The sequence below is a fragment of the Drosophila ananassae genome, chromosome 3L, assembly GCF_017639315.1.
Source record: "Drosophila ananassae strain 14024-0371.13 chromosome 3L, ASM1763931v2, whole genome shotgun sequence".
Classification (NCBI taxonomy): Eukaryota; Metazoa; Arthropoda; class Insecta; order Diptera; family Drosophilidae; genus Drosophila; species Drosophila ananassae.
In genome coordinates this window covers 4510334-5501316 of record NC_057929.1, presented here as the reverse complement: position 1 = coordinate 5501316, position 990983 = coordinate 4510334, and the positions used below count along the sequence as shown (strand labels likewise).

The 990983-nt window shown below is 43.0% G+C and overlaps 130 protein-coding genes, 7 long non-coding RNA genes and 16 other non-coding genes across 317 annotated transcripts in view; 76 read left to right on the top strand and 77 right to left on the bottom strand.

Moving 5' to 3' along the window:
- Positions 1–11061: 11061 nt before the first annotated feature.
- On the bottom strand, positions 11062–11448 carry LOC6495676. The gene has a single exon (XM_001959330.4). The coding sequence runs from the start codon at positions 11408–11410 to the stop codon at positions 11102–11104; it is 309 nt and encodes a 102-aa protein (XP_001959366.1). The 5' UTR covers positions 11411–11448; the 3' UTR covers positions 11062–11101.
- Positions 11449–21279: 9831 nt separating this feature from the next.
- LOC6494935 (40S ribosomal protein S11) lies at positions 21280–22619 on the top strand. Of its 4 annotated transcripts, none has more exons than XM_001959329.4 (4): positions 21280–21324; positions 21813–21938; positions 22012–22217; positions 22418–22619. In XM_001959329.4, the coding sequence occupies exons 1-4, from the start codon at positions 21313–21315 to the stop codon at positions 22539–22541; spliced, it is 468 nt and encodes a 155-aa protein (XP_001959365.2). In that variant the 5' UTR covers positions 21280–21312; the 3' UTR covers positions 22542–22619. The 4 variants fall into 4 exon arrangements, with proteins under 4 accessions (XP_001959365.2, XP_032305945.1, XP_044571106.1 ...); XM_032450054.2 differs by lacking the exon at positions 21813–21938 and adding an exon at positions 21541–21663; XM_044715171.1 differs by lacking the exon at positions 21813–21938 and adding an exon at positions 21464–21663 and having other exon boundaries at positions 21323–21403.
- A 521-nt stretch (positions 22620–23140) lies between these two features.
- LOC6494937 (proteasome-associated protein ECM29 homolog) lies at positions 23141–29668 on the top strand. The gene is made up of 9 exons (XM_001959328.4): positions 23141–23245; positions 23374–23504; positions 23613–24493; positions 24557–25042; positions 25103–25569; positions 25625–25987; positions 26047–26682; positions 26747–27978; positions 28035–29668. Exons 1-9 carry the CDS (start codon positions 23218–23220, stop codon positions 29472–29474), a joined length of 5664 nt encoding a protein of 1887 aa, XP_001959364.1. The 5' UTR covers positions 23141–23217; the 3' UTR covers positions 29475–29668.
- Positions 29569–33328, bottom strand: LOC6495675 (probable cytochrome P450 6t3). Its single transcript, XM_001959327.4, is given in 3 exon segments — positions 29569–30037; positions 30091–31319; positions 33215–33328. Coding segments are annotated over 2 exon segments (1500 nt in total). The 5' UTR covers positions 31315–31319; positions 33215–33328; the 3' UTR covers positions 29569–29761.
- Positions 31549–33630, top strand: LOC6494938 (probable cytochrome P450 6g2). Its single transcript, XM_001959326.4, has 2 exons — positions 31549–32860; positions 32922–33630. Exons 1-2 carry the CDS (start codon positions 31592–31594, stop codon positions 33207–33209), a joined length of 1557 nt encoding a protein of 518 aa, XP_001959362.1. The 5' UTR covers positions 31549–31591; the 3' UTR covers positions 33210–33630.
- LOC6495674 (cytochrome P450 6g1) lies at positions 33561–36130 on the bottom strand. The gene is made up of 4 exons (XM_001959325.4): positions 36017–36130; positions 35033–35514; positions 34171–34971; positions 33561–34119 (listed from the first exon to the last, which is right to left on the bottom strand). The coding sequence occupies exons 2-4, from the start codon at positions 35495–35497 to the stop codon at positions 33802–33804; spliced, it is 1584 nt and encodes a 527-aa protein (XP_001959361.1). The 5' UTR covers positions 35498–35514; positions 36017–36130; the 3' UTR covers positions 33561–33801.
- A 167-nt stretch (positions 36131–36297) lies between these two features.
- Positions 36298–40964, bottom strand: LOC6495673 (methyltransferase-like protein 25). Of its 3 annotated transcripts, XM_032450051.2 has the most exons (5): positions 39757–39896; positions 39635–39690; positions 37777–39386; positions 37504–37720; positions 37134–37263 (listed from the first exon to the last, which is right to left on the bottom strand). In XM_032450051.2, the coding sequence occupies exons 2-4, from the start codon at positions 39651–39653 to the stop codon at positions 37514–37516; spliced, it is 1836 nt and encodes a 611-aa protein (XP_032305942.1). In that variant the 5' UTR covers positions 39654–39690; positions 39757–39896; the 3' UTR covers positions 37134–37263; positions 37504–37513. The 3 variants fall into 3 exon arrangements, with proteins under 3 accessions (XP_001959359.1, XP_032305942.1, XP_032305943.1); XM_032450052.2 differs by lacking the exon at positions 37134–37263 and having other exon boundaries at positions 37472–37720; positions 39762–39899; XM_001959323.4 differs by lacking the exons at positions 37504–37720; positions 37777–39386; positions 39635–39690; positions 39757–39896 and adding exons at positions 40341–40532; positions 40584–40964 and having other exon boundaries at positions 36298–37263.
- LOC6494939 (small nuclear ribonucleoprotein F) lies at positions 39997–40350 on the top strand. The gene has a single exon (XM_001959324.4). It carries the CDS (start codon positions 39997–39999, stop codon positions 40261–40263), a length of 267 nt encoding a protein of 88 aa, XP_001959360.1. The 3' UTR covers positions 40264–40350.
- Positions 40965–40968: 4 nt separating the features above from the next.
- LOC6495672 (protein LTO1 homolog) lies at positions 40969–41590 on the bottom strand. The gene has a single exon (XM_001959322.4). The coding sequence runs from the start codon at positions 41392–41394 to the stop codon at positions 40969–40971; it is 426 nt and encodes a 141-aa protein (XP_001959358.1). The 5' UTR covers positions 41395–41590.
- Positions 41591–41753: 163 nt separating this feature from the next.
- LOC6495671 (WASH complex subunit 1) lies at positions 41754–43678 on the bottom strand. The gene has a single exon (XM_001959321.4). The coding sequence runs from the start codon at positions 43596–43598 to the stop codon at positions 42087–42089; it is 1512 nt and encodes a 503-aa protein (XP_001959357.1). The 5' UTR covers positions 43599–43678; the 3' UTR covers positions 41754–42086.
- Positions 43679–43743: 65 nt separating this feature from the next.
- LOC6494940 lies at positions 43744–53886 on the top strand. Of its 5 annotated transcripts, none has more exons than XM_032450050.2 (12): positions 43744–43941; positions 44403–44684; positions 45847–45972; positions 46041–46259; positions 46318–46659; positions 46725–47427; positions 49156–49444; positions 49503–49608; positions 49668–49770; positions 49836–52160; positions 52220–52699; positions 52763–53886. In XM_032450050.2, the coding sequence occupies exons 2-12, from the start codon at positions 44502–44504 to the stop codon at positions 53545–53547; spliced, it is 5661 nt and encodes a 1886-aa protein (XP_032305941.1). In that variant the 5' UTR covers positions 43744–43941; positions 44403–44501; the 3' UTR covers positions 53548–53886. The 5 variants fall into 5 exon arrangements, with proteins under 5 accessions (XP_032305941.1, XP_032305939.1, XP_014763079.1 ...); XM_032450048.2 differs by having other exon boundaries at positions 46722–47427; positions 48868–49444; XM_014907593.3 differs by having other exon boundaries at positions 43745–43941; positions 46722–47427; positions 49204–49444.
- A 224-nt stretch (positions 53887–54110) lies between these two features.
- LOC6494941 (U3 small nucleolar RNA-interacting protein 2) lies at positions 54111–56013 on the top strand. Its single transcript, XM_001959319.4, has 5 exons — positions 54111–54286; positions 54341–55179; positions 55244–55441; positions 55496–55632; positions 55691–56013. The coding sequence occupies exons 1-5, from the start codon at positions 54233–54235 to the stop codon at positions 55927–55929; spliced, it is 1467 nt and encodes a 488-aa protein (XP_001959355.1). The 5' UTR covers positions 54111–54232; the 3' UTR covers positions 55930–56013.
- Positions 56014–56163: 150 nt separating this feature from the next.
- Positions 56164–57294, top strand: LOC6494942 (transmembrane protein 177). Its single transcript, XM_001959318.4, has 3 exons — positions 56164–56368; positions 56428–56884; positions 56942–57294. Exons 1-3 carry the CDS (start codon positions 56196–56198, stop codon positions 57266–57268), a joined length of 957 nt encoding a protein of 318 aa, XP_001959354.1. The 5' UTR covers positions 56164–56195; the 3' UTR covers positions 57269–57294.
- A 70-nt stretch (positions 57295–57364) lies between these two features.
- LOC6495670 (Hermansky-Pudlak syndrome 1 protein homolog) lies at positions 57365–59356 on the bottom strand. The gene has a single exon (XM_001959317.4). It carries the CDS (start codon positions 59276–59278, stop codon positions 57485–57487), a length of 1794 nt encoding a protein of 597 aa, XP_001959353.1. The 5' UTR covers positions 59279–59356; the 3' UTR covers positions 57365–57484.
- Positions 59357–59401: 45 nt separating this feature from the next.
- LOC6494943 (probable cytosolic iron-sulfur protein assembly protein Ciao1) lies at positions 59402–60609 on the top strand. Its single transcript, XM_001959316.4, has one exon. It carries the CDS (start codon positions 59501–59503, stop codon positions 60506–60508), a length of 1008 nt encoding a protein of 335 aa, XP_001959352.1. The 5' UTR covers positions 59402–59500; the 3' UTR covers positions 60509–60609.
- Positions 60510–61512, bottom strand: LOC6495669 (DNA excision repair protein ERCC-1). Its single transcript, XM_001959315.4, has 2 exons — positions 60880–61512; positions 60510–60827 (listed from the first exon to the last, which is right to left on the bottom strand). Exons 1-2 carry the CDS (start codon positions 61399–61401, stop codon positions 60639–60641), a joined length of 711 nt encoding a protein of 236 aa, XP_001959351.1. The 5' UTR covers positions 61402–61512; the 3' UTR covers positions 60510–60638.
- Positions 61513–63987: 2475 nt separating this feature from the next.
- Positions 63988–66098, top strand: LOC6494944. The gene is made up of 3 exons (XM_001959314.4): positions 63988–64196; positions 64248–65032; positions 65093–66098. Exons 1-3 carry the CDS (start codon positions 64124–64126, stop codon positions 65231–65233), a joined length of 999 nt encoding a protein of 332 aa, XP_001959350.1. The 5' UTR covers positions 63988–64123; the 3' UTR covers positions 65234–66098.
- A 1550-nt stretch (positions 66099–67648) lies between these two features.
- On the top strand, positions 67649–72027 carry LOC6494945. The gene is made up of 3 exons (XM_001959313.4): positions 67649–67957; positions 70451–70630; positions 71386–72027. Exons 1-3 carry the CDS (start codon positions 67906–67908, stop codon positions 71784–71786), a joined length of 633 nt encoding a protein of 210 aa, XP_001959349.2. The 5' UTR covers positions 67649–67905; the 3' UTR covers positions 71787–72027.
- Positions 72028–73945: 1918 nt separating this feature from the next.
- Positions 73946–75173, top strand: LOC6494946 (U-scoloptoxin(19)-Tl1a). Of its 3 annotated transcripts, XM_014907596.3 has the most exons (4): positions 73946–74218; positions 74286–74435; positions 74508–74523; positions 74628–74801. In XM_014907596.3, the coding sequence occupies exons 1-4, from the start codon at positions 74101–74103 to the stop codon at positions 74635–74637; spliced, it is 294 nt and encodes a 97-aa protein (XP_014763082.1). In that variant the 5' UTR covers positions 73946–74100; the 3' UTR covers positions 74638–74801. The 3 variants fall into 3 exon arrangements, with proteins under 3 accessions (XP_014763082.1, XP_014763081.1, XP_001959348.1); XM_014907595.3 differs by having other exon boundaries at positions 74508–74731; XM_001959312.4 differs by lacking the exon at positions 74508–74523 and having other exon boundaries at positions 73950–74218; positions 74628–75173.
- A 19329-nt stretch (positions 75174–94502) lies between these two features.
- On the bottom strand, positions 94503–98988 carry LOC6495668 (apical junction molecule). 2 transcript variants are annotated; one of them, XM_032450811.2, is made up of 21 exons: positions 98847–98988; positions 98725–98784; positions 98594–98623; positions 98110–98181; positions 97831–97917; positions 97677–97730; positions 97498–97581; positions 97301–97375; positions 97130–97201; positions 96972–97046; positions 96793–96867; positions 96645–96698; positions 96495–96590; positions 96373–96426; positions 96286–96309; positions 96146–96220; positions 96020–96091; positions 95552–95966; positions 95219–95496; positions 94845–95101; positions 94503–94775 (listed from the first exon to the last, which is right to left on the bottom strand). In XM_032450811.2, the coding sequence occupies exons 1-21, from the start codon at positions 98858–98860 to the stop codon at positions 94588–94590; spliced, it is 2211 nt and encodes a 736-aa protein (XP_032306702.1). In that variant the 5' UTR covers positions 98861–98988; the 3' UTR covers positions 94503–94587. The 2 variants fall into 2 exon arrangements, with proteins under 2 accessions (XP_032306702.1, XP_032306701.1); XM_032450810.2 differs by having other exon boundaries at positions 94845–95496.
- Positions 98989–104904: 5916 nt separating this feature from the next.
- LOC123257186 lies at positions 104905–106890 on the top strand. The gene is made up of 2 exons (XM_044715170.1): positions 104905–105279; positions 105383–106890. Exons 1-2 carry the CDS (start codon positions 105153–105155, stop codon positions 105655–105657), a joined length of 402 nt encoding a protein of 133 aa, XP_044571105.1. The 5' UTR covers positions 104905–105152; the 3' UTR covers positions 105658–106890.
- Positions 106891–113205: 6315 nt separating this feature from the next.
- LOC6494948 (BTB/POZ domain-containing protein kctd15-like) lies at positions 113206–130674 on the top strand. Of its 2 annotated transcripts, none has more exons than XM_001959309.4 (6): positions 113206–113381; positions 117469–117974; positions 118436–118498; positions 126714–126821; positions 127146–127648; positions 128963–130674. In XM_001959309.4, exons 2-6 carry the CDS (start codon positions 117964–117966, stop codon positions 129394–129396), a joined length of 1119 nt encoding a protein of 372 aa, XP_001959345.2. In that variant the 5' UTR covers positions 113206–113381; positions 117469–117963; the 3' UTR covers positions 129397–130674. The 2 variants fall into 2 exon arrangements, with proteins under 2 accessions (XP_001959345.2, XP_032306815.1); XM_032450924.2 differs by having other exon boundaries at positions 117469–118236.
- A 431-nt stretch (positions 130675–131105) lies between these two features.
- On the bottom strand, positions 131106–167327 carry LOC6495667 (epidermal growth factor receptor). Of its 2 annotated transcripts, none has more exons than XM_014907958.3 (5): positions 166359–167327; positions 136032–136254; positions 134793–135967; positions 134590–134722; positions 131106–134525 (listed from the first exon to the last, which is right to left on the bottom strand). In XM_014907958.3, the coding sequence occupies exons 1-5, from the start codon at positions 166480–166482 to the stop codon at positions 132074–132076; spliced, it is 4107 nt and encodes a 1368-aa protein (XP_014763444.1). In that variant the 5' UTR covers positions 166483–167327; the 3' UTR covers positions 131106–132073. The 2 variants fall into 2 exon arrangements, with proteins under 2 accessions (XP_014763444.1, XP_001959344.1); XM_001959308.4 differs by lacking the exon at positions 166359–167327 and adding an exon at positions 143908–145248.
- LOC123257185 lies at positions 149364–151325 on the top strand. The gene is made up of 2 exons (XM_044715169.1): positions 149364–150251; positions 151188–151325. Exon 1 carries the CDS (start codon positions 149640–149642, stop codon positions 150150–150152), a length of 513 nt encoding a protein of 170 aa, XP_044571104.1. The 5' UTR covers positions 149364–149639; the 3' UTR covers positions 150153–150251; positions 151188–151325.
- Positions 151153–152229, top strand: LOC6494949 (chymotrypsin-like protease CTRL-1). The gene is made up of 4 exons (XM_032450110.1): positions 151153–151372; positions 151437–151479; positions 151545–151699; positions 151760–152229. Exons 1-4 carry the CDS (start codon positions 151153–151155, stop codon positions 152182–152184), a joined length of 843 nt encoding a protein of 280 aa, XP_032306001.1. The 3' UTR covers positions 152185–152229.
- Positions 167328–167719: 392 nt separating the features above from the next.
- Positions 167720–169719, top strand: LOC6494950. 2 transcript variants are annotated; one of them, XM_001959305.4, is made up of 4 exons: positions 167720–167944; positions 168010–168417; positions 168468–168878; positions 168941–169719. In XM_001959305.4, exons 1-4 carry the CDS (start codon positions 167860–167862, stop codon positions 169606–169608), a joined length of 1572 nt encoding a protein of 523 aa, XP_001959341.1. In that variant the 5' UTR covers positions 167720–167859; the 3' UTR covers positions 169609–169719. The 2 variants fall into 2 exon arrangements, with proteins under 2 accessions (XP_001959341.1, XP_014763083.1); XM_014907597.3 differs by having other exon boundaries at positions 168938–169719.
- On the bottom strand, positions 169625–185391 carry LOC6495665 (protein NDRG3). Of its 16 annotated transcripts, none has more exons than XM_014907956.3 (8): positions 184880–185391; positions 180382–180821; positions 177194–177289; positions 176351–176544; positions 176172–176292; positions 175546–176110; positions 175389–175473; positions 169625–171059 (listed from the first exon to the last, which is right to left on the bottom strand). In XM_014907956.3, exons 2-8 carry the CDS (start codon positions 180591–180593, stop codon positions 170662–170664), a joined length of 1671 nt encoding a protein of 556 aa, XP_014763442.1. In that variant the 5' UTR covers positions 180594–180821; positions 184880–185391; the 3' UTR covers positions 169625–170661. The 16 variants fall into 16 exon arrangements, with proteins under 16 accessions (XP_014763442.1, XP_014763439.1, XP_014763434.1 ...); XM_014907953.3 differs by having other exon boundaries at positions 177194–177277; XM_014907948.3 differs by having other exon boundaries at positions 180382–180788.
- Positions 185392–185455: 64 nt separating this feature from the next.
- Positions 185456–188399, top strand: LOC6494951. 2 transcript variants are annotated; one of them, XM_032450553.2, is made up of 2 exons: positions 185456–185734; positions 185789–188399. In XM_032450553.2, exon 2 carries the CDS (start codon positions 185791–185793, stop codon positions 188305–188307), a length of 2517 nt encoding a protein of 838 aa, XP_032306444.1. In that variant the 5' UTR covers positions 185456–185734; positions 185789–185790; the 3' UTR covers positions 188308–188399. The 2 variants fall into 2 exon arrangements, with proteins under 2 accessions (XP_032306444.1, XP_001959339.1); XM_001959303.4 differs by having other exon boundaries at positions 185458–185730.
- A 20-nt stretch (positions 188400–188419) lies between these two features.
- LOC123257184 lies at positions 188420–188815 on the bottom strand. Its single transcript, XM_044715168.1, has one exon. It carries the CDS (start codon positions 188725–188727, stop codon positions 188539–188541), a length of 189 nt encoding a protein of 62 aa, XP_044571103.1. The 5' UTR covers positions 188728–188815; the 3' UTR covers positions 188420–188538.
- Positions 188505–200353, top strand: LOC6494952 (FK506-binding protein 2). 3 transcript variants are annotated; one of them, XM_014907598.3, is made up of 5 exons: positions 188505–188520; positions 193026–193215; positions 199246–199334; positions 199402–199601; positions 199760–200353. In XM_014907598.3, exons 2-5 carry the CDS (start codon positions 193028–193030, stop codon positions 199937–199939), a joined length of 657 nt encoding a protein of 218 aa, XP_014763084.1. In that variant the 5' UTR covers positions 188505–188520; positions 193026–193027; the 3' UTR covers positions 199940–200353. The 3 variants fall into 3 exon arrangements, with proteins under 3 accessions (XP_014763084.1, XP_001959337.1, XP_014763085.1); XM_001959301.4 differs by lacking the exon at positions 188505–188520 and adding an exon at positions 189946–190222 and having other exon boundaries at positions 199402–199589; XM_014907599.3 differs by lacking the exon at positions 188505–188520 and adding an exon at positions 190023–190222.
- A 47-nt stretch (positions 200354–200400) lies between these two features.
- LOC6495663 (zinc finger FYVE domain-containing protein 9) lies at positions 200401–205612 on the bottom strand. 3 transcript variants are annotated; one of them, XM_014907944.3, is made up of 8 exons: positions 205491–205612; positions 204409–205247; positions 202871–204350; positions 202538–202813; positions 201454–202477; positions 201277–201397; positions 201057–201221; positions 200401–200995 (listed from the first exon to the last, which is right to left on the bottom strand). In XM_014907944.3, exons 2-8 carry the CDS (start codon positions 205231–205233, stop codon positions 200843–200845), a joined length of 4044 nt encoding a protein of 1347 aa, XP_014763430.1. In that variant the 5' UTR covers positions 205234–205247; positions 205491–205612; the 3' UTR covers positions 200401–200842. The 3 variants fall into 3 exon arrangements, with proteins under 3 accessions (XP_014763430.1, XP_014763432.1, XP_014763431.1); XM_014907946.3 differs by having other exon boundaries at positions 205457–205565; XM_014907945.3 differs by having other exon boundaries at positions 202538–202810; positions 205457–205565.
- A 185-nt stretch (positions 205613–205797) lies between these two features.
- Positions 205798–315151, top strand: LOC6494953 (syndecan). Of its 4 annotated transcripts, none has more exons than XM_044715459.1 (7): positions 205800–205989; positions 206800–207071; positions 293336–293434; positions 306667–306811; positions 307358–307966; positions 311005–311175; positions 312603–315151. In XM_044715459.1, exons 2-7 carry the CDS (start codon positions 206955–206957, stop codon positions 312773–312775), a joined length of 1314 nt encoding a protein of 437 aa, XP_044571394.1. In that variant the 5' UTR covers positions 205800–205989; positions 206800–206954; the 3' UTR covers positions 312776–315151. The 4 variants fall into 4 exon arrangements, with proteins under 4 accessions (XP_014763088.2, XP_044571394.1, XP_001959335.1 ...); XM_001959299.4 differs by having other exon boundaries at positions 307355–307966; XM_014907602.3 differs by lacking the exon at positions 307358–307966 and having other exon boundaries at positions 205798–205989; positions 306667–307081.
- On the bottom strand, positions 315137–318343 carry LOC6495662 (probable peroxisomal acyl-coenzyme A oxidase 1). Its single transcript, XM_001959298.4, has 8 exons — positions 317881–318343; positions 317288–317450; positions 316939–317231; positions 316475–316880; positions 315904–316410; positions 315725–315830; positions 315503–315658; positions 315137–315439 (listed from the first exon to the last, which is right to left on the bottom strand). The coding sequence occupies exons 1-8, from the start codon at positions 318020–318022 to the stop codon at positions 315179–315181; spliced, it is 2034 nt and encodes a 677-aa protein (XP_001959334.1). The 5' UTR covers positions 318023–318343; the 3' UTR covers positions 315137–315178.
- LOC6495661 (probable peroxisomal acyl-coenzyme A oxidase 1) lies at positions 318321–321009 on the bottom strand. The gene is made up of 8 exons (XM_001959297.4): positions 320761–321009; positions 320539–320701; positions 320183–320475; positions 319722–320127; positions 319157–319663; positions 318991–319096; positions 318766–318921; positions 318321–318673 (listed from the first exon to the last, which is right to left on the bottom strand). The coding sequence occupies exons 1-8, from the start codon at positions 320894–320896 to the stop codon at positions 318413–318415; spliced, it is 2028 nt and encodes a 675-aa protein (XP_001959333.2). The 5' UTR covers positions 320897–321009; the 3' UTR covers positions 318321–318412.
- A 656-nt stretch (positions 321010–321665) lies between these two features.
- Positions 321666–324297, bottom strand: LOC26515091 (probable peroxisomal acyl-coenzyme A oxidase 1). Its single transcript, XM_014908603.3, has 8 exons — positions 324100–324297; positions 323852–324014; positions 323499–323791; positions 323033–323438; positions 322464–322970; positions 322303–322408; positions 322082–322237; positions 321666–322015 (listed from the first exon to the last, which is right to left on the bottom strand). The coding sequence occupies exons 1-8, from the start codon at positions 324233–324235 to the stop codon at positions 321755–321757; spliced, it is 2028 nt and encodes a 675-aa protein (XP_014764089.1). The 5' UTR covers positions 324236–324297; the 3' UTR covers positions 321666–321754.
- Positions 324298–324664: 367 nt separating this feature from the next.
- LOC6495660 (probable peroxisomal acyl-coenzyme A oxidase 1) lies at positions 324665–327589 on the bottom strand. Its single transcript, XM_001959296.4, has 8 exons — positions 327111–327589; positions 326866–327028; positions 326512–326804; positions 326039–326444; positions 325478–325984; positions 325318–325423; positions 325099–325254; positions 324665–325044 (listed from the first exon to the last, which is right to left on the bottom strand). The coding sequence occupies exons 1-8, from the start codon at positions 327244–327246 to the stop codon at positions 324784–324786; spliced, it is 2028 nt and encodes a 675-aa protein (XP_001959332.1). The 5' UTR covers positions 327247–327589; the 3' UTR covers positions 324665–324783.
- A 59-nt stretch (positions 327590–327648) lies between these two features.
- LOC6494954 (selenocysteine-specific elongation factor) lies at positions 327649–329341 on the top strand. 2 transcript variants are annotated; one of them, XM_014907603.3, is made up of 3 exons: positions 327649–327987; positions 328043–328830; positions 328910–329341. In XM_014907603.3, exons 1-3 carry the CDS (start codon positions 327741–327743, stop codon positions 328970–328972), a joined length of 1098 nt encoding a protein of 365 aa, XP_014763089.1. In that variant the 5' UTR covers positions 327649–327740; the 3' UTR covers positions 328973–329341. The 2 variants fall into 2 exon arrangements, with proteins under 2 accessions (XP_014763089.1, XP_001959331.2); XM_001959295.4 differs by having other exon boundaries at positions 328043–329341.
- A 97-nt stretch (positions 329342–329438) lies between these two features.
- LOC6494955 (TM2 domain-containing protein CG10795) lies at positions 329439–330540 on the top strand. The gene is made up of 2 exons (XM_001959294.4): positions 329439–329901; positions 329963–330540. The coding sequence occupies exons 1-2, from the start codon at positions 329627–329629 to the stop codon at positions 330237–330239; spliced, it is 552 nt and encodes a 183-aa protein (XP_001959330.1). The 5' UTR covers positions 329439–329626; the 3' UTR covers positions 330240–330540.
- Positions 330541–334414: 3874 nt separating this feature from the next.
- On the top strand, positions 334415–359137 carry LOC6494956 (BMP-binding endothelial regulator protein). 2 transcript variants are annotated; one of them, XM_044715861.1, is made up of 8 exons: positions 334415–334707; positions 335363–335607; positions 347091–347440; positions 350154–350242; positions 355029–355122; positions 355185–355367; positions 356155–356367; positions 356492–359137. In XM_044715861.1, the coding sequence occupies exons 3-8, from the start codon at positions 347233–347235 to the stop codon at positions 357973–357975; spliced, it is 2271 nt and encodes a 756-aa protein (XP_044571796.1). In that variant the 5' UTR covers positions 334415–334707; positions 335363–335607; positions 347091–347232; the 3' UTR covers positions 357976–359137. The 2 variants fall into 2 exon arrangements, with proteins under 2 accessions (XP_044571796.1, XP_032306334.1); XM_032450443.2 differs by lacking the exon at positions 335363–335607.
- A 4411-nt stretch (positions 359138–363548) lies between these two features.
- On the top strand, positions 363549–365235 carry LOC6494957 (antigen 5 like allergen Cul n 1). Its single transcript, XM_001959292.4, has 4 exons — positions 363549–363954; positions 364328–364477; positions 364533–364777; positions 364846–365235. The coding sequence occupies exons 1-4, from the start codon at positions 363811–363813 to the stop codon at positions 365096–365098; spliced, it is 792 nt and encodes a 263-aa protein (XP_001959328.1). The 5' UTR covers positions 363549–363810; the 3' UTR covers positions 365099–365235.
- A 1132-nt stretch (positions 365236–366367) lies between these two features.
- Positions 366368–367374, top strand: LOC6494958 (antigen 5 like allergen Cul n 1). The gene is made up of 3 exons (XM_001959291.3): positions 366368–366539; positions 366602–366996; positions 367058–367374. Exons 1-3 carry the CDS (start codon positions 366405–366407, stop codon positions 367317–367319), a joined length of 792 nt encoding a protein of 263 aa, XP_001959327.1. The 5' UTR covers positions 366368–366404; the 3' UTR covers positions 367320–367374.
- Positions 367375–368620: 1246 nt separating this feature from the next.
- On the top strand, positions 368621–369347 carry LOC6494959 (C-type lectin BfL-1). Its single transcript, XM_001959290.4, has one exon. It carries the CDS (start codon positions 368659–368661, stop codon positions 369238–369240), a length of 582 nt encoding a protein of 193 aa, XP_001959326.1. The 5' UTR covers positions 368621–368658; the 3' UTR covers positions 369241–369347.
- A 912-nt stretch (positions 369348–370259) lies between these two features.
- LOC6494960 (C-type lectin BfL-1) lies at positions 370260–370948 on the top strand. Its single transcript, XM_001959289.4, has one exon. The coding sequence runs from the start codon at positions 370282–370284 to the stop codon at positions 370861–370863; it is 582 nt and encodes a 193-aa protein (XP_001959325.1). The 5' UTR covers positions 370260–370281; the 3' UTR covers positions 370864–370948.
- A 1136-nt stretch (positions 370949–372084) lies between these two features.
- LOC6495659 (protein PTHB1) lies at positions 372085–375753 on the bottom strand. The gene is made up of 8 exons (XM_001959288.4): positions 375468–375753; positions 374939–375412; positions 374754–374887; positions 374027–374700; positions 373468–373968; positions 373241–373407; positions 372753–372882; positions 372085–372697 (listed from the first exon to the last, which is right to left on the bottom strand). Exons 1-8 carry the CDS (start codon positions 375719–375721, stop codon positions 372152–372154), a joined length of 2880 nt encoding a protein of 959 aa, XP_001959324.1. The 5' UTR covers positions 375722–375753; the 3' UTR covers positions 372085–372151.
- An 87-nt stretch (positions 375754–375840) lies between these two features.
- Positions 375841–394207, bottom strand: LOC6495658 (helicase domino). Of its 4 annotated transcripts, XM_044715859.1 has the most exons (15): positions 393535–394207; positions 393180–393471; positions 392711–392969; positions 392071–392175; positions 390337–391089; positions 388892–390119; positions 388455–388641; positions 386291–386427; positions 386042–386228; positions 383721–385826; positions 383257–383475; positions 380232–380267; positions 377078–380164; positions 376620–377015; positions 375841–376239 (listed from the first exon to the last, which is right to left on the bottom strand). In XM_044715859.1, the coding sequence occupies exons 1-15, from the start codon at positions 394194–394196 to the stop codon at positions 376234–376236; spliced, it is 9660 nt and encodes a 3219-aa protein (XP_044571794.1). In that variant the 5' UTR covers positions 394197–394207; the 3' UTR covers positions 375841–376233. The 4 variants fall into 4 exon arrangements, with proteins under 4 accessions (XP_044571794.1, XP_032306668.2, XP_001959323.1 ...); XM_032450777.2 differs by having other exon boundaries at positions 375841–377015; XM_001959287.4 differs by lacking the exon at positions 392071–392175 and having other exon boundaries at positions 375841–377015.
- LOC6508163 lies at positions 385896–386005 on the bottom strand. Its single transcript, XR_046095.2, has one exon. It is a non-coding gene; the product is annotated as a small nucleolar RNA Me28S-Am2589 (small nucleolar RNA).
- LOC6508162 lies at positions 386471–386603 on the bottom strand. Its single transcript, XR_046094.2, has one exon. It is a non-coding gene; the product is annotated as a small nucleolar RNA psi18S-841/snoR66 (small nucleolar RNA).
- Positions 386617–386755, bottom strand: LOC116654797. Its single transcript, XR_004310020.1, has one exon. It is a non-coding gene; the product is annotated as a small nucleolar RNA psi18S-841/snoR66 (small nucleolar RNA).
- On the bottom strand, positions 386792–386922 carry LOC116654798. The gene has a single exon (XR_004310021.1). It is a non-coding gene; the product is annotated as a small nucleolar RNA psi28S-3316 (small nucleolar RNA).
- LOC6508161 lies at positions 386994–387129 on the bottom strand. The gene has a single exon (XR_046093.2). It is a non-coding gene; the product is annotated as a small nucleolar RNA psi18S-841/snoR66 (small nucleolar RNA).
- Positions 387163–387293, bottom strand: LOC6508160. Its single transcript, XR_046092.2, has one exon. It is a non-coding gene; the product is annotated as a small nucleolar RNA psi28S-3316 (small nucleolar RNA).
- LOC6508159 lies at positions 387365–387500 on the bottom strand. Its single transcript, XR_046091.2, has one exon. It is a non-coding gene; the product is annotated as a small nucleolar RNA psi18S-841/snoR66 (small nucleolar RNA).
- LOC6508158 lies at positions 387534–387664 on the bottom strand. The gene has a single exon (XR_046090.2). It is a non-coding gene; the product is annotated as a small nucleolar RNA psi28S-3316 (small nucleolar RNA).
- LOC6508157 lies at positions 387736–387871 on the bottom strand. The gene has a single exon (XR_046089.2). It is a non-coding gene; the product is annotated as a small nucleolar RNA psi18S-841/snoR66 (small nucleolar RNA).
- LOC6508156 lies at positions 387905–388035 on the bottom strand. Its single transcript, XR_046088.2, has one exon. It is a non-coding gene; the product is annotated as a small nucleolar RNA psi28S-3316 (small nucleolar RNA).
- Positions 388107–388242, bottom strand: LOC6508155. The gene has a single exon (XR_046087.2). It is a non-coding gene; the product is annotated as a small nucleolar RNA psi18S-841/snoR66 (small nucleolar RNA).
- Positions 388276–388406, bottom strand: LOC6508154. The gene has a single exon (XR_046086.2). It is a non-coding gene; the product is annotated as a small nucleolar RNA psi28S-3316 (small nucleolar RNA).
- On the bottom strand, positions 390188–390296 carry LOC6508152. Its single transcript, XR_046084.2, has one exon. It is a non-coding gene; the product is annotated as a small nucleolar RNA Me28S-Am2589 (small nucleolar RNA).
- On the bottom strand, positions 391365–391500 carry LOC6508151. Its single transcript, XR_046083.2, has one exon. It is a non-coding gene; the product is annotated as a small nucleolar RNA psi18S-841/snoR66 (small nucleolar RNA).
- On the bottom strand, positions 391518–391650 carry LOC6508150. The gene has a single exon (XR_046082.2). It is a non-coding gene; the product is annotated as a small nucleolar RNA psi28S-3316 (small nucleolar RNA).
- Positions 393038–393146, bottom strand: LOC6508149. The gene has a single exon (XR_046081.2). It is a non-coding gene; the product is annotated as a small nucleolar RNA Me28S-Am2589 (small nucleolar RNA).
- A 1989-nt stretch (positions 394208–396196) lies between the features above and the next one.
- Positions 396197–399063, top strand: LOC6494961 (putative sodium-coupled neutral amino acid transporter 10). Its single transcript, XM_001959286.4, has 5 exons — positions 396197–396571; positions 396627–396865; positions 396925–397073; positions 397133–397269; positions 397326–399063. The coding sequence occupies exons 1-5, from the start codon at positions 396197–396199 to the stop codon at positions 398955–398957; spliced, it is 2532 nt and encodes an 843-aa protein (XP_001959322.1). The 3' UTR covers positions 398958–399063.
- LOC6494962 lies at positions 399025–399703 on the top strand. The gene is made up of 2 exons (XM_001959285.4): positions 399025–399253; positions 399314–399703. The coding sequence occupies exons 1-2, from the start codon at positions 399155–399157 to the stop codon at positions 399536–399538; spliced, it is 324 nt and encodes a 107-aa protein (XP_001959321.1). The 5' UTR covers positions 399025–399154; the 3' UTR covers positions 399539–399703.
- Positions 399566–406528, bottom strand: LOC6495657 (glycogen debranching enzyme). Of its 3 annotated transcripts, none has more exons than XM_014907942.3 (8): positions 406441–406528; positions 404350–404690; positions 403931–404288; positions 402475–403878; positions 401567–402422; positions 401334–401511; positions 401108–401277; positions 399566–401052 (listed from the first exon to the last, which is right to left on the bottom strand). In XM_014907942.3, exons 2-8 carry the CDS (start codon positions 404679–404681, stop codon positions 399731–399733), a joined length of 4620 nt encoding a protein of 1539 aa, XP_014763428.1. In that variant the 5' UTR covers positions 404682–404690; positions 406441–406528; the 3' UTR covers positions 399566–399730. The 3 variants fall into 3 exon arrangements, with proteins under 3 accessions (XP_014763428.1, XP_001959320.1, XP_014763427.1); XM_001959284.4 differs by lacking the exon at positions 406441–406528 and adding an exon at positions 405142–405598; XM_014907941.3 differs by lacking the exon at positions 406441–406528 and adding an exon at positions 404825–404969.
- Positions 406529–407054: 526 nt separating this feature from the next.
- On the top strand, positions 407055–409024 carry LOC6494963 (protein panoramix). The gene has a single exon (XM_001959283.4). The coding sequence runs from the start codon at positions 407178–407180 to the stop codon at positions 408729–408731; it is 1554 nt and encodes a 517-aa protein (XP_001959319.1). The 5' UTR covers positions 407055–407177; the 3' UTR covers positions 408732–409024.
- On the bottom strand, positions 408751–425137 carry LOC6495656 (kinase D-interacting substrate of 220 kDa B). Of its 16 annotated transcripts, none has more exons than XM_032450076.2 (13): positions 424999–425123; positions 420228–420746; positions 416345–416479; positions 416078–416275; positions 413256–416020; positions 413019–413197; positions 412724–412962; positions 412493–412663; positions 412205–412432; positions 412047–412076; positions 410638–410950; positions 409425–409700; positions 408751–409366 (listed from the first exon to the last, which is right to left on the bottom strand). In XM_032450076.2, exons 2-13 carry the CDS (start codon positions 420666–420668, stop codon positions 409179–409181), a joined length of 5163 nt encoding a protein of 1720 aa, XP_032305967.1. In that variant the 5' UTR covers positions 420669–420746; positions 424999–425123; the 3' UTR covers positions 408751–409178. The 16 variants fall into 16 exon arrangements, with proteins under 16 accessions (XP_032305967.1, XP_032305969.1, XP_032305973.1 ...); XM_032450078.2 differs by having other exon boundaries at positions 410854–410950; XM_032450082.2 differs by lacking the exon at positions 420228–420746 and having other exon boundaries at positions 424999–425137.
- Positions 425138–425635: 498 nt separating this feature from the next.
- On the top strand, positions 425636–426908 carry LOC6494964 (queuosine salvage protein). The gene is made up of 2 exons (XM_001959281.4): positions 425636–426047; positions 426107–426908. Exons 1-2 carry the CDS (start codon positions 425636–425638, stop codon positions 426880–426882), a joined length of 1188 nt encoding a protein of 395 aa, XP_001959317.2. The 3' UTR covers positions 426883–426908.
- LOC6495655 (60S ribosomal protein L29) lies at positions 426900–427574 on the bottom strand. Its single transcript, XM_001959280.4, has 3 exons — positions 427432–427574; positions 427152–427259; positions 426900–427082 (listed from the first exon to the last, which is right to left on the bottom strand). Exons 2-3 carry the CDS (start codon positions 427251–427253, stop codon positions 426954–426956), a joined length of 231 nt encoding a protein of 76 aa, XP_001959316.1. The 5' UTR covers positions 427254–427259; positions 427432–427574; the 3' UTR covers positions 426900–426953.
- Positions 427575–427683: 109 nt separating this feature from the next.
- On the top strand, positions 427684–428907 carry LOC6494965 (SAGA-associated factor 29). The gene is made up of 4 exons (XM_001959279.4): positions 427684–427819; positions 427876–428104; positions 428157–428314; positions 428371–428907. Exons 1-4 carry the CDS (start codon positions 427781–427783, stop codon positions 428812–428814), a joined length of 870 nt encoding a protein of 289 aa, XP_001959315.1. The 5' UTR covers positions 427684–427780; the 3' UTR covers positions 428815–428907.
- Positions 428908–428990: 83 nt separating this feature from the next.
- Positions 428991–430079, top strand: LOC6494966 (ceramide-1-phosphate transfer protein). Its single transcript, XM_001959278.4, has 3 exons — positions 428991–429216; positions 429275–429492; positions 429555–430079. Exons 1-3 carry the CDS (start codon positions 429059–429061, stop codon positions 429848–429850), a joined length of 672 nt encoding a protein of 223 aa, XP_001959314.1. The 5' UTR covers positions 428991–429058; the 3' UTR covers positions 429851–430079.
- Positions 430080–430609: 530 nt separating this feature from the next.
- Positions 430610–435392, top strand: LOC6494967 (probable multidrug resistance-associated protein lethal(2)03659). The gene is made up of 6 exons (XM_001959277.4): positions 430610–430749; positions 431248–431478; positions 431538–433767; positions 433830–433980; positions 434039–434987; positions 435048–435392. Exons 1-6 carry the CDS (start codon positions 430667–430669, stop codon positions 435349–435351), a joined length of 3948 nt encoding a protein of 1315 aa, XP_001959313.1. The 5' UTR covers positions 430610–430666; the 3' UTR covers positions 435352–435392.
- Positions 435384–438864, bottom strand: LOC6495654 (glucose-6-phosphate exchanger SLC37A2). 3 transcript variants are annotated; one of them, XM_001959276.4, is made up of 7 exons: positions 438770–438859; positions 437853–438102; positions 437619–437770; positions 436985–437553; positions 436506–436716; positions 436292–436440; positions 435384–436231 (listed from the first exon to the last, which is right to left on the bottom strand). In XM_001959276.4, the coding sequence occupies exons 2-7, from the start codon at positions 437990–437992 to the stop codon at positions 435860–435862; spliced, it is 1593 nt and encodes a 530-aa protein (XP_001959312.2). In that variant the 5' UTR covers positions 437993–438102; positions 438770–438859; the 3' UTR covers positions 435384–435859. The 3 variants fall into 3 exon arrangements, with proteins under 3 accessions (XP_001959312.2, XP_014763417.1, XP_044571792.1); XM_014907931.3 differs by lacking the exon at positions 438770–438859 and adding an exon at positions 438588–438728; XM_044715857.1 differs by lacking the exons at positions 435384–436231; positions 436292–436440; positions 436506–436716 and adding an exon at positions 436723–436876 and having other exon boundaries at positions 438770–438864.
- Positions 438865–438908: 44 nt separating this feature from the next.
- LOC6494968 lies at positions 438909–440031 on the top strand. 2 transcript variants are annotated; one of them, XM_044715858.1, is made up of 3 exons: positions 438909–439068; positions 439117–439532; positions 439602–440031. In XM_044715858.1, the coding sequence occupies exons 2-3, from the start codon at positions 439428–439430 to the stop codon at positions 439923–439925; spliced, it is 429 nt and encodes a 142-aa protein (XP_044571793.1). In that variant the 5' UTR covers positions 438909–439068; positions 439117–439427; the 3' UTR covers positions 439926–440031. The 2 variants fall into 2 exon arrangements, with proteins under 2 accessions (XP_044571793.1, XP_001959311.2); XM_001959275.4 differs by having other exon boundaries at positions 438925–439068; positions 439139–439532.
- On the bottom strand, positions 440018–469876 carry LOC6495653 (GTP-binding protein RAD). 3 transcript variants are annotated; one of them, XM_014907930.3, is made up of 10 exons: positions 469430–469876; positions 459173–459663; positions 452910–453063; positions 451723–451839; positions 445563–445886; positions 444891–444979; positions 442459–442639; positions 442080–442213; positions 441782–441886; positions 440018–441221 (listed from the first exon to the last, which is right to left on the bottom strand). In XM_014907930.3, exons 2-10 carry the CDS (start codon positions 459383–459385, stop codon positions 441075–441077), a joined length of 1464 nt encoding a protein of 487 aa, XP_014763416.1. In that variant the 5' UTR covers positions 459386–459663; positions 469430–469876; the 3' UTR covers positions 440018–441074. The 3 variants fall into 3 exon arrangements, with proteins under 3 accessions (XP_014763416.1, XP_001959310.2, XP_032305975.1); XM_001959274.4 differs by lacking the exon at positions 441782–441886; XM_032450084.2 differs by lacking the exon at positions 459173–459663 and having other exon boundaries at positions 469430–469875.
- On the top strand, positions 456360–457682 carry LOC6494969. 2 transcript variants are annotated; one of them, XM_001959272.4, is made up of 2 exons: positions 456360–456859; positions 456920–457682. In XM_001959272.4, exons 1-2 carry the CDS (start codon positions 456491–456493, stop codon positions 457598–457600), a joined length of 1050 nt encoding a protein of 349 aa, XP_001959308.1. In that variant the 5' UTR covers positions 456360–456490; the 3' UTR covers positions 457601–457682. The 2 variants fall into 2 exon arrangements, with proteins under 2 accessions (XP_001959308.1, XP_032305976.2); XM_032450085.2 differs by having other exon boundaries at positions 456727–456859; positions 456909–457682.
- Positions 469877–476311: 6435 nt separating the features above from the next.
- LOC6494971 (apoptosis-stimulating of p53 protein 2) lies at positions 476312–512248 on the top strand. Of its 2 annotated transcripts, XM_032451085.2 has the most exons (8): positions 476312–476742; positions 489701–489759; positions 506750–507017; positions 508081–508301; positions 508380–510514; positions 510573–510790; positions 510893–511095; positions 511163–512248. In XM_032451085.2, exons 2-8 carry the CDS (start codon positions 489727–489729, stop codon positions 511205–511207), a joined length of 3123 nt encoding a protein of 1040 aa, XP_032306976.1. In that variant the 5' UTR covers positions 476312–476742; positions 489701–489726; the 3' UTR covers positions 511208–512248. The 2 variants fall into 2 exon arrangements, with proteins under 2 accessions (XP_032306976.1, XP_001959305.3); XM_001959269.4 differs by lacking the exons at positions 476312–476742; positions 489701–489759 and adding an exon at positions 505665–506401.
- A 74-nt stretch (positions 512249–512322) lies between these two features.
- Positions 512323–514725, top strand: LOC6494972 (UDP-glycosyltransferase UGT4-like). Its single transcript, XM_032451090.1, has 5 exons — positions 512323–512635; positions 512695–512853; positions 512914–513375; positions 513440–513918; positions 513974–514725. Exons 1-5 carry the CDS (start codon positions 512533–512535, stop codon positions 514361–514363), a joined length of 1593 nt encoding a protein of 530 aa, XP_032306981.1. The 5' UTR covers positions 512323–512532; the 3' UTR covers positions 514364–514725.
- Positions 514726–514859: 134 nt separating this feature from the next.
- LOC6494973 (UDP-glycosyltransferase UGT5) lies at positions 514860–517035 on the top strand. Its single transcript, XM_001959267.4, has 5 exons — positions 514860–515171; positions 515227–515385; positions 515447–515908; positions 515973–516451; positions 516507–517035. Exons 1-5 carry the CDS (start codon positions 515069–515071, stop codon positions 516894–516896), a joined length of 1593 nt encoding a protein of 530 aa, XP_001959303.1. The 5' UTR covers positions 514860–515068; the 3' UTR covers positions 516897–517035.
- A 356-nt stretch (positions 517036–517391) lies between these two features.
- Positions 517392–520401, top strand: LOC6494974 (UDP-glycosyltransferase UGT5). Its single transcript, XM_001959266.4, has 4 exons — positions 517392–517490; positions 517770–518028; positions 518084–518749; positions 519633–520401. The coding sequence occupies exons 1-4, from the start codon at positions 517488–517490 to the stop codon at positions 520301–520303; spliced, it is 1599 nt and encodes a 532-aa protein (XP_001959302.2). The 5' UTR covers positions 517392–517487; the 3' UTR covers positions 520304–520401.
- A 96-nt stretch (positions 520402–520497) lies between these two features.
- Positions 520498–522457, top strand: LOC6494975 (UDP-glucosyltransferase 2). The gene is made up of 3 exons (XM_044715373.1): positions 520498–520929; positions 520996–521661; positions 521720–522457. Exons 1-3 carry the CDS (start codon positions 520788–520790, stop codon positions 522388–522390), a joined length of 1479 nt encoding a protein of 492 aa, XP_044571308.1. The 5' UTR covers positions 520498–520787; the 3' UTR covers positions 522391–522457.
- A 341-nt stretch (positions 522458–522798) lies between these two features.
- Positions 522799–526478, bottom strand: LOC116654751. Its single transcript, XR_004309960.2, has 3 exons — positions 526391–526478; positions 523358–523487; positions 522799–523278 (listed from the first exon to the last, which is right to left on the bottom strand). It is a non-coding gene; the product is annotated as an uncharacterized LOC116654751 (long non-coding RNA).
- Positions 523131–525964, top strand: LOC6494977 (UDP-glycosyltransferase UGT5). Of its 3 annotated transcripts, none has more exons than XM_001959264.4 (4): positions 523131–523265; positions 524171–524429; positions 524485–525150; positions 525209–525964. In XM_001959264.4, the coding sequence occupies exons 2-4, from the start codon at positions 524198–524200 to the stop codon at positions 525871–525873; spliced, it is 1563 nt and encodes a 520-aa protein (XP_001959300.2). In that variant the 5' UTR covers positions 523131–523265; positions 524171–524197; the 3' UTR covers positions 525874–525964. The 3 variants fall into 3 exon arrangements, with proteins under 3 accessions (XP_001959300.2, XP_044571307.1, XP_014763093.1); XM_044715372.1 differs by having other exon boundaries at positions 523135–523269; XM_014907607.3 differs by lacking the exon at positions 523131–523265 and adding an exon at positions 523810–523890.
- LOC6494976 (UDP-glucosyltransferase 2) lies at positions 526474–528640 on the top strand. Of its 2 annotated transcripts, none has more exons than XM_001959263.4 (4): positions 526474–526614; positions 526813–527071; positions 527143–527808; positions 527876–528640. In XM_001959263.4, exons 1-4 carry the CDS (start codon positions 526612–526614, stop codon positions 528547–528549), a joined length of 1602 nt encoding a protein of 533 aa, XP_001959299.2. In that variant the 5' UTR covers positions 526474–526611; the 3' UTR covers positions 528550–528640. The 2 variants fall into 2 exon arrangements, with proteins under 2 accessions (XP_001959299.2, XP_014763090.1); XM_014907604.3 differs by lacking the exon at positions 526474–526614 and adding an exon at positions 526621–526754.
- On the bottom strand, positions 528546–543156 carry LOC6495650 (ras guanine nucleotide exchange factor glfB). The gene is made up of 3 exons (XM_001959262.4): positions 543016–543156; positions 529041–530267; positions 528546–528965 (listed from the first exon to the last, which is right to left on the bottom strand). Exons 1-3 carry the CDS (start codon positions 543020–543022, stop codon positions 528898–528900), a joined length of 1302 nt encoding a protein of 433 aa, XP_001959298.2. The 5' UTR covers positions 543023–543156; the 3' UTR covers positions 528546–528897.
- On the bottom strand, positions 531771–543155 carry LOC6495649 (glycogenin-1). Of its 4 annotated transcripts, XM_032451086.2 has the most exons (7): positions 543016–543155; positions 536727–537037; positions 536375–536664; positions 536120–536300; positions 535830–535874; positions 534304–534903; positions 531771–533258 (listed from the first exon to the last, which is right to left on the bottom strand). In XM_032451086.2, exons 1-7 carry the CDS (start codon positions 543020–543022, stop codon positions 533052–533054), a joined length of 1641 nt encoding a protein of 546 aa, XP_032306977.1. In that variant the 5' UTR covers positions 543023–543155; the 3' UTR covers positions 531771–533051. The 4 variants fall into 4 exon arrangements, with proteins under 4 accessions (XP_032306977.1, XP_032306979.1, XP_032306978.1 ...); XM_032451088.2 differs by lacking the exon at positions 534304–534903; XM_032451087.2 differs by lacking the exon at positions 535830–535874.
- LOC123257221 lies at positions 538427–543009 on the bottom strand. Its single transcript, XR_006507228.1, has 2 exons — positions 540108–543009; positions 538427–540040 (listed from the first exon to the last, which is right to left on the bottom strand). It is a non-coding gene; the product is annotated as an uncharacterized LOC123257221 (long non-coding RNA).
- A 962-nt stretch (positions 543157–544118) lies between the features above and the next one.
- On the bottom strand, positions 544119–550236 carry LOC6495648 (leucine-rich repeat-containing protein 4C). Its single transcript, XM_001959260.4, has 7 exons — positions 549785–550236; positions 545776–545958; positions 545369–545512; positions 545099–545303; positions 544848–545033; positions 544596–544751; positions 544119–544540 (listed from the first exon to the last, which is right to left on the bottom strand). Exons 2-7 carry the CDS (start codon positions 545953–545955, stop codon positions 544395–544397), a joined length of 1017 nt encoding a protein of 338 aa, XP_001959296.1. The 5' UTR covers positions 545956–545958; positions 549785–550236; the 3' UTR covers positions 544119–544394.
- A 519-nt stretch (positions 550237–550755) lies between these two features.
- LOC6495647 (maternal protein tudor) lies at positions 550756–560309 on the bottom strand. The gene is made up of 8 exons (XM_001959259.4): positions 559806–560309; positions 559168–559539; positions 558599–559102; positions 557701–558540; positions 556565–557631; positions 555448–556506; positions 555181–555380; positions 550756–555119 (listed from the first exon to the last, which is right to left on the bottom strand). Exons 2-8 carry the CDS (start codon positions 559522–559524, stop codon positions 551581–551583), a joined length of 7566 nt encoding a protein of 2521 aa, XP_001959295.1. The 5' UTR covers positions 559525–559539; positions 559806–560309; the 3' UTR covers positions 550756–551580.
- A 1195-nt stretch (positions 560310–561504) lies between these two features.
- LOC6495646 (protein N-terminal asparagine amidohydrolase) lies at positions 561505–577671 on the bottom strand. Of its 3 annotated transcripts, none has more exons than XM_044715881.1 (7): positions 577515–577671; positions 563040–563389; positions 562783–562965; positions 562516–562724; positions 562298–562459; positions 562120–562233; positions 561505–561838 (listed from the first exon to the last, which is right to left on the bottom strand). In XM_044715881.1, exons 2-7 carry the CDS (start codon positions 563290–563292, stop codon positions 561827–561829), a joined length of 933 nt encoding a protein of 310 aa, XP_044571816.1. In that variant the 5' UTR covers positions 563293–563389; positions 577515–577671; the 3' UTR covers positions 561505–561826. The 3 variants fall into 3 exon arrangements, with proteins under 3 accessions (XP_044571816.1, XP_032306126.1, XP_014763411.1); XM_032450235.2 differs by lacking the exon at positions 577515–577671 and adding an exon at positions 572640–572955; XM_014907925.2 differs by having other exon boundaries at positions 561505–562233.
- Positions 577672–577735: 64 nt separating this feature from the next.
- LOC6495645 (UBX domain-containing protein 6) lies at positions 577736–579602 on the bottom strand. Its single transcript, XM_001959257.3, has 4 exons — positions 579460–579602; positions 578278–579285; positions 578066–578214; positions 577736–578004 (listed from the first exon to the last, which is right to left on the bottom strand). The coding sequence occupies exons 1-4, from the start codon at positions 579514–579516 to the stop codon at positions 577893–577895; spliced, it is 1326 nt and encodes a 441-aa protein (XP_001959293.1). The 5' UTR covers positions 579517–579602; the 3' UTR covers positions 577736–577892.
- On the bottom strand, positions 579473–580102 carry LOC6495644. The gene is made up of 2 exons (XM_001959256.4): positions 579663–580102; positions 579473–579603 (listed from the first exon to the last, which is right to left on the bottom strand). The coding sequence occupies exons 1-2, from the start codon at positions 579946–579948 to the stop codon at positions 579524–579526; spliced, it is 366 nt and encodes a 121-aa protein (XP_001959292.1). The 5' UTR covers positions 579949–580102; the 3' UTR covers positions 579473–579523.
- Positions 580103–587274: 7172 nt separating this feature from the next.
- Positions 587275–593337, bottom strand: LOC6495643. Its single transcript, XM_001959255.3, has 2 exons — positions 592708–593337; positions 587275–588137 (listed from the first exon to the last, which is right to left on the bottom strand). The coding sequence occupies exon 2, from the start codon at positions 588114–588116 to the stop codon at positions 587595–587597; it is 522 nt and encodes a 173-aa protein (XP_001959291.1). The 5' UTR covers positions 588117–588137; positions 592708–593337; the 3' UTR covers positions 587275–587594.
- Positions 593338–598837: 5500 nt separating this feature from the next.
- On the bottom strand, positions 598838–601343 carry LOC116654677. Of its 3 annotated transcripts, none has more exons than XM_032450120.2 (3): positions 600377–601343; positions 599916–600320; positions 599704–599853 (listed from the first exon to the last, which is right to left on the bottom strand). In XM_032450120.2, the coding sequence occupies exons 1-3, from the start codon at positions 601341–601343 to the stop codon at positions 599837–599839; spliced, it is 1389 nt and encodes a 462-aa protein (XP_032306011.1). In that variant the 3' UTR covers positions 599704–599836. The 3 variants fall into 3 exon arrangements, with proteins under 3 accessions (XP_032306010.1, XP_032306011.1, XP_032306012.1); XM_032450121.2 differs by having other exon boundaries at positions 599949–600320; XM_032450119.2 differs by having other exon boundaries at positions 598838–600320.
- LOC6495642 (serine/arginine repetitive matrix protein 1) lies at positions 601314–605244 on the bottom strand. Of its 2 annotated transcripts, none has more exons than XM_032450117.2 (3): positions 603627–605244; positions 603333–603567; positions 601314–603286 (listed from the first exon to the last, which is right to left on the bottom strand). In XM_032450117.2, exons 1-3 carry the CDS (start codon positions 605175–605177, stop codon positions 602040–602042), a joined length of 3033 nt encoding a protein of 1010 aa, XP_032306008.1. In that variant the 5' UTR covers positions 605178–605244; the 3' UTR covers positions 601314–602039. The 2 variants fall into 2 exon arrangements, with proteins under 2 accessions (XP_032306008.1, XP_032306009.1); XM_032450118.2 differs by having other exon boundaries at positions 601314–603277.
- A 66-nt stretch (positions 605245–605310) lies between these two features.
- Positions 605311–607890, bottom strand: LOC116654678 (probable basic-leucine zipper transcription factor Q). Its single transcript, XM_032450122.2, has 2 exons — positions 605946–607890; positions 605311–605889 (listed from the first exon to the last, which is right to left on the bottom strand). The coding sequence occupies exons 1-2, from the start codon at positions 607706–607708 to the stop codon at positions 605538–605540; spliced, it is 2115 nt and encodes a 704-aa protein (XP_032306013.1). The 5' UTR covers positions 607709–607890; the 3' UTR covers positions 605311–605537.
- Positions 607891–610350: 2460 nt separating this feature from the next.
- Positions 610351–614551, top strand: LOC26514680. Of its 2 annotated transcripts, XM_032451316.2 has the most exons (4): positions 610351–610746; positions 610816–610849; positions 610911–611742; positions 614122–614551. In XM_032451316.2, the coding sequence occupies exon 1, from the start codon at positions 610473–610475 to the stop codon at positions 610719–610721; it is 249 nt and encodes an 82-aa protein (XP_032307207.1). In that variant the 5' UTR covers positions 610351–610472; the 3' UTR covers positions 610722–610746; positions 610816–610849; positions 610911–611742; positions 614122–614551. The 2 variants fall into 2 exon arrangements, with proteins under 2 accessions (XP_032307207.1, XP_044571694.1); XM_044715759.1 differs by lacking the exon at positions 610911–611742.
- Positions 614552–614598: 47 nt separating this feature from the next.
- Positions 614599–628289, top strand: LOC6494978. Of its 3 annotated transcripts, none has more exons than XM_014907609.3 (11): positions 614599–614804; positions 621715–622050; positions 622110–622365; positions 622420–623009; positions 623075–623363; positions 623425–623668; positions 623732–623889; positions 624488–624769; positions 624970–625125; positions 625231–626327; positions 626386–628289. In XM_014907609.3, exons 1-11 carry the CDS (start codon positions 614607–614609, stop codon positions 627205–627207), a joined length of 4428 nt encoding a protein of 1475 aa, XP_014763095.1. In that variant the 5' UTR covers positions 614599–614606; the 3' UTR covers positions 627208–628289. The 3 variants fall into 3 exon arrangements, with proteins under 3 accessions (XP_014763095.1, XP_014763094.1, XP_001959289.2); XM_014907608.3 differs by having other exon boundaries at positions 624961–625125; XM_001959253.4 differs by lacking the exon at positions 624488–624769.
- Positions 618286–619724, top strand: LOC26515402. Its single transcript, XM_014908638.3, has one exon. The coding sequence runs from the start codon at positions 618864–618866 to the stop codon at positions 619476–619478; it is 615 nt and encodes a 204-aa protein (XP_014764124.1). The 5' UTR covers positions 618286–618863; the 3' UTR covers positions 619479–619724.
- A 1330-nt stretch (positions 628290–629619) lies between the features above and the next one.
- On the top strand, positions 629620–630649 carry LOC6494980 (peroxiredoxin-6). Its single transcript, XM_001959251.4, has 4 exons — positions 629620–629784; positions 629847–630221; positions 630287–630362; positions 630423–630649. The coding sequence occupies exons 1-4, from the start codon at positions 629702–629704 to the stop codon at positions 630549–630551; spliced, it is 663 nt and encodes a 220-aa protein (XP_001959287.1). The 5' UTR covers positions 629620–629701; the 3' UTR covers positions 630552–630649.
- Positions 630650–631591: 942 nt separating this feature from the next.
- On the bottom strand, positions 631592–632621 carry LOC6495641 (peroxiredoxin-6). Its single transcript, XM_001959250.4, has 4 exons — positions 632456–632621; positions 632019–632393; positions 631878–631953; positions 631592–631817 (listed from the first exon to the last, which is right to left on the bottom strand). Exons 1-4 carry the CDS (start codon positions 632536–632538, stop codon positions 631689–631691), a joined length of 663 nt encoding a protein of 220 aa, XP_001959286.1. The 5' UTR covers positions 632539–632621; the 3' UTR covers positions 631592–631688.
- A 709-nt stretch (positions 632622–633330) lies between these two features.
- LOC6494981 (peroxisomal membrane protein 11C) lies at positions 633331–634756 on the top strand. Its single transcript, XM_001959249.4, has one exon. It carries the CDS (start codon positions 633923–633925, stop codon positions 634574–634576), a length of 654 nt encoding a protein of 217 aa, XP_001959285.1. The 5' UTR covers positions 633331–633922; the 3' UTR covers positions 634577–634756.
- Positions 634757–636410: 1654 nt separating this feature from the next.
- On the top strand, positions 636411–637443 carry LOC6494982 (peroxiredoxin-6). Its single transcript, XM_001959248.4, has 4 exons — positions 636411–636585; positions 636649–637023; positions 637090–637165; positions 637225–637443. Exons 1-4 carry the CDS (start codon positions 636503–636505, stop codon positions 637351–637353), a joined length of 663 nt encoding a protein of 220 aa, XP_001959284.1. The 5' UTR covers positions 636411–636502; the 3' UTR covers positions 637354–637443.
- A 174-nt stretch (positions 637444–637617) lies between these two features.
- Positions 637618–731538, top strand: LOC6494985 (potassium channel subfamily T member 2). Of its 7 annotated transcripts, XM_032450871.2 has the most exons (31): positions 672855–673954; positions 687317–688262; positions 694583–694776; positions 712647–712726; positions 713111–713210; positions 713272–713470; positions 713531–713605; positions 713665–713748; positions 713814–713908; positions 713968–714151; positions 715061–715324; positions 715400–715578; positions 715743–715883; positions 716912–717061; positions 717138–717409; positions 718217–718540; positions 721179–721475; positions 721529–721679; positions 722081–722581; positions 723340–723445; positions 723513–723728; positions 723784–723947; positions 724004–724115; positions 724189–724374; positions 724433–724639; positions 726897–727073; positions 727509–727714; positions 727777–728010; positions 728086–728131; positions 729361–729549; positions 729608–731538. In XM_032450871.2, exons 2-31 carry the CDS (start codon positions 688083–688085, stop codon positions 729893–729895), a joined length of 5601 nt encoding a protein of 1866 aa, XP_032306762.1. In that variant the 5' UTR covers positions 672855–673954; positions 687317–688082; the 3' UTR covers positions 729896–731538. The 7 variants fall into 7 exon arrangements, with proteins under 7 accessions (XP_044571487.1, XP_044571489.1, XP_044571488.1 ...); XM_032450872.2 differs by lacking the exon at positions 722081–722581 and having other exon boundaries at positions 672857–673954; positions 727777–728131; XM_044715552.1 differs by lacking the exons at positions 672855–673954; positions 687317–688262; positions 694583–694776; positions 718217–718540 and adding exons at positions 637618–638511; positions 641791–642486 and having other exon boundaries at positions 727777–728131.
- LOC6502532 lies at positions 643678–644112 on the top strand. The gene has a single exon (XM_001959247.1). The coding sequence runs from the start codon at positions 643678–643680 to the stop codon at positions 644110–644112; it is 435 nt and encodes a 144-aa protein (XP_001959283.1).
- On the top strand, positions 644364–645017 carry LOC26515011. The gene is made up of 2 exons (XM_014908587.2): positions 644364–644447; positions 644500–645017. Exons 1-2 carry the CDS (start codon positions 644364–644366, stop codon positions 644974–644976), a joined length of 561 nt encoding a protein of 186 aa, XP_014764073.1. The 3' UTR covers positions 644977–645017.
- On the top strand, positions 645229–645827 carry LOC6502533. Its single transcript, XM_001959246.2, has 2 exons — positions 645229–645300; positions 645357–645827. Exons 1-2 carry the CDS (start codon positions 645229–645231, stop codon positions 645825–645827), a joined length of 543 nt encoding a protein of 180 aa, XP_001959282.2.
- Positions 653580–688778, bottom strand: LOC123257258. 2 transcript variants are annotated; one of them, XR_006507259.1, is made up of 4 exons: positions 688399–688762; positions 655517–655739; positions 654942–655199; positions 653580–653985 (listed from the first exon to the last, which is right to left on the bottom strand). It is a non-coding gene; the product is annotated as an uncharacterized LOC123257258 (long non-coding RNA). The 2 variants fall into 2 exon arrangements; XR_006507258.1 differs by having other exon boundaries at positions 654942–655739; positions 688399–688778.
- Positions 689318–690841, bottom strand: LOC6495640. The gene is made up of 2 exons (XM_001959243.3): positions 689902–690841; positions 689318–689805 (listed from the first exon to the last, which is right to left on the bottom strand). The coding sequence occupies exons 1-2, from the start codon at positions 690826–690828 to the stop codon at positions 689647–689649; spliced, it is 1086 nt and encodes a 361-aa protein (XP_001959279.1). The 5' UTR covers positions 690829–690841; the 3' UTR covers positions 689318–689646.
- On the bottom strand, positions 692149–692776 carry LOC123257257. The gene is made up of 2 exons (XR_006507257.1): positions 692629–692776; positions 692149–692573 (listed from the first exon to the last, which is right to left on the bottom strand). It is a non-coding gene; the product is annotated as an uncharacterized LOC123257257 (long non-coding RNA).
- On the top strand, positions 696448–697376 carry LOC6502535. The gene is made up of 2 exons (XM_001959241.4): positions 696448–696760; positions 696820–697376. Exon 1 carries the CDS (start codon positions 696609–696611, stop codon positions 696729–696731), a length of 123 nt encoding a protein of 40 aa, XP_001959277.2. The 5' UTR covers positions 696448–696608; the 3' UTR covers positions 696732–696760; positions 696820–697376.
- On the top strand, positions 697065–697376 carry LOC123256969. Its single transcript, XM_044715555.1, has one exon. It carries the CDS (start codon positions 697065–697067, stop codon positions 697266–697268), a length of 204 nt encoding a protein of 67 aa, XP_044571490.1. The 3' UTR covers positions 697269–697376.
- Positions 698400–699084, bottom strand: LOC116654729 (protein PXR1). Its single transcript, XM_032450878.2, has one exon. It carries the CDS (start codon positions 698923–698925, stop codon positions 698533–698535), a length of 393 nt encoding a protein of 130 aa, XP_032306769.1. The 5' UTR covers positions 698926–699084; the 3' UTR covers positions 698400–698532.
- On the top strand, positions 699217–701305 carry LOC26514510. 2 transcript variants are annotated; one of them, XR_001408697.3, is made up of 4 exons: positions 699242–699491; positions 699569–699946; positions 700022–701076; positions 701140–701305. It is a non-coding gene; the product is annotated as an uncharacterized LOC26514510 (long non-coding RNA). The 2 variants fall into 2 exon arrangements; XR_001408696.3 differs by having other exon boundaries at positions 699217–699491; positions 699569–701076.
- Positions 731539–731605: 67 nt separating the features above from the next.
- On the bottom strand, positions 731606–739576 carry LOC6495638 (nidogen). The gene is made up of 12 exons (XM_001959237.4): positions 738865–739576; positions 736263–736742; positions 735441–736202; positions 734761–735384; positions 734437–734707; positions 734222–734364; positions 733752–734161; positions 733535–733692; positions 732744–732998; positions 732507–732681; positions 732167–732451; positions 731606–732111 (listed from the first exon to the last, which is right to left on the bottom strand). Exons 1-12 carry the CDS (start codon positions 739096–739098, stop codon positions 731850–731852), a joined length of 4059 nt encoding a protein of 1352 aa, XP_001959273.1. The 5' UTR covers positions 739099–739576; the 3' UTR covers positions 731606–731849.
- LOC26513742 lies at positions 733050–734417 on the top strand. The gene has a single exon (XM_014908448.3). The coding sequence runs from the start codon at positions 733191–733193 to the stop codon at positions 733521–733523; it is 333 nt and encodes a 110-aa protein (XP_014763934.1). The 5' UTR covers positions 733050–733190; the 3' UTR covers positions 733524–734417.
- A 1241-nt stretch (positions 739577–740817) lies between the features above and the next one.
- Positions 740818–742441, top strand: LOC26514173 (general odorant-binding protein 66). The gene is made up of 4 exons (XM_014908499.3): positions 740818–741537; positions 741777–741890; positions 741945–742101; positions 742159–742441. Exons 1-4 carry the CDS (start codon positions 741424–741426, stop codon positions 742368–742370), a joined length of 597 nt encoding a protein of 198 aa, XP_014763985.1. The 5' UTR covers positions 740818–741423; the 3' UTR covers positions 742371–742441.
- LOC6495637 (cell growth-regulating nucleolar protein) lies at positions 742412–743441 on the bottom strand. The gene has a single exon (XM_001959235.3). The coding sequence runs from the start codon at positions 743298–743300 to the stop codon at positions 742473–742475; it is 828 nt and encodes a 275-aa protein (XP_001959271.1). The 5' UTR covers positions 743301–743441; the 3' UTR covers positions 742412–742472.
- Positions 743442–743617: 176 nt separating this feature from the next.
- Positions 743618–746478, top strand: LOC6494988 (ribonuclease Z, mitochondrial). Its single transcript, XM_001959234.4, has 2 exons — positions 743618–744915; positions 744988–746478. The coding sequence occupies exons 1-2, from the start codon at positions 743685–743687 to the stop codon at positions 746061–746063; spliced, it is 2307 nt and encodes a 768-aa protein (XP_001959270.1). The 5' UTR covers positions 743618–743684; the 3' UTR covers positions 746064–746478.
- On the bottom strand, positions 746394–784039 carry LOC6495636 (sorbin and SH3 domain-containing protein 1). 29 transcript variants are annotated; one of them, XM_032450400.2, is made up of 18 exons: positions 764958–765249; positions 764674–764757; positions 759865–760245; positions 759390–759488; positions 759059–759198; positions 758880–758952; positions 758660–758692; positions 758061–758217; positions 757880–758000; positions 757484–757516; positions 757012–757064; positions 756773–756951; positions 752498–756388; positions 748168–748501; positions 747993–748107; positions 747717–747923; positions 747425–747654; positions 746394–747363 (listed from the first exon to the last, which is right to left on the bottom strand). In XM_032450400.2, exons 1-18 carry the CDS (start codon positions 764965–764967, stop codon positions 747195–747197), a joined length of 6309 nt encoding a protein of 2102 aa, XP_032306291.2. In that variant the 5' UTR covers positions 764968–765249; the 3' UTR covers positions 746394–747194. The 29 variants fall into 29 exon arrangements, with proteins under 29 accessions (XP_032306291.2, XP_014763408.1, XP_044571416.1 ...); XM_014907922.3 differs by lacking the exon at positions 752498–756388 and adding an exon at positions 752156–752254 and having other exon boundaries at positions 748168–748474; positions 764958–765181; XM_044715481.1 differs by lacking the exons at positions 759390–759488; positions 759865–760245; positions 764674–764757; positions 764958–765249 and adding exons at positions 765912–766118; positions 768429–773915; positions 777592–777742.
- Positions 783736–787729, bottom strand: LOC6495634. 2 transcript variants are annotated; one of them, XM_014907900.3, is made up of 4 exons: positions 787495–787729; positions 785303–785465; positions 784936–785242; positions 783736–784862 (listed from the first exon to the last, which is right to left on the bottom strand). In XM_014907900.3, exons 1-4 carry the CDS (start codon positions 787594–787596, stop codon positions 784037–784039), a joined length of 1398 nt encoding a protein of 465 aa, XP_014763386.1. In that variant the 5' UTR covers positions 787597–787729; the 3' UTR covers positions 783736–784036. The 2 variants fall into 2 exon arrangements, with proteins under 2 accessions (XP_014763386.1, XP_001959267.1); XM_001959231.4 differs by lacking the exon at positions 787495–787729 and adding an exon at positions 785547–786759.
- Positions 787730–789483: 1754 nt separating this feature from the next.
- Positions 789484–790394, top strand: LOC116654719. The gene is made up of 2 exons (XR_004309894.2): positions 789484–789819; positions 789879–790394. It is a non-coding gene; the product is annotated as an uncharacterized LOC116654719 (long non-coding RNA).
- A 1824-nt stretch (positions 790395–792218) lies between these two features.
- On the bottom strand, positions 792219–797031 carry LOC6495633 (glycine-rich RNA-binding protein RZ1C). Of its 5 annotated transcripts, none has more exons than XM_032451202.2 (5): positions 796171–797015; positions 793845–794325; positions 793676–793784; positions 792878–793306; positions 792219–792680 (listed from the first exon to the last, which is right to left on the bottom strand). In XM_032451202.2, the coding sequence occupies exons 1-5, from the start codon at positions 796186–796188 to the stop codon at positions 792464–792466; spliced, it is 1254 nt and encodes a 417-aa protein (XP_032307093.1). In that variant the 5' UTR covers positions 796189–797015; the 3' UTR covers positions 792219–792463. The 5 variants fall into 5 exon arrangements, with proteins under 5 accessions (XP_032307093.1, XP_032307094.1, XP_032307095.1 ...); XM_032451203.2 differs by having other exon boundaries at positions 793718–793784; positions 796171–797010; XM_044715455.1 differs by having other exon boundaries at positions 792502–792706; positions 796171–797031.
- A 227-nt stretch (positions 797032–797258) lies between these two features.
- LOC6495632 (chondroitin sulfate N-acetylgalactosaminyltransferase 1) lies at positions 797259–802689 on the bottom strand. Its single transcript, XM_001959229.4, has 5 exons — positions 802551–802689; positions 798662–799708; positions 798455–798591; positions 798095–798397; positions 797259–798029 (listed from the first exon to the last, which is right to left on the bottom strand). The coding sequence occupies exons 2-5, from the start codon at positions 799689–799691 to the stop codon at positions 797886–797888; spliced, it is 1614 nt and encodes a 537-aa protein (XP_001959265.1). The 5' UTR covers positions 799692–799708; positions 802551–802689; the 3' UTR covers positions 797259–797885.
- LOC6494989 (synaptobrevin) lies at positions 799961–802557 on the top strand. 10 transcript variants are annotated; one of them, XM_044715457.1, is made up of 4 exons: positions 799961–800115; positions 800449–800517; positions 801055–801389; positions 801612–801797. In XM_044715457.1, exons 2-4 carry the CDS (start codon positions 800471–800473, stop codon positions 801626–801628), a joined length of 399 nt encoding a protein of 132 aa, XP_044571392.1. In that variant the 5' UTR covers positions 799961–800115; positions 800449–800470; the 3' UTR covers positions 801629–801797. The 10 variants fall into 10 exon arrangements, with proteins under 10 accessions (XP_044571392.1, XP_014763099.1, XP_044571393.1 ...); XM_014907613.3 differs by lacking the exon at positions 801612–801797 and adding an exon at positions 802130–802557 and having other exon boundaries at positions 799962–800115; XM_044715458.1 differs by having other exon boundaries at positions 799962–800115; positions 801124–801389.
- On the bottom strand, positions 802591–803905 carry LOC6495631. Its single transcript, XM_001959227.4, has 5 exons — positions 803705–803905; positions 803502–803652; positions 803299–803445; positions 803099–803236; positions 802591–803035 (listed from the first exon to the last, which is right to left on the bottom strand). The coding sequence occupies exons 1-5, from the start codon at positions 803815–803817 to the stop codon at positions 802844–802846; spliced, it is 741 nt and encodes a 246-aa protein (XP_001959263.1). The 5' UTR covers positions 803818–803905; the 3' UTR covers positions 802591–802843.
- A 169-nt stretch (positions 803906–804074) lies between these two features.
- On the top strand, positions 804075–805634 carry LOC6494990. The gene is made up of 5 exons (XM_001959226.4): positions 804075–804285; positions 804347–804491; positions 804548–804673; positions 804733–804882; positions 804948–805634. Exons 1-5 carry the CDS (start codon positions 804158–804160, stop codon positions 805221–805223), a joined length of 825 nt encoding a protein of 274 aa, XP_001959262.2. The 5' UTR covers positions 804075–804157; the 3' UTR covers positions 805224–805634.
- On the bottom strand, positions 805610–813180 carry LOC6495630 (histidine decarboxylase). 4 transcript variants are annotated; one of them, XM_044715453.1, is made up of 9 exons: positions 813077–813180; positions 810018–810342; positions 809061–809639; positions 808811–808920; positions 808608–808661; positions 807726–808419; positions 807041–807186; positions 806753–806990; positions 805610–806615 (listed from the first exon to the last, which is right to left on the bottom strand). In XM_044715453.1, exons 2-9 carry the CDS (start codon positions 810043–810045, stop codon positions 805834–805836), a joined length of 2631 nt encoding a protein of 876 aa, XP_044571388.1. In that variant the 5' UTR covers positions 810046–810342; positions 813077–813180; the 3' UTR covers positions 805610–805833. The 4 variants fall into 4 exon arrangements, with proteins under 4 accessions (XP_044571388.1, XP_001959261.1, XP_032307083.1 ...); XM_001959225.4 differs by lacking the exon at positions 813077–813180 and adding an exon at positions 811187–811230; XM_032451192.2 differs by lacking the exon at positions 813077–813180 and adding an exon at positions 810568–810585.
- A 621-nt stretch (positions 813181–813801) lies between these two features.
- On the top strand, positions 813802–842750 carry LOC6494992 (probable nuclear hormone receptor HR3). Of its 9 annotated transcripts, none has more exons than XM_032451200.2 (9): positions 813802–814211; positions 839678–839905; positions 840274–840442; positions 840669–840838; positions 841447–841550; positions 841620–841769; positions 841830–842073; positions 842141–842291; positions 842357–842750. In XM_032451200.2, exons 1-9 carry the CDS (start codon positions 814169–814171, stop codon positions 842475–842477), a joined length of 1380 nt encoding a protein of 459 aa, XP_032307091.1. In that variant the 5' UTR covers positions 813802–814168; the 3' UTR covers positions 842478–842750. The 9 variants fall into 9 exon arrangements, with proteins under 9 accessions (XP_032307091.1, XP_032307088.1, XP_032307087.1 ...); XM_032451197.2 differs by lacking the exon at positions 813802–814211 and adding an exon at positions 818080–819386 and having other exon boundaries at positions 840675–840838; positions 841623–841769; XM_032451196.2 differs by lacking the exon at positions 813802–814211 and adding an exon at positions 818182–819386.
- On the top strand, positions 816314–818039 carry LOC6502536 (putative mediator of RNA polymerase II transcription subunit 29). Its single transcript, XM_001959224.4, has one exon. It carries the CDS (start codon positions 817043–817045, stop codon positions 817418–817420), a length of 378 nt encoding a protein of 125 aa, XP_001959260.1. The 5' UTR covers positions 816314–817042; the 3' UTR covers positions 817421–818039.
- LOC116654764 (putative uncharacterized protein DDB_G0277057) lies at positions 822772–826975 on the top strand. The gene is made up of 2 exons (XM_032451209.2): positions 822772–823701; positions 826030–826975. Exon 2 carries the CDS (start codon positions 826256–826258, stop codon positions 826637–826639), a length of 384 nt encoding a protein of 127 aa, XP_032307100.1. The 5' UTR covers positions 822772–823701; positions 826030–826255; the 3' UTR covers positions 826640–826975.
- Positions 842751–844408: 1658 nt separating the features above from the next.
- On the bottom strand, positions 844409–884059 carry LOC123257238. Of its 2 annotated transcripts, XR_006507250.1 has the most exons (3): positions 877959–878468; positions 877733–877789; positions 844409–847076 (listed from the first exon to the last, which is right to left on the bottom strand). It is a non-coding gene; the product is annotated as an uncharacterized LOC123257238 (long non-coding RNA). The 2 variants fall into 2 exon arrangements; XR_006507251.1 differs by lacking the exons at positions 877733–877789; positions 877959–878468 and adding an exon at positions 883719–884059.
- Positions 851597–854644, top strand: LOC6494993. The gene is made up of 3 exons (XM_001959221.4): positions 851597–851766; positions 852835–852908; positions 853698–854644. Exons 1-3 carry the CDS (start codon positions 851749–851751, stop codon positions 853924–853926), a joined length of 321 nt encoding a protein of 106 aa, XP_001959257.2. The 5' UTR covers positions 851597–851748; the 3' UTR covers positions 853927–854644.
- Positions 859867–898467, top strand: LOC6494995 (potassium voltage-gated channel subfamily KQT member 1). 14 transcript variants are annotated; one of them, XM_032451342.2, is made up of 19 exons: positions 859867–860364; positions 889632–889817; positions 890164–890381; positions 890443–890618; positions 890906–891031; positions 891089–891199; positions 891264–891451; positions 891993–892037; positions 893492–893688; positions 895300–895806; positions 896384–896454; positions 896526–896610; positions 896671–896713; positions 896782–896878; positions 896942–897295; positions 897362–897465; positions 897525–897640; positions 897945–898159; positions 898214–898467. In XM_032451342.2, the coding sequence occupies exons 2-19, from the start codon at positions 889681–889683 to the stop codon at positions 898298–898300; spliced, it is 2877 nt and encodes a 958-aa protein (XP_032307233.1). In that variant the 5' UTR covers positions 859867–860364; positions 889632–889680; the 3' UTR covers positions 898301–898467. The 14 variants fall into 14 exon arrangements, with proteins under 14 accessions (XP_032307233.1, XP_001959255.1, XP_032307231.1 ...); XM_001959219.4 differs by lacking the exons at positions 859867–860364; positions 891993–892037 and adding exons at positions 889380–889539; positions 894884–894976; XM_032451340.2 differs by lacking the exon at positions 859867–860364 and adding an exon at positions 889380–889539 and having other exon boundaries at positions 893507–893688.
- LOC6494994 (tubulin-specific chaperone cofactor E-like protein) lies at positions 885033–887763 on the top strand. Its single transcript, XM_001959220.4, has one exon. It carries the CDS (start codon positions 886059–886061, stop codon positions 887466–887468), a length of 1410 nt encoding a protein of 469 aa, XP_001959256.1. The 5' UTR covers positions 885033–886058; the 3' UTR covers positions 887469–887763.
- LOC6495629 (zinc finger protein 616) lies at positions 898174–901985 on the bottom strand. Its single transcript, XM_001959218.4, has 10 exons — positions 901207–901985; positions 901000–901146; positions 900683–900944; positions 900470–900622; positions 900262–900405; positions 900073–900208; positions 899559–900014; positions 899319–899505; positions 899026–899258; positions 898174–898968 (listed from the first exon to the last, which is right to left on the bottom strand). The coding sequence occupies exons 1-10, from the start codon at positions 901925–901927 to the stop codon at positions 898480–898482; spliced, it is 2928 nt and encodes a 975-aa protein (XP_001959254.1). The 5' UTR covers positions 901928–901985; the 3' UTR covers positions 898174–898479.
- An 86-nt stretch (positions 901986–902071) lies between these two features.
- Positions 902072–904924, bottom strand: LOC26515295 (odorant receptor 46a). The gene is made up of 4 exons (XM_014908632.3): positions 903982–904924; positions 903836–903924; positions 902345–903470; positions 902072–902278 (listed from the first exon to the last, which is right to left on the bottom strand). The coding sequence occupies exons 1-4, from the start codon at positions 904804–904806 to the stop codon at positions 902225–902227; spliced, it is 2094 nt and encodes a 697-aa protein (XP_014764118.2). The 5' UTR covers positions 904807–904924; the 3' UTR covers positions 902072–902224.
- An 80-nt stretch (positions 904925–905004) lies between these two features.
- LOC6495627 lies at positions 905005–906511 on the bottom strand. Of its 2 annotated transcripts, XM_014907897.2 has the most exons (4): positions 906453–906511; positions 906347–906406; positions 905896–906288; positions 905005–905841 (listed from the first exon to the last, which is right to left on the bottom strand). In XM_014907897.2, exons 2-4 carry the CDS (start codon positions 906390–906392, stop codon positions 905234–905236), a joined length of 1047 nt encoding a protein of 348 aa, XP_014763383.1. In that variant the 5' UTR covers positions 906393–906406; positions 906453–906511; the 3' UTR covers positions 905005–905233. The 2 variants fall into 2 exon arrangements, with proteins under 2 accessions (XP_014763383.1, XP_044571480.1); XM_044715545.1 differs by having other exon boundaries at positions 906347–906482.
- A 135-nt stretch (positions 906512–906646) lies between these two features.
- On the bottom strand, positions 906647–920267 carry LOC6495626 (upstream-binding protein 1). Of its 5 annotated transcripts, none has more exons than XM_001959215.4 (12): positions 919236–920267; positions 917940–918051; positions 917586–917792; positions 911402–911474; positions 910943–911341; positions 910737–910881; positions 909939–910412; positions 909704–909879; positions 907948–908152; positions 907766–907881; positions 907635–907709; positions 906647–907571 (listed from the first exon to the last, which is right to left on the bottom strand). In XM_001959215.4, exons 1-12 carry the CDS (start codon positions 919530–919532, stop codon positions 907151–907153), a joined length of 2700 nt encoding a protein of 899 aa, XP_001959251.1. In that variant the 5' UTR covers positions 919533–920267; the 3' UTR covers positions 906647–907150. The 5 variants fall into 5 exon arrangements, with proteins under 5 accessions (XP_001959251.1, XP_014763381.1, XP_044571478.1 ...); XM_014907895.3 differs by having other exon boundaries at positions 917586–917843; positions 919236–919545; XM_044715543.1 differs by having other exon boundaries at positions 910943–911308; positions 917586–917843; positions 919236–919545.
- Positions 919597–920262, bottom strand: LOC116654778. The gene has a single exon (XM_044715546.1). The coding sequence runs from the start codon at positions 920260–920262 to the stop codon at positions 920083–920085; it is 180 nt and encodes a 59-aa protein (XP_044571481.1). The 3' UTR covers positions 919597–920082.
- Positions 920268–923695: 3428 nt separating the features above from the next.
- Positions 923696–924687, top strand: LOC6494996 (mediator of RNA polymerase II transcription subunit 9). The gene is made up of 3 exons (XM_001959214.4): positions 923696–924098; positions 924236–924299; positions 924355–924687. The coding sequence occupies exons 1-3, from the start codon at positions 923890–923892 to the stop codon at positions 924517–924519; spliced, it is 438 nt and encodes a 145-aa protein (XP_001959250.1). The 5' UTR covers positions 923696–923889; the 3' UTR covers positions 924520–924687.
- On the top strand, positions 924545–924950 carry LOC6494997 (protein NCBP2AS2 homolog). The gene is made up of 2 exons (XM_001959213.4): positions 924545–924717; positions 924773–924950. The coding sequence occupies exons 1-2, from the start codon at positions 924545–924547 to the stop codon at positions 924855–924857; spliced, it is 258 nt and encodes an 85-aa protein (XP_001959249.1). The 3' UTR covers positions 924858–924950.
- A 696-nt stretch (positions 924951–925646) lies between these two features.
- On the bottom strand, positions 925647–929593 carry LOC6495625 (GTP-binding protein 1). Of its 2 annotated transcripts, none has more exons than XM_014907894.3 (5): positions 929452–929593; positions 928046–928424; positions 927809–927989; positions 927409–927751; positions 925647–927344 (listed from the first exon to the last, which is right to left on the bottom strand). In XM_014907894.3, exons 2-5 carry the CDS (start codon positions 928296–928298, stop codon positions 926130–926132), a joined length of 1992 nt encoding a protein of 663 aa, XP_014763380.1. In that variant the 5' UTR covers positions 928299–928424; positions 929452–929593; the 3' UTR covers positions 925647–926129. The 2 variants fall into 2 exon arrangements, with proteins under 2 accessions (XP_014763380.1, XP_001959248.1); XM_001959212.4 differs by lacking the exon at positions 929452–929593 and adding an exon at positions 928522–928675.
- A 10-nt stretch (positions 929594–929603) lies between these two features.
- Positions 929604–930937, top strand: LOC6494998 (postreplication repair E3 ubiquitin-protein ligase rad18). The gene has a single exon (XM_001959211.4). The coding sequence runs from the start codon at positions 929767–929769 to the stop codon at positions 930556–930558; it is 792 nt and encodes a 263-aa protein (XP_001959247.1). The 5' UTR covers positions 929604–929766; the 3' UTR covers positions 930559–930937.
- Positions 930938–931054: 117 nt separating this feature from the next.
- On the bottom strand, positions 931055–931519 carry LOC6495624. The gene has a single exon (XM_001959210.1). The coding sequence runs from the start codon at positions 931517–931519 to the stop codon at positions 931055–931057; it is 465 nt and encodes a 154-aa protein (XP_001959246.1).
- Positions 931520–932902: 1383 nt separating this feature from the next.
- On the top strand, positions 932903–933895 carry LOC6494999. The gene has a single exon (XM_001959209.4). The coding sequence runs from the start codon at positions 933014–933016 to the stop codon at positions 933788–933790; it is 777 nt and encodes a 258-aa protein (XP_001959245.1). The 5' UTR covers positions 932903–933013; the 3' UTR covers positions 933791–933895.
- Positions 933896–934258: 363 nt separating this feature from the next.
- On the top strand, positions 934259–936371 carry LOC6495000. The gene is made up of 2 exons (XM_014907627.3): positions 934259–935834; positions 935897–936371. Exon 1 carries the CDS (start codon positions 934636–934638, stop codon positions 935806–935808), a length of 1173 nt encoding a protein of 390 aa, XP_014763113.2. The 5' UTR covers positions 934259–934635; the 3' UTR covers positions 935809–935834; positions 935897–936371.
- On the bottom strand, positions 936016–940223 carry LOC6495623. Of its 2 annotated transcripts, XR_001408694.3 has the most exons (3): positions 939467–940223; positions 936801–938791; positions 936016–936733 (listed from the first exon to the last, which is right to left on the bottom strand). XR_001408694.3 is itself a non-coding variant. In XM_001959207.4 (2 exons), exons 1-2 carry the CDS (start codon positions 939826–939828, stop codon positions 936880–936882), a joined length of 2274 nt encoding a protein of 757 aa, XP_001959243.1. In that variant the 5' UTR covers positions 939829–940223; the 3' UTR covers positions 936016–936879. The 2 variants fall into 2 exon arrangements, 1 of the variants encoding a protein (XP_001959243.1); XM_001959207.4 differs by having other exon boundaries at positions 936016–938791.
- A 171-nt stretch (positions 940224–940394) lies between these two features.
- Positions 940395–942279, top strand: LOC6495001 (E3 ubiquitin-protein ligase TRAIP). The gene is made up of 7 exons (XM_001959206.4): positions 940395–940642; positions 940710–940925; positions 940986–941339; positions 941399–941456; positions 941513–941614; positions 941673–941873; positions 941928–942279. Exons 1-7 carry the CDS (start codon positions 940527–940529, stop codon positions 942153–942155), a joined length of 1275 nt encoding a protein of 424 aa, XP_001959242.1. The 5' UTR covers positions 940395–940526; the 3' UTR covers positions 942156–942279.
- On the bottom strand, positions 942209–943877 carry LOC6495622 (armadillo repeat-containing protein 6 homolog). The gene is made up of 2 exons (XM_001959205.3): positions 943630–943877; positions 942209–943574 (listed from the first exon to the last, which is right to left on the bottom strand). Exons 1-2 carry the CDS (start codon positions 943744–943746, stop codon positions 942288–942290), a joined length of 1404 nt encoding a protein of 467 aa, XP_001959241.1. The 5' UTR covers positions 943747–943877; the 3' UTR covers positions 942209–942287.
- A 156-nt stretch (positions 943878–944033) lies between these two features.
- On the bottom strand, positions 944034–951163 carry LOC6495621. Of its 2 annotated transcripts, XM_044715466.1 has the most exons (13): positions 951065–951163; positions 949390–949816; positions 948608–948715; positions 946543–946640; positions 946193–946483; positions 945901–946137; positions 945712–945840; positions 945519–945648; positions 945339–945461; positions 945183–945272; positions 944988–945111; positions 944518–944828; positions 944034–944462 (listed from the first exon to the last, which is right to left on the bottom strand). In XM_044715466.1, the coding sequence occupies exons 2-13, from the start codon at positions 949759–949761 to the stop codon at positions 944307–944309; spliced, it is 2169 nt and encodes a 722-aa protein (XP_044571401.1). In that variant the 5' UTR covers positions 949762–949816; positions 951065–951163; the 3' UTR covers positions 944034–944306. The 2 variants fall into 2 exon arrangements, with proteins under 2 accessions (XP_044571401.1, XP_001959239.1); XM_001959203.3 differs by lacking the exon at positions 951065–951163 and having other exon boundaries at positions 944057–944462; positions 949390–950246.
- LOC116654770 (lithostathine-2-like) lies at positions 946990–947693 on the top strand. The gene has a single exon (XM_032451239.2). The coding sequence runs from the start codon at positions 947008–947010 to the stop codon at positions 947599–947601; it is 594 nt and encodes a 197-aa protein (XP_032307130.1). The 5' UTR covers positions 946990–947007; the 3' UTR covers positions 947602–947693.
- A 16537-nt stretch (positions 951164–967700) lies between the features above and the next one.
- Positions 967701–969653, top strand: LOC116654687. Its single transcript, XM_044715314.1, is given in 5 exon segments — positions 967701–967733; positions 967735–967878; positions 967880–967911; positions 967974–968082; positions 969489–969653. Coding segments are annotated over 5 exon segments (483 nt in total).
- A 19655-nt stretch (positions 969654–989308) lies between these two features.
- The window catches only part of LOC116654688, a 5351-nt gene continuing 3676 nt past the window's right edge, over positions 989309–990983 (top strand). Inside the window, exon 1 of the mRNA XM_044715368.1 lies at positions 989309–990301. The gene's annotated coding sequence lies outside the window, so the exon portion shown is untranslated. The remainder of the gene's footprint in view (positions 990302–990983) is intronic.

Genomic DNA, 990983 nt, shown 5'->3' with positions numbered 1-990983 from the left:
TGAATGCGATTTCAATTTCTCAATCCAATTTACCTTTGCAACAGTGTGTACACACCCATTCCAACAGCAATACCGTACACCCATACCAGGAAAAAACACAAATACAAACACAAATACAAATACGGAATACGAACCAAAGTACAAATACAAAGCACAAAGTAAATCATAAAAAGCAGCAAATCTGAATGCACAAAAAGCAATGAGAAAGAAAAGGTTCCAAGTCGATGAGAGCAAACGAAAAAAAAAATATAAATAAAAATAAAACGGCATAAAAAACGAGGAGGAGGATTTTTCCTATGCACATAAAAGCGCAAATATTTGCGCAACATTTTCGTCGTCGTCGGCGACGTGGCGATAAAAATCGAACAAGAAAAATATGCAAAAATGAACACAAAAAAAAAACAGCAAAGAAGAAGAAAGGGAAATAAAAACGTCACAAGAATAAGCTTAGGGGAAATAAAAAAAATATGATGTGTATATTTGTGTGAGAGAAGGGTCCCTGCGTTTTATTTTTTGTGCCACGGATTTGCTTTTTATTATTGTATAACGTCAAACATTTGCATGCAGCGACGCCTAAATGTATGCCACACTTTGTTCACCAGCTGCCACCTGGTCCTCGCAATCGAATTTCGCACTCCACTTGCTCCCGCCTACCTCTCTTCACTCGCCACTTTTCTATTTCCGCCCCGGGCCACTTTTTGCATTTGCATTTATGTGCGGCGCCAATTCAAGCTGCCACGCCTTCAGCCTGCCCCTGACTGCTCCCGGGCGCATGCAAATCGCACCGAAAATATTTCGCACTTCCATGGAAGCGGAGTGGAGTTGGTTGCCACCTGGCCGCCCACCCACCTGCGATCCGTATCTTGCTGTGAACGTTCGCCCAAAAGTTGGCCTGAAAAGGTGCTCCCAATTTGCCAGTCTAAACGAAGATGGAAGGCCCCTATTGGCAGGACGATGTTCCGGAAAGCAAATATACAATCTACTTAAAGAATTTATTATAAAATTTCTATAATTTCTTTAATAAGATAATTTTGTAGAAATAAAGATCTTTAAAATATTAAAAAAAATATAGGTAAAATTAGTAAAAAGACTTCTTAGTCACTTAAATTAATTTAAAAGACAAAGCCCAATTCCCCTCGTTTTCATAAATTCCCGGAGATTTCGTTTATCAGAACACAAAGCCATTCCCCCAAATGACAGAAACTTCCTTTTTTCCACATTTTTTATTCGTTTTTTTCCCGATTTCCGGTTTTTTGTTGGCTGGTTAAGCTTCAGAACCGAGAGAACAGAGAAATTGAAGCAGAAAAGTAGAGATGAAATGTAGAAATTTGCGATTCGATGCTCCCATTCTCCAGTGCTGGCTTAAAAAACGGCAAAATTGTCTGCGACAATTGTAAGTCGTTTGCACAAATTGCAAGTTAAATGGATCCTTGTGCCACGGGGTCTGCCGCTCCATTTGATGGTGCCAGAACAGAAAAGGCAACGAGATGCATATACACTCGTAATGCGGATGACAAATGCAAATAAGTTTGGGCGGATTGGGCAGCTGACAATCAGCGGAGTATTATCCTTTTGGCCAATGGCAGGGGCCAGCTGGCTCCGGACATCCTTACACACAATGGCTGGGAAAAGCAAAAAATGGATTAAAATGGTCAGGTGCTATCTGCACTCTTGGCCTGTCTACCGAACTAGATACCGAAAATCTCATTTAAAGTTTCCATTTTCGGCATGACAGTCCAAATATAATTGTCAGAAAAAAGCACACACATATGAATGTGAAAACTTTAACTTAAAACTAAACCTGGCTTATCAAGCTTTATGGCCCACATAATATTCCATCTCTCTGTCACATATATGATGGAAAAGTTTTGAAATAAGCATCACAGAGTTGTGTGCTGAAAAAAAAGATGCAGATAAATGCCCTTATAAATTACAGGCAGCTGTCAGAACTCACGGTTATTTTTGTGTTTGTGTTGCAGTAGCATGCAAAACAACTTGAGTTAAAAATAAAACCAGGAGCCTGAAAACTTAATTAAACTTTTTGCTTTCTTTGAAATCACGAAACAAAACACAAAAACCCCAACGAGAAAGAGGAAAAGGAAAAGGAAAAAGGACATGCCAAACACAAACTACAAAACGCAGTCACTTACTCACCCACCATTATTGTGTGTGTAGTTGTGTCTGTGTGTGTGTGTGTGTGTATAAGAGTGTCTCGTTAAGCCGGCAACTCAAAATGGCGCCTGAAGTCCTGCCAGCGGTGCCTGGCTTGTGTTCTCTATGCAATTTGCCAGCCATTTTGCACCTTGCAATGAAAATGTTTTTTAATTAAAAACAAGAAAGAAAACTTTGCCGAAGGTTGTTGAGGAAATGACCAGAGTTTATAAACCAAGAGAGTACCCAGTACATCTAACAATAATACGGTTTAAGGATATTAAAACACTTAATCCCTAATATAGTTAAGAAAACAGTCTCTAAAAGGACATGATGTACGATTAAAATGTTTAAGTGCTAGTTATATACTTATTTAATGAATATTATTAAACTTAAAAATAAAAATCCTCTCATACTGCTTATATTAAGTATACGCCGGGTATGCCAGCATAAAAGACACCTTGGGGCAGACCAAGGTATGCCAAGTGTCTGACATTTAGCGCCTTTGAAAAGTGTTGCAAACAGCTTATATAGTACATATAAACATTTGCATACATATCCCTATGTAACTATGTAACTATCTATGTATGTATGTGCATGAATTTACATACATATATTTTGATGTATAAGACGACGGGCCCCCGGGCTGCCATTTGCTAATGAATAAGTTAATTTCATTCTGGCCGCAGCAGGGACAGGAAAACAGTAGCAGGAGAATGTAGCTACTATCCTGACGTTCTTTCGTGTTATTTATGTGGCCGCTGCCTGACTGTCGCCCATTTTAAAACCCTCAAAGTGGTCATTAGAGACTTTGGCTCAGTTGCCAGTTTCCACCCAGAAAGAATGGGCCATCGAGAAATGAGACACAAGGCGCGAGGGGCCAACACTGCGTATACTTAATTTATATACGACTATGTTTGTATATATTTAGGTCTGACTCTGGTCGATCCTCCCCTCCCATTCTGGCCCTGTTCGACTAATTCTCTAGCTGCACGTATTACAATAGGTTCCGGTAAAAGTGAACCAAACCCCCTATCCTTACTATATATATACGTATATCTAAATATATAGTGTTGCGTACGTGCACAGTGTTGCTGTTAATGCAAATTAAGTCTTTTGCAGCACAATATAGCACCAAGCGCCAAGCACCCGGGGTGCGGAATAGTTTAGAACGAAAGGAGGAGGAGATGGAGTTGGGCTGGCCCAGTGCCGCATTATGGCCAAAGTGTTGGCGTTACGTAAGCCCGAATCCATTAGTTGGAGAAGCTAAATTAAAATAAAGGACTCGCTAGCTGTGAGCTCAGCTCGACAGGATATACAAAGTGTTGACAAGTGTTTCAATTTTCCATCGATATGGCTTTGGATCCTTTTTGAAAAGGATTGTAGAAAGTGCATTTTCATGTTTACCTTGCCATGTCCTTTCAATTAAAAATGCAAGGGCATAGATTACATATTAGTCCTTTTCCAATATCCATCCATTTCTGAAATTTAGAAATATTTTGCAAATTAATGTCCGGCTAACAATGAATGACAAAAACAGAAAACAGCAATATGAAAGAGATGAAAATTGGCAAACAACCGGAGGACAAGTGCATCAACAGCATTTTTGCATTTGCTGCCAAGGCTAATTGACATGAATAAATGTTACGCAATCAGCAGGATAATAAATTCAATGAAAAAAGCGGGAATATAGCCGGGCAACATTTTCATTTTTGCCGACGACTTTGTAAGGAAAGAGCTACCCGCCATGGAGGTCTTAGAGTGTAGGTTGTGTTTCGCCCCAAAGGATACCCTATCTGTTATCCTGATAACTGAATTTCTTGGAATATTTATGCAAGTTCCTGTTTGTTTTGTAGAAGTCGTTCCTGCTTTATGATTCCTCCTTTTTGAGCTGGCTGTGAACTCCTTTTGAATGAGAAATTTTATGGCTAACACACACAAACTCACACATCCTTACATTCTCGTGCATATAAGGCCCAAACGTGACGGGTCCTGGCAGCAAATAAATTTTACACTACCACCGACGTGGCTCCTGTTGCAGCCTTATCTTCTCCCTCTTCATCACCATCCCTCCCCCAAGGATACTGGTTGGTCCTTTGGCCGTCTCTGTCTTCTCTTTTCTCATTTCGCTTTTATTGCCGCTTGCTACTGGTTCAGTGTCAGTGTGTCAAGCAGGCTGCGATGTGGAATAATTCGCAAAATGTCATTATTAGTTTGGATTTTGCACAACGCCAGAGACAGGGGGCGCCAGTGTGGAGGCGTGTGGGGGGCAAACAGGAGCAGTCGCACTCTTACACACAAAGAAAATGTATGGAGTTGTTTATATTGGTTTTAAAAATATTTAAGGATACTTTACGATTATTATTAGTAAATGTTATTATTAGATTTAAGCTTAATATTAATAATTCTAAATTATTATGAGAAGGTATACTTTCTCTCAGTGTTCTGACAAGCAGATACAACACTGTCACATGCCTTGTGTGTTTGTGGATATGGGTTGAATGATAATGCCGGCCCAAGGCTGTATTCCCATCTTTGTTCGCCCTCAGCTCTTACTCCCCCTCGTTCTCATCATCACCACCACCACTACCCTCACCCCTTACTTGCCACTCCACCCCCTTTACCCCCTTTTCAGTCGTACATCATCATCAGAGAGGCATCAGAGTAAAGTTTATTCGACTCTGCCCCCTTGTTATTGTTCCTACTCCTGCTGCACCTGCAGGACACGTAGGATATTCGCTGGGTATGGGACTGTTACAGGCACTGGCTGGATCTTTTTCCTCATTGTGTGGCCCATGCATAAGTAAACAGAGAAATTGGTTTCCCAGTCGCTGCCTGGCAACTACTCAGCCATTCATATATCAAATCATCCTACACAGGACCTCCCATAAGCTATAGGCCGTATGATGGATGGCGATTTCAGTAGGCTGGCATTATAATAAGCAGATTGTGGAGGGATCAGCCTGATTGACTGATGCCCGACCAAAATTTGCATTGAGGCCGAAAAGGAAGAAGGATCCACCCGAAATTAGTTGGAATCTTTGTGGGATTTGCATGAAAAAGCATTCAATTGAAATGGCAATTTATTACGGCCTGCCATCAAAAGTTAATTGAATTAAAAATACATACGACATCCAATCAAATATGCGGCACGAGCACACACAAGAAATTAACTAGAATCGACAATAAAAACAGCAGAAAATTTAAATCACCAAGCACTTTTTCCTAGATTTAATAGTAAAATATATTTTAAAATCCTCTTAAAATTGCGGAAACCGCTTGGAAACCCCCATTCGACCCCCTCCCAAGGCTATATCTTGGCCAATTTCCACCCGATTCTTGAGCGGAATACCTTACACGATTTGTGAATGGATTCCCTATCAGTCTGCATCAAAATCTGAGAACGAAATATTTTTTCAACTTTTCTTCAAATTTTCTGATGGGTCCCCTTCAAAATGTGGGAACCGCATAGAAACCCCCATTCGACCCCCTGCGAAGGCTATATCTTGGTCAATTTGCACCCGATTCTTGAGCGGAATACCTCAAACGATTTGTGGATCGATTCTCCATCATTCTGCATCAAAATCTGAGAACGAAATATTTTTTAAATTTTTCTTCAAATTTTCTTATGTGGGAACCGCATGGAAACCCCCATTCGACCCCCTGCGAAGGCTATATCTTGGCCAATATCCACCCGATTCTTGAGCGGAATACCTTAAACGATTTGTGGATCGATTCCCTATCAGTCTGCATCAAAATCTGAGAACGAAATATTTTTTCAATTTTTCCTCAAATTTTCTGATGGGTCCCCTTCAAAATGTGGGAACCTTGGCTAATTTCCACCCGATTCTTGAGCGGAATACCTTAAACGATTTGTGGATCGATTCTCCAACATTCTGCATCAAAATCTGAGAACGAAATATTTTTTCAATTTTTCTTCAAATTTTCTGATGGACCCCCTTCAAAATGTGGGAACCGCATGGAAACCCCCATTCGACCCCCTGCGAAGGCTATATCTTGGCCGATTTCCACCCGATTCTTGAGCGGAATACCTTAAACGATTTGTGGATCGATTCTCCATCATCCTGCATCAAAATCTGAGAACGAAATTTTTTTTCAATTTTTCTTCAAATTTTCTGATGGGTCTCTTCAAAATGTGGGAACCGCATGGAAACCCCCATTCGACCCCCTGCGAAGGCTATATCTTGGCCAATATCCACCCGATTCTTGAGCGGAATACCTTAAACGATTTGTGGATCGATTCCCTATCAGTCTGCATCAAAATCTGAGAACGAAATATTTTTTCAACTTTTCTTCAAATTTTCTGATGGGTCCCCTTCAAAATGTGGGAACCGCATAGAAACCCCCATTCGACCCCCTGCGAAGGCTATATCTTGGCTATATAATTTCCACCCGATTCTTGAGCGGAGTACCTCAAACGATTTGTGGATCGATTCTCCATCATTCTGCATCAAAATCTGAGAACGAAATATTTTTTCAATTTTTCTTCAAATTTTCTGATGGACCCCCTTCAAAATGTGGAATCCGCGTGGAAACCCCCATTCGACCCCCTGCGAAGGCTATATCTTGGTCAATTTCCACCCGATTCTTGAGCGGAATACCTTCAACGATTTATGGATCGATTCTCCATTATTCTGCTTCAAAATCTAGAAACAAAATATTTTTTCAATTTTTCTTCAAATTTTCTAATGGGTCCCCTTCAAAATGTAATCCTTACTGAAAGAAGTTTCGCAAAGTTGCGTTAAACTAGAATTTCCAGGCCTTTTTTGATTAATTGTAGGATTTCAATGGATAAACGGGCCGAAGGAATCAGTCCCTCCTAATCCAACCGAGAATCGATCGACTTTTGTGGCTGAATGGGCTTCGGGTCCACCTGGCCACAAGTGGGTGACAAATTCGGCTCGCCCACTAAATGAAATTACAGTGGTTAACTGCTCAGTCAGTCATTCCCGTCAGTCAGTCATTCACTCAGTTTGTCAATATAATGTACCATACATGTGTATCCTTCAAAGGCATGGAAGGGCGCGTGTCAACTTTTGGCATCTAATAAAGCGTATGGAGCGCTAAATTGGATTTGCATACATTATTGGTTCACATGTTGTTTTTGAAAGGAGGAGTTGGGCCGCCCTTAGGTCTTCCGATCGGAAGGACCTTTCTGTTTATTGGCGACGAAGCGTGAAAATTCCACTCATTTTGTTAAACTTGTTGCCACTGATCAGCCGGCGGAAAGCTTAGACAAAAGTCATGCCCCGAATGTGGCAGGATTTATTCAGATGACGTGTTTACATTTGATTGCCGTAAATGCGATTAAGCTGAGTGACTTCAAAGTGACTAAATTTGATTTCATGTTGCCTCGAAAGCGAAAGGAAATTGCCGGCAAAAAACGAACGTAGACAGATCCTAATTTATGCTTAATAAGACTCCAGTCGTAAATCTCCAAGGTAGGGTTGCATGTGTGCTCCGTTGGGAGAGCCACGGTCATAAATAAAATCCTGTAAAATCCAAAAAATCCTTGCTACCCTGCCGGGTCCTGCTGCCCCGCGTTCTCTCCTTTTTCATCAACGACTGTAGTTGCATTTTAATGCCCTGCTCCGCGGACACTGAGCCTAGAGCCAGGCTGGAATGGAAAGGTCGACAGGACGCATTTTCTAGCGGTTACCCAGCGTACATCCTCTTGCCTCCCACGCTCCTGGGTCATCCGCGGGGGGCGGTCAGTGGCTGGGTTTGAAATTACGTACCAACCAGAGCAGCATCCCAAATAGGGAGATGGAGATAGATAGAACTGCGCTTGTTAGTGCCAGGATATTGCTGCCAGGCTCTGGCAGGATGGCTGAAATGAGATGAAAATATGGCTGCAGTTGGCTGGATGGCCATAAACATGTTACATGATCTGCTGTCAAAGGGCATAAAGGCCAGGGTTGCCAAGTACCCAGCTGCAATCCCAGGCCAAGATGCACAAAAATTAATTTGGGGCTTTAGGTTGGATTTTTGTGTTTCCAAACTACTTATGGTCTGTTTTTTTTAAGGTTTTTGAAGAGGAAAGAAAAATAACCAGTTATAAAAAACTATACTTTCCATATATTTATTAAAGCTATGAATAAAATGATGAAATAAATAATCAATAAAATAGACAAAAATGTTGTTTCCATAAATAGGCCTGATGTTTAATAAATTTAGTTATTAGCCTCAGTAAGTAATTAAGTTCTTATCAAAGTATCTTTTCAATTACCATTGCTTTTTATTCCTTCACTTTAGCTATGAAAGTATCGATTGATTAGCTAAGCTCGGCCTGCACTTGACAACCCATTAGGAACCCCTCCATATATTTTCCCAGTCCCGAGAGCCAAGGTCCGGGAAAAAAATCAAATTACTCCATTTGCATACGAAACAGAGAGTGGGGAATGGGTATGTATTATGAAGTATACACTGTACAGTGTACAATGTATATGCATAAATAGTTGACACCCCCTCCGGGCACCGAGCACCACAAGCACTCTTCCCATTGGAATCGCATTACGAGGAACTCGCTGTGCACCACGTGGCGTATGAGTAACGCAATGCCTTATTAAGCCACAAAGAACTTAATAGCAAGCTGGGACTGGGGTTACTGCGTAAAAAAACTCAACTGTGTTGGCTCCACCACCAAAGGCAAATTATTTTCGCTTGTTTAATCTTTATATTTAGTCGCATACAGTCTGTGCTGTGCCCTTATTGCTGTTCGACACAGAAATGTAAATGAAATTTACTAAACGAATTTTCTTGTTAAGCGGCCCAAATGGCCACGCCCCATGCCGAGCGTTTTTCGAGTGCAGCCGGTGGGCGGGGCAGGAGGAGAAGGCGTGGTAGGCGGGGCTGGTGGTTGTTCGTTGACAAGCCCTAATGCCTTTTCTGGCAAAAGCGACAAGCGACAGGCGACACAATGGCATTTCTGCATACAATGGAAGAAACTTAAAACACTTTAAATTTAAATATTTATTCTTTTTATTTGGCTATCATTTTTTCCCATACTCCAGTTTCATAATATTGAGTTGGAAAAGCTAAATTTGAATTTAAAACTACTAATATTTTAGATTTAAGTACTTTTATTTACTGGGGCTTGAAACTGTCAATAATATAAAATGCTATGTGAAAAAATCAACTTTAGAGCATAAATAAATAATTGAATAAAGTGACTATGCTTTTTATTTTTTTAAAGAATTTCCTAATTCACAAAAAATAAATATTTTAAATTATATTTTACGGATTTTTCATTAGAAATTTAAGACCTTATTATTAAGATAATAGGACCAAAAAGTAGGAAAGTAAGAACCAATGTTACCTATGTTTCATCGGCATTTCCGTATAATTTTTTTTTTAAGGGTAAAGCACTTTAAAAAGTGTTTTTTTTGGATTGGATTTGGATTTTTTTAGCAATAAACAGTAATTAAGAAGAATATTTATTTTTTTCGGTGTAACTATAGCGGATAGCGAATGGCTACCACTTGACAGCCGCAGGCTCAACATGCATACAAGTCCTTTGCCGCTGCCGCTACTGCTGATGTTGCCTTCATTGTTGTAATTGTTGTTTATGTTGTTGTTATTGGTGTTGCTATTGCTTTTCGTATGGTTGTTGTTATTGGAAGAACAACGCACACTTGGCTTGCCTTTTGTTTCACAAACAAAGCAAAGTGGGTGGCACCCAGAAAAGATGGGAGGCCATAACGGCAGCAAGCCATAAATCAATTGGTAGCGTAGAAAAATTGCAGAAAATTACTTGATATTTACGGTCACTGAACACACAATAGAGTCGACAGTGAATATAGCCACCCTCTAGACCCTCCTTGGGGCAGGGAAACAAGCAACAAGTTCTGTCCGGTGGCATCGGTGACACTCAGGGACAGCGACAGGACATTTGCTGGCTATAATTACACTTGTACCTTGCCGAGGGCCACATGTCGTATTAGTAATAAGTGCCAAGGCCAAGGGCGTCACACAAAAGGGTTTATTGTCGGCCACAATGGGCTATTTCAGGACGATATTTTTCATGACTTTAAGAATAGTTCTTTGGAAATTATTATTTTTGTAATCTGACGGATAGCCCCTGTTTAAGGACACCCCTGATCTCCATTAGATGCTCTAGTCTGTTTGTTTCTGTCCAGGAACAGACTCCCACTGAGGAGGAGCGCTTGGCATGGAAGCTCTGCCTGTAATTATTCTGTCATCCGAGGTGTGCCCCAAAGTAGGGAGGACTGGGAGCGGGAGGACACAAGCCAGGCGGCCAGCTGGCCTTGCCCTCTGACCTGGCGCCGTTGTTTATAGCCATTGTGAGCTGTACATGTAACGTAATTGCATTGTTGCCGTTGTAATTACAGGCAAACATGCAGTTAATTAAAATCATTAAAATGCCTTCTGCCGCCAAGCCACTGAGAGCTGAGAGCTAAGCCAAAGCCACCGACTTGAAGACAGCTGGCAGTGCTTTAATTTCCGTCGCCTCCCGTGACAGGCAGGATGTGCAGGCAGGAGCCCCCCAACTGGCGCCCAAACTGTCACAGAGTGCAAATTATTTTGGCTTTTTTACGTGCCTGGCACAGAGTCGAAAAAAATGGCCTGTAGCCTTTAGACTGTAGCTCCTCCTCAGACTGACGCATGTCGTCTGGCACGTTTTTTGTTTGGAATCCTTAAGCCTGGCGGAATCCATTGGCAACAAATACGCGTGGTTTGATTTTGATTAATGCCCCGAACAGTCGGCAAGTCAGGCGAATGATTTTAACGCCCTGCCAGCCAACATACCAAAGTGACAAGTTCGTGTAAATGTCAAAAAACATATAATATGTGTCAATCGGTGGAGGTTTGAGGGTCGCCGTGTCAACTGCAGACATGCCAGCCTTGTCAAAAAGTTAGCCAGGACACTTAAATTGTTAATCCCGTCGTGTTGACTTTATTCAAGGGTTCAAGGCAACTCGAACGGCACCTCATACGAATCATAAACAACGAGCAGGGCCTTCTGCAGCAGCGTGACTCCTTTCAGCTGTTGATTCAAATCACTTTCCAAACAAAAGAGGCCCAGCTCCATGCCGCACTTCGAACAGAATACGTTCTGGAACTTTTCGCCATTCGTTATCCGGATCTTGTCCTCCAGGTGCAAGTTGTAGGTGGTGGTTAAGAGGACATCGTAATGAGTCTCCCCCACTTTGCAGGACTTGTAACTTATGATATTTCCACATTTTAGACAGGCAAGGGCTACCTTGTAACCCGACATTTTTTGGATGAATGGAAAGTTATTACTCAGCCCACTAACTTGTTTTCTTTCTACTTGATACGATTAATTTAATTACTAAGTGCCTCTTAGATTTAATTCCCTCAATACCACAAATATCCTGGCAATTTTCATTTCAAAAATTCCATTTTGTAGCATGGAAATGGAAGGCAAAGAAAATTAACCAAGTTATTGGATAGTTTCAGGCCTCAGTCCCAGAATTGTTTCCCCTTCATTAATAACCGGAGCTATTGATGGCAAATCATTTGTGCTAAGTTGGCCCATCATTAAGGACGAACAATCGAAAGGCACATAAAGCATATTTTATGTTCATTGGCAAAGTTGATTACAAACCCAATGCCGTTCGTATTCATGGCCAGGGCACTATCCTGCATCCTGTTTCACTCTGCCTCTCTCCACAGGCTCCTAGATAATTAATGAGTTTAGTCTGGATGGGATGTACACTGTAGAGGATGGGCTACCTATTGGATACCGAAAGCAAAGTGTTGCCATCATCATCGTCATTTGTTTATGCGTGTCTGTTTGCAGCTGTTATTTTATTCAGGATCTCGCCTTGAAGATAATTTGCGCACGTGCTTCAGATTCCTTATACATATGTGAGTGTCCTTGTGTAGCCGGAAACAGAGTAGGATGCCATTTCCACCCCTGGCTTATATGCCCAAATAATTGCTAGCATTTGTCTTTCCCAGATAATAAAATGTATGTATCTACAATATAAACTAAGCTACCAATTCCAATTTCAAACTGGCGCCCTAGCAGTAACGAAGCTAATTAAAAATTTATTTCCTCCGAGTCGGAGTGCCACAAAGGTGTAATAACAAATCAACTAAAGTTGAGTGCGGTTTAGCCAAGAAAATTAATTGAAAGAAATAATTCAACTTTATGACTTTGCTTCGACATAGTTTAGACCTCAAATTGGAAGCTTTCAAGTCTGAGGATTAGGAACTTCTACGAAGGATAACGCTGGGATGTCACAAGTTCAAATTCCTCTAGTTTCCAAAAACTTTTCCTAAGTGGTCCAACTAACACAACAAATTAATGAAAAACCAAGCTAAGAATTCCCCAAGTTATCAGAGCCTTCGCTCTGGATTTTGTTTGGCTGCTCCATTTTCCATTTCCACATTTTCCATTTCCCATTTTCCTCCCTTCGAACCAAATTGATGAAAACGAAAATGATGTTGACTTCTGGCTAAAAAGGATGGGGGGGCGGCAGAAGGATAAGGCGAAGGCAGGACGATGCGGTTAGCGCTGCCTTTTTGGCCAAATAACACAGAAAACGGTGGCTGGCAAACAGAATGGGGAAAGCTTTTAGCAGATACTTTACGCAAATCCCATGGGAAAACATTGGCCCACTTTGGAGGAGGCAAAAGTAAAGGAAAGTAAAGGCGAGCAAGGAAGCGAAGCAGCCCCATCATTAAAAGTTAAAAAGGATTTTCAACGGATTTACGAATTTGAAGCTCAGCCCGAAAGACAAACAAAGCCATCAATTTACATATGCTAGCAGGTCAGAGGACCAGACTCCTCGACTCTCCCACGACACACACTCACTTCTACATACATTCACGAAACAAATAAAAAAAATAGAACAAAAATTTAAGATGCGCCACAGAGCGCCGCAAAATATGCAACTAACTGGAAGGAGGAGGAGGAGGAGTACTGGGGCCGTTGAAACAAAGCCAGGCCAAGACTGTCAAGTAGTCGTCGTTCTACATCCACCGCCTCCTTATGGCCCCATGATTTCCACTTGTAGTCCTCGTCGCAAGGACCTTGAGTTGTGCCTTCGTTGCCTTTTGCCTTTGTTGTGCTAAACTTGTGGATTAGCTAAATGCAGGCGAGGCATGCCACGGCATGCAGGCGACTTTATGCCACCAAAACCCACTCACTACCCTGCCACCACTGTCACTCCCACACCGCTGGTAGAGAAGAGACGCCCACTTAAACCTAAACATTTCGCCTTGTTGAGTTTTTATGAGCTGCTCATGTTGGCGTTTCACTTTTCTTCCATTCCAGCCTGCTCTTTCATTTACTTCCACCTGATGTTCAGCTTATTTTTACCTGTCCCTGGAGCTCAGAGCTCACAGAGCCAAGGTGATGGCTTGGTTTTCTTATATTTTATTTCCAGTTTTAATGACAGTAATGTGTTATTATTACTTGGATATATTCCATGTATTCCAAATATCTAACCTTTAAACTTATTTCGACCTTTAGTTAATTACATTACCTTGTCATTCGTGATATTCCGTATTGCGGAATGCGAGGTCATGGATTGCTTTTGAGACTGCTCCCGTGAGTCCTTGTCCTTATCCCTCCCTACCCAGAGTCCTTGCTGTCAATTGAATGCATTTAATTAAAATACATTTGGACACAGCTCACGAGATTCAATACCCATCTGTCGCCTAATGAGGGCCCTTTGATGACCTCCGCATTCCTCACGCTTCCATTCGATTGCCTGGGCAGGAGCAAGGATCCAAATCACTTGAATGCAATAGGCCGGAATAATTTGAGAGGAGAGTGGACCGAGAGGTCCCTTGGGGTAGCCCCTTTGGAGAAGGCGTACTCAATGGGGCGTTAATGAAATAATTAACGCATAAATACAATTTGCTGGTCAGAGTTCAAGGAAACAAGGACGTCGGACCAGCCGCTCAAAGGGCCCCCGCTCAACCAAAATTTACCACAACTGCTACAAAGCCATCAATTTGCTGGCCATCCTACTCTGAACTTTGAACGCCACAGTTCCCCCCTCCGCTTTCGAGGCAGTGAAGCATGCAATTTGCTGGCTTATTTATGGGGCCCAAGATGGTCACGCCGAAGGAAGACGGCCAACCGCCCACCCATCCGACCATCCGACGGAAGTGGGAGCCAAACTTTTGCAAAATAAAAGTTTTCCGCTATTTGATTTGTTGGTCATTCGGTTTTCCAGTTTAGCCCAAAATCTATTGACCCAAACCCGAGGAAAACCAGTTAAAAGTATTTCCCACAAAAGCTCCAGAGAGATATCCTAATATATACTATATATATATATATTATATACCCACTGACAATAAAATTCAGCAACTGTTTGCCTTGCACATCCTGCTGCGCTTTTGTTTGTCGAGCAGCGAAAATTTACAATTTGCAGCACAGGATGTTCGTCCGTTGGCCAGGATGCGCTAGAAATGGCTGCACTTCCTCTTTCCTTTGCTGCTTTATGCCACAAAACTCTGGGAATTTAAGGACCAACGCTTAACGCCTTTAAGGTAACACATGCTCTTTGTGGCAGACAACCTTTTTGTTCTTTTTTTGTTTTTTTTTTTTGTCTAAGGACACCCCTAGAATTCACGTTTGATGTGTTGGCCAGGATTGTTTGGCCAATCAAATGAGTGGCTCTAAAAATACCCAGGCCCGGGCCAGAATACCCATTTCACTTGTCAAGAGCAGAGATACTACACATGGACGTGGACGTTCCCATTCCCAGTTCACCAGTTCCCAGTTCCAGGGGTTTCAAGCCTTGTAGTGGTTTGCGGCATTCGTGTCCTTTGTAAGGATGCACAGACAAAAAATTTATACAACTAAGCAGGTGGAGTCTGTAACTTTTGAAGTGTGCACTTGGAATAATATTCTATAGTCTATTTAAGTGAAATATCTACAAATCATATGGTAATTTAGAGAAAAAATATGATAAAAAATATATAAAATGAAAAAATATAAAAAGAAACAATTTATAAAATAAATATATATTATTTTCAGTGTAAAAAGAAACCGTTTGCATGAGCTCGATGGCCGGCAAGCAAACAATAAACATTATTATGACTGGCACTGTCCGTATCCAAGTGCCGGGCACTTTATGCTGACTTCGAAAGGGAAAGGAGATGGGGTCGGATAAGAGCCGTAGAGTCCAGAGACCTGAGCCCAGTGTTCAGAGTCCGAGACCGAGTTAAGAGGCTGGCTGGACCATCTCCGACATAAAGTTTCATGACGTTAAGTGGATGATTATTTGCGATTACATGACGGCCGCCAAGGCAGGAACACGGATGCGAATGCGGGCACATCCTTGATATGCGAAGGACACTGGCCACACATCGCTGGCTTTTGCTGGCGATTTAATGAAGGTCCTTTCGGTGTTTACTGCCTCTCCTTTTGATTTTCCCTCCATCGCAGATGATTATGTGTTAATGTTCATTGCACGCGTATATTTTTTTATATCGATTGCCAAATTGGCTGCTAACAATTGATGTATGACGGCAATTACAAAACATGCATTACTCATCCAGTCAGGCGGGTCCGAGTCCGGGTTCGGGTCCGGGTCCGGGTCCGGGTCCGGGGTCCGAGTCCGGGCCAAAAGTTTCCTCATAAATGCGACTCGTAAATCTTTGTCGATGCTTACAATAGTTCTCTTTTTTTTTCAATGCAATGTGAGGGGGGGCTAGGATCCTACCAATCGAGGCATTTCAGCAACAGCCAAAGCCATAAACATGGGTCACTATTGTCCACCATGGATGCGCGACCACAACTGCGACTGCGACTGTGGTTTGGGGATATGGTTGCGGATGTGTAAGATGGGGTGGCTACTGATGGCGGATGCTGTTTTGGAATACATATGTATGTATGTATGGGGAAATGTAAGGCACAAATGTAGCTGCTGGCCCAGTTTCAGAAAATCAAATACCATCCAGGCTCTCTTCACATTAAAGTTGAAAGTCCTGCCTTTAAGAAAATCGATAAATTACTCATTTCCCTTCGAAGTTCTCACAAAAAGAGAAAACAGAATCCACTTAATTTTAATTTACACCCGAAGTTCGGATAAATCATGGCCACGTCATGCATAAATTTCACGATGAACAATGGCAAGAAAAAGTGTCTGTTCGTTGTTGCCTTTCTTCTGTCTGTTATCGATGGCAACAAGACCGATACTGACAAGGATTCTGGAGGATACCAGGACAAAAGAATCCGCCCCAATTAAACGGATACAGGCCGTACTATACTATGTACATGGATTAAATGGAATAGACATGTTTAATCAGTTTCAGGTTCAGTATTTCCACTTTTTTTCCACTCTGGCCTCCTATAGAAATGAAATGTAATCTTGGTCCTTCCTGGGCGTCGTTTGTCTGCCGCGACGACGCTTCAATTTAAGAAATTAATGCGAGTTTCTTCGTTTTTTTTTTTTTCTTCTTCTGTTCTTTATTTTTACGGCTTGCCAGCGGGCGCGGCCAATAAATCCACGCCTCACATGCCCCCGCGGCGCGGAGATAGACCAGGCAGCATGGCAGATGACCTGGCTCCGGAGCTTGCCCCACCCGAAAATTGTGCCAAGCCCCGGGTTGGGCCTCCAGGGCCTCCTGGGCCACGGTAACGGATGCGGCGCACAAAAATTCTGCCAAAAAAAAGAAAAAAATTACCTTAAAAGGAAAAAATTTGTACTTGGGACAGGCCAAGTCGCGTATTTGATGCGCTATAAATGAATAATTTAGTAAAAAAGTAAATTTAAAGCAAAAATAAAAGGGAAAGATGGGCCATCAACAAATTTACAAATGACTGAAGATGTTTCTCGGGGCCACAGGGCGTATGAGTAATGTGGCAGAAAGACTTAAAGGCTTAAGAGGTTTACTTTTTAAATATTTAAGTTATTTTGTGGAATATAGTGACTGTATAGACAACTTTTTTGATTTTTTACTTTGGTTATATTATTTGTTTATATTCTTTAAACCCCTCTATTCATGTAACACATGTCGTATACGTAATATTGATTTTATTATAAAAAAAAACTTAACATTTCATCGACTTAAGATCCTCCCTTTGCATTTAATCAAAGAATAATATCTGCTATAATTTCGTAATTTATAGGAATATTTTATTTACGAGAATATTGCGGCTTATGTGTATAAGTTTAAGAGCTCGTTTCAAATTCCACTTTTCATGCAGGTCCTTTTTATTGCCGTGCCTGGCATTGTTGTTGCTCTTTAATTGCGGACTCCAGGGCGCAGGCACTGGCACTGCCACTGCCACTGGCACAGGCATAGGCAGCGTTTTTACGGCCTTTTGTACGGATGCCGACGCCAGCCCGAGGTCAGGGGTGAAGGAGCGATAAGGAGGCAGGCGAACAGTGGCTATAAAACAGACAAAACCGACCCGTACCGACCCCGGGGTGTGGGGCCGTGCAACGCCACCACCCGCGGACGAATCAGTGGGTGGCACGTGTTCTGGGAGCACGAAAGTTTTTCAATTAGTTGGCCGGAGAGGGAAAGTTGCTGGTAGAGAGTCAGGGGAGCAGGACCATGGGCAGGCTTCATTAGAGTTATTTGCTGGACGATTTGGGAGCTTTTTCATATGGACGGTTTAGGCAGTCAAGTAGCGTTATTCCCTTGTTTTTCCTTAATTAACAAGAAATCTGACCAAATCCCGCCCCAAATAGACAGGGAAATGCTCTACTTTATTAGCATTGATTCCAATAATATTATGCCAGATCCCGTTGCCGTTCAATTAAGTTTTCATATAATTGACAAAAGCGGAAATTGACTTTGCTAATTTCCGTACAATCTGTCACTTTACCCTTGTCCTATATATATGTAGATGTAGTACATTATGTATTTGGATTAGTTAGTGTCCGAAATGTGTCCCGTTTTTCGGAGGATCTGACAACAAACCGATAGGAAAACATTTCCATCAATCTGAGGGTTGAACCCTTGCCTCTGGAATTTATTTGCAACTATTTGGGGAATGTTACGTATACGGAAAATTAACATAATTACAGCATGCAACCCTTTTTTGGTTTGGTTGGGGGGGGGGGGGGGGGGGGGGGGCAGGTTGGCAGGTAGTCATGACAACGCCCAGCCCCCTTAAAATGAACCCCCAAAAAACCCCAGCATCGTAATAATTTCTTGCATTTGGTTTTTACGAGGAGACAGAGATAGAGACAAATGGAGGATGGTGTGTAGTCTTACCAGCAAGCCGAACAAGCCGAGAAAATATAAAAAAAAGAGAGAGACCCTCAACCGCTCGATCTCCCCACGCGCAGCGCATAAATTTATTTGTTAAACAACCCACTGAACCAGGCGGTGGGTCTGGTTCGGGAGCAGTGGTTAACTGGGAACGGGATTCTGAGGATTGCTTAGGGGTGCTTAGGGGGTGGCAGCTCCAAGCCCCTGGGCTCAACCGCAACCCAGCTGCTGCTCATCAAAGTTGCATGGGTTGGAGAAAGGTGGTGGGTGGGGGAGAACCGCTGGCGAAAGTAAAACCAAACAAAGCATGCCAAAAATTATCTCGGTCACTTTTCAAATACACGTTCTCTGCCTTCCCTTACTTTCCATTAAAGAGGTTTTAGGGTTTGAGGGTTATGCACTGAAAAAGAAAGCTTAACTTTAATAGTTTTTATTTATTTCATACATTTTTATCATATTTCTAAACTATTTATTTAAGTACTAAAAAGAAAGCGATAGCTATCGGATAGCTATGTACTTTTTATGTAATTGGCTTATTTGTTTCTAGATCCAATTCCACTTCAATTAGTATAAATAAGGCAATGAAATGCCCAATTGAATTTGATATTTTTACAAAGATATCTTCCCTTTTTTTTAGCTAAATGGAAATTTAATTAGAGACCAATCGTTTATTTATAAAAAGTATCAATTTTCGGGAAATTGATATCGGAGACGATTTTTCCTGTGCAGGGAAATAACGGATCCGCCGCCACTCTCACCACAGATCCGCTTTGTTCCCTCCGCTCGAGAGCTGGAGACCTCCATTCCATTCATGGGGTCAATGGTTTTCGTCTCGTGAATCTGCTACCCTAATTTTCTGTTGGGGACTTTTTCCCACCCACTTTCAAGTTTTTAAGTATATGTATAAACTGTTGTTGAATACTACTAACCAACCACCCCAGCCTTCAGCCCTCTCTGCTGGCCACGTTGACAACACTGTTTACCTAATGTACCGTTAAGCTGCGCACTTGATGCCGTTGTCTTTGCTCTCTTTTTAGTCCCTCCGCAAGAAGGCAAGGAAATTATTTTCTTTATTTTAGGGCAAAAGCGAAAAGTTCGAGACTCCGACTTTAAAGTATTTAACAATATATGTATATATACAGGAGAGTTTGGAAAATGTATGCCAGCATCGAATTTAAATTGCTGACTGGCTTACTGGACGAACTTTGGCAGCCCGTAAAAGTTTTTTCATTTGCCCGGGAAAAACAACAATAATGGCAATGAGCATGAAATCATAATAATAACCGAGAGAAACAAAAGCGAAAAAGTTGTAAACTTTGTTGCTGCTGTTTATGATGTCCTGGGGCTTATTTAATCGATAATACCAAATGATGTCCCGAGACATAAGGCGCAGTATCGTAACTATGGGCCTGGTTTCAGTTACCTGCGGAATTTTCAAAGGAGGATAGATAGTGAAAGAGGGCTGGGGCTGAGGCTAGGGCTGGAGCTGGGAAAGAACCTTGACTGGATTAAGGCGAGGCGGCTGGGGGAATAAGCGACAGTAAAGGGATTTCATTGCCGTCACTCAGCTCGGCAAGGTGAAATTTCCGAGCATGGCGAAAGGCCGACAGGGAAAACCTTCGCCAGCTTCACACGCATGCCACGCCTAATGCACTACCTCCGTCCCCTTTGGCTGCTTTCCACTGGCAACCCCTTTTAGCAGGTTAAGGTCAGCAGCAGCAGCAACAACAGAAGCGGCAACAGCAACAGCAGAGGCAGCAACGTTTGCCGCAATTTTATGCTGCAGACATCTGCATTAACAATGGCAATGAAATGCAGTCAGCACCGAGAGCTGGGCAGTCCAAAGCAAGAGATGAACAGGAGAAAGAGCTGGAGCTGGAGCGGGAGCAACCTCCGTCCGTGTCGTTTAGCCGTAAACGGATTTATAGCAGCTGCTACATCTGCTGCAGCTTTTTCCTTGAAAGTGGGCGGCATTTCAAGGGCGCACTCCTGGCACTCGTTTATGTTGTCATTATTTTTAATCCGACATATTCCTTGGTGGGCTATGTGGGGAATTAGCGCACAGGCATTTGCTTTAAATGCCGGGAATTTGTGTTTCACTAAAAGAATAACTACAAGAGCAAGCCACAAAGGCGCATCTCTTCTCCTTCTTTTTTGTCCCTTGGCTAAGGATGCTGCTCAAGTGGTGCTATAGAAAATATTTCTTGGCTTCATAGGGAATCTTTGTCAATGTCAGCCATTATGAAGGTCAATAGCTGCGACAAACTATATGAATCAGCAATAACCAAATTGGTCGAGAGAATAGACAAATTAAATTGAAAAAGCTTTTCCACCAAAAAAGGTTACTAAGTTAGATTTATTTCTGAGTTAGTAGACTTACTCTTTCATCGCTGGCAACTGCTGAATACATTTTTTAAAGCTCGAAATATAAAATAACAGTATTTAGCCATTTTTATTTGAAAATAACCGTACATTAGTATTTCCCACTGTGCAGCAACACTATCGCCACCTAGCGGTAAGGTTTGCTTCTATTTTCGATAAATGCTTAATAACTAAAGTTAGTCACTAAACGAATAATTACTTATATGGGAATTAAGAAGTTGTGGTTACTATTTTAACCTTTTAAAATGCATAAATTCTTAGTTATTTTTAACGAGCTTTTGTTCTTTTCCATATTTTCTACATGGAATTTTTATCGATACTTAACAACATTGATAGATTATTGTCCACAAGCAACGGTTCATATTAAGCACAATTTGCTAAACATATTCTTTTATAATGTAGTTTTAAATATGGATTTCCTAGAATTTGTTATCTTTTATTCATCTTCGCGTTAAAAAACAATTCAATTTTAAAAAAGAGTTGCCAGTACTGTGTTGGCCTGCCAAACATCGATGTTATCGATGTTGTAAAACCAACGATGTTTCTCTACCTCACATCTCTAAGTCTTTCTTTCTTTTTTTCAACATGGCTGATCAGGTAAGGTTTTCAAAAACGCGTGAACAATAAATGAAAATAAGGCAATGAAGCAAGGAAATTGCGAAATGGAAATGTGCAAGTAAGTTATTGCTTGCAAATCAATGGACTGGACGGTGAAATATTCTGGAAACAATTCCAGGGAGTCAAAGCAGATGCGCCCTAACCCTACTTTTGCACATGCTGTCTCACAATGTGTACACGAAATGTATATTCCAGCAAACCGAACGAGCCTTTCGCAAGCAGCACGCGGTGGTTGTGGTGCGCCGCAAGAATCCCAACTTGAAGAAGCGGCCGCGCTTCTATCGCCAAATTGGCCTGGGCTTCCGAGCTCCGGCCGAGGTAAGAGATGCGGAGCAAACCGTTCTAATGTTGCGTCCCCCCGTTTGTTTCCATTTCATTGCCCCTGCACGCTGATTGTTGTTCCCGCCTGGCCAACGTATTCCACCTGAACCCGCCTGCCACCCTGTACCCGGTTCCAAACTAACCAGAACGAGCGCGCCTTCCAAAAACAATTCGGTGTGAACTTGAACCGTAAGGTCAAGCCCGGCATCACCAAGAAGAAGGTCCTGCGCCGTTACCGCGATGTTGGTCTGGGCTTCAAGACCCCCCGTGAGGTGATGCTAGAAACTCTCCCACCTGAGCGCCATTTAATTCCCTTACTAATCTTATGGTTTTTCTTCCAAATAGGCAATTGATGGCACCTACATTGACAAGAAGTGCCCCTGGACCGGCGATGTGAGGATTCGTGGCCGCATCCTGACCGGTGTTGTCCGCAAGGCTAAGATGCAGCGTACCATTGTCATCCGTCGTGACTACCTGCACTTTGTGCGCAAATACAGTCGTTTCGAGAAGCGTCACCGAAACATGAGCGTGCACTGCTCGCCCGTCTTCAGGTAATAATATGGATTTGATAGATTAATTATTAACTATTCTTTGATGATAAAATCATGACGGTCTTCATAAAACAAATTGCTGAGGAACCTTGACTCTTTTCACAAAATGTGAAAATACTGACATTTACATATACAATAATTCCTTTTATTTTGATTATAAATAATATGAATTTAATGTATTTTCTTTATTTCTATTGCAGGGATGTTGAGCAAGGCGACATTGTCACCATTGGTGAGTGCCGTCCTCTGTCCAAGACTGTTCGCTTCAACGTCCTGAAAGTGAGCAAGGGCCAGGGATCCAAGAAGAGCTTCAAGAAGTACTAAATGTTGCGGACGACTATTCGGAAAAGTTCATATTTGTAGCATTTATTCTTTTTGAATAAAAGTAAAATGTAAATTTAACCATTCTTGTTCCGATTTTAGTTTTTTTTTTCAGGCATTTTCAGGATTTAGCGCTCTTCATTTCCCCAAAAAGGTGTGTATTTAAAGAAAATGTTTATTAATATTTGAATTTGGCATTCTGATGATAAAATCATGACGGTCTTCATAATACAAATTGCTGAAGAACCTTGACTCTTTTCACAAAATGTGAAAATACTGAAAATTATCAAAAGAAATGTTAAATGTTTAAATAACTGATGAAAGTAAACTAATAATTTATTTATATTTGTTGCAGGTTTGAAATCTGAGACCCAGAAGACTTAAATGGAATTTATTTTTGAATTTATATTTCAATTTAAATAAAAAATTAGTTTTACTTCCCAATTATAAAGTTGCGTTTATTGGGGGGTTACTGTTTTCCAAATGGGTTAAAGCATCTTGCTTATCAGTCAACTTATTTATTTGCCTACCACAAGAATAAAATTATTTTTAGCTTTTCGGATATTCATTATTCGCGCCAAGTTTTCATACTTCCAGTATTGTAAAGCTTTTGAAAAGTTCACACTTGGCACTTGCCAATTACTACCTGGTAACACTGAAAAGGAAAAACAACAACAAAATGGAAACTGGACCAAACGCAGAAATTGGTAAAATTTGATTTATCATTAATTCCAACCAAAACACAGTATTGGATGGCATGGTTGTAGCTAGAAATGCAGTCGGGCTTAAAATCTTTAGAACATTTGAATAAAATGAATAACTATTTTGCCTGCAGAGCTTCTGGAGCGCGTTCTCCTGCGTCTTGGAAATGCAGACTCCGATGAAAAACTGGAGTCTACGGTGGGAAAATTCTTGGCCCCCGTAATCCTGAAGATGAACTCGCCCCACACCGCAGTTCGCACAAAGGCAAGTAATCTGGTCTGGCCGTGACTAGCTAGGAGATTTCTACCCCTTCTCCAACAGTGACGCTGCAAAATTTGGCTGAGTAATGTAATGAACCCTTTCCGTTGACAGGTCGTGGAGGTTCTGACCCACATAAAACGACGCCTCTCCTCCAGAGGACAGGTCCAGATCCCCGTCGAGGCACTGCTGGATCAATATGCCGCCGAGGACAGCAGCACCTTCCTTAAAAACTTCGCCATCATATTCATCGCCATGGGATTTCCGCGTCTTCCGCTGGAAGAGCAGACCGCTTTGGCAAGCAAAGTAGTGGGCAGCGAGAGTAAGCTGGAAAACTACCAGGACAAATTGTTTTCGCTGCTGCTGCCCATTCTGTCAGACATGAAGATCCCAGACGATCCGGCTAAGCGTTCAAAGCTTCTGGATCTTGAAACCAAGCCAATCATTGGTGCCAACTTTCTCTCCCTGCTGCAAGATGTACTCCTTCTCCCATACGGCATCACACAGGACCAAGAAGTTCCTCCGGGCCTCAGTCCTTTCAGCTTTAAGCGAATCATTGCCAATAACTGGCGTGCCGAAGATCTGGAGAAGGTTAAAAAGGGAATTGTTCGTTTCCTTTGCGGCAGCGTTTTTACGGATGTGCAAATCTTTGTGCCCCTGGTGGTGGCATCTGCAGATACTCGCTTCAGTGTAGCCACTCCAGCGATCGCGGAGTTGAGCAAACTTTGCACTATGCTGGACTTTAGCAACCCCGCAGTTACGGCTCCTCTGTATACCCTCTTTGCTGGGAACCAGAACAAGCTGACGGATTACCAGACGAGGCCATGTTGCGCCAGAGTCCGCCAGAAGCTGCTTCAATACCTCATCAAATGCCGCGGTAAGAGCATCAACGTGACCAAAGGCCTCCAGGTTATCTTCGACGGTTTATTTGGAACCAACACCAATCAGAAATGCAAAGTGCTGGCCCTGCAGTTTGTGGAACTTGTGCTCAAAGAGTAAGCTTAGTATTTTACCTTTTTTTTAGCAAAAATCAGACCATTATATATACATTTTTGCAGTGGTCCCCATGAATTAGTCTCCAAAGTATCGAAAGTAATCTTAACCGGCATCACCAAAGTCATTGGACGCGACTCCACCGAACCAATTGATGTACAGAATGCCGCGTATTCTGCATTGGCCCAGCATGCCCGCAGTTTTCCTCAGGATGTCAGTCAGGATCTAAAGCTGGTACTGGGGTACTTCAACAATCTTGCCAGTAGCGCACCCGAACTGCACTCATCCATTCGGGAGGCGCTCGTCTCCATGGCCCCAGCTTTTGCTTGGAAAACAAAAGAAAAAACTGATGCGATGGAGATAGATGAGGATACCGATCCGTCCGCTGTTAAGTTGGACGGACAGCAGCATCTGCTTTTGGCCATGCTCCTGGACAATGCCGAGTCCAAGATCCAAATAGTCCAAAATGTCACAAGCGTGTTTCTCACCAGCTGTTATCCCGAATACTATGCTCCTGCCAGATACTTGTTGCTTCTTATTGCAGGAGAACGGTAAGAGGGACTGAATTTTAAACAAAAATTAATTAATGAACTTTTATTATGTTATTTTAGAAACTCTCTTCGTGAAAATGTCACTTCATTTCTGTATGGAACCTCAAAGAAGGATCACGTCAACTACAATATGCTGTCCTCCATTGAGCAGGTCGGAAATCGCATCAACAGTGAATCTATCAGTGACTTCAATCACCTGTCTCTGGAACAAAGACGAGTAGTACTACCCAGCTTCACAGTTATGATGGCGCATGTCCACGATATGGCCAACAAGCGTTTGAAAAAGAGCAACACCTGCGTCACAGTGGGCCGCACCAAGCTACCCTACAGCTTGGAGGTGTACGAGGAGCTCCTTGATTACCTTCGTCTGTGTTTGTGGTACTCGGCGGGAGTGGTTTCTGCTCCAGGTGACGAGAAGTACACCCAAGACCTGCGCAACTACATTAAGTTGCACTATGATGAGGAGGAAGGCAATGCCTTGAACCAGTATGTGCAGTTTGTTCAGCGCGGAGTGGAGGCCAAGAGAAGTAAGTGAGTCACATTGTAGATAAATGAAACTTTATTTACATTTTCTTTCTTTAGGCGAGTCTAATCTTATTTGCTTGTATGATCTGCTGAATGCCGCTCCGGAACTGTTTGCTGCCAAGCAGCTACATCTCTTAGAGCCCCTTGGTAACTCCTTGAAGGATGTCTCCGAGACCATGCGCATTCATGTTGCTCAGGTTTATGGCATTCTGTGGGCCTTCGGGCTGTCGGACGAAAAGTTCGATGAGGAGCTCGACGATTGTTTAAAAAATCTGTCACAAAAGACATTGGAGCACAAGCATGGCTGGCTCCTGGTGGTGGGACACACATTCAACCGAAAGATAGCAATGCTCAAGCAGTCTCAAAAACCCAAAGACTATGCGACATGGCCGCAGTTTGTAAATGCTGTTAAAATAATCTGTGAGTTCTTATGATTTCTAAAAGAAATGTTTAAATAATGGTTGTCCTCTGAATTTTAGCAAAAACTCTGTGCGAATCCCAATGGCTGCTTGTTTCGGCAGCAGTTAAATGCATTTCCATGATCGGCAAAGCTGTGGAGATTCCCAATGTAAAGGTTGAGATTCAAGTGCCCAGCAACGATGCAGATGAAGACGAGGAAATGACGGACTATAAAAGCATCGACACATCAACCAAACTGCTCATCTTTGGCGTTGTATTTCAACTTCTGAGGAGCTCGTCAGCGCGCCAAAAAATCAGGGAAGACGCGGCCAGGTGCCTGGGTTATTTGGCCATCGGGGATGGTGAGCACTTCACAAAACGCAATCTGGAAAAGTTCCTCACGTTGGCTAAGGAGCAAAAGGATGCGGCACTGAACATAGCCATCTCGGAGGCCATCGTTAATACGCTTTGTGGCTATGATGTGAATAAGGGACAGCCCGATGAAAAATTCGTAAATGTCCACTTCAGTGATGCGGACTTTGAGGAGTTCCTAAACTCCTTGATCCGTAAAGTTACGGAACCCAATATTCACTCCCGCCAGGCTATATCCGTGTGGCTACTGGCTGTGGTGAAGCATTGTAGCCAACGGCCGGCTATCCTGGCTAAGAAGGAGCTGCTGCAATTCGCATTCACGGAGCTTCTATCAGATGATAGCGGTGGGTTTTTTAATTTATTGATGTATTTATTCATTGACTAACCTATTGACGTTGTCCTGCGTAGAATTTGTACAGGATGTGGCCTCACGAGGCCTGGGACTGGTCTATACCCTTTCCGATTCCACCAGCCAGACGGATCTGGCTAATTCCCTGCTGGACCAACTTATTGGAGGCAAACGGAAAGTCAACCAGGTCGCGCCGGAGACTGAACTGTTCGCTGAGGGCATGCTGGGGAAAACGCCAACAGGTGGAAACATTACAACATACAAGGAATTGTGCTCCCTGGCCTCAGATCTCAACCAGCCGGACATGATCTATCAGTTCATGCAGCTGGCCAACCACAATGCCACCTGGACCAGTAAGCTCGGTGCAGCCTTCGGATTAAAGACACTATCCGCTGAATCCCGACAGAAGATGCAGCCGTATCTGGGTAAAATAATTCCTCGTCTATACCGCTACAAGTATGATCCGACACCCAAGATTCAGAACTCCATGATCTCCATTTGGGACACCATTGTGAGTGACTCCAAGGAGGTCACAGAACGCTACTACTGGGAGATCCTGCGCGAACTTCTCGACAATCTAACCTGCAAGGAATGGCGAGTCCGTATCGCCTGCTGCTTGGCTGTGAGGGATCTGCTGAAGCGTTCCAATGGCCTCAAGTTGCGCTCGGAAGAGCTGGTGCGTGGTGGAAAATCCGCCGATGCTATGGAAGTGGACGAAGTTCCCGAGCCAGAGCTAAAGGAGCTATGGTTCCAACTGTTCCGGGTGATGGATGACATTCATGAAGGAACAAGAGTGGCGGCCCACGGCACTGCCGCTTTCCTGAGCAAGCTGTGTGTCATTGCTGCCTCCGCGGATCATGGAAAATCTGGCACAGCAGTAGCTGCCTCCATACTTCCATACCTATTGGATACTGGGGTTGGGCACAAGGTGGTCGAAATTCGAAAGGTAAGCATCAAAACCATTTCCGATATGATCGATTCCTCGGGCTCCCTGATTGCTCCACATCTGGCCACCTTGATTCCCTGCCTACTGCGCGCCACTGGTGAGCTGGAGAACGCCAAGCTCTCCTATGTTTCCACTCGTTTGGGGGCTGATAACGAGGCCCAGGAAGCGGTTGACACTCTGAGAGCAGAGGCCGCCAAGTCTCACCATACGATGGAAGCCATTGGAAAGTGCGTTCGCTACATCGACTATCCTGCGCTGGAGAAGATGACACCCGAAGTTCTGGAACTGATGAAGAACAGCGTGAACTTGGGCACAAAGATCGGTTGTGCCCACTTTGTCTGTCTGGTAAGGAATTATATTTATATTTTTGAAATCTAATTTCATTTCAATGACTTTTTCAGATCAGCATTCGTTTGGGCAAAGAGATGACCCCGGTGGTGGGCAAGTACATTAGAGCATGCTTGGTGGGCATCAAGGATCGCAATCCCACTGTCCGCAAGTACAACGCCAGCGCCATTGGCCACATCTTGGGCTTGGCCAAAGAGCAGTCCATCAAAAGTTTCTTTGCCAAGCTGGACGAGATGTATGCAGACCAGCCGAGCAACCGCTCCATTGCCCTGACCATCCAATCGATTAACAAACGCCATCACGAACTGCTCAAGGACTATATGGACAGTATGCTCCCGCTAATCTTCTTCGCAATGCATGAGGAATCCAACGAGGAATCAAAGGCCAACGTGGAGCTGTGGAAGGATTTGTGGACTGATGTAAGCCCGGGGGATGCTGGCATCCGTCTCAATCTGCATGTGATCATTCCGAAGCTGGAGGCCTCGCTCACGGATGCAAGTTGGTCGCGTAAGGCGCAGGCAGCGAATGCCATCCAAACCATAGCAACTCGCCTCAGTAGTTCCCTGGAGGAGACAGACCGAGTGCGGCTTATTAAGCTTCTACTAAGTGGCCTCCAGGGTCGAACTTTTGAGGGCAAAGAGCGCTTGCTGCAGGCTCTGGCCGGACTCTCGAAGGGACTGAACCGCAACCATGAAATCGGGCCAAGTGTTATCGATGCGGCAATGCGAGAGGCACGGAAGCGGGAACCGATCTACCGTACAAAGGCACTAGCTTCATTGGGCGACATTCTGGATCAACTTGAGGCGGATCGCTTCGAGGAGGTGTACAACATGACCTGGAACCTGCTGGAGAAGAAGGAGCTGAGCAGGGACTCTGATGACGACGATGAACCCAGTACTAGCCAGAGCCTGACGGCCGACGAGCGCAACAAGCGGGCTCAAACGCTCAACCGACTGAAGGAAGTGGTTTGGGAGACATTGGGAAAATCCTGGCCACGCCACTCCATCGAAACCCAGCACCGCTACGAACTATTTTTAGCCGAGAACTGTACGGGTATTTTGGCAGAGAGTACTCGTCCTGTGCAGGTCAGTCTACTGGCAGCCATCACCAAATATATTGAGCGGCTCCACGTCTTTGATGAGTCCGCTCAGGTGCCCGATCTCAGCCAGATCAATCAGGAGAAGAAGATAAAAACGGATACACCACTGCCCCAGACTCGTGAGGCCATTGTCGAGAAGATCTGCACTGATGTCCTTGCTGCGGTGACCCTTGCGGCCGGGGTTCCCCACACAGGCCTAAAGAAGGAAGCTCTCAACATCGTTCTAATGCTGATTAAGCGACTAAGTGGCCCCAAGAACGAGCCAGCCTTAGCATTGGTCCAGAAGAACTTTGAATCGAATCTGGAAAAGTATCAGCGCGATTCGGCACCCGAAATTCGCTGTCGTATCAAGGACATCGAAGATAAGTTGAGTAAACTGCAGACAGGAAACTAAAACAGGCGGCCAAACCCCCAGCTGTGGCTAGAGTACAGAAACGGAGGTGAAGTCTGGAAATAAAACATCTAACATTGGCTGAAAGTAACTTATATTTTAAAAACGGTTTACGATAATATAAGATGGGACTCAAAGACACCATTTGTAATTATAATATATTAACTACGAACTATAAAGGATTTGATTTAAAAGAATACTATGTTTCTGATGAGATCTCTTAATTAGGAACTTTTTGTTGAAGGATTATATATCGTTTTTGTTATCCACCAGTTAGCCAAACTACTACTCTATTCCCTGCAGAACCTAAGGTATATTTCATCCCGGGACTCCAGCATAAAGGTTTTGGGATTGAATCGGATTTCTTTCACTGTCCGGGAGCACATCTCCACCCTGTACAATTTCAATATGTGAGCGATCCCCAGTTTCAACTGCAGGAGGCCCAGGCGACTGCCAATGCAGCCATGTGGCCCAGCTCCAAATGGGATATAGGTCATGGGTTTTATGTCCATTACTCTTTCTGGAGAAAAGCGTTCGGGATTAAACCGACAGGGATCGGGTCAGTACTGAGAATGAGATGGTAAAGTAAAAAGAAACTGACAAGATGGTAGAGACTCACCAGTTCGTCACGGTGTAAGCCTAAGATTGAGATATACGCCGGCATTCCAGGTGGCACCACAACGTCCACATGCGGCTGCAGGGAGAAGCCTTCTTTATCCGGACTTGTGCACTCCCTGTTAATAAATGCAGCGGCTGGATAGAGACGCAGTGCCTCCAGACACACCATTTTTAGGTAGGGTAGAGTCATAAGTGTCTCGTAGCTGAGGTGGGAGCTAGTCAAGAAGGCATCGCTAAGTTCGCTCCTTAGCCGCTCTTGGAGCTCCGGAGCCTTGGCTAGTTCATAAAGAGTAAATCCCAGCAGCGCCGAGGATGTTTCGAATCCAGCCAAGAGAATGATCCCCGCCTGGGAGGCTATGAAATCTGGATGCTGAGAGTAGTGGTCAGAAGAGCGCGACAGCTGGAAGTTTTGCAGCTGGTTGATCAGATCCCCCATCCTCGTTTCCTGATGCTCATCCACTAGCTTCCTCATGAACTGTCCATAATCCTCGCTGAAAACTTTGGCTCCCAGAAGATTTGCCCACTTTGGTAGGAAGAAAATGGTCATAAAGTCCACGACCTTGCGTATATTAGGATTAAACAGTTCCTTGGTCTTTTTGAGTAGAGGAGATCGCCCCTGACGCAGTCCACCCACATCCTGGCTGTAGAAGAGATTGCCTGTGACATCTGTGGTATAAAGCTGGCACATCTTGCCGAGCGGCAGAACTTTCTCCGAACGATGTCCCATTTTGCGATCCAGGTAGTGCTCCAGATCGTCAGCCACTCGAACCATTTGGGGATACATTACCTCCCTCAGGCGACCACTCGTGAAGAGCTGGGACATGCACTGACGGCTCTCCTTCCAGTTGTGATACTTGGCCAGTGGCAGAGTCAACGCACCCATAAAATCTCCAGCGTCCGCCGCCTCGTAACGATTCAGGAAACTATTAAAGTTCTTTATCAGCACCAGACGAATCAGCTCCGGATCCCGAATCATCAGAGCCGGAGTCTGGAATACAAAGAAGCCAACTATTTTGGCTTTTCCACATCGTGGATCCGAGTGGATTTCGTGGAAGAGATCTCCAAAGGAAATGCGTAAGAAGAGCAGCTTCCCGAGGTGACCCAGAGGAGACCAACCGGAAATGGGTAGATGTGGAATCCCATGTCTTCTAAAGTAGTCGTACTTCTGACGCAGCCAAAGGTGTATGGCCAGAATTGTGAATAGCATCAGGCAGAGGAACATCATTGTAACTGTGGGATAAAATACACACATTTTTTAGTTTTAAACTAAAAACTAAAATAACCTTGTTCATGAATCTTCCCCAAATAGCGCATTTCCATAAAAAAAGAAAATATCCAAACCCACTTAGCATCACAATGATAGAACTCCCCATTCACATTCGAGATTCAAAGTCAGAACTGGCTACTATCTAGATGCTCCAAAGCTGTGTTTCCTGCCGCTTTTTAACCCTTCGTTTCTGGCTGGGATCGAACAGTTTTTCAAAACATTTGGAAGCGTCGACATGGCACTGGGACTGCTGATCCTCGTGGTGATCCTTTTAACCACAGCCTGTTGGCTCCTGCAGCAGCACTACTCATACTGGAGGCGAAGAGGAGTTCCTGAGATCAAGCCCAGGTGGATAGTGGGCAACCTGATGGGACTCCTGAATATGCGAACCAGTCCACCGGAGTTTATAGCCCAGCTATACAACCACCCTGAGGCGGAAAACGAACCGGTTGTGGGCATACATCTGTTCCATAAGCCAGGGTTGCTCCTAAGGGATCCTGGCTTGATCAGAAAAATTATGGTTAAGGACTTCGCCAAGTTCAGCAATCGGTACTCCAACTCCGACCACAAAGGCGACCCGTTGGGCTCCCAGAACATCTTCTTTTTGAAAAATCCTGCGTGGAAAGAGGTGCGTCTGAAGCTATCGCCGTTCTTCACCAGCAACCGACTGAAGAACATGTTCCCGCTGATCGAGGAGGTGGGTGCCAGTCTGGATGCCCATCTGCGCCAGAAACCACTGCACAATGAACGGCTCCGCTGCTTCGACATTGAGGCCAAGGAGCTATGTGCTCTCTTTACTACGGATGTGATTTCCACAGTGGCCTTTGGAGTACAGGCGAATAGCTTCACGGATCCGAATTGTGAATTCCGCCGACATGGTCGATCCGTCTTTGAGTTCACTTTGTTGAGGGCAGCGGAGTTCACGTTAGTGTTCTTCCTGCCCCATTGGGTGCCGTTTTTTGGTTTCAAGGTAGTTCCGGCCGAATCAACTCGTTTCCTGCGAAAAACCATCAACTATGTCCTGGACGAACGTGAAAGATCGGGACAAATACGTAACGATCTCATCGACATCCTCATCGAGTTCCGTCGGAACACCCAGCAGGCCAAGGCCAAGGGTGTCAAGGATCAGTTCGTCTTCGAGGGCGACATCCTGGTGGCCCAAGCAGTACTCTTTTTCACCGCCGGCTTCGAGTCCTCCTCCTCCACCATGGCCTTTGCCATGTATGAGCTCGCCAAGGATGCAGATGTCCAGCAAAGATTGAGGGAGGAGATCAAGGAGGCTCTGGTGGCGAGCGGCGGTCAGGTGACCATGAAGATGATCGAGTCCTTGGAGTACATGCAGATGATTTTAATGGAGGTCCTGCGCATGTATCCACCTTTGCCCTTTTTAGATCGCGAGTGCACTTCCGATGATCTCTACTCCCTGGAACCATTCCATAACTTTCAAGTTCCCCACGGGATGCCTGTCTACATACCTTGCTATGCCCTACACATGGATCCCCAGGTAGGATTCTTAGTTTCTTAATCTTTAAATATTAAAGTGTAAGTCCTTCTTTTTCGATTAGCATTTCCCGCAGCCCAGAAAATTCCAACCGGAGCGATTTTCCGCCACTAACAGGAAACTGCACACACCCTACACCTACATGCCCTTCGGCCTGGGACCCCATGGATGCATCGGGGAGCGTTTCGGGTTCCTTCAGGCCAAAGTGGGACTCGTAAGCCTTTTAAGGAATCACCTCGTTACCACTTCGGAAAGGACTCAACGACGTATGCAGCTGAATCCGAAGGCTATGATTACCCAGGCCAAGGGAGGCATTCACCTGAGACTTGTACGCGATCCTCTTGGAATCTAACTCACTTGACGGGTATGAAGTTTAATGGAAAGTTTCGGGATTTTCGAGAGCAGAGTATCCAACCAAATCTGAACGAGTACTAAGCCGGAGATGTTGCGTGTTTTGTCATTTAAAAAATTCAACTGGTGTCGCATCTTGAGGGTAATTTTATTGACATGTCGCGTGTTTATCCATCGGAGCAGAGGAGATGCCTCATTTCTGACATAGGTGATCAATCTTCTATATAAATAATATATAAACCCATGCAAATTAAGAGTCATTTATAAATTTATTTTATAATCTTAGACAGATCTACTTTGTTTGTTACGCTTTCAATTTGAAGCGTTTAAAAACAGATTTGCGAATATGTAATAACAGATTATATTTGTATTTATTGGTGGCGCAATTTTCCAGATTTTCCAGTTTAAAGATTAAATGCAATTTGATAACAATTCCGACTTTGATTCACTAGACGAAGCGCCGCATTCGGACACGGATTATATTAGAATTGTAAAAAAACATAAACATATGACAGTTGTCAGAGGGCTATTACCCTGACAGCTAATCACTGGCCCTATCGCTAGGTGGTACAGCATCTCTACTAGAATGAAGTTCACACTGATTGGTTCGAATCGCGCGCACCGACGTCATAGAGACTGTCGTTGACGACCTCCAGGTGGATGCCGCCATCGGCCTGGAGCACGAACCCCTTGGGATCGAACTTCATCTGCTTCATGGTGTCGGCACAGTTCCGGACCGCGTGATTCTTGAGAAAATGTACCAGGCCCAGCTTGCTCTGGAGCAGGCCAATCCTACTGCCGATGCAGTTGTGGGGTCCAGCGCCGAAGGGCAGATAGGCCATAGCCTGGATGTTCTTACGGTTCTCGGGAGAGAAGCGCTCCGGATCGAACTGGTTGGGATTGGGCCAATACTATGAAAGCAATTTAATTAGTAATTTTAATTTAACAAGTTACTTCATTACCTTTGGATCGCGTTGCAAGCCAAAAACTGGTATAAACACTGGAGTTCCATTCTCGTAGGAGAAGTCGTAGAAGGGCTTCAATGATAGATCTGGCTGACCCTGGACACTTTCGTATTCCCGATCCAGGAAAGGCAAGACCGGATACAAGCGGAGAACCTCATCCACAACCATGGACAGGTACTCCAGGCTCTGGATCTTTTCATAGGATAAGCTGCCACCACCTTCTAACAGGGCCTCGTGGATCTCTTGGCGCAAGCGGTGTTGCATCTCCGGATGCTGGGCTAACTCGTACAGGGCGAAGGACATGGTAGAGGAGGAAGTCTCAAAGCCAGCCGTGAAGAACACACCGGCTTGGGCCACCAGGAAGTCCTGGTTACGAGCATAGTGTGGCTTAGACGGTTCTGCAGCCGCCTCCTTCCGTAAAGCCACTAGAACATCAATAAGGTCGTTGCGGACGAAGCCCGTACGCTCCCGATCCTCCAGCACATGACCAATGGTGGATCTCATAAAGTAGGAGAACTCCGGGGTGAAGAAACGGATACGGAGAAGGGAGACCAGTTTGGGAAGGAAGAAGGCCACGAAGAAGTCCTTGGCACGCGAAACATTAAAAGTAAAAAGCTTCCGTCCATGATTACGGAATTCGGCATTGGCGTTTTCCAAACTGTTGGCCCGGATGCCATATGCGATAGTGGCAATGCTATCGGTGGAGAACTGGGCGCAGATCTCCTTAATCTCAGTGATGTACTTTCCAGAGCTCTCCTCGCCGTGTCTTTTCAGAGCTGCCTCCAGGTCTCTGCCAATCTTGGAAGGTAAAAGTAGGAACTAAATAAAGAAACAGCTAATAAGTTACTCTAAATAGTACCTCTTGCATCAGTGGATACATCTGTTTGACCTTTCCGCTTGTAAAAACAGGAGTCAGCTTGGTGCGGATGTCCTTCCAATGGTTGTTTCTCACAAAGAACAGATTGTTGTAGCCCAAGGGATCTCCATGTGGATCGCATTGGGCGTAGCGGTTGTGGAATCGATTAAAGTCCTTGATCAGGACGGACTTGATCAAATCCACATCGCGGATAATCAGACCGGGCTTATTCAGGGCGTAGATGCCCACGACAGCTTCGTCCTTAGCCCGAGGATCATTGTAGATATCGGACAGGTAGAGTCCAAATGAGGTCTCCAATTTAAAGGCTGGCTTTGTGTTGCCAATAATTGGCGTGGGTGGAATATAGGGGATGCCCTTTCGCTGCCAGTAGGTGTGGTTACGTTGGAACCACAGGTAAACCGCCACCAGGGCAGCCACCACAAGGAAGAGGGCCTCAGTTAAAACCATCTCAGGATTGGATTATTCTAAAGTTGAATTTTAAAAAATATATTTACTTTAGGGTGATATTTAGTCTTATTACTATTATTCTTTCGTTGTTTACTACAAACTCTTCACTTTTGGTTGTTGATAACATATCACAAAGTTAGTTAAATATCATTACCGAACCTTATCAAACAAAAATATGAATTTTAGCAGTTAGACAGGGGGTCCAAGTTTATTTGGACAGGTACTTTGATAATTTATAGATTAATGACACAGCAACAATCTTTAAAAGATATTTAAACAACAAAACATTAGAATCACATTTATGAAAATGGCATTGAGGTTTAAGGACATTTTTCAACTAAAATATTTATTTTACTCCTTAACTCCTTTATTTTACTCCTCTTTCTGACTATTCATTGCAGGACTCTCTGCAGGACAATGAATCCACATTCTAACAATACACATTTACATTCTTAAGTCCATTTTCGTGTTATTTAAATCCGATTATAATAATTTTCAATCAATTTTCTTGCTGCTGACCTTATTAGAAACTTGTTTCTCCGACAAGTTCAAGGATTTTTTTTTAATAAAAAAATGCTAGGCTATCTGGCAGCCAACCGACAATTAAAGCACTTTGACAACTAAATGAATTTAAACTGTGCTAGTCATTTTATACCCCAGTCGGCTTCCAGAGATAGCGATTAGCGGCAAGTTATATTATATATTACTGGTGTGGTGAATAGAAAGATTAAAAATATAGAACAAAGATGGGCAATTACTGATTTTTACGCAATAATAAAAGTAAAACTAACTTGCAAAAAATTTATATTTTATTATAAACCCTCTTTAATTTATTTAGAACAAATTATAACAATTTCTGCTTAAGTAAAAGTAGAGGGCTTAATAGAAACAATTGCAAAATGTCTGGGCGATATTACAGGATCAAATAAATCAATCAGATAGCTTCGTTCATAGCCCAATTCCTTCAGGTACAACAGGCGGTCCAAGAGTATCAAACTCTCTAGAACAGGAGCAAAGGACATGCGTACAAGGTAGAAAAGGTCCAAATAATGCTTTTCCATTGCGTATTCTTGCAATATTGATTCTAGTTCCGTATCCTCGATGGCTGCTAACCAAGGCGCGTCTAATTTTGATGCACATTTCTTTACGTATTCCTTAAAGTCCTCAAATTTACGCACTTTACCCACCTGAAGTTCGTTCTTCAGGTGCGGAGCATGCCGGCAAACCAGAACTTCTAGAAGAGCTCGGTAATACAGAGTCATATTAGGCAATTCCTTGGCAGCCAAGGTTCTTTCTATAGACTGAGCTGCCAACATCCTGGCATTGCGTCCAAGGCGAACCTTTTTCAGCTGCAGATACTGACTTAGTGGAAAACCGAAATCTGATTGCATGTCCATTAAAGCCTTATTACCGAAAAATTCATTCGTAGAGTAGCGCTCTCTTAGCAAATGATAGCAGCAACCTATGTTGCATAGTATTCGGCAATCGGATTGGGCGTGGAAAACTTGCAGGCAAGTGGAAGCCAAATTTCCACAGGTATGAAGACCAGTTAGACAAATTTCGCTAGTTTCTTTCTTTGAAAAGTGTTCTTCCAGCAATTCCCCAAAGTTGATTTCGGTGGTTATAAATCGAGCCGTTGTTTTATAGTTTTCCAGAGCTGGTACTGTTTTAGAAGAATCTCTGGTAGGCGATTTCTTACCACGCCTCTTCGGCGTGATGCCCTGGCTTTGGAGCTCAGCTCGTTCGGTAAGGCCATTCCAAGCGCGCTGAAACAAAGAACAAATTGAATTAAAACACAAATTTAAAATTCAGTTGGGCGGCGATAAACTTTAACTAGAACGTTTTCCAACACTAAAACATATCAAATATCTCCCATCTAGAGCTGGAAAAACATCGATGTTCGGTGACATCGATGTATTCGATGTTTTAAGGGGAAAAAATCGATTATAATCGATTATCGAAGTTTAAAAACAATTTTTTTTTGGTTAATTTCTAAATTTATTTACAGGAGATCAATCATTCAGAATTCATATAGGAGATCAAATCAGCATTTTTGTTCAAAAACAAAAGCTTATCCACAATTTTTGGCTTTAGACAGCTTCTGCGGTCACTTATCAGTTGGCCGGCTTTACTGAAGGTCCTTTCGGATGCAGTAGATGTTGCTGGCACGCAAAGGTACTGCTTTGCAGTAGCTTTGAAAGGTTCCATTTCATTTGGGCTCATCTATAAAATAAATCATTGAATTTTATATAAAATTTCGGGATTTCAATTAAAAATACCTTATAAAATGTTAATGGGTTGCAATCCTCTGGAGAGTTGGAAACCTCGAGGTATTGCCGCAGAGCTATTATAGAGTCTGCTCTGGAAGACTTGATTTTTTCTCCAACTTTTTGGCTCAAGAAGGTAAATTGTTTGTTCTCCGGCTGTGGAGTTGGTGGTGTTGGCGCATCGTGGTTGAATTTGGACATTTTATTGTATAGTTCAATTTCGAGGGCTTTAGCTGCTTCGTCCGCATTTGTTTGCGAAAGAAAGCCGAACTTTTTAAAGCGTGGATCCAAAATTGTCGCAAGTCTAGCTACTGTCCGTGTTTCGTAGTGGCTCAGGCGTTCTGACATACGTTTTTTGAGGTACTGAAACGTTGCTTTTCCTTCAGTTGTTATTATTATTTTCTCCATGTCCGCCATTTTTTTATTAAGCTCACAAATCAAAGGAATTACAATTGAAATGGTCACCTCCTTCTCATGCGAAGTCGACTTCGTTGCATGCTCAAAGGGTTCCAATATCTTAATGAAGTCTTCCAGCATTAGAACTTCATCTGCTCCCAATGGTTGTGGGGCCTTTGGAATGCCTAATAGCACTGCTGATATATGTGTGTTCGTAGTCAATATGCGCTGCATCATGTACAAAGCAGAGTTCCAACGCGTGGGCACCTCCTGAATTAGACTATAAGCGGTTTCACCTTGTGCCTTCTTGAATTTTTCATAGGCGATTGTGCTGCTTTTAAAATAGTTCACAATCCTCTTGCATTTTTGTAACACTGGAGTCAGCATTGGAAGTTTAAGCGTATCTTGGATCAAAAGATTTATGCTGTGTGCAAAACAAGGAAAGTTTTTTATTTGCAACAAGTCACATGCCTTTTTCATGCTAGCGTCATTGTCTGTTACTATTGATGTAACTTTTTTTAAGACATTCCACTCTGTCAATATAAGGTTTAATGAATCCGCAATAGTAAGAGCAGAGTGGCTTTCAGGAGTTACAAGTTTCTCTGTTGACAACACTGCTGAGTGAAGTTGAAAAGATGGTAAGACAAAGTGTACTGTAACCGTTAAATAACCCTCATTGGCTTTAGATGTCCAGCAGTCCGTTGTAATCCCAACGTGATCTACCTGCTCTAATGATTTTTTGAGTTTTTCCTTTGAGGCCTCATACTCATTGTTTAAGATAACGTTACGCAAATGTGTCTTACTTGGCAACTTGTACAAAGGATCCACGCACTTCATTAAATTAACAAATCCGCGATCGGTAACAATGCTAAAAGGTTGCATATCCAATGCTATCATCCTCATTACAGCTTTGTCTATAGCGATTTTTCGAGCAGAGGCATTTGAGTATTGCTTAGAACTTTCAAGAAATTTGTTCATGCATGGTGAAACTGCAATGTTTTCTGCTTGCTCTCTTATAGGATGTGCAGTTCTCAAATGCTGCATCAAATTGCTGGTATTTCCAGATGTTTTGAGGACCTTTCCACATTGCATACAAGACGCGGTTTGATTTGTTCCCTTCTTAAAATAATTCCAAACTATTGAAATTTTTTCCTTGCGCTTGTTATTCGAAATTGAGATTTCTTTGTTTTCTTCGTTTTCCACGTCGCCCAACACATTCGAAGTTCCTGTAATGCAAAATAATATTAATTTATGAACTTATAACAAATGTTCTAATAGTTGTATGTATGTATAAATATGTGTAAAGCATTAAACATATATGTATAAATATATACATATATATGGGTCTAACGCAAATAAAGATGTATAGATGAATGCATTGTAGAATTAGAGTAGAATTAAACACATTTCTACCCATACATGCATACATGCATACATACAAATATTCATTTTACAACAGTTTCATCAAACTTACTTTTTAAAAATTTGTCCATAATTCTCCCACGATGACTGCCAACACCACCAATTACTCTATTAAAATGAAAAATAACAATGGATTAGTTTTTGTTAATAATATTCATTTTAATTTTCACTTACCTTACCACGCGTTGATGCTTCCTCTTTTATTCGGCTGCAAGTGACGATAATCGATGTTGAAAACTAAAATATCGATGTTGCTAAATTTTCGGCAACATCGATATATCGATGTTACATCGAGGTTTTTTCCAGCTCTACTCCCATCTCCATACATCTCTTCTTCTTCCTCACAACGCCGGCGCAATTTTCACGCATTTTCTTGTTTTTCTTAAATAAAGTAGCAAAAATCAAATAAACACAATGTCGGCTGGTATGCCCATCAACCCCAAGCCTTTCCTGAATGGCCTCACAGGAAAACCGGTGCTTGTGAAGCTGAAGTGGGGTCAGGAGTACAAGGGCTTCCTGGTTTCCGTTGATGGATACATGAACATGCAGCTGGCTAACACCGAGGAAGTTATTGAAGGCTCCGTCACCGGCAATCTCGGCGAAGTGCTCATCCGCTGCAATAATGTGCTGTACATCAAGGGCATGGAAGACGATGACGAGGAGGGCGAGATGCGAGATTAGCATGAATGGAGGAGCCACCACTACTTAGCCTAAGACTTATGAAATAAAGCTATATTTATTTTGTAATAAAACAATACCTGTAATTTACGATTTCGGCTTAGAGCATTCTCCGTGTTTGCAGCATTGGCATCGATTCCGAGCACGTGGTGACCATACTGGAGTGCCAGGCGAGAGGACAAGTAGCCCTTTCCATCGCCAGCATCCACAATATAACAGCCCTGATTGGAGTTTTTAACAAGATGATCTACTAGAGCCGCCGTTAGCTCGACCTGGAATAAAAGGTATTATAATCTCGAAGGATAATAGCTTCTCAAACTTACCTCGTGACATTTTTTGGCGCTCATGAACTCACGAATACTCAGTTGAGTGGCGTTTTCCGGCCCATCTATAAGTTGATCCACGGTGGTCAACAATTCCGAATGGAAGGACAAGCGCTCTTGTTCTCCTTTGGATAGAAAACTTTCCCATTCTGGGAACTTGCTTGTACTTTTGCCAGTTTGCCAAAACAACTGTTCCATGGCCAGCTCAAGGTCTTCCTTGCAGCCGATTTCATTCCTTAAGGCAGCGGGGATAAAAGTACCCCAATGAAAATCCGTCAGAAAGTTAACCATGTGGCAGTTGACAAAATCCCAGTGGGGGTTCAGGAACTCGATCAGACCATCAAGGCGTTTCTGCAGTTGGGGCACTCCCACCCTGGACATGATGCTAGAAACTGTAATCCTTACGTTCGGAGCTAGATTGGTTTGGAGATGAAGATTCAGTACTTTTCTTAGTTCCCAAGAGAGCACGAAGACGACGATGGGTGTTTCGAATAGTTTCTACGGCTCCGATAATGTCTGCTTCCGGGTCGTTTGTACGGGGAAACTCCTCAATAAGCCCACGAAGTTGTTCCAGACTTCGCTTCACTTTCTCTGTGTGATTTAATTGCTGCTGGGCCACCACTTGACCCAGAATCCTTCCGAGCTCCTCGCCTAGTTTTACGCCTTGGGCGTATCCGAGACGGTAGCCCTCCTCGTTGCCCTGCTCCTGTCCGTCAGCTAATCCCTCGTCGTAACCCTGGCGAGCGTGCTTCTCCTCCGTCAAAACAATATCGTCAAACAAATCGTTAATATCCCGCGATGGAGTGGACATTATTTGAATCTCTCTCAGTTCCAGTGCCTAAGGACTCCTGTATGGCCTTTATTTTGTAGCTTTTTAAATATATAAAAGTCCTTTCTGAACAGTTTATTCAGTTATTTATTTAAATGCAGTTTAATGTATTTTAACATCTTTAACCAAAATGTGTTCCAGCTTTGATAGTTTTACAACACTATAGACAATTTAACAGAGCCGTTAACAGGTGTCCATAAATGTAAAGGGGTTAGACCAAATACCTACTTTTAAAAAACCATTTATTTCAGTTTTAAAATTATTTCAAAAAAGCCTAAGATGGTAGAAATATTTTCCAAGTTGCAGACCAGCAATAGAATCTGTGAATAACAATATAAAGATGGAATAACAAAACTTTTAATAATATTTCAAATAGTATAAATTAGGACATTATAATGAAAATCACGCCCCTCTTTTGATCGCAGTACTCGTAAGCCTGATCCTGTCGGGTACTTTCAGACCCATAAAATATAGAAACAACTTTTGGTTGATTAATTTATTCAACGGATTGAAAGACTTTTGCTAATTTGGCATGCGCTTGAGCACAGAATTTAGAATTCTATCTAGAGATTGTTATTGGAACTAGTGCTTAAAGCCACCAAAGGCACTTAACTGGTGATAAAGCTAGATAGTAATAGTGTAAGAGTTCAAAAACTAATTGCCCAGTTTTTCCATTAGTTCCACACGTCGTCGTCGTCCGAGCGTTGCTCTTCGCTTGATTGAGATCCCTTGCGTGGCTGTACCGGAGGCGGTATAACTCGCGAGAGTTGCTGCATCAGCGGATTTCCAGAGGTGGCCTCTCCAGGATTTTGGCTCCCAGAAATACCCTTTCGCCGGAGCATGAGTTTATTGTGCAAATCGGCCATGAGATCTCCCGAGGCAGTTGCTCCGGCTTTGGATCTCTTCGAGTCGACTGCATCAAGTGGAGCTGCTGCTGGTGACCGAAGCCGCCCACCTTGTGCGCCTCCCGCATTTCGGATGGCAGCCATCAGTTCCGAGCGCGGATCTACTGTCGTGGGAGGAGGCGCTGGCATCCTTAGTGGAGTGTTGGGGGATGGAGAAAGCGGTTTGACGGCTCCCTTCGTTGGAAATGGTGGGGGTGACGGTGGTTTTTTGGTCTGTGGCTGTGGTGGAGGCGGTGGTGGTGGCGGCGGTGGAGGAGGTGGCGGTAGCGCTGATGGGGGTGGTACTCCAACTCCACTCTTTCTCGGCCCCGGAATGTGCGTCTGTGCTGCGATGGCCTGCACCGTGACCTCCTGCTCCTCCACCTCTAGCTTAGACAAATCAGGCAGGTCCCCGTATTGGAAGGACGGTGCAATGGGAATTTTTTCCTCTACCGGCTGATACTGCAAATCATTGGCTATGCCAGGAAGATCGGGTAGGTCCAGAGGCACGTCAATGGCGGGCGCAGCTTGGGCAGCGGGATTGTAGCGCAGATCTCCGGCAGGAGTGGCTAACTTCGTAGTGCCGTGGGCCAATGAGTGCGGGGCCGGAGCCAGTAGATTTTCATCTGTGGTCTTCGCCAGTGGGTTGACTGCCCGTTTTCCATTCTGCGGCGGCAGTGATCGTTTCCAGGCATTCAGATCTTCGCCATAAGCAAACTCGTTGGTGTTAAAACGCATCAGAGATGTTACGGATCGCACTCCGGATTTTGGCATGTCTCCCAGGCCGGAAGTACGATTGGTCAGCTTCCGCTCGGCGACCAGCGGCGCCTCATGCTCCTGCTCGGCCCGCACATGAAAGAAGACGGGTTCCTCATCGGGCTTCTGCTCATCGGTGGCACCAGCACCGCTGTTGAAGCGCCGGCTGAACTCCGGCTGCTGCTGCTGCTGGCGGGGCTCCTGCATCTCCATCAGCGATCTGGCCACCTGTGTGAAGGTGGCGGGCAACGGGGTCAGGACGTCGCTGGCCGGAAAGCGGGCGGGTGCGAAGATCTGGATGGCCCGTTTCGAGCCAACGAGAGCATCGATTTTCGCCTGGGCGCGCTTCACACGACTGTTTATGTCCTCAACCTTTGCACCATTCCTCGCCAAGCGGGCATCGATCCGCTCGAAAATCGAATTTATCGTTTTGTGTAGACAGTCCAGGGACTGGGCTGCTCTGATTATGGTCTCCTCATGGTGCAGGTCCGAGGGGATCATCGACACCTGATAGGCGCTGCGCAGGAATGGGCGGCTGTCGTCCATTATATTTGCAAATTTTCGAATCGCTCACATATTGCACAGTGACCAATGCATTGTGCACAGTGTTGCCAAAGGTTTAAATGTTATATCTTAATATGACCGTATTCGGATCCAGATCAGAGAACCACTGCCAGCATTGTTTTGGAACCGTACTGTCCGTGCAGGTGCGAGATTCAATCAACAACAACGAACGGTCACACCCAGATACACATTCATGAAAAATACATCGCAGTTGTTACGTGAAAGTTTTCAAACGCTAATTTTTATTGTTTCTAAGTGCTTTTAACGAGGATTTACTTCACAAAAGTGTCTTAAAGTGATTGTACAAATGTATTAGCACAAAAAGGTATGTTTTCCAAGTGGTGCGACGAATAAAAACAGTTAAATCGATGGACAAAAGAGAATGCGTGTGTGCGAGAATTGTTTTAATAAACGTGGCTTCACCATGTAATAATTTAGTCTTCTACGGCGAAAAAGTACATTTTCTAACAATACTATTCTAGTATTGTACGTAAAACGTTCGAATAAATAAAAATTTGTGAGAATTAATGGTAATTTTATGCTATTTTATGGACCCAAGCCTCGTGAAAAAAAATGTCTCTGTCGCCATATTGGATTTTGTCGCGCGTGTGTATATGTACATATATAAACATGCACATACATATGTACATCTGGGTTTTTTTTTTTTTTTGCTCATTTGAACTCGCGTGATTGTTTTGTTTGGAATTTTTTTATCTCGGGTCTCTCGGCTCGGCTTTCGGTTTTTATGATAAAATTTATGTTCTAATAAATTTTGTTATCTTTTAGCGAAAACGCCAACAACTGCGAACTTCATCAAACCAAATATCTTGACCAGAACCTGGATCAAGGAGGTAACCCATACTGGGTGGATATACTGATAGTGAAATGGAGCAACTATTTCAGAGCTATCGTGATGATGAGCGCCGAATCGGCGAGGAGTATCTATCCAGCCTGCAGGACCTCAACTGCAACAGCAAGCCCCTCATCAATATGCTCACAATGCTCGCCGATGAGAACATCAACTATGCCCATGTCATAGTGAGAGTGGTGGAATATTATATCAGCCAGGTTAACAAAACAAAAAGCTAATTTACCTAAAAAAAAAGACTAGACACCCAGCACACATACACAGTGAACACAAAGTGAACAGAAAAGGCCGTCGGCCGGCGGTTGTAACGTCACACAAGTGATTCTCCAATCGAAATTGTGATACAAATGTGATGATCAATTACAATTGTTGACGGGGAAACTGTTTATTTTCGCAAAAGAAAACCAACGATACAATATTTCATATAAATTATCAAGAAATTCGTTAGTTTTCTTTCGAAAATAAAAAGATTCCCCATTCTCTTATAATGCTAGTTAGGTTTCCTTATCTTAATACGTATTCCATAATCTGGGTTTTAAGCAGAGACTGATTTTTAATCCTCCACAAAGGTAAGATGTTTAATCTGCGCTCCTTATATTCGTTTCTTTTTCTACTTTGGTTCCCAGAGTTTAAAGCTAACAACAACAAAAAAATAACCAAAAAAAAAACAATTAAAGAAAAATGAAAAATGCAAAATAAAAAGAGAAAATACTTAAACAATTGTCACCAAGTTGTCTTTTATTTTATACAAAAACATTGTCTGCTTACATTCCAATCCCAAGTGAGATGTGCAGCAAGTTTTGTATTGCCAAAAGAAGAGAATCCAGTATTGGTAAAAGTTATAGACCGACCCCTAGTAACACTTAATACTGTAACGTGTTTTTTTTTTCTGCCCATTTTTCACGGTTGAATTCCCATTCCGCCCACGCCCACGCCCATTTCGCCCACGTTGAACACCAGGAACAGGGGACAAACATACATATAATATTATCATACTCTCGACCGCATTTAACCCTCAAAAATAAAACAGAAACTCATTGAATGTTGTACGTATATGTAGTAGTTTCCCCTCGTGAGATAAATCGCTATAATTGCTAGCATTTGGCCGCCTTCTTTACCTTGGAGATATCAAAATAGACTTTGTGCCCAGCAGCCGCTGCCGTTGATGATGCCGCCGCTGGAAAGACCACTGAGATGATCCTGATGATGTGTCTGTGTCTGTCTGTCTGTCAGTCAGTTTCGTGTTTCTCTCGAAGATCTCTCTATCTACCTTCCACCTGTCCTCCGCAGCCCAAGATAGCGACCTAACTCGCCGTCACTTATTGTTCTCAATTCTTACCTATTTTACCAAACTTCTAACAGGTGGCGCCCGAATTTAAATTGCCCATACTATATTTAATTGATTCGATAGTAAAGAATGTGAAAAGCAGCTACGTCCAATTATTTGGGCAATGCATAGTCAAAATATTCCTGCACGCCTTCGAGTCGGTAAGTGTTTCGCAACTTCCACATCTATATACATTTCATGGTCGATTATTTGCATATTTGTTCCGCAGGTGCAACACTCTCAGTCCCAAGTACTCGAGAAGGTACGCGAAAGAATGTATGCTCTGCGCCAGACCTGGAACGAGGTCTTTCCCCCATCTAAAATGTATGCCCTGGACGTTCAGGTGAAGCGTCTGGATAATAATTGGCCCATTACCGCCAAACAGCCAACCACCAGCAAGATTCACGTCAATCCGGCGATTCACGTAAATCCCGACTTTCTTAAAACTGTAAGGAAATAATTGCAACAAAAAATATGATCTTACTTACATTACTTTACTTATCCAGGGAATGGTTCCTGTAATGCCCGTCAACTCCTCCACACTGCCCAGCGACATGGAGGAAATTCTCCAGGCCAAAACCCGGGAGCTACTTGAGCTCAAGAAGCGTAAACTTGAGCTCGAGTTGGAGCAAACAAAGAAACATTTGGAGGAGCAGGAGCGACAGCTCAACCAGGCCACGGACGCTATGGTGGGAGCGCCTATGGCGATGCCAGCTCCAAATTCTACAGCTGCCGTTCGTCCAACCATTATGGACCCATCCCTGATGGGAGCCATTCGCCATCCACGACCCCCGGCACCAGTGGGCAATGCAGGGCCCATGATTGCAAACTTGCCAGTTGGCCAGCAGGTGAGTGTTGATTTAAAAGGTGTACCAAGCACGATAGCTATAAGGTTGTTTCCGATTTGCAGCAGTTTGCAAACAAGCCGAAGGTTAATCCCGTCAATCCGGCTCTACTGAACTCTGTGCGGCAGCGAGATCCTCGTCTTGCCCGGCAGATGCAATCGCAGGCACTGCCGCCGACTTCAACTCGAAGTGATCCACGCCTCGAAAGCAAGTCGGCCAGCTCGCAAAAATCTAGTCGTTCGCGCAGCAAATCACCTGTGCGCAATAGTGGCAGCAGCAGCAGCCGCTCAGGCAAGAGTAGCAGCTCGCATCACAGCAGTTCCTCGAGCCGCAAGCGCAGCGAGTCGAAGAGCTCCACAGCCTCCTCGTCATCGTCGGGATCTGAAGTACGGCACAAGGGCGGCAGTGGTAGCAGCAGCAGCTCCCAGTCACCGGTTAAACGGTCTAGCAAGCAGTCGTCCAAGGACCACGGGGATCGTTACGCTCGCAACGGTTCACCATCGGGATCATCGAAGCGAAAGAGTTCCTCACCAAGCAGCTCGCCATCCAAGCCCAAACGCAGTTCATCTAGCAAATCGTCCTCTTCATCCAGAGGAAAGTCATCGTCCGTTCGATCACGGAGTCGTTCACCGGTATTCATGGAGATGGATTTGCACAGCAAGTCGCCGGAGAGAAAGGCAGCAGCACCCACATCTATCCCCCAAACGGTCAGCTCATCATCATCATCGTCAGCGACAGCTGCTGCTAAAGCACCAAATGATTTAGAGAAACGTAAGATACAATTTTTAATTCTAATCTTGCATTTGTTAGCCAACAACCAAGTGGACATCGACTTGGAACTTAGCCATATCCACAGCGTAGTAGAGAGTCCAGAAATTACGTACCAAACCGGCGGCACACGATGGCTTACTAGGCAGGTGGGCGGGATAGCAGTTGGGCTCGTTAATGGTTGACTTCTTCTGCTGAGTTCGTTTGTTCTTCTGTAATTATTCTGTAATCTGTGATACTTGGCATGGTTTTTCCATATAAGGGAGAATCATGAGTGATAGTGGGTAGAATTGGGTATATTTTCATAAATATCAGTCATAAGAGGATTTTACCTTGTGCTGGAATTTATTACAATTCTCCGCCAATTGTTGTGGATTTTTAGGGAATTTATTTCGTTTTTAAGGCAACTAATACAACTCGATCTCATAATAATTATGCCATAATTTTTTTAGAAATACTTAAGCTTTCGTTAAAGAGTTCTTAAACAAATTTACGATTTCTAAACTAAAGTGTAAATAAAAAATGTGTTGAAAACCTTTTGCATTCCAAGTTGTTTTAATTAATGCAAAAAAAATATATGTAGCCTGGTGCCGCCTGCCGCCTTTGGTGTGATTTAAATTTTATTCTACTCCTATTCGTACTCGTACTCGTACTATTTATAAATGTTAAATGAAACAGTAAAAACTAAATTGAACTAAAAACAAAACTAAATAATGATAAAACTGTGAAGTATTTCTTGTACCTAGAAAACTGACTATTTGATAAAAAAAAAAAAACATAAAAAAAACCGATTAGATGAAGAGATGAACAAAAATAAAATAAAGACTGCAGTTTTAATTTGTTGTTGACACCCCAAGTAACTCCTAAGAAATCATTCTTCACGCTGAAACAAATGGAAAGCTTGTTGTTATCCAGAATTAAGTTTATTTTTGTTTAAAGCGTACTTTGTGGTTGGCTTCGATGTATTTGAAAGCCAGATAGTGGTATCTCTTATGTATATCTGTATTATTTTGTATTTGTAGAACGGCACTTTTACCCTCTTTAGTATATTCTTTTCATTATTTATTACAATTTTTTTTTTATAGCCTAACCCTGATTACGCCACAGCTCTCAATCGGAGCTCGCGGATTCGAATCCCATTATATTTATTTATTTTCTTATCACTAATTTCTCTAGCCTGATTGTTGTGCCTGGTGTTTGTTGATCTTATTTGATGATCCCCCTTATGATTTCATTATTATTTTGCCCCATACACCCCCTCGATTTGATTTGCTTAGCACTTTATGCCTTAATTTACATTATCCTTCCGTTTTTTTCCCGTTGAATTCATCTGATTTTGATTACCACTCTCTCTCTGCCGTAAGAATAAAAAAAAAAAAACAAAAAAAAAGTGTGCCTGAAAGCAAAATCATTTTTTAGAAACATTTCAAATACTTGAACCAGGCCCTCCTCCAGCTCCTTCATGTCCGCCAATTATAGATGTATCGAGTAAGGACATTGACCTGAGGCAGAGGCGTCCACAGACGCCGCCTCCCCCGACATTCGACTCCTCACCGGAAACGCTCCTCACCGACCACCAGATGCCATGTAGCAGCAACAGCGGCACAACAATACTTGCTAGCGGCGTCCCCAACGCCTCCTTTTCATCGTCCGACGCATCCACTTCTAAATTACCCGCAAAAGTGTCGTTCAAAATACAAAAACAGTTTAATAAATTAGAAAAATCTACAGCGAATCTATCAACAGCATCACTGCTAAATGTCGCCACATCTACAACAGCCACAGCTGCCACCACCACCTCAAGTCTAGTCAGACCATCATCGCCCAGTCTATCGGCGTCGTCAGTTTCCTCGCAGGGTAATGTATCCGATGCTCTGCAGCAGTCCATCTCCAAGCTAATGAAGGTACAGGGCGTAACTGGTGTCGGCGAGAAGCGACCGGCCGATCCCATGCATCCGGAAGTCGATCTTGAGGAGAAGCCACCGCAACAGAAACGCAGCAAGTCAGCCAAACTGGACGCGTAAGTGGTTTCTTAAGTATTTTCTTTACAAATACTTTAATTTCATAATCCTTTATAGATTATTTGGAAGCGAGGATGTGGATTTGCGTCGCGAGATTCTTGTTGGAAAGCCAAGTCCCTCAGGAGTTATTGTGGTGGAAGACGACTCCATGGATAACTGCGATGTGAGTAATACCCAACCATTTCAATTAGATCTTTATTAACTAAGATACTTTCATCTCAGCCATTAACCAAAGCAAGCCTGCCTTCAAAGCAGCCAACACTGCAGGAAATTCGCGCCAAGTTGGCCAAATCAGCTCGTCTGGAGAACAAGGCAAGCAAGTCTGGTAAGTAGCTATTTCGAAGAACCAACAACTTGAACGGAAATATATTGATTATTTTTTAATTCCAGACAAGAGTAAGGATCAGGCAGGTATACCGCGCCACAAGCAGCTGGCCGAGCTAAGGACCAATGAAGACTCCCAGGAGGCACATGTCGAGAAGGTGCGCACAATTCTCAGTCAAGCGCACGAGATGCTCGAAAACCACAGCATGAACCAGGAGCAGTACAAGGATCTTGTGCAGAAGGTGGTGGCCATCAATGAGAACAGCAAGGTGAAAGACTCCCGCCGGCGTGACGATGATCCAGATCTGGAGCGAAATGCGGCCAGGGATGCCGTGCTTCGTAAACGTATTCCCAAACTGAAGGGCAACGAAAACCATTCCTCAGGATCTCCCCGAAGCGATGGCTCGCCCAGATACGATGATCCGTCAGCCACCACTGCTGAGAAATCTGTGAATAAGCGGGACAAGTCCAAGAGGGAGAACAAGCGTCGAAAGCCCAGCAAATGGGGCGAGCAGGTGGATCCAGCGGCGGCCCAACGAGCTGCCTGGCAGTTGGCCAATGCCAACAACAATAACAACAACAACAACAATAATAATAACAAACGCCCCGGCTTCCGAGGCATGCCATGGCAACAACCTCCGGCAATCGTGATGCCACAGACGGCAGTGCCACCACCTCCACAGCCGCCTTCGATGATGGGTCTGCCGCCCGTGCCTCCAGTTACCATGGCGAAGGCCATTAACTCACTGGACAATCCAATGGCTGATGTGGTTCGCAGCATTACCATTGACGGCGGTTCCAAGGAGATTCGATTCTACAACCAAGTGGCCATCATCTTCATGGACGGCGACGAGCCGCATGAAATTGGCTTCCAGCATGGCCAGCGAGTCATCCTCATCGACAACAATGAACCACTGCCTCTTTGTTTTAACGATGACTATAAGCCGTTCCAGCTTGACGGGCAGTTGCATCGCATCCGCTTTGGTTTTCCCTCACGCGAACTGTACATCGACGATCATTGGTATGAGATCTACTTTGGTGGACCGCCAGTCTCGGTGCCTATTGGGAATAAGATTCATGTACTGAAGGCGGAGGGTCCTCCACCAAATGTGGACATTGGTCGGGCACGGCGAGATCTGGTCGTTGGCAAGATCAACATGATTGTGGATGCACATACCATTGTGCCTCTCTTCTTGGACGCCAGGCAACAAACGTTCCAACTGGGAGCCGAACAGCATTCGCTTCAGTTTGTGGACGCCTTCCAGTACGCTCTTTTGGATGGTCAGCTGCAGAAAATCGAGTACGGTGGCCTTCCAAAGGGAATGAAGCTGAACGGTGGCCGCAGTTGCTTCATAAGATTCGGCACTTTGCCCAAAGGTGTTGTTGGTGGCAAGACGCACGTGGCGGATATGGTTTACATTAAGACAGAGGCTCCTGCCGAGCCACCGCAACCTCCGCCGGTGATTGTTAAGCAACCTCCGGTAGTGGAGCAGCCGGCAGTGGTGCCTGCTGTAGCACCGAATGTATCTCTGCCAGCTGCAGCAGCAGCCTTGGGCAGTCTCAATATCAATGAGCTGTTCCAAAAGCTAGTTTCCTCGGGAATAATTGGTGGAGCTGCACCTGTTGCTGGCGGAACAGCCACCCCGCCTACATCAGCCCCAAAGGAAGCCAATGTTCCTCCACCAGTGTCTTCAGAAGCTCCAGCTCCGGCTGCTACGCCTCTTCCCACGCCATCTGCTCCGCCCACAGAACCCATTAAACGGATTAACCTCCACAAGCCGGAGACTATTAAGACTCGTCAGTCGGCGGTGATAGCTACTCTCTATCTCGGCATGCAATGCAGTAGCTGCGGAGTGCGGTTTCCGCCTGAACAGACGATTAAATACAGCCAGCATCTGGATTGGCACTTCCGGCAGAACCGCAGGGAACGCGACTCTACCCGAAAGGCCACATCGAGGAAATGGTACTATGATCTCAACGATTGGAGGCAGTATGAGGAAATTGAGGATGTTGAGGAGCGTGAGAAGAACTTCCTGGAGGCGCAAGGTCAACCCGGGGGACCGGATGCAATCGATGAACTCTCCCAGCAGCGATCCCTGGACTCACCGATGCCAACGTGTGCAGCCGGATCGGATGATGTGGATCGCAGTTGCGACATGTGTCACGAGAAGTTCGAGCAGTTCTACAACGAAGAGCTGGAGGAGTGGCATCTCCGTAGCGCCATCCGGGTGGAGGATAAGATCTATCACCCATTGTGCTATGAAGATTATAAAGCCTCCTTGAATCCTCCGGCTGAGGAAAAGATAAATGGGGATGTGAACATGAACAACACTGACGACAATGCCATGGATACGCTTATCAAGGTGGAGGAAATCGATGACGACGATGATGGTAAGTTCAAGTAGCACTTTACAGTCTTCCATTTCTAATCCTATGATTTTTTTGTACAGAACCCACCAAGCCATCCCAATCCATGTTGGATGATGATGATGATGACGTCATTGTTTTACCAAACGAAGAGCCCAGCGTCACAGAAATCGTCGACGACGATGATGATGACGAGTACGTCCCTGGCAATGTGACAAGAGCGGAAATGGGAAATGAGTCCCAGGACAAGACAGAGTCCAATTCCGCGGATAAGGAATCGGAGAAGCAGGCAGAAGACTCCGAAAAGCAATCACAATGCGAGTCTGATGTAGCCAACGAATCAGATGTAGAGATCCAGGAGCCCAACATTCCCTTCACCGATTTGGACACGTATGTGGAGAAGGAGATCGACGAAGCCACCAGGGCAGCGATGCTCAACGTAAAGATTAAGGAGGAGCCCAAGGACGATTACGAGGATGACGAGGACGACGGCTTTGAGGATGTTGGCACGGTGGTTCCACTTTTGCCTCTTCCCGACGATGAGATCTCCATACACAGCAGCGGTAAGTATCTTAATTCCTTAGCAGTTCGTAATCAAGTTGCTCATTCATCTGGAACCATGGCAGAAACACAAACGCAGACCATCGCCTCGTCGGCCTCGCCGACCACAATCGAGAGACCGGCATCAGTGCTATCCCTGTCATTACCCGCCAACGAGGCGGACGACCTGGAGCCGGCAGAGACGACAGGTGCCTCGGTCGCCGAGACAGAACTGAACGGAGAGCAGGCGCAGGAGTCCACACACAACCTGAGCGCAGCGGGTCCGGCGTTACCTTTGGCTAGCATAGTTAATAAAATAAAGATAAATATCACTAAGAATACAAGTAGTAATAGTCATAATAGTGCCTCCAACGCCACCGCCATGCCATCTTCATCGTCGGCGACGACGGACTCGCAAGTATCAGCAATCAGCGTCATCGGGGGAGCTGGAGCTGGAGCTGCAACAGGTGTATCCGGATCCGGAGATGCCTCGCAGCAGGTTAACGCCATTCAAACTATTTCAACCATTCCAGTCCTTTGCGGCGGAAACACGTTCGTGCCGAAGATTGCTACCAGCACTCCGGCCAACGTCATCAGCTCGATTTCTGTGATTGGCAGTAGTTACGGCAGTGGCAGCAACACCAGCAACAACGGAAGCAACAGTCGGACTAACAGTTCCGTGACTTCAACGGTTGCTGGCACAATTCCTGCAGAAGCGGAGAAGTCAGCGCCCACACCACCACCGGCTTCTGTGGAGCCAGATCCTGAGCCGGTGGTGGAACTGAAACCGGCGCTTCGAAATGTGACGCTCAAGCGGACGAAAAAGGTTCAGAACGGCATTGAGACGTCCGGCCTGTGTTCGATTATGTAAATGAATCGATCGGCGCACTGATATTCCTATTTTATTATTAATTCGATTATTTTTACACGTTACTTAGTTTTAGATAGCCGGCGCGATTATCTCGTGCTTTGTAGGTACCCAAAGTAGCTCCCGCAATTTAGGGGAGCTTCGTGCAAATACGCCTCAACATAACTTATTATCGAAAAAAAAACTCGCAAAATTTAATAAAAAAGCCACTTACAAAATAAAAACAGAGTATACATAATTTGTGATAATTTTATAACACTATAAAACGAATCAGAATTCCCTTGTGTAATTATGTTTATTTTTTTATGCTGATTTGAAATAAAGCCAAAATGAATATCACAACCTATTTGTATTTGTATTTAGTCTATAAAATATATATATAATGCTTATAAACGCCCAATAAAAATGCCTATATTCAAGTAAAAATTTTATAATTTTATTATTAAAATTGATATTTAACGAGAAGTTAAATTGGTATTGAAACATTATTTTGAAATGCGCGCCTTCTTCAGGGTTGCCCGGAAAGAGTTGCCAGCTTGTCGTCAGAATGCTGGACCATCAGCTGTTGCCCCAGAAACGGACTAAAAATTACCCAGCGCTTTATAATATGCACGTGGGCTCGCAACGTTTATTTTAGTTTTTTGTTAAGAAATTTGAATTAAAGCCACTCTCAAGGTCTTTTCCCACGATGTCGTCTTCTTTTTTCCTTAAGCCTGGCTCCAAAGCCGGCAAGAAGCGCAAGGTAAGTCCAAATGACCTGAAAACGTAGATGAAACACCTGTAATGTTCTCCATAGAATCCCACAGCAGGAGCAGCAACAACAAAAGGAAAACCCCTCAAAAAAGGTGGGAAACCGGGCAAGTCTGCGAAATCCGGACAATCAGCCGCAGGTCCCGTGCCAAAGAAGCAGCGGCGACCCAAGGAGGAGGACGAGGAGATTGCCAGTGATGATGATGAGTACAACAGCGACGCGGGCGGCAATACGTTGGCATTTTCATCCGACGAAGGCGAAGAGGAGACACCCCAAGACAAACGCCTTCGCCTAGCCAAGCAATACCTTACCGAGATCGAGAAACAGGAAGCTGAGCGAGCGGAAGACAAGGAACTGAGCCAAAGCGTGGAGCAGCGCTTACAAACAGAGTACCTGGATAGCGTTGGTAAACTTCGTAGAAACATTGCCGGTAGTCTAAAGTCCTGTGATGCCAGCCGCGTTCTCAAGCACAAAATACACCACACGCCCATCTGTTCCTTGGCCCTTAGTCCGGATGGAAAGTTACTTTTCGCTGGAGCCAAATCTCAGTTCTTGCTGAAATGGTGCACGGAAACCGGCGAAGTACTCGCGAAATCAGATGTTCTGCCGCATCGGGAGGAGCCGGAAACAGGCAAGAAACGCCGTTCCCATATCATCGCCATCTGCTTGTCTACGGATATGAAGTATCTGGCTTTGGCCGAAGGCGGGCCCCACATCCAAATCTGGTGCCCGCAAACGATGAAACACTTGAAAACACTAAAGGGTCACAGAGACAGCGTAGCGGGACTGGTTTTCCGCAAGGGCACCCACGATTTGTATTCGGCTGCCAAGGATCGATCAGTGAAGATTTGGTCCCTTGATGAGATGGCCTATGTGGAGAGTTTGTAAGTGTATTGCAATTCTTATTTGTGTTTAAAATACTAATAAGCTCTCAATCATTTTCATTAGATTCGGTCACCAGACGGGAGTCACCAGTATAGATGCCCTAAGTCGAGAACGAGCAATAACCGCTGGTGGGTCAGATTGTTCGTTGCGTATTTGGAAGATCACGGAGGAGTCGCAACTTATTTACAACGGCCACAAAGACAGCATTGAATGCGTGAAGCTGATCAACGACGAGCACTTTGTTTCAGGAGGAATGGATGGGTAACTTGAAAATTCCATCATGATGAACATCTTTTAATGGATTTTGTTTTTTAGAGCCGTCAGTTTGTGGAGTGCTTTGAAGAAAAAGCCGATTTGCACCTCTCAGTTGGCGCACGGACTTGGGGAGAACAAGGTGGCCAACTGGCTGACAGCAGTTGCTGTGGTAGTCAACACGGATTTAGTTGCAACAGGTTTGTATAGGTATTGATATATTGTTGAGTCCTTCCTTCATCCTCTCCATACGTTTAGGATCCTGCGACGGCTTTGTCCGACTTTGGCAAACGAATCCAAATGCTCGAAAACTGGAGGAAATTCGAAGCATACCCATTGCCGGGTTCATCAATGGACTGGTATTTAACAGCGATGGAACCAAATTGTATGTGGCAGCCGGTCAGGAGCACCGCTTGGGTCGATGGTGGCGACACAAGGAGGCCAAGAATCATATAGTTGTAGTCGATTTAAAGCTACAGAGCGCGGCTAGCAAATAGGTTAAGTAATAATCATAAGTTGTATAGTTCATGTAACTCGTTACAGCCTGAAAATGTAAAATTAAAAAGATTTTATAGTACGAATTGTTGGCTACTTAATTTTTAAAGGACATCTAAGCTTTAACATAATCTATAATTGTTAATTTAATTATTATTTAAATCGCGCGGGCTAGTGTGACCAGGTGCAGGTTGTTCCTTAAAGAACATTTCCTTAAAAATTTGCTTTTTCTTCCACACTGCGATTACAAAACAACTGGCGTGCAAATATGAAGCCGAAACTAAAATCCGGTGGAGGATTTTTCTCCTTTTTTAAGACTGAACTAGGACGACGACTGGTGTTTTATACGGCAGGAAGCACAACAGTTGCACTGTTTGTGGGAAATTTCCTGCCCCACACATTCGGCCTGAAGTATTACCAGCAGTTTGTGCAATGCTATCAGTGGGTACAAAATAACATTCGATTGGGATCATAAATAATAGCCAAGTGTTCCATTTCAGAAATGGTGTGGAGCGTCCTGTTCCACCGGATGTACAGCAGCGCCTGGAGAAGGCGGAGGATCTGCTAGGACTGGGTCCCTTTGAGCGCAAGTTCGTGAAGCCCTTCACAGTCTTCGGATTCGATCTCTTCCAGGCGGGCACGACCAAGATGCGTTTCGGCGGTGCCGTGGGAATACCCGTTAACTATGGGTACACCAGTCCGGAAGAGATAAAGCGGGCGGATATTCGCTTTAGGGATCAGCAGATCAACTGGAGTTCCCCCAGCGGCAAGCTGTTGGAAGAGGCCATCGTCCTGAACGAAGATGAGCAGGTTTTCGGATTGACTAAAACTGTGCTGCAGCTACAGACCCATCGAGTGTTGCTGAATTCCATATTCCCCAGTGTTAGCTTCCTCATGGTGTACACCATGGGTCACTACCTGAACCTGCGACTTAATCTATTTGCCCGCCATGGAAGTGTAAGCTTGGAAACGTTTCTAGAACACAACAGGTTCTAATATTTCCTTCAATCCTAGATCCGTTTCGTTCTGTACAGCATCCTTGGACTTTTTGGAGTCGGTATGTGGTCCTTTATGAAAGACTTTAACCAGGTCTCCACGGATGCTGATATTGACAAGACACTGGCGTCCATGGGTCCCAAATTTGTAGCTGCTGGGGTCAGCTACTATGATAAGCATTTGAAAAAGAACATTGCCCTGAGGGACCTAATTGGAGACGACACCTACACTGCCTTGGGAAACGAAAACTACTTGTTGCGACAAAAGTCAATGCCATTGACTGCCCGAAAATCGTTCTTTTTGGAGAAGTTGGAGGAACTGAAGAAGGCACCTGAAACCCAATAAATAGGTTATACGTTGTTTTTATTGCATATCATGAAGAATATTTTTTGTATATCTATGAGTAGCCTATAACAATGAATAGTTGTCCATAAAACATAAAATTTTCGCATGGTTTGTCTCCTCAAGGAGCCTCGTGAATTGACTAGAATCGAGCGACATAGCGCTAAAAATGATACATGGAATGTTTACACAAAAATAGTTAACTAAAAAATGGTTAATTTAAAAAGTCTCCTCCCCAACCACATCGCTAATTGTGGCTACCAGTCGTCTGGCGTGCTCCACGGCACAGGTGGCGGTGACCAGGCCCAAATGTATGCAGTAGAGTTCGTAGACCCGCACTTTGGCCGGCGTCAGCTTGGGAAAGCACAGTTCAGCCAAATCATGGTAGTAGTCCATGGTGAGGGCACCGGGCTCTGTCGGTGACTTTTGTCCACTGGCTGCACCCGTTGACAGAAAGTGCTGTTGTAGATCGAGTGTGGAGTTTAAAATGCTACCCGACTGATCTTCAAACCACAGAAAGTATGAGTAGTGGAAGGCCTTGTCCTTCCAAATAACTGTGGTCTGACCCTTCTTTAGGTAACTTCGGGCGATTTCCACCATGCTCCAGAGCTTTGTTTTTGGTACTAGTTGGTTGGGCCGCAAATCCGGAGCCAGCATCTGTCCCTTGCTGCGGTTCACATACATGAAATGCACTAAACCCGGAAAGTCCTCAAGATAAGCATCAATAGATATGTTCCTTGTGGCCTTGACCGCCAAAAACTCGGCAAATTCTAAGAGCTTTGCTTCCACATTTGCTGCCGTATCAGATAGTTGGTCCAGTTCGTGGACACTTGAGCTGTCACAGCAGGCCAGGGTAAAAAGATGTTTCAATTCCTCTCCGAAAGACGGCAGATTGGACTCGATCCTAACGAGAAGCTCGCGTTCAAAGTTCTTAAAGTATTCACTATACATCTTTCGTAGATTCTCCCACTTTGCGGAAAACTTTTTTATGCAATTTTCCAAATCCTCCGGCCTCTGCTTAAGGTATCTCTTCAGAGCCGTCAGAGTTTGGCCCACAAAGGATTCCAGGTTCTCATAGGCGGGCTTTAAAGCATCAGAATCGCCTTGGTGCTGTACGGTGATAATCTTTTGGAAGACGAAAAACGTATCGTAGATACAGCTGGTCAGCGGCATGCTGGAATACTCGATGACCTGCAGCAGGACCTGGTTGCCGTGCAATCGAGAAATGTGCACAATACTCGGGACGCATCCGGAGTTCACATCGTGAGAGACGCCTTGAAGGAACACGGCCACAGCTCGATGGGCTGGCGACTTGGGTGATTGCAGAGCTCGCGACATCAGGCTGAGAAAGAGCAGATCCGAGGCGGCTAGCGGAAGAGCCTGTCGGGTGCTGTTGGCGGCAACCAGTTTGTTGGAAACGATCAGTAGCGCATGGGCCCTAGGGAGACCCGCCTGACGTAGCTGCTCCAGTGTGGCATCCAGCGTTAGGTGAACCGTTCTCTTCAGCTCTGCGTTGATCAGCAGCTTGGGCATGGACTCCAGGAGGTAGGCCTGATCCTCCTGCCACAACAGTGTTTCGTAGCAGTCGAGGCACTGCGTCAAAAGCTCTTGCTGCATGGCACCCGCCTGGGCGGCAAATAGATTGGCTCCATAGCAGTAGCGGGTGAGGGTGATGGCCACACCCATCTGTCGTCCCAGTTGCTCCACGGGTATGTGTCCAATCTTCAGAAAAGTGAATCCAAGCAGTTCCCCGAAAACCAGGTTGAATCCTTGCTCGCACTGGAGGCTGGCATAGGCGTTGTCAAATTGGCACTGCATTATCCGTTGCGAGCCCACAATGGGGCTAAAAATCTGCAGCAATATGTTGCTGTCCACCACGCAACCAGTTTCCTGGACTCCCGCAGGGAGCAAGCCTTGGGCGATTGCCACATCGCTGATCTTTTGTGCTAGCGGGAGATTTAACTTTTGGTACACGACGTCGTTGGCGCTGTTAAATACAATCAATCCGTTCATTTTCTTATCAGCAGCAAATCACAAAAACACAATAGATATTGGAAAGTGTTCAAGTGTTTTCCAACACTTTAAAGTCACTGTGAACAGTCACTGTGATCGAATCACGGAATTTCTACGTTGTCCATCACTGCCATCAGCTGTTACTATGTGCCTAGCGCTTCCTCTTCTTACATGCGCCTTTGTTATCACAAATCGGACAGTGATTTATCTATTTAAGCCGATATGGGACGTCTAAATCTAGAGCACACGCTACAGGGCCACAAAGGACGCATTTGGGGGGTGGCATGGCATCCAAAAGGCAACGTATTCGCCTCCTGCGGCGAGGACAAGGCCATCCGCATTTGGTCTTTGAACGGAAATACATGGACCACAAAAACCATTCTCTCCGATGGACACAAGCGTACCATCCGGGAAATTCGTTGGTCACCATGCGGACAGTACTTGGCCTCGGCAAGCTTTGATGGAACTACCGCCATCTGGTCAAAATCTTCTGGAGAATTTGAGTGCAATGCAACGTTGGAGGGACACGAAAACGAGGTGAAGAGCGTGAGCTGGTCACGTTCTGGCGGCTTGCTGGCCACCTGCTCGCGAGATAAGTCAGTGTGGATCTGGGAGGTGGCCGGCGATGATGAATTTGAGTGCGCTGCTGTTCTAAATCCGCACACACAGGACGTGAAGCGAGTGGTATGGCACCCGACCAAAGAGCTTCTAGCATCTGCCTCCTACGACAATACTATTAAGATGTTTGCGGAGGACGCTCTGGACAGCGACTGGGACTGCGTTGCCACATTATCTTCTCACACGAGCACCGTTTGGAGTATCGACTTTGATGCTACTGGAGAGCGTTTGGTCTCTTGCAGTGACGACACCTCTCTTAAGATCTGGCAAGCATACCATCCTGGCAATGATGCGGGAGTAGCCACTCCCGACAAGCAGACAGTGTGGAAGTGTGTCTGTACAATCTCCGGACAACATTCACGGGCCATCTACGACGTTTCCTGGTGCAAGTTAACGAACTTGATAGCGACTGCCTGCGGCGACGACGGCATTCGGATATTTAAGGAAACCAGCGATTCCAAACGGGATGAGCCAACGTTTGAACAACTTACCGCTGAGGAGGGTGCCCATGATCAGGATGTGAACTCGGTAGAATGGAATCCTGTGGTGGAAGGACAACTAATATCATGCAGCGATGATGGCACCATCAAGGTGTGGAAAATGACCGAGTAGCTAGACTAATGTGTGGTATATTTAAGTGACTTAACAATAACGGAACTTGGTTTTTTGTACAAAATGTCCTAACGAGAAATTAAAGTATTCCCCCGAGAGAATGGATGTGTTTATAACACCAGATGGAAAGCTACTTGCTAAGAAATGGTTCTTGGAGGGTTTTATGTAACTTTTTGGCCTTGCGGGGTCCCAAGCCTATCACCTGGGATAGTCGTTCCTCGCTGGCGGTGATGATATTGCCCAGATTGCCAAAGGTCTGCAGTAGAGTAACAGCGTCTGTTTTGTTCACCGGCTTAATGTTGGTTAGAGCAGTAACCAGCTGAAATATAGAGTTGTTTTTAACCGTACAGCATATATTAGATATTCTTCACCTTTTGATGCGGATTAGACTCTACCCGTTCCATTATCAAGTCGGGTGGGCGCTTCTCAAACTGCTTATAGGTCTCAATAATTTTGCCAGCTTCTTCATGATTCCAGGCCAGCATCATAGTGAGGTCGGCTAGCAGGGAAATTCTTGTTAAACTTTTGAGGGCATTGTGTGGTTCCGGCGTATCCACTTGGACAAGAAGCACTCGCAAGTCGTACATCTTGCCAAGAGTCTTCAGTCGCTGGCAAATGTAATCCGGGTTGAGATTGTGGTACTTCAGCGACAGATACAGAACGCAGGAGGTCCTGCCCACCACGTAGTCTGGCACAATATCGTCCCGGTATTCCAGGGGCACATTTTGGATGGACTTAAGAATGGGATTACCCCGTTGTTTGCTGTGCACCAGGACGCTGTGCGGGTTAGAAGATGGTTTGGCCGTTGCCACAGTCGAGTTGCTGGTACTTGGTGTAGCAGCCATCCCCGCCGAAGTATCTATTTTCGACTGCTTTGCTGAAGTGGGCAACATCGTCTTAATTTCATTAGCGAACCAAAGCAATTGGAAGAATAGTGACCAATCTCCTGTTTGAATATACCACTTTGAAGAACATGGTTGCAATCCAGGGTTGGCGAAATAGGGTTGCCAGGGACGCACAAAACGAAACAGTTTTACTGTGAGATAAATGGAGAATTTTTTTAGTTTATATCCTCTCCTCGAGCAGAATATCTTAAAAGATTTGTAGTTCGATTCCCCATCAATCTGCATCAAAACCTTGGAACGAAATTTTGGATCCATATTTTTCAAGTTTTTGTGGGGGTACCCCTTGTGAAATCCGAGATATCCCCAAATGGCCACTTCCGATGTCTATATCTTTCCCAATTTCCAGCGGAGTACCTTAAAAGATTTGTAGTAGGATTCCGCACCAATCTGCATCAAAACCTTGGAACGAAATTTTGGATCCGTATTTATCAAATTTTTGTGGGGGTACCCCTTGTGAAATCCGGGATATCCCCAAATGGCCACTTCCGATGTCTATATCTTCCCCAATTTCCACCCGATCATGGAGCGGAGTACCTTAAAAGATTTGTAGTTCGATTCCCCATCGATCTACATCAAAACCTTGGAACGAAATTTTGGATCCATATTTTTCAAGTTTTTGTGGGGGTACCCCTTGTGAAATCCGGGATATCCCCAAATGGCCACTTCCGATGTCTATATCTTTCCCAATTTCCACCCGATCATGGAGCAGAGTACCTTAAAAGATTTGTAGTTCGATTCCACACCAATCTGCATCAAAACCTTGGAACGAAATTTTGGATCCATATTTTTCAAGTTTTTGTGGGGGTACCCCTTGTGAAATCCGAGATATCCCCAAATGGCCACTTCCGATGTCTATATCTTCCCCAATATCCATCCGATCATGGAGCAGAGTACCTTAAAAGATTTGTAGTTCGATTCCGCACCAATCTGCATCAAAACCTTGGAACGAAATTTTGGATCCGTATTTATCAAATTTTTGTGGGGGTACCCCTTGTGAAATCCGGGATATCCCCAAATGGCCACTTCCGATGTCTATATCTTCCCCAATATCCATCCGATCATCGAGCGGAGTACCTTAAAAGATTTGTAGTCCCATTCCCCATCAATCTACATCAAACCCTTGGAACGAAATTTTGGATCCGTATTTATCAAATTTTTGTGGGGGTACCCCTTGTGAAATCCGGGATATCCCCAAATGGCCACTTCCGATGTCTATATCTTCCCCAATTTCCACCCGATCATGGAGCGGAGTACCTTAAAAGATTTGTAGTTCCATTCCCCATCAATCTACATCAAAACCTTGGAACGAAATTTTGGATCCATATTTTTCAAGTTTTTGTGGGGGTACCCCTTGTGAAATCCGGGATATCCCCAAATGGCCACTTCCGATGTCTATATCTTCCCCAATTTCCATCCGATCATCGAGCGGAGTACCTTAAAAGATTTGTAGTTCGATTCCCCATCGATCTACATCAAAACCTTGGAACGAAATTTTGGATCCATATTTTTCAAGTTTTTGTGGGGGTACCCCTTGTGAAATCCGGGATATCCCCAAATGGCCACTTCCGATGTCTATATCTTCCCCAATTTCCATCCGATCATCGAGCGGAGTACCTTAAAAGATTTGTAGTTCGATTCCCCATCGATCTACATCAAAACCTTGGAACGAAATTTTGGATCCATATTTTTCAAGTTTTTGTGGGGGTACCCCTTGTGAATTCCGGGATATCCCCAAATGGCCACTTCCGATGTCTATATCTTCCCCAATTTCCATCCGATCATCGAGCGGAGTACCTTAAAAGATTAGTAGTTCGATTCCCCATCAATCTACATCAAAACCTTGGAACGAAATTTTGGATCCATATTTTTCAAGTTTTTGTGGGGGTACCCCTTGTGAAATCCGGGATATCCCCAAATGGCCACTTCCGATGTCTATATCTTCCCCAATTTCCACCCGATCATGGAGCGGAGTACCTTAAAAGATTTGTAGTTCCATTCCCCATCAATCTACATCAAAACCTTGGAACGAAATTTTGGATCCATATTTTTCAAGTTTTTGTGGGGGTACCCCTTGTGAAATCCGAGATATCCCCAAATGGCCACTTCCGATGTCTATATCTTCCCCAATTTCCATCCGATCATCGAGCGGAGTACCTTAAAAGATTAGTAGTTCGATTCCCCATCAATCTACATCAAAACCTTGGAACGAAATTTTGGATCCATATTTTTCAAATTTTTGTGGGGGTACCCCTTGTGAAATCCGGGATATCCGCAAATGGCCACTTCCGATGTCTATATCTTCCCCAATTTCCACCCGATCATGGAGCGGAGTACCTCAAAAAATTTGTAATGGGATTCCCTACCAATCTGCATCAAAACCTTGGGACAGAAATTTGGATCCAAAATTTTCAAATTTTTGTGGGGGTATAAAAATATACATAAAAATTGGATAAAACTGATTTAAATTTTTTTTTTGCAAGAGAGCGTTGCCAGAATACTCCCTTTTCAAATTTGATACAGTTTTGGAGCAACTGAAGCATTTCAACGATCTGGCAGCCCATTTAACAGATGTGGCATCCCTAATTTTTTCAGTGACCCCTGAACTATAACAACTTGGGTCAATGTTGGTCAACGAAATCTGAGTCCCGATAGGGATATAATTAATTGTATATTCCTGGCCACTCTGGCACACTATTGTTCCAGTGCCAAAATGGTCAATTTGTGTATCAAAACAGTTTGGCCACTGGCGCTATTGGTGGGCCTTACTAGTGCCTACAAAAATGGTAAGTCCTCGTTTGTTCTACGACGCATTGAATGCTAATCCCTTTTTCCAGTGCGTCTCCAGGATAACATGTGCTCAGACAAGCTAATCTACACACTGGCCAAGCCTTTCCGTGGCGACCCCACACTGCGACTGGAGTTCGATGATGACTCCGGATCAATTGTAACACAGGCTTGGAATGTAACACTACCCCACGGCCATGGGGGTAATAGGATAAAGTATGACTGCCAGTTTAGAGTAGTGACTAATGAGCGCCCGCCGCGAGGAATTTACACCATCATAACACGGCTCAAGTTTCGGCGGGATCCAGTGACGAATAAGTGCATCGACTATATCCAGTTCAGCAGCGGAAATCGGTCGCCCAGCGAGCGCATCTGCACGGACATCTCCATCGATGGGCCCGCCGGACGGCTAATCTTTGACCAGCGGGACCGTGAAGTTAATGTGCACATATTTATCGACAAAGCGAGGCACATTCTCGGCGACCCACTCGAACTGCGAATGGTTCTCACTGCCCACTCCGAGTGCCAGTTCAACGGCGACTTCCTGTGCGATCCCAATGACCAGTATTCGTGCATTTCGAGGCACTTTGTGCGGGACAACATCACCAATTGCCTGTATCCATGTCGCGATGAGGGCACCTGCTTCCATGATGCTGTGGTGCCAGAAGAGTACGACACGGCCAATGTGGCCATTTCGGCGCTGACATCGCTTATCTTTACCATGCTGGGCGTGGGTTTCTGCGTGTGGATCTGTTGGAAATATTGGAACTGCATTACAGTGCAACAGCGGGCACACGAGGCCTCCGCCGCACGTTTCGATCAGCGACGGGCAAGGGTAAGTGGGTGCACTTTAGTTGATCCTTATCATAATTTAATTGTTCATATTTGTTTCCAGTCGGATGTACCCACAATAGAGTTGCCCTCAGCTGCGCAGTACGACGACGGTGTACTGTCCGAGCACGATTCCCAACACCAGCATCCAGCAACACCGAAGGATCTGCCACCTAGTTACGAGTCCCTTTTCCCGGACAGATAAAGACTTGCGACAGGATTAGTTCCGATTTGTGCCAGATCAGCAAGTACTTGGCATCGCACACTTGTTGTATTAGTCCTATTAGGTAATTTTATCTCTCTAAACAGATCAGCATTCCATGTAAATATGTTAGGACTGATTTTATGTTTTGTGATTAGCGTTAGCGATCGAACGTCTATTTTGTCAATGTGTTCACTACGAACCGATTCCGAAATACTCTTACTGAGAATCTCCATATTTTTACTATTGTATATATTTAAGTTTTATGTTCTTCAAAACGAGTATTATGAATGTTTATCGTGCAGCTGTTAAATCTGCCTTTTGGCAAGTCGAATTGTTTACACACTGATGAATTCTCACAGAAGGTATATGTACACACAGAATACTCTACAAAATGTATCAATTATTTATCTAAGCAAAAAAAAAAATTATTGATAAGTAAGCCACAATGTACTCGTCACTGTATTAGCTAGCGTAAATATTCCAAGGTCCAGGCGTTCCATCTGAAAGGCCAGAAAGCAATTGGCCAAGTATTCCATATAGTTGTACCTGTTTCTGTACTGCATAGACGTATGTTATGTATACCACGCGCTTGTAGATGTCTTTGTTGTGAGCTGGGCCGAAAGTGTCAATTGTTTAATCGAGATTGTCGAAATAGAAAAGAAATTATATTAGTAAGCACCTGTGCTCATGAGATATGTATGAACTACAGTATTTACTCCAAATATGTAACTGCAATGAAAATGGAGAGATCCAAGCGAAGCAGCACGTTTGTGGTCAGTAGGTATTAAGCCAATTAACTCATATGTATACACACGCAACTCACTCAAATACGTATTAACTGATAAATAAACCAACTAAATCTCAAGTCGACCATGTCGAAAGTACAGGGGGGAAAGTGCCTTCCTCTGGCGATCATCCTCCTGGTGGCCGGGTGCTGGGTTTCATCACATGGTGACACACATCATGAATCAGCACGTGCCTTATCCGAAAAAAACCAGTCGGCCAGGCCATCCCCCCCTTTCATTTGGCAGAAACCAATTATTGGTCACGATTAGGTGGGGTAAGTTGTTTCTGTTGCCACTGCGTCATCTTCGGTCTAATCAATTTCTCGGGTTTCTAACGTCACCGACTTTGATTTTCCTTTGTTACCAACAGATAGATCGCATCCAACGGATGCGGCACGTGCGGGGTCATATGGCCGTTGACTCGGAGCAATTGACCAAACTGGTTATGGCTGCGAACCAGCCATTCTGGCCAATCTGTGTCCCCGTTCAATGTCAGGCCACAATTGTCCAATTGCCTTGGGGGCCGCGGTGTGTGCGAATCAATTAGCGATTGCTTGGTCCTCTTGGCAACCGGTAGCTGGTCTAGACATCCCCCTATATAACGCCCAGGTGCCAATTTTAACACGCATACAATGGGCCGAAACGATCGATCGATATATCCATCAAGTTCAGGGTCACACGCATCAAATGGCCAATTGCGAGTCATAATCTCCTCACAATCTGATTTTGGCCTTTAATTTGGTCAAGTAGCCCGATAAGAAGTTCCATCATCGATCATCCGGAGTCAAGAAACTGTCCCATATCGTAGAAATATCACTCAATCTTCGTTCTGATGCTCGATAGGCCCCAAATCTTGAAATTCACATTGCATATTAGCGTCTTGGGAGTGGGGGGCGTGTAGGTGCGAGTTGGCCGAAACGATCACGCCCAAAAATAACCCTAATCGAAGCGGCACTTCGGAGATTTCTGGGTTTCTGCGGAGACCCAAATGTATATTTTTAAAACAAACTGTTAAGTGGGACCTTAATTTAAATTCAAACCAATATACAGACACGATTTAACGGAGTATATAAGATCAAAAATAAACAAAAATATTTGCAAATTTGAGGCATAAAAGGTATTGATTTTGGAAGATGTCTTATCAATTGATCGTTTTCAGGAGTGATAATTTTAACAAGTCAATATAATAAATCACATAAATATTTTCCAATTAATTAATAATAAGGGGGCTTAATGGCGCAGTTCCTTCAGCATCCTAAATCGAAACAGAATATCGAATTTGGACGAATAAATGTCAATAGCTATAAATAGCTTATAAACTTTAAAAGCTCTAGTATTTAATATTGTTGCGAAAAAAACCGCAGAATCCAGAGCCAAGCCCTGGGACACCTCCAGCCATTCATGGGGTTTGCGGTGGCGACAATCGCACCTCTGTTTGATGTTTTGGCCAGCAATTAGATACGCCGCTCTAACCAATAGTTGGAATTACTTTCACGCCAAGCGGAGAGCGGGAAGCAGCCGTCGAGACCGCGTGACTCATACGCACGGGGGGCCACACAAAGACGCAGAGGAAACACGGCAAAAAACGGCAGAAAAAACGAATCAGCAAGACCAGCTCTAACTAAAAGTTGTGGGCAAAGCAAGCGACTGGTTCAGTCTGCGATACACAGTCGAAGCTGCAAGATCGATCCGCCGGAACAGCCGCCTGGTCCCTGTACCCGTGTGCCCAAGTTCAAGCCCCGTGCCTCCAATCCCGAGTCAATTGCCGGTGTTCGCTGCAATTCCTGAGTGAAGTGAACGATTTATGGAAATTTATTGATTGCCATTCAGGCCGACAAGTGTGTGAATAAAAATAAAAATAAAAACAAACAACTGAATACCTTTAAAATGGAATACAAGCGACCAGCTCCGATCCAGACAATGCTGTTAATTATGATAGGTGAGTCTCTGAGTGCCAGCCAGGCCTTCTCAACCCATCATATGAACAGATATACAATAAATATGTATAAAAAAAACATAAAAGCCAGTCTCCGACGAGCATATGCTAATTATGTGAACGCGAACTTCTACAATCCCTCGCTGATTGCAAATAATTAAACCATGAATTAACATTTTCTGGTTATTTATTGGACAGAGATTCCTTGATTGATTTTCCCTACCCTATAATTGAACTTTACTATCTACTAAATGGCGTCTTTACAAGTAATCCCAGAGCAAGTATACGTTGTATTATCCAGTTAAGAGCTCCTTAAACCCGTAATCCCCCAATGTCTTATCAGTCAAGTCTTAATAATAATTACCGAAATGACTGTTTGAGCAAGTTGAGCCGTCATGACCATATCCAGACATCGTAAACCAGTTAACGAAGTCTTTACGAGGCCCGTCATCTGCTAATCTCCGGTTGATAAGATCTCCGGTTAGGTGACATGTGATCGTCTAATAAATATCATAAAGGCAATAGCCAGTGTCCTCATTTTGGGTGTCATTTTCCAAGAAGAAGGGGGATCGCCATTTCCCGGCCTATATGGGAACCGGTTAAACGGCAATCCCCTAGTTCTAATGCCTAATGACGTTATTAAGTGAGGTGTTCCATTACCTGGCTAAGTGGAAACAATGGCTACAAATCACGGAAATTCCCAAAAATCGTCTTTCTTAAGTAGAAAGCCAGTTCAAGGTAAACGGAGTTCGTTTTTATTTGTAATTGGAATTTACATTTAACTCGAGCATATAAAAGGGAGACATTGATACGGGTACCAACTCTGAAATTCCGTCAGCACCATCGGCTTCATTTGCACAGGTGCTGGCCCTGCCCCACCACTTGCACCACTGGAACTGCTGACGTTGAACAGAGCACGTTTTGCCATTAGTAGCTAATTAGAATTTAATTGCTAATATTTTGTTTTTGCCGCTAGTCTTGGTATTTGAGCGTGTCGCGGGGTGTTTGCACGCGCTTTCCTGCCACCTTATCAGCGCCCACTTGCCACTCCATAAATAAGTTACCCCCCACTACTCCAAATAATTTATATCCATTAAATTCTTATGACTAAAATTAACACACCTCTTTATATTTAGATTTTGTTGTATAAAGTTTCTACCTAGAACCGTATATCAAGTGCGTGTAGAAGTGGAGCAGGGTTGTTGGGTTGATTGTAGAGACTTACAAATAAATCTTGACTGTTTGGACCAACAAGATAATATTTGTATTTTTATCAACATGGAAAATATTATGATAAGAGGAAAGATTCCATTCATCTCCTCGGGAATTTGCCTCGGGATCTGAATTTTCACATGACTGTCTAGCTTTCTGCTGAGAAAAGATTCCCTTCCCAGTTTAATGACTATTTTGATAATGTTTTTAACCAAAAATAACTTTATTTTGCCATTTATCTATTTTTAAATGATTTGTCTTGACAACAGGGCGTATGCGTTATTTCACAATCAGTTCCGAAACGCTTCTCCAGATAGACCCCCAAAATAAGTTGTTGTGGGAATGACGGGCTGCCTCTGACGTCCCCAACCTAGGTCAACAATTTTTGTGAGATTGCGAGACTGAAGTTTCATCAGTTTTGTGGTGAAATTGATAGGCCGAAAGGGGGCCGCAATCAAGTAATTATTGACAGACATTGTAAAGATACACTTTCTGAATAATGATTGTGTGCCGTGTGCTGTTATGGTTCCGCACCCAACCAATAAACGTGTATGGTTGGTAAAAAAAATTAAAATTGAAGGCTCACACCACCTTCCTTGATTAAATATGGCCACCGAGAAAGAAGTGTGCAGAACGTTGTCTTGTCATCGAATGGTGTTATTCTTTTTGAAATGATAAAGAAAACGCAACATTTTATTGGCGGCAGCTTAACTGGCTTTATGATGTTTGTGTTTTGATGGCGAAAAATATTTTCCAAGTCGGTTCTGAAATGGTAAACAATCTCGGGATAACACCTACCTCACTACACTCTGCCGGCTAAAGAATATTTCTATCCATATCTGACTGGGAAATATCCCAAAAAGAAACCTCAGACACTGAGTCGTCGTTGGGCACTCTTATCGTCAAGTGGTGAGGTGGTCGTAAACTTAACCACTAGATTACCACTAGACCTGCTTAATTAACGATTCATTTATGGGGGGAACGCCTCTCTAGAAGTGTCTATTTTTAAACCGTCTTATCAGTCCAGATTGGAGTTGTTTTAATGATGGTACTGGGCCTAGCAATCTCCCACCTGAAATTCGGAAAGAAAATCTATGCCGTCGCATGGCGGAAAGATAAGCTATCTAGGATCGTATTCAGTGAGCTCACCGCTCCGTCTTGATTTCCAGATATCGCCACTAATACCTCCCATCCGCTCCGTTCCCTTCCATTCCATTCACCGATTCCCATTCGATTCGATGCGGTTTTGGTTTGGTTCGGCGTGGTTATTTCATTCCATTTCAGTGCTCATCGCCAGCTCGGGCAGCGTACACGGTCAGTCCTATCTCTTCAGCCTGGAGAACTTCCTGAACGAGTCTTCCCGCCAGCAGCCCTATAACCTCACCTCCTCAAACGGAACTTCGGATGCGGACCTCTTTCCAGATACCATTACGAACAACACCCGGATAATTGTCTACAAGAACAGTGAGTGTCCTTTCTTTCCCTGTGAATTCTGAATTTAAGTTTAACTCCTGTAGGAGGAACTATATATTAACTAAAATTGATACCGTATGGTAACCTTCATTATCCGTCAATAACAAATTTGAACAGATAAAGTCTGATAAACCTTTGTTATTATACACTAGTGACTTTTAACCTATCTTATCATATTCAAATTTGATCAGTTTAGATAATTCGTGTAAATATGTAACTCCACTAGTGTTTACCTCTAGAACCTGATAGAATTTAAATGGGAAACATCCCATATGAATTAATGACAGTGCACACAGCATCTCATGTAAACATTTCTACGAAAGTTCAAGAAGCCTTTCCTGATCTTGGTTTCATAACCAAGGTAATAGCTCTATTATACCAGCAACCCTTAGAGTCAGCAATCAAATCCACATTTCTGTTTAATTGCTGGGCTTTCAACTTTGGCTGAGAGACCCAACCGATCGAATTTCGCATTTGGCCATTAGCGTAGTTCGATGACGAGACAGTTATGCGATTCTAGCAGTTTCGTCATAAACTTTATTGGCCCCCAGACCCCTAATTCGTGACTGGAAGCACAAAACAGCCATCAACAATCCGAGTGGATGATAACCAGAGTGTAAGAGTACTGAAAAATTAGTGTTATTTTGTTAAATTATTTTATTGGTTGGTTTATTTTAATGTTAAATGTAAACATGAGCTGTCTGCGGTTTAAATTTTATTAATTTTAATGTATTCTTTCATTTCAGCCGTCGTCGAGTCATCCAACGATCTATCCCAGACAGCAATGGATGTGATCACAATTGTGTGGTATGTGGCCACCTTTCTGGCCCTGGCTGCCTTCTTTATGTTAATGGCCTGCTCGGACCGTCGCTGCCGTGACATGCGTCGTCGTCCAGCTGGAGGACAGTCCACCGAGGGATTGAGGGCGCCGCCAACCCCCTCACCATCGTACAGTGAATTCGCCCCACCCAGCTATGATACTGTCATCAAAATGCAGCATGCGGCCAAGACGAGCGTGTTTGTTATACCATTCAACAGCAAGGGCGGTGAACTTAGTGCCCCGCCTGCCACACCGCCGCCGCCACCGACACCTGCAGTTACCTGTAGTGTAATTACAGTTAATGAACTGCAAAAGTCGGCCAACTAACCGATAAGCAGCAGGTGACGACATTGAGTTTCGACCTGAGTTTTTGCCAACCACCCATCTCTGTGATATTTGCTGTTTTACGGCAGTTAGCCAAGTATTTGTTGCCGTAGGATTACCCTAAAAAAAGACTGACAATGAAAGATATCTGTTTGTGCATATGCATTCAAATGCCAGTTCAACTGAAATTAGATGAATAACTAAGTAATATAATAAATAATAAATATAAAAAAATGTAAAAGCACTCATTCAAAAGTGATTCATGGTGGGGATTTTTATGGTTTATAAGAAATAGGGAGTTTTGATCCAAAAGCTAGCGATAAGCTTTTTTCCAACCTCCAAACACAAGGAGCTTGGATGAGCTTTTATTGTAAAAATCTTTGATAAGAAGCTTTTTATTCCAATCTGGCAACGTTTTCTTCAAGTTTTCATAAACTTTGGCGAAAGCTTAAAAGCCGTTTAATTAAGAAAGTTTGAAAGTGTTTTGATCGAACAAAACACAACAAAAAATGTTGGAACCACCTGTTGCAATAATACTACAAATTAATATAATATTTATAAGTGAGGATGGTATTTCTGGTGCAGGGATAATTGTATCCACATAGAACATGATCCTTTTCGGGCATACTTTCCCTAAAGAAACGGTTATCAAGGTCTTGAGAAATCAAAGTCTGAAGATATATATCATTGTGATACAATAAATAGTCCTTCAAGATCTTCTCGATGAAGTTCTCTTATTTCTGTTAAATAAATTTTGTGGGGAAGGCCTGTTCATAACAGATAACCACCGAGTTCAGGGGAATTTTGTGCTGTGGGGCTCCCACTTGATTTCAAAAGGTAAATATTACATTATCATCAGAGGATCTGGAGTCAGATTCAGATGATTAATACCACTCCAGTCAACCTTAATAAAAAAAGGTCAACGAGTTTAAGGTATATTTATCTATCTGGGTGCATCTCAGAATAGTGATAAAAATATGGATAAAATAAACAATCGAAGGTCAGACATTTAGTTCATTCATTGGTTCGCTTCCACTTAATTTTCATTCTAGCTTCTGTTGTTTAGATCCAATGAAGGTAACACATCTGGCAGCGGGTTTCCAAAAAAAACAACAATGTTTCTGGGGCAATGCGGCGTATGCGTAATATATTTTGTTTATTTTTCACACACAAACTCGTATTTCATTCAAATTGTTTTGGAAAATTACACAAACAACGCCGATAAGAGAGGAAGGATGGAGTGAAGAGTGTTTGTCGGCCAAAAACCAGATCGGATTGCAGAAAAATCACGTTAGGCCTCGCTCAATGCGGTTTATAAAATGCAAACCATCTCGTTATTTGTTCCTCTGGTTATTTTTGTTGTTTTCTTCTTGGGGCTTTTGTCGTTCTTTTGGATCATGATCGCTGATTGGCGCCTGTAGTTCCAGTTGGGTCCCATTCATTAAGTGATTTTGCTACACGCAGAAAAATTTTGTGATGTTTTTTAATAGAATTGAGTTTGATGTGGAACTTTCTGCTTTTGATATAAAATAAAATTAAATATTTAAAATATACATAGAACTTTATTTTACGAAATAAGTGATAACAAATTTTTGAAAATAAAAAAATCTGTAGTCTTAAAAAATATCTCCCATTGTTCTGCGTGCGACAAATGACGCCAAACTCAGAAGTTCTGAGTCAGAATTGGCCAATTTTCTAACTCTCACGCTCTTCAATTGATCCGAGCTTCCTGGAGGACCCCACTCCCCACCACAGAACTACCCACAATCTCAAGCTCCCGCTATTCTGCACTAGTTGCCTCTCTCTGTTCCAATGTGTGCGTGTGTGGCCTGGCAGTTGTGCAAAACGCTTTCTCTTTGCCTCTCTCAAACCTCGCACTATGGGGCAGGTAATCTGATTTGATGGTTATTATAAACATACATATAATTAAAATAACCATATCGTATTGTAATCAAGAGATCCAACTCTAACAGAATTGTATTATTTTGTATAATATTCATAATAATACATATTATTAAAAATAAGAATTACCAAAGTTTAATATGAATGTGATAAGAAAACCATTTTTCACACATGATTTTTGTTTAGAAAATCCGGTAATTGATCCCATGGTGCAGTGTTTCCCTCTCTGCGGAATAGTATTTTTTCGTTGAAATACATCGGCTGGGGATCAGTTCATCGTAACCAGCGCCATCGAACGGAAGTAATCCACTAGTGACTAGTGATCGAAGAACGAACTGTAAAAGTGCTTGAAACAGATCAAAAGCGCATCGCTTACGAATATCAAGTATACGCCACGTATATACAGCCGCTGAATATGTCGCCGAGGAAGAGCCTGCTGCTGGGCTGCCTGCTGGTGGCCGCCGCAACAACAATGCTGGATATGGTCGCCGCGAACACTGACACAAACAATGTGGATGACCCCGAAGTGTACAGTAAGTGTGCCAATTCCTCGGTCTGTGGTAAAGTGGACATGTTGCTAATTACCCTCTGAAACCGCAGTGCTGCAGGGAGTGCGCGTGTATCCCAACGATCGACAGTGTGTGCTGGTGGGCGGACTGTGTGTGGCGACCACCGATTGTATGGAGCCGACCACCAACAAGGGCCTATGCCCCACAAGCGCCGGTCACGATGTGGAGTGCTGCTACGAACGTGAGTATTTGAATTGGAAGGTGTTCTGCTTAAAGTCCATATACAAATAACCCAATACCATACTGCCATCAGTTCGAACTCCCCACTTGTAATTGGTATCTTCTTTTGTAATTGAATTAACTTTAATAACCTGAATCCCACATCCATTTATGTCTGTCCCACCAAAATGTCATCCTCCCGTTGCCGTTGCAGTGCCGGTTAGACCAGCGCCCTGCGCGCAGCACTTTGGAGAGTGCATGGACCGATGCCACCAAAGGCTCCTCCGCCCGGGAACCGATTGCGAAAATGGCCAAGTCTGCTGCGTCCTGATCTAGTTATAAACACATTCTCAAATCCACAACCCAGCACATAAAACATCTAAACACCCAGATAGAGGATCCCTTAAATGTCAGTATCATTATATTTTTGGATTTTTTGTCAAGATGAAGTCTTTCTTTATTTAATTTAACATTGTTTATAAGATGATTAGTCATCAGAAATGTTGTTTGAAAGTTTATTGAAACTGATATTGATACTTTGTTTCGTTTCTCTATCTAAACATCCTCACTTATATACATACACCGTACATTAACATGTATTTATTTAACTATATACTATATATTAATTATATTGTACGAATACCTTTGTGCGACATGTTAAGAGTCCCCCGTTCCCCATCCATAATAATCCCCCTCCCCCACGAGTGAAATATTTGTCTGCTTCCAATAAAATGCATTGTAAATATTTTCCAAAAACTAATTCGAATTTTGAGTCAAATCTGAGGATTATGTAAGTATTGGTTCGGGTCAGCTGACAGCGGAGTCGCCTTATCAGGCCAGAGTTGTGCCGTCACGTGCCCCCAAGTACAGTTGTGTGGTAGCAAGAAGGGGAGGATGACTCTCCCAGTCTGGGGAGCGGACTGGCGGAGCAGACGGCGGGAAAAAAAACAAAGCGTGAGATCATGAGATGGAGGCTGAAAGCAAAGCTTATCGCCAAACAGATTCAATGTCAAGTTCAGATGCCACAAAAACAAAAAGCATTTAATTCGTTCTTTCGGCCACAACACAATACATATTTTTGGTTGAATTTTGATTAATTTTCGAATATTTTTGTGTTCCAAAAACAGTTCTAAGCGAAAATAAACGACCTTGCGCGGGCCGCAAAGATATAGATGTTGGTTCCGACACGATCCATGTGCCGGGCATGAGGTTTGTTTTTCTGTACTCTACGCTATGCTGTTGATACACATTTATTGTTTATATCTTTCAGTTATGCATGATTTCATTGCTAATGTTTGAGCGCCTATTCCATTCAGTTATTTATAGTTATAGGCTCTTGGCTCTTAGCTCTGGTCGGCGGGGTCACTTCAGTTTAGTTCGTTTTGGCCAGTGCTCTTGAGTTGAATGAATTCGTATGCACGGCGGCATTGAGGCGCCAACATGTGTCTATAAGTATTCAATGGACTGGTCGAGTGTGGATGAATCTTCCAGCAGATGGGGGCTGGAACTAATGGAGTAATGTTCTCCACTCTGGTTAGCATGGAGAATCTAAGAAGAACTCTGAAGAGCAGGTGGAGATGCTGGCACTACAAGTGGCATTTCAATCAATGGGAATGGGAAGTATGTATCTTAAAGATACTATTTGTGACCTTCTGGTGAGTGAATTGCATCACTCTCGCTGCACACTCTAGAGAATTCAGTGTCACTGCCATATGGCAATTGCCGAGCCCAATTCATTTAACCCGCCAATGCCAGTGACAGTGAAAACTACAAGGTCTCTCGCTCTGTCTGGACACGGCACGGTCTATATGAATTAAATCTAGGGAACTATGTAACGTCTTGACATCGGCTCTAGTATACTGTATTAATGGGCAATTGAATAAAAAGCACTGCTTTTACTCTACTGCGTCTTAGATTGCATAAGCTGTGTAGTAATCCCTGGAAATCACTCGCGTTTGAACCCGAACTCGAACCCGAACTTAAAAATCAAAGAAACAAGACAATAAAAATATAAAAAAAAATTAGTGGCAAGCCGAGCTTGGACGAAGTTCGAAATTGGCGTAATAATTTCTGGGTTTTGTTAAGTATTTTAATGTTTTTTTTAGGTACTTACCGCACATACAAGCAGTTCGTGCTTATCAGGGAAGCTCATCATCATTGGGTCTGTCACATTATAAATAATTTATATATATGGGACTTTTTTGTGTGTTTTTTTTTTGCGCCTTTTTGTTTACGTTTTCGATTTCGTTATTGCGAGTGACTGAAACACACATGTACTTACAATATATAGACACTGATACGCCCTCTAAAAGCTAATCCGAATTTTTGCGTTTATTTGCCTGGCATTCGCACCACAGAGAAACTAATAAAACTTTTTGTGGCGCGGAAGGCTCTGGCCGGGATATGCCCGTATTTCATATTCCATGTCATAGTTCGCACTCATTTTTCACTTGACATAAAGCTGCCTTTGCGTCTCATGGCCCGGGGATGGTGCAACACAATTTGCATCTCCACTCCGCCTCCATTTTTTTTATACTTTTGCACTTTTTTTTTTAATTCTTGGCTTTTTTCGCATGTGGCTTGGAGAGAGTGCGGAGCGTATAAAAGAAAATGATTTTGTGGCATAAATTAACGCCAAGAGGCACACGGAACACTATTAAAAAATACGGATCCGCCAGAGCACACATGCCATCATCGTCGTCGCCCTGACGACTGTAGTGGGTCCTGGCTTGGCGGTCCTGGCCAAAAGGATGTGGCAAGTCAATGGCTTATGGTAAAGCCAGGATATTCACTTCATGGCCGCGTGCATGTTGTGCCAGAAGTGGCAGGGGATGGTGCAGCTTCTCATGCAATTAATCCTTTTTTCCGCCCCCCCTTTCCTTTCTCTCATTTTTCCAGCAAAATGGCTTTTTAAGTCAATTTCTTTGCGTCGAGACTCTTTATTGGCCCGCCTCATAAATTGTAGGCCAACTTCAAGCCGAATTCAACATTTCATACGGGTCTGGAGCCATTCAACATCATTAAATATTATATGTCTGAAACAATAACAATTAACTTTGATGGCTTGGAGCACTAGCTGGAATTGTGAGTGTGATTTTAGCTGGATTTTTGTTCATAAATTTAAATTATTTTGCTTGGCTTTTTTCCACAGTTTTTTGTCAGGATCAACAGGTCTGGGAGTGCTTTGTTTGCTGCCAAATATTTGGGTTAGTTAAGCCCGATTTAATGGCCCGCACAATGTCAACATGCCATCACATTTTCCCCTCTGTTCCCCGAAACAAAAACAGTTCGTTTTAAAAATATAGACATGGCCTGTGTTTTGGATTAAACATATTTTGGGAATATTCTCGTGTGCCTCTCTCGACAATCTTATGAATTTGAATTTGGATGCAAATTGATGTGCAAATGGCAGGAAATAAAATTACACAGAGTCCTTTGACACAAACAGAGTCCGGGAAGGGTGAACCATTTGGCACACTTACCTGAACTCACCACCTCCCCATTTATTTCGGGTAATGCCATTAGGAGCGAGTAAGTGAAAGTGAAAATGAAAATGTTTTTCTTCAAGCCGATGAGGTAAAGGTTTCCCGGAAGATGTGGTTCCACCTTTTTGATGTCGGAGGTTGTCAGGTAAGAGAGTCTGGGCCTCCTCATATTCCATGTAAGCCGCCAAAGAGTTGCCACAAAATTAGACACAGAGCTTTTGGTTGGTTGGTATTGTAGCCACACCAATGTACTGACCCGCGAGGCGTATATAACCCCCTGTTTTTTATTTTGTTTCATACTCCTAACGGGATTAACCGCAATTTCTTTAATTAAAATTTCCATCACTCCGGGTGCGGCAGGATGGTTGGAAGTTTCTAAGCGGGGGGGGAAAAAGAAAAAGGATTGTAAATTACGCTGTCAGTCACTCAGTCTGTCAACAACAATTAAAACGGGAAGCAACAGCAACAAATTAAAAATTCATCTTCCGCATATCCCATGATTTCTGCCATTTCTTCTTATATCCTTTTCCCCAGCAACCGAGGACCTGGTTTCCTAACTACCATCCTACCAGGCAATCCCTTTCCGGGGATACTTGATGAGGTCCCTTTTTTTTAATTTGATTGGCGCTTCTTGGTGCAGTGTTTCCGGTTTTTCTTTACTTACCACCTTGCTCCTTGATCAGCCACGGGTCTGAGGTTCTGAGGGGGTTAATTATTTTTTATTTTCGGATATTTGTTTAAGGCCTGCAATCATCCCTGGCCAACCTATATATCTCTCTAATTGAAACCTAATTTTCCCATTTTTTTGTCGGCTGCCCTTTGCCCTCAGGTGATTGAAGTTTTCCCCTTTCCAGAAATTATCTACCATCCATATTATTAAGAAATACTTTCCCATATATCGCACATTCTTCGCCAAACCACACTCAAACACACTTCTTTTCAAATATTCCGAGTACTGGGTGGAGTCTTGCAACTTTTTGACTTTTGTTGTGTGCAAATAATTTGCAGCTCGTTCGCTGGCGTCATTAACAATGTAGAGGGGAAGTGGCAGAAAGTTTTATCTAATTAATGAAACTTCAACGCAATGTCAGAAGGCAGGACAGGAGTCAGGACGCAGGATCAAGAGGCATGAGGCATGAGGCAGAAGAACTCTTTGCTTTACGGGGAGCAGCGCCATCGTGGCAAATTCCCTCCTTGATGTCATATTGTTGACAGTGACGATACTGTTCGGGCGCGTACAACGTGGCGTATGATTGCTTTTGTGTAAACATCCAGTTCGGGGGCAATCCCCTTCCCTTCTATAGCCATACATAGAGATGTATATCTATGTCGCTTTTTCCTTTTCCATTTTTCGCTTTTCATTTTTTATTTTTTTGCTTTCTTCCGTCAAAAAGTTTTTTAATTAGCAACAAAAAGTAAAGGGTTAAATATCGCGTCGAAAAGTTTCGGCAAGCTAACAATTAAGTTTCGGCAATGCCGCTGACACGCCCCCCAAACGCCATACCCTCCCCCGCCCGCAAGCCTCAAAAACAGGCGGACGAGGAGGCGCGAGTGCAGATAATGAGTATTAAGCAACACTTACTCGCAATTAAGTTTCGCCTCTCCTGCGTCCTTCTTTGTTGACTTTTTTCCGGGCTGTAATTACGCGTAATCGCAAAATTAATTCCTGCACATGACTGCACCGCTCGTCAGGACTCGGTTCCAGAAGGACGAGAAGTCACTATCCATGATTTCAGGACCCAGCTGCCATTACCCGAAGCCAAGTCGCGCCTGGACAATGGCTGCCCTGGCTCGTTCGGGAGGGAAATAAAACAACTGACAGGCATTCGCAATCAAGTGGAAGATAAAACTCTATAATATTCATGAGATTTGGTTTATGAAGTGCTAACAATGCGTAAAGATATGGCCCAAATGGCCACAATAAGGAGCGCCATGTCAGGTGAACTACCCGGGTCTTCTCCCCTAACTGCGATGACCACAAAAGTTCGTGGCTTTGCTTCTAATCTGTGCCCTATAAGAAGGGGTCTGTTAGTTATTTCTTTGACTTTCAATTGGTTATAAATAGGTTATAAGTAAACTAAGAAGTATTTAAAATTATTTATAATTTATTCAACACTAAAAGAGCAAGTCTAATATAGAGATACACCATTTTACCAATACATAAAATCTTATAAGATCTATAAAGTTTCAGGAACTACTTTTCCAAAGACTATAGAACATAGAAGATTCGTTCTTGTCCAACAGAAATTTCCACTTTAAGGATTTTCTTCTTACCTAGTCCTGTCCCGGGGCCCCGCCCCCTCTCTCTATTTTCCTGAACTTTTTCTTTGGCTTGGCAATTTTTCACTTTCGCAAGATGGCAGCGCATTTTAATGAGCCACCACCGGACCAGCGGTCAGCCAAGGACCAAAAGGACCAAGTCTGCCATCCGGCTGGCTGGGTAATTTGTGTTGCATTTGCATTTTCATTGGTGCGATATGTTAATGACTTGCTTACTTTTGCCGCATCTTATTATTGTTTGAAAGTTGAAGCCGCTGCTCCGACGTCAGGAGTCGCCAGGATTTCCCAAGGATGTGTCGGGCGATAACGATTGGAATAGACAAATTGGCCAAAAGTTTTCCACAATTAGCGGTGTAATTTATCATTGTCTGGAATTTAAGGATTCCATCGAAAATTGCACTTTATTCAAAAGCAATGAAACAATCAAACAATTTCTTGGTAATTGGACATTTATCATTTTGACTTGAAATCTAATTTGTGTATTTTGTTTAACGCTTCAATAAATAATTGTAGAAAAATTTGCATTTACATAACTGGGGATAATTTTTGAAATAACAATAACAAAATTCGAAACAAAAACAGCCATCCTTCCGACAAATTCATTTCATCTATGTGATCATGTGTGTGTGTTTTGCCCTTTTTGGAATTTATTTACATTGCATTTTTGTGGGTTTGCATTTGTTTATGTGTGTGTGTGTGTGAGTGTTTTTGTGTTTGATTAAATAAAGTTTTCGATTTTACTCAAATGATGTGTTGTGGCACGGCATGGCACAAGCAAATGTTAAATGAAGAGAAAAATTTAATTTAAAAGCCAAAAATTGACAAAAGTCATTTGAACATTTTAACATTTTGCGAATGAAACAAACTCAATTTAACTTAATGTCTGTTTCTCGGCATCTGCAGTGTTGAGTGTGTGGGCAGGATATGCAGCACCGATGTGCAGGATGTGTGGGAAAAACATTAAAATAATTGTTTTAAAATCCTTTTGTCAGAAAGCAAAGTAAATTATAAACACACATGCGAAGTGGAGACAGACAGATGGATAGAGACTGCCGCCAGAGAGTGCCAGGATAACATTTGCACATCACAAGTCATTGGATCAGGACTCCATTGAGCCATTAAAAAAGATGACATTTGTATCTCTGTGTCTGTGACTGCGTGTGTCTGTGTTAGTGTGTGTCTCTTATCTGAAAGGACAACTGAAAAAACAAGGCAAAAAATTAATTTCATAGAAAACTTTATGCAAATTTTTAATATTTAGGGAAGAAAAATCTATCACAACTGAAAAATATAGAACCAGTTTTGAGAACAATGCTTGGTCCACTGACAGGCATTGGATGAGAGAGGCAGGAGTGGTTATATTGGGCTATTTTGATTGCACCAAATTGCAATATTGCTTTGCAAAATTTGCATACAGAACGGGCCACGTGCAACATGCATTTTCCATAAACGGAAACCAGCAAAACGTTTCAATTTCAATTTTATTCATTGAAAATATTCAAACATTTCTTTCGCTTTTATTTTTTTTTTGTCATGGGGGGGAGCAAATAGCTTGAATTCTTTTATTTTCTGGGAATATTTACACTTGCGGAATGAGGTGGAGTGGCAGATGGGAGTGCCAGCTGGGTGTGGGAAGAAAAGCCAAAGCCGGAGCATTCCGTAAGATGAAGTTGGCAAAGGGCCGAAATTGGAGCTCATTTCATCGGACTGGGACTCACCTTTGCCAGCTGCTCAATACAATTGTACAATATTTATTTAATGTAAATGAGAAACGGAGCACACCAGGCACATGAGGCCGGGTCGGGTCGGGACGGGCATATCCTTTGCTGCAGCAGGACCTCAGCTAGCAGTCCCCCGATGCGATGCGATATTGGCTCAGACCACCCCAGCTCCACGTCGTGCCATCCCCTGGTCTCTGTATGTGGCAATGCATTGAAGCAAATTAAAATTGGAAATTAAATGTTTACGAAGAACAAAAATTTCAACGGAAAAGTAATTGCTTTTCCACAACTTTCCCCACAGAAACTGTGAGACGATGATGTATGTAAGTGGGTTCTGGTAATAGGTTACAAGACCAAAACCAAGACAATGACAATGCCCTCCTTTGGACCAAAGGACTGGTAAGTAAATAAACTAAAATTTGGTGCTGGAGCCCCATCCAGAAGACAGGTGTAACTAAGATTCTCGATTACCGACTGGCAGTCTGTCAATATTCTGGACGTCATTTCCATCACAAATTGCAATAGAACACCCAAAAGACATCAAGTCAGTTGGTTTGGTTATTGGCTTAGAGCAGGACCTCATTATCCTGGCGGTGGGAGCAGGATGAGGAGGATGTGATTCAGAAGAGCCGGCCTTCTTTGTTCGGTGCACTGTTAGTTTTGTTTGCACTGCCGCCGCAGGATTCATTGTAATGTGCAGATCGGTTGTCTTGTGCGGTTTAGGTTTAGAGGTTCCTCTTCCTGTTCCATCCTTTTCCCCATTCCCACTCCCACTCCCATTCCCATTCGGCAGCCTGTTTTCTTTTTGCTCCTTTTAATTTCCGCTCCGTTATGCTGCCAATGTCCTGCTGTAGCTCCTGCTCCTGCTCCTGCTCCAGTTCTAACCTATTTGCCTGTTGATGTTACGTTGTTAGCCAGGTGAAGCTGCCCCCGATCCAGACCAGACACACAGCTCACGTTCACATTTCCTTTCCAGCAATAACAAGGACACGAAAGTGGCGAGTACACGAGGAAGTGCCTGTAAGAGAGAGGCGGGCAAGTCAAGGAAGAAGGATTTGAAGCAAAAACGCCAATGGCCAATTGAGGCCAACGTCGTCTCTGCCGGAATTCGGGGGAATTCGGGGGAATTCAGGGAATGCCGTGCCGTTGCCAAACCTGATGAAACCAAACATGGTCGACGCGGTCCGGCAGCCAAATTGAAAGACACGCTCCGGGCGTGACAGGATTCCTAGCGACTTCCGGTCCATGGCCATGATCAGAATGGCCAAAAAAAGGAAGGAAATTCATCGACGATTTAATACTCGCAAGTCACATCTCATACCGCTTATGTATTATCATTAAAATTTACAATAAAATGTTTATAGTTTGCTTGTTACTGCGGCTTGTTTTTTCCAGGCAGCCAAAACTAATTAATATTAAAATAGCAGGCTCATAAAGTGATTTTGTTTTTATTGAACGACAACCGCCAAACACACACACACACACACACACCGACTGCCGTAAACAGTCGCGACACATACACACTCGCACACACACACACACACACACACACATATGCTGGAGCCTAAAATTATGCAATGGATTTTTTTGCTTAATAACACAAACCAAGCCCGCGGCCAACTATTAATTAACATGTTAATTACAATTTTTCAATGGCATATATGCGAAAATGCAATTTGTAAAATGTCGCCAATTTTAATTTTATGCACTCCGTAACACCACAAATAGGGACATCACATACATATATAAATATGGTGGGTGGTAGGCGGTAGGGCGTGAAAGAGGCGATTGGTTGCCTGGCGACTCCTAATCGAAAAACTCGCTCAGGTGTATTATGCATGGGCGGTTGCGGTGGCGGTGGTGGTGGAGTGGGTGGATGGAAAATATTGTGCAATGGCTGGAAAAAACCATTAATATTCTTATTTGCTTAGCCGATGATGGCGAAATTGTTAGGTGCTGCGGCTTTCTATCCGACCATCACTCCATTGCCCTCCATCACTTCCATCCCGGCTATACCAGCTCCATCTCCTCGTCCCTCCTGATATATTTTGCTCCACATTTTGATTGGCAATCTAAAATGTTCCGGCATATATATTGGCCAAGAGGGGGCTCTTGGCCTGGCTCTAACCGACCTGGCTCTAACCTACACCTTTGTGTGTGCACAAGCTTGTTAAGTTTTATTTAAATTCGAACTGCATTTTACCGACCGCGAATTGGGCGGTTTTGGTCAATGGGCGGAGTGAAAAGGGGGGCGTGGCTGCGGTGGTGTCCTCCTCACTACCGCCTCGGGGCGATTTTTAGTCCGCTGTGATTGTCAAAGGATGCGGCTAGGAAAATAATTAAAAATTCCATTTAAATGCAGATTAGCTCCGCAAAATGTGAGACTACAAAATTATATAGAATATCCGCTCTGCCGCTTCGCCACACCGTCGCACCACCACTCTGCCAATATTTGTGCATGCTATATAGTCCTATATGTATATGCTTAAGCGTTTGCCGCTTTAACAGTCCTCTCTCTGTGTTTGCTGGCGGTATTGAAAATAAACGGATGCCTAAAAATATGCAAATCGCGTTCCGCCAAAGCGGACTGAACGGACGGAAAATGGTATTTAGAAATGCAGGCGTGGAACCGAAAAACACTTCTTTCCATATGCATGCTCAGACTCAGGACTCCAGGTGCGCCAATTATTCATGACTTTTGTAATAAAATCAAAATAAATTTCTATAACAATTGCATTAAATATTAACACCCCCCCAGTGCTAAGAGAGGTTGTTTTTTGTTGTGCGGAGTGCGATGAAAAAATAGTTTTGCACTTTCTAAGCTTTATTTGCATTCAGCATATTTTATTACATAAATCCGAAACAGTTGTGTGTACATTTGCAAATCAAAAAATCAAGAATTTCAGATTAAAGAGTCCCAGACGTTTGTATCACACAAAAAAAAAAAATAAAGCCGAATGAAATCCCAATCAAGTTTTTCTGATGCGACCTCTCATCTTTATTGGCAATTGCATTGTTTCGGTTACATTACTCATACGCCCTGTTGGCCCCGTGGCATTCCTCTTCTCTGCGTTGTAAGTTCTCGTTCTGTTTGTATTATTGAGCCCACGCCGATATGGCTTTTGTCAATCAGTGTAACGGCATTTAAATATACATATATATATTCTGATATGTATATATTCTGATATGTTTTACAATTGGCCGTGTTCGCTTTCCAGTTTTCCGCATTTCATGCATTTTTATATGTGACGAAAAAAAGGGAAATAAAATGTTAAAAATGAAAATTGTACCATTGGGACTTGGAAACAGGGTTGGTTGAGGGGATCAAGAGTTGCAGTTGCCATTGCCGTTGCAGTTACATTTACAGTTACAGTTACCGTTACCGTTGCGGATCAGACAGCGGCACAAGTCATCAGTTTTTATGTCCTTGCAGCTGCTGCAGTCACATTTGCCTCAGCCCAGCCCAGCCCAGTGGCAGGATTCGGGACATGCATCAATATACTGTCCAACTGATTGTGCCCGAAATTGTCAAATTTAAATACAACTCAGAGTTAATAATCATGCCAAAGGGCGGAGAAAATCTGCATAACGAGTGTACTAGTATATTGGTGTTTTAAGGGAGGGATTTTAAAGAGTTTATTAAAAATGATAGAGGTCCTTAGAGGGTATAATATATAATATATATATTCTTAGATTGCCATTTTCAAAATTCCTCTTTTTTTAAGAATTATATCCTTTAGCTGTGTTATGGCGTATCCTTTAACCAATAACTCGTTTGAGGCTTTTATGGACCATGAAATTTTTGGATTTGTTTTATACAATCGCTTGATTGTCTTCATGTCCAGTTATTATAGCCAAAAGCATGCTGATGAAATCAAAATATGAGTGAAGTATTTTCAGGAACCGAGTGCTCGGCCTCACACGAATACACCACCGACACACCTACACTCTGACATACACATACATACATACCCATACTCATGATGTCCTGGCCAGGAGGGCCAGGGGAGAACTTTACAGCTCGTTTTTGAGGTACGCAACGATGTCCTGCGGCGGCCTTTTGGGCCCTCCAATGAACATTTGAAACGAATTCGGTTCGCATTCCTCTTTTTTTTATGTGTTTTTTTTCGCCTTTTCCTGGTATAAATTTCATTTTTGGTATGTTTAGAACGGCCAGAGGCATATTTTATGTACAACTTCAACACTCCGAGGATATTTGTGAGTGAGTGAGTGTGAGTATGGGTGTATGTGTGTGTTATCGCACTGCATTTATGTATGTATGTCTATGGGTGTGTTTTCGAAGAGATAGATGGATGCTTTCCACGTGGGTTACTTAATATACAAAGGCCTTTAATTTCGTCTAAAGCTAAATAAACTTTATACCCTTTGGTATCTGCCGCATATCCATATACATGTATACACCTGCGGTCATGCCGCTACCAAAGGACCTTCTCTCTGTCCATGGGTGTGTGTGTGTGTGTTTGATGTTTTGGCTGCGTTCTTTGGCGCTCTCTCTCTCTCTCACTCACTCACTCACTAACGTCCTGTGTTTTGACTGTGTCTACTGTTGTTGTTGTTGTTGTTGCAATGTCCTTGGGCGAATATTTGCATGTTTTATTGTATCTGCTGTTCTCCCAGTTTAGGCCACGCTTTCTGCCACATTCCCCCCTGCTACAGCACAGCATCCTGCCACCCCCCCGTGGAGTGTCCTGCGGCCAATACACCGCCCTTAGTACGCATGTACCTATGTTTTTAATTCTTTACATCGATATTTGGCCGCTGGCACATCAAAAACGCGAGCCGCTTCCAAAGGTTGATTGCGGCACCATGGCGGTGGGTTACAAGGTGGGTTTTGGGTGTCGGCTGCCAGGGTGTTGCAAGAGGAGGCGGCGGACAAACGGACAAACGGACGAACGGCGGCGCGTTCGAGGCAATTTTACTCAAAATATGCATGATATGTGTGCTACACCTTTTGTTATGCATTTGTTTTGATGTCGAAATGTAATCCGCCAGAGGGTCCATCAACATTATTTGCACAAAACTACTTAAAGCATCGACATAACATAATGCCAATTTAAGGACCTCTCTCGATATTAATGACTAATTAAAAACGAAATGCATTGCCTACTCCTAGGCGTCCGCTCCGGTACATTATAGTTTCTTTTCCCCCATTTACTGAAGATGATGGATGATGGCGGATGCTCTGATGTCTTGCATGGCAGTGCGATTTTTAATTTGCGTTATACGAGGAGTTTCCTTTTGCCTGCCCTCCGGCTCACATGTGAAATGGGGGAATGGGAATGGGCAAAGGATTGAGACCGAGAAAAGGATAAAGAGCCGGGCAAAAGGAGCCGGAGCCGGAGCCGGAGCAGGAGCAGGAGGTGATGCGGCGAAGAGCAGCGTAGCGTGACATCGCAGGAGCAGCAAATGTCACGCTTCACTCATTTCCGTCCCATGATGTCGACGTCGTCGTCATCGTTGATGAAGCTCGATGGTTAGTGGCAGTCGACCAGGCAGTTCCTCATTCCCTACCGGCCTTCCGCCCATCCTGCCCCTTAGCCCACCGCCCTACCTTCTCTTCCTTTCCATCAGCAAAGAAAACCACATGACAATATTGGTAGGTAGATGGGAAGGTAAGTGGGAGTGGAAGATGTGCACTTATAAAAATTGGGAGGTAATTTTCTTATAAAAGTTATAAGAAAGTAAGAATCAAAAAATATTTATTTTATTTTGATAAGTTTCTATAAAAATAAACCATAAGTTTCCATTATTATTTAATTAATTTATATTGATGCTTCAGTAACACACTTTTTTTGCAGTGCATAAAGGTAGGTGTAAGGTAGTTTGTCGCTGGGGAACTTTCTACCCCCCGCTACTCGCCGCCTCTGTCCTCGTTCTCGCACTCGTTGTGGCTCCCCATTCTCGTTGTGGTTCCTGGGTAGGCAACCTCTCAGCCGGAAGCACTTGAGAACTTGCAATGGCCGGCGGGCATTTTGTGCGGTTTCGTGCGTCGTTGCCCCCGTTCCCACCAGTTCTCCCCTGCCTCTCCGCAAGCCTTTTCCCCTTCCTCTGTTATGTCCGCCTTGTCGCCGAGTTCGCGAACTGAAAATTCCCTTCGTTTTCATTATGTTGCGGCCATGTTGTCCTTGCCTCGGCCTCGGCCTGGTCTCTCGGCCTGCTCCCGGCTCTGGCTCTTGCTCCTGCTCCTGCTCCTGCTCTGGCTCTGGCTGTGGCTCCTTCCCCTTCTTGCCGCCCATCGTACTGCGGCTCCTCCTGGTGATTCCGCTGCGGCTTCTCCTCCGTCATGGTTCTTTTCAGAGACCACGCCATCATTATTATGAACACCGTTGTGCCTGACGGCGGTATATTCCAATTTGTTGTTGTTGCTACCGCTGACTGTGACTCGCTCTTATTCCTTCATCGCCAGCGGTATTCGCCTTTGTTGTTGCTCCTCTTGGTGTTCTTATATGACCGACCGTCAAGGCTCTCCTTTCCTCGGCATACCCTGGAATGGCGATAGGAAACGACGGGGAGTGCCGGTGGGCAAGAGTCCTTAGCAAATAATTTCCCAAAATCCAGATTGAACTTTAACCCCAAATAACATGATTTAGCCAAGATTTTCAGCCGCAAGATGGCCAGATTACTTTAAAGGGCAGGCCGAAAAGGTATCCTTCCGTTGCAACTTAGTCCTAGTTGAAGATTATTTCGCTTGTTCCATTATTTTCGTTTATTTTACAACATTCTGTTGCATTGCCAAGCGAGTTGACAAAAGTCCTGATGCCGTCTTGCCGTCTTCGTGTGCTATTTATGACTCGTTGTTAAGGCCTGGCCATAAGGAGGCGACTCACTGGCAGTTCCCTTACCTGTTATTGTGGCCGGAGCTGCGGCTTGCATTGCAATTGCTAATAAATTCTAGATTTCGGAGGCCAAATTCATATGCAAATAAATAGTTGGACCATCCGAAACTGGCCCTCGCCTGCAACCAAAACAACAATAATAACAATAATCGTGCCACATTTAGATAGCGCACACTCACACACACACACACTCGGAGAAAAGTGCTCTTAGCCAATTGAAGAGTTTAAACATTGGGCCAAGTATGAATTTTGTTTGCACTCGCCCGCTTACCCCGCTATCCGCTTATCCGCCCGCCCCCTTGGCCATCTCGCTCTGCCGCCGCAAAATGTTAAGTTGCCGCTGCCGCTGTTGCCTGCTTATCTCTGGCGCTGCTTGCAACATTCGCTGGGGGCCATTTTTACTTTTTGGTTTTTCGATACGATAGCCGCACCCCCGCCTCAGTCCCAGCCTCCGTCTCAGCCCCCTTGCCTCTTCTGCGCCTTTATCTCCCACCCCCACTTGCCCCAGCGTCCTCTTCTTTATTGGGAGGACCAAGTGCTGCTGATGCTGCCCAACTGCAGTTGGCCTCCTGGCGGAGTGGGAGTGTGTGTGAGTGGCAGCTAGTTGTGAGTACATGAGATTTATATTAAAATTAGATTAAAATTTATTCCAAATTGTTAATTTTTTTATTAGCCAGTTCTTTAAATATAAAACTAAGCTACATCTCCTTCAAAAAAAGCCTGAAATAAGCAATTTTTTTTATTAATAGGCCAAGAATGATTTTAAAATCTACAATATTTTATTTTTTTTTGTTTTCTTTTAAAAATCAAGTTTTTGTATTATTTTTCACAGACTCCTTCTGGATCGTGTCACGTTGCCACCTCTGGCGTGTGTTAACTTGGCCGTAAATACTTTTGGCCTCGCCTGGTGTTTGGCATTTGGTGTCTGCCGGCTGCTGCCTGGTGCCTGGTGCTTGGTGGCCAAGTATTTGGATGCTGGTTTATTCGGATACTGGGGATACTTGGGTGCCCTGGTGTCTTACCGTTCCTCGGTTTTTGGCATCTGCTCTTTAGCCCTAAGCTGGGTTTCGGTTGCTGCTTGTTCGGTTGTTCGTTCCTTTATGAAATATTTGTGCAGCAACTTTATTTACAATTTTTTCGGTTATTTATTGTTGGCAATTTATGCTTTCGTTATGCATTTTTCGTTTCTTGTATTTGGTCAGTTCTTGCATTCTGATTTATTGGTATTGGTGTGGGGGTGTGTGTGGTGCGTGTGCATTGTGTGTGTGTGGATGAATGCAAGTGGAGGCCCTCTTATATGCGATATGTATACGTTGTCCATATTGAAATGAGTACACACGCCCACAACCACACACAGAACAGAAGATCTGGCTGCACAACATTTTTGGCAAATGTTGCAAAAATTTTTGCAGTAAAATTGCATATTTCTTATAATTGTGGCAGTTGTAGGCAAGACTGCAATTAGTTGTTGCATATGAGAATAGATTCTCTGACACAAGCGTCCTTTTCAAGGGGGATCCTTCCGAGTCGGCTCTGTTTCAGGTGGACAGGACCCCTTTTTCGGGTGAGGCCACTGGCTTGGAGTGGCAAGGCAGGGCTCGTATTTATTTTTCATTTTCAATATTCATTCTGTCTGTTGAATTTTCTGGGCAATTGTTTGTTGCCAGGCTTCGTTTCTGGCATTGTTCTTTTAGCCTTTTCAGGCAGCACGGACAGGCTGCAATCAAAATCAAGGCATTTGAAGGATATTTCCCCGAATTGAACATGAAACATTTGTTCAGCTTCGACCAGGCTTAATGAAGATATTCCTGGTTAAATGGCAATTCCGGCGAGAAAGGACAGATACCACTTCATCAAGTCCTGGAGAGTGGACAGTGTAATTAAAGATCTGCTGACCAAAAAAAAATGAAGCTCTATCGGACATAAGCATAAGTATCTACCACAATCTGCCATGTGGAATTTGGAATTTGTCAGCCGACAGATACAGATACACGTATCTGCATTTGTAAATACATTTCAGTGCCATTTGTGGATTGATTTTATGACTTTTATTCTATCCGCTGGCCACATAAACTCCATAACATTTGCTTGTTGCTGCCTTTTATCATTTTTATGTAGTTTATGCTGCTTTTGTTTTTGCTTTTGTTTTTGTTTCGACAGTCATCATATATCAATGTCGTTGCAATTGATAATGGAGTGCAATGGCAACGCAATGACAATACGGTTGGATATAAAAATCAAATACTGGCCTCAGGGCAAACAATTGATCTGACATTTGTTGTTTTCTTGTCTTTTGTCTTATTTATGTTTATTTACTTAATGCCAAGTTATCGTATTTAAATCAAATATTTGACTAAAATATTATTTTTCATAATAAGAATAACGACCATTGAGCATTGCCAGCCTTGAGCTCTTTATTTTTATTATGTTTGTGGCTCTGTTGTGTGATATTTAAATGGAAAATAATCAAGTTATTGGTCGTCAAAGTTGATTGTGATTGACAATCTATACGGATTTTTGCATATGCCTACTGGAGCGCCAAACTCTTCAACCCCAGCATCCCCACCGAGGGCAACGGCAATCAAAATTGCAAATACAATAATATGAAAAGCACAATGAAATAAATTGAAATACCTCAAGCTATGTAAATGGGCCAGCTTCGGCGACTGGCCAGCGATATCCTGGACATGGACACGCCATGGTAAGACCCCAGAGCCATGAAAAAACACACACATTCATCATACACCAAATTACACTCCCACATCAAGCAGGTTAAAAGGAGAAGAGGTTTGCCAACCTTTGCATTTGGCTTTTAGCCTGCCCTTAGCCATTAAGTCTATCGGCACTAACCCAATCAAAGTTAGCTGGGTTCTTTGCAATATAATTAGATAAATTTAATTGTAACTTAAAATGTTTCTTAAACATTTCAGATTCAAATTGAGTTAGGGTTCAGGTAATAAATTCTTAAGGAAGATCACTAAAATTTATATCAAATACTTTGAGAGATGTTTGTGCTTTTGTGAAAAGAATTGTATCCCTTCAAGACGTTTAATAATTTTATTAAATTATTTCTGATAAGTTGTAATTCTATTTCCATCTATTTAAGGTACAAAATAGTTCTAGAAAAGGTATAATTGGTAAAATAATTCTCCCAGTTTAGGGTATTTGAGTTTCTCTCTTTAGCTTTATGATATTCTGGTTTCTTTATTATACTTCTTTTTTTTGATATTGCTGATGGGGGTCTGAATGCTGGTTATGTTGCTGGTGGGACGGCCTCGTAATCAGCACTTGTGGCGCTCGAGGTCATCCGCAAAGTCCACAGGCGTTGTCGGAGTCACCATCCACGTTGTTGCTTTTGTTGGTGTTGTTGGCATTGCCGCTGTCGTGTTGCATGTGCCACGGCAGCAAAAACAAGGAGATTTCCGTATGACGCCGCTTCATCTTCCTGTTGCTGCCCGTGGGCCACATTCTGGGTTGGCTGGAATATTATAATTACAAGCGAAGCAGGCCCCCGAGCTCTGCTCTTCTCTGTAGCGGTCCATGCACTGCGAGAAAACTGTATCTAAATAAAGAATTGAAGCATTCTTGGATAGAACATTATGTTTATAATATTTCTAAGTGTTTCTTTCTCTGCAGGCTTTGACTTGGGCACAGGCAGAGGCAGAGACTGTAGTCTCTGTATCCGTATCCGTATCTGTAATTGTAGCTATATCTGTGTACCTGTATCTGTTTCTGGAGCTTTAGCTGCCATGGCAACCAAGGGGCCAAGGTGGTGACGGAGTCAAAGGGGAGCCCAGGTGCCTGCCTGATGATATCCAAATGAAGTCGAAGCAGCGCCAAAGGTGTCCACGCTGCTGACGTTGTGACAGTTTCAGTTACCATTCGTCAACCTACGGCAAAGCCAAGTCATCTCAAGCCGAGCCAAAGATGCTCAGTGTGGCAGGATGGTAGGGAGGGGGAGTGTGTGTGTGGAGGAGCATGTGTAAGCTGGTTGCATGTGTCTATGTCGTACAGCTGTTGCTACTGCCACAGCTCGTTGGGGCGATGAATGATTGACTGACACGGCTAAGAGAGCGAGACCGCAGATGGTGGGGCATTAGGTCGAAGGCTGAGTCTGAGACTGAGACTGAGACTCTGGCCGAACAACTTCATTTCGACTGAAATTCGTGTGAAAATTATTGAGATACATTTCCCCCAGCAACGACGACTGGCAGTCTCCCCCTTCTATCCCTCTCCAATGACCCTTCTACGAGCTCCTCTAAGCGGCGGACATTGGCGATTATCTTGTCCACGACTGTGAAACAAATGAGCGTCGTAGTCGCACTGAGCCGGAGATATTGCCCCAGGGATGTTTGCCGCACTGTGGCTTCAAAGAAGATAGGTTTCAGTATTGTATCTGTATTTGTATATTGGTGTGTGGGTTCAAGCTCTGTTCAAGGCAAAATCAAAAAAAGAGTTCCCACATTCCTTATATGTGAGAATATATCGCCCTCAGTTCAATTGGCATCCATTTTGGTTAGGCCCTTCGAGCCAAGTTTTGGTTATTTGCGCTCTGGGAGGCTTCAGCGATACTAATAGGCCCACTAATGGAGCTTAAGCGGAAATCTTTCCAACTAATTAACATATCCAATAAAATACCAATTAATTTTCAACTCATTTTGGTAGGTTTCTTCATTTTTTAAGCTTGGTTTTCATTTGCAATTAAGAGAGTTTTCCGGTTGGAACTCAGATTTGGTTCTTGTCAGGCCAGCGGCCAGATTTTATGTTCGGATAGTGAAGGAGGAGAAACTGAGACTGAGAAACTGAGAATAAGAAATCACCCGCCGGCTATCCGAGAGATACACTTCTTCCCATTTTCATTTCGCATTGTCTGTGTTGTGTTTACGTTGTAAATGGCGGTTGCAACTCCCCAGGCCCCAAGCTCCACCGAACCCCTTCTTATGCTCTCGAACAAGTTCGATGTTGGCTGCCGCCAGTCGGAGAGTTCTTGGCTAAAAAGCCGAAAAGTATCCGTGATTTACGAGCATCTTTGGACGCTCACAAAAATATTTTTAAATTATCCAAATTGTGGCAGCGCGACCTGAAGGGTTAATTCCACGGATGAGTCTGCCCGGGGCAAGTGACATTTATTTGATGCCAATGTCCGCGTTTCTTTTGTTTTTTTGTGATGGGAATAGAGAGCGTGGAGGGTGGATTGGTTTCTAAAATGGGAGTTTCCCCCACCTGCGGACAGGTGAAAATACAATAATCATTTTCCCATCAGCCAGCCTGTATTTTTACACACACACTCTGCTCCTGTTGCCAATCCTTTGTCGACAATGGAATTTCAATTTTCGCGCCGCAAAATGTTTTCGCAACACACGCTCTGGCAATTTAAATTTATGCATGAACATTTTCTAATACCACTTAGAATAACAGAAATAATTTATTATTTTTAACACTTTACAATTTCCGTGAATTCGCGAATAGCTCTAGCTCCAATGGGTGTATGTGTGTGTATGTTTTTGGTTCTATTTTGGCATAACAACAGAGCTTAATATTTGTTTTTCATTTGTTAGAGCTGCATCAGGTGGCTAAAATGTGGACAAACGAGGGGGTGAAGCGGGAAGAGGGCGGTGGTGGAGTGGAAAAGAGAGGTGTTGGACCGCACGAGTCCCATTCAACACTTTAGTGGGGGTGGTGGACATCAGTAGCAGTGAAAATACCCATTTATAAATATTTTACAATAAATATTTCGGCACAAATATTGAACTGAACAAAATAGAATTGCTACCGTTTTATTATTCAAATGCAGAATGTTTGATTAATATTTGAGTTTCGCTCGACCCGCATCAGAAAATTGGAACATGCATCTTCCGCATCAGGTAGTAGAAGCATTTCATTAGAATCCCAGCTCTTTTCATTTTCGACATATAGCGCCATTCCTCGTTCAAATAATCGCTGACATCGAAATAGAGGATGAACCAAAAGTAGCAGGAAATCCCAAATAATAGTAGTACGCTATAGGCAGTATTGTTATCTGCAAAGGATAGTAGATATTATAGTTATATTATATAGAAATTGGGGAATAGTTAAGACTAAGTCTCACTTATTAGATCCGCAACATTCTGTACCATTTTAGCAGCCCAGGAAACTGATACAGTCTGAATTTGTATCTCTGGCTTGCATATGGTCATTGGATCCTCCTCTTCTGACTCCTCCATTGTCACCATAGCTTCCATTGATTCACTTGGAGTTATATAAACATCTCCCGATTTTGTATCAAAGAATTCATCATCGTCTTCTGGGACAGATTTCTTCAATGAAGTAGTGGATACTTTTTCTGGGACAGGATTCTTCACTGAAGTATTGGATACTTTTTCTGGAGCTGCATGCTTAACTGAAGTATTGGATTCTTTTGGTGTAATTGATTTCTTCACTGAAGTATTGGATACTTTCTGTGGCTCTGGGTGCTTTACTGAAGTATTGGATACTTTTTCTGGAGCTGGATGCTTAACTGAAGTATTGGATTCTTTTGGCGTAATTGATTTCTTCACTGAAGTATTGGATACTTTCTGTGGCTCTGGGTGCTTTACTGAAGTATTGGATACTTTTTCTGGAGCTGAATGCTTTATTGAAGTATTGGATACTACTTTAAAATGTATCTTTCTACCATGGGTAGAGAGGACATTATTTTTGTGCCTTGGGTATACCATTTTGATCGGCTTTTCTGCAGTTTTATAGGTTTTTTTTGGGGATGGCTGCAACAAGTCGTTAATTGACAGAAATAGTCATTAAAGTAAACTCAAAACTCACCTCATCAGCCGTAACAGAGAATTTTTGTTCCGGCATTGCCGAAGGATTCGATTCCTTGCGCTTCACTTCATTTTTATCCCCAAGGACCTCCTTACTAGCTTGTTTTTGAACCTTTTCTTGGGCCTCAATATCATCCTTTTTGCATTCAGTTTGCTTTCTGTTAGGAACCCTTTCACCATCATAGCCTCTAGGCGTTTTAGGACGCCTCTCTTTTTTGCGCGGTGGCTTCTCATTTTCCTGGAGCAGTAGGGACAGATCGTAGAGATCAGTATTTTTCGACTTGGAAGTGCGCTCCCGGAGACTGGGCAACGTGGGATCGGCGTTTATGTGGCGCGACTTGAATCCTTGCACAGGATCAGTTTTTATCTCGCCATTGGCTGTCACCTTTGTGCGAGTGGCAGTAATGTTACCCATTCTGTAATTCAATTAGTTAGGTACAATTTTTAATTTGGGATGAACTAATCTTACGAATCAGCAACGAAGTTTGCGTTCCGGTACAGCACTTCAACATCTGTTTCATCTTTTTTAATACGAGGTTTTCTATAAGAATAGTTATATGTTTTACATATTTAAAATATATTAAATAAGTCTTACGCTTCAGCAACTAAACACCTTTTCTTGTACACCTCCACGATATGCTTATCAGTTTCCATATGATAGGGCAGCTTACTAAAATTCGAATTATATTATATTATAATGTATTATATATATTTTTAAGTTTTAAACAAACTTACCTACTATTTTCCTGAGGCTTCTTTCTGTATAAAAAGAAGCAGCAATTAATGTGCAATTTTGAGTATGGAAAAGATGGTTGAACTTACCTTGTTATATGAACTACAATATCGCTACCGCTACTCTTCGTAGAACAGTATATTCTAGAAGACAATTTTCAAACAATTTTATAGGTTTTATGAAAAATTATAATTAGGAAGATTAAACTTACTCTTCAGACATTTGTATGTGTGGTCTATTTTCTTGGTTCATCTTCTCTCTCTCATAATTTTCATTTTCATAATGCTTGGGGGCATTTTTTCTAAAGCTATTTTAATTTTCTTTAAAAACAATGCTATTTTTTAGAGATATTTAAACTTACGAATAGTTTCTGTTATTTTCTTCAATATCTTCCCTCTGTCGTTGAGCATGTATTCTAGAAAAAAGTATATAATAGTATAGACCGACACAGATGAATTATTTTTATTAAATGTTAATAAAAATGAATATTTTAAGAGAACTTAACTTACCTTTCATCCCGCATTTGGTTTCTTCTGTTAATCTCCTCAAGTTCTTTTTCTCTTTTTAATTTCATTTGTTTTTCTCTACAAAATAAATAACATTTTACGTATTTAATGGATACATTTAAAATTTTTTTTCTAATATAATCAATTTAATACAAGTTATTGGTTTAGAAAATTAAACTTACCTTTCAGCCTTAATTTGGTTTCTTCTGTTTGTCTCCTCAATTTCTTTCTCTCTTTCTAATTTCATTTTTCTCTCTCTGAAATAATATTAAATTTTACGTAATTTTCAATTTATTATAATTAAATAAATAATAATGTTTTTCTATAGGATTGAACTTACTTTTCCCGCATTTGGTTTATTCTTTTTTCCTCCTCAAGTTCTTTCTCTCTTTCTAATTTCATTCGTCTTTCTCTAGAAAAAAATAACATTTTACGTATTTTATTTAATTTTTAATTTCTTCTAATTTAATAAATGAAATTAAAATTATAATTTACAGAGGAATGAACTTACATTTCAGCCCTAACTTGTTGTCTTGTGGTTATCTTCCCGAGTTCTCTCTCTCTTTCTAATTGCCTTTGCTTTTCTCTAAAAAAAAATGCAACATAAAGTTTAAAAAATTAATGTTGAATTTAAGGTATTTTATGGATTAATTTTCCATTTCTTCTAGAAAAATAAATTAAATAAAATAATAGTTAAAGTAAAAGTACCTTTCAGCCTTCCTTTCAGCCCTTTGGTTTCTTCTTCTTTCCGCCTCAAGTTCTTCCTGTTTTTTTAATTCCTTTGCTCTTACTCTAGAAAATAATTTAAAAAATTTAAAGTATTTTATGGATGAATTTCTTCTAATTTAATAAGTTACATAAGAATGTTTATATAGTATTAAACTTACGCTTTTCTTCTCAACATTTCCAGTCTCATACTCCAGGGCATTTTAGCGAGTTGTCTAAAAAAATAAACATACAATTTGATGATTTTTATAGATTAATTTCTAATTTCTTTAATATATTAAATAACAATGTTAATTTATGGTGAGTTTATCATACTTTGCTTCCATGCTTTCATTTCTTCTTTTTATCTCCTCAAGTTCTGCCTTTCTTTTTAATTTCATTTCTTTCGCTTTTTTTTTCTCTCTAGAAAAAAAATGAACATAAAATGTTTTAAATTAAATAAAAATATACAATAACAATATAAAATAACAATATACAATAAAAATATACAATAACATGAATCTAAAATGAATCTCATTCATTTTATTAATCAATTGTCTAGAAAATATTCATTTAAAACTTTATGTATTTGAAGGAAAAGGAAAAGTCACTTACTCATAAGTCTTGTGTTTACGTGTTCTGAAATATTCATCATTAAGCTTTTCCCAGTTACGTTGAGGGCTGTCCCTAGAAAAAAATAAACGAAGAAATGTTATAATTTCTTAAAATTGCATCCACTAAGCAACAATGTTAATTAACTAAATTAACCTCTTTTTGTACAACTTTCTTTCTTTATCTTGTCGATAAAATATTCTAGAAATTAATAATATATTTTGGTGTTTATTTTAAGGAAAAGGAAATGAAACCCACTGATCAGACAAATATTTGTTTTTAAACAACACCTCCTCAGACCTTCTCTAAAATATTAATATAAATTCGTATGTTTCTTAGGGAACAGTTTTCTAATTCGAAAATTTAGAATGTTAATCTTACTCATAACCTAAGCTTTTTTGCTGATACATTTCACTTTACAAAAATGTTATTTCGTAAGGAAGTTTAATTAAGTAAAAATAATAATATTAAGAGAACTAAAACTTACTCATCAGACGAGCTGCTATCCAACGATGATCTAGACGAACATTTATGTACAATTTTGGGATATTTTATTGAAAAAATTTCATAAATTAATTAAACATAAAAATTGTTTCTTTAAAATGATCTTAGACTTACGAATCACTCAGAAAATCCGGCTTTTGGTACAAAGTCTTAACTTTCTTTGGATCTGGGTATCTAGCAGAAAATTGAGTTTGAAATGTTTAATCCTTATAGTTTAGAGAAAAGAGTTGCCTTACTGCGATGAAGCCATATTTCGCTTTTATTATAATTACTCAGAAATAGAATCGTAAGAAGACTTGTATGAAAATATAAAAGTATATGAATGCGTGTTGTTACTAATATCGTATCGAATGAACTGTCAAGGCCTACTAACTAGTTTCAATATTGTATAATTCAAATATTCGTTGAGGCCTTGGGGGCATAGTTCACACATTTTCACATTAATATGCAATTAAAACAGAATAGTTGCAAGTTGCAACTGTTGCAATTGCATGTTGCTTGCTGTGCCGTGTTGCGCAGGCGCAAATCCTTGGGCGATTCTCCACGACCCATCCTGGAGATCGCCTCAAGGACTCCTTCAGCTTCTATCTCCGGCTGCTTCCGACCCGCAGACCCGCAGTCTCTCCATCTTCGTCTCCCCGCCGCCAGCCCACTCCTCACTTCCCATCAAAGCGTCTAAGTCCTGCGGCAACATTAGCACAGCGAAGCGCACAGGACGATGCTGCCGCAGTTGCTGCCTCTGCTCTGCCTGTGCCTCGACTTGCCGCAGGACAGTTTTTCATGCAGCGACGCTTTTTCTCTTAGCAGCAGGAGTAGCAGCAGCAGCAACACGAGCGGCGGGGAAAGCGGCAACATCGTCCTCAGCGGCAGCAGCAGCAGCAGCGGCGGTCCCATCCGCAACTCCTTCAACTTGGTTCCGCACTTGGTACATAAGCCGTTGTACATAAGCATCAGAGCACTGAAAGAAAATATGGGGGTTTAATATTTTTAGCTGAAGTAATAGGTGATTATGGAAGACAGCCAAGTGTAATTAATCAGGCAGTAATTAAAAAGGATAAGAATAACTTTCATTTTCTTAGCTATATAGAAAAATAAATCATTGTTTAAGATATTAAAATATATTTCTAGTTCAAAGACCGCCATTTCTTATTGATATCTCTTCGAATATTACTGAATATTTAGCCAAGTGTAACGATGACTGGCGGCCATTTGGTGTGGAGCAACTAAAATGCAGTTGTTGTTGCTTTTTTCGCTTTTGCCCGTATTTGTCTTCTGCCGTTGCTGCCGCTTTGGCATTGTTGGCGGTTCTTTGCCATGGCCCGGAGCTATTTGAGGCAAGAACTTGGCTCCCGGCCATCGGCGGACAGCAAAAGCAGCTGACAGGACGACGACTTGACTCCGGCTTTGACTTGAAGAGTTGACTGACATTTCCTTTTTGGCTTTAATTGCGTTTGAACTTCCCAAAAAAAAAAAATAAATAAATACATGTATATATTTCATAAAAATCGGAAATCAAAACCAGAAATTGAATAGATATTTGTTTAATTAAAGGGGGGTGAGTAGTGATAGAAGTGGGGGGGGGCAGGATTATTTTGGATGCCTTGAATCGCACTTTGATTTTGTTGCATGCAACTGTCAGTTGCATAAATTTCCAAGCGAATGCATCCACACAGAAATATTTAAAGACGAGGGGATGAGGGGATCGGCAGGATATACATAGGAGGTGGCAGGTGGGGGCTAAAAGCTTCGTTTGTTGCGCTTATTCATTCGAATGTTAATTAAATTGTGTTTAAACTGCATCGACTTTCGACATATGCACCGGCCGACTCGGTTGCCTGCTCATCGAAGCGGCTAATTTGATCAGAAAAACTATTATTTGTGGAATGCATTCCCATCTGTGCATCCTTTGATGGAGGAAAGACGGGATTATTGTGGCCTGATGGCTCAGGACACCTCAAATACTACAAAGCAACGCAAATGTTGGTTAGATTCAGTGTTTGAATCTTAAAACAGATGCGATTTGCAGGAAATTCAATTTCTTTTTTAATAAAATGTGTTATTTCTTGAATATATGATATGGTACTCCCTCTAAGCCCTCTCAAAACATAACTTATTTCTTTAGAAAACTTATATGTAAGTATACACTCTTTTCCTACGACTACCTAGCATCTTTTTTGAATATTCAAGAAAAATGCCTGTACTTTCTGCAATGCCACATCCTTAAGCCGCAAACAAACAAAATGTCAGACAGGAAACGTCATCAGCATTGCGGCATAAGTTCCGTTAAATACGAGTACTCGCGCCGTATGGGGCACGCCCGGGCGGCCGGCTTGAATGGAGTTCCTGCTGCACGGGAAATTAAAACGTTGCCTATGCGGCGTATGTGTAATATTATTGGCACACACTCGCACAGGACGTGGGAGACAATGCTTCCGGTTAGAGTGGTTGGCAGATAACACCCGAGCCTGGTACTCTGCAATAATCATAATAATAACAATGGCCGGCTCCATTTTGGAGTCATTAAGTGTCGTTTTATGACCGTTTTGTGGGTGCAATGGCTCCAGTGCCGTCCTGGCCTCGTCCTTTTCGGTTCTATCCTGGCCAATTGGTATGCATATTTGGCTATTAAGTGCAACTTGGAGAGTGCGGGCGAAAGAGTTATCTTCAAGCCACTAAATTGCGGCTGATAAACGCGGCCAGAATGGTGGAGCGAGGAGGAGGCCACCATTGGCCACGACAAATACCAACTACCAAAAACTAGGAAAACTTTTCGCCTCGGCCATCGTATCAGCTGAAAGAAATTTTAATTAAATGTCGCCGCAAACGATGCGGTAATATGAATCGAGTCAAATGGAGAGCATCGGAAGCAAATCGCATCCCCCGGTAATCCCAATTCCAGGTACTGGTCGGGGGCATTATTTTAGCGTTCAATATGATTGCGGCCTGGCGGGCCAATGCATTGGCACAATTTATCACAATTCCAGAGCCAAAGCCAAAGCCACAGCCACTGCCAAAGCCAAAGCCAAAGCCGAGGCAGGCCAAGTTGGCCAGGCGCTTGACCAGAAATCAGAAATCAGAAATGAGCCGCCGCATGAGCGCGAATCCGTTGCCCCTGTCAAGCGCCTCGAATGCACTTAATACCGTTTTCTGACAATCCCCACTAAACGCCAATGTCACACTGAAAAAAACTATCATAATATATATATATTATAATTATAATAAAAAGTATTTCAAACTTATAAACTATAAAGATCAACATATGACTCCTAACTTTTGTTTAAATTGTTAAATTGATTTAAAATTTATTTTCAGTGCAATCTGAATTGCATTTCATGTGTCAGCGTTTTTAAGCGTTTTGGCCCCGCAGCGTTCGCGGCTGGGATTTCGAATTGGGGTCCGTGCCATCCATTGAAGGCTAATTTATAGAGTGAGAGAGTGGAGTGGGCGCTGCGACCCCCCTATGCGAGTTGAGCTATTTAATAAGCAAACAATGCGGGAGTAATGCGAAAAGAAATGGAAAATCCTTTAGCCCTTCAACTGCCCAGGGTTATGAGAAGGAGATGAAAGAGGGAGCTAGATGGAGGTGGCTAGGGTGGGGAAATGAAGAGTTCCAGGAGATTTGAGGAATCACTGTGAGGCCTAAGAAGAATCATAGTTTCTATTGGATCTACTTGAGATGTAAAGAAAGTGTGGGTTGTAATCTGACGATTTTAAATTTATTAAAATATTTTGTATACAATTCGGATAAAATATCTCCTATCTGCCTTATGGAAGTCTTATCCTTCAATTGATATGCTTTACTGTACCTTTTACACGTTGAGTTCAAAAATTCATCATTGTTGGCGCTGCTGCATTGTTGCCAAAACCCCGCTGCTGCAGCAACTGCTGCTGCTGCCGCTGCTCTTGCTCTGTTCCATCCCCCCCCTTGCAGCCCGCTTCAGAGCTCTTCACCCCCTCCGGCAGCATCGTTTCCCTTAGTTTCTCCTGCAGCCAAGCAGCCAGCTCCCCCACTTACCGCAAACCGAAACTGACTGATGCCTGGGAGCTACTTTTGGGATGAAATATTATAATTACAAGCGAATGTCCCGCGGCCAAGGAGGAGCAGGAAGGGTGGGGTGGGACAGGAAAGTGGAGTGACAAGGGGGGGACGGTGGAGGTGGTGGTGGAGGAGTGGTTGGAAGCGACATCAGGCAGTCCAAATCTCAACTCTGGCTCGTTCGCTCGCTCGGTCGCTCTCGTCTGCCTGCCGTTTCGCTCTGTCTGTGCTTCCATCTCTGTCAGACATTCGGTGTTTTTGCCCTTGGGGCTCCTTTTGCTCCATCCCCCCAGCTTCTTCTCCATCAGCTACCTCGACCTCCTGCTTCTTCTTCAGTCGCAACATGTTCGTCGATGGGTTGTGTTTATGTGGGCGCCTGCCGGCACTGATAATTTAGATGCGTTGGCTGTGATAAGCCTTGAAACTGGTTTCAATGTTTGCAACATGTTCGAAGCGGCAACAGTTAGGTGTAAGCGAGATGCCAGCAATGCTCCCCTTCCCCAACTGTTCTCTGTTTTGTTGCGGGTGGCTGTTGGGCTGAAAGGGTTCGATGGGGTGGTTGGGGTTAACCCGTTATTAATTGCAACTCGATGGCTTGCAGGTATTTATTAAGTTTTTGTTTAATTTCTAAAACAGGCATTCATTTGCAATCGAATTTGTATTTGTCTCTCATCTCATCGTTGCTACTCTTCTCGTTCAATTTCGAATTAATTCAGGGCGCGTCAAACACACAAACACACACGTACAGCTGTCAGTTTTATTGAAAATTAGCCTGCAGTTAATTTTAGCCATTAAATTTCTACATCCCCTACCCCACTTTTTGAGCTCTGGCCCCCTCCCTCTCTTTGATATCCAAAAGTAATGCATGCAGATTATAACTTAAATATGAAATGTCACGCATTGACAGGCATTTTTGAAAAGTGTGCAACAGCAGCAAGTTTTGAGCCTCCGGGCCAATCCGTTTATGACCGGAGCCGGAGAGTTGCTCTGGAACTGGGGGCTGGGGTAGGGGGCAGGTTAAGGGGGAACTGGAAAGCTGGATTGCTGGAGAGATGGATGTGGATACGGGGGCCTCAGCATCGGATCGGATCAGCATCTCACGCCATGGGTAGCCACAAAAGGCAGACCAAACCACAAAGGCACCACCATCCGACCAACCAACAGCAAACTGCAAACAGAAACAGGAATTTATGTGGCCTTTTGTGGTGGCTTCGAGGCGAAAGTGTCCGAGGGTATTGTATTGGAGTGGGTATTGGGAAATGGCCAGGGCGATGCGAACGGAGATGCTGGTGTCTCTGTGAAAACGAGGCCCCCGAGATGATAAGGGTCACCACATGCCAGGTGGGGCAACAGAAATGAAAGCCCTCGCTACCTTTCAAGTTAAAATGGCCTCGGGGCTCCAAATAGTTTATCGGCCTTATCGGCCTGAGGATTTTAAATTTATTAAAATATTTTTTATTACATAAATTAGATGTAATTCGTTTAAAATATCTCTTATCTGCCTTATGGAAGTCTTATCCTTCAATTGCCATGCTTTACTGTACCTTTTACACGTTGAGTTCAAAAATTCATCATTGTTGGCGCTGGCAATAAAAAGCTTTTGAAAATTAAAGTGCTCGATTTATGAATGAAAATGTGTGGCACGTGGAAACTATTAGCCAGTGTGTAGCTACCCAGCAGTACTGAAATTCCTGGCCCCGACTTTTCCGGCCTGATTCCGCTCTGAAATTCAGGTCTGAATCAGGGGCGATTTCGAGACAATTTTCACGCCGGAATCCGGATTCGAAATCCGGGCGGATTCAGGGCTGATTCATGCCTGAAATCGAATTCCGGGCCGAGAGGACATTTTCAAAAATTTCAGTACAAAATTCCGGGCCGCTTGTTCTAGCTTTCCGGTTGGATTCCGGGGTGATCCGGGCGGATCCAGGGTGATTCCGGGGCGATTGGTACTGCTGGGATGTCACAGCATGTATGTGTATGTGTATTTAATACATTTAATACCAGATGACGCAGCGATCGACAAGATGCAACCACAAAAAAGCCAAACTAATTACATGCCAAGTAATTTTAATACCCACAGAAGAAGTTGATCAGAGGATTGAATTGAACATTAAACAATCAATTTTGAATTTTCCGTTTTGCAACACGATAACGCGCAATAAGAACGTTTTGCAACACAATGATGCGCAATAAGAACGTTTTCTAACACGATAATGCTCATTTCGAAATTTTAACGTTCATCAAAATTAGCCTAGATTCTCTAGATTCCTCTAGATTTGATTAGTAATCTGATTAATTCTCGCAAAATGTCCGGTTCAAAACGCACGCTAAGTAAAGGGGCTCCGACACCACCGGCAAAGCGGCCGACTGGAGACCACGTGGAAATGGCGCGGATCAAGTTTCAGGACCAAATTTTCAGTGCCATGAAGATCTAGTGACCCTAACGCGGTCAAATGCCTACAATGAGGTGCGAGGATATGTGTATCTCAAAGAACTTTACATTCACATGTCATATCTGATGACGTACGGAATTGAACAGTTCAAGAACCTGAAGGAGAAGTGCATCATGGACATGCGTGGAATGGGATTCATGAACGATGCCAATAATTTGAAAAACGGTCAGCTGGCAACTGGTGAGTCCCGATATATAAACATTCTCGATTATGTCTTTCTTAAGTGATAAGGTTGAACTATATAGCAATATTATATATAAATAATCATTACCCATTTTTTCAGGAAAACAAGCCAGCGATGACGAAGATAATGATATCGAAATTGTGGAGCCCAAAATCGATATCATTATAATTGATTCGGACGACGAAGATTCGGACTCCACTTCGCCGAAAAAGGCGCGGGCACAGTCGCCCAATAAAACCCAGGAAACCTCAATGACTTCAGCCGCTCCTAAAAAGGAGGAAGGGGAAACTGAGGCGGACATGGACATCGATTACTATGAAATCGTCGCCAAATTGCTAGAGGGGTGGCCGGACTTTGAGACAAATTCGTCTTAGAATAAAAAGCCGCCTGGCTAGAAAACGGCGAACAAACCCAATCATTAGAGAAGCATTAGAGAGGAAGGAGTATGCAGTTGCTGCCTTTTCAGTTGCCATTTGCCTACCCAAACTCCAATTACGGAAGTGAACGAAAATGACGTTTTAATTGCGACATATGCTGATGACACTGCTGTCCTAACTAAAAGTACCAGTATCTTGGCGGCTACTTTTGCTTTGCAAGAATATCTAGATGCGTTTCACCAATTGGCTATGAACTGAAACATCCGAATAAATGCGGACAAATGTGCTAATGTTACATTTACTAATCGAAGAAGTACCTGCCCTGGAGTTAATCTTAATGGAAGTCCAATAAGAGCTTTTTCGGCATATAAATACCTTGGTGTCACCCTGGATAAAAAACTTACTTTTGGCAGACATATAACATGTATTCAAAATTCTTTTAAAAACAAAGTTGCTCGGATGGCCTGGTTACTTGCACCACGCAATAAGCTTACGCTAGGATGCAAGGTTCAAATTTACAAATCAATTTTAGCGCCAAGCCTTTTCTACGGGCTACAGGTTTATGGTATCGCTGCCAAAACCCATCTAAATAAAATCCGGGTTTTGCAAGCAAAAACCCTTAGAAGGATCTCTGGAGCTCAATAGACTTGGCACCGCAGCTATTAACAATGCCGATCCACGAACTAGAGTCAGGAGAAGATTAAAAAGATTTCACCCTCAAGACCTACCAGACCGGATCTTGACATAAAATTTTTACCAAACACACATCATATCACATTTCACATTTTATTTCTTTCCTTGTAATCACATCTTGCCCTAAGCACCGCTTAGACATAGTTTTGTTATTAATTTGTTAAGACGATTAGATTAAGCTGCCATTTGGGTAGCAGTGCGCTAATCATGAGAATAAAATTTCTACATATGTATATAAAAGTAAAAAAAAAAAAAGTTCTCTCTTCACTGTTTTTCTTTCTACTGACAAGGCTGGTTGTGCGCGCATAAAAAACAAATAATATACGAAATTTGATGCCAAATATGAATTTCAATCGTGCTGTACCAATGCATAGACAATGTGAAGAAGATCACCAAAGCTAAAATTAACGGTAATCGCTTCATGTTGCATTCTATGGAATTCCAAACATCTGTATGCATACTTGTACGCAGACTTTTGCGTGTACATTTTTTGTTGAATAATGTTTAAAATTAAAAATAAAATATAAAACATTGTTTCTTAATTCTAAAAAAAAAACGTCGTTGAAGAATATGTGTAAATTGGGCCGAACTATTTGAGTATAAAGTTCGAATTTAAAATTTTTTTGGGGTGTACGCAGAGATATGCGGGTGAGTGTAAATCAAAGTGAATCAACTTAAACTGACTTTTACTTGGGAACTAAATACGGAAAATACAATAGGTTATGGGCCCAGCCCTCACTAAAACATATTATTAAAGAGAGAATAAAAAAACTTAATACACTAGTCGGCATATATATTTTGACATAGCCTTCATTTAACTACATTCGTTTGCTTTGCTAGTACCGTTGAGTTCAACAAAGCGAAAATGATGCACAAAGTGAAATGCATATTACTAACTATAATTTAGCTAAATATTTTGTCTATTTTCTTTTGTCATTTGTTTCTGCTGATAAGAATGCCAGCAGACAACGATTTTTGCAGCGGCATAAGTATTTTGACATCGTGTGATTTGGTTGTTATTTGGTAGGTTCCAAGTGTAATTAAATTAAATTTTGAAAATTCTTGCTTGTTCTTTGATAAAATTGAATTTTTTGCAATCAAAATGGTTAAAACATCGGAACTAAGTACAATTATTAGAACAGAAATTGTAACAAAATATAACTTGGGTATTTCTGTAATAAATATCGCTAAGGAATATAATTTGCCACGCCAAACTATTTATTATCAAATTAATAAATATAAAAAATCAAATGAAATAATAAATTCACGCCGAGCAGGTCGAAAACGAAAGACAACAACTGAAGCAGACCACCTGATTGTGCGCCAATTTAAAAAGGATCCTCTCAAAACCCCAAAAGCTGCGGCCTTGGAGTGGAATTTGACTGCTTTAAATTCTATAAGTGAAAGAACAATACGTAGGCGTTTAATTGAGTCTGGCATAAAAACATATATAGCAAAGCCCATACCTTTCATTACCCCCAAAAATAAACTCAAACGTTTGGACTTTGCAAAAAAGTACATCTCAAAGCCTATCTCATTTTGGCGCAATGTTTTGTGGACGGATGAGAGTAGTTTTGAGTTCCACTCATCACCAAAAAAAGTTTATGTACGATTAAACAAACATTATCGTAAAAAAAATGCGCCTGTATGCCAAAAAATTAGCCATGGAGGTGGGAGCGTAATGTTCTGGGGATGCGTTTCCTATAATGGTGTGGGAGACTTAGTTCCCATTAACGGTTCTATGAACCAGGGTCAATATTTAAGTACCTTAAACGATTTTGCATTTCCCAGCGGCGACCGATTGATCGGTGAAGCATTTATTCTCCAACAAGACAACGCTCCTTGCCACAAGGCGAAAATGATAACGACATTTTTGCGAGAAGTAGGGGTGGAAACACTAGATTGGCCACCCCAAAGTCCGGATCTAAATATTATTGAAAATGTTTGGTCGATAATAAAGCGAAATAGATCCGCCGATCTATCCAGGGCAAAGGATGAAACCATTTCTGAGGTCACAAAGGAGTGGAGCAAGATTCAATTGACCTACCTCCAAACCTTGGTGGATTCCGTTCCAAATCGTCTCCAAAAGGTCATAGACACAAAAGGAGGATATATTTTTTATTAATTTTGTATTTAAGTTGAATTTACATAACGATATATTATATTTAATTGTGAAACAAAGCTATGTCAAAATACATATGCCACCCATGGAATTTAGTTTATTTTAGTTTCAATTAAAAAAAAAATACAAAATAAATTTATAAAAAAAATTAAAATTGTTATTTTGGTAGTAATACATTACTAATATCTATTAAAAATTAAATCACTATTTGTTTTCCTTTAAATAAAGAAATTTTTGAAAAAGAAAATGAAGCATCGCTATGTCAAAATATATATGCCGACTAGTGTATATTAATTTGATTCTTGTGAAATTCACACATACACAGAGACGGTTCTATAGGTCTTGTGAAATATAGTATTCTTGGTGAAATATAAAAGTTTTGTGAAATATAATAATCTTATTAAGTATAAATAATCTGAAGAATATAATAGTTCTTGTGAAAGTCATATACATTTATACATACTTACTTAGTTACATACATACAGTCATACATAAAAATTTAAAAAGAAAATATGGATAAGACAAAGAATAATATAAAACCGTTTGATGGGCAAAAGTATGGGATATGGAAATTATGAGTAAGAGCACTCCTGGAAGAGCTAGAGGTCTTAAAAGTTATAGATGGGGAAGTACCGCATGAAATTGACGATGATTGGTTAAAGGGCGAAAGACGTGCAAAAAGCACAATAATTCAACATTTAAGTGACTCATTTTTGAATTTCGCGGCAAGCGACAAAACTGAGCGAGAAATATTTAAGAATTTGGATGATACCTATGAGAGAAAAAGTCTTGCATCGCAATTGTCGCTTCAAAAAAAAATTATTATCTCTTAAACTTAAAAGTGAGATGACACTTTCAAATCACTTTATAATATTCGGTGAAATTGTCAATGAATTAATGGCCGCAGGATCTCGAATTGATGAAATGGTAATGTATCGCATTTATTGCGATTGAAGTTTTTTTTAAAAACTTGTAATGTTAATTTTGAGGAGGGGGTGTTTTCGAATATGTTATCAAAACCAACATCACAAATGCGGTCGCACTGCCCGATCTCTACTTTATGAATTGTTATCGATATTAAGTTCTCTCTTCACCTTTTTTTCTTTCTACTGACAAGCCCAGTCGTGCCTGGCGCTCGCCAAACGCGCATCCCGCGGTAGGAAATGGGAGTGCGCGGCGCACTCCCATCTGCGGAAAACCATCATTCCGATTTACATTGGCGTGGCCGCTTTTCTCACCCAGCGGAGCGAGCATCAATATGCTTGGCGATCGGAAAAAGAAGGCGGTTCTCCCCTACCCGCAAGCTTACCGGCTAGGGGAGATCGGCGTGAAATCTCACCCAGGGAAATTCTGGTTGAAAAAAAATTTCCCTTGCTTTTTGCTTTGCTTTTGGTTTTTGTTTTTGTTTTTCCCAACCTGCCCATTGATTTTTACTAAATTCGAAATGCGTTGTTTGTCATATTTATTTATTATTAATTATATTTATTATTTATTAATCTTAATACATAAAACTGAAAAGATAAAAAAAAGAAATAAAAAAAAGCTAAAAATAAATAAATAATAAAAACAAATAAGATTCTTACAAATAAAGATATTGAGACGTCCAAATTTCTAGTACAGCCAGAACTGAAAATATTTGTTTAATGAAATAACGTTTATTCATTATTATCAACACAATAAAATATAAATAATTGAATGAACGGAGCAGTAAACTTACCATTTCACAATAATAAACCAATGCGACTCACTATGAACAACCCTATGTGACCGTTTCGATTTGGGTTGATTTAGCATAAAAACGCTGCACAAAACGCACACTAATTACGCGGGATTATTTTTTTGCTGCCCTCAGTTAAAGTAAAAAATAAATTCCTTATATGAATAATATTTTTCATTAAATATTGAGCTATGTTTCAATTTTGCACTTCAATAAAATTATTATAGAACATAAATTGGTAAACTTAAATAATATACGTTGAATTGTTCATGAAATAATTTTTTCTAGGTTAAAAGTCCCACGCATAAATTTTTCTAAGTCCCAAGCGAGACGAAAATTTTCTAAGTCCAGTTTTTTGAGAGCGAAATCTATGTTGAGAGAACAAATTCCCTCTCTCAACTCGGGGTGGGTGAGAACAAGGTACGAAAGATGCCTGCCGGAATGCACCGAAACGCTGCTAGCACCGAAAAGTCCGACTGGGCATACATACCGTCATGTGTGTGCGTGTGAGGATGGGCTGGGGCTGGGGGGTGGTGGTGTAACAGATGTCTGTAAATTGCTTTACTGACTGACTGACTCGACAACTGGCTGGTGGCTGTTGGCGGTCGTTAAACTGCTGCTTTTGCTGCTGCTCCTGTTTGGTTTGTTGTCTGTCAAAGTGTCAGTATGTACGAGTCGTGTTGCAGGTGTGATGGCGAGCGATGCTGTGATGGCGCGGGTGTCTGTGTCTGAATTTCTCTTATAACTGCATTAATCCGAGCTTATGCTCCACGTACTCGGGCCGTCAATTAGTTGTTGTTGCCGCAGTAGCAACAGTAGCAGCAACAGCAGCAGCCAAATGTTGTTGTTGGCTCAACACTGCACATACAACTGTAGTAGCAACAGCAACATCAGCATGAGGCATTGCTTACAGGTGCTATCCGGCATCCGTTGCTTGTCAGTGGCCGCGTTTAACGCTACACTTAAACAAACAGCCGCGTGCGTACACAAACACCAAACACACACACACACTCATACACATACACATGAACATGCTCACCTGGAAGCTGTGAAAGAAGCAGAACAGCACGGCCAGGATGCGGCCACCTATTAAGTGATTTTAACACTTTGCCGTGCCATGAAAATTGCAAAAAGGCAACGCCGTTGATAATTATCCCTTAATTGCTTAATGAGCGGCACTTGAGCAGCTACGTCGCCAGTAACGGCGTAAGTTTAATTAATGCCAATTTAATTACCACGTCACATCACACCACACACACACATGGGAAACTACTGTGGCTTGGCTCTTGAAATTGAAAGGATATTCAGATATTAAAGAAATTAAATCAGACAAGATGTAGGAATATTTCAGTTAAAGATTTATATCAAAATTTACTTATATCTCTTAACTATTGTATTTATAAATAATTAATTATTTCCTTCATGACTTGTTTATCTCAAGACAAGACCAGCTATCATATAGGCCTTCTAATCGTTTGGCTAAAAGCTCTCCATATTGGCCCGAATGTCTCTATTAGCCAGGCCGGGCCCATGAGTTATTTGGTTGTTTGGTGGCTTGATTAATGTTCACCTGGCCATGTTCCGAGGAAAACTCTAGCCACTCAGAGCGATATAGAGAGAGGGGATATGGTGGTCCAGCCATTCGGACCTCACTTTTGTGGATTGTCAGTGGCAGCTTCATTTACGCTTTACCCTTTTCCATTGCCGGATGGCCCACGGCGGTTTCTTCTCTCTCAGTGATCTAATCTTGCTATTGGCCCGGCCTCGGTCTCCGGTCTCCGGTTCCAGTTTGCCAGGTTACCCATTTATATGAATGTACAAATATACCACCAATATATATATTTATTTATGTGTATGAAAGTGATTTAGCTGATGTGCCAATTCAATTATTTCTACCTACATAGGATTTTTCCACATGGCACTATGAACCATACACACATATAAACCGATAAATGCCAGGCCATACTATATACACCATGTGGCATATAAAATAGTGAATGTAATTTTATTCACATGTCTGGCCGGAGGCCAATCCGCTTGCCCCGCCGGCAGCAAATTGCACAGCAACAACAACAGCAACAACAATAACAGCAACATCAGCAACCCCGGAACAACGGCGCACCTCATCTCGGCTATCGGTCGCTGGCTCTGTCTTCAGTCAGAGCTAACAATATACAGATGCACTGGAAGAAATATTTATAGAAATTTAGAATTAGTTTGTAAAATAGCTAGAAACCTAAAAAGCCTTTATAGACAGATTAAAATATGAATTCTGTAGAGGCCAAGCTAGCTGAGAACTCTCAGTGCCATAATTTTCATTTAGAGTTCCCAACTGGTTCTAGTCTAAAAGCCATGTAATACCTTCGATAAATAAGGATTAAGGCTATTTTCTATATTGTTGATATTAAAAAATTATAAAACTAACTTTTAGAAACCTTTAATCCCTTTAATATGTCAATGATTATAAAAATAAATTATTCAATAATAAACATCACTTTTCTCATTCAAAACCTTCTATGGAGATCTCAGCCAAAAATCATAATCACTTGACTATAACCATTTTTCTCACTGTATATATATGGCATATTATATGCAGAGGGGGCAGGGGTACTGGGCTGAAATCCATCATTGGCGCATGGCCGCGGGTCACATTTGGGTTGAAATATTATAATTACAAGCGAACGCCCGCGGGCAAGGCAAGGAGAGGTGAGTCGAGCTGAGTCGTCGTTGCCGTCGCCGTCGCCGTTGCCAGTTGCCGTCGAACATTGGCATCGCATCTCGCTTAGCCTCGCTAACAACCAGGGGCCAGAAGTGGGAAAGAGAGGGCCAGAGACCCCAAACAGCCAGAGACAGAGAGGGGACGAAACTGGACGGATATGGATACTTAGTTGCCGTAGTGGTTGTGTTTACGTTGCGGCTGATAACATGGGATGTTGCTGGCTGTGTTGGTGTTGCTGGGGAGCCTCGGGCAAATGCAGCATGTTGCATACAACATGTTCGACAAGATACGGCTTAGACCCCATCGAACACCATAGTCTGGCATTGTCTTTGCTGAGCGCTAGTTCAGAGTGTTTTTGATCCCAAATTTTTGAGACAGTGTTTGTGCTAATGCTAGTGCTTCTGTTTGTGTTTGTGTTTGGCAAGGACAACGGCAGCAACAACAACAACAAGAACAGTAAACGGTGGCAGGTGAATAACAGTTGGGCTATTGCCACTTTTTTTTTTTGTTTGTTTGCATTGCTAACTTGTTGCACGGCACGTGTTTGGACAACTGTCGGGAATCGCACTAATGGGTGCTGGCTGCTGGGTGGGAGGTGGTAGGTGGTAGGTGCATTATAGCCACAGCTGCCGCAAAAAATAACACTCACAAATACCATATAATTTAAGAACAACACGATTGCACCGAGACTGCTCTGTAATTATGAACCAACCGGTGGCCCTTTTTTTTTTTTGGGTTTGGAATCACAGTGTCGCCGAAATTGGTCCAGACTCGGACTCTACTCGGGCAGATGGTTGTTGGCCAGGTGACAACCACAAAAACAGAAAGAAGGCGGCTGGGCTGGTGAACCCTGCGGGTCTGGAAGCTGGGGCCCGGACCCTCATTATATGCAAAATGCATAGGGCCGCCAGCCACTCGAACTTAACTTATTTTTAACTTGCACATTTTTCCACAGTCTCGGCTGTGCCGGCGCATTGCCACGGGCCATCTTAGTTGCATGTTCGAGCAATCCTTTTCCGTTCTGCAGCATGGAGCTGCTGCTGCTGCTGCTTCCACCCCAAAAAGCAAAAAAAAAAAAATGTAAACTGGGAAATAAAGAACTGGTCTCTTCTCCCATTCATAACTCGCGGCTATGTCTTCTTTTGCGTTATATTTCCCTCATTCTGCTTGTCTTTGGATATCAACTGTCAGTTTTCGAGCTAAAAACGCCGACGGGCTAGTTTGTAAATCATTAAAATTATGCACTCACACACACACAGACACCACACTCCGTCCATATCCGTCCACACGGATTATGCATGTATGAGTGTTTACGGTCGGAGAAGTTGGCCAAACTGCATAGCAATCATTATGCAGTTAATGACAAATGGTCACGCATTGCTAATGACAAAAGGATGTCGGCCATTGTTTCTGTGCCCCGCCCGGATTCCTATCGAGGATAAGTGCCCACAATTAAAATTAATTTATCTAATGATGCTCACTACCCATACATACATATGATTGTCTTTATAAGTGAGAGGTTAGCTTTTTCTTAAGATAACTATTTAAACCCCAAGGGTTTTATAAAAAAAATGTTATAATATTACGTTTTATTTTTCGAATAACAGGAGGTTTTTGTACACTTTCTATATTTACTATTTAATTTTGTTTATAAACAATCTTTGGATTAAGATAAGTGTCATAGTAAAAATATTAAATGCATAATAATTAATCCCTAAGGGTTTCAAATTTTAACATTGTATATGATGTTAAGAAATGGGATTATTTCTTTCAACATAAATATAGTACATTTTAAGAGAGCTTATAAAATTAAAGGAAACCTTTTCATATATATTTTTAAGGGGGGTTATGAAGTTTCCATTATTTACAGATTTATGACCAACTGTCATAGATAATAACTTATATAATAAAATAATAACAAATATGAAAATTATACAATTCATTAAAAAATGGCTACTTTAAGCCTCATTATACAAATATTTCATTATAAAATGCATTGGCTGTAAAATGATTACCATTCAAATGTTAATGTAAACGTTGTACCACATATGGATGAATGGATGGATGGATTGATGAATGCTTGAATTGATGGTTGATATGTGATATGAGGCTGATTTTGTTGATGCCTCTGATGCTGCTTCTGCTGCCGCTGCAGTTCGGTCGTGCGTTAAAAATTTAACGCGAATTTCAGGCTGCGGCGGCAAAAATGGCATCATTAAGTAAAAGCCCTCCGGCCAGACATTGTGAATTTTATGAGCCTTTTCAAACATATATATATATATACCAACATATATGTGTATAAAATGTATATGTTTTTGTTGTTTGCTGTTTGGCGTTCACTGAGTATCGTTAATAATAAAAAATATATATGAACATATATTTTTTAAAAAACGCAAACACACACACAACACAGCCTCTTGATGAGCCGTTCGTTTGCTGTACACACACACACTCACACACAAACAAACACATAAACACAAACATATAATAGTAATAATAAAAAATCACAATAATAATGATGCTGAATGGTGTCGGCCAGCGTGGAGCAGTAAAAAATCTGCAGAAATTCTCAACATATGCGTTGGTATTTTTAATGTTTGTACAACACCCACACCCACTCATATAAAGTATGATATTGATTGACAAGCAAATGCACAAGCCTTGAATAAATATGCAAGGGGTGAGGACGAGGGGCATGCCGCATGGGCTACTTTAAAAAGCCATCAACAAATAATTACAAACGATGCTGCGGCAGTGGAAGTGTATAAATGTCGACGCTGATTTCTGATTTTTGCAGTACTCTTCAGGCTGATCCTGGCTATATATATCCATATATATATATCAGTGTGGCATATATACATATATATGAATCCTGCAGCCACTACCTCCTTGCCTGCCCCCACTCTTGCAGTGGCCCCGCAGCGTTCCAAACAATAAAGCATAAAGCGCGCCGCACACATTTTGTCGAATTATTTTGTTGGCAGTCCGCTGGCGGCTAACTGCAGCAAATTGGCTTGAAATATTGGTATTGCCATATGTATGAGGTCCGTATATGAGTGACTGAATACCCGCATATATGTATATGAGATGCGATTGTGTCCCCGGTGCGGCTGTATGCGTGAGCTTGTGATTAAAAAAATATTTTAAAATGGCAAAAACGCAGAGCGACGTCAAAATAAAGGAGTCCTCTAGCGCCTAGGACCTCCTTCTGGCAGCTCCTCCCGTCTCATTGCACTTGGAACAATAGAAGGCTACAGCCCCTTAAAATGAGCTATAAAATTGCACACACTTGCAGTTGTCATGGGGTTTGGCTTTAAAAATTATATATTTTCAAAATATATACTTTTGAAACTCATTTTCAAGAGATTATTTTTAAGCCAAAATTAAGTTGTAGACCGAATCGTGTCACGTTGGAGTCTCTAACCCAGATCGCGCGACTGCTGCATGGGGCAAATATAGAGGAATAATATTGCGGCGAGCGTACATACTTCAAAATGAATATGGCCGGGGGATAAATAACCGAGCATTCCGAAACAATTGCCAATGAAAAATGATGCGACACAGTATTTGGTGGGTGGTTAGTGGGTGGTATACTTTGTTTTTCCACCCACCCGAGGGCATTTTTCCCACAGGGGGTGGTAGAATGGGTTGGTGGCAGGTTGGGGTGGCTGGGCGAAAGTTCGCACTCATTTTAATTACAGCTGCCTAACTGCAGGCCTCACTGTACCACCGCCTCTCTCCACCCCTCTCCCTCTCCCTATGTCTATGTCACTCTCTGCCTCACGCTGTTATATTTCTGGTTGCCTCTCGTGTTTTGAAACATGCCCCGAGGCGTATTTATCACAAGTTTTTCTTTGCATCGCCCGGGGGCAACAAAATATTTCAGCTGCCTCCGTCGTCGTCGCAGTCGCAGACGCAGACGCTTGTATTTTGCCGCGAGGCTTTCTCCGCTCTCCGTTCTCCGTTCGCTGTTTGGCCCGTTCTTCCTGCCGCCGCCGGTTCTTCTTCAAAGTCTCTGGAGCTGATGCCGCACAAAGTTTCATTTCGTTTGGCCCGCGGCCCCAGCGTTCTATGCTTTGTCATTAACACAAACACGCACACTCGCACACCAATACACACCCAATATACACACGCACACTCGCAAAAATACATAGGACAATCGGTGGGTGTCAGCTGTACATGCACCAATACATACAAATGCCCAAGGGCGGCAAAAACAAACAGGCTTTGATATTTACAATAATAGAAATCGGCCACATGCACAACAGATACAGTGTCCACCCCCTCCCCACCTGATTAATGCAGTCATGCACGGTCAATATTTTTATTGAGTTTTTATTTCTCAATTAATTAATTATTATATAAGAAAGGATGCAACTTCTTCCATCTTCCCAGGCAAATAAAATTAATCTTTTTCATCATCTCTTTTATAATTATTTTGGAATTTCTTTCCGTGTACTATAAAATCTAATATATGCGTGTATCAGACCTAATTTAATGCATCGATTTATAAGCCAAGCGAAAGCTTTTGACCCAAACCAATTGTTCTATTTACAGTTACAATGTTAATTGCGCCAGCTTAGTTGCAACGAACAACAACAAACAGCAAACAAACAACAACAAACAAGAGAAGAGCAGCAGCGACGCGTTGCAACGGTAGCAACAAGCACCACAACGGGCCACTTAAACCGGAAATAGACTATTAAACGTTCACACGCAGCCCCCCTTTTCCAACACACACACACATACATATACACAAATACAGTTGCAGCATCATATGGTGCGAAAGCCAAGCAGCTGAACAACAAAAACGCAGCTACGTCGCTCTCGCTCTGCTGCTCTCTCTCAAGGTCGTCGAAGTGGGGTCTGCTGTCTCTTCGCAGCACAGAAGACGCCAGCAACGAACTCCACCCGCAACACGTTAGCAACAGCCAACAGCCAACTGCCAACAACCGACAGGCAACAGCCAACGTCGAACCGCAACCGGGTTGAAGCAACGAGGACGCAACCACAACACCAGGCGATACAGTTCTCGACAAACTTTAGACGCGAATGCAAGTGAGGTAATTGCCAGCTCCGAAAAATAGGCAACAATCTGCTCTCAGCGGAAACGGAAGTAAACAGTTTGAGCGGAATTCAAGTGTTTGACGTTTTGCGCGCGTTCCTCAATAACATTTCGCCATTTATCAAATAAACTGCTCTCATCCGAAGATCAACGCGATCCCAGGATATATCCAAAGGCCAAAAAATCTGATCCTTTTATTTACGCGCGCGTTGTTATAGAAAAAGAGTTAAAGTGCATTTCCTAAATATTCCAACCTTTTTGTGAGTTAACTAAAGAAATCTGAAATCTGTTTTTCATTATGTGATTCATTCATCATATCATATCTTATTTATATTCATTTATTTATTCCATTTTATAAAAAATATTTACATTAATTGTATAAAAAACTCTTAACTCTTAATCTCTTGAAAAAACTAATTAATTTATTTCCAATCTCTCCAAATCTCTTACCAAAAACAGAACTCCGTTTGTTGCATTGGATCAACGATCGCCGTTGACGGTGGATTCCTCCTGCCCCAAACGGTAAGTCGAAAACAAAATCCCTTTACAAATCCCAGCCAACCTTCGAGCTGGCCAATAAATGAGTTTAAAAAAGATTCTGTAATAAACGAATTTTTGACACACAACAGCATCAAGCGCTCCAAGTTGCATGCCACCCGACCTCTTTTCCTATTCCCCATATTCAACTACTACTGATGCTGTTGCTGTTATTGTTGTTGATGTTGCCCGTTTGGTTTTGGCCAAAAAGGCCGCAGGCCACTGATTTTCGTCTCTCCCACATGCCAAGTCAGAAATTGTGCGCCATAAACGAAGACTGTTTAAAAAAAAAAAAAATTATGCGCCTCAAGTGCTCTGTACCCGCACCAAAGGAGAAATAAACAAAAGTAAGAAGAGTAACCGACGGGGGCGCAGAAGGAAAGCGGCATCCAGGGAACGGAGCGGAGGGAAAAAAATCATACAAAATTCGCCGATGGCGTTTTTGGGCAACCTTAGCCCCCGGCTGAGTTATGTGTGCAGACGAGAACGAGTCGCATTATTTTTTCTACCTTAAAGGCTATAAAATACGATGGTGCTGCTATGGGATGGGATGTGGGCACAGGGAGGACAGGGAACCCAAAGGAGGGACGACTAAGCAGGCAGGGGCCAAGGGGCCAGCTGTGACCGGTTGTATTGTGGCTGGTCGAAAACTAAGCGGCCAAAAGATGACCCCCGGGCCAAATACACACAGCACACACACACACACAGTACAACACAAAATTTTTGTTTAGCCAGCGAATCGACAGTCCGTGAGAGTCCCCTGTCCGTTTGTCCGCCTGTCCGTTGAGCCGGAGCCAAGTCAAGAGGCAAAGTTCAAAGCAAGAGCTGCATTCTGCGAAATTGTATTCAAATAGGGAATCAAGTTTTTTTTTGGGGAAACGGAGGAGCAAGTCGCTCAGCGACCTTCGCTTCCCTGTCTCTTGCCGCCAATGTCGAGACTCGTGTGGAAGCAACTGGTTTTACGTTCTACAGATATTCTTTTTGTCCCTCCTTTTGTGGCATCAGCCCCCGATCAGCTCCCTTCGTCCTTTGCCTTCGCCTTCGCGTGCAGACTCAAAGGAGGCGGAGTCGCAGTCAAAGTCGCGCTTGTTTGTCTGTTTGTTTGGCTGGAGCCGCAGTTCGCGTTTGCTCCTCCTGCCCTGCCATTGTCGGGTTATCCCCCAGCTAATTTGTTTTCATTTTGCGGATTCAAGCTCCAGCTCCTTGGATTTGTATTTAATTCCCATTCCCAGCTCTCCCCCATTCACGGCCTACGTCAGCTACTGTTTGGGAGCTTTCGGAGGCCTCGCCTTCGCCTGGCAAAGTGATTTCCATTACGAGCCAATAGTCAAAGGACTGTGGCGCATTCTGCTGCATTTGAATGGAGGTTGCGTGGTTGCAGGTGGTGCCACAAAGGCTCTTAACACGCTGTGTGTTAATTAAGCCGCAATTCGGCATCATTATCAGCATCAACATTGCGTTGCGAATGTGCCACCAACAGAGGCACTTTCAGTTCAGTTTTCAAAGTGGTTCGACATTTGGCTCAGTCATCACTTGACTTTTAAGAAAATTGCTTTATTTGTTTTATTATTCGATAGATAATAATTTAGCCCTGAAAGGATAATAAAATATATGGCTTAACAAACTAAAATGCATTTATTTCTTTTCCTGAAACACAACTTATTTATGTATCCTGTTCCCTCGAGACTCATCCCTATTCCTGATCCCATTGGAAATACTTCTTATTTACTTTTCGTTTATACCCCGGATTACCCCTTCCAATGCCGGATCCTTTAGACCCTATGCACCTGCCATGCCGACTGCAACGTTGGGTGCATTCTGCTCCAGTGGCTTTTGTGTTGCATCTGCTATTGAGGTTGCCTCTGTTGCAAGCTATTATTGGCTGCGATATGCACACGCAAATTGCACCAATTAAGCGGGGTGCATTGTCTGGCGCTGCCAGTTACACTTGCAGCTACAGGACTCGGTGTGTCAGAACGCATGAATGGGTTTTGCGGCTGAGCCTGCTTTTCTGGCTGCCACTGTCGGATACTGATTCCAATTCCGATTCGTGTACCATTGTTTCCACTTTTGCCCGTTCGAGTGGAAACATGACTGTTAATTATTATGTACACTTGATTAAGTAGCGCTGGCAATCAGAGTCCCTTCTGCCCCATGCCTCAAGCAGCATGCCCCATGCCCCATGCCCCGCCAGTCCTCGTTGCACATTTTGCAGCTTTTGTAGCATTTTTGTTCACCTAGCAGCCAGCAACCAACGCTGCGTATGCGCAATGTTTTCCAACGATTCGCCTGCTTATCCTTTGCGCTTTTGACTTTCAATTCAATTTTCGAATTTAGCAATAGGATAACATCCTGTCTAGGTAGGATGCAGGAGCCGCACATCCAGGAACATACATTTATCCTGAATATATTTATATTTTGTTTGTGTTCGTCGTTGTTTCAGCTTTTTTTGTGTGTTTTTTCTTTCCCAGTGCCGGCATGCGGCATGCGAGTTGTGAGTTGGCTGAGTAATGTTTGCTCTGCATACGTAGTTACCCCCTATGCCACATGCCTTGTGCCACATGCCCTGTATCCCCTCCTCCACGTTCTAGGAACCCTCTGTCTCCTCCCCCCCTTCGTTTCATACTGAGTGAGCCATATGCAGCGCAATCGTCGTTTTTATTTAATATTTTCTAATAAATTTTTCAAAGTTTATTTTTGAAAGCCTTGCAGCGTTTTAATATCTGCTGCTTCAGTATATGCCGGGACTCCAGTTACTCACTCACTCAACTTCTGCCAGACTTCCCTACCGCCCACCGACCACCGCCTACCGTCCCACTCACATACATCTATATATGTATATATATCGCATATATATTTGTACAATTTGCCATGGAGCACACATTCTGCAACTTTGGCCAACAATTTTCGAAGGGCAGTCGAAAGGGGAAGCGGAGGAATCTGGGGAGACTGCCTGCCTGGTGGACTGATTTCCCATATGCCGCAGCTCCAGATCCAGCTCCAGCTCCAGCTCTAGCTCTCCGCCATTTGGACCCTTTGGCTAAAGACGACGTCGACGCAGAAGTTTGAGTGAGACTCTCTGTATGTGTGTCCTGGGCACTGCAACCCGAGATGAAGCCCGAAAACGGAGCTGTAGTAGTAGTAGTAGTTTGTGGGTGAGGGATCCTCCAACGTAGTTTTTGGCTTTTTGTGTTTTACTTGGATCCTGGACGAGGCCAACTGACTGACGGACTGGCTCTGGACGGCAAAACTTTTTCATTTGCCTGCTCATCAGCGTTTTGATTTTGGTTTTGGTTTTGGCCAACTGCGAAACGAAAACAAGCCACTCCACACCACACCATACCACATGGCCCAAAACCCAATCCACTTCTAGAGAAATCACCCAAGGCGTTGGATTCTTCTCAACTTTGCCGGAGGACATTTTGCAGATTTTTCCACAGCTCCTTGCTCCATGCGTGTGTGTGGATGTGTGTGTGTTTACTTTATGTTTGTCTTGGCTATATACACAAACGGTCCGCATTCCCTTATCTGGCTCCCTGGAGTCGTAAGTTTGCTTTCATTTTCCTTTCCCCGAATAAGTCCTGCCTAATTGGAATCCTCCCACTCCCACTGCTCCACTCCCACTCCCCTCCAAAACATAATCTTGACTCGTGATGCAAGTGTTGCAGTTTGATAAATCTTCTTCTGCCAAAAGTACACATGTATAGTCGGGGGTAGGGAGTCTGGAGATGGGTAGTCCTAGGGCGGGACTTTCAATGTTTTCATATTAACTTTCCGAGGTGAATTCAGTGCAGTCGCCGTCACAGCTAGCGCCAGCTTCAACGCCGACTGCGCTGCCAGCTTGGGCCGCAAGCGTTTTAAAATTGAGATAAGATTTTGCCTCAAAAACTTTCGTTTTGCTTCATTTTTTTTTATTTTTTTTTTTTGATATATTTTTTTGTTTTTGTTCTCGTCTCTTGTTTTTTTGTTGAGCTGCCTGGGGAGCCGTAAGGCCATGAGTCTGGGCGACCAACTTAGGTATGATATCTTTAAATGCAGGCAACACGCACACACATCAGGGCCATTGTGTGTGTTAGCCAGTGAGTGTGTGTTAGCCAGGGAGTGTGTGTTAGCCAGTGAGTGTGTGTGCTGGGAAGCTAAAGCCAGAACGGACACGACTAGACTTACCTACCAATCGCAAAAGTTTACGCCTGCAGCTCTATCCCCCTCATACCCTCATACCCTCCACACGACTACCTCCATCAAAACCCTTATCCTTGGGAATCGGAGTTGGAGCCGAGTTGAGTTTGGTAGGAGTATCCTTGCCGTTGTGGTTACTGGCTATGTTCCATGCTCTTTTGTTGTTGTTTCTGTTGCTGCCGTTGCCGTTGCCGTCCGCTGCTGTTGCTGTTGCTGTTGCTGTTGCTGTTGCTGCTCTTGTTGCCCTCAGCATTGCAAGGATAAATGAATGAGGAGGCACCCACTTGCACACACCCATGGACACACACTCACATATGAGCCAGAGATGCCCTAGAGGAATAAGCAGCACTGTGGAAAATATTGGCCAAGAGATCTTTGTTAACAGGAATCTAAAGGAGAAAAGGGATAGTATCCTAATTATACTTAAAATATATTATCTTTTAGTTAGTAAGACTTAGAAATAAACATCCTTTAATTCATTTCCTTCAGTGCTGGAAGGAAACGAAGGCGAGTGTGGGATAACCCCAAGTTTCAATCCACCAACGCTAGGCACCTTGCCCAACTACAGTGGGCACTCGCTCATGCAGAGCCCCTGGTGGATTACCTTCGCTATGCGGGCAGGGGGGCATGGGGCATGGGGCACTCCCCCATTCCCAGTATCCCCAGTATCCGATGAGCAGTGGTGATGAATAAGCTCCCCAACCTATGCGAAGCATCCTTTGGACCCGAGTTCCGTCCGTATATTCCGCCCGTATTCCTCCTTGGCTTGGCTTGGGTTTTGGTCTGGTTTGGCTTGGGTTGGCTTGGCTTGGCTCGCTTTCCTTGCTTGGTTTTGTTTCGTATCCATCCATGATTTCCGCACTAATTCCAAACGATCGCCGGGGGCCTAGTCAGCTTTTGCCCTTTTTCGCTCGCTCTCGCTCTGGCCGGGTGGCGCCGTCTCTTTCCGCCTCCTTCCAGCTGGCAACCAGGACACTCGGGCTGTCTGGTCTGGCCTTTGTGTGCGGAAGGTTGGCTGGCCGCAGGACATTTTCTAGGGTTACATAGTCAGCGTCGCAGTCGTCAACGTCTGATGCTCTGCCTAGGTGTGTGTCGCTATCTCAGTGTTGGTGCTTGCCATGTGAGTGTGTGTTTCGCTAGTAGGTGTATGTGTGTGTGTGGGTGTGGGTGGGTGGTGTGCACTTTAGCTCATTTCTTGGCTTTTGTTTTCGCTTTTGTCCTGTTTTTTTGGTGGGTGAAGGGGGAGCTGGATATGAGAGGCGGAGGCTGGAGGCTGGAGGAACCCCCAGAACCCCAAGTCGTGGTCGTTTTGGCAATTGCCTGGGCCGGACTGAATTGGACAGGTCTGAGTTGAGTTATCCACCCCCCATAGCATTCGAACATTGAGCATGTGCCAACGGCCAGTTTTGTTCATAATTCCTTTTTGGAAAATGGTTTACCCCGAGGCCAGGCTGCCTCATCCTGCCACGTCCTAGGCCTGAGCCTGAGCCTCAGCCTGGACTGGCATCGACTCCCAAACACACAATCTCAACAATGGCCAAACTAATAAGCTCACAGCCTGGTTATCTTTCTCTGATGCATGTTCTCTGGAACAGAAGACCTTATATTCCCCCGGAAATGTGCAATGCCAAGAGTCGAGAGTTAATGGCATTGCCATTAAAACCAGACTGCAGTCCAGGACCCAGAGCCTAAGCAAGAAACAGGCCGGAACGCACAGGATGGCCAGGATGTAGTGGAGTGATGGCGGGAAGTCGACTGACAAATATGACTTCTATTTCTATAAATATTTATTTCTAACTATTTATCCTTTTTAGAGATAATATATTTTCAAATAGTTATCTTAGAAATGAAACAATAAAGGATATGATATGGACATCTTCTCTTAAAATTTTAGAATTAGATCTAAACTATATATATCTTAAATCTTAATCCCATATCCTTTTATTTTTGGCAACCTCACGTGCTCATCTCTGGGCCTCATCTCAAGTGTAACCAAAGGCGCTGCGAACAACTCCACCAGCTGGCCTGCGCCGCCCCGCTCCGCTCCCGCTCCCAAACAGCCCCTGCAGCCTTGCCTCCTATGGCCACCCCTCGTCCCGCCCACTCCTGCGCCCATCCTTGCTACTAGACGGCATAGAAAAGATACCGCCCTAGGCGATAATGGACTAGAATAGGATGCAAACTGCAGTGCTTGTCTTATATACAATACCGTTAGCTCAGGGTGTCCACACCCACAACCATATGAGTGTGTGTGTGTGCTGGTGTGTGTGTGTGTGTGTGTGGTTTTTGTTGTTGTTGTTGCACCTGCTCAAGTGGGCCGCAAAGCAATTGAAATTGAATTGTTTGTGTGGCAAGCCAGAGAACTCGGGCATTGCATATTTTGTGGCTGCAACTGCTGCAGCTGCTGGCCAAGAAGACGCAAATGGGATAGAGAGGCGGATAAGGGAGTGTGGGTGGGAGGGATCCAGGGGTACTGGCTAGAAAACCATTAAGCCAGATCCCCCCCTATAAACGAATATCCAATGTTTGATTGAACGCATTACTCACGCTTTATAATTGCCGTAAATTAATAAAATTCCACTGGCACTCTTGCCTCTCTATCGCACTGATGCTGCCCTCTCACTTCCTCACCTCCATTTTTTTTTTTATATTGGCTGGCATGAGCATGAGAATGCCTTGCAGACATTTATTTTGTGCAATTTTTTGTGGTACTGGTCTCGGTTTTTATTTGCTTGTAAACCCACCACTCACCGCCCAACCTCCACTCTTTGCGACTCTATTCGGTTGCTGTTGTTGTTGTTGGATTTTTTTTTTGTTGGCCCTCATCGTCCATCCAGTCCTGCATTTGGCCATATAGTCTCCAGACCCCCCTTTGGTCCACTCCACTCTAGCCGGTTCATGCTCATTCGTATTTGAATGTTCATGTAGTTAAAGTTAATCAAATCGTAATTACCCAGCCCCAGTCATATGGCCACAGGGCTTCAAACATTTAAAAAAAGCAAACTTGTTTAGCTACATGGATAGTACACGGTTTTCCAGACATAACGAAGACTGAATACTCTATAAAGGTAGATGGATCTGGGCCAGAGAAGTTCTGACAAGGCTTACCAGATATCAAACCAAAAGGAGTTCATAGAACACTTAACACTTTTTTGAACCCTAACTGGAGTCATAAAATAATCAACTTACCCTCTTGCTGACTAATATTTACAAGACCATTGACGAGATCTGTCTGTAAGCCAGGTTAATGTGCAAAAAACATGAGCACATTTGTCATATGGAGGGGAAAACTAGTTTCAGTTTGCTGGCTAGCCGCTTGATGGATTTTTATTAATTCATGCTCCTGCACTCAGGATACTGATACTGATGCTGGCAATTCATATCAGTGGATTAAGTTGCCACTCGGGAGTCCCACCGACTGGAGCACCAGGTAATTGGTATTGACTTTGTTAAGATACAGCGACACGGGCCACGTTGCGTATACGTTATAAAACAAGAACTCATCATAATTGGCGTTGAACAGAGTCTGCCCCTTCGAAACAATGTGATTTTCGTGTGAAATTCGAGTCGCAGCACTTGAGGCTAAACGAGATGGCCAAAACGATGCACTCCATTGGCCACTAAGCCTCTTGCCAGTTGCCTGTTTGGCGATTTTGTCTTGTCCACGATCACTTTGGGGCCCGCAAGCCCCGTAACCGAGAAAAACCAAATATTCCCACACAATCAGCCCAAGACTATGGTCATATGGAATATGTGTGTCTCTTTTTGGCTCAGTATAGCCATCTCTTTTATTGGGTGAACTTTTATGGGGCCCTGTGGAGTGCTGTAAGCCATGTTGGCGGGCCATTTCGTTGTCACGTTGTTGGGTTTCCAAGTAATCAGAGTCAAGTCAGTTTCGGGTTTGCAGTTTCAGGCTAAGTGGGTTCTCATGATTAGCCACTTGCCAATCGATTTCCATTTATATAAGTTAATCATACTTAAATGAATACTAATTATGGTGCAATTAATTATTCGATTGCAGGAAAAAATGCGATATGGATCGAGAGCGCGAAAGAGATGTCAAGGCCCTGGAGCCACGCGATTTGTCCTCCACGGGCCGCATTTATGCCAGAAGCGATATTAAAATCAGGTGAGTTGTTGGGATTAAAGACTAAAGGGGTTCAGGATCTATCTCCATACATATACCATTTGTTTCTTATCATAATTTATAAATATAACTATTACTTTAACGAAAAAATAGAACAGTTGTTGAAGAACAATATGAAATTATGAAATATTAAGTAATTGAAACACTTGGGAATTATTATGTCACTTAGGACAGTTGATAAATAGAATCAAATTCATCCCTTATATGACCATGGAAACCTAGTCCTTCCACCGTAACAATTATCCTGCTACATCCTTTGTCCTGAAACTCACTCATTGTGAATTCGTGAAATGTTCTCGCCTGCAGCGCTTCGCCCACCGTCTCGCCAACGATCTCAAACTCCTCTTCACCCACACCGACGCCGCCCGCCAGTTCCTCAGTGACGCCCCTGGGCCTGCCGGGGGCGGCGGCGGCTGCTGCTGCCGTAGCAGCCGCTGCTGCCGCCGGCGGAGCGGCATCGGCGGGGGCCAGTTCCTATTTGCATGGCAACCACAAGCCCATCACCGGAATTCCGTGCGTGGCAGCCGCCTCCCGGTACACCGCCCCCGTCCACATCGATGTGGGCGGCACCATCTACACCAGCTCACTGGAGACACTTACCAAGTACCCGGAGTCGAAGCTGGCCAAGCTCTTTAACGGCCAGATACCGATTGTGCTCGACTCCCTCAAGCAGCACTACTTCATCGACCGGGATGGAGGCATGTTCCGTCACATTCTGAACTTTATGAGAAACTCAAGACTTCTGATTGCCGAGGATTTTCCGGATCTGGAGCTGCTGCTGGAGGAGGCACGCTACTACGAAGTGGAACGTAAGTATTTAACAAATAATGCCAAATATAAATTGTACTGCATTTTTTTTAAATATTTTTTTTTTAATTTATTATATCATAATTTCTGGGGGATGTGGTTTTCCCTTCAAAATCCCAATATGATCCACTGCGAAGACTATATCTTGGCCAATTTCCATCCGATTCTCGAGCGGAATACCTTAATCGATTTGTGGATCGATTTTCCATAATTCTGCATCAAAATCTGAGAACGAAATATTTTTTCAATTTTTTATCAAATTTCCTGATGGGTCCCCTTAAAAATGTGGAAAATGCATGGAGACCCCAATATGACCTCCTGCGAAGGCTATATCTTGGCCAATTTCCATCCGATTCTCGAGCGGAATACCTTAATCGATTTGTGGATCGATTTTCCATAATTCTGCATCAAAATCTGAGAACGAAATATTTTTTCAATTTTTTATCAAATTTCCTGATGGGTCCCCTTCAAAATGTGGAAAATGCATGGAGACCCCAATATGACCTCCTGCGAAGGCTATATCTTGGCCAATTTCCATCCGATTCTCGAGCGGAATACCTTAATCGATTTGTGGATCGATTTTCCATAATTCTGCATCAAAATCTGAGAACGAAATATTTTTTCAATTTTTTATCAAATTTCCTGATGGGTCCCCTTCAAAATGTGGAAAATGCATGGAGACCCCAATATGACCTCCTGCGAAGGCTATATCTTGGCCAATTTCCATCCGATTCTCGAGCGGAATACCTTAATCGATTTGTGGATCGATTTTCCATAATTCTGCATCAAAATCTGAGAACGAAATATTTTTTGAATTTTTTATCAAATTTCCTGATGGGTCCCCTTAAAAATGTGGAAAATGCATGGAGACCCCAATATGACCCCCTGCGAAGGCTATATCTTGGCCAATTTCCACCCGATTCTCGAGCGGAATACCTTAACCGATTTGTGGATCGATTTTCCATAATTCTGCATCAAAATCTGAGAACGAAATATTTTTCGGATTTTTTTTAATATTCTGGGGTCTCGAGCTATATATTGGTCAATGTGCATTCAATTTTTGAACGAAAAACCCTTTGAAATCAACTCCCTAATAAAAGAATCGTCTGCGTTACCTAAACGGAAACTTAAATGCTTAAAATAACATTTTAATTGCAAGGTTAGCTTTGTCGGCAGATTACAGTAATTATTTTTCGCTGTGCACTGGTCCAACCGGTCATGGCCACTAGCATTTATAGCCAACTAATTTGCGCTTCCCCATCTCTCTCTCATATAACGTCTACCATTCCATTCTCGTTCTCGGTCTCCGCCCGCAGCGATGATTAAGCAGCTGGAGAGCATGCGCAAGGATCGCGTACGCAATGGCAACTATTTGGTGGCGCCACCCACTCCACCGGCGCGCCACATCAAGACGAGCCCGCGGACGAGCGCGTCGCCGGAGTGCAATTACGAGGTGGTGGCGCTGCACATCTCGCCGGACCTGGGCGAGCGCATAATGCTATCGGCGGAACGGGCGCTCCTCGACGAGCTCTTCCCGGAGGCCAGCCAGGCGACACAGTCGAGTCGAAGTGGCGTATCCTGGAATCAGGGCGACTGGGGGCAAATCATCCGCTTTCCCCTCAACGGCTACTGCAAGCTGAACTCTGTCCAGGTGCTGACGCGACTCCTCAACGCCGGCTTCACCATCGAGGCCAGTGTCGGGGGGCAGCAGTTCTCCGAGTATCTTCTGGCGCGGCGTGTTCCAATGTGATAGGCTCAGGCTCTAGCTCCAGCTCCATCTGCATCTTTGGACCGCCTGGAAGCATCATCTCCATCACCATCAACAGCTTCTGCTCCAGAAACAGCAACTTCGCGTTCCATATCCTATTCTGGTGCTGGCCCGGGCCCTGGCCCTCTTCGTCGTGGGCGTCTCATCCAAGTGCGATCCAAGCGCTAACTGGCCTAATTTAATTGCCAAAAAAACCAATACAAATAAGGGGAATTTATCAATATTTAGGACTTCAATCAGTTATCTGATATTTCAATTTTTAGTCTAGACTTATGTTACACTCACATGGTTTTATTTAAAATAATTTAAGACTTTATAGGAATGAGTCTTATAATGAAATTATTTATGAATTACAAAAGTTGTAAAAACTATAAGCTTACAGAGTGTATGATATTAAATTTGATTAAAATCTTTTAACCTAAATTGAAATGTATCTTTCGTTGCCAAATTTCAAACCTATTTTTGATATTTTGATGGTTAAAATTGTTCTGAATATCTGTATAGTTTAAAAATAAGAAAAAATAAAAATGATGTATGATTATGCGGAAACCGCAGTCTTTAATAATTTATATAAAAAGCTATAGCATTCTCAACATTTTAAACTGAAAGATTAATAGATACTTTCCCCCATTATGATGTATCGCCGTGGAAAAATAATGAGCCCACTTAAAATTGTAGAGATCTTGACACTTTGCTGCTCTGAGTAGATTGTCTACTTGAGCGGATGCAAGTTCTGAATCTGAATCCAAATGTTATTTAATGTTTATCAATTAAGTTTGCTGGCACAGACACACATGAAGTACACTCGAATTGTGCGTATTCTCTTTAGAATTTAGTGAGCCAAGAGCCCAGCACTGATTTTGTTTATTAGCCTTGCGTTTAAGTCGTATATTGTTTTCTCTAAGTATACCACCTACTGCTAATTACCTTGAGGTGTTACATTAAATCAAATTGGCCACGAATTGTCGCTGGCATAAATTACCCAACCAACACAACCAACACACCAAACACACAATCACAAAACACTGAAAACCTATGCTAAAGTAATATAAACTCTATGAAAAAAAAAAACGATGAAACTCACAGCAAAAATAGTTTTGTAGTACATAATTGATGTAATTGAACTTTTATGAATGTAAACTATGGGATAACTTTTTCAATATATACGAACCGACATCTAAATAGTCTACACCAATTCAAATACGAATCCAATTACATGCAAATATAGATATATTCAACAAAATACAGTTTGCGACCACGCCCTCTATAGAACAACCATTCGAATTGTCTCAATTGAATATTTAAATAAAGCAAAAAGTACGTGTAAGTGGTCTGCATATTTCTTGGGAGTTTTAAGTTTTAAATTGGAATCAGTAACGGTCTTGAAGATTTGTAGTGTGACCTTTTCTGAATGGCGCCAACAAAATACCAGAATACCAGATTATTTTAGTTATGGCACTATCGAAGAGCTTACTATCGAAAAGCTTAACTTAAAAAGCTTTCAGCTTTTCTTTAAAACTTCACTCAGCAGATTCCTAACAGGTTTAGTTTTAAAATAGACGATTCTATTCTGACCTCCTACGAATAATGGGAGGATCATCCAACTATATTCCATTTCTTTTATATTCTTTGGTAACTCCCGATTAAAATAGTTTCCCTAAATCGATTTCCCATATTAACAAACAGTTTTATATTTATTGAAAATAATTTTATTTTATATATATTCGTGTATACGTAAATAGCCTAATTTAAATTAAATTAACATATTTTTGTTTATGCATAACCGCACTTGGCAAATAAGTAGACATGTATGTTGTATATTAGAGTTACATATATGTGTTTTTGTGGGGATTACTTATATATCTTTGATCAGTAACATATCGCCTAGACTTTCACTTACACGCTAGTGTGCCAACAAAATATTCGAAATCTTTAGGAGAATTGCATCGATCGATGCATGGCACGCTCGGGATTTGATTTCCGGTTAGTCAAAGTTTTGATATCGAATGGGATTTTTAAACTAGGCCTAAAATTGCATAAGATCGGTATCTGGCTATTTCTACTATTTTGTATTTATCTTTCGAGTGTCGAGTCGTTCGATTTGTTCATCGTTTGTTTGAAAAAGAAGTCCTTATGGTCGATTCCTATAAATATATCACAGTTGGAAACTAGGCACTACGATTCTACGGCTAAAGTACAAATAGAGAAGGTTATTTTGATGCAGTTGAATGAACTAGAAATATGTAGGTTGTTAGCTTAGTGTGCGCCCTCCGGTCGAGCCGATCCCGGCTGAGGAGATCAGGGGATCATGGCTGGCTCCTAAACCGGAAACGTCTAAGAAATGCACTATCGGTGTTTTGTTCTCGTAATTACATGGAATCTACAGGCGCAGGATGCGCGAGTGCGATCCTGCTGACTACTACTCATCATCTAGAGGCTAGGACAGAGAAGTATACACATAGTAGTGGAGTAGAAAGACTGGCTAAGTACACTAGAGAGTAATATCGGATAGTAATATACAATTCTACGGATCAGGTCTGGGTGCTTCTATCTCAAAGACTGAAGATATCCCATCCTCTTGATCCGTATGGCTTCCAAAGGCACTTGGCTGTTGTGTGGCAAGATCCCGCTGAAGTTCGAGCTGCAGGCCGGGTGGTGGCTACACCCTCGTCTCCGTGTTCCGGTTCCGGTGCAGAGGCTGCAGTTCCCTCTGGGTATCATTGTAGTACTCATGATCGGAGCTGGTCGGTTCGCTGCCTGGCATCGGTACCTTGACCTCCAGCGTCCCCGGCACACCCATCACCGGAATGCCAATAGTCTGTGTTGGTATGGGCGCCGCCATGTCTGTGCCCAGGGTCTGCGCATTCAGCAGATACTCCGGATTGTCCACGCTCACGGGCACTCCGATGAGATCCATGTAGCCGGCGGTGGCACCCGCAGCGGCCATGTTATTGTTGGGATTATTTGTGTTATTGTTGTTGTTGGGTCCGGCTCCCTGACCCGTTGGCATCAGGTAGTCATCCTCGTCGACCGGCAGATCCAGGCGCAGATTTCCCACACCCACCTCCCGGCCACTGGAGTCGGTCTGGTCGTCGCCGCCGCTCGAGTTCTTGTTGCTGGGATCCTTGCAGTAGCGATTCAGCTTCGGTATCTCATCGGTGCCGTCGGTGCGGTGACTGGGACCCGGCATAGCCTTGGGCTGCAGATAGTCATCGGCCTCGATCATCGCCTCGGAGCCATCTGTCATGGGCGCCAATCGCCGAATGAGATCCTTTTCGTCCTGACTCGTATATGCCGGCAGGCGGGTGAACTTGTCGCCGGGTATCGCCAGATAGCGACCTGGATCGCGGGCAAACTCCGCAAATACCGTGGTCAGTTGCTTGAAAGTGGGTCGCATGGCGGCATCCAAGTGCCAGCAGGAGAGCAGGGTGCAATAGATGTCCAGAGAGCACATCTCCGGCTGTTCCAGCTTTAGGCCAACTTCAATCAGGTCGGGGATGTCCTTGGCGGGTATGTTCTCGTGCGGCCTCTGGCCAAAGGTCAACAGTTCCCAGATAGTGACACCAAAGGCCCACACATCCGACTTGCTGGTGAAGACCCGATTGCGGATACATTCCAGGGCTAGCCATTTGATGGGCATCTTGCCACCGGCCGCCTTGTACTCGTTGGAATCGCTGCTGAGCAACTTGGCCAGGCCAAAGTCGGTGATCTTGACCAGGGAGGGTGTCTGGACAAGCACGTTGCGGGCAGCCAGATCGCGGTGAACCAGTCGCTTCTCCTCCAGGTAGGACATGCCCTTGGCAATTTGCGTGGACCAGTTCAGCAGGGCCTTGGATCCGATCTTGTCCCGATTGTTCCGAACATAGTCCAGCAGGCAGCCGAGCGGCATCAGTTGGGTGATCAGCATCATTTGCGAGGACATGCACACAGCCAGGAGCTTGAGAAGATTGCCATGCTCCACAGAGGCCATGATGTAGGCCTCTCGGAGGAACTCCTCGCTGGATTCGGCGCCCGTGGACTTGAGCAGCTCCTTGATGGCCACCGGAATCTTGACGTTTTCGCCTTCCGGCACCCAGACACCTTTGTACACACGGCCGAAGGCTCCCATTCCGAGGACGCCTCCTTTCCGCAACTCAGCATCCTTCACAATCCTCAGCTTGCAGAGATTCGCGCCAATATTCGAGGGTCGCAGCGGCTCCGAATCTTCGCAGCCGGACAGGGCCATGGTCATTTTCACAGTCTCCTTCTTGGCCTTCTGTTTCTGGCGGCAGATGTAGGTGACGACGCACAGAATGCAGATGGTGGGCGTGAGGACAGCCCCAGTGATGATGAAGATCATGTTGACATCCAGGCCGGCGGTCATCTTGCTGCTTCGCGGAGGACTGGAGACGCAGTAGGGTCCGATCGACAAGGATTGGTAGTTGACATGACGGAATTCCGGGGGACACTTTGAGGTGCAGTTGAACATGGTGGAGTTCTCATAGGGACCGGTCTCGTTGGTATCGAATAGCTTGAAGTTGCGGCAGGCCAGGCAGTCCTCCACACCCGGACCCGTGCAGCCCTTGCACTCCGGATGGCATTCGAAGCACTCCCGTCGCTCTTCGTCCGTGTAGTGATCCACCGGGCACTCGTCCTCGCACTGTTCTCGCCGCTTGTAACCCGTGCACTTGGAGCAGACCTTCTCGTGGAAGCCATAGTTGGTGCAGAGCTCGCAGCGGGGATGGCACTTTCGGCAAACGGCCTTTCCGGCTAGAGGTTTCAGCGTGCCCTGCTCCTGCGGATGCACGTACTCCCAGTAGTAGCCGTCCGGGCACTTGTCATCCTTCAGCAGGCAGCGCTCTACAGTGGCATCGTTGTTGATGATCGCCAGGTTGCAGCTCGTACATCCTCCCAGACCTATGGTATCCTTGGGCCCTGTGCAGCCTTCGCAGGTGGCGTGGCACTTGCGGCAGATGCCATTGTCGCTGTACTTGTTCTCGGGACACTCGGAAACACAGTGCTGCTCGTCTCTCACATGGACACATTCGTCACAGTCCTCCGCGCCGGGACCGGAGCAAGTCTTGCACTCCTCGTGGCATATACGGCAAGTCTTTGAATCGTGTCGGTAAGCACTGGATGAAAAAAAGAATACTGGTTAGAGATTTTCTTCCGTCAGAGTCTAAAAGTAGTTCTTACTTGGATATATTACGGCAATCGGCAATACAGGTGCCACTGTAGTTAAAGTTCTTGCAGTTGAGACACTGATCTGGACCGGCTCCCCAGCAGCCATCCTCATTGCACTGATCCGAGCAAACAGTTCCATTTTTCTCTGAAAGATGGAAAGGAATCAATTGATTAGACAATCCGGAAGAGATTATTTAACAATTCAAAGTACTTACCACACAGATCAGCTCGGAGGTTCTCGTTAATCCACTCCTTGGACTCTTGCGACTTCTGGATCGCCGACCAACGAATGTTGTTCACATAGCACAGATCTCGATTGTGCTGGATGACCACACTGCCGGCGCTAATCCTCTTCAGGTTGCGCAACTCCAGACTGTAGAGAGACGACTTCACGATAGAAAGGGAGGCGAACAGGCTCTCCATCAGCTGGCGTCCATGGATGATCTCCAGATTGCGGAAGTACGACAGATTCTTGAACCTCGGGTGGATGCCCTCAATGTTCAGATAGCCAGTGATCTCCTTAACGGTCGAGAACACCTCCAGGCGCTCAGGATCCAAGGGGATATAACGCGGACCCATTGTATAGTTTAAATAGATGTCCTGGTAGCCGGAGAAGGTCTGATCCAAAATGCGAATGTTTCCATCGATAACCGTACAATTGCGGAAGGAGTCAATGTTTCCGGAGTGAAGGGTTGACACGCCGGGGCAAGTTTTTGGGCATGGCCCGTTGCAGGGCACACACTCGCCTTCCTTGGCCATCTTGTCCTGGGGACAGCTGCGCACACAAGCACCATTATCCCTCAGCAAATGGCCGGGACACTCCTTGACACAAGTGGCTCCATAGGCGTACTTGCCCTCGGGATTCGCTTCCAGTTCGTAGGATGTGGGATTGTACTTGCGCATGGGCGGGCATTCCTCCTTGCAGACGCCCTCGTCGTAGAAGTTCTTGCAGGCGATGCAATCCTTTTGCGTGGGACCGACGCAGCCGCCGGCGCAAAACAGGTGGCAGCACTCCCGGGGTCGTGGACCAAAGCAACGACCCTGGGCGCACTGGGGCGAGCAGGTGAGCTTGCTGAACTTCTGGCAGTTGATGGGTCCTTCGCCCCAGCAGCCCTTCGAGCAGGACTCGTGGCACTTGGGACACTGACGCTCCGGTGCCGTGAAGTTATAGTTGTAGGTCACGTTGGCATTGTTCGTCAGGATCTCGTTCCACTGAATGGAGCGCATGTGGCAGAGATTGTAGTTGTTGTGGAAGCCCACCTCGCCGTTGAGGACATCCCGGAGATCGGGCATCTCCAGAGTGTACATCTTGGAGTAGGTGACGAACAGAGCATACTTCTCCTCCTCCACGGCCAAACTGAACAAGGTACGACCTCGAATGATTTGCAGTCTGGAAAAGAATAAGGCAAGGGTCAGGATGTGCCTCCAGATGGCTTGTTAGCGTTGAAACTTACTTTGGGAACTTCACGTGCTTGACGTCCACATGACTGATCAGAATGTAGCCGGTAACCTCCCGGATGTTCTCCAGGAAGCTCAGATTCAGATTCTCGTTGGGCAGCCAGGTCAGCTCCAGGTTGCCATCCACGTAGGTACAGTTCGTATACCGATCGACCAGATTCCTATAGTGATGCTCCTTATTCGAGGGCACCGACAGTCTCGACTTGGTTCCGATGCAAACTGCAAAGAGTGAAAAGAAAAGGGAAATCGTTGTAGTATCGTGGGTGGGTTTACAGGTTAATGTGTTTTTTGAAAGGGTCTCGATCAGCAACTGACCCTAAACTGTCTAATTATCCCACAGCCCACCAGGTCGGGTAGGTGTTGACTTATGCTCGGACATGTTGGGAAATTAATTTCAGTTCGACTCGGGGAGTCGTAAACGGAAATAGTTTGGCTGGGAGAGACTTGGCTGCTCGGAAGCAATAAAATGAGGTAGAAACAATAACGAAACCAGTGGGCGGCTCACTCAGATTCAGATTCAGATTCAGAGACTCAAAGTCAGTTGGCGTTTTTAATAATTAGCAGCCCACGCAGTCTCGCATCTCATCTCATACCCAGACGGTCTCTTATCATTAGTCAGCGACCTGTTTTAGCCGCTCGCGTAGTCGAACATCTTCGGCGACAACTTCATTGATTTGCATCCGATAGATACAATTTCATATACACACATACATACATATATACTCATCAGAGATTCTTCGAAAAGGGCTCACACATGTGTAGCCGTGTGGGCTAACCCGTGTGGGCCGCAAAAGTGTGCCATGTGTCAGTGGCTGGAGTTGAAAGAACCGGAGTCAGAGTTAGAGACACCCACATCCGAAAACCCCATTATTAAGATGCGGCCAGAGACCAAACCTACATATCGCGGTGCACCCAACTAATTATCCACAAAATGGCCGCTCGCTACGTTGCAGCATCTTCTCATTTATTTTATTGATTTCCTTTGAACAAATAACCGAAGAAGAAATACACATAATTATGAAAAAGAACGTCGAACGAACCAACCAAAGGTAAAAATATTTCTGTCGCCAGAATCAGAGAGAAATTCCATCCTGGCGATGGGAAGAAAAAGTTAAATGCCCCCAGATATGCGTCCCATGCATTCCGCTGGAATGGGTGGGGATTGGTATTGGGGTTGGGGTTTGAGGTTTCTGCGGAGATGCGCCGAAGGTGAGGCCACGACTGGGACCTCGACTTTGTCGCTGGACACTGATCAAAAGCGGCTGTAGCATTCGAAGCGCAAAAATTTTTCGTACAAATTCTTAAGCTTTGTTTCTGATGCTTTTTTTTTGTTTGTTTTGTTGTTGTTGGTTTTGTTGTATTCTTTTTTGTTTTTGGTATTCGTTGAGGTTTGCCGCTGGGCAGCAGCCAGAGTCGCCGCCTTCATTTCTCATACCGACATCACGAAACCCTTTTCAAGCCGAGCTCCGCGACTGGGCTTTATCGCGGACAATTTATCAGCCAGGTTTTTCATGTCCCAAGCCTGAAACTTAAGCCACGACGATGCTGTCGGGATGGTGGTGGATTCCCTGCCAGGCAAAAGCTTCAACTCGGGTTTCTTGCGAATCGAACGATGCCGAAGCCTGGTGGGGGCATTTGCGATTTTTCTTTTTCTGCCAGAGCAAGAGACACGCCCGCCTCAGCATCAGACGAAGCTCACAAAAAGGCTAATTTGTAATCCTTAGGCTAAGGCTAAGTGTGGCAACATTAATGAGTGGCAGAGTGGCAGAGTGGCGACCCAAAGACGATGCTTGAAGCGAGAAGGTAAGAACTCGAAGTCTCAGCACAAATCAAAGTCATAATTCATGATGTGCTCATTAAAACAAAAGACTTAGGCAACGAACTTCAGCATCGCATCGAGATTAATCAACCCAACACACTCGCATTGAAGAAAATCTTTGTATTTGTTTATCGATTTGTATGCCAAGCCATCAACACACACGACTCTATGGCCTGCCCTTCACCCCGGGACACGCTGTCCCCTCCCCTGTTTCCCTTTTTGGCCCCGGGAAACGGCTCCATCTGACGTACTGATTAATAGGCAACCGCATTCCTCAAACTTTACTTTGCCGTGCTTGCTGGCTGACTTTCTAAATATTGTTTTTTTGAGCTGGGCTCTGCGGCTGCCGTTTTGCCTTTTCACCAAGGCTTCAAGAAGCTGCAAGGGCACTGAGAGAAAATATGCATATACTCTATCCAGATATGTAAAGAGTTCTATATAGAAGTTATTATCTTTTCATATTTCATCTAAAGAAGTTGCATCTAAATAATCTTAAAGTTAGTACTAGCCTACTAGTTAGTTCTATTTCTCTCAGTGTATGTGATGCTGGGCATTGGTAGAAGAAAGCAAGAAGACTGAATAATCGATTCTTTGACTTTTCCATCGGCCACTTTGACTTTTGGACCTGAAGTTTTCCTCGATTCTGGCCTAGACGCAAAACGTTCTTGACGTTCGCCCCCTCTGTCTCTCTCTCTTCCTCTCCCCTTGTACCCTCTTTGCTGCAGCGGAGTCGACTCGCTCAGCCGGTTCTGCGCATTTAACAGTTTTTGTTGCTCACGTTTTGTATCTGTATCTCTTCTCTCTCTGTGTTCCCTTCCCAGTGTCTTGTATCTTTGTATCTGTGTATCTTGAAGTATGGTCTTTTTTTTTTTTCTTCATTTTTCGTTTGTATGTATTTTCATTTCGTGGAAAAGATTTTTAACTCATGGCCCGAAACCGAAACCAAGACCATCTGGATTGCTCATTGGATTCTACCACATTGGTTGTTGCTGTTGCTGGTAACATTTTTGTGTACCTTTACTGCCAGCGGCAACACGAAGAACAAGAATTGTCTAGATTTTGTTGTAATATAACAAAAGATTTAAAAGGGCATTAAGAATGCTTTGTTTTCTCAGAGTTTCAAGATCGAAGAAGAATGATGGTGGGGGCATGGGATGATGTGGCATGGGAGGCTGGGGAAACACACAAACCAATTTTGATTCGATCAAATTATCGGCCACCGGACTCCGTTATTGCCTCTGGCTATCTGTGGGTCTCCGGTCTTAGCCAGATATTTGACGTACAAGTAGATTGATCCACGGATCACTCTGGTTGATCGGACGGTGAAAGTTTCAGCGATCGGGCCCCATATGCAGATGATGCAGCTGCCACTCGATCGCAAGGTGTCATAGATTAACGTCCACATTGCAGTCCAATTCCGATACCAATTGCAATTCGATCGCCATATCGTCTTGATCGTTTATTTCTCTTTTATGTGATTTGATTTATTTTTTTTCTTGAAGAAACGCCACATAAATAATTCATAACTGTTTTGCGACAATTTCAGACCATTGCGGCACGGCACGCGCCTATTTTACAATGAAATTGTGTAAAAGTGCTTAATAAATTCATTTGTGCGGCCATTAAAAACACGCAGCTCATTATGGTCGAGGGGTGGTGTGGCCAGTGGGGAGGGAGGGATCTGAGGTGGGGATCAGTCTGATTGGGGCTTTAAAGCTAAAGTCTCCGCCGGGCCGCCGCTTACGTGCGCGGATTTTGCAATTTTTCCTCTCTCTGTGGCAATTTTTTTTTCTTTCTTTCTGCGATTGCTTTGCAGAATGCTGTTGCGGCAACTTTCTTTCGTGTTTGTTGTTGTTGTTTGGCCTGCTGTGGTTGTTATTGCTTTTGTGTTCTATGCTCGCGTCGTGGCGTCACGAAGGCGAAGGCAAATAAGCGCATCTGCAGCGGGTGGTGGTGGTGGTGGTGGTGCTTAGTGGCAAGGAGCTCGGATGGAGCAAAGGAGGGTGTTGCTGCAACGCTCGGGAGGCGGACAGAGGCCAAGCCATCTTCACCAGAAAACGCTGCAAGCGCAGGCGCATCTTCAGCTTGGCATAACAAATTTCCGAGCCAAGTCGACCCAACAACAAAGCACCGACAATCGACGGTCTGCCAAACAAAGACACTGACAGAAAATTTAGGGCATTACTTCACTCTTTATAGATAATTTAAATAAATACAATGTGGAAATTTCTTACAGTGCCTGCTCAGAGGCAAATCGGACAACGAAGATGCAACAACAGCAGCCACAACGACGATGATGATGATGCCTTGTGGCTGGTTTCCCTGCACCCAGCCCAGTCCAGTCCAGCCTCCATACCCCTGCCACTGCCACAGCCCCTTGTGGATATAATGGTCATCATGATCAGCATCTTCTTTTTCTTTCGGGTTTTCGTGTACGAAGGTCGTGAGGCACGACAGCAACAACAACAGCAACCCGCTTATTGTTGCAACCCTATTATTGATTAGATAAGCTTATTGTTTTTAGCCCGCTGCTCGTTGCCTGAAGTCTTTGTTCTTGACTGCCTCCTGGCCCCCCCGTCGAATGGAAGGCAAGCTCCCCAACTGGGCTCAAATGCAGCTACGGCTATGGCTTCAAATCTGGCTTAATGAGCACGCCCTGGCGCCATTTTTGGTCTGCTGCCTGGCTTTTTGAAAATTTTGCGCATTCGCAACTATTTTTAGGCATAGAACTGGCTGCAGAGAGTTCGTGGAGAGACGGTTTGGAGAAAAGAAAATCTGGGAGAAGTCTCGGAAGCAAAAGCCACAATAATATAAGATTCGTGGGCAGAAAAACCGACAGCCTAGGTTTTTGGCTTTTGGTTTTCGAAATCGAACGCCCACATGCGGAAAAAAAAGAGGTAACAGAAGTATGAAGAAAAGGTAAAGGGGTTAAGTGACTTAACTTAAGTCCCATGCAGTTTAAAAAATCCATTAAACAAAACGAATAATAGAAGTATTTCCATACTATATACTATTTTATTTCCTATTATTTATTTTAATAAATAAAAATCCATAGAACTCTGTACCGATTTTTGAAAAACAATCAACAAGTAAGACTGCGCAATCGCAGCAGTCAAAGAGACAGACAGAGAGAGAGAGAATTCCTCTCACCTGGAGTCTCACCTGGGCTCTCTGGCTCTCTGTGCATGTGTGTGTGGGTTTTAGAAAACCAGTATTTCGACTTGAACACAAAATTGCTGGAAGTAGTTGAACGGCTAAAAGTAAATGCAACGCTAATGCATCAACAACAACTGCAACTGCAACAGCAACTGCGAAATGGCAAAAAAAAAACAAAACAAATATGAAACGACGAGGCCTTAAAGTTCAAACTTGACTGAAAAGCTGGCCATTATTTCTTTGATATGATGGCTTAATCAGGAGTATTATAGAAAAATGCAAAGCGCACACAGATACAGCCAGATCACGCACACTGGCAAGGGTAGCGCGTGCCTGACGCGGTAATTAGCCAGAGCTTGGAGCAGGGAGCAGGAGGGGCTCTGGGGCTGGAGCTGGAGCTGGGGCTGGGGCGTTGAGGATGCTGGTTGGACTCCGACTTGGACTCAGAAAAGCCAATACTATGGTCTATGGAATGCGGTTTTTCGAGCGTTCACACACACGCACACTCCAAAGCCGTCAAGAGATGGGCCGAAAGCGTGTGTGTGTGGGTCTATGGGGGGAGGTACACACATAGATGTGTGGCGGAGGTGGAACAGAGATTTCAGCTCCCAAATTCTTACGAAAATATTTAAAAACATTTTCGCAAAGAAACCTATTAAGAAGCTAGCTGATTAAAATAAAAATTTATTTATTTCATAGGAAAATACATGTCATCTATTGATAAATGAAACTCAAAAACAATTCTTATGAATTGACAGGCATTATTTTCTTATGACAAATAAAAATTGATAACAATTTTGTGTTAGAAAGTCTATCATGCTTCTAAAATAAATATAGAAATGATCTAGGAAATGAAATTTATGGCGGGGAGTTCCCAGACTTTTGCAATATTTGTTTAATGTATTTTTTCTAGTACAATCAGATTGTTTGAGACCTGGGGTTAAGGCCATTAAGGCGTCAAAATCCAATTGAGAATACTATAACTGCCAGTTGCTAGATTTTCCCAGGTCCCCCAACCTTATATCCCCCACTATAGATCCATACTTTTCAGGGGATTTCGATTCGCTTGCACGTGCAGGCTTTTCTCTAGCCATTCATTATTTGCATATTCCTCGCAGCTGTGCTTATTTATGGTCATAAACAGTGGAAAAAAAAGCAGTAACAGTAACAGCCAGAGCAATGAGCAAACAACTCGAGCCATTTCAGCGGAAAAGGCATCGTGACAGCAGCGATCGTCTGTGCGAAAAAAAAAAAAAATGCACAAAATGGGGTTACCGTATCGAAACTAATAGTGTGATATCCCAAAGGCGGCGGAATCCTAAGCCTGGGGCTTGGGGAACCTGGCGGGCCTGATAGCCAGTTGGCTTATCTAGCCATATCCGGCTATGGCGCAAATGCCACCCCATTAGCATAGAGGCCCCGTCGAGGCCAAAGTTTTCCTATCAATATTTGCACAGTTGCGGGTTGCCGGTGAACCGGGGCGGGGAAGAACGCACATTCAGTTATTAATTTGCAGCTACAAGATCACTGAATACTGAGTATCGATGGTGGGGATGGTGGTCTTGAATATATGCATACATATATATTTTTTTTGTTTGTCCGCCAAATATTTGCCTCAAAGTATTGTGCAAACAGATACGAAGATACTAAGCACGCAATGCTGTTCATTAAATTGGCCGACGAGCATTTGTGCCCAAATGGTTGTTCAAATAACCAGACGACGTTCCTAATAATTATTCCCCCCCTCCAACAACACAGCGTTTTAACCCACAAAAGAAAATAAAGAAACCTCCAGAAGCCAAAACCGCCAAGTCAACAAAAATTATGAATTGCAATTTTAACTGGAAATTGTGTCGCTAGTCGCTGCTGATTCTGTTTCTGGTTCTGTTTTCTGATACAGTCGGTGCAAGTTGCAATTGTTGCTGATGCAGTGGAAAGTGCACGCAGACCCAGACAGACCCTAAAACGAGCTAAAAAGTGAAACAATTTGAACATTACTAACTCTACAGCGTTACCTTGTACATTTGACATTACGAAATGCATAACGAAATGCTCTCCTTGGCTAATCAGTCTGAGTTCTGGTATTTGTTGTTTGCGATGATATCTGATTTTGTGGCAGGGGGGGCACCCAAAAATAACAAAAATAAAAAAAAAACGGAGGGCGATAGTGCACACAAGAGTCTTTAACTAAGCCAGCGCCAAGTCAAGAGGTGAGACAGGGCAGGTGAGAGACCAGCAGCAAAGGGCAGGTATAAAATAAGCAGAGCTACGATACTGGACGAAGGGGATACCCTGGCGTATACTTAATGTGCAAGTTATGCTAGGGAACAGTTTCAAAAGCAGTGAGATATACTAGGAACTAAAAAGATATTAAAATATGAACTAGTTTTAAGAGAAACTTAATACGATTTATAAGCATTTAGCATACTTTCCATATACCCAGTGCTACCTGGTTTTGGGAAGGGGACCGATAAGACCTCATAATACAAAATGCAGCCGATGCATACACCATATACCATATAACATATATGTTTCTATATGCACTGCAGCATAAGAGGCAAACAAAACCAAAACAAGAACCCACCGTGCACACGACCAGCGATAAGATAATGAATAGCATATCGCTGGAATGGAAACCCAAACGCCACAATTCGAAACTCCAAAAACCGAAAACCCCAAAAACAGAACCAAGCTGATATGGATGGTTGGCTCAATGGCTGGCTGGCTGGCTTGTTGGATGTCTTGGCTTTTTCTTATTTTTGTTCTCACTTATTTTGATATATGGGCAGCCAAAATCTACATAAACACATTGTGATGGATGGGGTGCCTTTACGAAGATGGATGGTAGATATGGTCGGAGAGTATATACATATATATGGATGATCCTGTGGACTTACTTTTTCCATTTACAAATTTGTTGGACTTCTGCTCGTCGAGGGGCTTGGCAATAGTCACGCCACCGGGTCCCAGGCCTAGGGCAAAGTTAGTGCCATGACCGACATGAACGGCTCCTCCTCCTCCGCCGCTGCCGCCACCGCCTCCTCTGGACCGATCCTTCGAGGAGGAGGAGCTGGTGTAGCGGTAACGATCCCTCTCCGAGTCCTGGTGTCGCTGGCGATTGTTTTGGCGGGCATAGCGATCACGGGCCGCCGAAGCGGGCCAACGGCAGATGATTTGGGCCAAAAGCAGGAGTACCAGGGGCAGGCCTAGGCCGTTGCGCCGCCGTAACAGCATGCTGTTTCTGGGATTCGATTTGGTGGGTGCTTCTGTTGGTAAAGCCAAGCTTTCTGGGGGTCTCCAATCAAGCCCTGCTCCGAGCTATAACCCCTGACGTCATAGGGTTATCTTTGGCTCTTATATATTTCACTTTATATCTGCGAACTTTACTTTATATCTTTTTTTTTTGCTCGGTCAGCTTTGCGTGCCAAAAATAAAAACTTTTTCATAAATTTTATTTCAACTCTTTCGCTGCGTTTTTTGTTTGGTTTTGTATTTTTTTAAGCTGTTGTCGTTGCAATTCGCCACTGTGTTGGTGTTTACATTTCACGGTGTGTGTGTTTTCGAGTGGGTTTATGCCGGAGTGTGTGTGGCTATGGCCGAAGTGTGTGTGTGTGTTTGTTTGGAACCAGTTTCACATTACGAGCCACAAGAGTCGTCCGAAGGCTTTTTTGTACATTTTTTATTCAGCTTCTTGTCGTCCGGAGACTTTGAGGTTAAGGAGCGCGCGCAGGCGCAGCTCTAAGCAATTGTGGCTACTTTTCTTTAACTTTTCCCTTTATCTTTACTATTTTATTTGTTTAATTTGCACAAAAAATATAACACAATTGCCACCGCAAAACGATTTTGATGGATGGGTGGTTGGCCTGGCACTCTGGCACTCTTGGCTGGCCAATTAGCGGGGAATTCACAAAATAACGTATACTATAATGCCGGAGCACTTGTTTCTTTTTTTTTGCACTAATAGCCGATATCACGGATTTCACCGATTTCTTATGTGTATTATGGGGTATTTGTATTTTTCCTCGATTAGCACGATGGGCAAGGCAAATTAGCAATCGCCACGATCCGATCGAGAGCAAAGATTGTTGTTTTCTGCGATCGAGGATCTATACGTTCCGTTCCGTTCCGACCGATTTGCGTCTGCGCAGCAACAAGTACGATTCGAGACTGAAACCAAAAGCGAAGCCACCGCCGTAGCCCAAAAAAACTCTTTATTTCTCTCCCGCTCCAGCCAGATATACACATATATGTATATGTATCTCGTAGTATCTCGGAGAGCGGAGCACAGGTAAAAATCGTTGGTTGGAAAAAAGGTAAGCGGCCCATTGCTGAGACCAAATCTCAAGCGGAGATCAGGTCAAAAAAAAATAATAATAATAAAGCAAAGAAACTCTCACAATAGCTAACCGATCACAGCTGCACACCTCTCTCTCTCTCTCCCCGTCCCTGTCTCTAGAGCAGCTAGAGCTCCTCTCTTTTCCACACGCTCACCTGGACAGCGGGGGCATCTACAGGTAATCGTAAACGTAGCAGCGTTTTAAAAAGTCGTCGTAATACGAAACGATACGGCAAAATATTGAGCAATTTCCACAGACCATTAAATGCTCTGCAGGAAAACTCTGATTCTTTGGTGGAAATAGGAGTTTTAAAAAGTATAGCATACTTAGCAGGGATATTGGTCCTTAATTAATAATATTTATAGTAGAAGTTTAATAGCAATGAAAAGTAAAGATTAATCTATTCTTAAACAGTTTACTGAAAATTAGAGACCTAACTAAGGAATATAATGCCAATATTTATAATAATATTGAACTGAAACTGAAATAAAGTTGATAGAAGTTCTCTATGTTTTATTTGAAAACTTCTATAGAAAAAAAGGTTATTCTAGCTTCTAACTTGCCAACAAAAAAGGAAAACTCATTCCCAATATTTGGCCCTACCTCCAATAGCAAATCTTGGCGGATAATCCGGCTGGCTTGTAACTTTGACAGCTGGTCAAAAGGGCATTTAAGATTCGCATTGATTGCAGGTCGCATACACACAGGTAGGGGACGTTGTGTATATCCCAATTTCTTGGCACTATTGTTGTTGCCAGTTGTTGTTCTGTTGTTAAGTGTCATTTGTTGTTGCACCGAATTCGCGGCGAATTCATAAACCCGCTCAGGTAGCAATATCAGATACTCTCTGAGCGGTGACTCTCTCTCCCTCTCTGACACTCTCTTTTGTTTTCTCACCTGCGAGAGTGTGCAAGTGTGTGAGTGTGTGTGGGCAATGTTGCCATATAAGCTCACAATATTGCCGCCCTCCTCGATCTCAGCATTTGTATCTGTATCTGTATATGTGAGCCCGTATCTGTCGCTGTATCTGTATCTGTGTTGCGCCTGCGTGGGCTCTGGCGCTACGGATTTGTCTTTTTGGCAACGATTTCTGTTCGACCGTTGTCAACATTGTTAGGGCAGATCTCAGATTTTGGACCTCTGATCGTCGCTCGGTCTTCACCTGTTCCCAGCCCACAAGAAATCGGGGTTTTTACGCCTGCGCCATGTCCTCTGCGGGATCTCCGGGCGAAAAAGGACATCGCGGTGTCAGGTAAGATCGTTTTGACCTTTTTTTCCACCGTTTCGCCCAGGAGACAAAAGGTGCACTCGGAAAAGCGCAAATAACTCTGTAACTGTGAATCCCACGCTGCGATTCAAGAGGCATCGGCATTGTCTCTCTAAAAACAATGAGCATGAAAATACTTTTAAATTGAAAATCGTTTCAACTTTCTTGGTTAGAGCAACACACTCACACTCTAAGTGACAGTCAAGGGGGAAAGCGCCGCAGAGATTTATTTACTTTTGTACGCGTCTTCTACTACGCTCCGATCGGCAGCTATAATCAAACATATTAATAGCTGTCTGAGACGAGAAGACCTCAATCAAAAACCAAGAACCAAAACCAGTGCCCAACCCGTACAGAATCATCTGTCAAAATCGAAGAGCATGCAACTGACAGCCGAACATCGAGTTGAGAACGATCTGAGAACTCCGAAACCTCTTCAGGGCACTCCATCTCCACTTTTTTACTTTTTTTTTACTAGCCATTCGACAGGTAAACCCTGTACGAGGTACGAAAGGTGTAAGAAACCCTCAGACTCTCCATACACATTTGATGAAGCGTACAAAATGCCAGGCGGGGAAAAATGTCTTACCTCCCCCATTCCTAAAAAAAAAATCCCAGGCACTCCACCACACTCCATCTGTCTATGATCTTTTTTGTTTTTTTCTTTCCAAATTTCAAAAGAAAGCCTCGAGAACCAGAGAAGAAGACCCTTGAAGTGATTCCTGGGCCTGGGCTCTCTACAGGTTGTCGGAATCATCGGCATCATCGATGTCTGCGAGTCAGACTCCGAGTCGGATGAAGTCGAGGCGTTACTTTCAAGTGCCACGCAGATTAACAGTAACAAAAGATCGGCTCAGGAGGCGCTCAAGTGTCTTGCCACAGTCAGAGGGGGGGGGGGGGGGGGGGGGGGGGGGGGCGGAGGCATGTAAAGGGAGCGGGATAGAGCGGATCGGGCTGCGCCAGCCCTCTCGAGTGCCCATAAGGCGCAACGAATCTATAGCATTGTGAAGTGTTGCACATTTACCCATGTTGCAATCAGCAAAAAAAGAGATATAATAAATTATAATTTAAAGAAAATGTGTATACAATATTTTAGTGTAATATGTTTTCTACCTAAATTGGCAAAAAAAATGAAGGAAAAAAGAGAAAAGAATAAGAAATCTAAATAATATTGCATAAAAAAGTATCTTCTTTGGCTGATGATAGGCTCCTATACTGGGATAATGTTGAAAATTTTTATGTTTTTATTATATTTATTTTAATTCTCATAACAAATATATAGATATTTCCCAATTAAGACCCTATTGAGCTTACATTTTGGCCAACTTTAAGCGCGTGCCAGCCCTAAGACCCCAAGCCACATAATTGGATTATCGAGCCCTTTTTGCCCGGCCATTGTTACCAGATACAGATACATGCAAAGTAAAGATACAGATACAGAGATACATTCACCGATGATAGATCGATCAGAATTCGGATGCTGTTATGCTTCATCAGCATTCGAGTTGTCACATGGCCGTAAAAGCTGCTTAGAATTAAAGCTAATTGCTCAGTTTGGAGCAACATCATCCCAGCAACGTGATGCGGCACATTTGGCTTTGATGGCTCTTTAGGGCCAAGCTGATATGTACATTCCACTGGCCTCTGGTCTGGGCTAATTGGTCTGTAGAGCTATATGGCCAACGTATACACCATATAGCATCAGTTTTTTTTAGCATTTAACCTCCCCCCTTAAGCCAGACCAAGCCAGACCATAAGCATGCATGCAAATACGCAGAAAACATTGACTTCATCTCATCGTTTTAGCATAAAAGTTTTTTTTAGCTTTTTGGGTTTTGTGTTTTTACTGATTTTTTTTATTGATTGCCGCCGTCTTCTGCCATTGTTGTTGTTGCTGATGATGATGTTGTTCCTGTTGTTGCTGCACGACTCACGTTTCAAAAAAACACAAAACAACCAGGAACAAAAAAAAAAAAGAATTCAAAATACAAATAAAAAGAGTGTGCCTCAAAACGCCTCAACGTCTCTCGAGTCGGGTTTTCCAGTTTTTTAAGCTCAACCCTCGCTTGGGCCTGGGTTTCTCGTATTTTTTTATTTTATTCGTATTTTGTCCATTCGCTTTTCGTTCCTTTTAATGTCTTTGTAAACATAATTGCAACAACTCCAATAACAGATTGTTTGCGCGACTTTAATCGCTTTGTCGTGAAGTGTGAAATATGAGCGTCCGTCCAAGACGCTGGGGAGCTGGGGAGCTTTCTGGCATCGTATTTTTTGGTGCCGAGGGTCCAAGTACTCGCCTTCTCGATTTATAAATATCCATACAAAATATGTACTTTTTGGCTGATTCCTTTTTTTGTCTCCATTGCTATCCCTGATATTTGCAAAATGTGTGTGGCTTGTGCCGCTTAACGTAAATTATTGGAAGCTTAACGCACAACATTGTAGTTCTTTTGGGGCGGAGGGTTGGAGTTGGAGTGGAGGCAGCAGCAAGTTCAATTAGCGCATTGCTTCGATTTGCTAAAATTTAATCCGAGCATAAAGCACGAAGTGAATGCCACATCGGTCAGATAAGAAATATCACCTTTAGAGAAGTAGCCAGGGAGAAAGAGTGAGCGAGAAAGAATCTCTGAGCGATAAGCGGGCAGAGAAGCCGAGAAACGGACGTTTTAGCCACGCACACGTGTGTCCACAATTCTCCAGAGAAAGAAAAAGATAATCCCCAGATTCTATATATCTCATATACTTTATAATTCAGATACTATATATTCATGCCATAAAGCCCTAAAAGTCATCAACTAGAAACTATTTTCAATTGAATGACAAATAACATTATCAAAGACAATTATATTTTATATAAAAATTATTTCTTCAAGTGCATTCATCATGTTTGTGTTCGCCTTTGGACCTTGGAGTGCAGAGCGCCCGTCAACAACAGCTTGTTGCAACAACACTCGACAGCGGCAACCTGTGGAGCCTGCGTGCCATTAGCCATGGAGCATGAAACAAAAGCCGAGAGCCCAGTAAGATGATGGGGATGGGGGGCATCTCCAGTGGGAGATTGGGAGAGGGGGATGGCTGGGATGCCTGGGCCAAGAATCGAGCGGAGCTGGAGTGCATCGGGCAACTGCCACAATGCATTTGCGATAAATGGCTGGCCTGCCTGGATGGCTCGATGGCTGGAAGGCCCTTAAAAGCCAACGACAACAACGACGACGACGAAGTGAAAGATTTGCGCAGTGAGATAGCTCATTTTGGATCTGAGCCGGGCCCAGTCGGGACAAGCCGAGACCAGCCGGGGTCTTGGGCCCCAGTTCTTCGTTTGTTACCTTGGCTAATCGGCGGCTATGTAAAATGGCTGTTGTACGTGCGGCGACTGGAGTTGCAGCCTCAGCCTTATGGATCCAAAGTCAAGACCATAGACGTGATGCTGCTGTTGCTGTTGCAATTGCAATTGCTGTGGTGTCAACATCAGCAACATGAAGCAGCAACATCGCCCGTATTGGACCCATGCCGACCGCAGCCGCATTCCGAAATGTAAGGATTCATGCCGCCCCACTGGCAACAGCCCCGGCAAGGTCAATAAATCCAGAAAGCCCGATTCGCTGGAGAGGAAATAATGTGGATGATGATGGGAAAGGTAGAAATATTTTTAAAAATATTTTTAAGGATAGTTCCAGGTACCTAAAGCAATGAAAGGATTTCTGTTTTCCTCATACTATATAGGGATTATAATAGGATATTCTTAAAGCCATTTATTGCCCTTGGAATACTTATAAGAATTTTGTATAAGTCTTAAATAATTCTTCAAACAACTTCCATAAAAACCTCATTTATTAACGTGTCTGTTAATTTCGCCCGCTTGTCACCCTTTGGTTTTAAACAAAGGTTTCATAATTAGATGAGAATTAATATCGTTACCTTTGGCCAGAGCTCAAACATTCCAATCCGAATATTCAAATACCAAAGCTATTCATTTTTTTTCAATCGTTGTTGTTGCGGCTCATTTGCTTATTTCAAATGAAAATGATTATTTCTGCTAAGGCTATGCTTGTTGTTTGTCTCCTTTTGATTTGTGTTATTTTTTTTTGCTGCCCAGAGAGTGTGTGCACTCGGAGATTCGAACTTAAACCGGTTTTGGCAACAACCGAGCTTCGAATAAGCCACTGAGAAAAATGGAGAGTCACACACACAAACACAGGGCAGATCTTAATTCTCTTCCCCTTTCTCAGTTAAGATTTCTCAGGAAATTATGGCTCAGCATCCGAGGCAAAATACAGGGAATATGGTGGCCGTTTCCCCTTATTCTGATCTTTTCACCTCAAATTCCATGGAACCTTTGCAAACCCACCAAGAATAATATATGTTTTTAACTACAATTCTATGTGAATTCTCACAGATTAAATTTAAAGAATTATATAAATAAATTTTCAGGCATATTCAAGAAAATTATAAGAAATGATAAGAAGGTTCAAAATGACACAAGCTACTATAAAAGTATGATTCTGTGCCAATGAGGATTTAATTCAAGTTTCAATATAATGGCAATCACAGCTGTGATTATTTTTTTCATCAGTCTATTAGTGCTTCAGGCTTCTTCGGTTGAGTTCCTGGATCCTGAATGTTCGGCCTCTCCTGCTACCCCCAGGATATTAAATGGACGTCCGGCAGACACACTAAGCAATCAATGGTTGGTGTTTCTCCAAAATGAAGTGACAGAAAATTCTTTTACATTCTGTGGCGGTTCGCTGATCACAAATCGTAAGTAAAATGGATTTTTTTGGTAAATAAAATACACACATTATTATGAAAATGATAATTTTAGGTTTTGTGTTGAGTGCGGCACATTGCAAGGGCGAATTGAACATGTAAGTAGAAATAGAGATTCTCACATTCATGTATCATAGATATACTCCTTTTACCGCCCCTCCAGGTATGCGATTCTCGGTGAATACAATATAAGTAGGATTTTTGAAACTAAAAATAAAGTTCTTGTGGACTCCAAAATCCTCCACCCCGACTATAATAGTACTGAGATTAAGCATGATATTGCCCTTTTCAGATTGTCTCGTCGAGTGGAGTACACTTGTGAGTAAAATTAAATTTTACTGATGACTTAAACAGAAACTAAAATGATTTCTCTCCTAGACTTTATACGACCTGTCTGTTTGCCAATGAACTACGATGGTCTGAATATTGTCTTCAATTTAAATGTAACCGGATGGGGTCACACGGGACATGAATCAATAAGCCCTGTTTTGAAGACGGCCACTGTCCACGTACATCACAGATCGATTTGTTACCGCTTGGGACAAATAGACGAGTCCCAATTATGTGTTGGACCCGTTGATGGCAATACCTGCAAGGGAGACTCGGGCGGACCACTTACTAGTCTGTTTAATTTTCGAGGCACAATTGTGACAGTTCAGATAGGAATAGTAAGTTATGGATGGGTTGGATGCCAAGGTTTATCTGTCCACAATCATGTCTATTACTACATGAACTGGATATCGGGAATTGTTCGCCAACATGATGAAGAGGTTACACAAAAAGATAAAGACTATTGGGACTAATCGGGAATTTGTCCTTTTTCAACCAAAAATAGCTTAGAGAACCTAAACCACAATAAAAATACATTTTTTTAGACTAAGCTGGGACTTTTTCTTGACACTCTTGACGATGCAGAATGGATCCACAAATCGTTTATGGTATTCTGTTCGAAGATCGGATGAAAATTGGCAAAGATATAGCCATCGCAGTGGGTCATATTGGGGTCTCCATGCATTTTCCACATTTTGAAGGGGACCCATCAGGAAATTTGATAAAAATTTGAACAAATATTTTGTTTTCAGGTTTTGATGCAGATTTATGGAGAATCGATCCACAAATCGATAAAGGTATTCCGCTCGAGAATCTGATGGAAATTGGCCAAGATATAGCCTTCGGAGTGGGTCATATTGGGGTCTCCATGCATTTGCTACATTTTTAAGGGGACCTATCAGAAAAAAGATATTGACTTGTCTTGGGCCAGATATGGAAGTCCTGGACTTCACACGGGGTTCCAGCACAAACACTTGAAACAAGAAGAATGAAGTTATTCAAGTTTTTGCGCCAAGGGAAGAATATATCGGAATATCTATCGATAGTAGAGTGGTTAACAGAATGTTAGCAACATGAAAATGTTCACGAGTCGTTTATCAGCACTGAGTTTAGGGTATGTACAATTGTAAAAATAAGATAATTCGCACGAATTTGTCGTTATAAAATTTTATTTATGATTTTTTTGATAGTGAATACATTTCAAAAATTATTAAAATATCGTAACCCACCATATAACCAGAGTCACGTATCGGCTATTCTTATTACTGCAGGTTCTATGACATGCCGTCAGTGGCGCTATTTTTATGATACATACATTTTACATACGTTTACATTCTACATTTTACATACAGTGCTTATGCTACCGCCCGATGTGTGGCGCTATAAAACTTGAATGTTTGGGAAATATATTTTAAAACATTGTGAATAAAATCACATTTTAACAAAATTGGAATAGGTTTAGGCTTCAAGGATAATAAGCTTTTACTAGCACAATATTTTTGTTGTTTGACAAAAATAAGAAACTGCAGAAATTGTGACATTATTATTGATCTTTTTGGCGTACAATGGTGGGCTATTGTTCCCAAAAATTTGCGCAAACTTGTGAAATGTCATGATTGGTTCAGTATTTATTTTTTTAGCGGGCATTAGGCCAGATTTTATAACCACTGTGCTGGTTTCTGCGATGTTCCAGTTATGAAGCGGACATACCATTAACCCTCGTGTGCCATTGTTGCACGTCCACACAGGTCATGCCACCGGCGGCCCAACCATATCTGCGTTGGCGTTGGCGCATGCGCACTCACATGGATCGAAGGGGGAGATCCGTATAGCGCTATATAGCCATACTATATATCCAGCGAAAGAACACCCGATGTGGGCAACCGGGCGTGAAGTTTTCCAACTTCAATTTTGGCCTGTGCTTTGTTTTGCTTTCTGTTTTCAGTTGTTTTTTTTTTTGTTTTTGTATTCATTATATTTCAAAAACGGGGGTAGGGTGGCCCCCGATCGAGTCCCTTTTGTCGGAGAATGTGCATGCGTGTCGGTGTCGCCACCACCGAAATATGGGCTCAAAAGGGGTTTCAATGGGTTAGGAGGAAATGGGGGAGAGAAAAAGGGCCTTTTGTCCAATATCCCAGAGTGCAACAATTGGCTGCCAGCTGGGTATCTGTTGCACAGGGAAGTGCACTGGGAAAAAATACTAATAGGAATGTAATGTTGTCATAAATTAATTTGGAATTAAAACAAAGACTAATAATATATAACTAAGACAGACTATTAAAACCCCTACATATTTTCTCTCTCTGTATGGACACTCGCTGTTCTTGCCATAAAACACTTCATGCATAACTCTCTGATATCCCCCCACCATGGACCGCCAATCCGTAGCCAAGACAACGGAGAGTCGCATTATAGCCGGGCCAAAACAATTGTGCCACGCTGCGACTGCGCTGTTGCTGTTGCTGTTGCAGTTGCTGCATGCCGGCTATTGCCACATCGGGGCTTAATGAATTTCCAATTGTTTGGCATTTTGTTCTCATTTGGAATTCTTGCTTTTAATGTTTTTTGTTTTTGGAAACTCATACAATTGATTTTGAGGCAAAACTTCGTCACGAGCTCACCTGCCTAATTGCTTAACAAACCTTTAATTGTCGACTCACGAACATTGGAAAAAATATATATGGATAGCTTGGACATCTGCAGCAGAACTCACCTGAAAGTAAAGAATTAAATTTTACAGATTAGTCAGGGGTTTTAATTTTTTAAATTGGTTGGGAATTAAGTGCTAAGCACTATTATGGATTAATTAGATAGTCGTAGATTATGCTTAAATGATTAATTATTCTTAGCTTGTTTCCTTTTTTAATTTTAATTCTTAGCTCTGAAAGTTATGAAATATTAATGAGAATTTTATTGATACCCCTGGCAGTTGCAAAATGCTGACAAACTCTGTTGATTGTGTTGACTGTCTGTTGGCTGTTGTCTGTTGCCTCTTTGGCTGATTGCTGGCTTTCCCAGCACTTGCAACACTTTCGCTTCCCAGAGAGTTTCCGCAAGCTCCACCCTGCCCCAGCCCGGCCCGTTCAGTCCCTTTCCCCACTCGCGGCTTTCAATTCACACGCTGTGCGCCCAAACGCGAAAAAGTTCTCACGACACTGAAAACAAACCAACAAAACACAAAAAAAAATAAGACCTAGTGATGCCAGCCAGATGAGAGCTGGCACTCCTCACTCACTTTTTTCTGTTTTTTTTTTTCTGCAAAAGAATTTTTCACATTTACCCCAAAACACAGTTGCAGTTGCAGTTCGGATTGCAGATTGCAGATTTCAGATTGCTGGGGCAAGAATAAAAAAAAAAAACAAAGCGACACATACACATGGGAGATCCCTAGTTCCAGATGCTAATTGTGGGTTAGCAGATCTTTGCTTTTTTGCTCTTAGCTTTTTGCAATTTGTGTCAATTTCGTTCTCGACATGACGACAGACAGCCACAAAGATACACAAACGAGATACAGATACAAAGGTCAATGCCACAAATGAATTTCAAAGCGAATCAAGATCTCGGTACTTGATGAATAATATGTTTGGCCATCTGATGCCAGCTCTGAATCATCTTTGAATTGAAATTTCATAATTTCTAAGAATTCCAGACCAGATACAATAATTTTCTTCAGGATAGCTCCTGAGATATCATTCAATAGAGAGTCCCTAGTCTTTCATAACAATTTCAATTAGCTCGATTGTTTGCTAACTAATCCCACTTATTATTCAAAGCGTTTTCGGCCACCTTATCTCCATCTCCCCCAGTCTGATTGTAACCTAAACGTTTCCCCAATTCCCACAATTTCAGCATCCGCTTCTCCTCATATGCAAATGCCCACCTGATGGAAACAATAAGGTTGACCCACGTTGAACTCGAACTCGAAGTCGAAAACTTGAGAATGAAAAGCAATCTTCTCTCACATTATAAATCATTCGAGCCCGAATTCCAAATCCGGCCAAGTCAAAGGGGCCGAATATTAATTAAGTGCTAACTGCAGATTGTCCAAATCGTGGCTCGTACATTGCTGATTTGATGGCCAATAAAAAATGTTGTAAAAAATATATATATATTGTATCTATAGTAGGCGGATGTTGGGATGGCAGACAATAATTTTATTTGCAGTCTGCACCCTCAATGAATTGAATTGTTCTGCTCTAAATAGAAAGAGTTATGCCATCTGGGCATGAGAGTATCATCTGTCAGTCGGGAAATTGTGTAATTTCTCCCAAGGAGAGAGGAGCAAGGATCACCTTGTGATTCCGGATTTCTCGTAGCTGCCAGTGCCCGTACAAAGTACGCTGCTGATAGCCCGGACATCATTATCTTATGCTCAGATTCGAACCGTGTCAAATGTTATCGGCAGAGACGAACAAAATTCAATAATAATCATTGGCTGTGTGGAAGCGCTGAGCTGCAGTGTTTATTGTATGAAGTCCGACACCGAAGCCAAAGACTCCAAAGCTGAGCCAGCGGAATTTTATTTCCATTGGGGTATAAAGCAAAATAATAACTAAAAAAAAAAAATAGAAAAAAAACTCGGCTACAACCAACCAACAACGCTGGCGACAACAAGCGTGCTTGATTCGAATGAAAAAAAAATAGTAATAAAAAAATCCCAAATATAAAACACACACCAAGGGCCACAAAAATAATTGAAAAACAAATGGAAAAAGAGCGCGGAGCGGCAAAGAAAAATAATGCTGAAATAAAATATGAAATGTTGGCAATTAATGAACAGAAAAAAAAAAAAATAAAAAAAGATCTGTGGAAAAAATGAGCTTGGCTAGCTTGCGACATGACCGATCCAACGACCGATACGAGACGCCTGTGACTTCAGCTGGGTGGTGACCACTGGGCAGGGCAACGGTTGAGTGATCGAGCAGAGGCTTCTGCTTTATGAACATCTAATACAGAGAGAGAAAAGCACTACAGATATCAGCAGATGCAAAAGAAATTAAATTTAAGATACTCTAGCAAAAAATATCACTTTTTTAAACCGAAACATTAACCAAAACTATTTGAAGATAGAACTATGTCTTAAAAGTTCAAACCCCCATTCTCCGATTAAAAATTTTTAAAATTTTTAGAAATATTTTTCTCCCTGCACTATAGAACTTGGGGATATCAATCAAACTATGAGCGGATCGTTAACTTCGGTGGCTCAACTTGTGGCAGCTGGTCGGGAGATGGAGGAGTATGTTTTGGAGTGGCATGACGGAGGAGGATGGATGCGATGCAGATGCCCGATTGCGGCAACATCGAGTTGGCAAACAAGGCAAGAGTCTCATGTCCAGATCCACCGACTCCTGGTCTGGTCGCTTTAATTAAAGCGAAGACAAAGGGTAAACGTTGCTGAGCGACAGAAGCCATGAAGCCAGGGAGCCAGGAATGGAGTGCCCAAGTTACTCGGTTTGGTCAGTAGGATGCCACTTGGCAATTGATCACAATTATGTCGCTGCTGCAGAGCCATATCGGGCGGAATAGTGGCCCCCCGCCATATTGGGTGAGTTGGAAAATTCACATCATTTCCAGCTGACAATTCGGTCAGAGAGTGCAAAAAGTTGGCAGCCAGGCCAGGCCAGGCGGCATTGGTGAAAGTTTCCAACTGGCATCACCATCATCATCATCGACTCTTAAGCTTGGTACTCCACTCCTCCGGACGGGGCATAGATTCTGTTTTTTAGGGTTTTGTTTTTGTGTGGCAAACAAAAGCACACAGCACACCAGGGGGAGGTGAAAAAAATGAAATAAAGTAAAGCATTAATTACTTCCGGAGCACAAGCACCGAAGCTGTGATCCGCTGGAGAGTAGTGGAGCCGGTTTTATAAATTTTACTCCACCTGGTCCACCGGGGACCGGCTAAGACCCAAAGAAAAGACCCAAAAAAAAAAAAGCCTAAAACCGAAGACCAAGCCCTGAAAAAAAGGTCGGCCGCCACCCGCCCTGGCCCCCTTCCTTGTCAGCGGGTGTTCATCAAAATTCAATTCAGCACCGAGTTTGGCTCGATCTTCGGTGCTTAACACAGTTTGTTAATCAGTTTTTTATTTTTTGTATTTTTTTCGCCACATAATGTGAAAATGAATGCTTGGCCAAAGGGGCCAGCCAGACTTCAACTGAAAAATAGCAACCATTACAGGCATATATACAAATGAATATTAAAACCATAATGGCGCATTCGGGGTTCGGATTCAAAGATTGCTGACTTTCCGAAATCCACATATATTCTTCTTTCAAACGTGCTGATCCCCACAAAATATATACCAGTTTTGCTTTGGAAAATTGTGTTTTTTTCACTGTTGTGGACATAGTTCTAAAAAAACTGTGGGGCTTTTGTGGGGATGATGATGTGCCTACATGTGTAGACGACGTTGTCGAGGTGATTTTGTGATTTTAACGCTGCAATCAGCACAAGTCAACAGCTACACATGCACTGCCAAAGTACATAGTCTTGACAAAAGGTCGCCGGAGGTGAACAAGGGGAGATACCATAGACTCTTATTTTCCAACCGATTCTACAAAGTACAGAGCCCCAATGGTAACTCTACTCGCAGTACCTCCTTCTCCTCCACCGAGGGCTCTCTCTCAAATCTTCCAAGAACACGTTGTCGTTGTTTCTACGTGATCGTCATGACAATTTCCCAATTGTATTTTTATTGAGTAAAGTATTGGCTGGGGTGGCGCATAAGCTACACATATTCACGTCCTCCCTACATGTTCAATACAGATCCCAAAAAAAAATCCACACAGAAAACAAATCAATCAATAGTTTAAGAGGGTGATGATTATTTTTAGAACTCAAATGAGGCTTTAAAATTTTAGCCATTTTTTTTATTAGTTCAATAACCATTATTTTAAGATTTTACTATTTTTTTAAATACATTTCTTCCAGTGTTTTTTTTATATATAAATTTATATAATTATGCAGCCACTCCCTCAACGTATGGTCTTCGCTTTTGGACTTTGTGTGCAATTGCCAATGTTTGTAATGTTTGTTATTTGGTTCATGTTCATTGTGGATTGTGACATTCAAAGTCTGCTTTTCGATTTGAAAAGTATTCTAAGTGGGAGTGTTCATCATAATCATAATCCGACTCAAACTCGAAATCGCTTTTTCAAGACCCGTTCGAAGACCCAGACTCATTTGAATATCTTTTGAAATGTCGCCGAGATATGGAGTTCACTTTAAACACTACTGACATGAACGGAGAAGAAAAGTGATTCCATCATTTCTCACATACTTGGGAGACAAAGGCCAACAAGGCCAGACCGAAGACCGGAGACCCCATAACCCGGCTTATCTCTCATGGAGCGGTATTTTGGAAAATTGAAAATGCAGTCTTTAAATTTGAATGGTAGTGTGGCTTTCGAGTTTCGTTTTCCCCCTTGTCTTTTTTGTCATTAAATAATTCTTATTTGTCTGCTCATTGAGTATTCAGATGGGGTGTGGCTCTGAACATGTTAGTATCTCCAAAAAGAAAGAGTACTTTAAATGGGAGTTACTCTATTACTTGAGTTGAAACTACATCTTTTATTTAGAGTCTTTAGTTCGAAATGATTTCGGAGAACTCTACTGTGATGTTTCCCACTCCCCAGTGGCACCAAAGTGCAAGTGCACGGTATGGCCATTAACGATTAACCCCAGTGTGAGCCTATTAACCCCCAAGCGACACAAGACCGCCGCTTGCAGCATCATCATCAACCTCAAATTACTTCCGCTGCAACATTCTGGCGCGGCCAAAACAATTACTTGCCACATACGTGTATGGCTGGAAGCGTGGTCGGTCGGTAATCTACGCGGCCAATCTATGATGGCCCAAACAGGTACTGGTACAGGTATTGGTTACTAGTACTGGGTAGTGGAAATGGGCCTCAATGGAGGGCCCACAGCCTGTCGCTATTCCATCATCGTAATTAGCGCGACGTCAACAAGAGCGGAAATTCCAGGCAGGAAAATCGCCTCGGCTCGGATGCGGACCATAACGATTTTCTTTACTGATTTTTCCACACACTCAAACCCTGTGTTGCACTGTTGCACCACAATTATGGATGGCTAGGCAATCCTGTGCAGCGGCGACACAAACAAAAACTCTGAAAAAAAAAACTAAAAACAAAATTGTATAGAGAAACCAGTCGATCGACACCGGAGGGGGCCAGTGCCGGATGGGGCGGTCCATGGAACTGGACTTTGGGGGTCCAAGCGAGCGGCAAGTGGCAATAGCTAGGACGGGACATTCTGAAAGTTTTGTCATCACTTTGCCAGGAAATGGGAACCGGCTCCAATGCTAGAAAAAAAGCGTGGGGATCTAGAAGCCGGAGCCAGAGATGTTGAAACCCGTTCGGACATAAATCATTTTTGGGCCAGGTCTCTGCTTCCGTTCCTAAAGTCCCTTCTTAAACAGATTCTATTATATTTTATTTACCAAATTCCTTGGCAACTGAAAACTTTCATTCACAACTCTTTCTTTAAGTGTACTTTCCCCTTTGGGATTCCGGGGAACTGATCCCCCAAGCGGAGTGCACTGAGAGCCGCAAACATTTTGGCGCAGCTGTTAATCCCAATTAACCGCAATTAATATTATACAATTTTTATGGAAAGTCAAGCCGTTGCTGGGGCAGAAAAAAAATTAAAATGAAAGAGAGAAGTGCCGCTGTGGATAGGAGGCCCTAAGCCGAAGCTCGAACTTCTCCCCCAACCCGACCCACATTTGTTGCAACAAAAACCTTTATATTTTCGGCTTGATCTTTGGATTGCTGACTTGTGCGTGAGATATACATAGATGGGTGTGTATGTACTTGGTTCCAATTCGAACAATTCTGGCGACCCCGATGCTGGGCCAACCCCCTGCCAGAGGCACCCTCCTGCCTACCCAGAAGCCTTGCCACTTTAATTGTTTTTAATTAACGCAAACGCTTTCGACTTCGGGCCCGGCATAAACATTCCAATTTTCCCAATGCTTTTTGTTGGGAAGAGAAAAGAGCTCGAGATCTTGGCTCTTCGATATGAAAACTTTCGTCATCGTTTGACTTTAATATTTCTCGGCTGTGGCTTCTATTGAATTTGAAATGATTTTGAAAGCCAGCAGGCAGCCAAGTGGGGTGCGGTCCGATCACATCACATGCGATACACAGGGAAAAGTTTACAAATCATATAAGGGAGGCTACTATAGATGGCTTGGTTTAGGGTTTAATGGATAGACTGACAAATGGGCAGGACTATATCAACTTAGTAGAAGATACTACCTATAATCTAGCCGGGTTTATCTGACATTTTATCTTTAAATAGACAGAAAGAGTGCAAGTGCTTAGCTCAAATGGAACAATCTATCAGATTAGAGAGTATTTAGTCTAATAAGTATCTTAAATTGCCTTTAAAAATCATTCAAATAGACCATAGTATATCTACCATATCAGTTCTATCTAAAATTTCCCTCAGTGCGTGTCTAAATCGAATCTACACACCCATCCCATTGAGAGACATGGAAAAACAGCGGGCTCTTCTTGAGATGTCGCTGAGTGATTGCAGGCGGCGCTTCATAAAAACTGTCAATGATTCACATACGTTCGTCTGCTGGTGACCCCTCGGGGCCATCGAGGGGTTAACTCTTGCTTTCTTAAGCTAAAAAAAAATTCACAAAATGAGGAAGGAAGGAAGGAAAAAAGTAAAACCTTGGATGGGACTGTCTATTGTACCTTCTCCAGGGCCTGTAATTATGCAAGATCACTGTCAACGGCGATGACCTTACATCCATGGTGCGGACTGTGCGCCTTTGACTCTGAATTTGGATTCTGACTCGGCGGAATCCTAACTTATTATGCTCTTTGGCGTTTTCCGGCCCAGAACCTTCGGCAGCATAAAGTGCCCCAAACAAACAAACGACCCAAGAAGCAACAAACATCTCGTCCGGCTTGGATTTATATTTGCTGAGTGAGAACCCTAAAAAATAAAGATGGGGAAGTATCTGAAGCTTGGTGTGGTAATCCGATGCCCAGGCTCAGCTTACCAAAGTGACATATGGTGCAACAGGCGAATCCCCCCTCCCCACAAACACCCACACTATTCGATGTTGCAAGTGCCCCCTTCACTTCGCTAATTGCAGACTGCGGCCGTCTGTGTCTGAGGAGTATCTCTGTGTTTATCTCTTGATCCACACAATGTGGTACAAAGGGTAAAATGATCACCCCGCATCGAATCCCCATCTCAAGCCACATCTCTCATCCAATCCGGCAACAGCTGGAGCAATTTGCTTCTTTCTTATTTTTGGCCAAGTCATAAACAAAACAGGGCAACTGATCAGGACAGCCATGCGGCCATGCGGCATGCCCCCAAAGACAAACAACAACAAAAAAGAGAGAGTGTGTGGCTTGTTTTATAGATCGAAAGAAAGAACACCCTGAAGGAATAATAAAATATATAGATTTTTAAAGATTTTTAGTAATAATTTGGAGGTTTGTTAGGTTATTCTAATCAAGGGATGTTAAAGAAGGTTAAGGGATATTTAAGAGGGTTTTTAAGATGCTACTTGAGATGGAAAATATCCCTTAATATATTCCCTATAGAGGAGTATCGGGTATCATATCCTCATGACCCTCTAGTCTCCTTTAGAATAATGATACTTATCAGGAAATATATTAAAAATCTAAACTATTTTGTGATTGAATTTCAAACAAAATCTTGTACAATTTTTCAGGCTATAACTAATAAAAATGTAAAAAAAAGTTAAATATTTATTAACCCTTAAAATATTCATTTAATTTTCTCCATCGCCTGAGTCAGTTTGCCCCCGATTGCATCTGTGGGACATCGTTAACCCATCGAGGGCGCATGCGTCATGGGCAGCAAATGGGGCAGGCTGGCGTGGCCGTTGATTGGGCCAACACTTAACCTCCGAACGCCACGGCAACGCGATGCCAGCCGAAGTGCCCACCGAGCCGAACCAGAATCTCTCCAGCGTTCTGAGAAGAACGCTCCCCATTGGCAGCCAACTGGGTATGGTGGTGGGTCGGCGGATTGGGGGCCGATGGATGCAAATGAGGCAAACAAATGTGCACAAATGTTCAACAACCGAATGGTAGATCAACAATAAAACGAGAAAAAAAAAACGGCAAACAATAAATAAATTTGAAACAATCAGCCTGCCGCCCCTCACCTTTCGTGTTCTTTTGATTTTACTTTTTTTTTTTTGTGGAGGGGCTTGTGGGGTTTTTTTGTTTTGGTTCTACAGTCCCCCCTCTCATTGTGCTGTCAGATTTTATTTCAATTTTCTCACCAGATTCTGAAAAACTTGCAGTTGCATTGCATCCAGCTGGAAAAATGGAAATGTGGAAATGTTGTGGAGCGATGGGAAACATTTTGGACACACAGGAAATTGATTATTATTTATGATTACCACCAGGCCTCCTTGCCCCCGCCCCCGCCCACGGCATCTGATTTTGATTCTTCTGTTCTTGTGCTCTTGTGTTCTTGTACCGATACGTGAGAATTCCCCCGGAATTAGAGTGTCCCGTACAGAAGAAACAAAAGGCACAAAATGTGTCTCAAAGATATCACAATGCATCTCAGAGTGTAGGCTGAAATTTTTGAAAACGGGAGCAGGGAAAACTGCTGGTGGCTCTCAAGTGGGCGCTTCGCTTCTTCGTGTAATTAAAGACATGCGGCAAGCATACTGTGCTGCCCAACTCAAGTGGTTTTCCAATGCAACCAGACATGCTTTTCCACCTAAAAAAGGACATGGGAACTTTTCTGACTGTGCATCCTGTGCTGGCAGTGCCGGGACGGAACAGACACTTAAGCAAATATGGCCATGTCCTTTATGAAATCTGATATCCTCGAAGGAGAAAGCAAGCAGCAAACCTGAAACGTAGGAGGGCCTACTACCTCCTTACCTGCCACTCAGAGACTCAGACTCAGAGACTCAGAAATATTGAATATTTTTTTAAGAATCCCCGACACTCGACTCGACTTTCGGCTTCGACAACCCAAAAAATGTCGTGATCCTGATCGGCTGGCCACTTAGCCGGTTCCTGTTTCGTTGGAAAAGGACATCACTTAAGTAGTCCTCAATCTAATGTTCTTTTTTCGAGAATAATGTGAGTACTCTTGACGACGTCTACTCATCGGGCTTCTCCCTAATCTCAGTTGAAACGGTTAGTAATTATATACCCACCATAAGTACTCACGATAAGAATTATTCCGATAAGCGATTGTGATTCATTCGAATACAAAAACAAATATACTGTGTGCACCTCCAAAAATAAAACCGATCGTACCGGATTTCACTTTATTGTTTTTATCAAATTTAAGGTGAAGCACTCTCAGGGCCATGTCCATTGATCGTATCGTGGCCATAATATGTACAAGTTTACAGCCCCAATGGATCTTACAAGCCCATTACTTATGCTAATGTATGGGCCAACTGCGATTTTTGCACAATTCCCACAGGACTGAGACTGAACTGAACCAGTTGAGATTCGAGATCTTGAGTCGAAATACAAGATACACTCTGGTTTCAGTAACTAGGCTAAGAGCAAGGCTGATTTTTGGCCAAATCAGTCATTGGAAAGATTGTGTATTTTTCCTTGAAAAAGTTATATATTTTATAAGATATATAATCTTAAAAGAAGACCATTTGATTTATTTGTTTACCAAAAAAGGCAACCTTTTTGGGCCTTAACGAGGGAAACATAAACTGCATATTACCAAAGACAAGAAGGCCGCAACTGCAATGAGCCAAACTTATAATTTATAAGCTGGTTTCCTTGTTCCAAGTTTAAGCAAAACACCTGCACAGGTCGCTATTCTCCTTCTCACTCGTTCTTCCCTCTCTGTCTCTGGTGTTGCGCATGCGCAACCGAGTACTTCTACTTTTTTTTAAGCAATACCTCTGCTTGGTGGCTCTTTTTCTCTTTTTTTTGCATGAAATAAAATCTCACGGTTCAGATGCGTACAGAGTTGGCGAAAAAAAAAAAAGACAAAAGCCAGGCCGAGATCAGGGGCGGGTAGAGAGGGGGGAGCAGGTGGTAGGAAGTCTTGGCAAAAACAAAAAAAAATAATACAAAAACAAAACCAGAAAGACTGAGGAGAGCCCGGTAAGTCGGTCGCAAGAGATGAGGGATGGAGCCGAGGTATGGCGGGGATAGTAGACATGCATGTGGGTTTGTTTTTGCAAAAAAGACGTAAAAAAAAATAAATATACAAAGAGCTACTAGCCACTAAAGAGCCAAACTGGTTTCTGCAACGTCAACAGGAAAGGGCCACACGGGGGCCCAGAAGAGGAGGAGCTCCTCTCCACGAAAGACTGGCGACTGGCCATGCAAATGGCCAATAGAACTGAAAAATTTGAATAAACAGCACTGCAGCATGTCCCTACACGGCAAGAAAAAAGATCAAAGAACCAAGGCCGACAATAATAAATTCAAAACAAAGAAAAAAGGAGGGAAACTAATTTATATTTTAAGAGGAAATTTAAAGAATAAGATTAAAAATAAATCTATAAGATATTTAATCACTGACATGCAATTTTAATTTAAAAAAAATATATAATTTAAAATATATATTTCTCCCTGTGTACTGAAATGTTGTTGTCCTTTTTAACGAGGCAATCTGTACTTCATTCATATTTCGAGATGCTTAATGGGCCCAAAGGCCGCTACCTGGCCCAGGTAAGACACACACACACACCGATACAGCCCCCGCCGCCAACAGGTAGAAATAGTACGAATGTGTGTGTGTTTGCACCGCTCATGGGAAATCACGCTGGCCGGGAAACCTGTTGTTGTTTCCCTTAAAACCAGAACGAAGACGATGCTGCTTCTATATCTTCTGGACTGGGCAACAGATGCACGATAAGCAGTTGAGAGAGGGATCTGAAAGATACAGATAGCACTATTCACTTCCTCCCCCGGTACGAATCCCGTAGAATGAATGAATCGAGACGAGAATCCCTTTTATCAGAGGCACTTTTTGTTTCGTAGGGGATCTTTTGTCCAGAGCACCCAATGACTGATGGTCTTCGCAGACAGCACCTTGCCACGATACGCTGGGTTTTTGTATCTGTTGGATGGCCCATTGCTGATATAGATACGCGTATCTCACGCTGATACGCACCGAACTTGGCACAGTTTATTGTTCTAGTCTGAGAGTGGTACAGTGGAAATTCCAAGCAATAATATTATTGCAAATTTTATGGAAGATTTTTAGTGATAGAATCCCAAGAACCCTTTAGTTTCAGTTTAATCTAATTTGAATTCCCTGGAAACCATTTAAAATAACCCATTTTAGTTCGAAATTGATAATTAAAAGGGGGAAAAATCCTAAATATTTTTTACTACGAATCTAAAGTCAAAGGTTGAATGAAGAACTGTACTCTGATAAGGATTTTAATGTGTTTGTTTTGTGGATGTACTAGAAATATATATTCAAATTGTTAATCAAATAGAAATTGTTATATAATTTAAAAATATTATTAAAATTTATGTTTAAAATGGAAAAATAAACTTTTATACAGCAGCTTTAATTCCATAATATAATTATTATACATATATATATTTTTATAGCCAGTTGGCGTTTCGAGTTACAGAAGCTCGACTGTATGGAGAAACAGCTTACCTTTCATATCGCCATGATCCACATAGCCCGAATTGCTGACCGATGCGGTGGTGACAGCTGCCAACCAGCCGAGGATCAGCCAAATGGAGCCAATGCTCCGCAGTCCTCCTCCTGATATCCTCATGATGATGAGAGGGTTGGGTTATCCAAAATCCGAATGATATATATCTTTTTTTTTGCTTATATTCCACCAACTGGATAAACACGCGATAAACTATACACGGATCCGTATCCGAATCCGAGTCCGAACGGATTTGTTTGTTTATTTCAAAGACGGCTGTTGCGAAGGGGGTGGTGGATGGGTGGTGGCGCTGCGACAGTGGGTGGTGTATGGGAGGTGCCTAGTCAAGCGTGGCTGGCGCTCCTCCTTGCCCCATCTCTCAGAAAGCCAGACTTTGGCCGGCGCGATTCAATCTGTTTTCAGCCAAGTCGAGTATCATGCAATTATTTGTAATGTGGCAAAAATGAATACAACAAAAAACCGAAACAGATAACGCAAAAAAAGATCGGGCGGGGGCGAGAACACGGCGACGAGGCAGACGAGGCCGTTTACAGCAAAAAAATATCGAAATATCCAGCGCAAAAGCTAACTGGGCGATCACTTACACACTCACGCACACAACCAAAACAGCCAGTTGGCCAAAAAGCTCTGCTTTTGGAAAACAAATATTATTAACAATTGTGATTCCTTTCTGGATTGGAAATATTAATGGGCTGCCTGGTTTTTTTTGCACTTGATCGGAATATTTGAATTGAAGTACGCGATCGGTGGAGCCACCGTTATTTCGCTGATTGAGTAACCGCCTTAATATCTAAGATACTTTATGATATTGTTGACGATTCAGGAACAAGATTCCTTTAGGCCACGGAAAATCACGTAAAAATAGTTGTAGATTTTCACACCGTGGTTCTGTTGTTTCTTCTTAGAGCGCGCGTTTGAAAATAAGTTACAGATACGGTTCGCACATTTCACCTTTTTGCAGATACATTTTACAGACAGGTTCGCTTCGAACGTGTTTGATGTTGTGTAGGACATATCGAAATCTTATAAAGTGCGAGTGAGAGATCCCACAATCCATCTCTTTTCAATGCAACTACCACTTGCAACATGTTTGATTCGCTTAAAACAATTTGAATCTTTCAGATACAAGTTCGTTAGGGTTGTCATGGGCATGGAAAAAGTTAACATTTCAATTCCAAAGTCACCTTGTGCACATTCAATAGAGCTTAAGAGCTTTTTCGGGCTAGTTACATCCAAGTAAGTCTTTAAAACAATATATTTAAAGGATTTTACTTACAAATAATAAAGTAATTATAGTATTTTAGGCAGTATCATAAACTTATCGATATCGATTGCTGCAACCCTTAGATATTCCCATCTCTAACCCATCGCCGGTTGGATTGTTATGGCCAATTTCTGTTTTGTTTATCATCTGAAAACAGCATCTAACTTATTTATTTAACACTATACCATCTTGATGATCGGTGAACGACATAAATCATGAGCAAAGTGTGCGCCTTCAATGAGAACGAGGAAGACGAAAACGAGACTGAGCAGAAATACGCCCACCTGCTGAACTCTGATTGTCGGTGATGTTTTGGTTTATTTTTTTGGCAAAACATTAAGCTTCATTCTTTCACCAATCCATAGATTTTGGTGGTGCCAGTCAGTCCGGCTTGGAAAGCAGCGCCGATAAACGCAGTCGCTGCCAGTGGACCAATGAGGAGGTGGAACTCTTCCTGGGCAGCATTTATCAACTCAAGTTGCAAGCCCAGGTGCATGGGAAGCGTAATGCGAAGGTCTTTAAGGTGATTGCCAAGGAGATGGCCAAAAAAGGCTATTCCAAGAGCGCCCAGCAGCTGCAAACAAAGTACCATCAGCTGAGGAGACAGTATGTGAGGGCCAGGAATGGTGGTGAGCCCTTCGAGCACTTCGAAGCTCTGCACGAGCTGTTCCAGGCCAGTGGAGCCTCAGACTTGGAGCCGGAGCCGGACAGTGATAGTGAGGCGGAGATAGACGATGATATGACTGGCCTAGGCTCTGAAACTGAAGGGGAGGGTATGTAATTGGTTTCAAAAGGATTAAGGCTTACAAACTCTCTTCTCCAGATACCTTGGATGCCTCTTCCTCTACAATGCACAACAATGCCCGCTGCAAGTGGACCGAGGGCGAGGTGGATATGCTGCTCGATCTCATCAACACAATGGGCCTGCGAAGAGCTCTTTTGAGCAAACGAAATGCCAAAGTGTTTAGAGCGCTGGCCAGAGAAATGGCCAAGCGAAACTGCAACAAGGGCCCCGACAAGTTGCGCATCAAGTTCCAGCTACTGCGGCGAATGTACAACAAGGTGAAGAATGGCACAGGTGAGACCTTTGAGCATTTCGAGGCCATGCGTCAAGTGCTGGATCCCACACCCGAAGAAGCTGCCACAGGCGAAGCGGATGCCAGTCTAAGTACTGCCAGCGAAACCGAATTTAATGATAGCGAGGAGGACGATGGAGATCCCTCACAAAGAGGAGGTAAGCGATTGACTTTTAACCATAATGGAGCTATAGAAGACGCACTTTTTTCTATTCAGCAGCTCACTTTTGGTCGGACGAGGAGGTGGATGCTTTTCTATTGGTTATTAGGGACAATGGCTTCTTTCGGGCCTTGGATGGCTCGAGGAAACGAAACTTTCAGACTCTGGTGCACATCTCAAATATCCTGGCCAAGCAATCCTTTAAAAGAACTCCCCACCAGCTGAGGAACAAGCTGAGAATGCTGCTGAAGCGACATCGCGAGGCCAAAGAGCATGGCTTGGAGAATGTTCGCATCCTGCCCCGCCACTTCGAGCTCTTCGACGAACTCATCAAGACACCGCACGAAAGCTCAAAGAGTGCCATCCAAAGACCCACCCGTCCAATGAAATCCTACTGCTCGAAGCCTCCGCGACCAAAGGCACCTCCCGAGACGGAGAGTGACAACTCCAGCTCCACCTGTGATCTTCTGAGGGCTGCCGGCGAAAGCGAAGATTACGAAGATGCACTGGATGGAGGTGAAGCAGAGCAGCCCACGCCCATGGAGGCCCTAACCGCCATTATGGAGGGTCAAAAGAAACTCCTGAATCTGATCAAGACGACCAACGAGAGCTTCCTGAGGGAACAACGCGAACAGCAACAGCAATTCCTGGAACAAGTGTCCGAGCTGATGCGCCGCGACCGAGAGGAGACTCTTCGCAGAATTAAGGAAATAATGCCACCCAAGTAATAGAATAACTTAAGACTCAAGCTTCTAAAACTTTTATTGAATTGAATTCGAAGTTATTGCAAAAAGTTGTCATTATTTATAGATAGTATATATGTATGTATTCTATATTCATATCGTGTGTGTGTTATTTTGTCGTGTGACAGTGTCTAGGGCATTATACTTCCATTCATTGTGAACTGAATTTCAGTTTGGAATTATTTCGCAATTCGCAATAGTCTACGATTTATCTAGATTCTCATTTCTTATATATTTTTTTATATTTTTTTTTTCTTCTCTGTGTATAATTATATACGTAATTTTGAAAGATTTTTGTTCGTTATTATTTTGATATGCTACAATTTTTTTTTTAGTTTTCGTTATACTTTTCGGGATTAAGTTAACAGTTGGTTGGTTTTTTTTTTAGTTTATTTTTAACATTAAGCAGAAATGCTTGTAATCTTTGAATTTCGGTTTCGTGTTGTTTCTTTTTCTTGTATACACATTTGTATATATATATTTAAATATATATTCTTGTATATTGATCGATTTTACAACAACTAAGCAAGCTCGTCATAAAATATGTATTGCACTCGAAAAAAAAAAATGTAACCGACAATAGAGATAACTAAGGGTACTGCTGTACTGCTGCTGATCTGATACGATCTTTGCTTGATATTATAATTATTATGTGTATGTTCGTTACGTTACGCTCAGGCACAAAGTGTAAATTACAAATATATGTATCTCCTCCACCGCATCTCTCGAAAACCATAGGGAAACACAATCAATCAAAGGATTCTCATCTTTTTTGGTGGTTAATTATTGCATTCATTCTCTAGCAGTGGTGTAGTATATGGTGTACTGTGTGTCTAGTGTTTATTGTTTATTGTGTCTTTGGTGTGTCTCTTGGAGCACGGCTTGAAAGCTTGGCTTGACTTGGCTTGGCGGCTGCTGCTGATGGCTGCTTCTGTTGCTTCTGCTGCTTCGGCTTTATATATTTTTCTCAGTGTGTGGTAACAACAATATTTGTAACAAGGTGTCTCTAGGGAGTGTATTATGTGGCGCTGCAACAATCTAAGAGCTGACCGGCTCGGGCAGTGGGTTCTCGGTGATCCGAATCTTGTTGCTCTGGGTGCCATAGTACAGAGTACCGGATGTATCCGTGGTCACATAGGCACGATTGCCATTACCAGCTCCATTACCATTCTCCAGATCCAGCTCCTCGTCACCATCCTGATCCTCGGCGTTGTTATTGTCCCCCTGGACGCCAGTGCAGTTGATGGCCGTCTCCCGGAGGCGATTACCCACCCGAAGGCTCAACTGCCGCTGACGATCCCGTTCCCGCTCCCTTTCCCGTTCACGCTCCTCCATCGCCTGCTGCTGCTGCTCCCGGAAGTTGGCGAAGAAGATCGACGAGTAGGTGTGGTATTTGGTGCCACAGGGTGAACTCGCTGGCGTCGACAGCGGTGTTGCTGTGGCAGTTTTTTTTTTTTTTTTTCATATATAGTAGTAGTAGTGGTGCGTTGTTGTAGTTGTTGTTGTTGTTGGTAAGGGGGGAAGGTAGTAGTAGGTTGGCTTTTGTTATTCACGTTATGTTACTTTTGAACATGTAATGTTTCTTTTATACACTTTCTAAAGGCTTGGCTGCTGTTTTCGTTTGAAAATGTTTATGTTTTCTGGTGTGTGTGGTGTGTTTATGGTTTTGTCCAATAACTATGGTTTAAATAAAGGTTTAAATAATATTTTTAATATCCTAATTGTCCCTAAGATATAGCTTATTAAGTCATAAGTTTCTTCATTCCATTTGTTCTACTTTAAAAAAGTTTATGATCTAAGATCCTTGGAAATCCAATTCTGAACGACCGTAATCCTTATGAGTTTTATTTTAAAAATCACAAAATAATCATTATTGTATGAGCGATAAATTAAAAATAACAAAAATAATCATAATTCTAAGACGAAGTCAAAAATGCGGGTATAGATTTGAAGTCCAAGAGGAATAACTCCCTCTATCTAAACCCCTTTCTTTTAAGATTAGGCATCATATCAGTTTATGTTCATTATCCATTATGTTTCTTGATGCTATAGCTGGCATATGGAAGCAAAAAAAGATTGGAGTAGTCAGGGTTTTTTTGAATCCTTTCGCATCGAGATCAGCTAGAGGGAGTTTTCCCTCAGTGACTAAATCTAAACCCGCATTTGTGACTTTTTTTTAGAATAATGATTATAAATAACTATTTATTTGATTACCTTTTTAAATGATTATTTAAAATCCAAAAACATTTACAAAAAGAAACACCCTTTCTAATCTAATAACCTACAAAAAGTTTGGTATTTTTTCAAAAACAGTTTTCTAAAAACAAACATTCAAATCAAGCTTTTAAAAACAAAAATCCCATGTCGTCCTCATCTTAAACTGCTTAATTCAAACTTTAATCTTTTATTTAAATAACAAACACCCAATTTTGAGAAACAATATTTATTTCTTTAAAAATTATGATAATTTAAACCACAGTCACTGCCAGTATTTTCTAAATGTAAGTTTTGTGGTGCATTTGGCATGACTGGAGGATGAAAGCGGCGACAGTCTGCGGCTGCTTTTGTTCATTTTATTGTTTATTTAGTTTTAATTGTTGTTCTGGCTGATAGTTGATGGACGAGATGGAGGGTAAGGAGAAGGAAGCTGATTTCGATGATCGATGGTGGCTGCATGGAGGGGCATGCGGTTGATGTTGGATGTGGCGCCACCTTTTGCTGATGTTTGTTGGAATGCTGGAAATAAGAGACGTCGCGAGAACTAGTTCCGTTCCGTTCCCTCCGAACCGTACCGTTAAATTTTCGAAATTTACGTTTTCCGTTTATTTAGAATTCTCAAATATACAACAAAAGCTTACACTTTCAATTTTCATTTTTAAATATTTTCTTTTTTTTTTTGTTTTTTTAATTGCGTATGATTAGTGTATGTAATTTTTCTTGTATATAATAGCGTTGTCATGTATTGTATGTATATTTGTATAAAGTGTGAATAAACTTATTGCTTCCATACATTTAAGCTGCGTTGTATGTGAATGTTTTTATTTTATTTCTTTGTGTGGGTGAAAAGCAGCGAAATTTTCGCAATTACAGCCCAACTGTTTGCGGCAGGTGGAACAAGGTGGCAGGTGGGGACAAGGATAACACATAAGATAATTATGTAAAAATACATATATATATATTTCATTATTTATAATATGCATGTAGACAACAAACGAAATGAAAAATCTAAAATCAAAACTTGTTGCTGTTTTTTATACCTTGGCTTACAAACTAAAATGCGTATTAATTACAAAAAAAACTAATGATTAAAAATAAACAAAAGGAGCAACGTAAGAAAATTTCAAAGGAAATCACAGAAGCGAAGAACCGAAGCAATAAAGTTTTGCCGTTAGAGGCGCCACATAGCGCCATCTATTGTTGCCAAATAGAATCCTTTTGAGCAATGGTTGTTGTAATTGTTTTTATTGGTGATTTTCTGTCGTGGGATGGTATATATTGGTGATATTATCCAATTGCGCTCTCTCTCTAGGACTGTGCTGGTTGTGTTGCTCTCTCTCTGCTCTCCTTCACTGGACGCTCAGCTCAATTTGCGTGGAACTGCTCCGACTGGCCATTGAGATTTTGCGCGCCAACTTTTGAAGTGTGCCGACAGCTTTTTTTTCGAGTTTATTTGTTTTTTTTTTAAACAATTTAAACAATTTTTGTTTGTGGTTGATGTTGTTTTTGTTGTATTTGGTTTGTCAATTTGCGTGTAAATAAATAAATCAAATAAAACATAAATTAAACATATTTTTTGTTGTTGTTGTTGTTGTTGAGAAATAAATGGTGTATTTGGTGTGGGAGGTGGTGTTGGGGTGTTGGGGAGATTAGAAAATTAAATAGCATTGGAAAAGTGAAAGCTTATCAAGTGCCCAGCTACTGTGGTAACACTGTACTTAAAAGCAAAACGGTCTTCAGGCAAGCATTAAAAATAAAATGAACTTTTGAACTCTTAAGATTCTTTCTGGGAGAATTAAATTCATGTTTTTTCTTGTTAGAAATTCAAAAACTAACCTTAAAAATTCAAAAGTTACTTTACTAGCTTTTTTTTAAGTGTATGTGTGAGAGTTCTCAAGTGTTTTTTTATCTAAGCTCTACTTTGTCTATATAACGGTATATACGAATGTTAGTTTTCAATTATTGTATTAATTAATTAGCTAAATGCATTCCAACTAGATTTCAGTTTTTTTTTGTATTTTTTTTTAAACTTTTTTGTGGGTATTTTTTGTTTTTTTTTACTATTTTGTGTGCTTCTTCAGGTGGCAGATCATCCTACTGGGGTTTCTCGGACACTACAATCACAGGTGGGTGTGTGTGTATTTTGTACAAATATACATACCATTTACACGATTATATAGTATTTTTTTAATATATATATTATTTTATGTTTTTTTTGTTCGATTGTCGATTGGAATATTATATAAGAGATCGCGCAGTTAACGGTTTATTTGTTGAGATTATTTTATTCGAGGGATTTGGGATTGGAAACCAATTTCAAAAAGAAAACAAGAATTAGAAATAGAATTGAAAAGAAGAAAGGGCAGAGGGCAGACCAGGTCGAAGGTGAATCGATAAGTTGACCATGAAGGTTATGGGTGGGTGGTGGATTTATGGAATGCGGCGATTATCATCGATTTGAAGTTGCAATTTCGTGTGGCAGATAGATATTCGTGTTTGTATTTCATTTTGATTTGTGTTGCATGTTGTTCGGTTTGGTTATCGTATATTTTTTTTTTTTTGAATATATATATATAATTTATATATATAATTTTGTTTTTTTGTATGTTGGTTTAGCAAAAACAAGCAGTTTTGGAGAAAGGAAAAAGAAATGAAAAAACAAAGTAATGAACATTTTGAAATATCTTTTCTTGTTTTGTTGTTTTGGTCGTGGATGCGAAAAATGCATATATTATTTTTTTTTTTTTTTTGTGGTGTATCATTCCTTATCGAAGGGGGGGTCCTAACTATAAGGGATAGTATGGGATTTGGATATGGAATAATATAGTATATATATGTGTGTTTTGTGTATTTTTATATAGAAAGTAAACGCTTGATTTTCAACAACTTTTCGATTTTTTATTTTTGAAATACTTTTGCGTACAAATACTTTTGGTTTTTCAACATAAAGGGTTTTTAAATTCAATTGTTTTTGTTTTTATAATTAATCGAATTAAAAAATATAAAAAAATTTGCACAATCATTATTCAGTTTTTGGTTTCGTTTCATGTTGAGTCTCAAAAAGCTTTTGATTCTCAAAGATTTTATTTTTTAATAAAAGCTAAGATCTGGGTGGGTCGATTGTGGGTGTTAAGAGTGTGTGTTTCTCGGGGGGGTCTAGGCTAGGAGAATCTTCTGGGAACTGAACTGAACTGAAACTGGAGGGATTATCTTTGGAATCTAGATGAAAATGCTATACTTCTCACTGTCCCAATCGCTGGGTCTGAAGTACTTGGCTAAGATAGGCAGGTTGAAATAGTAGTTTTTCATAGGAAATAGTAGTAGGAATAGTAGTAGTAGTAGTAGTAGGAATAGTAGTAGTTAATAGTTGAGGGTTAAATAGAGGGTTTAGTTAGATTGTTGAGATTGTAGCAGAGATTGCTGAGGTTGTTCAGTTGTAGCAGTTGTTGTTTGTTGTTCTTGGAGGTGGTTGGTGGTTCGTGGTAGTGGTGGTGGTGGTGGTGGTGGAATTTTTTTGGTGGTGTTGTGTGCGGTGTTCTAACACTTACCGTAGCCCTCGCCCTGCAAGAAGAGCCGGAAGGCTTCGGCCAGCTTGGCCGGCTGCTCCTCCAGCACCAAAGCGCAATCGGAAATCTATTTAAAAAATAAAATATTTTGAAAATTTGTTGAATAATAATTTGGAAAAAAAAAATTATTATTATGAACCTTCATCCAGGATGAGTTTGTGGGATCCAGACGACCATTGAAGGTGACCGTGTCATCGACGTGCGGCGACAACGATCCCGTGATGTTGATCACCGGCATCTTGAGGGTGGTGGCCGCCGCTTCGGTGCCGGGAGTGCCTGGCGGAGTGCGCGCCAGGTGCAGGTCGTTGCGATGGATATACGCGTTGATCAGCATCGCCAGATTGGTCGGATTGACGCCCCGCTCAAAGTGCTGCTTGTACATCTGCACCAGATCGTGATTACGCTCCTCCGGATTGCGTCCGAAATGATGCCACATCAGGTAATCGATGACGCCCTGTGTCATGCCCTTGGTGCGCAAGAAGCGGGCATTGAAGCTCTGATAGCCCCACTCGATCCAGCCCGATTGCGTCGAGACGCAGTTGATCAGACAGAGGGCGCCCACCTTATCGGGATGGGCGTGGGCGAAACGGGCCAGAATATTCGCCCCGGCACCCACACCGAAACCAATCACCGACTTCAGGCCAAAGTGGGACAGTACGAACAGCAATTGGGCGGCCAGTTCGTCCATGGTCGGATACATGTAACTATGGAGGAGAAATTACTAATTAGATACTATCTTAAAGATACTTTTTAAACGGCACTTACTCTTCCGGCAAGGTAGGGGCACCCTCTTCCTGTCCCGGAGCCGTCACATGATAAACACAAAAGTTCTCCAGCAAGCCCCGCATCACTGGGAAGTTGAAGAAGCCAGCAAAGCTGGTGGCATCTAAAAAAAACACTTTTAAGATGACACTCTCTGGGTAGTAACTTCAAAAAACACTTACAATTGAGGCCCAGATCGTGGTAGGTGACAATGGCCGGCTTGGCCGTATCCCCCTGTATGGCCACATGGACATCGCCCTTGTCTGTGGGGACGCGGCGCTGTTCGCAGGCCTCCAGAATGGAACCACGGGCATTGGGGAATTGCAGCTGCACGGAGCGCAGTTCGATATCGTCCATGGGATCTACGGGCATGGTGCTGTGAAAATTATTTCCAAAAAAAAAGTGTTTATTAGAAAACCATAAAGAGATCATCTTAAGTGAGATTAATATTTTTTTAGGCGGCAGCAGCTGTTCGTAGACTCTGTCAGCATCCTGTGAGTGTTTCTGTGTGTCTTGAGGATCTGCAGGATCTGTGTCCTGGTTATGGGTATTCTCTCATCTAGTGGCTAAGAACTACTGATCGGACTGGGGAGGGAGCATATAAGGATATCAGGCATGATCTCGCTGCACGACTAAGTCTAGTGTTATATGGATTCTCAAATGCAGAAATCAAAAATCGAAAATCAAGAAAAAACATTCGAAGGATATAATAGGGATGCTGTTAAGGGGGAGGGGGGAAGGTAGTACTCAAGTCTAGTACTTATGTTACAAGCTAACGATATTACTCGAAAATCAAACACTATGTGAGATATGTTAATGATCAGAAATCGGAAATAAAAAAAAAACTCTAAACTTGTGTTGTGAGAAGTGTCTTATAATATTTGATTTTTGTAGTGAGTGTAGTGTGTGTTTTGTGTATCTTACAGATACGAGTGGGGTGGTGGTCCTAATCCCTGGTCGCGTTTTGATTTCAAAAATTTTCTAACGAAAGTTTTTTTTTTTGATTTTTTTGTTTTGTGGCTTACCCCAGCAGGTGTGCCTCCTCGGCAGTGTGTGTTGGAGCTGACGGCATCTTGGTGGTCAGTGTCTTACCGGATTTGTCGCGGTCTCTGAAATAGATTCTATGAGCATGCAAGCAAAGAATAACCAAAAGGAACACAAAATTCGAGGCAAGTTTCTGGCAGACTCTTTTCCAAATCGGCTAAAAACTTCTCATTTCTTAAATATTTACAAAATTATGTATATTTTTCAGGATATTTATTTTAATATTTCTTTTGTGGATTTTTAGGAGAAAGAGAAAGTTTCAGAAGGCAAAAGGAGGAGAAAGGTAGAAGAGAAAGAGCGTATAATAGAGCTATACATTTTTGCCGGTTTTTTGATGAAATGGCGGGGGAATCCTGTGACAGAGAAGCCAAGGTCCTTACTCCTTACGTAAAACGTAAGCGAATGAGTCACGCAATGTCATTCGGGGTAAATGTCGATGGATGTAAGCGATGTATGAAAATGGCAACCGACAAACACAAACAAGTGGCGCCACCAAAATGAGACCAGCTGGCATACTAATTTGACTTTCTATCCAGTTCGGCCTGGGACAAAATATCCTTCATAAAACAGGAAACAGGTAGGGGTAGTAGGTGGATAAACTTTTTGTTTACTCACTGGCTCCACAGAGTCCTTCCACCCAACCACCTGACTCCTGGCTCCTCCTTGAGCTAACAAAAAAAGAAACTTTTACGGCTGGGACCCGGACCCGAACTCAATTAGTTAATGCCGGAGGTGTGTGTGCTGGGAGGATTCGAGAACTTAAGCTCAGAAGGGAGAGAAGGATGAGAGTTCATTATCCTGAAGCATATAGTATAGTATAGTATAGAGTCAGGGCTGTTTTCATTATCACCTTTAATTGGTTACGTGATTGAGCCGTAAAGCATCCCAAGGAGAGTAATTACATAAGAGCTATCAGAAAGAATACTTTTTTAAAGCAATTTTAGAGACTATTTCTTAAACCCCAAAGGAGGTATATATTTTAAGAAAATAATTACTAGATAGTCCTTGTTAAAAACCATTATTAAACCAAGAACCATCAGTTCCTGGAACAACACGCACATGAGACTCCCTCTGGGAGGAAGGTGGGCGATGAAAATTGAATTCAAAAACTATAATATACTGCGACTAAGTATTCCCTGTAATCAGATGTTTTTTTAAGCTTTTTATTTGCTTACTTTGGAACGATACCCGGTAATTTTACTTTCTGTGCCAGGTCCCAGGTTTCTCTGGCCAGCTTAAACTGGTATTAATCCCCCCGACTCTGGTTAGAACCGCTCTGGATCGCAGTGCATTGCACTTGGAAGTCCAAGTCCGGGGAGTAAACAATTACACATCTGATCTGTAGAAGTATATACTATACACTACAGTATCTACAATCCACGACTGTAAATATTAATTGAACTAAATCCCGGCACTTACAAAAACGATGTCAGTGTCTGCGGAAATATTAATTGAAGCCACTTGAGATAGATAGCCGGCTGAAAGTATGAATAATTTAAAAAAGAGTGTATGTCCGTAAATAGAACGAATGTGGGTCGGCAGACGGCGACCAACTAAAATTTCAGTTTTATTTCTCAAGTTCTGACTTTCTGAGTTCTGTTTGCAATGCTCTCTGGGGGGCTTTCAGGGGGTCTTGTTGTATTGACAAAACTGCACAGAAAACTGCACAAAACTGCACAAAAGTGCAAACTTTAGCACGACCTTGGGTCATGGCTAACCAAAAAAAGCCATAAAGTTGAATATCCGTCCTCTTTTTGTCAGTTTCTGATGTGAGGAAGCTGTGTAACTCTTTCTTTTTATTATTCTTGATTGAAATGATGACGAGATGTGATGCGAGTGAGATGCACTGGTGCCTTGGACAGAAGCAAAAAAAAAAAATAAAATACAAAAAAAATATATATATTATATATGGAAAATGTTACTTAAACAACAACCACAAACAATCAAAAGCAAGAAAAAAGCAAAAAAACAAACATTGGGGGCAGACATGCAATCGCAATTAAGCCGGTTGGGGATGGGTATGTGGGCAGGTGTGTGTGGGTGGTGTACAGTAGGGTGGCCCAAAACCCAAAGCAAGGGAAGGCTTTGATGTCGACCGTGTCGGAGAACTACACAGAGAATTAGAGGGAAGCTTAATCCTTAGTTCTTAAGACGTCTTTAAGAAGGGGGGTGTTTACTTGAGTTTTCTTTGAAAAAAAAAAATAAAAGAAAAAATAAGTTTCTAGATGGTTTTATTTAAATTTTAAGATAAATAGCTTATGACCTTAATATCTTTAACCTTTTGGATTATATATCTCTCTATAAAGAGCTTTATAGAGTTGTTGAAAACAAATCTTTAAAATTAAATTCTTGAAAAGGGGAGTGCCACCGTAACTATCCTCATTTAGTTGCAGAAATTAAAGGGAATTTAATGGAATTTAAAATGGAAATAAGTTGGAGCTAAGGTAGAGATTCTAAGGTATAGATTCTATTTTAAATTCTATATATCAAATTCTATTTTAGTCTTTATTATAGACAATCAATTTTTTATTTTATATGAAATAATATTAAAACACCATGAGTTTAAAGGCTGAAGATATATTTCTGAAACCTCTAATAATCTTTCTAATGATATATCTATAATAATTTCTCTAAGTATATCTCCAATAATATATTTCTAATTTTTTTACTAATCTCTGAAATAATATCTCCAATACTTCCATTAATAATATGTCTCTAATTTATCTAATAATCTCTGTAATAATATCTCAAATATTAGATCTCTATTTTTTCTAGTAATCTTTATAATAACCTCTCTAATAATATCTTTACTAATATCTCTAGTAATCTCTGTAATAATACCTCTAATAATCTCTCTAATAATCTCCCTAAAACTAAAATAACTCTATAGACCAAATAGACCAAATTAACCTCCAATATTATAAACCCCTAAAACCCCCAAAAAAAAATTCTCTGTGTAGAAAAAAAAAGTCACTTCCTTGAGGGTTAATGTATCCCGGGGCTATAAATCAGGGGGCAGGAGGGCCAGAAACCCCGGCAAAAGTGACTGAAGTAGTGATTAAGAGTGATTGCCGGAGTTCACCGCCGGACTTAAATGGTCAAAGATGTGTGGGGGTGGAGGTGTGGGTGTGAGTCGTGGTGGTTTGGTGGCTCTCACTGATGGACTTACCTGGCGCCGCCAACGATGACCGGCTGGCGCTCCGAGCGGAGGAGCTCCTCGTTGCCGTCGCCGGGCGACGACTTGATGGCCTGGCCGATGGCCCTTTTAACGCTCTCGAAGACCGAGGGCGGGGCCGTGGGCTCTGTGGTGGACTGATAGATGGCGGTGCCGTTGCCATTTACGGCCGGCAGCGATACATAACCGCCTTCGGACTGTGGCATGCTTCTTATATTATTTATTTATCAAATATATATATTATATTCTGATATCAGCTATACAGAGGCTGGGCCGAAAAGGCTGTTCTTTTACTTGAATTTAAAATACTTAGCTTGCTTTGGTTCTGATCGGAAGTTAACCAAAAACTGAAACATCCACTGTGCATGCAAAAGTGGTTTGGTTTGGTGGTTTTCGTGTTGCTGTGTGGTGGTGGTGGTGCGTGTTTTTTTTTTCTTTGTTGAATTATTGTTGTTGTGTTTGGTTTTTTATTTTATTTTTTATTTTTAACATTGCATTTTGATTCATCAGCGGCAGACAGACAGACATTTTACAGCAGCAGCAGCAGCGTCACATTGTCACAAAAACATAAATCATATAAAAATAAAGAAGAAAATAGTACAAAACAAATTAAAATAACAAAAGCTAAATAATGATGATGAGTTTTTGGGGCACAGGAAGTCCACAGAATTTTTTCCACAGCAGCTCCAAGGTTCTTAGTTAGTGAGGGGGTTTACAGAGTTTTCAAATAACTACAATAATAGTTATGGGCTAAAATAGTTATGATAAAGCCATCACCCAAGCTTGGTTAGGAACTAGTAGTTACAGGGAAGTAAAAATAAATATATATTTTATTCTTTAAAGGCATAATGAGGCATAATATGAGTCATATCATAAGCTCCTCTCTAGCAACTCTCTTAAAGACCATAACCCCATCATTTATCCAACATTTTCTCAAACTCAAGACCACAATAAACGTTAGGCAAGTGCCATTGCACTGGAAAACTGAGCTGAAGCGTCAATGGTTCGTACTTGAAAACGGAAGAACAAAATGCAGGCCAGGCCAAGCCGCATTGGAGGAGGGCGGGAATCTGTGGCATTTTGAGAGGAGACTACTGCCATCCTCCTAGCACACTCTATATGCATTACATTAACCCAGTTTGGGGCCAAGGGTTGAGGCTCTCCACGTGCCCTGGCTTGCAGCCAAAAAGTGGAACAGAAGCATGAAAATTTCACACATGCCCCCCAGAGGCCAAGATAGTGTGTGTCTTTTTTTCTTGCTCATTTTTTTTTTGGAGCTGATTAAGTGCGTCACCCCAGGCCAGAAATTATCAAAAAGCAACAAAGCCAATTGCACAAGCCATCCAAAGCTATGACGCAGCTCCCCCCACAGATACAGATAAAATAATAATATATATTATTGCAAATAAAAACAACAAACAGAACGGAACACAAAAACTCGTTATGACTGACTGAGACTGAGACTGAGACTACTACTCATATAATTTAATAATTTTTTTTGCGTCTTAGATTCTCGAAACCAGTCAGGCTGAGCAAAAAATAATAATTTCTAAGCCGGGCAGGGGGACCACGGTGCGTATGATGAATGTGCCGCATGGGAGAGCGGAGAACGAGAAGAGCGAGAGGAACGAGAAGCGAGAGGAGCTGGTAGAGCGAGAAGCGAGTAACGAGTGCTTGGAGAAATGTAAATTTTAGAGTTCTATTATTTTATTATACAAACTTGAGTACTTTATTGCTCATTACTGCAATATCTGCTATAGTATTTGCATAATTTTCACATTCTGAGCGAAAAAAGACTGAAAACTTTTGCCATAAAAACAGTAGCTGTCAAAAAATAAAGCCATTTTTTATCTTATCTGTCTATCTCTGAGAGCAAAGAAACACTCTTGTGATAGCTCTGAACCTTATCTTGTGAGTGACTGCCCTTAAAAAAATAAATCTGAAATTAAAATTCAAGCAATAAATTTAATGACTGATTTGTTTATTGTTTTTTTTAATGATGGGAACATCAATTCATGCATGTTTTCAGATTAAATCGGGAATTATTTCCTTGTAAGATCCTCTCTTTTAAAGCTCCTTCCTAGGTCCCGCCCCTATAACTTCAACCTTTGACCTTTGGCTTGGCGATTTATGGGCGCTGATAGAGCTGCGCTTGCACTTTTCAGCTTGCCACCATGCCACCACGCCATATGATATAATAACTAGAGTTTAATAGTCAGTGGGGCAAGCCGATTTATCAACGACATCTGGGGCACTTCAATTCCAATAATTGCAGGCCCGCTTGGCCGAACAACGTGTGCCATTTATTGCAAATTATTCATAATTGCGATAGGAGGCACCACCTAGGGGGAGGCATATGGCAAGAGAGAGACAAGGAACAAGGCAAGTAGCCTACGGAATATCGACAATTTGGCAGGTAGCCCTTGGCAACCGTTGGCAGGACAACCCGTGGGTCCTTGCAACAACAAACCCGGCACATGGTGGCACATTCCTCTATTCTGACATTCCACACGGGGCATGTCTTGCAAGTACAATTGCAAGTACATTTTTTTTGAAAATTTTACAATTATGGAGAAGGTCCTAGATCTCCTTAGCCTTCAACTGCATTTTTTATAAAATAATTAAAAACTTAAATAGTTTAGTTCTTTTTGAAGGTTGGAATGGATAGTTTTATTCCCAATCGATATCGGTACTATATAGTAGAGATATATTAGATACAATAGAAGAAATAATAGTAAGAGAGCCTCTTTCTGGCTTCTATTGACTGCAATTTGTCCGAGTCCTTCAAGGATATCGCCTACTATGAAGACAAATTTGCAAAAAAACAAAAAAAAAGGAAATTATTCAAATGCTCTTGTTCTCCTTGAGGGGGGGAAGGGGACAGTGGGGTGTGGGTGGCAGGTAAAAAGGGGGGGTCTCGTGGCAAGGAAATCACATAAAGGAAATGTCACGCTATGCCAGGCCGCAGGCCAAAAATCACACTCTCACAGGACGTCAGAATGTTGTTGCAGGATGTAAGGATATGAGAGGGGAGGGGGGGCAGGGAGGTGTGGTGTTGTTGCAGGTTGGCTCTACTGTTACGTGTTTGCAATCGATTTGAAAGTTACATAAAAACAGAAGCCGCCAGGAGAGAGAGAGACAGGAGGCAGCCACAACAACAATAACAATAGCAACAAGGCGCCAAAAGCAATTTGTTTGTCTTGCGGTTTCCCAGGACCTGTTTTTTTTTATAGAGTGTGTAGGTGTGTGTGTGTGTTTTTTTTTTTGGGTAAACTGACCTACGCATTAAATATGCAGGAAAGTTAAACAGGAGCTGCTAGGATGGCAGAACGAAGATGGATAGATAGATAGAATAAAAATTGGCTCAAAGGACTAACTAAAGGACTAAATGGCAATGGCGATGGCGCCGACAGGTTACCACCCACACACCTACATCGCCACCAGGAGCAATAAAATTTCACAAAACAGCAAATAACAAATGTCGGGGCTATAACAGTAAACTCTTCTACTGAAGGATCAAAGATATTTATTTTTTTCATAAAAAGGACATTAAAATAAAAATAACCAAGAAGTTTCAGAGAAATTAAAAGAGATGGGAGGAGAGAGAGAGGCTTTGGGATAATAGAACCGTTATAGAAGCTTCACTGTGGCAGCTGCTGAAATGATTGCGGCGAAGTTTGTTGGAGGTCGTTTAGAGTAGAAGAGCGCCAGCTCCGAGAGAGAGAGCGAGAAGAGAAAAGGAGGAACAGTTAGAGAGAGAGTAGGGGTTTTGGGTGGTCGGTGGGGTGGCATTACGTCAGAAGAGCCAGAAGCCATTTGGGGCTTGTCAAAATTAGCAGCCAGAACGGGCCAGGACAGGAGCACCAAACATGTAACCCAAAACCCAAAAAACCAAAACTTAATAATTTGATGCATTAGTAGATATATGACAGACAACAACAACAACAACAAGTACAACAAAAGCATGCAGGTGGGGCAACTTCTAGCATCTAACTGTTAACTAAGGTAGAAGAAGTGTTGTGCAAAATATAATAGTGCTAAATGGATAGAAACACAAAAAGAAGAAAAAAAAAGGACATACAAGTATGGGATGCAAGTGATAAGTTGGAATGAGGCAGCGGATTTTTGTAATGGGGGCGAGAGCAGAGATTTTAAGAGAAATTACAGAGAGAGAGAGAGAGTGACAGAGAGAGGGGGAGAAGTAACAGTGGGGACAGGCAATAGCAACAAAAACAAATGCACCAGGAGAGAGATGATCAGAGAGGGGGATTGAGCCAAAGGATGAAGTTGCTCCCCTTTCACACCTCTCTCTCTCAGTCTCTCTCCGTCTGATTAGCATTTGTGTTTTGTTGTCTTGTCTGCTTCGCACCTGTATGTGTGTTAATTGTGCCTGCTGTGTGATAGGTAAGGTGGGTGAGTGAGTGTGGTGTGTGTGTGTGTGTGTGCGTGGGCTATATAGACCGTGTGTGCTGGGATGAATGTAAAAACTCACCTGACGCTTTCCGTTCTATCTTATTTTTTTCTTCACGTTCTTCGTTCTCTTCTAGCCTGCAGAAGTGGGTCGAGTTGTCGGGATTATCGTGGAAAACTACTGCTGAGGGCCCCCCTTGTCTTGCCGCTTACCACCTTTCCGTTATCAAATAAAGTCTTTTTTAATTGCCAGAGCGATGGTAAAGAACGAAGGAGGTGTCTATGAAAAAATCAATACTGGCTCTTGGCAAATTTCTTCGGTTCGGTTTTTTTTTTTTGTCCCCCAGCTTTACAACTTGTGTAATTTGTGTTTCTTTTGGCTTTTCGCTCACTTTTCTCTCGCTCGCGCGCACTCGCACACACACACACTACACACGCCCGCACAGTTCGCTAATTCGCGTTGTAACGTTGTAATCGGGACCCGGGACCTATTTCCTTCAATTTTTCCAGCTGCTTTGAAGAGTCTTAAAATGCAGGGCTACATCGAAGTTTTCCCATTTTAAGTGTAACCGTAATTTTGTAGCTTTTGGGGTTTTGGAGCTCTATTACCTATACAACACTGGAATTTAGTGATGTATAACGGTTTCTTCGATAATTTTTATCGAAAGCAATTATTTTATATCTTATTTACTAATGACAGAGTTACTTTAATGTTTCTCCATAATTAAAGAACCACGATTTGTTCCTGTCTAAAATCAGACAATTGAATTAGTTCATTTCATTTTTTAATTTGAAATTAGTAACGAATTTTTGGTTAAAATATCGATAGATATCGATAAGACACCCTCCCATGCTGTTTTGTTTTTCTTTTTAAAGAATTCGCACATCTATTGGCCAGGTTGCTTCAACGAAAATTATTAAATCGGGCACCCAGCAAGTATCATAAAGCTAACTTAAACCTTTATCCAAACTAAACAATCTTCCTTTTTAGACATGCCTCGGTGCTTTCAGAAATCCCACATTGTGGCAAAATTGAAGGCCCAGCGGAAAGCCAAGTCCAGTGAAAATGAATCGGATTCTGGGAGCGACTTCGAGGAGGATGGAGATCCGGCAGAGAATAGCTTAAAATTCAACCTCCAGGCCCTGGAGCTGACGTGCCATTCCACCCACCCATCCGAAAATGTGGGAATGCTGGGGCAGCAGCTGCAGGATAAGGGCCTGAACTCGGAACAGGTCTTTCCCAACTGCCTGGTGTCGGTGCCAGTGCCCCTGTTTGTTGCCAAAGATGGGCACACCCCGCACCTGGAGCACTGCCAGAAGAGATCGCACAGTTTCGACGAATGGCTGCGGACACTACAGATTTCCAGAACCCGATTCGAGAAGCGGACCAAGACAATGAGGCAGCGCGAGAAGAAACAGAGTCTAAACATTTATGACAAGAGCCTCTTTGATATGGCGGAGCTAATAGCCCGCCAGGACAACCCCCACTTTCGGGACAGCTTCGACTACTACTACACGGGTGGGAATCTCAACACCATGCCATTTAAACTGGGCAGCATGGCAATGCACGTCAGTGGCCCGGATCTCAGGGACCTCCACTTTTCCGAGGTGAAAACGGAGGCAGAAGTATGGAATCCCATACACTCCATGCACATAGAAGAGGCCTCCAGTGAAATCTTTCAGATTCTGCCTGTGAAGAGTTTTCGGGAAGACCACGACCGCCTGCTCCTGACCCGGTTCCTCAAGGAAGTCGTTCTCTACGAGTTGAAGGAGAAGGTAGAGGCGGAGGATGAGTTTAGCTACGAACTGGTGTGCCAGAGCAAGTACAGCAGCAATGAGGCTCCGTTTATAAGTACCGCTCAGTCGCTGGGAGATGCCAATACCCTGGCTTTGGCTTCTCAAGATCGTTCTCTGAGATTTGTGAATATTGAGACCCAACAGGATATAGCCAAGCACGATGTTTGTTTGCTCAAAGGACTCCAGCAGTCGTCCAGTACTTGGGCCCAAATTATACCAGCTAGTGGAAGTACTTTTCATTATCTTACACAGCCAGTTCTCTTAACTGTCGACGTGAGATGCGATAAACCCATAAATCCCTGCTTCGCCAGCAGCGTGCACTCCAGGAACTGCGAGAACTTCTCCTGCCTGACCAAGAGCGCCAATCCGAACCTCCTCTATGTGGCCAGCAATCATAAACTGCACTGTTTGGATCTGAGGTGCCTGGGCAAGAAGCTCACCGATCGCTCGGTTGTAACCTGGACCCATCAGATGAACTATCCGCCCTGCTTCCTGGACACCTTTGCCCATGAGAGCGGCGAGTACGTGGCGCTTGGTGGGATTCTCCCCAATGACCAGAGAATTTGCGAAATGAAGGGATACCTGGCGGAGAGTGTGGATGAAATGTTCTCTCCGGCACTGCCGTACCAACCACCCACACTAAATGAGGCTCTTCTCGAGGCCAGACTGAGTGGCTATGTGGACATCTACGCCGATCTTACGGAGCGCGTCAAGGCCTGTACAACAGGGATGCGCTTCAGCCGTCTGGAGAGGACAAGTGATCAGGCCTTTGCCCAACTTTTGACGGCCAACAGTCTGGGGGATGTGTACTGCCAGAGGATGTCACTTCGGGATGACGACGAGCACATTCAGGAGATGAGAACAGGTCTTCATACCACCGAAGTCATTCGGTACTGTGGCGAACTGGTGCAGGAGCGTGTGGAGCATCGGAAACTGCGTTGCACGAATGTCCAGAGGATTCCGGAGATCAGAGAAATCCTGCGAGAGGGAGCCAAGCGACCAGAAGTCGAGGAGAAACCCACCATTATAGAGTATGTAGAAATAGACTATGGCATTGAGGACTCGGAGGATTCGGACAGTAAAAAGGAGATCTCGAAGGAGAGTTTTAAGCCAAAAAAGAAGAAAATAAAGAAGGAGAAGAACATCAGGAAAGGAGGGTCAGCATCGCCCAAAAAGAATAAAACTGGAAAGAGGAATTTAAAGAAGGACAGGGGCATCAGTCGCGGGCCTTGGCAGAAGTCCGCCTATCAGCTGTCCCACTACACGGACATGTTGTCCGTCCAGCTGCTGGATATCTGGGACATGGAGGAATTCGATCACACCCGGGATGTGACCAGGGAAGAGCTCCAAGAGCGTCTGGAGGATAGCAATGAGGAGCCAGAGACGCGCATGGCCGACTGGCTGAATAAGCTGCCAGTGAAGCCGGAAGACCCAAAAGACGAGGATAAGAGTCCCAATGTTCCTGGTACCAACCTGCCCAAGCTCTACAGTGCCATCACAGCGGAGTACACGAAAGTAACTGACGAGGAAATAGAGGAGGCCGGGCTGAACACCAGTCTTCCATCGTATATTAGTCCCAAAAAGGAAATTGAAGTTGCCAGGAAGCGCTTGCATTCCACTTTGCTGCCAGGACAGAATACCATCATCGAAAGTGGCTATAATTTTAATCCGACGCCAGCTAAGAAGCCCAAGAAGTATGTCAAGGGATTCTAAATCTAGATATTACCAGATATTAGTGTTAATTATAATCTTGTTTCATTTTTAAAATAAATATGAATTAAAGTTGCTTTATATTTGATGGATAATCTGTTAGTATTATTAATTATTTTGCATAATAGTTTAGATTCTAAACCAGAGCCTACAAACAGCCAGCCTTGATAAAACTTTCCTGATTTATAAAATACGGAGAACCACATCCCACATTTCGTAAGTAATTCTATTATTTTAGTACACTTGCCAGCTTGTATTTCTCTCCCGGAGTGCGGATACATCCCCACCCAGATCCGGTTCGTAGGCTGGATTTATGATTCCTCCGATGGGCTCCACCACAAATCGATCGTTCCTGCGCTTCAAGGCATATCCTAGGGATCGGGGAACCCCCAGGGGGCTCTTGTTTTGGACTTCGTTGACCATTTTCGGTAGTTTTCGAGATCACCACACGACCGATTTGAGAGTGCCACTGATTTCGACTGATTTTCAATGAATTTCGGAAAGTTTACGTTTACTTGATTCGTTCTATCTATGTATCTTTCTATCTATCTATCTATTTATCTATCTATCTATTGCTCGCCAGTGGGGCGTAAAATGACCCAAGGGTGACAAATTCCATGGGAGTGCCCCTACATGGACCACACATAGTATAGCTTAGACTGATTTTTATCCAATTTGTTGATAGAACAGTTTTCTTTTTAGAATTTTTTTAGATTTTTATTAAAAGAAATTAAGCTATTTTCTATATGAATCAAAAGCTTTAATTTAAATAGATTTTATTTTGTATATTAATTTACTAATTTTATTATTTAACTCAGTAATTAATTTAACTTTTAAATAAATCATAAAAACAATATTCGATTTTGAGATTTTTAACTAAAAAGAACTCAAAGAAATTTAATACAACTTTAATTATAAGTATTATATATTCTAAAGTTTATTTGATCTATTAGTTATCTATTTACTAAAAAACTATATATTTTAATATTAAATATTTATCATAATCATTTAATTATTAAATCTTTAAGCTCCGCCCTCTAAGAAAAACCAACGCCTGCGCCTTAGAGAAGATGGGCGGGGCTTATGTTTCAGCAACATGCAACTCCAATTGTTGCCGCAACATATTTGAAGAATTTCCAAAGGACTCGTATCCTTTTCCACAGACTCCCATTTAGTTGTCTTCAAAAAACCACCCGAACTGGTTGCGCGCCATCTGAGTTCCGTATTTGTTTTAAATCCTTCGGTTTTTGGTTGGGATTTTTCTAAAAACTGTTTCAGGAAGTTCAAAAATTGATTTTTTGAAATTGAAATTGTTATTTCATTTTGCCTGTAAGTGTTTAAAAATAACTTTAACCCTATTAACTAGTTAATTTAAAAAATAGTTTTCAATTAACTAAGCTGATCGTGAAAAATAACAGTAATTTTATATCCCTCTATCGAATTAGTTTATTTTCAATTTTCTATAGAAATCAATGATATTAAATTCCAAGATTTTAAGTTCCAAGTGATCTTATTTAAAATATTAGATCCCCAATTCAAAAAAAGTAGTGCCAAGCCGGCCCCGATTAAAAATGCTGCCCATCATTGGAGCTCCATTGAAATAGTGCTGTAAAGTGCTCGATTTTGTTGTACATAAGTGATAGTGGCGCCCGCAGCACTGCTCTCCAGCTAGCAGTCTCTTTCTCTTTCTCTTGCTCCCCTCCCTCCCAATGCCCATATATCTTGCTAGAAAAACTGCCGCGATAGCGACGTTGGGGCCGCATTTCTCTTTCACACTTCGATCGAAGTAGACGTGTCTCTGCCCTATCGTGATCGCGTGTTGTTGTTGTTCGTCTTCCTCATCGCCGATCCATCGTATCCGCATTATCCACCCACACCCTGCGCCCCCCCCAAAGAGTGATATCTGTGGAATCAAAAGGTATAACAAACAGCCTGTGTGCTTGGCTTAGCGTAAATATTTAACAAAAAAAAAAACAGAAAAAAAATGTGCTCATTAAGAAACGAATTCGGTTTTCGAGAAATCGAAAGAAAGCGTGTACTTTGGCTCTGCTGTCGTGTCTCTTCCATTCATATTCAGTCCTCGCACACACACACACACATACACACATAGGCATATCCCCCCAAAGCCCCAAGGAGCGAGAGAGATATACAATACATATGTATATATGTATATAGAAGAAAGAGATGACCCAGAGCTTATCGCTAGAAAACTACAACAAAAAAAAAAGAAACAAAAAGGTCATAAATAATGTTGCCGGGCGGTTTCCAAGTAGTTGTTGTTTTTGTTTCTGTCTAATCACAATCTGTACAATAATTAGCATTTTTTTTGTTTTTTTTGGAAAACCATCTAAAGAAAAAGAAAAACTCATGACGTGTTGTTTGGATGGCTTTTCCGGAAGGGCACTTAGCGGGAATCTGTCAATTGGAACTCTCCAAAGACACAAAACGGTAAACTCCTCAATGCCGGTTCACTGAACTCTCCAAAAAAAAATAAAACAAAAAAAAAGATCACAAGAAGAAGAAAAAGACAGGTGATAAAGAAGAAGCAGCCTCGCCCCCAACAGGTTTTTGGAGATCTGAAGACCAAAAAGAAGAAGAAGTCTAAACAAAAGAGAGCATAAAGGGGAAGAAATTGGGGAGAAATGTATCTTAAAATTAAAGATACATATGTACATTCTTCTGTAAGGATCTTGAGTAGCTCTTGTTATTATTTCTCTCAGTGCACACAAGGTGGACAAGAAACAAGATCAGTCTCCTTCGAAGATCGAGAGATGTTAATGTCGTTTCCACGTAATTGGGGCTTGACCATTGGGGCCTTTCCATTAGTGAAAGTTTCTCCCCTATATAGTGGCTTTTATATATTTTTTATTTTTTTTTTGTATTTTTCGAGTATGCCTTTTAAAGATATTTTGTTGCAAATCATATAATATTTTTTTTTTTTGCATTGTATCTATTTTATTTGTGGGCCGACCTACGCATACCGCTTTCTTGTTAAAACTTTCATTTAAAAAGGCCACCACCGGCACCCACCGGCCACTAGCCACCAGCCACCCGGTACCCGCCACCATCCTCTGGCCACCAAATCTCCAGTAACCGACCATCCAATTGGACATTACGCATACGCCACCGAGGCCATAAAACGCGCAATTCGGCTCTGGCTTGCATAATCCCCCTCCTCCTCCTTCTCCAGGTGGTCATTCGGATGGTCAAAGCTGGTTGGTTGGATGGTTGACCAAAATCTCCCCCTCTCTTGCCCCCCATGGCCCCAAACACTCCGCCATGAATTGCACATTTGCATAATGACTAATTTTTCTCAGCCTCTTCGCCGCATCCCATACCCATTCCCATTCGAAATCGCAATCGCAGTCGCCCCTCTTCACTCTTTTAATTTTCAATTTCAACTCTACACTGTTGAGCAAAAATCGGACAAAAAAAACAAGAGATGTTATACCTTTCCGGGTAATTGGTTTATTTGAATTTAACACTTAAGACTTGTGCAATCGATGATTGAAGAGAAAGAGGTGATGATGAGCAGAGCTGGTGGATGATACACATTAGGGGGATCTCTATTAAACACGATCACAGCCATCGAGAGACCACATTGGTGACTTGGTTTAGTTTCGAGTTGGTAAAAGGCAGTAATCGGGATAGTTTCGAGGATATAGGTCTGTTTTGGAACTATTTTTTTGAAAATAGATACAGTTTTTAAGGAATAGATACCAGTTTTAAACCAAAGTAACTTAAAGATAGTCTTCTAAAAATAAGACTTTAAGAAAAAGTAGTTATAGGGATAATTTGAAACTGACTTATAGGTTTCGAAACTATTTTTTTGAAGATAGATACATTTTTTAAGGAATAGATACCAGTTTTAAACCAAAAATAGTAACTTAAACCAAAGTAACTCAAAAATAGTCATAAAAAATGGGACTTTAAGAAAAAGAAGTAATCGGGTTAGTTTCTAGGATTAATGTAGGTCTGTTTTGAAACTGAATTTGTTTTTTTTTTTTGTTAAGATAGATACAGTTTTTAAGGAATACATACAGTTTCGAAACAAAGTAACTCAAGGACAGTCTTTAAATAGGTACTTCAATAGTTTTAAAACTATTTTTTTTTAAGATAGATACAGTTTCAAACGAAAGTAACCTAAAGATAGTCTTCAAAAAAGAAGAATTTAAGAAATAGTAGTAATCAGAATAGTTTTGAAAGTGACCAGTATGTTTTAAACCTATTTTTTTTGAAGATTTTAGGAATAGTATCTAGTACTAGTAGGAATAGTAGAAGTTTCAAACTAAAGTAACTTAAACGCTGTCTTCAAAAACAAAGACTTTCGGATAAAGTAGTAATCGGAATAGTTTCGAGGATACAGGTCGGTTTTAAAACTGTGTATATTTTGGAAGATAGATACAGTTCTTATGGAATAGATATAGTTTCAAACTAAAGAACAGTCTTTAATAAAAATATAATTGTTTTGAAACTAACTCATGAGATTGAAACTAATTTTTTGTAAGCTCTAAGGGAGAGGTACAGTTTGAAACTGAAGTAACTCAAAGACAGTAACTCAAAGACCTCAAAAAATAATTATTTCTCCTTAAAGCCTGGTTAAAAAAGAGAAAAAACACCTTGCTGCCTAGTGTTGAAACACGTTTTGTCTCTTTGCGAAAGTCTCATTTATATTTTGGCTATCAAGTAATCCTCATCCCCATCCTCTTCATATTTTGCAGCCATGTTGAAGTCCATTCTCGTTTTGTCGTGCCTCCTGGTGGCCAGCAGCAGCCTCGTCCGCGGCGAGGATCTGAAGGTGGAGGTGATCAGCACCCCGGAGGTCTGTGATCAGAAGTCCAAGAATGGCGACTCCCTCACGATGCACTACACCGGCACCCTGCAGGCCGATGGCAAGAAGTTCGACTCGAGGTGAGTTTATTGTTTTATTTTTTATTTGAAAAAACTGTGTTAAATGTCAGAGTTGAAACCCCAAAAAAAAATATAAATATTTAAAGCTGATGATTGGAGTGGTGTTGGAATGTAATCTCGACGCGGAGATTATTTTCCGGACGGGATTAAAACCGCAGTGGTGGTGCGGCCCACTCTAGTGGCAGTCTGTCGTCAGGGCGGCTCATTGTCGTAAATTAGACGCCAACCGATAAGCGATCTCATTGTTGTATGTTGCATTGTTGCTGTTGCACTTTCCATGCCTGAATGCGTCCCCTTTTCGTCTTCTATTTGGATGGAGGTACCCCCTACTCCCAGTCCCAGAACCCCTACCGATTTTTCTCGCTTTTTGTTTCGCTTCCCCAGTGACGTGGCTCTCGGTTTATGACTTAATTTCAGCTCTCAAAGGTTAAAATTTATATTAAGGGTTAAGCTATTTAAGATTTCAAGCTTCTAGTTCATTATAGAGTCTATAATGGGAGGGAGATTGTCATTAATCTCATATTATTCTAAAATAACTAATCTTTCTGGCAAACTCTATAATGGTTCCATTATCAGAACTTCTATTGGTGTCAGTAGGGAGCTGTAACCTTATCTCATCTGAAGCTTATCTAATAGAATAAATAACCCAAAAACTAGTCCCCCAATCATGTTATCTGCTTTGCCAAATTTTGATTTAATTTTATGACCAGAAAATTGTGTTTCACATGCAGGAAATGATTTTATAATCATAAGAGTTCCAGGACCTCCTCCTAGACCTCATCACCCCTCGTATGCTAAACTTCACTCACCTGTCTGTGAAGCAAAATATGTCCTTTTTAGCCTGTCTAGTAGACAAATTTTTGGTTGCACACTGAGTGGCAAATTATGTGGAAGTTGCTGGGGCAAAAGTTTCCCAATTGCTGTTAAATTTAGCGAAGCAAAGTCTTCTGGTTGGGCTGGGCTGGGCTGGCCAACTAACTAACTCAATCAGAGTGCGTCCTTTGGTTGTATCTTCTGCCGGCTTACCACCTGTTGCTGCGGCTTAAATGCCCTCCAACTTGGCTAACAAACAAGGCACTTTGCTTGCCAGTCAAGTGCAGTCAAGGATGCTCGACAGCTTCTACCTCTCCTCTCCTGTCTTTATGTTTTAAAATCTTTTTTGAGCCCCGAAGCTCTTAGGTCTTTGGAGGCAATATGGATGCAGCGGAAATTAGCTCTTCTACACTTTCTTTTTATCCTCCAGGATAATTAAGCTTTTTTGCCAGAAAGAAAACAAGAAATATAAAGAGAGTGAAGCCACCTTTGAAGAGGTAGATAAATGGCAAAAAGGATATTTTTGTGCGGCAGACAGGTCCTGCGATTGAGTTGCCTATTGAAATGCCAATCAAAAATGGAAACTGTCCTAAGCACACAGTCGTAAGGGAGAGCCTCCTCGAATGGCATACGTGCTTAATTGTTATTAAAAAGGATTATCAGGCCAGTCCCGAAAAAGGACAATTAAAATTGAGTCTCCTACTCCTCATGACTAATTCAATAATGAGCTGGATGAGAGCTAGAGTCCTGTCACGTGCCTCTTGCCTTTTATTTTCATTGTCTTTGAGAGGAAAATGGAAGAAAAAGCGTGGAGTCCATCAAGTCTACCTGTCATAGCCATGGCCAAGTCACGTGCTGCCACAGTTTGTCATAGACTATCCACCTATCCACCCCCTCAACCAGCACCACCTTAGTTTTTGTTTTGTGGCAACAAGTTGGAGGCAGCTCCAGTTCTGACCCGCAGACCTCCATTCGGCGGGGCATAAATTATTTAGTCCCAAGCCGCTATATTCTAATCAGGTTGACGCGTAACATGAAGACAGTAGATGTTGCTGGTGGGGCTTCCCAAGTTTTCCAGCTAACCTTTAACCTCTTACCTCTTACCCCTTATGATATATGGACCTCTTCTCATGTGCAACATGGCGGTGTCATGCTCCGAAAGAAATTAATTTGTAACTTTCCAGTTTAAGAAAAAAAAGGTGACTTGTTGTGGCTTTAAAATTTATTAAATTTCCCATACAGACCTCTTAAAAACTATCTTTATTTAGTCTTTTAGGCCACTTCACACCTTAAAGTGTTAACAAAAAAAAATTAAAATTAAAACTAATATGTAAATTAAGGAGAGAAAGTCTCTCTTCCAAACAAAAGCCAAAAAAAGAAGGTGTCAGGGAAGTGTTTCAATTGATTTATTAATACTTTCTTTGGATAGTTTTCTTTCAGTGACACTATTTCTTTATAATTTTTTAACAAAAAAAAGATATGTCAGCGGAAGGGAATCAGAAAATCAGAAACTGAAATGCGGAACAAAAAATATGGAAAAAAATAGAGAAGTTACCTGAGGCATCGGGCCATAACTTGCGATGTTGTCGCTTTTCGGGTGTCCCTCCCTCCTTTGGGGCACCTTCTTGTCATGCCCCAACAAGCTCCACTTAATGTCCAAAGTGCGTTGAAAAAACAGAAGCAGCAACATGAAGTTGCATCAAAGTGAAAGTTGCAACGACGACAACCTTGAATAGGAGGAGGGAACCTTAAGCTCTGCTTGAATAGCTCGAACCTTGACACCATTGGTGGCAAAAAAAATGGGGAAAAAAAAACTAAATGAAGTTGCAACAAAGACTTGGCCACTAAATCTAAAGCTCATTACCATGTGGAAGCAATCAACTGGCGCTGCCGCTACTGGCTTGCAACAGCCGCGTCGCGTCGTCTGACTTTTATGGCAACTCTTGCCTCGAAATATACATATTTTTTGCACTGGCACCGGGAACTTGCAACTTCAGACACATTTGTAGATAGTTTAAATAATTAATGAGCTTCAACGGTTGCAATTTTTATTTTTCTCAATTTACAACTTCTTCTTTTTTTTTTTGGCAGCAAAAGGGGGCAGGAACGTGATGCCGTCAGCTGGGGCATAAATTTCAGGGTCCCGCAGGATACTAGTCTCTGCACTTGGGGAAATTCTAAAAGGGGTATTTGATTTAAATAATGATTTAAAGGGATTACCCAGCTACTCTTTAAAGTGTTTAATATTTAAAAAAATTATTAAATAATTAATATATATTAATTTATATATTTTAAACTTAAATATCCTTTACTTCCCTCAGTGTAGTCCTTAAAAGTTGTTCAAAGTTTTTGACTTTTTGTGTGAATTGTTCGCACGTTGACCGGACTAGTCCTGCCGGAGTCTATGGACACAGGTCCTGCCGGAGTGGTTGTCCTTGTTAATCGCAACTTGTCGCCCCCAAAAGGGGTGTGGCATGGGAGGCGTGGTGGTTTTGGATCAAGAAGGTAGGCTAGGAATTGTGGTTGCATATTTGATTTTATAACTTTTCTTGGCCGGACACATAAAACGAGGTCATCAAGGGAGCCCAAAAGGATTCAATTTGATTGGATTGAATGTGTCTGAAGGTGGCCAGTGATGTGGTATGATTTTTGGGTGCCACCACCCACCACCTAACCACCTTAAAAAAAACACCAAACACCACCCGTGGTGCGGAATCACGTAGGATGGCAAAAAACGGATGTTTGGGCGCCCATTCAGTTGCATTTTAAATTATGCGATGCGTTGGGACTTGGCTCGCAATTCGCAGATACAGATACAGATACAGATACAGATTCGAATTGGGATTCAGATACGAAAAAAAAAGGAGTACCAGGCAGCTGTGGAAGAATGAAATCGAAACTTATTAAATATTTAGCGAGTGGATGAATGAGTTTACATTTTTCTGCTCGACTTTATGATAATGTGCTGCCCATAAAAAGTTTCCCCAGCACACACACATATGTATGCCCCATGCCCCAAGTGGCATGCCCCGACTAGGCTGGAAAAACCGCCAGCAAATCGCCCATAAGACGCACCCGAAACGCATTGCAAAATATCTTTTGACTTTTTGGCGGATTGTTGCATAACAGAAGCTGGGGGAGACTGCATCGGCAGCTTGTTTGTCCACCTGCGAGTGGATGCCAGGTCTCATCTCGGCCAGCAGCTGACCTTTTGTTTGTGTTTCTCGGTAATTCGTAAATATTTCATCACCTCGGGGGGGTTGGACCAACAGGACACGAAGGACACGGAAGTCCGGAATTGGGACCTCCAAACGCCAACTGCTGAAACTGAAACAATCAACACGTTTAAACGATTTTATTAATTTATTTATGATGAGTTTTTAAACTGTTTTCGATTAAAGGATCAGGGACTTTTTGGAGTTAAAATTGCCAAGAAATAAAGCTTCAAAAAATTCCCATAAATTAGTGGATTTTTGGGAGCAAAGTACTTGAGGTACTTGAAGGATAAAAGCTGCTTTTGGTATCCTAGATCTATAAAATGTTTCACATATGAGGGCGATTACTAGAAATTCATGGAAAATAATGCAATAAAAATTCAGAGCCACAGATCCAGAGACTCAGACACAACGGCAAAAGGTGTCTTGGATTTGGCGAGTAATCCCTGGAAGAGCACACATGGTCATGGGGGATGGTACAGGATGGTACAAGGGAGATACAAGGGTGATACAGGAAGGAGATACAAATTTTGTACGCTTTTTTATTTCATCAGGAGATTTGCACTTGAGCGAAAGCCAGCCAGAAAACAGCCATGTCGTCGTGGTTGTCGGTGGAGGTGGTGCAGTAGGTGGTCTTGTGGCGGTGGCAGTGGAGGTGGTCTTGTGGCAGTGGAGGTGGTCTTGTGGCAGTGGAGACGACGACGACGACACTTTGGTTACGCTCCAGAGCCACACTTAACCGCCATCTATTTCGCTTTTTTTTTTTTTTTTAACCGAGGTGGATTATTCAGCGACAATCCGCATGCCACTTGCCGCATTTCCACTTGCCCCATCATCATCATCGCCCTGAGAGCGCTGTTGTGACTTGAAACAACAGAGCAGGGCAGGGGCAGGGCATGTAAAAATGTTTGCAAAATGCCCAGGAGATGCACATAAAATATTTAACAGACAGGGGCCAAAAACTGGCACTCGACTAGCTCCAGAACTTGCCCCACCACCACCGGGCCACCTCGGTGGGTGACGCCTTCTTAATCATTTGTTTCCTTTTCTTCCTCTGGTACAAGTACAAGTGCAATAATCTGTCTCGCCACTCCACGGCTCTCCACGCCAAAGATCCTTGGGAGAACTGCCTAACAAAGTTTAAAGAAACAAAAAATAAAACAACTTTCTTAACAAACAACAATAATAATATAATGATGAACAAGGAGAACTTTGCCGGCGGGAGCAGGAGCAGGAGCAGGCCCAGGCGACACATTTCAATTGCCAAGTTAGGATCTCTGGAGGACAGGTCCTTTTCGAAGGAATCAAGGCTACAGTTAAGGCTTTAAAGTGTTTATAAAAAGAGGGGGCTAGAGATCAAGGTGTTCTAAGTTCAACTCTGTCTTGGTTTAATATTTTATTTTTATATTTTTTATTAAATTATTTTATTAAAAACCTCTCTTAATCTCTAAATCTTATAAAGCCAACCCTGTTTATTATATTTTTTTGGCTATTTTTTATGGGTTATCCGCCCCTTGATTTAAAATTCTATGAGAAGTACTTCCAGAGCCCAACAATAATGTCCCATAAAAGGCATTTTACAATGTGTTTATGTTATTTTTTTTATTTGGAAAAAGGGAGATGGCTACCACCCCTCAGCTAATACCATATATCATAATCATCATCAAATGCCTAATTCAACTTGCAACTGTGCCACATCATACATCAAGCTCAAGGCGCGACATTCTCATGCATACCTGAGCAGGACTCAGGATCTAGGGGCCAGGATCCTTTCTTTTTTTATGTTTAACAAATTAAAGTAAATTCGCTTAGCAAGGCCATCAAATAAATAATTTTTATAGACTTGCGGCGGAAAAAAAAGACAAAGCGAGTCATAAAGAAATGATGAATTGTTTTTTGGTTTCAAGAGGGTTGGTGGCTGGATGCGATTCCCCAGCGACACCTGTAAGCACTCCAAACTTTCTGGCTAACAAGAGTCCCTTTTTTTTTTTGTATTTTTCAGCTTCGACCGCGACCAGCCCTTCACATTCCAATTGGGAGCCGGCCAGGTGATTAAAGGATGGGACCAGGGACTCCTCAACATGTGCGTGGGTAAGTACACAAAAGTTGTCCACTCCGAACGAGCTCCCTTTTTTAATTGGATTTCTGTTTCTACCAGGTGAGAAGCGCAAACTGACCATTCCTCCCCAGCTGGGCTATGGGGATCAGGGTGCCGGGAATGTGATCCCGCCCAAGGCCACCCTTCTGTTCGACGTGGAGCTGATCAACATCGGCAATGCCCCCCCAACCACCAATGTCTTCAAGGAGATCGACGAGAACGCCGACAAGCAGCTGAGTCGCGAAGAGGTAATCGTCTATGTATGGATCGCACTTTTCTTTCAAATATCTGCTCTTCAAACTGAAATATCCGTTGGTCCAGGGTCACCTACAACTAACTAACTAATAATTATACCTTCTTCACACTCCTATATCCTATAAGGACTAAACTAATTCTATAATTTATTAACCCTTCCCAGGTCAGTGAATATTTGAAGAAACAGATGACTGCTGTGGAGGGCCAGGACTCGGATGAGCTGAAGAACATGCTGGCCGAGAACGACAAGCTGGTGGAGGAGATCTTCCAGCACGAGGACAAGGACAAGAACGGCTTCATCTCCCATGATGAGTTCTCCGGACCCAAGCACGACGAGCTGTAGGGCGCTGGATAGGAGTTCTGGAAGAAGGGACACGAGTGCTTAAGTTATAAAAAAATAAAATCAACACAAAAAATAAAAATATATATATACACAAACTAAGAAATATATATAGAAGAGAAGGAGCGCGACTGATGCTTTTCGATGTCATTTTGTATATAACATATATAGCCAGCATCTATCCCTAGGTTCTAGGCGTAGTTTAAAATAATATACAATCTGGAAGAGAACGAACATCATTTTTATATACATTTATAGGTTGTTATATTCAAGTTGTGACTAATTTTGTGCTTGGCGTCGTAAAGATAATGTTCATATCATATTTTATAAAAAAATACGTGAAAACACTCCACACACCTCGACAAGAAATTCAATAAAGAATGGCTACACACCTGTCATGTAATTTAACAACAAAAACTTGATATTATTTTCTTAATTATTCTATAGAGAGAGAGACAATTCGATTAACAGTTTTTATATAGTTTGTTATTCAATATATAGCATATACAGATTAATATATATATACTCGAATGGTAAATGTGTAAAGCATATTAAAGAACATCACATACAAATATTTATTATATTTAGGGGATAGATAGTACTTTAGAATATTATTTTTTCTTTTTACTTTCAATGAAAACTCAAATCGAATGAAAATATAACAAAGGCAGAGGAGAGTGGAAAAAAAATAGAAAAAATATAAAATCCAATCGATGAGGTACTTAAATATATACACAGTTAACGGAGCCATTCCAACAATATAGCTATCTAATCCACCTCAGATCTGCCCCCCGAAGGGTCGACTCTTCGGTCCACCAGTTTTGTTCGTTTCCGAGCACAGAGTTTCTAAAAAAAGATTCCGCTTTACAGCCGGAAAATTGCACTACGAGGATCAGGTTTCGGGGATCAGGCATTCAGTATGTAGAAGACCAGCTCGAGTATGATCGGATCCTGAATGCCCGAGGACTCGCCGTGGAGGGTGGCTATCAAGTGATTGTCCAGGGCGTTCATGTACAGCGGCGCCAGCTTCGAGCCCCGAGCTCCAGCTTCATAGCCGACCTATAAGCGGAGAAATATTAGTTTTAGAATTATTTTTTGTAGGAAGAACTCAAGAACTCACATTCTCCTGATCGAGGGTGGCCCTGAGACCTATTTTGTTGATGCCAGCCGCTGCCAGGAGATCGAGGAACGGCAGTAGAGCCATTGAAGCACTGCGGGCCAGTTGCTCGGCAATCCGGGTGATGTCCGCATAGTTGCCACCATTCGTGGCATACCAGTCCTCGCACTGAAAGGAGAGTTTGGATAAAAAAGGAAGACACCTTCCAAGATGGGCAACTCACCTTGACTATGTAGATATCACTCAAGCGGATGGCATAGTTGGTATTGGAATAATTGAAGCTGGCATGGACGCGCATATTCGAGATGCCATCCATGGGTTGGTCATCAATGGGGGACTTCACTCTGCAAGTTAAAGGATTTAGAAAAGTTTTCCAAACAAATGAGAAAGCAGTTCCTACCCCACATTGATGTCCCGGTTGTTGTCTACCCACTTGATGCTCACAATCTCACTCTGATCGTCGGTGGCATCGATGGGCCCACAGACGATATCGATGTCTGTTTGGTTGCGCAGCGCCTGACGCACTTCCTCCATTTTGGCCGGCATTATTTGCACCATCAGGCCATCTTCCACGATGCTGCACTTTCCGGACAGCCCACTGCTGCTCTTGAGGGCCTCGTTGAGGACAAAGAAGCTCGCACCCGTGATCTTCCTCGGCTGGCCCTGGATGTTGATGGCCTGGGTGGAATAGGCGTACATCTCGGAGCGATCGTCGTTGATGTTCTGCATGCAGACCAAGTGGCCATCGGCCACCTTGGAGAAGTTGCCGGCAAAGGCCAGGATGTGATCGCTGGCGTTGTTGATCGCCTTGATCACCTCCTGGTGCCGGTACTTGGGTATGTTCACCGTCGTCTGCCGATCCTCCATGTGGATGTAGAGTCCCCGGATCGAGGGCAGGGAGTACGTATAGTTTCGGAAATCCACCAAAAAATTAATAATAGTCTGGGCTATCTCCCCATACACAGACTCCCGGCCTCGCACCGAGATCAGGGGACAGGGATAGTAACGATACTGGGCGCCCAGGCGCAGGATTAGTCGCAGGGGCAGCACCTTGGCCCAGGGTACCTCGTGCCGGTGTATCAGCACTCCCACCAGGTAGGGATTGTCCGGAACAATCACACCCTGCAAGCACTGGTACGTCGGCCGGATGAAGATGAAGCCGCCGTGCTCCCGGGAGCCCAGAAAGTTGGCATTCCGGGGACTGGTGAAGGCCAGTTCGTGGGTGTTGGAGCGGGCGGCCTCCGCCTCCGCGTACAGCTCGTACAGGTGCTGGAATATATCGCGCGGGACACCAGCCTCCTTATCAGCCGAGTCACCAGCACCCGGAGCCTTTATCTCCAGCAGAATGATGAGCTCATCGCTGCCCATGTGATGCAGACCCGAGGTTGTGAAGTTCAACACCCAGCGATTCATGCAGCAGCTCACTAAGTGATGGAGGATAATGGTTAGAAGGGATACTATTGATGGAATCTAGGACATCTTACTATTCACAATCTTGACCAGCACATAGAAGTTGTTCTTCACAATAAACTTGAGCGTTTCGTTCTGTAATCTCTCCAGGAGCGAGCCATCATTCCGCACAACCTTGTAGTCCACCTCGCCGTCCTTTAGAGTTATACAGATGGGGGGCAGGCCGTTCTCCTCCGGGGGAAGATAGCAGCCCTGGGAATCGCCATTTGGCGGCAACTTACGACTTCGCACCGGTTCTGCCTTCCGACGAGGGGAGGTCTGAGCCTGGGGTTGGGCTGTCGCCTTAGCTGCTGGAAATGGAAAGATTATTCTTGGATCTTAGGGGGCAGAGACTTAGTAATCCCTACCACTTGGCGCTTCGGTGGCGGAGAGCGTAGCTGCTGCGGCACTTGGGGGTATGGAGCCGCGGAATAGCTGCGCCACCAGGCCCATCGTAGAGCCCATATCAATACTGCGCGGTGGCTCCTCGGTCGCCGGTGTCGGCGGCTTCTGGTTCGAACCGGATCCGCTTCTCGACAGACCCCGCCTCGCCTGCTTGGCCTCGCCCCACTGCTGCTCCATGGTGCTGGCCAGTTCGCTGCCGGGTGCTATGCCATCACTGAACATAACACTCTTCCGCTTCCGGGCGCCCTTCTTCCCATCCGAACTGGATGAGTTAGAGGAGCTGCCATCGGTTTTCTTTAGCACACCCACCGGCACAATGACGCTGGGGGGTGGGGCACCGGGCGTGGCGGCCACCTGTCGATGAGGCGGTATGGTCGAACAGTATTCCATGGGATTGTTGGGATTCGGTGATCGCATGGGCGTGGGCGGCAGAACCGAACCAGCAGCTGCCCCTGAAGCGGATCCCGTCGCCTGCCGCTCGGACAGAATCATGTAGCATTGGACGCATACCCGGGACTCTGGCTCGTTGGCGAACTCCAGCCGGAACTTCTGGGAGCAGCAAACGGAGCACAGTACCTTGCCGCAGGCCCGACAATGGTGGCGCCTCTTGATCATCGTGAACTTCTGCTGGCACTGCATACACTGCCCGGCCATGTTGTCCGGCACCCAGATGGGCGGCACCTTTCCAAGGTTGGCATGGGGATCACTGTATCCCACTGCCTCGTAGATGGGACTCTCCTCGTCATCTTCCCCGGGCACCACGCCCGGTTCAGCCACCACACCGGGCTGGGATTCATCCGGAGGATTATCTTGGGCATCCTCGTGGCAGAGAGTCAGTTGGCTCGCCTGGCAACCGTTCAAGTCCAGGGTTTGTGGTCGTTGCGGACGTGCTTCTTGCGTTTCGAGTGCATCAGTGGCCACTGATGCTTCTTCTGGTTCTCCCGCCACAGGCCGCTGCCGGGGATCATCGTCATCATCCAGTTTCCTGCCCGACAACGAGTCGGATTCTGTGCTGCTGAAGCTGGAGGCAATGTCGTCGCCCATTGCGGTCACTGGCGCAGTCTCCTCCGGCTGCTTAAGATCCGCAAACTCAACGGTGGAGGCCTGCGAGAAGTTGTCCACGTTCATCGGATCATTGGAGGTGGTCTCCTGCTCATCAGACAGGATGCGCACCGACTCCTCCTCGGTCACTGGGGAAACAGAAGGCGATTTCTCCTCTTCGGGCATCTCCTGGTCCTCCATTGGCTGCGGATCATCTGCATCTATCTCCTGCAACATGCTGTCCAGTTCCGTGTCCGAGATATCGTCCATGGTGGAGCAGAAGGTGATGGGTTGACTGGGCTTGGGCTGCTGCTCCTGTTGCTCTTCATCCTCGCCCTCGGGCTCAACCTCTAGCTGAGGTTCTTTCTTCTCAGGACCAGGTGCTTCGGAGGCTACAGTTTTCTAAAAAAAAAATTGATTTTTTTAATAATTGTATCGCACTTTCAGGACCTATTCTTACAGCCACCGGTGCTGGTATCTCGAAGCCATTAGTCATCTCTGTTTCGGGCTCATTACTGGGCGTAGAGTCCTCCGATAGCTGCTGCATCTCCTGCCCCTGGACAGAGGAGGGAGTGGTCTCATCTCCCACATAGGACTGCGAATCTGGACAGGACTTGGTAATCGAAATGGACGAAAGTCCAGCTGCCAATTCTTCCACATTCTCCTTTTCGGGCTCCTGTTCTGTAGGATCCTTCTTCTGCTCCTTAGGGACTTCAGCCCGATCCTCAACCTCCTCGATCCTCGGTTCTGCGTCCTCTTTGGGGACTTCATTCTCCGGCGGCGTTGATAGCTCCTCCGAGTGGCTGCCATTGCTGACGGGCGATGGTCCCGAGGAGAAAGTCGAGCAGGACGATGTGGTCAGCGATTCCGAGGAGGAAACAATGGCTTCGTTATTAGATTTCGAGCGCTCCTCGCTGAACTTGTTGAGATCATCCTCGTGCTCCGCCTGCCAGTCATAGCTGGGCAGATGGGTGTCCACCTCGAGGGATTTCACGTTATTTCGGTAGTCGTCCAGGCTATTGAAGACCTGGGAGACCCCCACGAAGCTCTTTCCACCCCCGGAGCTCGAAGATCCCACCGTTCCGGACGCTGTTGTTGCACCTCCTGCACCAGCACCGTTGGAGGCCACATTGGAGGCACTTGCTCCGTCGCCTGAATGACGGGCTGGAGCTGCTGCCGTCGCCGTCGCCGTCGCCGCTGCAGCTGCATTTCGGCTCAACTGTTCATCGGCAGCGATGCGTAATTCCAGGTTGTCCAGAACCTGGTCAATGTCCACCAAATCCATGGCCGCTCACTCAGCTAAAAATACACGAAAAAATCCATCCATTTAGAAAGTCATTTTTAAAAATCGAAATTTTCCACAACAATGGGAAATCAAAAGAAACGCAAAAAAAGAAAACGACGAAAAACGAACAAAAAAAAAAAACAAATTGGAGTCTTGTGATTTGCTAATTTCGCAGACTCTCAATACACTTACAAATTACTTTAATTACTAGCCCCTCTATTACCTGTAAGTTAGCACCTCAGAAGCCCCCCAATTACCTTATTTACTTTAGTTTTTTGGCCAATTTGTTAATCCCGAGACAAAAAAACATTGTAAAACAGAAAGTGACTAAAAATTGCCATGAAAACAGGGCTACAGAGTCAGTTAGCAGGTGCAGTGTTGACCAACACTGACTTTGTTGGTATTTTAATACTACTACTTTAGTATTTTGGGAAGTTAAATCCCATTAAATAAGATTAATTAGTCTTAATCTTATTACGAGAAAACATTCAAAAAATATAATTTAATTTAAATTAATTAAAATAATTAAAAATATCGATGTTTTTATCGATAGTGGCAATCAGCCAGCAGTACGGTTTACCGAGTTTATTCGAAAACCAACAATCGGACGGAACGGTCATATTTTTGGGGGATTTTGCTCGTTTCGTGTCTGTTTTGCCACTCGAGTGTAAAGAAATTTTTCCGTTTCCACACGCAGCGGTGCGTCGGGAAATTCGCGGCGCCGATGTGAATAAATATTATACAAATATATCAAAGGTGTGAAAAAATACAAAATTAAACGAAAAAAAAATAAATAAAAATCGCAGAAAAACAACGCGAAGAAGAAGAGGCAGAAGCAGCAGCAGGCGAAGAAGCAGAAGAGAAAAAGGCACATAAAGAAGCCGCCATAGCCGCATGTGTGCGACGGAGACGGAGACGGTGTGGGAAGGGGGAGACAGAAAGAGCGAATAGTGTGGTGGTAGTGGTGGGCGGTTGTATTATTTTTCTTTTTTTTTTTTTGCCTTGTTTTCAACGCATTGAAAAATTGCTCTTTTTAAATGCAAATGCGGGAAGAAATAACAAAAAAGAAAAGACGTTAAATATTGCAACTTCGAAATCCGTGTCGCTGGAGAATTGATTTATTTATTTATAAAATTCATTCAGCCAATTGCAACCCACACACATGTAAAACACAGACACACTCATACACATACTTAATTGCGCTCTTCTCTTTTTTGTTCTCTCTCTTCTGCGTAAACGTTTTGTTTACTTGCACCCCCTCGCCGTGAAACCCTTCCTTTGATTTAGCCGCTCGCGCATTGGATTAATTTAGTGTTAGTAATGTTTAATTTAGTGTTAGTAATGTTTAATTATTTCTGCATACTCCGTTGCGCTCTTTCTGTCTCCCACTCTTGGCTGGCTCTCTTCTGGCTTCTGGCCAAGTATGTTTGGAATTTTGATGATAACACGCACCTTTGGCGGCAAATCGGAAATGTTCTCTCTTCAGGCGATCGAGTGTTTTTGAAAAGTGTTTGCAAATATTAATCAATGATATTATGTGTTAACCCCCCCATCCACCCCCTCTAGTTTCTAGTGCAGAAACCAGTTCGTTTCGAGTGTGCCTAGAGAGCTAAATGTGCTGCCGCCCATTTCCAAATTAGAATCAATAAACAAAAAAAAAAAACTGGAAATAAGATCAGTTCTCGATCCGAACAAAAAAAATTAATAAAGTCACGAGGAAAATGAAACCAAAGCAGAAGATATCAACTCTACCGATGGCGACAAGCGGCAACCTTATGTTGGCTGGAATGCTTATGATTCTGGGACTTCTGGTGGCCTCCATCCAAGCCATCGATCAGGTGAGATCCAAACAGCATGGTTCTTAAGTTTAAAACACTTTTTAATTTTAGTTACATTACACACGCACATCTCCCATCGACACATCAACATCAGAAGCTGCAACAACTGCAACACTGCAACTGCAACTGCAACTGCAACAAAATAAAACAAAAACAACTACATCTAGAGATCCAGGCAGTGATTTAATCAGGAATCACCCAAGCAACCATCCAGTTCACCCAGTTACCATCTCGTCCGAGTGCCCACCACCTTAGTTGTTTTTGCGGTTTGCGGTGCGGTGCGGTGTGTGTGTTGCACTTATTGTTGCAAGCAAGAAATTTCGGCAAGCCGAGACTCTCCAGAGTGATTCAAACTTAATCAATGCAGCCGAGGCATTGCACTCGATGCAATTTGTGGCAGGCGGCGTTCTGGATGTCTCCAGACATTGGACTTCGGTATTCCATTCCTCCTCCTTCAGTTGTTGTTGTAGAAAAGACATTAAAACCGTCTGCATTGCGAACGCATAAATATGGCAACAAAAATACACATACAAATGCCACATGCCCCAAGCCCCATGCCACATACCCCATGCCACATCGTATTTATACGAATATAGACACACTCTATAGCTTCAACTCTGACTTCAAATATGGCTGCAAATCTGAAATTGGTCATCAAGTCCATCTCCATCTCCAGCTCGCATCGAGGCTGCTGTCAGTTGAACCCCATTAGCTGTGATGAGTGATGAGTTGCCGTCGTCGCTGCCGCCGGAGAACGGAATTCGGAGCTATAGAGATGAATCAGACCAGACCAGAGTCTGGGTCTCTATCTGAAATTGATCGTCTATTTAATTGTTTCGAGTGCCACAATAGTTGGTTGTTAAAAAAAAAAAAGAAAAGAAACTGGATTGCACAATTACTTTGTTTAGAATTTCGGTAATAAAAATGGGATATTAATTAGAGCATCTTGGGCTAAGAGATTGGGCCAAGTAGAGACTCATCTCTGGTCTGGGTCATGGACCATCTATGATCTTTGGCCATCGGTGGTCGATGCAGCATCCGGCTCTTGCCAATTTCGATGACTCTGTTTGTCTCTTTGTTTGTTTGTTTGTTTGCTGTTGTTGGTGTGTGACTTATTGGCCCGAAAAATTTCTACACACACACACACTCACACCCACAGAGACACATAAATAGTACGATGGCCTTTCCCCCCTTAGCCTGACTGACCTCCAACCACCCTTCCTCCCCAATGATAATCTTGTTTTTCTCCATCGTCTGTCCTGTTTTTGGTGTTTGTCACTTGTTTTTGCCGAAATTGGCATTCGCTCTTGGTGCTGCTTCTGTTTTGCGGTTATCCGTCCACAGCTCCACTCCACTCTCCACTCTGCTCCATCTTTTATAGTTCCTTCCCCAGTTCCCCAGTCGCCGAAAACATTTTGAGAACGTGCTTCGAACACTGATGAGTAGTGCACTTGAAAGAAAAGTGTTGGAAAGTTCTAAAAGAAACATGAAAGAAAAGTGTGACTGTATCTTGAATTAAAACAACAATTTTATAGAGTATTTAACTTAATATTAAAATAAATGTTTATTTTCTTCAAATTTATAAATTTAATTACATAGTAATTTTTTTAAATGCATCTTATACTTCAATAGCTACATATAGAGAGTAATGTTTTGTGATTGTTGCAAGTGCCACACTCTCCCGCCCTTATCCTTCCCCTTCCCCTGCCGACTCATTTACAAATTTTGCCTTCATTAGCATTATAGCCATGTTCGGATGGAATGGGATATCGGTTCGTTGCATCCTCACCTGGTAGGTGTCAATCCCTATATGCCGAGCCTTTGACTTTGACTTGGTTTTGCCCTCCTCCTCCTCCTCCTCCTTGGAATCTCTTCCCTTACTCCGCTACCCGGTAACTGCCTGCTGTTTGTGTTTATTTTCTTTTGGTTTTCTTGGAATATCGATTCATTGGCAGCCGGCGACAGACATCCAGACACTGAGATAAGGTTCTCCCGATACGGTCTCTGTTGTATCGGGTTTTCCATTCTGATCAGTTCTATGGATCTACCTAAATACGCAACCACTTCCTTGAACTTGGTCGAACGGTTTAATGATATGGTTATATTTTATGACAGTTGCTGATTCCAGAAACTGTTGATAAAATTCCATTGCATTTTATAAAATTGTATTTTTTTAATTACAATTCCCATTTAGTTTTCTATTCACATTTCAGGTTTCAATTTTTATCATTCATTTCCATTCAATCGTTGTTCATCACTGCCATCCCCCCACCCCCGCATTTAGATGCGGTTTTCAATTATTATTCACGTGTGGCTTGTCTTGCCCATTTGTCTCTTTTCATTTACTTTGTTGTTGTAATGCACTTGTGATTGCTCAGTCTCATGCTATCTCCTTTACTCCCGTCGCACCTTCTTTTTACATGCATACACAGAGAGAAAAATATTATATAAGAGAAACATATAATTAGAATCAGTAATGAGTAATTCCTGGAATGCATTGTTGATCATTTTTAGATTAATTCTCAGTTATGGTGTCAATAAAGGTTATCTTAATTTTATTTTCTTGAAAATGTCAAAGTGCTCACACGCAGTCTAGAAAAACACAAGCTATATAACGGTAATCTAAGTTCATTTAAAAATCCCCATCACTAATCTGCGCCATTTGCTAATTAAGTCCAGGGCGAGCAAGATCAGATAGAAAGAGAGATGCAAAGAGATAACGGAAGAGAGTGTACACAGTTCTGAGAGGAAGATCTGGATTGGCACCTGCAATTTAACCTGTAACATACGAATTCCAATCAATTACACAATTATCAGTGAAAAAAATAAATTCAATTAAAATAATAACCAAAGGTATACCGCAAATAAATCAAAAGCAAAAACATTTGCTACATAATTGAGCAAGAGAGGGGGCAAAGAGAGAAACGATGTAATAAAGAGAGGAAGAGAGTGCGTTGTAAATTGTAAATGAAGCAAACACAGCAATGAGAGTAGGAAGAGGAAGAAGCTGAAACCAGCAGGCCCAGCATAAAAAAATTGTTTATGTGGGTTTGTGTGTGTTTGCGTGTAGGCAGCAGACAACATTGAAGAAGAAGAATCAGAAACCTCTGGGTTCGAACTCCGGGCCAAGAAGTTGCTTTACACTGAGCCACAAAATTATTCCTTATCTTTATTGTATACTTTGGTATTAATCATAATTGATAAGAAATTTTAGCAAGTAGTGTTAATCATAAGAAATTATATTTTAAGAAATAATTAGGTTTTTAAACAAGATTCTATTAAAATTTAATAATTTTAGGAAATGAATATTAAGTTGGTTTTAAAAAAAATGTATTAAAATATAATTTTGTTAAGTTTTGATAAGAAAAACTTGATAAATAAAATTTCGGAATTTCTTAAATCAAAAAAAATGACATCATCCCCTAAGAGACTAAAAAATCTTCCTCTTTAGACTTTAAAACTAACTCTATGGTGGCCAGTGTCTTGGGTGGGCACTCTCGCGACCTCGTCTTAAGTCTTCTGGGGCTGGGATCTCTTGGCCCGCATGGCTTGGTTGGCTCTGCAGGGGCAGCCTGCAGACTACTCCGCTCTCAGTTTTTCTTGAAGATTTCAGTTTCTGCTGAGGCGGCATTTACGGCCGGGTACGGAACGTGTAAGCCGTCTGATGATGGCCCGAGTGAGGTAAACAGCGCCAACAGACGAACACTGTCTCATTAATAAATACACACAGATATAAGATACATACATACATACACACATAGGCCGGCAGCGTCGCGACCCAAAGACAGACAACAAACAACCGAAGCAACAACAACAACAACAAACAGTAACAACCGCCTTCGCCTTCCGCCCCCGTGAAAGTGGGGGAAAGAGAGCCAACGGAAGATACCAAAGGGGGGGAGCACAAGGTGGCAGAGGGAGATGGGCAATGTCAATAAACATGCGTTGTTGCCGCATTTCATTGTTGGTATTTGTTGCTGTTGTTGTTGTTGCTGTTGCTGTGTTTCATATGTTCGACTTGGTCTTGTTTCATTTTGCGGTTTACTGACGGACAAACCTGTGTGTGTGTGTGTTCCCCATCTTGTTCCTTTTTCCTCCCACCACTCCCACTCATGTTAACCCTCTCTCCCCTGTATCTGTATCTCTGCATTCCCCCACACGCATCTTCATCTTCCGCTGAACGCTGTAATATGCGTGCCGTGCCGTGTTGTTTTATTGGATTTTACAATTTTGTTTTCATTTTTATTGGCCTTTTTGTGTGTCCCACTGTTGCTGATTTGGTTGCACTCTTTGTATATTTTGTATACCCTTGCTGTAACGGCATTATCCATTCAAAGGATAAATGACACATTTTAAGAAAGTCGTTATCCATTTAAAGGATAAATGACACATTTTAAGAAAGCGTACAGGGTTTTTTAAGTAATTAACATTTGTTTGTTAATTAGCTATTATTATTCTTTTTACTTTCATTCAGTTTCTTAAATATTGGAAGAATCAAATTTAAATTACCCTTCATAGGATAAACGCCACATTTTAAGAAAGCATAGGGGCATCTCCACTGATAGCTCTTCTTCCTCCTAAGAAAATTAGCTTTTATTATCTTTTTATGTATTATTTTATTTATTAAAAAAAAAGAGTATTTGAAAAGAGACTTCCATAGTTTGCCCTTTGTGGGGTCATGTGGCGTACTTTTCGTTTTGATAATTCGCAGTTGATTTGTTTACCTCGTTCTTGTTTTTTTTTTTTTTTTTTATTTGAGGCCAACCGCCCCGCCCCGGCTTTTTCAGTTTTTAATTGCGAAAAATAACATGGAAGACGTGCCAATCCCGATTTCAGGCTACTCCCCCATTTTGCCCCTGTTCGCCACCCCCCGCCCCCCTTTTTTTTGCCTTTACATTTCATTGACGCAAATCGCGCGAAAAATATTCTGTTGATTTCTTTAGCTTCCTCTCTGGGATACATGTATTTTATTTTGTTTTATTTTTTCTCTCCACTTTGTTTTTGTATATGGCGCGTATTTCCTGTCTAGGTTTTTTTTCCATTTTTTTTTTTTTTTATTAATGCCGGTTCTGTTTTTTCTCTGGCTTTGACTTTTCACTGGGAGCTTTGGTTTTTTGTGTTTGTTTGCATATCATTAACACGGAAAATTCAAGCCAGCCAGGAAAGTGTTTGAAAAAGAGTTAACGGCTACCGCCCACGCAAAAAATTCAAACGACAACCGGAGGGCCAAGTTAGCTACCAGCTACCCGTCATCCAGCCCTTTCTCTCCTTTGTGTCTCTTTCTCGCCCTTTGTCGCCCGGTCGGCCGGTCGGCCGGTCGCCCAGTTCACCCACGCGCCTCGCATACTTTCATAATTTCTCTTCCCCATCCGCCGCCCGTTTGATGTTGTCGATGAGTTTTCAATAAACTTTAACGCATTCCTGTCGGCTGCTCATTTCCAGTTCTCCCCCTCAAAAGACCATTTCATCTCACCCCCTGCCACATGCTTGCCCCTCACCTTTGTGTGTTTGGCCTATGCTCTTTGGAAAAAGGGGTGATCACAGCGAAACTAACTAGAAATAGAGTCATTTGGGCATATCACGGGCGTTCCGGAAGGTAACTTTCCTTTTTAAGGGGTTACATGGGTTTTAAAGAGCACCCTCCAGGAAATTTCATAAAAAATATAAAAAAATATTTCGATTGGATTTTGATTTAGATCGATGGAGAATCGATCTAATTTTCGTTTAAGGTATTCCGCTCAAGAATCGGATGATTATTTACCAAGATATGGCCTTCGCTGTAGACGATATAGTCCATCCGAGGCATTTTCAAGATTTTGAAGGGGACCCTCCAGGAAATTTCATAAAAAATCTAAAAAATATTTCAATCTTAGATTTTGATGCAGATCGATGGAGAATCGATATACTTTTCTTTTCAGGCAATCCGCTCAAGAATTTGATGATTTTTGACCAAGATATGGCCTTCGCTAGGAGCCATATACGCCCTTCCATGCATTTTCAAAATTTTTCCCACTTAAATATCGGGTGACTGAGCCGACTCAGAAAATGATTAAAAATTGGAATATTTAGCCCATGAAACCAGTGTAACCCCTTATTTACATTTTTAAAGTATCAGAAGGACGGATATCGCTCTCCTCTCCGCTCCGGCTGTTTGTGGAACAGTTTTACAGAGCTATTGTGTGTTGTGGAACGCCCACGCGATGGCCACAAAACCAACGCAAATTCTTGCACACACATACCGCAGCACCGTAAACGAGTGAAAGGGCGGTGTGGCAAGGGGGCGGGGCAGAAAGAGGTCGAAACAAACACAAACGCAGATTTGTTTATACACTTTGGCTTTGGCTCTGGCCAGAGAAATGGAAACATTTCACAAAATTTATTCATATTTTTCCATTCGGACATTCGGACTTTATACGCAATTTGGCAATTAAGCATTAGTTTCAACAGTAAAATTCTTTATTATGGGTGTATTTATGGAAAAATATTCGGTAATTGTAATTAGGGATTTTCAAATATTTCAGGTATTTTTGGAACAAATTTCTATTAACTCGGGATATTAACTAACAATTTGATGGTCTTAGTCCTCGCCACTCGCCACAGTGGGCGTTGCATTATTTTTGTTGGTATACAGAGCTTTAATTCTTGGCTCATTTAAACGTGTTGATAAGAAATTATTCCCTTGATTATTGTTATATATTGAGTATCATCATTTGACGCCACAAATAAGCTGGCGAGAACAAAGACCGAATCGCAATTCGATGAGGGTGTCTCCTCCGATAATCGCTGAACTCGGGTCACTTGGGTCAGTCCACTCGCCTAGTGATTAGCGAAAAAGTGAATTCCACTTTATGGCAAAACAAAATTTAAAAAAAGTATAATGCTAAATGGGGATTTAAATGAGATCATTGCTATTCGTTCCAACACTTAATTATATTGTGAACTTGGTCCCTGGTCCCGTCGATTTCAAATCGGAGCCAGAAGCAACAAAGAAAGCTGACGATTCTGCAATAATCCAGTACATTTTTCCGCTGAATTGGGGTTTTCCATGAGAGTTTTGCTCATTTTGCAATAAAGTTACAGTTCTGTTATCAGTTAAAGCAGATAGTTCGCTGAAAAGATCCCCTTCAGAATCAATTTTGGGGATTTCCAGGAAAATTTCAAGCCCTTCAATGTGCTGGCATTGTTTGGCCTGATGATGTCCCTGTCCCTGCTCTCGACAGGACCTTACTGGACACACATGGAAGCGTTAGAGGGCTGCCAAATACGCATTACACCCCACAAAAAGCAATTGCCGCTTGTAAGTGAGGAAGTTGCAGCTAAAGTTGTGGCAACAGATTGCAGGCCAGGCGTATACCGAAAAGTTTCCTACTCCATCCGGCCATCTCTCCGGCCATGACCTCCTCTTTCAACCTGACAGCTGCTGTTGCTCAGTTGGCCTGGTCTTTGATTTTTGGCTTTTGCAGTTTATTGACACAACTCGAGTTTCAAGTGTCCAGAAAGTGGACGGGGGCGGATCGGAGCAGCTGCTGATAGCTCGCAAATGTTTCGCATATCAGGTCATTGAAACAGAAACCAAACAAAAAAAATCTAAAAAGATTGTCTCAGTCAAGTGGCAGGCACTTGCTTTCAGATGCACTGCCATCTGAAAGTAATTAGATTACTAATATTAATTCAGTTATTGAATTGCAATAATTATGTGAGAAAATGATTTAATTTTTATTGTATTCTGGCTTCTGAATATTCATCTAGTTGAATTTATATTTTGATTTAAATTATAGCTCAACTAGCTAATCATATTCTATTTTTCAATTGTAAATAATTTGCATTGTATGATTTAATAATAAATTATTGCATAAATTATACATTCCACTGTTTGTTTGCTCAGCTCCATCACCATAAATGAAGTAAAATTTTCAAAATATTTCCCATTATGTCACGGATTGTCTCTGGGCATTAAAATTTCTAGCAAATCCGTTGAAAAACTATATGCATTATTCATGACTTTGACTTTTGGCAGCTAGCTAGTTGGATAGTTGGTTAGTTGGCGTGATTTTTGTTATTATTTTGTTTAAATATTGATGGTATTGGTCTTTCCAGTGCCCTCGACATTGACGCTTTAATTGTTATCAGCAGACGGGTGTTGCTGCATTAAATTATGCTTATTTGTCATATTTAATTTAAAGTTTAATCGCATTTCTACTACTATACCCCCAGTATCTTGTCTCTCTCCCCCTTTTTTGTGGATTGTGTCACGTAGTTCATGGATGTTTGGTTGGGTTTGGGTCTCGTATTTCCGATTGCTGACTCAGACGACGAGTTGGCGGATAACCGATCTCCGGCCTCATTGCATATATGCGGTTTCTCAGCGATAGATCAGCAATATATCCATATATTTTATATGAATCAGCTTTTTAAATCTCAGCCAATCGATAGCTGTTTAGTGATACTTGTTTCTTGGAATTTTCTTGGTGGGAATTTGATAATTGTTTTAGGAAACTTTTCATAAATTCTATATGCTTTTATAAGAAATATTAAAGTGAATTTACATTTTCATTTACGCCCGAAATGAGAGCAAGATTCTGTCGTTTTTGGTGGCTGTTGGTGGGTAGCTTTGCTTGGAATTTCTCGCTGGCTGCCTGGACAAGAGGGAGTTACTGGGTGGTTGGGTGGCTGGAGTCCCTGGCGTTTGGTACTTTGCTTTGGCTTTGGCTTTTGCCACAGGATGAGCTGCGTGGATCGCGCTGCTGGGCGCCCTTTTTCTTCCTTTTATATTTTTTTGTTGCTTAGCCAGAGGGGCTAGGGCTCCTCTCCTGCTACCAGCTCCTTTTCCTGCCTGCTGTTTCATATGCAAATACTCGTAATATTTTTCAAATGTTGTTTGCTTTTGCCCTGGCTCACACAATTTTTTTTTTTTTTTTCCCAGCTTTTTTCTGCGTTACTGGGGCCTGCCTTTTCACATTTTTCAATTTTCCACGTTCGCTTTGTTGTCGCTGCTGATAGTCGGTGTGTGTTGTGTGTATATATATATCCCTATATAGCCTGTATTTGCAGTGTTGCTTACATTTTCATTACATTTCTCCATCGTGTTCCCCACCGAACTATACCAACAATTCTCACTTGACTCACAGCTGCTGTGTGGCAGGCCAAAAGGAAGTTGTCCAATGTTGGCCGAAGAGAGGAGCAAAATGTTTGCATTTCAAATTACCCATGGGCCAATGACTGTTGACTGATTTTTTTTGTGTTTTGTGTTTTCTGCCTTTGTTGCTACTTGGCTTCCGTTGGGGCAGCAGCAGCAGCAGCAGTAAAAAAAAGGAGAAAAAATATATATAAAACAGCAACTGAAGCGACACACTTGGAGTTAAATTGATTTGAGATTTCTCAAAATTAATCAACTAACCCCCCAGTCTCAGCTCCAGAACTCGCACACATGTTGCATGCCACGAACCTCGATTTATTCTAATGATTTTGGTGGGAAAGAAGGGGTATAGGCTACCTCGATACCCTTTTTAGGGAATACAACACTCTTTTTTAATACAACTTCCTAAAGAGTTATACTTAAAGACTTTAATTTTTGTAAAAATCCTCTAAGCCTAGTCTTATTATTGTCCAAAAGGGTATTATCTTTAGACTTTCTTAATACCATTTTATGTGTAATATGATCTTTAATGTAAATTCGATTTAAAAACTTGTGGCTCAAGGCTCTAATTGTTCTCTAATAAATCCCTTAAATCCCTTTGTCTTATAATGGTAATGGACTATTTGAGACTATTTTTAATACAATTTTAATGCAAATTCCTTTTAAAATCATACCTTAAGGTTGTAAATCCCTTAACCCAGTCCTAAGAAAAGGTGGAAAATTCGTTTAGACTCTCTCTCTGAATTACCTTTCTTAGGTCATTAATAATTCTTATACAATTTAATAACTATTTTTAATAGATCCTTAATGTAACTATCCTTTAAAATTCCACCTCAAGCCTATAAATCCCTTAACCTAGTCTCATAATTATAACAATTCCAAGGGTATTATAATTTCTTATCCATTTCTCATATGCTCTGGTCAAGTCTGCTGTAATTTATGCAAATTTTTCATCAGCCTGCCCAATGGCACTGGCTACTGCCCACTCCCTCCCCTGTAGTTTTTCTTTATCTGGCTATCTGGGTTTACGGAAGTCCCCAGAACCGCAAAGTATGCAAACATAAACCAAAAGTATATATAGTATAGTATACAGGATGTAATAGAGAGGGGGGGAGACAGATGGACTCGCATTTGTTATGCACTTTGGATGGAAGGAAGAGCTCTTCTCTCCATGCTGTTTTTGTTTTTTTCCGCCTGCATAAATTTAAATTCGTAATTAGTTGTGGGAGTAAATGGGATTTAGGGTTCTTTTCGTCTTGTTTTTTTTTCTCTTTTTTTTACTTTTCACTGAGAAGCCTAAGCATGTAATAAATCTGCATTTTGTATACTGTATGTATAGTCGTCCCTCAACCGATCCAAATCGTCTGGAATGAGCTACACAAACAAATAACATTCAAGAAGATTTGGATATCGGAGGGGTACCTGCCTCGCAGACCGCCTCCTGCCTTCGGTAATCAATCAATCTGCCCAAGTGGCCCAAATGCTCGAATTTAGTGGCTGAAATAACAATTGAAAGGCTGATTGGAAATTGGGATTTGCTTTTATATTCACTTTGTCGACAGCCTACAGAGGTTTGGGGAATTGGATATATTAAATTAAAAGAAAAGTTTTGCTTTGAATTTTAGGCTCATCAGTTTCTTTAGGGGCTTTGGTTTTTGGGTTTTGTGGATAAAAGTAATATGATTTAATTGGAAACATATATATTCCATTTCCTTATTGATTTCTTATCAAAAAAATCACATTAAAATAATATTTTTTTATTACTTTAGCTCCTTGGAGGACCATACCCCTCGTGGCCAATCCGATTTTCGATTATTGGCATTAGACCCATTAAGAGAATTACATTTTTCTAGACTAAGTAAATGGCGAATTTCGATAAGCTCCCCCCCCTATTTGGGTGTGTGTGGCATTCCGCTGGCTTCTCTGAGGTTCGATTTCGTATGGCACTTGGAACTCGAGGAGTCGAGGGCTTTGGAGAAGGGTTTAATGACCAGAGAGACCGCGTTTCATGTTCTCAAAGTCCCCCTGTCCATTTTTTCGCCATGTCCCTGTGTGTTTGTGCATTTTTAATCATGTGCTTGCCTACTTAGGTTTATTTGCCAACGACGACGACGACAACATTGTTGTATAGCCCAGTCTTCAGTCTTCAGTCTCTGTTCCATTCTCAATTGGGGAATGGAGCCATGTGCCACGTACTTTTGCCCGCTATTTCCTTATGTGCACGAACATTCGTCTGCTTATCCCTGGGCCCTAAGTCGGTTTATTTCATGCCGGCGTCAATTGGCATGCAGAGTATGTGCTCTATAGCTCACAGGAAGTACAGTGGAAGCACCTTAGAATGGTGCACAAATGGTCTATTTTGGCATTTCAATGTCAATTGCTTTGATAGTCCATAAATCGATTTGTATTGGAGGGGGGGGGGCTTCTCCTTCAATTAAATGCAATTCATAGGGGAGGGCCGATGAATGAATGTGAGAGGGGATAGTTGAATAACAGACAGTGGGGCTGGATATATTCTTTATAAAGGGGGTTCTCTTAAAAAGGTATTTACGTAGAAAAGATTTTTGATTCTTACTTCTAATGAAAATAAAAGAAACAAGTATTTTTTTTATCTAGTGTATCCCCTTTACCAGATATCCCTCCCATATCCCATATCCCATATCCATATAGAATGTTTGCATGTCCTGATGGTCGCCCTCATTCACCCTCTACTGCTGCCGCTACTGCTGCTGCTTCTGTGTGTTTTTTGTTTGTCCATTTCAATGAATGTATTTCACTTTTAGCACGTTTTGTGCCATTTTTCTCGTTTGGCCGAGTTACATATTTACTTTGAGTTTGTCCATAGCGGGAATTCCAATTTTCTAAAATGTCACTGCATAGTTTCAGGCGTGGGTTGTTGGTTCATGTCTCCTATGTCTATGTATGTATGTGTGTGTGTGTGTTTAATGGGGGTGTGAGTGTGTGTGGGTACATGTGTCACATATCCTTGTGCTGAAATGGCAAACATTCATCTATTCGAATACAGCCCCCGTGTCTGTTTAATAAACTGATCGAAAAGTTTAATAATCCGTCCTTTGGAAAGTTTCCTCCTTCTTTTGTGCCACGCACCCATTGTGCCTCTTTTGTCTTTTCCCCTTTTTTCTCCACTTTGACCTCAAAGTAAGTTGCAAGTCCGCCGCTAGTCGCCGGTTCTTTGAGCGAATAGGACTTCAAAGGGCCATCGCGTGGCTTTGAGGTGCAGTTTCGTGTAAGGTGGAAGAGCATTAAGCTGGTGAGCCCCCTCAGATGGATCGAGTTATGGAAAGGGAATGGGAATGGGATGGATGTGCCCACATTGGACATGCCAGAAGTCAGAGCTGGAATGGAAATCTAAAGGGGCGACCCGGAGAAATGCCAGACAGGATAGTTAATTCCGTTTCTTATCAGCCGAGTGCCTTGTTGGGCAAACTTTGCATTGGGGCGAGTGTCGCTGCCAGAAGTTGGGAGAAGAGATGAAATCACCAGAGGATCAAGGATGTGGGTAGTGCCACCTTGAATACCCTACAAAGGATATTAAGGGCTTTAACTTAATCCATAACTTGTATTAATATTATAATGAATCTGCCTTCATGCTTCACACTTTTTATTCAAATATTATTTGGTGGGAAAATACTCCTACCGAGTTGATTGCTGGAATAACCCCAACTCCTTGGCCAGGGCAGCAGGATGATTGCCATGCCATGTCCCACAAAAGGCTTTCCTCGCCCATTTGCCTTCCGTTCGTCGCTTTCGCCTTCAACGCCTCCTGTTTGAATGCTGGGGATGAGGGCGTTTGTGACGGCCATGTCTGTTCCCTGCCTGATCTGGCCTGGTCTGGTGTTTTCTGGTTCTGCTGAGGCACTGCCGCTGCCGCTGACATCATTGTCTCGGTATGCGAGTGGCGCTGCTCGGCTCATTTGGAGCGTTGCTTTAGTCTTCTCGCCTACTGCTGCTACTGCTGTTGAATGCAACCCAGAGCTGCAGCTTACAATCCGGATCTCCAACCCCCAGGTACCACAACCTCCCAGAGTCCAGATCAGAGAAAAAAATAAAGGATATTGTGGGTTTAATGATTTTTGGAAAACGCAATTCAAAGGGAGTTGTTTTAATTGGCGGCTTAGAGGGACCAGGTTTTTCAAAATCCGGGAGTTAGAAGAACTTATAAAAAAGGACATAAAAAGTAGATGGAAAATAACCTTGATTCTGGGTTCCATAGAACTCTATAGAAAATCCTAAAATAGTTCCTAAAAATTCTGTTTTAATGGGGTGTTTAAAACAGTGTGACTCTGTTCTGTAAAAAAGAACCTTCAGAATAAAAACTCTTAAATTAAACTGAACCATATTTCCTAGATTTTCCCTCAGCGTAGTGGCCTGGCATGTGCTTTCCCTCGAATCGTTCCCATTTCTGCACTTTTTCTCCTGCATCTTTTTCCAGCATTTTTCCTTTTTTTTTCTTCGCTGGGCATATATTTTTTTTGTTGCGACAGCTTTTGTGCTTGCGTTTAATTGAAGATTTTTTGACAGCAAACGTCGTTGGCATAGAAAGTCATGGGTACGAGTACGAGAAAGAGTTGAAAGGGACGACGGGCCACGGCAGCCACAGAGGAAGATGTAGAACGAAGAGTTCGTAGAACTTTTGCACACAAATGGCAGCGATAACAGGACTGAGCCTGAGAGTCCTGGCAGTCCTGACTGTCGTCCTGGCAGCCCTGGAAACCCTGCTGCATCAGAAATCAGGAATCTGCCTTATGACGACCCATTTCACTATCGACAGCCGAGGCTTTGTTTCAACTTTATTACGTTGGTCTTTTTTGTTGATGTTGCTGCCAGGTTCGAACTCCTGTTCAGTGTGTCTCCTGAAAACTTTAAAAGGTTAGCGAATTTCATACAATGTTTGCTAGTGATTCGTTTAAAAGTTTCAGCAAAAATTGAAAAACTTTTGACTATAAAATATTCATAATGGGTGAAATTTTTGATTAAAACTCGTATGTGTTCCAGAGGTAGTTACCTCAGAGGAACATCCATGGAAAGTCAAATTACTTGTTAATAGTGTCCTCCCCTCCAGGTCTCTGGTACACACGTTTAGCGATTCCATTTGTCTTTTTTTTCTGTTGCTGCTTTTGTGGATTCCGATTGCACATTTCGATTTCCAGGGGGATGCCCCCATTACCCCTCGTAAAGGACCCAAAAGGACGGAGGTAGAATGACAAGGATCCATTTACAATTCGGCACGTGCATGTGGGAGCTCTAGCGAGTGAGATATCAGGTGCAAATGGGGTACAGTTTTTTAAATAAATTTTCATATTTTGCAAATCACAAAATTCGATAGGACCGGGCCACCAATTCATGAATATTTCAGAAGCAAATTGCTTTTGTTTGCGTTTGCATTTTGCATTTTTTAACGAACTTAACAAACAGTTCAAGTTTAAATGCAAATGCGAAGAATAAAACGTAGTTTGGCTAAAATTTTTGTTGAAATATTAAACGGCTTATGCATTCGTTTTTAATTACTGCAAGGGGGTTGATGACTATCAGTATACAGTGGATAATGGATAAGGTGTGACCTCGTGGAGGGAAATGTGAGCTTTGCATGTCGAATCGAGGCTTTTCCGAATGGGTTTTTCCACCGAACTGTATCGATTGTTGTCAACCAGCAGCTGCCTCGTATTTAACTTGTGTTATTTTTCCAATGATTCAATTACGGTTTCTTGTGCCACGTTGGAAAAACAGTGCGGAAAATCCCACAAAAAATAAAACAACCAGTACTAGGTGAAAAAAAGGGAAAATCAATGTTTCGCGGTAGTTTATGGGAGTTGAATTGGTATCCAGCAGTACACCCCATCAATGCCATATTAAATTGCGGAATAATAAAACAAAATACTCATGCCAGAATTGACCTAGTTGGCGGCTCCTGTTTGAATTCGTTTTTGATTAGTTTGGAATTTGGTTCTCCCTCAGCCAGGCAGCTCCTCCATCCATCCATTTGTGTAAATTATAATCACGACGGGTTTTAACTTTTAAAAAAATATATATTTAAACTTTATTAGGTTTCATTCCGATCTTAAGTCTAACAAGGCATTATATCTTAACCTAAGCTAGATTCCGACTGACCAGGCTTGAGCTGATTCTTTTCCTTCTTGGTTCGGGATCTTCCCGAAGTATATTACGAATTGAATTCCGAAGAGAATTTCCCGAATGGGATTGCTGTGATCAGCATGGAAAATTTGGGTATCAATACGGATGCTTAAAAAGGGGAGCCGCAGTGGCGTGATTCTAGCGGATGTTTAGTCTAATGTTGTTTTTGCCGTGGCCGGCTCAATAGGGGGAATTTGTTTATTTCATTTCTCAAGCTTGGTCTTCCGTTAGGGTGCTAGATGCGAGTGTGGGAATGTTTATATTATAAAGACTCAAAAGAGCTTGGTGGCAAGTGCCCAAATAATTGTTTATAATATTCATATAAAATATGGCTTAAACTTCTAGTTAATTCTCCCCCTCCTAAGATGAATCGTCCCGATTCATTACAATTGTGCGGTGAGGGAGGTGATTTTATTATTAAGTTCGGCAAATGTTATTTCAATATTTCTTTCAGATTCAACTTCTGCAATGGATTCTGCAGTGGTTTCGTTTTTTGGAATTTCTATTTCTTGTTCAATATTGGTTCGTTTTAATTGAATTTGTTTTAGCATTTTGAATATTATTTTACGTGATTTATATATGGCACAAAGGATAAGTATTACAATTAATAATATGAGTTCAAGGGATATTTTTGTATTTCCTATTTTTACAAACGGGTTTATAATGCTTATGTTGTCTAAACTTAGTTCGGAATCGTTGGAAAATATGTAATCTGTTATTATATAATTATTGTATTTATACTGTGATATATAATCCAACATTTTCTGTTTTTCGTTGATGTATTTTATATTATTGATAATTATGCTTTCATTAAATAAAATCAAAAATGCGCCATTTAGTTTTGTTTCGTTTACAATATTTTCTCCAGTGAGGAGAATAGCGCCTTCATCTAAATTTTCAAATTGTTTATTTTTTTCTCGTATTTTTGAACAGTTTGCCTTTTTTCCATTTAAGAGATTTATAAAACACGAGCTCTCGTTTGAGAGTTTACAATAGTTATTGAATATTTCTTTTTTAAAGTTTGTTATTTTATAGAATTTTCCATTACAGTATGCTGTCTTATCGTCTATTATTAATTTTCCATTATTTTGGGCAATTGCCCTTGATGTGTACAAGCTACAGATATTGTTTATAATTGGGTATTTTATGTATATTATAAGTAGGTCTTGGTTTTTTATTATTTTAAAAGTGGAGATGTCTAACAGATCTGATAGTACAACTGGTTTATTTTCGTGTCTAAATATTTCTTTAATATCTTGTTCGTTTAGTATTTTCGTATTAAAAATGTCTATTTTTGCTAAGGTGATTGTATCGATTAAATTTTGGATATCAAGTGTAATTAATTGTAGTCGGTGTTGTCTTACTTTTGTTTCTTTGTTAACAACGATTGTGTTAAGAATTTTGGTCATAAGTTGGACTTCTTGAAATATACGTGAATTTATTGTGAATTGTTTGTTATTGTTTTCTGTCAGTTCGTTAATTTTGTTTTCTATTCTTATTAAGTCGTCATGGTCTGGTGTACCTGCTAGCCATTTCCATGCTGTGCCCAATTCGTTAATGCCCCTTTTATTTCTTGATGGTATTAATTGGGACATAAGAATTTTAATAATGTTTAGATTTTGGGAAATGTCCCAGTCTGAATCTGAGTTGCTGTTGTTAGTATTTTTATCTTCTATTCTAATTATTTCTTTGTAAAAACTTAGGTTTGTGATATGAAAGAGGTCCTCGAATGAGTCATACGTCAATACATCGTTTTCATTCTTCAGTAGTAGGTATTCGTTGTTAGTGTAGTCGATTATTTCGGAGTGGCAAGTGATTATCAAAATGGTGATGATAAATGGTATTTCCATTTTCTGTAAAATATGGCTTATTTAATGTTGTCTTTATGAATAACTCGTTTCCTATTATTAATGATTACTTTATTGGGTAAATTTTCCTGAACGACTTGTTTTTTAAATCTGGGACCTAATTTGTTTCTTTCTCCGTGTATTTTCTCGTATACTACTTCTCCTACATGATAATTTTTATCTAATTTATTTTTATTATGATAATCTAACATTTTAGTTTGTGCTGTTTGTAGTTTTAATGGTAAGTCACTGTGATCTATTTTGTTGAATAAAATGTCGTATGGTTTTTGATTTGTTACTGAATGAATTGTCATATTGTAGCTTTTTGCTGCTCTTATAATAACTTCGGAATATTCTAGGAGACGGTACTCATCTTTAATACAACGAGCTATCTCAGTTAGGGTTGAATGGGCTCTTTCAACTTGTCCATTCGAAAGGCTATGTCTGGGGTCTGCGTAATGGATTGAAATACCAGAACGCTGTAGGAAGGATTTAAATTGTGCTGATGTAAAGCTAGGTTCGTTATCTGTCATAATCGTTTTAACTTGGGGAAATGTTTGAAGTATTTCATAGACTTTTATATCGATATTTTTTTTGTTAGTAATTTCTTTTACAACGAGGTATTTGGAATAGGCATCAATGCAAGTTAAGAAGGTTAGATTTTGCGCGTAAAAAATGTCAATATGTAAGTGTTGGCCTTCTATTTTTGGAATGGGGGCTTCTCCAATAGGTATTTGAGTCGGGTTTCTATTATATTTGTTCGTATTACAAATTTCACAATTTGTTATATATTCTTTTAATTTTTTGTACAGATTCGGCCAATAGTATAATCTGGTTATTTGTTTATAATTTTCATCTAATCCTCGGTGCGCTCTACAGTGTGTTTCCTCTATAATTATTGCTTTATCGTCATTATTTGTTATGTCTACAACAAAACTTTTTGTATATACGAATTTATTAATGAAGTTATTTTTTAATTGAACTTGAATTTCATACAACACTTCAGGAGTACAATGAATCCCTGTATTAATATTGGGTTGTAGATATTCTTTAAGGACTGTAACTAAGTTTTCTGGTTGATCATATTCAATAATATGACGTTTATTTTCAAATACATTTATCTGTTCATGAATTGTGAATTTTCCCTTTGCTATTAAAAGTTGTTGTTTAAATTGATTAAGTGGTTTTTTTGTTTCGCCTATAATGTTACTAAAGCTACTTTCGGCTGAGTGTTGGGTTCCGTAATCCGTGGATTCTACGTCTTCATCTTCTGTAATATTATTTATTTCAATTCGGGACAGTGCGTCTGCTACTACATTGGTAGTACCCGGTTTATACAAAATTTTTGGCCTGAAGCTTTCTATGTAATTGAACCATCGTTTTAATTCCACATTTGGGTTTTTATCCGAAATTGCGTATGAGAGTGATTGATGGTCTGTATGTATTTCAATTCCTGATACTCCGTACAAATAGTTTCTTAGGTTTTTTAATGCCCATACTATTGCTAAAAGTTCTTTTTTGTTAGTCGCGTAATTTCTTTCAGTTTTGTTAAGGGTTTTTGATATAAAAGTGATTGGGTATCCGTCCTGAGAAAGTACTGCTCCTATGGCTACGTCGGATGCGTCAGTTGTTAATGTAAATTGTTTTGAATAGTCTGGTTGGACCAGTTCTATTTGGCAAATTAGGTGTTCTTTGAGTTCATTAAATGCCTGTATTGCAGTCTCGTCAAGAGTAATTAAAACATTTTTTGACATCCTCTTGGATATTTTTCCATTGGAACCTTCTAATAATCTAGTCAGGGGTTTGGCAATGGTTGCATAGTTTTTTACAAATTTTCTATAATACCCAGTGAGACCCAGGAAGCTACGCAGCTCTCTGATATTTTTGGGAATTGGGTAATTCGATATGGTGTCTATTTTTTGAGGATCGGTTTTAATAACGTTTTGCGCTACTACATATCCTAAAAATGAAGTTTCTAATTTAAAAAATTGAGATTTTTCTAATGATATTTTCATATTGGCTTTATGTAAAATATTAATGATTGAATTTAGGTCTTTGAAATGTTGTTCGAGGGAGTGAGAGAAAACAATTATGTCATCCATGTAGACATGGCAGAATTTACCAACATGTTCTCGAAGTATATCATCCATTGCCCTCTGGAAGATTCGAGGTGCGTTTGTTAACCCGAATGGCATTCTAATGAATTCGTACTTTCCGTTGTTAATTGAAAATGAAGTTTTTTCTACGTCTGATTCTTTCATCAAAATTTGGTGGAAACCTGATTCTAAGTCTATAGTACTAAAGTATTTAGCTTTTCCTAGATTTGATAAAATGACTGTCGGATCTTGCATGGGGTATCTATCTGGAATCGTGCTAAGGTTTAGTTTCCTGAAATCGATGCATAATCTATGTTTAGGGGTGCCATCTTCATTAGTACCTTTTTTTGATACTACAATTACGGGTGAGTTATAAGGACTTTTGCTGGGTCTAATGATTTCATCATTAATCATTCGTTGTATTTCTTGATTAACAAATTCGTTTACTGCTTGTGAGTATGGGTATTGCCTTGAGTAAATCGGTTTATCGTTTATTGTGTCTATTTCACAGCGAACGTCCGTCCGGAATGGTAAATTTGTATTTATTTCTGAATGTACTTTTTTTATTGTGCTTATTATTAGTTCAATGTAGTTTTCTGTATCGGTTTCGTCTATATTGTTTTTTACATTGTTTATGCCAAAAATATTTTCGGCCGTGTTATCTATATTCTTTATATCGTTTGAATCGGATTTTACATCGGCATCGTGTTCAGTGTCTGAGTACCCTGAACCACTTGAGGGGTAGTTGTCGGAAATCTGACTTTTGGTGCATTTGGAACCTGAGTATTCCAAATTTCTTGTGTCGGAATGAACATCGACGGCGTGTTTGGGTTTTATATAACCCAAACTATTAGATTTGAAATTGTCAGAAGTATCGCTGATGGTGCTCTTAGAACTTAAGTGTTTCGAATTGTGTGTGTCGGATTGAACATCGACGGCGTGTTCGGGTTGTATGTACCCCAAACTGTTGCATTTATAATTTTCGGAAATATCGCTGACAGAGTTTTTGGACCCTGAGTACTCTAAAGTGTATATGTCGGAATGAGCGTCGACGGCGTGTTTGGGGCTTATATATCCCAAACTTTTTATGCTAAGTGAATTCTTGCTTGACAAATTTTCGTAGTTAAAATATTTGTCTAATATATATTTTTTTAGTGGAAGTATGGTTGTTTCTTTGTTTAGTTCTAATAAATTTATTTTTTCATCATAGTGCAATTTTTCGATTTTTCCCTTACATTTTAGTGTGTCATTGTTCGTGTCAATGACTGCTCCTATCTTTTTTAGTAAATTGTATCCTATTAATAAGTCTGCCTTTAGGCCCTCTATTTCGTAAAAAATTTGTTTTGTTTGAAAAATTGTTATGTAGTGGCATTTTTTTATTGTTGAGTATCCATTAACCGTGGATACTCTTTTGTAAATGGGCAATTCTATCCCGTTTTGGTAGGTACCTTTTTTTATGTAACAGGCTGTGGCTCCTGTATCTATCATAACATTAAGTTTTTTATTAATTTTTTTGTCAAATCGTAATATGTGTGGCAGACCTATTCTTCTCCTAAAAAATGTTCCTCTTTGATATTATTTATGCGCATTTGTTTGTTTCTAGGTTGAGCAGATGACTCAATTTGTGCGCGTTTAACTGCCTGTTCTGGTTGTTGGAATGAATTATATTGGAGGCTATTTGTAGTTTGGTATTGTTCACCATTTGGGAATACTTGGTTACTATTTTTATTTTGGATTTGGATGCTGGAGTCCACTTCCATAGGTTCGCTTCTGTTTTGGTATGTATTATTCCTTTGAGTCCAAGTATTATAACTTGGATAGGGATTATACCGAGTGTTATTGTGTTGATAGCTATTATGGTTTTGGTAGCTATTACTATTTTGGGGGTTATTTTTATTTTGGGAATTATTATTATTCTGAGGAGAACTTCTATTGTTATGCTGATAATTGGGATTTTGTCCGTTATAATTTTTGTAATTGTCGTTGGTTCTGTTCAGGCGCAATTGATTGCCCTGATTCTGACCATCAGATCTATAATATGGTTCGTTTTGGTTTCGTTGGTTATCGTTATAACGGCGCTGAGGTGCGCTAAAACGATAAGCGAACTGTGCCCTCATATGATTGCTCTCCATTTCTTGAACTCTAGCTAGAGCGTTTGGTAAGTCTGGAGGATTTAGGGAAAATAACATGCCAGAAATTGGGCCGTTTAGGCCAGTTATGAATACCCTCAAGGCATTTTGTCTATGTCTGAGGTTTGCTTCTGTAGTTATTGGATTTTCTTTTCCGTACGTCATTATGGTTTTATTTATTAAGAGGGTTAACTTTTTGTTAACCAAATTATAAAAGTCCATAACAGAAAATCTGTTTTGTGTCAGCACGCTTAATTCTTGTTCGATTATGTGGATTGGCCTCTTGTCGCTAAAGACAAAATCGAGTCTGGCCAAAATAGCGTCAAAGTTCAATACGGTTCCATGGTTTGTTAAAGCGTCATTGGCTTTGCCTACAATCTTGTTTCTTAAAATGGTTAGGGCTACAAAGTACCGACGACTTTTGCGGACATAGAGTCCCATTGCTGTTTCAGCGGCTTCTCGCCAAGCTACGTAATTGTCTAAATTTCCAGAAAATTGGGGAACGGATTTGACTATTTCTAGTGTTTCGTCGCATGGAATGGTATCGTCAATCTGTTCGATTTGGAATTCGGTCACTAAATTGGATTTGGAATCCAAGAGAGAACGTAACGTTTTTATTTCCTCATGTAGTGGTGTTAGGTTGTTAGCTATCAATCGGACAATTAGGTCTGATGTTAGTGTTTGTTCAGGTGTTTGTCGGCTTAAATTAGCGCTATGGCTAGTAGATGGACCGTTTGAGTCTGTCATTTTAAAGTTTCTTAAAGCGTTTATTAATTCTTCCAGTATTAATCACTATTTAGCAAAACAGCAGGCAATTTTTTTCTTGAATTTAATTTAGTATATAATTGGTATATTATATGAAATATATATAGACATATTTTGAGACGGGGATTTATAAAAACACAATAGAGGAGGAAAAAAAAAAAGGTTACATATAAATTCAATATAGTGTCGGTGTGTAAAATAGGATTTACATTGATGTGTTTTTTATTTTTAATTATTTATTTTTTTTATAAAACTAAACAATAATCTATCTCACGTTTGTGATTTTTTTTTGGTGTTCCTCTGATGAAATTGCTTTTTTTTTTTTTTTCTTCCTTCCCAGTCCTTTTTCCGTTGAGTGGGGGGTCTTCTGCCGTTTTTTTTTTTTTTTTTTTTTTTTTTTTTTTTTTTAAATATAGGTTTTTGGTTTTTAATTTATTTTATTTAATTTTTTTTTCACTTTTTTCGAGTTTGTTTAAGTTTTTACTTTTTATTTTTAATCTTTTTCTTTTTTATCTTCTTGTTTGTCGGGGTTGTTTGTTGTGTTTGTGTGTTTTTTTTTTTTTTTTTTTTTTTTTGTAATTTTATTTTAGTTAATTTTTTCACTTTGTTCGTTTGATTCTTTACTTTTTTGGTGGTTCAAAATTTATTCATTTGTATATTTTGTTTTTGTTCTCTTTTGTGTCACTTTTTTCTTGAAAAAATTCCACTTAGGGCGTTGAGGGTTAATTTTTTTCACTTTTTTGAGTTCGTTTGATTTTTCACTTTTTGGTGGTTCAAAATTTATTTAGTTTGTATATTTTGTTTTTGTTCTCCTTTTGTGTCACTTTTTTCTTGAAAAATTCCACTTTGGGTGTTGAGGTTATTCTAGTTATTACCGGTACGTGATATAAGTTTTTTTACATAGAAACCTTTATTTTTCAGGTCTATGATTTTTATTTGAGGCACTCGCGAATATCTTTTTTTAATCGATATTTTTAATTAACGCGTGCCCCACGTTGGGCGCCAATTATAATCACGACGGGTTTTAACTTTTAAAAAAATATATATTTAAACTTTATTAGGTTTCATTCCGATCTTAAGTCTAACAAGGCATTATATCTTAACCTAAGCTAGATTCCGACTGACCAGGCTTGAGCTGATTCTTTTCCTTCTTGGTTCGGGATCTTCCCGAAGTATATTACGAATTGAATTCCGAAGAGAATTTCCCGAATGGGATTGCTGTGATCAGCATGGAAAATTTGGGTATCAATACGGATGCTTAAAAAGGGGAGCCGCAGTGGCGTGATTCTAGCGGATGTTTAGTCTAATGTTGTTTTTGCCGTGGCCGGCTCAATAGGGGGAATTTGTTTATTTCATTTCTCAAGCTTGGTCTTCCGTTAGGGTGCTAGATGCGAGTGTGGGAATGTTTATATTATAAAGACTCAAAAGAGCTTGGTGGCAAGTGCCCAAATAATTGTTTATAATATTCATATAAAATATGGCTTAAACTTCTAGTTAATTTGTAAACCAAAAGTGGGAAACATTTTGATTTTGATTTTTCCCTCGGCTCTTTGAAGATGTTTGTTCTCGTTTTCAGTTTTGTTTGCATTGCGGAATTGGGTAATTTTTTTCTAAAGACTTTTTATTAGGCTTTTAAAAAACAAACTTTTTAGGTTATTTTGCTATTATACTTCATACTTCTGTTTAATATTTAGAATTATAATGCCACCAAAAGGATGGCTTATTTTTCACATTTTTCAATATTTACTCTGGTTTTTGTTCATTTCAGCAATAGCCGATGGACAAAATCAATGCAAATATGTTTTCCAATCGGGGGCTTTTGCTTTTATTACCGTGTTAATTCCACTAGGGGATTTCGATATACAGTATATGCCACATTCGGTTGCAGCTGCATATGTTGCATACTTTTCAGGCCCCAACTTTTCAGGGCAAATAATGAAGAGCGCGGCAAAAAAGTGATAAAATGGGACATAAATATTTGCCGGGCTGCACATATTTGATTTTGATTTCTGCTCCATTCAAACCTTGTTTATTTGATTAAACGATGTGTGTATTGTCGTTTTTATAACGCATTTAATTCGCTTCCTCCCTCTCTAGTCCATGTCAGTAACGCGCCCTATTAATTGCCGATAATTTACGGCAGCTGCTCAGTGCTCAGTTTATTTGCTTTCTGTCTGATTCTGATTCTGATTCTGATTCAGGAAGGCTTTATGTTCATTTATCTGTGGAATATTATGAGTATTTTGTATTTTTTGTAAACAAATTTGGACATTTTAATTGGTCTGGGCCACCTACACGCCAAATTATGTGCGTTAGACGGTTGGAAAGTGGCAACAATGTCTTATTCTGTGCTCTTCTGCCACATTCCATCTGTGTGGCAATAAAAAAACAATCCCAGACTGACTTGCGGCATATGCTAATGAGTGCCTTGTGCCACTCCCCGCCCACTGATGCAATTGTGTGAGAGGCTGTGGCATGAGCAGCTCAGAGAATAACAAAGAATTACACTGTAAAGAAATTGTTATAGAAAGATATAATGGAATATTATAGGGTATAATCGGAAATAATAGAAGGAAAAAGGATATAGAAGGAGGATACGGTAAAATATCGAGAAATAGTGGAGTTATGTATGGTAATAGAGTAGGATTTAATAAGATATAGTAGGATATAAAGGGATATGATAGGATATAGTTGAGGGATATGGTAGGATATAGAGAGATGTAGTGGTGTATAGTGGATTTTAGTAGGATATTATGGAATATAGTAGATATAATGGACTATATGTAGTAGGATATATTCTAATCAATAGGGATGTGCTAGGATATAGTTGGATATAGTAGGATATAGTAGGATATAGTATGATTTCATGGGATATAAAGGTGGGATATATATAGTAGTGATATAAAAGGCTATGATAGGATATGATGGGATTTAACAAGATATAGTTAGATATGGTAGCTTATAGTAGTAGGATATAGTGGAAGTAGTGTAGTAGTGAGAAATAGTATGATATAATATTAGTATCAGTATCATATGTTCTATAAGAAGAATATAGTATATGTATAATAATTTCTCTCAGTTCTAAGAACCCATAGATGAAAGAGAGCAACTAAGCTGGAGTTTAATCCGCTTGTAAGCGGCGCCTTAACTTTAAATTCAACTTGACTATTCCATGTGTCACAATTCATGGCCCAACCCCAGTATCCCCTGAGTCTCTCTCTCCGCCACACACTATCCTTTCATGTCCCCTGCTTTATGACGGTTAGTGGCCATGAAAAAGCACAGCTCTGTCCAGGGGCCGAGCTCTGAGGATTGCAACTCAGTCAAGCCGGGCCAAGTCGGAAAGTAAGAGGACGAGCAAGAAACCGAGAGTAATATTGCAGAGGCGGGCCATCCCCTGGGCAGGAGCCAAGGAAGAAGGGGAGTTCCAGACGCCCACACACACACACTTATGTATAAGTGTGCATATAGCCGAGACCCCAAGAGTTAATGAGGAAATAAGCTTAGATAATGTGCCTCACATAATGCCCCAGCGCTGGGACTCGAATGGCAGCAGCAGCAGGAGCGGGCCAAGACTCTCGTCTTCGTCTCATATTCTCATGTTTGCGGTTGTGTCACTTAAGCATTTTGTAAATGGTTTGTTTTGTCTTGCAATTAGTTTGAAAGGGTTGGGCCATGGACAGGGGACACGAGGCATTGGGGCATGAGAGGCACGGGCCATATGATATTACCACACCGCACCGTATACGAGGCACGAAACCAAACTCAAGCAAAACAATGACCAGGCATTGTCTTCGCTTAATGCTGAATGGGAGCGGAAGATAGGCTGTAGGTTTGGAGATTAAGTTTTGGGTGAGGCCTCTGGCATCTGCGATGCATCAATTTATGGCTAATTGATAAGCTCTTCAAGGAGTTCTCCCTACACATATGTATGACGGAGATTCCTCCAAAGATTCCATTTTTCTAGTCTGTCTGCACAGCAAGTTCTGCTCGTTGCAAGAGACGCATCCAAACTGACCTGCGTAACCCAGAGTTCTGTCTCATTTCTGCAAAGTCTATTGCCATCTCGGTTACTTGCATTCAGTCCGCGCTCTCCGACCAGACCATGCTCAGCAGCAGAGTGTGTCCCTTTTCCTCAGCTACTGTGCATTCTAACACTACTAGACAATGTGTCGCCACACCAAAGCTGTACGCACATGACGCACAACTACTAGACAATGTGTCGCCACACCAAAGCTGTACGCACATGTACAATGGGCAAACTAACCATTCTACGACACGGCCTTCCTGACAACTCACACGTCCTCGTGTGTTTTGTTTTCAATACCACGAGACTCAATTTCTCTTTAAACTTTTCTTTATTCTTAAACAGATATTTCTTTTCTTTCTTTTTACTTCATGTATTGGACAAAAGCTTTCAAAAATAAAAATCACTTACATAAATATCAAATCTTCTGTATTCATTACATTTCTTCAATTAAACATAATCTTATTAATTCATTTTGTTATTCTTTAATAACATTATTCTCTTTTGTAAAATAAAACCTTTGTGCATTTCCTTTGGCACATTTTAACAATTGTGTAATTCCTTTTACACGTCTTACGATATAACATTAGTGTAGTTCCTTTAACACTTTTTAACATTTGTGTAGTTCCTTTAACACTTTTTAACATTTGTGTAGTTCCTTTAACACATTAAAATAAAATTAGTGTAGTTCCTTTAACACTTTACAATAACATTAAATTCTTTTTCAGAATATCTCTATACGTTAATTTATGCCCCCCCCCCCCTTTTTTTTATGAATCTCTTTCTTCATTGTCAGACGCATTTTCCATCATGCCGTCTCTGTCTTCGTGTATTAACTGATTATTTGGCAAAGCTCTTAAGAATTCATGGGAATATTTGTAAGTTCGCTTGCTTGTTAAAGACTTTAACAGATATCTATCTCCATCTAGTATTTTGACAATCTCAAACGGCCCTTTAAATTTAGGGTCAAGCTTAGTTTGATGACGCTCTTCGTTCTTAAGCAAAACATGATCGCCTAAACTATGTTTAACAATTTTCGCCTTATTACTATCAAACCTGCGCTTATCATATCGTGCGCCGTCTTCCATATTCTGTTTTGCTTCTTTTCTTAGATTTTCTCTGTCTATTTTGTCATCAACTTCCTCATCTATTGGTAGTAAGCCAAAAGGTCTAGCTTCTTTACCAATTAACAATTCTAATGGGCTAAACTTAGTAACTCTATTCGCCGTACAATTCATTGCCAATTGCACCTCGGCCAACGCATCCTGCCACGACCTCTGACCGGTTTCCACAGCCGTCAACATACTTTTGAGTGTGCTCATTACTCGCTCGACCTGACCGTTGGCCCTACTCGCACCGGTGGCAATTAAATGCAAATTAATTTTTTGAGAAGAACAAAACTCACGAAAATCTGAACTTGCAAAACAACGACCTTGATCCGCTATAATACGGGTAGGCAAGCCAAATAAAGAGACAACTGATCTTACGGCCTTAATACAACTTTCCGTATCTATTTTCAAAGTGTGGTAAAAATAAACAAATTTTGTAAATGCGTCTATTAAGACGATAACATATTCTTTTAAGTCGTTTTTACCACTCAATTTTCCTGTTATGTCAATATGTACAGTGTGCCACGGAATATCTATTTTAGGAATAGAATGTAACTCTGCCTGTACTTTTCCTACAGGTGGCTTCGACAATTTACAAGTGATACAGTTTTCTACGAACCGACGCACATATTTTGACATGTTTTCAAACCAATAATAGCTATAAACCTTATCCAATGTCTTTTCCCAACCCAAATGCATTATTGATTCGTGGACATGATTGATAATTGCCCACCGAAATGACCTTGGAATTACCGGTAGACATTTAGTTTTACCATTTCGCTGTATTTTTCTATGCAAAATACCTTTACGTAATTCGTAGGTTTTATCTAAATTATCTGGTAATTCATTATTTCTTAATTTAGTTGATATTTCTAAAATCTCGCTATCACGCTGCTGTTCCGAAATTAACCAATTGTCGGTTACCTCAGTCAGATTTATTCGCTTCTCAGGTATCCTATTCTGACCACTATTTTCCACAGGTGTTTTATTTTGATCATTATTTTTCTCAGGCACTGGATTCCGAGATAGACAATCTACGTGCGCCATTCGTTCACCCTTTCTGTATTCTAAGTCGAACTTAAACGATTGCAAAAATCCCCACCACCTATGTACCCTCGGCGTTAAATAAAGTTTTGTGCGACTGGCCTTCAATGAATTGCAATCTGTATATACGACAAATTTACGTCCCTGCAAGTAATGGCGGAAATATTGGATACTGTTAACAACCGCTAGCGTCTCTAATTCATAAGAATGGTATTTAGACTCGGCAGGAGACGTACATTTACTATAATACTCGATGACATGGGGTTTTTTGTCAATTTTGTGCAATAATATAGCTCCATAGCCGATTGAACTGGCGTCAGTGTGCAACTCTATTGCGTATTGCGGGTCGAATATGATCAAAACGGGGGCCTGTGTCAACACTGATATGATTTTAGTTCGTATTTGCTCGTGTTCTGGTAGCCAGGTGAAAGTTGCAATCTTCTTTGACGTTAGGTGATACAAAGGCTTAAGCGTTTCCGAAAATTTTGGAACGAACTGTCTGAAATATGAAGCCAATCCAATAAATTGTCGTAACTGCGACACAGATTGTGGAGGCGGTAAATCAATTAATGCTTTTATTTTACGTGGGTTTGGCCTAATTTCCCCGTTGCTTATTTCGAACCCCAGATACTCTATACGAGTTTTAAGAAAGGAGCACTTAGTTACATTAAACGAAAATCCGGCCTTACTTAGTGTTTCTAGCACAGTACGCAACCGTTCCAACGCCTCTTCTTTGGTTTCGGCTATAACCAACACATCATCAATATAAACGATAGCATATGTGTGTGCTAGGGTTCCTAATGCCTTTATTATGGCCCTCTGGAACACAGAAGGTGCATTTTTCAAGCCAAAAGGCATGGTCAAAAACTCGTACTGTCCTTCTGGTGTTACAAACGCTGTTCGCTCAATCGAATTTTCATGTACTGGAATTTGGTAGAAGCCACTAGCCATATCTAAGCTCGAAAAATATTTGGCACCGCGAAGCCTGGCAATCTGGTCTGCGATAAGGGGCAACGGATACCTATCAGCAATGGTATTCTCATTTAATATCCTATAGTCCACACAAAGACGATCAGTGCCGTTTTTCTTCTTTACCAACATCATAGGGCTAGCGAAAGGTGAGGAACTTGGACGAATAACATTAGCTTTCAATAATTCATTAATTTTACAACGCACATGGTTTTTCTCTTCTTCACTTAGCCTGTAAGGACGTCGTTGCACCGTCTTTAGTGGATCTATTAAATTAATTTCCAACTGCCCTGTCGAGACTCGAGTTTTTGGAATACCGCTGATAAACCAATCAGAGTAACACTTTAGGATATTTGTTAAGGCCATTTTATCGGATTCGACTAAATCAATATCCGCATTTAAAATATCTTTGTAATCAGTTACAGTCAAAACATCTACCCTTTTTGTTTTATAAATTTGGAATTTTTCGGCGTCTATTGTTACTCCAAAGCCCAAGCTAAGGATTTCACGACCAACCAACACATCGTATTTCAGATACTTATCCATAATTACGTGTAACAAAATTTCAAAGCAATATTGTTCAATATTTATATTACATAATACTTGCTGAGTACTACAAATGGAATCATTACTTAAACCGTTAAGTTTTACAATGTTATTTATTCTTTTTCCCTTAAATTTATCCACGACGCTTTCCTTCACTAAGGAGCATTCAGCACCCGAATCAAAACAAAATGGAACAGACTCACCGGATGCCCTTATTATTCCAGTCGGTGGAGCTACTGTGCAGATATCTACCCGCTTCTCATACGTTCGGCCTTTTGGACAAGCAGATGCAAAATGTCCCAATTCGTCGCACTTGAAGCATTTAATGCTTGACCGATCCTTCAGTCCAGTCACGTTGCTGCCGCTGTGGATTTTCCCTTTGCTCTGGCCCTTTTCCAAGCGAGCACGGCATTCGGCGTATTTATGGCCACCCTTTCCACAGTAATTACATTTCATCGGGGTCGGAAACTTGTACTTCTTGCGCTCCGAGCCAGTTGAATCGTCGTCCATGCTGCGCTTTTTGAAAGAGTGTGCGTGTAGCTGTTGTTGTAGCTCATTGCGAGTTTTCACGTTGTTTGTAAAAATCCAGTGTGTCAACTTGTTATCTATTTGTGCCATGTGAGCCAGAGTCACAGATACCGCTATTTCTTCCAAATCCTTGGTTTTCCATTTTGACATAAGTAGCGTCACAATACGGCTACCGTATTCAGCGAAGCCCTCCTCCGGCTTTGGTCGACCATTCAAAACACTTAATAGCGTGGCGGCAGAAGTCTCAATTCCAACAAAGCGTTGTATAAACAGCTCCTTGAACTGCGCCCAAGTGATGCCGGCAAAGCAAATTTGGGAAAGCCACTGTGATGCGCCGCCTTCTAGTGCCTTGCTTAGGGCGATCACCAGATTGCTACCCTCGAGCACGTTATCCGCAAAAATTAGGTCCACTGTTGAACACCACGAGGAAGCATCTGCTCCAGCACTGTCAGGATTGAATTTTGGAAGAGTTACATGTGACACTTTTCCATCGGTTGGCGGTGCCCTTGGTGTCTGCATGTTTTTGATGATTTCCAGTAGGTTGCGGTTTTGCAGCTCCAATGCCAACAAATACGGATCGGTGGCACGATCAGTAGGCAAAGCAGATCCCACTTCTGATGACGGAGATTCCTCCAAAGATTCCATTTTTCTAGTCTGTCTGCACAGCAAGTTCTGCTCGTTGCAAGAGACGCATCCAAACTGACCTGCGTAACCCAGAGTTCTGTCTCATTTCTGCAAAGTCTATTGCCATCTCGGTTACTTGCATTCAGTCCGCGCTCTCCGACCAGACCATGCTCAGCAGCAGAGTGTGTCCCTTTTCCTCAGCTACTGTGCATTCTAACACTACTAGACAATGTGTCGCCACACCAAAGCTGTACGCACATGACGCACAACTACTAGACAATGTGTCGCCACACCAAAGCTGTACGCACATGTACAATGGGCAAACTAACCATTCTACGACATGTATATATGGGCTATTAGGTTAAGCAGGCCTTTGTTTAATAAAGATTCAATTTTCTTCGCACTTAATCGCATAGGTAATCAAGAATGAATCAGATTATTATACCTCATAGATTTAAAAGTGTAGTGATTGAGTCACTCTAATTGAGTCATATCCTTCATTCAGTTGTGGAATTTCTTTATAGAATCGTAATCGTTAATGAAGTGCTTTCTCTCACCCAAAAAAAAAATAAGAAAATGAAATCCAACACCCAATCACTGCCCTTCAGGCATTCGAATGCCAGATGCCAAAACAAACTCATTAATTTTAAATTCTTTGTGTACACAAAAATGTGTATTTTCCAAACAATATCAAGATGGGGGCGAAAACAAAGCAATGCGAAAAAATTGACATTAATTATGCAATAAATAACGTTTTTTTTATACAGAACCCGAGCCAAGAGAAGGGAGAGATATGGTGTGTGTGGGTTGAAAATACAATAAATGGCTCCCAATGTGCCGCATCGACGGAGAATTTAATTAAAATGCCAAATGCATCATAAATACTGCAAACAAAATTTTATTCCCTTCAGGGCATGGATATGGTTTGTTTTTTTTTTGCCATCGTTCAACTCCTGCTCCTGCTCTTATCCTTTTCACTTTGTTTGCCAAAAAGTGCAATTGAAAACTGTATAAATCAAGTATTTAAAGTTCTTATCGCCCTCTCTATGAGTCTCTATATTTGATTTTCGAACAGAGCCCAGGCTTCTATTCAAGATTCCCCCAAAAATGAACAAATTGTTGGGCTTTTGTTTCTCCAACAGTTCAACAGTTCAAAGAGATCAGCATTGGAGTTCTTGCAACAATGTCGTCGCACTGTGAGAGTCCTAGGGGGTGCCTCCATCTGTATTTGTTCATGTCCTTTGTTAGCTGAAATGTAAATTTAGTCTAACAACAATGTTTGTCTGCCAGTAGAGTTTAGTTATCCTCCCTACCATCCCTGCCATCCTCCTCGTCCATTCTGGAAACAAACATATTGAAAAACTTGTTCGAATTGTGTGTTGATTAGTTGCCCAGACAAAAAGTTGTTTACATTTGCAATGCATAACTGATTATTTACACTCTGTTCTCACTCTCTGAATATCTATCTTTTATTCCAGGTATGTGTATACATCCCCAAACCCCATTCCAAATGATTGATTGAATTGAAAACCTTCACCACTACTCCACACTGCCGTTGGGTAAGTTATTCCCCGAGTTATCAAATGGAAATCATCTTTCTGGCTGGTTATAAATTCACGAAAATCCCACGATGCCAATGTCAATATTTATGGACGCTCTTGGGGAATTTTCGACAGTCAAGGGTAATATTTTGTCAAACAACCAGCCACCTAGCCACCAAGCCACCAGAACCTCATGCGGTTTCGGGGGGCGTTCTCAAAAATTGCAAAACATTTGCCAGATGAGAAATGTTTTGCCTTTTTTTTGTCTGTTTGTTCCATTTTTTATGCATTCTCCACGTCAAAAGTTTTCAACGAGTCGTAATTTTAGCTGGCATCCATATGAACGCCGGCTAAATAAATATGCAATGGGAATAAAAATAAAAATAAGACAGTTTACAGTGGAACTACTATTCCTCTAACTACCCTACTCAAATCTACATGGAAAAAATTATAAAATAATATTATTTTTGTCACTAGAAAATATATTTGGAGACACTGTGCCACTATATGCAATGCTAATCTGATGAATGAACGACCGAGAGGTGAAATGAGCAGCCGAGTGGCAGAAACATAACCTTCTGGGCCGGATATACTTGTGTTTTCCCAACCTCTATATTTTCCATTCCATACGCCCACCCCCTCCATACACTTTAAGGAGTGAGAATATATATATGTTTTTATATCTTGAACAAACATATGGAAAAAATTAAATTTCGTTTTTACTGAGCAAACATTAGATAATCATCATCATCATCAGGAACAGCATCCGAGTGGGCATGTTGGGTTTGGGGGTCTGGGGCTCTGGCATATACATATAATTTTGTAATACTTAACTTTCCATTTCCACACTTTTATTATTTTTTTTTATATTTATTTGTTGTGTGTGTGGGTGACTGTTATTATGGAAAGTTGTGTTTTATTTGAGTTTGCCTGGTTTGAGGTGTTAAGGAATGAAAATAAACACTTCATTGGCCTTTAAATTAGCCATGTCTTTAAGAAGACTACTGGTTACTAGATTACTTCAATTGGTATCTTCCTTTTTTGTTGGTTGCCTTTGTAAGGACCTCCAGACTCTGGTATAACACATGAATCCAAACAGATTCTCGCACTTGAGAGCCTCCTTGCCGCCTTGTATCGCCTTTCTTTGGCTGGTTTCCTTGATGGGGTGCGGGTGCTCACTTTTTCCATCTTTTACTTTGTTAATGAATCCCTTTTGTTGGCCTACCAATTGCTTGCCATGCAATGTTCTTTATTTCGAGCTGTCGAGTATTTTCGCCATCCCCCCATAAACACCTCGTCTTCATGATTTCCCTTCGCATTGCGTTTCGATTGCATTTTCCAAAGGGTAGGAGGATGGAAGAAAAAGCATGCTTTTTGGGGGAGAAAAGCATGCTTGAAATTCGAGGAACGTTGAGCGCGGAATTCTATTTTCCCATCAAATATTTAGTTTGCCATCCGCGCTGGCTGGCTGGTTGGCTGGCTGGCTGGCTGCTTGCGAATCTAATCCCAGACGACTGCAGTTCCTAATCGCAGAAAGTTGGTGGTCGCCAAACGAGATTCGGTTCGAAATGCAAATTTGACTTGCTCTCTTTTGGAGGCTGGCTGGTTGGCTGGTTGGCTGGCTGGCCGCAGAATCGCTAAATCGGCAATCCGTAGTCCCAAATCCGAGTTCCGCACTCTGTAATCCGCAATCCTTTAAGTAGAACAGCACAACACCCAATTACTCTGCTACCAAAAGTATAATAAATCTCAATGATTGTCTGTCATTTATAGCTTGGTTCTTGGCTCCTTTAGGTCCTAAGAACTCCCTCCCACGTAATTTCATCGAAATATCCCCCGAAATATTTCGCTTCTGGCTTTTTTGGCCCTTGGGCCAATACACACATTTAGCCATCCATTTATATATCTATTTTATGTTGGCCACAAACATTTTGCTATGATTTCGTATCGCTACAAATTCCTCTACGGCTTGAGTTACTTAACTCCACTTGGAAAAATGATATATATATTAAATTTCTATTTTTCCAATCTATTTATTTTGTAGGTTGAGCATCAGATTGTTTTCTGAATAAATATTTTCCAAAAGGGCAAACTAAAATTGAAGAAATATGAAATATGATATTCTTATTTTTTTGTTTTTCGAACTGGAATTCAGCTTCTCCTTAGTCCTCTGCTGCTGGAGGGCAACACATGTTGCTAATGTGCCCGCTGAGAGTTGTACCGAAATTACAGAGGTCGTCTTGCCATGGCCATCTCTCTTTTACCACCCAACCACCCTGACCACTGACTCCTTCGGTTTTAGGTCGAAAAAAAGTTTTTATTGATTTTGTGACAGTTGGGGCGGATTCTTGGCTTTGTTGCCATTTGCTATAAACTGGTCTGGCTGTTGTTTTAGTTTAGGCCTTGTTTCGAATTCAATTCAATCAAGCGAAAACAGTTTGCCAAAATGTCTCCAGTGGCATGTACTTGATTATCGCTGTGACGTTGTGTCCTTGCTTCAGCTGTCTCTTTCGTTTACTGTCTCTGTCTTTGTCTCTGTATGTCATTGTGTCTCTATCTGTTAATCCTGGCCATGTACATGTCCCAATCATATAGCTTTCTAGTCCTCTTACTTGACAGAAAAGTAATGCATGGTTTTTGGACTCTATATTTTTTCTTTTTTAATCAATCGATTAAATACTTTATTATTTATATTTTAGTATATATACATATCCTTATACTGAGTAAAAAAAGGACATAACTTTCTGGCCACCCTCTGGTCCAGAAGCATCAGCTGGGCAAAGTAATGTGCAAAGTTTAAGTTGACAAGCGCCACTGGAATGCTGATGAGGCGGGACTGTTGGGTGGCTGGATAGGTGGGTGGGTGGCAGGTGATCACTCCACTCCTTCACCTGACCCCCCTCCAGGACCTCCTCCCCCTCACCCCCCTAGTTAGCAGCTGTCTCTGGGCATTTATCCCACTGTCTCTCCTGCCGCTCATCAGCATCATCGTCATCATCATTTTCCTACTTTTGCCGGAACGTGAACCAAAACGTGAGCGTGTCATTTCGGGTTATATATATATATATATATTTTTTTTTTTTTTGTAGTATCCTGGTGGAATGAATAGAAAGAGAGAGTGAGTGAAATGGTTGGAGAAACTGACGCACGTGCATCTGACATGAAAATAAATAAGAGAAGCAATTCTAAATGACAGTTTTTGCATTAGATTTGCTCTTTTCTACACCTCTTCTCTCCTATTATCCTTTTTTTTTTTTTGCTCAACTTGGCCCCAGAAATTTAATCCTGACAGTTTTGCATTCAGAGCTGCCTTGGCACTGATTTACTCTTTTTTTCGACTTTTAAAGTTTGTTTTGTTGTTTTTTGTTTGCCTAGAATTGCATTCCAGTTTTTTACAGATTTGTTTGTATTTTTTAGGAAACTCTTATCTTATTCCTTTTTTTTCTCCATTTTTTAGTGCTTATTGATATCAAAAGTTTAAGTGCAGCTTTGGCAGGAGCTTACATTATGCTTTGGCCAGGCTCAGTGCGCTTATCCTGCTTACCAAACTTACAAAAGAGAGTTAGGGAAGGGAGCAGGAGGGAAGAAAGGACCAGGCCAGAGTGGAAATCTTTTGCCAACAGCTTGAGATGAGCGAAAAATGCGAGTGACGCTGGAAACCCTAAAAAGTATGCTACAATAAAGACTGCAAGTAAAATGCGAATGGTGGGTCGTGGGTGGTTGGGAAATACTACGCATTTATGATATGTGTGGCTCGTTTTTCTTTATCCGCCTCTTTCCTTATTCACTTGAAACCAAATTGAGCCAAAAGAGGAAAAAGGAAACAAATCAATTTCATTTGATTCTGTTTTTGGCGGCCCTGATTGTATTGAGTGCAAGTCTTTTCCGCTCTACCGCCTCTACATTTCCATACACATCAATTTCATCACGTCTTCTGGAGATATTTCGTGTAGAATAAGGTCCTGGTGAGTGGGTGGATGGGCTGGTTGCCTCAAGATCCTAACCAGCATGCCCTTTCAAGTTGCCTAAATTGATTTCCCAGCCTACTAAAATTTTCTCTCATGTTTTTTTTTTTTTGTGTCTCTCGTATAGACGTGTCGATGATTCTTGTATTTTGATTGTTTTACCGTGAAAACGCGTTAGGCATAGGAAAAAATTTTTTCCTTTTTTTCCTCTTTTTTTTTTTAGTTCCAGTCAGATTGTTCGTACAAGCGATGGGTGGTCGTAAAAAAAAGTTTTTGGGCCACCCTCGGCATTATTATGAGGCTGTTAAGTTGAAATGTCCGAGCAAGAACTTTTCCAAGTTGCAGCAAGAAGAACAAAAATCTTTTCAGAAGAACTAGAGCAAACTGAAGGCAAACAGGAACGAGTCGCACGCGGGACACAAAAGGCAAAATCTCATTCCAAGTTCCAAGCTCTTATTTTTGGCCACCACGTATTTGGCAGTTTATGCTTGGTTTTAGCCAGTTTTTTGGCTCTTTTTTCGTCTCAAGCCCGCATATAAATATTTGATTCGATTGTCCCTTTTGTTTTGTTGCTCCAAGGCTTATTTAAAATTGAAAGTGCACACAACTGGCCAGCAGATTTGGCTTAAAGGCAGAAAATTTAAACAGTTTTGAGGCAAAAATTGTATTTGATGAAGCTTGTATTGTAAATATTTGTAGTTATTTAATAGCCAGCTTAGGCTTTTATATTTTAAATTCATAAAAAGTCTGGTTTAGTTCAAAGTTATTCCCTGGTATTGTCAGCACATATTGTGTTGGTTTGTCCTACTCTGGGTCCATTAGAAAATCGTTAGATGACGTTGCTGCTGTTATTGTTGGTCTAGTGACCGTTTGGCATTTGCATTGTTGCAACTGCTGACAACAGTCAGCAGTTATGGCCATCCCCTGAACCCTCCGACAACCTTCTGACCCCCCGACCTCGGACAACAAGCGACGAAATGGAGCAGTGGGGAGGTATGGTGGCATGACCCTCCCCATAGAAGCACAGTTCAAGTATTTGGTATTGTTATTGCATGGCTGTTGTCAACGAAAAACGTACCACAAAATGTGTGGCAAGAGCGAAAAGTATGTTGTTGTTGCAAGTGTTACACAGTAACATTTTAGTTTATAAAATACAATATATTTCTTTCTCTCATCTATGGCTTTATAGATTTTTTTTCTTTTGTGTATCCTGCTTATGTTACTGTGCCGGCACAGGTCAAAGGACATGAAGAGCGGCCGAACAATGGCTGGCTGTTGGCAACAAATGGACTACCCTGCGTATACGTAATTATAATTTATTTAATCTATAAGCTAATCTGGGGTGATCCGCAGTGCAGACAGCAGCAGACAGAAGAGTCGGGTAGGCTGCCTCACAAGCAGCTGTTAATGAAATTTATGGTACCGAGAGTTCATGACCCCCGTTGGCCTACTGCTGCTGCTGCTGCTTCTGCCTCCCCAGAGAGGTCGTCGTCGAGCAGTTGCAGTTGACAATGCCAGAATCCGGGCAACCTGGATGGCAAATTTGCCACCTGAGCGCGTCAGCACAGCCACAGGCCTCCAGGATGCGCACTCCACACTCCATGCCATGCCATACCCGGCCAGCGCCTGGCACACTCCTCCATGTTCGCCATGTGGTCGTTCCTTGCTCCTCCATGGCGACAATGACAATGTCTGGCAGAATAAATTCTCATTTATGACACTTGAAACCCGGACTGCCGTGGGTGTAGGAAAGTGGGTGCCTCCTGCTGTTCGTTAGTTGGTAAGTCGGATCTGCTGTTGCCACCTATCCTACCTACCTACCTACCTACCTACCGACCTACAGTTTTCGTGGCATTTGCTTTTCTAGCCAGACTTGCGGTCGAATCCCATGCCTGCGGCTGGAGCTGCATCCTCCATGTCGCCACCCGGCGGGGGCAACGAAAGCGAAATTCTGCAAAAGAGAGCCAAGCAGGGGGGCCTAGCTGGGGGCAGGAGTCTCTTGCATTGGAATAATTGATAAGAAAATGCGTTACAAATGATCAAATGTCTGCCAGTGGCAACGAAAGCCGAAACACTTGGAGAAAATCAAGTATACAGGATTTCAAAGCAATATAAATAGTCTAAGGAGGAGTTCCTTTTTCAGAATGGAATGAAATCCTCTTCTCTCAGTGCCTTCCTGAGCACATGTCCTGGCTTACAGGTGATTAAATGGCAGCTCGAATTCCTTGGAGCTCAAAGGTAGAGCTGACTTTTCGCAACAATCTGAATTACGATTCCTGTTTTCATGTGCGCCTTCTTATCCATATTGTATATGTCCTTGTACGTATATAATTATGTGTATCCTGTTGCTCATATTCATATATTTTTTGCGTTTAATTTAATTTCGTTGTCGGACAAGTAGACGAGCTGGAATCCTTTTACAAACACACTTACGCGGATGTATAATAAATTTAATTGGTTTTCATGGGGCGTCCCATTTGCTTTCTTCATGCAATTGGAGAGCGGAATTAATTGAAGATTCCCAGCCAATCTTCACAGTTCGTTGGGCAGATAATCGACCCATTTTCCGGACTTGAAATCATATGGGGCTTTACGTAACATTGATCCTCCTCGTTGTTGCTTTTGAGGAACTTGATGCCTCGTCGTTCAAACTTCTTCTCGGTGGACAGCTTTAGTAATTGAAAAACAGGATACTGACCAATACAGGACGACCAACCTGAGGGCTTAATAGTTGCCATTGAAGGGAAATCCAAACAGAATTCATTTGCATGCTACAAGCTTTATTTTTTTGTTCAACCCATCCTTTCTTCTTGTTGCTTGCGATTTGGCTCTTCTGTTTGATTTTTCATCTAATCCGTGCGTTTTACACATTTTCCCATCCGTCCCGAGTCCCGAGTCCTCAGTCCTGAGTCCTGAACCTCCATCCTTTCCAGCCAATGGGTGTGAGTATATAACGATGTATTCTCTCCTTTTCCGGTTTTTCTATCAAAATGGCAGCGCGTACAGTTAAGCTATGTCTCTGTGTGTGTGTGAGTTGCATGTATGTATGTGTGTGTGTGTGTGTGTGTGGTTGAACGACGCCATCAACAGCTTAGAATTTCAAAATGGGCGAAAGCCAATTTTCACACTCAAATAAATTGGGTTAGTTGTACATGTCGGTGTGTTTCCGCATGTCCTGTGTGCTAGTGCGTCTGCGTTTCTGTCCATATATGTGTGTGTGTGTTGGAGTGTGTGTGAGTTTGTTGGCAGGTGCTGCACATAACACCTGGAAACGAAATAACGCTGAAATATAGTTACCACCTCAGTTTGCCTTTTCTTCGCTCGCTCTCCAATTTTTTCCTTTATTCCATCTATTGTTGCCAGACTTTCACTCCATTTTTCTGTATTTTTTTTTTTATGTATTTCAATATGATTTATGACGAAGCAAATTGCACGCAAAGCGATTTGAATTCACTTAGGTTTCTGTTTTTTCCCCTTCCTGATTTCCATGTCACAAAAGCCGTTCGGTCGCCTTCATTTTCAAGAAAATGGCAAATAAATTGGGTATTACAGAGGACGCCTTTGTGCTTCAAATGGAAATATTTTCCACAAACACACTCATCGAGCCAATTATATTTTGTTTATTGCAGGATTAGCTAGGCCACAAGGTGCTAGGACATCTATTTTGCAAATCAATACTTTACCTTCAAGGCATTTTCGGTCAAAAGTATCTTGCGGTTCAATTAACTCTTTTCCGAGAACTATGGCAACCGTTTATGACATTCCTTCAGGGTTTATTTTACGGCAGCTTACGATCCTAGAATGTGGCAGCAAGACAGCGAGAGAGAGAGAGATGGGCCAGAGCCCATTAGGACACAGGACATGGGACAGACCAGCAGCGGTTTGAAAAGGGTCCTTTTTCGTTGGCAGGACAGCACAGACAGGAAGAACAAACGAGCGGCTAGTCGTCGTTGCCAATTTTGTTACCCAAAACGAGTACAAAAGCAAGTTTAAGCGACGAACAAAATTGGCAATGGTCAAGTCAACTAACCGAATCGTTAGGACGACGCGTAATGAAAATTAATGCTGACGAGATCCCCGTAAATTGCTAGGAAGGAAGGCGGCTCTCCCAGGGCCAGGATAACAACAACGAACGTAGCATCGCTCAAAGGCGAAAGCCCGAGAGTGAAAGTCGCGGGGCGTAGATGAAATTAGTTGGTTAGGGATGTGTCCTGTCCTATAGTCCTGGTCCTGAGCCTTCGTCTTCCACCGTCTTCCATGGGCGCTGAAGTAAAAGTTTTGGGCGAAATATGTAACGAACCGTAAAGTGATTCAACCTTGAGGCTTCAACAAGGATAAAGAGATGTGGTTGTGTGTGTGTGTGTATGTCTGTACTTTCCTTTCTATTTCTCTCGTTTTTTTTTTTTGGGCTGGCTTCCATCTATCTTGATGAATAAATTACATGGAAATGAATTAAAAATTAAACAAGTTTTTTCCCATACTAGGCATTAGCTTGGCTACCTTTTTTTTTTGGGGTGTGTGTGGGAGTTTCCCTGGAACTTATTATTATAAGCTCTGGGGTTTCTCCGACGCTTATCTTTGCGGGTAAGGAAGTGGGAGGACTGCAGGTCCTAAAAAATCCAGTCGAAATACAGTGCTTTCCATTGCTATCAACCACATCGCTAGATATTCCTTTTTTTATGGTTTTAGGAACAGAAAAAAAAATAAAGATTTTCTTTCCAGATTGTCTATTTGAGTGTCTAAAGTTTATCCTTAATTCTCTCTCTGTAGACCGCTAAACTTTTTAGAACCTAAGCCGCATTCCGCTCTCTGGCTGATTTAACTTGAAACTCGGCTCATTTGTATTAAGTTCTCACCCAACTGGGGATGGGTGGCTGCGGTTTTTGGGGCGATGGCAGCGGCCTAAAACCAAATGAGTGCCTGGGAAAAAGTTTCTTTTTTTTTACTGCGACGGGGGCGGGATAAGAACACGAAGCTACTTGATCAAATAATCTTGTTTGATGATGAGTTTACCCCCTCCGCTTATCATCATCCACCCACTAAACACTCGCACACAATCCAAAACACACTCCGGCATGGAAAAATCTCAAAAGTTTTCATTCTATTTCCCAGTTTTGAGGATTTGTGTTACATTTTGTTGGGAGGAAAAGTTTGAACTCTGGGGCTCACACTCTCTTTCTCTCTAGTCTCTTTCCAGGCACTGTTTTGATTTAGATTTTCTATTTTTTTTTTTTGTTATTGTGTACTTGAAATTGGTTTGCCATTCCATTTGATTTCATTTTTTCGCCCTCGGAGGCTTCTGATATCAAAACTTTGGCCGCAACTTTCCTAAGGAAGTTATAAAACAAATTAAAATTACATTTGAAATGTTTAGTGTGCACACAATTGTGGCTGACACTGTATACTAGCTAGACAGACCTTGTGTCCTGCCCCCAGGATCAACTTTATTATGAAAATTTCATTTTAATTGTAGTGAAGCCGGAGGTAGCCTGCCTGTCCGCCGTGTACTGTCCGCGACCTGTTATTCTTTGTTTTGTTTGTTCAGCAGCAGCTCCTCTGTTTACCTTCGTGTTTTCCTTTTTTTGTTTTGTTTTTGGCGTAGTGCATCCGCTTACATTATACATTATGTTTAACTGCTGCATCGTGCCACATGCAACTCGCCGCTGACACGAAAATGGCAGACAATTAATTACTAACTTTTGGCCCGCTTCTCGTCCTGGCTCCAGTGTCCTGGCAGTGGCACTGCTTTTGCTTTTTTTGTTTGGTTGTCATGGCAGCTAAAGATTGGAAAAAAATTAATTAATACTTCTGCTTTCGTTGATATTCATCAGCAATTAGAACCCTTGACTCGAATGTTGCATGCCCCATTCATACAAGTTTGTATATTTTTCTGGATGACCCAGAACTGAGTTGTATTGGTCTTCAATTGTGCGTAATAATCCGATGGATGGATGCACTTGTGCGTGATGTAAGTGGGGAATGCAGCTTGTTCATGCCACTCCGAGCTTTGTGTTGCATAGATAAACAAATCGACAAACAAGCGGATTGAGAGCATTTTCAAATGCCACTTGACACCATATGGTGGCGATTGCTTCTTGGCACTTTCCTCCAACGGCCTGGTCCTCTTTCCAGAGTTCTGATGCTGTCAGCTTCACACATTAAAATGCAATGATAACAAGAGGCAGTTGTCTACTAAACAACAAATAAAAGCTTCTACTCCGAAACCGAACGACAACAGAAATATTAGGCCAAAGTGGCTTTGAATGTTAAAGCCACAAAACTCTCTGTGGAGGAGGTGGAGGTGGCATGAGGCACAAGTGGCAAGCCAACGAGATGCAGCGAGACAGTACAGTGGCCACTTGTGATGTCAACGCCATCTGCAGAAAGTTTTGAGGAGTGCCCCGAAGCAGTCAACCCCAGCCACATTGCATATACATATTTCATTAATTTTGCATAAAATCGTACTCTGGAAATTTCTTTTCAGATTTTCTGCGTGCACAAGTGCCAGAATTTGCCACTGAAAAGGAGGGATGACCAAAAAATTCCCTCTACCCTCTTTTTTGGTTTTATGGCTTCAAGTGCATGCCACAATATGCTGCATAAAGATTCCTCTAAAAAAATTGCATTGCAAACTGGCAACATTTTGGCTCGAGTGTCGAATAGAAATATTTCCATGTTTCGAGTATTTCTGAACTGGCTTTTGAATTCCAACTGACTATGAGTCTGTGTGTGTGAGTGCCTTGAATTCGAATCGCCACTGCCAGCAAACTAATCAATTGAATTAGTTGGACTGAGTGTGTCGCCGCTTCTCTAATCAACGCCAGTAAATTGAAATGAATGCCGACGGCACTCGGACACGAATTCGCGTTCTATTATGATGGGTTTTTTGTGAGGTTTATGCGGTCAGAAAATTTAGAATAATAAATCAAGTATCAAGTGTCTTGTATCTAATATTTTCTTTATTATTTCAACTTCCTAGTTTATGATCATAACTACCGCATAAACCCTCTACTTTTTTTTATGAAAGTCGGCATGCCATCATGCTGTCATATTTTTTGAACAAATATACAGTCTTATGGCCTTTGTTTTTTGGGAATGTGACAAAAGTCCAGCAAAAGTGTTTAATTAAAATAAATTAAACTTTGATTTTCCAGCTCCAAATTGTTTATTTTTTTCTCTCTTTGGAGAATATCATTTAAAATCGCCTCGGGACAATCTGTTTGTTGGAATTTCGTTTTGACTTTATAAAGCTGATTGTACATCTGGGTAAATCCGGGCAGAAAACTGCGAAATAAAAAGAGCCGGGCCAACTTCCTGCCTCACTGGTTCCCTGACTCCCTGGCAGTCAAGTGCCAAAGTTGAGGCATGAAAAGGAGGTGGCAGTAACCGGCAATTGCCTCGAAGCGACGGCGGCACCGACCACTCCACACACACCTTGCCCGAGAGTCCCTCTCTTGTCAAATCGATAACAAGCGGAAACGGGGTCACTGCACCCTGAAACGGGTACGGGTGCACCTCTCCGGCCAAAAGCAATCAAAACTCATTGCCAAAAAAAAAACAACAAGAAATGGGCGAAAATAAAGTAGAAATGCGAGAAAGCAAGTGGTAGTGGTGGTGGACTTGGTTGCCTCCGCTTACATGTTCAATGTTGTTTTTCATGCAACAGCAGAAGCATCAGCAGAAGCAGCAGAAATGCACAAAGGCTCAGGGTCCTGATCCGGGTCCAGTTTCAGTTTCAGTTCGCCAAGTGCTTCAATTTTCCGGCCTGCCAACTCACAACGGAGTGTTTTCCAAAAGCCAGGAGCCAGGAGCCAGGCACCAAACACAATGCCATCTTTTGGTGCATTATCAACGTTTAACTGCAATATCATGGCCAAGTGCTCTAATGCCCAGAATTCTGGCCGTTACACCAGGGACTACTGGCTCTAACTGCACTTAATCAATATTCGATTACAGCGTTTTGTGCGCACCTCAAAGAAGCTTTCGGGCTCAATTTTGGACTCTGGACACTGGGACTCTGTTCCGGATTCAGATTGCGAGCCTGAAAGGACTGTAGCTGGCAGCAAGTGCATTCAATACGATAGTAACAAACATATGTATCTGCAGATTGGCAATTGAATCATGTTTGCAACCATACTCCCTCTCCATGGAACCATTAGCCTTGCACTTTTCGCCTTGACGATTTAACTCTCCGGCCTGATCTGATCTGGTCAGTTCGCAATTACAGTTTGTATTCTCGCCGCTGGTCTGTCTCTGTCTGCCCCGGAGACTTTCATAAAAGTCATATAGCGAACACTTTATTGAACCACTCCCGTCAGTCATCGTTGTGTACCACAGGGCGTATGAGTGCTGGCTTCTTAGTGTTGCGGTCCCACACTGCGTATGAGTGATGCCGTCCCACACTGCATATGATTGCTGTGCTTGTTTATTGGCGTTTTTATTTTTCTTCTTGACTGTTCCAATAAAAAAGCAATAATTAGAAGCAGAAATTAATTTTCTTTAGAAGGCAAAGCAATTGAAGTCCTTCTTGTTTAAATTCCATTTTCAATTAGCACTTATCATTAGGCTTATTATAAAGGACCTAACCTGACCAATCAAGGAATCAACAATCAGTTCGTTTATTCGACCAAACCAATATCAACAGTTACATTAATTTATATCAACTAAATTATCAGGCATATTTGCTGTTCATTAAATTGCATTTGTCAGCCAATCGAATCGAATGCAAGTGGCTCTAATCTCTGGCCAATGTTTTGTGGTTCAATGAGAGTGTGTGTTTGCTGTGGGTGATAATAAATCACGTAAAGTTTCAAAATGCTGTCATGTTTAGTTGGGGACAGAGCCACCACCATCCCCCCCTGGACGGACATTAAAGACATATGGCTTTGGCCCTATGGTCCTGCCTGGCCTGCTGTCCTGCTGGCCTGCTGGCATGTTGTTGCGATGTCTCCGCATGTCTTGCATGAAATTTAAATGAAATTGTCAGCTTGCAAATGTGTAACATGCGGCCAGGCCACAAATTACGTTCCACACAATAGCTGACACATCCACACACACTTCTGTATACCCATTTATTTGTAAATTCATGTAGGTGTACATTACATCTAACACACACACGCACACATATTAAACATAATTCCTGGCCCAAAACCATGACATGAACATTTTCAGTCTGATCCTAATTCGGGATTACTTAACAATTTCATTTCATCATTTGCTTATGGTTATGGCTTGAAAATTTCAATTTCTTACGCTTGGTGGGTCAAAGGTTGCAATTGCAATTTAATATTTTGTATCTCTAGTGGCATTCTACCTTTGAGATCATTAACAAGAATGTTAAGTATTTGCTCTAAAGTTTAATTTGTTATTTATTGTAGGTTGTTTTTCTCAAAATAGCTACTTCGCAAGTCAATTATTATGTGAGAAATATAAAAAATGGGCTTCTTTGGCCGCGTTTACTGCTAATTAAGCGGTTGAACGCCTCGAAATATTCCGAGTCCACCCACGATTGCTCAAAGCTGGAAAGATACAACACGCAAAAAAACGCTCCCTTCCTGTCGCTTCTCTCTATCGCCGTCTCTATCTCGGCGTAGTCCTTCTGTCTCTTTCTAGCCCCTCAAGTCCGCCTCAATGGCCGTGTAATTAAACTTTGATTACGGTACTTAGCCAGCGCACTAAGCGTTATCCTTGCAACTTTTAGGAGCGACAGAGAACGCGAATCGCAATGAGCAAGAGAGGGTAAAGTTCAATTAGAAGTGGTACGAGGCTAATGACACTTTCTGGGTAGACAAAGAAAGGGCGAGAAAGATAAAAAAAAGAGAAAGAAAGAATGCTACTAATGATGAATGAAAATGGCTGCCACCTGTTTGTTCTGAACTCTTTGACGCTGAAATGTATGCTATAGAAAAGCGTTTTATTTTTAAATAAATTCTTTAACCGTTCAAGTTCGTTATGCTTTCATTTTATTGTCGAAGGACAAAGTACAATTATGTTTATGACATTTTTATTCGATTTTGTTAAAGATTTCTTGCGTTTACCATTTATCACAATTGGAGCGGACTATGGACTATGGCGCCCATAAAACATGCATGGCGGGCACATATTTAGGCATACAATGCATACATTATATAAACATAGAACCAATGTGTGGTTATGGAGCCTCGTGGATATCCTTCGCGGCAAACCGCCATATCCATATCCGATGCTAAACCCAAAGCCAAAGCCTGAAACTGTAGCTGATGCTGCTGGTGAAGCTAAAGTAAGCCCACAAGCCATATAATGTGCCATAAATATTAAAACGTTTTTGACTTTACGCGCTTGCGTCTTTTTTGCCGCGGGGCATCATGTGGGTGGCACTGCCACCAATGCCGTATAAGATGGCAAGAAAGGGACACAGGACGATGGCAAGGACTTCGACTTGGACTCAGATCCTTGCTTCGTTTGCTTGTCGCGCTGTAAAGCGCTAGCAAATTATTTGCATTTTTTATATGGCTCAGCCAAGAGCCGTCAACAAAAAAGGAGAAAGAAAAAAAGGAGACAAGCAGGAGACTGAGCATGAAATGTAAAGTGCAAAGGGGCGGCATCATATCGGAAATCTTATAAAAAAAATATATATATATAGAGAGGGAGAGATGTATATATATAAGTCCTTGGGGAGGCCTGGATAGCAGCTATCAGCGAAGGGCTTTGCGCTGTCACACACCGTGCCGGCAAATTGCGGCCGGATAAGCAGCCGGATACGGAGCGGTGGGGGTTGCCGCAAAATGAGCAGCCATGCTTAAGAGGCCTCCGTGCAATTGAATAAATAAGACACAATAAATCGCATTTATTTTGTAATAATTTCAATTGATTTTCCACCAGAATCTCCTATATCTCTATATCAGTGGAGAGTGCAGTATGGAAGCTGTTCTGGAGACTGCCTAGAGGCAGGATTTTGGATGCACATGAGCAGATAATTTCCCAGACCATCTGGACTTGATCTCAAGGAATATTATACCCTCAAAATCCTCACAAAGATTCATTCATTTGTACAATACTTAGCTTCTGGGCTTCAAATTCAACTTTTCTTTCGGGGCTGCATAACTTTTTAATTAACATTCTAGCCACAAAATGTATCAAATTTCTGAAATTTGTGAGAATATGTATGGTAGCTGTGGCATCTTTTTTTTTGGAGAAATTTATAAACACATATATGATTTGAACTTTTTAATTAAATATAAAGTTAAAGCCAACTTGGAAACTGCCTCCCACGCGCCACTCGCTTCTGGCTGTGGCCAAAAGTTTGTTTTGCGGAATAACAATAAAAATATTTCACAATTAGATGCCTAATGGCAGTGGCATGGATATCCCGGAATATGTATCTACGTCATAATGAGGCCAGACCACAAAGGCAACCCGAATAGGCCATCGAGCATGAGAATTGTATTAAGGCCCGCTGGGCAATTTGCGGTCAGGCTATCACTGCTGGGCGATTTGCTTTTGTGGCTTAGAGTTGGACTTGGCCATCTCAGCTTTTCTTGCCTTGTCCATGATGATGTTCCTGCTGCTCCTGCTGACATTATTTGACAGTTGAGCTCGCCAACGGTCTGCCATTTGCCACCGGAAGTGGCAGCAAGGCATCTGGTGCCGGAATTGCATCTCCTCTCACACATGCGGCGTTAAAATGCAAATCCAGAATGGCCTAATGCCTCGTGTCTGCCCGTCTGCCAGCCTCCGATAATGAATGTGCCAACTGATTCGGCCAGTGAGCTATTGTGGCTTTAATTATGCGCTATTAATTCCCACAACTGTCTCTCTTTAAAATGCTATTTATTGTTGGGTACTTGGCTTAAATGCCACTGCAATTGATACTTGAAACCGTTGTTGCCTTTTTTAATGCCGCTTCTGTTGCTGTCAGTATCGCATAATTTGCCAACTTTGGTTTCTTTTCAAAAGCGTATGGAATGTGGTCCCTGGCCAGTAACTGGCATACAGTTGGTAGCTTGTTGTCCTTTATTTACGGCATACATTTATGCGGGGAATGCCTGGGAAAAATAATACCCAAGAAATGGTTTCAATAACACACAGTGCTTGTTTGAAAATTGCTTTATTTTTTTTACCTGAAAGGGAACAATTTTTATATTTATTTTTTAACACAGAAAAAATAAATAAGAATGACTGATTTAATCTTGGTCAGAAGTGGCAGAAATGGCAGCCATTTTCTGAATGTGGCAACAGGAGGGTTAAACCAAAATATTTGACATTTGAGCCCCGTAGCTGCCAGCACGCAAAACTTTTTGATATTGGCACTGGCAGTGGCACTCATATGCGTGGAATATCCTCCCAGGATGCGAATGTGTGGGTGCCAGCAGCGCATCCCTAATAGATGCCTCATCTTGTGTTCGTCGTACGTGACATTTCGGGCGAATGTCTTGCAAAATGGCGCCATTTTGATATGGAGGTGGGGGAGGTATGGTGGCCTAGGGGCGGGGAATAAAACTATTTCGGCAGCTGCGTTTTGTCAGAAAGTCAGAAGGGGGCGGGTGTAGAGTGAATTTTGATGGCGACAAGGCACTCCAACCCGATTGTCATTCCACATGCAACAGTGACGGCATTTTTAATTTTCTCTTGTTGAATTGATTTGCTGCTGTTGTTTTTGAGTTGCATGGTGTGTGTGTGTGTTATGCCTGTGTGCGTGGTTGGCTTGTTTCCGTTTCCGCTGTCAACCAGCCAGCCCCCTCCTCCCCCCAAACCAGCCAGTAATACTTCACATTCCAGCCAGACCAAGTGCCACCCACTTGTTTTTGTTGTTGAGTTCTTTTTCTTTATTCCGCTCCAAATAAATAACAAAAATTCTACACACACACATGCACACACATAGAGAGACTCATTGAAAATGGCGGGAGCGATAACAAAAATGGCCGTTCGCCAGTTTCCGTTTTGTTTGCATTGGTTTTAGCTTCGTTTGAACCAATTTCAGCTCTTTTGTGTCGATGGGCCAGTAACAGTAACTGCCTAACTTTGTTAACATGTGTAGCAGTTTATCGGCGGCCATTGTTCATCATAGCATCCTACCTCCCATCCTCCCTCCGAAAATCCGAAATTTTCCTGCACCCCCTAACCCGCATGGAAAATGTTTTTGATGTGCTCAGTGAAATATGCAAATATTTGTGCATATCCATTCTGGGATTCCATTCCAATCTAGATTCCTCTCCGCACTCCGCACTCTACACTCCTCTACTCTGCTATTCTTATTTAACCCTTGTGGTCCTGGAATCCAGCTCATTCCATTTCATTTCGATGGCCATTTTACGTTTGAGCGGCTAATTAAATGCCGACTTGCCACAATGCCACAGTGCTCCTTTGTGATGCAAATTGAATTCATTCTCGGCAACTTCAGACACAATTATCAATGGCTCTGAAAAGTAGGCAACGTTTTCATTTTTGTTTCCATAGCAGCCACTAGGATCAGGAGTGGATAAGGACATAAAATATTGTGTGTCATAGAATCATAGAAGAACTGCAGGAAAAGAAAACCAGCCTCATCATTGGACTATCAGTCGTGATTTTGGCTCTATTGTAGTAGTAGTCCTAGTCCTTGGCCCTCTTAATTGCCCATTAGCCAGTGCTAATTGCATTTGCCGAGATGACAATTATAAATGGCTTTCTGCGATTCAAATGTACTTGAAAATGCAATTTCGCAATTGGCCGAGTCTCAGTGCCGAATTAGCTAGGCAACTACCAGGCACCTGTCCCAGGACCTCCTTTCGAGAAAAGTGCAAATGGCCAGCACGAAATGATAATGGAAATGGAAGTGGCAGTGGCAGGGGCAGTGGGATTGGGCTTCTGAAAGTTGACCTGAAAGCCTGGTGGCCAGGACCAAAATTGACAGCCATTTAAAAACGATTTGTTGCGTTAATTGGCGTCAGTGCTTAATGCGATCACTTGATTACGTTAAATCGATTTACATTTTTGGCGTTGTGGCGTCATTTGTTGGGACTGCATGTCAAAGTAGCCAGTTCTAGCTTTGGCTAGAAACCCAAACTGATTATGCAAATGCCAATATGAATATGCATTTGGGCCGCGGTTCGGATTTCGAGGCCAACTTTAATTGCCACAGTCACTGAACTGAACCATCTCTCTCTCTTGCCGTTTAAATTAGTTCAAGTGCTGAATAAATATATATAATATATATATATAAATAAAATGTTGAAACAAATTCGTTGGGGTTTTTGTGGTTTTGAGGTGAGCTGCGCATGTAAATATTCATCCAAATGGCGCTCTTTCATTTCCAGTGAATGCAATTAACAAACGAACTTTAACTTTCGGGGATTGCGGGAGAAAACAGTCCTGGCAGCCACACTGGCAGTGGCACTCCAAAATGGTTTTTAGGCTAAAACCCCATTTGGCTTTTCCTTCCTTTAGACCAGGGATGCCCAGTCCCATTGCTCTCGTTCCTCCTTTGTTGTTGGATTGCTCTGTCATATGGGTAGAGCAAAATCATATACGTGTGCTGCTCCCAGTATAGGCAAGGCAAATTACAATAACAATTTTTCGTAGTTTAATAACACTTAAACAGTTTCAACACTTTTCTGGCATTTTGTTGTTGGATTGCCGAAAACTTTTCACTGCAAAAAATCACTTCTTGTTGTGGTTTTGGACAGAATGGTTGACTGTGGAACGATGCATTTTTTCTTTGTCGAAAATTTTCTTTGCGAGCAGCAATGTATTATATGTAATATAATAATAAGCGGAAACAAAAAAATTAATTTGGAAAGGCATTTTATTAAATGCTATGCTAAAGTATCTGCGTCACAAGCCGATATGGAAGCGCAGTAGAAAAAATTCGAAAAATAATTGAGCATATTGAAAATAATTATAATCCTAAAATTAATTCTCAATTATCCGAAAAAATTTTTTTTTTTTTTTTCTGTTGAAAATGTTACAAAAATTTTTTTCAGTGATACGATAGAAAAAAAAAAAAAAAACTATCGCTCATATGTATTTGTGCTTTTGTGCATAGGTATTGGAATTTGCTCTGTCATAAGCAGTGCTTGGGCACCCCTGCTTTAGACTTCTAGTTCCGGCACACTCGGAAATCTAATGTATAGCAATATTTGTTTCGCAATTCAGTTTTCATTTAATTTCAAACTTGGCCTTAGATGATGGCGTGTGGCGCGAGGGAGCCGCTTAGTAAAGTCCTTAGCAAGTCTATAAAGTTGCTATACTTTATCGCACAAACACACAGACATTCCAGCCTCAAGTCTAGCACCTGAACTTTCTGCCTTTCGGCAAACTGAACTAAATTGGCGGAAACTATGAAAATTCCTGGCATTCCTTACGGGCTCTCCACAACCCACCGATAGTAGTTGCCTTGATTTATAAACTTCTTAATGAACAAAAGAATTATCGATTGTGGCGATGGCATGAAAAATAGCCTGTGATTGGGTGGGCAGCCGACAGCCGCCCTTCATTCCATTTTTCTTTTCTCGTTCCTCTTTCACTTGCTTATTGGCTTTTTATCCCCCCACTGCTATACCTTTTGTGGTACAATGAGGCGTATGAGCAATGCTGTGGTCGGATACTTACTTTGATATATGCTATAGCATTAAAATCCTTCAGTACATGAGTGCTTGTGTGTGTGAGTGTGTGTCTGTAACTGTCATAAAAGTTGACATTTTATTTATACATTTTGGTTTTAAAATTGCTGACCCCAAAAACCTTTTTAATGGCTACTGTGGCTGTCTCTTTCGTCGTCCTGCCTTTTTCCTTTTTATGCGCTTTTCATGAGCTTTTCCTTCTCAGCGAGGGCGTGTATATGTGTGTGTTTATTTGTGGCTCATTTCATAAACCTCTTACCGCAATGACATGCTCATAATTAAATGTTAAAATTTACTCAACTTGGTTTACGTTTTGAAGAGATACAAATGGCTGCTGGGGTAGGGCAGGAGCAGGAGCAGAAGCAGGAGCAGTGTGGGTTGTGGACTCTTTTTCAACTGCCAGGTCATAAGAAGCGTTTAACAAATGACCAAAAGCTGAAACTATTTTTCAAGCTTGGCAAATGACAAACAAGTGCTTGGCTTCAGATTACAAAAAAAAGTTAAAGTTACTGAATAGATAGACATTTGCAGAATAAGTTATTCTTGAAAGAAATCCCTAGAATTTATGAATGTATTCTGTGGCATAACTTAAAATATACAAAGTTATTTTAATAGAAACCCCTTTCCAGTTGAGTCTTTTTAGACCAGAAAATTTATATTCTTGTTGCTAGCCGTGATTGCCACAAACAGGACTGCCAAATGGAAGGACTGGATGAGCCGGGGAAGCTGGCAATTGACCCGTTTCTGGTCTTCCGGCAAGAGCCAGCCAGTGGTCAGATTTTCTTCCCAAAAGCTTTACACTTTCATTATGTTTTATTGTTTGCTTTTTTAAAGCACTGCACACATACACAGTCTCATGTACATGGAAAATGGCTGCGTGAAAGCCACTTACACAGACACATAAGTCGGGGGATGAATGCTATAGGGCAGCTGAGTCTCCTGCTCCTGCTGCTGCTGCTACTGCTGTTGTTGTTGGTCATTTGAAAAGGCTTAAACATAATACTCAGGGCAAAGCAAACCAAATCAAGGAAAAGCAAAGCACGCCAAAGCAAAGCAGAGTAAAGCATTCAATGTCCTTAACAGCCAGCAGGACGAAATCGAGCAGAGCGACATATGGCCGGGTAAACAAGTGTGTAACTTGCCCCGAACCGAACCTGAACTGAACCGCTTTTAGAAAATCAAAGCCTTAAAAGCATTTTCTGCACAAAAAATAAGTGAAAAAATATGTTTTTTGAATGCTTTTAGGATTGAGAACGCAACGGTAGAGGTCCTCCCCAAAAGGGCTTTAAATTCTATCTTGGTTTCCACCTTTTCTTTTATTTTTTATGGATTTTTTTTTTTATAATAGTTTTTCTCTGAAAATGTAGGAGCAGTTATTTTTCAGTCATTTGCGCACAATTCGTTCCTCCCACGTAACTTTTTGCCAAAAATTGAAGTCGAATCGTTGCCATAAATCACAAATATTCATACAGTTAGAATGTCTCTAGCCCTCTCTCTGTCACACTTAATATCTGCCTCTCTTTCACACTCACTATTCACCTCTCACTCGGTTCGAGCCTTACTTTCATGTGTTTTGGCTTTTTACGTGCAATTCTCCAACTGCGAGCATTAAAATTGATTTATGTCGCTGGGAAGCGTCGAAAAACTAAAATTATGAAAGCGAGGCGACCGGAGGAGAGCAGAGCAGCAAGGCTTTTCATGCTGAGTTATGTCTGAGTGCGGGTGACTACTAAAATGTTACAAAATGCTCCGGCCATGGATGCTCATGTTGCAATCACTGTGGACGGAAGTCCACGAGGTGACGACCTGCATGCCTAGGCGTGCGCGAGGAAACTCTATATATAGCCGAAGAATTAAAAATTTTCTGTAGGCAACCGATCTAAATGAATGATATACCAATCGAAAGGTATTGTTTCAATTAGATAATATTTGTTGAAACATATTCCAAAAGTTATTTGGTTTGGGAGAAATTAGGGTGAAAGTAAAAAAATTTTTTATCACTAAAGTGGGGCTGGTGGACACATTTTAGTCCCCAGATAGAATATTTTTATATATTCGCATTCTAGAGCTAAATACGCGTCGATTGGTACCTCAATCGACCCGATCCGACATTTCATTCAGAAGTTATTCGAAAAATTAGATTTTTTCTTCTTCTTCAAAATGAAGCCAGTTTGCGTCGGTTTGTCGGTTTGTCTGTTTGCACTATTTTTATCTTAAAAATCCTGAAAAAAATTGGAAAATGTTTGTTACTATCATATGAGCAACTATTGTTCTACAACTTTTTGAAATACCTTAAGCTTACGTCAAAAAATTAAAAAAACTTTGTTAATGAAAAAATTCATAACTTTATAATTAAGAAAGATATCAAAAAGAGCTTTACACCGTTGAAATGGTTTTTTAAATATCAATTTCACTTTCTTTGAGACCAAACGTCTATATAGTACACAAAAAAAAATACACTGAAAAAAAACTTTTTTTTTAAGAAAAAAAATTATTTTTCAAAATTTGGTCGGCTGATCCTTTTTATATTGCACGTGGAGATAGCTTTTGAGATGACGCAACTTTTGATATATCGCTCATATCTGGCAAAATCCGTTAACTCAAGATATAGTCCTGTAAGTGCAGCTACCCATTTTGTACAGCCTCCTGTGAAGCTTGCATTTACTTATACATGTGTGTGTATTTGAATGGCAACTTTGCTTTTTGGAGTCTGCATATATTTGGTCAATACCCTAAAAAAAAATGGAGTATATCTTTTAAGATTTTAGTTTATATATTTAAAAATAAAATCCAAATAAAAAAGGGCTTAAAAAGTAAAACGTGAACATTGACTCAAGTTGGACTCGAACCCAGGCCCTCCGTGTTAGGAACCACGACGCTCTCCACTCGGCTAACCTCGAACTTTGTTGCTTGATGGCCACTTTTGATTTAATTCTGCTTTGTGTTTCAGTGTCTTATGTCTTAATGAGAAGACTCAGAAGATTGGTACTTCAACCGACCCGGTCCGACATTTCTTTCAGAAGTTATTCAAGAAATTCGATTTTTACAGTTTTTTCAAAATGAAGCCAGTGGGTCTGTTTGTCTATATTTTTTTCTTTGCAATACTGAATAAAATTGGAGATTTTTGTTAATGTCATATGACTCATATGATATGAGCAATTATTGTTCTACAACTTTTTGAAAAAGCTGTAAAAATCTAATTTCTTGAATAACTTCTGAAAGAAATGTCGGACGGGTCGGTTGAGGTACCAATCTTGAGGTCTCAAAGAAAAACAAGAAAAGAAAGCTAACTTCGGGCGAAGCCGAAGTTGATATACCCTTGCAGTTGTGCCATTTCCGATCGTTCAGTTATATGGCGGCTATTGGATATAGTTGGCCGATCCCTATGAAATTTGGCCAATAAGATTATTTTGCCCAAAATGGAATCTGTACCAAGTCCCATCTTTCTAACTTAAAAATCACCAAAGTTATGCCAATTCCGATCTTCTATGACAGCTATAGGATATAGTCGGCCTATCCTTATGAATTTTTGTACATAAGATATTTTCGAATATTTCAAAAATAAAATCCTAATAAAAAAGGGCTTAAAAAGTAAAACATAAACATTGGCTCAACTAGGATTAGAACTCAGGCCCTCCCGTGTTAGAAACCACAACGCTCTCCATTCGGCTAATCTCAAACTTTGTTACTTGATGGCAAATTTTGATATAATTCTGCTTTGTGTTTCAGTGTCTCATGTCTTAATGAGAAGAATGAAAAATTTTATGAGTCGAAAGCTTTATATGCATATGCCCCCACTGAGCATATAATGCATATAAATAAATGCAGCCACCACCGTTTTGGGCCAAATCATGGATTAAAAGCTAAAAAAAACCAGGCAAACCAACTCCGCCAATACTTTTCTAATATTTATTATTCTATATCGCACACCCAAAATAAATTGTTACATTCAACAATTGTTTTAACTAGAAAAACTGAAAAAACGTAATTTCCACTTTTTTTTAATTTTTTATCTTTGCGCATTTATTTTAGATATAATACATGTTTATTATATGATTGATCGGATATGCCATAACTTTGTTTTTTTATAAGTTAGAAGGATGGGACTTAGTACAGATTGCATTTTGGGAATACTTATCCGATTTGCAAAATTTTATTAGGATAATTGGCTTAACTTTGTTGTTTTTGAAGCTAGAATGATGGGACTGTCTACGGTTTCGTTTTGGACAATCTAATCCTATGTTCATAAGAATCGGCCAACTATATCCTATACCTGCCATATAACTGAACGATCGGAAATGGCAAAACCTTTCTATTTTTAAAGATGCTTGGGGCTGTTTCCAATATTTTTATTAGAAATTTTATTGATGGTGAAATTCTTATAAGGATCGGACAAATATATAGGATCCGATATATATGAAAATAACATAAGCTTCTGCTTAACTGCAAGGGTATATCAACTTCGGCTCCGCTTGAAGTTAGCTTTCCTTTCTTGTTTTTTATACCCTTGCAGAGCGTATTATAATTTTGGTCAAAAGTGTGCAACGCAGTGAAGGAGACATCTCCGACCCTATAAAGTATATATATTCTTGATCAGGATCACCTCCTGAGTCGATATGAGCATGTCCGTCTGTCCGTCTGTCCGTCTGTCTGTCTGTCGGTTTCTACGCAAACTAGTCTCTCAGTTTTGGAGCTATCGAGTTGAAACTTTGGACACATCCTTTTTTTCCTTGCAGGTATATAAGTCGGAACGGCCGGGATCGGTCGACTATATCCTATAGCTGCCATATAACTGATTCATCGGAAATGCCATAACTTTGGTGTTTTTTAAGTTAGAGGGTTGGGACTTGGTACAGATTACTTTTTGGGCAAAATAATTCGATATGCCAAATTTCATAAGGATCGGCCGACTATATACGATCCGCTATATATCTAATAATATAAGATGCGTTGCGCCACCTAGCGGACTGCGACTGAACTGCAAGGGTATATCAACTTCGGCTCCGCCCGAAGTTAGCTTTCCTTTCTTGTTTTTTAATAATTTATTATATAGTGGAACTCTCATAAGGATAGGCCTCTCATCTGTTAATTTGTTGAAATAATTTGGTTTCTCACAACTACGAAACAATTTTGGATTTTAAATACATTTTTGGGCAAATTTTTAATTAAAATTTTTAAACTAACCAAATTCCAAAACCTATGTAAATTAAAAATACGTATAACTTCAGAGCCACTGAAGCTATTGAAAAATTCTTTACGTCTTAGGAAAGGTTTTTAATTATTCCACCTTCTTGAATGTCAAAATCTATAGAGCTAAAAAAAATAGTTTTGATGTTTATCCTTACAATTAAAGTATTGCTAACTGTGTAAATCGCCTGTCCAGAGGTTACTTCCATATATGTATATATATTCTATATGTTATGCGTTCTATTTTAAATAATTGAAGATCAATATATACAAAAAAAAAACAACTGATATCATATAAAAAAACCTCTTGACGAGGTAAAGTACCGGTGACGAACCTGCATGCGAAACCCAAAATATCTGATATCAATTTTAGTGACGAAAATATGCTATATAGGTGTACAAAATTGCATATAAAAAATATTCTTGTTCGGCACGTGCAAGAAAAACAAAAAAAAATCAGTCACGTGCCGAACAAGAATATTTTTTATATGCAATTTTGTACACCTATATAGCATATTTTCGTCACTAAAATTGATATCAGATATTTTGGGTTTCGCATGCAGGTTCGTCACCGGTACTTTACCTCGTCAAGAGGTTTTTTTATATGATCAAATATATCACAACTCGAGGATGTAGAGTTTGGAGTGTGGAATGTGGAGTGGAACAAAAAACCAACAAAATGCTATGCAATTTGCTTGGAAATGGAAATTAAATTTCATTAAACAATTTTCAGGGAGAGATTCCAGTAAGATATACCTGGAAATCATTAATAAAATGAAGTCTATATCCTATTTTAACATTTTACTCTGAAAATTGATTGAACTTTAATAGGAAAGTATTGAATTTCAACTTGCAGATCTAGAAACCTGTCTGCCTTCTCTGCCTCCATTTTGTTTTTTGTGCGCCTTAAAGTATGCACCATTTTCTGATATGCAATTTGCTCTAAAATGGAGTTTCATTAAACAACTCTCAGGGAGAGATTCCCGAAGTATGTACCTTCAAAAACATAATTTAAGAAAACTCAAGATCCTATTTTATCATTATCCTCTAAAAATTGATTGGAATTAAATATAAAAGTGTTTGAATTTAAACTCACAGATCTAGAGATACTTGAACTGCCTCATTCGCTTTTTATCGCGCCTTCTCCGACTCCATTTTGTTTTTTTTGTGCGCCTAAAAGTATGCAGCATTTTCTAGCCGCCTCCTTTCGCTTCTGGAATCTGGAATCTGAACTTTTTGCTTCTCCCGCCTGCCATTCCGCTGCATCAACATTTGTCATGTTATTGTTGAAATTATTGTTGTCTGCTTTTATTGTTTGACTTCTGTCTGCCACCCAGACACGCCCCCTTGACGCCGCCCACTTGCCACATGCCTACGACCCTCCGGCAGACTCTTGTGTAAGTTTTTTCCCCCCTCCAATCCCCTTTCTACCCCCTTTCTTTGTTTTTTGCATTTTTAATTATAAATGCCTGGCAGGGTTTGTCTTGCCTTCCCGTCGCGTTGTCTCCTTTTATTTGCGTGTTTTCTTACAACGTTTTTAATGTTTTTTTTTTTTTCGCTCAGAGCCTTCTTGAAGGTGGGCTGCTTGTCCTTTTTGGGTTGCCGGTTTATTAGCCACGTCGTGCGGACAATTTTAAACCCTTTTCCAGTGTCGGTTTTGGTGGCCCTCTTCTCGCCGCCCTAAGCGGCTTTGCCAGGCAGCTGTTTATGTTTCACCTTTTGATGTTACTCGCTTGAAACTTTGTTTTTTTTTGCATTCCAAAGTATTCTCCTCCATCTACAAAAAAAAAATATATATATAAAATGGGGGAAAAAACTTTCCATATAATTGGGTGAGGGCGGGAAGTCTGACAAGTGCTGGACGCTTGGCTGCCAATTGTTTGATTCAATATTTAAGCAAACATTGTTTGTTTGAGATGGGTTTTCAGGGTTCATGGTCCGAGCTTAACCCTTGCTTTATTTTCAAAGGGGATTATAGTGGAAGAGAGTGGGGGAAAATATTAAAATATCTCCTCTCTAGTCTTGGAACGAAATTTCAATTATGAAAATGCGATTACAACGAAAAGAACTTGTAAGCCAGACACGACCGACAACCGACCGTCAGTATGTGGCAGCAGGTAACCCGATTATTGGCTGGAAAAGTTTCTACTCTTACTAGTTCCAAGGAAGCAAACTCCACTCTAAAATGCTTCCAATTATAAAAAGCTTTTAGGTAAATCAGACCTGAAATGTGTTTCAATTGTCTTGCATTTTGTTAGCGAACAATTCAATTTGTGCGCCAGAAAGGGAGAAGCTAAAATACAATACACAGGACTCGTCGACTCGCATCGAAGTTCTAAGCAGGAAGAAATGCGAAGGAAAGGAAATGAATTAAATCGAATTGAAAGAAAGTAGCAGTGATTCCATTCTTGGCAATTGTTTTTATACCCTTGCAGAGGGTATTATAATTTTGGTCAAAAGTGTGCAACGCAGTGAAGGAGACATCTCCGACCCTATAAAGTATATATATTCTTGATCAGGATCACCTCCTGAGTCGATATGAGCATGTCCGTCTGTCCGTCTGTCCGTTTCTACGCAAACTAGTCTCTCAGTTTTAAAGCTATCGAGTTGAAACTTTGCACACACCCTTCTTTCCTTTGCAGGCAGTATATAAGTCGGAACGGCCGGGATCGGTCGACTATATCCTATAGCTGCCATATAACTGATTGATCGGAAATGCCATAACTTTGGTGTTTTTTAAGTTAGAGGGTTGGGACTTTCCACACATGTTATATTTGACCAAAATATCTTGTGTGCAAAATTTCATAAGGATCGGCCGACTATATCCTATAGCTGTCATAGAACGATCGAAATTGGCATAACTTTGGTGTTTTTTAAGTTAGAAAGATGGGATTTGGTACAGATTACTCTTTTGGCAACATAATTCGATATGCCAAATTTCATAAGGATCGGCCGACTATATACGATCCGCTATATATCTAATAATATAAGATGCGTGGCGCCACCTAGCGGACTGCGACTGAACTGCAAGGGTATATCAACTTCGGCTCCGCCCGAAGTTAGCTTTCCTTTCTTGTTTCCCTCTCTATCTTACAAGTCCAACAACTTCAAACGGAAATGGAAAAGATGTGTATGGAAAGCGATAGAGAAAAAAAAGGATATTGAAAGCTTATGTCCTGGCATCAAATCCGGCTCCAGTGTCCTTGTTGCTAATCGAGTGTGTAGGAGACATCTCAGTTACTTGCTTACCTATGCACCCCTACCTCTGTGTGTGTGTGACTCACTTAATTTGCAACTCAAACCATGCCGAGAGTCGAGTCCTTTGCTAATGACTGTCCAAAAAGTATTTTGCACTTTATTTCCTTTTCTCGTTATTGGTGTCTCCATTTTGTCGTTGTCTGGAGGTTTATTTCTGCCTCGTAAGTGTTTTGTTGGCCCAAGTCCTGGCCTCCTTTTTCAGAGGAACAAAGCCAGAGGAAATGGCCAAAAAGAGCTTAGACAATAAGTTCCTTTATTGAGGGTCTTTAAAATGTAAATACCAAATACCAAATGGAAATGGCTTGTATTGAAACAAAGATCTATTCACAGAGCCACCGCCAGTCTATTAAATAAATAAATCAAATGACCAGAATCCCTGAGAATATCTACAAATTATTCAATAGAAAACATCAATTGTATTTAAGCAAAATATTTGATAAAATCCAAAGATACCTCAAGGATTCTCCGACCACCACTGCCAGGCGGTAGGCGGCAGGCGGCAATATTTATCTCCGTTGGCTGGGAAACTTATTCCTTTGCTTTCTTAATTTGATTGTCGAGGAGCTGAAAGTTTTGTTCGTGAAATGGCTCGCTCACCTGCCGCTTAAATATTCAATTGTCTCTGGAAGCCAGGTCTGGTCTGGCCCAGTCTGGCCTGCTCCTGCTCCTGGTCCTGGTCTGAGTGTTTAAATGTTTGAAAAAGCTATTTATTTTATGCCTTGTTATGCAATCAAAATGTTTGCACTTCCCAGCGACGTGACGTGCGCTTACCTGCACGTGAAAAGCGCAAACGTAGCAGAAATTAATGAGAAATTATACGCGGTACTCTCTCTCGTTCACGAAATTGTGAGGATGCAGTCCTCACGCCAGGATAACACTTGAAATTGTGTAAAAGTGAAAAAGGAAACTTTTCTGCCAGGATGGCAAAGGCAAGGATGGATGGCAGAGGGGGCAAAAAAACAAATTGTAAATACTGCACTTTCGAGCCAAGAACTTCAGATACAGTAACTTGATACGGCCAATTCTGATAGCATTTTGTGGCGGCGGTGAAGGTTTTCAAGCAAACTTAAGCTAGTTACCAAGCAACTACCACCTTCATACCACCTTTTAAGTTTTGTATTAAAAAACTTTCTCCTTCTATCTTTGCAGGTAAATGACGTAAATTTTTAATTACTGGCAAAAAGTTGTCATCATCATCATCCCCGCCAACCAATCCGAACGACGACTTGAAAAGTTTTTCATCATTCAGTTGGCTGTCAAGTGTCAAGTGTGTCCTGGCCGGGTGCCTGGTGTCTGCCGGGTTTTAGGCCAAAAGTGGGCTAACAAACTGTAGCCAACAAATGGCAAGTACAATGCAATTTGCCAACGGAGCCCTCACAACTGCAGGTTATGGCAACAGCCACAAATCTTTGGGGCCCCCGGACCAGAATGAGTGAATGGCTGAGGCTGAGTGAGTGACTGTTGCCAGTTTTCAGTGGCAGTTGCTCTTGGCAGCAATAATCAAAACTTGGGCAATCATAAAAGCGAAATTTGTAAAAGGGCCAAGAGCCTGAAACCGAAATGTTTTGGGTGTTTCGGGTCAGAATGGAGCGTCAAGCGGCGGATAGATACGCTTTTTTGACCAGACATCCAGTGAGAAGGACGAGAATTTCTGCATCAAATTAGCATGTTCCCCTTTTCGCCTTTCTCTTTTTCTTTTCAGCTAGTTCTCCCCCTTAGTCCTGTTAGCTTTCTCTCTATTTATCTCTATCTCCGGCCGTGGGGAAAGCCACGGAACGGAAACGGAAATGGAAATTTTTACTTGGCAGGCGAAATTATCATGGGAACCAACGCTGCCAGCCAACTGAAAAGGAAGTTTGTTCTTCTCCATAGAGAGCAGAGAAACTGCAGGACCAGGGCATGGCAAGGACATGGCAAACGGAAGATGTAATTAGGGGAAAGCAAAATGGGAAAATAATTAACACTCGGGCATAATTAATTGCACGCCACACAAATGACAAGTATCTCGGGGGAGGGGCATAAGCTCCCATCTTCGGAAAGTCAACCAACCAAAAATTTGGACTGCAAAACAAGAGCTTTTCCTTCAAAGTGCATCCTCAGACCGAAATTATTTCGATTTAGATGGGGATTATACACATACTCGGTTAACTATACTTTTCTAATCAAATTACGTCCAAGGAATTGAACTCTCGAGCCAATGGCAGTAACTGGTAGGCCATGAATGCGAGCTGGTTCATGGCTGGATGGCGAATTGATTGGCCAACCTTGATTGTTTCGATCAGAACGGCCAATATTGAATTTCTGCCATAAATAAACTGTTGCAGTCTGCACTTGTGCTGGCTGTTCGCACTTCGGGGCACTCCCATCCTGAAACTCGAATCCCTAAAACACTGGGCAGCATTCCAATCATTGTTATGTTTGAAGAGCGGTTGGGGAGATGGGATTGCCCTGGCATTTGGCCCACATTCTGCTGAAGCCGGGCCAGGGAAAAATATTTCTCGCCTTAAACAGATTTGCCATAAATCTCCACTTCACCGAGATCCTGCCAATGTCTGAGTCTAAAGTTTTAATTGCCCAAAAAACCCTCCGAATATGCTCTATTCTGCAATCTGGCTATCTAACTATCTGTGAAATTTATCCTCCAACCGTTTTCATCTTTAAATATCCGCTTAAACGGTAAGAAAAACATTTATTTTCCCTGGCGTTTGACTATGAAGTTGTTTTTCAATTAAAAACTCACAGATACAGATACAGCTACAGAGATAAAGTTTTTGTGATTATTTTCATATTGTTAGTCCTTGTTTACTTTGGCAATTTCGAAATAAAAAACTTTTTACAATTTGTTCAAACTGGCCTTTTCCGAAAAAGTATAAATATTAATTCTTCATCGAGATATTTTTTTTCGGAAGTTCAGTTCATAATTGTTCTTCATTTAATTAACGGGCGAAATAAAATTTGTTGGTTTTTGTAATATTTATAAGGTAATTGAGACTTCGACCTAGATTTCGGTGTTCATCCCTTTTAAACTTCATTTATATCCTTCGTTGGCCACAACAATAACAATGGCCGGTCTCCTGTAAGTGATTTCCATGAAGTATTCCCCCATTCCGATATATACATATATATGTGGTGTATATCTGTTGGCAAGTGTATCGCCTGCTTATTGCTCAATGAATGGTATTTCCCGGTCCTTTTTAATGGACGTGGCGGCATATTCGAGGTAGTAGCCGTTACAATTATGTAAGTGGAATTAATGCAGAGATCCTGGCGGGAGGATGGGAGCCGAATGGCAGTCTCTGAAGCGAATGAGAACGCGTGAAATTAATGCCAATAAATTGGCCAATAAATATCGAATGGGAAATGTTTTTTAAGATGTGCATAATTTATTAATCTATTAAATGGGACTTGTTCGCTTCGAAGGCTTACCTTTAATGGCGACCCGAGTGCCAAAATGCCCAATATAAATGGGCTTTTGTTAATTAAAGCGAGCAGGGCAATATACAGACTTAACCCAATAACCTTCAACCGAAATAGACTCCATCCTTATGTCCTTTGTTTTTGCCCAATATCCTTGCACACACAAAGGGCCAAAACAATTATTTCTGAATATGCAAAATCTCTCTAAAATGAAAGTCTTTACCAAACAACAAGGTAAAACAAATTGCAAAATGTTTTCCAGGGAAACCCATCAGCATATACCTACCTACATATGTATATCTATGTAACTCCCTCAAAAAAATATATATATAAAGTCTGTGTAGATGAATGTATGACATCCTGGGAGAACAGGGGCTGGGCTGGGGAGAAATAAAATAACAAAAACTTGCATAATTTGTGCTCTTAGACCGAGCAGACAAAAAAGGGCAAAACTGAAAGAGAAAATTTGTGTGCTGCAGACAGCTGAAAAACTAAACTTTTTGATTCGGAAGGACTAGGACCAAGGGGTGTATACGAGGTATGTATATGCCATATAGAGGCATGAAGTGAAGGCCAGGCAAGGTCCAATAGTTTTACGAGTTTGCGTGTGTGTATGTTCCGGGCATTTTATTACAAAAGTTTACACACGACTCTGTTGCTAATGTTGGCCTGGCCTGGCCCTGTGCATTTTGTGGTTAGCTGCTTTTGTCATTTTATAACCATCTTTTTTATGGACCTGAAGGTAACAGTTCCTGCTGAGCTTTCTACACAAGGTGGAAAAGTTTTCCCTTTTGAATGTCAAACATCAATTATAGGCCAGAGGTTATTCCTGGATGTTCAATTAATTGCAAGTTTCATTGTATGACAGCACTTGGCCGAAAGCCACATAACTGTGGACACTTTTCGCAATAAGTTTCGAAAGCCAAGACCTAAACAAGCTGCGACTGCAATCACGTAGGGGACAAGCAAAATGCATTAGAGCTCAACAACAGAACTGATGGTGCTGGAACTGGAGCTGAAGCTGGAAAGATGGTAAACTATACCAACTAAAATTGAGTTAAAGCGAAAAAGTTGGCCAACTCTTGCTCGGCTTTCTCTTTCTCTGTCCACTTTCTCTCTGGTTCTTTCGCGGCTTAATCCTGACCACGAGTAATGCATTACAACAATGCTTGCGGACAAGTCCTGCAGAGTGTGGAGTGTTTACTGGATAGTCTGGCTCCTGCTTTGGTCCTGCCAAATGTAATTAAGCAAGTTACAAGCAGTAAACACACACTCCCACGTACACCAACACCATCTCCTATACATGCATGGCCAAACATTATTAGCCCGGCCAGCACATACAATATTTAATATGCGATTTCTGACACCATTCGCACGCGGCAGAAAACCCCATAAAATGCTGAACAAGATAAAAGAACGACGGCCATTTATTTGACTTACGCAAATGTGTATCCGTGTGTGTGTTTTCGGGTCGGGTCAAATAAATGACAGCCCATAAGGCGTCAGGACCTTGCTCTCCTCCCTGAGCCAAGCATAGGATATGAAGGATACACTCTGACACTTGTTTGTAAGAAATATCTTTCCAATATTATTATTTTTGGTAGGGAATATTTATTTATTTCGACTGCAACCTTTGACCTTAAGTCATAGAAGAACTAGGTATCATATAGTCCTTATTATAGACTCTTATTTTTCACAGTGCACTTTCTGACGGCAGCTCATAACTTTAATGAAATTTGGCTACAGACAATTATTAAGTGATGGAATAAAGACTTTTTAAAGCAAGGACTTGTGCACTGAAATAATTATTTTTTATTTCATAAAAAATTATTTTAACAATTACCCAGCCAAGTAAGGGTAATCTCCTACTCGGCTTTCCACTGACTGCTCGCTCATTAACGTTTTCGAATCGACATTTCGTGTTACAATTTTTTGGCGTTGCGGTCTGCTGGCCAACAACGAAAGCCTGAAAATGGCCAGACCACGGCTGGTTGGCCAGCTGGGCTGTCATTAATGAGCGGGACTTTTTCCATGTTAATTTGACGTCCTGTCCGTCCAGTCTGTCCTTGCCGGCAGTGGAAAAAACTAACAGATTCGAATCAATAATTACATCAATTTCGGTAAATGCAAGCATCGCCGTGCATTCTATAATTAGCTCTTCAGAGCGAACGGAGGCCCAAATTGTGTGGATAATGGTCGGAAGAGCGAAACCCAAAAGCAATGATCAATAATCTGACTAATGGGGTCGGTCTGGTTTCGGGCACTATGGGTTATGTGTTGTGGCCTGATTGAGAGTGGAGTTGCTGGTTACACAAATGTGTGATTGATGCCAGTCACGGAGAAAGTGTATCGCTAAAAGTCAAACTACTAGTACCTACTACCACTGGGATATACTGTCAGTCGCTCGATAGTTTCCTGTGCAACGAGAAAAGGAAATACTTTGGCATTTTCGACGACATTGCCAACGACTACGACTACGACTACGAGTGAGATACTTTGTGTGGCTCACGTTCTGCGGCAGGCAGCACCATTTTGTGGTGATTTTTGGCTCGTTTATTTGGTTCTGGTTGCATCAGGACTAAAGGATGGATACCGGGAACGACAACAACTATACAATAATGCCGCAATGGCAACAGCTACAGCTACAGCTACGGCATCGGCAATGACTGCCGGCGAATTTTACGTGATGCTTGTGCTAAACGTCAAATATTTTGTCATTCCCCCGAGCCAGAGTAGCAGCCAAAGCCAAAGTTCCCTCGGAAGCTGACAGTTTGATGAATGGCGGAAGATTGAAAAATGCAAATAACTAAAGAAATAACTGCGGCAGATATTGAAGGATCCTTTCTTGGCTCTTCCTTGTGTGTGTTTGGCAGGAAGGAAATGAGTGGAAAATGTGCCATAGAAGCTCCTAAATCTCATTAGATTTTTATTTGGCTCAAGGGAAGTGCGATAAATAATTTAATAAGTAAGATTAATGCAAAAGGACACTCTCTCACACACTAGTAGTGCCAAAATAAAATATGTCTACTAATGAGGGTGAACTAAAAAGTAAAATATTAAATGGAATAAGAGATTTTTTTCATCTCCCTGCCAGGAGCGTGTATCCTTTTTTTGACCGTTCCGCCTGACCTGTCCATTCAAATCGTTTGTTATAAATTTTCCGCATCCGTTTCCGTATGTTTTTTTCGGGTTGCTTTCCTCGGTGACAGGATAAAAGTATCTCTCTTGCCCCCCAGGACACGTGGAGTCAATTTAAGGTTCTGTTGTGAGGACATAAATTACGTTTTCAGTGGCGCCAATCGAAAGGACACTACCTATAAACAGCTGTCGAATTGTCGAGTCAAACAGAGCACTCTTCAACTCTCCTCTCTTCTGAATGAAAAATTCAGAAATAATAAACTAAAAACTGAGCTATCGGAGAGGGCTTTTAAAATCGGATCTTTCTTTGGATTTTCCACTCGAAAGTTGAAACTTTGCCGGCTGATTGCTTTTGGCGTTCGCAATTAGAAACTTTATGATTAGTTGGCTGAGCCGCGTTAAAAGTTTCGGACAGCGTTTTGCAACTTGTTTTTGCTTCCAGCTAGTAACCTTCTACCATGGCCCCTCCCATCATGCCCCATGACTGGGCTGCCTGCCATTCTATAGCAATTTTTAGCTTGCCACTCGACAGTAGTAGTTTTGCCTGTATTTTCGTTACAGGTATGTGGCAGAGTTGGCCAGCTATTTGTGGGGCTTAAAACTTTGTTATCAACAAATGTGTAAATCTGCCCAACCAACACACCAGCACACCAACACACACACAAAATAAAAAGGATGAAAATATTGTAAACTTTTCCATAGTACATGTGCACTGGGGTTGTCTAACTTTTAGGCAAAATATTTATGATCGTTTTAGCGCAAAACCCCTTCCTCCAACTTCGGAGCGATAACAATGTTAAGTCGGTCGTCTATTGACTTGGGATTCGGCTTGAATTAAGAGCGGAAATTCAACTAAACTGGGTAAGATTAAAGTTTTCACACCCACCACCCTGCCCTTTTCGATCATCGCTAGGGAACTTAATGAGAACTCCTGGATGGTAAAGCCCTATCCCCCAGGCTCCCGCCTCCTGCCACCGCCTCTGCGGAGAGCCAGACATTACTGAGGTAAACTGCAGCAGCCGCAGGGGGTCGGAGTGGCGTCGACATTTTCCAGTTACGCCCACTTAACATTGGCCTCTCACTCCCGCCCCCTCTGGGGCTGGGAAATCAGCCAGCTATCGATGGGACGCTGGGTGGATGGAAAATTATCCTTTATTATTTTTCAGTGAAAAGTTTTTTTTTTTCACTCTCGCCGTTGGGGTTGCTTTTGGTGGCAACTTTATAATATTACTGGTGTGTCGCAGTTATTATCGATTACCCATCACCAGGTGAGAGCCAGGATGAGAAGCTTTCAATATGCTAGTGGCTGCCTCCGCGCCCTCCAACCTGGCTAAAAAGTTTGTCAATCGAAGTGAGCCACTTTCTACCCCTGTGTGGTAGCGCGCTCCTGTTTGCCATTCTTTTCGGGTGTGCCATAAAACTTTATCTAAATGCTGGCATCGGGGAAAAGACGCTCATTACTTTCATTATCCAGCCCAAGGAGGCGAGCGAGAATATAAAGAGGAGCTCCCAGCTCAGTTGAGCGATTTGGCTGAAATTGAAAAGCATTTAATGGGATTTTCACTCGGTTACGTGTGCATCAGCGCTGTAATCGCCTTATATATCGTATCGTATAGTATGTGTTTGGCTACCCAATTGAAATGCATTTGGCTAAACAGAATTCGATTAGGGCTTAAATTAAAAATTAATGTCTACCAAAGTGTGTATCAAATAAAATGTCCATATTGAGATGAAAAAGGAAAGCCTATTACCAGAAAAGCACTAATTAAAAGGAAGAGCCCCAAAATGTAGGCAATACATTTTTAACTAATTGAAGACAAGGGAAATTAAATGACCAAAAAAACGGAAAACTGAAAAGTGGAAATGGAAATGAAAATGAAAGTAAAGTTAAGAACTCATCGAGGGATGTGAGATGATAAATTGTCGCTAAAAATATGGGTAGGACTGGCGGGGAGTGTCTCAAGTCTGAAGACGTCTATTTTGACGCGTTTTCTTGGCACTTTCTGTTTGTCTTTTTAATTGTTTCGCCACTGCCACTGCTGCTCCTCTGTTTTAATTATAAATTGCTGGCCTAATGTTTTCTTTTCTGCTTTCCGCTTGCCTTCTAATGAGTTTTGTGCCTTTGTTGCCCCTTTTGTTGGAATGATAGAAACAGGCCAAGAAGTTTGTGCCAAAATTTCCATTAGCCCTGGCCAGAAGAAACTTCGTTTTGTTACTTCGTCTTCGACGCTGACTGTTTTTAGTAAGTTTAACAATAAACAAATATGCCAACAGGCAACTGGGCAAAACTGGCCAACTGGCCAACTTTTGTCATAAATTTGTGCTTTTTCTTCAGATTATTAGATTGTTTTCGGTTGCAGTTGCCTGCGCTGTTCACCCCTCTCGGTAAATAATTTTAAAGTTTTTATTTATTTTTTTTTTCTGTTGAGAAAGAAAATGGGAAACAACATGCTGCGAAATCGTAATTAGTGGACAGTTTGCAGGTTTATTGCTGCCGGCAGGCATCGATTTGTTAAAGGATTCTTTTTTTTTTTTTTTTTTTTGCAATCCAGATCCTTGAATCCAATGGGAAAAAGGAAAACACACGGGTGCAGAGCAGGACAAATAAAACGTTAAGTAAACGACAACTGCAAATGGAATTTTAATTCAATTTGAATGCGCGGGAGTGAGACTCTGTGGGTGGGTTTTGGAGAGGTAGTTTGGAGAGAAAGGAGAAAGTATTAGTCCTGACGGTGGACAGGCAACTCTATTAACGTTTTCCCCCTGGATATCTGTTCTCCGTTCTCTGTTTGTGGCAGCTTTCTTTGTTTCTCTTTTGCTAATGTAATTTCATTAAGCAAACAACGCGAAGAAGAAAAAACCCCCAAAAGTAGACACAAGAAACTTTCATTCTATGCTCTCTACTTAATTAGAGGGCTTTCGTTGGAGCGAAGGACAAAGCGGGAGATGAGAGGTGAAAACGATTCAGATTTGAGATTTCCACCTGTTGCAGACCCCATAGCGAGCATATCGTGTGCAATTGCATAATTCATGTCTCAGTCCCGACCAGGTCTCGAGCAAATCCCGCAGGTGCAATTCCGTTAGACTCAACTGCTTTCAGGTGTAAAATGCAAGACACTTGTCATGCCAGTTTCCTGCTCTATCCCCCACTTTACTAACCGGAGGGAGAAAACTGTCAATTGTGTGAACACGAGTGGGTGGGTGGATGTGTGGCTGGGCTGTTTGTGTCAGCTGAGAACTTAAACTCATTAGCCGCCGCCACCAGGTTAGTTATGCACATCAGGTCAGACCCAGGCCAGACCAGACCAGACCAGGCCAGAGCCAGAGCCAGAGCCACAGCTAGAGTCAGAGCCAGGCCAGGAGGTACTTTATGAATTTTTCATCATGACTGAGTTCTCCGGGCAATGCAAAAGCGTGAAAGTGAGTGTTCAGGGGCTCTACTGCTGCTGGTTCATCTGGAGTCAAGTAGGCAGCCACGAAATTTGGGTCACCCGCCACCGGCAGGTGGAATTACACATATTTTTTGTCGCTCTGTTCAGTGCAGCGAAAAATTGCCTTGTTTCTCTCTTCAAAAAAAATAAAATACAGGTAAAACACGCACATACACACACTCTAAAAATAAATCCACAACTACAACTAAACCAAGTCAAAAGGTGAGCAGCAAAGCGTTAAAAGAAAATCGTTTTAGTTTCAAGTGAAAACACAATCTTGGTTGCAGTTTTAAAATTGCATACTTGCCAGAGCCAGAGAGTGGCCAGGAAAATAGTTAAAGCTTGAAGCAAATGTCCTCTAATAACACATTTTGTTGTTTAATAAAAAATATGAAAAATACATAGCTGGCATGCTAGAGAAGGAGCCTGCCTTGCATGCTACCAAGTTTTTCTTTCATTTAAATATGTGCACACGAAAAGTGCAAAAGTCGGCGCAAATTAATGGGAAATTATAATGGGCATGCCGGTGTAAGTTGGGGGGGATTTGGGAAGCTAAAGAAACAGAATCCACTTCGGGCTTAGATGGAAATTTGCAGTCACAGACGGAGCAGGTAAATACAAGAACACTAAATTAACTAAACTAATACAGGGATAAAAGGCTACACTAGTACAAGTTTAATTTCAGTTTCTGCAGGCTGTTGTTTTAGTTTATAAACGTGATTTGGATGTTTAAGTACAGGGTATGGATAGTTGATAGTTAGACAATGGTTATCCTGGCCCCATTTGTTGGCCCTCCAGGAAAGTAACTTTTAAATTATCTCTTGGGAAAACACAAAGAGAGGCTTCTGGCTTGGTCTGGTTTGCCTTATTCCAATTGGCAAACATTGGCAAAATCGCAAGCAAATAAGCAGCTCACATGTGCTCTCGCATACTATACTTGCATATATATGGAAACTAAAGTACATATCACAGGCACACACCCACATACCCATACAATTCCTCCATCTGATGTATAAATCGAGCAAATCAAAAGTAAACAGATACAAGGAGCAACGACAAACAACGGCAACAAAGGCATCTAATGGCAAGCAGGAAGGCAGACTGGTAGACATTTTGCCTCGATCCTGTTGCTCCTTCTGTTGCTAAAAGAGGGAATGACAGTTTGTATTTTATTTGCATATTTTGTAGCAGTTTTTTCCCCCGGTTCTTTAGCACCGATATCCTGGCATAACCAGAACTAGAACCAGAACTACTACCGAGAAGGACAACGATTCTGGAGCACAGATGAGCGCTTACATTAGTGCGATGAATGCTGCTGGAAATGCAAAGTAAATATATGTATATATATGTTGTTAAAAATATATGCATACACTATAAAGAAGCTGCTTGAAAAGCATTGACAGCCATGCACTTTTAGCATATCCTCGTATCATCATTTCTGGAACGCCTCCATCCTCCATCCTCCATCCTGCAAGTTGTTGAAACGACAGCGAGCGGGACATTATCATCTTCATGCGATGTTGATGCGCTTCTCGCCTGCATTTCCATGTCAATTAGTTACAATTTTCCAACTGCCACGATAGGAACTTTATTGACAAGTTGCGAAACAACTTGAGGCAGGTGTCAGCTGACACGGCTCTTCTATCCAGTTGTGCCTGGATCCAGAATCCTGGGTCCTGGCTACTGGATCTTTGCATTTCATCTGTTGACGCCGCGATGTCGCTGTGTTTTATCCAAACAAATAGCTTGGCATACTTTTCAGGCAACTTCAGCGAGTTTCAAGCACACACATCCCTCGGGCAACTGGCTCCAATAGCCTTCTATGCACTTGAAGAAATTAAATGCATTTTATTGTAGTGAAAAGTTGGGAAATTATATTCACTTTGCAATAAAGTTTATAGTTTTCTACTAAGCATAAGAAGCATTAATTGAAATTGCTTTCTTTAAAGATTTATTTTCCGTGTAGTGTGTGGAAAATATTTCTGGTAGTCGGGATGGCAGGCAGCCAGCAGCTTGTCATGGCCAGCTTTGGCACTCAGGTTGCCGACCAGCCCGGCCCGCTTGCAATCAATTTCATTCATTGCATCGCTCATACGCACCGTACGCCCCGTACTTGAAAGCCTGCAGCCAACAGCTGAAAACACACCAGCACATCCTTTAAAGGCTACACGGTGCTTCAAGGGACAGGCTTCCTCTTTCCCAGGTTTCGACGTCTTTTGTTATGCAGGTGAATGAAAAAATATTTGCCAGCCCAGAAAATGGCTAAAAATGTTCATAAATGCAAATTTTTTCCCATTTTCATAGAAAAGTGACTGCTTTGTGATGTTCCTTTCGTCACAAGGATTACACGCATCAGACTGCGTCTAATTTGGATCAATATTCAATGTTAGGATTGCTCCTCGCATCAAAAAATGTAAACAAAAACGCATCGAGGCCGGCTTCTGTTAAGAGAATTGCAATTGCAAGGACAACGGGGCGTATGGGTGATGTTTGGTCTAGCCCGGAGGGCAGGCTGTGCTGGCCACATTCTATCAGTTGGCAGGAACCAAAGCAAAGCTGTTTATTTATGCCGACCCTGATCTGGCTGTGACTTTGGGCCATTCCCGTTTGATTACACGTGTAATTCAGTGCTCCCATCCCCTTGGCCTGCTATACGCTCCTCTGGAGATTCTCGTTTTCGTGCTTTGTCAGGACTTTTAATTGAATTTCAGCTGACTGACACATGGTTAGCAGTGGTTAGTTGGTAATTTATGTCTCTGTCATGTTTGTGGCCAAATCGTTGGCCAATTTCAAGCCCCGCCCACCGCTGGCCTGGTCGCGGCGGTAGTCCTGTTCACTTTGCGTTTTTGTTCTTGCTCCTCCTGGCGAAAGCCGTTTTTAATGAAATTTTCAGCTTTGTTGGCCTGCTCAGACAGGCGAGAAGGCTTATGAGAACCGACAGCGAAAACTTTTGCATAAGTAGCTAGCAGGACAGGCAGCGAGAGTAAAGGGGGGCAGCTTGAAAGTGGAAGTGCACATTCAAGAGGGAATATTTTAAAGTTATGCCGCCAGGAGAGTGAAGTCTAAAGTGTTGACCTCTGGCAGGAGGGGAATTGAATTGAGAGATTACTGGGGCAGTGGTCAGATTGGGATTTATGTTAAAAATCTTAATCTAAACTCTTGTAGTTTATAAAAAATAACAAAGCCAAAACCAATGATTGCCAGGATCATACTCGCAGGCTCAATGAATGCACTCTAGCCTCGATAGTCTCCGATATATAACACTAGTAACTTGATTATGACCAGAGAACCAAGTCCTGCCCCAAGCTCCATCCTCTTATCCTTGGGCAGCCAACACACAGAGAGAGAGAGAAAGTAGGTATGTGAAGCAGAACTGGAACTCTTGTGCGCGTTTTCCGCATCCGCGTTGCTCAATGATCCGTGTAAGCACGGAAAACTCAAACGGGAAACCGACAGGGAGAACCAGCCAGTGATATATGTGCAGTTATAGAAAGAGGCAGGCCAGGGCAGCGGCGGGGGCAGGGGCAGCGAAGAGCAATCCACCGTAGAATCCTCCGTATTGATTGTGATAAATGGACATTTTGTCGGGGCAAGGACCGACCGGACGACTTGGCTCTGAAGAGGGCCACTCATTAAGTATTAAGTTTGTTGTTTATCGTTGGGGCGTAAATTTACACTTGATATTTAATTAATTATTATGTATGTCTGTTGGCACTTGACCATTGTCACATGTGTGTGTGTCTGTGTGTGTGTATCCTTTTATTTACACAATTGTAGCTACGCACCTACACACACATCCACTTCCACTCTAATGAACGCATCGACGCGTCGATAAACAAAAACATATTTTAATTAATGAAATCCAATAAGGCTCAAATACACACGCCGTTGTTTTCGCTGTGAGGATTATAAGCGCTAAGCTAGCAGCAAAGGACATACCCTCTCACCTACATATCCTGCCAGCCTCCTGCCACCCACTCATAAATGCGAGGCGAGGAGAAAAGCACAAATAAAGCATAAAACTGGGTAGCATAAACTTTTCGCATAATTAATGCAGAAATATTTTGTAATGCAAGCAAGCGTTAAGCTCCAATCCACACACATACACATATACCTGCCACCTTTCTCTGGAAAAAAAACCCACATCCGTTTCCTGTTTCTGTACCTGTTACTCCTCCTGCTCCTGCTCCAGCTCCTGCTCTTGCTCAGAGCTTAATGCTCGACATATTAATTAGTTTTCATATGATGAACCCTGCCAGCCTGCTGCCTCCTGACTGCCACAAACTTTTGGCGCTTAATGAGGAAAGTTTGGGCTAAAAAATAAATATAAAAGATGGCCAACAACGGATCGCAATCAGAATCGGAATATTGTCCGATTCTCCCAATTGGCCAAGGCAAAACGAAGCTGTCAACATGTCAAATAAAAATCAAATTTCAAATAGATATATATCTGGTCTGGAGACAGAGACAGAGACAGAGATCCCTGGAGGAAAGTCAAGCGAACGCAATGAAAATAAATTATCAGAAGCAAAAAAATGAAACTAAAAAGAAAAAGGAGACGGGACTTTTGTAATATAAACTAGAGTATTGAACCGAATGATGATTTCTTTATTTCTTTTCTTTTGGGTGGCTTGATGGTGAGTCAAATCTCTGGCCCAATTCCCAAAACTTCAACCGAAATGACAGACACAGACAGAAGTGGACCAACAACAATCGTTGTCCCGGCATTGTTCCCACTTATTCAGCATCTGGGGCTCTACTTTTCTGTTTATTCGGGTCTGTTTATGTTCAGCGTTACCTCATTTTCCGCCCGACACCCACTTTTCAGACGCTAGTCCGTCCCTCCCTCCCCCCGAAGGACACTTGGCTTGGAAGTCCTCTGAAGCTCCTCTGGCTCTTCAGTGTTTTGGCTGTTATTGTTGGCAGACAGCGGAGAGAGCTGTGCTGAGAAATATATTTTCCATAAATCAACATCAAAATGTTTGATGATGCGATAAATAGCGAGAAGAAAGAATAACCGAGGAGCCGTGAAGAATCGCAAGTGGGAATGTTTTTCCAGAAAGAAAGGGAAAAATAAGCAAAGCCATCAAATCCATCGAAAAGGAATCCCTGAGACAGAGCCACGTGTCTTAGCGTTTATTTAGAGAGCTTCATAATTTACACTGCCTGCCTTGACACTGTCGGGGCTTGGGTTTACTTTAAAGTTTTAATTAAATTCCAAGTTGTTTAATTTGGAAGGCGTAGAAGATAGAGGCCTCGAGGCTTTTGGCGGTGTTTATGCGGTATAAGAAAGTATACAGATATCACCGCTAATATAGTCTTAGCCCATAAGTCCTGGCCTTTGAAGTTGAGCAACTTGATCATCTCCTTCTTGGCCAAAATGATTACAAAGTTCGTGTAATTGTCAGGCATGAACACGGTAGTCCTTTCATTTCAGGTGTTCATTGTCGTCTTGCCGCGCTCTAATTAAAATGTTATCCATTCCCCCACCGCACACCCAGCCATCCAGCGATCCAACCATCCATCCAGCCAGCCGGTGATATGTGGCACACTCACATGGCTGAATCTACTTGCGGCTTCACACACACACACACACACATCCTCCACACCAGACAGAGAGCCACACTAGAAACCGCCTCGCACCCACCTGACTTTGACATTGCCGGGCTATTAATTAGTTAAACTCAAATTGACACTCGAGATAATCAAAATAGAAACATTGGGATTGGTATTGGGATTGGAATTGGCCTGGAAGCATCGAAGCGACACCAGCTAACCAAATAAACGTGTCTACCCAGGACAAGTCCGAGCATATTAATCAGAAGGCCTTCTTTCTGTTTAATTTGGAAGTCCTTGTTGTCCTGCGGACGAAAAAGGCAAACACATCGACTGACCTTTCGTTTATTTTTGGCTTTTGGAGCCTAGAGCCTTGTGGCTTTAATTTATGATTCTGAGACCTAAAGTGACGAGCTGGAATAAGCGAAAAGTTGACTAATAAATATAGGAAAGGCTACCGAGTCGAAGGACCAAGACTAGTTGTAATTTCCAGTTGTTTACTGTATTTTCAGCAAAGTTTTTAAGGATGTCGAGTGCACCAGGCTCGCACTTCCTTTCTTGGTACTGCTTGGTGTAAACAATAACAACAAAATTTTTGCATAAAACGTTTACACCAACGTGCTCTGGTGTGGGCTTTCTGTGGGCTCTGAGTTTTTGAGTTAAGTTTCGGTTGCCAGGTTTGGGGTTAGACGAGGAGGAGAGAGATGGGTGCTTACAAGTGCAAAAGTTTTGAGGTTAAGACGCTTCAAAATAAAACTGCACACACGCATACTTTCCGAGAACTCAGACCCCACGCCCCCTCACTACTAGCGCCTACTTGAGAAGAGGAAAAGTTGTAGCTTTGGTTTCTCAGAGACACACGGAAAAAATAGGATATTAATCTTAAAAGTAAAGGATATTAAAAGAGATAAGCCCTGTGACAAGTTAAGTCTTTAAAAGGACATTTGTTGTTTCTGTCAGAACCTAAAAACTTTAAATATGCAAGTCGGCAAGGGTAGTTACAGGCTACAAACAATTAAGCCAAAATATTTGTGTTCGAAACACAGTCAGTGTGTGTAAGAGTGTGTGTTTATTTTAGTGTGTTGGTGCAAGTGGCTCTGTATGCGTGATATGCTAATTGCCAACTCATTAAAACAGCTTCGTCTTTCAGCTAGAATCCAACAAATGCAGCCATGTCCTTGCTCTGCATTGTGAAATTTCCATTTCCATTTCCATGAAAATATTTCTAGTGGCTCCACCACTCCTCTCCTCGCCACCGCTTTCCATTCTAATTTAATCAGTTTGTTAAATAATGAGACAAGCATCTCTCTCTCACTATTTTTGGGATACGATTCTGCTCCGACAAGTGCATCTCATTCTTAATTAAATGCACTCTTGTTGTGGGACAAATATTATTTTTGCTAAAGACTCGACAAACTGGCTAACTAACCCTGAATAACCTCATGCCCCCTCCAGGCACTCTGCCATGCCCTATTCCTTCGTTCCTTCGGCCCGCAGGTAATCCTTGAAAGTTTTGCCGACAACAAAAGCGTAAATACCCAAAGGACTTAGCAGTTACATTATGTATTCCTAAGCCTCATCCAAAATACGTATACGCACTGTATGCCAGGGTCCCTCCCTCTCCCATCTAGATTTCCTAGTCTTCCATAATCGTTTTCGGAAATTTATGCGTCAAGGGCCACAACAAAATGGGTTGAGCACATGTTTTCGTGTGTGTGTTTTTTTTCTTACTTATTTCTTTTTTTTGTGGCTTGAAGTCCTGAAATCTTTGGAATGCTTTAAGGGAGTGGGTGCTTGTGTGTGAGAGGATATTAGGACCCAAATAAAAAGTAAATTATGATTATCTAAGACGCTCCTTTGAACTTGTTCCATCTAATCGATGGAGTTTCAAGCTAAGAAAGCTAACAGTTTCTCACATTACGTTTAAAGACTCTGATCCGTACAATATGCAGCAGCTCCCCTTTCATTTTCTTTAATTTTAAAGTTTTAAACTTTCAGTTCTCTTTCTCCGCATTCATATAATTTTGAGCTTGTTTGGGTTTCGGCCACCGCCAAGCTGGCCAAAAGCAGGGCGTGCATAATCGCTGATTAGTGTCTACGTGTGAAACCGGTGGATGTCCTGTCCCCCCCCTTCTAAACTCCTCTCTGTCCACAGTGCTATGTCCATCCTGCGGGCACCAGGACCGCCTCTTGGCCACAAAATCCGCAGGGCCTTGTGGGTCATAAATTCGCATTAGAAGCGGCTCGCGGACGTGAATGGAGCGCTATTGCATCCACTAATAAGCAGGACGCATGTTATCCGCTGTGGGCGTGGCTCCAGTCTACACTAACACACTCTCAACCCGGAGAATAAACACCCCCACACCCACATACACACGCACATCCACACGCATAATGAACTGAAGCCGAATTGAACGCCAGCGCTTAACTTAATTAAAAACTGCATTCTTTGGGCTGCCTGGGTGGTAGTGTGTCGGTGAGTTTTATTTTAGAATCCGTTAAATGGCCAAAACAGGCACGAAATGTTACCAAGAATACAAGCCAGCCAGGCAGGCAGCCCGGCTAGTATAGTATGTGGTTGTGTAGAAATTTTGCGCATATTTTCCGCTGAAATTATATGTTTTCCAACGCAATGCGGTCAAAATTCTCCTACAAATTTTCGCCTCTAGTCCGCCCGAAAATTTCGGATCTAATTTATGGTAACTGTTGGAGTGTTGAGTGAAAAAGGGTGTGCGAGATAATAATATCAATTAAAACTCATTTCGATGCATAATCATATATATATTGCATTCTCTGGGCACTTTCTGTAATTTAGCTTTGATATGCAGCATAAATTTAATTAAATAAGTTATTATATTTTAATTGGATTTTTGTTGCCACTATGTGTTACTATAACTCACTCTCTCCCTGTTTGTTATCACAACACAGGACCAATTAAAAGTCGAACAAATAATGAAATGTGTAATAACCGTCATGTGACCTTTGACCCGTGGACTGAAGCAGTAATTTGCTGTAATGCGACACTTCAATTGATTTTTATTCCCGTCAAATTAACGTTCATTTATTGAGAAATAAAAACAATGCCTCGCCAGACATATTCAAGAGAAATGAACCATAATTAAAATGATTTAAATAAAGAAACGCTTTCTGATTATTAATTAAACGAAACCCCTATTATTCTGATAAGTTATATGGCTACGCATATCATATTTTGAAGCATATTTGCCCATCTTTGGTTTATCCCATCATCCTTTATGGCTATCGCCTAGACTAGTTCATATATCAGGTTGTTCAAAAATTTATGGATTTCTGTCTAAACCGCATACCCACTGCCATTTACAAATTAGTTTTGCCGATGGCTGGCTGGCATATATATATATAGTAGTATCCTAGTACCGGCTCTCTTACCGGAATCATTGTCAATTGCATAATTTATGAAAACTCGCGTTGATTGAATTTAAGCTGACATGGCACTGAATGGGGCTTTGACAGAGAAGCACAGTCGGGGGGCCTCAATCGAAATGCGGCAATTGAATTTTCGGGGACTTATTAATTTTGGCCTGTTTGTCATTGACTCATCATCGGCAGTGAACGAGTTAACCGGTTGAGTGAGTGGCTCCTGTGTTTGTGGCCTTCACTCCGCCCCGTCTGCGGTCGCCCAACCACCCAACACAATTTTTTTTAATTCTTTCTCCTATTTTGTTTGTTAAATATTTCCCACTTTGCACATTTTCAGAGCAATTAAAATTGATTTATGATGTCCAGACAGTTGGCAGCTCCAGTCAAATGCACTGCTGGGCCATATATTCTGCGAGTTTCAAGAGTTGGAGTTGGAACTGAAGGACACTCTCTCTCTCTCTAGTAGTCTTTTTTTTCCGGGACAAGTTTTTGGCACACGCGTGCCACTTTTGCATTTGTCTGTCTTGGTTTCTTTCTTTGCGTAATTAGGCAGAGTAATTTATTTTTATTACTCTTCATTTTCAGCCAGTTTTCTACAGTCCGCTGTCCGCGTAGGCCCCGACTAAGAGCTAACAAATTTGTCAAGCAACAAATTATGTTGGTCCTTTTTCTCGGTTTCAACGCCTTTTGAAATTGGTGGGGAAAAAAGAAAGCCAGAGCTGCTGCGTGGCAGGATTTTAATTAGAATGGCCTTCAAGTTTTCTAGACAGAGCCACCTGTCCTAAGCTCCAAAGGTGCTCTTTGTGGTCAGCTTGATTTGCTTTGTCTTCTCGGGTTGGCCCATTTAATTGGCTTTAATTTTAGGTTAGCTTAGAGTGCTCTTTTTCCATTATTTTTCTTACTTTTTCATCGCTAATGCACTTGGAGGGAAAATTCATGGTCTGTCGCTTCCGCCAGGACACTCATAAATGATATATTGCCAATGCCAAGGCGGAGCTACAAAGTTTTTTTTGAAATTCAAAACGCACAATGTCGCTAGATATAAAATTCGTTCACAGAATCATTAAAAAGTATTAAGGAGGTGACCAGGATGAAGGGTCCAGGACCAGTCAAACAGGCAACCAAAAAAAGTGTAATTTATGGCCAAATTAAACGAAACTAATAAGAAAAGCCAAGTGGTCTAGAGACCAGGCACCAGGGGGCTAGATCGTCCTGGGCTTGTCCTTTTTGACAGCACCTTCCGCTGCTGGCTGGTTTTATGAAGATGGTCACTTGTAATTCATTATGCGCTTGGTGCCACAGCGCCTGAATCAACGGAAATGAGTCTAGGATAACTTTGCTGCGTCGCCTCCTGCTGTTGCTCCTACTCCTCATTCCTACTACTTTATCCATGTTAATTTTTCTTCATTTTTAAAGTCTCTCACTCCCGGTTGACTCCACTCCAGGCTTAGTCGCTTATTTCTTGTCAAGTTGCAGACTCGTTAGTTAGTTTTGGTAGAATGCCTCGGTAATTGCTGGCCATCATTTTTGTTCACCAATTCTAACTGGCTTCTGAAAGAGCGACATCTATGCCAGCTTTTGCGGGAAAATAGGTTCAGTTATCCTTTCCAAGCTTGTTGGTGAGTTGTTGAAAAAGCTTTCATTAGAAAGTTTTTGGTCCTAGATGCTCACCTTTCTCCTTGAGCTTTTGTAGAAGTTCTGACATGTCATGTTTTGACAATTTTAAAGCTAAAGTGTTCTGAAACTTAAACTTGAAAGCTTTCCACTTCCCATAAACTAGTCTAGTCTAGTTCTGGGATAAAAGTTCTTAAAGCTTAATAATGTTCTATAAAATAAACTTCAAGCTTCAAGTTTCTATTTTCCAGCTTTATCCTGCTCTCTGTAAAGCTCAACATGCGCAGTAATCATTGACAGCCTCCCAGAAACCCAACATCTAATGCTCTGGACCACAAGTCCTTTTTGCCTTCTTTTTTGGCATTTGTGTGTGTGAGAGACCTTTATCACAACATTTGCCAGCCAGGAGATAGCAGGTCCTTGTTTTGGTGTCAGTTTAAAACATTCTGGTGAAGTGGTCGGTTGATTTTTTGGCTCGAGCGGGCGTCCTGGCTCGCTCCTCCTCCTGAATATCTACGTTTCTACTCTGCTGCCCAAAACACCCTATCACGGTGTGACAATCGTATACAGTTCTAAACTCCTCGTGTTCTTGTTGCTTTGCCCCACGTTTAAGGACACCCCAGGGGCGGGAAGAACGGTGCGTATACTTGTTATTGTTAAAAAAACACACAGAAAATAAAATGAAATCGTGAATTGTGGAATTCCGGTGGCGTGTGAAGTATTCATATTTCTTTGAAGGGGGGGACTTACCTCAACACTTGTTCTCTGTAGGTCAGTGTTATAACGATTTGCGTTCTATTTCGGGGTATGTGTGTGATTTTTTCCGTCTGATGGCACAGTTTTGAGCGCCACAGTTTTGCATGAGTGTCTGACAGCATTCAGGATCCCTTAGTAGTGTGTCCTTGTGAGTGTGATTCAGAAAAGCAAGGATTTCTGGGTCTTGTGTGAGTGGGGTTTGCAATTTCCGCCATTGGCTTTTGTGTCAAGTCACTTGGCAAACTCACAAACACACCAAAAAAAAAGGGAAACACACTTGAAAGATATTGCTGCCATGGTGTACCTTTTAAGCCTTTTATTTACATTTGAATGCGTCCCGAACTGAGATATTTCTTGGAAATTCTGGCTGGCTGGCCCTCTGGCCACAAAAAGTCCACAAAACTCCCCAGCTGTCGGTCTGTCAGGCCGTCGGACTAATTGCACTGTTGAGCATTTTGTTATTTGCATGTTTAACAAATTCGTGCGGTGCATAATTTAAATATTTTCGGCCAGGTCAAATGAAAATTTAATGCCATATTCTCTCGGTTGGCCCAAAAAGTTTGCTGGTAGGCTCGTGCTATTTCTGTTTTTGTTTTTTGTTTTTATTTGTAGCTATTTTAGGCCAAGTTGAAATGTTTGTTATTTCCCCCCAAGGAACGGCAATAATTTTTCTGTTCAATTAGGTTTAGGCAGCAACAAATGCGAAAAGTCAAGTTTCCTTTTTTTTTACGACTACTATAAACATAAAAGTTCTCCCAAAAGATACGCACACTCGCTTACACACACACCCACGCGTCTCACAAATAAAATACAATCTCACAGCCACACCACATGGGCTTAGATATGTACATATGTGGGTGTGTGTTTGGCATAATACGTTTTGATTTGCTTTTATTCGTTCTGTTTGGGATAGGGCACTCATATTTACCTTCTTGACACCTTAATGGACAAGGAGGCCAACCAGCCACCCAGCTTCCATCCGGAAAATAAACGAAAACCTCCGGAAAACCAAATGAAAATGTTCAATTCACCTAAGCGTCAACGCATATTGTTTATTTATCATTCAGCTTGGGTCCGACAAAAGGCCAAGAAATTCTAATAGGCTTAGTTAAAAGTTAAATACTCTTTCAGAAGATGATATGAATAAGAAAATAATAATCTTTTAGGCATTATCTTAGAGCTCCGGAATCTCTGGAAAATTTCTTTAGTTTTATTTGAAAAATTGGAGTCTTGAAAGTATTTATTATTTATATTTTATGGTAGAAACCTTTCTCCCATTTCTCGTTATACCCTTTCACCTCCAAAGGGCAATCAAAGCAAATGGTTACATTCCACGCCTGTCATTGACTTGGCATTGGTTGGGTCGCTTTTCGTTTGGTTTGTCTTGATTTAGTCCCGGTCTCTAACCAAAAGTTCCCATGCTGGCACAACACAGATGGCTAAAAGAAAGATGGGGTCCATTGGAGTCGGCAAAGGAACCTCAGAAAGGAACAAAGGAAAGAAAAAGCTGCCATGTCATCAACATAATGACGGCGCAGACAAGTTGAATATGCTGCGTATGGGTGTGTGGGTGTGTGCTTTGTATCCTTGGATCCTTTGGCACTCCTGTTTTTGCTGCTGACCTGCCTTTTGACGATTTGTTGTGCGGGTGCTCCGCAGATACAGATTTGTTGGGCCATCCCACGGGGCGGATACTTGATACTGGCATTGATCGAATTGTATTGCCTACTTTTTGGGGCGGTGAGCAGCGAAGCCAAGCCGGCTGCTGTCTGTCTTCGTTGGAGTGAAGCCCTCAGGACTGTCAGTTCTACTTGGCCCGACGCATCGTTGCGCACTTTAGCTTCTGTCATTGGCTGTCAGGTCCTTTGGCCTGGATCCCATTTCTTCCACTGACGACTGCCAACCAACTGACTGCTTTTTGTGCCTGCAACTGTCGGAGCAAAGGGTTTTAGCGAATAATGCAATTGACACATTAAACGACCCTGCCACAATTGAATCAGAGTAGCAAAGTATCTCTTTATCACATTTCATTTCGCTACGCTTCCCCGCATTAAATATTCCTTTCCATTCCATTCCATTTATATTCAGATCATCGGACAGCGAATAGTTATTTTATTATGACATTGCTGGAGGACTTATTAAATCAGTGGATGGATGGTTTTTATTTTGTTTCAGGGGGCGAACATTATAGTATTAAGTGGTGGGCAAATTTACAATTGGCAAATTCAATAATACTGAAATATTTATGTGCGCATTTTATAGATTCTCCAGTTGAACAAATATTTGCCAGCCATAAATATTGACAAATGAAAGCCCAAAAGAATATATATGCGGTATATATATTTTCTTTGTCATAAAAACAAAATGGTTTCAGCTTTTTTCCCCTGATAACAGCGCGGCTATTCAGGCGATCAAAAACGCAGAAGCACATCGCAAAACTGTCAATATATATATACATATATATATATATTGATTTATAGCTAGGGTTTGGCCCGCTGGGGCCGAGGGTCTGAGTGTTCCCAAAAAAGGCACAAAACTATTTTGAATGCCACAATTTGTCACTGGGGCGGCTGAAAGAGGTGCGAGGATTGGCCAATGCAATTCAATTTGACGTGTTTTTTTGCTGGAAAATTGTTGCCATTTTAAAATATGAAATAAACCAAGCATGGCTGGCAAAAATACAAAAGCGCTTGCCCAAAAAATATGTGCCAGAGAGATAGAAGCCGAACACCAGAGATAAAATAATATAAAAGCTGTAGCTATCTAGCTGTAGCTGTAGGAAGAACATTTCCCTATAGAATATTTTGCACGTTTTCCAGCCGGAAAATCGTTTCAGGCGTAAAGCAATAACATGTCCGTAAATGTTTTCCCGCAAAGATGGAAACTTTGTTCCCCTGTGGAATAAAAGGAAAATTTTTCAATTAAAAAAAAAGCAAGCTAACCAAAACCTGAAATATTTATATCTCACATCCAAATGAAAAGAATAGAACATCCAGGCAAGATATTCTGCCCTTTTGGCATGAAAACTTTCAAGTTTATCTCTCCAGCGGTTATTCACACCTGCATATGAAGGTAAAAAAGTTATACACCACCAAGTCTGCAGTCTGAACTCTAAAGTCTAAAGGCAGTTAAATTGTTTAGAGTTTCAGCCGCAACTCAGCTCAGTAAGGCACCATCATTCTGGCTTGACATCCCGCCAAAAACTTAATGCCATCAGCCTGAAAGCAAAAACCAGCCAACCCTCTTCCTGACAAGTTTGAGTCGCCAAGTTGGCGCATTCGGGTTTTGTTGCTAATCTGCAACAAAGATAACTTAACTCGGTTTATAGTTTTTGGCCACGGAAAAAAGTGTGCTGGAAAAATGAAAATGTTATGGCGAAGTTTTTAACTAAGCGGAAGAGGATATAGTCATGAATAAACTTTACACGAAATATACTAACCTGGCTCTTCATTTTGATTAAAAATACATTCTCCACCATCGGTTAACAACAAATTTATGATATGTGAGTGTTAAAAAAAAGGTTAAAGTCCTGAAAATTGTTACATGTTTACCTCTACCCTAATGAACTGAAATTTGTGTTGCGGGAAACCCGCTTTTTTTTTGGCGGAAGCCTTTCGGTTGAGCTCGTAAAGTCTTCATCAATTCGCATTTAAGCAAAGTATCAAAAAAATAAAGCAAAGTCGTCCCCCTGACTTAATGAGGCAACACGGGACTTGGTCAAGTCCCTGCCCGCTATCCTGGTTTTTATGTTTGGCCATAAAATGCGGACAGCAGCAAGAGCTCCTAGGACTGCTAGGATGGCCATCAGAGTGGATGTGAATGGAGCTCCATTAATTATGCAATATCCGACTGAGTCAAAAAAAAACCCTCAACTGTTCGGCGACTTTTTCCGGGGTTTTCCGGGGGTTTTCCAGGGCTTTTCGCTGAAATACTTTGTAGCTCGTAAAAGGAGACAGGGCTTTGGGGGGGAAACAAGGCTCTTGCCACACACAATTTGCATTTCTCATTGATTTTTCCCTGCATCATTAAAAATGCATTTAACGTTGAATGTGGTGATGGGGTTGGGGTTGGTTGGTTGGGTGGTTTCGAAATATACTTTAAGCATCGTTCTTAATTAATTGTTTAACGTAGCATGTTCGCGAATCGTTGCGGTCTCTAGGCTCACAAATGGCAATATAAATTTATACCCTACCCACCATTTTTTTCTCACTCGCGGAACTCATGGCACTGTGACTTCAACTTTTCCAACTTTCCGCTGTCCTCTCTAATTAATGAAATGAAAATATTTGCATTTCAACAAAAGGCGAAAAAGTTGATGATGTCCTGGCGAAAATTAAAAAAGTTTCCACGACCTCCAACTCCTGACACTCCCACACTCTCACGCACATGCCTCTAATATATTTGGATTGAAAAAAAATTAAATTCTTTTATTATTTTTTTCTCTCTTGCAGAAATCCGTAAAACCATCGGCGGCAGCGCCATCATCGTCACATGATCCTCCAATCTATATCGACGATGACAGCCTTGAAGGATCTGGTGGACGCGGCGGGGTAAGTTATAGAGTACACACATACATATTAGTTAATTAAATTTTTGTGCTTCCTTCCGCACAAGACCCTACAAAAAATAGTTATCCTGATAACAAAAACTGCTTCCTATTTTGCATATCAGCAGAAAACTTGGAAAAAGTTTTATGTAAACTGAGATAAGAATAAAAGGGGTTTCTGGCAGAATTTTATTATTAATGTTATTGCCAGATTTCCATATGAATAGTGCCTGTAATCTGCAATATTAATCAATCAAAATCGCATTTAAATGCATTCAGCATATTTTTTCGGCATATCCATTCAGGCATTTCTTTTATTTAAGCCAGAAACCAGAACTGTGAAAAAATGCTGGCATGTTGGAAATAAAAATGGAAAAATGGAACAAAAATTGGCAACCATGTATGCAAAAGTTTGGGCCAAAAGCTGGTTACGTAATCAAAACTTGACGTTGGCAAAAACTCATTTGTTTATGCGCATGAAATGTTAATGTTCAACACCTTTTTTGTGCTACGAGTGTGAATAAAAAGAGGGTGTGTGAGTGTGCTGGGTTGTGGGATGTGTGTGTGTGTGTAGCGCCTGTCTGCGTATGCATTTGGCATGTGAGCGACATTTGTTTGAAAGTTTTCTGACAGCGCTGCGCTTGTTCCGCCAAGAACGCGTCAATTGTTAAAGGCGCACACTTTTGATTCCCTTTCAGGATACACACACACACACCCATACACTCACTAACACACCCATACTTGAACCCTAGAACACTCTACACATTTCCGTTTTCCGCTCACTCATACTCAGCCATAGAAAAAAAAAAAAAACTAATTAAAATGCGTGGCCTGACATTGCTGCGGCTCAAAAAAAAATAAAATAGAAGGGAAAAAAAATTCAGGACGAGTATAAGTAAAAATAGAAAAAGTTTAATTAAATTCTTTGGCTTTTTCGCTGACATTCCTTGACTCGTTTTTTTTGGTTTTCAATTTCTTTCCTAATTCAGCTTCAATTTAATTAAACATTTTGTGCTCTTTTCCCCAAAAAAAAAAATGGTAGGTTCCTAACATAAATAGAAAATTTGAGAGAAACTTTAGTGAAATTCAATCAGCGAAGTCTGACATGCGGGGCACGTTGCATACTTTATTGAGTAACTGTGACTAGATCAACACAAGAGCACAAAAGCTATTGACTTAGGAATTAATTTTCCATGGAAAAGACTAGCCCCGGAGGGGGGCTACTGTTGTTGGACATTTAACCGGGATTTCAGTCAGCTCGGTGGAAAAATAAGTAAATAAAATCCCTTCAAGCGGATTTTATTTTTCATACCCTGTAGTAGAAGGGTTTAATGGGGGATGATGTGTAAGAAGGCTGGAAATCAAAGTATTTATTCATAAAATTTGGATTTTTAAGTGAAATTTCCATTTTTTCTATCATTTAATATCTTTTATTTTACTTGGTAATGGGTATTTAAGTAGGATACCCCTAATGTCCTTAGTGGTTTTATGTTTTTAAAGGCTGTCTGTCATCTACTTCGCCATCTCCTCTTCACTGTGGCATTTTCTAATTTCCCTCCCAGTCCTCATCCTTCGGACTCCGCTCCTCCGCTCCGGTTTTTAGCCCCGTTCCGCTTTTTTGCACCATTTCCGCTGCGGTGGTCCTGCTGCCAGCCTGCCTGCCTTTCTGCCGGCCTGATCCTGCCTGCTCCTGGCATGTGCTGCCATCATGGTCCATGTCCGTCCGAATGTGTTGGCATTTTTATGTTTTATGCAACTGACAAACGTAAAAACGTCTCCCATGTGCTGGATGATGTTCTTTTATGCCATCCTCCTCCTTTTTGGCAAAGGATGATGGGGGAAAAAAAATGCAAAAAGGAAAGGACACTAAATGAAATTTATTATGCGCTCTGTTGATCTTTTGGGCCAACTACAGCTGGCTCTTTAAAGTGATTAGGCCAGTGCCTTGATGGATTCATCTTTCCGCCGCTGTTGTTGAGTCATCCATCGCTCCATGGGGATTCATTATTTCGTTATTAATGGTTACTGTTCCGTTAAGTTGCTTTTGTTTCAACTACCCAGCATCCCAGCGTCTTATGAATTATGATAAATTCGCAGATTATTCAGTCACAGTTCTAATATGTCATTCTGCTTTGACTCCCGGAGTTAATCATCGCTGCGTGTTTGTGATTAATGGATGGCCATCTATCCAGAATGGATTGGGGGATGTTTGGAGCTATCTGGAGCTGTAGCTGTTGGTCTAAGCACATTTTTCTATTTGCCATTTCGGGGACGTGTCAACAAGATAATGAACTTTTGTTGTGCACAACACGAACACGTATGCATATGATGTTGTTGGTTTGTTGCATGGTCGGGTTGTTTGCCTGTGTGTAATAAGCCGTTTGCAGAACACGCAACCCACAGCTCAGTGCCCACTGAGCACACACCAGGAATACACAATGGTGCAGTCAGAAAAATAATAAGGAACTTGTTAAATATTTATATTTTTAAGAGCAGTTGTGGGGAGCAAAACCTTATTGTTCAAGTAGAGAAATATATTAATATACCTTCTTGGTAAGCTAGCTCTTTCTTTCAGTGTATATACACACACTCTTACACAAGAGACTCGTTGCATTTTCCCGAAATGGACAAAGCCGGCAAGTGAGGAAGCAAAGCGAGCTTGTCGTAGGTCCTTGTTGATTAATAACGTGCACATGGCGCACGTGTTTTTGTGGATGGCCAAAAGGAAAAGCCTTTTTGCATAACACACACATACACACACACAGGATTGGGTAATCCCTCTATATTGGTATTCGTGTCGCATAGAGGGAGAGGTTGGGAAGAGGCGGAAATGCGTATTGACAATAAATTAACATCGATTGACATGCCGAGGAGAGGTTCTCTTTTTTTTTCCCGTCGCCCGAAAAAGTATGCTACAGAATGTGTTGTGTAAACAGGTTCGAAACTAGCACCTCCCTTACGTGCTCCGCCCCCTCTTAGCCAAAGGCATTGATGATGTGGTTAGGTAGTGCGAAATATGCTGCCTGTCCTTAATGGGATCCTTATCCCGTATCCTGGTGCCAGCCTCTGCACTCAGTCAGTGTCCCGTTTCCTCCATATACCATATGCCGTGTCCCGGTATATATGGACGTTTGTGCCTGCGCTTAAGTACGTGTATATAATTTCCAACGCTGTGTCGTACTCAAGCTGTCAATATCAGTTGCTTACATGGGAATTTATTGGTGACAGCTCACATAATACATAATGCATGCTGCCACCCACTAACAAACACACTCACACTCACACACATGTCCTGTCAACTGTTAGAAAATGGGGGTTCTTAACCGATAGACATTGAAATTTATTGAGATTGTGTGTGCTAACCAACACCCGCAAATGAGTTTATGGCAATGGGCATCCGGTTTCCCCATACAAGTCGTCTTGCTGGCAAATGCAGAAAAATCTGACTTTTTAATGTCAAAGGATATGCTTGAAAAAGTGATGGGAAGATGGAGGGAGGATGGAGTATGGGAAGAAAGCCACATCCTCTTGTGCCTTGCATTCATTGCTCAATGTCGTTCTGCTTTTGGCCAACAGCATACAAGTGTACAAATGATGCTGCATTATTTCACATAACATAATTCCCTCCAGTAAAGCCAAATGAGTCCCAGAGATGGGAATAAAACGCCAGTCCAAACATACACCAACATCTCGGTAATCCGAGGCCACTGGGGCCAAAATGTTTTGCCCAAAAAACCAGGCAAAAGATATGGGGTAGGATATCTAGCACACATTTCTCCTCCTTGCTGTGGAACATCTGCCGCTGGTGTTTGCTTTTGTGGGTTATTGCGCATACGCCACGTTGTCGCAGACAAGCCTGAATTTCTATTGAATTAAACACCCAAAAGCGAGCCTCTGAGTTGCTAATGGCATACACTCTTAAAAAGGAAGTTTTTATAAATATTTTGTATAGAAATTGAAATGCATTATTCTCTTCTTGGGTCATTTTAAGCTCTAGCAAATAGTTTATCCCGGGCTTTACTTAGTTGTGCAATCAAGGGATTTCATTTGTTTCCATTTACTTAGCAATGCAAACTTGCAAGGGCCAGAGCTGGCATATCACCTCGTCCAACAAAGGATTCTAGCTTCTAAGGAACACGTTCTACGCCACTCGCATACGAATACAAATGCGTAAACACAGACAGTGCCATAACATTTGGAAGCCCGACGAAAAGTCATTGTCAAAGTTGACGCGAAAACACGGCCCAGGGGTGGCAGAGTGGCGGAGCTGAAAGGACCACCCTTGGTGATGGCGTCGATGATGATGATGATGATGGGGGCGTTGTCGCCATTTTGTTTTCTCTGTTTGTCTCCGGCGTAACGGTATGCGCATTGTATTACCAAGTGAGAACTCTAAACGGAGAACTGGGCCAGAAAATGGGGGACCCTGGAGAAAGGAGGAAGGACTCAGGCCGCCTCCTTGTGGCCTGACTGGCACATGCATTATGTATGCCAATAAATTCGCTTAACTTTACGACAATTTGTAGCTGCAAGTCCTGCCATAAAATTCCACTCGCTTTAAACTCAGATTAGGAGCGACAGAGAGATAGGCGATAGAGAGAGATGGCTGAATAGAAAGAGATGGAACGAACAGGGAGAACTGTGAGCCATAATTTGATTTAGGTCCTTGAACGAGGCCTCTGAACCCAAAATTGGTTTAGCTCTTAGTATCTTTGATGTGGCTACATTTTGGCGATTATCCTGAAATTATATTAGTCCTTCAGCCCACTCTGATATTCTATTTCCAGCTCTTACCTGTTCGATTGTTATTGTTGCGGGATGTGCTTCAATTAGTGCATCGTTTCGGGAACCACCACAGCTGCACTCGAAGTACCTACCTCAGAGTTCGGATAGCAAACCATCAGGGGGATAGCAGGCGGCAGGATGGGCTGGGGGAGGTCCTCTTCAAAGGCCGCCAACATTTTGAATTGCAAATCCCGGCCAGGTAACCATTACTCGAGCAGCTCTCGGGGTCCTTCTGAGTACACAGTCTGAATAAAAGATGGGGTGGCTCCAATTATATGTAGCCTTCGCTGGACCCCAACCGACTGACAGACTGACAAACGGTCAGACAGGACTCGGTGGACTGACAACCAAGGAGATGGATAGATGCTTCCTGGATGGGCTGTCCAAGAAAACGTTGAAATGTCTGCGTTTCTGTGGTGGTTTTAATTTAGAACATGAAAATGGCCAACAAACTATTGACTTCTATCCGAGTCTTGGAGAAACTCAAAGGAATAGGAACCTTTTATATCTTTTCTCATAAAGTAAGGCTTAATATGATACCCGATACTTGTAGACTTCTTCACGATTTCTGTCAGTGTAGGCGAAGGAAGGATGTTTCCTTTCCTTGAAGTCTCCTTTAACTGCCATTTGTCGTTTTGTCAGGCGACTCCTTGGTCGCCTTAGTGGAGGGAAAAATGGGAGTTGCGGCTCTTTCTGCCAGCAATTTGACTTGTAACCGCACTCTTGAGTGTTGCATGCTTTTAGGCGCAACGTGAGGCAAGTTTGTTGAACCTGACAGGAGTTCCTCTTGTCCTGACGTTTGCGTTTGCCATTCCTCTTTTGCTTTTCCTTGGGCTCTGGTCCTGGGTCAAGCAACTGCCACTGCCATGAATAATTCAGCACAGGGATTTTTCTCATGTTTCTTACCGCCTCTGTCGTCCTTGCCGTCCTTACTGGCGAACTTATTTTTTTCCTTTTTCAGCTCCTTTCTATTTTTGGGCGTGGCACAGTTGCCAAGTTAATTACATTTGTTGCTACGTGCTGTTGGCGATGATTGCATTTGAGAGCATCTGTGGTTGCAGCTTGCATTCTGGCATTCTGGCATACTGGCATCCTTGCATCCTTGCATCCATGCATCGTGGCTGCCTTGCGTCCTGGCATCCGCTTTGTTGCCTCAATCGGAATGCGGTGGCAGTGCAAATGAAAGGATCGGGCCAACATCTCATGCATATTTATTTTGATTGCCATGTTTACAATGCATGTGGCAAGGTTAAGAGGTCGGTGCCAGCATACGGTTACTGCGGTTACTCCAAATGCCCTGGCCCTCTCTCTATATGCCCCCAACGCCCTCTGAGTAACCCCATTCACCTCAATCGATCACAGTCACAATATTTGCTTGATTAAATGGAAACCATTTTGTCGATTGTGGTGGTTGCTGGTACGTTTTAAATGTCACCCTCTGTGTTTTGATTTTAATTGTATGGCCCTCGGCGGGGAAAATAATATATGAGGTAGAATGTCAACAACGATATGCAAATGTGCCACAACATATGGGCTTTTCTTGCATTGGTTTTGCATTTTATGCCACTAATGAGCAGGTTTTTGTTAGCTTAGCTTGGAAAGGACAACTTAAAGCTTACCCTAAAAGCTAGTTATGGCTTAAAGGTTATTATTTATAGATTCTTTAAATAAATAATCATTAAACAAATGTTATAGTCATCAGCTTATGCCATTAATGTGTCTACACCTCATCGCACAGTCGATCAAGCTCGGCTAGGACTCTCCTTCCGTAGAGCCTTGCCTTTGCTTTTCTTGCCGGTTTCTAAGCTTTCACAATTGACTGAACAGGAACTGTTTGGGCCACGCCCATCAGCGGTGTATTGTCGCTCGGCTAAAGGAGCTGCTAAAACCTGCATGAGTTGCATTAAAATTTTAATGATGTGCAACGGTAACAGGCTGAGCAGAAGAAAAGCCCACCCAGGACTTTAGGACCCACAACTTTTCCCAAAACACCTTCTCATCCTCCCCCCAAAACTTTCATCCTCTCCAACTTCCATACTTATTATAAGTATGTGTGGGAGAGTGCGTGTGCCAGGTCTTTGCTTCCTTTACTTCCTTCAGCCACTTGGGGTCCTTTCGCCCCGGCACCAGGCACACACATTAAGCCAGATATAGATGCAGCTTGGAGATCCTTCTACTGGAAATCCTTCTCCTTTTACCTTCTGATGCTGCAATTAAAATGCAGAAAACTTTAACACAGGCATTAAGATGTTGTACGTGTTGCACGAAGAAAAAAAAGGATATTATACTAATATTTATATTTTAATAATTTTTATAGTAAAACATATTAGTTATTGTACTTTTTGACTACCTGAAGTTTTATATTTTTTCTTAATAATTCAATGCTAAGCTCTTTGTTTTAAGTGTACTCTGTGTGCACCTTTTAGTTGCAGTTTATGGCTTGGCTTCAGTTCACTTTCTTCGGGTTTCTGCTCCTGCCCTGCTCTGCTGCCAAGTGGCTGTAATGAAAATGTTGCCTTATTAGCTGCAAACTGTCTCACAGCCTCATATGCAAATTTCTCCAGAGACTAAATTAAACACAACCCTCTATCACCATGCCCATCCCCAAGCACCTTTTAGCCGCCAGTCTGTGCTATTTAACCCACATTTCTCCTCTTGCCCTGCTGCTTTGCTGATCAATTTTGATTAGACCTCGAAAAGGTCCCGAAAAAGGATTAATTATGCCATAAGTTGCAGGCTCTGCCAGTGGCCTGATGGCGGTGGGATGAACAGATTTTGCAATTAGCATAAGTAACAAGCAATCCGGAAACTGAAGTTACTGGAGAGAGAGTCCCATGATTTGCAGGTTTTTGTGGCCCTAAGCTCATTTATTAATTGCCAGCCGCAGAAGTGTAGGCTTAATGCAAAATGAACAGAAAAAAGATGTAAGAACTTTGTGCCGTAAAAATGAAAATTATTATTTATGACAGGCAAGCGGAATGGAGGGCACTGGTACTGGTACTACTGCAGCTTTACTTTTTTTTTTTTTTTGTAAATTACCACTGGCTAATGCTGATGATGCGGCTTCCACCGCGTGGCATTTAATTTATTTGTGCGAGGAGCAGGACTGAGCAGAGAAATCATAAAAAATGCGGAGATAGGAGCGAAAAAAGAGCGACCCAAAAAAAAAAGTATATAAATGGGAAATGGAAAAGGAAAAGCCTGGGTGCGGTTATTGATTTTTTTCCTTCTACTGATGAACTGGAACTTTTTTTGGATTTGGTGGAGAACCAACCAGAAACATCCCAGGCAGAATTGTTGCCGATTACAATGATAATGACGGTTGGCCATGATGATGATGTTGCGGTGGCCAAGGATAACGCTTCACTGCGTTTTGTCGCGTTGGCAGAAATTCACGCTCCTTTACTCGTTCGCCCCAAAAAAAAATTTGTGTCACTTGTGAACACGAAAAAATCATTAAAGTCTGTGTGTACCAAAGACGCAAAAAATGGTCGTAAATAAATCTCCGAACAGGCTCTCCAAACAGTTGATAAAGTGGCAAGAAAATAAAAAATTATCCGCAAACGAAGGCAAATTGGCTTGTGTCCGGATCCATTTCCGTTAAAGGTAAAGCCCGTGGGAGCCGAAAACACGGCAACAGGAATTAAGCAAAAGTCGCGTACGCGTTCTCACACAAATGACAGAGACTGAGCTTGATAAATGTTCACAGTTTTTCCCGCCTTTTCCCGCATTTTCCCGCTGCATTGTCCCTGCTGCACTGCAGCTGCCAATTAAGTGCCAAATTATGCCAGGGACGATGGGCGTGGCAGTAGCAGTGTAGCAGTGGCAGTGGCAGTGTCAGTGTCGGTGTCGGTGGCAACAGCGATGCGATGGACAAAAGGATGCAACAGTAGAGTGTTGACAACAAAAGGTTGTTGTTCGCTGGCTCTGAAGATGAGTTCTCAGAAGATGTACCTACTATATAATAGAAATGAACAAAATACGAAACCCAAGAGCAACAACCATCTCGAAAGCACAACACAAGGCCACGACACAATTTTCTTTGTTGTGAGTGAAAGTTTTGCAACTCTTGAGATCCTCGGTCCTTGTTGTTTTCATTTTTTGGCCAAAAAACTTTTTCAATTTGCTTCCAAGAATGAAAAAAAAAGCAAAGATTTTTTCGTGTTGTTGCTCATTTGTTGCGTTTAAAAAGCAATTATTTGCTATGAAAAGCTGAGCAGCAAAATCTAAATAGGATATAAACAGGGATACTTGTTTTTTGGGGCAGTTTGCAGATAGGAGAACCCTTTTTCGCCATCTCATTGGATTATATACGCTGGCCTGCAATCTAAATGTAAATGGGCAATTGAAAAATAATAACGATGCTGTATAGTAGAGAGAGAGATTCCGTAGAAAATGGAAAATGATATCCGAGCCAGCTTAGAGCTTGTCCATCTATGTATCTATATATGCATGTATCTGTATCTGTGTATCTGTTTTGGGGGGAAAATGCTAGAGAAGAGAGTACACTGAAAGGTGGAATAGTAGTTGAGAAAAGTAGTTGAGGGGCGGCGATGGGGCGTACATAACAAAAGCGTAACGAAACGAATTTTGAATTTCGTTGTCTAAATAAAGCCGTAAGTTATACTCCAGCTGGAAAATTGAGTTTGCTAGAGTTGAGAGCTGAGTCGGCTTTCTACTATAGTATACCGGAGGATATACCGAAGGAGCGTCCACAACCTCTCCATTCTCTGGAGGCCAAAGTTGCAAGTGCATGTAAATAAATTAGGTTTCCCTACTCCTGCCGAGCACAGATTCCTTCAAGCAATTATTGAGAAATGCCAATGCTGGAAAAACAAAGCCGAAAACACTGGGATTGGCCGGGCTATCCATTTTCCTGGCAACTGTGGCTTCCTTCTGTCTCCCTGTTCCACTTTTGTTCCTTTTGTTGGGGAAACTTTGGCCATTTCCTGCAGAAATAGCCATGCAAATGTTTAGCAGGCCAAGCTGAAAATGTAACATTCACAATCCAAAATTTGTGTTAAAGTAGGTAGGTGGTGGTGGTGTTGGGGGCAGGGTGAATGATGCCCCAAATAGGGTCAGATAGGGTGGGGGAAATGTCGGGCAAAGTGAAAACCCCAAACAGTAAAAACTTGCTCTGGCCAAGGATTTTTGGCCAAATGTTTCTCTCTCTCTGTTAGCCGCTCGGCAACTCGGTCAACTCAAGTCACGCACTTTGCGAACATTGTCAAATCGACAATTTACTCGTTAGGCGAACTTTTTCCACAAACTTTTGCCAGAAACGGCTCCTGTGATGTTCTGCAAATTGAAAGCTCCTTGTATTTAGTTTCTAAATTTATTTACAAAATAATGCCACGACAGGATTTAACCGAGATTTGTTCTTTTGGGAGCGGCATCCCAAGGATCTCATGTGGGTGGATTTAAGACTGTTTTATGAAGGCCATACTACATCCCATTCGAAATGGAATTCAAGGCATTAATTATGCTTACAAGGAGATGGGATTTTGGCAAAAGTTTTTCCTCCGCCATGGCAAGAGGGAACTGTGATGTTTGGTGAAAAGTCGAGAAAATGCACTTGGCTGTGTTGTTTATGCATGGAACGTGCCATGCAACCAAGCATATTCTCTCAACTCCCTTATTGTTTTATTTTTCACTTTATCCTTGCTTTTCCGTAGCGTTTTCCTCCATTTTCTACTTATAGTTGACTGACACAATTTTCCCTCATTATGGAAGCCCGAAAGGTTGCTGCCTCCTTGGCTGCTGGCTCTGCCGCTTCTCCGCACAACTTCTTTTGTCTTTCCAGTCTTATTTTTGTTTGCCAAGTTTTTAGACCCCCCCTGGGTAGGATAGTTACGGTACGTCTCAGTCTTCTTCTCTTTCAGGCTCTGAACTTGGCAGGATAAGTTTTTTAAACGCTTTATTGAAACAATTTCCGTTTTATGGAAATTCTCGCCATCTTTTGCAGAAATATTTCATTTTCGCTGTCATATATCAAAATGGTGTCAAGCATACGCCATGTTGGCCAGCCAAAGAAGCAGCTCCAGCAGTTCCAGCAGCTACACAGTAAATGCAAATTTAATGCGGCATGCAGTCAGCAAAAGCATCAGCATGAGCATCAGAGCAACCCAGGATCCATTTTCGGTGCTACTCCTGGTGGCAGCAGGTGGCCACGATGAAATGACATCATTTAAATTCATGCATGACCCACATTGCACCTCTGAGTGGCGGTGTTGGAGGTGGCATGGGCTCTGGTACGGGCACTGGCAGTGAAGCATCTGCTTCCTGGCTTCAACCAGAGCCATACCCAGTGCCACCCAATCGGTGCCAGGTGGGGCCTCCTTCTTAGCATTCGCCTCGTGTTTTATTAACAAAGCAATTTATTGCATAAATTCACATTGCACTTTGGATGGTTGGCCGCAGTTGCCGCAGGATCTATCGATCGGCAGTGTGGTGTCCCCTGGGTGGAACTAGGGGGCGTTATAACTTTTCCAGTAAACCGTTTAATCGGGGTCAGTCCTCTCTCTCGCATGAAACTGCAATTTTTGGTGCAAGCTTGGCTGGGTTCATTAAAGACCCAAAAAAGTATGCAACAAATGCTGGAAGGCACGCTCCGCTCGTGCCAAGTCATGTGAGAGGCAGCCACTCGCCACTTTCTACTTACTGCCATGCCCCATTTTGCTGACTGCTAATTGCTGCATAAATCAAGCGGCAAAACAGCGACCCACCAGAGGCACCACCACCAACTACGACGACGACGACGACGCTTTAAATAAACTCGGCCAGAACGAAAGTGTTGCACAAGCTGCAGAAACAGTTTTTTTTTTTTCTCTTGCCCCATGCTTTATGGTCCTTTGGCCATTTCCCTCTCCAGTGACCACCACCCCCCTTCGCTGGTGGGATATTTATGAACGCTTTTGGTCAAGCGTTTGCTTGCCAACTGTCCTGGCCAGGATGATATATGCTGCGGTGTGGGTTGCTGTCGGTGCGCAACGCTGCGTATACGCAATACACAAATATTTTAATTAAATTTCAAACGGAACGAAATATGAAATGAAGGAGAGCAGAGCCTGAGAGCAGGAATACGCCGAAAAATGAAAACGTATTTGCAAGGATAATGGAGTATCCACTTTTTTTTTTTTTGGGATTTTACCTTGGTTCTTATCCTTAAAGAGGATTTTGAAAGTAATTTATTTTCTTTACGAATTATGTTTTTATACTTGAAGGGTTAGTAAGAGTATTTATTTATTTCAAAAATATTATCTTCTAACATTTTTAACATCGTGAAAGCCTTTCTCTAAGTATCCACTGACTTTTTTACCCACTGTAGTCTTCTTTATTTTTAAACTCCCATGTTTGTGGGCCTGGGGGCTTGTGTGCTTTCAATTTTTAGGTTATGGCATGTTTGTTAATCCACCGACCGAATGAAATGGTAACAAGTGCTTGGAGCTCTGTTTGCTAAATTAAATTTAGACTCCAACAACAGTAGATTATAATTTATTTTGCCACAGCCATCACTCAATTTATACTCGACGTCCTCATTACTCACGGTCGTTTACAGGCTTGTCTATATTTTAATTTCTACTTACAGACATCATTGCGATATTGGGGGTGTGTGTGCCAATGCTGCTGGGGGGTCAACAAGTGTCGCCCTGGCTGGCCAAATGCCAAGACTTGGCTCTAAACACGACTTTTATAGGACATTTCATAACGCGTGAAGAAATTCAATTAAGTTGGCTGGGCTGGAATGGGAAATGGGAAGATCTCCGTTCGTGTTTCTATTTCGGACACTGTTTTTATGACCGAAACAAAGGGCCAACGAAATTAAAGTCAATAAACAAGGCCTGGCGTCTGCGGCTGGGAATTGTCTCTGTCATTCTGTTGTTGGCCCACGGCTGTCTCTGGCCAATTGGTTTTGGTCTGGTTCAGTTCGTTTTGGTCTGGTCACAGTTGTTGTTCTGGCACTCTCGGTCCTCGGTTCTCGGTCCACCGTCCTGTGTCCTCTGTCGATGCGATGTGTGCGGTTTCTGTTCTCGTTTTGGAACAAACCGCAAAAACCCGTCATAGTTGTCCCCTCAGTCAGACAATGGGGCACAGGAATGTGGGTGGGACATGGCCCCAGAGACCCACCCCCTGAGATGTGAATGTAGAACAACCCAAGGACATACGAGCCGTGCATAATTTTCATTGGCAAATACACAGATGGCATAGTTGGTGGGCGAAAAAAGCAAAAAAAAGCAGGCTTTATTAGGTTGAAAGGCCTTTTGATGAAGAAAAATAAGAAAAAAATTTGAATTTGAAAAGGAATTGTTCTTGGAAATAATATTTTTGATAGAAGAAGGGAATGGAAATACTTTTGTGAAGCTTAAGAAAGGTCTGTGAGTAAAAATGTTTGGCTATAAAGATTGGAATTTAATTGAAATGCTAAGATTTCTTTACCTTATTCTATTGCAGATTCACGACGATCTAGAGAAAGATCCGGACTATTCTGGCTCTGGTTTTGGACCCGATGACGAGGACGCCGAGCCCGATCACCATTCGCACGGTTCGCACAACTCGCAGCATTCGCAGAACGTCGGCGGCGGTGCCAGCATAAATAGTAAGCATAACTCGAACGACTTCAGCAAGAACAGCAACAGCGACCACATCTCGAGTAGATACAACAATAATAATAATCACAATCAGATCGACAACAGCCAGAATATCAATTTAAATAATAATAATAATAATAATCATCAAACGAATAGTGGCACAATCATTGGTAGTAGCACCACAGCGAATAATAACCACAATATCAACATCAACAGCCAGAACGGCATCATCAGTGGTAGTGAGATCGGTGGTCATAGCACTGGCATTAATTCAATCGGTAAAGATCAAGCTAGTACTGTTACATCTTCAACTCCAGCCACTTTATTCACTTTCAAGAAACCAAAACCAACACAAAAGCCAACCCCAAAAACAGTAACAGATACAGCTTTAAATACAGATACAGATACAAATACAGATACTACAGTCACAGTTATAGATTCAGATACAGTTAGGTTAGATGCTAATTTAGTTAATAGACAATCATACACAACAACAACAACAAATACAACAACCAACACACCAACATCAATCGCATCTTTATATCCTTCAGCAGCTCATACACCAACACAAACCTCATCCACAATCTCGACACCAACGACTTCGAATTGGACAACAACCACCTCAACAACAACCACAACAGCAACGCCAACAACCACCAGCACATCATCCACTACAACAACAACAACCACAACGGCAGCAACAACAAACAACAATGGTCCAACGAACTCTATTTCTGGCCAGAATACTACCGATGTCTTCTACCAACCTCAGATGCCCACTTTCGATCCCAATGTGGACACTGAGGGCAGTGGTAATGGCCATGACGACGATGACTACGACAACGGCGATGACTTCGGTGGTGAGGATGACGAAGACGACGAGGACAAGGACGATTATGATGATGCGGACCGCACCATCGATGGTCCTGCCACTAGAACTGACGATGATGTGAAGCCAGAAGACGAGATACCCACCCACCAGCCGGACTTGAACGAAGATTACAAGGATACCATCGATCTGGACGAGGATCCCAAAAAAGAGGATGAAGTTACGAATGTTGGTGGTGCTGCTGGTGGTGCTGTTGATGTCGTTTCTACCAGAACTGAATTTGATCCCATATTTGGCCGTGGCAACGATGGAAGTTCGAACCCAGAGCGCGAACGTCAGTGGTTTTTATTTTTACACTTTTACTTTTTACCTTTCAACGTCTTTTTTATTTATTATTTGTGGTTCTTCATTTGTTTGTTCTTATCACATTTATTACCATATCCTTGTGTTGTCCTTTTTGCACCATCCATTGTGTTTATTGGAGTCCAGCAACTGCACTTGAAAACCAAATTGCTTACCAGCAGTGCAGCTCTTGGCTATTTTATTTGTATATTGCCTGGAGCACTGTGCCTTGGCCTTTGTTTAAACAATATGAATTAGTATTATTGCTATTTATTTCTGGTATAAATATTTGCTTTTGTACTTTAGCTATTTGCTATTTAATTTGTTGTCTATTTTGCTTTGCTTCTGTTATGTATTATGTAGCACTCTTACCCACACATGCACCTTAAATTAAAAGTACTTCTTAGTTAAATTAAGTTGTAAGTTCTGGTTTTCTGTTTCTATTATTTTATTTGGCGCGCTCCGAAGAGTCTACGGTCAACGCAGCGGGTGTCCCGAAACAAAAAACTTTACCCACGGACTGTCCCCAATATATGTATATATACCACATTATTACCAAAAACATTCATTCTGACCCTTGTCCAATTCATTGAATCATTTCCCTGTCGGTTTCTGTCGTTTATTCGATTGGAAAATCTCCCGCAGAGCAGCAAGAAGCACTATTCTTGTTCTACTATTTTAGTTAAACTTTAAGCTAGCCCTAGACTAGAGTAAGTCGAATAATTTAAGGATTGTTTAAAAGCTTTTAACGTGACAAATGGCAAGCAAACAGGGCAAACAATGCCGGACAGGGCCAGACAGAGACAATGGCAGTGACACAGCCAAAGCCAAAGCCAAACAATCGATTAAGCTGCAAACAGGAGGAGCACTCCATCAGGGATTCGAGGGTGCAAGAGGATTTACTAAAAGTGAAGCTAGGGCGGGGCTAAGCGGAACAAGCTAGACATTTTGCAATTCCTTGCCCTAGGCATAAAGTTCCATTAACAGTGTTGGCTCGTCCTGAATCATGAACCCCGCCTCCTGCATGGAATGGAATGAAAATCGCCTGGAAAATCGCACTAAGCCGCGCAGTGATTTTCTGTGCTTTGTGTTTCACTCGGCGAAGTAGAACACTTGCCTTACTTCGCCAGGCACTTCAAATGAAAAATCACCCAGAGTCCTGGCAGTGGCACAAGGCACCTCTCCTCTCCAGTTACACACTCCGCATCCTGCCCAGCCTTTTGGTGTTCGAATCCTTCGCGTAACTGTAGCCGTTTACTTGAGGCATTGTTGCTCCTGCAATGACTTTGTGGGTAGGACACTGTACAAAAAATAATAGGTTTTCTATTTTAAAAATCAATTTATAGAGATATAGTGTTTAAAGATAGCTTTCAGGGGGGATATATTAACTAAAGCTATATTTTTTGGCAAAATTTTTGCAACCAAAATCCATAGTTTATGGCCTAAATTGAGTGCTCAGTGCAGCGTCAGGCTGTGAAACATTCAGCCTAATGGCAATCGTGGGTGGTTCTCGTGGTTCTTGTGGGCTTATGGCTTTGATGTTTGCTTTGCAATTGCCATCACCAGAACTGCCACGTCTCAGCCAAAAACAGAAACATAATCAATATGGCTGGTTGGCTGGTTAGCTGACTCTCTGACTGCCTGGCTGGGTGACGTTTGACACACACTGTAAAGGCAATAATTTTGCCCATAATTGCGCGCAGTTGACCTCTCCGAGTTCTGGTGGAAATCACCAGAGTAACCCAGTCCCTGTCCCTTTTCCATTTGTGAAATCCATCGTATGGGTACAAAGTGCATTCTGCCTTCAGATCCAGATACACACACTACATTACGGCAAAGGTGGAGGAGGTGGAACTGGTAGCCTTATTGGCTCAGGACAAACAGAAGGCAGACAATCAGTTCGATGGCAAGACATTGGAGCAATCTCGAAGAGAAATCCATTTGCTTTTGGAAATCGCATTGAAGAGCAAATATTTATAGCTTCCCTGGGCCAGTCAAAGCAAAGCACTCCAGCTGCTATAGAGAAAATGTCCGTATGGGAGTGATTTGCTCAAGACTTTCGTCCTGCACACATATAAAATCAATTTAAGGCGGTTTATCCGCGAGGGCCCCTTCATGAAGGGCTCTCGTGGGCATTACCTAATTAATATGCCGCCCCGCCAAGGAGGACGTGTGTGTGTGTTTGTGCTTCGACGCAAAGAAGTACGAGTACAAGGAGCTAAACAAGCAATTTGTTTGTCTTAAGCCCCCTTCCTGTGATGGGGAGAATGTGTATAACAAGGATCCAAGCAGGCAAACAATGGCTCAGGCTCAGCCAGCACACATACATATACTTGAGGGGGAAGCCCATTGCAGAGAGAGAGAAAGCCAAAGAACAAATGTCAATTAAATATAATTTAAATTCGCGCTGTTTGACAGCCAATTGGCATTAAATTTTTGCTCTTTTCCGCTGTCACTCGACTGTCAGATCCAGGGAACAAAAATAATTGCATACTCAGAGCAGCGAATTCTAGACTTGGCAGTATGGAAACTTTTTTCATTTGCACTGACAACTTTTCTCCTGGGGCTGCTCATTAGCGTGAAATTAGCACATTCCGCGCATATGTTTGAGGGCGTGGCAGTTCGACATACATAGTATATATCCTTAAAAGTAATGTAGTTAGTTATAAGCCCTAAAGTTTAGTATAAGTTCCCCTTTGTAGTCATTGCAGCTCGACTAACATTAGGCCTTGTAAATATTGCATAACAGCTCATTAACACACCCAACACACACACACACCCTACACTCACACAACGTATACTCTCCCCCACACACTATCTTACTTAAATCCATATTGACACTCGAATCAATTTAATTGAATGCCTCCTACAAACACAAAAACATACAAAACATAAAACAAAACAACAATCTCTGTCTCTCACTCTCTGCGTTTTGTTTGATTTTGCTTGCACGTCATGGGCATAAATGGATTTCCCACCCATCGCTATCTCATTCTCACCGAACTGTTGCCTTCTCTTTCTCCTGAACAGCGGGCACAGGTGGCAACAGCAACGTCCACGCCTTGGACCCCAACACGAACGTGAACAGCCAGCCCTCCGACACAAAGAGCATCGATCACAGGGGCAACGGCAACGAGGTTGTCATCATGAGCGAGGACGATCGCACGTCGAGCTTCTTCTCGCAGCCCGGCATCCTGGCTGGTAAGTACTTACTATTATGCTATAGAACAGGGATATATTATATATAGAACAGGGACTCACAACAAATCCTGAACCGCAAGGAAATATTAAGAATTTTATGTTTCATCTTTCCAAATAGTTTTTAAATACATCACTCATACGCAGTGTTGTCACTGGCATCCAGCGACAGATATATCTCAGCCAATTTTCATCCGATTCTTAAACGGAATACCTTAAACGATTTATGGATAGATTCTCCATCATTCTGCATCAAAATCTGAAATCAAAATATTTTTTCAATTTTTTACCAAATTTCCTGATAGGACCCCTTCAAAATGTGGAAAATGCATGGAGACCCCAATATGACCCACTCCGAAGGCCATATCTTGGCCAATTTTCATCCGATTCTCCAGCGAAATACCTTCAACGATTTGTGGATCGATTCTCAATCATTCTGCATCAAAATCTGAGAACAAAATATTTTTTCAATTTTTTATCAAATTTCCTGATGGGTCCCCTTCAAAATGTGGAAAATGCATGGAGACCCCAATATGACCCACTCCGAAGGCCATATCTTGGCCAATTTTCATCCGATTCTCAAGCGGAATACCTTAATCGATTTGTGGATAGATTCTCCACCATTCTGCATCAAAATCTGAGAACAAAATATTTTTTCAATTTTTTATCAAATTTCCTGATGGGTCCCCTTCAAAATGTGGAAAATGCATGGAGACCCCAATATGACCCCCTGCGAAGGCCATATCTTGGCCAATTTTCATCCGATTCTCAAGCGGAATACCTTAATCGATTTGTGGATAGATTCTCCACCATTCTGCATCAAAATCTGAGAACAAAATATTTTTTCAATTTTTTATCAAATTTCCTGATGGGTCCCCTTCAAAATGTGGAAAATGCATGGAGACCCCAATATGACCCACTCCGAAGGCCATATCTTGGCCAATTTTCATCCGATTCTCCAGCGAAATACCTTAAACGATTTGTGGATCGATTCTCAATCATTCTGCATTAAAATCTGAAAACAAAATATTTTTTCAATTTTTTATCAAATTTCGTGATGGGTCCCCTTCAAAATGTGGAAAATGTATGAGGACCCCAATATGACCCCCTGCGAAGGCCATATCTTGGCCAATTTTCATCCGATTCCTGAGCGGAATACCTTAAACGATTTGTGGATAGATTCTCCATAAATCTGCATCAAAATCTGAGAACAAAATATTTTTTCAATTTTTTATCGAATTTCCTGATGGGTCCCTTTAAAAATTGAACCAGTCCATCATTGCGTATGAGTGATATTTTCTGATGTGTAATAACTTAATCAATCTAGAACCTGTTTCACTTTCCATAGTGGGTTTTATACTAATTTATACTTATGATTGATTCTCAAAATATTAAGAATATATTGAAACATATTTGTTTTCCACCAACAGCTGTCATTGGCGGAGCCGTGGTCGGCCTGCTCTGCGCCATACTGGTGGTGATGTTCATTGTCTACCGCATGCGGAAAAAGGACGAGGGATCCTACGCCCTGGATGAACCCAAACGCTCTCCGGCCAACAATTCGTATGCGAAAAATGCGAATAATCGCGAGTTCTACGCCTGAGATAATGGCACGTCGCGCAGGTATTAAGTTGGCCACGGCTGCAGGAGCAAATCGGAGGGGATAGACTCTGGGTGTGGTGGTGAGGCGAAAGGAGCGGAAGCGATAGAGTCGGTAGCTCAACTGGATACACTGTGCGGAGTGCGGAGTGGTAGTGCAATGTCATCAGCAACCCACTGAACCATGGAACTAACACAAAAAATATTGAAAATCTTTCAAACATTTTCAAATCATACAATTTTTCGTGAGGGGTAAAATACTGAATAATAACAACCAACCAATTGGCGAAATAATAACGAAAACTAAAAGGAAAGGAAAACTTACCTATAAGTTTATGCAAAAAGGCATACACATGACAGACAAGACGATTCTCTGCGTGTGTGGATGTGTGTATGCAAATTTTCTAATTAAGTAAGTTTTAAGCGACAAAAACAAAGGCAAAAAAAAACAAAAACAAAATGCAAAAAAAATCAAACAAAAATATCAAGTATAATTGCAATGAAATCATGCGAAATTGAATATATAAATAATATATTATATATATATAAAATTATAAATAGTGAAACCAATATAAGGGCGGGCAAAATTAAGCGAATTAATTATGAATTACGAGTATGTAGAGAAAAAGCAGGTGGAGATGATGGAAGAACTTGAATAATACCTATTATAATAATAATAATAATAATAATACACACACACACGCGCATTCAACTACATAGATGTAAAAGGAAACTTTCGTGCATATTGAATATATAAATGTATTGATTATATATGTTAGCTGAATAACGAAAGCGAATTGGATACATCACGGTTATCTCTCAAATCTCGATAGACCCCTCTTCGAAGCCACATAACTGATTAATTTCCATAACCAATTCTCACCATAGATGCAGATAGCAGCAGAAAGCAAGTCCATTGAAAATAAATATAATTATGAATTGTGCGGCACATAACAAACGGAAATCGATGCATAAATGTTTTTAAGTTAATACATAAGAAAAACTATGTAATTATTAGTGTAATTCCTAAAACAAAACGATGAAAAAAAAACGAAAAACGAAAAAAAGCGAAAAGAACAGAATATGAACAACACACTCTGAACCTTTCTGGCAAAACCAAAAACCAAAAAACTGAAGAAAAAACTTAAATGAGGATTAACAATTTCTACTTTTTTCTAGAAAACATACAAACAATGAAAAACACAAAACCTTTGAATATTTATTGAATGAAATTAAAGGAAAATGGAATATAGGAAATGGAAAAATGGAAAAAAAATGAAATGAAAATCGTTATAAAAGCAATTGTACATTAATTTGGGTTTCCCATTGGGTTTTAGAGTTATACGAGATATCCTTCGCTTGACTCAACTGCTTCTTCCATGGCTAAGAATCAAAATCGGATTAACGCATTGAATTATTGTGCATTTATTTAGTTTTTACGTTCGCTGTCATTGACAATTGTTTAGTTTTGCAAGCAAAATACAAAAAAATGCGAAGTACGAACAACATCGATAACAACTAACAACCGACAACTGCAACAACCAGCCACAGATCATACGAAAAACAAGCAATAGTAAAAATTTATTGTTAAGTTTACAAGGCAGACAAAACATCAAGAACAACAAATACAAAAACAATTAAAATGACAGCAGTCGAGCAATATAATGTTAAACCCCCTCCAGTACCCCTTAATAAACAAAAAAAAAACACACACAACGTACACTCCAACCTCTTAATCAACAAATTAGCTGCAATACTTGTTTAATTGTTAGTCAACCAATATTCTCTCCAACTCTCATGCCATATTTTCATTGCGAAAAAAAAAGTTATGAAAAGAAAAGAAAAAAAAACAAAAATCAAAAACTAATATATATCATATAAGTATATAATTAGCAACATAAATCAATTGTGTGTGTAACTGTGTATAATGCATAAATAATAAATTAAACATACTCCTACATTAAAAACAAAGGGATATTTCAAACAACACCCCCCTATCTCTCCTCTTGAAACTGAAACTTACACAACACACACCACACACACCCACAACACACAAAACAGAAACAAAAACAAATACGAAACAAGCAAAAAAATTGAAATTAAACAAGAACCACAAAGCCAGAGCAGCTACAAGAACTTTAACAATTTTCTGACTACAACTTTTTCTACACTGTAAAAAACGCAACCGCATCTTTTTTGATATGTACACGTACTATGTTTCACTCTCGACCCATAGTACGTTGTTGTCATATTTTACATCAAATTTTTTGCTATTTTGTAAGCGTTTAGTTTGTTAGTTTTTTTAAAATGCGCTGAATGTACTGAGAAATTGGTTTTGATTTGCTAAATAAAACTGGTATGAAACTAATTTAAAACAAAATATATTGTCTTTCGCCTCTTAATTTTGTTACAAATTGGCCTTCATGAGGGGTTTCAGATATGTCTCAAAGGATTTCTGTACAGGTTTCTGGTTCATGGTGCTCCTCTTGGCCGAATCGAAGAGTCTGGGATAGACATTTCCATCGTAGCTGCCCAGCACAGAGTTCAGAACACGATCATGGAACCCAAAACCATCGCAAATGGCCACTGCATTGGGGCGGAACTTTTCCAGGGACACCTCCAAGCGCTTCTGCAAGGACCTCAGATCGGCATCAGTGAGGTTAATAAACTGGTAACAAAGTATAAAAGTTAGAATATTAAGGTGAAATATTTTTTGATGCTAAATACTAACTCTCAAAATATCATTTAGGTTGTTGAGGACAGTCTGGACCAGGAAGAGCTCTAGGACATTTTCCAAAACCTTGTTAAGAGCCGGAGAACGCTTTTGGGCCTTGGGACCTGTGATTTGATTGAGGAATGTCTGGCACACAAACTGGCGACCATGGAGCTGAAATAGTGATTTAAAAAATATTATAAATAAAATCATTTAAAGAAGAACTTTTGGAATACCAACCTCTGCGGCACGAGCCAGCTCAATGCCTGTATTATTAGCTGCCACACCCTGGGATTGTCCACTAGCCATACGAGATGCCAGATTCTCGAAAGCAATACGAGTTTTTCTAAAAATAAATATGGATAGTTAATAATTTTAAATATAAGCCATAACATTATAATAATATAAACCACACTTACTGTGCCGCCGTGTACTGCAAAGCCTTAATGATGCACTGCCAGGAGTTGTCCCACTTGGGGAACTCCCTCAACTCCATGGAGCTAGCAAAGTAGCTGTATGAGGAAGATATTGGCTTCTTCTCCAAGAAAACTGCCCAGGCCTTCACCAGAGCACGACCAATCTGCAGGAGGAGAACTGTGTTCTCGCCCTCATAGGTATAGGCAGCCACAGCATTTCCATAGATGTTGCTCATGTTGGCGGCAGTAAGGTAGCCATGACCTCCAGTCGAGAGACGCAGCTTTTCAATGCCAGCACATCCATCGGTGGTGCAAAGGACCTTCAGGGCGCAGGAGAGGATGTGCATGTCGGGCAGACGATCAAATTTGCCATTATTGGCCTCCTGGACAGTCTGGGCATACATTTCCCACATGTACTCGGCAGCCAGGTGATAGGCAATACCATTAGCGATCTCTGGGAAGAGCTTAAGGCGCTGGGTAACATGGTCGATGATCTGAGGTTCCGGTTGGCTAGAAAGACAAAGAAATTGCTCATATAACATGTTCAGAAGCTATCCCAGACTCGAATACTAACTTTTCTTCAATAGGACTTTGACGTCTTACGGCCGAATACCGGGTGGCAATGGTGGCTGCCTCCAGGAGCAACGTAGAGGTCAGGTTAACAATCAAACAACGGGTGTAGACCATGGTCAGGTAGTTGACCCTCGAAACCGGGCTCGCCTTGAAGGTACCATCCCTCTCAACCTTGGCAAACTTCATCAGCATGTAAGAGCGCGGAATGCGGACATTTTTGAGGCCGAGGAAGCCTTGATTCACAGCCACCATGCCCAGCTTCTTGCCAACCTCGCCGATGTCCACTCCAGGCAGAGGCATGTGCGTCTCGGAATGTCTCAGGGGAACAATAAACATCTGAATGCCATAGTGGACATTGGAAATGTACAATTGGGCCACAACCATGGCATGGTTGGCAGTATGACCCACTAGAAATTCAAGAAATAAAGTTCACTAAAACTTTTAATTAAAATTTATAAGACTTACAGCCTCCTGGCCACCACTTGTAGGCTTCCAGATTTGGAGTGTTCAGCACAAACTCATCGGTTTTGGGGTCAAAGTCCGCACGAGTGGCAATACCTCTGACATTGGTGCCATGGGCCAACTCTGTTTGGGCGTAGGTGCCAATAATGTTGCAGTTCTCCGCCGCCTTGCCCCATTTCTCCACCTGTTCGGGTGTGCCCTGACCCTTGATCACGTCCACGAACATTGTAATGTGGGTGGCCAGCGGGTGGTTGGCTGGGAAGAGGCCATGACTTTGGACATTAAACAGCAGACCCCTGAAGAATGCCACGATAAGATATTGGGGAAATCACTAACCACTTTGTTGACTTACGGCCAAATATCGTTGCCTCCAGGATTAATCTTGTTCTGGAGATCCTTCAGTTTGGCAGCAGCCTCGGCCACTTTCTTCACACTGGAGTTGTAGACATCCTCGTGGGACATGTATTCGTGATTGAGACCATAGCCATCCTCCAGGTTGCTGAATATTGCTTTTTCTATGAGACAAAGAATTTAAAAGTCATCGCATGAACTTTGAACTTTCGTTACTAAAAGTTTTCCATCAAACTCATTAGTGGTTCGAGGCAATAAAGTCTTGTCACCCCGTTACCACCTGTCGATGGTGGTACGAGATAGGGAATTTGGACTGTAGCCGGCTGCTATCGCCTGGGCGTGGATGAGCCCCTTTACCCTGATAAGAAACTTGTGTCTCACTGCAATTGCCTTATCAACCAAACATTAACGATCATTATTGATATAGCAACAAAGTTAATTCGGCCAATACAACTTTGTATAAATATTTTTGGACTTTGCGGCCATTAGATGAACTGTTTGGACCTAGATTTTCTTGTTTATTAAAGACCTCATAGATACTTCTGTCTTTAGTTATGATTTTAATTCATCTAAGAGATACTAGAAGAGACTCACCAATCTCCCTTTTGGTCTTCAGCTTGTCTTGACCTCCCTGCCACCAGGCCGCGAACTCCTCAACATCGAACTCGGCTCCCGTGCGCTCTTTCTGCAGATCGGGATTCACAGTATTTGGAATCAGGTTCTTAATGTGCGACATTTTAACTTTTGTGCCAAAATATTTACAAAGTTATTTACAAAATATTAAATTTTTGGAGCAGCCCCAACCATCAGCTGTCGGCTCAAAGCGAATACAGAGCGAAATATCATTTTTGCGGGAGAAGGAAAGCTTTGGGGGACCAAAGGCCATGCGAAAGCTTTTTTCATGATCGCAAGCTAGCGACTGAAGAGAAAATAAACAAGCCAGTCAAGAGAAACTGATAAGAGAGTGTTTTACGATGATAACAATTCATTTAAGAGTATTATTCAAAAATAAACAAAAGAGCTAAGAGGTTTCATTAAAATATTAACTAAAGAGTATAACTTAGAACAACAAAAGAGGTATTAATTTATAAACAGACATTACTTATGGATAAAGATAATGATATCTCTAGATATTGGATTTCATGAAGGGCTTAAGGATCTCGTGGAAGGATTTTGGCACTGGCTTTTGGTTCATGGGGTTCTTGAGGGCAGCATCGAATATTCTTTCATAGGCATTGCCATCATATGACCCCAGGGTGGAGTTCAGCTGGAGGTCGCTGAAGTCGAAGCCATCCACAATAGCCACTGCATCGGGGCGTAACTTGGTCAGGACTGTCTCCAAGCGCTCCTGCAAACTGGTTAGATCCTTGTCCGTCAAGTTGATGAACTGAAGATACATAAGGAATATGGAATATGGAATTATTACATTTTATATGTGCTAAAGATATCTAATATCTAATCGTTATAAATGAAACCTACTCTCAGCAAGTTACTCAGTTGATTGAGTGTCTCCTTGACCAAGTAGAGTTCCAAGAGATTCTCCAGCACTCTGTTTAACGCCGGGGATCGGTCTTTGGCGTTGGGGCCAGTCACTTCAGTCGTAAACGACGAGAAAACAAACGCACGCCCATGGAGCTATAAGGGAAAATAGATAAAAATGGGTGAAGATTTGATAGTTTCAAAGTTCAATATTCGATAACCTACCTCTGCTGCATGGGTGAACTCAATACCGGTCTGATTAGCCGCGTTGCCTTCGGATTCCCCTTTGGAAATTCGATTAGAGAGGCTATTGAAGGCCAATCGCGTTTTACTAAAAGAATTTAACAAAAATATTAGTATTATTAACAAATAAAAAGAAAGAAATACTTACTTGGCAGCTGCATACTTCATAGCCCTGACCATGTTGTCCCAGGTTCCTGTCCAGGCACCAAACTCAGGATTCTGTTGGACTTCAGCCAGGTAGCTAACGGTGGGTGCCAAGGGAGCGCCACTTAGTGCAGAGTTCCAGGACTTCATCAGGAAGCGACCAATCTGAAGAAGCAGTACGGTGTTCTCGCCCTCGTAAGTGCAGGCTGCCGTGGCCAGGACATACAAGTTGCTCAGATTGGAGGAGATAAGGTAGCCATGACCGCCGCAGGCCAGACGAAGGCGCTCTATGCCGGCTGTTGTATCTGAGGAGCAGGTCACCTTCAGGGCGCAGGACAGGGAATGAAGTTCTGGAAGCCGTTCGTACTTTCCATATTCTATGTCTTCGATGGTCATCTCGTACAGTTTCCACAAATAGTCACTGGCAACACGATGAGCCAAGCTGGTGGCTATCTCGGGGAAGAGCTTCATCTGCTGGGTAACATGGTCCAGAATTTGGGGTTCGGGAGCTCTAAAAGACAGAAGAAATCATAGAATGTGAAGTACAATATGAGCAATCCTGAAATTACTTTGGTTCAATGGGGCTCTGGCGGCGAACGGCGGAGTATCGCGTGGCAATGGTGGCGGCCACTGCCAGCATTGAGGAATTGTTATAGGTGATCACACAGCGAGACCGAACCATCGCAAAGTAGGTGAGGACATTGGCCGGACTGCTGACATAAGAGCCATCAGGTTTAACCTGGGCGTGACGCATCAGCATACGGGTGCGTGGAATCCTTACGTCCTTCAAGCCCAAGAAGCCATTGTTAATCCCGATGAAGCCCATCTTCTTGCCAATGTCGCCAATGTGAACTCCGGGAAGTGGTTCGTGGGTCTCCTCATCGCGAACTTGCACGAAGAACATGTGAGGTCCTTTGCACTGATTGTTGATATACAACTGCGCCATTACCAGGCAGTAGTTTGAAGAGTGACCCACTATAGAACAAGATTTGTTACATAAGATTAAGGGAGGACAATGCTTTAAACTCACAGCCGCCCGGCCAGAACTTGTAGGAGGATATCTTTGGAGTATTCAGAACAAACTCATCGGTTTTCGGATCAAAATCAGCTCTTGTTTCCAGACCACGTAGGAAGGTGCCATGTCCCAGCTCAGTTTGGGCGTAAGTTCCACAAATCTCAAAGTTTTTCATTCGCTTTCCGAATTCCTCGTACTGTTCCGGAGTGCACTGGGCCTCCAGAGCCTGAATGAGCATCACGTACATCACTCCGAATGGATTTCCGGCAGGTGTGACCCCCCACGTAATCTTGTGATCGTATAGATTTCTAAAAATATTCAAAAAAGGATAATGAGAATAATGTTTAGTGAGTTGAAGAAGTAGAACGTACGGCCAGTAGTCCTCTCCGCCAGGATTGCGTTCCTCCTGCAGGCGACGCAGCTTCTTGGCCGCCTCGAGAGAAGTCCTTACAGCAAAGTCGCTTATCTCCTCATGAGACAGGTTCTGGATCTGCAGATACTCATCCGCATCGACATCCTTTTGCATATAGTCACCTAACCAAAAGAAGTATAACCTTAAAATGTTACCAAACTGAGGACAGTGTGAACCTTACGCAGTTCCCGGTGAAACTTAAGGGCATCCTGGCCTCCTGACCACCAGGCGGCGAACTCCTCGCTACTGAAACTCGCTCCATCGCGCTCCTTTTGTATGTCAGGATTCACCGTCTTGGGAATTACACTTGAGGCCATTATCCTGGAGTAGAGGTGTCCGAACTGCTCGCCAAGAAGTCCACTCGCCAACTGATGGCCAAGTGCCGGAAACCCCGAAATAAATATGAAATTACCTGCCAATCTAATGTTGCCCCGTCCACCGTTTCGAGTGCAATCGAGCCTGTGTGCGTGAGATTAAAGTTTATTAACTTATGTCACCGATATCGAACTGCTATATGTTATTTAAATAAGATCCATTCATAACCACGTTTCGCTTTTATTACAGATTAGATTTTCTTTACCCTTAGGTTCAAGGGTAGCCCGGTATATTGTTTTCAGGCTAAATAAGATAACCCAGTTTATATAGCTTCTTACGTAGGTTCTTCAATACAAAGATCTTTGAGATTGTAGGCCATAAAGCACGTGAGATAAAAAACAAGAAAACAAGAACAATTTTTTTCAATTTCCGTTTGAATTTATGGGCTTAGAAATACAAGAGTTTTTCTCAAGAGTTTTAACACTGATAGGACTGTTGCCCTGGGACATTTCGGAGACACATATATATAAGCATATATATATATAAATTATTATCAGAACAAAAAGAAACAAGTTTGATAGTTTCCCTTCTATGATGCTTAATACAATGTGTATATAAAGGAACCCCCTTTATGATAGAACACAACTAAAAATAGCTAATTCATAAACTTTGAAGTAATCTAATCAACAATAACACTTATGGTCACGTTTCCCTTTCATTGATAGTAACTATGTTTTGGGAAATCAATGGAATTAATAAAGTCGACTTTTAGGTGAAGCTCAATATAATTATTCAAATACAATAGTACAATATTAAACAGTTAAAACATCAGACAAAGTAGAAGCACATTATACAATCCATTAAATGTTGGACTTCATGAATGGCTTAAGGTGTTCGTGGAATGATTTTGGAACCGATTTCTGGTTCATAGGATTCCTCAGAGCAGCATCGAATATACGCTCGTAGGCATTTCCATCGAATGCTCCCAGGGTGGAGTTCAGTTGCTGATCATTAAAGTCGAAGCCGTCCACAATAGCCACAGCATCAGGACGCAACTTGGTCAACACAGTTTCCAGACGGTCCTGCAGGCTGGTGAGATCTGAGTCAGTCAGGTTGATGAACTGTGGAATGGGAATATGTATTAAAATATCATTAAATCAAAAAATTTATATATTATATTGACTAACTCTCAGCAAATTGCTTAGTTGGTTAAGGGTCTCCTTCACCAAGTAAAGTTCCAAGAGATTCTCCAGAACCCTATTAAAGGCCGCTGATCGGTTCTTTGATTTTGGACCAGTAACCTCTGCGGTAAATGAAGAGAAAATAAAAGCGCGACCATGAAGCTAAGGGGGAGAAAGTAAAAAGCTACGTTTAGTGGTTCAAAGTCCCAATGTTGTCAAGATATAACCTCTGCCGCCTGGGTGAGCTCTATGCCCGTGTGATTAGCCGCAGTTCCCTCGCTCTCTCCTCGAAGCAAACGATTAGATAGGCTCTTAAAAGCCAAGCGTGTCTTACTACAATAGATTACATAAGCTTTCTTGGCTTAAACTGCTACTGATGAACACTTACTTGGCAGCCGCATACTCCATAGCCTTTACCATGTTTTCCCAGGTTCCTGTCCAAGTGCCGAACTCGGGATTCTTTTGAACCTCAGCCAGGTAACTGACAGTCGGTGCCAAAGGAGCTCCACTCAAGGCAGAGTTCCAGGACTTCATCAGGAAGCGTCCAATCTGAAGAAGCAGTACGGTGTTCTCGCCCTCATAAGTACAGGCTGCAGTGGCAAAGACATAGAGGTTGCTCAGGTTGGAGGAAGTCAGGTAGCCATGACCGCCACAAGCCAGACGTAGTCGCTCTATGCCAGCCGTTGAGTCCATTGAAGATGTCACCTTCAAGGCACAGGACAAGGAATGAAGTTCCGGCAATCGTTCGTACTTTCCATTCCCAATGTCCACAAGAGTTTCTTCGTACATGTCCCACAGATATTCACTGGCCAGGCGATGGGCCAAGCTGGTGGCTATCTCAGGGAACAGCTTCAGCTGCTGGGTTACGTGATCTATGATTTGGGGCTCCGGCTCCCTAAAAATCAACATCATTCAATAAATATTTTTAATAATCTTATTCCGTATCTCTAATCTTACTTTGGGTTAATCGGACTTTGTCGGCGAACGGCGGAGTATCGCACTGCTATGGTGGAAGCCGCTGACAAGATCAGGGCACTGTTCCGGCCAATCAAACATCGCGTTCGCACCATGGCAAAGTAGGTGAGGACATTGGTGGGACTGCTCACATAAGATCCATCGGCATTTACCTTGGCGTGTCGCATCAGCATGCGAGTTCGAGGAATCCTCACATCCTTCATTCCCAGAAAGCCATTGTTTACTCCAATGAAGCCCATCTTCTTTCCTATGTCCCCGATGTGGACTCCAGGCATTGGTTCGTGGGTCTCCTCATCGCGAACTTGCACGAAGAACATGTGGGGTCCTTTGGACTGATTGTTGATGTAAAGCTGCGCCATCACCAGACAGTAATTCGATGCATGGCCCACTGGAGATGAGGATTCGTTACTGAGGAATCATAACTAGATAATATTGGCTTCAGACTTACACCCTCCAGGCCAAAACTTGTAGGAGGAGATCTTGGGGGTGTTCAGTATAAACTCATCAGTCTTGGGATCGAAATCAGCTCTGGTTTCCAATCCACGCAAGTAGGTTCCATGGCCTAACTCAGTTTGGGCATACGTGCCGCAGATCTCAAATCTTTCCAAGCGTTTTCCGAAGTCCTCGTACTGCTCCGGGGTGCACTGGGCCTGCAATGCCTTGACTACCATCACGTACATCACCCCAAACGGATTGCCGGCAGGTGTTAGTCCCCACATCTCCCTGCTGTCGTAAAGATTTCTGAAAATAAAGATGATGACATGAAGATAATTATTAAAAGAAATTGAAGCCAAAACCCACGGCCAGTAATCCTCTCCGCCGGGATTGCGTTCCTCCTGCAATCGTCTCAACTTCTTAGCCGCATCAATAGACGTCCTTACGGAGAACTCATTGATGTCCTCGTGTGACATGTTTTGGATCTGCAGCATTTCATTCAGATCTACATCTTTATACAAATATTCCCCTAGAAACAAAGAAAAGCGTTAACATAACCTTGAATTTCTTAACTATGAAAGATAAGCTTAATATTAGAAGAAATTTTGACTTACGGACATTCCTGATGAACTTCAGTGGCTCCTCTCCGCCTGCCCACCAGGCGGCGAACTCCTCGCTGTTGAAACTGGCCCCATCGCGCTCCTTTTGAAGATCGGGATTAACAGATTTTGGAATAACCGATGTGGACATGTTGCTGTGTTTCCCGTTTCCGAACTGAACGACAGGAGAACCGCTCAGCGACTGAGGGCCAAGTGCTTGAACCTTTTCAATAAAAGTGAATTTGTTTGGTAATCTTTCTAAACTTTGCTCACCTGCCGATTGGAGAGCTCTTGCCAGTGGTTGTGTGAGTGAGATTATTATTTATTTATTGCACTCTTATCTTGGAACAGGGTAAATCTGATTAAATTAGTTTCAACCATAACATTAATTGAATATTTTTATGGTAAATACTACAGATAACCACGCAGAACTATTGGACTGGCTCTCCCAGCTGTCAGAAGTAGAATTAGGGCTTTGATAAGAATGTTTGTTTAATTTTTTATGCTAATAGCTTTCAGTTTGTTTTGATTCCAAGCCTTTGCTTTTTAATTAGAAAGGAAGTAATTAAAAGAAAAGTTGTTTCAATAATTCATATAAGAGTATAATTGTAAAGACAAAACATTTGTATAAAAATATTGCAGCTTAAAATAATATAACACATCACCAAAGTATAAATATTTTGTACTGAGCACCGAGAATTAGATGTTAGACTTCATGAAGGGTTTAAGGTATTGATGGAAGGACTTGGGCACTAGTTTCTGGTTCATCGGATTCTTTAGAACAGCATCGAAAATGCGCTCATAAGCATTTCCATCGAAGGATCCCAGGGTGGAGTTCAGCTGAAGATCACTGAAGTCAAAGCCATCCACAATGGCCACAGCATCGGGGCGCAATTTAGTAAGAACTGTTTCCAAGCGATCCTGCAGCCTGGTTAGATCCGTATCGGTCAGGTTGATGAACTGGAAAAGGATTGGATATTAACATTTTTTTTGTTAAACTTCTAATGATCTTACTCTTAACAGGTTGCTCAATTGGTTGAGCGTCTCCTTGACCAAGTATAGTTCCAATAGGTTCTCCAGCACTCGATTAAAGGCCGCCGATCGGTTCTTAGAGTTGGGGCCAGTCACTTCAGTGGTAAACGACGAGAAAATAAATGCCCGACCATGTAGCTGAAACGGAATGAAATAATAGGTTCTTGGCAGGTCAAAAAACTATTTTATTTTCATACTAACCTCTGCTGCCTGAGTGAACTCAATTCCTGTTTGATTGGCCGCATTTCCTTCACTTTCGCCTCTAGATAGACGATTGGAGAGGCTCTTGAAAGCCAAACGCGTCTTACTGCAAAAATATTTCTATAAACAAAGCCGATATTTAAATCGGTGATCAACTTACTAGGCAGCTGTATACTCCATAGCCTTCACCATGTTTTCCCAAGTGCCTGTCCAAGTTCCAAACTCTGGATTCTTTTGTACCTCGGACAGGTAACGAACTGTGGGCGCTAATGGAGCTCCACTGAGTGCCGAGCGCCAAGACTTCATCAGGAAGCGGCCAATCTGGAGAAGCAGTACCGTATTCTCGCCCTCGTACGTGCAGGCGGCGGTGGCCGCGACATACAGGTTGCTCATGTTGGACGAGGTCAGGTAGCCATGACCACCGCAAGCCAGTCGCAGTCGTTCCACACCAGCAGCAGAGTCCGACGAACAAGTTACTTTTAAGGCACAGGAAAGGGAGTGGAGTTCGGGCAGCCGGTCGTATTTTCCATTAGCAATGTCATCAATGGTAGCGTCGTACAGTTTCCAGAGGTAATCGCTAGCCAGCCGATGAGCCAAGCTGGTGGCTATCTCCGGGAAGAGTTTAAACTGCTGAGTGACATGGTCCAGAATTTGTGGCTCACGTTCCCTGGAACAAAGTATTATACACTTTGAAAACATAAGTAATAAGTAATCATCTTACTTTGGATTAATTGGACTTTGACGGCGCACAGCGGAGTACCGCGTAGCAATGGTAGCAGCTCCTGCTAGAACCAGAGCATTGTTTTGAGCAATCACACAGCGCGTGCGCACCATGGCGAAGTAGGTAAGGACATTTGCGGGGCTGCTCACATAGGAGCCATCGGCATTGACCTTGGCGTGTCGCATCAACATGCGGGTGCGGGGAATCCTCACGTTCTTCAAGCCCAGGAAACCATTGTTTACTCCAATGAAGCCCATCTTCTTTCCAATATCGCCAATGTGGACGCCAGGAAGAGGTTCGTGGGTCTCTTCATCGCGAACTTGGATAAAGAACATATGAGGTCCTTTGGATTCATTGTTGATGTACAACTGGGCCATTATCAGACAGTGATTGGAGCTGTGTCCCACTGTGGCAATAAAATTCATAAGTAAGTTACTCCAAAAGAGAGATATAGATCCTAATTTTTTACTTACAGCCTCCTGGCCAAAACTTGTAGGAAGATATCTTCGGTGTGTTCAGTACAAATTCATCAGTTTTGGGATCGAAATCAGCTCTAGTTTCCAGACCACGCAGATAAGTTCCATGACCTAGCTCAGTTTGGGCATATGTGCCGCAAATCTCGAACTTCTCCATACGCTTTCCAAACTCCTCATACTGCTCCGGAGTGCACTGGGCCTGCAGAGCCTTCACCAGCATCACGTACATCACTCCAAAAGGATTGCCAGCTGGTGTGAGACCCCACATCACCTTGTTGTCGTAGAGATTCCTAAAAGAAAAAAGGTTTACTTTGAGAAGCATAGTTTAAGATGTTTTAAAAATATACTCACGGCCAGTATTCATCTCCCCCTGGATTGCGTTCCTCCTGCAGGCGACGTAGCTTCTTAGCCGCATCTATAGACGTCCTTATGGAGAATTCGTTGATATCCTCGTGTGACATGTTCTGGATCTGCAGCATCTCATCAAGATTAACATCCTTATGAAGGTAATCGCCTAAAAAACAGCAGTGTCAGCATGACCCTGTACATATTACCTTCAACTGATAAGCTGAAGATTGCGAGTGGAACGGACTTACGAACACCCCGGGTGAACTTTAGCTCCTTTTCGCTCCCTGCCCACCAGGCGGCGAACTCCTCGCTGTTGAAACTGGCTCCATCCCGCTCCTTTTGCAGATCTGGATTAACGGATTTGGGGATTACCGATGAGGCCATTTTTTAGAACTGCTGAAATGCGCGCGCTGAGAGAACTGATCGCGAATTGAGGTCCCAGTGCCGAACCCCCTTCATTAAAAGCGAAACTTTTTCCAATCTTATTGTAAACTTTGATCATCCGCTCTTTGGAGTGCTCTTTTGAGTGGAATCGAGAGTATTTCTGTATGTGTTAGATTGTTGTTTATTAACTAATAACAGTCTTATCTTGGGAACAGTGGAAATTGCTTAGAGCAAGGTATATTCTGGACTATAATTTGTTTGGTTTTTATTAGTTAATCATTTTGATAAGAAATTAAAAACACAGAGAGTACATTTTTAAGATACAAGATTAAGGGACTCTCAGCTGTTATTAACTGAAATTGGGTCACGATAGACGTTAAGATCAAAGCCAATCGATTTCCGCGCCAATGTTATCGAATATTTAACAGCTGTTCGATTTGGTTGTTGTTTATATTTTGTTTTGGTTGTTCTGTGAGGGAAATCTGGATGGAAAGATGCCTACGAACTTTAATGTAGGCCTCCTGGGCCATGTGGACAGTGGCAAAACAACTCTGGCTAAAGCCCTAAGTTCCATTTCCAGCACGGCAGCCTTCGACAAAAATCCCCAGTCCGTGGAGCGAGGAATTACTTTGGATTTGGGATTCAGTGGAGTTCTGGCACAGACTCCCCAAGGATATCCTCTTCAATTCACCTTTGTGGATTGCCCTGGCCATGCCAGTCTCATAAGGACTATCATAGGAGGTAACTAAATAGTAGTTTATGAAAATTGCACAGTAACTATTTCCATGTTTTGTAGGAGCCCAGATTATTGATCTGATGCTGCTAGTTGTCGATGCCCAGAAAGGAATCCAGACCCAGACTGCCGAGTGCCTGATCATTGGGGAGCTGCTGCAGAAAAAACTGATAGTGGTGATAAACAAAATTGATGTGCTGCCAGCAGACCAACGGGAGAGTAAGCTGGAGAAGCTCCGTTCACGGCTGTCGAAGACTCTAGGTTCTACTAGTTTTGGGAGTCAGGTACCCATGTATGGCGTCTCCGCTTTGGAGGGAACTAACATTGAGGAACTGCGAGCCGGGCTTAGTGATGCTTTCTTCCAGCCAGAGAGGAACACAAATGCTCCACTGTTGATGTACGTCGACCATTGTTTCGGAATCAAAGGACAAGGAACTGTGTGCACGGGCACCCTGCTACAGGGAAGAGTCCAAGTCAACGACACGGTGGAGCTTCCAGCTCTGAGGGAGCAGCGGAAAGTAAAATCAATGCAGATGTTTCGCCAGAACGTTACCAGTGCCTCCATGGGCGATCGCATTGGCTTGTGTGTCACCCAATTCAATGCCACGTTAATGGAACGTGGTGTGATTGCTGAACCAGGATACTTGAAACCCATCTACGCCGTATGCCTGCGTCTTCGTCCAATCCGCTATTATAAACAATCAATTAAATCCAACAGCAAACTTCACATCTCCGTAGGCCATGACACTGTGATGGCCAACGTGACATTATTTCGGGATAATGACAATCGGTCTACAGACTTGCAACCAGAAAAGGACTACGAATTTGTAGAGGAGCTTCTTCCAGTAGAGGTGCCTGAATCTGATGTCGTTTTCGCCTTGTTGCAGTTCGAAACTCCAGTGCTAATCCCTCCCAATTCAATTCTTATAGCTTCTAAACTGGATATGGACGTTCATAGCACCAGTTGCCGGCTGGCTTTTTGGGGCCGTATAGCTTGGCAGACGCACTGTTCTAACTACATTCAGGATGTGCTACCCAAACTGCGAATCTTCAAGCGAAAACAGAAAGTGGGCAGCATTCAACGTGTGGTTAATGCGAATGAGGTGATTGTTCATAATCTTTTTAAAAAGGAAGCCAATAGAGACTTGTACGTTGGTAAATGGGTGGACCTATCCACAGGAGAACGTGGCCTGATCGAAAGAACCTTTGGACAAACCTCGAAAGTGGCTATTACTTTTCGAGAGGCGCTCTCTACAGAAACAATTCTGAATATTAAGGACATAAAGGTGCTACTTAACTGTAAAAAATATATATTTAATAAACAGGCAGGACTTTTTCAATAAAAATTCATCTTTGTAGTTATCCAAACTTTTAAAAATACCGCCAATTGTCTGAAACGGCTAAAAATGTTATCGGTTGCGGTGGTAAATGTTGGAAAACTCACATTTCAGTGTTGCGAAACGCATATACCAAAAAAACAACAAATCTGGTGCCTGCCGCTGTCCCCACGAAAACTGCAACTAACAAACATCGAAATTGAAACGAAGACCAACATCTAGCCCCAACTGCAACTGCAGCCACCGCCAAAACCACACCACCTAGAACCCAACACCATAGAGAGGCCAAAATAGCTTTTAAATAAAACCAATGTGCTGCTGCGCCCTTTTCCCGCTGCTACTCCTCCTGATTTTTGGCACAAGGACAACGCACCAGGTAAATGTCGACTGCAACGAGCTGCAGATGATGGGCCAGTTCATGTGCCCGGATCCGTCGAGGACAGACCACATCGACCCCAAGACACAGCAACTAGCAGGCTGCACAAAGGAGGGCCGCGCCCGCGTCTGGTGCATCGCCGCCAGCGAAATCAATTGCACAGAAACGGGTAACTCGACGTTTACCAGGGAAGTACCCTGCAAGTGGACGTAAGTATATGTACATAATTTCCTTTAAAGCCTAATTCCCTAATGGCCTTATTCTTCGTAGAAATGGCTACCACTTGGATACTACACTCCTGCTCTCCGTATTTCTGGGAATGTTCGGCGTGGACCGCTTCTACCTGGGCTATCCTGGCATTGGATTGCTCAAGTTCTGTACGTTAGGCGGTATGTTCCTAGGCCAGCTGGTGGACATAATACTCATAGCACTGCAGGTGGTGGGACCGGCAGATGGTTCCGCCTACGTTATACCATACTATGGCGCTGGAATCCACATCGTTCGGAGTGACAACGTCACGTACCGGCTACCCAGGGACGACTGGTGATGGTTAAGGCGGCACAGCGCCTGGTGTACACTAGATAATGTTAAGTCCTTGTTATATCTTAAGTACGGCTTATGACACTAAGCAACGACTGCCCGACTCAGATTCAGATCCAGATTCAGATTAGTGCATTACGTACCCTAGTTGATAAGTGTAAAGATTGTTGCCACCATCATTTGCGTAGCCTAAGTTGCATTGTTTAGTCTTAGTTACCACTGTACATGGTCCCTTATACAACTCTACATCGGTGTAATTGTATAGACCACATAGACAAATTGTTTGCCAATATAACTAACGATTTTAATCATTCCTTGATACCTATAAAGCCATACTCTTAATATCCACAGCATGATTGACTCGACTTGCTCAGAACAATCGCCCATCTTAGTCGACGCGAAAAATAATTGGCCCACATGTACTTTGATCTCCCGAACATTTTCGGCGTGACAGAGTTTGGTCACAGGCACGATGTTGACTCACCATCGATGCCGCCGCCGCCAGTGCTAATCGAAAACGCACAGGGGGCATCATATGGGGAATGGGCATTTGGACGTTCGGGGAATCAGCAAACGAGCGGCGAAGGAGCCTGCCCGTGCTGGCTGGGTCTATCATCAGATTGGCATTTCCGAAATAATCGGCGGCGACGCATCTGCCGGCGAGTTGTTCAATTTTAATTGCATGGCCGGGGTCGCGTGTAATTCGATGCGTTTTAATTAGGCTCTTAATTAAGATCAAGTTTAGTTTTATCTGGAAATGGGTGAGTACTTCGGGGAGTATGCAAATTTCTTGAATTTTTATTATTGTTTTTAATTAGTTCTTGATCAAGTTTAGATTGAGGGTTTTGAGATTGAATAATAGCCTTTAATATCTTAATAGGAACTGATTGTAAAGAGGTTTAAAAGGAACTTGAAGGAGTACCGTATCATAACATAATAGCAGCAATTTTTTAAATTTAATCATACTCCTAAATATGATATTATTGTTGGCCCAGACAATGGTAAACAATATCCATGGACGGCATGCACTGACCCCCGGCCACGCCCCGTTTATTGTTATGTGGACATGTGGAGAAGGGCTTTTCAATTAGCCAGGCCAGAAGACGACAATATGTTGTTGATGTCGCAGTGGTCTGCACGGGCTAATTACAGTGTGAGAGTCGTGCCGCCTGTGTAAACAAAATGGTGGAATGGGAGCCAGGGTAACCAGGCAGGCAGCTCCTCCAGCAGATCTTTGTGACAGCAGACAAACCTTCTTGGTTGTCTTGGCCATTCATCCGAGGTCTTTGGACCGCCAGATATCGCTTACTGTTTTGTCCAATTCAGGGGGCAAATGAACTCTGCGCCATTAGTGAAATTTGAGGAGCTCCGCAAAGCCGGTTGTTTGTTCTAGCTACGCGCGTGGTAACCTTCTGGAAAATGCCCAGAATCCCAGAATCCATGGGGAGTATTGACTCTGGCTGACTGGTCGCCGTATTACAAACTATTTCACAACTCTCTGGCTGGACTGGGGGTGTTTGGATTGGGCTTATCCTCACCTGAGCCGGTCGCCTCCAGAAATAGAACGACAATAGAGGCCGTGAGTCAAATAATTGTCAATTGCAAATATTTGTGAGTATCAAAATAGCATCGATGCGATGCGCAAACTGCTCTGTATTCTATTGTAAATATAGCACGAAATCGGTACACTTAAAAATAATAATTAATCTGACAATCTTTAAGCTTTTATTAACGAGTGGAAGTTGAAATTTCAAGAGACTAACTCACCAACTATACCTCATGAGAGACTTGATTAGAAACTATACTTTTAATGACTAACTAGTCTTCATGATTTGAAGACAAAAAACAGACAATTTCTCCTTGTGTGGATAATGGGTGAGAAAGGGGGATGGGTCTGGGGCTTGGAGACGGTCGACAAGTTTCTTATTTGCCCAGTGCTTAGGAGCTCAACGCTTAATTACGCTCAAGTGGCGTGGAAAATTGTGGGGCGGGATTCTCAGATTTCCAACCGCCCACTCGAGCCGAGCCGACCCGATGACGTTTATGCCAAATTGCTTTGCACTTTGTTTACAAGAGGGAGAACTGGAGAACCTATGCAAATAGCATTTAATGAAACGCAATTATTTAATTTTACAGGCAGCGTCACGGTTCCCACCTGGCCTGGGCAACATGGCCTGCATGTTGCATACTACATTATACTATGCTTATAGCCATATTGCAATATGCAACGCTCCTCGATGATCGTTGATGTCGCGTCGCCTCATAAATAATGACTGGGCAACCTCCTCGTCGCAGTGACAAAAAATCTACGGCCTGGGAAACTCAAATCCGTTAAAGCCAGAGCTAAAGAGCTACAGAGTTAGAGCCATAATCCAAGCTTGGAGTATCGTTCGTGATAACTGCAATTTTCCTCGGCGAGTATTAACAACTACATATACAATGAGTGCATAAATCATCTCCATCTGCTCAGCTGCAATGCACTGTGGCATTTTCTTAGCATGCAACAGCAACATAGCAACATAGCAACATCAGCTGCAACACCATCAGCAACAGCAGCAGCAACTTTTCCATAAAGTATATCCAAAAACCAGCGCATAAATGTCAAATGCCTGGCAGTTTGATTTGGCCGCGGGTTAAGTGTGAATTATCCCAGGGCCTCCACATCTCTCAGCACCATTTGTATGTTGTCTCATCTAAAGAATATGCATTTAAGTGCAGGCCTTAAGTGCTATTATCGCAATCGCGGCAAATGCCATGGATTGTGGCTGTCATTGCAGCGTAAAGCCTTTTTAATGAATGGGTTCATTCATGGTGGGCAGAGGGTCTTAGATACAAATTCATAAATATTTCAACTTCAAATCCATACTGAAAGAAATTTGTTCTATACACGTCCAAGATTATTCATTTCACCTGACTTTTATTGACCTTATCAATTCTCACATGACACTCATTGATCTAACAATCACCTGATATAGAAATTTTTGATGGATTACCACGGGAAGGTACCTGGAAATCTTGGGAAAGTATTATAGAACACCTGGATTAAAGGCTATCGCAATTAGTTTCTGTCGAGTAATTACCAAATCTTAATATTTATTACATCCGGATGAAATTCTTTGAGGGAATTTCACCAGATTTCCATTCACCTGACACTAACAACCCGCTCTCCAGTACCTGATAGTGCTCCAAAGGTCTGGTAACCAAAACAAAGGCGATCTTATCAAAGTTGTTCCCGCACACTTGAACTTCCAATTCATTCATGCTTCGGCTGACAAGTAATCTAATCGATACTACGCCCAGGGAATGTGGTTATCAGCCCCGGGGGGAGACCCGGCATATATATGAAAAGAATCCCTGGGCACGCGGAGCTGTCAAAACAACAGAAGTCATCGTAGACAGCGCGGAATGCCACTTGCCAGTTACCAGTTGCCAGTTAACAAATTCTAATTGGCAAGAGTTCCCGGAATTGATCAATATTGAATTGAGTTGCTTACCGCCTACCGCTTACCTGCTTACCTCTGAGGTGTGGTAATGTGATCGAAGGTTGGTGGGGGCTGGTGGGGCGCCTATCAGGTTCACCTTGTTAACAACACCACCCTGCCTCCTAGCCACCCCGCCACCAACGGTGTCTTTCATTTTGCTGAGGAATGTGTGATTGTAGATTGAAATTCGATTTTCAATTGCAACTATTGGGGGCTGCGCCTTTGATGTTGTTTTTGTGTGTGACTTTGGGGGACACTGGGAAAAAAGGGGTAATACTTATAGAGTTTTTTAACTAAAATTCCGTAAAGTATTTATCTCATCATATTATATCACACAAAGAGATATAATGGAAGTCTGAGATAATCTGAGATAAATATTGATATTAAAACATAAATATTAACATTCAAGTCGAAAAATACATAAAAATAAAACATAAAAAATATATTATAATCAAAAGTAAATGATAGTTTTTCTCTGTGCAACTAATTAGCGCCAAATGAGAAGCTTTTTGTCGCCAGGCCCCCTCCAACTCCCTCACCACTTCACCCATCCAGCCATCCAATCCACCAAAAGGCAGAGCAAAGTGCGAGCCCCCAAAAAATATTTGAAGCCAAGAAGCCCCATCCTCTGCTGCGTCGCTGCTTCAGTGTTCGAACCTCCACTTAATACATGTTTGATGTTGCATCCAACATTTTGTTGAACATGTTGGTGGGCCTTTGAAAACGAATCCGCATAGTAGAATGGAGTGTGCCGGCGAGCGGGTGCGATTTTGGTGCGACTAAAAACGCTCGGAAGTGATTCGAATAGCTGGCCAGGAATTCAAAAAATAACATTTTTCGATTCGTATGGGAAAATTCGCGCGTAATTTTCACAATTACTGATTAGCCTGTCTGACAAAAATACAAATAAACCGAATTATAATCAAAAAGCGGTCGTAAAAAATCAAATAAAATAAGAAAACATAACACAAGACCGAAATTGTTATCAACACGGTGAGCTTTTAATACGGGCTTAGCTCGATTTTCTGATTTTCTGCGTGTGCGGTGGCTGTTGCGTCTTTTAATTCATCGTCCCCCATTCCCCCCCATTTAACAACAAAAAATTAAAAACAAAAACCCGCTGGGAGTGCTGAAGCGAATGGGAATTGGCGCGCAATTTCATTGAATTGAATGCAAATTGCACTCGCGGCGCAGCTAAAAAATTGAACCTTTGACAGCTAAAAGCTGAAGCCGAGGCAAAAAAAAAATAGAAATAAAATAAAAATCAGCATCAAAATCAAAATCAAATTCAAAATCAGAAAGCAAAGACAGTGGACGCGCGAACACAACGTGGCGTATGCGTAGTCTGTGGCAAACGAACGAAATACTCGCAATCGAATTGAAATTGAAATGGAAATTGAAATGAAAGGCGCGCGCCGGCTCAAATAAATTATGCGCCAGTGAGAAATCTTAGTGCCCCCCCTCGTCTCTCTCTCTCTATCTATCTCTCTGTCTGCTCCACCATCTCCTGTCACTGTCTTTGCGTTTTTTTCTCCCTTTCCCTCGCTGCGAGACACGCGAAATAGACACAAGCATGGCAATTGAAAATGCGATTCATATCGGCCAGAATAACAACTACTATAACAGCAACAATAAAAACAACTTCTAGACCAAAACAACAACAGTAGCAACAGCGACAGCAGCAACAGCAACATCAGCAACATCAGCAACAACAGCAGCAACAGCAACAACAGCAGCAACAGCGATGATCGCAGCAACATGTCAAGCATAATTAATTTTCGATTCTGTTTTTGCTGCCGCCGATTTCTTGCCACAACCACCAGTACTAACAGCACCACCAGTACTAGCACCACCGACGCCTCATCCTCCTGGAACCTGGAAGTGTAATTACGGGTAAACTTTGCGTCTTTACTTAACGTATTCCTTTGTAATTAATCTCTGCCTCTATACGGCCGGTCGGTCTATCCCAGGTCTTTGTTGCTATTCCGTGATTTTGTTTTATTATAATGCGAATGTGAATGCGAATACGAAACATATAAACATTCATTCCCACTTATCTGTGTGTGACTGACTCTCTCTGGGGTGGGTGTGGGTTGTGGTGTGTTGGTGCAATCTCGCCTTTGTTGTTTCAACATTTTGCGAAAATTGTTTAATTGTTTGGATTCTATTATCACATTCTGGGGGGCTCTCAGGCACTCCGACACTCAGACACTCAGCTCGCTAGCTCGTAGCTCTCTGAACTCTCTGAATATTTTGGAAATTTATTGGACATGACCATATACTAGTATTGCCATTAGAATTTATGATCGGCCGAGTCGGCAACAAATCAAATACAAACTTAAATTACGGCTGGAAATGGAGGAACCAAACATATGTTTCGCCTAGCAAGTAGTCGATCGAGAACATTTGCATACAATTTTGTAAGAGGCGGTCCGGTAGTAGTAGCCTGGCAACAAGCAATCTAATATTTTTCAAATATCTTGTATATATTTCGAAGTGACTTTAAGCCGCTTAACGAGCCACCAAAAGCTAATTGAGCGATTAAACACGCGTTTAGACTGCATTTCAAAGAACACTCGATGGCATGGAAATCGGAAATCGGCCAACTTGAACTGTTGCCGGGCATGAATCACTGCTGAGACATATTGTTTAACCAATTAGTAACGATGTGTCAAATATCTCGCTGTGATATACAGATAACTACGGGCCAAGTGCCTGACTTGGCTGATAAATCACTGCTGCAACAGCTGCAACTGCAGCAGCAACTCTGCAACTTGCAATTGCAATTGCTAGTTGAATTGTCGCTAAGCTAATCGCTGGCAATTTCCTGTATTACATTGACATAACCATAAAGAGTATTATCCTAGACAGACTCAGACGGAGCACAATGAAGTGGCTCATTAGGAGGAGCGACCGGGAAAAAGGACACAAATACAAATTACGACTCCCGGGGCTAAGACACAAGCCGAAACGCAAACAGAAGAAGCAATAAAGCTTAAGAAATGCTGGTAATAACTGCGATATCGGGGAAGGAGGGAAGGACTGGGGACTGGGACTTTGACTGGGAGGAGCTAAAGCCACATGGGTTAATACGAATGTGCGCCGGCATGTCCATGAAATGTCCATAGAACAAACGTCTGGCTAGCAGTCGGTGTACCAGGCCATGGATGACAGACCCCATTCCAAGTAACCCTGGTCCCGGCCCGATCCCTGGTTCTAGTCTCCCTCTGATTCCTGATCCCCACCACCAGGCTTTGACAAGACAAACCGACGGACTTTCCGTCGTACAAGCCTAGGTGTCGCTTTTTTGCTGTTGTTTCTGTTCGCTTTATAATAAAAATGCAACCATACCAGTTTTGCCAACTGACAACGGCCAACACACACACATCTAGATGCAGGCCAACTCGTTTGCCCCTTCTGCCCACAAAGCAACAACAAAACGAACAACTGCAACTACAACTATAAACTGCATGTGAATTTGGTTTCAAAAAAACACTATGTGTTTATACACTTTGGTCGAAGAGGTAACCCACTTGGGTGATGTCTTTGGGAGCGGGTTTCCAGCTCCTTCAAGCTCCCTTTCTCTCCAGAAGTAGATCTCTGCCATCAAGAGCATACAGTCTTCGTTGAAGATATCCTTCTGATATAGTAGTCCATGTTGCAACTCTCTCTGCCCATCCAGCTACCCGCTGGAGGCCCCTCCGACCACGTCTGACACGCACCTGTCCGAGCGTAGAGCCAGGCGGTCTGCGATCTGCGATCGGGGATCTTGGAACTGGGATCTGCAATCTTTAGCGGGTCTTCGAGTACCAGAGAGTCTGTGGTCGACTCTTTGCAGGTGTTTTGTTTGTTTGCCGGACAGTTGTTGCCCCAAAGAGAGGGGGGAAATGGAGGGGAGGGAAGCAAACTGTGGCACTGCCTGCATAATAATAATCCAGCAATTAAAATATGATCGCATAATAACTCGACACTCGTGCGTCTGCTTATGATTTATGGTTCAGCTTGTTCGGCAGCGACTCTCGCGGCTTATTTATAGAGATGGTCCAGCTATAGTCGCCCGATTCCCCAATCTCCCCGATCTTCTCTCCTCCAGACCTTCAGATATATCTTCTAGTGGGGTAATTGTGTGGCTGGGACTACTTTTTCCGCCGCTTGTTCTTCTGCTCCACGCATACTTTTGCATTTTTCGAGCTTAAAGGTAAATTGCTGTCGCCAAGCGCCAGACGACAGTTCCCTCCCCTCTTAGTTCCTCGCCCTCTTTTAGTTTTTTTTATTTTTTATATTTTTAAACAAGCCTGGGCCGGCTTGGCTCGTTTCGTTTTGGCAAAACCCAAAACAGAAAAAACAAAAAAAAAAAAATAATAATAAATAAGAAATAACTGAGACTGAGACTGAGACTGAGGAGCAACAAAAAGCAAAACATTTGATACGCTCTCTGTCTTGGCCCCCCCAGTCCCAGTCCCATGCCCCAAGCCCCAGCCCCAGCACCAGCCCCTGCCCCTCACGGTTAACCACCCCATGTGACACCGACTGTCCGACTGTTGCTTCTAATAAATAATTTTAAATGCTGACTACAAAACGAAACGGGCCGAACGGGCCAAGTGAAGTTTAAGTGTAACCCAATAGCCAAGTCGCGTTTTTAATTGCCTGCGTGGGATGTGGGGCTGTGGGACATGAAGCTGCTGCTGTGTTGCTGCACTGAAAATAAAATAGATAGTTTCTTAAAATATAAAGTCTTTAAGAGCAAACCATATTATATTGGCCAAGCAACTATCTACCAAGTTTAGAGTATAAAGTAACAACTAAATCATACTATTAGCCTCAGTGCTGTTGTCTGTTTTTGTTGCCACTTCGATTCCTATGGCCATTGTGGTGTGGTGCAGCTGTGCAAAGTAGTGCGGAGGCAACTGGGCCAAGTGCCCACTTCGGTGGGTCCAAAGTCTTGACACGCATTCGGGGGTAGTTTCTCCGTCTATAAGGCTATGTCTGTCTGTCTGTCTCTGCCAGCCTCTATTTCCCATTTCCATTTCCCCACTCTGGATGGATGGCTTATGACGTCAGCCTCTTTGTCGCCATATGTCTAGGCCCACACACACACACTCTGACACACACACGCACTCAAACACATAGACACTGAGAAAAAGCATGCGTCATCGCAGCGTTGTCTCTCGATTGCAATTACACCAGCCACCCTCGGATCTGGAATTAAAAAAAAAAAGAAAAGGGAATCCAGAAGGGGTGCTCTGTTCTGCGTCACAGGCTTTTGTCAATGATAATTTCGCCATGACACGCAACCACTACACCAACCGATTTACCTTTTATTTTTTCTTGTACGAGTGCTACGTACTACGTGCGATACTATACAATCAGAGAAACTAATTAATATTTGCCAAACAATGCAAAGCTAATAAAAATTCCTCTGATAAGATATTAAAAATAGACAACTCGTCCCTTCCCCTGGTATCTGCTCTCTATAGCTGGTTGTGCCAGACTTAATGGCGTGTACTTCGGCGATTACTTCTAGGAGGGATATACAATACTGGTGTTTGCTTTTAGAGGGGTTTCGGATAAAATAGGGGAAATTACAACAGAGTGATTGTACAACTTTGAGCTTTATCTCAAAACTGGCCATGATTCTTGGACTTTAAAGAAGGTTTTCTTAAAGATTTTACAATGAATTAGTATTAAGAAAGGAAAGAAATAGAACGGAAGGAAAATCAAAGTTTTTTGACTGCATTGAAGCGAGTATGTGGCGTGGAAACCACCCCATCGACTCTGCCACATATAGAAATAAACTATATTACTAATACGCCGTGTTGTGCCACATTGTGCTCGGGTTATTTACAGTCAGCAATTGCAACAATTTACTCAGTGCAGCCAGACAAAATGGCGGCAATGCCAGAGCAGTGCATATGTGTGCGGGCCACTGACTATGTGTGTGTGTGTTTGTTTGCGAGTTGCAACCTCGCTGACAGCATTTGGTGCGTGCCATTTAACTTGACAAGCTCATTTGTTGCAGCAGCAAATATAGGAGAATATAGGAGGAAAAAAAAACACAGAAACAACGATAGCTGCGCATATGCCAAGCTAGCAAAAAATGAACATTTGTTTACAATATTTATTTATTTACTAACATTCATTCTTATTGCCCTGGCAGGCAGTCCGACAATGTCAGCCGCATTTTGGCAGCGAATTCAGCCCGCCCCGAGGCTCTGCTCCGAAACAATTTCAATTGTCGGTGAAATATATGCGAGCTCACACAAGCATAAAGTACTATGCTGTGCTCTGCTGTGCTATGTTCCCCGGGGGCCACTCGATCTGGTAATGGGAGTAGTAAAGCACCTTGATAACACAGCGGCAGTGGCAGCGGCAGCGGCTCGTGTGGCGCTTGGCTATGCCACCCATAAATCCCATAAATCGCTTGCCGCCAGCCAAAGTCCAAAATGTTATATATTTTTCGTTCGTTCGAATGGGTGCGAGAGTGAGGAGGGGGTTAAGATGAGCAATTTGTAGTCACAATTTCACACAAATTATGCGGACAATAGCTTTTAGTTTTCCGCAACCACTCTCATTTGTATGCAAATTTATTAATGTGCATTTATGCTTTTCCTATGCAAAGTCTAAGAAAACTTATAAAAACAATAACATTAGCAGCCATAAAAAATGGAAGCAAATTTTGTGATAATCATATGTTAATTTCAAATCAACGCTGGCTCTCAGTGTGGAACTCTAATCATAAACAGACTAATTTATATGACTTTGTGGGCCTCCATAACGTCAATATGCCAATAACAATGGAATCCCAATAGACAGTTCCAAGAAAAGTGATCACGAAAATGAATTATTTATGAAAGAAAATGTGTCAGCTAGAGAGTCTTAACTTTTGAAGCTTTCATCTTCCTATTCCCATTACATAAGTCTCTAGCCAAGCAGAACAGAACCATTTCCGATTGTGTAACTTGTAGCTTCAAGATCCGCTTCGTTAGCTACAGCTTGTCACTTGAATTCGGAGCATCAGAGTTTTTTTTGGGGCCTGACATTGTTGCCGTAATTGAATTAACACCTACGGGGCAACGTCTGCCCGTACTGTGGCAGGTTCAACGTCACGTCACGAAACAAAAGACAACAAACAACCAGACAAGCAGACCATCCGACTATCCGACTAACAGACAGACAAATAAACAAGCAACGATCAAAGCGAACGAAGCTGATCAAGTGCAACTGGACTGCAACTAAAGTCAAAGGCAATGCCAGAGGCAGTGGCAGAGAGAGAGGAGCACGTTTCCCCTTACAGTCGAGTTGTCACACACCAGGCAGCCCAACCACCTCCACCTCCACTACTGCCACCTCTGCCACCTCGGTTGGAAAAGCGAGGAACGATTGCATGTCAAAGTCGAACGTTGAAATCGCAGAGCTAAGATATATGAGCACATCAACGTGAATTAACAGACACATTAAGCGATAACCGATCTCCAAACACGAGACCAGCGTCGAAACAGGGCCCCTAGAACGAAAGACTCAAGAAACGAACGTGAACTAAAACAAGCTGAAGAAGAAGAAACGGAAGTCTAGACTATATAGCATCCAACTGAATCACATCAGAGGAATGTGGAATTCAGAGTGTAGAGTAGAGAATGTAGAATGCAGAATTGTAGATTGTTGTTTTTGTTGTTGTTGTTGGTGTGGCATATGCACAACCGATCGCATCGCCACTTGCATATAGAGTTAATAATTTTTTATGGCCATATCGAATTTCAGGCAGCACCACCACCAGAACGAACAGAAAAAAAAAATATCACAATATCAGCAGCAGCCAATCAGCTCCACTGGGGCCCCCAAAAAACGGAACGGATATATACGGCGCCCAAGTGTTACTCCGTAGCACCTGTTTGTGCCCCTCGCTAGCCCCCTTACCTGTGTGTCTTTTGGCCACAAAACAGAAACTGAAAATATTCAAACAATTCGCATTTGCGTGCTAATCAATAAATTTGCCTGAGAAAACCATTTTGATTGCTGGAGTCAAACAAAACTCGTAGGGAATTAATGGAAATTGAACAACGAAGTGGGGATACCCTATAAAAGAGTAGTATTTTTATAAATTTTATGGGAATTGATAAAAGAAAGTATTCTTAATTAGTAGTTATTACTTTTTTTTATCATCTCTGTCAGCATTTTTCTCCATTACTCTTCAGATACTATACCTATAGATACCTCTTCTGGCACTTTCAGATACTATATTGTCATTAAACAAATGTGCCAGAAGCGGCTACCAAAGACCAACAACAACATCAATGGCATTAAATTCGGGTTCCGCACGTCACTCGCTGGAATTCCCGTAAATCGTCTACTCAAAAAAATGTTGTTTCTGTTTTTTTTGTTTGTTGGTTGGTTGGCCCGTTTGGTTATTTCTAAAAAATTGTTTACAGCTATACAGCCATTTTCATCTTCGGTCGATAAATCCGGTTTTTTTTTTTTGGGCAAAACAAAAAGAAGCCCACAAATATTTCGTTTACGTATTATTTTGATTAACTTTCGCCTAAATAATTGCACAATAAAAATTGTATGGAATTTCTGTGAGGGCCTAGACCAAAAGTTAGACTTTGGAGTGGCCACAAAAACAAACAATATCTGTGATCAGCTTGATCTGTGTCTGTGCCTCAATTAATCGTTATGTTTATGGCTATTTATAGATTTTGCGGTAAATTCGCTAATAATACTCAAATTTCAACAACCCAGCACCCGCACTTTAACGCCGACAGTCCCTCGTCCAGTTACTCCCCCACCGAAATGGGCATCGAGTTTATTAATAATTTGAAGCGAAAGCGTTTCAAAGCGAACCCAATGAGCAGTTAAGAATAATAAAAATCATTTTATATTACCCATGATTCATGGCCGTGACAAACTCTGCACAGACTTTACTGTCAGCTTATAAGGCCAAGATTTCTTCGAGGAATATGACTAAGTCGCCATGGCAGAAAAAAGAAATATCAATCGAATCGAATCGGAGTAATCTGGTGGCAGGTCTAAAAACGGCTCGGATTTAAGTGGCTTATGCTGATTGGTTCGCCAATAAACAGATGATCAAAATATGTCCCCATAAAAGGAGTTTTCACAGACTTCAAAATATGAATTCCAAGATATGTAGACTTGGCCATGTTTACACTCAAGAAATCCAACCTAAGCATATTATGGTTTAAATGTTGGTGTTAGCCATAATTGGTTCCCATAAACAGGTAGACTCGTAGGCCTAATTGCCACTAAAGCTCTGTCTTTCTTTTCTTTAATTGATTTTTTATTATTCATAATATTTTTTAATAAAAAATATTCAAGTTTCAACATTTAGAGTGTAACATAACAACTATAAATGCCAAAAGTCTTAAAATTGCATCTTAAAAGTCTTGTTTATGTTAAGAGCTTCATAAAACATGATTAAGAAATAAATATTTTCCACCATTTTAATTAAATTTTAATAGACATTTTCTCTTTGGGAAAAATCAGAAAATTGATTCGAAAAGTGTGTGGAGAAATCGCATTTAATTAAACTATAATATATGATGTGCGACTTTTATGATGCACTTATTCCGGCACATTTGGGTTCGGCTGGCTCGGCTCCTCCTCCTCCTCCTCCTTCAGCTGAGTTCTTTTCGGTTTGGCAATGGTCTTCGAACGCTATTAAAATCGCATTACCCCCATCGGGAGGGAGTATGAGGACCGAAGCAGGACCAGTTCTGCTCCAACGTGGTCCTGGAACTCCAATGTTGGGCTGGGCCAACTTCGATGATGATGATGATGATGATGGCTAATAGCTTTGTTAGTTTTTATACGTTTGTCTGGCTTGTGACTTTATTATGTCGTTCGATGCATTCGTGTCGAGTCCCTCCCCTCCACGATGGCATATGAAATTGGTTAACTCTTATTGTTGGCCCATTGTCTTGGGCAATCGTCAACGTCATCGACTGGCGTTTATAGAGTTGAAGTTTTTGGGCTTGGGTCTTGTCTTCATCGGTGCTGCAGCTGTAATCGGTGGTTTCGGTTTCGGATTCAGTTTTCTGTCCATGTCCCAGACCCCAGTTCCCATTCCCCAGTCTCTCCAGTCTTCAGTCCTCAGTCCCCCTGTCCCTGTCAGATGAAATTGTACCAAATAAAGCTAAAATCTCGAACACGTCTTGCCCCGAAGGGCCCTGCCATTTGACAAATGTGCGTTTTTAGCCATCTCATTGTTGTGGCAAACAGCCTTCAATATGCAAATACATTGAAATTAGTTTCCAGTGCCAGTGCCAGTGAGGCAGTCAGCAGTCGGCAGTTCCAGTGATCGGAATCAGACTTATGACTCTGCGGGGAGTTTTTTCTTCATTTTTTTTTTTATTTTATCCAAAAGCTGGAAGTTTCAAGTCGTTTTCGTGCCTTGTAACTTTTGCTGGCTGGCTGGCTTGCTGACTGGCTGGTGGAATTTGCATGATTTGCCAAAGTCTTTTGGGTTTTTGGCGCCGCCCGCGGGGGATTACGACTGATCTCGGGGGCTTAATGGTTATGTTGGCCTGGCTGTGTAACTCGAAGAGATGTAAGTTGTAAGAGTAGCCCCGACATTCCGCTGTTAATTGAATTAAGCCAGCGACATGGTCCACTCCGAAAGTAATTGGCAGGAGGCAGAAAGGCAAAAGGCAGGCTTTTAAGGGGAATTTCTGATGGCGAGAGTGTGATAAGGACAGAACTGGCAAACTGCCTACCTGACTGGCTAACTACACAGCGAAAATATAGTACCTAATTTTCAATTTAAATAGTATTTTTTAGAGGGATTCAAAGCTTTGATTTCATGCATAATATAATCGTTTGGGCAAGCTCCTCTTCTAACATTAATAAGTGATTGCTTATCAGTGATATTTGGAGCCAGTTGTTTGCCGTGTACTCAGTACCTACCGCCGATCATTAGAGGGCCCCGTCTAGACACCGTCTGCGTGCCATGCGTAACCCTTTCGGGGGGCTAGTGTACCCAGAGCCAAACCAATTTGCTGCAGTTTGTGCAGGGCTGGCCAACCCCGGGGTTGACTTAATTGCCCTGGCCTTGCCGGTTGGGTTGACGCCAGAGCGCCACAGAGCCACAGCGCCACCGTGCCACTGGGCAACCATTAGAAGCCTCCAGTCTGGACGCCAGGCCAGCCCAGGCCAGGTAATCACCGGCCCTCGGCAATTTTAATTCATCGTCGACATCGTCAAAGTCTGAGTTTGAGTCTGAGTCAGTCGGATTGCAGGGCCGTCGGGTTCTAGGGCTCTCCAATTACACACATTACCCCGAGGGCCGAGAGATATCTTAGGAAATAGTCTAGTCTAGTCCTCAAATTAAATACCCCTGATAATTTCCACTACTACTGCCCGTCTATATTTGGATCAACCTCTCGGCAACTCATTCACTCAATCGCACATTAACCCCGGCTCAAAAGTCGACTGATTTGATGATTTCGGAATTGCGTACTTCTGCAGCACACATGGGGCACGACCGACATCGACATGGAGACTATATAGCTGGAGCTTAAGCCCATGGGCATTTCCAGAACTGAACAATGAACCGAACCCACACGATAAGCCGGAGAACCCAATTCAAATTCAATGTTTTTTCGGTTGGCAGGGGGGGGGGGGAGGCCCTTGACTAGAATCAGTATTTTGGCATTGGCACTCGAGGAGTGCTCTTGAATGGTGAGGGGAACCACATAACCATAGCACCATAGTCAACAGCCCCATTGAATCTCCGCGCTACATAGCACTCGATTATGTGTAGTTCTTCCTGAAAAAGAGCCATTAATTAAAGTCTTGGCACTCTATCAACGTCTGGCGGTTCTTGTAACCTTCTTCTAAGAACAAAGAACAGTTTCCTTGAGTCGGATTATAATATTGTTCCTAGGTAGTTCCCGCTTTTGATTTACATTGTCCTTGTCAACGGCCAGTCGCTTGACAAATTGCAGCTAATCATCGGCAGCGGGGGAATAAAAAAAATACATAACACTACTTAAACCGATTGTCACGTAGTCGATCAGTGCATATGTTATTGTTGATATGTGCGGCGTTATCAAGTGCAGAAATTAACATATTATTGAGTGTACTATATAGTCTAAGCTCGTACCTTATCAAAATCGGTGAGTGAGTGCGACAAATACCTATCGTATTGGGGCTTTAAAAGGAGGTTCTGGCTGGCTGCTCAGCTCAAGTGTTTCTTGGACATCGACACTTGATTGGGTCAAGCACCGATTTGGGGCCTCCATCGCCCCACCACCACCCAGCTAGCTCCCAAATCACGACTCTCTCAATCGCTCCAGGGTGTGTCACACGATCCCAAATCGAATAGGAATGGGAATAGGAATGGGAACTGAGGCTTGGGATTACGTCGGGGATTGGGATTAACACGCTTAGTGATTCACGGAGATTCGTATCCGCGTTTGGTGCGTTCGGCATTTGGTTGGCGCCACTTTGAAGCCGCTAGAAATCAATAAAAAAAGAGAAAAACAAACGTTAAAACTAACAGAGAAGCTGGAAAGACAACAAATCTTTGGCAAATTCGAAAATGTTCAAGACAAATAATAAAATATTATGCGCGATGGCGCTGGTGCCTGGCAGCAACAAGAACAACAAAGGCAATCCAAATTAATTATAACTCAAACAAGCATTACAATATTCCTTGGCTGGCGCCAGCCCGTCAAAGATCATTAACATTTTTATGATCCGCCAGTCGAACAAAGAGCCACCACACATAAGGCTCATATCTGTTGTTACCTGAGCCGCACACAGGCCAGCACCCAGCACCCAGCACCTAGATACCTAGATACATAGATACACGTAGATATAGATACAAATAGTATGAGTATGAGTGAGAGAGTACGCACCCATAAATCGCAAAAACTAATAATGTCCAGGTTGTGTCTTAACACCTCTTCGATGTCGATATAACAATTGAGAGGGCGGGCCAAGGGGCATACACTGATGATTCGCAGAATTTACCGGCCCGGTCGGACGGTCGGTGAAAGAACTAATACGTATCCGTATCTATGGCCTAACATCTCGAGTTCCGGGGCAGTCGTAAAACCCAAAAACGAAATGATTTAGTGGGCAAGTGCAAAGTGTCTGGGTCAGATCGCCGGTTGCGGCAGATCAGAGCCAAAACAACAGTTGTTGCAAACACACACTCACACACGCACACACCCATTAAATGATATATCGGTTCTAAATTTAATTTGAAACAACAAAGTTGTAGGTACAAATTGGTACAAGACACCTGCAGAACATCCAAACAAATCTATTTTCGTTAGCTGCGCTGTTATTTTTAAACTAACCGGCTTGATCGTCATCTTTCTCCACCGAAAAATACAAAAAAATCATTTCTTTTCCAGTCATAATTCAGGCGAGAAAAGCAACAAGCATCTAAGAAAAAATCACAAATCACAAGCGAGGAGGGAAAAAGCATTTTAACAAGAATCGAAACAAGGAAAAACTAATAGAAGATTTTCGCGAACATCGACAGAAGAATTGAAAATGTGTTGCCAATCAAGCGGCGAGTGGAAATCTTCTGCGCAGTCTTCGAGTGGAGAGCCGCCCCAGAAATCGTCGAAGACAACAAGACCTAAGAGGCATGGCCAGAATGGAAATAGGATACAGGTCCTTGTTCCGATCCTTACATTAATCCTGGTGGCCCTTCTCCAAATACAAACAGTCGCCGCCGGAGCTGGCAACAGTCTGCATGGTGAGTAGAATTCGAAATCTATCCATAATCCCATCTAAGATCTGGGAGTAGGAAGTGATCACTTGGGGGAATCACAAGACAACTTGATTAAGTTCTTAACTTAATTTGTAATCTTCATTTTCTTTCATTATTCTATCAATTTTTGAAGTCCCAAATCCGTTCCCATAAAAAGTTTTTTTAACCCTTTTTTTTACGGCCATTGAAAAATCACTTCTAGTTTTTAATTTCATAATTGTTTTACGGCCGATTTTTCTCTTCGGCTATAATTTTAATGTTCCAATCCGATCATAAAACTTTCATCCCGCCGTGATGAAGATCGGCATTCATCCAGAATTCTAAAACTGTGGAAAAAAAATGAGATATTCAGAAGCTAGTCCCACTGCCCATTTAATCCGCTTGTTGGATTTAATGCCGACTTATGACTATGAATCATGGATTTTAGCTGATTTTTACGAGCTTATAACAGCTTTAACTGCCAACTGTGGTGATCGGTTTGGATCGCTTTTCCACGGAACTTTTTATTAGAGATTGTCAACTGACTCAGCATCGGCTTTTGTATAACTCGGATTGAAGGCGCACTCCATAACCTTGCCCTGGAGGCTATTAATAGTAACTATATGGTGCATTATTGTCCATTTATGTACTGTGAACTGATTTTCAAAAAATAGTTTTCGAATTTTAACAAGTTTTTTTTGCAAGATTTAGGGAGTTACAGATATTAGTTTGAAATACATTCGATCTAGGATTTATTTTGTTGTAGAATCTTAAGAAAGAAATAATTTTTTCCTCTTTAGTTTTCAATACTTTTTAAATACTTAAAATTTTGAAATAATACCAATTTTAAATATTTCAAAAACTCCTCCCTGTACTGTTGTTAGGGGCACGCCTTGTCGCCAATTCTGAGGCCGGACACGTGCCGTCGCTTGCCCCCGCCCCGGCCCAAGTACCGCTTACCTCCTGACCTCCCCCCTGCTTCCCCTTTCCGCTCCACTGGCTGGCGCTTAATCGGCGGCTGTGATTAATCAGCGAACGTCGGCGACGCCAGCGGTTGAGGGAGGGGCGGCTTCAGCCGAGGGGGCCGGGCAAGGTAGAATTCGTCGGGAACAGCTACTGACTGAACATATTCAAGCGTTGTCTTTTATTTTTTTAATTATTTTTTTTTTGTTTTTTGGATTTGCTGTTTTGCGTCTGTGCTTCTCTAAAAAAAAACATATTGAGTGGGCTTTTTTATGGGTTTTCGAGTGTGTTAAATGAAAATAAAAATCGCATAAATTAGATATATTGCAATGCCAATATCGGGTTACTCCGCCAAGTTCATTAACTGCTCTAGTCGAAAAGAGAAAGGAATATAGAAAGTCTCCCTCGAAGGCAAAACAAGAAACTCTAATGGGGGGAGGGGGTGGCGGGATAGGGAATTTTCCACTTGATTTGTTGCTAGAAAGGGGGGAAAGGGAAAAAGAGAACCAGCAGGACATTGGGAAGAACAGGAAGGCCAAGAACAACAATCGTGAAAAGTCCAGCATCAAAGGGAACAAAGCGAATTAAAAACAAACAAGCGACCAAATTACACAGATTGCTCTTCTTGGGGGCTAAAGGGCGGGTGTGGGGGCCCGAGATCAGGTAGGAGGAACCTCGATAAGAGTTCAGAACACAACAAAAAAAAAAAAAAAGAGAATCCCCAAGCCGCCCACTGAGAAGAACAAGCAGAAGATGCAGAGGAATAAGAAAAGGTAGCTCCAATGGATCACCTCTCAACCTCGCCCGCTCCTTGTCCCTCTTGCTTAGCGCCGGCGTCTTCATTTATCACTGACTTGCTGGCCAGAACGAGAGGGAGAGGTCTCTGTGTATGTGTGTGTTTATCAGCACATTGCAGGTGGTCCTCTCTTTTGTGGAGGCAGAAGAAGAAAAAGACCGGGCTCAGCCTGATGGGGTCGTGGATCCCCCACTCTCTCTTGCTCCACCTCTCTCTCTCTGCATGCGTTTCCGCTTGTCTTTTGGGTCTGCTCCTCTTTTACGTCATTGTTGTTATTACCTCTCTTGGGCTTCTTGTTTTTGTTGTTTCTGTTGGGGAGGGGGGGAACATGTTTAACATGCAGTGCTTGGCTACTTTTGAGCTAAGCGCCGGCAGAGCGCCAACAGAACGCCAGCAGAGCGCCAGGAAAATGAAAAAGGTAAAAATCAAACAACAACAAAAGAGGGCAGAAGAGTGCTTACACTGAGAGAAGGGTTTTTATTTATAAGATATTAATTAATTAATTTTTAGGATATATATATATGGGAGTATCTTAGTAGATAACCACCTATGGGAAGTCTTCATAATTTATTAAAATATCTATTTAGAATCTAATTAGTATTTCTCACCATGTATCCTTACTCAATCACACAAATTTATGCTCTTAAAGAGGCCTAATCTCATTGACCCGAAGCCAAAGATCACAACTGCATGGGCAGAAGACGAGTCTTCTGACAGAGAAGCAAGTAAACAAGAGAGAGGGAGTCGGATAGAAGTCCATTTTGGGTCACGTGCTCGGATAACATCTCAGTCGGTGGGCAATTTCCGGCGTTCCACAATGAATCGTCTTGTTTGTTTGTGTTTGTTTGGTATTATTTCATCAAGAGTCAACGTCAGGGGCAGGAAATGCCCTCGGGATGGGGGGATTAACCGCCAAGCGATAAGCACAATACTAATCCACAATCTAAATTATACTTTCAGGTTACCTGGAATCCTGCTCGAATGAGGGAGAAGAGGTCCAATTGGCGAAACGTAACCAGGACTTCAAGTGCTTTAATTGCATCTGTCAGGTTAGTTTATAAACCGGTCTTTTATTATTTAATATTTTAACTTAGGAGAGCTGTTAGAGGAAACTCCACTCTGGCTTCAGGAATCCTTGCCAAAGGATTTTTTGGCTAAAAGGAGCTGCCCTTTTTGGCCTCGATAAAAATCACTTAAAGTGGAAATAACATACTGGATGAAGTATACTGGCTAAAATAAATCTCATGTTCCGTAATTTGTCCTCCCTTTTTCGTCCTTACCGACTCGTCCTGTCTCAAGCCGAAAGTGTCTCGACGGGGGACGACGCCAGTGTCCAGCCAGCAGGACATTCAGACTCGTGTCATTGCAGTTACATCCTAAGAACTCTGCCAAAATGAAAAATACCAAAAATTCCCAGGATATTCCCAGGACAAGCATCCTTACAAGCTAAAGCACTCAAAAAAATATGCTAGCCATAAACCTTAATTTATTTCTTAAATAAACAAATTCTTGCCAAATTATTTCGCTCTGTGTACTGTGTACTGAAGAAAGATATAATATTCATTGTGGACTTGACCAAAATGTTTGAGATGGTTTGCATTTGTTTGGCTTCACTTCCTCCTCTCGCCAACTGGCTCTCACTCCGTGCCAGCCCCCTCTCCGGCGGTTTTTTATGATCCAAGGTCGTCAAACGGGTTTCGCACTCCACGACAATCATCATCCGCCGTGTGGGACGGTCTTGGTATCGCATTCGATTGGCAAGAGTATTCGCTGATCGGCGGTTAGGTCTGTGGATGCGGTTCGATCGGATCCGATCGTTTGACAAACACTTGGCGCCGCCGCCACCACCACCACCGCCGCCGTAGTGATTTTTCGTCGCCAGCTACTAGGTATCTCCATCTCCCTCACACCGGCTCCAAGCCATCCCCTCCATGTCCCCCCCCCCGTTTTCTGACGCGGCTCAAACGACGTCTTCGTGTCGTCATTAAGTTAGCGCGTGCTCATCTGGCTGATCGATAGATGGAGGCTGGGAGCGAAAGAAACAGGTGGAGGGGGGATGAGGGGATTGAGTTACCAATACACTGCAAGAAATTTGTTAGTTATATTTACTTAAAAAATAAAAATTAAGGCAGTTTTTAACAAAAATGGGTTTACAAACTTATAGGATTCAAAGCAATAAACAGTTTCTTAGCAGTTCTTAATTTTTATAAAATCTAGAAAATTAGACTTGGATTTAGACTTGAATTCCTCAATATTCATATAGATTTTTTTCAAAAACGATTTTTTGAAATATCTATCTATCTATCAATATTAAATAGGAACCTATCTGGCTTCAAATACTAGACTCTTAATTAAAATCTTAAAATAAATTAATTGTTAGACTTATGGGCTTAAAGGATATAACAATATATAGCTTCTAAATCTAAAAAAATTTATATTTGAATCATTTTTAAGTTTAAGCTTTATTTTTCTCGGTGAGAATGTCGTGAGCCTGCCGCTAATTTAGCGCTAAGCGCTGCTAAACGCCGCTGCTCCAATTTGAGCGGCAAGCGTCCGAGCGCTGGCGCCGTTCAAGCGGCTGTCCCCAGCGATCCCCAACGATCCAAGCTGGCGATCGATCGATCGATCGATCTTTGAATCTGTTTTTCGCCTGCGGCTGAGCTTTGCTTCGTTGTTATTATTATTTCCATTGTTGGGTTGGCTCTGTTGCGGTTGCTGCTGCTGCTGTTGGGGCTGTTGGAGCTGCTGCTGCTGCTGTTGTCGCCGCCGCTGCTGCTGCTGCTGTCGTCGTCGTCAAGTGGGCGTAACCGAAATTAAAAAAAAAGCAAGAGCGGGCAAATACGATACTGGCGCCACCTTACTGGGAAGGCGCCATCAATAGCACCGTCTCTTTCCGGTCCGGACCCGGGTGCATCTCGCTCGCACGCTGCCGGGGGATTCGTCGCCACAACTCATTAAAAGTTCATGAAATCGGAATTTAACCTGAGACCGGTGTGATTTCTCTTAGTATCTCGCCCCCTCTCTTAAGATACCGCTGTGAAGCGTGGAGCGTGGAGCGTGCAAAGCGTTAAGCTTTAATCGGAGCTTGAACGCGTAAATCCGATAAATAATGTTTTCTTCAATGGACAGGCACTCGTTACTTTCGGCCATTCAAGTCGAAACTTTACGACCACCAACGTTTATTGTCTAAAATATATATATTATAATGAGCGAGTCAGCATATAGACAAGCTTATATACATATATTTGGCAGGATAGTGCCCGAAATGTCAAGGACAATCAAAGAAAATGCCACCCACTCCCCCAGGGAGGCTACAAATATTCGGTTTTATGCGAATATTATGCTGAATCCGCTGAATTCTCTCCTAATGCTTTATGATTTAAACGGTTTTTGGGTTATTTCACCCTTAACTCATATACATACATAGATACCCCCCCTAAAGGACACAAGTGATTGAGTTGGACTTTTATGGATATTTGCAAATTAAATTTGTTCGTCCTGAAAATGGGTAAACATGCGATTAAAGGATTCCGCGAGTGATTGCTTGTCTGAATTAATTTTTGGATAATTTTTTGGGAATCTTGGAATTTGAACTTCCATATTAATATTAATGAAGGATTTACGACCAAGAACAGGGGCAAAACACATCTATAAATTGGAATCATTAGGCAACTTTTATTCCTTTTTTTTGTGTGAATAGTATTAGCCAAAATAAATTCACTTTTTCAAATATGGAATTCTAGAGCAAAGACAAAACCAGATTTGGCGAAAACATTCTCATACAGGTCTGCCAACTCCATTTCTGCAAAATTCTCGGGCATTCCTACATTCTAAAATGCCGATTTTGATACCTGAGATTGTGTTACCAATTCCGACTTTTAATTTCAATTCCATCCGATGCCAATATCCAGCCGTAACCCACAAGTGACAAAATACACATGACCATAAAACCACAAGACTGTCATTACCATATTCACTCTACAGTGTCTACAGCGGCAGACTCCAAGCTGGCCAGGCATGGTCTGGCCTGGTGTTGGCCTGGCCTGTGTTGGCCAAGTTAACTCCAAAAGCCAACTCGGAGATGGCCGAAAGAGCGAGAGGGAAGCGAAACGAGATGCTCAGACGGAGACGGTGTTAAAACTGATCATGTTTTGTCAAACGCAAGGTCGTTAGAGGCCGTTTGCAAATGTGGTTCTGCCACTGTGGCACACATAGATACACACACACACACACTCACTCATACACTGGCTCAGGCCACAGATACAGATACATTGGAATTGCCGCTGGGCACAGCAGCATCGGTGCTACTTAGCAGCTCAGGTTGCCATCGTGGCGCCTTCAGCAATCTCTAGCAAAAAATGCTTCAACTTTCATGTTGGCTGAACATTTTTCTATACCGGTTCCCGATTAGAAAGAAAGAATTTTTAAGCATAAACACGGCTGCACGGCGAAGAAGTCTGTAACTAGTTTCTATAAATTCCACATTTGCATCAATATATTTTGAAGAATAAATGCTACAATATTATACAATAAAATGCGGTCAAATTTCAAGTACAGACTCACTACGATCTGGCAGATATATCTAAAATTCAGATAGAGCGAGCGATTAGGGTGATCTGTCAGTTTATTGCATTTGGTTGTGGGTCGCTGGTCGTCGGTTGGGGGGAGTTACGACAATGCCGTACTAAAGTGCCATTAAAATTCCAACTAACAACTGCCATTAAAACTAATTCGATGATAAAAATCTCCCCAGTCAGGCCAAAGACTGCAACTCAAACTGAAACTGAGACTCTCGAGATATTTCATTTTCATAACAATTGCAAATTTTGCACGTTGCAGCCCCATCCAAATTGAGATCCAATCTGGTTTGCTTGCACTAAATTATACTCACACAGATACTAACAGACACAATGCCAGGCAATTATATATGTATAGATATATATAGAGAGGGAGACCGCAGCAGACATTGTTCCGAAGCAACTGCATACAAATTAGTGAAATATTTTGCCTGTTTTTGGTCGACATCTATCTAGATTTATAGATACATTTACAATTAGCGGCGGGCTCCAGCGGCTCAGCGGGCTCTATTATTAACAGGCCAGGCCAGGCCAGACCAGGCCAGGCTCTCTAACTCTGAATCTGAATCTAAATCTGGCTTTAACCTGTCACCAGTGCCAGTGCCAGTGGTATAACAGCTGCTGCACACTCAAGGGTTAAAGGCAATTGCACAAGCTGGCCGGCCAAGTTGCAACAGTTTGACTTATGATCGACATCAATTCTAATGCTCCCCGCTCCAGCTGTCAGCATGTCGTTAACAGCCAAATGGCTACAAAATCCAGATGTATAGAGATACCTATGTTACTACCTGCCGGTCTGCCGACCTGACTGCCTCACTGCCCGCCTGCCATATAATTTATATATATATATATATTTCTAAGCTGATTTGGCTTTGGTTACTTGTGGGCAGGCAATCAGTCGAGGGATCAACTAACGAGATGCAATGAGAAAATGAAAATCTGCAGTTTTAGGATAAATTAGTGTAGAATAAATTAAACTATTTTGCATAATCCTGATTTGTAGTGTAACTCTTAGACAGATTTGAATTTGCAATGGTTGTTAGATTTAAAACCAAGCCCTTGCCCTGACATGGTTTTAGAGCTATTATAGAAACCCTAATCCCCTAATTAAATACTTTTATAAGAAGAGTAATCACCTGTGATCCGTGACAAGTAACTCTTACCTGGCCCCTTCCATTAAAAGCAAATTGCGCATACGCCCCAGGGGTTCTATTACTACAAGACTAATTGATGACCTGTATATTCATTTACTTTACAGAATGGATTTGTAAGATGTTCCAACAATTGCCCACCCATTGATGATTGTTATATGGTGGACAGGTCAAATGGCTCCTGTTGTCCCAGATGTAAAGGTAAGATCTATTTAAAAATATCCTTTAATATTCGGTTAATTAACAAAAATTCTATTCTTTAGGTTGCATGTTCCGGGGTATTCCGTATGAAAGTGGAGCGGAATGGACTGACCCGGAGGATCCCTGCAGGACCTACAAGTGCGTGGCCACCGTCGTCACCGAGACCATCCAGAAGTGCTACTCCCAGTGCGATGACGACCAGTTGCAGCCACCACGTCCCGGAGAATGCTGTCCCACCTGTCAAGGTTAGTTCAAGCCTCCAGATTCCAGTCCCCAATCCCCAGTAGCATCACTCACTAAAATTAGCCATAGCCCTCACTAATGCCTCATAATTGTTAGACAAAGGCGAGCCAAAAACATAATGATTTCTTTCAAAAAAAAAATATATAAAAATAAAAATAAAAGAATATATCCGTATAATTTGGTTGGCAAACTTGGTTTACTTTTTATTGAAATTATCGAATGCCTAAACTATAGATAATCAGTATTTTTATGTCTCTATTATCAAAATGATTTATTCATGGGACATTCCAATATGCTGGTCCGTCCCATCACCTCCGATCCAAGCCATCACCCATCAGCCAACAGCGATCTGCTGCGATCTGTTTGTGATCCGGTGCTCTTTAGGGAGGGGAGCTGATGTTGATGCTGATGTTGATGCTGATGTTGGCCCTGCTTATTTATGGGCTTTAAATTGTCTATTAAGGCGACAATGTTGTCCCGCATTCGCATTGCGATCTCACCGCTAAGAAAACAAAAACAAACCAAGTCGATGCTAAAGCCAAAGATATATTAGAGGCGATATTCGAAATCGGGGGGACCGTCCTACCGATGACGCTGCCTATGCAAATAGGCGCTGCCGCCCCGCTTGGAAACCCGTTTCGCCTTGTGGAAAATTTCTTGGCCATCTGCCAAGCAAATCAAACCAAACTAAATCATAAGTGCCTGATGTCTGATTTGTGATCTCTCGTGTCTTATATTTGATGGGATTGCCTAGCTTATTTCTATATCGTTTTGGTCTTTTTTCGTTAGGCTGCACGATCAACGGCCAGACTGTGGCCAAGGGCCAGGAGGTCGTCCCCTTCATTGACGATCGCTGCCTGGTCTGCCAGTGCGGCGACAACCAGCTGACCTGCTCCAAGAAGACCTGCCCCATCCTGTTGTGCCCCAAGAGCAAGCAGAAACAGCATCCAGACGAGTGCTGTCCCAGGTGCACGGAAAAGCGAGAGATATTCACGGTGCCAGGTGAGTGGGTTTCCAAAGTGATTTTATGTCTATCTTATCTTTCAATTATCTTTAAAAAGTATCCTATTATATCCCTTCTATCTCCTCTAATATGATTCCCCTATTCCTTTAACTTATCTTCCAGGAAAATGTTTTTTTAACAAACAAATGTACTACGAGAAGACCCAGTTTATGCCGGATAGATGCACCAACTGCACCTGTCTGAACGGCACCTCGGTCTGCCAGCGTGCCACCTGCCCCATTCTAGAGTGCGCCCCCGAGTTCCAGGAGGAGGACGGCTGCTGTCCCCGCTGCGCCGTCGCCGAGGTGAGGAGCGAGTGCAGTCTGGAGGGTGTGACTTACCGCAACAACGAGACCTGGAATATGGGACCTTGCCGCAGTTGCCGCTGCAACGGAGGCACGATCCGGTGCTCCGAGCGACGCTGTCCGGCGGTCAAGTGCCGGGCCAACGAGGTTCTCAAGCTGCCCCCAGGAGAATGCTGTCATCGGTGCGTGGAGGCTGCTGGAACGTGTACGGTCTTCGGGGATCCGCACTTTCGTACCTTCGATGGCAAGTTCTTCAGTTTCCAGGGGAGCTGCAAGTATCTGCTGGCCGCCGATTGCAGAGACAATACATTCCACATCCGGCTGACGAACGAGGGCAGGGGCACCCGGCATGCCAGCTGGGCCAAAACGATCACTCTGAAACTCCACAACCTGCGCGTGAATCTTGGCCAGCGGCTGAGGGTGAAAGTGAACGGCACCAGGGTGATCCTGCCGTACGTGGGCCTGGCCGGAGGACAGAACGTAACCATAGAGCGATTAACAGAAGGCGGGGGAGTGGTGATGCTGCGATCTGAAATGGGACTCCAGCTGGAGTGGGATGGAGCCGGCTTCCTGCAGGTCACGGTGCCCGCTCACTACAAGAAACGACTGTGCGGCCTGTGCGGCAACTTCAATGGCAGTGCCCGGGATGATCTCACCAGCAAGGACGGACGCTCCCACAGCGACGACGAGGTCTGGCACTTTGCCAACTCCTGGAAGGTGGGCGGCCCCAAGTCCTGTTCCCGCCAGCGTGAAAACATCGCCGCCCTGCCCACCTGCGACAAGAGGATGTCCAACTTCTATTGCCATCCGCTGAGCGTCTCCCACTTGTTCGGGGAATGCAACGAGCGTCTGAATCCCCAGAACTACATCGCCGCCTGCCGCATGGACGTGTGCGAGTGTCCTTCGGGGAGCTGCCACTGCGACAGCTTCGCCGCCTACGCCCACGAGTGCAAGCGATTGGGTGTCATCCTGCCGGACTGGAGGACAGCCACCAAGTGCCCGATTGGATTCCGGCGGAATGCCACAACCCTGTCCAGCTATCTGAACAATGAGTACTACGGGGACTCGAGTTTCACGCGCTTGAAAGGACGCGGGCGGAAGCAGCAGCGACAGCAGCACCGGTTACATCGTCAACAGCTGCAGCAGCTGCAGGAACAGGAGCTGAGGAGGAAACAGGAACGAAGGCGGCGGCCCAAGGGGGGCCAGCACAACCAGGTGGTGGACAAGGAGTTTACCCAGAAGCATCCCAGCCTAGTGTTGCATCCTCGTGCGCCGGATCGCACGCCGCCGCCCCTGCATTAAGTTATAAATTAGTAAACCACTTAGTTACCACCATTTAGTTACTACACCGACACACACACACAAGCACCCACACCCACATGCCCACGCACACACATACACATTCGAAGGGGGCACATTTCATAGCATACTTTTGGCCGACCAAGCCACACGAGCGCAGTTAAATGGAAAGGGTGCTGCTATAATGCCCTTCCCAGGACAGCCAGGCAACAGTATTAGGCCAGAAGGGTCCTCTGGAGTAGGCAAACACACATATATAGACATTCGCACCATATATATGGATATAGACAAGTGTAAGACCCGCATTCGCATTGCATTCAGAACTCATCTCCTTCGTGTAGCCATTTCGTGTAGCCTAAGTTTTATTTATTTTAGCTTTAGTAATGGAGTTTTTATTCGGAGAGCCTGTTGTTTGTGTGCCTGTTTTGTATTTATATTCCTGTATGTGTGTTTTACAGCTGCACTGCGCTAAACTAAACTAAACTAAACCATAAACTAAAACCCAAACACTAAACTAAACACTTAAACTAAATCTAAAACTAAACCTAAGCTAAGCTTTAGCTAAGTGTACTTAGAACTTAACGCAAATCCTAGCCGAAATACTTGATGTTTGCTTAAAATTTAAGCTCTTAAAAGATAATAAAAGGAGGAATTAAAGGAGAACCAACCCAACTACTATGAGAATTGCACAAACAGTATTTTTTGCTTAGTTGAGAGAGACCCCAAAACGAAAACGAACCCAGCTCCATTTGACTTCCTACTTGATAGTTGACCTCTAACCCTTAACCCTCTTATACTCCTCTTATCTCAAATTGCCCAGAGCAGCAGAGTTAATCAATTTTTACCCAAACTGTGTTAATATTTATATAATATACCTACCTACCTACCAACCTACTATCGCCAACTATTTATGCACTTAACCCGAAGGAAGGAACGACAACTCTTTGCCATTTTTCACTTTTACCAGATTAATCAAGTTTAAAGTTAAATGTAATGTACTATAATTACTTCATTATATATTGTACTACTACCATGTATGGCTGGATGATCTGTAAAATAATGGTATATATTTAAATATCCCAAAAAACGATGAAATGGAAAAGAACAAAAACAAAACAAAATCAAATGCCACTCCAATAAAAAGTGGATAAAATGAAAATTGAAATATATGGAGACAAAAAAACTTAATAAATTATCTTTTAACTGGGGGTATACATATATTAAAGTATAATCTATCCAGATCTTAAACAAATATCGTCCCAATAGGCGCTTCAGTTGAGGAAACAATTGCTTTTAACTTTCAATTTGAATGGCAGCTGGCATCGAATTGCCACAAATATGAGAATGTACCCCCATCCACGGGCCAAATCGAATCGGAGGATCCCCGGCAAAGTTGTGTTTATTGTTGTTCGCTCGAGTGTGGCATCAGTTTCAGAGGCACGAACGACGACACAGCGTCTGGGGTGGCGGCAAACACTCGAATGGCTCCAATGACTCCAATGGACTCCAGTGCACTCAGCGACGGATTCACGGAAGGAAGTGCAGGGCGGTAGCATACACAGGGTAGGGGAGGAATGGATGGCAAAACAGTTGCCAAGGGCCACTCCAGAGGCCGAGAGTCCAACAGTCCAAGAGTCCGACGGATTCTGTACAAGAAACTCAGTCTGGCTGGCGTCGAATTACGGAGCATGGCCATTAGCTATTGGAGGCAATGCCAATTTATGCATGTTTGCTTAGCAATAATTGTCAACGCTGTCTAGGGTCGCTCTCGGATGGTCAAATTTAATTCCAGTATCACTACCAGTACCAATACCAATTCCAATGCCCAGCTTACCAGCAAGTTTGTCTGTAATTCGAGCGGGGCCAGGCTTTGTAGAATTCTTGGAAAGAATCAGGCGCTCGTAAATTCAAGCGATCCGATCGCCGGCGATTTAGACGGAAAACACAATCTGGCCATGGCTCATGGCTCATTGAGGAAAGCATCGCCATACAGCGTAGCACCACGCAGCAGGCACGTGCACTGAATCCCCAATAATGTCGACCGATCATCAGGTTGATGCCACTTCCAATTGCCACTGCCGCCTCCTGATGTCCGACTGCCTGATTGATGTGCGTCTCTTCTGAAGAAAAGCTACATACACAGAAAATACATAGGAAAATTACTGCAAATTGTAAAAGGACCTACCGGGCATCTCTACTAGTATTTTTGCCAGTGCATAAATCGATCCTAGACTGTGATTCTGGCCATGATGACATCTGCTTCTACCGAAGTGCCTTTGAGTACTTCCGCGTGTTGCTACTCTGGAGACGCCTGACGACGCGTGCTCTGTCCTAATCGGGCCTTAACCTGTCCATATCGGAGCAGCTGCCACAAATCTGGATGGCTAGTAACATAGCCACGTATTCCACTGGGGCATCCGACGACTGACCGCCGATGGTGTGGCGCCACGGCGTGCGCCAAATTTGGCATTTGGTAGAATGCTGTCGGACAAGTGGCGTTTACTGCATTCCCCCAGGGGCGGCATTAGAGGACCGTTGTCCGTTGGCAGTTCTTCATAATTCATAATTCAACCATCCCTTTCCATTTTTCCCATGCTGCCATCTTTCCATCTTTGGTAACCACTTAAAATCCACAATTTATCAATTCTCTGGCAGGACTCAGTCCGATGAGATGAGATTTCTGGCGATAAGTTGTGTCTGGCAAGGACAATCAATGGCATTGGACGCAGATCGTCTGCTACAGGGAGAAAATATTCAAATAAGTAAACTATAAGTCATAAGTCCTTGCAGGATGTACTCTATATCCGTTCAAGTTCATCTTAAAATATGCCTTATTCTTCTAAATGATATTCTAAAAATCACCCTTAATTTTTCTCAGTCTACCAAATCAGCATCCAAGGATGCGATTCGACTCCTAAGTGTGCATAAGCGAGTGGAAACGCATGAATCATCTGACGGATGCGTGGGAGCAGCCATTGTCATCGGCTGGCCATTAGCGCATATATTCCATATGTCAGCGGCTTTCGGGGGACACAGCCCACGGTTTTCTGGCTCAAGGGCTGCACTTCGTCATTATGGGGGGTTGTTTTTCGGGGGTATCCATAGTATAGTATAGTATAGTGGTGTAATATACTATAAATGCTTTATTTTCCGGATGGGAATAACCAAAGCTGTTGACAGAATTGGAGACAAATGGAGCATTATTTATGTTATTGATACGGTGGGTGACAGATGGATGTGGAGGTTCTCTGGAGGGCAGTAATTTGTAGCATACTCTTCGGCGTTGACCTAAAAGCTATGACAACGGGGTGGCAATTCCAACCCACTGCGGAATCTCAGAGAATAAATATATAGATTTTCTAAAGCTCTACGAAAGGAAAAAATATAAGAAATTATAGATTATTTTGTAGTTAGATGTTATAATTTTATTTAAATATATATTTACATTTCCTAAGATTTTTTGTTCAGTTTATAAACGTGTTCTGTTCTTTAGTCTTTAAACACTTTCCTAGAAACCACCTTAATTAGCAAGTTTTCAATATTTTGACACACGCCAAAATAATGACTTTAAAAAATTCATTTAATTTAAGAAAGTTCTCAATTTGTAAACCAATTTTCCTTTGGCTGACTCTGAAGCAAATTAAGATGTCTTGGTCACAGCTAATTAGCCAAGCAAATTAGTTATTAAGTGCTGACACCTCCCCCACCTTAGTCCTCACCCACTCGGCTGTCAATCAGCCAGCCAGTCGAGTCAGTCATTAAAAATACAAATGCCTGGGAAGATTTGTTGGGCTTACACGAGATGAATGACTGAATGAATTAATGAATATCCATTTCTCTACTTGGATCCCCAGCCTTTTGACTAATTTAATTGGCAATCAAGTATTCAGTGTTGGCTCGAATGGCGATGGCGTGTGTCAAAAAATTAGAGAAGGCAAAACCGATCAAATCAGACTATAATTAATTACCTAGTTATTGGCTCATTTGAATAATTATCCAGTTAGTGTAAGGATCAAGGATTCCAAATGAGACCCCTCTCTCTCTCTCTGACACTCTCCAGTCTCAAAGACCACTTGTTTTTGGCATTTTGGCCAACAGACAGAAAGGCGTCAACAGCCACAAATTGTTGCTTGGCCAGAATAAACTGGTTAGCATCCATCAGATTCAGATACTTTCTGGCACATGCCGGGCCGGGACAATGCCTATTATTAATTATAATTAAATGATATTCGCTTGTTCTCACCGAGTTACTTGTAGCGATTTATTTCGTTTCATTTCGCGCCAAATGAAGTCGAAGCCTCATCGCAATCAGATGCAATTATGCAAAGTTTTTTGCACATGACGGAAGTTAATGCAGTGCCATCAGTATTGAGTATTAATTGCAATTATCTAATCTTGTAATCAGACTTTGTTGTGGGTGGGGTTTGGTGTACAATATTAAAGTAATGGCGCATTGATCGCCGGATTCCTGATTTCAACAGTGTGGGAAACGCCTCAGTTCATTAAGATTGATTGCCTTTTAATGAATGTAGTTTTTATCAAAGAAGTAGAGAGATCATTTTCCAAAATAACCAAACTTTTAAGCAAAATCTAGTCACTTTCAAATAGCTATTACGAGTCACAGTTACACAGTTTTAAGTTATTATGCAATTTTAAACACAAACTACCGTTATTAAACGGTAGTTTAACAAAAACAAAAACTGTGATACAATGTTATTTGAATATTGAAGTTTAATCTTTGTTTTCCTAAAAATACCATATAACCCAATCTCCCTTAATTTTCTAGGGTACCCCAACACATGCTACAACCCATCAATTAGCAACACTCCGAGTCCCAGACCTCAGACTCAGACTCACCTTTCCTCTCGAATTTCTCTTCCATAAATCTGTGGAAAGCAATTTAAATCACGCGTCGGTCTTAAGTGCCGCCTTATCGGGCATAATCGCTGCTGAAATTTGCATACTGAGGCCACTAAATTTAGCCTAATAGGTTCTAAGACGGACTAGAATGGGATGATAGTACCGGTCGGATATATGTGTCAATAAAAGTCGGGTAATTAATTGCACGCCCCCCGAAATGAATGGCCGCCGTTTCCCAAGCTCTCTAAGTGTTTTAAAAATATATGTTCCAAGTTTATATATATTTTTTTATATGCTTAGTTATGTAGGTTTGTAGCAGGGAGTTCTTAACGAGCGCATTAACATCAAACGCGCACATTTTATGGCCTGTCAACCGATCTGTTGTCCACATAGATCGATCGATAGCTTCTCCAGCTCGTGGCGACAATGAACCTCCGCCACTCTCTCCACTAGCACAACAAACTCTTCTAATTTTTTTGCCCAATCTGGGAATCACGAAGAATTAGAAATAGAATTAGAATTAGAAACTTAAGCAAGAGCGGGATGAAAAGACAGCTCATCCTCCGCTGTTCGCCGGCTGGCCCTCAAATTAATATTTATATTTATTATCATTATTTTGTGCAAACTTGTTCTTGGCCATTTCGATTCGTTTCGTTTCGTTTCTAAACGTGTTAGAAAGGCTTGTCTTAACCCGGCTGGTCTTGGCAATAGAACTTGGCCGGAGAGACATATACATTGGTATATAAAAAGTCGGTTGCCGCACAAGCTCTCTTATTTTAGTCCCAGTCCCGGTCCCAGTTCCAGTCCCCCGGGTCTTAGTCGCAGCTCCCGATCTCGGTTTAGTGATCATTCAAGCGGAAACATTCAATAAAAACGGCCACGACTATTGGCTAATAATCGATTGAAAGTGCCGACTAAAAAGTGATAGACAAAGGGATCTCCTTAAAGTTATTAATTTTTGAAAGTGAAAAAGATATCATGTCTTCGATGGTCATTTCCTGGACTGCCTGCGTGGCCATTTTCCAGCTGATGGTGCAGTTGGTCCTGGCCAAGGACTTCAGCTGGTGTGATCCCAGTCTGTGTGAGCCCACCCAGAGGCACATTGCCTGCCGGAATACTGGTGTAAGTTATCATCCAAATTATTATACTTGTTAAATCAATTTTAAATAAATCATTCCTGATTTCAAACAATGAAATACATAATTTTGTAAATATATAGCTGAATTAAACATTTGACAAAATCAAGTTTGCTGTATTGGCATTTAATTTTAAATATAATCGTGACATTTTCTTAATTCAAAATCACATCATCTTTATGAAGGGTATCTTAATTGAAGATCACAATTCGTGAATCAACACTTTCTAACTGATAACTTATCAGATAAAATTCTTAGGAATTTGGAATTTTAAAATGATCTTTCGAAGATTAGAACAAAGTCTAAGTTATGTAAAGTTATTCCAATAAAATTATATCTCTTTTATCTTAAAATTTTAGGCCTTTCATCGTCGCTGCCAGCCGGATTCCTTTCAAGTGGACTTAAACAGCTACAAAGCCCAAATCATGCACGCCCACAACAAAAGGAGAAATTTTCTGGCCTTGGGAAAAGTGCCAGGCTATTATCCAGCCACTCGAATGGCCACCATGGTAGGTGTCCTTTTTGGTCAAACTCTTCCCCAGACTTGATCGATTTTTGTTATAGGTTTGGGATGATGAACTGCAATACCTGTCCATGTTGAACTCCCGGACCTGCAAACTAGATCACGATGACTGCCACAACACCTATCGATATGCCAATTCAGGACAAAACCTCTGTGCCGTCTGGCGACCAAGAAGTCCTCACGTAAATGTCACCAGTCTGGTGGAAGAGTGTGTGGGCCTGTGGTTCAATGAGTACCCACTGATCGACAGTAGTTTCATCGATGCCTTCAAGGTTACAGCGATATTGTGAGTAACTTACAAGTAACTAATCAACTAATTAGATTATTTAACTAATTAAAACTCATCCTTCATAGTGAGGACTATGGCCACTTTGCCGAGATGAATGTGGACAAGAACTTTGCCTTAGGCTGTTCCATCCTGAGATTCACTCGCCCCGACTACCCTTCGGTCTACATCTACAACTTCATCTGCAACTATGCTTCCCTGTACGCTCTGGGAGCTCCCGTCTACGAGACTGGCTATCCGGCCTCTCGTTGCGTAACCGGAAAGAGTCACTTCTATCCGGGATTGTGTTCCACCCGGGAGGAGTACGATCCGAATTGGTAGAAGTGATACCATCGGGGGAAGTACATGTCTCCCACTCACTCAGGTCGAACTGCCAAGAGTATTTTGTAACGTCTAGCTTTAAAAAAGAATAGAAACCAATAAATGATCGCATCGATTCCAGACACTTTGCATAATTTATTTAAATACAGAGCCGAAGCTGACTTCTGACCCGGCTATATCATTGCATAACCACGACGATTTGAGTTATATATATTATATATTGAGGTGTGCTGTAAGACCTAAGACGTAAGGCGGAGAAGCTCCACCAAAATAAACAATTCTATTCCGATTTCTATTCCGCAAAGAAAGCCCGTCTGCCGGTTGGCCAGTTGGATCCCCCATCGTGAGACTGGTTTGGCATACAGAACTTTCGTTTGTTATTGACCATAAAGACGTTAACCCCCCCAGCCAGCTACCATCCTTCTTGGTTTATGCAAATTCCGATTTTTATGTGATTTGTGCGCAGAAGTTATTGATTTGTTCTTTGTGATTGAGAACCTGTCTTTGAATGCGAAGATTAGCGTGTGCAACAAGCCAAAAACACGGGGCTTAAACTCGTCTTTAAAGTTAGGACTCACCAATTGGGTCAATGTCAATGTTAATGGCAACACCTCAGAGGTCTAGCACTGTGGAGTCACTGAACCGCTAAAAGCACCCACGCCTCGACTTTGGGACAAGTTTTAAAGTCACTTTTTTTTTTTTGCATATTTGCCCGCAAAACACTTGCTTAACCCATCCAAACAGAGCTTAAATTAGAACTGATTTTTTCTAGTGTCTCTAGGGTCTAGACAGACTTCGGCTTGAACTTCACTCAACCCTAGACTTAATGGATCCAGCTATTAGAAGTCTAATTTTAAACCGGGAGTCGGCGTTTGAAGACTCTTCCCGGGCTCCGGACCCCAGGTTTATGGCTCCCGTTTTCCTAGAACCCTTGCCCCTGGGGAGCGTGCGGCGATGTTAATGCTCTTTTGGGTGAAAATAACACAGAAACTGAGAAATTGAATTGAAGATTGCGAGACAAAGACAAAGGCCTCCCCGAAAATGGAAATGATTCATAAAACGTCGCTTGACCTGTCTCAAGCAACTGCGGTTTCGGTTCGGTTTTTTTTTTACCGTCCGAGGGGGAAATCGGAATCGAAATCGGGATCGGGAGCGGGATTGAGATCGGATTGGGATTCGGGATCGATGTTGGTAAACAAAACACCGAAAATAAACACCTGCAAATCAAAAATTTCATTATAAATATCGCCTTGAAGCTGGTCAGGATTCGCATTTGGATTTGAGCCTTCATCAAGGGAAAGTAAATATGAATTCTGGAAGATATCTCATCATCGGCTTTCTGGTTATGATTTTGGAGATGGCAGCCAGCCAACCCGCCTCCTGGTGCGACCCGGCATTGTGTCCAGATGGTACAGTTCATGTGGCCTGCAATAATAATGGTGTAAGTATGAAGGAACCAATTCTTAAAGTCTAAACATAAAAATTTAAACATTTTCCACACAGGACTTTCATGAAAGATGTTCTCCGGATGCCACGATGGTGGACCTGAAACCGTATCGCTCCCTGATCGTCGACGAGCACAACAAGAGGAGAAACTTTGTGGCCTCGGGTTCCCTGCCCGGCTACTATCCAGCCACTCGCATGGCCACTATGGTGTGGGACGATGAACTGGAATACCTGGCCACCTTGAACCTGAAAACCTGCTACCTGGAGCACGACGACTGCCGGAACAGCTACCGCTTCCGGAATCTGGGTCAGAATCTGTGCGGAGTGGATCGACCTCGTAACTGGCCCTTGAACGTGACCAATTTGGTGGAGCAGTCGATGGGATTGTGGTTCGGAGAGCATAGCGTGATTGACAGCAGTTATATCACCGACTTTCGGGTCACCAGGAATCTGTAAGTTCCAGACATCTTAATCCCATCTACTTAACCCACTAACTTTATTTTTGTTTTTCAGTGAGAAGTACGGGCACTTTGTGGAGACAGTGGTGGACAGAAATACCCATGTGGGTTGTGCTATGATGCGATTCACCAATCCCCAATATCCCTTCCTCTACATCTACAACACGGCCTGCAATTACGCCAGTGTCTATGCCATTGGAGTTCCTGTTTATAATGCTGGAGAACCGGCCTCCGATTGCCGGACGGGAAGCAATCCGGACTACCCCGCCCTCTGTTCCATCAAGGAGCAGTACAATCCTAATTATAACTTATACTAGCTAAAAAACCAAATAAAACCCCATCAAAGATCCAAATGAACTAATGACATAAGATATCCCCCTTGACTTTTATTACTTTCTCCTGATAATCGACAATTTCTTCAACTGATTGATACGTCGTTTTGTTTATTGCCGTTCCGGATGCTAAATTTGGAAGATTACTAATTGCCATCTCGGGGGGCACTCATATATTACTGTTAACGGAAACAATCGAAAGCGAGTCACGAACACTGGGCTCAAACACGGAAAACTTCAGGTAATTTTGGAATATGCATCGAAGGACAATCTGACCTGATAACGAAATATTTTTTCGATTTTTTGTCAATTTTCCTGATGGGTCCCCTTTAAAATGGGGAAGGGGACCCCCTTCAAAATGTGGAAAATGCATGGGGACCCCCATATGACCCTCTGCGAAGGCCATATCTTGGCCAATTTCCATCCGATTCTCGAGCGGAGTACCTTAAACGATTTGTGGATCGATTCTCCATAAATCTGCATCAAAACCTGAGAACAAAATATTTTTTCGATTTTTTGTCAATTTTCCTGATGGATCCCCTTTAAAATGTTGAAAATGCATGGGGACCCCCATATTACCCACTGCGAAGGCCATATCTTGGCCAATTTCCATCCGATTCTCGAGCGGAGTACCTTAAACGATTTGTGGATCGATTCTCCATAAATCTGCATCAAAACCTGAGAACAAAATATTTTTTCGATTTTTTGTCAATTTTCCTGATGTGTCCCCCTTAAAAATGCTGAAAATGCATGGGGACCCCCATATGACCCACTGCGAAGGCCATATCTTGGCCAAATTCCATCCGATTCTCGAGCGGAGTACCTTAAACGAAAAGTAGTTTGATTCCCCTGTCTGTGGAAATTGTTACCTGTTATGATGGATAAAAAAATTAAACATTTAATACTTAAACGAAAATAAAACTTATCAAAAAAGAAGACAAAAATTTTTTTTTATGTAAAGCCCCAAACAAAAGTATTAAAAGCCTTTAATACTGATATTGGTCTTTAGTGATTAAATAATTGGCATTCCTTATCGCTTACTTAAATAATTATAAATACACGGAATGCCTTTAAGTAGTAAAAACATCGTAATTAAAATTATGGTTTCATCTGGGATTCTCTAACCTGGCAGGGGGACTTTGATGAGTAATCTCTTGAATCCAACCGATCTTTGGTAGGGATTCAGCTGCTTTTTTGATAGCGCGAAGATAACTGAAACTAGGCGTATACTTGATGTTCCCCGGACCCTTATCAGGCAGCTAGCCTTATCAAAGACCTGTGTATAAAAGGCTCCACTGAGCCACCTGTCGGGTAATTAACCAAAATGTTGTGGCCCAAGTTAGTCTGTTTTTCCTTGGTCAGCTTGGCTCTTTGCCAAGTTTACCAGGTTGCCAGTCAGGAGACTTCCACCGCCTGCCCCGTCAACTTTACCCGTGTGGCGGACAAATGCCTTCTCGCCGATAGTTCCTGGAAGAACTGGTACGAATCGGACCGCCATTGTCGGTCCATCAACGCCGGACTGCTGAGCATCAAGGACCAAACCGAATTAAAGGCCATCAACGACTGGCTGCCCGTGGCGGCTCCATACCAACTGGAATTCTGGACTGCTGGCAACAAGTTGGGCCAAGTCTCGACCATAGTTGATTACTTCTGGCAGAGCACCGGAGATATGGCTCGCTATCTGCCCTGGGCGCAGGGTCAGCCCACTCCTGCCAACGGTGACTGCTTGACCTTGCTTGCCAATTACTCCACGGCTACGGGAGAACTGGTCGTGGAAGATCACCGACTGGCCGTAAAGAACTGCACCCAGTGGGCTCCCCACATCTGCCAGATCGAGCCGGTCCAGTACAAGACCCAGTTGTGCCTCAACCCCGATGCCTTCCACGAGGTTCAAGTTCCTGTGTAAGGCTAACTCTTTCAGAATAGTTAATGAATGTAATTTGTTCCTGGAATTAAAAAAAACAATAAAAAATATTGCTACAAAAAAAAAGAAATTACCGAATATTATCAGAATCAATTGCCTTATCAATTACCTTCCCATTACTTTTATTTTCTGTTTAATAAAGCTTTTATTATAGTTCCATAATAACTCTTATCAGTTCCCTTCACTTTAGTATAATTAATTGTGCTTCAGAGTTGATTGGCTTTATTCCGATTCCTAGGCGATTCCGACCTTAAACTAATTGATCTTCAATCGCTAATATCTACAAACAAGTTAATAAATAATTAAAAATGATATTTTCGTCATAAAATAAATAAAATTCTCCCAATGTGCTTTCTCTAAACCTTTCCGCACGACAGCATGTGACTGACCTATCCCGCACTCCTTACAATCAGTGCAGTCCCAATCAAATCTGGGAAAGAAATATTTTTTTGATTTTTTCTTAAATTTCCTGATGGGTTCCCTTCGAAAATTTGAAAATGCTGGGGAGTGACAATCTGGCCCCCAGCGAAGGCCATATCTTTGCCAATATCCATCCGATTCTTAAGCGGAGTACCTTAAACGAAAAGTAGTTTGATTCTCCGTCAATCTGCATTAAAATCTGAGAAAGAAATATTTTTGCCCAAGTCTGTGGCAATTGTTACCTGTTATGATAGATACCTTACTGATAAGATATTTGGCATTCATTATCGCTTACTTAAATAATTATAACTTACACGAAATGCCTTTAAGTAGTAAAAACATCGTATTTAAAATTATGGTTTCATTTGGGGATCCCTTACATGGCAGGGGGGTTTTGATGAGTAATTTCTTGAATCCAACCGATCTTTGGTAGGGACTCAGCTGCTTTTTTGATAGCGCGAAGATAACTGAAACTAGGCGTATACTTGATATTCCCCGAACCCTTATCAGGCAGCTAGTCTTATCAAAGACCTGGCAGGCTAGGTGTGAAAAGGTATAGATATAAAAGGCTCCACTGAGCCACCTGTCGGGCAGTTAACCAAAATGTTGTGGCCTAAGTTAGTCTGTTTTTCCTTGGTCAGCTTGGCTCTTTGCCAAGTTTATCAGGTTGCCGGTCAGGAGGCTTCCACCGATTGTCCCGTCAACTTTACCCGTGTGGCGGACAAATGCCTTCTCGCCGATAGTTCCTGGAAGAACTGGTACGAATCGGACCGCCATTGTCGGTCCATCAACGCCGGACTGCTGAGCATCAAGGACCAAACCGAATTAAAGGCCATCAACGAGTGGCTGCCCGTGGCGGCACCTAACCAACCGGAACTCTGGACTGCTGGCAACAAGTTGGGCCAAGTCTCGACCATAGTCGATTACTTCTGGCAGAGCACCGGAGAAATGGCTCGCTATCTGCCCTGGGGGCAGGATCAGCCTACTCCCGCCAGAGGGGATTGCCTGACCTTGCTTGCCCATTTCTCCATGTCTACGGGACAACTGGTTGTGGATGAACACCGCCTGGCCGTAAAGAACTGCACCCAGTGGGCTCCCCACATCTGCCAGATCGAGCCTGTCCAGTACAAGACCCAGTTGTGCCTCAACCCCGATGCCTTACACGAGGTTCAAGTACCAGTGTAAAGCTAACTTTTTCAGAATAGTTAGTTAATGTAATTTGTTCCTAGAATTCAATAAACAATAAAAAATATTGCTCCAAAAAACGAAATTACTGAATATTATCAGAATATTAGAAGCATTACGCCAATATACCTTATCAATTACCTTCCCATTACTTTTATTTTCTGTTTAATTAAGCTTTTTTTTATAGTTCCATAATAACTCTTATCAGTTCCCTTTACTTAAAGTATAATTTAAACGTCGTAGATAGTTTTTGTGCTTCAGAGTTGATTGGCTTTTATAGTGTTTGATTTCCCACAAATTTTAGTTTAAAGTTTATATTATTTTTCGTCATAAAATGAATAAAATTCTCCCAATGTGCTTTCTCTAAACCTTTTCGCACGACTGCATGTGACTGACCTATCCCGCACTCATTACAATCAGCTCGATGAGATGTACATTTGCCATCAGCAAACCCGCAAATTAATTTTTAATTGCTCGAGATCACATTAAAAAGCTGTTAATTGATCAATAAGCCAGCTGCGCCTACCTCAAAACCTCGACAACGAAAACATAATCCCAGCCACATGAACAATGCACCCAACAGTGACGTAGACAGATTCAGTTGCCATCTGAGATCCAGGTCCCCAAGAGACATTCCTCCAGTCAATTGTGGAGAATTTACGGTGCCTCCAAAGCCTAGATCGGACTGGGTGCCCTATAACTCAGCCCAGGCCATGTGTGTGGGATTGCATGTGGAGCAGACAGGGGATCGGAGTGACTGTTCCATAGTTGGTAGTGCACGGGAAATAAATATTTAGTTTTAATTTGGTATTAAAATAGGTGCTTTCGAAATTCTTCCTAAGGTACTGATGCTTATTTTTAATTGAATAAAATTAAATACAATTTGTTTTCTGTGTACTACACTACCTACTCTCAAAAACAGGCCACAGTGAAGCCTCTGCCCAGTCGGCCTAGCATTGACTTATCTTGCTTTATCTCCTGCTATGCATCATAAACGAGTCAGTGTTCCTGTTCCTGTCCCGTCCCCCCCGCCTGTTTTTCTGGTCCTGTTCTGTCCACACAAATCTCCGTACTCCCACTCCAGCTGTCGTTGCTGGTTATGCAAATTCCGATTACGAAGCTTTATCGCCGCCAGAATCGCAAGATCTCAGATCGCGTGTCGGTCCCCAGCTGCTGTCATACCGATTCCCCTGGCGAAGTGAGAGCAGGCCAATAAAGATCTCTGTTTTGACAGTTAGCACGTTTATTCGAGACGTGGAGTAGCCACACTTGGACGTGGAACTTGGAACTACCACCAGATACCCAGGTCGCTGAACAGCTCCTCGGTGGTGGGTAGCTCAAAGTCCTCGTTGACCCATTCGGATCGGTTTTTTCTGTTGGAGGAGGTGTGCGTGCCATCAGTGGTGCCGTACTCCTTCCGATAACCCACATCCTCGCGCAGATCCTCCTCATCGTACTCCTCATCATCCTCGACCGCTTCCAAGGAACTGCTCATGTTGCTTCTACGTTTGGGTGGACCAAGCGGGAGACCCTTCTCCCCCAGCATGCGTTGCATATTCCCGATCTCATCCACCTGCTGTTCCGCCGCAGGTTTCTCCTCCTCGCCAGTTGGCTTCTTGCTGTCATCTGGTTTAATAGCCATCGGAGAGGATGCTAGTCGTATAATCCTATCAAAGAGGGTGGCAAAGTGACGTCTAAATCGACTATAATCGAAGCTCTCCTTGGGATTGGCATTCGAATCCAGGAGTCCATGGGTTGATGTGGACTTTGAGCGGGTCAGTGGCCCAAAATGGTGCAGCATATCAATCCCCGGAGCCATGGATTCTTCCCAACTCTGAGGAAATATTATTGTTTAGAATTAACAGTTTTTTTTGCTTGTGGATATTTACAAGTTCTGTCCAATCCTCGATGGGCACACTCAGTACGGAGTTCACCACGTTGACCACGCGTTCCTCCAGGTTCAAGGCATGAATAATCCATCTGGCTAATGCCACTGCGCAATTCAAGTCGCAACGTTGTCTAAAATCGATAAAGGCAATGAGGTTAAAATAGATTTGGACTTGAGGGTGCAAGGATATGCAGATACCCTTTAAGGTTTAAGGTATAAAAAAAAACTAAAAACAAATTTAAAATAAGGACAGCTTATATGATAGCCTATACTTCTATAACTTTTATAAATAAAGGTTATATGTATAATAAATAATAGATAAGATAATATTTAACTGATATTCCTTAAACCAAAACTAGTTACGAGGTAAGACCACTTCATTCAATTATATCCGCCAGTTTGAAAGGATATTAAATAAATTGAGTTGACCCAATGGGTGGCTAATTACGGAACCCTAAACATGGACACATATATGATGCTAAGACATACCTTCGTTCGTCACGCCGTATCTCCACCAACTTGTCCCCCTCCAGGATCAACTGGTCGTAGTTGGACTCTATTTCCATTGTCAGGGCCTCTTTGGGGTCGCCCTCGGACTGCTCCTGCAAATTGCGCTGAAGGGTCTTGAACTGTTGCCACAATTCCTCTAGTTGGTCCTGTTTATCGAAAGGATTATAAATAACAATTATACCCTAATTATACCCTATAAAACCCACCGTTTGCTTCCTAATGCTCTGCTGGGTGTCATGATGCACATCAATCCTATGTAGAATCGGCTGGACTGGCAAAAAGGGTGCAGCTATCAGACGTTCCACACACCGATTAAGAACTCCCTTTTTGGGCTTCTTCTTGTCCATTTTTATTAATCCCGCCGAGCTGTCCAGCTGCAGCGTTCGCTCCACTATTCTCTCCAGGATCATGGCGAAGGTCTCCACATAATCGGATTGAATGCGAATGCGATTGGAGTTCTTGGCGGCCACCAGCGTGATTCCTTCGCTTTGCTTCTCCAAGCCGGGGCAGAGAAGCTGTAGGCCCAGGGCATGGGACTCACTATGCTCCTCCAGAAATTCTCCAAAAAAGGTGGCCAGTTTCGGCGTGACATGGCGACTGATGATACTGTAGGTTAACTTTATGCCAGCTGCCTTTTGGGGCTGGCAAGCCCGATAGAACATGGACAGAGGGAGGTTGGCGCTCTGCTGAATGACCCTTGGAATGCCCTGGAATAAAGCGAGGATTGTGAAAGGATATCCTCCCCCGGCAGAAGACAGGACTCACCCTAGGACTCACAAAAGAAGCGATCACCTCCACCTTGGCGCTATGAATGTGCAACAACTCGGCAATATAAAAGTCAAGCTTGAACTCATGACTTGTGCCAGCTGCAACATCCACAAAGCTCAAGGTGTCCTGGCTACATCTTACTCCACTTGGTGTTTGGAACACCAGCTGCAGCTCGGCCAGTTCTGCCTTAATCCTGCAACGCAGTAGGCCCTTGGCTGACGGCAATTCCTTCACCGCCACATCGGCGGGAACATCGAGGAGCAGGGTATCCAAGTCGTCGTTGACCTCCGACTGGATGGTAAAAGTAAGACGCACTTGATCCGCCGCCTGTTGGTTGAGGGCATCCATGACCCTTACATCCACTGCCTCCTTGATTTCATCCTCCAGCTGCTGTAGCTCCTTGTGAGCCTGGGCAAAGCTCAGCTCCTCTAGTTTCAGGGGCTGGACCTGGAACTGAAAGGGATCGGCTCCAAGATAGCCCACCTCCAGCTGCCCTTTAGCGCCCAAGGTTACAATTCCGCCGGCCAGATTATGGACATTGGATCGCTGAATGGCCACCGGGGCTGGTGATTGGTTTGGCCACTGGGCCGCCCAAATAAGATTGGCCTCCTCATACAAATGCAACTTGGAGGAGTCGGAAATGATGGCGGTGATGAGGCGAGCACCCGGTTCTGGATATTTAAGGATTAGAGCTAATAGGAGATAACCAATGGAGATTACTTACCCCAGTAGTAACCCACCACGAAACTAATGAAACACTTTGGGGCATAGTCCAACTTCAGCATGAAATTGAACTTTCCATTGTCGTCCAGGGATATAAAGTTCCGTTCTCCCAGGATCATAATGTAGGAACAGTTCCTGGAGGATGTCATTATGCATTATTCAAGAGATTAGACACCCCATACTTACGCCTTAACTTGCACCACTCGCATATCGACAATGCCCTCCCCAACGCACTGCGTCCAAGTGGGTTGGTAGCTACTCTTCGTGACCAGGGAATGGGACAAGTCCTGATAGCTATAGCACTGAAGATCCCAGGTTGCACTGAACCGAAAGAAGCTATCGGTGCGTTCGCAATAAACCACCGGAGCGGGTAGAGCACGAAAGCCGGGAAACCGGCACTCGTACGATATGCCATCCTGCTCGTAGAATGTGAGGGTTCCATCCAAATGCACCACGCAGAAGAACTCCCTGCCCTTCACTTGGCCGAAATGACCCTGGCACAGGCCGAAGGCTACGCGCTGGAACTTGTGCTCCGCCTGCATCTGCAAGCGCAGCTGAGCACCGTGCTCCGCCAGGCCGCCAATGGCCAGGACATTGTAGATGACAATGGCATTGGGCAGAAGGACACCCAACTGATTGGCATTCTCGTTGCGCACAGTGCTGGAGACGGATAATGGTCAGCACCATCTTGGTTGGAATTCCAGCCTCAACTCACCCACTAAACTTGCCAGCATACAAACCCACAATTGGAGCAGCCATCTGGGTCTCCAGCAACAAATCGGTGGCATCATAGCCCCGATGATGCGGGTAGTATATGCTCAGCTGTCCCGTCTGGGAGCCCACAATGATGTAGTCCTTCTCCTGAGCCTCCAGGCCAAAGCGGGCGCACAGCAAGCTGGCCACATCGTACTCCTCGCCAGGATCCGAGCACTGGGCAGACCACCAGCTGCAGACATTGAACAAGGACATGGCGAAACTGCTTGACGGAACCGGGAACTATCGGAAAAACTCCAGTTCCAGCAAACCCAAAAGTGTTGTGGTTGAAAAAAAGAGTAACCATGGAAACCCCCACAATATGGCAACATTCGGATTTTTACATTATTTATTTGCATTTTTTTCATTATACTAGAGCATAATTTATTTTATTCAGTAAGTAAAACTATCTGCATATATAGGATATATAAGGGTACTAGCGTAGTATCTTTTACGGATAGATCTGAATTAGGTATACGGATGTACGTACTACGCCACTTACGGAATACCTTACATGACTACGATTTACAAACTTTAGGGGTTACAGCTAAGTAGTACACTTCTTCTCGCTTCTCGATAAAAAATTATAAATAGTTCGTAATATATATTTATTTATACAAATAATTTCCAGTTAAGAACTAGTACGGATCAGTAAGATTATTAATACGGCGGCTGATTGAAGCAATCATCATCAATGGTCATCAATCATCACGGTCATCCTCGAGAGCTCATGGCTGCAAAACCAATCGACAGAAATTGAGATCAATTTAGCAATGACTGGACTGGCGGACTGATTCTGATTTTGGATGCATGAGGATCGTACGGATTATGAGATGAGAGAGAGCTAATATAATTTTGATCGATTTTTTTGGGATTTCGAAAGTATCAGGCTGTTGGTGGTGTTCAGGTGTGTTGTGGAAATAGTGGTTGTGGGATTCGAAATTGAGTTTGTGGCAGTGGCAGTGGCTGTGGCTGTGACAGTGGCGGTGGCAGTGGCAGTGGCGGTGGTGTTTATGCTCGGGATGTTTCGCCGGTGACGTGATCTGGCGGCTCTGCTGGACCGTTATTCTTTCTCACTGCGTATCATGATCTTTTTCTGCACCAACTTGCGTACCTGTTGCGTTGTCGGTTGCTGCTGCTGCTGTTGCTGTTGCTGCTGTTGCTGCTGCTGCTGCTGTATGCTTCCGACTGTGGGCAGAGTGGTGGTGGTCTGAGTTATTGTCATCACCTCCGCCGGCCCGGCCGTGGGTCCCGAAATGGTCGTGTGTTGTTGTTGTTGCTGCTGTTGCTGGACCACCGCGAGAAGATTTCCTCCGGCCGTGGTCTGCAGTCGCACTGGACTGGCGTTCTGACGCAGATTGTGCTGCAGTGCATCAATCAACGTTCTTTGCGTGGTCTGTCCACCAGCCCCAGATGCGGCCACCTTCAGAGCACTGGCTATATTCGGACCGGCCACATGGGTGCGCAGATTGCCGGCCGCCAAGGCCTGGGCGGAAGCAGCAGATACCACCTGTTAGAAAAAAAAACCCTTTAGTAATTGTCTTCTGGCATCAATATAGCTATAGAACCCACCTGAATAGTCTGTCGTTGGTTGGCCTGTGATGCCACGGAGACGGGAATCACCCGACCCACGCTGGTCTTGCCCAGCACCAGGTTCGTGGTGGCCAGAGTGCCCTGTTGGCCACTGCGCATCACCTGCTGGATTTGCTGAACAGTCACCGAATTGGGCAAGGCCTTCGTGTTCTGGATGTGCAACAACTGCGCCTGGACACTGCCTCCTCCGCCGGCCTTTTGTTGTTGCTGCTGTTGCTGTTGCTGCTGCTGCTGCTGTTGGCCGGCCACTGTCGGCAGAGTTGCTCCTCCTGACACAGTAACCCCGCCCTGTTGCTGCTGCTGTTGTTGCTGCTGGCCGCTGGTGGTGGCCACTATATTCGTGGCTGTGGGTTGTCCAGTGGCGCTCACCAACTGCGTCATCCGACTGATCTTTCGCGGCATTAGCTGTGGTTGCATCTGCAGGTGTCGCATCTGGTTGGGCATGGTCACCTTGATCTGGCTGCCTGGTTTCAGCTGAGGCAGCGTCATGTTTACGTTTCCTGCCTGTACAGTAGGTCCGGTGGCCGAAACAGTCACTCCGCCGGCGCTCACACTGCTTCCGCTGGCTGCCGCCGCCGTGGAGGCTTTGACCAGGGACGCAATCTGCTGCTGGGTCACCTGTTGCGGTTGTCCCGCGACAGGGAGTTGACCCTGCTGCTGTTGTTGCTGCTGCTGCTGGGCAGCTGCCGTGGTGGTCGTGAACAATGCCCCAGTGGCCTGTTGGGCTTTCTGCGCCGCCAATATGTTGTGTCGCTTCACCAGCAGCATGTCACCCGCTCCCGTTGTGGTGGTAGTGCCATCTGCTGCTACCACCTGGCGTTGTAGTCCCTGCTTACCAGCGGCCATCTGCTTGATGAACTGCGTCCTGGCCTGGCCGTGCATCTGGACACTGCTAACCACATTGCCCGCCTGCACGGTAGTGGAGGAGCCCGGTATCCCCGAAACTGCCACCTTCTGGCTGGTAACATGGGTGGGCATATTGCTAGCTTGTATGATAGTGCCTCCGGCCTGCACCAGGCTCGTTGTGGCTCCTCCTGCAGTTCCCGCAGCTGCACCTCCGGCTGCTGCCTGCGTGGTGGTCTGCAGCACCTTCAAGCTACGCTGCCTGTAGAGCTGAATGTGAGCTCCGCCGGGCTGCTGGGTTCCGGGAATCACAGTCGTTTTGCCGCCCTGCTGCAGGGCACTCACCGGGATGCCCTTGGTGGTCACCAGTTGAGTGGTCTGAGTGGCTGGCGAGGATGGAACGGCCGCCAATCGCAGTTGCGCCTGGAACTGCTGATTCACACCCTGGCCCAGATTAGGCATGGAAACAATGGACTGACCACCGGCAGTAGTTCGCTGCTGCAGAGTATTCCCAGCAGCGGCGGACACAATTCGCTGGCCCCGCAACATGGCCGTGTTCAGGGTGGTCACCCCAGTGGTCTGCTGCTGCTGACTGGCCGTGGTGGTCAGAACCGAGCCCACGGTGGGCAAGGTACTTACGGAAACCACCTGCGGCAGCGTCTGGGTCTGTACAATGCTGCCCAACTGGGGGGAACTGTTCACCGGCAGAGTGGTCTGCGACGATATCGATACAATCTGGGCACCGGATCCCGTTTGCGGTTGCACCACCGCCGGCAGAGACTGCACTGGCGTTGTGAGCACCACACTGACGCTCGACTGGCCGCCGGAGTTGGCTGCAGATTGCTGCGCCAGCTGCTGCAACTGCCCCGCCGTCAAGCTCGACGATGTGCCCACAATGGTCTTGACCAGCTGCTGCGTTGTGGTCTGTCCCGCCTGTCCGGGATGAGTCCGCAGCTGTTGCTGTGGCTGGTGGAGCAGGATGGCTGTCTGCTGGCCGGGCGAAACAGTGGCGCCGGTCAGGTGCTGAATCTGTAGTTGCTGCAGTTGCCCGGCGCCGGGCACAGCTACCGTTGTGGTGCCTGTGCCAGTAGCTTGTTGCTGCACCAGTTCCACCGACTGCTGGACCGGCAGGGTCTGCTGTACACTGGAAACAGTGGGCAGTTGCTGCTGCACTTGCTGCACCACCTGTTGTTGCTGCTGGGGCTGTTGCTGTTGCACTTGCTGCTGTTGCTGTTGCTGCACTTGCTGTTGCTGCTGCTGCTGCTGCGCAACCTGTTGCTGTCCCACCGACGGCGGTGGCAACTGCTGTCCCCTCTGTTTCTCCCGGATCTTGCTCGCCTTCATGGCCGCTATATTCTGCGGGGGCACCGGCTGATCGTAGTTCTGGATGCCAAACTCCTGCAACACCTCCATGTGCTTGGGATTCATCAAGCTGGGCGCACTGAACTGGCGCTTGGGCGGTGGCGCCTTCTTCAGGTAGGCAGTCTTGATGCTGTCAAACCGAGATCGCATGGTCTTGTAGAAGGAGGCGTTGTTGTCCTGCACATACAGCTGTGTGGTGCGAAGGTAGCGCAAGGGACTCTTCACGTACTCGGTGCGCAGAGTGGGCTTCAGCTTCTTCTGCTTCTTGGGGCTCTCCACCACCTTGCCCTCCTCGCGCGGCTGGATGTGGGTTTCGTAGCGCCAACGACACTGCCGAGAGGAGCGGTAGGTCTTAGAGCAGAAGTTAACCATTTCAGAGACAAGGTCCCAGTTGGGTGTCTGGCCAGGCGAGAGGAGCATCAGGCTGCAGGGCAGACCTTGAAGATTCACCAGCACATGCAGAATGGCTATGTCCTCGAAGATGCCCCACTCGGCCATGGCCTCTGGTTCGGTCAGTGGCTTGGCTGGAATCGGAGGTTTCAGGCCCGGAATCGGTGAGTTGGGCTTGAAGCTTCCCCGGAAGCGCTGGGCCTTCAGCTCACGACGCAGACGCGCCAATTGCGGACTGGGTCGATCGAAGAGCGATCTGGGGGGCACATAGTTGTCCTCCCGCCGCATTTTGTTCGGCCGCCGACTGCCGTCATAGCCGGCATCCGTGCGCGAGCGCTTGTGCTCTTTGCGGACATAGACAGGCGGCAGCTCCGTCTCCGGAATAGGCTCCAGATCGTACATGAACGACAGCGAGTAGTCGATGTAGATATCGTTATCGTTATCCTGGGGCGGGGTGGGCGGACACCACATCTAACCGAGGGGGAATCACAAGAGATTAGCACTGGAAGATCATAATCATACCCAGTATGATACTCACCGGCATTTGCTCCATGGTGTTGCGCGATATCCAGACCTGAGGCGCCAGATCGGAGGCAAGAAAGTCAAAGAAAAGAATAAACGTTCCACATTATTTTCAGGATAAATAGAAGCTCTGTTTTGGTGTTGGCTTATAGTAACTACTTTTTTGGGATCAACAAACTAGGTCGTGGAATTCAAAACTTGACTTTAAATCGACAAAATTAATTAAACTGATGGCGTTGTAGCTTTCATTCCGAACAATTTCTATCTTTCGTACGGCGCTTGGAGGATGAAAATGTATAATAATTAGAGGATGGACTGGATAGGATTGAGGTACTTCAATCGGACAATGCATTAATGATGTTTTTAATTGGAATGTACATAATTGCGACACCAAAACAGAATTCTAAATTCGGAGAAAATAATATTTAACAATCTTTGGATGATTTCCGTTCATTCTTTTCCATCTTTCATGTTCTACAAGGGATTGGAGGTATGTATATAGATAGAGCCTTTACTTTTTTTGGGCAACGCACGAAATTAGTCCGTAAATAAAAACCACAACGTCTTTTGTTTTTTGTTTTAAGGTTTTGCTTTCTTTCTTTCTTTCTTGGTTTCTTAGTTTCTTAATTTCTCAATATAGATTTCGTTTTTAGTTTTTTGTTACACAATCAATGGGTTGTTTTTTGTTTATACTCTTTTTAAAGCATACGAATTGAGTTCTATTTTATTGGTTAGTCGGTCTATGCTCATGGTCTTTAAATAGTTAATGATTCGATTAAGTTAGAGTACAAAATAAATTATATAGAATGAAAAAATATTTAACAAGTATCATAATAATACGCCTAGGCTTACGAACTAAAGCAGCTTGTGTTCTTTAAGGGGAGTATCGCACGCGCAATCGCTTCACTTTCTCGTTTGCATCTTGGACACAACTCAACTTAATAACAATAATAAGAACTGGATAATGGATAGTGGATTATGGATTATGGATTATGGATAATGGAGATGATAATTTGGAATCTTAAAGTTGAACATGGAGATGGTACACAATAACTGGATATAATGCCAATGACGTTTGCGATAAATCTATGTACAATCTGAGATGTCTTACACGTCTAATGAACGCCATGCCACAAGTTGAGAACTTGGTGGCCACTGGCCAGCTATAACCTATCCTCTACGCTATATCCTCTTTTTGATCTGTTCAATCGGATCGGCTTAAGCTAAGTTTCGTTTCGTATCCTATACTCTCGCATTGGTTCCGCCGCCTAACTAACTTAACACATATGATAGAAGGAAACTCGTTACAGTCTATAAATACTCGTTCTGTATCAGTGTTATCGGATAGGTCGGATTAGGAGGACTGGGTCAGCAGTAACAGCAATCATCCGGGCCAGGATTCGTCACCCACTAAAACGAACACAGCACGCACAGCTGATAATATTGAAGGATAAGCCAGGAGCCAGGAGCGAGGAGCGAGGAGAGCGAGTAGAATGTCATCATCACCTGGTGGATCCACTTGAGGAGAGAGTGGCGCCCGTGTTGGGTGTTGATGGCGTGGTATTGGAGTTATTGCAGGGCGTGGATCGGAGCAGCACCCGTGGCGACTTGGTGATCCACCCATGGAGGGTGTTCACCTTGCCGGTGGATTTGTTGAGCACATCCTTCTTCGCCACAGTTCGCCTGACCGCCTTGGGCCTGGGCTCGCTCTGCGACTCCTTGGGCGCGGCCTTCTTGGCACTCCTGCCGGCGGCACTTCGGCCCAAGTTATTCAGAACCGGACTCATGTCCAGGGTCCACAGATTGATCTTCACCGAGCCCCGAGATCGGGTTCGGGGTGTGTGCCCAACGGGTTCGGCTTCTTCGCTCTTGTCCGACTGCTGGGCCTGCTCCTTGCCCTCGTCCTTGTGCTCATCCGTGTCGGACTCTTCGCTAACATTGTAGTAGGTTGAGCTGGTCATGGTAGTGTCCTGCACCTGGTCGTGGGCACTCCACCCATCTAAACTTGCGGACTCGGCTCCCTCGCCGCCGTTATCTTCTCGGTCGCCAGCCGTGGCGTAGCTGGAAGCGCTCTTTGCATCCGCATTGTCATCAGTGTCTTCGGCAGCCACCTCTACTCCTTCCGCCTCCTCTTCTTCGACTTCTTCGTCATCCTCGTCCTCGTTCGCTTGTGATTCCGTCGGAGTGGTAGTCTCCTCTTCGAGAGTGGAGCCAGCAGTTTCCTCCTCCTCTTGCTCCTCCTCGCCATCATCTTCATCAACCGTGATTTCGGCTGCCTCTTCTTCAGACTCCTCTGCTGCATCTACCTGCTCATGCTCATGCTCATCCTCATCCTCCTCCTCCTCCTCCTCCGCTTCCGCTTCTTCTTCGTCTGGCTCGCTTTCTTCCTCCTTGGCCTTGATGGCCAAAGGAGCTGCTATGGTGGCGCGCCTGGCCAGCAACTTGCTGCGAGTTGCCGAAACGGCAACACTGTCCCGTCGCCCACGCTTCGGAGGGGTTGTCTTTGCAGTCGCACTGCTAGTAGTGGTGGTGGTGGTGGCGATGGACTTGATCGGCGTCCTCAGCATCTTGCTCATGGCAATATTGGCCGACTGCCGCTTGGGGCGCTCCTCACTGGCCGCACCGGCGGCCTCATCCACCGTGGCACTCTGAGCGGCAGCCAGGGCTGTGCGTGTTGTCTTTCTAGTGGGCGGAGTAGAAACAATTACCACTCCCAGCGAGTGGAGCCTCGTTTGCCGCCTGACCAGCTGGGTAGTATCCGGCAACGGCTTCTTGCTGATACTGCTGCGCCTCCTAGTGCTACCAACCCCCGTCCCTGTTCCAGTTCCCGCCCCCTTGCTTGATCCTGCCTCAGTACCTGCCGGTGCACTCGAATTAAGGCTGTTCTGACGCGTTCCGCGCACCAATCTCTTCCTGCCGTTACTATTGCTACCACTATGACTACTACTAATACTCCTGTTAATCTTCTGATTTGAATTGCTGCGCATTACCCGCACGAGCGGCCGCTTATAGGGAGTGGAGGAATCTTTTTTGCTATTAACCTGCTTGCTGGAGTCCTTGCGACTGTAGGTGAGAAGCTCCTCGGCCTCCGTTTCCTGCTTCAGCAACTCCTCCTCCTTGTGCATGGCCGCCAGTCTGTTGGCCTCCCATTCACGTTTCTGCGCCTCCAGTTCGGCCTCAGCGGCACGAAGTTGTTCCGCCGTCCATGCAGCTCCAGTGGCCTCCACAAAGCGCATCGCATAACGCTCAATGGGTGAGAGCTATAGGAAGGATAAACGTTAGTGACTATGCCAAGAAATCCTTTAAAAAAGATTCAGTTTTTGAGGAACAATGTTAGACAATGAGTGATACAATCGTGGCGTGGGTTAATTCGCCTCAACTATGTCTGAAGGTCTGTTCAATCTCGGCAACGCTCGCTCTTTGAAACAGCATGGAACGAAGTTTCAATAAAATAGCAAATGCTGCCAGACTCTCCTCGAAATCTCCTCAAGAAATGGACTCTTACCTGCTTGACCAAGTTCTGCATTTCCAGGTCGGCCTTGCTGAGCTCCACCTGACCTCCGCCGTCCGCATTGTCATCTGCGGCTATGGGAATGTTCTCATCGAACTCGGCCAGATCGGCTGCCGCCTCCGCCTTGGCCGTCTTGGTGGCCTGCACGTCCTGCTCGTCCTCGGCAGCGGCCAATGCGTGCTCGTAAGCCCGCAGCGACTGCTTCTCAGATTCCACAACCATTGGTGTTTCAGATGCTGCTGTTGTCGTGGTGGTGGTGATCTTGTCCTTGTCCTCCGGCTTCTCCTGGCTCGACTCGTCCGGCTCCGTCTGGTCCATCGTGAACAGGTCCTTGATGGTGGAGCTCTTGAAGAACGAGGTCGTGAAGTTGCCGCCCTCGATGGCCATGTCGCTAAGCATGCGCTTCTGATTGGCCTTCTTCAAGATGTTCACTTCGATCGTCTTCTCAGAGACCAGCCGGTAGATGTGGACGTCCCGAGTCTGTCCGATACGATGGCAACGATCCTGTGCCTGAGCATCCATCGTGGGGTTCCAGTCCGAATCGTAAAAGATCACAGTGTCGGCTCCCATGAGATTGATGCCCACGCCACCGGATCGGGTGGAGAGGATGAAGCAGAAGATTCGCTTGTCGCCGTTGAAGCGCTCCATGTGCATCTGGCGCTGTTCCACCCGGGTGGACCCATCCAATCGCAGATAGATGTGGCCGTGGTAGTTGAGGAAAGCCTCCAGCACGTCCAACATCTTGGTCATCTGGGTGAAGATCAGCACACGATGTCCATCGGCCTTCAGCTGCCTGAGCAACCGATCCAGGGTCTGCAGCTTGCCGCAATCGTATTGGATGAGGCGTGGATCTGGGAACTGTGTCCTCATCGCCGAGATAATGGGATGCAGGAGGGCCAGCTTGGGCAGCACCTCCCGGCCCACTCGCTCCTCGATGGCCATTTCGCACTGCCGCCGCGTCGAAGAGAGATTCTGGACGTAGCAACGGATTCGCGGAGCACAGACTGACGGCACGTAGATCACGAAGTTGGCAAACAACGGCTTGAGATCGGTGCATCGCTGCTCGAAGCTCTTCAGCAGGTGGTTCAGCGACCAGCCATCGCGGTGCAGCATGGCCATGTGGCAGTTGGCATATCCCCGGGTCTGCCAGGTAGATCTGCGGAGCGATCGCGTGGCCTGCATGCAGCGTTCTATGGCGCCGCGACAGTCCTCCCCGTAGATGGGCGTGGCATCGGTGCGCCGCCGGTTGATCATGGCCATCCGCTTCAGATTGGCCAGTCGCTGCTCCTTGCGCATCTGTACCAGCTCTTGCACCTTGTAGAGATCTTCTGCCTCCGTTTCATCCTCCTCGGGCTCTGTCTTCCCGTTGGCGATGCTCTTTTTCTGCGCCGTGCTCTTCACGTGCAGGGCCAGATCCTTGACGATGGGATCGCGGATCACTTGCTGCGCATTTGCCGGCCCAGTGACTGCCGCAGACCCGGCGGTTGTCGAAGAAGTCGTCGTCGGGACAGAAGTTGTGGTTTTGCTGGTCAACGTCAACCGAGCACCAGACGCCCCGGAGTTTGTGGCAGGAGTGAGGTAGAAAAACGGTTTCCCATCTTGCATCGTCTTGGCCACCTTGGCCGGCGTCGGAGCATTCATTTGCGGGCGAGCCCCCAATAGCTTGGAGCTGCCCAAAACATTCAACGCCCCAGCAGGAGACGTAGCATTGGGGGATGGCGTCGACACAACACTGTTGATTACCACTGGCTTCAGGGCCATGTTGACGGGATTGATGGACGCACTAACTCGCTTCAGAACTCTACCGCTGGGCAGCAGATTCCGCACAGGCACCACCTTAGAGCCCTCCATCCGCATCGCCGGGCTGGCACCGACTCGCACCGCGTTCAACTTTATTCTCTGCGCAAGTTCTGCACTTCGCACCCGAATGTGGAATCTGTACTGTCCATTTGGACATCGGGGAGCAGCCTGTGGTGCTGTGTCGATCTCCTCGATCAGCTTACGAGGAGCAGCTAATTGGCGGGACTTGTGAGACACGTAGGCGGTCATAGTCTGTTCCAGATGCAACAGCAGCAGGTTCACGGTCTCCAGGTTGACTTGCTGCAACAGAATAATAAAAATAATTAGTAAACCCCTTCGTTTTTTATTAAAAAGTATGCATTTTTATGAAAACGAATCAGACAAATGCCTCGCAAAAGCGAACATCCTGGGAAAAGTTTACGACTCGCTCCAAAATAGATTGAGCCCAACTATCAGTGACAGGTTATCATCAGTTTCGGATAACCAAAGGCTGAAAGAGACCTTATTAGACTCACCGTGAACGGATCATACTCCATTAAGTCGCAGACGAGGCGTGGCGTGTGGAATGTAATGCCCTCCATTTGAAACGGCGAGATGGTGGGGCGCACTTCGAACATGTTCGGGTGATTGCACACCTTCCTCAACTGCATCAGCACGTTGATTACACTCAGCAAGTTGCCAGTTTGCAGGGTTTCCCGGGTTCTGCAAGAGGAATAGGGTTTCAGTTATATAGTCACTTCTTTATAGAGCATCTTTGCACTTACTTGGAACGGCTCATGAAGTCCTCGTAGAGATAACGCTGGCGGTTAGACAGGCGACACATGACCACATGCTCGTACTTCTTTGGCATCTGTTTCTCCACCTCCTTCTTGAGGCGACGCAGCAGGAAGGGACGAATCACCTGTAAGGAGAAAGAAGAGGTTGTGAAAACTTGAATGTAAACCACATGTTTGATGCTAATTCTATGCAATCTATTGGCTAGGGATAAGACCACACGGACACGACGCACCTCTTCGATCTGGCAAACTAAAACAGTGTCATCACACGAGGCAATATGTGACACAGGCTGCGTTTGCCTTTAGGATTTCTGGGCGTGTAAGATACGTTTTCAATGCAATCAAACTTAAAGGGACTCGACTACATGGATAAACCGCATCCCCTTGATCTGGCAAACTAACAAATTGAATCACAAGAGGTTAAGGATCTATGTGACACAGAGTGCATTTGCCTTCTACTTTTTCTTACGATTGTTGTTCTTAGAGTTCTATTGTTCACAACGTAAACGGACAAGAGTCATTAGAACTCTTGTCACTTGCTGTTGGGAAGCTTGCTCTGGCACACATCTACGATTTTCAAGAGCATTTAACAGGCTGGCAAGAAAACGCTTTTAGGTGCTAGTGGTTATACCTCATATTCATTTATATCCAGGTAGATTAAATGGAGAACCGAAATGCCTAATAACTTAAAATAGTGTAAGATACGTTTTCAATGCAATCCCCCAGGCAGGGCTTAGACTACATGGATAAACCGCATCCCCTTGCTCTGGCAAACTAACAAATTGTAATCACAAGTGGATTTCTGTGTGTCACAGAGTGCATCTGCCATAACTATCTCCTCCTTAAGTTTCTCAAAAGTCAATTATTCACAACGTAAACGGATAAGAGTTATAAGAACTCTTGTCACTTGCTGTTGGGAAGCTTGTTCTGGCACACATCTACGATTTTCAAGAGCAGTTAACGGGCTGGCAAGAAAACGCTTTTAGGTGCTAGTGGTTATACCTCATATTCATTTATATCCAGGTAGATTAAATGGAGAACCGAAATGCCTAATAACTTAAAATAGTGTAAGATACGTTTTCAATGCAATCCCCCAGGCAGGGCTTAGACTACATGGATAAACCGCATCCCCTTGCTCTGGCAAACTAACAAATTGTAATCACAAGTGGATTTCTGTGTGTCACAGAGTGCATCTGCCATAACTATCTCCTCCTTAAGTTTCTCAAAAGTCAATTATTCACAACGTAAACGGACAAGAGTCATTAGAACTCTTGTCACTTGCTGTTGGGAAGCTTGCTCTGGCACACATCTACGATTTTCAAGAACATTTAACAGGCTGGCAAGAAAACGCTTTTAGGTGCTTGTGGTTATACCTCATATTCATTTATATCCAGGTAGATTAAATGGAGAACCGAAATGCCTAATAACTTAAAATAGTGTAAGATACGTTTTCAATGCAATCCCCCAGGCAGGGCTTAGACTACATGGATAAACCGCATCCCCTTGCTCTGGCAAACTAACAAATTGTAATCACAAGTGGATTTCTGTGTGTCACAGAGTGCATCTGCCATTACTATCCCTTCCTTTAGTTCCTTGGGAGTCACTTATTCACAACGTAAACGGACAAGAGTCATTAGAACTCTTGTCACTTGCTGTTGGGAAGCTTGCTCTGGCACACATCTACGATTTTCAAGAGCAGTTAACGGGCTGGCAAGAAAACGCTTTTAGGTGCTAGTGGTTATACCTCATATTCATTTATATCCGGATAGATTAAATGGAGAACCGAAATGCCAAATAACTTAAAATAGTGTAAGATACGTTTTCAATGCAATCCCCCAGGCAGGGCTTAGACTACATGGATAAACCGCATCCCCTTGCTCTGGCAAACTAACAAATTGTAATCACAAGTGGATTTCTGTGTGTCACAGAGTGCATCTGCCATAACTATCTCCTCCTTAAGTTTCTCAAAAGTCAATTATTCACAACGTAAACGGATAAGAGTTATAAGAACTCTTGTCACTTGCTGTTGGGAAGCTTGTTCTGGCACACATCTACGATTTTCAAGAGCAGGTAACAGGCCGGCAAGAAAACGCTTTTAGGTGCAAAAAACAAAAAAAGAATAAATTCAAACCGCCAGTAAGTCAGTGCCTACCTTGTGGAGACGCGCTATCAGAGTCTCGTTGTACTCCATGTTGCCCTCGATCATTCCCGTCATAGGGTTAGAGAACCACTCCTTGAACTCGCGATGGGAGGAGAAAACATACGGCATGAGGAAGTGCATGAGGGACCAGAGCTCCATCAGGTCGTTCTGCAGGGGTGTACCCGTCAGCAGCAGGCGTCTGTGGAGGAAGAGAGGAATCTTTGATTAAGGAGCTCAAGAGAACATGGGAATTTGTCTCGAAACAAGGCCACAAGCATTCTAGGGCTGAGTTGTCATGCTCTGGTTTAGTATGCGGCATTATAGCGAAGTTACTGTCAGCACCCAAGCGTAGTCGCCATGCTAGTTTAGCAGTCGCATGGTTACTGATTTTGGTGCTGGTTTCCGGCGGGCAGTAGCTTATAGCATGGATGATGAAGACCACGACTTACCTCTCGGTGGAAAAGTTGAGGAGCAGCTGCCATCGCTGCGACTTAAAGTTCTTGATGTTCTGGGCCTCGTCCAGGATCAGGTACTTCCACTTCTTGCGGCGGAAGCTCTGCTGGTCCTGCACCACCAGCTTGTAGGAGGTGATGCAGACGTGGAAGGCGTTCGGCTTCGTCCAGCCGACGCGCTTCAGCTTTCGCTCCTTCTGCGAGCCGTAGTAGGTGAGGATTTTGAAGCCAGGACACCACTTCTTGAACTCCATCTCCCAGTTGAGCATCACGGACGATGGCACCACGATGAGATGCGGCCCCCAGTTGCCCTTGGCGCAGGCGAGATGGGCCAGCAGGGCAATCGTTTGAATGGTCTTGCCCAGACCCATCTCGTCGGCCAGGATGCCGTTCAGCTTCCGCTCGTTCATCGTCACCAGCCAGTCGAGTCCGATGTGCTGGTACTCTCGGAGCGAGTGCTTCAGCAGGAATGGCACGGGGGTAACCACATTCGTGGAGGAAAGAGTGTTGCCCTTGGGCTGGAGGCTCTCGGCCAGGGCGGCGGCATCGTTAAGCATGTCGTCCTTGTTGGCACTGCTTCCCGTTTTCCCATCACTCCCAGGAGCTGATCCATCGACGTCAGTCAACATGAGACTCTTGAGGCCGCCTTCTTTCTCTTCCGTCTCCTCCATGTCCGTGTCCGTTCTGATGGTTGAGAGATCCTCGTCCTCCTCCTCATCGGTGGCCTCCACTTCGCTCTCGTCCGTGGAGTCATCGACTGCCGTGGAATCATCATCCGAATCGATCTCAGCCAACTTCCTGCGCTTGGCGCTGGGCGGCTGATCCCCGATCCGTCCCGACTTGTACTTCTCCAGCAGCTGCTCCACCGACAGATCATTGTCCGCCTCCAGCTCGTCGATCTCCTTCTTGTGATCGATCTCCTGCTCGGCCTCCTCCTGCTTGCTGATCGTGTTCTCGTCGTCGTCACTGGCCTCCTTGGCCTCGAACTCACTGTCGTCGCTCTCGTCGGGAGTCTCCGTCTTAATCGAGGCAGTCTGCTCTTCCTTCATCAGCTTATCACGGTTCTCCAGGTAGCCGGGGGGCAGGTCGTTGAGGAAGTCATCAAAGTCCATCTCTGATTCCTTCGCCAGGGCTGTGACTTCTTCCTTCACGTCGGCCGCCTCTTCCTCGGCCTTGGCAATGGTCTCCTCGTCATCCTCCGACCCAGACTCTGGTCGGAATTCATCTGCAGGGGAAGAGAGAAGGGTAATTTAATAAAGCTTTTAAACTTTAAGATCTTAAAGATCCGGACATGAGAGCATCAGGCAAATGCCTCGCAAATGCGACCATCCCAAGGTAACATCGAAGTGTTCAAAAATAGACCACAACAACGTATCAGCGTGGAGTTTATCATCAAATGCAAAGGATTTGACTTATATTTAAAAGAATAAAGTGACAATTACCGTCCGAGTCCCTTTTGGGTGATGTTAGGCGGCTGGAATTGAGACTGGGAGTGTCTGCCACACTCTTGTTCATGCCCTCGGCCAACTGTTGGGAGAACTTCTCCGTCTGGTCGACAATGAAACTGAGATGCTGGTCCAGCGCCTGCTTGCGCTTCTCCTCGATCTTCGTCTGGTGCTTGTACTCCACCAACTTCTCCACGTTCGACCAGAAGCTCTTCACCTCCTTGGCAATGAAGGAGGCGACTCGCTTCAGATGAACTTCCTGCGCCTTCTCCGCCCGCTGAGCGGCCGTGGCCTTGTCCTGGAAATACTTTTGCACCATCTTGGCGCACTTCTTGGCCGCGTTCTTCTTCCACTTGCGCTCCTGGGCAAAGTCGGCCGCCAGCCAGACCATCTCCTCCAGCAGATAGTCCCAGTGCGCCTTGGGGCGGCTGGGCTCCTGCAGCTTGGGTAAGCGCCGCTCAGTCCATAATCCCTCTCTCTGGAGCTCCGATATGCGCTGCATCACATACACCTCCTGCTTGGCCTTGAACGAGAACTCCTGGGTGGCGGTCTGGGAGCTCGGAGTGCCGGCACCAGCAGCCGGGCTGAGTAGGCTGCCGGGTGTGGTCGGTGTTCCCGGTGTAAGTGTCGCCAGGCCATTGCCCGTGTAGAGCGGAGTGGGTGTGCCAGCTCCTCCGCCGGCAGATCCAGATGCTCCTCCAGTGGCATGACCTGGGATGCGTCGCACTGAGGGCACCAGAGGAGTGCCACCTTCGAAAAGAAGCCATTAAAAACAGATTAGTATCTAAGATTCAAAGCTTATCGGTTTAATCGAAAAAAGATTCAACTCTTGGCATGCTGGAGAATGCATCAAGTAAGAAGTAACTAGCAGAAAAGCATTAGGAATGAATGGAATACAATAAACGTGAGAATCGGTTGCGAATCGGTTGATAAACGAAGGACTAAGGGAGAGGCATGCAATATCAGTCGTATGGTTAGTGTGAAGCCCGACAGCGAAGGACTACTCCCATGGACAGTAGGTTCTGGTGATGTAAGATGTGTTTTCAATGCAGTCACCCTTTGGGGGAATGGACCACATGGATAAGACGCATCCCCTTGATCTGGCAAACTTACAAATTGTAATCACAAGTGGCTGTCTGTGTGACACAGAGTGCGCTTGCCCATTTATTCTTAATCTTAAATGTTTACAACGTCAACGGATAAAAGTTACAGGAGAACCCAGATCACTTGCTGTTGCAAAGGTTGCTCTGGCACACATCTACGATTTTCAAGAGCAGTTAACGGGCTGGCAAGAAAACGCTTTTAGGTGCGGAAGATTGAAGTATGTCTAAATGAGAGGAATGAAGTGATGATGAAGAGATCCCCCAGTGGACGCGGTAACTAGTTGCTAAGCTGCTTACAAATCAACGCAATTAATCAAAGTACACATTCGTCAATTATCAATTCAATTCAATCTCAATTCAAACTGAAATCAAAAGCAAAAGTCTTAAGCAGATGTACGAATACCAATCATAACTAAAGGCAATAAACACCAATTCTAGAAAATAGATTTAAAATTAATTTAAATTTTGAGACATCAATGCACTACGTTTCGTGGCAAATAATAATATGCTTTAAGTCAACACACAAACTGGTTTATAAATACAATTTCAATTCAAAATTATAAAGAAAAGCTGTGAAAGATTTTGGATATTTGGTTTTTTTGTTTGTTGTTTTGCGAACGATAAGCACCTGGCACCAAAGGTACAGAAGGATTTCCTACGGCAGCAGGAGGAGCGGGTATTTGACCGAAGACCATACCGTGACGACCTCCTAAAGGTCTACCGGGTATGTGACCTATATTATAACGATAACGATACAATTATGGTGAGTTGAGAGTGTGTGCGATAAAGGACTCAATGTAGGCAGCAATAAATGCGGGAACAAAATCAATAAAATAATATATTAAAATGTTAAAATAAACAGAGCAATACGGTTTAATTGGTTATGTGGTTTATGCAGTGTGTTTTAGTGTCTGTGACTTTGTGAGTTTAGGTATTATTTTTCTCTCTTTTTTTTTTTTGTTTAATAAAGATTAATGCACAGTAGTCGGTTTCAGTTAGTGCAGAACGTGCATTGGCAGTTGGCGCAATTATATCGCAGTTACGGGAGTTGTTGAGTTTCTTGGCTAAAGTTTGGCATTGATCTTTTTTTTAATTGAAATTTTGGCATGAATTTTCATTTTGGACAAAACACAAAAAGTTTCAAACAATAAATAATTCATTTTGGTTGGAAACGAAAACGAACACAACAGAAACACAAAAAATATATTTTGAACAATGAGAGAGATATATAGGGAGGCATCTAAATGCGATATTAACGTCGAATTCACCTTGCTGCGTTAGCTGGACAACGGCGGCGGGTAGTTTCGTCGAAATGGCCACTGGTGTGGCTCCAACGGCTGGAATTTTGATCTCCGCTTCTGGTGGCAGCACATTGCTGCTCCCCTCCACCGAACTGGCACTTGTAGTTGCTGCTGCTCCAGTGGAGCTGTTGCTTCGGGGCGAGTTGTTTGCGGTTGCTGTTGCTGCTGCTGCTGTGGATGTTGCAGCCGCAGTGCCAATCTTGTTTGGCACTTGAGATTGCGTATTCTACAAGAAATCAAAGAAAGAAATGATCAGAATCTTACAATTATGAGTATCTAGTAAGACTACTGCTTGCTTCCATCAGACAAATGCCTCGCAGCTGCGAACATCCCTTTTATACGCCAGAATCAATCAAAAATAGATCGATAGCGGCACTCAGTATGATTGTAACATCATTTGGCTGATCTAACTAAGCATTATTGCAACTATTCTAACCGTTTTTGTTGTGCTGCCATCCAATGGTGAAGTAGTTGTAGTAGTTTCTGACTGAGTGGCCTCTACCGAAGCCACTTGCTGCGTAGTATTTCTTTGGACCTGATTTTGGGCCGCCGCTGCTGCTGCTGCTGCCGATGTGCTCGGCTTATCCTCGTGTACCAGCTGATCTATACGGTTCGCATTGCTGTAGCTAATGAACTGCGGGGTTGGTGTCTTCTTCCGCCACGCAGGGTACTCCATCATACTGCCGCCGTTTTGTAAATAAAAGTATTCGGACACATTTTCAAGATGCCTGTTTTCAAGAAACACAATTTAGTTAAAATTTCATAGAAGAATGGTGTATTCTATTCCTCACCTCTCCTTAAGATTACGCAAGATCTGCAACTTCTGCTGAAGTATGCGCTTCTTGAGCGCATTCAGGTCCTGGAGGGCCGTTGACGAGACTCCGCCAACCTCGCTACTGGCAGCCACCGACGCCGGCAGCAAGGAACCAACAATATTGCTACTGGCGGTGCCAACAATGCTACTACTCCCCAAGCTCGACGGCTGGTCGTTGTCCAAACGCTGACGCTTGGCCTGCGGCGGCGAAACTGAGGATTCTATGATGCTGGTGCTACTGGTGGAGGTGGAAGTTGATGCTTGGGCGGGTGTCTCTGCCGCTGGCGTGGCTGCCGTTGCCTCTGTCGTTTGCTGTTGTTGCGGCAAAGGCGACAGCGGCACAGGCAGCTGCGCACTGGGCAGCTGGGGCTTCTGCTGCTGTTGGTTGGCCTGCTGTTTGCCGGCGATTCCTTTTCCCTGCGTCGGCTGGTGCTGGTGGTGGTGATGCTGGTGGCGGGCAGCCGGCGAGGCTGCGGCTATAACGGCTCTACTGCCACTTGATGTCGGCCCACTAGTTGTTATATGTTTGGGAGTTCCAACCGATTTTTCCGTTGAGTATGAAGTTACGCGGTCTGGCACAGCAGGAGGGGCCGGGCTGAGCCCTTCATGCCCCCCTCCTGCTGAATTACCTTCATTCATGTTTGAGACATCTGTGGAAGGGAAATAATAATAAGTTTGGTGAGTAAACTCAACTGGTAATAATACTTCAGTTGCTGATAAGCCCTAGGAGTCTCTTTATCACCGATATGTGTGCCTTCAAACCGACTCTTGGCGGGAGAATGAAACTAGCCGGGGAAAGCACATGGGAACTAGTCCATCCCTGGTCAGACTTTCGAACCGCAACCGCAACCGCTCTAGCTCTACCCCACACACAGCTTTAATCCTAAATAATGCTGCGTAATATCAATTATCAGAACGGCGAATAGAAGCGGAACAAGAAAACAAGTCATCTTAACAGGGGAAAAAGCTTATCATACTATATTTCCACTCCGCACCCCGAAAAACTCGATTAAAAATGCAACCCTGCGCGACTTCATTTTGAACAATTGCCGCATACACACACACACGATGAACAGACAAAGATATTTTACAAATATCTAATGTAATAAGTGGACAAATTTTGAAATTCCCTAAATTAAATATATTTTTTCGTATTCCAACGCTCAAAATAAGCACTTTCACATATTAACCCTCCCATAGGGAAATCACGTTGGCGAGAAAGAGACAACTATATATGGTGGCGTCGCTTGGATGTGTTGGTGTGCGCGTCGATTTTATACCGCGGGCAGACATTTTTTTCCACAAATTTTCTTGCGTACCTCAGACGGGGGGAATTTTAATCACAAAATATCCACATCTCTGCCAGGCATCCGGGCGTGAAAATTGTGCGGATGCGTTGCGCAAATGATGCCGCACTCGTTAATCTGCAAATTTCACCGTATTTTCTGCACATTAACCAAAATATTTTTTCCGCAGAATGTGCGCGAGGGCACGTCTGCTCGTGTTAAAAACTAGAGATGGAATATGGGGTTGTTGATAATGCGTGAGACATTAACATATCGATATCCTTATAATAAAAATTATATCGGATATCGAAATTACGATAATTTCTTTTTGAATCTTATGATATGTTTTCCGGATACCACTTTTATGATATTTTTAATTCATTTTATGCAAGAAAAGTCCCCAAATTGAAATTGAATTCAAAATACCTTTAAGATACTATCAACAATTACAATCGATTTAATATGCTTCAGCTTTCAATACAGTTTATGTGTATATGGATAGTAATTATAATTAAGATCGCTAAAACTAGAAATTCTCTACAGATATATAGGCACAACATTTATTTTCTGTTTAAAACCTCGTTCAAACTTCGGATACCTACGTGGACGCCCCTCACCAATGTTTTAAAAAACCCGCCACATGTTTCACATTCCACCATTCCATTCCGGTTACAATGCAGTGGCTCACCATCAGGGTTTTGGGTATTTATTGATGTTAATAAGGTTTTTTTATTTTAATTTTGAAATCAAAAAACGATTTTTCATTAGGATGTATAGTTTTCTCGGAAAAAAGGGTTTTTAATGTTTTCCTTCAAGACGTAAAAAAGAAAAATGAAAATATCTGTCCGGAAAAAGGCTGATGTGGCAACACTGGTCACTGCTATCGGTCAACACTAATGATGACGAGAAATTCGCTTTGAAACTTTCTTGCGGCCGTAAAAATGCGCTTTATCGCATCAGCCCACGTATTTGGAACAAATGTTTGCTGAAGAAAGTCCGCCCACTCAATGTAAGCGCCAACGTCTCTTCCACCGCCGCCGCCGTCGTCGCCGCCGGATTATTTTGTTACTGTTTACTGTTTTGCTTGCACAAGTGGAGAGCTTTTCTGCTTAAGTTTTGAAGTAGCAACTCCGTGGTTTGGGCCGCAGTGTCGCTATCTGATTGTCACAGGTGGGTGGTTATCATCGGCATTGAAAACCTAGTTCATTGTCTGACTGACTCGCTTCTTTTTAAGTTATTTTTATATTGCATACGCGGCGTCCCGGCAGAAACAGAAGCAGAAGAAGAAGCCATCGAAACCAGTTTTTTGGACTTCCGGAGAGAAGAGAGAAAGTGACGCACTGCTGGACAACGATGCTGGCCCACTCCGCCCATGTTATGACGCTGGCCAACAGCATTATTGGCGTTGGTATTCTGGCTATGCCCTTCTGTTTCCAGAAGTGCGGCATAATACTGTCCATTGTTCTGTTGATCCTCAGCAACTGGATCACTAGGGTGTGCTGTCACTATCTGATAAAAACTTCGCTTCTGACACGTAGAAAGAGCTTCGAGCTGCTGGGACTACATGCTTTCGGGCTCTCTGGCAAGCTGCTGGTGGAGCTATGCATCATCGGCTATCTGATCGGAACGTGCATCACGTACTTTGTGGTCGTCGGTGACCTGGGGCCCCAAATCATCTCCCAGATGTTCACCCTGAACGTGGGCGAACACCAGCACCTGCGCACTCTGGTGAGCTCCCTACTCCGCTAAACGAATGGCTTAAGATACAATGTATGAGTTGCAGGTTATGATTGTGGTGACGGTGGTCTGCATCTTACCGCTGGGAATGCTTCGCAACGTGGACAGCTTATCCGCCGTGTGCACTGCCTCCATTGGGTTCTATGTGTGCCTGATGCTGAAGATAGTGCTGGAGGCCCAGGCGCACATATCGGCGAACGACTGGACGGAAAAGGTTCGCTACTGGGAGCCGGCGGGCGTTCTCCAGTGCCTGCCCATATTCAGCATGGCGCTCTCCTGCCAAATGTGGGTGTCCCAGTTCCCTTTGTTAGCGAAATTTGACTAAATATTTAACCAATTTCCAGGCAGCTGTTCGAAGTCTTCGAGAGTATCAACAACCAGAGCCTCGACAAGCTAAACGGAATTGTGCGCAATGCCACTTGGATATGTACCTTTGTTTACATAGCCGTGGGTTTCTTCGGATATGTGGCCTTCTGTACACACACCTTTTCGGGTATTTATATCTCAACCTACGTACTTAATAAACTTTATTCTAGGTCTTGGGTATTGCAGGCAATATTCTGGTGAACCTGTCCAACTCATTCGGCAGCGACATTATAAAAATTGGATTTGTGCTGTCGATTGCTTTCAGCTTTCCTCTGGTTATCTTTCCCTGCCGGGCCAGTATCTACTCCCTGCTGTACAGAAAAGTAAGTGCCTCTAATGGACTTCTGTTGATTAGAAATTATCGTTTTATTTTTTGCAGGGGCATACAGAGAGTAGTAGTTACATTCCGGAGCAGCGCTTCCGCCTGATAACTATCTTCATAGTTACTTTTTCCCTATGCGTGGCTCTAGTAATTCCCTCGGTGGAGCTTATCATCGGACTGGTGGGCTCTACCATTGGCGTGGCCATTTGTATTATGTTTCCGGCCTCCAGTTTCCGGAAGATCATCAAGAAGGAGTCAATGGAACGCACACTGGCGCAGTTTGTGTTTGTGAGCGGATTTCTGTTGATGATCTTGGGCACTTTTGCCAATCTAACTGCCATCGATGAGAAGAGCTCGGGCCCGGAGTTCGAGGTGGTTCAGTTAGTAACGCCTCTGTACCCCGAGGGAAAAGTACCTGGCATTGTGGTGGACCTTCCCAAGCATTTGGTCAAGGAACCTCCAGAAAATGAGAATAACCCGTTGCTGCAGAAACTGGAAGTGCAGAACCCAGAGCTTATAAAGGACGTAGCCGTAGAGAAGATGGTTGAGGTGCCAAAGGCAAGTCAATCAATTGCATCCGAGAACCCACCGTTGCCCCCTCTACCCATTGACGAAGTCCATCCGGCTCCTATAGAAAGTGATAATGCTCCTAGTGAGCCCAAAAAGCCAGTAGAAGAGCCACAGGAACCTGCACCAGACGCAAAACCCAATGATGTCAATCTGCCGGCTGGGAAACCCAAGGCGATTCCACCACCTGTTTTGCCAGCTCCTACCGAGGCGGCCAAAAAGGAATCTAATCTACTAGTGGCGAGTAATACGATTGATGGGGCTGCCATCAAGAAGGAGGAGGAGGTGGCAGCCGAGGAGCAGAAGGAGAGCAAGGCCAGCGCAGATGAGCTCCTGAAGACGCAAAAAGAACTCAAGGAGACCAAGAAACTGCTGGCCAAGACCGTGGGAGAGCTAAACGAAGAGCTGGCCAAGAACAACGTACCCCTTGGTCAAGTTTTGGAGAAAAAGGAGGACCCAAAGAAGAATCCCACCAACGAGCTTCTGGAAAATGAAGCCAAAGCTGCGGACGTGGCGAAGGAACCTGTCGTAAAACTCAAAGAGTCACAACCTGTTGCTGGGGAGAAGGAAGAGCGCAGGCCCAGGGCTTCACTCATCGACATACTCACGGAAAATACTCACCTGCGTGAAGAGAAGGAAGCCCATGCCGGCGTCTTTGAGCCACTCTCCTACAAAACCGGAGAACTGCTCAAGAACTCAAGTGTGGACCTAAGTCTTATTAAACGGCTTCCAATCCCGCTGGCCTTAATGGTGAACGCAACTCTGCCAAAGGCCAGCAACGATTCGGAGGCGAAGAAACCCAATCTTGAAGACAATGTGGAGGCTATTCGCAGGGAGCTTCTGAACCTACGAAGTGGACAGTCTGAAGACATAACCGAGCAGCCGCTGGCGAGGATTAAGCGAGAGGCCTCCAGCGATAAGGAGAACTGCCTACGGGAGCCAAAGTTAAACGAAGTTAACAGCAATGCGGCAGTGGCTGGCTTGGGTTTAAATATGGAGAGTATAGGACGCGATCTCAAGTCCATCAAAGATGACGATGTCGAGACCACCACTGAACATGTATCCTCCGACTTCTCCTCCCAGGCGAGTCGAAACGAAACCCACATCCCGCTGCCCACGTAACGTTATGGAAAGCTTTATGTACATAAACCGTAGAAGTAATTAGACTAGCTTAGGAGATTAGGAGATCGTTTACAAAAATATACAAAATATATATTGATTTAGTTGAGAGATTTGCGTCAAAATTTTATATCATTAACATACCAGATTTTGTGTAAAAAAGCAATAGTCCAAATTTGTTGTGATTAAGCCCATTCAGAATGTCCATAGTTCTTGATGTTGTTCAGCAGATTGTGTTGCAGAAGGCCTATGATTTAACCTGTGAAGTAGCCATTCGGGCTCTAAGGAGATACACTGACGTAAGTGGTCCCTATTCCACTCTACTTGGCATTAATGATATGTTTATTTTATTTTTAAAGCTGAAACATGTGAAGGGGGGCAACCACAAACTGTTGAAATCGGTGGCACCTCTCAAATCGGTTTGCCCGCCGGAGGTGGCTACTCCAATGGTTAAACCCAAGGCCCCAAGAATTCGGAAAGTTATTAAATTCGAAGGGCGCGACATGCCTCGAACGAATAGCGGCATGATCGATCCACCGCAGTGCTCCTGCATGCGTATCTGCCGTGATAGCTACTTCTCGTAGTGGGAGCTCCGAATGCCGACCAATAGATTAGAATCAATAATGCAACTTTAATAGAATAGAATCGAAAAAGGACAGGTTCAAGGAGCACATCTCATTCCATTCTGTAGCCTAACAATCATCAAATGTAACACTAATAACAGGTTTTCCAATTTTGGTAGCATCTAACACGTCTGAGTATGTTGTCAGGCCTTATTATGCCACATCCGCCCCCAGGGAGTGCAGGTCGTAGAGCACCTCCAGGATGGCCGCCACGCTCCAGGCCTGCGTGCGGCACGAGTCTCCGCAGTAGGCACCGTTGTCATTGGTCAGCTCCGGCAATCCCCGCCAGTGGGACGTCTGCATCTCCCGCAGGTGGTTGCGCAGAATGGACCAGGTCTCGGCAATAGTCTCGTCCAGGTGGCCGCACTTCTTGGCGAAGATCAGACGCGCCCGCAGGTAAAATCCGATGGGCCACACCCACTCCGGTCCCTGGTGGTAGTTGGCACCGTGGGCCACCGTGCAATCGGTGGAATCGTTCGAATTGTCGTAGTTGGCCCTGTAGTTCCAGTCCTCGGGATCCAGCGTCTTCATTCCCAGGGGTCCCTGGATATACTTTCTGGCCTGCTCGAGGGCTCGCCACGCATTCTGGGGATTACACAGCTCGGGGGCCACGGTCAAGGTGATGGGGAAGTTGCAACGCAGCTGGTAGTCCGTCCAGCTCTGGGTGGCGCCGTAGCTGTCCTTGTAGATGAGCTTCTTGTTGGCCAGGGAACCGGTCTCCGACTCCGACACAAAGAAGAACTTATCGAAGTTGTCTTTGATGCGGTCCGCCCACTCCTTGTAGGTCCACTTGGTCTTCTCCCCAGATGGACCCTTGCGTTCCACTCCGGAGTAGGGTATTATGTCCTTCTCGGCCAGACTCTGCATGAAACGCAATGAGGCGTACTGCAGGCCAATCAGCTCCACGGCGGATCCGTCGCGGGGAGTACTGGGTCGTCCCTTGTTGCCCGCCTTCTGGGAAGATCCCATCTTGTCCATCCAGGTGCCGCAGTTGAAGTTGTTGCCGCCGTAAACGAAGCCAGTTTCCGGATGAACACCGATGTGGTTGTTGAATCCCTGGTCCACCATGTGCTCATCAATTTCCCGGCCGGCATTACGCTCCCTGTACTGCAGTCCCTGGAAGTGGACCTGGAGTGCCTCCTGCATCACGTCGTACAGCAGCTGGTCGAAGGCTCCCGGGGCATGGGCCTCCGCATCGTCGTAGGGGAAGATGCGCGACACCTTGTCCTTCAAGATCTCGATTCCTTTGGGGGCATCTTCCACGTACTGCTTGATGCAGTACATCCACCACCAGACGGCGTCGCGGCAGTTGAATCTAGGCCTGCTGCCACCATCCAAGAGATTGGGGATCAGACCATGACGCAAGGTCTGCCCGAATCCAATGATTATGTAGCGGGCTTCGTTGTAGCGACCAGTTAGGAACATGGAGCCACGCAGGGCGATGAAGGTGTCACGGCCCCAGCAGCGCATGTAGCCTGAAAGGGAAGGGAATTAGACAGCCATCAGGAAGGCCACTCCTCCAATCCTCACCAGTTGAGAAATGCGGCAGTCCGGCGGAAAGAGTGACACACTGCTTGGGGGGTTTCGGTGGGCTTATGGCATGGCTGAACCCTGGCAGGTTGGCTGACTTGCAGACCGAGAGGAACTGCAGCGTGGAGAGAGCCAGTGATTGGGTGAAGCTATGCCCGTTCTTTATGAAACTGAAATCGAAATAAAGATGAACATCAAAGAGTCTATGCTTCCATGGAGCACCTACTCTGGCATGAGTTCGTTGACTTGATTGATGAGCACGTTGTAGACCCCACTGACGATGGCATCAAAGTAGCAGGGTATGAGGTAGCGAGGGATGTTCTTCAGGGGTTCAAAGGTGGCCTTCAACCACGCGGAGAGCGGCTTCAGGTCCTCGAAACTGGTTAGCCGGTCGGCGATGTAATCTGCGGAAATCACCAGATGGTTAAGCTTGATCTTGCTCCTCTTCAGACTACCTACCCATCATCCAGTTTCCGTCGCGTAGATTATTGCACAGTGGGTGACCCAAATCGTTCTTAGGCGAAATCTCCGTCAGCAGGGACACGAATCCCTGCAGGCCACAGTACACAATCCGGCCAAAGTTGGGAATATCATAGGCCGATCCCCCGTTGCCCATGTCCCGTTCCTCCTGGTCGCAGTTGAAGAGAGCACCGCTCAGCGCCACAAAGTCCAGCTTGGATACGATGTCCTGCAGTTGGGAGTACTCCTCACCGGTTCCCCGGCGCAGTGCGTTCGTGAGCTTCTGCAGTTTATCGAAGCTGGCCCGGGGTCCTGGGTGCACTGACACCCTGATGGCCACCACAGTGCCGGGTCGCAGGTTGGCGAAGTTCAGCACGGTGTTGCTTCCGTCCACATAGGCCTGGGTCTCGAAAACAGTGGACTTGGCCAGCGGTATGTGCTCCTGGAGACTGAGCTGGAACTGCGTGAAGCCGTTGATTACGTTCGGGTCTTTCTTGAAAGGAGCTGGGCGATCGAATGGCTTGTCACCCTGCATGGTCAGGCTGGCCTCGAGGATGATCTCGTCCAGAACGCCTTCGAATCGCAGCGGCCGGATACCAGTGGCTCCAGCATTGGGATTCGGATAACCGAAGGCGGTGTGGGCCACCAAAATAACCGACTGGTGGGTGGTTGGGGAGTGGCGGGTGACGGCTACGACATTGGGATCCATCTGATCGACGTACACCTGGCTGAAACCCTCCTCCGCCAGTTGGCCGTGCAAGATATTCAGAGCCCGCTTGGCGCCCATGATGCCAGACTTGGAGTCCACGCCCTTTCCCCATTCTTGGTAAAGGCGCTCCTCATCCACCACGTGTATCTGGAAGAGGGAGTTGGTTAAATTACATTTGGAACATCAGGAAGCTACTTACATGATGAGGCACCAGTTCATCGTAGCCACGGTTGCTGCCAGTGGCACAGCATGCCATGGAAACTAATCCTGCTGAGGGCAGCAGATCGTAAACGGAACGCTTCTCCACCGGCGACGGGTTGTCGTGGGTCAGGTCCAAGAACAGGGCGTGTGCCACGCTGGAGGCTTCATGGCGGGCGGAGTTGGCATAGAAGCCACCCACTGGCACGCCGCCGTACCGATAAACCAGACGTCCCTGCTCATGGGAGTCCCAGGCGGAGAGAGCCTCGCGGATCAGGGAGGTGATTCCCAAACGGTTCACAAACACATTGTCGGTGGCATCGGAGTTGGTGAACAGCTCAGCTACCACATACAGCTCCGGATTGATCTTCCGGGCGGCGTCCAGCAGAAACTCGGCCACGTGCAGCGGCGTAGAGTGGCAATTGTCCAGGCGGACACCATCGAAGATGCGGGCAGTGGTCTCCACATACTCGGTCATGTGTTTCCACAGGTACGGGCTGTCCTCCGGCTTCCGACCAAAGCGCAGTTTGACGCTGTCGCCCCACGAGATGAGCTCGCGCTTAAGGTAGACATTAGCACGACCCTCCTGCTCCTCGGCAAAGTCCCGGAGTGGATCACTGGAGCCCATCACCCAGCCGTTGTGGGCCATGAAGAACTGTCCCGCCTGGGTGTACATGTCCGCCTCGATCTCGGTCAGGCTCTTGCCTTCGGTGCCCGTGTGTGTGAAGTAGACCATGAAGACCGAATGCTTCTCCGAGATCTCTCGCACCTTGGGACCATCGCCCTGGACGCGTTCGTAGCGCACTCCGGCCAAAACATTGTCTACGGCATAGTTCAGGTATCCCTGGACTTCGGCGCGGATGCGATCGTTCAAAGAATCCAGATGCCGGCGAAGGGTTTCGGCGCACTTGCGGAACCGCGACTCCTCATCGAAACAGTCGCCATGGAAAGCATTAAAGATCTCCAGTGCCAGCTCAAAATTAATGGTGCTGGCCAGGCGTCGATATTCCGGGTCCTGTATCAGTTGTATCTCCTGGAAGCGCGACTCGTTGGCCACGTTCTTGGGTGGCTCCCGAGTGCGCACCTGGGTCATGAAGTCGTTGACGTACTTCATCACATCGCACTGGTACAGCTCGTGAATATTGACCCTGGACAGGTAGGAGGTGTGCAGCTGGTACTTTAAGGCTTCCAAATGGCACTCCTGATCGATGACCTGCGGTACTCCCACGTGCTCCAGACCACCCTCGGCTATGTCGGCTCCGCAGGCGGCAAAGGCGGCGTCCAGCAGGAAGGCAGGCCGGAGATACGGGCACGTGGCACAAGAGTACGTGGCGTCGGGATGCTGGATCAGCCACTCGGACTCGTTGGCCGTGTGATTCAGCACAATGTCGCAGATGGAGGCAACCTAAAGGGCAGGGTGTTAGCGATTCTCACGAAGTCTTTTCCAATCCACTTACTCCCCACTCCTGACGGCACTTCTTGATGACCTTCTCCAACTCCTCGAAGGTGACCTTTCCTCCCTTCTGGTTGGCAAAGTGGGAGTTGACCTTGAGCTGGTCACGCAGGGAGTAGCAGGACCGTGAGCCTCCCAGCTCCTGAATGGGGGTGAAGTGAATCACATTGTATCCGGCCTCTTTGGCCACGCGCAGTTTGGGTTCCCAGGTGTTGAGTGGCCCCAGGAGCTTGGTCAATACTGTTTGACAGCGCACCGAGTCCAGGGGGATGGTCTTCTGGGCTCCTGGCGGTCCTACATGCAGTGTGGGTTCCACTTGAACGTATAGAGCACCATCAGCTCCAGAAGCTCCAGTGTCTGGTCTATGGAGAGCAAGATTTCACGAAAAGATTATAGAAACTATTAAAATCTGAGATTACTCACCTCTCCAAATACCGGAAGTAGAAGTGGAAAGTGCCCGAGAGGTTCAACTCCAACTGGCTGTATATATCCGTGTCCACGACATGCGCCTCTGGATGCATCACGGATGAGATTTGCTTGCCACTGCTGAGGTGCCAGTTGAGGAGCCGGTACTCCGTTCGAACGAACTTCTGACCCTCGGCGGGATAGTTGGTGTAGAGTAGTATCTTCCGGCCCAGGAGGGCGGCATCTGGATGGACACTGAGCTTGGCGCCCCTCTTCAGACGGTAGAGGACATGCTCCGCATTCTGACCCTCGTTGATGGGGATGCTGTGCGAATCCGTCTCCTTGCCCATGGTGCTGATCTGTTGGAGATGTTGTTGGAAATAGTTATACAATCAATTGTCACACCATTACTTAATTGAGACATGAACATGGCTATGTATGGGATTGGGGATTAGGGAGTAGGGATTAGGGGGTAATCGCAATCGCAACGCACACACAAAGGCATCTTGTTAAAACACCACCACACTGCGAGAAGTATTGTTGAGGAATAGTTGCCCGGATAGTTGGAGGAGGGAGACTAGTGTTTCGGAATAGTTTAGTAGATTCAACAAGGAGAACACGGCACAGACTGCAGCATCGCCGGACGGATTGCTTGCCTTATATTCCATGGCCTCCAACTAACACACGTACATAAAGAAGAGACAGACATATGTAGGCATACATATGTATAGGAGGAGTATATTATATAGATTTATGGAACATCAATCGATCACAGGCACTATGGCACTATTGGCACGATGGCGATACTACCTCCGGGCGACGGATGATTTGATTTGATACGATCTCGGCACTCCCTGCATTTCCCATTGCACTTGCACCGGTTCTAATCACGACTGATTCTGAGATCTCAGCCGGCGGGCGATGCTGCTGCTGCTTCTGCTGCTCCTGCTTCTTCTTCATTCCCGGTAGTTGCTCTTCCTCTGATTCGATTTGTAACGGTGCATTCTTATCAGGCTCTATGAATCCCAGCAGCCAGCGAAAGAACTGATAACGCATCAAGATCTGGAGGACACTCCTCCAGAACCAATGGAATCCCTCAGACAGCATTTATTCCCAGTTTCTATTTTATCCGCAGCTGGAATTTGTTTTTTTTTGGCAATTTTTAATTGGTTTGCTGCGCCAGTTTGCCGCGCAACTGTGACTGCCAGGAATTTCGAGTCAGCCGGCGTCGTAATCGCAAATGGAGCATTAAACGAATATGTACCTTTAATCGCGATTGAATCACACACAGACACACGGGCATGGGTAGCTTAAACAAACTTTGGTTATCAGAGGCGTCCGCTTCTAAGGGGGATGGGAGTTAATCAATTTTAATTGATTATTTATTCAACCAAGTGGTTTCAAGGTCACTAGTTGGGGGGGTGCTCTAATAAGAGAATAATGGAATAAAATTTAAAAACAATTTGTTCTAGCTTTCTTTTATTATTTTGTCTTTGTGGGAATGATTGTTCTAAATTTCTTATCAGTTTAGGAGCTCCTCCTTATCCTATCCCTGCCCCTGGAGTTCCAGTTGCATTTTTATTGACTGGCATGTGGCGCCTACGTGTTGGGGACCTCGAATATTTTTTATTTCAGCGATTGGCGGGATGTTATCAACATTGAAATTTCACTAGCAGGTCAGGAACAAAAATACATTTTGCACACAACAGCCCAAATAGACGCACACCACCGCACACGCCCACATCCATGCAGATTCAGGGGGGGGAACGCTTGCACCTTCATACACACATAGAGATGTAGGTCAATGAATTGCACTTGTTTGCCGGCAGACTGGTGGCCTTAGAATATATAAATAGCAGTCTATAGACGTCCAGTCCTATATTTAAAAACAGCCAACAAAAAACTTCTCCATGAGAGTAGTCTGTATATTATTTTTTATCTGCTCCCGCACTTATCTAAACACTTTCATTCACATTCATGCTCGGGAAAATTGTTTATGTACAGGGGAATACGTTCTCCACGAATTGTTTTGATTTAACACACGTTTTTCAATGATTTTGGTACTGTTTTGGGCAACTAATGTGGCGACAAATTGAACTTTTACGTTACCAGCTGAAATTCTTAAGCAATTGTTCCGATTCTATCAAGCTCAAGGTGACCTCTGAAGTTTTTGTGGTCATCAGGCGCAACCCCCAACAACAGATGCTTGTAAACAAAAATCAGCTGTTGGGTATACGATGATAAACAAACGATTTTAGGGTTTTTTTACAAGACGGATATTGTATATTATTTTAAATAAGGATAGTTTTCTATTTTAACTTCTATTTAACTACAAAAAACATAAAAAGGAATCAACAGGTGGTTTATTATTATCCAAATCTAAGAACTAAAACTGAGAAATATATTTTAGAACTCACGTTCTTGAAAAAGCATCCTTTCTATCGCATAAACGTGGTACACCTTATATTTCAAAAACAGGCGCCAAAATATTATATATTTTTGGCTCATAGTACCTTCTTCTAATACTTATCAAAATAAACCAGGAAAAACTGATTTCTTTCGTTTTTCGCTTTGAAATCTAATTAAAGGATTTAATTTAACGACAAGAAAAAGATTTGAATTTAATTATCGATAAATACTCGATAACAGCAGGTTCTCCTTGAAGCACCTTGCGTTTTATATCATGCAAGAGGTGGCACATTTATTATCGATTATTTTGGGACCAACGGTCTAAAATAAAACATCAACACTATCGATTCATTTCCTTCTTTAAACGCATTTCGTAAATACGAAGACTCCCAAAAAGTGTCAAATGACTTGCTAGTAATTCGAAACTATTAAAAGCCATGGAAGAACAGCCGATAAAGCAAGAAGTAAAAACCGAGATCGAAGCCCAAACACACCTCGACGAAGACGATAACACCCCGCTCCGAGAAAGTGCAATAGATTCGCCGCCCCATGCCTTTGCGCCGGGCGTTCCTTTGGTCCAATCCGGATGGGAAAGTGACCACGACGATGGCAGTCACCTTGCTGCACCCCGCACTCCGGGTGCCAGTTTTATGGAAATCGCAGCGAAAGTAGAGCCCAAGCCGGAAGTCCAGAATACGGATGAGGATGATGAAATGCTGGATCAGCTCCTGAATGAGGACTTCGACTGCGAGAGACCCGCGCCTGGTCCCGATATAAAACCAGTTGTTAAGTCGGAGCCCCGGGAAGCTACTCCCCGCACCCTGGACGGCATTCCAAGCCAATACACTCTTCGGGAAAACCTCAACGATATGGATCTGTGCAGCCTAGATGCTTTGCCATCAGAGATTCCTGCGGATGCCGAGAGTACCGACGCGCTTCTGGCCACTAAGAAGGAGATCCTGCAGCAGTTGGCCGAGGTGGAAACTGAGTATGCGTCAAAACCCAAGGAAAAGAAGAAGAAAAAGAAGCACAAAAAGGACCGGTCTCAAAAATCAAGCCAAAGCAAGGAGGAATCGGAGCCAAGGAAACGTCGACATAGTCAGAGTTCGCCCAACGACAGCCAGAAGGAGAACAAGCGCCACCGCAGCGGCCACAGTAGTCAAGGACATCATCATGGCCTGAAAACACCGAAACCCGATCCAGACTTCGACTGTATTCCAGTCAGAAGCGATGAACGGCATGTACGACTGGTGCAGTCCTCCCGCCTTTTTGCCCCAAAACAGGAGTTAGAGCAACCCAAAGTAAATCTGTCCCTGGCCGACAAGCGAAATAGAGCCACAGCTCGGGCCGAACTGGCATTGCTGATGTTCCAAAAGAAGAAGGACGACCAGGAGCAAGTGGAGGTTCAAGTGGTGGAAACAGTGAGCAAGCTGCCTGTCAGCGAATCGTTTCGCAATCAGGACTCCTTCGAGAATCCCTCGCCGATCTGCAACAACATGAACGTGACGTATGCGTTCAACTCCGTTCCAGGCACCAAGATAGAGTTTGGCAAGTGGGGCTTGGAAACTGTGCCGCAGGCTACCAGGGAACTGCTTCGTGTTCTGGGCATCAGCTTGGAGCGCCTGAAGCAGATTCAGATCACCGCCAAGCCATCGCAGCGCATTCTGAAACTAAAGAAGGAGCAGCTGGAGAAGGGACTCTCGCCGGCGGAGGACATCGAAACGGCGACACTTTACAAGAACGCTGCCACCCAAACGGAGGGCGTCTCCGCCACTCGAAGTGTTGAGACTCAAGTCCGCTTGGAGAGTCAATACAGTGGTGCTTTTTGGCAGGATCCAACTTTCGATGTGACGGATCTGACCCAGCAGCAATCGAACGTAATGTTCGCATTAATGGAGCTCTTCACGACGGTGCCCGACTCGACCTGGGCCCAGACACTCTACCGGGCCCTGGAACCGGCTCTCCACATTAAACGACGATTCAATCGTTAGCATTTTTAAATATTCAATATTCGCAATAATACACATCGAATTTATTTGTAAATCATTATTCCAAAGGCAACATGAAAACATGCCAAAGTTTCGATTGCGCTAGGACATTATATATAGTATGTAAACGTTGTCTTCCTCGAATATATATAATATATATGTGTGTTAAAATCTCTCAGAGGCTTTAAAGGCCGCACCGACTCATCGCTATCATCGCATATACATATAGAATTGTAAATCTCAGGCAAAGAGTACTCTTAACTTTTATAAAATTAATAAATACACATGCTCATATATATAATAGTACAAGTAACAAGTAGTGAACGTACTTCAGGGCTGCAAACAAATTGTCTTTTGCTAGAGAACAGCATTATATGTTATACTCCGACAGAGTCCTCTAGTTATTGGCTAATTAAGTCTAACTTGTAACTAAGCTTAAAGCAGATTGTATCATTTGCGCACTGTAAACACAAAGGGAGCCGACTCCTCCTCCTCCTGCTGCTCCAGCAGTGTAGTCCGTATCGTTGTCCGGTGCTCCTGGGCCTCCACATCGTCGTAGTCTACGGATGAGGAGCGCAGCAACTGGATCTGCGAATTGGAATCGTTTCTGGTGATGATCAGCGAAGCGGGACGTGGTCCTGGAAATTGTAAAACTTTAATCAGTCATCCCTTAGAGATTCAGATTATAAACCTTACCTGGTGGCGGCTTGGTTGTCAAGCGCTTGCTGCTTCCCTGGACATCCGCCTGGCGCTCGGAAACGTACTCCACGTTCGGTGCCAGCTTGGCGTGGTTATTATTGTTATTGCTGCTCGCCGTTTGTTGGATCGATACTCTCTTGTCGGCCTTGACGCTGCCCTGCTGCTTGAGGATGCCCTGCTCCCGACCCGAAGTCGATGGCTGAACGGTGCTGGAACTGGAGGAACTAAGCAATGGCGTCGTCATTGCCGCTCCGGCACTCGGTGTGTCGAGTTCTAAAATTTATACGATTTTTGGGTAAATTTAGTTAGGATTCTGGCGGCAGATGTCTCCCGTCACAGGTGCTCTGAGGTGCTGCCCCAGAGTAACATAGTTATAGTAACCAGGTGAATATCGAAACTCGGAACAGATGTTAACGGAAGGCGGAACATAAAACATTTATTAAAAAAAATATAAAATATAGAAGGAGTATAGAAAGCTGAATAAAATGCAACTGGTAACGAGTTGTTCATATTTATCGTTTATTTGATCCTTCATCTTGGGGGTTTGTGGGGTTTTTGAGGATTAGAAATGTCATCATAATTGTTAGTAGAGTAGAGGTTGTTCATGTTTCGTGGGGGATTCACAATTTTAAATGTGTTTTTGGGTGTGTGGTTGTGTGTTTCGTGTGTGGCAAGAATTTAAAAACTAATTATCAGCATATGTGGTAACAATTGGAATGATTTAGTAATTCGCACAACTCAACGTTAGTATTTGGTAGATAATACTTTCCGGAGACCGGATACCGGATCAAAGCCAAGCCAAAGCAAAAAATTAAACAAAAACCATAGATAGATTAAGATTATGGATGATATTATGATTTGATTTTGATTTTGGTCCAGTGTTTTAAAATGGTACGGTTTGTCAGACTATATATATGTTACTAAATTATGGATAATAGACCGGACACCGGTTCACCCATGCAGAGCTCCATTGGTTAATCACAGGCCAGCACAGGTCTCCCCTACCCGGCTCACAGCGGGGTATCGTCGTAAGTCTGTTCACCGGAGCTATTGGGTATGACCACCACCAGGGGCAGGGAGCTGGGCTCGTTCAGCAGCTCACTGCTGATCGAGATCTGGCGCGAGGTGTGATGATAGGCGCCACCAACACTGCCATTAAACACCGAATCTACATGCATTAGATCGAGCGTGCTACCGCTTAAATTGTTACCATTGCCCAGATGACTTGTGTGGATACTATGAGCACTTGGTGCCCCCACCAGAGTGCTCAGACTCTGCAGCGAGTGGGAGCTGGCGCTGCGATTGTACCCGGCATGCAAGTACTTATTGTTGTTGAGGTGCATCTGCTCGTCGGATGGCGATCCGAATTCTGAGGATTCGCGGATGGGTGCTAATTGCAGTTGGGCGACAGCCGCCATCATCTCACCTGTGGGACTCGGCCTCTCGCTAATGGCCACATCCTCGAAGGCCTCCTCGTTGAGGGTCTGCAGGGCGCCGCAGATCATTTGCTCCTCCAGCGTGACCTAGACATACAAAATATCTCATTAGATCTCTCAATGGAAGCTAAAAACACAATTTTTTTCTTAAATAATATTTCAAGATCAATTGATATACACACATTTTTTATTTACAGACTTTAAGAAACGTTTCCTCATCTTTTTTCAAGTGGTATGATTCAGTGCTCTTGAGGAAATAACATAAATATTTAAAGAACCCACTTAAAAGCAAATACTCATGTACCACATATGTTCTCAAGAGGGTATTATTTGACCCAGAAATTTGGGTTCTACCATAACGAATCTTGAATTTTCAGTCCTTACGAACATGAATTCCATAGAAATAGTTTTTGTTTCTTAAATTTAGAAATCTTTCACGAAATTTCCAAAAAAGGACATCTAAAAAGAGTGGGGGATTTTTGAGCGAAAGGACAATATGACCCCCTGCGATTGCCATATCTTAGCCAATAAATATCCGATTTTTGAGCGGAGTACCTTAATCGATTCGTAGATCGATTCGCCTTAAATCTGCATTAAAATCTAGAAACTTAATATTTTTTCAATTTTTTCTAAAATTTTCTGGGCCATCCCCTTCTAAATGTGGAACTGACAAGGGGACGACAAAATGACCCCCTGCGATGACCATATCTTGGCCAATATATATCCGATTCTTGAGCGGAATACCTTAATCGATTCGTAGATCGATTCGCCTTAAATCTGCATTAAAATCTAGAAACTTAATATTTTTTCAATTTTTTCTAAAATTTTCTGGGCCATCCCCTTCTAAATGTGGAACTGACAAGGGGACGACAAAATGACCCACTGCGATGACCATATCTTGTCCAATATATATCCGATTCTTGAGCGGAATACCTTAATCGATTCGCAGATCGATTCTCCATTGTTCCCCATCAAAATCTGGGAACAGAATATTTTCTCAATTTTCTTGGTTTCGATTTTTTCTAAAATTTTCATAGTTTTGAAAAATGTCGTAATCAATTGATCCTGCAACTTAGGGTTGTTTGGGAATGGGTTTCTTGCTTATGAATGTGCTTAAATGTGGGCGTGTTTCTTTTTGGATTCAGTCTGGGTCTGTTGGATGGTGTCTCATCGGGAGCTTTACCTGCAGGTACTCGTAGTCATGAACTTTTGACTGGCATTTCGTTTCGGTTTGTTAGAATGGTCGGAATAAGAATAGATCAAAGCACATGAGTTAGAGCAGTTGTCGATCCCGATCCCTGATCATAATGCCCCAAAGTGAAGATAATATTAAAAGCGTACCTGTTTTTCCATATGACTGACAGAGTTCTTGCGCGACAGAGACTCTCGGGGTGGCTGCATCAGGGCATCGGTTACGTCCTTGATCATCGGGACATTCGAGGGGGGCTCCAAGGCGGCGGGCTGCTGCGACTGCTGGCGCTGGGGCTTCCGTGGCAGGCGTTCGCACTCCCGCAGCGTGGTGATCAGCAGCCGGAACAGCTCCCAGTGGCCAAAGCTTAGGCCCAGAACCTGTCATACAATTGTGGAGTTAGTTATCTGTTATATATTCTTTTAAAAGAAGTTCCTTACCGATTTGAGGTCCGGCATATCACAGTGCTTCAGCACACGTCCATTAATGGCATTCTCGCGGAGCACGGGCGCCAGCTTGGCCATTGCCGGCTTCATGTCATCAATTCTCTCCAGCAAACTGATGACTCCGTCCACCGTCAGGTCGGTAAGCTTGGTTTGCAGGATGTCCTCCTGAATGGTAGAAAAATATAAGAATTATTTTATAAAAATAAAGGAGAGGGAAGAACTTACACCAAAGGAATCGCTGGGCGAGTTTATGAGTGGCGTGACGGGTTCGGTGCTGGTGCTAAGATTCCTGGAGCGCAGCTCATTGGCCGGCGGATATTCGTTCTGGAACATTTGGTAAGGTGGATAGGTCTGAGGTGAAGGCACATAGGTGGTGGGTGCTGGGAATTGACGCATGACGTTGGAAACACTGGGTCTCGTTTGCAGGACAAGCGAGCCCTCATCCTCGATGGTTTGCTGGTCCTCTGTGGGAAGAAATATGTTTAGTTTTTGGAAAGGATCACACTTTGGATGCTCTTACCCTTCAAAACCTTCCTCAGGTAGGGATCCAGGTTAATAGTGAAGGGCAAGAATATGCGGAGATCCGCCACAAGAAGATCTGATTTGTGCAACTGCAGGAAGGCGTCGAGTTTCCTCTCATCCCGATCCAGTTCCAGAAGAGGAGCAGCTTCTCGCAAGTAGGCCAGCTTTGGACGCAGTCTGAGGGATTTAAAGAGATTAGTTGTTTTGTAGATTCCAGGAGTAAGAGGAAACTCACTTTTCGTAAACACTTTGCAGGGAAACCGACTCGTCCGCATTGCCGTCCATAAACTGGTCGTGGTGCAGGACTATCATACTGGCCCTCAGGGGCCACTGCTCCGTGAGATTGATCCAGGAGCTGAGCCGGTACCAACTGAAATCAATCTGGAAGGCCTTGAGCAGGCGCACGGTGATGTAGATGACGTTCATCAGGCGCCGCATACTCCTCGGATTCACATCACTGAAGTAGTCATCCGTCAGCACAATCCTCGACAGATCGATCACTGTCTGCGGGTTCTGTCCAAGACGATGGAGATTGGAGCCCGTCGAGCTGGCCACGGACTCGGAGAGACGCAGTTTCTTACCACCGCCTCCTCGTCCTTGGCCACGCAGCTTCTCCTGGCTGGAAATGATCTCTGAGGCATTGGACAAACGGCGAGCGGACACCGAGTGACCCAAGGTGGCTCCATCCTCCGTTTGATACTCTCCGCCTGTGCTCCGCTTGAACAGGAGCGCCGTCATCTGAGCTCGCTGCACCTTCCGCAGCCCAGAGTTCTGTAGGTAGACTGGCAGATGGACCAAGTTCCTCAGGAAGTCGTGTCCTCCGATTCCGCCCTCTGTGAACAGCCTTCGGCTGTTGGCCTCCGCCGCTTTGGCAATGACATGGGGATCCACCGAAATGAGGAGTACAAATGGCCTGTTGGGAGAGGAGAGCAGTGTCTGCACGGCATTCAGGAGGGTGAGTATCCTCTCGGTGTCGCAGGAGTCCAGGGCATCGATCACGCCAACCAAACGACTCTGTTGGTTGGTGAACGCATCGAGGCACTTGACCATGTCCGTCATGACGGCCACCTCGGCGCCCAGCATGGTTAGGGGGGCAGTTTCGCTGGACCGAACCGCCCGCTTCAGCTGCCGGATGTGGGATGTGAAGAGGGAGACACACACCTTGGCCAGCACATGGAGGTGGGTGCAGATGAGGGTTCCCATCACGGCGGCAATTACATACAGAGCGACCAGGATCTGTGGTCGTTCCGACTCGCTGGCGAAGGTGAAGTAGGCCACGATGAGGGAAATCCCAGTCACCAGGGTGATCAGGGCCAGTTCGAAGACGACCACGATGGGAATACAGCACATGCGACGCCATCGCCAGCCCACATCCACCTTGAGGCACTTGGGCCGGAAGGCTCGATACAGTCTGGTGGCCAGCCATCCGTAGTGGGACTCAATGGCATCCAGGAGGGAGGCCAGCATATGGGCCACTGCTCCGTCGCCGGTGGGAGAGGCGCTGTTCGCCTCCGCAAAGTGAAACCTAACCGGCTTGGCCTGGGAGTCTGACTGTGGTCCTGGTGGATGACAAAAAGCCACCTGCAGTATCAGTCGCAACCTTGTGATCCTCTTCTCCAGACCATGCTGCACGGAGTAGGCCCACTGCAAGTCCATCTGGTAGTTACAGTACTTGACGGCCGCCAGGAGGAGGTAGGCAAGCAGCATGAAACCCACGGCAGCCGAGACTCCGATCACCGCCGACCAGGTGCTCAGACCCACAATGGTGCCAATCAGGAGGGCCACGTGCAGGCAGACGAGGAAGAGCAGGCCGCTGGTCTTCACGGGTGGCTCCGCCCACTGGCGGGCAAAGTTGTTCATCTCGTCGCGCAGCTTGTTGAGCAGGAAGCTCTTCCCACTGCCCCATTTGGCGTACAGACCCACGGTTATCGGGGTGGTCAGGGTGGGCTCGCTGAGCACGTCCGCCAGGGCGGAGGAGTACAGCTCGTAGCCCAGCATGCCCTCGGAGTCCTCGTTGGTATTCAGGCGTCGGGCGCCAAATACTTGGCCCAAAATGGTCTTCTGGTGCAGGGAGTCGAGGTTGTAGGGCGTCTCGCCGGCCTTGTTGGCCCGGTAGAGGAGCTGACTGTGCTTGGGATTCCGGAGCAGAGCCTCCACGATCGCCTTGCTCCGCGCCCGCATGGCAATGTGCAGGCAGGTGTCGCCCCTCTTATCACTGGCCGTCACCTTGGCCTTCCTGTCCAGCAGCATGTGCACGATTTCCAGGTTCCTATTCCTGACAGCCCTCAGGAGCGGAGTATCGCCGTCTTTGGTGGCGGACTCCAGGTCGGGATTGGTGGCCAGCAGTAGCTTGACGATCGGGGTGTGACCCTTCTCTACAGCCGTGTAAATGGCCGTCTTACGATCCTTTCCCTGAATATCCACATCGGCGTGTTTCTTGAGGAGGGCTTCCACCACAGTTCGATGACCTGCTTTCACGGCATGGATCAGTGGGGTGTCTGCTCCTCGATCCTGGATGTTGATGTAAGCACCGGCAGCTATTAGGGAGGCGGCTATATCCTGGTATCCCTCACGGGCGGCTATGCAGAGAGCGGTCATGCCATCCTTGTCCAAGGCATTCACGTTGGGCTTCTTCTCCAGAATGGAACTGACACAGTCGGTGTGTCCGCCGGAGGCTGCCACCAGCAGGGGCGTCCACGAATACATTCCTGCTGTATCCACGTTGGCTCCAGCCTTCAGCAGGGTGTCCACAATCTCGACATTTCCACGCCGGCATGCCCAGACGAGTGCGGTGGTTCCGTACTTGTCTCCCACATTGACTTTGGCGCCTCGCTGCACCAACAGCTCCACGATGTCCTTGTAGCCACGCCCAGCGGCCCACAGCAAGGCTCCCAGGTGGTAGTTTCCGTGGGCATTGCCATCGGCTCCTTTGTCCAGCAGTAGACGCACCAGCTCCGTATGCCCCCGATAGGCAGCCCACATCAGACTGGTCCAGCCACCCTAGACGAAAGTCTGTGAAGGATCAGCTAACAAGAGGAATAAGTTCCATTAACTTACCATGTCTCTGTGCTCGATTTCAGCGCCATGATCCAGAAGCAGTTGGACGACATCAAAGTGGCCATTTCGGGAGGCACACAGCAGAGCTGTCCAGTTGTCCAGATCCTCTGCCTGGACATCAGCACCGCGGGCCAGGAATTCCCGGACAAAGGAGGTCAGACCGCGTCCGGCCACAACCATCAGCACGGTAGTGGCATTCTTAGGGATTAGAGATTGGATTGTATAAGATTGGAGGCTATTATATGCCTAGAAGTTCTCTGTACTCACCTCATCCCTGTCGTCGATCGTTAGGTGCCGACTATCCAGGATAGCTCGCAGACCGGATATGTCATTATTGTCGATGTACTGCAGCAAGGCGCGATGTCCCAGTGAACCCATGGAGTCTCCGTAGCGATTTATGTTCTGCCCGAGGAAAATCAGAGGTATTAGAATGGGTTTTCCTCAAGATATTTTCAATAAATTTTCATTTGAAAGAAAAGATAACGTCATGCAAATAAAAACTGTTGGGTTTTGGCAAGACTTGTTCTGGTTATTCGTGTTATGAAGCAATTAGAACTGAAAAAAATCGGTAACAACTTGTATTTTAGGGGAAATACTACATAGATTAGACTTCCAGGGGGGTCAAGAGTTGAACATTTGCTGGACAGGCATGCTGAACCAAGGAAAACCAAAAGGTAATTATTCCTAGGAAAGTATAATTATTTTATCTTACAATTAGTACTAAGTAATGGTGGACGGTTAGTCCCATGATCGACTCATCGAACCGTACCAATAAAATAATTAATTGTGTTATAAAAGCCGCCACCATCGATGGGTAATTGCGAAATAAAGAGCTCCACGAAATCAGTATGAAAAGTAGATTTTTTTTAACTGCCTGATTGGGGACATATCCCAAAAATATACCTAGGAGAGCCTATAAATAACCCTGAACTCATATCTGGGCAGTAGAACCCGTGAAAATCCATCTGGAGAGACATCTTTGATCTCGTAATCTCATGGCAAACACTAATAGATGCTCCACGAGTCAGGTAATCGCCCATCTTAACGATAACGTCACAGATTGTCGTATTTGTTATTTGAACAAATGCCAGAGCACATCCCCTCACGCATTGCAGTAGCTTGGCTTTAATTTATTTGTTTATTTTTTATCAAATTAATTTGTGTTTTAAGAGTTAAAATGTTAAGGGGGAGCATAACAGAGGGGATCAATAAAACACCAAAGATCTTGTTTGTATGTCTTGAGAACCTTGGTGGGTCTTCGGTTTCAATCGAAGGTGTTAAAATGCACTCGAGCATAAAACGGTAAAGCTAATACAAACTGGTAAACAGAGTTACTTGGCATAGATCTAATTGCTGCTTTTTAAGCTACCTAGAACGAATCAAATAATGGCATTTAAAGCGGGTATCTCAGAGTATGTCTGGCCGAAATAGATAGAAAATAGATTAGTCAGTTGGGTCAGATTTATGGCAGCCACTGAGGAGGTGTCTGAGTCAGGTGGTCTGGAGTACGCCTATTAATAATGTTTATCTCTGGCGTACTTTTGGCATTTCACCCATTCGACCATTAAAGGAATTTTCGTATTATGTCCCCCATTATGGCCAATTCTGAATCGGAACTAATGGGCTATATTGCGTGACTAAATCATGGGATTGGAGGGGTGTTGTGTATACTTTACATTTTTTGACTTTTTCTTCGTCGGCGATCGCAGGTTGTTGAGACTCAGCCGCGAGGCACTGAGAATCAGTTCATCGAAGCTCTTGGATAGTTTCATTTTCTTAAAGTTTTTTTCTCTTTTATTTCTACTTTAATTTATTCTTTAGTTTAGAATGATATCAGTTCTCTTGTACGTGCGTCAAGCTGATAAAACATGTAAGCATGGAAGTGCTTGGCTCTCCGACACAGAATCACTTTTAGCATTCACTCCAAACTGGCACCTCACTGGTTACAACGTTGTTGGATTTTTAATCAAGTGCCAGTTTGTGCAAATTAATTTATTTCTCTTCTCTTGGCTGCCTAGTGAATTGGCAAATTAATTCCTGTAATATTTGCTCAGTATTTTTTTTCATGTTTGATTAATTATTTATTAGTGGATTAGATTCCATAGTTATTTTGTCTCTATGATATAGAAGCTTGACTTTCTTGTTCCATTTAATTGTTGATTTATTCTGCAGCACTTTTATTTAATTATTATTTAATTTTCTAGACTTTTATAGTCATAATTGTAATAAATATTGTCACTGGTCTGCCACACAAATCACTTGACAAATTCGTAGTTTTTTGTCCATTTCTTGTCTTGCTAATTAATTTATGAATTCATTTCTTTATTATATCTTTTTTTGAAGAGCGATTTGCGCGATGCAACCGACCGCCTCAGCTGCTCGCCGATTTCTGGCGAGTGTCCGAGTTATCAAGCCACCGGACGGACGGCTGAGGTGAGCATCGCTCTGGCTTCTGGCTGATTACAGGTGGGTGGTTGGATGGTTGCTTGGCGGCTGGGGACTGCCGCCTTGGGAAGTGGCAGTTTCGTGTCGCAAATACTGTAATTGGTCAGCAAAGCCACCAAGACTTGCCCCTTTTGGGGGAACGTGTTTTCCGGTTTTTGTGTGTTTTTTTGGCCTTTGGGAGCTATAAGCTTACGACTCCTGCTGCCACGAGCGTTGCACAAAGACTGATTGACCGACCAGGTTTTGGCGGTCTGGCTATTTTTGCCCGCCACTCGCTTGCGTAAATAAAGTTTCACTCGAATTTATGCTTCTTCTAAGGCCGTGTGAAATGTAATTAATTGTGCTGGCTGTTCGAGTTTATGGCTTCCATTAGGTTATTGAACGACCAGCCAGTCAGTCGGTCTTCTCAGGACATTCTTTGCGTTTATCAGACATTTCAGTGTTTTACACGCTAATTACAAACACCAGACACAGTATCTGTATCTCGAGAAGTTCGCCGTACTTTCAGATACTTCGCGATTAGGTTAAAGTATCTGCGACAGTGACACAACACGATCGATAAAATGGAGACGCATAGTGAACGATTGCCAATTGGTGAGTTTATGTTCTTCGACTTGACTCTCGAGTGGCTGCCAGACACTCGAACTTCACTTAAGGGGCTTTAGTACTCAAGAGCCATACCAGTGGGTTAAGAATCTGTTTCTGGGGCCCAGTACAGCAGGGGGAGAATCACTAGTTATCATACTAACTACCTTAAATATGTCACAAGTAATACAAAGTATTAAAAATCATTTAGACAAAATGATTAACTCGAGTCTAACTATGTAAAAGTGTTAATTAAATAAGTAATAGCTTAAGTAATTGCTGTTTTATACACTATATTTTTTAAACAATAAACTGTGAATGTAAATATGAGCACACCTTTCTCAGACCTCTAAAGTTAATATTTTTATTTATTTATTGGTTAGGAACTATTAAAGTTATAATTGAGTCTAGTGGCACTATTAATTTTCATTAAGAATTGTTGGGTAATATGTAAGTCTAGTTTTTGTTTACTTCCTAGCTGTATTATCTTTTTAAATTGAATAAGATATCCTATAATACTTGGTTGGATAATTTCAGGATAAATTCTTGGTGGGAAAAGGATTCAGATTATAAGACTTGTACTCTCTCTTTTTTGTTTCTAAACTATATAACCCACTATGAATTAAAATGAAACTTATTCTATTTATGTATTTCGATTAATATTGTTAGAAGCAGCATTGTCACAATGAATTAAATCAATATATATTAAGAAAACCCCTATATCCTTCACCGCAAGTGTTTACCAAAGGTGCTAGGCTTGAGGAGTGCGAGCCGAATAAAAGAGTTGAAAGAAAGACAGACCATTCTTGGTGCATTAGTGGCACAAAAGAGCAAAAGCAGTTAACCAAAGTCGGGAGCGAAGAAGCGACTGCAACTAGAATAGTTATTTTTAGATCCAGTGCACGCGACCCATACAGGTTTTTTCCATTATGGGGGGGAGATACCTTAGTGCCCACTCTGTGTGTGGTGTGCGTGTGTGCGAGTGTTCGAGTGTATATTTGGGTATCTATGCATGTACATGGGGTTAGGCCAATCTGGGGGGTTAGGACAGATCCAACAAGCGGCAGAGCAACAACGTTACAGCAACAACACCAACACGGCCAGGATAGTTCGCATTTACGTGGACATGGATGTGGGAGAAGCGACGCAGGGCCAGGTTGAAGTGACTGAAACGGCGGGAAGGACTCTGATTGGTATGGTCATCCTGCTCCTGGCTGGTAATCGGCTTCCCATCAGTCTCAGCCTCCGCCTCCGCCACTGCAGCATCCGTTTCCTCCTCAATGTCGATCACGAACCGGGGCAGGGAACTGTGTGGCTTCAACTCGGTTCCGAACTGTCGATTGTGCGGATGGATTCGGGTGGGACTTCGATGGCTCAGCACTCGCTCCTCGCTCTCCAGGAGTGGCTGGTGGAGGGACTGCAGATCGTTGTGGTGCAGATTGCTGACCAAGGCCCCAATGGTGGTGGAACTGCTGCCGGCTCTGTTGGGGCTGCCGGGTGTCGTAGTGCCAGGAGTAGTGCCGGAGTCTGTGGCGGCGTTCTTTCGGCCATCTTTCGGCATGCTGGCGGGTTGGTTATATGATCGGGGTTTCGGCTTTCAGGTGACACACTCACGAGATGCTCAAATGCACTCGCTTATCTAGGACGTGGCTAGTTAGTATATCATTATTTACGTGACTTAAATCACTACGAAAGCTGTGCGCTTTATGGCAGTTTGGCTTTATCGAACGATGTGTTGTAGTCTTGTTGTCTGTTAGTCTGGTCTGGTGCGGTTCTTTGGGAAATGAAAGAGCAATGAAATCCATTCCCTTAATGAATCTCAATTGATTGACCGATGCAGAGCCATTTGGGGTGGACCTACACATCAAATACTAGACCTGTCTATCAATCTGGTTTACTTCTGGAATTCCCATTCCTCAAGAAGAGTGGACTGGCTGATAACAGCGGGGATTGTGAGGCTTTTGTGGCACGAGGAACTGACAAGTCTTGGATAACAAGTATCACATGATATCCCCGATAACAAAGGAGCGCATCTCGACTATTAAGTTTCCAACTTGCATAACACTTATCGCTGAATGGGGAATTCGCTGGAGAGAGAACACACCTCACTCCCACCCGGACTCGACTTTAGGCGGGCCTTGAACATCTTCACCAGACTCTCGCCGTTCAATTCCGTTTTGGAGGCCGCCAGGAAATCGATGGGGGAATAATATTTATTTCTTTATTCGAATTGGAAGCCGCCGAACGAACTTTGGGCATCGACTGCCGCCAGTAAACTGTCCGCTTTTCCCCATCGGCGAGCATCATATAAGCGATGGGCTGGTCTGGGCTGGGCCCTGGCCCCCCAAACGATCCACCCAACCAGGGGTGTTTAGTTTTCATTAATTGGGCAAACAGGCGAGTCAGATAACTCAGATAAGCAGCGGATACTGGACGGCTGTAGGCTCTAGGGGCTATGGTCTCTATGGAGCTATAGCTATAGCCTATTGTCATTTCCTTATGGACAAAAGACAACAGAATTATATTTTTATCGGTTTAATTACCTTTTCTTTATTTCCCCCAAAAAGTGTAAATAGAAGTGACTTAACCGGAAAGGGATAAGGGGATTCGATAATTTTTATGAGGTCTAATAGGAGGGCTTAGGAGGAGTAGATCTTAAGAGTCTTTTTGAAGTTTTCTTTTAAGAATTTAAAGCTAAAAAAGGATGAGGTTTAAAAATGTCTATAAAAGAAGTTAAAACTCATACAAAAAATATGTAAATGTGTATTATTTTTGCCTTCTCCTGTAGAACTGAAATCGATACTCCGCAAGACCACCAATCGTATTTTAAGTGACAAAGAATGACCCATATCTCCAGCCTTCCAGTTCATCGCGTGACTTAAGTCGTTGAAGAAATTCTTGAGAATTCCTTACTCATAAGTACTCTTTTTTTTTTAACAAGCTTTGTGGCACAATTGTGAAAGAATAACTAGCATACTTTTTGGCGCTGTTATCAATGGCATGAAAGGTAAGGTCCATGTAGACTATGTGGTTAAGTAGATTCCACTTTATAGAAGGGTGTGAGAGCACCGAGTCACCTCCACTAGCAGTGACGATAAAACAAACAGTTGGAACAGCAGTTTGCGACGCCCCGTCACTTATCGGTTAAACAATCTGCTTCTGCAAACGTAGGCGGCGGTATCCGATAAGCTAACGACATCTATAGTCTGAAACATATGGCCATTAAGCCCTGCTTTTGGCCGTAAAACCCACCTGGATCGAATTGCCGCCACGACCGAAGGATCCACGCAACAGGCCGAAGGGAAAGATGCTGCCGTAGCCGCCCTGATCGGCCCGGCGATCCGTCTGGGCGGCACTACTGGTCGTTGGGGAATCCTGCAGCGGATCCGGATTCAAAGGCGACATCTCCGAGTAGGCCTTGCCCACCAGGTGTAGTTTGGGAGTGCGGCGCATATTTAATCACTATTACAAACACTCTACAATAATGAGGTAACTTTGGCAACCGTTTTTTATCTTTTCCGGTAAAAGTTTTCAAATATTTGCTTCCCCTTGTGGGGCTTACACAGAACTGAACATCTCCGAGCGAAAACTAGAAGCTACAAACTATAATATATACATATATATTATATATTTAAGAGCTTTGAAAATTCGCAACAACAAACAAAATGTATAAATGAAAAATAAAACACAAAACCGAGATTACAATCTATTCGGAATAAACAATATGGTCAGCGATTAGTGGAGCGCACACGGCGCGCTCTGAATTCGAATTGGAAGTGGAAATAGAACCGCTGGCGTTGGCGGAGCAGAAGCAGAAGGCAGAAAGCACAGAGCATTCATTCGTCAATCGGTTCTCCTGTCGGGGTGGCCTACCCACACCACCCACGCTCCCATGCCGGCCCGGCCGTGGCGCTCGTTTATTTTTGACTTTTTTTTTTTTTGATAAAATGCGAAAACTGTAACCCCAAATAACGGTGTTTATCAAACTGGGTGTGTGTGCCCAGACACACACGTGACACGCGAATGTGGGTGATGTCGCAATGAAAACAAAAGCGAAAAATCCACAACATACTATTCTAAAGATTAAGAGACACACAGCCGAAGCTTTAAATACACTTTGTTTTTCAATTTGGCTGGAAAGACTTTATACTGAGGGATACACTTTGAAAATTTGTGTTTCTCGTAAGAATTTAGTTTCAAAAAACTTTTTTTTTCAACTCAATCATATGCAAAAATACGACAATTTACCAACAAAACTGTACGTTTTTTAAAAATTATATATTTCTAAAGTTCTTTCTGCTATAAGTTCTTTTTTCTATAGTTTAAAAATTATAAAGAAAAGTATATAATTATAATTTAAAATGTTTTTATACATACTACTATGATATTATCAATTACAATATTTCTAAAAAGCAAATCATGACACATTTTGAACTATTTTCCAGTCATACATTTTGTTTTTTTATTTTATAATACAGAAGATATTAAACAAAGTTAAAATAACATTTAAAACTAAAAACAAACTCAAAAAAACCCCTTTTGAAAAAAGCTAGTAATTTGGGAATACAAAAAGTTCCAAAACTACCTCACGAACCAGGTTTAAAAATCCTCTTTATTTTTTTCAATTTATTAAAAGTTCAAGGAATAAGTCGATAATAAAAAAATAAGAATAATTTTCTAGATATCCTATCCACTGAGACCTTAGATTTGTTTATTTTCCAACTCACTTGGGGATTGGATATCCGTCTGTCGCTATTTCTTGAGATCGCCAACTGCGATTCCACGAAATGCGAAATGGAGTAGACCGGAACACTTTCCACCATATTTATCCGAAAAGATGATATTACTATATCATTCACATACACCTCAGACACCTCAGACGATGGAGCAATAATCGTGCGTCAAGTTACGAGACGTTCAAAAAGCAAACTGAGAGACATCGGACAGCTAGCTTGATAAAGGCAGATCAAACATTGCAAAAGGTATGATTTATCGCACAAATTAGCATTGATTTGTGAGGTGGGTAGTGGAGGTGGCGGTGGGGATTATAAAAGAGATATCAAGTACCTTTATGGATCTAGATTCCATGGCTTGTCAAGATCGTTGTGGAAAAATATAGAAATCAATTGGTCAGCTCGAATTAGCACTCTTAAATTTGATGAGCACTCAATAATTGGACGAGTAATGGACGAGGCCAACTCGATGATGATGATGCATTGAAATTGTATACAAGTTGATTCTTTTAAAGCTCCCGCTGTCATAGGCGGATATAAAATGTGGAGTGTGCGATAAGGGGGTCGATTGGAGGGTTCTTTACATTGGCAGTCCCCAAGGCATTATGACAGATTACACACTAATGAGAACGAAAAACCTATAGTCGATAGCGCTTCCTTCTATAATACAATTAAATAATATATCCAAAATAAACGGATGACGATTTCTAGACGAAATCTAAAATCGGAATGGGCCAGAATATAATAATTATAAAAATAAATACAAAAACGCAAGTGGGTATGGGGTGTATGGTGTGTGTATGATATTGCAAGTTCTAGGTCTTTAAGTTTATTTATGTAAACTACATCTATAAGTATAAGTATCTTAATGTGGAATAGACGAGTGTCCGTGAGTGTTTGTGTGTGAGTGAGCTCTAGAACGATACAATGGAGAATAGTTCATATGCCGACGACAATGAGTCTACAGATCCATTTTGTCAGTGAACTACCAATTAGCACTTTTTGGCTTATCTACGAGTACTATATAATTATCGGACTAGCTCGTGTTTCTGTTGTCTACAAACAAAAAAAAGCGCATAACTATTTCGGCAAATACATGATCCGTACGTAGATCCATCTATATCTGGAACCAGTCTAATCCAGATGGACGGCACTCACCTGTTGATCGGATCAAGGGCATATATCCGTGGGGCCCCGTTCCGGATCGTGGCGGGATCTGTCAGCAGGATCTGGGTCTCAGGTCTCAGGTCTTCGAGCCGAATGAAAACAAACTACAGCTGAGCAGCGTTCATTGAGCACAGCTGAGCGCACGTGTATCTGTATCTGTATCTGCGGCTCCCCTCTGTATCTGTGTGTGCGGTCTGCGGAGTATCTTGAGGCGTGTATGAGTGTGTCTGTGATGTGCTGTACGATTTGAGTGCCAACTGAAACGTCGATAAAATACTTGTACAGAGCCACAAAGAACTTTCGAAACAAAATTGTAACAAAAGGAAATGTTATTTTTGGTTTTGGATAAAGGTATTACACGAAATACAAAGTGTCACGCGTGAAAACTAAAGATTTTATTGGCGAAAAAGATACTTTGATGGCACGCCACTATGGGTGTTCTTATGGTGGCGCCAGAAGCAAAAAGATTAAGAACTTTTAAACACATAAAATATAATGAGCAAGTTGCTACCACTTTCGCGCTCGAGTTAAGCCATTTAACTGAAATTGGCTTAGATTATTTTTCGCGACCGTCAAGGGACGTGTTTTCCATTACTGTCTATTTGAGAGTTTAAGAACACTGCCACAAATGGTAATTTATCTTTGGCGTTGCCTAACACGGCTTACCCGGTTTCCAACACTAGCCACAAGGTCGCGAAGGGAAATAAATTACTATTTGAAACCAAACGCTTATTCTAGCGCCAATTTCAGTGCTTTATCAAATAAAAGCTTCGTTGATCCTGCGAAAATGTCCTTGACACCCAGAGAATCGGGCGACTACATCATTGAGAATGCCAAGCATGTGCGTGTCCTGCCAGCTGGCATTGAGAAACTAACTCAAGAAATCCTTAAAGCTCTGAAAGAAAAGCGGCTCAGCGTAGAAAACTTTTCGCAACATGAGCTCCATCCCAATCCAGACTCCAATCAACCGGAAGATTATACAAAGGCAGCCGATTGGGTGTTCGTTTTAGACACTTTGAACTTTTGTTTTTGGACGCCCGGTAAGTTAAATGAGCAGAGTAATCATAGAATCTCTTTATCTGAAAAGTTTATCCCACAGATAACTACACCAAATACAAGGTCAATGGATATACCGGCTACTTCGCCTTGTGCGCGGCTGTCAAAAGAGCCATAAACGATGGTGTGGACATAACCAATCCCAAATACTACTCAGAGATAGATCTGAAGACTTTGAAAGAGATATTTCGTTCTGACGACGGGGACACTGAGATTCCCCTGATCCAAAAGCGGGTGGACTGCCTGCACGAAGTTGGACAAATCCTACTGAAGAAATACGATGGACGATTTGAAAATGTAATCAAGGCAGCTGATAAATCAGCAGTGCGTCTGCTGGACCTTATTGTGGAAGAGTTCCCCTGCTTCAGGGATCAAGCGGAGTACGCTGGCAAACGCGTCTCCATTCTCAAGCGAGCTCAGATCCTGGTGGGCGATATATGGTGTTGCTATCAGGGAAAGGGTCTTGGCTACTTCCACGACATTGACAAGATCACCATGTTCGCTGACTACCGCGTACCTCAGGTTTTAGTGCTCTTTGGCAGCTTGGAGTACACCCCGGAACTACTCGAGTTCCTTAAAACCGACACCATCCTCGAGAATGGTGATCCGCGTGAGGTGGAGATCCGAGGAGCCTCCATTTATATCATTGAACGAGTCAGGGACGAAGTGGTGAAGATTCTGAAGGAAAATCACCCGGATATCTCTTTGGATAACGTCAACTCGATCGTGATTGATCAATATCTGTGGGACTATAGACGCCAGCACAACGCTGACCTGGAGCACATCCCGTTCCACAAAGTGCTGAGCATTTACTATTAAATAAAGACGCTGTGGCATTCGTTAAATTGAATTGTCCTTTAATTATCCAGTATAAAAAAGATGGGAGCAATCTACAACTTAACGGGGGCGGTCTTTCCCTTCTGGGCGGCGATGCGCTCGTTGTAGCGCTTCACGGACTCCTCACGGGACAGGTTTCCCTTGCGGGCATAACGCTGGTTGATCAAGAACTTGACGTCCATCTGGTTGGAGGAAATGGAGAATCATTTAGCACAGGTTTTCGGAATATCAGGACATATTTTGATACTTACTCCCAGGGTGGACTCGTGACGCTTACGCATCGGGCGCTTGATGCCATTGCGGTGCGCCTTCTTGTTCTGGTTGTGATTTGTGTGGTTCTTGGACTTGGCCATTTTAAACTACTCCAGCGGCAGCACGAATTTCCAATCAATCAGGTGGTGCACCCAAAAGGAAAATAGAAAATATGATGCGTTAGTACGGAAATAGGCCATTGCGAATGCATTTTTGTCGTTTTGGACACAAAAAAGCTATTAAAATTGAAGTAAAAAGCCACGTGGGGAGCGTCCGTACCTTGCCCGAAACGAGAGGTTAAAAAGAAAGAGGGTTGCCAACCAACGCGAATATACCAATCCCTCAAAGCCCAAGCAGTGTTGGAAAATATTTTTAAAAAAAGCTAAAAAGGCTAAAAAGTGGGAAGATTTTTTAAATCTCACAAGTTTAAACAATTCACTAATAATTTTACGATAGGAGCGCCTATTCATTTAAAAAATTTAAGTCTAAAAAGAAATTGGGAAATGATTAAAAATGTACCTAAAAAATACCCTTAGTACCCTAATCGAATGTGTTATCGATAGGTTTGGCCATTGTTTTCGTTTTGAGGAAATTGTAAACAAATTTTAGGAAAAAGGAATTCAATACAATGCCACTAACTGCAGAAAGTGCTGCTCAACAAATTCAGGTAAACTATAATCAATTTGAGCTGGGATAGGATACCTTAAAATGCTTTATTTATAGGATCGCCTGAAGGACATACAACAGCATATTCATGTTGTGGACGAGGAGCGCCGCCGGGCTGAGAACTCTGTGGGTAGCCTTGTCCGATCCCTTCATGCCACAAATCAGAAGGTAAAACCCTTGCTTAAGGCGAGTTTAATGGAGGCTGCCCAAGAGGAAGCCACAATCCGAGCGGCATTAGCCAAAATACACGAGATCCGCAACATTCGCAATGAAAGAAGGATACAAGGTGCGTATTAATACAAATCCTTTCTCGGGAGTAAGCTATTCTATTCTTCCAGCTCGTAACGCCGGCAATAAGGAGGCTATCCGTCGAGGAGCCCTTATGAAAATGGTCCAGTTATCCGCCCAAACTCTACCGCTGTTCGTAGGCAAACTTGGCGAAAGAGCTCCGGCCTTATGTGGAGCCATACCCGCCGAGGGAAACTATGTGGCTAAAGTGAGTTTCCTTCTTTATCTTATAGTTATTTTATTAAATAACTTATTTCGCGTTAGGTGGGTGACAACGTCGCCGCATTGGCCAAGGGGATAGACGAGGAGGAGAACTGGATCTTGGCAGAGGTCGTCCAGTTTCTTCATCGCCAGAACAAATACGACGTTATCGACATTGATGAAGAGCAAAAGGACAGGCATGTCCTGAGCAAACGCAAAGTTATACCCTTGCCCTTGATGCGGGCTAATCCGGAGACTGATGGACATGCCTTGTTTCCCAAAGACACGGTTGTTATGGCCCTGTATCCGCAGACAACTTGCTTCTACAAGGCCATAGTGCATCGCCTGCCACAGACAGCCACTGAGGACTACGAGGTGCTCTTCGAGGACTCCTCCTACATGAATGGCTATGCAGAACCCCTACCGGTGGCTCAGAGATATGTGATAGCATACAGGCCCACGAAAAAGGGAGCTGGCAGTGGAAGCGGCAATCTTTCATCAGCTTAGGAATAAATTAAAGCTATGTAGATTTATCAAGTTAAGATATTAAGGAAAAAAATATTTTGATCAACTAATAAAAAATAATTTTTATAAAATAAACTAATCTAGTTTACAAACTGAATATTAAACCAACTAAAATTTGAATTTGGTGTCTAGTTATCGATAAATTTCCAGCTGTTGGGACTTATCGATTAAAGCTTTTGCGCAGAATTCCCATTTTAAGGTAACAACAAAGAAAGAACTAAAAACAATGAGTGGAGCGGACGTAGTGGTGCCGAATAATGTTACTGTGCAATCCTCAGATTGCTTTGACATTGTCAAGGTTGCAAGTCTCTTCGAGACAAGTCTCCTGGAGGAGGATGACGTCCAACTGGATGCCTACCTGGCAGCCTACGAGGAGATCATGAAGTGAGTCCTACTCTATTATCCGGAAAGTCAAATGTTAACTTGTTCTGGTGCTTTACAGGTTCTTCCACCTGATGGGCAGTGTCTTCAGCTTTGTGAGCAGCGATGTGCGATCCAAAATAGACATCCTCTATGGCCTGAGGGCCTCGGATACGGAGGAACTGAAAAACTTCGAGACCTTCAAGACCATGCTGGAGTACGAGAAGGAGGCCCAGTTGCTAAACCAAAAAGGCTACGTGTCCGGGAGTCGGACGTTGCTGCGTCTGCATCGTGGATTGGGTGGGTCATGGTATCTGCGGAAACTCGTCACATTTGCTGATTAATTTGTTTGCCTTATCTAGACTTTGTTTACGAGTTCCTCAATAGGGTGCAGGCTTTGGTGGACGACCAAAAGACCTCGGACGTGTGCAAAGCGGCATATGATGAAACTCTGGGCAAGCATCATTCCTTCCTTATCCGTAAGGGCGCTCGCCTGGCCATGTACGCAATGCCCACGAGAGGGGAGCTGCTGAAGAGAGTCTGTACGGATATCCAGATGGCCACGGAGAATCTACCAACAATGCTGGAGCACATGCGGGCCAACTACGACCGGACGGAACAGCTCTACACCCTTCACGACCTGCACAGCTTGCCTTAAAACGAGTACCTAAATCCTTAGTTTTTATGTAGCAAATTTTTCTGTATTTAAACGTAACTTAAAGTATTTGTTTTGTGGCCGCTTAATGTTTTGTTATTTTGCATTCCGGAATGACCGACTGCCCTGAATGTCTTATAATTTTAAGATGCAATGTTTCCAATCAAAACGTTTTTAATGTTTTTCCACAATATCTCTCGCAATTTAACACCATAAAAGCTTTACTCATGAATGAACAACTGCGTTATCTGGGTGTATTGAACTTGTTGGACAAACATAGTTCCCAAAATAATAGCATAATAAGTAGCGAGTACTTGATTAGATAAGTACTTAGTCGTACGGAGTTCTCCCGATCATAAAACCCAGCCACAGGTGGATCTGGTGGTGTTTTATCATAGACTCAAAAACAAAGGATTCTAAAACTCTACGAAATCCGGTCAAAATTTATAGCAGCCAATTAAGATATTTAAAAAATTTCGGGGTGTGCAAATTGCAGTAATGGCCGCCATGACAAGTGCACGGCTAATAGCTCAATCGATTACGTTTCAGACACTATCACTAGCCTCGTATCACTATCAAATGTTGGCCGACAAGTGAGAGTTAAGAGCCAACAAGCGTGCTGCTCTAGTGGACTCTTTATCGCCGGCTATATGGTTGTGCCTTGTGCAAAAATGCCGTGGAAGATGGTGGCTCCGTGGAAGGGTAAATAGTCCGCCGACGTCACCGGTCTGTCTGGACTGGTTAAAAGAAGCCCCGCCTGCCATTTTTGGATCATTTTGAATCCGTCAAGCGTCGCGCCAACAACCTGCCCGAAGAGCCATGGACTCTTCCAAACAAACTAATCCGAGGCGCGAGCCGAATCCGTTCAGCAAGGCCAACATTATCTCAAAGTGGTTGTTCTTGTGAGTGGTGATGACTCTATTTTTTGTGTTTTAGTTAAAAATAAAGCAATAATCTAGTGGTAACCATAAAAACCGGAAGGTGTCAGTTCGAACCCTGACCACATTCAATTAGGGATTACTTTACGACCAATGATAAGGTTAAAGAGCTTCCTGACCTTATCAGGAGTGGCATTTAAGTCACAAAAGCTGTGCGCCTCATTAAGATATTATGGAGTTATCCAGGAGCCAGTGCTTCCAAAATTATGGCTCTGTTTTTGCTAATTTGGATTATTTAAAGTAATATTGTTTTAAGCCAGAAAATAAGCCAAGTTAGCGGGCTATTAAGAGTGAAAGGATATTATTTCACCATACCAATTTCCGAGGTGACCATCGATTGCCTGTTGAGGGTCACGTAGCATTATATGTCCGGGTTTCCGAATCTGACAGTACTAAGTTCTCCCTCCATCCAGCAGATCCCCTGATAAGATATTGATTTACTATCACTGTCTTGACTTCCAGATGGATGACCGGAGTATTCCGCAAGGGCAGGCGGGAGCAGTTGGATGCCAGCAAGTTGTATGAGCATCTGCCCAGCTTCGATAGCGAGTCCTTGACCAAGGACCTTCAGCCTCACTGGGATAAGGAGTCGAAAACGAAGAAGCCCAGTCTGATGAACTTAATATTCCGCGTCTATGGATGGCAGTTTGTTCCAGTTTGTGTCCTGTATTCATTGTTGGAGATGGCTATCCAGTTAGTATTATAATTTAATTTTAAATTAAAACATGAATTAATATTTAATTTATTTCCAGTTCCTTCCAACCTCTACTTTTGGGAGGCCTGATATCCTACTTTGCCTATGGACAGACCACCGTGACAAAGGAGAGTGCCTACTTGTATGCCATGGGCATTGTCCTGTGCTCTCTGGTAACCTCCCTGGTGTTCCACCCGTTCATGTTCTACGTCTTCGCGGTGGGTACTAGGGTGAGGTTGGCCTGTGCCGGCCTGGTTTACCGGAAGTGTCTGCGCGCCTCCGCCAGCAGCGGGGAAGGACTGGGAGCCCTGGCCATATCCGTGATGTCCATCGATCTGTCGCAGTTCGATCTCACCTTTTACTTCTTCCATGATCTCTGGAAGGGACCCGTGGAGGCGTGCATCTTTGGCTACCTGATGTACCGTCAGGTGGGCTGGACGAGTCTGATCGGAATAGCCTTCATCGTCATTTTGATTCCCCTCCAAGCCTGGGCTGCCAAAGCAGCTGCCCACTTTGGCTCCCAGTCGGCGAAGCATCGCGATGAAAGGGTCAAGCTGATGAACGAGATCATCACAGCCATCCAGGTGATAAAGATGTATGCATGGGAGAAGTCCTTCGGCCTGTTGATTGCCAAAGTGCGCCAGTCGGAGGTGAAGGCCATCCGGGGATCCATGAGCATCTACGCGGCCCTGCAGTGCACCAGCATGATCTCCAAGATCTCGCTCTTCCTCAGCCTGGTGTCATATGTATACGTGGGCGATGTGGTGACCTCCAAGAAGGTCTTTATCCTCTCGTCGTACTACAGCTTACTCAACGATTCCCTGCTTCATTACTGGCCAATGGCCATCACCACTTGGGCCCAGACTCTGGTGAGTGCTCGTCGGGTGGTGGAGTTCCTGCTGCAGGTCGAGAAGCCAGAGGAGGAGGGCTGCTGCCGGGACAATCCTGGCCTGCAGCTGGACTCGGAGAAACCCAAGCCGGCGGCGAGTGGACGCCTGCATTGCGTCAAGAGTGAGGTGAAGTCCTTGAGCTTCAGGAACGTAAGCGCCAGTTGGGATAAGCCGAGCATCAAGCATCCCCGAAAGCCGCACATCCATGGCATCTCATTTGGAAGCAAGTCGGATGAGTTTGTTGGCATTGTGGGCAACGTCGGCTCTGGCAAGAGCACCCTGCTCCATGCCATTCTCGGTGAGATCGAGCTGATGCAGGGCCGAGTGGAGATCCATGGTAGGATTAGCTACGCCGCCCAGCAGCCATGGGTCTTCCAGGGAAGCATTCGAGAGAACATCCTGTTTGTGGAGCCCTACGAGGAGCAGCGCTACCGGGCAGTGATTCATGCGTGCCAACTGGAAAGGGATCTGGAGCTGCTGCCCCGCGGAGATGCCACCGTGGTGGGTGAGCGGGGAATCAGTCTGAGTGGTGGACAGAAGGCAAGGATAGCCTTGGCCAGAGCTGTATACCGCCAGGCGGATATCTATCTCTTCGATGATCCCCTGGCTGCGGTGGACTCCCAAGTTGGTAAGCTCCTTATGGACAAGTGCTTCCACCGCCTGCTGGCTGGAAAAATGCGCATCCTCGTTACCCATCATGTGCAGCTTCTGAAAAGTGTGGATAACCTGCTGCTCCTGGAGGGAGGAACCATCACCCAGCAGGGCACCTACGAGAAGCTAAAGGATGTTATCACCCATCACGCAGCCCTGGACCTGGAGGCCATCGAAGCTGACAAGCAGCAGGTGAAGCGGGTTCTCAGCCAGGTGGACAGAACCTCTAAGCTGAGCAAGGGCGAGGAGCAGAAGGAAACCGTTGACGCCAGTGAAGACCCCAATGCGGAGCAGCAGCTCCAGGGAGCCGTGAGCTATGACACCTACAAGGCCTACTTCCGTGCCCTGGGAGCTCCTTTCCTGGTGTGGTTGGTGCTGTCCATGTTCGTGTTCGCCCGCGGATGCCAGGCTCTGATGGACATATTCATCTCCCGCTGGTCCACCTGGGAGGAGGAGCGCGGCTACAATTCTCTCGATGACTACGACGCAACCAGGACAAGGATGGTAATCTACTATTCGGTGCTCCTACTCTTCACCCTGGCTCTTTTCCTGCTCCGGACATTCGGCTTCTTCTTCATGTGCCTCCGCATCTCGTTGAAGTTGCACGATCAGCTCTACCATGGCATCATCCGCGCCTGGATGTACTTCTTCAACGCCAATCCCTCGGGAAGAGTCCTAAACCGATTCTCCAGTGATATTCAGAACGTGGATGTGACCTTGCCGCAGGCCATGATGGATTCCCTTCAGGTAGTTATGGGAGTTCCTTTTCTATATTTCCAATGATTGATTTTGTGTTTTTTGATCCCCAGTTCATCGTGGATGTGGTTGCCGTGTTGGTGATCGTGGCCATTGCCAACTATTGGCTCCTCATCCCAGCAGCTGTCATGGTGATCCTGCTCTACTTGTGCCGGGCTATGTACATTGGAGCCAGTCGAAGTCTGAAGAGGATCGAGAGCTTGAGTAAGTTTTAGATATTCCTCAGGATTTCCAGAAACTAATCACCTATTTTGACCTTCAGCTCGCAGTCCTATCTACTCCCACACGAACCAGACCTTCCATGGCCACACCACCGTCCGATCCATGGATGCTGAGCCGCAGCTGGAGCAGACCTTCCATGTCCACCAGAACACCAACTCCTCTGCCTTGTTCCTCTACGTGAGCGCCAATCGGGCCTTCTCCTTCTGGACGGATCTGATCTGTGTGGTGTACATCCTGGCGGTGACCTTTAGCTTCCTGGTGATCGATCAGAGCTTCTACAGCGGTGACGTGGGTCTGGCCATCACACAGTCCATGACGCTGGTGATCATGTGTCAGTGGGGCATGCGCCAGACGGCGGAGATGGAGAACAACATGACCAGCGTGGAGCGGGTACTGGAGTACGCCCAGATGCCATCGGAGCCGCCGCTGGAGAGTCCCAAGAGTGTGAAGCTGTCTGCGGAGTGGCCACAGGCCGGACATCTTCGTTTCCGAGATCTTCGCATGCGATATGCTCCAGGGGATGCACTTATTCTCAAGGGCTTGAACTTTGAATCCCAGCCGATGGAGAAAATCGGAATTGTGGGCCGCACTGGAGCCGGCAAGTCATCCATTATCCAGGCACTTTTCCGCCTGGCTCTCAACGAAGGAACCATCGAAATCGATGGCCAGGATATAGGCCAACTGGGTCTCCATGATCTGCGTAGTCGAATCTCAATTATTCCCCAGGATCCGGTGCTGTTCTCGGGCACCCTCCGATTCAACCTGGATCCCTTTTCCGAAAAGAGCGACGAGTCCCTGTGGAGTGCTCTAGAGGATGTGAAGCTGAAGAAGCATGTGGCCAGTCTGGAGGGAGGACTGTCATGTCACCTGCAGGATGGTGGCTCCAATTTCAGCATGGGACAGAGGCAACTGGTGTGCCTCGCTCGGGCCATTCTGCGACAGAATCGGGTTCTGGTAATGGACGAAGCTACTGCCAATGTGGATACAGAGTAAGTTTGAAGCTTTTTTATATCCACGACATGGTTGAACTAATATTAATGTCCTTCCAGAACTGACATCCTGATCCAGGAGACCATTCAAACCAAGTTCGCCGACTGCACAGTCCTCACCATCGCCCACAGACTGCACACGGTGATGGACAATGACAGCGTCCTGGTAATGGATGCCGGCCGCATCGTGGAGTTCGGACCACCTCACACCCTCCTGCAGCGCAAGGACGGTCTTCTGTTGAAACTGGTGAACCAAAATGACGCGGCCACTGTGAATTTCCTCAAGAAGATCGCTGCTGAAAGTTTCACGCGAAGAAGCGGAAGGGATTCCAACTCATTAACCAAAGAAGGCCTCGTCGAATGAGGCACAAATCTCACCCAGAAAAAGGAAATCAATTCAGAAATGGGACTGCCTGGCAAGTGGGCAGTCGAATCCAATTTTATTTGGTACCAAAAGTGTACGATAAAGTGTATTTACATAGCAGTAGAATTACGCTATAACTAATGATAGTTCGGCACTTAAAACGAGGAGACTCTGGACACACGCGGGCGCTCACACAGGATTACAAAATATATATATAGGTGTCTATATTTATGTAGGTGTATGTATCAAAAACTGTAAACTCGATGGTTAGATAGCCTAGGATGATGGTAAATATTCCATTTAAAAATAACGTCAGGTGCTGATGTTGATGTCGTATTAAACTAGGATCAGAACCACTCTCTGATATGCTCTCGAATGGAAACAAACGACCTTTATATGTATGAGCTATACAAATACCATGCTATGTACACAGAACAGAAATTAATAAAAAAAATAAATAAGGTCAAACCACATCCGTGTCAACGGGCGTAGTCACTTCTGCTTCCTGCTATTCAATCCGAATCCGATGCGATGACCGGCGCAAGGAGCCACACTCCTTGGCGACCAGTCGACCCAACAGCACCATGGCAATGATATCAGAGACGATGAGCATGTAGAAGACGTTCTGCCACCCGGTGGTGGAGATGAGCCCAGCCAGCAGAGGACCCACAGCCGCTCCAATCGATCCCGTGCCATCGATTATGGCCGTTACGGTGGCCAGGGCATTGGCATTACCCTCCAGGGAGCTGTGCTGTCCCAGTTCCGCGCTCACCGATGTTGTAATCAGGGCGTAAGGCCCATTCACAAAGATGCCAACCACAATCAGTAGCACTACGCTGAACGTCACCGACAATGCTCCGTACTGTTGGTACAGCAGCAGCTGGAACAACACAAACGTGCGTCAGTATCAAGAGTTATCTGCTCACTACCGAGTACTTACAATGGGAGAGGCTATGAACAGCATGCCCGTACAAACGGTGGCCGACATTCCGCTCACGTCGGACAGATAACCCGCAGCTATGGCTCCCACAATGCCTCCCACATCGAAGAGGGTCGACAGATCCGCCGAGAGCTCAGGTCCAAGGGTGCCTGCATAAGAACATAATAATATTATTAGATTTAAATATAATTTAAGGCTAAATAATAATTATTACTGGAAGACTGAATGTACAACGGCAGCCAGTACATGAAGGTGTAGCTGACCAGCTTGGTGAAGAACAGGCAGAGGGAGAACTCCACCACTCCGGGTATGTAGAGAGCATCTGTCAGGCTGATCGGACGGCCATGGCCCCGGCTCTGACTCGGCTGTTGTGGACGGGAGAGGATCGGAGTGCGCTCGGTGGGCGGTGATCTGTAGCTGATCTCCTGCAGAAATAGAAATAGTTAGTTTTTCTTTTCAAAACAAGGACACACGTGTTAAGCGCGAATTATACAAAAGCAAAGACTGGACTGCAACCCTCAAAAACCAAACAGATATGATTGCACTTACGATTTCCGAGTAGCCGTACCCCGTACTGGCCACCAACTATGGCCGGGAAAATGTGAGGATAATTTTGAAATTAAAATTGCAAAGAAATGGGGAGGCGGATGCAGGAGCTACAACGGCGATTAGGGAACTGTAACAGATACTTACGGCATCTTGGTGGCGCACCTGTTCCTCGTCATCCTGCTCCTCATCCGATTCGTTGGCCACGCGTCGCTCCTGCTGCCCAACCTGCGGATAAATGCCGACAATCTCCGGCTGGTCCACCAGGAAAAGGAAGAGCAGGAAGCCCACGGCAGCGATGATGATGCCGGGCACTACGAACGACAACGCCCAGTCGCTTTCTACGTAGTGCGCCGCGATCAGTGTTCCCAAAATGTTTCCAATCGATGTATGACTGTTCCAAATGCCGAAGATCAAGCCTCGCTTAGATTTGCCAAACCATCGACCCACCAACGCCACCACTCCTGGCCAGCCGGTTGTCTGGAAAATGCCGGCTCCGATTTGCGCGACAATGAAGTACCACAGGCTGTGTATGTTCGATGTGCGGGCAATACCAAACATGTAGGTGAACACGCCAGTGAGGATCATGCCCATCGACAGGAAGTATCGCAGGGAAACCCGCTCAGCCACGAATCCTGAGGCGAACATGGCAATGGCGTAGGTGAAGAGAAAAGCTGAATCCAGCATCCCAAAAAGAGTGGTGGCATCGTGTCCATCTGGGGGTGATTGAAAATCAAGTTAAAATCTTTATATTTCATTTAACTTACAAAAAAAAACTTACCAAAAGGAGCATAGCCACACTCCTGCCCCTTGGACACTTGAATGGTGGAACAGTTTCCTTGAAGCACCGATTTAACAACAGATATGGGCTTGCGGGACATATGATAACAGGCATACGCCAAGAAGGTTAGTACGAACACAGACATTTTGTAGCTGGAAGAGTATTAGAAATAGTATTATTAATTCATTTATTAATCTGGCTATGTATCCTATCCCTTTGGTGGACCATACTCACAGCAAATCACGGCGGGCATGGAAACGGGTGCAGCAGTGGCGTGAGAGGCGTTGCACCAGCCGAATGCCCAGGGGCACATCATTGTAGTTGTTGCTCATCTTTCGCGTTCTGGCCGCTCCCCGAGGAGCTCTCTCTCTCATCGACGACTGGCCCGGGCGGAGGAGGAGCTGGGATCGCAAGTGGAAGCCGCTGATCACGTCCCCGATGACGTCCGTGGTGGCTGTTTGGCTGCCGAAAGCTAACTAACTACCTGCAAGAACAAAGGCCGGTTGATCAACAGGTGGTGGTGGTGATGATGAAGCGAAGGGTGGGTTTTGGGAGGTGACTCAGGTACAGATACAGATACATTCGTACTGCCAGGTAGAGTGGCTAAGCAGCTTGAATTTTCGGTGGATAGTTCGGTTGGTAGTTCGCGGTTTTTGGTGGAGTCGCGGAATTATGTTTCAGTTCAATGAGTGTGCCGCTCTTATCGCAAACACATATATGTCTCTGTTAGCACTGTGGTGTAGTTTAATTGTTTACGTAGTCGTTTTTTGTTCAAACTCCGTATCGCAGTTATAAATTGCGTTTCCGCTCGGTCTCTATTCTGCTGTGTTGGCGAAATTTTCCCACTTTGATAGAAGCGTTTTCCTCCCACTTGGTGATAAGGAAAGAGGAACAAACACTTTATCGCAACCTGACAGTTACTTAACCCGAACGCAGCTGCAGAGATTTATCTTTTCAAAGAGCAAATACCATGGAAAAGTTTCCATTATGGAACACAATCTATAGAGTATCCCAAAGTCGATATGCGGCGATTATTTTTCACTTTGTTTGTTGACGCCCACGAATATGTGTAGAATTTAAGCAGAAACTGACAGATTGCCTTCGAGGCGACAATGCGACATTGATAATAAACAATTATTTGGCTTTATTACCGTTGAACAAACACGAAACAGCTGGTAAACATAGCACAGTAACAAAATAACAAAAGGAAATCGCTAAACGTATGCACTCAGTGTGACCAGATTAAAATACTATAAAAATACCACATTTTGTTGATTCTTTTTAGCGCCATCTACAGGGGCCATTTATAAATTGTGCTTGGCAATACTATTCATAACAAGTAACAGAAATTTAAAAAATGAATGCATTTTCAATTTTTTATCTTAGAAAGATCTGTTATTTAAAACTTTATGGATATATACTCGTTTAAGAGATTAAAGTTTTATAAAATGTAATTATTTGATTTCTTAAATAACCCATTTATTACCATTTTAATTAGAAACTAACACTTTTTTTCTAAGAACCCGAGTTAATTGTCAACGTTTTACACGCGACCGGGTGTCCAAATAAACATTACTCACCATGCAATTATTGACACTACTCAGCTCCGGGAAACACAGCTGCCTGCTGCACATGACCTGGCTTTTAAATCAGACCTGACTGAGAGAGGAAAATGGCCAGGTTTTCAACACCCACCTGCTAATTTCCTCTATCGGCTCTTTGCCGACTTGTGAAAATCGAGGCGAGGAAATAAGAACAATTGCAAGTGCTAATCACGGCAGGCAAATACAGTTTCCCCATAATGTATAAATGGCAAAGCCGAGCAAATTGAAGGCACACTTGATAACCTGCAGTCTAAGTTTAAACACCTATAGTTTGATAACAAATAATCCCCACAAAATGCAGTTGAAACCGGTAAGTTATGACTCTTAATCACAAAGATTTCTAAGCTTAATCGACTTAATTCTTTAATTTAAAAAATAGTTTACCTTCCAAATTGTTACCTGCTTTGCTGTGATTGGTTTGGCGTTAGCTTATCCGAAAGACAGACTTACCTTCGCGGAAGAAACGGAAAAAGGCAGTGCACTTAGTGACAGTGATACTATATCTCTGAGATCCAGTGAGGCTCTGGAAAATCTATATGTCTACGAAAGAAGCCTGAGCCGATTTAGAAGAGCTCTAGAAGAGTTGGCTTACGACGAGGCGGCGGATGATATGGAGCTAGCGGAGATTAACGTGTTCCGCCCACTTTTCCGGTACCGTTCTCAGGTGGTGAAGGCCAAAAATCCACAGCAGCAATTTGGTTAAAATTAAAATTGTATAAAATAGATATAAGCCATCGATACCACCACATTCCTCAAGAAATTCATTTAGATTTAAGAGAATAAAAGAACTCATTATTTATATTGTTAAACATTTAAATATTTTATTACTTTATTGTAGTTTATAGTACAAGTTTTGCAGAATTAATATCCACATGTGATTAAGCATATTTACACATCGATCTATATAACGATATTATTGTAATGGGTTTTGGTATTCCATGTTTCTCCACCTTGAGCACTTTAATATGATTGCCTTTCGTGGATGACAGGCTAATTCCTTGCATTGCACTGAATTGGAAGGATGAGGATCCCTAATATATATACTTCTATATAGACACACACACATACACACACGTACTATATATATATTTCACTAAGGAAGACACAAAGAATATTTTGAATTCTAAATATAAATATAAATATAAATATAAATATATGTATGATGGGCATAGGATGCATCCCTTCTCAATCTTTCGGCCAGGCTTTTAAACTAACTTTTGAATAAAGACCCCTGTAAGACTCCCCTAAGCTGTAGAACAGAAAATAACCAAATATTACTTATATTTCATCCACACAGATATATATATATATATATAAATTTTCTGTTTTGTTTGTTTAGATGGATCAACTTTTGGCCCCATCTTGCTCTTTTAAATTGTAAATAGTTAAACTGCTGTCCAGCTTATGAAAAATATTCCCTCTACTAGCATACCACACACGTCTCTGGCTTATTGTTAGAAAAGTTTCTAAAGTAACTAGTTAAGTACATAAGTAGAATATTACTCTGTTACTCTGTTTAGATTAGTAAGTACAGTAGGTTTTTGGTTTTGCTCCTTTCGCTTGGTTCCATAAGTAGTCTCTTCCGGCCTCTCGCACTCTCGCATCTTTATGTTTTACATTAAATTTGATTTAATTTTTGATTATCAGGCTTACACATTACACATTACTAATGGTTGTTTGCTATAGCATTTAGTTACCATACACACATATATAGTTTGGGGAAGGATGGTTGTTTTGTTTTTGGAGAGCTTCGAACCGTTCGAAACCTGTTTACATATTAGATGAGCCCATCGGGTAGCACTTAAATATAAAGCTTTTCCGCTTCACATATCCCTATATGTATACTAATAGCTTATAGCACCTGGAGATTTTCGCAGTGCTTGAACTTGGAGTCCTCCTTGCCCAGGATCCAGGTGAGCATCTGGCGTGCCTTCATGCTAGCCAGCATCACACTCCGGCTCTTGTACCAATGGGCCGGTGAATTGGCATCCCGCGGACCCTGCAATCATCCCAGTTAAAGAAAGTCAGTTAAATCCCATTTTACAGACTCCATCACAGCAGGCATGAGCAGGGGAGGGGCAAAATAACTTATAGACTACGGAAGGATTTGGTTTATTTACATTCGGTTGGCGGAGCATTTTTATGACCCTGCAATATAGTTATTCCATTTCGGGTGCCAATTGAAGTTTGCATTTTTCATGTCCTTCTGCAAAGGACTTGGTATGGGGAATGAATAGAGAGTAGGGGGCATACGAGGAGGGTGAACATCAAACGAACAAACAAACAGTTTTCTTCGAAATAGTTGGACACTTGACACATTTCCTTGTTGGCAAGTTTGCAGAACTTGTCTTGGCAGAAGATCAAGTCAGGGACGGGGTACTACTATATATGTTATATATCTATATACAGTGTCTGTAATAAACAAGGACTACCCGGAAATTATCATGCTGTTCTTAGTTGTGGGAGTTGGGGGATCGAAACTACAAAATACATCAAACAACGATTAGTTTCAGTCCGAGGGGGAATCAATTGGAGTGGAGTACGTTCTGTTCTACTTACCACATCGCCAGTTTTAAGATCAGTCAGACATTTATCAGTTTCTACAGTCTCTACGTTCTTGTTTTCTCTAAATTTGCTTTTGTCTTTAGACTTTTTCGGATTCAGCTGCGAAAGCGATCGATTACAATGATTACACACCAAAAAGTACATGGCCAAGAGTGTGGATAGAGTGGATAGAGATAGAGGAGCGACAACTAGCTAACCAGCTAACTGCAAATGGGTCCTAGGAAGGCTATCCATCAAAGGGTAATGGTGGTCTTACAACCACCTAGAAGGTGGAGGAGGCTCCTTGGCTTACCTGCAGTTGGTTCTGGTCCTTCTTCAGCCGGATCTGGGTGAGAGTACCGGCCAGCAGCTCATCGCAGTTGTGATTTATGCCCACGGAGACCTCGATGAACTTGGCTCCGAATGTACAGGCCAGGCATTTGCCATCTAAGGGGGATAATATATAGTATTAAATTATTATCTTGGTCATCTAATCATAGCTTTGTAGTGCATTGCTTTACTAGAAAAAAAAACAATAGTTTTCAGTCATGTTTGACTTTGGAATTCAAAAGCGAATACATCAACGATGGCGAGCCAAAACCCGGGACCCGGGTCACGACACTTAATTGAGGATGCAAATGGAAATGCAAATGCGGGCAGTACAACGGCTAATTGCTAATTGCCATACTCACCCTGGGCGGAGACGGCGCGTGAGCGGGCCAAATCAATTTTGTTGGCCACCAGGATGGTGGGTCGGTGGCGCAGTAGGTCCATGTCCTGCAGTCGCGATAGTATCTGCTTGGCTCTCGTGAAGGACTCCTTGTCAATGCAGGAGTAGACCACTAGAAACGCATCCGCCTGCTCCAGTTCGTCCTGCAGAAACATACAAAAAAATAAAAAAAAAACGAAATGTTAAGAGTTGAAACACGAAACTCAACAAGTTTACAACATTCTGAGGGGCGGCCCAGTTTCGTGACTGCTGAAAATATTTAATGCCGTGTTTTATTGCATCTGGTCGAGGTGAAATTAAAAGTTCTTAACTGCGCCCCCCCATTCTCGAGTGCAGGCGCGGAGCGAAAATCCAGCCAGCCAGCCAGCCCATCCACCAACCCACTCCTTGGCTTCCTTTTGTTTGGTACTTTTGCATTTTATGCTCGTAAAAATTAAAATTATGGCCACTTGGCATCGCAATAACGAGGCGAGCGCGGAGTGCAAAAAATAAAGTTGCCGACCTGCTCGGACTTTTAATGATGTTCATTTATCTGGCCCATACATTAACGGGTCAGCGGGATGGCTCAATTCGCTGGCCAGGTCCTTTGAATTTCTCCTCAAGGTGCAACTTTCTTTTCATACTTGATTAGCATTGAAATGAGAATCAATTTATGGATGTTTTCTATTTTGTAGTTGCTTTCTTTTTAAAGAAAGTTTTTCTTTTCTGTTCTTATTTAGATTTTTATATTTCTTTCTTAAGGAAAGATCTCTTTAGTTAGTACTTAAAGAATATTATAGATGGAAACTTGGCTTTCCAATTTGGCTTCCTTAAAATATTTTATCTAAAGAGTCATCATCAGTACTACGATGTCTAAAGGTTTATAAAAGATGAAACCCCAAAAAAAATGTCAAGTTTTTGAAACCACTTTAAGAAAATTATTTTTATGAAAATAAGTTATGTATGACTGTCTCTTAGCTGGATGTCCTTAGGGTATATGAAGTGTCCTTTCTCCTGACCAATTCACTTTGTTCTGAGTGACGTTGGCACGTTGGCTTTCTGCCCAGGGTGTTGGCTTCCGATTCGTTGCTCATAAAGCCACGCTGGGCACATCCGGCATTTGTAAATTTGGCACTTTGGACTCCAAGGTGTGCTGGTGCTGGTGATGGTGCTGGTGTGCCTCGACTCCAAGGTTTATGGTCACTTCTTGAGCAATTTATTATTTGTTTTTTGCCTTAACTTTTTGGGGGGAACCATGCACGAGTGCTTTAATTCGCTTGATTCCTGTGTCACATTCCAGAATGGATAAATTGTTGCCATTTCCTTTTGTTTGTCCTCGCCATTGCCGTCGTCATCGTCGTCGCAATCGCCATCGCCATCATCATTCCAATCGTCATCAGCGATTATAATTATCATTATCGTGTTCATTTGTATTGTTTGCCGCAAAAATAAAATAAAATAAGGGGAAAGAAACAACTAACAGGCGGCAAGTATTGGACCGCTGGCCATTTGGCATTTGGCCAGCAATTTGGCGTTTCGATTGCACAGCGGCTCGGCTTTAATTTTTCTATACATATTGATGCACTGGAAAAAATATGCTTCTTTTCAGAATCTACAAGGATTTTTCTTTAAGAGGGTATAGGTCTTAAAAGGAGTACCGGGATATAGTTAAGAGACGGATCTTAAGTTACAATATATCATTCTTGAGAAATACTATATCTTAAATTAACAAAACCCTTCTTTTAGTGTAATTTCTTTTCGACTTGTTTCTGGTAGCGGTTGCAAATCACTTCTTCCAACAGTTGCAGGCAGCGTCCGTCTGACAGGATTTTAAATGAATTCCTTAAATGATTTCAATGCAGCCAGCATCCTCCTCCGGCATTCCGTGCACTTTGCCGTAATTAACCGCAGCTGGCAGACGGCCTTCCCCTTCTTCTTTTTCCGAAAGTTTTCATAGTTTCATCCATCCGCCCCCCAGTTACGGTCTTTGTTGCGTTATTTGCGAAAGACCGAGTGGGTGGATCGTTCCACCAGGCCAGGTACGAGTAGTAACCTCTGGCACTTCACTTTCGCTCCGTCACTCCACCTGCGTTTCAACGAACTCATTTTGCATCTGTAATTAATTCACTTTGTGCAATTTATGCTCGTCCAGTTGGCAAATCACTCCCCGTGGCCCCAAAGGCAAATCTCTGTCCGGCTGTTCGGACAACCTCATTTGTCTTCCTGACAGTCGGTCTTTTCTTCCACCCACCCAGGACTCAGGACATGCCATCACCACGGTCAAGTCCTGCTTGCTTTGCGGTTTCAGCCCAGTTAATAGTGAAATATTTAATGACAATTACAAACACAACTGGCAAACACGGAATGTGGACTTTACTTAGTGTGCGGCAACTGAAAGCCTGACAAATGATTTACCTTGCTCTCCGTGTTCCCGGTGAGGAACTTCAGCTCCGACTCGGTGCCATTCAGGATGATTGAGATGTTCTGCTCGGCTTCGTCGCATTCTGGAACAAGATTGAATCATATTTGATACTCAAGGATATACAAGGCTTAATTGATTTTAATTTCAAAGGAAATAGTAAACTTTACAGAGTCTACATATTATGGTTTACCAATAAGCAACTAAACCCAAGAACCTAAACCAATTTACATATCATAAATTAAACTCGTATGGCTGGATTATCTGTAGACAAAAATATTTTAAATGAGAAATGGAGGTACTCGTTTTCCTGATTACAAAAAGGTATGCTTCTCCATGATCGGATGTAAATTGGCTGAGATATGGCTACCGGAAGGGGACGAAACCGGAAACCATGAGAATCTCAGAATTTTATAGGGGAGCCCCTTGAAAAAAATTTAAAAATTTTAAAACGGTTTTAAGACTAAAATTTAAATGAGAAATGGCGGTACTCGCTTTCCTGATAACAAAATGGTATGCTTCTCCATGATCGGATGTAAATTGGCTGAGATATGGCTACCAGAGAGGGGCAAAACATGGAAGTATGCTAAACTCACTATTTCATGAGGGATTTCATTGTATTTTTTGGACTTCATAATAAATCATTAATAAAAAAGCTTCCAACTTACCGGGTCCATCGTAGGCATTGATGCAGTCCGAGGTGCGGAATTGTGAAACCAGAGCCTGCTTGCCTACGCCTGCCGATCCGAGCATCTCGACACGGAAGAACTCCACCGGTGGCTGATGGGTCTCCTGGGCATTGGCGTTCCCGAATCCGAATCCGTTGCTGCTGCTGCCGCCGTTGTAGCCGGATCCGAGGCCCAGGCTGCTGCCGCCGCCCACGCCCCCGCCGAGGCCACCCACTCCGCTGCGGGGGTGCATGGGGCTGGAGGGGGCCAGACTGTTGCTGCGCGACCGTCGGCGTCGGAACGAGTCACCGCGATTAATGATACCTGAATGCCCACACAAAAAAGAAGGAAACATATGGCAGAGTATGAAGAAGGAATTCCAAAAAAACGTGGCAATTTTTTGCAGTTTGGTATTCCAAGTGCATGCCGGCTTTTGTTAGTCAACCTGCCACTGGCACACGGGGCGTATGTGCAACGTTGCGCATACGCCACGTAGCGCCGGCAGGAATTACAGTTTCCTGCCGCAAGGGCAACATCAACAATAGTTAATCTGTCTTTTGTGTCTCGCATCTGTGACTCCAGCCCACCATCCAGCCTGTTAGAAATTTTTGCCATTTTTCATTTTCAAATTTAAGCAGAGATTCCTGTCTATCTGACTTATTTAAATAAATGGAAAATATTTACAAAATAATGTACATACACTGCGCGTCATCAGATTAGCGCCCCCTGATCATTCTCGGGTAATGTCCAATATTATCCAAACTATCAAGGCTAAGCCATAAAACTTTTTTTTGACGATACTTTTAATAATATTCTTCAAAATAAGATAAGGTACATAATGATAAGTATAACAATAATATTTTATTTATTTGAAAAGAAAATGTATACCAAATATATGAATTTAATTTTGATTCATCAGATTAGCGCCCCCTGCTTAAATTTAATGAATTTTCACTTAATGCTTAACAACTAGTAGTGTTTTATGCTTAATCTTATTATTTACTTATTTTTTAATCAAATTAATAATGGGTGGTCCCGCCCCCATTTTCCAGGACCTCACAGATCCTGCTAGGAAGTGACTCGTACAATTTCTCAATGTATTGTAATGATATGGAAGACCAAGCTTCTTTAATCCCGTCGATGAGCTCCAATTTTGTACTATACTGCTTTCCAGACTCGTAAACTTTTCTCGAGAGCCATCCCCACACGTTCTCTATTATATTTAAGTCCGGAGAGTACGGCGGCCACGCCAGGACATCAACGTTTTGGCCCTGTATCCACGATTTTACAGATCGGGCAGTGTGGATTGGAGCGTTGTCGTGTTGAAAACGCCATTTAAGATTTCCAAAACAATTTTGGAAATGTGGGAAAGCCGTTTTTAAAAGATTATTATACGCCATGGCGTTCATTTTCGGGGTGAGAAATTGTAACTCATAGGTGCCATAATAGGATATGGCTCCCCATACCATTACGCCACCTACCCGGCTATGTAAACGATCTAAAATATGCTCTTCTTTACGCATGTCGTGGAAATAATAATTATAGCCGTCAGGGCCTTCTAAATTAAATTTCTTTTCATCGGAAAAGACTACAAAGCGCCACTCCTTCGACCATGTCATATGCGAACGAGCAAAATTTAGGCGCATTTCCTTTCGTAACTTATTTAGTTGTGGTTTTTTTTTTAGTTTTAGTCTTTTCAAGTGTTCTGCTTTTTTTATGACTCGTAATACCGTAGACTTGCTAGCTTCCACACCGCTTTTTTCTTTAATTTTTGTAGAAGAGTCGTGTGAATTAGACGCATGTCTAACTATAGACCGAATGTCTGCTTCGGAAATAACTCTGTTGTTACCGCCTTTCATATTTTTACCATAGCCTTGTTTATTTTTAAGAAAACTGGCTATAGTTTTTCTATGCCTTCCCATTTTTTCAGCAATTTTATGTAAAGATAAGCCACTTTCACTAAAGGTTTCGATCTTAGACTTTTCTTCTAAAGATAGGACAGTTCCTTTACCCATTTTGATTCTCAGTTTATAAACAATTATTCAATTAATCAGCACAAAAAATTTCACAACTGTACGTCAAAAATTACGCGAGATAACTAAATTTGAATTTACAGGCGCTAATCTGATGACGCAAAATCAGTGCAAGCTTTTGCAGAGAAAGTAAAACAAAAGAAGAAAAAATAGATAACGGATTCTCTCACCTAACGGTATTTCTGTCAGAAAGCGACAATTTGTGCATTTTAAAAGCAACAACAAAAATTTTGAAGTTGCGTGCAATAGAAACAGAGATAGATGCAATAAAGTAAAACCAAAAGGGGGGCGCTAATCTGATGACGCGCAGTGTATGCCACGAATATTTATCTGAAATGTCCGGGCCATAATGGAAGGTCTACAATAAATATATTATAATTGCAATTTATTTGGGACAAGGGGAAATGGTTACTTTAACCCTGGTCTTGTTTCTGGAATTACTTGGGCGAATGCCAAAAATGCTAGACCATTTAAGGCTGTAATTAATAATTGTTGCCAGACAAATAAATAAATGATTTTGTTAATACTTTAATCCTGGCTGGGGTAGCTGAACGCAATGGGTTGGATTATTTATGCAATATTCACATAATTTAATAACCTTTCCTGAGGCACAACGAGTTGATTGACCAAACAAAATCCCAAATAAATCAGCCCAAAGATATAATCAGCCCATCTGCCTAGTGCCTACCCGGTCCGAATAGAAGGTATTACCCAACAATGGAACTACGCAGAGTCAAGAGCCTTTTTGAACAACCTGCCGCCGGCCGTTCTTGTCATTTATAAGTCCAGCCAAAGGCCAGAGGCGATGTATATATATATCTATATATTATTATATATATCAATCTGCAGTCTGGCAATGTCCGATTCGTTCTGTTCGGCTGTCAGTTTATGTAAGTGTAGTATGTTGTGTACATTTTAAATGTCATAAATAGATTTATGGCCTGCCCTATTGCATTCAGCCGTCGCGCGAAATATACGAGAGTCTATATATTCTATATAAATAGATCTTGGTACATCATAGATTTTTCGTTTCGATATTCGCCAAGCGTTAGCATTCGCCCGTTTCTCATCTGCGGTCATTAATTTCTGCAAATTGATTTAATTGCCAAAACGGTTCTAAACATTTACATTTCTAGCCCAGGGGGAGCAGTGTTTCATCATTGGAAAGCAATAAACCCATTTTGGGTGGCCAAACCCTGTTCCTCCGATATACAAAATATATATATATATATTAAAATTTTCCTTTTTTTTGGGGGGATTACGAGGCCAGTGCGTGTGGGAAACAATTCATTTGAAAAGGTGCAAACGGTCGGGCAATAAAAATCGCCAGCCAGTTTACTTTCCGTTCAAATATTTGTGCAATGTTCAATGTTCATATTTATTTTTAGCCAACTCTCGTCTATAATTGAAACTGACTAATCGGTGGAGTAATTTTCACAAATCCTCCCATTCCCTGCCAGCTTCAGCATTTCTTTTTGGTGGCTTCCACTCTTATTCATCAAATCAAACAAATGTTTTCCCTTCACTTGTCTTTGATGTTGGTTTAGCACTCTCTCGGATCTTTTCACATTTTTCACCCAAAAAGATTTTCTTTTGCGCCAGGCCAGTCCGGGCCGGGCCAGGCCGGCATTATGTTTGTTTGATTAAGGAATAACTGTTTGAGCAAATAAATTGAAAATTTTATTCGCTGATTGATTTAAAGTACGGCGAGTGTGGCGAGATGCTTTGCATATGCTGGGAAATGAAAAACTTTTCGCGATATGATTAACCGCCTCCAAGGTTGTATGGGTTTTTTGCTTTGTTTACGTTTAATCAGTTCGTTTTTTCAAAAATACAAATCAAACTCGAGGCAAAAAAAACAGTATTTGTATCAACAGTGCGTTTTGTTAACAAAAAAATTGCTTTTTATTGGTAATTAAGGGATGGTTATTTTGTATTTAATTATTGTAGAAGGCTGCTTATGTGGGTGACGATGTGGGTGATTGTAGATAAAGATTCAGTGACGAATGTCATGCTATTCTCAACATAACAGATGCCAAGATTGATGATGAAAGCAAGCTATATATAAAAATGAAAAATAATGAAGGATTAAACGTATTTTTATTACCAAACTCCCAAAGAGTAAACTATATTTTGTTAAGACCATAAGCCTATATTTGATATTCCAATCATCTGGTTGGGCTAATCTCTTTTTTGGAATTGGAAACAAGCACACATGCAAATATTTTATTGACTGGCTGGTCATTCAATTATGGATCGATTTATGGCCACAGGACTATCAGGCATCCGTGCGCTTTTGTGTTTGCTCCTGCAGGCGGCCAATTTATATATATATTGGCGAAAATTTCATTCATGGTGCTTCATTGGCTGCCATCGATGACTGACACTCGCTGGGGCGTTTCAATTAATCACACACACTCCCCCACTCATCCTCCTCCCAGAACTCTGCTCGAATCAATGTCGACCTGTCAGTTTTTCGCCCACAACCTCGTTTTAAATTTTTCGTGCCACTCGTGCCAACCGTAAACATAATTGATGGACGGCTTCTGGTCCCTTTTTGCGGGCTTATACCGAAGCATCTTGGCCGAATTAAGTTTAATTAAATGGCGGCACATGACTTGGCCAAGACGAAGACATAACCACAGAACAAAGCTGCCACATCCGAGATGCCGCAACTACATGGCATTCTGCTTGTATTTGAAAGCAATTTAGTTGAGCAAACACAGACACTTCATTGAATTTTAATATGCAGTGCGTTGGAGAACGTGTCCCTGTCGGGTGCTCATCCTGGGCCAAAGGATGAGCAGAAAAAAACAGACACTAACCCAGGGACAGGCCTTGATACTCTTTGATGTCACAGGCACTTGTGCAAAAATGGCACAGACAGCAGATTCGGGCTACATGGGATACCTGTCCGTTGCAAAGTTACTTCCAGTCATAGATATAGCCAGGTATAGTACATATTTGTAGCTGAAATGGGGGAGTTTGTGGAAAATGTACCTGGCTCCACCTTCTTCATGACTAAGTTATGACACCTCTTGCTGCTAATACTCCGACTTGTCGTCTACTTTCTGTCATGTCTGTTCAAGTGCTCCGTGTTCCCAGTTCCGTACTCCACTACGGGTGGGCTTAAACACGTACTTATGTACAGGCGGCTGACATGCAAACTGAATCAGGAATGGGTCCTGGACTCCTTACTGCTAGCTCTGATCATTGGTATAAGTAAGTAATTGAGGATAAAGTAAAAACACTTTCCTTTAAGAGTGCTGATTGCTAAGATATTGATCTTTAAATCTTCAATTTAATTAATAAAGATTAGTCTTTCAACGGCAGTGGATGAACTTTAAAATGCCTTTTTCTAAACCTTTCATTAAATACTATATCCTATAACTTGTCCTTAAATTTAATAATTGAAATAGAAACTTTACAAGTCCTCTGTTTGCAAGTTACAAGATATAATCGGATAAATGCTAAACTTTCAACTAACCGCCTTACACAACTGACCCACACTGTACCACAGGGCTGGCATACAGGGCGTATGTGTAACAATAACGTGACACAAATGTAGAATATAAAGGGAAGCAACAAAAAAAGAACGCACACATAATGGGAAAACTTCACGGGGCTATGTGGTTATTTGAGTGTGTTTGCATAAATATATGGATATAGTGTGGATGCGGATGTGGATGTGGATGTGGATACTAGTGCGAGTGCGAATGCGAATGCGAATGCGGATACGGATGGGTATTCATATTCTATGCAGAGTGGCATTTAGTGCCACTGATATCTCCTTAACATCTTTGTGTAACAGCCTTTTAAGATTTCAATAAGGATTTCTGCATGTTGCGTGTCCGTGCCCCGGGACGAAACTATAATTTTATGCCTTCTGGTGTATCGTGTATCCCTGCTCCTGTTCCCTATCCCACTCCCACTCCTATCATTGTGTCCTGACAATCCGTGTCCTGGCCTCCGTGCCCGCATTGTTAATCCCAGTCATCTGGCCCTCGGGTCCTTTGTTGACTTTCAATTTTGAAATTAATAAATGGTCCGCCGGGATCTTTGTTACTGGGCTTGGGATTGGGATGGATATTCCTCCTCAAGTCAAGCCGTGTCAAGTCTAAACTCACCTCCTTTGGAGGCGCTGAAAGTGCGCAGTCGGTCCACATCCTCGTCGTCATCGTTGACTCGAAGATGATGCATGTTCATGGTGGGCACGTCCAGGAAGGCGTTCGATTTTCTATGTCCTGTTGAAAGAAAATTAATTATAAATATTTAACTTTTATAGATACTTAGCATAAATTTTTAGATTAATTCTCTTAAAATCATACTACATTATACGCAAATCCATTGAAAGTCCCTACTCAGTTGGTTGCATTATTGATTCAGTATTTTGTCCTTCAGTTGGCCGGCTGACAGTGGCCAGAGGCATTGTTACGTGGCTTCTGGCTAAAAGCGAGTTAACTGGGTCAATGGTTAAGTTCGATGAACGCCCAACGGCAGCATCATCGTTAATTGAATCAACATTATTGGAGAGGACTACCGCATAGTACTCGCAGTGGTTGAATGCAAAAAAATAAAACTACTGACTACTGCCATCTGCTGGAATCGGGCCAGCTTTGTTTCTGTTTCAACACCTCCCATTAAAGCCCGTTGGTGCGAGGCGTCCTGGTGTTTTGGCCACTAAAGTATTTACGGTCAATTTTACATCGCCACTGCTCTCGTGCGGCGAGCAATTTGGCTGAGAGCTTAGTTTATGCCACATAAAAGATCAGGCTCAGCACTTGGCTAATTTGTTGCCGTTGTTTCACAGTTTTATGGCTCAAACGAGCCATTACATGGCCCTGCAACTGCCACTAACTTGTGAACAGTGGTGTTTCCCAAAAACAAAAAGTAGGGCAACAAATTGTTCCAACATTTGTGTCTAAACGGAGATCTAAGGAACTTTAAATTTATGTGTTGATTTTTCTAAAAAGATACTTGGTATAATACCTTTCATTGCTTTCATTGCCAAATAAATTGTTTAAAATAAAAGATTCATAGTTGCATGAAAACTATCCATTTGTCTGATGGTAGAATAAGTTTATGTTGCCGGAAGGCAACTGCCAACAATTGTATATTTTATTTGAAAAATTATACACAACAAATACATTCAATAAAGTTTAAGTCTCTGATACCTGATACTCTCAGATTTAAAGCCAGAACATACATCTCCCAAATGAAAGTCCTTTACTTCTTGGGACTTTATTGCATTTTTTTTTATTTTTCTCCCAGATTTATCTTGTTATTTTCATAAGCTTCAGGTTTATATCCTTACCGTGTGGCTGGGGTCTCCTCTGGGACAACTTGCGCCTCTGCGGAGGCGTCTCCGTTTCGCTCAGACGTGGCTCGCTGGTGCAGTAGGAGCGTGTTTCCTGGAGCGTGTGCTGCTGCTGTTGCTGCTGCTGCTGCGCCTTGGTGCGCTGTCGAACCTGAAGAGAACCCAAAAAGGACTCGCATTAGTGGAAGAAGTAGACTATTCATTGGCTGACGACAGTTTAACCCATGCCCAGTCATCTGTCATGGCAATCACTTTGATTTATGGACTGCCGCAGGATCTGTCCTTGCCAATTGAGTGAGAAATTAAATTGCATTTCTCGCTTGTAGAGCAATCAAGCCGCCACACAAATCAAATTGCATTTGTTTGTCCTTTGGATGCTAGGGGGGGGGGAGGAGGTAACAAAAATAAAACAACAACCCAGCCCAGTCCACCGCCGCCTCATTGCCAATGCCATAATTTATCGGCCGAGTTGGCACTTGCCACCGGAATCCTGGCCCTTTGCCTGCCACACACCGCCCCTCCCAGTAGATCGCAGGCACCTCGAGGGATTTCCGTATAAATGTCAAGGTTAAACGGCTCTCTGGGCTGTGGGCTCCGAGCTCTGGGCTCTTGGCCACTCGAACTGCAATCAGCACCGCCGCTTGTCTCAACCGCCACAAAAGTTTTCCAGCTCACGTCCACGTCCTAGTCCACGTCCAGCCAATGGCACTGGTGTCCCAAATCCTTCAAGCCATGTCCAAGTGCCTGTCAAGTTGACTGGTACCCGGGTTTTGCCACAGATCGTCAAGGAGAAGGACGAAAGGACACAAAAGGACGCCAGGACGAAAGGAGCGGAAACCAGCTGACGACGGTTGTGGCGATGCCTTTGGGGGAAAAACTAATTTCAGCACCTGTCCCGGCGATGTAAGCTCCTTGTTCAGTTTCTTTGGTCCAGTGTGTGGGCGGTATTTATAGCCGCATGCAAAACGTCAAACTTTGTTAGCCACTTCCGTTTTCCTTGGCCCAAAAACAGAGGCGTTTCAAGCTGTTCATTTTTAAGAGGGGGGCCTAGAATACAATTACCCCTTAATGATATATTTTTCCACTAAAACATGTATCATAATACTATAAAAATTCCTAGAATCGGAGACCCCCTTAAAAGCCACGCTACTGCCTCCATATCATCGCTGGCTCATCGCTGGAAAGCGGCACGCCGGAAGCGTTTTCTACGTGGCGTTGGCTGTCAAGTGGCCATGGATTTGGGCCACTATGGGTGTGGACCACCAAAGGGCCAGCAAGCTGGTAAAGCCACCAAATCCGGCCGGACATAAAAAGCGGAGATGGGAAGGGGGCTCAAGATGGAAGGGGGAAGTGGGAAGTGGCGACTGAGCCATTAGGCGAGCTGTCAGTGTAAACGCTTCTTGTTTATTTAGTGGCCTCTCTTTTTCGCTTTTTACGGTCCTTCAAATACACCCACACACATAGACTCAAACATGTATGTATATATGTATGTATATATATGTATATACATGTACATGTGTGAGTGCATTTATCCTGGAACTTCATGGGCTCTCGTGACCAGTAATTGCTCTTCTTTCTTGGCCAAATGTTTGCATGGTCTACTTTACGGGCTTAATCAAATATTACGGCTGGACACTCGTATATTCGTTCACCCGTACCTCCGTCGGATGCAGTGACTACGAAGTGGGATGGATGGACGGTCTCTCTCGCCTCTACGCTACGGAAATTAATTGCTTCCTGGCTTTAGTTCATTGACCACCACGGGATGTGCTCCGGGACCTGGCACCGCGGTCTGTCCCCGGCCAAAGTCTTCAATTTGTACCCGCTTAATCCCCAATTAGTCCTTTGGGTCCTGCGCTGATAATTTATTTTCTTAATGTTCCCCGATTAACTTGGTCGCCAGAAACAGTGATGTAACAATGAAGGTTTCAGACATCAGTATATTTCATCAGTCAGCGAACAGTCAACCCGAATAGTATGCTCCTTTTAATTCTATTTTTGCATACAAATTTTATTTGCATGAGAACTATAAATACAAATACGAGTGTTGTGCATACAAGTCTATTTAAAATACATATTTTATGATACTATAAAATAGGGCACTTGAAGAAAAGAGTAATAACATATGTTAGGACTTTATTGTAATTTTCAAAACTATCTGCCTAGAAAAGACATCCAATGAAAGGAAACTTATCTAGAAATTCTATCTACAATTTAGAATATTAGAATACATATTAGAATCTTTTCTAATTCTTCTATTTTATCTGTGGTCTATTTTATATTAAAATAATATTTGATGCAGTTTTTTCACAGTGCACTTTTTGGCCTAAAGTTTCATCTCGGAAAATGTAAAATATTTTTGGTTATTTGTGGCTGCTGCCTGTCTGGGCCTAGCTATTTGTTGGTTTTGTCAACTATTTGCACAGAATACGCCCCAACTTTGGCTCATAGAATTCTAAACAATACGAAAATAGCATTACAATGTACTTCTATGTATGTCTTGTCGGGATATTTTTGCTTTTCCAACTGCCGAGTAGGTATGTCTGGCTGCTTTCAACGCGATTTCATTGCTCCCCTGGCTGTTGTTCGGCTTCTCATTAAACTTTTGCGTCTGCGGATGAAAAGTAAGTGCCTGCGACTTATCGACATCGACATCAACAGCGTACAGTGAGCACTCAAAGTTTATTTCTTAGCTCCTGTCGATTGTACCGCCCTCGTGTCTTCCCTCCGCTGGTTCATAAACAAAAGTCATTTCGCTGTTGCCTTGGTTTTTTTTGCTGTAGCTGTGAACTCATTACGGAACCTTCCGCCTCCCCCGTATAGCCACGCCCCCTTTTTTTTTAGAAGGGGAACCATGTGTGCCGCTGACTTGGAAACTTTTTCTATATAAATTACCAGCTCGGGGCGCATCGAAAACGATGCGACATTTTTAGCACGATGCCGGCGAGTAGGATGCGTTGCACGGAGCTTGGTGGCTTTTTGTTGCCTCGTTTGCTTACTAATAACGTCCTCGCCTCGTCCTCATCCTCATCCTCGTCCTTGCCATCATCACCATCAGAAAAAAAAGGGGGAGATCAGCCAGGAGCTGCTACACGGCAGCAGCAGGACTCCATCAGGACACCCAGACCGAATCAGATACGCAACGTATGCTGCCACGTGGCTGCTGGGCTGGTGGGCGGCTTTTGTCTGGCGGCCACCCATAAAAAATTGAATTTGGCCACGTTATAACTCAATTCACACATGGAGCTGGCTGACAGGAATCAGTAAGCCCGGAGTTCTGCAAGACTTTTAACTTCCCCGACAGCCAGAAGAGTGGGAGAAGGCTAGACATGAGTGTCAACCAAAAATGTACTATACTACAGAACTGCAGGAATCTACGAATTTAAAAATACATATTTTAAGGTATTGATTTTAAAGCCAGCTTTTTAATATTTTCTCTTATTTAATTTTTTCAGTAAACAGTTGTAGCTTTTTATTTCAAAATCTCCCTTGAAATTCTTGTAAAATTCTATCATGGCAGACACTGAGATACAATTCGACAAGCAGGACCTTTGCATTTTTCACCTTATCTGGGCACAATGACGGGCAAAGTGGACTTACTGGCAGAATTGCCACAACTGCTGCATATAATGGCGAGTCACAGCATCATTTCCAGGAGCACCGTCACGGAGAGTATGGCCAAGTTCGCCTTGAATAAGCTGGCCGTTTCCGATGCGCATGAGAAGACGGTGATACGACTCCTCCTATCCATTGAGGAGAAGTTCCGAGAGTACTTCGACACCTACAAGAAGGAGGTGGAACTGCAGCGGATCGCTGCCGAGACTCTGTCCCATCTCATCCAGCGCTATATGATCGCCACCCAGGTGGACACGAGTTGCACGCGCCCTCAGATCTACGAGATCGAAACGGAGGATGCGATTGTGAACAAATACCATATGCACTACCAGGTAAGATCTACACCGACTGTTAGCCCTAAGAATAATGTCATTTTTTAAGATTCATAATAGGTAATAGATGGTTCCAATAAAAGCCAAAAATGGGCCGTTCAGGCACTGAGGCCCTTTGTCCTGGCCTTTCGTCGGGAGTGCGCCAAGATCAACATGGATGAGGACACTCCTTTTGTTATGGGCGATGCCTTTCACAAGCCTATTAAGTTTTTCATTGATCTGGTGGATGAGATATTTGACTATTTTTACAGTGCCTACTTGCAACTGGATTGTGGCGCCCGGCTATTGGATCCTATGGACATTAAGAGCATGGAACAGTACAAGATATTGCTGGCCCCGAACGAGGATTTTGAAGAATACTTCATGCATAACATGAGCTTCTGCAAGTGCCTCAGAATACCGCCCAAGTGTATCGAGAAGAAGGTGGACGATTGCCAGCCGAAGAAGGATGTGCGGGACCACTACATGAACGTGGCCAAGAAGTCGAGGTGTGCCCGTCGGGTGGCCAAAATGGCGGGCCAATTGCCGGAGTCCACTCCGGTTGTCGCGAAACCGGTCGAGTCGATGGTGTTCAGCAGTGTGGTCAGCGATATGAGGCTACGAAACGATATCGTGGGCAACTCCAAAACGTCATTGCCCAATGCTGGGGAGTCCGCTTTCCGGCAGATCCACGAACGCTACGTCTCCGACCAGCTACGACGGGCACTCAGTCTTTCCAACTACAGGTTAATTGCGGACTAGGCCTTCGAATACTACTTGTTGATCTAATTCTTTTGGTTTTCCCACAAATCTCAACCAAGTGACATTAAATTGTAAAATCGTTGATGGAAGAGTGTTTGATTTTTCCTTTTCGATTCACGTTGAAGTGCTTTTCCTTGATGGCTCTTCAGGTTTCGATAAGATGCGTTTTCCAGCCAAGAGCACTTCATTATGTGAGAGTCTTAGAGTCAAAGTTTCAATTCAATTTAGTCGAGTGTTTAACTGTAGGGCTATTGAAATCTGTTATTCAAGGTAATGATATAATAGGTCAACAAAGCAACCCTTGCACTTTTTTTAAATTTCCAACTTTGACAGCTTTTTCAGAGGACTGCTCTGAGCTTTGAGATTTTCGTATAAATAGAGGCCTCTCGGTCAGTCCCAGTCATTCAGTATCAGACATTCGAGTCGGCAACATCTCGTTGTTTTCTTTTTTCTATTCATTTTTATTTTTTATTTTATTTTATTAATTATTTTGTTAAAGGAAAGAATACCTTGCCTACAACTCGTGCTCGAGTTCTTCTCGATCAGACATGGTATTTTTGTTCTCTTCTTTTCTTATTTTTTTCTTATATTTTATTTTTTTTTACGTTTTCTGAGAAACTAATCCTGTCATGATCTCTTCAAGTCCTCCCGGAGCTCCGGAAAACTTTTTTTGTTATCTGCTTATCCATCGTGGTCTCAATTCATCAAATCATCAATTTTTAAAATTGAAACCATTTATTTTCTGTTTTTATATTATTTTTCTTTCAATTAATAAAAAGTGTCTATGGAAGTAGTCTTTTGTAGGTTATTATTTTTATTTTTTTCATCTCTCATAGTAGACCAAGTCTCTGTTCCAGGAATATTTTAATTATTATTTTTTTGGTAATATATTTTCATCAGCTTAAGAATCATGGTGTCTTCAGTGGGCCACGGTCTCTACGACGGTGGGATATCTAGCTTTTATATTTGATGGCTCCTTTTTTATTATATTCTTTTATTTCTATTAGAATTATTCTATAGTATTGTCACTATTTTTATATATTTTTTATAAAATTTAATTTTTATTCTGGGTTTTCGTCGTGCAGAGTCCAAGTCTCCATTCCAAGAATATTCATTCTGATAATATTTATTTTATTTTAAATGTTTTATTTTAATTCTTTTAAACTAAGAATAACATAGTTCCTAATAGGAACTTCCTATAGGCAGGACTTGTATGTAACAACCTATAGTTTTATTGCCTTACCATCTATACCTTTAATTATTTCCATACGAGTGAAACTAAACTCCTTTAAGTCTCCTGTTTAAATGATTTCGCCTCTTCCAATAAATATTCAAACTAATATAGCAATTGACGTTGCTGTTTATTCTATATTTAATTCGAATGGAAAACGTGCATGTAACGAACACTATAAATAAAAACTCGCTGAGAAAGCGGCACAATAAGTAAAATATGCAAAGTGACAGGCGAAAGGCAAAAGCTGCTAAAATTATATCGCATGACTGCACCCACTGCGTATACGTAACAAGCATTACGCATACGACCCGTAATCCGAGCAACTATGGTCTACTTACCGATCGGGCACCGGAGGTGATGCGAGCGCTTTGGGAGCGGGTGGCCGGTCGGCGGCGACGGTAGCCGGGCGTTCCGCCCTCGGGCGTGGCACTGCCAGAGGCGCCCGGCATACTGTGGATGACCGTTTCGATGCTGGCCCCCGTGGCGCAGATGGAGGCGCTTCTGGTCTTCTTCTGCATTCGATGATGCATCGGTGAGATGTCGTCCACCATGGTGGTTGACGTTCTGTTATCCTTTGGGAAATTTCGGGTAACTTGGTCCTCTCAACTCCTCTCCTCTTGTCTTATATTTTTTTTTGTGCAAAAATTGAACTTTTTTTTTTGGCCAAGTCTAGAGTTTTCTAATTTTGTGCATCAAGCTGTTCGTGCTGTGGTTCTAGTGGCTCTATTTGGCAGCTTTCTTGGTTTCTTGCATAATTCATAATCTGAGCTTTGAGGAGGATGTTGTGTGATTTTGTTAACTTTTCTACTGTTTTTTGTTTGTGGGTGCTCTGCAAATAAATTGTGAAAAAAGCAAACAAAGAACAAATGCAAATGAAATATATGCTATATGCTATTTTTTTTTTTTGCTAAAAACAAAATTACAAATTTCTCAAATAATTCAAATCGGTTGGGTGCGGCGGCGTGACCAATATTTTTACAGAAATAACCCAAAAACAAAGAATATATGTATATTTCTCTACCGAAAAATAGAAGAAAGCTACGGCGAGCTACAGGATTGTATTTGTAACAACATGCAACATAATTTGCTGTGTGATTTTTCATTTCACTTTTTTTTGTTTTTTCTTTTCACATTTTGCCAGTGGGGCCATTAAACATAAAATTCCCCAACACACCGCCAACATCTCACTTTGAGTTTTATTTTTGGACGTGCCTCGCGCGTCTCTCTTGGAAACTGGGTCAACCTGCCATAAGAATTCCCATTCGGATTGGGGATTTGGATTTGAATTTGGATATAATAGTGGACAATCCCAGACTGACAGCGACAAATTGCACGAAACAAGACGGAAACCCCAAAAATTGTGGCCAGATTTGATTTGAATTGGATTACATAAAGAAATTTATTTCGTATTTCATAATTCACTTAACCCGTGCCCCTTTTGTTTACATCGATTGTTGCTTATGATCGCCAAGTGCCGCTCGACCACCAGATCTCCCTCCGGCATCTAAAAATATATATTTTCGTTCGTTCTCCAGTCCTTGCATCACCACGAGTTTGATCTCAAAAGAACGAATATTTCAGCATCATGGTGTAAATAAACGGATGATGGGAAGGCTTTGATAAATATAAACACTTTCTGTTTAAGTTTGAGAGCAAAGTTAACCAAACAAGACATTAATTGATCCTATCTAGCGGTTGCAATTCAATCCCCAGGTTGGCCTCAAGCCACGCCAACGAAAATTGCGGTTTTCCAAGCCGTTGGTAAGGATGGGAAGACCGAAGAGACCTCCGCCAGCGGGCCAATCAAAATGTTTTTGTAATCCATTTAGGCTGCCAACGGCTCACTACTTAGGGACACTTCATTAGTGTGTCCCCGCCCTGTCATCGCTAAGCTACATAATCGAATTATCCTTTCATCCGCTATTGCACTTAAGTGCATCATGAGACACTTTCTTCCACTCTTTCAGGATAAAAAAACTTGATGAACTTGCTGTATTCTGGAGAGCTCTTAAAGCATCCTACTGAGTAATTAACTCGAGCGACTGATTAAAACATAAATAATTAAAACTTTAAGGATCGCAGGATCCAGCACCCTTTTTCCATTTTAATTATTTTTTTTTTGTGTGTTGTGGAGAACAAAGGAATCGGGCCAAGTCCCTCTTGAGAGTAAATAATGCAAAAGTCACGAACAAGAAAAAAAAGGTGGGAAGGGGCCAAGAATAAATACATAAACTTGAAAATGTTTTACGTGGCAGCAGCATATGCGACAGCTGCTTAAAATCTGAAGGAGTTAAGTCAACTTGGCCCGAAATAACCACCCATCCACCCACCATTTCTTGGCTTAAACATATTTAAAGGGCTGAGCAAACTTTCCCTGCGACTTTCCGCTTGATTTGCCAGCGAGAATCCAGCGATGCATTACTAGGACCCTCCACAAAAAAAAAGGATAATGAAAGGGAGAAAAGGAAAAGGGTATCCGGTAGCGTTTTCAGAAATGATTTCAGCTGCTGACCCATTCAGTCGTGCATGAAACTCCAGGCCACATGATGATGATGATTACGAAGTCGTCAAGTCGTCGTCCTGGCCGGATCCTTTGTTAGCAGCTATTCACCCAGTTTCGTCCTGGAGGAAGGAATCAAGACAACTTGCTGTTGCCTCGCCTTGTTTGCATTCAATTGATGCCGCAGGGTGCTGTTTCTAAAAGTCCCCGGGTGCGTATACAACGATGTGTGTCCTCCTAATTGGCCACAGGAATACACAAACACACAGATACCCACTGATATAACGATACAGGTCCTACAGCATTCCAGCCTTTAAAGCTCCTGGCTCATAGCAGTTGGCTATTAATTTTCATTTTTATGTTCATAGGCATTACCCGGAATTCTGGGCCCATATTAGTGGTAGGGTCATTCGGCTTTATGGCCCCGATATGAGGGACCAACCTTATCGGGTGGCCTGTTGCTTGTTATTAACATAAATTCGACGCCAACTCGAATATTTTGGCATCCATTTTTGTTGTTATCATTTATTTATATACATTTTTTTTTGCCTGCCAGCGCGGCTAATCAGACAGATGATGACAGCTGTGCTCGGTTTCAGGCAACTTAAGCTATCGCCCCAAAAACAAATGCGGCCAAAAATTCCGCCGCTGGGAAAAAAAATCCCCGATAAATTGTCAACTGATACGCGATATATGTGGTTCGATTTGTTCTGAATGGGACCCGACTGTGGGGGCTTTATATGGCCTGACACCTGAATGGCCAAAAAAAAAAAAGTTGAACCAATCAAGTTCAGAGTTTCCGAAACTGAAACCGAAATTGATTTAAATGGAAAGCTTCTTTAGTTGTAGATTTCTGAACATTTGTTTGCCATTCTTTAAAGATATAATAAGTTAAAATAATTATCTTTTATTTATTAAGAAACAATATCCACAAGAAGCACTAAAGCTCATTAAATTCTTCCGAAGACCTGCCAGAAAATGAAGTTAAAACCCGGATTTTAAAGAGACATCCCCAGGCCTATTAATACTTCTTGTATTAGATATTTTCCTGTCGGAAAACATTAAGTTCTGTCCTCTTTAATGGCGACCCTGGAGCACCCCCACCTCTCCATTGTGCACGAGGAGTCTGTGTTCCCCGGCCTGGCATTTCGCTTCCTTCAACGACATGGCCAAGTCCTTGTCGCCCTGGTCTGTGCGGGTCCGTGTCCATGTTGTTATCCGTGTGGCAGTTTGTGTCGTTGTCAGTGAATGTTCGCAGCGTTTGTTTAATGTTTCCCTTTGAGTCTCATCTCGTTGGCCATTTGTTTATTTTCAGGGCCAACAGGCATTCAGAGACATGCACTAGTCGAGAGAAGCAGACACACACCTGTTGCTGTTAAATTAATTCGAAAGGGTCACAGGTTCTTCCAAGGATCGGGGTCAGATGCCATCGATTTTAGATGGTTAGAAAAATGCTGGTATCTATAATTGTGTTTCGGCCTGTATGGAAGAGACTTTTTTTTGTTTATTTTGGGATAGCCCCTCCAGCTTCATCCATTTCCGAAGTCCAAATGCCCTAACATGGCAGTGGCAATCAGTGAATAGTGAAATAGTGAACTCGTGAAGTTAGTAATTTATAATGGAATAATGGCATTCTAGGGATTAATAGTCCCTTCGGAACATTATTTCAATTCTATGCGTGTTAATATTTTTTCAAATTTTCAAAAGGGGTATTCCCTACGGCCTGAGAAGAAATGTTGATAAGAAAGCATTTTCGATGTGGCTATTGCTTTTTTTTGAACTCAACTTCAGTTGCTAAGATCAGGTTGGAATATATGGTTCGTGCTTATAATGGCTTGGTCGAAGGTCCTCCTTGTAAGCCTGTCGATGTTAGTTCTGTGCTGGGGCAAGGAATCGTCCTGTCGCATTTGGACCGATAATGGACATGTGCTTATAGCTGGTCAACCAGTATTTTGCCAGTGCAATAGTTCCGTCACAACCAGTGACAATATAATATTTATAGTGAAAAATTTTATACACAAGCCGCTTGTTGAAATTGTTGAAAAATTTACTGTAAAGATGACTCTACCACTCCAGTTTTATGGTGCCGTCATTATGTTTTGCCAACTTGCGGAAGAGATTATAGATGAGTCGGACGACGATCCCACAGGCACAAATATATTTGAAGTAATCCCAATATTTCATGTGATGCTCTTCGAATGCCGATCGTACCCAAAGGAAGAGTTTGGAAACTGCACCTTCTCTCGAGAAGGTCCTTCGATATTGCAGGAAATGAAATACTTCTTGAGCGGGAATGGATTACCCAAAGTTCGATGTGCGGAATTGTCAAAGGACAAAGTAGAGTGCAAAAATATTCCCATAAACCAGAACATTACATCAAACCATTTCCAGATTGAGATGGAAGTAATGGGGTACAGCCAAATTAAAGACATGACCCTAAACCTAACTGAAATCGTGGTTCCGAATTGGGAATTTATAAAAGTAAAATTTGAATTTTTATATCCATTGAATAGTATTTGCATTTGGATTTCATCACAATATGAAGGTCTATTCTGCCGATGGAATCAGTCTTGGAATCCTAAAAAATACATGGAACAGATTATAATTTTTGACGAAGCACATAAGTTTATGATGTGCATTCCCGGAGAGATTATTGGCTATAAAAAGTTTGAGAATCGAGTTTCTTGTCGATTGGGATTAGATGAACTACGCTGGTCGGAGGAATACATTTTCAATTGCAGGACTAGACCCACTCTACCTGCAAAGCCCCCAAAGATTTTACCAAATGGATTCTTTTACGACGCGGATCAAGAGCAGCTCTACATTTTCTGGCTTCACCTGAAAGAGAGGGATTGGAACGGACCTGACTTCGGATACGCAGCACAATCAACTGATGGGTAATTATGACCTGCAGATGATTTTCGGTTAGTAAATGAGTGATTTTTTGACAGAAAAACTGCCACAATAGTTGGGAATACCACGGCTTTATTTCGCAACTGGCAGGCGTCACTCCCGGCCACCATTCATATTTGGAGTGAAAACTCAGAGGGTCGTTCGGTTAATAGTAGCAGCTTGAACCTGAGTAGTCTAAAGAATATAAGGCGCCAACAACCCAGGAATCTTCACTATAATGACGATGAACAGATCCTTACATGGGATGCTCCCTCTGATAGGAAAAATCTTGTCGGGTACACCGTTTACTGGTGCACCGCCTCTATAAATATTTCGAAGATCTGCGATGAAGAGGTCGAGCTAAGGATGCAGGCACTTAGCCTCTCGCAGCTTCAGTTTCCGTTTTCGAAGTCCATGAACTTCTCCAACATGGCAGTGGCGGCCAGGTATAGTGACAAGATCGGAGGTGGGATGCGGTGGGAGGGTTACAAATGGAACATTAATAAAAACCTCCGGGCTGAGGCCCCGGGAGCTGGAATAAGTTACTATGCAGCTCCCATCGGCGTCTCAATCCTAATAGTTTTGATTATTTTCTTTTACCGAAAGTACCGTGGATGTCGTGATATCAATGTGATTCTTTGTGAGGGTTTGTGGCGAGACTTCAGTACAAATCTCGACACTGCCTCCACTGCCCCCACTGCCCTTGATCCAGTCGTGTTTCCTGGAAGCGTTTCGCCGGAAAAGGTAATGGATGTCAACCGACTGGTGCCTCCGACAGCTGAAATAGAAAACGAATCACCAGAGGATGGTTCAGGACAAAACCCAGATACAAAGGACACGTTGGCAGCCATAGACTCATACAGTCATGTAAAGATTTCGGATTTTTGAAGCTTTTTAAGAAAATATTTCAGGATTATCTAATAAAATTTTCGCGAAACACGATTTTAAAATAGAGCTTAGAGCAATTGGAAGCATTGTTAATCTATTTAATAAAAATTTGCTAAAGTGGATCATAATATGTGCATCTCGTTGGCCATTTGTTTGACTTCTCACCAAGTAGGCCCATAAAGAGGCATACAGCAGTTGAGAATAGGAGGCGCACACCTGTTGCTGTGAAGCTAAGCTGAATAGGTCACCCGGCGGCCCAGGTTGTCACCAAGGTCAGGGCCAGATGCCATCATTTTTACACCCTTCCTCATTATTAAAGTTGATTTGTATGATTAAACGTCGGAAAGAGAGAATACACAGAAAGAAAATGTTAATAAATATTATTATTCGTCATTTTTGTTCTCTGCACTGCTCGTCAGATTTCATCTTGGCTTGAGCATAGCTCCATCATTATTATGTTCATCTAGCAGCTACAATCCCTGCAGCTTGTCATCGCAAATGAACTGAATAAGAACAAAAAACTTTTTATTGCGCATACGCCACGTTGTCGCTGGCTGCCAGCCCGCCTGCCTGCCTGCCTGACTGCCCTGACTGCCTGCTTGGCTTCTCTGGCTCTAATGGGACAACATTTTATGTAGCAAATATGAAATTAGCTCGGCGAGCTATTTCATTTTGCTCTCTACTCGGCGGAGGAAAACAAATTTGAATGATTAAATAAATTATCTTGCATTTTGGATCCGACTGTGGGGACCTTAGCGTGCAAAGAATTTTTATGGTTGAGAGAAAAACAGAAAATATTTTAAAAGTCATGATGAAATTACTTCCACGAAGAGGAGATCATCAACCTAAAGATATACATATATTTTATTTGTTTTTAGTTGACCAATCACTTGACACTAGCCGCGGATTTTCCATCTTTTTGACATAAATTTATGTTCTCGAATACATATACCCCCTCCTATAGATATCTTGCCATTGACTTTCTTGCCTAATGCTCAATAAATCGATAAGGACTCTAAATATGTGTTATATATAAACAAGGATTGCAGCAGCAAATAAAAGGCAATCGGAGGGAGAATGAGGAGAATCTGTTCAGAAATGTATTTTTCTCGAAAGATTTTCCAAATCGTTGGACGGAATCGGGCTCAAGGGCAGATTATGGCGCTTAATGTTCTATCACTGTTGGGCCCAATCTTGTTGGTCTCTCCCTCACATCCACATCCACAGCCAAACACACACACACTCATACACACTCACGCACACATATATATATAGACCAAAACGATGTCTGTTTAGTTTAAACTTCACGTCCTTTACGGTGATTATGACACATGTGCGGGGGTGGCTGTGTGTGTAAGAGGGTGTTCTTATTCCACCTTTGGCTGCTGAAGCTGTTTACTTCAAGTGGTACTCTTCGGGGGCCTCGCAATTGCCTGTTATTCTCAATTTAGATTCAAATCAAGCCCAGGCCCAGATGTTTACACAAAAATTCACTTCATTTAGTTTGTGACAGGATAAATAAGGACCTGCTCGCTTTGATGTATTCCGGTGGTATGTGCTTGCGTGTGTGTATCATAATTAACTATCGTGGAATGTCTCTTGGTATCTGTTGAATGGCAATTTGGCCGGAAAATAAATTTACGAAATTTACGAGGATTTTCTTTAGTCCCATTCCCTAATTGGCCACTTTCAGTTCAAATGCTTTGTTCGAATTTATTTGAGGGGGAATTGGGTTTTCACAGCTTATTCCTTCGTGGAATTCCATTGTGTCCTTTGTTTTTTGAAAAAAAAAAAACCGGAAAACAGGACTTCTACATCTTTAAGATTGCTTTATAAAATTGAAATTAAATGGGCCACAATATTAAACCAATTATCCTTCCCTGGAAGCATTCCACTTCCTCTTACTGTGTCCTTCCATCTGATTCTTTTTTAATGCCATTCGGGTTGTCAGGACATCTCTGACCCGGACAGCTGCAATTATTTCCCCTCCGGCAGAGATCAATGGTGTGAGAGGATACCTAATACCAAATGCAAGAAAAAACATTTTGGATAAAAAGTTGAGACAGTGAGGAGGGAATTTATTCGCATTTGAACTGCTTTTTGTTTGTTGTTTGCTTGCCTGAATTGGCTTGGCTTGGATTTTTATTTTTGGTTGCTCCAAGCATTCGAAGTGTGTGCATAAATATTTTTGTTAGTTGTGTCTGCCTGGGGGCGGCCCCACATCAGCCACTCCATCCACTCAACTCCACTTTGCTTCCCAATTGTCACTGCCAGAGGAACTAGTCACGTTTTCCTTGCTCAACTTAAATGGGAGTTTCCCTCTACAAGGCTACACTGAGAAAATAAATCTATAGATAACAGAAGATCTGATAATGAACTTTGTCAGTAGTAGTATACCCCCTTTTTCTTTAAGTGCCGTAAGAGAGACACGGGGCCGCCTGTCATGTTCAACTCGACCCCGGGCGGACAATGAGTCCTAACAGCAATGACAAGGGGGTGACAACGTTTTTGGGGGGGGTTAAGTGCCAGGACATCGGGGACAGGCGGAGGTGGCCTAAAGGAAACACACAATGCCGCGACCTGGCCAAAAAAAAAAAAGAACTACAAACCCGGCTCAACCTTCTGACATATGCGAGCCACATGGCCACGGGTATTTGGCTCCGGTGTTCCTGGATGCCAGGTTGCCAGGTGCAGGTGGAAAAAGGATGCTTTGTCTCCGCACTGAGTGCTTCGTGTGCCAGAGAGTGCAGCTTTTAATTGAATTTGGAAATTCGGGACCGAGCCCAGAGGTCAGAGGCCAGAGTCCAATCTGGCCAATCCACTTGGCCTAGGAGCAGGCAACGAATTTGGTTATGACCCGGTGGAGGAGTCCTTCACTTAACAATTAGTGGTGCCCGTCGGTATAGCTACTCTTCCCCCAAACTCTAATGGAATTAGTTGATAATTTGATTTCCCATAAAAGCAATCCCCAGTCTTTCAAGGGGCATTCATACATACATACATGTATGTGTGTGTATTTGGATGGGCGGCAACAAAGAGGCGTGGCCAGGATGTCGCGTGCCATCGAAGCCATCGGGCATTTTAGTTTAATTGGCTTGAAGCGAACTGCAGGAGAAGCTAGAAGCAACACCCACATCCTACATCCTATATCCTATAGTTCGTTGGGAAATCAGTGAATTGAAATCCAAATGCCGCACTGCAGTTACATTTATTTGTTCCTCCCCCCGGCCCCCCGTGGGAGGGCATTGTGGTTGAGCAAGGATGCCGTGTCAGTGTGTGTGTGTGTCCTGTTTAGGCTTGGAATCTCCGGGGAATTGGCCGGGCGATTTGTATCGCTAATGATTCCCGGCAATGACTGTCTCCCGGCCCTTTGTTCTGGCCAGTTTTTTGCTTATTTTTCTGATTGCAAGTGAACCGCAATTTAATGTTATCTGATTGCCTCACTATATGCGGCTATTTCGCCAATATAATCTATTTCGTTTCTATTAAGATTAATGGTTAGATAGTGTTATTAGCCAGAAGCTCCAAAAAAAAGGAGTACGAGTTCACTAAACTTTAGAACAAAGGCTTTTTTTTTAATTCAATAAATGATATCCTTTAGGACATCCCTCCCTTTTAGATTCTCACATTTCTTGAAATTTATTTCCACCATTTAAAGGACTTCTTTGTCCCGAAGGAGTTTTTATAGCACGCTTATCGGGGACATTGTCGGGGACGAGCTGCTCTACCCATGACTTTTGATTAAATTGTATTTTATTTTATATGTTCTTGTATTCCCGGGTGCAATTCGTAAACCATTTATCTTTTGTTACACTGCCCCGAATTGATTGTTATTTGGCAATTTCCCATTGTGTGTGTTTTTCGGCACCACCGCACTGCGAATGCTTTATGGCACCCTGAAGAATTCGCTGCCAAAATAATCCATTTCCGAAAAGGAGGCCATTCTAAAGGCGGTCGGTCCATAAACTTACGGAGCCTGCCACTGAATATTTTATGCACAGCCTGTCCCACCAGGCGTATGAGTGATTTTTGCTTCTTTTTTTTTTACGATTTCAGCGATTATCCTGTTTCTACCAAAAAAAAAAAAAAGAAGGGAAAACGGTGGTTAAGAAAGGACTAAGGACTAAAATAAACAAATGGAAATGAAAATGGAAAAAGGGCCAAAGCACACGACACTTTCCCCGGCTTAAAGCCATGACAACTATTGCGGTGGAACTACTCCTTTTTTTGGGGCTTATTGTTGCCTTTTTGTAGTGGTTTCATATCTATTTGGGTCACGATACTGCAATTAGGCATTTAATTAATCAAAACAAACCTGTTTCTTTCGGCTTTCGGCACCTAGCGGCGAAACGGCGGGCGGTCAACCATCGAAAAAATGAGTTATTTTTGTTCCAAAAACTCCGTATTTGATCGATAAGTTGTACAAAAAATCAAGAACTATTCTATTATATTGTGCACTTGTTCACTTTTCATTATTTTTGGATTATTTTTAGAATATTTATGCACAGAAATTTCGCTTCAAATAATTCGTTATTGAAGATTAACGAGAAACATTTGTTTCCACAAGTGGGCGACTAGTCGTTTATTTTTTTATTTTATTCGAGATTGTGCTTTTGGGTTTTCCAAACGCGAATATTTCCAACAAAAAAACGAAAAACGAAACCGCTTTGGCCACTTTTCCGAATTTTCCGCTTTTCCGCTTTTCACATCCGATCCGTGCCAGCGCCTTCGAGTGTTTGAAGCGATTCGGGTTTTTGGCTCGGTTCGGTATTTACAGTTTTGGCTTTCAATAGTGACGTCACAGAAAAGCTCCACCACGTCATCAAGAGCTTTTCTCAGTCTCTCTCTATCTCTCTCTCTGCGATTTCCCCTCCATTCCGACTTGTTTGTATTTTTTCTTTACGACTTGGCTTTGTTTATCTTCAGCTGTCGCTGCTGACTTTGTTTTGTGTGCTCCGTTTCAATGGGCCAGAAGGATACTGGGTGTGGGCCGAAAGGACCGCAAGTCGCTTGGAGGATTCCAACGTTTTCATTTATTTTATTTAGTTTTTTTTTTTCCTTTGTTTTGCTTCTGATTCTGTTTCAGTTTTTCTCTCTGATTGTTTTTATGTTTCGGCCATGTTTATTGCGCCTTTTTCCCGTTGGCTCCTTTATGAGCCAAATCGCTGACAGCCCAGCAATATTTAGAATTTGTGACGAGCATTATTTGGCATTTTATGAATGTGTCGATGTGCTCGGGGCTTGGGGGTTTTACCCATTGCTCATGCTGCTGCATTTTTGAAAGTATAATATGGCGATATTATCACTTGCGAAAAATCTATAAGATGTAGGAATTAATAGTACGTTCAACTAAAATGTTTCTAATTAAAATCCCATCTCAACGTTTGAAGGAAAAAATAATGCTCAGCGTGGTGGCATGATGGGCATACGTGTTATATGAGTAATGTGTAAAGAATAGTCTAAAGTTTTAAAACACATTTATTAGAACAGGAGCAAATCTAAAACATTTTGGATATAATAAAATATCCAAATAATAGATATAGTCTTATTTATGAAACAATTCTGTATATTTTCAATTTTTTCCAAGGGGTTCCCCTGTAAAATGCTGAGATTTCCATGGTTTCCGGTTTCGACCTCTTCCGGTAGCCATATCTCAGCCAATTTGCATCCGATCAAGGAGAAGCGTACCATTTTGTAATCGGGGAAGAAAGTAACTCCATTTCCCATTTAAATTTTTGGCTAGAAGTCGTTTTGAAAATTTTCAATTTTTTCCAAGGGGCTCCCCTGTAAAATGCTGAGATTTCCATGGTTTCCGGGTTCGTCCACTTCCGGTAGCCATATCTCAGCCAATTTGCATCCGATCAAGGAGAAGCGTACCATTTTGTTATCGGGAAACCGAGTAGCTCCATTTCTCGTTTAAATTTTTGGCTAAAAGTCGTTTTGAAAACTTTCCATTTTTTTCAAGGGGTTCCCCTATAAAATGCTGAGATTTCCATGGTTTCCGGTTTCGACCTCGTCCGGTAGCCATATCTCAGCCAATTTGCATCCGATTAAGGAGAAGCGAACCATTTTGTAATCGGGGAAGAAAGTACCTCCATTTCCCATTTAAATTTTTGGCTAGAAGTCGTTTTGAAAATTTTCAATTTTTCCCAAGGGCTCCCCTGTAAAATGCTGAGATTTTCATGGTTTCCGGTTTCGACTTCTTCCGGTAGCCATATCTCAGCCAATTTGCATCCGATCAAGGAGAAGCGTACCATTTTGTTATCGGGAAACCGAGTAGCTCCAATTCTCACTAAAATTTTTGTCTTAAAGTCGTTTTGAAAATTTTCAATTTTTTCCAAGGGGCTCTCCTATAAAATGATGAGATTTCCATGGTTTCCGGTTTCGACCTCTTCCGGTAGCCATATCTCAGCCAATTTGCATCCGATCAAGGAGAAGCGTACCATTTTGTAATCGGGGAAGAAAGTAACTCCATTTCCCATTTAAATTTTTGGCTAGAAGTCGTTTTGAAAATTTTCAATTTTTTCCAAGGGGCTCCTCTGTAAAATGCTGAGATTTCCATGGTTTCCGGGTTCGTCCACTTCCGGTAGCCATATCTCAGCCAATTTGCATCCGATCAAGGAGAAGCGTACCATTTTGTTATCGGGAAACCGAGTAGCTCCATTTCTCGTTTAAATTTTTGGCTAAAAGTCGTTTTGAAAACTTTCCATTTTTTTCAAGGGGTTCCCCTATAAAATGCTGAGATTTCCATGGTTTCCGGTTTCGACCTCGTCCGGTAGCCATATCTCAGCCAATTTGCATCCGATTAAGGAGAAGCGAACCATTTTGTAATCGGGGAAGAAAGTACCTCCATTTCCCATTTAAATTTTTGGCTAGAAGTCGTTTTGAAAATTTTCAATTTTTCCCAAGGGGCTCCCCTGTAAAATGCTGAGATTTTCATGGTTTCCGGTTTCGACTTCTTCCGGTAGCCATATCTCAGCCAATTTGCATCCGATCAAGGAGAAGCGTACCATTTTGTTATCGGGAAACCGAGTAGCTCCAATTCTCACTAAAATTTTTGTCTTAAAGTCGTTTTGAAAATTTTCAATTTTTTCCAAGGGGCTCTCCTATAAAATGATGAGATTTCCATGGTTTCCGGTTTCGACCTCTTCCGGTAGCCATATCTCAGCCAATTTGCCTCCGATCAAGGAGAAGTGTACCATTTTGTTGTCTGGGAAGAGAGTACCTCCATTTCTTATTTAGCTTTTTTTCTTAAAATCTGTTTAAAAATGTTGCAATTTTTTTGAAAAACTATATAAAATGTTGAGATTTCAAATTTTAATTTGTATGATGAATAAAATTCTTTCACTTCTGTTTTGTGGTTGATACTTAAAAGAAACACCTGCATGCATTGATGTTTAATTTCCTAAAGTGCACCATATACTTATTCCATTTGTCAGTTGAACAAACTCGTTCGGAACATGACCTGAAAAGGTCTCCTACCATTCGCCCGATTCGCAATTACCCGAATGTCCAACCTCATTTGCCAAAAGCAGCGGATTTCGGCCAATTGCAAGTGCCAAAAAAAAACAATAACAAACGAGCACCTGCTGCAACGGCCAAATGCAATTAATCTTCAACGAAGCTGTCACAGCGACCGCAAACAAATGCCATCCGACTTCATAACATGCATGGGGAAATATTTTGACTTTCGCCGAGAGGTATTGGGGCTGGGTTTTGGGGTCTATTAGCCAAATGTACTCATAGGGAATCGTTGACTGAAGACAAATGGTGTCGACTTCCAAACAGTTGGTTATGGTTCCAGTTATGGCTTTTAGTTAGGGATACGGTGGAACCTAAATAGAGTGGAAGGTTGATTAATATTTCAGATATTAGAGGTTCTAGATTGAATTTTTCTTAAAATCTTTCTTAAAAATAGAAAACCCTTTTGAAAATCCCAAAAAAATCTCCTTAAAATATTCACCAATATTATGTATTACTGTTTTATTGTTTTATTTTTGATGTGGTGCTCCCCTTGCCACATTTGTTGGCCCATATCTTATGGCAGTGGTATTTGCTTAAGGCCACTGTGTGGGTGTGTCGCACATTATCATAAGCCATGATTTATTTATAGAGGCCCGCACCCATACAGATACAGTCATAACCCCAATATACACACTCGTAGGCTGCCTTTGTCTTTCGGCCAAGTTCGGAGAGCTGTCAATTGATTTACTTGACCCACATGGCCGAAACCCGGGCTAGGTCCACCACCACCCTTTTGTGCGGTTTCCCGCCTTTTCACTAATGCGATCAATATTCGGCAGATAAAAAAAGTGGGTCTGCCAGGCGAGAGCGAGGTGACCCACAAAGGATGAAAAGGTTTCTGCCACTTTGTCGGCCATTAAAGTTCGCTTAAAGCCCCGCTCCCCAAGTTCCCGGCCAATTGTTGCTCCTGTTGGTTGCCGGCTGAGAGCCCTCAGGTGTGTTGGTCAATTAGAAGGAAATTCATTTGCGCGCCAAATGAAATTTATGTAAATTTATTTTGAAAAACTTTTTAATTAACCGGCAAAAGTGTGGATTGAGACCGCGAATCCCCCAACAGAGCCACTTCAGCTTTAATCCGCCTTATCTATGTAAATGAAATGCGTACACCTGTCAGCCAGAAAAAGGTTTGAGGTTTTCTTATTTTTTTTTCTGTAGCTAAAACTTTCCTCAGTTTCTGTCTTGGGTGGCTTTTCTGGTCGCTTTGAATCTCGTTGTTGTTTGTTTTTTGGCTACAATTTGCCTCAACTTGCCGCACCACAAACGCAAATGCTTAATTGCAACCTGAGGGCAGGGCAGGTGTGTGTGTGGCAAGGTGCCATGCCAGAAAAAAAAGGCGATGTGGGTGGTGTCGCTGGATAAAGCTATTCCTAATGATATTCATGAGTTGGTTTTTGGTTTTGCCATTTCCATTCGAAATGAGGTTCCTGAAATCGAATGGTATGAGTCGGAATTAGAATTGATTTTGTCACGGAACTGGGGAGCCTCTTGGATTTATTTTTCAAAGGAAAGTGCTCTTTATGGTTCTGTGAAATATTAATAGCGGTGTACTTGGATAGAGATTGTTATAGAATCAAATTATTGAGTCTTGAGAGTCAGAAACTAAAATAAAATAATCTTTAAAGTCTTCAAAATATAGTCACAAAACAATTCTATCTTAAGGACATTTATAACATTATTTGTTTATCTAAAAGAAAATATATATCCCTTCTTTTATGATTGATTTCTGATTTGTTTCCATTTGAAAGGATTTATAAACTATTCGTTAGCCAAGCAGCCCTAAGCCATATACTTGGCAGCTTTTCTAGCCATCTGGCCCCTTTCAACCATGCCCCATTTCCATAGCCGCCACTGAGCAAACATCATCGAAAGGAGCCAGGAGCCACGAGGCAGGAGGAAATCCCTTCCATCTGCCACTCGAGGCGTTGCGTTGCGTTGTAGCGCAAAGTGAAAGATAAATGGAGGCTGTAAAAAGCAGGGCCAAAAGGGATAGCTAGGTTACTGGAGCCACTAGGAGCCACTGAGAAGCTGTTAAGGAGCGGCAGGAGGAAGCCACTTTATCATAAACTCAACAGGTCCTTCTCCTCCATACATTTTAGCACTTTGTTGGTGTGCTTTCGGTGTGTGTGCGTGCGTGGCCATAAAAGTTTTCTGCGCTGATTGAATAAAAATTTCATTAAACGCACATTTTCTAGCTGCCAGAGGGCATATCCTTTGGAGATGAGATGAAACAGGACTGGCTGTTCTGGCTGCTCCTGGCGTTTATTTTAATTGCCGCCATTAGACGTTCCATGATAGGCCATAAAAAATACAGTTGGATTAAGGGAAGTCTCATCAAGGTTAGGGATTAGGGATGAAGTTCTGTATCTTATCGGGAGGTTTGTTAATTGGGGTTTAAAAATAACATTTTTATTTAAAGTATCCACAATTTTAAGATACAAAAGCCTATAGTTTAAAAACTAAAACTCTAAAACTGGAGATCTATTTGAGGAAATAATTTAGAACCAGAATCTTTGAAAAAGTTTACAAATTTTATACCTTTTCCCTCCTTTTTTTGTTTTACGCACCTCGTCGGCTTCATTTCCGCTCCTTAAAGGTGGGATGGGATGAGATGAGCTGGGATGGCTTGGGTTGGGGGAGTAGGTGGCCCTTAAAAGGGGTGGCCAACGGGACGCATTGTCATTCAGCTTCTGCGGTTGCTTATTCGGTTGTTAAATCGTTTTTATGACGTATTCTTCGCTGCCGAAAATGTTGGCTCTGCGGTTAACTTTTCCTTTTCCCTCGTCCTTGCCATCCCTGCTTCCCTGCCACTGCCACCCGCCCCCCTAACCGTGTAATTTCCATTTTTCCAGGGGGATCACCCCTCAACCCCCGGGGTATTACTCAACCGTCTGTGCTAAGCTTTCGAGTGTTTGGGCAATTTCACAGATTTGTGCAACTTTTTTGGCGGAAGAGCGGAAGGCGGAAGGGCGGAAGGAAATGGAGGATGGAGGTGATGATTCTGGGGCGGGAATACCCTCCACTTTGCCAATTATCTGTAGGATTGGAGCTGGAATTAATGCGTTTTTTATTTTATGAGATAATATTATTCTTAAGTAATAAAATACAATTTTTTATTAGACAGGGTTTTAGTGAATTAATCTTGAATTTATCTTTTTAAGGAAAAATACTAGAATTTTTCAAAAATGTTTACCTTAGTTTAAATATTTTAATTAATCGTTTAAAATCAACAAAATAAACAATTTTAAAAAGTTAACAAATACCACAGCGCCATATTTGCGGGTAATGAACGTAAAAGCGCCATTTGACCATCTAGAGGCGCCATCTAGGAGAGGTGCTTTCTTAGTCGAGACAAGCCCCATTTTTTGGGCTAGTACAAAATGTCAAATTGTTACCTGGTTAGTTACCTGGGCCAGAAAGAGACCGCTCGATCCTCCTCCACTTCGGAAGAGATAACGACAGGTAAACATCGCTCCCTCTCTCTCTCTCTTACTCTTTTTAACTGTATGCGTCACAGGTAAAATTCAAAAGTTGCTCCGTAACGTCTTTTTTGCTGAATTGGTTTCTCGCCACACACACACACTCACCTGTCTCTTCTGGCTAACCCACCACGCCGTACTTGTGCTCTGGGCCAGAAAGAGACCGCTCGATGGCTCGATCGCTGGGCAATTGAGCGCGGCCCAGAAGCGAAGCCGTCGGAAGAGTCGGCGTCAGTTGCTCAGCTCGCGTACCTGCCACCAGACGTGTTTACCACCCGGGATTACCTGTTCTCTTGCGCGATATACGAGATACGACCTCCCCTCGTGCCCTCTCTCTCTATCGCTAGTGTGTGTTTGTGTATCTGTGTGTGAGCCGCACTCCGTTTTTGTGTTAGTGTGTGTGTGTATTGAATTAATTAGCCTGGCCAGGTGAATGAAAGAAAGGCAGTTAAAAGTATGCAAAAAAAAGAAAAATAAAGTAGCGTGATAGAAAAAAAGGAAATATCAAGCGGCCTAAATGGTGATTAATTCACTTTAAGGTGCAATTAAGCAGCAACAACAACTACATCAGCAAATTACAACAACAACTGAAGAAGCAGCAGAAGCAGCAGCGCAAGGTGCAGACAAGGTGAGACAACAAAGCGAACTTGAAGTTTTCTTTCCACTCATTTTTCAAGGGGAAGGGGAGTGGGAGGGGGGAGGAAAAAAAATTATCCAACAGCGAAAATATTTAATGAGCGTGGTGGCCAAGAGGTGCAAGTGTGTGTGTGTGTGTGTGTGTGTGTATGTGTTGCCAGGTATTTTCAAAAATTGCACTTGAAAAACCCAAAAGGTGGAAAGAGAGAGAGCGAGAGAGAGTAAGATAATTACAGTGAGAAAGAGATAGAAAGAGAGGAGGGAAAATCACTACAAAACGGTATAAACGTGATTCTTGAACCCATCAGTAGCGGCAGCAATTTTCCCATAGAAGAATTCTACAAAGAACGTAAGGGAGGTACTCTTATGATGCTGCAACTGTACACCAGTACTCCCCACACTCCCCACCCCCCAGATCTGATCCATTGGCGACATATTTTTCGGTCAGTTCGGCTCCCTTGCAGCTCGCCAAACTCAAAAAAAAATGTATATATGTATCTTTGTATCTTTGTATCTGCACTTAAACGCAAATCTGGCGCAATTGAGCGCCGAATGGCAAACCAGAAAAACAACAAACAAAGAGACAGAGAGAGGGGTAGAGAGAGACAGAGCCAAGCTTAGATCGCCGGCCTCAAGTTACGACGACGGTTTTTTTTGGCTTTTGATCCCATGGATCGTCATGATCACGTTCGGCTCGAGATCGTTATTATGCTCTTTTCACTGAATGAGCCACATTCCGGTTTAGCATTTCATTTCGATCCACAAAAGCATCCCCAAAAAAACAACAAAAAACAATCGCAGTCTTCAGTCTACAAGCTACAGTCTTCTGTCTTCAGTCTACAGCAGAGACTGGAGATTCAGTTTCAAAAGCCAGGCCCATTCTCAAAACCAATTCAAGTCCAATTTCCAATTGAAAAGTCAAGACTCTCAAGAGATCACACGGAAAGAAATGAGATCATTTTTGGGAGTATCTGATGGATAGGGTGGTCCTTATAGAGGAGATACTACCAGGAGATACTCTACTCCAGATACTCTATTATACCTCTTATAGTACCATCTTATATCTAGTTTTTTTCCCAGTGCAGACAGGTTTTTGTTGCTGGAGCTGGAGCTGGTGGTACTAACTGCTGCATTCCAGCGATCGGTGCTCTGCTGGGTTGGGTTGCCTTGGAAACCAGGAATGTCAGTCTCTCCCGTCTCCCTCTACCTGGCCAGGGCCATTCTACCTGTCTTACCTCTCTCTCTCTATCTTTCTCCCTCTCTCTCTCTCTGGAATTCTATCTTTGAGATTGGTTTTTTTAGAAATTCCATCTCATGGCCCCCAAAACGAAAACGAAAAGTGTGAAAAGTGAAGCGAAGCCCCCCAAAAACTTGCCATCTCTCCTGGTCACTGCACCCAGTAGCTTCCTCTCTCTTTCTTAGTGACAGTATGGGGGTATTGCTATCTCTTTCACCAACAGAAATATTCGAGAAAAAAAGGTCGTTTATTTTTGGGGAGAAGCCTGCACGTTTTTTACGTGTAATGTGAGGTCAGTAACACTTTTGTTTCAAACATTTATCACGCTCCGTTTTGGCCAAGTGCGTGTGTTTGGCTTATGACGTTTAAAACCCAGTCAGGGCCCAGTCGTTTAATGAACCTGAAGTTTGATGGACAGGCCATTTGTTGTTTTGAATTAGTGACTTTGCTTTCCAGTCTTATATTATATAATACTTATACTACTTCTTATAAAGAAACAAAATTCCCCTAGAGTATCTCTTCTATTTTAGAAGAAAGTACACCTTAGTCCTCATGGACTTTCCCAACCAGTTTCCCTCGAAATATTTAAATTTCTTCATCCTTCCGGGAAAACTGAAAAACTGGAAAACCGGAAAACTGAAATACTAAAAACTACTACTAGAGGCGTGTCATCTGCGCCCACCTACTACTACTACTACGACTAGTTTTCCCAACTAACTGCCTTCTGTTGACAAACCTTTTTGTTTATTTTTTTTCTAATTTGTTTTTGCATTTCTCTGGGAAAGTTGTTTTTCAGTTTTTCTTTTTTTTTACTGCTCATGTGTCCAAACGAAGCGTGCGAGATTTTATTTAACGCTCTTGGATCTCCAGGGTTAGGCGGGTTTGTGATGTGGGTGGGAGGTAGGTGGGAGGTGGTGCTTGGATGCCAGATGGTCCTCCACAACAAGCTGCGTGTTTACAGATATTTTTGCGACGCTTTTGGGCCAGGTCGAAATGAAATGGGCCCGGCCCACAACTAGTTGCTCCAAAGCACACACACACTCATACACACACACACACGTGTAGACAGCCGCGCCCAGTAGGCCCTCCCTATACCACCTGCCCCCACTACCCCCCTATGCATTCAGTCTATTGTCCACGCGGGCTTTTCATAAAAAATAAAAAAAAACAAGAAAGGAAAGCTAACTTCGGGCGGAGCCGAAGTTGATATACCCTTGCAGTTGAGTCGCAGTCCGCTAGGTGGCGCCACGCATCTTATATTATTAGATATATAAAAGATCGTATATAGTCGGCCGATCCTTATGAAATTTGGCATATCGAATTATTTTGCCAAAAGAGGAATCCATTGAAACTCCCATGCTTTTAACTTGAAAAACAACGAAGTTATAGCATTTCCGATCAATCAGTTATATGACAGCTATAGGATATAGTTCGACAAATCAGATTTTGTTTCCCAAAATTGAATCTGTACCAAATCCCATCTATCTAACTTAAAAAACACCAAAGTTATGCCAATTTCGATCGTTCTATGACAGCTATAGGATATAGTCGGCCGATCCTTACGAAATTTTGTACATAAGATATTTTGGTCAAATTTAACATGTGTAGAAACTCCCAACCCTCTAACTTAAAAAACACCAAAGTTATGGCATTTCCGATCAATCAGTTATATGGCAGCTATAGGATATAGTCGACCGATCCCGGCCGTTCCGACTTATATACTGCCTGCAAAGGAAAGAAGGGTGTGTGCAAAGTTTCAACTCGATAGCTTTAAAACTGAGAGACTAGTTTGCGTAGAAACAGACAGACGGACAGACGGACAGACGGACAGACGGACATGCTCATATCGACTCAGGAGGTGATCCTGATCAAGAATATATATACTTTATAGGGTCGGAGATGTCTCCTTCACTGCGTTGCACACTTTTGACCAAAATTATAATACCCTCTGCAAGGGTATAATAAAAAAATAAAACATAAAAAAGTAAAAGAGAACCAAATTTGCGTTTGTTTGCTGGCTTTCGGCTTTTTCGAGTGAGTTGCCAACTTTGGTCGCGTGGGGGGCGTGGGGGGAGCGGGCAGGGTTGCCAGGGTAATGGCAGGTCATGCATACATGTGTAAGTACAATCATTACGCGGTTCTCGCAGCTCTATGCCTACGGTAGGGAGTCCCTAACAAGGATTAAAAGACATGAGGCTTCCTGAGGTCTATCCTTTTTAAGTACATTTTTACACCTGATAGTTTTTATTTTATAGAAATATTTTATAAAAGGATTAACCCTAAGAGGAGTATCCTTTTTTACACCTATTTTTTTAATATTTTCTAAAAGGATTAAACCCAAAAGGCATATCCTTTTTTACACCTATTAGTATTTAGTTTTTAGAAATATTTTCTAAAAGGATTAAACCTTAAGAGGGATATCCTTTTTACACCTGAAACTAGTTGATTTTAAGAAACATTTTCCAAAAGGATTAACCCCAAAAGGATCACCCCTTAAAAGGATTAACTTAGGCAGTTCCACCTGTACTTTTATAAACATGAGGGTACATCCCTTTTCCCCACTTTCCCCAACATTTTCTCCTTCTGCGGCTTCCTTTTTGTCATACAGGACATACAGGACACTCTCTTACACGCACACGCCCTCTGTGTGTGAGAGTGTGTGTGTGTGTGTTTGGGGCAACCGTTTGGTTTTTATGTCTTTTGTGAAATTTTATTTAATTATACCCTTGCAGAGGGTATTATAATTTTGGTCAAAAGTGTGCAACGCAGTGAAGGAGACATCTCCGACCCTATAAAGTATATATATTCTTGATCAGGATCACCTCCTGAGTCGATATGAGCATGTCCGTCTGTCCGTCTGTCCGTCTGTCCGTCTGTCTGTCTGTCTGTCTGTTTCTACGCAAACTAGTCTCTCAGTTTTAAAGCTATCGAGTTGAAACTTTGCACACACCCTTCTTTTGTTTGCAGGCAGTACATAAGTCGGAACGGCCGGGATCGGTCGACTATATCCTATAGCTGCCATATAACTGATTGATCGGAAATGCCATAACTTTGGTGTTTTTTAAGTTAGAGGGTTGGGACTTTCCACACATGTTATGTTTGACCAAAATATCTTATGTACAAAATTTCATAAGAATCGGCCGACTATATCCTATAGCTGTCATACAACGATCGGAATTGGCATAACTTTGGTGTTTTTTAAGTTAGAAAGATGGGACTTGGTACAGATTATATTTTGGACAAAATAATCTGATTTGCCAAATTTCATAAGGATCGGCCGCCTATATACGATCCGATATATATCTAATAATATAAGATGCGTGGCGCCACCTAGCGGACTGCGACTGAACTGCAAGGGTATATCAACTTCGGCTCCGCCCGAAGTTAGCTTTCCTTTCTTGTTTTTGAATCTTTTTTTGTCGTGAAAAGTTTAATATTTGTTTTTCATGCTTGCGATTTGCATAATTTGCACAACCACATTCTTACATCCTTACGTATCCATACGTATCCTTACACATCCTTATACACCCATACACCAGCAGACAATCATGACCTCCATTTGAGACTAGCAATACCTGCAGGGAGGTGCTGCCTGGGAGGGGGCAGAGTGGTAGGAAGAAGGATCTGTAAGGACACTAAAAACGTAGGTTGAACGAGGAACAAGGATGTCCTGGCTCCTCTGCTCGCATGCGATATATTTTATGAATGCAAATCCCTGTTCATTCGGATTTGGTTTACTTACTTGCGGGCAGCATCCTCCGTCTTCCTGGCTCCTCCTGCTGCTCCCCCTCCCCTCTATCACTTTCTCTTTCCACCCACACACACTCTTACACTTACTGCAGTCTGCACATGTGGGATGTGTGGGTGGAGCTTCAGTTCGGTTTCTGTTTTTTTTTTTTATTTTCATTCATATCGCAGTTTCATTCATGCGATTTCCCAGCGAAAGAGATGGCCCAGGAAGCCAAATGATTTCCGCAAGGATATCCTGCAGGGGGAAATTAATTTCCCTGATTAGAACCTTGACATGGACATTTATTTTTTGAGAGGGAGATGTGGGTCTAAAATAACTATTTTATATTAGATTGTTTTATTTTTTATATTTTAGGGTTATAAACCTTTTTTTGTCTTTAAATTTAACAAAAAATATAATTAAAATATTTCCTAAACTAATTCCCAAACAGAAATACCTTTTTTGGACTGAAATTTGGCCAAAAATTAGAGCATCTCCCCAACCACCAACCTCCAAACCATGTGTGAGCCAAAAAGGCGGAAACTGAACTGAATATTTATTATTATTATGTCTTTTGGCTTGCAGGCCAGGTAGCTGTGGGCGAACCAGCTTCCTTTCTCCCACCTCCACCCCCTCCCTTTCACATTTCCCCGCCTCCACCCTCTTCGCGAAAAAATGGCTGCCCTCATTTTGGCCAAAAAACAGTTCGCCTTGCCGCCTTGCCTTATTTATTTTTATTGTGTGGCGCGGCTTAAATGCGCTTTGCAGATATTTTATGCCTGCCAACTGGCTTTTGGCGGGAGGAGGTGGTTCAGAGGGGGTATCTGGCCAAATATGTTTATTTGACACACCTACCCCATTCCCACATCTTGGCAAGAAAAGGCTTCCCATCTCCTTTGTATTTCTTTTTTTATTTTATTTTATTTTGCATATAGAATCAAAGTTTTTTTGTTGCTGGATTATCCTGCGACACACACACATACGCACTAGTCGTTTGAAAAGAGTTTGGCTTTTTGCCACGCCCCTCTTTTGTGTTAAAAAAAAGGGGGACGAGAAGGCTGCCACCACCACTGCCACTGCCACTGCTGCTGACAAAGCAATTTTAGTTATTTTGCCGCAATTGAGTTTGGTTTTCTCCTCTTTTTTATTTTACGCCATTTTTGGGCTTAACCTTTTCATCTCGAATTTGTTTGTTTTGCCATTTCTGGCCAGAGTTTAATTCAATTTTATGGTTCAGAGTCTAGTTTAGACATAGTTATGGCTTTAAACATTTTATTTATTAATTTTGAATAATATTTTGAATAATATTTTGTGGAAACTGCAGGAAACAAACACTTCTCCGAAGGCCTATGTGAGCCAGACACACATTCCATTCCATTCCGAGCCTCAAATTTTCCGCTTGCCTTGATAAGATGTCCGTTGCGGGTCCTGTGTTATCGCATTATTAATATCCTTGCTCATTGGGCCGTAATCAGATGGTAAACAGCCCAACAGCCCTGCTGACCAACTGCCCTGCTGACCAATTTAAATATCATTAAAATGTAATTGCAATTTAAAATTAAAATCTCCGCCGCAGGACACACACACACACACACACACACACGGACATTCGCTTGAAGGACATAGGGAGCGAGTGAGCTTTACTTATAATCCCGTTAGGGTGCGTTCAGTGATGTCATATGATTTCATATGATAAGTCCGGATCCTCCACCCCCTCTATTGCCAGACGACCCAACCTAATCTGTGCGTGTGCAGACTGACGATATGCAGTCCAAGCCCCCTCCTGGAAAATTGCCTCCGAAATCCTTCACGCTTCATCAATTCGCATTATTGTTGCCATTGTCGGATGCCAGTGTGTGCGTAAGTGGGTGTCTCTGCCCCCCTACCTACCTCTATACGTCTGCCCAAGTGTGTGTGTGTCCCCGCTATTCCTCATTGAATTGCAAATAAATACAATCAAGGTGGTTTATTTAAAGGCTTTTTTTGATTAAATTGAGGTTGATTACAGGTTTATTTTGTTTAGGAATAAAAATATATATAATATAAAATTTATATTTTAAAAAGAGTTTGAATTTTAAAGGATTTTTTTCATTATTAAACGGTATAATTATCAATAGATTAAATTCTTATATGATTTTTCATGGTAATAGTCTTAAATATGACATTCTATAGTATTCTGAAAGGTAAAAAAAGAAACTATATTATAGTTTATAGAGTTTATATTCGGGACTTTAGTTAAATAGATTAAAATATATAGGCTCACAGAAGGATAATGACTTGGCTCTTAGGAATCATGGCTATAAGAAATCAAATCTATAATTATGAAGATCAAACTTTGTACTCTACCCCACAACTACCGGGTATAAATATTTAAATATCTTAGGCCTACTATTAACTCCAATTCTTAAATATTAAATAACTTGTTACCCGAAAAAAATAAATAAAAAACACTTTTACCTCCCAATGACCTTTTTTTAGGCCTCTCATTCAATCTAAAATACCCAGAACCCCCTGGTAAACCCCTCCAAAAACCCTCAACCCATAAACAAATATTTGCTAAAAAAAACTTAAAAGTTTAAATTAATTATTTGTCATTTATTAAAAGCCCCGGCAATAATACTTTTATTTTTGGCCACCGCTGTGGGTGTTTGTCTGCCGACTTGGCAGTGTGGGTAAGTGGTAACAGAAGTCGGGCCATGACGCACATGGCGGAACCGAGACCGCAAAAGCGCTGCCAGGCCAACTCTTCCGCTTTTTCCCCCCTCCAGCTACAATCCCCCTCTCCTCGCCAGCTCACCTCACCGCCGCACTTAAGCGAATTGCGTATTTATGTGTGTAATCGCAACTCATCATTTGGGGCGTTGTAGTTTGCCATGACGGGGGGCTGGAGGGCGTAGTGGGGGGCGTGGCCTAGCCAAATATACCCACCCACCCACACACACACACACACACAAGGGGGCTTTCGTTATGGACTGATGGATTTCGTCTGTTACCTTTTCGCATTACGAAAATGTCGCTCGGTTTCTGCTTGTTTGACTCTTGTCTGCCAGCCAGATCTGACTCTGCCTCCGTCCTCTTACCACTTTCTCTTCCCTCTTAGCCCTTCCTGGCTTGACAGAAGTGGCTGCGATTTATTTGGCAGCCATTTACATATTTTATTGTCAGCTAATGTCACTGGAAAGGTGTTCTGCGGTGATCTGGGTCGCACTAGTCTCCTAGTGTGCCATCGGATTAGGAGTGGAATAGTCGTAATTTGAGTGTAATTTAGTGCCTAATGATATGGGCGGAAGATGAACAATAAAAACACTTAACCTATTTAGAAATTAAAATCACTTTTATTCGTATCTTTGTAAGATTATCTCGAAAAGAGGCCATTTTCAAACAATTTCTGAATAATTATTTAAAGACAGAGGGATAGCATTTTCGTCTTATCATCATCCTTTCAGACTTGCCCCATTACTTTCCCAAAAAAGACCAAAAAAGATGTTGAAAAACAGTCTTTTTTCTGCATTGTTTTTGTTTAATTAAATTGAAAATGTTTTCCGCTGAATTTGCTGGCCTATAGCCTGTAGCTTGTGTCCTATAGCCTGTAGTTTGCTTTTTGCTTTTCTCTCTCATTTTTTTTTAATAAACTAAATCGATGTCTGAGACGGGCTGCAATTGAACAAATTGCCACAAAATGTGGCAACAGAGCAAATGATTTTCAACAGAAAACTGCCAACTTGGAAAATGCTTTCAATTCGGCAAGCGTTGAAACAGAAAAAAGCCCCATCGGCCCCACCGTCCCATCGCCCTTTTGAAAGCCACTTATTGATGACCTTCGAGGTAAGCGGAGCGTTGCGTTGCGTATACGCCGTGATGGACGTGGCGTGTGCTCATTCAATCATCCCCTGATTCATTGACAAAGCTGTCAATGGCTATTGATTTATGATCTCACAACGTCTTTAAAGAAGGGAAGAGCTGGAGTCGGAACAACTCATTCAGAACGACAGACTGCCATAATTTGTGGCCCTTTAGGTATCAGTCCTTGAGTCTTAGTCCTTTCCTAATGACATCCACTTGAAGTGTGGCCACATTCGAGGGGTAATTACCTTTGGGGTGAAGATTAACGTTGTCTTGACCATCTTGGGCCCTCTATCCCCTGAATTATTCGAGCGAGAGTCTCTTTGTGGCCAACAGATATCAGATGCAGATACAGATACTCAGATAAACAGATATGGAGTTGCATTATCGGACGCACAACCGAAACGTGCCACACAAGCACTAAAGATAATTAGTTGGCCCAGACTTTTAGGTTGCAACTGTTATGTTTAGCTGGGATTTGGCTTAAAGTTGACTTTAGTTCTTTGATTTAAGACACTGACTAACCGAAAGATAAATATCAAAAATCCAAAAGCTAAAAAGCTATATGATTTCTTCACTGTAGAGTCTAATAGAAGACACCCCTTCCCGGGAGTTGCAATGATTTTAATTAGTTTGTTGCCTGCAGGTGTTATTTTCACGCTCTTGTCGTGCATTTGCCCAAATTCCCACAACACGCACAACACGAGAGTGTGTGTATGGGTGTGTTAGTGCCCTCGGGGGACACTTGGTTGTACGTACACTGGTGGCAGTTGTGTGTATGTGCAGAGCCATTTCGACCCTGTGGCGTTTTTGGCAAATGTGCAACGACCACAACAATAATAACAAATGCTATTGCAACCACCCCTCCTGTCACACTGCCACCCTGCCACATTTTCAAATTCAATTTGCAACACTTTGACGTGAAACATTAATTCTCATTAAAATTGCAACGTTCGGGTTTTGGTTTATTAATGTGAAGCTTTTTGGAGAACCGGAAGTGAAGGCGATCATGTCACTGCCAGGACTAGAACTCTGCCAGGACCATGACACTGCCAGGACCATGACACTGCCAGGACTAGAACAAAATGCAAATAAAATTAAGTCCCAAATGAATTTGAAACCGTAACCCAACCGCATAGACAAATAATTCCATTTCTCGACCAACAATCCAGCCAACCAACAAACGTGCATCTCCAATCAGGGCTGCCATTGTTTATTGTTTATTGACCCCGCCCCCTTTGTTGCAGCCGCCCCTTGTCGACGAGTAATTGAAACAATTGTAAATTACACATTTATTGAAATTGTTTGCGTTGATATTCTAGCTGTGAGAGTTTTAAATGCGGTTTCGCTCTGGCTCTATTATATTTTTAGTTTTTTTTTTGGGAAAATATTCACCTGGGATTGGTGCGGACACACGTGTTTTATCGATTTAATCGATAATTGCATTAAAAGCCAGGTCAGGCATTGCGCTTTTTGGTTATCTATGAAATGGTATATGGAATAATTATATTTCCAACCCGAAAAACAAATACTAATTACTAATAGAGATAAATTAACAGGCATATTGTTTGAAAAAGAGATAGTATTTGAGCCAATTGGCCTTGTTTTTGGCCAAACATTTGTCTCCATTTCTTATTTGCAATCAACGTTGCTTCGTTTTGCCTTCTATTTATATAACAGATATGTATATCAGAGTATATATGTAGAAACTGCACATATCGGAGGTAGCAGCGCTTTGACTTTTTTATTCAACTGGTAACTGGTAACTGGTTATATGAGAATTGGGATTTTCGTGCATTTGACACGTTTGGCACGGCCACGTTCTGTTTATGGCGGTGCCAATGGGTGGTGCTAGTAGGTGGTGCCAGTAGGTGGTTCTGGTATACGAATGTATGCAAAAAACTTTGGGCCATCCGAGGGATACCAGTGAGGGCTACAAGGGAGGGCTACAAGGGAGTGTTACTAGGAAGAGAGAATGCCAAACCGTTTGGAGCTGTCATCAAACATGCAAACTGCATTCGAGTAAATTGCCAAGTGAACGGAAAGCCACTTCCCACCACCATCTCCCTCCAAAACTGAAGTATTTGCCTTTCAAACTCAATCAGAGCTGAGGGATTCCCAAAGAAAAAAAAAAAAGTGGAAGCTCTATCTTAACCGAAATACAAAACTTTGTCTAACCGAGATTAACTTTGTCGAGAAAGTTTACAAATAACATCTAAAAGATACTCCTGGCCCTCCAGAGAGCAACAAAATGCGGGCAATTTGCCTGAAAGTAGGCAACAAAAGCTTCCATATCCGGGATATCCTGGGATAGAGGCACTTCATCGATCTGGGTGTCTGGCCCTCAGGATTCCGATCAACAAACTGGAAAATGTTCTCTCCGCCAAGTTTATTGTTTAGGGGGGCAGAGGCAATTTCTTCTTCACATAACTTGTTCTTGGATGTGTGTTTGCTGAAAGGGGGTATGCATAAATACCAAGTCTCAACTGGCAGCCCCCCGCCCTCAACTGGCCACACTTTAAGCCATGCAGAAAAGTTTTCACTCGCACTCGGGGAAAAAGTGGAAAGTGAAAAGCCACGGCTGGCACGAGGAGGTATCTGGGAGGAAAAAGTAAAATTGCTGACAGGAAACTTCCAATCAGAAATGAATTACTTTGAAGTGAGCTGCCACAGAGAAGGTGGGATGGGGATGGTATGGCAGTTACCGCAGTGTCAGGCTTAAGGAGCCATGAAATAACATTAATTTGTTGCAAATTCGCTTAGCAAGTTTTTTAAGTTGAATTAATTTGATTAGCTTATCGCCCGTTCAGAGTTGAAACTCCATCAGCATTTCGAACAGATCGTGATAAGAGTCCTCCCAAAAAAAAAGAAAGAAATAAATTGAAATGTGAAGAGAAAGGAATGAGGAAACACTGAAAATAAATAAGAGTATTAATTTCTTTAAAAATCTTTAAGTTTTAAATCTTAAAAGTGGCATAAAATATGGTAGAGTCTTATCCCTCCTTCTAATAATATTTCTTAAAAATTAAAATCCTTAGACACAGCATAGAATTTTCAAGTGCTGTGTACTGTATGTACGACCACAATTCAAATTTTATTGGATTACATGAAATTTATGTGGCAATCAAGTTAAGAAACAGAAGAACAAATGCCTAGGCGAGTTGCCTGGAAAATGCAAATGACAGAAAGGACGAAGGACTCTACTCTGCTGCGAGTTCTGCTCTCTGTGTGTCATGATTTTAATAAGAATGAACTTTTTTCGCCTCCATCCCGGCCCCGGTCCTCATTGTTGAACTAAATAAGTCACATAAAAAGAGTGAATTTTCCTTCTTCACCAAAGGATGGGGCGTTGAAAGGAAATGGGCATTGGGTGGCCCTTCCCTCTGGTTTTTTATATTTTTTCTTTAATATCTATACCATTTCTTACATATACGAGTATGTTTCATGAAGAAAAGGCAAATTATTATGTTTTTTTTTTAATATTTTACGGAAAAATGCTTGAAATTGATAAGGCTGCCTTTTGTGTGTGCCAGTGGGTTAGGGGGTGTGTGTTTGTGTGTGGTGTGTCTGGGGAGCAGTGTGGCTTGGCATTGTTAGCTCCCACAAGCTGCATCAGTCCCCTTCGGAAAGCAATTCTTTAAAAATTATTTTATCTTTCAGCGAAGAACGATATACACTTTTTTATAGATGTATATTTTGTTTTATAAGATTTAAGGCTTTAAATAAACTAATTTTTTTCTTATTTATCCTTTTTAAGTTAAACTTTTTATCATTATATTTATTTTAATATATATTTTTTAAGTTAAACCTCATCTTGTTTGAAGTAAACTCCTTGAAAGCTAAAAACCAAACAGAAGAAGCCACAAAAATTGTTGAAAACACAAATTTAAATTGTGTGTTTGTCTGGTTTTGTTAAATATATTTGCCAGACCAGGCACATCAGGCACACCAGACACACCACTACACCATTGTTGACAGCAGTGGAATACCTTCTTTCCATGTCCCGACACTGGTATATTGGCACCCTCCCCACCTGGGGGGAAGCCCCTGCTCAGTAGCATCTGATATTTAATGATTATTTGTTTGTTCTGTTTGCTGATTCTGACTTCTCGTTTGTTTGTTTCCCTCTCTAACCCCCAGATTGGATGAGTCCCTAACGTCATGGAATGAAGGAGCCGGCGAGCACATTGGATGAAATTGTAAGTGCCTTGGCTAATCAGTGTCTAGTGGGGAGCGGATCACCGCCCAGCCCAGTGTCACATAACCCAAACGGAACCGCATCACGCATCCCATAAAAAAGTGGGGCCGGGGGATTTGACTTTCCAAAAGGGGGGCCAGTGGAGAAGAAAAGTTGCGGGAAATATATGCGAAAAAGTCAAGACAATGCAACTGACACATAATGAAAGTGAAGTGGGCGGAAGTGAGAGGGCATGAGCTTTACGGGCAACGGAAGTGCCAATGCACTGGAAATTTTACCTCATTTTATAAGTATTTATATATTTATATATATTTTTGGACAAAAGTTTATAGGTAAAACATAACTTTGGTTCGACTAACTTTAACAGACATTTATTTTCTTAATTATAATTATTATTGCAACATACATTGTATTAATTATTATATAAGTGTTATATTAGTTAATGTATTGTCTTCTAGGAGTTTTTTTTAAAGTTGTACAATCTGAGAATCCACAAAGATCTTGACATGAATGTGTTTAAAATTCCTCAAATACCAGTTTCCAGTGGCTTATATTTTCGATTTTTGAGTTCAATATATAAATATTTAAGATGATGTTGCTACAAAAGGGTAAAGGTTTAATAAAATATAGCTTCTTATGAATCAGATTTGGTTATTTTTTCAAAATATTAAAGATCTTCAATAATATAGGTATTATTTCTAAACATCAACCAGTTGATCTTCAAGTTCTGGCGGAAATATAGTTTAAAAAATATTATTTTTCAACCTTTTTAAACTCAAATGATGCCGTTTTAAAATTAATATAAAAACTTGAAACTTTTGGCTGGCATTTAAATTTTCCGGTGTGTGGAAATTGCACGCAGTTGGCGGTTGGAAAACGGTTGGAAAGAAAAGTTGAAAATGCAAAGCAATCTAAATAAAATGTCAGTCCCGCAAGTGCCGGCAGGTGGCGCCACCAGACGGCACGAGAGGAGTGGCTGGGGGACTGTGCCGGCATGTGAACACCAGGCCGGGCCAGGCCAGACCAGACCAAGCCAGGCCAGGCCGTGCCAAGCCAGGCCCAGACCGACAACAGCAAACAATAGTTGGGGTCCAACTTCAAAGTATTAGCCAATGTGGAGTAGTATTTTGTCGGCAGGCGACAGAAAGAAAAGATGGGGCCGTCGCCGTGTCAAGCGGTAATTGTTATGTAAATGAGTTTTACAATTTTTGTTGGCCAAAAAAAAAAGGTCACCCACGGAACAGAGAGAGGGGGGAGAGGGCTGACTGTGGCTTAGGCCTGGTCGAAATATTTTAGAGGCCAGTCAGTCAGCAGTTTTCTGCCTCCTGATGAGGACAAACAAAAGTTTGCTTTTGCTTTTGTTTCGTTGGTTTCTGGGTGCATATCCTTTTGGTCCTGCGACCCTCCTTCATCCTTTGTTGCCTTTGTGTGTGTGTGTTTGTGTGCAAGGCAAGCTCTTTATAAAATTGCAAATCAGTTGGTAAGTCAACGGCAACTTGTTGTCGAGTTCTTACAGCCAAAGTGCTTGCCGCAACCATTTTCGTTTTTGTTTCTCTGTTGCAAGTGTCTCGGAACGACTATGACTGTATTTTGGCATCAAAGTTGTTCCTACGCTCCTAGCCATTGGGAGCCAGCAGACACATTGGAAAGTTAATGACCGTTTAGCAAAGTTAGGGCTAATGGAATGCCCAAGTTCGACCTTGGAAATAGGTATTATCGAGTGATAATAAATCGAATAATAGCAGTTATCTTCCAAGGAAGACACTCTCACTTTCTCTCTCTGTAAAAGCCATAGTCTAAGGACCTGCCGAAGTTTTCTTAAAATTGCTTTTCACTTTAAGAACTGTGTGCCACGAAAATAATGATGATTGTAACGAAAGTTGGCCCATTCCGGTGGACCTTCAATTAGATACTCGTTCAATTATTTATTTCGGAGAGTTTTTCGCTTCAAGGACATAACTAATATTGAAATTTCCCCAAAGACGGAGCTGGGAACGGGGGGTGCCCGGTGACGCCCATTTCAGCAAAATATTTGTAGTTTGCCTATTTCCTTAAGTGCAACGTCAGCTTGGCATTTCGCAACTTTTGTTGCTGCCTCTGTTGCCAATGCTGAGGGGAAATATAAATGCCATGCCACACCAGGCCATGGCACAAAGACAAACAAGGCACACACACGAGGGAGAGTCACGCACACCAGAACACACACACACACACACTCACAATCACACTCTCATACTCCCACAGAAAAGGAAAGGACACATGTGGCAAGCATGCAGATGTGACTGAGTGGGACTTGAATTTTTAATGCAAGGCAACAACCATTCTCGGCGGAATATTTACATTCCGGCTCAATGTCAATTGTGTTTATAAATTAATTTGCAAAAAGAGAAATGTACACCTACCCATCCATACATACCCTCAACCCCCTCCCTGTTGCTACGAAGGATATATGCACCAAATGGCATTGGCAGCCAGTGAGACGGAGGGGGAGCAGGTCCTGCTAAACAAGCACGCCTTTTGTTTAGAGGCCATTACGACCAGGGAGCCATGGGCCTCTGTTTGACTGCCAGTGTCAGCTCATGTGGAGCACCGTCTCCAGGTCCTTTCTGCGACTCCTTTCCCAGTCCCAGTCTCCGTCTATGGCTTCTCCTACCGTCAGATGACCCACCGTTGTCGCATTGTTGTCTCGCTCGGCACGATACCTTGTTAGAGGAGCCATTCCCGTACCTTGAATGCCTGTGTACCAGTTCCCATAGCCCTTAACCATCGTACCCATCCTTTCCACATAGGCCCGTGGCCGTACCTCAGCTGGTGTGACAGGTTGTTGTCGTCGTTAGATGTTAGACGCATGCTTTTGTTTCTTTTCGGTGTCCTCTTTCCCAGGGAGTGGGAAACAAAGCACAGCACTGCTACAAAAAGCGATGTAATTGTATTTAAATTATAGGATAGTTTATGTAGAGTTGGAAATTTATATCCCAGGGGCTTAAGACTTAATGAGTTTAAACTTCAACCGCATTAAGTCCTCACCCACAGGTCGTATGCGTAATGTTTGGTTAAAGAGAGTTTGGCTTTTAATTTAACTATATATTTCTTAAACTCTTAAACTCTTCAACTATTTTAACTATAATTTGCTCTCTCAAAAATAATAATAGAATTTATTTAATATTTATTTGACCAAAAAATGTTGAAGTTCTTCAACAGGAAGGTCTCTCAGGTCGTATACGTAATAATGGCAGGATGACTGTAGAATCTGCACTATTAATCTGTTATTTGAAAGCAAAGTTATATTTTAATAGTTTTTTTTTAATATATTAAGCCCCAGGGCTTGACAAATTAATAAGTTTAAACTTTAAAGGGTCTAGCTTACAGGTCGTATACGTAATTTGGAGAAAGAAATCTCTTGGGGGACTTGGAATTAGATCTAAAAATAATTAGAAAAAACGGAGGGGATTAAGGTATTAAGTTTATGACTAAAGTATTGGATATTTAAAGTAAATAACCAACAGGTCGTATACGTAATCAAGTATTCGTAAGCTGATACAATTTTCTCAATAAAATTTGGTTTCAAAAATGTTTTGTATTTTTAGAAAAAATCACAATATTTGTTTTAATTTACTGAGACTATTTGGTATGTAGAAATACAAGTACATTTATTAATTCCATTATCTGATAAATAAATGTTGTGGTTGCAAGTTGTAACTCATTGAAAAAGCAATAAAAAAACAAGTTTATTTTTATGAAATTATAAAAACACCGAAGAACGCTTAATTGACTTTATAAAAAAACAAACAAAATGCAATAAAACAAAGGCATGATGTATGAACATATGTTGGCCTATTTTTTCTGCGTGTGACAGCAGCGGGGGAAGGGAAAGAAGGGTGGGGATCGCCGGGCGGAGCGGGAGAGCAGCTGCCAGTTGTCGTAAATATTTGCGCACAAAAGTCGGCAACGATTTGATGCAAACGCACACGCAGGCAGGCAGCAGAAAGCAGGCATCAAGCTGGCTAAGCCGAAACTAGCTAAGCAGGTTCCCCCCTCTTGCCGCACACACACACACAAAAGGGATAGCTTAGAGCCGCCCGGGGGTGGTGCTGAGGGGGGCGGCTAATTTGCGCAGCCATTTGAATGACAGGCCGGGGCAGGGACAGTGGGCCCTCAGCCCAGTCTTTAGAACAAGCTGGAAAAAGGACAAGAGGCAGCCAAGAGTCAATGATTTGTTAAACTTGCAACATAAACCAAAAATCAATTAAATGCAAATTATGGAAATTATGTTTCTTACTTTGTTTATTCCAGAAACTCAATTGTTTTCACTTCAGCCACCGCAGGAGCAGCCAAGCCACAGCCTCATTAGCTCTCTGTGTGGAGATTCTATTACCAAATTAAAGTCCTTGCAGCTTAATAGTTGCCTTCAGGATTAATTTCTCCTCCGTTGTGTGGCAGATATACGAGTGTCTTCATAATCCCCTAGCCTTCCAAGCAATGCACGCACGCACTTCCGTGTGGCATCTTCAGCAAATTCGGCAATGCACTGCCACCCACTCAACCACTCAGCACGAGCTGCTGCAGCTGTCTTTTCGGGGCCAGTTCGTGCCACATTCGTGATGTGGCATTCGGGTGCTTCTTTGGCCAGACACTTCGGCCAGACTTCGGTTGGCATTCAAAACAGCGGCAGACGTCGGTGCGTCAGGTTCTGCTCCTCCGGGAAAGTTTCAATTCAGTTTCGTTCTGGCCGGCGAGCGTGAAAGTCGAGAGCTGAAGAGACTCTACTGTTGGCCCTACAATAACATAATCAAAATAATAAGCCACTAACGTAACGTAAGGGCACAACGTAAACGTAATCAAGTCAAAGTCGATGTCGTAGTCGCCACTGTCGTTGTCGTTTGGCGCATTTTTTTCGTGAGTTATTAAAATGCGATAAAAGCCAGTGAATCGGTAATAAAGCGCTTATCTCAGCCCGCAATTACGGCCCGAAACGAAAAAAAAGGCGGGCAGATCGCGAACGTTGGCGGTTTTTGTGGTTGGCTTTCAAAAGAGCCCAAGAATTACAAAATAAGAAAAAAAATACGAGACTGCCGGCAGTTTCTTCAAATAATTCGCGGGGTGCTGTGAAGTCAATTGTGTGCTGGCCCGCATCTGTTACAAATGACAGTGGCTGTGTGGGTGTTTTTTTTTTTTGGTTACAGGGTTCATGGGCTTTCAGGGCTTTCCCCATAGAGTCATAGTCATTTTGGCATCCCCATACCGGAGACCCCTCCCCATCTCCCATTCCGGAACATCCGCCCATCAGCGCCTAAATGTATGCTTTAGTGCGTCCGTCTGTCTCTCTGTCCTTTAGTTAATAGTTGTCTACGTGTGCGGCATATTACACACACATTAATGCAAGGGACACCCACACCAAACACACATTCTGACAACCACCTGCACAGGTGTATAAAGGCGGGATCGTGTTTGTTTTTCTTGGCTTTTAGCTTCCGCTACGGGGTATCTCGAAAAACATTCAAAGTATCTTTCGGATGTGCCACTTGCCTGGGTGTCTCTGTCGGTGTGTGTGTCGGTGTGTGCTACTTTTGGGTGTTTATGACATTTAAATCAATAATGTCGCATGACAGCGACTTGGCCAGCACCTCCCCTTCCATCGCTTTTATTTTTTTGCCACTCCTTTTCCCGTTTCTACCCCACTGTAAGTGCAATTTGTGCGGATTTGTTGCCTTCATCTTTGCTGAAGTGCACCCGCCTATGTTGCAGTATTAGGAGAAGGTGACTCAGCCTCCTGGCCTCCTCAGTTACCCCCCTCGGCTCGACTGGCCTGAATTCGCTTAATGAGCGCAGCTCGGCCGCAGATACTTTGCACACACTTATTTAACGCTCATACGCCCCGTTGGCCGCCCCTAGCTTTCAGCCAGCCAGCCTCTCTGGTCTCTGGCCAAGGGCAGGCGGCTTTTGTTTGCCACTCTCGGTTCATGCAACTGCAACAGCAACTGCTATCTTGCTCTGGGATGCTTTTCGGCTTAATCTTATTTAAAGGGCATGGGCATTGAAAAGACATGGCCGGCAGCTGAATTTTAATGAAGATGCCACCTCCTCCTCCTCCTCCACTCTCTCTTCCTTTTAGTTTTGTGGCATTTTAATTTGTTAAGCGTGCAACACCCGGTCGGTTGTCGAAGTGTCCAGACTAGAAACAACACAAAGCTGCCACAAACTCAATTTCCACAGCCACAATTGATGGGATGGAGGATGGGACTTGGCCATTTCGGGTGCCTTGGCTACAACATTTTAATCAAATGTGTTGAAACTATTTTGACTTTCCCTTGCCGTGCTGGCAGGGATACATCACATCATCATTGGAATGGCTATGGGTTATGGGACAGAGATGGGACCGCCCATTAGAGACCGCCAAGTCTCCATGTCTCCACGTCCTTCATGAATTTGTTAATTAAGCTTAATGTGCAATTAAAGCTTCAAGGAATGTAAACCCAACCTCGGACCAGGGCAGGTCCTGGCTGATTTAATTTGAATTTCAGTTAGGGGGGAGGGAGCTAGGTGCCAGAATGTCCTCCACATGCTCCGGATTACTCTTTTTTTTCGGAACACCAAGCACCACATTATCTTAAGCTCATAAATTCAACCCATTTTTTGTGTGTGTTTTTGGCCGAGGAGCCCATCAGGCTGAGGTAAATTTCCCAGAAGGGTCGTAAGGCTCCGAAGATGGAAAACTTTTGGATTAACTGGCTACTGCTTGACCTCATCTCTTCCTTTTTTTTTGACCTGCAATTAAGCATCAATTGGATGCTATCATTTTAACGACTCGACCTTAATTAAGTTTTCGGGCTTAGCTTCCTCGATGGGATTACAATTTATGCATATTAATGGCCGATTCAATTGACTCGCCTGGCCATTTGTTTTATAATTTAATGACCAGGCTGGCTGGCTTTTTTTTCAATTAGCCACCAATCCATTGTCCTGTCTGGTCCTCTCACACAATCACTTTGCTTTGCCGACCAACAGATTTCGATTTGGCCCCCATTTGGCTTCCGTTTGGACCATTTCCCACTCGAGCAATTGTCTGGTGACTCGATGCTCCTCCTCCTCCTCTTGATGACCAAGACCATTTGCTCTTGGCACTTCACTAATCTGTCCATTGTGAGACATTCGATGTGGGGCCAGTGGTCAAGAGGGTGGTGGGCCTGAAAGTAGGCCTAGTCACGCCCCTGTTGCCACAAGTTCCTCATAACAGGAGGCCAAGGGGGTGGAGAGGATTTACGGCCACAGTCAACACTCATGGTTAACTCATGGTCAGTGAGCGGGTTCATGAACTTCCGAGTGCAGGTTGTTGCGTGGAGTGGTGGAGAGGGTGGGAGGTATTATACACCAGAGAGCATCCTTCACGATTACTTAATATTAATGACTCCGGGCGTTGCCAGTGTGGTCACTCGTTGGCCATTGGCTGTGGCCCAGGACCTCGCTAGGACTTGCCTGCCATCTGCTATGCGGCCCCCCTAACAGCCACCAAAGTCCTGCCACCAAGATCCTGGCGCTGATGTCGCAAATCTGACATTGCCGTCGATGAAAAACTTTGCCGCTTTGGTCTTTTGTAATGAATGCCCTTTTATCTGTATTAGTTTATGGGGGCGAGAGCCAGGCAGTAGGAAGTGGGCAGTGGGCAGTGGGCTTTAGCTCGGAATCAACGGTTTATCTTGGTCCATTGTGTTCGACAGCCGCTGCTGGGAATATTTGCTTAAGCTGATTTAACTACATTAACTTGATTAAATAAGTATTAAAGAGGAAAGGCAGTAAGTTCTGGGGGGCAAGGCCGTTGGCCAGAATGCGGGCCAGCCCACTCACTTTTTATAGGCTCTATTGATTGATTTCGAATTACAGTAAATGTTTTGCTCCTGCCACCAGTTGTTTGGTTGCTTTAGGCCCTCAAAGAGTTTCAATGCACTGAGAGAAATAGGGAGTGAAAAAAGAAATATTATTTTATGGCAATTTCTAGGCCAAGAAATCAAAAAAATCTGGCTTAGTCCTAACTCTTTTTTACTTTTTAAAAGAATTTTAAGATAATCCTGTATAGTTTCTTATTATTTCTCTGAGTGCATCTATCCCACAATCTTCTCTAGCCCGCCAGCTGTTTATTTTGGCCACAGAATGCGGCTCAATTGTTGTTGCCATTGAATGGGTTAGAAACACCAGCATTGTTTCCGATTCAGAATCCGGATTCATCTCTTTGATTGCTCACATACATTGAGCAAATAGTTTGATTGTCACACAAGGCTTCAGACAAGGATGCAGACAAGGATTCAGGACAGGATTCAGACTAGAAGTGAGATTTTATGGCCAAGTAATTAACATTCCCAGGGCGCTAAGTGAAAGGCAATGGGGCCGTCTGCAGGACATGGAAGCCAAGGTCAAGGAATGCAATTTGGACAATTTTCGGTTCGTTCTGCCCGGATTCCCCAGATGGATGGACATTCTTTATGTCCCTGAGTGTGGTGGCCAGTGGATGCAGGACACCCCGTTGCCAAAGACACAGAAACACAGTCACTGAAACGAGCAAATGAATGGAAAATTCTGCTTCTATAACTTTGTTTGCGCTTAGTCTCTCAGTCTCAGTCTCTCTCGCTTTTTATTTTTCTTTATTTTATTTTTTTTGCATATCTATGTCAGGGAAACGGAATGCGGAAAAGCGTAATTTAATGAAAAGTCATCAAAGCAATGCAGGAGAAATTGCGAATCTAAACTTTTCGATTTCATTATCCAAACAACGGAGACTACAATTCCCAGGCCAGGCCGGCGAAGGCCAGGCTGCAGAAGTCATTTATGAAATAAGTCAACCATTAAATATTGTTTAATTTATGCAAAAAGGGGAAATCTGTTTTGCTCGTTATTCTTGGAAGCCAGATAGCCACCCATTCGGTCGGTCATCCAGCCTTTGGGCCATCCAGTCCTTGGGCCATAAATAAAAACCATAAAAAAAATATATAATAACATATTATTATGGGCAGCAAATTAATGTCAGAAGCAAATTGGTTCCGAAGCCCATCTGAATAATTGCCGGCGAGTCTGGGAATGTGAATGCAGGACATCTGACCATGTCAGGACACACTCCTTTCTCTTCTTTAGGCACTTTCTCGGCCTGTCGCTTCCTAGTCTCCTGGCTGACAGCTCTGGAAATGAGCAAATTTTTGGGTCGTCATTCAAGTTAATAATAAACAGACAGAACCAGAAACAGGAGCAGGAGCAGGAGCAGTAGCAGGACTAGCATAGATAGACACACGTATGCCCGAAGTCAAGGACATTCGAACACCAACAACAGAAATAAACAAAAAAGGGGTTGGGCTTTCCCGGGAAAGCCACCAAATTGCGCTTCATTTATTTATAATAATTACAACAGTAAAAAGTTTTAAAAGTCATTTGGCCAGAGGCCCGGCCTCCTGGCTTCCTGGCCTCCTGACTTCAATATTCCGGCTAATAGGAGCCAGGGAGCGTGAGAAAGGACGCAGGACTCTGAATAAAGGCCACTATGCCATGGCTTGAATAATGAATGCTGTGAGAAATTGAACTATTATTTTTTCTTTTGCTTTGTTGTTGCTTTAAAAATTTAAATTTAATTCCCTGAATTACGGCCGTAATTTGCCAGGGGAGTAAGGGGGTGGCGGAGAGTCTGCTGACCAGTTGGCTTGCATAATCGGCGCTTAAAAAATGAGCGTAAATTTTTAATGCCCCCCTCCGATACGGCGAACAAAAAGGCACTCGCACTCGCAGTCGCAGTGGCACTTCCTGACCTCCTCCTGTATGGCCTTCCCGCATGGCCTCTGTTATTATTTATTTTATTCCTTTATTTTACACTGTTTGTTTATATATTTTATGCTCGGGCTTGTGTGTTAAATCAATTGCTTTGAATGGCGTGTAAATTTTATGTTTCAATTTGCCTTTTTTATTTATTTTCCTTTCTTTATTATTGTTTTTATGATTTTTTATCCCGCCGGTGTGTCCTGCTCCGTAATTGAAGAGCGATGAGCAATGGAATTGATTGCCCAATGGCGGTCTGGCCAGAGTGGAAGGAGGAGCAGATCCAGTAAAGCATTAAATTAAAATTAAATTCACAAAAGCAAACGCAATTAAGTCGCCAAACAGTCGTTAACAATTGCACTGTCATTGACCGCCCACTCCAGATCCCGCTCCCGCCCCCGCCCCCTTCCCTTTCTGATTTCTTTTCATTTTTTGTCGTCCTGACAGTCACTTAATTAACGCAAATTATTTGCCATGCCAATAAGCTGACAGTACACACATATTAGGTTTGAGGTTTTATTTTTTTTTCAGCTTCCAATGTCCTTGCCTACCAAGGCTTAGAGTGCCTTTGAAATCGAATTGAATGGAAATGAAAATATTTCATTGAGTTCAATGGGCCGGTCTCTATCGATTGACGATTGCTGCTAAAAAGTAATTTCTACTTTCACAAAATCACATAGAAATTCTCTTTACTTCCAGCATCCGATATCCAGCCCTGAAAAGTATGCAACACTTTTGGCCAGCGCTGGGAATCCTGTTTCCAGTTTAGTTCATTGCAAAATACTTGATTGGATTTCCTCTTGGCCATCACCCAGTGAACTGCACTGACTTTTCTCAGCCTCAATTATTCAAACTAACTTGGTCATGAGTCTTGGTGTTTTTTGCCAAGTTTTTTGACCAATTTTGGATAGTTCAGACTGACTTACATAATCTTACATATATAAACTACCTTTAATTGCACAGTATCCCCTATTCGATTCAATAACTTTCACCCAAACCTTTCTCTGACCTTGAACGCACTCGCACTCACCTTCTCGCACTCATTCGAAAGAGGTCAGAGGCTGCTCACGTGTAAAGTGACCTCCCAAAAAAAAAAACAGCTCCTGCCCCTGCCTCTGCCAGTCCCCTGCCTTTAATTACTCTTGCGGAAAATTGCTTCAACTCTCAACTTTGTTGAGTGTTAAGCATTTGGCACGAAACAAAAAAAAAAACAAAAAAAAAAGTGAAAAAAGCCGACACGGACTCGAACTCAGAGTCTCTTATTCGCTCAATGAGGGTCAGTAGGAATTACAACGCGTGTGGCGGTCGGCTCCAAACGGTGCATGATGGTCTTTTACCCAGTTAAGGGTCCCAGTTACCAAAAAAAAAAAAAAAAGAAAATACAGAACCGAAAGGAAACGAATACTGGACCGCAACCGCAGTCCGAAGTCCACAGTCCGCCGGACACTCGGCAGGAACGTCAAAATATTTCCCCGGAAAGTGAGAAGTGCGAGGAGAGCTTCGCGTAAGCGACGACTTAAGTCCCTCAACGGCATTCTGTTTTGTTGTTGTTGTTGTTTGGTTGGTTGGTCCTGCTGCTTGAGATCCTTACCGCTTTAACCGTGTTCCTGTCCCCCATCCTCCTTCATTCACCGCCCTACCGTGACATGAGTGGAGAAAAGTTTCTGCCGAAGCAAAAGCCACTCGCAACTGAAACCACTTGGAACAAACCGTTTGCCATGGACGGCGGCAGGATGGCAGGACGACTGGGTGGGGAGGAAGGAAGAGTGCCACTAATGTCTGCTCCAGTAACTAACACGAAAGTGAAGCCTGATTTTGGCCAGCCAGAGGCTAAGGATTCTTGTCGCATTTACCATATGTGTGTGGTCTAAAGTACAAGGATGTGTTGCTGTCAGGGATGCACCATTGCTAGTAAGGATATAGGGCTTAAGAAACGTATCTACATTTGCTTGAAGGATAAAAAATTATCATAAACTCCTTAAATATCAGCTTGGTCTGCCACAACTTACTCTTTTTTAAACAAACCTTTTATTTTAAAAATTTAAGTCTTTAGACTTTGCTATTTCGCATCCCTGACGTTCAAACACACATAGATATATATATGTATATATTATATGTGCCTTGGTGGATTGCAGGTGTCCTTGTCTCGTTGTCGTCCTCGTCAAAGGAGCGGAATGGGCCTCATTCGTCTCCCATCGCTGCACACAAATTGCCAAAGTTGCGGACATTCTCTCGAATAGGCAAAAGTTTCGTTTCCCCCACCTGGAATTAATTAAAATACAAAATGGCCACAAAGGCGATGGCGGGCCAATCCAATCCGTGACAGGATCAGAACAGGATGTGTGTGGGGTGGGCTTTGGGGTTGAGGGTCAAATGGAAGAAGTTGCTCTCTAATCGTTCTGCTGCGGCTGCGGCTGCCACTTCCATCAAACACGCTTCCGCAGTGCATATCCTGTTTGTAATCGATTTGAAAATGTGCAGCAAGGACATTGTCCGGCAAAAGAACTCACCCGGGAAGGGGGAAGGCCCATGCCCAAGCAACGGAAAGAAAACGGAGCCCCCGATAGCGGAGCGCCAAAGGAAAAGTGGAACAAAAAAAAAAGGAAAAATTAGCAATAAACGTGAGCGCACGCGATGTCCTGCTTCCAGGCTGTTGTTGCCTCCGCTCAGTCACCAACTTTTCCTCGAAAAGGGTTCCTAAAATCAATAAAATGCTTGTTGCTCCAGCACTAGCTATTGCCACACCAGGCCAGCACACAAAAAGCGGCAACAACAGGGCCAACAACATTTCAACAATGGCAGCGACGTCGCGACTTTTCCCCGACATCTTTCAATGTACAATTATATTGGTTGGCTTCTACTCATGCCACACCCCCCCTGCCACATCGCCCAGGCCACACCCTTCATGCCACACCCCCTATATAGTACTACTACCCCTGGCCAGGGCCTCTAGCTTCTCGGGAATAAAAAGGGGTACTTGGTCGCTGTGCAACATAAATAGTTGCGTTCTTGCCTCACTCTTGGAGTGCAGAGGGAGAAATAGGTTCTATAGTTCTTTAGTTTTTTATTAAAAAAAATATAAAAATATTAATAAAATATTTAAGATTAAATGTAGTTGTTTAGACCTCACAGGATATAGTTCAAACCATTATAGTTCTAATAAGACTATTCTTAGTAGCCCCTTACTTAGAAGATCTTTAGAATCAAAATCAACCTTTTAAACCTGTTTTTTATAAAAGTGTATAATATTCCTTTTCATTTTGTACTAAATTGATTAAAGTTTTCATATAATTTAATCAATTTAATGTTTTCTTGCTCTGTAGTGCCAGTTTTTACGCTGTGCCAGCGAAAATGCTTGAAATTCCAGGCGACTGCGACCAGGGTAGAGTGTCCTGCGCCACCAATTCCTCGGCTGCTCCTTTGGCTGTCGCTGTTGCTGCCACTGTCGCTGTTGCTGCCCCTGTGGCACTCACTGCTTAGCTTCGTCAGCGCCATAAATGGCTGCAAAAATGTAAATAGAGAGATATGGGAAGGGAGGAAGTGGTGCACATAGCTCGTTACATGCTAAAGATTCCACAGCCGGAGCCAGAGCCAGAGCCAGAGCGAGTTATTATGACAAACTTTGTTAATTGGAAAATATTCGTCGAAAATGTTGGCTGAATGCCGCAACATTGAATTTAGAGGAGGATACATTCAACGGCAGTGTTGGGTTGGTTGTCTGGTTTCTGCGGTTTTTCAATGCATTCGACAAGTTTCCTTCCATCCCAGGACCTCCTCACAGTGTTTTTGTTGGCTTGGCGGAAAGTTTGCTTTTTTGGGCAAATATTTGCGCAGATGGCATCGGTGGAAAGTAGATTAATTCATTACGCTGCCAGCCAAGTTTCTCAAAACTACTAAGATATAGACTTTAAATAGTTTGACATAACCGCTCTCAGGTTAACTTTATGACAGCTGGCGAAATGGTGGTTTTTGAGGAAAGATCAAGAGAATCCGTCCGACATTTGATGTCTCTGGCTTTATAGTTGTGTTCTACATGAGATTTATAGCCGTGTGACGCGCTGTCCCCAGGACACACATACCCTGAATACCATATGTATGGCATTCTTGTATCATTTCGCCTTAATGTGCTTTTATTTTTTATTTGCAACACAGCACAAGTATAATGTGACCCACTAAAGGGGCAATAAATTGAGTGGTGGAGAGTGGTGATACGGGGGGAGTTGTGGATAAACTTCAATTCCATTGCAGTTAAGTCCATCTCCATCCTTGTCAGCCAGTCGCATCCCTTCGGTCCGATCATCTGGAGGGGTTAAATATTGGAGCAGCTCTTGGCAAGGCAATCCATTGCAGCCACCATCATCGCCATCATCAGTTCGTCCCTGGACTTGATGATGGTGACCGAAGCCAATTGTACTTGGCCGGGCCAAGAGGCTTATCCCTCTCCCTTCCTGGCACTCGTGTTGACTTCTGAACAGGGCAAAAAATATGGGAGCGGGTTTATCTGCCACGATGAAGTTTGAACTTTTTCAAGAATCAAAATTTTTGGGGTAAAACTATTAGTGACTTGGCTGAAATCGGAGGAGGTCATTAGGGCTTAGAAGTTGGTTGTTTTTCTTGAAAACATTAAAGACTTTAATGACATATATATAAGGTTTCAGATTAGTAGTAGTTACTATTATAGAGAATAGTATTTCTTTTTCAACAATTGTCTCTAATAGAAGCCCTATTTCTTAACAATCCCCTATAAAATCTTCTCTAGAAAAGTGTAGCAATAAGTTCACCCCCTTTTTTCTCAGTACTCCCATGTACTAGACATGATACTCGATACTAGGCTACTAGCTACGTGTCCTGGTCAGTCCTTGTGACGGAATTTTATTGTTTGCCGTCTGTCGGTCTTTAGCCAGTTGAGTGGGCTATTGTGGTGGGTCTGTTCTGGTATTTCTGTATTTCCTTTTCGGATAACATTTGACTACAACTACTGCCCGATTTTCCATATTTTCCATTCCGTTCCGTGCCGGTTCTTGCTTCGCCCGGTTCGTACTCCGGTTATGTTATTGTAAGTGCCAGCGATTATGTACACGCAACTATGACTTTAACTGGCTCTCGTGGTGGTTGGTGTTGTTGTTGGTTCAGCAGAGGTCCTTTGAACGGAGGTACTGTAGGTCCTGGCGGGTTTTTCGAGTGCCGTCAGTCGTCGCGGCAAACGTTGTTATTGTCACGGCTGTTTGGGGCGCTGCCCGTTGCCACTGACGACCCAACAGGCCAAATAAAAAAGTGGGGTGTTAGGGTATACGACTATTAATATACCCTGGAAGAAGGGTTACTTATATAAGTTAAAGGATTTCTTTCATTCTTTGATAGTGTTTGTCTTTAAAGACTTTTTAAACTTAAGAAATAACTGGCTGGCCTAACAATTTTGTTGAAAAAGGAGCTGAACTAGTCTTGAACTTAAGACCTGATTAGAAAGTTTAATAAAGGTTTTAAAATGTTAGATTTTAGGGCAAGGTTACAGGCAAGGCTTATTACAGAAACAAAAGCTCAATAGAACCTTTAAGAAATAGCTTTCAAAATGGAGTTATAGAATGAAACCAATGGAGAAATGTCTAAACTGAAGGACTTCTCAAAACTCCACTCTTAAACACATATATCTATGAAGTCTCCTCTTACTTGTTTACCTTATGAAACTCCTGTACAACACATAGTTTTAGCCAATTCCTCATTAAATCCAGGATACCCCTTGCTAAGGGTAGAACAACACAGCCAGCAGGCGCACTTTTTTCTCGACAAACCCTCGACCAACCACGCACACTACTCCACCAGCCAGCCACACGCATGCACACACTTGTGCACTTTACCAACACTCTTGCAACACACACACCGACACACACACTCGCACAGTCTGGTGGGCAACACCCACACACAAAGTGTGCTTTCAATCAGGCACTGAATTGAAAATCCATTAACGAGTACAAGGCAGAGGCGCTGGCGCCAGCTGGCACTGCCACTGCCACTGGCTTTGGGATGTGGCACCCACTGTTTCCCAACTGGATGGAGGGTCCACCGTCCGCCGTATATTTTCTTGAACAATAAAAAAAAAAAAAAAAGAGGCACACACACACACACCCACTCGAACAACCACAAATTTGAAGCTTCTGTTGGTGGTGTTGCTGCAGCAGTCAAGGCCACATTGTACCGCCAACAGAAGAATGCAGTTGCCGACAAAACAAAGAAACTACTGGAAGGACTACCCGCTGACAAACTTGGCCAGGAAGTGGGCTTTGAATGCCAAGCTGTGGCTTAATTTTTTTTTCCAAAAACCTTTTTTAATTAGAAAGTTTGAAGGCGGGAGCGACAGGTTGACATTTCCGGTCATCTCAGATCTTTTCTTTCTCAGTGAAATTTGAAGGACAATTGTTTTGAAATTAGATTTTTAATTAAAGAACAAGATTAATAGCAATTTTTTAAATGCCAGCTTACAATTAAAAATAAACTAAAATGCCAACTAAAAATAAATAAAAAGAACAAACCATAAAGGATATTTTTTAAAGTGCCATACAAGAAAGGAGCAAGGAAACCAAGGAAACAAAACAATACAAAACTGAACTCAACTCAACAATTCAAATTCAAATAAATCAAAGTTTAAAAACCGAAAATCAAAAGAGCCGTCGAACATGTTGACCTGCGTCTGTCGACCCGTCTCCGGCAATCTGCCCAAGATGCCGCCCGCCTCCCTGATGCCCGCCCCAAGGTCATCATCATCGGCGATGGCATCGTCGTCGCCATCGACAGCCTACTTGGCCTCTGTCAGCCCGACGCGGGTCGGTGTGGTGGTGACCTGCGAGCCCAAGCTGAATGTGAGTATTGCCCAGGACCATAGCCCAGGATCGAGCCAATCTAATCTCAGGCACAACAAAAAGCCGAAAATTAGCTTAAGCATAACTTGATTTATGGCTGACCACGGACGTTGACAACTTTCAGTTTCAGTTTGACTTTCCAGAGTTTTCCCTGGCATGGTGGGGATGGGGATTTGGTGTCCTCGTTACGCCTTGGATTATAAATTGTGAAATTTCATTTTTGGCACTTTTTTTTTACAGGGGGGAGGGTGTGAGACAGGAGGGTATGTGCGTGCCAGCTAACGATCTAAAATCCCTTATCCATCTTATATCCTAATCCCAACTAAACAATCTCCTTGTGCATTCCAGGTGCCCAGCAGGCTGACGTCAGCCGAACTGAGGGCGATGGCATTGCGACAGCAGCAGCAAATCGACAGCCAGCACCAACTGCTGGCCACCAAGGAGCAGCGCCTGCGCTTCCTCAAGTCCCAGGAGGTGCGCAGCGCCGTGGCCAGTGCCGAGGGCGAGCGTCTCCGGCGGCTGAGGGAGCGGGTGGAGGCCCAGGAGTCCAAGCTTCGTCGCCTGAGAGCGTTGCGGGGTCAAGTGGACCTACAGAAGACCTACAATGTCACACTGAGTGAGTTTTTTCTCTTTTATTTTTAAAGAAATTATAAGAGTTTAAAGTAATTAAGATTAAAGTTTAGAGTCTAGAGTTTTAAGTTTTTAAGAATACGGTCTTGGAAAGGGGTTTCTTCTTTTGGATTTTAACCTTTTTTAACAAGAGGCTTCTCTGGATTCATAGCTTACTTTTATTAAAAATATTGATATTATATCTCTAATGATTATTTAAAAAAAAAATATAAGAACACTTTTTTTTAAGTGTCAGCTCTATTAAAGAGGGCTTTCAAGTATCAAAGCGACTGGAGGGTGGTCAGGGTTAGTGGCAAAGTGGCAACGAGTGCATCGGCTTGGGATATCCTTTCCAGAGCCTTCCCACTCCTACACCTCCCCTCTCCAATTGAGTCGAGCACCGCTGGATGAGTAAAGACAGCGAAGGGGGATCTCGGGGTGAATTAACATGTGTTTAAACCGTGTTGAGTGCTGGCCTTCCGTCCTCCCGACTGCCTCCTGCCTCCTGCCACTCCTTTATCCCTGTAACCCCTACCCCATCCCTCGGATTGCGTGTGTGAATTTAATTTATGTATGTGTGCCACTTTGTTGTCCTTTATGATTGCCTGTGGGCGGTGGCAGCGACGCCTCTTCAACATGGCTAAGAAGATGTTGGCCACATCCACTCACACACACACACACACTAACACTGGCCAAACACAAGGGTATTATGTTAATGAGCTGGCGCCCAGTGTTGTGGCTGTAATTAGTTTGAACAGGCAACCCAAATCCAAGAAAGGAAAACACGGCCAGCCGGCAGCCGGCAGAAGGTAGGCGGCCGGCGATTATAAAATAGTTAGTGGCAAGAACGAATGGATTTAGGCACAACACGTTGATTAAGCGGCACACTCAAGGACAATAGATTTTAATCAAAAGCAATCACTAATTAAAGCCAAGTACATCATTAAAAAGTTGTGACAATGTTTCCAAAGGAGTTTCCAAAGAGATCTTACCTAGGCAGGACCCATATTATATCATAGGTTTAGACCAAACCTCGTCCTTTAATTTCAAACAAAAATCCCTCATTTTAGGCAATGATTTGGACTCGATCCGTGCCTTGTTCAGCGAAAAGGAGAAGGAGCTCAGTCTGGCCGTGGCCAAAGTGGAGGCCCTGACCCGCCAGCTGGAGGAGCTGCGACGTGACCGCCGGTGTCCCGTGAATCTGCTGGCAGCCACGGCCGCCAATGGCGTTGGCCAGACCCTGCCCCCGCAGGCCTCCCGCGAGCTGGAGAAGCTCCGACGCGAACTGATGGTGAGTTTCCAAGGCAACTTTTGATTTTTTTATAATTTTTTATTTACAAATTGTATATATTTCTTTGGACAATGGCAGTACCGCAATCAGTTGTCGCTGCAGCAGGACGCAAGGTTGCACATGCAACGCGAGGCACTGCAGCAGAGGCAGGCGGAGCTGAGATCCGTGGACCAGCGTATTTACGAGCTACAGACACGCCTGCAGCGCAAAAAACAGGCCAACACCCATCACCAGCAACAGCAGCAGCAACAACAGCAGCAGCAGCAGCAACAACAGGCCTCCGTGCAACAGCAGCAGCAACATCAGTTGCATGTTCAGTCCGCGCAGTTGCTTGCGGCTGCAGCGGCCCAGCAGCAACAACAGCAGCAGCAGCAGCACCAACTCCAACAGCAGCAGCAACTGCAACAACAGCAATCCCTGGGCTATCAACAGCCTGCCAACAATCTGACCAAACACGGCGGCGTGGCAGCCCTCAAGCAGCAACTGCTCCAGAAGCAGGTCAACCAACTGGCCGCCGCTGCAGCCGCAGCTGCCGCAGGACGAGCTCGCGGCAATGTGGCAGCGGTGGAGCCATTTATCCACACGCCCCAGAAGTCGACCATCACCAGCACGGCCAGCTACCTGAGCGGGGGCATGAAGCATGCGGCAGCCACGGCAAACACCAACCAGCAGAACCAGCTCATCCAGGACCTGACGCACGTGGGCAAGCTGGGCCAGAGCAGTGGCTTCTTTGCGGGATCGGTGCCGGTGTCAGTGCCGGTGCCAGCCACCAGTTCCAGCAGCGAGAGCGATGAGTCCAAGCTGGCCAAGAAGCTAATGGCGGGTCCCGGCAATGCCAAGACCGAAGCTGAGCTCCGGAAGCAGGCTCAAACGGAAGCTATGGACAGTACCACCCATATCTATGCAGAGGTGGGTCCCAAGAAGAGGGACAGGGAGGCGGCAGCTGCAGCAGCAGCAGCGGCGGCGGCGGCGGCAGCTCAGGCAGCAGCAGCAGCGGCAGCAGAGGCGGCGGCAGCGGCGACCAACCAAGCCAAGGCATCTGCCCAAGGAGCCACCTCTCCGCCGGCAGCTGTGAGCAAGATTCCCAAGAGCATTTCCGCCTCCGCCTTGATCAGCAAGCTCAACCAGCAGGCCACGGCAAAGGACAACCAGGATCAGCCCCAGCAATCCCAATCCCAAATCAAGAAGAACGAGATATCGGTGACCAGCGAGACCCTATCCGAGCGGAACACCCAGCAGCAGTTGACCGTGCACAGCATGCCCCTGGGGGCAGTGAGCAAGTCCGTGGCCATGGCGGTGTCGAATGCCTCGAAGCCGCTGCAGGTGCAGGTGAGCAACCTGGCAGTGCCGCCGCGGAAGCCCATCAGCAGCGTGGCGCCCACCTCGGTGACCAACAGCAATAGCCACAGTAGTGGCAGCTCCATACCCAAGATGATCACCTACAGCCCGAAGGTGAATCGCGTGGCGCCCAATGTGGTGTTGACGGATCCTCGTCCGGCGCTGCCACCAAAGCCCAGCAAGATGTCGCCCACGGAGCAGGCCTCGCCAGTGGAAGCCACAACAGGAGCAGCCACCACAGCAGCACCGGCAACCTCCACGACAGCAGCAGCCACTTCATCGCTGGCCGGAAAGACCCAGGCGGCAACCTTTGGCCTGCAGTCCCTGAACATCAACGACAACTTGCCCATCAAGGCCAAGCCCCTGACCATTCGCAAGCAGCCCCTGTTCGAGCAGCCTCGCCTGAAGTCCACCCAATCCATGGCCAATGGCCAGCAGCCAAAGCAGCAGCCCCTGCTCCAACGCAAGTCGGAGCCCTTGATGCGGCAGCCCGTTGAGGCCTTGAAATCCTCGCCAGAAACCTCGCCCCAGCACTCGCCGAGCAGTGACTCCAGCGTGGATGAGCCAGACCGCATGATGCCAGTATCTGGTGGACAGGAGGCAGTTACATCACCGACAGGAACTGTTTCCACCACCACCACACCGCCCACCACAACGAGCAACATCAAAGAGCGATCCTCGTCCGGAGGCAAGCCCAAGCTGGCCCGCCGCGTCAGCTTCGATCCGCTGGCCCTGCTCCTGGACGCCAGTCTGGAGGGAGAGCTGGAGCTGGTCAAGAAGACGGCCATGCAGGTGGCCAATCCCAGTGCGGCCAACGACGAGGGAATCACAGCCCTTCATAACGCCATCTGCGCTGGGCACTTTGACATTGTCAAGTGAGTGTCTCCTCCCATCCTTTCTTTCCTCAACTAATCCTTATTATTTCCGAATTAGATTCCTGGTGGAGTTTGGCTGCGATGTGAATGCCCAGGACTCGGATGGCTGGACACCGTTGCACTGCGCCGCCAGTTGCAACAACCTGTCCATGGTGAAGTTCCTGGTGGAGAGCGGTGCCTGTTTGTTTGCCTCCACGTTGTCCGACCACGAAACTCCGGCGGAGAAGTGCGAAGAAGATGAGGAGGGTTTCGATGGCTGCTCCGAGTACTTGTACAGTAAGTAGTCTACTAGATGCCCCACTGTTTCCTTAGAAGTCATCCCTACCTGACTTTCAATTTGGTTAACAAATGGAATCCCTTTCCTCTCTCCCTTTCTAGGCATCCAGGAGAAGCTGGGCATCCTGCACAATGGCGATGTGTACGCCGTGTTCTCATACGAGGCCCAAAACGGAGACGAGCTCTCCTTCCACGTCAATGAGCCACTGATCGTACTGCGCAAGGGCGACGATGCCGAGAACGAGTGGTGGTGGGCGAGAAACGTCGGCGGAGAGGAGGGCTACGTGCCACGGAACCTCCTGGGGGTAAGTGGCGATGAAATGCCTTCACGTACACAACGGATGGTTATAAGTGTGAACTCCTTTTTCACAGCTGTACCCACGTGTGCCGCCGCAGTCGCCGCACTTCAGCGATTAGCAGTTAATACGCTTCACGATACTGAAGCGCAAGGCCGGTCGACTCATCCAGAAGCGTTACATATCCAAGTACATCTAGGACTCTACCACTGGCAACTGGAAGCACGGGTAGCGGTAGCCATTCTGGGCACGTGCCACCGCAGAGTCAACGGGGGAATTATTTATCACAGCTCCTTGTTTCTTTCTGTTTACTTTTTGTTTTGTTGAAAAGCAACAGCACAATGGATAAGGAATCCTCATTGAGGATAACGATGAGAATGAGAATAAGAATGAGGATGAGGACCCGGGGCGGAATAGCTGGAGCCCATATGTTCAGCCATATGGAATGGAACCGGAACCGACTGCACTAAAACAGCTTCCGCCTCAGCCATTTATCTCGACGACTGGCCTCAATTAGCCGGGCTTAGCCCTCTATATTATGGGCCACCCGTACCACCCACAAAGAAGCACCACCCCCTCCTGCATACGTACAAGAACCACAAATTGAATTTCTTTTAAGCTCGTTAGCTTTAAGGCCTTAGACTAATAACTCCCACCAGCCGCCAGCTCGCCACTAAAACTTCACCTTCCAACTAACTGGACGAAAAATTAGAAATTCCTTAGCCCACACGCCCGCAATGTTTCATCTAGAATCTAGAGTCTCAGAGCCATGCATCTGAAGGAGTTTGTTAATTGCATATATCAAGTTAGTACTTAAAAGTTTAATTGAACTCGAACTTTGAGAACTTCGAGTTCCAGTTCACCCTCACAAATAACAAAAGCACCAGAAACGAGAAACATAACGAATCGAATGTGATTTTTGTATAAAGACGAGAATTAAATTTAATTTGTATGGAATAATCAAATATCGAATATCGAGTATGACATGTTGATGTAAATTACAAATGATTCGTTAATAGGATATACATACATGAATTAATTTAAACTAATTTAACTACACCTAATGTATCGATTGCTTAATTCCTAGCTCTAAACATTAAACACACACTTAAATGCAAAAATACGTTTCAATAATGAAAATAAAACAAATTATAAAAGCTTGCTTGACTAGAGTCTGATTTTGGGGGGAATCCGATTGGAAACTTTACATAGAAATATAGTTTAAGAATATCTAAGTTAAGACTGGGCTTTAAAAGCGGTTTTGGTTTAGTATACTCTGAGAGGTCTAAGCCGCCACTACTCCAGATTTCCGCGATCTTCTGGCAGTCTCGCATTAATTTCCTATTACCAAAAAACTTGATAGAACCATATGAAGTGTTAACATTTTGAAGTCTCCACATGTTTTCTAATTGATTCCAATTTGCATTTCAATTCTGAATCAGAACAATGCATTTCATTTTGCTGGCTTATCTGTTACTGGCTGGGAATCTATTTTACCCAATCAGATCCGTAGATGGAGCCAAGATTCTGGCAGCCTACTCTTTTCCAGGTGAGGCTATCTTTCAGATTTTGAGTTAAAATATAAATTAAAGCAACATGTGATCCAAGGCAAGTCACACTATATGATGCACAAGACTCTGGTGAGAGAACTCATCGAAAATGGACATCAGGTAACCATGATCACGGCCAGGTCTCTGGAGAGTGAGAATCTGGGCAGTAACTACACGGAGATACTAATAGAACCAGTCTATGATTTTTGGCACGATGGTAAGTGGCAAAGGTAGAGCTCCGAAGGGACAGACACTCATCATTGTCATTCAAAACCAGTTAAGCTAGACTTTGGTGCCCTACATTTGTTCGAACTGACTCGTTTGAGAAATACGGATTTCGTTAAGATGCTCGACATTATTGGAGTAAAGACGACGGAACATGCTCTCAAACAGCCCAAGGTCCAGGCCCTCATCCATGCCAAGCAGACCGAGGGAGTCTTCGATCTGTTCATGGCGGAACAGTTCTACCAGGAGGCGTTGCTGCCTCTGGCCCGGGTGTACAAGGTGCCAGTGGTGACTACCAGTACCCTGGCCTATGAGAACCACATGAGCCAGATAATGGGACTGATTACACCATGGTCCTTTGTGCCCCATGGCTTTCTGCCCTTCACCGATCGCATGAGCTTCTGGGAAAGACTCCGGAACTCGTACACCTCGCTTCACGAGGACCTGTACAGATTGCTTGTTTATTTTCCCAAAATGGACGCTGTGGCCCAGGAGTTCTTCGGCCCGGTTCTGGGTGAGTGGACAGACGGGGGAAGGGCGACTATATAAGTCCTAAGCTTTCAATCCGCCACTTGTAGGTGAGGTTCCTAAGGTGAGGCAGCTGGAGAAGGAAACCTCAGTGATGCTCTTAAACAGTCACGCACCACTGACCACGGCACGCCCCACTGTGGATGCCTTCGTGTCGGTGGGTGGCATGCACATCTACCCGCCCAAAGCACTCCCCGAGGACCTGCAACAATTCCTGGACGAGGCTAAGGAGGGGGCCATCTACTTCAGCCTCGGCAGCAATGTCCAGAGCAAGGACATGCCGCCCGAAATGCTGCAACTGTTCCTGCAGGTATTCGGATCCCTAAGGCAGCGAGTCCTGTGGAAGTTTGAAGACGAAAGCGTATCGAAGTTGCCGGAAAATGTAATGGTGCGGAAGTGGCTCCCACAAGCGGATATTCTGGCCCACCGCAACATCAAGGTATTCATCACCCACGGCGGTCTCTTTGGTACTCAGGAGGGTGTCCACTATGCCGTGCCCCTTTTAGGCTTTCCCATATACTCCGACCAGGTAGCTATAGTTTACATTATGGGCTTAATTAAATATTAAATTAATTGATTTCCAGCACCTAAACATGAACAAAGCCGTTTGGGGCGGCTATGCAATCAGCTTGCACTTCCAATCTATAACCGAGGAGATTCTGAGGCACTCCTTGGACCAGCTATTACACAATGCCACCTATAAGGAGAACATCCAGCGAGTGTCGAATATCTTCAGAGATCGCCCCATGGAAGCCCGCAAAACGGCCATCTACTGGATAGAATACGTCATCCGGCATCGGGGAGCTCCTCACATGCGGTCCGCTGGTCTGGATCTCAACTGGTTCCAGTTTTATCTTCTGGATGTGATAGCCTTTGTGGCTTTTATTCCAGTAGCTGGCATTCTAATTCTTCGTTTGGTTATCAAACTTCTTTGGGACAATGTCAAGAAGACTAAGAAGGCCAAGAAACATTAGGGCTTTACAAACATAACATTTTATATTTTAGAGGAATCAAATATCAGGGACTGGTTCAACAAACCCAAAAGAAATAAACTACGTATTCAAAAACAACATCTGGCAGCTCTCTTTTGAAAATTTTTTTTAACGATATTGAGGTTATTTCCGAAGATGAAGCCGAAGATGATGAGCATCTCCAACATATTGAAAAATGAGGTTTCAAAATCGACATTTACAAGACGAATTCGGCATTAAAGCTGTAGCTCTATCCCCATTTTTTAACTAATTCAACTACACCTAATGTTTCGACTGCTTAATTCCTAGATCTAAAGTTTAAACACACAGTTAAATGCAAAAATACGTTTCAACAATAAAAATAAAACAAATTATAAAAGCTTGCGTGACTAGAGTCTGATTTGTTTGGGGGAGGAAGAAAGATTGGAACAAAGCAAACGTTACATAGACAGATATTTTAAGAATACCCAAGTAGTTAAAACTACGTTTCACAAGCGGCTTCGAATTAGTAATTTCTCAGAGGTTCAAGCTGCCACAACCTAAGATTCACGCGATCGTCTTGCAGTCTCGCATTAATTACATAATCCCTATTGACGGCAATCGATGGGTATTTGAAGATCAATAGAACCTTATCAAGTGTAAACAATTTATAGTCTACACATGTTCACTAACTGATTGCAGTTTGCATTTCAATTCTGAATCGCAACAATGCATTTCATTTTGCTGGCTTATCTGTTACTGGCTGGGAAGCTATATTCCCCGAACGGATCTGTAGATGGAGCCAAGATTCTGGCAGCTTATTCTTTTCCGGGTAAGACTTTCTTATTTCAAGATGAAGTAGGCATTAAAGCAACATATGATCCAAGGCACGTCCCACTTCATGATGCAGAAGGCTCTGATGAGAGAACTCATCAAAAGTGGACATCAGGTAACAATGATCACGGCCAGGTCTCTGAAGAGTGAGAATCTGGGCAGTAACTTCACGGAAATACTAATAGAGCCAGTCTATGATTTTTGGCACGATGGTAAGTGGCGATGGTAGAGCCCCGAAGGGACAGACACTCATCAATCATTATTTAAAACCAGTTAAGCTGGACTTTGGAGCCCTACACCTGTTCGAGCTGACTCGTATGACGAACCCGGACTTCATCAAGATGCTGGAGATTATTGGAGTTAAGACCACGGAACATGCTCTGAAGCAGCCCAAGGTCCAGGCTCTGATCCATGCCAAGCAGACCGAAGGAGTCTTTGACCTGTTCATTGCGGAACAGTTCTACGGGGAGGCGTTGCTGCCTCTGGCCCGGGTGTACAAGGTGCCAGTGGTGACTACCAGTACCCTGGCCTATGAGAATCACATGAGCCAGATAATGGGACTGATTACACCGTGGTCCTTTGTGCCTCACGGCTTTCTGCCCTTCACGGATCACATGAGCTTCTGGGAAAGGCTCCAGAACTCGTACACCTCGCTCCACCAGGACTTGTACAGATTGCTCGTTTATTTCCCCAAAATGGACGCTGTGGCCCAGGAGTTCTTCGGCCCGGTTCTGGGTGAGTGGACAGACGGGGGAAGGGCGACTATATAAGTCCTAAGCTTTCAATCCGCCACTTGTAGGTGAGGTGCCCAAGGTGAGGCAGCTGGAGAAGGAAACCTCAGTGATGCTCTTAAACAGTCACGCACCTCTGACCACGGCACGCCCTACTGTGGATGCCTTCGTGTCGGTGGGTGGCATGCACATCTACCCGCCCAAAGCACTCCCCGAGGACCTGCAACAATTCCTGGACGAGGCCGAGGAGGGGGCCATCTACTTCAGCCTCGGCAGCAATGTCCAGAGCAAGGACATGCCGCCCGAAATGCTGCAACTGTTCCTGCAGGTATTCGGATCCCTAAGGCAGCGAGTCCTGTGGAAGTTTGAAGACGAAAGCGTATCGAAGTTGCCGGAAAATGTAATGGTGCGGAAGTGGCTGCCACAAGCGGATATTCTGGCCCACCGCAACATCAAGGTATTCATCACCCACGGCGGGCTCTTTGGCACCCAGGAAGGTGTCCATTATGCCGTTCCTCTGCTAGGCATTCCCATATACTGCGACCAGGTGGGTTTAGTTTATATTTTGGGCTTAATTAAATATTAAATGAATTGGTTTCCAGCACCTGAACATGAACAAAGCCGTTTGGGGCGGCTATGCCATCAGCTTGCACTTCCAATCCATAACCGAGGAGATTCTGAGGCACTCTTTGGACCAGTTATTACACAATGCCACCTATAAGGAGAACATCCAGCGGGTGTCGAATATCTTTAGAGATCGTCCATTGGAAGCCCGCAAAACGGCCATCTACTGGATAGAATACGTCATCCGGCATCGGGGAGCTCCTCACATGCGGTCCGCTGGTTTGGATCTCAACTGGTTCCAGTTTTATCTTCTGGATGTGATAGCCTTTGTGGCTTTTATTCCTGTAGCTGTCATTCTAATTCTTTGTTTGGTTATCAAACTACTTAGAGGCAATGACAAGAAGGTTAAGAAGGCCAAGACACATTAGGGCTTATCAGGGAAGTACAACATAATTATAAAAATGTCTGGCAGATGTTTACAAGCTGATTCGACAAGTTACCAGAATTTCTTTAAAGATTATGTAATTTTTAATGAATCTGGAAACAATAAAACACACTTACATCAAACAAAAGCCATCTTTCTTTATAATATTTTAATCATTAGACAGATTGAGTTCTTCCGTATCATCTAACGATTGTGTAATTGTACTTTTAGTAAGTATTATAAATGGGTTCCCCCATAACTGAGGATGATATTAAGCAATTAGCCACTTTTATTTCCCCTACGCAGATGTAACCTGTTTTAGATTCACGTGCCGCCACCTCCACGCCAAAAATAAAACCAATTTAGAGGGCAATACGTTTAAAAAAAATGTGGATTTTTCCGTGCCTCTCACGAACTACAGAGGCCTGTCTAGATCGGTAGATTTTGCCGTGTCATGCATATTATTTGTATATAGTATAAACGATTAAATATCAGGTTATTCAAACGCTCTATCAGCTCTCGGTTGGCAGTCGTTTGAGAGTCGTCGGGCTGGTCGGTGGCCAATAGATCTTCTCGTTGAACAAGTGGAGGCAAAATGGTTTGTTGAATTCGATCTAATAAAATTAATTAAATATCTAGAAGCTTTAGAAGCTTTTGTTTTGCTACAAAATTGATGCCATCAAAGGTTAATAAACTTTTCAGAAGCTTAAAATGCAAAAACAAAAGCAAATAAACTTTCAAGTGGTAATCATCTGTTATCAACAATTAGAAACCTAGACCTACAACAACGGGTGGTGAAATAGAAGTCTGGTGATACGGAAAATAACTAAATAGGTCACTTCAACAGATAACAAGTGATTACTTTTGTGTTTTACAGAAGTTACGGAGTGCCCTTCAAATACTTCTTGTGAGCCTTGTGGCTCTCCAGCAACTCGATCTGGGCGAAGGATCTCGTATCCTGGCCGCCTTCTTCTTTCCCGGCAAAAGTCACTTCATGATGACCAATGCCATTATCCGAGAGCTGGTGAAACGAGGTCATGAAGTCACTTTCATCACTCCCTTCTCCCTGGCTAAGGAGAACCTGGGTCCCAACTACAAGGAGATCGTAATTGATCAGTACAACTTCTGGCCTGAGAGTAAGTACGACCCAACTGACGTTATGATCTAACTAAAATAAAACACTATCCTTAGTCAAAGAGCTGACCAACACCAACACCATTCTGGAAATGACAGACTTGAGCAAACTGACCTTCCTTCGAATGGTGAACGTTATGGGAACTCACAGCACGGACTTTGCCTTCGAACAGCCCGGCATTCAGGCCGTTATCAACGCCAAGGATAAGGTCGGGAAGTACGATCTCCTGCTGGTGGAACAGTTCTACAACGAGGGTGCCCTCATTCTGGGTCACTTGTATGAGATCCCGGTCATTACCGTCTCAACCTTTGGCTACGCCAACTACCTAAGCCAACTATTCGGCATTGTCTCCCCCTGGTCCTACGTTCCTCACCTATACATGCCCTACACTGATCGCATGTCCTTGTGGGACCGTGCTGGAAACGTATTCATGAGTGCGACCGAGGATCTCATGAGAAGATACTCCTATTATCCCGAGCATGATGCCATCCTGCGGAAGCACTTCTCTCACCTACTGGACAGGGTTCCGACAATTAACGAACTTGAAAGAAATATCTCGGCCATTTTACTGAACACTTATGTGCCATTGGCGTCTCCCAGACCGATCTCCTACAACATGATTCCCGTGGCAGGACTCCACATTCAGCCACCCAATGCTCTGCCAGAAAATCTTCAGAAGTTCCTCGATGGAGCCACTCACGGAGCCATCTACTTTAGTTTGGGTAAGATATAGTGATTTGAAAGTATTTAAAACAAGAAAGGAAAGCTAACTTCGGGCGGAGCCGAAGTTTATATACCCTTGCAGTTGAGTTGCAGTCCGCTAGGTGGCGCCACGCATCTTATATTATTAGATATATAGCGGATCGTATATAGTCGGCCGATCCTTATGAAATTTGGCATATCGAATTATTTTGCCAAAAGAGGAATCCATTGAAACTCCCATGCTTCTAACTTGAAAAACAACGAAGTTATAGCATTTCCGATCAATCAGTTATATGACAGCTATAGGATATAGTTGGCCGATCCTTATGAAATTCGACAAATCAGATTTTTTTTCCCAAAATAGAATCTGTACCAAATCCCATCTTTCTAACTTAAAAAACAACAAAGTTATGCCAATTTCGATCGTTCTATGACAGCTATAGGATATAGTCGGCCGATCCTTATAAAATTTTGTACACAAGATATTTCGGTCAAATATAACATGTGTGGAAAGTCTCAACCCTCCAACTTAAAAAACACCAAAGTTATGGCATTTCCGATCAATCAGTTATATGGCAGCTATAGGATATAGTCGACCGATCCCGGCCGTTCCGACTTATATACTGCCTGCAAAGGAAAGAAGGGTGTGTGCAAAGTTTCAACTCGATAGCTTTAAAACTGAGAGACTAGTTTGCGTAGAAACAGACAGACGGACAGACGGACCGACGGACAGACGGACAGACGGACATGCTTATATCGACTCAGGAGGTGATCCTGATCAAGAATATATATACTTTATAGGGTCGGAGATGTCTCCTTCACTGCGTTGCACACTTTTGACCAAAATTATAATACCCTCTGCAAGGGTATAAAAAGGATGAAACTTATAATCTACTATTACAGGTTCCCAAGTCCAAAGTGCAGACTTACCACCAGAAAAGCTCAAGATATTCCTGAATGTCTTCGGCAGCCTCAAGCAGAGGGTTTTGTGGAAGTTCGAGGACGAGTCTCTGCCCAATCTTCCCGCCAACGTAAAGGTGCAAAAGTGGATGCCCCAGGCAGACATTCTGGCCCATCCCAACGTGAAAGTGTTCATTGCCCATGGCGGATTGTTTGGCTTCCAGGAAGCTGTTCATTACGGAGTGCCAGTTCTGGGAATGCCCGTCTATGCCGATCAGTATTCGAACCTCAATAATGGCAAGCAATCAGGCCTGGCGTTGGTCATGGATTACAGGAAGTTCACTCAAGAGGAGCTTCGTTCGAACCTTCTTGAGTTGCTGGAGAACCCAAAGTTCAGAAACAACATGAAACAGGCATCGAAGGTATTCCGGGATAGACCTCTCAGCGCCATGGACACGGCCATGTACTGGATAGACTATGTGATCGAGCACCGAGGAGCTCCCCATCTAATTTCCGTTGGTGTGGAGCTTCCCTGGTACCAGTTCTACCTCCTGGACGTCATTGGACTGGCCCTGGCAGTAGTCCTACTGCCCATCCTGGCGCTATTTTGTATCTGCCGAAAGAGCTCCAAGAAGACGTCCAACAGTCCTAAGAGGAAGATTAAGAAGAATTGAAACATAATATTTATGTTGTTTATCCAAAAACTTTAGTTTTAATATTTGCTTGTGAAATTAAATTAAACCTCAATAAAGTAACTAAACCAGTTTTTGAATCAAACAAGTTTTTGGGATCATCAGGAATCAGTGAAAAGACTAATCTATTTGGTTTTAAATTTTGATTTCCTAAAATTTTTGCATAAATTTTTTTTACTTAAAACTTTTGGCAATAACTAGTTTTTATTAAGAGATCTTGTTTCATTCGCTTAGAAATCTTCGGACAGTTCGGTTGAAATCAAAATCTCTTTAGAAAAAGAAATGGTTTGTGAATTTTAACGATAAATAAACGTGGTGATTTTAAATTTTTTGTACCATCTTATTGCAGAAGCTTAAAAATGAATTAAAAATAATACTTTTGAGCCTTGTGGCCATTCAACAATTCGACTTTTCTGAAGGATCCCGCATATTGGCAGCCTTCTTTTTTCCGGCGCGGAGTCACTTCATGACGACCCATTCCATTATTCGGGAATTGGTGAAAAGAGGACATGAAGTTACCTTCATTACCCCTTTTTCCTTGGCCAAAGAGAACTTAGGGTCCAACTACACGGAAATAGTGTTCGACCAATACGCCATCTGGCCTGTGGGTAAGTTGATTGCAAAAATAATAGTTACTTAACCGACTGGACTTAACCGAAGCTAATCTTTGACAGTCCAGGAGTTGACCAACACAAACTCAGTTCTGGAAATGACGGATGTGAGTGGCTTTACTTTTCTCCGTATGGTCTACCTGATTGGGACTCTCACCACCGACTTCGCGTTTGAGCAACCTGCCATCCAAGCCATTATAAACGCCAGGGACAAGGTGGGAAAGTACGATCTACTTTTGGCCGAACAGTTCCACAACGAGGGCGCCCTCATCCTGGGCCATCTGTATCAGATTCCTGTCATAACAGTTTGCACTTTTGGCCATTCCCACTATATGAGTGGCCTTTTTGGCAGTGTAGCCCCATTGTCCTTTGTACCTCATATCTTTCTGCCCTACACTGAACGCATGTCCCTATGGGAACGACTAGAAAATGTGGTCATGAGTGTGTCAGAGGAGTTGCTACGAAAGTTCTCCCATTACCCCAAACAGGATGCCATTCTGAAGAAACACTTTTCCAAACTGTTGGATAGAGTTCCGACTATAAGGGAACTGGAAAACAATGTCTCTGTGATCCTAATGAATTTGTTTATGCCGTTGCTGTCGCCCAGACCACTGACCTACAACATGATTCCTGTGGGAGGGATTCAAATTCCAAAACCCAAGGCTCTGCCTGAAAATCTACAGAAGTACCTCGATGGCGCGACTCACGGAGCTATTTACTTCAGTTTGGGTAAGTGTTCAAGATATAAAAGAAATAGAAGAAACCCTTAAATCGATATCCCTTCCAGGCTCTCAAGTCCGAAGTTCCGAATTGCCACCCAAAAAGCTCAAGATATTCCTGGATGTCTTTGGCACCCTCAAGCAGAGGGTTTTGTGGAAGTTCGAGGAGGAGTCTTTGACCAATCTTCCTGCCAATGTGATGGTTCAGAAGTGGATGCCACAAGCAGACATCCTGGCACATCCCAATGTCATGTTGTTCATTTCCCATGGCGGACCCAATGGCTTTCAGGAAGCTCTTCAATACGGGGTGCCTGTTTTGGGAATGCCCATCTATGCTGATCAGTATCCAACTATCAATAAAGGAAAACAAGAAGGACTTGCACTGGTCATGGATTATAGGAAAATCACTGAAGAAGAGCTTCGTTCGAACCTTCTTGAGTTGCTGGAGAACCCAAAGTTCAGAAACAACATGAAACAGGCATCGAAAGTATTTCGGGATAGACCTCTGAGCGCTATGGACACGGCCATGTACTGGATAAACTATGTGATCGAGCACCGTGGAGCTCCCCATCTTATTTCCGTTGGTGCAGAGCTTACCTGGTACCAGTTCTACCTTCTAGACGTTATTGGACTGGCTTTTGCAGTAGTTCTACTGCCAATCCTGGCACTTCTTTTTATCTGCCGAAAGAGCTCCAAGAAGACAGCCACCAGTCCCAAAAGGAAGCTTAAGAAGAATTGAAATTTATAAAATACCTAATTGTGTTTATTCTATGTAAAGTATAAATATTTTTTTAATCACATTAAAGCTACTTTACTCATACCAATTTTTGTTTATTAGTCTTTTTGCCAAAGAAAAAAGAAAAGAAAATATCACATAGACCAGAACGTTCATCTTGTATCACAAAAAGTAGTATCTGAAAGTCTGATCTGAAAGTAGCTTAAAGTTTATCAAGAATTCAACAAAATAAACTTTTTCTTATCTGCTTGGAGCTTGTAGTCGTCTCCGAGCCGCCGAAAGGGTCGGTTGCTCTATCAGGAACTATTCCCATTGAAAACAACAGCCGGTATCAAAATGGTTTGTTAACAAACAAATACTATTTCATTAAATTGTGAAATTACTTATTTTAATTGTAAAAATTTCAGGAAGTTTCTTTTAATCTATCAATTGTTTTTATTATTTATTTAAAATTTTTAATCTGGACTCCCAGATGCCGATGCACCAACAGGTGGAAAAATGCAAGCTTGCAATGACAAGTGAGCATTATCTCTTAGCAAACTGATGTAACCTAAACTTAAAACATGTTGATACACCTTTGGCTTATACAATCTTATCATTAAATTTCAAAATATTACAGAAGATTAGGAGTTCCCTGCAAATACTTATATTGAGCCTCGTGTTCCTCCAACACCTGGCCTCAGGTCATGCGTATCGGGTTCTGGCAGCCTTCTTCTTTCCGGCCAAAAGCCACTTCATGATGGCCAACTCCATTGTTAGGAAGTTGGTGAAGCGAGGTCATGAGGTCACCTTCATTACACCATTTTCCCTGGCTGATGAAAACTTGGGCCCCAACTACAAGGAAATCGTGATTGACCAATACCAGTCCTGGGCCATAAGTAAGTAAGTCCCCTTTAAGATACAAATAAATATTCATTATTAATTACTGAAAAATTGGATGCCGCAGGTCGATATCTTGGCACACCCCAACCTCAAAGTGTTCATTTCCCACGGTGGAATTTTTAGCCTCCATGAGGCGGTTTCGAAATATTTTTTAAATTTTTGTTGAAATTTTCTGGGCGTATGAATGCAGTGAAGGACTAAATGGCCCCCAGAGATGGCTGTAATTAAATAAATTAATAGTTAGGAACTTTGTGGCGATGTTAAAGCGCACCAGTTACAAAATATTTTGAAATACTTAAATGAGTCATATGTTTATCGAAATTTTTTAAATAACAATACTTTCTCAATATAAATATATATATGAATCTCTTATCAGCTTTTATTGTTAAGCATCTGATACATTAACACTAATATAGAAGCTTCTTTAAACTGATAAATACTCATATATACAACATAGAGACCTACCCTATGCACTTAATCTATTAAATTCATTATCTTTATTATTTTTCTAAGTACTTCTGAGGTATAAAAACCAAACCATATAACCGGCAATTCATAGTCGTCTGGAAGACTTCCAACTAGTCAGTCGCTGATAGAATTTCGAGAAAAAAAATCAAAATGGTTTGTTTACTTATTATTTTAAACAAATTTTCTTTATGGAGGTTATAAGAAATGGCAGTGGATTCTTAAAATGTCACTGTAAACTTTGCGACCTGATCATTATAGTTAATTAATAGATTTTTTGATTGTTGAGCTTAATGGTATTAAGAGTCTATGAAGCACGAGGTCCGGAAATGATCCCGACAAAGGATTATTAATGTGGAAATTGATTGTATTTCTTGAATGGATGAAATTACCTGTTAAATGCAATTTTTTTTTAAAACCTATATACTTTTTACAGAGGATAACGAATGTCCTGCAGATACTCATGTTGAGCATTGTCGCTCTCCTAAAACCAGAAATGGGTGACGGAGCTCGCATCCTGGCGGCCTTTGTCTTTCCCGCCTCGAGTCACTTCATGATGACCAATGCCATTATCCGGGAATTGGTGAAAAGAGGCCACGAAGTGACCTTTATCACGCCCTTCTCCCTCTCCAAAGAGAACTTGGGACCAAACTATAAGGAGATCTTAATAGCCCAGGCTAACATTTGGGATCCGAGTAAGTAACATCCAATTCAACTAAAAATACACCATAGTCAAAAATAATTATTTAGTGAAAGAAATGGCCAACGTGAACTCAGTCCTTGAAATGTCTGATGTGAATCAATTGACTTTCCTCCGGATGGTTAATGTGTTGGGACCTCTGAGCACAGACTTTGCCTTTGAACAGCCCGAAATCCAGGCTTTGGTTAATGCCCAGGACAAAGTCGGAAAGTACGACCTTTTGTTGGTGGAACAGTTCTACAATGAGGGGATCCTTATTTTGAGCCACTTATATAAAATTCCAGTTGTTACCGTCATGACCTATGGAGGTACCAACTATCTAAGTCAACTGTTTGGCATTGTCACTCCTTGGTCGTATGTTCCTCACCTCTATATGCCTTTTTCTGATCGCATGCCCCTATGGGAGCGAACTGTCAATGTGTTTATAAGTGGAACAGAGGACCTTCTAAGAAGGTATTCCTATTATCCAGAACAAGACGCAATTCTGAAGAAACATTTCGCCAATAAGCTGGATAGAGTTCCGACAATAAGGGAACTGGAAAGTAACATCTCTGCAGTTCTTTTGAATGGATATATGCCATTGACATCGCCCAGACCACTGGCCTACAACATGATTCCCGTGGGAGGACTCCACATTCAAAAACCCAAGACTCTGCCTGAGAATCTACAGAAGTTCCTCGATGGCACCACTCACGGAGCTATTTACTTCAGTTTGGGTAAGTGCTCACGATATGAAAGAAATAGAAGAATGTCTAAAATCCTTATTCCTCCCAGGCTCTCAAGTCCGCAGTTCCGAATTGCCACCCGAAAAGCTGAAGATATTCCTGGAAGTCTTTGGAACCCTCAAGCAGCGGGTTTTGTGGAAGTTTGAGGACGAGTCTCTGCCCAATCTTCCTGCCAATGTGATGGTTCAGAAGTGGATGCCACAGGCAGACATCCTGGCGCATCCCAACGTCAAGGTTTTCATTGCTCATGGCGGAAATTTTGGCTTCCAGGAGGCTGTACACTACGGGGTGCCAGTTCTAGGAATGCCCGTCTATGCCGATCAGTATTCAAACCTCAATCAGGGCAAAAAGGCAGGAATTGCGCTGCTGATGGATTACAGGAAGTTCACCGCAGATGAGCTTCGTGAGAACCTTCTGGAGTTGCTAGAAAATCCAAAGTTTTGGAACAACATGAAGAAAGCATCCAAAATATTCCGGGACAGGCCTCTGAGTGCCATGGACACGGCCATGTACTGGATCGACTATGTGATTGAGCATCGAGGAGCTCCCCATTTAGTTTCCGTTGGAGTGGAGCTTCCCTGGTACCAGTTCTACCTCCTGGATGTCATCGGACTGGGTGTGGCCATAGTTTTTCTTCCGATTCTCTGTATACTTCTCATTTGTCGAAAATGTTCAAGGAAAAACACTCAAAATAAGAAGGTCAAGAAGAATTAGCCCTTTAACCTAATTGCAATTTAACAAATATTTATTTTGATTTTAATCAATAAATAGTAAAAATGCACTAGGCACTTTACTTAATACCTGCCACAATTTTGTATTTTTAGTACTACTATGAGTACTATGAATATTAACAAGAAAGTAAAGAAACCTTTCAGTGGAGCCGAAGTGGAAATACACTTTCACTTAAATGGAGATGTAATATCGGATATAGTTGGACGAGCCTTATGGAAAATAGGGTAGAAGATGCCTCCTTCACTGCGTTGCATCCTTTTGACAAAAATTATATTTTTGTAACCCTCTGCAAGGGTTTAAAAATAGAACCTATTAGCTAATCAGCTGGGATTCTCGTTTATATTGGGTGTTTGTGGTGAACTTTGCTTGGTGAGAGTCATGGGGTTAGATGTTTGTGAATAGGCCGTAGGCAGTAGGAAACCCAGTGTCCATTCTAGACTTAGATTATATTACATTCAAGCATGAAAACAAAAATTAGTTTCGTCCACTTGCACCTTACTTGAATAAAAACAGAATCATCTAGAATTCCACTCTCCAACAGATTACGATAGTTCCACACCTTTATACATTTTTCTGCAGCATCATGGGCAATACTTTTTATATGAAATCGAAGCTTAAAAACTTTCCCAATCAGCTGGCACTTCTTAGTCGTCTGGAAGACTTAAGACCTAGCGGTTGTTGATAAAGCTCTGTGGATAGAGATAAAGACCGATAGACAATATGGTTTGTGGATGATTATAACATTAATTAGTTCTTAAATCGAACCTTGAAGATCGTAGAATTACCAGAAAACTCTTTAAAAAGCTTTAGGAAGCGATGTTGTTTCTTATACTTCTCTCTTATCAAACAATTAAAACTTAATGGTGAAATAAAAAAAGGTGGAGGAAGTCGATGTAATCTAATAACTTCTTCTAATTGCAGAAGTTTAAAAATGTACTGCAGAAACTCCTCTTGAGCTTGGTGGCTCTCCACCAGCTGGATTTGGGAGAAGGCGCTCGCATCCTGGCAGCCTTTATCTTTCCCGCCACAAGCCGCTTCGTGATCATAAATGCCATCATCCGGGAGTTGGTGAAGCGAGGTCATGAGGTTACCTTTATTACTCCTCATTCCTTGGCCAAGGAAAACTTGGGTCCTAATTATAAGGAAATTGTGATTGGCTGGTATCCGTCCTGGAACAGGAGTAAGTAAGCTTTTGAAAGATTTTAATCTGAAGCTTAGATACTAAGTCTATACTACATTTTTTCTCGTTAGTGAAGGAATTGACCAACACCAATACTGTCATAGAGATGGCCGAAGTGAACAAGTTAACCTTCTCTCGAATGGTGCACGTGATTGGGCCAGAGAGCACTGATTTTGCCTTTCAAACCCCCGAACTCCAGGCCTTATTTAATGCTAAGGATAAAGAGGGAAAATATGATCTCCTGCTGGTGGAACAATTTGTCAACGAGGGGGCCCTCATCCTGGGGCACCTTTATCAGATTCCAGCCATTACCATTTCAACTTTTGGCTACGCAAACTATTTCAGCCAAATAGTTGGCATTATCTATCCGTGGTCTTATGTTCCTTATCTGTATATGCCCTATTCCGACCGCATGTCCTTGTGGGAGCGAATTGGAAACGTATTCATGAGTAGCGCAGATGACCTCTTGAGAAGATACTCCTATTACCCTGAGCAGGACGCCGTCCTCCAGAAGCACTTTTCCAAAAAACTGGATAGAGTGCCGACTATAAAGGAACTGGAAGCCAATGTCTCTGCTATTTTCATAAATAGTTACATGCCCTTGGCATCGCCAAGACCCCTCTCCTACAACATGATTCCAGTGGGAGGACTTCACATCAAAGAGCCAAAGGCTCTGCCAGAGAATCTCCAGAAGTTCCTCGACGGAGCCACTCACGGAGCCATTTACTTCAGTTTAGGTAAGAGCTAAGGATAACAAGCACAAGGATGGCACTTACTCCATACTTACCTCCATATACTTTTTAGGCTCTCAAGTGCGTAATGCGGACCTGCCTCCCGAAAAGCTCCAAATCCTTCTCGATGTCTTCGGCAGCCTCAAGCAGAGGGTTTTGTGGAAGTTCGAGGATGAAAATCTGCCCCCCAACCTACCTGCCAATGTGAAGATCCAGGCGTGGATGCCGCAGACCGATATTCTGGCACATCCCAACGTCAAGGTGTACATTGCCCACGGAGGACTCTTTGGACTGCAAGAGGGGGTGCACTATGGAGTTCCCATTCTGGGCATTCCCATCTTCGGCGATCAGTATTCGAACCTCAAGAGGGGGGAGAAGTCAGGCTTTGCTTTGGTCTTGGACTACAAGACGTTCACCGCAGACGAGCTTCGTAGTTCGTTGCGGGAGCTGTTGGAGAACCCCAAGTACCGAGACAACATGAAGAAGGCCTCTAAAATAATCCGGGACAGACCTCTGGGAGCCATGGACACGGCCATGTACTGGATCGACTATGTGATCGAGCATCGAGGAGCTCCCCATTTAGTTTCCGTTGGTGTGGAGCTGCCCTGGTATCAGTTCTACCTTCTGGATGTGATCGGACTAGTTCTAGCTGTAGTCCTTCTTCCGGTTCTGGCTTTCTGTGTTCTTCTCCGAAAATTATTTAAGAAGACGTCTCCCAGCCCCAAGAGGAAAGTCAATAAGAATTAGAACCAAAACGTGATCTTTAATTTGTTAAACAATGTGGATACATTTAAGTTAGAGAGTTTCCTTTTCGCAATAAATTTTGGATATTTTGTAATACATTCTAGGGCACTAGATAGCTGGCAAAGTAATTGAGAACAAAGCTAACGAGTAGCGTGCAAAGACCGCTCGCAACTAACTGAACTGGATGCTGAAATACGTCACGATAATTAGCTTGGGATCTTCGCAGAGCCGTTTGAATTGGCTAAGAAGTCTATTCTAAAGCTTTTCAGTGTAGGTGTTTGTGTAGTGTTGTGTGTGTGCCTTACATGGGTGTGTGTCGAGTGTTTGAGTGTGTTTGTGAGCGGGCGTTTCTTACTGGCTTATGACCATGGACTTCTTTACCTTCTTCTCTTTCTTCTCATGGGTAATGGTCACTTCCTCTGAAATAAAGTAAAAGAAAAATAAATAAATTTATTAATTAGTTCATAATTAAAATATCTCTAAGAGACAGTTACCTTCGAACTTGGTGGGCAGCTGCTTGATCGTCTCGATGGTCTTGAAGTTCTTCTCGCCGGGCTCGATGATCTCCTCCTCGTACTCCTCGATGATCTCCTCTTCGTCGTCCTCCTCGGGGTTGCTGCATGGCACCGGATCGTAGACAGTCTTCTTGGCCTTTTTCACAATACCCTCGGCGGTAACGGTGGTGTAGAGGTATTCGGTGCCACCCTCGATCTTGATGGTCTCAACAGTGGTGACATCTCCGGGATTCTCGGAAGGCACGATCTTCTTGGTGCCCGACTCGGACTTCAACTTCTTGGAGGTGGTAACGTTCTTGTGCTTCTCGGCATCCTTGAGGGTCTTCTTGTACTGCTTGATCTCCTCCTCGGTGAGCTCCACCTCCTCCTCTTCGTAAACGGTCTTCGAAGTGGTGATGGTCTTGCCGGACTCCAGTTCCGTCGAGTAGGTGTACTCCACTCCGCCGGGAACTCGCTTAGTGGCCACAGTGGTGGTGTCGTTCTGCACAAAGTCAGCTGGCGGTGGTGGGGCAGAGGACTTGGTCTTCTTCTTCTTCTTGCCACTGTCGGTGGCAGAGGTGGTGGTGACGGCCTTGATGTTCTGCTCCTGGAGGGAGTTCTTGCGGACGGTGCGGTTGTTCTCCGTAATCTCCACATTCTGGCTGACCGACACACGACGCTCGGTGGTAGTGGTAGTGGTGGACTTCTGGTCCTCGTAGTTCTGCACCACATTCTTCTGCTGCTTCTGGACGAGGCGGCGCGACGATTCCGTGGAATCGGTGGAGTCCACCGACGACTTCCTGGTCACGGTCTTCATGTTCTTGTTCAGCTTGGCGGCCGTGGCGTCATCCACATCGGCGGGCACCGAGTCGAAGAAGGTCTTGGTGCGAGTGGCACGGGATCCGTCCTCGTTGACCGTGGTGTACACCTCCTCGTAGCCACCTTCGATGGCGCGGGTCAGCATGGTGGTGCGCTCATCGATGCGAATCTCCTTGCCCATCCGCTTCTGGATGAGCTTCTTGTTCTCCTGCTCCTTCTTCATGTCCTCCTCGCTGACGGGCTTGGGGTCCCAGAAGGTGCGGGTCTGGGTCTTGATGGTACCATTCGGCTGGGGAATGGTGGAGATGACCTCATAGCCGCCCTCGATCACCTTGTAGGTGGTGGTGATGCCCGTTTTCTTGTCGAACTCCACCTTACCGTCCTCAATGTCGGCGGAAGTAATAAGCTCTATTGTGTGAAGTTTATGGAGTGTTTAGAGTAAATGTTTTATAATTTATGGGTTTGAGAAGCTGCTGGCCAACCCAAGCTCTTCTTCAGAGAGTATATATCATGTGGCGTGTGTGTATTTGCATCGGGGGTTATCCAAAGCACTTGCGGTTTATGTCTAGTAGTTGCATTTCTTAGGCTACCCTAATTCTACGATATTGCATCGGTTTCCTCCGTAAGGCAGACTGGCGATTAGTGTTAATCAAGCGACTCTTAGATGATTTTAATAAGTTTCATAAGCACACTAAGCTTTAATTTATTGATTTCTAACTATAAATTGATTTGCTTTTAATCAAATCAAAAAGTTCGAAACAATTATTTCATATTTCTACATCAAAAACATTTTCTAATTTCTCCTAATCTTATGACTTCATTTTAATTTCGATGTCTTAGAAGACTTTAATGGAAGATTAATGAATAAAATAATATCTTTTAATCAATTTGTTTAAAAAAAGAAAGCATGTTTGAAATGTTTCAATGAGTTACTTTGATTATTTTGATTATAAATACCGGATTAATCCGGTAAACCTTTTTAATTGATCATTTTTAGCTAAACCCCTAGTCACCTCATCTAAGAGCCGCTTAGTAAGCAAATATTTTATACAGCATAGCTCGTTGTTTCTTTGTTTTCACTTTCACTTTGTACTTTCTGCGTGGGGGGATCTGGGATTCGACGAATCAATCTCCGGATTAGACATGTACGGGTTGGGGCTCCGGGTCTGGTTTTGGTTCCAGCCGCCGGTAGCGCGCCTTAGAGCGACACGCCAGGTGTGGCAGGCAGCTGTAGTGCATCAGCAGGTTCAGTAATTGCTATTTGAGCTTGCGGCCGGCTCTCTGTTTGCCGTTCTTGGAGACGTTTGAGCTTCCGCTTCCGTTTCGGTTTCCAGCTGGCAATGTGATGTGCTGCGGTTGCTGCGGTTGGGGTTCTGGTTTCGGTTTCGGTTTCGTTTCCGGCTGCGACTCCTGACTCCGTCTCTGTGGATTCTGTTTTGAATGGGAAGAGGTGGCATCAGCAGCAGATGAAGCGTTAGCCGGTAATTTGTTAGGGCGTGGCTGGTCAAGCTGAGCCGGCTGAGCTTGCTGAGCTGTCTGAGCTAGCACCTTCTTCTGGAGCTCTTTATTAGTGGAAGCTTTTATCTCGGCATGCTGTGGCAAGGATTTCTTCAGCTCCTCCTCGACCTCGGTTAGCAATTGTTTTTGGCTAAGTGTGTTAGCTGTGTCACTATCATTATCATTATCTGGAAATGCGGTTTGGTAAGGTAACGAGAGACGAGAGGGGTTTTATTTTAAATTCGAATCGGCCAAATAGTCAGGGGTAGTACAGGGTGATATATACGTAGATGCGATGGATGAAATGGTGCTGGCTACAAAAAAACTTCCCAATTGGCTTAAAAGTACACAACTGAAAGAGCAATAAACGCAAGTGGAAGACTTAAGAACTTAAGACTAAAATAAAAATGCACATTTAAAAACAGTGTTTCGTAAATTGAAAATTTGTTTGTGTTGTTTTTTTTTTGTGGGGACTCTTTGTTTTTGTTCTTGTTTGCTGTTTCTCGAATAAATATTAAGACAATATTTCAAAAGTAAAGTAATAACATACATTTTAGATACGAGTAAGAGTATAGAGGAGAGTTATTCGGCAAAACACTTGAAACAAACAACGTATTACGCTCAAAGTTCGAATTCGATCCGAAGAGTGGGCGTACAAAGATGGATGGGCGGGGCACATGCCACCGCCACCACACACTGTAACACACACACAGACGCACACACATTGTGCCACAAAATGTTGGCAACAGTTTAGTTTTGATTTTTTACTTTATTCTCTTCTTTTTTGAAATAGTTGCTTTTTAGAGTTATTTTATACACTCATTGTTGGTTTTTATTCATATGTACACAAAGTGGGGGGTCAAGGGTTAAAGGGAATAGAGGGCATAAGGGCAGGGGGCGTGGCTTATGCTACAATGAATTTCTGATGCAGATGAGCCAAAAAGTCATCACCACAAATCGGCAAATACACCAAGTGCCAAAAGTACAAAATTTTCAATTAAAATACAATGAAGTGTAAAAGTTTGTGGCCGGGGCCAAGTGTTTTTGTGAGTGTGTGTGTCTGATGGTGGAGGTATAATAGGGTAGGGGAGAGGACTGTAAGGTGGGGTTGCCCCAATTGAGGCAAGTGTGCCAAGTGTGTCGCAGCACACACCCACACACACACACACTCACTCGTACTGGCGCACTAGCTTACATCTCACGTATGTCGAGAGCAGCAGGAGCAGCAGCGACAGCAAAAGTTTAATTTGAAAACTTAATTAAAATTTCTGTGCGTTTGGTTGCTTTTTTGTTTCTTTAATTTTTTTTTTGCTCAGTTCTTTTGGCATAACAAGATTGCTACCATGTATGCGAATATTTATGTGTGTGCTGCTGCGAAATAAAAATTGCATTTATGACACTCGGAAGAATTCGTTTCGGGCCATATTTTCTGCCAAAAACCTTAAATTTCAATTAGGCGGGGGCGGGAGCCTTGACATTGTATGTGCCTCCCAAGGGTTAAACATGGCTGTGTGTGTGTGTTTTTTGGGGAGAGGATTGTAGGACTGAAGGGAAGTCTGTGTCTGTGTGTGTGGGTGTACAACAAAAAAAATGGCAACAAAACGACAAATAACGAACGATTTGCATTTGTTTGTTTTGGTTTGCTTGTTTTTAGTATTTTTTTGTTTGTTTTTGATATGTGTTTTGTTTTTGTTTCTAAGAGCTACCAGTTTGATCGGCATCGGGCTTCTTTTCCAGCGTCTGTGTGATCTTCTTCCAGATGTTGTCGAAGGAATCGGCGCCGGAGTAGTCGATCTGTCCGGATTCCCAGCACTGGCGGCGCATTAGGTTCTCGTAGGCCTCCTGCTCAGTGGTGCGCTGCTGGCCAATCTTCAGCTGTGACAGAGCTCCTGCCAAGCCCGCCTGAAAGTATGCAATCAAAAATTAATCTCCCTTGACTTTCATTTAAGTTTCTAGAGTGGGGATTTGGGGGCATTGTAGGGGGTGTGCTGGGTAGGATTATCATGCAATTACATTCTAAAAACATATATCTAAGACTACCACATACTGACTACTAAACAGTTGGAAACATTTATACATCTTAGTTACGGTGCACAGTGCGTATGATTAATATGACAACGGAGTGCTGTTTGAGGCATAAATCAAGTATACGACGCGTTGGCTGCTGCTGCTTACGGTGGTGCAACTGACTGCTCCCGTCGACATTCTGGCAGATTACTATGCGGCGGTGAAGGATAATACAGAGAGGTGGAGCGTAAACATGCAACACAAGGATGAAGGTGGTTTCTGCTGCTCTTTGAATCTCAATATCCCAGCAATGAATATGACGATGATGAGGATGACGATGTGACAGAGGGCGATGGACACTGGACACTGGACAGTGGCAAGTAAACGAGTTTTCCATGTTCCATATACATATATGTATGCTTGACCAGGTGGCAGGCCAACTAACAATAAATCAACAAATGCTTTTATGCTTCTATCCAGGCCACAAACAAAACGGTGCCATGACCCTTAAGCGGAGGACCAGCTACCATGAACAATGAACGATGACCAAAAGGACGAAGGACAATGAACGAACGAAGGATATTTCGTATGCAAAAACAGTGACTAGACGGAAACCAGAGGATTACATTATCACTATCAACTAGCACTTGCACTTCAACTTGCACTAGGACACCACTAGCCGATGTGAGTTGGGTGGGAGGTTGGTTGGCACTTGGTTGGATTTTCTACACAGAACAAAATTCAAGGCTTCTTCTTTAAGGTACAAGTTTTTTTCATCATGTGTCAGTTATTCTTTATAGATAATCTTTAAGAATGAAAGACTAATGGAAGAGATTGTACCACTCTTTAATGGAAAGATAGATAGATAGATAGATAGATAGTATGCCTTTAAGAATTTTTTTCTGTGTATCTCGGCCGGAGCTAGATTGATGGCCTTTACCTCAGGCGCCGTTTTGGCTGCGACTTCTTGCTCTTGTTGGTGGTTTGTCGCATTTTCTACTGTCTGACTATGCACGGAATGATGTGGCGTGGGCGTGGACGAGGGCGTAGGCGTAGGCGTGGGCATGGGCGTGGCAGAGGCAGAGGCATTGGGCATGGCAAAGTCAGAGGCTGAGGTGGCATGTTCAGGTGGTGGGTGGTTCAGCTCATTGCTATTCACATCTACGGATGCTGAGTCTTCTTTGGCATTGGCAGTGGAGGATTGAGTTTGAGGAGGAATCGGTGGTGGTGGTGACTGAGATGGTGGGTGGCATGCATCGTCATTGTGCCACTCAGTGGCACTTTCATAGGCATTCGCATTTGCATTCCCATTGTCCTGGCTGGGATTGTGGTGATGCTCGTCGGCCTGCCGCTGCTCCTTCTCCAGATTCTCATAGTAATCTGCCCAAGGATCGCGGAACTGGCGCTCGTGCAACAGGTGGTGGTGCAGCCGCTGCTGCTGGTAGTACTCATGCTGCTGCCGCTGCTCGTAGTCCTGATCTAGCCATTGCTCGTCCGAAGCATAGTCGCTTTGCGAGTGCGTTAGGTTCAAGCAGAGGCACTGACACGGTGTTAGATATATTTTTTTATTTACACAGGCAGTCCGGAGATTATTTATGGCAAAATACGATATACAGAATGCGCAAACATGGGAGAGCCGGAGTAGGAAAATAAAAAGTAAATGAAAGTAAAGTTGATCAAATTAAAAGTTGATTGCTATTCAAAAAAAAAAAAAAACCGAACAGGACAGAAACAGAAAGGATATAGCATGTGTGTGTGTGTGTGTGTGTAGTTGTGGGTGGGTGTCTGTGTGGGTTATGGGATATATATCCAATGATTCAAGAGACATTTCTTCCATCAACCCCCGTCCCAGCCCACCGTTTCGATTTGAATCATTTCCATCTATCTATGGCGTAAAGCGAAACATTTCCTTGGCACTTGGCCAAATCGATGCAAATTAGAGAAAAACAGAAAGAAAGTGAACACTAAGACAAACACACACATGGGACACACACCACACACACAGAGTGAGAGTTGGACAAATATTACAGAAAAATACAAAAGAAATAAATTAAATAGAACAGATAGCCCCAATTGAGAAACGGTCCATATGTCTGTCGGTGGGGCCAAAACCAAAACCAAAAAAAAAAAAAAAAAGAGGTTACTGTGGGGCGTGGCGGCTAATTGGGGGAAAAATCAACAAAAAATGGCAAAGAACAGAGAAGATACGAGTATTTAAATTAGAAAAACAGAAGAGAGGCACCGAAATGAAACGATAACGAGGTCAGCTATTGGCAAAAAATAGCAAAAATTTCGGATTTGGATCGGTGGGGATTTGTTTGCTTGGGTTATTTACTTGGCGCACAGAAAGATGGATAAATAAATAAATAAATATTTGAGTTATAATTAAGATATTTACACTGCGGGTGCTCAAGGTCTCTACGGATTTACGGATTGGTGGATGCTAGGCGAGATCTATCTGCTTACCTCTGAAGCGATCTCTGGTTCACTTGCAACAGTTCCTGGCGTTTGCTTGCGTTTTTTTTTTCAATATTTCGGGTTTCGGGTTAAGAAACGAAGAAGCAGGGGGTATATCAGGGGGGTAGCGCGAGCAAAACAAGTACATGGGGTTAAACAATAAAATTCTTAGATTAGCTTTAGTATTTAGTTCAAGATAACGAGCGATACGAGTTCTGTCTTTCAGTTTCAGGTGGAGGCTTGTAAACGGCTGCAAATAGTTCGCTAGATAGGAAATAATCCATCAATATATGACTTACCATATCGGTGGACAGGGACTGGATCACATTATCACAGAAGATGTTCCACCACAGCTGGATCAGATCCTGGGCATGGGCATAGTCCGACGATACGCTGGCGGTCTTTGTCTCCGAGTTGAACTGAATCAGCCATGGCTTCAGTTTGCCGGCGAAATGCAAAATCTTAATCTTATCTCTGAACCTGTAATGCAATATTATCTTCGCATTAGGGCCCTGCCTTCGAAACTCGTTATCTGGGAGGTGATAGGAACTTACTGTTTGAAGGCGGGCAGATAGCAGTAGGAGGCATAGGCCGTCACATTGTAAACAAATGGCAAGTGCTTCTTGATGTCCGCCGTCGCCCAATCGGCAAAGAACTGATTCAGCAGGCCCTGGTCGCCGCCATCGAAGCTGCCGTTCTTCACGGCGAACTCTGTGATCTGGCCGAAGGTCTCAGCGCTGGGCTTGAACACAAACACGCCGGAGTTGAAGCAATCCGGCCAGCTTACATCCGGAGCAGCCGACAGTTCCTCTCGCTCGAACAGTTCATCGCAATTTTGCAAAACCTACGAATAGAATCGACACCAATAGCACTCCAAATCCATGGCTTTTGAGTCATATATCTTACCAGGGTATCGGCGTCCAGGAAGACGCACTTCTCGAACTGAGTCAGGCGCCAGCAGTGGAGCTTTGTGAAGGTCACACCCAGTTCGGGGCGGGCGAGGAGCGCCAGATTGGCGGCGTCCTGTGAGTCCAGCACATTGACCTCTTGTACAACATTGTACACGTCCTTTAGTCTGTCGCGCATCGCCTCCGAAACGGTGGGCGTGACCAGAACGGCCAGCTGGTGGGCGGTGTTGGCCCTTTTCAGTGAATGGGCCAACACCAAGGCACCCAGTGAGTACGTGTCATTTGTCGTCAGCGTCACCCAAGCGAACTCTATTCAGGAAGAGATGCAAATAACACTTTTAGATATCACAAAATATATAGATACAAGATAGAGATACAGATACAAGTTGCAGTTACAGTTACATTGCACGTTTCACTGCAGCAGCTGGCAAAGAATTTCGCTTCGTAGTTATTAGTTTCGGTTTTTCAGCAAAAAAAAATCAAAAGAAATAAAAGAACAGCATCGTAGTTATACACTAGTCGGCATATATATTTTGACATAGCGATGCTTCATTTTCTTTTTCAATTATTTCTTTATTTAAAGGAAAACAATTATTGATTTAATTTCAAATAGATATTAGTAATGTTTTATTACCAAAATAACAGTTTTAGGTTTTTTATAAATGTATTTTGTATTTATTTTTTAATTTAAACTAAAATAAACTAAATTCGATAGGTGGCATAAGTATTTTGACATAGCTTTGTTTCACAATTAAATATAACAGAGTGCAACAGTGATTCTGAACCTTTATAGTGAAATAGTAGGAATTGTTTAACTGTTCGAGTATTACACAAAACCGTGTATAAAAAATTGTTTAACACCCTAAAAATCTTGATTTATTTTAACAAAACCAGTTTTCGGGACTTTTTTGCGCTTAAAAATTCCTAAACTCGTTTTTTTAAACCGATTTCAAAATTGCCGATGTTTTTCAATAGTTAAAGGTTGTAACTTTTGAAAAAAAAATATATCTTCGATTTTTTTAGGCAAAAAGGACAAAATTTTTACACCTGAAACTGACATTTTCGCCTTTTGATCGTGTTTTTCGGATTTTGACGCCAGTTTTTCGGTACAACTTACAAAATTTCTGTCATGAATGCCACATATCAATGTTGTCTCATTAATACTGAATAAAAAGAGACAAATTTCATTAAAAAACTATGAAAATTGTTGAAGTTATAACGGTTATTCCAAAAAAAGTCAATTCAACATTGCGAGCGCACCGGAGAAACAGTAGGAATATGCTCTTATTCTTATAGTGCTCGCAATGTTGAATTGACTTTTTTTGGAATAACCGTTATAACTTCAACAATTTTCATAGTTTTTTAATGAAATTTGTCTCTTTTTATTCAGTATTAATGAGACAACATTGATATGTGGCATTCATGACAGAAATTTTGTAAGTTGTACCGAAAAACTGGCGTCAAAATCCGAAAAACACGATCAAAAGGCGAAAATGTCAGTTTCAGGTGTAAAAATTTTGTCCTTTTTGCCTAAAAAAATCGAAGATATATTTTTTTTTCAAAAGTTACAACCTTTAACTATTGAAAAACATCGGCAATTTTGAAATCGGTTTAAAAAAACGAGTTTAGGAATTTTTAAGCGCAAAAAAGTCCCGAAAACTGGTTTTGTTAAAATAAATCAAGATTTTTAGGGTGTTAAACAATTTTTTATACACGGTTTTGTGTAATACTCGAACAGTTAAACAATTCCTACTATTTCACTATAAAGGTTCAGAATCACTGTTGCACTCTGTTATATTTAATTGTGAAACAAAGCTATGTCAAAATACTTATGCCACCTATCGAATTTAGTTTATTTTAGTTTAAATTAAAAAATAAATACAAAATACATTTATAAAAAACCTAAAACTGTTATTTTGGTAATAAAACATTACTAATATCTATTTGAAATTAAATCAATAATTGTTTTCCTTTAAATAAAGAAATAATTGAAAAAGAAAATGAAGCATCGCTATGTCAAAATATATATGCCGACTAGTGTAGATTATAAATAAACAAGTATCTGTCGGGTTTCCCGCATGAAATTCAATAGATACATACATATGTACAGTACTGGTAGGTAGGTGGTGTGTGCGTCAGCGAGGGGCAAGTGGGGCGGGGCACGCCACATGCGGCACGCGGCACCCACATGCATCCAAATTTCATTTGCTTTGTTAGAGAGAGCGAAAAAGCAAAAAAAACGAGGAAAATTTGCAAAAAAGAGAAACGGCAACAGCAGGGGAAAAAAATGAAAATTGAAAATCATAAAGAATTGGCAGGCGAGTCGAGTCGAAACGAGCAATTAGAATTCTGCGTAGTTGGCATTTATTTTAGCGAAAGCTATAGATAATTATTCATGGCGCTGGCTTCTATCCTATATGCTATATGTTTATGGGGCGATTATGAGATTTTCGGGGGCATCAGATGCCTCCCTCGCACGGTGGTGGGGAATTAGTTTAGACTAGATTAGATTGAAAACAGTTGCACTCTCTATTCTCGAACTATTCTTTATTTTTTTTTGTTTTAAACTATTATTTGAAATATGTTCCCCTAATCTTAGTAATCCATGCATTCTTGTTGTAGTTGGTATGGAAAATTAAAAAATCATTAGAGTTAAGATAGAGATAAACATAAAGATTTGTTTTTATTTCCAATTTTGATTATTGACAAGTGAATTTTGAACATAATGATTATTGGGGTATTAATGCTACGATATCAGAGGGTAATAATTTGTAGATATATACAAGGTTGTGTGTGGGTGTGTCTGTATATATTCTTTTTACATTTCGTTGAACTTTAGTCGGGTTAAGGTTCAGATTAGAGTTCTCTATACATGGTTGGTTTGGTTTTTGGTTGAGTTTGGTTTTTGGTTTTAGAGAAGCGAACTGAAAGGTATTTTTTAAAGCAAAGGATACAACAAGTAGGTGGATAACAACAACTACCTTCTGGCTGCTATGGACACGCACTCAGATACAGATACAGATACTGATACGCATACTGATGGATACTGGTGCTGCACAGCGGGCTAAGGCTGAGCTTTGGCTGATCTTGCTTGGGATTGAGTTCGGATTGAATTCAGATTGCATTTGTATCCTCCACCTCTATGTACACCTCTAATGCTTGTGTGTGCTAGTGTGTGTGTGGTGTGTGTTTGTGTTTGTTTTGCGGATGAAAGATATGCGGACTTCAGTTCACAGATGCTTTCTTTTCTATTGTGGTGGGTGGGTGTGTGTGTGGGTGGGTGGTTGGAACATGTGAAATGAATCGTTGTGCCTAAAATAAAAATGAAATCATTTACTTTCGGCGATACTAGAATGAATTTTAATAACTTCTGACTTACCGGATGTGTGCAAAAAATGACAATAAAATAAATACAATTTTCACAAACTAAAAACAATAAAACTTATGGCGTGGAAAACGATCAAAAGGAATCTCACACAATAGACGTCATAAATTTTTTGTGGCGATTGAAATAAAATAAAATAAACAACACTCGGTCCAAAAATAACCTCTCAACAACTGTTGAAATTGTCAAAACGACAATCGTTCGCGACATTTTCCTTAAAATATGCTTAGCACTAGAGAATCTTAACAATAAATAAATTAGCAAGATATGTGACAGCTAATTTGGTGGGGAAAATCCCATGAGCTTGTTTGCAGTGTACAAAGAGATAGAATCAAGCGATGGGAAAGCTTTGCTGGTCTCTCTTAAATCCTGGCTTCTCTTTGCGAGCGGCGCTTGCGCCCTGGCTTAGGTCCACTCTCCTGCACGTATGCCCCGAGCACAATAAAGCTGATAAAGCGCCCCGCCAAAGCAATGCCGTGAAAAAGGTCGTGGCTTGGAGCTTTTTGCGGGTCTGGGTCAAGTGACTTCAATGAGCAACCATTGGAGCGTGGTGGACCCGGATCAGATTAACCCGCCAGACAATCCATGAATGGGCTCGGCAATCAGATGAGTGAGGAGGGATGTCGGGTGGGGACCTTGAGAGGGTGTGGGCATCCGGTAACCCGTTTGTCAGGGTCCCCATTAAAGTGTCGCCAACAGTCTGCAGCCGGCAAATTACCCGCAAAGTATGAACAGTCCACTACCGCTAATTTAAATCTCAATTTTCGAAATATTTCTATTTCTAGATCGTGAGGCATTCTGTTCTTATATCTATTGTTTAAAAAGAAGAGTTCTCTAGTCAACGGCGTAGTGATGAGACATTGGACACTCTAATCCAGGGGATTTAATAGCCCTTTCAGTCAAAGTTTTGATGAATTTTTGAATTTTATGGTGGGCTATAAATTGTTTCATATAAAAGATATTTGGAATAAGTTTAAAATAGCTATAGCTTCAAGATTTCTTTCAATTTTTAACATAGATGGTAAAAATCATAGATAAAGGTCTACATCTCATAGATATATACTAGAAAACTGCTTAAAATCTAGAAAAATCATTATCTTGAAATGTATCTTTTTTTTGACAATCTGACCTATCGAAGTTCGACTGTAGGGGAATGCATTATGTGGCAGGAAAGGAGAGAAGAAAAAAAAATGGGGAACCAAGGCGCGACACCAACGCACAAATTGGCGAGTGCAAGGCGCAGAACAAGTTCTGCGGGAAATCTTTAGCCGGCAGCAGGCCGCATGATGTGTATACGAGTATCTTATAGATACTGTTCTGTATCCGAAAGAGCAGGCCACTAAAAATAGCAGGCCCCGCAAATGTGAAGTGAAATAAAATGAGACTGTCTGCTGGTGCTGGTAGGCGATGCATTGGATCCCCATGGTACAGGCACCGACAGCAATTTTAGAAATTGAATCACATGGAGGGATGGGATGTCAGGGGTGCTGCTGCTGCTGCTGCTGGAGATCCCTGCGGGCTAAGAACTCAAGGCAAAAGGCAATCACACACAGCTGCCGTGGTCGATGATTAATGCGGGCATAAATCCGTGCAGATTTAATGGCTTTTCTGGGCAGACATTGTATCTCCCACACAGTCAGAGACAAATTTGAAATCATTTCGGGCCTGAAATTGTTGGAAATCATGTTTAAAATGCAGTTTATTAAACCACAAATCATAGCTATAATTGAGATAATGGAATTTCATAAAAAGAATATAAAAAATTCAATTTTAAAATTACATTTTTCCCAAAATAAACATTTCTTTCTCTGCCCAATTTTTTTTTGAAAGTGGGCGACACAAAGAATGTTCTCGGGCGTGGAAAACTTTTCGAAAAATTGTATTTTCGAAAACAGAAACTTGTTAATGCCTGTCGCCAGCCATAATTCCAACCCATACGTATACACAGGGCGTTATAAATAGATCAGAATCTATAAATTATATAGAATGGTGCGTATAGTATACAATTATGGGCGGACTTGTGCTGGTAGTATAGAGTGTGCATCAAACATGATCGTTGGACGTCAGAACGCGTGTGAAAATGCCAAGGCGAAATGCATTCCATCCCATTAATGCTAATCTCAATGGGCCAAAGATGCGGAAATAGCACTCCGGCTGATAACGCTGATAAGGCGCCTAATGGCGCTACGTAGGGCCAGGTACAAAGCGCAAAGCGCGAAATCACAACAAAATGGAGCACACTCCCCCCAAGTTTCCCCTCCCTTTTGCATTTGACAAAACATAACGGTCTCTCTCTCTTACTCTCTTAGTTGCGCTCTCTTAAAGCTCACATAACGTGTGTTATCAGCAGTTTTGTGCACATACTTTTCATAAACAAACAAAAATATGCCAATGCGTTTTTTTTTTTCATACAAATAGAGCAACATTTTAGTGCTTGGCATTGGTCGGGGCGGGGGGGGAGGACAAGGGATGGACGGGAGGACGGGAGAGCGGAACGGGCAGGCTATGAATGCTATTGAAGGTCAGTAAAGGTCGTAGTGGCCACACACCGCCGCTCTATGCTCGATTTCGATTTTTTTTTTTTTTTGTCGTATTTTAAATAAGAACTTTGCGCTTATCACTCGGTTATTGAAAATAACTCCCAAAGCGAATGTTATGTGAGGTGAGGATGCGATTTGTGGATCTGAAAATTTCGATTATTAGCTGGAATAACGCCAAAGGAGCTTTAACTTAGGGCAGGCTTTCTCCTTTTGGGCCTTTTATGAGCCATGCATACACACACACACGCCATCTCTTTCTCTTTTCTTTTATTCTTTTTTATTTAATTTTTTTTTCTGCTTTTTTTTTTTTTGCTGCAGTGGCGCTTGCAGTTTGCTTTCATTTCTTTTTTATCCCAACTTACTGCTCATTTTGTTAGGTTTTTAGAGTGTTTTTTTTAGTTAAAGGTATAAGCACACGCGGGTGGGTTTCCGGTGGGTGGTACGTGGGGGTGGGCGTGCCCGTTGAGCTTTCACAAAAACTGAAATACGACGAGAGCGAGAGGCGATGCGATGCGCCTTCCACGAGCAATGACGAGAATCTGAAGCCTCAATTCGAATGCCGTGGGCATAAATGCTACAATGCCGTGCCGTGCCAAATGCCACTTCTGAGACGTCGGCAGAGCCCACAAATGCCGGTGGGAGATCTGAGATGTGGCATACGGGTGTATGTGCTATGTGCTATGTATGTTTGTATGTGTGTATCGGTGAGGAGGAAGGCGCCAAAGGAAAAGTATTTTGCATTCCGCTTGCTTGGATTTCATTTCTGCCTCTTCTTGCCGGCTATTGCTGGACCGGCTATAAGCGGAAGAACGAACGATGAAAGAGAGGTGGAGAGAGAGAGCGCATAGGTGCGAATGTAGGTGCCAAAGCAAACTGAGATTGGGGCAGGTGAGAGGAGAAATTCAAAAGAGCACTTAAGAGAAAGACAGGGTTGCCGATTGTGCCAGGAAACAAAATTAATAGGATCTTAAATACTGATTAAAACTATTCACTAGAAATTTACCTTCCGATCGAAATTTATAATTATTATTTGTATTTAATAATGAATTGTGTCTACAATTATTTAGAACCCATACATCACATTTTTTGATAATAAAGGAATCCCCCATTACAGCTACTGTATTTTCTGTAGCATACTTATGGGATGTCTTTTGAATCTATCACAATAATCTTAAAATGGGAAGCACTTGATATATTAGAAGTCTCCCCATCTTCGTTAAACAAAAATAAAATATAAATATTATGAACTATTCTATTTAAGAGTGCTTAAATAAAAGCACCTATGTCCCTTTTAATGGCGCCTTCCTGTTGCAAATGGCCGCTAAGAAATTTATCGATAAAAACTATCAACCACAAAACGAGAGTTGACCAACACTTACAAATGGCCGCCAATTCAAACAGAATACTAAAAAAATACTGCTTGCTGAGCAAGTCCTTTTCAAATGAAATAATCTTACATTTTATGTCCAATTTTATAAATAGAATTTGGTTTTTATTAGAACCTTATATTACTAAGTTTCTTATGTTAAAAAGTAGCTAAGTTTTGGCATTTGAGCAAGGCGTTTTTCTTTGATTGCGTTTCGACAACAGTTGTAGTTTTTGTGTAAAGTTTTTGGTGTGTTTCATTTTGGTAAAAAGTTATAGGATATATTCGCTAGATAGACGGTTGTACTAAGGCGTTAATGGTAGGAAATAAATAACTGGCCACTAAAACTAAACAACTAAATGGCTAACTAGAGTGCTAGGTTCGGGCAATATCACAGTGCAGAGGCTCGTCCTCCGGCTGACGGTTGATGGCATTTCTGGGCGAGATCACGAACGGCTTGCGTTTCTGCATACGTTTCTGGACTCGTTTTCGACGGCATCTCACAAAGCAGTAGAGTACCACTGATAGGAGAAACAATATTAATACTTATTAGATGGAATTTTTTGTTAGACTCACCTAAGAGGACGAAGCACACGCCTCCAAAACAGGCGGCGGCAAAAAGCCACAAGTTTTTCGTCTCCGCCAGCTGCACACTCGTCTGGCAACTGGCGAATGTCGGCGAGTGGATCGTCCGATTGTAGGGCAGTGGACATTCGCGGACGTCGAGCGCCTCTGAAAATGGAATTGCATATTGGTCATGTGCCAAAATTAGCAGCTGCTCCCCACAGCTCCACTGCAGTGGTAGTAGATGGCGAATGCCTCACTTACCCATGCAAACGGGCACGAACTTCGGATTGGCGCCAAGCATCATAATGTGGTTGGTGACCTGCTGGCAGCCGCACTGACTGATCTGCGTCTTGGTCAGATCGATGACCTGCAGGTGACAGAAGTTGGCCAGGCTGTCGACCTGGAAGTTATCCAGAGGATTCTTTGAAGCATTCAGTTGCCAGAGCTCTACAAAAATAGAAATGTCATACAGTGTTTCAACAAATAATGTTAAAATAAATAATTATACTTACTTGGCATTATTCCAAAATCTGGCAGCTCCTTGAGCTCACAATTGGCAATGTTTAGGTACTCGAGAGGAGCCCGAATGGGCTTCTCCAAACCCCGTAGATCGAGGGAAGTCAGCTCATTACTGTCGATATAGAGGTTTCTCAAACGAGGGAGTTGGAACAACTCGAGGGGTATCGTTGTCAGTCCATTACTCGATAGATCTATTTCCTGGGCATGCCGATTATCAAATTAATTAAAATGACAGTTGCTGATTAATTTGATGTGGTTGTTACCTGGAGCGAGGTGAGCGGCTCAAAGGTTCCCGGCTCCACCGATAAAATCATGTTCTCATAGAGCATCAGAAACTTGATGTCTGTGTACTTCTGAAACGAGCTACTTTTCAGCTTCCTGATGCGATTGTATGATAGGTCCAGAACCTACACAAATAGCCAGCAAATTGCTAAATCATTAAATGACAGTTGGAAGTTACGAATGAGTAGGGCTGGGCTGGGCTTCAATGGGGATTGTTCCCAGTTCCCATCCATATGTCCGTACATATGTGGATAAATTCATGTTTGTGGGCAACTTCTTTATTCTTTAATTAAGCTCAATTGGGGGTAAATGTGGCGAGGGTCGAATGACGAATTAAGTTACGAGATCGTAACCCCGCCGTAATCTGCCTCGTCTGCCGTAAACTTACCTCCACCGAGGTCTTGAGGTTTTGGGGAACCTCTTTAAGGTCCAGGTCGTAGCATCGGATTCGCAGGAGTTTCTCAATCCGCCCGTACTTGCACTTGCGGTCATCCTGGAGGACGAATCCCTGGGATAGCAGGCTTTGCAGAATCACTATAAACGTCAGCAGCCGCCAATGCAGCTCCATGCTCTGCCAAAATAAATGGTTTCATTTTAATTTGTATACATATGTGATACTGCCACCCCCACCCAATGAGGGGTATCTAAATGTAAATTTCGGCGATAACTTGTTTATTTTCTCGATTGCAACTAGAACAATAGATTAAGGCGCGTCGCAGCGTTTATTTTCGAATTAGCCATTTACAAGATCATTGCCGAGCGGTGGGGGTCTGGGTTAGTGGGTTTCAATGATGATAGGGGGTGGAATCCGGATCCGGATCCGAAAATCCGAATCTGAAAGCACTCAATCAAGCGCATCTCCCGCACCTTGCAAATGGAATTAGTTGGGATCCAGCCCATATATGCCAGCCAGCGCTCAGATGCAGAAACAACAAGCAAACAAACCAACAAACAAACAAAGCCCCAGGTCTCTGCGTATGAGTGATGCGCATATTACGTATACGTAATAAACAATCAGTGTCATTCGACGGACAACATTCATGAACATCAGAGAAATAAAATACAAAAGATGATTCCGTTTCGTTTTTGGCGGAAATAGTTGCAAGCCCTATAATCAAAATAAAAAAATAAAAAAACCAGCAACCATCCCGAAAATAACTGATTCAGAGTTTTATAGATTCCGCCATTTAATAGAGAAGACTTCTAGGAAACAAGTGTGCGGTGTCTGTTTTCTGGAATATATATAGTATCTTATCGGTCTATATGTATATCTTTTAATTCAACATCAAACAGAATAAAGGGGTGGCAATAAATCAAATAGATATTCCATTAGAATTCCTTTATGGCTTTATTCAAAGTGTCAGAATCACTTTTCACAATTTGCCAAAAACCAAAAGGAAGCGAAGATTCAAATGAAAACAATAATCGATTTGGGGCCAGAAATAGCAATGGTTCAATGTGATTTATACCTTCGAAGAAGTACATATATCTCAACATGATCTGGCCCTGTTCGGCATGCACATTTGGGAAATTGAAATTGAAATGAAAATGAAAATGGCCAGAATCCATTGTTAATGTCTCTGTTACGCCCCATTGAAGGGCGATTAGAAAATTGCACGTTTGCCACGTTGTGATTTAGACTTTGTATCAGCCTTTGCGTGATATTTTGCTTTGTGAAAATATTGAAAATGGAAACTCAACCTCATGAGTAATATTTATCTTGAGTATTGTAATTTTTCTAGGGGTGGGCTCTGGTGACATACGGATTAAAAGTTGCTATCCCAGCTAAAGTATATATTTTTGGCAAGCCAAGCAAAATGATGATTTCGGGCGAAGTCAGGTGTCAGCATATGGCCAAGTTCTATTTACCAGCGAATGATGAACGACGTTTCGAAATCCATCCATAAATTGGCAAATCACTTGAAGCCCATCGAAGTGGCAGAAGTAAGACGCATTGAACCCCCCATTCGTTCGATAAGATCTTTTCCAGTTACAAAGGAAACAAAAGGTTGGTAATCAATTAAAAAAGTTAAAGTTAGTAACCATTAGCTAACATATCTAAAATGATTCATGGTGCCCCTTTTAGCTGGCATGATTCCCCCAATTATTAATTTTCCCCTTTCGGTTTTTAGTCAGCTGGCCTGAAGTGGATTGGCCTTTAACCAAAAATTGTTGCGCTCCACTTGAGAGACACATGCGTTTAGGAACAGTGCTGGACACTAGTCAGGCCCCCAGTAGGGGCATACTTTTGCCACCCAGTGTGCTCCTACCTCTGTCATTAGAGCAGCCTGTCGAATCAGCAAAAAAATGAGGAAAAAAAAAACGAAGCAGAAAAATATCAAACAAGAAAATATTGAAGCTATTTCCACACTTTTTGGGACTGACAGCCACCGCAACAATGGCTATAAATATATTTCATATATTTAAATTAAAATTAAGCCGTAAGGCGAGAGCAAGATGAAGATATAAACAGCGGGGAGCCAACTGCAAACTTATGGCACAAGCTATAATATCGAGGAGATCTCCGAGACCGACGAGACTCCCTTCGTTTCCGCTTTTAATATCAAAAATTTTCTGTTAGGGTAGAAAGCTTAGAATTCAAAGAAATTGGCCATAAAAAGGGCTAATGCCTGGCCAGAATTATCTTCTTATGGAGGAGCAATCTCCCCCCAAGAAATTCATTCGACTTAGCCTTTAGAGGTGGAACGGGTGTGGGTCAGAATTTATGTTTTCCACTTTGGCCGCATTTGTTTCAATATTTATTTATATATTAGGCTCAATCAAGCGGCTGCCACAGACCAGACAAACAATGGGAACTGCGAATGGGATCGGGGGTGGCAGAAATGGGTTACGGATCGGAATGGTCCTCCCGACAATCCCCCCGACACCCACCTCTTGAAGACCAACGGATTGCAGCCTGCCCCTGCCAATATGATTAATATAACGACGAGGGATTATTTATCTGCTCGTTGGGGCCAAGCGATTATGGGGATAACATAAAAAAAAAACCAAAGCAACATGAAATCGAAATCCCCCTTAAAAAATGGCTGGAACCAGAACGAAAAAAAAAACTCGAAATTAGTATCAAATATTTTAATAACATTCTAAACATTTGTGAATGGATTTATGTGCTCTTTGGATAGTTCCTGTCACACATTGTGGGCGTCGCCAGCCGTCCGATATACATAGATATATATAATATATCTTTCGGTGGAGTATCTCACCCCCTCACCTTACCCACCAACAACCAACAGGTGTGTGTGTTGGATCTGGAGGGGCGCTTCAAGATTTATTCACATTTCTCACAAGCACGCTACGCTGATAAAGATTTATTTGTTTTGACTTTTCCCGGTGATGCTGTGAAGAAAGATCTTCTTTTCATTCTGTCGTCATATCTCAGTTACCTCCTCCCCAGATGGCCCCACAGAAATGCCATTGAGCAAGAATCATATTTTTGTTAACAAAACTGAAGGCTTATCAGAGCACGTCAAGTGCTTTGAGTTCCTTATCGAGCTTGCTCCCCTTTCCGCAGTAAGGTTACTATTTTGAAAATTATCACAGCGATGCCAAGTGAAATATAAAAAAAAAACAGAAAAAAATTAATTGAAAAGGCCACTGCAAGAATGGTGGAGGAATGGAAAAAAAAGCCACGTTCATTTATTTCAATTAAATACAATCAAGAAACCATTCTCCCCGCGCGAATGGAGAAACGGAAAACAAAAGAATTCAAGCCAGTAGATTGGAGCCCTAAGCTACAGTTGCACTCATAAAGTATCGGAATGTCGGTGGAGCTATATCGCATTTCCATAACTTTACTTTTGTTTATTTAACTAGAGCTTTCAATACACATAGTAGGGAAGTGTCAGCGGTTCCTAGTAACTTTACTTTGTAGGTTGGTGCACCTGGTACCTTCTTGTGCTGGGTGACTTTTGTGGAACGCAGACTGTAAAAATTAGTCTCCCCCTTTTTGATAAGCATGTGGTCGGGCTCGAGAGTTAATTACTGTATAAACACTTTTGCTTTTTCCCCTTTAGAACCTTTTCTCAAGTATATATAGTGCTTTTCAGTATAAATTTTATTGTATCTTTAAGATATTGTATGGTGTACTCGGAATGCCTTCAATTGCTGTTTCGCCGAGGCGTCGGCCTCCCCTAATTGAAATCAATTTAACTTGGATTCTATCGCATTATGCTTTTCTAGAGTCTTAGAACGGAGACTGGGGCTGGTACTGCTACTGAGTCACATTTCAATGCTAAGTTTCTAGATTAGAAAATTTAATATAAAGAAAACGCAGAGCAGTTGTGCAATCTGCTTGGAATATTACTATTATGTGGCTCTACTTTTGATGATAACCCCTGAGACCTCAAAACTAGAGGAAAATCTAAAATATTACTTACCTCTTACGAATAGAAACTGCTAAAATATAATCCCATTTAGTGTGTCCTCCGGTTATCCTTAAACATTTTTCTTCACTTTCCACAAATCACTTTTTCGACACAAAAAACAAACTTTATTATTTCTTTTTTCGTATTTTTTAAATATTTTATATTTAACATTTAATTCAGGGTATGCTGAGAGCAATTTCACTTCGCACAGACACCCGATTGTACGCCGGGCAATGCGAAAAGGGCGAGCGTTACGGAGCAAACAATATAGCCGGAACCGTTCAATTCAACCGCAGACGTAGAATTGAAACGATCGTTCAGTTTTCTCCCTTTCGGACTCCGACGATTTCCGAGCACTGAGCCCGAAAAACGCTGATAAAGCGAACACAAACATAAACATATGAAGATGACACTGTTGCAGCGGAAAATTCGATGGGAAATTTCGGAAAAGAGCTCTAGAGAGAGAGGCAGCAAAGAGAAAATGCTATGCTCTCCCAAAAATACCGTGATAACAACAGCACCGAATGGAAATTGATACCTCCAGAGATTGAATTGTTTTCGGGGTTTTGACAGCTTCAATGTGGATATTTCTGATTTAGCTGGCTACTCATTCAATTAGCAAATAAATGATAATCGAAATTGATCTCAGATTCCATAATAAAATAATCACGACAGCAAATATGTGTTTTTATATTCGATTCAAGTAAAAAATTAATGAATGATACGATACGACACAGTGGTACCAAGAATAGAGGGCCTAACCCCATGTCATAAATGTGGGCAGACGCTTTAATTCCCTCGTTATCGGCTTGTCACACAGGTATTCTCTCCTTAGCATGTCCATTCTAGATCTTAGATCTAAAAATGCTTTACATTCTGACTGAATTTTAAGGTAACCATAAACCCATAAATCCTCCAGGTTCGAGGCCTAATTGCTACCTGGTAGGAGGACCATCTACCAGGTAGGAAACACCAAGGATTAGTTTACTTTTCATCGCATTTATTGGTTTGCATTTAATATTTTGTTCACAACATGAAAAAGAAATGGTAGAAAAATATGACATCGTGATTAAAGGCTTTCATACATAAGCCTATATTCCAATATCCTTGTGTTTTTAAATTTAGTCTTCGCTTTGCAATATTTGTTGTTTAAATGATAGTAAGGGTAGTAAAATAAAAGAGAAGGTAAATCAAAAACAAATCTTCAGTGTGTTAATCGAGAAAAGAAATTCAAAATTAAGTTAGAATAAAATAAATTATTAACCAGGAGGTTCAGTATTCTCTCCACTTCTCCACTCGCTAGCTTCAACAGCGCTTCGTTGATTATATAAAATTGTTGAGCAAATATATAAATATAAATCGTCCTTTTCCTTTAACTAACTCTGATTCGTTAGTGAAAATTGTATCTAGATCTCAAAGTTTTTTTTTGTATTTTTTTTCCGGTTTTACAAGTATTTTTCGTATGTTTTTTTGAGTTTTTTACTATTTTTTCGTTTTTTTTGTTCGCTTTTTTTCGTTTTTATCATTTTTTTGTGGTGATAATGTTGATTTTCCCTTCCTTTTTCAGTATTCTTTGATTATTTAGAAATAAAAAGTAGCTTTCACTTGGTTTTTCTTGAAAAATCAATGAAGCTTCGTGGCCAATTCAAATCGTGAGGTATCCTCATATATGCCTCCGCCGTTTGAATAAGTTTAACTCGTTTAACTAAATCGATAATACAACGCATGTTTTAGCCAAAAGCTAATCACAATTTCCTCCTGAATTGCCATCCTATTCGTGGATATGTCCCTCGAGTGGCGGAAGAGGATTACTGCTCGTCCTGCAGGCGCAATTTCTCGCTAATGTTGGTGCTCTGGTAGAACAGCCGTACGACATGGGTGCCCTCTCCCTTGATGGCCAGTATCTCCACTTGGAATGTCTCGGAGAAGCGCGTATCGATGAACGTCTGCAGGCGGGCGATGTCGCACTTGGAAATGGTCGCCGCCTCCAGCTCGCAGTGTTTGCTGTAGCGCTCCGGCTTGGCCAGGTCGTCGGGCAGCTGGCGGAACTGCTGGGTCACCGCATTGTTGCCAAAGTCAATGAAGTGCACCTCGCACTTGCCATCCTCCATAACCTTGACGATCTCGGCGCGATAGAAGACCTCGTCCTCGGGGAACTGAGCCACGCACAGAGCCCCCACCTTCAGGTCAGTAAAAACAGGTAGTTCCTGCTCGGCATCCAACAACTTATCAGTCATCTTCTCCAGCGCCGCCACATCACTCTCCATCTGCACGTAGAACGATCTAGGATCGTCGTACTGCACCACAATGCAGTTGTGCAGCTCCGCTTCCAGCGGCTTCTGCACTCCGGCCACCGTGCTGGCCAACTCCTGGGCAAAGTCCTTGTAGTTGAGGCGCAAAACAGCCAACAGAGGTTTCGATTCCTCCTCGTTGGGCTGTGTGGTTATTTGGAAGACCTCGCCGAAGTGCTGCTCGAGCAGCACGGCAAAGGCCTCGTTCAGCTTCTCATCCGGCACATCCTTGGGAATCTCGGTCAGTTGGCAGTGCAGGGCCAAGGCGGGAATGTGACCGATAGCCTGTGGCAGCTTCCAGACCTCTGGCACGGTCATGGTGCTGCCGTAGTCCACCAAGAATACCTCAAAGCTCTTCTTGTCCTTCGACACAGACTTGATGGTGCAGCGATAGAACAAGGCGTCTTCCTGGGAGAAGCACACGCCAATTAGGTCCTTGTCGTTGCTGTCCAAGTGGAGCAGTTCCTCCTTCTTCAATCCCTCCAGCGCCTTCACAATCACATCCAGGTCCGCCGAGTTGTTTTTCAGCTGCACATAGAAGCTCTTGGGGGAGCTGCCGTGCGAGATGATGCACTCGGAGTTCTCGTTCTTCTTCTGAAGGACCTTCAGCTCCGCCTCGATCAGCTTCTTCAACTGATCGTAGATGTTCAGACCCTTCGGGTCCTTGGTTTTCAATCGAACCACTGGCGGACGTGCCGACTTGTCCACATACTCCACCACCACGTTGCCATTGCAGCTGTCCAGCAGCGCATCGAGGGTCACCAGGGCGAGTGTCTTGTTCTTGTCGAAGTCCACGCACGGTTCCATGCTGCAGATCTCGGCCACGGGATGAATGAGAGCAAACTCCTCGGGCAGCTCGTACAGCTTGTCCACCACTGTCTTGTTGCCGTAATCTATCAGCTGGACGCGATACTTATCCCCCAGAATCTCCAGAATGTTGGCGCGATAGAACTCCTTGTCGCAGTCGAACTGGACCACGCACATGTCATTAACCCGGGCCTTCTCCTTCTTGGGCACTAAGTTCCCGTCGTTTAGCTTGTCACAAATGCTGTCCATCAGCGGATCCTTCTCACTGAACTGCAGGTACATCTCAGAGGTGCTCTCCACGTGCGTGATGATCGCCTTGGTGGTGACGGATCCCTCCGCCAGCGACTCCTTGCTGGCCGCCTTTGTTTCCCGCTTTTTGCATAATGGGAGCAGTCGCTCCAGGATGTTTTCCCCGTCCAGGAGAAGATGGATGCTGACATGGTCCTTGTTGGGCTTCAGAAGTTGGGTGGTGAACACCAGCTCGCCTTCGCCAGTTAGTTCGGCGAACTTAGTCTCAGCCTCCGGCGAAAAGGAGACATAATCCTGCGGCAGGCGGAGCGAGCACTTCTTGGAGAGACTCGGCAGATTGGCTATCTCCTCGCTTAGGATCAGGCACTTGGAGGTAGTAGAAGTGTTGCCATAATCAATGAAGAGCACTTCATAACGGGCATCGGGCAGTTGTCTCAGCAGCTGGGCTCGATACAGCAGCTCATCGTCTTCGAAGAGAGCTGCCACAATAGCACCCTTCTCGAAAGTCTCCAGGGGCTTCAGTTTTTCCTCGTTGTCCCTCAAAAACATTTCAATCAGCTCCAGGGCCTTGGAATCCCGCTCCAGCTGGATGTAGAAGTCATTGATGCCATTCACGTGCGAAATGTAGCAGCTGCTGCCACTGACCACGTACTCAAGGGGCTTGGCGTAGCCCTCGTCTATCAGTTTCTTGGCCACATCCTCGCCCTCGATGTACAGCTTCACGTAGCTGACCGTCTGGCTGTCGCCCTGCGACAGGTACTCGTAATGGATAATTTTCGTATACGATTCATTGAAGATTCTGTTGGCGGCATCCACCCAATCGACGGTGTCCTTCGGGCTGATGGGCAGGGCGCAGGGCCGGCAGAACGGATCGATGTGCGTCCACATGCTCTCCCTAACGTCAGTGGTGTCAGTGACGCAGTCGGTGTTGCCAAAGTCGATGAACTGGAGCACCATCAGTTCGGCATCCAGGATCTTGGCACGATACCAGCTCTTGTCCACAGAATACATGGAAATGCACTCAGCCCCATCCACATACACCTTCAGTTGCGGGAGAGAGGGTGAGACTATCTGCAGGTTCTCCTGGAGGCGATGCAGTTTCTCCAACTGATCGATCGGGTGGACGAAGAAGCGGCCGGGATTATCGCAGTGGCTCAGCACTACCTTCTCCATGTCTTTGTAGGGATCCTCTAGAGGGATAGTTGGCTTCTCAGGCTCAGGAATGGGCTCGGGAGCTTTTTCAACAGCAGCTGGCTTGGCGACTGGCTCTGCCACTGGAACTGGGACTGGCTGGACTGCCTTGACCACCGGCTGTGGCTCCACGGGAACTGGAGTGGGCGCCTTTTTCGGACTGCTAGCTGGAGATGAGCTTGGCGATGGAGCAACTGCTGGCTCCGATGGCTTAGGCTTCTTCGGTTCTCGTTCCCTGTCGTTTTGTTGCTTCTTTTTGGGAGAATTCTGTTTGATGTTGCCTCCCTGATCTTTGCGTCCCTTTTCCTCCTCGTCGTCGTCGTGGGTTAGGTCCACCGTTTCGATGTACTCGTAGTTGCGTGACTTGCCCTTCTCCAGCTGCTTGCGCATGTAGTCCAAGTCCTGGCCAGGAATCAGCTTTTCCGCCTTCATCATATCCGTAATGCTCTGTTTGTTCTCCAGGATGATGTCGGCTATGATGTGGGTGCGACGCACCTCAATAGAGGTGACTGTGACCACCTGATCCTGAAGAACTTCAGAGACGCGCGCTTGCAGCTTGGACTCATTGCTGGGACGGCCAAAGGGCAGATTAATCTCGACAGCAAATCCGCTGGCGAACTTGTAGAACTGATCGTCCAATGTCCTCAGATCAGTTCGCTTCACTTCTTCGGTGTTTCCGTAGTCCAAATAGTAGACCTCGATGTTTTCTGCTTTTGAATCCTTGCCAGAGATTCGGGCTCTGTACCAGTTGCCATCGGAGCTGTGGGCGGCGCACACTTGTCCGGCATCGTACTTCCTGAGACGGTCGCCTGGTTGAGAAAAATGGGATTACTTTCTGTCATATTATTGTTTACTTTTGCCTCCAATCACCTTTAGCTTCGTAAAACTCAAACATGTCATCCAAGAGACTCTTCATAACGCCATCAATGGTCTGGGGCTGGACAAAGACGCGGTAGGGCTTTGAGGTGTAGACCACGAGGGCCTTGAAACAGCTCAACACCACGGGGTGGGCGCACACAAAGGCCTTGCGGTCATCTTTGAAGAGGGGCATTACAGGTCGCAAGTGAATACTATTTAAGAAAATGATAAATTTGAATATTTTATATTTTTAGCAACAAAATCTCAAGGCTAACTCACATGTTGTTCTCGCAGACACTCTTAACGTTGAATGCAAACGACTTGCCCTCGTAGAAGTCCTTGAAGCGTCTGGCCAAATCAGGGTTGGACTTTACGAACTTTGTGTCGTCGTAGCTGCACAGGAAGTCCACGTTGTTGCAGTAATCCAGCTGCACTTTGAAGCTTAGCATATCCCGAATGGAGGTGAACTTGCCCCTGATCTGCTGACCAGCCAGGAGGCTAAGACGAACCTCTGGCGCCACCTCAGTGAGGAACTCAGCCTTGACCAACGTGTCCCTCAGAGATGTTCCATTCACAAACATGTTCACCGTGTACGACCTTACGTTATTCTGGCCACTTGAGCTGTGGCTGGTTCTCTCCTTGGAGAGAAACTCGCACTCCACCTTGGCACTGACAGGAACAAACTTCTCCATGCGGTCCACGATGTAGCCTGGTTCGTAGTTGGCCACAACGCTGTGGAAGCTGCAGCGATGGGCCAAGCAGGGGGGATCGGCAAAGCGCTGTTCCAGCTGCCACAAGTCCTCCGAGGTGACGGTGATCAGGTTGCCGGTGTCCACGCAGAAGACTCGATACTTGCGCATCATGTGGTTGCAGGCCACCACCGTGGCTCGCAGAATGGCATTGTCCTTGCGCTGTCGCACCACAACTGTGGAGCCCACCTTCAGCTGAAGAGCCTGGTGCTGCTTCTGGCGGTAGAACTGACGCATCTCGCGCAGCACACCCTCGTACTTGGTGGCGGCAGACTTCAATACCACATAGAACTGGAAGGGCGACACCCACCACGACAGGCTGGCTACCTCCTTGAGCGGAGTCTTAATGTCCTGCAAGCTGTACGGCTTGTCCAACGGGACATACTTCTCGGGCTTGACAGATTCCGAGGCTGTCGAGGCTGCATCGCTCTCCATGCCGCTGGAGCGCTTCGAGCTGACGGTCCCATCCAAGGTAGACTTCTGTCGCTGTGGCTTCTGGGCAAAGCCCTGCGGAGCGTTCTGTGAGCGCTGGTTTGGCGAATTTCGGTTCTGGCCGTCTTGGTTCTTGCGTGGCGATTCGTTGAAGCGTCTGGAACGATGGAGATAGATATAAATAGTTATTTGTGGATTTTGTTATTCATATTCACAGATTTTTGTTCGCTTCCTGCTTTCCGTTTGGAGTCCTGGGCGAATTGGTCTGCGAGCGGCCATTCTGATTGCGATTGCCCTTGCGGGGCGAACTCATTCCACTGGTATAGCTGCCAGTGCTTTGGGTTTCGAAGCTGGAGTCGAGGTTGTGATCGATGCGCTGGGTTGGCTGCTGCTGCTGCTGCCGCTTGCTCTCCTTGGAGCTGGCTGAGGTGGAACTGCGCTTGTCCCAGTCGCCCGAATGCTTGGCATTCTTGGGTGGCTGCTGTTTGGGAGGTTCAACAGATTGGACTGGAGGCGCTTTCTCCCTTGACTGCTGGACCAACGGCAAACGTTCCTCGCTCTCCCCAATGCTGGTGGAGTTCAGAACGTTGCTCTTGTCCAGTTCGGAGGAGACCAGTGACTCTGTACGAGTAACATTTCCGTTAAACTGGCCCTTCTCCAGCGACAGATACTGCTCGAAGGGCATGGACAGTTTGTACAGTTTCTTCATCACATTCAGGTTCTTGGCCAGCAGGTTTACTACGTTCAGGCCGTCCGGTTCGATGCGAAAGACTCGAACGCTAAACGTACGACGGCGAATATTGGACTCCTCGGCCAACATCTCGAACTGGTCGGTGATCTTGTCTTTGCTCAGTTCGCTGTTCTCGAAGCCCTTCAGGCAGCACTTGACGGCCTGTCGCGGCATCTTCAAATGCTTCTCGGCAATGTGGCCGATCAGATGACGTTTCACGTTCTGCTCGTAGCCAAAGTCCACATGGCGGACAATCACAGAGTCATCAACGCGGAGGATCTCCGCTCGGTACCACTCCTGGTCGCATTTAACGATGCACGGAGCACCCAGGACCAGTTGGTCAGGCACTTTTTGGTTTGCATTATAGTAGGAGAACATCTCGTCCATCAGCAGTTCAAACTCTCCGATATTGGACACCTTCTGGACATAAAAGTTGCTAGGAGAGTCAATATATCGAATTTCCACGGCGTCATCGTTTTTAAGGTTCTCAGCTTTGGGGTAGGCCTGACGGGAGTTCTTCAGCTGCCGCAGGAACTCTAGGGTGCTCTTTCCCTAGAAATAATAAAATAATAAGGAACTCATTAGTGGCACTAAGATTGGTTGGATAATCATCCTACTTACTTGCTGGCTTAGGTGGCAGGTCTGCATGGATCCCACGCTTTCCGGTGCCTGCACGGTGAGCTGGAAGCTATTATACAAGGCGGAGTTCTTGAAGATCTGCTTCATGCTCTCGTCGATCGGCTCAATCTCCTTGGTGCCGGCCAACGCGAAACGGAAGGCAAACGGCTTAATCTGAAGCAGCTCAGGGGGTATTTGGTAAATGTCGCTGATGGCCAGCAGCTCCGAGTTGCCGTAGTCGATGTACACGACGCGATAGCGTTGATCGTAAACTGCGCTGATCAGGGCGCGATAGAAGTGTCTGTCCTCCGTGAAACGGGCCACACATGCTGCTCCCACTTCAGGAGATTTGGCCAAGGGCTGCAGGCGCATCCGCTCGATCTGGCCCATCATGGAGTCCAGATCGTTGTCCGAGCTCTTCAACTGCACCCAGAACAAGTGCGGCCCGTTCTCCACATAGCTGACAGACACATCGTAGGTGAGGCCCACCGTTAGGCTGGTACTTCGGAAAGCGGGAATGGTAGGCTGCACAGCTCGCTGGGACAAAGCCATATGCGGCGGTGGCGTAAAACGCGGAGCATAGCTCAGGGGCACGTAGTTTGGCTGCTGGTTTGAGCTTGGCTTAAACGGCAGCAGTGAAAGGGGTGGTGGCATGTTCTGCACCGGTTTGTTCAGTCGTACATTGTAATAGTTGTGGATCGATCGGGGCTGGGACTTGGGCACATAAGGTTGGTTAGCAGCCGGCTCGGCGGGCTGGTAATTGGCACGATTGTAAGGATTTCCCGGCACAAATGCCGTCTTCTGAGTATTGGCCAGGCTTGGGGTTAGCACCTGCACATTTGTCTGCAAAAACAAAGCTTGTTTATTGAAATAGCTTCTGGGAAATGGAGCTATAACATACCACATTGGATAGAGGCAGCTGTTTAGTCGAAAAGTCAGCTGCTTCCGTATTCAGGGGCCGTGGGGGCGTGACGTTCACAGAACGCTGGGCATCCAGGCGAGCGGCCAAGGATCTGCGAGAAGCTAACTGCTCCCTGGCTATGTCCATTGGTGTCTTTGTGCCCTGGATGCTGTTGTTGTTCTTCTCCTCGGGGGTGGACTGCGGCACATCCTTCCACAGCTTCTTGCAATGGTCCATCATGAGCTGGTTGGCCAGTGCGGCGCCAATATGTTTCTGCTGAACCAAGAACTCGCTTAGCTCGAAATCGTTCCAGCGCACTCGGGCGAACTTCTGGCCACAGATCTGCGTCGGATCGATGTCGATGTGGACGGTCTGGTTGACGATCAGCTTCTGGACCACTGCTAGATCGGACTGATCCCACTCGGCACAAATGCCGAGGACTATGTACTGCGTGCAGAGCAGTGGAAGGTTCTGTAGCAGCTTTGGCTGTTTGGGGAACATTAACTGGGATGGAGAAAAGAGGTAATGGATTAGTTTTGATCCTTATTCTTGTGGCTTGTATAACTCACATCATGGCTATCTACCATGCGCTTGAATCCGTAGTCTAGGTACTCGATTTCAGTGCGCATCTTCGTGCCCTCCAGTTCGGCACTCACCACCCGGGTACGCATATACTCCAGATCCCCAGGAGCGGGTCCATTTGTTCTCTTGAAGACACAGAAAGTGCCAGGCGTGAGCAACGCCTGCTGGCGCTCCACAGACCAGCTTGGCTCGATGGCGAAGCATGTGGGCAGCACCTGCTCGATCCGCTTGCTAACTAAGAAGGCGGCATCTCTGTTGACCTGGCCGTATATCTTCAGGTACGGGCCAACGTGATCCAGGTGTGTGATGTACAGATCCACCTTTGATGGGCTCTGCCCGTTCATGGTTACAAATTTTCGCTAAAACACAACAAAATTTCAAAAAATTTGTTAGAAAAAAAAAAAGCGAAAGCAGCGTCACGACGCCAAACACAGGAAGCTTTTATGAGGAAAATGAACCGTTAGTCAAAAAGTGTGGCAGCCCTGGAACTTAACTGACAAATTCCTTGACAGCCACATGCACTTTCATGGAACCAAAAACGACACATCTGTGTGAGTTGGCTCAGTGTTTTCTTTCAATTTTCGTGCTAAGACAAGAAGCTATTAAGAAATTCCAATCTACTTACGTTTTGTCGTCGTCGTTGTCCAGACTTAAAGCGAAACTCTGAAATAACGCCCTGCGCGCCCCACTTTACTTGTTGGCTATCTCTTCCCTGTTATTTAATTCTATTTGCTTTGCGGACGGTCGTTCTGGGGGTAGAGTGTGGCACAGTTTATCGTTAAATGGCTGCGGGGGCCCTTTCAGGTTACTCTATTAAATGGAAGAAAGTCTTTCGATTGCTAGTGATGTTGAAAATCGCGATGCATACACGTCTATGTGTGCAGGTGCAGCGATTTTTGTAGTTTCGGGGGTTTCAGTCTTTTGAATTTCTTGGGGGTGCTCAAAGGAAGCGGGCCTGCTCGGCAAGGCTCCACCCGTATTGGCTGTGAGCCGTGGTAGTTAAATCGTAGTATAAGAAGCAATTAATTAGACGCGAAATGAATGTGAAATCAGAAAGTACCACTGCGACCAACTTTTCCACAACGACGACGACAGTGCTGCCAGCTTGGCAATTTACAAGCTTTTTTACAGCTAGAAACAACACTAGAATTCAGTGTTGAAAAGTCCCCGATTCTGTTAAAATTTCTCTGTTGCTAACATATTCTGTTAAGCACATACCAACTTAGGTTATGTTTCGCCAACCGCGCAAAAAATTAAAAAGAGGAAAAATAGTAATATTTTTAATATATTAGGGTCCTTTAATTAATTTTTAAATTTTAATTTGTTATGAAGCTGCAACATTTTCCTGATGGGTCCCCTTTATAATGTTCAAAATCCATGGATACCCCAATGTGACCCACTGCGAAGGCTATATCTTGGCCAACTTCCATCCGATTCTCGAGCGGAATACCTTAAACGATTTGTAGGTCGATTCTCCATAAATCTGCATCAAAATCTGAGAACAAAATATTTTTTCGAATTTTTGTCAATTTTCCTGATGGAAAATGTAAAAAACCCGAATATGACCCACTGCGAAGGCTATATCTTGGCCAATTTCCATCTGATTTTCGAGCGGAATACCTTAAACGATTCTCGAGCGGAATACCTTAAACGATTTGTAGGTCGATTCTCCATAAATCTGCATCAAAATCTGAGAACAAAATATTTTTTCGAATTTTTGTCAATTTTCCTGATGGAAAATGTAAAAAACCCGAATATGACCCACTGCGAAGGCTATATCTTGGCCAATTTCCATCTGATTTTCGAGCGGAATACCTTAAACGATTTTTATTTCGATTCTCCATAAATCTGCATCAAAATCTGAGAACAAAATATTTTTTCAATTTTTTCTCAATTTTCCTGATGGTTCCCCTTTAAAATGCGAAGGCTATATCTTGGCCAATTTTCATCCGATTCTCGAGCGGCGTAGCTTAAACGATTTGTGGATCGATTCTCCATAAATCTGCATCAAAATCTGAGAACAAAATATTTTTTCAATTTTTTCTCAATTTTCCTGATGGTTCCCCTTTAAAATGTTGAAAGTGCATGGAGACCCCAATATGACCCTCTGCGAAGGCCATATCTTAGCCAATTTCCATCCGATCCTCGAGCTGAATACCTTAAACGATTTGTGGATCGATTCCCCATAAATCTGCATCAAAACCTGAGAAAAAAAAATTTTTTAAATTTTTATTGAAATTTTCTAGGGGATATTCGGTTGATAGTCCATGGCAGGACAATACGGCCCCCTTCGATGTCTGGAATAGTCACAAAAAATGAAGAACTTTTATAATGTGTATAGCCATGCCATTTCTATATTTTTCTTACAATTTTGATTACAGTTTACAAGTACGGGCTAAAATGATTGTATTCGAAATCGTTTCGTTTCGTTTACATGTGTTTACGCGTATATATTTTGCTAAGGATCTCTATTTTAAATATTAGGTTTGCTACTGCGGGTGTATACAAACATACATATATATATATATACCTATATACATATGCAGTTAGAATTATATATATTTGATAATTATATAATTATCGCGTTCACTTTCAGATCCATTTCTAAGGCTCGTCCCAGCATCTCCGTCCAGTGCACATCGGAACTCAATCTTGCTTCTAGTTGGGAAAAGAGGGAGATTATTTACGTTCGCTTCGCATTAATTGACTGCAATGGCTAATGGATCGTTTCGCATTTTTTCTAGGACAATTACAGACCAATACTCAATTAACTCAACGATTAAAAGTGAAACAAAGGCAAGCGGGAAGCAGTTGAAAATGAGTTGCGGAGGAGCGATAATAACTCGTAACACATGCACCAAACAATTAAAACATCGGCGACACTTTCTTGAATTGTGTAACAACTAAGCACTTATGGACTAAAAGCTTTAATATCTAACCGGCACCCAGCACCCCGTGGCATCGTCCCGCCGGTAGTAGCGTGGCCGATTGTCCCTGAAAACCGTGACGGCGGGGAACTGGTTCTCCTGTATAAACTTGATGGTGGCACGCGTCTGAAACGAGAAGACGGCAGGCAATTAGATCACGCCATGTCCCAGCGGGAGTCTCTGAACGTACCTGTGGCGCAAAGTGTGGCGGCTCCACGTCTGGGCTGGAGGACAGGTGTTGCAGCAGAAACTCATCTGTCTGGGAGAGCCACAGGTCGGCGCCGCGCAACGGATCATAGTTGAAGGGACCGATTCGCAGCATTCCCAGCGAAGAGTCATAGACATCCAGTACCTAATAGAGATTGTGCTTTTAGTTCAGGGTAATGATTAGTTGAGAGGACTACCCACCGACTGGGCTCCCATGAAAATGCGAGCATCGCGCAGCTCCCGGTCCGGCCCTCTGTCCGGGAAGGTGGCCGGAAAGATCTCGCCAGTCTTGATGTTGACTCCCACGCCATAGATAATGGGACAGTTGATCTCGCCGCGCATCATGGTGTTTAGGTCGCCAACGCAAGCCTGCGTCAGGTCGATCTCCAGATGGTGATTGTGGAATGATTCTGGAAGAAGATGAACCAATTAGTAAAGAGACTTTAAGAAAAGAATATGAAAACTTACGCATTATGCTGTAGAATACATCCTCGCCATAGCCTTTGGCATCTCGATAGCCACCAATCAACTGCAACTCGATGCGACCCTCTGGATAGCCCACGGCCAGCTCCTGCACCCGGGACACCATAGTGCACACAGCCTCATCCACGCCGCTGCCATCGAAGTGGGCCATTGCCACTGCGCCCGATCCTGTCATGAAATAGGAAACAATCCGGGTTAATGAGCTAAAATGATTCTAATTTATGGTGGAGAGTTGTACGCACCCGAGTGGCGGACGACCACGATAATACAGGTGGTGGCATCGTCGGCACCAATAATGTTGACGTGCTTGTCGTGCGGGGCGGAGGCGGCCAGTTCACGCTGTCCCACGTACAGTAGACCCACCGGACCCACCGACTTGGCCTGGATGGAGTGCAGCTGCTGGGCGTAGTCTCTGTAGACGGGATGCTGCAGGAACAGGCTGTTGGTGTCCATGGGACAGTCGTCCTGCAGCACTCCATTCAAAACGAGCACCATTGTGGCTGGCTCTGTTGGTTCTTAGGGGGCTTCCTCTATTCCAGGATTCAATTTCAATTACTTGGAGTCTGTCTTGGGCAAGACGAGTAGCAGGCAACTGTAAGAAAAATCCAAAACTAATAAAATGAGTGAATTGGAAAGTTAAGGGGATGAGCAATATTTTACACTGAGGGGAGAACTAACAAGATGATTGTTCTGAAGTTTAGTCTGATAACTAATTTAAGCCTCAAATCTCTGTAGAATATTATTTTCTGTGCACTTCTCAGACTTCAACAGAAGCAAGAGCATAAAAATCAATTTACGATGCCCGCAACCGTCGAAGATTTGCATTTTTGATAATAATTTCCGAGCCGTGGTGCTGAAGAAATATGTTTACACCTCGATCCCTCCATGCCTGACTCGTAAATTAAACAAAAAAAATACAAATAAATGTATGTGTGTGCACAGAACGTGCAAATAAAAATGTCAAAAGTTGGGGGCCCGCGGCTGATTCGATTCCCCCAGTACCTTCCCCAGAGTTAACCAACAATGGACACCCTGAAATTGGTTCGCAGAGGCGTGCCTGCAGAGGCTGGAGGAGCTGGAGGAGTTATCCATTGGCTCGTGGCCGGGTTGTGTGAAATCTAATAAAACAATTAGAGGGTCACCGGGGGAGGTCATCAATTTACGGAGTGATACCCACTAGGCAGTAGCCAAGTAGCCAAGCAGCCAGCCCATATGACGGCCAATTGAGGCAAACACCCAAAGTCACAGATGTCACACGAAAGTTAATAACCATCAAGTGGCGGCGACAGCGAATTAACCACCAAATGAACAACAAATTTAATAGAATTTAATAATATGAGAGCTGGACTGGAGCACCCTGTTCTCCCATCCCATCGATCGTCAGATGCAATTGCAATTTGAGCTGAGTCAGCGCCTCGGCTGGTAATTGAATTATTTACCTACGGATGCTGTCTAGTTTCAATTAAGCGAAATAAGACAAGCTAAAGTTCAAGTATGCCGTCGTACTCGTACGAGTAAAATAACAACCAGACTCATAAACATAAATGATTACATGCGCCACGGAAAAGTACATGGAAACTGTCTCGAAAAACAATTGTCAGGGCTAATTTCCGATGCAGAATTCGTTGTCAGACTCCCAAAAATAGACAAAAATGGTTGGAAAAATAAATACACAGACCCAGAGGACCAGAGGACCAGGCCCAGGCAAGAATGGCAGCCAGGAACAACACTATTAAGTCGACTCGGGGCGGAAAACAATGGAAAATGTTTGTGGAAAAATCAAACAGAAAAACGTGAAGAGCTCGCTTGGATGCTGGAGCCAAAGAGGAGCCCAGCTAGGATAGCCGGGCAATAGTTGGGCTCCAGCCAGTCCTCCTCTGCCAGCCTGGAAGCAATTTAGCCGCGATCATGCATGAATCTTGATTAGATATTCAACGAGAAATAATTTGAAAATGATGACAGTTGGCGATAGGCGCGCTCTGCAAGCCAAACCAAAGGATGGATGGCTGCACAGGAAAAATAAATATAGAGTTAGATTATTAAATATTTTAATAATAAGTAGCACTGTTTCTTCTAAGAGACAAGGTGCCAGATAAGAATGTCTATAGAGCTATTTTTAAAACAAATTTCTAAACGGAAATGAATCATCTCTGAGTACCTTTACTTTAAGTTTAAAATACTCTTTTTGAAGACGTTTCTTTCTCTGTCTCGTCAATGGAAATGGGCTGGCTGGCCAAGAAACTCAAGAAGACCCAGATCTATGTAGGTGAGGCTGGTGAGGATGACCGAGTTTCCCCCAAAACTGATTCCTAATCAAAGGCCCAAAAGTTCTGTTTGACTCTGGCCGGGCGGGCGGTCTTGCCAGTCACTTCGTGCCAGTGCTAGAGATTCCCTCTGGTTGATAGGATAACCTGAATCCCGAGAAAAGTCACTCGGGCTGTGATGAAGAATGAGAAGAGTCCTCAATCCACACAAACAGTCCAAAGGCAAGCGTGATCGATGGCAGAAACGCAGCAAACAAGGCCATCAGAAACGTTTCAATTCATTAGGCCGGGCGACGAGTCTATTACGGAGTCTACTCCGGAGAACTCGTTACGGTTCGGTCTTATAACAATCACAAATTATGGGTTTGCGGCCGAGCGGGGAAAATGATCTTGTAGATTTAACACTGATAGCTCAAGTGCCTGGCCTGGCCACAAAAACAGGTTCCATTTGTCTACTGGCCTGGCCCGGCCTGGCCTGGCTCCGAGATGGAGCCGGGCATTCTTGGCCAAATGATTGATTGCAATTTTGACGAGTGCAGCCAGAACAGCAACTGACAGCCGCAACAGCTCCAAACTGCTACTTTTCTGGTCTTCTGGTTCTGTAATTTACACTCAGTCTGACAGACCCATCCGTCCGAAGTCCAACAAAAAATTACTTTTTTTTAGAGCCTCCACTTCCCATCTGAGAGGCCCAGCCATGGAAACATTTGAAATTCTTCGGGCAGCCCTTACACGACACGAATTGTCAACAAGCGCGAACAAATTTTTGGCCAAAAAACACACACAAAATAAATAACAACAACCGGTTCTTTGGCATCCGTTGGTATAGGAGGCCTCCGTTTGAGGCCTTTTTGGTGGGCGGCCGAAATGAAGAAATTGCAGGCGGAAAAGCATTCAGGCCCAACAGCAACATGTGACAGGGGAAGCACTGGGCTTCGAGAGCTCCGCTGGATCTGAATCTGAATCTGAGGCTCAGGCTGAGTCTGAGGCTTCAAAGGCATGGCCTTCTTCCGGGTTCGTGATTTTCCTTTTTGTCCACAGCGAGAAAAAAGGGATTGTTTGCTTTAAGTTTTCTTTATAAAATATGCAAATAATTGCTAGCTAGTAGCTACTCTATTCCCTAAACAAATATTCAAGTGTTAAATTCTAAATAAACTCTTTAGTTTGTTGCTAACAAATACAAAATATTTATTATTAGCCTTTCAGTTTAAAAGGCATTTAATTGTTAATTATAGTGTAGAAAACCAACAAAACCCGTCTAATTGAAACTCCTGTTTCCAAAATTAATTTTAATCATTTGTCGATCAATAGATAACTTAATCCATGGCTGAATCCACAGCTTATCCATCTCGCCCTCGTGGAAGACCCTCGGAGACTGACAATTTAATTTGGAGCCCCAGCTGCGGAGAGGATGGTTTTGGCCCTGGTCCAGGCCAGAAACAGATTTGGCCCAAACGTGACTGCCAATTGACTTCCACACAATTTCGCTTTGGCACGCAAATATCGTGAGGCCGAGGCCGAGTCCGAGGCAACCTCTTCCTTCCTTCCTTCCGATCTCCACCAGAAATGGCCCAGAAGACAAGCGCCCCTCCGAAACGAAGCCAAAAAACAAAAACGAAAGTTTACATTGGAAGTGGAAGCCGGGCTTCGTGTTCCTCTCTGGCGGTTACAACGTTTCGGGATGCCAAAAATAACAACCACAACTGGCTCTGTCTCTGGCTCTGACTCTGACTCTGGCTAAAAGGAACAAACTAAATTGAAGTTGACATTTCTGGCCATGTTTATCGTGTCTTTGGCTTTTTTTCAGAGTCTCTCTCTACTTAGCAGAAGATGCCAATGCTAGACCTAAAAACAAAACACAAAAAACCTCCCAAAAAAAAATTAAATTAAAAGTGGAATCAAAAGTTTCCAAAGTCGGCGGTGAATAGCTCTAATTAGAATTGCTGCTCGGAGCTCAGAGCTCCGGAGCTCCCCTGTTGCTCTGTGTTTTCAAATCAGCAATTCAAGTCGATAATTCTATTTCATCCAGATAATGATTAATGATGATAGGTTCATTATACACGTACTGTCATCGTTCAATTGAATTATGAATGCAGGAAAGAATAGCTGGAAGTTCTGCCAAGAAAACCTGCTTGTCAATCATCTCAGATCTGGGGAATGTCAGTTGTTGAAAGGCAATTATATAGGGCTTTCAATAAAGATATATCATAGACTTGGTTCTAGGATTTAGGTCCCATTTAGTGTCATCTTCTTGGCACTATTTTGCAGACCAGACTTTGCCGAAAAGGAAATTCTCACCGAGTCTTCTGTCCCATTACCAAGTTGGGATTGCCTTCTGAGGTTGCCTCGGCCTGTCGTGTAGTATCTGCTAAGTTGCCTCTGTCTCTGAGTCTCTGAGACTCTTTTTTTTTACGAATGCCAGCTGCTTGTTTTTTTTTACATTTTACTCCTTAACTTTTTGCCTTTTTTTTTAGTTTTTATTTTTATTTTTATGGCTGATTATGCAAATGCAAATGCGAGTGCGACTGCGACTGCGAGTCTGAGTCGAAAACCCGAAGCGCAGAGTGTGCGTAAAAGTTTGCGCCTTTTGTTCACATGGTCTGGGGGGGATGGCTTGGGGACTGGGATGGGAACTGGGATTGGATGAGGCCCCCGATTCCAAAAGCGTTGTGCTGCCGTCATGTCCAGTAATTAGCATAGCACACAGTCGCAGACAGAGTCGTATTTTCTTTATATTTCTGCTCAGTGGTTGTTGCTGTTTCTGGTGCCTGGTGGCTGGTGGCTTGACAACCGCGGCACTTTGTTTGTCCTCTACACCGCAGTTGCACTCGTCAAATACTGCTGCCACTGCCATTCGGTTTGCATTAGCGGAAACCAAAGTCTGACTTACTCTAACTAACTTAAACTCGTTTGACTTTTACGGTCTGACCGAATGAGCCGCTGATTTGCAATGAGATTCTCGGAAATCTTCTGGACTTTTGATGGGATGTTTGTCGATATTGTGTGCACTTCTGCTTGTTATAATAAACGACAAAACTTCTGCTTGTTATTATAAAGCTTGTTAATAACTAACTGATTTATAAACCCCAACAACTAGAAAACTATCCTCTACTGAACTGCGAAGAATTTCAGTGAAAACCTAAAACATTTTATGGAAATTCCGATCAAGGATCGTCTTGTCTGATGCGCCGCCAGCGTAGAATATATTTCCTAGCGCAATTGGACATGTTCTCCGTGGGCTCATTTCTGTTTTTATGGCCAAAACACACACACACTGCCACACACTATAAACTTTGGCAACAGCCGAAGCAGCAGCAGCTCTAAGAAACGACAAAAATCCACAGCAGTCGACTGGCATTTACAACATGCCTACAACGTGGTAATGGTAATGGTTGGCTACAACCCAACTGCTGCACCACCGACGGAACCACTGCACCACCAAACTACACAGAGAACAATGAGGTCTTAAGGATGAAATATCTTGAAATTTTTATCTAAAATATTAAACTAATAGGTAGGTTTTTCCAAGCTTTCAAAGGTAATAGCCTACAACTATTGCTTTCTCTTCTTAATTTTAATTATAAAAACCTTTTTCCTCAGTGTACAGTGGCGGCATCTCGGTTTTGTCTTGGAATACCAAATTTTATAGCGGTACACTGTTAAATATTTTGCTGCAACAGCAAAAGGCAACAGGCAACCGACAACAGACAACATGCAACATGCAGCAACAACGACAGCAACAACATTAGCCGGCTACGTGCGGGGGCGGAGGTTTGTTTTTATAGCCGCCCAGCCGCCCAATCGGCCCTCCCCCTTCGTTTCGGTGGTGCAGAGTATATGTACTCCCCCACCAGCACCAAAAAAACCACCTCCACAGGCCTGATCTTGGGCATTCATTCCGCATGCGGCACTATAATTTATAACAACTGCTGAACGCTCTCGCCGAATGTGCGACTCTTGCAGCTTCGAGGCTGCAACTGCAACTGCCCCGGCTAGTCTCCTCCTTGCCACCAAGTATCCCAAGCTCTTTCTTTTATTTTCTGCTCGGCATACGCGCTGCGTTCATCCTTTGTGGCCAGAAATTGCAGCGCATTGTTTGGCTTTGCCTTTGGGGATACCCTTTCGAAGGTAGGGGTATTTATTAATTTTTAGGGGGCTGGAATAAGTGTGACTAGGAGTATTACTTACTAAATAGTTCAAAGTGTTTCAATTTGATATTATTTGTACCTAAATAGTATATGATATAAACTTAGAGAGACCCATTAACTTCTGAAAGATGGCAACAGTAGTATTATGATTGAAATCTAAAAACCTTTTCTTGGGATTTTTGAAACAAATATACTTCGTTGACAAAATATTCTTAGTACTAGTATCTAATAAATTATCTTAAAAACATGTAATCACTTTCCATATTTTCCAATTTATATCGGGTATAAGATATTAGAGAACCCTTTCCTCTGAGAGCTAGTAAGCTATCCTTCCAATGACTATGACTTCCATGTTACTTCTAGATCAGTATTCTTATCCTGTTCCTATAAACATTTTTCTTATAAGAATATAATTTTCTTGCACCATTTATTGTAAGGGCATTCATTGGCCACTACCTAGAGATGAATCTCGGACTCTGTGGACCGGAGTGGCAGGCACGCCTCTATCTGCAATGTGCGATCTATTGCGACGGGCGCTTTCCTTTGAGCGGAGCTGCCTGGCCTGGCCTGGAAAGACTGGGGAACTGGCTTGGTTTCAATGGGACTGGGATTGTTGGTTGTGAGCCTCTCGATGCCGAAGCTGAAGCAGTGGGAGCCGGGCCGAAAAGCATCGCTGGCGGAGCATCTAATGGCCGCGGCGGACGCAGCTCCATTTCACCTGAGATTGATAGCAGCCAGGCGGCTTTGTTGCTGGGGGCTTTGAAAGGCCCTGAAAGAACTTTTATGATTTGGCCAGGTGAAATATATATTTGTGACCGGTGCGGTGCGATCTGAATAGATTTCCTTCGACGCTCCTGCTTCGCTTTTAGCATCTTGGTGTGTGTTTGTGTGTCTCTGTGGCATGATTTATAGGAAGCGATTGTGCATTTTGCAAATTACGATGTCTCAGGAGCTCGTTCTGCCCGGCATTATCCTTCTCCGGGCATTATTAATACTCGGACGCAGGCTTAGCAACAATAACATCATCATCATTGCCGCCAAAGCCTTCTCCTCCATCCTTCTCCTGCATCGGATGATTGAATCTTTTATGTGTGGATTTAGGAGCAGCCGGAGCAGCAGGGCTCAGAGTTGAAATTAAATATTTATTAAATCGACAGCACACACAGACACCCACACAATGGCATATAAATCAGCTTAAAAACTATTCAATGAATATTCCAATCAATGCTCCAGGGCTCTGAGGTGATGGGTGGGTGGTAGGGTGGGATGGATGCCTGGTTGGATGGTTACTGAAGCTTTAGAAAATCTCTGACCTCCAGGACAGAGTTGCGACAGGAAATTAAAATGTTGAGCAAATGAGATGCTACGGTGAAGGGATAGATTAGTGGAGATAGAATATTAAAAAGACTATTTTAAGTTTAAAATTTAATAAATTTGTTTCCTGTGCATCTCAACCTACCCTCTTTCTTAGAGCAACCTTTCAACTTCTGTGGAGAATCTATTGCAGCAATTATGTCCTTTTCTTGTAAGGACCTGTGACGAGTGGGCAGCCTGCCAGTCAGGGCCAAAAAGGTAGAACCACTGGCCTCGGGTTACACTGACCAATTTGGAAAGGTACAAATTGAGTTGCAATCACCCGGACAGCCTGGACGGCCCGGACGGCCAAGGGGGCTGTGCACCTTAGAGTTAGTTTAATTAATTCAACTTCGGAGGCTGTTAACATGCTCGGGCCATCAACAAGCTGCCTTTGACAGTTTACTCGAAAGAGGTGTAGTAGGCACTTGTCGTCAGTCGGGTGGAGAGTCTCAGCTTTTTCGGATTTGAGACTCGGAGTCCGTCTATAACCGAAAGAACTCTGACCCCCTGTGGCCCCTGGTGAGCTAGACATCTTGGCCAGATCTCGTACGGAGTTGCCTTCAATTAGCGCTTTGGACACAGGTATTAGTTGGAAAAACAGTTACTCCAATTTTTAATGGCATCTTTTTTTTGGGGACATGTAACTAGGGAGAGAGTTTCGGTTGCCGGGGTGGTGGTGGTGGTGGTGGTGCAAGTACATCTATTTGGATCTTCTGTAGGGTCTGGTCTGGCGGCTGCCATAAAAGATCTTCGAGAGAAAAACTAATTACACAAGTCGTAAAGTGTTAACCAACCAAAAAGCCAAGTCGAATGTGATGTTCCAACATCTGGCCAGAAAACTAAGTCTAAAGATATCTTTATAAACAAGGCTTAGAGCTACTTAGAGATAGATACTTGATACTTTAAGATACTTTTTGAAACCCATCTTTGTATATAATTATGCTCTTAAAACTAATTTGTTTATAAAGTCGAGAGGAATGCCTGGCGTTGGCATTTTATATTAATACTTATATTTAAAAATAATTTGTTTATAGTGTTTTTTTAATGAATAAATAATAAAAAAAAATAGATTAGATTAGAGTGATTAAGCTTCATATAGTATTTGTTTTCATTCTCTGATTTTTCCACTCGAATGAAAATAATATTCCAGTGACTTCATTTTCCTAAATTTAACTTAATCCCTAAAGCCAATTTATTCAGCCTCCTCTGCCAGGCCACTCCAAACCACAATTATTTTTAGACCAGGCTAATATTGATCATCCAGCCGGGCTTGATTGATCGCCGGGGATAGCACCAGAGCCTCAGTGGCCAGCGATCATCGGATCGATCCTCCATCGGCCGGCGATGGAAATAAATTGTTGCTACATGTATAAGACATCGTGTACGACAAGTTAAGACAACGATCTGCTCGCCTCTGCTGGCCAAGACTCTGGAAGAGAGATCCCAGCATCATGTGGCGCGCTGTTCGCTGCAGGATCGAAATCCGCAAAAAAAATAAAACGGGGAAAGATACACCGCAAGATGTACTCCTTCGGCGGCGGATGGGACACTGGACACTGGACACTATTGCGCAGTGTGTCTATATCATTAATTAATTTAATCACTCGGACATGAATTCGCTGTGCGCCGGCTGGCTGCCAGTTGTTCTCACAAAAGTTATTAATTTCCAGAGGCTCCTTGCCAGAGGAGGGGGGCCAGACCAGAGGGCCAGAGGGAAGAGTGATCGATAGGTGGGGGAAAGTCCCTCCTATAGATAAGATGCCACAGTCTCAATGGAGCAGGCAACCAACTCGAGTATAGATCTCTGATGCATACTCTGGCCGGGCTTATCAGTGTCATGACTGGGCTCCTTGTCAGCTCCGAATATGATTCCAATCCCCATTCTCATCTCGGCAGGCCATTAATATTAACGATCTTCGGCCAATGCGATAAGAGATTCTATACTTTTTTTGTTATTTCTTCTAAATCTGAGAAATCAAATCTCAAAAGCGGATGGAACCAGCGATAGACTCCCAATTCACTTTCGATTTTTGTAGCTATATTTGGGTATTATCTTCTAGATTCTAGAACTTACAATGATTTCAATAAAACACTGCACTGGATGGGGGGGATGTCTTGTCTTGTCTTGGATTTCAGTTTTAATTTTCAATTAATTCTTTCACTTTGGACACTAAGCCGACGGCAATTCTGGGTTTTTTAAAAACCTTTTTTCGTAATTGAACTTTGTTTTTTAATTGTTGCTTTTTTTATCCCAGAGGCAAGGGGGGGACACTGAAGCGAGTACACTGCAATTTCAGCGACACGGACGGGAGGCGCTCAACTCGGTTCGCCTGCCAAACCGGAATGAGACTCAAATGCGACTGAGCTGCCCAGCCGAGCCGAGCCGAGCCGCGCCGCGCTGAGCCATGGAGCCTAGCCGGAAAGGCAAACAAATAAAAGAGCAAGACCGTGGAGGAGCGCCAGCGCCAGTGCCTTTGCTACAGCCCGATGACTGGTGGTGGGAAAGGGAGCGCATGCTTGCTGCCGGCAAACCCAATGGGACCCTCAAGTCTCTCCCTCTCCCAGTTAGCCCCAATCTTCTCTCTTGTGAGAGTGGCCCCCCAACTCTAGCAACCAGAGTGGGACAGCAGCACAGAGCAACACGTGTTCTTATCAGTTGAGCTCTGAGTGTTTTTCCAGTTTGAGTCAAAAGTCTAAGGAACAATGAGTCGGAGTGATTGAGTGGCTCCCAGTTCGATTTTGGCTTAATTTTATTAGATGCTGGTCCACTGTCGCTTGCGGTCACTCCTGGAGATGGGGTTGCATCGCTTTTGGTCCTCTAATTGGTCAGTGGCCAGTGGTTATGTACAACAAACAGACTTGGGTTTCGCCCCTATTTCTCAGTCACTCACAAAGGGAATAAAACATAAAAATTGTAAGAAAAGAATTATGATGTTTGTCAGTTATTGAAAGAATTAATTAAACCCATATTTGACCAATATTTCTATAGCTTTTTAGAGGGATCAGAGTCTTGTTAATATTCCTTATTTTAGAACTAAAAAATCATCTCAAAACTAGACCAAATTACCACCCTTTTGATTATATAATCCATCTCAGACCCTCCCATCCTTAGCCCCCCAATTCAAACTCAATTTCCCACAAATTGCAACCTTTTCCCCTCCTGCAGTTGATCCTGGCCAGAAGGACAAAAGCCATTACGCACCGCTGGGAAAGGAAATTGTAATCTAAGCTCTCGTTATTGGAGCAGCCAGGCAGGCAGGGATTTAATTAGACAAATGTCCCCCAATTTGTAATGTCATTTTTCTCGCCAGTTGCCAGTTGCGTTCAAAGCCAAATCTAAAACTTTTTGGTGTTGAAAATAAATGCAAAAGGTGAACAAAGATGAAGAAGAAGCCACTGCCAAGTGGTACAGAGGCTGGGGCTGGGGGGGGCACCCGAAGTAAGAAGAAAATATGTCTAATTTTGCACCATGTGGACAGTGGTCATTATTTTGGCCAGGGGTGGCTGCCCAGAAGGAGGGAAACAGGGAACAGGTACAAGAAATGTTTGCCAAGCCAGCATCAGGTCCACTCTTTCACTCCCCATATCCCCATCTCTATCTAGTGTGTGTGTGTGTGAGGCAGCATGAGGTCCATTGGAGTCCGAGCGACGACAAAAAATGAGATTTGCTGACCAGTGGTCATTAAAGCACATTTACAATGAGCCAGAGCCAGGCCATGTCGGCTGCCGGCTAACATGGTCTAAGCCACAGTCCCCCTACCCCCTTTTTCACACACCACCACCAGACCAGACCAGAGTCAACCCCTTCTCCATACGCCCATGCAAAATGACCAAAAGACAAGCGATCAAATCGATGCCGAAATTAATTTATCTTGCCACTCGATGGCTACCCGAAATTTGACAAATTGCAAATGTATTTGAAATTGACTGTAAGACTGCAAGAGTCTCTGAGATGGCAGTTTATCTATCCAGTAGTGGAGGGGGATATATATACGATATAAATTATACAAGCTATATACCTGATAGTTGATTAAATTTCCATTCAGTTTCTGTTTCTGCAATACCTTGGAATTTTAATTATGTTGTTTAATCAAAAGAGACACGGCATTTAAAAGGCGTACTCTTGGCATTTTCAAATTGGTGGAAATTGTTTTTATTTTGCAACAGAATTTATAAATAAATTATTCAAGCTGTCCGCCTAACTGGTGTTTATATCCTCAATTGTTATAATTTTTTAAGATATCTGAGATGTTTCAAGGCTTTCAAAACCATGTTAGATGGACTGCCACAGCAAGTAGAGCCTGTTAATTAATCTTATCAAGTTTTGAACTCTGTAAGATTTCCCTGGCAAGTGTCTAGGCTCGGGGGCTGACCAAGTCCCAGACCCATTGATCTGTTCAGGGCCTCCTCCTCCTCCTCCACAACCACCACCACAGTTGATTGCACTAATTGGCGATGAGCGTGACGAGCGGAGGAGCTGGAGATCGAGATGGACATCCACTGGGGTGCTGGACTGGAGGAGACAATGAGACAAGATTTTTATTCATAAAACACTCGCTGAATCGGCCGGAAGTTCTTATTTGATTGCAAATTGTGATAGGTTTCAGGAAAGAGTACAAGTGGGCCTAGCGATTGGGTTTCTCGTGAAAATAAAAGCGATTAATTGAAGAGTTTAGTTTAAAAACTAGTTACTGCTGGTTATTTTTGGGTAAAATATTAGATATAGTAGAAAATGTTAGTAATTTATACCCGGTACTTGGAGTTCGGCTCTTAGGAGTACCGGGTATCATATTTTCAGTAAAATAGACTCTATATATCATCACATAAATTAATATAAAAGTTAATAATAAAGAATAGAGTACTTCTCTTCCGGTTTTCTCATAAATATATTCCCTATTTATTCCCATTTCATCCAATCTTCAAGTTCAAAAGTGTTAATTAAAGCAAAGGCCTTAATTATTGCTATTTATTTGTTTTCCTTGTCACAGAGGAAGTATTTCCGGACACAGCTGCGGCTCTATAGAATAGGGTTTAAGGTTTGTGTTACGGTCACCGTTTGGATACTGATCGGATTCCCCTGCGACCAGGATCAGAGTTCAAATGCAGGCAGAAATATGTAAATGGAGGGCGCTTGCCTTTTGCGCCTGCGTGGAGCGATAAAAACAAATCGAAAAGGGAACCCACTGCTAACCGATTTCCACTTCAATTTCGAGGCTGGGTCATAAACTTGCCAGCATATTGGACGGAGTTCTTCCAGAAGGTAGTGGAGAGGGTCACGAGCTTGCCAGGGCAGGCTAAATGCTTGTTAAAGGGCGTGCTCGAAATTGTTGCTGTTGTGTGTGGTTTGCAGGGTTTGGTGGGTTTGTGGCAACCACAAAAACAAATCAGCTGCGTTGGAGTTGCAAGAGGCAAGCAGCAATTGGCGAATTCGATTTGCAATTTTGAACACAAATGCCAGGAGAGATGCTGCTGATTCTGCCGGGTTGAGCAAACAATTTAGAATGAAGTGGTATCGGGAGTCGAAAAAGTTGATTTGCAATTTCATGGCAGCGCCAATTTGCACCTCATCATCGTTATTATCCTAGTGGCTATCCGTCTCTGCCTCTCTATCGCGCCGGGTGATGATCTTTCAATCGTTCAATCAGCCAACACGGCCCGACGAGGCACGTGCAGGTTGCAACCTGCAACCCGAAACAAGCCGGGTCTAAGGATGTCCCACATATTTCTCTCGCTATCTCCCCGGACACAGTAGAGCCCAACTATTCGTATCATCTGGGAATTTGGCTGGTCATCGCACTGGACACGGCAGAGAGTCTTGGCCAAGCAACCCAACCAGGAAGTCGGGTTCGGGACGCCGAAGTTGAAATGAGAAAAATTTCGTTAGATAAATAATGCATATCTCACGCACCAGCTCTGCAGCAGCATCTCGGCGGCTATGGATGAACTCAGGGCCTCCACCATCGAATGGCCTAAGTTGCAGTTGCTTTCGGCCGTTTAATGAAGGCCTAGATCCGATGCCAGGCCATAATAAGCAATGGCCAACAATGAAATCTTTGGCTGCAGCATCAGCTTTGGGTCTAGCTCCAGCTCTAGCTCCGTCCTGGGCCAATTTATGCGATGGCTTACAGGCTGGCCTCCACTCCCTTCCTCTGGCCCGGCTGCGTGTTTCGATTTGGCGCGATTGCTTTCGGTTTAATTTAAGCCCTGAGCTGAGCTTGCTTGCAGCTCCCCCGAAAAAGATTCATTAATGTTTGATTTTGGCTGCTTTTCTATTTACTTTTTCCCAAGATCAAGCGAGATTTACGCCAAATTGCCAATGGCCAGGGCTTGGGTTTTGGCCTCCATTTGCTCCTCTTTCGGCCGCCTCAGCCAGGCGATTTTCTCCTTATTTTGGCCTTTTCTTTTACGGTCTTTTCAGCTTTCATAGACAGTGTAGGCCAACTATTTAATTGGTTCATTAAATTCGGTTTTAACTGTTTGTTTTTTAGGGAATAAAGTGCCTTAAAACAGACTCTAGTGACTAGAACCTTTAGCGACTAGAAGGGAACCAGTCCCTAGATTTGAAACCCAGTAGCCCCTGGCTGTGCGTGCATCTTTGACAGCCTTTCGACCAAATGACCAATTAGCGTTCCATAACTTAACATTAACAAATAGCACCCACATGGACGACCAAGCCAATAATTCGATAATGATCATCGGACCGAGTGACGCCTGACGAGGGAAGTTACATTGTTGATTGGAGGGCAAAGTGTTAAGGGAGAACATTCCTAAACAGGCGGAACATCTCACCCGCTTATTAAAACTATTATTTATTGCATTTCCATCCCCGAATTCCCCTGCTTAGGCAATCATTGGGCCCATTTCGGATGTGAGCAGGCAAGGCCAATTGGCCGACTTTGTTATTGTTTGTTGGCAGGATGATTCATGGTTGAGACAAAAGACCACTCACATTTACATAGCACCAGATGGTCCGTCGATGATCACACTACCACTTATTTCTCACAATTCGTTATTTAAGCTCATATTTTAAGGTCTTTTGCTAATTTTTACTTGCTAGCTAGCAATTGTTGTTTATTTCTGCACTAAGTGTGGCCGTATACTAGCAACTCTGAAAAATCCCTGCAAAAATACCAAAAGTAAAAATACTAAACAGCTGTTGTCGGCACAGTGGGCTAAACTCTAATATAAATAACACGGGTTTGAATTTTTTGTAAAGTGCGTTTATGTATTAATTTCGAATAATAGATTTGAATGCAATAAATAACAACAGCTCTGTAAGGTATAAAGTTAGAGACAAGTATCGCTGATTAGGTTGTGGAAACTGCTACTACATGTCCTGCACCAACATTAGAAGCTCCTCTTTTAAGTAGTTTAAGTCGGCCTCTACGGGTTTCGAGACCTCATCGGCGCTGAACAGCATCAGAGAGTTGGGAATGAGTCTAAATAAAGGACAAATATGTCATCTCTGTGATTCATTGATAATTTGTTTTTGAAACTCACTTGCAGTCGAATAAAGTCTTTTCCATGTCTTCTTCGCCAAACCGCCCCTCATTGGCGGCAATAAGGGTAAATAAAAGTGTTTCGTCTGCCAGACAGGACTGCACAAACTCTACAACATCGGAAATCTTCTCATAAACGTTGAAGGTTCCCTAGAAAACAGATTGTATTATATTTATTGTCCGACTTCCTTAGTATCGCACCTGGTAACTTACTTGTATAAACAATCCATTGGGAAATTTGACTCTTACTAAAGCGTAACGATACATGCGCAAGTTACGCTGCTCCTCGCGCTCCCTCATTGCCTTGGTCATCAGCATCTGAGACTTCTCCATCGCCTCGGTTCTCAGCTGCTGCTCTTTTTTAATTTCCGCCGGTGTCATGCGGTAAAAATCGTCGGGTAGAGCAACACGGCGTGCCTGCGAAGGCAACAGCACCTTAATGTTGCGATCCAGTTCCAATGGAATGATCTCCGAGTTCTTGAGGGCATCAACCAGAGTGGGAAGATCGAGATCTTGCTCTGTTCGCTCACGGGTCCAAATCAAATACGGCTCCCCATCCATTTCCACTTCATTGAAGCCAGCTGCCTGCAAGACGTCCAAGGCACCCTCCACATATCGCACCTTTTCGCTGAAGATCTTGTTGGTCATGCGAATCTTGCAGAACTTCTCCTCCGTGGGATTGTTTATGAGGTTTTCCAAATACCGGATTAACGTGGCTATGCAATCGTCGGCCTTCTCCTTCGGGTTGCAGTTGTGGATGATGAGACACCCGGTGAGACCGCGATCCGTCTCGAGCTGTTGGTACAGGAACTCCTTGATCCTGATCTTCCACTCCTGCTTTGGTAGCAGCTCGTCGCTGATCATGGGACAGCGGAAGAAGACTCCCTCGCAAGCCAGGTTTCGATTATCCCCGGCCGATGTGGTAGTGGTTGATGCCTTGGCCTCTGCGCTGGCCTCCTCTTTCTGACGCCTCTCTGCTTCCAGTTCTCGTTTGGCCTGCGCCTTGATGGCCGCCATCGAAGTGTTGAATTCTCGCGAGTTCTTCTTGTCGATGCGGGCCAGAGCAGCGTTGGCAGCAGCTCTCGCCTCATTGCTAAGCTCATTGCGTTTGGGCGGGACGTAAGCTTCGTACTTTTTCCGGGATTTGCTGCTGGCCGGAGCCTCTTGCTTCGGAGCGTTCAGCTTGTGTCCTTCGCCCATGGTGCTGCCTGTGAGCTTTAGCTGTTGGGGGTTCAAAAAACATGAATTTATTTAGTATTTTGTTGCCATTCGGACATTTTGGAAGGGTTATAGGTGATACGAATGTGTAACTATGAAGTTAAAAGGTTGGCTAGACCAAGGTAGCTTAAACAGATGAGTCAACAAGGTTACTACGCAATCGCCAGTAATCTATACCTTGAAAGCAGACGCCTCCTCCTTCTTCCTCGCAAAGAACTTTTTTATTTTCGACATCCTGGCCCTAAATACGCGGCGAGTGTTCCTTGGGCAACTTCAACTTGGCCACCGACAATTTCAGCTCCTCGATTTCCTTTAGCGTACCTGAAAAGGATCACATTATTCCAATCGGTCGACAAAAGCCCCCCGATTTGGATGCCTACTTGGCCTGACAAACTTCTCGGTGATGACTTGGCCGTAGACGGACCAGGAGTAGCCGATGAGAACACAGGTGCCCAGCAGCAGGACTAGTAGGACCTTCAGCAACGTCGCCTGTAGGTCGCTAAAGGCGATGGGTCCGTTTTCCCAGCGGTAGTCGCCGGTCAGAGACTCCAGACTTCCACGCAAGTCGACGGCTGCCTTCAGAGCAACGCCAGCAAAGAGCTCTACTTGTCGGGCAATTGCCTGCAGCGTTGTGTTCAGCGTCTCCACGCACAGGTTGATACTCATTGGCCCGATTGCGTTGGCGGTTCGCTTTCTAGAATTCCAGTTCTTGTTGCTTTGTTTCTTTGTTTATGTGTGGCGCATTTCGTATTTCACCTTTTTCAGTGCAGTTTACTCGATGATTTTGCAGTGTGACCAAACAGTGTTATGGAAAAATACCGCAGTCTGTTCAGTCCAGATATAGAGGTGGGTGAAAATCAGTAGTATCGATAGTGTAATCGATATATAGGATGACGGCGCCATCTATGGAATACACTTCGACAGTGTTGGTAGGTCTTTTTATTTTTAACGGTCAGAAATATTAAATTAGAATCATATTTTAATATTATTTGATCTTATTTCCCTATTCTTGGTTTCAAAAATGAACAAATGTCAATATATTGAGGTAAAACTTCTAATTTTTATCATTATCCCACCAGATTCTTCTTGAATCTGTAAAAGAAATGTTGTCTCGCTTGAAAACAGATATATAGTATTTTAATATTCATTTTTAAGTTTCATTAACGTTACATAAAACGAGGTAGGCCCTTTTAAATATTCTGACCTCATCCAGGACACCCTTGATTTTTGCATCTTGCATCCTGCCATAAATTCAGGCACCTGCCTTTGACCTTATAAGTTCCTGTTGCTCCAGTTTTTTAAACACAGAAACAAATTATTATAAAAAACGTATATTTATTAAGTATAATTAAGGTATAAAAGGTAAGTTTTCTTAGACAGAAAAGTAAAATTAGAATAGAAATTGTAGTACATATAATATTTCAAAGTATTTAAGCCTTAAAAATTGTGGCTTGAATTGAAAATATTGAACATATTTGAATAAATAATCTGAAATGATTTGATTTTATGACTCTCATTGATTTTTATGTAAATTGTAATTGTCATTTCCAGTGCATTTACATAATTATTGGGGATTAAACGCCCCGCCCCGTATTTATATGCCAGCTGTCTCGTAATTGAATGATTTTCGATCGTTTCGGCAAGTGCTTTTGCTTCCTGTAATTTTCGGTGATTTTTTTTTTGTGTCTTGCTTGTGGGGCATCCTCATTTGAGGTGCCCCAAAATACTGTCGGGGTGATTGATTTTTTGGTTTGGTTGGCTCGCATCCTTGAATACGTTTTGGGGGCAAGTGATTTCCTAACCCCGGGCGAGGTGGTGGCGAGGAATCTTAAGCAGAGATCATGCTCCAGTGGTGCGACGGGTTCAACAGCCGAAACTCGAGCGGGGCCAAAGAGAAATCTCTTGCAGCTTATGGCTTCCGTATGCGCCATGCCTCGCGCTCCACTGACTACGTGGTGGTGGTGGTGGTGGTGCTGGAGACCTCATCTTGTACTATTCTTTTTTACTTTTCTTGTTTTTGTTTTTGTTTTTCCAACGCTGTTGCCTTCTTGAGTTTACTTTTTGTGGCTGTTTAGCTGTTTGGTTGGCTTTCTGCAACTTCAATTACAGCAGAGAGACAGGCCCCAGCAGACACAAACAGATACAAATGTCTATTCTATTTCGCTTTGCTTTAAGTTTATTTATGCTGGCTCATTTTTCTGTGCTGGCAGAATGTCGACGACTTATAATTCGAGCAGCGTGTAAGATTTAGCCAGCCAGTCCTCCAGTCGTCCAGTCCCCCCAGTCTTTCTGGCTTCTGCTTTGGTCTGGTGACTGTGGCAGCCGTATCATCTCGATCTTCCCAGATCTTGCCCATCCATGGTCATTATATCTATCACCATCACGCGATATGTTCTCACTTGCAGCAATCTAACCACCCAGTGCCCATCATTCAACGTCTCAGTCCCATGAAGACCCTCAGACCCCCAAGCCCATCGTCTCAGTTCCAATTGCATTTGCAGTTCTTTTTTGCAGCGTTTTTTGCGCAATTAAAATTCCACAAATGCCTCGCCAAGAGGGGGAGAGAGAGGAGCGAGTGGCTCCAGCACCCAGAGCTGCTCCAGGAATGCAAGAGTGGCGCGCATGCGCCGACGTCCGTCGCATTGCAATTGTTGTTATCAGCCGAGTGGCCATGCGCCGAACCTGAAAAACTAGTTTCACTTTGTTGCCAATGGAGCAGCGGTCGGTGTGTGGCCAAAAACTTAAGCAGAAAAACCTCCACCAGGTCCTAGAGCTCCCAGGGTATGCTGGACTTTGGAGTTAATAAAGAACTTCCTCAAACCTTACAGGGCAGTTGTTCCAAAAGTCACTCTGATAAAGAAAAGGTTTCCCCAACAACTCATAATACCATAACTCACTCCGATAAAGTGATTAATAAAAATTAAAACTAAGACTATTTAACAAAAACAAAATTTATGACACATTTATCAAAAAAGCTTTGGGGTTTAGGGTATTATTTTATTATATTTTTTGGTTTTATATATTTCTCGAGAAATTATTTAAATTGGTTGAAGTTAATGGGTTTCCTTGTTTCTTGGTCCCATAATCTTATATTTTTAGATATATAGTTCTTCCTATATTACCTCTTAGATAGAGATTTTATTCTCTTTTTTATAAATTAAAAAGATCAGAGATACTTTACAATGCTCTTTATAAGATACTCCACCTGTTGATCAGTCTCATAAGCCACATTCCTGCTGACGTGTTTTTTGCACGAATTTCATGGTTGGGAAAGCCAGTAAAAGCCTCATCCATTCGGCCGTTTGGCCATTGCCTTGGCTTTTCTTTTGTTTTCTCCCGTGGCCAAACTGGTTGTGCCAATTTATGGCCAACATTGCCGTGACTTTGCGTTCGAGTCGCGAAAGTCAAGGTAAGAAAATAATGCAAGACATCATAACAAAAAAATACGAAAAAAAAAATACAATTCAAAGGGTTTCCTGTTAACCGTTTTCAGAGTTGTTTCTTGGATCTTCAATTGATAGAGTGTGCCTGGGGAGGATGGGGGAAACTGAACTGGCTCGCTCATTAAAATTTATGCGCAGGAAACGGAAGCGCCGCAGACGACGAGCAGACACAAAGTTGCGTCTTTCCTAGGCCTCCTGGCTATAGCCCCGTTCCTGGGCTTCGTCACTCCATGCCACCCCGTTTGTGCCACAATCTTTGGCTACGCCAGCGGCGTGACAAACAGGCAGAAAGTGTCACTCAAATTGGCCGCAAAATTGAAAGTGATGACACGCCCACACAGTATATGTTGCCTTGCATAAGCAAGCAATTGGATGGGAAGTGCAGGAAGAGCAGCAGGAAGACAGTTTTGTCTTTTCATTTCAAAAAGTGCACAGAAAAAAACAGGATAATCTTTATATTGTAAGCCATTTAATAAAGAACTACAATATGTTTCTATTTAATTGCCCAAAAGCCTTATAAGATTAATTTAAAATCGTTCTTTTTAGATACATTTTAGAGAGATATTTTTAACAGTTTCTATAGAAGATAGTATCTATATCTTATATATATTATAGGGATATTGTAGATATACAAACTTTTTAGTTATGTTACTTATAGTTTATGGTACTCTTATAGTTTCTCAAAAGAAAAAACTTTTCCATAAACTACTTATTTTGTTTTAGTCTTAAGATACTTTAAAGTCTTAAACTTCATTGTCCTAAATATATTCCCAAATCTATTTATATTTTTTTATTTTTAACCATAATTTTATGTACAATTTTTTTCAAAATGTAATGTATCTTTTTCGACTCCAAGTCATTTACAATCTCTCTGGACTTGTTTGCATTTGACAAGGAATGAAATCATGAATGAATGTAGGATCCCATTAATTATCGTATTCATGGCGGCGACTCGTATCTATTAGATGAATGCACTTGTTGCAACGACGGGGAGGGGATAGCCTGCCCTTCTGACTTCTTCTCCACCTTTCTCCTTCTCTCTCTAGCTTCACACTTGACTTGGCTGAGCCGCAAAGTTCGTTCCCATGATCTTCTTCTGGTGTGTGGCAATCAGATTGCTCTGCTCTCTATGCATAAAATTCTCCCATGTTGCCAAGTGTATCTGTATCTGTATCTCTATCTGTATCTGTATTTGTTTTTGTATCTGTATCCGAGTGTGTGGGTTCTGTGCTTGGCAATGACAGTTTCTTTGACTGCCCCTGAGACTGTGGGTCTTGAGCATTTCCCTCAAAAGACACATTTCACACACAGCTTTTCCACAACTCCCCAGAGCGTGGGAGTGAGAACCAACTTGACTTCAAAATATACCCAAAAAAAACCGAAAAAAACAAGAGCTTGAAACAAAAAAACAGAAATCCAATCCGCTGAACCTCGAGTGCTCTTGAATTCGCTGAGAAATACATTTTCTTCAACTGCCAACGGATGTTAATGGAAAAGAATCTTGACCCCTGGGTGGGCTCTTAAGTCTCAGATGTGAAATTTTGGTAATTAAATTTCCACATATTACCTTAACCCGCTGGGGACCGCCTGCAAGTTTCTAAAGGAATTTAAAATTCTTATTCTTTTCCATTTATCACTCGGCAGTGTGATGGTGTTGGAAAAATGGCTTTCAGATATTTATTTTATGTCGTCCGGTTTTGTGAATCACCTGCAGCCTGCAGATCAATAAGCCCGGATCGTATTTTATTGAGATCCCTTGTCCATTGGCCCAAACATGTTTAGCATATCGGTTTTTTTTTTTATCGTCGGACCAGAACAAACAAACAAACAAGACATCAGACAGCCAAACAACCAAACAACAAGTGGCCCTCATCCCGTCCCGTCCCATCCCATCCCATCGTGGAAAAGGCATTGTGTGTGGCTCCCAAAACTCTTTCCCCACATATACCCCATGTATTCTGTTGATTCACTTCTTCATTTGTTTACCCCCAACGCCAATGGAGACGGAGTTTCGTGGGAAATATAGCACCCAGCCACTGGATCTGGCCCTCTACAGGCAATGAACTAATTAAAAAATATAACATTGCTGTTCTGGAGTTCAAGAGTCTTAGAATATCCACATTTCCATTGCACCATCCCATCGAGACCGGCCACTTGTTCCTTTTCAACTGGAGCTTCCTCGTTTCTCGAGGAAGGCCCAGCCACTTGAAGGGACTGAATAGAATCTTTCTTTTCTATTTTTTCTGGTTTTTTGGTCTAGTCATTTCCTCCCCGAGAAACAAAATTCAATTACGCGGCAAGACAAGCGCCGGAAAAGCGGAAAAAACGGAAAAAGCATTTCAATAAATTGGCAACTGAAGCCCGGTAGCTGAAATTGGGATTGTGATTGTGTGGTTTCAATATTTGATGTTTGGTTTGGCTTGGCTTAGTGTCTGAGGTTTGGTCGATCGACGGACAGTTTCCGACCCTGTCCACTTCCGTCTCTGACACACTCTCTTCCCCTCTCTCTATCCGGTTTTATTGTTTTCGCACCTCGTCTTCCGTTCGCCTGCCGGCGGATATTCTACTTTACATAAGCGGCATTTCCTCAATTTTCCCAGTCTTTATATGATTTATATGATTCACAGTTTTGTTTTGCTCAGACTATTCGTCAGTGTACACAAGTAGTTATATCTCGTAGATTATATAGTAGTATATTTTATATATATTTTGATCAGAAGATGCCTAACCGATGAAGTAAGCGGGAAGACTCCAATGAATCACAGCGCCATAAGACAGACCTCTACAAGGAGGTCAGCAGACTCATCGGGGGAGGACAAAGATATCACTTTAATAATCAGGTATTAAATAAATAGAAAATACTAAAAACTAAGCTTAAACTATAAATAATCTCTATAAGTCTTCGCTCTTTAGTATCGCTCTAAGAACTACCTGAAGATTTTAATAATTATACCCCATACTCGCAGGTTATAAGGTGCTTAGTCCCTCAAATCAAATTGTTTTTAAATCTTATTTTATTAAAAAAAGTGATACCTGATGTTTATCCTTCTTGTAACACCACAAACATTCTTTGGAAATCATCTTGGGATTGCAGTTATTTACTTTTTTTTTGGAACTAAGACTCTGGGGGTGTCAGCTGCTGGACATGATGCCCTGTGCCCCTTGTTGTGGCATGTGTCGAGGTGCGACATCTGTTGCCGTTTCAGTTCGGTTTGGCCTGTCTTGTCTGGGTTTTGTGTTTACAAGGTAAAGCGGCCGGGATGGGTCATTTGTCTCACTTCCTTTACCTTTAACTACATCCCGGATGCTACCGACAAACCGAAAACCGAGAACTCGAACCAAACTGCACTAAATGCAAACTTACAAAACCGAAAACTGAAAACTGAAAACCGACAAGCGACAATGAGCCACATGGAGCAGAAAAAGCAAAACCCCAAGCCCCAGACCCAAGCAGCAGGAAGAGCATCAAAACATCGCGTATCTGTATCTGAATAGGTATCTGTATCTGTATCTGTATCCGTGTATCTATGTATCTATGTATCTATGCATCGGTGTGCCTGTTCATTCATAGAAGGCACAAAAAGAAAAACCTAAATGAAATGAGCGGATGCACGGGCGGATGGAGCGCTTTGAATTTTTGTATATATATGCCACCGATCTAGCCGTCCCGCTTGTTCACCCACTCACGGATGTATCTTTGTATCTATCCGGGTTCTATTTGACTACCGATGCTGATTATCGTTATCCGTTATCGTTATTGTTATTGTTGTCATAATTGTTGGGTTGCCTTTTTTTTTTTTGCAACATCCGAAAATTAAATGGTGGAAATTCCATTTAAAAAATGAATAACTCCAGTTTCCCCAACCCTCACACTGCGATGAGAAAAGTCTTTGGAAAATAAACACTTTTTGGGTGATCTATGTATGGCCTATGGGGCCTAAACAAATGTTAGCATTAACTTCTGGCCAAGAATAACAAAGAGTTTATTGCACTTGCCCCCGCGAGAGTGTGAGCAGAGCGGAGTATACAGCCAGTCTCCCCTTTCCCCAAAATATATCTCAAGTCGTGGCAATTGCCTGGGACTTAATGATGTGCTAATTGGGCGAGCGTTTTTCACTTGTCAATGCCAGTTGTCTGGCGGGAATTGTGAAAGACATAAACAGAACATTAGGACCCCAAACACCAAAACGAAGTATTGCCCAAGACCAGAACTTTATATTTAATGGGCAATTTGGAAATTACTGTTTCAAATGGGTTTTATTTTAGAATAAACAGAAGTGCAGACAAGATATATATTGAGATACATATGTATAAGCTTTGGTAATCAAAGGAAGCTGGAGAATATTTTTGAGGAAGAGGTAGTGGTCGTTTTTCTTAAGATCTCATATTTAAATCTCATATGAAGTACTAGGGGTATCAGTGTTATTTTTTTTAAGGGGAGGAACTTGGACTTGGAAGTTAAGATCTTCTATAAACCTCTAAAGTCTAAAGATTTCAGATTATATTTCTTTTCTATGATAAGAATACCTTTCCAAATAAAAACCAATAATTTTTCTTTATAAAATTTCATTTTATATATTTATATTTTCATCATCGGATGCAAAACTTAGCAATCTAATAGGACAGCATTCGAACTTCTCTTCAGTTTCTGCTTCACTCCTCCGCGGAGGAATCTTTGACATTGAAATGCAGGATCAGTTATGGCTAAAGACTTAGCTATCAAGTATCTATCGACTAGGCATTACAACTAACAATAGTATATAGCTTAGGCTAAGCTATAACTCTAATAACTAATAATATAACTCTAACTCTAGAGATACATATGTACAACCGTGTGAGGGATAGCTGCATGCATCCGTGGGATACGGATTATGAGAGCAGGGCCATGGCCCGGGCGAGTCGCACCCGGAAGTCCCGGTAGAGCATCTTGCCGCCGACTGGGACGCGGCACAGGTACATGTCCAGACTCATGAGGCACAGCGCCTTGCCGTTCATGGGGAACTTCTGGGGCAGTTCGGGCGTCACTTCCAGGCCCTCGGAGACGGCCATGTTAATGAGCCACTTCCAGACATCCGCTCGCGTCCAGTCGCGCGGATCCAGGGGCAGGCCATCGGAGCCAATGGGATGGAGCAGACTCGTCATGCCGGCATCGTCCGTGCCCAGCAGTCGGTTATTGTTGTCGTCGGAGGTGGCGGAGGAACTGATCAGGGATACCACTCCCCCACCACGGCACTTGTCCAGCATCTGGTAGGGATGATGGAGGTGCCTTTTAGAGGAAGGCGTTGTGGCCACTCCACTGCCACTCCACAGATCCTGGGTGGCGTTCACCTGGGAGAGGTCCAAAGGCGGCACACGTCCGGCGTATTTCGGGTAGCTGGATTCCACTTGCATTGTAGTGCTTTCGGTTCTTGTCTGGAGGAGAAGAGAGCGATACAGAAATTGCTGATTAATGGATGTGACTCAGTGGGTAGGTTAGTGCAACGGAAATGCTTTCACAAGCCGGCAATTGCGTTAATCGCAATAACAGCAGAAACAGCAAAAACGGCAAAAATAATAACAAAAACGGACGTATAAATACTAAAACAAATAATAACACGCATACGCCGAGTTGTACACAAGTGTGATGACCCCCAATGCTTACAGGTTACAGGGTATGTTGAATTAGTCATTCAGTTTGCAATCATTGTAGATAGTGGGTTGGGTTCTTCACAAAATATTATAAGACTATACTGTGGACTATCTATTAATCGGCAATTTAATACATATTTTTTAATATTTGTATACATTTTGAACCACCCTAATATTTTCATTATTTTTAATGTTTTCTGATTAAAATTATAAAGAAAAATAAACAAAATGATTAAAACATTCCTAATATATATTTCTCAGTAATAATTTTGTTTTGGAAATAACCTAAACATTTTTTGTGGAATTATTTAATTTTGAATATTAAATATAGACACCTCTGTAGGTCATATAGCTTCTTAGTAACATGGGCTACATGTGCGGGACTTCTTTGTAATAAACAATAAATAATAAACAAAAAACAAAATGTATAAACTTAAGAGTGTTGAGCCTACCACCCCACCCCTCCCTCTGTGCGCCCCAATTGATACACTGTTATCAAATGTGACCTTGTTGCCGGAATGGGGCGTCATTAGCATCGAGGCGGATCGCACGCGAAAGGAAGCGCTGAATAATCATTACCAAGCTGGAAGTCTGTCATATCGATCTAGGGGGGGAGTGGGGCATCCCGAAGGCGGGGACGTGGCGGGTCGTGGCTAATGACCGGGGGTATATAGCGGCATGTGGCTCTGGCTGACATAGAAACCCAGGCAGAGCCCGATTACTGGGGCTGGTTGGTTCTCCGGCTCCGGATTTCAGATTCCAAATGGGGGTCAGAACAGAGGCGGAGCGGAAATAATTACCAGCCCAATTGGCAGCTGCGAAAACGGTGAGCAAAACAAAGAGCCCATAAAAATGGGAATCAAAATGAATATATAGAAGGGGGTCCAAACAACAAAAATAAAAACAAAAACATCAAGAAACAAGCGAAACATCCGCCGTCGGATCATAAAAGGTGTCAATGCGAAATGCGGGTAAGAATATGGGAATGGAAATGGCAAAGCGGCAAATGGCAAATGGCAACGGAAGCCCTGCTGCTCTGAGATTTCAAGTCCAAACCGAAAGGGAACCTTTAATAGTTTTCCGGAATAAGCGACAGGGAGCTTCCGTTGAAGGAAATGCGTAAGGAGCTGGCAGAAGTTTTAATTACACAGTTCATTGCCGGTGGTGTCTCAGTTCAGTTCAGAAATTCCCACGAAAAATATATAAAAAGGAAGGAAGACTCATGGAGTTCTACTTCTTTTTTTTTTACTTAAACTTAAAAGAAAAATGTATTTCTCGAGAGGCTGTATAAATTATCCCTATCGCTATTGGAAACCCTATAGAGAAAGCTATCAGAACACAGCCCACGCCTATCAAATGGAAAAAGGTGAGTCAGTCAGCGGATGCCATAAACTATCCGAAATGCATATGAAGCGACATCTTGGACACCATTAGATAAGAATAACAATGCCCTTGGAGGAGCCCCCCGTCAAGCCTCAAGTTTTCCTGATCTTCGGGCGGTCCAGTCGCCCAGCAGGCTCTCAGCTAACATAATTGTAGTTGCTCTTTGAATTCAGTTATTTCGGTTCAATTTTAATTGAAAATGTAAAATAAAAGGGGGAAGAAGGCCACCCATGAGGCAGGGCCTATATCCTACACTGAGAGAATCCATATATATGATTTATAAATTGTTTAGATTATCTCTGACAATGATAGTTTAATCAACTTCCGCTTTCAATGAAAACAAAGTTCCGACTTCCCACTCCCACGCCAGGGGAAAAGCGGAAAAGCCAAGCGGGATTAGTCAGCAAAGGGATGATCTGTGTGAGAGGGGCTTCCGGCCTCCCTCGATTCGATGTGATTGATTCGTGTTTGTCAGACAGATATCAGAAATACACTAAATACTATATGGCATATGGCAATGACATTCGGGTGATCGGTAGCTCGTGCTGAGCACGCGTCGTCTTATTTTCAGTTGGTTGTTTTTCACGCTTCGCTTTGTTTGGTGGATGGTGGAAAAAAAAAAAAATTATAAAGAAAAAAAAAAAAAGGGAAAGGGAAATGGTTTTCAGTTACTATTTGACAAAGTCAATGGCAGGAAGTCAGAGTCGTCGGCGGTGCAACGATCGCATATCCGCCAACCGCCTGCGCACACAGGATGTACATACCAACCCCTGCCCCACCATTCGCCCTTCCTTTCCTATATATATATTTTCTCCTTTTCAAGGAAATGCTCAAAAGTCAAACAGATAAATGAGGAAATGTGCCATACATGCGCCACTTTTAATTACATCCACCAAAAATAAATAGCTTTAAGTGCGTGAGTTTCTGCACTTTGCACTCCTACTGCGGACCCTCGTTCTTGCCACTTAGTAGCTGCCACTAAAGCGGCGGCACACAGACATCACAGTCTCCTAAAAAACATCTCGAAAGACAACGAAACGTAAAAATTGTAATTTGAAGTTCGTAAAAATGACGCGTTTCCTGTCATTTGGCGAGCACTTTAAGTGCGTAATTTGCTATCCGCCAAATATATGTGATTCTCTCAGTTTCGGACTGATCGTGTATCCGTATCTGTATCTGTGTCTGCCATTTTATCTGTGTGTTTGTCGGCGGGTGTTTATGCCACACAATTTCCTCTTTCTCCAGAGGCTCCCTTTCCATCTTGCTTCCGTTTGCCGAAACAGATTTTGAACCTCACCAGACCTTTAAAATTTTATTCAAAAATTATTAAATAATTTTCCTGTTTATTATGCAATTTGTTAAACTAAAATTTTCTTAAATTTTTCAAAAACTCATATATTGTTTGTAAATTTTTGTGGCAGAAGCCCACAAATTCTGGCAATTTTCTTGGCCAGCTTTCAAGGCAATAAACTCGTTCATTCATCGGAGTGCAGCAGACGACAGATGATAATCTGCTGAATATTTTTAAAAATAAACATAATTTTTTTTTCGCTGGCAGTCTAGAAGCCGAACCGGATTCCATTTATGCACATGCTGATCTCGTCGTAATTCTGTTTCTGTGACGACTGTTTGCTGATATTACAAATCATGTAACGCCATCGGGGCAGCAACTGCATCGCATCGGCTGTCTGCCTGACGTCTGCTTTTTCTGTCTCTGTCTCTGGGCGGCTGTCTCTCTTGCTCTGTTGCCCCACCAAAAAAAAATACATTGCCCCATTCATCATTTGTCGGGTACAGTGAGAGAAAATATAGATTTTCCATTCAATTCTAAAGAATTTCTTCTTATTGAAGTGTATAAATTATATTTTATTGAGGACTACCTATATCTGAAAGTCCCTCTATTTTCTTTGATATTATTTTTCTCTCAGTGTAATGGCCCCCAATGTGTGATGGACGGATGTGTGACGACTTTCGGTCTTGTTGTCGCTGATGCGTTTAAAAATATAAGTACTGAGCGGCCAAATGGCGCCAAATGCATTTCGAATCGACTCGAGTCCGAATCCGAATCCCGCCCGACTCTTGTGAAATATGCAGTTGGAGAGTAAATTGAAATAGTTGGGGCTATGATGGGGGGATGGACTCGTATTCACGCCTCGCACGTGTCACTGTGAAGTGAGGCATTGCCTCCACTCCTGACTCCTCCTCTATGGGCTCTCTAGCAGGAAGTCCCGGCCCCCAGACCCGACCCTAACTTCTTATCAAAAGTGGCGCATAGTCAGCGTTTTGTCATTTCCTCTTCTGTGGGTTCTGAGTCAGCTGGGAAATTAATTAAGCGGGCGAGGCCAGGTGCAGATCGTGCGATCCTGCAGCTGCAAAGATTACAGGAGAACCCAGGAGAACCCCCCACTCCCAGAAGGCATATCCTTTGCGCATGCGCGCGCATTCAATGAAGAGAAGAAACTGAAGCCGAAGAAGAACCGGAGAACTGGAGAACCGGAGAAACAGGGCCAACAGGGTCCAAGGGTAGAAAGGAGAATGAATGCATCTTTATCGACTTGGCCACAAAATTTCGTTTTTGCAGCTGCCGCATTGGCATTTTGAGTGTCGCTTTGTTAGTGGTTGTTATACTCGCTTCAGTTATTATCTTTTTCTCAGTTTTTTTCTTTTTTTTTGTCTTTATGGCTTAAAAGAAACTGTGGGCCTACCTAGTATATAGTAACTTTCAATTTGTTACTACCACTTTAGTTTCATTTTTGGCTTAATTATGAAAATACACAAGGCACAACTTTGGAGGTCAATTAGCCCCCAAAGAGTCACAAACTTTAAATGCAAGACAGCTAGCAACAATAATAAAAAATATTAAAAAAAAAACCTTCAAAGCTTCGTTTTTTATTTTTTTTTGGCTTGGAGTGTTAATGAGGGCCATAAACAGAGATTGGGCCGTTTATGAAAAATATGTAAACCAACTTACCTTGGTCGACAAAATGTTAATCCAATCCGGCGAATCTCCCTTGAGGTTGAATCGTTTTTCGAGGCTTTTCAATTTGTCAAATCTTAATTATTTGTTTGGATTTTGGTGGTTATCTATAAGCTATAGATTTGCTTTTGGAAATTGCACTTTTGTCGCTTGTTTGGCTTTCGCTTGGCGCTTGCTACTGCTACTGCTGCTGCTGCTGCTCTCTCTATATTTTAGTTTGTATCTCTCGGATACGTTTCACAACTTTTGCAGCAAGTAACGTATTTTTTTCACGCTCTGAACTACTTTTTCTATTTCGTTGCGGTTCGAGTTTTGAAAGTTTTTTTTTGTTTTGGTTTTCCTAGCCACTGCAATTGGCTTTTGTATTTTTCACTTAGCACGTTTTCGGGTTTGTTTTTTTTGTATTATTTTGGGTTTTGTTGGAAAATCCAGTTTGCAAACTGCAATCGTTTGGCGCACTGCGAAATGTATCTTCGTATCTAGCGGATGAGTGAGTAATACGAACTCGTACTCGGTGCTCGGTGTATCTGAGACTGGAGCAAAAGTATCTTGTAGCTTGAGTATCTGCGAGCAGCGCGTTCTCGACTGAATGCCGATCGCCTCCGAGCAGCGGGTTTTGTTGCCTTTCTCTCACTGCGGCTCTCTGCGCATGCTCCGAAGAGAGAGGGTGTTCTCCGGGCCCGCTCTCTCAGCTGTTTTTTTTTGGGAAGACAGCTGCGGACACATTTGTAGATCGTCTTCTGGGCCCGCATTTTTAAGCTGATTGAGTCAACATCCTGAGGTCAAAAGTATGAAAGGTTTCCGGAGGACAAAAGATCTACAAAGCCAGCATCTTTTTCCTGAATCGAATGTGGGTTAACTTTACACTTTTATTCAAGGATTAAGGGATTTGGGAAAACATATGTATGTATGGCCCTACATATGGAGTCTTAAAATAGTTCCTTCGGCTAATCGCCCTCTGGGAGCTGTCATCAAATTTTCATTCTCAGAGACTCTCTACCCCATTAGTTCACAACTCTTCGCCCTCCGACTTGTCAACCAATCCGTACACAACTTCATTATCATCCACCATTTATCAAAATCAAAATAAAATTCAATTCATTCATTCATTTCGAAGACTGCCGGTCTAATTATGCAGCCAGTGCTGAGCTGGAGAGTAATTACAGGAAATCCTTTTCCTGCCGCGCACCAAAAACCATTTCAATGTAAGACCCAGTGGCTGTCTTGCGGCTGACACGCATGCCAAAGATCCCTGAATATCCTTTTCAGTAAAATGGGGGACAGGGCACAGCATATGGCGCATGGAATGGGTCAGGACATGTGTCAGGAGGGGGGAGGGGGGCTGTCAAGTGCGTGTGTGTTCGAATCCTTTTTGCTCCTCGCGTCAACCGAGATCAGCCCGATGATCGAGTTACGCCAGCTTACTTGGAAAACCGTCTATTGATCGATCCTGTTCCAGGACCACGCCCCCTCCCACTCCTCCACAGGCACGCGTACGCCCAAAGAGTGCAGCAGAAAAGGTGCATCCTTCAAGATGCACTCGAATTGCAGCGCAGATGTTGCACCTCCTGCACTTTGAAGCGGTGTCCTGTTGCGATCTCAAGTGCTTCTAATGGCTTGTTTATCAGCATTTCTCGATCGCCGGCAAATAACGAATTGGGTAGGTACCAGGTCCTTTTTCTCCCAAATTGATTGCGGCGTCGCTCTAATCATTTCTAATTACGTTTCGAAGGATACGAAGGATAAAAACACACAGGAAACAATTGCTTAGAAACTAAAAATGGTACTTCCATGGATTTTGAAGAAGACCCCCTGAAAATTTCAGAAAATGGGGAAAAAAATTTCGTTCCTAGGTTTTGATGCAGAATGATGGAGAATCCATCCTGAAAACGATTAAGGTATTCAGCTTAAGAATCGGATGCAAATTGGCCAAGATATAGACATCCGTTGGGGCCAAATGGTGCTTCCATTCATTTTGAAGGGGACCCCCTTGAAAATTTCAAAAAATATCTAAAAAAAAATATTTTGTTTTCAGATTTTGTTGCAGAATGATGGAAAATCGATCCACAAATCGATTAAGGTATTCCGCTCAAGAATCGGTTGCAAATTGGCCAAGATATAGACATCCGTTGGGGCCAAATGGTCCTTTCATGAATGTTGAGGGGACCCCCCTGAAAATTTCAAGAAAAATCTCAAAAATATTTTGTTTTCAGATTTCGATGCAGAATGATGGAGAATCGATCCACAAATCGATTAAGGTAATCCGCTAAAGAATCGGGTGGAAATTGGCCAAGATATAGCCACCAGTTGGGGCCAAATGGTCCTTCCATGGATTTTGAAGGGGACCCCCTAAAAATTTTTGAAATATGGGGAAAATATTTTGTTTTCAGATTTTGATGCAGAATGATGGAGAATCGATTCACAAATCGATTAAGGTATTCCGCTCAAGAATCGGATAATTATTGGCAGAGCTATGACCTTCTCTGTGGGTCATATTGTCCATCACATGCACTTTTCAAAAATTTTTGAATAATTTTTGAAGGTTCCATGTATCTTTTACCATTTTTCGCTCTCTGTACAGGCATTTAATCCCCGGCTTATCCACATATGAAGCCCAGCCCAAGCCAAAACAGCTGCCTTTTATCCAATTGCAATGTTTTTTCCTCTTTTTCGTCTATTGTCCGGTCAGGAATCTGAATTTGAATCTGTGCATTAGAGACGGTTATCTGAAGGCGATAAGAATCACTTTCCACAGGATGTGCAATGAGAATTGCCAAAAAAAAAAAAGTGGGAATGAAATACAGTAAAGGATGTTTACTTAGGCACTCGTACGTGACTCTTTGAGGTAATTTCTGTATGTCCGGCTGGTAATTGCCCAAAATGCCGGGGATGCCTGGATATTTGCTTAGTTTGTTGATTTTCAATTACGTGCCCGGGTCGGGATTCCGGATTCGGGATCTCTGATTGTGTTTGTGCATAAATGTGTCGGCAAAAGGAAGTGAAGCCTCAGGGACACGATCCCATTCAATAGTTAATTTACACTTATGTCGGAGGGAGTACATATGAAAGTGCATCTGGCTGAGGAATGGCAGCTGGGTGTGTGGGGAGCGTGTGCCTTCGAAATCCATATACATATATCACAAATTCCCAAAAATATCCGGGCCCCGATCGAGGGTGTCGCCATCTATTTTTAGGGTCCAACCACCCCCGAACTAAACGATTTATAGTCGAAAAATTTTAAACTCCGTCTGGTTTGGATCCCTTCCAGTCAGCCAGCCCAGCCAGCCCAGCCAGTCATTAAAATTACAACAAAAATATACAGAAGTCCGTCTCCAAGTATAAGATAGTAATTTTTATGATGGCACCAAGGGACGGTGGGATATCCCCTCCAGCTAACTAAACCCGAGCAGACTCCTCTGGTTCGTGCTCGGCGTTTTATTGGCACTTTCCCTAGACTATAAATCAATAAACAGATTGTGTGGCATCTTCCGTCATAAAGTTTTCAGCGTTCTCCTTCGGAGAATTCTAACACCGGAGGGCGTAACAGCTGCCGGAGTTTATTCCGTGTTTTTTTCTCGGTTTTCTCAAGTTTCCAACTGAATCTTATTACGAAAATGTTCAAATCGATCGGAAGAATCATAATAAAACCAAATCAAGTAACCGTAAATACAAGAAAAAAAATGCTGGAAAAATAAGACAAGATCGTAAAGAAAAAAAAGCAAACCCAAACATCGCAATGAAAATGCCACACAGCCTGCAAAGGGAAGTACACTGAGAAAATATATACAAAAACTATCTATGCGCCATCTTTTGGAGGTTTTACTCTATTATATTTTTTACATAAAAGTTGGAAACACATTTTTGTCTCTATTCTTATCATAATGTTGGTTCCCAATCCAATCTATATAGCTTTAGAACTAGAAAGATCTGTCTATAAATTTAATTTCGAAAACAATGGTTTTGAAAAATACAAGTTTTGAAAATCTATATAGCTATGGCAAAGAAATTTCTATAATCTCTTTTAAGAACAAATGTATGCATTCTTTTAATATTTTTTCTATTTTAAATCAGGTACCAATTTTTTAGATATTCTATTCACATTAAATTACTTAAATATTTTTAAAGTCTTTTTAATAATTTTTTTTTAAACTGGTTGCCCTTTTTTTGAGTGGAAAAGCAATTCCAAGATGAGATCTGATGGGCACATCACCGGGAGCTGGGAAACCGAGCACCGAAACCGAGGAATACCGGAGACAATAGGGCAACAAGCCGCAGCAGACTTCCGCTTTCGTTTCATAAATTCGGATTAAGGCATTTTCAAATGATAACAATGAAAATAAATAAAGAGAACGGCGGTGAAGAAATGCTCCGTGAATCTGATTAACGGGCAGTAAGTAGTAGCAACAAAAAGCAAAAAAATGAAAACACCAAAACCAGCACCGTCGATGGGAACTTACAAAACGTGTCACGTAAATGGTTTTGTGACCAAAGTCAAAGGCAGAGACACTGGGCAACAACCCACTGAGCTCAAGAACACAAAAATGCCACAAAAGCAGTGAGGAAAGCTCAACCTCGCGAGGTATTGTCTCCGAAGGGAAATGTCTAATGGGGCAACCGTTCTTTGTTAGTTAAACCACTTACACGGATTTTGAATGCGATTACGATTGTGGGCGGAAGACTATACGGGAATTATGGGCTTAGGGATGATGGGTAAGGGAAGTGCTTAGGGGTTTTAGGAAACTCTCTATTAAGGGATATGAAAATTAAGATAAGCTTAAGGAAGGAAGTTGTAATATACATATATCTGAAACATTTTTATAAATTAATATATCCTCTAGAGTCTAGAGTCTAAAATAAAATACCATTATTTCTCCTTTAAAATCAACCATGAAAAACAATTAAAAAGTTACTTAGGGACTCAGTTTGGCAAACACAAATAGGACAATGGAAATATGCCATCGACATTTCATAAATAGGAGCAGGAGCAGGAGCATCCGCTGGATGAATGGCTCGACGCATTTGGCAAATATTTGAGGCTAGACAATTGCATTTCCTGTCCCGCATCCCGTTCGCCAAACAACACATGGGATTAGGTCCTGACACAGGAGCTAAGGGCCAGGACTCATTGAAAATCATCTGTTGCTCGGGTCCGGGGGCAGGAATTAAGGCTTCTCCCAAGCGGAAACGAGAATTGAGAATTCAGAACTGAGAATCGGGGAAAAGGAAGGCGCGTTCGCTGTACACAAACAGGACAACGCAGGGAATTGTAAAAACAAATGTTGTCAAACAACAATAACAAGGAAAAGGATGTCCTGCTGAGCGAGAAAAAGTGCGTAGGATGTTGTGCGTGGCAATTAACATTAAAACACTGAACAAAAATAGGGGTTAGAGTCGAAACTCTAGGGAGCCTAACAAGGTCTTCTTATAGTTTCAGATCGTTGATATTTTTCCCAGTGTAACTGTCATCCGCTCGACAGGACATGTGGCAAGGCAAACGCTGCGGGGAAACCAAATTAGTTTCTCGTTTTGGAGGCAGTGTGAAATGCATTGCAGGAAGCCGGTGCAGCAGGCTGGTGTTTTTTTTAAGGATTCTAGGCCTAGAATCTCTTGAATGCCGGACCTCCATTGTCCGCTCACGTTCACTTCCCGCACAGGTATATTACTTCCAAAATATTGCCGGTGATTAGTGACTTTTGGTTCGGTGGCGATGAGGAAACGCCTGCGGCGTTAATTGTTTGTCTCGGCTCATGACTGGCCGTTGTCCTTTGATTTGAACCGCTCTGAGAGGCTAATCTGGGCCACAGGAAGCGGAAACTGAGGCTGAGACCGGAAGACGGAAGCCGGAGGATCAGGAAATTAGTTGGAAATTTGCCGGATTGTTGCAAATGAGACGGATACATAAATAGAAGGATTTAAATACAAGTGTCTGTTGACAAAAAGTAAAAGGAGATTCTAGACAATGGTATCTGTAGCAGTTAAGAACTCATTTTAGATTAAAAGATGTATTAGGGATAGGTATTTAAATATAAAAAGGATTAAGAAAGGGTTAATAAATCTAAGAACTAATTAAAATGAAACAAAGAAAGGTAAAGATACTCTTCAAAGTATCTGGCATTATAGTATATTTATGTATGTATTTGTTGCATTTATTTGAACTGGTTTATTGCACATGAGAATTACTAAAAACTATTTCATCTATGATACTGGAAATTTTTGGAGCACTAAAACTATAAACCACTACGCGACTGGCCGAACTTATGCACTATACCGATCGAAGACATACGATAGCTCTTCGATGACATACAATGCATAACTTCCGAAGGCGCGCTCTGGAGCTCAAAGCCATTTCTTGGGGGGCACCGGCGTTTCAATGGTGCTCTCCTGCCGTTTCAATGGGAAACTCGGCAGATCCTTAACATCCGCCTCATCCACATAGGGCCTTTGATGAAGCGTTACTCCGGCGGCGGTACGGGATAGTCTGCGCCGGAATTGAGTGCCAGCCAGCAGATAATTGACGGGAAACTGCAACATTCCGGGTCGATAGTGGGCAATGGGACTGAGTCCCATTAGGGTCTTTCGGTTACGCCCACTGCCACCACCTTCGTGTCTATCCTGGGTTCCACCGCAACAGCCAGTGCCCGACTTGGTGCCGGAGCCGGGGCCCTTAGGGCAGGAGTCCACATCTTGCCACTGACGACCTTCGATCTTGTTGCACTGCTCGCAGCGGGAATGTCGATGGGTGGGCAGTTGTGGGACACGGTTCTTGCTGCGACTGCGCCCATCACCGGCTCCGGACTTGTAAATGGAGCAGGGACCTCGGCAGTGGCCCTTGCAGGATTTGCCGCAGTTGTGTGGCGGTCGGGAGCAGAGGCCGCCGCAATTGTACTTGCAACGATGCTCCGTGCAATTGGGCAGAAAGAAGTCATCCATTGGGGGCTGGCCGCTCTGGGACCTTTGCGACTTTTGGGATCCCTTCGACCCCTGACTGATGCGATCCGATTTCTGGGAGTTATTGGCCGAGGGAAAGGAGTTATTCTTCTCATTGGAGCCGTGACTAACGCGGTTATTGGAGGTTTTGAACCCTTGATTGATGCGATTTTCCACCGAATCACCGTTGTCCCTGCTATGATGATTTGGATCCTTGGAAGGAGGAGCAAAGTTAGGGAATTTGCTCTTGTCTTGTGGTAAGCTCTGCATGGAACCTGCTGGAGAAGATGGATCAGATTCCGCCTTACCCCCTGATCTCGATCTGGGTAATCCCTTGGGGGGCTTCTCGTTCATCCCTTTGCCCTTTTTCTTTTTGTTCTTTTTCTTGTCCTTCTTGTCCTTTTTATCCTTTTTGTCCTTAGGGTCCTTCACCGCCGTTTGCTTGGCCTGATATCCCGTGATGAAGATCTCCAGGGCCTGGGCTATCAACATGGCTAGCTTTTCCTTCGTCTCGAATCCCTTGCGGCATATCGGGCAGTTGCAAGTACAGGTCGTGGCATCCTCATTTCGTCCCCCAACCGAAAACTGGTTCGATTGCGACCTTCGCGGACAAGTGTTGCGATTGCATCCGCGTGACCTGGGACTTCTAGCGTCGCGTCCTGAATACCTGTCGTCATAATCTGAAAAACAAATGCTTCCTTCACCCACAAGTTACTTTCTTTTGAAGTTTTCTTACCGGACATGTACGGCTCCATTGGCGCCTGGCCCATGTCGTAGCCGTAGTCGTAACCTCCGTCCCTGGGATTGTCGTATCCACCACGTGCATTCATGTCTATATACTGATAGTCCACCACGCCACCTACATTTTGGAAGCCACCATTTGGCGGATTCCACCTCTGTGGTGCACCCATTTGGGGTCCCCCCATCTGTGGTCCTCCCATCTGGGGTCCTCCGCGCGCAATGGCCGAAGTGAGCTGATCCATAAATGCCTGATTATCGCAGTCCTGGACCACAATTATGTTGTAGGGAAGGCCATTCTTGTCATTTGCCAGCAATCCTCCTTGATTGAACTGCTGCTGCTGCAGCGGCTGTTGCTGCTGCCACTGACCTCCCTGCTGGCCGGGTTGGCCTCCCCTTTGACACTGCCCCTGACACTGTTCATAGACCTCGTCGACAGCTTGCTGGATCTTGGCATTACATTGGGTGCACATGCATGTGCCCTGATCAGTGACTTCCTGCTGCCTGCAGACCTGACAGACCTGCGGTCCACAGTTTCCACCCACATGGCGGGAGGGCTCCATCGCCGGTGCGCTCGCCGATGTTTCCACAGAAGTGCGCTCCTCAGGCGACATGCTTTCCTGGGAGACTGGTTTATGCATAGGTTTGCATTGCCCGGAACATTCCGGCCTACGAGGACACCGACATTTCTTGCAGGGTCCAATCGTAAAGTCCGCACAATGATCGCAGTTCTTCAGGATATACAAGTTGTCGCCCGACGGGGTATCATCATTGGGACACGGCTTTTTGGGGGCAGGACAAGGATGCGGCCGATTGTGGGATGTCGCGGAGTCAGGGTCTCCTTGTCTGTTGTCTTGAGAACTCTCCGACTGGCTACCCTTATCATCCAGATGGCCAGCTTCAATCCGCTTCTGGTCCGAGCTCCGGCAGTGGCCCATAATTTTGTTGATTCCGAAAAGTTTCATTTTTTAAAAAACTGACATTTTAAGCTTGCTTTGACAATCGTGGCCTAGGTCAAGCGATCCTCAAACTATGCTCCACCGACTTTGTTGCGATATTGGATCTTGGATTTTTTGCCAAACGACAGGAGCTGCTTCCAGCTGAAGGTGTAGTGGGGATTCGCAGACATCCTGAAAAAGGGTTCCCCAAACACAAGACGCATTATCCTCTTGGAGGCGAAAAACTTTGAAACACCAGAAAATTTCCACGGTTTGGTTAGATCCTTAGTCTTTTTGGTGGTATTGGGATAAGGTTCCTGGGCGGCAGGATACCACTGCTGACTATACTGGGATGACTCTGAGGGAATGTCTCCATGGCTCTGAACCTGATTAACCTCCGGCTGGCTGCCGTCTCCTTCTTCACAGCCACCTTCACTCGTCTTCTCGAAGAGGCTCAGGGCCTGACTAATCTCCGGCTGGATCGGGTCATCTACATCATGGCCAGCTACACTTGTCTTCTCGAAGAGGCTCTGGGCCGGATCAACCTCCGACTGGCTCTCGTCATCTTCTTCATGGTCAGTTTCATATGGGTTCTCGGAGTGGTAGTTAGAGCTCTGGGTGTGGTCCATAATTTTATTGATTCAGAATATGTTCATTTCATGATACTGTTGTAGTTGAGATTGATTTGACAATCGTGGCCAAGGTTATGGGATCCTGAGACATTCAGCCCTTATTGGACCCACTTGGCACTGATTTGAGTCCAACTTTGGAGCGAGTCTGGCTCTTGGATCGGCCGTTAAAGGAGAACAGTTTCTTCCAGCTGAAGGTGTAGTGGGGATTCGCTCCCATCCTGACAAAGGGATCCCCAAACACAAGCTTCATTAAATTCTTTGTACTGAAGCTTGGAGCGTGTAGACTCAACCATTCCTTCTTCGGTTTCTTTTCCTCCTCGATTTTCTTCGTCCTCTGGCTAATGGGGTTCAGGTGTGATTGCTGAAACTCCTTTGAAACGCGAACCTTAAGGAAGCTGCCCCGGTAGAAGGGATTTATCTCGGTGCCCAAGTAGGAAGCTCCCCGAGCAGCCGGTAAACTCATTTGGGTCTCAACCGTACGAGGATATTCCACATTTTTTAGGCAGGACGAGGTATGAACATTGAAAGGCGATCGAAAATGTTTGGGTCCATTATGTCCATCGGTATCAGATCTTAGTTCATGGAGTGTAGATCGACGAGACTTTGTGCGCTGTTCAGAAGGAGGTTCCGGGGACTTTTCTGATTTTTGTGACTTTTCTGGAGGAGATTTTTTGGTCTTATCTGACTCTTCAGCCGGAAATCGAAGCGACTTTGTTGACTTTTCAAACGGAGATGGAGGACTTTTAACCAGTTCAGGTGAAGGTTTTAGAGCCTTATCTGGCTGCTCAAGCGGAGCTCTAACAGGCTTAGGTGGACCTATTGAGGATCGAAGATTTTTAGCCGGTGTGAGGGACTTGGTAATATTTTCCGGCTGAGATCGATGGTCCTTAGCTGTTAGTCCATCCATGACAGTTTTTTGTGCTATGGTCTTCTTGGTTTCGACACTAGATTTGGGTAATTTTTGATGGGGAGTCTGAGCCGAAGGATCTGCAATGAAATTTCGCAGGATAACCGATCGAGCCGCTGGAGAAGCCGCAGACGAAGTTTGTTTCTTAGAAGTGGAAGGTGCCAGGGTTGGTGACACCACAGAAGGTTTTGTGTGAACCGGACTTGCTTTGCTTGGTGGATGACTTAGTCTGGACCCCAAAAGTGGCGTTGGTGTCTGGACTTTAATCTGGTTAGGTTGTGCTGGCGTGGTGGCAGTCGGACTTATGGACAGTGTACGGGCTTGGGAAAATGCGTCGAACAGAAAGCCCGCTTTCAAGGGGAGTGCATGATAGGCTTTGGTAACAAACGTCGGCCGAGTGAACTGCTGCTCCAGCTTGGCACCTAAATCATCTCCATTAAAAGGTAACTAAAGAAGTTCCAACTATGAATAACTTACCATCTTTAAAGGATATGGATTTGGGCGTTTCAATCTGGACACCGGATTGAGCCACCTTTGCTCTTTTCCTCAGCGCCGAACTCAACGACAAGGGCGAGTAGTGACTATTCTTTCCGCCCTGGCAGCGGTTCTTGGCCTTGTAGCAAATGGTCAGATTGTATTTGTTGGATTTCCTTTTGGGCCTGGGACGACAGGCTGGCGGAGTCATAGACTTGTAGATGGTCCGCGACTTCTTCTGCCAGAAAAAACCTTTCTGTCAATTCAATTAATCAACTAGAGAAGTTCAAGACTCACATTGGTGGGATCTGCCAAGGATCTTATTGAAGGTTTCGGCATCATAGCGTTCATTCCACACAATGGACAGCACCTGTTAGCCATCGCCGCGGCACACCTCTTCCCAACACGCTCCCCACGCCGTTGGCAGGGCGGGGACCGCCGCGAATTCCTTCCATTCTCGGGACAACTGTAGCGATAGCTCTGCACGGGTTTCTCCATCATGGTCTCGTTGGAACAGGCGGGAACTGAGCGACTGCACCGATCCATGGATCTCCCCCTTTTCCGCGGACACTGTCCCCCCCGTTCATCGTAGTGCGTCTCATGGGGCAAATAGCCACCGCGAATGTAGTGGTCACTGCAACAGGTCACGGGATTCCTGACGCTACTTTGTTGGGAGCGACTGTGAATTATATAATCCGTAGGCAAGCCGCAACCATTATCGCCAGCATAGCGATCTACACGTTGTTTTTTCTTTTTCGCAGGGCAGGTCTTCTTCGCCGGATTATTTTTGCATTTGGGATTCTTGCAGGAGGGAGGAGGCACTGTTGGATATGGCGGCGGACACGATCGCTTTTGCGGAGGCGGTGGAGATCGCCCGTATGAACACTTGCCCCTCAGGTGGGACTGGGCGTGCCGCCTCACCCCACACTGCTGGGCGGCTAGGGTTCTCTCCCTCAGGTAGTAGGACTGATTTGGAGGATCTGTCCGATGCTTACGACGTCCCCGGGATCCCCCCGACTTACAGCTGTAGTTCGATTCTTTTCGATTGAGGCTTTTTCCCCGCTTACGGCACACGGGATTTTTTGGGCCGGGGCTACTACCCTGAAAGTCCTGGTACTCCATGTAGTGAGCTGAACCGGACCTGTGAGCCCTTCGCCCATCGCCCTTTGGAGGGCAGGCACAACTCTTTTCTGGTACGCGCTCGCGGGACTTAGATCGAGATTTGCACCGCTTACTGGGAGCTGGCGGTGGATCGCAGCAACAGTCCTTTGGGGGCTTACTGGGGGGCTTGGGACAGGGCATCGGCTTCGGCTTTGGCGGAGGGCAGCAACAATTGGATCTGTTGGGAGCATTTGAGTTGTCGGGTGGCGGCTTGCGTCTCTCCTTCGCGGAGCAGCATGAATGCCTGGAGGACTTGCGCTGGGGCTGGGAGCAGGACAAGTTCTCATCATCGTGCTCCACCAAAGATCGATTGTCGTAGTCCTGGTAGTTCAAGTTGCGAGTTGTCGAGCTCTTTTTGCACTTCTTGCAAGTGGAACTTCTGGAACGCTGCTGGAAATAGCCGAAGTTGTCTTTGGGGGGACAGCACTCGCCGCTCCTCACAACCACCGTGTTTCGCAGGAACGTGGTGTAGGGATAGTAGTTACTCTCCTCACCAGAAACTATTCTAGTCCCATCGGTAGGCTGCTCTATGTCCTCATCACAGATAGTATTCGGTTGACTTGGTTCAGTGGCCAGGGACTCCTGACTGCTGGTATATTCCGTCCGAGTACTCTGGCCGTTGGCTTCATTCTGGATGGTTACATAGTTACCCTGGTGCTTCGGAACCTGACCCCAAGGATCGGCCATTGGATTAAAAACTGGGCCAATGAATAGATTGACTTTAAACGTAAAAACCACAAAGAGACTGTTCACATTATCCACTCTTCAAGGACAAAAATTTGGTAGGTATGTGTGATATGTGGTCTTTGAACAAAAAAAAAACTTTTAGCTTCTATTTAATTGACAAATATTTGACACAAAAATCAGTGGGAATGAAGCCAAAATAGCATGCGGAAGTACATCAGACCAGGAGCAAAGTGTGAGGAGCAACTTCTTCGACCAAGGAGTCTATAATGATTGGTCGGACAAAGCTGCCCCTTGTTCTTCGCCCGTGGTCTGATGTACTTTCCCTGCCCAATGGTCAGATGGCAAAAGGGATTCCCAGTCCTATAATTTCACACTGCCCTCCGTAGCACCCGCCAATGTCAGTATGCGGCTGTAGGCCTTTTTCAGGACCTTTGCGGTGATTGGCAGGTCCTCCCACAGGCGATGGGACCGGTTGTGGTCGAGGACTGAGCTGATGGGTCTCTGGTGTCGTAATCTCGAAACTGGTTTGATGAGCGATCGAGCCCGAACTCGAGAGGAGTTCTTGATGCGATTGGAACGACTCTGGGGCTTGGGTGGGTCAGCTTTGGGCCAATGGAGTGGTCGCCTCATCGACAGGGGCAGCGGGCAGGGATAGGGATAGGCCAGATCGCCACGAGCTTGCCGCTTCCGTTTCCTTTTGCGACGCCCTAAGCTGGAACAAAAAAAGGTCGTTAGGAACTGCAAGGAGTTAGTGGTTAGTCCGCTTACCCAGGATGTTCTTCCTCGTAGACATTACTACAGCGATTCGAGTAATCTTCCATGCTATGAGCCATGCTGGGAGTATCCTCCATTTTTGGATCACTACTGGAATTAGCCACTTCAGACTTCGCTTCGGAGCCTTTACTGTCCTCCTCCTCATCGGATGTTACCATGAGGTAGACTGAGTACTGCTTCTGGCGGATGTCAGCCCCGGATCCTGCCCTCAAGCGGTCCTGCTTCCCTTCCTCCTTCGCCTTCTCCGCCTTTTCCTCTTCCCTGGACTCGCACATATGAGCCACCAATTGCATGAGGGAGTGCAGCATGGGATTCTCATCCAGGTCCTTGATCTTATCGTTCTTCAGCAGCTCATTGATTTTCAGTTTCCTCGAGTTGGGCGAAGATGAGCGGGCGGGAGCTTGTTTCAGGAAGTCCTGCAGAAGGTCCATCCTGGTGTTGGTTCCCTTCTCGGCCAAGTTAGTGCGGCTCTGGTTGGGGGTTCTTGGAGTTTTCGTGAGAGTGCCAGTACTGCTCACATTAGCCAAGTCCAGTTTTCGATTGAGCTTCTCCAGGAAACGGCTAGAAGTGGACCTAATCTCCGCATCAGTTTTAGTTGACTTTCTAGTGGACTTTTCCTGTGGTGGCTCTTCTTTGTCCTCCTTGTGGATGAAATTCTTGGATCTATACTGACAGAGTTGCTGACTTCTGTGGTGTGACTTGATTTTGGAATTGGCAGCCGCATGCATGGAAGTCTCGGACTTGGTGTCCCATCCGAAGCCCTCTATTAGCCTGCTGGCACATTTTCCGAAATTGAAGCAACCAGGGTGCTGGGTGCTCTTTGGGGGTTTCTGACTTTTTTGTCTTTGATATGACGGTTGTTTTGGCTTTGGTGGCTCCTTTTTGAATGCAGTTGCCTTGTCTGTCCTCTTGGGCTTGGCTGGAACTTCCGGCACACCTTTCAACTCCACTCGGGGCTCGTTGTATTTCGTTGCCACCGAGCTCCTTGGACTGCGTTTGGATTTCAAAGAATTGAAGATTTGCAATCCGGTGGCAAAGCTCTGACCCGCCTCTGACCGCGACTGCCTCTTCAAAATACTGACTGGCATTGGCTTCGTTTGTTGCTGCATTTGGTATTGATTGAATTGCTGTTGCAACTGAGTCTGCTGCTGCTGCCACTGCAGTTGCAACTGGCTGGTCGATGCGGGATACTCATAGTAGTTTCGATCCTCCTGCACTTTATGAGAGCTTCTAGTAGCTGGTTGCTGTGGCAATTTTTGGGTATAATATTTGTCTTGGGGCTGGGCTGCTGCTTGAGGTCTGTAGAATTTGTTCATAATCGAAGCCGACTCCCTCATTGGTGAACCATAACAGGATCTATCCCATACGGGCTGGTAGGACATCTGCGGAGGTTGCTGCGGTGGCTGCTGTTGCTGCTGCTGCTGCTGAAGCTGTTGCAGTCGTTGTTGCTGCTGCTGCATCATCGACTGTTGCATGTAGTTGGTGACAAAGTTGGTTAGATTAACGCCCTCCTTGGGCAGTCGCATCATTTGGCGACGCAGGCGCGTCAATCTCCGGCTGCTGGCCTGGGGTGGCGCCACCACCGCCATCCGGGGAATCGCCCCGCCCATTTTGTTGCAAATCGAATGCCAATATTCCGGCATCGAAGGCACCAGCACTGTCTGGGGCTGCATCGACGAGGCATTGGGCCACAGGTGCTGGTAGGCGGCCATCGAAGCCTGCCTGGCCGAGTCGGCCAGAGCCCTTCGTCGAACCATTCCTGGAGCTATTTAGGCCTTCTCCCGAATGCCCAACTCTACAAATTCCTGCTGACTCGTCGCTGTGCTTAACGATGCTTGTTTTTGGGATTTTTCTTTGGCTTGAGGGTACATTGAAAATTTTGGATGCACGTTAAGTGCCATATCTATTATGAGAAGGAGCCTTGACAACTAAGTCGAGGCCAGAACGGCAATAAAATAATAAAAATATAAGTTTAAAATATAATTCTGTGCTCCCTTAAGTCTACAACACTACTAGTACAACACTTTTTAATTTTAAACGGATGCCATGGCTAATTAATTACCCCGTTAAATATTAAATAAATATTTTAGAACTATTCCTACTAGAATAAATATTTAAAATGCGGTTAACGCTAGTTATTCTTACATGTCTGGCTATCGCTCTTGTGCCTCGTTCTGAGCGCCGAATCCCTAAGTGGCCCTACGGACTCGGCAAAAGATAATACATTATTTATAATTCTACTTATACCTATAATATTTAGAATGAGACTGGCTCTGGTCATTTTCGCCATTCTAGCTCTGGAGTTTGTTGAGGCCAGACCCCAAGTTCGATGGCCAGGAGGAAAACTTTCGGGAAAACCGGTTGGATAAGTTGTACCAGAAATAAAATAAAAGTTATAGTTATAGTTCAATATATTAATAAAGGCTGGAGTGACAATTGTATCCTAAGACCAAGACCATTTCTTTTTATTGGATAATGAATTTTTTCTATTTTTTCGTATTACTTTTTCTTAACTTTCCAAATTCCTTACAATCGAAAAGGTCAATGGTAACGAATCGCTTTATTTTCATCTCCACATCTCTGAAATTATATTTATTTTGTGAAGATTTAGAAAATTTGTATAAAAAGCAGCTTATAGCGAGGTCTTGCCATACAACATGAAAATAACCATCGCCATCACCGTTGCAGCTCTGGCCTTGTCGTTTGCCAATTCAATGGCTTTAGCCATTATCCTGCCATCCTGGCAACTTTCAAGCGATCTAAGACGTCGATAAAAGGGATCCTGGATCCTGCTAATTCTGGATTATTGGCGCAATTTTCTAAAATTTGCGTTAAATAAAAACACCAGGTTTTGAAATGCTTTGGCTTTCAAATCTCTCAGTATTTGAATTTTATTACCATACAATGGGAAAGGTCAATAGTAACGAATCGTTTTATTCCTATTCATACCCTAACAATTTTATTTATTTTACGATTTACAAAAACAGATATAAAAAACGGTTTTAGGAGAGGCCTTGCTATTTAACATGAAATTAACCATCGCCATCACAGTTGCAGCTCTGGCCCTGTCTTTCGCCAATTCAATGGCTTCTGCCATTAGTTGGCAACTTCCTGAGGAATATAGAGGTCGATAAAAGGGATCCTGGCTCCTGCCAATCCTGGACGATCGCTGGATTATTGGCGTAATGTTCTAAAATTTGCGTCAAATAAAAATACCAGTTTTCGAAATGCTTTAGTTTTCAAAATGGTCTTGCCAGATTCTCTCAGAATTTTAATTTTATTACCATACAAGTGGAAAGGTCAATAGTAACGAATCGTTTTATTCCTATCCCCCACAATTTTATTTATTTTACGATTTAGAAAATCTATATAAAAAGCTGGTTATAGAGAGTTCTTGCCATACAACATGAAATTCAACAGCTCCTTCACCGTTGTAGCTCTGGCTCTGGCCATTATCGTGCTTCCAGACGATCTAAAACGTCGATAGAAAAGATCCTAGATCCTGCAAATCCTGGATGATCTCTTGGTTATTGGTAAAGTGCTTTAATTAATGGATTTATTTAATTTTTAATTAAAGTTTATTTGCGATAAATAATCACACCAAAGCAAGTTCCAGAGAAATATAGAATCTTTTGTTTGCGGCTCAGAATGGTCTTGCCCCGATCTCTTTGCGTTCTAATAATTATATTCTAAAAAAATTGCGAAAAATATCACCTTTTTTTGGTACATTTTAGAATTTTTTAGTTAACAAAGATTTAGGCCAGAGTATAAAACAAAAATTATTCTATGTACTTTCAACTCACGTTGCACTTTCTAGACAGTAGCCTAGAAGTATGCAGCAAATTATTTTCAAAAAAATAAAAGCAATGGCCGCCATGAGATTTAAAACAAAAATGCATATTTTTCAAAATTTTGCGAAACTAAACTTACTGATAGATAAAATAGGCATATTAGCTGAGTAAATATATAGCTGAATATAAACTTGTTGCTTTTTGATGGGTGATTAAGGACATTGATTCTTTTAATTTTTATTTTTAATATATTTTAATATTGAATTATTAATGACAAAAATGTATCTCTCAGTGTAACATAACAACTTTCCACTGACGTCACGCGACTCCTTATGCGTCTCACACTCACTGCCTCCCTCTCATTTCTCTCCGACTTTCTCTCTGCCGCCACCCACGCATGATGTAGTGGAATTCCCGGCTCCACTTTCATTGAGCTGTCGACTGGAAGGCCAAACTGCGACTCAATGGGCATTCGGAAGTTTCATTCATTACCTGGCGCCTTCCAGGATGACATTTGACGTTGTGCGTGTTCCAGGCTGCGCAGGATGGGTTGGGGAAAACCGTTAGAGCAGCAGGCCATGAATCGTTACTTCATTGAAATGGAAATCTATTGTTTTGTTTGAACTCATTCAACATCCAACTTTTCTCGCAACAGAATCAAATTTTAAGGGACCTTTTAGAAATAATTTACACTTTTATTAATTTTCCATTCAAAAAAAAACAAGCAACAATGGTCACTTTTGGCGGTGTGGCGAAAGTATTGAAGGGCTTTCAAAACGGCGCAAGCATCTGGGTGAAAACCGTGAATCCTGGCTGGTACGAGGCCCGAGTGTTACCCAGGACCATGTTGAGAGAAAAGAAACCCAAAAGAGTAGTCGAATCGAACAAGGAAGTGCGGCCCGTTCGCCAACCTCCCAAGACCGCCATGGCGCTACAGAAAAGCGTAACCACGCAGTATCCGTTTATCGATTGGGATTGAAACAGAAAAAGAATAAATTGTTTTTGTAAGTAAATTTAAAGAACCCTTTTTTATGTGTTTCATTTTTATAAAAAAGACGTTTATTTTTTTTTAGAAAATCGTGAATTTCAAACCGATGTGTAGTGTGGGTAAGTGCAGGTGACATTCAAATTTCTCGACAGTGTTGTAAAATTTATCAAACGCAAGCAGGGTTGTCTTGGAACAGATATATAATATTTCCGGCTAACTAGGTTGTTCTGGCGGAAAATTAAAATTGAAAACCAAAAAAACCGTCAGCCTAAAATTTTAATTGCTTTTCCAAGCCTTTCATGGGAAATCTAAAAAAAGAAATATACAGTAACATAATAAAGATTTGGCGTATACAATAGTCTCAGTATACTTTTTAAACATGGTATTTTTGTTTGGTACAATAGCGAAATGTTGTCATTTAAGGCGTTTTTTTCCAGGTTTAGAGAGCTGGTTTAAAATGCTTTAAAATTTAGGTATAGTGTTTGAAAGATCATCTAGGACTAGTTGGGATCTCTGGCACGGCATCTGGCAACACTACGGTGGTTTGCTAACCATTTTTCAGATACCCTGCTGCGGTCACACCGAGTTTTTGCTTCGCGAGCAGGTGGTGTTCGTCCAATCAGAATTGAAAAAATTCCGATAGCCGAGGGCGATTGCCACTTGCTAATACATGAGTGTTAAAGTTAAATGCAAAATTACGCGGCGCACGCTTCGCCCACGCGTTCCGACTGTTCAGTGCAAGCAACGGGGCGAGAAAATACGAGCATATATATAATACAAAGGCCTCACAAAGCAAGTGATAAGAGAATACCATAGTATATAATACAAATTCAACGTGAAAAGAAATCTCGCCAGCCGCAGAAACAACAAAAAAGAAGCAAGGCAGACTCGGGCGACAAATGGAAATAAAGTATAAAGTGATGGCGGAGAGCGGAGAGATAGAAATCGTAATGTGTAAGCGGGACCAGAGCATACGAAACGTCGTCGCAGCGAAGATTAAATAAATTTACAAGTGTGTTTTGTATTTGAGCAGCTTTTGTGATTGTTGTTCTTGTTATTGTTGTTGTTGCTGTTGTTGTTTCTGTGGAGGCTGGAAGAAAAGCGGAATAACAACAGCAATTTTACATGCGTGTGTGCGCGAGTGTGTGTGTGTGTGTGCGTGGGGAGCCACTATTTTCAAAGATGGCTGCGTGACACGATAGCCAAGCTTACCACATTGGATCCTTTGAAATTATATGAAATTCACGCAGTCTCACGGTGTCATCACTAGCAACCTATGAGATGCGGAAGCTAAAACATATTCATGAATGGCAATTATGTGCGCTGCGGCAAGTTTTACCTTCGATTCCGAGCAGAAAGAAACTGCGCGTACGATTTTCCACTTTGGAAGTCGTGACGTTTTTCCATGCATAACTGAATAAGTGCTAGTGTGTGTGTGTGTGTATGATTTGGGGGGCTCTCTCCCGCTCTCTCTCTCTCTGTCATACTCTCCTGAACTCCGGTAAAACGCAAATAAGGCTGCGAAAAGCCAATTGCTGTTGAGTGGTCTAATTGGACACCTTGCGCCTTACTTGTTTATACTATTGGCGACCCGTTATCACTAGCAGGTGCTTTCTCCTGTAAATATTCGCCCAGTGTACCAGTGTGTGTGTGAGTGTGTGTTGGCGACCTCGACTTGTTTTCTCTCTCTTGGTGTGTGTGTGTGTTGTCGTCATGCTTGCTGATGTTTCATATTATTTTTGTTTTTGTTGCTGGTCCTGACTCCTTCAAGAGCCCCAATATCCCCACACACACTTACACCTACACATACGAACTGTTGCTGCTCCCCCGCTTACACACATTCAGATGCAAAGAACTGATAGTGTCTCTAGCCCTCTCTCTCTAACTCTTACCCTTTTGTTGTTGCTTTGCTCCATCGTAGACATTCACTGTCCCCCCACCTCCCCCACTCCCACACCGCCCTCCGGCTGTCTGCTCTGGTGTCTGGCTTAAGACCCAGTTCTCTAGCCTCTAGCCTCTTGTTGTTGTTTTCGGCCCCCCTTTTGTTGGCTCATTTACTTTACTCGCCATTCCTTTTTGGCGTTTCGCGTTGTTTGTTGCTCTCCGCTTCTCTTTTTTTTTTTTTAACAAAAAAAAAAGGCCAAACCGCAAGGCCACTTACGTGGAATAGTTTTTGTTTTTTTTTTTCCCCAAAGATGAGCCTCTGATTAGTTAGAACCAGTCACTAAGCTTAGTTAGTTTATTTAGAACAAAGAATTAAAGATGAGAGAGACTAAGCCACCCACTCGCTTTTCAACGGAAGCGGCACCTTTAACCCGGTGACGTCTTTAGCTCCCTCTCCCCCTACCCCGGCGCCCACTTCCACCCACAGTCCTGCTCTCTCTTGGCACTCTCTCTCTCTCTCTCAATTGAGGTGACCCCGCTCCCGGTGTGCCGCATGTGCGCTGGAAGTGGACTGGCCGCTGCTGGAAGGGACGTCGCAGCATCGCCAGCTTCAATCTCTTCCATTTTGGAAGTTCATTCAGCTTTGACTTTTGACTCCGTGCACTTCGTACTCCGGCTACGGCGGCGGTTACGGCTTATCAATCCGGTAGTTTGCCGCTCTCTCTCTGACACTCTGTGGCTCTGTGTTCTGTTCGGCCCCAACTGTTTTGTGTCTTTTGTTTGCCGCGAATGATTAATGCAAATAAACAAAGGCGAGTATCTAGTGTGTGTTTGCTCTCTTCGCACTCCAATTTGTTTATATTATGCGGCATGAGGGGCAAGTGGCAAGTGGCATGTGGAAAGTGGGGGGGTTAATGTTTGATCATCGTCTTTGTCGCCTGCTTCCTCTTCTTCGCACACACTTTCCTCCAAAACAGAGCTTTTCCCCATCTCTCTCTTCTTCATCGCTCTCTCTTCCCTATCCTCTCTCTCCTCGCTCTCTCTTTTGGCAATTATGTGCGAATGTGGATGTGCAAGTGCCCGGTTTTCATACGACCTTGATGCTGTACATTAACCCATTGAGTGCCCCCGTATCTCCCTCTCTCTCTTTGGCGATCAGTTTACAAAAAAACCAGTCTAGCCCTAGCCTAAGTTCTTCTTTTTTTTCGGTTTACACGCCACTTAATATCACGAACTCATAAGCCATAAACCAAAGCCATAATATTCCATGGGCCTGCCTTTTGTTTTCTTTGAGATTCCTGCCCGAATAGATAACAGTGACTCGTTGTTTTTCTTTTTTTTTTTATTATTTTCCCTTTGCTATCTCTCGGCTATTTGCTTTCCTCTTCCCACCCACACGCAGCAACGCGGCACGCCCACAAGCGATAAAAAAAAAGAGAATTCCAAGGTCAAAAAAATCACTTATTTAATAATTTTTTTCGGTTTTTCTTGTTTTTCCCCCCCAAAGACCCCAAAGTGAAACTCGAAATGTGAAAATTCTGCAACTCAAAAGGAAAAATTAAAATCTTTAATTCAAAAACTATCTAAAAATCTTAAAAATAAAATAAAGAAAATAAAGTGTCTTTTAAAAGAAAAATAAAAAAATAAATAAAAATCAGCACTGGAGTCGCCAGGTGGGCATGGCCCACTGCCCGCCGAACATCCGCTGGAGAGCCGCTGCCATTGACCCTCTTGCTCTTCTTCCCGTTCGTGTCCCGTTATCCGTCGTCTCCGGATCACCGCCACCGGGTCGGCGGCAGCTGGGCAGCCGATGAACTCCGCCACAAAAGAAGATGCATTTTAAGTGAATATCCGGTGTACATTACACGTCCAATTACGTCCAGTTGATATCCACTAGCGCTGATCCACTCCAGCTCCTGCCCCTGCTCCCTGCTCCCTGCGCCCAAAAAAATCAAATAAAATTAAAGAAATCAAGAGCCAGCATCATCTGCGATGGCCGACGACGCCACACCAACGGCCGGACCAGCAGCTCCGCCAGCCTCCACGCCGCAGAACTACAAGGTGCCATCGACCAGCAAGATATCCGTGGACAAGCTGCTCCGTGTGGGCTACTATGAGCTGGAGAAGACCATCGGCAAGGGCAACTTTGCGGTGGTCAAGCTGGCCACTAATATTGTGACCAAAACTAAGGTGAGTTTAGGGATTAGATTACAAAATTAGGGATTAGAGGTAAGATTAATTATAAGTTTTTAATTATTTTTAGTTTATTTTAAAATAAAAGCTTCTAGGATTCTTAGGACTAGTTGGAGAAGAAAGAGATCCTGAGATGGGAAATCCAAGGGCCTATTATATCTATTAGAACCTTATCTATAAGTCTATAAGTGATAAGAATTGCTTTAAAAATTATGTGTAACATCTAATAAAATACAAAAACAAAACTTGCCACCATTTCAGATACTATAACACCTATTTTACAGATTCAACACTCACTTTGTAACACTCCACCTATAAAAAAAAGTATTATTTTCAACAAAAAATGCCAGATTTTTTGCGCATTCGAGTCGATCAAATTGATTTTAGTTGTTGTTCTTTAATGATTTTGTTTATTGCCGCGTAAATATGCGAACAATAATTATTTACACAACTTATTGACAATCAGAGTTTCGTTTTTTCGGCTTCGGAACATCTCAGATCTTTTCAGTTTCGAACTCGATTGTTTGCCAGAGGGGGGCGGTCGGAAAAGGGGGTCTTACCTGGCGGTAGACGGTAGTCAGAGGTAGTCGGAGGTGGCAATCGACAGATGCTAATTGAATCGCGTTTGTAAAGCGCTTTGGCGGTAGTGTGTGTTTTTTCACCTGGCTCTGGCCCCTGGTTCGGATCTGGCTGGTTTCTGTGCGAACCCCCCCTTTTTGAGGAAGTAATTCAATTTCGCTTTTTGTTTCGCGATGTCATTTGCATTCGCAAATCGCTTTTTTATGAAGCTTTTTTCTTTCCCTTTGAGAGTTTCCTGCTGTAATCCCAACCTGAAACTGAGTAACTCACAATTAATTACTCTTTTTTCTTCCACCGGAATCCAGTTCTACTCTACAGCATGTCCACATTTTGATGATTGCAGGGCCTGAGTCATCCGAGTATCTGCATCTTTGTATCTGTATCTTTTTATCTGTGTAACTGTGTGGGGGCAACAGCTGTGACACTCGATAATTGGGATTGTCAAGAGAAAAAGTCGCACAAGGCAAGCTTACTTCGGGATTATCCGAAGATTATATACTCTTTTGAGATATAGATTACAGAGTCCTAAGCTGCTATCTTCAATATCAAGAGAATTTTGAAATTTCCCATCATCTAAGGCCTAAAGTAACTAAGGTTATAGTCCACCGATCTCTCTGAAAGTTGGTAGAACAATGTAGTTGACTTTAAAAAGATATTGTAGAAAGTCTGAAACTTTTATCTGTAAAAACAACAAAGTTATGACATTTTCTAGCAATCGACTTATAGACCAAGTTAAAGGAGAGAAGGGTTGTAGAGGTTTAGAGGCCATACCTCAAAAAGAGGCATGATTATACCAACTTAGGAGGTAATCCTGATAAAGAACATACATATATCCTCTATAAGGTTGAAAATAAAAATACTTTTTGCTCTAAAAAGAGTATAAAAACCAACTCTAATCCCTCAAAGTGACACAGCGAGGGAGGAACAAATACGAGATGATTAAGCTTATGATGGAGGCACGAAACGATCCTAATTTTTAAAACAAACATTCCAAATAGATTTTTGCATAACTGGGAGCGTTGGGCACGTGACTCTTTTTTAGTTAAAAAAATTTATATTATTTTGAAAATAAGAACTAAAGTACTTGAAAGCCGATTAACAAATCAGCCTCTTTATGCGAATTGTTTGTTGATTGTAACCGAATTAAGGTTCCCCTTCGATAAGAACACAGCTGTTTGAGAACTTCAAGGTCCAACGGTGGGGACTTATCTTATTTTTGCAATGCCAATACGTATATGTATTTCTACATAATATATATTACTGGGTATGTTTGGGCATTATATAGTCCCTGGCTTATCGCTCTCGAGAGCATTTTGCTAATAATTCACTATTATCAATGGAAAATGGCAAAAGTTCACTTTGAATACAACAGGGAGTACATGGAAACACATAGACTTCAGTTGTGGTAGTATGATTATTTGTACAATAGACCGAGAAAAACAGCTAAACAATCGATAAGAAAAGGTACTTAAATAGGAGTGGTTGGTATCGTAAAACCCCAACCATAACCTAGTTTAAACTTGGGGATTCTGTTCTGCGATCTCTGGGATATCGAATCTATTGTTTGGTTTTCTTATTTCAGAGTTCTTCGCTCTCTTGATCACTTTCACGTGTCGGACTTCAGTTTTGGCTTGGTTGTTATTTTTTTGTGTTAGCACTCAATTGGCGGGCTTTAGTTTAATTGAATTTCAGCTGGCTGTTGCCCTGGCAACTATTTTAATGCTCCAATTGATGCAATTAAGCAGCAACCATGCAGTCTACATGGAAAGAAAATAATGGTATCTACAACTACTATGTCTGTAGAGAAAAGTGATACTTTTTTCGCAGTGTGATAGCCCTATTAGTACCCCCGCCCCCCTTTTTCGGACTGATCTTTCGCTATAACAAATATTTAAGCTCCAGTCTGAGCGCTCCATCCTCTTGGCCTGGCCAGCAGACCGAAAAACATGTTTGTACATCCCAACACGCGTTAGAGCGAGTCGGCTGGATGACTCAAAAATCGTTTAAAAAATTAATATTTACCTTTTCATTAACGATTTCGCGGCTTTTTGCTGCCTGTTTTTTACGCACTAAGAGTGAGAGGGGGTCTGCGGTATGTCTCGTATGTTTACAAAACCAAAAAAGACTGGCAAAGGTCTGTCCCGGTTTCTGTTCCCCAACAAATTCTGGCTAATATTTATCTGTCTGCGTCTGTCTGTGTTGGCCATGTCTTCCTCTTGCTATGGCCAAAAAAGCAAAAACCAAGAATGTTATCAACTTTTGCTTTGCTTTCAAAGCTAGCCAGAAATCGCTGAAATCAGTCACGTGCGTTTGCCGTCTTGGCCAAAATACTCCTCCACTCCCAGCACTCCCACCAGACAGAGGCGGGGTCTAAACCGCACGCGCCAACTTTTATGTCTCCCCCCGCGAGCTTCGTTGTTTGTACTCCTTTCTTCCCAAAGACCAGACCGGAGCGATAGCAGAATAAGTGATAAAATATCATAAACTCAAGTGTTTCCATCACACACTCAGGTACAGTGGGGTTTCACGATCGTGAATGGACTTAGAAGGAACTGCCTCTGCCAGAACTAGTTGGGAATTGTAGCAAAAAAAGATAAAATAGGCAACGGTTTGAGATTTTCAGTTTAAAATTGGCTAGAAGCAATTTATTTTAGTTAGTAATTAAATAATTAAACAATTTAGAAAATATCTAGTTTACTTTTTGGATAGTTGGATCACAAATTCGGGTCCTAAATCGTGAATTAGACTGCCCCTGTCAGAACCAGTTGGGAATTGTAGCAAAAAAAAGATAAGCTGGGCTTAGTTTTGAACTTTTTATTTTTAAATAAGTTAAAATCTATTTGTTTTAGTTACTAATTAAATAATTAATCTATTTAGGCAATATGTAGTTCACTTTTTGGTTAGTTCCCTGTATTATTTCTCTTTAAAATTCAAAAACTGATTAGCCCGCCAAAAATGCTCTCTGCCAGGGCACTGATTAGTAGCCCCAAAGCAGTAGCTAGTGGTAGTAACCCCCCGTAGACCCCCATTTCCACTTGGCTATTAAGTAGGCCATGGCATGAAAAGCCGTAATTGTTGTAATCGATTTTCCGCCACCACAGTTCGGTCGGACGGAGGCAGTGGGAAAATTTTAAAATCCAGCCAAGCCAAATAGAGTTTAGTGACCCCGAAACAGAGACCAGAGGCGAGTGGCAAGCGGAGAGTGGAGCGTGGAGCGTGGAGCGTGCAGCAGCCGAGGTGGCAGGCAGGGCAGGTGAAAGCGAAAGAGGTCGCATATCGATTAAACACGTGAAGTGGCGAGTGGCCAGGGGGCGGGTGGAGTTGCCAGGGGGGTGGCTGTGGCAACACGTTTGATTACCGCGTGTAAACAACAACAATACCAACACGAACGTGCCACGGAAAGTGCAAAAGTTGCAAGGACTCGTGTGTCGGTTGCCGTTGTGCAACAATAGCCCGTAGTCACATGCCAGCGAAGCCATGGAAAATCCGGAATCCCAGGACAAGGAGCAGACTATTCAGAAGCCCAAGCCACCGGAGAAACCCATCCGGAAACGAAATCAAGGAAAGAGTCACCAAAAAGTACAGGCCAGGACGCCGAAACCCACTCCCACGGCTATCCTTTGTGAACTGACGCGTCTGAAGGCGCAACAGAAGTATCTGGAGTGCAACCAGGTGAAGCTCAACCCGAAGAACTTTATGCTGGAGGACGAGGAGGACATCCACCGTGCAGATCCTGAAACAGAGTTGGATGGAGAGCGTCCTTCCAGCTCCTCTACGGCCGCTCTAATCCGTCAGATCAATGCCATTGAAGTGGAGAAGCTGGACCTCAACGAGAAGCTCAAGAAGTACAAGAAGATCAAGCGGGATGAGCTGCAGGACATGTGGCACTATGTGGCCACCATCAGAGAGGATGTGTTCCAGCCGGAGCGACTCAGCCAGTACACGATTAACGCCCTGAGGGAGAAGATCATAGCGGTCAGTGGGCAGTTGGAGCGTTTGGGGGAGAAGAATGCCAAGGAGCTGGAGACTCTCAGGAAGGACTATGAGCTGCTAGAGCGGGAGAACAAGGTCCTATGGAAGGGGAGCATGTAAGGAAGGACTCTTTCCTAATAAAACAGATCCAACCTAGAGTCTATAGCTTGTTTTTGGAGGACAAAAGTATATCCATAATTCCCAGCCATGACTCTTGAGGGCCGGGGCACTTGTAATCAACATTTTAGACCTTGCCTTGAGTCTGCCTTTTAAATCAATAGGACCTTTTGATACGTACGATTTTTTTTTTTGCCTTCGGCTGAAGGATTCCTAAAAAAGAGGCCACATGGCTGGCAGTGACTTTTATAGTTGTTGTTTTATTTCTGTTTTGCCGCCGCTTGGATTGCGATTATTTTCAAAATGTCTCATTTACGAGGCAGTCCAAGGGAGAGGGCTAAGGGCTGAGGGCTAACAGCTCGAGGTTCATCGCATTCGCCCAACACGACCAATGGAAAGGTCAAACGGCACGTGGCAATGGCATTTTGGTTACTACACCACCCGCCTCCAACCAACCAACCACCCACCCACTGACAGCCCCACCAGGCTGAAGTTCAAGCTGCTCACGTGGCTCTGGGGCGTAATATCAGTGGAGAATCAGTGCAGCTATTGTCTCAGTCAATTATGTAAATTGTCAAAATAATCATCTCTCTGGCAGGAGTCTCTCTAGAGCTATCTCTACAAAGAGGTAGACCAGATATTACGCATACGCCGTGTTGCACCTGGGATGGGAAGAGCAGTTCTCAGACAAGTTCAAAGACAGCGACGCGACAGTTCATTTTATTTTATATAATATGTTTGTTATATTTTTTTTTTCACATTTATTGTGATGATTGAACAGAAGCGAGTGCAAATAAATAAATAAATACTTGAAATAATAGCCGAGGAGGAAAGAATTCAAGACAATATCAAAAAAATAACAAAAAAATAAAATGACTAAAGAAACCGGTGGCGGTGGTGGAGGTGACCAGCAGAGAGAGCGGGTGAGAGCGTGTGCTCACTTGTGTTGTTAATTATTTAACATTGTGTTAAATTTTTTAAATGTTTTGCGAATACACAAAAGCAAATAAACAGTCAGCAACGGCGGCGGCGACCGAAAGTCGTGAGCGAAGAATGTTTCGTCTCGCCGTCGTCGTCGTTGCTGTTCCCCCTTGGAGCTCCCAGTCCCTTCCTCCAATGATACCTCTACCTGATAAGTCAGCTGCTCCCCTTCCGACATCGTCATCTCGCCGTATCGCACATTCACATATCCGCACAGATCCCAAGATCCCGAGATCCGAACACGCGCACCATGTATGGCCCTGTGTCATTGTGATTTTCGTTATATTTTTTTGCTTTTGTTGCCTTTTGTTATGTTGCTGCTACAGACGGTGTGCCACCTAGCCGCCTAGATACTCCAAACCACCCACCCACCAGAATCTATTGCAACATTGCCCTGGACAATGGGGTTAGAAGAGAAATATTGTCTGTAAATTTTGGCCAGAGATCAGGCATATTTTTCCTTTATTTTTTATCTTATTGGGTTTATTATAATAGAGTTTCTAGGATTAAAGTAGTATTATACTTTTATATATATTTTTAAAATGCTTTTTTAATGAAAGTTAATTTTCTTTGTGATCAAATATTTTCTATATGTTGATATTCATATGATTTGTGGAAGTTAAAGTTAGAATCATATGTTAGCCTTTGAAGGATAGTCAATAAAATATAATAATAATTAAAAATGAACAAATATGTATATCTTTTAAAGAAAAACTCCCGGAAAAAGTTGATTTTTTATTCAGAAAAATGGTTGGAGAAGTATCAGGTATCATATAGTCTAGATTCTAGATTCTAGAATGTTTTCCAGAACTGTTCTTAATTGTTTCAATTTAAATGCAATTCTCGAATCTAAAATCTATTTTGGGTAACCTCCTCCTAAATGTCAGAGCCCCTTAACCCTAATACTTTCCAAATGTTTTTAATTATTATGACTTTATATTTTAATAAAAACTTAAGTACTAAACACCGTGTTTATGGGCTTGAAAAAAGGCACATGTTGATCTTAGATCTTTAAAGTCTCAACATTAAATTATTTAATTTATATAATAGGAATTTAATTCTGAATAAGGCATGTGTTGCCCACTGTCCAACCCACACAGCTTCAGTTTCGGAAATCTGTGGTGTGGGTGATGATTTCTCTCTCACTTTTTGGCGCTCGGCTGGAAACGTTCGTTCACCTGCCTTGGCCAAACAACCGGGAAGGAGAATGACATCTAGCTGTGACTAAATGCGTTTCTTCCATTCTTGATCTTTCCAGGTGGCCATCAAGATCATTGACAAGACATGCCTGAACGAGGAGTACCTGAGCAAGACGTTCCGCGAGATCTCGATCCTGAAGTCCCTGCGCCATCCCCACATCACCCGGCTGTACGAGGTGATGGAGTCGCAGTCGATGATCTACCTGGTGACTGAGTATGCGCCCAACGGTGAGATCTTCGATCACTTGGTCGCCAACGGCCGGATGAAGGAGCCGGAGGCGGCGAGAGTGTTCACCCAACTGGTCTCCGCCGTCCACTACTGCCATCTGCGAGGGGTGGTGCATCGTGATCTCAAGGCTGAGAATGTCCTGCTGGACAAGGACATGAACATAAAGGTGAGTCAGTGACATGACTTCTATCTGGAGTATCCTACTAACCTCCTTCCATCCTGCAGCTTGCCGACTTTGGGTTCAGCAATCACTTTAAGGAAGGCGCCACGCTGAGGACTTGGTGCGGATCGCCGCCCTATGCCGCCCCCGAGGTGTTCCAGGGCCTGGAGTACGACGGCCCCAAGTCGGATATCTGGAGTTTGGGCGTGGTGCTCTACGCCCTGGTCTGCGGAGCCCTGCCCTTCGATGGAAAGACGATTCTGGAGCTGAAGAGCCGTGTGGTACTCGGAAAGTTTCGCATTCCCTTCTTCATGTCGCAGGGTAAGCTCAAAGGATTGTCAAATAGTTGGAAAGTAATCATATCCTCTTCCACAGAGTGCGAGCAGCTTATTCGGAACATGCTGGTGGTGGAGCCGGACCGGCGCTACACCATTAAACAGATTATCAAGCATCGATGGCTCAGCGAATGGCAGTCGGAGCTGCAGGAGGAGGAGGGACTACCCTTTGGTAGTGGATCGGGTACCGTCTCAAAATCCGCTTCCACATCCTCGCTAGGCAGCATGTCGGACTCCCCACCACAGCTGGACTCGGTGGTGATGACGCACATGCTCCAGCTGCCGGGCCTCACCGCCGACATGATAGCCCAGTCGGTGCACGAGCAGCGGTTCGACAACATCTATGCCATCTACAATCTGCTGCAGGACAAGCTGCAGCAGCGGCGGCGCGAAAACCAAAGACTGCAGCACCACGCCAGCCTGGCATACTCGCGTTCCCGCAAAACCAGCATCACCACGGGCGTGGTGGATCGCTCCGAGCCCGTTAAGCAGGAATCTCTGGACCGGCTCAGTCCGCTGAGCAATGCGAATGCCTCCAGCTCGGCCCTGGGCTTTGGCTGGTCCGATGTGGCGGTCGACTTGGAGAAGTATGGTGACTTTGAGCTCGAATGTCTGGCGCGATCTAACGAGGTAAGGATATACTTGTAGCTTGAATACTTGAAGCCCCATTAACCATGTCCTCTGTCCTATTTCAGCCTCCTGTCAACCCACAACACTTGAGCGCCCATGCTGGCGGAGGAGTCAATGGGGCGAACACGCGACGGCACACAGTGGGGCCAGGCGATGTGGCCCACGAGCAGGCACTGGCCAATCCCAATGTGCCGCCCATCGACTTCAAGTGCTCGCCCCAACTCGGCGATCCTGCCCAGCCATGTGCGGTGCCCTACTATCCCATGAACCTGCCCATGTTGCAGAACCAGCCGCTGCACAATCTCACCATCAAGGATCAGCATCTTCTCAAGCCCCCTGTGGTCATGGGTGCCAGTAAGATGATGCTATTTTAATAGTTTATTGTCTGGAAACTTATAGACTCTCTTGTCTTTAGGTTCCTTTGGTCGACGTGCTTCGGATGGTGGCGCAAATCTTCACATATACTATCCTGCCACGGGCACAGTGGGCGGTCCAACTCAAGGCCAGCAGATGGACACTTCCGGCTACTACATCAACCCCAACTGTGGCACAGATCCTTTGGCTGTTCAGGACCTATCACCTCTCAACGAACAGGCCACGGGACAGATGTCCTGCTGTCCGGAGAATGCCACTGGCGACTGCAACGAGGAGCTGCAGAGGTTTGTCTCCAAATAGTATTCGGAATGGAGTAGTAACTACAATCCTACTATCCTCTTTTCCAGTTACATGCAAAATCGTGGCTGTGTGAAGCGACACACAGTGGGCTGCACTGAAGATCTATCTGTTCCGGGACAGGGATCACAGTCCCATGCCCCGACCACCTCCTCGAACATGCGACAGAGGAGGACGGGCTTGCTGACGGTGACAGAGAGGCCGCCAGGTGCGTAGAAGTGGCTTCTTCCGAGAAGCCAACTAATTCTTTCAAGAAGCGAGGAGCAACCGAAGGAAATAATATCTTAAACTGAAAAGAAGAGAGCTCTTCTTAATGATGTCTAGGTTATAGCTGCATGTTCTTGTGTTTCGCTTTAAATATATTTTAAATTAAGTTTAATCTTTATTTTAATTATGATACTTTGTACTTATTATTTAGTTTATTAATTTAATGGAACAACTAAGTCAACTAATTCTTTCAAGAAGCGAGGAGTTACCGAAGGAAATAATATCTTAAACTGAAAAGAAGAGAGCTCTTCTTAATGATGTCTAGGTTATAGCTGCATGTTCTTGTGTTTCGCTTTAAATATATTTTAAAATAAGTTTAATCTTTATTTTAATTATGATACTTTGTACTTATTATTTAGTTTATTAATTTAATGGTTTGCCCTTTTTGTACTTTTCGTTTTATGTATACTTTTTGGTTTGTTGCCATTGATAATTTTGCATCGCCCGCTACCGCACAAAACCAACAAAAAACCAACACCGCCTACCGCTCCTGATTGCGCTGCTTGAACCCTCCTTCGCCTAATCCGTACGATCGCTAGTGATCCCTCCCGAGATAATTCGCGAGGTCGAGTCCCGTATGAACCGCGACTATCTGCCGCCCACTCTCAAGTCCCTGAGCCAGTCGCCGCCCAACGGCACCTATCCGGTGGGCGTTAGTCTCTCCATGGGCATGGGCGTAGGTATGGGAAAGGGCGTGTCGCCGCCTCATTCACTGCCCCTGGTGGCAGCCGGTGCCGGTGGCTCTGTGCCGCTGGTGGCGCCCAACAATCGGCGGATCCATCGTGTGGTTCACTCCAAGTTGCCCACCGTACAAGAGGGTGGTAAGTCTACAGCACTCGTTTAAGGTCGCCGGAAATGGATTCTTAGAGGCTTTAAATTCTTAACTTTTTTAACGATTAATATTTATTTAAATTCCAACATTTATTGAAAACTTAATCCACAAATATTGGATTAAATTAATTGTACAATTGGTCCTTTTTTTGTTTTTTATTTGAAATCGCTTGCCATTTAGCGACAATAGGACGCTATAGCCCGGTACGTCGCGCCTCGGAAGGATCCAAGAGCCAGTTCCAGGGACCCCTGCAGGAGTGCCAATCCCTGCAAAAAGGTATTGCACAGAGAAACTTTTTGGTTGCACCCAGTCCGCCGCTTTTAGAAAATTCGATCAGTCTGCCAGGTGAGGAAATCGAGAAAGTGAAACCCAAATTAAGGCAAATCACGCTTCATGCTTCCATATAGGCCACCAAAGAATGTCTTTTTGATAAAATCTTATCCTTGCCAGGTTCTCCCATTCATGGCAAGCCGGGAATGGGCCTGCCACTGGCTCTTAGACGTGGCCATGACATTGAAGTGCCACCGGAGGCCATCAAAAATCTCATGCCCGCTCTGGATCGCCTCGTCAAGGAGCAGCGTGTGAGCTTCGAGATCGCCAACAAAATAATCTCAACGCATGTGGTGCCCATGGATCTGGCCCCGCTTCTCGGCCTGGCGGCTCACGCCTCCAGCACGGCGGCGGTGAGTGGTGGCCACCTGGACCAGAGCCACCTGCTGCACCACCAACAGCAGCAGCAGCAGATGCACAGCTTCAGTGTGTCGCCATTGAGCCTGCCGCCGGGTGGCATTGTGAACGCCTCACTGACCTCCGCCAAGCAGATGTTTGGCCAGCCGATCTGCGGCTACCAGCCGTACCAGCTGACCCTTGCCCTGCAGCCCCAGCAGCTCCAGCAGCAGCTGGTGGGCCAGTTCAGCAGCATCAACCTGGGCGCCAGCAACTCCAATTCGAGCAGCGGCTGCCAGTCGCCGGTCTACAGCAGCAGCTTCAGTGGCACCTGCTCGCCCAATCCCTATGTGCCCTGTCCCGGCGGCGGCTCCTCTCCGCTCCATCAGATCACCAAAGGCATCTCGGGTCTGAGCACTGGCGGTGGCGGTGGCTCCATTACCCGGGGCACTTCGGCGGCCAGCGAAGGAGCTGCAGCTGCGGCGGCTGCCAATCAGCCCCTGGACTTGTCCATGGACGTGTGTGGTGGCGCCATGGAGCAGCAGCCCACGGACTACGCGGCCACCAATTGGTTTATGCCGGCGGCTGCCTATTATGACGTGAAACCTCTGAACCTTTCGCCGGCACAACCAGTGAGGGTTGTCCCCACGCCTCCAGCATCGCCCAACTTGTGCATCATCCAGGAGGAGAACGGCAATGGTCAGATGTGCCACACCATTAGCACCGGCACGCCGTATGCCGGATGCACCGGCGGCATCACCCCCCAGATCTGCCTCACCGATGTCCAGGGCAGCGAGATCACGCTGGTGGCTCTCTCCTCGGACAACAGTCGGGACAGCGAGGATTCCCTGGAGCCCCACACCCCTGTGATGTCCCTACAGGTAAGACCATCGTCCATTGTATCTTGGAAGACCTCTAACCATATTATACTTTCTTCAGGGTCTCATCATCACCGAACCCTGCAGCGATATGCCTTCGATCACCAGGGGTATTGGACGCAAGGCCAGCCTGGACTGTGAACCAGGCGGAGGACCTGGGTCGGGACATTGTCCAACTGCCAGTGGAAGTTGTTCCCAGCAAGTGCAAAGCCAAAACCACTCCCAGTCCCAGACGGAAGCTCAGTGCCGGCGAGGCAGCGATAAATCTCTGGGCTTCTCCGACGATTCCCTCAGCAACGACTCGAATAACCTGTCGCCCTGCCAGGAGCCATCCGCCAGCTCCGGTTTCAAGTCAGACTCCCACTCTGAAATGGGGGATCATACGGAGTGCGGCCACTTGACCCCCGATTCCATGTGCGACTCCCGACGCATGTCTGATGAGATGTGCTACGAGGTGCCGCTGCCGCACGAGTGCTCCAACCTGGACTCCACCCGCATCCTGGAAATGGTGAAGCAAACAATTGATTCCACAATGCCACCCAAGGGATTTGTTCTCCACAAGGGCAGCATTAGCTCGGAGGATAGTGGAGCTGAATCGCGCCATAGCAGCGCCTCGAACGCCTCCAGCTCCAATCCGTTGGCCTGCGAGGCGCTTAATATGGTGGCAACCGGGTCTGGTTACGGGGAGCCCACCACCAATCTCAGTCTAGAGTACTCCGGTGGCCTGCAGATCGAACTGCAGGTGTGCGAGGGACGCAGTAGGGATCACCATGGTGCCGCCAAGGGGATCAAGCTGCGTCGCATCTCCGGGGACCAGTTCGAGTACGGCAAGATCTGCCAGCAACTGATCAGCACGATCACCATGCAGCAGGTGGCCGGATAAGTCGCATCCATCGCCCGGCCGGCCCCTGCATGCTGACTAATCGCCTTGCCTAAACTCTGCGTAGCTGTGATTAAAGCCGATATGTACGATATAGCCATCCTATTGTGTAGCAAACCCGTGTATGTGTGAGATAGTAATTTGTAATTTCGACTAAATCCCTTTATCCCGTTTCCAAAATCTTCGAGTTTGAGTAGCATAATCAAAATTTTTGAATATCAATTATAGACACTTTTTTTCAATTGTCCTTCGAAACACGTTCGATTCTTAAGTAGTTAATTGAGAGTGACGAGAGAACCTGTACATAAACCAACATATATTGTGTAGAAATATTTCAAGATATTCGATAATATTTTACATCCATAATATCCAAAACGATTCACGCACATGCCAAGATAGTTTAGAAGAGAATCTGTAATACGAATCGGGCGATGAAAGGTTTGTTTTCTTAGCAACATGGAGCAAGTTAAATACATTCCAGTAGTCGAAATTTTCATACAAAGAAACCAACATACGTTGTAGTTTTAACGATAATCTGTATTTAGGATCTAAACTATATATCAACTAATGTTATTTTCGACTTTTGTGCAATTTGTAAACGAGATAAGAACAAGTGTTTATTTTGTCAACTCAGTTTTAATAATGATACGTACGTCTATATCTGATATCCAGATCTATATCGGATGTAGGCCAAACTTAATGTTAATGCATAGGTGATTACAAAAAATTTGTAGTTAGTTTATCACTGGCAATTTTTTAGCTCCAATTAGTGCTAGGCTCTTGATTCCGTTAAATTTTAAATATTTCATACGATTATAGCGAAAGTTTGTTCAGTTTTATTATATACACACACGATCTACGGTTAGATATATACATATATATTTTATGAATTCAACACAAAATTGAGAAATCTATTTTTTAATGAAAGACTGCTGTGATTTTATATATAATTAATTTAAAGCATGAGATAGAGGAAAAACAAATACAAGAAACAAACAACAAACAAATTTGAAACCAATTAGTTATATCATTATATAATAAATAATTCAACTTTATCTTAAATAAATTACCAACTCTCCAAACAATTGTAAAATGATTTTTTAATTTTTAATATAAATTTAGTGGGAGGAATATAATAGAACCTTTTTTATCCGGAGGAACCATATAAATTTATCTGATAAATTGCTGTTCTGTAGTACGCTAAAACTTCAACACCAGAGGGCGCTAAGAAGTCTGAAAGCGCGCGATATTTGAAATTCGATTACCGTTCTTAGCCTGCTGTATCGAAATCTCTTCAGCCCGGTTCGCTCTTGCTTTGATATTTTGCTCTCTGTCTCTATTAGTATTTATTGTTTGGCTCTCCCTCTCCTCTTACTTAACCTTGCGGCCATTTTGTTGACAAACAAGGTAAGAAATAGGCAACTGATAGGCAACCGGCAATGGAAAAAAACCACAAAACCCACATGCTACATCACAATTTCTTCGTCTTGAGTTTAGCTATGTAATAGAAACGACCGTACTTGTAACCTGATGAATATTCCACTATTTAGCTTTATATGGACAGTAATATTCATTGTTTTGATCTGATTCCAAATTGGGCTCCTTTCTGGCTGACATTTGTTTGGTTTCTGATCGCGAGCTCTGTCAATCCGACACTTCAACCCACGGCTTCCATCCGTGTGACCAGCTGAGAGCCATTATTCATTGGTGTGCGAATCTCCGGTAGACTCACCCACACACTCTAACCAATTCTTCCGCTCTGCTCTCCCACTAGGAGGCTCGTTTCGTGTACGTGTACGCGAGAGCCGCGCCACCTGCGATAGTGTGCGTGAATGGCAGTCGCTCACAAACACCATTACACTTTACGGCGCTCTCTCATTTCCGCTCTCTTCTGTCCGTGTTGTTTTTCCTCTGATTGTGTGTGTGATTTCGCTCAAAATACCACTACTAATGCCTACTTCAGTGCGCTCTTTGCTAATTCTGCTCTGTTTATAATTTTTGTTGGTGGAGCCGGAAGAAACTCAGCTGGAGCCGGATCAGCTGTTCCACCTCCTGCAAAATTAATCCTGAAGGGATTCTGCTTCTTTGGACAGTCGGAATTATTTAACATCAAGGAAACTGTACTTTTTTTCACTGAATTTCTAGAATCATTTCATCACAAAGTCCAGACTTGGGCGAGGCCAGCTGCATGGAAACAAAATAAGTAGCCCCAATCTGGTTCTGTAGAGGCCCCTTGCCTTGCCAGCACTTCCCTTGCCCGCCTTAGCCCCTCTACCATGTACCTAGCATGTTTATTATTCCACACGCTGAACGTCAAGCACTCCCGATAAGGTGGCTCGCTCTCCGTCTCTGTTGCTCCCACTCAGCAACCCGACCCGCCGGCTATAAAAGGCGGCCGCCTCGCTCGACGAGCATTCAGAAATCAACAAGTGATCCAGCAGCTAACAGCTAACCAGCTTTTTACAAGTTCCAATCCAATCAACCTCAATTGTGCAAGATGCGTTTGGGACAGACTGTACCTAACTTCAAGGCCGACACCACCAAGGGCCCCATCAACTTCCACGAGTGGCAGGGCAACTCGTAAGTAGATCCTCCGTCCTAGTCCAGACATTGTCTCATTGGTGCATCCCCCCGAACCACAGGTGGGTGGTGCTCTTCTCCCACCCCGCTGACTTCACGCCCGTGTGCACCACCGAGCTGGGCCGGATCGCGGTCCACCAGCCGGAGTTCGCCAAGCGGAACACCAAGTGCCTGGCCCACTCCGTCGACGCCCTCAACTCGCACGTCGACTGGGTGAACGACATCAAGAGCTACTGCCTGGACATTCCCAGCGAGTTCCCCTACCCGATCATCGCCGACCCCACCCGGGACCTGGCCGTCAGCCTGGGCATGCTCGACGAGGAGCAGAAGCGGGACCCCGAGGTGGGCAAGACCATCCGGGCGCTGTTCATCATCAGTCCGGACCACAAGGTGCGCCTCTCCATGTTCTACCCCATGTCCACTGGCCGCAATGTCGAGTAAGTCCTCTTTTGGAGATCCCTGGTCTATCCTCCTTACTGATCTGGTTATCCTCCTCCTACAGTGAGATCTTGAGGGTCATCGACTCCCTCCAGCTGACTGATCGCCTCAAGGTGGTGGCCACCCCCGCCAACTGGACTGTGAGTATCTCAGATTGTTGCTTCAAGGGAATCCTTTCTGATTTACGATTTCTTCTCCAGCCCGGCACCAAGGTCATGATCCTTCCCACGGTCACCGACGAGGAGGCCAAGAAGCTGTTCCCCAAGGGCTTCGACAAGGTCTCCATGCCCTCGGGCGTCAACTACGTCCGTACAACTGAGAACTACTGAACCCCAATACCATTTTCATTCCAAACCTTGTTATCTCTTCATCCTCATTACACTTGTGCCATAAAGTAGCAATAAAGATATATAAAATTCAAAACAAACTATCGCAATGCACTTTTTAGTTAGCTTTATTTAATAACTTTTATTTTAAAAATTATGGGCGACAGGTTGCCGTATATGTTTGCAGCTGGATGTGCTATTAAATAATTTAAAACGTTTAGCTGGATGGCTCCGTGACCAAAACAATTTAAAAATTTTATTTTATAGTAACTGAACTAAATTGTTAAATTTCATTAACAATTTGTGCTGATTACAAAATGGTACGTTATTTCTCGATCGGATACAAATTGGCAGAGCTATGCCAATCGGAAGGAGAGAAAGTATCCAAAACGGGGGAGACGCCGGAATCTTGAATTTTCATGGGGGTACCCCTTGAAAAAAATGGAAAAATTTTAAAATGACTTTTAGACAGTTTTTTGAATCAGGAAATGTGGCTGGGAGTTCACTGATTACAAAATGATACGTTTTTTCTCGATCGGATACAAATTGGCAGAGCTATGCCAATCGGAAGGAGAGAAAGTATCCAAAACGGGTGAAGAGGCCGGAATCTTGAAATTTCATAAGGGTACCCCTTGAAAAAAATGGAAAAATTTTAAAATGACTTTTAGACAGTTTTTTGAATCAGGAAATGTGGCTGGGAGTTCACTGATTACAAAATGATACGTTTTTTCTCGATCGGATACTAATTGGCAGAGCTATATTTACAGGAAGGAGACAAAACGCGGAAATATGGAACTCTCAGCAGTTTATAGAGGAGCCTCATTTAAAAAGTGAGAAATGGAGGTACTCCCCTTGCTGATCACAAACGTCAAATTCTCTCTCAGACTTCTAATCTCAAAAGGTGTGCTTAGAGTTTATAGCTTGCTATAAGCTGCATTGGCCAAAAACTGGATTTGAATTTGGCTTCAAATACCTGTTACAAGTTAAGTTTTTTATTGCAAATAAGGCGCCACCCTGATGTTAATAAATACAGCTAAGTAAAGTTTTTTTTACAAAAGTTTATCTTTATTGCTACTTTATGGCACAAGTGTAATGGGGATGAAGAGATAACAAGGTTTGGAATGAAAATGGTATTTGGGTTCAGTAGTTCTCAGTTGTACGGACGTAGTTGACGCCCGAGGGCATGGAGACCTTGTCGAAGCCCTTGGGGAACAGCTTCTTGGCCTCCTCGTCGGTGACCGTGGGAAGGATCATGACCTTGGTGCCGGGCTGGAGAAGAAATCGTAAATCAGAAAGGATTCCCTTGAAGTAAGATTCTGAGATACTCACAGTCCAGTTGGCGGGGGTGGCCACCACCTTGAGGCGATCAGTCAGCTGGAGGGAGTCGATGACCCTCAAGATCTCACTGTAGGAGGAGGATAACCAGATCAGTAAGGAGGAGAGACCAATAATCTCCAATAGAGGACTTACTCGACATTGCGGCCAGTGGACATGGGGTAGAACATGGAGAGGCGCACCTTGTGGTCCGGACTGATGATGAACAGCGCCCGGATGGTCTTGCCCACCTCGGGGTCCCGCTTCTGCTCCTCGTCGAGCATGCCCAGGCTGACGGCCAGGTCCCGGGTGGGGTCGGCGATGATCGGGTAGGGGAACTCGCCGGGAATGTCCAGGCAGTAGCTCTTGATGTCGTTCACCCAGTCGACGTGCGAGTTGAGGGCGTCGACGGAGTGGGCCAGGCACTTGGTGTTCCGCTTGGCGAACTCCGGCTGGTGGACCGCGATCCGGCCCAGCTCGGTGGTGCACACGGGCGTGAAGTCAGCGGGGTGGGAGAAGAGCACCACCCACCTGTGGTTCGGGGGGATGCACCAATGAGACAATGTCTGGACTAGGACGGAGGATCTACTTACGATTTGCCCTGCCACTCGTGGAAGTTGATGGGGCCCTTGGTGGTGTCGGCCTTGAAGTTAGGTACAGTCTGTCCCAAACGCATCTTGCACAATTGAGGTTGATTGGATTGGAACTTGTAAAAAGCTGGTTAGCTGTTAGCTGCTGGATCACTTGTTGATTTCTGAATGCTCGTCGAGCGAGGCGGCCGCCTTTTATAGCCGGCGGGTCGGGTTGCTGAGTGGGAGCAACAGAGACGGAGAGCGAGCCACCTTATCGGGAGTGCTTGACGTTCAGCGTGTGGAATAATAAACATGCTAGGTACATGGTAGAGGGGCTAAGGCGGGCAAGGGAAGTGCTGGCAAGGCAAGGGGCCTCTACAGAACCAGATTGGGGCTACTTATTTTGTTTCCATGCAGCTGGCCTCGCCCAAGTCTGGACTTTGTGATGAAATGATTCTAGAAATTCAGTGAAAAAAAGTACAGTTTCCTTGATGTTAAATAATTCCGACTGTCCAAAGAAGCAGAATCCCTTCAGGATTAATTTTGCAGGAGGTGGAACAGCTGATCCGGCTCCAGCTGAGTTTCTTCCGGCTCCACCAACAAAAATTATAAACAGAGAGCAGAATCAGCAAAGAGCGCACTGAAGTAGGCATTAGTAGTGGTATTTTGAGCGAAATCACACACACATCCAGAGGAAACACCACATGGATAGAAGAGAGCGGAAATGAGAGAGCGCCGTAAAGTGTAATGGTGTTTGTGAGTGGCGGCCATTCACGCACACTACTTCAGGTGGCGCGGCTCTCGCGTACACGTACACGAAACGAGCCTCCTAGTGGGAGAGCAGAGAGGAAGAATTGGTTAGAGTGTGTGGGTGAGTCTACCGATGATTCGCACACCAATGAATAATGGCTCTCAGCTGGTCACACGGATGGGAGCCGTGGGTTATGGGGTCTGCTGGCAGAAGTCCCGATCAGAAACCAAACAAATGTCAGCCGGAATGGAAGCCAACTTGGAATCAGATCGAAATAATGAATATATTGGATATAAACCTAAAACGAGGAGTGTTCAAGTGGTGGGAAGCATATTACAAGTACAGTCGACAGTTTCGAGGGAAAAGCAAAACATTTGTACCCAGAATACCTACAGTTTTGTGGGTTTTTTCCATTGCCCGTTGGTCGGCTGTTGTTTGTCAACAACAACATGGGTTTTGTAATCTAATGAGAGGGAAGATCGAGGTTTTGCGGGGGAGAACGAGAGAGGAAGGCCACGTGCGTGGAGAGAGAGAAAGCAAGAAGGTGGCGAGAGGCAAAGAGAGTGGAAGGTCGAGAGCGAATCGGTTGGGATTTCGATAGGAAATATATTACAGATGCCGGGCAATGTTATCGAAATTGGCTCCCCATGGGGCTATATAAACCCACTTCGATTTGTCAGTTTCAGTTCTAAGCCACAATTCAATACACAGCCCTTAAAATCTTAAAAAAAACAATTATGGGTTCTTCATCCCAATTTTTGAAAGATTTCACTTCACTTCTTGAATCCTATGGTGGAAGAGACACCTTGTTGGAGGCGCTTTGTTACGGAGCCAAACTGGTGGCAGGCTTCCAGGCCAACCGGAATCCTGAGCTGGCTCGGAGATGCGACACCGCCAGCTCCAAGATCTCGGGAGCCATAGCCACCCTCCGCTTGATCGACGATCTCCCCCAGATCCAGTATACCCTGGACTATGGCCTGGGCAGAGACGAACCTGATCGAATCACGGCCGTTCTGGGAGTGATGTCCAACGCCGTGGACCTTCTGTTCTACCCCATCGAGACAGTCTGCTGGCTGGCGGAGCACAAGATCGTGGATGTGAAGAGCAGGAGCGCCTGGGCCTACCTCAACTCCATTTTCAGCGTCCTCTCCGCCTACCTTAGCTTCGTGAGGACCATGCGAAGACTCTCCCTAAGCCGGGAAAAACTAAACCGGAAGGATGTTGTTTCCATTACCCGCCTCGTCCTCGATTGCATCCACGCCGTGAACACCTTGCCCCGAGGGAACCTGTGGGGCGGAAGGCTATCCACCCTCCAGGTGGGAGCTATTGGAACCCTTTCCGCTGGCCTGGGTATCTACCAGATTGTATCCAGCAGGAAATCAAGAGTATAATAGTATTTACTTTGTATAATTGTATTTCAAGTTACAAGATCGAATTTATAGGATCTCCAGGCCAAAGTAACCTAAGTTAGTTATTAAAATTATAAATATGTTTACGTGAAAAATATGTTATAATATTTTTTAATAAAAAGAAAAAGAAAATAAACCAAAGTTGGATATTTTATCTCATAAGAGACCTCTTGTCTTAAGAATCAGAACTGTTATTTAGGAAAGGGGATAAATATTTCAAAACTAGGTATGGTATTTAAATTTAATAACATTAGGGCTCTCTTCTGTTGCCTTCAATTTCCCAATTTAATGGGCATTGGGAAAATCATTTCATTCTTATTGGGAAGACGTGTTAACAGGACCACAAAGCAGTTAAAAATTGTATGTAAAAATTTTGAAGAAAAGTTAAATTTTAAATGAATGGTTATTTATAAAAAAACAGATATAAATAAATGGTTTTCAACTAAAGGATTGTGTTTTAAATACAAAACTACAGTTTAAAAATAGTCTTCGAAGGTTTTCCTAACCAAAATATTGATTACTGTTACTGTTAAATTTGTCTAAAGCGGATAAAGGACACAAAACCTGTTCAAAAGATGGCGCTTCAATAATCGATAACTTTAGTCGAGCCATTTTGTTTGAGTCTATCGGTTATCAACCTTATTAAAACCGTTTCGCTCTTGGGTTTCAGTTCTTTCTTCTCCCTAACTGTCTTTCTTCGCTCTCTCTCTTCCACCAGACCTTCCCCTCTCGCTCTTCACCGTAAAATATCAATCTTCTGCCTCTCTGGGCTACAAATTCCATATTGTTGTTGACAAACAACAGCAAAGGAAATGATAACCAACGTTCGATGGAAAAAACCCACAAAACTGTTAGAAGGCAGCGTTTTGCGTTTTGGGTTTCATTTTGTAATAGAAACTAGAATTTTTCTTCTAACGTTGCGACTGTACTTGCAATTGGCTTCTAACCTGATGAATATTCCACTTTTTAGCTTTGTTTTCCATCTAAACTTAATTATTTCAATCTGTTTCCAATTTGGGCTCCTTTCCGGCTGACAGTTGTTTGGTTTCTGAACGGGAGTTCTTCCAGCAAACCCCAGATCCCACTGCTTCCATCGGTGTGAACAACAGAGAGCCATTATTCATTGGTGTGCGAATCTCCGGTAGACTCACCCACACAGTCTAACCAATTCTTCCGCTCTGCTCTCCCACTAGGAGGCTCGTTTCGTGTACGTGTACGAGAGAGCCGCGCCACCTGAAGTAGTATGCGTGAATGGCCGCCACTCACAAACACCATGACACGTTGCGGCGCTCTCTCATTTCCGCTCTCTTCTGTTCGTGTGGGACTTTCTCTGGTTGTGTGTGTGATTTCGCTCAAAATACCACTACTAATGCCTACTTCAGTGCGCTCTTTGCTGATTCTGCTCTCTGTTTATAATTTTTTGATGGTGGAGCCGGATCAGCTGTTGCACCTCCTGGCAAATTGAATCCTGTAGGAATCCCATTAATATCCACTATTTTGAATGCTATAAAGTAGCTGAAAACAATAAGACTGTACTTTTTTCCACTTTGTTTCTAGAACAATTTCATCACAAAGTCCAGAGTAGGGCGAGGCTGCCTGCATAGAAACTCAAATATGGCCCCTGTCAGGGAAACTGAAATGGAGACCTTGTTGAAGGTTCCCCTTATTCCCCTCGATCCTCCCGCAACAGCTATTGCTTGGAATTATTTATTAATCTAGACTCTTGATTCCATAAACGACACCCTACATGGATAGTATAAACGAGCGATAAGACAGCGCTCTCCGTCTCAGGTATAAAAGGCGGCCGCCTCGCTCGACGAGCATTCAGAAATCAACAAGTGATCCAGCAGCTAACAGCTCAGTCTTACTTCCTACAAGCCTCAATCCAATCAACCTCAATTGTGCAAGATGCGTTTGGGACAGACTGTACCTAACTTCAAGGCCGACACCACCAAGGGCCCCATCAACTTCCACGAGTGGCAGGGCAAATCGTAAGTAGATCCCTCGTCCTAGTGCCAGACATTGTCTCATTGGTGCATCCTCCCGATCTACAGGTGGGTGGTGCTCTTCTCCCACCCCGCTGACTTCACGCCCGTGTGCACCACCGAGCTGGGCCGGATCGCGGTCCACCAGCCGGAGTTCGCCAAGCGGAACACCAAGTGCCTGGCCCACTCCGTCGACGCCCTCAACTCGCACGTCGACTGGGTGAACGACATCAAGAGCTACTGCCTGGACATTCCCGGCGAGTTCCCCTACCCGATCATCGCCGACCCCACCCGGGACCTGGCCGTCAGCCTGGGCATGCTCGACGAGGAGCAGAAGCGGGACCCCGAGGTGGGCAAGACCATCCGGGCGCTGTTCATCATCAGTCCGGACCACAAGGTGCGCCTCTCCATGTTCTACCCCATGTCCACTGGCCGCAATGTCGAGTAAGTCCTCTCTTGGAGATCCCTGGTCTATCCTCCTTACTGATCTGGTTATCCTCCATTCCACAGTGAGATCTTGAGGGTCATCGACTCCCTCCAGCTGACTGATCGCCTCAAGGTGGTGGCCACCCCCGCCAACTGGACTGTGAGTATCTTAGGTTGTTACTTCAAGGGAATCCTTTCTAATTATGATTTCTTCTCCAGCCTGGCACCAAGGTCATGATCCTTCCCACGGTCTCCGACGAGGAGGCCCAGAAGCTGTTCCCCAAGGGCTTCGACAAGGTCTCCATGCCCTCGGGCGTCAACTACGTCCGCACCACCGAGAACTATTAGTAGAATCTTAGTGTAAAGTGTGTCCTGAACACCCCGTTCTTCAATGTGCCATAAAGGAGAAGCAATAAATACTGTTTTGCATCCTTAAAATATCCTTCTAGTACTGTTTTTGGGGAAGCCGTCTCTATTGGCTCATCCTGGAGTGTATCCAGAGCTTTGATTGCAAAAGCTTTTGCCAGAAGCAGCTTGCCGAGCAGCTGATTTTGATAAGCGCCCACGCTGCCCACCAGTTCCTTTCGCTTTCGCTTTCGTTTCTGCCTTCCGCTTTCGGTTTGGCGCTCCGGCTCAGTTCAAATTTAGCAATCCGCGCGTGCGGTTGTCCAGCGGCCGATAACGAATAACGGTGAAAAGGTACCGCCACCTGAGGTTCACTTGTTAGTTAGTTAGTTTGTTTGTTGGATTGTTGGCTTGTTTGTTTTATCGGCTCGGTGTTTTGGGTTTTTGGGATTCGGCGATTCGGCGGGGGACTGGGATTCGAGTCGAGTCGAGTGTCGCGGCGTGTTCTCGCATTCTGACAAAGTGCACACACCTTGGAGGAAAAACTTTTTCCACAACCCTCAGACCCAGACCCAGACCCAGAGCCAGACTTTCAGACCGGGAAAAACTTTCACCGCTGTTTGTTCTGCCGCTGCCCCGCGGTGCTTAATGTCGTGTCATGTGTGTGTGTGTTCCAAGTTCGAGGAAATGTGTTCCAACTAATCCAAACATGTGAAGCTGCGAACAAATCATCTTCAACACCAATCCTTGTGCGGCCACCTTCGACCTTTGCTCTCAAGTGATCGGATCGCTGGTGCGTGTCCCGACCGACCTCTGTCCATGCAGCAGCCAAAGTGGCAGATGCAATAACAGACGCGACGACAAAGTTTTTCCGGCCAGGCCCAAAAAAAAAAAAAAAACTTCCTACCAACTGTCCTCATAAAATATGCCAAGAACTTTCCATACCCGCCGCTAACTTTAACCCCGTAAAAAAAAAAATAAAGAATACTCCCACGAGGCTCATTGAATAATGCATTCAATTACGAATGTCACAAAAAAATAAAATAAAACAAACATTTACATATTTAACCAAAAAAACAAACAATTCTTTATGTTGTGGGAATCATAAAGAGACCTCCGATAGTTGAATTTTTTTACTAAAATTGTAATTAATATTTTGAGGTATGTTTTATAATTAATTGCTTAAAAAAATTAACCATAATAGTATTTAAAATTAACAATTTGTTTGTCAGAAGGAGGTTAGAGAAGGTCTGTCTTTGTTTTCTAAACTCTTGAGGGAAAAGAGGTCCTTAGTCCTTAGGCTTCTTGAATTCTAAACCCTTTATAAGATTGTAATTTTTTTAATATATTTTTTATAAATCTATCTTAAAGATGTTTCACTGTAGCAACTCCTCGGGTAAATGCCAAATGAATAAACCATTCAAATATAATTTTCGGCTTATCTCAGATCATTCAAATTTAAAAAAAAAAGAAAAAAAGGTGACACAAAATTGAATTGAAATTGTAACTGTAAAATTAAAAGTCAGACTGCCATAAGGCTTAAAAATTTATAAAACGATTAACCAAACTTTTTATTTTTTTGTTTTTATGTTTTATTTTGTTTTTTTTTTTGTTTTTTTTTGTTTTTTAGGAGGAATGTCCTTTTGGCCCCTATTTCATGATGAGGCGGGGAGCCAGCAGCACTTCATGAAATGTTAATTTTAATTAAGCGACGCTGCGACGCAGCTGAGAAAAGAAAGGCAGCGAAAGTCCATGAAAAAGGAGATGGAATAAAAAACAGGATTATGGCGGCGAATTACAGTACAGTGGGTCCTGGGGATGTGCTAAGGACAATGGTTAAACAATAAGTCGGCAGTTGATGATGATGAGCAGGTGTGTCAGGAAATGCGGATTTCCTCAAAAAAAAAAAAGTTCCGGAAAAGCGGGTCAAGTTTTTGTTATAAAATATTCCAAGTGTCACAAAAAAATATATGTACGACAAATATGAAGAAAAAAAAAATAAAATAAAACGAAAATAATAATAACAAGTGGTAGTAACAAGGAGGCGGGCGGTCTGGGACGAAAGGGGCGTGAGTGGCGCCACCGCGGATGCGGCTTGTTTAGCAGCTCCTGGGGTCCTTTAGTTAATACTTGTGTGCAATACCAACAACAACAACAAGAACAACAATGGAGACAACAATATAGACAACTGGCGACGACTTCTTGGGGGACATTGTTTAGGCCAAAGAATAATAAAGGCCAAGAGGAACAAAGGCGAAAAGAGAGTCCCCTCTTGCCCCTTGCATTTTGCGTGTTGATGAGGAGAAAGTGGAAACTACACATAAAAATATTAAAATACTTGCTCTTGAATCTTTTATTCCCTTTTTCATACATATGTGTAGTTTCTCTCTGTGTAACAAAGTAAGGTTAGGCCACCAACAAAAAAAAAAGAAAACGGAACACGCGAAAGGCTTAGAAGAGAAGAACAGGTCCTGGGCAATTACTGTTGATGAATACACCCACACAGAGGCCGACGCACTCACACAGATACTAGTTGATATAGAAAATATGAGTTTGAGTTTCCGACCCCCCAACCCCGTTAGGCACGCAAAATAAAGGTTTTCTTCTCTCTGTTTTTTTTTTTTGGAAAATAATGGAGAGCGTCCTTCCATCCTGTGCATGGAAAACAATAATTTGTTATCTGGTCGCTTGGAGGAGTCCTTGTACCCGCTCTCCTAGGCCCGAAAGAAGAGTCTATAAATCACAAAAACCTAAAATTATCCATCTATGCGTGGGCTGGCAGAGCAAAGCGGTTTCTGTGCCCGAAAATGAACATAATTAAGACATTATGGGCCTGTCGATGGGTAGTTGGGATGTAGGTGGTCCTTTTCATATCATCTCGCACACAAATAACAATGGAAAACCTCATTTAATGTGGTGGCAATCCCATAAATAATGATTAGAAATTAAATGGGTTTTCCACGGCACAGGAAATCGTTTATTTCACCAACAAATATATTGCTAAATTAGAAAACCAAAACTCGGGGGCTTTCTTTTGGTTTAGATTTGTTTAATTTTAAGTTGCATAAAATATATGATTATCTTTTCATATTGTTTCGGGGATAGAATCATAATGTATGTGATGTGCAAAAAAGTATAGCATACTTATGGGATGAAAATTAATAAGACGGCTTACAGCCTCTCGACACTTGAAATTAAATTAAAATGAAATACACCCATTTAATTCTAATTAATATAATTTAAATTATTACTATAAGTAATCCCTTATATATTAATTGGCTTATCACTCGACTAGAAAATTGCTTTACTTAGCCAATAAATTGTGCAAACAATCTAACTCTATTTTAATTTAATATTTTATATCCTTGTAAAGATTTTTAAGGGAAAAAGTTTCCTTAATTAATGCCTAAGCCCTTACGCTTGTGTGGCCAAAACTTGAAGGCCCAACAAAAAACTATAAATCTAATTGAAAACCTAATTTAGCCAGTGCCAGAGCTAGAACCAGAGCGAGGGCCATGGCCAGGACCACCAGACAGCTGCTGCGTGGAAATTTGTTTATTTCTCGAGCGTTAATTTGCCGTAACTAATTAAAAAACACTTTAAGTAAAATATTTCCCAGCTACATAAATATGCCAATGTTGAAGAAGGTAAAATTTGCTGGCACTGAGACACTGGGCCCTGGCGCCGCGAGAAGCAACTCTAATTAATGTGCGAAACAAAACGCTCAAGAAATTTATTTAGCGCTTACGAGGCGCAGGGGCAGGCGTTGGAGGAGTATGGTAGGAGCATGAATGGAATGATGGTACGGCACACCGGTGTCCTTGCTCTTGTCCCGGGCCCCGGCGGCAATAATTGCGTAAATTTTTCACAAACAGACAACAACGAGTGGGACCCTACAAGTGCCTTCAAGTGCCAGCAATCTGCGTTGCCAGCTTCAATTGTCTGTCTGGGAGATGATTTGATTTGGCTGCCTGTAAATAATAAGCCCAGCCCGGAGCATCAGGATGGGAGCATCATTGTTGCTGTTGGAATGGCTAGCTTTTCCACCTTTCTCACTCATGTGTCTAACTGCCGGCTTGTTTGTTTGTTTGTTTATATGATTGTTTGTGTGTTTGCACGTCCTTGGCACTTGTTTGCGTGTGTTGTTTGAATTGAATTTGTTGCTCTTTGACGGGAATTGGATTGGCTGACAAGCAGGATTTATGGCCGAAGCTGTAAAGGTTTTTAAAAAATGGAAACAAAGTGCTAACAAAAAATCGCTGTGGTTTCTATTTTTACTTCACCAGAAAGTTAACAATAAAGTATATAATAGAAATAGAAAAAAAGGATATAAGTCTGAACAGTTCATGTCCAAAATACATCTCTTAACATCAGTTCTTGTAATATTTTTTGTTGAATATTTTTATTGATTTTTCTTCAATTTCCTGTTAATATTTTCAGAGCCATGACCGAACCGAGTCCTGTAGAGGAGCACGCACCTGTCGCCGAATGCTAATAAATTCCGCAGTGCCATCAGTTTAATTAAAGAACCGTCAGGGCTCTGGGCTCTGAACACGAAGCAGGGGTACTCGTACCAGGAGGCTGAACAAGGTGAAGGAGCTAGTGGCAGGGACTGGCAGGATAGAGGCATTGTTCAACAAGAAGGACACTCGCCAATCTGTGGACGCGCCTACGTTCGCCGCGGCCCAATCGGGCCACTGGCGGCTACCTGCTGACGGGCACAAGTGCGCCGCGCGACGATGAGCTCGTTGCAGGACGAAGGCGTCTGCAGGAGCAGCAGCAGCAGCAGCATCAGGATAAGGAGCAGCAGCTGGCCGGGCGGGGATACCCAGCTGCCGATGAGTGCTTAATTAATGTAACGGACTTTAGTGATATTCAAATAAGTGAGGGGGCGGGCGAGGTAGCAACCACAAGCATCACCGAGTTGAGAGTGCCGACCATAACGACCACAAACATCAACAGCACTAACAACCATAACAACAACAATAGTAGCAGCAACACCACTACCCACCACAACAACAACAACAACAACAACAATAATAACAACAACAACAACATGTCGCGCATTATACAACCACGTTATCGTTTCCGAGATCTACTCCTGGGTGATTTTTCGTTCAACGATGATGGCGAAAGGTAAGTGAATTCTTCCATTTGCCACCTGCTACATGCTACTTGCTACTTGCTACCAGTTACCTGCTACCTGCTAACCGCTGCATTGCGCATACGCCCCATTGGCCGCTAGCCAGCTGGCGTGTCAGCGTGTCGCATTATTCTCCCTCCCCATCACTTACCACTTACCGTTTTCTGCTTACCGGCTGTCCCAAGAATAGAATGTTAATTACACTTGCCAACTCCAATTGGCAAAACGATTTTTTCCTCGTTCACCTGACAATCGATTAATCGATTTTCTATACTCGATGTCCTGTCCATGTGCCTCGTCTATTATTCAATTGTGGACATTTCCAAGTTCTCTGTCACAGAGTGGAGATAGTTCTTTAATAATTTGAGGGTTAAATTGAGGAAATATATATTAATATTTTATTCCTTTATTTTCATAAAATTTATTCATATTATACTGAAAAATAAAGCGATAAACGTTCTAAGTATTCAAGAGTATTCTCGTTAAAACTTGACTTTTTTAAATTAATTTTTAATATTTTTTTATTCTTAAAAGCCATGCTAGGTATTAATAAATATTTCAACTATTTAAAGCTATAAATATTGTATGATTGAAGCCATTTAAAGCTCTTTCAGGTATTTGATGACTTTATTAAAAATGAAACGAGCTCCACCACCCCCACCTGTCAGTCGCAATTGTTCCAAATCATCCATACATTTCGTGACAATCTGGGCAAAAAGTGGAACCCCTAAAAACCAATCAATACCCGCAGCTTTTTTTCCATTTGATTCAAGTGCCAATTCAATGCCACGAAAAAAATCCAAAAACCAAACAGTTTGATTGCGGAAAAGGTGGAAGCGCGAATAATTTGATTTAGCTATTGTTTGATCTGACCACGAAAACAAAAAAATTAACCTGAATATTCAGATATTCAGAGCTTCGAGATAATCTTTATGAGTTTTTGATCATTTATTTAGTGGCGACAGCGAAATAAAATTGAACGCGTGTCAGTTGGAAAAAATTGTAATACAGTTTAGTTGTTAATCGTTCAATGATGGTCCAAAATATTTTCACAATAGTCTGTGTGACTATTTTTATCACTTTAATAGGGATCAAGGCGAGAGAAAAGGTATGCGAGGAAGGTTTATGAAAAATATACAATAAAATACCTAGTCTTGCGTTTTCAGAGCCAGAAATTTAGATCTATGGTTACAGGACCTGAAATCATATATACTAAGGACTGTGTGTCGTATCTTGGCTATGCTCCTGGACAGTCTCAGGTTATAATGATTAATGTAACCCGATTGGTAAAGACTGTCTTCATGGACAACTGCGTCGAAAACGAAGACACCAATCGGGTGTCCTACAGAGTTCAAAACTTCTCAGTCTGCAACTTCCTGAACAACCGCCTGATTTCAAAGCTCTTCTCCAATTTCTACGAAGAATTTGTGGGTAATACCACTGACATGAAGTGTCCTATTCGCCCCGGGATTTATTATTTGAAGAATAGTATAACTAACAACTCGGTGCCTTCATTTCATCCATCTGGAAATTACAGATTTCTGGTCAATATCAAAACTGAGAAAGAAGGACCTTATTCTGCGAAATTTTTATGGCGATACCGGGTAACACGAACATAAATTTGTATGTTTTCAAAAAGCTATAGTTCTAACTTTTTTTTCGTAATAAAAATTGTATGTTAGATACTTTCCAAAAAAGCTTTAAAACTCTTAATTATACGAATGTTTATGAAAGTAATACGGCAATTAATAGCTCATTGACTGCTTTTCTGCTCATGTGGTTTTATAATTAAGAACTCAAATATCCCAGTTGATGGCTAATGGAACGAACTAGAGGCCGAAATATTATCAAACCGGGATATTAGTTTACTATGATTTCCATTAAAAGTGGTTTGGTTCGGTTGTGGGCTCTTCTATGGCTAATTGTGGTAGTGGCCCCCAATAAAACAGAGGATGTAAGTTTAATTTTTAAACAAAAACTTGCCTGAGATATTTATTTTCCTGCAGCACCCACCTGTCTCTAAGAGAGGCGGGTCGAAGTTCATCCTGGAAACCATACAGACCAGCTGTGACCACAACTTTGTGGAATATTTCCACAAAGTCCCGAAAACCGCCTCTTTATATACTTTTCGCGTTGTCAAGCTGGCACCTTCCTTCACCATCGACATTGCCACAAGAGTGCAGAAAACCAAGCGGATCCTGTACAAAGTCGACAACCTAGATGGCTGTGGGTTTTTGAAAAACCCACTTTTATCTCGAATTTTTGGCCCAGTTTACAAGAGACTGGTTGTCAATGGCAGTTTCTTTGGATGTCCCATAAAACCAAAGGTATACTTTCTGAAAAACGAAGGAACGGAGGCCATGTTGCCGGCTTTTCAACCGCCTGGAAGATACCAGATCACTATGCGGGTCAGAATGAAGGAAAGTCCAGATCCATTCGTGATGGAAATGCTTTGGGTTTATAATGTGGTTAGAATTAAATGAGGTGTTTCAGTTTTGATAGTTGAGGCAATAAATAACACAATATTGTCAGTGAAACATCTATCTGTTGTAGCCTTATAGATATATCTATAACAAGCGGGCAGAAAACCAAATATATTTCAAACTATTTTTGCCCCAAAAAACATAAAGTAATTATTTTGAAAAATTACACCTCGATGGGCTCAATTAATAGCTCATTAGTTGAAGAGCTCTTGTCCAAACAAATGTATGTACTTTGGCAGTCGTTGTGGCTTAATGGCTGCTGCTGGAAGTTATTTGTTTTTTTTGTGGCTGCTGTCGATCCTCCTAGTGGCAGCAAAAGATCAGGTAACCCTCAAATTCGCCCCTTAAATAACGAGAGACACTAAGAATGAGTCTTTCAGCCCTTTGTCTTTCAGAACGGAAATATGAAGTTCATCGTGGAGTCTCTGAAGACGAGTTGTGATCACGACTATGTGGAGTATTTCGAGAAGGTGCCCAACTCCGAAATGCTCTACACCTTTCGAGTGGTCAAGTTAGCCTCAGCATTCACCATTGATGTAGTGGCGAAGGTTATGAAAACCCAGAGAATAATGTACAAATTGGTGAACATCAGTGGCTGTGAGTTTCTGGGCAATCCCATTCTGTACAAGGTATTCGATACGGCCTACAAGAAGCTGGTGGTCAATGGCAGTTTCTTCAAGTGCCCCATCAAGCCGAATGTATACTTTTTGAAGAACGACGAAGCATTATCACTATTTCCCAGTTTTCATCCACCTGGCCGCTTTCAGCTCTCCATGCGAGTGAAAATGAGGGAAAGTCGAGGCCCCTTCGTCATGGAAATGCTATGGAAGTACAAAATTGTGCGCCTCTAATAAACACAAACATTTTCGCATTTTTTTTTTGCCAAGTTTTGTGGGCGGAGTAGTCAAGTCGTAGTTGCTTATACGCCGTGTTGTTCATGCGCCACGTTGCTCATACGCCGTGTAGTTCGCACTCACTCCCAGAGGTGTCGTAAGGTGTTGAGTGTGTTAGTGTGTGTGTGTGTGGGGCAAAGGTATTCGCAAAATCATAATTCGCTGGCAATGCCTTCTTTGCATTTAATGTAGCGTAAACATTTTAATTTTTTATAAGCTGCCTTCAAGCTTTCACCTTCGCCCTCTCTCTTTCTAGTTTTTTCTTTCTGTCTCACTCCCCATCTCTATTTCCATCTCTTTCGGCTGGGCTCGGCTCGGCTCAGCTCTTCTCTGCTCAGCTGACTGCGACGTGCGCAAGTGGCCGTGGCAGTTGCCTTTATAATGCCACGTAGTCCCAGCCACTTGGCCCGGCCCGGCCCGGCCCAAACGGGCCAAACGGCCCAGAAGGCCCAAAACCATGGCCCAAACCCAAGCCCAAACCGTAGTGTGCGTTTGGGCTTTTACTGTATCACGGATGCTTGCACGTCCTGCCGGCCAGGATTCCCTACCTGAAATCGGTTATAAACGGTTTAGCAGGCTCCGGCTGTGGCAGTGGAGGGATGGATACCAATTCTTGAGGGTTATTTGACATGCTACACTGAGATTCTTGGCCATAATAAGGGGTGTGTGGTTTTAGCCGAATTCACAAAAGGACTGGCATGTGTGTCGACTTATTTCGCAATCCAATGGAGTTTATTTTTTCCATTTTGTTTCATAAATTGGTTTATGATTTTATAGTTTATTGAACAATTCCTTAAAGAAATATAATATTTGAATATTTATTAGACTCTAGAACCCTAAGTAGAGCATTTAAGAAAGAGTTAAAATTCATACCACACATTCATATTGCTCTCTTGAAGAATTCCGTTCGGGTCTTGGCTTAAAGGCTTTGGGACACAGAGAAGGTTTACCTTTTTGCGACGAAGAGAACCCTTTTTTATGTGAAATATTTAATAAGTACGCGGAAATTACGCTTTTGTTTTATAAGCGGTGACGACAGCGTTGCGAGATCAAGATTTATGGCTCCTTAAATACAACAGTTTTATGGTCCAATCCAAGGCTCAGAACCCAGCCCAGCCCAGGCCGGGGAATATTTAATTGCCACTCCGAATGGTTTTGGAATTTGGGACTTTAATGGCCACACGTTTAAGTGGACGACATCGGGGAAACGACTTGGCAATTTGTTGGCACTCGTTAACAGATGAAATTGACCGCTTTCTGCGACAAAATATTACATTCCTTTAACAAGCTTTAACAAATCTGCGACCTGTTAGTGAAGGTCAAAGTTCGGGCCACCGGCATCCATCCACTTTGGCTTCATTAGCAAAGAAAATTTCGGTGCGGCGAGCACTTGAAATGATTTGGAAAATGGGCATAAAATTCTTCACTCCGTAACATGAGTAAAATGTTCAATTAAGCCAACAGGGGTCCTGTTTACCTTTTCCCCAAAAAACATACAAAAAAAAAAAAAGGGTTTCCGCCCAAGGATTTCTCATTATATCTAAGTGCCGAAATACCCCAAAAACGGAAAACATAATGCCCAAAAACAAAGAACTCCTTCAACAAGTTGCGCAAAAAAAAATCAAAGAAGCGGAAGAAGCGCCTTCTGAGGCTGAGTAATGGCAAATTACTCGTTTTTCGCACGTTTATCACAATTTCTCCGAGGGGCAAAATAAAAACATGAAATATCCTTGCACCTGATAGGTGTGTCGTGTGTTTATTCCTCCTTTTTTTCCCGTCAGTTTAGCAAACTAAAGTGCAGCTGGTATCCTTCCTAAAAAATACCTCAGCATGTCCATTAGCGTTGATTATGCGACTTAGCGGAGGAAAAATAATAAAGCTGGTAGAAATGGGAGCCTGTTTGTGAAGTACAATTTCTGACATTTCCCATTTCCATTCGTACAAGTTTCGGACACATGAGCTGACACACTTGTGCCGTGTGTGTGGTTTGCCATAATAACTTATGTAAATCGCTTTCTCCTCTGCCTTCCCAACTCGGCCAGGTTATTGTTTCTTTCCCACTGCTGCTTAGCGTTCAACTGCAGCTATGCCTGCAAATTATTATTATTCTACGAGGTACTCTCATGAAAAATGGACTATGCGGTTACCCAAGGCTCTAGAGAAATGGTAGTTCTTGGGGTTGTATTATTTTTGGGATAAATTAAAAGTATATATAATATGGTAACTATGTAACTACCATATAACTATGGTATTATACAGTAGTATTGCTAAGATTTGTTGAATTCCTCAGTCATTGGAAGAGTGTGTACTATTCTTAAACACCTACTACCTCTCTTTCCATGACAAGTCAGTATCCCCACCAAGTCGACGCTAATCCCCATGTTCCTCCAGGGCCCTGATCTATACGGATATAATTATAATAGCATTGTGTATGTAGAACGCAGCCACAGGCTGTCGCTGTTCTGTTTTCAATAATGGATATGTCTGGGGCTGCATGAAGGGTCGGTCCTCCAAGGCTCTCCTGTCGGATTAATGCTTGCAAAAAGGCGTACATTATGCATACAGGACTCTATATATAGCAATCAGATGGGTGGGCCACCAGGCCATTAAAGCCAGGCCAGTCCAGGTGATTTGTCCAGGCATGCAAGTGATTTAATCCAATGAATACCGAGTACTCAGCATGACCTTGGCTCCTTCACTGCGAAACAAGTAGGAATACTTTAATTTAGATAGTAATGTATTTCATGGAATTTATTATCTTATTCCCTTATTAGAAATTCCTGTTAATTGTAATTGTGTTTTCCCCAAAATTTTATATTCTTGGTAATAAAAATGGTAGACCCATAGGTCCAATATCTACCTAGTTTTTTTTCGTATATACACACAAGTAGTGACTTCTACGAAAGCTTCCGATTCTATTTTCGAAACTTTGGCAACGTCATTGAGTATTTTTTCCATGTGGCAACAGACCGACGGGTCTGAAAGGAACGCCACTTCATGGCAGGTGAACTGCTGGCCTGCCCCGGCATGAACCCTCACATTTTCGCATCGGGTCGAAAGGCAAAAGAGCAATATAAACAGCGTTTGTGTTCATCAATGAATGAACACTTGTAAATAAATAATTATGTGTGCCACAACTATAGGCTGGTGGTCAAGGATCGATGGAGGTCACTGAAAGGCAAAGAGCAAAAAACCGAATAAAAAGCTAAGGGAGAAACCGACTCAAATAGCAACAATAGCCAGTGCCGTGGCATCCAAAGTGCAGCCGTTTTATTACCACTTTTGCAGTCAAAGAAAGGAGCACGTATGCCTTTGTCTGTATATGAGTATCTGTGGGGGTGGAGTGTGTGGGTGTGCCAGTGTGTTGTGTGTGTGTCTGCCGAAAGAAAAAGTTCAAAAATCAATCAACGTGCGAAAAAGGCAATTTGTGGCTACCGGGGAGAGGCTTCGGTAGCCGGAGATGGAGATCCTACCACAGTTGGTTATCAAAAAATCCATTTCAGCAATCTGCATCTTTATGTACCCTTATTTATTTTATTCCCCGTGTACAAGCGCTTAGATTAAAGTTGATGATCCTGTCAAAACAAAAGCCATTTCTTTCAATGAAGTCGAATGCTTGTGGTAATTTACTGAAGGACATGTTTTTCCCTAAAAGTGATTGGATATACTTATCACGAGAGGTATTTGACTTAATATTGTGTGGGTTTTTTATAAAACATGTGTCTTGATGAGGAAAGATTTAGGTGACAAAGGCAATAAAGTGACAAGTTTCTTATACGATGTGCTGACAAGGATACAGTTTATTTTATTGCTTCTAAAAAATCTTCTCTGAAAATTTGTTATAAGACATTAAAAATAAATATAAAAATGCCAATCAAAATCCTTACCTCTCCTAACATAAATCCTGTAAAAATTGTTTTCTTTATAACCTTTTGTATTTTAGGCAAAAAGCACCTTACCCTGACGTCATTTAGGGTATGACCATGCTTGAAAATTCTATTATAAGTAAAGTTTCCTTACTGCTTCCTGTGTGATGTGTAGGTGTGCAGACCAGAGTGTAAAAGTGTTGGTCTTTGTGCGTCAGGCTTTGGTGTGAGGGTGTGTGGAGGTTTTTTTTTGTTGACAACTTTTGTTGTTCTTGCTCCCAGTACCGACAAATGTGGCGTAAAACATGAGCAACGCTTGACTTTTTGGGGATTTGTCCAGGTCCTTGGCCAGGTCTTCTTTATTCTCGTGGAAAATAAATATTTTAGCTTTTCTCGCTTTTTTTTCCCGCCCCGTGAGGCTGTTGGTCAATGATGCATTTAATGGCGTTTTTCTGGCGAACATTTTTTTGTTTCTTCGAATTTCCAAGCTGTTTATTTGCCGCAATGAACAATAAAGAATTTTTCAATTTCCTGCCACAGTCATTCATTCACTTTTGTATATATAAGGAGTATTGGCTTTCGTGAAGGACCTCTGCCCACGTAAATTTAATTAGCACACGGACCATGCATGACTGAGACTGATGACTGGGACTGTCGAGAAGCTGTCGCTTTAAATTTGGCAATTATGTGGGCACGGATAGGTAGACCGCAGTGTCTACACCTGTATTTTTTCTGGGTAGAGCTGCAGCCAACCGAATCGGATATCCTTTTCTGAATGGCAAAATCAAACCGAATCAAACCCGAGCCACAACCGAATCAAGCCAAGCCAACTGGAAGTGAAGGATACTGCCGGGCTCACTGACGGACTGACTGACTGAATGACTGAATGACTGACTGACTGCCGGGCTGACTGACGACTGACTGAATCCGCCGACTGATTGTCGGATTGGATCAGGGTCCGGGCCAACAGACAGGACAATCCTGTTGGCATTAAACCGATTTCAATAGCTACGAATTTATGCAAATTAAAGGGATTTTTCAGCAATTGCCCTGACATGCTCTGAAAAACAATAAGCGACCGCAAATCGTAAATGGCAAAAATATATATACAAATTTCCGGATACCCATGGAAGACTTGAAAGCACTTGAAGCTTTATTAATTTTCTTGCCGGATTTTCAATATAAAATCACAATATTTACATAAATTACATTTTTTTTGCCAAGGGGTTGAGGGATGTTGAATACCTAGGGGTTGTTCGTATTATGGCAGGAAAAAACATACGTGGATCTGGGGAAATGGGTTTTGTTTTTCTTTAAGAGACAGTGAAACAATTAGCAATGCCATTAGCTTTTTTATGGTTCATCTTAAGAGAGGAAAGCGGCTTTGTGTCTTAGAACAGCCATTAAAACATAAGCTTGGTAATAAAAGGCCGGCTAAGCTCTCTAACCTCAGACCTTAAAAGGACTCTAAACTTTGGGGGTTCTTTTGTTTTTTATTCTATTAAAGATCCTCTACTTTACTTTAAATCAAACCATTAAAAATCTGTTTCTAATTACTCACAAAAAACAGACAAACAGAAGCTGTCTGTTCGCAGCTCATTTGCGGCCAATTGGAAGGCATCATTTGGTGGCGCCTCTAACCTCGATGATTTTCAATTGTCTTCGAGTTTCTTCCACTTGAGCAATTAAAATTAAATGAAACGTTTAGGGTTTCCCTCGAAAAGCCAAAGAAACTGGATCGAGAACGCAATTGCATTAAACTCGATGGCTTGGTAATGACTCGGTGAGGGCCAAGAGGGTTAAGAGCCATGAGCCAAGAAAAAGTCAAAATAAAAACAACTGGCACTTAGTGCTAATTGAATTTGGTAAAGAAATTCTCTACTGCAGTAGAAAAGTAGTATTTCTACTCCCTTTAAGCTTACTTTACTACTTATTTAATAAAAAAGTAAATGCACTTCAGGTGTCGCTGTAAAGCTTCCATTGGAACATATCCTTTTACTTTGTGGCACAAAGGACTGTTACCAAAATAGCCGGGGAAAGTGAAAGTAAACATCGGGACAATATCGAAGAGACAACAACCTGGGCGAAAATAGGAGAGAAGAAAGTCGTAAAGCAAATAAAAAATACTTTACCTTCCTTTTCGCAGCTGTATGTAGTTTCTCTGACAAAGTGCACTGCAGAACAACGGGTTTATTTACACTCTGGCCTCTCTCAGGGGAGGCGCTGTCAGTGGGCGTGGTTGACATATAAATAAATACAGGGGAAAAAAAATTGTGCCCTAAAGAACAAATAAGGATATATCCTTATATTGTATGAGAAACATAGCTCCCACAGTCTCTACAAAGAAAGGAAGGATATTAGTTTAATTCTTGTATTTTTAATTGGTTTTAAAAAAATTTCCATTCTTTATGTCATCTTCTTTTTTTTGAATGAAAGCAAAATTTCCCGGAATTCCCAAGGACACCATTTCACCTGAAGAGCCTTGTAACATTTGTCTTTCACTTTTGGGTCAATACAGACAGGTAAACGAACGCACAGGATGACTGCATCCTTTCTCCTGGTCCATTGCTCTTTCCAGTGACCTCTCGACAGCCTCTGTCCTCGTCACTTTTGCACTTTCTATATATGCACGTTTCTCTGCTGCAATTTCCTAATGGACATCAGTTTTAAGTTTCAACAGCAGCAACAGCAACACCAGGACAAAAAACAAAATTCATTGTAAGAAGAATACATAGAGCGAAACCCGAAACATTTCGAAATGGGAACTAGAACCTAGGAACCAGTCCAAGGACTGACTCCAAAGGTTGACATTTGAAAATACGTATCGCCCGCCTTCCCTCTGGTAGGTATCCCCCAGACGACTGACCGGGCGTATCCATGGCTGACTCATACATCAATTACTGTCTAACCAAATGGCGTTCAATTAGCCCTCAAGCGAACCAGCCAGTGCGCCAGTGAGCCAGCCTGCCCGTCTCCAGCCCCAAGGAGCAGGATTCAAGCGTCGAGTCTTATTCAAAATTCAACAAGGCAAGCTTTGGCATAGCTACAGTAAGGCTTCAATAGAAAGGATATTAATTGGTGGAATAAAGAGAATACTTTTAAGATGTCTTACGAAAAAATAATCAAAAAGAGGTGGCTATAATTAAGCCTTACTGGGCTAAATGGTACGATACCCAGTACTTCCCTTTTACATACTCTTAGAGTATTGAGTGTAAATATTAGTACATCACTACTCATAATGTCCATATTAACTTAGTTCATTTTACCCTAGCTTCACTGTTATTTAGTGTATCTTTTAGACAAGTTCCAAGCACGTTCCGGGCCTTGCATAATTGAGCAAGTTTCGTTTTTTTTTCGTACTCTGCCATTCCTTTTTATATTGGTATGGGTTTTTTTTTGTGAAACCTGACTTAAATTCAGGGAATCGAGGGGGTGGAGAAGGGATCACTGGCCTGGTGGCTGGTAAACCAATGGACTAGGAGTATATGGGAGTTTGGGACTTCCAGGAAGCTCCAGTTAATTGATCTGACATGAAATGCGCCACCATGCGTTGGGCCTGGTGCGGAATTCAAACTAAATTCGATGTGTCAATCAAAATTTGTAACCGACGTCCCTCCAAAGTCCCTAAAGTGTGTCACACACACGAACATCAACAAAAATAAATATTGACAGTCACAACAAGGAAGAAAACACAGCGAAAAAAAAAATAAACAAAATCGGCTGACGTTTTGGCAATTGTCCCTGTTCGACGAAAACTGCCACGGCCTGTCAAAAAACATAAAAAAAAATATACAAAAAAGCAAAAATGAAAAAGTATAATAAAAAAAGGAAAATACGTGAAATGTTATATAATTTATGCCAGCAGTGCGAGCCACTGCTGTCTTACTTTTATTCATATTTTTCATTTTTTGCTCCTTCAGTATTTGTGGACTCGCATAAATATGCAATTTAGTTTAGGCATTTGAATATTTCCTTCTCTCGGAGGCGCAGCACCATGGTCCTTCAATCTTTTGATGAGCCAAGCCAAGCCAGCCAGAGGTAGCAGCTGGGCTTCACGCTTTTCTCACGATTTCCCCAGAATTTTCACGATTTTCACGTCCCGTGCGGTTCATTCGCAGCCTGACACTAATGAAAAAAGCCTAATCGTGTTGGGCCTTGTTCCACTCGCTGCAATTGAACTTCCTTTCGGCTTAAAGACATTGGATGGATGAGATGAAAAATTTATTTCCAATGGATATCGAAATGGTGGGCTGTAAGTAATCAAAAGGAAAGCTAGTTTATTGGCAACAATTTTTGTTTAGAAGTTGATGGAAATCTTTAACCAAACATTGACCTTTTCAGAAAGCTATTCATAGAAGTGGTTCGAGTAATTTCTGCTTAACATGGAAAATCAAGTTATTGAAATGGCGTACATGACATTTTTTGATGGCTTTTTATTAATTACACTTCGTAGTTTATCCCTCATTCCCTAGAACCTCTTTAAAAACCCTCCACTATTAAAGCCTTCCCTTCTAAAAATAATTTGTATTTTGCTTTATTGATTGCTGATTGTTTGGTTTGTCTGAGTAGGGTTTTATTTACACAGACATTTGACGCAACATTGCGTGCTAATTAATAAAAGTTCCCTCGGAAAAAGTCCCTCAAAAAATAAAAGAATGACCCATAAAAAAGGACATAATTTGTACCAGACTGTTTCGTGAGTTTTAGTTACAAATATATGCGTTTTTAGGTTGTTCTGCGAACTGAGTTTCTATCAAAATAAATTTGCATACTTGTTGTGAAATTTAAAGGGACTGGGTATAACCTGTCATCTGACAGAAATGCAATCTCGGCCAAAGTCTCTAGAGGTATCAGGAATTTCCAGTGCAATTTGTATCACAAGTATTTCATCTCTTCTTCAACAGAAAAGTATAAAGTTTCTCACATAATACGACTCTGTGGGGGGCTATAAATATCACAAATATTTATTTGTTGACATTTATATATATTTTATTATTTTTTGCACTTGTCGGCCAATTTATTTATATTAATGTCTCTGGGGATTTTCGGTTGCCCATATCAACAGGGTCACATCTGATATAAACACCAAGGGGGAGAGAGCTTGGTCTTAAGATAAGATCTTGGTTGTGGGTTTTCCTTTTCAGTTTTTTATAATAAAATTGAAGTTTTAAATGAAACTAAATTTAGGGAGAATCCTTTAACTTACCTTTATTTAAAAATAAACTTATTTTTGTAAAATCCAAAGATTAATGACGTGCTCGCCTCAAAAACTAATTCCATTTATAGAGTAAACTTTGTAAAGTCCATCCGTTGTGTTATCTGTGTGTCCTTTCGTTTTTTTCTCCCCCCGATTGTGGAAATATTTTGGTCCTTTGTTGTTCGCCCACAGTTGGTTTTTGCATTCGGTTTAGAGTCCTGTTTTTGAGCCATGTCTTGTCTATGTTGGCCATCGCTCGGTCCTCCCCTATTTGCACAAAAAAATTGTTGAAATATTTTTGCATCATTGCCTGACCGTCTGTGCGTCCGGTCTGATACAACATTTTTCTATCTCTCGGATGTGTGCTTGGCACTGACAGACGACCGAACCGCAAAACCAAATGAAGAGGCCTACTATTTTTTTCCCATTTCATTTAAGATGGCAGCATTAGAGCATCCTTGTGATCAAAAGACCTTATCACGAAGGACTGTGGCATGTAAATTCGTTTTGACATTTTAATTACAGTAGGACTTCTCAAAAGGAGGTTGGTTCTGGCGCGTGTGTGTGAGTGGGGGGCGGCGTACGTGTTAACTGGGCTCAGTTTGCAAGGAACGGCGCTGACACATTAATGCATTCCGGCAAGATTAAGCAATCAGAGAGCGCTTGAATTCTGGCATAATTGGAGCAACCTGACGGCAGCCATCAGTGGGAGGCGGGGTATAAAAGGAGAAAGGGCGAAGCAAACTGTCAAACACTCAATTTGGGTCATCAACTAGCGCCTGGCGGGTCTATATCGCATTATGACCACTGAAAGAAATATTTAATAATTTAATTAATAAGTAAGATATGAGAAAATAATCATATATTTATATACAGCTTACAGTATAACTTATGTTTAAATCTCTACAAATACCTCTTGGTATTACTTTCTCCCAGTGCATCTACTTTCACTCTCGACTTTCGTTTAGCGCCAAAACAAATTACCAAGGAAAGTTCTTACTTTCTCTCTGGGTTGCGGGCATATCTTCGCATTCTAATTTACTTTTACATTATGTTGTGTTGATTGTGTTGCCTGTTTGCTGCGGATCCATTACAGGAAGTGTTTGTCTCCCGCCCCAGCTCCGGCCTCGACATTATGTTCCTCCTTTCTTTCTTTTTTTCCGCCGTAGAATCTTCTCCGGCTTGTCCTTATCACAATGATTCTGCTGCCTACGACAAATTGCCGGAAATTGACAACAAATTTCCAGGACACACACTCTGTCGCTTACATAAGGATATAAAGAGCCCATTTACTAATCAACTACACATACGGAAAATTGGGTCCAGTGTTTGTTGAGGTTTCCATCGGCCTGCTCCTTGGCATATCAATGGGGGAAATGGCCCAAATATTGACCGGAATATGTAATCGAGTCAGCGCAAAAATGGTTCAAACAACTTTGAAATTTGTCAACCCTTGGAAAGTTTTGTAAGCCCTTAAAAGGATGTAAACTATTCCAAGATATGTAATGGGGTTCGATTTATAAACGTAGGTCAGCAAACTGAAACTTTAAAAAAATGAAACTTTAATCTATATTATAGCTCTTTGATTATAATTTAATACTCATTTCCTTTGATATTATTACTGTTTTATACTAATACCAAATGGAATACCTTTTAATTCGCATTTTATTAACATTTTTCAAACAAATCCAAATTAAATTAAATCTCAAAGTTTCTATCTAACAAAATGTAAAATGTGATAATTGCCTAGTTGAATATTCAAACATTTTAATTAATGATAATGAATTGTGCTTTATCTGCAAAATTTGGATTCAACAATTTGCTCATCAGAAACTTTTTATTGATTTTATTGGGTAAATATTAATTTGAAAATTAAAACTGTCTTCCTTTGCATATATTTGTATGTATTAGCCGGAAGTTCGGTTGCATATTCAAACTTTAAACCTGGATTAAATTGAATTTTATAGCGGTTTCTAATGCATTTCTGATAGTAATCGAGGCTGCATTTGAAGTTGGGGGATTTGCATACATTCTGAAAGGATTCCAAAGCCCAACCACTCAATCGGCTCACACCACACTTGCGGCTGTCAGTTGCACTTTTGTTTCAGTCCATAGACCTTGGCCAGTACATTGTATACGTGAATACACAAATATGTATTAGATAAGGGGGGGAGGACCGCTTTGAAATTTCGTCCATCGATTTGGGTTCATCAATCACTTATGGAAATCAATATGCTTCCATTATACCCCCAACCAAATGGGGGCAGACCTATTGTGTTTTAATGTTTTAGAATTCCCACATGAATGGGTGACGAAGACGGGGTCGGTGCTCCCTTCGTTTAGAAGGATCGGTTTTTTGTTTAAATAACTTCATTTCCATATTTCCACTCAGCAAATATATGTGGGTGTTACAAACGTGCCTGAAATATTTATTTGATTAACCGCAGAAACGTGTTTTTAAAGAGCATCCCTAACATTTTCCAAAAATCCTAACAGAATCCAAAACAGTATTCTGTCCAAACTTGTCCCATAGATGGTGCTTTTTATTATTTGCCTTTGCCTTTGGTTTGTAGACTTCGGTTTTGCTTTTGTATTTGCTTTGTTCTATGACGTCATAAGGACGAAACTGACGTCACAGAAAAGCTTCAATGTTTACACGCCACGCAATGGAATGGAAAGAGAAATGTTGCGTTCCGATTCCACACGTGTCTTTGGCGCCAAATTTGTTGTTGGTTGGAGCTCTTGGCATTTGGTTTTATTATTTTTTCGCTGTTATCCTACTTCTGGGTTAACGGAACAAGTCCTTGGCTCTCTTTGCCGGAGAAGATTCTCTTTAAATTTGTTGTTTTGTTATATAACACGTGTTTTGGCCCGAAATCGGAGAACAAACAGAGCGCCATTGCACTGAGGGAAAATTAAAAGCAGGAAATAGGATTACCTGGGCTTACATCGCGTATACGTTATGTCAAAATTGAGTATACGCAGTGTGTTCATAACCGGCTTACTTTATTTGTTCTTAACAAAGGATAAACCTTTGATACTTAAGATAATATTACGTATGAGCAATGGGTTTACAACTTATTGATTTAGAACTGTATTTTGTTCGATTTTTATGAAAAAATTGAAACAAAAGGATTTTCCTTTCCTATTTTAACTTATATTTTACAATTTGTATCGGAGTAATCAAAGTTATAAAGTACAGAATCTAAAAAGAACACGACTGATCTAAGCCCTAAAAGTTAGGAGCTAAAAGATTGCAATATATTTAAATATAATCTATTATAATAGTATCTCAAGATCTCATAACGCACGCTACACAGAATAGATTTAATCGCTTATCTTTAAGATAAGATCCTTAGATTCTTAAATTCTTAAACAAATATTTTGTATATTTATTATATTAATTTTATAGCTCTCATGATTGGCAACTCTAGTTAACTGCGACCAGCATTCAGTGCTGATTAAGAGAGTCCTGTCGAGAGAGAGCGAGCAGTGGGCAAAGAGCATATTCAAAGGACCAAGAAACACACACACACACACTGGCACACTCGTACACACAGTCAGAGACAGAGGCACTCGGTGGGGCGGTCGTTGTGGCAGTTGTGCTCCTCTGCTCTGCTCCTGGTGGTGCGTGACTTTAGATGCTTGGCAGTGGAGCCACTGCAAAAGATTCGCCAACAAGCATCGAGGCATCGAGGCACTGAGGCAGTCAGTCCGTCAGTCAGTTTGTGCTGCCAGTTGGATGCAGAACGGTCCGCCAACGGAGTTATATATATTAATTCGGTATATGGTGTATAGTGTACGCGACAGTGTCACCTCCACGAATTAATCAAAGCCTATTTGAACGGTGCTATCATGCTTGCGGTTATGACTGTGGTGGGTGGTGCGGATGGTTGGGTGGCTCAAGGCCACCGCCCACGTGTCGGCCCGATTTGTTGTGCTAATTAGCGAAAAATGTCAGGCAAATGGCTCAACAGAAAAAAAAACACAGCAGCAAGGCTGGAAAAGTGAAAGTTATGGTGTCTTTGGCTGTAATGGAAAATAATGATACTATACATGGAGGAATAAAAAAAAAAGGACTCGCCTATCCGTTAAAAAGACCTAATCAAGTGTCAGCATTACAAAGCGAAAATAACTTTGGGGAAATCCGAGTATCCTCTGACATATAGTTATCTGCCTGTGTGTGTGAGGGTTTGAGGGTGTGTGTTTTTGTCCTTTTTTGTGCAAAACTAAAACTTTATAGCATACTTTTGTGCGCAGCCTTTGAGGAAACTTTCCTCAGCGAAGCCTTCTCACACAAAATCGATGCCAGGCCGTGTTGTTCTCCTCCTGTACCATTTTGTTTATCAAGCCCAGCGAATAATTAGAAAAGTGAACATTTTTATTTTCATATTTATAGTTTAGGGCCATATGCCATCGCGTATGTACAGATCCCATATGCAAGAAGTACTTTGTTGTCATGTTTGCTTATGTGAGAGACCCCTGCAGGTATTTTGCCTTTGTTTCGCCTTGACACATTTCGTTTCGGCTACATAGCGATGTACCCATATAGCCACTGACATTTGCCACCGTAATGGATGGGAGGCTGCCGCTGCCACTGCCGCTGTCAGTGTAGTTGCAGCTGCATCAACAACCGTTTATTTGGCTTATCTGTTTGCCCAACAATATTTCTTGCCACCGTGCCTCAGTGCCATAGTGCCACAGTGCCACAACACCCACAACTATGCCCCGTCGTCTGAAATTTTCAATTAGCCGGGGCACTGGCTCGTTCTGCACTTTGTGGCATAGTCATTTAGCTGAAATTGGCCAAGCAGCGCAAATTTGCATACCAATTAAGTTTATTATATATTTACTTTGACTTTCATTAAGCCACTCGACGTTGCCGTTGCTGCTGCGACCCTATTTTTGCGGTCTGTTTTTGTTACGAAAAATAAAAGCAAAAGTTACCAAAGTAACTTTGAAATTAAGGTTAACACAACTATTTGGAGGAAAATTAAAAAACTTTTTTTTATTCAAATATATTCTAATGTTTGCAGGCAGATCCCCTGATAAGGTGTCTTCATGATGACATTAAAAGTAAATTTTTAAACTAATTTATGTTCGCTGACAAGAATATCAGCTGGGCCATAAATAACTCGACCATTTCATTCGGTAAAAAGCCTGAAACAAAATCGAAAAACCACAAAATAATAATAATCATAAAAAAAGCATAAAATACAAACTGAAATTGGCTTTGGCCGAAAGGCAAGGGCAGGGTCGTAAAATACGCACACATGGCTTATGAGTTACATTTTGCATTTAATTCCCCATTTATCCTCTGGGGGCTGATGCAGCGATCAAAGTCGGATAGATATAGTAGGGAGTATGAGAAGCCAGCTTACTTTCTGTGTAAGCTGGCAAAATACCTTAAAAAGCTAAAAGTGAAAGCTTAACAAAATTGAGAAAGACCAGAAGGAAGAAAAAAATGCAAAAGAGCGATGGGGAGGACTAGGAGAACTTTTTGTGGCTACGTGGTTAGGACGGGATGAAACGGGAACCGACTGGGCTAATCCCTGGCTAACGCCCATCCCGGGAAATGTTAAGAGAAAGAGGCGACCACAGGCTCGCAAAAGGTCGAGTTAATCTACGGTTATGCCGCACAAAGGATAACAGAGTGGGGGTGGAAGTGAAAGTGAGACGAAAGGTGAAAGTACCTGACTGGGATGGAACTTTTGCATATACAAAAGTAAATATGTGTGAGCCATTTCCTTTTCTCAATGCAGTCGTTGTCATGCATTCGAAATGACAAACCTTTTGGCTACAACTTGTGCGAAAACTCAAACAAAGTAACTCGGGTATTCTTTGGGGAATGTCTTCCATTTAATTTATGATACTGTTTCTTTGGAGTTTAATTAAAGTTGGCGATAAGTAAGAGAGTTTATTGAGAGCGATAAGCTATGAATGTTTTAGTTGGAGAGTTTTAATATTAAATATTAAACTATCTGAACAATAAACTCTTATTTCCTAGACTATTAATTAAATAGATAGACAAATTTTTGTTGTTTTACAAATTCATAGGCCAAAACACACCCAAGTCCCCCCCGAAATGATAATGATTCTGCTGAGCCCACAACGAGATTGATGACTTTTTCATTTACTTGGCACTTTGTCAATTCCTCGGTGGGGGACATTGTTATTCGTATTATTCGTATAATTGACTAATGAGCCAAAGTTCAGGGTCCATTGAGTGTTTTTGCTTTGTTGTGACACTTTTGGAATTGCCTGGACTCTCGAATATTTAGTGCTGGGAGTGTTTGTGGTGAATCAACACGAGTAATTTGCATTTTATGTTAACATTTACAAATGAAATTAAGTGACACAAAAGCAGCTTAAAGATTTTATTAAAGACACTTCCCAAATTCTAGCCAGAGGCCATGTCTCTCTGATTTAAGATTGGATAACTTATTATTCCTTGCACATCAACGCTCCCCAGAAAGTATATATTAATCCAATCTATTCCAGGGCAAAACATTTGAACTTTTCCCTCTAGGTCGCTCTGCCCCAGGCATTTGTGGTTGACATCGTGATGCTTATTTCTGTCCGATAAGTGATGACGGTTGCCATCAGAAAGTGCTGTTTGAGTTCTCGGACTCAGTTCTTTGTGCTCCACTGTTTGTTGTTTGGTGGGCTAAATGTATTACACAGACAACTTATCACGCTGTATTAACTCTTCGCCATATATCCTCTTGTTTTTGACATTTTTCCTTTGATTTCTTTTTGGACTTTGGCCACACGCCCACTCAACGGGGGGCATCGTTTGTTTGTACATTATTTGTCTGCTATATTGTGGAGATTTTTTTTCGCCGTCGACTTCTCCCCTCGCATTTGTCAGATTTTTTATATCTTTCCAGTCACAGGCAGTTAAGTGATTTTTACTTTACATATCTCTTCAGGTTCCGGTTCAAATATCTTGGCCAGAGAGAGAGCCTTTAGAGCCTTTAGAAGTCTTTAATATTCCATAACCAGACAGTGACTTTTATCCGATGTGTCAGTTTTGGGGCCTCGAACTTAAGTATACAAATGTGCATTCGTCCGTGAAAGTTGCGCCTCAACTTTATCCTTTATCCTCCGAAAGTTTTCCTCCAGAATATGGTTTAAAAATAAGTCTTGGCCCGGCTCCTTGAATTTCTATTTGAATCGACGAACCAAATTGTTTGACTTGCTAATTCTAAGCTTGGATAGACAGGTGTGAAAACGTCGTGAATGTGAGGGGTTCTTGGCCAACTTTTGCCCCTCAAAGGCGAAATGAAAATTCAATTTCGCAACCACAAAAAAGTTAAACTTTTTCTCTGCAGCCACAAATCAATTTCCGACTTGGCAGAGTGGGCCAAACAAAAAAACCAAAAAAAGGGATAAACAAAAATGGATGTTGGCCAAAAAAAATAAGGAGAAAGTGTTATAACATTTTCTACCAGAAAGATACAAAAGAAAAGGAAAAGCTTGATGATGAAAGCAGCTTTAAATTGTGGTTTTGAGTTTAAAATATTTTATTTCATTTATGAAACACTATGTTGTTTCTACTTTGTCTGGGAAGAACAATAAGTAATGGCTTACATACATCAAATTACTTTGCCATCAAAGTTCGGCATTATACATTCATATTGTTGGATAAATACTTAATAGAGCTGCCATTTTCCATTTATTTTGGCAACTGCTTGGCTGTGATAGGGCGACCTTCCTGGTTCAACCATTTGAATGCCAGAAAAGGTCAACTTTTGTGCAAAAATTGAGTTCAAAACGCTGCTGATGAGGGTAAGATACTGGTGACAACCTATGGCCAGTTGGTTTGGGAGGGTGAACTGCGGATCCAGTTAAAGGATATTCTCTTCACAAGCTCGTTATGATGGTCTTAGGGCGAAATGTCAGATGAGGATTTGAGTCCCTCTCCGAAAGGACGACAGTTGCACCTTATTTTTAATGTGCGGTGTGTGGATTTTCCTCAAACTGGTTGCACAGATGTCGGCGCATATATTATGGGCTCATGTCTAGGGCTTTGCTTTGTTTTTCCCCATTTATTTATGGCCAGCACATGTTAGGCCAACACATTTTTTATTGCCTTCCCGCCCTGCCACCGCCCCCCTTGGAAGAGAAGGTCCTAGCTGAGCATTAAATGCCAACAATTCCCGCATGTTTACAGAACTTCTGTTTGTCAGCCATTTTGAAGGACATTTCCTTGCCGGCACCAACAATAAACGTTCTCCATGGTGATATAAAAAGGAAGGAACTATTGTCACATGTTTCACTTTTCCCCCTTTTTTAGCATACATATATGTTTATATTTCTGGAACTGCAGGAAGTCAGGGTGAGAAAGTTCATTAATTGATAGGCCACCCTGGCACTAGTCTCGTGTGGGTCCTGGGTCGTGGTTCGGTCGGATATCAGAGCTGGGAATTGTTCTGCGGTTAATAAAGGCCACTGTGTACTTTCCCCGGAATATATTATGCATGTGCATAGTATATTTGGTTACTGCCGCAAAAAAAAGTGGTCAAAATAAGGAACGGAAAGGTGGTTTTTGTGCAGAAACAGTTGGATTTTGGAGTAAAGGATATGTTTGTAGAGTTTAATTATATTTATGTTGACTTTAAATGATCCAATAAGAGAGTTAAAGACTTAGACCATAATGTACAGTTTTTTGAAATTTTTTCCAGCCAATTTACTTTCTTGTAATTCTAAAACGCTGCTCCTGCTGCCAATTCAGCAAAAGTCTCCCCTTTCATCGATGAAGTGCCAGTGGGATTTTCTTGTCCTTTCTCTTTGTTTCTTGTCGTTTTTTTGGCAGCCATCCAGAGGGTATCCTTTACAGAGTATACACATTTGTAATCATGACCTTGCAAGTGTCGCACACACACTTCCTTCTACCCCCCGGCCAAGATATTTTGGCCACCCGATTTCGTAGGCCATTTAATGTCTTAGTTATGCCAGAAGTCTAGGTTCTTGCTCGAAAATCGCGTGCACTACTCCAGTTTTGGTTAGGAGGGCAGTTGGAAGAGGGCGTGGCGCCAGTTTAGCACTCTTTACATTTGTTAATTGTGGCACTTAGTTGGCCAAGTTATAGCCGTGCATGCAAATGTCCTTTGGACAGGCATCCTTGCTTTAAACATTTTGGCTTTTAAAGCATAAAACTCAAGTGGCAAAGAAGTGCTGCATAAAATGTTTGTTTACAAAGCTTGAAATTGCTGAATTGTAATAAGGGAGTGTCCCAGAAAAGAGTCCCAGCAAGAACAATTCAATTTGGTTGCTTTCTCCTCCTTTCTCCACTTTCACTCCACATTTCTGCGTCATCTGGCAGAACTGCAGCTTTTTGTTTTCCCATTTTTGTGTGGGTGTGTCTCTCTGGAAATGTATATATTTTTCATTATGCTGATGAGGAGCGCCGTTCGCCACGCCTCGGACGCATTTCAGCTTGATAAGTTTCAGCCAAATGGACTTGCTTTGGGCCAACATAATTAAATATTTGATTAATTGCAAAAACTAAGGATGGAAACTATGAAAATTTTGCATGGTTCTTAAAGAAAATAAATATATTTGAAGATCCAAAGGAAGTCCTTGTCATTTCAAGGCCACTTGAAATACTTTCTAAACTTGTTTTCTAATGATAAAATATTTTGTTTCCTAAATCAAAATTAAAAGTAAGTTTTTTAATTAGCGGATAGAGGATAGAGAAACTTATTTAAGTTCCTCAAGAGAAATCAATATTCCATGACGTTTTCAACTAAGTTTGGTAATCAAAATAGAGAAAAAGAAAATTGATTTGGCAGAGTTCTCTTAAAAAATAATCAAATATTGAGAAACAAAAGTGTATACCCATTGATTGATTAAGTGTTTGCTTGATTGATCATCTCGATGGTTGAACTTTAAACTGCAGTAATGTTTGCGTGCTGGATGTCTGTTGGCTCAATTAAGATGTGGGACTGGTGTGAGCAGTGGTGCCATGTTTTCGACCCAAAATTTGAAAAAAACTAGAAATAGCTAACATATAATGATAGCGAAATATATCATGATGTGGTTTTTCTACATTTAAAAGAACTGCAACAGCATTTTCCATGATCAGCTGCATCTAAGGCCCATCAATCCTTAAATGCAGCTTGATAAGACTAAAGATAAAGTAAAATAAGTATCTATATCCCGCATTTGATAATTGAAACACAATAGATATCATCGAAAAATAGCTAAAGTGGCAACACTGGGTAGGAGACAGGGAGGTCCTAAGGTCAGTAATTTATCATTGTCGCTTATGCAGTTCCAGAATAGAAAACAGAGAATCGAGAACCGAGAAGCGAGCTGTGAGAAGTGAGAAATGTGGCCAGAGACAAAGGGCCAGGCGGGAGATACAGAGACGGTCAATTGTTTGGGCTGATTGTGCTTAATGAAGTGTCTGATATGTCATGAGCACAGACAATATGCAAGTTTTCGCCAAAGGCACTCTGGCATGCAGATGCAATTAATACAACACCCGGCGGCAAAAGCACTCAGTCATCAGCCCATGTTCGATGCACGCGAATCCTTAAGATACAAACAAAAAACAAAACCGGGAATGTCGGCCAAAAATATATGCATCTTTCAAGTACTACATGTCGGGCAAAAGTGAAAAGTGAATAAAGAAAAGTGTCAGTGACAAGAAATACAACGGAAATTCGTATACCATGATGTGATGTAGGCTCCTTGTTAAGGACCTGAATCGTACACATATCGATCTCGATCCCCGATCCGATCCCCCAAGGACATGAGCCACAACCTCCAAGTGAGCTACACAGCTTTGGGCATGTCGGACGATAATCAAACCTCCAGCTACTCGATGGCGTCTCCCGGCTCCAATCACCGCCTGCAGCGCAATGTCAACTTCCACGAGGAGCTTAACGACCTGGCCGGCTACCCGCCCCAGCAAATGCCCCCGCCCCCAACCACGGCGGTCCGGCGTTTCTCCAAGTCCATCTTCCAGCGGCCGCGCTCCATGTCCGTGTGGAGTGACATCAGCCGGAGCAGTATGCGTCTGGACGAGAGGTAAGTGGAGAACGGAGTTCCTGGACCTGGGTAAGGTTTGCGGTAAACTCTAAAAAAGGGCTCAACTCCCTATAAGAGATTTTATATCCTTGGCATTAGGGCCTCAGAAATGGCCATACCTTGGCCAATTTTCATCCGATTCTCGAGCGGAATACCTTAAACGATTTGTGGATCGATTCTCCATAAATCTGCATCAAAATCTGAGAACAAAATATTTCTTCGATTTTTTTTCAATTTTCCTGGTGGGTCCCCTTCAAAATGTTGAAAATGCATGGGGACCCCCATATGACCCACTGCGAAGGCCATATCTTGGCCAATTTTCATCCGATTCTCGAGCGGAATACCTTAAACGATTTGTGGATCGATTCTCCATAAATCTGCATCAAAATCTGAGAACAAAATATTTTTTCGATTTTTTGTCAATTTTCCTGATGGGTCCCCTTCAAAATGTTGAAAATGCATGGGGACCCCAATATGACCTACTGCGAAGGCTATATCTTGGCCAATTTCCATCCGATTCTCCAGCGGCGTACCTTAAACGATTTGTGGATCGATTCTCCATAAATCTGCATCAAAATCTGAGAACAAAATATTTTTTCGATTTTTTGTCAATTTTCCTGATGGGTCCCCTTCAAAATGTTGAAAATGCATGGGGACCCCAATATGACCTACTGCGAAGGCTATATCTTGGCCAATTTCCATCCGATTCTCCAGCGGCGTACCTTAAACGATTTGTGGATCGATTCTCCATAAATCAGCATCAAAATCTGAAAACAAAATATTTTTTCGATTTTTTGTCAATTTTCCTGATGGGTCCCCTATGTTGAAAATGCATGGGGGCCCCTAAAATGACCCACTGCGAAGGCCATATCTTGGCCAATTTTCATCTGATTCTCCAGCGGCGTACCTTAAACGATTTGTGGATCGATTCTCCATAAATCTGTATAAAAATATGAGAAAACATATTTTTTCGATTTTTTTGTCAATTTTCCTGATGGGTCCCCTTTAAAATGTTGAAAATGCATGGGGACCCCCATATGACCCACTGCGAAGGCTATATCTTGGCCAATTTTCATCCGATTCTCCAGCGGAGTACCTTAAACGATTTGTGGATCGATTCTCCATAAATCTGTATAAAAATATGAGAAAACATTTTTTTTCGATTTTTTTGTCAACTTTCCTGATGGGTCCCCTTTAAAATGTTGAAAATGCATGGGGACCCCCATATGACCCACTGCGAAGGCTATATCTTGGCCAATTTTCATCCGATTCTCCAGCGGGGTACCTTAAACGATTTGTGGATCGATTCTCCATAAATCTGCATCAAAATCTGAAAACAAAATATTTTTTCGATTTTTTGTCAATTTTCCTGATGAAGGAGACCCTCAAAATGTTGAAAATGCATCGCGGCCCTAATATGACCAAATGTTAAATGTTAAATGTAATATGTTAAAATGTTTTATGTAGCAAAAAAATATATGATTCAATAGCTTTGTGAAGGTTAAATACGAAAATAAAAATGCTAATTTAATAGAATAATTTTGAAGGTTATACGAAAACTTAGCCATTTTGTACTCTATACGAGCCCGAGGCTCTTTTGTAATTTGCGACATGTGGTTTCCACTTTCTGTGTGTGTGTGTTGGGGGGCGAGTCCTGCCTTCGAGGAAAGTTATGTGTTTTCTGTATTCTTAGGCTGATTGCGTGAGCGAAATCTACATAAATATTTACTTTCTATCGTATAGAAACAGGGTAAATATGCCTGCCTGCGTCTATAGGCGAGGCATGACAAAGTGTTATAAGCTGCGAGTTCATCTGATTATAACTAATCTATCGATACAGGGTGGGCATTGATTTTCTCTTGAATAAATATTTAAAAATAGGCATCAATTACGTCCTTTGTGCAGAAATTAAACCGAGTCTTAACGCCTTTAATGGCGAGAACAAATTTAGGTCCCAAGAGCCCCTAAGAGGCATTAAAGCTTAAAGCAAATTATTTTTTTATTATCACAGATTTGAGATTATTAAATCCGGCTGTAGCGCATGTTTTTGTATGTATGTTTCAGCTAAGTACATAATTCCGGCATAATTGTTTTCCATAAAGTTTCCATAAACAAAAATTAAATTCAAACAGCTTTTCTGTCATTGTGTTAACGCCATGTGCCGCAGCCATTAAATTCTTCCCTATTTTGGCGAAAATATTGGCAAAATACTTAAATCAAATTTGAGACCCCGGACACAAATCGTTTATGCATGAAAGGGCAGCCTCGAGGGCAGTTTAATTTAGTTTTATCACTTTGACTTTTATTATCCTGTTATCCCGTTTTGTTGTCTGTGCTCTGTGATTATTGCTCTCGCTGGGTGGTGCCTCCTTGCCGCCTTGGTTAACACCAGGGTAATGGGATTTAGATATCGGAATGGTGGCAATATTGAAAGTGTCGGAATATATTAGCAAGGATATCTGGGTGCCATAGTAGATTAGTGGCTGAGTGGAGAATAATGAAGAAGGATTGCCGAAGGGGGATACCAAATCTCGAGCTTGTTAGTATCGGGTATTTTTGGTTTCTGATAATAATTCACGAGCCTGTGCCACATTTGTTTATTTTTGTGGCCCGCACATGAGTGATTGTAATTGAATTTCCCCCGACTACGGTTGTGTGCCTCTGACTTGTTTTTGGTGGAAATGGCACGTGGTTGGCAGCCGGAAATTTTGAATGAAATATGATTTTGAAGCGGATGGGGGGGACTGGCAACAGGGCCAAGTCACTCAACAGCTCAAAGCCCACGTTTGCTGTGCAAACTTCTGAGGCTTTTGTGCTGCAACTTGGCCAATTTGCGTCATTCAGCCACCCTTTTTGGCGTCCCTTCTGGCGCACAGAGGCCAATTAGCGTAAATAACTCAATTATGCTCGGCTCGGCTTTCTTTTCGGCGTGTAGATGGCCCCGGTCACGGCACCTTGCATCGACACCTCTTTGATTGGTGATTATGTCGGGTGTAAGCTATCCGGGTAATTGGCCTGTCAGCTTCTTTCAGCTCCTGCCAAGAAGTGCTAACCATTAATTAAGTCGTGTCTGGCCATGGAATCCCATGCATTTAATGTTCTACCGAGTAATTGAAATGAATGAGTTTAACTGGTCTTATACTATATAGTTCTCAGTTAAGCCATTTTATTGCAATAAGCCACCCACTCTCTACCGCTTCAGCAAAAAAAAAACCAAGGAATCCTTTAACAATGGCCCATAAAAGCTGAGAATGAAACCCCTCGTCCAGGACTTACTCATATATCAAGAGCCATTGAAGAACATAAAGAGCTTTGGTCTTTGGCGCCGCCCACTAAAGACTTTCCTACACAAAGGAAAATGTGTATTAATAAAAAATTCAATAGTTTCTATTATACGTTTAATATTATAATGATTTCAATCAATATTCTAAGCATAATGATACCTTTTATTAAAGCCTTTTTCTCTTTTCTCTTGCAGGTGAGTGAAAGTGTCTAAATTAACATGATTTTGTTTCCACCTCGGCAACCGTACGTATACGTAATATGTAAGAATGAAACCCAAATGGACTTTATCATGTGTGAAAGTGTCTAAGGGGTACGGTGGGCAGGTAAAGAGCCCTAGAAGTTGCTCCTTGAGACAAAACACGCTATCAATTATGTCTTATCTGGAAAAATAAAATGCCTTGTGTCTTTGTTCTTGTACCCTGGCAAATTCCTTGCCGGAATCTAGAAAATTTTGCAAATGACTTTACGCATTCCGAAGTGGTCTTTGCTTTCATCGGCATCGTTTCATTTTCCCCCACCAGAACATTCTCATAAAACAATCATAAAAAATGCCGCAAATCATCACGGACGAAGGCAGAAGCAGGATTCTCGCCCTCTTGGGTCCTCTACGATGCGTTTCCAGGTGGAAAGCAAAATATCCCTCGCCTGGCACGCATTTCGTTATGCCTCGTGTGTTATGTTTAATGTTTTCCCAGTGTTTATGTTATGTTTATGCCGCAACCAGCCGAAATGAAACAAAATGTATTCCACGCGTGTGTCTGTGCTTGTGCGGTGGCTCCTAATTGTGTTTTACGTGTTTCGTGGATATCCTTGTGAAACTTGTGTGTATATTATTGTGTCAATCTCGATATACGAGTGTGTAACAGACAGCGCAGATCTTTGTGGCTTTTATCTCTCGGTCCGTCTGTCCAAAGTGTAACGATTCGTTTCCAATTAGTGACTGACATTGAGAGGGTTGAGCGCGGTTTCATTTTCGCCGCCGGTGCGCTCTTGATTATCCAAAAACAAAAAAAGGGTGTGCCTCTGGCATTGTGTTTTTCAGATAATTGCTTACAAAAATATAAACGGGTTGCTAAACATGTAAAATCTTTTAAATAAATATTAAACTCTCTCTCTCTGCAATGCCCATAATTGGCTTAAATTCATTATATTCAGCCGCTTCATTTGATTATAGAGCACAAATATTTTCCATCTTGGAATTTATGTACTAATCCTATTGATAAAGTAGTTGGCAAAGCGTTAAACCACCGAGCAAACTCAATAAATCGAGGCTACGCAGGACGAGTTCCTTGCTCAACAGCTTAATAACATTTTCCAAGCACACATTTCGATGGGCCCCCTCGATTCCATTTTCCCTTTCCGCTCAAGCTTTTCATAACCACAAGGATAAAAGCATTCAGATGCAATGCCTCTGAAAAGGTTAAAGTGTTTTTTGCTGCATACTTTCAGGCAGGCGTCATTGCGCGCATTACGTATACGACCCGTTGCGTCATAAGGTTTCATTAAAAAAATTAATGCCACACGCAGCCAAAGCAACAAGTCCGAAACAAGGGGAGGAAATTCAAGCATTAGCTAGATTTTGAAATTAAAATCCCACCTATGGACTGGCCAGGATGTGCGTGTCTTAAATTCATTAATCCGAAATCAACAGGAAGGAAGGTAACAGAAAACATTAACGACCACGACAAGTTGCTTTCACTGAAATTGCCAATTAGTCGAGGGCAGCTGCAAATGCAGCAGTACCTAGTACCATCAGCAGCAGAAGGCCATCGGAGGTCAACAGGGGCCACCGTTGGCCAGGAAAATGCCAGGACGCTGTCAGGACAGTGCCAGTAAGCTGTCAGTGTAGTGAGATTTGCGCCTAAGCAAGCAAATGCGCTTAACGGCGCACCCAGGACAGGAAACGTTTGGTCGCACATGTTTTCCTCAGGACTTTCTCCCCTCCCCCTTCCCTGACCTTACCCTTCTGTTAACCTTTCATCCGCTCTTTGGATTTTTGTGTTCTCTTTCCTTAAAGTCTCTTTTTTGTCTCTTAACTGTGGCTCAACCACGTGTTCGTGCTGCTTATGCCTTTACATTGTTATTCGCAGGGCATGCTACGGCAAAAGATAACCCCAGGATGCGGGCGAAAAAGCAGAAAGAGAGCTGGTGGGCATTGCCAGGACAATGTTATTTGTTCCGTTCCACTGGCTGAATAGCTTTTATTTTGTGTTTTGTGTTTGGTTGCGAGGAAGAGCTTTTGTGGAGACTAGTTAGTATGCTCACAACCCCAGCAACAGATGGCGCCATGAAACTATGTTAAGAGGCATATCCTTGCTGTTGAATTGCTTACAAGGATTATAATCCTAATCAAAACATATATCCCGGCATAAAACTTATTCCTTTGCTAACCACTCAATCATTTGTAGCCTCAGGTATTAGTTAAGTTGATTCTCTATTGATATTTGCATCCTGCGGCTTAGATCCTTTCCTCTTCCTGCCACACAAATTATTCATGACTTCCAAATTGCCTAACCATTGCCTTCCCAGATGCCAAGCACAAAGCGCAAATTTGTCAGCATAATGATGATTATATCAACTACAGGCGGCAATTGAAATTGGTGTAGCACGACGGCACAGGATTCCTGGCTCCATCCTCAGCAATGCTATCAATGTCACTCCTCCGCACACCGGAATAACATCCTTTTGGCCAGGACACACTCACACACACCACAACGATTAAGATGCAAAGTGAATATTAGTATGTTAACACACTTTTGGCCCCCTGGCCCTGTCGTTGGCTCTCCTAGATGCTTTCCACTTGACTTGACTTGAGGCAGCTGCCCTGCCCGGCTACTTGACTGCCCGACCCGACCCGTTGTCCTGGCAAACAGTGTGTCTTGAGTGGCCATCCAGCTGCGTGCCCCTGTGTCTGGCATTCGTAATGAAATTCAGAGGAGGAATGCTTGGGGGCCAACCTTAAGCGTGTTGTGTGTTTGCTTGGAATTGATTTATTGGCTCAGCCTGTCGGAGGGCGTCTATCGGTTTGAGTTTACAACCGTCGTTTTTTTCTGCTCTTGGCATTTGTGACATTTATGACTCTTGTTATTGTTTACAATATTCCTCGTATTTAAAGACTCAAGCTGAAGCTCAAGCCTGCTGTTTCCGCACACCTGTTGCGGTAACTTAATCACCTCTCCATGCTCTCCAGGTGATTGTGTCTTGCTGAACTGATTTTCTGTCTGTCAGACGAGTCATAAACAAGCGTTAATTGTTCTTTCGGTTTTTTACACCCGTCACTCTCGTTTAGTAGCTGTTTTTTTTTTTTTTTTGTTTGTCAATCAAGCGCGAATTATGTGGGAAACGTTTGGAGCTCCCAATTGTTTGGGGGCACTCTGTTAGCTACAGCTCTCTGTTAGCCAAAGCTCGCTGGCAGGGAAAAGCTTTCCTAGCATCGTCCTGTAACAGTGCGGCAATCGTGTTAGCGGCAGATCGGGTCCTGTTACACAATCCTCCCTGGTACCCCCATGCTCAGCCGCGGGAAAATATGTTACTCGGTCGGCATTTGACGTTCGGCTCCAAGTTCAGTTTCAGTTTCTGTTTTCAGTTTGTTTTTATACCTTGCACATGAAACATGTGATTTCCCTCGAACGCTCACCAGCTCACCAGCTCCAGTCAGCGAAGCCAGAGTTTTCTTTTAGAAGATTTCCCCACTCGCTCCCCTCACACACAGACGAGCGAGCGAGCAACCGACTGTGCCTGTGTGTGTGTGTGTGATTCTGAGTGTGTGCTCGTGCGTGTGGCGGTCGTGAGTTTCGTTCATAGTTCGTTTCGTGTCGGTGACATTTTCCAAAACGCGAGATTTTTCCAAACGGAAATGTCTTAAGTGCTAATTAAAATTGAATCAATCGACTGTGCAAAGTGAAAAAGATGAGTTTCTAGACTAGATCTAAGCTTTACCACAAATAAATAAATTAATAAAAATAATAATCTATAAATAAAAACTGAAACAAGGAGAGATTTTGGGTTTTAACGAGCTACCAACCATAAATCTTGGAAAAAAGCAAACCGGTAGTTTATTGGAAAGTACTATAGTTTGTAGTTGGTTTTTATTCAACCGAAATAACACACACATAAATCAATGAAACGAGAATAATAAATTATCAAGCTGAAGTTAAATATTTAATTTCACACCGAATGATATAAGTGGCAATAAAATTTCCGTGCGAATTTGTGGCTGTCTACAGAGTAGTGGTAGGGGGAGTGCCAGTGCCTGAGCCGGTGCCTGTTCGAATGCATAAATAAATAAGGCTGACAGCAGCCGGAGACGCATGTAGTGTGCGTTTTCGGAGTGTGTGGGTGTGTAGAGTACGGTGACGCTCAGTGTGACCAGCCAGTTGACCCGTAAACCGTATTTTATTCCGTGGACCCCACCAAGTCACCGGCGCATTAAAGGAGAAAAAAGAGGAAAAAACGTGAAGCAGAAAGGAGGACCCCAATCAAGGCCAAAGTTGCCGAAACTTTCACCAAGAATTTATTGCCAAATGCCGCGCTCGCGCACTCCACTGTCCTCGGGGCCTCGTTGTCGGCCTAAGGAAAAAACCCATAACCTCCACTCACTAAACCGAAAATCATAAACACACACAGCACTGGAGCCCCGCATAACCTTCCTGCACACCATACCAAGCCACACACATATCCTGCAGGATATGCCAAAGGTATGTATAGCAATCCACCTGAAAATGCCAGCCATGTCGACTCAAGTGTGCAATCGAAAGTGAATCCAGCGCATCCGTATCCGTATCCGCATCCGTTTTCCTTTTTCCGCTTTCCGTAGCAATTGTTTTCTTTAGCAATTCCCGTTGTTCCCTCTTTTTTGTTTGCTCTACGTGGGTAATTTTTTATATCAATAAAAGTTTATCTGTTCCTATGCGGCGTGTAGTTTGGGGCCCTCGGTATCCTTCGCGGGAAGTATTTATTTTTTGGGCTTGGTCGCGTTCACCGAAAGTATCTTCAAAGTGATGGCCATGGGTTGAATGGCTCGCGATTACTGGAATGGAAATGAAACCATTTGGGGGGAAGAGGTTTCCGGGTTTTGGTAACAAATTTGATAGCCAGCTCATTAGATAGGTCCTTTGATATGGGATTACTAAAAGGATTATCACATAAGATAGGGAATAAAGTGGTTGCCACTTATAAGACAGTCATGGCTTACTTCAAAGCTACTTCAAAGTTAAGTCAACTCCTCTTTAGCAAAACATGTTTCTTTTTTTCCTAAAATGTATCCTTTAATACTGCCTTTAATTAACCGCAAAACTTATTCTAATCTGATGAAGGAATTTAATTCAATCTTCTGGTTAAGCCTGCTTAAAATTCAAACGTTTGCCCTTTTGACAAAAACCCATCCCCAGTCCCAGTCCCAGCCATCCCTGCACTGCTTTTGGTGGTTTTGGGAGTGGGTTGGGAGGAGTGGTGGCCTGTTGTTTTTGTTGCTTTGTTGCATTTGACATTATGCGCATTAAATGCGCTTGAAATGCTCCACTTCCTCCGCTTCTCCGCAGGACCTGCCCTCCGTACAACCAACACACAAACTGACAGTGACAACGATAACAGGGCATCGGGAGCACTGGAATAACCAAACTAGGAGGCGGAGAGCAGTGCAGTGCAGAGCCGGAAGTGTCGGTAAGGCGATAGAAGACAGTAGACACTATACGGGAGACAGAAGAGGTGGCAATGGAGAATGAAGACTGCAGACAGGAGGCGACATGAGGAGACAGAGGTAGACAGCTGCCAAAGCGCCTTGTAAATTATGTCGTTGAGGGTCTTCAGCTCGAGTGGGTTTTATGGAGCGGAGTAACCCAAACCCCGAAAGCCAAACTTGAAACCAAAATGAAAGGACTAACAGTAGGGGCAGCAGGACATAAACATGTGTTCAGAAACTTTCCGCGAACGGTGGCTGTGATGGGGACATTGTGCGATGCCTTTAATTAAATATGAAGCAACCTGGCGATGGTGGCACAGCGAAAGTAATTTCAATTTAATATTCATACTAATTTAAATATGAAAACGCATTTCGCGGCTTTCAGTGCGTATACGTAATGCCAGTGTGGAATCGTAAATTTGATTGCGGGTTTGCCTTTCCATACATGTAGAGCACTTTAGATAGAAGGTTAGATTTGGATGGCATTAGTGGCGGAGATGCGCGGATATGACTTTAAAACCGAACCAGTGCCCCACAGCACCAACAGTTGTGCTTCAAAACTCACAAAGTCATGTGGAAAATAACTCTTGTTTTTGTCCTTTTCACTGGGGCAGTGGCTGCCATTGAGCATCATGGATATATCAGCGATTTCCTTCAATCAGTGAACAAAACACGATCGTTTTCCACCCTGTTGCTTTTGCAAAGAAGTGTCCCAGAGAGGGAATCTAAGCTGGATATTCTGGAGAAGCAGACCCCCTTTGCTTGGCCAACAATTCGTTTGGACGAGTCTCATACTATCTATTTGATTAATCACTTCAAAAAGGATATTGTGTCTTTGGTTTACATCGATTGCCTCGAAGATGTCATCTTATTTTCGGCTCTGGCGGAAAACCTGAATCATTTAAGGGCTACCAGGATAATTGTTTGGGTGCCGATCCCAGAATATGAATCACTTCTCAGACTTGTTGAGGAAAAGGCAGACGAGCTTAATTTTGTGAGAATTTTGGTGGTACACAATGCTTCAAGGATATATCGCTTGCATCCTTTTCCCAAGCCATCGCTGGAACTTGTAGAAAATCCAAATGAGAATACCATACTATTCTTAAAAAGGTCATTTAACTTTATGGGCAGAAAACTTAAAAGTTTTCCCGACTTCGTACCGCCAAGGAGCTTCATGCGAACCGATCCCATCACGGGGAAGAGGTCCGTCGCCGGCTACTTATACGAGATTGTTCGGAACTTTGCTCACCACTGCAACATTTCGTTGGAAATTCTCAGCTCAGTGAATGGCAAAAAAGTCATTGCCCAGAGAAGGCTTCTGGAGATAACCCTCCAAGGACAATTGGACATCCCACTGACCGGGCAGATTTACAACTTCAGGCATTATAATGAGAGCAGGATCCATGCTACTGTGAGAATGTTGAGCATGGCAATCGCAGTTCCCTGTGGAGAGGAGATGGCGATATATGAATTGTTCCAAATCCATTTTGGAAAGGAAGGAATAGCCATCTTTTTTGTCTTATATATCCTTTTGAGCAATCTTGACTTTATTCTGATGGCTGTCAGCGAATGGATCCGGCGCAGGCATCGCCGTTTTCGATTCTTAAGGATGATTATTAATCTGAAGGTCCTGATGTGCCTATTGAACATGTCGGTGCACCAAGGGAATCGATTCAGATCCGTGAAGGGACAACTTCTGCATGCCATGAGTGCAACGGGAATGCTCCTCTTTTGCGTCTTTGGGGCACAACTAAGTACACTGCTAACCCTACATCCCCACTACCGGCATATCGTCAACTTCCAAGAGTTAAGCGACAGCAAAATACCTATTCTATTCAACAATCTCAACTATCAGATGATCGAAAAGCATGTTAGTCTGGATTTTTTGTCCAGGAAACTGCCAAAGGTACTACTCGTGAGCAGTACGAGGCAGATGGAGTTGCTTAGCGCCTTGAATACCGACTTCGCCCATTTAATATTCTCCTATAAGGAGGATCCTTTTACTAACATCCAAAAATATATGCCCAAAAAAGCGCTATGCAAGTCACCGGACCTCCAAATTTTAGGTGGCCTCACCTATGTCCTTTTTCTGCCCAAGAACTCTATTTACTCGGAGGCCGTTCAAAGGTTCACATCGTTTGCCTCTAGTGTTGGCCTCACTGATCACTGGCTAAGAACAGCAATTGACCAACACGTTTCGATTCTTAAACTTCAGAGGCATGACCATAGAATAATTGGTAATTTTTTGAAGGCCCGAGATTTCAATGCTCCTTGGGGTCTATTACTCGTAGGTTTCAGTATAAGCCTTTGCGTTTTTGTAGTAGAATTGATTGTTAATCGCAAGAAGAAGTAAATTATGTAGAAATACCTATTTATCATACGATCCTTTATTAATTATTGTATATGTTACACTACCGTAATTGCACCGTCTAATGACTTTAATAAATGTTCCGAGTTCAAGGCAAGCGCCCTCGTTATTCCTTTGACCCTTTGTCCCTATCGGGGTACTCTCATCAATGACAATAAAAAAACCTCGGCCATAAACAGAACTCGAATGATATATGTGACGATATGCCAGGCATTTCTGGTTGAAAATGAGGGACAGCCCGCCAAGAAGTTATGACAGCGACTGGGAGTGGGAAGAAAACATAAAGCCGACATATGGGCACCGACTCGATGGCCTAACCTTGACCGGATTTCGGGGGCGACAATTAATTATTGCATAATAAATGTGTACTTGGAGCCAGAAGGTATCCAGTCTATTGATGAGATTGATGAGTCGGGCGTTTCGACTAGTTGGCAGTACGGGGTCAGTGGCAATTAGGGGAAGCATGGGTCGACATCGAAAACACTCCAAAATCAATCGATTGACGTCAGTAAACATTCGATAAAAAAAAGGGAAAAAATTGGGCAAAGGAAAAACAATACAAAGGTGACACACTGGCACATGGGGCCCACAGGGCGGATGCGTCACCTACGGAAGGGGTTTAAGTTCTCAACTTACGCCATGCCTTTTATGCCTTGGGATTGTGGCGTCGACTTAACGAGGCCAACACCGATGCCATGGAATAAAAAAAAAAAAAGAAAGGAGGAGGCGAAATCCCTCTGCCAAAGTTACGCTTCAACAAGCTGATTGCTCCGTTTGCTGTTTTATCATTTAATTAAAATTTAAATTGTAACAAACAGCGGAAGAGTTTCCTTGTTTTTTCTGATTTCTGGTTTGTGGGAGTAGGAAAGCATAACTTTTCGCATATATGGGCGAACAACTTCGTTTTGCGTTTTCCGTGAATTATTTATATCGCATACAATTTGAATTTCTGGTATTTGCATTTGTCAGATTGTTATTTGCTGATTGACATTGTGGATGTGTTACTACAGAGAGTGGGTGTGCCATTGATTGAAAGGTGTGTGTGTAAGTGTGTGTGGGTGTCTGGGAGGTATCCCTAGGGAAGGCGGCGGAAATGGACGCCTCGCATGTCAATTTTCATTGAAAAAGACAGAAAGACACGCGTGCTGAAAGGGCCGGGTTAAAGGTTATGAAATGCACTCAACCACATATGGCAATCATTCCGGATTTATATTCATATATTTGCGCTAAACCAGCCTTTTTGTCGGCCCGGGAATTGCATCCCTTATTTGCCGCATTCAATTAAAGTCAAAGCTAATTGCACCAACAATACATAATAATATTGCTTTCGGAATGCAGGTTTGTTGGTCGATTTGCTGTCAAAATATGCCAGCTCAGCAGGTCGTGTAGGGTCGGAATAGGATGGGTCACTTAACCTTATTAAAGCCGACAGCCAGGCAGCCAACCGAAAACTCATTTGCAGCCAAATGCACTGCAGGAAATATTTAAATACCAGGGAGTGGTTGAGGATAGAAGTTACTTTGGAGAATGGCTGATTGAACCGACTTTGTAATGACTTTTCACCATTTAATTGTAATAAAATTCTCAATCTTAAACACCCATTTCCACTGTGTAAGTATGTAAACCTAAAACTTGGCAAAAGTTTGTGCTAGCGGATGGGGCCTGTACAGGCAAAGTGTGAAAAGCAAAGAAGCTCGGGGCCTGGCGCTCGGCAAACTGCTCTTCTGGCAGCGAGCTGGGCAAAAACTTCCGTTTAAGTACAAATATTTGCCTTGCTCTGCCACCGCCTATCCGCCACGCCCACTCGCTAGGATATAGAGGATAGAGGACTGAGAAAAAAAAAACAGAATCCTGTTTAACCGGAGCGAGTGAAAGGCGAGAAATAAAGCGAAATGACTTGCAGACATTGCATGGAAAGCTTTAAGAGCCAAGCCGGTTCACTTCTCATCAATTATCCAGCTGAAGACTGCAATTGAAATTCTTTTAGCGGCTTAACGTTAAATCAACATTTTTTTATTACCTCCAGGACACTCCTACCGCCCTTCTGCTGCCTCCTGGTGCCAGAAAATCGTAAATTTACAGCTGACAGGATATCCAGTGAAAGGAATGAAATGGCAACGACGAGTCGGCTTGTGTCAGGCCTGGCTAAGTGCATGACAATCACAGATAGTTGGCAAGTGGCTGGGAGGGTTGGGGCCAGAGTACTGTGACACTCTATATTTGCAAGCCAACGTGGCTGTTGTTGTTCCATCTAGATGCAACAAACAAACAAACAAACAACGCCATAAACAAACAAACATTTCGACATATTGCATCGCAAGAGACAAGAGACATGGCGCAGTTTGATGGACAGTCTGTCAGCGGGAAGTCGGTTCATATTTTAGACTTACATGGTCTGACTTTCGAAGTGATGGCTTTCACCGAATCGAATCAAATAAAATAGTAGCTAAGCTCTAGGAGTTCTTAGGATGAGGGCTTTAGGGAGTGATTTGGTTCTATGTTCTCATGTTTCATAACTTATTCCAGCCAATTCTAATTTCTATAAATTCCAAATAAAATTTATCTTATATTTTGATTCAAAGAAAGACCAGCATTATCTGCCTAGAAATAGCTTTAAAATTCGTTTAAAAAAGAGTCACTTTCAGGCTGAATAATAGCTTCATGAGGGAAGAAAGTTATGGATCAAAGTTCATCCTATAGCTTTGAAGAAGAAAACTTTGTAAAAGAAGCATTATCATGTAAATTAATTGCATTGCCCGGCCAGGCGTATTAAGATGGACACTGTCACTGACACAGCATTTCAATTAAATCAACACATTGATTTAATTAAATTTCAGACCATTTTTACGGTCTTCTCTCTCTTATTTTTTACTGTTTGAGGTTCTGTGGTTGTGTTTTTGGAGCCGTAGCCGTGGTATTTCAATTAAAAATGCCATCGATATGCGATGACCAACAACACCAGCAAGTGAATAATTTATGCAGAACGCAGACCTCCATCCGGCGGCACTTGCACTTCCTGGGACACTGGGAGAACGCAACACTTTAATTTAAGAAGGCTCACGGTTTCGTGAGACTGTCAGACTGTAAATGGTATTTAAATTGGTTGGATTACGCTGCCAGGAGAGAAAAGCAAAGTAGTTGGAAAACTATTATAAAATTAATTGCTGCGAGAGTGGCATAAACTTTATAATCGTAACAAGCAAGCACTACTTTCCTCTTGGCAAGTGGTGCCTGCAAAGTCCTTCTTAGCATAACAAATGACTCCATTAGGAATATACACCGAAACGCCTTTCAAATGCTGCTCCGCCGCGAGTGTTTTAAATACAAAAAGCGCGACAAACGGCAAACAACAAGCCAGGGCGAACCAGGACGAGTCGGGATGAGAACCAGAGAACGTGCCAGCTCCATACATGAAATCCTAAGCCGCTTAATTTATTTACACGACCTCAAGAACATTCTTGAGCCGTCTTAGCAGCTTGTTCCACCCAAACTTGGCTTAACTGCTCCGAGCAACATGTTGACGGAAAAGACACAGAACACAGGACAGGCACTCTCTGGTTCTGTGTCAACAATTTATTTTTGTAATTTATGCATGAATAATTAGGAGCCTGTCGCGAATCGCACGGTCTTTAGTCGCCTAAGAAGGCAGATTTTAATTGTAGAAATCCAATTTGCTTAAGTCGTCCCGAAATCGGCATTACTTATGCAGTGAAACGCGCTGTCAGGAGCAGTACTACCAGAAGCTTATATCTTTATAATTTGAAAGAAATATTCCAACACCTGTTGGGTCATCGCTTATTCATCGCAAGTTTCCAACAAATTCACGCCGAACTATTCCAGCCCCCACAATATTTTCCACCTTATTTACGTGACACGTGCACCGATGGCATTTTATATTTAGACGGAATGGTAAACTTTTTGGGCCACATAATGACTGTTGACAATTGCTAATAAAGGAGGACCCCATCGGCATCGGCAGGGACGAAAAGGACCAAGCTATATTTCAGGCCACGCTAAGTGCGATGAGCTTGCCATTTTATTGTATTAACAGCAACAGGCTGTGCAAACACTCTACACTCGAGGAATTTGTTATGAAAACTATTTACTTTGCATATCAGCTTCTGATCGATATTGTGGCAATAATTTCTCGCAGTGTTCGGGGCATGTTTTATTAGCAGAAACAGCAGGACAACAAAACCGAGCCAATGAATTACCTTTTCCAGTCTCCAACAAAGGGCGCAGGAGGACACAGGATTGTCGAACAGAAACCAGAAACAACAACTTTCATTATAGCCGTAAATACCAACACCATGGGGTGGCATTTAGGGGCAGGACCAGAAGGGTGCTAGTGTTTGCTTGGCAACTAAGGCAACTGCCAGGACTAAGACGGAACTCATTCATTCATTCATTCATTCTAGCCTGGCTGGCGCAAATTGATTGTTTACTTAATTCCATCATCGATTTTGTCGCCTGGACAGTTTTTAATCAACCCAAGAAGGCTTCTACGACCCACTGCCGTAATTCATTGATCATCGTCATCAGAGTCATCAGCAGCAGCGGCCGAATCATCATGCAAATTGGCAAAAATTAATAACAATTATAATTTACAAGGAAAATGCATTTTGTGGCCTACCAGCCAGCTGCTTCTGACCACGTTTCGTGGTAGCCACATCTGGGCAATAGGGCTTCAAATCCCCTACCTTCCCACTTACCCTCCTAAATAGTTAATTATTAATTTTGGCTTTGGAACTTTGAGTTTTCACTTCAGACTGCAGTCGAGCGGGAAATCAGGCGCTTAGTTACCAAGTAGAGAGTTTCCACGTTGGAAGTTGGTTATAATTGGAAATGTTTGTTAATAGGGTGGAGGTAGAGAACAGGCATAGTCCTGGCCCAGCTAAGGGGCTTATTTTACAAGGTAAATTCGTATTTGTCCACTCTTACAAAGTTTAAGGACTTCCCTGACTAATATGTCCTTCTTTTAAGTTAGCTTTGACAGTCCTTTTGTAGTAATTAATTATCCTCCAGTTCCCTATAATCAAGGGACAAGTTTTCAAACCATTTTATATTGACTTTCCTCACATGTAGAGGTCCTTGCGCGATAACACTAACTGACAGCTGGATAATTGAGACAGAAAACAAAGATAGATAATAAAGAGCTGGGGAAGAGCATGCGAAAGCTTTTAAGTGACAATTATATGGACCACTTTCCCACTTTCTCTATCCGAGCCAGATCCGAACTGACGGGCACAAAACTTTTGCATTAAATGTAGCGAGCCGAGTGCAAATTAATATTAATTGTGAGTGTTCCATATCGCCATCCAGACAGGCAGTCGAAAAAATCCCAAAAAAGAATGGGCTATACTGAGAGATGGCTAAAATAAATTGAATTTATTACGGCCAAAAAGATTGTTGGCTGTAACCTGAAGGTAAAATTTCATTTGCCGCTTATTGAGTTTGGCGCTTTCTGCGTATTCTGGCCTGGAGGAAGGGTGTGAGTCGAGTGTGAAGCATCCTGGGCATATAAATATTTTATTAATAAACTGCCTTACGATCTGCCTCCCAGTTGATTTTTTATGCATACCAGAAAATTCAAATTTTCGAAATAATAATGAGCGGGAGAAGCATATTTTTTTCCGGGTTTTCACCAGGGAATAGGCGAACTCAATGAATTCAAAGGACAACATTCAAATTGCAATTCACTTTCTCTCTCTCTCTCTGTTACACTCCCTCTGGCTATCTCTTTCATTTTCTATCCCTCTTTCTCTTTTTTCCAGTTGGTCATAAATTCGTGTTCAATATTTAATGAACTGAATGGTTTTACGCTCGCAGGTCGCGGAGGTCTTTAATGTACGTCTTTAAATTGTTTATGGGGCGTACGGGGCGTATGAGTAATGTACAAGGGGTCGCATTTGCCGGCTGATGTGCTCTGTGGCACGAATGCATTTGCCAGCAACCAAATCAGCCATAAAACCCGCTCATACCTACCTGTCAGGGCCACTGACACACACACTTCTCACACTGTTTTTTGGCTTTTGTCCAAACATTTCGGCCTTCGCTACCTGTCACATTAGCCAACTCATTTGCGCCAGCGATGTCAAGAGCATCAAGTCCGTCAACTAGACAGCGAAACTAGAGCCCCCCGGCTTCGTATTGCAGGTGTCGAGTATACGCCCTGAAGTCCCAGAACTCTACACCCTTGACTCGTTCAATTTCAGTAAGTACCTGATGGACTTTGACAACTCTTTTCTCTCTGTGTCTCTTGGCTCTGGGCTCGGGGCTGCCCTCTTCATTGGCCTGTTCCGAGGAAATCAATGAAAATACTGCATAACTTCATTTCGATCCCTCCCCGCCCTCTGTCAGTGCCCTAAGCGGACCATTCAAGTGGCACGTACCGACAACAGGGCGGACTTGAACCTAGGGGAGGGCGCACAAAGCGATTTCTCAATTTAAAGTCATTTTGCGTTTTCCCAACTAACGTTGTGACGGTGCTCCCTGGGCTGTGGCAGTGCCCTTTTTCCCTCACAAGCATTTATACACTGCGAGATATTTAATATTCTTTAACCATATATTAAAAGAAGAGAGTTGTGAGTTAAAAATATACCTAACGAAGCCATGATTGAACTTCAAAGAACTCTCAACTAAAATATCCACTGAAAGTGATTCTTAAACACTTATTTGTATATTTTATTAATTTTTTCTTCAGTGTATTCATATCCCTGCATCCCCAGTGACACATTTTTACCGTTGCCAGGCAACGCATTGCATTTTTATGTGAGCCATTCGGGGAAGGAGCAAGTCCACCCATCCATACCCTATTTTGGGGGAACAAGTCGCACTTTGCTCCACACCATCTTGTTTGCTAATCGCCGAGCTGCAGCCAGGACATACAGCTGGCTTCCTCCGTTCTGTTTCGCTTCGATTCGTTAGATATTCCAGAGGAGTCTTGAATTTCGTTGCAGGATTCGTTGCAATGTCGTGGCAAAATGGGTTTCGATTGGATTTGACAAACGTATGCAAAGTGTGCACACGATGTAGCAGCAAAGTGCCGCCAAAGTATTTGGGTTAGACAGTCATCTGTAACCGTATATCACTTGGGATTCCATTGCCAATAGTGTATGGCAACAGTATAGCAAAATGTTATAATTTAATCCGATGGAATTGTGTATTTAAATTAGATGGCTCGTGCCTTCCATTAGAGTTCACAAAAGTTGCGTATACGTCACGTGGGCCTCGATGTAAAACAATCGAAAAACTTGTTGCGCCCGGGGATCCATTTAAGTGAAAACTTTCCGACAAGCTAGCACCACTCAATAGTATCGATATTCCTATGTCCCTCGCACATACTACACTATATACTATATTAATTAAAGTTGGTTAATGCACTGCCATAGCCATTGAAATTGCCATGGCGCCGGCGAGCGGGAAAAAGTTACAACGAAAATTGAAAACTTTTCGCTCGCAATTGAAAGTTGTTTAAACATTCATAAGCTTTCCATTTACCACGCCCGTACAGTGGGACAGTGGGATGATGGCGAAAACTGACGTAAAAGTAACTAAAGTGAAGCCAAATGGCCCTAGCACTCTGCCCCAGCGATGCGGGCCAATTATGAATCACGTAAGAGCTGAAAGGATGGCTGACCGGATGAAAGGGAAAAACTTAAAAGGCAACCAATAACGTCGTTTTGGTGCCTCGTTCTGTCAGTTAATGTGCTCAATTGAGTGCCGAAAATTTGGTAGCAAAAGGCGTGAAAAGCCAGGGGAAAAAATGCAAGCACTAAACTTGCCACACCAGACGCATTGTTGCAATGGATGTGCAAGGAGTGTGGCGGTGTGGTGTGGCGCGTTGCTTTAATTACACGCAAAGCCGCAGAGCAGCTCCTTTGTGTATTTGGGGCCACACGGGAGAGGACAGAGACCTGCCCGGCAACGTGCCAGCAATTAAAGTAAGTGGCGCCCATTCTCCTTTTTACGCTGCCATTCCTTTTCGGCCACGAAGAGGTCCTGACCCTGGAGCATAAATTTCCGCTGACAAACACCCACAGTATAGTTTTCACTCTGGTAAGATTTTTCATAATTGCCCCACAGCTTGAAAGTGGCGAGAGCGCATTTGTGTATTTATGGCTTTTGTGGTTTTAATTTTAAAAAATTAAACTAATTAAATGGCATTTTTTGTAATATACCTCTTGGGACCTTCTTGCTGGGAACTTCTTCCGAGATCTTTTCCATTTTCTGTCAAAAACCAACCGGCATGTGATTAATGAGCTTTAGTTTTTTTCTTTCCTAAAAATAGTGTCCCATTTTATGAACCACAAGCCAAGTAAGCCCTGGGATTTGTTCAAGGAAAACTTACTTTAATCAGGGCTTCTATAATTTATAATTGAATTTGGAGCCAAAAACTTTGCCATATAATCCACATTGCCATTATTTACATTGATGGCCCCACACTTGATCCAATTAGAAATGCTTCAATGGAATTTTTGATTTACTTATTTCCTTACAACTTTTGAAAAAGAAATCCGGACTGTAATTACTCACAGCCCAACCAGAGAGAGCTCGGGTGCCAGTGCCATGTGGACAAATACCAGTAATTTGGAAAAATAATGTTGAGTAATTTCGGTCTTCTGTTCGAAAATGACCAATTCAATGGCCGAATGGTGTGAAAATGCCAACACGGCAAGACCAGACCGAACAAAATCGAAGAAAATCCGATTTAAGGATAGGAAGGACAACAAAAATGTTTACTAACTACAAGTGAAAACAATGGGAATCGAAAAATAAATTGAAATGAAATGATTTCTCTGTGGTTTCTCGCCATCGGGCATGGTGTTGGTGTTGGTATTGGTATTGGTCCAGTGGTCCCTGGCGGCTACTAACCACTCGAGTATCCTTCGGTTGCATGTCCTTAGCCCTTGTCTCCGTTTGGCATTTTGATCTTTAAAAATTGCTTTGAACTTTTGGCATAAAAAATCGTAGATAGCTGGCTCTAGCTGATGCGAAGAGCCAAAGCCCCAAGATAAACTTATACGCTCAGGGCTGATTTGAAAAGTTCCTTGGCATGGTTTTTGGTTTTTTCTCCATTTTTTTTCTTGGTTCATGGGGAATGATGGGTGGATGGGTGGATATGGGACGAGGTGGATAGTTACTTCAGCCGAAAAGTTTCTCGTATACACGAAATGTGTAAACTGTCGAGGCAGCAGCTGTTACGAGTGGGTGGCCTGGGTCATAAATTCAATTTCGGAAGTGGGGACAACGCCAAGTCTCATGTTGCATGTGTGCGAGGTGACTTTATGTCGCGTTTTGTCACTTGCAACTGCAACAAAACTAATAATCGAAGAAATTTTGTTACCTCTACCTACCCACCCATTCAACCTTTCACTGGAAACCCACTGGCCCACGGGGCGTATGGGTGATTATTGATTTGGGCAGTTTCTATATTTAGGCAGAGCTGTATCCCAGGTCGTTTGTAGGAGATTAGTCTGTTTGGGATTTCGGTGGAAATAAACTAATTGTTAATTAATATTTTATGTATATCGTATGCTTTGTCGGATCAACGACCAGCAGGGCTTCGGGCTGGCCTTAAACTATTAAATTTAATAAGAATCCTGGGGAATTAAATTGGCAGAACCAGAGCTGGAGCCACAGACAAGTGCAAATGGCGAGTGGCCGGGACTAAGTGGCACAAAAGACAGCAAAATTGCTGCCTGGCACGCATTTGAACTTAAGAAATGGCCCAGAGATGGTGACTCCTCGCTCGACGGGTGTTCCGGACGAAAAAAAAAAAAGAAAACCCCTGGACCAGCGGGCACTCGAACCGATGTCTTTTTCTTGGCCATCTCCTTTTCGCATCCTTTTCTCCTCCGTTTATTATTTGCAAAATATCATGGCCATAATTTCGTTTGGCAAGCAAATGTTTCAGTCTCTCCCGGGACGGGCAGTCAACGGGCACACTTGAGTCGATAGTTTTTTTCTTTCCTCCTCCCTCCCAACAGCATCCATTTCTCTTCTCTGCAGGACCAAGGACGAAACAATAAATATCATCAAGAGGAGTCCCATGTAAACCAGCTTTAAATATTTAAATATTGACAGACCAACAACTGACCAAGCAACCTTAACAACTGATCGGATATCAGGACGCAACAAACCAATATACATATATAATCCAACTGAGCGGACCAAAAAGCTGCTACCTTCAGAGCGATAAAATAAGAGGATATACGGAGAACTATACCTAGAATTTATATACCTAAGAAGCATAGACTAAGTGTACATATGACCAGAATGGAACAAAACTTGGTAAAAGCTTTAAACTAGAGACCTAAGACAACCGGAGGAGACAAAACCAAACTCGACTTTTGCTGTCAATTCTCTTAAAAAATATACATATAGAAAGTGTTAAGTGTAACTGAACGTGTAATCTGTAGACTGTGCCATGACCATATTCAAGCTATACGTATAAACTATCCCTAAGCATAAGCCACGACGAAGCATTTAGAGAAAAAAGCAACTCCTATTACTGCTCCTTGAACTATTGAACTACCACTAACACCATTTCCAGGTAAAGCAAGTTAAGCCAGACTAAACCCAACTATACCTGCAACCGCAACACATCAACTATCCTATCCGGGAGCTTTCCCTGCTGTTGTTGTATGTTTTTTTTTTTTTGTAGATCTATAAGTGTTCTTTGCCAAATGCATTTATGCGACTGTGTGTCTTTACCTGTGTGTGTATGTCCTAGCACGATATTCTGTATCTATGTATGTCCTGTAAGTCCTGAACAATGAGCAGCACCAGCCTCGGTGGTCTGGAGCAAGAGGTACCCGGCTGTAGCAGCAACATCAGGAACCACAATGACAACAATAACAACGAACCCAGCGGAAGCGGCAGCAGCAGCCACAACAACATCAGTAGCCGCTTAACACGAATTCGTAACTACAAGTTAGCTAATTGGTTTCCACACGTAAGTTTTGTTTATTCCCAGTCCCAGTCCCAGTCCCAGTCCCAGTCCCAGTCCCCGTTCATCCTTTCATTCGGTTTTCATTTCTCATATTTATTTGCTCCACAATTGTCGGACCGCAACCTGCAACCTCACTCACCGGCCGCATTCATCCTTTATCCTTGGCAAATCAAATTAAAATTTACTTTGGAAACGTGTACACAATTCCGCACACACAGCCAGTCGGCGAAGGGAGGCCATTCTCGGTGTCAAATGGCACGAGAAAATACCCTTCAAAAGGCTACTTTCTGGGATTCAGTCTATGAAGGAAATATTTCCAGTATTGCTAGGTGACTTGAACTTTCAAAGTTCGGTCAAAAATAGCCTTTTTTATCAATTGGTCCCGCAGAATAATTTTTCTGCGGATCTACAGTCTGAGGGACACAGTCTATGCCTCGTTTTCCAAAAAAATTGGACAAATTAAACAAATCAAGAAACTTTAAAGTTTTAAATCAAAAGCAGAGGAAGAAAGGTTAGTAATAGGAATTAACCTAGTGTTGTAGAAAACTATACTTTAAGTGGCCAGAGTCCAATGCCATTCCATCAGTATGACCTTTCATATAGTAATGTAATAATTAGGGTATTTTCAATATCTAATTTTCAATATAAACAGGAGCTGGATTTCTGTGCATGTTCAGAACAACTTGAAACAGCAGCAAGGATGTTCAATTCTTATTTTTTCCCATTTTATTAAATTAATTTTAAATTTATTTACCTTTGGTTACCTTCGATTATTTGGTTCCTGTTTTTCTTTTCTTTTAAATAATTTCTTTTAAAATTATGTCGAATAGCAATAGCGCTTACTGGAGCAACGTATGAAAACCTACTACTAGTGCAGTCGGGCGGTTACTTATTTCCAAGCACATCTTCATCTTAGTTACTTTCATTTTTTTGATTCCTGTTTTTTCTTTTTAATTATTTGTTTTTAAACTAGAACCTTTAACTAGAGCACTGTATAAAAGCCTTCTTTTATTTTATTATTCATTTATATTTAATTTATTATTTAAAAAAGACCAAGATTTCATTTTTATTCAACTCTGCAGCCACATCCATTTTTCAATTCAAGCTTTCTTTCGAAATTCAAGCATCGCACACAACTCCCAGGTTTGTGGTTTTCGTATTTGGATGTTTATAATCGGATATATATGTCTTGCCAATATTTGCTGTGTAAATACATTCAAGTGCTTCTGCTGGTTCAATTTTAATGTTTGTGCATGTTCTATGGTTTATGGTGCAGACAAACTCAGTCCTTTTGTGTTTTCCGTAATAAGCTCTCCAAAAAAGAGGAGACGCCGTGTGAATAAGTCTAGAATTGTGGCAGGACGGTTTGGCTATTGAATGCGACCGTCTACTGCATGAGTTCCTTATAATCGCCTTGCAGCCAACAGACTGTGTACAACAACGTCTTGGCCATGAGGGTGAGAGTCAGCTTTCGGTCAAAGGCGACCGCGTTTAGAAAGATGACCCGCTTTGGCTGCAGAGCCAGATTCAAGGTGAACATGGACAGCTGAATGGGAAGAGAAAAGTGCTTTAGAAGTGTACGAGTTTATTAAAATAGAACGGATTTTTAGAGGAGTTATTGAAAGGAAACCCAAAACTTCACCATAGGATCCAAGCGACTACTTTCCCGCAGGATACGCAAGGAGTCCTCCCTCAGGGCTGTGAACAATTCGGCCACATCGGTGGCAAAGTATAGATTAACTGCATCCAGGATATAGGTCAGAACCACAAATAACCTCAGAGGCAGGTTTAGGTCGATGGACTTGGGGGCTGCTACCATTTTGAATATCTCGTAGCCGTAGGTGATCTGGAACCAGCTTTTGCAGGCCAGGACACAGATGGATATGTGGCCGTACTCGTAGTTCAAACTATTGCAAAGGACCAAAAGCTTCGTATAGAGTTTGAGGCACCTCCTCATCTTACTCGAGCGCTTCCTTATCCTTGGCTTGGTCAAGAGCTCCGTCATCCGATCGTTTATCAGCTTTTGGCTGCGACACATTTGCCAAACGAGGCAGTAGAAGCCAAAGACAGCGGCCAAGAGCATGTTGTAGACCAGCCAATAGCAGGCCACATTCAGGAGAAACCAATACCGTATAATCCTTTTAATGTAGATCGGATAGAAGATGTGGATCCTTAGTAGGGTAACTACTACAAGCACTTGTTTCATATAGCCCCGTATCTTCAGGGCAAAGCCGCTCGATTGTCCTTCGAAGTGCTTGGCCTCCATTCGAACTAATCCCTCGACCAATTTCCGAATGCCTTGGCTTTTTTCCCAGCACGAGTTGATGGCAAAGGAGCAGGTCGCTCCTAGAGTCAGGATAGTCCCACAAATGCGAATGTTACCCCAGGAAGAGTTGAGCATGATAGCCAGGCCTAGGACACATAGCAAGTGATGGACAAAACAATACATCTGTAGTAGCGAAGAATTCCTAATTCTATTGCTTCCGCCGACGTAGTAGAAGGTATTGAGGCCGTTCAGACCCGTCAGCCAGGTCATGAAACTGTAGTAATGCAACCGATTGAGAGGCATTTTAAAAACTGATGGAATGCAGGTCCTAGCTTCTGTTTTATAGGCTTACGATTCAGTCCAATTAGGCCATCATTTACCAGAGAGGGTGCAATTAATCGAGCACTTGGGAGTCGTTACTCGGTGATGAAAAATTGTTAGCACATTAGGGAGACAGAATACCCACCCGTAATCAATTTCTGAGCATGGCTTTAGGAAAATGAAATCAAGTTTTATTTCAATTTGAATGGTAATCTTTGTATCAACATGTTCTTTTTATTAAGAGCATCAAAGCCACCTTTAAGCCTGCGCCGGCCTGCACTAAAATATGAAAGCCAAACGAAAAAGATATGATTTTCAATACGGATAAATCAAATACAGGCAGATCTGTAGAAAGCCCAATAACGCCACTGACAAAGCCCCTTTGTGTGTGCCAACTATAATAAAAGTATGGATGTCCTGCGGGCCAAGAGGATGGCCCAACTGGTGGGCAATCAATACTGCTTTTTAATGAAGAAATAAAAGCGGAATGTCCACTTGTGCTGTTCGCTGTACAGTGTCGTAAAAATTGTCTACATTTTTATTACAAAGCAGGGCGGTGGGAAAAGTCATTCCGGGCAGCTCGACAGGACCGTGAAAAGATTGAGCCGTCCCTCTGTCTGCCGTCCGTCTGTCCTCCGCCCACACCTCAGAACATAGGTATATATAAAAATTCTTTATGTTTCTCGCCCTCACATGGCTAATGGTCTCAGGGCATTTTGGTTCTTTTTTTGTGGGGTGTGGGGGATTGGGGCAAGCGATGTGGCACGCACCAGCGCCTAAACGCGTGCTGAGCTGGAAAATATTCTCTTTTGTGGTTGAAACGGAAGAACCACCTCAACCACTCCATGTCTCACCAGCGACAAGTGTTTATTTTGGCATTTCGCTTAGGACTATCTTTTTTTGGTTTTGTTTTTGTTTGTGTCCTGGCAGGAAACCGTGCCTGGTCAGCATTTGACAACGCACTCAACCCGATAGAAGAGGCTGGCCGGCCAACCTCAATCCTCCACCAGGAGAGGGTCCTTTGTTGGCCTAATGATTATTTCTTTCCCTTCGTTTTTTCGGTTCCTGAATTGGCATTGTTCGACGCTGGAATACACAGTGTATTGTTCCGCCAGCTCTTCGTTTTTTACGACGACTTTCAATGGACATAAAAATACTTTTTCGAGGGGGACTCGATACAGGATGCCTGCCCTTGGCTCGATAAGGATTTTATGTTATTTAAATGATTTGCTAATTTGGTAAAGCTTATGGGTTACTTACGACAATGAACCTTAATAAATAAATATAATTAGGAGGCAGCTATCAGGTCTTAAAATATACTTTATTTGGCTTTAAACTTTAGCAATAGAACGGGGATCTGGTGGTCTTTCTGGTCCTTCGAGTCCTCCGGGTTCTCATAGTTGTTTCCATTGAATTATATGGAGGATCATTATGCTCCCCTGGCCCTTTGGTCCAATCAGTTATACCAACAGTCTTTGAAGTCACACAAGTACTTGGTTTAAAAAGGTTCATTTGGCGAGTTTTAAAACGATGATTAGTTGCTCGATGTTTGGGATTCGAGGGTATAATTTTTACAAGGCAGTATTTTTCGCACTCCTTCTTCGACAATCCAGAGGCACACATGAGGCCCTCCTTACATTTCCCGTTTCTCAGAACCCATATGGATCGCAGAGGATGGCACATGGTCTTTTCACGCATTACCGCAACTAGCTGATTGCAAAGCTTTGCTTTTATATATACAAAATTTAAATATATTAAAGAGTTCTATAGAGTCACTCCTACCTTTCTCTTTGAATGACTCTGACGACAGGCCAACTGTCAATAAGAAAAACAAACAAAATGCAGGTGACATGACATCAAAAGAGAAACTAATCAACGCTTTAAACGATCAGTGTTTTTTTAAAAGGCTGTGGAAATTGAATTGGTCAAGGTATTCTCTCAACCATGGCACAAACTGTGCTATTGTGGGCTCAAAAATACGTTTCTGCTTGCTGGGGATTATTAATTGTGGAGTTTATATTTAATTTGCAGTTCCATGTGGTCTGCCAAATGGGCAGTGCAAAAAGATCATTAGTACTAATGACGGTTGGGCTGCAATTCGCAGCCGAAAGCCCAAAATGATGGACTGTAATTTGTGAGGGGAAACTTGAATTCACTTTTCATATACATTTCCCAGTCGCTTTTCCCTCCCGAGTCGCAATGCGAAATAACAAATCTAATGGATTATCCCTGCAGCTGGTCCAAAGAAGGGATATTTAAAAGACTTGCCATTTATTTAAAATTTAATATGTCGTGTGTTTAAAGGACAGATTCTAAGAAACTCAATACCAGTCACATTTAAACTGAATACCCGTGTAATTAGGCGCATCGAACTGTCTGCCAGGACGAGCTAATGACGATGCAAAATTGTCGTTTCCCTTCCAGTTCATCGAAATTTACATTTCTCCTTCACATTTTTTTGGTGTTGGCTTGGAGGTGGCTTTTATAATTAAGTTTCGGGACGCAATCATTTAGAGTGGCTTGGAGTATTGGGGCAGACGACGCGACAATGCCTTCAGACCAAAACAAATTTATGCAAATGTCGATTAATTTATTTTTGACACCGAGAGTGGGCTCCGAGACTCGGCAGCTCCTCCCGTCCCACGCTTCCCAGCTCATTAGGGAGGAAAGTCGCCTGCTAATTGAACGGAAATCTCGAGCTGATGACGGGGAATCACAAGGCAGTGTGATTTTCAAACCAGTTGATTGTCGCTCTGATCAGCAATCAATCAAAACAAAATTTTCCAGCGAAATATTATTCAAAATTATCCTGCCCCTAGGCCCTAAGCCCAGTGCATAGAGGGATGTATGGGAATGCAGCATTAAATTCCTTGGAAATCAGACTTTACCACAGAACTTCCGCTATTTCCGTCCCATGGCATTTTCGAAATGGACATCCCGCCGCCCCCGAAACGGGGTTCATACTTCAATTTCCGGAATGGAAGGAGAATTTCAGCTTTTCAGCTTCTGTGTTCCCCAGCATTTGCGGACAGTTGCCAGTTTGTTGTTCACAGTCAGTTGTAAAGTTTTCATCGTTATTTTTTCCTATCTTTTTTTTTCTTCTTCCTGGCCAGCATTCCATTTCACTTCAAATTTGATTGATATTGCGGAAGTTGGCTTGCGCCCTGGAGCGTGTGTCACTTTGCTTGATTTAGTTTCGCCATTAGTTGGTTTTTCAAATCCCGGAATTGCTGGGATTAATTTTCATATTTCCTACCTCAAGATCTTGCATGCGTTTTGGCCTAAACCCGATTATTTATTTGACCATCTGTGTAGTATTTGCGGTAAGAGTGTTTTCAGTTATTTATTGCATTGTTTGTAGTCCAGAAAGCTCCCACCCCATACACACAAGTACACACATTTAACCTTAATCCGATGTGCTTCTGCCATTCGCTCCATAACAATTCAATCGAAACTCAAACAAACCGAAACCAAACAACACGAAATGCTTTAATCAAATTAATAAAAATAATTTATGAATGAAAACCGAAACTCTGATCAACAATTAATGAAATGTGCACAAAAAACCATGCCATCCGAAACGGAAAATAAAATCTTAAAATGAAAAATACATTGGAATTGAAATTATTTCGGCAATCAACTCGTCATAACATCCGCCATCCGCCCCCAAAAACGCATACCGCCTCCACCAACCCGCAGAATGTCAATGTTCTTCTTTCGATTGCATAACCTGCAGCGCGCCGAGGAGAACAAGCGCAAGAAGCGGGTGGAGCAGCAGCGCCAGCAACAGCGTCAGCGGCGGGGGGCCAAGGTCTTCAAATGTGTCAGCGACTCCACCGGCCACCTGACCCTGGCCCCCTCCCGCCTCTTTGAGCGCACGCCCATGAGTCCCTCGGACAGTCTGGACGAGATCGCGCTCCAGATACCCAGGTGAGTTCTAAGAGGACTATGATGAAAACTAATTAAAAGTATAAGTTCTCTTGAAGAGGAAGTATCTTTGAGATACTCCTATAAATAAAGACTCTTTTGGGAACTCTTTAAAATATGTGTTTTAAATGATATCTTGAAATTATATGATTCTATACATTATAGCCTATTTTTATAATATAACTAATAATATTAATACAACATTTAATAATTAAGTATGTTAGAAAAGTCCTTTGACATCATTTCTATCCAAATTTCTTTACTCGAAGCCCTACCTTTAAACCTTTTGAATTAAAACCTCTCTCGTATATTTTTACAAACCAGTATTATTACACAAGTTTTCATATAAATTGTCGCTAAAGAACAAAGGGGTATTGGGGAGGACTGAGCCAGCTGCTCTTTGGTTTTGGTTGCTTTTGAGTGACATCGAAAAACAAACACACAGCCGCACAAACTTGGCCCTGTTGTGTGGTTTATATAAGTCAGAAGCCACTGCTCCAGTCACTTGCAACAATGTGGTCTTGTCACGAACAGGCCTAGGTATTACCAGGTTCAAGAGCTTCTAATAGAAGTGATTTAAATTTCTAATTTAAGATAAAATATTAAAAAAAATACAAAGCAAGCTATTCTAATTGTTTTGAAATGCCAGCTTTTGAATCAGTATGAACTCAGACTCTATCAATTTGGGTGTGAATCGTGCACACAGTATCTCTTTCTTTTGGATAAATCTTAAATGGTCCAAAATTTTTCAGTTCACTTACCAGTTTAGTCTATTTTCTATTTAATAAAAATGCGAAACCTTTGCGATCGCGTATCAGCACTAGCGGCCGGGGTACTGGTCGGAGCGTGGTATGCAAAAACCTATCCTTGTGAACTTCCTGACGCGGAAGCTGCTGCCAAGGCTGCCAAGGACAAAGCAAACGAGAAAGGCAAGAAGGCGGAACAGAAAACCAAACAAAAAACAAAATAGGCTAAACTGAGTAATCCTCTAAGATCCTGCAAATGGGACATTGCTCATTTTAGCTAACAAGAAAGATACGTATGTGTGGCAGCAATTTGGCTGATCGACAAATTTTTATTTTTAGCCAAATCTTCCAGTAGGCACTCCCAAAATTCCAATCTCGGAGAACGAAAGTAGATAGAGCCTACCTACAAATGAAGAATCCCTCGAAGAGGCCCACGGATCCGAAGAAGATGTGTTTTTCTTTTATTCTGAACTGTTTATAAAATCTACTCACCTGATGGAATCAGTTCTGAAGAATGACGAGACATTGAGGCACTAAATAAAGTCAAATGATATTATATAATATGCCAGTGATTCGAATTTTACTTGAGGACCCCTCACTGTTTTCACATTTTCCCTAAAATCATGTTACTTGCAACATGTGGTGCCTTTGTTGTTTCCACAAATGTGTATTCACGATTTCGGGGCAAAGGCAAAGTGGTGGTGCCAGCCGTAGGTGGTAAAAGTGTGCTTTAATTCTGTATATTTTTTTTTTTTCACAGCCGACGGATACACAGCGTGGTAATTCCCGCTAATTAAATTGGTCTTTGTAATCTTTCAGTTAATTAAGTGCACCCGCCTTGGGTGGCGACAGTCTGAATGGCTTTCTGAAATTGCCACAGAGCTGGCTTTGAAATTTGTGTAAAAAGCATGCGATGTTAGGCTGCCCGGGCACAATTCATTTATTCCATTCGGTTTTCAGTTCAGGACGCCACAGTCGACTGCCAGACTTCAAATAAAAATTCCAAAATAGTTTCATATTCAAAATTGGTTTGTTCCATCGGGGTTCCATCGAGGTAATACTTCCTGAGGTAGTAACAGCCGCAGCGCCATGCATTTAATGTGCGAACGGATATCCTCGGTTTTTGCCGGAATCATTGTCGGACTCTGGTTTGCCAAGACCTTCCCAAAAGAGACCGAGGATGCCAAGAAGGGCAAGGACAAGAAAAAATAGGACAATCATTAGTTCCTCCTGAGCTTAAGGTGCGCATAGCATATATTTCATAATATTTTAAACCTTTCATTGATTAGAGTATATTTAGTCTTAGATCAAATAGGAAACATCTTAGTAGGCAAGCAAGGAATATCAACCAGCTGTCAACTCCGACAATGACATACCTCAGTATACATTCAGCTTTCAACCAGATCTATCATCGTTCGGCTTGTCTAAAATTCTCCGTCCTTCTCTTTTTTTTTAACTCAGCCTAGTTAGGAAATCAAAATTTCGTTTTAAATTCGTGGCAAAGCCGAGTTCTGAAGAACGAGAAGCGCATCCTTGGATACAATCATGCCCTGTTGCAAACGCGCTGAGGTCCGGCGGGTGTGCCACCCGCTGCCATCCCTACTATCCCGATTCAATTGTACGCCGTGCAATCGGGTCCTGTTCTTCGTCATCGGAGTGGGAATTGGGGTGTTCTTTGTAAACAACAAGAATAGCAAAAAGGACAGCAAAGGCGATTCGAAGAAAAAGGGCTCGAAGGATAAGAAGTAGATTGGCAGAGTTCGCGGCCGGAGTATCAAAACTCAGCCAAGATATGGATCCAAGATATGTCCAACCGATCAGATGCAATAACCAAATAAATAACTATCACGATTTTAAGTCACTCTTTACATCACATCAACATATTCTGATCCATTTAATAATGCATCAGTCGAGCAAGTTGCAAGTGCAAGAGTCGTGCCTATTTTCCGGCATAGTCGCCGGTCTATCTATCTAACCAAATTAAATCGGCTGGTAGATGACTTTGTCCACCGAAGAATTTAATGGATTCCAAATTTTCCAGTAGATAAAATCATCAATGGAGTAATTTATCAATCGAACAATTATCGCGCCTCGGACGGACTTATTCGATTGATGTATTCTCTATGAGTGCCTCAAGTCGACGACAACATTTCTCTCGATCATTTTATAAAATTTTAGATGATTTCCGCTGTCAATTGGAGCGTTTTTTTTTGGGGCAAGCCGCCTACCCACCTGTTTGGAATTAGTTTTTTAGATCAAGAAGCAAAAAGTACACTGATTTTTTCAATCGATTGTTAACCGGAATAAAAAAAATGTAAACTAAAAAAAGCAAAATAAAAGTGAATTTAAAATATAAAAAATATATATGTTATAAAAATGGGACTCTAGAGCTCTTCTCATATTCTCAAAAATAATATACCTTTTATCGTACCGGGTATTAAAACGTAATAAGATACTTTTATTGATTGCTCTGAGAGAAAAGGGGACTGTATTTGTTCCCTAGAAAAAAGGTTTTATTGTAAGGGTGTATAATATTTTTTTTTATTAAATATTTGTCAAGTGCTTCAAAAGTGATGTTAGTACTTGGATCAACTCAGTACCAAGAAACGAGTATTTAATTTACACAAAGATTTGTATAAATATTTGTATGAATATTATATTCTGTATTTTTGCTCGCTCACTGGCAATTTAAAAAAGAAATTTGAAGAGCCTTGGTAAATAATCCTTGAATATCCTAGTTTCGCGCTTAGTTCACGCAGCGTCAAACTCCGTGTAATATATAACTTTTCCGGGCCATCGTGTCCTTGGGGAACTGCGGGTAGGAAAACACTAGGAATTGGGTATTTTGTACTTTCCTAAACATGGTACTACTGCACTATATGATTTTTGATAAATTTAACTGATAATTTTGCATGTCGGAGGGACAATAATTGTTACATTATCATGGCATTTTTTTACGGCGAATTGGAGCTCATCATCTCGATCTTAGTTGCTTTTGGGGGGGAGGACGACCTTATTTTTTCTTTTCGTCCTTTCCGTCCTTCTTGCCGGCTGCCTCCTTCTTTTCTTTATCCTTTTTCTCCTTTTCCTTCTTCTCTTTCTCTTTTTTCTCCTTGTCGGCCTTGTCCTTCTCTGCTTTCTCCTTCTCCTTCTGCTTCTTCTCCTTTTCCTTGCGGTCCTTCTCCTTCTCCTTGGGCGACTTGTTAGCCTCTTCGCGGGCCTTCTCCGCGTCCTTCTTCAGCTTGTCCCAATAGAGTCCGATCCCGGCTCCAACAAGGAAGAAGAAGAACCGGTTACAGGGAACGCAGTTAAGCTTCTGCCACAAAGTCGGCGGCGGCTTGCAAGGGGGCGGGGGCGGCGGGCAGCATCGCGGCGTTGGAGGGCACCTCGGCGGCTCATCGCACATCTTTAGGGGTAATGTTTAATGGAATTCAAATTCGGACTTAACGATCGAGAGTCCCGACAAAAAATTTTAATTTTACAACAAAAATATATCCAAAATATGTTGTTAGCCGAATGAAAAATTTAGAGTAGTGAGAGGAGCTACAACATTGTCATAGGCAATGAGTCAAGTATCTGACGTAAAACCCAAACACTATTTTAAAATGAAAATTGAGACCCAAATTTTTCCACAAGAAGATTTCTAATATTTCAAAAATTGTTCAGCGTTCAAAAAAAAATTCATTGCCTACTTTTTTGGGCAAGCAGTCATCTATTCTTATGGACATGCTTGTATTTGAGATTTATCACCTTTCCTTGACTAAAATGTCTTTTTAAAAATTCTAAAGCATATTTAATTTAAATTTTCAAACCTAACACTTCATTTTTGGCTACTTATTAGGGAAAGTTATACAAAAATTTCAAAAATACATCCCCCACCACCATAGAATGGACAACTTTTTCGCACTGACTTTTGTTGTGGGCTGTCTGGTTGGATTTTTATTCGGCAAACACCATAAGTAAAACGATAAGGTAAACAATTCAATGCATATATTTAAGTAGGCTTTGTGCCCTGACTTGCCAACCAATTAACTATTTTATTTCCCAAGCTCCAAGAGATAACATTCTCTTGCTGGAGCCTATAAGTATTGTACTTCTTATACACGAAAATGGATGTGGACTTTCTGATAACCTTCTTAGTTGGCTTGTTGGTGGGATACATAATAGCCAAACACGCATAATCCAACTTGGAATGGACCAAAGAGCCCCTTGAAAATATTGTTCAAAATTCACTTGCTTGGTTAAGGTCAACATCTGGATATTGCTCCCATTCTCCAGGGCATATCATATTCTGGACATTTTCCGCCATAATATAAATCTTCAGGTTCAGAATCCAGAAAGCAAAATGACTCACGTAATCTCCTTTGCCTTGGGGATAATCATTGGAATGATGTCTTGCCGAAAATGTTAAACTGAGCTGGCAACTGGTAACAGAAATTCAAATTAGATATTCCAAAGTAGGCTTGTACTTCGCAATCATTCACAAATATATCTTTCCCAAGTCACATCTATACAATTTTCTTGGAGCTACAAGTTTTACTCTCAACTTATACGAAATGGATTTGGACTGGGTCATAACGTTTGTAGTTGGAATTTTGGTTGGATACTTATTAGCCAAGAATACCTAAACAATCCCGAAATAGATGGATCGAAGTGCACTTGGAAAATATTTTTAAAATTTATTTTGCTTGGCGAGGGTCAACATCTGTTTATCTCACACTCTCCTAAGCCTATCAAGTCCAGACTCCAACAACGCAAGTCAGTCAGGATCAACAGGATCAAGCAGCAGGAAGAAAAATGACTCCCGTAATCTCCTTCGCCTTGGGTGTAATAGTTGGAATGCTGAGTTGCCGAAAATGTTGACCTGAGCCGTTTATTGACCGAGCTTAATTGGAAAAATTTCTAAAGTTGACATGAATAAATAAACACTGAAAAGTGCTTAAAATATATCTTCTTTTTTTCTTCAAAACACTTTAAAATAGTATAGTCCTTTCTGAAAGGAAGAAACTAGTTTTTATAGCGAAGAAGTTGGTATTTTAGGGAGATTCCTCATAGAGGTCTGGACATTGGGCACTAAATAAAAATTTCATGACAAAAATAGGAAATCTAGTAAGCCTGTTTATTTTGTTTACAAAAAAGTTACAAATCGGTTTTGTTTTTTAACACTGACGCAGTCCGGATAAATAGTCCGAAGTCCTTCAATAATACACTCCTCCGATCATGTTTCCTGAAAAGAAAGACACGGACTGGCTTCTGACCCTCATTGTTGGCATAATCGTGGGCTATTTAATTGCCACACACAACGAATAGAAGAAAAGATGGAAAAGAAGCAAGTACAAATGAAATAAAATTCAAGTAGAAACCTCAAATCCAAGTAGGCATGCTGTTTATGGCTATGGAGAGTACGAAATAGATTCATCATTCCATAATCTACTTTCTTCTCGGAACAACGTCAAAATTTTCCGTTCTCGGACTTAAAAATTTTTAAAGGGACATGCAGAGGTTCATAACATTTATTGTTGGTGGAATTTGCGGTTATTTGCTTGCCAAGAACAGAGTAAGTTACTTAATCCGTTGAATATTAGAGCAATTTCTTTAGTGACTCTTTATTATTTTTCAGTAACTTGCAATGATCCACATTATTGCCTTTGGTTTGGGCGTGGTGTGTGGCATGTTCGTATGCCGACGCTGCGAGCCCTGAGAACAGATGTCCTGCATAGAGAGTCCATTTAACAGACTTTTGTTCCTTTTTATCTAATAAAATGAGAAGGCTGCTGTAAAACCAAGTTATTAAAGGCATTTTCTTTCAAGAGAAGACCCTATAACGGTCTCTAGATCCCATAACAGACTCTCCAATTCCTACAAGGTAGATCGAAGCCTCGCTTGTCAAAAATATCCAACAAAATAATACACAAGTTTAAGCTGTTCTTTTGAAATTCAGGTTCAATGCATTTATGAGTTTGTTGAAAGTTTCTAGACCCTTTTAATAGCTAAAAAACAAAGGCAACCGCAATAAATATATATGTCAGAAGGTGAGTTGGGTAGAACTTGGCAAAGTTTAAGGAAAGGCAAAAACTTTGCACTTCCTCAATCTTGCCGAGCGTCAAAGTCAAACTTAAAGGGTTACCTATGTGCTCCGTTCCATGTGCGAGAGTGTGGCAATCTTCCTGCCACTTTACTCCTACCTGCACCTGCACCACCATCTCCCCATCCACCTGACTCACCTGCCTGCTGCCCATTCATTATGATTGATTATTGAGAAAATCCAGGACGATACATGGAGGATATATAGGCATATGTATGTGTGTACCTATGACGACGTCGTAAGCCGCACAAAACGTTTAACAAATGAGAAGACAGACGAGGTCCTGACACACAAATGAACTCGTTCATGCGCTACCCCGAGCCATTTCAATCAGTCTCTGGGTCCCCCAGATCTGGCTCAGGCCGCAGCATCCGCATAAATAAATATTTTATGAACTCGGCACCAGCTCCTCCGGATTCGGATCCATTTCCAGTTGGGTTAGGCTCGAGTGCGTCGCTCTGCATAACTTACGGCCGGAATGTTTGTGGCAAGTCTTATCTGCGGCGCAAACAGACAAAGGTTGCCACCCAGCAGCACCATCCTGTCCCAAATATAAGTAACACTTTCCCATGCTTTTCATCTGCGGTTAGGTAATTGGTTGAGGTGGCGGAGCTCCAAAGATTGACTCGCCCACAAAATGAAATGGTTGCCATCGAGAATGATTGATGCCCGGTCGTGTTCCCGGACCAGGAGCAAGGCAAGGTCCTGGCCGCAAAGGCTAAATTGCTCGAGGTCCTGGGGACTAGGATTTATAAGGCAGCCAACAGGTAGGGTTGTGCCACTTACCTGGCCTTGAAATGCCTTATATCCTTGTAGAACCTCTCTTTCCCCCACCCACTATCCTTTCCACTGATTGGCTAAGCTGTCGTCTATTTGTTTCTCCTGCCAAAAGTGCTCCTCCAGCATTCCGCATACTAATTTGTCAATACAAAGTTTTAATTGAATTTTTGGTTCACATGTTGGCGTTTAATTTATGCAGTGTTCTGGCTAACAGCTAGGATTTGAATTTCTGTTGAGTCCTTACGAGTTTTCTGTTAATGGAAAGCTTTTAATTAACAGAATGTCACTTGATGCTTTTTGCTCTCTGTAAGCTTTGGGCTCTCCTGCTCTCTCTTTCGTTCTGTCCCTCTTTCTCCCGGTCGGAGAAAATGTAAACAAAGTCCTCGAACTCTTTACCGGCATTCCTCAGCTGTTTGGCGCCATTTCATTTCACCACAGTGGTGAGTTTTCGCATTTCCGTTTCGCACTGCGAGCCTGCGCCACTTCCTTTTGCCGAGTTAGGTCCTTGGGCCCGACGATTAGTCCTTATCCTTGTGCCGAAGCGAGCGTACCGAATCCTGCCGCCAATACGCTTCAACCGCGATTTAATTTCAAGCCGTTACATTGAAAATTGAAACAAAAACTTAGTTTTTTTAAATTAAAGAGTAGAGTTTAGTGTAGAGAGTGTAGAGTTTTAAACGGTAACAAGTGATTAAAGTTACAGAAGTTTAAAAAATAGAGTGTTTAATAGAAATAGAAAATTAAAATAAAAGAAGTGTTAGAAATCCGTCAAATATTAAAATATAAAATATTAAATCAAGCCACATTTATAATCCCATAAACCGAGACTTAAAATATTAATTATTTTAAAATAAACTCAATTAGCATAGAGTTAATCCAGTTACTCAACAGACACAAGAAAACCAATTCTGTAATTAGCCAAGTTAATACTCCACCTAATCAGGCAGGGCCTAATAGGGATTAGAAACTCTGCCAGACGACCAAGTTGGCTGCCTGACTGACTAACTGGCTGGTTGTAGTTTGTTGTCACTGAAAATTTGCGGCAATTCAACCATCAGAGAGTTTTGCCAACAAACTGACTTGGCAAGACGACGAGGAGGACTTTGAGGGGGAATGCAAGTTGGAGAAAGTTTTTACGACAAACTTTCCGCAAGTCGAAATCATTTATGATAACTTGACATGCGCCACATGTTGGGCGTCCGTCCTAGCCAAATGGGGAGAAGATTAATTGGATTCAATATTAATAATCAAACGGGAGGAGCTGGCAAATGAAGCCGGAGGAGTCTATAATTAGACAAGGGATAGAGGCGGTGGAACCATAAAGGGGCGTGGCCAGAGTGTTGACAAGTCCGCCCGGATCCGTCTGGCTGGCCGTGTAATTGAGTTATTTCTCTTGGATTTTTACCATTTTATTATTATTAAATGGCTGCTGCGACAACAAGCTGTTAATGGCATCCCATAAAAATGGCGTATCTCAAGCTCCTTTATTTCCCTCACTCCCTGTCAGTGTGTGTGTGTGTGTGTGTGAGTGCTTTTGTGAGTGCTTTTGTGAGTGTGTATGTAAGCGTAGCCTAAGCGGCGTCATGATTGTTTTAATGGCTACTTGAACGGAAATTAACTGACAGCTGCAGATAAATGAAATACCCGCTCCGGCGACATTCCCAGCCACTCAAGTGCCTCTGCCTTCACAACCGCAGGTCCTTAAAGCTCCCTCCCTCAGTCCTGACTGACTTACTGCAATCAAAATCGAACATTAAGGACAAGCGGAAAATGCGTAGCGACTTTTTTCCACCTCACTTTTGCGAAGCTTTCGAACAGGAGTCGTCGCCCGCCACTCGTTCGCCACTTTTCCAAATATTTGCACATTGAAATGTCAAATAAGCTAATTTGTACCATAATTCCAATTTCATATATGTAAACACACACACAGTCGCTCACACTTTAGAAGCTAAATTTTTCATATATGATAAACAGAAATGGCAACCAATTTCGTTCCACCAGCAGCAGCAAGAACAACAAAAAACCTAAATGCAAATTGCTTTTCGGAGCGAAGAATATGAAAATTATGAAATATGTGCGACATTTCTATTTGCATACATTTGGCCAAGGAATCGTGGCTGCCTGGCCTGGCTAAGGGGGGAGCAGGGTTGGGTAAACAAAAGCCAATTGAGGCCAAAGGTGAAAGTCACGAAAGCTAATTGAAAATTTTTCACAGAACTCCTAATAAATGATTTAAATGTGCGAAATTATTTGGTTTTCATTAACATTTTCAAGACGAGTTCAACATAAATTATTTCAATGCAATTAATTTTCTTTTTAATTAAATTTAAATCCACTAATAGATGGTGTTTATTAATGGTGACACATTATAAAAACCGCGATAAAAGCTCAATAAATTAAATCCATTAATCAGTAGAGAGGCTTAAAACCAACAGTGTGATTCATAAGCCTTGTTGGACTAAGCTTTAAGGTCATATCTCTCTCCCTGAACTATGTATCTGTCTAGTTAACATATTTCTTAGCCCCATAAGCCCCCTTTTTACTCACTTAGAACTCAATTTTCGCCATAGTTCATCAAAGACCACTCTTGTAAAGAAAACTTCACCTTCGGCCGGCCATCAACGTTTCATTTAATTTGCTTTTCCTTTTATTCTTTGAACCACAAAAGAGGGATCAAGAGAAATGTTAAAAAGAGTGCAGAGAGGTGGGAAAAACAACATGCTAAACGCTTTGTAATTCGCCTTTGTTTGGGCCAAGAGCCATTAAGCTGCCCAAGTGATAAATTCCCTCAGCCTCTACACTCAACTTTGCTCTTTTTTTTTCAGAGCCAGTTCACAAAAGGTCGCGTGCGGTTTCGGCCAAGTTTAGAGAATTGATTTATGAACGGAGTGGCTATGGTTAGGGCTAATGCCCTGCTCCTCCGTCTTCATCGGCCTTTGGTGGAATGTCCTGCGGCTGTTTGCTTGTTGCATGTAATGACGTCATTAGGGGCAAATTGCCGCTATTTAACGGCCATCGATTGCTTCCGCACGATTAAATATGCTAAAGCCGAAGGGGAAGCAAGCAACAGTTTGTCCTGTGGTTTGTCTGCCAGACTTCCTTGCTGTCTTTTATTTTACTCTTTTTTTTTTTTTTTGTGTCCTGACATGTCGTGCCCTTGTCGTGGTGACGCCTACTTTTTAAACTGTTGCGCATTTGGCCGACAGCCAAGGCGTGCCACTGTCTGTTACTCCTGTTCCTCCACCATCGCCCTGTCCCCCTCGCCTTATCACTCTCACTTTCTCCGCATTCCGGTGGCGCGTGCCAACTTTCACTCGAATCGAAGCAGCTCACGCAATGCTTGCAAAAATAGCTGGAAAAATAACCATTAATCAACAAGTTGAGGCAGCTACGGAGCAGTTCTCTACCCTGGCAGGGTGAAAAAAAAAATGTTTATATTAGTCAAATATTTACGAATACTGTCAAAAATAAATTATTAATTAGGGGCGTAGTGTCATGCCAATTTAATAAATTGAAATAACGAGTAGAAGTAATATATTATCTATAATTAGTTGTCTATAATAATAAATGCAGTTTTTCTAGCAGTCTTAAGGCAACTATTTTCTCAGAAACTTTAAGCCTTTAAGTTTCATCCTACAAAGTAGGAAAGTAACTCTTAAATTTTCCCAAAGAATGAGGCAAAAATGTTGTAGCTTTTTAAGACAGCTTGTTTTTTAAGCGACCTCCACTATTTATGAGATTTTTTACAACATCCAGTAGCTACCATAGCCGCCTTTCGCTTTCAATCATTTTAAAAATTCACAAAAAGTAGAGTTCTTTTTACAACCCACCGTAAATATTTCATACTATTTTTGCAAAAGAAAAAAGGGGAAAAATTACAATATGCGAACATGCCACAGAATGCTGCAGGATGGATGTACCCTTTGAAATTCAAAAGCAAGAATGGCCTACCTCGTGGAACTCCTGAATGGCTCGATCGCGTGGGAAATGGCAATATGTTGGGGTTGCCCCAAAAGGCATATTTGTAAGGCTAATTGGGGGCAGATGCGAATGCAACTTAGGTCTGCTCCACTGAGCAGCTGCTCGGAGCACATCAAAGACACATTCCCGTGCCCAATTCCCGTTTCCCATTTCCGAGCCATTGAAATGTGCAGCATTAGAGGTTCGGGGGCGGGATGTAGGAACATTTGATCCCATCATATTTCTTTCGTATTCTGGGGATTTTCTGGGGGGTGTGCAATCAAGATACAAGCCCATTAAAATACGACCTTCAGTCAATTTAAGCGATTCAGACATCAAGTTTATTATGCTGCACATAAAGCCAGGACATAAACTTTGAGCAGAAATCATAAAATGAAATGGCAGTGGCAGTGGCAGTGAAAGTGGCAAGAGGTGGCGAGGTTTTAGCCAAAAAAGAGTTCATGAACTGTGACGTCTTTGGACTTCCGCAGAAGCAGCGGGCAAAGGTCACCGGATTTCCAATTTCTATTCGCTTGGCTCACCAAAATGAATAAAGATATTTCGTTGGCTATGCAAATGGGCCAAGAGCACCAAAGCAGCATAGCAGCTTCATTTCAGCGACGAAACAAAGCCCGAAAACTGTCTGGACAATGAAACAAAAGCTCTTTCAAAATATTTAAATTTTATGCAGCCAAATTGATTTGTTTGCCAGTTCAACGTTCCCCAAGTTGAGTTGGGTTTGGCTTGCTCCAAGGAATACGTACATACTGTTCATGTGTCGAGTGTTAATGCAAATGTTTGCATACATTTAGGCAACATACCCCCCTAACGATTGTTGTGTCTGTCTGCCTTCAAGGATATAGGGGATCTGGGCAATCGATAAACCTAATGAGCTGTGGAACAAGCAGACAGACAGGGAGTGCTGGTGTCGGGGCTTGTTTTAAAATTAACCTTCATGCGGGAACCCAAAATAGAATCAAAGTACTTCCTTAATGGTTAAAGAATCGGTTCTATAAAAGTAGGAAAATATTAAAAAAGTTTAGGGCTTTTATTTCAGACCACCTTGTTACAAGAGTTAAAGGAAATTACCTATGAGTAATAGTAAACCTTTATTGATTTCCTTGACATAGATTGTAATTAGGAATGCTTGTGTTACTTCTGTTTTTCGCACCCTTGCTGGTAGCCCCCGAAAAAAATTGGGTTACTTACCCCCCAGAGGCCCCTACTCTCGGGTCGGCCATAAAGAGGTGTTAACCACGGGACAGGCCAATTACTGTAATTGTAGGGCCCACGAAAAAAAGCGCCACATCACACGGGCATTACGCGCCAAATACATGCCTCCAACGGGGCGTATACTTGATTGCGACAGACAGACAGTCGGCGCGGCACGCACTCTAGATTTCCACCGAAAGCACTTCGATTAATCACTTCGAAATGCCTAAATAATTCAGAGGCAACCTCCAAACCATAGCCATGCAAATTGCATTCGGAGACAGAATGAATAAAAGAAAGCGACTCGAAGGGAAAAAATTGCATTATAGAAGTGTTTCAATCAGAGCATCGAGGTCACAGTAGTGCCATCTGAAGCACCAGCAGGAGCAAGCAGAGTCAGCAAAAGTTCAAAGTTCATAGATAAGAGAAGCGTTCTTTTTTGTTGAGGATTTTCTTAGGTTTTTTAATTGAAGTCCCCGGCAAGGCAAAGGCCATTAACCAAGGCGACAGATGGCTTAAGGCCAGACCACAACCAATTTAAATTACAGAAAGCAAAGGGATACGACTTCAACCACAAAATGTCCTTCGGCAGTGAGGCAGATAGATAGAAATACTTGTATTTTTGTCATTTATCAATGTGTCACTTAGCCAGACTCCTCAGGTCACGTCTAATGATTTGGCTTTGCTGCCTGTCAGCGAAAGTCAAAAGCCATAAATTCGATTGACTCTTCTGGGCCACTTGATGGATCCTCCTCGGGCCAATCTGGCTTAAAGCGAGTGCCATAACGACACTTTAAAGAATCTCCTCACCCGCGGCGAACATGAATTTGCAATTAAAAAGCAATCACAACGTATTATATTGTTGATGAAAGGCATAAAAGCTCCAGCTCCTGCTACTACTTCATTTCTTTAAATAATGAATGTGTTTACAATTGAATTCCGGATTAACAATTGAACACAAAATGTTCAGTGTTCGATGCTTGGGGAGGTAAATAATATTCCAGCTGGCTCATGCATTTTAATTAATTGCGCAAATTGAAAAGGGAAGTGAAAAATAATGTAAACAGAGGGGGATAGCCATCCAGTAATGCCATGTCAAATAATAACAACAATAAAAAGTGTAAAAAGCGGGCTTAATGACAAAATGAGGACACCGAGCTGGTTTATCTTCCGCTGCCACTTCCACCAGCAATTTCCGCTGGAACAGTTTTCAAGGCTATGGCCGTTCGGGCAATAAATTTATTAAATGGCCACAGAACACACAACGGGGGCAGGACAATAGCATAAACAAAAGAAGGGAAAAAATCATGTTAAACAAGCTATAAATAAGTGTGCTTCGGAATGTGTGTGTGTGTGTATTCGTCCTGTCCTCAATTGCGTGTCCAAACAACAAAATTAATTGCCCAGCCAGGAATCAGTCGGAGCAATCAATTTTGATTAAAGTTGAAGCGCCACCAAAGACCATTATTAAAGTATTGCTAAAGCCATTCCATTCAGGGTCCTTCAAAGCATACAATACATATCACTGAAAAAAAAATTAACCCTCCAAGAGATCGAAACGTGAAATGCAATCGGCAAGTGTGATCGAAACGTGAAATTAACTAAAGTGCTAAGGGGCAGTCGCGCCAAATGGATCATCTATTATGCAACATGGCGGGCAACAGTCGCAATTCGTCCTACAATTGTCTCTCCTCGTGGGACTCCTATGATCGAATACCCAGGTAAGCCGCGACACGCCTCCACTTCACTTCACTTCACTCCACTCCAGTGCAGGACCCCTCGAGGCATCTAACTTAATTCGAAATTCGATTTAAAAAGCAGTCGAGCACAGCGTGATTGCCATTAACAGGTCAAAGCAGGAGCGAGGCGTCGATTCATAATCGAATCAGGACTCAACTAAAAGCCCACACACATTAGAGTGCGAAAACAGCCGGAGTACGCGAGTCCTGGCGAGTTCTCGCAACGCAGATGGTGGCAGATGAGTGTCCTGTTTCGCGGAAATATGTCATAGCTCGAAGGGAGTTTAGATACATTTTTGTTTAAAAAATTACTTTAATCTTTAAAGGTATTCTCACTTAAAGCTGTCCATTTTAAAGCTATTACTTTTGTAAATAAATGATAAATAATTGAGGCAGTTTCCAATTGATACTTCAGGCCAAGGAATTATATTTCAAATGAATTTAATTTGAGAGTGCTTGCAAGAACACACACTCACAAAAATCCTCTTCAAATAGAGACAACCTAAATGCAAAAGAAATAATATATTTATCCTACAAATAGTTTTGTAATTTCTCCGTTTCCGCTTTGCAAATGGAACTAGGAATGACAAATGAGAACCGGATATCCTCGATGCAAAATGCATTACATTCTTAAGTCATTATCCTGCACATCCCCCTGCCCATCCACTCCCACCATAATCGGACATTTGTGTTTGTGGCGAAGAAGGCTCTATGATTTAGCTGAAAGCTCTTTAGTTTTTACGAGAAGCAATCAAAGCTGCGATGGCTTAATGGGTACTTCAGCGAGGATATTGAGATGTCTCATCAGGACACCAATAAACGAGCAGGAGAACACGGTCTCCGGCAAGGAGAGATCATCACAAAAAAATGAGGCATCGCCCAGAGATGCAATTTGTTGCCAGCTTACACCACGCATAGGTGTCCTTTGTCCGAAGGTCCTTTGTGTTGGCGGCTGGCTCTCACTCGCAGGCAGGCAGGAAAGCAAAAACCTTTCTCGGCCTTTGTTATGCTAGGCATTTTTGCCAGGGTCCTTTGTGGCCTTTGATTTGGCTGGCTTCGCTTCGTCTCGTTTCCTTTCCTTTCCCAGCGAAATTTCATCAAGGAGTTGTAATCAAATCTCGTCACGAAACGCAGAAACCTGAGTCTACGCCTATCCACCAAACTGGCGAAACGGCAAAATTAAATCAAATTTTCTTTAAAAAGCGGCAAATCAAAAATCAATAAAGGTAAAACAATCTAAGCATATCCTGCCGCAGGCTGCCCTGTCCCAGGTCCTGGCCATTGGCCCATTTCATCCATAGAGCCAAGATCCGCGGCTTTAAACTCAATATCTCTGGATAATCAAATGATGGCACAACAAAAACACATTAACGTGCAATTTGTCGTCGGCTAAGCCAGGCCCAAAAAAAAAAACCTGGCTAAGGAAATCAATTTAAGTGGATGTAGGGGATACTTTAAAAGTTCATAACTTTGCGCGTTCGGGCGACGAAACTTCACATAGGAAAATGTAAAGGCCCTTGGGGCGTGAACTCAATTATCCGAGGCTGAAAAGTTCACATAAACGATGGACCATAAATGGGAAACTGAAATTTAATTTTGGTTTCAGCAGAGAAAACCTCAAAAACTCTAGAGTAATCTAGAGTAATCGACAAGTTTAAATTAAGTTTCTAATAAATAAACAATAGTATTGGATATCCAATCACTTGGATGGTTTCTTTGTTTTTCCATTTCATTGGTTAACCCCAAAATGTTCACTTTTTTTGTATTTCAACTCAGTTGAGACTCAGTTTTTAATTTAACCAAAATATTTGCATTCAAGCTGCATGGCAATCATTCTACTGCTTTGATTGCATTTTGTCGAAAGTTCATGTGCTGCGTGACTAAAGACTTAAAGCGATGGAGAGCCAAGTGATTGCTCTTCTCGTCCGCAAGTTATGGCCAGAACTTATGGCCATCTGGTAGAAGAGCTCTGCCGCGTTCAATGGCCAGCAGAAGTGAAGAAAAAGGCGAGTGGAATGAACCCGAAACACAAACCGCAGGACGAAATATCCTCCTCCAGGTTCAGAGTTGATTGTATGCAGTGGCACGAGGTTTCTGCTTCTGGCCGGGTCATAACTGATTGGTCACTTGCCACTGCGAGTGATATGGAATTGGTCAAGGACTGGGGTGCTCGTTAATTTCACCACGCACTTGCAGTCATCGTCCTGTGCTTGGCATCGTCCTGTCCACTGTAGCAGAATCCTGCGAATGGCCCCCAAGGTGCCATTGCCGGGAGCAATGCTTGAACTATTCCCAGGCTCCTTGGTGTTGCCATTTGGTGCATTAACCTTGACATGAATATTCAGAGCCAGCAAAAAGACCAGAACAAAGGCTCAAAAAGGTGCCAAGTCGTTAATTGAATCGCTTTTGCCTTTGTCCTGGGCCACACTTTAAGAGCTGTGAACTACTTTAATTACTTGAGCTGTACTAGACTCTATCCTTTGCTATTTTCAATGGCTTGTGCAGTCAAGTGGCTGCTTGAAAGGATCCTCTGTCTGTCTGGCAAATGTTTGCTCGACTAGCCAGCCACAGTTTCTGCAAACCCATTAGCCTTGCATCTCGTTGCACATACGCCATGTGTGCCCAGGTCCTGAAGAAGTTACTTTACCGCACATCCTTTAGTTTTTAAGTCACTTTTAAGGGAGAACCTTTAATATTTCCTTTGATCCGATTGTGGGGCATAAACCGTACTTCAATCGAAAGGCCCCCACGGCGAAGACAGACAATCATTGAAGGAAACTCATCCACGGCGTAGTTGCTCAGACGTCCTGAGTCCTTAAGTGGCCGGGAGCCGGGACAGTCACGTGTGTGCAGGGCATACAACTACTACTACTGTAACAACTACTTTCTCTACTTTCACTCACTCTCTCTCTTTGAGTCTTTGGTAATTCCCGGATACTTAGCTGCACGCAGAAACTAAATGCACTGAAGAAAGAGTTTGTTATGTTTAATCGTTAATGTATTGTAATAATTTTAAAGTTCTGAAAGCTTTTAAAAGCGCTTTGTTCGCCTTGAACTTTGCCCTTTGTATACTATTTCTCCCCGTTTTTTCTCACAGTGTTTAATAATGGAGCGAAAGGAAAACTGCGCCAGCTGCGTTACTTAATGTGATAAGTAAGCGCATCAATTGTCAAGTGCAGTGCCTGGAAAGTGCCTGGGGGATGAGGTTGAGGGAAAATTGAATTGGGGCGGGGATAAGGGGGCGTGCCAAAGAACAAGGACCTCCCCCCTTAAAATGCCTTTGTTTTTGCAATTCAATTTGAAAAGAAGCTCAATCATCAGCACTCTCTTTATCCTTCCGTCTATTTGCAGAGTTCGAGTGGAGTACTATGTGAACGAAAACACATTTAAAGAAAGACTGCAACTCTATTTCATTAAGAATCAGCGATCAAGTAAGTGGATGACTCTCTATTGTCTTTGAATTAACTAAAATATTCGACTTGATTACAACAATCAACAAGAGGTGGAATTTAATTGAATTTTATTAGTGTGAGGGCAGACTCTTCACATACATATACACATATCCTGACAGGACGAATACCAAACACACACAAACGAATGACATTACAAAAGAGAATTCGATAATCTTGGGTAAATATTGATTTGGAAACGAAATAATTGAACAGGTAAACAAGTCTCGATTGAGTGGGAGTTGTTTTGGGTAGCTTTTGGGCAAACATTCCTAGACTAGATTCACCTTCACTCCCAACGACTGACCCAAATTCTAACTCTATTCCTTGTATTCCTTCCCAACAAAAAAAATAACAACAAAAAAGGCTTACGCATACGAATCGCCGATTTATTCCTTAAGTTACTGTCGTGTGTTCTCTACATAATACGTGTGATATTGGATAAAAATCCAACATTTATAACATGGTGAGTCCATACTCTATAGAGTTGAAGGATGTGATTAATGTTTTTATAATTATCCTTGAAGCTATGGCTGCGAAGTGGGCAATAAAACAGAGTTCATCATCTCGGCCAAACTGACGGAGGAGGAGTTCCAGGAGAGTCCCATCATCAATTGGGACGCCATACTCTGGGTTAATCGGCCGACAGTGCTCTGGATCCTGCAACTACTTCTGGCCATGGTGTCGTTAACGCAATCCTTGGTTCTCACATATCTAGGCTATAAGGTAGTGCCTCCTAACTAGCATAAAATAGTTATACTCTATGACATTTTCCACTCTTTTCAGGGCAACATCTGGCAACAGATACTCTCATTTCACTTTATACTAGAATTAGTAACGACAATACCCTTTGCACTAACGGTGAGTAGGGCTTCCTGGGATTATATCCTGTATAGATAAGGATAATGTATATTTTTCAGATTGTTCACCCGCCACTTCGGAACCTGTTCATTCCCATTTTCCTCAACTGCTGGCTGGCCAAGCGTTCGCTGGAAAATATGTTTGTAAGTTGATTAAAAGAGAAGAGTTAGAATTAGATTTGAATAACCAGTTTTTGTTCACCTTGAAGAATGACCTTCATCGGGCCATGCAGAAGTCCCAGTCGGCGCTTTCCCAGCAACTCACAATTCTCTCAGCCACCTTGCTGTGTTTGGTCTTTACCAGGTACTTCCACTCCACAACACATAATCCCTAATCTCTATAAAATAAATATCCCTTCTTAGTGTTTGCGGCATTCAGCACTTTCAGCGGGCTGGCCATCGTCACTTGAACCTTTTCCAGAGTACCTACTATGTGGTTGTGACCTTCTCCACGGTGGGTTACGGTGACTTTGTGCCGGACATCTGGCCATCGCAGCTCTACATGGTCATCATGATTTGTGTCGCCCTCATTGTCCTGCCCACGCAGGTAAGTCTTCGGCAACCGACAAGGATTCGGGTTAGGGATCCTTAGCCAAATAGTTTCATTTGAAGCCAATATCAAATATTTATGCCCCCATAAGCCAGGACGAAACTTATACCCATCCATCATCTGCATCTCAGCAGTCCGGACTCCGGACCATGTCCTGTGTATATAGCCCACTTTGGTCATCAATCGATATTAATAAATATGGAAGCCCGGACGGAATGGGGGAGATGCTGTCGGTGGAAATTGTTTACCATTTGCCTGCCACACTCTGTCTGTCCGTGGACCCTCCTCGCATTTCCTGATCCACTGCCCCCATGACTAGCTGACTAGCTGACTAGCTGACTAGCTGACTGGCTGCCATGCTGAACAATTTGCAAACAATTGTTTTATCAACAAAAACACACAACTGACCGGAGGGAGAAGTACAGATTGCAAACAGAAATATAAGCTTAAATGGCAGCAAACTGGACAAAGCACCCTACCATGATGGATAGATATACTAAATGGATATATACACTAACATACTTTTGTTTTTCTGGACTATTAAGACACAAACTACTGACTATCTTAGATAATAAAGCTCCTGAAAAAAAGAGCATTTCTAAAACTGACCATCAGCCATTTGGCCAAACAGCAAACAACACAAGCATCCATCAAAATTTTTTCCTTTTTTTCGAGCATGGTTTTCGGGCACGGCTCTAAAAGTTCGAAGTGCATGTCAATATGCTGCAGAATTTATGACCTTCACGACCCAATAGCCCGTCAAACCAATAAAAAAACCCAACAACCAGTTAGCTTTTTAAGCAAAATGTTGCAAACTAGCAGAGGCAGGTCCCCCTTCGAATCAATTAAAGGCGGGGAATTGAATTAGTCTGCCAAATGAGCTGAAAAGTATATTTCTCTTTAAAGTTCGAGCAACTGGCGTTCACCTGGATGGAGCGACAAAAACTGGGCGGAAGTTACAGCTCCCATCGCGCCCAAAGCGAAAAGCATGTGGTGGTCTGCTCCACCACTCTCCACGCGGACACCATAATGGACTTTCTCAACGAGTTCTACGCCCACCCGCTCCTGCAGGACTTTTACGTAGTCCTGCTTAGTCCCATGGAACTGGACACCACGATGCGTATGATCCTTCAGGTGCCCATTTGGGCGCAGCGCGTTATCTATATACAGGTGGGATTTTCGAACCATTTCTCTCACGTGGGAGTTGTGAAAAGTGAGAGGCAACCTCTGTTTTTCTGTTTGAAGGGCTCCTGTCTGAAGGATGGCGATTTGGCCAGGGCTCGAATGAACGAGGCGGAGGCGTGCTTCATCCTGGCAGCTCGCAACTACGCCGACAAAACGGCCGCCGACGAACACACCATTCTACGATCCTGGGCCGTGAAGGACTTTGCGCCGAATGTGCCGCAATATGTCCAGATTTTCAGGTAAAAGCCATCCGTTATCCTCCACCTCAACATCAACATCCACATCATTCAAATAAATCACTTTCTTCTCTACTATTTCCATATGCTGAACGCACAACGTAAAACCAATCTGTTCGTTTGGAAATCCTGCGGAAATTCCATTCCACATTTCGCGTTTTTCACAGGCCGGAGCACAAGCTGCATGTGAAATTCGCGGAGCACGTCGTCTGCGAGGATGAGTTCAAGTACGCCCTCCTGGCCAACAACTGCACCTGCCCCGGCGCCAGTACCCTGGTCACTCTCCTCCTCCACACCTCTCGCGGCCAGTGAGTATTCCTTTAAGCCAGGTCAACTGTTAACTGTTACCGGTTAACTGTTGGCCATTTGGCCAGGTTGGTCAGTAGGCCATTTAGCATACATACATGTGGCAAAAAAAAAACAAAGTTCTCTATCTGCTGTGCGTCATCGGCTCGCTTGGATGCGTCATTAGCCAAGTCGGTGGACATAGTTGATTGCTCATTCAGATGGTTTTTCCTCCACTGGCCTTTAAAGTGTTTTCCCTTTATTTATTTTTGTTTTCTTTTTTGTGTTTGTCGTGGGAGAAGCTAATTTAGCTTAGCCTTAAGTGGGTGGCTAAATGCATAAGCTAGTTGGGAAAAAATGATGGCTTGCAGATTATTTTTTCATGAAGAGTAGCCACTAAAGGACCACTCAGTCTTCAAGTTAATGTTTTGGAAGTGAAAGGTTAGAAAGGCAGTGAGTTATGGTTTTTTTTTCATAAATGATTGCTTGTTTATTTACATAAATTTTTAAAGAACTTCTCTGAGATATATAGTTATAGTTTATTAAAATAGTATACCAAATTAGAAATCCCTGGTCACCTAGTACCACTTCAAACCAAACACCGCCAATTGCTGGCAAACAAACGTGAAAATTTAATGAATTCATGCCACATATCCAGATTAGAGGGAGTTTCAGACCTTCCCACCTCTGCCATCGCACAACCGAGGAATTCAATTTAAAATTTCAGTTTTAATTAAACTGCTTTTGTGACATGCCAGAGGTAAACAGTGTCGGCAAGCCAGAGGTCGTCAAGTGTGAAAATTAGCAGAACGGCAAGGGCAAGTTAGGGGCAAGGTCGTAGCGGAGCCTGAGACGTCAATTAAATGCGGCTTTTAGTTTCCGTTTGTCGTGTGGTCGCGAGTCACAAGTCGCGACACGGAAAGCTAATGTAATCTCACCTGTCGTCGGATTCTAATTGGGTCACCACCACTCATGGAATGACTCATGCATTCCTCATGAGCCACTAAACCAAAATGAAATATTATTAATCTTTAAACTTGAAAATCCACAGGGAGGGCCAGCAATCGCCGGAGGAGTGGCATCGCCTCTACGGGAAGTGCTCCGGAAACGAGATCTATCACATTGTGCTCGGGGACAGTCGATTTTTTGGTGAATACGAGGGCAAGAGCTTTACATACGCCAGCTTCCACTCACATCGCAAGTAAGTTTGCTGTCACCATTCCTATATCCCCATATCCCCACGAAATTTTTGGATATTTAAAATGTGTATGTCGCAGATATGGAGTGGCTCTGGTGGGTGTGCGTCCGGCAGAACTGCCGGAATTCTACGAGGACACCATTCTGCTGAATCCAGGACCCAGGCACATTATGAAAAAGGATGACACGTGCTATTACATGAGCATCACCAAGGAGGAGAATTCCGCATTCGTCGTTAATCAAAATCAAACATCGGACCCGGCGGCAGCTGCCAAGGACGGAGTTGGCGGTGGTGGAGGCGGAGGCGGTGGTCCTTCTTCTTCCGCCTCCACCCACCAAGCGGCTGCAACTGGTGGGTAGACCCTTTCACAAAATATTTCTCGGGTGTGCCAGTGTGCTGAATGTGTCTGTGTGTGTGTGTGTGTGAGTGGGTTAGTGGTATGCTAACCATTGAATGAGACGAGAACCCAACCCATTTACATAAAAAATATATATTTATGAATTATAAGCTTTACAATATATCCTTATTTAGCAACAAGTTATTGCTATGACTTTCTCTCTCTCTATCTATCTCTTTTTCCAACTTATTATCCTTCTTTCTCTGTTGAACCATTAATCTGATTAATTTATTTCTGAGGCTGAGTTTAAAAGATATCCTTTGTCGTTTTTTTTCAGTTCGTTTGGTTTGTCTGAAAAGAATGAAAAGAAAATGCTTTCGGTGTGTGTTCTTTTGTGAGCCTGTGATTCGTTTGGTTACCCTTTCTTTTAATTAATTATCTACCTGCAGGGGTTATGAGTTTGAAGTGCTTTCTTAGCTGTCTCCATTTTAAAAATGACAATTATATTTAAGTGAACACCTTAAGAATTGAGAAAGTTAGGAGAAGAACACGCTTATAGTTGTCCTTAGATGGCAAGTAGCTTGGGACGAACTTAGATTCCAGAGTTCTAGGTTAGTTTATAGCACACACCTACACACACACACACACACAAATACAGATAAACACACAACACCCACCTGATGACCTCATATACCTCAGTTAGTGTGAGGAATACACTCCCCAGTCCAGAGCACAGAGTACACCCTTAATATTGTTTTTTTTTAATGTATTGTGACGAAACTATAACATCCAACTATATACGTCATCAACTACAACAACAGCAGTTCCAACAACAATATCTACAACAATACAACCAACAACTACAACAACAACAACAATTAGCACAACCTTCACATCATCAACATTACTATCAGCATCAACAACAACAGCAACAATAAATGCAACATCCGCAGCAGCGGCCGCACCACCACCGCCGTCTGTGCCGTCTGTTTGTGTGCGTGTGCCCCACAGTCCCAGTTACGAGGGTGGTGGTGGCAGTGGCCACACAGCCCACTTGCAACCGTATCCGTATCCGCAATCGCAATCGCAATCGCATCCGTCAATGCAAACACCCGACAGTGGCGAGTGTGCATCACTATTTGTGCGTGAGTGTGACACCAGAATAAAATCCTGCAAGTCAACAACCAACAAACCAAACCCTTTTTCGACAAAAAAATATAAAAAAAATGAAGCAAAACACACATATTTCTTACGTCTTTGTCTTTTTGAAACACGTTCTTTGCCTAAATCTATGTTTCACCCGCCACACCACCAATTCCGACGCCATCTCCAAGACAAACCACTTCTATCTATCTCTATCTCTCTCTCTCTCTCTGGCTCTAGCTGTCTCAATTTTAAGGCTTGAGCTGCTGTCCCCCCTCCACCCAAGCCACCTCCGTCGCCTCCGCCACCTTCTACTTCCGCCTACCCATGTCAAAAAGCATTTCCGCTGCCATCAAGACTCCTTCTGCATTCCTCTATTCCGCACATCGACACACAAACACACACACATGCACACGCGCCCATCCGCAGGATGTATAGGGTGGACCTCTTTTATTTCAATATTTCTAGTACTAGCACAAACATGTAATATTAGATAACATTTTAATATTAATTAGAGTTGTATAAATTTCAACTAAAGCTTAAGTTAAAGCCATTTCTTATTATACAATATAAAGTTACCCACAGGACGTATGAGTAATATATGAAGTATGTGATTCAGATCCTGAAAAAATTCAAAGAAATGCATGGCTGGACCATTTGGCCCCCAGCGATGTCTATATCTCGGCCAATTTTCATCCGATTTTCTAGCGGAGTACCTTAAACGATTTGTGGATCGATTCTCCATAAATCTGCATCAAAATCTGAGCATCAAAATATTTTTTCGATTTTTTGTCAATTTTCCTGATCGGTCCCCTTCAAAATGCTGGAAATGCATGGGGACCCAATATGACCCACTGCGAAGGCCATATCTTGGCCAATTCTCATCTGATTCTCGAGCGGGGTACCTTAAACGATTTGTGGGTCGATTCTCCATAAATCTGCATCAAACTCTAAGAACAAAATATTTTTTCGATTTTTTGTCAATTTTCCTGATGGGTCCCCTCAAAATGTTGGAAATGCATGGGGACCCCAATATGACCCACTGCGAAGGCCATATCTTGGCCAATTCTCATCTGATTCTCGAGCGGGGTACCTTAAACGATTTGTGGATCGATTCTTCATAAATCTGCATCAAAATCTGAGAACAAAATATTTTGTCGATTTTTTGTCAATTTTCCTGATGTCCCCTTCAAAATGTTGAAAATGCATGGGGACCCCAATATGACCCACTGCGATGGCTATATCTTGGCCAATTTCCATCCGATTCTCGAGCGGAGTACATTAAACGATTTGTAGGTCGATTCTCCATAAATCGGCATTAAAATCTGAGAATGACATTTTTTTTAGATTTATTGAAAATATTCGTCCCCTTCAAAGGCCGAAAAATGCATGGAAGGGCTATTTGGCGCCCAGCAAAGTCTATGTCTGGGTTAACTTCATCAAGAAGAGTTATTTTATATCATTAAAATAAATATTAATCAATTAAGTTAAATACTCATGAAAAGACAACATGGCGTATGAGTAATGTTAATGGCTGCACAATAAATTACTCATACGCCATGTTTTCAAAGGAACCATGAATATTACTCATACGCCTCGTTACATTCAAATAACCTTAAGTAAATAAAACTTGTTTAATTTTTTTTTATTTTTTGAATGATAATAAAGAAAATTACATGATGAGCTGTGTGGAATAAAAATTGAGTCTATTTGTTATAAAATGTCATTTATTGTAACCAAATTCCTATAAACGAGGTCCACCCTGCAGACCACACCTATCCTGGCCTTGTCATCCACAGATATCCTTCTCTTTCGCACTATGCAAAGCTATTTTTGTTGTTTGCTTCATTTTTTACATGGCTTCTTTTTGCACGCTCCGTAGTTCTTTTTGGCCAAAACATTACTCTTTCTACTTCTACTTCTACTTCCGCCGGTTGCCAATTCTTCTTGTTCTGCCTGTCTTTGCATTTCTCCCTGTATGTTTTAGCCTTTGTTTGTTTGTTAGCCCTGTTTGTTTGTAATTCTAGCCATGTGTGTGTTGTACGAGCATGTGTTTTTGGGTGTCTACTTGGTAGAAGAATATATAAAAAAAAACGCTGTAAATAATAATATCACCACACGCAACAATTCGTGTAAATTAGCTGCAAGAAAATAGTTTAGCTTTTTGTCAAAACTATTTTAGCCAATTTTAGCCATGTCCCCTGTATATCGGCCCTGTTTTTTTTTCACACCCACCTTGCCCCGCCCGGCCCCTGTAATTAAGTAACCAAAAACTATGGCCCAAAAAAGAAAAAAAATATAAAAGGGAAAGACAACATTTTGGCAAAGTTGCACCTTAATCACTTTGCCGAAAGTTTCCCGGCCAGTGCAGTCTTGTCGAGGACTTTTAACGAGTTGTTTTCCCCAGGTTTGCCTTGTAGATTTGCCACGCCCCCTGACACCTGCCCCCTGCCACCTGCTCCCACCCCACCTTACTAGCTCTCTAGTTTTCTTCATCACCTTTTTGCCTCTCAGCTAAAATTAGTGGACATTTTATCTTGTATAGCAAGAGTCTTGTATACCAAGTAGTCGTAATTAGAGTGGATATTGATCGACAATCTAACCGCGACTAACGACACTTCCCACTCTTCCCCCGTCCAGCCAGCGATAATCCGACGGCTGTGATAATCTCGGACTCCAGGCAGAACCTCAAGGACACCACGGTGACCCAGACGGCGGCCACCACCACCATAACGACGACGACCTTGCCGCCGCCGCCGCCACAGTCGATGGGCGGGGCGAGTGGATCGGGCGGCATGGGGATGGGCAGTACCCTCAATCTGGGCACCTCCTTGAGCATCACCCCGGCGACCTTGACCACGACGGGCAACCACCTGGACGTGCCCTTCGCCAACAACCCGAATCTGCTCAGCCCGGATGTGCTCAACCAACGGAGGGGTAAGTACATCCATTAGGGATCTCAATTATAAAATTATTCTTGGAATTTTTAGGAAGCAGACGCCCCTCCATCCTGCCCGTACCCGACATGTTCACCTCCTCCTCCTTCAGCATCGCGGGCAACGACGATGGCGAGGAGGGTGACGAAAGTGACGATGAGATTGATGACGAAATGCCCTGGCGTTCGCCCTCCGAGAAGATTGCGTAAGTTTCCACCAAATCCGCAATAAAAAGAGACCCCCAACCCGTCCACCTTTTAGTCACAAGTCCGAGGCACAGTTTCCCCCACTTTCCCAGTGTAGTGTCTCTATCTACCTAGAGTTTTAACCGCCAAAACGTATGTGTATCACTAATTGTACTTCTTAGCCAACCTCGAAACTAACCTCGAACCTCAATCTGTGTACATATAGACCAAAACTAGTGTGATATCGGTAATCCGAAACGATCTAGATGGATCGTTGAGGAGTACTAGACCCCTAACTATGAATGTTAACTTTAAATGTTGTACTTAAGCACTAGACTCTCCACCCTTCCCAACTCTTATAATCACCCAACTCTGAACACATCAAACTAAAAACGAAAAATCGAAAACTCTGCTGCCTCAGCTGCTTGGGCGGGCACTTTCCACAATCGCGCACCTATTCGCTCATCATGAGCTCCTCGGAGGATTCGTATCAGCGCAGTTGCAGCTTCTGTAATGCCACTGCCACTGCTGCTACTGTTGCTGCTGCTGCTGGGGAAGATGACGATGATCCTGGTGCTTCCACCGATTTGCCAACTGCATTGCCATCCGAGGAGTACCTGCCCCAGTTACGCCGGCGAGTCATGAAGAAGAGTTTCAGCTGCGACAGCGAGTGCCGAAGTGTTCCAGGAATGGGAATTGGAATGGGCATGGGCGGAGGAGCTCTGGCCAGATCAGCAGCGGCCCACAGGCGGCAACTGGAGAGGTGTTGCTCCTGCACTTGTTCCACCACCTCAGCCACAACAACGACAACGGCGGCGGCGGCAGCAGCAGCAGCAGGAGGAGCAGAGGCGGCATTCACGTCGAGCAGTTCCGTACAGACACGTCGGCCCCGGCATCTGGTTTGGGCCTCCGACATCACCGGGTAAGTCTGACTGGGGAAAGGATTGCTCAAGGATTGGGCAGGGAAGCGGGCCCAATGCCATTCCGCGGACACATGCCATTTGTTGAAGAGTTATTGTCGTTGTTCTAGTTCTTGTTGCTCGTTCCTTGTTGTTGCTTTTGTTTGCCTGCCGCAGGACACATTTTAATGACGTCGCCGTTTACCTTCTGGACCTTGAACCGTGGACCAACAGAGCAACAACTTAAGATTTCTAGTGGCTGGTTGTTATTTGTTCTTGGTGTTGGTGTTGCAACTGAATCTGAATCAGAATCTTAAACTACATGCATTTGCATCTTGAATTTTTGTGAACATTTCATCTGCATTTTTGTGCTTCTGCTTGTTTTGCTTTTTCGGCTTCAATTGTGTGTGTGCATTCATCTCCAGAGCGTCACCCCGGAGCGTCAAAAAAGTTTGCCTCCTCCGAGTGGCAGGCCATTACTCTGCGAGTCCTGGCAGCGGTCTTGGCAGCCTGGATGTCGCAATTTAAGTTCTGGCATTTGTTAATTCGTAGAGAACATTTTGGAACTGTTCGTAGTTTGCATCACACCCACTGCTCCCACACTCTCTAGCCTCCTGTCGTAGCTAACCGTAAAAACGTTTGCAATCCCAGCACACTCGGCTTGCTTCCTCCACGTACCCGAATCCCCCACAGCCAACACACATCGCTACCCATCCCACATGATTCCCGGCCCGAAAGGGAGCCTCCCACATCTAAACCGGATCTGTGTCTGCCTTTCTAGCATTGTCAAGGGCTTTCCGCCCGTGTCACCCTTCATCGGCGTGAGTCCAACGCTCTGCTACCTGCTCAAAGAGAAGAAGCCCCTCTGCTGTCTCCAGCTGGCCCAGGTGAGACCTGACACCTTCTACCACTTCCATTAGCCAGCTGCCAATGTCTCTACTCTGTCCTCCGCAGGTTTGTGAGCACTGCAGCTACCGGAATGCCAAGGAGTATCAGTGGCAGAACAAGACGATCATCCTGGCAGCGGACTACGCCTCCAATGGCATCTACAACTTCATCATTCCACTGAGGGCTCACTTCCGCTCCAAGACGTCTCTGAATCCGATCATCCTGCTGCTGGAGCGAAGGCCGGATGTGGCCTTTCTGGACGCCCTCTCGTACTTCCCATTGGTAGGTTGTTTAATCCCTAGGTCTTTCTGGTCTTGGCTTAAGTTATATCTTGCAGGTCTATTGGATGCTGGGCTCCATTGATTGCCTGGATGATCTGCTGAGGGCTGGCATTACGCTGGCCGAGAGCGTGGTAGTGGTCAACAAGGAGCTGTCCAACTCCGCCGAGGAGGACTCACTTTCCGATTGTAACACCATTGTGGCTGTTCAGAATATGTTCAAGTAAGGGATTCACTTTCGCCTCATATCGTATCATATTTAAACACCCCCTTTTTCAGATTCTTTCCCAGCATCAAGAGCATCACAGAGCTGTCGCAGAGTTCCAATATGAGGTTCATGCAGTTCAGAGCCCACGACAAGTACGCCCTGCACCTGAGCAAAATGGAAAAGGTCGGTAGAGCGTTTAAATCCCCCCAGTCCCGGCAAGTGTCATTTGGTTAATTGGCCGCTCACTTTTTTGCAGCGCGAGAAGGAGCGCGGCTCGCACATCTCTTACATGTTCCGGCTGCCCTTCGCCGCTGGCGCCGTTTTCAGTGCCTCGATGCTGGACACCCTGCTCTACCAGGCCTTTGTCAAGGACTATGTGATTACGTTTGTGCGACTGCTATTGGGCATCGACCAGGCACCCGGCAGTGGCTTCTTGACTTCGGTAAGGGTGTGATTTGTCCTGGTGACTGGGTTTTTTTGGCTAATTTGATGAACCACAGATGCGGATCACTAAGGACGACATGTGGATACGCACGTACGGGCGACTGTACCAGAAACTCTGCTCCACCACCTGCGAAATACCCATCGGCATTTACCGCACCCAGGACACCTCCAATGCGGACACCTCTCATGTGAGTAACTCGCCGGTAGAGCGATGGGGACCCTTCTCGGCCTTCAGCAGGCATTGTGTGCGCTTGCGTCCATCGGTGAGTCCAAGGAACAACAAACAGCAAATCTCAGCAGCTCAAGAACTCAAGATATCAGATATCCAGAAGTCCGTACTCTCGAGAACAGCTTCAAAAGATTAAAAACAAAAAGGGAAATGTCTTCCCAGGACACTCAAGAGACAATCGCATTCTATTCTCTAATCCAAGCTAACACTTTCACGCTCACACACTCCTCAACACCTGTCCACAGCCTGTCTATCTCTCTCTCTATATATCTATATCTTTCTCTATGTCTAACTCTATATCTCTCAACTAGCTCTACTAAATAGCTGTTTTTCTTGTCTCTTGCTCACGTAATCGTATTTCGAGTTGCGATTAGGTACACACACAAAAAACACACCGAAAGTAAATTGAACCGAAAGCGTTAATTTTAACCTTCAGTTGCCGCCCCCTTGTATTACCTATTGAGGCCATTGATGATCTTAGTTTTATGTATTTTTGGTTGTGATATCCCTAAGTTTTCTGATTTTCTGATTTGGTTTTGTGAATCACACGCTTACGCTTTACTACTAATTGCATCGAGTCTGAAGTCTGTTCATCATACAAAGTTTGCATTTTTACCTCCAATATTGTTAAGTGCATAAGTTTACTCTAACCTGTATACCTCTCTTTCTCGCTCTCTCTCTCTCTCTATATATATATCCGAATATATATAATCCTTCAAATTGGTAAAAGAAAAGCATAGTTTTTTAAATGAAAAATAATATATGCTTGGTTGATGCCATTAGCAGCGATTTGAACCCTCTTGTAAAGTAAAATCTTCCCCATAAGCCCCAGAAACGAGTTATATTGTATATTTTTTATAAAGCATAGCGTGCTGATTATAATTACGACTCCCACTCCCAATCGCAGTTCCCCTTAAACATTGTTTTTCCATCCCCACCGTAGTAATGTCCTTGCTGCGATCCATCCTAGCCCCAGAATCGTTTCGTTTTTGGATTATTTTGATTTGCCTCGAAGCATTTTCATTAAACTAGGACAACAAATCCGAACAGAACAGTACAGAGAACAGAGAAATCCATTCAGCATCGTTGTGTGAGCATATGTATTTCAATCAGATCAGGTCAATGAGATGAATACTCAAACATATTACACATACGACCCGTTGTACCGATTGAACAATTGATTTGCGTTTGTATTTGGACCTGACGCACACGCACGCAGTGAGTTAACCCGAAAGCGATAAAAACAAGAAACAGAAAACAACAAAAAATATATGAAAAAAAAGAAAACCAAAAACTCAAAAATGAAAATGGAAAAACCCATAAATACCAGCCACACACTTCATACAATCTCATATAATGCCTGGCCTCTAATTCGTTAATCGTTCGTGTGTGTGTAACTGTGTGTAGTCTAGTCGTAGTTGTTGTCCTTTTGGGAGTGGGTAGTTGTACTAGATTTATTCCTCCAACTAGCCCCAATCCTTTTGGTCCTGCGTGACCCGTTGGTGCTGCTGCATGTTTGACTTTGCCGACTTTAATTTGGTTTCATTTTGTTTCTGTTTCCCGGTTTCCGTTTCCGTTTCCGTTCCTGTTTTTGCGTTTCTGATGGTTTCTGTTTTTGTTTGCATGCCGCTTTTAATTAGCTGATTGCATTTGCTTGTTGTGCTAGAAATTCTAGTTTCTTCCTTTTTAAATATTCCCTAACCCATTCGTCTCGTCGACTTGTCCGCCCCACTTGCTTAATTAATCCCCACTTGACAGGCATCGAGTGCTCATTAAAAATGCTTGCTCGATTGAAAAAATCGATACCTCGACTTTTCGGGATAATTGGAAAATAAAAGAAAAAGATTTTTAAGTTCCTGATAAGTAGTATTAGCATTGGTAGTTGAAACATCCGCGTAACGCTTGCCCTGCACCTATTTTTCTAGTTTTTTTCGTTGGTTTAGAAACCCTTTTTTTGGGTTATCGCTTTTTGACTCGATAAATCGCGTGTTTTAATTTTCCTGAATTTCATTCCATAATTTATAACTGGTAGCGGAAAGTGGAACGAACATTGGCGTGTTTGCTTTCCACGGCATGCTTAACAACCTAAATGTTGAAAATTTTTTTGCTAAGGCCACAAACTCAACCACTTGCCATACACCAACACACTCAAACACACACACACACATCTATCGATACAGCAATTTTCCATTTCAATTAAAAACCAATTAAATATGTAAATCATTTTGTGTTTAACCAAACTCATCGAACTCGAATTTGCATACACCAAACAAATCATGGGCATGCCTCAGTACGACGAGGAGACCGGCACCCCGGACTCGACGAAGGACTCGACGGAAATGCTGCGCGGAGTCACCTACCGCCCCCCAGCGTCGGCAACAGGTGGCGCCAGCAGCTTCCGGCCGCAGACACAGCGCCCGCGTTCGGTCAATTGTCTCGGCGGTTGCTCGGAGCGCAAAGGATCATCCGTAAGTAGCCAAGCACCCCCGACTCCACCATTCCACCACCACCTCTTCAGTTCGATAGCGGGGCCCAAGGTCGAAGGTTTTGGGTTAAAGGGTTTGGGTTCCAGGTAGGTCCTTCAAGATTCCTTCCGCCTTTTGCAGCATGGTGTTCTCTTTGAATGGTAGCATGATTCATCACAGCTAACAACTAAACAACTACTAAGCCAGCAAGCGGCTGGCTGATGAAGCCCATCAGTCCGCCAATCCGCCCATCACCACTGCCCATCAGCACCACAGCAACACTAACCCAGGATCTAGTCCGATTATTAAGGGTTTTCACTTTACCAGTGTATATAAAGTTAGAGAACCAAGAATTCCAAAAGTGAAACCCAGAGTCCTTTAAACTTTTCTGTTCTGTTACTGAAGGTGGAGGGCTATAGTCACTTCTCTTCCTTCTAGTATTCCATTAATTTGGCCGACGAGGCCAGGGACAACCACGCCCAGCAGATCGAGAGGGCCGAGATAGCGAACCTGGTCAGGAGTCGGATGGAGTCCCTGAACCTGCCCACCATCGACTACGATGATGTCAGTGAGAAGCGCAACCACCTATCCTATGTGATAATAAATCCAAGCTGTGATCTCAAACTGGAGGAAGGCGATCTCATGTGAGTAGAAAGGTTTACTAAAAAAGTTGTCAACTTAACTAGCAGTGATACTCTTTACTTAGATACTTGGTCAGGCCATCGCCGTTCTCGGCCCAAAAGACATTTGAGCGCCACAACTCGCGCCGCAAATCGAACATCTCATTCTGCTCGAACATGAACCTGGGTGGCCAAATGCCCCAAATGCCGCAGATGAACATGAATATGGCCAATACCGCCGTCGGGGCTGGATCGCGACGCGGTTCCGGCATCGCCGGCTTGAACCCGATGCAAATGCAGAGTGTTCAGACATTGGCCGGGTATGGATCAACCTCGCAGCGCTGTAGCCCCCCGATGCAGCAAATTAAATCGAATTCTCTTTCTCTACCCGACAGTCCGACGGTGGTTGGCAATCAGCGAGGACGGAGTAACTCATTGCGGGTTGGCTATTATTCCTATTACACCCACTTACCCAAAGATAAACAGAACAAAGACACACAGACACCAGCACACACACACACACCTCAAAAACAAACACACACTTGGACACACACCTGTTCTGTCTCTATGTTTGTTTGATTTTTAAAATCTATTCACGTTCTTCACGTTGGTTGATTTACTTTTCTTTAAAAGGCGTTGCTAAAACTAGAAAGTTTACATTACGGTCACAAAAGTTTTTTCCCCAACAGTAGGGTTTCCCAAAGAATCCATAATAAAAAAAAATTGTAGTCTACTTTTAGAGGCTTGCCTCCATTTTGTGGGATTCTTTTCTTAAAAGTGTTTTCTCAAGTCTTTAAGATACAAAACCAGTTTTAAATAAGTAGCTTTCATATTTAAACTTTAAACCAAAGCCTAAAACAATTTTACTCAAATTTTAAACCAATTTAGAAATCTTTTTTATCTAACCATTAACTAAACATAGTTAAAAATTACCTATTTTTATTGTGACCGTAATGTAAACTCTGCTGTTGAAAGCCAAAAATACTTACATACTCTACCAACCTAGCTATACACTCCAGTCAAAAAGAAAACCTAGTTTTATTTTTTCTGTTTCTTAAACAAATTGGCTAAAAACAAACGAATGTGTTCCACCCTGTTGCTTCCTGCCATCTCCGGGCATCAAGCATTTGCACTTTCACACTGATCATCAAAATTCCGAGAACTATATATACGAAATAGAGCCGCAATAGTACACTCCACCAAACAAACCGCACGGCAGCAACTGCAACTGCAACTGCAAGAACCAACAGCAGCAACAGCAAGAACAACTGCAACAACCAAAAACTACTTCAAACAACAATAATAATTAATCACAATCATTGCTCGCACTCAGAGGACTAATCAAAAGATCATAAAATCAAAAATAAAATAAAATATCTATCAAGTTTAGATGTCAACCCCATCATCGAGCCGCATTGCGAGTTGAAGATCATGTGTTTCCTATTCAATGTGTTTGTTTGTTTTTAATAGTAACGTTAACTTTAACTCTTAACATTTTAATTTAAATTTAAATTGTGACTTTAAATGCAACTGCAACAAAATAGCCAATTTGTATGTGTAAACGTAATTTGAGTTGAGTTTGGTACCACCACGAACCACCAGATTCGTGACTAATATCCACTAATAAGCGCCATCCTTGGTGGCTGTTCCTCCGCTTGCTCCTCTTGCAGATCGACAACGACATCCTGCTCCGTCGATCCTCGTCCCTGCGACAGGGCCTTCCCAGCGTGGGCGTCAGCCACGGCCGGAGAAAGTCGTCGCTGGAGGAGATCGGCATCAGTCACTTCACCACCCTCATGCAGGCAACGAATCACAGCAATCCCATCAAGATATCGCTCAACGGCAGCATAGGCATGGAGGTAAGTGCAAGGATAATCCAGGACCTTTAATCCTCTTACTCTAATACCTCTCGTGTAGAACCAAATCTCCTTGCAGGTTACCCCACCCGAGGAGCCCACCCCCATGCTGGGTGTTCCCTGCGTTGTGGGCGGTGGCGGCGGTGGTGGCATCAATCCTTCTGGTGCCGGATCCTCGACCGGTGGCCTGCTGGGTGCCGGCTCCTCGCTGGCCATCAATACGGCGGATCTGGGTCCGGGACCGAGCACCTCGTCGGGCGCCAGTGGATCCCTGCAGGCCCAGGACTCGCTGGGACAGGCGCCGTCGCAGGTGTCCTCGCCGCAGCATCTGCAGGGCACGATTGTATGATACAACCTGATGTGGGGGCGCCGCCTCCGGTCCTCCATGTCGAAAAACAAATGGATATAGAATTCGGCCGGCACACACAGACACACGCGTAGAGATAAGTTCTGATCGGAGCAAAAGTATTATTAATCCAAGAAAATCAGCCCACCCCCCCGTATAAACTAAAAAGTAAACTGTCTGTGGTGTGTGTCTCCCTGGGAACCCCTCCTACCCCCAAAACGGTAACCAAATTAAGTTAGTGCTCGCTTATCGTTTTATCCCTAGAGGGATATATAAATTCAAATATATAAAATATATACTAAACTAATCATAAGCAATGATTATGTCGGCCCTGCTACTGGAAGAGCCCGCGGCAAATTGTGTTTTGGGAACAACAACTGTAGTTAAACTATTGACGATGATAGTGACGATGATTTAGCAAACTCTGTATAACTGTATATATATATATCTGATGCTTAGTCTATCGGGCTTTAATGCTATAAAAAAAAATAATAAAAAAAAAATAACTAAGAAAAGAAAAGCCATGTAAATACCTTAGGTATGACTTCACTGTCTTAGTGGGCTTCAGTCTGGTTTTTAGAATCCCCCATCTGACCCACGTAAACCCCATATAGATCATATATGAAGGTGCTATCAATGTCTTGTACTATACACTCACACCTATTAGAAATGTTTTACAAACAAAAAACGAAAAGATGACGAAGAAACGGTTTTCATAACAAAAATTGGAACGGGCTTTGGTATACTCTAATGCTTTACAAAACAAAAAGGAAACAAACTTAAGAAATAAATCAAAGAATTTGTATATAAACTCTATCAATTAAGTACCAACCACGCATTCAAAAAAAAAAAACACAAAAAACGAACATAAAAACTATTAGGATCTAACGAAAACTTAAAACTTAAAATTGAATGAACAACAGAATTTAGAAATAGAGCCGTAGTTTAGTGACTTAACCAGTTAAGGCTAGTTTGGACCCAGTACGGATGGACGGCAACTGAACCAAAATATAATGAGCTATATGAACAGGATCGGTTGCAGCTTAACGAAACCGAAACCGAAACCAAATCCGATGCCCTGTAGCATAGTGCAACGCAACCCACGTCCCTAAAAACTCAATTCGACGGCCAAGTTATATCCTCTTTAGGAAGTAGTTTATGCAAAAAATGTACCTACACTACAAATACATACCACTTACATCACATCCACACTTACCAAAGACAACTAACTAACTAACTAACAAGAAACAATTAAATTAGTTAAAGCACCTTAAGCAGTTTTATAAGAAAATTTTAGTCAACGATGACGATGAAATGCATTCCAGTGTCTCGAGAGAATAAAAAACTAGTTAAGCTTATGCCTAGCACCCCCATAAAGAAAACCTATTTATATATAGATCTCCGTATATATCTATGTGTCTGTATATCTGCATCTACCGCATAGATCGAATCGATGTCTCAATGTACAAAAAGAAAAAACCAAAAATTAGGTAACTGAATCGCATCGGAGAGGGCAGATACGGAGCATTAGAGATACAATTAGTGTGGTCTAGGGTATAAACTTGCTGTAATATTTATCGGCGTCATGCTCTTTAAGGCAGGCCGAACAGAACTCACAATAAACTCAAACTATAGTTGGAAATAAATGGATCTGAGATTTTATTTAAAGCTTAACATATGGAGATAATGGTAAGGTAAGAAAAAAGACAATAATTTGTAATGTAATTGACCCACAAAAGGGCCTGTTTTTCTTTATTAATTATTCCTCTCTGGGTTGCTTTACATAAAATGGCACACAGGCATTCCTAGTTAGTTATTTTTTAAATTAGTTAAGTTAAGTTTACTGTGCTCGCGCCCCATCATCATCTGCTTGTGGTTAGCTTGAAGAATTCTTAACTTTCTTGTGCAATTGTATACGTATCGAAAAATAATTTCAGTTTTTGCATTAAACGTAGACTTAGTAGCCGGGATAGGCCGTGGGCAGGCTGCACGTGGTGGAGGCACTGGTGCACTTGCAGCTCTTGCCGGAGGGAGCCAGGCGGTTCACCAGGCACAGCCTGGCATCCGTGCAGCCTCCGTTGTTGATCTGGCAGGGACTCTGGTACTGCGGACAGTTCTGCTCCACGGCCGTCATGCCGTACATCTTGTGGCTGCCGAAGGACGGTGTCTGGATGGCCTTCTGCCGAGTGCCCAGGCTGTCCACGCTCTCCAGTTTCTTGCTGCAAGTTCAGGGTTAGACATCTGTATAGAATACCAGTTCGAAAAGACACTTACGTGGACCAGTCCGTCCAGTAGAACTGATCGTGTGTGAAGGTCAGGCCGAAGGGATACGACAGCTCATTGGAGATGGTGCGGGTCTGTCCATTCTGGGGCTGGATGCACTCCACCTTCTTGGTTCCAGCATCTGCGTAGCACAGCTCTCCGGTGTTCTCCAGAACCACCAGCGAGTTGGGCAGAGTCACGGAATCGTGGCCCAGCAACAGTTCCCTTCCAGTGCCATCCAGGTTGGACATTTCGATCTTGGGTGCCGATCGATCCCAATCCGACCAGAAGAGTTTCCTAACAAAAGTGTAAACTTAGTAAGAAATTACAGGACTTGAGCAAAGGAACTTACTCCCTGTAGGGATCCACGGCAATGCCTCGTGGGTTCACCAATGCCTTGTTTATGATCACAGCCCTCAAGGAGGGATCGTCCAGGCTGGCCACCTCGATGGTGTCCTTCACAGAGTCTGTCCAGTACAGGCGACGCGAGACCACATCAATGGCAATGCCCTCAGGAGACTCAATATCTAAAAGACAAGTTTTTTACGTTAGCAGGAATATTGTCAAGGACTCTCCATCTTAAGCTCACCTGTGGCGATGAAAGGACGAACATCAGAGCCATTGTACTTGGCGCTCACAATCTTTTTGGTAGTAATCTCGCCCCAGTAGACACGACCCTCAACACAGTCCTTGTCCAAACCAATGGCCATGGAGGCCACGGCAATGGGCAGAACCTGGCGTCCGTTCAGGGGAACTCTTACGATGACCACTCCCTGGCTGACCAGCAGGAAGTCCGACTCGTGTTGTTGGCGCTCCAGGCACACCGAACCATTGCCATAGAATCCTGGTGAAAAATAGAGAAAAGTTTTAAAAACAAATCTCATAGACAATCCCAGCATTCCCTGTTCTATCAGTCTATCCTAAGTTTTTTTTTGTTCTGTGGGTCACACTTTCGCTCTATCCCCTCTTCTAAATTTTCAGTTTTGTAGTTATACCCGAGGTAGGTTCCCTCTTCTGACGCGTTTCGGCATCAGGCATGCGTGTCGCCCAGAAAATGTTGATAAAAGCCTGGCCCCCGGCGGGCAGAATATTGAAAGTGAAATTGCATGCCCCTGCCAACAGGGGCGTTCATCCACCGAACGCCAAGGCTGCCAAGGACCCCTTCAAGAACCCCAACAGCTGGCAGTCGATGCGCGAGTTCTTCCTTCATCCGATGACCTGGGACAAGAACAACGGCTACTTCAATGTAGTCCTGGGCCTGGCAATATTCGGATTCTGTTTCTTCAACTCGTGCGCCCCCTGCGAGCACGACAGGCGGGAGAAGTCAGCGCGTCCGCCCGTAGCTCCGTTCCAGGGCAAGGATAACTGAGCGGGACTCACCTTGATTGCAGACGCAGACCAGACCGGTATTGGTGGACCGGCACTGGGCATTCAGATCGCAGAGCGTGGGGTTGTTCAGGCAGTTCTGCTCCTCGATGCACACGTAGCCGTCGCCCCTGTAACCAGCAACGCATTGGCACTCGTAGTGGGCAGGATCTCTGAAATAAATGAAAGGATAATGAAGAATAGTTTGCGGTTTGTGGAGTGGGAGACTTACTCCGTGGGCTGGCAAGTGGCGTGGATGCCACAGGTGTTTCGCAGGTTGCAAGGTATGGGTTTGCTGACGCATCCCACCAGGGCATCGCCCTGATAGCCCTCCAGGCAGTCGCAGTACTGGACACCCTGCTCGGCGTCCCACTTGCAGATGGCGTTTGATCCGCAGAAGACACTGCCACAACGTCCGGCCGGAACACATCGATCGCTCACATCCCGCTCGAACTCCGGCTGGCACCGGCACACTCCGGCATCGCAGAAGGCATTCTCCCCGCAGTGCTCATTGGCCTCGCACTCGGCAGCCAGTTGGCAGCGGAAGCCATCACCCTCGTATCCACGATTACACTGGCACTCGGACTTGCCCAGCTGCTCGTTGTACTCGCATGTGGCATGCGAATCACAGATTTCGGGTCTCTGTATGGAAATAAAAAATTGTTTGATAGGGATGCGGTAAGGGATCTAATCACCACTTACGATGGCGCAGGAGTCGTCGATGGGCTCGCAGGTGTAGCCATCGCCACTGAAGCCGGGAGAACAGGTGCAAATGTGACGCAACTCGTGTTCATACCAGTTGCATGTGGCATTGATATGGCAATTGGCATCCACATCGCAGGGAACTGTAGGAATCGCAAACACGATAGGATTTAATAAAGTAAAGTCTTAAATTTTAGACTCGTTAGTCAACTTACTCAGCTCCCCATTCTTCTCGATGTCAAAGTCCTGGGCGTAGACACACCGCTGGTTGTCCTCGGAGAGCTCATATCCGTCCGGGCAGCGGCAGTCTCCAAACATATCGCAGCTAGGTTCCAGGTCGTGCCTGTCCAGGTACAGCGGCTCGCAGCGTCCGTTCTCCCACACCTGCTCTTGTCCGCAGATGTTCTCACAGTTGTAGCCATCGCCGGAGAAGCCATCGTGGCAGAAGCAACGTCCTCCATAGCAGTTGGCATCCTTGGAACAACGCTAAAGAAGACACAATTAATAGAGGAAATCAAATAGTCAAGTAAGATACTTACATAACACTCATCAGGACGATGGGACACCTGCTCATCCTCACCAGGATATGGATAGGGTTCTGGCTGGGGCTGTTCTGGTTCTTGTTCCTCTTGAGGCTGCTCGGGATAAGGATAAGGTTCGGGATTAGGGTTGGGATTGGGATTGGGGTTCTCATCCTGAACTGGAGGTGTAGGAAATTCGATGTTGTCCGCGGAATTGTTGCTCTCGCATCTGTAGCCATTGCCATTGAATCCCTCAGCGCAGTAACAGTTGAATCCTCCCTCGGTGTTCTCGCAGGCCGCGTTCTCGTCACAGACATGGGTGCCCAGGGCACACTCGTCAATGTCCACACAGATCTCCAGGCCGCGATCATCCAGCTGAGCGGCGAATCCGTGATGGCAGTCGCATCTGAAGGTGTCCTCCTGGGGAACGCACACGGAGTTCTCCATGCATTCGGCGGTGCCATCGGTGCAGGCATTGGACTCGGCATCCACTCCCACCTTGCTGTTGGCGCTAATCCTCAAGGCTTCGTCCCCGGGGATGTAGTCCAGGACCACGTTGGAGATCTTCTGGAAAGCAACTGTCTCTGTGGGATCCGATTCGTCGTCACGCAGGCAACTGGTGTACAGGATGCGCTGGTCCACCTATGGAGGATACAAAAATAAGAACTATTCTGGAGAATCCTGGAGGAAGCTCTTACCTGCAATCCAATAGCTCGTTGCTCTTCGGTCAGGGTCAGTTGGTGGGATTTCACCGATCGTACTTCTCCGGGTCGCACAAAGCGGTACTCCTCCACGTAGTCCGACAACTGGAGGGGAGCATCTGCGGGCACGGCGGGCACATCGCCGTACAACTCGATCTTCACGGACAGCTGATCCCAGTAGTTGAGACCCTCGAACGTCTGGTTCACCAGGAGCGACTCTCCCGAATCGAACTGGAGGCGGGAAACGTGACTGTAGACGCCACCGGTCAGCTGGTAGCCATTGACTGCGCCACCCACCGACTTGGCGAACAGCCAGGGAACGGTGGTCAGAAGAGGGAGCACCAGACGCAATTGGGCGCCCAGTTCTGGTTCCAGGGGGTTGATGGTGGTGAAGGACCTGGCATCAGTGGTGACCACATACGACTGCAACTGGGCCTGTTCGTCCACCGGCCGATGGTTCAGTTCTCCGGTCAGTGTTCCAATCACTCGGATGGGCAGTCCGTTGGCGAGGCAGGACTTGCCGTTGCCGTAGAATCCTGGCTCACAGACGCAGCAGTAGCCCTCGGACTTGTCGTGGCACTGGGCCTTCTCATGGCACTGATGAGCGGTGGACTGACAGCTCTGGGCCAGAGCTGGAGACTCCGTGCGGGTCTCGGCATTGTCGGGGGTCTGTACATTCTGTCCGGGCTCAATAGGAGCCACCTCGAAGAGCCAAACTCCGGGCACACCCAGGTTGGTGCTTTCGCTCAGGAAACGTGCCTAGAAAGGGGAAGAGGTTGTTGGTAATCTTAATACCTTTTCGGCACCCTTTTGACTTACGTTCTCCGATCCGGAACCATTTAGGTTATAGTAACGACCGTCTTCGGCAACAAATCCAGCCTGGGCACGGATATCGGGAAGACCACGGGCAGCGGACTCTCCCTGCAACCAGTTGAGGCCGCCCTCGGGGTAAATGAATTGGACGAAGGTCTGCTGCTCGCCAATGAGGATAGCCACCTGGAAGGTGTTCAGACGATCCGTCTTGGAGTCGAAGTAGCCCACATTGCGCCACGTGGCCACGATCACCTGGCGGGCCTCGAACTCCGGCTGGCTGCTGAAGGCATAGCGGACCAAGGACGAAGCCTTTTCCAAAGTGGATTGCTCCTTGGTTTCAAAGAGTGAAATGGAAGTGAAGTCGTCACTGTTGGAGGTGTCCACATTGGAGTAGAAGGCGGCTATCGAAGGATACTCCAGCGGAAAGGGCTGGTTCAGATAGTCGGTGAACTCCGCATTGAATGTTAAGATACCATTGGTGTTTATCTGTAAAGGAAAGGGGTAAGTTATCATTGATTTATTATTGTTAATGGTTTATACTCTGTATTCTGGAAGACTGTCAAGATTCTAGAAGACTCTCTAGATTCTAGAAGCAGTCAGGACCAGATTCTACAAGAAATACCCAAAGGTTTAAAACAATACTCTCTGTAAGTCTTCCCCATGATTCAAACAAGAATCAATTAAACCGAAAGTATTTAGAACATATCTATTTTATTAAAAATTACAAATATCGCATCCCCACTGCTATCAAATTATTTATGGATCATTTAGTTTAGAAGCAGGAATGAGGAAGCGTGGACCGGAGCCTTTCAAGTGGAAAGACTTGGCCTCCATATGGCGTGGAATGATATGGCCCTGCAGTGTTACGCCCCGTGAAGTGCTAACGGGCCACTTGGCTCCGGAATGGGAATCCTCTTGGCGGAAACAAAACAACAACAAACCATTAACAAGGGTGCAAATGATCTTGGGATGTGGGATATGGGATATCCGTGTGTATATTGTATTGGGATGCCCTCGGGATAAGTGCTCTGGCACAGGGCCGACACTAATTGAGTCCTCGCCCGACATCCGTTCACCGATCGGTCTATAATTAGCTGACAGAATGCAGTTGCATGCTGCATGTTGCATCCTCCTCCTGCTACCTGCACCCGCCAATCTGAATAAACAAATCGGAACTGGAATTGGAGCACAGGTGTTTGAAAAATGCTTTGTTGTGAATGCCGACAGGCCGCAACATAAATCAGGGGCATCTTCTTGTGGCAGCACCACGGGCTGCCATTTATCTCCGCAGGAAAAGGCGGCATGTGGCAAGGCATTTGACCCGCCACAGAAATATCTTTGAATTCCGGCAGCTTGGCAGGTGATTTGTACGGAATGGATGCTCCAAATGCCGCAATCCCCTTCCAATTGAGGTTGGGTAAGTTAGGATGCCCTATTTTACTAAATATTTGGATCAATTAATTGATAATTGATTAAGGTAAATTGGTAAGAAAATCAAAGGCTTCTAAGTGCCCCAACAAGATTGCGTTTTTAGTCTAGCTGCCACAAGAAGAAATATAGGCAAATGGGTCAATAAAAGTCATGATTCCACTTCTTAGGAGGCACTTCTTATCTCGTTTATATGTTTTGAATTGGAATAGTACGAGTTATACATAAATCAATGGATTTATTATACTCTTGGCGATTTCTTGCTAAAAATTTAATTCAATTTCTGAGAGTTCTGAGCTTATCAGAAATAAATACATATATTTGACAAAAAAAATATGCACATGCTATCACAGAATATTTAGACTTTCAGGTCGGGTTATTAACACGTTGTTATGAGTGTGACAGGTCTATTTTTGGGTTTCTTCAAATGGTTTCGACATCAATTTCGACCCCAGAGATCTTCCACATCTTTGCGTCCATTGGGGCAAGGAATTTCAATAAAATTTATGGATTTCTATGGACATATTGTGCTCTCGTAGAAGTATCCGATCTGTAGCGCGATTCTGTGCCGCGTGCTATTTCTCTACGTCAGACACATAAATTCAGTTAATTAACTAACAAAATACAGAGCACCTCGGCACCGCCAGAAACAAAAAGCATAGTTGTTCAAAAATAGGCGACACTCCTCTCCACGCGGAGAACTCATAATTTTCGGATGCCAAGTGCCTCTACCAGAAGCACTCACACCCAGACAGACACCCAAAGTGTTTTGGGATGGCGAGATGATGGGATTCTTCTGCTCAGAACTCCTGGCATTCGGCCAAGGCGGCAATAGCCACATCAATGGGTTTAGTTTTTTGGTCTTGGACCACCCCCCAAGTGGCTGGCGGATGGATTGGGACACTCGAGAGAGTGTGTGGAAATCGATGTCCGACCTGTCATGTTTTGCCGAAAATTAATGTCGCCTATAAATACGCCGTCCACAACAAAGCAGGCAGCCCAGAAATAGACGGACGAGCGGACAAATAGAATAGAAACTATATTTGCATAATGATTGCAGCTTATCGCCGATCGATGGCCCGTCTTATCACTAAGCTGCAAACGCGAAATTCATTCAGTGCACAATCTACGAGATACTTTGTATCCCTAGGATTCAGGGGGGTTTCCGATTGCTACTCACATATATCTGTTCGTACTGCTCTCCGTAGAAGTGGATGGGTTGCTCCAGCTGGAGCAGGATCTTCTCACTATCGCCCTTGGGCAGGTACTGGATGCTGCCCGAGGAGCCGTCGTCGATGAACTCGTAGAGCTCGTTGGATCGCAAACTGTCCAGATAGTGCTCGAACTGGCCACTGACCAGGATCACCGAGCTGAGTAGCAGGAAGGCAAGGAACTTACTGCCGAAGCTCGGCATTATGGCGGTTTTTCTTGATTTTAAGGTAATATGTATATTATATATCTGTTTACTTCTTTGACTTTGACACGCGAGGGCCTTAGAATTTCGCCAAAGGCATATTCACACTAGACGCACTCAAGACACACAGAACAGAATTCCTAGAACACTTTCGCTTTCGCCTCAAGTTTGATCCAAAAATATGGGCGATTTATAAATAAAATGTGGCACTATCTATTCGAAAAGTTTGTAGTATGTATAGGTGCGTTTTTTTTCTTTTTTTTTTTTGTGGTAGTTTGTCAGATTTTTTGGAACTGTCGCTCCAAGTGGCGACACAGCACCAGCTCCTCCTCTGCTTTTCCTTTGCTTTTCTAGCTGCCTTGTGCTTTTCCTTTTGATTTTTCCTAAGCACGCGAGCGAAACCGAACGAACCGCACGGCTTGCCAACAGATTCTCGATTGATTGGACGTCGTCTCCGCTGTGGATTCTCTTCGACTCGGTGGGCACCCATCCGTTACATCCGAGTATCTGTATCTGCATCTGTGAGCGTATCTGTATCTGAATCTGAGTGTGTGTGTGGTTGAAAGTGAGAGTGTTTCTGGAGGCGGCAGATACTCGAACATCCATGCAATTGCAGGCCCACGAATAGCATCCACAAACTGCAATCGGGAGGTTGGAAAGAGCGATTATGACTATACTCTGTTGATGTTTACCATCAAAATTCACTGGCTGTGGTGTCAACAAAGCAATAGAAAATAATCAAAAAGTCTGTGATTACTAATTAAACCAGTAATCGTGGAATTTGAACATTTTAAAATCCACAAAACGAAAGCTTAAGGTGTTTTTTGAATTTTAGATTCAGACTCATATTTATTTAAAATAGGCTGGCACTTTTGAAAGTGATTTTTTCAATAAGTATGCAATATTATTTAAATAATTTTAGTAGGGCGAATAATACACAAATAAAGAGATAAAATCTTCAATAATATTATGAATTTTTATAGGATAAATAAAGCAAGTTTTCTTGATAAAACTTTACAATAAAAAACTTTAATTGTAAGCCTTTCCGTATTAAATACGTTGTTAATAAACCAAAAATCCCTTAAAATAAAATAAGATTCCTCAGAGAGAGATCTAAAAGATCAGATGTTGATCCCTATCCGGATGAAGTCTTGTAGGCCCGGCTTCTTGGCAACACGGATCCGGCTAGTTAGTTGCGGGCGTTCTAATTCCAGAGAACTGAACTTCAGGCGGGCACGTGCCGGTTGATTGCTCTTGCCCCCCAGACCAGAAATTCCCCGTTCCATGCCACCGTGAAGCGCCGCCACGGCGGAGTGGAGAGCAGCTACCTACCACACAGACACATCCGAGTCCACACACAAATCCACACCCATTCCTAATGTCTTGCCCCAAAAAAATAGTGGTGCTGACATGACTTTTTGAATCTATTTTTTAGGAGGATTTTTTAAGATTTTTCTTCCATAATATTTAAGGCTTTTTGACCTTGCTCCTTTTAATATCTTTGAAATATTTTTAGTTATTTTGAATAAAAATTAAAAGCATCTATTTTGGCATCTCTGATCCACACCAATCCCTTTCCTTGGCGGGGTGTGTGCGAGTCGAAAATAAACAAATGGATAACTTCTGACTTCTGAGGGAGCGACGCAACGTCTGCGCCCTGACTGATGATGATCGGGTGCTGGAGAAGAACGGGGCGGCTAGCTGGGGGTGGGAGGACCTGGAAACGGAGATGCAACGCGAGCCGCTGGCGGCGGGGAGACCGGCAGTTGGACTATTTATGATGTATTTCTCGGTTAATTAGTTGCAGCTGAAAACAGAGGCTAGGGAGTGGGACTAGGAGGGACTCGGGGCTCCGAAATGGGAGTGGGATTGGGCAGGGGCATGGGAATGAAGTAATGCTTCCGCATGCATTTGCTATGAGTAGAGACATTGCATCCCGATCGCTTTCCAGAAGAAAGTGCGTGCCACGGTGCGTTTTTTTGCTATATTTGGATAATGCGCCGCTTGATCGGTGATGGATGCCTGCGCCTTTTCATCATTTATCTTCGAGTGCAGCGGGCTAATGGAACTGCAATGGGTTCCTGGAACTGGAGCGGAACGATAATGATGACGACGCATGCATGAGGATGACGCTGCACCCGAATTCCAATTTCAGACGCCTCTGACTCCACTACTCCCCGGCTGTAGTGGGGCGATTTCGGGCATTATAATTAAAAACATAAATTAAGCCTCAAATTAAAAGCCATCAAATGTTACGCAAAATTACACTTCCATAGGGGCTATTTCGATATAAAGCCTCTCAATTGTGGTCCCAGACTGTTCACAATGTTTAAAGTTCGGAATGGTTTCCTCTTCCTGGTCTTGGCCATTGGGGTTATGGGCAGAAATACTTCCTCCGATCTGGACGAGGATTGCGAATTGAATGCGGTTGATACTATGGTGAGTGTGACAGAAAAAGTAGAGCTTTTTATATTTAATTAATCTTGAAAGCATATAAAACTAGAAATATGAAAAGTTTTTAATAAATCTTGCTTTGTTTTTAAGTTAAATGTATTTTTTGTAAAGGAAACCATTTTGTTATAAAAACCATAGGACATAACATTATGGAGTCTAAACTCCTAACAGGGCCTTAACAGAATGTTAAAATACTACTATTCTACTACTATTTTCTACTTCAGCACGATTTCTGCTGCGACCTGCACGAGGAGGGACCACAGTTCACAGAATGCCAGAGAGAATGGCATGACAAGATTCAGTACTCCACGGATGAGGAGGAACAGAGCTATATGTTTGTGAGTTTCGATTTTAAAAGGCTTCCAGAAACAAATAACAAATTCAATTTTTAGTGCACTGCAGAATGCACTTTTAACAGCACCGAGATTCTGGGCAAGAATCGTCAGTCTCTCCGACTTCGTCAGGTGAAGAATCACCTGGAATCCTACCTGGTAAACGATGCTGATGTGGATCTACTTTATGCTACCTACGTAAAGTGCGACAAACATGGTAGGAGAGTAAACTAATAAGTGAAATATTCGGCAGATAAAAATGATTCCTTTTCAGCAATTTCCCTAATGCCACACACGGGTGTCAAGAAGCTGGCCAAGCGCCTGTCCTCATATGGCTGTCATCCATACCCTGGCCTGGTCTTCGAGTGCGTGGCGAACGAGATGATCCTCAACTGCCCAGCCAAGAAATTCCAGCAAACAGCCGCTTGCAAAGAGACCAGAAATTATTTGAAACAGTGCATGCAGTACCTAAAGTACAAGGCCTAGAGGTCCTTGAGAACAAAAATCATACAGAAATACACAGCACATGCAGCTTACATTTTTATTGTACTTTGCTATAACTTAACTACGTCTAGAGGATATACTTTGCTAGCTGGCTGCCTTGACCAGGTCGCCCTCCACCTGCAGGGAGTCAGCTAGTTTCAATTGCTTGTCGAAGCGCTTCGTGAATTTCTTGGCCTGCTTTTCGCTCAGCTCCTCCACAGCCAGATGCTTGGTATACTTTTTGAGAATCTTTTTGCGCAGCTTCTCCAAAAATATACCCTCGGACTGCTTCGACACAATCTTGGTGAGCTGTGAAGGCCAATCAAAGTCGCTGGTGGCCGTGCCATTGGTGGTTTCTTCGGGAGCTTCCTCCACTTTGGCTTTCTTCGTGGGCGGCGCCTCCTCTGACTCTTTCTTCTGCTGGATGGCTGCCTCCTTTTCAGCCTTGATTCTGGCCAGTTCAGCTTGCTTGGCCACCTTCAGCTTGTTGAGTTCCTTTTCGAGGATGTCCCACACCTCGGTGGCCTGGTGTCGTGGGAGTCGCATGCAGTTGCCTACGAAGTTCTCAAACTTGGCCTTCTTCCGTGGCACATTGTCCACGCTCTGGAGTTTCTGGAAGGCGTTGCGAAGGGCGGGAGTCAACTGATACTCGCTGCTGTCCAGGATCGCCCGAATGGAGTCCATCCAGCTGTCCTGCTTCTGGGCGTTTTTGTTGCGGGGCTCCTTGACCACAAAGCCCTGGGCCTGGCTGGCATACTTCTGAGCCTCGGAGATGCACTTTGTGTGGCCCGCATACTCCTCGCCGTAGAAGTCCTTGAGGCAATCCATGCAGGATACGCTCTTGTCGTTTCCACGGCAGCGAGTCTGGTAGTGTTTCTCCACCGCCGGCTTCTTGATCGACTCGCCGCAAATGTTGCACGTGAAGAACACCATGTCTACTTGTTCTCTAGTCTTCTCTATATGCGAAAATTAATATATATTCAAGGGAAATCGCTTAAATTCAGCCCGGCAATAGCTAAACAAAACGCACGTGGAGTTAAGTGTGACCATAACAGAGAAAAACATTGGGCTAAGAGTGTTGGTAAACAACAAAATGTTTTGCTTTTAAAATAACAGGAATGGTTGTTTTGTTTGAAAAATAATTAATCTATTATTAACTTTTTATTATTATATCTTCAAATTATTATTTAAAATTAAAGTTTTGTATTTAATTTATAATTTTATATTAAATCTATCGATAAGTTTTACGAATAGTTCATCTCTAGAAGCAACAGCTGGTAACCGAAACGTGAGGTCCGCGCCGTTGACTTAATACGAATGTTTGTGGTGAAATCGAGGTGTTGGCCGCTTTATGGAACTATTAGAACTTTCAAAATGAGCAGCTCGGTGGCGGCCACGATAGCCTCCGCCACGGATCCCTTGACAGGTCCTCGATATGAGCGTGAACCCAATGTGCTGCGAAAGAAGTTGGCCTCCGTGGTTCCTGGCTCTGTGAATCTCCAGGTGCTGGGTGCCGGGGCCAACGGAGCACCCGCCGCCGTCTACATGTTTACGGATCAGGCCCGCTACCTCTTCAACTGCGGAGAGGGAACCCAGAGACTGGCCCATGAGCACAAGACTCGCCTCTCTCGACTGGAGCAGATCTTCGTCACCCGCAACACGTGGGCCACTGTGGGCGGACTGCCAGGACTGGCGCTTACGATTCAGGATGCTGGGGTGAGAAACGTAGGACTCCATGGACCCCCACACCTCAATACGATGCTACAGTCGATGCGGCGCTTCGTGGTCCTAAAGAACCTCCAGATGCAGACCATTGACTGCTCGGGGGGCGGCTGCTTCGAGGACTCCATCTTAAAGGTGGATTCCCTGCCACTGGCCAGCTCGGTGGATCCCGAAAAGAGCGTTGTCAACTACATTTGCCAGCTGAAGCCGCGTCCGGGAGCTCTAAACCTGGTGAAGTGCGTGGAGCAGGGAGTTCCGCCGGGTCCACTGCTGGGAAAGCTCAAGAACGGCCAGGATATCACTCTGCCCGATGGAACTGTGGTGCGCTCGGCCGATGTCACCGAGGCCAGTGAAACGCACCTCTCCTTTGTTTTCCTGGACGTGCCCACAGAGGATTATCTCCCAGGACTTTTGGCTCAAGCAAGCCGGATTAAAGAACTGGGAAGCCAGAAACTGACAGAGGTGGCCTTAGTGATTCACTTTACACCTGAACGGATAACTTCTCTTCAAGACTACAAGGACTACGTGGCCCAGAACTTCTCGAAGGACACCCAGCACATTTATCTGGGCTCCCCGAACAATCAGTTTTCCGGATATGCTGCTGCCCACCGCATCCAGCATCAGCTGCATCAACTGGCGCCGCAGGTCTTTCCGCTTCTAAGCGAACAGTCGCCGTGTCAGAGTCAGAACCTCAGCCAAAACCTGAAGAAAACCAAGCTAGATGAAGAAGATCCCGAAAAGGAAGAGCCAGAGAAGCCATCGAATGACGATATTACGGAACAGGGTGTTGTGTCCATGACCAGTTTCCACTTGAGGCCAAAAAAAGGTACGTATTTGATAAAACTCTTATCTAAGCAATTAAGGCAATGGAAGTAACATGCTCTTATCTTTCCAATAGGACTGGATCGCACCCTAGAAGCCAAGCTCACGCCCGAAGAGTACGTGAAGGAGACCCATGCTGTACCTGGCTTCACGGAACTGCTGGCCAAGTTTAAGGAAGAGTACTCCTTCCCGGCCAGCTCTACCAACAGCTACCCCAAAATTATTTTTCTCGGAACGGGCTCGTGTATTCCCAACAAGACGCGCAACGTTAGCTCCATCCTGATTCAAACGGCAGCCGACGCCTACGTGCTGCTGGACTGTGGGGAGGGAACTTATGGCCAGATTGTGAGGCTCTATGGCAGGAGTAGAGCGGAAACAGTCCTCGCTCAACTGCAAGCCATTTACGTGTCCCACTTGCATGCCGATCACCACATTGGTCTGATCGGGCTGCTTCGGGAGAGGAGGAAGCTGAAGCAGAAAGTGGAACCTCTGATCCTGCTGGCTCCTCGTCAGATAGAACCGTGGCTGGAGTTCTACAACCGCCAGATCGAGCCTATCGAAGACTCTTACACCTTGGTGGGCAACGGAGAACTGCTGGAAAGTCCTCTGACCGGAGAAAAGGTGGAAGCCCTGGGCATCACCGCTATTGCCACCTGTCTGGTGAGGCACTGTCCCAACTCCTTTGGCATCAGTCTCACCTTGGCGGCCCAGCATGAAGGGGAACCCATAAAGATCACCTACAGTGGTGACACGATGCCGTGTCTGGACCTGATCGAACTGGGTCGCAACTCCACGGTGCTCATCCACGAAGCCACCATGGAGGACGACCTGGAGGAGGAGGCCCGGGTCAAGACGCACAGCACAGTTTCGCAGGCGATCCAGCAGGGCCGGAACATGAACGCCCGTCACACCATTCTCACCCACTTCTCGCAGCGCTACGCCAAGTGCCCGAGGCTGCCGGATGCCGAGGACATGAAGCAGGTGGCCATTGCCTTCGACAACATGCAGGTGACCGTCGACGACCTGCAGCACTACCACAAGCTGTACCCCGCCCTGCTGGCCATGTACGCCGAGTACACGGAGGAATTGGAGCAGCGGGCAGTGAAGCGGGAGCTGAAGCAGGAGCGGAAACGGAAAATGGTCCAAACGTGATGGTGAAAGTAGGGTCTTAGAGTAATTTATTCCCGGGCTTAGGCTTTATGTTAAAAAGGGATAAAGTGTTGTTTATTTTAAGTCACTAATTAGTTGTAAACTACACCATGAAATGTAACCAAAAGATAAAAAAAAGGGAAGAATATAAATGTTTTATATTTAAAGATTAATTTTTATAGGCACTTGTTTTAATGGATTAGTAACTTTTACTTATAACTCTTTTTAAATTATTAAAATTCAATCCTTGAATTAAAAAACCTACCTTTCGAATAGTTTTGTTATTAAATATTGTGAAAAAAATAGTCTATCCTCCCAAAAAATAGTCTATGATTTGTTTTTTAGTTTCATCTTTATTTACTAAATACGCTTGCAACAGTGTCTGTGTAATAAACGCTTTTTTTAAATGATTATAAAATGGTTTCTGTTTCTGCTGGTTCGGACCCGACAATATCATCATAATTATTAATTATCAATAATAAATATCCATTTAGCCGACTCAACAGGGGGCACTTGGTTCTTAGCACATGATTTTTATTATTATTTTAATTTTTTTTTTATTTTTTAGTCATTCAAATTTCAACTTTAAGGCACTTTAGTTCAACGGTCTCTGCTTGCTTCTTCATAGTTTTGATTAACGATTCTCTTTTTGGAAATTAGCTGTGACTAGTTAAAATTAGTAGGTAAACGACAAAATATATACCATATAAGTATGTTCTTAATTTAGTTTCTTCGATATTTGGTGTGTGTGTGTGGTGTGTGGTGTGGTGTGTGAGGGCGTGGGTGAATGGGGGAGAGTGGAGGGTACAACGTCTGGTTAATATTCTTGCACTTCATAAATAAACGTAATTCCAACATTGATATAATTAATGCTCTGTTTAAAAATAAATAAATAGCTTTAAATTACGGCAAACGAAAGCATCAGAATTAGCGGGATAAGAATTATTTAACAACAACATAAAATAATCCAGTAGAACCAAATCAGAGTTAATCTTAGAGCCTTCCAGCCTTCCAGCCTGCCTGCCTGCCTGCCTGCCATCCTCCTCTCATCGCATTAGACTACAAAAAATTCATTAAGATTAGAGACACGACCTCCGACCTCCGACGTCCGCGGGGCAGGATTGGCAATCTCCTCTAGGCCCGTTCCACGTAGTTGCCGGGGAATGTGCCGAAGCAGCCGGTGCGCTGCGAAGTGCCCACAAACCAACCATCGTCGCACTTCTCCAGCACATGGACCACATCGCCCTCGAGCAGCTCCAGCTCGTCGGAGTTCTGGGGCCGGTACTTGTACAGGGCGCGGTACCTGAAACGGAAATAATCCGGAAATGAGAATGGTTTTTAAAATGAAAGACAGGGATACTCACGCCAATGGCTCGGAGCTGGTGTCCACGTGGAGGGCGTCGGTCTTCTGCAGTGTTCGCGTCTCCTTGAGGATTCCGTTTGGTGGCTGGGATCCGTTTTGCGTCAGTGTGTTGAACTCATTGTTGATGTTTGTGCGGAGCGCGTCCAGAGTGGGTCGCAGGTTGGTGGTGCTTTGGGTGCTGATCACGGTGGTCCTTGCCGCAATGTCCTCGGCCCCGATGTCCGTGAGTACCTGTTGATGGAAGAGGGATTAGCTGACCATTATCCATTATGCAATAAAGATTGAGGACCAACCTCCACGTAGGAGACCGGGAAGATGCCCTTCCTGTTGGCAATCTTGCCCTCGAACCAGTTTCCGTCCACTCGGCGGGTCAGAGTCACCAGCTCACCCTTGTTCAGGGAGAGTTCGATGCCAGACTGTGCCTGGAAGTTGTATTTGGCACGGGCTTGTCCCTCCGATGGCCTCTTGGAGGGGGTGCGGGCTCCATCACGGCTGACGATCTGATATTTCGAGAATAATAGAGCATAAATTGGATTGGAGGTGATCTCTTTGTGGGTAGTGGCACTCACCTCGACATAACTGACTGGCAGCAGGCCAATCATGGCATTGTGTTCGCCCTCGTACCAGTTCGGATCGATCTGTCGCCGAATGTAGATGGTGTCGCCCTTGCGGAAGGAGAGCTCCCTATTGAAAGGAACAAAAGAGTTAAAAAGGACTCCTATCGAAGGATATATTCCACTTTACTTGGAGCTCTGTCCCTGGAAGTTGAAAAGTGCCCGGGCCACCGTCTTGGGGCCCACCAGCGACTTGAGGGTCACGTCCGTGGGGAAGTCATCGTAGCGATTGAGGGCGATGGGCGACTTCTGGGAGGGCGTAAAGTTGTCCGTGTGGCGTCGCGAATTCATGTCCTGCAACTCCTGTAGATACTTGCGACGTCGCTCCTCCTGGTAGAGCTTCTGCATGTGCTCCGCTTGGCGTATGGCTAGTTCGTCCTCCGGTATGTTCTGGCGCTGCTCATGCCTGATCGGGGTCTTGAAGTGGATGTTCACGTCTGTGGCATAGTAACGATTGGGAGACTCTGTTCAGATAAGAGGCACAAAGCACAAAAGCGTTTCAGGCTCAAGCTCAAGCAGCAGCTGTGGAGGTGTTGATCCGAATCCTAGTTAACTTAGTTCTAAGTCTTCTATCTGGACAGTGTTCTGTTGTCTAGAGCACTCTTAAAACCCCTCAGACTAAGATTAGACCCTTTTTTTTCTTATAGTGTAGCCCCTGTTTACCCTAAAAATAGCAAGTTGATGTCGTTGTCTCAGACGTAAGACGATCCGACCGCAAATCGTTGTTACTGCCGCCGCTTCTGTTACGAAACACTGGCTTATCTCGGGAGTCGGGTGCGGCCGTACATATCTGTCTGCCAATCGGTAGGCAAATAAACAGTCCTACCCCCTTCCACCTGATAGGCCTTATACTCCTAGGCACAATCTCCAATTGAATTAAGCAGCTCTCTCGGCTGCAATTGAAGTTAATGTTCTCGTTAGCCTAACGAGTTAATTGGGCTCTGAGCTGAAAACTTCAGAGATACAGAGATACGGAGATACAAAGATCTCTATCAAGAGCTATAATAAGCCAAATGACCTCGTGATAAGAGCCACACACTTCCCTATTTGTATGAGAATTACTCATTTCAAGAATATTTTAATACTGGATGCCTTGAAGTGCTCTGCTAAACGCTTCCACTCGATTCAATTGATGCCTTAATGGAACTGCGCAGCGGGCTATAAGACTGATAAAAAGATAATTTCAATAAAAAAAAAACAACACAACTTCAATTGACCCCATTCGGGAGGGGAAATCTCAAGGGGAAAACCACGGGTTGGGTGGAACGGTGTGGTTTGGAAGGGGGCAGCTGCACAAATATTTGTGCGGCAAATACCACATGAGCCACAGTGCTTTGTCTCTCGGCTCGGACAACAACAATTAACAACCGCTTTGTAAGCGGAGAAATGGAAAGAGAGGTCTAATTGACACTCGGGGGATTTTCACTTTCACTGATTCGCTGCGCGGCACATTTTTTTGCGAAAGTGCCTTGTATGGGGATGGAAAATCAGAGCCATATTAGCCAAGATTACTTATCATTTGAAAGTGGATCAGTCATCAATCATGATTGTTTAAATATTTAAAATGTAAGTTAAAATTTAAGAACACATTCCAAGGAAATAAAGGCCTAAAGATGACTCATTCCGGATGTTTCATCGGATTTTCCTTTGAAAAGTACTTCCAAGAACACTCACACACAAAATTAGAATACTATTTTCAAGGCTTTTCCTTGATTTTCCCTGCTTTTCACGCTCAATTAAGTTTTCTTTTGCTTGCCGCTCATTAGTCACTTAAATCAATCAGAATCGAATTCTGAATTCAAATCGAAGGTTGGATTCATTTTCTGATAAAGCCTCACAAAAACAACAAACAACAAACAACAACAACCGCTTTACGCTCCACTTGAGGCTGAGAGAAAGAAGGGGGAGGCACTTTACGCCCGACTTTACCGTTGCTCGCGTTGCGCTAAACTGAAACCGAAATCGAAACTGAATGGAGGCCCCCCCCTATTATGGGGAGCAGCTCCTCTAAGCAACCGAAAGAAAGAGAAAGCACTAGATAGGGAAGGAGAAGGGGATGGGGGAGACCAAGAGCGAAAGGAATGAATGGGAGAGCGTAGAGAGGCCAGAAGACGAAGCTTCGGCGTCGACGTCAGAGTCTCTTTTTTTTTGGGTGAGTAATCTCCAAAGATAGTGGCGCTTACTCGCTTACTACAAGTTCCGTTTTTTTATTATTTTTTTTTTTTTACCGGCGCCTACTCACGTTTCCAAGATACTGTTGTTGTTTCAAAGGGGGGCCGAGCAACAGTGGGATGAAATAATAAATTATTTTGATTTAATATTATTATAAAGTTTAGTTGCTTTTTAGTTTGGGAATTCTAACTGAAAACGCTATTAATTTTTTCTCACTTATATCTATGAGATGTTTAAGCTATCTGATAATTACAAAATCCCACCCACTGTGCCTTTCCCCCATCTCGATCTTTGGCGGAGAAGAGCTTTTTATCGCACTTACTCACACACTTGCAAGCTTTTATCACTGAAACGTGAGGAGCGTGGCGAAAAGCTGGTGAGCAGCGTGTGCCTAGCTGGCGGCCTCTCTCTTTGCCAGCTCTGTGGCAATCTCCCAGCTGTGGCAGCCCAGGTGATAACGAGTTTTTACTTTTTTTTTTGTTTTTGCAAAAGAAAAACCGTGAGAAAGTGCAAAAAAAACAGGAAGGTCGCTTTAGTCAAATGAGAAAGTGCATGGAAAGGGGGTTCAATCGATCGTTTGGCTTTCTTTTATGTCGCGGAGTGACTAGCAAGCCACTTACTTTAATATTTAATAATTAACTTTAATAATTAATCCTTTAATTCAAATACTAACGCTCTGGCCACTGCCTTAGATGCTTCTGTGGCAGATACTGCTTCTGCTGCTGTTGCTGCCACAGGAGCAGGGGCATGGAAGCTCCGATGGCGCGCTGGTTGGCCAGGTAAGCCTGCCGCTGACTGGGCTGAGGGGTGTGGGGCAGACCCACCACGTGGTAACCCACCGCACCACTCTGATACTGGGGCGGAGGTGGTGGCCTCAAAGGGGCGGAAGGGGGTCTGGGGTAGTCGTATCCCTGGCGATGAATCCACAGGATTTTGCCGCAGTTGGGTACATTGCAGACCCCATTTTCCTGATGCAACACCACATTGTTGTTGCGGGGACGGATGTTGCCACTGTTGTTGTTGTCACTCTGGTAGTGGGGGGTAGTGTCGCCACCACTGCTTTGCGGTCGTTGCCAGGGATTGTGATTAATCTCGGAGCTGCGCCACCAGTTCTGTGAGTCCACCAGCTGCCCATCATCCGCATCCAGGTCGTTGCAACTGCGATGTAGTTTTTGCCGCCAGTGGACCGCCTTGTTCTTGGAGTAGCTGGAGGATTGGCTGCGATGGGGAGCCAGTGTTTGGTGGATCATCTCGCTACCGCTACCCACACACAGTTGCGTAAGCCGTAAGTACCCGGTTACGGGGCATTTAATTCGGACGGACGCGTTTTCTTCCGAGCGACGTGTTTTTTGCGGCCCGGAAAAGTGAAACTGACTAACGGCCACGGTGAGTGGCGCGCGAGTATTCCAGAGCCCACTTCCAGTGGCAGTTTGTTGTTTTGTTGACGGCACCGTCTTGGCCATGGCAACGCTCGAACCGGCAAGGTGAGCCACCCCCCTGGCGGCAAATAACAATAGCAACACCACTTTCGGGCCAGGTAGACAGGTGGGTGGTTGGGTGGTGGGTCGGACGAACTAAGCGGGTCAGAGCGTCCGCGTGGCCGGCGTTTTCATTGAGGATATCGATTAATTTGGTCATCCGAAGCACACGGCACACCTTCAAAGCCAAATTGCAGCAATTGCGGAAATTCTACCTCATGGCGGTAGTAAAAACGCTTTTAGGAAAGGTCAACGTATGACAGTAGATAGTGGCAGCAGGGGCGGAGATACCAGTTCCCAAAGGGGGTGGAAATATTTATTTAAATATATTCAAAACAAAGACTAGACCTATTGCTCTGGTTTACTTTTCAGACTATAATAACTTCCATATAATATATACTTAATACAAGCTGGCAAACAATTCCTGTCCAGGAATCAGGAAAAACACCTGAATCTTTCGTCACTCACCTGTTCCATCGACGGTGTCGGAGTTGTACGGGATATCGTAGGATGAGAGACCCTTGACTGGCGGCTGGGGGGGAATAGGAGGCGCATTCGGGTCGAGATCTGCGCCAACGTAGACAGATAATAGACGGAGTAAAGGGATAATTTCGAGTGTTAAACCAATTAGGGAGTAAGTACCCAATAGAACAGAAGCAGCTAGGTAACTCTACGAGTTCAGGCGACCAACGAAGCAAATGGCTGAGGGATTACTAAAGAGTTGCCCCAGATCCCTTACCTCTCTGACCCCTAAAGTGATCCTCCCTCTCACTGTTTCACCTGCAAGTTATGGTTTTTGTTTCTAGTCACCTTTGAAAGTCACCGCCATGGTCTTCTTGAGACGTTCCAAAGTGCCATTGCCATTGGGTTGACTCTTCTCTCTGGCATCGGGTTTCTTCTTGCTGGTCTCCGCACCCTCTGGAACATATCGTGCCTTGGGACGATGCTTGCTGGGATCGAACTTCTGGTTGGCGAAGATGTCTTTCATGCAGCTGGTTAGCCGCGAGCTGAGGCGATGGCTCTGCGACCTGGCCGGTCGTGGTGGCGAGGTGGAGCTGGCCCTTTGGACAACCTCTCTCTGGGGCTTCTTCGGCAGCTGAGGTTTCGGCTTTGAGGGCAGCGGATGGCGGTGGGCCACCCAGTCGGCACTCAGGTGCGGCGAGATTACGTGCACATCCCGCATGTCCGGATGCGAGGTGGACAGGTAGCTCTGGGTCTGCAGCTCCGGCGATTCGTAGCGCATCCTCAAGCGCTCAACGCACTGGCTGCCGGTGCTCAGACTCCGAGTGGGGCTGCTCCGCGGCAGGAGCTCTCGCTTCAAGGCCGCCGTCTTGCTAATGATATCGATGTGGGGCATCAGGCGATCCTGGGCACTCCTCTGACGCCGCCTTCCTCGCTCGGGCGACGGCGTGGCGCCACGTAGTTCGAACTTGTGGGTCAGTCGGGGCACATCCCCCGCCTGCTCCTTCGACACCGCCTCCGAAGCGGTGTCCGGGGCGTCTTTGGATCCCGTATTCACTTCGGGATCGCTGCGCGCCCTCCGCAGCGAGCTAAGCCCAAAAAAATCCCTCCGTTCTGAGGACTGTTCCCGGGACTGCTCGCCGGACTGATGGATGCTCTCGAAGTGCTGGCGCATTTTCCGCACCTCCCCGGTGTAGACTCTCTGCAAGTAGGAGCTGGAGCAGGCGGAGGCCTGGCTTTGGGGCGACAAACTCCTCGAACGGTAGTAGGAGTCCGAGTAGAGCTCAAGACTGGCGTCTGCGGGATCCGGAGAACCGTTCCCAAAGCTGATAAGTTCCGTATCGTCGGGCGGGCGCTCGGGTGGGCTGTGCAAGTGAAAATTTACCCGGGCAGCAGGTCGTTCGCCGAACACCCCGCTCAGGTCGGTCAGGGAGTTGCTCAGCTCCTGGTGCTGCAGGCAGGTCTGTCCCCTGGCCCTTTGCCGTTCCTGCATGTTGTGCTCGATGAGTCGCATGACCTCCGCCTCGTCCGGAGAGGAGTCCTCGCGAGCGTGGTAGATGGTCTTTGGTGGCTCATCAAACTGGCGATCCTCGAAGTACTGTATTTTCTGGTTGATATTCTCGGAGGGATCACGAGGATCCTCTTTGGCGTCTTCTTTTGGTGGTGGCTTGGTTTTCGCCTCCTGGCTGGGCGTGGCCTTTGGCCGGGGAGGCACTTCTGGTGGCTTTGTGAGGGTCAGCTCCGCATTCTTGGCCGCAATGGCGCCACGAGTCTCTCTGGCCACCACCACCGGCGACTGACTCCGTGTGGCACGTGGCAGCGTCTGGTTGGCTTGCTGCTCCTCTCTCTTGCGCTGAACAGATCCGAGGAGCTGGTCCTTGGAGATGCTGGAGTTGCAGCGGACTTTTAGGCCATTGGGTCGGGCACCCTTTTCCACAGTGACCACATACTGCTCTTCGACGGCGGGTATTTGACGGTTACCGGAGTATATCTCGTTAAGTTGCTGGGTGATTTTCTTGATCTGGTCCTTGGACAAGGTGCTCACCAAGTCGTTGTCCAAATGGCGATCCATTTCGGGCTCTACCTTCACGCGCTGCTCCAGACTACTGGCCAAGTCGGCCACCGTGTTGCGCCTCCAGTGGCGATGAACTGGCTCGGATTGCAGCTGCTGTTGCTGCCGCAGGAAGTTCAACTGCTCGAAGTTGTCCCGCAGATCCTCCACGGATTTCTTCTTGGTGCACAGGGCTTGATCAGCGTCCTGGCGCCACTTGATGGCTTCCACGTCCTTGGACCGAAAGTGCAGATCCCTTTGCTTCTGGTCATCCTGTAATTTGCCCACCAGGTACTGCAGCTCCTTCTCGGCTCGTTCATGCAGTCGCACCTTGCGCCACTCGTCGAAGTCCAGGAGCTCGGCGTCTTTGCGCAGCGGATGGAAGCTGCTGGAGGAGGTGGCCCTCTCCAGTTGCCCCACTCGCTCCAGCGTGCTGTAGAAACGGTTCAGCTCGGTGAAACGCTCGCAGTTGTTGCGATAGCGGCAGCTGGGGCTGTGGCGCTCCAGGTGGGTCAAGGAAGTGGCGCTGTGGGCCAGTTCTCCGCACTGGTAGAGTCCCTGAGAGGGGGCGGGCGTCGACTTACGGCCCCGGTCATCGGCGCTGCTCAGGCTGCTGGCCCGGGCCAGGGACTGCTCCTTGTCCTTGGAGCGCAGGCTGTCGATGCGACGGCGCGAGGGGGAGCGCACCTCCCGGTTGATCTGGGGCACCCTCACCTCCCGAGTGGGCGAGAAGCGGCGCTCCTGGCTCAGTTGCGGCGATAGGGGACGGGCAATGTCCGTCACAGCCACTTGCTTGGGCGGACGGTGCTGGTCATTGCCCTCGTACTTCCACACCAGATCCTCAATGCACGGCTGCGGCGGAGGGGCCGAGAAGTCGCAGACATCCTCGGAGCAGAACTTGTACTCCTGCGGCAGGGACATGGCCTGCTTGGCATTGTAGTCGTTCCAGAAGTTGGTCTTCTCCCGCACCGACTCGCTGTACGAGTGAACCGTCAGTGGTGGAGGTGCTGGCTTGGCAGCTGCCTTCCCCTGCTGGCGCTTCCGGGGAACATGTCCTTCGCTGCGACTGCTCTGAAGCGGGACCAGAGCCTTGGAGCCGCCGGTGCCCCTGGATTTGCCCACATAGGTTTTGGGCGGGGCTATGGGAACATACTCCTGGTGCACCATCGAGTCAATGGAGAAGGTGGAGTTGCTGCGCGGCAGGCTGTCATTGGAGCCCGTTTTGGCCTGACCCTTGGCGGTCTTGGAGGAGGACTTCCTCAGCGAGCGAGTGCCACAAGCCAGCAGCGTTTGGGGCCGCACTTGCGGGAAGCACATGGTCTGTCGCGTGGTAGTGCTCACTGTACTGACAGTAGGACGAAGTCGGGGCAGTGACTTGCTGCGCGAAGTGGCATACGAACGCACTGCCTCCTTCACTTCTTGGGGAGACTTCAGCGATGGATCCCGGAGTATATTCGTACTGGCCTCAAAGTTGGTGCGACTGGGTGGGAGAGTATTCTCTAGCCGCTTCTTCTCCTCGGCGAAGCTCCGCTCCTTGGAGATGCTTCGGCCAAAGGCCACTGGACTACGGCTGGACTGACGCAGCGCCAGGAGGCGAGCTGGTCTGCGACTGGGGCTGGCAGACCTCAGGCGGGACTGCTGCTGCTGTTGCTGCACCCGGCGGGTCAGCCTCGTCTCCTTGGTGGCGGTCAGAGTCTGCAGCAGCGTGGACACAGCGCCCACGGACTTGGAGCGACAGATGGGCTCCCGACGGGAACAACTCGAGGTGGCTACCTTCCTGAGAGTGATGGTGGACACTCCAGTGGCCGGCCCATTCGGCGGCTGGAAGCACTGCTCGTGCCTGGACTTGGAAGCGGAGCTGAGCACCCGGACCGTGCTCTTGGTGCAACTGGACTTCCGGTGGGGCGGCCTTGGTGGAGGCTCATCCTGCGGCGCCTGCTGCTTCTTGCTCAGCGGTATGAACGAGGGCAGATTCTTCGAAATCTGCGAGAACATCTTCGTCGGCTTCTGGCTCCTCCTTTCTTGCAAGCTTTGGATGTGGGTAGGTGGTGGTGGCGGCGGCGGTGGAGGCGGTGGTGGGGGTGGTGCTGATGGCTTTACTGGTTCTTCCTCTTCCAGCTCCTTGGTGCTCACTCGAATCTTTGTGAGCGTGGGAGTGATCTGTATGAATTCGAACTCCTCCACGATTTCTTTGGAGGAAGGCAATAAATCGGTTTTGGAGATTAGGCATCGTCTGGACGTGGTTTTAAGTGGTGCCTGTGCCGTGGTGCCGTTAACGGTGGTGCTTTGGGTGGCACCCACATCCTTGTGGGCGGGCAAAAACAACTTCAGGTGAGCAGTGAGAGAGAGGGTGGGTGAGAGGCAACGAAACTGGGGCAACAAGTGGCTAAGATTTTACCATTTTAGATAGCTTGAGTGTAGGAAAGATAGAGACCTTGGAACCAACACCGTTTGCAGGATTAGTAAGTAAAATAGCCCAGCGTCTTAAAACTAAGTTAGTCATTAGATTTCTAAATATTATTTCTCAACAGTGGAACTATCCTGGAACAATAATCGGAAAAAGACAGACTCACCACGGGGCTTCTCGGGCGCGGGCTTACGGAAGCCGAGCAGTGGAGGTTCTCCGCCTGCCTGGAGACTCTTGTAGGCCTGCCTTTGTTCCACGGGACTCAAAGGACTGCTCACTGGAAGCTCCTTCTTGCGGAAGACTAGGTTGGAGTCACTGGTATAGCCAGATTCCTTGGCCAGAGCTCTGGAATGAGTATTTTTAGATTTAAATAAAGAAATATGAATGGAACTCTTATGATCTCACCTGGACAAGTTACCTTCAGTGTACAATGGTGAGAGTTTCGATTGTTCAAGATTCTATTCAAAAACGGAGACAAAGGATAAAGATATAAAGGAAAAAGATATCTTAATAGGAGTAACTTAAGACTTGTATTGAGTGGCTTTAATTAGTAGTTCTGGTGCCTGTTGCAATGATTTCTGCCTCGCTCAGACTGATGGATGTTCTGTCCAGGGGAAACTTACTCCGATTCCGTCGAAATCATCGACAAACTCTATGATAATACGTGGAATACGCGTATGCTCCCTAAGCCACTTTGCGAAGGATATGGATCAGGCATTTTTTGAAGGCAATGGTTGGCAGGGAAAGATACAATTGTAAGCAGATAGGTTGGAAAAGGTTTAATTCTCGTTAGGTAACGGAAAACTCAATCACGAGTAACTCAATCGGAAGGTAATAAACTTAGACTATAACTAGTATTATATAGTAGAGATCATACCCCGTTAAAGATGTCCATCACTTCGTCCCACCACTAGAATTGTGAATAGAATAATTGCTGTGAGTTAATACATTTTACGCGATTTCAATGACTGAGTATGGATCATGAAGGGTGAGAGTGGTGCACGATTTTGGTTGAGGGGCGTTATAGTTATAATAATGGTGGTGCAGGATGGCAGGTGTATTAGGCCATTGGCTTTTTATTCTTTAAGGTGAGGTTTAGCTGCGAAAGCTTCGGTACTTTGGTGTTTCAGCGAATTAAAATGATGTTTGATGATGAGGTTTTCCTAACGATGAACAGTGCGACCAACATTGTTTCTATTTTTTATGTTACAAACACGGAATTGGTCACACTGATGAAGTGGTGCAAGTGTTTGTTATGAGTCTGGGCACTTACCTCCTTCTTTTCCTTTTCGGAAACCGACGAATGACCAGTGGTATAGTCTTCAATGCGTCCTGGCTGATTTTTATACGAGTTCTGTGCTGATTTTATAGGATTTGGCATAGTACCATACAACCTGAAAGAGTTCAAGCTCCAGTTAACCGGGAATCTTTAGAGCTAAATAGCATTTACTGACTTCTCGTCCTGGTTGAGGTTGCGCACATTGACAGCCGAGGAGACGGACTGAACGCGGTGCGGATTCTGGGTGCGGTACCTCACCGTAGTGGAGTAGTCGGAGTCGTAGTTGGGTTCGGGCTCTGAGACGTAGCCGTTGCTCTTGTACGACGGACGGGCTGATTGGATAAAGAGAGCTCATTAGACATTGTCATCCAAGCCGGACAATAAAGCAGTTTATCAAGCTCTACTAATCGCAGTCATTACTTTGTTTTGTTGGTGTACTGGCGGGCATGGTGTTAGGCTAGCGTTGTTTTCTTGTGTGTTATTTTATTTTGGCGGTGGCTTGTGGGTGGGGTTAGGCCTTAAAGTAGGTTAGTCTTGAAATTTAGTAGAAGCTGCCGAATTGTCAATGAGCTAACGCTGGAACATGATAGAGATCGTATGTAGGACCAAATAATACAGCATGCATGGAACAAAATAAAACCCAATCAACAGTGTTCGCTCTATTTTTTAGAGACTTGAACACTCTACTCTATCTATAAATATGTACAGGCGAAAGCGAGGAGGTACAGGATGGAGACTACGGGGTATAGCATAGTTAAAAGATCAAAGAATCACCTCTGGGACACTTGTAGCGAATCACGAAATCATCTTGAGGTAAAAGCGAATGGAAATGTGAGAAACGAGATTGGTTTTTGAGAAGAAGAGACCAATGCAATAAGTTGGAGATCAGACTGAAGCATTAAAGGGTGTTTTGGGAATGAAGTGGGATGGTGGGATGGGGGTTCTAGGGGTTCGTAATGCTTCAGACCGATGGGTGAAAGTGGGAGACATTTACCGCCGTTCTTCTGCTTGTGGATGGTCTGGTACAGACGCTTGTACCATTCATGTTGATGAGGCTCCTGGACTTCCTGTTTTGTTGGATAAGGATAAGGACAGTACTCGTATCAGAATCGTAACAAAGAAGCCCCCCATTGTAAGCCCCCCATGGTTGATGTAAAATGGAGATTCCTTTACCGATCTGAGAATGATGGGCATTCCATCGTTGGTCACCGGACCGATGCCATCGTACTGCCTTCGCCCTAACTGTGCCATTTTCCGGGGACGATCGTTGCCCGTCTCCGGTTCGCTCAGATACTCGCTCTTCACCTTGTAGACTGGAAACCGCAGATGAATTAAGGGGGTTAGTGCTTTGGGTAATCCTTTTTTTGGGGTTTTGGGTTTCTGTTTTCAGGGTTAAACAAATAGGGTGACATAGATCACGGCTACATTCAGTGTTGTGCTTCGACGTGAGCTCGCTTCACCTGGTCACTTGCCCTAACAAACATCTAACATCGGCTATACTTACTGACTTCATTGGGCCTGTAGGCGGGACGACCTACGTCGGACACTTGGCGGCGCACGAAGGGCCTTTGCAGTTCCGAATTGGAAGAGGATCGTTCAAATGCTTGTCAGAAGGATAAACGAGAACTGATCGTTAGAGGAATAAAATACAAAATGAGGAGAGAGCCAACTGTGCGATACCCGATACTCAAAGATAGACAAGTTATTACATTCTTATGATCTAATAGACATAAAGATGCTTCTATACCCAGACCAAAATAGAGAACAAGTAGCCTGTTTTGTTGAAAACAAACTACTTCTTGAAAGTGCTATAAAATTTTATAGATTTGGCATGAAATATTGATGGGTTTTTCAATAATATTAAGTCATTTTCCCCAAAATATCGGACAATTCAGTGGAAATTTTATGCCTCTTTGAGTTTTGGGTAGTCGGATACTACAGCGAAGAGGTGGAAAAGTCAAGGAGAAGATCTGTAGTACTTCGGATCTTGTCGGAAACACTCCGACTGGGGGCTATGGGACCAAAGTGCTGGGAACAATCAGTTTCGGCGTAGTCCGAGTTGGAATTGACGGAGTTGAGGGACGGCGGTGCGGGCGGTGGGGGCGCCTCTCCGTTGGTGTAGGACCACGGTGGTGTCGTCGTTGTCTGCTGCTGCTGTTGTTGGTGTTGCAGGGCCGTGTAGCGGCGAGGCAGGGTGGGGGACTCGAAGTGCACCGGACGGAACTCCTTGCGACCGCTCAGTGCCGGCGACGGTTGCGGCGTCCACACGGGCTGGGCGGGTAGCGGTGGGGGCGGAGGCGTGGCCGAGGGGGCGCCCGATTGATTTAGTTCGTTGCTGGATCCGTAAGGTGTCCACACGCCTGTCGAAAGTTTCAAGGGATGAGACCATGTGGGCGGGTGTCGTTGATATTTCATTTCGTTTCATTTTTAATTTTTTTTTTGTGGTGGCATATGACATTTTCAGGGGCGCCGTGGGTCAGAGATTGAGTTTCTAGCCGCGACATTTACACTTGTCAACAAATTTATGCCCAATGGGCGCCTCAATCTGCGGTCGCTCTTCGAAAATAGCGCTCGGCAGTCAACAAACCGACCGAAAGACAAATTGACAAACAAACATAGCGACGTAGAACAGCAATAATTAATACGACTGCGACCAAGGAAGCCGCCATTTGGCAGCCATTCAAAATTCGGCCAACACACACACACTTGGCCAACACACACACTCGCACACCCAAACACACAGAGGTGGGGAGTGTAAAAAGGCCCGGGATGAGTCATCGCATTTGGCGCATGTTTAGCATTCACAAAATACACAGATACAGACCAAGATAGACCAAGAGATATAAATTTATATTCCCGTACCGTTAAAGAACTAAACGAGGTGTGCTATTATAATTATCTGAAGAGAAATCTATTTTTTAATCAAGTATAATCATTATTTAAGAAACTTTATAAACTATACTTTTGTGAGAACAAAACCTGGCACCTTTGAATCAAAAGTAATTTGTATCTCTTTAGATTTAAAGATCTTAGTCCCCCACTTTATAATGATTATCTAGAGATGTTCTATCTAGTGGCTCACCCACTTTAAACACAAGAAAGCCTTCAGAAATTTCCAATCTCTTGATGAATATAAATTGCTTCCCATTAAAATGCCAACATAATTCCATAACTTGTTAAGTAACCCACCCAGTGTCTGTGCAGGTTTTGCATTGGGTCTAGCCAAAATCTTTCATTCTACAGATTTATATGCCACCTGTAAAAAAAAACAAAAACCACAAACAAACACGTCGAGATACAGATACAGATACAGTCAGAGATACAGAGATACAGATACAGATAGATCTGCCCTAGGCGCACTGCCTTCGAGACATTGACACGTATTTGGATGAGGAGCAGCGGTCTCTTGCCTCTTGCCAGCGTTTTGGTTTCGGGTTAGAGGGGTGCTCGGTTAGAGGGGGAGGAGCAGTGGTGGAGCAGTGGGGGTGGTGATGCTGGTCGGTCGTATGTGGGCGCGCTGACGTCTTTATTCAATCAGCACTTAATTGAATTATACAATCGAATCAAAAGGAGACTTCTCCTTGCAAATGTCAATCAAAATCGCGCACACACAGATGGATATCCTCTGAGTCACACGCGCTAATCGCTTTCAATTTATCTGATGGATTTACCTAGAAGATGCACTCAGATACAGATAAAGATACGGATACCGATACGGATGCAAATACGATTTACGGATAACGATTTGGAGAGCGTTTCGCTGATTGAGTTGCTGACTCCGCGCACGGCTCGAGGCGAACTAAATTTTGCGTGACTCGCCAGCGTCGAGCAAAGCCCAGGAATGGGGATGGATTCGGAATCGGATTCAGATTCGGAAGGGGAATGGGTATGGGTATGGGTAATGGGCAGGGGAGAAACAAAAGGCCAAATCACAAGCAACCGGCTAACGAACACACCCATCTAGTTGGCTGCTCCTCCTTCAGTCAGTCGGTCCCAGTTCCAGTCCCAACTAGCTACTACATAGTCTGTATACCCCCTTCGCGAATAGAAGATCAATTACTCGGCGGGCACTCAAATGTGGGAGCAGTAACAGTAGTGTTCGATCAACCGGAGCAACGAGGGGCTACCACGAATAGATCGAGGGATCTTCGCTTTTCACCCCGGAACGCCAATTATGCGTGCAATGCGAAATGGAACGGAAATGTGTGCGGCGGAGTACAGTGAACCAGCATTTAAACAACAATAAAAAAGTCACCCAAAAACAACTGAACAAAACAAAAAATAAAAAATAAAATACAACTCTTCTTGGCAAAGCCAAATCCAAAACAAAAAACAGTCCAAAAAGACACACAAAAGCCAAACAAAACACAAAAGCCAATTCGATTGGTTTGGCTTGACTTGGCTTGGCACTTCCGGTGGCCACTGCTGCCTTTAGAACAAATCAAACGGAAAATTCGAAAATTCGCTTGGATGAGACAACAACAACAACAACAAAGAAAATGTTAATAGTGGCACTTGAGTGCGACACTGCCATAGATACTACTAATACTACCAATACTACTGCGAAGACTACCCAGAGACACACCCGCAAAAGGAGTGTCCGCAATCGAGCAGCAGAAGCCGCATTTCGAATTTCGTTCCTCAAAGCAATTCATTTTCAAATTTATCGATTTGCGAACAAGAAAATTCTGAAAAAAGCATACTATACACTTTAAAGAATAAAAGGAATTATTACTATACTATACTAATTTTATATTTATATATAAAAAGATAAGGTTTTCATTAAGGAGACTTCTATCATTTCAGGTATAATGGTTTGAAATACCATAGTACTTCTAGTACTTCAAAGTACTTTTTTCAATGAAACTATCCCTTTTTAAACTCATTTCTTTCCGTGTAATTGGAAGGGGTCTAACCTACAATGAGGGAACCATTTAATTTTAACTCGGGATAGTTTTTAAAATGTTTTTCCAATAGCGGAACCAACAGCTCATTGCGGCCTTGTAAAATTCACACAAAAATAGGTGTGTGTCTCTGGGGGGCTGTGTGTGTGTGTGTATGGGGGGAAAGTGTGTGTGGAGAAAGGGGAAAGCGGGCTGGTAGATCAGAGTAACCTGTCGCCGATTGGGAACGGGAGTTCGGATCCGGAGTTCCGACCTGTCAATTGGAAATGGGAATGGAAATGGGTGCGCCCGACTCTGGCAAATTAAGAGCATTTCCTGGGCTGATTTATGGGGAATTTAGGGGGAGTACGTTGGGGCTTTGGCTTTCAAGAGGCAATTGGGGAGTTGGAGAAGAAAACTTATCCAGTTGGGGTTATTTATGGAGTACAGCATACTTGTGGTTCAACCGGAACTGATCGGAACTTTCCTAGATGGAAGGCATCAGATGAAAGGGATTATTTGTATGCCACCTTATTTTGTTTGGAAAGAAATGTCGTAAACTAAGCTAGTTAGATCAACTAGTTTAATCTAGTTTAATGGAGCCTACCCATAGATGGATGCCCAACCCACTCGAAACCATTCCATCTTCAAAGTAAATTTCAGTTTTCTTTGATTTCCACCTGTAATAAATTCCCCAGTATTTATATCCCATTCCTCATTTAGCAATGGACTCGAGTTGATTGCCAAATTCTTATCCAATCGCTATTATTAAGATCTCCTTTCAACAGATTGATAATCCCGCCAATGGCAACGTCATGAACCTAAATTAAATCGCTATTCGGAGGGTAAATCTGTTCGTTCAAGTTCAACTGAATTTATACCAAACTATAAATTATTTTCACTCACTAAAAGTCTTCAAATTTATATTTTCCATTCTTTGGCACAAGCAAAAAAAAAAATAGAATTTGAATTTCTGAAATAGCAACAACAGAAACCGAGTCACGGAGGGAGAACATTTTTAAAAATAACAACATACAAATTAATGCTCTAAATAAACAAGATGAAAATCGAAAAATCCAAAGCATAGATAATACCATCAGATGACGCCAATCAAGGAATAAAAGTTTTGATGGATTTGCCCACGCCCCCGTCAATCCTGAAAGGGGTTTATGGCCGAAAAGATTCTAGTGAATAGTGAATGGAAAGTCTTGGCCAAACACGATGGACTTTGGCAGGAGAACCTCAGAAGATCTGGCTGAAAGATGAAATAGATCGTGATGGCGACATGGTAGAGTAGCCCGTGTTGATTTTATTTAGCTGGCATTTTAATGGGATACTGTAAAAGGCGGCATCCGTGTGGGCGGCTAACATAACAGCGACTGGACTGCTGGACGGCAGAACAACAATTGAGAACATTGCAAATATTGTAATAAATAATTCGTGCTTTCTCGCTGTAGGATTTTACGTCATATTGTATATTTAGAGCAGTGGCGCACCTCATTTTCCAGTTTTGGATTTTCCAAAAAACAAAAACACCAATCGCCTAAATCATGTGGAAATTTTCTTCGCCTGGTCGCTGGGTGTGTGTGCACAATTAACAGTGAACTAATGTGAAATATTTAAAATAAACAATCGCCAATCTGCCAAAAACTGAATCAAGTTCAGTCTGCAAGCGTAGCAAAAGAGCCAACACAAAAAAAAACGACGATCTATAAATATGATCCATAAATTTGGAAACGGCCAAGTCGGAAAGGTGGAAAGTCGGGGGAAAAAGGCGCTGAAAAGGCAACCTTATGCGATTCGTCAGGCTGCGACGAATCTTCAAAAGACAGCCCCCTGAAAACGTCATGTTTGCCATTTGTCACATTTGTCACGGATGCATCCGTTAGATACATTTCCATTTACCTGAGCCTGGGGGCGCTCGCGCCTTGAATTTCGGTGCAAAAATCGTCGAATTGCCCGAAGTGCCGCCCGTGTTTTGTGTGTGCTCTGAAAAAATCAGAGATTTGCATTTGATTTGCAAAAGATTGTTGACTTAAATGAGAATTATATTCAGAAATGCACTGAGATTCACTTAAAATTCGGATGCATCTTTTGTATATCATTCACATGGAATCCGCCAACAGGAATTGGGGGGTAAACACACACAAAAACACACCAAATTTTTCAATAGAAAACACTCAACTAACCCTGCCCCATATTTTTGCTGTGGAAATATTAGCGCCGACTTCTTTTTTTCAGATTTTTTTTTTTGTAATTTCTTATTTTCCGACTTCGGACTATTTTCTCAATTTTCCTTTTGGCTCTGGGCAATTCGCTTTTCACTTTTCTCGCCTGCTGACGCGCCTTGGCGTTGCTCGCACGACTTTAACACGACGACGACTACGAAACGGTTTTCATTTTCGGGCAGGTTGCTTGGATTTTGGTTCTCGTCGCGCCTTATAGACTCTAGAGATCCAAAAAGATTCAGAAATCCCAGCCGAAAATTCTCAGCGTCGAGACAACAAATTTGTTGAACGTTCTCCTACTCACAGTCCGATGAAAAATTCGAATATGTACGTATTTCGGCTCCTAGTATAAACAACAGGTTCTTTTTTTTTTGCTTTCGAAAACGCTTTCGTAAACAGAGACCCGAGAGGAAGCCCTGCGAGAGAGTGGGGCGAGATCGTAAGGGAGTGAAAAGCGGAGAACTTTGACTCAAGTGGGCCATAAATTTTGTACACAATGCAGACCAACATGAATACATTCAAAGGTATAGAGATATAAGCAAGTGACCAAGTAGAAGCCTTCACGTCGTATACGTAATTTGCTGAAACATAAAACAGAAACAAGTGCTGCCTACTTTCAGGCGGCCAGTCGAAATTCATTATGTACAAAGTGGGCGGACTAAAAATAAACTTAACATAATTAGACGTGCACACAATGGACTTAATTTGATTTTTAGCAAAACACTCTTGTTAAATTGATCTTTATCGATAATATTTCATGATCAAAACCATTATCTTTCGATCGAATTGACCTCGAGACATATCCGATTGATCTGTGATCTGGGATTCTGGGTTAGACAATTTGAGACACAAGGCGACACACAAGGAATGGGGAATACGAGAGGGAGGATTGGGAGATTGGGGTTTCTGACACACCATTGGCGTAGAGGAAGCCCTTGGCCAGCTGCAGTTCGCTGTCGATCTCCTTGAGCAGATCGCTCTCGGACCAGCTGCGTCGCTGGCGCTGCTGCTGCAGCTGTTGGGCGTTGAGCAGGAAGCGCGTCTGCTTGGGTGGGCGTGGTCGCAGCCGGACACCCATGGCCCCCGACTGGTGCGTTGCTGCCTCGGATGAAGTTGCTCTGTCTGAACGATACCATGCGGTTAGAATTTCACTTTTCCAGCCTTCTTAGCTAGTGGACCCCATTTTTTTCGCCTTTTCCATGCATACATGTTACACAGAGAGAAATATTATGGAGTTTAGCGACATGTTAAGTGGATAGTTCGATTTTGGATAATTTTTGAAAAGCTTAACCTATTTTTCCAATATTTTTCATATTTTTTAAGATCGGGAATAGCTTCAAAAAATCTTTTTTTTTATGAAAGAATTACGAGTAAAATCACATTAGATGACACAATTAGATAATAAAGAATAGAATTTACTTCGAATTGATTAGGATCTTATTCTCTGTGTAGACATTCTAGCTCAATTGCCCCCGATTTCGTAATTCTCATTTAAACAAACGAACCGTCTGTCGGAGTGCACTTTGTGTCCATGCAATTGAATGGAATTAATTTAAAATTTCCGCTTAATCGCAATTTCGCTTTTGCTCAGCGAGTCACTCGACTTTGTCTTTAGTTTTCTTGATTGCGATTCTTAAGCGGCAGATAATCCGATGGATAGATCTCGGGGGTGTAGCTGGGATGGGGGAAGAACAACGTGGCGCACAAGGGTTAAGCCGATTTAAAAAAGATGGCTTGAAGAAAAGCTAAAGCGAAGCAATATGGTTGCCTTTTATTCTTAAAGCCTAAATAATGACAAATTGATGAAAGGTACTGAATGGGTTGCTTTGTTCTGTTTTAATATTAATATTAATGGAGGTCATTTAAAGCCATTAATTGTTTAATTCAATTGAATTAGAGCTTTTTAATAATATATTTATAGATACAGATATTTAGTTCCCTTTTTAGTAAGAGTTATGGGATAGTTTTGACCTTTAAAGCTTTTGAAATATAAGATCTTTTAAAGATATTTACCAAAATAATGATATTTTATTGTACCTCCCATCAATATCTTTACATTATATACATTATATATACGGATTAGTTTATATTCTCAAGCAGCTTGTCTCTCTCTTTAAGGACACATCACAAAACTAAGAGGAAGTATCATGCAGAATATACAATGAATGCAAGAAAATATGGAGGAACATATTCTCGAATTAAATAAACAACTTTTGGTTAATGAAATAATTTCGTTTATTAAACATTAAACAACACTAAAATATATAATTTTTGTTTCTTTTTTTTTTTGGTTTTATTTCTAATATTATTAATTTCAATGTTTTCAAACATTTAACAAAGTTTCACAAACGCAATTTGGACAAAATCTCTAAGTTTTATTTAAATATTTTATTATGAGCATATTGGGGTTTTTGGGGGCGGGAAGTAGGGGGTGGCTGCATGCAGCTGATTTTGTTTTTATTTTTTAGGGGGGGAAGGCATGTGTTTTTTAAAGCATTCGGTTTGTGGTTCAGCTGTCGATTCAAAGGATTTCTCTTTTTTCTAGAATGTGTTCGAGGCGGAGTGCTCGAAGTTTCGCCAGTACTTGTCGAATTCTTCGAAGATTTTCGATCGGAAGGGCGAGCCGGCAAAGAATTCTTCCCAATGGCCGCCGAATTTGGTGGCTCTGGAGCCGGAACTGGAGGAGCTCTCCTGGCTCTCCTGTCTATCTATATGGTGGATCGTGGTGCTCCTGTCTGTGGTTTCTGTGGCCTCGTCTGTATTTGAGTAGGAGTAGGAGTAATTCGCGCACAATGAGTAAACAAAACGAAAGACAAAGAGAGAGATAGAGAATAGACTAAAGAAAGAGACAGAAAGTTTTGGACAACACCAAGTAGCTACGGTATGGATGTGGTGGAGGTGTGTGGGATGTATGCGATGGCCCATCACCGATGTACAGAAAAGCAAACAAATTATTTTCAACTTGATAATAACAAATCGAATATTTCAGATATATACAAGTATTCCTGTTTAAAATTTTTCTTTTTTGGAAAACAGATCAAGTTGGAAAATCATGGGTGTGTGGGTGGATGAACTAACTGAACTTGTTCCAGGCGGTCAGCAGGGACAGACCCACCAGAAGGGCGGTGCCCAAGATGCCGCCAGTGGTACTTGATGGATTTGATTCAGGGGATGGTACTGGAAGTGCAGTCGCTGCTGGAGAGGATGGGGTACTGGGAGAGGGTGTAATAGTGGGTGTGAAAGTGGACTGGGGGGTAGAGGAACCTTTTGCCGTTGGTGAACCACAACCGGAATCGGAATCAAGTGGAGATGAGCAGTTGCTGTTAGTTAATTCCAAAGGGATGTTATGACTCACGAGCCGCGCCGTTAGCGAGCGTTCGCGATACTGGCGAGGACGCGGCTTTCCCCCGGATAACTGGCCGGGAAACTCACCCTGCACGGACGGCGGTAGCCGGGACACCTTGTAGGTCTTCACGATGCTGGTCTTCTTGCTGGCACTGCTGTGCGAGTTGTCCGTGGCCTCCTCGTGCCGCTCCTGCTGCTCGTGTCGCTCCATTTGTCCGCCATCGGGCAGTTGCTCGCTGGTGGAGAACTTGGCGAACTCCCGCAGGTGCCGTGGAAGTTGGCGGAGATTGGCCTCGGCCTGGCCCTCCAGGATGCGTACTGGTGGCGCCTCCACATCCGACTCGCCCTGCGACTGATTGGCATTCGGCTGGGGCTGCGACTCGGCTCCACTCTCCCAGTCACTGTCCGCCGGCATGGCCAGCTTGTGCCGCCGCTCCTTGACCCGGTCCAGGAACTCATCGCTGATGGTTCCCCTCTCGACAGCGGCGTGGTCCGGCTCGTCCTCGATCTTGGAGATGCGAATGATCTTGTTGTGGCGTCGCTCCTCCCGCTCGGCCACCTTGTTCATCCACTCCTCGGCCATCTGCTGGCGGAAGACCTCGTCCTCGCTGAGGGTGGGCAGCTTGGCGGCCGGCCGATAGCTTTCCCTGCGCTGGGGAGCTGGCAACACGGGGGCCCTCTGCATCTCCTCCATCAGGCGTCGCCGCTCGTGCTGCAGTCGCTCCACCTCCAGCTTCAGTTCCTCCTCCTTGGAGAGTATGTACTTCAGCTGCTGTTCGTGGAGCTCCCTCGGAAGCGAGGCTCTTCTCTGCTGGCGATCGTAGGCTGGTGGTGGTTGCAGTGGCGGTGGTGGTGTGGCCACTGCCCCCGGGGCAGGACTCACGCCTCTCCGGGAGGTAGTGCTTATATACCTCGGATTGGGATCCCTTTCGATCATCGAGTAGCAGCTGCCGTAGTGCGGACGCGGCTGTTGCTGCACCTGGTTCAGCATGGGGGCATGGGTCCTGCGACCCCCGTAGGCATTGAAGCTATCGAAGCTGTACTGGCTGGAGCTGCTCAGGTCATTGGTGCTTGCCGACAGGCGGGGAGCCCGGATACCGTGCGCTGCCCTCGGGTTCTGTCGCTGATAACAGATCTCGACCTCCCGGGCGAATGGCCGAGCTATGTTCTCCGAGTAGCCCAAGTCACTGGCATACCTGGCCCAGTCATCCGTCTGACTATTTCCATAGTGACCCACTGTGGTGTGTGGCCTGGGCGGTGGTTCGTTCAAATTGCACAGGGACTCGGCTCGCCGGGATCGCGACTCCAGTTCAATGGGTATTTCATGGACATGGGGTGGCGTGGCCTCCAATTGCCGGGGCACCGAAGACATCCGCTCTTGCCGAGATCTAGCCGAGCGTTCGATCTCCCGCTCCAGCTCCTGCATGTGGGCATGGCGCCGCTGCTGCAGCTCCTCCACCTTTTGGTGGCCAGTGCTCACGGGTCGGGTTAGCCCACTGAGATCGTAGAGGGAGGCGGACTTCTCCCGCCTCTCCCGCGTGGACTGCAGCTCGGCGTGCATCTGCTGCGAAAGTCTGTCAAAGTCCTTGAACACGCGGTCGTGATCCAAGCCATTCTGTTGCTGCTGCTGCTGCTGATGATGATCTCCTCCAATAGCATCCACGGCGGCCTTGGCACGCTGCCGAAATTCCTCATACGTACCGTTGCTGGCGCTGTTCTCTTTCTCTGGGTGGCTATTTTTGGGCTTGTTGTCTCCATCAATGAAAGTGCCACCGTTTAATTTCGTTGCTGACATAATTGGCGGCGGGGGAACAGGCGGTGCCGGGGCCTGCGACTGTTGTTGTTCATCTTTGGGTGGATCCCCCTGCTCCTTCTTCTCGTGACTGGAAGTACTCACATCGTACACCACCTGACCGTTCTCGGTGCGCTTCTTGGACTCGTAGCTGCTGGTCTCTATATTGGAGTAGCGTTTCTGGGACTGAGTCGCCAGCGGCACATGGCTGGGAAACTCAATGTTGGAGAACCTCTTCCGCTGCTCCTCGAAAATGTCACCGCTTTTGGGCCGATGAGGGAACATCCTGGCCAGTTCACTTTCCATGCTTTCCAGCGTGGGAAATTTACCGGTGCCGGTAGAGGTGGTGCTGCTGCTGGTCATGGTGGTGCTGCTGCTCTGGCGGTGCTCTGCCGACTGCTGCTGCTCGTAAAGATCAGCTGCTCGCCTTGGTTTATTTTCAAGCGATGACGATTCACTCGGATCGATCTTCTGCTTTTGCCCGCTTGCGTCATCTCTTTTCGCGTTTGGATGAGTATTAGCATTCGCCTTGGCCGCCGTTTCGGCGCTCTTCACGGGCACCGGCGGCGGTGGCACCGGGGGCGGGGACTTGCTGGGCGACAGGCTCTTGCGCAATTCCCGCATCATGGCCGCGGTCTTGAGCATCTCGCTCTGCTGCTGCTGCTGGTGCTTCTCCTGCAACTGCTTCTCCTCCTGCTCCAGCACTTGCGCCTTGCTCAGCTCATGGTAGCCCCGACGCTCCACGAACTTCTGGTGGGCGTCCAACAGCTGATCCGGCTGGGTCTCTCCGTCGACTAGTTGCCTCTGTCCCGGCGACAGGCACACTAGTAGCTGGGGATCCGACTGAGTGGGCAGTCCCAACCAAGCGGACGAGGACTTTCCTTCGCCGGCGTTCAGTTCCAGCTCCTTGATGTGCGGCAGCTGGGGCATGGGGTACGGCATATTTGGCTGCGACTTGCTAGCTATGTTCTGGGCCACGCTGGCCAACTCCTCTAGCACCTGCTCGCCATAGGGCATGGAGGCCAGGGTCTCGGTGCACAGCAGACGCAGCTTCTTGATGGCATCCGAGTCCGAATCTGCAACTGAAATCGCGGGCTCTGAATTGGGTGCAGCGATCGTGGATTCTGGGGTGGGTGGAGGTGTGGGTGTGGGTTCGGGCACGGAAACAGGAACTGGAGGTGCTACTGGTGCTAGAGGTGCTATTGGTGGGGCCGGCTTTTGCCGGAGGGGCGGTGTGGGTGGCTGCGGGGTCGGAAGCGGGGGACTGGCCAGGTTGATGGCCGTGCACTGGCTGTGGGTGGTACTGTCCGAGCAGTGCGAGTCGTTCGACTCCTGCCGTTTCAGATTGGCGAAGCTGGTGGTATCTAGGCTTAGGGGTACTATGTGGGTGTTGCTATAAAGCTGATGGCCCACGGGGGGCGGGGGTACAGGCGGTGGTGACGGCGATCGCGGCGTACCGGTAGCGGCAACTGGAACGGGAACGGTCACATCCTCTTCTTGTTCGCGTCGCGTCATCTCGATCAACTCGCGCACTTTGTCCATATTGCGAACGAACTCCTCGCGCGTGGCCGCCAGGGGAGACGCTGCCCCGAAACTGGCCGACAACGATCCGTTAGAAACATTTGTATCTTTTGTCGATTCTTCTCTTGCCGAAGGCGTTGACGCTGACGTCGACTGCGACGGTGGCGGTGGCGTTGGCGCTAACGTTAACTGAGAGCTGCCATTAACAGGTGTGCTCTCGCGGCTCTCCGGCAGCTCTCTTTCCGTCTCCGTTTCCGTTTCCGCCTCCGTTTCGCTTCTCTCCGCCGTGGTGGTGCTGGTGCTGCTCATCTCGTCATCCGGCGGATTAATCAATCGACTGGCATCCGTATCCAAATCCACCAGAGCCCTCTCCGCCAGCGCGGCCGCCTGCTCCAGTTCAAGCTCCATGAGATCGGAGACACTGCTGGAGGCCGACGAGCTGAGGTACACCAGCTCTGCGTCCTCCGACTGGGGCGACAGGGTGCTCTGCAGGCGGGAGCAGCTCTCCAGATCCGAGGGCTGCTCCAGAAACTTGGTCTCCAGCTTCAGAGGAGCTGGCGCCTCTTCCCGTCGCTTGTGCCGCCGGCTGAAGTCCAGCTGACTCTTCGGGAAACTCTCGTTCAGCTTGGGGGTTCGACTATTGGCGGCGGAGGAGGAGTTGGAGGAGGAGCTCTTGTAGCTGGGCTGCTCACCGTTCTCCTCCAGGATGCTGTCCAGGTAGCGCGGATTCATCAGCTGCGGCAAGAAGTGCGATTCCAGGGCGTTACGCTTCTGGGCGCGCTTCTGACGCAGCTGCTCCTGCTGTTCCACTCGGCTCCTGCTGGACGGCTGTTCTGGCGGAGATCGCTCCTGCTGACCACCTCCTCCTGCCGACCCCGAACCCTCGGTTTCCGAGTCAGCTTCGCAGACCAGAGGCGATAGCGTCACATTGAACTCTCCCGAACTGCAATCGCTTGCGAGTTCCAGTTCCTGAATCTGGACATCTCGAGAGAAGCGCGCGAACTGTCCTCCACTTGCGCTGGTCACGTTCTTGGGCGACTCCACCAGGTAGCGTGGCGGCGGGGAGAGGGTGCCGGCCAACGAAGACCCGGAAGTGCTGCTGATTTCCTCAATTGTGGGTTTCCCCTTCCGCTCCCGCTCTTCTTCGTCGGTTTCTAGGCGGATTTTGTGAATAATCACCTTGGAGGTGCGTTGCTGGGGAGGTGATGGTTGGATTGGATGAGCCTGCACCTCTGGGATACTGGTTGGAGACTGCTCTGGTAGCTGCGGTGGATGTTTCTGCTCCTGGGGGATACTGCATACCGGTAGCTTCTCTGGTTCTTCTGGTGCTTTGGTTATTTCTTGGATAGGTTTTGACTCCTCAGGTTGTGCGATTTGCTGTAGCTCTTGTGCCTTCTCCACCAGCTCCTTTAACTCCTCATTGAGCTTCTCTGACTTCTCAGACTCAATTACTTCTTGGATAGTGGCATCTACCGACTTTGCATCCTCTTTCAAAACCTCTTGTTCCACTTTTATTTCCACAACTTTGGGTTGATCTTGTGGCACCTCAGCTTTGTCCACCTGATCCTTTCCTAGTTCCACTTTTACTTCCAATACTTTTGGTTCTGGCTGGGGAACCTCAGCCTTGTCCACCTGATCCTCCGCTTTGACAATCCGGTGCACTATGACCTTGGCCTGCCGAGGACTACCCGGGGGCCTCCGTATAATTGTGGGTCCAGGTCGCACCTGCTCCTCCACCTGCTTGCCCTGCTTCCCGGACTTGTCTTTCTGATGTTTCGAGTTTTTGGCACCCATTTCTGATGTATCTTCTATATCTTTTTGCTCTTCTTCTTGTTGTTGGGGGGTATTCGTCACTTTTGGGTCGGATATAATAGAATTTTCGGCATCGTTGTTGTCGCTGTGAGTTGGCCCATTTGAACCGGTGCCAGAATTTCCATTATCATCTATGGAGGAAGATGAGGATGATGCTACTGCAATCCCTGGCTGGGCCTGCTCCTCTAACTGCTCCTCCTTCTCAACCTCTTCTGCCTGACTTTTGTTCAGATTTTGATTCGGATTTGGATTTGGATTTTGATTTCGATTGCGTTTGTTGCGATTTCGATTGCGGTTACGATTCCGGTTATTGGGCATCGTCTACGTCACTGTCCCTCTGACTAATGCAGATTTGTGTGATTGGTGTGTGCGTGGTGTTGTGTGTGCGCTTCGTGGTGTGTGTGTTTTTGGTCAGATGTTGCTCTTTCCCAATCAGCAAGTATCTACAACTAAAATTGATTTCGTTTTCGTTTGTGAGTGTCGTTTAATTTTCTTGTTTCTTAAAGCCCACTGTGTGTGTCACTCGTCGCCAGAAACTCAACCAGAACTGAACTGAGAACCGCGAGGAGATCGGCCCGGCATTCGAAGGCAGCTCACAGCTCACGACGACAGCCGGCAAACAGTAGACAGTAGACAACAAAAATACAAAAAAATCGGACAAAAAATAAACTACTGAAAAGAACCGCAGCAGAAATAAAAAAAAAGAGCACTACGAGCGGAAAATAATATAAAAAGTCAGCTCTGCCAACGTCAGCGCCGGCGCTGGCATCTCTGCCGCTCTGCCACCGTTCACCGCCCACCGCCCATCGAACCCCTCGGCTGGGGAATGGCGGACGTCGCCGGGCACGCGTCCGAAAATCGTTAAATTGTCGCTCGGATATATGTATCTATATCCCCGAGATCGGCGAGATCGCGGTCTTTGTATCGAGATTTTAGTTTTTGGCCAAATTAAATTGCGTTTTCAATGAACTTTTGTTCCCGTTTCGATTAAAGTTCTTCCTTCTCTTCTGGCTATAAACTTAATTCCGATTTTTTTTTTTGGTTCTGGCGGGGGACTACGATTCCCGCTCCTCGCGGCTGCGCTGGCGACCGACGGACAAGGAATGGCCCATGGGCTTTCCACGATCTCAACCGGGAGCCAGTTCCCCTCAAACACACACACATAGAAACACTTACACACCCATACACCCATCACCCACTCACACAGATACTCTCGCATAAGGTTGGGGCACCCAAATGCACGTATTTGAAAATATACACACCGACCAGCAACAAAAAACAAATCGGGAATTCATAATGATGCTGCCAGCCTGCCAGCCAGCCGCATTTCTCTCATTCTCGCTCTGATTTTTTAAAATACAGTCTTAAGATCGGGGGAATATATAATTAGAGAGTCTACAGAGAGATCCAAAGAGAGACAGAGAGAATAGTGAGTGGGAGTGTCGGGGAGCAAAAGTGCAAAACCATATTCGAAAGCAGGGTATTCCAAAGATATCAAGATCCCCCCAATAGACCGTAAAAACAACAATATCCGAATATCCGACATATCTTCTAGGTCAATGCAATTTCCAAAAGCCAAACAAAACCATAAAATCAAATGAAATGGAATGAATAAAAATTCAAAACAGCATAACATATATATATATTTTTGGCGCTACCATAAATATTCGAAAATGTTTTTGGAACACGTTTATAATTTGTTTGGCTCCGTGGTGGAATTTACGCAGAAGGCGCACAAATTATATATTCTTTTTTAAATGCTCGAAAATATCGTTTTGAAAAATATCAAGCAGCGACATATTTTGGTTTTGAAAAAGGCTTAAGTTTCAGATGATAAATGTTTGGGGAGTGTTTTGGGGAAGAAAATAAATAATTTAGAGGTCATATCAAATCAGAGAAATGTTAGTTTGAAATTCATTATCTCATTTGGAAAAATTCTGGGAATGTTTGAAGAAAAGTCGGGAGCAATATGCCCAAATAGATCGAATACAGGGCATTGAGGAAGAGAACTCATTACGGAAATAGTTTGCCACAGATCGAGTTTGTCTATATTCGCTCTGCCTCGTAGCCGCAAGTGTGAGTATCTTTGTATCTGATGATGATGATGAGTCTGTGGCCCGACTATCTGTATCTTCTACAAACTTATGGCACTTATGGCATTTTCAAGATATTTTTCGTGCGTAATTTCTTTTGATTTTTGTGGTCACAAGTCTCTGTTTCGCTCTACTCTTGAATAAGTGAAGCTATATATATATAGCACTGGCACTGGCACTCGCACATGTATCATCCATCCCAGTGGGCCATGCGGTTAGTAGTATTCTGCTTTTATTTTTAAAGGTACTTAATGGATTTCAATTTCTCTTGTTGTGTCTGTCTGGCCCTTAAGACTCCTCATCATCATCAGCAACTTCCTCCGACCACAACCGATCTGAACTGAAGTAATTCTGGCTATATCTGTCAGGTGCCAGACAACCCAGACACGTGATGTGCATTTACTGAGGCGTTGGGCTTTATTTCCCCGGGGATTATGCAATCCCCGGGTATTCTGCACACTGTGACAGACTGCATAGACTCCTCAGGCTGCCCAATTAGGAGCCATTCAATTGGTCACTTCCCCTCCCATTGCCGGAACATATATCACTTGTATGTTTATACTTAATGGGGCTTCTGTTTCCGTTTGGGCCTCTTTCAGTTTGGCTTATGGGCCTGAAACCATTGACGCAAACTGAAGTGTATTGGTGGCTACTATCTGGCCTCTATTTCTTGCTCCACAATATCAACAAAAAAAATAACAAAAAAGTATAAAAAATCAATTTCTTCGATTTATTTGCTGTAGAACGAGCTCGTTCCAGTTATCTATTTCTGGGTTATCGCTGATAAATTTTGCATTTCTGATAAAGGGGAGAACCGAATGCGAAATGGCTCTTGGGAGTTCTTGGGAAATGTTATACAAAAGTGTTTATTTATACAGATATCTTAGCAAATAAATGAGTAACGAACAAAAGAAATCATTCATGAAATCATTAGAGGGAAGACTTGGAAATTAGATAAAAAATTGAAGACCCCTTGGACTAAAATGAATAGATTTTCCTTTCACTTTCTAGATCTTCGGAGGTCACTTGCATCTTTCTTTCTAAATTTGTTGGCTATGTTTGGGTTTCGGCCACACTCTCCCTTCACTCGCTCACACTCAGATTTGTTGGTTTTGCACTTATGTTTAAAGCATTCTTCAGATACAGAACGAGGCACAGATACAGATACAGATACATATTCGGTTCTTTGTTATTGCTTGTAATTAGCATAGATTTTTGAGTTTGCCGTCGTTCTGTTTACGCTTTCGTTATTTATTTGGCTTGCTGGGAGCGTTCTGTTCTGTTCTCCCATAACGAGCTGAGCACATGTCTGCTGCTCTCTGTTTTGTTGTTCTTATTGTTTGTTTGCTTTTTACACACACACATACAGTACACTTAGGGATACAGGGAGAGGGATTGGAGGGGGCTAACACAAACAATATGCTTAGTAAATTAATTTATGAAGCGCGCCGCCACCCACAAACAAAAACACAAGACCACCAAGACCAACGACCCTGCACTCTGACGTCACTCTCTTACGATTTAATTCCCAATTAATTGCAATTCGTCGGCATCGGCATCGGACAAAGTAAAAAGGCGTTGCATCAAAGGCCGCGTACGTGAGCCAACTGAAAAGTGAAAAGTGCCGCTGCCGCACTTGCCACCACAAGAAGGCAGGCCACTGTCTTCGCCGCTGCAGGCCACATTCGCCCCGTTACGTATCCGCCCCGTTGTCCCAAACCCAGTCGCAGTTCCCTATTCCCCTGTCTGTCTTATCTGCAACTACGTAGAATGCTAAAATCGAACAGTGATCTCAGAGACTAGCATCCAAGTGGCAAACTTTGCGCGTAATTGCCAACATTTTGTTAATGCTAATAGCAGTAGTGGTAGTTCCACACACTCCGCTTCCAAATTGGCCTAAACAAATACAATAAACTTGGGTTTGCCTTTGCCCTATTGCGTCAGTTTTTCGCAGGTTTTTCTTGGCCAAAAGCACACACACACAGACACACACAGAGGGCCAGGAAAAACTAAAACACACACAAACGAAAACCTATTTTTACGGCGGGAAGACGGCGGGATACACTGCCAGAGACAACAACTATTCCGGCCACTAGCTTGTAGTGCAGTGTAATTCCCGATAGCTCGATCGACACACAACGTCAAAGTCGAAGTTCTAATGCCGGACTGAAGCTTTAAAAGCTTCGCAGAATATTGAGAGCCACGACATACGACGACGGCACACACCTGGAAACCAGCGACCGGTAGCGGTGGCAGATAAGTTTCTGCCCGAAAGCCTTTAACTTTGCTGATTGTCAACCGTCTCGCTCGGTTCCTCATGCCCTCTCACTTCCACCAGTTCAATGGAATCAATACGAAATTGGCTTCCGATAGCAGCTATTTTGCTGGGCACTTGGTAGCTCGGATGTGAAATGTTTGGCACAGGGCCAGTCTCCAGCCAGCTGGAAGCAGCTTTCGATTTCTGGAATAAACATTGGCCATCAGGGAGGGCGGAATGGGGGGCAGTAGGAGGGTCTACTAGAGCCATTAGTACTTCCAAAAACAAATCAGCGATTCTGGTTTGCAAGTTGGACTATGAAATCACAAGCTAAAATATATTAAGACACTCTACCTTGGGTTAGAAAGCGAATGGCAAACGTGTTTTAAGCTTTCCAGCAAATGCAAATTTTCGAGTCTTATTTTAAGGTGTTATGTGAGGTATCTTGAAATCCAAAAGATACTTTGTTTACATGTCTTTCAAATGATTTCGTGTGTTGAGTTCTCTTTCCTTAAGTTCACAGTCGTGTAAACAAATTAAAATTATACAAAATTGTTTCCAAATTTGTAATACTTTTCACTATTTTCTTGAATTATAAAATGTAAAGTTTCATAAACAAAGGAATATTTTGAAAAGTGTGGGGTTTTGTTTCAGATTTTATAATTCATTTTTGCGTAAACATAAAATTGAATAAATTGTAAACAAATAGCTGGAAAATTGAATTTTATTTTTGAATATTTTTTGGAATATTTTTCTTCAAGTATTCACTGTAATATAATCACTAAATGTTAGTTCAAGTTTAACTTATCGTTCAACATACACGGGTGGGAATCAAATCAAGAGTAGCGATAAGGAATTCTGGACACAAAAATCTCAAAATTATGTTTATCAATATTTGTTCAAGCTTTTCGCTTAATGATTTATTTGGGAACTTGAACTGCAAACAATGAATATAATATTATATAACCGAAACAGTTCGTTGCTAAATAACAAATTCACGCTAATTGCATTGTCAAAAATTCTATATTCGTTGGTTCTATTTGTTTGCGTCGTCTTTTCAGATACTGAATCACAATTCAATACTAAACTTTGTTTGGCGATGTCGTTGCCAAAATGCCGCGACAATAACAAAAGGCCAGCCAGCCAGGCCAGCAGCTGTGTCAGCTGAGCGGCGGCAAAACGGCTTTATAGCGACAGATAGCCGCGACGAAACACAAAAATTATCATAATGAAATAATGGCCAGGCCAGCCAAGACATGGTTAGACAGTTTTTGGAAAGGTTCGGTTGGGGTCGAGCTGCGGGGGCGCTACCAAAAAAACCAAACATGACACCATCACTCGCTCGCATTAAGTTACCAATTTCGAAGGTGTATATTAGACTAAATTAGCCAAAAAAGGAGAACAGAAGGCGAAGTAGGCTTTTAGTTCTTTATTGCTTTTTGTGGAATTAGCATTTTTGGCACTTTTAGTTTTAATTGTTTGTGAATCTTATGGCTTAAGGTGCATCCTCTACAAACCAAATTTGTATTTAAAATACGCCTAAAAGTAGACTTCGTTTGCTAAGAAAACCAAGCCACAACTGACCTTGTTTATAAATATTACACTTTTTCAAAAACTTTTAAATAAAGTATCAACTAAAACCACACCCCTTTTATAAATCCCATTCAAATCAACATTAATTTCATTTTTTTGTAACCCAAAACCAAACTTTAAAGCCACGTCCCGGCCTGGCCAACGATCGATATCATTCATTTATGTTTCATGGCACATTAATGCGACAAAAGCCATTAAAATTGATACCCGACAAATAAATTGAGTGTTGTTTCCCCCGCCCAGACCCCACCGCACTGGTCACTTCCCACACAGGTAACCCGAAACCGCAAAAATTCAAACCAAAAAACCCAAAAGGGCCTCCATTGTAATGCCAAGGAGTGTTTCCCCATGTCGATGACCGGACGCCATTGAGTCACTGCCGAACCGAAGGCGATAATTTCGTTAAATTGTGTACAAATTATATGGAGAACCTCTTGAGACAATGAACAGCTGCTAGTTAAAAATTAAATGTCCCATTATCTAGGTCGCCTTTCTTTTATAATCGATTCAAGTCAAAACAAAGAACTTGTCAACTATTCCAGTTCGAGGACATATCAATTCTAACTTTTTAATGAGAGCCTATATACTAGCATTGCTTTGGTAATTTTTCAAAAATTTATTATGGTTTTTGTAGAGTCGCAATCGCACTCTTTCCCTCTCAGACTTTTAGTGTCTTTTTATCGCTTTTAGCAATTGACAGTAAAAATTTCCTAGTGTTGGTTTCATTTATTTTTGTTTTTACTTTTTTTTTTTTGTATTTGCCAACGAGGAGCCAAGAGGGCAAACACAAATTTTGAATTTTCGCCAGCTAGAGGGGCTTATCAAAAATTGTTATTGTGTCGACGTCGTCGTGGAACGGTAAACAAAAGTAGAATAATAATAGTACATGGAAACGGTTGGCTATTTGCAATGGCTTTCTTTCTGCTTCAATGCCAGAGAGCGATAGAAGAATGCCGAATAGAAATTATAATTAATCATGAACGCGATCTGGGTGTGCCCAAGTGCCCAAGTGCCCAATTGAATTATGAACTCAACTTTCAGGGGCAGCCAGATCCCGGTTGAAAATTAATTTCTATAAATTCTAATTTTACAATTAAATCAAACCGAAATTCTGGCTTCATTTGCATGCCAAACACACACTCACAGATACAAAGATACACTCTACATAGTTATATGGCATCCGGTCATTAGAGACTTAATTGAACTATGACCATAGAGAGGAAAAAGGGTTGCACTGTATAATTTAAAACGAATTAAAATCACATATATGCACAAACTTTATATAGTATATATTTATATATAGATTTGTGCCATTTTTGGTGTATTATTATCAACCAGACAGCATAGACAATAATTAACCCAAATTGGGTCTGCATTCGGTCTGCCTATCAGTTGAATTTTAAATTGGAAACCGATAAACCGATTGATTTAAATAGTTAATGAAGCCACTAAGGTATGACAATTGATTATTCCATTGGGGTATAGGTATTCGCTTTGGTTTGTGGGTCAAAACCTTCTTGGCCCACTAACACACAGGCAGAAGCACAGAATAACTTTTCAAAAACGGGCGCCAAACTCAATCTCTGAACGGATTTTTCGTTTTAGGGGAGAGACAATTGGCTTAGACTATTTCGGGTAACTCACTTTGTAAGTGCTGTTGCCTGACTTTTAATATATAATTTTTTGCACAACTCAACGGTGTGCTAATTCATTTCACGCGACCGTTTTAACTGTTTACGCTTTTGGGTTCTGTTGCCACTGAACTTGACGATCACCGCCCGCGAAAAGAACCGATAGATCGAAAGATAGATACGAATATATAGATGGATTTTCGCTCACGACTTGACTTGGCAAAACTTCTATAGTAACTAAATCGCTTGGGGCCTACGGTATCGAATAACACAAACACACAAAAAAGCAAAAAGCAAGCCAGCAGCAAACAAGCAGAATGGCAGAGCAGCGGCAGAGAGCAAGAGTCGCCTGTTGATTAGTGCGACGCTGGTGCCTGACTTGTTGCTGCTCCTCTGCCTCTGCCTCAGTCGCAGTCTCTGTTCTGCCGGCGCAGGCAGAGATGCCAGCGTCGACAACGACGACGTCGAGTGGTGGGTGCGGACTGGTCCCCAATGTTTGCAGTGGATGTGATGTTGTTGTTGTAGCCGGCTTAGAGCCGTGACTTGTTGATGTTTTGCCATTGTGATGCTCAGTAATAGTATCTGATGGGTATTTGGGTTTCCAAGGAGGTTGGTTCTAAGGAGGATTTAAAATTTAGGCACTATATATTACTATAATCTATACTTGAGTTGTCAGAATAAGACTTCCCATAGAGATATCTAAAAAAGTATCTGATGTATCTATATGATGAAAAAAGTATCTGAACATCGAGAAATTACAAAATTTATTTAAAGATTTTAACTAAGTTCTATACATAACATCTATCAAGTTTTCCCTTATATTTTTTAACTAATATATAGAGTTTTTTTATCCCCAAAATTAGTTAAACCTCATAGTTGGTTCTATAAGATATTAGTATAAAAACCCATAAATCCTTCAAATTTCCAGCGTAAATATCATTTTTCGAAATATATCTTCGTACTATCTTTAAAATCTATCTATAAAACGGACATAGATACTTCCCCCCAAAATAAAATACAGTTACAGGGTAACTCACTGCCCTTATAACTATACTAAATTTTAGTTGTCGTCGACGTCGTTTTTCCGTTTTGCGTTCCGCGTTCGGCTGAGCACGGACCACAGATCCGATATTTTTCAAATTTGTATGCATAAATTCACACACAAATGCACAGCGAGGGTCGGAGGGTCAGTTCTGGGCAAGAGTGGGGGTGCCATTGGGAATGGGACTGGCGATGTGGTGGAGGAAGGCGATGGAGGTGGAGGTGGCAAGGCCTGGGACTGGGCCTGGCCAGCAAAACAGAACAAAAGAATCCAATCATTGACAGTGCATTGTGCCGCAGCATGTGCGCATCTGGTTTAGGGCCGGAGAGGCTGGAGAGCCGGAGAATTGGAGCTGCAACTGCGACTGTGACTCACACACACACTGACGAACTAGCAGCGGATGGGTGGCTGGGAGATGGGGGGCAGGACGGGGTCGACATGAACAGACAGATGTCTGGAGTGGAGACAGTCGATGAATGAGGATGACGATATTGCGGGTGGCCGTGGGGCGATCAAGGAGTTCCAGTAGGCTTACTTTTATTTTATTTCAAGAGAGGGAAGTTTGGTAAAAATTTAAGTGTATAGCTTTCCTAAGACTCTTTTGCTTAAATATTTTAATTAATAAATTACAAATAAATAAAACTAGTAATGGAATTAAATCCAACCCTCTAATACCCATCCCTTCCTTTATTAATTCAACCTTTAACTTCCGTAGCTGCCCTCTCTCTCTCTTATGTAGACTATATTTTTTATGTTTTGCCGGCTTAGGCTTAGGCCCTGACCACCCTCCTCCAGTACCCTCCAATACCCTCCCACCACCACGGCCTGTCACACTCCCCCATAAACACATAATACCAGCGTCATTGTCATCGGCGTGGCGTTCGCGTCGTCAAGCTCCAACGGGCCAGTGGCAGGGGCGGAGGCAAGAGTCCCATTAGAGGGATGGAAAGGGGTTCACTTCGAGGCGGTTTGGCATGCACTTTAGTTATTATATTCCCAATGCTGTTCCGCTGTTCTGGACTCTAGTCATTAAACCGTTTATGGTTTGTTGGCGTTTATGCGTTGGCAGAGTTTACGAAGTGCAATGTCACTAATGTCATGGTCTCTAGGGCATTCTTAAGTTTACTAAAACAATTAGGGAAAGTAATCACGGTTCTGATTTCGTTTTAGGCTAATTAAAAATCTCAAGGGAGTTGCAGGTGTCATGCGAATAAAACACCACTTGTTAGACAATGGGGCATGAGTATGGACGCGAGGTATTTACGGTGATCCGGGATTAAAATAGCATGCCGCTGGCGAGAGAGAGCTCTGACTCACCTGTTGTGCCATTCCCCACGAGCTGGCGGCCTTCGAAGGGTGTTCCGCACTTCCGGCAGGCATCCGGCTTGCTCGCTGCACTAAAAAAACGGGCGGAAATAATGGGGAAGTTCTCACCCGGAGCGATATGAACCATTTGGGGGTTGGGAGCTCACCTGCTTAGGGCCAAAATCAAAGGACCCCGCTCCCGCTGAGCCTGGAGGACGCGGAGCAGCTGGGTGTCGTTCAGCGGGACATCCTTCAACCGCAACGATGACTAATGGAGGGGTCGGGAGTGGAAGTGGATTCGAGGATGCGAGGTGGAAAATAGAGAACCAGAAAGCAAAACAATTCGGATTACATCACAAGTCACTTAAAGCACAATTTATTACGGCATAACACTTAGAGAGGAACAGCTAGCTAGATTAGGACTTAGGCTAATTTGTCGTACACTCTTGGTCACTTTCGGAGCCGGAGTGGCAGGATCCGCCGGCTCCTTGGATTTTCGCAGCGAGCAGAACTTCAGCATGTCGTCGGGCAAAGGCCACGCACTCAACTGAAGAAGAGATCTCTGTGTTGGTTATTATGTTTTTTGGGGGCGTCACCCTCGAGGCAGAGATAGAGATACAGATACCCCATAAACAGAAACAGATGGAGGCTACGCCAGCTCACAGATGCCCCGGCGATCCATGAAGACCTCCAGGCACGTGTTGTCCACACGATCGAAGAGCAGCGAACCGAATCTCCGGGCCGTGTAGTCCACGATCAGAACCATTTTGCAGTTGATGCATTTGTCGCGGTAGTGGAACAACAGACCCACCGTCGGATGGACCACGTGGTCCGCATACCCGGGTGCGGAACGGTAGACCTGATGGTTGCCCATCTCCACAATGGCCCGGGCATTAACCACCACCTTGCTGCGGACGTGGGCGGGCATGACCTCCAGGGTGCGCTTCACCTTCGACTGAGTGTAGAGCAGACGGTTGAGGACGTGGGCGGGGGCGTTGAAGGTGTCGTTGCTGTCCCGGCGATGGAAGAAGACGTTCCGGAAGACGAAGCCGGCAGTTCGACCCTCATCGCACTGGCGCAGATAGTCCGCGAGGGAGTTGTGCTTCAGCGGCATCATCACTTCGTCCAGGTCCACCACTGCCGCATACCGGTAGTTGTCCACCACGTTCGCCCGGTAGACGCAGTCATTAAATTGCGCCACAATGCCGGCATAGTGCAGATCCTGGAGATGGGCACCCACATTCCATTCGAACACGTCGGCCAGTCCCTTGCGGTGGTAGTACTCCAGGACACGACGCACATCCTCGCTGGCCTCCAAATAGTAGAAGTAGAAGTGGCTGGCGCCCTGCAGCCGATACATCTCCACGAACTCCACCAGACGCAGCACATTGGAGTAGTTGTCCTGGACAGGACCCACACAAACGGAGATGGTGGGTCGGGATTTAGAAAACAGATCCGTCATGTTGCGGGGGTAACTAAAGGATATTCCAATTAATCGTGATTCCTTGGGATTCCTTCAATTAAGAAGGAATCAATTAAGAAACCCACCTGATCTGCACAAAGGTGGGACTGAGGTGACTCAATCTATTGGAGGAGTAGGTCAGCGCCACAGCCTGGGGCAGACGCAGTGGATCCCGACGGGAGGCATGCAGTGGACACATGATGCTCCAGGCGGCGAAGGTGTTGTTGTGAACCTCGTGCATGGCTCCCGCCTCCTCAGCCACGATCTCCTGGCTGGTGAAGTCCGCAAAGCGCACAATGCAGCTCAAGGAGTAGTCACGAAGGCGCTCCGGCAGCACAGCGAAAATGCGCAAGGATCCTATGGTGATTTGTTCCTCATCCAAGCGAACACTTCCTGTAAAGGATATGTATTATAAATTATAAAGTTTCTTTAAATAGTCCTTCCGTTTCTCACCTACAATATCCGTCCTGACATCAAAGTAGGCCGAGTAGATCTCATGCCGGAGGGAGGCGTTTCCAATCCTGCGCCAACTATTGGAGTAGTCCCAGTGAGGATTTGGTTTCTCAAAGGGGAGCTGGCGCTGGGTTTTGGCCAAGTCCTCACGCAGTCGTTCATTCTGCAATTAGGAATAATAGGATGATAGTTTTAGTAAAGAGAAACCAAGGGATCCCTCAAGGACTCCACGCCCCACACTCACAAGGCTCGAGCTCATGGAGATGTAGACCAGGATGAGCATGGCGGTGGCCACCAGGCCGGAGAGCATGAAGTACACATACTGAAAGCGGTTCTCCTGGGCGGCCAACATTTCACCCAAAAGTCGATCCTCTCCTCAGGAATCGCCGACAGCAACTAAAAACTGTTTATTTATTTCTAGCCTTATTGTTGAGCGTTGCGTGGGCGTCGACAGCGACAGTGACGGCGGCAGCGACTGCGATTGCGGCAGCGAGACTGCGATTGGGGCAGCAACGTCTCCACTCGGGTGTCGCGGTGTCCGCGAGTCTCAAATCCAAGCCACAAGCTCGGGCCAACCCCAAAGGCACCTCCTGTTGCTTATTTGCTTAGCGCCGTTCTTGATGGCCGGCCATCGATTAGCGATAGCACGCGGGCTTGTTGTTGCAGGTATGTCTTCTGCTTTGGGGGCGACCCTTCAGTGTCATCACCACACCGCAAAATACTGGCCACCACTCCTGCCAGCCAGTCACTGTCAGGTGTCTACAGGAACTACTTTGTTACGAGGGTAACTCAATTATATCCTGATTTGATTAACTTTTTAGTTACAGGTTAGAGCCTCTGCAGGATGGATATTTTATATTTAAACCAAATGGAAGTGATTACTTTTTTACTTTAATTTTTAAAGGCAAAATATCAGTCATAAGTATTATCTTCATTTTTTTTGTTAATTTTTATTTTTTATTGTGAATTATATTTTCTTCTTGTGTATGCCCTCGGCATTCTTTGGCCCTGTCTCTTCCACTGACCCACCTAACCGCAAGTTCACTTGACGCCCCACAATACGCAAATAATTATGGCTCACACACACATAGACACACACAGACACAGTCACACACTTTGCCACAAAGAGGCGCCGGCGGAGGAGTTTGGGAGGATTGGGGAAGACACTTTCCCGCTTTTCTCCAGGACGCGTATGCAACAAGTTAATCAACGCACGCCTCGCATCAAACTGGCGCCTCTGTCCATGGACGCTGTCATCAAATGGCGGGGCAGCCTTGGAGCAGAGCAGCAGCAGCGCTGTGGCAGCGCAGTAGCCGAGCAGGGGCGCCGCCTCGACGAGAGGGGGAGGCCCTTGTAAGAGGCCGTACTCCATGGTGGGTGGCGGTGGGGTTGATGGCTTGGGGTTAGATGGAATGGGGCCGGTGGCTGAGGACTTAATAAATTGTACGTTTGTCTCTCGATTGGAGTGTCCATGTCTGGGTGAGTCAGCGTCGCCTTTTCCAAGCTATTTTTAAGTAAATATACGGCCAACATCCTCCACTTTTATTATTGAAAATGAAAATATATCAATTATATATAGGCACATGCCAGCATACATACAGGCATCCGAATATCTTTTATTCGGACACATGTTTATGTATAATTGCCACATTTAATACATTTGTCTTGGCCAGTTTGGGGCAGGGACTGGGGAAAAGGCGATGACCACTTGATGCTTCATTTAAATAAGTTTGGGGACAGTGGAATGCCACCTTTCAAAAAACCTTTTCTTAGACTTGGTACTTGGAACTAGTCATTATACATTGTAATCATAGTAATTTATACTTTCTTATAGTTTTTATTTAACATTTTTATTTTATATTCTATCTAATATATTTTAATAAATTTGTAAAACCCATAGATATGTTACAATGTTAATTGATTACCAAACTATTTTCCAAACCACTTAATTTACTCAATATATTAAATTTTAAGCCACTTCTAACCCCATCTATCCCACTGTGCCAAGCCATTCCCCCACGTTATTTTCCCCATCAAAACAAAAATATTTGTCTAGCTTTTCCTTTCGTTTTACGATACTCAAAGGCGAAATATTAATTATTCAAACCATTAAATACTTTAAAGAGGTCCGGATGTCTTCTTGACAACGAATATTTGTTTCTAATTGAATGCAGCCAATTTGTCTCACTCACTTGTAGGAATTTATAGCCGACGAGAAGAAATATATAGACGAGAAACACCAGAAAGGCGATATGCGTCACCCTGGGACGCAGCCAGTAGGAAATCCGTCGCATTTTCCGTAAATAATGGTGGAAAATGCCGGTAACTGACACGAACTTAACTAGAAAGTGAGTAAAAATAAACTAAACTCTGCGGAATGAAGTGCTCCCACTGATATGCGAGTGGGTTCCTTATCTGTTATGGACTCATTGATAAGGTGCACTATCGCCAAAAATACTACCACCCTAGAGGTGGAGAGCCCTCGCCGAAACCGATTTCTTTGATAGTTTTTTGGAGAGTTTCCTATACGGAGAATCAAGGTGTAACTGCGACTCTATCTCTATTTTTGGAAACAAGACAATCATAATTCTTCGGGAAACGAATGAAATATGCCCTTTGAAGCATATAAAATTAACATCTTATTGTTCTACAACATCTCCAAATAATATGCCTTTTTTGGAATTTAAACCTTTTTGAGACGATACTTTTCAAAAATAGTTGTACTATATATATCATTATATTGGAAGTACAAACTGGACTCCAGCGATGGCTATATCTTGGCCAATTTTCATCCGATTCTCGAGGGGCATACCTTAAACGTTTTGTGGATCGATTCTCCATAAATCTGCATCAAAATCTGACAACAAAATATTTTTTCAATTTTTTGTCAATTTTTTCTGATGGGTTCCCTTTAAAATGTTGAAAATGCATGGAGACCCCAATATGACCCACTGCGAAGGCCATATCTTGGCCAATTTTCATCCGATTCTCGAGCGGAGTATCTTAAACGATTTGTAGATCGATTCTCCATAAATCTGCATCAAAATCTGAGAACAAAATATTTTTTCAATTTTTTGTCAATTTTCCTGATGGGGACCCTTCAAAATGTTGAAAATGCATGGAGACCCCAATGTGACCCACTGCGAAGACTATATCTTGGCCAATTTGCATCTGATTCTCGAGCGGAATAATTTAAACGATTTTTGGATCGATTCTCCATAAATCTGCATCAAAATCTGAGAATTTTCCTGATGGGGACCCTTCAAAATGTTGAAAATGCATGGAGACCCCAATATGACCCACTGCGAAGGCCATATCTTGGCCAATTTTCATCCGATTCTCGAGCGGAATACCTTAAACGATTTGTGGATCGATTCTCCATAAATCTGCATCAAAATCTGAGAACAAAATATTTTTTCAATTTTTTGTCAATTTTTCTGATGGGTCCCCTTCAAAATGTTGAAAATGCATGGAGACCCCAATATGACCCACTGCGAAGGCCATATCTTGGCCAATTTTCATCCGATTGGATGAATTGGATATTATTTGACCCAGTAGAGTTGTTCCCATAATACTTCTAGAGTCCCGTGCGAGCCCACCCGCCTCAAGGATACCCTTGCAGCTGCACCTTGGGACTTTAAAGCGCCCGCATATGGCCAGTAGCAAAAATCATGTTTAATTGATGATCCCACAAGAGTCCTAAATGAAATTAAATGCAACCAGCATAAATCGATCTGTATGATATAAATGTACGAACCAGTAGCTGGCAAACTGACACAGGAGCCAAAAAATCCACCCTAATGGTTGCCCTGCCCCAGCCCCTATACACTTTCTTTGTTATCATTTCTTGTTGCGAACTGTTGTGAAATGCTCTGGGTGAACACCTTTCGGGGAGATTTTCGCCACAGGATCTAAGAAAATTACCAGGAGCGTGAGAAAACGAACGGGAAAAATCTTGACTAATTATTATGCACTCAACTGGTAGTCGTAGATCATGTCGGATCGGTTCCCACAAAGCAGAGTCGCGTTAACTGGGGGTGACCTAACCCGAATCCAACCCTCCACCAGTGCCGCGAAGAAAACAAAGATACCGGGGACATACCAGCATAAAAATGAAATAAACATTTTCAATTGAATTCATGTTTCTTGAAGCTAACCCTCGTTTTGTTATTTTCATGGCCCAACAGCACGCACCCCAACCGGGTTCCCACTATCCAGAAAATTCCAGGGTTCCCGGGCTCCTGGGTTCCCCTTCTGCCGGCACGCCTGCGTCATGCGAAAGTATTTTCAATGGTATTGTGTTTTTGGTGGTGGATTACTCTCGAAGAGTATAAAACCCCGATCGGATCGGCATTACAGCACAGTTCTGTTCAAGAAACTATCGAGTGAAGTCACCAGGCTCGTAGATCAGAGCTGAGCCGCCACTTTATGTGGCGGCCTTAGCCGTTAACTAAAGTTGTGTTTATTAAAAAAAAGCTAAAAAGTATATCACACCTTCTTCCCGTTTTGGTGATCTTGTAAGTAAGATAAAAGTGAAAAATTTAATTGCAAAGCTGAAGATTCGTGTCATTTACAGGATCCCAGGGGCACAATAAAAAAATTTACAGTGCTGCTGACGATCATAAAAATTTTCAGAAATCAGCAACAGGATACGATTTGAAAACTGATCAAAAACAAGATAAATATTTTTTTCAAAACTTGAACCAAACACTAAGAGATATTTCGAATCAAAACAGATTTTATTATTTCATCAAGACTTCAAGAGATCTGCTGAAAAATCCTTCAAAAAATGGGTTTGTGTATCATCACGCCCGAAATACGACAATAGCAGAACATAATACTAATAAATCCTATAAAAACCATCAGACACACCAGAAAACAAAATGTAGTTGTGACATCTAAATGGTATTATTGTTACAATGACAATAATTTAACTGAAATTTCAAACTTACATCATATAAAAGCAAACAGACTTTCAAAAACAAAACATAACATCAATAGAAAAAAACTAATTTTGAAAAAAGTCTTCTTTTGAAAAAGAAAATCCAAAAACAAACATCAAGGACCTTACCCAAGGATGTCACGAGGATGTCAAGAGATCGTACTTCCTGAAATTGTATCACACAGTTTCTAAAACCCTTAAATTAAATTTTAGTTTCAAATATTTTTGTGCCTTTTTAGTTTTGCTATTATTTTAGTTTTTGTTGCTGTTTTTTTGTTAAATGGTTTTGAGATAAATTTGTTGGTTTAACAATATCCTTGACGAAGGTTTCCAAATTAAATTTAAACTATAAATTCAAGAAAAGATCATTAGGAAAGTTTCATCAACGTATATTGCCAATAGCAATGCTGTTTTTGTTAAAAAATAATTGTTTTGTTCATGAGGTTCCTTGAGCTTTTTCAATTTAATTTTTTTGTTTGCAAATTGGTTTGATTAATTGTGTATTTATATTTCTTTTGTTTTATTATTATTTATATTTTTAAAAGAATTTTTTTCACAGTATTACCTTTTTATTTATGCCTTGGTTTATTTAACAAAATTGAATTTCGTTAATTTCGTTTATAATTTTGATTCGTTATGAATTTGTTTAAGTTAAATTTGTTTAAAATGTGGTTTCTTTTTAAGTATTTTTTTCACAGATTTTTTTAATTTGAAACTCCTTATTTGGATTTCTAAAATATTTATGATTTACTGTTAAGTTCTTCTTATGAATTGGTAAGTACTTTTTTGTTTATAATTAATTATTTTCTTTTCAATTCACGTTTTTTTGTATATTTGTATTATCTCAATAATTTATTTTATTATTTTTCTTTTCACATAATTTATATTTTATTACGCATTTTCTGTGATCTATATTTTAAACATTTGTGCTATTTTCTTTGATTTTGATTTTTAATTTTCTGTGTTTTTGTTTCATAATTCTGTTACTTCATTTATGGAAAACTATATTCTTTGAAAACTATTTTTTTGATCAATTGACCCCTTTTAATATGATTTAATTATATTCAATACTTCTGATATATTTTTGTTAAACATTTTTGCATTTCATTTCTCTATATTTTTTTTAATTTTCGATTTATTTCGATGTTCTTTAATATAATTGAACGTTTTCGCATTGAGTTATTTTTTAAAATTTAAAATTTTCTGTTTATTCTTTAATTTTTGTTATACATATTTATTTTCACTGTGTTTTTTCAGATATTATTATTATTTTTGTATAATTTACGTAATTATTTATCAAATTATTATTAATAATTTTAAGTTTAATAATTTTTTTATTTATATGTATATACTTCATTTTTACATTTTATATTTGTTACACAATTTTTCTTCTCATATTTAGTTTTTTTGTTCAATATTTTATAAAAATCTTTTGTATTTAAATTTTTTCTTCATTTCACTTTATTATTTCATTATTTAAAATTCTTCATATTATTTAATTATTATAATTTCTTATATTTTTAATCCGTGATTATATGTTTGTAGACTGCCTTAATTTTAATACCTTTTTATGCGTTTAACTAGTCATATTAGTTTATTATTTTTAGGCATTTGATTTTCGTTTAATTTATTATAAATTTCATTTTAAATTTTTTTTTAAATATATTCGTTATTTATTTTCTTTTTTAACTTTTGATTTCGAATTTTACGATTTACCTAATCCATTTTATTTCCCTTAGTTTTATTTGTTTGTTTTGTATCTTGATTTTGAAATATTGTTTCTATTTGTTTGGTTTTTATATTTTAGCTCAGGTTCTCTCATAGGAAAGTATGTTGAAAAAATAATAATGATGAAAAATGTACGAACTTATTTTTAAGAATTGAAGAATAAAACAATAAAACATACAGTACATTCCATAAAAATATACTTTCTTTGTTTCCAAAATTTCCCCAAAAACCACAAGAATCGAAGAGTTATGAGGATCTTTGAAGTTTATTTTTTAAGCAAAGCTGTGCCGCACACATAAATAGTTTCTTTGGAGACTTAGCTTACGAATTACACATAAATACGGATGGAAGGTTAAACTAAGCTATGCCACGCCCACCGGCTTGGCCCGGCCGCTATCCCAGCCGCTGCACCGCATCTTCTGGTTCCAGGAGTCGTGATTCGATTTCCGTCATTTTCAGAACCAGTTCCGTATCAGTTTCCGGTGCAAGCTCTACTGCTCAGCAGTGCCGGAACTTCCCTCGGCGGCTGTCTGGGCAGCGGGAATTGGCATGCTCTGGCCACCAGCACCACCATTAGTACCACCACCTCCACCCACACCACCACCGGCTGGGTTCGCCGGCTTTCCAGGGCCATCCGACGAGGAGTCCGAGTCCCGTTCCAGTAGATAGCTGACGCCTAGAGGACGTGGTCGGCCACCATAGGAAGAGCTATAAGGGGCGACAAGAGGGCAAGCCTAACTTAATGCCGAGACTGATTCCGGAACCGAATCCGTGTGAGGAATTCAATATGAGACACAATCAGGAATTTCAAAAGATTTTCAGACAGAGAAAGCCCTTTCAAATTCCAGTATTTACAAACGCTGTAACGTGTTGCTGTTGCAGGGGCAACACCCACTGCAACTTACCTCTGTGCATCCCTATCCCTGTCCCGATCCCGACTGCCGCCGCTGCCGCTGCCTCCGTTGCCGTTGCTGCTGACGCTGTTGGAGCTACTGCTGCTGCCCCCGCCGCTGCTGCTGCCCTTGCCGCTGACCTTGTCCTGATCCCGGTCTCGGTCGCGATCTCCCAGGTACGTCCAGCCACCGCCCTCGGAGCCGAGGACATTGGTGTGTCCCGGGATGCGAGAGCTGTCACTGCCGATGGCCGAGGACGTGACCTTGGAGTAACCGGCACCAGCATAAGGACAATTTCCGGAGATGCGGCCGCAGGGCGTGGACAGCGAGTTTGAGGGGCGATTGTAGGCGTAACCGGAGCCCCGGTTTCTCATATCGCCATCGTCCTCATCGGTGGCAAAGTAATAGCCACGTCCGGAGTTATCGAAGCCAGACTGACCTCTGATGGCGCGAAAGCGGAAACGGAAGCGGTGGTCGAGTTGGCGAGCGGGAGCCCATGGGGCGGATACGGGATATTTCGTTCGGAAAGTAGTGAGTGCGGGTTTTGCAGTGCATTTGAGTATTTCGGGTAACATTTTGGTTTGGCAGCCAGTGAAGCATCCGTAGTGTCCACAGTGTTGATGTTGTTGTTGTGGTGGTGTGGTGTGTATTTTGATGTTGTAGTTGTTGTTGTTTTGGTTTTGTATGCAATTAGAAAGTAAAAACAGGAAATAATTCATTGATGGAAAGTGACAAAATACAGGGAAAACAACAAGAATATGTACAGAATATGTATGTATGCGAAAGAAAAGAAAGAGAACAGAAGGATACCTGTAGGTCTCATCCCAAGGACGATAGTTGCGAAAATCATACCTGGAGTAGTAGCGGTCGTAGGGATCATAGCGATCGTAGCCGGAACGAGAGCGGTCGTAGTACCGATCTATAAATAAAAGGATATCATTTTAAGGATATATTACTTAACAAGCTAAGCTATACTAACCCCTAGACGAACCTTCACTATAGCGATCGGTGTAGTATCGATCTCGGTTATCGTAGCCATAGCCGCGCTCCCTGTCGTAGGATCCATAGGCCGAGGGACGCCTGTATTCGTCGTAGCCCCGACCCTCGTACCGGTCGTAGGTCCTTGGGGTATACCGATCATCGTAGTACCGATAACGGTCATAATACCTGTCGTAGTCACGATCCCGACTGCTGCCGCGATCCTCGTACCCGGAATAATACCAGGAACTACCGCGAGAATCGTCTCCGGTTCGGCTGGAGTATCCGCCGTAATAACGATCCCGATCACGATCCTCGTAGCAGCGTACACAGCGCGACTGCCGGCTCTTGCCACGCAGGACCGAGTCCAGGACTCCCACACCCGCGGTGGCCACTTGCCGATCCTTGGAGTCCACACTGGACCTAGCCTCGGGTCCGGTCACCGCCGCTCGCACACAGACGAGCAGGGCTAAGAAGGGCAACTGATAAAAAATAGATTTAATAAATAACAAGTGGATTAAAAATTTACATTCTATATCTTCAGATATTTTATAATTTTAGGATTTACTCAATAGATGTATTTGATTTTAATTAAAGCCCATTTATGAAGTTTTCAGGTCATGACAGTTCAATAACTTAAATTCTCATAGATGGTATCCAATAGATTACATTCTGATTGTAATAAAAATAAAAGGTAATTGTCTGAATGGAAAGCAGAAAGCGATCGCCATTAACCGATTGGTTTTAATTGCCTCCGAATGGGGCCTATTGCAATCGACTGGCAGGCCTCATATCGCACGGTTCGGCAACCAACTGGGCCAAAATAGAGTAATGTGGCAGCATCAGCCTCCGATCGTAATTGAGGAGGCACAAAGCCGGTGCTCTCCTCCCCATTTGATAGCCACTAAAATAGTGGTAAAATGGACGACAAACACTGTGGCCAGTCGGCGTGAAATATGATCAGGTACCCCACTGATTATGCAATGGATTTCTGGCCAAAAGCCGGGCCAGAAGTTGAAGTCGAAGCTCCACATGATAGTGCTAGAGTCCGGGTACCCAAATAGCATTGACATCATTTCGGAGCATGGCTCATGGTTGCATGAATCAGATTTGGATTGGAATCATAACTCCAGTGGCATATGGTTAGATTTCTGAATGGCCAGACCGGCCCGAAGAGAGTTAATCATGGAAAATATTTAGCTAGCTGCCCGCCACGCTTTGTTAGCCAAGCATCAGGAACAACTTCCGGCCAGGCCATTGGTGTTGAATTTGGCTTTAATTCTGGCTTACGGCTATAGCGATGGCGATGGATCGACGTGACTTGTCACTGACTCTGGCCAACTTCATTAGAATAATTATATTTCCAGTGAGTACCGTCACATATGTAGTTACTATATGAATGTGGATATGAATGTATTGTTTTGATGACCGAGGGTCGTTGCCGTCGAAATAATATGAATGACTTTCTGTTTTTTGTTTTTGGGGTTTTCCAAATTGAATTTATGTTTTTTTCTTTAGTCTTTTCCATAATTTACATAACATGTGTCTGGTAATATTTTTGGGGTTGCATAACTTGTTCTACAAAAGAGTTACACAATTTCGAGGCCATGTTATGGATTATGTGAATATTTAAATTGTTCATAATCATTGTTGATAAGATTATACAATAATAGTTAAATATATCCCTAAGGCTTTAGTTTCAATATTTGTATGGGTCTTTCCGATATAAGAGTTTTTAGATATGAAATAATAATAGCCTTAAAAGTCCTTATCACAAATTGGCAAAAAAAACTATTGGTTCTCATAGAAAAATATAGAAACCTCTTTATTTCAAAAACTTATCTTAACCTTGAAACATATTCCTTAAAAAAACTCCCATCCTTGAAATATTCTAAAATTCAAGCCTCTGAAGTCTTGTTATCCATTTAGTTTCAAAGGTTTTTCAATATATCAGATATTGTTCGCCGCCAGAAATCTTCTTTGCTAGGATGTTTATTTTATAATCAAGATCAATTTTATCAGGTTTCTTAATTCAACTCAAAAAAAGGCTTATTAGTTTTATAAATAAAAACTAAACGTCTAAAAAATGGACCACATTATGACAACTAGAATGTTACACATATTTCAATTACGAATTCTTAACGAATGTTTTAAGCTTTGAACGCCTATTAATGGGATATGGGGATTTGAAATATTAATGGGATATATTTTATTTGAAACTTATATTCTTCTCAATAAAAGATTGTATAACTTCTCTAATATCTTTAATCTTTAAACTCTCTTTAATAATCTTTTATCTACAAAAATCCGTGGACCTCAGGACTCACCAACATAAAAGCTCTCATAGCTACACCGCCTCACTTCGTTCCACCGAATTGAACACAAATAAATCACCGGCACGCGTTGCGGCTCTATAATATTGTTTCCTTGGTTTTTTGGCTAAAATATCAAAAATATCCTTGCACAATTTTCGCGACGAGTTGAAAGCTTCTCAGACGGGTGTTAGACCGCGAATGATCTGCCCGGGGCGGATGGCGCCGTATTTATTTGAACTCCAACCCGAACTTCATTCTGGCCGAGGCGAGAGCACTGAACCGCGATCCCAGCCCCGGCCCCGGATCATCGTGGCTATTAGAGGTGGTGCCTGGTGGTTGAGTGGCTGTGGTTGATGGCTGTGGTTCGCTGGCATTTGTGGCAGCTAAGGTGTTGGCACTTGGATTCCCATTTTTGTTTTGTTTTCTGGGGCTGGTGCTGGGGCTGGGTCGACGATTTGTCACTTCGCCTGTTCCAGCACCTTGGGGTTCCGCTCTCGTTTCATGGTCAGTTTGGCTTTCGGAGAATGACAGGAGGATGTGCTGAAAAAAACGCCTTGGATTATTTCATCGGGCTAGGGGACTAATTATGCGTCTGTCTATTGCGTAATGCCCCAGAGAACACTCCTGTGAAATTATCGCAGATTATTCGGTTCTTATTCGGAGCTTCCCAACCTGTGACTCAGAAGAATAAGTCTCGGAATCAGCATGAGATTACCATTTCCACTTCAAAGTCGAGCAAAAGACCCTACAGAGCTTACATAATCCCCGACCGTGACCATGAAAAGGCTTTCCACCTGAAGAAGTCCCAAAAAAGCTCTGTATTTTTGGATACTCTTTGGAAACTAATAAAGAAAGCTATATAGAATAATATATAGAAAGCAATTTCTTTTTATATTCTTCTTTTTTATCCTAAATTTGTAGATCATGGTGGATGGATGTTGAACTGAAAGATGGCAGTTGGCGCCATGGTATCCACCATGGATTACCTTCTTGGTCGGCACGCTCACTGAACCCCGAGCGGAGGTCGTTGGCTTCATCCGTAAAACAAACTACTTAAAATACATAAAAATAAAAGAAAAAAACAGAAACCAGGCGACAAGTTTAATTAAACGATTTAATTTAGTTGTTACAAAGCGCGCCACAGTCTGGCAGATATGGTAGGCTTAGTAAGAGATACTGATTCGATATGATAAATATATATATTTTCTTGGGCTCTACAGATTGCATCTAATTCACTTCATGGAAGAACAATTTGTGATGTGTTGTGATGTGTATGTGTCGGTTTGTGGCACTGTCGAGGGCGCAACAAGATCAACAATTAAGCTACTTCAACGATTCTGCTAAATACAAGTTATTGTCTCGAATTGTACATACTTTTAGGTTATATATAGTATGTGATTATGTTTCTGTGACAAAATGGTAGTGTTTAAAGTTTTTATCTCCAATGGAAACTGAATTTAACTAAATTTATTAAACAACAAATGTATGAATTTAACTTTTCTTTTATCACAAATGTTTTTATACCCTATCTAAACAAAGTCTTTCTAAACAAAATAAAAAACATATTCTCATTTAAATAATGTTTTTGAAATTGAACAACCTTTTCAACCTAACTAAATGAATTAATTTTAGAAAATTACTACCATTTTCTTGACAAATGCATAATCATATGTTGGCCTAAACCAGAGTAGCCGAATCTGTAAGGATACATGAAGGATATACAAGTATCACAAGTTCAACTTGGCCGCATGGGCAGCAGCTATGTCATCCCGAAAGGCCAAAAAGCCAAGCTGGGCATGAGAGGCTTCATTCAGAGCTCTGGATCGGATGCAGGCCCGATACTGATCCGCAGTCAGTGAACTGGCACAGATCTAAAAATAAAATCCAAAAGACTGTTAACCCCAATTCTCAATATAATATAATATATTCATAATACCTTTATGTGCCAGCGATGAAAGATACCTGGATCGGTGGCACGTATAATTTTGATTTTGGAGCGGACATATTTTCGATATAGCATTACATCCTCGCCGCCCCAGCCGACTATTTCCTCCTCATCGAAGCCTCGAACTTGCAGGAAGTTCGAGCGGTACTGACACGTCATTCCATAGCCAAAGTCCCGCCAGAACCCAGTGTCCCTGGAGATCACCAGCTGCTCCTCTTCGCTGGGCAGCGGCTTTCCTTGCAATGAATACACCACATGCGGATTGTAGAGGCTAAAGACAACAGGATAGTAGACCTAAAACAGGAAAGTTAAGCTAAAATTCTTTTAAGTCATCTTTCCCTTATTATTTACCTTCTTTCCAGAAGCTGTATTCCATCTACAGCGCTCTAGGAATCTGGTCGTAAACATAATATCCACATCGCACATAAAAAGCAGGACATCCTCTCCAGCGGGCTTCACATGCTCCGCACCAATTCTCAGAGCTTTGGCTGTTTGGATTAATAAATTTTATTTTATTTTAGACTAATACTTTAATAAATAAATAGTTTTTATAGTTACCTCTACTAAATGTCTCATTAAGGGCTAGAAGTTCTGTTCTTTTCGACCGACTGACCATTCGACGGGCCTGGTCAAGACCGTTGTCTCCAAAATACACCACAATGAGCTCCAGGCGGCGATCCTCCAACTTGGCAAACATGTGCAAGAAGTTGAGAAAACTGTGCAGCCTTCCGGCCAAGGGCAGTATCACATGGATCACGGGAGGACTGGATTGGGCGGCATCCAAAGCCGGGGTCAGCTCCGACAGCTGAACGGTTTGCAGAGGAGCGAAAGGGCGCATGACCAGCGCCCTCCGCACCGGGCTCGCCTGATTCTTTACGCTTTGGAAATAGAGCTCGTACTGGGTGCCAGTTGTGGGCTCATTGCGGTAGATGCCCTCGACGAAGTCGTCCAAAGTGTACTTGATCACATCGGTGGGTGACCCCGCCACGGCTCCCTTGGCTCTAATCTTGGCCGAATGATTCCGGTTCAGGCTCTCCAGTGCCTTGTTCACAGCCTCGATGAGATCGCGCCGCCGGTAGCCAATGGGTTTCTCCACCACCCGCTTTCCCAGGCCCAAGTCGATGGGGTATACCCGGGTGAACGTGAAATGGTTATAGGGCACCAGTTCATATTCGTTATTCAGCGGCAGTCCGTGAAGAATCTCAGCGGCACCAACCTGCTTTCGAATATAACTGCTGCAGTCGTAGTGGTGCGACAGTGGGGCAGAGGGTGGACCAACTGTGGTCTCCACCAGCTGGAGGCTGCCGTTGGACAACTTTCCATTATTGTGGCTAGTATGGTTGTTCTTCAGAAAAAGAATTTGCGTACGTAGGGCAAGAACTTCATGTTTAAGCCTTTCGATTTCCGCTTCTCTTTCGCTTAAGGCGTAACTAAAGCCGCTGGCTTCGCTTGGATTGCTGGCCTGTGTTTCCCGCGTGGTCAACTCGTCAAATCCGCATTTGGTGAGAACCACTATGGATGCGACAGACACCAGGGCGAACAGCAGTAGCAGGCGAATCAGCAACTTGGACACCAGCGAGTTATGCATTTTCCATAGTTATTTTACTGAAAGAAATCATTTTAAAAAAGCGTTAGAAAGTTAAGCGGTCTGGCAACTCTTAAGCATAGTGGTTTTTCAACACTAGCAGTTTAAATACGATAAAACAGTTGAATATGATAACATTTTAAATAATGCGAGTAAAAAAACAAATAAAATAAATATTTCTTAATGTTACAATGGTATGTATTATATTTTTAGACATTTTTAAAGAGTCAAATGTTTAAAACTTATTTAAAAAATATCGATATCTTTACCGTCCGATATTTGAAAAAAGTGATATTGCGATAGGCACAGATGTCGATTGTTGTCATCTGATATATTTATAACTCCTGAACGAAAAATTGTGCTACACGAAGCAAATTTCCCTTGGAAAATCAAGTATACAGCAGCATTCTAGAGGTAGAGAGTCAAGGTGAGCATTGAGGGTGGTGGGTGGTGAGCCAAAGGGCGCTACGGCCAAAGGGCAGGCGTTGTAAACAGTGTGTGTTGGCACGGCGGCATGCAACAAGTCTTTTTTTCGTACGTCGCTTGGTGATGGCATTTTTCTAAATGGAGTGATTCATACACCGAATAGATAAGGTGTGTGCCGTTTTGTTTTCTTTCTTTTACTATTATTATTTGGTGGGTCCAATAATCTCGAGGCTGGAGTACATATGTGTGTTTTAGTGTGTGCTAGAAATTGCACTCAATTGCCTGCGCAGCTACAAATCAGCGAATAATGGCCTTTCTTTGATACTCTTTCTAGCAGCAACAAGCCCACATTCACAATGGAGAACAACGAAGCCCCCTCCCCATCCGGATCCAATGTGAACGAGTAAGTGGAAAACCATCGAATCAACAGGCTCAGCGCACAAACGCCAGGAAAAACATCATACATATGTACATACATATGTATCTGTCTCGTGACGTCACCGGCTCTGATTGCCCGGAAATCGAATTGGAAAGAAAGTTTCCTGAACTATGGAATACCCTTGCAAGGCACTAGAGTTTATTAGCAGTAGGGTTTCTTTATCAGGCAGTGTTCTGGCCTAGTTAGTTTATATTTAAATTCCAAACATTGCTGCTTAAACAGCTGTTTGATAATCTAAGTCATTAGAAAAATTCCTAAGCCATGACAGTAGGATGACCCAGCAGAAATGAGTTTGTTTTAATTAAAGCAGAATGTATAATATTATATACTCTTACTCACTTTTCCAACCTGTATACTGCGATAGAATAGAAAGTTCTACAAGCAAGGGTATCTATGTTCCCCTGTACCCTCTAGTTTTTGTGCGTTGATTGCCGAGCTGATCGGTTTCCTCACATTTTAGCTCATGTAAGCATCCCCCACCACACATATAATATTATTCAGTTTTCCCATACTTCCGCCACCACCGAACAACAACAACTTCCAACCGAACCAATACGGGGACCATCACAGCAACAACAATGCAGCCCAGAAGCGACTGCAGCAGACGCAGGCCAAGGTGGACGAGGTGGTCGGGATCATGCGGGTGAATGTGGAGAAGGTGCTGGAGCGGGACCAGAAACTCTCGGAGCTGGGAGAACGAGCCGACCAACTGGAGCAGGGCGCCTCGCAGTTCGAACAGCAGGCCGGAAAACTGAAGCGCAAACAGTGGTGGGCCAACATGAAAATGATGATCATCCTAGGCGTGATTGCCGTAGTGCTGCTCATCATCGTCCTGGGTAAGATGCTTATGCCTTTGCTTCGGCTTCTGCTTTTGGGGCTTCTTCTGGTTGTGGTTTTTCTTCTCAGAGTAGCTAGGTGGCTGGTCTTGTTATTACAACTAAAACATATCTCTCAGCTCTTGCTCAATCTGCGGTTTCGGCACTCCTACTGCGACTAACCCAATAAGAGATAATCCCTCTCGTACTGATTACAAATCGTGAATTTCTGTTTACTTCCAGTGTCGCTTTTCAATTAAACCCTTACATACACCCAAAAAAATACAAAAAGCAATCCGTTTTCCATACAACAAAGTTAAGGTTCTGATTTAAAAATAAACAACACGCTTAAGAGTGTGTTTCGGGCTCCTACTGCATACATATATACGCATTATTGTATAAAAAATTATATAATATGTTTTAAGCTAAGCAACTCCAAAACTCGAAAGGTAATTGTTGTTCTTGTATCTGTTCTAAGTGTTAATTATCATATTTGTTTAGTCTATAATGTCTAAAGATTAGAGGCATCTTGTGTGTTTGTAATTGGGAGGTTTTTGTGGGTTTCTGTTTGCAGAGAGTTGTGACTCTTTTGCAAATAAAGATAGGAATGAAATACTTGCTATAATTTTATTCAAAATTTAGTTAAAAATGTAAAAGCCTTTACAAAAGTGCTCCAGGAAGAATTTTTATCAGCAAGACTTCAAAGAAATCCCTTTTTAAACTCATCAAAGAACTAATATTATCCTTTTCTATCCTTTTAGTGTCCGTTTGGCCATCTAGCAGTAGCAGCGGAGGTGGTGGAGCTAAGGCCGTTACCGAGGCGCCTCACTAGGTGCCCCCAGAAGACAAGGAGGACAGGATTGGGGCAACCACACAGATACGGAACAGGAACCTATGGACCAAACCTATGTATATCTGGAACGGGAACCAAGCAGCATTAGCTTTTGGCCTTATCGCACAACACAGAGAGGGTGGAGAGAATCATAATGAAAATTTAACTAAAAATCGCGTCTAACATATATTTAACCAGAATGTAATTATTAAAACTTAATGTTAAACCAAACAATTTCACGTATTGTAGCCGAGACCAGAGGTCCGTGTGTATGTTTATGCAAATGTACAATTATATATATATATACTTGTATTTCTTAAAATTGTAACAAAAAAAGTGTATGTGCCCACCCTTTAACCAGTCCTGGGGAATCTGTTGAAGCTTCTTGGGAACAGTTCACAACGCAAGCCATTTATTTGCATTCTGCGACACCACAATTAAACGATGTGTGTGCCAAGAAAACAGTATCGATTTTCCGGTTAACCGAATTAAACAGCACCACTTGCACAGAAGAGTAACCCCAACGACGAACCAGATTGGGAGCGCGGCACCAAGCAACTGTTCTGGCCAGGACAACAGGAGCATTCTAGCCAGCTGTTCCGATAGTTGGCGCATGCCCGCCTCGTCCACTAGCGATGTGCGTCTAAAATATTATGTTCAAGGCCATGGCATCCCAGTTAACGAATTTCAAAAGACAAGACAATGTCCACACATAGCTCATGCACAGAGTATAGCAGTTCAGGTAGTATAGTTGGCCAATGAAGATGTAGTCTGAGACTATGTACTCGCGGTAGAAGTAATGCCTCCTTATGGAGGCGGCGAATATGACTATAAACTGTGGGGGAAAGTATGAATTTGATTAGGAATCTATAAGATATAAAATAGATCTTTGTTATACCACATTAGAGATCATTGTGCAGACTAGCATGAGGCACAGCTCGAAGCCGGTACGCTTCATTCCCGCACAAACTATGATCCCAAAGCAGGTGAGGGCATAGATCTGTTCGCTCCGCAGAATTGCTCTCAGGCGGGAGGTCTAGGTGGGTGGATAGTGGTCTGAAAAATATATCCTCTATAGCTAATCCCCTAATAACTCACGAAACAGCCCTTTCGGTATTTGGAAGCTACATTTCCATAGATCCAACCAATCAGCATCATCAGGTAAGTCAGGATAATGGAAATGATAATGCACAAGTAAGTGGGATTGCGAGTCGGCTTCATGATCGCTACGGTTGTGGCTTCAAACTAGGTTGGAAATATTAAATATTTAGGTATTTGGGATTATGGATCCAACCACTCACTGTCAAAAACCCAGCTAGGAATCGCACATACCAGGGTTTCTTGACAAGGATGTGGTAGAAGAACCCGTATAGTTGGATTGAGAAGAAGCTTATGAAGAAGGTCCCAAGGCTGATGTAGACGTGTTTAATCGTAACTAAATTCAAATAATCGCTGAAACGATGATCAAATTAGAGTTCTGGAAAGGAGATAAGTCGATACTAACAGTTCCACACAAGCCAATACCTGGAGCTGGCCAATGATCAGCAGTCCAATGGTCACTCCATAGGTAAGACATACCAGATTCTTTTTTTTTGGCGGTGGGGCTTCGGGAAACATTTTGAAATATAATTTTTAGACTTTTCAAAATTGAAGATTCTTGAAAATGGTGTCAGTTTTGTATGTGTACTAAGATTATATTTCATTGGAACTAATCTTATCCAGTTGATTCTTGAGGAATAAGAAGACAGAGCTCCAGAACAGACAGAATCCAAAGATTTAAGAAGAATTAATAAAGTATCACTTTAAGAAATCTTTGGAAGATTGAGGTGAAAAAATGTTGACCCCTCGAGATCATCGATCAAAGTGGCTTTGAGTACTCCTTTAATTTTGATCCCAGTTTTTGTGTGTTCGTTTTTTAATACACCAAACACAGAACCCGGGCCACGCCCACACCGCCATGGAGGACCGCCGCCAGAGACTCCGGGCGTACCGGCGGGCCCGCCGAAAGTTCGCCCTCATTGTCTACGTCCTGACCATTGCCTGGATGATACTGGCCCTCATCCAGTGGATAATCGTAGCCCTAATGTGAGTTCTGGTAGATTGTTTTTAATCTCTTAAGGTGCAATGTGGTCTGGTCTTATTACAGCGCCGAAATCAGCGACATCTTCCGCGCATCTTACTGGATAAGCATTATATTCTTTGTTGTGGCAATGCTTCTGGTAATCCTCTTCATATTCCTCGAGAAGGTTCGGTTCATAATCGGTCTCAACTGGCTGCTAACCGTATTAATAGTGAGTTGACTGAAGGTCAATGGGTATCCAGAGTACTGAGAGATCTTCTTACTTAGGTGGAGTTCATCATCATCGGATTGTTTGCACTGGTGTCCCGATCTCCTTGGCCAGACATAGTCATGTGGTTCTTTATCTGCGTGCTGCTCGTTTTCATATTCGTACTTCTGGGCTCCATAATTCCGGTAATTATTACGATATTATAGACTCTATTTAAATACTTCTTTATAATATCTTTCCCTAGCATGACCTTACACTGGATGTGGTGATACTGTTCGTGCTGGCCTTCATTTTCCTGATGATCACCATCTATTTCATCATGTTATATATTCTGCTCGAGATGCCGTACTCCTTTCTGATATTCCAACTCTTTGTTAGTACCATTGTGCTGTTGGTAAGGACCGGGAACACCCACAGTTCCCAGAGGAACCCCATACTAATCCCTAATCCTTCATTCAGTTCGTCATGTATCATGCCCAGACCATAAACGGGGGACGGTTCGCTGAGATGCGACTCAATGATCACCTGCTGGCCTCGCTCATCCTCTTCCACGACTTCATCATTCTCTTCCTGCTCTCCTTCTATGCGCAGATCATCCACAAGTTTGCCTCCCGGTACTCTACAACCGGCGGTGAGACAACAACCCAAGATGCGCCTCCAGACAGCGGTAGCGGACCGGATAGTGGACCCAGCGGGAGTGATAGTGAGAGAGGGAGTGGGGATGTTGGCGGGTAACTTGCCCTGGCTGGAGTACCTTTTCAGGCTATAATAATCGGGGAGGAAATGCACCTTTCGGAGTGATCACCAGCTGGTCTCGTTCATCCTCTTCCACGACCTCATCGTACCTCATTCCCATCCCAGTATTGTCCTCCTCATCCACAAGTTCCTTCATTGGATCATTCCGTGCCAGTTAGATGAGAGCGGGGAAGGGGATGACGAGTCTAGCGGTAGCAATAGTGACAGGAATTCATGATCTCCCGGAAGGCCCCCGGAAACCGGAGCACCCAACTCCGGTTCTGGCTACGACTCCGGCGACTATATGTCTGTGGTTTTATTGTGTGACGTGACCCCTTCGTAAGGAGATCGTATTAATTCATCCAAAAATAAACAAGCAGAGCGCCTCTAACTGGAACCTTGAAACTTTAATCACATTGACTTTTTGGTTAAACGTGGATATAGTAAGTAAGCCGGTTAATCTGCCGGAAGCAGATCTTAGAATACTCTAAACACATATGGATATTACGGATATAACGAACGGCTCAACATTGATTGTAGCTACGATTGATTGAATTATTGATTGATTGCACAGCAGCTTTGGATGACCTCCACCATTGACCCCCAAGGACTAGAGCGACTCCATCGATGATGCTGCCGAGCAAATGGTTGCATCCGAATCGGTATCCCTTCCCGTTGGCTCTCCAACTCCCCCATCGGCGGTGACCATTGGTGGTGTCGTCGGGGAGGCGAATGATTGCAACAGGGGCGTGGCTTGCTCATCCAAGCTGCTCAGTGGTGTCGGTGTGGGAGTGGCGCCGCCCCTTTCGTCCATTTCGCAACTGAGACTGCTGCTGCCGGTGGAGGAGTTGCCCAGGGATTCGGATCGGGATAGCGAGTACGAGGTATAGCGCTCCAGCAGCAGCTGGCTGAAGGTCTTTGCCGGCCAGTCCAGATCCTCCGGCGGCTCCTGGGTGGGCGTGGCCAGGGGCGTGGGCAGGCGAAAGATGCTGCTGCTGAAGGATGCCCCGCCGTCGGCTTGGCTCTCGATGGTCTCCAGGAATCGCTTTCCATGGTAGACGTTGCAGGTGGTGACGGGGGTCGAGAGGCTATCCACAGAGACGGTGACATTGGGATGGCAAGGGGGATAAATCATAGGAAGGGGGAGTGATAGCGGAAGGGGCATGGGATGGGGTAGCTGCATCTGGGACTGATTGGAGGCCTCGTGTACGTTTATGGGCCGGAATTGGTTGTTTGGCGGGGAATGGCCGGAGGAAGGTGAGTGGGTCAAGGAGTGCGAGTGCGAGGTGGAGCTGCAACTGCGGTTGGGCGTGGACAAGGAGTGGGCGTGGCTGGAATTAGGAGTGAGGCTGCACACCTTGCCAGTCCGGCAAAGTGACAGCAATTCAGTTTCTACAAAAAATCGGAAGAAAGCCATTTTAATTAGATGATGAGGCTAGAATCCAGACTACAACTCTAAAAGCCACTTTCACACACTAGCTCTCTGGCAATAGATCTAATTGGCCGACTACTCTACCTGTTCTTCATACCTTCCGACGACTCCTCGTTATCCTCCCGGATGCTCGCCTGCCCGCCGGCCGTAGCCTGGGCGGTTGAGTCCTTCAGAGCTGTACGCCCGTAGGAGTTGGTGCTGCCAGTGCGAGTGACACCACTCCCAGCATCGAGGGTCGTCTGCACCACCACGTCCATGTGCGAGTCCAGTGAGAACTGCTTGCCGGACATGAGAATGCCCCGGACACGTCTCCGCATCGACGGCGATTCCTGATGCTACGATATCCGGATTAAAAGGCTGTCCAGGAATGGTTCGTAGTACTCACCGCTATTCGAACACCGGCATAGGTCTTGGCCAGAAACTCATCGGCATCGAATATGGCTGCAAAGGAACCATTGACCACTTTGGGCGAAAGCGGAGAGTTCGAGAGCAGGAGACTGGAGCCGAAGGCTTCGTTTTTCTCCTTGGTTTCTGAATTGGAAAGTTTTTTGTTAAACTAGGACTTCTAAAGGGATTTCTTTGGAGGCCTCTATAGATCTACAGGGAGTTTTTAAACTTTATTTTAAATAAAATATTAAAAAGCACTATCAAATTGTTTAAATTCTTAATAAAAATGAGCCTATACTCCAGTTTTTAAGACTGTCGGACTAAACTTTTAGTCTTTTAAGTCAATATTAATTGAAAATTTTAAAAATAATTTCCGAAAAACTCCAAAAATATTCAAAAACAAACACCTCCAGAAAGCATCTCCTGAAAATCAAATAATAATAATTTTACTCCACAAATCAAAAAGTAAACATAACTCAAACGTATATTAACTAAAATTAATCAACGATTAAAGGAGTATCTAAGTGCATTAACAAACTCAAAAACACAAAAAATACAACAAAAAAACAAGAAACCTGAAAAGGAATTTAAAACGGAAGTGTAACTGGAACTAGAACAGAAACTGAAGTGGAACTATAACAGGAACTGGAACATGAACTAGAGGCGGTAGGACTTGCGTTTACCCTTGAGATAGACGCGATTCGAAATGGTGATGTTCATCTCCTCGAGCACCATGGAGGCCACCTGCCGGATCTCCATCCAATCCTTGACGATGTCATCCAACGTTGTGTGCGTCGAGGTGACCGTAAACCGGATCACATACTGTCCTTTCAGCGACGAAGGGATGCAGTGGAGGTTACCCCGATGGTTCAGACGTTTCAGTAACTTCTCGGTGATCTCGTTGTCGCCTCGAATCCGGAAAACCACCAAGCCCAGATGTCGTTTGGCGGGCAACTCGAATCGATGATCCGCCAGGACCAGAGCCTCGAACTTCTGGGCCAGACGCACTCCCTCGCGGATGTGGCGCTGCAGGCCCTTGATGCCATAGGATCTTAGCACGAACCAGACCTTCAAGGCCCGGAAACGTCGACTCAGGGGTATCTGCCAGTGCATAAAGTCCACGGCCACTCCAGAGTTCTCGTGCTGCAGATACAGTGGCTCCACGTTGAAGGTGCGATGGACGGCGGTACTGTCGCGCACCCACAAAGCGGTGGCATCGAAGTGCACCATCAGCCATTTGGACGGATTGAAGGCCAGCGAGTCGGCCCGCTCGATGCCCCTCAGCCAGGTGCGGAACTCCGGGCAAATGAAGGCGCTGCCGGCATAGGCGGCGTCCACATGAAGCCACAGGTGGTACTCACCGCAAACCACTCCAATCTGGAGAGAGAATAGAAATTATTAATCATTTTTTCTAATTTTTTGGTTTAAGAAATAGAAGGATTTTTATCACCTCTTTTTATAAAACCCTTAAATATATTTTATAATTAGAAAAATGATTTAAAAATTAACTATTTTTCTTCTACTCCCTTGAGAATAATTTGTAGAAAATCCACCACAACACCCACCTCTTCCAGGTTGTCGAAACTGCAGCTGCCGGTGGTGCCGAGAGTGGCGCAGACCTAAAAATAAACCACCGCAGGACACTTAACTGGCTGACATGTATTAATTGGCTCCAGTGGGAGTCGCGATTCTCGATTCTAGGACGAGAATCCTAGAATCAGCTGGCAGCGGAAGGCAAGCCAATTAATTTTGACAGACTGCCACTCACCCAGAAGGGGACCAGGCCCTGCTTAATGTCATCCTCGATGGCCTCGCGCAACAGTTTGCCGCGCATGGCCAAGTCCTCATCCGCCTCGATGTACCGCATCCTGACGAGTCCTGTAAAGGAAGAGGAAAGTGTAAGAGAGGCTTAGACCTTAAGCGGCTTACTAAACCAACTAAGAGGTATCAGGTTTCAGAGTCTATTTTTATTTTATTAAAGGATAAATTATAATTAAAAATTAAGGAAAACCACTGACCAATTAGAGCTGCCTTCTCCACACTGGAGTGAGCCTGATCCGAGCAGTAGGCCACCAGTCGGGCATTGATTTCGGCATCCTGGTAGCCAGGATGTCGCTCGTGGAAACGCTGGATGGCCCTCGTCCTGCCCGCCAGCAAACAGACCAAGGTGGCCTCACTGGCCGTCGTCTGGAGCACCCCGCCGCCCTGACTGCTGGAGCTCAGATGGAGGAACTCATCCGGCAGCCCGATCATCTTGCCCAGCCAGTTCATCACGATGATCTCCAGCTCTGTGCAGGCCGGAGAACTGGCCCAGGTGAAGCCCAGACAGTTGATGGCATCCGCCAGCATGTCGCCCAGCAGGGAGGGCATCGAGTTGAGGGCCGGAAAGTAGGCGTGCATGTGTGGCGACTGCCAGTGGGTTATTCCGGGCATCACGATCCGCTCCACGTCCGCAAAAATCTTTGGCCAGGGCTCTCCGTCAATGGGCGCCGATTCCGGGAGTAACTGGCGCATATAGCCGGGACTTACGTCCGGGAAGACGCGTCGCTCTCGAATGTTCTCCAAATAATCGGCTATATAGTCGACCATCTCTTTTCCTAAAACATTATAGTTATTTTATTATAAAACGGGCTTAACATTCTCCTGCTTCCAAGAATCATCAACTTGGTTTAAGAAAACCTTAAGACTTCCCTTAAAAGTCTTCTCTAGCTTCTATTTTTCAAATTTAAGATTTTATTGGACTTTTGGCAAACAAGAATATATCTCAAATTTAAATATATATTCTCTGCTGGGCAGTCGAATTCAATTAGAGGCCATCAAACGAAGACAAACGGCCGGGACAAATCCTCCTCCGGGCCAAATCAAATATACGCCCCGTTGGACGGGATTTCCATCCGGTATTTAACATACACCCTATATGTGTATGCTGCCGCTGTGCAGTTTATGGCCCAGATTTGTCCCCCCCGGATACTCACCCCTCTGGCGGTATTCCTTGAAGTCCATGGTGGTGCAATCGACCCGCTTAACCCTTGCTGACGTAAATGCTGTGCAATTGTCGGAGACAATCAGTGGCTCTAACTGCTAACTGCGTCTTTTAGCCGACTCGTGTCGTTATGAGTTTGGCCTAATCCTCTTGGATTTTCGCACTCTCTGGTGTTGTTTTCCTTTTTTTGGGGTATCTATATTGGTTTTCTGGGTGTGGGTCCTCCTCCAGCTAGGCCAGCTCCATTTTTTTCTTTTATTTTTGGGGGGCACTTGTGCTAAGTTGAAATGCTAAATGGGAACGTCAACCGCTGACCGCTGCCGAAAAAAATATAGACAGAAAAAAAAGAATTTGAAGAACAATGTAATGGAATAGAGAAACTTGGACACTTCCGATGTTGTGGGGCTTCTTTTGGGGGACCTGGAAAAGCAAAAGAAAAGCGCCTGGAAAAATGGCCAGCTGTGAAAATACAGGGGCGGACCCACTCAGTATCCACAGGTATTAGAGAAGGGTTTTGAACTGGAAAAAAAACGCTGAATAACCTAATTACGGGAATGAAAATATTTATCCTAATACTGCCTCTGTTGGGATCAGTCTGGGCTTTTATAGAACCAGAGGTATTCGCTACGAAATAAATCAAAATTGTGTCGACAAGTTGTCAGAACACGGAGCTGCCCTAATTGCCCATCTCCCCCGGAATAGCACGATATCCGGGAAGGGGGAATCGGCATCTGCTCTGGATCTGCAACAAAATTCCGTTTAAATTGGAAAGCACCACCTAATTGTTTATGCTTGCTGACTCCCATAGCTTTTGATTACATTTTAAATACCGCAAATTAATTTAATCGCTCGATCATCAGCTCATGCCAGTGGCTTCACTGTACAGGTACAGGTGCATAGCTACCACACACGTGCACTCCGATTTCCAACTGCATTTTGTCATGAATTTAAAATGAAAATAACATGGATGCTAACTCATCTCAGATTCGATATGATTGTTTTTCAAAATTTAATTAAATCTTCTCCAAAAATTATTGACATTTCTAAGGCAACAAAGTAAGAGGAACAAATTATGGGATTAAATTATATTAAAAAAAATTACTTAAATTTCTATAAAATATTAAATTTGTATGGATTTTTAGTTAAATATTATTCTATTACCAAAATAAACACGCACTATGGAGTCTAGAGAAACACACACAGGACTAATTCTGATTCAAACTGAAGGAAATGGGACTCTTACAGGATCTATTTATACCCTGGAACTGTGGCTCTGATTCGGGCAAAAAAAAAAGGAGGGACTTTCCAAATGACTAATATGAATGACAACAACTATAAGCCTTAAGAAATGCGTGGGAGTGGCTTACTACAGATTAGATACTCTTTCTACTATATATATCTAGTAGATAACATTTTCTAAATTGTATATTATTTTTAAGTTATTAACAAAGTAAGTTATTAAACAATAAACTATTTTATTTGAATATTATTTCAATAAAAGATAGAGTATCTATAACACTATAGAGAACAATAGAGAACCAAGCCACGACTGAGCAGAGAACCGAACAGCCAATGGCGGTTGGGAGTCCTTCGCTAGGATGTCACCAGCGGACCAATCAGCGGCCGGCAAACACAAACAGGATCAACAGGCTGTCGGCCAGAATGTCTCCCCCACTTCCCATTTAATTTGCCGGATTCGGACCAAAAGGGCCGTTCGCTCTGGCCAATAATAAATACCCCATCTGGCCGGATTAAAAGCCAATTCCCAGATTCCCCTTCAAAGGCGGGAAGGAGGAATATAATTTTGGGTTCTCCGCTGGCACAGGAAGACATAAAAGCCGAAAATGCTCAAAAAATTTAGCTGGAAGCTCGGCTTGAAATACGCGGCGATATCAGAAAGCAAATCGAGAGCCCCCCTTCCGCTGACCCCCCGCCCCTCATTACACACTTGTTACAAAATATAAACTAGTGGTGGAGGGGGGGCATGTGGGGTGGGGTGGGGTCTTGCGGAGAAAGAGAAAAAGAAAATAAAGAAGGAGAAAAGCAGAGAGGTCAATGAGCTTTGTACTCGTCTCGAGACTCTGAAAATTTCGACAAAATACCGCTACATTCAATGGCTTTTGCACGTATCTCTATCTGTATTTGTATCTGTGTGCGAGTGTATCTGTATCTGTGAGTTTGTTTCCTTGTGTGTGTATTACCAAATATTGAGCAATAAGAATAAGAATTTCAGTTTCTTTTGGTCATGAGACAGACAGTTACAAAGCGGCTTTTGTTCGGGCCCCAGACACGCCCCACCACCACCACTCCTCGCCCCTCCGGCCTATGCCACTGCCTTTTCTCTCTTTGTACAACTCATTTATCTGTTCACCGCCTGCATTCTTATTAAATTTGTTGCTAAAAATACACATTTTTTTGTAAGCTTTTATTTAGCTGTAAGTGGTAAGCGGTGGAGACAACCGAACAGATAAATTCGTTTCAAAAAAGTGCATGTGCAGTGTAATCATTTCTCCGGCTCTCACTCTCTTGCCATATTGTGCTCACCTGTGCTCACCGCTCTCTTAAACAATGGCCCCCGATCGATGGCCTTTCTCTTTTCATACTTTCTACACGATGGCGCTCTCTTTTGGCGCTGCTCTTCCCCCCACCCATTGTATTTCTTTCTCTCCCGCTTTTCAGTGTTTTTTCGTGTGTTTTGATTCCTTCATTCTTGAGCGCTAAGAACGTTCGTTGACCTCCGTGTTGGGGCTCTGCTGCTGTTGCCCGCTTAGCGGTACTTCTCAACCTGTTTTCCGCCTCTCCCGCTCTCCGGAGTGCGTGTGTATGTGAGTGTGAGCGGGCGCGTCGTGTGCTCGTATTGGTGTTGGTGTGTTTGCCGTAGAAGTCTTCCTGTTTGTTCAGCGATTAAAGGTGCAACTGAGCAAGCTCTCGGATGACGGGCCCCAAAACCAGCAACAACAACAGAAACAGTAATACGGGTTTCGGGTCTCTGACTCTTTGGTCTCAAGTACCACACAAGTACAATTCCCGATCCCGAGCTCTTGGACTCACCTCTGATGAAATGCACGCATGACTCCTCCTCTCTCTCTGACCATCCTTCTCTCTGTTGTATCTTTGAGATACAGGGTTACATCAGTAGGTTTGGGATTTAAGCCATAGAATGAGTAATACTTGAAGGGGTAGGGTTTTAGGTAAAAATTAAAAAATAGTTAATATAATTATGGATTAAAAGGGATGATGTTATGGAACTACTTACTAATTAGCATGAAGACTAGCATGAAGGGATTAAGAATATGATGAAATAGAATTTATAGATACTTTTACTTTAAAAATAATATTTGTAAAAATTTAATAATATTATTATTCACATTTCTGAAACCTGACTGTATTATTTTGGTTGCTGTGTGGATATTTTTGGGCAGTGATCACGCATTTAATTAGCAGGAATTTTTGTGAGTAAACTCTTCCAGGTGATGGTGTCTTCACCACACACACATACCTCCTATACTGGTGTGTGTGTGAGGTTGCAATGGTGTTGAGGTGGGAATCTTCTTGCAGCTCCTTTCTCCTTTCTCGTCTGAGCTTCTGTTTCTGTTTTGGAAATCTTCTTCTTGTTTTTTTTTTGTTTTTGCAGTCACTACCTCCTCCACACACAGGTTCCCGGCTGGGGAGGATGATGATTCCACCGCGGATGAGACCGATGATGATCGTGATGATCATGATCGGACCTGGGATGCAACAACGGGTCTTCCGACTTGGTCTCTTGCCATTTAGTGTGCAATCGCTTGTCCCCACGTCCAGTCCAGTCCATACGGATTCTGGCCACACGGTGTCCACACTCTCCAGTATCCAGTATCCAGTATCAGTTTCAGTTCCAATTCCAGTTCTCCTTCCTGATCCGTTTCGTTTCGTTTCGTTTCGTTTCGTTTCGTTCCGCTCGCCGGCATCATCATCATCGGGTCTATTGGTACCGTTTGAAAACTGTTTGATGTCGCCATTTGTATCTCGCAGATGCGACCTGAACTAATTCGCGAATCTCTTCATCATTATGATGATCTTGTCTGGTGAAGAGTTCAAAGCCTTGACATTGATCCGCTGAGTTCTCGATGTGTGTATGTTTGCGATTGAAAGTCTGGCCAATAGATGAGATCGATTAAGTTGACTAACATGCCAAGTACCATACGAGGTGAGTTCTTAAATTAGGAATCTATAAATTATTTAGTAAATTAATTGGATTATTACAAATATGTTTTTAAAATGTATAAAATGTTTATTATTACAATACTTTTAGTGGGATAATCATAAATATTTCACAAATAATATTCAGTTCTGTAATAAAAATCAAATATTATAAGTACTATTGGTTTATTTGATTTATCAATTAGTTTAAAGGGATTTACGATATTTCTATATAAGTCTTTATATATTATAATATAGGGATATGTAGTAGAGACTATGAATATGAATTTGAATATGAATGTTTTCCAAAATATAGAACTATTTCTATTACTGGTTTCTATAAGAACATGGAAAATTAATCTAAAATATATAATAAAATATTATGTGAAAATGTATAATCTGCCGAACTTTAAGAACATTGTAACCTTATGTAAAATTACATAAAATAAAAAAAACTATTAGCACCCCCTATTTAGTGAAACTTAATTAGCCAAAACTGAAAACTTTTGCAATAAATGTAGTTAGAACACTAGTTTCTTTGGCAATCAAAATGGTTCTGGTGATATTGCCGACTTGGGCATCAACCTTGGTTGGCCAAAACCAGTCAATGGAATCATTTAACTGCCAACAGAACTAAATATAAAAAAAAAAAACCCAACATTAATTGATTAAATAAGGCAAGAACGGCTCGAAGTAGCCGCAAATAAATGGATGCAATATGCAGTCAAGCTTCAAACATGCAATGCTGCGAGTCTCCGTCTTCGGCTTCGTCTTCGAATTGCTGCTGGATTTCCGATTCTAGCCAAAAGATTTTACAACATCTTCAAGGCAACAAAAAATACAAAAAAAAATACAAAAAAAAAGAACAAACGGCAATGGGCAACTGTTGCCTCATCGACAGCGGAGCTGCAATAAACCAGTTGGAAGTCGCAGCTAATCTTGCAACACAGTTGCGCAACAAAGAATCCGAAGCAACGGTACTAACGTGTTTTCTGCCAAAGCTACAATAGCTTTGTTCTTTTCTTTTATTTATATATTTTTTTTTTTATTTTTTATTTTTCTTTTTCTTAGTTGGCAATCAACTGTGAGCCAGTTGCGTGTAACAGGTTTTTCCTCTTGAATAACTGGGACTTTCTTACGGGACTTTTTTTTTCGGAGAGTTTCTGCACGCTGGCGGCGGCAGAGAAAAGAAACTGGTGAAGAAAACAGGTTAGAATCGGCACAAGCTGGCTTGCAACTGGCAGCCGCACCGCAAGAAGTTTACAACGGTGAGGCACACATTTTCCACACGTTTCACGTTAGAACCAACGGTGCTCTGGCCAAGTTGCCAAGTTTCTAGCTGCTAGCTGCTAGCTGCTAGCTGATTGTTGCTAGTTACTGGTTGCAAGTTGCTAGTTGCTAGCTGGCAGAACCAGTTAGCTTTTGATTGTTGTTGCGCAAGCGCGGCAGCTGAAAACCAGCACAAAATAAATCTAACATGATTTAAGCAACGGAAAAGCATGAAATATTAATGCTGATGGTTGACTCTTAACGGTCTTCTCTTCATCGGCCCTCCCATAATGATCTGGCCAATATCTGCAATCTCTGTTAGGGCCCAGTTAGGCGATTAGACCAAAAATTTACAGCTTGGACAGACATTGGGCAATATCTTGGAGCCCAGTATCTTGGAGGTCATGCGGTGATGGATTGGTTTATTGCGGTTTTAGCTGTTCTTGGCTCTATTTTTGGCCAAAGTTCTGATTTTTTCATGGTCCATAGCTCATAGACTAATGAAGTTCAATTACTCAGCTGAGATTTTTAGGCGGTTTCTTTTCCAGGAATTAGATTTCAACATTTGTTTAGTTAAAGTAATAAGTATAATTTTTGGGAAATTTTGAGGACAAAGAATTCTTATAAATTACAAATAAAATATGATTAGAAATATATTAATTTAAACTTATTTTAACCAGAAAAAGTTGAAAAAGCTAGAGAGCTTTTCAAAACTTCCCGCCCTTTCGAAACTCACCACGACTGTGCAGAGATTTGTTTCCACCACAACGGGAATTTCCCGGCTGCCACCCTCCTGGTGCTAAGGGTGGAAAAGCTGCGCAACAATGCCCCGAGTCTCATGCCTCGTTGTGGCACTCGTTAGCACTCGGGCGGGCTTCCAGTTTTTCCTGGCTATGCACTTGGCATTATGCCTACTAACCCTATTTTCGCAGCAGTTTCGCAGCGAGTCCCATTTTTCAAGTTGCACACGGTGGGGGGATACATACACACACAAACCCATTGCGATTTTAGTGCGATTTTCCCAGAACTAGCAGCAGCAGCAGCAGCAGTGGCAGCAACAGCAACAGCAGTGGCAGCAACGGTGGCAGAAACCGAGGCGCAACCCCCACGAAACGGAAAGTTTGTGCAGCAGCAGCAGCAACTGTGTTTGTGGCACTCGAATTTGGGACACATTCCTGTAAAGGACGCAGCTCCGGTCAGCTGCTGCTGCCACCAATAAATAATAATAATAAAAAAAAATCCAAAAAACAAAAAAAACACAAAAAATCAAGGCACAAAAAAAAAACGCGCGCGGTGCAACATAATTATTTAATAAGTTGTTGATTTTCCAGTGAAATTATAAAGAAACAATAGGAAAGTTGTAAATTTTAATTGGAAAAAACAGGATACGGAAAAAGGATCAAAGGGAAGAGGTGTGCAGCTTCTGTTCAGTTCGGTTGTGGGTGTGAGATTATTGATTTACATGTGCGGTGCTGAAAAATCGATTATTAAAGCCACTTTCCACTCACAGCTGGTGTGGCAGTGAAGATGGTGGTGGTTGCATAGGTGGGGGGGGGGTTGCGTGCCGCAATGTGGGAAATCAACAGAAGCAACAATAACAACAACAAGAGAAGCAACAGCAACAGCAACAGCAACAGCAACGCTGGCAGAGACACCCTTCCAACTGTTTTGACGTCGGCTTGTGATTCCAATGGCGCTGCTTCTGCCAAAATCGTATGCTGCAGCGCAGCCTTGCAGCCATCCAGTGGCGCCGCGTTGCATGTGCAGCACCACCAACAACAACAGCAACAACAACAAAAACAAGAGCAGCAAAAACAACAACAGCAGGACACGAAAGCGAGGATGACAACAACGTCGAAGAGTTCGACTGCGACCGCTAACAGATACAGATACAAGCCCAGTTATTGCCACAGATACACAGCAACACTTGCTGGCCAACAACACTAGCCTGCAACATATTGTGGCAAAAATAACATCAAATTCAAAATAATCAAAGTGAAACACACAAATATTCCGAAGAGAATGCAATTTAAATCAAATGTTCTGAATCTCAGAATCGCAGAAATCGCACAAAGTTGAGTATACGACCCGTATTTCCAGCTGCAAAGCGAACCGAAACGAAACGAAACGCACAGGTGCATCATTTCCCTTACCACGCCCCCCCCCCCCCCTCTGCTCCTAGCTATTCCCGCCCTTTGCTACTTGCCCCATGCCCCATGCCCCATACCTCCTCCTCCTGGTGGTATCTACACCAATTGACAAGCAATCGAGGAAATGCAAATAAAAAAATGAATGAATTCGTTTAGTCGACAATTTTTAAGTGCACTTTCGTAAGGCTGATTTTGAATTTATTTCGATGTTGTGCTTCTACACCCAAAACCAAAGTAATTAAAAACAAAATTAATTAAAAAACCAAGTAATTAAAAACAAAATAAAAACAAAAAATGTATAATTAGTGGAGAGAATTGCCAGAAAGAGCAACGAACCAAGTGAAAGTGTGAGTGTTTTAGTTTCTAAGCCAAAAGGAAGTCACATACCGAAGGATATTGGAGGAGTTTTCTTTAGAATCTGGTTGAAACGGCCGCCACAACGGACAGGCCAAGAGATCTCCTGCTGATCCAGCAGGCCAAGCCCCCGGGCAACGGCAACGGAGGCAGTAGCAACATTGCCAGTGGAAAAAGCTCATCGAGTGGCGGGGGCCAGGTCTTCATCGACACCGATGCTGCCACAGCTGCCGCAGTGGCCAATCTGCGCAGCAAGGTGCCCTCCATCTCGATAATCCCCCTGCCCGTCTCCACGAGCATCGTGTCGCGCAGTGGAGCGGCTCCACTGCCCCAGCTGATACCCAGCTCGGCCAGGAGTGTGTCCAACAAGTCGACAGCCACCTCGCCACCGCTGGCCTTCCTCTCCGACTCCCAGGCCACGCCCGGCCTGACCCTGCTGCCACGCCCCCAGCAGCAGCATCAGTACCAGCAGACCGACAAGTGCACCGTACTGAAGCTGGACGTGGTGAAGCCGGGGGCCAGTGGAGCGTCCGGTTCTAGTTGTTCGTCCAACAGCACCTACCTGCAGATCGAACAGCAGCTCAGCGAACTGGCTTCGGCCGACGAGGAGGAGGAGAACATGGCCAGTCTGCTGGGCAGCGCCCCGCCCGCCCAGATCCTGGCCAACCAGCCCATCATCGTGAAGATCGAGCCGACGCAGTCGTTCCACATCGTGGACGAGGGCGACACCCGCGTCCTCAGTCTGCCCCTCAGCGATGCCGACAAGCTGGGCGCCAGCTGGATAGATCTCAAGGACATAGCGGGTCTCCAGGCGGGCGGAGGCGCCACCCTGCTGGACGTGTGCTTCGAGCAGGCCAACGAGGACGGCACCATCATAGCCACTGTGCAGCCGGACATGGACACGGACATGGAGGGGGAGCTGGAAGGGGTGGCGGAACCGGAAGATGAGACTGAAACAGAGCCACCAGCACCCAAGAGGCTGACCATCACCCGAATGCAACAGCCCAGGCAGCAGCAGCAGCAGCAGCACCAGCAAGTCAAATTCCTGTCGGATCCCCCGGCCCTGGCTCGGTCCAGCAGCTTCGGTAGCCTCAGTAGCTTCAGTAGCATCAGTTCCGCCTGCAAGAACCTGGCCAGCAACACCAACAGCAGCAACGAAAGCAGCAACAGCAACACCAACAATCTGAAGCGCTCCAAGGAGCGATCGCCGCCACCAGGCACGCCACAGCAACCACCAATGCCACCTCTTGCCGCACAAAAACCCGTGGCCACCACCTCGTCAACGTCTACGGTCACTGCAACTGCAACAGCCACGGGAATATCCAGTGGATCAGCAGCAACATCGGCCCGCGATGGAGGCAGCAACAGCAACAGCAGTGGCAGTGGCAGCAGCAATGGAGCCATGACAGGTAATTGATTTTAAATGGAATTAGTAGCTAAGCTTGTTAACTAAAGTTAGTATGTATCTAATCATGGATTTAAGGTTTAAATTGAAATGGTTTAAGATTTCTTGGTGAGAGACTACTAACTTGTTGCAAGTAGTTGTTAAGGAGAGGGATTCTAGTCCTGATAAGATTATCATCTCAGGAAGAGGAATAGAACTTTAAGAAGATTTAAATTTTAATAATAATAAGTAGCAATTAAATCTTAAATCACTCTGACTATCTAGTATCTAAAATATGTTTTTTTACGGTCCAAAAAACCATCCAAGTGGCTTGGCATTCCACTTGTTGCAACAACAGCGGCGGCCTAGCCACAGTGAGCACTCACCCAGAGCGACCACTGATGATCAGTGATGGTTCTGTGATAACCACCACCCACCCTGTCCTCCTCACTCCCCCTCCCCCTAAAGAATCTAAGCTATGCAAATGAACGCTCATGCAATTGCGCAAGCATCCCAGGTAGTAACAGCAATTAACAGGCTGACACATCAGCAGCAGCAGCAACAGCAGCAACAGCAGCAACAGCAGCAGCAGCGACAGCTAGCAGAGGCAGCAACAACAGGTGTATGGTGTACACACCCCATGCTAAAAAGAATTTCAATTTACAAGCCTCGATTTATTGGCTATTCACCTTTGTGTGGCTGCAGCAGCTACGGGCATGTGTCCCACTTTCCGCACTCAACAAACAGCAACAACAAGAGGCAACAACAAGAGGCAGTGGCAGTGGCAGGGGCAACAAGAACATGTTTTGACACACTAAATAAGCCGCTGCTAGGCTGCCTAGCCAACAGGCTTTTGGCCAAGTCTACATAGGTGTTCTTTATCATTAGGTTCTGTTAGCCGTTTTCTTCTTACCTGCCTGGGTGCTGTTTCGCGGTTTTCTCTGTTTTTCTGTTTTTTTTTTGCCATTCTTGCTACCTCGACATATTCGCTTTACTGCAAGCTACCAGTTACAGATACAGATACAGATACAGATACTCAGATACTCAGATACTGGCGCTGTTCTTCTGCTTGGCTCATATTTTTACCGTACCACGAACCTTAGCGGTAAAAGCGTCAGCTACAAACTATACAGTTAGTTGAATGGAGTCTAGAACGGAGAGAGGGAGAGACATAGGGGGCGAAATTCCAGCCTAAGAGTAACTGGCTATAAGGCACTGAAAAAAATACTTTATAGGCTTTGAGTTTTATGTTATTTCTTAAACAAAAAACTCTATTTAAGATATAGTGTCTATATTATCACAATTTTTGTCTCATAACTTCCAATATATATTTTTCTCAGTGTAGTATTAACGTTTATTGGCAGTCGGATAATGTAGGGAGATGGAGGGAAACCCCCGAGGGGGCAGCTAAGCTGAAAAATTGATTTGGCAGCGCCTCCAGCCCCAAGTTCTCCACTCTGGATGACTACAAATGAGTGTCAGAAGCCCTACCAGTTTCGGCCAAGATTGATCTATATTTTATAGTTTCTGTTGATGTCTCTCCACTCATTAGAGGCTGGGAGGGACCAGTATGTCCGATTTGCCTGAATTGTGATTGATTATCGAGTCAATCAATTGTTCTCCTAATTGCTGTAAACGCCAGAACACGATCCAGAAAGGATTGATTATCAGAGTTCAATCTGTAAAAATTATTATTAATAAATTAATTTCTGCAAGCGGATTTGACAATGATTAGCCCACATAATAGCCCAAAAAGTTGGCTAAAACGAACAACTAAAAAGCCATCTATAATGTGAAACTTTTAAACCTTTAACTCAAAGGTTTTCTTCATCCGAAGACCTATCCGGCGACCCTGAACATGGTCGATGGACTTTGCCGGAGATTTCGCAACTGACTGAGATTACGAGATATACTTTTGGCCATCGGTGAATCCCGACTATCACTTTTGCGATATATATAGTCGGCAGATGTCGGTTTGCTGTTTATTGTTGTAATTTCCCATATGAATCGGTATCACAGCCAGGTTCATTATAATTTGGTTGGACAACGCTTTGCATTTCATGCATGAATCTTCTGCTTATTGGCCTGGTCTGTTGGTCGCTGTGGGTCGCTCTGGAAGACACGAAATAAAACTATGTATATAGCCCCGGCTATTAGCCAGGTCAGCTCCGCATGAGGCTTCGCTTCCACTCGCTTCCAATCGAGCGTGGCGAAGTTTCATTATCATATTTTCGATTTTTGCCAAACTTCATCGATGATGCTGCTGGACGATGTCGTAATGGCCAGCTTATTTTTGTATAATATGTTGTATTTTTTATTTTTTATTTGTTTTTTTTTGTTTTTTTTTTTTGCTGCTTGCTCATCCCTCTTGCCGTCTATGCAAAGTGCGAATTATGCTGCTGCAGACATACGAGTAGTAGTATCTTTGTATCTGTGAGATGCAGACTTAATGGCTTTAGTATCTGCCACATAAATTAACAAAAAAAGAAATATTAATTTATAACTTTAATGAAGTTTGTTGTTTTCAACATTTACATGGAAATGAACTTTTTTTTTATTTTTTATTTTTTATTTTTTTTTTTTTTCCCCCCAGTTTGCTTTTCATTTTGGCAAACTTCGAAAGCAAATTGCCAAACGACTTAAACTAATTTTAACATTTTTAATTGGCTCGCAAACTCTGTCTTGCAGTTCACCTTGACTGGTGATTTTTTTTTTGCAAGCCATTTGAATATTTATAAAATTAATAAAATGTATGCATAAATAGTGCAACTTAACCCAATTGGTGTTTGCATAACTAAAGAATCGCTATGAGTTTCAAAGTAAACAATGTGCATTGTTGACAGGACACACAAGTGACACAATTTAGGGCCAATTTCCGTTTCCGTTCCCCGAAAACCATTAGACGCATGGCCAAAAAGTGCAATTAAAGGCCGGGCCAACTGCAGTGCACACATTTTGGCCTAAAAAGCAATTGACCTGCTAATTGAAGGAAGCGCCAAAAGCTCCAGTCCGCTCTCTCTCTCTTATGCTCACTCTCTTTATGTTTGTGATAAAGAGAAATGGTTGGGGGGTGCTGTTGAAGAGAGAACTCCAGATAACAGCTGATTGGGGGGCTCTCTCTCTCTTTGGTCTGAAAACTTTCCGAGCGGTTGCCATAGCGAATGAACGGCCCAAAGCGGAATGCTGACAGAAGGAAAAGCCGTCGAGTGGGAGGGGGTGGCCGGGGTGGCTTGGGGGCAGGCGGTTCCAGCCGAAGAAGAAGTCATCGGCACAGAGACACATATACCCACTGACGTTGCGCGCTCTCTCTCTCTCTCTATTGCTCTCTTTGGGGAGCCCTCGGTCGGTCGTTGGGGGCGCTCTCGTTCTCTTTGCGGCTGAGGTGCCACCACACACACTCCGCATTGCGACGCTGCCGCCGCACTGCCAGCGTCTCTGCTGCGCCGCGGCAGCGCCAGCCGCACGACGACAACGAACTCGATAACATTTCGAGGCACTCTTCAGATACACCTCGAATTGAGCGTTTCGCGGCGGCGGGTTACGATGCGTGGCGCGTTGTATCTTTATTATTAATTATTTGTTGTTGTTGTTTACTCTGTACCGTATTATTTCCCATCGCTCTATCCGTATCCGTATCCGTATCCGTATCTGCATCTGCATCTGCATCTGTGTCGCGTGTGTGCGTGTGTGTGTCTATGCGTTTTGGATCCCCTCCCTCCACCACCATCACCATCACCACCACCAACCAACCATCCCCCTTAGCCAACAAGAAGGAATAATTAAAATTTAAATAATTGAAAAAAAAAATAAAAATTATTAAAAAAAAAAAAGGCAAACTACGAAACTAGCGCCCGCGCCTGCCGCTGCCTCAGTGTGTTAGTGTGTGTTTTAGTGTCTCGGTGTGGGTGTGTGTGCAAAAAAAATATTGCAACATGAGCTGCAGCAACTGCAACGGCAACTGCAACTGCCACTGATGGAGTTTGTTCGGTTTCAGATCAAAACAAAATCATAGAATACGGTTTATATCTCAATAAGCTCAATCTCTCTCTCTCACACACACACACACACACTCACAGTACCAGTCAATCAATCAATCAATATCGTGTGCATTCAAATATCACATCGTGCCTAAAACTGCAACAATTGCAATTCTGATTGCAACGTGCCCCCACTACCACCCCTAGGAGAGAACAGGAATCGGAAACGGAAGTGCCAGTGACGTAATACTCTCCAATATTCCTGACTCCCCCCCCCGGCCCAAACCAAAAAAAGGATCAAGGGGATGCAACAACATCCTTAACCCCTACCCCTGGTGCAAAAAAAAACAACAAAAATTCAGTGTATGTATGTGTTACGATCGGAAGTATATACATATGTGTGTCTGAGTGTTAGTGTGCCAAAAAAAGGATAAAAAATTTATATATTAAAAAATTATAAACAATATATGAGAATGCCTCGGAGCCACCCGCCAATTGGATAATTTATTGGATTAATTTATTTCCTACCACCAGCTCTTGGATATAACACGGGAGTGGGAGGGGGAATCTATCAGATATAGTATCTACCAGATACTATCTAGTAGTACATATTCCGTTCTAATCAGAATTTATTAGCCACTTGTGTGGGAAATTAGAACTATTTGATTTTGGAGAGTTTTTTGGGGATATTTGAGATTAAAATTCCATCACTTTCCTGTCAGTTTCTAGTTTTTTTGCAATTTTTCAAAAGTATCTTAGTATCTCAGTATCTGTTATAACTTCTGGTGGCCCATTGTCTTTGGCATCATCATCATCATCCTCCGGAGGAGTATCCCAAAACTGGCAACAAAGCCACAAGATGCCCTTTTCTTCTGTCTATGGCCTATGGTAGTTGGCTGCCCCTTTGTTGCAGTTTTAGCGACTCAGTATCTGTATCTGTGTATCTGTGTGTCCATTGTGGCAACTTATGATTATCAACAATTGTTATTGTTGTCGTTAGAAGCAGTTAGAGGCGGTAGTAGTTCCACCGACTTTTCAGTTCAGCCGAGTTCAGAGCAGCGGCCAGAAGTCGGTCGTCGCCAGAGCCACCCACTGCTCAGCTCCTTCTTCTCCTTTCTTCTCCTTTCTTCTCCTACTTCATTCCTTCTCCTGCCTTTTTAGTCGGCTGTTTGCATTACCGTTAGTGGAACAACATGGCTAAGCATTCACTCTCACACACACACACAGTCGCTACATGTGTCGCCCATAAGTATGCCACCCCAGATGCACTGAGAGAAAGCAGAGACTTAATTACAGAAGATTTATAAGATTTTTGAGATTAAGATCTTTAAATAAAAGATACTTGGTTGGGCAATAGATTTCCTTTTTAAAATCCCTCCAATTAGAACTATTTTTTTTCTTTCGGTGTCGAGGCGGAAAACAGCCTAAGCAGAAGTCCCAGGCGGAAAAGTGGAAAACTGGGGGCAGCCGTAGAGCCCACCCATAGGTCATTGGTCTTTTTCGACGGCGTCAACGTACGACGACGGCAACAGCAACGCCAGCAGCAGCAGCAGCAGCGCCAAAAGCAACATCAGTACCATCAGCTGCGCAGCAACTGCGACGCTGACAGCGCTGCCTTGTAAACTTTGTCGTCTGCTTTGCTGTCGCTCTGTTGCTGTTGTAACTGTAACCGCCTTCGGCTCTGCCTCCCCCTCTTTCTCTCGACCCCCCCACCCCATCCAAAACCCATCTTTCACCGTATGATTCTCCTTCTCTCTCTCTCACTCACTCATCGTCGGCTTGACCGGCTCGTTAGCTTTGGGTACCGTTAGTAAGTTCGTTGTCGTTGTGAGAGAATTTTTCATTTTACTGTGTGGGGGCTATTCATTTTCATTTTCTTTTCAACATTTTCTTCTTTTCATTGCGTTTTGTCTATATGTATGTAAATTTCTCTAGGCCCCCTCCCTTCTCCTTCTCTGTATTGGCTCTGTCTATCTCCCTCTATTACTGAGCTGGCACAATTTTTGTGTTGTTGGTGTCGCTTTGGTGACGTATTTTATATGTCTGCCAGAGGCTTCCGCATGGCCACCCAAAAGCCACCCCCAAACCGCCAACATACTGATTACTACCCCCTCACCCTCCCCTTGAGAGAGAGTGGCGGCTAGAGAGAGAGAGCGGAAGAGAGAGAAAAGTAAAAATGTTTTTATATTCATTGGGTTTGCCGGCTGTCTGTGTCTGTGTGTGTGTGTTTGAGCTTTGGGTCATAGAACTTTTTTCTATGTTTACCCCCCTCTTTCTCACACACACACACACACTATATAGTGTTGAACACACCCACTATGGCATGGCGACGAGATTTATGCGCTGCATTTTGAGAGTTTCAGACCCCAACGACCCAACCCCCAACCCCAACTGGGGGTCTGTCTGGGCACCCTTAAATCCCATTTCTTTATCGATTTTTCATGTCCATGTCCGTATAATCATAGCTGGCTAAAAGGGAGTTGCCAACCAACAAAAAAAAAAAAAAAAGGGAGAGCGTGTGGTAGGTAGAAGGGGATAGGATATTCGGCCCAGTTCCTGGTTGGCGAAATTAAAGGGGCTCTGCCTGGCACTCAGACACACATATTGGCTTCAAAAAAATGCACATGATTTTTGTCTTAAAATTATGTGCATTTTTTTTAATCCAAAAATTTTGAATTTAAATCAATTTAGAGATCATTCCCGTGCAATATGCTGAATGCCATGATTTGGCCATGGCTGACAGTGCGTAGCAAAAGTATTTATATAACGGGCCAGACCATTTTGTACATCAAAGTGTTTAAACTAAATGCCTAGAAGAGGGTCCTAAAAAAAAAAGGTGATCCTTAAAGGAAAAACATCAGTTTATGTTTCCAAGGCAGCAGACAGTTGAAATCGATGAGAAACAGATTGCGCCTAAATGTCTTCCGGAATTACAAATTGTCGTGAAATTTTCGTATTTTTGGAAATTTTGATTTGGAATCAAGCAAAACAGAGAAATCGACAAAACAATGAGCATAGCAACAACAACAACAACAGCAACAACAAAAGCAGTAGCAGCAACAACAACAACAACAACAACAGTAGTAGTAAAGAAACAACAAACAACAAACAACACAATAAAAATCACAGCAACCGAAGAAGCAACAACAGCAACGCAGTGAAAGTGATAAAGCAACAACAACAACAACAACAACAAGAGAAACAGAAACAACAACAGCAACAACAACAACTGCCCAAAGCAACCAAAAACAACAATAACAATAACAACAACCATAATCTGCAAATACTGCAAAAGGGTTGAAATATTTTCGATTTTTTTTCAATAATTTCGAATTAATAGATATTAACAAAAAATCATAGAAAAAAATCGCTTTAAATAACAATTAAAATAAAAAAAACAGTTAATTAACTAAACAAGTTTAATACATACGCGTATGCGAACAAGTGTCTTATTACAAACATAGTTATAAACAAATTAAAATAATAATTAATTCAATAAATATTAAAGCAGCAACAATATAAGCATCAGAATCCAAACAAAAACATCAACAATTTAGTACCTACAGGCCTGACAACGTTAGATCATTATATACATACATATATATATAGCAATATACAAAATATATATATATATATACATACATATATCGATTGGCAAGCCCCTCTCTTACACACAGCCCCCCCTGTCTCACAAAAACCCAAAAAAAAAACACCCATATTACACACTGTGATAGTTCTTGATTCACACTGAATGCGATAAAAAGCGCAGAGATCCATTCATAAAAAGCATAAAAAAGCAAAAAAAAAGCCTAAAAAACATAAGCGGACAAGCTGAAGAAAGCTATATTTGATTAAAAGACCAAGTGCAATAAGATTGGCCAACAAATTAATAAATTTGGAACCGAAAGGGCAGCTATATAAAGTATATACCTATATATATATATTCAAATACTGTATACAACGTTTTACATATTTACAACAAAATAATAAATATAATAAAAGTTAAAAAGACTCAAATTTCGAATTCATTCAACTGAAAAAAAAAAAATAAGAAAAAAAGATCTACCGGATTACGCATACGCCCCGTATGGCCCGCGGCCTATGCGACAGTGTGTGGGCTGGTTGTTGCCACAACTGATACTATATAGTGTGTATATAACTATTTTGCCGATCAACTGCAACAGCAACAGCGAGAAACAAGAAAACGTTAAAAACGTCACCAAAGCTTCGCATTTCCATTAAATAATTATGTATACGCAACGTATGTTTGACATGTGGAGCAGTGTCACTTCGAAACTGGAAGCACACGCAAACAATCTCGGTCAAAGCAACGTCCAATCGCCGGCGGGACAAAACAACTCCAGCGGTTCCATCAAAGGTAAAGGATATTATAAAAATAAATAGAGTTTAAAGAGAGCTCTAAGAGGTAGAGTTTTAAGGACTAGAAAGTAGCCCCTTAACTTAAGAAATTTCTAATTTAAACTAATTTCCTTTCAAACCTCTGAAGAGAAAACCTTCAGGAAGTCTCTTATTTCTTTACTTTTTTGGCGGGGAAACTTTACTATTTGAAATGTTTACTATTTGGTAACTTTTAACTGCAACTAAAGTAAACATTAAGTGTGAACTTTCATCCCAACTAGTTACTGGAGAGAATTGCACAAAAACAAAAAACAAGGCAAAAAAAGGCAAATAAATTATAAATTTAATGAAATCCAGTTAAGTTGGGGGTTTTATGTGGCAGAGCGGAGTCACTCACTCAGTTAGTCAGTCAGTCAGTAAGTCAGTTCCCGCCATGTTGTTGGCAGTGAAAGTCACTTGGGTTTCTCAACAAAAACAAAAAATAAAAAAAAAAAACTATATATATGTATAAGAAAAAAAAAAAGCAACAAAAATTATTTAAGGGAAATCCATGAAATTCGTAAATGAAGAAAGAAACAAGAGCCAAAGATTACGAAACTTTATGCCACAAACACACTGACACTCACACTTGAGTGTGTTTTGCATTCAAGTTGGTGTGTAGTAGTGTGCGTAGTATTTGTTATTTTTTTTTTTTTTTTTGCATTGACAATTCAACTAATTCGAAAAGGCAATCAAATGCAAAAAAAAAAAAAGATACAAAGATACAAATTGTGTATGTAACTGAGCTATAAAAAAAAGTGTACAAAAAAAGATCAAAAAAGAAATGAAAAAGAAACTTGCGAATTTCAATTCGCAGGCAAGTCATAAAAATAAATAAATAAATGCGATATTGTAAGGCCAACAAAGTTTCAACTAAAATATATATACATTTTATATTTTTGCAATATAATAAAATATAATATATTTCTAACCAAAAGTGGCTTTTTTGATAGATTTCTTGGGGCTATAAGGGTAAAAAATATAAGTTTAAGAAAGTTTCACCAAAAAAAATATACATCTTATTTTATAAAAATATTTAAACCATAATTAAGAATAGAAAACTTCCATCTTCCGGTCCTAAAATAAACAACTTCCTAGAACTAATTAATTTTACATTTAATCCGAGGGTTCTTTGAACCCTTAGGGGGTCAGTTCCGACTGCAATTACCGTTATGGCCGAGCTTTAGGGTCATATTATATAATTCAAACATAAATCTTAATCGCAGGCCACCATCTAACCCCCTCCTGGACGCCCCTGGGAGGGTTGCGTGTAAATTAGTTAAGGGAGGAATCAAAAGGGGTAGGGAGTAGGGGGTGACTCTCGGTCACTGTTACTTTTGGCTTGCAATTTGTGACTTCCGCAAAATCAACTTTTTATTTTTTATTTTTAAAATTTTCACTTTTTTTTTTGGCCTTTCCTTTTGGCTGAAACCGTAAAAACTGATAGAAACGTACGCAAAGTGAAAGAAATTTTGCGGCGTAAACAGAAAGCAGCAAAAAAAAATTTAAAAAGCGAAAGAGTTGACAACGAAAGCGAGGGGGTGGGGGGTGGGGGGGACCCTAGAGAGGCGTATAGGGATGGAGAGAGAGCGCGAAGAAGCAACAATAAAAACAATAAAAAAAATATTGAAAAAGAAAGACCGAAAAAGTTTTGTTAAAGTGAAATGCGGCTGCTGTTGCTGATTGTGTAGTCTGCTCACACACACACACACACACTAACACACACACACACTCACACACATACATATGTATAAATCGAAAAAAAAAGCGCCCCATGCAGGCCCCAAGCCCAAGACCTCCTCTCGCCCCCGCCAGAGATAGTGCGAACGGCCATTTAACACTCAAAAAAAACTATGAAGCTACAAAATTTCTGACGGGGCGAGCGTATCTTAGTGTGCGTGAGAAGCGCCAAAGCACACAGGCCGTTAGGCAGCAAACAGCAGGCAGCGGCAGCGTCAACATAGTAAAAGTCTGAAATTGTTGAAAAAAAAATTTATTTTCGGCGGTCATTCAACTCGCACGCACTCTCACACTAACACACACACACGCACTTTGCGATAGAGCGCCGTGGAGAGAGCTGGGGGAGAATGGAGCGGGAGTGCGGGAAGAGAGTGCGTGAGAGCATTGGTCTAGCATTCGATGACTATTATGCGGGAGCCTAGACGTCGACGGCAGCGTCGGCGGCGGCGTCAGCGTGGGCAGAGCAGCTAGCAGCTAAGCAGCACGCACATTACAACATCGACACAATGGGAAATACTTTCTATGGCTTTTTTTCTAGCGCTCTCCCCCATTTCTATTTTTCTTTTCAAACAACTCGACTCGATTCGACTCGAAATTATTATTTATGCAGTCAAAGTTTGGAGCCATAAAAATGCGATAGTGGTGGAAGAATCAGCCGAAGAATGGGGGGAAAAGTCCTGCCGCCCACTTCTTTGTTTGACAATTATTGCGTGAATTTCCACGATTACCGTTCCTCCCACTACTACTGCCTACTGCCTACTGCCTACTGCCTACTGCCTACTGCCTTTCATGCAAATGCCGTATTAATTGCTTTGAGTAGAACAGTCGTCGAACTTTGACTTCCTTTTCGGCCGGCCATTAGGCCCTTTTTTGATAACTTTTTTGATTAGGCCCAAATGATAATGGCCTATAAATAGCATTCTAACAGCTTCTTAGACATTAAATCTTAGACTGTTAAGCGATAAACAGAGATAATAAATCAAGATAAATTTGTAAGAATATTATTCAAATCTTTCAAAATTAATATCATAGCTGAGTCTATATATTCTATATCTTATATAGGGAGTAATAGGCTTAAAAATAGATCATATCATAGAGTTAGAGCTTATATTTCGTCTGAAAAATAAGGAAATAGTCTTATTAAGGTTCTTTAAACTTAAAGATCTATTAGTTCTAAGGACGTACTATTATTTATTAAAAAGTATGAGTTCCTTTTTAGATCATATAGATCATCATAGAAAAAGAGCTTATAGTTCATCTCAAAAATCAGTAAAAATTAAAATTAAAGTTCTGAAAACTTAAACTTACATTAATATTTCAAAAAAATCTATTAGTTCCAAAGAAGTACTATTATTTATTAAAAAGGTATGAGTTCCTTGAACAAACTAAATGAATAATAAACTTGAGCCAACTTTCTTTTCTACCATAACCATAGTTGGCAGATGTTTGTGACCATTCTCATATTCCATATTCCATATTTGAGTAAAAAAATAAAAGAAATAGCTAAATTTGGCATGGAATTTCCCATCAATTCCCACCCCCATATAGTATCTTATAGATTCCGTATGTGGAGCATGCAAATATTTTGGAAAAAATTCTGGTCTGTCTGCTGGAAGTAAATAGAGTAATGGTGGCTCATGTTTTTTCCAAAAGTTCATTCGCATGTGTCCTAGAAAAATATGAAATACCAGGCTATTTGTTCATTCTGATAATTTTTGTTTTTGGAGGGGTGGGGAGGGGGAAACTTACAAGTGCTCTTCCCAAAAACCTGGCAAATATGCCAGCAAATGGGCCAAGAGTTCAACGAACTCTGAATAGCCCGATAAAGATAATAGAACCCACCCAGCCCATCGAAAAGTATTTAAAATTTATGATCTATTGACTTGGAGGTGGCTAGAGAGATTGATAATATCAATCTTGAACTCTGATCAGAGGTAGAACCACTATCATTTCTTTGTCCAACTCTTCAGAATCAAAACTACTGTCACAAACAAGCCAAGTAAGGCAAAAATAAATCCTATATATATATATTATATAGAGAGATAAGCCTGACCACAGAATGTGTGTCATAAGGCCACCGCAACTTCAATGCTACAATATAAACTATATAGAGATATAGACAAGGAATCAAAATAGACTAGACTTGGGCTATGACTAGAAAGTTCTACAGGTCAATGATAGAGTAGAGTTTTAATATCTATTTTAATATAATGACATCCGCTCGGCAGAGTATGATTTCATCAAAAATGACAAACGTTTTCATTATGTTCTGCTGCAACGAAAAAAGAAATTAAATAATATTATTGTAGTAATTATAAAGCAGACAGTCGGACATCAAATGCTAGGCATGAGTGGGCCTAGGCTGCCCCTGCCTCCCCTCCATCTAATGCAACTTAGCCCCCAAATGCCACACAGCTGCGTATCTTATCTATGCAACTCTTCGCATAGTTTAACGTTTTGTGCGTGAGTCTGTCCCACCACACCACCACTTGTCTATATACTTGTATATATTTGTATATATATTTATATAGATATTCGTGTTTAAGTGTATGCAGCAAATAAAAGATTGCATGTGCCCCACAATGCAGACACAAACAGATTCACAGACATTGCATTTGAGTCGCGTCGCCAAATGAATAGACAAATATATGTACACTAGTGTACATAGTGGAGCTGCTAGCTGGTAGCTTGTAGCTGGTAGATACTCACACACACAGATACTCACTCAACCATAGACAGAATGCAACGCCAACGTTTGTGGAGGCAGAGGCAGAGGCAAAGGCAAAGCGCGCCAACAAAATGCGAAAAACTGGGACAAAGTTGAACAGACGAGCCAAGGACGGATATTAGTGCGACGCGGCGCGAACACCGAACAGTGAACACCGACAGTGAACAGTTGCATGATGAACTGGGCGGCTGGCTGACAGGGGGGCCACTGGGGGGGTAGCCGTTGCCCACTTGGGGTTGGGGGGCCGACGACTGAGAAGTTGCCAGCGAAAAGTGGAAAAACAAAATGAATTTTTTCTAGCTGCAGTTGTTGTTTCTGCCTCTACAGTGAACACACAATAGGAAAGAAACCAACTCCCTTTTAAGTTCTTAGATAAATTTAAGCAGAAGTAGAGACATCCCTAGAGACATCATTTTTTTACGAAAATATTTTCAGTTCAACTCCCAAATGTCAAAGAATATTTATAAAATATTTAGCAATGATTTATTTGGCTTATTTGGCTTATTTAGTTTATTTAAGTTCATAGCTCTAGGGATTCAGAACACTGGCCAAAAGTATCTTCTGAATCTTCTGAAAACCTTTGGGGATTTCCTCTCAAAAACTAGACACTTTTTATCCTAGTTTTGTGATTTAATTTTAAAGGTTATTGACTCTTGGACTTGTTTTTAATAGATTTTTGTTAATATTTCTTTGAAGTAGACATTTTCTACATAGATTTTATAATTATCTTATTCGCAAAGATTCTAAATTATCCTAAGATAAGTTTTTTGATGATCTTAGATATTAGATCTTAAGAAGATCTGAGATTATCTATCTTAGAAATTTTAAACCATATCTGAAGATTTATGATCTTTATTTATAAAAATATAATTAAGATTTCCATATTATTCATATTTTTATATTTTTAGGGATCTAAAATTGATCTAAAAGGATCTCTAGTTAGTTGAACATTTTAAGAAATTAACCTTAAGAACTACTAAAAAATTCTTTTAGGACTCAAATGTATATAAGTATTGTTGTAAATAAAAAAAAAGTATAAGTAAGCCCTAAGCCAGATACAGATTAAATAATAATCAAAAAACTAAAGAAATCTATGAGTTAAGACCCACATTTTGTCCAAAATTCAAGCAGCCGAGTAAGAAACAAAAACAAATATAAATTTAATAGCAAAAAACTGCAGCAAAAACCTCGCCAAAGTAACAATTACCAAGGTCGTTTTTTCCATTATTTCTATTATCTGAAAAGTTTAGTATTTATTTGCGGCGAGTAGTCACTGTGCCGGCCGTATAGCTTTCAACTTCACAGAAAATTTTGTTGTTTGTTGATTACAATTTGCATGACGCCAGCGGCAGAGGCGGTGGCAGAGGCAGTGGCAGAGACAGAGGCAGTGGCAGCGGCAGAGGCAGTACAGCCAACAGGGCGGATAGAAGCACTTTATCTCCCTCGCCCGGCCCACCCCCTTTGGCGCACTGCATTTTCAGGTTTTTTTTTTTTTTCAGAAGCAAACTGCAATCGTTGTTTTTATAGTTTTTGTTGTTGTTGTTGTTAATTTTGCAGACATTTCCACCAAAAAAAAAAAAAAATGAGAAAAAAAATACAAATTTTAATTAATGGTGGAAAAACGAGTTTGCCTGGTTTCCATCACCCAACAACCACAATGAATGCATTTTCTTCAAGAACTCTGTATTTTTTTTTTATACAGATTGCATTTTCGTACATCTGTGTGCTGTTAAGGCCATGTATAGGTATGTACATTTGGCCAAAAAGTATTCTGTCTTGGTTTCAAGCTCAACTTGAAAATTCTCGTTTTTGGCCAAAATGCGAAACTGCCAACGGCTAAAGTTGATGCCAAAGTTCTTTTTTCTCTTTTTGATGCTTTAGTCAAAAACACTTAAATACCATAAATAATTGGCTATTTAAGTGCATTGGTAGTTGTTGCGAAAAAAAAACAAGAAAACAAAAAACAAAAAAACAATTAGAAACCAAAGGAGTCAGTTTACAAGCTTGGTGTGTGGCTTTTGAGGTTTTCAAGGTATTTTTTTTCGTATTTTTTTGTATTTTTACGATTTGAGTTTCATTTATGCTGCTGCTGGTGCATAAATAATGCCGTAGGCCTACATTTTATGCTACTGTTTGAGATATGTCGATGTCAGGCCCATAAATATTCACATTTCCATACAAATTCTAGGCTCTAGAACAAGTAATGGATTTTCTTTATAGAGAGAGTGTTGAATAAAATGGAAATCTTTGATGTAAAAACGTGATTTTCGGCATTATTCAAAGGAAAATCAAAGTCTATTAATAAATTAAAATAAATATATATTGTTTGCATATGGCAAAAGCATTCAAAGTCATTTTAAAAATGACTCGTTAGTCGTTAGGCTTTTCAAAAGGCGAAAATTTTCCACAAAACCATGAATCATTTCGAAGAAAACCCGTAAATTTCAGAACCTCTCTCGAAGCTATACTCTCCAGTCTCCACTCTGCACTCTCCATTCTCCATTCTCCACTAGCGTCCATCAACACGTGAAGCGTATACGTGATATTTTGAGAAACAATATAATAAATTACGCATACGTCATGTGGGCCGTAAAAGCTGACTAAAGTCGCTTATATATAGAAATTCTAGGTAGGATAGGGTATAGGGTGTTGGGCTGTTTTAATAAATCTTTTTTTGAAGAGAACGATCGAATTACTTATGCATCGACACGAAGAAATTACATCATTTGGTGAAAATGTTTAGCATTTCGGTTAAATCGACTAAAAATGGCAAATTCTTCCGCTTCTGGCTGCTGCTGCTACTTCTTCCTCGTTCGTGGGTCAATAAACTTGTGGGCCCAGTCAAAAATTTGTATATGAGAAATTCTTTTGTTGGCAACAAAAGAACCGAACGCGTCACGTACGGTCCCTGGGCGATGGGGCGAAGGGGAAAGGGAAAGAGCCAGAGCCAGAGCGAGTGCGAAATGTAAACATTACAAAAATGCCAAGCCATCGCATCATCATCATCATCAGCATGATGATCATCAGCGAATATGTGGCCAAAAAAAGAATTCAGATGAACTGAACTGAACTGAGGCGAACCGTTAGCCAAGTTAATAGCAACAATATTATGTATTTTTGAGATCTCCATTAAGCTTTTGAATGAATGAAATCGGACCTTACGAAATTCTAACGGCATTCTAAGCTCACACACACACACAGACACACAGACACTTACTAGTAACCTGGCAGAAAAGAAAGCGACAAATTACGTAGCCAGCATGCTAATGCTCTTTCTCTCTAACGGCATTTCGCACAGCCGGCTAAAAGCCGCACTCTTCCCAGTTTTATCCCCCCACCGCCACCCCCGTTGGCTTGTGTGTGTGTGAGTGTGAAAGCTTGAAACGAGTTTTCTATTAGCATTTGGCTTGGCGGCAAAAGAATCAAGCACGACCCAAAGAGAGAGGCAGCGAGAGAGAGAGAGAGTGGGAGCCGAGAGCGACTCTCTTGGCTTCTCATTCTCCAACACAAGGCAGTCGTCGGCTGGTGCAATGACCCCACAGCTCGCTGACCCACTTACGAAGCTGCTTTTCTGCCAATGCGAATCCGAATGCGAATGGGTTGCCGCCGAAGTGAGCTCGTGCCGCTGCCGACGGGGCGAATAAGCAACTTGTGCAATAGGCAGCAGCAGCAGCAGCAACTGCAACGTCGACTGCGCTGCCAAAGTGGCAACTGAAACTGACTTTGCTTTGGTTTCTGCCCCACAGCACACTGGTCTCAGAGATGCCAAAATCCACACTGCCGTAAAGCATCAGTTGGGATGCTAATTGGAAGGTACAAGAGTGATTTGCTAATCAAAAATCTGCAAATTACTACCTCTGGAAATAATAATAAATTACATGAAGTCTCAAGGATCATCCACAATATAACTATCTTATCTTTATGTTTATTTAAGAAAAAGATTCAAGATTTTTTACTCAAGACTGCATTAGAGAGGGCCGTTAAAAGAGTTTTGTTATTATATTTATTCAACTATTTATTAAATATTTATAATATAATATCTTTACATTTTTATCAAAAAAGTAAAATTACAAAATCTTATAAATATTTCTAAATATTTTTCATAATAATTAATTCCAAGAGCACTATTTTCTTAAACTATTCTTAGACTTTAATACTTTATCTTTCGCCAGACTGTAAAGCACTTTGTGTTTCATATATATATATATATATTTTTGATATTATTGCCATAGTTTCTGGTGTTATTGTTATTTTGTTTGACTTTGCCATACGTCGCAGTGCCAAAAACTGCAATCATATGCAGGCACCCCTCTCGGGTACTCCGTCAAGTCGGGTCTCCCGGCTTTTTATTTTTATTTTTTTGTTTTTTTTTTTTTTCGTTAGCACATGTCGTTGCATATTAATTTTTCTCGTATAGGAATACGAATGGGCATATTTGCAAGTGTGAGTGTTTGGGTCCTGCATTTTCTTTTTTTTTTTTTTTTTGTGGCCATGCATTTGCAATAAAGAAGAACATATTAATTTTGACTTCTGGTTGTGGCTGCACCCAGCGAACGAGGCGAAAAGAAATTGCACATGCTAAATATTTCACTTCGTTTGTCTGTTTATATTTTCTTTCCAGAATTTTATTTTTTTTAAGCGTTTTTTGGTCAAACGAAACGCCAGCAATATTGTTGCCATTTAAGAGAAAAAAGTTACTCTTTTCTTTACAATTTTCATTCAACTTTTTCAGTTGATTAACAGTAACTTGTTTGTTGGCGGCAACAGTGCGTATGCGTGATACGAGTGCAGTGATGACGTGGAGTTACCTAATAATTGAATGGATTTTTTTTTTTTTTCATTGAGCCAAGTTGGGCGGTGCAGCTTAATTAATTAATCATATTTTATAGCTTACATGCGATTTTCTGTTGGTTCATTTTATTTCAGTTTTTTCCCCTGATAAGTAAACAATTTCACCCAATATTTGCTTAAATTTCGAAAAAAGTATGTCATAAATTTTGTTTTCTCGCCGTCAAAGTACACAATGCTAAAAAAACCAAATAAGACAATAAAATGTATTTCGTGACACACTTTTCCGCACAGCGTATTAAGTAAATATTTGCGACTGGTATTTGTTAACCCAAATGGGGTTGGGGTAAAAAAAAAGTGCGTAGGTTCAAAATTCATTTTGTTCCAGTTACTTGTCACCATGTAAAGTCTGAAAATTTAATTATAGTTTTTTAGTTATAGAAGGTTTAGTCAACTAAATCTCTTAAATATTTATTTGACAGCCCACCATAAAAATCTAAAGTAAAAAAAATAAAATAAATAAACAGGGAAAAGTGCACTACTACCGTTAGGGATGTTTGTTTAGTGTGTTATCGGTACATTTATCGATTTTATGAAGTGCATACAAATGAGCTGAAATTGCCCGTAAAGTTCGAAGCTTTTACTTGACATAGCGGTAAATGCTGGCCTGCTCTCTCTCTTTCGCTGGCAGTAATGCAGTTACCTACGTCTTATCTGTCTGAAGCCTCATAAACACGCACATTCCCAGTACTTCAGATAAAGATTTATGTTCGTTTTTGTTTATTATTTTCAAGTCGCAGGAAAGCCTTGCGAAGCCTGGCATACTCTAGTCAGGCATTTCAAGTATTTTCCTCTATTCCCGAAAAAGATAAAACTTTAAGGCGCTTAAAAGCCCTCCCCCCATTTTCCACCCACCGACGATGACGACACACATTCTGAGCCAGAAAACTTATTGCTCAGTTGCATTTCCAAAGAGCGACAAGGACTCTCTTAGCGCTTAAGAGAGCGGCTATAGCCAGTTAAGAGAGTGGGAGAACTTTCTTTTCCATTTTGTTTTTGTTTTCTTTTTCTTCGCTCGCCGAGAATGTTTACGGGCGTATGTGTGAGGGTGTGTGTCTGTGTGTGTAGCGGTATCCGTATCTGTGTGCGCTGTGAGATACTGCCGTGTTGGAAAGGTTCATTGACACTTGAAAAACATTTCAGTCACTCACTCACACACAAAGCGACTCGGTCGGTTACTCACTCCGCTGCCGCTGTCGCTCATCATCTGTCACACATTTCTCCCAACTCACGACTCCAAATCGCCCCAAAGGTCCCCCACATCTCCGTCATCCCCAAACCCCCTCCTCCACCTCCACCTCCTCCGACCGATATCCCAATCCGATTTCCATTCGATCCGATCCGAGCAGCAGTGGCGGCTTGGCACATTTTTTCGAGCTCTTGTGTTGTGTTTTGATTTTGCTCTGCCGACCGCTGTCGCCGTCTCTGCTGCTGCCGGCGTCTCAGCTGGCGGCGCTGTTACTGCGGATGCTGCGACAGCGTCTGTGTTTGTCTGCGTTCGGTTCAGCGCGCATCTTTCATCCTCGTGGGTAAATACGCAAAGCGCCTAGATTACACAATACCGCCGCCAGACTCTCTTTATCTGACTTTTTTTTCGCTCCCGCTCTTGCATGCTGGTTTTTAAGTCCAACACAGGGCTACAAAAGTCGGGGGTTCAACTTTATTAAATGAGTTTAATAATGGGGTTATGAAATTATGGAATTTTTAAGATTTAAATAACTATAAGAGAATAACTATAAGCTAAGAAATTCTACCAAAAACAAAATAATTCTTAACTTAATGAGTGTTTTTTTAATATTTTTTGAGATGATCTATATTAATATTTATGTTTGTTTCACTTTTTCCTACCAAATAATGAAAAAATATGAAGTAGAAAGCCTTTAAACCATAGCCATAAAAATTTTACTGTTCTACAGTTTAAAATCTTCAAAAACAATCTACAAAACTAATTAAAATTAATATAAATTAATATTACATAAATTTGTGAGAATCTCTCAAAGGGTCTGCCCCGAAATGATCTTGTGCTGACTAGTGTAAGTTGCAACAAATCGCAATTCTCTCATTGAACCAGTTCTCAACGATGGTGCAGTGGTGCTGATCAGAAAATTGCATCATCGCTGTAAAGGATTGCGGCAAGGGAAACCCAAACAGCTGTCGCACACTATCTCCCAACCTCTTTCATCCTCTCCCCCATTGGGCCAGCCGCTCTCTCTGCCACAGACAATCTGGTGTATATTCTTTTATTGTCTGGGGCAGACAAGTGGCTTAAGGTGCATTGTGCCGCATGGATAATACATTACAATATTGCGCAATAGTTCTTTGGGGTTGATTTTGCTTTTGTCTGAACTCCGACAATGGAAAGTCTGGGATCGGAAAATCCATTGATGGTAATTGCGGGGCGTTTACAATTGTCATTTACTTCTGATATAGGTTCTTAAGCTATGAAAAAGTTGTTTTCTAAAAAATTTAATAGGGGTTTCATTTACAAAAGAATAGAAAAATTATTTCTTTTTAAATTTGATTGTATTTTATTGTATTGTAAATTAATTAAAAACTATTTAAGTAATTTTATTAACAACCATATCTTGCATTTCTAATTTATAACTTTAATCTCTTCAATTTCAGCTCAAATCGAGATAATTCCATGCAAAGTCTGCGGCGACAAGTCATCGGGCGTGCACTACGGCGTAATCACCTGCGAGGGCTGTAAGGGATTTTTTCGACGATCGCAGAGCTCCGTGGTGAACTATCAGTGTCCGCGCAACAAGCAATGTGTGGTGGATCGCGTTAACCGGAACCGCTGTCAATACTGTAGACTGCAAAAGTGCCTAAAACTGGGAATGAGTCGTGATGGTCTGTAGAAATTTCATTTCTCCTTATAAGGAGAACAAGTTTTTAAATTAGACTTTTTGGTTGTTCTTAAAAATAATCTTGTTCTTCCTACTTGAAGGATTGCAAATTTTTTGTAGTCTACTTAAGAGGGGGGAAGTAAAAAAAAAAGAAAATTTTAATGGTTTGGTATACCACTTGGTATAGTCAAATATAATATATTACACATATGTTTTAATGACTATTCCAATTTTCAAAAAGAACTCTCCTTATTAAACAACTATTTTCTGAATTAAAGTTTAAAGATTTATTTTTAATTTAATTAAAATGAACCCTTTATTTTGTAGCCTCAAAACTAATTCCTTCATGTCCATAATTACCCGTTTTTGCAGCTGTAAAGTTCGGAAGGATGTCGAAGAAACAGCGCGAGAAGGTCGAGGACGAGGTCCGCTTCCACCGGGCCCAGATGAGGGCCCAGAGCGATGCGGCGCCTGACAGCTCCGTGTACGACACGCAGACCCCCTCTAGCAGCGATCAGCTGCATCACAACAACTACAATAGGTGCAGTATGACCGATATGAGAATGACTTTCCATATTGATGTTTCCGTTTGCGTATTCTTGCCCTTGCACCCCCCTGCTTTTGGTCCACGCTCTTTATCTCCCCCGTTTCTCTGCTCTTCTCTTCCCTTCCCCCAACATAATCTCACCTGCATCCCCGTGCCCGGCCACACCCCGTAACGCTCAACCCGTAATGCCCGACCCGTAATGCCCTTCTCTGTCACTCAGCTACAGCGGCGGATATTCCAACAACGAGGTGGGCTACGGCAGTCCCTACGGCTACTCGGCCTCCGTGACGCCCCAGCAGACCATGCAGTACGATATATCGGCGGACTACGTGGACAGCACCACCTACGAGCCGCGCAGTACAATAATCGATCCCGAATTTATTAGTCATGGTAAGTGTTTGAATTTTACAAAAATATTTTTATACTCTTGCGGAGTGGTTTCAACCCTTCCTTGATTTCATAAGAAATTTTCTGGGGGATCCTCGCAGCGATATGGTCCGCATTGATGGCCATATCGTGGCCAATTTCCACCCTATTCTCAAGCGGAGTACCTTAAACGATTTGTGGATCGATTCTTCATAATCTTAGAGAAATCTTAGAACATATTATTTTTTCAATTTTTGTCAATTTTCCTGATGGGTCCCCTTCAAAATGTTGAAAATGCATGGAGACCCCAAAATGACCCACTGCGAAGGCTATATCTTGGCCAATTTCCATCCGATTCTCGAGCGGAGTACCTTAAACGATTTGTGGATCGATTCTCCACAAATCTGCATCAAAACCTGAGAAAAAAATATTTTTTCAATTTTTTGTCAATTTTCCTGATGGGTCCCCTTCAAAATGTTAAAAATGCATGGAGACCCCAATATGACCCACTGCGAAGGCTATATCTTGGCCAATTTTCATCCGATTCTCGAGCGGAATACCGTAAACGATTTGTGGATCGATTCTCGATTTTTATGATTTAATCTAATAATAATAATATAATATCCCTTCAGCAGATGGCGATATCAACGATGTGCTGATCAAAACCCTGGCGGAGGCGCATAACAACACAAATACCAAACTGGAAGCTGTGCACGACATGTTCCGAAAGCAACCGGTAAGCGAATAATTGAAATATCTTAAATTGAAACCCTGACTAAATAAATATTGAAAATTAAAATCAAAGCAGGATGTATCGCGCATTCTCTACTACAAGAATCTGGGCCCTGAGGAGCTCTGGCTGGACTGCGCCGAGAAGCTTACACAAATGATACAGAACATAATCGAATTTGCAAAGCTAATACCAGGATTCATGCGCCTGAGTCAGGACGATCAGGTTAGAAATATATTATAATATATATATAATATTTTATTAATTTTTAATTTGATTTGATAGATATTATTGCTGAAGACGGGCTCCTTTGAGCTGGCGATTGTTCGCATGTCCAGACTGCTAGATCTCTCCCAGAACGCGGTACTCTACGGCGATGTGATGCTGCCCCAGGAGGCGTTCTACACATCCGACTCGGAGGAGATGCGCCTGGTGTCGCGCATCTTCCAAACGGCCAAGTCGATAGCCGAACTTAAACTGACTGAAACCGAACTGGCGCTGTACCAGAGTTTAGTATTGCTCTGGCCAGGTAAGAGTATCTTTTTTATTTATTTTTGTTAACTGGTATTAATATATCTTCCTGCTTCTCTGATTAGAACGCAATGGAGTCCGTGGTAATACGGAAATTCAGAGGCTTTTCAATCTGAGCATGAATGCGATTCGGCAGGAGCTGGAAACGAATCATGCGCCGCTCAAGGGCGATGTCACTGTGCTGGACACACTGCTGAACAATATACCCAATTTCCGGTAAGTTCTTGGATTGAATTAGTTACTGAGAAGGATATTCTAATCAAAATATTGTATATTCTTAGCGACATTTCCATTTTGCATATGGAGGCGTTGAGCAAGTTCAAGCAACAGCATCCGAATGTTGTGTTCCCGGCGCTGTACAAGGAGCTCTTCTCCATAGATTCGCAGCAGGATCTGACATAACAAGAGCAGCAACTGTTCATGGAGAGCCCGAGTGGGGATGATGTTGCGGACGAGGCCGGTACGGCGGCTGCAGATGCCGCTGGCTTAGTCCTGCCGCTGGTGGCGCCACCTGCCGGACAGCAGCTGCTCGAGGACTGAGGACCTCCGACCAGCAAGGAAACAAATTAAACAAAAAAAAAGGAAAAAAATAAAAAAGAAATGCGTTATACAGCCTCTGCGACTTCTGCAGATAGAAGAACTTTATCATGATTTAAGCTAGCATACAACCAAGGATGTGATCCTCGCCAAGGACTCACTTAAAAAGAACTCTATCTATACACACAACTACACCACACCACACTACACTACACTACACTAAACACACACACACACATAGACACACACATATATATATTATATATGACAGAGCGGAAAACGCAAGAGAGGGAAGGGAATTAACATTTCAAAAATATTGTTAACTCAGTTAAGACTTTTTGCTTCGTAGAGAAACCGAAACCGAAACTTAAACTGAAACTGAAACTGAAACCGATTGCATTTTGGAGCAAAGGGCATACAATTCTGATTTTCGTGTTTATACCACATATACATACATACATACATATATATATATTATGATACATATGTACACATCTCATATCCAAAATCCAAACAGATCAGTAAGAAATAATGGCGAAATCAGTAAGACCGGGCAATGCCTTGATTTAAGTACTTAAATTTCATTTGTATGCATGCCAGGATAATTGGTCCTTAGGCTCTACAGTTCGGTTGTCCCCCAGCAGTCCTCCCCAGTCCTGCTCCCGCCCTGGTCCCCGCCTAGGTTGTCTTTGCCTTATGTTGTAACTAAAGTATGTGTATTATATATACAGCAGATGTATGTATGTATAACTATGTCTTATCGGTTATATGTTTAACAAGAAACAAGAAACATAAAACAAGAAACTGAAACAAAAAACAGCAAACACAAAAAACAAAAACAAAACATAAAAAAATTATTTCATTGTAAACAAAACTAAATCGAATATCTCGGAAAATGTGTTCTTATAATTATATTGATTAATGCAATTACAATATATTTACAATTTACCGTTACGTTTTTACATTTTACATAAGTCGACGACGAAGTAGATGATGAAGGGAATCAGCTAAATAAGAAAACGAAAAGAAAGTGTAAGGAGAAAATAGAGTTTAAAGTGAGCGCGGAAATCGAAATGGAAACATGGAAACAAGAAAACATGAGAAAAGAAAATGAAAATTTCAAGCAAGCACATAAAAGTATGCAATATTTTGTTTAAAAACAATTTTTTATTAGTTCATACAAATATATATATAAATTTAACATAATTACATACACACGTATATATAGGGCTATATATATCTATATATATACATATATATATATATATACAAATCCCAATCCGGTTCCAAGGTTTAGTAAAAAAAAAAAAAAATAAAGAGAAATGAAACGAAAAACAAACACTTTTTTATATGAAATCCTACGCATAATTACAAAACTTTTATTGTTTCTAAGATTAAAACTTAATTAAATGGAATGGATGAGAAAAACCAAAACAGACTGACGGACCGACCCCCGACAGCATGCCGCCCTCTCCCCCTTTCCCCATGTCCAGCCTGTCCCCCTCCAGATCCTGGCAGAAATTAAAAAAAAAGAAATCTTTTTTAAAATAAAGACAAAAAGAAACGACAACTTTTTTGGTTGATACATAAAAATAAATATATTAAATAACTGACTGACTATACAAAGACGTTACACACACACACACACACAAGCGCATACACACACCCACACATAAACGCATACACACACACATTGCTTACATTACATAAATTAGTTAAACTTAGAGTAACGAAAGCAACAACAAACACATTGGATAGTAGGTGATAATTGGTGTGTCTTAAATAAAAAGCCCTTCTTTTTACCCCCCTCGACCCAATCCCCTCCCAAGTCTCCCATCCCGAAAGTGAAACATTTTTTACTAAATTTAAATGCTTAATAAATCAAAAAAAAGGACTTTTTGGTAATTATTCAAGTAAACAATTTCCGAAGGCAGGCATAATTATTAATTAATTAACATTAATTATAACAAGAACATTTATAAATAGAAGAAAAATGTATACAACAACATCTTAAAAACAATCAAATAAATTACATTTTGCAAATTCCAAAATAAATACAATTATTTTGCAAGATTTCTCAAGAAAACCGAAACCTTTGCCTGAAACACTAGCTAACATAGAACTGGGACGAGGACTACAACAATATACATATATTTCAATTGAAATAAAATCTATGTTTAGTGTAATCGATAGATTTGGACAAATTTAAGTTCGACATTTTTGGCCTTAAACGAAAAAAGAATAAATAATATAAAAATGAAGAAAACTAAAGTACTTTATATATATACAAACCATATATACAATATAGAGAATACAAAACTAGTTTTAATTTATACAAAGCAAGGGAGCAGCTTTCAAACTCAAAACAAAATAAATCCCGACAAAAAAAATACACAACTTTGTTAAAAATTATCCATAATAAAGAAAAAGAGAAAAAAACAAAACAAAACAAAAATAAACTGACGACAGAAAGTTAATCTAAAATATAAATTGAAGTTAAGTTGGTTTAAGCGGTCGCTGGCAACAAGAACATAAATGTATGTATGTATCTATATAATGATATATGTATTGTTAAATTTGTATGCTAAGTTTTTAGTGAGACAAACGGTTACATTTTTAAATAATACTAAACAGACAAAAAAAAAAACAAATAAAAATGCGAACTCTTCGAGGTGTAAAATGAGTACATTAACATTTAAATTTAGCATATATACGGCATATTTATTATGTTACGATATTTACATTTATATAAAAGAAAAAAAAAACAGAAAGAAAATGATAAAAAATCTAAACTCCCATTAAAAAAAGATAAACAATTCAAAACGGAAAGGAGAAAAACATTCAGAGAACCCGAAGAAGGTAAAAAAAAAAAATTATACATACAAAACATATATATGAAAAGAAGGCAAATTATATATTATATATATGATTAAGTAGCTTTAGGCCGACTGTTGCACACACACCTCTATCACACTCACACACACACACACTCACAAGCTGCAGCTAAAAAAAAAATGGGGAACTTTTCAAAAACATCATACTCACACACTAACAGACACAGCAATTCGCTTTTTAAGGTGAATAATTAAGAAAAAAAAGCAATATGTCAAGAGAAAAGGAACAAAAGTTGAAGAGTCACACGCACGGTACAGTGAACACTGGCCATAATAGACTGATGAACAGTTTCATTATTTCGTTTCATTGGTGAATGCAAAATCATTTCAAGAAATCTTTTAAACAAAATCTAGTTTCCCAGTGACGTCTTTGCCTCGCCCTTAGGATTTTCCCTCGCGTACCTGTACCATGGGGCGTATGAGTGTTATGCCATGGGCCGGCGGCACAACGCGGCGTATGAGTAACATGCATCGACTCATTCCGTTATTTGACTTTCAACGGGCTAGACTCAGCAGAGCATGTTTAATTTCAAACAATACTATTCGGTTTTTTAATGTCCGTGCCCGAGCATAAATAAATCTCGAAAATCAACAGATAAACCAATATATTATTTGTGTATGTGGCTCGACTGTAAACAAAACAGGCCAAGAGACACGAGCTGGAGGGACGATAAGGGGGAGTATAGTGGCACACGAATGTTGCATAAAAACCGAAATCGAGATGAACAACACAAGGAATCAAGGAAGGAAATCATTTTTTTATAAACTATCACTCACTCCGAAAAGAAAAAAAGTAAAAGAAACACACACATCACACCCAAAACAGACACACACACACATGTAGTTTTAGTTTAATAGGTGAATTCGTTTTTATATATTTGTAAATTGTTTTTAGGTAAATCGAATTATATATACACAGATATATAGTATATATGAATCTCTAAACATATACACGCATATATATGGGACAGATTATATATATTATGTCATACTGCATTATGATTATTACGATTATTATGATTCAACAAAAGAAAACAGCCCGACACTGAAACAAAAACCGCATGCATCCGCTGGTCCCAAAAAAACAAAAACCAAAACCCAAAAAATGAACCGTTAAAGGCAAGTGTTGGAAAACGCCGTTAAAGCCGCATCAAACCCAGTTGAAGAAAAAAACCAGAAATCTGAAATCAGAAATCAGAAACCAGCAGAAAATAATTCAATTCATTCTTAATAATAAAATGTAATCTGAATTATACAAAAACAAAAACAAAAAACAACAGCAAACCAAAAGAGAAAACAAAAGAAAATCATAAAGAAAACATTTGCAAGCATTTTCAATTCACCTTGGGGGTTCAAGGGGTGGCTTAATTATTTCATTGCCTTTATTATATCCATTTTGCAATTAACAATTGTTTCAATTGCACAACGGCCCCTCATTTTGCATTGTGGCTCTTAATCCATATTAATGAAACGTCAATCAGTGCAGCTGGGAAGTGCGTTCGGCCTCTGGACCTGTACAGGAAACACTCGAAATGATTTCCGCGGAAGTAAGTATTGGACATCCATCCTCCTGTCGGGGAAAAAGTGGAAAATGATCAATGAACTCTTATTCAGGAGGGGTTGTGGGTGTCAAGACAGGTCAGGGATAGTTTAAGAATTATGTTATTTCAGGGGGTATAAAATGGGTCTCCCCTTAATATAATTAACTCCCTTTTTAAAGACTATGAAAATGATAAAAAAATATAATCCCAAGACACCCATTTCTCCCCCCAACAATCCAGAAAAAATCGAAAAGCAATTCACTTGCTTAAATAATAAAGCAGGGCTTTAATATATGATAATGACCGCAACTGGAGCACAAGTTCCTGAAATGGAGAATATATGTAAGGTCGGCCCCCCCAGTTATTTAGGCCAATTGCAGTCATGTGTATGCGATCATGAATCATTTGTGGTTTCCCCCACCCAGCTCCATGGGGCAGGCAGGCAGGCAGGAAAAGTGTCTCCAAGAGGGCGAAGAACACTGGATGATTTTCTGCCAAGTTCAGCAAACTTTGGTGGCAAAATCGAACAGACGAAGCTGAAATGGTCAATCGACAAACTCGCTTTTGATGGCCATATATTAATACCTCCCCCTTGCACCCCAAGGACGCCCCGTTGGCCACATTGTTCAGACGCCTTGGAGGCCATAAAAACGTGCTGCATACAGTCGAGTAGAGTCGAGTTGAGTCGAGAATCTTGTAGAGTCGGTTTTCAATACGCAATAGCCAGCCACTAACAATAACGACACCTGCTTGCCCCGTTAAACGCAAATCCATGTTTGGGGCAAAGTAAAACTTTTTTGCCACACCAGCCGCACACTAGTGAGTTGTGGGGGGAGGAGAACTAGATTTATGGCCACATGGACACACTAACACGTTGCCACCACTTGGGGCAAGGTCAGCTTTTGTTGGAGCCCAGCTGACTCCAGCAGTAGTAGTTTTCCATGCGAGAAATACTCAAAGTTTATCCTTAAATCTTAACAATTGATTCATCGCAATTGCAGGTGCTTCAGAGAATGGGAGGAATGGATGTATCTGTGGCAAGTAAATTAGGAAACTTTCAAGAAACTGTAACTGAAATTGTGTTACAAAATGCAGTATTAAAGCTTTATTCCACATTTGTACTTTACGGCCAATTAAAAATGCCAAGCTGTCCTTTTAAATCCATTAAATTGGTTAATACTGCTCAATGATTAATCCCCATTTAATGCCCGTGCCACGTAATATTGAAGTTTGTTTTTATTAGGAAAGAAAATGTAATCTGGAGTGTGGTAACATCAACCCAAAAAAAAAATTAAATTGAAAAAATGATTTGAAAACCTGATGCTGTTTTAAACTCTTTAATATTTGGTCATCAATTACAGATGGGAAACTTGGTTGCCTGCAAAAATATGCAAATACATAATGTATACACAAATTTTCACTTTATTTTCATTTTCATCTCTGAATAAAAAAAGTGGGGAATTTTTTTTCGTTCCTGTTATGGTTTGGCTGTGCAATTTTAACGCGCTTCCGTCAATTAAACTTACGAGGCGTAACTGGCAAACTGGAAAATTGTGTCACACACACACCCCAAATTCCGTCCAGGAATGAGATTGGGAATATTTTACTGCCGGATTGGGGGTGGGTTTAAACTCCACAGCATGAATGTTGCATGTTGCACGTTGCATACATACGCATAAGGGGCGACTTGATGATCGACATAGTTAAGTGAAAATTTATTGGTAAAGGAAATGGCCGACGGACAGGGAGACAACAGGCCTGATGTATCGGTTTCCGGGGCTTTTCGGTTGGATAATCCTTCGGCTGGCAGGCCATCCGCAAGTGAAAGGCCGTAACACAACAGGTTAAGCAAATTTGGCTTTGGCGTTTGCTTTTGGCCACTGCCGTTGCCGTTACCATGGCTGTTTTACTTTCAGTTGGCTTTGGCCAATTCCTCTTGGCCATCTTCAATATTAATCTTGGGAGTAAAGTGCAAAATACTTGACTGGCCTTGAACCAGTTGTTGGGGTGTAAAGTTGAAAGGTTGTTTCTTAAACCACAGGAATGATAAAGAAATAAATTGTTTGAGTTTTAGAAGTAATAGTGACTTTAATTTTCAACCTTATTTAATAAATTTTAATAATAAATAGATTAATATTTCTTAGTAAACAAATTTAAAGCCAAAATACCCGAAGAAGTTCTGTTTCTGAAGCCATTAAGTGCCAATTTTGAAAATAATTTCCAGTAGCTATGGGTTAGTTTGGAAAAAGAAATAAAATCTTAAGAATAATTTTCAAGGATATCAAAACCAAAAACAATTAAAATCTAATTTAAGATCAATAGCCTTACTAAAATAAATCATATAAACCACCTCAAATATAATATTTAATTTTTATTGCAATATAATAGACGAAAAATATATTTATGATCTGGAAAAGCCTCGAAGTCTCATTTTGATTGGATGTTGCCACCATTCACTCGAATGTGGTGCTAATGACCGATGTCAGGCAACCACACAGCAGTCGGTGGATCGGTGAATCGGTGGCTTGGCGGTTGGGTGGATCGAACCACTTTGTATGCAATTAATTTTGACACTTTTTCGCAATTGCGCGCGATCAAGTGGTGGAAAACCGGCATCGGCACCGACACCGGCACCGGTCGGTCGAATGGTTCGATCATATTTCTTGACGGTTTTTATGCTTTTGTGATTATATCATCAAAATATTTCTGTTAATTGCCCAACTTCTGGCCGTAGTCGTGAAAACTTTCCACAATTGCAGACCAATAAGCAGTTATAGATGTATCACAAAAGTTGAAGTTATATCATGTCAGGCGGAACACTACGGAGTACTCTGCAAAAATAGCCAGAAAACAAGAAAACAAGTTGTGGATGAGCCCGACGAGGCGAAGACAATGACCAAGTGTCGTGCCGGTCTGGATTTGTCATTGTTATGCAATCGCGGTGTGCCACCAGCGAAACCAGTTGATTAGTTGGCCGAAATGGAGCGCTTCCTGCATTACATTCATTGCTTTCTGCAGTTTCTACCTCACCCTTATGCCCCATGCCCCATGCCCCATGCCCCATAGTGGTACTTGTACGGGCCCATCGGCCAGAATGGCCAATCAAATGGATTGCCTGCCACTGCGTTGCACATTTAAATTGCAATCAAATGCAGGTCGTTGGTGGTTGTAGGTGCATCGTGCACTGCTATACAAATATTAGTAATTTTGGGATCTATAACCAATGTTCTAGAAGGTTTTTAAAACTTAAAAGTAATGTTTAAAATTTTTTAAAAAATATTATAAACCAATAAAACGCATTTTAGATTATTTTCAGTGTATATTTTGACATGACGACATATTTCAGCGCACAACTCAATTTACGGCAAACGAATCCGAATCCGAATCCAAATGCCTAACCAGGAAGCTGGTCAAAATCCTTGCCACTGCAACTGCAACTGCAACTGCAACGGCAACGGCAATATGCTGCCGGCGCCAGCACCTCCTCCTCCTCAACCGCCTACCGGGCCCTCCCATTTGCCTCCAAACCGCCTCCAGCCTGCAGGCCGCCAGACCGACATAATCGCTGCGTTTAACTCCGGCACTGGCTTCAATTACAGTTAAACTTAGCCCCCTCTCACTCGGTCGCATTGACTGACATCTTGGCTTTTCCACCGATACCCACTGAAAGAGACAGGACCAGTAGCCAAGACAGAGAAAGGTAGAAGCCGCCCGAGCGCTTGCGGCTTTGAGCTTGAGTTTCTGCTGGCCGCCTGACTTTGCTGGTTACTTTGGCTCGGTTTTGGCTTTAACTCGGTTTATTTGCGGCCTGTGTTTTCACTATCGTGTCAGGGTGGATCGGCACCCTACCCTAAAATCGGGGGATCGGGTATATATAATTTTTTACAAATTTAATTTCATATATTTCATAAATTGCATAATTTTAATTGCATTTAATTTCATAATTTTAAAATTGCTTTAATAAAAGTTTATTTATTGAAAATTTTGGTGACGAAAATGATTAAATTTATTTGATTTTCAAACCAAAATTAATCATTAAAGACTTCAATTAAAACAAAAACAGTACAAGTAACAAGTTTTCTAAAATATATAAATAAGATTCTCTCTTGCCACCATTTTTAATCACCTTTTGAAATTAAGCCATCACATTCGTCACTGAAATTTATTGAAATTTATTGTAAATACTAATAAAATTATTTATTTAACCCCTGAAGAGTCTTGGCCAAGTCAACCATCTTGGTTGAGACTTATTCGGAGTGCTTTCAGGCGGCAGTTAACATTGCCACAAGCCGAGTGAGTCCAAGTCCAAGCCAAGTCGCAGGCCTGTCGCAGTAAGTAGTTGCTTTGGCCACCACTTCCGCACCCCCTCGGTTCGCCTCCTGGACACGGGTTGATTATGTTTTTGTTTTTAGTTTTCGTTTTCGTTTCCAACTCAGCAACTTCATGTCACCGCCGCATTGTTGTTGCAAGAGCTCTGCCTCTCTGCTTCCAGTTGTGGCACGTTTCACTGTAGCGGCCGCTCGCCGCTTTTTTCTTTGCTTTTTGGCTCATATTTAAGCGGATGCAGGCGTCGGGTCCCAGAGCAATTCCATTTCTACGTCCGTCGACGATGGTTAACCAAAATCCGCACCAATAATCCAATTAAACAACATCGAGAAACATTTTAAAAAACAAGCAACGCAAACCGACTCGCGAATAACAATGCATTTGCCCCAAGGAGTAAGTGTTAATTACGTTTGGAGTTTCGCGAAACAAAAAAAAACAAGCTCAATAAAAGCCCCAATGTAAACATTCTCTGAATAATAAAAAAAAATATGCTAGTGTTAGCCAAGAGACCAACAAAAAAATAATATAAAAAATAAATGTTTTAAATGAAAATCCGGCTTAGAAAGTCTCCATATAATTCCGCTGGAAAAGTACAAAAAAAAAACAACAAAAAAATAATATGCAAATAAAAAGCTTTCATTTTGCAACGAATTCATTGACTCCAATCGCGCGGGAAATGAATTCAGAAAAATAAAAACAAAAAACTGCAGATAACCGCAAAAATTTAATTTGTTTTTTATGACTAGCGTTGAATGTTGAAACATGAAACATGAAAAGAACTCTCAAGTTGGCCATAAACTGTTAATTGAAACAAATTGTGCAACAAAGGGAAAGTCACAAAATCAGACAAGAGAGCTGGCCAAAGTGAAAGGGATTTGGTGTTTTGTGGCATGGTCGGAAAATTGCGAAAATATTATTTTATAATCAAGTGATAAGCTTATGAAATATTTAAAAACTAATCCCTTAAGTGTCAGGACTCTTATGATGCTTAAAAAAACAGAAACAGTGATCAGAAGTGAATAGTTTTAAATTTTTAAATAAATTTAAATATACATTCCTCAAAAAAAAAATCATCGTCTTAGGCGGAGCTTGGTCTTGTAGCTTATCCAAGTGGGCGTTCCAAAATGGCTTTCTAATTCCGTCTTGGCCACTTTGCGTCCGAAATTGTCCCTCTGACAGTGCCGGTGACAGTTCCTGACACGCCCAAATCAAAAACATTTCGTCCACGAGGGAGGTCCCATCACATCCCTAAATGATGATGGTGGCTCGTCCAATAATAGTCCTTCGTCCATGGAAATAAAGTCCTTAGATGCTTATTATGCTAATTGTATTGTTCGGCTGTTTATGAGCTGTTTGGAAAATTGACGAGGCCGATAACCTCTTTATTTCTGGCAAGGGAGAATCGTAATGTTTATACTTTTAGCTACCGGATCGTAACCTTTCTGCTTTTTTCCGTTGCAGGCATTAAGTTTTCTGTTCATCACTTGCATGATGTTCGCACTGGCAGGAGGCCATCCATCAAGCGACAAGCTAAAGTAAGACCCTTAAAGCCCCGCCCCTTTTAACGACTCAGAGAATCTGGCAAGAGTATAAGTTACATACGCATAGAGAAAATTATTATATTTTTATGATATTATACCTTTTTTGATTAAGAAATAAGGAAAAGAAAGCAAAGAACTTGATTAAACTTTTATTGTACATAGAACAAATATTTATAAATATTTAATATATTTTATAAATTTAAAAAAACTTTTTTTTTTAATAGTCATGTGTAATAAATGTGTATAATTAATACACATTTTCTTCTATTATTCTTCCACACCTTTTATTCTATCAAGACTTATATTAACGTTTCTTAATGTCTGTACCAAAAAATTACTCATACGACCCGTTAACCAATTTAAGTTACTTGGGAAATCATCTTAATCACATATATACTCTTAGTTATTTGAGTAATAATTTTAAAAATTAATATTTTTATACCAATTACATACATACTTAATATACTTTAAAGTAAAATTCACAAGACAACACTGCGTATGAGTGATATTACTAACCAGAAACCAACATTCTAAGCAGCATAAGGCAATTTAAATACAATTTATGCTTATTATCCGATAAATATAAATAACTAAATATTTTTTGTATATTAAGATAGTTTTTCAAGACAATAGATTAGCTTCAGGCCTTAAATATAAGACTTAATAGTTTCTTACTCAAGTTATAAATAAAAATGGTTCAAATAACCATTAAATTTGCACCAACCTGTATCTTTACCATAATTAAAATCCCTTTTAATAAAAATCCTTTTTTTCTCTGTGCAGAATTCGAATACACGTGCCAGTGAAGCACCACACGCATGTACACACGAAGACGGTCATTAAGAAGGTCCCACTGCCCATTCCGGTGCCGGTCAAGGAGCACCACCACGAACCGAAAAAGCACCACAGCAGCCGCAGCCACCACCATCACGAGGACGAGCTGGATGACGACTTCGAGGGCTACGAGTATCCCATCAAGGCCAAAAGACGTACGCGGCATCCCTTTGTCTGAGTTTCTCGGAAAGGTACCCCTCGGAAAGCCCCCCGGAAAATACCACCCACAACACAGCGGGGAAAATGAAATCAAATGAAATACAATTTACGCAGATTAAGACCAAAATAAACCAAAATACGAGGCAGCTTGAGTACGGATACATAAAGGACGACCGGATTTGAAGCTAGAGTCGGAGAAAAAAACAATATATATATAGTATGAAAACAGAACAATTCTGGGTCTGATTTGTCACTGTTTTTTTTTTAGTGCTTAAGAAAGAAATACGAAAATATGTAGGAGTTGATGCAGAAGGAGAAGCTCCAACATTTCAGTGCAATAAAATAAACAAATATTAGATTTAAGCACAATTTAAAGCCAATGTCTACAAAGTTGTTTGCTTTTGTTTGGGCTTCTTTGTCTTTGACTTTTTGACAAAGTTTTTCAGTTTGGGATAATAAATATATATGTTTTATGAGGTTTTTAAACCAAGAAAACAAAATACAGAAAATGTGGCGAAGGTCCTAGGTTAATGGAAAAATTGTATTTTAGTTTATTAATTTTATAGAGAGACTTAAGGTCAAGTAAGGCTAAGTTCAGAGTTCAGAAATATCAATTAAAAATGGCTATAATCCTTCTGTTACTATCTCTAAGCCCTCAAACCTTATCTATATCTCAGTTATTCTGATTATAGTACACGATTCGCATTTTACGAGTGAATAAAACTCTCTGAATAAAATCCGAATAAAGTGAATACTTTGATGCTGATGCTTTTAATCAGGGAATCAGAAAACTCTCCCCTTGCCAGAGCTTAAGGAACGAGATTTAAACTGATTGAATTGAACATTTCCAGATGTTGCTGTTGCTGCTGATGCTGCTGCTGCTGCCGGGTTGGTGTTGCTGATGTCGTTGATGTTGCTAAAGTTGCTGCTGATTTTGATGCTGTCACTGTGGCTGCCACCACACCACCTGCACCTTCTGTGGGATATTTGTGCATAAATAAATGAGGCGCACGACATGCGAAACAGCAAAGTAAACCAAGAGCCTGGGATGTTTGTAATGATGTTGCGGCCCCCCCTTAGGATGGGACATTGCACGGTATGGCATCCATCGGGGGGCCAAGGGATCGAAGCTTACGCCATGAAATATGCATGCTCAGCTGTGCCCCGTCCGCGTTTCTCTGTCCCGCTCTGGCGAGCGACAGCACGTGCTGGGGCCGTCTAGTCAACAGCCTGGCTAAAAAGAATGTCAACAACTGTTGGCCGGGTCGGGATGGGATCGGACGGGGCTGGCACGCCGCCTGTTGCCTATGGCACTCCGAAGTGCACTGGGAGAAATAGTGGGTAGTGGGTATATGGTGTCTTTTTGCTGAAAATCTTCTAGAAATTCTTGCAAGTTTTTAAGAAAAAGCCACCTCATCTTGGCCATAATATTTCCCCCTGTGCACCGACTGTTTTTCTTACGCCCCAACAAACAAGCCCGAGGCGGCAGCTGTTGATGGCTCATTTTCCACGACTTTAGCGCCACTCAAGTGGCAGCCACTCAAAGCCGAAGCGAAAGCGAAGTATAAGCAGCCGCAAGGGTGGTGGCAGTGGCGGTGGCGGTGGCTAGTGGGGCAAGAGAGAGCCCCACAAAGGCGGCTAAAGCATGAAAAAAAAAAAAGTGGAGGCGCAACAGCAACGACACTCGTCATTGTAGAGCCACTCAATTTCCTCGCCACTCAGCCAGCTCGATGGGTGATCCTCCAGTGGTGGCGGAAGTGGCAGGGGGCTGGAGGAAATCGGACTAGCTGACTAGCAGGGGGCCTAATTAATACGTATGTACATCACCCGCCACCCACCACCCACCACTGGCCACCTGCCGCACTCAAGTGGGTGTGCTTGTGGTGCGAAATGTGCGTGCGTGTGTGTGTATGTGTGTGCTGGGAAAAGTAACATTAATTTAATGAGGAGCACGCTAGACAGTGGATCGATAAAGCAGTTCATTACTGTTAACAGACTGACAGCTCAAGTCGCTGTTAGCTTTCTCTGTTAAGTGATGGGAGATCAAGGAAGTGGGTTTGGGAGAGGTTTTTAAATAGAATACTCAAAATAAATGAATTCAAAACAACTAAAATTAGATACATATATGTATATTGAATATTAAGGCATTTTTCTTTTGATTTATATTCTTTATTTTTTAAATTTGAGAAGGATATGAACAGAAATCTATACTTCAAACTTCGATTAGAATTTAATTCAGCTTATAAGCCATATTTCAAGATTATATCTTACCTTTAAGGATATCTAGGATAGGTCTTAGAAATGGTTTAATCAATATATTTTTATTTTAAAAATTTTTTGACTTGAAATCTAGATTCTTATATTATGATTCTATTTATGTGACAACCCTCCCCATGAAGACCTCCGATATCTTGACAATTATTAAGTTGTCACTATACTGTTGGCCCAGATCTGAGTGTGTGTGTGTGTTTCTTGGCCAAATCCCTGGCCCTTGGGAATCTAGGCAAAGTCTCCTAGGCCAGGTCTTTCAACTGGCTCGTGGCGAGGCTAGAGTCCCCCGTCAATTTGTGGGTGTGAAGCTCATATATTTACTTGGCTCTTCGTGTGGTGCGACGGCTGGTTGCTGATTCTGGCAGGAGTTTTTGTTGTTTTTGCATCAATGTTGTTCTTGTTGTTCTAGTTGTTGGTGTTGATGGTGTTGTTGTTTGATTTGGGCGCTTCTATTTGATTAGGCCGCCTAAGCGAGCTACGTGCTTGGGTTAATTTGTGGCCCCAAGTGTTGGCCCAAGTGGGGGTGCGAAAGTCATTGTTACTCTGAATGTTTGCTTGTATGCCTACATATCTGCGCTGATGTTCGTGTTTTTGTTTGTTTTTGTGTTTGTGTTTGTGGTGACAGCAAATAAATCGCACGCAAGTGCCCCGCCAACACTATGCCACATGCCACACACACACAAACACTGACAATAATACAAATACAAAAATTGTGCATAGCACGCATAACAATGAGTGGGTAGTGGAACAAAGACAAACTACTTTTCGGCTACTTAGTGATAAATATGCTGGCTAATCAAATGGGAACTAGATTTGCGGATTAGCCGAGTCACAAACTACAAATCCCTTGGCTAATTCCGGCTCTTAGCCAGTGGAATTAATCAACAGAAGGATCAAGATTATCCTTCGGCTATTTAGCCTTTATCCTTAAGAGTTCCTTCACCCTTTTTGTCCAAAAAAATATCAATTTTATTATACCTCGATTGGGTTAACACGCCCCCAGGGTACTACAACAGGGTCCATCTCCTGCCACTCTCATAATTTTCTGGTTGAAGAAAAAAGAATGAAAATAAATAAATAGCAGCCTGGACCAACAGGACATTTGTCTCGAGTGGAAAGCAGACCCTCGTCCTGGGATCTCCGTTTCGGCATATTTGAAATACAAACATAAAAGTAGAGATTTGCTGACTTTGGTGCATAAACGGAGGCAAACATCATAGTCCATATAAACAGATTGTTAAATATGTGTAGTTTATGCCCCAGGACTAGGTCCAGGTCCTGCAAGGAGAGCAACTTATGCGTAGTCCGGCATTTCATATTTCTTTTACGATTCTCCTCCCAGGATAATGCCAGCAAAGGAGGGTTGGGTGGCGATTTTATTGCTTATAAAAATAAAATAGATGGGGTAGAAATGGACTATGACTGTGCCGGGGAGAAGAATCAATGTCGGCTTTCGTTTTTATTATTTGCATAGAGCCAGATGGGCGTGACCACGCCCACGACCATGGCCCGAAGGGAAGGCCAACTGGTTTTATGGCCCCATTTAGAGATGAGAAGTTTTCTTTTTTGGCCCTCAAACCCACTCCCTCCGCCTCTCTATCTCTCAGTGTGTTTAATTCCCAATTAATTTGGGATTTGGCCACTGCTCTCCGACCAGTTAATTAGACGGCCATAAAACGGCCGCTAAATGCCGCTCCGGATTGTAGCCGCAGTAGCCATCTGCTGCCACAATTTTTGGCAATAAATGCGTTCGTCACATGAACAAATTAATTACCATTTGTTTTCTGGCCGAAAACCAAAATTTAGTTGCATATTTTACGGACTGGAAATGAAATTTTAAATCGTATTGGAGGCCGGAGAGGGGTTCGAAAACAAGTGAACAATTACAAAAGCCAACAAATTGTCGACTCATTAAGAGGCCAATGAGATTTTTCCTCTTTTTCCGATTCGGGTGCCTGTGAAATATTGCCGAAATAATAAGAGGGTCGTACTAGCAGCAGGTGTGACTGAAAATAAACTTTTTTGCACCGGAAATAAACAGACTGCAGGAAAGTAATACAATTAGATGTAAACTAAGAGGCTTGTAAACAAATTATAAATAAAACCAGACACATTTCCTTCGATCTGTATTTCTAATCAATAAATAAAGGGGTTTACAGACAAGGTTTATAAATAATTATAATATATATCTATAAATCTTATATATATATTTCTATACTTCCCTAGAAATATCTAAAATTTATTGTAGGACAGTCAATAAATTTGCAACAACCTTTGGCCATCAAAATAATTGCTTTCTTAGGATTAAGAAGACATTCCCATAGAAATGCCAGAACAAGTCGAACGGACGAATAATAGAACCAATAGAAAACCCCTTCAATCGAAAGGGTAACAATCGTCTTAGTCGGATTTATTTGTATTCATTGATGGATTGGGGTTACTATGCGGGGTCTATGACTAACTTTAGTTTATTTATTTATCCAGCGGCAGTTCTGGGAATGTGATTATTTGGACGAGAGCCCATGAGCCCAAATGAGGAGAAGCACCAACCCTTTCAGGGATGTTCGTCCTTCTGAAAGGATATTGTGGTGGCATCACGTGCAAATCGAGGGGTTTCATTAATACGCATTTGCTGTTCTGGCCTCAAGCAATTACCCCAAAAATTCCAGTATGTTGGCTAACAGGGGTTAACTTGGCTTGTACAACGGTAACAGATACAACCACCTCCCTCCACCCCACACGCACAAGCGTACGAAACTGTTGCGCGAAGTGGTCGCCGTTAATGAACTTATGAGTGGAACATGGACACAGATACAGATACAAATACAGATACAGATACAGTTACAGACACGGTCTAAAACAGAGGCAGATACGGCACAGACATGGCAAAATACAAACACAAACATACGGCCAACAGTGACCTACCAACCTACAAAACCGGCAACAGTTTGCGGCCAGCCTTGTCGCACATACAACAGGTTCGAGCGCCAGCTTCGAACATCGAACCAGTTGGCCGGAACGATGACGTAGTTGGCCAACAGGGCGGGGGGTTGATGTGCCGCAACGTCAAGTATTGGCGGCATCTTTTTGCCCATCGAGAAAACAACAACAGCACACTGGGAGAAAATTAGAATTGAAAATTTTATAGTATAGCTTCTAGGGTAAGCAGCCTTTTGGGTTTTAAGATTTAACTTAACAAATATTTTTTAATTAAATAAAAACAGAAATACTCTCACTGTCTCTCTAAATAATTAAAATATTATTCAGAAATCTTACCAATTTTATCTTAAAGTAGACTTATAAGTAATTCGTAAGCTGTGAATAAAAATAAGAAAACTTGGCAACACTGCGTATGAGTAATAAAGTTCAAACCTGTATGGAGACTTCTTCTTTAAACTCGATTAATTTTTGCTTGAAATTCTAGAAATTCTAGATCTAGACGAAGCTAAAAATAAAAAATGGAATATATTTAAACAATATTTAAAGAAAACATTAAAAATATAAATAATAAAATGCACATTTAATAAGAGCCTTCTGTTTTAAAATAAAATTTAAATAATTTCCGAAACAAAGCAAAGTGAATTTACTAACTTTAGTAAAAACAAGCCCCCTATGTGTTACAATTTTTTCGTTCAGTGCATCAGCAATCTTTTTCGCACAAGTTCGCCAACGCTGTTCGACGTCGTCGTTGGCTTTTCGGTTTCATTTGAAGTTCGCTCGGCAACGCAACTAGCTGCGTTTTCCGCTCTCCGATTTTCCGCCAGCCAGCGATCCACGGAATTGCTCGGCGGATAAGAAGCCGGCGGCGGGCCAGCTACAGATAATACGGCCCCCAGATCCAGCGCGTGAAAATAACCGATTTCGTATCCAAATGCGGCGCGGGGAGGGATAAATAACAAATAGAGGCGAAAAAAAAAATAAGAAAAAAATAAATATTAATAACTCGCAGAAGGCAAACAGCAAGAAGCGATCGTAAAACAAGTGCCAGCGTTGCGAGTTTCTGTGACAGTGTGTCTGTGAGTTTTGGCTAAAGCAAAAAAACCGTGAAATCAAACAAAAAATAGTTAATACTCACCAAACAAAAAAGGCGAGTAAACAAACAACAAAACCGGAGAAATAAAAATAATACAAAAATAAATACAAAATAAAAACACGAGCGACCAGCAAAAAAGATCCAGTCAGAAAGGTGCGTGCTAAGCAATAAAAAACATACACGCGAATAAATTTAAATTTTAAATAAATAAAAATAAAAGATTGCTAAGTTCAGCTAAGCAAATTGCAAATATTGCAGTAGGCAAAATTTCTTGGCTATAATAATGGAGAGAAAAATTGTATTTACGAATTGGGAATTTTGGGGGTGTTTTTGTTGGAAAACGAACGTTTTTCTGGTTTTCAGTCTTTTTGGCGGCGGAAACAACGTCGAATTTTATTGGATATACAGCTCTCTATATGTCTGCCCCTGCATCGGTTTAAAAATGTAGAAAAAATATATGCTTGGGCAGGGTGTTGGGGTGTTTGTGATTTTTTTTTTGTTTAAACCACAAACAATCTCGTATTTATAAGATTTTATTTAAATATTCAAATATTCAGTTGTTAACGGCTCGTTAAAGCAAATTGCAGCATTCTTGGCCAGCATCGGCAGCAGCAGCACAGCACACCCGAAAAACATAACAAATTTGTTAGCCATCCATCCATTATTCCTATGCTCGATTTTGATTTGTAAGTAGAAACAAAAAGCACACACACACAAAGAACACTCTTTGAAAATATTCGACAAAATTTGCAAAATATAGAGACGGTTGCTGTCGAGTTTTTCGTATATTTTTGTTTTTTTTTTCAATAGAAAATCTCAAACACGCAAAATCATTAAAAATTCCAAAGAACTTGCCAAGTAAGCGCCAACGACAACAGTGCAGGGGTGTCGTATAAATGTGCTCATAAAATAAAAATATATAAAGAGTTTAAATTTGATAAAAACCGGAATTGGTCTCATCGAAGTGGGGTATACCCTGGAAATCCCAAAGAGATATCTTTTATTTGAGATGCAATAGACTCTGTGTCCATAGGGTTTTGTGTTCGAGGTGTTGTGTGACTTATAGTCTTATCGGACTTCAATTGGCAAAGTTCTTTATTTAGATTTCAACTTTGGAGATAAAGTTTTCAGGAAAAGATTCTAAAGATAGCAGTTTACTTTACTTTTAAAAAAGAAGTGATAGCTATAAGCCAGGATTACAGTAAATTAAAACATAAATAAATAAACTAAATAAATAGCTGTGACAACAAAATATTTAATATTTCCATGTTAGCCTAATAGCTGGGTATCAAAACGTGTTGGATTCCAGGTCGGGAGCAAAAAAGGAAAACATTTTCATGGCTAGAACGTGCTGTAACCCGATGAGAAATGCCCCCCAAAACTGGGCCTATTGAGAGGCTTTGGGCCTGGCCCTTTGCGGTTGTCAAACCAATTTACTTTGTCCCATTTCCAGCGAACTACCATGAGCTACCAGCGATATGGCAATTAGAAACGAAACAAAAACTCAAATTGAAACAAAAACACAAAACTCGAACTGAAACTGAAACAGAAACTGAACCTGTAATGGAGACAGAAATTTAAAGTCTGAAAGACGGAAGGAAGGAGAGGAAATGGGGGCTTGGCAGTACGTGCCTGAAATTATATCGCCAGCCTGTCATCCCAACTGGGGGAGACAATTCAGGGTTGAGGGTTGTAGGGTTTTGGGGAATGGCATTTGCATTTGCTAAATCAATTACCCACCAGCAAATGGAAAACATTTTACTCCCAAGCCCCCAAGGTCAGTTCCGGGGGCTTGCACTTCACACGTTTGCGCCCATCAATCAGGAATCTGTATTAGCCACGGAGCTGGGGTCCCAGTACATATATAGAGAACACCATGTCGTATATCTGTGTAGCAATTACACTCGGAGCAGTTCAATCTGTTCGATTGGCTTGGGCCTAATCCCAGAGACAATGCCACAACCAATCTCGCTCAGCTATTGGCCCGGTTGGCCCGGTTAGCCATGTTAGTCCGGGTGAGCTTCATTGCCAATTTCACAGTTGACAAATGTCAGCAGATGACCCCGAACTTCTGATTCGGCTCTAGCTATCTTGCTATTTTCGAGGGCATTTCTAAATATAAACTTTTTGAGCAGAAGCTGGCAAAGGGGGAATCCTTGTGAATGAAATATTAATAAATGAAAAGATATGGGTTGTAAGAGATTTGTGTTACTAGTTTTAAGCCAAAGTAGGGTATAGAAATGAGTGTATCCCCAAGTTCTTGCTCAGCACAATTCTAAAACGAGCTTGTCAAACTACATTTACTTGAAAAATGAGTCCGACTTGAGGCTAATTCAAAATGTCGCCCAGAATAGAAATCTATTTCCCCATTTTTTTTTTTGTTAAATAATCAAATCCTTGGAAGTCTCTTTGGATTGATTAACATTTTTGTAATGTTGCCTTAAGCAATTTTTAATTGGTGGCATGCCACCCCCAGGTTGGGACAGGTTTGGGGGGGAAATGTGAAGAACTTTTGCATAATCGCATAAATCTAAAATCGATGAATATGCCAGGCAGCGAGGGTGGTTCGTTGAGTAGCCGTAGCCCGGAGTCAGAGTTTATTAATACAAATGGCCGTCTAGACTTCGATTAATCCAACCTCCTGGCAGTGGCCATTTCAATGGAATGCTTTTCCCCAGCAGGTAATGGAAATATAATGCAGACATATTGCCAGAAATTATTTTAAGACCCTCCCAGCCATCCGTTGACTTGGCAACTTATCACTGCTCGTTTACCTTCGGCCAGAATTAATACACTTTTGTGCATTTCCAGGCTGCATTCTTCGAGGAATTCTTTTCAACAGAAAAGCCGGGAATAAACTGAACAAAAAAACTTGTTCTGGCACAAGGGAAAACTTTGTTCGGAAAGCGAACAAAGTCAGGAAACAAAAAGTTTCAAGAGGAACTTACCGATTTCCCTTCTCTTATGTCCTTTTTTTTGCGAGTGACCACAAGGGTTTTTGGGGGGGAAACAAGCCCTGTGACAACGGTTGAAAAATGCCCAATGAGGCATTAATTAAATTGATAGTCCTCGGCTGTCAATTTTGAAGTATTTACATAAATTTGACATTAATAAACCACGAGGCATAATGCCGGCAAAAGGCACAAATTGAGTGTGAAATTTTACGCACCATTTAACAGAGAGAGCCCAGCATCCAAAAGATACGATGGAGGAGTAAACTTGGAGATTTCTTTTTTCCCCTCAATGGTAAGGTGAAATACTTGGCTGGAATTACAGCATTTTGGGGCACTCGGCTCCATAAAGCATTTAACTTGACTGTCAATTACCCAGAAATAAATTATGAACACGCCCACATGTCTCAGACGATGACGAAAGTGGGCTGGGCTTGGCTGGGGCTGAGTTGGAGGGGAAATGGAACCAGGCCAAAAGTGAAGCCAAATAGACATCTTCCTTTCTTCGTCCTGCTATGTCCTGTGAGTCCTGTGTGTGTGTGTGTGTGTTGTGCGAGCAGACATTTTGGAATTATGCTGATATGTTCACACATGTATACATAATTTTTGGTATGAAAAACGCTTAAGCAAGTGCCTGCCAAGCTGCTTTTCCTGATTCCTTCTCCTTTCACTTAATTGTTGTTCTACATCCTCTTCGGGATGTCGGATGCCTGATGCCCCAGTGGTTATGTGTGTGTGTCAGTGGAGGAGTGAAGGAGTGGTGGAGTGGCGGAGGAATTCATCTCGAAATGTAGCAACTTGAAATTATTTGTGCGAAATTTCTGCGAGGGCATCAAAAATATTAAAAGCATTCTTTGCTTCTCACATTACCCATTCATTGCGGCGTCATTCAAAATGCTCAACCAATTTTAAGCCTTTAAGATTAAAGCTTAATGTTGGGTAATTTGAATTGAAAAGATTAGGGGTTTATTTAGAGCTTGTAGAGCTTCAAATAGAATCTATAATTGAGAGTTATAACCAAAGATAATTTATAGAAAAATTTTAATCAAAGGTTTTTAACAAGGAAGTACCTTTAAGAGAGACTTCTTAATACCAGGCTTTGGTTTCAGAGAATTTTAAGAACTATGACATCCCAATAGTGGGAAATATAGTTTACCTATTTTCTCATAGAATATTTTTAACATAAATATTGAAAAACTTTTTCCATTAGATTCTCAAACAGATATTTTGCCATTTCCAATTTAGAAAGCAATGTAAGCCTATCCCCAGCCAAGAGAAAAGTTCCATTTTCAATATTGAATATCAAATGACATAAATACTTTGTATTCTACCTTTTTTTTGACTGAAAAATAAAATATTCGCCCTGGCACATTCCTGCTCCCTTTTCCATTCCCATTCCCCGACCCTATGCTTCCAGACAGCCAACCCATACATATGCAAATAGCTGCACATTGGATACAAGCCCACACATACAGGTGCGAATAAGCGCGTTAGATTTTAAAAATTGCTGACAAGAACCGCTGCTCTTGCCAGGCTGTCCTTTCGTAGTCGTCATCTTGGTCTTATTGCCACAACTTTTGCCAACATTTTGTAAATGAATAGAACCTCAAACACACACCCACACACATGTGAGCTCTCCCACACTTGGACAGGCTCAACACTTTATGTTTGTTTACAATTCTTTTCTTCTCTTTTTCGCTTCCTCCTTTTCTCCTTTTGCCTGTGTGTTTATACACACACTCACACACACTGACACACAAAGGTATAGGCACATGTTTATTTGTTATTGTTAACCTTACCTCAAACACATTTTTATGACATTCAATGGCACAGGCCCCAACAGCAACCAAATACCATAGCCCCTTCCTGGGCGATGCCTGGCACACGCGGCGTATGCGTAATTATGTCCATGACGTCACTCTTACACAGCCGCGAAGCGCTCTAAAAAAAATATATATATATATACAAATAAAATAAAAACAAAATAGAAAGCAAGACCATCAAAGTTCCGAGTTAATTTCCATCTTAGTTCTCGGCCCGCCAGAACTTTAACGAAACTTCAAAGCCATTTTCCTTGATGAATGAAAACTTTTTACGTTGTCGGCTTTTGCGGCCAGGAAACCCTTCACATACACCGCCAAGGGTGCTTCAGGGTGGGTCGGGTGGTGCGTTCCCTTTGGCAGGAACAGGTCCGGGACGAGGGTGGACTGCCAGGACTCTGTAGAACCTGCTTGCTTTTCGGGGGAGGTAGCGCTGAATTTTCAATATAAATTTTGCCATCATTTTGCACGAAATTGAAAATTTACGCCCAACTTTATTTTCGCTTTTAATTTGTGTGCTGCAATGCCCCCCTTTTCGCCGCCCATGTCGCCGCCCATTGGGACTCAGCTGAGACACACCCTGTCATAAACAGGGTACTGATTACACTGGCAAATATTTTGGGCATATTTAGATTAGTTTTCAAATAATTAGTTTACAAGTCCTACAAATGTGCAGTTTTTGGGAAGAATTTCAAAAGATTTTCTTTACATTTAATGGCCTATTTCATACCTAACTTACAGGCTTTGTTAAAAATAGAATAAATATTATTTTAATACTAAAATTAACTTCCGAAAAGGCCAAATTTAGAAATAAAGTTTATTCAGAAACTTAAGAAACAAACTGTCCAAATTAAATAAATAATAAAGTAATAGCTCCCTTTAAATTATTGGAAAGATTTAAAGATCCCTCAAACTATTTAGTTAAATCTAGCTCCGTGATTTGCGTTAATTACTTTTCTGGAAAATATATTAAACAATAGAATAACAAAAACCTTTCCCCGAGTGCCTCTTAATATGCATATGTAGTAGGTATATGTTTGGAGCCTGCGTGCTTATTAAAATTTGCAAAACAATGAGGAGGAAGGAAGGATGTTGCATGGGGTGGTGGTGCTGGGGACCTAAAATTTATGTTCAATTGGAATCAGATTGATATCCTCATGGGCTGGTGTGATGAGATTGAGGTAAAATGTGAGTTTGGGGGCGGGGGACTGCAATTTGTATAATTGATTTAGGATTGCGTGTGCCTAAGAGTCGCGGATATAGCTTCTAATTGGAGAAAACTGTTGGCATTTCCAACCAAAAGACGGCACAGGAGCAGCCCCCCAGTTCCCATGCGAAAGTCATCGGAATTTCAGTTTAGGGAAATCTACATAATAATTTGTAGATGTTAACGCGTTGTAGTTCTTGTTGCCTTGTTGTTAGCCACATACATACAGCCTTGATTCGTGACACATTTTTGTTTTCGTTCTCGTATTATTATAATGCTGTTTTTGTGGGTCTTTTGTTTGGGAAAGTCCCGACTTGAAGCCTGCGATAAGGCACGTCTGGAATTGGGTCGTGTTTTGCTTAAATGTTCATGGAGAAACTTTCGCTCCTCCCATCCCATGGCCCTTTGGCCATTTTCCGGCAGGTTTCGCACTTTTATTAGCCCATGGCATGAAATTCCTCCTGACTTTGGACGAAGTTGGTGCTCCACTTTTCCCCGATCTGCCTCCCGACCTCCTGCCTTTTTCGGCCACTTTCCTTGGGCCGAAATATGATGAAAGAAGCAATAAAATGTGACATTTCTCAGCCAAAATTATTTGCTTTGCTCTGTGGGTCGCGGACAATTGTTTGTTGCCCGAGAAATGGAAATGTGGGACGAGGAAGTAGGACTTACCAGAGGGCCAACCCTTTCAGCGACGGAAACAAAAAGTGTAGTCTACTTCTTGGCGCAAAAAACGAAAGGGGTGGCGGTATCAAAAAAGGCGTAAAGCTAAACAAAAGATTCCCATTTCAAGGATTTAAATTGATTTTTATTTGATGTTTTATTGATTAACCTCTACAATGTTTCGATTGTGTTGACTAAGCTGACTTCTTTAAATTATTTATTTCATTTAAAAAGTGAAGAAGGTCCAGAGACTCTTTCAGAGATTGAGACAAACAATTTTAGTTTACCTTTCATTTAGGAAAAATATTATAAACATTGTCCAACTCTGCACACGAAATGAAAATTAAAAACTTGAACATCTAAGTAAACAAGGCACCTTTGAGGTCACGTTCTTTGGACATAAGGGAGCCGTAATTAAATTGTCAGAAAGTGTACGAATAAAAAAAAATTGCAAACTTGAAATGGAAACCCAAATAACTCGGCAGTGCTGCAGCCTTCGACACGAAAGCAATTTCAGAGCCACCTTTTGTTGTGGCCATCCATAAAATATGAAACATGAAAACTAAACAAGCGAAACACTTCGCCGGGGCAGAGAGTGTTGCATTAAAAGGCAGGGTGGCAGGGTGGTGCGGTGGCATGAAAAATAACTTTTGCAACATTGCAGCCATAATAAATGCAGCATTGGAGGAGTGCACTTGAAGCCTCGTACATCGATATATTGCAAAATAATGCCAACCCTGCGAGGATGGCTGGCTAGGGGCTAGTGTGTACTGACCTGGCCCACATATAATTTAAGCCATGCCAATTTTCATTCCGGACCTTCGTGAGATAAGGATCACGGATGGCCCCCCCCAAAAAAAAGCCCACTTTCGTATAAAAGGTCAGAATGCCCAAGCCTAAAACCTGAAACCTCTCTCTAAAATTTAATAGAACTTCTTGGTTCTACCATCTTGGTTCTTAATAAAGATTGAAGTTTCCAATTAGCTGGGCTGCGGTAGGTAGGTCTCATATTGATTAGGTTTGCCGAGCTGATAAATTCATGAGTCTTTGCAAATTAGACAGTTCTCTGGCTCTCATTGGAGAGCTGTTCTTTCTTTTTAGCAAACAATGGGCTCAGCAAAAAACAAAGTGAAGGACTGCTGGGCAAGAAACAACAGCAGAGCCTGGAACGTGCCACAGCTACACTAGCTTCCCCTGAGAACACCCCGTACTCCTCTGGCCACATGCCACTTGCCACAAGCTACCAATCCGCAGTCCCCAAACCCCCACTTATGGCTTAAGGGTCTGCCCCACTCACCTCAGCTGCTCCACACTGAGACTTGGCTCCAAGTCTTAAGATACTCTTTCTGAAGATGGCAGATATACATAGTTGCAGGTTGTCTCTCCCTTCAGATATAGTTCCTATACTATTCCATAAAATCGAATAGAACAAAAATGCATTAAAGGAGAAGGGCTTAAATTTTTTATGAGTAAATCCATCACCGTTCTGAAAGTAACTGCTGAATAATTCACTCTCGAAAGTCCACCCGGTGGACAATTGTCAAAAAAACAAAAGTCGGAAGAGTGACCAATAGAATATTGAAAGGGCATTTCCGCTTCGTTGGCTCGCTGGCAATCAAATGGCATTCTGGTACTTGATGCTTTTTTTACGCTTTCTTGCTTACGCTTTCCGTCAGCCCCTCTCAACCCTGCCCCACCCCCCTTGGAGCCCATTCAGTGAGGGGCAGGTTGGCCAGGACCAGGAGGACTAGAACATTTCGTTAGCTTCAAACGAGCATTTCGGGCCCGCCAGCAAAAAGCTGTTCATAAATTGCATGTTGGCTTTTGTGTTGGCATGTCGCTCCCGTTGCCGCTTCCCTTCTCCCTTGGAGCCACCTCTCCTTCCTCTGCCTCACCCAACCACCATTCTACCCACCCACCGCTAGCTAAGTGGATATGTGTCGGTGTGTACTCCATTTGGTTTTTTAATAGACCCAGCTCGCATTTAAACTGTTATGCTTGGCCTGGTCCGAGGACGGTCTGCACTGGACTGGTCGGGTCCGCTCTGGGCACAAAGGACCCTTCTCCTGACTTTATCGTTTAAGCCAAATCAGTGTCGAGCTTTGGCACATATTCCAACGTATGTTCGTGTAAATGCACGGAAAGAATCCAAGGCAATCCCTGGGAAGGAAGTCAGGAGATGTAAACATGTTTTTAGAAAAAATTGATTCAAAACGTAACGTTCTTTCTTTAAAGAAATATTCTTTTCTTAAAGAGTTACCTTGTCCTAATCCCTATTTCTGGTCTATGACATCCTTGAATCTCAATAATTAACCTTAATTACCTTAATTTCTTGTTTAATTTTCCCTCAGTGCATATGCGTGTGTGTGTAGGAGTATCTTTGGTGTGGGGATCGATTGTTGGGGCAAGTGAAGCGGACCTAACTTAAATATAAATTTACAATTTGAAGCCATGCCTCCGGGAGCTGACCACCATCAATTTAAGGTAAAGTCGCCCCGGTGGGGCATGTGGGCGTTGCACGCTGGCAATTAGCGCCACCTAGCGGACACATATTAATCGTTTCGTGCAACGAATGTAATTAAAAAGTTATTCAGTCCGGTTAATTAGCAATCGCCGAGGAAATGTAAATAACTCTCATATGCCCGGAGGCTATTGCAAAATTTCATTTTCGGCCAGCCATGCCAGGCCAGGAGTGGGCCGGCAGGGCGTGGGTCGGAGCTAGTCGATAGCGCCGAAAAATGCTAAGTGATTTATATTGACGATTAGAATCGAAAACATAATAAACGGAAAAAAATAACACATAAAGGCTTTCTATTAGTGGTGTTCGATTCGCAGACGAGTGGAAGCGATAACGTCTATAACGCGTCCATTACCGGATGACAAATGACGCGAAGATACGAGGCCCAACGATGATCGAACATTTGGAAGTAATTTATTACCATTCCAAGATATCTAAGGCCCATAAGGGTCTAGTTCTAATAGTTCTTAAGATAAGTTACCAGAGACAATGAAAGAGCCGCATATTAATTTATTTTTAACAGGTGTTTATGTTCATTTGTTTATTACAATTTATTTCTATTTTAAATAAACGGGAGAGATAAACAAACATTTCTATATAAATAAATATTGAATGAAAATCTTAAAGCCAAATAGTTAATAAAATTTGTGTAAACATAAAGGTCTTTATTGATTTGTTGGCTTAAGGAAATTGTGGGTTTTTCATTGATTTTCTTTCTCTGCTATCGGATTCTCCGGAGAGTTCACACCCAATTTCTGTTTCCTTATTTCCCCCATATTCCCAAGAAGCTCGTTAGCTTCTGAATATGTAACGTTGCCCGAGGAAGGGACTATTAAAAATGAATTATTTACTCGAAGAGTGGGCAAATATATGGTCACTTGCAACATGTGTGTACATCATTTAACCACAATTATAATTGAACAATTAGGCTGGCAACAAAAATTGCAATTCAATCAGAATGAAATAAATGCCTAGCCAACAAATTACTCAATTACCAAAAGAAACACTAACAAATATCAAAAAAATAAAAGAGAAAACAATTTTAGCCAGCATATCACATTAATGAGAGGCCTGCATAGCCCTGCATTCATTTTAAGTGCAACATTTTGTGGCATTAACTATTCATTAATTAAAAAGCCACAGAGCCATGGTGGCTCTATTTCTGTTCTTGTTACTGCTCTGCTGTGGGTGCCAGTACTAGTAGTTGTTGCAATTAAAACAAATTTATACAGGAAATTAAAAAGTTCACTTTACCGCTGCTCATTGTTGCTGTTTTTCAAATCAAATGGCATTGTGCTGACTGCAACACATGACGTATACGCAATGCGGTCACAGTTATTATTGGGTTGCACGTACACGTATGTTTCTCTGTCCCTGCCACTTGCCACTTACCACTCGGGGTACTGTGAAGTGGCGGTGTTGGTTAGAGAATAGAAAGGAGAAGCCCTCAAGTGTTTATTAGAACTATTTTCATGGGTTGGCTTTTGTTGGCTTGCTGGTTATTAGTGCAGTTCCTTGTTCGTCCTTTTTGGCTTTTAGATGTTTTTGCAGTTAGTCGTTATTGCGGCTGTTGTGTCAAGTGTTGGTGACAAATTTCTGTCCCCCCATCTCCTATTTACACTGAAAAAATAATTTATAGACAAAGAAATAAAAATAATATTAAACAGCTAACTATGATTGGTAATTTATATTATTCTATTTCTAATAGATAACTTTTAAATACCCAATCTTGGAAAATTGTTTCTTTTTTTTCGGTATACCCTTAATTCCTTTCTCCTTTTCCGATGTGGCATTGTTAGCTGTGGCACTTGTTCGAGCCACCGCACTTGTCGTTGCTGCCGCTTTAGCCCATTTGTTAGCGACAAAAAACCAAAAATAGTTCAAAGGGAAACTCACCTGCACCTGAACCGGCAACTGCTTCTGTCTTCTGGCTCTGCCACAGCACTTATACCTGCATTCGGCACCGCGGGCAACATTTTGGCTTGGTTTCATTAATTTGCATATTTAGCAAGTCACTAGAACCGTACCTTACTTTCAATTTCGCTGCTTTTCTGCACTTTATTTTTAGCTAGCCATCCACTGCACTACGGGCTCATCAAAATTCACTGTCGGAAATAGTTGCTGCCAAAGGAAATCTGCACTTGACTCCGTTTGTTGTGCTTGGCCATTAGATATAGCTACGAATCCCGATATATATAAAGGGGGAGGGCTATATATATGCAGATAAACAAACACTGGGAGGAGTGGCAGAGCAAGAGCAGATTGCTTTCTGCAGTGCGGCATTAGATTATGCAAATCGGAAGGGCAGGCTATCATCAGTCATAGGTCAGCAAATTATGCTAATGTGCAAGACGAGTATATACACAGGTCTGCTAGAATTAGTCAATAGGCTCTTCAATACCTTGAGAATCTATAAGCGAATATTTAATAAGCCAGAGTTTCTGTTTGCCAGAATAAACTAATTTTTGGTAAGGAGCTTAGATAAGCTATCACATTATGACAATTATTCAAATAAAGCTTCCCATTAAAACTGCAAACTACTTATAATAAAAGTTTCTTGATGTGCGTCCTTCCTTGATTGAGTTATCGGAAGAGAAGCATTGATTTCCCCACAACCCACAACGAAAACAATTAATATCAATGAATTCATCATTCTGGCCTGGCCCCCCTCGCCAGCTTCCGGTTCTTCAGCCCCAAAATCAATTATTCTCAGCTCGTTTAAACTATATTAATTATGAAGTGAGTATAACGAAGCGAGGCAAAGCCGCTTTAAGTTGAAAAGAAGCGGCGGAAATGCAAATTTGCTCAGACTATGGCTGAATTCTTGATTACTTGACTTGCATTTCAAATTCCCCTCTTCCCAGCCGAACTCAAGATTAGTCGTAAAAAAGTTCTTCGAGACCGAAAACTTCGAACATGAAAATGCAATTCGGGAGTCGTTTCAACCCGTTTAGTTGGTTAAATCCTCTTAAACCGATTTCCGCTGAATTTGAGGACCAAGATGTGCAAACAGAAGGAAACCCTAATCGGATTAGAGTTGAGCAAAGTTGAGGTAAACCAAATGATTACCAAGAGCTAGTCCTTCACACACACACATATGGGGGAAACTTTGTTTGGCATTCACCTGGCGAGTGCTCCACCACCTCACCACACCACCATCTCCCCCTATCAATCAGTATTTTGGGAGGGAATCTGGATGAGCAGTGAGATGAGAGCAATGGCAAAACATATTCCGATGGATTTTTGTGGGTGCACTCGGCTGTGGTATCAGTTAATTTTGAAATCTGTCAAAAGGCATTCAACAAATTAAACTCAATTGGCGCGGCAAAGACCAGACCAGCCCAGTGGTGGGATGGGCCATCGGGCCATCCGGCATCCGGCAGGCAAATAAACATGGCACATGACACTGGATTACATTTCATTTCACATTTCATTTCCCGCTCTCTCTGAGGGGGCTGTAGACTCGAGGTAGAGTATCCATCGTAAAAGCCAAAAACTGGCAAAATGGCATACTGACAGCAGTCAGGTGGTGCAGCGACTGCTAAATTTTCAAGTGCAACCAGCCAGCCAGCCAGTGCCAGCCCTTTTAGGCTGCAAAATTGGACACGAAAATGAAAGGCTCAAAAGGAGGGGGTAGGGGAAGCAAGAAAGAGCGGGGCATTGGCTGTAGAATGTGGCAGTAATGTAGCAGCAGCAAGTGGCACAAGTAGCAGCTGCCACAATTTGCTGCGCCACGAAACAAGTGTCGGCTCTCTAACGAACTTGCAATGCCCTCAAGGAAATTAAGAGCCCAGAACAGATGACCTGCATTGGGTACAATTTTTTTTTTGTGAAAATAAAAATGCGAAAGAACTCTGAATGCATATGGGGTCAACATTATTATTTCCATGTCTGCAGTGGAGTATTTTTTGAATTTCAAATGAAAGTTGCAAGCTACTATAATATTTAAAGGCATCATTTTGAGGAAATGCTCGTTTACTTTGCAGTATTTATCTTTGAGAAATGGTATAATAGAAAAGGTTTTATTATTTTTAAGTTTTAAAAAAATATAAAATAGGTTTATTAAAAATACTATGTATAGCAAAAAAGATCTTCATAATCCATTTGATCGAAAAACTCTCGAAAAAAAGTCTTGGGAACATCTTTATGAAAGTTATAGTTCTAAACTCAATAGAAATTGCTTAGAAAAGAGACTAAAATCTCTTGGAAAAGTTCACTTATCTTTCAGAAATTCTATCTAAATTAAAAGAAAAATAGAAAGCATATTCCTTTAACATTCTTCCTCAAAACTGTATAAGTCATATTCATAAGATTTTATTAAGAATATTTCACTTTCTCTCGCAAGCCAAAGTTTTAAAAACAAACCTCATAAAATGCTTCATAAAAACACATATGTCATCTTGAAAAATCCATAAAAAACAAAGAAATAATACCAAGAGAAACATATGTATAACTTTACCAATTTAATCAAGAAGAAAGACTACAGATTCATTGACAGAATGAATCTTCCAATAAACAATTATCCGGTAGATTTAAACTCAAACTTAAAGAAAGATTTAAAAGGCAGGAAAGAATATTTATGAGGAAAGTTTCAGCCACCCACAAAGAGAAGGGTCTTAAGTCTCCGGCTTTGCGTGCTGCCCCAATGGAATCCCCGAGTGCATGGGAAATGTGGAAAATGGACCGTCGTGCCCCACTCTAAGTAGTTCGTCCGCCCAAGTGTCAAAGCGACGCGTCGCCAGCCGCAAGTGTAGCATACTTTTCGGAGCGGTCAGTCTTTGTTGTGGGTGTTTTTTTTGTGTATTTATGTGTGTGTGTGGAAGGAAGAAAAAGAGGAAGAGAGAGGAGAAGGGAAGTGCGGTTTGCCCTAGTCCGAGTGGGGAATTGTTTCGTTTTCGTTTCGAAATGAAAGAAAATGCTGTTTAATGTGCTTTTTATTATTTACATCCGCGGCCCGGAGAGCAAGGAAACCAGCTTCTAACAAGCAGCCACCCACCATACACTGAGAGAAAAAGTACACCATATTGTCAGAGAAATAATAATAAATAATGTATTAACTTTTGTGGAATATATATGATTATTTTTTATTTATGAACCATTTCTTCGAGTGCCTGTACCCATGCCCCTTGTGTTTATCATTCTGCCCCCTCTTTCTAACCGCAAACTCATCAACGTTTTTCTTTATTTTTTCCTCGTTTGTTTTTTATTTTGATTATTTTCTTTTTTTTTTTTTTGATTATTTTTGGTGGCACAGTTCCGGCTGCGAGGCTTTCATTTCTATGCAAATTCCTAATGCCGACGGCGAAAAATGTTTTTATTGTATTTAGTGGAATTATTCACGCCAAACTAACTTTTGTCAAGATTGTGGGTGAAGTGGATATCGCTGTGGTGCTGTGGATTAGCGTTTCATATGTTTCGGATGGGGGTTCTATTTTGATTTTCCATCAGGACCAGTACTGAGTAATTCCCTTGATGTGGTCGCAATTTTAATGGGTTCGAGAGGAGAAGCGAGAGTCTTGCCCCACAGCTGGAGGTGTTCTGGAAAAAGTGGCATGTGCCTTGAGTTTCTTGATTGCCGGCAATCAATTGTAATGACAAACTGTGCAAATATTTTCTCAAATCAGTCGAGACCCTGCCCCCACTGCCGTCGACGGGAAAAAACGCACTAGAAAATGGAAAAATAACAATAAGTCGCGCGAAAATTATAATCGATTTTATCGATCCTTGCATACCGTCTATATCTATACAATATATCAATATTGGTTTATGAATATGCATGCAGTACAAATTATTTCATATGGGAGACTTCAAGGGCTTCGAAGTGAAGACCTTTGGCTCCAATAACTTAATATATAATATAGTTTGTTTGGTCGGCCAATCAGGATAATGAATCCAACAATCTAAGCTAATATAACTGATACAACAATCACTATAATCCTTTTATGTGATCAGTATGGAGGCTATTCCGTAGCAGAAGTGCACTTTGCACTTGCACTTAATTAATCAAAGAGAGAGCCATCTAAATGGGACTAATTGACGGGGCAGAACTACTTGCTTCACCTTGTTGCACAACCAACCGCTGCTACAAATATCCGGTTGCAATGACAGTGAAATCTTAATTGTCAATCAATTTAAGGTTATTTAACAGTCATGATACCCACATCCAGCACAACGGGCAGTGCAACCTGGCTGACTGGCTGGGTGGCTGCCTTAAGAGACGCCGCCAATTTCTGCCACTTGCGTCACAACCACAATCCATATCGGGGTACATGGTGCATATCAGCGGAGCACCGACAACGTTGCGTATGAGCAACTTTGAATAATTAACTCACTTCAATGGCTGCCGAGCGATATGCCGAGCGAGTGGTGGCTCCATCCTCCCTAGAGGGACGCCCTGAGATACTACATTTTCTATAAAACTCTCAGCTCCTGCCACTTCATGTGGAACGTTGTGGTGCGAACGATGGTGTCCTCGATGGCATCGGAATATTTTGCTGACAATATAAATTGCATTTTGGCCATTGTCACTTGGCGGCGAAAAAGTTACAGCCACCATAAAATAGTTGAAATATTTTCCATTTTTTTTAATCAATTTATGCTGCTGCGGGTGACCTTTAACAACTTTTAATTTTTCCTCCATTTCTGAGAGCTGATTGAACCAACAAATGTGGCGTTTCAGTTTACACAAATCATCGAACTGGAGAGAAGTTTTCCAATCCAGTGTAGCCCCAGAAAAATGTAATTAGGAAATTCTCGAAGGGCTACGTTCTTGTGGCACAGAGATGCAGAGGATATTTCTTCGCCAATAATCACTTAAATCGATTGAGAATTGCTGTCATGAGACGCACTGTAAGCTGGGCTAATCAAATGTGTCTGTGTTTGTATGAGTTTTGGAAGCCAGCAAAAATAATTGCCAGCAGAAGCCTGCTGAGAATGTAACGCAATTTGATGATAATTAAAATTATGCCTGCCTGTTGGGTGTCCAGAGGTGGGTGGTCATGTGTCACGAATAACGCTTTAAGCTGCTTAACTCACCCCCTACTCTGCCCCTCGTGGAAAGGAGCAAGGCCACGTTGAATGTAATTATCATTAGTCGAGACATTGCTGAACCATTTTTGCGTGTCCGCACGTACAAGGTTCCGTATTCGGAGTCCTACTCCCAGAGTCCACCGGACCGGGCTGAGTAATCTCTGGCCAAACAAAAGCCCGGGACGCGCCCCCTTCAACATCGCCCTCTCCGTTTGATGTTTGCCTTTGGCAGCTGTTCAAACAAATTACAATAAATTCGCAATTGTTCTTACAACCCGGTCGGTTGGTCGGTCGGTCGGTGGGTCGGAGGAGGAGAACACGGACATTTGATTGATGAAAAGCATCAACAAGTACACAAGTACGAATAGGGGCAGTCAGCAGTCGGCAAGGAGCAACATTGGCATTAAGATCTTAACAATTTAAATCAACAAACACCAGAAATAAATTAAACAGCCAACACAGACACGAGGGCTGACAAAAGGGCCAAAACGAAGGAATATGCAAATGATGGGGGGCACTTAAAGTGATTCATTGATAACTTTTTGGCACGCCATCAGCCAAAGTCTATATCGTTATAATCCCCATTGCCATCATCGTTATTATTATCATCATCAGCGGTGGTTGTGGCGGTGCAGCGGTGCGGTCTAATCAGTGTCACACGCCATCAAACTGGGCCAAAACCCGGCCCCGGCGAGAGTCTACAATAAAGGCCAAAGGTGGTGCACGGATGGCAGGTGCATAGATAATGGGTTAATGGCATTAGGTTCAGGGTAATCAGGGGTATGCGTTCCGACACGGTTAAAATTGCCATCTCCCTCTACCTACCTCTCCTCCTGCCAATCTCATCCATTTTTGGCAGATGCAACTCAATAATGTCAATATTGATTGACGGACTGGCAATTAGTGCCAACTGTGCCCTGCAGTTCCTCCAAGAACTCACTCCAATTGAAACTCATTCCATCAATTGAACACTTTATGCAATTCCCCATTAAAATACAACAATCAAAATTAAGTGGAGCAACTATTACTGTTTTAATGAGTTTGATTTAATTTTGGAATCAAATTTATGCAAATGGGAAATTGGAAATATTAAATGGCTATTTTATAAGCCAAACAACCAATAGAATGGAATATAATTAGCTGATTCAATAAAATAAACAAAGAATATAAACAAATGGTTTAATTTTTTGCTAGAAAATTATTATTTGCTAGAAATAAATGTAATTAAAAGTATTGAAGTATGAAAGAGTATAATTTAGAATAAGAATATATCATAGCTTGAATGTCTTCAACCTCTTCAGTTTTGACCATTTAATATTAAAATAGTACTTACTGTTCGAATCCTTGGGAACTAAGAGGATCCTCTAGGGCTTCAACCTCATCATCATCCCTGAAAAGAACAAAAATTCGAGCCGGGGAAGTAGTTGCTCTCCTTTCGTAGGAATGGCAGCTGGGAATACTCTCAATGTTGCCAAGCATTTTAGTTTGATTAAAAACATGGCCCAAACGAACCGGCCAGGCTGAGCAGTCCTGTTTCGTACATAATCTATAATACTTACTTTTATCTAAGCCTGCTTTCCATTCAATATGCAGATACCTTCTTGAGTGGGTCGATGTGTGTGTGTGTTACAGACTTGGGCCAAAAAGGAGTAGGATTTTGAGATAACACCTTGGCAACTCTGCTTCTGCAACCATAGGGTTGCTATGTAGGCCATGGCAGTGCCTTGGTATGGCTGGCAAACAGACAATCGCACACCTGGAACACCTGAATAATTTCATTAAATCGAATACCATGGAATACTCGCAACTTCTTCCATATGTACAACACAACACAAGACAAGAAACAGTAGAAGGGAGCGTCGAAGGGAAATGTGAAATAAAAATGACAAGGAAAAATGGGAAAATGGAAAACTGAGTGCCGCATGCAGTCAACTGTCAACGATTTTCCTTTTGCCAGCATTTTGTCCTAGATTTCATTATTGCCGGCAAATTAATTGCACACCGAGTCAAACGAAAGCCGCTTTTTGCTTAAACAGTTGAAAGAAAACTATATAAAAATATAATTATAATAAATTATAGTCCAATTTAATTTACAGATATAATTAATCAAGAACATGAAGCATTTTTTGTTTAATATTTTCCAACAAATCTAATATTACTAGTCTAGTATTTTTCCAAGTGCATGTCTTTACCTCAGCGGGTTATGAATAATTCTGTTTGCTAGGAGCTGACCAGCCAGACACGCCCACTGCCACCAAAGGACGACTACTAATTGCCAGTAATGAGCCACAATTGCAGGCCAGGAAAAGGCGTCCTGCCGCGCAGCAGGATGAAGGGGAGCCTGTCGATAGAGAAGACTAGACCCTTTCTTAAAAAGCCCCACTGACTGCTGTTATTTCTTTCGACAGCATTCCGCATTTAGTCCTTAATTCTTTTAAGCTATTTTCAGTCTAATCAAGTTGACTATTATACGAGACGTTACCCCGACATTATCCGGAAAAGTTTCGGAAAGATTCCGTAAAGACACCCGAACATAATCCCCATCGAGGCTAAAGGAGTGAGACGGCGAGGCGGAGTGACTAAGCCGAATATTATGGCCATAAAAATGTTGCTTTAAGCTGATAACCGAGAGAGACAGAGGCAGTGAGTGGGTGAAAAGGGAAGGGCACTGGACCAAATAGAATCCTTCTGGGAGTGGGGGCTATTTCCCCATAGAAATAGCATTATTTTCAAAAAGAAATACTATGAAAAAAGCATTTTAATCCCTTGCAGTTAAACAATAGAAATTGTTAAATATTTAAAGCTTTAACATCTTCAGTAAAAGAACTCAAAATCACTCTCCATAAAAAGTGAATTTTAATTTAAAAACCCCGCCTTTAATTTGCATTAAACCACTTGCCAGACAGACTAGGGAGAATCGTTATTGATGAAATAAGACATTTGCATAAAAATCACATTATCCTTTTCGCCGGACAAGCAAATTCCCTCCAAGTGCGTAAATTTCATCAAAATGCGTGACTATCAAGTACGCCAACCATCAGCTATCAGCCATCGGATGACAAACGATGAGCAATAAACACGGACGTATCACGGACAGACCCTTTTCTCCTGCCATTTCCCGCCAGACCGCAATTTCCCTCCGGCTGGCGGAGGGAAAAGTGCATAAAGTGCATTGCTCAAAATTGAACTTTTCACCGCCAACACAATCTGCTGTGCTCCGTGTCCCACCATCCCACCAGCCCATAAGTGACACCGCCAACGATATCGTAACCGATGAACCCCAGCTTTGGTGGTGGGGGTTTGACGTTGGGGGCTTGGGTTGGGGGCTGACCGAAAAGTGCAAATGTTGCATATTAAATTAACGCTGCCAGTTGACAGACACTATTCCCCGTTCCAGCCACCTTGCCGAAGGCGAAACCAAATTAGTCAGAGCATGATACTGGAGACCATTGGCAACCACAGCGAAAAATGGCTTATCGAGAGACTTGTTGACGTTCCAGCTCCAGTGCTCAATCATTTTTAAACAATTTGTTTGGTCTTATCGCTAAAACAAAGTTTTTTTTTATTACCAATCGATATGGCTTTCTCTCAGAATTTACGAGCGAACTTGTGATGTCAGAAAAATGTGTCAACGACGAGGTCACAGGCTGCGCCAATCAAAAACAAATCAAACAGAAAAGTATAGGATTTTAATTAAGTGATTCAGAAATTGAGAAATTTATTCAGAAAATAATATCTCAAGTTCAAGGCCTTGATAGGAAGTATCTATAAGTACTATCACTTTTCTAACAGTGCATGTTTTGATACAAAAATGCGTTCAATGGTCCCACAGACCTCATTTTAAATGCAGCACAAGGCAGCTAATCATAATGAAATTACTCATACGCAAGGTTGGCCGCAAACCAGACACATTCCCATTCGCCGGCAGAGAGCTGACAGAGATGCTGTTGACACTGGGTAACGTGCAATAATTCACAAAAACCGTCTAGAGTCTAGACTCGGGCCAGAGACAAAGAAAAGATGAAAAAGATGCTGTCGAGGGAAATTCGTACTCCTACCATTTCATATTTCATTTTTGGCGCATTGTTTACGCTGCCATTTTTGAGGTTCGGTGTGCCATTCGGTTTAAAAGTCGTTAAGACCCAGACCCCGACCAAGTACAATTTTTAGAAACTTTACGACCGAAGAGCCAGAAGCAACACCAACACTTTTAGTTTCTGCATTAATTGACGCAATCGATCCGAACGTATCTCGATACAGTGGATTATACTAGGCCTTTGTGCCGTTCGATCTCCATGTGTAAACAAAGCCGACGGTTCTGTGGCCATAAAAACAATATTTATATCCCTGGAAGCTACACAAAATTCCTAATTACCACCGAACGCATCCATCTTCATGAAAAGCTTCCAATAAAGGCAAATCAATGCGCATATATGTAGATCAGAAAATAATAAATTCTGAATGATATGCGGATACATGATATATGATGTTGATGCAGTAATAGCTTAATTGTGTCCGATCCGAGTCATCGTGGCATCGAGAATCTTCGTGGGGCAGGGCCAAGGGCTGGGGTCGGCAGTCAAGTGAAATGAAAATTCTATTGACAAATGACTTATTCGCGACTCTGCTTTCGCTGACGGGTAAGAGAAACGTTGGCGCAAGAAGCCAACAGCCATAACAGAAAATTATATATTTTTGAACTATTATCGCACACACAGAGTGAAAATGCCAACAAGTCTAAGCGCCAAAGTCCCAACAATTTTGGTTAAATATAGATTCGGATGGTGCGAGGTTCTCAGTTGGGTCTCGGTGCTCAAAAAGCTAATGAGGGGCTGTGGCAAGTGGACATAATTGATGACTTTGATAGATGCAAGCACTCACGAGTCGGCATCTTTATATGGGCCAGGTTCGGGCCGACTTAAGTGATTGACTTTTGGGGTTAAGAGCCCCATAATGTGATACAGTCAATGGGACAATGTCCACTCTCTGGCAAAATGTTTGCACATTTATTTTTGTCCGCTCTTGGCTCTTTAGTTTATATTATACATGGTTATGATCTAGATTCTAGACAACAAAATTTCATGAATAAATTTCAGAAGTATTAGGTTTTCAACATCTATCTTTAAGGCTAGAACCCCTATACCAAATAACAATACCAAGGTCTGTTGGGCCTATTTTTTCACACAAAGGGAATTCGCAAAGAATGGCAGGCGAAAAATTCGCAAGGCCCTGATTGAACCCAGCTCAGACATTGACCAATTTGCAACTAGCTGTCAATCAAAAATATTAGCTGTTGTGTGCGTGGCACGATGTGTGCACAAACACTTTTATCTATCAGTCATATTTATGGCTGTGTGCACAGTGAAATATTTGCAAATTGACTTCAGTGGAGCGGAACAAAGGCGTTCTTCACAGACAACAAAAAAAGCAAATCTTCAGAACAGCAATCTAAAAAATAACTGGGCCACAAAATAATATAGACAAGCTCACTTTTCTGAAAGTTTTGAGTCAATATGACAAAAGCTATATATTTGCCTATAGTCAACAGATTCTTTAGAGGAATACCTTAAACGATTTGTGGATCGATTCTCCATAAAGATGCACCAAAACCTGAGAACAAAATATTTTTTCAATTTTTTGTCAATTTTCCCGATGGATCCCCTTCAAAATGTTGAAAATGCATGGGGACCCCAATATGTCCCACTGCGAAGGCCATATCTTGGCCAATTTCCATCCGATTCTCAAGCGGAGTACCTTAAACGATTTGTGGATCAATTCTCCACAAATCTGCATCAAAATCTGAGTACGAAATATTTTTTCAATTTTTTGTCAATTTTCCTGATGGGTCCCCTTAAAAATGTTGAAAATGCATGGGGACCCCAATATGTCCCACTGCGAAGGCTATATCTTGGCCAATTTCCATCCGATTCTCAAGCGGAGTACCTTAAACGATTTGTGGATCAATTCTCCAAAAATCTGCATCAAAATCTGAGTACGAAATATTTTTTCAATTTTTTGTCAATTTTCCTGATGGGTCCCCTTAAAAATGTTGAAAATGCATGGGGACCCCAATATGTCCCACTGCGAAGGCCATATCTTGGCCAATTTCCATCCGATTCTCAAGCGGAGTACCTTAAACGATTTGTGGATCAATTATCCACAAATCTGCATCAAAATCTGAGTACGAAATATTTTTTCAATTTTTTGTCAATTTTCCTGATGGGTCCCCTTCAAAATGTTGAAAATGCATGAGGACCCCAATATGGCCCACTGCGAAAGCTATATCTTGGTCAATTTCCATCCGATTCTCAAGCGAAGTACCTTAAACGATTTGTGGATCAATTCTCCACAAATCTGCATCAAAATCTGAGTACGAAATATTTTTTCAATTTTTTGTCAATTTTCCTGATGGGTCCCCTTAAAAATGTTGAAAATGCATGGGGACCCCAATATGTCCCACTGCGAAGGCTATATCTTGGCCAATTTCCATCCGATTCTCAAGCGGAGTACCTTAAACGATTTGTGGATCAATTCTCCACAAATCTGCACCAAAATCTGAGTACGAAATATTTTTTCAATTTTTTGTCAATTTTCCTGATGGGTCCCCTTCAAAATGTTGAAAATGCATGGGGACCCCAATATGTCCCACTGCGAAGGCCATATCTTGGTCAATTTCCATCCGATTCTCAAGCGGAGTACCTTAAACGATTTGTGGACCAATTCTCCACAAATCTGCATCAAAATCTGAGAACAAAATATTTTTTCAATTTTTTGTCAATTTTCCCGATGGATCCCCTTCAAAATGTTGAAAATGCATGGGGACCCCAATATCTTGGCCAATTTCCATCCGATTCTCAAGCGGTATACCTTAATTAATATTCTCCATAAATCTGCATCAAAACCTGGGAAGAAAATATTTTTAAAATATTTTGTGAACTTTTCTGGGGATCCCCTTCAAAATTCGTGGAATGGATATGGGATGGATTGGAATAAATATGAGTCAAGGCATAGCTATTTTATTGATGATTGTTTTGTTAAAACACTTAAAACTAAAGCTCAAGGCTGTAAATCATCTGCCTTGTTTAAAAACCTTGCCGAATTTCAAAAGTTGAATTTTCAAAAGAATTTTTCATTTTGCTTTCATCTTAATGCATTTATTGGCGCGGCCTATTGCATTTTAACCGTGAATAGCCACAATTATTTTAGAAACGCTTAGGTAAAGTAATCTATTAGATATTCAGAATTCCTAATTAAAATACATTTTCTTTTTCAAGACAAAATTTTTAAATACAATGCTTTATATGGAACCTTTACTGTACTGCAAAACCTTCGATCCATGGCGTGTTCGTTACAAATCAAATCATAAAGACCCCACTTCCCCGCCGAAAAAAACAAAATCAAAATCACAAAAAACAAGACCGAGTACTCGAGCGACAATGAGAAAATGGGAAAATCAGCAGAGCAACCTGACAAAGAGCCGCCATCTGTTTGGCTCTTTGTTTGTTGTTGTGGTGGCAATCGTTGCACATGGCGCCAAAGCTCCCCGGGCGGGCAAAGGGGTGGGGGCTATTTGGGGCCAGAGCTTTTCTAGCCAAACACAATCAGCTGGTGGTTGGAAAAGCTCCAGTACAACTGCTGCGTAGTTTTTTTTTGCTTTCGAGAAAAGCACCTTAAAGCAAACATATGTGTTTGTTATTTTTTGTTTTTGCTCCACCAGAGAGAGAGAGAGAGCCCCACTAGCAAGACAACAAAGCACAGCTGAGTGTGTGAGAGCTTTATAAATTGGCGCGCTCTCTGCCCTGTGTTGCTCTCCCCATTCCCCAACTCTCAACCACCCCGTCACCCGCCTCCCTCAGCGACTCTGAACTCTCTCGCGGATCTATTGCGCACCTTTTGAAGCAAAGTGGAACCCCAGCGACTGATACGAAGGGGATCATGTAACGGTCCATTATGACCTGCAAGGCCGTCACTAAATTTATAGTCACTTATTTACTTAATTTTTTGCATGTTTTTGCTCTGCCTGCCCCATATATGCAATTGTAAGCGTCAATCAAAATAAAGATAGTGACCTGTCACTCTCAGCGAGTGCCTACTGTGCTATGACCATTGACTTATAACTGGTTTTGCTCACGGTTCGCCAGTGGCGTACTCATCCTTTTCGCGGGTAGGCGGTGGGCGATGAGCGATGGGCGCCTGGCCCCATTTGACAGCCATCAAATGGCACGTCTGTTTTTTTAGGGCCGGTGCCAAGTGCAAGCGGCAAGGTCATTGTAAATGTGTGTTCTACTATTTAAAATAATAATCCGCTGCCCTTCTTTTATAGACTCTTGTATATTCTATTTGTGCTCTCGCCTGCGCCAGAAACCCCAAAAAAACCAAGAACCAAAGATCGAAAAAGCGAGAGCAACCAAACAAATTATTTTCTGTTCTGTCTTCTTTATTTAAACAAAATTTCGTAATTGAGCAGTTTATTTATTTTTGTCGGCAAGGTCGCTGTCAAATCGTTTACATGGGTGAATGGGAGGCGGGCTGGTGTAGCGCCCAAATTGGGGGCGACACATTTAGGATGATAGTATTTATTTGAAGAATCTATTCTAGAAAAAAAAAATAATAAATCCTGAAAAAAGAAGGCTATGAAATGAAAGTTATGTTAAGTTACTTTATTATTTTCTTAGCATTTTCAAAATTACACGATAAGTTCTTGTCTGATCAGAACCGCCGTCTTCCCACCTACCTATCTATTTTCTATGAGAGGTCAGACGAGAACTTATCGAATATAGTTCAGACACAGACCTGGCCCCCAGTGAGAGCACCCAGCACCAGGTGGGGGGTGGCCGCCTTGCATCGCCCCGAATCGGCTGAACCGCTCCTGTGCGCATGTCGAGCGACCTACACAGAAAAAAGCACTAAACAGGCCAGAATCCGAATACGAACGACGAGCACACGAAGCACCACCGTACTGGGACGGCTGTTGGCGGAGTTCGCGCGGTTCTCGGTGGTTATTTGAGCATTTGGTGGCACTGCGAGCGGACTGAGTGGCAAACTATCTGCAACAACATCAGCTTAGGCAACAGCAATAGCAGCAACAACAAAGGTTAAACCACCACTACAAAAAAAAAAAAAAAAAAAACAACAAAGGGAAAACGCATCTAAGCTACCAAGACCAAGATCCAAGACCAACGCACTTTTGGTTTCTTTGTTACGAATTTTTTGGTTGTGTGTTTTTTTTTAAAACATCGTACCTCGATAAAAAAAAACAAAAAGTGGACTCACCACAACAGCAACAACAAAATTAAATACGAAAGTGCGCAATAATAAAAAAAAAATTACAACGAACACGGAACGTGCGCAATAATTTGTTTAAAATCAATGAAGACTGCAACTGCGCAAAACTGAAAACTGAAAACTGAAATTGCATCACAGCCCGAACAACCAGAACAGGCCGAGACCCCAAAAACTAAAAAGCCAAAAAGTATATCCATAATAAAATAATTAGAAACGGAAAACGGAAAAGTCTATGCCAGCGAGAGAGTGGAAAATCAATTGAGGAAACCCCCATTAGATAGCCTTCGGAGGACCGAGAGCGGAAGCAGGAGGAGGTGCATCAGAACTGGCCAAGGGCTGGGGAGTGGAACGTCCCTCCTACAACAACTAACACGATGCCATCCCTGTTGGAGGCGCTGGAGCGCAAGTACTTCGACGAGTGCGAGTTCGAGAATGCCCACCAACCGGAGCTCCATAAGCGAAGTGATCTGCCCAATGACTTCACGGTGACGAAGTGCGGCGGGCGGATGGAGTTCTCCATCTTTATACCGCGACTCTCCCCCCTGACCAGTGTGCCAGCGTTGCTGGTTCTCAACGACTGCGACATCGATTCCGCTGGCGACTTCGAGAGCATCCGCGACAAGTGCCAGCGGGTGCGGGAACTGGATCTGGCCCAGAACAAGCTGCGCGACTGGTCGGAGGTTTTCAGCATACTGGAGCACATGCCGCGCATTGAGTTCCTCAATCTGAGCAAAAATCAGCTGGCCAGTCCTATTAGTGCCCTGGCCACGGCCCCCACGATCAACCTCAAGAGCTTGGTGCTTAATGGCACCTACCTGGACTGGGCCTGTGTGGACGCCCTGCTCCAGAACCTGCCCGTTCTCCAGGAGCTCCACCTCAGCCTGAACAACTACAGACAGGTGTTGATAGACGCCCACGAGGCGGAGGCGGAACAGAGGCTCCAGAGGACGGAACCGGAAACAGAAGAGGAAAAGGAGCAACGGAGGCTAACCAAAGCCCATCCCGAACTAAAGACTTTGCATTTCACCGGCAATCCCGTCGAGCATTGGCAGGAAATCTGCCGGCTAGGCCGCCTTTTCCCCAACCTTGAGGCCCTGGTGCTGGCCGACTGTCCCATACGCTCGCTCCAGACGGAGGAGACGGAGGACGAGGCCGAGTCCGCATCCCACAGATACTTCCCCAGCCTGAAGCTACTGAACCTCAGCTCCGCCCAGCTCAACAGTTGGAGTGCCATCGACCAGCTGGCCAAGTTCGGGCAGCTGAGAAATCTCCGCGTGAAACACTGGCCCCTATGGGAGAGTCTTGAGTGCACGGAGCACGAGCGGCGCCAGCTCCTGATAGCCCGTCTGCCCAATGTGGAGATGCTGAACGGAGGCGGGAAGATCGGTACTGACGAGCGGGTGGACGCCGAACGGTCATTCGTCCGTTACTACATGGACAAGCCCGAGGAAGAGCGACCTGCCAGGTACGAGGAGCTGCTCCAGATCCATGGCAAGCTGGACCCTCTGGTGAACGTCAGCCTGAAGCCGGACAAGCGGGTGAAGGTCGTGTTCACCTACAAGGATGTGAGCGAGAGCCGGTTCGTGGACATCTACCTGACGGTGAACGATCTGAAGGTGAAGCTGGAGAAGCTGGTGGGCCTGGCGCCCAACAAGATGCGCCTCTACTATCTCGACCAGGACTACAAGGAGTTCGGGCCCGAGGAGATGAGGTTCCCCAACAAACAGTTGTACAGCTACAACATCCAGTCGGGTGACGAGATCATCATCGATGCCAAGAAGTGAGGCAGGAGGCGACACCCCTGTCCGGTGCTACAACTTGTGATCTTGTACACGAACACTTATACTTAACGTATTTTTATTTCCTAATGTTAAAGCGGTTCTGTTCTCCCCCCAGCAAACTACTGTGTAAATACGTTCAGAAATGAAAACGGCCAAGCGAGCATTGCGCACCCACATCGTATTTTTTAATTACTGCCTAACCTAAGCCACACACACTCTACACACACACAACACTTACAATCTATAAGAAGAAAACACATCAAACAAGCAAGAATGCATTAAACAATTTTAAAATTTACTGATTTTTTGTTCGTCTTAATGGCTTTATGCTTATGGGTAGCACTTTTCTGTGGGGATGGGAGGCCCATTCCCGAGGGGCAGGAAGATAAGATAGCAGGCTGACTCACATCGCCAGAGATCGTGATTCGGTGGATGGTGGAAAGCTTTCAAAGAGAACCGAGTCGCTCTGGGGCAGAGTGGCGAAGTTTCGATGCCTCGATGTCGATAACTGACTTCACAACATTGCAATTATATAGCCATTCCATGTAGTTGGAGCTTTGAAAAGTTGTTTGCCAAAAGAGACCTGAGAACTGGCTCTCCCGCTTCCCACATACAATTAGCACAACAATAACTGAGACTGAGTGCCTGCCATCGTTATTTGTCCATTTAGCATATATATTTTACAGTGCTTGGGGACTTGGGGAACATCACCAGAATGCCAGTAAAATCGAGATAATTGTGTCTTTTTAATGAATCATATCTAATTTGCATTAGTTCGTAAATATAAATCGGGGCTCAGCCAATAGAAGCAGGCTCTTTGTTTGACATTTCTTTGTTGGTTAGAGACTTTCAAGTTTACCGCATTGGAAAAAAATGTCATCTTACTTACTGATCTTTTAAAAAAATATTAAAAATAAAGAAACACTCTGTTCTCGATCCTTTTTTGGTTCTTAAAAATTAATTTCTTGCAAGTATTTTGACAATCTGAAAAGTATTTTAATTAAATTTTATAATATTTAAAAGTTAAAAGATGCTTAAAGGTTTACTTTTCTGAAGCTAAATTTGCTTAGAATTCTTTTAATAATTTTCTGAAAAATATATATGTAGATGTCCTTTACAAACTGGATGTGTTGAGAATTATACGAATATTACCTCAATATTAAACATAATTTAAAAAGAAACTGCTGTCTTATAGACTAGACATTAACTATAAGATACCTATACCTTTTGCCCCAATCAATATAGACTTAAATAATTGAATAATTTAAACAAATGTATAATTTTTAAATAAAGTAATCAAGATTCTTCTTGAGGAAAGTTAATAAACACAGATCCGGAACCAATCTAAATACTGCGAAATACTCTTTGCATTTCTTTCAATATATACGTTTCTTGTATATATTATATTTACCATACCAATATAGAGTTCTGAAATCTTAAAATTATTATTGGCTGGTAATTTTCCAGCACACCCCGAACGAATTGCCAAAACTCACCCATATTTGAGTTGTTTTTGTGAGCCATGGAGCTATGGGGCTATGGGGCATGGCAAGTGCCGACCAAATGTTAATGACGTACGATCTCGCGGCAGCACGTTGGGCAAAGACCGTGACTAAACCGAACCTGACCCGCCCACAATTGCGAAGGAACACCAAAACGAAAACGTCGCTAAAATACGCGAATTTTTATGACACTTTGGCGAGTGACGAGGTGCAATATACCTATATATTGAGGGTGGTATATAGAGTATCAAAATAAAATCAAATAGAGGTCTACGTAGACCTAGCCGGCCATAAAAATGCAAGGTGTGTGGAACGAAAAACTGTTTATGTAGATAATTAATAAAATTTACACATGAGGGTTTTGAAAGCCAGTAGACTTGTTAGGGAAGGTTTTTTAACCGGCCACCGCTTAACCAACGATCGAGTTGCGGTTCAAGCGCCGTTCCGACCAGACGTGTCCAAAGCATCACAAGCTATCCGAGATTTGTCGAGAAATCAGTGTGCTGGAATGAGATTAGAATGGATCCCGACAACGATATCTATGCCTTCTACGACATTAGGGAGTACAAGGGGTACACTCAGCAAAAATGATCTATCTTATCTCTGTGATACCGGATAATAACACCAAGATATTAATTGTAAACTTAAATCTTATAATTTGCAGGAAATGTAGACCGGGCAGGCCGATCTCGGAAAGAATCCTGCAACCGCGAATGTCACTCCTAGGGAAGCCGCTCAACTACAATCGCGGCACCCGCCGCGATGTTCGCTACCGGCGGCTCCAGAGCCGCCTCTACAACTTCCTGGAGCGACCGCGGGGCCTGCACGCCATCTTCTACCATGTTATGGTGTAAGTATACTTTTAAAAACTGAAAAATTTAAAGTTTAATCTAGAAAAAACAAGCAAGAAGTTAGCAAGAACTTAAGTAGTACTTTTCCATTAAAACTTTAAAACTTTTGACTTCATAGTCTTCATAAATACATAGAAATATGACACCTTCATAAATAGATAGCTATTGTTATTTATTTCCACATAAAACCCTTTAAAATAGTCATTAAAAAATAAAAATAAAAAAGTTTCCATGTAGTTAAAACTTCATTCTCAATACTTTATTCATTTGGTTATGCTTAATGCGACCACACCTTTAAAAAATTATAAGAATTTAAATATATTAACACTCCATAATATATCTCAGATTCCTGATGGTGTTCACCTGCCTGGCTCTGAGCGTATTCTCCACCATCAAGGAGTACGAGGAGGACGCCGTCTACATCCTGTTCCGAATGGAGATCCTGGTTGTCATCTGGTTCACGATGGAGTTCGGGGCCCGCCTGTGGTCCTCGGGCTGCCGATCGCGGTACCAGGGCTGCATTGGGCGGCTGAAGTTCATCAAGCGACCATTCTGTATTATAGGTAAGCTTAAGGATTATGAGCATAAAAGATAGATTAATGATAAATTTGATTAATTTTGCAGATATAGTCACCATTTTAGCTTCAATTGTAGTATTAGGCATGGGCACTTCCGGTCAGGTGTTCGCCACGAGTGCCCTGCGAGGTCTGCGGTTCTTTCAGATCCTGCGGATGGTGCGCATGGATCGGCGGGGCGGCACCTGGAAGCTGCTCGGTTCGGTTGTTTACGCACACAGACAGGTTAGTAAACTCTCTCTGAAATTCATTAAATTCTGAGCTAAATAATGGTTTAATTTCAAATTAAAAACAAAAGCTGTAAGCCAAGTTGCACAACTGGAAGCTTAGCACAAAAAAAACCATTAAAATTTAATTTCTCGGCTATAGGGTCACTTACTTTCTCATTAAGCTACAAAATTTCAGTATACAATACTTTGCATTCATTAAACGAATATATAACTTGCTTTGTATTTCATTTACTTAATGGCAAGTGTTATTTAATTTCATATTTTATGATTTTTATTGGGTAGGAGCTGATCACAACCATGTACATAGGATTCTTAGGTCTAATATTTGCATCATTCCTGGTCTATATGTGGGAGAAGGACGTCAATGATAAGTTCAGTAATTTCGCACAGGCCCTATGGTGGGGTGTGGTAAGAGGATGATACTCTTTACGGTTTATAAAAAATACAATAATAATTTAAATGCAGATAACACTCTGCACGGTGGGATATGGAGACATGGTGCCGATCACCTGGCAGGGCAAGTTGATAGCCTCCTGTTGTGCCCTGTTGGGGATATCCTTCTTTGCGCTACCAGCGGTAAGTAGTAGATTATTGACCAAAAAATATATTTATTGATAAAAAATTTACATAAATCCCAAAGGGAATCCTGGGCAGTGGTTTTGCTTTAAAGGTCCAACAGCAGCAGCGGCAGAAACACATGATCCGGCGACGCCAGCCGGCTGCCACTCTCATCCAGGCCGTGTGGCGATGCTATGCGGCCGACGAGCATTCCGTGTCGGTGGCCACATGGAAGATCCATCAGGTGGCCTTGCCCAGTCCGCCGGCCTCGTAAGTATTCCCCTTCCTTCAACTGAACCGCTTTGGGTGGGTTACTTGTATCAAATATCAAAGACTCTTTTGGGGGAATTTATTTGCAGAGGAGAAGTGAAACGACTTATTGTACAGAAAAGATTAATTTACACTTACACTTTCACAAACACTCGCACACACACTCGAACACTATCCGCATTGGTGTGTTTAACCAAAACATGAGTGTGTTCATGATCGACACAGCTAAAGTTTTTGAGAAGCGCATAGAAAGGCGCCAATTGGTAAATCGTCATGACACTAAACATGTTTAAAATTCAAAAAAAAAAAACTAAAACAATCTATAAAGATGTACAGAACAAGAACACTGATCGACACCCAGCATGGGTAGAACTAGAGATATATTGCATATATCTAGAGTGTAGCCCCATCAGAATACTTAGCCACCCAACTCTCTATCTATCTGTCTTTCTTCTCCACAACCCACCAGATTATTAACCACTTAAGTTCTATATAATTTACTTTATCCCATAGATAATATAATTTTTGTAAACATTTTCAGTTCTGAAAACTGGGAGCGATTATTAAAAAACATAACTGAATATAGGTAAAACTTGATAACCATACCAAAAAAAAAAGCAATTAAAATCAATCTCAAGCCAAGCAAGACTCAAAAAGCAATTGCCATCATTCTGTTAAGGGCGGTGTTCTTCAGCGCCCCCGAAAAGCACCCACATTTGTAGACATGGCTCCCACATCTAAATCGAATTAAATTAATTCGCAGCTTTCTTACCATCAGCACCAGTCTCTCTACCTCTGTCTATCTCTGCCGCTCTGTCTCTTTCTCTCGCCATCTCTCTGTCTTCCGCTTCATTCAAAAAGAATTCTTCTATGCTAAATTTTGAAAAACTTATTTTTTTTTTGAATTTTTTCCTTCAATGACCGATATATGTATGATTAATCAATGTGATACGAATTGATTCTCATTCTGTGTGTTCTGCTGCCGCGCGCCCAAAACCAAAAACTCCATAAAAATGCATATATGTATAATGTGTGTGTAAACTATAATTAACACGTGAGTTCAAATGAAGCAAATTGAGTGAAAAGCTTTTTATTCGATTCTATCTCTCTTTGTCTCTCAACCGCCCATATGCTCCTTAAACCCCTTAAGTCCCACGAAGACACTTATCCCCAACCACACACACCCAGCTCCCGTTTTGGTCATTTTCTATACGTTTACCCCCAGCACCTAGACGCCTTAATTTTCGATATTCAGCTTCTCAAAAGATCAAAGCACTTACTTGCAACATCTATAAGTTTTTTCTCAAGAGATTCTTGTTTGATAGATATTTTTCTGGATTTTATTAAGAGAAGATTTGTTTTTCTTTGAGAACTATTGATAACCAATAATTTAATCAATTCCATTGAGTTTAGATACATATTTTAGTTATTTAGATAGGTTGTATAGATAGATTTGGTTAACAGAATATTTAAAAACTAACAACTTTATACTGATTTTACATTGAATTCTTCAAATACCGTAGGGCAGGACCTCTTTGCTGTCACGGTCGCCACATTTATAAAGCAGTGCTTGCAATGCACTGCTTACCAAAATATAATGAGAAGGTTCTCTTAGACAGAAAGTCAAAAATCAGATAGATAACTAATTTATTAAATAGTATGCCTATAAAGCACATATACTCTTTAGTTTTGAAAAAATCATCCATATGGAGTCCGGACTTTGTTGCACTTCATTGAAAACTTGTAAATGTTTGGAACTAATCTTTAGTGTTGTGGCCTTGGCACCATTATCTCAATATTAAATGTTTTTAATCTCACATATCCTTGTATGTATGCGCAACTACACAAATACACGTACACCCACTGCTACACCCCACATACAAACACACACACACACACGTTTTAACTAGAAAACACCCAGTCGTATCCTGTTGACTATTTGCCAGATAACTTTTCTATTTGAATTAAATAAAAAAACGTTTGATTTGTGCAAATATTTGATAGCTAACCGTTTGACTTTGTTTCCAACCCATCGTGTAGACGTGCCTCGTCCAGCTTTAAGCACAACACGTCCTTTGTGGCCCGCCTGCCCACCATCCGGCGGCACAAGAGCCAAACGATCCAGACACCGGGCGGAGGTGACGGCACCGGAATGTCCAAGCCCCCGGGCTCGTCACGGGCCTCCACGCGCTACACCCGCACCATTCGGGACATCAATGCGTCCGTCGAGAATCTGGGTAAGTTGAAGGACCAACCAAGGAGATCCTTCCGATTTCCGTTTATGTTTCCCATTTCCATTCCATGGCGAATTTCTGTTTGCACCAAGCCCACACATGCACACACACATCAAGCTTTAATGGGTATTTATTTAAGTGCGTTTCGAGACTAAAACGCAAAAATAATAATTCAAAACATCTATTTTATTTTTAGTTTTTTTTTTTTTATCAAAAAAAAAGAGGACATGTATGTCTTACGGTAACGAAACGCACTGTTCGACCCAAGCATGTTGTTCTTTGAAACTTTATTGTTGCTCAGCAAACAATAACCAAACAAGAAAAAAGGTTTTTCTTTCGCATATTTACGCAGCTCCCCGACTATCCCAACAAGACAAAGATATTCCCACAAATTTAGCAAAAAAATACATATATTTTTATCCGCCTTGGTTTCAAGGGACATTTGCTTATTTTCGCTTATTTTTTTTTTTTTTTGATATGCATGCAACGTTCTGCAATAAATTCCACTTGAATTAATTGTCAATAAAATAGTCGTTTAGCAATAAACCATAAACAATTCCGGGCAGCTTTGATGCGATATTAATTGAAATACTGCGGCATATTAGAGCCTTGGCAGGTCTATTATTTCCTATTACTAAGATTTTCGAATTTCTGCCTCAGTAATTAATTTCATTAATAGCCCACCATTTTTGGGGCTATTTTTTAAGAGACATAGATGACTAAACCTTAACCTCTCATTGGGATTAATAAGATATATTTAAATGTTAAGAAAATAAACCCTAAATAACACATCATTCCTTTAACCAAATATCAAAATTAAATCAAAAATTAAATGTACCAACAAACAATGCAATAACTAAGAATAGTATAACAAAAAACATAAATCTTTTTAAACGTTTTTTAAAGTTGGATGCGATTAACAAATAGTTATGATTTCTCACTTGTGGCGCCCAATTATTTTTTAAGTTATTTTTTTTCGCAAAAACGTATTTCGTATTGAATGTTCCAATATTGTACGACCCATATATAGAGTGTACCGTACCGTGTCTCTCGAATCGCAGATCCAATTGGCACACGATCCGATTCCAGTTACAAAAATATTCAAAATCGCTGCTCCAATATGCAAATTTTGTTATTGGAGTTTGAAGATAAAAATTCGTAATTCGTAAAGTTTAACGTTTGATTTAAAATTTTGCAGAGGTAGTACAAAACGGCAAATCCATGAATCCAAGTTTCAGCGAGGATTCGGTTGCTGAAACCACTTGCTTAAAAAATATTAAAAATTCAGACGGTAAGTCTACAAGGTCCTCTCCCCCAGGTCCTACAATACGAATATCCAAAAATTTATCAAAAAAAAACAAAAAACCAAAAAAAAATTAAATATTATATCACACTATATAGTATTTGAGTGTTGTGGTTGTGTCAATGTTGTGAATCCCATGCATCCCAGAGATAAGATTGATTTAACTTTGAATTGATGTTGTTTGTTGGTTGGTTGGTTGCCTAACACACAACGCCCCCAAGCCCGTCCCCGCCCACCTGCTCCACTGGACACCCCTTGAGTAACCACTCCGGATGGGTCCTAATCCTAATCCAGCTCTCTAACCCACTTAGCCAGCCAGCCGCCAGAGTCGCTGGCCAACTGCAAACTCAGCTCCAGTGCCGGCTCCCTGGCCCAGTTTCCCGACCCGGAACCAGAGATCCAGGTCCATGTGGTTTCCGAGCGGGATCAAGGCCAGGAGCTGGTCAAGAGTGAACCTAACCAGAGCTCCAGAAACCTAACCATTCCGGTGGTGCTTTACGGTTTTCTCCACGGAAACTTCTTTGGCTCGACGTTGTCGCTGCGTGGTTCGCGAGTGGCTCCGGCCAACGACCGGGACGTAGAGGCTGGATGCCACCAGGAGGAGGATAAGCCAGGAGAAGATGCCTGCCGGCGGAGTAACACACTACCCTTGCCCGGCATCAGCCGGAGGAGTCCTAGTTCCAGTCCAAGCCGCAGTCCGGGCAGCGGACGCACGGGTCGCTTTTTTGCGGCTGCCTCGCACTTCCTGGAGACCGGATTCTCGCACAGTGCCACCACTGGAGGCGGCGGTGGTGGTGGTGCAAGTTCAGAAGTGGCAAGTGCGTGTGCCCCCGTCGAATGTTTAAGAAAGAAAGAAAGCTCCGAGTATTCCGCCTGTGCTAGGGTTGCATGCTATCTCCCCCGTAGAATATCCCCCTTCACCCTATCCCCAGCAGTTTGGTTTGAATTTGTAGCAAGAATATTGGATACATTTGAGCCACCAAAAAATAAAAAAATATAAAAGTAGTAGTACTTCCACTAATCCCATCACACTGCGACACCAACTCACACCACAACGCTTGCTTCTTGTATCTGGGCTGGAGGATCCTTCGGCTGCGCATTTTACTAAACTAACTAACTAACTAAGCTCTCTCTCTATCTATCGTTGATGACTCCTAAAATTATTAAATAATAATAATAATATTATATGTGTATTTACTGATTGTTCCATATGTGTGTGTAACGGTATTTTTGTATGTGTTGTTGTATATTTGCGTTGACGTTGACTTGATTAACCTAATCCAAAAAATAAAAACCAAAAAACCAAAAAAACCAAAAATAAATAACCAACAAGCGAAGCTAGCAACCAAAACCTAACGCACAAGTCAATCTCTCTGATTCACAAATTGCCCGCAGATGAGGATGAGGAGCCGCGCTGCACCCAGCTAACCAACCGGCACAAGACCGCCATCCGCTTCATACGCAAGGTGAGTGCCAGGATCTCTCTTCATTCTCCACATTCTCCAAGGATACAACTCTTAACTCTCTTCAAAAATAGCTCAAATACTTTGTGGCTCGTCGGAAGTTCAAGGAAGCCCTAAAGCCCTACGATGTCAAGGATGTCATGGAGCAATATGCAGCAGGTGAGTTTAATTTTTTATTATTACTATAATATTTATAATTTTATTAATTAAATCTTTTAGGTCATGTGGACTTGTTGGGTCGCGTAAAGATGCTACATCTGCGGTAAGTCATCTGCGGTTTTAGACTCAAATAAACCTGAAAATCTTAAACCTTAACCCCACATCCCACAGATTGGATCAAATCCTAGGCAAACAAGGCTCCAAGGCCAAGGATGTGTACGCATCTAAGATAAGCTTAGCCTCTAGGGTGGTTAAAGTCGAGCGGCAGGTAAGGATATGATTTAAAATATATCTTAAATAAAGAAAGTCTTAAACTACATCCTCTTTTTAGGTCGCTGATATTGAAGAGAAGCTGGACGTGCTGATCAAGGCGTATATGGAGGATCGTGATAGATTCCTGGCTCTTCCGTTGCCAGCCAAGCCCAAAATACATTCCATTAGTCCCAACCACAAGCCCCTGCACCACGCCCACAATCTGGCCATGATCGATGTGTGGAAACGCACTGCGGCGCTGAGTGTCCATCCGGAGCAGGTGACTACCACACCGGTGGTGAGTGCCTCGGTCACCGATGGCTCCGAGCTGAAGTCCCTGACGGCCACACAAACGGCGACCACGACCACGGATGCGATAGCCACACAAACCCCCATGCCGCCGCACATGCAGCATACAGCGACCAATACAAAGGTAATAAGAAACTCTTCCAAGTGCCTGAAGGACATCACCTATCCTAATATCCTTGTATCCTTACAGTCTTCCGTGCTTAACTCATATCAGCTGGGGTCTGAGAAGCAGCAGCACAATGATGTTTTTATGACTGAATTAGAGAATAGAACCAAAAAACGTGTTACGTTAAGGTAGGTCCAGTGGCTTAAAAATAAACATATATTTTTAATTTTAAATACTTTTGTTAAAGCCTACAAAGATCCACATCGGAGCCATATAGCAAGCAGGAGCAACGCATCAATATACCCGATGAGGGTGCTGAATCCCTGGACAGCAGTGCAAAGCCAACGCCGCCAGATAGTTCAAGTAATTTAAACTCCAACTAATTCTAATACAGATTTAGATAGAAGGTTTTGTTTTAAATGGAATCTAGAGTATTATGTTTTAATTTAGACATTTGAATAATAAATTATTGGCCACCAAAGAACAAATAAAAACAAATCAAATATTTTTATCTTATGAGTTTATATTTAAATCAGATTAAATCATGGTCCTGAGATCTTTTTTCTGTAAATTTTAATGATATTTTGTTGTCTATTTGATTACCAAAATATTTAGTTTAAAGTTTAAACTATAAACCCTTAAAAAAATATACAATTCTCTCTCTCAGTTATACTAATCGATGAGTACGAGGATTTCGAGGAGGAGGACCTTAACTGTGAAGGCGAAATGGAACACTTCCCCTCCTGGGAGATCGACAGTGATATTGGGGTCGATGTGGACGTGGATGCGGACGCCGATGGCGACTGCGATGAATCCACTGAGGACACGGCCCTGCTGCAGTGCGCCACGCGTACTGCCATTGTTATAACACCAATTAGCCCAGTGAGTCAATCGAATTCATTTCACAACCTTGACATAATTTATTCTCGATTGTAGGTAAGCTCCGCACACAATCTTCAGCAGTTAAATGACCAAACTACAACGCTTAATAAATCAAATTTGCTTCCGCCAGACTCTGGCTAGTTAAATGCAATTGAAAAGTTAGCTTATGTTATCACTAGAATTATATTATGTACTATTGAATACATGTTAATGTCATTTTCGGACATCATTTGTGTTCACAATATGGATAGCAAACAAATGAAAATCAAACCAATAAATCTGCTTTAGCAAAACAATTTTAAATTTAATTTAAATGTAACTCAATTCTTGGCAACTGACGTGGCAACTAAACCCTCCTCTCCGTAATCATCCTCATCGATTTCATGCTCAAGTTCTATTCCATCTTGGGTGGCTTCTGGATCCTCTATAAACTCGATGTTGGTATCATCGTCGATCCGAAAGCATCGTTTTTTAGACGTCGATGGCCCATCGCTGATGTACTCATCCTCCTCTTCCTCGGTGAGGAAGATAGTGCCATTGTGCACCTTTCGTACGTGCACATTTAACTGGGAACTGTTGATGAAGCTGCGCCCACAGCCGCCCTCAAAGTAGTCCCGGCACATGAACTTTGATCCGTGAGCTCGCTGCATGTGGGTGTTCAGGCCCTGTTGGCGTCCAAAGCGCTTGCTGCACATCTTGCATTCGAAAGCGAAGCGTTTGTAGTGCTGACCCAGAACGTGGACAGAGAGAGACTTCTTGTTCCTGGTGGTGAAGCTGCACTGGTCACAATTGTATGACTGTCCATGGAGCTGGGAAAAGAATAGTATTAGATGAGAGTTCTTAAAGCATATGGTTGTGGTGTTTACTCTCTGATGTGACTCCATTTCGCTTTTGTGATAGAAACCCTTTTGGCAGACACTGCAGGCATACCGCTTCGTATTGGAATGCACCACGTTGACATGGGTATCATAGTTCCGTACGTTTTTGACAATTTTAAAGCACTGGGGACATTCGATGGGCTCGTGCCAGTAGGCATGGTGCTTGTTCAAGGCTTCCTGGTTCTTATAAGAAGCATTACACAAAGGGCAGACAACATTGTCTAAAGGGATTTAAAGCCAACATTGAATTATAATGATAAATTATAAGACTTGTCTCATACCATTATTGTGGCTTCTGGCTACATGAACTGACAAGGACATCTTGGAACGGCACTGCTTCAAACAGAACTGGCAAACCCACTCCTGTTCAGACTTTGAAGTTTTGTTAGCCTGCTTGCTGGAAGTCTCATGTGTTCTTCGCTTGTGCGTATACAAGGAATTCCAATTGGCATAAGCCTCAGAACAGCCCTAATAGAATATATTTAGTCAAAGTTTTTAAAATCTATACGCAAAACACAAACCTCCTGATCACACATGTAGAAAACACAGATCTCCAGCTTGCGGTGTGTGGCATCCCCCCTTATTTGCTGAAAGTTACGAATATGGTGACGGTATAGTTTCATGTGAGAAAACTCCTTGCCACACGGTTGGCACCAATACAACCCGTTCTTATGCACTCCCGTTTTTCGGTGGCACTGCAGGTCATTTTTTTCTTTAAAGTACAGCGAGCAGTGCTCGCAAACATAGGCATCGCGAAGGAGTTCCGTAAGAACCTTTGCTTGAAAACAAGGGGATTCCTCGTTATTCACATGATCCTGCATGTTCTTGTGGCTATCGCTTAACTGGCCGCATTTGCTGCACACGTTGACATCCCTTTCGATGATCAAGTGTTTCTTCATGTGGACGTTGTAGGTGGCCTCGCTGGCGAACTCCCGGGAGCACAACTCGCAGCTTATGGCACTGCCATGCATAGCTCTCTAAAGATGTTTTGATTTAATAATTTGTTGAAGATTTTAGAATTATTAAATATCCTACCATGTGCCCATTTAATCGACCCCGAGACTCGAACATGGCCATGCACTCAACGCAGGTGAAGGTGGTGCCATTAACATTGGTATGGGATTTGTTGTGCTCTGTGAAAACCTCGGGATCTCGGAAGGTGCGATCACAACTAGAAATTAACATATCTGTTAAGACTATTCTTTTTACATTCTAATCACATACATATCACAGAAAAGAGTTCCTTCTGGCTCATGGAAGTAATTCAGGTGCTGGAATAGTTCGTCAATATTATTGCTGGCATAATCGCAGATGAAACAATTACGGGGCCTGTGCTTCTCCAGATGAAATTGATTGTGAAAGTTGAAACTATTTGGAGGATACATCACACATTAGTTTTATTTAAAAATATAAACTCCAGCTCAACTATTACCGCTTCCAGGAAGGAAAGTCCAAGGCACACATTTCGCAATAAAGCCGGACACCTCGCTTCTTTTTGATGACATGGGCGCAGGAGTGTTTGTTGTATTGAAGAATGTTTGAAAACGTCATTTTGCACTCCGGACAACTGCCATAGATTGGAATGCTAAACGATAACAACAACTATTAAATAAGAAGCATTATTTAAGCTAATCTTTAAACGTACTCTCCCACTTTTGCATGCATGAGCACCAAATGCATGGCCAGAAATTTGACCCCTTTTAGCTCCTTGCTGCAGTTCTTTAGAGGACACCTGAAGACATTACCTCTAGTCTTATGAGCTGTTAGCATATGACTTAAGAGAGAGTTAAAGGTTTGAAACTTTTTGGAGCAGTGTTTGCAATCAGTGGACCAGTCGAATGAGAGTTTCTCAAAGCTGGTCTTTACCACCGTGGAAAGGTATTCGAGGATGTTACCAATATCATCATCTGCAATGGGAGGAAAATAAGTTCCAACTCGTGGGTAAGTATATATTTAACGTACGATCTTTGATCTCAACAAAGTTGAAGATAATGACATTGCTAGATTCGCTTCCATCGACCTCTACTTCACTCTGACTATCCTCTGCTTCCACTTTCGCTCGAGTCTCTGGCTTTAACTTTAAATCAGGCAGCACCGGGTCAAGGATATCTGTAAAAAAAACAACATAATTTAGGACAGGAACTTAGATTCATGCCTTTGCCAACGCACCTTCATGGTCGTAAATGAATTCCTCCTGATCTATATCCGTGTCAGGGATAGATTCGCTGTCCAGCAGGACTATTTCCTCATGCTTTTCAACTTCCTCTGGAACTGGGGCTGAAACCTCTTCAACGATCACCTCATCGTCGTTCAGGATGTTGCAAATGAGGCGACTGATCTGCTCCTGTTCCGATTCCTTTGGAACTCCTTTTGATTGTTTGGCGGGAGGAGCTGAAATAGGCTGCTCCTTGGCGTTATCAAAATCCTGGGAAGTAGTAGGAGCAATCTGGAGTGGTTTTGATGGATCCTTGTTGATGCGAAGACTGTGCTCTCTTTTTGGAACAGCTGGTACTGTTTTAACGGTCTTAGCCTTTGGAGAAGCAACCTGTTGTGCTGCATGATGCTCAGGTGGTGTTGGCACTGCCATGGATTCTGGGATAGCCACCGATACTTTCTGTTCAGGAGCAGGCTCCTTGGTTTTATCCTTCGCCGCATCCTGTTCCCGCTGCAGTTCATCGATGTCAAAGAGGCGGATTAAACTGTTGACGCAAACTTCGCACAGCAGCTGCTGCTCGTTGGAGTTTGGTGTCACATTGAAGTCAAAGTGCTTGGCTAGCAAGGATTGCAGGCCCAGCTCGGTTCCAAACTCGTCAAATATCTCCTGGTACTTGAATTTCGGATTGAATACTCTACAATGCAGGCAGCTTTGTTTATTTTGGTTTTCCGACATCTTAATCTTTGTCCGCGAGCAGGAAACCGATAACCAAACATACGCGATAACGATAAGAGCCAGAGTGGCATCCCCATAGTGCTGCCACTTCTGCTAGTTTGTTTTATCAAAGTCCTGGCAACGCTTTATGGTTTGGCGGGCAAATTGAAAAGTTAAAGAACTTTAAACATTTTTCTATCAACATTTATTCATTTATTACAGTACTACTAGCTTTATGCGACATATTTTCTACACAAGGTGCTCCAAAACTATGACGTTCTAGCCGGAACAATCCTTTTAGTTTTCTGGAACTACAATTTAACCTTTGACTCTCTTGAGGAGGGCGAAGTAGCTGTACGAGACATTCACAATCTGAAAAGAAAAATTAAAGTATTTGAGTGACAAAATACTATTCTTCAATTAGAAGTTCCTCCGTACAGAACCGAATGCCTCCAGACTGAAAACAAAGGTGGGATTAAGGGTGCGTAGGAGCAGAGGCGAGTCGAAGCGCATCATCATCATCAGAATCATCCGGCGGTTGATCCTGCTCCAGCCCGTCCACTGGGAACTGTAGATGGCGTGACAGAGCCGAGAACTGTAGGTGGTCACCTCGTTGGAGGCGTAGCAGATGATGAAAACTTGCCAAAGCATCATCAGCTGGTAGATGCAGGTCTTGGCCATGTAAATTCCTTCTCCATTGGCTATCGAGATAGTGGAAATGTCATACAGACTCGAGACCTGGACGAGAACTGAGCACATGAGCTGCACAGAGCCCGGAACTTTGACAAACTCCTCCACCAAGTCCTTGAACTGCACAATGCTGTTGTAGTAGCTGGCACACTCCCGCAGCTCCCAGGCAATCCGCTGGTTATCTCTGGGATCTATTTCCGAGCCAAGTTTCTCCAGGCGCAGGACCAACATTTGCAGCTGTACCCTCAGGAAGGTGAGGAGAGAAAAAGCCACAGAGTCGTAGGTAATATTCAGGACACAGGTGGGCAGCAGGCAAGCACAGTGGAACACAAACAGGAGCCAGTAGCACAAGCTGCCCTGGATGTTGCACACCTCGTACATGGTCATAGGTAGTTCCTCCAGTCCAGCAAAAAAGGGTACTATCAGGAAAAGCGAGACCGTTCCCAGGGATAAGATTCCATAGAAGTTACGCATTTTGATCACCACCCTCCTGGCCGATTCCATGATCTCTATCTCCTCCTTTCCCCGAGTGGAGAATGTCTTGGATTTCATCATTTCGACCATGTGCGCCAGATTCCGGCTCCTAAACTTCAGGTGCAACAGCTTGGTCATGCAGGACATCTCCGTGGCGAACATGAAGAACACCTTCAGGATGTGCCGTATCCGGGAGATATTGTTCACCAGCTCCACGGCAAAGAGCAATAGCATAACAAAGAGCATCACCAGGATAAAGCCAAAGCGGAAGGCATGGGATCTTTTTTGCCCTCCTGTGGCCCAAATGGGAAGCCTCCAGGCGCCCAAAATCTGAAAGTACCATACCTGGTAATTGTAAAAGTCCTCCGTGACCAACTGATGCTGAAACATGTTGCCGATTCTTACTCAACTTAACATAACCCCCTTAGAAATCCTTTTTATAGTCCTTATAGCCAGGATAATAACGGAAAATGAGGCTCATTATGGAAATTATAGCTACAGTGCAAGAAAATAGTGGGTACAATTAATATTATATCCTACCGAGCTGAAAAACATCAAATCAAAGCCGAGACTGGGGTTTATGGTCCTTATCCTGAGATTTGATTGAAGGCGTTGCATGAAAAGGAGCAGAATCCTGCGGTTGGGCCGAGACCAGTTCACCCACTGGGTTTTGTACAGTTCATGTGGCAGCTCCGAGCTGCGCTGGGTGACCTCCCTTTTGGGAAAAGAGTGAATATATTTGAATATCCTTTCAATTATCCTTACCCGGCATAGTAGCACATAATGAAGATCTGAGCCAACATGGCGGCCTGGTAAACGATGAACTTGAACAAGACCATCTTCTCATTAGAGAGCTAAGAGTAAAGATAACAATAGTTATTTTGAAAATGTATTATCCTTAAAGGACTCACCACAGCAATGCCATAAAAGTTGGCTGTGAGCACCAGTACTGTACAAAAGACCTGCAACGAAATCGTTTTGGTTAGGAGCTTCTCCACTTCCGCCGTCAGATCCACAACGGCCATGTGCTGGCGGATGCACTTCCTCAGCTCCTCGCCAATTAAGCCATCATCCTCGGACTCCCGGTCCAGTTTTTTGAATCTTTCCGCCACAAAGTCCAGCTGACACTTGATGAATATGAACAACGATGAGCACAGGGGATCGAATCCTATGTTGGTCAAACAGGATATTGTCTCGCCTATAAACTGATAAGTGTACATAATCCAATACCCGGCTGTGCGGGGATCTTCACCAAATGGACTATACAATGGCAGTGGCAAGTACGACCACTCAAAGATGAGCTGCGGGATAAGGATCACTCCCAGAGCCGCCAAGGATATGTACATGTAGCCGTCCCTTTGCCACCGACTCGATTCACAGGCAGCGGCAAAGATGGACCGCTCCTTGGGTCCTTGTGGCCGGAACTCCTCGTCGTCCAGACGGGCAAAGAGCCTGTCCAACTCCACATTGTACCATTTTATACTTATGAGCTTGATGGTGACCCCCAGACTGGTGGCCAGCACAAAGAACGCCTTCACCACCTCGGACATGCGGTTCAGGTTGCCCAAGATATACAGAATTACCAACAGGTCGAAGAGCAGCACCCAAAAGCCAATCCCTTGGATGCAGTTAACCTGGTGCAGAGTCCTCCGATAGCCTGATTCGGAGGGCCACAATGAAAATATGTTCAGGAAGGCCTTCTGGCGCTTGTAGAAGATTTCCGCGTTTTCAGCCATTTATTGGATAGTTTAAAATTTATTTTAAAAATTATTTCAGAGTTCCCTTCTTTTATAGTGGCTTAGAAGTGATTAAAATGTCGTTAGTAGATGCTAGCTAGCTAAAATATTTACTAATTATCCTGGTGGAGTTTAAGACTACAACATGTAAAGGATAACAGTTTCTAGGTTTAAGGATACATTTTTAAAAACCAAAAGTTCAGAGTTTCTTAATAGTTTTTATTTTGGAGAAAGTGGAGATCCACCCAGTTTATAATTTAAAAAATATATAAAAATTTATCCGCAGTGCACTGGTCTCCGCAATTTTCTACCAACATGCGTCTGTTAAATAAAAATACTGAATTATTTATAAAGCGATTATTACGCAGGATAATTGGGCGCAGTCCTTCCGAAAATGGGAAGCTATGAAATATGCATCATCGCTGATTTAGAGTGGGAAACTTTTGGGATTGCAGCAGAAGGTATATCCCTCATAGGAGTTATTTGGCAAGCTCATGGGGCAACCAACAGGATGGCAAATGTCCAGGACCTTCGGCCTATCCGTGTAGAAGGTGTTGTTGTACGTTAGGAACACGTACAGGCCATTGCCGCTAGCATCTCGAACCACTTTGTAGGTCCACTCCGGAACAGGTATCGTGGATCCAGCTAGGAACGCCGGCCGGAAGGTTCCATTGGCGTCCGGTAGTGTCAGAATTCCGATGCCGCCGGTCTTTACCCGGAAATAACTGGACGGTGGGATCTGGCTGCGCACCCAACGCTCTATCTTCTCCCAGTTACCATCGTTGATGGACTTGAATTGCGGCACCACGTTCAGGTAGCGAAAGGTGCTCCCCATTTGGTCCAGAAACAGGAAGTCCGCCGAGGCCACCAGGTGTCCTCGGTTAATGATCAAGGCACGAGGATTCGGCAAGTACGACTGCCCATCGCCATAGATGGCTCTGAACGCAAAGTATATGTTGGACTTGAGGTAAGCGGCTGCTTCTCGGGGACTGAACATTTCATCGGCCACAAAGTCCACAAATGGTCGCCTGGGAACTGGTTTAGAAAATATAATACTGGAAATACAAAATATATTATTTGTTGACTCACAGAAGGTCTTGTAGTAGACATCGCTCTGAGAGTACAAAGCCCTTCCATGCCCGGCATCGAAGCAGGTGCGATAGAGCTCCAGAACCCTGCCCTCAATGGTATAGCCCACGGAAAAGATGGTGCCAGGACACCCGTTATCCCTCATCCTGGACACAGCTGGCATCATGGGATTGGCACACTGCATAGGGAGGCCAACCGAGAACCCTCCACTGTCCAGGCACTGAGTCTCCAGCACATCGGATGGATTGGCGTACATTAGAAGGGTGACCCCCGTTGGAACTATTTCCCGCCGCTGCAATTGGAGATCTCCTCTGGCATCGCGAAAAGTGAAAATGCGATTCGTTTGCTCCACCATGTTCTGGGTTATCCTACAATCGGCTAGGACCTCCCAAGCTGCTCTTGAGTAGTAAGGATTTGAGGAGGAAACCAAGAAGAAAACGGTATAGCTCACCAAATGGGCAGATCAGGATAATGAGAATGATGCGGAAGCCACCCATGATGATGTAGAAGACTGGACAGCTTTAAATTTTGAAGTTCTGATCGGAAGGAGTACTTACAATACAATGAATTTCCGGGGGAGCCCCAGTAACAAATAATATTTTAATCGATATATTAATAGATAGATTTAAAATCAAACTACAATTTGGTTTTTTTTGACAGTCCACTTGTGGATAACACTTTATTGCTTCTATCACATACAAAAGTTGTTGTTTGGTTGCTAGTTGAACTCTGCTTCGAAACAATTGCTCAATTCTTGTATTCGTGGTACTGTACTTGAATATAATAATCATGATGGTATATGTTGTTACTTTTTTTGTGTGCTTTTCTTTCTACTTCAAATAGTTAATATTGGTTGGGTTCTACAAACAAATATATAATTCTTACATAAGCATTTAACATAGAAGGTGAAAAAAACTAAAAGTAGAAGAACAAAGAACGAATCGAAATGCCATCGCATCGGAGGATTAAATTTAAGTTTTCGAATATCGCATAAGTGGTTTAAAATACGTTTAAAATAAAACAAACTTAAGGGGAAAACTGAAAACAAAAACTATATTATTTTGCACTAATTCATAAAGAAGGGTAAAGGATTTTTTTTTATGCATTTTTTTTAATAGTTTTTGGGTTAAAAAAACAGGTTTCAAGTTGTTTGCTTATTACTTGTTCAAAATTACTGCGCGAAAATCTCATTTAAATTGAAGCTTATATAGAAAACATGCCAAGGGCCACGTTTAAATGCTATAAACTATACTTCTTAGTTGTTGTCCTGCTTGTGGATCAGCTTCAGGATCACTTTGCCGGCCTGGACCTCCAAGGCGTAGAGGCTGCCATCCTTCACCTCGTTGTTAAGCACCTCATCGGTGACACTGACCAGGATGCCCGACGGCCCGGAAATGTACACACAGCTCTTGTTGGCCTCGTTGAAGATGTTCGATCCGCTTCCAGAGTACTTCGAGTGCATGCTCCAGTTATTATAAAGGGCAGCTGCTGCTGCGGCTGCAGCTCCTCCTCCTGCTCCGTTCTCCTGGGCACTGGCCTTCGCCATGAACTCATAGAACCCTGGCATCTTGAAGATCTTCTGCTGCAGCTCCTTGGCGGTGTTGGACAGCAGGTAGATGGCATTGTAGCTGCAGCCATCCAGGCTGGCGTACATGGTAAGTCGGGGCGCAATAGTCCTGTTTTGGGGGAGAGTGAGGTGTCAGTTATCTAGTCTAGTTCTGGTCAGTTAGTCTACTCACTTGGCGCGCAAAATGTTGAACATGCGGATGCCGTCAGCCAGGCCACAGATCTGTATCAAATCCTCCTTGGACATGCTACAAAGTAGTCAGAATTGTAATAAAAAGTGTTTAGAAAACAATGTCATACTAACCGCATTATATCCGATCCGGAGAACTGCGCGAAAGTCGAAAGATAAGCCGTGAGGCGGTGATTGGTCAGCCACTGCGTCACTTGCGAGGGCGTCGATTCCGGCATGATGTTCTGGTTCTGTTTCGGATTAGTAATCGGTTAGTGGAAGTGTTCTGATAAAGGACCATTGACGGGGAAACCTACGCATTCATCGATGTCAGCTGGCACATGCTGCGGCGACACCATGTTGGTTGTGTCCATCAGCTTCAGAGTGGGTGAGTTGGTGGACGTCACCGAGTTGATGGCGATGGGACTGCTGCTGGTGGCCGGGGATGCTGCGCTGGCTGCAAACGGAAGCATTCCATCGTACTTGGGTATGTGGACAGGCGAATTGGGCCAGAGTTTCATACTGAGGATTAGAGAATGTAAATCAGGGATTAGTAGAGTAAAGGGTAGCATGTCCTTGGATCGTACAAATCCAGTAGAGCTCGTTCAATATCGGACGCTGGCGGGAATGATGATCCTTCAGATGCAAGCGCATGTTCGCGAATGCGAGAAACTCTCCTATCATCGATCTCCCATCTTGAATGTCGCATTTTTCATATTCCATAAGGGGAGAATCTGGTTTGCTCTTGGGCAGGGTCTGGAAGTCCAACCACTCGCCTTGTTTACAAGCCACCCGATACGCCCTGTTGCGGCTAATTGGCCCGCAAACCCGTTTGGAATCTGTTTTACGACTGACTATATCAAATAGGGGAAATTTTTCCAGACTTTCCAGACTCCAGACCAGTCTTTTCCCCGCTTCTGCCTCGCTTTTTGCCACTTCCCCTCGCACCGTAAGCTACTACGGTGGTTTCCATAAAATCCAGTTGTGATCATCACCAGCCAATCGATATAATCGATCCCAACAATACAAGACCTTATACAATCGCATATCATTTGCCATTATTATCTATAGTACTCGGCCGGCCAGTAAACAAACAAAATCATTGAGCAGAAACGAAAACTGAAAACTGAAAACCGGTTAAAAGCAACTTTAAACTATAAATAGCTTCTGGCCAAAAGCAAAAGCAGCCATACCGTGCCACACGGCGTAAAATGCTCTTAGGTGGATCTCTTAAATATCTGGTTGATCCTTCTCTCTATAGATTTCTCTCTAGATATCTCCACAGTCCCATAGTCCATAGTCCCCAGTGACCAGTGACCAGTCCCCCAGTGTCTCTGATCTTTCTGCTCTCAATTCAATTGATCTTGATGATTGTTCAAATGGCAAACAAAATGATTTCCTCTCGAACTGGCTGCGGGAAAATTCCACTGAATGGTGCGTTTCATTATTGTAAGAAGAATAAAATGTTGTTTTTGAATATTTTGTGGAAGAGTTTTGGAAAGTAGAAAGTGGTTGTTAAGAAAATAAACATATTACATCGAAGAAGTACCAACTGTTTTATTTCTCCTTTAATATTACAACATTCCGTGGAATTTTTAGAATCAAAAAGCACAGATACTATTAATAACTAACCCAAATTTAATTTTAGAAATTTATGTAGAAACGGCCATCAACCTCAGCCTATTTTTATGATTTAATGTGTAGCTAATTTACTGAATAAATCAAGCAATACATTTAAACTGCAATTTTTATATCTTTGCGACTATCTTTTGGATTAATGACTAAATGAACCTACCATTAGATGATAATTACCCCTATGAACCGCACTGTACTGTGAATGATAAGGAACACGTATCTCGGCGGGGTACGTAATATGCACTTGATCTTAACTGAATGTTATGTAAATGGCTGGGACTGCAATCATTGGGCTCGTAAATCAAAAGGCCTGGATTGTAGTTGTCACATAAATAAGCAAGAGTTGCGGAAAATTTTCTGAGCTCAATTGGAAGATTGCTCAGCGAACTAAATTATATGCAACATTCCGATTTTCTATGCCTTCGGATGGATACTCACTATTCGGGACTGTAGCATCCAGTGGTGGTGGCGGCCATCACCAAGTCCAGGGAGATGTCATTCATAATGGTGCACTCGTAGCTGGGCTGGAACTTGTCCTGCTCGGACTGAGGACGCTTCTGTATCTTCTCACGATCCTGCTTGTGCTTCCTATCAGCGCCCTTTAGCTTGAAAACCTAAAACAGGATTATATTAAATATTATTAGCCATCAAAAGATGTTCTCCAAACACTCACCTTAATCTGGCAGGCAGCGGCATGGACCGCCTGTTTGGCACTGTTTCCGGAGCCATTGCCATTGGGAGTCTGTTCCGGTGAGCCTGGGGCAGTCACCACAGTGGCACTACCGTTTCCGGTGCCACCATTGGAGGCGTTGTTCAACGCTGTTGTGGTGTTTGTGTTTTCTATATAGGTTTCGATCTGCAGCCGGAAGGGGACTCCCTTTTCGCCGCCGTGCTTCTTGGGGGTAAATTCGGTTGAAATGCAATTGACCTTGATGTAGACGCCGACCTCCTTCAATGGGTCCCAGAAAATCTCCACGGTATTCAGGGAGTTGGAGCTTAATGGCTGCGACACGTGGCACAGGCCATACGAGAGCGGTACGTCCACCTCAATGATGCGTTCGCCGGGGCGGGATTGCTGCCATTGCTGCATCTGTTCGCGTTCCATGAATTGGAGGCGGCGCTCATGGAAACAGATCTTGATCACACTCTGAAAGTGGCAAAGTGGAGAAGTCAGGAGACGTGAGAGGAGAGGTCGCCCCAAATGAAGTCACTCGGAAAGTTTTCAGTTTCAATTTTCGCACACGCAGATTTCACATGCACAGCCATGGCGCATAGCTTTGGCTTTCTGGACTCTCAAGTCTCGAGCAGATCAATTGTGGCTTATTAAAATCAATTAAGACTCTCAGACACACTCGTCCAAGAACACACCCACTCGTACACACACACACACTCGGCAGACGACTCACTGGATGGCATCACATGACCACTCGTCGGCTCAATGGGTGGCTGGGAAGAGGGACTTTAAACTCACCTTCAGTATCTTATCCCGGTAGAGGGACAGGTCACCGATCTTCTTCAGCTTGATCTCGTAGCTCTGGCCTTGGTTGAGATACGTCAGGGTCTCTTCGTTGTTCTTGGTGGCAATTGAAGTGGCCGCGGCCAGGATGTATTGGAACCTGGATTAGAGCGATTAAGAGGTTAAGAGATTGCCTTTAGTCTTTGGAATGTTGTGCTCACTTGTGGTCCTCGGCATTGGTGGCTCCGTTGGCCGACACAATCTCTATCTTGGTGGGGTCCAGGACACTCAGTTGCTGCTGAGGCAGGACACTGCCCTTGTCGTTCAACTCATAGTCGTTGTTGGCCTGTGGGGATCCCTGGGGAGAGCCACAGCCACACGCCAGTCCCGAGTTCACATCGTGCTTGGTGTTTCCGGCGGAACCAGATCCGGCAGATGATTCCTTGCCCTGCGGTATAACCTGCAGCGGTGAGTTCTGGGCCTCGTCCAACTTGGCAATGGCCACCGAGGGAGATCCTGCGGCATTGTCCAACGAAATCTTGGGGCTCGGCTTGATCTGCTCGGTTTGGGGCTCCTGCTTCAGGGTGCTTAGAGTGGGCGAGAAAGCCAGGAAGTTGTCACTGGTTGCGAAATGAATTCAATAAGCCATAAATCATTGATTCGGTTAGTGGTTCTCTTACTTGTTCAGGTACGAGTTGCTGTTGAACTCGGCATTCAGATCGAACCCGATATCATCGCTCCAGCTGCTGCGGCCTGTGAAAGTGAAGACAACAAGAGCTATATATTGAATCCATATCTCCACAATGTCTAATTTTATAAAAAAAACTATCAAAAAGTTTTTCTCTCGACAGCGATAAGCAGTCTTCCAATCTTGATGGCCAACTTGCGTAAATGCCGGCAACAAACGTCAAACATTAGTCACAGCCATTAGTTATTGTTGAGATTCGAGTTTTATATTAAGGAAAAGTTAATCATATTCTAACAAGCTCTTATTGATGAAGAAGAAGAAGAAGAAGCTTAATTACAATCGTTATCGATAAGGTCTAATTCACAATAGCTTATTATAATATTATATACTATACGGAATATCTAATTTACACTAGCTTAAATATAAGTAACTCTAGATTATTATATTTATACAATTCAACACGCCTCCTTAAATTTATAATCTAGAATACCTTTTTTTACTTCATTTGTACTTCATTTGATTACCATTAGCTTTGTCACAGTTTGACTTATAATATTTTACAAGTTGTTACAATAGTTTTAGCGATTGTCTATTATTAAAAAATTTAGTTTTACATAGGCTTTTGGTTAATATATCTGCTAAATTTTTATCTGAATCTACTTTTACAATATCGATTAAGCCTTTATTATAGCTCTCATTTATGTAGTGATACTGAACTTCAATGTGTTTCGAATTTTTTGTAAAGTTCCCGAATTTAGCTATAGCGATTGCTCCTGTATTATCTTCGTAAATTTTTATGGGTTGACTGAATTTTTCTTTAAATGAATCCATTAATAAATTTCTAGTAAATAATATTTCAGTTACAGCTTCTGACATAGCAGTATATTCAGCAAAAGTTGAACATTTTACAATTGAATTTTGTTTTCTTGTCTTCCAGAAGATTGGGTTTCCTTGGAACCTTATAACAAAACCCGTTGTTGATTTTCTATCAATACAATCTCCTGCGAAATCAGAATCTACCATACAGTCTAGAATATCATTATTTAAATTATCACAATAAGTCAGTTTTAAGTCTTTTGTCCTATATAAATATTTCAATACTCTTAAAGCATATTTAAAATGAGTTTCGTTATAACAGTTTTGGAATCTGCTGAGATAATTCACACTATATGTTATGTCCGGTCTTGTGCCTGTACTTATGTAGAGTAATTCTCCTATTAAGTTTCTATATTTTATATGTTCAGTTGAGACAGATGCTTGTTCTAACTTTAAATTTGTTTCCATGGGTGTATCGTATAATCTTGAATTTTCTAACATGTATTTTTCCGCTAAAGACTCTATATATTTTGTTTGACATAGTGTCATTTTAGTTCTATCATTATTATAGTCTACATCTATGCCAATATAGCTTGAAATTTTGCCTAAGTCTTTCATAGAGAACCTTTTCTTTAAACTAGCTTTTACTTCTTCGATTTTGGAAAAATTTTTGCAACAAATTAACAAGTCATCTACAAAAACTAGTAAGTGAATTGGATCCTTTTTTGCAATATCTACATATAAACAATAATCGTACTTACTTCTTATAAATCCTAGGCCTGTTAAGAATTCATTTATCGTATCATACCAAGCTCTTGGGCTTTCTCTAAGACCGTACAGTGCCTTTTGTAATTTATATACTTTGTCTTCACTCATTTCATACCCTAGCGGCATGTTTATATAGACTTCGGTTTTTACTTTGCCATTTAGGAAAGCTGTTTCTACGTCCATTTGTTCTATATATAAATTGTTTACACAGCTGTATGATAATAGTGTTTTTAAAGTTTGCATTTTTCCTACTGGCGAATATACATTATCAATATCCTCTTTTTGTTGAAAACCTCGAACTACTAGTCTCGCCTTGAAAGTGTAAATGTCTTTGTTTAAATACTCCTTTCCGTTGTCACACTGTAATTTTTTCACACATTTGTTAAATTTATTTTCTACGAAGTTAATATAATCTTTGAAACAATTTACCGTGTCTGATTTATTTTTGATACAATAAAGTCTAGTGCACTTACTATAATCATCTACGAATGTTAGAAAATATTTTTCTCCACCATAGCCTGTAGTATGCGGTCCATTTAAGTCTGTATGAATTGTTTCGAGAATTTCTTTAGATTTTATTCTATTGTTTTCAAATGGTTTATTGGACATTTTAGACTGTAAGCAGTTCGCACACTTCATCTCAGTTTTTTCTAGCTTATCTGGCAAACCTTCTAATAATTTTTCCGAAACTAATTTATCTAAATATTTAAAGTTTATATGGCCAAGTGCCCTATGCCATTTTTCTTTATTTGTTAGTTTTAACACATTTGTATAGACTTCTTTAATACTACCAGTTTCTTTTGCAATACCTTTTATCACATACAAGTTGTTTACTTTATTAGCTACGACTACTAATTCATTATGCTGATCATATATTTTTGCATTACTGTTTTTTGCAACAATGATATTGTTTTTCGTTATTCTTGATACGCTTAATAAATTCTCCTGAATTCCATTTACATAGTAAACATTTTTTAACTCTACAGTTTTGTTTTTATAGTAGGTTTTAAAAGTTAGTTTGATATTACCAATTTTGGTAGCTTTTAAAGTTTTGCCATCTGGCAGCTTAACGTCGACAGCAATTTTTAGATCCTGATAACTCACGAAATATTTGTCGCTTTTGATTATATGGTCCGTACAGCCGCTGTCCAAGATCCACTTTAATTGATAAGCATTTTCGCTTGGGTCCTTGAAGTCACATCCACTTGGTCCATTAGCTGCAGGATGATGTAACTCGACAGACCATGCTGCGCTCGATTCGTTGCCTGAAGTCTCGTTCACGTATCCTCGGTGAGATCCCCTGCCTCTGCTGTATGAGCCTCGTGATCTGCCATGGAAATTTCCCCGTTTTCCTCTTCCCAGGTTGTGAGAAAAACCTCTGTTTTGTCCAGTTTGAATAGCAATTTGGCTTGCTTGATTTCCTTGATTGAGATAGCAGTTTTTTTTCTGGTGTCCATATTTGCCACAACTGAAACAGACTCCTTTAGCATTTGCGTTGAATGTACTCACGCTTGATCTTTTAGACGTCTCGCTTTTGTTGAAATTTTTCTCTTTTATTTTGCTTTTTACATATTCAACTGTTCTTTGTTGCTCTGGTACAATATCTATAAAATCACCAATATAGCTGTAGTTCGGCGGCAATGATTTTATAAGATATCTCATTTTTTCTGCTTCTTCCAAAACTCCACCTGCTGCTTTAAAATCATTTATTGACTTTTCAAAATCAACAAAGAAGTCGTCCACTTCTGTATAGTTGCTGAGTTTTATTTCTTCTATTTTGCCTCTTTGTATGATCTGGAGCGCCGTTGATTTCGTTGTGTAAATACTATCAAACTTTTTCATCATCTCATAGGCTGATTTACATTCACCTATGTATTCCAACTGTCTGTCAGTGACTGTACTCATAATCATCATCCTCGCTTTTAGGTCTCTCTTAGTCCAGTCCGCTTCAGCTTCCTTATCGGTCTTAATGCATGTTGCTTGTTGTTTGCATTCTTTGTATTCCAGCAGAACCATCAATCTCAGTTTCCAACTTGTGAAGTTTGTTCCATCGAAGACGGGTATTAGGGTGTCTTCAATTCTTGCTTGAGCAGCCATAGTTATTGCCTTTTTAATTTCTGTATTTTTTTTCGTCTATGTCTTTTTCAATTTTTATAGCAACACCTTGCATTGATCAGTTTTTTGAATTCAGTGTAGAATTCTTAAAGCACTTTTAAAGCTGTTCTGTTTTCTTTTATTGTCTTTTATATTTCTTTCGCTTTTAGTTGTAGTTCTTCACTTGGTCTTTGTCACGTTTTTTGTTTCAAAATTTTTAATCTGTTCGCATCCACGTGTTCCTTTGTAATGTATGTGAGTATTTGCTTACTATGATGATTGATTTAATTAAATGCCTTCAAACACGCTTCACTTTAATGCAGATGTTCTTATTTTTAGTATATATATTTTTTTTTCCTTAATTTTGAATCTTTTCGTTCGTCGTGCCACTTTTTCGTAGATTTGTGTGTATGAGTTCGCAAGCTCTTTACTTGGACTAAAACTTTTCTTTTAACTGTTTATTTTTTATTTTATACCAAAGCTATTCACTTTTCCTTTACTTGTTTAATCAACCTTGTTCCGCTACCATGTTGAGATTCGAGTTTTATATTAAGGAAAAGTTAATCATATTCTAACAAGCTCTTATTGATGAAGAAGAAGAAGAAGAAGCTTAATTACAATCGTTATCGATAAGGTCTAATTCACAATAGCTTATTATAATATTATATACTATACGGAATATCTAATTTACACTAGCTTAAATATAAGTAACTCTAGATTATTATATTTATACAATTCAACAGTTATAAGCCCTCTTGGAAATTAATTTATATATTATACGTCCTAAAGTCCTAATCAGTTATGAGGTATATGAGATCTAAACTATAGACTTCCAGGCATTGAAAATGTCTGAAATCGAATTGAATTGCAACCTGCTTACATATACGATGTACTCTAATGAAAGAATGCTTCTGATGTTTTGTTAATTAATTTAATTTGTGAGCTCTGTAGAGATAGATACTGTTTGTGTGGGTATTCCATCAGACAATACCCGGTTAGATCACAATCGATTCAAAGTTATCCAAGACCCGAATGACGCACAACCGAAATTCACATTCGCGATAGTGTCAGAGCTAATGGTTTGATTGAAATCTTCTGTAATATTATACTTTGGACTAATAGTCCCCAACTTATGGCCTTTGATTATATAAAGTTAGAGCAATTAGGCCTGGCCAAGTGATCTCAGAAAGGGCGTGCTGTCTCCGACCCTCTTTATCTTCCAATCCCTGCTTATCTGTGGGAGCTTTTAGACTCCCAACCCATCAGCCATCACCCATCTCCCACCACCGACCCACAGACGGCCAAAACGCTTGTGTTTGGCCTTATCTGTCCCGAGTACCGCCCCAACAACGATGATAAGCCATCAGAGCTCTACAGTGCTCTAGATTGGAGTCAAAATTATATGGCCGGGTATGGTCTACCCAAATCTGTTTGTTCCGCGGTACACTCTATAGAGGTATAGAGGCAGTGTGTCAGTGTCATGCCTAGGCCCCTAGTTAGTTCGAATGGTTTGCGTGATTTTTTCCCCTCCTATCTTGGGGGCAGATCTTTAAAGTTTAAAGGGATTTGGGTTGTTTAGGGGCTTGTTAGGTTTGCTGGCCATTGGAAAATTACCAAGAGACTTGGATTTTCATTTCGATAGGGACATTCTAATATTAAAGCCGCGTTGATTAACACAAAGACAGGTGCTAAATTAATTATAGTTATATTCCGGCAGGCTGTTAATTTCATTAGGGACCCTAAACTTCGACATTAGAAGCCATCAGCCTTATATGTTAATAAATTTATGAAACTATTTAAAGACTTGACCGCTCTCACAGTGCAACTACCATATTCGATATTGAAAAATGACCAATTTAACCCTTTGTCTATTCGGCTTTTAATTGGCCCCTCACGCATCTCGTACAGCTTCATGTCTGATAGATACAGACTAATTAGCGATCATATATCCGACTGTTTATACGCCACTTAGCACCCCCAAAAGGCAGAAAGCCTCACACTTGTCTTACGATACACCTGTCTAGGGCATACTACATTTCTATAATAAATAAAATCTTTATATATCTATACTCCTTAACACAGGTGCAGATAGATCTCAAGTCTCAGAAACGGGTTTCTCAATTACGAACACTTCTAATACGCCAGTAATCGCGGGAGGGCCAACGGGTTTAAACCCCAACTTCCCATCCAGGTACCTGGCTACCTGGCTATACAGCTTCCCAGTCAGTCACAGGAAGAAGTCTCCAAGTCCATTCTTAACCGCTTTCATTGTTTGTGGGTCAGTCAGCTCACAAGTTATGCAAATTCATTTAATATTTCGTTTAAGATTCATTTAAGAAAAAAACAAAAAACAATCATCACATTGACACATATTTTGTTTAAATATATCCTATGGGAATTATTAAATTAAGATGATTAAGTGATACTTTTGAGAGTCTGGTTTTTTGTGGGAATAAGTATATAGATAGATAGTCCTATAGATAGATCGTGTTCCTTACCAGAGTGCTTCTCGCGCTTGTGCTTATCCCTCTCGTGATGGACCACTTTGGTGGGCAGGTCGCCGCTCTGGGAGCCAGTGGGTGAGCTTTCACTTTGACCAATGTCCAGGGAGTCCCAATCCATTCGTCTTTTGCGTGATCCGCTGTTCAGATAAATGGTCTGCACGTCAATGATCTGCGGTCCCGGCGACTCCTTCGACTGGGCGTCTACGACAATCGTAATTTGTTCGATTAGCGATGCGGAGGAGGATGAGGATTCTACGTGTTCGGTGGCGATTGGGAGGCGATTGACAGTTGCGATTGCAGTTATGATGATGTACATGAAGTTACTATTAAGATCAGATCTTCTCTTACCTGTCCAAGATTCTTCAGAGTTTGGTGGCGAGTCAACAAAGTTGATCACTTGCTCATAATCCGAACTAATATGCTGGTGGTGGTAGCCGCTGATGAAGTGGCGGTTCTGGATCTGAAAAATCGTAAAACCGTGAGAGGTATTTAGTTGGAAAATTGAATTTCGAAGCCGTAATCACTGCTCCTCACTGGAACCTCATCACAAACAGCTACAAAAGCATGTCTAGCCGCCACCGAGGCTATGCCCTCTCGCCGCATTATCTCCCCGATTCCAGCTCAAAATCTATATGTAGGTCTGAACCTTGCTGATAAGGTCGTCTCTCCTCGCCTCGAAATCTCGGAGAGAGTAGGGACAAACAGAAATTCAAGAGAATCTCGTGTTTGTTATTAAAAACTCGGCTTGGTTTCATTATTTTTGCTCCGATACTGATAAGTTGGAAATGCTGCCCGATCTGGGTAAACAAAACGAGAAAGATATGCGCCTCAAGAGCTGGGCCAAGAGTCCATATACATTTCTTTATTTAAACGAATGTCCAAAAATAATAAAAAGAGTTCAAAAATATATATAGCTCCAGATATACCCCATATGGGGTGGGTAAGTAGGTCGTTCGTTTGACGTAACACTTGCAACTATTTATTAAACTGCATTCTATTGCTTTTTCCTCTATCTATGGTAGAGCAACTCATGTGTAAGTTATATGATACAGCAGGCCATATATTATAATTAGCAATTGAACTATATAGCTGGTATATTTGTCTCCGGGCCTACGGAATTGGCTGGGGAGGTCTCAGTAATCTGTAGGGAGTGTCTAGCTTTAGTGTCGGAAACTGCTTTCTAAGAGTTTAGGATAGAAACAGTTGTACAAATAATATTTCTATTAAAAAAAGGCTTTGAATACCTCTGGGTTCTGAATATAATGTTCTTTTAAAACATTGTTTTTTGGGTCTATAGATCTATAAACTGAATCTTTAGAAAACTAACTCTCTTTGAGAAAAAGAATCCAGTCTAAAGTCTTACATACATAATATCGTTGAAAACTTTGTTTTTTGGGTATATATATATCTTGTATGTATATATATAGCTTGATCTTTAGACTCTACAGATCTATAAACTAAACCTTTAGAAAACTTCAGCAATCCTCAATAGTTTAATATTTTTTAAGGTATATTAACTAAACTATAAGATCCAGTCTTGAGTCTTATAGTAATAACAAAACAAAGTCTTAACATAACCCCCATTTTAAAGAACCTAAACTTATTCTTTATAGAAGCATTTCTTAAGATAAGATTATAACTTACGTTGGTATTGTTATTATTGCTGTTTTGATTGTTGGTGCTGTTGATATTGCTCTGATATTGATTACGATTTAAGTTGTTATTGAATTCCATTTGATCGAAGTCGTTAAATAAGTTTAAATCAAACTTTGTAGAGTTGGAGCGTTGATTTTGTTCCTGATCGTGATGTTGTGGGTGGTTGTTGTTGTTTAAATTTGATAGATTTTCTTGTTGTTGTTGTTGTTGTTGTGTATATTGTGGATCAAAGATACTTTGTAAATCCAAGAGACCGGAGTTTTGGGATAGAAACGAAAGAGCCATTCGGTACGAGGATTGAAGGCGTTAGAATCGCTTTCTATTTCTTAGAACTTGTTGTGTTTTTGGATTATTTTTGATTTTTATGATAATACCACTATATATTTAACGACTGACCCGACTTTCGACAGCAATTTTGATCAAGTTCACGCAACCAAAGTAATTGATTGTAAAAGTAATATTCGAAGTAGAAACCGTTTATTAATCGAATGGATACTTAGTTATGGATTGGCATTTTGCTTTTTATTTTTTATCCAAAATGCCTATGACACACACACTTGTTAGAAGTTCAGTACTCGGATCAAGAATATATATATATACGATGCACTTGTCGGGAGTTCTACTAACAACCAAAAAATATCTCTAGTTTATTCATATATATATTTTAACATTAATAACTTGCTTTACACTTTTTTTTGTTTTTTCTAAGTTGGCTCACAATTAATTTTTGTGATTTTGGAATTGGAATTGTTGCGTTGTGCGTGTTTTGTGTTCTTAAATTGGGGCGCCTTTTTTTGGGGAAAAGTACGGGGGTACAGGGCCAAGGGGGGGCAAATTAAAACAATACAAAAAACGAATTGTATAGTTTCTTGATTCCAGTGGTCTCACGCTGACGATGGCTTCGAAGTAGGGTATTTTCAATTTTTAACAGCATCTTGGTACGCAAATACATATAGCTCGATTGCGACTGATATTCATTTGACATGCGCTGCAGTCGTATTTCAGATTTCTCCATTTATTGATCAATGGTCGAGACGTTCTGCAATTTCAAATGTTTTACTGTACAGGTCTCACTGGCACTGGTGTGACTTGTGTACTTTTGTGGCTCTCTGACTGATGACTGTATGTAGTTCTAGTGGACACTGTCAGATGGCGTCGGACATTATATATATATGGAGTTGTTTACGCTTCAATTGAATATTATTTTTCTCCCTCGCTGATAACTCCTTACGGCTTCTGTTGATAATATAGTATTTTTTATATTTTTTTGGGTTTTTTTCAGTGTTGTATTGTTGTTGGTGTTTATTGAGTCACTGTCAGATATTCGACATTTCAATTAGCAGTTCCACTAGCTCCAAAAAACTTGTAGGGCTTCCGAAAATACGATTTTTTTCAATGCTGGTTATGTAACTTTTACTGACACTGACTATGCACTCTGATTTTGTTTAAATCACTGATAACTGATAACTGATAGTGGTTTTAATTTTTTTGATTTTGGGGACCAACGGTCTTGGGGCACAACTATTCGGCACGATCGACAATATTACTCTGGCGCTTGCACTGACTTTCAGACGTTACTGTGAAGTTGATTCGTGTTCGATTTTCGCTCAGCTTTTAGTCGCTTTAGTACTGTATCTGTAGTATGTATGGGTTGTGGGGATAGTATGGGTGTTATCGCGGTTTTTAATACGGCGAAATACGCGGTTGTGTTGGGGTGTTATATATCAACGGCCGAGATGCCAGTGGATCTTGGATCGTCACTTTATTGGGGGCCTAATTTCTGCGACTGCGACGCGAACAGGTTTTTATATTTTTTCTTCTTCCGAAATGGTGGGGCTAATTATTCACAAATGCTCGGTTTTTGATTAGCCAGAATAGAAGTTATATTTGGGAGTTATCTTCACTCGATTTTATTTTCACACTGTATGTATTTTAAAGATAGATTTTTTTTCGATTTTTGAATATTTTTGTTGTTCTGCCAATTCAGAGATTTCAGTTTTTTTTTGTAGTTCAATTTTGGTCTTGCGGGCCAGCTCGCTCCTAGAGGAGCACTTTTAGTCCGACGAAGCCAGGCTTCGAAAAGCCCAAAGAGACGAGCATCTTGTGCGGCAGAACCTTGGTCGAGCGGCAGCCAACGCGGACACGAGGTTAAAATATCAATGAGTTGTGTGAATTTTCGCCGTTAGCGGGAAACTACAGATACAGTTTCGGAATCCAACAAGCCCCAATCAAGCCCGACGGCGCTGCCCACACGGACACACACTTTGGCAAGTTAAGAAATACGCCGCCACGGGCAAAGAGAATCGGATCGGATCGTAGATGTTCAGATCGAGGATGGGTGGATGGGCGGTTGGGCGGATCGCGGATGGCGGATGGTGGATCGCGGATCACGGATCGGAGACGTCGGTTACGGTACGAGTGCGACAAAAACAAGCACTGCTGCTGCTGCTGCTGCGGCTGCTGCTTCTGCTGCTGCTGTTGACGATGGTGATGCTGCTGCTGCTGCTGCTGTCTACTGCTATCACTCTAATTGATTGCGGCAACAACAATGTGTTTATTGGAGTGAACACACATAAAAATTACACTCTCTCCTCTCTCCCATATAGCCTGAAAGGGCTTGGTGTTGTTGTTGTTGTTGTCTGACTGATACTGCTGACTGCACTTGTTGCTTTGTTTTTCGCTGCCGACTGAGGCTGAGGAGGTCCGTTACTCTCAGCTCAGCTGTTTTACACGTTCTTCTTTCTTTTTTTTTTTGTGTAGGCTCTCCGCTTCGCTGTGAATGGCAAGCAAAGCACAAGCAGCAGATACAAAGATACAAAGATACAAAGATAGTTTATTAATTAATTCAAGTTTTTCCTTCTCCGATTAGTTGATTGGGCGTTGCTAGTGATATTTTTTTATTTTTTGCTTGCTCCCGCAATTTTTAAATATTTTTGTGGTAATCGAAAAATTATCGTTAGTTTTTCGATGCGCGCGTCGATGACGTATTTGATTTTTGGCACGCACCCGCGTACAGCCCAAGAAAAAGACTTTCTGCCTCTTGGTTTTGACTAATTAAGCTTTTCCGCTCGCGATAAACACTAAAAAACTGTCAACGTGTTAATATTTCTGACGATGATTATGGATTGTGGTTGTTGTTGTTGCTGTTTTTATTGTTGGGTTATATGTTGTTGTTGCCGCTGATTCTTGCTGCCTCCAGATTAGTTTACACTTAAAACGCTCAACTTTTGACGACGACTGTTGAATAAAAACTGATTGAGCGTGGAGCATACGCTAATATCAACACTAGTCGTGGGACCCCATTGGGTCTCACTCTCTCTCTCTCTCTCTCTCATTAGGTCGCATGGCTCCAAAAGAGCGAGGGCCCGGGGCGCTCTTCCACACACGCATACAGGTGCAGGTGCGGGTGTGTTGTTGTCTTTTTAATAAAACAAAAACAAATCACGCACTTTCGTTGCGACCTTTCATTTTTAAGTATGTATGTATCTAGATACTCATAGTATCTGCTAGCTGAATTATATTTGGTGGCAAAATTCTGTCTTGGGGAGGCTGACTTGCATTTGCCATCCAGTTGCTGTCCCCAGAGACCACAAAGAATGCTATTTATCAACAAGAACAGCTGTTGCTGAAAATCCCAGCCTCTCACCAAAGAGAGCCAGTTAAAGAGTGCTGCACCTGCTCGCGAGTGGGCGCCAATGCTCTTCCATCCGGTTAAGATCCACATCAAGGTACCAATACCTGATCTTATTCAAGGAAAATTAATAACCAAGTTGCATATGCCGCCCATTTATCTCGGTATTTAATTAAAATTAAGTAAACTTTTTTTCAGGAAGAAAATTGGGGAGCTTGGACTACTTTTTAGAAGATCATATCTTTTGTCACCAATGGGAAAAACCTTCAAGTGATACTAATACCGATCAATTAACATCCTCCGATTTCATTCATGACATCTTAAGAACCCAGTTCTTATCCCGCCATCTATCCTGAGTGTTAATTGAGGCCTTAATTGATAAAAGCCGCATCCGAATTTCAAAAATTGGAATTCTCGTTTTGCTTTCTTTTATGTACATTTCCTAAATTGATCGCAATGCGAACGAGAATATGGGAATATGGTGGGCAAATAAAATACTTTTCAATTGTTTTTAAATTGTCTTCAATAACGAGGCCGGCAAGTGAAATTAATTTATTTTGCACAACGAAAGTCAAAGACGCAGTTTTTCTGCAATGAACCGCAAAGCTCTTTTTGCGGAATAGGTAACACGTTTTTTATCGTTTTTTGGTAGCTTCAACTAAGGCCTTAATTAGCGCAGTTAATCAGCACGAATTAGCAACATCAGACTTAAAAATACTCTTTATGGCCATTGATCAAAATCTCTGGCGGTTATAGAGAGAAATTTAGCAGATATTATAAGGCGTAATAAAAAGTGAATGGAGCTTCAAGTTTTTAAATTAGCAGTATAATATATTTTATTAGCATCTATGTTAAACACGATTGCTTTTTTAAAACGACCGCCAACGTCACAATGGATCGTTTTTCAGCACTAGTAGGCGATAAATCGATACCGTTATCGATATCGGTATCGATATATTAATACATTTGCGACAACCCTACTACGACGCCAACATTGAAATTCGGCCTTTTATGATGGAATTATCGCCAAACAATCAGATCGAGGACAGAAAACCCATCCTAACTGCCGACGGACTGGTCCAGACATCAAACTCTCCCTTCGAGCCGACTATCTCGCAGGAGACGCAGACCTCCAACGGAATCGGCGGCGGCCCGTGCCAACTGACAGTCGACCAGCTCGACATAGAGATATTGCCGATAATCTACGACATTGTGCGCTGGTGGGTAACAGGTGCTCTTCCGACTGCTGGAGGGGATGCGGACGAAGGTTCCGGTCACCCACCCCAGCGGACAAAGCCGAAAATCACAAACAAGTGCGCACTTATCAAGAGCCTTATATAACTGTGTTTCATTTCAGCGTGGAGAAGGATCCCTTGGAGAACGCCGTGAAACTGCGAGAGTCCCAGGATTGCAATCACAAGGTACGACGTGATATTATCTATTTGGATGCCTCATAACCTTCCACTCGCTTTACAGATCATAGAGCTGCAGAAAAGATTCGATTCCGCGAGGGAGCAGATCCGGCAGTTGCCTGGCATTGACTACAACAAGGAGGAGCAACAGCAGCGACTGGAACTGCTACGCAACCAGCTGAAGCTCAAGCAGCAGCTCATTCGCAAGTACAAGGACATAGAGTTCTAGAGCAGATTCGGGAGAGCAAAACAAGATGGTGCTGCGACTGCTGATGCGATATCTGGCCAACAATGAGCAGCTGATCCAGCGCATGTCGGAGAGCTATCCCATAAGACGGGCTGCCCAGTTGGTGGTCTCGCTGATGTACCGCACCAAGAGCTTGGCCAGGGAGCAGGGTCTGCATGAGATGACACCGGAGCGCTTCAAGTGAGTTGCTGCAGTAGTGGCGGAGATAATTTGAATAATAACTCCTATTTTTCAGGTCGTTTGTTAATATGTTTAAAAACAATGTTCGGCAGGAGCTGGAGGGGGTCAAGAAGGAGATCAACAACAAAAAGAAAAACTAGGAACCTCTTAGAAAAAACATGAAATTGTAAATAAGTGGCAAGCAAAATTTTAGTCAACTTTAGTAAAGAATAAAAATTGACGTAAGAGCATTACATTACAAAGATCTTTTAGAGCAGGGATGCCCAGTCCCATTGCTCTCGTTCCTCCTTTGTTGTTGGATTGCTCTGTCATATGGGTAGAGCAAAATCATATACGTGTGCTGCTCCCAGTATAGGCAAGGCAAATTACAATAACAATTTTTCGTAGTTTAATAACACTTAAACAGTTTCAACACTTTTCTGGCATTTTGTTGTTGGATTGCCGAAAACTTTTCACTGCAAAAAATCACTTCTTGTTGTGGTTTTGGACAGAATGGTTGACTGTGGAACGATGCATTTTTTCTTTGTCGAAAATTTTCTTTGCGAGCAGCAATGTATTATATGTAATATAATAATAAGCGGAAAGAAAAAAATTAATTTGGAAAGGCATTTTATTAAATGCTATGCTAAAGTATCTGCGTCACAAGCCGATATGGAAGCGCAGTAAAAAAAATTCGAAAAATAATTGAGCATATTGAAAATAATTATAATCCTAAAATTAATTCTCAATTATCCGAAAAAATTTTTTTTTTTTTTTTCTGTTGAAAATGTTACAAAAATTTTTTTCAGTGATACGATAGAAAAAAAAAAAAAAACTATCGCTCATATGTATTTGTGCTTTTGTGCATAGGTATTGGAATTTGCTCTGTCATAAGCAGTGCTTGGGCACCCCTGTTTTAGAGTTTAAAGGAAGTGTCAAGAAGCACTACATTTTAGGTCCAGAAATCAGTTTTATTATTGTAAATCGAGTAATATCTAGATAAAATCAAATTCATTTCATTATGTGACAATGGATCTTAATTCTAATAACAAAAAAGTAAGGACAGATTGTCTGTCTGTTTCAAAAAAAAAACAACCGCTTATAATTTAGGTTACTACCGAAAAAAATAGTACTTTTCGAAGATCATAATTCTCAGATTAAGTTTCTCTACAACACATTTGAAGGTAAAAATTCAAATTTATTTAATTACAATTTTTTTGAGATATTATCGCCGATGGAATCAAATTAAATTAAAATCATTTAAAAGTACTGTGGACAAGAACAGGACACGGAAAAGTTTATTTTGAGGCAAACGCCCATGCAGATCAGGAATCCAGACTCCAGTAGCAAAATATATAGTTTCTCACTTTAAGGTATTCAAAAATACTTTAGCTTACACAACTAGAAAGAACAAAACTCGATGGAGGCAAGCCTCACTCGGTGAGACCCACTGATCCGGAGGAGGAAGCGGGCATCTCTCCTAGAGGCAGGCCCAGAGCGGCCGAGCCGTTGGACTGTCCCGTTCCTCCTCCACCTCCTCCTGGCGGTGGGCGATTGTTTCGTTTCCGTTTGCCGCCCCGCCGACTGCCACCATTCTGCTTCTCCTCTCCGGCATCTTTGCTGCCTCCTGCTCCTGCGCCCGAGGAACTTCCCTGGCCCTGTTGGCGGTGCTGATTGTTGCTTCCGTTGCTGCCACCGTTCTGGGATCGAGACTGCATCTTGGCTGGCTTGGGACGATAGGGTGACGCTGCGGCATTGGGCAGCGGGCACAGGATATTGCCCACGGCTTTGGTGCGACCTTCGCGGAAGACTAGTCGCTGGCCGGCGCGGATGTACTCCGGCTGCTTGATGAACCGGAACTTGACGTGGGCCTTGTCGCCGGTGCGCAGGCAGTCGAGCGACATGTGTATGATGGAGGCCGTCTGCCGTATGCTGCCGCAGTGCACCATGGCCTGGTAGCGGGCCGATATCGTAGTCGGATGGTGGAGAACCAGAATCTCGCCTTCGAACTCCCAGCAAGCTTGGGGCTTCAGCTCCGGCGACACCATCACCATGCCCTTTCGCAGATAGGCCCGCTTGATTTTCTTCAGCGCGAAGCTCGCCGTCTGGCCGCAACGCACACGTGCCACATTCATCCGCTTGCGGTGGATGCTCTTAATGGTGATGGGCACGAATGCACCAACGGCATCGGGTCCCAACATCAAGGTGTCGTTCAGCCGTATGGTGCCCTGTAGACAGGTGCCGGAGACCACGGTTCCGACACCTGGAACGGAGTAGACGTCGTCGATCTGGAACTCGGCCGGTTGGCTCTCGGATCCGGCCATACGCGTGCTCAGCAAATTGAGGAACATCTTGAGCAATTCCAGATTGTCCCCGGTAACGTTGGACACCTGGAAAATGGGGCATAGCCGCTCGCTCACAAAATTCGTGGCACTGAGTACAACATCGTCCTGAGTGCGCACCACAACCGGCACTTTTCGACAGCCCTGCGATTTGAGCATCTTGAAGAGGAGCTTCATGTTGTCCTGCAGAATGTTGGCCGGGCACATGTCGATTTTGGTGACAACCACAAACACGGGAACTGCCAGAGCCAAGGCCAGTCCAAGATGCTCTTTGGTCATGCCAATTATGCCAGCATTGGCGCCAATCTGTTAGAGAAACAATTAAAACATAAGTTTAAGAAACTTTGGAGTAAATGAATCCGAAACCCACCATTAGCATGCCAAAGTCCGGGGCATGCCCTGTCATGCCGAAGACCGTGGTTTTCAGGTAGCGCTCGTGACCAGCCAGATCAATAAAGGTTATAACTTTGGCCGAATTCTCGCAGATCTTCACCCAGTCAAGGTGGCCGTGGTCCGGTTTGTTGACCACGTTGCCCACTCCGTCAAAGCCAAGAATGTCGTTGCCCACGGAACTGGTTCGTCCGCTCTCGATTTCGTGCTTGTGCCTGAAGAGCCGCTGCCGGGCATGTCCACGTCCGTTGTCCAACTCCCCGTGAGTGAGGACGCCCAGCAAAGTGGACTTTCCAGCATCCACGTTGCCCACTACGGCCACTCTATAATATTTAATTATTTTAATGTTTGAATTGTTTGAAAAAAGTGTTCTTTTTTACCGTATTTCCATAAAGTCCGTCGTCTCAATGTGTTTCCTTATGAGGAACTGGGCCGATATGCCCTTCTCTACCTTCCTCTCGCGAAGATTTACCACATCGGCATCAATATTGGCCGCCAGGAGATGGAGTGTCCGCACGGAGGCGAGATATTGTTCCGGATTTAGCCCATTGTCACTGCCATCTAGGAAATCCTTTTTAGAGTACTGTTTCAAAGGAATATGTCTGAGGAACTCTCACCTTCGCCCACGCCAACCTCGTAAATGGTCTCGCCACAATTGTCGGCTATGCGATCCTGGAGCCGCTTCTGCAGCAGCTCCAACTGCTCGGCAGTGGGCTTCACCAGCACATCCTTCCCGCGGATGCTGGAGTAGTCCACGCTGAGCGCCGCCATCTGCTGTGGCAGCCCATCAACGTTAAAGATGTTGCTCCGGGCCGTCCTAATGCCCACGCCGGCGCCCCCACCATTCGGGGCATTCTGTAGGTTACTCATTATGGTAATTGTCTTTGTTTTCTGATGCTGGTTGCGGCTCACACTATCCTTGGAATCATTGCCTTTCGGGTCTGTGTGAGATTGTGCAGGTTGAGAGAGATGCGGATGGGTGATGTTTGATGAATTCTGAAATTACAGGAAGAGAAGTGCAGCCCGGATGAGTGAGATTAGCCGGAGTAGGAAGCCGTACAAGGACACAAGGGTTTAAGGATAACTGCCCCACCTATCCTATGCCCATCTGACTGAGTTGTGCTTGGGTTTTCTGCCGTAGGTTCTTGTTGTCTTGCATCTCAGTGATGAAATAAAATGGAAGAAGCCACCCAAGCTGCTTTTATACCCGGCCGGCTGAATGATGAAATGCAGTGCTTGGCATGATGCAATACTAACCCCAAGTGGAGCATCAAAACAAGCTAAAGAGAGCGTCAGACCTCCACTGAAGAGAAAGTAGGAAAGTTTTTGTTTCTTGGGCTGCTTCAACAGAACAGGATAATCTATAAACTTGAGCTGAAAGGACATTCAAGCTCACCTCAGGATGATGGATAATCTCAAGGCTAAAAAGAATTCTTCTGTAATCCAAAGCTTGGAATGATGCAATTTCCCTCTCTGAGGAAGAGAGAATCCAAAAGAGAGAGAGAGAGAAGTCCCAGAAGAATTCTACAATTTCATATATAACGGAAATGTCCGTTATCGTTATTTGTTGTTTAAGAACAGCTGATTTTCGTTTTGTTTATATAATATTGCTTTGTTGACGTATACAAAAGCCCGCAGCATATAACAACAAATGAGATTGACATTACGCATAGGTTTCTGTTTATTTTTAGCGGCAAACAAAGAGCAAATACTATGTCCATGTACATGCATATGTCGTATTTGGCAAACATATGTACGCAGGTACATATATACTTCTTATATGTATGCAGGCAAACCAAAACAAATACGAAAGCTTTATTTCAGGTGGAATTTGAAGTATTTTAGCCAGAGCTAGGACCGAGAACAGTGGCTTGCAAAATAATTAACAATATAAACAACAAATCAGCTGTATTAAGCGTTCCCCGAGAATATGGTTCAATAGAAAGTGAAAGGATGTTATGCTTTTGGACATTTTGGCCACAGCTTCTGCAGGGATGCTCTGTTGGCCCGAAACCGAACTCACAATTCATGTAGCCTTCCTTGCTTGTAAAATCTGATGGATGCTGGACCTCGACATACAATTTCTTAAACCGAAACACACATAATTTGTTTTAGATTTTCCTGTAAATTGTTTTCCGTGTCCCGAAGCCACGTACCGTGCGGAGCTGCCAACCTGTTTGCCTATCGCTTATCATATCGATAGGTTATTTCGATTATTTCGTTTCTTTTTATTCACTTCTTCCGATTTATTTATTCACTTTGTTGTGAAATTAATTTATTAAAAAGGCAGCAGGGATCTGCCTCCAGGGATTAGTAAGATTAAGTCCTAGAAGCTAACATGGAAGGAGAGGAAGTCACCTCAGGGCAAGTGCCTACTGAGCCTACAGTTTTGGGAAATGAGTCATCGCCACCGTCACTGAGCGTTATGTGTCCAATATGTAACGAATTTTTTAAGGACACGGATATGATCAATTCCACGTCTTGCGGCCATATTTTCCACAAGAACTGCCTCACACGGTGGCTAAATAGATCGAGATCCTGCCCCCAGTGCCGATCAGAGTGCCACCACGATCGAGTCCACAGGATTTTCCTTAACTTTACTGCACCTGTGATTTCCCCCGAGAATTTTGTGCCGCTCCCCAGACCGCCCTATGAGTGGGTGCCAATTTATCTGGGCGATGAGGACAACGAGGGTAGCCCACAAGTATTTGAAGGTTCTGTCCAGTGCGGAACCGACGAGGACGGACATCCGGCGTATGTGGCACGAATGACATTCGGTAGAGATTTATTGCCAGCGAGTTACATACCAGAAAAAGGTGTTGCACGCGGATCATGGGGATGCCGCGCCTATACACGCACCCAAGACGTGGAGGTTCTGGTGCTAAACAATTGTGATCATAAGTGGGTGCACGGCCAGAATGGAAGTTATCCGGAAAAATCCCTAAAAACCGGACACTCTGAGATCGGTCACCCCACCTTCACTGGGCGCTGCATCTACGAGGGCATTCTGCGCCTGGGCAAGGTGCATCCGTCCCACAAGCTAATGTACTTGCCGCACCACGACCTAGAAGTAAGCACCAACACCTACGATGTCCTGGTGGTCAAGCCGCGCAATTCAAACAACCACTGAATGAGATCCCTTATTTTTTAATCGAATAGTCCAAGTCTTTTTGTATCTGGTGTTTACAAAGTTTAACTATAAATAAATCTGTGTATTAAGCTGTGTTACCAAATCGTATGTACTTTAAAAGCATAGAACAAAAATTTTAACAATATAATCTATTAAAAATTGTAATTATGTATACATATGTTTAAGTATATTTTATGGAATAATAAAAGTGCCTTTTTTAATTATCGATAAAAACTAAACTAAGTCAATAGAATTTTTATTGCCTTTTTAGTTTTCAGCATAAGTTGCGCTTAAATAATATTACTAATAAATATATACTTTAGAAGTAGTTCTTATTTCTTATCAAATGTGATTTTAAAAAAATCGATTGGGTTTTTTTAAAGAAATTTCTGAATCATGATTCTTTAAAAACTGACACATAATTCGCTTTAAATTAAAACAAAAATGTTTAACTAAAAATGGTAATTTCTTTGGATAATTATTATAATCAAAATGATTAACGATCCACAGGTTCCCGGGGAGTCATCACCAGCACGTCATAACAGCGGATGCATCTTGCTCTTTGCTGATGGGCGATGAACATCGTCTCCTCTGATGGATGCACTATTCCAATTTTTAGTAAACCTCGGAAAGTGGCACGTCCCGTGTAGGTTACTTCCCCGTCATCAGAGAATCCAGTTGGGATGGCATCCGGCGGATAGCTACCATCCTCACCACGCACCCATTTAATATCACAGTCGTCCAGTACGAGTACTTCGACGTACTCCGTAAGCCAATAAGCTCCGGAGCCATAGCATGTCCAGGCGGCTTTCTTATCAGGAATATAGCTCGCCGGTAGAAGTTCCGAGCCTTTACTGACACGTGCCACATATGCCTCGTGGCCCTCGTCGTCTGTGCCACATTTTACGACTCCACAAGGTAACGAGTTGGCAAGGATGGAATTATTTGGTCCGAGTTCCATAGGCACCCACCTGTATGGAAGATGTCTTTTGTCCAAGATAATGGGTTCCCCAAATGACAGGGACAAGTTACTATATGTTCCCCTGCTAATCCAGCCGCATTGCGGGCAGGTGGCACATTGAATTAACTGGAGCTCCATACAGAGTTTATGGAAAAAATGGCCACATCCAATATTACAGATCTCATCGTATATTTTTAAATAACCACTGCATACGCTACACTGAATATCAAGAGTTAGTGGTTTTCCAGCTTGGATATTGCCTTCCATTACTAACCGATCTGCGCAACTGGGGAATACGTTCTAGGGAATCGTATTTAAATACTTTTCAGACGTCCTGACCTCGACTAAAATTTACATAGTGTGCTTTACGAGACCCGAAACTCAAATGACTCGCTCAGTTTGGGACAGTGACTGTTTAATATTGGATATCTCGAAAGCGGATCGTTCTCGATTCCAAAAAGAAATGGTGTATCATTTTTTTTTTTTAATTTTGATGAAGATTAGTGGAGAATCTATCCACAAATCGCTTGAGAATCTGATGATTATTAACAAAGATATGACCATCGAGTGGGATCATATTGACTTCCCCATGGTCTTTTCAAACTTTCCAATGGGACTTTCCCCGAAAAAATTCAAAAATATAAAAGAAAATATTTTGTTCTCAGATTTTAATTCAGATTTATGGAGAATCGATCCACAAATCGTTTAAGGTACTCCGCCAGAGAATCGGATGGAAATTGGCCAATATATAGCCTTCGCAGTGGGTCGTATCGGGGTATCCTTGCATTTTCAACATTTTGAAGGAAAATTGACAAAAAATTGGAAAAATATTTTGTTCTCAGATTTTGGTGCAGATTTATGGAGAATCGATCCACAAATCGTTCAAGGTATTCCGCTCAAGAATCCGATGGAAATTGGCCAAGATATAGCCTTCGCAGGGGGTCGTATTGGGGTATCCTTGCATTTTCAACATTTTGAAGGGGACCCATCAGGAAAATTGACAAAAAATTGGAAAAATATTTTGTTCTCAGATTTTGATGCAGATTAGTGGAGAATATATTCACAAATCGATCAAGGTGCTCCGCTGGAGAATCGGATGGTTACTGACAAAGATATGGCCTTCGAGAGAGGTCGTATCGGTACATTTTTCCCCAGGGAATTATTTAAAAAATATTTTCTTGGATTTTGATGCAGATTATTATGCAGTTTTATGTAAAATCTATCTTTAAACAAAAATTTGTGTGGCAATATATTGTCGCAACTAAAGATTAAACTTAATTCGAAGTTTCGAAATAAATTTCGAACGGTTTCCCGCCTATATTTGAATTAATCGATAAGCAATATCGATTAATTCCGAGTGTCTTTTATCGGACAGTTGTATTGGTGCTTACTCATCACTATTTAATGTTCTCTGTTTTGGTTTTCCTTATCTTGTGAAATATAAATTTAATAAAACTACGTTATTCGCTGTTGACACACGTAAATCACCTAAATATGGAGGACCCCAACTCGAAGAACAACGTTGTCTGCAAGGGTTGTTCTACAGAACCATCGCCACAGCTAAATATTTTGTGTGGAATTTGCAAAGTATTTTTCCGGGCGGGCGATGTGATTTTCAGCACGGCGGCATGTGGCCATGTTTTTCACAAGAAATGCCTGACTAGCTGGTTGAGTACATCCCAGTCCTGCCCCCAATGTGGCTCCCACTGCTACAGAACACGCATCCACCAAATCTACCTAAACTTCGCCGAGCGCACTGATTTTGACGATGAAGAAATTCCAAATGCACCCTTCGAGTGGGTGCCCATGGATCTGGAGTTCGGCGCTCCAGCGGATGCCCACTTGCCACCTGACGGAGCCATACAATGGGGCACAGACGACGACGGCCACCAAACATATGTAGCACGCGTTTACATAGACGATGAGCTACTCCCGGCCAGTTATGTGCCAGAAAAGAAAGCAGCCATCGCGTCCTGGGGCTGCCATGCTAGAAGGATGACTGATGAAGTGGAAGTCCTTGTTTTGAGCGACTGTGATCACAAATGGGTGGCCGGCGAGGGGGGAAGTTTTCCTGAGGATGCCTTACAATCCGGATATGCTGACAACGGTGAAGTAACCTATACCGGACGTGGTCTCCACAATGGTATTCAGAGGCTAGGCAAGGTGCATCCCTCCCACAAAGTTCTTTACATGGCCCACAAAGATAGCGAGGTGAACACCAGTACTTACGAGGTCCTTGTGGTGACTCCACGCGAACAAGCCGACCGATGATCTATTTTTCCATAATAGCCTTCGATCAAAAATAAATTATTAATTAATACTTTGTTAATGTACTTTGTTCTTCTCTAAATATAGTACAATCTATCTGAATGTAAATTAGTGGCTTAATGTTCGCCCTATTCATCTATGTTATAGATTCTATAATAGAGATTCTGTATATATGTTTCTTTTTTCTATTTGTAGTCTTTCCCTGGCATGATTCCTTCTTTCCTTTCATTTAAATATTTTAATTTGTGATATAACCTTTATTTGTTTGTTATTATATATGCTGTAATTAGTAGTGTTTAATATAAATGTATCAATATTTGTATTGTTTTGTTACCTTGTTAGTGGAAAATCCGCATGAAATCAGTTATTGATTTGGTAATAGTTTGATGACTCATTCTGAGGTCATTGCATGATGAATCAACGGGCTCTTCGATTCTTAAGTGAGCACCTGTTGGTGCTTTCTAAGTCGTGAGAAGCCTACATACATGCTATCCTTTGGCCGTCAGCCGTCGGGTATGCGGGGCGGCTCCGTCGCTACTGTGTACACCGACGGAAGTGCGACTACACTCTCCTCGCGAGGGCGGCTGGAAACAGGTCCACGGCACGGTCATGTCTCTGCCGTGGACGCTGGCTAATTGTAGTCGGGCGAGGAGAAGACAACTCCGAAAATCACCCCAATCCATGGCGGTACAGTGTGCGCTGAGGGATGCGTGGCCGAGGGGGTGCTCGGTCGTCAGCATGCGAACTCTGGACACCGGCCGACCTCCAGTTTCAATAAGGCTTCCCACGGCATTGCAGGCTCTGCTGGCGGGTGACCAATCCCTTCCTGCGCACTCGTGGGATCCAAAATGAGAAAAAGACGAAAAAATAAGAATAATAACAACTCAAACATAACACAAAGCACAACAAACCCCACAAACGTGGAGGAGAGTAGACCTGCTCCATATTCCGAAGACTGGAGGCCCTATCTGAAGACTGGTGAAGATGCAACTCCACCAGAGGATCCTCCACACAAACCAACACATAACGAGAAGAGACAAGCTGCCTGGATTCTGCGAAGGGACTTTGAAAAGGCCTCCGATGACGAGGTTTCTCCAGAAATGGAGGATTGCATCAAATGGGCTAAGACGATCATCCCGGATTTTCAGATCGAAAGAGCTGGTAAACAAAATTACAAAAAAACAGCACCGGCTTCCACTCCCCAAGCTCCCGCACCCAGCCAACCTCCAAGCAGTAAACGGAAAGATCGGGTGGAGTGTCCAACGACTTCCAAGCGATCTAGAATGGAGTTACAAAATCGATCCATGATGGAAATGTCCGAGGGTAAGATCCTACTAGGCGTCCTGGATAGGGGTGCCATCAGTGGGAACGTGCCTCGCGAGAAGTGGAGGCTGGTGGAGAACGAGCTGCAGGATCGTTTTCTGCAGTTCGTGGGCGACTCTGACGAACCACCGCCCATGTGCACAGACGCCGGATGGCACCAAGGATACGTGAAGGCCATTGTCTGTGAAGATACCCGTTCGGCGGAGATCTATAAGCGAATGGTTGATTCTCTGGGCGAGGTCTATCCGACTGCCCGACTTGTGGCGGTGGACTGGGAGCAGGTCATCTCTCCGCCAAAGGCCAGAGCTTGGGTCACTTGTAAGCCCGAAGAGCCGGAGCTTATACTCCGGATGTTGCAGATCTGCAACCCGGAGATTCCAACTGCCAATTGGCGGGTGGTCAAAGTGGAGAAAGCCTCCGGCCCAACTCGGCAGGTAGTGCTTCTCCTCGACAACGAATCGGCCGAAATGGTCACCGAGGCGGGGAATATTCTCCGGTACGGTTTCACGACCATCAAAATGAAGGTGTATGGAATGGGTCGTAAACAGAAAAAGCCTCCTCCCACCGATCCTGAGAATGGTAAGCTACAAAATTCCACTACCGAGGAGCGACACAATGATTCCATTGACCACAAAGATCATATTGACGGAGAAGACACGGATGACGATGTAATGTGGGTAGAACCCGATGAAGATTAACAGAAATCGGAAATATTAAAGATCAGGTAAGGAGATGAGTCTGAATTTGTAATTGAACGATTAAATCAATTCTTAAACTTCTTTTCAGTTCGAATAGATTTCATAACTCATTCCGGCCATTCATTTGTTCAATAAAATCATGCTTTGAAAAAAAGAAAATCAGTTTTTTAAACTCTGGGAATTGTAAGAGTAACTACTACTTTTCAATTTTCATCTTCATATATTTTTTGTTTTATTTAAAAAATGTGTTAGACGCTATGAATAATCTGATTAATGTTTTGATCCTACGTATGTTGCGAACATCGGGGATTGTGGTTCTAAACAGTGGTTTTAAGTATTCATATATGACTACGCGTATAACTCTAGAACATACATATATTATTTTCTCTGCATTTGGCTTGACTTCGTTGTTCCAACAAAGGGCCTCACAAAATTTTCTTTAAAAAATACCTTTTGTGTATGTTTGTATAATTCGTTTAATAAATTTTCTGAACCTGCACTATAACATGACATTTAATATATATGTATATATTTAGCTAAAATACATTTTTATATGCTCTCAACTCTCATTTAACATTTGTGTAACAGGCTTTGATAGGATTTTTCTTGGAGTTTGTACTTAGTTCCTAAGCAGTTTGTATATATAAATATAAAAATGGATTCGTGTGTATGCTTGTGTAGGCCATGCAAGTGGTATGTTGACATCTATATATTATATAGATTGGTATTTACAGAGTGATCGGCTTCCAATGTGTGTAATGGATTTGTGGATTGGATTGCTTTAATGCATCTTTCTGTATTGAGCCTTGTTTTGAGTTGAGTCTGATTTCTGTTGATTTGGTTTGACATTTGAGCTCAGGTTTGGGAGGTTGTATAACACCTATAGTGGGGATAACTCCTTTGCGGAAAATAATCTGAGGATGAACTGTTTAGGAAGCAATGAGAGAAACAAATTGAAAAAACATTTTTGAGTAGTTATGGAAGAAACTGACTTTTTCCATACAAACAGTAATAACTAGTTTACAAATGTACTTTTCTGCCCTGGCGGCGGTGGCGGCGGCGGTGCGGAGGTCATTTCTGCGACGACAGGTAGTTCATGTACTTGGTTGTCTGCTGGGCGTTGCGCACCAGCTCGCTCTCCTCCTTGCCGGCCGCCTGCTGCTCCTGACCGCCCCCCTGCGGACCACCCTGCCAGTTCTTATCCTCGTTCTGGGGCTGATGGATATCGGGTTGCGAGCGGCGCGTGAAGTGGCGGTGTCGCTGGTGCGGATGCTGCGGCGAGGTCTGCTGGCGGCGGTCAAACGTGCTGGACGCCTCACTGGCCAAGCTGCTCTGGCTACTGTAGCGCGGGAACCTCGGGCCACCTCCTCCTCCTCCCCCACGCGTGGGACTCTGGTTGTACCGATACCCACCAGACTTGTCCATCTTCGACGGGCGTGGAAGGGTGCGTGCTCTGGAGGAGCTGCGGCTATTCGACTCTTGGCCGTTTGAGTTGTAGGCACAGTTCTCATCCTGGTAGCCACTATTGATGGCCGTGTTGGAGCGACGCCAGGTGTCGCTATGAATCTTCTGGGGGCCACCCTGTGGCTGATGTTGTGGCTGCTGGCCTTGCTGCTGCTGCTGTTGTTTCTGGAAGCGCGGCGGCTTGTCGTAGGTGTTGCGGTTTTGGAAACGGCCGCCACGCTTGTAGGCATTGCCACGCTCGTAGTTGCTAATGTAGGAGCGCTCGCTGCGGTCGTCCCTATCGCGCTGGTCCCAGTTGGAATTGACTATGCTGTTGTAGTTTCCACCTCCGCTCATGTTGCGCTCGTGCCGCTCCTGGGAGTGTTTCCTTCGGTCGTGGATGCTGTACAGCCGCAAGTTGCCGGTGCCCTCGCTACGGACGCTGTGATGATCGTCGTCAAAGCTGGCGCTATAACGCCTCTGCTGGTCGCGGGAACGGCCGTTGCTGTCGCCGTCGTGATTACGGTTGAAGCGCGTCTTTCGCCAGCTCGGCAGCGGCTTGCTCTCGTCGCGATCCTCGCTGCTAGCCATGGATGGATACTGGTCGGAGTTTGTGTCTGTGCTGGCTGGCTGTTGTGTCTTTAGTGGTCGCGGCGCCTGGCGCGGCTGATAGCTGCGACGTCCGTGCCGATGGGGGCCCGTGTTGTTGGCAGGATATGGCTGTGGTGCTGCATCCGAATAGCGCTCCTCGCTCTGCTCCACCTCGCCGTAGCCGATGTCGCAGAAAGAGTCCTCGCAAACTTGCTCGCTCCACTTCTTTGTCGTCGGCGGCGGATCGAATGTGTCGGGGTCTTGGCCAGAGGTATTCGCACTGCTGCCGTTCTCAGACTGTTGATGCTGGAGCTGGTGGTTTTCGTCCTTCGGATGAAGCCCCGACCCGTTATTATTGACGCAGTCGTCCTCCCCATCCTCCACCACCAGATAGCTTGTGTACATGGCCTCCAGATCGTTGCCGATGTGCTTGAAGTGACTGTAGAACAAATCCAGGACCATCAGCAGCATGGCCTTCACCTTGGCGGTCAGCGCGGGCTGCAGAATCAGGTGGCGCCGGACGTGGTACAGCAGCAGGTCGATTTCAGCCTTGTGGCGCGAGCGCATGATCTCGCCGTTGAGCGTGATCTGTGACAGGACCAGGCGTGCCAGACGAGTGCTCACCACCACACCGACGTCTGTAAGTTCGCGGGTGAGCAGGTCGAGGAGGGACACCCCTAGGATTGTGATTGGAGCATTGTCCGCAAGGCGCACCCGGTGGTAGTACTCGCCCAGCAGCGTTATGGAGTTGTACAGCCGGTTCTTGTCGTGCACCCGATATGTGTCTGCGTTGAGGAAGTTCGTCTCGAGGATCTTCAGCATGGCGCTGCGCACCTTGGTGTCCTTCATCGCCAGAGCATCGAAGTTGCGAGAGGAGAAGAGCAGGGCGAACTTGAGCGCAGTGTCACCGTCTCCCAGCGCCTTGTCGTTCAGGTACTCCATGGACTCGCTGTAAATAAAGATATGAGTTATAGATTCTTGATATTTTAGGCGAACTTCATATAAAAACTATAAGAGATAGCAGTAGCATGCTAGTTTGCCCATTTATGTGTTTTTTTTTCACAGGTACGCAGCAGAATTATCTGATAAGCCCGAGTCTCGAATTTATTTACTCAGCAATTAACTGGAAGCATGAGCCGGGAGGCAATAGGTGGGAAAAATGTTCACTTTGAACTGCTTCGATGGCGACACTGTCTCTCCGTGACTATTTATATGAAAAGCTGTAAATTTTTAAGACACGCTGACGTCCAAGCGACCTGGTCGCGATCAACAAACCTGCGCACACATACTTACAAGTACAGTGCGTTGCGAAACTATAAAACAATGACTATTAATAACCTCCACATCCTCAATTGACTCTTTTGTCCATGAAGTGACACAGGAGTTAAGATTCTGCAAATTCTGGGGGTGTTTCTCGAGAAGACTACCCCCCTAAATGACAGCCTAGTTTATGAGGATGCTTTCACGCCTCTTCCTGCTATACTGTTTTGGCGCGTACTGTATAGACGGAGTGTATTTATACGCGAAAAGAGGTGCCAAACATACATACTACTTATAATATTATTAATCATCAATGGCCCATACACGAGCACTCGCACAGACATACGGACGTGGGGACACATACCACAGCATCGACTCGTCGCGCACAATGTTGCAGAAGTCAGTCTCAATGGTCTTGATCTTGGAGTTCATCACAATGCCGTCGTCCTGCAGGTCGAGGCCTCGCATTAGGTCGATGATGATGTCGTAGGCGCAGCCACCTGCTGGGATCTGGTATGGCCCGCCAACATTCAGAATGTCGCGGAGCCTGGGAGTTTCGCCAGTGCCAGTGCCACTGCCGCCGCCACCGCCACCGCTACCGCCTCCGGTGCTGTTGTGTCCACTGTCAGCCACGCTGTTGTAACTGTTGTTGTAGTTGGGGCCGCCGACGCCGCTGTTTTTGTTGCCCCCGCTGTGGTTGTTGCCGATCATGTTGGCCATTTCCATTTGCTGGAGGCGCTGCGCTCGCTGGCTATTGTTGTTGTTATCGCACGGTTGTTTGTTTGCCTCTTTTTCACACTCTTCCGCCGTCTGTTCTTTCCGTTCTCCCAGTCTGCGAGTATGTGTAAGTTCCAATCGCGTTGACAAAGGTGTCCAAATGCAAGCTCAATTGCCACCTTGTGCTTTTCACCGTTCTTCCAGCGCTGCAGCAGGTATCTAACAGTAATATTTTGTACAGAATTTCGATCGTAACAAACAAAGAAAAATTAAATGCACACAAATCTAAAACTATTCCTATTTATTGTTTCTATTTGACGACTTTAATGTTGTACTAGCGGTGGCACCGATGGCGCTATCGATGATGGCGTGCTTTCAGTGGGGCTTTTCAAAATAATATCAGTCAGTCATCAAAATAATATCAATTTTTTTATTTTTGAAATTTATTATTGTTACATTTATAAAATTTACATATAAGCTACATTTTCTAAAACAAAATAAACTGTTTTGAAAAAAATATATAAAAGCTAAGACATCGATAACCTAATTTTGTTATCGAGTACTAACAAATAAATATCGATATATATAAATATTTGAAATGGAGGCACATCCCTAAAGATTGTCAAACTCATTTGCGGCGCGCCGAATATTTTTTGTTGCATTTTATAACTGTTCTTATGTACCCTTCATAGTTTATTGTTTCGAATATGTTAAACTTAAACTGCGTGATATGCGCCGAATTGTTTTCACAGGCGGACGAGGTGTTTGTCACCGTCTGTGGCCACATGTTCCACCACAACTGTCTTAACCAATGGCTTGATCGGTAAACAATTTTCTAGTTATCAGGATTTGGGAGTCTTGTAACAGGAGAAATTATTATTTATTTGCAGATCTAAAACCTGCCCCCAATGCCGCAACAAGTGCACCACCCGCAACATCTTTCGGGTCTACTTCAATTTGGCTAACTTGGATGTCAGCCGCATCGATGTGGGATCGCTACAGGAGCAGCTGGATAATGCCCACCTGGCACTGAAAATGAAGGAAAAGGAGTACGGAAAGATTGAACAGCAGATGCGTGAGCAGAAAGACGGCACCAAGAAGTTCCTGTGAGTTAAGGATATTTGAAGTATTTGCACATTTTCATAAATATTCCCTCTGTGTTGCAGGAAAATTGTAGCTGGCTTAGAGCAGAAGGTCCAGAAGAAAGACTTTCTAATTAGCAGTTATGTGGAGCAGATCAACATTCTAAAGAATGAACACACGATACTGGATGCTTTGCGCAAAGAAAACAAATCTCTGAAGCTGGAGCTTAACTCTGTGGAGGGCATGTCAGCCATTCTTGCCGCTGGTTCGGCAGACACCGAGCGTCTTTTAAAGAATGAGTCTAATCCCCAAGTGCTGGCCAACTGGGTCACCACACTGAAGCGCGAGTTGCGCCAGTGCGAGAGCAAGAAGAGTGATATGAGGAATGTACTAACAGTGGTGCAAAATGATCTGCGTAAGGAGATTGAGGTGAAACGGTGAGAAGTGTGAACTCTTCAATTATTGGACATCCTCAAACATGATTTTTATTTTTTAGCAAGCTGGAGGAGAAAGTTTCGCACCTGGAAAGCGATCTTTACCAGGCACAGCAAGAGGTTTGTTAGCCACATAGCCTTTTTTCTTGCATTTTTAACATTTTGTCCTTTAACAGCTTCAATCTCTGAAGAGCAAGACTCCGATTGAATCCCCTACCAAAAGCAACATTAAATTTCTTAAGAGGGAAGAGCGACGCGACACCATCTCCCCCACAATTGTAGGTGTTCTTTCGATTACAAATCTCTAACAATTAATATTCCCGCTCCATATTGTAGAAGGAGAACATCAAGCGCATAGAAGAGTCTACTTCGCCTTATTTGAATATCAAGTCCAGCAGCGTTGGACTAGCCCATCTTCTTAATACCAAGGGTAATATTGGTTTGACAAAGACCAAAATATCACCAATTAAGGCGGCGGCTGGTGTCAATATGGCCAGTGGAACTGTTCGAAAGACTACAAGTGACCTCAGCGAAAAGGTGAGCTTTTAAAAAAATATTAAAACTATGAAAAATAATATAATCTCCCTGTAGTACTCCATTTTTAAGAAACCACGACTGCTGCTACCCAGCAGTAGTGGACTAACGGCCACATCCAGCTCGAACTTTGTCTTCAACGGAATGGGTGGATCGGAGAAGGTGGATCCTTTTGCGCAGCGAGCCGAGGAGTTGGAGAATTGCCGATCCACGGCACCACTTGCACGGAACGTCAACCAGCGATTGAAGGCGGGAACCCTTCGCAACTTCAAACTGGGAAAATAAGCCATGTGATCTATAAAGACTGCCGGTCTTCGGGAATTAGAATGCGCTTGCTATTATGTTAGGTAGCCAATGCATGATTTTGAATTAATAAGTTAGAATTAAATACAAAAATACGAAACGGGAATTCCATAATCAGGCGGCGATCTTTTTTTCTGCTTTGCCCGTCCATTCCTCACGCAAGTGGACATTGCATCCCAGGTCTCGCAACGCCGCTTTAATGTCCTGTTCGACACTGGGATGGTCCGTCATGGCGGCGTTTAGCAGATCCTCGACGCCATACGATATCCAGGTCTCGCACTGATTGCGCGATCGTGACACCATATTCCGGATAGCCCAGGCTCCGTTTCTTTGGACGATTTTGTGTTTGGGATGGGCGCGAAGAGCCTCCACGATCACCTCGGCGATTCCCGTCTCGAAGAATGCTGCACTGTGTTCCTTAACTCTAAGCGTAAGCGTGGTGATACAAGCCAATGCAGCCGCTACGATATTTTCGTTGTTTTGGTGCGTTTCCAACAGCTGCTTTACGATGGGAGCCACTCCCTGCTGCACAATGTGCGCCTTTACAGAGTCGTGTCCAGCCAGTGCCCGCAGGAGCTTTAGACCCTCCCGATTCAAACGAACCTCTCCGAGGTTGTTGCTCATAATCTCAAAGACGATCTTCAGACCGCCAGCCTCGTCGATGGCTGTGCAAAGTTCTTGACGAACTGCCAACGTTCCAATAGTGAGGAGCAGGTCGGCTAGTACATTGGGATCTTGGTAAGCGGGGAGCAACTCCACCAAAGGAAGTAAGACCTCGTTGGCTATTTGACGGGCGTGTTCGTGGGCGCAGCCAAACTCCACACGAATATCGTCGTCCAACACCAGGAATCTGAACACGGCGGTGAGCTCACGCACCAGGCGCGGCTTGTCTTTGCCAAGCAATGGCTTCATCAATTTTAGGGCTGGTGTGTTCATGATATTCTGGCGGTTCATTTCGTGCATGATGCAGGCCTTTTGAAGCCATTGAAGCGTGAGCAAAGTAATTTCCTCCCTTTCCGAACTATTCTGCTCCAACGATAAAAGCTTTAGGACTACGGCCATTGCCTCCGCATCAAACAAATCCGGCTGTTTGTTGGTCAGACTGTTGACAGCCTCCAGGCACTTCTTGATCAAGTCTTCGTTGGGTGAATCGGAGGAGAGTGTCTGTTCGAGGAGCGTTATCAGGGAATCGTGGGCCCCGTTCTTTCCGGCCAAGACCCGATGTGCTAACGATTTAGCGCATTCTGCATCCAGGATGGTCAGCTGTTCCAGCAGCTGGGCAGTGCTAACAGTCTTTTGACCAATGTGCTCCTTGATCTGGTCAACTGTTTCGTTAATGACGGGTTTCCCAGATTCTGGATTAATGGACAGGTCTTTAATGATGTTGGCCAGGTTTATGCCCTGCGAAAGATATATTTTGTGAGTCATTGGTGTTGAAATCCCAACTCCCACTTACTTGCGCCTCGAACTGTTTGATGGTCTCCTCCTTGGCCTCCGATGGCGTCATGGAGAACTCCACCACATTCTCCTTGACGACATCGTCGAAGGTGTCCTGGGAAATAACCTTGGCCATGTCTACGCGTTCCTGAATGTTACGAATTTCCTAAATTAGCAGCAGCTGGTAGCAATAGCAACTTAAAATTTTTACTTTGTTCTTTCTCTGAAACTTCCCACACACACACTCGCTCAATTCGAATTTGGCAGTGCGGTCACACTGTTTCAGCTGGCGGGTTATCGATAAGTCCATAAACTCAGTTATCGAAGATATGGCGCCCAAAAAGAGACTGTTATTTAGTCTTTAAATAATAAGCATTGGGGTTAGCAACATCAAGATTACATTAGGCAATAGCTTAAATATTTATCAATAAAATAGATTATTTAATTTACGTATTTCTGTATTTTGGCTTTCTCAAGCTATTATTCACATTGCAATTACATTTAGACGCCTGAGCGTTGAAGCTTTCAAGGATGGGGACAGAGACAAAGAGTTAACAAGGACACACCGAGAGATACAGAGACGAAGAAACACCAACACACACACATCTAGAGAGCTCAATAGCCGTATGTTTTCGAATGTTTGGTGACAGATTGAAGAACAATATTGATAGGTCAATATCCTGCCAAATTGGCCAGTCATTTCCTTTTCGGCAGCTTGTAGTCCACTGGCGGATGCAGCTTAAGATGGTCCAAAAATACTGGCTGCATGTCCGCCCGCCATGAAATCTCCTCCCGAACTCTTACTGGCCCATCCTTGCAGGTTAGCCAGTAGGTGCTCATGAGGCCCTTTCCCTGTTATGAACCACAAAGGTTATAGTAATTGGTTTATTTAATGGATTAGACCCACCTTAACGTCGATGAGGCCTCGGTGCTCGGTCCGGAAGCCGCCAACTTGCTGCAGGGAATCGTTCATCTCCTCGGTGATATGTATCTTTTGGGCCTCGCCGGTGCTCTCCATACGCGAGGCCGTGTTCACCGTGTCTCCGAAGAGGCAGTAGCGCGGCATCTTGGTGCCCACGATCCCGGCCACCACCGGACCCGTGTGTACCCCGCACCGGATCTGAACGAACTCATCGCCAGCCCTCGGGATCCGGAACACCGACGAGGCGTCCAGCAAATCAAGCGCCATTGTTGCTATCTCGCTGATGTGCTTGTTCCCTGTCCAGCGTGGGAAGGTGGGAGGGATGTGGTTTTGGGGGCGGCATAAATTAAAATCACGGCGCATGGCCACAAATGAAAGTTAAATTAGCGCAAATCTTTTTTGGGGCCAAACTGTCGACTGACTGACAGAATGACAGCTGAATTTGCATAAATTACCGTTCTTCACCGGCAGACCGGAGGCCACCATATAGGAGTCGCCGATGGTCTCCACCTTGTACACGTCATAGCACTCGATGCGTTCGTCAAACACACGGTAAATGGAATTTAGGAAAGTAACAACCTGAATCAAGAATTAAAGAATACCCAGGTTTCGTGAATTAGTCTTTTTTTCAAGTGTACTCCCTTAATTACCTCCAGGGGAGTGCAGTCTGCGGCGATTTCGGTGAAGCCGACGATGTCGCTAAAGTAGATGGTTACTGCCTCGTACAGCTCCGCGGGCACCTGTCAGGGAGTCAATTAGAACTAGCTAAAGTCCCATTCCCACGCTCCCCATCCTTATGCACTCACCTTCTGGGTCTGCTTCAGTTGCATGGCGACACTGGGGGGCAGCATTTGGAAGAGAAGTGAGTCACTTTTGCGTTTCTCCCTCTTCAGCTCTTTGGCCTTCTGGGAGAGATTGACGGCGTAGAGCTAAACGGAGGAGTCGCATTAACTCAAACCCTTTAGTCATCAGGTTAAAATACTCACCTGTATTGTGGCAGCAGCATTCTTGACCAGCACAATGATGACGGGAGACACCAGAAGGACCACAACGAGAATGGCTATTCCAATGGCTTCCTTGCGGTCAGCTTCTGCCAAAGTAGAGTCCACATATTCCCTGAAATTTACATATGATACAAGTTGAGAAATAATGAATACCAGACTCTCAAAGACCACTCACTTGATTTGCCGTCTTAAAGCCTTTTGCAAGATTCGGAGATCATCTGTATAGTTGTTCATTAGATCGTAGTATTCGATGGCACTGCGTTCATTGGAAACATTGGGGCTATTTTTGAGTAGCGTAGTGCTCCTGCAGGGAAAGAGTCAGGATCGGACTGGAAACTGATAAAACTAAACCCGAAATACCTACATTTGCTTGGCACGATGATATTTCTTGGTGCAAGTTATATTTGTGTACATTTCCTTCAGCATGGGAGCGTAGTTCAGAGTGGAGTTGATCATTTCACGGGCCATAAACTCGTATCGCACGTAGGACACAAAATTCTCGGCTGTTAGGGATCCTCTGCCATAATAACGGATGCCGAAGGATGTGGCAATATTCTGGCACTCTATGCTCTTTAAAAGGTTCTTAAAACCTACTAGATAGCTGGTGGAAAAATAATAATATCAAGTTTTATTAGAACTTTTCTTTTAGAACTCACCGCCAAACCCCGCTGTTGTCCGTTTCCTTGATTTGCTCGTTTAGATGGTGAAGTAGTCCTCTATTGATGGACGTATACCAGTTCATAACCTCGGTAATGGAGCTCTCTTCCGGCTCCAAACGCACTCGGTTACGGAAATCTGTCAGCCTGCTCTGAAAGTCTGTCCGGGTCAGCATCATCTCCCGATCGTCTTCATCCTCGTCTGGAGCTGTCGGTACGCTGATCTCATTCCAGGTTGTCATATTGTTGAGAGCGTGATCCGTGTTTGTGAAACGCTGTGTTAGGTTGTTTCTGCTCCAAGGATATCATAATAAGAGCAAGGATTATTGGATTACAGGATAAATACAAACCGCTCTTTGCTCCCGTTGGTGAAAATGTAGAAGGCCACCTCCGATCGTTCCAGCTGAAGTCGAGTTACCACTTTGCCTAAGTCTGTGGCGATTGTTACCTTTAATGATAAATAAAATATTAAACATTGATTACTTAAATTAATCCTCCTCCTCCTTTAACTCCTTATCGCTTCCTTAAATAATTATAACTCACAAGGAATGCCTTTAGGTATTAAAAACAACATAATTAAAATTATTAATTCATTTTGGGAAACCCCAATATTACTATGATGAGTAATCATCCGATTCCAACCGATCTTTGTTAGGGATTCGGCTGCTTCTCTGATATTGCAAAGATAACTGAAATTAGGCGATCACTTAATATTCCCCGAACCTTTATCAGAGAGCTAATCTTATCCAAGACCTGGCAGGCTGTGTGAGTGTTTATAAGGCTCCATTGAGCCACCTATCGGGCAGTTAACCGAAATGTTGTGGCCCAAGTTAGTCTGTTTCGTCGTGGTCAGCTTCGCTCTTTGCCAACCTTATCAGGCTTTGCCAATCTACCAGGAGACTCTTTCTGCATGTCCAGTCAACTTTACCCGCCTGGCGGACAAATGCCTTCTCGTAGATACTTCCTGGCTAAACTGGTACGAAGCGGATCGCCATTGTCATTCCATCAACGCCGGACTGCTGAGCATCGAGAACGAAACCGATTTGAAGGCCATCAATGACTGGCTGCCAGTGGTGGCACCTAACCTACTGGAATTCTGGACTTCTGGCAACAAATTGAATCATCCCTCCAAGAAATTGGATTACTTCTGGCAGAGCACAGGAGATAAAGCTCTCTATCTTCCCTGGGCGGACGGTGAGCCCACTTCTGACCGCGGGGATTGCCTGGCATTGTATGCCAATTACATCGTGTCTTTGGGGGAACTGGTCATGGAAGATCACCGGCTGAACGTAAAGGATTGCACCCAGTGGGCTCCCCACATCTGCCAGACCGAGCCGGTCCAGTTCCAGACCCACTTGTGCCTCAACCCTGATGCCTTCCACGAGGTTCAAGTACCAGTGTGGAGCTAACTCTTCAATGATTCATAAAAAAGTAGCTCAATAAAGCCTAACTACCTTATATATTACAATTTTATCAGAATATCAGAAGCTTTTCGCCAATATACCTTATCAAGACGATTTTATTCTGTTCAATTAAGCTTTTTATTATTGTTTCATATTAACTCTTATCAGTTTCCTTGACTTCAATTATGATTTAAATGGCTTAAATAGTTTTTGTGCTTCAGAGTTGATTGGCTTTTATAGTGTTTGATTTCCAAAAGTTGAAGTTCAAAGGCTAGCTGTTGCTTTGGTCGAAGACCCTTTTAAAAGATGCATCCACAATTATTGTTCGAAATGGAAAGTTCCTCTATAGAAGCATTTCCCGTTTCTCTCTTTGATTTGTTTATAGTGTGTTTTGCATTCTAAGTACGTGACCCTATTCGCAGCCCACTCCACGCCCGGCCACTTGTTCCTGGCAGCCCACCCCCTGGCAGACCAGCCACGGCTCTTCAATCCCGCATACTTGGCAACGCGTCCCTATCAATTCACTTTGGCTCCATCGGCCCTCTGTTCCCGCCCTCATCATACATACAAGTATTTACAATATTTCCTATTCTATCTTTCATATTTTCTACGGAAGACGACGCATTTGCATTATGGATGAGTAAAGTGGGCGGCCGAGGGTGCAGGGACACGGACACAGACCCAAGGACACCGCTGAGTGCCTGCCACGAGCTGAAGCTCGTGCTCCGGAACCCTTCTTGGGGACTTGGGCGGCACTTACCTGGGCAAACAAATATTTGCAGGGTGGGCTTTGAGGTTTCTTCTCCTCCGTCGTAATGGTCAAGTGAACATTGACCAAGACAACGGCGGACAGGTCCCTCCCGCCAGCATCTACTTGACGTATGATTGAATTTCAGCTATAAATTTTAATTACGCCTCAAAAAGGACACACAGGTTGGCCGGGTCACCTTCGTATTGTTTACTTCTTGTCATCGTCCTGTCCTGTCCTGTGCTGTCCGGTCGTCTCACTCACCTGAGTCTCGATGTCGGCCACGGCGGAACGGTACTCCAGGATCTCTTGCAGTGACACCGATGTTTGCACAATCAATGCCAATATTGGTATAAATGGTAGAATTATCATCTGCAAATGGATTCGCATGTCAATGAGAGCAAACTCTTGCCCACAGTGTCTAGTGGGCTTAAAGAATCATATTTTAAAAGATATGATATATTTTTTTAAATAAATAAATTATTATGCTGGTTGTTCTATAGGAATATCTATAGGATAGTTCAATATAGGAATGTATCTTTCTGTAGATATCTTATTCAAACAACAATCTAATCTCTTGAGGTAAGTTTTCTTTAAATATCTTCATCTAATCAAATCTTTATTTAAAAAAAAGACAATATTTTATTAAAATCTGATACTATGATATTATTAAAATGCTTTTCTCTCTTGCCCCACTGTGCCATCTATTTTCATTTGTCACCAATATGTGTTCAACCCAGAGCCCAGACCAATCTCGGGTCTATCAGGAGCTGGTTGCAAGCTCAAAGAAAGAAACCAAAAAGGTAGAGGAAGGCGTGATTAGTCTTTATCGTGGACCTCTAATCGCGGCATTCATTAGACTCATTCTATGGGACTCCTTGTGGCACGTGACTCTGACCAGTCGGACTAATTAAGATGCATGTGCCTCCGCTAATTTATGCTGCTCTAGATAAGTGTGTTTTTCGCACCTGTCCCTCCTCCTCCTACTCGTCCTCCTCCAGGAGCCAACTACCGACCAACACCCCCAAAATCCAAAAACAACTCACCTGCATCAGTTGCAGGCGCCGTCCCGTTTTTATGGCCGGATTACGGGCAGCGGCACTGCAGCATTTTCCATTCCCGCCACTCGATATATCCTCGGAACTAATCGACCGCACGGAAATTTTATCGAGCTGCAGATTGTGATGTGTGGGCACTACTAGGAGTCCTCCACCGGCGCCCCCACCCGTTGGCTTATGCTCCTCGGTGCCCATAACCACGTTCATTGGATGATTCGATTGGCAAGTGCTAATGTCGATCTTAACGCAGGCGGCGGGCTTTCTGCCACTCTGCCCGCTACCGCTACCATCCACCCCACTGCCACCCGCCGGGCAAGGTTCTGGATTTTCTCCGGACTTGTGCGCTTTTCCATTTAGCATATTGCTGATTGTTCAGGCGAGCATATAGAGTGCCAGCGCCTCATAAACACTAATGCTTCATGGGATAAAGATATGGCAACAAATCGGTCGCAACATAACAAAAAAGTAAACAAAAAACAGTCATAAAAATTGTTATTAGTTTTTAAATAGTTTTGAAAAGGTTTCGAAAAGTTAAGGATCTGTTATGTTTGTTTTTAAGGATTTAAATATTACATATTTTAAAAAGAACTAAAACAATATTGGATGCTGACTGTTTCTCCAAAGAACTTATTCACATTTAAACACTATATCTTTTTCTCTCAGTGCTGGAGCTGCAATTGCAGACTGTATCTGTATCTGTGACTGTTCAATTTGTATCTGATGGTTTCACTCCTTGCGACACTTGTTGAGTTTCAATGGGGCCGTAATGATGAGGGCGCGTAGAATAATTGCAAAGAATGGAAGATAAGCACATATGGGTGGCCGGACCACGCCTCCTACTCCAAATAACCGCCACCCCCCCCCCCCCCCCCCCCCCCCCCCCAGTGCCCCTGTCCTAATTCCCGCGCTCCACACACAGACACACACACTCGCATACAGAAAGGAAAGTCCAAACGTCAGGACGACAAATTTGATGGATGAGCAGCCAAGCAACGAAGCGTTGACAGGATGGGACAGGACACTAGGACGCTTGGTGGGGGGAATGGGGAATCGAGAGTTTCGCAAAAAGGGGTTGGGACTTTGAGTTTAATTGAAAGCACATTTGATTGCTCCCCAAGGCGGGAGGCCCCTAATTTTTTTGTTCAGTGTATGGCCAAAGTAAACAATTTACGCGATGGAACCACTGGCCCCGCTTGTTGTGTTGGTTGGTTGTGTGGGTGTGGGTGTGTGTGTGTATGTGGACACACATCCTTGCCAGTTGTTGTTCGTAGGGTCGCCGTGTCCGTTTGTTGGTTTATTTTTCACACTTATCAAGAGCACATTTATTGATTAAAGTTTTAATTGGCTTGACAAATGGTCCCCCTCGAGGGAATATTAATCCAAATTTCACTTAATTAAATGATCTTAAAACTTTTGGCAAAAGAGGGTCCTTAATCCATGTTTTCATCCATGTTATTATAGCTAGGAAGCTAGCTAGGTAGGATGCAGGATTCTTTTATCTTCGGAGCATTTCCAATCAATCGCACAGCACGCACATAAAAAGTTTCTTTAATTTTTATTACACCACCAGCCCTCACATACGGCCCACACACATTAAAATTCCCACAAAACAATGGCGAAAAAAAATTCAATTATCTATTTGCGACAAGTACTTGGAATGTACCGTTAGTACCGCGATACCGTGTGGGTTTTTTCTTTAATTTCCGGTCCGGTTCCCTTCGGATTTCCGCGATTGAACCGCGAGGAGCGCACACAGCCGACTGAGCTTAAACCTGTTGAGTTTCATCTGTTTATAGCGAAAGTCCTTTGGGAATGTCCACCCTCACCCTCGCCCATCCCACCCCGTGACTCCTTCGCAGGACTCTGATACTGTTAGTCTGCAGCTGTAATCCAACGCGCTTACATTTTACTCTACATTTTTTTATTGGAATGTGTGTTTTTATTACCCCAAATTTATGGCCCTACTGGGAGAAGGATTATTTTTAATATTCAGATAAGAAAAATCATTTTCTCTTAATTTTTTTGGGCATTGTTAAAGAGGAAGTAGGATGAGAAGCTTAATATCCTTCATATTGTTTAGCCAGTTATGTGTTTAAAAATTTCAAAAAAATTTAAGACATTCTAGAACTTAAAATTCAATTGCTAAGTGATCGTTACAGATGGAAAATATAGATTATCATTTCTTATAAATATGAATTATATCCTTGTAAAAAGTGAGACATAATGTAGAGAACATAAAATGTAGAACGTTCTTGACCTGCTTTCTTAGCCAATACACAAACCTGATGTAAAATTGTTCTAATTGTTTTTCTTTATAGACAAGTTTTTTAAATAGTTCTATATAAGAAAAATATAGATGAAAGAAGCCTTTAAAAAACTCGTTTTTGTATTAATTACATAGGTTTAATTTAAACTATATTCAAAACGTAAGTTCAAATTCAATGTAACTATGATTGTAAAAATGTTAAGAAGATAAATTTAATGTCTATTAAAAATGTATATTATTCTTAGTATCCATACTTCCATCCAATAGCCATTATTGTCTACGTTTGATACCTTTCACATCTCGACAATGGTAATTTTTCAAAAATTCTTTATGAGTTCAAAATCCCCCAGATCTGCTAAAGGTATACCCAGATATCGAGTCACATAAATCTGACTTTGGCAACTCCAAAGAGTGGCTGCCATTGTCCCGCCTCTTCGGCCTGCTGCCATGAGATCATCCAGCAGTATCGGCTCGGCTTAATGCCTGCCTCGAGCTAGCGACTTTCCAAACGAAAAAGAAACAGTCGGGCATTTGCATAACTAGCTGTAAAATTGTTGAAAATTAACAGCGCAAGCGGCGAGCGATTGGCTGGAATCCGGGGTCCCCAGTCCCCCAATGTTCGAATAGGAATCCGCAAAAGCCAGCCGGCGATCCAACAGAAGATCAAACCTGTTCTAGGCGTTGGGGATAAATAAAAACAAAAAGCCGAGAAATGAGGAGGCGCTGCTGTTGGTCGCACCATGGACCACCTCGATGTCGCTTTTTTTTTTTTTTTGTGCCCCAACTCAGAGACACCTCATCTCCTTGGAGCATCTTCATCTTCGCCATCGCCATCGCCATCGCCATCACCATCTCCATGTCGGGGAACACAATTGGATCGGGTAACTTTGAACTGGTCGGGTGTCGTCCGCTATGGTGTCCGAATTGATGTTTCAATAAAGCCTATAAATTTATGACTAACGAACCAAGTAAACATTCTCCCATGCCGATTGCCCATTTCCATTCCGGTTGACAAAGTTATGTTGGCCGGGGGGCATTGGTCTTGGGGACTGGGGGGCTAGATCCGAGGATCGTAGATGGAGATGGGCGAGGTGTAACGGTGACAACGAGTAGGTGTCGCCATTGGTGCCACTATGAATTAATTTGGACAATTTATGAGCCAATCTCCCCGGCCGACAACTGCTTAGGAATGTGTTTAGCTGGCCACCACGGTGGTCGCTTGTCCATTCGTAAATTGAATTATAATTTGATACCCGACTCCGCCGCTCTCCACATCCCCGGCTCAGCGCTTGGGGGTTCCAATCGCTGGCATATATTACCGATTGATCGGGCCACATAAATCTGACACTAGCGACACAATTAGCACGGCCTTTCAGACCCTAACCAGCTCCGCCCTGCCTCCTCTCTTGGACCTCTGCCCCTCAGCTCCACACAACTGCGACTGTGACTGTGGAAGCTGCCACCCAAAAGTGACAGCCGCCACAGCAAAATGTACATAAATAGTTTGCATTGCTCCGGTCTCAGCTGCAAGATAATGCGTAGAGTTTAATGCAATTTGGTTTAATAAATCCGAAAGGGATATACTCTATATTTGGAGCAAAGTTTTTATACTTTGAGTGTCATACTTATGTCTACAACATACTTTAAAAATTCTAGATTTCTAAACAATGCAAAATACCAATACCAACTACCTCCACCAACTATGCTGTAACTCGTGGCTTTAGCCAAAAAGAAAGAATAACTAGAAGTACTTTATTAATATATTAAATTTCTAAATTCCTCAGATAAATTTTCCCCCCAAAAATAGTTCCAAAACGCTTCTCTAATGCCAAATACCCTCTCTTAGAGCATTAAGTGACAGCCAAAAAGCCGTGGCGATATCCGGAGCTGTTCACATGCCGCCGCCTGGCCATGGACTCTGAAAATGTCTCATTTAAATAACTTGCATGCATTTAGTCATACTTTTTGCCCCAGCACACTCTGCCCGAGTCTCCTTACCATAGCCCCCTTATAGAGGGGGCCAGGCATGCGCCTCTGGGCAGCGGCAGGCAGCGGGAATCAAGCAGCGCATCGGGAAGTCGCGTCGCAACGTCAACTTAAGTGGCCAACCGGGTAAAAAATAACAATAACAACATCACATGGAGCTTGGGGATCAGTGTTGACGATTTGGCCATTTTATGGGGATATTGGATATTGAAAAATTCTATAAACATATTATTATAAACTATGTTAATGTGTTATAATATTATAAACTATAAAAATTGTGAAAGAATCTCTAGAAAAATCTTCGTCTTTTTAAATAGTATTTAAGTATACCTTGAGCGATATGACTATTATGGTCACAAAATGTAATTATTTATTTAAATTAAGTCAGGATATTTGTAAAGGTGTCATTATTATGAAAGTATCTCGATATGATCCTCAAGAATAATTCCAGAAACTCTTACTCTTAAGATTTCAACAACAAAAGTTTTTAAGACCCATATCAGACAGATATTTTAATTTGTAAGGCTTTAAAGATGTTAGTTTTAAAATAGTAAGAAGATGATATTTTATATTAAATTGTTCAATAAAAGAAGTAATTTATTTTTATCAATTGTAATGTATAATTTGATGTACTTATGTATAATTGTTTATTTAATATTTTATTTAAAAACTGATGTCCATAAGTTGTCACCTCTGATGGGGATCCTCGACTGCAGTCTGAAGTATGTAAATCTCCCGATCCATTGCCGTTCCGCAGTTGTTGCAGTTGTCGTTGTTGATATTGTTGTTGGCATTGCACCCTGTACTTGAGTTGCACTAGAGAGTTGTTATTGTTGTTCCTGCTGCCTGCTGCTGATCGATTTTGTTCACGTCACTTGTGGTTTTTTTCAGTTGCCTTTCGTTGAACTTTCAATTGTTCTGGAATCGATAAAGGGTGAACACTGTACAGCATACAGTGTATGTACATGTGTTGGACCAGACAGTCGTATTTATTGTTTGGGGAGTTCATTGGGAGTCTGCACAACGTTTATTTGACAAATTCGCGTTGAGCTCTGAAAGATTCGTGTCCGGATCGAGGCTTTTTTTTAATTAATTCAAATGCAATTCCGAGTGCATCACGGCGAGTGATGTTGCACTGATTCAAGCTGAAGGCCAACACGTGAGTGGAGCCACTGTTACTTTTTATCCATCTAAAAAAGCCACCAGTACCCAACCTCCTGAAGATAGATGCAATGACACATGGGTTGCACTGAAAGTAATTGTTCTGAGGCTTTGTAACTCATAGAGAAATAAGTGAAAACCACGTAGTATTACGTTGGGTATTAAAGGATATAGTAAGTGTTATGTTTAGAGCTCTCTTATTGCCCCAATCCCTTATTTTTCACAGTGTAATCCAATGCAGACAAACGTTCATTCAGTAAACGTAAACGTTTGTGATTTGTAACGATTGTGCAGTACATAAATCAGTCATGGATTTATTGCGAGAAATGAAATTCGCCGGCTGCTCCTCAACAGCTTCGACTTCTACAGCGTCTGTCTCTTCTCTTTATCTGCAGCTTCGTCTTCGTCCAGAGTCTTCTGTATTCATTCTTCGGTCTACAGGCAACAGTCTTCGGTCTACAGTCTTCAAGTCTTCGGCTGGTGAACGTTTTGCAGCGATCGTGAGTGGCGCTGCGTGTGGGTCGCATAAATTTCACGCTTTGCGCAGGCGCTGCCACAAATCGATGTTCCCTTTTGTTGTGCTCCCCCTAACCTCGCCCTCCCCCCTTTAAGCCACCCCCCCTCCTCCACCTATCATTCCTGCCCCATTCGATCTTCTTCATTGCGGTTTTATGAGTCACGCGTCTATCTATGAGATACTTTGGGTATCGGTGTTGCCAATTTGTATTCAAGCTTAAAAAGAGACCTCGTAAAAAAATGTTAAAAATAGCATCTATAAGATTTAATGGAAATTAACATTTTTAGAATCAATAAATTCCTAATAAGTGTGCATAGAAAATAGCATATATTTCTGATAGTCTCTTCTCCATTTATTTTTGACATTTTTTAAGTGAAATGAATAAGAAAATCATAATTAACATAATATTTTACATATATTTTTTTGGTGATTAATTTAATTTAAGAAAGTCTTCTTTAAGACCCTAGAGACCATCACTATTTTCCTGTTCTTTAACCAGGAAGTGGTAGGGCTAGCCCAAGTTGGCCATAACTGCTGCTGCCCTGCAGCGAGTGACCATTAGGACATGGCTTACTCACGAGTCTCGGGTTTTTAGGAGCCAGCCCCTCTGGGCCGAATACCTCAAGCTCTGGACACGCAATGCTGCTAATTGTCTACTAAATGCCAAGCCGGACTGAAACACTCAAATGCCGAGAGTCCGGGACCAATCCAATCCGCCACAGAAACTGAAACTGAAACCGAAACCGAGGACATTCCCAGTGAATTTATGTGCCCGCCGCATTTGCAATCATATCAGATTGCATGACAGTTCTCAATTACTTGTTTTCCCCCCAAAACAAAACGCTTTCAATTGCGAAAACGACCAAATATCAAATAAATAAATGTTTGTTACCAAACCTATTAAAAGTTGTGTAAGGAATTATGTAAATGATATAATATTGGGTGCTGATGTAATAAACTTTATTTCAAAAGGCTAAGGATCTAAGGATCAGACTTATAGATGATATATAGAGTCATAGGTCAATGCTTATATTAATATTTATATTTGTTTAAATACTTGAACCAAACTTGAATAATTTAGATTCAATTCTTAACTTAATAAATGGCCATGATATTCCCTTTCAATCAGGGAATATTATTCTTCTGGCTTTATAAATTGTTGTGAATTAGTCTGAAATCAATCCGGAACTAAACAGATTCGATTTCAATCAAATCAATCTCTGCGTTATTCACCTTTCCATCGGAGGAAATAAATCAATTGAGTTCATTTACATTTAAGGCTGAGTCTGTGATTAATGGACCATCTGCATGGGGGCATTGTTAAGAGATAAGTTTCGGCATTCCGGCCTAAGCATTCAATTAAAAACCTATACTTTACTGCTCAACCTGTCCGGACTCCGGACTGATCTGGCCCAGACTCCTTAATCCTTTGGCGGGTTCAGTGCACTTTCAATTTCCCTTTTTTTTTGGCAGCCTGGTTTTTTAGTTACCCTGTCTAACAGTTTGGCGAGGCAAAGTCCCGTTAGCAAAAAGCCAAAAGCCCAAATCGAAAATACAATGTATAATTTATGGCCTGCAGACTTGGCCTAATCCCTGGCCTAATCGTCTCCTTCCCTGCCCACACGAACGATAGTAGTAGGGTCCAGGCCATCCAGTCAATAAACTCCATCTCCAGTCGCCTCCCGCCCGACATTTTACTTTCTGGGCCTCGATTTTGGCGCTTTATTTTGCTTTCGTTTTGTGGCTTCTCGTTCCGTTTCATTTTCTGCCTTCATAATTTATTATCGCCTCAAAAGCATCTCAATTATGGCTCCTGGCCAGACATGAAACCACCGCAGTCCATTCGGGAGCGGGGTACCCCCCTGGGGTGGACAGGGGGGAGGACTACTACGAGCTGGTCCGTATCTCGGTTCGTTTTGTTAATCTGGCGGGGCAATTACAAAACTCTTACAAAACTTTATTCAATTAAATTCGCATGATGCTGTCGCAAACGGCGCATGAATGCATGAATGCTTCCCGCTGACCAAGTTCGAGATTTGGCTACAGTTTATCTCAGAGAAGAGTCTGGCCAAGATAAAGAAAATGATCGGTACACGGAGAGAAAAATATGGATTTTGTTTTATTATATATTGAAGTACAAGTGACCTAACTTTAAACTTAATAGTTAGAGCTATCTTAGTTGAGGCATAGCTTAGCTAATGTAAGGTATTACCATTTTATCTAAAAACCAATTAATAAATCTTAAAATTATTTAAAATATTTCTCTGTGCACCAAACAAAGGGGCATAGGGGGCGGAGCAGGCAGCTTACACACAGAGGCGGCTTCAATTTCATCCTCGCAATCGTGACGTGATTTTGATTGCCCCAAGCCAGGCGGCAGCCATGCTCTTGCCCGCCTCCCCTCCAAAATGCGAAAAAGAAAAACGAAAAGCTGCCATTGTTGTCAGCTCTTCTGGTTCTGCAACATAGAGTGTGGCATTAGGCAATCTGTGGCAGATCCGGCAATTTGCACACTTTTACTTTCGGGATCACCCATCGGGAGGCTTCCACTTCTTCCACTCTCTTCCAGACCGACAGCCGCCGGAAGAATAAATCCGTGTGCTGCGTCATTAGTGTCCAAAAGGTTTGGATTATACCAGACAAATTGTCGTCATGTCGTGGCAGTGTGGGATGAATTTCAATTTCGGATTTCGGCTATTGCAGGTGAGGCCTTTCGGGCAGAGAATGGCTTGTGGCAGGTGTCGTGATTGCCCCGTCGCATATTTTGAATTGTTTTCCTTTGTGGACTGTCGGACCCCTACCTGATTTATGCCTTTTTCTTTTAAAAATTCAAAACTCAACAATTCATTAGGTAAGTCAGTGGATTGAATGAACAAATAAGTGGGAAGTTACTTGAAGGGTAAGGGTATACTGTAAGACTTGAGGGATACCTTGTAAAGTGGTTATATTATTCTATATTACTATAATATTATGATATCTTATCTCTAATTCAAAACTATCTAAATGCTATTTCTAAAAAGTCTCTTATACTTTTTCTAGTTTATTTGTTAAACTTCTCAGATCTCATAAACCCTTCTTCCGTATAACTTTAATGGGTATTCCAGTCCTTGATTTCTACTCTACTATGCGTAGTCAAAACATGCCCCTATATGGCATTAGATATTCCAGGCAGAGATCAAGGCCTAGACAGATATTGCTGTCTTCCTGACAAGGGGAAGTGGCCAAGGTACTCGAATACCTGAGCATAACTCATTCCTGGGCGATGGCGATGACAAACGGCTTCCATTTCCTCATTACCGATTGATATCTGGATACTACCGACTGACCAAATTCGCCGTCCGATCCGGTGAGAAGGAGGTGGTTGGGGAGGATATGTTATGTCTTGTTATGTACAAGTATATCTTGTCAAAGTATGCCAAAATTGCGAAATTCGTGTATTTTGTTTCATTTTCGGCAAGCGGTCCTTGAAGAGCAAAAGGCTCAGAAATGCGCTAATTACGCGCACTCGGCAATCATTAATTGAAGTTGTCAAGCGGGGCATGCCACAAAATATGCGCCGCAATGTCAATGACAACAGATCAGGCGATCAGCACTGAAAGAAATTATAGTGTCCAATAAAAATTTAAATCTTTATGAATACAACAAATAAAATTTATAAACATTTTAAGTGTGCTATATTTTTTTGTTGTGTAAAAAATGGATTGAGTTTCGCGGGAAATCAAAAGCGCAAGGGAAATGGGAACATGGGACATGGTCTTGGTCTGGGTCTTGGTCTTGGTCCTGGTCTTGGACATGGCGACAATGTTGCCGCCCCAATTATCCGCGAATTGAGCTAAAACCAACGAAAATTTTCTGCCAACCAGCGAATGGCGCCATTAATTATCGCAAAAAGGGATGCATTTCTTCATAATTAAGCGGGTGAATGACACACCGAAGGCAGCTGCTGTGGCTGCTGCTGCTGCTGCTGTTGGTGGTTCTCAGTGCTTCCAGTGGCTCCTCCAACTGCCAACTCCAAGTGGCTCCCAGTGGTGCACCGCCGCCAATGGCCCACTGCTCCTCCATTAGCTGGAGTGATGCAGCGGCTAATAGGGAAACATTACTCATGCCCAGCAGGATATCGTTGAGTTCGCAGCGTGTCTAGCCGGAATTGTTGGCGTCCAGGGAGGTAGTGGGGCGGCACTGCATTCGGGATAAACATGCAATTGAGAAATTTATTAAAAATCATTTTCATTAATTTGGTTATTTATGCCCAGGATCAAACATTCAATTAGGCTGATGTTATAAATCTCGTATTCATTTTTCACATGCTACAACCACGCATGCCTCCAATAAATCACAGCCGACAAATGCACTTGCCGGTATGTTCTGCACTGTACTAGGACTGCCCACGGCTCACGCATGAATGCAAAAAAGGCACATACCTTTGGATAATCATATTCTTATTTTTTTTAAGTCGGAAAATATCTATCAATATCTACCCTACATTTTTGTTTATTGTCTATTTTTTCTTGAGGTTTTTTTTAGCGGAAAAGTCAAGCGAAAGGTTAAAAGTGAAATATCTCCCGCTGACTTGTAACAATGTCAAAATGCTTTATGATTCGATTTTTTATTGGTTTCGGTTTTTAGTTTTTATTTAGCTTTTCTTGTTTATTTTCATGGTTATTGTTTTTTGTTATTTTTTTCTCTGTCAACTGTTTGCTGGGCACGAAAAAACGAGAGTAGCAAGATGCACAAAAGACGATAAATCCAATAAAAAAGGTTAAATCAAAAATTTGTGGCAAGTCAAAACGAAGCATAGATGCTCTAAAGATTGGAAAGTTTCTGTAATACTTTCTGAAAAATATTTAAAAAAAAATATCAAAAATTAAATAAAATTATATACCCATTTATTTCATTTTAATCTCAAGTAACGAATTCAATCTCCTAATTGTAAACTCTCATTTAGTTGCATATTTTTCCAATTAATCACTGGACCTAGTATTTAAGATCTGTTTTGGAGTGCTTGTGAAAATTCCTTGAGAAACCCACGTATTTGGCGACCACAAAATAATCGAAGACAACATAAAATATATTGACAACGGCAAATCAGTTAACGAATTGCAAGCAGCAACAAGCCAGTTGAACAAATTTGGGACATTTGTTGAACCTCCGTTGACCCGGTTAGGTAAAAGCTGCTGCTGCTGCCGCCGCTGCTGCCAAAAGACAAAAAGGAGCCCAAATTAAATCAGAGCCTAAGCAGCCTGAACAGCCGGAGCAGGAAGCTGGCCAGAAAGGTGGAGAACTCACGCCCGGACCAGCGGCTTATCGCCAGATGGATCGAACTCTGGTGGGCAGACAAGAGATTGGAGTCGAAGTCGGAGTTGGGGCTGCTCACATGGCTAGATCACAAACTGGGGAAACTGAAATAAAAAAAAATTTATAAAAATCAACTCGACCGGCTGCCGGCTGGTGGCCTGCTAACTGCTGGCTGCTGGCCGCTTTCTGCTGCTGCTCTTGGCTCTTGGCCGGGCCAACATCATCAAAAGCTCAACCGAAAGGAGGCGTGGCGCAGCCTTGTCAGCACGATCAGGCCTCCAATCGCGAGCCTGTGTGCAATGAGCTCTATATAAATGTTATTTTTCATGTAATAAATTGCATAGAAAACATAAATTTAATTTTTAACGCCCCGCGTATAGAGTTGGCAATTAAGACGTCACCTAATGGGCGCGAGTGAGATGGACAGCGCTCTGACAACATGGCGTTCGATAATTGTTGCACCACCTTGGATGCCACACCCCACCACACACCACACACCTCATCGCACCGCACACCACCCCTTGGCCAGACCACCCCTCTGTGGCGAAACAATTAATGGCGCCCAAGCCGGCGACTTTTCGCACTCTCACATTTGTCAAGTGCCGGCCGAGTCGCGCCCTTTCGTCCTGTGGCGGCATCCCTCCTGTCTGTCTCCTTTCACTGAAAAAATCTCGTTTTTTGCCAGAAAAAAAATGTACTTTTAAGCATAATCTGCAAATTCCTCAATTACAGAGGAAGATGTTAAAGTATTTCAAATGTTTCAGATTCTCTAGATCCCTAAAAAGGGTACTTCTAGTTTTTCTCATAAGAGCTATTTAAATAGGACTAAGATAATGAATATTCTTTGGAACTCTTTATATAGATTATGTACTTTTTACGTCTTGCATCAAGTAAATAATATTTTTCTCAGTGTTGGTTACTTTTGTTTGGTTTTCTGGCCCTTTCCTTGAAAACCATAACGTTCCGCGCATGCGCACCTCGCACTCATATTCCCTGTATTTGTATTTGTGTTTGTTCTTGTGTGTTTCTGTTTCTGTTTGCGTTTTCTTTTTTTTTTATTTTTTATTTGTGTTTGCTTTTTTTATTTTTTATTTCCATTTTTATTTGTCCTCAAAGCAAAACTGTGAATGCGCAGGCTCGCGCTCTCCTCGTTGATTGATGGCATTCATTTGCCACTTGGACAGCGCTACATTAATATAAACAGCGGCAGAGTCCTCCCTACCCACCTCCCTCCCCCCCTGGGCGGCCTGCCTTCAGCACCCCCTTGGAGTCCAGCTCCTCCTCCTGCTTGTCATCATCAGCGCCATCACCGCCCTTTCCCACTCCCTCAGATCTTTGGGGCGTTGCAACTGCAACTGCACCGGCTGGAAGGATGTGCGGGTGCCGGAGGGAGGCCAGGAATTTCAAGGCCCTTTCAAGCACACGTTTCTCTATTTGCTGGCCAAGATGTTTGCATAGCCATCCACCATCCGAACACCAGGCTCAAATCCAACAGACACTCTTCAACCAATTGAAGGCCTAATCGTTCTGGATCACTTCCAATTTATTGACTCTTCGCCTGGCAGTTTGTTTTGATGGATATTATATTACCTTTGAGGAACTTTTAAGTTCGAACCCTAGTTTGTTAAAGTGTAGAGTTCTTGGGATGAGGTCTAGTGGCCAACATACATGTGTTCATCTTCCCCGATCTGCATCATTCGATGCATCCTGGCCTGGTCGGGTCTCCATCTTCATCTCCGTCTCCGTCGCAGGCCACAATCATTACTCACTCGCGCTAATCCCAGGGACTCCATACCATTCCATTCCATTCCAGTCGGCGGCGTCCAAGAAAAATCACATGAGCAGCATTTAAAGATTTGGGGCGAGCAGCACTGAGTGGAGTTGCAAGTTGCTGGCTGTGAGCGAGGTGGCTGTGGCAGATGGAAAAGCCACTACTGCTGCAACGGCAACCGGCAACCGGCGATAAGCAGCTCGGGAAAACTGAGATGGCAATTGAGTTGTTCGCCAGCTGGGCCATTCGGCTTTGGCTTTGGCTTTTGGAACTCCAAGGAGCAACTGCGACTTCTGTTGCTGTTGCTGATGCTGATGATGTTGCCGTTGCTGTTGGTGTTGCAGTTGCAGCTTCAGTTGCTGATGATGTTGCTGCTCCTGGCTGATGATGCTGCTCCTAAGCATGTGCTGGCCGTAATGGCGTTGCATTTATTAAAGGCTTTTGTGCGTGCGGGCCATGCCCCTTCCCCCCAACTTTTGCATCTGCAACTCCATCTTCCAGCTTCAGCTTCCAATCCCAAAATCCCACTCCCTGCTGCTCAGCTCTCTCACTGGCTTAATCCATAAATGGAAATTAATGGTTGGCATCAGTACATTTGTGGGTATGTGTGTGTTAATGTGCATGTGTGTGTGTCAGTGTGAGTGTAGATCCGCTGAGCCTCTCAGCCTGGCTAATGGCGTTCGTACCAGTAACGGTACTGGCTGAGTGCCACTGCATTTGCATTTGGGCCTGCAAAAATATTAAGACATAAATGTCATCAACAATGATACCGACACAGGCCTGGCTGTCTGCCTGGCTGGTAGGCTGGTTGGCTAACAGGGGGAAGACATGGGCGTTGTGGGAGGGGGCGGCAAGGGTGAAAGCTGCGTAGGAGTCGCCGCACAGTGGAGCCCATTGTACAGAATTTATCACTCTGCCGGGTTAAGTGCAATAAGTGAGGAGAAAATGCTAAGATCAAAAGAATGTTACATTTTTTTCAGGCAATCTCTTGGGATTTAAGTTTTAAATTAAACATAAAGTGTCTTCCAGGGAACATTCCAAGGCTGGAATCCAAGGATTGAAATAATTAAGGCATAATTAAATAAAGCTTTATCAGTCAAACTTAATCCTCCAAAGTAATGAGAGACAACCAGCTACAAGGCCTAATTATTTCTTTATTGATTCTTAAAGACTACCCTATAGAGATTACCAATTTAAGCCAAACTATTGAACTATTTCAAGCGCCTTGCAGAAATCTATAAAATCCCCATAAGTAGCAGACAAAAAATAAAAACAGAATAATCAAATCAAATAGTTGCAAACAGATTAACGCCCACAAGGCATAGGAATCGAAAAAGGGAGGCCGAGCGGATGGGATCCCTTTCTTGGGTCATTTAGATGACCAGTCCAGAGTGCATATAAAAAATGATACCACAATTTATGGGCGACATCTAATGGGGTACAGATGCAACTTAGTTGGGGGATTTGCGGCGGCAGCATCTGCTGCATGCAATGCAACTGCAGCAGCCACACTACCACCGAGTCTCATAAAACATAATCAAGTTCACATTCAGAGGGACTCAGACTGAGATCGAGAGAAAACCGGGCGACAATGGCAGGCCACATCCTGCCTAGGAACCGACTTCGTTGTCGACGTCTCTGCAGTCGTCGTCTGGGCATCTACGCCCTCTCCTGTGGACTTTGGCTCACTGGCTCTATGCAAGATTAATTTCCAGCCATATTGTCATATTCTGCATTGGAGCAGCTGCTACAGACGGCAGGGCATATAAGTTTTATAAGCGTTTTGACTCCATTAACTCTCGCCGGCAAGGTAATTTCCCGTAACTTCTGCTCCGCAATCGATGCGGTATGACGGGCCCATAATTTTTCAAATGTGGAAAATACGCCGAGGTGTGTATTAATTGTTATCCATTTGGCAATCGCATCCGAAGAGCGTGGGTGGGGGCGTGGCAGAGTGACAGCGCGGCAGCTTGGCATCGGTGCGTGGGAAGTGTGGAGTGCTCCATTTAGCATCGACCAATTGGAATGCGATTTTAATGGTTGTCTAATTGAGAACTCTCTCTCTGGCCCGACATCATTAATTGATGCGCTTGGACTGGCGATGAAATCTGGTCTGAAGAGAATTTCTTAAAAACCATTTGCCCCAACCGGTTGGGTCTGCTAAAAACTAAATTGATTTGAGAGCAATTTATGTAAATTTCACCTTGCTTTGTTGCCTTGTAACACATTTCCATAAGTATTTCGTTTGTTTGCTCGAAACACTTTTCTTCTTGGCCCGAGTTCGTTGCCTAAGTCTTTTGTTTCTCTTCGCGGGACCACACACATTCACTCACACACACACACTCGCATACGGTAATTTGTTGTTGGTGGTATTGGAGGCATTGATTTCACTTACTTACCGGAGCCCAAAAAAAAATGATACAAGCCCGTTAACAATTTGCACAAAACATTTGCCCACCCCCTTGAGTAAACGAGGCACAGCCAAACTGGCGGAGAAATAAACAAAAACTCATAAGTGGGGCAAGGGGTAGGGCAGAAGGGCGGAGGGCTGGTTGGTTGCAAGTTGCAACGCACGCCTGTTCGCATTCAATAAATAAAATGTCAAAACAATAATGAAATGAATTATGAGCGCGCATCAGTGGCCGAGACTAAAGCCGAGCCAGAATCTCAGACTTGGTATGAAACTAAAATAACATACAAAAAAATTAAGTACTTACTATAATAATATAATTATAATATACAGATTTGTATACCTATTTACAATAATTGTTTAATGTTTATTATATCAGTTTTATGATTTCTAGGTAAGGAATAGCTTATACTCATCATAGTACTATGTATTTTTGTTAAGTGCATCTGAATCTGAAGCCTCAGATTGAGGCAGGGCGGCGTGGGCTTCCATTTGCGGTTGGAGCCTCCGTCCAGGCAATTTCTGGCTGCTTTTATTTATTGATTTCGTGCGTATGCACAATCAGCACACACATACCGTCGTATTCCCCATTCGATGGGTTACAACAATGTCAGGAGGCTCGTTTGGCCTGGGTTGGCCCTCCGGCATCCAACATTCAACATCCAACATTCAGCATTTCGACTGGCAACTGGCAACTGGCCACTCTCCGCCACTTCCCCCATGTATATGGAGTGGTGGCTTAAGCCAGGGCCCAGGTTCAGGGCTAACGCCAGCGGAACGCAATCAAAACTTTCGCTGCCAATGCCAAAGTCTGGCCGAACCGAAAAAAAGCAATTATTTCGATAAAAATGACCGTTTAATGTCGTTTTGTGGATATTGAGAGCCAATTTATGTGCCTCCCCGCTCAGGTGGGAGGGAATTGAAACAAGGATGAAACAAAAAAAAAACATAAAGGTAAACATGAAGCATAATTTTGGAGAAATATTTAAGATTTGTGGATTTTTTGGTGATATAACTGGGTCAAGGAAGCAAAGAAATGGCCTTAACTGGAAGAGAATGGAATGTTTTAAGATTTATTATACCAATAGAACAAATAAACTAATTAATGGCCGTTTAAATACTGCAATAATGTATATTAGATTATTCAGATTAAAAAAATTATTTAATAAATTACTACTTCATAAAAAAGGATTATATTTCTTTAATAAACTTGTTTAATATATTGGGCTATAAATTTAATGCCAGTTTATGCCATCAGAAGATACTTGTGATGTAAAAACACCTGATATTTCTTGTAATAGCACACTTAATGTTTATTAAATTTGATCCAGTCTATGTTTAATTCATTAATGCAAAGCCTACATTTATTTTATTGGACAAGATTACCGTTTTTGGCTCGCTTTCAATGCAATAAAAACCATCGATGTAATGCCTTTGGTAATAGGGAATAGCCGGATCTAAACTTAAATCTCAAAAGCGGTCTGAAGAGATCAGAGTAGAGGTCTGTGGATCATCGGACATTCCAACTTTTTATTGATAGTTATCGCATAATCAATGGATCGCTTGGGACAATATTAAAACCCAAATTGATATTCTCGAGCTCGAAAGTTAACGACAGTCAATAAAACACTCCGCTTCATAACCATGGCAATAAAAAGTTGATTTGATTTTTGTGTCACTTTGATACGATGCCCAAAAACAAAAGAATCCGTCTGTAGAGTCAAGAGTTGTGTATATCTCAGGCTCGTGTTTAACCGATTATTATGTGGATTTGGTAGATGATTTATGCGTTCCGATTTTTATGGTGCACTTAAGTGTCTGCCACTTAGCCATTTTCGGCCTTTTGGCCGAGGGGGCGGCGCCACAGCGACAAATAAGGCATTTGGCATTTGAAACGCCCCGGCGATTCTTTTTTTGAAAATTATTTATATATTTCATATGCGCTCATAATTTGTAGATATTTTGCATATGACCGAGACTCATTTGTTGGCCAACAAATATGCCATTAAGCCAACGCCAGCTACGGAAACGAAAATATATATAACAGATGCGAGTATCTATGTATTGTATGTGGCTTATATCGCCTCTGACCACGCATGCATATATTAAATGAAATCGATGTAGTATATGCCAGGTTACTGGTTTCTCTGGCCCTAGGGGCCCGAAAATCGAGCTGCGTTCTGATCGTGTAAAGGCTTATTTGGATCAAGATAAAAATTATGTATGATCAGAAATCAGTTTGACAACAAAATGCTTTATGTGCGCAATTCTTAACGCTGCAATTTAACAAAACGGCACATTAAGCCAGAGGGGCGTAAATCGATTGATGTTGGAGGAGGACAAGGGGGAGGAGGAGTAGGGGTTGGAGGCTGGAAAGGAAAGGGGTAACCCACTTTTCTCCATGGTCCAGTCTCGCGATCCGAGAACGTTCGCGGCATGCTAATAAGGGCGGCGCATACTTTTCACCAGAGCGAAAGTACATAAAGTTGAATGGCTTCTGCCGCCACTGCAGCCGCCACCACCACCCCCGCTATTGTCTCCTACTCCGCTGTCGCCCCTTCAGCCCCAAACACTTCACAATCGTCCATCATAAGAGGTGAGTCCCATCGTCAGCCGCTGTGGCAGTAACTGCTCATCTTTCCATCTTGTCTGTCTTTATAAACTGGGAAAATAGGGATAAGTTTTAAAGTAATATATTTTAATAAACCATATCTATAAGATAAGATGCTAAATATTTTATGTATAGATAGTACGTTGAACTTACATTTCTTAAATATATATTTCTTGAACCTTTTCAAACTCCCCATATTTTGTATCAGTGCAAGACCTTGTCCTGACTTTGAATCTGGCCCTGCCTGTGGCCTCTGCCTGTCCATATCTGCTACGTCGATCAATGCAAATTTCTGAGCTGATCAAGCTGCCCAAGCAGCAGCAGCAGCAGCAACAACCTACGCAGCAGCAGCAGCAGCAGCGGCGGCGGCTCAAGAATTATTATTAAATTCGATATAAATAATATTTTCAACCGCTCCGCATACCCGGCCTACCCCCCCAGTCGTCTCTCGAGTGGTCGGTCCGCTGATTAATAAAAGACGGCTGCCGTGGCAGCAACAGGCAGCATCATGGGCATCGGCAGCAGCAGAAGCAGAAGCAGCAAAAGTTGCAAGAGCAGCGGCAGAGATGGCCTGCGGTGCTTAAAAATTCTGAGGCATCTGTCAAACTGAGCGAAGGTGAAGGTTTCGCGCAGGCGCAGCTTGGTGCCAGCAGGATTGGGATCGGTATTCAAAGCTTTTGCAAAACTTTGCATATATGTTGGTATATATTTAATCAATACATATGTACAGTATATGCTGGTGCGTGTATGTGACAGTCGCATAATAACGCTTCAATTAAGCCCAAGCGATTCCCTGACACGATTTTCCTTTGTGAATCCTGGTCACTCCACTCCAGGAGGACCAGCAGCCCGCACCAGCACCATCACACACCACATACCACATCCAGATGCATATCAATAAGATCTGACGTCAATTTTGATAAGCGAACGCATATTATTATTGTTATTATTAGCCATATAAAGGCACCCCAGTCCCCGCCTCTGTGTCCCTCTATACCCAGGCCTTATAATAAGCAGCGGGGCAGATCGGGCCCGAAATCCCTTCGAGCATTTTGTCGAAGGTAGCCGGAGCTGGACGGATATCTGGCCGCAATCGACATGTGCCAGCGAAAGATGAAATTCCTGGGAGCATCCGCACACACTCACACTGCCAGGCAAAAATAAAATAAGAATTATGCTTAAATTATGCAAGGCCCAACAATTTACAAAGTGATCGACCCCCAGCCCTTTGCACTTGCCCTCCGCCTCATCTCGGGGCTTACATGGTGAATGGAGTGGAGGTGCCACCGACCAGGGATGCGGATTTTCTGTTCTGGATGAAGGCCCAGTGTGGGAACTTTTCGGAAGGATTTGGATTGGGTATTCTCGCTAAACAGAAGATTAAGTTTAAGGACTCTACCTCCAATCAAATATTTTTTTTGCATCAATAGTGCTAAAAGTCATGACATCCCTGGCTTATAGACTCCATCACCTTACAATGTATCGATCGATTTGTGGAATAGATAAAACGCTGACGTTTTGATCGATATTTATGATTCCTGCTCATTGGATCCGGATGGGAGTTACAGGAGGAGGGAGTCGCATGTCCTGCAGCTCATAACTGGATGTCGGACAGAAGCACCAGAAGAGGAGGAGGCGGAGGAGTGGGAGGCTAAGGAGTCTCGTGTGATTTAGGGTTATATTTTCGAGTTGGAGGCCAAAACAATTTGTTGCTTGTTACCAGGGAGAGCTGTCCAACTCCCTCTGCTCTCGGACAGTCTCTTTCTGGGATCCCTTAACCTCCAGCCTGTGGATTGCATTTTGTGTCGCATCCTGATCCGGTGCTGCACTCTCGGAATACATTTGTAGTAATCACGTGTTATCGCGGCATTTGGACATTTTAAAAGGTCATAACTTAAAACCTTATCGGACGGACAACGCGAAAGAGAGGCCAGAGGAGGGCCAGACAAAGACGGAGTCAGGGACGGCGACAAAGTCAGAGACACACACGGCGAGTTTGAGTTTTTTTTGAGTTCGAGTGCGACATGCGACATGCAATGCCGTATATACACACTCCCATACTTCTCGCAGCGACATCCAAAAGTAGCCGAAATTGAGCTGAAGGATAACACGAAATGCCAGCGGAGACAGCAGCGGTCCAGCACGCAATGTTCTTGGAAAGTGGAGGATGTGGCGGCGACCGCCGAGCCAGGTGGGGGCTCCGAGTCAAGTGGGGCCACCATTACATTCCATTGAGCGCACCCCGATAATGAGTCGCCACCAGCATACACTGGGAGAAGATTTTTGTTTAAAGAATATTAATATTAAATGGACATATTTATTTATTGGATTTTATTTCAATGAATATTTTCAGAAAATTATAGATTTGGAAACTTCTTTCAATTTATTTCTCCAAGTGCCCTGCAGGACACACTTTCTGAAGAGCAAAGAGGTTGGATTTGGTTCGCTAAAAGCGAAATGATAAGCTGACAGCTCTGGAGTAAGTAGGCGACCGACCTTAGCCCTGCCCTCCGCCACTTCCGTTCCACTCCCTCAACTGACCCTCCTCCTCAGACCCCTGATCCAGTGGCCCAACCTTTCCACTTCCTTTGGCGACGAGTCGGCATTTTATGATAGCCACAGGGGGCAGTCGACTGAATGGCCAATGAATCTCTGACTCTGAAATTGCGACCGCAGATGAGTCAGAAACGAACAAAACCCCGTGTATTTCGCATTAGAGTGTAATCCCCCAAAACAGTTCCAATAAGCCGACAAGGGAATCCTTTTGATTTCCAGCAAAGAAACACTAAAGTATTTGTTGTATTTTTCCAAATTGATTTTTGATTTCTGGAAAAAACAAATGTAGTTTTTGCTAATTTTATTTTTCAAGAATTGATCGTAAAATTCTTTACCCTTTTAGTGCCATGATATAAGACCCTGTCCCACATGCTATCATCTGCCAGACATCTGCTCCGGTATCCTGTGATACTGATCCATTTTCCGACTTTCGCTAGCGGCACAAGTCCTTTTTCTCTTTCGGATCGATGAGCCGTATAAATGGGATTCTCCATTTCACTGCGATAACTTAGAAATGGGAATGGGAATACCTACCTCGGGGCTCTCGGATATCAAAGTAATTACGGAAAATGGAGTGAGTGGTGGGGGAGAAATGGTTGTTCATTGTTACCAATTTTTATGGAGAAATGAGATACCCGAAAACCCAAAGGTACGATCCGATTATCATCTAGTTTTTCCCGACCCTGCTTGTCGTAGGTTTTGTGTTGACATTCCGCTTTCTGGCCTCGCCCGACCTCTCAACCCGCTTTTCCCCATTTCTTGTGACAATTTCTACGAAAACTCAATACAAACACAAACATATCGTCCCTAGATGATGCCTAAACACTCCCATTCAATGACAAACCTTAAATTTACGACAATGCCCAATCGAGCAGGTAAAAAACTCAGGTGAATGAGCCCCGATGGACGCAGGAGGTGGGGGCGTGGCAGATGGCTATCGGACCGCAGTCGAAGTCGGCACAGATGACTCATCAAATTAGCGTCCAGGGCGCGGGCGATAAGCGTCCAAGCCAAGGATTAGAAGAGCCAGCCTGAAAGGAGAAAATGTGCTCGTATCATTTTACAAACAGAAACCACTTGAGACTTGCTCTATAGAATTTTCCAATTGCTGGGAAATTTCTCTCTCTACGGACGTATGTCCCTTGTGTCGCAAAGACCACCCTCGCTGGAAGGGAAACATTGTTTAGCGATTATTAATTGCCAGAGATTTTGTGCTTAATTAATTGAATGAGGATATCTTAATAACCTTCAAAGATACTTATATTATAATGAGACAGCTATATATATAAATAATTGTGGCCACGAGGTTTTATGATCTCTAACCACTGTGACACAATACCCTTGCCAAGGGTATTATAATATTTTGGAAAATATGGCCCCCAGCGATGTCTATATCTCTGTCAATATTCATCCGATTCTCGAGCGGAATACCTTAAACAATTTGTGGATGGATTCTCCATAAATCTGCATCAAAACCTGAGAACAAAATATTTTTTCAATTTTTTGTCAATTTTCCTGATGGGTTCCCTTCAAAATGTCGAAAATGCATTTAGACCCCAATATGAGCCACTGCGAAGGCCATTTCTTGTCCAATTTCCACCCAATTCTTAAGCGGAATACCTTAAACGATTTGTGAATCCATTCTCCATAAATCTGCGTCAAAATCTGAGAACAAAATATTTTTTCAATTTTTTATCAATTTTCCTGATGGGTTCCCTTCAAAATGTCGAAAATGCATTTAGACCCCAATATGACCCTCTGCGAAGACCATATCTTGGCCAATTTCCACCCGATTCTCGAGCGGAATACCTTAAACGATTTGTGGATCGATTCTCCATAAATCTGCATCAAAACCTGACAACAAAATATTTTTTCAATATTTTTTCAATTTTCCTGATGGGTCCCCTTTAAATTATCGAAAATGCATGGAGACCTCAATAGGACCCACTGCGAAAGCTATATCTTGGCCAATTTTCGTCCGATTCTTGAGCGGAATACCTTAAACGATTTGTAGATCTACATTTAATATATGTATTTACGATCCCATATTTAACAATTAATATAAACCTTCTCATAACTACAAGGGTATATAAAATTCGGCTCTGCTCAAAATTAGCTTTCTTTCTTGTTATTTTTCAATTTTTTTTCAAAATTAGGACAGTTTGTCAAGACTTCTAAATGATGCCTGCGTATATTTACAGTTACGTCTCGCAATTATCCGTTCAATTTGCACAGGAAGCTTTTGTCGCAGAGCTGCACAGGCAGCGATAATCCGACAGCAAAATATGCGAACGTTAATTACGCTCTTTTTAGGCGAAGCCTCTTACGCACTGACGAGATTCAGATGCCCAGATGCTGAGATGCAGATGCATCTGCTGGATGGTCGGATGGCTGGATGGTGGGATGGCAGGATGGCTGGATGGTCGTGGCAACCACTTGCCGCAAAAGACAACGATGCCTGACGGCAGATAATGCTGATCGCATGAATGATGGAATCGAAGTCGAGCCTCGCCTGGCCTGGGATGGGCAGGGAATACGGGTTCCGTGATCGATTAGCGAGGGAATCCAGTATACAGTATACACTGTATAGTGTCCAGAATTCAGCAGCCGGGGCAATGCGAGTTGATTGAAAGCTTGCAAATTGTTTGTAGCATCTTCGGAGAGTTTCGAAATGGATGCACTTACATGGATAATGTCGTTGGCCTGGCCAGTGGCCATTGGTTAGCCGAGGAGCCACCCAGGTGGATAGATCGCATCGGTTCAGGCCCCCTTGCAGCGCATCCGTCCATTTGTCTTGACCCCAAAAGTGCTGCATGTGGCGTTACTTTCGATTCTGATTAATTTGAGCTAATTTGTTAAGTAATAACCGAAGGGACCACGCTCACCGTCCCAACGAAGTTGTAAAAATAATATAAAAACAGTTTGATACAAGTCGCCCAGCGATTTATTAACACTTAACCATGCTCGATCCCATTCGAATCCCCCCATTCGAGGCCCTTTTTTAGGTGCGTAGGAGCGGGTCCAAAGTAGGGCGCCAAATTGTGCACGTCCCGGGCTGCGGGTTTGCCCGCGAGCACCTCTGAAACCCTTTGGTATCTCGGTATCCCAGCTCCCCTGATCCCCAACACCCCCACTCTCCAGATCCCTGAGATCCCCTTTCAGGCCAAAGTGAAGTGCAATGCAGCGGGTTTAGTATTTCGATTATTGACTGCCAGAACAGCGGGTGGTGCATCATGTTGGTCGTCTTTAGGTGAAAATAAAGATGGAAATGGGCTCGGTCCCAGAGAGTCCCTGCTTAATTGACAGCACCCAGGCATTCAGGCATTCAAACATCCAAGCAGGTCACTTGCAACATCCAACAGAGATGTGAGAGCCAATGGATGGCCTCTACAAAAAATCCAAAAAAATATATAAATGAAATTTCTCCCAGAGGTTTATCGTTTCGTGTGTGATAATCCCCACTTGGGTTTTATGTGAAATACTTGTCTTTCCCAAATCAAGGAAAAGGGTTTATAAATATTAGGTCTTTTAAGAGAAATCAAATTCTCAAGGTTCGTAGAAAAAGGATAAATAAAAAAATATATTTATAATGGCAAAATGAGTATAGCTCTGAGAACTATAGTTTAATATACTTATTCCTAAGTTGGGAAGATTTAGCTCAACTTTTATAGTTAGGCTCGGTTTAGAAAATCAATAAAACTGGGAACTTCATGTATTTAAATAAAAACTGCTGGCCTATCACGACTTTTTATCTAGCGCCATATTAGTGTCAATTAATTTATGAGCAGAACAAGATAAATTAATGGGAAAAAAGTACCTTTCGTTGGCAGAGTGTTCGGAGTACAGAGTGTACTCCGTGTCCATGTCCCCATGTCCGAATCCTAATTCACATGTCACGTTCATGTTCACGTTTCGCAAACGTAAAGCAAAGTCTTCGCGCAGAGTTGCAGTTTTTCGGATGCAGTGGCTTCGGCTGAAGATTTGCGATAAACTGCGAGAACATGGTTACAAGCCAGGAGTTGGAGTGTAAGCTCTGAAGACGGAAGAATCTGCAGAAGAGTTGCAGTCGGAGCCCCCAAAAGAGATGGAGTTGCAGAGATGGTGGTGGTAAACAAAGACGAGTAGCGCTCCGCTGACTGATCGACCGACACCGAACCGAGCGGTTTACACTCATAAAATTAAATCAACAACAATTTTATAATTTGGCGCATTAAATCAACTGTGGGCCGAGCCCAATAACCATCTCCGTCTCCATCTAGGCAATGAAAAAGACTTTGCTGGGAACCAAGACCCAGACCGAGACCAAGACTACAACCACGTAGCACATAATCGGGCGCGTGCAATCTTAATGGATAAATTATTGGGAGTCGGTCCGCTTTTCCGGGGACTCCGGACTCCAAACTCCGGCCTCTTGGCCTCTGCCTCTCAGTTTCCTAACAACAATTGCCGGTCCAGAGTGTGTGTTTGTGTGTGAGTGCCCTCGTTATGTCATAATCGCATTTTAACTTAACGGGCTGCGTAATATAATAATCGTTTATTAATTTGCCGAGTAGCAGGTGCCAAGCGGTTCGAGTACGTGCCACAAATCATGGGGGCTTACAGCACGCTGTTTAGTATACAGATACTTTCGATCTTGGTATGACTATAAATTTTATTATGTCTGCAGCCATGTGGGCCAATCCGCGGTATTTTCAGTGTGAGACCCAAAAATGTAGAACACAATAACGACAAGTTATGGGTTTTGAATTAATAAACTCGACAGGTCGGCGGTCTAAAAAAATATCTTAAAGCTCTAAAGATAATAATAATCTTAAAGGTGTAACCCATAAGCCTTGAGAGTAAATTGTATTACTCCCTTAGGTCCTTTTTAATAAACCAATTAATGTAAAGCATCCTAAAAACAACCAATCTCACAGTTACTTCATTTAATGTATAAACAAGATTATAATACTCAAATTACTTTAATTAGGGCTTCCTTAAAAGCTGTAATTTCAATTAGAGTAAATTACTGGCTCCTAGAGATGACACGCAACATTTTATAGGGCCACACAGATCGGTATAGGCCACGTCCGGCGTTCTGCGTCCGGCAACCATTCCGCCAAACTGCTGTCAATTGGCTTCGGATGCGGCTTCTGGAGAGTCTCCCCAGTCGCGCCCAGCAATTAACACCCGCGAATCCAGCACGCCCTCGACTTTTATTTGCCCAAATGGATAACCTTCAATTTAGCCAGGCTTCTTTTTATGGCCGTATCCCCCCAGTAAGCCCCATGTGTTTACCTTACTTACCTTACCTCCGCTCGTTGCCGGGCCAAATGATCGCATGTTCCACTTAATGACACAGGGAACTCGGCATTTCGGTTTCGTTTCTTGGTTTGCTCTGTGATTTCGTTTGCCGGCCACGAATTTTTTGTGTTTGCTGATTTGCTGGGCCGGTTATTGGGAGCATTTAACGCCTTTAACGCTGTTCAGTCCGAAAATTGCCATTTCACTCAAATGAGGTGTTTCAAATGATCCGTTTGCATTTGGCCAAATCTTCAATTAGCCGCACGCAATGGGAGTCAGGTGAGAGATGGTAATGAGATCCAAAAAAAGTACCTTAATTGAATATTTATACCACCAATAAGTTTCTGGAGAAGCTAGGAGGTTATTAGTATATTTATTAAATCAATGATAAATTTCTACAAATTCTATGATTTATGAAATCATTGCAATTAATAGATTAAAAGTGCTCTACCAGCAATTATATGTAAACCACTTTAATGTATGATATCCCCGATATATCCAGTAGCCACTGGCTTTTATCGTAACCCGTGTAAATCCAGATAAAATATTCTAAACCCAATGAACAGGATTAAGGCACCGTCATCTGCACAAATGTGAACATCTTGCGGCCGGCTTTTGAGCTTAATTAATTACCTCAACTTATTTGACAGCCTTGAGCCGAGGCGACTATAAATAATAAAAGATATTTAATAAATCACTTGGCGCAGTGCAAGCGAGGACATGGACATGGTCTTCGACATGGACAATCGAGTGCACTCTGCCCGATGGTCCTCCGTTGCCTCCCTTGCCCCAATCTCTGTTGCCAATATCTGGTCCTTGGTCTAGACTCTGGGAGCTTTGCATGCGTTTGATAAGCGGACATGAGCTGCAAGGAAAATAGCTTAATATGCGCCACCAGTTGGCTCCACAAAAAGCGGGAGATGCATGCACTTTTCTAGAGGGGGTTCGAGGGGCATGTGGCAGGCGCCGGAGCTGCTGGTTTGGTATTTATAGTCGAAAAAATGGCCCAAAGGCCGAAATACTCGTACGCAAAAATAAATATCGAAGGATGCCCCTCACTCTTCCTTGAACTTATTTTTTTTTTTCACTCGACCAATCGAAACTTCATCTACATCCGAGCACGCACGATCTGGACACTGTAACTTTCCTAAAGAATTGTAATAGTCTCTCAGCTTCCAATAAAGTTATGTTACAAAATAATATACCACCTTTTCCCTCAGTGTAAATCACATTGGAGCCCTAGACGCAGCTCGTAATTACGAACCTGAAACGCGGCGATATTGGAAAATTCGCTTAACAAGCCAATAGACTGAGTTATGACGGAGCTGCTCGTCTGCAGCTTCTCCTTCTTCCGCCTCGTCTTGGCCATGGCCAGGAGATGTCGTTGCAGTGCTTTTCGCCCCTCTCCCTATACCCCATCAATCCAGGGCAGGCTTTCCACGGCCTGCCAGATGGGGCAGCTGTGGCAACCTCCAACGGCAGCAATTTGTTCTTGTTGTCGACTTTGCATGTCGCTGCCTGGTTGGCTGTCTGTCAGTTTGCTTGTTTTGCATGGCAACCTCTCCTCTCCCTCCTTGCACTGTCTCGAGCCCCTGGTCATGCCCCATTCGGCGGCTGCTTTGGCATCTCCTGATTAGAGCCATGCCCCATGTTCAGTTCCTTGTAAACTTGCTGACAAAAACAATGTCAAGAGCCCAGACGCCGCCCTCTTGCCACTTCCGTTTCGAGTCTGAGCCTGGCCGACTCGATGTTCGGTTCGCCCTGGTGGCTAACCAGATAGATTATCTCGCAAATGCCGCATTTGCTGTTCCATCGAGTAATTACACATTTCCCTAATTGAGCTGAAATTACCGCGGGAACTTTAGGACGAGAAGGGGTTTGTTGGTTGCCTCTTGTTTCGAGTGTCGAAGGAAGAGGGCCAGCAGGAAGTCGGCCTTCAGTTGGCCAAGTTAATGGAAATGGCGAGAATTTCCCAGCGATAAACATCCCTATTTTCTCAAATGATTAATATATTTCAATTAAAAGTTTCTTAATGTATGTTAAAATCTATATATATAAAAGAACATCGTGTTTTATGTTACACATTTTATAAATCAAGAACGGAAGAACAGATTTGAGTGAAAATTGGTAGGGAGGTAGCTTAGAGCCAGGAGAAGGACATAGGATACTTTTTGTCCCGTTCGACAGCGTTCCTCCCTTTCCTCCCTGGCCCATACTTTTTTATTTAGGCAGACAGCTAAGAAGAAAATGTCAAAATGTCAGTTACAAACGAAGTCAAATTCATAGTCAGGCTCTCAAATTTAACAACGAACCAAAAAGGTTGTGTTGCGCTGAAATCAATATTAAAACTATTTCTATTAAATAAATAATTAACAAGTGGATTGAAGTGAAGTGAAGTTTAATTAATAATGCCGCGACCAAGACGGTCGAATCTTTCCCGACAAAGCCGTAATGCAAGAAGAATACAAAATATTGCATATGAAAGGACTGAAGAAGAACGAGAAATTGCACGTGAACAGCGCCGCAATAGTATGGCTCGACTTCGTGCTTCTCAAATAGATTTCAATTTGCGACGCAGATATTTAGCTGATTTGAATCGAGCTGCGTTTCGATACGATTGCAGCAATGATTACAGCTTGCATCCTAGCGTTTGCATTGGGCAAATGGACGTTGTTTGCGAGTATTGTGGTGCATTAAAGTTTTCCGGAGAAACGCCTGGATTATGCTGCGTTAATGGTAAAGTGAAATTGCCAGTGTTGACTCCGCCACAAGAGCCATTGTATTCATTGCTTTGCGGCGAAACACAAGAATCACGCCACTTTCTTGCAAATACTCGAAAATACAATAGTTGTTTCCAAATGACGTCATTTGGGGCAGACATTATCGAAGAAGGAGGTTTTAATCCGACATTTAAGGTATTTATTTTTGTACTTACATAGAATGTAGTTAAAGAATCTGGTTTTTATTTTGTAGATACAAGGACAGATTCACCATCGAATTGGATCATTACTACCTTTCGAAGATACACAGAATAAATTTTTACAAATATATTTCATGGGCAACATGGAAGAACAACTTGATCGACGCCTAGGGATCAATGCAGGAATGAAGCGAGCAATTCTTCAAGACTTGCAGTGTCTGCTTCATGAACATCATGCGTTGGTCAGGTTGTTTAAGAGTGCTTTAGAGCGCATGCCAAATGATGACTATAAAGTTGTCATCAAAGCAGAAATTATTCTTTTTTGTTTGACTTATTTTTTATGCGTGCAACAACAATTGGCCACAGCGAAACGTGGCAGGGTACTGCTAGTATGTTATAAATCATCAAACTTAATTGTTTAGCAGGAAGCTTTTGATGTTCACGGGAACTTGTCAGTCGTAATGTGCTCTAGAAGTAATGGAAATTATTAAAGAAATAGTTATATTTAATTGGTACTACTTTATTTTTACTCTATTTTATGTAACAATCAATTTTAAGGAACTAATGAACTTATGTCAGATGAAATAAATATGTTTATGAAACTTTAAAAGTACTATCTTAAGAAAAACTTCAACAGTTTTGCATTGTTTATTCTTATTTATAATAAGCCTCTTTAGACTACTGCGACTTGCATAAATTTGTATTTAAATATTAAAAAAAAAGCTATAGTTTTTCAAATCCTTGACTCAGATCCATATCTTCCAAATGCTAAATTTGTTCACTATCTTTTTCTAAAACCCAAGCACACACACTTTTCGTCGTAAAGCGGACCTAAACGACCTTCGCAAGCTGCCATCCATCCATTCAAATTATGAATACATTTTTTTCAATTAACCTCCGAACAATTCGATAAATTTTGTTAACAATTTGGCATTGTTAGATTGTCAAAGTGGCCGCCCATTTGGCCAAAAAAAAGACGTTAGAGGGAGTCACGCCAAGGCGAACATTTGCAAATGTCATAATTACATGAGGTTTGATTAAATTTTTGTCGCGCCGCAGAAAAGTGAATGTCATTTGCAAATCAAACTCGGTTTTTTCTTTTATTTTGGTTTTTAATTTTCATGCCTGGCATTTTTGGCGACACAAAATCGCATTTACATTCACCCGACGAAGACAAAAATCGACACAAATGACGTTGCCCCTGCCGCTGCTGTTGCTGCTGCTTTATAAGTTGCAGCCTGCTGCCACCTGTTGTTGCACCTGTAGATACATATATGGGGGATCCGATGTGTGTGTGTGTGCAACATGCGGCGTATGATTAATGTGCCAAATTGCAAATTGCAGTGCGGCGTTTATCTGTCAATCAAAGCAGCTCTAAAATTCGCATTTGCTGTCCATGTGAGACCTCGACAAACGTGCGACAGATCATTGAAAGTTAACAGGCAGTTTCTGATAGATATGGTAGGATTTTTAAGGAAAACTTTTCGTGTTTTAGGGTATTTGAATATTGAAGTTTAAATCTTAAGGCCTAGGTAGCCCCCACTCCTGACAGGAAGAAGTCTTCCCAGAGACAAAGGAATCTGGCCCCAATTCCTGATCTCATATTTCAAGATGCCACACAGATAGGACGGAACGGGACGGGACGGGACGGGGCAACCGCAACAGTGGCTTTCCGTGGGGGCAAATGCCACACCTTTTGAGCTGCGGCAATCAAACAAAATGAATTTTTGAATTTAATTTACGAAATGAGAAAAAGATGGCGACAAATAAAGGCGACCACATTCGGGATTATCTCTGCGGTTGTCTGGGATCTCGGATCTGGGATTGGGGCTGTCGAGGATCTTTGGCGGTTAAAGCGTTTACTTCAATTTGTGGTTTGCCGTTTGTCGTTTGCCTCGGTGGTTCAGTGGATTTGCTTTGCTTTACACCGGAGTATGCATATATATTCATCACTTGAGTGGGCTTACTGGTTCCATTTGAATGGGCTTTGAGCTTAGAGCCTCGAACTGGCACTGACAGCTCTGCTGACAGTTTGTTGCATTTGAATGCTGTTGCTACTGGAAATTACAATTCACAATTAATTGAGCTACATTATCAATCAGCGTAAGCCGATCAACGTTGAATTCCTCCTAGCTCTCGGAAATCAAAGCCAAACCCAATCCCAATCCCAAGACCCAAAATCAAAAGCCCAGCTGTCACACCTTCGTCAGAGAGAGTGCGGGGGATGGGAGATGATCGTGATGATCAGCTTTCCGTTCCTGTGACTCATCAAACCCAATCCGGATTTCGATTCGATTCCTGTGGGATTGTCAACCCGGTTGCTTCATTAATTTGCCTCAATGATTCTGCATTGATCGGCCGGCGGGATAAATCATATTTCAAGTGAGATTTCCAAAGAAGTTCGTCTCGCTTCGAATCAATTAACCTGCTCCCTGCCCTGCCCTGCCTGCCTAGGAAGGTTCCGCACTCATCTGGTGAACCTGCCCGACACACCCATGCGCCCTGATCTGCTCCAAAAAAGTTCCTTAACCTGTAGCATAAAAAAGAGCACATTTTGTGGCCGGTAACCGGGGGAACCGGGCAACATGCAGCCGACAACCGGCGATCGGCGATCACTAGATCGCTTAATAAGCAGCCTAGCTGTCTGCTCTTTGGGACCTCTGCCTCGTCCTTTCCCCATTCGTGTTGCATGCACCATCCTGTTTTGTTTTGAAGCTCCAGCTCCTTTGTGACTGCTCCGACAAGGCACTGAGAGAAGTCTTTTTCTTCTCAATTGTTCGATAAACCATAGTTCCAAAACTAATAATTTCCTTATGCTTCTTAGGATACATTTTATTTCTCTCAGTGCATTTGCGGCACCAGAATCTACACCGTTTTAAGCATAAATCGCCGCAGGGCATGCGCCCGATATGCGTTCAACTCACTGAACTTGCCACGACTCCTGTCCCTGCCTCCAGGAACCCCCTACCCTCCTTGCCGATCCTCTCCAGCTTCTGAGGTTCCTGCTCCTGCTGAAACTGCTCCACCTACTTCAACTCCGACATCCCGACTGTTACAGTTTCGCGTTGCAAGTTGCAAGTTTCGAGTTGCGGGTTGCGAGCTGCGAGCTGAGAGTTGCGAGTTCTGAGCCGCGCGTTCTGCCCGCCGACTGGCAAACATATATATTATTTAAATTTTTAAACGATTGATCGTCCTCCGCCCTGAGTGTGTGCCTGGATCGCCCGCCTTCTGCTCCTTCCCCTCACCCGGCCATCTCCTTTTTGCCTCCTCCTGTGGCATCGTGATAGTTTGAGTTATTTAGAGCTGGCTGCTTTATTGCTCGGGAGGCACCACCACCACAACCACTACCAAGCTGCATCTCCTCTCCAGGCTGAGGGCGTGTTCGGTTCTGCTCCTCTTGGTTGTGGCTTTGGTTTTTGGCTGCCTGGTCCAGAGTGCGTTCTTTGCTGGCTGGCTTATAACAAAATGATTATGTTTTGCATATTGAGTGAAATTTGCATAAATGAGGAGGCCAGCCGGCTCTGCATGGCCACGGCCGGCTCGTTGGCCAACAAAAATAAAAATGAAAACAAAATCTAAATTATATTCCTCGCTCTACAAAAAAGATTCGAGTTAACTGCACTCAAATTATAGCTGCTATCGAACTGGAGACTGGAGTGGGAGTCCCGATTGAATAAGTAATCCCTTTTGGTAAAAAAAAAGGAAAGTGAAGCAATAAAGCTGAGCGGCTTGACTTAAACGAGCAATCAATGGGGATCTAAGGAGACTCTATGGGAGACTCTATAATTGAATGTAAATAAGGGAACTGCAAGATTCAGCATTGATTGCTTAGTCAAAATAGTATAATAGGAGGAGGTTAGCTTGCCAAAAGTTTACTCCAGAAACCCATGTTCTTTGAACCCAAAACTTTACATTAGAAACTGAATATTTTCCAAAACTATTGTTAGATCTTATTTGCATGTTCCTAACAAAGTATAAAATTCCGTGTTAAATTATGTTAAACCCCCCTGTGCGATCTCTTGACACAGATCCCCACCCAGAGAACACCTAGACCTAGGGACCTAGAGTTTGTGGAAGTTAATGGAAAATCGGTTGCATGTGTCAATTCGTAAAAAAAAAAGGTTTCGTATACTTAGTTGCCTCAGCCAGTCGGGGGCTGGTTCTTTTTATTTACCCACGCTCATTTAACGCTTAGAATAACAATCATTAACATAAGAACAGAGTCACTTCCTTGGAACGTTAGTGTTTCGGCTGCTTACCCCCTTGGGTCTTTTCATTTTTCTCAATTTTTTTGTATCTGGCCTTTCACGTGGATTTCGTTCGTGTGTGCTGAACGATGAGCGCTAAAGAAATTAAAATTGAAAATTCCTTTATTTCAATATTTTGACAGTGACTTGGCAGCGCCTCGTTAAGAAAAAACAAAATAAACTCCAGTTCGAGACTCCAGAATCGAGAAATGGGCAACCCAACAGGGCCAACCAACCGACCACGAAACGAAACACTTTTCAGTTGTCTTTGCGACCAGCCCCATTTGCTGCTTTATACATTTTACATTTTTTTTTTTTATTTCTCGTTATTTTATTATTTTTTATTTTTGACCCTGCCCTCCACCGTTGCGGCCCCGGTGTTGGTAATAAAATGTGCCAAGTGCCGCCGAGGTTGAGTTCGAGTGGCCTGAACTTGTTACAGTTTCTTTCACCACCTCGTTTGCTCTAGACTTTCTTTGTTGTGCAACCAGAGTTCTTTTCTTTTCAGATCGACTCCGGTATGTGCTTTCATTTCGCTGACAAGAAGTGGCAATTGGTTACCAGTATATGGACATACGATTCTGTATTGAGATTGAGATTGGAAGGAAGGAAGGCGACAATTGCCATGCGCCAATGCAAATTGCCGATAAGTGCACTTGACTCTCTCATATAAATTATTATTAATTATGCCACTGATTAGCCAAGCTCACATTCCAAGCAGACAAATAAGCCCACTAACGATGCATATCCACGGCTACTGAATCCAGTTTATTCGATCCATCGAGTCGAATTGCATTGCAAATATATTTTGGTGTAAATCATTTGAATGCTTTCAAGGCGCCAATTGAATTAACATTGGGCTTTTAAACAAATGGGTTTTGATTAAGTATAATGACTCTTGATTACTCTTATTTATTGTTAATATTTATAAGATTTTTAAGTCAACTTATCTATCAAGTTATGGCACTTAAGGCTAAATAATAATCATGAAAATAATAAGGAAACTATTAATTTAAAGAAACTAGATATTTGTTTAGAGGCTATACTTTCTGGTACTTGCCAGTTCCACTCTCTAAATGATAGACTATATACCCCATCAGGCACTATCAACACTTTCTGGTAAACCCCAAGTAAGCTCCCCACTTGGACTGCCCCAGCCCGCCATTTAGCTTGTAAGTTGGCTTGTTCGACTAAATGCCTCAGTTTTAAGCAGCTGGCCAGAGTTGGATTTGGATCTGTGAAATCCACAAATGTATCTGTATCTGTATCGGTTAGCGAGGCTAAGCTGCCCCTCTTTGGATGCTGTTTGCATTCATTCAATTGCATTTGACAGGCGTTTGGCCATAAAAATTATAGTCGGCCGGCGAGTAGCACATTTGCATTTGAACGGACATTGGCTCAAATTTATGACAACTTATCGCCCTGGCATTTGACTTGGCCGAGATGCTGATCCATATGGCAGACGCTCGTAGGCGTTGCCGGCGACATTTCGCTTTCATTCGCAATTACAATATGGAAATGGGAAATGCTTTTAGTGTAAAAATAGATCAGCCGCCGACTGAGTAGGTATACTGTATAGAAATGTGGCGCCGCGCCGCTCACCCAGATGCCTGTCTATATCTGTATCTATGACTTTGACCCGGCAACACGAGTCGGCAACTGCACGAGTTCGGTTTCGCTTACACAAACACCAAAAACACTCCGAAAACCTCTTCTGGAAAGATGGCAAGAAAAACAAAGGGAAACGTTTCCCTTCGGGCCAGACGAAATTTGTCAAAGTCGATTTCAAAGAAGTTTGTCAAAAGCGGATGCAAGTGAAATCGATACCAAAGCGCGTCTCTGTCAGGGCCAAGAAAAATAAAATGAAAAAATAAATAATACAAATGAAATATTACAATAGGAAGAGCGGCGCTGGAGAAGGAAAAGGTGTGAAAAGGTCGTCGTGCCATTTGGGAACCGCAATCTCCGACAGATCACTCGGAGTTCCATTCCAAATGCAAGCCAAAACACAACTTGGCAAAAAGAATGGCCTCTCGATTTCTCAAATATCCCATTCCAGTCGAAAGTTTTAATGGCTCGTTAACCCAGTGCCAGTTATTAGAAAATGTCATGCAGAAGTTTTAAATAAATATTATTGGGCTCAAGTGCTATATAGACTTGATATTAATACAACTCTTTTCTTTCGTAATGGAATTGCAATACTTTAAAATATCCCATGGTACTTATTGATCAGAAAGTGGAGATCGACCTTTCCTTTGGCTTCTGTTGCATTCCCAGACAATCCCCCAGCGGGACAACCGAACCGTCGCCATTCCGGGACCCGTTCATCTAATCTGTTCTGTTTGGTGTTAAGTCCAGGGGAGCATGTGTAATTCGATTGTTTACATGCGAGTGGCTTCAAAATGCCTGGCAAAATGACAGCAGAAATCTGATTGGGCGGACGAGGGACGGAATGAAGAGGGGGCCACGGCCCAGGCCGGCAAGCGAATTGAATATATTAAACAAAGCCAAGGTGGCATGTGCCCGTTCGGGTGAAATTTTTCTGGCTTGGGGGAGTTGCTGTTGCTGCCTGTCAATCTATCAGTTTTATTAAACACTGCCACGCCCCTCGACTGCTCCTCCCACTCCTGGTCGTGGTCCTCTCGTTTGTCAGTCTCAGTCGCCTTCAGAGAATTGTGTCGCTGCCGCGTCTTGAATGTCTGGGTTGTCCTGGAAGATGCGTTTCACTCATATCCGGTTAAAAATTCACACCTCAGACCTCGGTTCGGCCGTTCCCCAAAAAAAATAATAAAAAAAAAGAACCACAACCACTCGTAAATGGGGGGCGTTGAAGGGAGAAAAGGGGTCGAGAGAATAAGGAGCGGGAATTGCACCGCCTCACCCTCACTCCTTAACCACTTTGTTGTTGCTGCTGCTGGCGTATTAAATTTCAGCCGCTCCAAGCCCGGCGGATAAAGATGGATGATACGGGGAGGCGGGCTGGAGAGGGGGCGCGGCTGGGACGGCGTAAGTAAATGCCAGAAATCTTGCAGATTCGTGGCGTAAAATTATGAAAATTATGTCTGACACATCCTGCTGTCTGCTTAAGGTCTTTGTTTATCCTGGCTGAGCGGCAAAAAAGGAAGCGCCTCCAACACTCCAAACATGCCACAGACAGGTAATGGCGACAGCGACAACACCAACAACAGCAACAACATCAAATAGCACTGGAACCGGTGTTATTTGCATAAGTTGCTCGTGTCTCCAATTCCTTTATGCGACAAAGTTCGTTGCCTAAGTCTTTCGTTTTCTGGAAACTGTGCGATTTGCCAGTCGAACGATTCTGTCTGTATGATGCTTAATTGAAAGTGAGAAAATTATAATAAGATAAATATGCAAATATTTTAGGAAAAACTAACTTAAAAAATCAAATCAAAAAAATATATATTTAAAGATTGAAGCAGTTTCTTGTAGCAACTTATTGCAACTTTTTTACAAGCAACCTCAATCGGTTAGAGGTTAACAATTGCCAAATATATTATGAAATTGTGTGATTTTGCAATTAATTTCTTGGGCAATCACCATTTAGTACTGGCTGTCATTAAATCAAAGCCGAGTCAATTCACTACGATCTTCGCTGGATCTTTTCTATAATCCGAGAGCATTCATAAAATCTCAGACTGCGCCCAGTTTGTTGTCTTGGCCTTGCCTTAGGTCACCGCGGCTAATTGAGTCATAGCCATTTCCAGAGCCGGAGCCAAGTCCAGACAGGGTCCGAGTTTGAAATCGAAAACGAAACCAAGATGCCAAGTCAGCGGGTGGAACAACAAACACAAATTAACCGCAATAAAAGTTTTTTTTTTATTCGCATTAGCCAGGGACGAGGCACAAAATGTGAAAAATTAAAAAATCGGTACGAGAGCGAGGCACAAATAAAATCCATTAGGTGGCAGGGCAGGTACATATGTGTGTGCCACAACATTGGGGATATCGTGAGAGGATAGCATGCTCCATCATGGTCTGGGAATCTGGTTGAGTTTCTGCTCAGATTTGTCATTGTTAGATCGGGTTTTGCTCCGCGAATGTTCAAACTTTTTGCCTGGGTTGGGCCTTATCTGTGTATGCAGATGTGTGGCTGTGTGCGAGGGTGCTTTATGGCTAAAGTGTCGCTAATTCCTGGAATCCCAACTTCAAGGTTAAAAACCCATTCATAAGCAATAGCCCAAATTGGATGCGGATCACAGACCAGGGACTGGGTATCGCGAATGTGGATCACACATTTATGGACGTCAGTCGGCAAAATGGTCATCAAACACGCCGCCCAACCGAGGACCACCCACTGATTTGGCTCAGATGCAGCTTCCACTGCCAGTTGCCAGTTGCCAGCTTCCAGTTGCAACTTGCAAGCAGCAATCGGCTTGAAAAGTGTTGCAATGAGGCATTTACAATAGCAAACGAGTTAATTACCACGGCGAGCGGCATCAACACATGCCTCGACCTTATAGAGGAGCCAATGCCCAATGTCTGGCAGCCCAAGTCGGTGGATATATACGGTATAAGTATAAATGTATTTAAAGGGGGTTATCCGGGGGAGTGCAACATTGGCAATCGGCCGCATTGATCGAGCAACCGATCTGCGATTGCATTTAGGCTCACCAGGTTGCTCCTTTTTTCCTCCTTTTTTATTTGTTTTTTTTTTTTAGTATACCTCACTTCTGTTTTTGTTGTTGTTTCTGTTTTCTTGCGCCTGCGCGTGTTCAAATTGTCCAAAGCGTAACAATTTAATATCGTGGTGCCAGTGCCAAGTGAGCCCAGGAGAAAACACCGGCACCGGCATCTGCATCTGCATAGTCAGAGGCCCAAACTGCCAGACAAAAAGTCACTGAGAAAAAATTCAGTATTTCATATTAGATTATTTTATAAAAATAGTTAGGATAAGAATCTATATTATCTTGAACCAATCTTGATTAAAAATTAGCTTTATGCTTTACAGAAACTTCTATAATGTCCTAGAACATAGATTCTGGAATTTAAAACTAAACTAAAAAGCCAATAATGCGTTCAGTGTAGTTCCACATTAACTGGCAACCTGCAACTTGTTGCTGCCACTACTGCCAGCACTTGGGCCAGGTTCCCCGGTCTGTGGCAGCAGCATGTTTAACGTATCCGTATCCGCATACGTATTTCGTATTTTATTTAATTGATTTTTCTGCACCGCACATGCATTGGCCATTAATTCATTTATTTATTTAGCGCTCGCCTTCGACACTGAGCCACAGAAGTGAATGGGGAGGCATGGGGATGGGTCTTAAGAGGGTCTCTGGGAGCTGGATTGTCGATGAATTAATCGTGCTTAACACCATTCCTGGCATTTTGTGGCATTGCCACAGCTCCTAGAAAAGATAGCGACCACTGTGAGATAGTGGGTGTGGATGGGTGGGCAGTGGGGAGTGCAGAGTGCGGAGATCGCAGGCACTTAGCATTTGTGGGACTTTGTGTGGGGATCCGTCATTATCGCGAGTGTTGCATCATTAATAAGGCCAAAGCCAAGAGGCGAAACAACAACAAAGAAATCCAAATATGAGCCCAAAAAACTGAAACCGCAAAAAAATAAATGTTAATTCCCGATACCGTCGTTGTGTTCTCCGCTGATTTTTGGGTTCGTCGCAAAATCTCTGGCCAAGGTCAAGGCTGACCCGCGATACCGATACCGGGGATCTCTCGAAACGCGAATCCGATGCCGTTCCAAAGCGAAGGTGATAAATGAAGTGTCTCCGCGCGAAATGCCCACAAATCACACGAAATACTCAGGTCCTCCTCTGAAGTTCAAGTTCGCCTTGAATGCAGAAACGCAGGCAAAATATTGAATATCAGCTAAAAGCATTTCGAACGCCAGCTAACGTGCCGGGAATTTGCATGAATCCGTGTGGCTTCGTTTCGATTCGATTGGATCACCGCCAGTATAAATAATGAAATAAAAGTTAATGTTTTGATGTGAAACTGAATGGCCAGAGTCAATAGGGGATAATAGTGGTCTGAAGTGAGGTATTCTGTGATATTGTGATATTATAATAAATTTTTATATTTAAATGAAGAAATTAAAGGTGAAGCACTTTTTAAATTCCATTAAAAACTTCAAGAGGTATTTTAAGAGGCTCTAAAATATTATTGACTTGTTTGATAAAGTTACACTCAACTTCAAAGGCCTTAAGTTTATGATAACTAGCCAGAACCTTAAAAAATATTTATCTTAAATAAATTCTATATAATTTCAACACTCTTTAGAGGTTCTTGTAGGTTTTCCTCTACGAATATAAGCCAACCAGTCCTGCCTGTATATCGAATCCTTAGACCGACCACATAGTATTATAAACTTTATATAAAATTATATAAAATTAAGAGGCAACAAAACAGAGAAAGGCAACCACAAAAACATAAACAACAAAAATAAAAAAAAGGAAAAGAGGGAACCAGAGATAGACAGAGCGAAGGAGAGACGAAAAAAATTCCTACTTAAGTGCTTTTAATTATCCAAAAGAATTCCCTGGTATTCTGAGTTTGGTATCCTTGTTTGTCATCATCGTCATACTTGGCCCTTGGTCTTGGACTTGGTCTCCGTCTGGGCTCCCTTATTCCTTTTCCCTGTTCCTTTCTCTGGGCCTTAAAATTACAGGCGCGTTTGTATGTTTTTTTTTAAAGATATATATATTTTTTTTCAGGGGACAAGGCAGCCATAAAAGGCGAATAGCGAAGCGATATCTTTGATGGCACTGTCGGGGAATGACAGTATGTATATAAATAAATATATAAAGGATATATGTGTACATTTGTTTAAAAATTCATAAGGCCAGTGAAAGGGAAAGTCACTGTTCTTCCCACACTGTTCGCTCCCACATCCGCCGTCCAACCAACCATCCATCCATCCATCCAGGAAACCAGTCTGAGTCATCGCGATGCGTTTGGGGAATTCGCCGATTCGTTGGGGCAGTTGCGACATCAACTGGCGGCATCAGTAGCGGTGTGAACAGTGCGTATGCACTTCCTGGAAACCTATCTCCAGCCTGGAGGCACCACACTCCTCTAGCCGGACAATTATGAGCCGCCGTTAGAGCCGGGCTCACTTGCCACATTTCAATGAAGCATGCAACTGCCTGCCACCTTATCGGTTTTAGTTTCGGAGCTTTCTCAAGAGAAATGCCAGTGGACGGAGGAACGACATGGCTCGAGGTTTGCCTCGCAGGCTGCCGCAGATCAAGTTGATTGAAGTGCCTTCGAAGCGGAATACAAACATGCGAGGAGCTCAGGCTCAAGAACTTTTGAAAAACACCAAAAACTACAACGAGTAGAAAACTCCAAAAAACCTCTCCTGTAGGAAGTGCAAATACAGCACAGTGTACTGAAGGGATGCTACGAAAATATTGTCTTTTGGCCTCTCATCGAGTCCTTCCATCGCCCTAAAACTAAAACTGACAATGGAGCCAACGTTTTGGCCAACACTCCATTGGCCAGAGACGGAGACGGAGACGGAGATACACAGGCCATGGCCAAAATACACACACTGAACACTGCCAAGTGCCCAAGTGCTCGACACGAGGATGCTGCATGGATGTGGCATGGAGGACGCCAGCTGGAGGACCGAAGCCCGAGGACGAGGATCAAGAATCGAGCCAAGATGTGCCAAGTCAGCGTGATCTGCGCAAAGTGACGAGTTTTTAATGAATTTGTTTAACTCAGGTCAGGCCCTGGCACCTAGTACGAGTGTATCTGAACCTCGGAGACTGTGTTCAGTCTCCCTTAACAATTCTGATCCGCGACATTGGTTTCAAAGTGATTCCATCACCAAACTTATCCTAAATAAATATCTCATCCTTAAGGCATTTCCCTTAAAATTTTAAAAGGTAAACAGCTTCTCGCTTCCCAACATTTTTACTGAAAATATAATTTAAAAGAAGTATACTATTTTATGTGGATACTTTTAAGCAGTTTTTATTATTTCCTTATTTTATTTTGTTTATTTAAAGCGATTTCTTTAAAGGTAGCCTATTATTTGCACTTGTAATCCCAAAGTTTCCGTTCCGCCCCCGATTGCTGGCAACTTCGCAACCACTGTGCCGTGCTGTCTGCGTAGATGCTTGAGCAGATCCCATCCAAGTTGATGCCGCGACAGCCGAGGTCGCTGCCGCAGTCCGTGGCAAGTGCCCTGGCAGCGGCGTTGATGGGGATGTGGATGTGGATGTGGATGTCGGGGCTCAAGTACGCCTGCGACTAGGATCTCCTAGAGAGTGTGAATGGTGGATGGAGGATGGAGGCGCTGACGGCCCGTGACGATATCCGAGCTTCAGAGCGGGAGGGAGAGCGAGCTGCGGTGACGGAGTTCCTGCCTCTTGAGGTCGTCCAAGTCGTCATCGTCAGCGACGACGCCAGCGTCTGGTCTAGGATGAGTGGTCTGGAATCTAGCAGAGCAAACAAAAGCCAGCTAACACTCGAGTTCCATCCAATTTCCAACTGGCCAGGAGGCGGGGGCCGCTGGCCATGTCCTTCACAGTTCACTTTCGTTGACCACGAGGCGATGTTCGCGGA

Excerpts from the sequence above, each read along its gene's own strand:
- LOC6495669 (XM_001959315.4), bottom strand. The coding sequence starts at position 61,401 with ATGTTGCCCACTTCAGCAAAGCAGTCGAAAATAGATACTTCGGCGGGG. Across the intron at positions 60,828-60,879 it reads AGTCTAATCCGCATCAAAAG|CTGGTTACTGCTCTAACCAA; the intron begins GTGAAGAATATC and ends TCTATATTTCAG.
- LOC6494961 (XM_001959286.4), top strand. The coding sequence starts at position 396,197 with ATGCTGGCCCACTCCGCCCATGTTATGACGCTGGCCAACAGCATTATT. Across the intron at positions 396,866-396,924 it reads ATGGCGCTCTCCTGCCAAAT|GCAGCTGTTCGAAGTCTTCG; the intron begins GTGGGTGTCCCA and ends ACCAATTTCCAG. Across the intron at positions 397,270-397,325 it reads ACTCCCTGCTGTACAGAAAA|GGGCATACAGAGAGTAGTAG; the intron begins GTAAGTGCCTCT and ends TATTTTTTGCAG.
- LOC6495625 (XM_014907894.3), bottom strand. The coding sequence starts at position 928,298 with ATGAGTAACCTACAGAATGCCCCGAATGGTGGGGGCGCCGGCGTGGGC. Across the intron at positions 927,990-928,045 it reads CGAGGTTGGCGTGGGCGAAG|ATGGCAGTGACAATGGGCTA; the intron begins GTGAGAGTTCCT and ends AGGATTTCCTAG. Across the intron at positions 927,752-927,808 it reads ACGGACTTTATGGAAATACG|AGTGGCCGTAGTGGGCAACG; the intron begins GTAAAAAAGAAC and ends TAAATATTATAG.
- LOC6495673 (XM_032450052.2), bottom strand. Across the intron at positions 37,721-37,776 it reads ACCCATTAACATTTTATAAG|ATGAGCCCAAATGAAATGGA; the intron begins GTATTTTTAATT and ends TTTATTTTATAG.
- LOC6495676 (XM_001959330.4), bottom strand. The coding sequence starts at position 11,410 with ATGTCGGGTTACAAGGTAGCCCTTGCCTGTCTAAAATGTGGAAATATC.
- LOC6494996 (XM_001959214.4), top strand. The coding sequence starts at position 923,890 with ATGATGGAATTATCGCCAAACAATCAGATCGAGGACAGAAAACCCATC. Across the intron at positions 924,099-924,235 it reads ATCTACGACATTGTGCGCTG|CGTGGAGAAGGATCCCTTGG; the intron begins GTGGGTAACAGG and ends GTTTCATTTCAG. Across the intron at positions 924,300-924,354 it reads CCCAGGATTGCAATCACAAG|ATCATAGAGCTGCAGAAAAG; the intron begins GTACGACGTGAT and ends CTCGCTTTACAG.
- LOC6502532 (XM_001959247.1), top strand. The coding sequence starts at position 643,678 with ATGGTTACAGGACCTGAAATCATATATACTAAGGACTGTGTGTCGTAT.
- LOC6494990 (XM_001959226.4), top strand. The coding sequence starts at position 804,158 with ATGGAGGACCGCCGCCAGAGACTCCGGGCGTACCGGCGGGCCCGCCGA. Across the intron at positions 804,286-804,346 it reads TGGATAATCGTAGCCCTAAT|CGCCGAAATCAGCGACATCT; the intron begins GTGAGTTCTGGT and ends GTCTTATTACAG. Across the intron at positions 804,492-804,547 it reads GGCTGCTAACCGTATTAATA|GTGGAGTTCATCATCATCGG; the intron begins GTGAGTTGACTG and ends CTTCTTACTTAG.
- LOC6494967 (XM_001959277.4), top strand. The coding sequence starts at position 430,667 with ATGGACTCTTCCAAACAAACTAATCCGAGGCGCGAGCCGAATCCGTTC. Across the intron at positions 431,479-431,537 it reads TTGTTGGAGATGGCTATCCA|TTCCTTCCAACCTCTACTTT; the intron begins GTTAGTATTATA and ends ATTTATTTCCAG. Across the intron at positions 434,988-435,047 it reads ACTGCCAATGTGGATACAGA|AACTGACATCCTGATCCAGG; the intron begins GTAAGTTTGAAG and ends ATGTCCTTCCAG.
- LOC6494960 (XM_001959289.4), top strand. The coding sequence starts at position 370,282 with ATGTTGTGGCCTAAGTTAGTCTGTTTTTCCTTGGTCAGCTTGGCTCTT.
- LOC6495626 (XM_014907895.3), bottom strand. The coding sequence starts at position 919,532 with ATGGCTCTTTCGTTTCTATCCCAAAACTCCGGTCTCTTGGATTTACAA. Across the intron at positions 911,475-917,585 it reads CAAGCGCGAGAAGCACTCTG|GCCGCAGCAGCTGGAGCGAT; the intron begins GTAAGGAACACG and ends TCACTTTCACAG. Across the intron at positions 907,710-907,765 it reads TCCGGATCGGATATAATGCG|CATGTCCAAGGAGGATTTGA; the intron begins GTTAGTATGACA and ends ACTACTTTGTAG.
- LOC26515295 (XM_014908632.3), bottom strand. The coding sequence starts at position 904,806 with ATGGCTGAAAACGCGGAAATCTTCTACAAGCGCCAGAAGGCCTTCCTG. Across the intron at positions 903,925-903,981 it reads ACTTTTATGGCATTGCTGTG|CTCTCTAATGAGAAGATGGT; the intron begins GTGAGTCCTTTA and ends CTTTACTCTTAG. Across the intron at positions 903,471-903,835 it reads ATTATGTGCTACTATGCCGG|AATCGGCAACATGTTTCAGC; the intron begins GTAAGGATAATT and ends AAGTTGAGTAAG.
- LOC6494944 (XM_001959314.4), top strand. The coding sequence starts at position 64,124 with ATGGTCAATTTGTGTATCAAAACAGTTTGGCCACTGGCGCTATTGGTG. Across the intron at positions 64,197-64,247 it reads TACTAGTGCCTACAAAAATG|TGCGTCTCCAGGATAACATG; the intron begins GTAAGTCCTCGT and ends CCCTTTTTCCAG. Across the intron at positions 65,033-65,092 it reads TCGATCAGCGACGGGCAAGG|TCGGATGTACCCACAATAGA; the intron begins GTAAGTGGGTGC and ends ATTTGTTTCCAG.
- LOC6494973 (XM_001959267.4), top strand. The coding sequence starts at position 515,069 with ATGCATTTCATTTTGCTGGCTTATCTGTTACTGGCTGGGAAGCTATAT. Across the intron at positions 515,386-515,446 it reads CTATGATTTTTGGCACGATG|TTAAGCTGGACTTTGGAGCC; the intron begins GTAAGTGGCGAT and ends ATTTAAAACCAG. Across the intron at positions 516,452-516,506 it reads TTCCCATATACTGCGACCAG|CACCTGAACATGAACAAAGC; the intron begins GTGGGTTTAGTT and ends ATTGGTTTCCAG.
- LOC6495657 (XM_001959284.4), bottom strand. The coding sequence starts at position 405,438 with ATGCTGTCTGAGGGATTCCATTGGTTCTGGAGGAGTGTCCTCCAGATC. Across the intron at positions 404,691-405,141 it reads AAATCATCCGTCGCCCGGAG|ATCAGCACCATGGGCAAGGA; the intron begins GTAGTATCGCCA and ends CATCTCCAACAG. Across the intron at positions 404,289-404,349 it reads TACTTCCGGTATTTGGAGAG|ACCAGACACTGGAGCTTCTG; the intron begins GTGAGTAATCTC and ends TGCTCTCCATAG.
- LOC6495660 (XM_001959296.4), bottom strand. The coding sequence starts at position 327,246 with ATGGCCTCATCGGTAATCCCCAAATCCGTTAATCCAGATCTGCAAAAG. Across the intron at positions 326,445-326,511 it reads CAAGTTTTGGCCAGGAGGCT|TGGGACACAGCTCCAATCAC; the intron begins GTAAGTAAAAAA and ends TTATTGCCACAG. Across the intron at positions 325,424-325,477 it reads ATGGAGTATACAGCTGCCTA|TAAGACGCGTTTGGCTTTCA; the intron begins GTAAGTTGATCA and ends ATATTTTTGCAG.
- LOC123257184 (XM_044715168.1), bottom strand. The coding sequence starts at position 188,727 with ATGGTCAACGAAGTCCAAAACAAGAGCCCCCTGGGGGTTCCCCGATCC.
- LOC6494965 (XM_001959279.4), top strand. The coding sequence starts at position 427,781 with ATGCCACTAACTGCAGAAAGTGCTGCTCAACAAATTCAG. Across the intron at positions 428,105-428,156 it reads CAATGAAAGAAGGATACAAG|CTCGTAACGCCGGCAATAAG; the intron begins GTGCGTATTAAT and ends CTATTCTTCCAG. Across the intron at positions 428,315-428,370 it reads AGGGAAACTATGTGGCTAAA|GTGGGTGACAACGTCGCCGC; the intron begins GTGAGTTTCCTT and ends ATTTCGCGTTAG.
- LOC6494945 (XM_001959313.4), top strand. The coding sequence starts at position 67,906 with ATGGAATACAAGCGACCAGCTCCGATCCAGACAATGCTGTTAATTATG. Across the intron at positions 67,958-70,450 it reads AATGCTGTTAATTATGATAG|TGCTCATCGCCAGCTCGGGC; the intron begins GTGAGTCTCTGA and ends ATTCCATTTCAG. Across the intron at positions 70,631-71,385 it reads GATAATTGTCTACAAGAACA|CCGTCGTCGAGTCATCCAAC; the intron begins GTGAGTGTCCTT and ends CTTTCATTTCAG.
- LOC6494958 (XM_001959291.3), top strand. The coding sequence starts at position 366,405 with ATGAATTCTGGAAGATATCTCATCATCGGCTTTCTGGTTATGATTTTG. Across the intron at positions 366,540-366,601 it reads TGGCCTGCAATAATAATGGT|GACTTTCATGAAAGATGTTC; the intron begins GTAAGTATGAAG and ends TTTTCCACACAG. Across the intron at positions 366,997-367,057 it reads TTTCGGGTCACCAGGAATCT|TGAGAAGTACGGGCACTTTG; the intron begins GTAAGTTCCAGA and ends TTTGTTTTTCAG.
- LOC6495653 (XM_014907930.3), bottom strand. The coding sequence starts at position 459,385 with ATGGTGGACGACATCTCACCGATGCATCATCGAATGCAGAAGAAGACC. Across the intron at positions 444,980-445,562 it reads CAATGCCTACGATGGACCCG|AATGCGACGAAGCCGAGCAG; the intron begins GTAAGTTGGAAG and ends ATCTTGTTCCAG. Across the intron at positions 442,640-444,890 it reads CCGGGAACACGGAGAGCAAG|GACGAACTGGAGCAGGCGGA; the intron begins GTAAATCATTTG and ends ATGTTTCTGCAG.
- LOC6495658 (XM_032450777.2), bottom strand. The coding sequence starts at position 394,196 with ATGAATGAAGGTAATTCAGCAGGAGGGGGGCATGAAGGGCTCAGCCCG. Across the intron at positions 380,268-383,256 it reads GCAAGGACTCCAGCAAGCAG|GTCTGGATATCGCGCAACAC; the intron begins GTTAATAGCAAA and ends CTGGCGCCTCAG. Across the intron at positions 377,016-377,077 it reads ACCAACGACAGACTATTCAG|GTGGTATCTGCTGCTTCCGC; the intron begins GTGGGTTCTATA and ends TTTTTCTAACAG.
- LOC6495638 (XM_001959237.4), bottom strand. The coding sequence starts at position 739,098 with ATGCCGAGCTTCGGCAGTAAGTTCCTTGCCTTCCTGCTACTCAGCTCG. Across the intron at positions 736,203-736,262 it reads ATGGTTCCGGATCGGAGAAC|GCACGTTTCCTGAGCGAAAG; the intron begins GTAAGTCAAAAG and ends TCCCCTTTCTAG. Across the intron at positions 734,365-734,436 it reads CGAGAAGAATGGGGAGCTGA|TTCCCTGCGATGTGGATGCC; the intron begins GTAAGTTGACTA and ends CGATTCCTACAG.
- LOC6494985 (XM_032450871.2), top strand. The coding sequence starts at position 688,083 with ATGAGCAGCACCAGCCTCGGTGGTCTGGAGCAAGAGGTACCCGGCTGT. Across the intron at positions 713,606-713,664 it reads CAATACCCTTTGCACTAACG|ATTGTTCACCCGCCACTTCG; the intron begins GTGAGTAGGGCT and ends TATATTTTTCAG. Across the intron at positions 714,152-715,060 it reads TCATTGTCCTGCCCACGCAG|TTCGAGCAACTGGCGTTCAC; the intron begins GTAAGTCTTCGG and ends TTCTCTTTAAAG.
- LOC123257186 (XM_044715170.1), top strand. The coding sequence starts at position 105,153 with ATGTCATATCTGATGACGTACGGAATTGAACAGTTCAAGAACCTGAAG. Across the intron at positions 105,280-105,382 it reads AAACGGTCAGCTGGCAACTG|GAAAACAAGCCAGCGATGAC; the intron begins GTGAGTCCCGAT and ends CCATTTTTTCAG.
- LOC26514173 (XM_014908499.3), top strand. The coding sequence starts at position 741,424 with ATGTTTAAAGTTCGGAATGGTTTCCTCTTCCTGGTCTTGGCCATTGGG. Across the intron at positions 741,538-741,776 it reads TGAATGCGGTTGATACTATG|CACGATTTCTGCTGCGACCT; the intron begins GTGAGTGTGACA and ends TTTCTACTTCAG. Across the intron at positions 741,891-741,944 it reads AGGAACAGAGCTATATGTTT|TGCACTGCAGAATGCACTTT; the intron begins GTGAGTTTCGAT and ends TTCAATTTTTAG.
- LOC6494941 (XM_001959319.4), top strand. The coding sequence starts at position 54,233 with ATGTCGTCTTCTTTTTTCCTTAAGCCTGGCTCCAAAGCCGGCAAGAAG. Across the intron at positions 54,287-54,340 it reads AAGCCGGCAAGAAGCGCAAG|AATCCCACAGCAGGAGCAGC; the intron begins GTAAGTCCAAAT and ends TGTTCTCCATAG. Across the intron at positions 55,442-55,495 it reads GTTTCAGGAGGAATGGATGG|AGCCGTCAGTTTGTGGAGTG; the intron begins GTAACTTGAAAA and ends TTTGTTTTTTAG.
- LOC6495637 (XM_001959235.3), bottom strand. The coding sequence starts at position 743,300 with ATGGTGTTCTTCACGTGCAACATTTGCGGCGAGTCGATCAAGAAGCCG.
- LOC6494943 (XM_001959316.4), top strand. The coding sequence starts at position 59,501 with ATGGGACGTCTAAATCTAGAGCACACGCTACAGGGCCACAAAGGACGC.
- LOC6494964 (XM_001959281.4), top strand. The coding sequence starts at position 425,636 with ATGGTAATTTATCTTTGGCGTTGCCTAACACGGCTTACCCGGTTTCCA. Across the intron at positions 426,048-426,106 it reads CTTTTGTTTTTGGACGCCCG|ATAACTACACCAAATACAAG; the intron begins GTAAGTTAAATG and ends TTTATCCCACAG.
- LOC6495655 (XM_001959280.4), bottom strand. The coding sequence starts at position 427,253 with ATGGCCAAGTCCAAGAACCACACAAATCACAACCAGAACAAGAAGGCG. Across the intron at positions 427,083-427,151 it reads GTCACGAGTCCACCCTGGGA|ATGGACGTCAAGTTCTTGAT; the intron begins GTAAGTATCAAA and ends TCCTCCAACCAG.
- LOC26515091 (XM_014908603.3), bottom strand. The coding sequence starts at position 324,235 with ATGTCCACATCGGTTATTCCAAAATCTGTTAATCCCGATCTTCAAAAG. Across the intron at positions 324,015-324,099 it reads GAAGTTCATCAGGAATGTCC|GGGAATATTTGTATAAAGAT; the intron begins GTAAGTCAAAAT and ends CTTTGTTTCTAG. Across the intron at positions 322,971-323,032 it reads CAAAGTCCGATTAACCCAAA|GGAGCCGGAGCCCCAAATCA; the intron begins GTAAGATTAGAG and ends GTTGATTTTTAG.
- LOC6494966 (XM_001959278.4), top strand. The coding sequence starts at position 429,059 with ATGAGTGGAGCGGACGTAGTGGTGCCGAATAATGTTACTGTGCAATCC. Across the intron at positions 429,217-429,274 it reads GCCTACGAGGAGATCATGAA|GTTCTTCCACCTGATGGGCA; the intron begins GTGAGTCCTACT and ends GGTGCTTTACAG. Across the intron at positions 429,493-429,554 it reads GCGTCTGCATCGTGGATTGG|ACTTTGTTTACGAGTTCCTC; the intron begins GTGGGTCATGGT and ends TGCCTTATCTAG.
- LOC6494978 (XM_014907608.3), top strand. The coding sequence starts at position 614,607 with ATGGCCGACGACGCCACACCAACGGCCGGACCAGCAGCTCCGCCAGCC. Across the intron at positions 625,126-625,230 it reads AAATTCGATCAGTCTGCCAG|GTTCTCCCATTCATGGCAAG; the intron begins GTGAGGAAATCG and ends TATCCTTGCCAG. Across the intron at positions 626,328-626,385 it reads CCCCTGTGATGTCCCTACAG|GGTCTCATCATCACCGAACC; the intron begins GTAAGACCATCG and ends TACTTTCTTCAG.
- LOC26515402 (XM_014908638.3), top strand. The coding sequence starts at position 618,864 with ATGGAAAATCCGGAATCCCAGGACAAGGAGCAGACTATTCAGAAGCCC.
- LOC6495623 (XM_001959207.4), bottom strand. The coding sequence starts at position 939,828 with ATGGAAATGGCCAACATGATCGGCAACAACCACAGCGGGGGCAACAAA. Across the intron at positions 938,792-939,466 it reads CGCGACGAGTCGATGCTGTG|CGAGTCCATGGAGTACCTGA; the intron begins GTATGTGTCCCC and ends CTTTATTTACAG.
- LOC6494952 (XM_014907598.3), top strand. The coding sequence starts at position 193,028 with ATGTTGAAGTCCATTCTCGTTTTGTCGTGCCTCCTGGTGGCCAGCAGC. Across the intron at positions 193,216-199,245 it reads GGCAAGAAGTTCGACTCGAG|CTTCGACCGCGACCAGCCCT; the intron begins GTGAGTTTATTG and ends TGTATTTTTCAG. Across the intron at positions 199,602-199,759 it reads GCGAAGAGGTAATCGTCTAT|GTCAGTGAATATTTGAAGAA; the intron begins GTATGGATCGCA and ends AACCCTTCCCAG.
- LOC6495661 (XM_001959297.4), bottom strand. The coding sequence starts at position 320,896 with ATGGCCTCAAGTGTAATTCCCAAGACGGTGAATCCTGACATACAAAAG. Across the intron at positions 320,128-320,182 it reads CAAGTTCTGGCCGGGCGGCT|TGGGTCACTCTTCAAACTAC; the intron begins GTGAGTTTAAAG and ends CTTGTTCTATAG. Across the intron at positions 318,674-318,765 it reads AACTGAGTAACTTGCTGAGA|TTCATCAACTTGACGGACAA; the intron begins GTAGGTTTCATT and ends ATGTATCTTCAG.
- LOC116654770 (XM_032451239.2), top strand. The coding sequence starts at position 947,008 with ATGTTGTGGCCCAAGTTAGTCTGTTTCGTCGTGGTCAGCTTCGCTCTT.
- LOC6494994 (XM_001959220.4), top strand. The coding sequence starts at position 886,059 with ATGCCATCCCTGTTGGAGGCGCTGGAGCGCAAGTACTTCGACGAGTGC.
- LOC6502535 (XM_001959241.4), top strand. The coding sequence starts at position 696,609 with ATGCATTTAATGTGCGAACGGATATCCTCGGTTTTTGCCGGAATCATT.
- LOC6494953 (XM_001959299.4), top strand. The coding sequence starts at position 206,955 with ATGAAACCAAAGCAGAAGATATCAACTCTACCGATGGCGACAAGCGGC. Across the intron at positions 207,072-293,335 it reads CCATCCAAGCCATCGATCAG|AAATCCGTAAAACCATCGGC; the intron begins GTGAGATCCAAA and ends TCTCTCTTGCAG. Across the intron at positions 306,812-307,354 it reads CGGCGGTGCCAGCATAAATA|CAGCTCATACACCAACACAA; the intron begins GTAAGCATAACT and ends TATATCCTTCAG.
- LOC6495656 (XM_032450076.2), bottom strand. The coding sequence starts at position 420,668 with ATGCCGAAAGATGGCCGAAAGAACGCCGCCACAGACTCCGGCACTACT. Across the intron at positions 412,433-412,492 it reads ATATGCCGGACCTCAAATCG|GTTCTGGGCCTAAGCTTTGG; the intron begins GTAAGGAACTTC and ends ATTGTATGACAG. Across the intron at positions 410,951-412,046 it reads ATGACTACGAGTACCTGCAG|GTCACGCTGGAGGAGCAAAT; the intron begins GTAAAGCTCCCG and ends TTGTATGTCTAG.
- LOC6495630 (XM_044715453.1), bottom strand. The coding sequence starts at position 810,045 with ATGGACTTCAAGGAATACCGCCAGAGGG. Across the intron at positions 808,420-808,607 it reads GTTTCGACAACCTGGAAGAG|ATTGGAGTGGTTTGCGGTGA; the intron begins GTGGGTGTTGTG and ends TTCTCTCTCCAG. Across the intron at positions 806,616-806,752 it reads TAACGAGGAGTCGTCGGAAG|AAACTGAATTGCTGTCACTT; the intron begins GTATGAAGAACA and ends GATTTTTTGTAG.
- LOC6494937 (XM_001959328.4), top strand. The coding sequence starts at position 23,218 with ATGGAAACTGGACCAAACGCAGAAATTG. Across the intron at positions 25,043-25,102 it reads CTTCTTATTGCAGGAGAACG|AAACTCTCTTCGTGAAAATG; the intron begins GTAAGAGGGACT and ends ATGTTATTTTAG. Across the intron at positions 26,683-26,746 it reads GCTTCTATCAGATGATAGCG|AATTTGTACAGGATGTGGCC; the intron begins GTGGGTTTTTTA and ends TGTCCTGCGTAG.
- LOC6494942 (XM_001959318.4), top strand. The coding sequence starts at position 56,196 with ATGAAGCCGAAACTAAAATCCGGTGGAGGATTTTTCTCCTTTTTTAAG. Across the intron at positions 56,369-56,427 it reads CAGTTTGTGCAATGCTATCA|AAATGGTGTGGAGCGTCCTG; the intron begins GTGGGTACAAAA and ends GTTCCATTTCAG. Across the intron at positions 56,885-56,941 it reads TATTTGCCCGCCATGGAAGT|ATCCGTTTCGTTCTGTACAG; the intron begins GTAAGCTTGGAA and ends CTTCAATCCTAG.
- LOC6494949 (XM_032450110.1), top strand. The coding sequence starts at position 151,153 with ATGGCAATCACAGCTGTGATTATTTTTTTCATCAGTCTATTAGTGCTT. Across the intron at positions 151,373-151,436 it reads CGGTTCGCTGATCACAAATC|GTTTTGTGTTGAGTGCGGCA; the intron begins GTAAGTAAAATG and ends TGATAATTTTAG. Across the intron at positions 151,480-151,544 it reads TGCAAGGGCGAATTGAACAT|GTATGCGATTCTCGGTGAAT; the intron begins GTAAGTAGAAAT and ends CCGCCCCTCCAG.
- LOC6495621 (XM_044715466.1), bottom strand. The coding sequence starts at position 949,761 with ATGCTAAATGGAAAAGCGCACAAGTCCGGAGAAAATCCAGAACCTTGC. Across the intron at positions 946,641-948,607 it reads TGGCCGACATCGAGACTCAG|GTAACAATCGCCACAGACTT; the intron begins GTGAGTGAGACG and ends TTATCATTAAAG. Across the intron at positions 946,484-946,542 it reads ACCAACGGGAGCAAAGAGCG|AAACAACCTAACACAGCGTT; the intron begins GTTTGTATTTAT and ends TCCTTGGAGCAG.
- LOC6495646 (XM_014907925.2), bottom strand. The coding sequence starts at position 563,292 with ATGGTGCTCGTTTTGAATGGAGTGCTGCAGGACGACTGTCCCATGGAC. Across the intron at positions 562,966-563,039 it reads CGTGGTCGTCCGCCACTCGG|GATCGGGCGCAGTGGCAATG; the intron begins GTGCGTACAACT and ends ATTTCATGACAG. Across the intron at positions 562,725-562,782 it reads TGTATTCTACAGCATAATGC|AATCATTCCACAATCACCAT; the intron begins GTAAGTTTTCAT and ends ATCTTCTTCCAG.
- LOC116654729 (XM_032450878.2), bottom strand. The coding sequence starts at position 698,925 with ATGTGCGATGAGCCGCCGAGGTGCCCTCCAACGCCGCGATGCTGCCCG.
- LOC6495643 (XM_001959255.3), bottom strand. The coding sequence starts at position 588,116 with ATGCAAGTGGAATCCAGCTACCCGAAATACGCCGGACGTGTGCCGCCT.
- LOC6495632 (XM_001959229.4), bottom strand. The coding sequence starts at position 799,691 with ATGCATAACTCGCTGGTGTCCAAGTTGCTGATTCGCCTGCTACTGCTG. Across the intron at positions 798,592-798,661 it reads TAATGAGACATTTAGTAGAG|CCAAAGCTCTGAGAATTGGT; the intron begins GTAACTATAAAA and ends TAATCCAAACAG. Across the intron at positions 798,030-798,094 it reads TTCATCGCTGGCACATAAAG|ATCTGTGCCAGTTCACTGAC; the intron begins GTATTATGAATA and ends TTTTATTTTTAG.
- LOC6494972 (XM_032451090.1), top strand. The coding sequence starts at position 512,533 with ATGCATTTCATTTTGCTGGCTTATCTGTTACTGGCTGGGAATCTATTT. Across the intron at positions 512,854-512,913 it reads CTATGATTTTTGGCACGATG|TTAAGCTAGACTTTGGTGCC; the intron begins GTAAGTGGCAAA and ends ATTCAAAACCAG. Across the intron at positions 513,919-513,973 it reads TTCCCATATACTCCGACCAG|CACCTAAACATGAACAAAGC; the intron begins GTAGCTATAGTT and ends ATTGATTTCCAG.
- LOC6495636 (XM_044715481.1), bottom strand. The coding sequence starts at position 773,784 with ATGCCCAATAACCGGAATCGTAACCGCAATCGAAATCGCAACAAACGC. Across the intron at positions 766,119-768,428 it reads GCTACCGCCGTCCGTGCAGG|ACAGAGCAACTTCATCCGAG; the intron begins GTGAGTTTCCCG and ends GGTATCGTTCAG. Across the intron at positions 758,001-758,060 it reads AACCTCAACCAGGACGAGAA|GTTGTATGGTACTATGCCAA; the intron begins GTCAGTAAATGC and ends GAACTCTTTCAG.
- LOC6494982 (XM_001959248.4), top strand. The coding sequence starts at position 636,503 with ATGCGTTTGGGACAGACTGTACCTAACTTCAAGGCCGACACCACCAAG. Across the intron at positions 637,024-637,089 it reads TCCACTGGCCGCAATGTCGA|TGAGATCTTGAGGGTCATCG; the intron begins GTAAGTCCTCTC and ends TCCATTCCACAG. Across the intron at positions 637,166-637,224 it reads CCACCCCCGCCAACTGGACT|CCTGGCACCAAGGTCATGAT; the intron begins GTGAGTATCTTA and ends TTTCTTCTCCAG.
- LOC6495670 (XM_001959317.4), bottom strand. The coding sequence starts at position 59,278 with ATGAACGGATTGATTGTATTTAACAGCGCCAACGACGTCGTGTACCAA.
- LOC6495665 (XM_014907956.3), bottom strand. The coding sequence starts at position 180,593 with ATGCCACAGTCCGAAGGCGGTTATGTATCGCTGCCGGCCGTAAATGGC. Across the intron at positions 176,293-176,350 it reads CCACGATCTGGGCCTCAATT|ATGCCACCAGCTTTGCTGGC; the intron begins GTAAGTGTTTTT and ends TGTTTTTTTTAG. Across the intron at positions 171,060-175,388 it reads CTTGCAGGGCGAGGGCTACG|CAACACCGCTGTCGACGCCA; the intron begins GTAAGTGTTAGA and ends AAACTGCCACAG.
- LOC123257185 (XM_044715169.1), top strand. The coding sequence starts at position 149,640 with ATGATGGGGATGGGGGGCATCTCCAGTGGGAGATTGGGAGAGGGGGAT.
- LOC6494962 (XM_001959285.4), top strand. The coding sequence starts at position 399,155 with ATGTCCATAGTTCTTGATGTTGTTCAGCAGATTGTGTTGCAGAAGGCC. Across the intron at positions 399,254-399,313 it reads CTCTAAGGAGATACACTGAC|CTGAAACATGTGAAGGGGGG; the intron begins GTAAGTGGTCCC and ends TTATTTTTAAAG.
- LOC6495647 (XM_001959259.4), bottom strand. The coding sequence starts at position 559,524 with ATGAACGGGCAGAGCCCATCAAAGGTGGATCTGTACATCACACACCTG. Across the intron at positions 557,632-557,700 it reads CCTGCCACCTAAGCCAGCAA|GGAAAGAGCACCCTAGAGTT; the intron begins GTAAGTAGGATG and ends TATTATTTCTAG. Across the intron at positions 556,507-556,564 it reads CAGGAAGCGAACAAAAATCT|ACGCTTCAACGAATCGCCAC; the intron begins GTGAATATGAAT and ends CCATCGTTCCAG.
- LOC6494939 (XM_001959324.4), top strand. The coding sequence starts at position 39,997 with ATGTCGGCTGGTATGCCCATCAACCCCAAGCCTTTCCTGAATGGCCTC.
- LOC6494980 (XM_001959251.4), top strand. The coding sequence starts at position 629,702 with ATGCGTTTGGGACAGACTGTACCTAACTTCAAGGCCGACACCACCAAG. Across the intron at positions 629,785-629,846 it reads CACGAGTGGCAGGGCAACTC|GTGGGTGGTGCTCTTCTCCC; the intron begins GTAAGTAGATCC and ends CCCGAACCACAG. Across the intron at positions 630,363-630,422 it reads CCACCCCCGCCAACTGGACT|CCCGGCACCAAGGTCATGAT; the intron begins GTGAGTATCTCA and ends TTTCTTCTCCAG.
- LOC6495654 (XM_001959276.4), bottom strand. The coding sequence starts at position 437,992 with ATGAGAGAGAGAGCTCCTCGGGGAGCGGCCAGAACGCGAAAGATGAGC. Across the intron at positions 437,771-437,852 it reads CATGCCCGCCGTGATTTGCT|CTACAAAATGTCTGTGTTCG; the intron begins GTGAGTATGGTC and ends ATACTCTTCCAG. Across the intron at positions 436,232-436,291 it reads TGTTCATAGCCTCTCCCATT|CTGCTGCTGTACCAACAGTA; the intron begins GTAAGTACTCGG and ends GTGTTGTTCCAG.
- LOC26514680 (XM_044715759.1), top strand. The coding sequence starts at position 610,473 with ATGGTCACTTTTGGCGGTGTGGCGAAAGTATTGAAGGGCTTTCAAAAC.
- LOC6494993 (XM_001959221.4), top strand. Across the intron at positions 852,909-853,697 it reads CCATCAAGCGACAAGCTAAA|AATTCGAATACACGTGCCAG; the intron begins GTAAGACCCTTA and ends TTCTCTGTGCAG.
- LOC6494998 (XM_001959211.4), top strand. The coding sequence starts at position 929,767 with ATGGAAGGAGAGGAAGTCACCTCAGGGCAAGTGCCTACTGAGCCTACA.
- LOC6502533 (XM_001959246.2), top strand. The coding sequence starts at position 645,229 with ATGGCTGCTGCTGGAAGTTATTTGTTTTTTTTGTGGCTGCTGTCGATC. Across the intron at positions 645,301-645,356 it reads TAGTGGCAGCAAAAGATCAG|CCCTTTGTCTTTCAGAACGG; the intron begins GTAACCCTCAAA and ends TGAGTCTTTCAG.
- LOC6494940 (XM_032450048.2), top strand. The coding sequence starts at position 44,502 with ATGGAGCAACTATTTCAGAGCTATCGTGATGATGAGCGCCGAATCGGC. Across the intron at positions 49,445-49,502 it reads AAGTCAGCCAAACTGGACGC|ATTATTTGGAAGCGAGGATG; the intron begins GTAAGTGGTTTC and ends AATCCTTTATAG. Across the intron at positions 49,771-49,835 it reads GAACAAGGCAAGCAAGTCTG|ACAAGAGTAAGGATCAGGCA; the intron begins GTAAGTAGCTAT and ends TTTTAATTCCAG.
- LOC6495641 (XM_001959250.4), bottom strand. The coding sequence starts at position 632,538 with ATGCGTTTGGGACAGACTGTACCTAACTTCAAGGCCGACACCACCAAG. Across the intron at positions 632,394-632,455 it reads CACGAGTGGCAGGGCAAATC|GTGGGTGGTGCTCTTCTCCC; the intron begins GTAAGTAGATCC and ends CCCGAACCACAG. Across the intron at positions 631,954-632,018 it reads TCCACTGGCCGCAATGTCGA|TGAGATCTTGAGGGTCATCG; the intron begins GTAAGTCCTCTA and ends CTCCTCCTACAG.
- LOC6495650 (XM_001959262.4), bottom strand. Across the intron at positions 528,966-529,040 it reads GCTGCCCACCAAGTTCGAAG|AGGAAGTGACCATTACCCAT; the intron begins GTAACTGTCTCT and ends ACTTTATTTCAG.
- LOC6495649 (XM_032451086.2), bottom strand. Across the intron at positions 535,875-536,119 it reads AGTCCCTGTCCACCGATATG|CAAACGCCAGGAACTGTTGC; the intron begins GTAAGTCATATA and ends AAAAAACGCAAG. Across the intron at positions 534,904-535,829 it reads AACCAGAGATCGCTTCAGAG|TGCCTCTGCTTGAACCTAAC; the intron begins GTAAGCAGATAG and ends ACACCGTGTCAG.
- LOC6494992 (XM_032451196.2), top strand. The coding sequence starts at position 818,597 with ATGGCCAGTCTGCTGGGCAGCGCCCCGCCCGCCCAGATCCTGGCCAAC. Across the intron at positions 840,839-841,446 it reads TCCCGAATTTATTAGTCATG|CAGATGGCGATATCAACGAT; the intron begins GTAAGTGTTTGA and ends ATATCCCTTCAG. Across the intron at positions 841,551-841,619 it reads ACATGTTCCGAAAGCAACCG|CAGGATGTATCGCGCATTCT; the intron begins GTAAGCGAATAA and ends TTAAAATCAAAG.
- LOC6494974 (XM_001959266.4), top strand. Across the intron at positions 518,029-518,083 it reads GTACAACTTCTGGCCTGAGA|TCAAAGAGCTGACCAACACC; the intron begins GTAAGTACGACC and ends CACTATCCTTAG. Across the intron at positions 518,750-519,632 it reads AGCCATCTACTTTAGTTTGG|GTTCCCAAGTCCAAAGTGCA; the intron begins GTAAGATATAGT and ends CTACTATTACAG.
- LOC6494989 (XM_014907613.3), top strand. The coding sequence starts at position 800,471 with ATGGAGAACAACGAAGCCCCCTCCCCATCCGGATCCAATGTGAACGA. Across the intron at positions 800,518-801,054 it reads TCCGGATCCAATGTGAACGA|TTTTCCCATACTTCCGCCAC; the intron begins GTAAGTGGAAAA and ends AATATTATTCAG. Across the intron at positions 801,390-802,129 it reads GCTGCTCATCATCGTCCTGG|TGTCCGTTTGGCCATCTAGC; the intron begins GTAAGATGCTTA and ends CTATCCTTTTAG.
- LOC6495634 (XM_001959231.4), bottom strand. The coding sequence starts at position 785,654 with ATGTTGGCCGCCCAGGAGAACCGCTTTCAGTATGTGTACTTCATGCTC. Across the intron at positions 785,466-785,546 it reads TCTCCATGAGCTCGAGCCTT|AATGAACGACTGCGTGAGGA; the intron begins GTGAGTGTGGGG and ends TCCTAATTGCAG. Across the intron at positions 784,863-784,935 it reads CCCACCTTTGTGCAGATCAG|TTACCCCCGCAACATGACGG; the intron begins GTGGGTTTCTTA and ends AATATCCTTTAG.
- LOC6495663 (XM_014907944.3), bottom strand. The coding sequence starts at position 205,233 with ATGGATTTGGTGGACATTGACCAGGTTCTGGACAACCTGGAATTACGC. Across the intron at positions 204,351-204,408 it reads AGATACCAGCACCGGTGGCT|AAAACTGTAGCCTCCGAAGC; the intron begins GTAAGAATAGGT and ends TTTTTTTTTTAG. Across the intron at positions 200,996-201,056 it reads CCACCCTCGATCAGGAGAAT|GTCGGCTATGAAGCTGGAGC; the intron begins GTGAGTTCTTGA and ends CTCCGCTTATAG.
- LOC123256969 (XM_044715555.1), top strand. The coding sequence starts at position 697,065 with ATGCCCTGTTGCAAACGCGCTGAGGTCCGGCGGGTGTGCCACCCGCTG.
- LOC6495640 (XM_001959243.3), bottom strand. The coding sequence starts at position 690,828 with ATGCCTCTCAATCGGTTGCATTACTACAGTTTCATGACCTGGCTGACG. Across the intron at positions 689,806-689,901 it reads GTAGTCGCTTGGATCCTATG|CTGTCCATGTTCACCTTGAA; the intron begins GTGAAGTTTTGG and ends CTTCCCATTCAG.
- LOC6494950 (XM_014907597.3), top strand. The coding sequence starts at position 167,860 with ATGAGCAAAGTGTGCGCCTTCAATGAGAACGAGGAAGACGAAAACGAG. Across the intron at positions 167,945-168,009 it reads CCACCTGCTGAACTCTGATT|ATTTTGGTGGTGCCAGTCAG; the intron begins GTCGGTGATGTT and ends ACCAATCCATAG. Across the intron at positions 168,879-168,937 it reads AGATCCCTCACAAAGAGGAG|CAGCTCACTTTTGGTCGGAC; the intron begins GTAAGCGATTGA and ends TTTTCTATTCAG.
- LOC6494957 (XM_001959292.4), top strand. The coding sequence starts at position 363,811 with ATGTCTTCGATGGTCATTTCCTGGACTGCCTGCGTGGCCATTTTCCAG. Across the intron at positions 363,955-364,327 it reads TTGCCTGCCGGAATACTGGT|GCCTTTCATCGTCGCTGCCA; the intron begins GTAAGTTATCAT and ends TTAAAATTTTAG. Across the intron at positions 364,778-364,845 it reads TTCAAGGTTACAGCGATATT|TGAGGACTATGGCCACTTTG; the intron begins GTGAGTAACTTA and ends CATCCTTCATAG.
- LOC6495001 (XM_001959206.4), top strand. The coding sequence starts at position 940,527 with ATGTTAAACTTAAACTGCGTGATATGCGCCGAATTGTTTTCACAGGCG. Across the intron at positions 940,643-940,709 it reads CTTAACCAATGGCTTGATCG|ATCTAAAACCTGCCCCCAAT; the intron begins GTAAACAATTTT and ends ATTTATTTGCAG. Across the intron at positions 941,457-941,512 it reads TTTACCAGGCACAGCAAGAG|CTTCAATCTCTGAAGAGCAA; the intron begins GTTTGTTAGCCA and ends GTCCTTTAACAG.
- LOC116654678 (XM_032450122.2), bottom strand. The coding sequence starts at position 607,708 with ATGGTTCGACGAAGGGCTCTGGCCGACTCGGCCAGGCAGGCTTCGATG. Across the intron at positions 605,890-605,945 it reads TACGAGGAAGAACATCCTGG|CTTAGGGCGTCGCAAAAGGA; the intron begins GTAAGCGGACTA and ends TTTTTGTTCCAG.
- LOC6495667 (XM_001959308.4), bottom strand. The coding sequence starts at position 144,244 with ATGCTGTTACGGCGGCGCAACGGCCTAGGCCTGCCCCTGGTACTCCTG. Across the intron at positions 136,255-143,907 it reads CAAATTTGTAAATGGAAAAA|TTTGCATCGGAACCAAGTCG; the intron begins GTAAGTCCACAG and ends CACTCTTTGCAG. Across the intron at positions 134,723-134,792 it reads CCTCCGAGCTGATCTGTGTG|AGAAAAATGGAACTGTTTGC; the intron begins GTAAGTACTTTG and ends TCCATCTTTCAG.
- LOC6494935 (XM_032450055.1), top strand. The coding sequence starts at position 21,502 with ATGCTGTCTCACAATGTGTACACGAAATGTATATTCCAGCAAACCGAA. Across the intron at positions 21,939-22,011 it reads GCTTCAAGACCCCCCGTGAG|GCAATTGATGGCACCTACAT; the intron begins GTGATGCTAGAA and ends TCTTCCAAATAG. Across the intron at positions 22,218-22,417 it reads CACTGCTCGCCCGTCTTCAG|GGATGTTGAGCAAGGCGACA; the intron begins GTAATAATATGG and ends TTTCTATTGCAG.
- LOC116654778 (XM_044715546.1), bottom strand. The coding sequence starts at position 920,262 with ATGGAGAAATCTGAAATACGACTGCAGCGCATGTCAAATGAATATCAG.
- LOC6494999 (XM_001959209.4), top strand. The coding sequence starts at position 933,014 with ATGGAGGACCCCAACTCGAAGAACAACGTTGTCTGCAAGGGTTGTTCT.
- LOC6495645 (XM_001959257.3), bottom strand. The coding sequence starts at position 579,516 with ATGTCGAAAATAAAAAAGTTCTTTGCGAGGAAGAAGGAGGAGGCGTCT. Across the intron at positions 578,215-578,277 it reads CCAATGGATTGTTTATACAA|GGAACCTTCAACGTTTATGA; the intron begins GTAAGTTACCAG and ends TCTGTTTTCTAG. Across the intron at positions 578,005-578,065 it reads AAGACTTTATTCGACTGCAA|ACTCATTCCCAACTCTCTGA; the intron begins GTGAGTTTCAAA and ends TCCTTTATTTAG.
- LOC6494997 (XM_001959213.4), top strand. The coding sequence starts at position 924,545 with ATGGTGCTGCGACTGCTGATGCGATATCTGGCCAACAATGAGCAGCTG. Across the intron at positions 924,718-924,772 it reads ATGACACCGGAGCGCTTCAA|GTCGTTTGTTAATATGTTTA; the intron begins GTGAGTTGCTGC and ends CCTATTTTTCAG.
- LOC6494969 (XM_001959272.4), top strand. The coding sequence starts at position 456,491 with ATGACGGGCAAAGTGGACTTACTGGCAGAATTGCCACAACTGCTGCAT. Across the intron at positions 456,860-456,919 it reads AATACCATATGCACTACCAG|GTAATAGATGGTTCCAATAA; the intron begins GTAAGATCTACA and ends GATTCATAATAG.
- LOC6495668 (XM_032450810.2), bottom strand. Across the intron at positions 95,967-96,019 it reads GCAAACTTCGTTGCTGATTC|AATGGGTAACATTACTGCCA; the intron begins GTAAGATTAGTT and ends ATTGAATTACAG. Across the intron at positions 95,497-95,551 it reads TCTCTGTTACGGCTGATGAG|CCATCCCCAAAAAAAACCTA; the intron begins GTGAGTTTTGAG and ends GACTTGTTGCAG.
- LOC6495659 (XM_001959288.4), bottom strand. The coding sequence starts at position 375,721 with ATGTCCTTGTTCAATGTCTGCAGCTGGTGGTCTGCCCAGTGCTCGGAT. Across the intron at positions 373,969-374,026 it reads CTTCTTTTGTGAGTCCTAGG|GGCATTCCAAGGGTCATTCA; the intron begins GTGAGTCCTGTC and ends GCTTTATTCCAG. Across the intron at positions 373,408-373,467 it reads AGAGCATTAGGAAGCAAACG|GACCAACTAGAGGAATTGTG; the intron begins GTGGGTTTTATA and ends TTCGATAAACAG.
- LOC6495674 (XM_001959325.4), bottom strand. The coding sequence starts at position 35,497 with ATGGTTTTAACTGAGGCCCTCTTCCTTGTGGTGGCTGCCCTGGTGGCG. Across the intron at positions 34,972-35,032 it reads TGTATCCACTGATGCAAGAG|ATTGGCAGAGACCTGGAGGC; the intron begins GTACTATTTAGA and ends TTACCTTCCAAG. Across the intron at positions 34,120-34,170 it reads GCTTGCAACGCGATCCAAAG|TATTGGCCCAATCCCAACCA; the intron begins GTAATGAAGTAA and ends TTGCTTTCATAG.
- LOC6494976 (XM_001959263.4), top strand. Across the intron at positions 527,072-527,142 it reads GTATCCGTCCTGGAACAGGA|TGAAGGAATTGACCAACACC; the intron begins GTAAGTAAGCTT and ends TTTTCTCGTTAG. Across the intron at positions 527,809-527,875 it reads AGCCATTTACTTCAGTTTAG|GCTCTCAAGTGCGTAATGCG; the intron begins GTAAGAGCTAAG and ends TATACTTTTTAG.
- LOC6495662 (XM_001959298.4), bottom strand. The coding sequence starts at position 318,022 with ATGTCGCACATTAAGAACCTGATTCCAAATACTGTGAATCCCGATCTG. Across the intron at positions 317,451-317,880 it reads GAAGACCAAAAGGGAGATTG|AAAAAGCAATATTCAGCAAC; the intron begins GTGAGTCTCTTC and ends TTTGTCTCATAG. Across the intron at positions 316,881-316,938 it reads CAAGTGGTGGCCAGGAGGCT|TGGGTCATACTGCCAACCAT; the intron begins GTAAGTCTTATA and ends TTGAATTTCTAG.
- LOC6495648 (XM_001959260.4), bottom strand. The coding sequence starts at position 545,955 with ATGGAGCTGCATTGGCGGCTGCTGACGTTTATAGTGATTCTGCAAAGC. Across the intron at positions 545,034-545,098 it reads AGATTTTGGAATAATGCCAA|AGCTCTGGCAACTGAATGCT; the intron begins GTAAGTATAATT and ends CTATTTTTGTAG. Across the intron at positions 544,541-544,595 it reads CGTGTGCTTCGTCCTCTTAG|TGGTACTCTACTGCTTTGTG; the intron begins GTGAGTCTAACA and ends TTCTCCTATCAG.
- LOC6494959 (XM_001959290.4), top strand. The coding sequence starts at position 368,659 with ATGTTGTGGCCCAAGTTAGTCTGTTTTTCCTTGGTCAGCTTGGCTCTT.
- LOC6495672 (XM_001959322.4), bottom strand. The coding sequence starts at position 41,394 with ATGTCCACTCCATCGCGGGATATTAACGATTTGTTTGACGATATTGTT.
- LOC6495000 (XM_014907627.3), top strand. The coding sequence starts at position 934,636 with ATGAGAAAAAGACGAAAAAATAAGAATAATAACAACTCAAACATAACA.
- LOC6494988 (XM_001959234.4), top strand. The coding sequence starts at position 743,685 with ATGTTTGTGGTGAAATCGAGGTGTTGGCCGCTTTATGGAACTATTAGA. Across the intron at positions 744,916-744,987 it reads CCACTTGAGGCCAAAAAAAG|GACTGGATCGCACCCTAGAA; the intron begins GTACGTATTTGA and ends TCTTTCCAATAG.
- LOC6502536 (XM_001959224.4), top strand. The coding sequence starts at position 817,043 with ATGTGGGAAATCAACAGAAGCAACAATAACAACAACAAGAGAAGCAAC.
- LOC26513742 (XM_014908448.3), top strand. The coding sequence starts at position 733,191 with ATGCGTGTCGCCCAGAAAATGTTGATAAAAGCCTGGCCCCCGGCGGGC.
- LOC6494946 (XM_001959312.4), top strand. The coding sequence starts at position 74,101 with ATGTCGCCGAGGAAGAGCCTGCTGCTGGGCTGCCTGCTGGTGGCCGCC. Across the intron at positions 74,219-74,285 it reads GGATGACCCCGAAGTGTACA|TGCTGCAGGGAGTGCGCGTG; the intron begins GTAAGTGTGCCA and ends CTGAAACCGCAG. Across the intron at positions 74,436-74,627 it reads TGTGGAGTGCTGCTACGAAC|TGCCGGTTAGACCAGCGCCC; the intron begins GTGAGTATTTGA and ends TTGCCGTTGCAG.
- LOC6494954 (XM_001959295.4), top strand. The coding sequence starts at position 327,741 with ATGCCTACGAACTTTAATGTAGGCCTCCTGGGCCATGTGGACAGTGGC. Across the intron at positions 327,988-328,042 it reads CATAAGGACTATCATAGGAG|GAGCCCAGATTATTGATCTG; the intron begins GTAACTAAATAG and ends CATGTTTTGTAG.
- LOC6495627 (XM_014907897.2), bottom strand. The coding sequence starts at position 906,392 with ATGGGTGGCTTCCGCATCATTCTCATTATCCTGATCTGCCCATTTG. Across the intron at positions 906,289-906,346 it reads TATCCTGATCTGCCCATTTG|CTTGGGAGGTCCTAGCCGAT; the intron begins GTGAGCTATACC and ends ACTCAAGAGCAG. Across the intron at positions 905,842-905,895 it reads TGTCTACTACAAGACCTTCT|TTCCCAGGCGACCATTTGTG; the intron begins GTGAGTCAACAA and ends TTTCTAAACCAG.
- LOC116654764 (XM_032451209.2), top strand. The coding sequence starts at position 826,256 with ATGTCTTCCGGAATTACAAATTGTCGTGAAATTTTCGTATTTTTGGAA.
- LOC6494956 (XM_032450443.2), top strand. The coding sequence starts at position 347,233 with ATGTGTTGCCAATCAAGCGGCGAGTGGAAATCTTCTGCGCAGTCTTCG. Across the intron at positions 355,123-355,184 it reads CTGTTGTCCCAGATGTAAAG|GTTGCATGTTCCGGGGTATT; the intron begins GTAAGATCTATT and ends TCTATTCTTTAG. Across the intron at positions 355,368-356,154 it reads ATGCTGTCCCACCTGTCAAG|GCTGCACGATCAACGGCCAG; the intron begins GTTAGTTCAAGC and ends TTTTTTCGTTAG.
- LOC6494955 (XM_001959294.4), top strand. The coding sequence starts at position 329,627 with ATGTGCTGCTGCGCCCTTTTCCCGCTGCTACTCCTCCTGATTTTTGGC. Across the intron at positions 329,902-329,962 it reads GAAGTACCCTGCAAGTGGAC|AAATGGCTACCACTTGGATA; the intron begins GTAAGTATATGT and ends TATTCTTCGTAG.
- LOC6494981 (XM_001959249.4), top strand. The coding sequence starts at position 633,923 with ATGGGTTCTTCATCCCAATTTTTGAAAGATTTCACTTCACTTCTTGAA.
- LOC6495629 (XM_001959218.4), bottom strand. The coding sequence starts at position 901,927 with ATGTCGGAAAACCAAAATAAACAAAGCTGCCTGCATTGTAGAGTATTC. Across the intron at positions 901,147-901,206 it reads ATTCATTTACGACCATGAAG|ATATCCTTGACCCGGTGCTG; the intron begins GTGCGTTGGCAA and ends TTTTTTTTACAG. Across the intron at positions 898,969-899,025 it reads AAATGGAGTCACATCAGAGA|CTCCATGGACAGTCATACAA; the intron begins GTAAACACCACA and ends TTCTTTTCCCAG.
- LOC6494951 (XM_032450553.2), top strand. The coding sequence starts at position 185,791 with ATGCCTCGGTGCTTTCAGAAATCCCACATTGTGGCAAAATTGAAGGCC.
- LOC6494948 (XM_001959309.4), top strand. Across the intron at positions 118,499-126,713 it reads GATTCCTCCTGCCCCAAACG|GAAAAAATGCGATATGGATC; the intron begins GTAAGTCGAAAA and ends ATTCGATTGCAG. Across the intron at positions 127,649-128,962 it reads ACGCTACTACGAAGTGGAAC|CGATGATTAAGCAGCTGGAG; the intron begins GTAAGTATTTAA and ends CTCCGCCCGCAG.
- LOC26515011 (XM_014908587.2), top strand. The coding sequence starts at position 644,364 with ATGATTTCCATTAAAAGTGGTTTGGTTCGGTTGTGGGCTCTTCTATGG. Across the intron at positions 644,448-644,499 it reads CCCCCAATAAAACAGAGGAT|CACCCACCTGTCTCTAAGAG; the intron begins GTAAGTTTAATT and ends ATTTTCCTGCAG.
- LOC6495633 (XM_032451202.2), bottom strand. Across the intron at positions 793,307-793,675 it reads CCTTGGGATGAGACCTACAG|AGGTCAGTCTGGCTTCGATA; the intron begins GTATCCTTCTGT and ends TCGCGCCATCAG. Across the intron at positions 792,681-792,877 it reads AGGGATAGGGATGCACAGAG|CTCTTCCTATGGTGGCCGAC; the intron begins GTAAGTTGCAGT and ends CGCCCCTTATAG.
- LOC6495671 (XM_001959321.4), bottom strand. The coding sequence starts at position 43,598 with ATGGACGACAGCCGCCCATTCCTGCGCAGCGCCTATCAGGTGTCGATG.
- LOC6494968 (XM_044715858.1), top strand. The coding sequence starts at position 439,428 with ATGGCAAAGCCGAGCAAATTGAAGGCACACTTGATAACCTGCAGTCTA. Across the intron at positions 439,533-439,601 it reads ACAAAATGCAGTTGAAACCG|TTTACCTTCCAAATTGTTAC; the intron begins GTAAGTTATGAC and ends TTTAAAAAATAG.
- LOC6495631 (XM_001959227.4), bottom strand. The coding sequence starts at position 803,817 with ATGTTTCCCGAAGCCCCACCGCCAAAAAAAAAGAATCTGGTATGTCTT. Across the intron at positions 803,653-803,704 it reads GTATTGGCTTGTGTGGAACT|CGATTATTTGAATTTAGTTA; the intron begins GTTAGTATCGAC and ends TCATCGTTTCAG. Across the intron at positions 803,036-803,098 it reads GCACAATGATCTCTAATGTG|TTTATAGTCATATTCGCCGC; the intron begins GTATAACAAAGA and ends TTTCCCCCACAG.
- LOC6494975 (XM_044715373.1), top strand. The coding sequence starts at position 520,788 with ATGACGACCCATTCCATTATTCGGGAATTGGTGAAAAGAGGACATGAA. Across the intron at positions 520,930-520,995 it reads ATACGCCATCTGGCCTGTGG|TCCAGGAGTTGACCAACACA; the intron begins GTAAGTTGATTG and ends AATCTTTGACAG. Across the intron at positions 521,662-521,719 it reads AGCTATTTACTTCAGTTTGG|GCTCTCAAGTCCGAAGTTCC; the intron begins GTAAGTGTTCAA and ends TATCCCTTCCAG.
- LOC6495642 (XM_032450117.2), bottom strand. The coding sequence starts at position 605,177 with ATGGCCGATCCTTGGGGTCAGGTTCCGAAGCACCAGGGTAACTATGTA. Across the intron at positions 603,568-603,626 it reads CCTTGGCAGATCCCACCAAT|AAGAAGTCGCGGACCATCTA; the intron begins GTGAGTCTTGAA and ends TTTTTCTGGCAG. Across the intron at positions 603,287-603,332 it reads ATCCATATCCTTTAAAGATG|ATGATTTAGGTGCCAAGCTG; the intron begins GTAAGTTATTCA and ends CTTTTAATGGAG.
- LOC116654677 (XM_032450119.2), bottom strand. The coding sequence starts at position 601,343 with ATGAAACTTTTCGGAATCAACAAAATTATGGGCCACTGCCGGAGCTCG. Across the intron at positions 600,321-600,376 it reads AATGGAGCCGTACATGTCCG|ATTATGACGACAGGTATTCA; the intron begins GTAAGAAAACTT and ends TTTGTTTTTCAG.
- LOC6495644 (XM_001959256.4), bottom strand. The coding sequence starts at position 579,948 with ATGAGTATCAACCTGTGCGTGGAGACGCTGAACACAACGCTGCAGGCA. Across the intron at positions 579,604-579,662 it reads CGAGAAGTTTGTCAGGCCAA|GTACGCTAAAGGAAATCGAG; the intron begins GTAGGCATCCAA and ends GATCCTTTTCAG.
- LOC6494938 (XM_001959326.4), top strand. The coding sequence starts at position 31,592 with ATGGCACTGGGACTGCTGATCCTCGTGGTGATCCTTTTAACCACAGCC. Across the intron at positions 32,861-32,921 it reads CCCTACACATGGATCCCCAG|CATTTCCCGCAGCCCAGAAA; the intron begins GTAGGATTCTTA and ends TTTTTCGATTAG.
- LOC6494971 (XM_001959269.4), top strand. The coding sequence starts at position 506,219 with ATGTTGACCTGCGTCTGTCGACCCGTCTCCGGCAATCTGCCCAAGATG. Across the intron at positions 508,302-508,379 it reads AGCTCCGACGCGAACTGATG|TACCGCAATCAGTTGTCGCT; the intron begins GTGAGTTTCCAA and ends GGACAATGGCAG. Across the intron at positions 510,515-510,572 it reads GGGCACTTTGACATTGTCAA|ATTCCTGGTGGAGTTTGGCT; the intron begins GTGAGTGTCTCC and ends TTTCCGAATTAG.
- LOC6495622 (XM_001959205.3), bottom strand. The coding sequence starts at position 943,746 with ATGGCCAAGGTTATTTCCCAGGACACCTTCGACGATGTCGTCAAGGAG. Across the intron at positions 943,575-943,629 it reads TCAAACAGTTCGAGGCGCAA|GGCATAAACCTGGCCAACAT; the intron begins GTAAGTGGGAGT and ends TATCTTTCGCAG.
- LOC6494995 (XM_001959219.4), top strand. The coding sequence starts at position 889,487 with ATGGATCCCGACAACGATATCTATGCCTTCTACGACATTAGGGAGTAC. Across the intron at positions 889,540-889,631 it reads GACATTAGGGAGTACAAGGG|GAAATGTAGACCGGGCAGGC; the intron begins GTACACTCAGCA and ends TATAATTTGCAG. Across the intron at positions 891,200-891,263 it reads CCTTCTTTGCGCTACCAGCG|GGAATCCTGGGCAGTGGTTT; the intron begins GTAAGTAGTAGA and ends TAAATCCCAAAG.
- LOC6494963 (XM_001959283.4), top strand. The coding sequence starts at position 407,178 with ATGGAAGAACAGCCGATAAAGCAAGAAGTAAAAACCGAGATCGAAGCC.
- LOC6494977 (XM_014907607.3), top strand. Across the intron at positions 524,430-524,484 it reads GGCTAACATTTGGGATCCGA|TGAAAGAAATGGCCAACGTG; the intron begins GTAAGTAACATC and ends ATAATTATTTAG. Across the intron at positions 525,151-525,208 it reads AGCTATTTACTTCAGTTTGG|GCTCTCAAGTCCGCAGTTCC; the intron begins GTAAGTGCTCAC and ends TATTCCTCCCAG.
- LOC6495624 (XM_001959210.1), bottom strand. The coding sequence starts at position 931,519 with ATGGAACTCGGACCAAATAATTCCATCCTTGCCAACTCGTTACCTTGT.